Consider the following 1,153,433-nt stretch of genomic DNA (forward strand, 5'->3'; position numbering starts at 1 on the left):
GAAAAAAATAGGGACCAGCCTGGTGGTGTAGTGTAGTTAAGTTCGCACACTCTGCTTTGGCAGCCCAGGGTTCACAGGTTCAGATACCAGGCATGGACCTACACAACACTCATCAAACCATGATGTGGCAGCGTCCTACATAAAAAATAGAGGAAGATTGACACTGATCTTAGCTCAGGGACAATCTTCCTCACCAAAAAACAAAAAAAATAAAAAATAAAAAATGCTTATGAAATTGAACAACAACAACAACAAAAAATTGTGGACAAAGGCTAGCATCCTGTTGTATAAATGCATGGTTGTCATAATGTTGATGTCAACAGACAGATGTGCAACTGCAGCTCTGAAATGTCCAAGAAAACATGTGAGATTAATACTCAGGCAGAGGGTCTCTGCTTGGGTTCCTGAGAAATCTGAATGCAATGTAATTACTAACAATTTCTTGGCTACTACATAACAGTACTTTTAGAATTACCACCTTTTTAAGAAAATGTACAAAATAATCATGAGGATGTGATGCTCTTGATATCTTCAGCAAAAGATAAAAATATAAAAGATCATAATCCTAAAAAAAAGATACAACAATACTTGATATTGAGAATGCAATGGATGGATTTCACAGATAATATAGCTAAAAATAAAAATAGTGAATTGGAAGATATATCAGAAGAGAATATTCAGAAGGAAGAAAAGAGGAACAAAAGAGTAATAAAGAACATAAGAAACATAGGAGTGAAAAGATAAGACACACGCTACTGGAGTCACAGATGGAAGGAAGAGAGAAAGTGGGTCAGAAACAATATGTATAGGAATAACAGCTGAGAATTTCCAAAAAGTAATGAAAGACATCAACCTACAGATTCAAAGAGCCTTTGAAACCTAAGCAGGAAAAATATAAACAAAACCATTCCTAGGTGCATTATAGTAAAACTAGTAAAAAACAAAGAAGGGACCTCAACAAAATACTCATAAGCCTAATTCAATAGCATATTAAAAGGATTATACACCAGGACCAAGTGGGATTTGTTCCTGGAAGGTAAGGATGATCCAACATACAAAAATCCATCCATGTCATACACCATGTTAACAGATCAAAGGAAAAATCCCACATGATCATCCCAACCAATGCAGAAAAAATTCGACAAAGTTAGACAAAATTCAACTCCCTTTCAAGAAAAAAACATTCAACAAACTAATAGATGAAACTGCATCAACCTAATAAAGGCCAAAAAGTACATATTTCTTCTGTTTCATACAGTGTTTGTATACCAACATTTTTGTTCACTGTTCCTTCTTGTTTCTTGATCTTCCTTTCTGAATTTCATGTTTCTTCCTGAAATTTACCCTTTTGGAATTCTTTTATTGAGAGCCATTAATGTTAAACTCTTTCCAAGTTTTGTTTCTATGAAAAAATGTCTTTACTTAACTCTCAATTGTGAATGATAATTTATATGATTCTATGTTGACAGTTACTTTGTTTCAGCCTTCAGAATATATCATTCTACTGTCTTCTCTCTTTTGTTATTGTTTATGAGAATTCTGCTGCTCTAATTGTTTCTTTGAATTTATTTTATCTTTTATTCTCTGCCTCCTTTAAAACCTTCTTTTTACCTTTAAGATTCTGAGTTTTACTAGAATGTGTCCAGGCAGAATGTTTTTTTCATTCTTCTGGCTTAAGTTTCACTGAACTTCATGACTTTCCAAATTTATGTTTTTCTTTGTCTTGAAAAACTTCCTAATCCTGGAAAATAAATATGGTCTCTTTAAATATTTTGTATTCTCCATTTCTCAATTCTCTCCTTTTGAAAACTCTAATTAAATTTTTTATTAGACCATCTCATTATATCCTTCAGGTTTCTAAATCTCCTTTTCTGGGCGATTTCTTCTTGACTACATTCCAGTTCATTAAGTCTCTCTTTGTTTGTATCTAACATGCTATTTAATTGTTCTATTTTTAAGTTATATTTTTCATTTATAAAAATTCTATTTGATTTCCCCCCCAAAGTTCTGGGTTCACTTTTTAGAATAAATTTTTAATTGAATTATACATACATATAGAAAAATACACAAATTATAAGGACACAGCTTGATGAATTTTCACAAAGTGAACACGTTTGTGTAAACATCACCAAGATCAAAAAACAGAACATCTCCTAAAACCCAGAAGCTCCTTTGTGCCTCTTCTAGTCACTATCTTAGAGATGAGTGTTGCAAGGTTTTAAACTTTATATACATTTAAATCATACAGTAATTTCTATTTTAGTATATAATTCCATTATCTGAAACATTTATGGGCTAACTCTGCTATTTATTGGTTCTGCTGACTTTATTTTTTCCTCATGTTTAAAAATTTTGGATTTTGAGCTCATGTTCAGAGGGACAAATCCATGGGAATTCTGTGAGGACTCAATTCAAAATGCTTCCCTCCAGAGAAGATTTATTTTCTTTCATCTAGGATTCCAGGGAGCCACTAAGCCAGAACTCTAAGTCAACTTCTGGTGATAGGATTTCTTGATCCATACATGTAGCATAAATTCAAACCTCACTCTACATGAATGTAGGGTTATGGTTGCAAATTCTTAAGGGGACATTTTTTTATCCCCCTGCCTGGAGCTGAGTGCTTGAAAACCAATTTCCTTTCACTACAGGGCAGATATTCCTCCCATTTCTTCCTTTAATTTAATATATGATCTTTTGGGGATCCTGGCTTTAGGTAAAGGTCTTTGTTCCAACTCCCCACCTTATACGGACCCAGGCCTTTTCAACTGCCCTCCATTTGTCTGTTTAAATTGAAGGTAATCATTTAGCACAACCACATGATCTAAATTAGCATCACCAATAATGGTACACACTGTTATGAACTTCCAAATGTGATGGAGAAATACTCATCACCCTTGTAGCATTTTTGCCAAAAATGTTTAACCTGAGTCTAATTATGAGAAAAGAATCAAATAACCTGGATTGTGGCACATTCCATAAGACATTGACAAACATCAATGCTATAAGAATTCAGAAATTCTCTGAAAAGACAATGCTGCTTTTTTTTTTAAAGAAGTTAAGTCAGGAGTCTTACACGTCTTTTCTTGAGTGAAACAAATACCTGAATCAATAATGATATTGCATAAAAGGTGACTTTGGAGGCTCCAATTTAATTTCTTTTAAGCTCAAGTATCTGACATCTGTTTTACAGCCGTTTGGGCCTAATCAAATGCAACAAGGGAAATGGAAATGAACTACCTAAGACAAATGTGAAAGAACCAGGGAAGGTAAAATCTTCAAGATTTGACATCTAATTTGTTTAGGAGCTGGTGTGGAAGGTAGAATAATGGCCCCAAAGATGTCTACGACATAATCCCTGGAACCTATGAATATGTTAGATTACATAGCAAAGAGGAATTAAGGTTGCAGATAGAGCTAAGATGGCTAATCAGCTGGCCTTAGAATACGGAGATTTTCCTGGATTATCTTGGTAGGCCCAGCGTAATCGTAGGGGTTCTTAAAAGTGGAAGAGGGAGGCAGAAGAGAACCAAAGACAATGTATGAGCAACTCAGCCTGGCATTGGTGGTTTTGAAGAGAGAATAATGGGACCAAGGGATGTAATAACCTGTAGAAGCTGGAAAAAGCAAAGAAAGACATTCTCCCATAGAGCCTCCAGAAAGGAACACAGACCTGGCAACACCTCAATTTTAGCCCAGTGAGACCCCCTTTGGATTTCTGACCTCCAGAACTGTCAGATAATTGTGTTGTTATAAACTAACAAGTTTGTGGTAATTGGTGACAGAAGCAACAGGAAACGAATATGAAAGTGAATTGTGGGCAAGAAATTACCAGAAAGGATTCTTGGAATGAAGGTGAAACTTATGGAATGGAGAAGCCCAATGAGGAAGCAGATTTAGGAAGGAGGAGTTGTTTAATTTCGACCACAAAACTGCGGTAGGAGGAGGGCTGGTGAGCAGTTCAGAGTCAGGCTTTGGAGTCAAAGAGGCCTGGCTCTTATTGTAGCACTGCCTCTTATAAGCTGTTCCAACTTGGGTAAGATATTAAACTTCTCTGTGCCTCAAGCTCTTTGTCTGAAGTAGGGATAGCAACAGCACCTATTTCATAGAGTACTATATAGGGGAATAAATGGGATAATCTATGCAAGGTCCTTGTGTGTGGTTGGCATGTGCTCAAACGTTGGTTGACGATGATGATACATTCAGAAGACACACCTCCTGTGCAGTTTTTTTAGTCATCGTGGACTGTTAAACAACTTTAAGCACTTGTTTTACGACTAAATGATCAGTATAGGAATAAAAAATGTAAATTAAATTACCTTGCTTCCTTCTTTAGAAGGATGCCAGCTGTACTATTTCTGTTTAAATTATTATTCTCCAGATTGGTGTATACATATGTATTCTCAAACTTAAAGTTAGATGCAACTGCATTCATTTTTTCAGTTGATATTTTGTTGCTGTTTTAAGCTAAACCTTGGATTTGCCCTTACAAAACCTACACAGCTGGCCTGAAGCCTCATGAGACTGCTATGCTCCAGGAGCACCGAGGCTGGGAAGACCTGTGTCCAGTCCTGTGGCCTGGACCCACAGAAGAGCAGAAAGAGTAGTCACAGGAGAGATTAACAAGAGATCTAAGAGATGGAGGAAAATGGAACCTGCCTAAGTAGGATTTATCATCACCTTATCCCCCTTCCATTAAGAGCTCCACACCCTGATAGGGTGACCTATGCTTTAAAGACCACATTTTCTCCTTGGAAATGGAGTTCTTCCTTCCTGGGGCTAAGGACAGATATGTGCACATCTCTGGAGGGTAGTATCACCTAGCTGCTCACTAAACACAAAGTTTAATAAGAGAAGTAGCCTGTTTTAAAAGAGCTCAAAGTCTGGTGGGAGACCAGTCCCCAAACACAAGCAGTGGCACAAAGGAAGGGTGAGACCAAGTACTTCACATGAATTGTGGACACTCACAGAATATATGTGGCAGCATGACAAAGGACAATACTCCAGAGAGAAGTATAAACAAAAGTCAACAGGAGGTCTGCATTCCAACTCTGACTCTCCACTGCCTTGTTGTTTATTAAACTTTACTCCATTTTCCAAAAAGTATACGGAATATTAAGTGACAATCAATTAGAACCCAAGACTGTAAAAGAATGCTGCTGTTCAACTCTGGGGAGAGAACTCTTACTGACAGATCCCTGGACCATTTCCAGCTTGGGGTTACTATGAATAAAACTGCTATGAACATTCATCTACAAGACTCTTTCTAGGTGTAGGTTTATATTTATCTCAAACATCTACTGTGAAATTTCTGGGTTACAGGGTAGGTATCTGTTTAACTTAAAATTTCTGTTATGAGGGAGTCAATAGAGACTGTGAAGTGGGAGCGTCTTTAAGTGAAAACAAGTTGGCTAAAATGGAAGGATTTTTCTTTTTGTGATCACACCAAAGTTTTGCCAGGGACGGCAGTTTTATTCAAACATTTTAGAAACACTGTATCATAATTTGAGTCCTCAAACTGGAATGTCCTCTAAATCAAGGAGGATGTCTTCATTGACATACTAGAGTGCTATTCATTTATAAAGTGTTCGCTCAACTGGACCCACACGCCGCCACTGTGTGCCGTTACTAACGTCTCACACCTCTTTCTAACTGAATCTGCATTTCTACACAGAACGATTCTGCTTTGTTGGGGAAGTTGGCATAAAAATCAGCTCAAACTTTGGCCAAATCCCTGGGATGGACCCTATCGAAAGCTCTTTATTCACTCTCCCATCAAGTTTGTTAACCAGATCAAAAATAACCATATCTTTCATTTTGAAGGAGAAATCTCTTCACTAATAACCTTAGAAATTTCTAGGATTTTACCCATTCTGCTGTATCTCTCAGACATATGCTTGCAAAGCTAAGCTGTCTGTGATGCATGATTTTCAAAGTGGTCTTTCTGTTAACTGAATTAGGTGCCTCATTAAAGACTCTTGAAAGAGCAATGCCAAGTTAGCTGGACTGGAAACAGATACCGGTAATCCAAATATTTAACCAACTTCCTGGAGACCTTGAGGCTATAGCCTATTTGGGTTGGAACAGGACCCAGGGTGCCATCCCCAGGGCATCTCTGGGCCCAGGCTGGCAAACCATCAAAGCTGAAATGTCAAGGCCTCTGCATAAGCAACCTTTTAACAATGCTGTATTGTATTTGTTTCAGTAAGGTTTCAATCTTCAATTAGAAGGTGCAAAATGAAAAAGATTTGACTTGCCAGCCCAATCTTTCAGCATTATGGAAAACTGAAATCGGATTTTGTCTGTTGGAAAAGTAGAAAGAAGACTCTTGATTTAAATGGGGATTTTAGAAATTCTAAAGGTGGACAGAACTCTATTAGCTGAAATGGATACAGGCATGCTTTGCATTTACAGCACCTGCCAAAGGAAAATCTCAGTGCCCTTCATGAGAAGACCCGGAGAAAAAGCTTTTCAGTAACTCGAAAGACATTCTAAATCAGACTTAAAGCAGAAGTCTCCATGTTGTAGTCAAAGATTCTCTTGTGTATTTATAGAAAGCTTTTACCTAAGTATCAAGTCAGCATATTCTCATCACTGAGAATTCAGGAGAGTCTGAAATTTAAAATACATTCTTATATTAACGTGAGGCACTTGGAAGACATAAATCTTTTTTATAAAAAATTTATTTCTCTGTAAATACAAATTCCAACATCAACAAACAATAGTCCAGTGGAAAAATACTTAGCCATTAACATTGAAAACTTTTTATTTAATAAATAGAACTTTGGCATTCAAAATTCTAGCTGTAAATCCTATTAAAAAACAAAACCAAAAAACCAACCCCTTTACAAAAAAAGAGGCAAGAATGATAGATCAGAAGGCATAAGCCAACCAGTGGCTTCACATTCTTTTCACAATAACGGTATTTCAATTGAGTCATGACCGCTGTATTTACACATGAGGTATTCTGGGTGGTTCAAAAACTGAACCTAGTTTACAAAACCACCAGTCGTGGTGACTGATTATACTCTCTGCTGTGCTTTTAATGTAACCACCTAGCACCTGACTACTTCTTGTCATCACACCAATGTGATGCCGGATTTTATATTTACGTATTTAAATAACTATTTATACACATATGTACACACATACACACAAACGACAACATTCCAGAGGAGTGCCCCGCTCACTCTCTGGGCAAGAGGCTGGGCTCCAAGGACATATGATAGCTCCTCTCATGTTTACTAGGGTCTCTACCTAGTAATAAAGAACTGCTCCTTGCTTAAAAAAAACAATACTTAATCAAGTCTATATACAGAAGAACAAGGTGCAATAATCATCATCAACATTCTTACAGCTCCTGTAAAATAGAAATGAACGCTTACTGCAGGCAAAAAGGCACAGAAGGTTCTCTCTGTGTGCAGCTGAAACAGTGTTGTTAATGACTTATTGATTTGAAACTACATTCTTAATATACTCAATACTTCTTTTAAATAAGAAAAAATCCAAAAATCCAAAATCTTTCCCCCCTCATGATTAAATGCATAACACTGTCATATAGCAATATACCACCATGGCATTCTCGGGTGAAGCTGGAAATTATATTCTTTATACCAAATAGGAAATAGCTTTTCTTGTTTTGTGAACACTGAAAAGAACTGTCAAAAATGGAAATGAAATGAATTAACTTTGTCTCTAAGAGCTATAGCTACTGGCAGTTTCAAATGACACAGTCTGAGTGAGCATGGTTATGAGAATTGCTTATTACTGTAATTACATATCTACAATGATAGAAGTCTACATAAGAGAATGCTGATAATCCAAACTAAAGATACGCTTGAGCTGAACTATGCTATATAAAAATACAGTCCAAGTTCTCAGCTGCTATGATATTCAATGAACTATTACTGGCATTGAAAGAACATTTTCACAATAAAGAAGTTCCTTTAAAAATATCCTTTAACAGATTCCTATTGGTAAGTCTTGAACTATGACAAAATTAACTTATAAGCTCATCACCAAGTCAGAAATGTACAATATCTATATTAGCAACACTTTCCAGCCCTCGAGATTGTCTCTAACAAGCTACTGAAAGAAGTCTAATAAATTGTCATGACCAAAATAAACTTCACTAAAATAAAATACTGTTAACATTAAATGTTGAATCCTATTTCAAACAGAAAAAGGGGCCACACTTATTTTAAAAAATGAAAAACAAAATTCAGGCATGACTTACCCAGTCAATACTTAAGCTTTTGAAAATTAGAGGCCACTGAAAATTTACTAACAGTTTAATAAAAGTCATCATTGTTTTCTAACATCACATGAAAAGACCACTACTATTGTGCCTCTGATTCAGTTACTTTTATCTGCACAGGTGATTTGGGTCTTTCATTGAGACAACTGTTACTTTATCCCTGCTTGAATGTGACTGAGGCCAAATAAGCTCAACTTCAAAACCCAGAAGACCACTAATCAACGCTAATGCTGCATGAGGTACTTCCTAAGAAGACAAGGATTTTATTCACAAAAGCATCATCAAAGAGTTTTCATCTCTAAGGAAATTTTCAAATAGATTTATTTTAAAATTTCGGTTAATTTTCATCTTGGACATATATCACTGTAATAACTTTCAAGAACAAACTAGTTCAAACTAGGACAACACACTACAGTGTCTATATTTGCCCATCTTATTTGGCCTAACAGTAAAATCTTTGTTTTCAATGAGATACCAACATTATTATGTCCTAACACAAGACGTTGTCTTGGGAGGGGCCATTTTCTGAAAAATCAAAATTCAATATTGACAAATTAGAATACTACTAGTTTCATTTCCCCTAGAAATGGACAACGCTCCAAGGCTAGGTCCTTTCACAAACTCCAGACTCCAGAGATCACATTTTGTAATCCACGGTTATACTTAAACTATCACACCTTAATTCTCTTTTTTATGGGGAGTATACATTGCAGCAACTGAAATACATCAGCAGTAGTTTGTTAATTTCCTAAGTTAAAAAATTTTTACCTCAAGATACTTGAATTAGGTCAAATTCTGTAAGTTTTTGAAAACTAACATTAAAAAATCAAATTTTATCCCAACTAACTCAGAAAACAAAACTGTACTTACAGTTGATTAAAACAAATGACCAAAAGTTTCTTTAAAGCAACAATAATAACCATAAAACCCCAAAACATATACTAACAACCTAGGAGATATTTAAGTAAGAACGTAGTGATCCAAATCAGTGATTATTTGCCCATTAGTACCATCATTTTAGGGTGCCTTTATTTCCAAAATTGGGGAGGTTGGCATTTGGGGAGGAGAGTCTATTCAAAGAGAATGTAAAAATGTGCGTTGCCCTTATGGCTTATCTCTTTTAGATGCTATTATCTACTTCACTGTAAAGGGCCATTTTTACAGATAATTAATTTTTACAAGGCAGAATTCTTTGCATCAGATTTTTGGTACAAATTTACTGCTCCTTGATTGTCTTCAAACCATCGACATTAAAAAACAAATGAACTCATTAGAAAGCCAAATTCCTACCAGGGATCAAGTCCCTCCTGATGAGGTGAGGGCCCTTGAGATGCGGAATCACTACAATGCACTGATTTCTTAGTGCCCAGATCCTCAGAAGTAGGAGGAGCAGGGAGGACTCAGGCACTGAGCAGAAGCAAAGTTTCATGTCCTTACGATGTATTCTAACCGACTGCTGAAAGAGAACTACGGAATAACTTAGCGAGCGCTGTACACAAGCCCAGTTCTGAAGTGAATGTCTTCCTGGGTAGGTTCCTTGAAGGCCTTATCCCACATGTTTTCACTGTGGAAAATCTTTAAGAAAAATCTTTTCTAAGAGCAGCCTTTATACCAGTATATAAGCCTGGCAAGAAAACAGACATGTGATCTTCTCTTGCCCAAAACAATAATATCCTGCTTGATTCACACTCCCTATTCCTTCTACCTCTTATTCAATCTTGACCTAAATGAGACTTGGTTGCATCAAGAAAACAAACCAATCTGTAAAGGACAATGATTACCATAACTAAGTACACTCAAAAGAATGTAATGAATGCTCCTGAGGCAATAAAAATATAAAGTCCTTCCAAAATACCAACTAAAACAAGGAAATACTCATTTGAAGTTGAAACGATTGTACGTCTACTTAAGAATCAGTTGCATTTCGTAGTGATACTCTGTACTCCAGGAGAACTACCCTGGCCAAGCTTGTATTCTATAAAAAACCCTGTTTGTAGTGTATTTCACCTAATAAAAGGAATCAAAATATCACCTGGCTTAGATTTTGTTTTATGCTAGTGATAATTCAGATATAAAGAATACAGATTTAAGAATACTTTTCTTAAAGTAGTTTCAACTTTAAAACAAACACAAAACTGTTAACATGTAAACGTTTGAGATCTGGATAAATAAGGTATTGTTCCAGAGTCACTTTGTCAATTTTTCTTTTACAACAATGACTGGAGACCTTAGAAGGTTTGCATGAATTACACATGGCTTTGTTTACATTGATATATATAAGCAAAAAGTTGTAAATAGTCAGGGACACGTTAAAATTAGTTCAAATTGTGTTAAATTGTTTTATAATATATAAAAGACATCATCACATCCAAACTCCACACCTCTAAGGCAATTCACAATCACTCTGGAGAAACAGCTGCCCTATCCACAGTCCTAAAATCAGCCCAATCCCACACCTCATCATCTCAGCACAGTGGTTCTTCAAAACACAAATGGTCTTGCCTGCTGTACCTCTATTAGCACACCTGCCTGCTGTTGGAACTCTTGTTCGGCCAGCCCTTGAAAACCCCAAGTACAACACAAGCTTCTACATGAAAGCAAAGAAATACAAGAATAAACAGCGTGTGCCTTTCTCAGAAGCTGTGCTTTGATCCTAGAAATCCTTATAATTTTGTGAATAAACACACGCACACACACACAAACTACAGGATAAAAAGAAATCTTACCCCTTTATCTGAAGGGGATTCTTCACAGCTTGGTCCTACAGTCAGTAGTTTGAGAATACAGAATTTTTTTTTTCTTATACACTCTATCACGTTTCAAATGGTAATTCAATTTTTTGGCCTAATTAGACAAGCCCCTTTGAAATATCCTATTCCCCTTCTCCCCTAACAAAACAAATGTACAGAAAAAAAAATCCCATGTGCAAGTCATACGTCACTAGCAACTTTCCATCGTGGCTCCTAAAAAGAAACAGGAAGAACTATAACACAGCAGCATTTAGCAACGGGTCATTATTGCTGCGGGATCAACACTCCATCATTGGGTAACGCAGCTGTCTCCCATGTCCTGAGCATAGCGGTCTGATATTGTAGTCCTTAATTCATCAATGTCCCTCCGTAACTGGCATACATCTGATAGTTTTTTAGTGAGTGTTTCTGGGCTGTGGTCATTCTCAGTCTCTTCAACTGAACAGTTCATTGCTGTGGAAATAAAATATGGAGAGAATGTCTCACCTTTTTTGAACAAAGGCATTTTAGGATTTTCGACTTAATTATCAGTGGAAATACAACTCTGTACACTGAATACCAGTCAGGGTCAGGTTTAAAGCATGAATCATACAATATTAAATAGATTTTATCTACCTGGTCCTCTTAAAATTTTGCTAAGGCTTCTGAGGGACATCAATATTTAACTGGCAGAGAATTTCACAGAAGATTGAGACTGAGCAGTCACAAAGGTAGAAGCAGAACCTACAGAGTGTCAGCATGGAAACCATGGTAGCAGAGAGTTTTAAGAAGGGTAGGGTGACCCGTATCAACAGAAAATTGATGAAGTGATGAGATAAGGATTCAAAGAACCACTGGTTTTTGACAAATTAGCTGGCTGGTCAAGTTTTCACAATGTCCAACTATAAGGTAAGCATTCTGGGGTTAGACTTTAAAGACTGGAAGGAGCATACGTTGGGAGGTGAATGTGGAAAGGGTCGTGAATCTTCCTTTTATTCATATTCAAATAGCTCTCTTCTCCTCTTACTGAAAAAGTTAACAAATACTATATAGGATAGGGCAAATGCAGAAGGTTACAAAATAACTGAACGGGTGACCAGCTCTAAAATGGCGGAGAAAATGAGTTGTTGTGTGTGAGCTTTTGCTTCTTGATCCAAGAGGTCACTGCTAACTAAACCACCCACGTTCACCTGGCACACTTCTCCTCCTCCTCTAGGATTCAAGCCCAAGCCCAGCTCCTCCATGGAGCCTCACAGCCCTTCCTAGGTAGATTTGGTTGGTGTTTCCCTTGTGTTCCTGCTGTCTTCTTTCCACATCTCCATTACAGTACTTATTGCAATGCTCAAACAATTTGGTTAATGTGCAGGCAAAGGCTGTGTTCAATTTATCTGCATTATCAGCACCTTAGTGCCTGGACTATCGAAGGCCAGGAAATAAATATTTCCTAAGAGAGTGAATATACTTAAACTTTGAAATGTTTGTTACATGTCCACACTCATATATGTGTACACACAGCTATGAAGTGGAAAGGGAAATTCTACTGACATCTCCGAGCACAGTTACATGTTTCACTTAACAAGTGATAGAGTATGATCAAGAGTAGTATTTGGTTTGCTAAAATAACTATTATGATGCAAGATGGTGGAATCTTTTTGATGAAACTGGAAACAAAACTAGTCCTCACTCTAGTCACATATTAACCATATTATTAGACAATTACCCAATAGAACATGTTGGTGCATAAACCTTGTGGTCTTATTGCATATCTCCTGACTAAAGTCCATTTCTTCTGTAGTAAAAAGAGACCAACATGTCAATATTACAATTCAGATCCATGTGCAGAGATGAGTATTCCTACAAAAGTAGCTGAGGGAAGGGAAATTAGGACATTCCTGTGGCAGCTCTCACAACTGTGTGTGGAAGAAGCAGAACTGAGGCAGAATCGGTGGGTTCATACTGAGAAGGACAAAGCCAGCAGGCACGTATGACGAGGGCAACAGATCTACGGGCCATGAAAACTGGCTCATGTGACAGCATTGGCAGTTACATTAAGCAATTGCCATAGAACAAACACTGCACAGGAAAGCAAGTGAGTATTTTTTCTCAAATATTTTACCAGTGGACAGGTGGCTGGGTCATTAATTTATACAATTACCACATGAAAGCCAAGAGAACCATTACTTCTAGAAGAGCAATCAGGAAATCACACCTAACTACACTCTAGTCACATATTCACAGATTCAGCACAGCTCATCCACGCAGGCACAGCCGGAGGCAGTCCATCAGCTATGACCCTGCTCACTTCTGTAAGTATAATTAAGTTCTAATAATGAAGTAATAACAGGTATTCAGAGACCCACAGACTCAAGCAGAGATTTATAAATCTAAGTAGGAAAGGGGATTAAAAACAAACGGGGAAAAGGCAATCAGAAGTCCCTGATTCATGGAGACAGGTTCCTAATTATTAAGCAACACAATAAGGACAAGCCATCAGCCACTTACATCTGATTCCCAGTAATAATGAAAGATTAGGCTCCTTGCCCTGAGCACGCTGATTAAGAATACTACACAACGCCTTTAAGTCAAACAGGCAATAGGACATTTCCTTGAACAGCTGATCAATCACACTCAAATCAAACAGTGGCCGTTTGGAAAGAAGTGCCTGCTGCCTGGACTGGTCGGCTTCCTGGCCCTGATCCAATAAACAGCACGACTCTTCTGTTTGTCTTTGGTTCTGCAGTGGATAAAGAAAACAAAAATCAGGGGGTCGGAACAGAGGAGTGGTACTCAAAAGCTATACACATTAACATTTTGCCTCAAGTCTATACACAACACAGTGGAGTCGTATCATTTTCACATTAACCAAATTTAACTGCATAGACACAGTAGGAAAAAAAAGAGACAGAAATAATTTAAGTAGTGGAAATGGTTCCTCCACGCCGTGTGCCCTAGGGTAAACCTGAGAGGAAACATAAACCCAAACTGTCTTAGTTTCTAGGAGTCTCACGCCCTCACATCATGAGCATCTTGGCTGTGTACATATTTTTCAATAATGATATTTATCCCAAGAACAAAAAGAACTATGAAGAAACTTTAAATCCTGTAGTTTTATTGTTAGTAGCAAGAGTGATTGTTACTTTGAAAGCATTTTTTGTATATTGGGAAAAAAAGTATATATGTTATTATGTTAATTTTGAAACCAAAATTTTCAGTGTAAGAGAAAAGGAAATACAAGTATAAAATCAAAGAAGAAAAAACAACTCTGAATTATTAAATTTGAATTGGAAGTATCAATATGAACTCATTATTTATTACCCTCAGAAAGAGATACCTTCACCTCATCCCCAAAATTGTCACCTTCTCCCCCTCATCCTGAAATTGCTAATTAAAGGTAAGTTTAATTAGCTTTCCAGTTGGGACTGTATTTCAGAATAACAAAATGGCCTGCACATTGCTGAGGAAAAGATCTTTTTTATAGATGAATAGCAGCTAATAAATGTAAATGAAATTATGTAATCAGGAAAAAAAACCCATTTGTTTAATCCTCTAATGATTCAGACAGTGATCATCAGTGGATACTAAACCCATCAAGGTAAAGGGTGCTGGCAAACTGCATATTCACACAGTCGCCTACATATCACCGCTCAGATGACTTGCTGTTTGCAGAGGCTATAACGTAACAATGAAAGAATCAGTGTGTCACCATCTTAAACCCAGTGAGATCAATATTTGTGTCACTTACAGTGGGATAACCAAACATATATAATTTGATGATGTCAATAACACCAAGCATTCATGCCAAAAAATGTTTGATCTGAGCGTAATGATAACTTTAGCTCTAACTTCTAGTTTACAAGAAACAGCTGGGGTAGAGAACAAGATAAATGACACCACAAAGAAGCAATTAGACAAATTTAAATGGTCTGACAATCTATAAGTCTGTAAGACAACAGGCCCAGTTTCGTCAAAATGTCTCTAACATGGGAGAACAAAGGGACCTCAGATTTATATGACAAAATGAAATGCAACTCATGGTCCTTGATCGAATACTGATTTCACCAGTCACTATAAAAAACATTTGGGGAAGAAGTGGGGAAATTTTACTGGAGAGTAGGTATTATCAAGTATCAAGGAATATTATTTTTATTGCACATTGACAATGGTGGTATGGTTATACAGGAAAATGTCCCCAATTTTTGGAGATGCATTCTTAAGTATTGAGGGGCAAAATGTCATGATGACAGTTAAAAAACGAAAATAAGTATTTTTTTTAATAACATGTCCTTAAATGCAAGCCAAGTATTTCATCTCATAATTAAATGAAGAAAGTGTGATCTGTTCCAATGATGAAGTATCAAAATTGCACCTTCCCTAAGGATTTACAAGGATAATTTTGTTTCTATTCAATTTATGCCTTATTCAAAGCCTTCAGGACCTAATCTCTCTAGGACATTTGAGTTTGCTGTAGTTAAGTCTGCAAAACTGTATTCTAAGACATAAGAAAATAAAAGTTTGTCTTTTCGATTATAAGGTTAGTTAGCCTAATCTAATGTATTTAATTAACCAGCACAGCAAAATCAAGTCGTCAATTAATGTTCTATGAATATGCACAAAATAAGATTTGCTTTAATTTAAATAGGTATGGAATCATCCTTTCAAAGCAATTTTAATATCTTCTACTCACATCAAGCAATGTTTTTGTTAATCTCTGTAGGTTTCTTTCTTTCTTTTCCAGTTCTTCCATCATCTTTTGAGTGGTCAATTTTTCTTTAGACAGTTTCCCTTGCATAGACTAGAACAAAGAAAATTGGAAACAAACCATGTTAATGCTTAAAGCAAAATGCAGCCAGGCAGGTAACCAGGAACACTGGCTCTAAACACTTTAGATCCTCCATCCTCCCCAGTCCCTTGGAAGAGGCTGAAGCCTTCACTTTAAATCAATCCAAATTAATTCTAGAGTGGATGACAGTAAAGGAAAATAATAATAATAATAATACCACCTTTACCAAGAAAGTTTTTAATCTGGGTAAAATATGTTAAATCTAAAATTGCTGCTTAATGCTATATTACAAACAGTTCTTATTTTATTAATTGACCTTTGTTTATAAATTGGGAGTCTATTAGCAACCTATACACTTTTTTTTTGACATTTTTCTTATGATTAATAAGACACAAGATCATAAGACTATCCCTATTTCTGTGATTTGAAACACAGCTAAACAACCTTCTCTCAGGGCACAGTATTCCAAGCTGTGAATACAATGTTGAGTTTAGGCCAAAGGTCTATTATGGGACTCGATAACCCAATCTCTTTGTTAACTCCCATTATGAAATCACCAATTGGCCAGGCATGATACTATTCTAAGAAAATCCTGAGTACACCAAAGCAGTATAGGATATTTTCAGAGTACTCGGGTCACTTTGGCCTTTAAGCCTAATTTTTAGCTAAAGACCAAAGAAAAATTTGTCATAAACCCTGTGGTTATCAGTGATTTCCAGGTGTTTCTGTCAACATTTTCCTTCTGTTAAACCACAAGATCAATAAACATATGCCCAGAGAAAAGATTTCATTTTTTCCTCAGGACTGTATTTAGTCTCAACTCCGAAAACACTTCAGAACACTGACCATCTAAACAGCACGCTTCACTATGAAGAGTTTCCTCACATTGTCTCTGGATGGAGTAAGAGAGGGGAGCTGTCACCATGGGTGACAGCTAAGGGGGGGTGACATGAGACTCTTGCAAATATAAAGCAGTTTTCTCAGTCTCAGATATTCAACCTTGATGCTTTTTACTTTCATTTGTCTGCTAAACTCTGAAAAAAATATTACATTTAAGAACTTAAAAGTTGGATACAAGTGAATTATGCTCTATAACAAGCACATTTCCTTCCAGGGAAAACTCGTTTTATATTCCACAAAAATGACTCCCACAGCACAATGTCACATGGGCTGAGTATGTGTATTTTTGGATACTGAAATTTCTTTGTAACTGCATTTGACTGACTAAAACCTTATATGACTGAATGATATATGGGGATTTATTTAGCTAGCTGAAGATTGATGCTTACTGGCATGACAGGATTATTTTGCTGGAATCCAGAATTCACTCTAAATTTTCTTAAGAATTGTGTCTATTTATTTTATAAGACTTGTAGAAGAAAGGCACCATAAACTACTCTAAATTTCACATTTTAACAATGAAAACTGAACTCAAGAGAAGCATTTTCATAATGCTATAACTCTTTAGAAGATCATAGTGTTTTATATTTTTACCAATTCAGAGTCATGTTGAATGTGACTAATAATTAGCTAGTAAATCTAATATATTCCTATGTAAGACTAAATCGGTGAAGAAACAATCTTCTCCATCAGAATAAACTGGAAATGTTTGGCAGTTAGTGCTCTTTGTCATAAGAAGGAAAATTGCACTCGGGAAATAGAGCAAGCTTAATGTGTTACGTTGGTTGGGTTCAAGGGCACTTATCAAGTAGCCTTTTAATAAGGGAAAGAGTTCACAGAAATGCTTACCCTAAAAGGACCAAATGCTGTACAATTCCTAGGATACTTAACAAGCAAAGATAACAATGGCATCTAGGAAGCATTAATAAGGGAAATGCACTCTCTGAATGAAATTTGACATTTTCTCTCAATACCTTTTAAAAAACTAGTTAAGGGGCCAACCCGGTGGTGCAGTGGTTAAGTGCACACGTTCCGCTTCTCAGTGGCCTGGGGTTCACTGGCTTGGATCCCGGGTGTGGACATGGCACTGCTTGGCATGCCATGCTGTGGTGGGCGTCCCACATATAAAGTGGAGGAAGATGGGCATGGATGTTAGCTCAGGGCCAGGCTTCCTCAGCAAAAGAAAGAGGAGGACTGGCAGTAGTTAGCTCAGGGCTAATCCTCCTCCTCCTCAAAAAAAAAACAACTAGCTAAAAGAAAGTTTATCTCCTACACAAGGTCATTCCTTCAAGACTGGGAGAGGTGGCTGTTTTATCTAATGCATAGAAATTAACACAGAGAGTCAAGGAAAACGAAGAAATAAAAGAATATGTTCCAAGTGAAAGAACAAGATAAAATCTCAGCAAAAGAACTTAATGAAACAGAGATAAGTGATTTACCTAATAAAGAGTTGAAAATAACAGTCAGAAAGATGTTCTCCTGGATCAGGAGAACAATGCATGAACAATGTGAGAATTTTAACAAAGAGAGAGAAAATATAAGAAAGTGCCAATCAGAAGTCACAGAGCTGAAGAATACAATAACTGAACTGAAAAACATATTTGAGGGGTTCAATATCAGAGTAGATGAAGTGGAAGAAAGGATCGGCGAACTTGAAGACAGGGCAGTGGAATTAATCCAATCAGAGCAGCAAAGAGAAAACAGAATGAAAAAGAGTGAACATACCTTAAGGGACAACATCAAATGGAACAATATTCTCATTATAGGGGTCCCAGAAGGATAAGAGAGAGAAAATGACATAAAACTTAACTTGAAGCAATAATGGCTGAAAAATTCCCAAACTTGGGGATGGAAACAGACATCCAGATCCAGGAAACCAAGAGAATTACAAATAAGATGAACCCAAAGAGACCCATACCAAGACACATTATAATTAAATTGTCAAAAGTTAAAGACAAGGAGAAAATCTTAAAAGCAGCAAGACCAAAACAACTTATTACATACAAGAGAACTCCCATAAGATTATCAGCAGATTCTGGAGTAGAAACTTTGCAGACCAGAAGAGTGTGGCATGATATATTCAAAGTGATGAAACAAAAGAACTGCCAACCAGGTTTGCTCTACCTGGCAAAGCTGTCCTTCAGGATTGAAGAACAAATAGTTCCCCAGACAAGCAAAAGCTGAAGGAGTTCATCACCACTAGATAGGTAGCCTTACAACAAATGTTAAAGGCACTTCTCTAAGTTGAATAGAAAGGGCACTAATTAGTAACAGGAAAACATATGAAAGTATTATAAATCTCACTGGTAAAGGTAAAAATATAGCAAAACTCAGAATAATGTTATAAAGGTGGTGGGTTAATCACTTATAAATGACTACAACAATTTGTTAGTAGATACACAAGATAAAAAAAGAAAAATTATGGCATTAAAAATATAAAAAGTAGGGCAACTACATCAAACTAAAAAGCTTCTGCACAGCAAAGAAAACTATCAACAAAATGAAAAGGCAACCCACCAAATGGGAAAAAATATTTGCAAATCATATATCTGATAAATGGTTAGTATCCAAAATAGAGAACTCATACAATTCTTAGCAAAAACAAACAAAAAAATCCATCCTGTTAAAAAATGGGCAGAGGTTCTGAATACATATTTTTCAAAGAAAATATACAGATGGTAAACAGGTACAGGAAAAGGAACTCAACATCACTGATCATCATGAAAATGCAAATCAAAATCATAATGAGATATCACCTCACACCCATTAGAATGGCTATGATAAAAAAGACAAGAGATAATAAGTGTTGGTAAGGATGTGGAGAAAAGGGAACCCTTGTGCACTGTTGGTGGAATTGTAAATTGGTGCAGCCACTATGGAAAACAGTATGGAGGTTCCTCAGAAAATTAAAAATAGCACCACCATATGATCCAGCAATTCCATTTCTGGTTATTTATCCAAAGAAAACCAAAACACTAACTCAAAAAGATATCTGCACCCCCACGTTCATTGTAGCATTATTCACAATAGCCAAGACATGGAAACAACGTAAGTGTCCAGAGATGGATGAAAGGATAAAGAAAATGTGATTTATACAGTAGAGTATTACTCAGCCACAAAAAAAGAAAGAGCTCTAGCCATTTGCGACAACATGGATAGAGGGTGAGGGTATTCTGCTAAGTGAGATAAGTCAGACAGAGAAAGACAATACCGTATGATCTCACCTATATGTGAAATCTAAACAAACAGAAAACTGAACTCATAGATAACACAGAACAGATTGGTGGTTGCCAGAGGCAAGCGGGTGGGGGTTGGGGAACAAAATGGGTGAAGGAGGTGAAGAGGTATAAACTTCCAGTTATCAAGTTAAGTCCTGGAGATGTAATGTACAGCATGGTGACTACAGTTAATAATACTGCATTGTATATTTGCAAGTTACTAAGACAGTAGATCTTAAAAGTTCTCATCACAATTAAAAAAGAATTTATAAGCCATGTGGTGTTGGATGTAAACTATACTTATTACGGTGATCATTTTACAATATATAAAAATATCAAATCATTATGTTGTACACCTGAAACTAGTGTTATATGTCAATTATATCTAAATAAAAATAAATAAGTTTTAAAAAAAGAAAGTAGAGAGTTAATGGTAACAGCAGAAGATTTTAGAGTCAGAGATAATTAAGTTCTGGGTCCACAGCTTACGTGCTGTGCAATCATGGGTAAGTTATTTAATCTTTCTAGGCTCCAAATTCATTAGAAAGAATTTCCTACCTTGTAAGGTATTAGGAAAATTATGCAGTGTGTATGTAGACCACATTTTTGGGTGTCTGCCTATTCACAAATTCCATGAATCATAAGTAGTCATACTTGTACTGGACATCTGTACTCTCAGGTCATAGCTCACTGGTACAGGCTGACTGAACACTTGACCAAACCTGAGGAACTAAGACCTAGAGTCTATGCGTTAGTCTCTGCAGGTGGCTGGAAATGCACTATAGAATTTAGGAGCTGTGGGGCAGCCATATTCTGCCATATTGGCTGAGAAAGGAAAGGAAGTCAGTCTGGAGAGAGAGAAAATAATGAAACCCACTGCAATGAGAGAAGGAACAATGCCTTTTCCTTCCTGAAGCCGAGCTTCATTCCCTTCTATGGCTTCCATAGATATCTCTGCATTCTTAAAATACAGTAGATGCTATGGCTTTTTTGCTTAGGCTAAATTGCATTGGTTCTGTTGCTTACAATTCAAAAGCCTAAATGACCTCTACCTGGTGCAAAATATTTATGAACAAACACTAATTCCTTTCTTCTTACACTAAATATCAAAAAGAGCCCATTTCTTTTATCAAATCACCATGATATAAACTTTAAATATCTTACAATTTTGTCAGTTATACCTCAATAAAGCTGAAAAAAAATTGGCCCATTCCAAATTCAGCAACGTGGATGAATTTTCTTGTGGGCAAAGGTTTTTTCTTTTGTTCACCAGCTATCCCCTAGAAAAGTGCCTGGCCTGTGGCAGAAACTCAGTTAACAGTTACTGAATGAGCTAAACTAACAAATAAATGAAAAACTAACCACTCAATACCTCATTTAGTTTTTATTTAAGAAAAAGGTTATGTTCACTCATTCAAAAATAGTTTGGGACTGTCTTTTATGCACATGGCACTGTGCTAAGACCTGAATTAGATAAGGATTGTTCAGACTCTAGAGCATCCATTATAAAGCTCTCGGAATAAATGTAGCAGAAAAAAAAACCGGGCATTTTCTTTGATCTCAAGGAGCTAACAACACCACCATATTGTAGAGTGTAATCTACTAAAAAATTTCACCTTAAAAGCAAAATTTCCAAATTCTACTTCTAGGCAACTGAACACAGGTGCTTCCCACAGAAAGCTAGTTTTCCACTGTGCTCCAGTTTAAGTATCTTTCATTCCAGGAAAAGACCCTTAAAATAAATCCCTCTCCTAAGGCTTATACAAGACAGAGATGAGACCAACACTTTTCTTGTGCATTTGGTCTTTCTTTTGGGATTTTCACTTTGAGGCAGCTAGGAGTAATGGCAAGAGCACAAACTCTGAGGTCCGTCAGATATGAACTAGAATCTCAGCAGAGACCCTGGGCACACCTTTTTAAATCTCAGCAACTTCATGTACAAAAGGAAGACACTCTTTCTTACCTTCTAAGATTACTATTAAGGTTTAGAGATAAATATAGACCAGAAAGCACACTTCCCCTAACATGTAACATTAGCATCAGCATCATCACATCACTGATACCTCTGCATGTGGCAATAGAGGCCCCATTTCTCACTTTGGCCTAAGTGTGGACAAATATTAAATCCCTGTTCCTCACTCCTCCATACTGATAAAAGGGAGAATTTTCAAAATATTTATAAAAACTAAGAGAAATAAATAAGGAATTGCAAAAACCATAAAAATTGCCATTTTTTAGGTTTCTAAGAATCAAAGACAGTGTACAACTCAAATTCCTTAAGCTAACTATCATCCTGCTCCCTGATATAACTTTAAAAACAATCTGCTTGAGTGTTCCACTCCCAGCATGACAGCATGAGGAGCTCCTCAGGCTCGCGCCCCAGTGCAAATTATAAAAGAACACATTTACAGTTTCTGGAAATGGTCCTGAGGGCATATAGCAAATGAAGAAACATATATTCAAGAAAATCTACTAAAACTTAGTAAGAACAGCAAAAATCTGTGGTATTTGAAAGAAAATCCACTCCATCCCTACACACTCACAGCTCAGCGAGATGGGAATTCTACTCCAGACTGGCACAGCCCGTAACACAGGACCCCTCTCCCCTCAGCTCCCACTCGGAGAGCTATCTTCCTAGAAAGGGCAGGACATCAGCATTTCTCACTCTGCCCTCAGCTACCTGTAGGTGAAGCTAAGTTCCAGGTAAATACACCCAAAAGGTGGGGGCTCCCTTCTTCTGCTCAGGCTCCCTCCTAAGATGAAGCTTTACCTTGGGTGCAGCACCACTGAAATACTGGGGCCCTGAGTGCCCGTGCCCTGGCTTCTGGGGCAGGGGTTCCACACTGCGAGAGGCAAGCCAAGATCTAGAGCTTCTGCTCACATCCTAGACACTCACTTAGAGAGAAGCTTGACATTGCTCTGGTCCGCACTGACCTGGCTCAGAGATTCTGCCTGGGGAGAAGCCAGCCACAGAACAGAGTGCTCCAAATGTCTCCCTAAAGGAACTGAATTCATTTGCAACAGTGTTGCAAAAGTTCAAGCCTAAAGGCACTTCAAAAAGAGTGGAGGTTGCGGTGAGAGGCAGCTGGGAGGATACCGTTACATTCATTGAAGGCATAGGCTAAAGTACAGGTAGCTACATTCCCAGAGAGAAACAGTGAAGGTGACAACGGGGAAGAGCACTCTTAGGAAGAGAACAAATCTCCTTTGAAGGAGCCAGAATGGGTCAGCCTGTGAAGCAATTTATGCCACACAGCATTGCTGAAAACAGAGTGATCAGCTGGCAATTAATGGAGCTTAACATTGGTGTGGGCATGAAAAGAAAAACAAAAGACCACATGTTACGTTCATATGAAATGTCTAGAAAAGGCAAATCTATAAAGACAGGAAGTAGATTAGTTATTGCTTCCTGGCAGGGGAGGGGATGGGGTTTAAGGGAGTGATAGCTCAAGGGCAAGGGGTTTCTTTTTGAGGCAATAAAAATGTTCTAAAATTGACTGTGATCTTGGTTTCATATACCTGTGAGCATACTAAAAATTACCGAATTGTACACTTAAAATGGGTAAATTGTAGGCCATGTGAGTTATATCTCAATAAAGCTGTTATTAAAAAATCAGCATGACATAAAGAAAAAACAACCTGCCTGGGTTCCTTTTCTTCCAGCTCCTGATCTGCTCTCAGGCTTATATGCAAGAGCTACCAAAACAGTTCAAATGTGGAAGAACACCCAGGTGTCTTGGAACTACACATTTTTCTTTTTTTCACTTAAACCTCAGTCTTCCCAGTGGATTCCATTTCTGGTCCAATGAGAATGCTGAGGATTGTTACATTTCCTCATGACTCTAGGACTAGGACCATTGCCAGGCTCTCAGTAATAATTGCCTGGGGAACTTGTTAATAATACATATTTCAAGCTTCACCTCAGAGATACTGATTCATTAGGTTCACAATGGGCCCCAGAAACCTGTATTTTAAAAAGCCCATTCCAAATAATCTGAATATTCATATAGGTTTGGTGACCACTCAATAGCACATATAGGCTCAAGAACATTCTTTCATGATTCAAGTAAGCTGATTCCTTTCCTGCAACGCCCCCACCTCAAATCTCAAAGAACTGATTTTTCAAAAGTTAAATCCACCTTTTACATATTTTTTCTAACATTTTAAATAAGCAACAACTATAATGTGCATACAACAGGCCTATAGGTACCTTAAAGACTGTTCTCATTCTAAGTACAAACTCTGCACAGAAAGCGTACTTTTTAAAAAGCTACTTTTCATTTGATAGGAGACTTTTTTGGCTGTAGGTTTTTCAAAAATTAGTATTAATTCCTGATAAGAATATTTTTAGTTTTTCATGCATTATAAAGCAACTTCACATAGGTAAAACTCCGTAAAAATTTAAAAACTTAGGAAGAAAGAACTTCACGTGAGGACACATCACAAAACTAGGATAACACAAAAACAGGAGATAAACATCACAATAATAATGGGGAACATTATATCAATCAATATTTATTAAGGTTAAAGAAAAGTTATATTCTACCTATGAAACATTTTACTGGCTATGACCCATTTTCCCACCATTTCCACTGAGAAAACCTGCTGGATGAAGGCTTAAAGAGAGATTTGCTCAAAACTGGAATAAGATCTTCTGACGCTGTGGGAACGTTTATTCTTGAAGTGTTCTAAATAGGACAGACTGTCACAGTTTTGAGATTGGTGGTTCCAAACACGCCTTTAAGAGTGAACAGTCTTAATGACCTTTAAAGCATCATTCTGTCTTTTGTGATACCATGATAATTCATAGACAGCTGTCAATTCAGAAAGACCACTTAAATCCATAAGATCTTTCCCTGAGGAAACATTTTAATGTTAGAGAAAACAAGTAAACATAACAAACTTTTTAATCTGTATCTCTTCCACCAAAAGATTACAGTGATAACAGCTCACTGGAAACACGCTTATGTGAGTGAAATGCGCTTTTGAGGAATAGGTAGGAAGGAGGGTAATGCCCAATGAAGAACTCATGCACATTCTGACTGCAGCCATGTTTATAGAAATGATGGGGAACACTGTACTGCGAAACATCTTTCTATATTGTATATCGACAGAAGAAAAACCTGTAGGAGAAGCAGCCAGTTCAGCATACTGGTTTCATGGATATAAAGAAAGGCAATATTTCTAAATGATCAATGAATACACAAGGTATTCAGGCCAGTTAACAATATCATCTTGACAACTGAACAAAACAGTAGATAAATCTGTATTTCTATAGCACTGAACTCAATATGAAAATCAGCATACAGTTTTATATGAATTACTACTTTTTCTATATTCAACAAATACAATATAATGAGTAGAAGACTGATTTCTCCTCAACTTCCATCGTTGTGAAGCAATAAACTTGCCACTGACCTAAACCAGTTAGTACACGACTTCTACCGCAAGGTGGTAAGCTACAGCGGTACTTTAAATATAGCATTTTCTCTCTGTAACGCTGCCTTATCTTTATCTCCTGTAAATTGGACATAAAACGAACACAGCAAAAGATTTTATTTTTCTCTTTTGTCATAAAATTTAAACTGTAAGAATAACCTGCTTGTACCCAAGGCAATGCAATATTTCAAACCAGCCTAATGAACTTTTAACAAATTTGGTCTTCTCAACAGTTTGCAGGGACATAGAAGAAGCAGTGAAACATGAAATTCTAATAATACTGAGTTTTCTTTGTCTACTAAACACTCTAAAATGGAACTACTTCCCGGAACTATGGAGGAACAAAACACTCAAACTATAATGGCAGTGAAATCTTACAATAACTATTATACTGATAGCTTAAACGCATAACTCATGTTTTAAAAAGGTTGGGAAGCTCTCTGCCATCATTAATTATATTTTGTGTTATTTTGGCTATGCAAAAGAACTTGAAGAAATTAAAAAAACAGAGCTATAGCATATGGGAAGGCCATCATACTCTGCACAGGAGTAAGGCTGGCCATTCTTTATGCAAGCAGTTGGGAGAAACTAGGCAGCTTTAAAGAACTAGTGATTGAAGGGAACTGCTATATTATGTGTATCAACTTGATAACATGCCCATCAACTGTAGTACAAAGGAATGAGAATAGTTTTTCAACCCAAAGTCTTCTCTTTAGGATTCTCTCTGTGGTTTCCAATGCTAGAGAAATAATTCACATTCATTTTTTCAGAACAGGCAATATTTTCAGGTTTTTACAGAGTATACACCTTCTATACTCATCACAAACCACCAAACAACAAATAAACAAAACACTTAGCTTCTTCAACTGTGAGGGACAAAAAAATAACAAGTTTATTTAAACAAGTAATGTTAAGCAAAAAATTTTCTCATTATCTGAGGCATATTTGTTTTCATCTATAATTTTCTATTAAAATAATATCTTGATATGTATAGCCAAGTTGGCCAGTTATCAACACTCGCTGTCTGTCTCTGTGAGCAAATTATATACTAAACCTATGGACCTAGATGGCCAGAACGGCTAAGAACCCACCCCCTGCCCCCAAAAAGACAGTTACTGCTTCAAAAGATAAGACAAGAGAATTAATGAGTATTTTGTCTGGGCCCAGATATTTGGAATTATTAGGAGGGAGAGGGCTCCATGCCCAGTCACAATGGACTAGGAACAGTGCATTGTCTTTAATTAGTAGATCACTGATGACCTTAACCAAATGTGATCTCAGTAGTAGAGATAGACTACAGCCCATTAAAAAGAGGAATGGTGACGAATAGAGAACAACTTTCACAACTTTTTTAAGAGTCGATTTACCAAATAGCATTTTCGTTCTAAAAAACTGAAAGATTAATATTAAAAAATTTGCAACTTCATTTCAAGTGCTCTTAATCTTTTCATACAAAAAAATATATATACGCTTTACTATTTCTTAGGTTATGTAACCATTAAGCATATAAATCAGCATATAGCTAAATTAAAATCAGCACAAAACATTCCTTACCTGAATTTCTAAAATCATTCTGTCAATCTCATCTTGTTGGCTGTCTATGATCTAAAACACAGGAAATAGACCGGTTTGAATCAAATTGTTTTTTTAAAAGTACCAATATTTCAAGAATAAAAAGCAAAGCACAGGAAATTATTAATTTATTATTAAAAAAATCAGGGTGTGATTTTATTTTTCACAAATGTATCCATACCAAGTATCCTTTAAATAGCCTATGATTTGGATCACACATATATAAAACTGCAAAAGTACTTCACCAGTTCTCGATAAAACTTTTCTATAATTTATGCAATTTATAAAAATAACTGTGAGACAGCCTTTGAATAAGTTAGGAAGGAAAAAAATATCTTTTTGTTTTTGCTAAGAAGTAATATAATTTCCTGAGTTTGGCTTTTATTTAAATTTAAATTATTTAAATTTACTTAAATGGCTACTTCCAAATAAAAACATTCAAACTAAAAATTCCATAAGCTATTAAATACCAGCAAAAATATAAATTGAATAAAAGAACTATAAATTATATATCTATATACACATATCCACATAGTATAGACTTCACGTTTATAAACAAAGATATGGACTGACCTTACTAGCATTCTCATTTTGCTCTCGCAAGTTTTCATTCTCATTCTGAAGCTGTTTTGCATCTAACATGGGAAGGCGGATTCCATCTTCAAGGCATCTTTCTACTTTTTGCTGCAAACTGTTTGTTTTAGGAAGACAATTATATGAAGAAAATAAGTTCTGTGTGCTAATTTTGGTAGACGACTTCAACATAAATGAAGTTCCTTTTTAGGGTCTATAGTATTTTTTAATCAAGCAATAATCAAGACCTACAGACAGTATATGAATAAGTCTGAGTACTTACATTTCATACAAGTAAGAAATAAAATGGAGGCTGATTGTCTTTTCAGAAATGGCAAGTATGAGACTAGAGTCAAGAGTTGCTTAGTATGTGACATCCTTAGGCCCTAGTGAAGTCTCTCATGACCCTCATCTGAGCTCGGCAATCCAAGCCCTGTTCTTTCCCTCACCCCAAAAGCACAGTTCCCTGATTAGAATGATTGCGGTAGGGAACCTAAGAACACAGATGGAGGTCTTTGTCCTTCATTCTGAGCTCAGCAAAAGTTTGTAAAAACCGTTGTTGCCTAAACCAGCAGAAGTACATTGCTCCTTCATTAATAAGAGCAGCAATCTAACATATTTATTACTTAACCTAACAGTTTCTTAGGCAACCCCCGGCAGAGAGCAGTATTTTAGAAGAGGAAATCACGAAAGAAAGCCACTCCGGTACATTAAGAATAAAAGGATAAAGGAGAAAGACGGTCTTAGCCTTGAGAAAGGAAGAAGAGTCATGTTTGGGTTAAAGAAACTTATACTATTAACAATCATGACCAAAACCAAAACCTAACAGCAAGACACTAGGAAGAATTCAACTTCAGCTTGTAATTATACTCAAGAGTTGCAGAGTACTAAAAGAAATAGACTTCTTATAATCTGAGTTTTGACATTTTCATTATTTTAAAATTATTTTTATTAGTGAAAATTTTTTTTATTGCAGTAACATCGGTTTATAACATTATGTAAATAATTATTTTTCTTCTTCCAAGTATTAGGAGTATCCTGTGCTTTCTCTCTCTTCCAAAAAAAAAGAAGAAATGCCATATGTAGATTATGGACAAAGAATTGACAGTCCTAAAGTACAATGAGGGCTTCAGATTGTTAATAAATAATGGCACCAGAGAAGTTTTTATGTATTATGAATGTAGTCCACTGCTTCGAAATATATGGTTACTTGTCATGAAAGTATTTATTTTTTCAGTCTAAAAGGGAAAAATACATTATTTCTATCTCAGAATAAGTTCTTTCCCAAATCAGTGTCAAAGACACTACTCCTTATGTATTCAATAACATTCCAAGAGAAATAAATTACATTAAAATTATTAAAGTCTTTCATATTAAAAAAAAAAAACAAAGAAAATGAGCCAACTATGAGGAAGGAAAAATATACCATCATGGAAAAACACCAAATAAGGTCTTATTTCATGTATACATTCTCAATTTATGAGTATTGAGATGCTTCATTCGAAGCATGCTCACTTAGAAAAGTAATAAATCTCTTAAATAGCAAAGGTGCCAAGGATGACATTAATAGGGATCCACCTACATATTTTATTTACATCTTCATTTCTAATGGAAAACTACTCTTTTCAAGAAGACAATCCCATTTATAACCACAACAAAAAGAATAAAATATTGAGGAATAAATTTAACCAATGAGGTGAGAGACCTGTACACTGAAAACTATATGATATCATTGAAAGAAATTGAAGACGACATAAAGAAATGGAAAGATATTCCATGTTCATGGATCGGAAGAATAAACATAGTTAAAATGTCCATACAACTCAAAGCAATCCATAGATTCAATGCAATCCTAATCAGAATTCCCATGACATTCTTCACGGAAAAAGAGCAAAGAACCCAAAAATTTATATGGAACAACAAAAGACCCTGAATAGCCAAAGCAACACTCAGAAAAAAGAACAAAGCTGGAGGCATCACAATTCCTGACTTCAAAACATACTACAAAGCTATAGTAATCAAAACAATGTGGTACTGGCCCCAAAAGAGACAAACAGATTAATGGATCAGAACAGAAAGCTCAGAAATAAAACCACGCATCTATGGACAGTTAATCTTTGACCAAGGAGCCAAGAACGTACAACAGAGAAAAGAAAGTCTCTTCAATAAATAGTGTTGGGAAAACTGGACAGCCACATGCAAAAGAATGAAAGTAGACCATTATCTTGCACCATACACAAAAATTAACTCAAAATGGATTAAACAATTGAATATAAGACTTGAAACCACAAAACTCCTAGAAGAAAATATAGGCAGTACAGTCTTTGACACTGGTTTTAGCAATATCTTTTTGAATACCATATCTACTCGGGCAAGGGAAACAAAAGAAAAACTTAACAAATGGGACTACATCAGACTAAAAAGTTTCAAAGCAAAGAAAACCATGAAGAAAACAGACAATTCACCAACTGGAGAAAATATTCGCAAATCACTTATCAGACAAGGGCTTGATTTCCAAAATATATAGAGAACTCATACAACTCAACAACAACAAAAAACCAACAACCCAATCAAAAAATGGGCAGAGGACATGAACAGACATTTTTCCAAGGAAGATATACAGATGGCCAACAGACACATAAACGATGCTCAACATCACTAATTATTAGGGAAATGCAAACTGAAACTACAATGAGATATCACCTTACACCACTCAGAATGGCTATAATCACCAAGACAAACAACAACAAATGTTGGAGGGGATGTGGAGAAAAGAGAATGCTCATACGCTGCTGGTGGGAATGCAAATTTGTGCAGCCACTATGGAAAACAGGGAGATTTCTCAAAAAATTAAAAATAGAACTACCATATGATCCAGTTATCCCACTACCAGGTATTAATCAAAAGAACTTTTCTATAATTTATGCAATTATCCAAAGAGATTTATGCACCTCTATGTTCACTGCAGCATTAATCACAATAGCCAAGATGTGGAAGCAACCCAAGTGCCCTTCTACAGATGAATGGATAAAAAAGATGTGGTATGTATATACAATGTAATACTACTCAGCCATAAAAAAGACAAAGTTATCACACTTGCAACAACATGGATGGACCTTGAGGGTATGATGTTAAGCGAAATAAGCCAGACAGAGAAAGACAAATACTGCATGATTTCACTCATATACGGAAGGTAACAAATACATGGATAAAGAGAACAGATTAGTGGTTAGCAGAGGGAAAGGGGGTTGGAGGTTGGGTGAAAGGGACAAAGGTGCACATATGTATGGTGATAGATAAAGATTAGACTACTGGGAGTGAGCACGATGAAGTGTATTCAGAAACTGATAAACAATAATGCACACCCCAAATTACACAATGTTATAAACCATTATAAGCCAAAAAAAATTACTTAAAACAAGAAGAAAAAAAGAATACTAAGCTCAATGTTCTCCAAAAACCTAATAAAAGAGAAAATCTAAATAAAAGTGAAAGTATAAAATCATATTAAATATATAAAAGCACACAGGGGACCAAAACAAACGTTCGAATTATTTTCAGGTGTTCCTAATTCTATTTATAAAACAACACAGCTTGAGTTTATGATCATAATGCCCTATAAAACAGAACAGATACATTACATCTTTTCATTTTACCACTAAGATGATAGAAAAAGCTATATGGTTGAATATGGAGGTCAGGAAGCTGTTTTGAGACTAGAGAATAGGATATAAGATATGGAGACATAAAAAGGGAAATTAAAGAGCAAGAAAACAGGAGAAAAATAAAGGCAAAGTCAAAAGTATATGAAGTTTTTGGAGCTGAGATCAGAAACACTGAAGAATGAATTGTCCCAGAAATCAGTTTTTCCGTGCTGAAATCCAAGAAAAAAAGTAGACTAGGCATATTTAAGACTCAAAGTGGTACTACAGCAATATTAACATGGAATTATCAGATAGATTATGATTAAAAAGCTGAGAATACACTGACACATATAATTGATATATATAAGCATTAAGAGTGTATTTCTTAAATTTAGCTTTTTTTGCTGCTTTGTTGTCTTATTCTAGTTTTATCTATTTATGGTTGATAATCTATTAAAGTTTAAGTTTTATAAAACCGAGTACATGTAGATGCATATATAACATAGTTCTCTAGGTTTTTCAAGAATCCAATATTAATTTCCCAGCTTAAATACATTAGCTAAATATACTAACAAATGACATTCACTGTAATTCTAACTGTTTTTTCTAAACTAATTTAAAAGAAAAGAGTCTATGAGGCAAGATACGTGCGGAAACTTGGAGGGTACACGGCAAAACAGCCCTGTGTTTCTCTGCGGTGGGGTCACATGGGTGCCAGTAACTTCACTTAGACACACCTCATTAAGGAGTGCCATCTGAGTATTTGGTGGCCTCTCTTTTTGTTATTTAGAATTTTTACTTACTTTTTGACAAAGTTATCAGACAAAGAGTTTGTCTTAATGCTTTTAGTTTTCAATTGGTGTTTGCATTTTTTTTTTTTACTATTATCATCTAAAACCTCTGGCAAGATGTCAATGTTAAATCACAACTGAGACAATCCGTTTCAGTGACATAGTACTTTTGGTTCTTAACAGTACATCTTTGAGAAGAATAGAGTAATAATTATAAATTAACATATTTTAAGTAAAATGCCTTATAAAAACATAAATAACTTAAAAATAACAGAATTACTGAAGGTTTTCTTACCTCTGAACTGTAGTTACCAACTCCTTCTCTTTCTTCTTCTGGCATATTAACTGTGCCTCTTTCTCTTGATATTGCTTTTTGGTCTCTTCAAGCTTTTTTTCTGTATCTATCAAAGCCTCTTGCAAATTCTTATTTTTTTCCTCTAGAACCTGCAGCTAAGGAGAAATTTTTCAAAGTTCATAACACGTGGAATATTAAATGTGTTTCTACTAGAAACTGTTACTGTGTTCTCAAGGATTAACAGATTCATGCTTAAAATCACACTATCTTCATTTCATCTAGAGTACTTAACACTTTATCTCCTCCTTTGTGTAAAAGAAATTTGGGAGAACGAGATTACGGAGAAGAGGAGAATGGGGTCAGAAATTTCCAGAAGACAGAGAAAGAAAGGTGAATGATCTCAATCTGGGGGTATTTTTTAAATTTTATTTTTAATTGTGGTAAAGTACACATAATATAAAATTTACTCTCAATCATTTTTAAGTATACAGTTCAGTAGTGTTAAGAACATTCATACTGTTGTACAACTAATCACCAGCATTCGTTTATCTTGCAAAACAATCCCTATACCCATTAGCAATTCCCAACTGTCTCTCCCCTCAGCCCCTGGCAACCACTCTTTGACTTTCTGTCTCCATAAATTGATTACTCTAGGTACCTTATACAGTATTTACTCTTTTGTGAATAGCTTATTTCATTTAACAAAATGAGCTTAGATTCATCCATGCTGTATTGTAGCATGTGTCAGAATTTCCTTCCTTTTTAAGGCTGAATTGTATGTATATGCCACATTTTGTTTATCCATTCATCCACTGATGCACCTGGGTTTCCTTCTCCTTTTGGTTACTGCAAATAATGCCATTACGACCATGTGCCATGTACAAAACGTCTGTTTGAGACCCTGCTTTCAATTATTTCGGGTATATACCCAGAAGTGGAACGGACAGATCACAGAGTAATTATATTTTTAATTTTTTGAGGAACCATCATATGGTTTTCCATAGTGGCTTCACCATTTTACATTCCCACCAACAATGCACAAGGATTCTAATTTCTCCACATTGTCACCAATGCTCGTTACTTTGGTTTTTTTGACATTAGCCATCCTAATGAGTGTAAGGTGTTATGAAAGCATGTTTTTAATCTATAATCCTTTCTGTTCCTGCTCATGCAAACTCCTGCGTTCCTTCTTTAGTTTGTTCCTGACATTACCCTTTCTTAGTTTTACAATGTATAAATTAATATAAACAGAGAATGCATTACAGTTCTAGAGTCTGCAGAATAATGACACTGTACAGATTAGACTGATGATTCTCAACAGGCAGCAATCTGCCCCTGCCCAGGGGACATTTGGAAATGTCTATAGACATTTTTGGTTTGGGGGGAAAGTGACAGAGCAATGCTCTTGGCATCCAGTAGACAGAAGCCAGAGAATGCCGTTAAGCATCTTTCTATCCGCAGGAAAGAATCTCACAACAAAAAATTATCCACCCTCAAATGTCAATAGTGCTGAGGCTGAAAAATTCCATGATTAGAAACACTTTGAAAAAAGACTTAAGAGTGGGTTTAACAGATTTATAAGTAAGGTTTCAAGAGGACAGAGTCAGTAGAAAGACTTTGGACAAGGTATCGTTAAGAAAGGAAAATGGTCAGAAGAGAAGTCAGAGGAGTAAATGGAAGTCACGGATTAAAGTATAAGAAAGAATTTATGGAGAGATTAAGAGAATAAAGAAAACAAATCAGATATCTGGAAAGATAGTCAAAAATGGTCTTGTTTAGTCTTGGTGGATCCCAGAAAATATGGGGAAAGGTCAGAACTGTGGTGCATGCATGTGTGTGTATGGGGCGGGTGTCAGACCGGCTTAGAAACTGCCTTTTGGAGTAGAACACTAAATGAGAGAGTTAAGGTACAAGTCCAATAGGAAGGTAACCACATATTAATTAACAATAAGAAAGACCTATTCATGCTTAGATGAACAAAGTTTCTAATTAAAGTTAATCTTAAAAGCAGCAATTTTAATGGATTTAACTTATAATTAGCCAAATATATAACTAAAATTTTACATTATAAAAATTACAAAACTTCTAAAATGTCAACTTAAAAATAAATGTTTTCACGTCATTTAAAAATGAGCATTTTCTTTAATGTTACCTGTAGACTCTGACTCTGTACATCATCTAGAGTTGGAAGATCAGCCAGATACTTTTCCAAGGTCTCAATTCTTCTCTGCTTTTCTTTGTTTTGTTCAGATTCCTTCTGGCATTTTTTTTTCAGGCTACTGATGTATCTATCTCTGGTTTTAAGCTAAAGAAAAAGATTATGACTCTTCAGTGGTTTTGTGTCATTAATAATCGAAACCAACACTCTAATCTTGAGCATCCTAATCTTAGGTAATTCTTAGGCAATAACAGTTCCAGGTTATAGTTAAGACCACCACCAACTCACGTAAGATTTACCCGATTTCATCAATTCCAAGATTCATATTTTTTTCAAATTTTTACATTACTGAAATCAAGAGTTTTTGAACTTTGTTTGCTTTTACAAGTGACAGCATTCTATAAATTGCAGTCAGCCAGGTAGCAGTAATGATGTAGTTTTTATTGCCTGCACATGTGCAAAGTTGGTTAAGCCCATTCATATCTTTGGTATTTCAATAGTGTCATGAATATGTTGAAACTATGTATTGAGTTTAAATGATGCTTAAAATACCTTTAAAAATGTTCCATTATATTTAGGCATTAAAAAAGTTACTGGGTACCCAGAAAGACACAGAAACAGAGCTGTGGAGTATAATTTTGAAATCAGTGAAGCAAGTATTCATCTCTGAACGAATGACTCTAATTTCTTATTTTTTTCAAATTTATATCCAAATGTTTCATGTCAATAAAGAAAGGAAGATAACCTACAAGCAATTAAAGCTGTTTTGTTACTACCAGACTTGCAAAGGAATTACTTATCATGTACTAAAGTAACTCAATCAAAGCCAGTGGAACTTAGCAAAATTACCAAATACTTAGGACCTGAAAGGGACTAGTGAGACCAATCTATACCTCAGGAAAGACTACTGTTAAGGCATTGTGTCATAAGTGGACTTGAAGCATATTTTCTCTCTAAAAGTTACATAAAATAAAGGTGTCCCTTAGCACTAATGTGATCTTAGTATTGATGAAATATGTTAATTGAGCACCTACTATAGGACACACACCATACATGATCCTAGTAAATCCTAATTTGCATAGGCTGAAGCTCATATTTTTATGTACTAATTTTTTTCACCTTTCCACTGGAAATATACTATCTTTAAATTTCATATCTTACATTCAAAGCTCTTTCATACTTAAAATCAATTAAAAACAATCTCTGTATACAAGCAGTTGTCTAAAAAGTAAACTCCAGGGGCCTAATATATTTTTACAGCTTATTCCCATATTCACCAGGGAAATAAGTGCCAGTAATTGGTAGTATAATGGATTACTCTTTCAAATTTTATTAAAGCTAACGCCCACAATCTAGTTTCTTTTATGCCTTATCTATTTTCTTTCAGGTCCAATGTATAACAACTTTTATTAAAACGACTTCAATTTGAAAAAAAAATCACATCTCATTTCATCTATTCATTTCATCAATAACATTAGGATCCATTTATTACTTTGGGAAAGGAGCAACACAGGAAAACAGACAAATCCTATTATTTATTGGGCTTTCTCAGGATTAAAGGCAAGTTGCTGGTGTGACAATTTAATGTGTGATTTACCAGAACTCACACAATGTTGGCATTGGTGGTGGCCTGAAAGACCACATAATAAAATTCCCTTTTCTAATATGAGGCCCAGAGATCTTGAGTGGCTCGACTACCAGTAACACAGAGAGAGTTGGGATTTAAACACACACTGTGTGACTGAAAGCCAGTGTTCTTTCAAGTCTTCCACAATACTCATAATCAGATTCCCACAAATTCTCTAGCAAATAGATTCCACATCAACAGATGCTCCATCAACAAAGCCTACTCTTGCCTTAGCAAATGACCCTGTAAGTTACAGAAGTAAACATATATAGCCTATTTTTACTAAACACTCCCTAATTTACACTTAACTGTATAAGTGTCTTAAATGCGACACAATGATATTCTCAAAAAGCAGCCATTGGAACAGTGCAGTCATGCAGTCTTCTACTAGCAAAGATGCCCTACTTTTCTTCTTTTTCTTTGGTTGGTCAACTGTTGTCTTTGCTATTATTTCAGGCTTGCTGCCCTTATCACAAATCTCTGCCAACACTCTCCTATTGGATACCATCTCTGCTATTTGTTGACCACAAGTTGATCGCGCATAATCACTGGATCCTGGGTTTTTTCAGCCCTGCTCACTGATGAAAGCTCATCGTATTTTGTTTTTGTTTTTTTCATTTTTTTTAACTTCAATGTTCTGTGTGGTCTCGGATTAACAGAGGTTACTGAGGTCTGAACTCCAGTCATGAGCTCCACGTGAATGAGGCATCACTGATAAATTTTCCCTGTTCTGTTTATAAAAGGTTAAATTTTTCCTTTCAAGGAGATATTATGCAATATTGAGATCATTCCTAGAAGGCAATAGGAGGACCTGTTTTAGAAGAGGTTTACAAACAAATTTATTTTTATTTTAAATATCATCGTTTGAACAAAATAGATTATTGAGGACATTTTTTTCCTCTAAAATTTTTTATAAATCATTATTATTAGCCCAAAGCATCAGCTGTAGAGTTAAACTGTCTTGAATTCTACTCCTAGCTTTTCAACAATTTCTATCTACATGCAACTGGACAGATTACTCAAATTTTCTCAAAGCTTCAGTTATCCCATTTTTAAAAATCAGGGTAAAGTATAGACCTCACAGGGTTTTTGTGAAGATTAGGATTAAATGAGAAAAGGCATTTAATGCACAATAACACGCTGTCTGGCGCACATAAGAAAAAGTTCATCAAAGAGTAACTTTTATTATGATGATCACATTAAATGTTTTTCTGTCATGGAATTAGTCTTGATCAGGGCCACAGGGAGTAAATGCAGAAGGAAACAACACAATCCAACCTCAGGTGGGCCCAGAGTGCAGGTGAGTTGATGCATCATCAGTGAGTCTGTTTTCTAGCTTCTACACTCCCCTCAAGAACTCAAGTCATCCACCACAAACTGTACCCTCCACATTCAGCCCCCTCCTCAAGTGCCCCTGATACAGACATTTCCATTCCTAACTGCCTCACTCCACAGAGAGGCTATTCCTCTTCTCTTCCAAGACGAACTCTTCCATCTTGGTGTCTGCTATCAACCTTTCTCTATTCCTCTTATGAACTTGCTCCATCACACACCCACTCTGATATCTTTGATCTCTCTCTCTCATCATTCTTTCCCCAGCCCTTTGTTGGGGTTATCTCACTCCCTGTTCTTCCCTCTTGGCAAAAATCACTTGAAAGCATTCATTCATTCAATATGCCAGGCACCAAGGCTGGTGCTACATATGTTACAGTGACACATTAAGATATTTCCCTGCCTTCATGGAGCTTACAGAGAAATATTAAAAAATAATGATTATTCAGGGGAGCCGGCCCGGTGGTGTAGTGGTTAAGTTCTTGCGCTCCACTTCGGCAACCCAGGTTTTGCAGGTTTCGATCCCAGGTGTGGACCTACACACCACTCATCAAGCCACGCTGTGGCGGCATCCCACATACAAAATAGAGGAGGACTGGCACAGGTGTTAGCTCAGGGCCACTGTTCCTCAAGCAAAAAGAGGAAGATTAAAATTTAAATATTAAAAAAGAACGATTATTCAAAATTGTGTTAAGTACTGGAAAAAAGAAGAACAAAATGCTCTAGACATAACAGGAGACATTGGAGGGGAAAGACATCTAAGCTGAGGCTTGACGAAACAAATAGGTGACCAGGGAGTGGGAGAAGAGAGCTAAGTATTCACCAGGCAAAGGGGAGACTTTGTGTAAAGATCCTGATATCAGCAACAAAGCCTGACCTATTTAAGCAACTGTAAGACACGGTCCCAAGACACAGTGTACCGGTGACTGCTACGGCTTAAGCTGTATAAAGAGGCAGGGTCTTTCAGGTCACGGGAAGAATTTGATTCTTATTTTAAAGATGAGATGGCATTAACGGGTTTTAACCAAGTCAGTGAAATGACTGGATCTTCATTTTAAAACGTTCAGTCCTCCACATTATCAAGAATGGATCTGAGAGGCTGTGGAGCAACTGGAACTCTCATACATGGTAGTGGAAGATTAAATGGTACAAATACTTGGGAGAACTTGAGTAGTTTCTTCCAAGTTAAATACCTACCCAATGAGAAACTCCACTCTTAGAAATCTACCCAAGAGAAATAAAAACACACGCATACAAAAAGTCTGGTACAATAATGTTCACAGTAGCTTTATTCATAATTTCCCCAAACTGAAAATAATCCAAATGTCCCTGAACAGGAGACTAGATACACAGTGGTATATCTATATAATAGAATGCAGCTCAGCAATAGATAGGGACAAACTACCAATACATCCAACAGTATAAATAAATCTCAAAGACACTGAGTGAAAGAAACAGACACAAAAGTATATATACTCTATGACTCCATTTATGTGATGTCTAAGAAGACTCAAAACTATAGCGATAAGAAAGTATGTCATGGAGGCGAAGGAGCCTGACTAGAAAGAAGCACAAGGGAACTTCTTAGGTGACTGAAATGTTTTGTGTCTCATTTTAGATAGTGGTTCTATGTGTACATATTACCAGCAATACTCATAAAACTGAATACTCAAGATCTGTACATCTGACTGTATATAAATTATTCTTTAATTTAAAAAATATAATAAATAAAACACAGAATTACAACAATAACAAAGAAGTAGAGGGCAAGGGTGAGCAGATAAGCAGGGCAAGAACAAATTCAGAGACACCAGTGAAGCAGCTATTACAAAAGCTTTGCCAAGACATGATAACTTGGACCCGGCTGGTAGTGCTGGACAGATTCTATATATATTTAGGAGACAAGCTTCATTAGACTTAGTAAAGTTTCTAGCATAAGTAACTGCATATATAGTAATGAACACTGAAGAAAATTTTGTTTCATTTGAGAAGAACAGGACAGTCGTAAGGCAAATTAAGAACTGTGTTTTGGACATGAAAAGTTTGAAATAGTTATAAGACATCCAAGTAGGAGCCATCAAATAGGTAGTTAGTGTATAAACTGATTTTATTAAGCACTGCACACTGAAAGTAATAAAAGATGAGGAAAAATTTAGATAAAACAAAAATATATTTTAAAAATTGTATCCACTGTATCATCATAACTTTCACACAATCTTTTAGTTAACAAGTCTCAGGTGAAAAAATATTTGAATCCCTCTCACATGTGTATGACCAATGAATACTTCCTTAGCTCTCTCCAGATTTCAGTATTGTATAAAGCCCCAAAAATACATAAGAAACAAGAAACAGGTACTTAAGATACTTCCAAGTTAGCCAAGACAAAATAAATCATACAGCTGAGAAAGAGAAACCAAGAGAAATTTTTGTCACTTCTTGGAAGTGACAACTCACTTCCACTTTTGGAAGTGGAAAACTCACATGTGTATATATATATATACACACACACACCCCCTCCCCTCAAACAAAAATGTCAATTGAGTTCTCTATATAGCTGCAAAACCTCCCTGAAGAAATCATGGTGACCTGCTCCAGATCACTTGAATGGAAGGTTCAGTTAATAGAATGATAAGTTGGATATATCCAGAGAGAAATCTAAAATCAGTTCTGCCACTAAGTAGCAGCTTAAGGATCTGTGCCTCTTCAGTATACTAGGGCTCGTATGCATCCTACTTGATCTTTAACGATACTATAATGGAATGAGGTGAAAATACTGTAATAGAGGCAGAAAGGTCAAATAAATGTACAGATACATTGTGTATGTAAGCATTTGGCTTTTAGCTACTTATTCTAAATCAGGGGCTTCAGCTTAAATAACTTGAAGTCACATGCTTATGAAAGACAGATCACTCTTATTTCACTTTCCAATCCTTCATGCTCAACATGACACAGAGAAAGGAACCAAGAAGAAAAGGAGAACAGTTATTGGTGTCACATCTCAGTGTAGGCACCAACTTAAAAAAGGTTTCACTATTAGTTAGAAAGATATAATATATAGCGGTATTTTTTTTTTTTGAGGAAGATTAGCCCTGAGCTAGTATCTGCTGCCAATCCTCCTCTTTTTGCTGAGGAAGACTGGCCCTGAGCTAACATCCGTGCCCATCTTCCTCTACTTTATATGTGGGATGCCTACCACAGCATGGCTTGCCAAGCGGTGCCATATCCGTACCCAGGATCCGAACCCATGAACCCCAGGCAGCCGAAGCAGAAAGTGCGAACTTAACCACTGCACCACCAGGCTGGCCCCTACAGTGCTATTTTTGTCCTTCAAGAAAATCCCTGGATTTTTGTAGACAGCACAGGGTTTCTCAAAAGTTGCTACAAAACTAATCACTTCAATATAAATGTATAACCTGTATGACACCGGGCAGAGAGTGGATGACAGACAAACAATTATATGTTGAAGGAATGTTGTTGACCCGATTCAACTTTATTAAAAATACCTACCTTTTCCTCCAGTTTCTTCTTCTCTTCACTAAACTGGCTTATTCTTTGTTTGAGAAACTGATTGAGCTGTAAAACCTCTTTCTCAGTAGATGCAAGCTTTTGCTCAAGTTCCTCTTGCTGGGAAGGGGACACTGACTGATCTGAAAATGAACTCTGCAGTGAAGTGTTCTCATATTGTGGCTATTGGGAAAGAAAAAAAAACAAGTAGGAACTTACAAGTTTCCTTGTCTTGAACAAATGGAAAGAAACTGGAAATGAGGCACAGTCCAAGAGTGCACACAGGCATTAGCAGCAGACACACCTGGCATGCATCCCAGCTCTCCTGACTCCCAGCTACGCGCCACGACTACCTCAAATTACTTACCGTCACCCAGCCTCAGCTTCTCCTCTATAAAACAGAAAGAATAAAGTCTACCCTGCAGTGTTTCTTTGAAGAGTGAAGTGTGTAAAGTTCTTAGTACACAGCAGAAGCTTAATAAAAGGCAGTTATTTGGTTAAAAAGTATATTAGAGATATAAAGAGTACCTTATATAGAAGTGAAAGTTCTAGGGAGATAAATAAAAATTAGAGAAAAATTTCCTCACAGGTGACCATTTCCAGCTAATATTAAATTCAATGAATATTAACGGAGTGTTTCCCCAACTAGAAAGTGAGGTCTATGAAATCAGGGATTTTTGTCCATCTTAGTTGCTCCCACATCCCTATTTCCTAGAACAGTGACTGGCACAAAACAAATGCTTTTCAAAAAATAATTGCTGAATGAGTAAATGTATTATTGTGTCTATGAGCAAAGCTTTGTAGGAAATTTAGAAAGAATTTTTCCCCTCCCCTTCCCCTTGCAGTATAACAACCTAGAAAAAGAAGACAGGAAACACAAATGTTTCCTCAAACAAATTAGAATGTGATAAATGCTACAAGAGATACCAACAAAGTAATGTGAAAGCAAAAAACAGATTATTTTTCCATTTATTCAACAAATATGCTAGACATTGTGTACTGGGGATTCAACAGTTAATAAACAAGGCCCCACAAGTTTAATAAAGTGTCACACACAAAAAGACAACAGAAACTGTCTATGTGCTAAGACGGCTGTAAACGTAGTAGCAATGGGAAGGCTTTATAGAAGTGAACTTGAAGTAGGCCTTGAAGAACTCATACTTTCTCAAAAGGCAGAGATGCAATTCAAAAATTATATTAATAGCACTTATCATGTGCAGGGTATTTCAAAGAACACAGACACAGGCACTGCTCTTTACAAACTAACCAGAGGCATAAGAGAAACCCTTAGATAATTATGTACAGGACACAATATGGTATCCAAAGAAAAGCTATCTTAAGTACAAAGTGTTGGGAGGTGGGAGGATAAATGAAGACGGCATTGGGAGACTGATGAAAAAGGTTTTATGGGGAAGGTGGCTTTTGAGACAGATTTTGAAAATAAGGAGAATTCTGGCAGGAACAGAGAAAGGAAGAAAAGCATTCCAGAAAGAATATTTTAAAAACATAAGGGATGGGATATATGCAGAGAATACCCATGTTTGTTTAAAGTATAAGTATCAAGACTGGGGAATATAATGGAAAACTTAAAAAATCTAAGAGGGTTTCTACCGTAGAATCACAAGTTCAGAGTACAACCTTAATTCATAGGAAATGGGAAGCCAGCGACAGCTTTACAAGAAAGCAACGTGACTTAAGAGACTGTGAACTGTTTTGTAAATCTCTGTATTCCCTGGCATTTAGCCCAGTGCACACTCTCAATAACTTCTGATTAAAGAGAAAAGAGGAAAAAAGGACAAGAGTGCTATAACAACTGGAAGCAATGGAGGGGATAAATTAAAGGATATTGAAAATGGATATGAATATATCACTTTAAGAAATTATTCTAACCTATTTAGAGCACTCAGAACAGAATGAAGAAACTTCTGGAAACAGAATTGAGAGGATTTAGAGAGAATTGTATTTCAAGATGTGAATGGACAAGAAATGTTAAAGATAATGAAGGTTTAAGATTTCGTGTCTAAGTAACAGGGAAGAGTATACTGTGAGCAGAGGTAAGGAGATCCTATAGGAGAACAAGTCCAAGCAGATGTACTTAATTACAACTAGAGCCTATTGACATTAAGATGCCAGTTGAAATACAAGCAGAGAAGAACATCAGGCAGTTAGAGAGGTGGGTCTAGAACTCAGGAAAATGGCTAGGCTAGATTAGGAAACTGTAAAAAGTTAATACAGACTTATGGTTTCCAGTCTGGCATGTAATAAGCTCAGAAATTGCCACTCTGTCTATTTTACTAACAAGTAAAAAGCTGAACACACTGAAAAATCCGCAGCTCTTCTCAGATCTGTCAGAGAAGTGAGGTCACAGGCAAACTGCTGCCCCCTGAATCAGAGAAACAGGCGAATAGAGAGAATAACACTGGAACAGAATCCTCTATGGGAACCAGTGCTGGAGCAGGAAAACTAGAGGGGCACCTGATGAAGTGCAGAAGTCTGAGTGCCAAAAACTCCAGCAGGACCCAGTCATAGGGGACCCTCAGATTTTTTGGGGGGGGTTCCTTCAGGAGTCTAACATCCTCAGTGTCAGAGAAAAAAAAATCCCCTCTTACTTCCAACAGCGGGAGGAGAAAAGAAACCATTTTGATGTATGCCAGAACAATCTGTTCTTCTTAATAAGACCTGCCCTCAGGAGAAACTATTTTGCCAGAAACTAACCTACCTAGAAGGGAACTAACCTATCTAGGAAAGAAATACCTAACTCCAGCTACCTCTAGCCTGCCACATGGGGGGCGAGCAATACCCAATTCCATTACCTTTAGCCATTGTGTCTCACCGAAGGGTGGGAAAGATAATACTGAGAAGCACTAGTGAAGTTCACAGGCCAAGAGCACAGGCTCACTAAAAGACTAACATCTAGGGGCTGGCCCCGTGGCCGAGTGGTTAAGTTCGCACGCTCCGCTGCAGGCGGCCCAGTGTTTCATTAGTTCGAATCCTGGGTGCGGACATGGCACTGCTCATCAAACCACGCTGAGGCGGCGTCCCATGTGCCACAACTAGAAGGACCCACAACGAAGAATACACAAATATGTACCGGGGGGCTTTGGGGAGAAAAAGGAAAAAATAAAATCTTTAAAAAAAAAAAGACTAACAACTAATCAGAGGACTACAGAACGTTGTTCCTCCCCCCACACCTTGCCACTACATTACTAAAGGCCTATTTACCACATTTCCCAATACTCAGATCCACCTTTCAAACAAAAGTTACAAGGCATACTAAAAGGCAAAAACATAGTCTAGAGAGACCAAACAAGCATCAGAACCAGAGTCAGATACATCAGGAATGTTGTAATTATCAGACAAGAAAGTTTTTAAAATTATGATTTACACACTAAGGGCTTAATGGTAAAGTAGACAAGACATAAGAACAGATAAAAAATGTAAGCACAGAGACGGAAATTCTAAAAAGGAAGCAAAAAGAAACTCTAGAGATCAAAAACACTGTAACAGAAATGAAGAACGTCTGGTGAGCTCACCAGCAGACTGGACGCGGCTCAGAAACAATCTCTGAGCTTGAGGATATGACAACAGAAACTTCCAAAACTGAAGAGCAAAGAGAAAACAGTGTGGAGAAAAATAGAACAAAATATCCAAGAACTGCGAAATAACTACAAAAAGTAACATACATATAATGGGAACAACACAAAGAAAAGAAAGAGAGAAAGGAACAGAAGCAATATTTGAAAAAATGATTGAGAATTTCCCCAAATTGTCAGACCCCACACCTCAGATTCAGGAAGCTCAGAGAAAATCAAGCGGAATAAATGCCAAAAAACTACACATAGTTGTATCATATTTAAATTTCTAAAAATCAAAGATTAAAAAAATCTTGAAAGAAACAAGAGGGAAAAAACATCTTACCTATAGAAAAGACAGGCAAAGATAAAAGTTATATCTGACTTCTCAGAAACCATGCAAGCAATATTTAAAGTTAAGAGAAAAAAATCCACCAACCTAGAAGTATGTACCCAGTGAAATTATCCTTCAAAAGTGAAAAAGAAATACTTTCTCAGACAAATAAAAATTGAGGGAATTGGTCGGCAAGAGACTTGGCTTGCAAGAAATGTTAAAAGAAGTTCTTCAGAGAGAAAGGAAAGGATAAAGGTCAGAAACTTGGATCTAAGCACAGAAAGGAAGAGCATCAGAGACGGTATGAGTGAAGGTAAAATAAAAGCTTTCATTTTCTTAATCGATCTAACAGATAACAGGTGGGTAAAAAAATAGGGGCAACAACGTATTCAATTATGTTTATGTGTGTTTGCTTATGCAAAAGTGAAATGAATGACAACGACACAAGGCAGAGGAGGGAAGATTTAGGAATACTTAGTTATCATAAGGTACTTGCACTACTCATGAAAAGTATAGTGTTATCTGCAAGTAGACTTGGATTGGTTGTAAATGTACATTGTAAACTCTAGGGCAATCACTAAAAGCAGCAAAAAGTATAGATGCTAAGAAAGGAAAGAAAATGGAATCATATAAAATACTCAATTAAAACTGCAAAAGGCAGAGGAAGTGTGGAAGACAAATAGGAACAAAGAACAAGGGCAACCAAACAGTAGCAAACATGGTAGATATCAATCCAACTATATCAATATTCACTTCAAATGTGAATGGTCTAAATACACTAAACAAAAGACACAGATTGTCAGAGTGAATCCAAAAACAAGATCCAACTATATGTTGTTTACAAGAAACTCACTCTAAATATAAAGACACATATACATGAAAAGTAAAAGGGATGATGGAAAAAGATACATCATGCTAACATTAATGAAAAGAAAGCTAGAGTAGCTATATTAATTTCAGACAAACCAGACTTTAGAGCAAGTAAAGTTATCAGGGATCAAGAGGAGCATTACATAATGATAATAGGGTCATCACTCCAAGAGACATTAATGTGTATGTGCCAACAACAGAGTATCAAAATATGTGAGGCAAAAACTGATGGAACTGCAAGGAGAAACAGATGAAACCACTATAATAGTTGGAGGCTTTAACAACCCTCTATCAGAAATGGACAGATCCATCAAGCAGAAAATCAGTAAAGACAAAGCTGAGTTCAAAATCACCATCAATCAACTGGATATAACTGGTATCTATAAGACTACTTCATCCAACAACAGCAGATTGCACATTCTTCTTAAGCTCATATGGAACATTCACCAAGACAGACCACATCTAGGCCATAAAACACAACTTAACACATTTGAAAGAAGAGATATCACACAATGCATACTTTCAGACCATAATGGAATTAAACTAGATATCAAGAGAAAAGTAGTTGGAAAAACCCAAAATACTTAGAGAATAAACACTACATTTCTAAGTAATATATAGGTCAAAAAAGAAATCTCAAGAGAAATTTTAAAAAATTTTGAACTAAATGAAAATACATGTTATCAAAATTTGTGGGATGTAGTGAAAGCAGTGTTTAGAGGAAAATTTACAACATTGAGTGCATATAGTAGACAAGATGAAAGAGCTAAAATCAATCATGTAAAACCCTAAAGAACCCACCAAAAAAAACTATTAGAAATAATAAACAAATACAGTAAAGTTGCAGAGCACAAAATGAACACATGAAAATCAACAGTGTTTCTACACATTAACAACAAATTAGCAGAAAGAAATCAAGAATACAATCCCATTTACAACTGCAACAAAAAGAATACAACACCTAGGAAGAAATTTAACCAAAGAGGTAAAAACTATAAAACATTGTTGAAAGAAACTGAAGAAGACACAAAGAAATGGGAAGATATTCTGTGCTTATGAATTGGAAGAATTAACAGTTAAAATGTCCATATTTCCTAGAGCTATCTACAGAGTCAATGCAATCCCTATAACAGTCCCAATGACATTTTTCACAGAAATAGAACAAAGAATCCTAAAATTTATGTGGAACAATAGACCACAAATAGCTAAAGGAATTGTGAAAAAAGAACAAAGCTGGAGGTATCACACTCCTTGAACTCAAACTATACTATAAAGCTATAGTAATCAAAACAGCACGGTACTAACACAAAAACAGACACACAGATCAGTGGATCAGAATCAAGAGCCCAGAAATAAACTCACACATCTACAGAGAGCTAATTTTTGACAATGGAGCCAAGAACACACAATGGAGAAAGGAAGGTCCCTTCAACAAATGGGGTTGGGAAAACTGGACAGCCACATGCAAAAGAATTAAAGTAGACCATTATCTTATACCATACACAAAAATTAACTCTAAATGGATCAAAACTTGAATGTAAAACCTGAAACCATAAAACTTCTAGAAGAAAACATAGGCAGTATGCTCTTTAACACTGGCCTTAGCAGTATCTTTTTGAATATCATGTCTCGTCAGGCAAGGGAAACAAAGAAAAAAATAAACAAATGGGACTACATCAGACTAAAAGTTTCTGCAAGGCAAAGGAAACCATCAACAAAAAGAAAAGACTAAAAATTTGGAGAAGATATTTGTAAATCACATATCTGATGAGGGGTTAATATCCAAAATACATAAAGAACTCATATAAGTCAAACACAAAAAACCAAACAACCCAATTAAAAAAGAGGCAGAGAGGCTGGCCCAATTGCCTAGTGGTTAAGTTTAGCACACTCTGTTTCTGCAGCCACGTCTGGTTCCCAGGCACACACCCACACCACTTGTTGGCAGCCATGCTGTGGTGGCAACCCACAAATAACATAGAGGAAGACTGGCACAGATATCAGCTCAGGGCGAATCTTCCTGAAGCAAAAAGAGGAAGCTTGGCAACAGATATTAGCTCAGGGCGAATCTTCCCCAGCCAAAAAGGAAAAGGGCAGAAGATCCAAACATTTTTCCAAAGAAGATATAAGATGGCCAACAGGCACATGAACATGTTCAACATCACTAATTATTAGGGAAAAGCAAGTCAAAACTACAACAAGATATCACCTCATGCCCATCAAATGGCTATTAAAAAGACAAAAAATAACAAGTGTTGGAGAGGATGTGGAGAAAAAGGAACTCTCATACACTGCTGGCGGGAGTGCAAACTGGTGCAGCTACTATGGAAAACAGTATGGAGACTTCTCAAAAAATTAAGGATAGTAAGTAGTACCATACGATCCAGGTATACCACTTCTGGGTATTTATACAAACAACACAAAAACACTAATTCAAAAAGATATATGCATCCCTACGTTTATCACAGCATTATTCACAATAGCCAAGACTTGGAAGCAACCTAGGTGCCCATCAACGGACAAATGGATAAAGACGATGTGGTATATAACAGAACGTGACTTAGCCATGAAAAAGATGAAATCTTGGGCCAGCCCTGGTGGCCTAGTGGTTGAGTTTGGCCTGCACCACTTGGGTGGCGCAGGTTCAGTTCCTGGGTGTGGACCTACACCACTCATCAGTGGCCATTCTGTGGCAGTGGCTCACATACAAAAAGAGGAAGATTGGCAACAGATGGTAGCTCAGGTGAATATTCCTCAGCAAAAAAAAAAAAAAAAAAGAAAGAAAGAAAGAAAGGAAAAAAAGAGATGAAATCGTGCCATTTACAACAACATGGAAGGACCTTGAGGGGATTGTGTTAAGTAAAATAAGTCAGATGGAGGAGGTTGTGGGTGTGTGGGGACATAGGATATATGGGAACTCTCTGTACTTTCTTCTCAATTTTGCTGTGAACCTAAAACTGCTCTGATAAATAAAAGTTATTAATTTTACAAAAAAATTCATATAGGTGTTTCTATTACAATGAAATATACACATTCCTAGCAAATCATGCACTAAAAATAAAAATGCTTATGGGAAAGGTTAAGAATAAGAATAGTCTACTTAAAACCTATGCAACTTCAAACCAGAACACTAACGAAAACAGTGACTGGTGAGGTAAGTTGAACATTCTGGGTAGGCAGCCACAGCGGATATTAAAGACCACATCCATACCTACAGTCAAAATGCTGGTGTCACTTCAATTAGAGCAGGTCTAATGGGTGTTGAGACAATGGAGGTAGAACTCTGCAACACAGGGACTACCATTCAGGCGGGCAGGAGGCAACACAACCTGCCATGAACTGGAAACCACTAAAAGAGGGCAGGCATCTCTCAAGAAAGTAGGAGGACTCTTGTAATTTTCGTGAAATGAAGCTTAAATAGGGTCTGCTGCCAATGCAGTAGGCGAGCCTAGGCCTTTTTGCAGCCTGCCAGAGATTCTAATTTTACTCTCACTATTCTAACTCTCCTTGCCTGGGGAAACGCATGCACACGCACACACACACACAAATCAATGACACTTGAAAACTCTACTGACATCATTCTCCTATCTGCCATCTGTGTATAAGCGCATTTGCACTACAGAAATGTGTTTTGTAGCACGACAGAATGTAGTTGAACCTCTAGATGAAATTATGAAGACACAAAGAGGAAAGTCTGAAGCTGGAATGCTTTAATTTCTACATTTAATTAGGTCTTTTCAGCCTTTATCTACTTTCTCTGAGTGTCACACAACCACTCACTCTGTGGAGAAAGCCTTTCTTGCCTTCATTTCTCTGACAATACCCACCCCTCATGCCTCTTCGCAAGTTGTGTTCTTCTATTCCCTTCTAAAGTACTGCCGTTCCCTGTCTTCACTTCTGGATTCCACTGTCTTCACTCGCTGCACATCCGATCATGCCTGAGGCTTCAACAACCACCCAGCTAGACAACAATTCATAAATCTCTAATCCCTCCCTCAGACCTGTACCCACGCATATCAGCCTCATTCCTCATCTCAGTCCTAAATCTACAATACATAAGGTGGACTCGGTATTTTTCCCCTCTAAACCTATTCCTGCTGTAGTAGTCTCTAGTCTGGCCACCAACAACATAAACAAATCAATTTCCCCATCTGAAACTAGGCAATCATTCTCTCTCACCACATTCAAGACACTAAATCTAGCCCATGCTTGGTTGCACAGATGTTTGCTACATACTTTTCCTCTTGTCCTGACCAACACTGTTTCAAAATTCCGGTGTTCACGTAACTTTTAGACTAGTGAGAACTGCCTTCTGACTGGTTTCCCTGCTTCCAATACTATCCATCTTAAATCCAGTCTCCATTACGCCACTGTAGTAACTAAACTAGGATACCTTGGAGAGTGAAAGAGGGTGTTATTAATAATTAGGCTAGTACAACAGGCATTGACCAGAACTGTCCCTAAACCTGAGACACGTCGACCCCTTACTTCTCAAGCCTTTGACACAACTTGACCTCTGCTTACCTCTTCAACCACATCTCTTACCATTACCCTTCTCTCATTTTACACTTCATTCATACAGAATAATCTGTAGTTTTCCAAATGCAGCATCTCCTCTCTTGATTTCGGGCCTCTTCGTGTCAGTATACTATGCCTCAAATATTATTCCTCCACCTCCTTCATGAACTAAATTCTTTTAGTTCATCAGGTTCTCAGATTAGATATCCTTTCCTATGGGAAGCATGACCCCACCTTTGGAAGACTAGTTTCTATGCTCTTAGTAGGGGTTCCCACGGCACTTCATACATATTCCTTTTGGGTACCTCCAATATAACTGCAACTGTCTGTTGTTTATCTGTGTTCCTCATTATATTGTCCCCTCCTTGAAGGAAAAAGCAATTTCATTCACATTTACATTACTAGAGCCTAAACAGTGCCTTACACATAGTAAACATAAATAATTGAAGATATGGATAAACACATTTTTTTTTAATATTATCCCTCTGTGGGCTTTGAGATCTGTGAAGACAGAAAGTGTTCTTCACTTCTGTGGCCCCAAATGTGTTAAAACATATTAGATGTTTATGTTCTGTTGAATGAACTCATTTGTAAAGGTGAGACTCATTTATAAAATACTCACTAGAATCAAAGGACTTGGTAGTAGAAAATACAGCTGAAGAAAAAATAAATAGAAAAAAATGACACTAACAAAAAAAATAAAATGGAAACAAGGAATGATGCGTCAATGATGCTTAATAAGAATAAGCATTATTATTCAGTTGGTCTTTCCAAGGTATAGATGTATTTGGAAAGAAGAGACCTCTTTCTTCTTCAGCTTTTTTTTCTTTTTTTTTTTTGAGGAAGATTAGCCCAGAGCTACCATCTGCTGCCAATCCTCCTCTTTTTGCTGAGGAAGACTGGCCCTGAGTTAACATCCATGCCCATCTTCCTCTACTTTTTATGTGGGATGCCTGCCACAGCATAGCTTGCCAAGCGGTGCCATGTCCGCACCCAGGATCTGAACCAGCGAACCCCGAGCTGTCGAAGTGAAACGTGCGCACTTAACCGCTGCGCCACCGAGCTGGCCCCTTCAGTTTTTAACAAAAGGAAATACAGTCCTTCACATTTGTTTTGTCCACAGGTTGAAATTTTGGTACAGTCATGCAAGGCTTAATCATGGAGATACATTCCAAGAAATGTGTCATTAGGTAGGTAGTCACTGTGCGAACATCAGAGAGGGCACTTACACAAACCTAGATGGTAGAGCCTACTACACACCTAGGCTGTAAGGTACTAATCTTATGGGACCACTGTTGTTATGTGGTCTATTGTCGAGTGAAACATTGCTATGTGGTGCATCACTGTATAAGGCATTGTAAGTACAGATCACTCTTTGCTTCTATCAGTTCTACCACTGAAACAATCTAGGAAGTTTGCATTTTAGGATGAAGACCTGGTTCTCCTTTTCTACCTATAAGACTTAATGATGTCTAGTTTTCAGGTCATTTTGACTATAAGGTTATTCAAAGCTTTTATTTTTTTTTAAAGAAAGATTAACCTGGAGCTAACTACTGCCAGTCCTCCTTTTTTGCTGAGGAAGCCTGGCCCTGAGCTAACATCGTGCCCATCTTCCTCTACTTTATACGTGGGATGCCTACCACAGCATGGCGTGCCAAGCGGTGCCGTGTCCACACCCAAGATCTAAACCGGCGAACCCCAGGCTGCCGAGAAGCGGAACGTGCGAACTTAACCACTGCGCCACCGGGCCGGCCCCCTCAAAGTTTTTAACAGGCAAACAAGCTACTACTCATGAATATGTTTTTCATCTATAAATTCATAAACGAATGTTGTTTTTACATCGAAAGTTTATTAACCTAGGATATAAACTATGAAAAGTATAATTTCCTTTGTTTAATATACCACTGAATTAGGATAAACAAGCTATAGACCCAAAAATGTGCATATATAAAATGTTGTGCATAAAAAATAATGTTGTTCATAGATCCAAGGTAAAAATTCCTTTGCTAAAGAAACATTTTATTATCATATTTGTTGTTTCTTCTAACTTTTGCCATTTTACCAGCTCTCTATATCTATCCACTGGAAAAAAGTTTATCATATATTTATCATATCCATTTAGTACTTAGAGTTTTCCTTGTAGTCTCTTTTATTAATTTCCCTTATCTCTTCAAGTTGAATTTCTTAACAATATTTTAATTCTCCACATAATTCAAAATCTTTCAATATTTTTAGTAGTCCCCTTGCCCATATCCTTCCAAATATTTTTACCTGTTCTTGCAGCCTGACTTGGAGAGCCCTCTACTGGCCTGACACTGTGTCAAAAGACATTTTCTTCAGCTTGCAGATATACATTAAGTTTTAAACGCTTTTGGTAATATAATAGTAATTGCATCATTCAAGTAAATCTTTACTCAGAATAACAAAGTTACAAGGATAAACTGCATGGTTCTATCAAAATACTGTTATCAAAGTAAATTATACTACTTATATAGCCTAGAAATACCATTTTCAAATAACTGGACACTATTAATCTCAGTATCATGGAGCCTTGTTATCATGTAACAGAACTCACAGATGAGACTACAGAATAATGAGGTATTTTGATGTATTAGTAACTAAAGTATGAAAAGCAAGATGGAATTTCTATGTTAAATGCCTCTGCCTCAAGCAAATCTGATTGTTACCTGTTTTTCAGTATTTCTTGATGTATTATACCAATACCTTTAATATTTATAAACAAGTTTGAAAATATAATGGAGGAAAAAATTCCACTTAAAATAATTTTTAAAAATTCTAGGAATAATGTAGATGACAAAATAAATTTCCAGAAATAGAAGTATACACCACCATAAAGTTATTAGTCCTCACTTTTGATTCTAATAAAAATGCCAATAGTATTTTTTTCTTTTGGAAATAAGCCAATTATAAAGTTTACAGAGAAAATATACAAAAAAGTTTTAAGAAAAATTCTTTAAAAGAAGAGTAATAATTGGGAAAAGTAGCCCTTCCAGCCATATAAATTTTATTATAAGACCTCAAAGACCCTATGTCTGTGTTCCCCTTAGACTGTAGCCTCAAGGGCAAAACCAGCCTCATTTACATTTCTATTCCTAGTGCCTAGACACTGCCTTACCCATAGTAAACACAAACAAATTTTGAAGGAATGGATAAACATGTTTACTCATGTGGTCTCTCCCTCTATAGTTTAAGATCCATGAACGCAGGAACTATTTTTCCATTTTGTGACCTCAGAATTTAGCACAGTGGACGTTTAATAATTGTTTTGTTAAATGCGTTCATTTGTAAAAGTGGGACTTATTTATAAAATACTCATTACAATTAGGGAATCCTCATGGTAGAAAAAAATGAAAAAGAAATAGAATGATATAAATATAAAGAAAACATTATGACAAATTCAGAAAACGTAGTTTCAAATCAAATTACAGACAAAAAAGCTAACTTCTTTTTATACATAAAGGATTTGTAAAATCAGTAAGCAAAAAACCAAACCATAACAGAAAAAGATAACCAAAGGATAATAAAAGACAATTAACAGAAAAAGCAATATGAATGGGTCTCAAATACATGAAAAGAAGTTCAACATCACTCTTAGAAGAAATACATATTAAAACCATATGGTGAAAACAAGAAAGATCTTAAATCAACAACCTAACTTTACAACTCAAAGAATTAGAAAATGAAGAACAAACTAAATCCAAAGCTGTTGGAAGGAAGGAAATAATAAAGATTAGAGCAGAGATAAATGAAATGGCAAACAGAAAAACCAGAGAAAAATAAATGAACCAAAAATTGGTTCTTTGAAAAGATAACAAAATTGACAAACCTTTTAGCCAGATAGACTAAGAAAAAAAGATTCAAATTACTAAAACCAGAAATGAAAATGGGGACATTAACTATCAATTCTACAAAAATAAAAAAGATTATAGAAGGAGTACTATGAACAATTAACTGTACAGCAACAAATTGGATAAACTAGATGAAATGCACACATTCCTAGAAACACAAAACCCACTAAGACTGAAACAGGAAAAAACAGAAAATCTGAGTAGACCTACAACTAGTAAAGAGATTTAATCAATAATCAAAAAATCTCCCAAGAAAGAAAAACCATAGCCCTGAACCTGATGGCATCACTGGTGAATTCTACTGAACATTTAAAGAAGACCTAATACTAACCCTTTTGAAATGTTTCAAAAACTGGAAAAGGAAGGAACACATCCTATGAGGCCAGCATTATTCTGATACTAAAGCAAGACAAGACACTACAAGAAAACTACAGACCAATAATCCCTTAAGAACACTGATGTAAAAATCCTAAACAAAATATCAGCAAACTGAATTCAGCAGTATAGTAAAAAGATTATACTCCATGACCAAGTGGGATTTACTCCTGGAGTGCAAGGATGGTTTAACATACAAAAATCAATCAATGTAATACACCACATTAACAGAATGAAGGGGGAGGACAGAAAAAATACAATAATCTCAACTGATGCTGAAAAAGCATTATGACAAAATTTAACACTCTTTATGATAAAAACAGTCAAAAAACTATGAATACAAGGAAACTATCTCAATATAATAAAAGCTATATAGAAAAAACCCACAGCATACATCATACTCAATGGTGAAAGACTAAAAAGCTTTTCCTCTAAGATCAGAACAAGAAAAGGATTTCTACTTTCACCATTTCTATTCAACAGAGTATTGGAAGTCCCAGCCAGAGCAATTAGGCAAGAAAAAGAAATAAAAGGCATCCAAATTGGAAAAGAAGTAAAATTATCTCTGTTCACAGATCATACAATCCTACATATAGAAAACCCTAAAGATACCGCAAAAAAAAAAAAACTGTTAGAGCTAATGAACGAATTCAGCAAAGTTATCAGGATACAACACACAAAAATTAGTTGTATTTCTATACGCTAACATTGAACAGTCTAAAAAAGAAAATTATGAAAACAATTCCATTTATAACAGTCTCAAAAAGAAGAAAATACTTAGGAATTAACTTAACCATGGAGGTGAAAGACTTGCACAATGAAAACTACAAAGTATTGCTGAAAGAAATTAAAGACGACGAATAAATGAAAACACATCCCATGTTCATGGACTGGAAAATCTAATATTGTTAATGTCAATACTACCCAAACCGATCTACAGATTCAATGCAATCCCTATCAAAATCCCAATGACATTTTTTGCAGAATTAGAAAAACTCATCCTAAAACTCATATGGAATCTCAAGGGATCTCTAATAGCCAAAACAATTTTGAAAAAGAAGAACAAAGCTGGAGGACTTATACTTCCTGATTTCAACACTTACTAAAAAGCTACAGTAATCAAAACAATGTGATACTGGCATAAAGAGAGACATATATAGACCAATGGAATAGAACAAAGAAATAAACCCTTGTGGATAGAGTCAAATGATTCTGGACAAGGTGCCAACCATTCAATGAAGAAAAGACAGTCTTTTCAATAAATGGTGCTGGGATAACTGGATTATCCACATGCAAAATAATGAAGTTGGACCTTTACCTAACACCATATACAAAAATTAATTCAAAATGGATCAAAGACTCTAAACATAAGAGCTTAAAACTATAAAACTCTTAGAAGAAAACACAGAATAAACTTTCATGACACTGGATTTGGCAATGATTTCTTGGATACGACACCAAAGGCACAAGCGACAAAAGAAAAAATAGACAAACTGGACTTTATGAAAATTTAAAAATTTCGTGTACAAAAAGATACTATCAACTGGGCATTGTCACAGAATGGGAAAAATTATATGCAAATCACATATCTGATAAAGGATTAATATCCAGAATATATAGATAACTTCAACAACTCAATAACAAAAAAAAACCTGATTCAAAAATGGGCAGAAGACCTGTATGGACACTTCTCCAAAGAAGATATATAAATGGCCAATAAGCATATGAAAAGATGCTCAACCTCACTTATCATTAGGGAAATGCAAATCAAAACTACAATGAGATACCACCTCACATCCATTAGGATGGCTACCATCAAAACACAGAAAATAAGAAGTGTTGGCAACTATGTGGAAAAAATGGAACCCTTGTACACTGTTGGTGGGAACGTAAAATGGTACAGCCACTGTGGAAAACAGTAGGGCAGTTCCTCAAAACACTAAAAACAGAATTACTGTATAATCCAGCAATTCTACTTCTGGGTATCTACTCAAAAGAACTGAAAGCAGGGTCTTGAAGAGATATTTGTACGCCCATGTTGAAATAAATAATATAAAAAATGTTCACAGCCACATTATTCGTTATAGATAAAATACGGAAGCAACCCAAGTGTCCAGCAACAGGTGAATGAATAAGCAAAATGTGATATACATACAATGGAATATTCTTCAGCCTTGAAAAGGAAGGAAATTCTGACACATGCTACAGCATAGATGAATCTTCAGGACACTAAACTAAGTGAAATGAGCCAGTTATAAAAAGACAAATCCTGTATGATTCCACTTAACAGGAGACAGAGTAACGAAAATCATAGAGATAGAAAGTGGAATGGTGGTTGCCAGAGAAGGAGAATGGGGAGTTATTGTTCAATGGGTATAGAATTTCAGTTTTATATGATGAAAAGAGTTCTAAGATGAATGGTGGTGATGGTTACACAATATTATGAAAGTATTTACTACCCCTGACCTATATAGTTAAAAATGGTTAAGAAGCTAAATTTTATGTTATATGTATTTTAATATAAAAAAATCTTTGGAAAAACAATATGGAGATAACTCCCCCACCTCATCCTTTATACAAGCCTACTAGAAGGACAAAAATCTCAAAGTTTCAAAACATACTGTTAACATGGCTACGAGTGGGGAGGTGGGAGAGGGGAGAGTCATATACACTGCTGACAGGAGCTAAAGACTGCAACAAGCTCTCCTGGATAGCAATTTGACAGTATCAGTAAAAATTACCAACTCACACAACACCTAGAAATTTCATTTCTGAGGACTCAACTTACAAATGAGCAAAACAATGTTTGATAAAAGGTTATTCTTCACAACATAATTTATAATAGTCCAGACTAGAAACAATCCAAATTTTGATGAGTAGGGACAGGTTGAATAAATTATACTTTGTCCATAAAATGGAAAATCAAGCAGCTATAAAAGCAAAGGAAAGGGATGCTGTCTATGTAATGATATGGGAAAAATCACTGTATTTTATACAATATAAGGGAAAAAAAAGCAAGGTGCTGGACAGTGTATATATTTTGATATTTTTTGCGAAGGTTGGGGGATAAAAGACATTCATATGTGCTAGTGGTATACATCAACTCTGGAAGGATACACTAGAAACTGATAATAGCAGTTCCTGTATGTGTGTGCCGAGGGGGTGTGAACTGCACATATGGTAGACAGTACTTGATAGATCTTTTACACATATCCATGTGAATGAATCATTAATTCAAAAGAAGTCCTAATTTTACAAGTCACGTATAAAATTAACACATGCTTTACTAATAAAACAACAATTACAAAATTCTCTGTAATCTTACCTGCAAACTAGCCACGTAGGAATCCTCACAACTCACATAATGTCCTAACATGGCGTGTTGCGCCCGTAACTCATTATCCCTTATCCTCTCATGTAGGTGGGTAATTTGTTGCTTCTGTCTGCAAAACATAAATTGAGGTCACATTACAAAAAAATATATACTCTTCTAAGGGATAGTTAAAAGCAGAACTTTCAGGATTCTAATAATTTGACATAAAATTATTATCAATTTTAAAATTCAGAATAGGGAATTTTTTAAACCACAGTACCATGAGGTATGTGGAAGACAACTGATTTATTTATACTGTAGAGTACTTCTGGCAATTTATAGAATACAACCTTCTTGAACACTCTTCTTAGATTCTAACAAAGTCACGCTTTGCTTTCTTTCTTCTTGTTACCTAACATAATAAATGTTACATCCTCAGTCAGGAATGCTTTTACCTTAAAATCATTATTTTCATTCATCCAAATTTTGTTCAACACTTACTAGCTATTGAAGCTTTTGAGAATCTCATTGTCTGGGGTGAAAGGTATTTTTATAAATATCATCTAGCCCAACGGCTGTTCTACGCTTGCATCTTCTCTACAACATCCCAGGTTGCACAGTCTACACAAACACCACCAATGATCGAGGACTCACCTGGTCACAGATCTGCATCTTTGGATAGCACTGACATTTCGTTTTAGTATAACCTCATGTTGGAACCAGACACATTGAAGTTCAATTCCTTCCTCAGCAGCTCATAGCTTACTTTACTCAACTTACTTAACTTTTGTGAATACGTATCCTTACATATTTAAAAACTGTTATGTGCTAGGCATCATGCTAAGAGCTTTATATGTATTATCAATGATCTTTAAAAATTTAATAACAAGTCTCATATTAAGGTTATGATGGAGAGAGAGCTTTTAGGAATGATAATAAAAACCAATCCACTGAAAGAGAGCCAGAATTGACACAGATGATAGAATTAATAGGCAAGGACACTAAATCAGTTATTATAACTGTTTTCATATGTTAAAAAACAACTAGAGGGGCCAGCCTGGCGGCGTAGTTCCACTTCAGTGGCCTGAGGTTTGCGGGTTCAGATCCCAGGCGCAGACCTACACGTCGCTCGTCAAGCCATGCTGTAGTGGTGTCCTACATACAAAATAGAGGAAGACTGACACAGATGTTAGCTCAGGGCTAGTCTTCCTTGAGCAAAAAGAGGAGGATTGTCAACAGATATTAGCTCAGGGACAATCTTTCTCACCAAAAAACAAAAAAACCCTACAAAAAAGACAGAATATGTTGAATAGAGACACAGAAGACACAGACATTACTCTAAATGGGATTAACGGCAGACTAGAATTTGCAGGAAAAAAGATTAGTGAATTTGAAGACAAAGCAATAGAAACTATCTGGGGAAAGAAACAGGAGAAAAAGTACTAATGAACAAAAGCTCAGAGCATCAGTGAGTTGTGGGATTTCTTTAAGAGGCAAAATATAAGTGTGATTAGAATCCCTAAAGGAGAGGGAGGAAAGTGGAAGCTGGGGCAGAAAAAATGTTTCCAGAAAACTGGCCAAAATTCTTCCAAATTTGATGAGAACTATACACCCACAGATCCAAGAGGACCAGAGAACCCCAAGCATAAGTAACGTGAAGAAAACTAAACTAAGAAACATCTTAATCAAATGGCTTAAAAATCAGTGATAAAGAGAAAATCTTACAAGTAGTCAGAAGAAAAAAGATAAATTCATCCAGGGAGACAAACGTAAAGAGGATAGCAGATTTCTCGCCTGAATTAACGCAAACAAGACAGTGAAGCACTTTAAAGTATTACTCTAAAAGTATTAAAACTTGAGAGCTATCAAACTAGAATTTTCTACCAAAGGTAAATTAAAAACAAAACAAAAACTATCAACCTAGAATACTTTATTCAAGGAAAATATCAAAGACAGAGGTGAAATAAACTTTTTCAGAAACAAAAGGTGAAAGAATTCATCACCAACAGACTTGAACTACAAGAAACGATAAAGGAGTATCTTCTAGTAAAATAAAAATGATACCAAATGAAAACCTGGATCTACACAAAGGAAGAGCATCAGAAATGATAACCAAATAGGCAAATACTTAAAATATTGTTATTATTATTTAAATCTCTTTAAAAGATAATAGACCGCGTAAAGCAAAAAAAAAAATTTATGTATTGTGGGGTTTATGATCTTTGTAGTAGAAAAATGTATGACAAAACAGCTTATGGGCTGGGAAAGGAAAAACGGAAGCCTATTTTTGGAAGATTCTTATACATGAAGCAGTATAGCAGTATAGTATTGCTGGAAGGTAGACTGTTAGCTACACTTTGAGGATGTATGGTATAAACTCTAATAACAACAAAGAGTTAATAAGAGCTAATAAGCCAACAAAGGAGATAAAGCGAATTATAAAAAATATTCCACTAATTTAAGAGAAGGCAAAGAGGAACAAAGAACAGATGGTACAATTAGAAAACAAAGATGGCAGATTTAAATGCAACCATATCAATGATCACAAAATGTAAATGGCCCAAATTAAAAGGTAGACATTGTTAGAATGGATGGAGTAGACCCAACTATATGCAACCTACAGGAAAACCACTCTAAGTATAATAACATAGTTTGGCAAATCTCATTTCTAAAACCATTTTGGTCTAGAAGACATGATTGCTGATTATATTTTGTTTTTTTTAAAAATTGAGATATAATCAATATATAATGTCTTAGTTTCAAGTGTACAACATAATGATTCAACATTTGTACATACTGGGAAATAATGACCACAATGAGTCTAGTTAATATCTGATTATATTTCTTTAATGTTAATAGTTTATGCAAATTTTCCATTTCTCTTTGAGCTAATTTTGACATTCCGTAAAAATTATTCATTTGCTTCCATGCTTTCAGATTTATTGACATGTTTATAACAATGATTTAAAATATCCACCTATAATATAACTTTTTATTCCTAATATTTTAATTTGAGCCTTTCTTTTTTCCTGATTAGTAGAACTATATATTCAATTTCTGCTCTTATTTTTATTATTTACTTTCAAAATTAAATTGCAATACAGTAGTTGGGATTGAAAGAGAATACTAGATTTAGAAATTGCTTCTATAATACTAGATACCAAGGTATAAACAACCATAATAGCTTAGAAATGAACTATTATTCTGTATTTAAATGCTCAGAGCAGCTGATAAATATAATCAAATCTCACTTCAACACTAGTAATGGAAAATAACCATGACTCTTGCGTTATGGGGTCTACCTCAAAGTAAAAGACATGTGCTAGAAATTGCTATGAACAAAATCTCACATTAGTTATCAAATGTGTGGAAGTGAAGTTTTAATAACTTATAATAACCATGATATCTACAGGTAGGCCTTGCTTTAAGAAATCTAATCACAAACCCTAGCTTATAAAGCAGATGAATTAGAAGGACATTATGAATTCAATAAAAAAGTACCCACACTATACCAAAGAATTCACCACTGATTTTAAAAAGCTTACCTAGCACAAACATAACGTGATTTTACTTCCATATGTAGTTCAATGGGATACATATATACTGTAAATTGCGAGTAATGACAACATGAGAATTCTCTACACTGCAGCATTAACTCAGGTGTCACTTCCGAAGGTATAAAGGTTTCCTCTCTGGACCAGTCTCAAGAGCACTGACTTATCTGATCAATTCAGTGACAAAACAACTGAGCAACTTCAAAGTGCAAGACATTGTAAGAACGGTTAGTATTAGCAACAACACAGGTTAACCAGCAACCTTAACCTCTTTTCTACTAAAATAAGGCTATTTCCTCTGAATGAGTATTTGGTGAATACCACTATAAGTAATATAACGTGCAAGAAACAGTCTCTTCCATGGAAGAAGCACACAAATACATTATATAAAACATGTATATATATAATATATAACATACGTGGCTACTATTTGCTGATGGCTACTATGCATCACGCAGTATTAGGGCTTTTTACATACATTCATCCATTTAATCATCACGCTATAAAACTAGGTGGAAGGGGGAGGGAAGTAGCCCAGAACAGTGATCTTCAAAAAAGTCCATTTTTGTTTGAGTGGTGAAACTCTTGTACCTAGGCAGGTGAGTAGATTAATGTGGTCAAGCATCTTATTCAGAATCACCTAAACGGTCAGTGCCAAACATAAAGAATTAGAAACCAGGTTTCCTGCTTTTTTCCTGAGTTGTTCTGGAAACTCATCTAAATGCTTTTTCTCATGAGATGGAGCACACTCAGGAACAGTTAATACAGCAGTTATTTTTCCCTAACATTTGACCTGCTTTGACCTAATTATCCAGAGTCATCTACTACAAAAGTTACACGCATTGTGAGAAAACACATTTTTCTCCTGCAATTGTAGGTAACTTGGTATTTTCAAAAATAATATCCAGGTATTACTCCAAAGGAGAAAGTTCAGCATCTTTACTCTCAGTTCCATCCAGCTGGATGTAAATCCCATCAATCCTCTCTCTGAAATAGCCTCTGCATGTGTTATCACCATTTTAAAGACCATTAGTTTAATTGAGTACCTGGAAAAAAGATATGCTGTATAGTTGGTTCTAATTTTTAGCACTATATCTTTTATAGAGAGTTTTATATACGAACATTTTTACTTTTAAATGCCGATTATGTTGCTTTAGAAATAAAAGTTGCTACTTTTTCTTCCTCTGTTTTATACAATATCAAATGCATTATCAAAAATTTTATAATAAACTAGTTAAAAAAAAGCCCAAAGATTATTTAAGACACTAGGTGTGGTGGATTGTTTACAAACTACCCACAATTATTCCCCTCCCTCTATTTATGCTCCTTTTCAATGTGATTTTGCTGTTCCTAGTGTCCAGAGGTGAAGTCTACTGGCCTTATGACCATAAGGATGTAGTGGAAGTGATGTTGTGCCAGTTCTGAGCCTAAGCCTCAAGAAACCTTATATGCTTCATCTTCTCTTCAAACTCCCCCCAGCCATCATATGGACAAACTCAGCCTAGCCTCCCGGAGGACAAGAGAGCACATGCAGCAAAGATAAGCCATCCCACTGAGGCTATCTTAGGCCAGTCAACTCCTACCTGACAATGCAGCTACCACAAACACACGAATGAGACTAGATGAAGAACTGGCCAGCTGAGCAACTTGAATTATTTTGGATTATTTCCTTAGTATCCTTCTACAATATACAAAATTGAGAAAAATATTTTTAACAGATTATGTCAATAATTATCTGCATTTTTTACTGCCACAGACTGAATGTTTGTATCCCCTCAAAATTGACATATTAAATCCTAATGCTGAATGTGATAGTATAAGGAGCTGGGGGCTTTTGGGAGGTGATTAGGTCATGAGAGGGATTAGTGTCCTTATAAAAGAGGCCCCAGGGAGCTCCCTTGCCCCTTACACCATGTGAGGTTACAGCAAGAAGACGGCCATCTAGGAACCAGAAAGCTGGCTCTCACCAGACACTGAATCTGCTGGTGTCTTGACATTGGACTTCCTGTTGTTTCTAAGCCACTCAGTCTGTGGCATTTTGTTATAGCAACCCAAATGGACTAAGACACCTATTAACTTACACTCAGTGGAATGGTAATTATAATGATGTTCAAAAAGTAATAAAAACCAATTGATTCTGATTGAAGGAAAGCATATCCATATTAATTAAAGTCTGAATTTTAGTCTGTTTTTAAAAAGTATTAATTTCAAGTATGTACAATGAATTAAATTACAAGTCTTCAAAATACCTATCCAGCTGGGTCTGTAATTATTCATATACAAAATTCACTTGCACTAGAAATATCTAATATATTTAAGGAGGTTTTTTTCCCCCAAAATCAATTAAAACTATCTTCTGCAATCTTCATTCATTTATTAAGCATGGAAGTATCAAGCATCAAGCATATACTATGTGCCAGGCTCTGTTCAAGATGCTGGGAACACAGTGGAGAAGAACAAAGTGCAGAAATCTATGCTCCATTTTACACTCGAGTAGATCTTGCATGATACCGGGAAATTTCTAAGCAAAATCTTTAGAAATTTCAATTATTAAATACCCTTAAAGGTTTGAATTAGAATTTAATTTTAAGGATAAAATGTCTAATACTTTATCCCATTTAAGGACATAAAAATAAGCAGTAACTAGCATTGATTAAGAAAAAACCCCTCCCCAAATGATTTCCCAATTACCACGATACACGTTTAATTATCACAAAAGTAGACATAAATGTGTACTATGAATACTCATCATAGATAATATAATTAAGTAATATTAAGGTTTATTCTGAGAATAATCAGGAGATTTAAGTATAAAACAATTTTTTTCAAAATCATCAATTCCAAAAGAATTTTTTTCAAAATCAGCAATTCCCAAAGTTCCATGCACCCCTATGTTCATCACAGCATTATTCACAATAGCCAAGTCATGGAACCAACCTAAGTGCCCAGCAACTGAGGATTGGATAAAGAAGATGTGGTATATATATATACAATGGAATACTACTCAGCCATAAAAAAGGACAAAGTCGTCCCATTCACAACAATATGGATAGACCTTGAGGGTATTATGTTGAATGAAATAAGCCAGACAGAGAAAGACGAACTCTGTATGACTCCACTCATAGGCGGTAGTTAACATATGGGCAAAGATAACTGATCGGTGGTTGCCAGGGGAAAGGGGGGTGGGGGGAGGGCACTAGGGTTGAAGTGGTGTACCTACAACATGACTAATAATGATGTACAACTGTAATTTCACAAGGTTGTTAACTTTCATAACCTGAATAAAAAAAAAAGAATTTTTTTCAAAGCTTTGGTACTCAAACATGCAAAATTTTTGGAATGTCCTCAAAAATTTCCACAATTATTATCTCCAAGTCATTGAATTTTAAACATCCATGAGTTTCATAGTTCCTGTGCCTTCAGATCTAACATATATTAGTTAAGGAAATTACTGCTTTAAAAGTAGCTTTCAGTTTGATAGTACCCAAGTGTAAAACACAAAGACACTATCTTTAGCTTTAATAGTTCATTAGCATTGCAGCAAACTTGCTACACATACAAAGAAGATGGAGAGGAGTTTCCAAATAATGAGTAACATTAATGTGAATGGGAGGATGGTAGAAAACAGACAGACAGACAGACAGACAGATATATAGACAGACAGACCACAGACCAACCCTCAGTTTTGACAGTGCTTCTTTAATTTTTTTTTGGCAGAGAAAGATTTGCCCTGACCTAACATCTGTTGCAGATCTTCCTCTTTTTTTTTTTTCTCCCCAAAGCCCCAGGGGATGGCTGTATATCCTAGTTGTAAGTCCTTTAGTTCTTCTATATCAGCCGCCACCACAGCATGGCAATTGACAGACGGGTGGTGTGGTTCTGCAACCAGGAAATGAACCTGGGCCACAGAGGCAGTGAGAGCACTGAACTTTAATCACTAGGCCATCAGGGCTGGCTCTGATGGTGGTTCTTAAAGGGACTGGGATCAGGGAGCAAGAGACAAGAGACATCAACGTATCTGTAAGGTTCTATTTCTTAAACTCTAAAGTAGCAAACACAAAAGTATTTGGTTTTATCAATTTACATTTCTGTATACCTGACATATTTAGTAATTTAAAAAAAACAGACTCACCGATCAATTACAATTTCTTTCTGCCTCAGTAGTCCTTCTTTTATTTTCAGCACTGATTCCCACTTACTGAAATCCTGATAGCCAGAAGGTGAGTAAGTCTGACGAGATGATCCAGTCAAAACCTGCACAAACATGTTTACACTATTAGTATACTAAAAGTGTCTAAAGGGAATATTTATATGTTATCTAATATTTTCCCATGATTTTCATGAAAAAATAGAGAACTTTCCATTTGATATTTTTAAGATTATGTGAAATCACACTTGTGAATACAACAAAAGTTGAAGAATTTCAAGAAGTTACAAAGTAAATGTACAAGTCTAATGAAGAATTGGTGACAAGAGAATATTTAATCTGACTTATTATAATACTATATATTATATCTTGTTCTCATTATCTTGTGGAAGTTTTCTGAAAATAAGAGATTAATCACTGCCTAAGGAAGGCATACAATAAAAAAATGTACCATGGCTAGTCTAGACAAACATCACCAGAAGAGTTTCCACAAGGAAATAAAAACAGTATCTGCAGCATTCAGACTTCAAATTGTCATTCATTGAATCATCATTTAATTCCACTAAAATTTCAAAAGCAAAAATATTTTTAAAGTAGTAACTATATCCATAGAAAACATGACTATTAAGCAGATAATCTGGACGATTACTGGTCTCCAATGTAAATGATGCCGTTTAGAAAAAAATCTGCTTAGAATTTAAGACAAATCTTAGATATTTAAAACAAATCAACAACAATAAAAACCAATATGGCAGATATCCTCAAATTTCTATCATTGAAACAAAAATTTAATATTTAATACTGGTGTTGTGGGTTGAATTACATTCCCCTCAAAAATATATATTGAGAGTAATGTCAGCAATATGGCAGAGTGAGCTGTTCCCTTTCTCTCTCCCTCTTCAAACTACAACTAAATGGACATTGATTGATCAATGGAGGATACCCACACAGCACAACAGGATGCCTGGAGATCCATGCAGCTATACATCTGAAGGTGGATGGACTACCCTTGGGGAGGTGGTAGAGATAGGTGAGCACTCTCCAGCAGCCCTGTGCATGTGCACAACTGCTCTCCCAGCTGGCATGAGTGCCCATAATACCACTGCAGCCCTGAGGGTGGGAGCTCGCCATGTCACAACTGTGTGAACACATGATGGCTGCCCTGAGCCCGTGTGATCACCTTCCTGTCCAGTGGGAGTGCCCACAGTGCCGTGGCAGTCCCAGGGAGTGGCCCAGGCTAGGACCCCATTGGGAGGCCTCGCTTACCAAACATAGCAGCCAGTATGACTGTAGGAAGAGGTGGTGGTGGATCTGTGTGCCCAGGCAAATGATTTCCCAGCTGGCATGAATCCCCATAGTACCGCTGTGGCCCCAAAGGTAGGAGTGCATCTGGGTGTGACTGTGGGATCAGGGAGGAGCAGCCCTAAGCCCATGTGATCACTTTCCTTTCTGGTGGGAGAGCCCACAGTGCTGCTGTGGTCCCAAGGAGTGGCCCAGGCTTGGACCTCATGGGGAAGCCCTGCCCACCAAGCACAGCGGCTGGTGTTACCGTAAGAAGAGGTGGTGGCAGATCTAGTGCCCAGGTGAATGATTTCCCGGCTGGTGTGAATGCCCATACTACCACTGTGGCCCCAAAGGTGGGAACACGCCCCAGCAGCCCTGAGCCCCACGTGATCACTTTCCCGTCTGGTGGGAGAGCCCACAGTGCTGCTGTGGTCCCAAGGAGTGGCCCAGGCTCAGACCCCGTGAGGAAGACCCACTAGCGCAACCTTAAGAAGAGGCAACAGGAGATCTATGTGCCCAGGTGAACACCTCCCTAGCTGATGTAAGTGTTCATAATACCCCACAACTCCCAGCAGACAAGGTAGGATCAAAAACACAGCTCCTGCTTCCCCTCAGCAGTAGCAAGTGGAATCTGCGACCTGATACTACCATAAATGCCCAGGGAAAGGATTAGTTCATAAAATACCATGAGAAACTACAGCAACAATTCAGAGTAGAAGGAAAATTACAATTCTCCAGAAACCAACCCTGAAGTCACAGAAATTTATACTCTAAATGCCAGAGAATTCAAAATGGCTGTCATAAAGAAACTCAACAAGTTACAAGAAAACTCAGAAAGACAGTTCAAGGACCTCCGGAATAAAATTAATGAGAAGAAGGAATACTTCACCAAAGAGATTGAAACTATAAACAAAAAAAAAAAGAGCAGAAATCCTGGATATGAAGAACATGATTAATGAAATAAAAACATATTGTAGAATCTTTTAAAAATAAAGCTGATGTTATGGAGGAAAGAATTAGTGATTTAGAGGATAGAAATATAGAATCGCTTCAAGCATAGGAGGAGAAAGAACTAAGATTTTTAAAAAATGAAGGACTTCTTTGAGAAATATCCAACTCAATTAGGAATGGCAACATAGCATTATAGGTATTCCAGAGGGAGAAGGAAGGAAGAAAGGAGCAAAGAGCTTGTTTCAAGAAATAATACCTGAGAAATTCCCAAACCTGTGGAACTTACAGATACATGAAGCCAACAGAACTCCTAATTATATCAATGCTGAAAGACCTTCTGCAAGGCATATAATAGTAAACTGGCAAAAGTCAACAACAAAGAAAAAATATTAAGAGCAGCAAGGCAGAAGAAAATAAACTACAAAGTAAACCCTATCAGGCTTTCAGCAGATTTCTCAGCAGAAACCGTACATGCTAGGAGAGAATGGAATGATATACTGAAAATACTGAAAGACAAAAACTTTCAGCCAAGAATATGCTATCCAGCAAAACTATCATTCACATACAATGAAGAAATAAAAGCTTTCCCAGATAAACCAAAGTTCAGAGAATTCATTGCCACTAGACCTCCCCTATAAGAAATGATCAAGGATGCCCTCACAGCTGGCATAAAAAGGCAAAGGTCTACAAAGCTTTGAGCAAGGAGATAAACAGACAAAATCAGAAAACTGCCACTCTCTTTCATAACAAAGAAGCAAATACTTAATTATAACTTGAAAGATAAAGGGAAGGAAAGAATCAAAAGTAACCATAAACACTTCAACTTAGTCACAAACTCACAACACAGAACAGAATAATTTTTAACAATAATAATTCAGAAGGGGAAGAGGAAAGGGACGGAAGCTGCTTAGGCTAATGGAGATAAGAGGCTATGAGAAAACTGACTCTCTCATCTATGAGATCTTTTATACAACCTTAAGGTAACCACTAAACAAAAAAATCAGAGCAGAGCTGCACTTAAAAAAAAAAGAGAAAACCGAGAAACTCACCACAGAAAATTTCTAAAATGAAATGGCAGTCAGAAATACAAAGGAAGAGAAACAACAGAAACACAGAACAACCAGAAAACTAGAGATAAAATGGCAGTATTAAGCCCTCATATATCAATAATCACTCTAAATGTAAATGGATTGAGTTCTCCCATCAAAAGACACAGAGTGGCTGGATGGATTAAAAAACAAGACCCAACAATATGCTGCCTCCAGGCAACACACATCTCAGCTCTAAAGACCAATGGGCTCAGAGTGAAGGGATAGGAGACGATACTCCAAGCAAATGGCAAACAAAAGAAAGCAGGTGTTGCTATCCTTGTATCAGACAAAACAGACTTCAAGATAAAAAAACACAGTAAAAGACAAAAAGGGGCAGTATATAATGATAAAATGGACTTTCCACCAAGAGGACATAACACTTATGAATATATATGCACCTAACACAGGAGTATATAAAGCAACTAATAACAGACCTAAAGGGAGAAATTAACAGCAACACAATAACAGTAGGGGACCTCAACACCCCACTTACATCAACAGATAGATCATCCAGACAGAAAGTGCACAAGGAAATAGTGGATTTAAATGATACATTTGATCAGGTGGACTTAATAGACATATAGAGAGCATTCCATCCAAAAACAGCAGAATAAACGTTCTTCTAAAGTACACATGGAATATTCTCAAAGAGAGACCATATATATGTTGGGAACAAAGGCAAGCCTCAATAAATTTAAGAAGACTGAAATCATATCAAGCATCTTTTCCAACCACAATGCTATGAAACTAGAAATCAACTACAAGAAAAAAACGGGCAAAGTTGTGGAGACTAAACAACATGCACTGAACAACCACATTGAATGAATGAAGAATTCAAAGGAGAAATTAAAAAATACCTGGAGGTAAATGAAAACAAAAATACAACAAACATACCAACTCTTAGGGGACGCAGAACAAGCAGTTATAAGAGGGAAATTTGTAGCAATACAGGCCCATCTTAACAAACAAGAAAAATCTCAAATAAGTAATCTTAATCTACATCTAACAGAACTAGAAAAAGAAAAATAAAGCCCCAAGTCAGCAGGAGGAAAATAATAAAAATTAGAGCAGAAATAAACGAAAGAGAGACTGAAAAAAAAAATGGTAGAAAGGATCAATGAAACGAAGAGCTGGTTCTTTGAGAAGATAAAATTGACAAACCCTTTGCCAGACTCACCAAGAAAAAAAGAGAGAAGGTTCAAACAAATAAAATTAGAAAGGAAAGAGGAGAAATTACAACAGATACCACATAAATACAAAGGATTATTAAGAGAACACTATGAAAAACTATATGTCCACAATTGGATAACCTAGAAAAAATGGATAAATTCTTAGACTCATACAACCTCCTAAAACTGAATCAAGAAGAAATAGAGAATCTGAATAGACCAATCACAAATAAAGAGATTGAAACAGTAATCAAAAACCTCCCAAAAAACAAAAGTCTAGGACCAGATGGCTTCTCTGGAGAATTCTACCAAACATTCAAAGAAGATTTAATATCTATCTTTCTCAAACTATTTCAAAAAATTGAAGAAGATGGAACACTTCCTAACTCATTCTATCAGGCCAACATTAGCCTGATATGAAAACCAGAAAAGGATAACCAAAGAAGGAAAATTACAGGCCAATACTGCTGATGAACACTGATGCAAAAATCCTCAACAGAATACTGGCAAACCTAATACAGCCATACATTACAAGGATCATACACCAAGATCAAGTAGAACTTATCCCAGGGATGCAGGGATGGTGCAACATCTGCAAATCAATCAATGTGATACACCACATTAACAGAATGAGGAATAAAAATCATATGATCATCTCAATAGATGCAAAGTATTTGACAAGATGCAACATCTATTAATGCTAAAAACTCTCAATAAAATAGATATAGAAGGAAAACACCTCAACATAATAAAGGCCACATATGATGAACCCACAGCCAACATCATACTTAATGGTGAAAATCTAAAAGTCATCCCTCTAAGAACAGGAACAAGATAAGGGTGTGCACTCTCGTCACTCCTATCCAACATAGTATTGGAGGTTTTGGCCAGAGCAATTAGGCAAGAAAAAGAAATAAAAAGAATCCATTTGGAAAGGAAGAAGGGAAACTTTCCCTGTGTGCAGATGACATGATTCTATATATAGAAAACCCTAAAGAACCCATCAGAAAACTATTAGAAATAATCAACAACTAGAGCAAAGTTGCAGGGTACAAAATCAACTTAAAAAAATCAGTCGCATTCCTATACTCTAATAATGAACTAGCAGAAAGAGAACTCAAGAATACAATCTCATTTAATATTGCAACAAAAAGAACTAAATATCCAGGAATCAATTTAACCAAAGAGATAAAAGACCTGTATGCTGAAAACTATAAGACCATACTGAAACAAACTGAAGATATAGAGGAACGGAAAGATACTCCATGCTCATGGATTGGGAGAGTAAACATAGTTAAAACATCCATATTACCTAAAGCAATCTACAGATTCAATGCAATCCCAATCAGAATCCCAGTGACACTCTTCATGGAAACAGAATAAAGAATCTTAAAATTCACATGGGACAACAAAAGACCCTGAACAGCTAAAGTAATCCTGAGGAAAAAGAACAAAGCTGGAGGCTTCATAATACCTAACTTCAAAATGTACTACAAAGCTATAGTAATCAAAACAGCATTGTACTGGCACAGACACACAGATCAACGGAACAGAATCAAAGGCCCAGAAATAAAACCACACATCTATGGACAGTTAACCTTCAACAAAGGAGCTAAGAAGATACAACGGAGAAAGGAAAGTCTCTTCAATAAATGGTGTTGGGGAAACTGGACAGCCACACGCAAAAGGATGAAAGTAGACCATTATCTTGAACCATACACAAAAATTAACTCAAAATGGATTAAAGACTTGAATGTAAGACCTGAAACCATAAAAATCCTAGAAGAAAATATAGGCACTACATTCTTTGACATTAGTCATAGCAGCAGTTTTTCAAATACCATGTCTACTCAGGCAAGGGAAACAAAAAGAAAAACTTAACAAGTGGGACTATATCAGACTAAAAAGCTTTTGCAAGGCAAAGAAAACCATGAACAAAATGAAAAGATACCCCATCAACTGGGAAAGAATATTTGCAAATCATATATCCAGCAAGGGGTTAATATCTAAAATACATAAAGAATTCATACAACTCAACAACAGAAAAAGAACCCAATCAAAAAATGGGTAGAGGATATGAACTGACACTTTTTCCAAAGAAGATATACAGATGGCCAACAGGCACAGGAAAAGATCTTCAACATCACTAGTTACTAGGGAAATGCAAATCAAAACTACCATGAGATATCACCTTACACCAGTCAGAATGGCTGTAATTACCAAGACAAAAAATAATAAATGTTGGAGAGGATGTGGAGAAAAGGGAACACTCATACACTGCTGGTGGGAACGCAAACTGCTGCAGCCACTATGGAAAACAGTATGGAGAGTTCTTGAAAAATTAAAAATAGAAATACCATACGACCCAGCTGTCCCACTTCTGGGTATAACACAAAGAATTTGAAATCAAGAATCCAAAGAGATTTATACAGCCCTATGTTCAGTGCAGCAAGCCAAGACGTGGAAGGAACCCAAGTGCCCATCAACCGATAAATGGATAAAGAAGATGTGGTATAAATACACAATGAAATACTACTCAGCCATAAAAAAAAAAAAGACAAAATCGTCCTATTTGCAATGACATGGATGGACCTTGAGGGTATGATGTTAAGTGAAATAAGCCACCAAGAAAGACAAAGACCACGTGATCTCACTCATATGTGGAAGATAAACAAATACACAGACAAAGATCAGTTTAGGGGTTACCAAGAGGAGAAGGTAGTTGGGGGGTGGGCAAAAGGGGTGAAGGGGCACACATGACAGATAAAAATTAGACTATTGGTGGTGAGCACAATGCAGTCAATACAGAAACTGATAAATAATAATGTACACTTGAAATTTCATAATGTTATAAACCATTATGACCTCAATTATTTAAAAAAAAAAAAAAAGGATATGTTGAAGTCCTAACTCCCCAGTACCTCAGAATCTAACCTTATTTGGAAATAGGGCCTTTACAGATATAGTCGAGTTAAGATGAAGTCATTAATGGGCCCTAATCCAATATGACTGGTGTCCTACATAAAGGGGAAATGTGGACAGAGACACACACAGAGGGCAGACTATGTGAAGACAGAGAGAGACAACACCATGTGAACGTGAAAGCAGAGATTGAAGTGACGCATCTACAAGCCAAGGAACACAAAAGATTGCCAGCAAACCTCCAGAAACTCAGCCCGGAACAGATTCTTCTTCACAGCCCTCAGAAGGAACTAGCTCTGCCAACAGCTTTATTTTGGACTTCTAACCTCCAGAACTGTGAAACAATAAATTTCTGTTGTTTAAGCTACCTGGTTTGTGTCCTTTGTTACAGCAGCTCTAGGAAACTAACATAATTGGTAAATCAAATAAGAAGATAAATTCCTTGGCAAGCTAAATGATGCTATATAAACACCACAAAGCAACTTTAGGAGAATTCACATGTGCAGCGACATTTTTATCCTTTGTTTTCCAAAATGTCACTGACAAGACCTACTTCAGAATAAACCACTAATTGTGTGCTATTAACTAGTCCTAGATTAACCCTTTAAATTGACTGTCAATACCAGGACAGGATGTTTCAGGGAGGAGAAAGACAATAAGATGAACAGACTAAGAAGAATAAAAACTTCATCAGATGGACAGATGTGTGGAGCGGAAGTGACACATGGTGTTACAGGGGCAGCTGAGTCAGATCTTGTCTCTGAATTTCATTCCTTCTCTTGCCTGAAATGTTATTCAGCCAGTACGCACCAGGACAAATACATTAGTTATTATAGTACCGAAGTACTTTCACTGTAATTGGTAACTAGCTGCTGCCCAAAACCCATGAATGTTCTCTTTACTACCCAGGCAACTCCTCAGAACTCACTATCATCCAACAAATAGTTACTTCCTAGCTGAAAAGGGGTCTTCAAGACCCTGCTCCATCCACAAATGGCATCCTTTCTGATTGGCTGTTCCCACACTAGTCAGCCCCCCAAAATTCTCTCATCTTAACACAATCTACCAGCTCATATTTAGCTGGCAGAGCTAGGATTCAAACGTAGGCAGCCCAAGAAAAGAGAACGTGTTCTTAAGCACCACGTTGATACTGCTTCTACTATGACCTTATAATTAACTAAGAAGGTATTCCAAATTTCCTTTCATCACAAGGGCTAGGAAAAATTCTTCACAGTAATTGCTCTTAGAAGCTAACAGATGACTCAGCACCATAAACAAAACTGTTGATATTAAGAGACAGTCTCTACTTATTGCAACTCCACATTACTTAACAACTATCAATTTAATGGGTAAGTCAACTAATGAAATTTATTTTGTCAAACTGAGCTCAAACAGGAATTCATTAAAACTAGTAAAAGTTGAGCAAAACAAAAGACCATTATCAACAATTCCAAAACTCAACATAAGATTTGGAAATTATCAGAATGATCTGGTGAATGATTTTTGCTATGATTTATAATACTAAATATTTCATTTATTTAGAGACTAAAAGTGAATATATATTTTATTTGTATACTGTGTTATATATTAATTAATATCCTGATACCAGTTGATGGATATTTTAAATAGTGGTTTTTGTATATTGTTATCATGCCTAACAAAAAACTTCTGAGGTAGCTTAAGGATCCTTGGTGCCCTCCTCCAGAAATCCAAAAAAGGTTCCTCCATTTCTGATTCCCACCATCAGCAATGACCTACACCACAATATCTGAAGCCATGTGTTAAACATCTTGTGCCTACTTCAATAAGACAAGTGCCTAGGCAAGAGATGACAATCTCTTCAAGAAGACATTAACTGTTCTACTTTTTATAAGTCATCTACTAAAATATTTCCCACGGCTGACAAGTTCCTAGGGAAAAGCCTTTTCTTCTTTTTCTAACACATCTTGACATCAAGAAACAGAAGGAATAAACACAGGAAAAGTACGTCTGTAAGAGAAAAGCAAATGACAATAGCACTTGGTCTACAGCATGTGAACCACTGGCCGGATGGACACTAAAGCGCCTGTCAGACACTTTCATGAATATATGTAAAACAAAATATGAGATTTATTCTCCTGATCTGTAGCCTCCTTGATCTAAACCCTTTAGAAAACAAAATAAATAAAAATTCAACTATGAAACTGAGCAAACAGGAATACGGGAAAAGGAAGCCTTTCTCTGTAATTAAGATGCAACATACAATGACTTACCACATCAGTAGCATGATCGCTTCCTTACTAAACTTCAAATCTGATTCATAAAAGTGGTTTAAAAAGGACAACGAAACCTGACATACAACCAAATGCTGCAGGAGGACTTAAAAACAACTTTTAAAACCTGTTTAACTCTTCCTATCACTACAAATGACAATTATGAGTCATTTTACCTTCCAAGGCTTTTATAATGAGGCCACAGTGTATGCTATATTAAATATTTACAGAATGTAATTTGAAGTAACTGTCAAGATTTTATTTTAAATCATACTATAAAATCTCAAATAGCAAGACAGCCATCAAACCTTTATGATTTTACCAACAACATAAACAATGCTACACTACTAAAGATACATACAAAAGGAACAACTGATGAAAATTTATTATTATTATAATTTACAGCAGTTCAGGCTTCAGTCTTGACAAAGCTAAAAGAGAATCTGACAGAAACAGCATAGGATTGTTTTGTACTACATGTGGGAAAAATCAGTTATCTACCCTGAAACTATTTATCTTTTGTAAATTCTAACACAAAGGTTGAAGAGTGAAAAGGGAAATAGACTATGTTCAAACGGGTTCTTCCTCACATTTCCACATTACATTCTCAGTGGTTATTCTTCAAAAACTGTCAATTTAATGTGTCAGCAAATGTTAAAGATTTCCTCCCCTTTACTTATCAAACAAAAATTGTCTTCTCCTAACCACACACTTGATAGGCTGAAGAGAACTTACAAAATCTTACTAGCATCAATTATCTATTAGGTTCCAGCAGTGTCCCAAAAGCAGCTGGGGGATGGGGGGTTTTGGGGGGAGCCTTTTCCCTCTGATAACACAATAGGAACCTTGAGTATACATAAATGCACACTTTACAGCTCTAGACAGCACTAGCTTAGCTTCGGAACATTAATGTATGTGGAAAAAGGAAAGTAGCCAAGTGTGATTGCCTTAAAACCATCACACTAAAAGTTACCGAAAATCAAGCCCAATCTAAAAGTTAATGTTTTCTTTTGTTTTATTGTGGATCACGAGTTACTGTGCTTTGCAAACTATGCTCTTGCACAATGTTGGCTAATGAACAAAAGAGAAGTAGGAGCGGCAGTATCATTCTTGGATATCATAAAATTCAGGCCAAAAGAAAAAGCATTAAATGAAAATAGGAAAGTCTTATGTTGTAAAAGGTGAAATTCACCAAGAAGATAAAATAGTCACAAATGTTTATACATTTAATAATATACTTCATATGATGAAAAACTATTAAAAATAAATGGAGAAACAAATGAATCCACAATCAGAGTGAAGACTTTAGTATGTCTTTCTGAAATAGAAAAATCAGGTAGAACAGGGGTTGGCAAATCCAGTTCTATTTTTGTATGGCCTGCAAACTAAAAATGGATTTTATATCTTTAAATGGTTGAAAATAATCCAAAGAAAACTATTTTATGATACATGAAATTTAAAAATCAGGGTCCATAAGTAAAGTTTCATTGCAATACAGCCAAGTACATTCTTTTATATACTGTCCATGGCTGCTTTCCCAACATCAAAGTTAAGTAGGTGCAAAAGAGACATTCTCTCTCCATATATATACACATACCTATATATACATACATATATAGTTACCTATATATACATACATATAGGTGTATGTATATATGTGAAACCATATATATTTAAAAAGTTATGCAAAGAACACTTTAAAATTGTATTGCCATATACAGCATATCAATAAATCCAAAATTTTAGATAAACTGGACAACTTTCTAAAAAAATAACAATTACCAAAATTAACTCTTGAAATAGAATATCTGAATAATCACAGGAGAGACTGGAAAAAATAAGTCTTCTCTTTAAATGAGGTACTGATTTCATAAGTAGTTTCTATTTAAATTTAAAGACAAGACAAAACAGTGAAAGAAAAAATTTTTGCAAAAGGTAATAAAGCAGGGCTTGAATAATAATAAAGCATATTAGAAATCAACAGTATTTAAAACAATAATACACTTTGGAGCAGATGCAGAAATTCAAATTAAAACAATACCACCACTTTTGATATCACTGAAATTAAATAATATACTTCTAAATAATACATGGGTTGACTGAATGAAACCGAAAATATATCAAAATTTGTGGGATGCAGCTAAAGTAGTAATGACAGGGAAATTTATAGCACTAAAGAGTTATATTAGAAAAGAAGAAATTGAACTCTCTAGATGAAATGAAACAATGTCTCAAAAGTATACACTACCAAAATTCATCCAACATGAAACAGATTATTTGAATAGCCCTATAAGTATTAGAGTAATTGAATTTGTAGTTTAAACAAAAACTCCTGGAAAAGAAATCTCTAGGCCCAAATAGTTTCACTGTAGAACTCCACCAAATGTCTAAAGAGTTAACACCAATGTTCCATAAACTCAGAAAAGGGAACATTTCCCAACTCACTTTATGAAGTCAGCATTACTCTGATACCAAACCGAGACAAAACAGTAGGAAAATGAAAACTGCAGACCATAATCCCTCATGAACACAGATATAAAAATCCTTAACAAAATCAAATAAAATCAAATTTAGACAGAAAGATATGTATAGGATAATATGGCCTGAGGTTTACCCCAGGAAGGCAAGTTGAGTTTAACATTCGAAAATCAATGCAACTCACCACATTAATAGATTAACTTTAAAAACTAACAAGTCATTACAGTATTCGTGAGACTGTGGTGTTGACATAAAGATAGACCAATGGAACAGAATAAAGATCCACAAATAGACCTACACATATATAGTCAACTGATCTTTTTTTTAAATTAAACATTTTATTTTGACATCATTGTAGATTCACAGGCAGTTGTAAGAAATAATGCAGTGAGATCTTGTGTATATTCTGGCTAGCTTCTCTAGGAGTAAAAAGTCTCGCAAAACTGTATTATGATATCACCACCAGGATACTGACATGGATAGAGTCAAAATATGAAACATGTCCATCACCACAAAAATTCCCCTCACTGTCCTTTTTTCCCCAACTTTATAGAGATATAATTGATACATAACACTGTATAAGTTTAAGATATACAATGAGTTGATCTGATACACTTACGGACTGCAAAATGATTACCACAATAGAGTTAGCTAACATCATCATGCCACAATCAGTCATCTTTGTGTGTGTGCGTGTGTGTGTGTGGTGAGAACATTTAAGATCTACTCTCTAGCAACTTTCAAGTATATAATACGGTATTGTTAACTATAATCACCATGCTGCACGTTAGATTCCCAGAATTTAATCACCTTATAACTTCAAGTTTGTACACTTTGACCAACATCTCCCCATCTCCTCACCCCCAGCCTCTGGTAACCACCACTCTAGTCTCTTTCTATGAGTTTGGCTTTTTTAGATTCCACATGAAAGGACATCATACTGTATTTGTCTTTCTCTGTCTGACTTATTTCACTTGATCAACCAATTTTCAAAAAAGGGGGCAAAACTAATTAAACGGGGAACTGAATTTGGTATTTAATCAAAGGAAGTGAAAATACACGTCTACAAAGACCTGTAGGCAAATGTTTATTCATAATCAGCCAAAACTGGAAACAATCCATATGTCCATTAACTGATAAATGGATAAACCACGCTACATCCATAAAATGCAATGCTACTCAGCAAAAAAACCAACAATTGATACATACAACATGGGTGAATCTCCAAAGCATGCTAAGTGCAAGAAGCTATACTCAAAAAGGTTACATAATGTCTGATTCTATTTATATGACATCTGGAAAGGGCAAAACTATAGAGACAGGAATCAGATCAGCGGTTGCCAGGGCTAGGGTAACAGGTTGACTACCAAAGAGAAAAAGGAAACTTTTGGGAGTGATAAAAATCTTATACAACGTGACTGCTGTGGTATACATCTCTACATACATTTTTCAGAACTCAAATGGTACATTTTCAAAGGTTGAATTTCACTGTAAATAAGATGTACCACAATAATTGTGCCTATTTAAAAAAAGATGGGTGTATTTTGTTTGTAAATAATATCTCAATAAAATGTATTTTTCTAAAAGTAATTACAGGTAAGTATTTACATATATCCCATCCAACAACACTAGAAGCAGAAACAACTTGTCATCATAAATTTAAAACAACCCAGATGTGAATCAACAAAGGAATGGATAATTGTGGTATATGTACAACAGAATACTAAACAGCAAAAAAACAGAGCTATTATTATACTCAACAACATAGATGAAATTCAGAGACATTATGCTAAGCAAAAGAATCCAGATACAGAAACACACATATTCAACGATAATAAAAGTCAGAACAGTGGAAATGGGTGGGGGGTGGGGTGTTGCCATGTAGACAGTGATGAGGCACAAATTAAATTTATTGGGCATTGGAAACTTTTTAATATCTTGACCTGAGTGGTGGTTCTAAGAATACACACATTATTAAAGAGAATGGAGCTATTATTACACTCAAGACTAACACAGTTATGCACTTTACTGTATATATTATAGACTTCAACAAAAACAAAATACATAATAAGCACAGGGAATACCTACACTTTATTTCTCTCTCTATTTTAAAGTAGGACTGAAGGGAAAAGTAGGCCTTGTCTGTGAGGGGAGAATACTTAAGTACTCAAAGGTGCACTGTAGATGATACAATGCACTATCCTGGGTATAACTTCCTGTCTCTTCACCACTTCGGTGCTATTCTACAACTGAAAATAATCAAGAGATAAAAGACCAGAAGAAGTAAACACTGTATACCAAGAACGCAAGAACAGAGTTGATAATCAAAAGTAGCAGAACACATCACCCCAAAATACGCCACTTTGACATATTGATTATTTTGAGCTGTAAGCACTTGAAAAACAGCAAATGCAGGAAGAGGCTTTCTCAACTCTATTCATTTGCCTAAAGACAGATTCTCCAAAAGTAACTCAACTGTCATAAATTCCCTCACTTGGAGTTTCATCAACCAGAAAGGACTGACTGTTAACACAGAAGAGGGGCTAGCAGCAGATGCAGCACCCAGGCAAACTTTCTCACAGACTATCCTATCTCCCATCTGTTATTCTAGGGGCCCATTCATCTGTCCTAAAAACCATTCACTTTCCCCTTAGAGGTCTACATCCTCCTTCCCCTTTCCCTATTAAAATGGAATTTAATCCTGAATTCTAAAGCCACCTCTTTGAGTTCCTCATTTTGCTCTGGGTATCCATCTGCCATGTATACATGAAGTATACACGTTAATAAGCTTCTGTGTTTCTCTTGCTAATCTGTCTTTTATTACAGGGGTCTCAGCCAAGAGCTCAGAAGGGTAGAGGAAACATTATTTTTCCTCCCCTACAACAACCTTAAGAGCTGTCAATACTCCAAGAGAACAAAGAAGGCTTCTGTTAAGACAGAGGACAATCCTGCTTCATAATACAACCCATTAGTAACCCATTTTTATCCCAAGTAGTTAGAAAACAATTAAGTTTCTAGTCAATAAAATCATAACTGGCCATAAGAGGCATACCATTTTGTGGCAATTATATATTGATAGTAAATAAACATGTTGACCATATTCCAGAAAACACAGGTACTGTTTTGACAGAAGCTAAATAAGACACACTGAAGAGATCTTTGAATATTTCTAGGAAAAAAATGCATCAAAATTCACATATTAATAAAATAGAAAATTACTGTTGTTATGCTGTTCTACTTAGAATTTCAAGTAGTTGGTCATGTTTCTACTTGACTGTAGCCAGTATAAATAATCAAGGAGAACATGATAACTTAAACTTATAATATATAATTTATATATATAGCTTATGAATAATAATACAACTTTAACTAGACATGAACATGAAATCTAAAAGATAAGTATAAAGGCATGTAACTGTGTGAGTTAATGTGAAGTATGGAGCAGAAAGGATGTCATTAAAGCAACAAACATTTCAAAATCTGTACAGGTGAAACAAGGACACTTGTAATTTACAAGTAAATATTTTTCATACATTTTTGGTAGTTAAACTCAGGGAGGGAAGCGGCTTCCTCATTTAGATGTTTTACTTAAAAATGCATCAGATACATTGTTGCAATGGTGGTTTCGAGATGAAAACAGCGTTTTACTAGCCAAAGACGAATCCTAACTCTTCTGTGTCTAGACCCCAACCACCCAGATTTATAGACCCAGAACACACATACAAGCACCTCTTACTGTAAAGAGCAAATTCCACTCTCATAACTGGATGGGGATTACAGGCATCTACAATCCCAAATACATGCTACTTAGATGAGACCCAGATGCTGTGAAAACTTGCCAAAATACGTCACTTAATGGTCAAACACACTTCTAAAATAAGCTTACTCTACTGCAGCTGAAAATAGCTCAAAATTCTTTGGCCTCAGCCTAGACAAATACTGTTAAATTTAGATAATCTAGAGCTAGCGCACTTAACTGGAACACAGCCTCGGCACTTCTTCAAGTCTGTTATCTCTCCTTCATTTGCCTTTGTTCCTTCGCTCATTCACCACTCACAACATGTCAAGCAACACAGCAAATCTTCCTCAGTTTCCTGGAACAGTCTATCTGAAGAGATACTCTACAAGTACTTTTTGGTAAAAGAATCATGATTCCTAACCCAAAAGTAAATTGACAAAGCTCAATAATGAAGATGAAAATTAACTACAAATTACGTAGAATTTAAAGAGCTTTTTTTTTATTCACCAAGAGAAGGAAAAGCATGGATTACATGTTTACCAAAAGAACTGTGCATTAAAATAAAATCTATAACTTACATACTGTATTATTACTAAGAGAATTGAGAATTAAAATTAAAAAATTTATATCTTAACTAAGCCCATGTAATTATTTATGGAGTGTATCACTACATATTTTCTCTAACAACATTAAAATTAAAAAATCATATAAAAATATTCTACACATAACTTCTTCCTCAGAGAGACCAATTATAAACTGAAGTCTACATCTTGACTCTTGAAATTTAAGTTATAGAAGGAACTGTGTTTATAATGATCTCATTATTTCTTCAGTTTGTGTGTACCACTAACTATATAATGCTATCTTTGCCATGCCAATACGTTCTACTGAAATAACAATGCAAATACATCAAGTTACTTTAAAAAGAAAAGCCCCTGGAAAAAATAATAAAAAGAAACTAATGAGAGGACTATATACCTATATTTTATATCTAAAAGTACATGTCATGAAAATAAAGAGAATCCTAAAAGTATTACTGATTTCCACCCTGCTAAACAACTAAATTACTATTAATTTAACTCTTTTCTTTTGGAGGAAGGGACATTTTTCTTCTCAAAAATCAATCTGGTTTATGTCCAATCTGTATCAGCATTACTGTGTTTTTAAAAAATGCCAACAAAGGAATGATCCATCTGTGAAACAAGACTCATTACAGTAATAATGCAAAAGTGAAGGGGGGTAACGGTATATCCAAGATTGAGGAGCAAATCAATTAGAAGATTAAGTAAAAAAAAAAAAAATGAAGCTTGAGTCTTCAAATTTAATCATGAATTTTACTTATAAAACAGAATTTAACCGTTTCCAAACCCTTTGTTGTTATAATTTACTTCTTTTAAACTTAAGATGAAATATATTAACAGTAGAATTTAACGAATTTAATTTGTTAATTGTAATTAACAAACCTGAAGGCTTCTACTGGCAACCAAACTGGAAAAACAAAAATATAAGGGTATGATTAACAATTCATGAAAGGGATAGGTATGAAATGGAAATGGAGAGAAGTTTATCAAAATGAAATATTTAATATAATATGGGTCTATCTGGAATCCTGCCGAAGGGTATGGATAACAGATGGACCAGACTATAGAAGCAGAATCTACTGAAACAGAACTATACCACAAGTGCTGACACATTTCATTCATTTTTAAAAGCAGATTACCAAAATATGTTTTATCAACTCTTTTATCATATTTTACTATCAAGAGATGAAAGAAAAATATATAATAATATATGTGTTTTGAGACCAAAGTACTGCCCACATTATTTAAAGATGTATAAAGGGATTTTCCTAAAAGGATATAAAAGGTGATCTTGTGGGGGAAGGAGGAGGCTCTCTTACTTTCCACCAGTTGGGATTATTTGATTTTCTTTACATCCATATACTTTTTTCTTTACTGACAGTGCAGTTATGGGCCATTAAACGTTTTCTTCTTCTCTATGTTAAAAATACCATTTAAAAAAAATTGTTTCAAGAGTCAACAATGGAAAAATCTTCCCAGGGTAAAACTGTTGAGAAGAGTTTAGAGAGCCCTCTACATCTTAGAACATAAAACAGGAGCAAATTCATTGTGTTCAATTCCAACACCCCTTCATATATTTTTCTTAAAAAGTATAAGAACGAGAAATATTAAGAGATTTTCTAATCCTGAGCCTAGTTCACACCTAGCCCACAGCACACAATCAGCAAAAAGAGCACAAGTCACCACAAGCTTTAAAGTATATTTCTCAGCCTTCAGAAAATTCCAACAGTTTTTCCAACAGCAGAGATATTGCAATTAGAGTATTATGATTGAATTATGAGTGGCTTCTTTCCCAGTTTAGTCTGTATCATGATAAACAGGACTTTATTCCTTTATAATCCCTGCTACTCAGCACAGAACCTGACAATCTTTGCTAAATATTGAGCAATGTAAAAATTTACAATCTACAAAACGCTACCATCTCCCAAACTATCATTACTTAAAATCTCTATTATGATTTTCATAGCAGTAATACACATAATGGAAAGAAATGTATATACCTTAAAAATTATAGTTTAAAGATCAGTCCACAAACTTACATTCAAATAAAAATCATGCTTTCTGGCCCTTGAGGTCTAGCCTTACTTCTTGCAGACTCCGAGAATCTCTGAGTAATCTACATAACTAATTTAACTTTAGTTTGCATTTTAGAGATAAATTTGAAAAACAGTCTTCAGTGGCCATTGCATTCCATTTTGGAGGTGTGAAGTCTCAAGAGCACTCCTGCATTCTCTAACATTCATTACACAGATTCATAATTATCTAAATATTGAATTTTAGATATTTTCAAGTTAGATTAAAAAATCAAGATATTAATGCTTAAGTCAACAATCAACTCTTCAGATACCCATGGCCCCAACTAAGCAATAAACCTATAAAAATGAATAAACATTATCAGGGCAGCCCAATAAACAACTAGGCCAAAAGAATCTTCTTGATCCTAATGCTGGGGCTGGTCCTGGCACCCACTCACCACCTTTGACCAGTTAACTAAAGGGCAAATGAAAACAGCAGATGTTCATGTCCTTTTGCTATGCTGTATAAGCTTTCAATTTGAAGATGGGTTAAGGAGGAAGTACAGATATACTGAGATATATCAAAATGATATACAAGTCTCAGTACATTAAATTGCTATGTATGTATTAGGAAATTGGGCTTATTAATCTTTTCTACTGGGACACTTTACATCTCTTGCTTTATAAACATGAATTCCACATATCAAAATCCATTTTACATAACCTTTTCAAGAATGATCTATGCTGAAAAATAAGGGTCAACTGCATTTATATCCTATGAACTTAAAGAGGGCTAAGTAACTGAAGGACAGAAGCTTCAGTTCAGAGGTTCTCACCTGAGGCAACCAAGGACTTATCTTAAATGCTGATATTATCAGAGTCTTTCTATAAAAGCTCAGACCTAAATTAAGCTCTGCTTATCTCTCCCATCCTTAGTGCAGCAGTGCAAGTCAAGGGGTCACCTGAACCAAACTACAAGTGTGACTCCTTTAGTTGCTAGGTTGGTCCAGTCACATCATTCTGAATGTTTACCAGTTCTAGAGTCTAATCCTCACCAAAAAATTCTATTCTTAGATCATCTTCTCAAAGAAGTTTGTCTAATTAAAAGGAAATGCTGTCAACTACCTAACCTTCAAAATTATTAAATTGGTTTCAAACACAAATGAAATTCATTTAAGAGCTTGATCATCCTTGAATAAACTAACGTTTAGTTACAACAAGTTCACAGAGAAAGAGACTGAAAAAGATAAAGGAGGATATCAGATTTATTTATACAGATGTTCACCAGCATTATTTGTTTATGGTTTATAATGGCAAAAATTAAAAATCACCTAATATTCAATAAGAGACTAATCCAATAAATTATGGTGCACTTATATGTTAAAAACAAGTCATTAAAATTTATAATATATATTTTAATATATAAACACATAAAAATACCCAAACATATTAATAAGTAAAAATTATTCTCCAATGAACATGTATTGATTTCGTGGGGTTTTTTAAAGAGTTTTTAAAAATGTAAGATGCATAAAAACAAAGATGTTGTTTTTTACTGTATGCCTTAACTATTACAGTGTGTGGTAACCAGTAAACCAGTAGTATGACTAAATGAATGAATTAGGAACTGATGTGAAATTTACATGTTTAATTATTTTAACAGAGCTAACTAAGATCAATGGCTGCTTTTAAAAATAACCACAGTTTCGAAGCTAGTTTAATCATAGAACATCTGAGCTTCAAAGACACACTAGAAATTAATTCAATATGCCCAACTTTATCTGTGAGAAAACTAGAGTATAGAAAGATTCAATTTCTGAAAATCATACATAAAAGTAGTAAGAGAAAAAGACTAGAACGACAGTTCAAATTCTTCAACTCCTCATTAATAAGCCATGACCAACACACAGCCACTCCACAAATCAGTATGTTACACACATACGTCAAAGTGTGAAAAGTTAAAAAAATTAAAAGCAAGTAAAATCTCAAATTTTCAGAAGCAATTATTAGGGACAAAGAAATCAGTTCGCCTAAAACCTCAGAGGGTCTTTATCTTCACTTACCCCTTCCTTCAACTTATCCTTTTAAGAGCTTAGTCGTAACAACAAACTAATATTCTAAATATACTTTAACTTCCAAGAGGTAAGCAGTGTGAAGAGTATAGAAAAATAAATCAACTTCTATTCATGAAGTTTATGGTAAAGAAAACAAATATACCTATAAAATATATAAAGTCCCCTTTCAACTTCTGATTTACCTGACTTACCTGAATTATAAGAGATACTTATGCAATTAAAAATTAAGAACAAACAGGCTCCTCCCAACCTATTTTTGAACTATGAAGGCATTCCAGAGGAACAAGAAAGTTAACAAATAGCTTCCAGATAGAAGAAATAGCACATACAACGGCAGAGGTGTGAAAGCCGTTATGGTGGGAATCGATGCCAGATCAAGAAGGACCTTTGTATGTAATGCTGTAAAGTGTGGGTTTTTAACCTTGAGGGAGATGATGACACAAGGCAAAGTTCTCACTATGTGAGTGACAGTCAAATTTGTACTTGAGAAAGAAACATGGATATCAGGGTAAAGACTGAATAGGAGAGGGTCAAGACAGAAGACAGAAAGACCAGTTAATAGGCTTCTAAAAATGTTCAGAGGAGTGCTGATAAGGCTATGGGAACGCAGATTTATATTTAGTAATCTGCACTTGATTTCTTAGTGAATGAGGAGTCTGGTAGAAGACAGAAACAAGGATGAGCCTCAAATTTCCATTTTGGATGACAAATAAATGATGGTGCCACCCTAAAGATTGGGCATGCAAGGGGCTCAGGTGCTATGGTGCCAAACACAAAGATAATGAATTTAATGTGTGGGGAAAACTACAAACTCACTGAACTGAATTAGAATCTTCTTAACAATGGAGTAGCACCATAGTCTACAGAGTTCTGAAGCAAGTACCTGGAGACCTGAGGGCTGTGTTTTGTTGTTAAATTTGTTTTGTGGTACGTGTGTTTCCATTTCTCACTTTGGCTTTGGTTCTGTCAGCTTCCTTTGTATCAAATATGCAGTTCTCTTAAAAATCATATTGCTTCCTACTGTATATGCTAATTTGACTCTCAATCCTGAATTTCCTTGTCCTCCTGGTGTTATCTTGCACAGTGGGTTAACTTCCAAATGATAAATGTTTCACTTGCATGTTACATGTGTACTGACAGACAAGTTCCTTGAAGCCACAGAACATGCTATAGTATTTCTATCGCTCAGAGTGTATTTCATAAGTTTTGTAAATATTGTGCCAACCTACCTGAGCCCTTACTTTAAACTGGCCTCTCCTGATGTCAAACTCTTCCCCATTGCTACTTAGGATACTTAACAAGGAAAAGAGAGTCTGTCCAGAGCTCAGACATTTACGAAAAAATAAGATGTCTGGGCCTTCAAATACGTGGCAACTCAATTCTAAAAGTGAATGTCCCTCCCCCAGAAAGCCTTAAGACTTGTAGGTCACGGTAGTATTGGTCTTTTTTCCCCCAATTGATAAATAACTCCTATTCTCTCTTCTCTATCGCCTTAGGCACTTCTCCATCCCTTCAGTCTCAGACTATTCTCATTCTCATTTTTGCTCCAGAGTTTTTTCAATTAATCCTTCGTTAGGTAGCTTTAACATTTAAGGCAGTAATTTTCAAACTTCTAATAGAAAAGTACCCTCAAGAGTTAGGTAGAGTCTTCCTCCTGGGAGTTGGGGGGGGTCTAATCTGAAAAAGCACACTATCTTCAAAATACTGTGTGTATCACAAAAACTTATTCAAAGCTTGCATTTTACTGTATTGTGTATTTGAATATTAAAACGTTTTAATTTCATCACCACTTTAACTTTTTGTCGAAGGTTTCCAGAAACTGGTCTATGTTGAAACTTCTTTTGCCTCCAACACACCACTACAAACTGGAGTTTAAATATTCAGTGTAAAAGATAACATACATCATGATTTTCTTTACACAAAGTTAAGTGAAATAAGAAATACTTTTAAGGAATACATTAAAATGCCACAAAACTATAAAAAATGCAAATAAATGAACCCAGGATTCAGAATAATCATTTGCTTGGGTGGGGAGTATAGAAGAACATGGCAAGACCATGTGGTTAGGTATAAATTATTACTAACACCCTGGCTTTTGTTTTAGGTGGTAATCATAGAGGTGCTTATTACTAAAAATCTAAAAAAATAACTACAATTAAAACAAAATAAAAACTAAGTAACTACATAAAAGCAGGCTGTGCAATGTTAAGAGTATATAAAGTACCATGGATTATTATTACTCCAATGAGGAAAGAAAACGAAATTTAAAAAAAAATTTTTTTAAGGCTCAATTTAGGAAGTGCGGTCTTATATAGATAGTATGACCTTCCTTGACTCTTACCCTCCAAATATATTTATGACATTTTAAAAGACAGGAAAGAAAATTACTTTCTCAGTTATTCTACTCTTATCCCAAATCTCCAAATCATTCATATCCTTCTCCTCCTCCCCCACAATGAGTTTTAAATTGAGGATTTTTTAATTGTTCCTAATTCTGCAAGATCACTCATTCACTACAACCCTGCAGTCTTCCCCAATCCCCACTTTATTCCCTCATCCAACTGTTCATTCAATCAGTATTTAAGAATTACTACGAGCCAGGTTCTCTACTAGATAATAGTGCTATACAGAATAAATAGTGGTATAAATATGCGTTATTGGATCAGCTTTCAAGGAGCTGCAGTCTAGTCTAGACAGATATTCTAATGAACACAATACAAACATAATAATAGAGGTATATGCAGAATTGTTTCACAAAAGGCAAGGAGGGCTGAACAGAAGATGTAAAATGAAACAGTACTTTGCTGGGAATAAAGGTTGGTAAGGAGGACATTCCTACAAAAAGAAGGCAGGCTTAAAATAGAACAATAGCCTGTTCAGAGGGCCACTGGCAGCTGAACACTGCCAGAGCACAGGATACAAAGGAAGGTGATAAGAGGCTAAGCTAGAAAGACAGGGCCTAAAAAAGCAAACAAGAGGTGTGGATTTTAGAAACCTCAGTTGGAGAACCCAGTCTTCCTCTTTCAATCAAGGCCTGCCCCATACCACTACAGAAACATCCACTAAACATCCACAGGAAGTCTTAACTTTTTTGTGCTGTGGACTTTTTTGGCAGAGTGCCATAAACCTACAGCTCTGCTCTCAGAATATTTTTCTGTGCATAAAATACACAGGATTCCAAATAATTTTTGGAGACACTCCACTCTTAAGGTAATGAAGAGTAAGCGTGGGCTGTGCATAGTGACTTTTTTATGGTGAGTAAAGTAAGGAAGGGGGGAAAAAGAGTAACTCACAGTGGAGAAACGTGATGAACATCACTTCAGCCAGGTGACCAAGGTCAACAACAACAGTGATAAGGCACGTTGACAGTACGTCCCCTTGGTATGTGATGAAAACGGCACTTTACCTCTCTGGTCTTCCTCTCAAAAACATATTAACCAGTTTAACCATGAGGAAAACATCAGATAGAACCCAACTGGGGAACACTCTACAAAACATCTGACCAGCACTCTTTAAAATGGTCAGGGTAATCAGAAGAAGGAACGTCTGAGAAACTGTCACAAGCAAGGGGACCAAAGGAGACATGACTACTAAATACATTCTGGGATCCTGGATAGGATCCTGGAACAGAAAAAGGAAACCAGGGAAAACTGAGGAAATCTGAATAAAGGATGGACTTTATATAATACAATATGATATAATACAAATATATAAGTATCTATTTATATATAAATATAAAATAATATAAACAAAGGATGGGGTTTAAAAAAATGTACCAACAGTGGTGCAATTGTTGTGACAAATAGGCACATCATACTAATGTAGGATGTTAACAAAAGGGGAGACCAGGTGTGGGGTATACAGGAACTCTCTGTACTATATTTGCAATAATCCTGTAAATTTAGAACTATTCTAAAATAAGACTTTTCAAACAAAATAAATAAGATGCATAGAATTAGAAAGGAAATGAACTATACTGAAATAATTACTACAAATTTGTGATATAGTATCTGTGCTTCTTTATTAATGCATTAAATAATATTTACAAGCAGGTGTAATTATGGTAATTTCAAAGTATTAATGACTGTAACCAGTATTTCAAGCCACGTGCAACAACAATAGTACATGAACTGATCTGAGATTGCTACCGTGACCGTCAAATGCACTGCTGACACTTCTTCAGTCTTCGGTCTACAGTCAAAACCATTGGGGAGGGGGCTGGCCCCGTGACCGAGTGGTTAAGTTCGCGCACTCTGCTGCAGGCGGCCCAGTGTTTCGTTGGTTCGAATCCTGGGTGCGGACATGGCACTGCTCATCAAACCACGCTGAGGCAGCGTCCCACATGCCACAACTAGAAAGACCCACAGCGAAGAATATACAACTATGTACCAGGGGACTTTGGGGAGAAAAAGGAAAAAGATAAAAAAAATAAAAATAAAAAACTGAAAAAATGCTAAATCTCATTCAGAGTTTAGTAACAATAAAGATGTAATTTTTTTCCTACCCAAGTTCAAAGACTACTGAACGCTACCCATGGACTGCAGGTTAAGAATCACCTTCTAAAGGAAAAGAAAAAATAAATACTAACACGAAATGGACACTGTGTTGCAGGATCTCTAACGGTCACTGCACATCCTTCATCCCACTAAACCCTCACAACAAACCCATTCCAGAGCGGAGGCAGCTTTCAGAAGTTGTTTGTGTAGGGTCACGTGACCAAAAATAGATTCAACCTATAGTCTGACTTCAAATGAAGATTCTGGCAAAGCCCCTTTAAGACATCTTCCAGCCCCGTGGTGGAATTCTTGAGGAACATTCTACTGATGATACTGTAGTTCACCAGTGCTCCTATTAAACAACTTTCAGTTTGGACAATCAGGCTAAAGCTACAACATAACACTTCCTAGAGCTCATTTGGACTAATAATAATAAAAAGCAGTAGCAGCAGCTAACAAAAAGGAAAAGTGTAAACACAGAAGCTCCCAATCTTGTATGAATCTGAAAAGGCTGAATGTTGTCTCTACTTTCCAACTCTGATACAGTTCGTTAGATCCTTCTAAGGGTGCGTGTGTGTGTGGAGCCTATGTATGCTTTTAAAGCAAATGTGCCAACATGTGAGATATCTAGGGCATATTTTCTTCAGAGGGGTTATGGCAGTTTCTTAGTTTATCCAACTAAGAATTACTAATTCTATTTTCTTAGAACTAGAGGTGCTCACATTACAATGATCTAATCGCTAAACTTCATTTTCAAATCAATGTCTAACTGGCAGACAAATTTAAAGCAGACTCTAAAAATAGTAAGTTTTCAGTAATTCATCTATCTCCATCTCAAAATTTCTTAGTTGATGTATGCTATCCTATGAAATCTATATCCAAATTATGATTTTTTTTTCTCCCACAACACGCCAATCTATCAGCAATTGTAACTAAACAGATGCGGATTTGAACCCCCAGTCTGTCCTTTAGCAACTGTGTCATCTTTCACAAATTACTATAAACCACTTTAGGCTCGTATTTCAAACCTAGGTTTTGTACTGCAGCCATCAACGGCAATTGATGATAATAATAAGAGATCCTTATTACATAAGGATTGAAAGAAATAATGTTTGTAGAGTACTGAGCAAAATATCAAACATTATTCACGCAATTTCTTTAACTTGGCGTTTTACTTTTAAGTTGTAAATTTTCCCTTAGCAATGTTCACAGAGGGTGTTTGCTGAAATATTATTTTTCTGTTAGTTTTAGCTGATTCATTAAATAACAAGAGATTTGCTCTAGAGAAGGATTTTATCTTTCTTTGGAAGAAGCCAAAATCATCTCCATTTAAGGACACATAAGCAGCTGCTGCAGCACATTTCAGTTACCCATGAGAAAGCGAAGCAGGCTGAGTTCACGCTGCGATAAGTATAAAAACATGAAAAAATTAACCAACAGTTCCCTCCAGAATTACAAAAGAGATTTAAGAATTAGAATTTGCAGGTGTGGTGATTTAAGTAAATCTAATATATTAACAAAAAATTAGAAAAAAACAGGAAAATGATGCCTGGCTTTTCAAAAGAATTCTCTTCCCAGTTCTACTATAAAATAAACTGTTCTAGGAAATTCAAAAATATCATTCCGTTTACTAAAATTTAATTTATATAGTAATTTTCAGGAAAACAGTTGCTGCATTAAGTGAGGTACAATCCTTTTAGAAATATTACAAAACATAAATTTCCAACACGCACACCTATTGTCAATAAAGTATCATTAACTAGGATGCCACTGATGAGAAATCTGATTATTTCTTTGTTGCTAGCAAGTTACTCTTGATACTGTGTCAGCTTATAAAAATTTTAGTAAGATTTTACGGTAATTCAATGCAGCTGTTAAAAAAAATCCTAAATACTTAAATTTGTAAATTGAAACTTTTCTCAGAGTGCCATGTATCAGTTTAAATACGAGAATTGCTGTTCATAAACAGATTGTCAAAGCCCTAATTAAAGAAAATACAAGTGAATTAAGTATTTATTAGTTCTTACTTTGTAAGATAAAGCAAATTTTTTAAATCCAAAATCAGCTATTAGCCTGGTCATCTCACACACTCCCTCCCCCATATACACAAAGACATGAGGAGAGAAAACAAAACAAGATAGAAAAAGGTACAAAATTTGATTCTGTGAAAATGTTTAATTATTGTCTTGCTAGAAGCTAACTTTATGAAGCTGCATATTAAAGTAACAGCAGTAATAACAACTCATGGAAAGTTGTTTGGCTTAAGCCAGTATTATTCTTCTCACTCTGTTAAAATTCCTCTAACAGCTTTGCTTCTTCAGCATTATTGCCGCCAGTATACTATACAAGTACTTCTAAGCATGAAGATGCATGAATCTTTAAAAAGAGCTTTCTACCACCCCAAATTTACTTAGTTCTTTTCATTTATCTTGCATATACTTTTTAAAATTAAAAACAAAAAATGAAGCACAAAGTGTTAATGACCTTTCCATACCTAAATTAAGATAAATGACATTTTAAAAAGTTTGGTTGTGATAAGAGCAGGGCTAACCAATCCTAACTTCAGAATTCCTGTGTGACATCACAAGACCTCCCCAGAACACTTTTTCTCCTCCACCTACTTCAATTGTTCCCACAGATCTGGTAACAGAGTCCGAAAACTTCCCAGCTAAACGCAGATAAGACTTCACACAACGGACAGTACTCTAGATTGTGATCAGCACAACAGCCAAGGTAAGAAATACATTTCACTGATTTTGGTAATTCTTACTTTCTACAATTCAAAATTACTGTACTTTTTAAAAAGAGTTAATCATACTTTGTAAAGTTCAGCTCGAAGTTAGACAAGTGTCTGATATGACAAAAAACTTAATTTCTAAATAAATGCTTATCCGGTCAGTGACAGTAAGAATAAGACAACTTTGAAAAAAGAGTTGCATTCATCTTTGGTCCTTGTTATTGGCTTGTCATTTTAATTTAAATTTCACTTTTATTTTGCTTTTCAAAAGTGAATTTCTGCCAATTAAAATATCTCAACTATTTTACATATTTGGTGGTAGTGGTGATTTGATTGCTCCATGCAAAAACAGTAGCTGCATTTGTGTTATTTGTTACTCTGCTGAGAAATGAGGACTGAGCTATTTACATCTGCAATACTATGAACAGTTGTGTGATTGTACAGCATGTACATTATTGGCATGACTATTCGGATATTATTGTTATGATTCCTTACAGTGAATATTAAGAGTTTAAGAATATATAACACAAGCTACTTTTAAAATGCTTTTGAAGACTTTTTTCCCCTCTCTATTTATAAAGTCCAGTCAACTTTCACCAAACACTTGTAAAAAATAAAAAACCAAGCTTTTAATAAAATTATTTACTTATATTAAATTGAACACTATATCATAAATAATAAGTTCAGAAATTTTAAAACGCTTGTCAAAAACACATGTAAAATTCTAAAGTTACAAAACAGTAATTCAGCACTTTAAAAATAGAGACATTATTTTGGCAGCATACACATTCCTAAATATCTGATTTGAGTAAATTTGACAAAATGAATGTTTACTCTGCCTATTCATGAATATACTTTTATCAAGTTACTATCCTCCACTGTTCTTCAGTTTCTTCTCTTGCATTTAGAAGAGGGGGAAAAGAAAAAAAGAAAAAAAAAATGCCCAGGAATGGAGATGCCACAACAAATTTTATAACTTCTGTTTGAATTCTACTCTACTCTTTGATGTTATTACAATCCTCAATTTTAATATATGAAATGTGTCTTTATTCTTAAATCTCAATCAGGGCATAAAGAATATCACATTGATTTTATTTCATTATTTTTATCTTCATATCTATATGTTAAAATAAAATTTACCTCTAGAACCCTAAGGTCCTATGACAAATGTTAACCCTGCTGCTTTTTATGGATAAGAACTTTGTAATTCCATAAGCAGCTTTCCTTAAGGGATGTGAAAACATTTCTATTTTTTCTCTACCACTGAGGCACCCTAACTGCCTCTCAATATCTTTATATTCATAAAATGTTTTTCCTTTGATATTACACAAAAGTCAGTGTGGGTGTTTTATATGGATATTTGTGCATTTTTACTAAAATACCTACCAAATTACATTCTCACAATTCAAATGGGATGTTCATGAGTTCTTTTACAGTACCAAAATTTCAGCACATCACAAATTGCTCCAAAAAGTTGATAATTTCTAGAAAGAGCAGAAATTCCACTATCGAAGTTATCCTTAGATAAAGAGCGTGTCTAGGTTAATAGAAATTACATAGTTATAGTGACTGCTGTTCGAATTTCAAACATAATGCACTAATGTCAGACACTATGTCCCAACAAGTTCATCTTTATCATACGGTGAAATTTAAGTAGTCTTTGTTTATAAAGACGTGGTTTAAAGTTAAGTGTTAAAAAAAAGTGTCAGATGAAATAAAATGGAAGAAATGTGAAAGATGTTTTAATTATGAAAATTGATTACCTTTTAAAAACATATGAAAGTGCTAGAGTACTTTGCTTTACTAGGAGGAGGCACGACATAATCATTTCCTAAAACTGAAATATCAAAATCATTTAAAAGTATTTTAGTGGACATAAAGGAAAATAATATTCCAGAAAAAAATTACATTTGGCTATATATTTATACATATTGTTTCTTAATCTCACTAATTAATTGGAGATAGGAGAATATCTGTATAAACAAAATAGTTCAAAAAGAGAAAGATTTTAATGTATTAAATGTAACATGTAATATATTATGTAATGTACCAAACTACATAATATATTAAAATTTTAAGTAAAAATTCAATGTAAAGACTAGATTACCTCTTTAAATTAGTTAATGTTTATTACCAATCCTAGAAATAAAGATGGTTAATTAAAACTTCCTCCTTTATTCTTAAACAATTTTCTAAATGCACCGGTGTATACAAATATTTCATTTGATGCTTTTAACTCCTATATGTTTAACACCACATCTCTATTTTACACCTGAGGAAACATATGGGAAAAGGGGAATGGCCCAAGGTCACAGAGCTAGGAAATGGTGGAGGCTTGGCAGGAGCTGAGGTTTTATGACTCCACATATGCACATCCCATCCACTGATCAACATGGCTTAAAAATAAATCATGACATTGGCAAAGCAAAATAAATGGAAAGTCCTCAAATACTCTTAATGGTATGCTAAAAGGCAAAGTTAGAAGATGCGAACTCTTTTAAAATCACACCATTTCATTTAAAGTTACTTTACGTATGAGGCATCACGTTCTTAATAGCCTTTATAATGTTCTCCTGATCATTTCAAAGCCAGGGATATAAGAAAGTTATAGATGCCTGTAGTTACTAAGCAATAAATCCTGGAAGGCAAAACTCAAAATAACTGCACAGACTTTAGAAACAGTAACACGCCACAATCAATCAAATTAAAGTTTCCTTTTATTTAATTTGTTTCATTGCTAAAATATTCATGCCTTTTCTCTATTTAGCCTTGATACCAAAAATCCAGGTTAATTTCTCCTCAAAACTTTTCACAAAAACCACTTTCATACTTCATTCCAGTTCCATACTAAATCCTTAGCTTTCCTCAATTTCATTTCTGACCTCCTCACGTTCTACCGTTTAAAATATTCAACCCCATTTGTTCTGAGGTGCCTGAAAACAGGAAACTTGCTTTGTTATTTGTGCTATGAAAATCACTAACTTTCATCTACATTGCGAATTAACATAGTGCTGATCATACCAGCAAAGGAGTAAACCTAACGGTTAAGAAATCAAGAAAGTAATTCTTCTTACAGTGACCTCAATGAGATCATCTGTAGTCTCTTTGACCACTTCCAGAAATAGTATATCATTGTTCTTACCCTCCAGAACTCTGAAGCATATATCATCAAATAGACACATGAAAATGAGGCTTGGCTGCAAACAGCGCCACCCCAGTATACTTGTAGTTCACTGAGGACCTCTAGTGTTTTTAAAACGAACTCCACCTTCAGGCCTTTCAAAAAAAAAGACCAATTCACTCACATTCATGGGGGTATATTTAATTGGCACTCATTTTTCCTTAAAACTTCCCCTACACTCCTTCCCCACATGCTCGTTTCCCAAAAGAAGAATCTGAAGTCTCAACTGCTACAGAGTTAAAGGAATATTTTAATTGCAAATAAGTTAATTTTAACATAAACAGATAATGAAGATAAGCCTACAGACAAAACAGCAACAGCAACCTGCCAATTTCAAAGAGAAAAACCTCTCTATGCTGTTGTTTAATGAATTTTCCTCCAGGCAGAGCTTTAAAACAAGGGAAACATTTCATTATGGGTCAATTTGGGGGTTTAGAATATTGATTTTTATGTTTAGACAACTCTTTTCATAACCAAGCAGAAGCAGCTTGAAGATTCTTTCAAATAGCCATTGCAGACCAACAATGCGCTGGAGTGTTGCTGCCGCAGAATAACTTCAAATAGAACTTCCAACTGAAGCATTAGGCAATTTCAAAAGGAAAATGATTCCACCAAAGTGAATTTTTGCATGCCAACAGATTGATGATAAATCTAGTGATGAATTGTCCTGATTTAATTCAACAAGTCAAAAAGAGTGCATACACAATCACTTCTGGATTATCTGTGCAAAGAATAGCAAACAGTAGGAAAAAATAAAACCTCAAAATAACCCTAATACAGACAAGTCCTGTAAACTCAGATCTATAGAGAATTCCAACCTTCTGAACCAATTAAATGGAACAAAAATTCTAAAAGTTATGTCAGCCTATAATCTTGGATGTGTATTATTTAAATTTACTAGCAAAATATGCCCATGTTTTACTAAAAGAATAAATAAGTAGACAAAAATGAAAGGAAAGCAAAATTCTGAATTCCACAGCTATAGATCAAGAATCTCAGGAATTCATGATTTCAGCAGAGGGAGTACCCAAAAAAACCTGAAATTCAGAAAGTTCTGCAAAGCACTAAACGTGTTTAAAATATAGGCAGAAAATACTGCTCATTATATATATCATTAAGGTAACAACTGACTAGCAAATCATAAAGCAGATCTCCAAAAGTTTTCAAAAGTCTACTGAAGTTCCTTTTGCACAAGAATGCATCTGACATTACGTTAAGAAACAGACTCACTGCCGACAGGACTCCTGCAGAAGCCGATACCGTGCCTTTCACCCAAACCTTGCTCAACATGGCACATGATATTTGTTGAAGGATTAGAGTTGCCTGCACTGTCTCTCTCCTCCTTCCACTTCAAAAAACAGAATACTATCTTGAACTTGACTATATTTACTTTCCAATTTCACCCTTTTGAGCAAAAAAGGAAAACTGGACAACCAAAGGCTTTATAATCCCTACAAAGAATAGTAAATAGTCTTCCCATTCCTCCAAAAATGAGATTGGTCATAGGTCCCACAGACATACAAAATACCCCGTGGAGACATTTCTGCCTCTTAATGTAACTCAGGAGAGGGGGATCGGGCATTTCTACAACCAAACTCCTATCAAAGAATCGTTCATATTTTCAATATTCTGATTCTAAGCCTGGATGATGAGTTAATTCTTCAAGTGTCCTTACTCCTCCTGTCCCAAACACCTAATTTACGCATATTGTCATCCTTTAAAAAAAGGAGAGCAGGGCTAATTTCCATCTTTATAGCTGTTTCGGCCAGATTCAAGTTCAGAACATCCCAACATAATCTATTTCTGATTATACTAAAAGAATGCTCTAAAAAGATCAGATAAAATGAAAATAAAGTGAAATTTTTCTATGCTCTCCACCAAATACTACTTTATTTACAACTTGGCTCTAAGAAAGGCGGGGAAAAGACTGCAGGCATTCTAAACTCATCGGATGGTTGTGAGTGCAAAGAAAAGAATGATAAACACCTGACGACCATGCCATAAATTCTGATGCAGTGAAGGTCACAGACAACTCCAAAAATAGCACTGTGCTGTTCCTACACACAGTTTTTCAATTCTCAACATATGAGAGGAAGCCCCATCTTGTATGGATGAATTCTGGCTTAATTGTCATGCAGATTTTGGAAGTTCAGCAGCATTAGGACTCAACACATTTCAGATTGTACTACTGTAAAATAAATTGGTCCCAAAAACTTGAATGCATGTAGCTAACATTTCAGCATGTAAAGCAGACTTGGTTTTGGTTTTAGCACAAGATTATAAAGAGACTAAAAATCACTTTATAATTATAACGTATTTCTAAGTTTGACAAGAAACAAGACACTATCTTTGGTTGTCTCCTTTATACTCAACCTGTTTCCAGGAACAAACTATCCTTTTTCAATAATAGTTGGCTGTTGAAGTAGTATGAGATCATCTTTAAAGTACACTCATTACGCTTCCATCAGGAGAGAGCTCCTCTCTTTTGGGTATATATCTTCGCATTTCACAAATACCAAATACTCATTTGTACAAAGCCTAGTTCAGGTTAATGTTGTTAATCATTAACAACAATTTAAGCTGTAATCCTCTAAGGTAAATCCTCTGAACCTCATTATCCTCATCCATAATAAGAAGACACTTGAGAAGAATATTGGAGATTATGTGTTCAATATCAAATTCTGTTATTCTAACTGGTTAATCTGTTAAGGCACTATCTTTAATCATTAATAATTTTATTAAAAATATTAAAGTAAATCATAGAAATCCCTTATTCAACTTACCAATTTATTCAAATGGTACAAATTGTGTACTAAGTACTAGAATATAAAATAAACATGTGGTTCCCCATACTCACGAACTAGAAGTCGACTTGGGGGCAAAGACACATAAATCAAAATTATAGCAAAGCTATCCTGATATAGGTAATACTAAAGATCTACTGAAAACCAGCGGAGGTGATAACCAATTCTGCCTCGATGTTACTCATTGTGTTAGTTGTGGAAGGTTTCATTAGGAAGCGTTACTCAAACTGGGCCTTAACGATCAACTGAAGTTTGCCTGGCAAAGAATCAACAGTAGAGGGGGGTGGAAGGGAGACATCCTAGGCAGAGCCAGAACAACATGTGCAAAAGACAGAATCATAAAAGGGAATTAAGTATTTATGGAAAGGTGACATGTTTCATGTGACTGAAGTACCACTCATCAGTATCAGGGTAGGGAATGACTCTTGTATATGCTTCATGATGAACAACTGGCCAGCTTCCTCCTTCTCCATGTTTTATCTCAAAATCATTTTTAAATTCAGACCTTTTAGACCATATAAAGTCCTAAAACTTCACAAAAACGTAAGTTCAAAGAGGAATTACCAACACTAATTCTTATTCCTTTCTTAACTGTTACATATCCTTATATAAAGCAACTAGTGGGATATATAAAGTAATAAAGGAAATCTTCCCCACAATTACCCAATAGTACAAATTCACTGTATCTACGATAAGCAAGTATAAGCAGAAACAACTTAAAGAATGCATTTTCTTAACAAAGACAACCCCTGTATTTCTATAGCATTTTACTGGAGGAACTGAAACAAAAGTAATTAAATACTCACCAAGTTTAAGCTGCCATTTTCTAAGGAGGGCGTGTTATAGATAAATTAAGTAACAGCCACTTGTGTTGGACAATGAAGAATATATGCTAGAGATACATCTATGCTAAAGAATATACACTGGAGAAACACAGGTTGTTACCAATTCTTTAAGACAGTGAAGTGTGATGTAAGCTGGCTGTTTGGATCTCCTCACTACAGACAAACACTATGGAGGAGGCCAGAGTCTCCAGCCAAATGAAAGACCAGTCTAGCATTTAATTCAAAACATAACAGAGCCAAGTTGAAGTACTGACAGTACAGAATCTAACCACCATATATCACACAGTTTCTTTGTAACAATAAATGAAAAGTTCTAACTGCTCATGCCTGGTATATAGTATCTTCCTCTTTCCCATTTTTTCAGTTCTCCCCCCTGCTCTCTTCAGCACTAGTTGCTCTCAGAAATGGAGCTGTCAGGTTGACATGGATTTTCAGGCAATGTATAGACACGAGGGAGAAAATGAAATCTGGCCACTGGAGTAATGTAGTAATATTCTGATTAACAATGATATATCAACAAATGTTAACAGCCATTATCTCTGGACAATGGCAGTTATTTTTTAAATTCCATTTCTCATTTTTCTTATTTCAAAATGTATGTAGATGTATCCTGATTGACAACAAAATATTCCCAAAAGTTAACAGCTATTACAACTGTCTCAACAGCTATTACAGCTATCTCAACAGTTAATTTTTAATCTATACCTAGTTTTTCTAGAATAATGTGTTGTTTCAAGTATTATTTTGTTTTATTAATTAGCACAATAATTAATTAGGGAGTAACTAATTAATTACTTAGGTAGAATAGCCTGTGGGAGCTCAGAAAGAAAGCAAATGGAAACCACTGCTCTTAAGTACAGGACATTTGTGAACAGGAACTGTCCGTGGTAAACAGCGAGATAATGATCATTCTATTACTATGCCTCTGAGCCCGACAGTCTTCGGTACTTAATATTGTCTTGTTAAAACATTACTTAAAACAGCATATTCTACAAAGCTATAAAATCATAAAAAGGAATGATCTGAATCCATTGTTCTGCTAAAACACTTCCCTTTAACTATTTTATTTTCGACTAAAGTTAATATCCAGAGAAAAAATTATCGCATGTGTTTCTTTTTATGAGATTTGCTCTGGAGCTATTAATACACTAACATTCACCACAGTTACACTCACAGAGAAACAGTCTTAATGAAACTATATGTAAGAATTTTTGCCCAAGGAAACAGCCCAAAACAAGGTGCACCCTAAACCAAATTATACTTCTAGTCATTTTAAGAGGAGGAGGCAAAGACTGAAGTTACTACACTCCAAATACAAGACAAATGAGACATCATTGTGACCATCACCAAAAAAGACAGACACTCAGAGAGACAGAGAAACGTGTGTGCGCGTGTACACACACAGGCTAGAGAGACGTTTGCTGTCATAAATACAATAATGTTGAGGAAGATAAATTAATACAAGCTTGTGTTTTACGTGTTCAGAAAATAGGTTACACATATGATCCTAATCCCTTTACTATTTTAAATTCCAGGCTACCTAAAAGAAGACAGTGATCGCACATTTGGCTGTCAGCTTTTTATCTTTCCTTTGCCATTTAAGACTTAGACTTCCTGCCTTCCTGGCATCATGGAGAAAGTCCAATACCTCACTCGCTCTGCTATAAGAAGAGCTTCAACCATTGAAATGCCTCAACAAGCACGTCAAAATCTCCAGAACCTATTTATCAATTTCTGTCTCATCTTAATCTGTCTCTTGCTGATCTGCATAATCGTGATGCTTCTCTGATGTTCGGCTGCAATGTCCAGTGCTGCAACTTATCACCATCAGCTTCAAATCTGTCATCCCACGAAGAGGGGAAAACAATACCATATAACAGACCACTTCCTAAGTAGAAGAATTTCTTTGTGAAAAGGTCAAGATTCAGAACAAAACAAATTCTTAGCAAATGTATTCATCTGCCAGATCTTGTAAACATGAAAAGGGCCTTATTTTCAAAAGTTAACTTTAAAATGACTCTAAGTATGCATAATGTAACTGTTGATTTCCTCAACAGAGCTTGTAAGTTTCTATCCCAAATCTTTTCTGAGGATGAACTAGAGGTTTAGTTTTGAAACTGCACTGCTAACAAGTTCACTTCATATAGAAAGCATTAGCTTCACCCTTTGGGCTAAATATAATTTATATTGTACTGTAAAAGCCTCTTTGATGTTTATTAAGTATTTTTCAGGTCTTCACCAAGTACCAAAATAATCATTCAAATGAAGTGTCATCATTTGAAATAGTCCACTGACTGCTCACATCTGTTATCTTTATTACTATCATAGAAAAGTCTTTGTAGTAACTCTATCAGAACCTACATTCTAAAATAGAAATTGTATTTTTTCTATATATATGACACTTTTTTTTTTTTGAGGAAGATTAGCCCTGAGCTAACATCTGCTGCCAATCCTCCTCTTTTCACTGAGGAAGACTGGCCTTGAGCTAACATCCATGCCCATCTTCCTCTACTTTATATGTGGGACGCCTACCACAGCATGGCTTGCCAAGCAGTGCCATGTCCGCACCTGGGATCTGAACCGGCGAACCCCAGGCCGCCAAATCAGAACGTGCGAACTTAACCGCTGCACCACCGGGCCGGCCCCGACACTACCATTTTTTAACGTTTATGATAATCAAGTAGAAAAAAGTAAGGCTATACTCTTACATAAATTAAATTTCTCTGAACTAATATTTTCAAAGAATTACAGAATTCTAGCACATGTAGGTAAACCATAAATCTGTTCTCGCTAGTACACTATGACCTATAGATAAGAAGTGTTGGTTAATTTAACATCTGACAGTGTGATTAGCCATAATTACTAATACACAGGTAGAATAGAGTCTAACGTTAATTTAAAGTGCAGTAGTTGATTATCTGAGTTAGAGTACGTATCTCGCCATACCATATCTTTGGAATCACGAAATCTTAAGATTTTAGAATGATTTTATAGGTTGTCTTCTAATCTCATATTCAATGTAGGCAAGGAAAAGAATAAAGAATAAAAAATATATTATTTCAAGCATTAAAAAATAAAATTTTAATTCTCTCTCCAAAATTAATTAATTCTTTGATTACACTTTGAAATGAACTTTTTGTCCCACTATGGTTAATGCTACAATAAAACTATTTTCCTTAATTTATCAACCAGATGGTAAACAGCTACTTGGTAGGCCACTCCACTATAGACCCAGCAATGCTAACCTATAATAATGTTCCTGCTGAATACATTTTCAACTTCATTTAAAAATATCTTCCAACAACTCAGAAAACAATAGAAGTAAAAACTGGTGTTGGAAAATACACTCAAGAATATTTGGTAATTTAAAATGACCCAGTTTAAAATTAATTCTAAAATGGTTTATATCTGTACTGCATAATCCAGTAATTTTAACTTCAGTTCACAACATATTACTAATATAGCAATTCTTTTTTTTAAAGATTTTATTTTTTTCCTTTTTCTCCTCAAAGCCCCCCAGTACATAGTTGTATATTCTTCGTTGTGGGTCCTTCTAGTTGCGGCACGTGGGACCCTGCCTCCGCGTGGTTTGATGAGCAGTGCCATGTCCGCGCCCAGGATTCGAACCAACGAAACACTGGGCCGCCTGCAGCAGACTGCACCAACTTAACCACTCGGCCACGGGGCCGGCCCCAGCAATTCTTAAAGGAGTAGAGAATGTGTAATTTAACACATGATTTGCTAAAATATGGCTACTAAAAGAATTTGAGAAGTCAATATAGACCTTGGTTTGTAACACAAATGCTGCTAATGGAAAAGTGAAGGAGACATTGCTGTTAAATTTTTCTGAATCCTGAAAGGTGATGGAGATGAGGAGGGAGACAGTGTTAGTTCACTGATATCTGAAGAATAGAGGAACAAGGGGTCTCGCACTGTCAGGGGATGTCTTGAAGGAAGACTCATCCACGGGTTGGAGATCCCTAATATCAACTAGAAAGCTTATAAATAACAAGCGATACATTCACCTCACTGGTGTCAGTAATTATCCATGCAAAAAGTAACCAAGTTCTATAATTAGCTGCACTGATCTTAAAAATAAGTGGAAAACTTAAAATGATAAGTTCTATTCCTTTTATTACATTGTTCATTACAACATCAACTTAAACTATAAACTGTGAAGTATGGGGTTTTTCCTAAGTAAAACAGAATAAAGAATTTTTTTGTTTTTAATTCTGCCTTTAATAGAAATTAAAAGCTTATACTTGAGGATTACAGAACACTGTAACAGATTATAATGTAAAACAAAAACCTATTCTTTAAATGGAATTTATTTATTCTGTTTATCATGTTGTGTAAAGAGCAAGATGTAATAAAACAATGTATTTAAAAAATTTTACCAAATGCTCAAATACTTTCAACTGCAGAATAAATTCCCATCTTAATTTATAGGGTACTAAAAACAAACTAATTTTTAAACGTTTAATGTTGTCTTTTATATTTTAGTTGGTTCAAAATGTTTACTGAATGCAAATCACCTCTAGTAAAATGAACTTTCTTGAACTCAGTGAAATCACTCTATAATAGACTCATGATTGATATGACCATAAAAAGTGTAATTATAAGTAGTTTTGTAGGTTGATTTTGTAGGTTGCTTTTGATGACTTACCCCAAACAAAATAAGATCAAGATTTCCTATACAGACACAAGAGGGCAGACCTACATAAAATAATGAACTTCCCACTAGTTAAAAATTACTTATCCTTTGATTATTTTTGAGTCTCTGGCAACACAGGAAATCGATAAAATTTCAAAAAGGTTTCAATCTTCTGCTAAATAACAGCACACTTTAAATGTCTAAAAATTATCTGCCAATACTATATAGAAAAGTTGACAGATGAAAAGAAGTCAAACATATTACTAATTTTGCTTATTAAAGCACGTATACAAAAATAAATTATATGCTTTTTAGCTACCTAGTGAATGTGCCATAATGTCATATCCTTTCTATGGAGAGTGTTAACAATGCCCACATCTTTCACTGCACAGTTGTATTATTTTAAACAAAGAAATTAAAGACAAAATGAGGTGCAAAAATAAGACTAAAAATAAGAAAACTTTCTTTCCAGAGGATGTAAACGAACACGTAAAATGCTCTAATGTTAAAATTTTTTCATTCTTATTTTAGACAAAGACCAAGTCATTTAACTTTAAGTCATTTTATCAAATTTTTTATTTATATTTTTGATTTATATAAGAGAAATTCTCCAGTAAAATATGTCGAAATCATTAGGTGCGAATATCTTGACTGATCAGGCCCTTCCATGATTTAAAAAGGCACACAATTTTATCTTCCTCTTTAATGAGTGCAACCCAGAACTTAGAAACATCCTAGGGAATATACGAGAAAAGAGGAACCACCACTTTGTCGGTAAAGAGACCACGTCCTCACTACCATCTGGGAGACCCTGTGAGCTCTAGGAACCCAGTGGGCACTGCTGTGTGTAGAAGCACACACCCTCGAGGCCCTCCCCACCGCTCCCCCTGCTCCCAAAAAAGAAATCTAAGAGGGATCTGGAAAGGGATCCATTCTTTCCAAAGAGATGACGTGACTGTGCTGTTGGTTTTTACCTTCTGTCATAGTCCTTGTGGGGTCAGACAGTATGAGGGGAGGGTGGGCAGAGAGGGGTGAGGGAATACAGAGGAAAGAACCAAGGACAGTGGTGGACACTGCACATGGAGGCCTGTATCCTAACCAACTGAGGGCACAGATGGCTTCTCCACTCACAAAGGAAAAGGCCTCGAGTTCTCTCTGCGCTCAGCTGACTTAGGAAACCACGGGAATCAAGAACACCATGCACATGAGACTGTGAGGCTGGCTCAATCATTATTCCGGACCGAGTCGTAAGAAGGGCGAAACTTCCATGTTACAATATTAACCTCTTCAGGGAGAAAAGTGGGGTAAGGACGCTGTGAGGCTCGACTGAGATCAAACACTCTGAGAGCTACAAAGTTGTATAAATCTAGGGTGGTGTTAGACCGTGACTCTCAGCCAATTGCTTTTCCTACCTGTAAAGAGTCATTTTTTTCATGGCAAGAGTTTAGCAATTTATCAGATGGGCTGGTCCTTATTAAAGCTCTTCCTTTTATGCAAAAATTAGACTAAAAGGAAGTCAATGTTTAAAAAAGCTTTAAAAAAACAACTAAGATGAGAGCTTTAAAAATAAAGATAGTACTTGGAGGTGCCAAGGAGAATGTATTTAAGAATTTTTTTCTGTAGTAGTCCAAGAAGAGAATCAGAAGGGAAGCGGTCATTTACATATTGTAGTTGAAGTGTCTAAGTTTTCTTTATCGGGTTTCATCTTTCTACTCGAAAACTTAAAAGAACTATAAAGAGACCATCCCAAATAAGGTTAATGGAAAAGTAGAGCTTTCCAGGGTACATGCAAACTTTGTCCCTTGTAGCCTTCTTCCTCTACCAGGCACTGGGAAGACGACTTAAAGAGAAGTTGTGCTGCACGGCGCATCTCCAAGCTCCCTACCCTCTCCGCACCGCCTCAAGCTGGGAAAACTTTGTTTACAGCAGGGGTTCCTCCAGGGAAAATGAAAGCAGGAGTGAACCAGTACTTGCTCCTTTAAACTCACCCAATTTCCTCAGTTACGTATCTTTCTATCACACCTACTTCAGGTTGGCGTAGAATACTTGGCCCCTCTGGACAACTCTAACTCTGAGTAAAGACACCAGCTGGAGAAACAACTGCCTGATCCCTGTTCTCCTATAACCATAAGCATTTGAGAACTAAAATATGATAGTATTTGAAAAATCAGGTTTCCTATCTTTTAAAGACTTGAATCAATAAATCACAAATAAATCTGGTTAATTTGCTCTTTTCTGATTTATAATTCAGACTAGTAATGAGGCTTCTGTTTGGTTACGTGGCTTAAATATACATAACCAAGATTAAGAACTATATCCATAACAAGAGTAAAGAAGGCACATGGATGTGTTGAGGGCTCTCCTGTGAATGTAGCATATTGGGCTGTGTGTGTGTTTTGGGGCTGTCCTCAGATTTGTGAGGGTCCTAGGTAAGCGATCTCCTTATCCTTTCATAGAATATATTTCTTTAATTTTTCTTATTTTTATTAGTAGTAGTAATGAATAGTAATGTAAAATGTTTACTCATAAAGTGCTTTCCTTAAACTGATAAGTAAAGCTTGACACCTGATTTAACTTTTTAAAAACTAAGCACACCTGTTTTATAAACCTAAATATGTATCAACTATGACCAAAACTTCATAGATGCCTCTTTCGCTCTGCCTTTTCATTTTATAGATGAAGAAACTGAGGCCCAGAGATCTTAAATACTAAGTAATAGGTAGAGAAGCATCCAGCTTCTGAATCTGATAGAACCAGAAACAAAATCCAAGGCCCCACCCTCCCAGGCCATGCTCTTGCTGTTGCACCACGCCAGCTCCTTTGTTTCTGCTTTAAGTTTCCTTAGAGAAAATGTTTTCCCTTGTTTATTTTTATGCCCATTTAACAAATGAGAAGGAAAGTAAATACCAAGTTAGATACAAGATTTTAAGCTTTTCATTCTAATCAGTCTCAAACGCTTTTTAAGTTTTGTTTATTGATGCAACACTTTCCAAGTTTACAATATTTATGCTTACTAATTTGCAAGAGAAAGGAAAAGCAAAACAATCTGTGACTGTGGACACACTGTCATGTGCACTGCAAGTGTGTTGTCATACTCACAACATCCACTGGAGGGAAGCAAACACGAGATTTTGAGCCTTACCTGCATTGGTGATTCACTTTCTGGTCGAAACTCTTCGATATGCTGCTGTTGCCAAGGAGCTAAGCTATAAGAGTCCTCTGTAGTTCTACCTTCCAAAGGATTCGTCCTCAACTGCTCTGTAAGCCACATCTGTGTCCTCACAGAAGGCTGAATGGGAACTCCCCCTACTGCCTGCTGACCAAGCATTAAGTATTTTGGAGGTTCAAAAGTCTCTGAGCTTGTCATAATAGGCTTGCTTTCAGGTAAGGCACTATAAGTCATGTCTAAGGTCTGTCTCCGAAGAGTGGAGGAAGCAGCTCTAAAGTCCTCTTTGTTACAGCTCTCAAATTTATATTTGCAGTCCAGAGTTGAAGATCGTTTTTTACTTATTTCCTTGTCCTCTAGCTTAAGCATCTCCATACTATCATGTAAGCAGCTAGGCCCAATTGTCCTTAGTTGTGATGTTAAAGCCTTGCCTCTCCCTGTCTTTTCCAAACCACTCCTTGACTCTTCAGTGTTTACACCACCACTCTGGCTGTAGTTATCCGGGGCAGTGAGTTTGGATAAAGATGACCATTTCCGGAGGGGCCGGAAGTCCTTCATGTCTAGTGAAGAGTCCTGCTCTCCTCTACTGTGGTTCCCCAAGGTTTGCATGAGGCTTGTACTCCATTTTGAGCCATCTGATGTCAATGATTCTCTATGTTTGGAAACCGAAGCACTGGAGTTAGACGGCATGACATGGGCAGTAGGAAGAGTAACCAACGATCGACTAGGCTTAAAAGATAATGTGCCACTTGAAGTTGAATGATCTGGAAAGAAAAAAGAGTGCTAAATTAGTTGAAATTAATAGGGGAAAAAATGAGGCAAAACACAAAAAAGCCAAAACAAAAATCTGAATATGGGTTGCCAGGACAAGTTTTTCAAAATAACGGACTTATTATTATTATAAGTATTCCTTTATCTGAAACAAATCAAACATACTTTCAAACATTATTTTCTAAAAATGGATACATAAAGTACATGTCCATTTACCACCTACTTACAAATGAAAAATGACTGGAAACAGGTTTATATTCAATGTAAGTATTGTGCCTTTAAAAGAAAAATCCATCTCCCTACTGAAAGGTCTTACTCATAATTTAGCACTGAAGCCTGAAACACAACTTTATCAGAAACTGGTATTTTTCAGTGTCTTTCCTAAATTGTGGAAATCTATGCCAAATCTGAACATTTTAGCATCTCCCCAAACTCTAACTCAAATCAGAAATATGGGTAAAGGAGCTCCTGTAATAATGGAAAACAATCAGACAGGATTCTAGCAATATATTTGTGGATACAGAGTAGTTCCCACATTCCTGGTCTCCTTAATGGCATCACCAATGATGTATTCCCCAAGCTAGAACTCCTGGAGTCTATTTTGATTCCTATCTTTCTCTGCAGATTCATTAAATCCCCAAGTTATAAATTTTTATTTCCAAAAGATTACATAGCTATTGCCTCAGGTCAGGACTTCACATAATATTATTCTACACACAGGAACAGTTTTAGTAGGCTCTAGGGAAGCTCAATGGATAAATAAGGGCCTCTATACTCAATGAACTTACCATCAAGTGCCAAATTATCATCAAATGTGCCAAATTAAAATCAAAGATTATAATTTTTATCAGAGGTTATCTAGAAAGAGGACAGCAATTTGAAGTGTGGGGGGAGAGAAGGTAAGTGATGAAAAGCAACTTTCACAGTTTATTCTATATCTTTGCATACTGTTTGACTCATATTTAAATATTACTTTTGAGCTTTGTATTGTTTTTAAGAAATAAAACAATGGGAAAAGAAATGTTGAGAAAGTCATAAGAAAATTCAGATGGGAAGATCCAGGCAAACTAATTTAAAAAATGAAATTCCAGTAGGTCTTTGCACAAAATTTATTTATCTGGAGATGAACAGGGAAAAACATTACAGATGGAGGAATTTGAGCAAAAGTATTACAGCGGACATTCATCACATTCAAGCTTTCTATCGGCTTCTGCAGAACCTTTCTGTATGCAGGAAAAGTATCAAACCTAACCTCCCAAAATAAATTTTAGGCCTCAAATTCCCAACATGCCCTGCAACTATGATGCAGACATTCAGAAACACCTGCACGAGATCTCAGTTTGGAAGTGAGTCACGTGAGAAAATGGGTTCCGTGTGGAACCACCATCTTTGGCTGGTATGGGCAACAGCAGGGGCATCAGCCTCCCCAGATGGCAGCAGCAGAGGCAGCCAAAGCAAGTTCTGGCCCAGGAGGGCAGCAGCTGGGCAGCACTGGTGGTTTCCCCCACTGTTGGGTGGGGCAGGAGAATGACAGTTCTCAGGGGTGTTTTGAGGGATACTGACTGCCTGGGCGCCTGGTTCTCCAGCCCTCCCTAAAACTTCTGTGAGGTACCAAACACCCTTAAATTCCTCATCTGCTCAGTCAGCCAGTCAGCTGCTTCTGCTGATTAAGAACACTAACTGATCCAAGTGTGAAGCCAGGAGAATGTGGCTCCAAAAGAAGAAAAACAAATTATCTCGTTTATCCACAGTATGGAATAAGGATCAAGAAAAGTTGCTCAAGATAATTCTTGACAGGTAAAGGTGAACCAGAGCTGTACGAGTCTTCAAATCCCCTGCTAAGGAGAGAGCCTGGCCTCCACTCAGCAAGAGATATGATATCACTGAAAGCTTCCAAACAAAGGCATGAGTGACGTGATCAACACTGTACTTAAGATGGTGACTCCAAAAGCAGTACTGAGGATGGATTAAAGCAAACTGATGGGCAACAGAAAGACTGACTATGATGGTAATCAGCAGAAGAAGGAAATAGAGGGGAATATGCTACTGAAGGTCAGTTCTAAATAGAAATACAACAAATGTTCCCCAAAAGTCTATGGAATATTTGTATTAACATACTATTGTGTCTATTTTTACATATATATATACATATATATATATAGGTTTGTGTTATTATTCCTAAAGGAATATTTGCATTAAAATCATCATAGCCTCTTACAAATACATTTTTTAAGACAAAAAATGAGTTTTATATCAAATTTGAAATTTTCGGTTTTTTAAATTTAAAAAAATTTGTAAGTAAAGATATAATGTTAAGGTTATGTGTAATGGTTTTGAAATCAGCCTTTTTAAGATCTTATTTTTTTTCCTTTTTCTCCCCAAAGCCCCCCGGTACATAGTTGTATAGTCTTTGTTGTGGGTCCTTCTAGTTGTGGCATGTGGGACGCTGCCTCAGCGTGGTTTGATGAGCAGTGCCATGTCCGTGCCCAGGACTCGAACCGACGAAGCACTGGGCCGCCTGCAGCGGAGTGCGTGAACTTAACTACTCAGCCACGGGGCCAGCCCCTGAAATTAGCCTTTTTAGATTCAACTCCTGGCTCTACCACTTAGTAGTCATGTGTGCTCAAACAAGTTATTCAATCTCCTTGCATCACAATCATCTCGTTCATAAATGGAGATGACAACACTCAGGATTAAGTGAAATAATACACATAAAGTACTCAGAAGAATTCCTAGCACAAAGCAAAATGTTAATTATTATTAAACCATTAAAAAGCTAAAAGTAAATGTTATTTTCAGTATAGCAGACAAAAGGCTAAATATCCATACTATACAAAGAACTCCAACAAATAAAAAAACTAACAATCCAATTTTAAAATAGGCAAAGAAAATCAGTAAGTAAATCACCAAACAGAAACACAAATAAAGAATACATGTAAAAAAAACAGATGCTCAAACTCACCAACAGTAAAAATGCATTCCTTATTATATTCATAAAACTATTAAACGTTGCTAATATCCTACAATGATGGGCACATAAATTGTTACAGCCTTTGGAAGAAGAGGGGCAACCTGTACATATCAATATTTAAAATATGCAAACATACAAGTGAATATATGTAAACATGTACAAATGTGCATGTACATACATATATATTCATGAGCAGAAGAATATATCCAAAACTTAATAAACAAAGGTAACCCCTGCATAGTGGAAAGAGGAGAAAAGGAGAAAGATGCTTTCATTTTTTACATTACACAATGTCTTATTTTAATTTCTCTTCAAGGAGCATAACTTAACTATTTTGTCAAGCTTCTGCAAAGGTGTTTTGTTTTGTGACCTCAAAGAGTCTGAAATATCTCAAAGAACAGTTACTACAGTATGAATAAAACATCAAGTGACTGTCTCACTTTCCATGTCACAGTTGGAACCTCTGAGACCAGAGATCACCAGTCCTGCTGCTCCTTACATCTGATAATGTGCTACTTTCCTGGCTACCTTCGCTAGCTCACTACTTCCCAGGTACAAGAAAAATCAACAATTGGTGATGAAAGACAATTCCACATCAGAATGGTATCTACTCCTACAAATCTGAAAGCAACTGACATATGCTGTTCACTGAACATCACACCAACAAGACAATTTACTCCTACGTATCACTTAGCCGAAGTTCTCAAACTTTAGCATAGGATACAAGCTACCTGGGATCTGAAGCCCTACTCCAAGAGATTCTGAATCAGATAGAGCAGAGAGGTGTCCAGGAAATACCACTTTTTAATAAGTAATTCTGCTATTCTCTTCACTACGACATCATTCCACCTGAGTCTGATTCCAGTTCTGAAGCCTTCAAGCTTAAATATCCCAACTTCAACCAGTACCAACATCTAAGTTCTAGTGTAAAAATTGATTTACTATGACACTCAGAATTCATTACTGTCAAGACTAAGGAATAAAGCTTAGGCTAGTCGCACACATGTAGACATACATACAAAAGCAAACACAACACCAATAAATAAGAAGTTAAATATCTGATGGTATGAATATTTGAAAAAAGGCACTATTATCTCTTAAGAGATGAGTACAGGAAATATTAATTTTAACAATTTTAACACTTTAAAAATATTATTTTGTGCTAATGAGACACAATTAGAGGTAGACGCAATGCAATCCTAATGTGCTTTATTACACTACCTAATTGTAGCCACAAATCCCAAAGGAAGTCATTACGATGACATCTAGCCCATATTTAAGCTACAACAGTGAAATGTGAAACCAGCACAAGGTAGTCTCTATAAAAACCAGAGAACAGGATTTATAACATTCACAGAGAGCAAAGAAGAGCAAACAGCTTCAGACAGATTTCAGCTTGTAAGGGAAAAATATAAGAGGAGGACATTATTGTAACCTGATAATGCAAGTCACCTATATTTAAGATAACACATCTGAATTCTGAACATAATCCCAACCTTCTGTTTCACTGTCATGTTATTCTTATCTGGCAATAGATGAACACATCGATCCTATCTTCTGTTATATATAGGGATAGTCTCTCTCTCTGCTCTATCTTTCTTATAGTAAAAAGGAATTAAATTCAAAAAAGATTGACCTGCAACTAAGATATACAACTGTGTACAGGGTGGGTTTGGGGAGATTAAAGCAGGAAAAAAAAAAAGAAAGATTGGCATCAGTTGTTAGCCCAGGTACCAATCCTTAAAAAAAAGAAAAAAAGACCACGCCTTCTAGATCTATATTATAAAAATAAATCATGAGTCTTTATGGTAAGAAAAAAGTAATCAGGAAATTATATAACCCTGTATCAAATTTTCTGATTTAAATGGTAACAACTTAACACATGTATCAATCAACATGAAATATTATAACAAATATTTTATATTTTTAAATAAAAATGTTAACCCTAGCTCAAAGGCAATGATCAAGTTTTTATACAACACCATGATACTTTTTTCCTTTCCTGCTAATGCCATGATCATAGCATCTGAGGGGAAAAGAAAACATTTTTATGCCACATGTAACCCATCTATTTTTTTTTTCTGTTTACAAATGAACATTTCTAAGTATTCCCTATTATTTTTAGGTAAATTTTTAAAAATATTCTAAACTACACTTTGATAGGAAAGGAGCTATATAAAGAAAGCCAACAATAATTCAATCAAAGAATCTGCTAGGAATGTATTATATACAAGGCACTGTGCTAAGTAGAAAAGACAACGCAAATATATTATTTGCAATAAAAATATAAATATAGCCCTTCCTCTCAGGGTTTACAACTTCACCATTACACACACAGCTGCAGAGCAGGACTAAAGTTTATCATAAGGAAACTACAAAACATCAGATAATGAGGAAGTGAGCCAGAGAGAAAAGGCAGACTATTCATAAAAGAACTCTCAGCATGATAGCCAATTTCTCAACAGTAATAATGAAAACCAGAACACAGCGAAATAATATCTTCAAAGAGTTAAGACTGGTACCTAAGACTTGTTAGGAAAGGTAAGCTATCTTTCAAGTTTGAGAGCAAAATATATTTTCAGCTAAGCAAAAACAGAGCTTATCATCAACAGACTCACTAAAAGAACTACTAAAATTCTTTTTATTTCTTTCAGGAAGAAGAAAAATGAGTCCTGAGTTGTAAAAACAAATGAGTTGTCTTTTTTTTTAAGTAAACTTCTACTAAATCAGACAAATGAACAACAATGATTGCCTAAAACAATACTTGCGGGTTAAATAAGAGACAGAGCACCAAACTATTGGCAACTAGAACATATAACTCAAAACAGGGGTGAATGAGCATTCCAGTGCTTTAAGGTCCTTACATTTGTGAGAGGAGGAAAAAGATTCTAATTACTACTGTAGCTAGTCACGTTAGGAACGCATGTCACAATTTCTACATTAACAGTAAAAGAATCGGTAGAGCTGGTACAACTGGACAGCCACAGGCCAAAGAAGAAAGTAAGAGCCTTAGTTTATACCATCCACAGTATTAACTCAGAATGAATCACAGGCCTAAATGTAACAGCTAAACTATAAAGCTCTTAGAAGAAACCATAGGTGTGAATCTTCATGATCTGAACTCAGGAAGTGGTTTCTTAGATATAACACCAAGAGCCAAAGCAACAACAATAAAAAAATTAAGATAAGTTGGAATTCATTAAAATTCTAAAAATTTTTGCTGAAAACGGTACCATCAAGAAAGCAAAAGATGCCAGTTGGATCAAGATGGTGGAGTAAGAAGATCCTTAGCTCACTTCCTCCCACCAACACACCAAAACTACTACATAGAAAACAATGATCGCTGAGAATGACCTGAAGACTAGCAGAACAGATTTTCCACAACCAAGGACATAAACAAAGAGCCACACCAAGACATGTAGGAGGGGCAGCGCAGATACCCACAAGCAGAAGGGATATCACAACCATGGAGGTCCTCCCAGATAAGCAAGGGGCCTGAGCTCCACATTGGCAAGAGGAACCTCCATAAAGACTGATTTTTAAAACCAGCAGGGCCTACATATGGGAGAGCTGGAGAGCTACAGGAAACTGAGACTCCCCTCTTAAAAGGCGCACACACAAACTTGCTCTGAGTCCGAGCACAGAGGCAGCAGTGTGAAAAGTGCCTGGGTTGTATGTGAAGAAGATTTACTCACTAATTTTAGGGTATATGCTGGAGGAGCAGGGATCTGTTGCAACTGTCTCTGGGGACAGAGGTGCTGATGGGTGCCATTTCTTTTTAATGCTCCTACTTAGTTGGCCTGGCCTTGACAGATGCCATTTCTAACACTCTCCATCTAACTTGCAAGCACCACTTGCCCCACCTTTGTGCTCCTCTGCAGACCTGCCCTGGCCAACACCCCTCCAAGGTGGCTGTCACCCAGCCCTACCTCGGCAGGCAGCCCCAGTCAGCACCAGAGCCCCTCCAAAGCAGCTCCCAACCCATGTGGCCAGCCCTACACACCAGTGCACCTGTAGCAATCATGGCCGAGGCACAACCGGAGAGTGAACACAGCCTATAAAGGGGACACACTTGAAGCACCTAGCTCTGGTGACTAGGGAAAATTGTGCTCCTAAGCTCCATAGGACCCCTTCTCAAAAGACCAGGAGACACAGCTGATCTACCTAATACACAGAAAGAAACACAGAGACTTAGGTAAAGTGAGGAGACAAAAGAACATGTTCTAAACAAAAGAAGAAGACAAAATCTGAGAAAAAGAACTAAACAAAACAGAGATAAGCAATCTACTATCAGTAGATTGACCTCACTAAAGAGCTCAAAGTAATGATCATAAAGATGCTCACTGAACTTGGGAGAGGAATGAATGAATACAGTGAGAACTTCAACAAAGAGACAGAAAATATAAAGAACCAGAGCTGAAGAATATAATAACTGAAATGAAAAATACACTAAAGGTTATCAACAGCAAATTAGATAATGCAGAAGAACACATCCACAACCTGAAAGACAGGGTAGTGGAAATCACCCAACCAGAAGAACAGCAAAAAGAAAAAGGATAAAAAAAAACGAGGACAGCTTAAGGGACCTCTAGGACAACAGTGAGCTTACTAATATTTGCATTATGGGGTCCCAGAAAGAAGAGAGAGAGAGAAAGGGGCAGAAAACCTACTTGAAGAAATAATGACTGAAAATTTCCCCAACCTGGTAAAGGAAACAGACATTCAAGTCCAGGAAGCACAGAGAGTCCCCAATAAGATGAACCCAAAGAGACTCATACCAAGACATACTATAATTAAAATGTCAAAAGTCAAAGATAAAGAGGGAACCCTAAACAAAGCAAAAGAAAAACTAGTTACATACAAGGGAACTCCCATAACACTACAAGTTAATTTTTCAGCAGAAACTTTACAGGCCAGAAGGGAGTGGCATGATATATTCAAAGTGTTGAAAGGAAAAAACTTACAACCAAGAATACTCGACCTAGCAAGGTTATCATTCAGAATTGAAGGAGGGATAAAGAGCTTCCCAGACAAGCAAAAGCTAAAGGAGTTTATCACCATTAAATCACCCTTACAAGAAATGCTACAGGGACTTCTTTAAACAGAAAATATCATAACTAAAAATAAGAAAATTATGAAGGAAAAAATCTTACCGGTAATGGCAAATATATAGCAAAGGTAGAGGATCAATCATCTATACAGTTAGTTTGAAGGTTAAAAGACAAAAGTGGTAAAATCATCTATATCTACAACAATTACTTAAGGGATACACAAAATAAAAAGATGTAAAATATGATACCAAAAACATAAAATGTGGGAGGGATAAGTAAAAATGTACTGCTTTTAGAACATGCTCGAACTTAAGAGACCATCAACTTAAAATAGACTGCTATCCACGTAGGTTGTTATATATGAACTGTATGGTAACCAAAAACCTATAATAGATACACACACAAAAAACATGGAAACAAATATAAACATAACATTAAAGAAAGTCATCAAATCACAAGGGAAGAGAGCAAGAGAAGAAGAAAGGAAAAGAGAAGAACTACAAAAACGAGAAAACGATTAACAAAATGGCAATAAGCACATACCTATCAATAATTACTTTAAACGTAAATGGACTAAATGCCCCAATCAAAAGACAGGGTTGCTAAATGGATTATAAAAACAAGACTCATAGATATGCTGCCTACAAGAGACTCACTTCAGATCTAAAGACAAACAAAGACTGAAAGTGAAGGCATGGAAAAACATACTCCATGCAAATGGAAACAAAAAGAAATCTGGGATAGCAATACTTAAACCAGACAGAAAAAAAGACTTTAAAACAAAGACTGTAACAAGAGACAAAGAAGGGCATTACATAATAATAAAAGGGTCAATCCAACAAGAGAATGTAACATTTGTAAATTTCTATGAGCTCAACCCAGAAGCACCTAAATACATTAAACAAATATTAACTGACATAAAGGGAGAAAAAGTAATAGTAGCAGACTTTAACACACCACTTAGATCAATGGATATAAAGCATCCAGACAGAAAATAAACAAGGAAATGTTGGTCTTAAATGACACATTAGACCAGATGGACTTAAGAGAGATAAACAGGCCATTCCATCCAAAAAACAGCACAAAACACACTCATTTCAAGTGCACATGGAACATTCTCCAGGAGAGATCACATTAGGTCACAAAACAAGTATTGATAAATTTAAAAGGCTGAAATCATATTAAGAATCTTTTCCAACAACAATGGTATGTAACTAGAAATCAATTACAAGAAGCAAACTGGAAAAAACAAACACATGGAAGCTAAACAACATGCTACTAAACAACCAATGGGTCAATGAAGAAATCAAAGAGAAAATCAAAAAATACCTTGAGACAAATGAAAATGGAAACACAATGTTCCAAAATTTATGGGACACAGAAAAAGCAGTTCTAAGAGGGTTCTAAGAGTTCTCAGAGCAGTTCTAAGAGTTCTATGTTTATAGCAATACAGGCCTACCTCCAGAAACAAGAAAAATCTCAAATAAATAATCTAACCCTACACCTAAAGGAACTAGAAAAAGAAGAACAAACAAAGCCCAAAGTGAGCAGAAGGAAAGAAAGAATAAAGATCAGAGTGAAAATAAATGAAATAGAGACTAAAAGAAAAAAATAGAAAAGATCAATGAAACTAAGAGCTGATTCTTTGAAAAGATAAACAAAATTAATAAACCTTTAGCCAGATTCATAAAGAAAAAAAGAAGGCTCAAATAAAATCAGAAATGAAAGAGATGTTACAACTGACACCACAGAAATATACAGAATCATTAAAATATTACTACAAACAACTATATATGAACAAATTGAACAACCTAAAAGAAATGGATAAATTCCTAGAAACATACAATCTTCCAAGACTGAATCAAGAAAACATAAAAATCTGAACAGACCAATTACTAGTAATAAAATTGAACCAGTAATCAAAAAACTCCCAACAAACAAATGTCCAGGACCAAAAGGCTTCACAGGTGAATTCTGCCAAACATTTAAAGAAGAGTTAATACCTATGCATCTCAAACTATTACAAAAAACTGAAGAGGAAGAAATGCTTCCAAACCCATTCTACAAGGCCACCATTACCTTGATACCAAAACCAGACAAAGACACTACAAAAAAATTTACAGGCCAATATCCCTGAAGAATATAGACGCAAAAATCCTCAACAAAGTATCAGCAAACTGAATTCAACAATACGTTAAAAAGATCATATATCACAATCAAGTGGGATTTATCCCAGGGATGCACAGATGGTTCAGTACCTGCAAATCAAACAACATGCTACAATACACCACATTAACAAAAATGAAGGATAAAAATCATATGATCATCTCAAAAGATGCAGAAAAAGTACTTGACAAAATTCAACATCCATTTATGATAAAAACTCTCAACAAAGTGGATACAGAGGGAAAATAATACAGGCCACATGTGACAAACCTACAGCTAACAACATACTCAACAGTGAAAAGCTGAAAGCATTTCCTCTAAGATCAGGAACAAGACAAGGATGCTCAGCCTTGTCACTTTCATTCAACAAAATACTGGAAGTATTAGCCACAGCAATCAGACCAGAAAAAGAAATAAAAGGCATCTAAATTGGAAAGGAATAAGTAAAACTGTCACTATTTGAAGGTGACAAGATATCATATATATAAAACCTGAAGACTTCATCAAAAAAATATTAGAACTAGTCAGCAAATTCAGTAAAGTTGCAGGATACAAAATCAATATACAGAAACCTGATGTGTTTCTATACGCTGATAATGAACAATAAAAAAGAGAAACTAAGAAAACAATTCCACTTACAATTGGTTCAAAAAGAATTAAATATCTAGGAATAAATTTAACCAAGGAGGTGAAAGACCTATACTCTGAACACTATAAGACGTTGATTAAGAAACTGAAGATATGCAAATAAATGGAAAGATATACTATACTCATGGATTGGAAGAATTAATATTGTTAAAATGTCCATACCCAAAGCAATCTAAGATTCAGTACAATCCCTATCAAAACGCAAATGGCATTTTTCACAGAAATAGAAAAAAAAATCCTAAAGTTTGTAATTTTGTATAGAAACACAAAAGATCGCAAATACCCAAAGCAAACCTGAGAAAGAACAACAAAGCTGGAGGCATCAAACTTCCTGATTTCAAACTATACTACAAAGCTACAGTAATCAAAACTGTGTGCTACTGGCACAAAAACAGACACAAAGATCAATAGAACAGAACAGAGAGACCAAAAATAAGCCCACATTTATATAGTAAATTAATCTATGGCAAAAGAAGCAAGAATATACAATGGGGAAAAGACAGTCTCTTCAATAAATGCTACTGGGAAAACTGGACAGCTACATGTAAAAGAATGAAACTGGACCACTTTCTTACACCATATATAAAAATCAATTCAAAATAGGTCAAAGATTTGAACATAATACCTGAAATGATAAAACTCCTAAAAGAAAACATACGTAATCAGCTCTTTGATATCAGTCTCAGCCATATTATTTTGGATCTGTCTCCTCAGGTAAAGGCAACAAAAGCAAAAATAAACAAATGAGACTACTTCAAACCAAAAAGGTTTTGCACAGCAAAGGAAACATTAACAAATGAAAAGGCAACCTAATGAATGGAAGAAGATATTTGCAAATGATATATCCGATAAGGGGTTAATATCCAGAATATATAAAGAACTCACATAACTCACTATCAAAAAACAATCCACTTAAAAAAGGGGCAGAGGATCTTTTTCAAAGATATGCAAATGGCCAATGATACATGCAAAGATGGTCAACATCACTAATCATCAGAGAAACACAAATCAAAACCATGAGATACCACCTCACATCTGTCAAATGGCTATTATCAAAAAGATAGGAAGTAACAAGTTTTGGTGAGGATGTGGAGAAAAGGGAACCCTTGCACACTGTTGGTGGGAATGTAAACTGGAAAATAGTATGGAGGTTCCTCAAATAATTAAAAATAGAACTACCATACAATCCAGCAATTCCACTTCTGGGTATTTATACAAGGAAAACACTAATTTGAAAAGATATATGCACCCCTATGTTCACTGCAGCATTGTTTTCAATAGCCAAGATATGCAAGCAATCTAAGTGTCCATCAATAGACAAATGGATAAAGATATGGTATATACACAATGAAATATTACTGTCATAAAAAAGAATGAAATCTTGCCATTTGCGATAACATGGATGGACCTAGAAGGAATTATGATAACACAGAGAAAGACAAATACCATGTGACTTCACTTACATGTGGTATCTAAAAAACAAAACAAAACAGAAACAAACTCATAGATACAAAGAACAAACTGGTGGTCACCAGAAGGAAGGGCAGTAAGCGGGTGGGGAGATGGGAGAAATAGGTGAAGGGGATTAAGAGGTACAGACTTCTAGCCATAAAATAAATAAGCCACAGGGAAGTCATGTACAGCAAAGAGAATATAGTCAATAATACCGTAATAACTTTGTATGGTGACAGATGGTTACTAGACTTGGCATGGTGATTATTTAGTAATGTATATACATGTCCAATCACTATGTCATAGATCTGAAACTAACATAACTGCATGTCAACTATACTTCAATTTAAAAAAAAGAAAGTAAAAAGATTACCCACAGAATGGGAGAACATTTTTGCAAAGCATGTATCTGATAGGGACTCATATCTAGATTATATAAAGAACACTTACAACTCAATAATAAAAACACAAATGATCCAATTTAAAAACGGATGCAAAATCTCAATATATGTTTCTCCAAAGAAGATATACAAATGGCCTCTTTAAAGCATATGCAAAGATGATGGACATTACTTACTCATCAAGGAAATGCAAATTAAAACCATAATGAGGTACCACTTCAAACCCACTAGGATGGCTATCATCAAAACGACAGTAAGCGTTGGCAAAGATGTGAAGCAATTGGAACTTTATCTAATGACGGTGGGAATGTGAAATGGTACCACTACTTAGGAAACAGTTTGGCAGTTCCTCAAAAGGTGAAACATTAAGTTACCATACAACCCAACAATTCCACTCCTAGGTATGTACCTAAGAGAAATGAAGACATATTCATAAGGCATTCATCTTTCTTTATGAAGATTGGCACCTGAGGTAACATCTGTTGCCAATCTTCTTTTTTTTTTTTCCTTCTGCTCCCTAAAGTCCCCCAGCACATAGCTGTATATTCTAATTGTAGGTCCTTCTGGTCCTGCTATGTGGGACACTGCCTCACCATGGCTTGATGAGTAGTGCTAAGTCCACACCGAGGATCCGAACCAGCAAAACTCTGGGCCACTGAAGCAGAGTGTGCGAACTTAACTACTTGGCCATGGGGCCAGCCCACTATAGAGGCATTGTTCTTAACAGCGAAAAGGTTGAAACAACCCAAATGTCCAGCAACTGACGAACAGATAAATAAGACGTGGTATTATCCATACAGAATGTTATATGGCAATAAAAAGAAATGAAGTACTGATACATGATACAAGATGAATCTTGAAAACTTGTTAAGTGGAACTCAGTCAGTCAAAAAGGACCACATATTAGATGATTCCATGTATATGAAAAGGCCAGACCAAAGAAATCTACAGACATAGAAAGATTAGAGGTTGCTTAACGCTGGGAAGGAAGATGGGGAGTGACAGCTAATGGATTTCATTTAGGAAGGCTAAAAAGGTTCTAAAATTAGATTGTGGTAACAGTTGCACAATTCTGAGAATATTTAAGAAGCATTGTTATATACTTTAAATGGGCGAATTATATGGAATGTAAAAATTATATCTCAAATAAAACTATTTTTAAAAAAGACAGGTAGTGTATAACTGCTAAGAGACTAGAAAGAAAATGGCATGAAGAAAAAAGTCATCAAAACAAGGCAAGACAGAAAAAAACTTGAGAAAAGCAAAACAGAAAGTATACGACATGATTTAAAAATGCATCAAAATATAACCATCGCAGTAAGTGAAAATCCACTCAAAAGACAATAAATGTCTAAATAATTTTTTTAATCCAGCTAAATGTTTACAGACAATATACCTAAAATATTAAATCTTATTTTAGCATTATGGTATCTGCACAGAGTTCGAGAATGACTACAAAACAGAATTATACAAAAATAACTGTCAAGAATATTAGGAGAACTGTATGTCATGATAACAGTATCATGAAAAGCATGCTTTCTTGAACTGCTTGCTTTTATTCTTATATCTTAAGAATAGTGAGAAATTTCTGTGTTCCTATAGCCAAACATGTGGCTATTGTTTTAGCAATTGTACATGATACCAATAGCATGCAATTCTGTGCAAATCTTAGTTCTCATTTTGTTACTGCCTAATCATTACCACCACTTTGTTTTATTATATATTTTTTCTAAATTATATTTTGTGAGGCTACTTCAAATCCTATTAAGACAGAAAATGAGTGAAAAGTTATAAAATTACTAGTTTAAAATAATCACAGAAGTCTATCGTTGACAAATTAGCTCTTGAGCCCTTTTTGTACATTGTGGCTTAGCAAACATTCACAACAAACTAAGAAACTTCTTTCTATAAGCTTATATAAAACACAATGAAAAGCTCATTTAAAAAAAAAGGGCATTTCTGACGGCAAACCAGATTACTGGCAACTTAATTAAAGGGTAATTCGAGGTACACCTTAAAGAGATCAACGATTGAAAGCAAACTTATTGTAAAAGTCGGTCAGTAAAAATAGCTCCTTTTTTTATTTACACAAAAACTTAAATATGATTTTTTCTGGAACGTCTTTTAAAATTTCATTCAACTGTACCATTTTCTGGATATCTCCGAATAGTTTCAATTTACCATTAAGTCTCATCAGGCAGTTTACTTGCAAAGAGCTATAAGTGTTATTTCTCTCCTGTAAAAATTTTTGCAAATCAAATTATAACTCAATCTCTTAAATCACGGGATGTGACTTTTGAAAATGTAAATTTTCTCAGAAACAAAACTATTACTTTATGACAGAACAGACAAGAAATTATTATTTGGTCCTCTATCCATCTGCAAGTCTGGAGAGATGTGGAGTCATTAATCTCTTCCCTAAACCCATGGCTGTGTGACTGAAGAGCCTCCTAGGTCAGAAGTACACAGGTTCATCATATGTTTCTAAAATGGACTAAACTCTGCTCAGCCTGGTCAGGTTCGGGCATTCACATTGTACTAGGCCAAGCAGCAAACTGATAGGAAAAAACTGAGGGGATGGATGAATGAATGGATAGATCGATGAATGGATGGATGGATGGATGCATGAATAAACAACACTGAAAGTAAAAATGAGGTCCATAAAGATATAAAATATACCTCTGACAAACAATTTTAATTTCTACAAACTTACTAGAGCTGTAATGCTATCATACCCCATGTTTAAGATTTTAAAATTCAAATGTTTCATTTTAAGCAATAATGTAGATTAACAAAATTAAGTAGAAATGGGACGACAAAGGAAAGGGTTATTTGGTTTGCAGAAGAATGTGAACCATAATTGTTTTGAATACTGCCTTGAAATTATTTGATTCCACAAATCAAAAGTATTCAGTGCATAACCTTTAACCTACTGCCATATGCAAATGAAGAACTAAAGTCCATAAGGGTTAAATTACTTGACCGAGTACAGATCTCAAAATAGAGTCCGGGTCTCCTGTTTCTCAGTGTAGTGTTACCTATACTGCCCCGCACTACATAGCTTGGGCCTCTCCCCCGCCCAGGTCCTCCCTTCCAAGTACACGCGCCTAACACAGTGGGGTTTAGAGCAGGGCTCCAGAGTCAGACTGGAAGAATCTCAGCTCCACCCCTTGAATAACCCTGGATATGCTTTTATTAATGTCCTCCAAGCCTTATTTTTTCATCAGTAAAAAGAAGGTAATTTTATTTTACCTCAGAAGGATTCTATAATGAAACGTTTTTAAAAATCATGTATAAAGCATAAAACCTCATAATGCAAAAATTTATGGTAGATATTTTTATTAACGTTAAGGCTAACTGACCAACTAACTGACCAAGACTAATCGGCTGTAACATCTGGAAGTCCTGTTATTGGAGCATCCATTATCAGAGTCCTGAAAGTTCCAAAGGTATGAAGTTGCAAAAACCACAGCACTATGCACCCAATGAACTGACTGCCAAAAAAATTTAAAAAGGATAACAAGTTAGAGAATGGTCTAAATACCATTTACTTCATCTATAAAATGAATATATAATTGTACCTAACGTAATTTTTGAATTAACTGAAACAATCATGTAAGCCTTTTATCATGATGCCTTGTACACAGTAAATGCTCAATAATTATTATTATAATTAAAGGTTAAGAGGGAGCTCTCAATTAGCTTAAAAATATTACCAAGGGTGTAGAGGTGAGCAGAGAAGAAATAGCTAAATAAGACTGCCATCTGTTATCATTTATAATTGTATAAATTTGAGTTGTGTATATGGGGGCTCACCCTTTCACCTTCTTTCTACTTTGGTATGTTTGAAATTTTCTGTTAAAAAAGGGGGAAAAAAAGAAAAAACTAAGTAAGAACAAGAGAATATTTTACATTAAAATGAGGTGTTTTAAAGAAACCATTTGGCAAAGTAAACCAATAAAACCTAATCACTGTAATAAAACACACGAGCAAAGAAAAGAAAGCCCTGGGAAATTTTTATATGTCCTCCAAAACTAGCGGTTGCCTAGGACTGGGCGAGTAGGGGTGTTAGGGGATGATGGCTAAGGGGAGTGGGGTTTCTTTTTGGGGTAATGAAAATGTCCTAAAATTGATACCGGCAAGAGATATACAACTCTGAATATGTATACTAAAATCCACTGCACTGTATACTTTAAATGGGTAAACTGTAAGGTATGCGAATTACATTTCAATAAAGCTGTTTAAAAAGAAAGAATGTATGGTTTTCATCTCCTAAATATCTTCTGAATCATCTTATTTTCTCCTTTCCCACTGTCTCTTTTTATGAACAAGCCACCATGGGCTCCTACCTGCAACGCAAATGGTCACCTGGCCTCCAGTTTTGCTCTCCTCTGAGCCACCCTCAGAGGGTTCTTTCACTGCCCAGGCTTTGACCATGCTGTCCTCTTAGACTAGACTACTCTCCTCCTTGCTTTTGCCCTGCTGGTTCCTACTCACCTTTTTGGGCCTCAGCTGACACATCACTTTTTAGGGGGTCCTTCCCCTAACCCAGTGGATCTGGGGATGTCCTCTACCCTGTGTACTTCGGGTATCACACTGCTCATCATATTTTATGATAACTATTCCTGTATGTCTTCGCCACCAGACTTTATGTATTCAATGAACAGGGAAATATGTAATTCTAACCTCTGGTACAGTACCTGACACTTAGCAGACACTCAATAAACATTAATAAATAAATGATTGAGCAAGTCCTGACCTTACAAGGCCTCAGGGTCTTCATGAGATAAAGACAATGCACGTAACTCTTCTAATTTTTCTTCCTTTCTTATATATTCACAGGATGACCTCAAAATTTACATTATTCAACAGCCCGATGATTTCTTAGTAAAAACAACTAACTAATGAAAATATGATTAAACTGAAGTCCATTTTTATCAGTCCCTCCTATTTGAAATAAATGAGGTTAATTAGATAAGAAAATTATCTCCAATATAAATTAGCAGATGGGAATTATCAAATAAGAAAATTATTTAACTCTATCTCTACCTTTTTTTAGTAAAATATATAAATATGCTTGAAAATTAGCCCCAAATGGACTGTTAGAAGCTACATTTAAGAATTCAGATTTAAAAAGATAAAATAACTGCCTTTGAGCCTGCCTCTCATGTGCCACATGATCTGGGAGAGGAAGACTGCCCTGCTTCAGAGCCACGCCTAAGCAACAACTAAGTTCTTTCTTGCCTGGGGTCCTATACTCCCAGCTTCCCCTTGCTTCTCCCTTAATCACTCAACGCTGGCACCACATGTAGGTCATGCACGACACAGTGAGAGCTGCATGCTTCAGAAACAACGCCCTCTCAGACTCACTTCTGGGGCAATGGCAGCTATTCACATGGCCTCCAGGTCTCAGCAAAGAAAACCTAGGAAGAAGCTAGCGATCTGCTGGTGTGGCTTATGTTACAATTTAGTAGTCTTCCGATGCATCTATCCTCATGTCATAGATCTATTTCTTACCAAACTGGAATTTGACACCCCATGAACAAATTACCACAGCTAAAAAGTAGGGCCGCTAATCTTAAATTAGTGTCTCAACTTCTTGTTAAATATAAAAATCTCACACCCTTAGTTAGCATTATTTGAAACCTCAAAATACCGTAGCTAAAAGCAAATCATTCAATGGTAATTTGAGCATATTCTTCTGTGTCAGCGTCCCTTCCCTACTGAGACTCTGATGCAGCCCTCACTTCCACTTTGATCTCTGTAATTCTGCAGTTCTTGAAACACAGTAAATATCCAATAAATATTTAGTAAGCAAATAAATGAATGAACAAAGGGAAGGTACCTCTCTCTCTATATATATGAAATAGTCATTTATAAAACTGGATATTTGCAATTCATAGAGCACTTATATTCTGTACTCAGTAACTCTATATTCTTGTGTGGATTTTAAGTTTTTAGAGAATTAAAACACAACAGTAAAATACAGAAGAATGCAAGTTACTTTTCAGATGATTCACAGGATACTTTAGGGTATTTAGCAGTAGCCAATGAGCATCACTTGGAACATCAGTTATAACCAAACAATACTAAAGGGTGAAAGGGCGGGCTGTAGGGGGGTGTGGGGGGGTGTTGTGGAGTCTGACTAGATGGTACCATCCAGTTTGTTTTAGGTCTGACAACTTACTTCAGAGATGTACTGTTTACTTAAAGTAAGGTATCATGCAATTTAAATAAAAATTATTCCATGTACTTTGATCTATACACCCAAAATTAAATTTACGTTTAGTATATAGAGGTACACCTATTCAACCATAATTGTCTTGTAAACAAAGAGAAATAATCACCAAGGTAAATAAGAACTTAAAATTTACTATTACAGTTAAATATCTGAGTTATATAACATAAGCAATGTTATCATTTGCAAAGAGTGACCAAACTTTAAGAGCTTGTAGCAAGAAAGGCGCTTTCCCCTTAAACACTCAATTCCCAGCCAAACTTCACATACGAAAGACTGGTGCAATCATACTCTTCCACCTTTCGCCTTCACGTGGGTACCTACTGGCCTAGCAGCAAACTACGCTCTGAGACTTTGGAGGAATGTTCCCCCTTCCCTCCTAACTACTGAGGGCCATTCCCCAACTGAGCACCAGAACTCCTGGGAATTTCAGGAATTCTCCAATCTAAAATCTCCCCACACCTTAATGTCCTACCATATCCACCTTAACTTTCTCTTTGGCAGGGGAACCAAGGCAATCCCACTGGAAGCTCTTAGCACTGTTAAAATGATAAAAGGGGTGTGCTCTTGACATCCCCAGACTGACAGCAGAATATAATTTATCATATACATAATGCTATTGATATAAATTTCTATTATATTAAATATTAAGTGGGCTGACAGGAGCTATTTTGAGAAGCCAATATTGTTTCCACTGGGAAATATATAAGAACACACAATACTCATAAAATCTCTGAAAGTAAACCCTTTACAAATTATACAATATCAATACCAGTATGTCCAAGAGAAATATAATGCAAGTTACATTTTCAATTTTAAGGTATGTAGTAACTACATCAAAAGTAAAAATGAAAAGATAAAATTCATTTAATAATGACTTTTATTTAACCCACTATATGCAAGATATTATCATGTAATAAATATTAAAAAGTACTGATATTTTACATTTCTTTTTTCATACAAAGTATTCGAAATCCAGTGTGCATTCTACATCTCCATTTGGACGAGGCACAGTTCAAGCACTGAATAGCCACATGCTGCTGGTGGCTACGATACTGAACCACACAGCTCTATGCTATTGTTTTCCACGAACTACCTCAAATATCTCCAGAAAGGAATTGACAGTAATTTACAGATCTAAGTATGTACATTGTACCAAGTATAGTAAGTGACTTGTAAGGAGAGTTAAATCAGGAGTTTTTTAAATAGTCAACCTCTTGTACTAAGTAAATCATGTAGTTACTTAATATGCACCTTGAGGTTTTCACAAGAATCAGTTTTTTAAGAATTAAAATGCCCTCGCACATTCATTTACACATGGATTCACCTAAAAACTATCACAACAAACCAGAATAACGCAGCACTTCATGCCGCAGCCTTGTAAATCAAGAAGTAATACCCAGCTGCAAGACAAACAGCAACAGTAATAAAGGCAGCTAAGTAAATTATTCTGTAGATAAATACTCTAAAACGAACTCAAACCACATTTAGTAACACTGGTCCAAATTTCACGAATATTATTTAGAAATTAATAAAATTACATGCCATGGTAATTCTCAGCTAGGGGTTGTAGTACAAAGGAGATGAACACTTTTTAAGTTATTCTATAATGTTTGGAATTTAGTAAAGATAGATTTGTTTAATCTTATAAATGAGAAAAATAAACATTGTATAGACCTATGGTTATTGGATGACAAAAAGATTTATATAATCAAAGACCAAAGTATGTAAGACACAGCTATGTGACACTGATATGAAATAATCTAATATAGAACATGTTTGAAAGCTGACATTGTTATAAATATCAAACATTTATGTTCTAATGAAGGCTATTTTCAATATTTAGTAATCCTCCACAATGGTTATTTCTCTGAGCCTTTTACATTAAACAAATATGCCATGAAGCAAATCCCACAATGAAAAACAAAGACTATAAATTAGAAGACTCAGGACACTTACCAAAGAGCAGAGAAGGTAAAGAACAAATGAACAACTCCCACAAAGAGGAAATCATGAAGACTTCAGGAAGGAAAATACGCACTACTTGGAATCAAGTATTACATCAGCCAACACATCAAGCTTTCCTTCTAAATAAATAGTCTTTAATATGCCTGCTAAACTATTTCCTATATTCAGATAAAAATTTTTTTTAACTAACTTTTTTTTTTTAAGGATTTTTTTTTCCTTTTTCTCCCCAAAGCTCCCAGGCACACAGTTGTATATTCTTAGTTGTGGGTCCTTCTAGTTGTGGCATGTGGGATGCCACCTCAGCATGGCTCGATGAACAGTGCCATGTCCGTGCCCAGGATTCGAACCTACAAAACCCTGGGCCACTTGCAGCGGAGCACGCGAACTTAACCACTCAGCCACGGGGCCAGCCCCCTCAGATAAAATTTTTAAATAACCACTTTTTTTTTAACAGGAGTACTCTTCACCTCTCTATTCAATAATAAATGCAAACAAGATCATTCATTACCACCACCAGTCAACTCAAACCACCATTCTGATACATTTTCCACAGAAGTTCCAAGTTTCTGTTATTGGTTGTCAGTCTTCCCGAGGCCTACTCCTTCATTTTATTTTCATCCACCATTCCTTCTACTCCTTATCCTTTCCTAGAACACTTGTCCTATGCGCCCATTAATCTTCAAACTGTGATACTGTTTTATCCATATAGAATAGCCTCTAAATAACACAATCTACTATGATTATGCATTAAACTCAATGGATTCTTTGTCCATCAGAATATTTTCTATAGTGTAAAATCACTCACTGTTTCATGTATTAATAAAAAACTGTCAGAGTTCAACTTGGTGGTAACGCCAAGAACTAATGGAAAGCCAAAAAATTTAACATCTTCACATCAGCCCAATTCAAGTGGAAATCATGTTCTTCACCTCAAAAGATTACAGAAACTTGTATTTAATACCTGATGAATTATTCAGTGAGAAAAGCAGTGATATTTGCAACTATTAACACAAATAAATTAGTTTTAAATTAATTCAAAGAATAAAGAGAAAAGGCAGTGTTCTAAATAGAAAAGATAAGTAACTATATAATAATACACAGCTGTATCAAAGAGTTTCTGGAGATTATGAAAAAAAGATACTCTTACAGCCATATTCTCAATGAGATATTTTCAGTTCTTCAGCCAGTCATCACGAAAAGGCAGCACCCCAGCCCTGACATTGTAGGGCCTGGTTTGGGGGCGGGGGTGGGGCGGGTATGGGAGGTAAAAGCTCTCTTTGGCCAAAATAAGGACGGAAAATCCCCAGCTGCACCCAGATTAATACCATAATACGCTATGGAGGTTGAAGTAACTGCATATAAAAAGATCACTGTGTTTTTAAGCCAAAGCTCTGAAAAGCTAAAGAATTTGTCTCTGGATCTCACGTAAACTTTTGAGCAGAAAATCCCAGAGCAAACACTCTACAACTTTTAAATCCTCAGATTTGTTATCTTCCCATATCATTCTCTCCACAAAAAAAGTTAATTTTTAAAGTTCACTGATGAGACCAAATAGCTAACAATACATTTATGAAAAAAAACAACAAAGCAGTTCTCCTGCTTTATTTCCAACTCAACTTAGTTCAAATTACTCTCCAGCAATTATTTTATGCCTTTCTGTTTAACTCCATAGTCTATCGCAGTGTTGTGGATTGAATTCTGTCCCCCATAAAGACACATGAAAATCTTAACTCCTGGTACCTATGAATGGGATCTTATTTGGAATTAGGGTCTTTGCAGATGTAATCAAGTTAAGATGAGGTCATTCTGGATTAGGGTGGGCCCTAAAACCAAGGACCAGTGATATTATAAGGTGAGAGAGAGACCTGAAGATACAGCAGAAACCCAGCGAAGGCAGCCAAGGGAAGGAGGCAAAGATGAGAACTATGACATCATAAACCAAGGAATGCCAAGGACTTCCGGTAACCACCAGAAGCTAAAGGAGGCAAAGAAGAAAAGTTCTTCCCTAGAGACTTTAAAGGGAGCATGACCCTGTTGACACCTTGATTTTGGACTTGCACTCTCCAGACCTGTGAGAAAATATAGTTCTATTGTTTTAAGCCACCCAGTTTGCGGTAATTTGCTATGGCATCCCTAGGACACTAATACAGGGGAGTAGGAGTTAACAGTCCTGAACCTGCTTTACTTGTCTACCGGGAGCTGAACCAATAAGTCAACGGACAGTAGATGGTGGGACGTATCTCACCTTTGGAGAAAGAAGGAAAGATATGCAAGGTAAAAAGGCTAAAATGAACTCTGCTGTACTGGATTAGAGTTGGAAACATCAGTATGAACTCCTGTTTAGCTTAATACAGATACTGATGAATAGACACAGACAAAACTATAGGTATGTATACACAGGATATTATACATACCTACATAACCTAGCTCTGTCCTCTGAGAGGGTCTAGGAGCAATGACATCCCAGCACTAATAAGCATTCCTAGCACCCAGATCTTGATTTCTAAATACCCTTATTCAACAAAAGGAACCAGAGTTCTTTGGAGAAATGGCTGATTCTAGGGCTAAGGTAGGGAAAATATAAGATAAGCATGGAATATCTTAGTATCCAAAAGTAAGGAAGTGCTCAAAAAATAAAAGGATGTGGTAGGGGGCACAAAGTGTCACAGGCAACCTGAAAGAGTTTCCAATGGCCAAAACTGGAATAACCTGAGCAATAAATTATTATTGGACCAAAACCTAAAAGATAAAATAAATATACAAAGTCCATAATGATATAAATAAGTGATTAAATAAATGAGGGAGATGAGTCTTTCTTATAAAAGAATTACAAATAATATATGTAGGTATTTTCCCCTCCAGGATGTCGAACTCAGTACCTCCAGCCCCATTTTGAGTTTAGACTGGACTTAAGTGACTTGCTTCCAAAAAACAGAATATGGGAGGGAAAAATAATAGTCTTTTAGTGGAAAAACCTGGCAAACATATCTCAACCAAGGGATCAAGGTTAATGTCACCAGTGATGTCTTTTGACTATCATGTATCCTGATACAATAAGAGCACTTTCACCTCTGTAGTATTCTTTGCAGAAAGTATAGCCTCAATCTAATCACAAGAAAACATCAGATAAATCCAATTTGAGAGACATTCTATAAAATGCCTAATCAGTCCTCCTCAAAACTGTTAAGGTGGGGGCTGGCCCAGTGGTGTAGTGGTTAGGTTCACACCCTCTGCTTTGATGGCCCGGGGTTCTCAGTTTCAGATCCTGGGCACAGACCTATACACCACTTGCTCATCAAGCCATGCTGTGGCAGCATCCCACATACAAAACAGAGGAAGACTGGCGTGGATGTTAGCTCAGGGACAATCTTCCTCAAGCAAAAAAGAGGAAGATTGGCAACAGATGTTAGCTCAGGGTCAATATTTCTCACACACAAAAAAACAAACTGTTAAGGTTATGAAAAACAAGAAAAGAGAGAGAAACTGTGACAGATCAGAGAAGATTAAGAAGACATTACAACTAAATGTAACGTGGTATCCTAAATAGGAACTAGGAACAGAAGGAGAACATTATGGAAAAACTGGTGAAGTTCTAATATAAAGTCTGAAGTTTAATTTAAAAAGTAAGTATGTACATACATGAGCCCATAGTGATATAAATAAGTGATTGAAAAAATAAATGGGAGAGAAGGGACAAATATATCTTAAAGAAAAATTCCAAATTTTAAATTCAGATACTTCCTCTTCCAGGAGTTTAATCCTCCCCAGCTGACTTGCATCCAAAGAATAGAATATAGAAAGGAGAAAAATAGTTACTATACCATGGAGAAACCTGGCAAGCCTGGGCCTACCGGTTCTGGAGCCTTTTTGAGAATGTTTAATAATATAAATTGACAGCTTGTTCCTGAATTCCTCTGTTGCTGGTTTAGGATTCAGCTCTTGGGGACCTGCTAAGAAAATTTCTTACTTACTCTTCTGACTTACAGCTCCCAAAAGTATACTCTTTTTTTCCTTTTGTTCTTGTCATCATAGGTTGTTTTTCTTTTTTAATTTTTTTTCCTGAGTTAGTGAGATCTCAGAAAGGAACAAAATTAGAAGAGAGTGTTCAATTTGTTGTCTTAACCTTGAAATTTACTTGAATTTCTTTCTAGGTTGGAACATATATTGCTATCTAATTATTTTAACTGGATACACAGTGAAATATTTAACCATTTCTCTATTGATAGACACAAAGTTGTTTCTAATTTTTCAGTATTACAGCGAATATTCTTATACATTTTATCTTTGTTCAACAGCGTGTGTGCTGAATCAAGGATATATATACCTTACATAAGTTATTGAGAGGTAAGTAATTTGACCTCTTGGTGTCTCACTTTCCCCATCAGAGCATGCTTATGAGGATTAAATGAGTTAACACGTGTAACGTGCCTAGAACATAATAACTAAGCTATCCAGTTGTTAGTTATCACGGCCAAACTGCCCTCTATCAAAGGTGAATATGTGCACTGGTTTTCAGAGTACAACTTTTGCCATCTTTGCTCAGATTCTGGATATTACAGTCTATTTTTTGGAGAAAGGGGGCAATCTCATTGGTGAAAAGCAGCATCTCATCATCTAGATTTTCATTTCACTATGACTGAATTTGATTATCTTTCAGATGCTTACTGGCAATTTTCACTTTTTGCACAAATTGTTTATATCTTTTATCTATAAAATTTTCTAAACTGTGAAATATTCTAAATTTTACAGATAAATACCTGTTTTTGGGAATTTCCCTTATTTGTAGGAGCTCTTTAAATAAAATGAATATTATTTCGTTATTAGTTTTACTACAAATATTTATTCCTAACATGTCCCTTTTCTTATCTAGTATCTTTCATCAGCATTCAAAAATTTTTGTTTATTAAATCAAATCTGTGTTTTGTGGCCTAAGAAGAATATTTCTAACGTGAGAATATAAAATTAATCTATCTCCTAGCACTTTTACGATTTTTCTTTCTTTCCTCTTCTTCTCCCCAAAGCCCCCCAGTACATAGCTGCATATTCTAGTTGTAGGTCCCTCTGGCTGTGCCATGTGGGATGCCACCTCAGCATGTGCCATGTCCTCGCCCAGGATCCGAACTAGTGAAACTTCGGGCTGCTGAAGCGGAGCACGCGAACTTAACCACTTAGCCACAGGGCCGGTCCCTATGATTTCTTAAAGAAACCATTAGCTCTTTAATTCACTTCAAATTTAACTTTCTTACAGTTTGAGATCAGGATCTAATATCACTTTTTTGGGGCCTAATCTTTCATTACTGTTTTGAAATGCTGTCTTCCTATTATGCATCAAATTTCCAAATATGCATGTGTTTTAAAAAAGTACTTATGTTGATATGTTTGCTATAGAAATGCTATATATATATATATATATGATTTTTTTTTGCCAATTGGTGGAATAGAAATTGTAGGCTTTAGTTTTATTCTCTGATTTATCGTTTGGCTCATCATGTTAGGAGGAATTTTATTCATTCTCTGTGTTTCTTCCAATACAGGAAAAAATAGGTCCCCATGGAAGCCTGCTTTACTCTTAAATGCCCATGAAAGTCAAACCCAGTCCCATGCTTATCTCAATGCTTAAATCTCCTTGGAGAATAGAATAATTCTAGGAGACTCAGGTGATGTGGATTAGGTCCTGTGAATTATTTCAAAATGAAAATTATTTTTTAAAGAAATCTAATATAGATAAGTAAAAAAAAAAGGGAAAGCAAATCACAAAACACATATGGGATGACCTAGTTTTTTAAAAGCCTGTGTGTATGTGAATAAATGCACAGCAAAAGGTCTAAAAGAACATGCAACATAATAATAACATTTTTGACCTCAAAAAGTGAAGACTGGAGAAGAAGAAATAAAAGACTTCACTTTTTTGCTCTATTTCATTCTATACAGGTTCAAATTTTTCAAAGACCATAAATTTAATAATGTCTGAAATATCAATTTACTCTTAAAATTATGTTCATCATTATGCTTTTTTAAATGTGCATTTACTTACTACTTTTTAAAATCCGGGGGGAAAAGAGTAAATAAATACATATTAGTAGTTGACATTAAGGAAAAGTTTTACGATCATTTTTTTCTTCTCTTCATTTTTTTTCATTTATGTCTACATTACAGAATTTCTGGTTCAAGATCATTGCCCGAACGCACAAAGTTATATTTTCTCCCTTCCAAGACTCAATGAAATGACACAAAAGTAACAAGGTAGAAACTCACAGCAATGAACAATACAGGACCATCAGCAAAAGAAATTACAACAAAATTCCAGAAGCTGGAAAATGAGGAGTGTTAATTATTGAATTAGGACACGAAATGGCATAAAATACCAGTCTTGGGAATGTAGCACAGAGAGTTCATCTGTCTGGGGAACATTAAAGAGGCTCTAATCTTGGAAATATCAGGTACAAAAGCAGGCTAACCCTATTCTACGATACGAATTATAAACAAACCCAAAACAAAGCAGGAGGTATAAAACTGTGAGGGTGGAAGTAGAAGTATCATTGTTTTACGTAAGTTGGCTGGGGAACCGTCCTAGGGAGGGGGAATTTGAGGAAAGAGACACACGAAAAAAGTAAGAAAGCAAGGAAGAAGAACAGAAATCATTTTTTAAGCAATGATGATAATGCAAAGAACTGCACTAAACAATTTAAAAATCATATAATTAAATCCTCATAGTATATAACAAAGTTATCTCCGATTTAGAGATGAAAAAACTCAGGCTCCAAGAAGTGAGAAATTATTCAAGGTTGTACAGATAATTAAATGATAACAGGTTTAAACAAAGTTTTAAGCTCTTAACTACCATATTAGTAAGAGTAGTAGTTTCACCTTTTGGGAACTAGTTTACTCATTTATATAATGGTCTGATTAATTGCCTCTAAAGTCCCACCCAATTCTAACACTATGACTAATTGTTACCAAAGAAAATAACCCTATTTATTATCTATAGCTTAAGAAAATATTCCATTAGAATGCCTGAAAGCTTGAAAAAAAAAGTCTATAATGGGACATTTTATTTAATATTTCTGGAATATCACCAGCTTCCCACTGAAAGTAATGCCTTTAAAAGCAGTTTTTAAAAAAATGTAACAAATTTTTACATTTAGACAAAATTTAGTTTGTTTGACTTTTATTTCCTTCCTGAACTCAACTTTTTTCTTTTGTGTATCAACTTATTCTTGAGGGACTCTGAAATCAATTTCAATAGTAAGGCACATAGAATAATATACTAAGATGTTATTTCAGATCAATCAAGTAGAAAACTCACTATTACAACTGTCAACATACTCTGTCAACTTTATTCCAAGGGGCCAAATATGAATGAGAACATTTAACCAAATTTACAATAAAATGAAGAGCTCGAAGAATATTCATTCACAAACTAAATAAGGCTGTGCAAACAGGATATAAAATTTAGAGAAAGTAAAAAAGAAAGCTAAAGACACATAAGAACTATATATTTAAATTATTTTCATCTTTTAATTTAACAAAAGAATATCTTACAAATAGATTTTTTTTTTTGTAATACACATTCCTGTTCGTCTGCCACTTCACCTTGTATATATTTCCTACCTTTCCTGGAGTTATATGTTTTAGAGAGTCAACTGCTGTCGGATATAAGACCATAATAAAATCAATATTCTATGCAACTGAATATTCTATGTTTTCTTTTTGCCTCATATCTCCCAGACTTGAAGGTGAAAAAGCCAGAAACCCAAAAGAACCAGTGGGCCCCAAAAACTCCCCAAAAACGCCTGTTCTTCCAGGAAAGAGGAAGCCAACAAGACAAAGTTTTTAGACAGTAACCACTCTTCTCTAGCCAAACACCACATAAAAAACTGGGGCCCTACCTCCACCCACATCAACAAAGCCAAGTGGGAAACCTAGACTTCCAACTTTGCCAAGCTACAACAAAGTACTCTAATATCCCCATCAGGGTAGGATCAAAGAAGGCCAAGTAGGGAGACAGGATTTTCATCCCTGTCCAGCAGTATAGAGCCCTACCTCCTCCATACATTATAACAGAAGAGCCTATACAGAGTTAGGACATTCACCATCACTCAGCAATAACGAGGCCACAGTGGCATCAGTGGTGATCACATGGAAAACCTGGACTTCAATCCATGACCAGCAATAACAAGGCACTCCCCTCCCTCCAAACTCCTCTGCTATCAACAGAGGTCAGAGAGGGAAGCTGGACTTCTGACTCCACCTGGCAGTAAGAAGAGAGTGTCCCTTCCCCCTCACATGCCAGAGTGGTATCTAAAAAAGCCAGCTAACAGAAAAGGTTTAAGTACATAAACAAATATTTATAATAATTTTATATTATGTTTACTTATATGTAAATAAATGCTATAGCTTATATTTATAAAATCGTAATTTATAAGTATAAGTAAACAACATTTATTACTTAATAAATAAATCCAGAATCTCACAATACAAAATTATCCAAGTTTCAAATGAAAATCATCTGCCATACAAAGAACCAGTAAGTCCTCAAACTGAATGAAAAAAAGACAACAGATGTCACCACCAAGATAACAGAAATGTTAGAATTCTCTGACAAAGACTTTTTAAAAATCATCATAAAATTACTTTGCTGAACAATTAAAGACATGCCTGAAACCAATGACAAAAGAGAAAGCATCAGCAAAAAATAATAAAAAGTCTCAGCAAAGAAACAGAAAATATAAAGAAAAACCAAAATAAAAATTTGGAACTGGGGGCTGGCCCCGTGGCCGAGTGGTTAGGTCTGTGCGCTCCGCTGCAGGCGGCCCAGTGTTTCGTTGGTTCGGGTCCTGGGCACGGACATGGCACTGCTCATCAAGCCATGCTGAGGCGGCATCCCACATGCTACAACTAGAAGGACCCACAACGAAGAATATACAACTATGTACTTGGGGGCTTTGGGGAGAAAAAGGAAAAAATAAAACCTTTTAAAAAAAAAAAAATTGGAACTGAAAAATACAATAATAGAATTAAAAAGCTCAGTGGATAGGCTCAACAGGAGAATGGAGTGGACCAAAGAAAAATATCAGTGAAATGGAAGACAGAACAATAAACATTACCCAATCTGAACAACAAACAAAAAATAGGCGGAAAAAAAAAAACAAAAGGAAGAGAGCACGAGAGACCTGTAGAACAACAGGTTTTAGAATTTATGCCATCAGAGTCCTAGTAGGAAAAAGAGGCTGAAAAAGTACTCAAAGAAAATAATGGCTAAAAACTTCCATTTACAGATTCAAGAGTCTGTACAAACCCAAAAAAACACACTCACAGACAGGTGATATTCAATTTCTGAAAACTGAAGACAAAGAAAAAACTCTTGAAAGTAGCCAGAGAAAAATGACAGCAGATTTGTTTTCAGAAACCAGGGAGGCAAGAAAAAAGTGGCACAATACTTTCGAAGTACTGAAAGAAAAGAACTGTCAAACTAGAATTGTATACCAAATGAAATTATCCTTCAGGAATCAAGGGGAAATCTAAGTTGAAAGAAAACTAATTTGTCACTAGCATACGTATCCTAAAAGAATAGCTAAAGTGCTCTAAACCAAAAGGAAACAACAATATAAGGAACCTTGTAACACAATGAAGGAAGAAAGAAAACAACGAATGCAGGAAGCAAAAATATGAGTAACACACAACAGGTTTTCTGTCTCCACTTGAGTTTTCGAAATTATGTTTGACAGTTAAAGTAAAAATTATAACACTGTCTGATGTGGTTATAAATATATGTAGAGAAAATATCTGAAACAATTTTATTACAAATAAGGGAGGTAAGGTTTGTATACTCCACTCAAACTGTTAAAATGTTATATATGGCATGTATATTACATATATACATGACATATGTAATGTAATACCTAGAGCAACCACTGGAAGAGCTAAACAAACAGATATACTTAAAAATACTATAGATAATCCAAATGGAATTTTAAAAATGTTTATCCCACAGGAAGGCAGGAAAATGAAAACAGAAACAAAGAGAACAGAAAAATTAAGTATTGATACAACAAGAATTACATTAAACGTAAATGACCTATATATACCAATTAAAAGAAACTGGCAGAGTGGATTAAAAACCATGACCCAATTATATGCAATTACAAGTAACTTACTTCAAATATAATGATACTGATAGGTTGAAAGTAAAAGAATAGAAAACATATACCATTTAAACATTAATCAAAGGAAAACAGGATGGCTGTGTTAATGTCAGATAAAGTAGACTTCAGAACAAAGAAAATTACGAGCAATAGAGAGGGACACTATATAATGATAAAAGGGCCAATCCACCAAGAATACATAGCAATCCTAAATGTGTATGCACCAAACAAGAGAGTTGCAATATATGAAGGAAAAATTTATAGAAAAAAAGAAATATAGAAATACACAATTATAGTTGAGACTTTTTGGAACTCCTTTCTCAACAACTGATTGAGTAACTAGAAGAAAATCATCAAAGATACAGAAAAACTCAACAACATCATCAACCAACAGGATCGAATTAACATTTACAGAACACCTGACTCAACAATAGCAACATACATGACCTTTTTAAGTATCCAGAGAACCAAACAGACCATATGTCAGGACCCAAAACAAATCAAAAAATTTAAAAGAACTGAAATCAGAGAGCATGTTTCTGACCACAATGGCATCAAACTAGAAATTAAAAACAGAAAGCAAGAAAATATCCAAACGCTTTGAAACTAAGAACACACTCTAAATAACCCTGGAGTCAAAGAGGAAGTCTCAAGGTAAATTAAGAAAACACACTGAACTGAATGAAAATGGAAACACAAAATACCAAAATCTGTGAGACACAGCTAAAGTGGTGCTGAGGGAAATTTATAGCACTAAATGCATATGTCTTAAAAGAGGAAAAGTTGCAAATCAATAACCTAATCTCCCACCTTAAGAACTTACAAAAAGAGCAAAATAAACCCAAAGCAGAAAGAAGGAAATAATAATGGCAGAATGGGTAAGTTCACATGCTCCGCTTTGGCAGCCCAGGGTTTCGCCAGTTCGAATCCTGGATGCAGACAAGGCACTGCTCATCAAGCCATGCTGAGGCGGTGTCCCACGTGCCACAACTAGAAGGACCCACAACTGACAATACACAACTATGTACTTGGGGGCTTTGGGGAGAAAAAGGAAAAATAAAATCTTTTTTTAAAAAAAAAAGAAGGAAATAATAAAGAACAAATCACTAAAATTGAAAACAGAAAATAAAAGAAAAAATTAATGAAACACAGAGCTGATTCTTTGAAAAGACCAATAAAATTGACAAACTAGTACCAAAAATAAAAAATAAAAAAGGAAGACACCACCAATTACCGACACCAGAAATGGAACAGGGGATATCACTATAGAGATTGCAGATATCAAAGGGATAATAAGAGAACTCTATGAACAATTCTATACACATAAACTAGACAACATGGACCGCTTCCCCAAAGAAACAAACTATCACAACTCAATGAGTTTGAAAGAGATCATTAGACTAGCCCTATAACTATTAAGAAAATTGAATTCATGATTTTAAAACAATGAAAAAACAAATCTCTAGGCCCACATGGTTTCACTGAAGAATTTTACCAAACATTTAAAGAAGAATTAACACCATTCTACGTAATCTCTTCCAGCAAATAGGAGGGGACACTTCCCAACTCATTTTATAAAAAGAGTATCATCCTGATATCGAAACAAGAGTATTATCCTGATATTGAAACAAAAAAAAAAAACTATAGACCAATATCCCTTATGAATACACAAAAAAGTTTCCTTAATAAAATAGTAAATAGAATTCAGCAATATATAAAAAGAATTATACACCATAACCAAGTAAATTTTATTCTATGGATGGAAAGTTAGTTCAGTATTTTAAGAATCAAGCAATGGACTTTAACACCATATCAACAAACTAAAGAAGAATATCATACATCAACTGATGAAGAAAAAGCATTTGCAAAATCCAACACTTATTCATTATTAAAAAAACTCTCAGCAAACCAGGAATAGAGGGGAACTTCCTCAAACTGATAAAAGGAACCTAGAAAAAACCTACAGCTAATAGCTGTTATACAGCTATTTAACAGTGAAGACTGAATGAATGCTTTATTTATAAGATCAGGAAAAAGGCAAAGATGTCCACGCTTACTACTCATAATCAACAGTGTGTTGGATGTTCTAGCCACTGCAATAAATAAAGCAAAGGAAACAAAAGTCATACAGATTAGAAAGGAAAACCATCCCTATTTACAGATGACATGATTGTCTCCACAAAAAATCCCATGAAATGTACCCAAAAAAACCTCCTAGAACTAAAAAGTGAGTTTAGCAATGTCACAAGATACAAGATAAATATACAAAAATCAATTATATTTCTACATAATAACAGTTAACACACTGACAACAAACCTGGAAATATAATACCATTTACAGTCACTCCAAAAAAAAAGAAATAGTTATAAATCTAACAAAACATGTACAGGGCATGTATGCTGAAAACCACACAACAGTGGAGAATGAAATTAAAACCTAAATAAATGGAGATGGAGAAACATACCACGTTAAAGAATTGGAAGACTCAACAGAAAAAAGACGTCAATTCTCCCCAAACCAATACACAGACAACACAATTGCTATTAAATTCCCAGCAAGATTTTTTGTAGATATAGACAAAATTATTCTAAAACATATAGAAAAGCAAAGGAACTAGAATAGCCGAAACAATTTTGAAAAAAAAGGATGAAGTGAGAATAATTACCTTACCTGATTTCAAGATTTATTAAGCCAAAAAAAAAAATTAACCTCAATCTATGTCTCACACTGTGCAGAAAGGATTAACTCAGCATGTCTGGGTATTTCACCTCCTGCATATTTAAAGAAAGGTTTTCCCCTAGAGCATGTAGGAAGTAACCTCTAAATCCTGGAAAATCCTGCCTAATGAGAGTTTGTTTACCTGGGGACCCTGGGTTACTCCAGGTAGTCTATGTCAATAACGTGACTTACGGTGGGCCTTGAACCACGTGTTATCACCTTCACCTATCAAAGGCTGGAGACTAAGGTCATCCACGGAGGCAGTCAACCATGCCAACGTAACCAACCCACAATAAAAATCCTGGACACCAAGGCATGGGTACCTAGTCTGCCTAGCAATACTTCAAATGTGCTGTCACACATCATTGCTGGGAGTTAAGCACTGCTCACACAACTCCACTGGGAGAGGACAACTGGAAGTTCGGGCCTGGTGTCTCCCGGACCCTGTCCTTTGCTGCTTTTTCTATTGCTGATTTAAATCTGTAACCTTTGGCTGTAACAAACCATAACCATTAGAATAATAGCTTTTCTGAGTTCCATGATTCCTTCTAGCAAATCATTGAGCCTAACAATGATCTTGAGAACACCCAAACACAGATACTTTATAAAAAATTAACTCAAAATAGATCATGGACTTCAATGTAAACATAAAATGATAAAAATTCTAGAAAAAAAATGAGGGAAAATCTTGAAGATCTGGGACCAGGCAAAGAGTTCTTAGACTTGACCTCAAAAGCAGAATCCATGTAGAGAAAAACTGATACACTGGACCTTATCAAATGTTAAAACTTCCTCTGCAAAAGACACTGTTAGAGGATGAAAAGACAAGCTACAGAGTGGAAGAAAATATTTGCAAACCACATAGCCAACAAAGGAATAGTATCTAAAATATATAAAGAACTCTCAAAACTCAACAGCAAGAAAGGAAATAATTCAATTAAAACATGGGCAAAAAACATGAAGAGACATTTCACTGAAGAGAATAGACAGATGGCAAATAACGTGAAAAAATGTTTAACATTATTAGGTAAGGAGATGAAAAATAAAACCACAATGAGCTAACACTACATTCCTATCAGAAAGGCTAAAATTTTAGAACCACCAAAATGCTGGCAGAGATGAAGAGAAAAGCGGATCCCTCATACCAATCCATTTCCAATGCTGATGGAAATGGAATAGCCACTCTGGAAAACAGTGTTACAGTATCTTTAAAAACTAAATAAGAAACTACCCTACAACCAGCAGTTGTGCTCCTGAGCATTTACTGCGGAGAAATGAAGACATTATGTTCACACCAAAATCTGTACACAAATGTTTATAACAGCTTTACTCCTCATAGTCAAAAACCAGAAACAACCCAGATGTCTTTCAATGGGTGAATGGTTAAGCAAATGTGGTCTAACACTAAATTGCTGAATACTACTCAGCAATAAAAAGGAATGAACTATTGATACATACAACAACCTGGATGACTCTCCAGAGGAAAGAAAACAGTTCCAAAGGGTTACATATCATATGAATCCATTTATATATAGCTTCCCTGAAATGACAAAATTATAGAAACGGAGAATAGATTAGTGGTTTCCAAGAGTTTGGAGGAAAGACGCTGTAGGCAACATGAGGTATATTATAATGACAGAAATGTTCTGTATTTTGACTCTATCAATGCCGATACCCTCGTCATGATACCCAACTATAGTGTTCCAAGATACTATCATGTGGTGGAGTGGGGAAAGACTGAATAAAGGGTATGTAAAATCTCTGGACTATTTCTTAAAATTGCATGATGATCTACAACTATCTCAAAATAAAAAGTTTAGTTAAAGTGAATGAAGGAAAAACTAATATGACCCTAGGACAATTTCCTTTGATATACAACACAGAACATTATCAAATATTTAAACATTACTTTATAGTTTCTTAGTTTGGAACAATAAAACACATCCCTTGAATGTTCCAATCACAACCACTCTCCAAAGAGTCATGTCTAAACATTAAGAATCTTAGCTCACCTTCCACGCTGTCAGAACAGGAAGTTCCAATACCGGTGTCGCCACTGTCAGAAGCTATACTATGTCTCCTGATATGGTTATTTCGATGGTTAGATGGAACACTTGTGGCCTGCCACAAGGGTTCATTACCAGGTAACCATGCTGATGAAGAATAATCTGGGCCTACAAAGGAAAATATGCAAAAGTTAACACATTATAATGTCTATGAGTAGGCAGAAGATATCCTTTTGCGCCCTTGTGAAAAATACATATAAAGCATAAAAAGTTTTCTACACAAAAAAAATTATAACAGATCAATGATATCTAAGATTCAACAAATAAACATCTATTGCTCACATATCAATTCGATGCTGATTTAGCAGCTTCCTCTGGCTGAAAGATTCTGTTTTCTACTTTGAGTACTGAACTTTAAACATGTACTGCCGTCTTATTTAAAATGTCAAATCTATCATCTACCTATCTGGAAATGTCAGCACCCTGTTCTGGAATATTTGATGGGTAGGCATCTGAGATCCCATACACAGGCATTAGCTTGGAAGTGGGGCTCAGGAAAGTCTAATTGTATCATATTGCATGGTAATATAAGAAGAATGTGCTTATGGAGGGTGAAAAAATTCTATTTTTTTCTACTATACCTTAATCACTTAAAATTCAAAATTATTTTGCATTATTTTAATTGATTTTATTTCTTCAGTTATCTTTTGATAAAAGTCTAACACCACAGCATCTTCCTGGCTCTTTGCTCAATTTTCCCTTTGAGTTATATTAAATCCTTATTTTTTAGCTAGTTTATTACTTTTCAACAGTCTCTCAATCTTTATTTTCATTTATCTTGTCCATTTTGACTTAATTTTTGTCTTTTTCTGATTTATCCAGCATTTTACCTTTTTTGCTCACTTCATTCTCTTATTATCTATTACAATGCCACTCAAAGTGGACCAGTGTTGGTCTGTGAACTATTTATTACTAGTTCATGAAAGTTAGGTGCAGAAAAAAAGAATAAGCATTTAGAAATCTTTACAGAAATTTGAAAGAGCAATTTTAAATCTACTGAATTTTATATAAAACCAATAGAAGGACATATCTTTTTTATGGCTAACACAGTCATTCTCAAATTGGAGCCTGCAGAAGTTCTCTACAAGCATTTTGGGCCTTCATTTCAATGACATCCTTAAAAAATTAGTAAGCGCGTTAGAGATTATCTGAATAGCTACCTTAAAGCAGATTATTTCCACCTAATTTGAATGCCACTGTGTCTGTCTGTATAGCTACCTTAAAACAGATTTATCCTCATATAATTTCAATGCCCCCATTTGTGTTTTATGTTTGTAATTGCAGCTACCTTTAAGTAAAGGGCAAATGACATATTGGGCTAATGCTTAGCTCCTACCACTACCCCATAATGTACTTATCATTTAAGCACCTCTTAATTATCCTATACTGGTGCTAAATAACTAAAAATGAAAGTCTTCAGAGATATTTTTTCCTGGAATGAGTACATAAACTTATTTGGCCTAATTTGGAACAAAATGGATACAATCTAACATATAAATCAAACTGCCATAACTTTTTAAACGTTCAAAAGTACAAAACTGGCTGTTAATGTACACAAAATGAATTATATCTATAAACTTGAAGGAAAAAAAATTCTTCAAATTCAAAATAAAAAACTTAGACAGACTGGCTCTTTGTTTTGGTTGACAGCTACAAGTCCATTTCAATAATACCACAATTAACTTTGTCCATTAGATGAAAAAAATTACAAAGCTCTTTAAAGCTGTGGGACATTCTACTGGGGAAACATACAACTCATATAAGTTGACAAAAGACCAGTAGGGTCCTTTTTCTACGAAAGTATCCTCATCAAAAGAGCTCTAAAGGAAGGAAGCAGATATCAAGTCCAATCACATAACAAATCACTGGATCAATCAATGGAGAAACATGTTCTACTCAGAATAGTATGTTATTCTTTTAAATCAGTAAGATATTTTAATTTGCTTATGAAGGTACCACAGTGATCTTATTTTTGCTAAACTTTCCTTTTAAAGAAAGCAAAGCAATTCATTCAGGTTTCCCAAAATGACAGAAACATAATAAAATGATAGACTTATCTATCCAAGTTGATCTCCTCCATCCTGAACTCCCATTTGTCTTAACCTTTAAATATAAATACTTCCTTTTTTAAAATATCCAAAGTATTTTATGTGCTTAGAATGCTGAAGATAATTAACAAATGTCATGAATAAAAGACATTCTGATCTTTTAGATTGAATAAATTCAGTCTGAGAAGAATGACATGTCTTGCCTCTAACAAGTCAATCCAGAATCACACAGCAGTAAGAACCAGATGTGAAATATACTCACTAGGTGATATACTAAGGAAAATTCTCTCACACAATAGTTAGACCATGCTGCTGAAACGGAAGCCACTCAATTCCAGAGAAGTGCTACGCACTTTAAAAAAAAAAAAAAACTTAAAATAAGGCTCAGTGATCAATAACAATAAAGTCTTACCTAAGTCCTTTCACGTTAAAGCAACTGAATGTATAAAATCATTGCTCTCAAGAACAAAAAGTAGCAAAGATCCCAAGACACCACATACTGGAATTTCTCTTTGGAAGACAGACTGTTTCATTTTTTAATACCAATTTCAGTTCTTTTAAATAGAATAGTGAATCCCCAGGGATAACATTAAAAATTTCTTTCTCATACTGGAAATATAGAAAGATCAACAGCAAATGAAGAAGTAACCTATCATATTTTACTTTCTTTCTGAAGCTTTTTTTTCAACTGAAAGCAAAAATGCATACATCAAGTCTCCCACAGTATGTTAATATATCTGTAACTGCACTTAGAAGAACAAGTAATCTTACTGAATTTTTTAAATGACACCTCTAAGCCAGAAGAAAATAAAAATAACACCACTGACAAAGCAGACTTAGACTTTTACATAAAAAGCTGAATATATACTACAAATCATGAATAAACACTGCAGTGTTTTTAAAAATGCAGGTTATCTCCCATTCAGTGGACTGAGACCAATCTTTTAAAATAAAATAGAACAGAACAAAACAGAAAATATCAAAGCTCGTTTGCCCTTATATGACATGAGATGCACATATCTCACATCTTAACATCTCTGCAATGTTAATAAGTACAAAGTACTTTCGCACAAAGTTCAGAAGAGTGGCCTTCAACTGCCCCAATTCTACTGTCAACAGAAATCAATGTACAACAAAGCTAAAAAGGAACAAATCCAGGGAATACAACAACAACCTCTTTTCCTTAACCCATACATCTAATCAGTTTCTGAAACCCTTCAGTCCACTTCAGAAGTATTAGCTGAATTAGATCTCGCTTCACCATGCCCACTGTCACAGATCATACATTTTGGCTGGACTGCCGCAAGGACCTCCTGCTGGACTAACTTCACCCAAGCCAGCCTCTACCCTGTCAGAATCACCATCTTAAAATCAAATATATTTGCCATTCTCCTGCTTACATAGGTCTGTGGGGTCCTTACTGCATATCAAATAAAACTCAAACTCCTAAAGTTTGCCAAAGTTCCTCACCCAGTGGCAACCTCATTTTCTAATACTTTGCTGCCCCTGCCCCGTCTCCCAGGTCCCCTTACAAACACCCTAGACACACATACCTAGTCACGGCCTCTAAACCAGTCAGGTTCTTTCATGACTCCAAGCAATTCCCTTCCCTATCTCCTTTAAGAGTCCCAGGTCAGAATTAACTGGCTCTAAATGTTTTCTCTGATTTCTCCAGGTGGTACTAAATAACTACTACTTTGTGCTCTTCCAAAATATCACAGTCAAAATTCCATAACAAGATTTACTAAATTATATTAAGCTGTATGTATCTGACTTTCTTCTCCCTCACCAAACTGGTAACGGTTAAAGGCTTTTGGGTTTTTTTAGTCTCTAACACAGAACTGCACAGTTAGGCAGCTTCTCAATAAATGTAGTCACTATTATCAGTAGGTACCCAATAAATGTTCATGGTACAAAATTAAAATTTTGGAAGTCTTATAATTAGATCTAAAAAATATTCTTCCCTTTAGAAGAAGGATTAAAAGAGTTTTTTTGGTGGTTGTTGCCTGTTTTAAAATCCAGGAGATTTTAAACCATCCCTTGAGCCAGCTTGCATTTAAGTATCTATTTAAAGGTCAGTAAATATTTTCCAAAGCAGCTAAAAATATTATTAATAGTTATAAATGGTTTGAGGGGCTGATGGCCAAAATTCCTAATAAACATGGGGAAACAATCTCCAATAGGGTAAAAAATGCAAAAAAGTCACAAAAAATTACATGAAACATTGAAACACACAAAAAATATTCAAATTAATAGTAAGCAGGAAAAAACCCAGAAAATACTATACTACACTGGTAAATAACTACCTAATATGGAAGAAACTTAATATAGCAATATTTATGTTCCTTATCCCACTTACATTATGTGCTCCGCTCCATTTTAGCACTGTTTATCTCCAGGGTAAATGACTAATAGTTTTAGTTTTTTTCTTTTATTACAAAATTAATAGTATAGCTTAGTGGAAAAGAATGTGGACTGTGAAACCAGGTTGCCTGAATTCAAGTTCTGTATCACCTCTTCTTAGAAGTAGACCTTGAGTAACTCACTTCGCCAATCTGTGTCCCAGTCTCTTCATATGTAAAGGAGAAAAAAAATATGGTACCTATCTTATACAAGTGTCATGATAATTGAATGAATTAACATGTAAAGATATAAAAAAAGTGCCAGGCATAAAAACAGACACATAGACCAACGGAACAGAATAAGGGCCTAGAAACAAAATCATACATATATGGTCAATTAATTTACTACAAAGGAGCCAAAAATATACAATGGGGAAAGGACAGTCTCTTCAATAAATGGTGTGGGGAAAACTAGACAGCCACATGCAAAAGAATGAAACTGGACCCCTACCTTATACCATGCACAAAAATCAACTCAAAATGGGTTAAAAACTGGAACACAAGACCTGAAATCATAAAATTCCTAGAAGAAAACATGAGGAGTAAGCTCCTTGACATTGGTCTTGGCAAAGACTTTTTGGATTTGACACCAAAAGCAAAGGCAACAAAGCAAAAATAAACAAGCAAGACTATATCAAAGTAAAGAGCTTCTGCAGAGCAAAGGAAATCATCAACAAAATGAAAAGGCAACCTACCAAGTGGGAGAAATCTTTGCAAACCATGTATCAGATAAGGAGTTAATATCCAATATACATAAAGAACTCACACAACTCAATAGCAAAAAAACAATCTGACTAAAAAATGGGCAGAGAAACTGAACAGATATTTTTCCAAAGAAAACGTACAAGTGGCCAACCAGTACATGAAAAGGTGCTCAACATCACTAACCATTAGGGAAATTCAAATCAAAACCACAATGAGATATCACCTCACACCTATTAGAATGGCTGTCATCAAAAAGACATGAAATAACAAATGCTGTCGAGAATGTGGGAAAAAGGGAACCCTTGTGCACTGTTGGTGGGAATGTAGATTGGTGCAGTCACTATGGCAAACAGTATGAAGATTTCTCAAGAAACTAAAAATAGAACTACCATATGATCCAGCAATTCCACTTCTGGGTATATATCCAAAGAAAATGAAATCACTGTCTCAAAGAGACATATGCACCCCCATGTTCACTGCTGCATTATTTACAATAGCCAAGACATGGAAACAACCTAAGTTTCCATCAACAGATGAATGGATAAAGAAAACGTGGTGTTTAAATACAACAGAATACCATTCATCCATAAAAAAGGAAATCCTGCCATTTGTGACAAGACGTATGGGCCTTGAAAGCATTATGCTAAGTGAAATAGGCCAGACAGAGAAAGGCAAATACTGTACTCTCCCTTATATGTGGAATCTAACAAAACCTAACTAGAAGGAACAGAGAACAGACTGGTGGTTCCAAGGGCAGGAGTAGGGTGGGGGAAATGGATGAAGGTAGTCACAGAGCACAAACTTCCAGTTACTAGATAAATAAGTTCCGGGGATGTAATGGACAGCATAGTGACTATAGTTAACAACACTATATTGTATTTTTTGAAAGTTGCTAAGAGAGTAAATCTTAAAAGTTCTCATTACAAGAAAAAAACTATAACTGTGCAGTGATGGATGTTAACTAAACTTATTGTGGTAATCATTTCCCAATATATACATATATCAAATCATTATACTGTATACTGTAAATATAATATAAAAAACTAATATAATGTTATATATCAACTATATCTCAATCAAACTGGGGGAAAAAATCCAGCTCAATCTAAGTTAACTGGCTTTCTTGCATTTAAGAATTTAATCTGAATTTTAAGTAAACAACAGCTAGTATTCTTTGCTTTCTAAATACAAAAAAAGGAAACCTAGGGGCCGGCCCCATGGCTCAGTGGTTAAGTTCACACGCCCCACTTCAGCGTGTGAAAACCCCACGGTTTTGCTGGTTCGGATCCTGGGTGCAGACCTGGCACCACTCATCAAGCCATATTGAGGCAGCGTCCCATATAAAGGAACTAGAAGAACCTACAACTACAATATACAACTATGTACCGGGGGGCTTTGGGGAGGAAAAAAAAAGAAATCTGGAAGTTCATTCATTAACTACTGTAAATAACTTTGAAAACATTACCACGAAAAGGTATAAAACTCTTTTTCAGATGTGATTCTGAATTTCCTTACTTTCCCTTCTAGTATAACAAGTAAAAGCTTTAAATGAGGTTGGGTCAGGGTGAGGTTAGTTTAAAACATTCCAAAATAAAGTTTTGAGAAAATTTATAAATATCTCCCCCAAATTAAAGAACTTAATTTCTAATCAAACTTTTTAGCACACTATTCCTAAAATGAGAGAAATGCCTCGGCATTAATGAAAAAGCTTCAGTAATGTCATGGCAAGGCAATATATATTTCTTATGGTCGATAAACACACAATCTCTACCTCTACAAGAGTAATATAACCACCTTGTAGAAACCTTTAAACTTTACATGAAATTGAGTCCAAATCTTTGACCTCATTCTTTTCCAGAAGGATAACTAAAAACTACAGTTCATTTCAGAACTCTGATGCTATACTGAAAAGTAGCATCAATACAGTTTCAAGTTTATTTACTTGATACTTACTATGTAAAGAGGGTATAAAAACAAAGTTCCTGATCTTACTCACTCTCTTTAGAAGTAATTTAAAATCTCATCAACAACTTGAACTAATTTAGCACTACCTAATGAAGTCTTAGAACAATTTATCACAGGAGAAAAGAAACAAAAATAAAGGTCAAGTTACTACTTCGAGGCAGATTCTCAGACCAGAGCATGAAACAAAACTAAATACGAAGGTCAGGTCCCCTAATTGAGAAAACCTTCTATTCTGATGGGAAGGAACACTTATACAGTTCAGATGCCCTGGGCAGAGTCCTCCAGGCAAGGCTCAGCCACTGTTCAACTGAAGGCATCCCAGGAGATGCTTCCCCTAATTTTAAAGCTGAAAGTCCCACGCAGACCCACACAGTTGGTAACCTTAGCTTGAGAACCGGTAAGGAGAAAACACTTCAAACACTGATTGAGCACTTCTGTATCACTCTCTATGCAATGAAGTGAACTGACTGGATTAGAGTCTCTCACTGAAACTGGCCAGCAGCACTGACCACTGTCTTCTGGCTCCTCTTTCAAGGCATCTTGGAAGCAGACTGCGGTGATCACGCCTGTCTTCAGTCTCCTCTCTTCTGGGATACAGCACTCTCCTGGTTTCACTCCTACCTCAATGGCTCCTCCTCCTCAGTCTCTCTGGATGGCTCCTCTTCCTCTAACTGCCCAGAAAACATTAAATGTCCCCAAGCTTGGCCCTCTGCTGTCTTATTTTAAATCTCTGCTGGCTTCTCTATACTCTCCATGTGATCACCCTTAAACACCATTTATACACAGGTAACTCTCAAATTCCTATCTCCATCTCCCCCGTCTCCCTACTAAGCTCCAAATTTGTATACCCAACATCTCACCTGAACAACTAAACAGCATCTCAAACTTCACACTGCCAAAATAGAACTTTTTAAAAAAATTATTTTATGGAGGTCATATTGGCTTACAACATTGTGTAAATTTCAGGTGTACATCACTATATTTTTTTCTGTATGGACTAAATCATGTTCACTACCAACAGCCAGTTTTTATCTGTCACCATACATACGTGCCCCTTTATCCCTTTCCCCTCCCCCCAGCTCCTCTTCCCCTCTGGTAACCACTCATCTGTTCTCCTTATCCATGTGTTTGTTTATCTTCCACATATAAATTAAATCATACGGTGTTTGTCTTTCTCTGTCTATTTAGCTTAGCATAATACCCTCAAAGTCCATCCATGTTGTCACAAACGGCACCAATTTTGTCCTTTTTTTATGGCTGAGTAGTATTCCACTGGAGATATATACCACATCTTCTGTATCCATTCATCCATTGATGGGCACTTGGATTGGTTCCACTTCTTGGCTATCATGACTAATGCTGTGACGAACACAGGAGTGCATATATCTTTTTGAATTATTGATTTCATGTTCTTTGGATATGATCCAGGTAGTCCAAAACAGAACTTCTGATTCCACTTATCTTCCTCACACTCTTACCCATCTCGGGAAATGGCACCACCATCCATTATAATTACTGAAGCCAAAACCACACTATCACCTTTGATTCCTCTTTCTCTCATGTGCTACCTTCAAACCATCAGTAAATCCCATCAGATTTCTCAAATATATTCCAAATCCATTCTCTTTCCTTCTCCAAATCCAATCTTACCACTGTAATCCAAGCCATTCTCTCTCACCTAATTACTGCAATGACCTATTAACATTTCCCTACTGCTATTCTTTCTCCTCCCCCTCCACAATTTCTTCCCCCACCAAACAGCCAGCAGTGATCTGTAACACCAAGGATATGAAAGTCTGCTTCGTTTCCCCAGTACACAGAACAATGTCTGCCTCACAGGCGCTCAGCGTGCTGAGTCAAAGAATGAAGAATCGTCTCCCCTACCCTTTCATAGCTACCTTCTCCACCTGCAGCACAGAATTCCAACTTCTCACAATGCCTTACATCACCAGGCCTCCCTCACCTCACATCCCTGCTCACTATGCTCTAGACTCACTGGCTTTCGAAACTCCTCAAACTTCCCAAACTCACTTTCACCTTGGAGCTCTTGCTGTACCCTTTGCCTGAGCATACCTCCACTCATGTCTCGCTCCTTCTTTCTCATCGTCCAGGTCTCAGCACAATGTTACCTCAACAGAGAGAACTCCCTTAACCAGCCTACCCAAAGCAGCTCTGCCCATCCTCCGCCATCTCACCCAGTTTCCTTTTCTTCATAGTACTTAACACTAGCTGAATTATCTTGTTGTTAGTTTACTTACAGACTGTTCCTCTCCACTAGAACGTAAGCTCCCTTAGAGCTGGGACCTTATCTTTCTTGTTCAGTGATGTATCCCTGGGGCCTAGTGCAATGCCTACCACACAATATTTATTCAAAGAATGACTCACAAACACTTACCAAGTACTTATTATGTGCCAAGCACTATGCTAGGTAACAACAACGGATTTTTTTAAGTAAAGAAAAATAGAAAGCGGAAGTAAAACATTAGTATGAAGAGTAATTTGATGTTCTTTCTATGTTGATCATTCCCACTTTTGAATGCCTTTATACAACAAATTCCACTTTTTAGAATATTATTTACCCAGTGCAAAATATGAAGATCCTTAAAGTAGTCATAATAATTAGTATCTCATTGTAGCTTTAGAAGTTACCTAGATGGTTACATTCTTCATTTTTTTAACGCACAATTTGAGGGAACTAATTAAGCTACCACTCAGTAAAACACTATCTAGGAAACTTCATGAATTCATCATTTTCTCAGAGAACACACACATTTCATCTAGTCAGAAAAATCATGACTCTGTAAAACCTTTCTGTTCTCAACATACAGGAATATTCACAACATGACAATAGAGGTTGTCAACTCACCATTTATTGCCTGGCCTCAGATTAATTTACCAGCTTCATTCAAGCCATGAAATGACTGAATTCCAAATACTAATCAAGTTCATTTCACAAAAGTCATCACTAAAGTAGTCATTTACTCTCATTCCCCAACGCCTATTATAAAAGAACATGTCCAACTGAGTTTAGGCCAAAGAGTTATGTTTCATTGTTACCATAGTACTTTTAGGTCCATCTAATTCAGAACCGCAGCAGAAAACCTTAGTACTTGATGTAATCACACCAGTTACTACCACTATCATTATGATGTCACTAAACACCTTATGTCAATGCATCAACTAGGAAAAGGCAGATTTAAAGCTCAAGGCACTGAACAAAGACCTTTCTTCAGATCATGTAAGTGTTTTCTATAACATTTTCTTTTTGGCACACTTTAAAACTGTCATATCCTACCTCCACATGTTTTAATGGTTGAATGTATTAATATTTCTAAAGTATGATTTATAAAAAGGAACAAATTCAGTATAACTAGGTATAAATACTCAAAATATCACTATATCATATTAGATGCTTAAAGCCTAAGGGAAATACATCTACCCTTCATCAACTCTGAAACTATTACACATTTTTAATAATAGGGTATCATCAAATGCACAAAAGACATACTCTTGTCCTATTTAAAACTAGCTTTCTAACCATACTTACCAATAAAAAATAAACGGGGGCTTCTCTTTGATCTTTTTATGGAAATATAAGAAAACATTCATCTTATTTTCATTTACAACAAAGTTACTCTAGAAAGCTGAAAAACTGTGGGCAAAAAAGAAAAATTAAACACTAAAGCAAATGTCAAAAGTTCAGGATTTTCCAAACCACACTTGATACTGTTCCTATTTATTTTTACTGCTGTTACCTTAAAAAGAAAAGTTTCCTGCAATTTTTCTGAACACTGGTTCTATATTACCTTTGGTTTTCCCTTTAGTCTAGTTATATATTTGTATAACCAAACCAGTTTTAGGACACCTAGAATTAACCCACATATTGAGATAAACTCATTTAAATACCAGAAATTATTTACTTGTCCCTGCCTTCACACTGGTCCTCAGGACCAAAATGACTGCTGGTAAATTCAATCAGAACACTGGTTCCCTTTGTCTTCAGGAAAGCTCTAAAATCATTCAAGTTAGTCAAAAGATATATGGGACAATATTTCAAAAATATAAATTTTCTTCAAACTCTCAAAAAAGGGAAAAAATCCCTACATGAATCAACTCAGAGGTCATTATGCTGACCTTCAACATCTCCTCATTTGCTAAAGAAACTAACCTACAGGACAACTTTTTTAAACTAACTAAAAAATAATTTTAAATATTTGTTTGCTCAAGAATAAACTAACATAACAAATAATTACATCACTATTACTGTAAAAGTAATCTACTCTTAGCACATAGCTGAAAAAAAATTTTATTAGAAAGGCATGTCCTGACTTACCAACGGTTTATCACTGTCAAAGTTGAGATAAAATATATGCTTTGTAAAGATATACCATCCAAATTCCTTAAACTTGGGTAGTATTTATAAAGTATCTTCTTCCACTATATTCTTCCTCACAGCAAAGGCTTAGAGGCTGCAATGAAACCTCAACGTGCTTCCTTCAGTTACTTAACAACTGCTAAGCACTATGATGCTTTCTTCCTCAGAGAAAATAATGGAAAAATGGATACAATGCTTGGCTGATATTATACCTCCAAACATGTTATTATTACAAATAAATTTTAAGAGGTTCAGTTACAAAGACATTACAGATGGCTTTTGACAAGTACAGATCACTGAAACCACTCCCTCCAGCCACTAGGGATAATGAAGCGTCTTCTCACTGAGTTACTTTGATTGCAGGATTTGTAGATACTCAGTAAGCATCAGAAACCTCTCAACTGCAGTCTTCTCTTCTTAGGACAAATACTATGCATTTTAGAGAACGTAATTCCCTCCTTATGTTGGTTTTTACTAAACTCTATCCCTTCTAAAAGTATTGCAGGACCCAATTTAAGAGAATGATTTCGAATCTAACTCTGGATTTTAAAATTTATGTATGTCTAGATTTAATGTATAGTATGGTGACTATAGTTAACAACACTGTATTGTATGCTTGAAATTTGCTAAAAAGATCTTAAGTGTTCTCATCACACACATGAAAAAATGGTAATTGTGAAGTGATGGATTTGTTAACTAGTTTGTAGAGACCATTTCCTAAATGTATACATATATCAAAACATTAAAATGTACACCTTTAACATATATACAATTTCTATTTGTCAATTATACCCCCAACAAAACTGAATTACATGTCTAAAGAAGAGCCACATCACAAATTTCTAAACTATCACAGAATTGCATTGTTTGAAATTTTAACAGCAATCTGAGTTTGTGCCTGGTATTTTTTAAACAGCAGAATACACTACCAGCGCAAAACCAGGTCCAAACGCTGCTTCTGCTTTTTTGTTTTGCAAACGGCTTTGTAAATGTATACAAAAATGTCAGTTACAGAAGTCGAGCTCGAAGATTTTGTGGAACAGGGTTACTTCATAGGAGTCCTAGAACCACCTAAAATTGGAGGAAAAATTGTGTGTGTGTACGTACGTATGGCATTTGTTCTGGATAAAAGGTCCCTATCACTTTCAACTTCTCAAAGGGGTTCAAAGTTCAATCAGGTTAAAGAGCCTGGAGGAATCGTCAATGTCAGATAACTTGTCACAGGCAACCCAAGCCTTACTTTTTGTCCCAAATGAGGGGAGGATTTATCCTAATTTGGTGGCTCTGACACAACTTCTGAGCGATGCAGGCATGAAATGGCTGTCCGATACAAACAGCTCCCTTCACACACCCAACGCGGTAAACCCCAAATTTTCCTGAAAGGGGCCAAGGAGATGCAAACGGACCAACTCCCCGACTGCTCAAAGGTCGACTGGCTCTTACAGGACGTGTCCTCCCTCGTGCCAGAGAGGGCTGCGGGGCGCGCCCCGGGCTGCGGCAAGGGGCTGAGGTTCCCCCGGGGGGCACGGCATCCCCAGCAGCCTCCTGCCGCCGCCGAACGCGCCCCAGAGCGGCCGCGGGCGTGGGCGCAGCACGGCCCGCCCTCCCCGCGCCGCCGCCGCCGCAGCACGGCCGCAGCGACCTTCCCGCCCGGTCCCCGGGAGCCCCGTTATCCAAGGGGCCGCTCACCCCACGAGGGGAAGAGAGGAGGACAGACAACAAAGCCCAAGCCGAGGAGGCCCAGGGAGCTTTCAGGCGGGGCGCGGGGCCGGGGCGCCCAGGGCCCGGGACGCGGCCGCCAGATGTCAGCCCGGGGGCCGGGTGTCGGCAGGGGGAGGAAGCGGGGAGGGCGGGCGCGCGCGGCGGCGTCGGGGCGGCGGGCAGGGGAAGCCAGGCCTACGGCGGGAGGGGGCCCGAGGCGCCACGGACGGCCGCGACCCCCGCCCCAGCCGCGGACCGTCCCGTTACTTACCCGCCGGGAAGCTTCGGGCTCCGCCGGGGCTGTCCCGGCCGCCGGCCTCCGGGGCCAGGAAGCGCCCCCACATCGCGGGCAGGAGGGCCGGCTGGGCCGGGGGCGCCCGACTCCCCACGTCCGTCCGCCCCCGCCTTCGCCTCCCGCTTCTTCGGCGGCGGAAACTTGTGCGGCGCCTGGGCCGCGGCGGCCCCGGCGGGAGGGCGAGCTGGGTAACGGCTGCTCAGCGACGGGCGAGGAGCGCAGGGGCCAGATTCGCCGCGGCGGCGGCGGCTGCCATGGCCGAGCCGGCTGGGCTGAGGCCCCGGCCGGGGAGGCGGCGGCTCCGCGGTGACGGAGCTCGGTCCCTGGCTGAGCCCAGGCTCCGCGGCTCCGGGCGAAGTTGCAGCTGCGGCTTCTCTCCGCCCCCTCCGCCTGCTGAGCCCGAGCCCGAGACGGAGCCGGAGCAGGAGTGGGGCGGGGCCGGGCGGGGCGGAGCCTGCCGGGGGCGGGGCTTTGGGCGCCTATATAAGGCGTGCGCGGCACGGGGCGGGGACTGCGGCTGCCCTTGGGGGCCTCTGCGCCGTTTCGGTTCGCCGGTACCGACTGGGGCGGCTGGGCCAACCAGCCGCTTCCTTCCTTCTCCAACCTCACGCCCTGCGAGGTGAGAAGAGGGTGATAATTTAGCCCGGGGCCCTATCTTTCGTACCCCGCTACCCTGGGTAATCCTTCAACCCTCCAGGGCTCCTCTCTGAAGGAGGCGTGGAAGACCTGCCTTCGCAGCACAACTGTTTGAGATAAAGAGCATAACCCGGGAGGGGTAGGACTCCTAGTCTCATTTGGGATTGAGATTAAAGTCGTCGTCGTGCATTCCACCAACATCGTTTATAGATCACTGTGCAGGATAGAAAAGAGGTCGTTCCAATTCAGTAAGGGAGGAGACAGATACCAAAGTATCTATGACACAGGCATGTGCGCACCCAGGAAAAAGCAGAGACGGCAAAGAAGACCCAAGGATAATTAGTACCAGAGGATTCATGGAGGGCCCGTGAATTTTAATCTAGTAGCCCAGTGTTTCAGATAAGCAGCCAGAAAGGAGTCAAATTGGCACCAAAGTATGTATTGGGAGTGTAAGTGTCTTTACCAACTACACCTTCACGTTTCTCCTCTGCCTGGTCAGTTTCCACTCTTCACCTGGAACCCCGAATGCAGGAGCAAGTATCCTGAGGAAGGACCGAAGACTGCAGCATCCTCTTTAAATCTTACTTCTCTTTGGCAATATTATAATCCTTCCAACATTTAGATACAAATAGTTTATTTAGTAAGTATTGGTCGAGCACTGTAGAAGGAGGCGGGCTCTGCTCTAGGCAGAGGTAAACCAAAAAGCAAGTCTCTACCCTCAACAGGCTTTGAGTCCAGTGACGCTTTTTCCTGTTTTGGAAGTTTGTTAACAAAGGCCTCACATTTGTATTTAAACATCCTGTAGTTGGGAAATACTGCCTAAAACTTTTAGAGGTTAAATTACATTTTTGTGTATAGTCTATCACTTACCTCATCTGTGCTGTAATTTATCTGATTGCGGTGTTCTGCTCAGTCTCCCTCCCGTACAGCTCCACTTATTTCTCCAAATCATGAGCAATTGGCCAAAGGTCGCCTGTTTCTGAAGATAGAACGTGACAGAAACATGAAAGAAGAATGTGATTGGTTCCTTTTTCTGATTTACACTTCAATAGTATAGGTTCAAAAAGAAACTTGAAAGAATAAATTCCAAAAAGAATTATCAGAAGCTATAGGACTATAACAAAGTATCCCTTTTTTTCATGATTTACAGTTACCGTAGTCTCATAGGTACAGCATTTATTAAATAAATCTTTTTTATACAGTTCTAAGAAATGTATGAACTATTACAGATACATCTTAGTCCTTTGTGAGCTTAAAATATACTCTTGTTATTCCAAAACTCTGCCAATTTTCACTTAATTCTAAACAGTTTTTTAAAAATCCTTCACTCTGGTTTTCTACATGTTTTTGTGAATGTGAAGGGCATGTCACTACACACACACACAAAGTACATGTGAAGCTGAGACTATGTACAATATTTCAATACCTATTACAGAATGAAAGCAAACAGCAAAAGCATCTTGCTATTTTGGCCGTTGGCACCAAAGATAAACATTTTTGTGTTCCTACTAATTAAACTTGGGAGGATAGAGATCTAATGCAATTAAAATAATTGAAATACTAAGTGGGAGTATTATGTGTATGAAGTAAACTGTAACCATCCATTTTTAAAATCATATGGCTTCTAAGTATGTACTGAATTGAGATTCCCTCCACCCTATCCATGATACACCCAGTATCCGTGGTTCTCCAAATGATTAAGTTTATCATAGCACATGATCAAAACCCTCAGGACTGTCTAACCATTACTAAGCCTGATGTTGTAAATTGGCATATTTTTCTTTTCTTGTAAAAGTATGTAAAGACCATAAGGAGAATCCTACAAGCAAAGACATTTATTGTTGAACTTCAGTATTTTGGTCATTGTTTTTATAAGCAGAGATAACACAAGTAAGTAATGAAAATAGTGACTGTGTATGTTTGTGTGTGTGTGTATAAATATGGTTGCTTAGGGGAAATTTAGATACTTAATGTTTTGGGAGGGGGCATAAAAAATATAAACTAGATCACAGAACAGAGAAATAGTACTAAAAATGCTGTATTTAATACCAAACTGTATTAAACTATTCCTTTAAAATGTTGCATTCCCAAATACAACAATGTTAAAAGGATCATTCACCATGACCAAGTGGGATTTATTCCAGGGATGCAGGGATGGTTCAACATATACAAATCAATCAACATGATACACCACATTAACAAAATGAAGAATAAAAATCACATGATCATCTCAACAGATGCAGAGAAAGCATTCAAAAAGATATGGCATCCGTTTATGGTAAAAACTCTGAATAAAATGGGTATAGAAGGAAAGTAGCTCAGCATAATAAAGGCCATATATGACAAACCCTCAGCTAACATCATACTTAACAGTGAAAAACTGAAAGCTATCCCTCTATGAACAGGAACAAAACAAGGATGCCCACTTTCACCACTCTTATTAATATAGTATTGGGAGTCCTAGCCGGAGCAATTAGGCAAGAAAAAGAAATCAAAGTAAGCCAAATTGGAAAGGAAGAAGTAAAACTGTCATTATTTGGAGATGACATGATTTCATATATAGAAAACCCTAAAAAAACTATTAGAAATAATAGATGAATACAGTTAGGTAGCAGGGTACAAAATCGACACACAAAAATCAGTTCCGTTTCTATACACCAACAATGAACTAGCAGAAAGAGAAATCAAGAATACAATCCCATTTATAATTCCAGCAAAAACAACAAAAAGATACCTAGGAATAAGTTTAACCAAAGAGGTGAAAGACCTATACACTGAAAACTATAAAATATTGTTGAAAGAAATCAAAGAAGACACAAGGAAATGGAAAGATATTCCATACTCATGGATTGGAAGAATTAACATAGTTAAAATGTCCATACTTCCTAAAGCAATCTATAGATTCAGTGTAATCCCTAACAAAATCCTAATGACATTTTTCATGGAAATAGAACAAAGAATCCAAAAATTTATATGGAACAACAACAGGCCCCAAATAGCCAAAGCAATCCTGAGAAAAAAGAACAAAGCTGCAGGTATCACACTCCCTGATTTCAAAATATACCTACAAAACTGTAGTAATCAAGACAACGTGGTACTGGCACAAAAACACACACACACATATCAATGAAACAGAATCAAGCACACAGAAATAAACCCACACATCTATGGACAGCTAATTTTTGGTTTTTTTTGGACAGCTAATTTTTGACAAAGGAGCCAAGACCATACAATGGAGAAAGGAAAATCTCTTCAATAAACGGTCAGGAAAACTGAACAGCCACATGCAAAAGAATGAAAGTAAACCATTATATCTTACACCATACACAAAAATTAACTCAAAATAGATTAAAGACTTGAATGTAAGACCTGAAAGCATAAAACTCCTAGAAGAAAGCATAGGTAGCATGCTCTTCCACATCAGTCTCAGCAGTATCTTTTTGAATATCATGTCTCCTCAGGCAAGGGAAACAAAAGAAAAAATGATCAGACTAAAAAGCTTCTGCACAGCAAAGGAAAACATGAACAAAATGAAAAGACAACTTAAAAATTGGGAGAAGATATTTGCAAATAATATATCTGATAAGGGGTTAATATCCAAAATATATAAAGAGCTTGTACAACTCAACAACAAAAAAACAACCCAATTAAAAAATGGACAGAGGATCTGAACAGACATTTTTCCAAAGAAGATATACAACGGCAAACAGGCACATGAAAAGGTGTTCAACATCACTAATTATTAGGGAAATGCAAATCAAAACTACAACAAGATATCACCTCACACCCATCAGAATGGCTGTTATTAAAAAGACAAGAAATTACAAGTGTTGGAGAGGATGTAGAGAAAAGGAAACCCTCATACATTGCTGGTGGGAATGCAAACTGGTGCAGCCACTATGGAAAACAGTATGGAGATTTCTCAAAAAATCAAGAATAGGACTACCATATGATCCAGCTATTCAACTTCTGGGTGTTTATCCAAAGAACACGAAAACACTAATTTGAAAAGATATATGCACCCCTGCATTCATTGCAGCATTATTCACAATAGACAAGACTTGGAAACAACCTAAGTGCCCATCAACAGATGAGTGGATAAAGAAGAAGTGGTATAAATATACACTGGAATACTACTCAGCCATAAAAAAAGATGAAATCTTGCCATTTGCAACAAGGATGAACCTTAAGGGCATTATGCTAAGCAAAATGAATCAGACGGGCAAAGCCAAATACCATGTAATTTCACTCATGTGTGGAAATAAACAAACAAACACATAGATAAGGAGAATAGATTGGTGGTTACAGAGGGCAGCAAAAGGAATAAATGGGCACATGTGTATGGTGACGATAGCAATTAGACTTTGGGTGATGAACACTGTATAGTCTACACAAATTGAAATATAATGAGGTACACATGAAATTTATATAAAGCTATAAACCAATGTTACCTCAAAAAATTACTTAAAAAATAAATAAAATGTTGCTTTCAAAAAAAGGCATTATTTAAAAATTAAACATAAATATTGCATCCATAAATCTTAAATTCTTTGGATATGAATCTGAACTGATTAAGTTGAACTATCTTATGGGTATTTTTCTTATATAAATTTATCAGATTGGGCAAACAACAGCCAGAGAACTGGAGAGTGATATAACAATGGATAAAAGTGATATTTTAAAACTAGAAGAAAATCTTGAGAATATGAGGAAACCTCAAGACAGGTTAATGTTTGCAAAAATATAAAATATCAAAACCAACAAAATGTAGAAAAAGTAAACCAACCAATAGCAATTGAAATAGTTCCTAAACAACAAGTACCACTTGATAGAAACAGATTTGTGAATGAAGTCTAAAAAATTCCAAGGAACAGATAATTTCGGTGTATCAAGAGTGTAACAAGGACCATGATATGTAACATCTTCCAGATCACAAAAATGACAAGTTACCCAATTTATTATGGGTTGTTGTAATCTCAAATATCATTTATAATAATGAAAAAAAAAGAAAACTAAGAGACTCTTTCTTTTGAGGATGGATTTGAAAATCTTAATTGGATTCCTAGCAGATACAGTCAAAGGTTTATAGACAACATGTAGGTTACTTAGGCTGTCTGTGGCTCAATTTCCTCATTTGTCATTTGGGGATTGTAATAGTAACTACCCCATAGGATTGTTGTGGGGATTAAATGAGTTAATAATTGTAAAGTGCTTAGAACAATGCATGTGTGCACCATATACTGGTGATAAAGACAAACATACGATCTAGAAATGGAGCTCTGTTATACCTCACCAAGGAAAAATATCATTCATTGGTATATCCAGGTCAGTTACAGATGATGCTTTGTATACATCTATCAGAATGGAGTAAAGTACTGATTGATTTCCTTTCCTGACCCTTTGAGGTTATTAGTTAGTCCAGGAATTATGGTGAAATAGTATACTCTTGAGAAATATTTACCAAATTCTTTGGGGCCATGTTTATGGAAGCCTTCATCTAGGCTATGATTCCCTGAATTCCCCATGTGGATGTCTGCTTAGCTACTGGGTTTCCTATCCTACCCAGTACTATCAAAATAGAGGAAAGAAGATTCGGGAGAGGTGGCTAGGTGGTGTGGCCGTGCCAAGAGGGCAAGGACACCTTATCTCAAGTCCCTGATTCCTGGGAGATACAGAAAATGAATCCTACTTGTACGTTTGTCTCCAGAGTTGGGCTGCAATGGCCAATGAGAAAATAGGTAAGATATGAACTACTGAGTCATGGAGCAGTCCTTTGGGTGGGAGGTGAAGGTGGGAGGAATTGAATTTAGCCAAAACATAAAATTAAGTCTTCCAAGGGAGCATCAATAATTACTGGACCTGCTTAGGACTTACATCTTTGTCAATGGAACATATTGTGATCACCATCAGGTCATACTCAATCTATAGAAGAGATGCAAGGTCATTTACAATGAAAGGGGACAGCAACATTGACAATGTATAGACATGTTTGTCTTCCTTTTCAGACACCAGAGGGGTAAGTGGAAGGAGGGAAGTGTGGAGTTCAAGAAAGCAGATCACATCTTCACAAACACACACACACACACACACACACACACACACGGCCTCCTATCTAACCTGCACTAGTGGAGAAGAGAACTGTTTTAATAACTTAAAATATCCAAAACGTTATGGAATTAGATTGAGATGTATTCAGGGGAGAGGGGAGTTTTCAACAGAGTACAGTTGGTAGCAGTTAGTGGGGAAAAAACCTTAGTGTATATACTTTCAGTGACTTGAGACTTCTCACTAAATCAATTACGTATTTTTTGTAATCCTCAAAACAATCTGTCATCAACAGTTAGTTTTAGCTCCATTTTAAAATTGAGAAAAAGGACCCAGAGAAGTTAACTAAAGATATATAGGCAGTAAAGAGCTAGAATTCAAATCTGAGCTATATGACCCCAAAGCCCATGCTTTTCCCACCATGCTCTTTAACACGTTGCAAAACAAAAATTATAAGATTTTTCTTCAGATGCCATGGGAGAAGGAAGTACCTAAATATAGGATTTCTGTATGGTGTTTAAGGTTCAGCTAAGCTTGGAAACCATATGACATTATTCTGTGGTGTTGGATGATTTTCTTTAGCTGCAGCCAGCAGTTTGAGTATAGGAATAAAGAAGGTAGACAGATAAACAGGGTTTTGCAGTGTAGACACTTAGGGAAAAAGGGCAAGGAATTTAAGAATATCGGCTGCGGAATGGATGAAGTGGTAGGGAACTGGGTCCAGCCTCTCTGGAGAAAACAGTGGTCATGAGAGGGCTGAAATGTTGGGAGAAGGTTGAAGAGATAAGGGAGTGGAAGTTTCACATGGAATCAAGAGCAGTCATAAAGAGAGTCAGGGAGTAAACATTAGACACATGGGGTGTGAGAAGTGGGGCAGTAGAGGAATTAATCTATGAGGCAGCATTGGAATTGCATCTCTCTGATCTCCCTTCAAGAAAGACCCTGATGTTCACTTGCAAGGAGTGCAGTTGGCTAACAGCCTCCAGCCATTAGCACCTGTGGGCTCTGCCTCAGCTTTGGAGTGGAGGCCCCACTGTTCCTGGATAGCCACAGCCAATGACTGACTGAGCACGGAGGTACTGGGGCCTGCCATTCTTCCCAACATAGAACTCTTCTAATCATCAACTTTTCTTCTCTAGCTCTCAACTGGGTTGACCAAGACCTCATCAGATCCTCTTTAATCCTGTTCCATGCCCCTTTTATCTTTCACAGATGTTATCTTCCAATAAATCCCTTGGACTCCTTGACTCCTAGCATCTGCTTCCTAGAGAACCCGACTGAGACAATCTGTGAAGAGAGAGATATAAAGGAGTTGAGTTTTCATCTATTTGTTTGTTTTAAATAGTAAAGTGGGGGTTCTGTAGAGCATGATGAACATGTTTCTGAGGACAGTAAACCAAGGATGGGTTACACATAGCAATATGGACTGAAACCATACGCTAGTATAGATAAATAAGTGCCTTACATCTTCAGTAGTAGAAGAAGCCAAGTTTGAGCGGACTACAGGTTTAAGTGTACTCAGAATACCACTTGGGCACACGTGAAACTCATGGGAGAAAGTCCTCAGTAGTCGTGACAGGGCTGGGCCTGGCAGCTGCTGCCCCAGTTAGAAAACTTCCACTATCCAAAGTATTTCCAGGAGTGAACTACAAACCGTGAAACTTATTGAGTTTCTTGAGGTCAACAGGATTTTAATTACTTAATTAAGAGTAAATAATTGGTTATAACTTCACCACTCAAATAATTTTAAAACATGAAGGCAGTTTTCATAGTAGCTTCCTTACTTCTAGGGAAGAGAAGAGAATTCAATAACTCTGCTAACTTTGGTGAGTTTTATTCCGAAGGATTTTCCCCATATTGCTTATACCACAGAAGAATGTAGGAATCTCTGTAACTGTAAATAGAGTTAGTATCGCCAAAACAATCCCCAGAGTGAGCTGGGCTAATTTAAGGAGTGGACTGTCCTTACTAAAATGTCAATGGAATTTTAACAAGTATTATAATATATTCAGAAAATGAAATGCAAGTCTAGCTGCAGTTTTCAGGTTTACCAGGGAACTAATTTCTTATCTTTGTTTTTTTTTTCTGATTGTAAAATAATACATATGAAAAAACAGATAGAAGATAGTATTAAAATATTTATTACTTATTCATTTAGTAAATATTCATTGATCATCTAAGTTGGACAGGAAAAACTAGGGACAGGTGTGACAGACTGGCTTGCTTCACTGTAACCCTTTATAGGTTTTGAATTTCCTGTTATGCAAACATACTTATTTATCCTTAAGGTGAGGGTTGTTTGGATTTTAACCCAAATTATTTCTCAGAAAAGATGGAGTCACTTTGTATTCCAGTCCTTACAAGTCTGTCATATTATGGGTCACTCTCTTAATTATTTTAATCAACAACATACCAATTGAAGAAATCATTTAGCCTGACGTAAATTCAATCTGTAAAATCTGGAATTTGTATTTTAAAAAAAGACAAATTTAAGATGTCACTTTAAAAGGTAGTATAATACATTGTAGTGATTATAAATATGTTATATATGGAATGGGAAAAAGCAACATATCTGAATTAGTAAATTTAATAAATAGAAGTAAACTAATAAATGCTGTGTGACATTTAACCATTTGATTTCTGTCTCAAAATTTTAACATATCAAGTTGTCCCAAACACATTTTGAAAATGTCTGAAAAAAAACCGAGATCACCTTATATTCGGAAATATCTAGACTAAATTGATTAAAATTAATTAATTAAAGTTTATCTACTTGTTTCTCCACTTTGAGCCATAATAGACAAGGTAATTTTTAAACATTTCTAATATTTTGTAATGTTATGTTTGGGGACTCTGTTTTTAACTTACTACTTTATACTGAATTCGGAAGGAATAATGTCTTAAAGACTTTTCTTACAACCCAGTAAGACGTAAAAGTTTTAAAAAAACTAAAATAACGAATTTGTAATTGAGATTTATTTATGTTTTGCTGTTCTATGCACCTTGAATCACCAATTACTGAACTGCAAAATGAAAGCCGAGAAAAGCCACCTGAATATCAAATACATTCATTATCATAAGTGTTCACAGAGAATATGAGATGAACTAACAACGAACAAAGCGTCTAAAATTAAATTCACATCTTCATACATATACTATGAATGATGACATAATAAATTACAAGAGAGATATATATGATAAACCTGAATTCATATGACATTTTCCTAATTGTGATATTATATAAATATTTATATTAATTAATCAGGTGCTTTTTTTTCCATTACAGATAATTTCCTAGTGAAGTTATGGAGCAAACTTTAGCCTTAGTAAAATTGGACAAGTTATTTCTACTGTGAAAGATCGCTGAAGGATAACTGTTTTCAACTGAAACCTAAAGACAGAGATAGCAGTTAACATTTATTTTCATAATCTTAAAAAGGTATATAATTTCAGTAGGAGGGACCTATAGCAACACTAAGTGGGGGGTGGAGTGAGGACATTTGATCAGTGCTGGGGGAGAGCAAAGCAAAGAGGCATTATCCAGAGAATTCTGCACAGCAGTCGCCCACCTGATCCGGGCTGCCTTCTTAGCTTACCCTTGAACGTCAGCCTGGTTCTGGCCCAGGCCCAAGAGCTAAGTTTCAGATCCTGGCAGGCTTAGGAGAACAGTGCAGCCTGGAACATCTAATCCCACTCCGGCTTGCTCTAAAATGGCCCCTGAATTCATCCAGCTCCTGAGCCTGCTGCCTGAAGCTGTTGCTAGAAACTCGAAGCATAGAAGAGCAATGCCACTTTTGCTCCAGCTTTGAGTTTCGGTTTTACCATATTAATTTTTTCAAGAATTTTCATCTTTCCACATGCCATCTTTTAGAACAGATTGCTTAAAGTTTCTTAGAGGAAATGAGGCACAGTTAGCAGATGAGAGGGTGTACACCCGTGTTCCTAGGGCCCGGGCAGCTATCACCTTGTAAGGACTTACCTGCTGCAAGAGAAGCCAGGGCCAGGCAGTGTAGTTTTTCTGTTGCCTTTTAATCCGGGGGCTTATGATGGATTTCCTTAAACTGTTTTGGTACGTGTGGGCAATCTCCTACTGGTACAGCCTCTGTTAGGAGGTAAAGTTTGTAGGCTGCAAGGTGGCTTTCTGCTGAGGACTGCCGGCCTCCTGGAGAGGGTGTCTGCTGAGGGAGACCTCGAATGAGAGCCACCGTGAAGCTCAGATGCCTCGATCCCTTTTCAGATACTGGCAGAAGGCCAGACTCAGAGTGTTCCTCCAGGGAGTAGCTGGGTGAATTGGCAGGTGGCCAGGTGAGGGGCAGACTGTCATTTATAAAGTGATGGTTTTTATAGACTCCTAGTAATCCGTACTGCACTTACCTGAACCCTGTGGTTTCTGGGAGAAAAAAGAACCAGATTATTCTGCTATTGGAATAAAACCAAGATAAACACTGGATTTAGGTTTGTGGGATCTATATTGGTCTTTTCAAAATACTTCAGTATTTATTTCAGCAAATAGCCCTTGCATGATCTTGTGTCCCTAACTTACACTTTTCCTGGGTCCTGTGATGCTCTCTGCTCCTCCAGTTGCCATTAAGGGTCCCTTGCTCCACTGTGCCCCAGGGCTTTGTAATGTTGTCTATAACCACCTCATTAACTCTCACCCGGCTTGGGTTCTCTGAATCTGGTTTCCTTAAATATGATAAAGAGTATGTCACTTATTGTGAGAGATGTCAGAATATTCACAGAAAAGAATGAGTATTGCTAAACTGAGAAAAATATGATTACCATAAAATGTCATCTTAAAATTTTCTTGTAGTTTAAGATTTGCATAAACAAAACTGATATTTATTAATGTGTCCTATTGAGTGCCCAGCACTGTGCTAAGAATTTTACCTGCACTGTCCCATTTAATCTTAATAACAACATAATAAAGAATAGTAGGAACCATTATTATTTCCATCTTATAGATGAGAAAACTGAGGCACAGAGAGATCCAAGGAGACATGGTTAACAAGTGGCAGAGCAGGAATACAAAGCCAGTTCTGCCTGACTCTAGAACCTGAGTACTACTTTAATATTAGCTATACTATGAGCACTTTAATATTAGCTATTACTTTATTAGTAATCAATGATTTAACAACTAAAAGATATGGAAATGAAATGCAAAAGAATGATAAACATCCAACTTCAGTCATCTCTGTAGAGGCAATGAGGGAGGGGAGCGGAACTGGGAAGAGGGTACACAAAGGCTTCAACTGTATATATAAGATTTGATTTTTATAAAACTAATGAAAATATGGAAATATGTTAAGATTTGATAAACCAGGGCCACAGGTAAATATTTTTCTCTGTACTTTTCTGCGCACCTGAAGTTATGACCTGATGTCATCCTATTTGGTTGATATGAAGACTAAATAACTAAGGAAATAATTCTGGTGAAAGTCTGGAGAAACTGATATCTTTATACACTTCTGGTAATGTAAACTGGCCCAACTCTTTTGGAAACCAATTTGGCAATATGTGTCAAAAACCATAAAAATAATCTTACTCTTTGTTTCAGTAAGTTTCCTTTTGGGACACCATCCTAAGAAAAAAAAATCAAAATATGTGTGCACATACACACATAAATACACACACTGAAAAAATGATACGCATAAAAATGTCAACTGCAGTATTATTTATACTGCAGTACGATAGTGGAATACAATAAACAATCTAAAAGTTTACAGTAGATTATGTACTGTATTATGCAGCCTTTAAAGTAACATTTATGAAGGCAATATAACAGTTTGCATAATACTAGTGATGTATTATTAGTTGAAAACAGTCAGAATACGAAATTGCATATCCACTAGGATTAAATCAATGAAAAAATAAGCATAGGAAAAGGTTAGAAGGAAGCACCATAAAATGATGAGTACGGAATTAGTGTTAGGACCATGAGATTGTGAATATTTCTCTTTCTTGTCTCTCCCAAATTTTTGATAATATTGGTCTCTGATATATTGTTTTTGTAGTGTAAAATTATTACATAGTACACAACTAGCCTTGGAAATAATGAGATACATTCAAAAATAAACTAGAATTCAAGGGAGAGGATGAAAAGTTCCAAGGAAGGTTGTAGACAGTCCACAAGCAATGCAGGCGTTCAGAGGAAGGGGAGATCATCAGGCGGGTGTCTTTAGGAATGCTTCCTGAAGGAGGCGCTGTCTGTGGGCTTCAATAATCAGCAGAGCAGGGTAAGAGCTGGGACTAGGAGAGGGCGCAAGGGAAGCGGGCGTGCAAGCTTTGAAAGGAGAAAGATGTGAGATCATCTCAGGAAACAGCACTTCATGTCATGAAATATTTTATTTTCAATTTTATCTGCTGATTTTTTCAGAAAATGTGGTGACTTTAAAGTTGTCATGGTTGAATTAATTCCACCAAACAACTGGTTGTAGAATCTTAGCAACATAATTATGAGTTAGGCTTCTGGCTCCAAATCTTTCATCTAAAAATAATCGCAATGACTGCATCTTGGGAAAACAAAGCCATTACCTATTCTTGTGCTCCAGCTATCTTGGTAGTCACTTACTGGAAAATGGATCATGGGGAAAATAACTGCATGTTTTTAGAACACTGCTTGTCACTCTTACCTTCACTAAGTAGATTAATGAAATAATTTTAAAACTTTTGGTCTAGAGGTATGCTCTTAAGCATGCACATGACTTAGGAAAAATCTTTTATGCTCACACAAGGTGCCTGTGCTCCCCAAAGGGCACAGCCCTGGCTCTCCTGAAAGCCTATGTTATTCCTCTAGGGAGTGTATTTTCTTGTCCAGAAAGGGGGACGGAGGCCAGGGGTGGAGATGTGGCGGGTAGGAGGGGGGATGTTAGGTAGGTCTCCAACATGGGTTAGCTGGATGAACCTGTATGCTCCACTGCCCACCTCATACACCAGCTGCTCTTCGCCCAGCTTCCTTGGGTTAGATAAATACTCATTGAATGATATATGAACAACAGGATTAATGATAATAGTTGCCATTTATAGAATGATTACTTTGTGCTAGGAGTTTACATCCATTAACTCTGACTGTCCTAAGAATCCTGCTGAGTGTATAACTCAAATACCAGGACACTTAGGTTCTTCAAATGACTCTAGTTTTTTTTATTCTTTAAGATCAGGGTAAAATAAAAGCACTTGATTGCCATCTCCCACACCGATGAGAAATCTGCTGGTATTCCCCACATCTCCAGGTTTCTCTTCCTTACCTCACATTCTGTTTTCCTACCTTGGCCAAATTCTCCATCTATCCTCTACATCCCTCTTGTGTTTGCTTTCCCTTCTGCTGGACTGCCTTACCCATTACCATAAACGCATCAGCTTAATTTCATCACTCTCCCAAGTATTGCCCACATATGACTGCTGGTAAAACAAACATCAATTTATGTTCTGGTGAAAAGGTAAGGAATGATTCACTGTGGTGCCAAGTGACAAACAACTCAATATTGGATATTAAGACTATTGCCCCAAATAAAGCCTCAGACTCTTGGCTATTTTGCTGGACTTCTTTTCTTCCTGGGGTTGGTGCTTTCATCTCAAGCTCTTGGATGCTCAAAATTCTTCATCATGCAAAGTGATTTATTTCTGTGCCTGGGGCTTCCTCCTTCGTATCTAAAGCAGGCCTATCAGGGTGTTTTCCTAAACTTGGAGTCCTAGGAATCAGAAGGCCTGTAGTCTGCTGTGGTTTTAAATAGCATTTTTCCCCCACCGCTATGTTATTATCCACATTTACACAAGATGAAACAAGTTTAGTGAAATTAAATGATTACCCAAGAAAAAGGGCCAGAGTGTGAATTACAAGCCTGGCTTGCCCAACTCAGAGCTTAGGTTCCTCCCTCCAAACCAGGATGAATGCATGAGAGTCAATACTTATTGAATGTTTACGGCATGTCTGGCTCTGTTCTAAGAGCTCTAGGGGCATTAACTCATTAAATCATCACTTAGCTAATATGCATTTTATAGATACAGAGATGGTAAGTAACTTGCCCAAAGTCACACAGCTAACAAATGGAAAGGCCAGGATTAACACCCAGGTAGTTGGTCCCTATGGTTCCCATCATTAGCTGCCATGCTCTCTCAACCTCATGCTTCAGCTCCCCTCACTTGGTTCAGTGGCTGGAAATAGGGGCAGATACTGGGTGACAGTTCAGTCTGCACCCTGAAAATGACTCCAGTGTGGTTTTGGAAACTGAGCTTTCTGAAGCTATGAGAATGCAGGGGTATTGTTGGGGTCTGAAGGTATAATTTGCTCAGTGACAAACTGAGTTATAAACTTTATAACTGCTGCTTTTGAAAGTAATAATGGAATTCTGTCTTTTCTAGCTTAACGATTTGCTACATTCACTCAATTCATTTAGTCAGTCATTCAAGATTTGGTGAGAGTCCTCTGTACCTCAGGTACTGTTAGTCACTGAGCAAACAAAGACAAATCTTTCAGATCCAGGCTCAGTCCTCGAGTAGCTCAGAATCTTGTGGGGAACTTGTAGTCTAGAGCATGTTGTAATATGACTCATTCATCAGATAGTTACACATTTGACAATACGTGACACTATAGAGAGTCATATTTTGGGTCAATGAATGAAGGAAATGTCTAAGAATTACTCTTTGGAAGAAAGAGAAATCATTCTATCTCCAGTGCTAGGAAGACCATAGGAAGTGGACAGTAGAGCCTGGATGACCACCTGGCCAGGATTTTGTAAAGAGCATTCAAACATATTATGACCTGAAAAATTCTCATCGTGGAGACCATGACCCATGTTCTGAATGTAAGGAAGACAGTCACATCAGTAGGGGTGTGGAGATCCACATGAAGGCATGAAAGACAAGTTAAAGGTTAAGATTATGGTGATGATTCCTTCCAACACTGGTCTATGGCGGAGATTCTAGATTTCCCTGCCTGGCTCTTTAGAAAAAAAAATTATTAGCATGAAGAAGGGCATGAAATTGGGTCGCTGTTGCTTGATGGTACTATTCCTCAAGAATATAGGACTTGCATGATTTATTTTATGCTCAAAGTTCTGATCCAAGGTTTAATTTCCTGAGTGGACAAGACGATCGGGCAAGATATCCCATGAAGATGACCACTAGCAATTCTTTGGGCAGGACCATCTCTCACTCTAAGTTAATAAATAACTTTGTGTAGAGTTGGATCTTAAGGATGAACTAAATCAGTAGCTGAACCCCTAGGGCCTCATTTGTAAACAATTAAAATTTTAAACTGCATGTGAAAACTGTGCATTGTTTTGTATCTGACTTATAATTGGAGTTTCAAAGTAAGATTTCATTTTTAGAAAGAAAAGAGCTCCATTGCAAAAAGAGAACACCTCTGAGATTTTGGTCCATTTCTCTATTCATAAGGAGCTGAGGCCCAGAAAAGTTAAGTGATTCACTGAAAAGGCAGAGGTAAATCTTAAAACTAGGACGCCACTTCCAGCTCAGTCCACTGCACAGACCTTCCACTTCCTGTCCCACAAGCCACTGTGAGTCTGGAGAGCATGGTAGTCACCCAGGCCAATGTCACTATGCGTGAACTATACATTTCTAGTACTGCAAAAGCTAAGAATTAGGCTCTAAATGGGAGGATTCTACTAAAATACTGACTGGCCAGCTACCATTTATTATTTATTTAACTAAGTGCTGCATAATCTAATTTGATCCTTAAAATAATCTGTTAATTGGGCAGAGCAAGTATCTCCCCAGCTCCCATCCTTAATTTTGCAAAAGGTAAAACAGTCTCAAAGATATTGATTTCCTCAAGGAAACATTAGTAGATTAAAAAAAAAATGCAAATTCCAGTCTTCTGACTTTTAGAACAACAGGGCTCAGTTTATTATATTATGTCCTGTTTGATCCAACTAATAAGAATATGCTGTGCCTGTGAAGACAGGAGACCAATGATGTCATTAAATAGGACAGCTCCCAAAACTGACAGGCACAAAAGATGGAGGACAAAATTTAGATTCCAACCTATGAGCCATGGACATCTGCCGAGCTTTAAAATTCTTACAAGGGGACTGAGAGTTCCATCAAGTCTGCTTTTCTAATCCTGAGTAGGGTGGGTTGCATTGATATTTATGCCTATTCTTCAAATGAGTGTAAATGCTCTTTTGTTCAATACATATGACTTTAATTAAAAGCATTACTGAATTCATAACAATGTGTTTTGTCCTTCTGTGTTTTCTCAATTACATGTTACTGAAATAACAATTACAATTATGTGGGGCTCTATGAATTTTTTATGTTAAAAATGGGATCATACTTGAAAATTTGGGGACCCTCCGTTCGAGGCTAAAATAAAGTGAACAGAGCAATATTAAGGTAGGAAATAATTATTTTAAAACATTTTGTATTTTTTCCTGTGTTTCTATTTTAAAGTTGTATAGCTAAATCATTACTCTTTGTTTTTCATGTTGAATGGCTGCTTCTTATCTGGCTTTGTTTATTATGTGTGGTCAGATCACTGATTCTCAGAAAAACTACCCCCGAGCTTAGCCCTACATTCCTCCAAGATAATATCATCTACAGGGGTCGAGTTTCTTGCCAGGAGAGCTGATTCTCAGAAGTAAACAAACCGAAGTAAAACCATGAAATGTTAAAGAAACAGTCAAATTTAGACAGGACATTAATAATACTATCTTGGCTATTAAGTGTCTCTAAAAAAGCATAATATCCGGTCAAACTGACCTACAGAAATGGAACGGTAAACAGAACACAAAAAGGGCTGTAAGCAATACCATCTAGGAACACTGAGGTAATGGATAGGCTCATGTCTGCTGGGGACTCCAGGAGGAACAGCTGTTCCCTTCTCTCAAAACAAACCCTCTGCCAGTGCATTTCAGTCTGCTTACCAGCTCAGCTCTGCTTCTGAGGAGTAAGCCAAACACATAGCCTCTGGTGATTTACCTTAGGGAGGACATTAGAGAAACTTGAAAAACAAAAGTCAAAGGCCTTTCTTGAAAAGGCCCTGTTTTGTATGTTTCCTCCATCTCTGGCAATCTTCCATCCTCAGTCCACCTACCCACTTCCTTGCCTTCCTTACATTTGATTCTTTGTCAGATGAAACATGGAGACAATGGAAAGCAACTGGGAAACAAACTAAACATTTCCTTCTGGAAACATTACCTATTTTTAAATAACAACTCAGAGTCTGAATACTTTCGATAGAAAAACTCAGTGAAAAACTAATTTCTCCAAGTCAGAACCTAGAATTTAAGATCTCTCTTCAGTGTACTACCAAAACTCTTTATATCTGCAGCCAACCTAAGCTTTTACCTCTGGAGATTGAAGTTTAGGTCCTTAATCATAGATTTCTCTCATGAACTAAACTCATATAATTCCATGTGGAGCTGGGGTTTGAAGGTGGAATAGAGCGAGGAAAGTTAAAGTTACAACACTTAGTTGAATTTGAGCTGACTTAGAGGCAAGTCCTATAATTTCTCTGGGCCCCAGGTAAGTCATCTGTAAAATGAAAGGATCTTAGGACCTTGCTAGACAACCTTTAAATTTCCTTCCAAATCCAAAGTTGTCTGATTCTTAGAGGTACCAAGTGGGAAGTGAAACATGAAGGGTATAGCAAATAGAATTCTGCTTGTGGTAGTTGGATTGGTCCCAGTTTTTCACTCCCACCCTGAGATAGAATTACACAGCATTTGTCAAGTGGCTTTGCAGGACCTCCCACTGGAGTAGGCAGAGTGCATCTCCCCACCTACTTCAGATTGGGCTCGGACACATGGCTTGCTTTGGCCAATTGAAGTTGGCAAATGTGATGCAAGCAGAGCCTTTAAACATGCTTGTCTTTGGCTTTACTTCCCTTGCTTCTGTAATCAACTGGCTAGCCAATGATTCAAGAACAAGGAGATGTGGAGCTGACCAAACCATGAGCAAGAAAAACAAACATTTATTGTTTTTAGCCTTTAAAATCTGTGGTTGGTTGTTATGCAGCACTATTACAGAAGAAATCTGACTGATACCAAAGACCTCTTGCTCTTCACTTTTTTGGTGCACTTTATCCAACGATATGCCCACTGATCTGAAACTTTCTTCAAGGCTGTTGAGCTGCATTTGAGTCATCTACGCATTTCAAGTTGACCATGGAAATGTTCTCATTAGGACCATTTGCAGGGTTATTGTCAGTGCTAAGAACACTGCACAACTTAAAATTAGTTCACTGAACTTTCCATGTAAAGAACTATGTGTTCTTAGCCTACATTAATAAAGACTTCAACGAAATTGTGCCGTGCTGACTGCAAGGATGGTGATCATTATAACTTACAGTGTTGTCTCTGTGACAACCTTTTGGAGAAATTTCTCTCTGGTTTCAGTAACTGGAGAAATTGTGTTCATCCAAGCAATTCATTCGATTGAATCTATAGACACTGGCTCAATAACTGGTTATGAGCCTTCTTAAAATTGCTCGGAAAAGTCAGAGCCAAATATGTCGCCTTCTACAAGCAAGTGCATGCAGGTGAGCTTGCAGCAGACATTTTGCTTAAAACTCTCTCCTGGTTTCATCTTTTTTCCTACACTCATTTTTTCTTTTTTTGTTTTCCTATAACTTACTATTGCTATTACATTGAGTATTGTTGTATTCCATATGTTTATGTCAGCCACCTTAAAACCTTTTTGGAACAAAATATATAGAACACTGTTATAAGAAAAATATTAATTTCAATGAGTAAAATGAAGACAAAAATACAATTTCATCACTGATCTATCAACTCTTTTGTTAAAACTTACTGAGAATATGGTATTTCTCTAAATTATCTCTAAGAAGGTGTGCATAAAGCACTGATATCCATTTGTACCATTTCAAATCCATCCTCAAAGTAAATATATGGGTGAAAAACTACCTATCTTCAAGCTGTTTGAAATAGGAATGAAGTTTTTTACTTACTAGGAAATTGATATATTATTCTTTTAATTACTTGACTGAATGAATTCTTTCCTTTAATTATTTGTTGAGTACCTACTGCATGCATACATGTTGCTAAGTAATATGAGTACTATAAAGATGAGTAAGGTACTTCAATATCTTTAAGAAGTGCCTGTGTGTGTGAGGGCGCATGTGTGTGATAGGCACCTCTACATTACAGAGACTTGGTTACCTTCAGTGCAATTGGAGTTCACTGTAAGAATCAGGAAAAGTGAGGGAATGTGGAAATACTAGAGACCTCCAGCAGAAGCACATTCTGGTCTCTGATTCTAGTCTAGTGCTCTAAAGCATCAAGAAATCAGTCACCAAGGTCAGGTGGGGTGGGGCAGTGGAGGTGGTTGGGGCAGTACAAACGTAGGAAACACCAGCAAAAGCAAAATAATCGTTAAGGGTGAGAAGAATAGGAAGCCAAACTAATGTGGGTCAGTAGATGGAAGCCAAGAATAATCAGTAATAAACAGAGCCAAATCAGAAGCTGAAATAAGGGTTCTGGTGTAAGACATTGATTTGAGTTTGCATGTTTGAACTACTATTGAATATCCAAAGGGATATAAAAATCAAGAAATTATGAATTGGTACTTGCTATAAACTTTAGGGGATTTCTATTAAAATTTTCTGTGTCTAGAGACAAATGTGAGGTATAGGGTAGTCAGGGAGGGATGAATACCAGTCCTACCAACATCTGTAGGAGGTCCGTGCAATGCTAAAGTCATACAGAATATCCCATGACATCCCAGCATAAACTTCACATGCTAAGTAGAGCCACCAAAGAACAGGAGGGAATTCTGCGGTACAGTGGTAAAGTCTCACTTTACCACCTCTGGCTGTAACTCTTTCCTTATTCCAAGAGACACCTGGAATCAAATTTATTAAAGTAGAACTGTGGTAAATTTTAACTTTTCCCTTCTCCCATTGTCTGTACCTAGTATTTGAACAGGACTCTCAAGCAATTCTGAAAACTGTGAACTCTATCCATGGATATGAACATAATCATAAAAACGAACAAGCAAATGAACCAACTTCTAGATTAAAAGAGTCAATTTTAATCTGTAAAAAGAGAGTAACCATAGGAATAAACTTAAATGATCCCATCCATGAAACAGTTAAATCAGAACAGAAAAACTTCAGAAAAATCTCTAAATGCCAGGTACTGGAAAGAAACTGAATTATCAACAAGACTCAAAAGAACATTACACCATATGCAAAAATAAACATAAAGTGGACTGTAGACCTAATTATAAGAGCTAAAAGCATAACACTTAAAATATAAGCATAAATATTTATGACCTGGGATTAGGCAATGGTTTCTTAGATATGACACCAAAAGCACAAACAAAAAAATGGCAAAAACATATTAATTAGACTTCATCAAAATTACAAACTTTTGTACTTAAAAGGAAACTGGGAGAAAGTGAAGAGACAGCCCATAGAATGAGAAAAAATATTTGTAAATTGTGTAACTGATAAGGGACTTATATCCAGAACTTTCAAAACTCAACAATAAAAAGACAATCCAATTTTAAAGAGATCTGAATAGATATTTCTCCAAATAAGGTAGACAAATGGCCAATAAGAGTATGAAAAGATGTTCAGCATTATTAGTCATTAGGGAAATGCAAATCAAAACCACAATGAGATACTATTTCACACTCAGTAGGATGGCTATAATTTTTAAAAAACAGAAAATAAAGAGTATTGATGAGGATTTGGATAAACTAGAACGCTTATACATTGGGTGAAAATGTGAAATGGTCTAGCCACTTTGGAAAACATTTTGCCAGTTGGTCAAAAAGTTAATCATAGAGTTACCATGTGACTCAGCAATTCCACTCTTAGGTATATACCCAAGAGAAATGAAAATATATGTTTACACAATACCCTATACACATATATGCATACCAGCGTTATTCATAATAGCCAAAAAATGGAAATAACACACAAGTCCATCAACCAATGAATGGATAAGTGAAATAATACACACACATTGGAGTATAATTCAGCAATAGAAAGGAATGGAGTAATGAACCATGCTATGACATTGATGAACATTGAAAACATGCTAAGTGAAAGGAGCCGGACACAAAAGACTACATACTTTATGATTCTATTTATATGAAATGTCCACTATAGGAAAATCCATAGAAACAGTAGATTAGTGGTTGCCAGGGGCATGGAGGGCGAGGGAAACAAGGAGTGATTGTTAGTAAGTAAATAGGGTTTTGGGGGGATGATGAAGATGTTCTGAAATTAGATAGTGGTGATGATTGCACAACTCTATGAATATGCTAAAAACCACTGGATTGTACATTTTAAAAGAGTGAATTTTATGCTATGCAAATTTTATCTCAATAAAGCTGTTGCTTTAAAAAATATCACATATTTAAAATGGGAACAATTTGAGATGAGGAAAGATTGCTTTAGAAGTTAAGAATAGGGTTGCTGAAAGTTTGGGGAAAAAATGCAATGGAAGCAGCAAAGGGCAAAATTGGAAAATGCTGAAAATCAAATCAGTGAATTTTAAGATGAACCCAAAAAACCTTCCAGAATTCAGGGGAAATGATAAGGGAATGAGTAAGCTGGGAGAAAAGATGATGTATTGAGAACAGATGTAGGACATCCAATAATGGGTTTCAAAAAGAAAGGATAAAATAATTACCGAACCAATTTTTCAAAATTTCCCTGAGCAGAAGACTAAGCCAAGTTAAGATCCAGAGAATCAGGTAAATAGAGTTATTTTTCACTTTATTTTATTGCTAATATTATGGCAGTTTTTTACTATTATTAGTCAGCTTGAAACATTGCTTGGAAAATTGTACAGTCTCTACTCCATGTTGTATTGTAGTAGAGCATTAAGCCATGATCCTGGAGATCTGGGTCCTGGCTCTGTCACTAACCAGGAATGTGGCTTTGAGCAAATCATTTAGCCTCTTTGGGCCTCAGATTGTCATTTGATAAAAATAAAAACTTGAACTAGAAGATTTTAACACAGTTGCCTTAAGCATATGATATGGCCCAGGAGAGTGGAAGGAGGTAAAGCAAGAAGGCTAGACAGGGGAAATTAATCAAGTCCTGATCTAACAGGACTAAAATATTGGGGGTGGGGTGAGAAGGGGGGCAGGGATGTGCAAGGCAACCTGCCACTGTCCACAGTGCTGAACCATCCCTGTTTTGTCTGAATGCCAGATAGAGGCATTAGGGTTTGCTTTGGTAAGCAATGTGGAGATCTGACTATTCTAAAGAACAGTGACACTCTGAGCTCATATACATCGATGCATTTAATTACCACATATGTGCTAATGGTCCCCAAACCTATATCTCCAGCACTGACCTCTCTCCTCATCTCTTAACACGTTTCAACTATCTGCCGAGCATCACCTGCACTTTACTGCATTGAATTGACTTCAAACTCAACAAGCCCAAAAGTGAACTTGTCATATTTACTAATGATCCTGCTTCTTCCACTGTAATTTCCGTCTTGATTAGTGGCACCAAAATTTATTCATCCTCCCAAGACAAACATCTAGGACAACTCCTAGATTTTACTTTGCCTGCCACCTATAATTTATCACCAAATCCTGCCAATATTACCCTTAAATATCTCTTACTTCTGCCTCTTTCTCTCCCCTCTGCTGTCATGGTCTTTATTTAGATTCTAAACATTTCTTTCTTGGACTATTTTAACATCCTTCTAATTAATCTCTCTATCTTCAGTTTTGCTCCCTTTCAACTTACGCATGTGATCAAGTTACTTCCCTGCTAAAAGCCTTCTCTGGCTCCAACTGATTACAGCACAAAATTCAAGTTACTTAGAATGCCGTTCAAGGACACTTCATATTCCATTCAGGAAAGAAAACTCTGAAATAGAGACTCATGTTCAGGACATTTATTAGAGTTCCCTGTGGGTCAACACCCATGGAAGGGTGCAGAAGGAGGCACGATTGGGCAGAGGGAGAAGTTGAGCTGTGCTGAGGCCCAAACAAAAGCCTCTCAGCCCACCCATGGGAAGTTGTGTAGCTTCAGAATGGTTCTGAGTTCGGGCGAGGGGGCCAAAGTTTTATATAACACATTGATCAAGTATTGGATGCAAGATGTCACTGGAAGGAAATATGACTTTGAGTGATGCTACAATTTGAGGGTTGTCTTCTGGAAGTACTCCCAGAAGCTGGGAAAAACATTCATTCCCGAAGGGGGACCTGGGCAGCACATCAGAGAATCCACCATCCTCATGTCTACCTCCACACATCCTTCAGTGTTTCCTTGACCCCCACTATTGACTTTATGAGAACACTTACCACACTCTATTTTATTGCCTCTGTACTTTTCTGTATTTCTCATTAGACTGTGATCTCTGTGCAACTACCGCTGTGACTATATAAATCATTGTTGTATCCTCAATGTTTGGCACACAGCAAGTCATTAAGCAATTTATCAAATGAATCATAAAATAAATGAAGAATGCAAATTTCCTTTGTCCCCATTCTTTACTCCCTGGTGCTCCAGTCATACCAAACTAATTACGTTCCCTGAATCTCCCAAGCCTTCCTTTGAATCTTTTGGGTTTGCTTTCCTTTGGCTTAGAATGCCTTTTTCTGGCTTGATCATCAGCTGAATGTCTACTTCTCTTTCAAGAGATAGCTCAGTTGTTACCCTTGGAAAACTTTCCCGGGCACAGTCAAAATCTTCTCTCTCTATCTTTCCACAGAACTCAGTTCCTACCAACTGTCATAATCCTGTTGCTTTTAATTTACAGGTCTGATCTCCTTCAGGGGATATGAGACTATGAGCTTCATATCCATTTTCGTTTCCTTAGCACCTAAAGGGGCCTGGCACACAGTAAAGAGAGAATGAATTGATAAACAATAAATATATGAGTAAAATTTGGCTCTAGGAATATTAACTAGGAAGTGTGTGCAGAATGGACTAAAAAAGAGGAAGATACAGGGGAGAAAATTTTAAGGTTCTATAAGAAGTATGTGGTTGTGGACACTGAATTAACTGTAATTTCTTATTTCCAAAATTAGTTTTTCCCATTCGCAAAATGAAGAGCAGATGGTGACACCAGCACAATTGTTGCTTTGCCTAACATATGTCAGCCACATCACCTCTCAGTCCATTTTTTACTAAATGCTGGCCCAAGGATGTCAAATTCAAATGCCTTCAGGTACCTAGCAGCTTACTTAAAAATGCGGTGGGCCTGTAGAGAATTAATTATTCATGTGAAGGGCATTCCATTTCAATTTTTAGATCATGTGATCACCAAACAGGTATTTGGGCCTGATGTGGTCTGTAGCTGCTGGTTTACCAGCCCCTCTGCACGTTTTCAATCAAACATTTTCTGAGCTATAATGGAACTGAGTGGGGAGAGATGTGGACAATCTTTTCAACCTTGTAGAAAAAGAGGATGTTTCTTTATTTCTGGTAAGATGTCAAATTCTTTCTGAAGCGGTTTCACAGTGTGCCAGAATATTAGATCAGAAGTTTCACTGGCCGCCAAAGAAAAGAATCTTTTCCTTCCAAACAAAATGTCTTGATATCTACCCTTGGAACTGCTTTTGTTTTTTTCTAAACAAAGCTTATTTTCTTCTTATTACAAACATAACACCAACTCTTTGGAAAATATAGAGAAAAAGTTAGAAAATAATTTCTCAAAATTATACCACCAGTGAGCAACCTCTGCTGGCATTTATGCATCAGATACCAAGTGGAATTGCGAAGTTGACATGCATGCTCAGAGCTGGGTAGCAGGTGAGCAGGAAAATGATTTAGTTCTAAACAGTTGGATTTCTGTAAGCACTAATGACCCAACCGAGCTAATAAAGACATTCTGAGGTGACTCTAAAGTGCCTTACTGAAACCAGATGTCAGCAGAACAGGGCCTGATGAGGAGGAGTTTACCGCCACGGTACTGCTGCTGAAATGGAACTTGGTTCTGAATCCACAACAGGACTATTGTGCGTATGACATTTACTTTCAGAACTCAGTTCTGGATTGACAGTAAACAAGAGCTTTTGAGTCCAGCCCATAAAGGACCTTCACTTGGTTGCCAAGTAATTCAACTTGGAAAACTTACTTACCAGTAATTCAACATAGAGACGTGCAGTTTTTGACCTTAAAACACTGAATGCAGTCTTGAAAATTTAAAGATGTGGATTTATATAAGTTAAATGACAGAAGACAATTACAACAAACAGAATCACATTTTCTTTTACAAGGAACTATACTGTGTTTTAATTTAGAGCTTATTGTGTCCAGGAATTCTTGAGAATCATAAAAGGGAGAAGCATTGGGAAGTAGGGAACTGGGTAAGTCTGAATGCTAATTATCAGAGATCTGGAGTAAAAAAACCCAGTATGTCCATCATTAATAATTAATAGACCTAATGTTAATATCTTCAAGAAAACTTAAAATATCAGAAGTTCTATTTTTTCCCTGATGAATTTTTACAATTATCCTCTTAATAGTATTTACACCCCCATGAAATTTTTGTGCAATGCCACCAGTATATTAGGGGATAAAACTCTAAGAATGTTTCAGATGCGGGATTAGGAAAATTAAATCTATTATAGGTACCTTTAAAATTCAAATCTATTTTATTATTTTACTAAAATTAAACCTGTGATGCACTTAAATATCATTAGATGGTGTTAACAGTGCTTCACCTACATTAATATTCGTTTCAAAATTATTAATCTCAGAAAAACAAAACAATCAAGGAAAAATAAAGGGTGATGGCTTTCAAAAACCGAGTAACTGTTCATTCAAGCTAAATATGATAAACCGACTTTATTAAATAAAGCCTTACACTTCATAGTCACAGCAGTTTGTAAATACGTGGTTGCTAATTCGTTGATTCGTTTTATTCATCAATCATATTTTTAGTACTTTACCTCCCAGGGTTATACTAGATTCTGGGATTCAGAAACACAGGCTTTCTGGGTGTGAAACATGGGCTTCCCCTCCAGGAGCCCACAATTTAATTCCATAAAGAAGTTTTAAAGAAGGGGTGCCCTCACCATGTACTAAGGAAAAAAGAAGTGATTTGGCACCCAAATGGCATGAGGAACCTGTGTCCCCTCCCTTGCTAAGTTGTTCACATTTCCTTGGTTAGTGCTTCAGATAGGGGTAAATGCAGCTTCAAATAGTTCTATACCCTAAAGTTAAGTCCTCCTACTCCCGAAATACACACCCACCCACACACACACACACACACACACACACACAGAGATGCGCGCGCTTTCAACTTGCTCTAAATTTTTGATCTTGCATATCAAGTACTTAGTACGAAAACATTATTTTTAGAGTTCACAGCTCCAATATGGAAATGTTTCTAGAGCTTGGACCTAGAAGTTTATGTCTTTCTCAAATTTCCAGAGTGGTAATAATAACCACAGTGAGGACGAGGGAACTGGAACAATGCCAAACGGGAGATATGGCCTGAATTTGAAGAAGTACAAGTTTGTACAGGCATGAAGATTAAGGCAGTTGGAATCCTGTGCTTGCGGCTAAGAGAAGTTGTGGAGTTCCCTGGAGGCCTCCAAGGAGTGAGCCATCCTAAATCACAAAGGTATGTATTTTGCTGAAGATTCCAGACAAGATGATCTTGAGGCTTCTTATACTGTGGTTAGGAAATCTGACAGCTACGTTTAAATAGAGGGCATTGTGTTTTTACCACTTAAGATTGCAACAATTTGATCAGACAGCTTTCTTTTGGGAAGACTTCCAAACCAATGTTTAGGGGAAAATCTATAATCTTTTTCATGCCAAGCTGGAGGGCTTTTTTTTCTCCCTTTAAATGTTTATATGGAAGGTTATGAACTGTAAACATATTTATATGAAAATTTAACTTTTTAACCTTTTATTGGCTGTATTGCAAGGAGTTATTTGGCCCAGGCGGGCAGGGAGAGCAATATTCCCCACCATAGACTGCCACCAATCTTCCATCTCCTTTCCTGACTCCAGCAGCCATGTTGGAAGGTCGGTGCAGCATCCTGGTGCATTTGCAGTGTGGTTTGACAAAGATCATAACGTTCCCATCAACATATGGTGACAAACCAATGTCCTTTCATAAATTCCAGTGTTTCTTCTTACTGAAATAAGTGATTAACACCTGGGTGTAACTATGTCTACTACAGCTACCCAGTTTTGTAAAGTGTATAGTTAATTAAAGGGCAAGATTCAAAAACATGGCCAACTCTGTAAAAGCCCTAAACTTAATCATCTGTTTCTTGCCAACTTCAACCTGTGGGGTCGAGAGGCATTTGTTGGACCATGGCCTGCTCATCTTTGGGAAGGATCTTTCAAAAGGCTGGGCCCTTTTTTCAGGGAGGCTAGTTAGAGGACTCAGGGCCACCTATTTTGATAAAGTCCTTTTTCACCTTGCCAAACTGACTTTCCTTTCCAAAAACTATGTGGAAATCTGTTTAGTTTTTCATAATAATATTTTCTCTTTGCTTGTTTTTCCCTAATGATTTCATATCTATACTTAACATCCATCCCAACACACTTACACAGGAAATGGAGACCAAAGCTAAAACAAACACACCCTTTTCTATAGCAGCATTTTTAAAAATTGGCAGTTAAAAATCAAAACATAAAACAGAACTCTTTCTGCCGAGATACTCTCCCTCTAGGCGACATTAGAAAATTCCACCCTACATTTCAATGGAATTTTTGCTGTTTATGATCTTAGTTTTCACTATTGTGGCTTCATAAGCATATGTAAGGCTTAAAGATATTTGAAGCTGCAAAGAAACCTCATAAATTATGAGCAACGCACAGGAAATGAAAGCTCAGCATTGTTTCTTCCTACTCATCTTCCAAAAGGGCTGAACAGTTATTTTACGCCCCTGAATGCAGTCTGCCATGGCATGTCTGTATATATCCATCTCCCTTAAGGCAGGACATTATAGTAAGCCCTGATTTCATCATCTCACAGAAGAGGGCATTATGATCTGCAGTCCTGATTGCTTCTGTTGAGCTGAATTTTAAAGGAATTTGGAATCTCATTCTTTTACATCCTCGTAACCAAGACATGAACTCTGACAATAGAGACTATTCATATGCTAATTATTCCCAGCATTATGTATTTCATGTGAAAGGAAGATCCAAAAATGAAGAATCTGTCTTCCATTCTACTGACAGGGAAATTTAGTTTTGCTTAGTTATATCTATAACTGTCCTTTCGCTTTTAAGAATGTAACAGGAAAAAAATTGTAATAAAACAAGATAGGAGGTTGGTCGGTGAAACAATTACTACATAGTACTTAAAAAGATATACAGGTACTTAAAACTGTTAAGCAATGGCTGTCTCCAATTAATAAACCAAAAATAACTCTAAATCATTGCTTGGACTTCAGACATCATTTTTTTCTATAGAAATAATATTATTAGTAGTACTCCTTTTACAGAGATAGTCCACAAAAGTATTTACACTGATGTCAATAAAATACTTTTTTGCAAATATTCTTGTTCGTAATGAAAAATAATGTAAAAATACAAAACTTTAAAAATATGATTTAATACCGTTTTTATTTTCCATGATTGCAGTGGAGAGAGAGGAGGTTGACTGTACAAGTGAGGTAGCAGGAAATTTTGAGGATATTCTTGAGATGGACTCTTTAGTACTTTCAAGTTTAGAGACTGATTTGGCAAAATACTACTTAGTCTTTCCTTTCTCTTGATGCTAATGTGTCCCCAGTACTGTTTTCCCACCTATGGGCCGCGATTTTTATAGTTGTTTTGAGGGGTCACAAATGGAACAAATAGAGAAAGAGTGATGAGTGACAGTGAAGAAAATAAAGGTAGAAAAGGGAGGAGGGGAGGAGAAAAAATATAAAAGAAAGTAGTAAAGAAGTTTTCTTAAGACAGCTGGCAAAAGTTAGAAAAGGTAGAGAAAAAAGTAAGTGGGTTGAAGATGATAAAGAGATTTCTTACAGAGGAACAAACCAACCTGAGATTTCTGGAAATAGGAGGAATGGGGAAAGCTTGGAATGTGTATGATCTCCAGAGAGGGAAGAAGGTTGGGAGAGGAAGAAACATTCATTCAACGTTTCCCACAGCGGGCCGCTGATGACCGTGGAAAGCCAGGCAGCTGGGTGCTGTCGGGAGCAGGGAGAAGGTGGGGGAACCTGCCAGGCCAAGGTCTGTAGAGACGGAGGATCTATACACTCTGAAGATACATGTTCTAAATTTAGAAATACCTATATATTATTAGAAACAACTTGGTTGAGGTATAATTTACATGCCTTAAAATGTACCTGTTTTAAGTGTACCATCAATGGTTTTCAATAGGTTTACCATGTGGTGCAGCATCGCCACCATAGAGCTTTAGAACATTTCCATCACTCCAGTAAGACCCCTCCTGCTCCTTTACAGTTAATCTCCTCCACTCCCAGCCCCAGGCAATTGCTAATCTGCTTTCTCTATATATAGATCTGCTTTTTCTGGACCTGTCGTATAAATAGAATCATTCAGTATGTGGTCCTCTGTGTCTGGATTCTTTCACTCAGCATGGTGTTCATGTTGTAGCATGTATCAATAGTTCTTTTTATTGTTAGATAGTTTTCCATAGTATGGATATATGCCTGAGGATAAACACATCTTGTTTTCCACTCACCAGTTACTGAACATTAGAGTCGTTTCCCCTTTTTGGCTGTCATGAATAATGCGGCTGAGGACACTTGCATGTGTAAGTCTTTGCGTGGACACCGACATGTGTTTTAAGCAAAACATTACTGAAAGATTCACTTGTTCATGGAAAATACAAATACTCGTCTTTGTTGTGTTCCGCAGCTCCACAACTGCATGTACGCACTCTCCACACAGCAATCAGAGTGGACCTTCCAAAACAGAGAATCAGACCACATCCCTCCTTAGTACAGTTCTCCAGTGGCTTCCCGTCTCACTAAGAATGGAGCCTAACCTCCTTACCCTAGCCTGCAGCGCCCTGCCTGACCTGACCTCTGCCGACATGTTTCACTTCATCTCGTGCTACTTCTCTCACTTGCGCCTTCACCTGTGTTGATCTTGTTGTTCTCCAACCAGGAGAGTTTGTTCTGCCCTCGGGGTTCGTATATAAGCTATTCCATTTGCCTATGATGTCCTTCCCTGTCTTCGTTTGGCTCACTGCTTCTCATTCAGGTCTCTTCTCACAGGTCCTTCATGTAGAGAAGCCTTCCATGGCCACCCTATCTAAAATAGCAGCCATGCTTCTCACACTATTAGACTTACTGTGTTTCGTTTTCCACTAGCACCTACAACTGAATGATCTGAAATCACCTTACTTATTGTTTGTTGACTGTCTCCCTATCAGAATGCAAGCACAATGAGGCAAGTACTTTGTTTATCTTTTTCGTTGATATATCTCCAACTCCTAACATGTGGTAAATGTTCATTAAATTTGTTGAATTAATGCACAAATAAAAATTAAAATTTGACACTCTTTTTACAATTCTATACTTTATCCCTAGAATCTCTGAGAAGTCACTTAGACCATGCTATAAATTCCCAAATCCCCCCAGTACATATTTGCACATTTTAGTTGTGGATCTTTCTAGTTGTGGCATGTAGGATACTGCCTCAGCATGTCCTGACAAGCGGTGCCATGTCTGCACCCAGGATCTGAACCCGTAAAACCCTGGGCCCCCGAAGTGGAGAGTGCAAAGTTAACCACTGGGCCACGGGGCCAGCCCCACAGTTTGTGAATTTCTAAACCGATGGACCAATGATCTGGCCTATGGCAGGCTGTAGGCCATTTTTGCCCTCACATACGTTTGTTTGATGTAGCAGATACTTTGGAGCCCTATTCCCATCTCTGTTTCAGCTTCAGTCATAGCAGAGAGCTCCCTGAGAGCTCAGGCTCACTGCCTGTTGACCGGGTCCCATCTCAAGCAGGTGCAGAATTATTCTCCTTTCTGCCTTGGGCTTCTCCCAAGCCCTGAAGCCATTGGGCATATGTATAAACAGGGTCCTGAGGTGAGCTATATTAATGGTCTCCAGGGCAAATGTCAGCCATCAACCAACATAGGAGCCATGCTTCATCCTCACATCCCTCAGATAGAAAGTTCTGGAAGAAATTCACACTTCCCAGAAGTCCCAGACAAACTGAATCCTTGTGCCTTCAGCAGAAGCTTGGATATTGACTTTCTCTCTTTTCTTGTCTCTCTCTCTCTCTCCCTTACTCCTGTTTTCTGGAATTACTCCCTAACAAATGACTTGCAGCCAAGTTGCTGTCTCAGCCTCTGTTTTCAGGAGACAAATTAGGTCTATGACTTACATAGCTTTTAAAAAAAATTATGAGTTAATTGTCCAAATTTAAAGCTCAAAATATTTCATGTTAAATTCTGGGTTTTCAACTTCATGCGGTAGTATCCTATATGTCGCTTTGTGTATAACACTTTTTAGGGTTCTGTTTAGCAAGAAAAATTATAGTTCATATTGTTAAAAGATAAATATGTTAAAAATTTTGTTAAAAATTTTGAGGTTTTGTTTGTTTGTTTGTTTTGATTTTGGTGAGGGATATTGGCCCTGAGCTAACATCTCTTGCCAATCTTCCTCTTTTTCTTTTTCCTCTCCAACCCCAGTACGTAGTATATGCTAATTGTAAGTAAGTCCTTCTAGTTCTTCTATGTGGGATGCCACCACAGCATGGCTTGATGAGCAGTGTATATGTCCACGCCAGGGATCCAAACTGATGAACCCCAAAACTAGAGCGAACTTAACCACTTGGCCACAGGGCCACCCCCTCCAAATTTTAAGAGTTTATTTGAGCAAAAAATTGATTCAAATTGGGCAGCATCAAACCAGAAGTGGAAGTAGTTAGGGGTGCTCCATGAACAGGAGCTGGGGAAAGACTTTCACAGAGAAAAGGAGGGAGCAAAGCAAGGAAATTACTTGATTGGCTATAGATGAAGTGTTTGCCTTATTCGGGAAAGCCTAATTGGCTGTTTGTGATTGGTTCTCCTTAGGTTTTGATTTCTTAAGCTTGAGGCGTTTATAGGCTTGAGTTTTGGTTTGCTTATGGAGGCTGCTAAGGTATTAGAACCACCTCAGTCTAATGGCCTCTTTGCTTAGTTAGTTTAACAATATGGACATTAGCTAGTTTTCAAACCTTCAACCTTTCAGCTGTTAATAGGTCATCTCAGCTGTTCTGTGAGGAAAATAGTCTCAAAATTGTGATTCCATTAGGAATGAGAGGAGATAGGGAGCTCTTTCGATTATAGAATGAGGCAGAAAAAACTTTTAAGGCAGTCTTGGTTCACTAGATTTCCTGTGGAATGGGAAACCAAGAAATGAATAGCTATAATACTAACATGGACAGTGATCAGTGCTTGTGAATATGTCTCTACATTACTAGACCAACTCAGCCTTGTAGTTTCTGGATTAGGACAATTGTAACATGTGACTACCAAAAGAATCTTTTTTTATTTGTGTTGGTTTTGAAGTACCATGAATAGAACTCATTCATTCAAACGTTTAGTAATAAAAAGAGATTGATTGCAATACTGGTGCATTCTTCTTGTCCATGCACACCGTGTTTTGCTTGTAAGGGTATACCCTTTATCTTCCCACCTTCAATGGAGTCAATTATTTGTGGTTCTTGTCCCAGGTATAGTTTTACACCCTGGCCCCTCCCTTCCTATTTATATAGTTCACTTAAAAGCAACTTGTGTGCTTGAATCAACCCTGGCATTTTATCTTATACGGGATTTAGGCATATCTAATACTTTTGAGACCATTTGCTACATCTTTGGTGATGCAATGACTCAGATTGCTTATGACTGAAGAAGTCTTATGGTTTCTAATTCTTCTGTGTCTGACTTGTAGACAATATTAAATTTATCATGTCTAACTATAACTCTAGTAATCTCCTGCTCTTGTATACCTATATCTCTAGAATGAATCTGGAGAATACCATATTATTTCCAGATCTGCTACTTTTTGAATGCTCTGAAGCTTTTCCTTACAGGAAATACCTCTCTACTGCCTCGTAGGACTGTCAATCGCAAGGCACTATCTCCCCTTCCACAGGAATGGGTACGTTATCCAGGCAGGCCAATCAGAGCACTCCATCTGTCAGCTACAGGATTGGTTCAGGGAGTCACACTAGGCCAATCATAGTCATCTTTGAAATTTTACTGGAACCATTCAGAAAGAGGTTACATCTTTTTCTTTTCATTGGGATTGCTGTAGTTAGTAAATCCAAGTTGCTAGTGGCCATTTTTACCAAAATGTGGGGAATTTTCCTTGAAGATGGACTCAATAGAAAAGAAAATAAAGAAGAAGGGAAAGAGGGAGGAACAGTTTAAAAGAAAGACAGAGATAGAGAAACAGAGACAGAAAGGAACAAAAGGCTTTATCGAATGACAAAAGACAGATGACATCATTTGGACTCCCATATCCAGCCATACCTGGAAGCAAGATCTCTCTTTTTGGTTCTCCTTAGCCAAAGAATTGTATATTTTTCTTAAGCAAGTTTAAGACAAATTTTTGTCACCTGCACTTGGAAGAGGCCTGACTAATGCTTGAGATGCCTACTCAGTGTCAGGCTGTGTGGTTAGGTTGTGTCACTGTGGATGTCCTTTCTTCCTCCATGAAGCTTGTGGTTATTAGCAGGATCAGTTATCTGGAGAGCAAGGAGGCCCTCAGCTGGAAACCCAGAGCTCAAGGGATGGGCCTGAGGTGGATGGAAACTCCTATCCCATTCTGGGTCTTAACGGCGATAAGGCCAGATATTTTGAAATATGCACTTGCAGAAACAGAGCTCAAGAGGGAAAGGAAAGAGCCCTGTGGTGGGTTAAAAGCCGAAGATGAGAAAGTTATGCAATGGACATTAGATTATTTACTTTTATGGTCTTAGTATTCTTAGTACTTATTGCCATTTTGTTATATTCTAGCCTTCAGTAAAGCTTAATTTGGTCATTAAGTCTGTCTCAGCTGAGCTAAATGGTGTACAAGGAAAAGCCATGTGCCCATGTATGGGACAGAGCATTGAAAGAAGGGCATCCGGCTTTGTCCCCCAAGGCCAGCAAGTGATACTCACAATCATCAAAATAATTCCTGAGGAGAGTGTTCAGAGCTGAGAGTTGGGACAATAAAGTACAAGCTCCTCTACCAAGAAGAGACTTACCCTCACTCACTGCTTTGAAACATCTGGGTTTTATTTCACTAAGGAAGGCGTTAATGTATTAACCAATTATACACTTAAAGTGAACAAAAATATTAATCTCCCAAATAGAAAAAGCAACAATGCCCAACTTCTTTAATCTAACAGATCTATTAAGACTTCCCACTACATTTCCAGGCTTGGGGCACAGATGGCAGTGAGCTAGGCCAGTGCAGAGGAAATGAGTCAAAATGTAGATATATTGATAGAAGAGAGCATCAGGGATTTTTGCTGGCAGGCAGGGAGAGAAATCATTAGACAGGAAGTTCTACTGCAGCTTGAAATTTTTCTCTTTGGGATGCTGGGGCATGCTCAGTACCAAAAAGCATGCCCAGCACCTAGGAACCCAAAACGCAAGGCTGAGGCTTTTTAAATTCTTCTTATCTCTGATTAGAATTGGGCCCAAGAAATGAGAATGCAGATACCTTCACAGATTGCGAAGGTGAGAATTGTGTGGCCCCAACTGTTGAGATAGGAGGAAAGCGGAGATCTCTAATGAGGTTACTTGGAAAAAACAGCTGAAATTACGACATTCAGTTCATGAACAAGAACGGTCCCATGATAAATTTTAAAAGTCTCTGTGAGAGTGAAAATTGGTCCTATTTGCTCCTCAGGAGCAGTAACAAGTGAGGGCTAGCACCACAACCTTTCCATTTCCGAATCTCATATTTAGTTTCCATTGAGTCCATTACTAATACATTTTTTAAAATTTCCATGCTCTCAAAGAGAGATGTTTTCCTCCTTAATTATTCGTACCAGCTGGAGGTTGACCCAGACAATACTACTAGTAGGTGGATGAACATTTGTCTGTCCTAACTTTGAATAACATCAAAAACGAAAACTTACAAAGAAATACTCAATTCTGAAAACAATGTTAGTGCTGCAAAAATGTATATTTTTTCTTTTGGACCAATATCTCAAAGATAATTTGAACTGGAAGATCTCTATCAGCCAGGGAGCCTCACTGCAAACAATGGAAATACACTCTGCCTGGTTTGGGCAGAAAAGGGATTTATTGAGGGGATATTGGTTAGCTCTAAGACTGTCCAGGAGATCAAGCAGGCTCAGAAGCCATGCAGCCAGGGATACAACAAAAATCATGTCACAAAACTAATTCTGTGAGGACACAGCTGCTGCTGCCACTTAGTATCAGATATCAAAGCTTGCACAGTTGACACTGTTGGCACCATACATTGGATCCCACTATGGATGAGGCTGGCAATGCTGTCCTTGGAAACCAGATGTTGTTGCTACAACCACCACAAGCAGAAGTTGCACCCTCTCTCACCATTTGTAATACTAGCTCCCAGTTCAAAGTGAGGCAGAAGAAGGGACTACCTCTTATTTTCTTTTTAATAGATAAGCTTGCACAGAACTAACCCCACATCCTTCAATGTCTCATTGGCTAAAATGGGCCCACATGGCCCTTGTAAGCCAAACGCCCATGAGAATAGAATAACCATGATTGGCTAGGTTAATTGATTCATCTGTAGGGGTATGAAGTCACATGGAGGAGCATGGGTACCTGTACAAAACTGAAGTTTTGTTCACGAGAAAGGAGAATGGTCATAGGGTTGACAACCAATGTGGTGGACATTTACATAGATCCCAAATTTCTTCACACTATGGTCCCAGTTTATGAGACCCACCCTCAGACTTCTTCCCAAAGCTGCCTATCACCAGTCCTCTGGTCTTAGTCTTTTCATGTTCATGACAATCTGACCAAACCATTTGTTACTATCCATAAACTTATCTCTCTTTCCAGGAAAAAGCAAAGATGATATACCACTCAAAGTTCTACCTACTGGGAGAATTTTCCTTCTCCACTTTCACTTCGGTGGGACTGAGTGGGACTCAGGAATCCATATGAGGCTGGTGCCAGCTTATTATGCAAAGGCATCTGTAAACTATGCTTTGTTTATCTTTTTCTTCAGTTAACTGGTAATAGAGAGCTATTCGTAAAGCCATCAGTGTTGGTCGGTGGAGAGGTGGCAGTGCAGCGTGACTAGCCATAGTAGGAAGACATCAGCATGTGAAATTTGAGCTTTCAGGGCCTGCTCAGATGGACTCATTTACATACCATTTCCACTTGGACATGTTTGACCTTATAGCTGAGTAGATCAGATAACATTCAGGTCATGATAGGTAGCTTACATTTCATATCAGAAATATGACATATTTCTATCAGGGCACAGCAGCAAGCCAAGTACTACTCCTCCAAAGAAGGATGGTTACTCATTGAAGAAGGCATAGCTTTGTTTTAAAACCTTGATGTTTCTGCTGTGAATCTTGTATTCAGTCTTTCCACACCACAGACTTTATTTGATTTTTGAGCCCCATTGATCTCACTGGGTCCTAAAAGGCCGTGTGGAAAAGCTGCAGCCTGGACCAGGCTGAAGAGTCTTCCTCTGAGCCCTACTCAAAGCCAGCAGCCTTTCAGGTCACTCAGGATAGAGCTGAGGGCACACAAAATGTGGTATAGGTTGCTTCTAAAATCCAGAGCACCATCCATCATAGTGCCTTTTTCTAGGGGTAGGAAACAAATTGTCCTTGATATTGAAGAGGATGCATTCACATGCTATACAACACAGATCCCAAGAAAATTCACTGTCTTAGCATGGGATGTATTTCCCACCTTCTGGCATGCATAGCCTTAATCTAAAATACCAGCCACTTCCACTCTCCAGAGCTCATGAGCCTCTTATCTCCAGTGTAGCCCTGAGGATGATGAGACAATCAAATTATTGTAGACGAACTTATGACACAGAGAACAGACAGTTAACATAGCCCTGAATTGAAAATATACTTCTGCCTTTTTTGGTGAAATCAAACTACTTCTGGCATCCTCTGTTTGTTGGAACAGCTTCCAGATGAAACCTGCAGCCAATATGCCATCACAGTGTATGTTGGTTTGCTGTGATAAGGTCACTACACTTGGAAGGTCATGTGTACTTGGAGTTACCACTTGACTTAGCCTACAGTAATCCCCTATTGTTCGCAAGACTCATTCGTCTTTTGCACTGGCCACTGGATAGTTAAGTGGGGATGTGATAGGAAATACAGTAGCCTCATCTCTGTGATTTCCCCAGAGATGCAGTAAAACAAATTACAGTAATTTTTTTTTATTGAAGTATAACAGAATATTTTTTGATTTACTATTTTGCCTGGGAAGTTGAGCTCCTGAGCTTTCACTAAGCCATTCCTACCGTGGTAACTTTTTTAGCCTCCACTCAACAGGTCAGGAGTCAGTGCTGGAAGTCTGCCGTTTGCTGAGGTCATCTATCCCAATAATATACCCAGAAACTGGGGAAATAATCCCGGCAAGGATTCAGGGTCCTGTTGGAATGCATCAGTTAGTGTTCTGTGTGGTGGACCACTCTAGATACTTTAAGTAGAAAGAGCTTTAAGACAGGGAATTAGGCACTTACAAAATCACTGGAAAGTCTGGAGGGGTAGGTGTCAAAGGTCACCTCCAGAACTACTGAGTTCAAGAACACAACACCAGAGCTACAATCACTAATCTGTAGTATTTTCCCTTATACAATGAATTAAATCCCTAGTAGGCTGTCATCTGTTTTGATCTCTATAACTCCATTGTATATAAAAGACTTCTGAAGATTTTTGAGAGTTGTATCATTTTGAATGCCATGCCAACTCTACTGCTATTATTATGGTCAGCATGCACACCTTGACTTTGCCAGTTAAGTGCCACTAATTGCCCTCTTCCGTCTTAGTATCCGTATTGAAGTCAGGAGCCCTTTTCACCCACAGATCATTCTCTTTCTGTCCCAGCGTATGGAGAAGAACCACAAAGCGCTTTTTGAGAAGCTGAGTCTTGCCCACATCTATGCAATTTTCAAGTTGCTGGTATAGGAAATATTTTCTGGACATTTCTTACTCCTTCTAGAGGAAGGATACAGGGAATAGGTGAGCAGTTCACATGTGTAATCTACCCCAATATTCATAACTCTATAAAGTTTTGGATTTCTGCCCTGATAATATAACAAGAAATTTCTAGTGCCTCGGGTTCATCTGGAATGGGCTACTGTTGAGCGTAGGTCAAGAGATAATTTAGACAACTTCCAACAGTTTGAGCTGGCACATTGAATCCAGAATCTCCAGTAACTGTATCCCTACTGATAAATTCTATCTGATCTATAATTGTGTTCTTCCTTCCTTGGTCTAGTACCCTCAGAATCCATTTCCACACATATTTTCCAACATAAATTAGCAGTATTTCATTTCCTTTGGTAAGTACATCTTCTGGTCCTGGATTCGGATTTATAATGGATCTCCTGAGGCATAGGGAGATCTGAATCTGCTTATGTGTCTGGTGATCTTGAAGGATGGTGGGAGTGGAATGTAAGGAGAATTGACTTGCCTTGTAAAATCATTCCCTAGACTCTCTCATGTGAGGTCATCAAGGACCCCTCAGGCTAGACAGGAACAGCATTGTCAGACAGGAAGGATTCTTTCATTGCTACAGGTGAAAAAGAAAAAAAAAAGAAAGAAAGAAACTGGCCTGAAGAGTCATAATGTTTCTCACATAACATAATAAGACTTCTAGACGAAAGGTGAGCTTCAGAAGTGGTACACGCAGGCTCTGGCCCTGCTTCTTCCAGTTCTCTTGTTCTGTCCTCTGTGTGATAGCTTTGTCCTCTGGTGGGCACCCCTCATGGTTATTAAGGTGGCTACCAGACCACGATACATCATTGTTTATGTTTGGTAGGAGAGAGATAATCCATTTCATAGTCATGGAGTACAAGTTCCCCCATTCAGAGTGGTTAGCTATCTCTGCATCAATAACAGTTACCATGGAAATGGCACATTCAGAATACCTTTCAAGATAGGGTTCCTGAACCAATCGCTAGGAAGTGGTATGGAATTAACATAGTGGCTTAACCTAATCAGTTTACCCCATACATGAAGATAGGTTGAATACCTGAATAAAGTGGAAATTTCCATTAGGAAGAACGAAGGGGAAAGGTCCATATGATATAACATCCACTGATATGGTACAACATCTATTGAGAATAAGAAATGTTTTCTCCATCCAGTAGTCAGAGAAGAATAAATATAATACAATATTTAGGTCTGATGTTTAATCTTGGAAATAAATGCATTAATATTTTTCTTTACATTTACTCTCCATGGATAGTTCTGCTTTGACATAAAAGGGCTTTCACTTTCTGGTGGAAATTCTATGCCTTTGATATCAAGTATATCTCTTGATATACCTTCACTTTTTAAAACAAGCTGACATTTTTCAAGTGTGGTGTATTAAAAATGGTCCAAAAGTTGTTTACACTTCCTTTCATCAAGAGGTGGAGTCCATTTTCTACCCCTTAAATCTGGGCTGGCCTTATATATTAGTCTGCTAAGACTGCCATGACAAAATACCATAGACTGGGTGGCTTAACTGGCAGAAATTGATTTTCTCACAGTCATCGAGGCTGGAAGTCCAAGACCAAGGTTTAGCAGAGTTGGTTTCTGATGAGGCCTCTCTCCTTGGCTTACAGACGGCCACTTTCTCACGGTGGCCCTTTCTCTGTCATGTGCATCCCTGGTGTCTCTTCCTCTTCTTATAAAGGCACTAGTCCTATTAGATGAGGGCCCTACCTTTATGACCTCATTTAACCTTAATTACTTCCTTCCTTAAAGGCTTTCTCTCCAATACAGTCACATTGGGAATTAGAGTTTCAACGTATGAATTTTGGGAGAACACAGTTCAGTCCAGAACACCTTGCCCCTTGCTTTGACCAATAGAATGCTGCAGAAGTGATGATCTGTGACTTCTAACAAGACCTCAAGAAGCTTTAGCAGCTTCATCTCTTGCCTTCTTTGGAATCAATATGTGCAGAAGCCTGAGCTAGCCTGCTGGAGAGATACAGAGAACAGAAACACCCTGATCATTAACCCCAGCTGACTGCCCATTGATTGCAACTGGGAGTAAGCCTAGTTGACACCACGTGGAGCAGAGATGAGTTGTCCCAGCTGAGCCCTGCACAAATTGCTGATCCTAGAATTGTGAACCAATAAATGATGTTATTTTAAGCCACAAAGATTTGAGGTAGTTTTTATGCAGTAATAGATAACTGATACAAGCCTTTCATGATTTCCATTGTTTCTTCATGTTCTATCCTTTTACTGCCATTTTAGTGAGATTTGGGAAAGAAGCGGACCAAAAAGTTTATTGTCACTAAACCATGCTTAATTAGAAATCAAGAAATTATATGTTATAGTTGTGTTTTTTAAAGAGTAATAACTTAAAAACTCTGTCCTATTTTAGATTAGAAAAACAGAAATAGCATACAGACCTGTATGGGAGTTGATAATATAAGTAATCGCATGCATCCCTGTAAATGTGATGTGACATCCCTGAGCAGGCACTCAGAAACTGCCATTCCACTTCTGTTTCTGGCAAATACCCAGTGAGCTCCTACCGCATGCTATTATGCCCTGTGGTGGGTAGGTAGGCTGTGGGTTGGGGGAAGGCAAGGGTGAAGATGGGAAGGTGATGGTTCCATTAATAATCAAAATAAAATTCTTAAACAATTAAATCAGATTTAAAATATGTACTTAACTCTGTCTTTATCTCGTCTTTCTTGATATGTACATCATATTCTAATGACCCCCATATCATTAGATAATATACGTATATAGTTTATGAATGAAAATGTACATATATTGGGAGGAAGTGCTCAAAATTTTTTTACTTACACAAGGAAATGATAAAAAAGTGTAGATGGGCTAGGAAGCATGGTTGCCCTTTAAGGGACAAATATAGAAGAGAAGTGTTTGTTGGTAGTGCCGTGGAGTTGATTCCGACTCCTAGCGACCCTCTGTGCAGCACAGCAGAATCCTGCCCCATCTTTTTGCACCATCCTCTCATCTTCGGGGGCTATATCAGACAATGCTCTGCTGCCATTCATAGAGTTTTCATGGCCAATTTTTTCAGAATTGGGTGGCTAGATTCTTCTTCCTGGTCTATCTTAGTCTGGAAGCTTAAATGAAACCTGTCCACTGTGGGTGACCCCACTGGTATTTGAAATACCCGTGGCTGTGGCATAGCTTTCAGCATCACAGCAACATGCAGCAACCACAGTATGACAATGGACAGACAGATGTGGTTCCCTGACCAAGAATGAACCTGGACCACGGCATTGAGAGTGCTAAATCTTAACCACTAGACCACCAAGAAGAGAAGTGTACCTGTCGTGTAATATAAACAAACACACTCTTACCTACAAGATGTCATGAAACTGCCATGACAAAGGCACTGGGAAAATGTCAAGGCCTATCTATCCATAGTAAACATTTATTGACCTGCTCTGGGCTATGTACTGTAATAAGCTATTTGGAGGAGTCAGAGACGGAATCAGAAGTTTTCTTGCCTGATCTAAAGTACATCCAGTTCTCCTGGGGTTTCCCGTTGGGGTCAGGCCCGACGTAGTAGTCGGGTCCTTCTAAGGGTTCATGCCTGTTATAATATGTTTTACAAACATCCCTTGGGCAACCCGCCTCCCGGCTCATCTTCTCAGTGGTCTGATCAGACTTGGGTGGTCTGGACTTTGTTCCGGGTTCCTTGACTCAAGTCCCCCCGGGTATGACATCAAACACCGGGAAAGCGCCTCATTTGAAGCCGAGCACTCTCACACTGAGGCATTTTATCCACCATTTGCCTGGCAGCTTCCACTACAGATGTTTTCTCATCCTTCTGGCTCTTTTCACCTTCCTTTCAGTTAGCTTTTCTTCCAAATGATGTTTGTTCAGTCTTCTGGTTTTTAAGTAGGTGCCACATCCGTTTTCATGCTTTTCCTTTACTGTTTGATTTTTCACTCTCCTTGTAGCCATCACACCTCACCATCACATCTGCCTTCTCCCTTTCATTTTTTTCCCATTCATTTATTCCATGCTGTTCTAGCTGTTTTCCTTTGTTCAATTCAGAACATCAGCCGGAAGCTTCCCCGTTGCTAAGTAACAACATCACCCACACACACCCTTTTCCACTCTTGCTCATTTTTTCTGCTGCTTTTATAAGCACATGGGATCAAATTGTCTCTGAAAGAAAATGAAGGGTGCTCCTGTCTTTGCTTCATCCGGAGAGGATGCACACCTTTAGCACCCTACCTCCTCTGATTCGATTTTGCCTTCTTGGTTGATCTGATCATTTGCCCCTGGCTGTGTGATAACACTAAAAAGGCACAGAACATCCCTTTGTGCTTGTGCACTTTAAAGATGGGAGGAAGGGATATAATTTCTGCTAAAAGAAGAATGAAAGAGAAAATGTTTAAAGTTTAGTTAGAAGGCACAGCATGGACCCATCAAGGGCCTTTGCATGGACCTCTGAAACAAATTGAGGTTTTACAAGGTTTCTATTAGGGATCCAGACAACTAGCAAGTCCCTCTAACAGAACTTCATCTTGTTTAGTTGTGAGAAAGCAACTAATGGAATGATGAGTATGATTTGCACAAAATAAAGAACAAAAATAATACGAGAACTCATCATGCATCTTTCCAAATCTCAGTCCTTGTCCAGACATCAATCAGACACGACACTTGTACCAAAGGCATAACTGGAGTTGTGTCAGCCCTTCTCGCAACAGGCTCTTAGGGATTCCAAGTTCCCTGGTGCATTTTAATAGTTTAATGGCAATGGTGACTCCACATCTCCAAATACCAGCACAGGGTAACAGAGATACTTGGACCTTAGAGAAATCTCCTTTCACCCTTGCGATGCCATAAATAATTGCCCTCCCTGTGTGAATTCCTTCTCTCCCCTTGTGCATTTATGCAATGCCTGGGAGGCCTTCCCTGAGGAGCCTGCCCCACACTGCTGCTCTCAGCTCTTTGCCCACAGTCAGCACGGAGCTAATTGGGGGCGACGGGAGGTGCCTTGTTTCTAGAATCACAGCCTTTAGGTGTGTGTCCCTGCTCTGCAGGTAACTGTTCTCTGCAAGGGAAGGACTCAGGTCCTGCCTGTAATGCGTACTTCATGCATCGCCTTAAATTTAATCAGAGGACACAGATGCTCTGACAAGGGAGTTGTTTTTAGTTTCACTTTCTAGAGAGGAGAAGGAATAGTAGTTTTCTTTGTATTAAAGTCCGAGTTCACCAGGTATCAAAGTACCAGAAGTGAAGCTTATGTATTTCCAGCACTATCTTGATCTGTAGACTGCACATTTCAGTAGAGAAATATTTCAAGAGCCTTATTCGTCAGGATCTGTTGATATTCTGAAAGTGGAGTCCCTATGAGACTGAAACCCACTCCAAGGTATTCTAAGAATGCCTGACCAGAACTGGAATTGGCAGGCTTCTACCATTTTCCTTCTAGAATCAAACTCCTTTGAGACGTTAGGTTTTCTGAGAGGTTCAGAAAATTTTAATATGATTTCAGTTTTTAACTTACAGTTATCTCAACTAATGAAACATGTCTTTGAACTTTCTGAAAGTTTTGTTTTATGTACTTCTTGCTTTAAACAACTGAGAATTATACAAATTTTTCATTACCCTTCAGGATTCACTTCTCTTTTATTCTCTTATCCCCAACTTGAGGCATCAGTCAACACCACCATGCCATGTTAGCTTCTTTTCTTCACAAATCCGTACATTTAATTCCTTTATCCCTTTCCATCCCCCTTCATCAGTGTGGTCTACAGTCTCACACTCTGTCACTGAGAAGTGTGGCACACTTCCTAGAACAGACTTACTGTCCACCCGGAATATCTACATGGTGACATATCCAGTGCCCTAGAGGCCTGTCACTTTTCTTGACCTCTCAAAGCTAATGACCCCTCTGTTTATTCAGCCACCTACAACCTCGGCCACACCCTCCACCACATGACCTGGGACTGCTTTACCTCTGAGACCTTTAGGTAAGAATTTTTCTTTCCAACCGTAATCTCCTCCTCTTCCAGCTCTCAGTTAGCTACTCTTCACACACCCCATCAGGACTTTCACTTCACAGCCCCAATCCTATTCTTTCCCTATTAGTCTCCTCGTTTCTCCACTCCTTCCCCACCCAGCAGAGATCCCATGATCCATCCTTTAACCACTCTCTCTAGTGTCTCAATACCCTTGCCTCTTATTAGTCTGGAAAATCCCCAACCTTGCATGAGTTCATCTTCATGTTTTTCCTGTCTGCACTCACACTATTGAGGTCTCCTGGAGAAATAACACGACTCTGCCAACTCTGTTGGGTGCCATTCCAACTCCATGTCATCAAGCACTGGTCCCTCAAGGCTGCACAGCAACCCTTGTCGTATCCCTCCGCATCTACTTGTTATAAAACATCATTCATTCATTCATACACGCATTCACTCATTTCCTGAATATTTGTTGAGTGTCCCCTCTATCAGCATACTGGGTCCTGAGAGATAGATGTGACCAAGACAGACAAATTCTTGGTCATCCGAAAGCTGAAAGTCTAACCTGGAAAACTGAAACCAAAACAATTCCAGAGAAGTGAATTATTTGGAGGCTAGTCTTTGAGAAGAATGGTGAATGGATGAAATATTTACCATGGTGAGTGAGAGAAAAGTTTCCTGGGAAACACAGGAGGGTTGCAGTGCAGCCTTGAAGAACCAGTGCTTGATGACACAGAGTTGGACTAGCACCCATAACAGAATTCTGTAATTTCTCCAAGAGGCCTCAATAGCCTGGGTGCAGACAGGGAAAATACAAGGATGAACTCATGCAAAGTTGGGGTTTTACCATGCTGATGAGGGCAAGAGAGTTGAGATACGAGAGAGAAACTCTATGGACAAGATAATATTTCAGATATAAAAGTGTTAATGGATTTGTAATGCCTTTTGATAACTATTGCTTTTCTAAACAGATACTAAAAGTGCAACTACTATCATACAACTGTCCAGAAAATTATTCTACAATTAAAGGGCATCCTCATACTCCAAAAAGTTGTAATTTCTTTGCATATTATTCTAAGAGATGCATGAAATATTATCTTTTGCTAATTACTAGTTATTTTCTCTTTGTTTTTTTAGCCTTGCAAAAGTACAAAAAATGAAAATAGTCTGATTTTTAAAAAATTCAAACATTATAGAAGTACTCAGAATAAAAGCGAACTCTCCCAGCATCCTTTCCCCTTTCCCATTCTCCATCCCTGCACATAAGTCTTGTTAAGAGCTTGATGTGTGTCCATACAGTTCTCCTTTCTAGGGCTTTACATACAGAAAGATGTTTGTGGTCATTTTCATACACACCTAAGTTGTGAAAACTGCATAGTTAAATTGTGATTTGGAGAAGAAAATGTAAACAGTTAGGCATACCTTGCTTTAAATAGGAATAAACTTTATTCCCTATGAATAATCACTTGGACCTAAACTTAAGCTACTTTCTACAAGCTGATGAGAAAGCTAAATGATAAAGAATATTAATGATCTAGGGAACAAAATGAAGAACTTAGTAGCTGACTCATCAGGTTGAGATGATGATCTCAAGTAAAACTAAATTTTGTTACATGCTTTTGTCACAGATTACATCGTAAGTTAGAAAACACAACAGAGAGGATCTGTAAAGATAGATAAAGACTCTACTAAATATTTTCACTATAATCACAACACTTACCCCCTGAAGTGTGAACTCTCCTTAGCTATCCGTATCAGGGGTCATGAAACATTTTTGAAATAATACAGAAAGTCATAACATATGGCTAATATAGGATTGATAGATAATAAATGGGGCCTCTTGTTAGTCTCCTCAGAGCTAATTGAACCCCTAAGAACTGACTCACTGAATTTTTTCTTTCTTTCCCACCTTGAACTAGTCATATATTTCCCACATTATAAAAACTCAGTGCAATGGCAACAAGACTTTTGGTGATGAACGTGATGTAGTCTATACAGAAGGCAAAATATAGTGATGTACGCCTGAAATTTATATGTTACAAACCAATGTTACCTCCATAAAACAAAACAAAAACTCAGTGCGTCTTTTGGAATTTGACCTAGATTTTACAATTGCTGTCTGCTTGATGAGCATGAGTCAAAAAACAGTTTTTGACAGTTCCTAAGGTTAATGAGAAACGGAAAGTCACAATATACGTATATACATGTGTAATTTTGGATAGAACTGTGCAATACATAGTCTACAGCTTGCTTCTTTCGTTGAACAATATGCTGAAATCCTTTTACACAGTACGTGCAGATTTTCCTCATTCTTTTAAACTCTTCGTTCTGTTCCATAATAAGAAAACACCATAATTTATTAAACTACTTTCTTTTCATTAAACTTCCTTTTTTGTTGTTACAAATAATGCTCTAATGGGATGCTTATACATATTGTTTCATTTACATATCTAAGTGTTTTTGTAGAATGCATCCCTAGGATTGGAATTTTTAGGTAAAAAGGACTTTATACTTTTTGTTTTATATATATTGAAATAATTGCAAGTTTTTATGTGTCAAAACGGACAAAGTATATAAAAAGTTAATTCACAGTACAGCAAATCTAAATAACCAACAATCACATATAAAGATACTCAAATTGATTAATAACTATGAAAATAAAAATTAAATAATGGGGTATCACTTTGTAGCTATTAAACCAGCAAAAATTTAAAAGACCAATAAAACCTGTTACTGGTGGAAATACGGGAGAAAGAATTGCTTTAGCTTTTTTTGGAAAGCAATCTGGTAGCATCTATTAAAATTAAAAATATATAGAGACTTTGACCAACAAACTCACTCTTAGAATCCAATCCCATAAAAATAAAAGGCCAAAATGTCAGAATACACAGACAAAGATGTTTTGGACAGCCTTCATTTCTTTCTACAAATATTTGATAAGTGCTACGTTCCATCACTTCAAAAATGAATAAGACTCAGAACCAGCCCTCAAGTTCCTCACAGCCTTTGGGGGAGACATGTAAGTGCACAAGCAGTTGGAGTTCATGTGGGAGGTGCTACGAAGCAACCCTGACCTGGGATGGACGGTTGCAAAGACTTCACTGAAAAGCAAAGATGCATGACTTTGTAAATACGGGATGTGTCTAAGGCCTTGGATTAAGTTGTGTGGTCCAGGACAGCTGAACAAGGTAAAGATACCTGGACATGGGGAAAGCAGAACCCATAAACTTGTCATGAAACAAAACTCTGTTAATGAAAGTCACAGGTACTCTAACTTTTCTTTTTTTTTTTTTAACTTTTTTTTTTTTTGAGGAAGATTAGCCCTGAGCTAACATCTGCTGCCAATCGTCTTTTTTGCTGAGGAAGACTGTCCCTGAGCTAACATCTGTGCCCATCTTCCTCTACTTTATACGTGGGACGCCTACCACAGCATGGCTTTTGCCAAGTGGTGCCATGTCTGCACCTGGGATCCGAACCGGCGAACCCTGGGCCACTGAGAAGCAGAACATGCACACTTAACCACTGTGCCACCGGGCCGGCCCCTATTCTAACTTTTCTAATGGCTGTGCGGACAGAATATGAGGTGCACAGTGAAAAAGAGAGTTACTTTTGGGGAATAGAATCAAGAATCTATTATTAAATGGTAGCCAAAAATGCTGCTTTGTTCCTATGCCTTTTAGAGACTACACTTTTGAAAGGTGTTTGTTGAATCAATAAACTAAGACATGGGAAGAGCATATTAAAAGGTTTAGCTCATATAAACCTAGATTTAGTCAATAATCTCACCTATTCAAGACTTTTCTTTGAATAGACATTTCCTCTTACCCTCCTTCCTTTCTTCTTTTCTCCTATATTCCTTCCTTCCTTCCTTCCATCTTTTTCTCCCACCATTTTTCAGGAGAAGAAAGGACTCCAGTCAAATTGGGACTCTGAATACTGTTAACCTCACTTTGACCCTATTATTTCACCATTTAACGATGAGACAAAATCATCAGCTCTTCAATCATAATTTTAAATGCCAAAATAGTGCTTAGCAATTTTAAAAGTATGAATATTACATAGGAAAAGAATGTCTACCATTGAAAACAAACAAAGAAAACACATAGTTCATCAGAAACTGGTCATCTATGACAACCGAGATTATGTAAGTAACAGATCTCAGGAAGGGATCGCCAGACTGTGGAGAAACGAGCAGCACATCTAGAACCAAGGTATGTTTTCTCCCTAACTGTTGTCATTAAAGGAAAAGACATTAGCCTGGGTTCCCGTATGGAAAGGCTGGGACCTCCCTGGAATAATGAAAATGTTCCCAGAGTCTAAGAGCTGCCTGGCATTGCTCCCATATCAACAGCAAAACAACTGCATAGCAACCTCCGTTTGTCCATTTCCTCACCCATTACAGTTTGTCCAGAGAGAACACCCCCACAGTCCCTGTCTGCTTCGTGAAGTATGTCACACAGGAGTTGAGTCTATATGCCAAGTTGAGAAGCGACACATGCTAGCATTTCCCAACACACGCTGTTCACCACGTGGGTTCCTGGAGTGCTGCCTCTTGGCTTCAGAGGAGCTCCAGCTCCCCTCCCCTCCCCCATTTCCTCTCACAAAGACAACACGCAATAAGCAGAGCGACCACGTGTGTGTGAGCTCCCAACTGGCCCGGTACCCTGTAGATCCAGTGACCTGTTTTATGAATATTAGGAAACAGTTTCCAGCTTGTTTTCTGCATTCTCAGGAGTATAGTACATAGAGTTCACAGTAACAGCAGAATAACAGTCACTTCTAAAACAAAGAAAACCAACTCTAACTGCTGCTTTGCAAGGACCATTTGCCATCTGTTTATTTCCTCATGGCAGCGCTGCTTATCAGGGACTCCAGCAATGGCACCAACGTACAAACCCAGACTGGAGTACTTTTCCTCTTTCCAGAGGGTGTTTCCTTGAACTTTCCCATCTGCCTCTGAGTAAGACGTAGAAAATATTATTTATAAAATAAGACTAGCAAATGACTCATGGTGAATAAAAATAAATCCAGGGTGCCGTTTGTCATCTTTAAGAGAAAAAAAGGAAAATGCTCCACAGTTTGGAGAAGCAACTCACTTTTTCAAATCTCCTCAAGGAACGTCTTCAATGATAGGCAGGAAGCGGGTTTGTGGGGGTTAAATTGAGCTCAAGAAAACTCAAGTGGCAAGAGCACATCCAGCCTCGTCATGCATATTCATAAGAGGCAACCTGAGCTTCCCTGTAAAACCACAGTGTGACCGTGTTTCCTGCACACGCTTCGCATCCCACGCCGCCAGGAAATGCTGTAACCCTGAAAACGCTGAGGCCTTGCCTTCTAGCTTGGTTCCGAAGAATGATCGTCCTTCACTGCTGACTTAACCCACACGCTGACTGGATTTTCTCCATGGGCCTTATGACAGCTCAAGAAGCATCCATCTGTCAGGATGCATTTTACAGCCATCATTGTGCAAGTGTGAATTTGAAGGCTTTGGCTAATAAGAAGCAAAAAGGAATATGGTCATTTATTTTCAATAGAGCCTTGGGCATTTATTATTAATACTCTAGTGGAGAAAGAGGTCAGTATAGCCTACACAGGAAGATAATTATTCTCTATATGCTCCTTCTCTTCTAAACAGATTTTCTACAACAAAATACCCAGAGGTAGTTTCCCCTGCCAGAAAACATAAATCTAGGGCCTTGTTGTTTCGGTGGGATTTAGGGAGGCATACACTGAGTTTTTCATTCATTCACTCAATAACTAGTTATTGAGAGTCACTATATGCCAGTACTGTTCTAGGCACTTGAAAACACAATGAGCAAAACAGATAAAAGTCCCTCCATCGTGAAGCTTATGACAGCCTATTGTCATGCTCTTCTAGGGAGAATGGACACCTTATTGTGTACCCATCACAGAAGGTCCAGGACCTTTTTGTTCAATTTCTTTCAAATGCCCTTGATGACCCTGTGAATGAAGAAGTTGGTGTGTGTGCCTATGTGTGCTCTATGGAGGAGAGACAAAAAAGAGAGAGAGGAAAATAAAGCAACATTGAAACACAGAGAATGAACTGAGTGGGAGATTATTTAAAAAGTGATGTGGGGCTGGCCCCATAACAGAGTGGTTAAGTTTGTATGCTCTGCCTTAGCAGCCCAGGGCTTTGCTGGTTTAGATCCTGGGCATGGACCTAGCACTGCTCATCAAGCCATGATGAAGCAGTGTCTCATATAGCAGAACCAGAAGGACCTATAACTAGAATATACAACTATGTACTGGGGGGCTATGGGGATAAGAAGAAAAAAGAAAAAAAAAGATTGGCAACAAATGTTAGCTCAGGGCCAATCTTAAAAAAAAAAGTGATAAAAAGGGGCCAGCCCAGTGGCGTAGTAGTTGGGTTGGCATGCTCTGCTTCTGTGGCCCAGTGTTCGTGGGTTCGGATCCTGGATGAGGACCTACACCACTCATTAAGCCTTGCTGTGGCAGTGACCCACATGCAAAATAGAGGAAGACTGGCACAGAGGTTAGCTCAGGGACAATCTTCCTCAAGCAAACAGAGGAAGATGGGCAATAGATGTTAGCTCAGGTCCAATCTTCCTCACCAAAAAAAAAAAAAAAAAAAAAGACAGAAAGACTTGTCATTGTGATCTAGTAAAAACACAAAAGACACCAGTACTATGGGGAAACACAAAAAAGACAAAAAAAGAACACTAGTCTGGATGGAAAAATCTGCTATGCTCTAGATTACAAAGACACAAAACATTATCAAGAGGTCAACGCTCCCCAATTTAATCTATAAATTTGACATAAGACTCAAAAAACTTTGTAATGATGTTTTGAGCTAGATAAGCTGCTTCTAAAGCAAGAAGAAAAATCTGGGGGAAAAATGTAGTGGGAGAGGGGCTAGTCCTATCAGATACTGAAATATAAAGCTTCAATAACTAAGAATGTGATACTAGCCCATAAATAAACAGAAACAAAATGAAATTGAATTAAAGCCCAGAATTAGTTCCAAATGTATAGGGGAATGTAATATCTGAACAATGTGGCCCGTTCTCCGTGAATCTGCCTTACCACCGTTGTCTACCGTGCTGCAACTACACAACATTTAAATAACATTTAAATAAGAAGAAATTATTTTTATACTCAGCTTTTAGAATCAACCATTTCTTCACAGAGAAAACTGTCTTTACAAAGTAGATCAAGTTGGTCGATGAGTACATTAAACCCAGCAAAGAAGTTTTGGTTACATAGCACAGGGAAGGAGTTTCTGACCTCAATGTTTTTAACGAAAATGTGGAATTTTTAAAGATGATCCTAGACTGAATGGGACTAATGGAAACCCGTCTTGTGTGTGGGGACTGCCCAAGGCCTAGGGGTGGCATCAAAAATGAAGACTGACTCTTGCACAAAAGAAGCTTGAGCAATTTATGGAGAGGGTAGAAATACAAACACAATTGCATGTTAGTTTTTAATTTTGACCTTTAGTGGTATTGTACAATTTTGTGCCTAAGGGATAAAAGGATGTTGAAGACAGTTGTGGGAATGAAAACATGGAAACCAAACAAACTCAGGAAAATGTCATGACAAAGGACAATCTTGAACAGTGTTGGAAAGAGATGAAATGGCATCACTTGGTAGAATGCACCAGATCAAATAGTCTGTGGATACCTCAGAGGTGGAAGGCCACTGAAGGAAGGGACAGTAAAGGGTTTGATGGCCACAGTAAGGCCATACAAGACAATAAGTTAAGTAATAAGCTGATAGAACACTTGCTGAATAGCCCTGATTTAATTTTGTCAGGCAAGTGATGAAAAGAATGTTTGTCGCCTGGTTGGGTGGTTTGCATAAGGAAGGAACTAAAAGCAGGAGAGGAAGTTATTCCCGTTGTCTAGATACGATGCTTAGGTCCAATCCAGCCTGTACCCATGAGAATGGAGACAGTGTGTGACTTTGAGAAGCTCTGTAGAGCAAGAAATCGTGGAACTGGTGATTTTCTGGACTAAATGATAGAGGAGAAAGATTTGATATGGTTAGGAACATAGGAGGCTGGCAGAAAAATGGAGACATTGACAACAATGGGAACCTTCAAATCTGATAAGAATTTGCAAGGAGGATAGGGACAGGAAACAAGTTCAATTTTGGCTACATTTAGCTGTAGGTGGCAAACAACCAACTTATAACCCCAAACTCTACTGGTCACAGAATCAAAACCTTAAGTAGAGTAAATTCAGAATTCTCAGCAAAAGAATATTTTGCTGTTTTTTTCATCATGAGGCTAAATGTTTCTTGCCATTTATGATATGCGCAAAAATATTTATGAAGGTCATGCTTATCACTGACTTACATCTTATTTAAAGAAGAGGTATCTGGTACAGATACCATTAAAAGAATCTTTCCTCCCACACCCTCCTCAATAGAGAGAAGAGCAGAGGAGCACATTTTTGGCAATCTTGCCGAGAGGGGAAACCCTTCATGCAACGTCATCATCTCCACTCTCTGTCTTGCTCCAAAGTTCACCAGCTGGTAAATTAACGCATTTCCTTTAGGTCATCATTTTGATCCTTTCTTGGCCACCAGTTATCGAATAGGCAAAATGTTGCTAGGTCACGGTGTAGACTCTCTGATGAACATCAGTGTGGGAGCCATAGTTGGGTGTGATGGAAATACAGAGTGTACCTAATCTGTGTATATGTCACAGTGTCACCTAAGAAAAGTTGACATCATTATTTTATCATTCACACCTTGTTCTTTATAACTGGATTGATTATTCTCCCACCTCATCAGGCTTGGTTTTGAATAATCTTCAGGCATTTTTTTTTCTCCCTCAAGACAAATCCTCAATAGATTTTCAAAGAATTTTGAGAATTTTCAAAAGCATGTATTATATTTTCAAACATTTTTAGCAGCAGAAATTTTATTTTCCTAATGAGAATCCCAAAGTATTAAACAGTTGACAGTCAACACTAACGACAAAGTAGCAGAAAGAGAAATTAAGAATGCAATCCCATTTACACTTGCAACAAAAAGAATAAAATACCTAGGAATAAACTTAACCAAAGAGGTGAAAGATCTGTACACCAAAAACTATAAAACATTGTTGAAAGAAATCAAAGAAGACACAAAGAAATGGAAAAATATTCTGTGCTCTTGGATTGGAAGAATTAACATCGTTAAAATGTCCATACTTCCTAAAGCAATCTATAGATTCAACGCAATCCCTATCAAAGTTCCAACAACATTTTTCACAGAAATAGAACAAAGAATCCTAAAATTTGTATGGAACAACAAAAGACCCCGAATAGCCAAAGGATTCCTCAGAAAAAAGAACAAAGCTGGAGGTATCACACACCTTGATTTCAAAATATACTCCAAAGCCATAGTAACCAAAACAACAAGGTACTGGCACAAAAACAGACACACAGATCAGTGGAACAGAATCGAGATCCCAGAAGTAAACCCACACATCTATGGACAGCTAATATTCAACAAGGGAGCCAAGAGCATACAATGGGGAAAGGAGAGTCTCTTCAATAAATGCTATTGGGAAAACTGGACAACCACATGCAAAAGAATGAAGGTAGACCATTATCTTACACCATGCACAAAAATCCACTCAAAATGGATTAAAGACTTGAATGTAAGACCCGAAACCACGAAACTTCTAGAAGAAAACATAGGCAGTATGCTCTTTGACATCTGTCTTAGAAGCATATTTTCAAGTCCCATGTCTGACCAGGCAAGGGAAACAAAAGACAAAATGAACAAATGGGACTCCATCAAACTAAAAAGCTTCTGCACAGCAAAGGAAACCATCAACAAAACGAAAAGACAACCTAACAATTGGGAGAAGATATTTGCAAACCATATATTAGATAAGGTGCTAGTATCCAAAATATACAAAGAACTCATACAGCTCAAGAACCCAATTAAAAGATGGGCAAAAGATCTGAACAGAGATTTCTCCAAAGAAGATATACAGATGGCCAACAGGCATATGAAAAGATGTTCAACATCATTAGCTATCAGGGAAATGCAAATCAAAACTACAATGAGGTATCACCTGACTCCGGTCAGAATGGCTATAATTAACAAGACAGGAAACAGTAAGTGTTGGAGAGGATGTGGTGAGAAGGGAACACTTGTATACTGCTGGTGGGTGTGCAAACTTGTGCAGCCACTATGGAAAGCAGTAGGGAGCATCCTCAGAAAATTAAGAATAGATCTACCATATGATCCAGCTATGCCACTGCTGGGTATTAATCCAAAGAACTTGAAAACACAAAGCATAAAGATACATGCACCCCTATGTTCATTGCAGCATTATACACAATGGTCAAGACTTGGAAGCAACCTAGGTGCCCATCAAGGGACAAATGAATAAAGAAGATGTGGTATATATACACAATGGAATACTACTCAGCCATAAGAAATGACAAAATCTGGCCATTTGTGACAACATGGATGGTCCTTGAGGGTATTATGCTGAGAGAAATAAGTCAGAGGGAGAAAGTCCAATACTGTATGATCTCACTCATGAGCAGAAGATAAAAACAATGACAAGCAAACACATACAACGGAGATTGGATTGGTGGTTACCATAGGGGAAGGGGAGGGGAGGGCAAAAAGGGTGATTAGGCTCACATGTGAGGGGATGGGCTATAATTAGTTTTTGGGTGGTGAACATGATGTAATCTACACAGAATTCAAAATATATTATGATGTACATCTGAAAGCTATATAATGTTAAAATCCAATGTTACTGCAATTAAAAAATAAAAGAAATTAAAAAATAAATAAATAGTTGACAGTCATAAAGCTCTTTCTAATCCCATCTAAAATCTCAGGGGTTGATGGAAAATATGTTGTTCTGTGTCAACCCCTGAAGTGTCTGTGGAAATGCAGGCAAGTCCAAAAGAGAACCCAGCATCTCTGAGCACCAACAGACGAGCATAGCTGCCCAGTGAGATTGCACTCAAGAGCCAACGTTATATGTGATCCGATGTGCTTTTAAAAACATTAGCCACACCTTGTGGTACATAAAAGCGCAGGCTTTATTTTTTTTGTTTGTTTTCTCTTATTTTTTTATATTTTGAGGAAGATTAGCCCTGAGGTAACATCTGCTGCCAATCCTCCTCTTTTTGCTGAGGAAGACTGGCCCTGAGCTAACATCCGTGCTCATCTTCCTTTATTTTATGTGGGACGCCTGCCACAGCATGGCTTGACAAGCAGTGTGTAGGTTGGCACCTGGGATCTGAACCGGCAAACCCCGGGCCAATGAAGTGGAATGTGTGAACTGAACTGCTGCGCCACTGGGCTTGCCCCTATCTTTTTTTATTGATGTAACTAGTTTATAACATTATATAAATTTCAATGTACATCATTATATTTCAAATTCTGTGTAGACTACAGCATGTTCACCACCCAAAGACAGATTACTGTCACTATACACATGCGCCCTTTTATGCCTTTCTCTGTCCTCCCTGCCCCCATGCCCTCTGGTAACCACCAATGTAATCTTCATATCTATGTGTTTGTTTTTGTTGTTGCTGTTGTTTTACCCTCCACTTATGAGTGAGATCACATGGCATTTGACTTTCTCCATCTGACTTCTTTCACTTAGCATAATGCCCTTAAGGTCCGTCCACGTTGTTGCAAATGGCAAGATTTCATCTTTTTTAATGGCTGAGTGGTATTCCATTGTGTACATATGCCACATCTTCTTTATCCATTCATCTGTTGATGGGCACTTAGGTTGTTTCCTGGTCTTGGCTATTGTAAATAATGCTGCAATGAATGGAGGGGTGCAAATATCTTTTCAAATTAGTATTTTCACGTTCTTTGGATAAGTACCCAGAAGTGGCAGAGCTGGATCACATGGTAGTTCTAGTCTTAATTTTGGGGGGAATCTTAAAGTCAGACAGACCTGGGTCTGATCCTGCTATGTGATCAACACGCTACTTTGCCTCTTCAAGGCTCTGTTTAAACATCCGTGAAATGGATATAATAATACTCATCTTCAAATGTTGTTATGAGGGGGAAATAAGGTAATGTGAATAAAGAGTTAGCGGAGTGCCTAACATACAGTGAGTGTTCAAAAATGGTAGGCAACAATAATAATTATAATAGTGGTAACAACAATAATAATAATAATAATTGCCTTACCTTGAAAGTATAATCACCATAGTGGTAAGAAGGCCCTGTGGGGTTGGTAATAAGTTCCAAGCCGGCTAGTCTGACCGAAATTCTGGAATCTCTAACTCTCCTAAGAGAAAGAGCATTAGCAAGCAAGGCATTAAGGAAATCAAGATGCCACCTATGGATAAGGCTCTTCAATGAAGACCCTGAGTGGACTCCCTATGATCTTAGAAGAACTTGACAGCCAAACTAAGCATCTTCTTTCTGTCAGGATCCTGGACCCTTCTTCTACAGAATAGACATTGTCTTACTTTAAGAACCTCTGGGGAAACAGATGCTACAACTTCCCTTAATGATATGCTAGTTCAGGCATCAGTAACTGCCCCCTTAGTCAGTCTTCAGTGCTAATCTAAATCCTCTGTGCTCTAGTCTTAGGCCAGCCGTCTCACCTCTAATTCAGATTTTATGGTACTCGTACTGGTATTGAACCAAATTACAGCTAGAAATGTATACACATGTGTTCATATGCGCTTTCCATGTCAGCATATGCTCTTGATAATCAGCTGTGATGAGTTCCCATGCAGGAGCGTGGCATTGTTAATGTAATCGGAAACACATTAGCAGTGTTTGCTTAAAGGCGCAGCCCAAGTTCATCCTTGACAATCGTCACACTCTGACTCGTGTGACCTGAATCAGAAATAAGCAGCATTTTAAAAGCCAGCAAAATGGATGAATGGTCCTCTGAGTGGTTTCTGCAGAGTTTACTGCCCCTTGGGCCAAGCTGCATCCCAGGGCATTGGTTTATTCTCTGGAAATTGACTTTCCACCCACCTTCTGGGAGATCTCAGCATTTTGCATAGTGTCTGGGATCAAACAAACAGCAACAAAAACAAGTCCCCTGAAGCTATCACCAAAGAGCAAATGACTTTCCGTTCTTTACCTTTATGTGTCAGAGAAGTACCAGTCCAAGGGACACTGCTTTGCTCGGTGGATCAGAAAAGCAGTGCTAGAAAGGGACTCAAGTTGCACAGTAGCATGTGCCCTGACGTCTTCCTGGCAGAGCCAGGCCAGCTGCCAGAGACCCTGAAGACTCTACAGTTAGACTCGCTCAGGGTTTCTGAAGAACTTTTTTTGAAACATAGTCTCTTGGGTACTGCTCTCCCTCCAAAAAAAGTGGTAAAAAATGTTCAGAAGTACTGAATACAAAGAAGAATTAACCAAAAGCCAAGGAGGCATAAGATTTATTTATACGGGTCCCGTCCAAAGCCCTACACCTAATTTATATTCATGATTTTGTGTGGCATGGACCGCAATTCCCCGGATCACTCTGAGACCCACTTTCCTCTGCTACATAACAAGATTAATAACACCTTGACCACACCCAGGGATCCTCTTCCTAAAAGGGCCACCATTTTCTGAAACACATACTGTCTGCATATAATGAGAAACCCATTCCCCTCCAAACAGATGAAATTGAAATCCTCCTGGAGTGAGCTGAAAGACAAAGACAAGAATGACAACAGATCTTTAAGGTATATTCTGGAGCCCTCTTGGGGTTCGGGAAGAGAGGATATTGCTCTGAGGCTTTGAGGTTCCCTGGCTCCTCTGCTCAGGATCCCCTAGTGTTTTCTGCCATCTCCCTCTTCCTCCCAAAAAAGTTTTGAGGAAGGATCTTGTGGCAGGCAGAGTAATGGCCTCCAAAGGTGTCCGTGTCCCAGTCCCTGGAACCTGTGGATATGTTTGTTGTGTTAAGTGGCGAGGGGAAATTAAGGTTGCAGAAGGAATTAAGGTTGCTAGTTAGCTGATCTGGTAATGGGAGAATATTCTGGATTGTCTGGTTAGAGCCAACATAATCACAAAGGCCCTTGTAAGTGAAAGAGCGAGGCAGGAGAGTCAGAGTCAGAGGGATGTGATTTAGGAAAGACTCCATGACTTCTGGTCTCTGGTTCTGCTGTAGGGAGCTGGACGTTGCCACTCTGTTCTAACAACAAGAAATAGCTGAATAGACTGAAAAATCAACAACTCTTCTTGGATCCATAGAAGAGAGGAGGACACAGGACAAGCTACTGCCCACAAGATTAGAGAGACAGGTGAATACAAGGCATCTCGGCCTCCCTAAGCAGAGACTCAAGAGAGGAAACGGCCATGGGACCCAGTGCAGGAGGTAGGACAACCTGAACCGTAATTGACGAGTTGCTGGAGGCTCAGAGAAGACAATGCTGAGAGTTAACAACTCCAGGGGGACCCAGTCATAGGGGGTTCCCACAGTATTCTGAGACTGACCTCCAGGAGCTCCACCAGGTTCTCACACTATATATTGGAGAAAGAGCCCCTCATGCTTCCGGTGTGTGGGAAGAGGTGAACTATTTTGTGTTTTTTTTTCTTTTAAGGAAGATTGGCCCTGAGCTAACTGCTGCCAATCCTCCTCTTTTTGCTGAGGAAGACTGGCCCTGAGCTAACATCCATGCCCATCTTCCTCTACTTTATATGTGGGATGCCTACTGCAGCATGGCTTGCCAAGCAGTGCCATGTCAGCACCCTGGGATGCCAACCTGTGAACCCTTGGCCACCAAAGCAGAACATGCGCACCTAACCACTGTGCCACAGGGCTGGCCCCTAAAGGAACTATTTTGAAATGCACCAGAGCATTCTGTTCTTAGCAAGGCCTGCCCTCAGGAGAAACCAGTTAACCAGAGCCTAACCTGCTGGGGTATTCCCAGAGCCTAACTGACCTGGGGAAGGGAAATACCCAACTCCAGACCATTCTAGCCATCCTGTTCCACCTAAGGGGGAGGAAAAAAACCCTGAGAAACACTCACGAATTCACAGTCTAGAGACACAGGCTCACTAAAGACTGAGATGGAATCATGGGACCATGAGCGCTTCCCCTCCCCCACCCCTTGTCACCACATGGCTAAAGCCTATTCATAGCAGTTCCTTTTACCTGGTACCTCACATCCAACTATCAAGAAAACATGACCAGTCATACCAAAAGACAAAAAACGCAATTTGAGGAGACAGAGCAATCGCCAGAACCAGATATGGCAAGGATGTTGGAATTATCAGACCAAGAATTTAAAACTTTGATTGACATACTAAGGTCTCTAAAGGATAAAGCAAACAGCATGCAAGAAAGACTGCACCAGCCACTGCTGGCTTAGAAGGTGGAAAGGAGCCACAAGCCAAGGAATGCCAGCAGTCTCTAGAAGCTGGAAAAAGCAAGAAAACGGATTGTCCCCTAGGTGCTCCAGAAAGGAAAACAATCCTGCCGGCACCTTGATTTTAGCACAAATAAGAACCATTACAGAATTCCAAGCTCCAGAACTGTAAGATAATAAACATGGGTTATTTTAAGGCACTAGGTTTGTGGTAATGCATTACAGCAGCAGTAAGTCATTAATATTGATGTATTCTTGGTCAATTATAGCGCAACATGAATTAGAGCATTTCTTAGTCCAGCGTTTATTTTAAATACCCGCTTTCTTCTTCCAAGGCTGGCCCTGGCACTTGGCGTTATCCTCAGTCTGGGAAAGGACGAACGGGCAGAGGTCTGGCCTCTTAAAGAGTTATGCCGCCTGCCAACCTGCCCAGCCACTGCGGCCAGGGTAGCTGGCGGGATGCTAGAGGCTAAGGCTGGGTGGCTGTGATGCTGAGAACCGCCCCCCTTCCCTAGAGAGCGGATGCTTCCTCCTCCATCTCAGCAATGATCACAAAACTGTGTCACCCTTAACATTGTGACGTTACCTGATTGTTTTAGGAATAAAGGCAGTCACTCCTTAAGTTCTGAGCTGGCTGAGCTGGGGGATCCCCCAGCTGCAATTCTAGAGCAGAGATTTCCTAGAGCAGATGGTGGTGAGGGGGGCTTCTTGCCACGCACTGAGTGCTCTTGTGAGCTCCTACGGGGCTGGGCCTGGGCCTTCTAATTCTCCTTGATCCTCTTCATGGTTAGATTCCACCTCAGCCCTGCTGTTCCTTGACAACAGGTCTTGAGAAGATAACTTACGCTCCCTAGACTTAGTTTCCTCCTCAATAAAATGCCATCAGCACCGAGTTCAGAGACCCTGACTACAACATCCACAGCAGGCACTTAACCAAAGCTCTTGAAAGACAGCAGGAGGATTTCTTTGCTTGTTTATAGCTGCTTTCACTCTGTTTTGAAGCCCAAGGTTTTGTGTACCTTCCCATCTGGACTTGAAATGCGTTATATGTGTGTATTTACAAAATTATATTAACATATTAAATGTACCAAATTCAGTTTCTGATTGTGGGTCTGCTCACCAGGGTCAATAGTTGCTCTCTGCTCAGGATCCTTCTCTCTATGAGGCCAGTTAGGGTCATATAGTGTTCGTTGATTACACCAGAGAAATATTAGGAATGGATGTTTTGCCAAGACTTTTCCTTCCAGCCCAGACACAGAGTCTAGAGTGCTTCTCCCTCAAAATATTCTTTGAGTCATGGGTTTATAAATTCTGACATGCTTTGTGATCTTCAGGATGCTAGACTCTTTACTAACAGTCTCCTTATATTTGAGAAGCTGCTAACAACCCCCAAAGCTCAATGTCTTTAGAACGCATGATTCAACTTTACTTTATCATGAGTCATCATTGACTAGCCCATAGTCATAGTTGGCTAGCCCATCTTCTTCATGACCCTAAGTCAATCTCTGCTCAGCCTCTAGCCAATCCTGACTTTATACAAGGCAAGGGTAAACTTTAGCTCCATTATCTAGGAGTTAGGCTCAGTCACCATTTCTGGACTATCTCTGTGGCAAGATCTGATAACCAGTATTTTGAGTGCTGAGAATTTTGCCTTTCAACTTGCCAGAATTTCAACCTGCTAGAATTCTCCAGCCACTTCAAGCTCAAGGCTGCCATGCTCTTGTCAATCTCCCTTGTGGGAATAATCCTAACAATGAACTACTAACAACCTTCCCCAATATCTTCTGCCTATCTAAGTTCTTCTTGTATCCCAGAATGTCACCACCTGCCAGAATTCCATGTTGGGACATCCTGCAACCTTGGGATGATGGACCACCCATATTCATTCCTACCCTGCTACCTATTCTGCAGACTACATTTTTTCTTGGCACCTGTTCCTTGGTGCTTGTTTCTCCAGCCCCTCCCAGGCTGCCTGCCCCACTGTAGTTAACTGGGTTATGCCTGGCCATATCCCAAGATATGTCAACAATTGATAGATCACACTTGGGGAGCCAGAAAATCTTATTAGACTGAAATGTTAATTAGGACAGGAACTCTTGGAATGTAGCAGCAGGCAGAGCCATCAAGGTTTGGACAGTGGGGAATGTGTAAGCATCACATTAGGGAATTACTCTCTAAGCAAAATATAAAATGAGATGCCTCAAACTGAAAAAAATAAATGGCAACTGATTTTACAAAGCCTAGAAGTTTTAAAAATTCTTTCTGTTTTTTGTTTGTTTTTGTATATTTTTAAAATTAATTTTAATTGCAATAAAATACACATGACATAAAATTTACCATCTTAACCATTTTCAAGTGTACAGTTCAGTGACATCAAGTGCATTCACAGTGTTGTGAAAATTGCCACCATCCATCTCCAGAACTCTTTTCATCTTGCAAAACTGAAACTCTGTACCCATTAAACAATAAACTCTTCTTTCCCTCCCTCCAGCCCCTGGCAACCACCCTTCTACTTTCTGTCTCTGTGAATTTAATTTCTCCTGTAAGTGGAATTATACAATATCTATCTTTTTTGACTGGCTTATTTCACTTAGCACCATGTCCTCTAGGTTCATCCATGTTTTAGCATGTGTCAGAATTTCCTTCCTTTTTAAGTCTGTTGTATGTATATGCCACATTTTGTTTATCCATTTATCTGTCAATGGACACTTGGGTTGCTTCCACAACTTGGCTATTGTGAATAATACTACCATGAACATGGTCGTCCAAATAGCTTTCGAGTCTCTGTTTTCCATTATTTCGAGTATATACCCCAAAATGAAATTGCTCCATCACATGGTAATTCTATTTTCAATTTTTTGAGAAACTGACATACCATTTTCCATAGTGGCTGCACCATTTTACATTCCCACCAACAGCGCACAAGAGTTCCAATTTATCCACGTCCTCTTCAACACTTGTTATTTTCTGTTTTTTTGATAGTAGCCATCTTAATGGCTCTGAGATATCTTTTTGTTTGTTTCCTAAGTCATCTGGAAGTTTTCAGGCTCTGAAAATATTTACAAGTGAAGATCTTGCCATTCCCCTCCCCATAGATGAATAGTGTTCAGGTTAAATGGTATTTTTCATCACTAATCTGTAGCCTGATTATATTTTTAACAACTAAGTTTTTCACCTATCTAAGACTGGAGTTTAGTGAGGCTCTCATCAACAGCTGTTAGGTAAATAATGAACTAAAGATCTCAGTGTGAGTATTTGATCTTATTTGTTTTCCTGGTTTTATTTATATGAAAGTAGCTATAAGTTCCTTTTACTTTGCCCTCCTTCAGAATCCCAACAAATTTATTTTCAAAGGTGACGACATATTTTATAGGTATGCAAAAGACTAAAAAGTTTTAAGGTTTCTGAGGGTCTTGAAGGAATAACCAGGTCCTTAGAAATGTGGGAGTGGTCATAATTATACTCAATAATCATTACTCAAATTATCCCACTATCAGACATTTCAAGGAATAAAGACAAGTTGAAAAGCAAATTACCAGTGAAACGTATCTGTCATTGTATTTCACATATGACATAACCTAGTAAGAAGATAGAATGACTAAAAAACTTAATTAATTTTAATTATTAATTTTAAATATCCACATTAATTCCATGTTATCCAAACAACTAATTTTTTTAACTCTGTGATCATGGTTTTTACAAAGGGTCTTTAATTATATAGAAGTTGAACAAATTGTATTCATGAAGTGATTTTGCCATTCTTTTATTCCTGATGCTTTTCTCGTTTTCATATGAAACAAACTCTATTCCCTATGCTTAGGATGCTCTTCTTTATGTAATTGTCTAAATTCTGCTCATCCTTCAAGGCTTCGCTGAAGTCTTCCCCCACTAGAAGATAATCATCAGGAGGGCAGAGTTTTGGTTTTGTTTAATGCTGATTGATCATTACTTTGAAGAGTATCTGGTGCTAGGAAGGGATCTATAAATGCACAATGAACAAATGATGAATGAATGAATGAATGAATGCGTTAACGTCCTAGACTTTATTGCTCACTCCCTCCTCTAAACTTCTACAGCATGTGGACTCAGTCCATATAACTTATTTGACTCTAACATGTACATTTTGTCATGGACATTCGTGTTGTCCACCAAATATTTATAGTTCTCTCCTAGCACATGGTAGAATCATGCTTTCTCATCCCCTTGAAGTTAGATGTGGACACATACTTGCTTTAGACAATGACATGAGCAGAACTGACAAGTGTGACATCTAGGAGGAAGCTCTAAGAACCATTGAGTGGTTCATCACCTTCCCTTTCTCTTGCTTCAATAACTATAAAAGTAAGCATCAGTATGGAGCCCTCATTAGACTGGGTTCCTGAGTGACTGCAATGAGCAATCTGTGACGGCTATGTAGGAGTAAGAAATAACCTTTGTTGTTATAATCCCCCAAAATGGGGCAGTTATCTGTGTCTGCAGCATAACCTAGCTCTTCCTTACCTGTACACGCTTTGTCTCTGTATGTATCTGTTAATTTGGGTCTTCTCTCTCCAACTGGATCCTAAGTTCTTTGAAAGAAATAACTCTGCTTTGTAGTTCTTTGAGTTCCCTTTTTCCAGTTCAGTACTTTAAACACTGTAGACACTTCACTTATAAATGTTTACCGATGGTGCGTGGTGGCGATGATGATGATGACAATGGTGTTGGTGGTGGAGAAGAAGAGGACAATGACATGAAGTCAACATCAGGTGTACTTATATTTTGAAGCAATCATTTTGGCCTCCGAATCCTTGATTATTTTTTAGAAAAAAACCCCAGTTAGTAACAGACTGGAGTTCGCCATGGTTTTTGAACTTATAAAGTATGTACATTTTGACCATATTTCCTACGTATCCCAGAAGACTGGTCCAATAGAAACTTCTATGTAAACAATGCTGAGATCCTATTCGTATGAAGTTTCATGTTAAATTTGATTGCTAGCTATAAATCATAATTGGAGATCGTGATTAAGAAGGTACTTCTTGCACAAAAGTGCTTTCAACCTGTTAGTCACCTGTTTTAAAACATATTTCCCTCTTCATTTGCCTTATAACACCCATTTGGTGCTGGATATTTTGCAGTCTCTGGAGTGGCTTCAAGGCTATCCTCTTCCAGTCTCAATGACTTCCCATTCTGGAAACATCCTCTTCGCAAATGAAAAAACAAAGCTATCCCTGGAGTTTGGCTTTGGGTGACCCTAAGTGGCTTGAAACTGTCACGGGTCATTTTCCCCCTGGAAGTGAAGAAGGGCTTCCTACAAGTCATTTGTACAGCATTGGACAGAGGATTATGGTGACATATGCCATGTTTTCCTTTAAGAACAACTAAGCCTAAATCTAATTTATAATCAGATCTTGAAAAGTATGACAACTCTCTTGGGGCTACTTCCTCAAGATTACTTAATCCTAGCAATTTACAGGACACCTGAGAACTGTACCACTTAAGAAAGAAGGAGAAACAAGGTCAGTCCTTCTTTTCTCTTGCCCAGCATGGACTGTCATCACGCCCCTCCCCCCCAGCCCCCCATCTCTGTTTCATTTCACAGTCATCGAGGCCATTGATACCAGAAAGTCTGCCACTGCTCTGCATTCACTGTTTCCCACAGTCCCAGACTGGGGATTTCTCCTCCCTCCTGACCTTCATCAGTATTTCGACCGCCCATCCTTTCTCCAGTTACAGTGCATATCTTCAACATTGATTCCATATCCCTGTTCTCATTTTATCTTTCCCTAAGTGCTTTTGAGAGAGAAGATAATTGAGTCATGTCACTCAGAGATCACTATCTTCTGCTGACACTGAACATCTCCCCAAATGGATGAATGAGCAAAGTGATGTTTAGTGGAAGATCAAATAGAGGAGAGAGAGAGGGTGGAGTTCATTCTGTAGAGTCTGATTGGTGGAGGCTGAGATAAAATTAATTACAATTATGCAAAGACAAGGTGGTCATATGAAGCTCATGAGCAAAGAAAATATAAGTCCCACTTCCTACCCCACCCTCAGACCTCTATCTATGATGTTCTCATTCCCATGTCAGTACTCTTTTCTGCTGTACTTGTCATCCTTAATTTTCTCTTCCTCTCGTTTACAATCCATCAGTACATCTGAGCATCGGTACTTTAGAAATACACTGTAAGCGCCTCCACCATTAGTACTCTAGTTCAAGCGACCATAATATCTTGCCTGGACTGTTGTGATAACCTCCAAGCTGGTCTCTCTGCATTTCCACCTTTGCCTCCCTTTTCTATTCTCAACACAATAGCCAGGATGATCTTTTTAAAACAGAAGTTACATGTCATTCCTTTGTTCTAACAGTACGTCCACAGCTCATAGGAATAAAATCCCAGGCCCTAATGAAGGTTCCAAGCCACTACATGATCTGACCCCTGACACTTTTCTGATCTCATCTCCTACTACTCTACTCCAACCTCACTGATCTCTTGGCTGTTCCTCGAACATTCCTAGTAAGCTCCTATGTTATAGCCTTGGCAGACACTATTCTCTCTCCTTAGAAAGGTGCTTCCCTAGATATCCACACAGCCTGTTCTTTGAATTAGCTGAGCTCCAAGATAAGCTACTGTAACAAAACATAGTTACTTAATTCAGAATAGAATTGTATTTCCCTCTTGTAAAAGTACAGAGATGGCAGGGCAGCTCCGCCATGTCACTATGTGGTCTCCAAGCTTGCTCCAGTTGTCACCATTTCCCAGGTGGTAGGAGAAAGGTAGGCGTCTTTAAGGAGATGACCCAGAAGTTGTACACGTCGCTTCTTCTCACAACCAATTGGCCCAAAATTAGTCCATGGCACACATAGTTGCAAGGAAAGCTGGGAAATGTAGTCAGCACAAATGTCATCCATTTGTTTAGGGAAAACTCCAAGGTTCTAAAAGCAACAAGAGGATAAAGGATACTGGAGTGTTGTTAGCAGTCTCTGTCATACCCCTTCCCTTGATTCGTGACTCTGCTCAAATACATCCTTAGCAGAAAAACCTTCCCTTTTTACCCTCTGAAAATATACTCCCACTGTCACTCTTGATCCCCGTACTCTACTTTTTATTCCTTTTTAGCAAGTGTTTTATTTGTTTGTTCGCTGCTACCCCTCACCAGAAAGAACCACCAGACACCCTGAGAGCAGGGATGTCTGTTCACCGCTGGATCACTGCTACCTGGAACAGTGCTGGGCACAGAGCAGGCATTTCAAGATATTTATTGAATGAATGAACAGCTGTTGAATCACATTTAGATTTCAATAAATATGTAATGGAGTACAGTGAAGACAGGGTTTTAATTTATTCTTGAAAGCTGGAGGAACACTAATTAAAGCTACTTGCAATTATCTGTCTCTGTAACACATTTCCTTTCACTGAAAATAATTAGTAAAATGGGCCATTTATTTATTACAAATATGGAGTGTATTAGTCAGGGTTCTCCAGAGAAACAGAACCAATAGGATATAGATAGATAGACATAAGAGGAGATTTATTATCAGAGTTGGCTCACAGGGTTATAGAAGACAAGAAGTCCCACTATATTTCTGCCATTCACAAGCTGAAGAACCAGGAAAATTGGTGGTATAATTCAGTCTGAATCCAAAGGACGGGAATCCAGAGGCCGATGGTGTAATTCCTGGTCTGAGTCCGAAAACCCAACAGCCGGGAGCGCTGATATCCGGCATCCAAGGTCAAAAGATGGTTGACTCTGCTCGAGCAGAGAGAGTGACTTTGCCTTCCCTCTGCCTTTTTATTCCATTCAGGCCCTCAACAGATTGGGTGATGCCCACCCACACTGGTGAGAGGAATCTTCTTTACTCAGTCTACCGATTCAAATGCTGATCTGTTCCGGAGACACCCTCACAGACACACCCACAAATAATGTTTTACCAGCTATCTGGACATCCTTAGCCCAGCCAAGCTGACACATGAAATTAACCATCACACAGAACAGAAACATCACACATTGTTTTGGGTAAAATGTGAAATTATCATTAAACTGAAGGTATTGCAACTTGTGATGTTAAATGTCTGCATAGTAACAGAAACTAAACGTATATTTCATGAGACTTTGACTTTACTGAGTTAAAGAAGGGTGTTGGGAAATTTGGGGTTGAGATTTGACTGTCCTTGAAGATTCTTGTTGTTACTTGCATGTCTTCATATTCAAATACGTACCAAGAGGAGCCTGCAAACCTGAGCCACAGCAGGAAGAGAAGCAGCCTGATCCGCCCTTCACCTTATGCTGAAAGCTGAGGAAGACCATGAGAAGGAGTGGTCCGGGCATGGACCAGCGCTTTCCAGACTTGACAATTGGTGTCCTATACACAGCGATGTTTGCGATTGTGAAACATATAACCAACCATTTGAGTGCTTCATCTGGTCCTTGAAGGAAGCCTATCCATGCGTGGGGGTTAAGCCTTCCTGAAAGGAATGGATATTCCCACTGTCAGCCACCCTGGTATGGGAATGAGTTGGCCCAGGATAGAGGAGGGGAGAAACTTCTCTTCCTGAGACTGGACTCCAAGGAAGGAAGATGCCTGGGCATGCTCTTTGGTGGAGGTTGATCTCGCTCCTCCACGTTGAAGCCTGATGGAAGTTTCCTTTAATACCACTCGTGCTCAGACTGGGTCTGGATGCATTGCCCTTAGGAACCCCTTCTAGCAGCACTGCCTGTTATCCTTTATGCTGGGTGTCTGTTTATCTCCACCACAGCCTGGTCTTTGCTGGGCTGTGAGGACAGAAAGGAGCAACCACAGTCCTTGCTCAGAGCAACAGGCAGAGGTGAACCAGAACAGCCCGGAGAAGCCAGACGCAGGTTGGCCTGGGGGATTCATGGAGCTCCAGAGAGCCAGGATTCAACAGGTTACACACTTTCCTCCAGGGTGTCCAGATACCACTTCAGAGGTAAATTCAGCAGGGAAATAGGTTTCCTGTGCTCCGTGAAATGGGGCTTCATTGTAATTTGGATATTAAAGGAAGAACCTTATTTTTTAGCTGGTGAGATCTGGGGATATGTCAATTACATCTAATTGGAAGTACATCTGAGAGAAGGATTTGTATCTCTTGTTTCTGACATCCCAGAGTGTTTCTAATTATCCCCTGCAGCATCACAGTTATTCCAATCATTTCTCAGAAAAAATTATTCTAAAATATAATGTCATCCTGAACCTGTTAGGAGAAAGGAGACTGACAAAGCTAACTAGAGAGTACAGCTTGCCCCATCAGAAACAAATGAGGCTTCCTTGGACTCGGCTTTCATCATTTGACTCTTCTGCCCCAAACAGCCAATGGCTCCCTGCTTCCTCTAATATCGAGTTGATATTCTGCTGCTTAATTTTCCCTTTTCAAGGGAGCCTTTCCTAACTGAACTTAGTTCTACTTTCTGCCATCATGAGCTTTTCACCCCAAGGGTTTGACAGACTCCATGCCTATGACCCACCTTGGTCCTCCTGCCTCTTATCTTTGCTTGTTTTGTTCACACCACCTGAGTAATTTATCCCTCGAATTAGCCACAGTCATGAATTATGTGCCAAATGTTTTACGTCTATTTGTTTTGATTCTTCAGTTGGCTGATGAGCCCCTCTGGAGGAGAGGCAGTGTCTCTTACTTCTTCAATGTTCCTTATTGCACCTAACACCATTCCGGTCATCTTACAGGGCCAAATTAACACATTCTTATTAAATCTTGAAGAAGAGTCTTGGAATCACTGATCTATAACTAGTTCTTGTAACTAGGTGCCCTTTTAGCTGAATCACATGAGGAGATAGTATTATTTTCCTATGGCTGCTGTCACAAACTTGGTGGCTTCAAACAATAGAAACTTATTCTCTCATAGTTCTGGAGGCCAGAAATCCAAAATAAGTTTCATTGAGCCAAAATCAAGGTGTCGGCATAGCCACTCCCTCTGGAGCTTCTGAGGAGAATCTGTTTCTTGCCGCTTCCAGTTTCTGGTGGCTGTCAGCCTTCCTTGGTTTATGGCCACACCACTGCAAGCTCTGGTGCTATGATCACATTATCTTCTCCTCTTCTGCATGTCAAATTCCCCTCTGTCTCTCTTTTATAAGGACACTTGTGATTGCATTTAGGGTCCTCCTGGAAAATCCAAGATAATCTCCCCATCTCAAAATCATTAATTTAATTATACCTGCAAAAATCCTTTTTCCATATAAAGTCACATTTACTGGTTCCAGGGATCAGGAGGTAATATCATTAGGGGCTATTATTCAGCCTACCACAAGTTATAATTTAAACAACATTCTTAAAATTTGATTAAGTAAATATAAGAGTGATGGAAAAAGACAATATTGAACTAGAAGTAAACAAATGAACTGCTCAATAAAGTAATGACCTGTCTACACACACACGCACACACATACATACATGTACCCACATGCATGTGAGTTTGTGTGTCAGCAAAAGTATTTCCTTTTCCATCTTCAGCTTCACCATGTACCAATGTCTTATTTGTACAAAAAAAGAGACAGAATTAAAATATATAGAGTATTTACTTGGCACTGCCCACACGACAAAAGGAAAGTTTGGGTTCTATGTACAGAGAGATTTGTTTATCACTAAAGTATTTTGAAACTTCATCCAATAAAAATAGCATTTAAGGTTAATAAAGGTTAAGGAACTATTGGACAGGTAGCCTGAGATAAGACATAATTGAATTTGCAAATGTTTCCATCAAATTACGTTCTTACTCCACTATTTCCTTCTAAATCCCCCAAGGAATTAAGAAATAATAGAGATATAATTGTAATACCCAACATTTGTCTAACAATTTATAGTTTCCAAGGCTCTTCTCAGCACAACCTGGTGAAATGGGCAGAGTGAGTACTAGCTCTCCCAGTTTTCAGATGAACAAAGAGATTCATGGAGAGTAAATGACTTGCTCAAGAAAACCTGGCAAATAATTGTCAGACATTTACAATGACTTGGGTTTCCAAATCTTGAGTCAATATACCTTCAGGTACACTAGTAATAAATTCAAGATTAAAACAGTAATAAATTCAAGATTAAAATGACAGTAATGAATTTAATCATTAATTGAGAAATGTGTAAACTGACATCTGATAGAGAGAATTCTTGGCTGGTAAGCTGTTTGTCCTGCTGGAACCCTGGCAGCTTCTCACTCTACCAATCTGTCTCTTCCATATTTGTCTAGATCTACCTCTAAGCTGGCCCCATACTTAATCCAAATCCAGGGAGATTCCTGACATCCAGTAGTACTGGCAGCAAGACCACCAATCTGGTTTTTATTTTGGTTCCACAGCTTAGTTTAATGAGCATATCTTGGAACCCAACTTTCAGTCAATCAAATGCTATTATTTATTGATCCAAAAATGTGTGCAAGGCATTGTGTCAGGTACTGTGGGGAACCTTAGAAAAACATCTGTCATCCACTCAGCCACCCACTCATCCATCCATCCATCCATCCATCAATCCATTTACTCATTTAATATTAACTGATTACCTGGTATGGCCAGGCACTAGAATCAAAGATGAACAAAACATAGTTGCTGCAATTAAGACACTCACAGTCCAATGAGGGGGAGAGACATATTAACAGATCAGTAAAATGAGCCATGATAAATCCAACATTGGAGTTATATGCAGGGATCAGAAAGCTTTCCTGGAAGAACTTCTGAAATGCATCTTTTAGAACAAGTGGAGTCAGCAGGGAGAGGGAGCAGTAAGAGAGGGGACAGAGAGCATATGAACAAAAGCCCAGAGCCAAAATACAGCATGATGTGCATTAGCTGTGCCTCTGTATCGACAGGATCAACATCTCTGAAACCTTGAATCCCATCTTTCGTCAACCTCCACTGCAGGCTGCTAAGCGGGAGCCACAGGCATAGGGGCATCCACTGGGCAAGGCTTCTTTCCTAGTAGCAGGGACTGCTACGTAGTGTTTGCAACTGATGAGTGTGCAGGACCATGCATTTGGGTTTGCAACCCTGCTTTAAGGGGAGAGAACAGAAGGGAGTAGCCGGCTTCTCATGTTGCACCAGCCCCAGGGTGAGTGGGTGACAAGAGCATCAACAACCATCCAAAGGAAGAATCAAAGCCTCAGGGGAAGACTCAGAAAGACTCAGAAAGGAGGGAGCAAGAATTGTTAATGTCTAACATTTTTGAGCCTCTCCTGGAAAGTTTCACCCTCCAACCCAGCACCCCTGTCGTCTGTCCTGGACCCTTCTCATCCTTCCTTTCCTCTTCCTGGTTGGGTTAGGCTGCAGATGGGGGAGATCATGACCCCTGATGGTTAGAGTGTGACACTAACTGATCTGGGGGCTGGGGTCCTGAGGGGTCAGGACTAGTACACGCCTGACTCTGTATTTTCCAGAACCTAAAGTGAACAGCAGGGTGTGGTGAGCAGTGAGGCTGGAGAGGTAGGAAAGGGTGAGTTCCGGGTACCTTATAGGCCATTTCAAGCCATCTGGAACAGTGCTGCCCAAAAGAAATAGAATACGAGACACGTGTAGTTTTTAATTTTGTCACGGCCACATTAAAAAATGGCAAAAAGAGGCAGGTAAAATTAATTTTAATCATATATTTTATGAAACCCAATATATCCAAAGTTTTATCACTTCTACATGTAATCGGTACTAAAAGTAATTAACATATTTTACAAACTTTCTTTTTGTACTAAGTATTAAAAATTTGCTGAGTATTTTACATTTATAGCACATCTCAATTTTCACTGGCCACCTTTCAAGTGCTCAATAGCCACATATAGCCAGTGGCTACTATATTGGACAGCACAGGTCTAGAATTTTTCCTGAATGTACATGAAATCATGGAAGGGTTTTAAGCACGGCAGTGGCAAGATCAGATTTGCAGTCCAGACACATCACTATGGTAGATTTGAGGAAGGTAACTCAAAGGAGAGAGGACTGGAGGCAGGAAGGCGATGGAGGAGACAACAATATGGAAATACAGAAGGATGACCAGCGTGTGAATTAGGAGTTAGGAGGCCGGTGGTAAGTGTAAGAGGGGAGGACCCAGTCAGAAAAATAGAAGTTACCTGGGGTCTTTCAAAGAAAGGGAAACTAACATAGTGAATTAATTATCTAGTGATGAAACTGATAAAAAACCTAAGAGAGGACAATAAAGCAATCGGGAGGTTAGCCAGAGCAGGAAGTCACTGTCGCCCCTAGGCTGGAAGGACAGAGGGAGGGGGTAGAGTTACCACAGCCAGAAGCTGGGCCCATCTGGTGGGAAATAGAGCTATGGTGGGGCTTGCTGGTGCGCGCTGGGACAGGCAGGGAAGAGCTGTCATGGGGGAGATGCCGTCAGAGGCAGCGCAAGAGAGGGAGAAACACCCTGGCTTCTCCCCTCCTCCTGCCTCCCAGCCTTCCAACAGTGCCTCTCACTGCCAAACCTACCTGGAAGCCAGCTGAAAGGGAAATGCACTTTCCTGCAACGTAGAGCAGAACAGACGTGGGGAATGGATTTGAGCACAAACAGGCAAATGATCAGCACAAGGAGACAAATTTTTAAAACTTTTAAGAGGCAAGTTGGCATAAGTTGAAGACTGCACAGGACACATTAAAGGACGCCATATTAGGTGCTGAGTTTCCTTACCTGCATAGGACAGATAAGGGACTGTATAAGGGAGAAAAAGGGTCAAAGGTGACCACCAGGTTTCCCTGCCTCAGCAGTTCCAAGCCGGCCTGATCTGCCCATCCACTCCTCCCTTAGGACGAGTCCTTGCCCAAGAGAATTTGTAATCCTTTATGTAAACAGGTTTCCCAAGCAGACCCAACTTTCCAGTTGGCCGCATACAAACAAGACCTGTTTAACTTTAAGCAGGGGCTCATACTAAAGACCCCGTTCACACTCGCTTTGGTGACAAGGCAGGTGGGGTGCTACCAAATGAAGACAAAGAGGAGAAGCAGATCTGGGGATGAGACTGAGGAGTCAGTGTTAGAAATGATGATTTGGAAGTACTTACAGGATGCAAAGGAAAGATGATCAGCAGACATTTGGATATCTGAGCCTGAAATTCAAGGGAGAGGTCACAGCTGAAGATATAATTCAGGAATCCTCAGCATACACGCGTAGTTAAAACATAAAGTTGATGAGAATACTCAGACAGTGTGCAGAATGAGGAGAGGTGCCAATGAGGAAGGAACCCGGGGGAAGAGCAAGACGCAGGGATGTTGACAGTAAAAGTGACCATGAAGGAGGCCAAAATGGACGGTCAGAGAGGAGAACCAGGAGGGTGCCAAGTCACTAACGCCCAGCAGTGGAATCTTAGTGAGTCTTGAGAAAGAAACTCATCAGTTCATTCATTCAGCTAATATTTGTTGAGCACCTACTCCATGCCAGGCACTGCTGCAGACGCTGTGAGTACAGCAGGGAACCAAGCAACAATCTCTGCCCGGATATGATTTACGCTCTGGCGTCAGTGCAGGAAAGGGGTCCAGCTAGATAAAGGAGGAATAGAGCCCATTGGTTGGAAAATTAGAATGGCTTTGATAAACAGTGAGAGCCTGTCCAACTGGATAAGCTCAGAAGACAGATTGCTCTGCCCTGAGCAATTGCGAGTGAAGGAGCAGAGAGAGTGGGTATAAATCATAATTTTGAGAGTTGTATAAAAAGGAAGAAGCAATGGGGAAGAAGCAATACTTGATAGAAGTAGCGCAAGTTGAAGTGAATGTTTGCTTTCCTTTGGCTACGAGATTCTTGCCTGTATTCGTGGGCTAAGGCTAGGGAAAAAGGAGCCCGGAAATGTGAGGAAGTTGAAGATTTGAAGAGAAGATACTTGACGGAGACAGGTTCTGAAGAAGACAGAAGGGGCGACTCAAAGAGCCTTACAAACTAAGGCCAGCTTCAGTATGCATTTAGGAACAAACTTTTCTTTGCTCTTTTTTCTAGTGACCACTAAAATAGTTCCAAATTCCAGAGAAATGTAAAGGTAGGACATAGATTTTACCGAGAGTGTTATGGGGGAAGAGAGAAGCTTTTTCTTCTCTCCTTCACCTTTTTGTTCTCTCCACTCTGGTTTTCCCCGCCTCCGTAATATCTTAGTGGTTAACATACAGGTACAAACAGGACCCGGAAGGGTCTCCCCAGCTCATTCAGAGCCCTGCTTGCCACACGGTCCACCTAATCAGGCACTTATCTAGGAGCGCTGAAGCGCAGAATTTCCCAGGCAGCAGAAGTGCGGGGAATGCCGGGAGCAGCTAGTCTCCAGGGCCCCGGGGTGCAGCTGGCAGGGACAAGGCAGCACCTGGCCTCCATCTAGAGCAGAAGAAGAGGCATCTTTATGCGTTCCCCAACTGGCAGGGTGGAGCCCTGACCTGGGCTGCTCACCGACAAACACAGGACAGTGCCCAGCCTCGGGACATCCTCCCCTGAAGGAGAGCTTTCGGCTAGTGTGGGCGGATTGATAAGGAACCGAGAGAAGCCTGGCCGCTGCTCATCCTCCACTCCAGCTCCCCTGCCCGCTCCACCTCCTTGCCTCTGCATCTTTCTAAACAAAGACACAACTGATTCTAAAGAACCAGCGCGAGATGAATTTATCTTCACTGTCGCCGCTGACGGCAGGCTGCCCCGCTCATTCCCGAGGTCCTCGCTGCCTTGGCCCACAAAACAGAGACGCTTTGCAGGGCGCCGCCCTTCCCGGCTTCCCTGGGACCCACCCACCAGTGTGTGCTACAGACCATCTCAGTGCGTCAGCCCGGCTCACTGAGTTCTCCAGGACGCGTTTACGCAACTCTTTCCTTCCTGATGTATCAGCAAAACAAACCCCGTATTCCTGGGATGGTGATGTCAGCTTCTTGTCACACACCTGAGGCTGCCGGCCAAGTTGTCACACTGTGATGATCTAAAAGAACATAACAGAAACAATAACAGAAAATCTCTAAAGAGCAAATAAAAAACTAGAGATGTGTGCATGTATATATGTATATTTTTGCATAAACCGGTATTATACATATATACACACATATAAGTAGTATACATATGTGTGTATATATGTATCACACACCTACATATATATCCACATAGATGTGTGTATGTATACCAGTATACGCAAATATATATACAGATATATGCATATATTCAAGAACACACACACACCCTCAATAATAAATGTGCACTAAGAAATTCAGAAAAGAATTCCATTCAAGTGCTCACCTACGTAAAACAGAATAGAAAATGGGAGTTTTGGCTTTTAAAAACCTACTTCTAATGTAGTTTGTTTATGATTACAGAAGAACCAGATGGAAAGCAGTCTGGGGAAAAAATCTGTTTCATCACTGGAGCGAACAAACACAATTAGAATGCTAAAAACATTAAGTTTCATGAAACCGAACAGAACAAGGCCTTTTTTTTTGAATGGTGATTGGATGAATTAGAGCCACCTAAACCCCAGTAATCTCTCGAGACTCAATATCCCTTACAGCATCAGCTGCAGGCCAAAGAAAGAGAGCTGGCTAATTTGAAATCAATCATTAATATTCATTTTTTATCTTTCTACAGCTGTAGCAACTGTGATCTGCCATCTTTCCTTTCCATGTGGCGGGCAATGCATTTCTTTTGAAGAAAGCAGGATTGGCAAGCTTACCTCACTCACTTGCTCATTCATTCATTCATTCATTTTCCACTTAAAAGAAAAAAAAAAAACCTCGAGTTCTCTCCAAGTGATTTTGAGTAACCTGAGCTGAAACAATTAGAAATCCATTTATTGTTACTGTACAATTTTTTTTTTTGGCCATGTGAGCATTTTAAGCAAAAGAACACTTTTCATTGATTATAAAATTGATAATTTTTTATTCTGCTTTTCACACAAGCACGAGGAGTTTTTCAAAAGTAAAACCATAAATAATTTTTGCCATCAATTTCAACAAAAAAGAAATCTAGAATTGACACAATGGGAAAAGCATTGAGCAACAATGTACTCACTCTCTTTCAAGATGAAGCAGTGGAAGATGGAAAGTCGATTTCCATGGCGTTCCCTCTATTCATCACTTCAGCCTGTGGGTCATCACCCAGCCCTCCATGTTCCTGCTCTGGGAATGGAAGAACAAGACCACAGGATAGAAAAGGGAGGCATTAAGAGCATTTGAAAGCTAAAAGGCAAATCCCATTTAATAATCCCTGTTTTTTTCCTCCTTACAGCTACCAACTTCCATTTATAATATATGAACATTTTTCTGTTGTTTTCTAACCACATTGTATTTTTATTGAGTTCACTTTTAATGTATATATATTTATTTAAAAAGTGGAAAAAAGTATCCATTATCCCGTCATACTCATATAATCTTTTGAAGTATTTGAGTTTTTTCAGATTAATTTTTTTATTTGCATAGATTTCTACTAGTTGTTATGAAACTATATTGATAATTTTTTATTCTGCTTTTCACACAATATTAGCTCTGTAATTTTTTCTTTTGTTGCTATCTAGTGTTCTTTTTTTTAATTGTGGTAAAATATACATAACCTAAAATTGACCGTCTTTACCATTTTTAAGTGTACAGATCAGTGGTGTTAAATGCATTCACATTGTTGCACAATCGTCACCACCATGCGTCTCCACAACTCTTTGTCTTGCAAAGCTGAAACTCTATACACCAATTAAGCAACAGCACCCCATTCTCCTCACCCCCCGCCCCTGAGAGCCAACATTCTATTTTTTGTCTCCACAATTTTGATTACTCTAAGCACCTCATGTAAGTGGAATCATACAGTATTTGTCTTTTTGTGACTGGCTTATTTCACTTAGCATAATGTCCTCCAGGTTCATCCAAGTTGTCTTATGTGTCAGAATTTCCTTCCGTTTTAAGGCTGAGTAACAGTCCCTCGTGTGTGTATACTGCAGTTTGTTTATCCATTCATCCCTTGATGGACGCTTGGTTTTCTTCCACCTTTGGCTACTGTAAATAATGCTGCTGTGAACATGGGTGAGCAAATATCTCTTCAAGACCCAGCTTTTAATTTTTCTGGGTATATACCCAGAAGAGGAATTGCTGGATCATATAGTGATTCTATTTTCAGTTTTTTTAGGAATTTTCATACTGTTTTCCATAGCAGCTGCACTATCATACATTCCCGCCAACGGTGCACAGTTCCAATTTCTGCATATCCTCACCAACGCTTCTTATTTTCTGAGGCTTTTTTAGATAGTAGCCATTCTAATGGGTGTGAAATGGGCCATATAGTATTCTTAATGAATATTTTAAATGACTATATGACATGCTGCCTAGTTTATATACATAGTAATTTACTTAACTACAACCCTTTTGTTAAATAGTTAAATTGTTTCCTGGCTTTTTCCCTATTATAAATAATGTTGTGGCAAACATCTGCAGTATATACTTTTTCTAATTTTAGATTTTTCCTTTGGGTAGGTTCCCGGAATTAGCATTACAGAGTTACATTGGATAAATTTCTGCTGTTCCTGATACGTTTTGCTCTAAGAACTTTCCCTGTCAGCCATTGACTCTAATTGAAATAGTATGCAGGACATGTGGGAGCCTTTGAAGGGGTTTCTTTTCTCCCTTCTTTCTCTTTGCCCCAACCAACATGTCACACACAGAATAATCTGCCTAAAGTGATATTTTCATTAGGTCTTTGCTGACACTATCACCAGAATTTCTCTTTTAAAACATAAAACTCTTGCAGTTTTGTTATTCTTGGATTCTGTATTTGTGAATTCACCAAATGGCTAAAATTGATTTGTAACCCCAAAATCAACACTCACCACAATTTCACAGTTATTTGCAGACATGTGCAGACTGGTGAAAAATTCAAGTCTCAACAAGCTCTTCCCAGCTGAGGTCAGCTCTCACACTACACATTGGGATCGTTTCCATGGTCTATTTAGTGTCATGCCCTTCATATGTGTGTGTGTGTGTGTGTGTGTGTGTGTGTGTTTTCTTTTTTTTGTAAGGAAGATTGTCCCTGGGCTACCATCTGTGCCAATCTTCCTCTATTTTGTTTGTGGGATGCTGCCAAAGTACAGCTTGAGCACTGTGTAGGTCCATGCCTAGGATCCAAATCCATGAACCCGGGGCTGCCAGAGCGAAGCCTGCGAACCTAACTACCATGCCACTGGGCCAGCTCCATATTTTTGTGTTTTTTGTTGGTGATTTTACTGTTTAAAATGCCCCCCAACTGTTGCTCTGAAATGCTGTGTGGTGTTCCATGCACAAGAAGGCTGCGATGTGCTCTGCAGAGAAAATACGTGTGTTAGGTAAGCTTCCTTTGGGCATGAGTTAGAGGCAGCTGGCTGTGAGGTCGATGTTATGAGTCAACAGCAGATATTAAAGAGGGTGTCTTTAATGGAAACACACACTAAACAAAGGTATGTACTGATCAGTTGTCGAATACATCGTGACCAGATTCACAGGAACCTAACCCTATATTTCCTCTAGGAGGAATAGCTCAGTATATGCTAACTCAGTGTTACCAGACTTTATGGTATGTAACTGTTGCAAATAACGAGAACTGACTGTATTTGTAGGCTTTACTTAAAAACCTTTAAAAACTCCTTATTATTACAAAATTTATATTTCTGAGGTGATCGTTTGAGGCCTACACCTTTATGCCCTAAATGAATTCTTTAACCTTATCTCTGGTCCCCAATGTGAAATCTTTTTGCTGAGAATGATTCATCGATGATTGTAAGAGATGCTAGTTGAAACAAACACCTTGAGCTTTGCCAACAGAGGGCCGTCTGGTGGGAAAAACAAATTCTGCTTTAAGAAAAAACTCTAGGGGGCCAGCCCCGTGGCTGAGTGGTTAAGTTCATGTGCTCTGCTTCGGTGAGGGTTTCACTGGTTTGGATCTTGGATGCAGACATGGCACCGCTCATCAGGCCATGCTGAGGCAGCGTCCCACATGTCACAACTAGAAGGACCTGCAGCTAGAATATACAACCATGTACAGGGTGGCTTTGGGGAGAAGAAGAAAAAAAGAAAAGAAAAAAAAGAAGACTGGCAACAGATGTTAGCTCACGTACCAATCTTTCAAAAGACTTCTACAGCAAGAAGAACATTGTTTCTCAGGCACCTACAAAAAGGCTCTTACTCTTTCACTTCTCTTGGCAGCAGGCTCTCAGGATCATTGTTTCTAGAAAAGTGTTTTGTTGTTACCATGTTACTGCTTCATTCATGGCCCCATAGCCGAGCTGGGCTATAGCTATTCCCATGGATGTGAGCTTCTGGCACACTGGTGTTAAGTCTGACATTCTCTTAGAGCGTACTCGGTCCTATGGCCAGAAACGGTTCCAGAAAGCATAACCCAACGGTGATATCACAGCCTTTATGGGTGGGGAAAAACATTTTTAAACAGCTTGCAGAGATTTCTGGCATTAAGAATTGCAGATCATGGGACTCGGACCTATGTTCAACTCCAAGTAGATTTCTTGCCGTAATGTAAACTTCCTCCATCACTCCAAACCTTTGACAGTCTGCTGTGTCTTTACAGCCTGTGTGACAGTGCGGGGGAAATAAAAAGGGTGTGGTGCCCACATTCACTTCTCCACTGACGACAATGCAGAGGCAGCATCAGTGTGCCAAGCACAGTGGTCCTGGCGCTCCAGGCTGTGTCCAGCTCAGGGTCATCCGCAGCCATAGGAGGAATGAGAAAGACAAGAGAAGCAGCTGCAGTGCAGAACAGGCTAGGGCCGATGAGAGATGATGCCCCTTCCCCAAGGGTGCTTTCGGGGGAAGCAAAAATCCGTGTTACACACCCTGCTGGACATGTCACTCCAGTGGATCCCCACTGCCTGCGTGATTGAGTTCAAATTCTTCAGCCCCAAATCATCAACTGGTGCCAGACCCCCTTACCACATCCCCTCCTACTACCCCCAACCTGTCGCCGTTCTCCAGGCACAGCACTTCCTTCCAGCCTCGGTTCACCGTACCTGTGGGAATTGCCCCTCGCTCTTTCTGAATGGTTAGTTCCTCTAACTTGGCATCTCCTCTGAGCCTGGCCAGAACCACTCAGGCTGACGCAGGGTTACTCCCACCTTGCTGGATGGTCCCATTGCACCTTCTTATCCCGCATTCTAGAACCGCCCGTATCAGAGTGTAGTCATTCATGTTACGTCTGCCCGTTCCACCAGCCTCCTGAGCTCCCTGAGAGCAGGGACCGAGTCTTTCTCCTATTTGTGTCTCTGATGTCAGCCTGGCGCCTGACATGTGTAGGTGCTCAGTGTGTCCTGATGGTTAAATGAATGAACACAGGGATACATTTTTGAGACGTGGATGACTGTACTTTGGTCTCAATGGTCCCATAGCTCCCTGTTAACATTTGTCTGACTGGCTCAGAAAGCAGACTTCCTTCGAAAGTAGGAAGAAGGTACCTAGGTGGCAAGACTTGCCGTTTAGGGAAGGAGGCCGTAACATAAGAGAAGTTCCAGTCAGACTCTAAGAGGAAGTGGAAGACCCACTCCATGCAGCCCAGAGGGGAGAGAGAAGGAGAAAAAGGATGGAGGTTGGGGAAACAAACACTTAAGCAAGTGTGTTCTGCCTTGTCTTCAGACCAAATTCCAAAGAAGTGGGTGCTGCTAGTTGAGGGGAAATTGAAAGCAGAGGGAGCTTGTGCCCCACTCCCCGGCTGGAACTCTGGAAGGAGACGCACAGGCCCCAAGCAAACAGTAGGCACCTAAGCTGAGAGAAGGTCTGATTAGTGCCCTGGAGGCACACTCTCCTCTGTGGTGTGGAAGGAATCCAGACATTCTTGCAAGCTCCTTCAACAGGTAGCTGAAAGATAACTGCCATGAAGACCACAGAAGAAATAATGAGGCCCTTCTGCACAGAGGCCACGGCACAGATACCTGAAGTCAAAGGTCAAATGCAGACCTTGGCTAAGACTTAGAGGAATCCACAATATGCTGAGAACAGAGGTGAGGTCCTGGCTGCAAGGGAGGACCACCGGGCCCTGCCAAGAGAACAGGCCACAGCCCACCACCCTCAGTCTCCAGCTGCAGATACCAGCAGAACCCCAGTGACCAGGAGGACACCCAGAGGCCTTTTGGGAAGTCCAGAAGGCATGTGAGATATCTGTGTGTGGGCCCAAGGCCCCCCATAAATTCATACGCATATCTAACCACAGTTACTGCCTTGGGAAGAGCAGGGATTGGGAAAGAAACCTAAAAGATACAGTATTTATGAATAAAAGAACAAGTTAAATCATTAATAGCAACTAGGGTATATATTTAACTGGCTAGATAGGAGTTCCCACCTCACCTTTAGCCAAAGAGATGAGCGCTTCCATGGAAGGTTTGCCCCACTAACAGAGAACTCTGTTTGGGGTGGGGGGAAGTGGTGTATGGATTGCTGTATGTGAATTTTTCCACCCTACTATAAATGAAACAAAACAAGACAAAGGAGAAGAGGTCAGGTGAACATATCTAATGAAAAAAGCACCAGCAATGAAACAGTGATGGAGTCCGGGGGACTTCTATGCCATTTTGCCCAGAAATATGCCTTTTATTTATATTTTCATCACTTCCTCTTTTGTGAGAGATCCGTGCTTCTGCAAAACCCTGTCAAGAGAAGAAATCAAACAGCGTGAACCCTGATTCTGGGCTTCAGAAGTCAGCTGCTGCTGCTCCTGTCAGGTATAATTTGCCTCTTGGCTGCCCCTCGCTGACGCCTTCAGAAGCACTGTGTGTGCGTGTGTGCCTGTGTGTGCAGGTGCATGCACATTTATCTACGTGTATGCAAGTGCCACTTTTATTCGTCTTTGGCCTGGGGAAGCCTTGGGGAACCAGAGTCCACCATTCTCTGTTTACAGTGAAGGGGTGGAGGACTCGCTGCCCACCTGTTGCCCGGGGCCAGGGACTGACCAGGCCCCTGCCTCTGACACCTGGAACTCACGGTTGAGCCTGCGGGCTCTGCTTTCCGGTTCATACCTTTGCCTCTCCTGGCCTCTCAGCAAGAACTCTGAATTAGTGTAAAGACCCAAGCACAGAACTCTTTCAGTTTTCTACTATATGGCTTCTCTGCCTGAATTCTGTCTCCTATAGACTTTGAAATCTGTGTTAGACTCTCTGGCCCTGGCCTCTCCAGAGTAAGGAAGGACGCTGGCTACTCCATTTTCCTCCAGAGCCCCTCAGCTGCTCACCTAGTGACTGGTGACTTCCTTCTGTCCGGCCCACTGTCCCCTCACCCCCACCCCACCAGACGTGCACAGCTCCCTGGCAGCTCCCTGGCCCTGACTGGCCCTGGCCCAGGAAATGGCTTTCTACATGTTAATCTTAACCACTTTTATTCTTGCAACATTCTGGAAATTCACGTGGTGAAGTATTTAGTTATAGCTGGTTACCACATATTCATATTGGCAGGCACCGTGAAGGCGTGACATGCACCAATTCGTTTAGTTCTTCAAGAACCTTGAGATGCTGCTGTTTTACAAATGGAAAAACTGATGTTTAGAAGGCTTGAGTTTTGCCCAAAGCCGCAAAGCTAGTAAATTGTGGATTTCAAATTAGGACCTATCTCTTCTTCATTCCAAGTGCTATATGCTTAACCCACATCGGGTGGCCTCCCCTGAGGAGTCTGACGGTCTTCACCCTAAAGATGGTCCTCTAGCTCTGAACTTGCTTCCCAACAACTTCCAGACACATCCCTGCTCTTCTGAAGCCTCATCACACAATTCATGCTAATGCACAACTTGGTTTTTTCCCCTTACATACGTGTCACGGTCAAAGGACAATTTTTTAATGACTCATATTATATAAGATGAACATGAGTAAAAGATTTTATTTGACTCATTAGTTAATGAGTAAGATGTTACAGCCAGCTCGAAGGAGAATTCGAAGTACCATACATATATGGGCAATCAGAAATGCTGAAATGAATTTAACGTGCCTGCAAAACTACTCGAGACCCACAGGACAGTCATCGATTGCATTCCACTAGACACTGTTCATTTGCATTTCTATGGACAACAATCATTTGCACTATTGTTATTTTCTACAACTTAGATACAAAATAACTCTAAGACAATGAAAGCTGGAAATAACCCAGAAGTGCGTGCTACACGAACACCTAGTAGTCATTTTTTTTTTTCTTTTTTAAAGATTTTATTTTTTCCTTTTTCTCCCCAAAGCCCCCCGGTACATAGTTGTGTATTCTTCGTTGTGGGTTCCTCTAGTTGTGGCATGTGGGACGCTGCCTCAGCATGGTCTGATGAGTAGTGCCATGTCCGCGCCCAGGATTCGAACCGACGAAACACTGGGCCGCCTGCAGCGGAGCGCGCGAACTTAACCACTCGGCCACGGGGCCAGCCCCACCTAGTAGTCATTTTTACCCATTTTAAGGTCTTTTGAAATTCTTCCTGGCTTCCTAAACATAATATTTTATTATATGAATGTATCATAATGTAACTACAGACACACACACACAAATACACACAAAGAGGTCTAGATTCGAATTGTGAAGAAATATTTTCTCTTCAGAAGGAATATAATAGAAGCATCTGGTCCTCTGGCCCTCTTTAAGTGGCATTCATTAAAGATAAGTATTCCATAACCAACTATGTATTATTCCCAAAGGATTCCCCCAGTATCATAGGTTATTAACTTTTTTCAAAACAGTGTCATGTGCAGATTATACTGTGATAGTCACCTCTTATCTTGAATGCTGTCAATGCCCATGTGGCAGCCAATCATAGGACATTCACGCAGGTAGGAAGTTTTGAAGCCCTAATTAAATATTTTGACTAGAAACCTGCCTTTGCTTTAACAGGACATCCTAGCACGAAACAAATATTTGCCAAAAATACTTCCTAAAGGAGGATAAGGTTCTATTTCTAAGAAACCACCAACTTCTTCCTTCCCCGAACACCTGTTTCCTGGCTTGAAAATTTAGCCTTTAGTCAGTAATAATGGACACTTGCTGAGTAAGGATAGACCCGCTCAAAGGAACAGGCAACAACCTCCCAGGACCCCAAGCACAGCCTCCAGGAGTGGCTTGGCGACTGGGGTTCAAGATCCAAGTTGCTTCAGGGTCTCAGTCATTTTCTTGCTTCCGGAGGGAAGGAGAGTCTGAGGCGAGAATTCATGTGCAAATACATTATTTGGGGGGTGAAGGAAATACTTGTTGAGGAGTAGGGGAGAGAGTGGAGGAGGAGGCAGGCAATGAAGTGTGTGTGATTCAGCCCCTGCCACAGAGGGAAAGTGAAGCTTCCTCTCACAGGGAAACTCAAGGAAATTGTGCAAAACACAAATTCAGGATTATCCACCCAAAGGGCGAGGGAGCTAGGGGAGTATTTATTGTCAACTCCTCTGAGCCGTGGATTGAACGCTATTCCTGAGAGGTGCTAATTCCCCAGTTACTTCTACCCTGTCCTGCTATCGCTGCTGGAAATAAGGCCTTTAGATGCAGAGATGCTGATACTAGTGGCTGGAGTCAACCAGAGCCACTGAAAGGCTGGGGAAGATGGGGCAGGGGAGGAGTGGGCAGATACTGCTAGGACTTGCTACCCCTCCCCACCAGACAAGGAAGGATGGTCTTCCCTCCAGGGCTCAGCATGAATGTGCTTCAGCATCCCTCTTGGTCTCTGCTTTCTTGCTTTTTCTCCAGCTCCCATATTTCTTAGTTTTAAGTCTAGAAAGAAAGAGCATGAGAAAGAATCTGATTGATAAGCTCATCTTATCACTGTCCTTGTTGGTACAGAGGTTATCACCCTGGGCCAGCTCACAGGTCACCGGTCAGCCCCTGGATTGGTTGTTCTAGGATCAGGTGCGTGCCCCTGGCTCCTGTTTCTGAGTGTAGCAGAGTCAAGTGAAGCAGAGCATGGCCACTCCTGCCAAAGAATAGCCTAGGGGCTGGGAGCAGGACAGCTTCTCTGGGCAAGCTGACCGCCGTGCATACTCTGTTCCTACCGAGATAACAGCCGAGATATGCCTGCGTGTGGTTGGGAATTCTTACATTCACTGCACTGGGAGGAAGTGGTGAGCTAAGAGCCACTAGAATCCCTAACCCGAGGCTGGGGGTTTTCATACATGTGCTTCCCCTTAGGATTTAGCATGTCCCTTTAGCTCATCCTTATTTAAAACTGACCTGGCACTTTACCTCTCACCATTTCTACCTTCTCATTTGGCTGTTTTCATGAACAAAAGCCTCGCGTATAGGCAGAAAGATTTCCCTGTACCAAGAATGGCTGTCACTCTTGGTTTCCAGGAGTGCATTGCATTTAAATCTGGGGACCCTGTATTCTAATTGAACCCCTCACTACCATCTTCATGTTCTCTGAAGAGTCCTCCCTCTCTCAGTTACGTGCTCTCTTTGCCATATTTTCCTTATAACATTCAGCACTCTCTACAATTTACTTTTTTGTTGTTTTTTTTTTACTATTTATTTCCTGACTCCCCACATAAGCTTCATGAGGTCAGATGCCAGAATGAGGCAATCAAATTAGTATTTGTTAAATCAATTTATCACTAAAGCAAGGGCCTTAAGGTTTTTACCTAGGAAAGGGCATGGGGGGATTAGTTTGGACTGATGCAGTGGTGTCTGTGGTTTGGTCCCTATTGTGACAAAGGCAAGTACTGAGGTGGTGACTGGACAGGGGCAACATGGAGTCATCAGGCAGAGGCAAAGTTGTGGCCTGGGTCCCATCAGCCTGGCTCAGACCAGTAGAGTCCCTACCTGGAGATGGAAAGCTTGTTGGGAACCATCAGGTGGGGTCAGCAGGGTAGGGGCACGTGAGGTGGGCAGAGAGCAACAGGGAAACATCTGGCAGCCATCAGGGTGAGGGACAGATGATAACCCGCTCAGAGAGCAAGACCTGCCTCTTGGATGAACAGAGTGGGCCCTGCCATGGCCTAGTTTTGGGTGAGGAGAATTCCAAGTGAGGGAAGGAATTCACAGCAGCCACATTGCTGACAGCAGCCACCCCACCGCAGCCCACACTTAGCGTGCCAACGCTCCCTCAGGGCCAAAAGAAACAGCTGCAGAAAATGATTCTCCAGGAGATCTCGAATGTCCTGTCCTTCTAGAGATGCTTATGGACGTCTGTATTCATTGTGTGTGCCAAGAACCAGCACTTACATTATCCTCTGTATTCTGGTCTTCCTTTCATTTCTGATTTTGGAAATTCACATTGGATATGAGATGTTTTTAATTTTAAATAGATAAAATTAAATGAGCATAACGTCAATATTTTCCATCCTGACTGCCCTGTATGTAAACAGCAAATCCCACAACACATCAGAGGAGAATGTTAAATGGCCCTCAGCCTTTCTGTCATTCGTGAAAGATATCCTTTGGACAAACTGGATAAATGAGAACAACTTGCCAGAGGAAAGGTGCCTATAAAGACTTGAGCCTGCAGTTAATGGGCTAAGTAGCTTCAAATCGAGGGCACTGTAGGCAGAGGCTGATTATATCCAAGTGTGAGAACCCTATGACATTTTCAGAAAGGCAGGACGATTAACTGATGGTTAGGCTTCAAACTCATGAAAACGACAGGCTCACTGGCCTGGTCCTGTGTCACTGAATGTGTGGAGAAGAAATGGATTCCTGTGGTACATTAGGAAAAAAGTTTTATCAGAAGTTTCAGTGTAAATAGAATTGCTAAATTGTAAGAGGGAATACATTTGCCAGAGGAGAAAAATCCAGATGTTCAAGGCCCTGGATCAGGATGTGAAGAACGTGTCACATCGACACATTCACTGAATGAAAGAAAGTCTCCAGGGCAGATTTTTCAAGGGAAAGTAATAGCAAAGAATTTCCTAAAACTATCAAGAATGCTCTCTCCCTCTTTGGTGAGTGCACACCTATAAATTCCCTCGGTACACTTTCAGTGCACTTCATTCTTTTTATATAAACCAATAATAATGACATATTCTGAAATAATGTTCTTTACATTAAATGTAGGGCTTCAGAACCGAGGGCTGCTCTTCAAGCTCAGAAAGCCCTCGGCTTTCTAACCACGTTTCCACACATCACTGAGAAGGAAAGAGATTGGTTCTAAAACCGCATAAAGGTGATGGCTGCTCAGAACCTCCCCAAGCTCGCGACGTTCTCAGCTCCAAAGGCATCGATTCCGTTTCACTCCACGTCAGCTCTTCTTCAGCATGGGCTCACCTGTCCTGTCTACTCAGACCTTCTATCTGATCACAGCGCTCTACCCTGTGCCTTCTCCTTATCAGTCATTATTACCATAGCTGCACTACGTCACCCTCATCAAGAAATTCATTCAATTATATTTTGAGAGCCTACTGGGTGCCAGGTATTGTTCTTACAGTACATCAAAGCATAAAACAGACAAAAATCCCCGGGGGGATAGTGAAGGAGGAGGTGGATAATAAACAATAGACATAATAATAAGTAGCGTGTTAGGTGAGAAGGTGATACGTGTTCTGGAAAAAATAGGGCACACTGAGAGGGTTCGGGGGGGCTGGGGCGTGGCTTGCAATCAGGGATGTGCTGCAGCCATCTTGCACCAGCTCCCAAGAGCTGATTGTGAAGTCTCTTCCCCAACTCCAAGTTCAGCAACATCAATTCAGTGACATCATGTTGGTAACTTGAAATCACTGAATATTTGCACCATTGAAATTTGCAAATGATACAAAGTGTGGCTTCTTTTTGCCCAGATAGACAGCAGATGAACGTTTACCAGCAACTTATCAGTGTGATTTTAAATCTAACATTGACCTTGAAGCAAAGACATGAAGGAGGTGAGGGAGCCAGCCTTGTGGGATCCAGGAGAAGGGCATTTGAGGCCATGGAACAGCCACTGCAAAGGCCCAAGGAGGAGCAGACCGTGTGCGTCCTAGGAGTAACAGGTACAGTGGACAGAGCAGAGGAACTGAGAGAGAGAGAGAGAGTGGTCAGGAGGCACTCGGTGGGGTAACCTGAGGGCAGATGGTGGAGGATCTTATAGGCCACTGGAGGGACTTTAGCGTTTACTAAAGTGTGATGGGAAGCTATCAGAGGTTTTAGAACAGAGAATGTCGGGACCTAACGTATTGTTTTTTGCTGAGGAAGATTAGCCCTGAGTTAATATCTGTTGCCAATCTTCCTCTTCTTTTTTGCTTGAGGAAGATTAGCCTTGAGCTAACATCTGTGACAGTCTTCCTCTATTTTGTATGTGGGTGACTGCCACAGCATGGCTGACAGTGGTGTAGGTCCACATCCAGGATCCAAACCCACGAACCTGGGCCACCAAAGTGGAGTCCACCAGATTTAACCACTAGTCCACGGGGCCAACCGCATATATCTAATATACTTTTAAAAGGACCACTTTGACTGCTATGTTGAGAATAGATTGAGTTGAGGGGAGCTGATGGGCAGTGAAAAGATTTAAGTAAGGTGAAACTATTCCAGGTATTTTAGTCTCTTATCTAGGTGAAATATGATGGCTCAGAGTGACAATAATGGATGTAGTGAGAAATGGTTGGATTCTAGATATATTTTGAAAGCACCCACAGGAGTACCAATTGATTGGACGTGCAGTGTCAGAGAAAGGAGTAAGGGCTGACACTAAGACTTTTGGTTTGAACAAATAGAAGGATGGAGTTGACATCAGTTGAGAATTGGACAGCTATGAGTGGAACAGATGCAGCAGCAGGGCAGGGAGGGACAAACAGAAGTTCTGTTCTGGACAAACTGAACTTGAGGCATCTATTTTGTTGAGTAGGAGATGGGTGTATAGGTCTGAATTTTAGGAGAAAGTTCTGGCCTGCAGACATCGATCTGGGAGGTACAGATGGCATTTAAAGCCTTGGGACGGGGTAGTAAAGCCAAGGAGTGAGTATAGATAGTGAGGAGAAAAAGAACGAGTTCAACTTTAGGATACTCCAAGGATAACAGGTCAGGGAGAAGAGGAGGACCAGCCAAGGAGAGGGAGGAAGGAGTAGCCAGAGAGGCAGGAGAGAAACCAAAGGGATGGTGCCCTAGAAGCCAAGGGCAGAAACTGAGTCAAGCAGGAGGAAGTGACCAGCTGTATCTAATGCTGCTGATAGCGCTGGTACAATGAGCAGTGAGAATTGATCATTGTATTCAGCAAAACGGAGATCACGGGGGGACTGTGAGCAGGGTAGTGGCAGTGAAGTGAAGCCTCACAGGAGCGGGTTTAGGAGAGAATGGGAGGAGGGAAATCTGACACAGTGAGCATAGGGAGCTCTTTCACGGATATCCACCCGCAAAGTAGAGCAGAGAAATGATGCTACGGTAGCTGGCAAGGGAATTGAGGACAAGAGTAGGGCTTTGTTTTGTTGGAAGTGGAGAGAAATAACAGCAGGTTTGTGTGGTGATGGGTCTGAGCCAGTAGAGACACTTCAGTAGAGGGGAACTGGAGTCGCTCAACCTTTCTCTTCTCTCCCAGGCTGCTTTCATTTCCCTCCTTACTTTACTTCCCTCTTTAGCCAGCCTGGTCCCATGACTGGCTACTTCTATTAGGCTTTTAGCAACCCCCTAGAATGCCTCCTGTTTGTTATTCCTTCCTTACCAAGCTCCATTTTCTTTCTTCTCTAGAACTCTTAGGTTGCCAGTTGGCTTTACTACAATAGATTCATGCTACCTCACCTCAGTTGAACCTCCAGAGCTCTCCAAGCATTCTTTTATTCTTATATTCTTTCATGGTTTATGTCCTAGCAAATGACCAACAGAGTTTATTCCAATTTTCTAAAAACTCTTATTCAGCATTTGCTCAACACGCATTTATTGAGCAACGACCATGTTCCAGCCCCTGGAGCCTGACACCCAACCCCCAGATGCTCCCGGACTCAGTAGATGACCTTTCCTCCACTTTACTGAAACGATGCGTGTGAATTGCTGCAGTCTTCTCCTTTGTGTTCCCAATTTTTAAGACTTCCTTTCCATCCTTATTTATAAAGATAATGTTTCCCTGCTTATTTCAAAGATTAACTCTTTCCCTTAGGCCTTGATACTGGTACCTCTCACATTGGCTACCTTGCTCTCCCAGCATATCTCGCTGCATCTTTAACATCACCCCTCCCCGACTGTAGCCCCCTCCCTTCTTCCCACAGGTAACAACTACTCTGAGTCTTGAACTAATCCTCCTTTTGCTTTGATATATGATTTTTTAGCACATATACCTATATACGTAGATATAGATACATATACACACATATAGGTAAATATATGTGTGTATAATCTTAAACAAGATTGTGTTCACTTTCGACAAACTGAAGCTGTGTTTTAGACTTCAAGTAAAACACAAGCTTAGTTATGTATGGAGAAGACAATTTGGCCACCAGTAGGGGATCAGCTGGACAGATTCTGTGGGGTATAGTCTGGCTTCCCCTTTGGGGCCGTCAGTACGGAAGATCATGAGTGAGTCCTGGGAACATGGAGTTGGGGCATCTGGCAAGAAAAGTGTTGGGGGCAGGCTGCTCTGCATTTCCTCTGCTAAGCTCATGTGGCATGTCTCCACCTTCGTTAGCCTGCCGGAAGCTCTGATCATTTTCCTCTCTTTTCGCCCCACCTTTAATTTCTCCTGTGGTCTTTAGAATAAATTCTAAACCATGTAGAGAGTATTATGGGGTCTCACTACCTTTTAACTAGTATTTTCCACTCTTCCTCTTTTTGCTCCTTGTGCCGAACTAAGCTAGTGAGGCCGTTGCCCTGAATGAGCAGGATTTGTAGGACACAATCAGAAGACAACCTAGTTCTTTCCCCTCGTGGCCCATGCAACCTGCTCGGGGGCACTTGTCGTTGTCCTCAGTGAAGTCTCAGGCAGGTTGCATAGCGTATCTGCTCATTCATGGGTAATAAAAAGTCCTCTGGTCACTGTAAATCCTAAGAATAGCCTCATTTCAGTAAATTGTTGAGTTACATGTGATGGTCAGAACTTCAAATCTCACTCGAAGCCTCTCTCCCCCAGTTTTGGCTGCTCCAGGCTGACGCTGTGGGGAAAGAGGGCATCGCTGGCTTCTTCATCTTGTACTATGTCTGGACTTCTGACTATGCTTCTATCTGTCCTCTGCTCACGGGGCTGCTCCTGGATCCTCACAGAGGGGGACACCAGGGAGAGACAAGCTTAGGAGCAGGAAAGACTCTACCTCGACTGACAGCAGGGAGACCTGGCACCGGTCTCCTCCAGGTGGCAGGGGCTTAAAGCTGATATTTCTCTCGGAGTGTATTTGGGGATCTATGGGGGCTCCATCTGGAATATGTACCCTCATTTCCCCTGATACAGGGGATGCCTTTTCTCTGTCTGCTTAACGTCCTTCCTCAGTCCCTGGGAGCTGGGAGTCCGTTCCTTCTGTTAAGGTCACAGCCCGCTCCGGACAAGGCTCTTGGGCAGGCTGGCTCTCTCTCCGCTGTGGCCACCTCTGGCCTGTGGCAAAAACACTCAAGTATTCTTTGTCTCAACAACCTCCATTTCCTATGCAATTATCCATTCACAGACTCTTGATTTTAGAATTTTCCAGTTGTGGGTCCAGTAGCAGTCTCTGTCCTTACAGAATCCAGTGGGTGTAGGTCCACATCTCTGAGTGGTGTCCTTAAAGCTCCCTTTCAAATGGCTCAAGAGGAAAGGAAACACTTTCAAAGGGGAGGAAGGGAACCTGCCACAGGGTTCCCACATATTTCTCCAAAGAAATGATCTGTCAGAGTCCTAATCTCTTGCAAACAATAATCTCCTGTATGTAAACTCTAACCTTTTGTATATCCTCCAGTTGTGGAAGGTGCCAAGGGATGCAAAACTCAGTTTTGCCAGTCTCCTTTTAAAGTCCTATGAGGGTAGTCTAGTACTTTCTGTTGTTTGTGCCATCAAGCCGATTCTGACTCCTAGTGACCCTGTGGACAGCAGAGCAGAACCCTGTGGTCTCTTTGCACCATCCCCTCACCTTCCGGTGCTACCTCAATGCTTCATGCAGCTGCCACAGTATGACAACAGACGGGTGGCGTGGTTCCCTAACAGGAAATCAAACCCAGGCTGTGGAGGCAAAAAATCTTAACCACTCGACCACCAGGGCTGGCTTCTAGAGCTTTACTTTTAAACAAACAAATATGTGTCATCAGTTCGTTTGATCCTAACTTTTGGAGCTGCAGCTAAACTGAGACAGAACTCGTTATAGGATATTCTTTTTTTTCCTAAAAGGTTCTGGCCCCACTCGTGTTACCTCCTCCCCCTGGAATGTCCGTCTCCCCCATGTCATCTATAAGGGCTCAGCTCAAAGACCAGCACCTGCACGGAGCTGTTCCACATTCCCACAGCTACAAAGACCTCTCCTTCCCTTGTGCCATCTTTGTCCTTCTCAAATGGTGGTTGCCCAGTCTCTGCCCACGCACTCTGATTATTCCTGAGTGTGCCCTTTTCCTTCCTGAATGTAAAAGCCTCCACGTAGAGAATACACCTGTATGAGTTTGCTAGAGTTGCTATAACAAGTACCACAGACTGAGGCTTAAACAACAGCGATTTATTTCCCCACAGTTCTGGAGGTTGGAAGTCCAAGATCAAGGTGTCAGCAAGGTTGGTTTCTTCTGAGGCTCTCTTTCCTCAGCTTGTAGATGGCTGTGTTCTCTCTGTTGCCTCACAGGGTCTTCCCTCTGTGCTGTGTCTGTGTCCTAATCTTTTCTTACAAGGACATCAGTTATATTGCATTAGGGCCCACATCAATGACTTCATTGAACTTGGTCACCTCTTTAAAAACTCTGTCTTCAAATACAGCCACGTTCTCATATACTGGGGGTAAAGACTTCAGCGTATGAATTTTGAGGACAGAGTTCAGCCTGTAACAATGCCTTATTCACCCTTGTGCCCCCAGCTGTCCTCCACATGGTGCTTGTTTAACATGAGCTGGCTGTCCTGAAGAACTCCTTGAAGACTCCAGGCCAAAAACTCTGAGAAGAGGGTATGAATTGTGATGCTAATGAAGAGAGTCTATAGAGAGAAGATTCTGCCTCCCCTCAGGGGTTGGAATGAATTGGCAATAATTCGTTCTTTTTTAATTACTGAGGCTTGGAGTCTAAAGGAAATAGTAACTGAAGGAAGTGAAGAAGAAATGGTGCTGATGAATATGCCAATGATAGAGAATGTAGCAACATTAATTATCCCAGGAACTTAAAAACTGACACATTCGGCCAGACACCTTTTCCCTCCTATGTGGCATATGGCCTGGCAGGGACACCAGGGGACACACAGGAGAGCCTGGCTGCTCTTAACATCAACAACCTCAAAGCAAATATCGCCTCCCAGCAATGCCAATGCCTCAACGGGGATCTGCTATCTGTGAATTTATTTAAAGTTTCCCTTTTTTTCCAACATTTGGGGCTTAACTGTTTTAGTGATAGTAAAAATAATGCATACCCAGAGTAAGAAAATACACATATGAAAAAACAAACTTAGGTAAGTTAGGAAGTGAAAGTCTTTCCCTTAGGAAATGTATAGCCTTAAATAACTATATCAGAAGAAAATAAAGAAAATTAATGATAACTTCCGATTAGAGACGTTAAAGGAAGAACAAAATAGACCCTAAGAAAACAGGAGGAAAGAAGTAACAAAGATATGAGCAGAAACTAACAAAGCAGAAAACAAAGATACAACAAAGATAATCAATAAAACCAAAACTGTTTCTTCGAAGAGACTAATAGCATAGACAAATCTCTGGCAATATTGATCAAGGAAAAGGAGAGAAATTATTAAAAGTGTTTGTAAAGAAATGGGAGCAGACCTATGGATGTAGCAGATAAAAAAAATTGAAAATACAATGAAAAACTTCGTGCTAAGTATTCAAATTTAGATGGAGTGCACAAATTCTGCGAAAAATACAATTTACCAAATAATATAGACGATATGTGTGTAGTCTACATATAGTCTACATAATAAACAAAAACATATTTTATATACACATATATAGGGATGTGAGTGTGGGTGTGCATATATATAGTTTGCAACATATATATCTCAAAAAGAAACACTAAGCCCAAATACTTTTAAAGATAAATTCTACCCAGATATTCAAAGAAGTGATAATCCCAATATTAAACAAGCAAATTACCCTGTGGGAGGAGGAGGGGTAAATTGAATCTGACCACATGCCGCAGATAAAAATAAATTCCAAGTGGATTAAAAACCCAGCATGAGAAAATGCATAGAATCCCAAGGTAACAGAAAAAATAATGACCATTTCATATCCATCATTTTGGCAAAAAAAGGCTGATAATACCAAGTGTTGACTGACAAGGGGTTAATATCCAAAATATATAAAGAACTCGTACAACTTAATAGCAAAAAACCAATCTAATTTAAAAAAGGGCAGAGGGCTTGAATAGATATTTTCCCAAAGAAGACATACAGATGATCAACATGAAAAGGTGCATGAAAAGGTGCTCAGCATCACTAATCATCAGGGAAATGCAAATCAAAATCACAAGGAGATAGCACCTCACACACATTAGAATGGTCATCACCAAAAAGACAAGTGAAAACAAGTGTTGGAGAAGATGTGGAGAAAAGGGAACCCTTGTGAGCTGTTAGTGGAAATGTAAATTGGTGCAGCCATTATGGAAAACAATATGGAGGTTCCTCAAAAAATTAAAAGTAGAACTACCATATGATCTGCAATTCTTCTTCTGGGTATATATCCAAAGGAAATGAAATCATGATATCAAAGAGATATCTGCACGTCCATGTTCATTGCAGCATTATTCACAGTAGCCAAGACATGGAAACAACATAAGTGCCCATCAACAGATAAATATATAAGAGATGAGGTACATGTACACAATGGAATATTATTCAACCATGAGGAAGGAGGAAATCCTACTATTTGAGACAAGATGGATGAAGCTGGAGAACATTATGCTAAGTGAAATAAGCCAGACAAAGTAAGACGAATACAGGTATCACTTATATGTGGACTCTAAAAAAAAAAGGTCAAAACCTCATAAAAACAGAGAGTAGAAAGTGGTTGCCAAGTTTGGGGAGTAAGGGAAATAGAGAGAAGTTGGTAAAAAGATAAAAATTTTCAGTTATAAGATGAATAAGGTCTGAGAATCTAATGTAAATATGTAAAACACAGTGACTATAGTTGATAACACTGTATTGTATAATTGAAATTTGCTAAGAGAATAGAACTTGTGTTCTCACCAAAAAAAAAAAAAAGATAAATATGTGATAAATATATGAGGTTACAAATGTCTTAGTTAACTAGATGGGGGAATCTTTCACAATGTATATGTATATCAAATCACCACGATGTACACTTCAAATATCTTACAATTTTATTTGTCAATTGTACCTCAAGAAAGCTGAAATTAAAAAAATACCAAGTATTGCCAAAGATATGGCATAGCAGAAATGCCCATATTCTGCTCTTGGAAATGTCAACTGGTGCAATCTCTTGGGAAAGTGTGGAAGTGGTTGCTAACTGCCTAAAAGTTAGACCTTCCACCCCTGTTCCTTATTTACCAAACCCCAATCTTTTTAGGGCAGCAACATCCTTAGGCTCAGTGTATGAATTGTGTCTGGTTTAAGCCAGTCATAACCATTCCATGATCTTTTGCCAGATACTTGCTTTCCTGTTTCCCTGACACCAAGGAGTTGTAACCCCATTCTGGTCAATGAAATGTAAAGGGAAGTCTGATGAAGAACTTCTGGTTACTAGGACACGAGAATCTCCAAGGGAGGGAGTGTAAGGCTGGGTCAGGGGAATGGGACCCTCTATTCCTCAACCATGTCCTTATCCTAAGTCAAAAGCAGGCTAGCCCTAGACTCAGGAAGGCTTTTCCTCCCTAAAAATAAAGAAAGAAAACTCCTTTTCCACATACTCTTCTCTCTTGTTTGGGACACTGGAATGAGACTGTGATGCCTGGAGTTGTGGAAGCCATTTTGTGATCATAAGGTGAAGAGCAAGAGGACACCACACTAAGGTAGCAAGAGTTGAAGGATGGAAAGTGGCAGGGTCCTTGGTTGACAATATTAGATAATTAAATCTTCACTGCTTAAACGACTGTTAGTGAGCTTTTCTGTAATCTGTAACCAAAAGCTTTACAGATAGACAGAACAGTTGTCTAGTAAAGTTAAAGAAAAGCTTAAGATCCAGAAATTCTATTCTTAGGTATACACCCTAAATAATTCCCATAAATATGCACAAGAAAACATGTCCAGAGATGTTCATTGCAACACTGTTTGTAATGATGAGAAACATCAAAAAAATCTAAATATTCGTCAACAGAAAATATGGATAAATAATTTGAGGTCAAGTCATACAAAAGAATACTATATAGAAATTTAAATAAATAAACTGGAGTTACATGAATCAATAGACTAAACCTTAAAGGAACGTTCAGCAAAAATGCAAGTTGCAAGAGGATTTACACAGTATGTTACATTTAGATAGACTTTCAAAACATGGAAAATAAGGGTCCTGCCCAGTGGAGTAGCAGTTAAGTTCACACATTCTGCTTTGGTGGCCCAGGTTCACTGGTTCAGATCCCGGGTGTGGACCTACACACTGCTTGGCAAGCCATGCTGTGGCAGGTGTCCCACATATAAAGTAGAGGAAGATGGGCACAGATGTTAGCTCAGGGCCAGTCTTCCTCAGCAAAAAGAGGAGGGTTGGCAGAGGATGTCAGCTCAGGACTAATCTTCCTCAAAAAAAAAAAAAAAGAATATTATATATTGTTTATAGATGAATTAACATATAATACAAGTGTATCTATGCCTAGGAATGTTAAATAACAAAATCAGTATAGTATTTATTTCTGGAGAGGAAGGGAAGGAAATGGTACCTCACATTAACCATAATGGAAAATGTAAAGTGCCCAAGAAATACTAATTGTTATGGATAATAACAAGAATATTCTAAGACTTCTCTAAAGGCACAAATGCTGTAGCATTTCATTCCTTTATAAGAAGCATCAAGTCCTCCTTGGCTTATTCGAACCACCATACATTAAAACTCACAGGGGCTGGCCCCATGGCCGAGTGGTTAAGTCCACGCAATCCACTTCGTCGGCCCTCAGTTCGGATCCTGGGTGCAGACATGGCACCTATCATTAGGCCATGTTGAGGCGGCATCCCTCATGCCACAACTAGAAGGACCCACAACTAAAATAAACAACTATGTAGTGGGGGGATTTGGGGAGAAAAAAGCAGGAAAAATAAAAGAAGATTAGCAACAGTTGTTAGCTCAGGTGCCAATCTTAAAAAAAAAAACTTACAGCATTTGAATTGCAAACTTTTGAGGCCTGTAATCAGTAGAAATAGCAGACAGAATGAGCAATGTATTAGAGACTCCCCAGGTAATTTCTGTTAGTATCAAAATAATTCCGTGAGCCCTCAGTTTCTTTTCAGTGCTGGTCACCATCCTGTGCAAAGTGCCCACATCCACATAACCCTGGATTCAATGTTCATATACGTGTCTCTCCTCAAATTTCTCTTATTTTCGTAATCTTTTATTTTTTAAGACAAGTTGTAAAATTGTAATACTTTCATCCTATTCTCAGAAAGACCCTGCATTTCAAAATCACAAACCTTTCCCAAGTTCGGATATTAAGGCAAATAAGAAGCTACGAGGGAATTCAAGTTTATTGAAAAAGAAAGGTGATGGGAGGAAGCACTGTTTGTACTAGGCAAACACGACAGTCTTCTGTCCACATCGAGGGCAGATAAATATCTGGCTTAATTAATATTGGACTCTTTCTGGAAGACGTTTTTCCCAGTGTCTTAGAAGTCACATTTCTTGTGTAGACTTGAAAGTGAAAATGTGAAAAACCCTTTTAGACTGCGATGATAAAAGAATCATGTAGAAAAGAACTAATGCCGGAAGGGGACAAAGAAATTTCCAAGTCCTATTAGGCAAACGAGGAGGAGGGATTTGGGATAAGTGAGAACTGACCAGTCTGTGAATGTGCCACCTGTGAGTTCAAGATGCAGAAGATCAAAAAACTAAAGTGCTCGTGCCAACCTAGTGGGCGGGGACTGCTGGGCAGGGGACCTTGACCACCCCTGAGGTCCCAGAACTGAGCGGCCACGCTCTGCCTCCTCAGGGTGAGTGATTGCAAGTGTCCTGCAATTCCCCAGCACTCAGCACCCCGTAAGAGAAATGCTGGTTCCAAGACAGTGATTCTATTCTGAGTTAAAAGGACCATAAGCCTCCAGAACGTGGACTAGAAACATCCCATTCCCTGAATCACGAGGATGGGAACAGAAGAGTGGTACCATATGTCAGCCCGACTGTGCCACCTCTGTTGTGAGCTTCTGCCATGAGAGCTGATTGTCCAAGGTTGGCGGACAAAGTGGCAGTGGAATGTCCACGAGCGTGGTCTGGGAGGCTGTTCAAGGAAGGTAGGCACAAGACGGGACCGGAGAGAAGGTGTGCCGAGGCACAAGGACGTGGTGAACAAGGAAAGCAGGAACTCTCTGGGGAGAGAGGTCCTACAGAGAAAAACAAAAGATGAAGCTAGGATGAAGAGAGATGATCAAGATAAAGAAGCCCAGCGGGCCGGCCCCGTGGCCAAGTGGTTAAGTTCACATGCTCCGCTTCGGCAGCCTGGGGTTTCACTGGTTCGGATCCTGGGTGCAGACGAGGCACCATTTATCAAGCCATGCTGAGGTGGCATCCACATAGCACAACCAGAAGGACCCACAACTAGAACATACAACTATGTACTGGGGGGCTTTGGGGAGAAGAAAAAAAAAAAGAAAGAAAGCCAAAGGTCAAAGGAGTAGGATGAGACAATAATGAATATATGGTACAGAAATTAAGAAAAAGGCATGTTCTGATGGGCAGAATGAGGCCTCAGAACTGCCCCCGGGTCTTGCTCAGCCGGGCTTCTGTCACCCTAAGAACCATCGTAGTGGATCCAGCGCCTCGGCCTCCAGTTCCAAAACTCTTCTGGTCCTACCAGCTGGAGTTTCGGGCCTCTTTGCTGTGTCTCGTCTGTAGCTCTGCTCTGCCCCGTCCCACCCCCACTAGGCACAAGACTCCCTCTTGTTCTGGTTGCTTTCCTTTGGATACTGACTTATCCTGGGGCATGTGTAGTCTCCAATGAGTCTGAGCCTCCTGTTGTTTCCAACTTTCCACTCCTCGTTCCCACTTTCTCTATTCTAACAATCTGACTTCCTGGCCCTGAACCTGACCCCTGATCTTTTGTATTCTCTCTAAAGGCCAGCTTTTGGACTCTTCCCATTTGGGAAAGAGGTTCCTGGCAGATGCTGTGGGGTTTCCACCTGCATTGTAGAATAGAGCAGCGATCAGCGGCACTAGGTCCAGTTAACACCCACCACTTGACATGGTTGCAATTTTTTTTTTCTTGTGATGAGACCTTTTAAGATTTACTCTCTTAGTAACTTTCAAATAGAGCAGAAACATCAAAGAGAAAGAAGGAGATGGAGACATCATGGGTGATGTCTGAATGGGGAGTTTCAAGAGCACAAACCCGAGAGTCTAAAAGGAAGAAAGGGACAGAAAGGGATGACGGTAAACCGGAGAACAAAAGATTCGCCACACACAGCAAGTGGGCCGAGGTGGTTTTCTGACCCACTTCTAGTTGTCTTCGTTTTCCTCTCACAAGCCCAGAGGGAGCTCTCTCTGAATGAGACCAGTGGAAACTTGCAGGGGAGGCAACTGGAAACGGCTGGCTTAGGTGACATGTGTGATGCGAAGAAAGCATTTCCTTACAGCAGCTCCTGATAAGGACACACTTTCAGCTGTTGTCTGCTCACTGCTCCTTCAAAGGAAAGCTCTAGGCGCCCTACAGGGTTCTAAACTTTGTCTCCTGTCTGTCTTTTTTTACCCTTGGTAATCAGAGAAAGAAAGAAAAAGAAGCTGAGCTTCCAGCTCTGTAGGTCCCTCTTCTAGAACCATCTTTTCCATTCTAGTTTCGGCAGTCGGCTTCCTTTCTCAACATTCTCTTTCTGGCTCCATTTTAAAGCCCTTAAACATAAGTGACTCCGTTTTGTTTCACATTTCACAGCCTTTCAATCTCAATCTGAATCAAATGCTACTCTATTGTATCTTTGAAAGTTGCTACGAGTAAATCTTAAAAGTTCTCATCAGGAGAAAAAAATTGTAACTATGTGCGGTGATGGATGTTAGCTAGACTTAGCGTGGTGAGCATTTTGCAATACATACATATATAGAATCATTATGTTGTACATCTGAAACTAATATATGCTATATGTCGATTATATCTCAATTTTTAAAATCAGTAAATAAATAAAAGAAAAATAATTAAAAAAAATAAGCATGGATTATTCACATTTGCCAAAGTAATTGCTCATTTCAAATGTTATCACCTTAGGGTATCTTTAAAACTTATTGAACACGTTTTCCATAATTGTCAGTTGACCAGCTCCCTGACTGAGAGTCATGTTCATTGTCAGATGATTATAACCATTCTTTTCTTCTAACAGTCACACGGATAAAAGTTAACATTCTAGGATAAAAATTAAATTTATGTATATTTATAGGTTTTTTCTCAGTCCAAATTTGGCATCACATTTTGGTTTGGAGAGAAGATTGAGTCATAACTTAAATTTGCAAGAACTTCATGGAGTGTGAAGAGACGCTCCTGTCCTAAATTACAGAGTTTAGATCATTGGAGTTGCTTCTTCGTGAGAGAAAAAACAAATGCTTGAGGGGAAGAGCCTGGGAGCATTCCAGAAAACGCTAGTAAATTCATCATCACATGTTCTCCGTTCTTTCATCTGGACCCACAACATCTGTTGGTTGGCGGTTCCTATGGGTACCAGAGAGCATGTAAGCAAACCTTATGTTTTATAGTATTTTCCTCCCCTTCAGTAACTGAACTTATCTAATTCGTGTCAAGTGCCATTTGAGAGTCTGCAGGGAGAGGCAGAGAATGTAAGCAAAGATCTATCAGACCCTGGAGGCTTCCTAAAAGTAAAAGGTTGGTTAGGATGACCAACTGCCGCTAAACTGCTCTTGCTGTGTCAATTCACTTTCCCTTGGTTTGCAAAGTGGCCTCGGGGAACGGAGAGGCTCACAAACGTGTGTTTAGTGGACAGAACAATGGCCTGAGGGTCCAGTACACCAGGTCTGGTTCTCGACTCAATCACGTAACAGCTGCAAGCTTGGGCCAATCAATTAACCACTCTAAACTCCAGTTTTCTCATCTGTAAAATACAAGTAAAAATTCGTGTCTTCTAGATACTTCACATGAATTAAATCAGTGTAATTTAATTCAGTGAGGTCTCTGGAGTCGGACTACTTAGGATTCAAATTCTGGCTCCACCACTTATTGGCTGGTGATTCTGGGCCAGTGACTTCAAGTCTTTAAGCCTCAGCTTTTGCAATCTCTGTAACATTCATAAAAATGATCCCCGCCCAGTCGGGTTGTAGTGCCGAGCAAATGAGCGTCTCCCTAAAAAGGATGTAGCACAGATCCCGGCACACAGTGAGTGTTCACATGGACGACAGCTGTGGTCACAGAAAGCTCCACATGCGAGACATTATTTCCGGTTCTCTTAACTAGGTCGCAGATTAATAGGAGGCAGTTGTGTTAGAAGGGCCGGAAGGCAGAGCCTTCTCCTCACAAAGCATTTCTTTCTCTTTTTCCTTTTTTCTCCTTTCAAGAACATTCTGGTACACATTAGCAAAACGCCTTGGGGGGAAGGGTGCCTAGAAAGGCTTTAGGTGGAGATATTTCCTTCACCATGAAATCCATGTGTTTTCAGAAGCTGCGGGGCTTGGAGAGGGGCCAGTTGGAGTATGTGTCTGAGACTGTGAAAAAAGCAGAAAAGAAGAGACTTCGTGAGTCCAAACTAAAGATACATCATGATTACCATTCTATCTTCATTAACATTGTTTTTCCAGATACGCTTTTTAGAAAGTATGAATTTCGATTGGTTTGGAGACTGAATTTTATTTAAGAGGTAATCTTGTAGGTGTTTCAAATTCTACAACAATCCCCTTGGGTAGTAATTAAATTTTTAGCTTTGGAAAAATATTCAGGGTTTTTTTGTTTTGTTTTTTTTTTTTAAGGTTGGCTCCTGGGCTAACAACTGTTGTCAATCTTTTTTTTTTTTTTTTTTTCCTGCTTTATCTCCCCAAACCCCCCCTGTACACAGTTGTATATCTTAGTTGCAGGTCCTTCCAGTTGTGGGATGCGGGACACCGCCTCAACGTGGCCTGACGAGTGGTGCCATGTCCGCGCCCAGGATCCGAACCCTGGGCCGCCGCAGCGGAGGGCGCGAAATTAACCACTCAGCCACAGAGCCGGCCCTATTCAGGGTTTTCAGATGATGATTAGCACAAAGTTTTGGTTGAGACCTCGGCCTTGCCCCTGCTGCTGACCCCGAACAGGCCCCTCACCTACCAGCCCGGCCTGGGCTCCTTCTGGGTCCTCAGGAGATTCTGTGACCTCCTTGCTTCGTCTGAAGCATCCTCAGTGCTCAGCACCCAGATCTGGGACTCAGTGTCATCTTTGCTTTCTGTGTGCAGGAACGCCTCAGATCACTAGCTGATTCTGATATTCATTCCGTGTTAGGAAAAGGTGGGCAGATTTATGATTTTCACTGTAATGACTCTTGCAGTGTGACCGTTTTTCAACTCCCACTTTTCCTTTTTGTAAAATGACTTTCTCAACCCAAGACAGACTAAATGAAAATGCTTATAAAAGTGGTATTGCGCAGTTACCAGGGTCTGGGGAAGTGCAGAGTTATTGTTTAATGGTACAGTTTCTGTTCAGGATCATAAAAAAGTTCTGGAAGGGGCCAGCCCGGTGGCACAGTGGGTAAGTTCACACTTCCGCTTCTCCGTGGCCCGGGGTTCACCGGTTTGGATCCTGGGTGTTGACATGGCACCACTTGGCAAGTCATACTGGGGTAGGCATCCCACATATAAAGTAGAGGAAGATGGGAGTGGATGTTAGCTCAGGGCCAGGCTTCCTCAGCAAAAAGAGGAGGATTGGCAGCAGTTCACTCAGGGCTAATCTTCCTCAAAAAAAAAAATTCTGGAAATGGGTAGTGATGATGTTTCCACAACATTGTGAGGGTACTTAATGCCTATGAATCGTGCACTTAAAAATGTTAAATGGTAAATTTCATGTTATGTATATTTTAACGTAATAAAAAAATGCTATTTCAACATTATGGTTTCATCCGTTAATTTAGACACAATATTTTCTGGTCACAGGGTATCAGGTGACCCAAGATTTAAAGGCCTGCCAAGTGGGAATAGGAACCCGTAAGGCAAATACTATTATTGCCATTTTACAGATATAAAAAATGAGATACAGAAAGGATAAATGACCCTAGTAGGTGTGGGAAGAGTTGGTCCTAGAACCTGCGTCTTGTGACTGCGGTCTCACGCTGGTTGCACAGCTGCATCCAGGATTCTGGGGATCATGCAGTTCATGAAGGGAACAGGGACACAGCACCAGCAGACATATGGCTCCAGTGACTTTGACAACTGGCAGGTGGGGTGCTCAACACAATTCATCATTAAGTTTCCCTGAAGATGCTCCCAGGAACTCCCATCCTGGCTACTAAGCAGCCCATGTCCATCCATCCAACCATCATTCCATCCATCCATCCATCCATCCATGCATAATGGAGGGGGTGTAAGAGGTACTCAGTTGGGAAGGCCAAGAGGCGCTTTTGCCCTCTAGATCCTGGAGACTACTGAGTTCCTCTTAAAGTCAAAATTGACAACTGTGTTTAGCCATTTTTAGTCCAGATAGCTGGGGAGAGAGCGCAATAAAATTATTTCTCAAAAGATAAATTCAGTTGTCATTTTGAATTATTATCCAGTTAATTCTAGCTACACAGATACTGGATTTGGGTAATTTATTTTAAAAACGTGTTTCTATTTCCCTTCTCCCTCAAAGGATTGATTTAGTTATGTAAAAATGCAGAAGATTAGCAAAATGACCTTAATATTATGATTAGTTGATATCTGTCACGCTAGATTGTCATACCTTAAGAATTCTTCTCCAGCCTCCTAAATCAAGTCTGTATTTTCCCTTTTTATTACATTAAAAAAGAAATCCTGGTCTGAGAAGCCTGAAAGGAAACTTTCAAGATGCAACAAAACCAGCATCTAGTTTTTATTCTCCATTGCTCTTTGTAATCACTCAGAGAAGAAAAGTATTTTGAGAAAAATCCCACCCAGAATACACTCGAGTCACAATTCATATTCTCTTTCTTAAGATGCCCAACTGTGACAAGCAAAAACCAATGCACAGATAGATCTTTGGGGCACCCTCTGGTGGCTGAGAAGAGTCACAAACTCAATGTCAGGACCCAGAAGGCCAGTGATCTTTGAAGCTTTTTAAAATGGCCATCACTCAATTGTCCATTCAACATTGAAAATGTATCCAGATCAGGAGAGCAGGAGGGAGTGGAAAGAATTTGGAATCACAAGACTTGGACCTGAGTCAAAGCTCTGTTATTTACTAGCCATGCAAACGTGTTTCTGGCTGGTTTCCACAGAGCTGAGGTTGACTCTGGAATTTCTCCTGGGAGATAAGAGGCAATGTCAAAACTAGAGGGGTATATGATCCCATTTATCTGATATGTCCAGAAAAGGCAACGCTATAGAGACAGAAAGTAGATTAGTGGCTATCTGGGGCTGGGGATGGGACCAGGAATTGACTGTAAATGGGCATGAAGGGTCTTACTGGGTGATGAAAATGCCCTAAAACTGGATTGTGGTGATTGTTGCACAACTTGGTCAATTTACTAAAAATCATTGCAATGTACATTTAAAATGGGTGAATTTTGTGGTTTGTAAGTTATACCTCAATAAAATTTTTTGTAAAAACAACTGGAGGGAAAAGCAGAGTGGAAAACCCATGTAAATCTAGGTACAGAGCTAGGAAGCCTGAGCAGGAGGAAGCGGGGACATGAGGGAGAGACGGGGGTGAGGACGAATGCTAGGACAGAGGGTGCTGTCTGGAATTTTATTTTGTCCACTTTGTATTGTCCGTAGCTCATGCCTAGGTGGGTCGCCTGAGGTGAGTGTGCTAGAGGCTTGAAGGACACTGCCCCGGGCTCAGCCTCCTATTGCAGGTGGAGGCAGGGCTTCTGCAACCCAAAATGGAAAGTTCTGACCATTCAGGGGCATTTCTGATGAAGGGAAGACTATTAAAACAGCCAATTTGATACAGTTCCATCAAAACGGCCATTTTGAAATGTAAAAACTATGTTATCTTCAACTTTCATAACAGATAATTCAGTGTGGTTGGGAATTAAATAAGATTCAGGAGTGGGCTGGGGAGAGAATGTCTATTTTTTTACATTACTCAGTAACAGAAAACTTGAAAGTGTGAGGATTCATAAAAGTACCAGAAGAACATTCAGGAGAATATCTCTGTAGAGTTGGATGGAAACTTGCTAGGAATAACACTCAAACAAGAGACTCTAAAAGAGCTGATAGATGGATTTGGTTAGTAAATAAACAAAAGAAGAAGAAGAAGAAAGAAAAAGAAAAAAACAAGACACAGATGACATATTAGGAAATAACATTATATCATACATACCAAGCGAGTTTACTACCTTTCATATAATAGACACTTACAAACCAGAAAAGAAGGCTAAAGGATGGGTACAGATAATTTAAGAAAGGAAAAATAAATGAAGACATATGATCTGCCAACATATGAAACAGCATTTAACCTGGCTACTAATTAATAAGTGTTATTAAGGAAAGAATGAGCTATTTTTCACTTATAAGATTAGCAACGATTAAGAAGATTGATGACGTTGCTTCTTAGTGCTCAGGTAAGTTTGTACTGCTTTCTGGGGGTAATCTGGCACTGTACTACAAAAAGTAAATTTGCATAGTTTTCAGCCCAGCAATTCCATTTTTGAAAACTACTCAAATGCCCATCAACAGGGACTTGGTTAAGTATTGGACATCTATTCAATAGAACATCCGCAGTAACTGAAAATGAAGGTGATCTATGTTTCGGGTCATGGGGGAAATGCTGACATTATGTTGTTAGGTAAAAAATATGAGGGCCATAACAGCATCGATGATATGATCATATTTTTGTTTAAAATGGTACTTGTGTGTGTCTGTGTGATGCATGTGAAGATGCACTGCCCAGATCCCCTTTCAGATAAGCACTTGCTGCCCACTGTCAGCCCCTCTAGGAGTTCCTCAGCGGCAGAGCCACCTCCCCCGATCTCCTGCCCTCCTGAGTAGGGCAGATGGGCACATCCTGATGGAGGCGGGAGTATAAGGCCACGTCATTTCAGCTCAACAGAGAGCAACTCTGAGGTTACCGTTTTCACCCCAGAGCTCCCTGTGGGGTTAGCCGAGGCTGTCAGCAGGTCTGCAACACAGCTCCATTTCCCTCTACCCAGTTCTGCTTTCTTCCCCTTCTCTCCACAGGTGTTGACCCCAAGGACAATTCTTATGAAACATCATGCACAATAAACTCCATCTCAGAATCTGCTTCCCAGAAAACCCAACCAGCGATTTTTATACACATCAGTGAACAAATTCTGGAAAAAACGTCCACCAGGTATTTTGTGTTGGATGGGTTTTATGTCATAATTTTTGGTGTTGTTTGATCCTTTTAAAATGGGTATTTATTGTCATCAGATGAAAATAATAAAGAGGTTTTCATTTTGGAAAATAAGAGTTAATGATTTGGTTTTATTCTGGTCAAAATGACCACATCAAAGCATCTGGATTGAAATGGTAGCATCCAAGCCACATGGTGTGCACCCTTCTGAGTGGGGAGTTGAGTTCCGCTGATCCACACTCTTCCTTCTACTGCTCTAGGTCGTGGTCGAGGTAGGGGTGTGGTAGTTCTTCCACCAGATTGTCAGAACATTGTTGAGGCTGCCTGTGAAGTGCAAGGTGAAGAGCAATTTGGAGGGGCTGTGAGGACCCATTGAAGATGAAGTGCACCCACGTGGATGGGAGTAGATGATGGAGTGCTACACACTGATAAATTCTCAAACCTTGTGAACTTCCACCCAGATGCCTTAGCTTAGAGCCTTGAACTGTTTGGCCAATACCTTATGCTGCCTATGTCAGAAGGATCTTCTATCTTCTTTCCCTTTGAGTGTCTTGTGGTTTTTCCATATTTTGGCTACATCTTGTGGTCATGTTCAGGGGTGTAGGAAAACTGGAGGGTTAGAAGCCATGGCTGCTGAGAATGATGTATTTTTCTTGGCCAACACAGTCTTAGGAAATAGTGAGTTAGTTATGGATTGTAGCAGAGACCACACTTGTTTGCCCAAATCTATGCTCCCCTTCTTCATTTAGTAAATATACAACCCAAGCTTTTGCTGGCACATGGCTGTCCAGTTAAAGATCGCATTTTGTAGACTCCCTTGCAGCTAGAAGTGATTAAATGAGTAAATTCTTACCAAGGGGACGTCAGTAGCATCAAAGTTCCAAGTCATCTCCTTAAAGGGAAGTACATTCTCTTTTTCCCCTTCCTGCTGGCCTGGACACTGATTGAGCAGATACAGTGGTGAGTTATCTGTGAATACGCCGACCAGGGCAACACCCTAGGTGATGAATGGGCTACGGGTGAGCAGCAGCCTGGGTCTCTGCCACAGTGAAACCTTCACAGCATCCCTTGACTACTGACACTTGGACTGTTGTGTAAGAGAGAAATAAACTTCTTTCTTGTTTAAGCCACAGAATTTGGGGGAGAAGCACAAAAGCCAACCATTGTTTTTCTATTATACTTCTATGACTCTACGACAGTGTTTGTTTCATTAGTATAATTATTTACTTCTCTGTCTTTTTCTCTAGAATATTTCTTTCTTCCTGAACTACTAGCATAGAGGAGGCATTCCATAAGTGTTTTTTAAATGTCTGAGCAATTGAATGCTGGTGAGAATATGTGGACAAGGGAAGCTGGAGAAGTAAATGCAAATTTCAATTTCACCATTTCGTATAACCAAAGTTCCCCTAGGCCTCTGTAGCCCAGGGGACAGCTGGAGCCCCGTCACCATGCACAGGGACAGGAATTATGACTATCTAAGCATTCACAGCTTTCCCTTCCCTTAGCCCTGAAGAAAACGCTGGTGTTTCCTGCTTAAGCATTCTGTACCACTTCACCCTCATCTGATCAAAACTCACATCTGTCTTTCAGGTCAGATTAATTGTGCGAGGAGCACCACTGAGATGGAAGGTTTGGGTCAGAAAAGGCTGCAAAAGGGAAGCAGGGAGAGGAGGCCTGAGTGAGCTGCAGGGCATGAGAGCGTGGGAGCCCAGAGAGAAGGGGAAAAGAGATTTAACAGTGAGAGGAGATTATAAACTCTATCTCTTTTTGAATGTCACTTGAAAGATTCAAGTAAAGACTAGAATTCATTTGCTTTTGATGGCTGGTCTGTGCTCTCTGATAGCGACACCACAGGAGAAGACTGGGCCGAGGACACTGGGATGTTTTTTCCTACAATAGTAATAACTCAAGTTTCACTGGCTTTTAACTCACCTCTTCACAAAGGGCTTCAGTCCCTTCCTCAACTCACAGATTCTTTCTAAGAGTCCTGGATGTTGTCTCGCTTGTAACCATGAATTCTAATCCTCATTGTGATGCTGGGGTCTCATAAAGCCACAGGAAGGCAAGTCCCAGCCCCGACAACTGCCACTGGTGTCCTGCGGGAAGTGACGTCTCTGCGCACAGCATGGTCTTCACGTGCTCCAAACGTCTTCCGTCCTGGTCCCCTGGTCTCTAGAACTGACCAAGGAACGAGTGTCTGAGATACAAGTTCTGCTCATCTCAATTTTCCTCCCAGATGCTTAAGCAAAAGTTGAAAATGAAAAGTTCTTGCTTTCTTCTTCAGAGAAAGAAACCACCATGCAATGCAAACTCTTGTGGCCTTATCCCCAATTCAAAACGCAAGTCACAGGCTCAAGCTGGGACCTGGCATTAGTCTAGTTAGTCTAACCTGCAGCGCAGTGAACTGGTCTTGAGATCCTTGTTGGTTCTTCAATAGCAGACTCAACACCTGGGAGGTTAACACACCTGAAGTGGGGGTGGCTCAGGTGGGCAACCACAACTGCCAATGGTTGGCTGGGCCTCTGAGGGTCCCTGTGCATCTCGAAGAGGGTTGACAAACCCACTTTTGTAATGCCTCAGTCTGACGGACGCACAGTATGAAGACATAGCTGGAAATGGTTTCTGAGCTTTACAAAGTTTTATTAGTTTGTGTAAATGAGCCAGAAACCTACAGCCAGATCACTGAATTTTGAATATTCAGAAAATGGAGCTGATTATAAGCAAGACTACCGACTTACAAAAATGTGCTTTGTTCCTGACATTTGACAAATATAATTTTGCTTCGGTTCTTTAAGATGCAGCTTCTCACGGTGGGTAGAGAAACAGTCTGCTGTGAATGTGTGAAGCAATGACATTTGCAAGTGTGGGACCTCAGGGCAGCAGCCACATGGTTCGTCTTTGCTGACGAGTGAGCCCCCTGCTAGACAGTGTGTGAAGAGGTGTGAGCGCTATCAGAGCTTCCGTTTCACGGAGGGAGAATTAGGCAATATTTACAGAATGGGTTCTCTGTGTATCCATATTTATTAGCAGAATTTCAGCGTGTGTAAGGCCATAACATCAGTCATTCATTCAGTATTCTGTGCGAGACACTGTGCTGAGTCCTGATACTCAAACACAATATTTGAAGTAACTGTCCTAATGTGTGGTCACCGTGGCTATTTGCAGCTCCCAGCTTTGCAAAATCTAGGCAAAAAATCCGAAGTAACACACACACACAAGCATACACACACACATCAGTGCTTTATGGGAATGGAGAAGGTAGCTAGGTTTCCCTCTAATTAAACGATATATTCTGTAACTTTTTAGATATTTGAAAGCTAATTTAGGCTCTGAAAAAAAGGTAAGACTCATCTATTAAGTGATCTTTGGGATGCCCCAGGGCAACTGTAGATCCCAAATTAACTGCTAAATGTCAGCATTTTGTTCTCCTTTTCTGCGGTGTTACAGAGAGTCCCATTGTCCATTCTCTTGGGCGGCTCTTGCTGGCAGATCCCACGTAAAATCACAGAGGGCAATTCTCCATCCGTGGGAATGGGAATGCTGGGGGAGGAGGACCCCGCTCTGCATCAGTTCAGCTCACAGGCCTGCAGCCTGCTGGGAGGAGAATGGGCTAGGCAGGGGACCTGGCACTGACAGGGGAATGGGAGATCTCAAGCTCAAGCTCCACTGGGCCTTTACTGGGCCTCAGCCCCTGGCAGAGGAAGCACCGGAGCATCCCAGTTTTGCTAGGCCAGCCAAGCCCCTCTCTCTGGGCTGAAAATCCAGACTTGAGGGGCTTCTCTTGGATGACACCTAGAGAGGACTTGAAGAAACTGAGTTCTGGGCAAACAGAATTTGCATGGAATTAAAGTAAGGGTTGTCTCTCCTTCATGTGTGTGTGTTGGGGGTGGGGAGTCTTGGGTGTGCTGTAGGTGGGGGTGGGTGGTTGTAATGGGGTAGCAGGGAAGCATGGCCAACTCTTCTTGGGAGCTTGAGAAAAATCCAGTTAGATTTTTACCCCACAGGAAGCAACAACAAAAACAAAAGATTTCACATGGATTTTTTTTATATGTAAAGAAGTGAAACCACAAAGGAATAAAAAAAAGAACTTCTCAGTAAATACAAAGAGATTGTGGGTGGATCTGAGAAACATTTAGGAGCATCCGCAGCACTGTATGACTGATTCGATGTGGAAAGCGGGGCGGAAGGCAGAGTTAGGGCCGACAGCCAGATTTCTGGCTCTGACGACTGTGGGGCATGTGTCTTTCTTTCAGAAGTGGAGACAAGGATGACATTGCCTAAATCACTCACCTGCCCCGACCCTAGGCTGCTCTGTCACCAAACTCTCGAACAAGGCAGTCCCTGAATTCCTTACTATGACAATTTCTTCAATTTGCCACATATGATGAACATATTTTTTGGACCAAGACTTGGGACACACAGATTCCTGTGTAGCCTGACAATGGGGCAGGGCTGTGCCTCCAAATGAGAGGATGAGGTCCTCAAGATGGTTCTGCTTTTAAGACTCCAAGTGCGCCTCACAGTGGGATCCAAAATGCTGGAGGCTCTGTGGTGGCGCATGTGCTGGGTCCTCAAGTCACTAGGAGAACCATCTGTCCTCATAAAGGCACATTATAAGAAGATTGCTCTGGATAAATCTCATGATTCCATAGTCTTCACATGTAGCCTCTGAAAGAATTCTTCTTCCAAAACCATTTTTAATCTCATGAAGTCCAAAGAAAGAAAAAAACAAAACTTCTTATTTCCTTCTGTTTTATTAACTAGGTAAAAAATGCCTAACGCATTTCCTTTCGATGGGCTAAAGTTCCAGTTCCAGACTAGTTGGAAATTGCATGAAGCAAAACATCACCACAGGCTTCGGTGGCGATGGGAACAGGGGCACTGTGTCCCACAGCTGAGGTGCTGTGACGAGGTACAGACAGTGGCTTCCAAACTCACATATAAGGGAGTAATAATTGCCTTTCCCTATAGGCTCAGGCAACTGCAAGAGCTATGTTATTTAAGATTCCATGTGAGATCATCAATTTTATTGATTAAATAAATAAAATTTTCAAGGCACTCCACGTAATCACAGTATCTTCTTTTGAGTTCTGCCTCCGTCTGTGTCTTATTTGTTGGGGGGTGTGGGGCAATTCTCTGTAGTGTTTCTACATGTCTTGTGACAGCTCTTGACCCAGATTGTCTTTTCAATGATATTTGGATACAAAACAGCTTTGGAAGATAGAGTCCCTCTCTGGGGCAGAGGACAGAGGGCAGATTTGTTACCTGGCGAGGATAATACAGACAATGTCTCTCTCTGGGACAAAGGATGGGTAGGTTTGCCAACAGCCCACTGTGAGATTGGGTGGTTCCTCAGCTGTGACATAAATCTACTATGTGCACAGCATTCACCTGGGCCACCTCTGCACCCTCCACATGGGATTGGGGGCTCAAAGGGAACCCATAAGAACGTGAAGCTCATGCTGCTGCTGTGCTGTGAGTAATAAGGTCATTTGTCTCTGACCAGGAGTCTCATGTCTTCTGCCATCATAAATGAAGCTGTGAATGGCTAACTTGTTAGCTTGTAAGCAGGACAGAAACTTGGATCCTTCACAATTCTTGACATTATATTGTCTTGTCATCTTTTTGGGTCATCATTTGACTTGGAGTTGGGGGAAATGACGGTGAAGTTGTGATATAGACAACAAAGGCAAATTAAGTCTCTAATGTGAGTTTAATGTTGTTCTTCCCAGGGTCCTGCTAGCTTCCTGGTTATCTCAACTCTTTCCTTGCACCCATCAAAGCAAGCATCAGGCCAATGCATTGCTAGGCACACACATTATTATTAATAGCTCTACCATGTGGTGAGTGCCTGTATGTACCAACTGTTCTTCAATACGTGATCTCCATTTCTTGTAACAGTTTTGAGAGTTTGGAATGATACCTGACCTGAGGCTGAGAAGGGTTAAGAAACTTGCCCAATATCACAGAGCCTAGAGAGAGAGGCAGGATTCCAATCTGTATTTATCTGGTAGAAACAGGATTTTGACGAGCAATATGCACTCCTATGTTTTGCAGTCTTATTCTCAATAGCCAAGATATGGATACAACCCAGATGACCATCAATGGATGAAGGGATAAAAAAGATGTGGTACATACACACAATGGAATATTACTCACCCATGAGAAAGGATGGTATCCTTCCATTTTTGATAACATGGACAGACCTTCATGCTGGAGCATGGCATGCATAATGCTAAGCACAGATGGAGCACATAAAGCTAAGTGAGATAAATCAGACAGAGACAGACAAGTACTACATGATGTCTTATATACATATATATGGAAACTAAAAAAGTTAAACTGTAAAAAGTAGAGAGTAACTTGGGAGTTACCAGGAGATAGGGGGAAGGATAAGAGTGATAGTGTTTATTTATTTATTTACTTTTATTTATTTTTTTGAGGAAGATTAGCCCTGAGCTAACATCTGCTGCCAATCCTCCTCTTTTTGCTGAGGAAGACTGGCCCTGAGCTAACATCTGTGCCCATCTTCCTCTACTTTATATGTGGGACGCCTGCTACAGCATGGCTTGCCAAGCAGTGCCATGTCCGCACCCGGGGTCTGAACCGGTGAACCCTGGGCCTCCAAAGGGGAATGTGGGAACTTAACCACTATGCCACCAGGCCGGCCCCAGAGTGATGGTATTTAAAGGGTACAAGCTTGCAATAAGTAGTAAATAAGTCATCCAGATCGAACTCACATCAAGATCGAACCCACAGTGTAATGAATATAAACAATGATATTGTACTGTAATTATGTAACGTGATAAATATTGCTACATTGGCAATCATATTCCAGTATATAAATGTATCAAAGTAACACACTGTACACTTTAGACTGACACAACGTTATATGTCAAATTTGTTAAATAATTTTTTAAAAGCTCATGTTCCTCCCACCACAACCCCATGCCACCTCAGTTAAGGGAATGAAATTTCAGAGGAAAATATGAAACATTTTAGTGATGATATTGGTCAGTCTGCTTAACTTCCTCTCCTCGAACGACTACCCCCATTTCCTGGCTTACTGCCCTATTTTATTGCCAATCCACAGCACTTCCTCAACCCTTTTCCCATTAGCATCTCTTCTTGAATGTAGCAGTATTGATGGTATTTTTTCACAGCTGCTTAGAAATTGTGTGTGAGGAAATGGACTAAGAAGGATTGAGTCATGCATGATCTAAGACAGGAAGTATAAGCTGAACTGACCCTTGACGGCAATGAGAAAGTAATCCGTGACCTCAGCTTCCAGGCCGGGGGTCTAATACGCATCCCCCGGAAACCTGAGTTGGGAGTTCGGTCTCCACGTCTTCTCTCTAGGGGCTCATTTGAAGGATGGATGCCGTCCAGCCCTGGATTTCCAGGAAATGAGACTTCAATTCCTTGTGGTGTTAACTTTAAAGGAAAGGCATTTGGATGATTTTTGAAAGAGGAAGAGCTTTTGAAAAGAAGTTGAATGAAAAGATAGAAAAATCGACAATTCACTTTCATTTTCAATCTCCTGGCACCTGCGCCGTACATGTACTGGCTGTGAAAGTCCCCGCGGTCTGCGAGCAGGTGGCCGAACATCCTCTAAATGAGCTACCAACTCATACATTTCAAATTCCTCTCTTTCCCCAGAATTTACCAAACTCCTCAGCCCTGGGAATGCCTTGGGGCATGGAAGATCTGAAAACAAAAGTGCGCTTACAAAGCTACCCTCACCACCAGTCGGCAGTACTGCTGCATTTTCCCAGCAAAATTTGTATGCATCGCCGCCTTTAGGATAATGCCCAGGATAAACACACTCTGAAATACATCAGGGTTCAACAGCTCACTGTTAGTTTGAACTGTCATCTGAGTTGAGTAGGCAAAAATTGTATAGTTAAAAGCCATTTGGAGAGGCAAAAAGACCAGAGAATATGAGAGGAATAGAAAGCTGGTTCCAAATGGTAGAGAATGAAAAATATTGGTGCATGGGAATAACTGGATTGATTCAAATCACTGAGGCACATCGAGGAGACCCAGTGAAGGGCAAGAAACTTGAAAATGCTCCCCCTCCCTGGTGGGATGTTTCCTCTTCCTGGACTGTCCCCATTCTGTTCAGGCCTGGTAGCTCCTGCCTCCTGAATAATGAGGGAGCGCAACAAAGGGAACAATGATGAGACCAAATGAGGGGAGCAGGCTGGGCATGGGAGGGCACACCCAAGGCAGTTCCTAAAAGGAAAAAAGAGAAAGTCAAGAACGAGCGCAGTCTGGAATCTGTTTACAAACAGCCTCTGGCCACTTCAACATACAGTCAAAGCAACCACAGTTTGCAGCCCGGGTCAGCCCGGCCAGCCCGGCCAGCTGCTGGCCATCGTTGTGGCTGACGTAAATCCCCACCACTGCAAGTCACCTCACTCTGCCTGGCTTTGCCAAACCATCTGGTGGTTTGATTGGCAGAACAGTAGATGCGCTCATTATTCAAAAACATCAGCGCACACACACACACACAGACTTGCATGTGGCAAAAATATAGAAGTGAGAAATCCCCAGTCCATCCAGATTTGGCCTTCAGTAGTATATTATTTTGGCTTGTGGAACAAGGTTTATTTCTTGTTTATGTTTTTCATTTGGGCTTTTTGTTTTGGTTTTGGTGTGAAAAAATGTGACACAGCTTTTAAAGTAACTTAAAGATGAGGTGTGGGATGTCATGAAAGTTGGGGTACAGGACCCCAGTAGGACTCTGTGTATTTCTTTCTAACATACGTATTTCTGCTTATATGTCTCTGGGCCTGCGCACAACTTTCTTTGCTTTTGTCTCTGCATCACTTCCCTCTAACCCATCTGTCTCTTTCTATTTGTCTGTTTCTATCTGCCTCCTCTGTTTTTGCCTCTTTTCCCCCCACCCTTTCTTCTCCTTTTCTTCCCATTCATTTATTCAAAGTTGGATTGAGTGCCGACCACTGTGTGTGTCTCTAAGAATTATAAAATTCCTCCTCCCCCAACTCCCAATCAAGTAGATTTTCACGCAGGTACTTCAATTGATCTCACTTTCAAAGGTCAGTACCCTTGAGGAAAAAAAATGCTCTTGACCATTTCCCTGACCTGGGATGGAGTTTTCTAGGGATGTTCATCACGTCGACCCTGTATCTGTCTACACAGAGCGTCGATGCCCTTCAAGGCTAGCAAGAAATAAGTTGGTAACAGGAGAACCCGAGCTCTCGGTGTAGAGAAAAATGAGATGATAATTTCTGTAAAAACGAAACATTGATTTAAACTGCCTGATTTTCAGCTTTTTCAAACATGAAACACATGGCTTTATAGAGCATGGAACAGGAACTGAAAATGTGATAACCTGGTCAAACTTTGAATTTTTTCAAACCTACAAACAAGGCCTTTCAATCTTAAAATGATTCACATCTGTGACTAGGACTTTTCATAAATTATTTATCTCAAACTGTCAGAAAAAAACCTCTAAGGGCCTCAGGCTCCGAGTCCTTCCAGAATCCTGAACACAATGAACCCTCGGAGCCAGCAGCACGCCACCCTGCGGGCAGTCAGTACTCAACACACACGGGCTGAAATTCATTCAAGAAAAAATAAGTTAGGGAAAAAAAATTCATTAAGAAAAAATCAGTATGCTGGAAATTCTTTCTCCCAGAATATACTATCGTGCTTTCTAAGAATCTCTCAATTGCCTATAACTGCTGGAGGGCCTCATGTTTCACAGCAATTCTAGGATGAGTGGGAAACTCAGAAGACATGAGGAAAGACAGCATTCATTATTAATGAAAGTGCCACCGCCATCTGAGGAGACACGGTGCACTTAATGCTCAGCTTACCTCACTCTTCCATCAATAAGTCCATGCTCTCTAATTGAGTATGGCAACCCTCGGTAGGCTCACTGGAGAGGATGACAGCTAATTAACCAGCACTCTTTGGCCTTAATTAAGCTGCCTTTCCTGTCTAGGATACGACGTCAATATAAATGGAGACTGTTCCCGCTGTATTTTACTTCCATTATAAAACTGAATTGCAGATTAATTCCTTTAAAATATGATCCAATTAAGCTTCCCTTATCTAATGAAATGCACATGTTTTGTATTTTAAATGAGGAGGGAAATTCACTTAATTTCTTTTTTGTGTCCCCCTCCTCCTGCTCTCTTAACTGATGGTCCAGGAGGGTATTAGTTTACTAGGGCTGCTGTAACAAAATACCACAGATGGGGGGCTGGGGACGGACTGAAACAACGGAAATCTATGTTCTTGAAGTGCTGGAGGCTGGATGTCGGAGATCAAGCTGTTGCCAGGGTTGGTTTCTTCTGAGGCTTCTCTCCTTGGCTTGAATAAAGCTGTCTTCTCGCTGAGTCTTCACATCATCTTCCTCTGTATGTGTCTACGTCCAAATTTCCTCTTCTTACAAGGACACCAGTCAGACTGAATTAGGGCCACGCTAACAGCCTTATTTGAGGGTAATCGCTTCTTTAGAGACCCTTTCTCCAAATATAGTCACATTCTGAGGCACTGGGGTTAGGACTTCAACACATGGATTTTGAGGGGACACCATTCCACCCATCTCAGTGAAGAAAGGGAGAGATTTCCAAGGAGAGGCAGGAGAGTGTACACTTAAGCGCACCACCTCTGGAGCCAGAACCTCTGGGTTCAGATCTCAGTTTTCCTGCCTGCCACCTATGTGACCTTGGGCAAGTCACTTAAGTTCTCTGCCCTTAAGTTCCTTCATCTGTTAAATGGGTTAATAATCATGCCCACCTCAGGGAGTTTTTATGAAGATTAAACAAGTACTTTATACAAAGAAAGCCCTCTATATGTATTTGCTATAATTATTTCAAGTTTTTCTCCTAAAATGCTTAAAGAATGCTTACACATTTTTCTCATAGGGGAAATGAATGACGTGTGTCAACGTATTATAAAAACGTGAAGAACATCTTGATCCTCATGGTACAGTGAATTGAAGTGATTATTTTCAAAATTTATTTTATATTTGCAACGTTCTTTTATACTCAAAACATATAATGGCCCTCGCATTAGGGCATGAAATGGATTGGGGCCACATTGGCAGACTTCGATCAAGACTATATCCTGTCACCCTCCTCCCCCGGGTCCTGCATCTTCCCCTCCATCTGAACCGAAAGCAGATTTGAATTGTGTGCCTGGTTCTACCTGAGTAAACCTGGTCCAAGATCTGGGGCTCCAAATTCAGATGCCTGCCTTCATTTTCACAAGGAAACCCTAATTCTGGACCAATGTCCTTCTTTCCTGCCATACACTGGTAGCTAAGTATTTCTGGAGAAAATCTGGTAACCACATGGGCGAATTCCACTAAAATATCATGGTCTCCAGCCCCTCTGGGGCCCTCTGCAGGACTGAATCTTTTCCTCATCGCTGGTCCACACCATCTCCCACTCTCCTAGGGGGCTATTCTCAACTCTTACCTCTGCAGCCAAGTCGTGCAGTCAAACCACGCCACTCCCTCTTGGCCCATGACAGCTTCCTCATTCCCACCAGGAACACAGTGGTTCCAGCAGCACTAGTGCCTAACTCCGCAGGCGCCAGGCGGAGTCTCTCCTCGGCCTTCGCTCTTGTGCAGGGGATGCCTTCTTTTCTGCCAGCCTCCTCCTCCACCTCCATCTGACTTACTTTTACTCCTCTTTTGAGACTTGGCTCAAACATCACACCCCCCTCTTGAAAGCCTCCTTCCATCAGCATCCCCGCCTCACCTGGCTGGGTCGGCTTCCTCCTCGGTGCTTCCTTCACTCCCTGCACACATTTCTGGCACTGTTTCTACGACATGGCTATGCAGTTATCTGTTGATGGATCCATCCCTCCCAGCAGATTGAGTCCCTAGCAGTGAGAAGTCCTGTGTGTTCATCACTGAATTTAACTGTCCAGCACAGCAGATGCTCCAAAAATGTCCTGTCTTTCCTCCATTACATGGACCGTACTAAAATTATTTGTGTGCCAAGCTCCTGAGAGACAGGGGTCAGAGTCTTCATCGTTTTCCTTCCTGTGTTAACCAGGGTTCTTAGCTGCAAGGAACAAAATCTCTCTGTGTTAAGTACACGAGGATTTTGCTAAGAGGAACTGAGCAGCTCACTGAGCCAGTGGGAAGATCAGAAAGTTGGGCCTGAAAACAGGTATGGAGAAAGCAAACTAAAAGCAGCCAGGGCCACATGAAAAATCACGCCTCCAAACCTGGCCACTTGACGTACAGAATGCACTGCCCTCCCACTGCCACTGCCAGCTGTCCCTGGAAACTAGAGGTGGTGCAGCATCTGCCACAGCCCTCTGCCCCAGTGGATTGCCCACTCTCCCTCCTTCCTGGCCTCTCTGGCCCCCAAGTCACACTGGGGTGCGTGCACCCGACTGGCCAAGCCTTCAAGTGCCCAGACACTGAATGCAAGAGACACCAGGAAGGTGAGTAGTGGGTGTTGCAGCTGGTCAGAGAAAGTGAGGGAATTTCTCAAATAGGGAAGGTGGCTCAGACAATGGGCCCAAGAAACGACAATTACCCATTGTAGATCTCTCAGGCTTGGCACAGCCTGTCAAACAGGGAGTGGTACGTAAAGGCAGATACAAAATAAAGTATGAATGAATCTCCTCTAAAGGTGTTCCCAGAAACTCAATTGGCCCAGGCAATCTTGACCTGGCCCTACAACCCACGTTTTTGAGGAGGAGGAGACAAGGAGGGAAAGGATGGGAGAAAAGAACAAACACGTGTTAAGTGTGTGTGATGTGCCAGGCCCTGTGCAGGCACATTAGAGATGTCCCTGCTGGTGACACGATCCTCACTAGAATGTAATGTGCAAGAGGCAGGGACTAGCCACGTCTGCCTCATCATTTATCACATCCCCAAGGCCTAGCACAGTGCCTGGCACACAGTGGGTCCTGGATAAATACTTGTAGTGTTGAATAAGCCTATGAAGGAGATACTGAGCCATTTTGCTGATGTTCAGATTATGTACTGCTGGAGTCACAAAGCTAGTGAGTAGCCGCTCTGTCCGGCACCCAATCCCACGATCTGTCTATCATCACACCGTATGGACGCAATACTATGGATTGCCAATATGCAGGCTACTGGGAGGAGTGACATGAACATCATGGCAGCACAAAACATCCCTCATTTTTGTCCCCCTTTAACAACTAAAATTTGGCATCTATCCATGAACAAAGTGCCCCTGCGGGAGTCGTGGGATCTAGAATCACACGCCCAAGGACCCGGGAGAGTCCAGCCCACCTGTGCAATGGGGAACAGGTGATCCTGCTCTGGGCTGTGGACTGGCTCCAGCCCCTCTCAGCCGCAGTCCTGGAACGCCTGGAAAATACCGATTTGGGTAGAAACCCACGACAAGAGAGCCTTTGCAGAAGACCAAGTTCCAGCACTCTGTGGGAAAAAAAAAAAAAATACAAGTTTGGATGTCTTGGAGTCTTTGCCTAATATCATCCCTTGCCCCAAGGTGGCCCACCTTAGAGAAACAGGAGGACAGCAATCTCTCCTGGGAGAGACAGGGAGAGCAGTGAGTGAGCCCCCAGCTACCCCAGCTGTGCAGGATGCTGCTAAGGAAACCCATGTCTCTCCCACAGCAGCCAGAGTGGTAAGACAGAGCTCCATGACTAGGAGGAGGGAGGAGGCTAGGAAAGAGGCAGATCAGAACATCAGAAGGCAGTAAAGGGACACGGTTCCTGCTGACTGTTCTAGACTCCAGCAGGAAGCCTGCTCATGAGCTGATGAGAAAACGTCACTAGAGGACCCCCCACCACCTGGCCCATGGGCACCCCCAACACCCTGAGTGCCAAACCCACACCTCTGTAAAACTCCTAGAAGAAAGCCTGGGGGTAAGTTCCTTGACAACAGTCTTGGCAATGATTTTTGGATTTGACAACAAAAGCAAAGGCAACAAAAGCAAAAATAAACAAGCGGGACTACATCAAATTACAAAGCTTCTGCACAGCAAAGGAAACCATCAACAAAAGGAAAGGCAACCTATGGAATGGTAGAAAATATCTGCAAATCATGTATGTGATAAAGGGTTAATATCCAAAATATATAAAGAACTCATACAATAGCAAAAGAACCTCCAAACAATCCACTTAAAAATGAGTAGAGGACCTAAATAGACATTTTTCCAAAGCAGACAGCCAAATGGCCAACAGGTACACGAAAAGATGCTCGCCTCATGGGGCCAGCCCAGTGGTGCAGTGGTGAAGTTCACACGTTCCAATTCTCGGCGGCCCAGGGTTTGCCGGTTTGGATCCCGGGTGCAGACATGGCACCGCTTGGCAAAAGCCATGCTGTGCTAGGCATCCCACGTATAAAGTAGAGGAAGGTGGGCATGGATGTTAGCTCAGGGCCAGTCTTCCTCAGCAAAAAGAGGAGGAGTGGCAGCAGTTAGCTCAGGGCTAATCTTCCTCAAAAAAAAAAAAAAAGATGCTCATGTCACTAATCATCAGGGAAAAGCAAATCAAAACCACGATGAGATAACACCTCACATCTGTTAGAATGGTTGTTATTAGAGAGACAAGAAATGACTAGTGTTGGTGAGGATGTGGAGAAAAGGAAACCCTTGTGCACTGTGGGTGGAAATGTACATTGGTGCAACCACTGTGGAAAACAGTATAGAGGCTCCTCAAGGAACTAAGACTAGAACTACCATACGATCCAGCAATCCCACTTCTGGGTATTTATCCAAAGGAAATGAAAATAGAATCTTGAAGAGATATCTGCACCTCCATGTTCATTGCAGCATTATTCACAATAGCCAAGACATGGAAACCACTTGTGTCCGTCAACAGATGAATGGATAAAGATGTTGTATGTATATATACGCAACGGAATATTATTCAGCCATGAGAAAGAACATCCTGCCATTCGGATCAACATGGATGGATCTTGAGGGCATTATGCTAAGTGAGATAAATCAGACAGAGAAAGACAAATACTGTAATGTTACCACTTATATCATGTGGAATCTGAAAAAGCTGAACCCGCAGAAATAGAGAGTAGAATGGTGGTTACCAGAGGCTGGGGAGTGGGGAACTGGGGAGATGTTGGCCAACTGGTACAAACTTGCAGTTAGAAGATGAGAAAGTTTTGGAGATCGAATGCACAGCATGGTGATTATAGTTAATACTACTATATTATATACTTGAAAGTTGCTAAGAGACTAGATCTTAATTGTTCTCACCACAAAAAAGAAACAATAATTACCTGACGTGATGGAGGTGTGTGTTAGTGCCATGGTGGTAATCACATTGCAATACATAAATGTATCAAATCAACGCATTGTACACTTTAAACTTACACAATGTTACAAGTCAATTATATCTCAATTGAAAAAATAATGCAGGCTATTGCTTGTGTGAGATTCTGGGAATATTTTTAAACTTCCGATTAACAAAATCTCTCTGAGGACCTTGCAGAATTGGAATCTGACTGCTTGCCCCCTACCTCTGAAAGGAATCACATTATTAAGTGTATATTCTTTCAGATTATAGGTTTCTACAAAGCAGACTCTGACCTCATGACTCAGAGGGTTTCAAAGCCCTGTTGCAGCCTAGCTGTTCAGGCAGGCATTTTCAAAGTCTTTGGGAGATGGAGCAGTTTCTCATAATGATCAGATGGCATACCTCCTGGACGCCCCAGCCAGTCTCCTGGCTCACTCCTCAGCTGGCCAAATGAGAATGATTTTGGCAGAAATGTTTTCATCATGAGAGCTGAAGGCAGGCAAGCCTCCAGCTTTTGCTGGTCAATTTACGCATCTCAGCCCTTTTGGTTCCTGCATCAGAGTCACGTCATGCCCCCTAGTGGTGTGAGTGGCAGAAAGGCCCGGCTGACCTAGATTCCTTTCCGTGGCGACTATTCACTTGTTAGAGCACTCGTGGTCAAGGCAAGTAAACGCACGAAACAAACAAACAAAAACCCCTTCAGGAGGGTCATCTAGGGTCCAGCGACTGAAAACTTTTTAATGAGGAAAAGTTCTCCATGAAAAAAATATTTGCACCTATTTGGTGGGAAATAAAAAGGGAAGATTGGTGGGGCCACCCCATACCATCCCCAGAGGTGGCATTCTCAGTGGGTTCATATGGATGGTACCTGCAGCCCCACACGACATGAATGTCCTGCAGGGCAACTGCATTTTCTCAGGTGCTGAACCGAGGCCAAGGCATCGAGGAGTCCCCCGCTTCGGACCACGGAGCGGCTGCTGAGGGCTGCCGGGCGAGGAAAGGAGGCCGGCCCTCAGGCACTGCTGCCCTGGCTTCGTGACCATCTGGAGAGAGCTGCCTCACACTTTTCTTCCGGAAGCACACGATGACCCAATGGGAGATGAGCCAAGACCCTTAGGACTTTGGCCTTGCCCTCACACAGTCACATTTCTTTTGGGAGAACTCTCCTGATAGAGTGGATGGAGCACTGGCTTTGAAATCATACTGTTCCTCCTCCACTGGAAGCCATTTGTTAGCTTTGTGACTTTGAAAAATTAACTTAGCCCCTCCGATCATGTTTTCATCTGTAAACAAGGTTAATGATACATTTCTCACAGAATTGCTGTGAGAAATAAGTATCTATCTGTCTCATATATCTATCTCATATATATATATATCTCTCCAACATGAGTAGACACAAACATGCATAAGGCATCTAATAATGAAGCCTAACGCACAGTAGGTGCTCGATACCGGTCATCCCCCATGTCTTCACAGTCATCGCCCTCCTCAGATCTCTGAGCTGGGTGGGTGGCAGTCTGCACACAACCTGAGGCAGGACCCCAGCACCACCCCCGCAGTCTTCATACACGGCTCTTGCTCCAGAGACAAGCAGGCTCAGTTCACCTGCTTCTGAGGTTTCTCAGGTCTAACTTTTTACTTGGAAGGTTTGTGTTTTGTTTTGAAATGATACTGAGACCTGATGCTTGGGATTCCTCCTGGACTCGAGCCTTGGCAGGATGCAAACAATGTCATCCTTCTAGAGTGAATGGGAGTTGCCTTTAACCACTGAGATTCTTATCTGGCCCAGAGACTCCCAAACTCTCTTTACTGGTTAAAAAAAAAAGTTACAATTGGTTGTGGGTGCAAAAAGGGTAGGGTGTGGTGACAACAGGACTGCAGTAAGGAGGGGGCTTACTCGTGTCAGTGCTTGGCAGCTCTGGCCACATCCTCTTCCAGCATCATGTGCAAAGATGCTGCCAGCTAGCCCACACCCAGAAGGTGCTCCCTCCATGTACTGCCCTCAACCTTCGAGCTCCCAGCAGGATTCTCCCGTCTCACTGAGACAGACAGCTGGAGAGGGGGAGGGGAGCAGCCTGCTGACCATTACACTCCCCACTCTGCATCAAGGTCTTCTGTTCCGTCTTTGGTCTGCAATTCTAAATCCATTGATACCGGGTTGGGCGGCAGGGTAATTCTTTAGGATCAGCAGAGCAGTTCTAAAAGCTGTTTCTCATAATTATACAAGCTGACAACTAATAGCTGTGGTTAGTACAATGACACACACCACATAAATACCTTAAATTTGATGATGAAATCAATTAAGAAAATATTTTTAAACACACACCTCAAAACTGCCCTTTGTAATAAAATACATCCTGTTTTCGTCAGGTGCGTTCGCTAATCTGCATGGCTCCCTCCAAGTCTGCTGGCCCCAAGGTGAAGGCAGCCTCTTGTGTACAGTCAGCGTTAGTGGAGGAACACTAAACAGAAAAAGAAACGAGAGGGAGAAATGGGCAAATGTAGATAAATGGTCATTCTGCCCTCAAATGTCTTAAATGTCTCATTCAACAAATATTTATTGAGCATCTACTAGGTGCCAGGCACTCTTCTAAGTCTTGGGGGTACACTGCTGAGTAACACAGACAAACAGCCTGCCCTCGTGGAGCTTACAGTCTGGTGAGGGAAGACAGATGGTGCCCTGCTGGACCTGAGGCCATACTGGAGACCGAGGCAAAAGGAGGAATCAGTAACACTGATCCTACCTTTGTTTAAAAATTTGATATTTTGCCCATTATTGATTTTCTTTTTGCCCTTTGATTTTTAAAAATATTGCAACAAAATATTTATCTTGATTATTTACGTTTTTGGTGTCCTCTCAAATTTTGTGCTCAAGGCAAATCTCACTCCCCTCCTCCTAGTCCCAGCCATGAGAAGGATGCTGATAGATGCATGGTAGGGTCTGAAGTGTACCCCCCATATTTCCCTTCAAACGCATGTGCCCGTCTTCCCCACTGCTGAGAGTGCTCACAGCTCACAGCTCACAGCGGCATCTCCACTCCCAGAGATTGCCCTTGGCTGCCCAGAGCCCTAGCCCAAGGTCATGCCTTCTCCCCAGAGACAGCCGACATCCAATGATTGATCAATGTGGAGAGAGAAGATTCCAGAACAGCAGAGGCCAGATGACAATGCTTATCTGTCAGAAGCAAGGTGGGAGCAAATACTGCACTGAGCAGCAAGGTCAGAGCAGCAGGAGGGAGACTGAGGCACAGGGAGCTATGGAAGCGGCTGGAGTCCCTGGATGCAAGATCAATCTATACCAGTGGCTCTTGAAGTGTGGTCCCCTGACCAGCAGCATAAGCAGCACCCGGAAAATTGTTAGAAACACCCATTCTCAGGCCCCAGCCCAGACTTCCTCAACCAGAAACTCTAGGGGTGGGGCCCAGCAATCTGTGTTTGAACAAGGCCTCCAGGCGACTCTGATGCACTAATCTGTACTGTCAAAAGGAAGGATGATGAGGAGGCTAAGGGCAGCTGTGCCATTAAAAAGTCGGAATTCTTTGACCACTTCTGGACCTGAACCAAATTTCGGACTCAGAGCTCACTGACTGAAGGAAAGGCCAGATCCTCAGGAAGGAGTACCCTGAAACACCTTGGCAAGTCTCCATGACAATGATTTCCCCAATCCTTCCCCAAAGGGACTGACAGATACTTACCTGGGGAAAAGAAATAGCCCAATATTTTGAGATGTTGGACATAACATCTGAGTTAACAATGATACCCAGCAAGACACAAAACATGGTCCCTCTGGTAGAGTGGGTGTGTATGGGCTCCTGGCCCAAGTCCACTTCACCGTGGGTCTAGTTGGTCCAGGGACCAGCCCAGTGGTTATGTCCCCGGTCCTTGAATGCATAACTGAAATAGTCGATACTTGCAAGCTGGCAGAGTACCCATATGCTCACATTGGTTCCTTGGCCTGTGAATTAAAGCTATCATGGTGGGAAGGACAAGTGTGAGCCTCTGAAGCTGCCCCTACACCCCTCCTCTGGGCAAATTACACACATCCCGGGGCAAATAGCAGAAATTAATGCTACCCTTAAAGACCTAAAGGAAGGAGAGTGGTGATCCCCATCAAACCTCCATTTAATTCATCAGCCTGGCCCCCACAAAAACTGGACAGATCCTGGAAGATGTCAGCAGAGTGCTCCAAGCCCCATCAACTAGCAGAGATAACTGCTGCTGTTGTGCCAGATGTGGTATTAGCCACAGCCCCCACCACAGCAGCTGATCTGGAGGCAGCAACTGATACTTACGGTTTCTCTCTTCTACTACTCATTCTATATTTCCCTCATTCTTAGTTAGTTCCGGTGACAGACAATAAAATAAAGGAGTAAATTTTATAGTACGTTGGATGATGAAAATGCTAGGGAAAAATTGGGTAAGGGGAAAAATGTTCTGCTATTTCGAATAGGTTAGGGTAGGCTTCTCTGACAGGTGACATTTGAGCAAAATCTTGAAGAAGGTGAGGGAGTGATCACCTTCAGAAGAAGAACACTTCATATGGATGGAACAGCAAGTGAAAAGGCCCTGAGGCGGGATCATGTCTGGAGACTTACAGGAACAGCCAGGTTGGTGTGCAATGTCAAAGAAGTAGCAGGTGGCCAGATGTGTAGGGCCTTAGGCAGCATTATTATAAGGACTTTGGCTTGTACCCAGAACGAGGTAAGGAGCCACTGGAGGGTTTGAGGTAAGAAGTAACATGATCTGACTTTATTTATTAACAGGATCACTCCGATTCCTGTGCTGAGAATAGCCCACAGAGAGGCAAGGAGGGCAACAAGGCAAGAGAGAACAATGGCTTGGCCCAGCGTGAGGGCACAAATGTGGTGAGCAGTGGCCAGATTCTGGGTATATGTTAAGTGGACATTCCCCAGGATTTGCTAACAGATAGGATGTGGGATAGAAGAGAAAGTAAACTGTCAAGGCTAACTCTGAAGTTTTTGGCCTAAACAATTGGAAGGATGGAGTCTCCATTCAATTACCAAGATGGATGAATCTGGGAAAGGAGCAAGTTTGGGGGGAAAAGTCAGGAGTATAATTTGGAATACAGTGAGGGTTGAGATATCCTTTAGACACGCAAGGAGAGATATTGAACAGGAGTTGAATATTACAGTCTGGACTTCAGGAAAGGAATCATAGACTAATTGATGGGTTTTGAGAGTCCTAAGACTCAAAGAGAGTAACGGGGAGAGGGTGGGAATAGAAATGAACCCCGGGTCACTCGAACATTAAAGGTCCAGGGGAGGAGGAGAAACTAGGCAAGGAGCAGAAAAGCTGAGGAGGCCCTAAGAGGCAAGGAAGGAAAACCACAGGCAGCTGATCTCCTGGAGGCGAAGTCTGAAGGATTTCAGGGAGGGGAGAGTAGTCGACTGTCAAATCAAGTAAGGTAAGGACTGAGGACGAGCATGGAAGGTCATTGGTGACCTTGATAAGAGAACTTTAACACAGTGCCAAGGGCAAAAGCTGACCTGAAGTGGCCAGGAGAGGGGACAGGAATGGAGACTGGGGAATACACAACTCTTTAAAAAATTTTGCCAGAACAGAGAAATGGAGAGGGAGGTTGGGTAGAGAGCTGTTTTGTTATTGTTTTGTTTTGTCGTTGTTCTTTTAAGATGGGATAAATACCAGGATGTCTGTAGGCTGGTGGAAAGGGTACAGTGGAGAGGGGTCAATGGATAAAGCAGCGAGGGGAGAACTGCTGGAGCCGGCAAGAGGGGATGGGATCCAGCACACAGAGGACGGGTTTTCTTCGATAGCAGCACAGATGGTCCATCTGCGGTATTGGCGAGAAGGCAGGACCCGCGGTGCAGGTCCTGGCAGAGCCTCACGTATGGTGGGAAGTGGACCAGGAGCTTGGCAAAGTGGGGAGTTTCTGGAGGTAATACTTTTCTCTCATTTTGTGAAGTAATATATTAAGGTAACTTCGGTCAAGTTATTTAGTTATCTCTAAGCTGCAGTTACCTAAATTTGTAAAATGAGGATAATACCACTATAGTATAGATTGTGGGGAGGATTAAATGAATTAACACTAGAAAAATGCGTAAAGAATAATTAGCACATAGTAAGCAATCTAAGTAGATAACTTCTACCTTTTATTGATAGATATTACTTTTAATGGAGCACTAAAAAGTGAGGGAAGGATTTGGGAAGTATTTGTCCAGAACCTAATCTTTTTTTTTTGAGGAAGATTAGCCCTGAGCTAACAGCTGCTGCCAATCCTCCTCTTTTTGCTGAGTTAGACTGGCCCTGAGCTAACATCTGCGCCCATCTTCCTCTACTTTATATGTGGGATGCCACACCATGGCTGGACCAGCGGTGCGTAGGTCCACACCCAGGATCAAAGTGAACCCCAGGCCGCCAAAGCAGAACGTGCGAATTAACCGCTGAGCCACTGGGCCGGCCCCCCTAAACTTCTTTCAAATAAGGTATGTTAAAGATTTTTAAAAACTCACTTAAATGTTTGAGCTTTTTCTTCATTTGTAAAATGGGGTATCACCTGAATTATGAACATTACTAGTTACGAAAATCATTGTCATGTATCAAATACATTTTGAAAACTAAGTACTAATGTTATGATGATTGATATGTTGTAATTAAAATTTGGGCTTAATACGTGCTCAAAACCAATTTAGAAAAATCTCAATTGCCATGAACTTAACTTGGCTCAAAGTTTCTTTGAAACTCAGCTTACCGTTTTTGGAGAAAACTGTTATAATGTCCATATATCTAATTATAATGAAATTAACATTTCATTGCTTTTGTAACTGTCAGAACCCATATAATGATATTGGGAAGAAAACTGACTGGACAGTGTCTGGCAGGTACTTTCCCATTCAAGGATGGGTCATGTGAACAGATACTTGAATTTTCCACCTTTACTAGTTCTTCGGGGCAAGGATGCAGACGAGGAGCCTCTCCAGGGATTTACTGTGCCCCAGTCACTAGCGTCGCTCCCCATTCACTTTAGGTCCCCTCAAAGGCAGCAAACCAAGGTCTCTGATATGCTAGATTCAGCGAGGCAGCTTTGGGTTCCCCTTCTTAAAAAGCAGTTTAATTTCCCAACAATGATAAAGGTAAGATCACTAAAGATCAATCTTGCATTGCTCTTCAGTTCAAAATTATTCTGGACTATCATTTCTCGGTAATCCTAAAAAGGATTAAAGTAGGCCTAAGACACTTTGTATTGCCTCTCCTCACAGTGGGTCTAGTTCCTGCTTTGTTGGCAATTATAACATTGAAAATCTGGAGCAGGTTAAGATGTACCTTAACTGCAGAGATCATTCCCTATGGTATATTTCAGAATAATATCCTTTCTACTTTCTATCTACTTTGTCTTTCATCAAAGCATTTCTAAAAGCTATGATGGAGTTACGATGAGCAGTTGACGCACAGGACAATGGGAGCTTGGCAACCACTCACACAACAAACAGCTCGCTCTGCGGCCTGCAGCTTAAGCTGCGCTTTCACCCTGCCAAAAGGGGCTTGCAATCTCTGAAAAACACCTCGTTGCTGTCAGGCTGGAATTCAATCTCAGTGCCTTTCGAGGCACGCTCTCTCAAGTTGGTAACCGTAACAGAAACAACAAAGGTGGTAGAATTATGGAACCTGTAACCAAGACCCTCTCAAGATCCAAGAGTGGCGGACTGGCCAATCACCGGCTCCCACCTCACACCCTCGGAGACTCTGTCTCCACCCACAGCTCTGGCTGTTGAGTTTGTACCACGTGGCCACTCACCCCACACACACCTCCTCTTGAACCAAGGTGAACACAGCCTGAAGCAGGAAGACGAAGAGGGGTCTATCACCAGGAAAGATCAGAGAAAGGCACTGCTGGAGCCGGGTCCCAAAGCAGAGCAAAGCTACAATGTACCTGGAGCAGAGAAGCCCTGAGTGAGCACAGACAGCGGGGCTGTGGAGGGGACAGTAAAACCGGATCACACTCACCGAGAGGCAGGGCCAGGGGCCTTGAGGACCCAGGAGAGGCTGAGAGAACTTTCTGGTTCCAGGGCCATGTAGCCTGGTGAGACTTTGCTTCCCGTCTTTAGTGAGACTCCCCGCCATATCCTTACAGCAAATCTACTTTTATTTCAGCTAGCCTCCGAGGCTTCCTTTCTTCTAACTCACCACCACCTGAGTCCGAAACCCTCATCCTCAGCTGCTATGGACGAGATCACTGAGGACAGTGAGGTCACACTGCCGGCTGTGATCAGTCAGTTCTAGGACCCAGTTTGCCTGAGTCCCTATTTTGCTGTGCTACCTGCTCTCCTTTGTGTATCAGCGGGCCCTGAAAAAGTTAGATCGGAATATTAAGCAATATTTCAACACTGGCTTGGTTTATTATGAAAGCCTTAAGTTAAACCAAGTCTGTCCCCACAGAAAGATGCACCCAGTACGAATGCTTGCTTTCTGGAGGTTCGACTTGGCCAAGGCTTAACATTCCAAAAAGAAGAGTGGCCGAAAAAACCATTTACATTTACAAGATAAATAACTTAGACCCCGCTTCTCGGTGAGATCAGGCCCAGCGTGTGCACCCGTTTCCCTTCTTGGACTCCGTGTTGCACCGGAGTGTTTACATAGACACATCAACAATTTAATTAAGCCAAATTTAACATTTCTGTCAAGTTGACTTTTACAAATATTACCTTTAGACATATCCTAAGCCTTCAAGAGGGAAGACAGTGGAAGTGATAAGAAAACAGAAGAATGTGTCATAGGGGGCAGTTCCACAGCTTCCTGTGTACGTCCTCTGCATGACGGTGAAGGGGACGTGTGTGGGTGATGGCTCCCCATATACCTGGGGGGCTCTGCCACCTGCAAGACGGGACGCAACAAAACCCCTCTTGTGAGCCAGGAGCCTTTTTAATCTTTCCTGAATGTTAACAATACGGAAAGCAGACACAGAAGATGTTTTGAACACTGAGGAACGTGCACTGGCCTGGCCTTCGGCGCTGTGAGCCTTAGATTTGAAGCTAGGCTGTTTGATCAGCTGCATCTGGGAGGTTAACCTGGTGCCAGATGACCTAGACCGTCAGGGTAGGTTGGTTCTGAACTCCCAAATGTTGTGGTTTGGCTAAAAGTGAGCTCTAGGGGTCTTCCTTGGGGTTGACCTGAGATTTTCTCTAGACTTGGTCTTCCAGTAATTCCACCAGCTGGGCAGCTTTAGCAGTTGGAGAAGGCACAGAAATGAAGTACAGTATACACATAAAGAATATGTAGGTTTGTTAAAATTTGTCAACCAAGAATAGATCTCTATTATTAAAGTTTTGGTAAACCTTCAGAAAAAGTTTAAAGTTTGGTTGAATTAAGCCAAACAATTAAAGATATCAGAATAATATGTTTGTTTTTTCCCTATTTCTAAGAAACACTAAAAATTACAACAATAAAATCTCTATTATAAATTTTAGGATACCACATATACACTGAAGAGTATATCTTTCACAGTGTCAGAAAACCCAACTCTTTTACATAGTTAGAACAGAATTAAAATTCTGGTTTGGTTCTCTCACAAACAAAATTAGGTATAGCATTTATTGTGTTTAAATAGTTTTACATTATTAAAATGTTTTCAAGGAGTCCAGTGGCCTGACATAAAAATGTTCTGACATGTTGCTTCACAATGCAATGTATTTATTACACTTTCATTTATTGACCAGAGTGTGATTTCTGAGACTGTACCTATTTCCCCTCTCTGTGCTTCCCTGGTACACACATTACAGACCAAATGGGGAAAGTCTTCGTCATCGTGAAAGCACACACTGTAAGAAAAGTAGGACACAGTAGGATAAATGTGACCTCAGGACAGTAAACATTTCCCAGCCCTGAAACTATGACAAGGGACCCAACGGCAGTGGTAGTGCTCCTGCCCAGTACTGACCCCCAGCATCCCTGAGACCCCGAGTTCAGTCTGGAATACCAGTGGCCTCTAAAGGAAGTTGAGTGCCTTAGGGGTAGCAGATTCTATGAGTGGGGCAGGAAGAAAAAATCATAATGGGTCTGGAAGATGCAGTTGTTTTCAGATAGCATGGATGCTTTTAGAAACGTCAGAGTCCTAAAAGTACATGGGTGTCAACATCAAGGCACTTCCTACTGACCAAGTTGTGACATTGTGAGCATCAAACATAAGCACAGCAAAGTAGTCATAACTCAAAAGTGGGCGGTGATAGAAGTTTAATTTTTTTAATAAGTAGGGGACCATTCATATTGAGTATTTTATTTCTTGTAATAATTATGTCTGTTTATAATATTTACATATATAGTTATTTCTATCTGGGTAAGCACTAAATAATATACACATGGAACTTGTAACTTGACCAAATGATCCTGGCAGAAGAAATTACTAAAATAAAAAATACGGTGGATTTATTAGCACAAATACTAGGATGTATGATGAGTACAATAATAAGCAGGTAGAAGGTAGCATAGGTGGTCATACACAGTAACCAAGGAAGAGAGACAACTCAACACCGCAATTTTAAAATATGAATTACTCAGTGTCCTGAAGAGACAAGTTAACTACATAAACTAAATTCCTCGTTACTAAGAAATGAAAGCTCTAGAATCAAGATTCCCAAAAAGGAATACAACCATTTTAAATGATAAAAACAACAGATCAAAATGCCCTAATGACAAGCGAGTAGGTTAGGTACCGTCAGCCATGCAAAGCTTAATATATCATTACGGCAAAAGATACCAAGTTTCAAAGACAAAAATTTATAAGAAAGGGACTTAGAAGTTTACCATAAAAAAAAACAGTCAGCTCAACACTGTGGCTCAGGTTTGAATGACCACAGTCTACACAGTCAGATCATGTCCAGACCAAGAATCAACTGGTCAATGACCCAGATCCTTTCCTTTCCTCAGTTCTAGTAAGAACACTGAAACCCAGGAAAGTAGCAACACTGAAAGATTAGGAATATATCACCTTAAGAATCATGCTACACTGGGAAGTTACTAAGTACAGAAATAATCAAATTACCCTATGTAAACCATACTCTTGATGTTTTAGAATGGGTTTAAGGGAATGTGCAGTAATAAATTTTATAATCCTTGCTTACGTATATCTTTTATCAGTTGTGTAAGATGTTTGAAGATTTCAAGACTTGCCCATACTAAATTTGTATCATAGTTTAAAATTTTTCAGAAAATTTAACTGGAAAATTCAATTTTGGAATTGATGTTTAAATGCTCAAGAGAAATTGTTTTTTTCTATATGAATTTAATGAAGTGATCATTAAACAGAGTACATATAGTTTTGAGTATTCTTCATGTCTAAAGGTCCCTCAATGAAAGAATCTATTAATTATTATTTTACACATTCACATTTTAGAAGAAAAAGTGTAATTATGGACTCCTAACAGCCCCTGCTAGAATCCAAAGGAAGAAGTGATTTTAAGAGGACTTAAGAAAGGCAAAGCTTGAGTCATCTATTCCTCCCAGACACAGTCATCTGCTTGGTTTTAAAGACAAATGAATCATAACTTAGTAGGAATCACGTTTCCATACTAACCACATGGGTAGATGCCACGACACATGATTGAGACTACTGCACACTCTCCTTCCAACCACAGGACTGAGGTTGAAGTTGAAGGTTGAAGGTATGTGGCCAAAAGATAAAAAGAATTGGAAGCACAAAATGTTGGCTCAAGAAAGAAAGGACAACTCAAAAGGTCAATACTTCAGAAAGCTAGTACTTGACCAGCTGCCAGATCTTTAGGAATACCATGAAATTGTGAGGATGCCTCTCAGAGAAAAAAAACTTTAGTCACATTTCATCTGACCCATGAGAATAAACACAAAAAAATTTTAGAAAAATCACATAATTTTTGGCAAATCATGATAAATGTTCACCATACTCAGCACATCTTGGGTGAAAAAAAAAATACAGGAAAAAAAAAAAGGAAAAGAGTTCACCTGCCTTGTTAGCTTTATGAGCGCCACCTTCCTGGCATCTGTCCCCGACTGAATGAAAGAAGGGATGTAGGGAAGACCTTCCCCCTTAAAAAAGAAACCAAGCCAAAACAAAACAAACAGAAACATCTTTGGGAATATAAGGACTCCGTTTGCAAAATTAAGCACAACGTCAATTAATTCGATTCAAGTGCTGGTATCACACTGACCTACAATTGATTATACAACTTTTCAAGTCACGAAGATAAACTTGACATTATAAAACCTGTTGGAGGAGCTGGTACTCAGAATGGCACTCAATGTGGCCAAGGGTTCTGTGCACATACAAACACCACAATGATGCCCTGAAGGCGCTGTGTTGAGTTGGGGAGGGTAAAATTTGACCAGAAAGCTTTTCATGATTATGGCTTTTTTCTCATTTCTTCATCCCAATCAAAATCTAACGTGTCATCATCTAGTTCTGGTAAAGTGAAGAGAGAGTTTTTGGGAAGACACAATCTCGCCGCGGACCCCTCCAGCTGAAATGTTTTCCTTCTCCTGCCGAGCAGTGGAGCTGTGCTGGTAGGAGGGGGGCTTGGGCCTCGCCCCCCGCAGGTCCCCCTTTCAGGAGGAGGAGGGGACTTGGATTTGGATTCAGAGGGGGAAGTGAAGGAGAAGTCTGCCAATCTGGCGAGTGTGCAAGCATGAACCTTGCTGCTCCTATCACTGCACGAAACCTCCTCCTTTTTCTCTCTTTCACAAGTAGGATGAAAACGCCCCGTCTCATTCCCAAGCTCTAATTCAGGCTGAGTAACTCTCTTCTCCGGGGCAGGGTCCCTCTTCTCTCCTGACCCGTCTCTCTCTGGAGGCTGCCGTGCCACCTCCTTTGTCTTACCCTGCAGCCGATCCGAGCTTCTGCTTCCTGAGGTAGAGGCCAACTTTTCTGGACCCTTCACAGGCAGAGCCGCTCCTTTTCTGGTTTCGTGGTGGGGACTTTTAGGACTGTGAGGTGCTATTTTAGTTGTGCCAGGAGACACTCGGCTGTGGTCTTCAGGGGAGTGGGTCAGTCTGGACTTCCGTTTGAAAGTAAATTTTGCCAGTTTGGCCACTGGGGGACCCGGACTCTCAACACTTTCAAGTTCAGGCTCTTCGGCCTGAGCAATGGCCTTCTGTCTCCTTCTTTTGGGAGTTTCCCGCCTTCCTTCTGGGCAGCGTACAGCAAGCGGCTGCGGGTGAGAAGGGCTTGCGGGCTGTGAAGGCGCCCTGGCGGGATTTCTGCAGGAAGCCTGGGCCCTCTCCTGGCGCAGCCTGTGCAGTTTTCTGGGGACGTGATGAGTCAGTACTGAGTCTGCTTCCTCAGCAGATGCTGCTGCTTCAGAAACCATCGCTGCCTTTTTTGCCTTTTTACCCTCACCGTTGTCTGGCCTCAATGGAGCTTCTGTCTCCCTTGGTGCTGGAAGCTGTTCAGTTTCCAGTTTGCTCCCTTGGCCTGTCTCACTCTTTTCCTTACCCTGAGATTTACTGTTGGAGATTTTCAAAGCCATTTTTCCCCCAGTTGTTTTGGGACGAGGAGACACAGGAACAGTGTTTTGAGGTTCAATCTGATGAGTTGCCATGGAGTCAAACCAGTCCAAACTGTCGTCTCTGCTATTTTTGTGCTCAGCTGAATGTTTTCTACTTGCTGATCTATTGGGCCCCAGATGGGATGAGGGATCGAGAAGTGGGCTTCCCCAGGGACTGCCTCCCGCAGAGGGGGCGTGCGTGCCACAATGTATTTCCTGCTGTGTGGATGTTCTGAACTCGGGTTCTTCCCCTGGATCATTTCCCGAGGATCCTGGAGCAGTCTCTCCCTCCACTGCCAGTGGCTGGGATTGGCACGCACTCTGACTCTGTAACCTGCAGCAGAAACACAGAAGGAAAACACGTATTGAAGGGAAGAGCACTCGCTCCTTTCTTTAGTCTCTGAGATACCACCTAAAGGTTTATGTCCAACATAAGCCCAAGGTAACACCAAACACAGTTTCCCAGAGCAGCAGGGGGAAATTATCCTGTCATCAGTATAGGATTTAAGCGCTCTGATAATCACTCTCATTTAGCCCAATACTGTAGTAAAATAAAGAAAATGAGGCAGCAGGTTTGTTACATTTTTAGAGCTCTCTGAAAGTCTATTTAATTCATTTAAGATTGTTTGAAGGTCAGTGGAAGATGCTCAGTCTTCTTTCTCATATTAAACGTTCAGCTACAACACAGCCCCAGTAGCTGTCTGCACTGTAGCTGACTGCTGATCGAGAAAGTGGCTCTGGTTTTCTGGTAGCCAGTGTGCAGACCAGAACCAAAGTGAAAAACTAGAAACTGTGATCTCTCACCTCTTTCCCTAACCGAGGCACCGAATTTTAGAGCATCTAAAAAGTCACCTTCCTCAGGAGTAGCAGACTGATTCCTCTGTACAGCAGCTCCCGCTGCCCCCTCCGCCATTCACGGGCGTGGCAGACCTATCGCGGGCAATTGTGACATCTTTCATGCAAAGCCCAGCCATGTTTCAACCTGTGTTCTGGGCAGACGCTCTTCATCAAAACCGATACCGAGTTGAAACCCACTGATCCTCCCAGATTGAAGGATCTGATCAGTGATATTCATTTCAAATCTTGGGCATATTGGCAAGTGAAATAATGCCAGAGGACCCGTTTCTACAGGGACTGTAGTTTCTCAGAAGGAGCTCCTCTAGAAAGCCTTCCTAACAACCTAGAAATGCCTTTTCAATAGAAGGGCAACAGGACCCTGCTTCCATCTATGCACTAATACGACCTGCACTAAATCTGAAAAGAACTGCACCAAAAAGCACATGAGTAAATCAGTCTAAAAATCATGTGAAATCATAGAAAAAAGGAATACAAGAAAATACATTAAATTTACATGAATTTTAAATGTAAACATTTAAATACATTAAAATGTTAATGGTAAATCTCTCTGGGAAATAAGATTGTATGTGATTTTTGTTTTCTTAATTCATTACTTTTATTTTTCAAAATACTCTATAAAGAATATGTATTACCTCATAATCAGGGAAAACAAAAAATTACTGTAAAAATATTGGGTTATATTCATTCACAGTGCACTTGGAAACATCAGCACAGTAAAATCCATGTTCAGTGTAGTCATAAGCAAACAAAAAACCCAAATACCTTTCAACATTACTACTATCAAGTATGTTTTCAGCATCAAGTTGAGGTCAGAGATACTCATAACTGTTAAAGCTCCTTAACAATGTGCTAAAAGATGGGGAATTTTAAGGGGTAGAATAAATTTAGTCCTAGTATTTTAGTCTAACTCTGACTTTGGGAATTAAATTGTCCCCTACATAAAATATCTAGTATTGGGGGGCTGGCCCACTGGCATAGTGGTTAAGTTTGTGTGCTCTGCTTCAGTGGCCCGGGGTTCACTGGTTCAGATCCTGGGCACAGACCTACACACGGCTCATCAACCTATGCTGTGGCAGCATCCCACATACAAAGTAGAGGAAGACTGGCACAGATGTTAGCGCTCAGCGACAATCTTCCTCAAGCAAAAAGAGGAAAATTGGCAACAGATGTTGGCTCAGGGCCAATCTTCCTCACCCCCCCCCCCCCAAAAAAAAGAGAAAGAAAGAAAAAAGAGAGTCTAGTTTTACTAGACCTTCCTAAAAGACAGCATCTTTGCACTCTGTTTCGAGGTGGGTAGACTAGCCACCACTTGAGGCAGGCTGTCACTAGTAAAGCACTTTCCAGAATAAAAGTGTGATAAAAATACAAATGGTTTTATTATTAATGTGTGATCTCCTTCAGGAATAGAGAACTCTTTCCTAAGGGGATAAACCCACAGGCTGCTGGGGTTTTCTCACTTGATGAGATTAGCTTTTCGTGCTGTTGAGGTAATTCACTTTCACTTGCAGGGCACTGGGTTTTGCTGCTTCGAGGATCAACACCAGAACATGGCCCTGCATGACAAAGAAATACCAGAAGAAAGGAATATTTTAAGGCACATCCTATCTTTTAGATCATTACCTACCTTTTTTCTCTTCTTTGCCTCCTGGAGGGTCACTTTGAATCCGGTAAGTCCTATTGCTGTTTCTCTATCACATAACACTGATCTTGAGCCTCACATTCCTTCCCCCTTCCTGATCCAGCATGTCAGTTTCTGGTAGTCAAAATGACCAGTTTCTGGTCAAAGTGAGCAGCCTCTCCAAAAGCCAAGCCTAGCCCAGGGCAGGTGTGAAAAGGACCAGCCACATCAAACACAAAAGAACCAAAGGAACAGCTCTGATCTTAACACCATGTGCTGGATCATTAAAAAGCCAGGAGACCAAAAGAAAAGGGGGTTGGTTTTACACCAAGTGCAAGTTTACTGCAGGCTGGCACCTGGGTATCAGCAGGACAGAGGCAGTCTCCACGCCTCCCCAGGGAGTGCTGAGGTTTTACAAATTCAAAAGAGGATGCTGCTGGAGGAAGAGAGTGAGCAAACAAGAGAGAAACACAGGAAAAGAATACTCAGGGCTTTATTTAATACAGTCACTATCCCGGTGTGGTCCCCAAATCCTCCTGCAGCTGCTCCACTTCCACGGGCACTTGGCTCACCAGACCCCAGCTCCGAGAGCAACACCAACAACCAGGTTCAGGTCAATCATTAAGCCACTCGCACTGATCATGAAGACACCCAACGGATACACTTGCCGTTCCTCATTCCTGTTTCACAGGGACAGACTCAAAGCTTAGCCTTTTAGAAGCTCATGTAGTTAGGGAGCACGAAACACTAAAGTTCAGGGAAAAATTCTTTAGGTAATACACGTGCCACGGTCCTTCCCGTGTGTCCACATTTTAACAAGTCATTAGAAAGTTGAGTTGTGGACACTGCTTTTGTCATTCCTGAGTTGTTACCCTGGAGGATGAAAAACAAATTTCCCTCTTTGACATAAAATACATCGTTCTCACCGGGGATTTTTTTTAGTCTGTTAAATATGTAAATTTTTAAAAGTCATGAACTCGGGCATGTAGAGAAGGAAGATCAGGATGCTGACGGGAGGCTCAGAGCTGCTGCTAAGGAGCCAGCAGGGCCTTGCCCAGGGGAAAGCAAGGCCTGGTTACCTCTAACCAACCCCTAACTCCTCAGCTTACTAGCCTAGGCTGGCCAGAAAGCAGCCTGGGCCTGTCTTCTGCCTGTGATTTTCTGTCACCAGGGTCATATATAGACTACCGATCAATATTTATCAAGCTTGGAAGAAAGCTTTAAAAACAAGAAGAATAAAATTAAAATATTAATAAACACAACAATTCTTTATGTACACTCCCTTGTACATATCCTCTCCTGGTGAGGAAAAATGATAAAGCCAAGTTATCAAAATGTTTTGTGTCCAGGTCTGGCCTGGGGTAGGTCACTCTCCTGGTGTCCAACTTCCTCTTTCGTAGCAGCCGTCCCAGCCACCTCTCTGAATAGCACTGCCCTGCTTCTCACACCGAGCCAAAGAAAGAGAAGAGGAAGAAGTGGTGGTAGTAGACAGAATAAAACCCATTCACTCCAGTTTCTTGATGCCACGGAAACCGTGCATCTTGGGTGTGAACTGGGGTGGCTGACCTTGGTGCTTCTTATGTAATCGGGACCCAGTGATACCAACTTACTAGATAGTGAATTTATATACAGCTTACTATATAGAGAGAAGGACCAGTCAGTCCGACTTCTCCACGAGGCTGACCAAACCAGCAAGCCAAGGAAACGCAGCTGTGGAAAGCAGTCTCCAGAGATGGCAGCCATCAATTCCCCTATCCTGGTAGGTCTATGCCACTCCTCCCGTCAACAGGTGGTGTCTAGTTCCCTTTATGTTGCATGTGGGCTGGCCCTCTTACTTGCTCTGACCTCCAAAATGTGGCAGAAGTGATGCTGCGCTAGTTCAGGCCCAGCCTGTAAGGGCCCTGGCAGCCTCTACTTTTGCTCTGTTGGAGCCCTAAGCTACCATGTCAAAGCTGTGACTACCCTACAGAGAGAGGGCCCAGCCAACCCCCAGCCATTTAAGCCACTCCAGCTAAGGCACTACACATGTGACAGAAGCCATCTTGGATGCTTCAATCCCATATGAGCTCCCAGCTAAACGCTGGTGTATGAGCGGCCCCAGCTGACGCCATGTGGAGCAGAGACAAGTATCCCCACAGAGCCCCCCTGAATTTCTCCCAGAAGAGCGAGCACTAAAATGGTGGTCGTGTTTTTTTTTAAGCTGTCGAGCTCTGGGGTAGTTGATTACACGGCAAGAGATAACTGAAACAATCCCCTACAGAGAGTACAGACAGATTTTCCATTTCAGTTACACTTTCTGTGTTTCACTAAATGCCAAGCAAGGATTTTCCATTATATGCCTTTCTTGGTTTTCTTTTCTCACCTTTCGAGTCTTCTTAGCTCTTCACTCAAGAGGCTGTGCAGCTCCAGCTTTTCCAGAATAAGTTCACACTGCCTCTGGTACTGCTCCAGGGGGTTTTCAGGAAAGGAAGTGTGGAGTGCATTCACACCTCCCAGCAGCGCACCTCCCTGAAGGGGTGAGAAAATGGAGAATACCAGACCCGCCTGCAGAGAGGAAGGACACACTGGGGACCCCTGACCCGGATGGCTAAGACTAGCCCTCTACCCCTCTTGGGTATCGGAATCACCTGGGAGCCTTTTTCAAATTTCAATAGTCCTCTCCCCCAATTCTTGGTGGCAAGCATTGCTCTAGGAAGCCATGTTGTCACTAGTGGGACCATGAGCATCCTTCAGGTGTGTTGAGGAGAAAATGGATTGAGACCCACTACTTCACACCAATGGGCAAAATCAATGCTACTAACGTAGAGAATGTTTCCATGATGATTTTTTCCCTTTTTAAAAATGGTCTCCTTGGGGCCGGCCCCATGGCCGAGTGGTTAAGTTCGCGCACTCCGCTGCAGGTGGCCCAGTGTTTCGTTGGTTCGAATCCTGGGCACGGACATGGCACTGCTCACCGAGCCACATTGAGGCAGCATCCCAAATGCCACAACTAGAAGGACCCACAACTAAGAATATACAACTATGTACTGGGGGGGCTTTGGGGAGAAAAAGGAGAAAAAAAAAAAGGTTTCCTTTAGATATTTCCAGGAATTATTAGCTCTAGAATATGATCATTTTTATTACTTCCGATATGCTATAAATCATCTTTTTTTCGATGCTTATAAGTAGGGTTCAAATATGAGGTTCAGAATATCCTTACCTGCATCGAGGACTCCATTACTGACACCACTGTAATAGCATCTTCCAGAGTCACAGTGTCACGAAACATCAGGCGAGCATGAGCTAAGAAAGTAAGACACATTTGAAATTTTGAAGATAGGAGTTTTTTAATGAGTATTTGAGGTGATAAATGTAATACCTGATCCTGTCCAAACTGTATTTTATAAATGAGCTACTAATAACAAACTAATTTTACTAGAACAAGCACAGAAGTCGAAGTTCAACTGCCTTTAGGGTTGTTTCTCTAATAATTGGCCTAATCCTTTTGCATAGCCCACGGCAATTCTGTGTACATAGTTTTATATGAAAAAAGTACTCTGAACCACTGAAAAGAAAGGGGCTATATAAACGTATATTTAATATTCAACAGCTTTTAATCCTCATTTTCTAGTCTATTATAGAAATACACAAAACTAAAACTCATTTCTCATCTCTGGCACTTCTCTTTATCTGTGAGCTTTTCAAAACTACCAAACTTGCAAACCTGAATTTTCAGTATTTCCTGTCCTAATATTAGCTATAAATCCTTGAAAAATTGAAGTGCATTTGTTTTAAAGAACTCTTTATTAAGCATATGTCATGATATGATACAGTCAGTTCATATGAATTTTTTTTTTAGAATTATTTAAACAAGGGCTAAATGTAAAAGCCAATGTTAAAAAAAAAAACTCTTGAGAGGCACGTGAATTCTGTGTCTCTACGTAAGTCTCATGCCTTGGGGATGGGATAGGGCATGGCATTATTTCGGTGTTGTTACCTTAGCAGCAGGTTGCTATACAGGGAACAATTCCAAACAGGGAAGCATCCCACCCAAAATGCTGATAGACTGCCCTTGAGAAACAGAACATCACTAAGACTTCCAAAATGAATGTTTTAAGTTATAGGAGGTCTTGAGATATCACGAAGATTCCTCTTTCTTAATGACACTACATTTCACTTGACACCCATAATCCGTCCCCAGAAGATGGGGTTTCGTAGCTCAGAGCCTTTACTTTTCAAGCGACTGCGAGCACCTTAGGGTAGGGATTATCCTTCTCATCTCTGAATTCACGGTGCCAGGCCCTAGGCCCTGCACTTATTGGGCCCCCAATGAAAATATTATTTGTTGGATGAAATGAACCTTCTGCTAATCGGATCAAGCTTTCCAGCAGGCGGATGGTTGTCCGGGCAGCGTTCCGGGAATCACTCTGCCTCTGCATCTGGTAGTACCGGAGAAGAACTTGATTACCCACGTCAGACAGCGTGGGCTGCAGGTTCCTGATGAGGCAGAAGTAGGTTTTCATTTTTTCCATGCTCCAGAGTTTCTCTGATTTGCTTGGGTAACCTGTAGAAATCAGGTGTGGGGTCAGTAATTTCTAAGAACAGGTAAACATTTCATTTTAAGGGTTTTGATAAAGCTCTTGTACTAATTTTTAAAAAGGTAACCTTCAGGTTTTGTGGTCATTGAAAGCGTAGCATATAGTTTGAGAATAAGCAGTCTTAGGATCTAAACTTAATAAAGGTAAGCTTCCTATAGGGCTTAGAATTATTCAGAAAAATTCTGGTCTGCCCTATTGTAATAAAATAGTACTTGGGCAAACCTAATTCAATTGAAAGAGAAGCACACATTTAGAGATTTCTGTTTCATAATTCAGTCCAGTTTTCCTTGCATGCAAGAGGTGAGTGGTAATTATATATCGTAAGGTTGCCCCGTTTCATCACAAAGGATGTATTTACCAACTACAATCTCACCCATGGCAGGTAGAGAAAGGCCCTTCTCCTTCTGCTCATTGTTCTGGGCCCACTACCTGCCTCCTCTCACTGCTCCCTGTCTAGGCATCTCTCCAGTGCTCATCTGGTAGGGCACCTTTGGTATTTACATAATCTTCTTCAAGGAGAATTTCATTTGGTTATGTCTATTCTTTCTTTGTCCGTTTGAATGATTGTCTCCACATACCTTTGTTTTCTAGGATAAAGGAGGAAATTATACGATCCCAGTCTTCATTCTTGGTATCAAGCAAAACCAGGATAAGGTCAAATCGACTTAAGAGTGGGCTGCCAAGGGCGATATTCACAGATACGGACTCGCGGGGGTCGTACTGGCCTTTGGGGTTGGTTGCTGCCAGGATGGTGGTCCTTGTGTTCAGCTTGCAGACGAGGCTACCAGAAGAGAGGATACAATTCACTGACCATTGAGATTCAAATAAAAAGCAAGATGAAACTTGTTAATCAAAAGGGGCTGTTCTTTCACCTTGAAAATCTGGAGAAACTCGTGTGAAAGAGAATGTGGAATGATACAAGGAGGTGTCACAAACACCAACTTCGACAAAGTACATTTACACTAGACTTTCCTGAGGAGAAATAAGTGTTCAATACACACTTCTTACACCCCTATGAGAAGACTCCTCTCCCGAGTGCTAAGAGGCACACAAAATTACACCAAACACGGACACTGCTCTTAATGAGCTTGCAATCCACTAGCAACAATGGTAAAACAAGGCGGAATATGATAAGTCCTAGAAGTACGAAGTTCCCAGGGGAAGTAAAGATGATGTGTATTCATCTATGTGGATGGAGGAGATGATCAGAGAAACATTACGCAGTGGCTTTTGAACTGGCCCTTCATGACATCTGCACTTTTTGAAGTGGCGAGAAAGACGTCTTTGCGGAGGAGGTGAAGGTGGGACTGAGGGTGACTTTGGGGAATGGGGAGTGGTTGAAGCCAAAAATTTCTGTGTTCACTTATTTTGATGTTTCATTGTGAAAGAAACGAGAGAGAGAGAGAGAGAGAGAGAGGAGGAAAAGAGGGAGAGAGGGAAAGGAAATGAGGAAAAATAAGGATTGATTAGCATTACGTTTGTGAGGAGGTACAGTGAAGGGAAGGCTGAAGGGGTCTGGGCACTAGATGAGGATGGACCGAGGACGGGACACATGGGGAAGCTGAGGGCAACGGTCCAGGGAGAGGCAGGAGAGTCCCAAACAGGGCAGTGGCAGGGTACATGTGGATGTGACAGAACCTAGATACTGTCTTTAAACTTATTAATGATGGGCAAGTCCTCAAAATAATACAGCATATTCATTGACAATAACCAATGTAAAGTTTTTTTCTCTGTAAATTTGTATGCTTTCCACTCGACAACTGTTTTCAGTAATAGTGGCATGTCTGCCTCTCAGCAGTCACAGCCCTGTGACATCAGCAAACATGTGCCACCTTCGTTAATCCCTGATCTATTTCCAGTTGGCTCTAGCAATTACCTCATGCCCTGAAACTAAAGAAGTTTAAGAATCTTTATTTGTGCTAAATGGCACAAGATGACAATCATTCAAGAAGAGAAAGACAAACAAGCCACTTTTACTGAAAACGAAATCTCCTTTTAAAAAAATTACTGAAAGAGAAAAATTCTGACAGGCCACATCTTATAATTTATGTGCCAAAATAGCTTTGTAAAGGTAGTTGTTTAGAACTCAGAATCCAGTTTGCCATAAAAACAATGTAATAAATCGTTCCTAACTAATTTCACAAAAGCATATTTAATCCATACTGAAGTGAGGCTGTTTGCATTTATCATAAAAAAGGAATATTGCTGCAATACTGGCAATGAAACAAAATACAACTGCATATGAAATAATTTTTAAAAAATTATTTTCAATGTGAGGTAAAATTGTTTTACCTCTCTCTGATTAGCAAATATTTATAAGCCATTTCCTGTGTGCAAAGAACCGTACTGAGAATTCAGAAAGGTATATGGCTGGTCCCTGCCTTCAATTCGTTTACAAAAGATCTGCTGGAGGATGGGGGGCCCAACACAGCGCCTTCCAGACAGCACGGGTGCAGCGGATGAGGGCATCAGTATCAGCATTAGTATCAGCAAAGAGAAACTCCTGTGGAGACTCCTGGACCCTATAAGGTACATAATCTTCAGGCTATCCACAGTATGAGAAGGGAAATGAACAAGCAAAGACAGAAAGAAGGTGGTGAATTATTCCTGACGTAACTGGAAAAAAATGAAAACAATCAGCTTAAGGAATGGGGCTAAGGAAGATTTATACGTGAAGAAAAAAGGCTGCCTGAGGGTCAGTTCGTGGAAATGTGAGCAGTGAACAACAGAGGAGCAGGGGAAGAGGAGACTGTGAGGGACAGTGCGTCAGGCAGCTCCCGGCAGCAGAAGAGGTGGATGGACGGTGCCAGGAGGGACAGAGCGGTCTCTGGTCATTTGAAAGAGAATATTCTCACAATCCATTATATAGTTTTTGGTAAACTTAAATATTAGGTACACACTCCCTCTCTCACTTTTCAAGGTTGATAAAGTCAACAAATTATCTTTCACATCTAGATTGACTCAATGAGCAGTAATGCGATATACAAGCAGTGGGTATAGGAAAGAGGAAGGGGCGAAAGTATTGGTCATATATATTATCTAGAAAGAACAGAAAACTCTCTAAGTGCCCGCTGTGAACTCACGCTTTCACATCCTGGTGGCAAGCTTGGATGCCTCTAAGGAACACCTGTCAACCTGTTCCACAGCCCTTCAGGCCCGTAGTGGTCAGAGCCCTCTCAGTGGGGTTGGGTGGAAGGACTTGGTGCCTCCTTTCCCTGCCTCCCCCTCTAACCTGGGGCGAGTCTGTGTAGGGTGCCATCAGAGATGCAGCTTCACAAGATCCTGGGAGGAGGAGGCGAGCAGGGTGTGGAGCAATCTGACCCTGGAGCAGCGGTTCCTCAGCCTGGCTTGGCAAGGAGGACTGAGGTGACCTTTAATGATGCAGACTCCCAGCCTACCTCAGAGATCCTGATCGGCAGGCCTGGTGTGGGCTAGAAATCTGAATACCAGTGGAGTGGGGATCTATGGCTGTTAGAATCGCAGTGTACAGTAAATGTTTACCTGTCTGTCTCGCTACTGGGTTGTGAGCCTCTTGAGAACGAAGGCCTTGTCTTTTCATCTTTGTGGTGTTAGTAGCCAGCAGAGAGCATGACGTTGCTTACTGCTACTGAGCAAAACAATAAATTGCCATCTTGCTGTTTTTAAATCTTAGACTGTACTTCCTACCTAGGCATCTGAGTGTAATTTAGTAGCACCAAATATATAATTGCAATGTCAAATTTTCTCCTAAAAAGTGTCCTCAGTAAATAGCAAAGGTATCCTCTATTATTTAAGAATCTATGATACCCTGTCCTTGATGAGATGCTATCCTTGTTAAGTTTGAAAAGAACCTTGGAAATAATGAAACATTATCTTTCCCAAATCATTAGTTTAGCATTCCACAGCCTTTAAGATCATCATCAGTGAAAGCTCTCTTACATGACCACCCTGTTGTGTGGCACTGCGCAGCCATTCACCAGGCACATGGAGTGATTCACACAATTTAACAAGGTAGGTAAACTCAAATTTTGTGTGTGAGGAAGACTTGCCCTGAGCGAACATCTGTTGTCAATTGCCAATCTTTTTTTTTTGGCTTGAGGAAGATTAGCCCTGAGCTAACATCCGTGCCAATCCTCCTCTATTCTTGTATGTGGGATGCCTTCACAGCATGGCTGATGAGTGGAGCAGGTCCGTACCCAGGATCTGAACCTGTGAACCTGGGCCACCGAAGTGGAGCATGTGGAACTTTAACCACTCGGCCACAGGGGCGGCCCCTAAATTCAAATGGTTTTTAAGCTCATAGTGCATCATTTGCTTCTTGGTTTCCTCCTCTATTTCATTAAGCAGCCAAGACAAAATGTAAGGTATTAAACTCCCAAACTGTAAAAATGTGTTCAGATTTAAGTAACATAAGCAAAGGTCAACAAAATTATTGGTCATCTCAAACCTATACTGATTCAATAAGACCTATATTTTGGTTACGACACCCTAAGTTACATTTTAGTAGACTCTAGGCATCCTGAGTGTTTTAGCATTTTTTTCTGACTACCCATAACAAGCTTTTATATTGCAGAAATCATACTGACTTGTTCCCTCCCAGCCACGTATGTATCTGAATGGTGGGTGTGTGGCTTACGACATGCCTTTGCAGGCGCTGTTCTTATTTTTTAAAAGAATTCTCTCTCAACAATTATATAAAGTGACACATTGAAAAAAATCTCTGAGAAATTCCCTGCAGCATTCAAGACCAGCCAGATATTCTGATCCAGTGGTTCACACTAAATCCTTACGGAGATTATAATTCAAATCAAAACTCCTCCACAAATCAATCAGACTTTAGTTACTTGAGACATGAAAGAGAGAAAGTAAAAGCAGACATATTCAAGAGTTCCTGAAAACGATGGTATCAAGCATCTCAAAGAAAAACCTGAAGTGGTTCTAGAGAAAGGACTCTGGAAAATCTGGACGATGATGGCTCAGTGAAAGACTCCTATTCTAGGGTATACAGTCATGTGCCACATAACGATGTTTCCGTCAACGACAGACTGTGTATACTATGGTGGTCTTATAAGATTAGTACCACAGAGCCTAAGTGGGTAGTTAGCTATACCATCTAGGTTTGTGTAAGTATACTGGATGATGTTCGCACAATGACGAAATTGCCTAATGATGCATTTCTCAGAATGTATCCCCCCTGTTGACACGTGACTGTAGAAGCCTTTGTCTTGTTGGCCAAAAGAAAAGTCTTTGAACTGGGGAGTGAGGAGTAGGTAAGGTGTTTTCAGGGTAAAATTCAGTGTCTTTATTTTATTTTGGTAGAATACATGATTAAGTATTCCTTTTTCACACTTAACCCTTCTTATCTGCTATTAATTAACGTCTTGATATGCTTTATGTCTCTAGTGACATTTCCTCAAAAGTCCTGTGTTGGCAATTAACTGCATACTTTGCATCAGGAAGATTAACAGGCTTCTAATTAAGGAGAATGAACTTAAGATTATGACAACTGTTAGTCAAAAAATTGGATGAGGGGCTGGTCCAGTGGCACAGTGGTTAAGTTCGCATGTTCTGCTTCGGCGGCCCGGGGTTCGCTGGTTCGGATCCCAGGTACAGACCTACGCACCGCTTGTCAAGCCATGCTGTAGCAGGCATCCCACATACAAAGTAGAGGAAGAAGGGCACGGATGTTAGCTCAGGGCCAGTCTTCCTCAGAAAAAGAGGAGGATTGGCGGCAGATGTTAGCTCAGGGCTAACCTTCTTCTTAAAAAAAATGGATGAGCTATTGTCAGAGGCAGATCCAACTTTTTCTAAATTGTCAAGTGACACGCAGAGTAAGTGCTATGAAAAACAAACACATGAGCTAAAGTGGAACTTAAAGAGTGTTTCCATTGGTTCCCACCAAATGCAGATGACAGATCTAACTGTTAATTGCAGACACACTTAACTGCTGGCCCAAGATCAAAACCAACGTACTATTCTCGCATTCTTGCACTTTTCTGTTAGTGATATTATGTCAAAATAAAAGATAAAAAATAAAAAAAAATTAAGAGGACAATTTGGATGGAGGAAAAAAGATCACATAATTGATGGTAAATATGGCCTGGAGAGAAATTGTAAAAATTACTACAGAGCTTGACTAAGAGTCTATAGCTTATGCGTGAGTAAGTACTGTCTTTAAAAACCCTGCCATCCTTTTTGTCTGTCTCTTTGAAACCCACTGAGCTAAAGATTTTTCTCATAAAGAGCTACCTCCTATTTAGGCTGATTCACCATGCCCTTCCGTTTGTCTAAACTACTGTTTCTCACCACTGACAAATCTACCAGCAGCGACAACCACTGTATGACTTGTTCTTTGGTATATTCCTTAAGTGATTCTTTTGTCCTCATTATAGTCCTGGACAGGTCAACCACTGGAACCTACCACACACATAACCCCACGATCCCTTCTATATAAACTGCCATACAGGAACAGCTGACAGGACCAGAGATTGGAACATGACCCAAGAGCAGTTGATCCATAAACTGGCCAGAGGCCTCTGAGCTGGTCTCGCATAAATCTTCTCATAGGAACGATACTATCTAACTGGGCCTCTCTTGAGAGTGTTTGAAATGGACACAAGAGGGAGAGCTGAATGAGTCTAAAAGACCCACAAACACACAAAAAAAATCAGTGACACAGAAAGTATCTGCATCACAACAATGGAAGAGCAAGTTTGAAGATGAATGCACTTCTGATGCTGAAGTGGGAATGAGACAATATAGCTTCTATTTTATATCTACTTTGAACAAACTCCCATCCCCCAAATTATGTTTCAGTCACCAAACGATGCAGCTTTTGTGATCCTGCGTACTCAAGCAGACATGGCTTAAGGCCTACTTCGGGAAACTTGAGCTAGTCTCATCCTAACATTAAAAAGCCTCTACACTTATTCCCCCTGTAGCATTCACTACTTCATCCTGGAGCAGAATCGTGTTTGGGCTGACTGCTCAAGGTTCCTAGGATGCAGGAGCCTGATGATGATGATGATGATGATGATGATGATGATGATAATGGGCCATAGTCACTTCTCACAATTTCAAAATCTAAAAAGCTCTGAAAAAGCAAGTTTTTCATAGTTAATTTGGCAGCAAAATCTGACCTAAATCGATGTGAGTCTTTATCCCATCTAGTGTGAAGTTTCCTAAGTTGCACCACAAAATAATTAAAGTGTTTGATTACAGGGTGCTGCCTCAGACACTGCCAGGAGGTTTCATAACCAGCCAACAGCTGAAATTGTTCGTCAGGGCTGAGTTTGTGGGCCAGCCCAGGGGCACCTTAAAGCTTATTCATTTACTCATTGGATGCTAGAATTCCTTACATACACATTTTCTAGTCTAAACCTGAAGATCTCAGTGACCCTGTAGGCAGCCTACTTGATCTCAAGGCAGCTCTAATCACTGAGAAGTCTTCCCAATGCTGATTCTAAACATGCTTCCCTGGACCTTCCAGCCATTGGATTCTAAAGGACACAGCACAAGTCTAATTCCATTTCTGTATCCGAGCCCTTCAAAATAATTGTAGAAAATTATCTCTCCAATTACTTTTTCTAGAAATGGTTCAAGGAAAACATGGGTAATGTTTTTAAAACACACAGCAAAAGTTGGTATTATGAGTTAAAAAGAAAGAGGTTTCCATAGGATAATGACAGCTGCTTGTAGCCAAACCTCTCAATGTATCCTCCAGACACTTTGTGGATAAACAAGGAGAGCAAATAAACCCATAAAACAAACTAAAAGATAATTGAGAGTGAGAGAGAATCCTACGAAATTCAGTTTACATGTAAGTAGATAGACAAAGCGAATCTAGAGCCCAGACAGGAATGGAAAGATCAGTAGAGCCTCAGTGAAAAGGAGGAGAGAGCTGTGGGTCCCTTATGATGTTGGAATATAGACAAAGTCACCCCTGGAAGGAGAGAGTCCCACACGGACTGGGGAAATACTGAGACCCCATAAATCAAGGCAGTGACTTCTGGGGAATAGAAAGAGGGACCTGAAAGTTCCTGGGACCCCAGGCAGCAGTCTTGGGTAGGGTCCTGGAGTAGACGGAGGTGACCGACAAGGGCAGGAGTCCCTTGGAGTCCTGGTGATCAGGGGAAGGAGACAAGCAGTGGACATTAAAGATCCTATGAAACAACTGAGAAATACAAAATCAAAAGACACATCAACCATCCCCCTTAAACCTTAGAAAAAACACTATCTATTAAGTAAAATGCACTCAGCTGAGATTACTCTGAACTAAAAGCTGGTAGACCACCCAAACTTCTGACTATCACCTTACTAGAATAACTATTATTAATGATTCAGAAAAAGATAAGACACTTCAAAATGAATGGAAATAACATCCACATAAAACTACTACAAGAATGAAAATACCTGATGAAACTCCTATCCCACTTCCTCCCCCCAAAAACCCCATAAAGCGGAAGAAATCTGTATATAATATCCTCTCTTGAATTAAATATCCTTAAATATTTGCATATGTGAAAAACCACTCCAAATCAGAAATTCAAAAACTCAGAACAGAAAAGTATGAAAAAGAGGAACACGTAAATCCAGAGATGATTCAGGGAAGAAAACGGGGAGAGGGAGGGAGACAAAATAATTTCAGAAACGAACATTCAAATCTGAGGTGCCAAAGAGAGAACAGAAAGGACTGAAAGTACAATAAAGGGAGCTAAGCAGAGGAACAAAAATGCCAAAAGTATAAAAGAAAAAAAATGGTTGCTAGAGAATCTAAGCAAGGAAGACCTAACATACATGTAATTAGAATTTCTGAAAAATAAAAACAAAGAACAGAATATATAATGCAAGAAAAATTTCCAGAAAGAAAAGAAGACTTCTACATTTCAAAGGGCTCTCTAACATCTAGAAAAACTGACCAAGGATAATCAACTGAGACATAGCCTAATAAGAATATTATACTTAAAACACAAAGAAAAAAATCCTTTTGGGCCTTCAGGCAAGAAGACTAAATTACCTACAAGGCGAAGGGCATCAGAATGGCATCAGATTTGTCAACGGCAATGTACAAGGCAAGACTGAAAGAAAGTGTAAAGCTAATGCTTTATAAAACCAGCCAAGCTGTCCATCAAGCATCAAAGCGATGAAAAATAGTTTGAAACACGCACAAATTCAGTACAGTGTTTAGGAGCCCTTCCCAAGCACTTCCCAAGGAATCTGTTAGAGGATGAGCTTCATTCAACTAAGAGATGAAGGCGCCGCTCTGGCAAGAGGACTGATGGTGAGCACTGAACACACTTAACTTCAGATCTAAGACCAAAACAAAGGAAAGGATAAAAGTGGGAGAAGAGCATGTAAGCGCTATTTGTCCTGACAAAGTATACATAATACAACCACTAATAGTAAAGAGAAGGGAGAAAGGGGAAAGTAGAACAAGCCATTGATTACCACACGGGTAACAGACCAGAGTCAAACAGCATTATTTAAATCTCCCAAGTGAAGATGAAGGGGGCTGCCGGCACTATAAAAGGTATTTTTAAAGGTAAGTCCTAGAGCAGGTGTTGTGAAACTACAGGTAGCCCTCAGGTGACATCCAGCTCACCACCTGTTTTTGTAAATAGTTTCATTGGAACACAGCCACGCCCGCTCATTTACATATTGTCTATGGCTTCTTTTGTTCTGTCCTCATCACAGACACACTGATGCAATCATATTGTCTATATCGGCAGAGGTGAGTAGTTGCAATGGAGACTGTACGGCCCACAAAGCCTAAAATACTTACTCTCTGGACCTTTATAGAAAAAGTTTGCCAACCCCTAATGTATAACAAAAATGTAAACCTTCCTAAATGCCAAACACATAGAAAAAGAAACATAGTAAATTTTTAATAATGAGACAGTTGACACGAAGCATATTGGTAATACCAACAAACGTAAATGTGCTTAACTCATATATGAAATGAAAAAGATTTTCAGGTTATTTGTAAAGCAAAGTAAAATAAAATAAAACGGTGTCTATGCTGTATACAAGAGAACAAACTGAAATAAAAAGGCTAAACATAAAGGAAAGAGAAAAGATATATTAGGAAATGCAAATAATATGAAATCAGGAGCTGTGATCTTGAGAACAGGCAAGGTAAAATTCAGGCCACAAAGCATTGAGAGAAAGAGGCGCAAATGCCAACAACGCCACAGCAACCACCTTCATAAAGCAGAAACTACGAGAAATGAGAAGGGAAACCAACAGATACACAACTTTAACACACCACTCTCAGTCTAAGACACATCAAACATGCAAAAGGTAAGTAAAGATACAGAAGACCTAAACAATATTATTGATAAGGTACAGTTTATGAGTGTGTGTTTATGTGTGTGTGTGTGTTACATTCTGATTATAGAGAATATAAGTTTTCAAGCATTCACGGGCCAGTCATGAAATTGTCCTTATATTAGTCCACAAAGAAAAAACCTCATGAAGTTCCTTAAAGTAGAAATAATACAAACAAAATTCTCTGACCACAACGCAATAAAACTAGAAATTAGTAACCATGTCAAAAAACAAATAAATAAAAAAGGTCCTTCTACCTGATGATTTTGGGGGCCAGACTGGTGGCGTAGCAGTTAAGTTTGTGCACTCGGCTTCAGTGGCCCAGGGTTTGCAGGTTTGGATCCCAGGCACGGACCTACACACCGCTCATTAAGCCATGTTGTGGCAGGTGTGCCACATATAAAATAGAGGAAGATGGCTATGGTTGTTAGCTCAGGGCAATCTTTCTCAGTGAAAAGATGATTAGCAGCACATGTCAGCTCAGGGCTAATCTTCCTCAAAAAAAAAAACTAGTCTTTAAAACAACTCTTGGGAGAAAGGAGATGTACAAACCAAAATTGCAGAATTTCTAAAAAATATATGAAGAAATGATAATGAGAACACTACATATAATAATTATGGGATAACACTGAAGTAGTGTCAAAGAGCATATACACTATGCTATGTTTTGCCTAAGAAAGAGGGGAGATGCATACACGTGTACACACACACACCCCACCCCCTCTGTGTGTTTCTGCTTATTTTTGCAAAAAAAGAAACATAGGAAGGATAAATCAGAAACCAATGAAAAAGGTATCTGTAAGGGATAGGAGGCAACAGAAGGGAAGGAGTAGAGATACGAGTGTGATTTCTTTGGTGTATCTTTTTACATAGTTATGACTTTTGAAACGTTTTACAAATTCAGAAAATAAAATTAAATCAAAAAGATTGAAAAAAGCAAACTCTAAAACTGAACACAAATGTAAGTTTAAAAACTTTTTTCCTAACCGTATACCAAATCAATAATAAGACCACAAAAAGAAAATAATTAGTTCAAATAACCTTTTGGAGTTTAGGTCAGCACTCTGACCATATATAACCTGAGTGGAATATATTCTAAACATAAAAAGAACTGCAAAGGAGGCTTGAATACTACTCAGTTTTTTTTGTGGTTGTTGTTACTAGCAATGCTGTGGGTCTCATAATTTTGAAATTATTCTGGAGACTCAAATGAGTTCAGAAACACAAGGAGTCCTGTGAATACCTTCATATACATGTGAAATAAAATACTTTTGGACAGTCATAAGTATCTTCTCACCCTGGCCTAAGAGGATATGGACTAGAAAACACAGTCTTAAAAAAAGTACATAAATAGTTGCATAACAATGTGAATGTACTTAACACTATTGAACCGTATGCTTAAAAACGGTTAAGACGGTAAGTTTCATGTTATGTTCATTTCACCATATGGCAAGCACTGAGCCAGGACATTGACATATATCAGTTCTAAGTTGAGAACCTCCCTGGAAGAAGGATATTGTTATCTTCATTACACAGATGAGTGAACTGAGGCTCCGAGATGACAATTATCTCACACAAGATCAGAAAGTAGTAACAGAGGCTAGAAGTGATTCTGGGTCTCTCTGACCCCAAAGCTTATTCTCTTCCCATCATAACCACACTGACTTTTCAACAATTTAGCAGTTTACAATTAACTGTACTAACTGTTAATGGATATTAACAATTTAGTTTTGCTTTATTTTATTTTTACACTAGTAAATGTACATTTAATTAATTTTTTTTTATTGAGGTAGCAGTGGTTTATAATGGAAATAGAACAAAGAATCTTAAAATTTATATGGAACAACAGACTGAATAGCTAAAGCAATCCTGAGGGAAAAAAAGCTGTAGTAATCAAAACAGCATGCTTTATTTTAAAAGAAGGAATATTCACTGCTTTTGATATTATTGGATATTTGCTGTTACTAATTAGTGATGGTCTCAGTTGTAAGTAATTTTACCGAGATTTCACAAAGAAGAAAATAATTTCGGAGGAAAAGTGTTTGGTCTCTTGGACAGCAACATGCCCTTCCTGCGGGTTCTTGTTTCAGGCCACATCCTGGGTGTGGAAAACACGGAGCTAACCACTCAAGGTAGAAGAGATTCAAATCCAAGTTGTATGCCTGCTGTTTATAAATAAAATTAAAATTTTTGAAGTGTGTAAGAAATGTGAAGTTTGGCTGAAATACATTTTCAGCCCAGCATGCATTAGAAACGTTATGTTCAGAAGCAAAAGCACCTACGACTAGATGCTTATCAGCATGTGGTGGCCTTGTCACCCTCGGAATAGGCTGGAAGTCGACTGTTAACGTAAGTTCAGAGACCACAGAGACCAAGCTCTGTCGTTACAAGGTACTTAAAAAACATCTTCACAAAATTGACCAAGAAACCCTTTCAAGATGGAGAAATAAAAGGAGCAAATCACTGGATAACATTACATAATAATACAGTTATGCAATGTTTAGGAACTGTGTCTTTAAAAATGCATGATAAAAATAAATGGTATAAATGTCTTTATGAATCCAGAAATAGTTATCTTGGGGAGGGGGAAAAATCGGAATGCCACTAACATCCACACCTTACAGTCAATGGACAAGACCTAGTTTAATGATAATACCTAGAGGGGCACAAAGATCCTATAATTCCTGGAATGCAGTAAATTACAGTATTTTTTTAAATGAAATATATATGCTAAAATGTTTTGCAAAGTAAAAACTCTTACATAAATATAAAGGAGCTGGAAGGCTAATATACTGGTTGTGATCCATGCCACAGTTCAAAGAAACATCAAACCCTGGATAGCGGCCAAGACAAATGAGAAATATTTGAAAAATTTTATCTTGAAAAGATAATTATACAAATGTCTACCATAATAATAACCATGATATCAATGCCTGCTATGGTGCAATGGTCTAAAAAGCAAGCCCTTGAGAAAAGTCCATTAAATCAAAGCATTCAAAGTGCTTCTCAGGCAAAACTCCTTTCCATACATATTATACATTTGATGAATGGTTTAAATGAGAAACAATGAAAAACTGACTGTTACTATGAGAAGCAAAATAAAGTTCAAATCTCTGGTCTCCTAGCACTACTTTCTCCTTTCTCAATAGACAAAAAATCCAATCTGAAAATTATTCTTTAAAATTATTTCCTTTGGAAGATGTCACTCCAATTTAAAAAAGGGTTTCACTGACAATAAACGTATCCTCTCCCCAGGCACTGTGACCCTTTCCAGCCCCTTCCCATCTATCCTTAGCTGGTGTCTTACTAGGTAAGTCCACCACCAGGGGCAAAGCTTGGGCTGTGAACCTGTACCTGTTTAGACATTGTTACCAGTCAGGGAGGAGATAAGTACAGAAAGAGTTAAGTGTTTACAAACTTCAATAGCAATTTGACAGAATAATTTCATGTCTTTTGCACCTAAAAATAAAGTATATGGGTTTATCAATTTTTTTAATTAAGGATTATTGTGGTATAATTTATGTACAGTAAAATTTAACATTTTTAGGTGCCCCTCTGCAGTCAATTCCCTCCCCTGACCCCAAACCCCTGGCAACCACTGATCTGATTTCTCTGCTTATAATTTTGCCTTTTTTAGAATTTCATGTAAATGGAATCATAAACTATGTAGTCTTTTGTGCCTGGTATCTTTCATTTCACATAGTGCTTTGAAGATTCAGTCGTGTTGTTGCATGTATCAATAGTTTGTTCCTTTATATTGCTAGTAGTATTCCATTGCATGAACGTATCAAAATGTATTTATCCACTCACCAGTTGATGGATTTCTGGGTTGCTTTCAACTTGGGTGATTATGAATAGAGTTGCTATAAGCATTTATGTAGAGGTCATTTTTTGTAAATGGATATCCAAGTGTTCTACCACCATTTTTTGAAACGAGTATCCTTTCTCCATTGAATTACCTTGGCACCATTCTGAAAAATCCATTAACTTTCTATCTGTGGGTCTATTTCTGGACCTGTATTCTCTTCCATTGACCTATATCTATCCTTACACCAATGCTACACTGTCTCGATTACTGTAGCTTTATAGTAAATTATGAAGTAAATTAAGTCTTCTAAATTTTTCTTTTTCAAAGTCATCTTGGCTTTTCTATTTCCTGTGCTTTTCTATATAAAATTTAAAATCAGCTTGTCAATTTCTGCCAAAAAGTCTGTTGGGCTGTTGATTGGAATTGCACTGATTCTATAGATCACTTTGGAGAGAAGTTACATCTTAATATTAAGTCTTCTGATCAATGAAACTTGGTAGCTCTCCATTTATTTAGGTCCTTTAGTTTCATCAATATTTTGCAATTTTTATCATAAAATCTAGAACATTTTGCTAGATTTATCCCCAAATATTTTATGTGTTTGGATACTATTATAAGCGATATATTTTACTTCAATGTCAGCTGTTCACTGCTAGCAAGCAGAAATACAATTGGTGTTAATACAGTGACCTTGTATCCTACGACTTCTTAGTTTACTAGCTTATTAGCTCTAACACCTTTTCAGTGATTCTGAGATTTTCTATGTAGACGATCATGTAGACAGTTTTAACTTCTTCCTTCTCAAACTGAATGTTTTTTCTTTCTTTCTCTTGCCTTACTAAACTGATCAGGACTTCCTGTACAACACTGATTAGAAGTGGTAAGCCTGGACATCCCTGACTTGCTCCCAATCTTAAATGGAAACTATTCGATCTTTCACCATTAAACAGAAGATGTTTCTTGTGCATTTTTCACAGATGCCATTTAAACAGGCGGAAGGACTTCTCTTCTGGTTTGCCGAGAATTTTTACCATTAATGGGTGTTTATCTTTGTCTGATAATTTTCCCGCATCTATTGGGATATGTTTTTTCTTTTTATTCTGTTAACATTGTGAATTACAATGATTGATTTCAAATGTTACACCAACTTTGTATTCCTGGGATGAGCCCCACTTGGTTATAATGTATATCCTTTTAATATACTGCTGGATTTAACTCACTAAATTATTGTTAAGAATTTTCGTGTCTCTGTTCATGGGGGATGTCAGTCCGTAGTTTTACTTTCCTGTGATATCTTGCTCAGGTTTTGGCGTCTCCAAGGAATATTTTCCCTTCCTTTTATTTTTAACTTACCTGTGTGTTTAATTTAGTCAGTTTCTTGAGGGCAGCATTTAGCTGGGTCTTGCTTTTGTATCTAGTCTTACAATTTCTTTTAATTGTTTACATGGTTTATTATTAATATAATTATTGATATGCTTGAATTTAAATCTCTCATTTTGCCAATTGCATTCTATTTGTCCTGTCTATTCTTTGCTCCCTTTTCTCCTTTTCCTGCCTTCTTTTAGATTTTTTTTAATGATTCCATTTTATCTCTATAACTGGCTTTTTAATCGGGCCACTTTTACTTTCTAGTAGTTGTTTCAGAGTTTATTAACTTATCATAGTCAACCGTCAAATATTACACCCCCTCATGTAGAGTGTAAGGCCATCACAGGCGATCCAGGTATTAGCAGTGGTTCACCTTTAGCCTCAGTGCCCCACTTCAAATTCTTTCAGTGTCGAGCTGCCCCTTGTGCCTAGTGTGGGGTTGTAGCGCGGGGCTGGAAGATGATTCTCAGCATTTCTGTTCTGCTTCAGCAGTCACTCACACCTGCACCACAGAGGGGCTCTCTTTCACACTCCTGCGCCTCTCCCAGTGGCAGTGCTGTTGCCTGCTATTCAGTGGCTTATTTGGGGGCCAGGTTGGTTCTTGGTCTCCTGGTCTTAGGCAGGGTCTGTGTGCCCACTCTTGGAGGGACGGGCTGGAGAGTCGTAAGCCTTTCTATCCCTCCCACTTGTGTCAGCTAGACCCTGCCAGGTATCTGTGGTGGTTCTCACGTGGGAGGGGTTTTTCTGTCCCTTTCCAGTGGTACAGACCTCTGCTTTGTGATGGCTCAGGGTCCTGGACCTAAGGGCATTTCTCACCCTCCCTTGGGGGGAAGACGGCTTTTGCTAATACCCTTCTCCTTCTCCGGATGCAGCACTCTGCCTGGCTCCTGCAGAGGGAAGGAAGATTCCTCGACCTTCTCCTGACGCAGAAGGGCGTGTTTGCCTCTACCCATCCCCCAGAGACCCTGGGGATGAGAGCACTATTGCCCTGTCCCCAGGGATTTAAGGCTTCTGCTTCAGAGGAGAACTGTGTCTGGGGAGGCAGCAGTGTTTCTCACCTGTTCCCCAGCAGCAATCACTTCTCAGGCCTACGTGAGAGATGCGGGCAGGGGAGGGTCTCTCCAGTCTTTTGCCCTGCCCAACTTCTCTTGTGACAACCTGGTGGAGGTCCGTGGAGAAGGGTTTGCAAGTGAGAACTCCCCTGGTGTGGAGCTCCCAGTTATTCTAAATTGATATGTGAGCCCACACTTGGACTTCAGGGAATTTAAAAAAATTTCGTTCTTTCTTCTGATTTGCTTCTATGGCAGCCATGTCTTCCTCTCATCTCTGTCAAAGGTGAACAGTTTGTGTGCCTCATCTCTCCTTGCAAGGGCTTGTCACACTTTGGAATTAAGTTCCCTTGATTTTCCTGTAAACTTAGCTCTCTGATAAGTTTAAGGAAAGTTATGATTTTTGTGAGCAATCTGGATTTTTCTTGTTAGGATGGGAGTGACATGCTCTTACAGCTTTCTACCTCCCAAGTAGAAGACAAACATAGGCTTATGTTTTGTATGTCTTTGCTTTTTAATTTCATTTTTTAAATAATTCTTATTATATTTTATAAAAATATTGATCTGTGACAGATTGGAAAAAAGCATTGTAAAGTAGTTATAGTTCTGACAAGACTGTCTAACCTGCGGGTGCCACAAGAACATTTCTTTTGGAACTTACGGCTACTTGCGGATAGCACAAAAGGTTCACACTGATTCACACTTAGCAGAGGGTAAGGCAGTAGGGGTGGTTAATAAAATATTTTCACTTCCAAAGGTTTATTAGTAGCCATGTATGATATAGTGCAGCTGACTTTCTCCCTTTCTTAAAGAGATTCACAGCATTTGTCCCAATTCTCCCTGATGTAAGGGTTAATTATTTAGGAATCTTTCAAAATGTCCCAGATTTCCTCTGGAAAAGGCTTATCAAAAGAAACCACAGATTTTACCAACCAGCAAAGGTGCTAACTAAATGGAGACATAATGAGAAGAGAAAGCAGCCTTGAAGCCACTTAGCAAACTATATCTCTAATTTTCCCTGATAAAGAGTTTAGAAGCAATAGTTATTTTAAAGTATGTTTCCGCATTAACACTCTTATTATGGACTTACCACTTTGTTGCTCTTTTGTCTATCTTTCTCAACAAAACAGTGAACACCTAAGGATGGTGTTGTATTCATCTCTGTACTTCTCAGTGTTTAGCACAGTGCCTGCCATATAGCAGCTTGGAATGAACATATATCGAATGAATACACACTGAATGAAACGAATAGACTGCACAATGGTTCTGCCTAGTATTTTCTTAGTATGTTTTTCCTCTGGGCTATATCTTGCTCTTACCTCCCTCTGCCTTCCTTTTTGGTGAGTGTGTATCAATAGATCTCACGTAATCTATATGCACCAGTGTCTGCCTGGCTCCTAAGTACCCGCTACTGTTTGAAGACTCTGCTAGCAGCCCTACCTACCTGATCAGCTGGCCTTGCACCTGTACAGAATCAGGGCTGAGACAGTTCGGCTCTGTCCGTTGTTTGGATGACCTGGCTGGCCTGGTGGTCAGCCTGTGCAGCCAGATAACTTCCCATATCCATCTCAGGGCCTGGGGTGAATGATTTCTATCTGAACCTGCCTATTTTTCCTCTTTATTGATCATGCGTACAGGGACTCATATACCTCAATCCCTGAGCCTCTTTGAGTCACAAAAGTACTTCATCTTATGCTATTATATGTTTTTTAAGTTTTCACATGCTGTGATCACCCTTCCATTATGATATATAAGGAGAATGCCAACGAAAGCAGAAATTATGTTTTTCCGTTTTGAATCTTTAAAAATTCCTAACATAGTATTATGCCTAGAGTAGACACACAATTACTGATCGAGACAATGAGCTGAACCCTGTATTGAAAGCCCTTCATAAGTCCCTTCCATGAATTAAGTCAACTGACATCTATACATTAATTTTCCTAACCACTCATTTCTATTTTCTCACATACCTCCATGGGAAAACTAATGTATGTCTCAAAGGGTGAAAATTTAATACCTAAGAGGACCAAACATACTTCGCAGTTCAATAAGGTTTACATTTTTCCATAATCATATACTAACTAATCTTACTAGTCCCACATATTTTATTTTTTTTAATTTTTTAATTTTTTAATTTTTTTTTTTAAAGATTTTTTTTTCCTTTTTCTCCCCAAAGCCCCCCAGTACATAGTTGTATATTCTTCGTTGTGGGTCCTTCTAGTTGTGGCATTTGGGATGCTGCCTCAGCGTGGTCTGATGAGCAGTGCCATGTCTGCGCCCAGGATTCGAACCAACGAGAAACACTGGGCTGCCTGCAGCGGAGCGCGCGAACTTAACCATTCGGCCATGGGGCCAGTCCCGAGTCCCATATATTTTAAAGAAGAGAAACTCTTACCCAGCCTTAGCAACACTTATGGTTTGTTGCTCCATTGCTTCATGGATACTGGTTCTGTCATGCTCTTTGAGGCTATTAAACTCATCAATACAGCAAAGGCCTGCATCTGCGAGGACTAATGCCCCAGCCTCCAAATTCCATTCTCCGGAGTCTTTTACAGCAGTCACTGTCAGACCTAAGGAAACAAGTGAGCTATGTCAGCGTTTATTTTCAAAAGCATGTCTTATACCTATGAAGGGAAATAAACACCTCTATTTTAAAGGGAAGGACACAGAGTCAGGGTTTTATTTCTAGTCTACAAAGAACGGATAGCATCAGGACAACTACTTCAGGTATCCAGTCACTGGAAGGTCAGGAGATCCTCTGTTCCAAAAATCGAATATGTGTTACAGAGCATTTTGTGGCAATCAGAATTTCCCAAATTTTCTGTCTCTCCTTGGTAGGTTACCTTCACTGAGTGGTCTACACTTTTAGAAGAAGCAAACAGATCTTCAGAGATCTTATGAGAAGTGCTTCTGTACTATATGCTATTTACAGAGAAGGGGCCAAAGACAGAGAAAAGTGATACTATAATCCAGTGATGAAAATGAAAATTTTGCTCCCCATCACAGTGTGAGGGAGAGGAATTCCTTCATATTTCTTATCTGGTTTTGATTCATCCTTTATACCAGTCAATAGCGCAGTGTGATCAAAAGCAAAGGCTCTAGAGTCACCTAGACTTGGATTTGAATCCTGGATCTGTCACTCTGGCAGCCATATTGTAGGCAAGTTTCCTAATATACCCAGGTCTCAGTTTAATCACCTATAAAAGGGGATAACAATGGAAAATATTTCATAGATTCTTGGATATTCAAATAGAATATAAATAAAGCTCTTTAAAAGGTATATGACACATAATGATTATTTATATTGTTGATAAAAATTGATAAACCTCTGGCTAGACTGATCAAGGGAAAAAAAAGAGGAGACACAAGTTACAAATATCAGAAATGAAAAAGGGGACATTACTACAGACCTATAGACATTGAACTAATAATACAGAAATACAATGAACAACTCTATGTCCTAAGTTTGATAACTTAGACAAAATGGTCAAATTCTTTGAAATATGTAAATTGCCAAAGTTTATCTAAATAGGCATAGATAACCTGCACAATCCTATATCTACTTTGAAAATTGACTCTATAGTTAAAAACCTTTCAACACAGAAATTTACAGGTTGGGATGACTTCATGGTGAATTCTACCAAACATTTATTGAACAAATAATACAATTCTAGACAAAATTTTCAAAAATATAGGAAAACAAGGAACACTTCCCAACTCATTTAATGAAGCCAGCATTATGATACTAAAAAGCAGATAAAGATATATTAAAAGAAAACTACAGATCATAAACACAGTTGCAAAAAATAAAAGCAAATCAAACAATACATAAAATGATAACAACATAACTAAGTGGGGTTTAATTTGAAATATAAGGCTAATTGAACATTCAAAACTTAATCAATACAATTCACTATATCAACAAACGAAGGAAGAAAAAGCAAATGACCAACTCAATAGATACAGAAAAAACATTTGACAAAACTCAACAATCATTCATGATAAAAACAACTCTCAGAAAACTAGTAATAGAAGGAACTTCTTCAATCTGATAAAGGATATTTATAAAAATCCTACAGTAAATATACTTAATGACAAAAGACTGAATGTTTACCCCCATTGCCACCCTCACCCCCAAGATCAGAATAAGGCAAGGAGAGCTGCTCTCACTACTCTTATTCAAAATCATCCTGGAGATTCTAGCTAATGGAATAAGGCAAAAAAAAAAAAAAAAAAAAAAAAAGAACAACATACAGATTGAAAAGGAAAAACCAAAATTCTTTATATTTTCAGACAATATGATTATGTAGGAAATTCCAAATAATTTACAGAAAAAGTTACCAGACACAACTAATTAGCAAGTGTAGCAATACTGCACGATACAAGTCAATATGCAAAAATCAATCATATTTCTATATATTAGAAAAAACAACTACAAATTGCAATTTAAAAACAATACATTTATAATAGCACCCCAAAATATGAAATACTTGCATATAAAGATTAAAGATGTGAAAGATCTGTATGCAAAAACTACAAAACATTGATGAAGGAAATCAAAGATGACCTAATCAAATTGAGAGATATTCTATGTTCATGGAATGAACTGAAAAACTCAATATTTTTAAGATGTTTCCCCAAACTACTCTATAATTCTCCCAAAACTGTTCTACAGATCCAATGCAATTCCAAACAGAATCCTAGCAGGATTTGTCTTTTTATAGAAATTGACAGGGTGATTCTAACATTTATATGCAGAAGAGGGCCGGCCCAGTGGCACAGTGCTTAAGTTTGCAAGTTCCACTTTGGCAGCCTGGGGTTCGTGGGTTCAGACCCTGGGCACAGACCTACACACTGCTTATCAAGCCACGCTGTGGCAGCATCCCACATACAAAATAGAGGAAAATTGGGACAGATTTTAGCTTAGGGACAATCTTCCTCACAAAAAAATAATAATAATCTATGTGCAGAAGCAAAGAAAATAGAAGAGTCAAACCAAAAAACAAAGTAGGAGGTCTCACATGACCCGATTTCCAGATTTACAACAATGCCACAGTAATCAATTCAGTGTGGTATGGGAGAAAGGACATAGACAGAACAATGGAATAGAACAGAGTCCAAAAACAGGCTCACACATATATGGTCAAGTAAATTTTGATAAAAATGCAAAAGCAATTCAATGGAGAAAGGATAATCTATTCCATAAATGGTGCTGGAATAACTGGATATCCTTATATCCAGAAAAAAAATCAATCTTGATTCATATCTCGCATCTGATACAAAAATTGACTCATAATGAATTAAAGACCTAAATGAAAAATGTAAAACCTATAGAAGAAAACATAGGAGAAAAAGCTATGTAAGTTCTTCTGGTTTCTGGTCCAGCATTTAAGGAGCTTGGAAGTTGCTGCTCTATCCTAACAACAAGTAAAAACCTGAACAAACTGAAAAATCAACAATACTTCTAAGATCTATCAGAGAAATGAGGTCACAGAACAAACCACTGCCCTCAACATTCGAAAGACAGAAAAGGCAGAGAAGCACAACTTACCAGAGCAGAAACCTTCATGGGAACCAGTACTGGGATAGGAAAACCTGAACTGTAATTGACAAACTGCTGGAGACTCTGAAACTCTGAAAATTAAAAACTCCACAGGAACCCAGCCACAGGAGGGTCCCCACACTTTTGTGAGTTTTACTTCCAGGAGCTCTACTAGGTTCTCACATTGAATATAAACAATTTTTCTCTGACAATGTAAGAAGAGAGATGGAAAGTTTAAGGAAGAATTAAAAAGAAATTCTAGAGACCAAAAACACTGAGAAAGAAATGAATGCCTTTTATGGGCTTATTAGTAGACTGGACATGGCTGAGGAAAGAATGTTTGAGAGCAAGAACAGTCAATAGAAACTTCCAAAACTGAAAAGCAAAGGAAAAAAAGGATGGAAAATAACAGAATAGAATATGTATCCAAGAACTATGGAAGAACCAGAAAAGGTGTAACTACATGTAATGTATGTAATGAGAATACCAGAAGAAGAAAGAGAGAAGGAACAGAGCAATATTTGAAACAATAATGACTGGGCAATTTCCTAAATTAATGTGAGACAACAAACCACAGATCCAGAAAACTCAGAGAACACAGAGAAGGAAAAATGCTAAAAAAACTACACCTAGACATATCATATTTAAACTTCAGAAAATCAAAGATAAAGAAAAAATCCTGAAAGAAGCCAGAGGAATAAAATACCCTACCTATAGGGGAGCAAAGATAAGAATCATATCCAACTTGCCCCAGAATATTTAAATGCAATCTTAAAAATACGTTAATGCAGGGCCGGCCCAGGGGCCGAGTGGTTAAGTTCATGTGCTCTGCTTCGGTGGCCCAGGTTTTTGCCAGTTTGGATCCTGGGTGCGGACATGGCACCACTCATCAGGCCATGCTGGGGCGGCGTCTGGCATGCCGCAACTAGAAGGACCTACACCTAAAAATACACAACTATGTACAAGGGGGCTTTGGGAAGAAAAACAAAAAATAAAAAAATCTTTAAAAAAAATACGTTAATGCAAGAATAGCATTCACAAGTGAAGATATAATCATTCTAGGTTCTGCACTGGTTAGATAACTTACAGAGCAGGAGTCAGCAAACTGTAATCTGTGGGCAAAATCTGGCCTGGCCACCTGTTTTATAAAAACAGTTTTTTTGGAACACAGTCATGCTCATCATTTACATATTGTCTATGGCTGTTTTCACACTACAATGGTAGAGTTAAGTAGTTGTGACAGACACTGAATGGCCCTCAATGACTGAAATATTTATATCTGGCCCTTTACAGAAAAAGGCTGCTGACTCCTGATCTACAGTATTAATGTATACTACAAGATATCAAATTTTAAAAGAAATACTAATTTAAAAAAAGAGTAAACAGGTAGTGAAGAACATGGACATAATGCCATTTAAAGGAGAGTTTATAGAATGGGGTATGATTAGCCTGAAGGAAAGATTTGGAGAAGAGAAAGTAATTTTTATGTATTTAGAGAACTATCCTATGGAAGAGGAATCAGACCAATTTGGGGCAGCTCCAAAAGAAATAACTGAGACCAACATGTAGAATTTTACAAGGAACTGATGAATACCTTGAGGTGCTTAAAAAGCAATGGGCTACCTTAAAAAGTAGTGAACTTTTCATCAAAGTAACTAGTTGAGCAAAAGTGGAATGTCTATTTGAAGAGAGAGTGTAAAAAACATTCATGCCATGAACAGGTCACTGGACAAAAGAGAAATTCGAAAACACTGAGATGAAAGAAGAGGCACATACCACAACTTACAGGAGGCAGCTAAAGCAGTGCTTAGAGAGGAACATAGCAATAAATGCCTACATCAAAAAAGAAGAAATATGTCAAATCAGTAATCTATGCTTCCACCTTAAAACACTGGGAAAAAAGGGAGAGCAAATTAAACTCAGCTCAAGCAGAAGGAAGGAAGGAAACATTAGAGCAGAAATTATTGAAATAGAGAATATAAAAACAATAGAGAAAACAAATGAAATCAAACATGGACAAACTTTTAGCTAGACTGACCAAGCCAAAGAGAGAGAAGAATCAAATTACTAGAATCAGGAATCAAAGATGAGGCATTATTATTGACTTTATAGAAATTAACAGGATTATAAGAGAACACAAAGAATAACTGTATGTCAACTAATCACATAACTTAGATGAAACTGATAAATTTCTAAAGACAATATCAAAACTGAATCAAGGAGAAGAAAACCTGAACAGACCTATAAGAAGTAAAGCGATTGAATCAGTAATTTAAAATCTAGCCACAAAGAAAAACACACACACACATAGCTTCACTGGTGAATTCTACCAAACATTAAAGAATCAAATACCAATTCTTCAAAACTCTTCGTTAGAGGTAGAAGAGGAGGGAACACTTTCTAACTCATTCTATGAGAAGAGTATTACCCACATTCTAAAAATCAGACAAAGACATCACAAGAATACTAAAGACTAGTATGTCTTATGACTACAGATACAAAAATCTTCAATATATTAATAAACCAAACCCTGGTAGTTCTTCACAAGGAGTTACCATACGACCCAGCAACTCCACTCTTAAGCATATACCCAGAGAAATGAAAATATATGTCCCCCACAAAAAGTTGTACACAAATGTTCACAGCAGCATAGCTGTTATTAAAAAAAAAATCACTGTGTAATCATATCGGGGGTACTCGGAGATGGATTCTTTGTATGCTGGATTCAAGGCCTTAGCAGGCACAAATTGTACCAACCTAAAATCTAACAATGAATTACCTATTAGTGCATTTGTGAAACTTTTCCCCTTCCACTCCTTTCTAGTTTTTGACCTTTTCTAAATGACCCTGCATATAAGGCGTCCAATCTCATGAAGCTTACTTGCCTAGCTTCTGTCAAGCGTGACTCCATCTAATGTCATTTATCTCTACAGTAACCAACTAAAAAAGGTGCTACGCTTAGCAGTGGTTTTGTGCAAGCAGTGGTCTAGGCTAGAGATGTTTTAAAGATTTGAGTTCTCTCTCTACCTATCACCACGTTTCTCCTGGTATCAGGAAAAGGAGAGAGCCTCTAATGAATGGGAGCAGTGGAGGGTCAGAGAGAAAAAGACGGAATGAAAACATGAAGGAGGGGCTGGCCCCACAGCCCAGTGGTTAAGTTTGTGCACTCTGCTTTGGCAGCCCAGGGTTTAGATCCTGGGTGCGGACCTAGCACCGCTCATCAAGCCATGCTGAGGCGGCGTCCCACACAGCAGAACTAGAAGGACCTACAACTGGAATATACAACTATGTACTGGGGGGCTTTGGGGAGAAGAAGAAGAACAACAAAACCCCCAAAAAAACCACGAAGGGAGATGGACTACAAGTGGAGACCGAGTTCAAGAGGAAAGGAGTTTAGAAGGAGCTTCATTTACAATAGGACTAAGAACACGTGGTACAAAACTAGATACAAGAAACAGAAAATAATTATTAAGCATTTCCATTCATATTCTTCTGGTGAGAAACAACATAATGACATTAATGTCAACAAATTGTCAACAACAAATGTAATTATGGTGCTTCAGAAAGCTGACTGATATCAGTGATAGCTCTCCAGAGGGTGTTTCACAGGATACCAGCCACGGATAAGAGATCAGACACAGCTTGTATCTTCAACAAATGTGTAACCTAATGGTGGGCAGCAACAAACAAAACAGTGAAACTGTTATTAATGAGGTAGAGCATAGAATGGAGGAGGAGGACACATTTCATGTAACAAATATGGTAACCTTATAAAAAGTAGAAGGATGCATGCCATGATGTGTAGTGTCTTCCTCCCCCACCTCCCAGTCATCTCTTCCGCAACAAGAAACTTGACATCTGTAGTGCCTCGATGGGGCTTTGCCTTGGCTGGGGCCTCCTCTAACTCCCAGTATAAACCTGGGCCAACCTCATCCATGGGGCTTTGTTCCTCAAGAGCTCATTATCAAGGCATTACTGCAGTGTCTGTCAGCCTACGGGTTCTTCCAAGAAATGATACCTATTGCTTTTCTACACACCAAGTCCACTATAACTATTATCTGACATAGTGAAGAGAAAGTAGAGAAGCACTAAGTCAGCAAATAAAGGAGTGGGTTTCTGAGCACCAGGGTCCTCATTTGTCATAAGGGGAAGATAAAACCTCTCACCTCTCACCATGTTGCAAAACTCAAAAATAGGTTATGTAAAAGTTCTTTACCAATAGTAAAGAAAACATCATAGTATATATATATATATATACACACACACACACACCATATATATATGCATATATAAATACACACACACACACACACACACACAGAGTCTTTATTGTGGTACCATATTTTGCCTCCCACATAACTTTAATCATAACTAGTTAAAGCTGCATCTAACACTTTCTATTCTGTATCATACTAACTTGATTACAGAGTTTTCTTTCCTACTAGACCATAAGGTTGCTGAGGATAATATCTATGTATGTTTGTCTTGGAATATTCCACAGAGCCTAGCACAATAATTTCACATAATAAATGCTTTTTCTCTACATATAATGAGTTATTACTAAAATCATTACTATAGGATTATTCCTTTTAGAAATGTCTGTAAACTCCAGCATATCTCTACATTCTACATTGATACAGAAAATCTTACTCAAAACTATCATTAAATTTCGACATCCTATAACTAATAATAGGGAGCCCTTTAACAAAAAATCATATTACAACAAGCCTTAAGTGAGAATTTTTTTAAAGATGATGAAAATAATGCAAATGATTCTTCAAAAAGAATTCAACACAGTGATAATGTACCTACAGCAGGTGGAATCCAGGATTGAACAGAGGCAAGAGGTTGACACTGCCATTCCTATGAAAACTTCTGCAGCAGGCAGGGCCTGGGACTCGATTTAATTCTTAGTTCTAACACATTTTAATTCAGTGTATTTTAATTTAGTCCAATTTAACTCTAGTACACTTTAATTCACTCTTTCATCATGTTTTGTGTGTGACCTCAAATTAACTTCAACTGCAAGATTCTTAGAAGTCCTCTGTAGAGGAGCTTTGGGGATCACAGAAGCAAGCTGCGTCTCGTCTCTTCAGAGACTAAGATGTGCGCCCAACAGTGGGTACTTCCTCTGAAGAACAGCTACAGGACACTGGCAGAGCTCCATGACCACCTCATTTCACACCACAGAAAGCACTCAATAAATATCCGATAATGGATTAAATAAACTTAGATTACCAAATAAGCTTAATTCTGAGGGAAAACAATTACAGCTGTATTAGTTTGCTAGGGCTGCCGTAACAAAACACCAGACTAGGGGGCTTAAACAACAGAAACGTCTTTTCTCTCGGTTTGTGGGGGCTAGAAGTACAAGATCAAGGTGTCAGCAGGGTGGGTTTCTTTTGAGGTTTCGCTCCTTGGCTTGCAAATGGCTGCCTTCTTGCTGTGTCCTCACATGGTCTTTCCTCTGTGCATGTGTGCCCTTGGTGTCTCTTCGTATGTCCAAATTTCCTCCTCATGTTAGGATACCAGCTAGATTATGTTAGGGCCCACCCTAAGGGGCTCATTTCAATTTAACCACTTCTTTAATGGCCCTGTCACCCAATACAGTCACATTCTGAGGTACTGAGGGTTAGTGCTCCAACATATGCATGGGGGGCGGCTACAATTCAGCCCATTAACAATAGCTAACTAGGTTCATGTATCTTTGTCCCAGGCACTAATTTAGGCTTTGCTCATCTTAGAGCCAAACAACCTCTTTCAGCTGTCCTTCTCCTCAGTAATCTGAACAGAGAGAAGCCTTTTGGGACCACTCTCCATGTAGCCCTCTAAGCATCATGTGGGCCCCCCGGGCACTCAATACATGAAGACAGTCATGGTGACCTATCTGTTGCAATATGGTTAGCTGTTTGAGTCACCAAAAAGTTGTTCAACAACAGACCCTACAGATTGCCTCTGAAACCAGAACGATGCTTTTACAATTTTCTCCCCCTATAGCCTGCTGGTTAATTCAGAAACATGCCAGGGCACATCTTGGAACCCCTTTGGTCTTTCCTGTAAAGTAGTGTCAGTGGTGAGGAAACTACTGGAGAGAGCGCTCAAAGGCTCTTCAATATTCTCAAGGAGCAGTAACTAAAGAACTAGGAGAGGCAATATGACAGGCCTGGAGCCAATTCTTGTACTTTCCAGCGAAATATTAGGGAGGGTTTTTCTCCTCTTAAATACTGTTGCATATGACAGTTAAACAAAAGATGTCAAAGAAAATAAGCCAAACTGGTGGTATCTAGGTAGATCTTCTCTGTTCTTGATGCCTCATATTTACCAGAAGTGAGTTTTAGGTAAGACGCACCTTATTACGACACACCTATGGTCAGAATGCAAAGCGCACTTCATTTTACCAAGCTTATACTGCCATTTTTATAAAGCAAGAGAATTAGCATCTCCTCTTAAGAGTGCCTGCAATAATCAGAGAACTGCATAAATCATTCTCAAGGGAGTCATGTTTTAATCTTTAAATGGTCATTTATCTTATATATTCAGTGTGTCTTACAGCATACAGCAATTTACACTTCCTCTTAGCTAGTGTTAGGACCAGCACTAATAAGAGTGAACAGAGAACACAGTTTACCGGTGATAGTAATCTGTGTCTATCACCACAATATGACTCCTGTACTCTAATGCATGCAAACAACAGGGCTTGAGGAAACCTTTCCTGGTAGGTTCTACTGACTGTTCAATCCACTGACAATAAAATGGAACCTCCACTCCAAGTAGTTTTCCTAAATGCGGGGAGGCCTGGTATTAGCTGTCCCATATGAACTTTCAAAAGACCATCAGATGAAAAAGTTACATCAAAAGCAACCTACTTAAGTACGAACAATGCCCAAAGAATGCCAACTCAAAATTCTGGGCACCATACTCAGAGAAAACTCTTCCAGCACAGATGATGCTTAAGAAGTATTTTCTCTCTGAAATTAGTTAGCCAAGTTGTGGTTCCTTTCACAACACTGAAGGAAAAAATGACGGTTTACGAATACCAGGTAATAAAACAAACCTTTATACCACCCTTACTTAGTAAACAGAAACAGCTCAACCACCTCACACATGTGTTAACAAGCTCTCCCTCTCCCCACAATGCTAGTCAAGCAGCATACGTGAATCGGTATTGAATGTTGGTGAATCAAGGAATGGCTCTTCCGAACTTGCTGTGGTGCCCTAAATTTGTACTTACTAACGGTTTAGGTCATGAATTTTTTGAAAATCACATGTTGATTAGCCTTTGTTTGCTCTACTCTCCTTTTCCTTTCTCTATTGTATCTGTCGCCCTTTGGTCTCCTGACACTTTCATTTTCTTTTTTTCCGTTTCTGCTATGCCTACCAAACGGCAGAAGCCTGGGGTGTAACTGATCAGATCTCTAATAATCTTTTCCTTATTCTAGGACTTTCCAGATGGGAATGGGAGGAAGAAGACCCAGGTGCAGCCAAATATTACCTATTCGGATTTTCCAAGCAAAGTGGGTGTGGAAAAGCGTCTCCTCACCCTTCATTTTCTATGTTTAACTAACGGCGTTGTCGTGCCCAAACGCAGACGTTGGCCAAGAACTAGATTTCCAAAATGGCTTTGCTCCTTTCGAGCTGGCATCGGTCTATAAAACGCAATTTATTTCCACTGCAACCAACCCTTCTCTCTACACCAAAATATTACCCAATGCATAGATAGCTGGACCCAACCTAGTGTAGACAACTGAATCACATCTGCTAAATTCAGTAGAGAGGCGCCATAGCCGTTGGACCGATGTAAAAAGAGCGCTAAAAAAAAAAAAAAAACCCACACGAAGCAAACGAGAGGCGGCTGTCGCCCGAGATCACGCCCTCCCGCCGCCGGGCCCGCCGCGAGCACGCCTCCAGCAGCGGCCACGCCCCACGCCGCCTCGGCCGCGGCCACGCCCCCTCCGCCCCCCGCCCCGCCCAGCCGCGGCCACGCCCGACGTGAGGCGCGGGAGCCGCCGGCCCAGGGGCGGGGCCTGTGCCGCCCCTCCCCCCGCCGCCGGCGGCGGCGGCGGCCTCCGCGCGGGCCTCCCAGCCCGTATTCCACTCACTTTGTTCTCCGCCTTTGTCCTAATCCACACCAGCAGGTGGAGCCGCAGTTAAAGTTTCCGAGTCCATTCCGGGAGCAGGAGCCCATCTTGCTCGCCGCCGAGGCCCTCGCTGGAGGAGGAGGGTCAGAGCTCGGGTGCAGCCAATCGCGGGCAACGCTGCTAGTTATCAGAGCAGAATGGGCTGTAGTTTAGTGAAATAGGAAAGCTGCAAAACACTGTGGAGTGTTCCCGTGTAAATAAAAAGAGGAAAAAAAAGTTTCTCAAGTCGCCGCTGCACGACGTCGGGCCGGCGCCGGGGCGGGGGTCTGCGCTCTCCCGAGCGGCCGCGCGCTGGACTTTATTGTGCCGCAACAAGCCCCGTCCCCATTGTTTGTGTTTTTTTCAAAATATGGCAAAGGTTCAGGTGAACAATGTAGTGGTGCTGGATAACCCTTCTCCGTTCTACAACCCGTTCCAGTTCGAGATCACCTTCGAGTGCATCGAGGACCTGTCTGAAGGTGAGTCGGGAGCCAGCCCGCCGCCCGCTGTCAGTTGCGGGCTGCAGACGTTAAAGTTTCCCGGGCCCGGCCTCGCGGGCGGGCGGGCGGGCGGCCGGGACTCAGCGCCGGGCGGCGGGCTCGGCTCGGCGGAGGGAAACTTGAAGTTGATGGACGCCGGCCGCGAGGCGCGCGCGGGTCGGCCGCAGCCGGGGCGCCACCGCAGCTCAACTTGCGAGGAACTTGTGCGAGCGGAGGTAGCCATGTTGTCAGCTTTGTCTGGCGGGCGGGCGGGTCGCGGGACCCGCACTCGCGCCCGCGGCGCCTGCAGGGGATCGCGCCCGGCTGGCCCCGCGCCGCGAACGGCCTCGGCGGCCCCGGCGCGGAGACCGGGAAGGGAGAGGCTCGCGTGTGGTCGCGCCGGCGAGGTAGCAGCGGAGCCATCTTACCCGGAGGAGAGAACTGGGCCACCGACCCGGCGTCACGCCGCCTCCTCTCGGCGGGTGACGAGCGCGGCGCTCCGCCTGCCCACCTTCCTGCCCCCGAGCGCCAGGCAAATCCATTTTTAGAGCTGACGCCGAGCGCAGTCCTCTCCCGGTGGCCGAGCCCGGCCGCGCCGGGGAGGGGAGCGAGCTGTCCTCGCGCTGATTTCTGGCTCCCTCGACCAACCAGCGGGGGAGGCGGGCGCAGGCTCGGCCCCTCGGCGCCGCGGGCCGGGCGCCGACGCTGCCGGGGGCCGCGGGGGCTCGCGGGCCGGTGCTGCTCGGCCGGCGCCCGGGATGCTCGGGGCGCCCGCGGATGCTGGCGCGCAGGCTCGCCCCGACCTGCGTGGACTCCTTTTCCGTAATGACTGAAATCTTCTCTCTTCTCTCTCAGGAAGAAAAATATTGCTAAGCTAGAAAGTTACATTTAACCCAAGAGCAGAAATAACTAAAATACTTAAGTATAATCACTGACTTCTAAGTAGTCTGAAAGAAGACTTTCTTCAAGAACGTGTTGAAATCTAATTAAAATAACTCCACATCCAAACACCCTGAACATAAAACACAAAAGTGGGCTAGGAAACAAAAGGTAAAGTCCTCATGGCAATGCAAAAATTTTTACTATTTTTTCTAACTTCATTTTAAGGTCTTCACAAAGATAAATTTTTTAATACGTGCAGTAATAAATATTTAGAAAGCTCAAACTTGCCAAGGTCTTATCTTTGCTTCTCTTAGATTTTATTAAAATACTCCAGTGCTTCATTTTTAAAATTTGAGGGGAAAAACGATTAACTTCATCAAAGGTAATTTTACAGTTAAATATGAAACATACTTCTTTGGACTTACAAGTATATTTAACAAAGTGCATTTAAAATTATTCTAATGGCATGTAAAGCATTTTCACTTTAAAAATTAGTTTTTAATCTCTATAAAATGTATTTTATGTAGGGTAGCTTCTTAAGTTATAAAAGCTATACATGCTCATTGTAATAAAGTTTTTAGAAGTTGTACAGACATATATAAAGTAACAGTTCTCTGTACTCAATGCCTTCACCCATCTCACTCCTGTATGTAACCATAATTAATACTTTGTGCTCTTCTCAGTTTTAATACATATGTAAAGCATATATGCACATATATGTGGGGCACATTTTGAAAGAGGATTCACTTATTAAACTAATTTCTAAATAGGCCATTGATAATAAAATTGAACGGGATTTTTCTTAGCACTCTGAAACCGTTTCATTACTTTCCCATAGTACTACTATAAGAATTTCAGCTACCAGGCCCATTTTTCATACCGAACAGTCAGTAACTTTTCCTTTTGATTGCCAATTGCATATAAAAATGGGTGACTGCAACAGAAACCACTGAATGAAACCAGTCCATTCTAACTTATACTATAGTGTTTTAGGTACTGGAAGTTCTTCAAATGACAGATGTTTCTCAAGTGATGCCTTCCATTTTAGGGGCTAGTTCTGAACAAGGATGACATGATTCAGGATGTTACAGGACGTCAACATTGGATGGTTGAAACCCGCCATTCATGGAAGCAGAACTGTGTTCCATTTTTAACGGGGACCTATTCAGAACTCAGCTGAATCACATGAGAGTTTTTACAGTACTAATGTCAAGAATATACCTAGTTCTACTTGTACACCTCACTTTCCAGGGCATTTATACTGGTCATTTATTTAGTATTTTTGGAAGAGTTTAAGCTGAGTCATACCGAAGCTGCAAAGGAATCTTCCAAAAAGGTGCTGTGCTTGTGTACTCCACCTAGAGGCTGTGTGGATTAAGGAAGTTGAGTTTACTTAGCAAAGGCTTCTTATAGGTTCCATACTTTTATACTGCAGTTCATTTAAAAAATCTGTTCTTGAGATGAAACTACAGAACATTATGAAGAGAAATTCTCACTCGATAATTTTGTCTCAAGTCCCAAACCAGAGGTTGGCCACTATTTTTCATACTTGTCAAAAGCCCCCCAATATTTCACTTTCCTTTAAAAGTGGTGTAGATTTGCTTCAGAAAAAGCCTTGAGGAGTATTTGCTCTTCAGGTAATTTAGTTTTTTCTAATATAAGGCTTATATCAGTGGCTTGTTGTCCTATCTACTGATTTAAGGAGAGGCTTTCCTGTCGTCTGGGAGATAGGAGACCCTGGATGTGCTGGATGTGATGGTCACCAACCCTGTACAAGCTCTGACTGACCTTCCTGCTACCTTTGTTATACCTTCTGTTGATTGCTGCTTCTCTGCTGAAAGGAGCCGGTTTTTGTTTTTTAAATTGATCAGTATCAATAATTATCGCTCCTGTCAGTTGAATACTTACAATGTACCAGAATGGAGTGTGCTGCTTCATATTTTCAAACTTCAGGCTTGTTCTAATCCTCAAAGATTACATACTTTCCACCAGACCACAGGTCTTCCCAAGTCGTATAATTAGTTTACAATTCCCTTGGTGACTTCCCTCACTCCCACCACAAATGGAGATACTTGCAGGCTGGGATTACCATGATTAAATGAAACAATTAGTTAACTTTTTAAATAAATGAAGAAACTCCTTCAACTGATAAACTGTGTAAAGCACCTGACCCTACCCCTTCCTCCTTCAAATACATGGGGGCAGGAGAATGAAAGCTGGGTTTGAAAAAAAAAAAAGTTAAGAAAACAACTGATGCTAATTTATAAATAAGGACTGAGGATTTTTAACTTGGTAGCTAAAGCAAGCATGCCATTAGCATAAAAATTAAGGTACAGGTGCCCCCTGAGTTACAACTTGTGCATCATCTCGCCATGGCTTCTGCACTCTCACCAGTATCCCCCCTGCAATGAAGCTCCTTTATTCCACTGTTCATTTGAGCACTGGAAAGGGAAGAATTAACCCTCCTAGTTATGGTTTTGCAAAGCGCCTAGGCTTAGGAATTGCAGAGGCGTAGCCTGCATTCTGACTCAGATTTATCAGCTGTGTCAATTTGGGTTGATTAGGCTCTCAGAGCCTCAACTTCCTTATTTGCGTAATAGGTATAATTAAATCCATCTGATAAAGCTGTTGAGGTTTAAACAGCAGGTGTGAAGTGGCAAGACCAATGCCCAGCACATAGCAGGTATTTCATAAAAGTAGGTTTACAAATCCTGACTGTTCCCATGCCAGACCACAAATGCCAACTTAACTTACACCGATTAGGAGGCCAAAAGCACTATACATAGCGGTACAAATACATATAAAATGACCAAGATATTACGCAAACCTCCATGTGCCAATTCCCAGTCTTGTCCTCACTTGGCTAGTTTAGTAGTTTCCATTCTCCTTTCTTAAAACAGTTTCTCCACTTGGCTTTTGGGTTACCTCCCTCACTGGCCACTAGTTGTATAACCTAGTTTTATTGATTCTTCCTCATTTTCCTAACCTCTTCACTTTGGAGAGCCCCAAGGCTCATTCCCTAGGACTCTCCCCTATTTTTAAAGCTTTACGTATTGACAGTTTCCAAGTTTTTACCAGACCTATTCGTTATCTCAAGATTTCTAGTAGATATCTCAAATTTAACATGTCCAAAACTAACTCCTGATTGTTTCTATCCCCCAACCCCTGCGAAAAAAATGACTCTTGCTGCGTTTGTCTTCAGGATTTATCTGCTTCTCACCCCCATGGCTCCACATGGTCCAAGCCACCATAATTTTTTGCCTCAATTGTTGAAATATCCTGTTTCTTCCTCCCTCTTAGTCTATACTGAACACAGCAGCCAAAATGATCCTTCTAAAGTGAAAGTCAGATCATGTCACTCCTCCACTTGAACCAGCCAGTGGCTTCCCATGCCACTCAGTGTAAAAGCCAAAAGTCTTTATGAGAGCCTTCAGAGCCTTGCATAATCTGGCCGTGCCCCCCCAGCCCCCCCAATCTCACAGTTGGTTATTTTCCCCTTTGCTTAGTCTGCACCAGCCCTGGCTTCTTTGGTTTTTCTTGAGCGTGCCAAGCATGGTCCTACCTCCGGGCCTTTGAATTTGCTGTTCCTTCTGACTAGGTATTCAAACTGCTTGTTTCCTCTCAGTCTTCATCAACAAACAGATGATATTGTGAGATGTCAGATCCAGGACCCTACATCTGGAAATGTGCTGGAAGCTGAAAATATAAGTGGTCTAGGTCTAGGACAGAGCCATGACATACATAATGGATCCTCAGAAAATGACTACGGACTTAAAAAGAGAAAGTATAGGGGCTGGCCCGGTGGCGCAGCAGTTAAGTGTGCACGTTCCGCCCTGGTGGCCCGGGGTTCGCCGGTTCGGATCCCGGGTGCAGACATGGCACTGCTTGGCACGCCATGCTGTGGTAGGCCTCCCACACATAAAGTAGAGGAAGATGGACACGGATGTTAGCTCAGGGCCAGTCTTCTGCAGCAAAAAGAGGAGGATTGGCAGTGGATGTTAGCTCAGGACTAATTTTCCTCAAAAAAAAAAAAAGCATAAACCTTAAGGATCTCTTAGTTCAATAAACTGCAGTTTAGAATGCAGTATGAATAAGTAGTGTCTGTACTATTTCTGTTACCTATTTATAGAACAGAAATATCTACACAGTTACACAAAAACAGGCAACACATGGTGGCACTAGCTACCCAGAAACACCCCTCTGGAAGTGCGGGTGTTGTCTTGGGAGTGAATCCAAGAGGCAGACCGCACAATGCTCAACAGCCCAAGGGGACCCGGAGGTCTCAGAGATGATCTGTATTTGTAGAGCTGTCTTCCTGCCCTACTAAAAACGAGGCTCCTTCACAAGAGCAGTCGTTTTACTCATCTCTGGTTCTTTTCAAAGAGCACAATGTAAAAGGTGCTCAATAAAATCTGAATTTCACAGAATGCCCAAATTACACAGTGTGTCTTGTGTTGCACTTTAGAGTGTCTTGTTCCTCCTTGTGCCTGTTCCCACTGTTTAAACTCTATTGTGTCAAGTGGTATAAGGATCCTTGGTTTCCTCTTCCTGATTTAAAGATTGTACAACATGAAGTGGTACCATGAGGAAAAAACCCAACTGTGGTCCTTTAACAGTGGATGAGCTGAAGCCCCTCTGAGCCATGAGGGAAGTTTGCTAAAAATGATTTTTCCATGTTGGAGCTCTTTGATGATATGGATCTGTGTAACATAGCATGGGGCAGCCCTTCCAAAGTGTGTGTTTAGTAGGTTGTTAAGACATGACATATGAAAAAAGGGGGGAGGGATTGTACAGCCAAATAAATTTGGGAAATACTGGATTAACGTTACTGGTGTTCTTTACTGAAGGATGTCTCAGAACACTTACTTCGCCAGTGTGCTTTCTGAATCCTTAAGACAAGGCATTTCCCAAGTTTTTGGTTTCTTTGTGAGGAGACCTGCCCAGGGACCAGTTTTTGACAGAAGAGCACTTTGAGAAACTTCGGTATGAAATCTAAAAATTTTTAAGGAGCAGTTTAGTGCCTTTTTGGATTTTCTGCTAGGAGAAGCCAATTTTAGCAGCCAGTAAATGGTTAAGTGGACATTAAAAGGGTCTTTGATGTCATCTCGTAATGAAATTACTGAATATGAAATAATGTTTTGGTTTCTAACCCCTAGACTTGGAATGGAAAATTATCTATGTGGGCTCTGCAGAAAGTGAAGAATACGATCAAGTTTTAGACTCTGTTTTAGTGGGCCCTGTTCCTGCAGGAAGGCATATGTTTGTATTTCAGGTAAGATTACTCTTGGTAAATATGTATGCCAAATGTGTTTCTAAATAGACTATCTATCATGGTCTGAATCCCCTTCCTTTTGGGTTAAGTCACTCCTGTTCTGCTGCATTCGCTTTTTATCTGCTTCTATTATGTTTGAGGAAGTCTTCCTGTCATAAAGGAGCACTACCTCTTGATTTGTGTGCTGAGAGATGTTAATGTGATGTTTACTACAGGGTTTGCACGGTGTGCAGTAAACCTTATACTGGGTCATGGCATACATGGTGGTTAATTTGGGGATCTTCCTGTGAATAGTCCCTTAGTATCAGACTTTCGGGGTGGCTGTGCAGCAGCGCAAAACATGGATTCAAAATGCATACTACTAACTGATATAGTTAGTAATATGCACCTTCAGTTTATCGTTTCAGCCGCTAGAAGTGATGATGGTATAACAAACAACAGCAGCATAATCAGTAATTAAACCTAGGTTAAAGTTTATATGTATAGATAGAGATTTACTGCATGATCTCGGGTGATTGGAATTGAAGTCCAGTGGTTTACTAAAGTATCTAATCCATACATTTTATAGAAGATTACTGTTACAAATCTACTACTGTATTATTTGTGAGGGGGAATTCTAATATAAATTATGTGCTTGGATACTACAGACAGCATTTGGGTCTGTGCCAAGGCTTCAGACATCGTCTTCTGTATTCAAAAGTGTTAACTTCTTTTAATCCATATTACATTTTGTATAAAACTATTGTCACTTCCCAATTATCCATGCTTATTAGAAGGAAATATAATAGTCCAAAGAGTAACTAGCCGTTGGTTTTTAAAAACCTATTATTAATTTCGTTACAAGTCTTTCTAGACAGATTCCTATCAGTTAAGTAGAATTCACTGGAAGGACTCCCTCCAGAAAGAAAAACTATTCCTATCCCTGCTCTCCCTTTTTCTTATATCACCCATGGGACCAATTTAAATGAATCCTGTTGGTCAGATAATCCCATCAGATACGGGCCAAGAACCCCTCACATGTGCTATCTCTAGAGCTGCTACTGTCCCTCCCCTCTCCTAAATAGAGAATTCAGAGTCTTGGTCTCCTAGCCTTAGTGCTTTTTACTAAAGAGTAACAAATAATTTACTCTGTCTAAACAAATGGTTAAGGAGAGCTCAAATACATTAATTAGTAAAGTGCTGTTAACCTGAGTTGTGTGCGTGCATAACCTTGGTGAGAAAGGTGGATACCAGAGACTGCACAGGTAGAACTGGTTCAAATTCTCCACTGCTTACTAGGCACACGTGACATTGGACAAGCTCCTTAACCTCCCTCAGTCACTCAGTCATCTGTAAAATGTGGATAATGTCCTACCTCGTAAGAATGTTTGAGGAACAGAGCAGTTAAGTACAATTCACTGACAAACAGTGCCCTATTTCTATAATTAGAACTTAATTAGAACTTAATTTTTATTCTCTTAGCTTCTTGAAATTCTTTTATAAAGAAGCAGTTTTTGCGTTGTCCTACAAGCCTGGAGAACTTCACTGATGATAATTCATGATGTAGTAAGAAACTTGGTTTAACATGTAGTAGTGATGTACCTTTTTATGCTACTATAAAAACTTTAACCTAAATCTCATTTTTGAAACAAATCTTAAAAGTTTTGTATGTGTTTGTGTTATTAAGAACACTCCTTATGTTGTAGAAAAAAATTTTATTCAAGAGTATTTCCCTCTAGTGATTTTCCAGTGGTTTTACCTTGGTATCAGTGCACGTTGCCAAAGAGCGCAGAGGAAGCACAGGGCGATTTAGATCATATGGTCAGCCTGTGCAGTTCACAAAGTCCACCGCTATCAGCAGAGAGGGACTAAAATACAGTTCTGTCTTGTGCTTTAAACAAACTGCTGTAGTATTCTCCTGGCCTGCCATGATTTTGCCTCCGAATAAACGTGGCTTTCTCATGGGTATGTCAAAGGCTAGCAGGAAGATGTCCAGACATCTGCCTGGTATTGCTGGTTGGAGTCAGATCTCTGCCTATCACTTCTTCATCCTGAATGATCTGAGAGGCCTGCAGGTTTCTCTGCTTGAATTTGCTCAAGCCAAATCCTTTGGCAAACAAATTTTAAAACACAAACATGCCTAGAATCAATTTGCTGAGGGGATGGGAAGCAATATGGGGGAAAAGTTCCCACAGCAGTACTGATTACCTCTTTCCCTTCTCCACCCACTTCTGGGTACATTAGAATCTCTTTGGGTGCCCTGGAAGTAACCTAACCCCCCTGGGGAGGGGTGCACAGAATCTCTAAGACAGCAGCATATTCTCAGGGCAGGCCCTGTGTCCCCATTCTGGTATCTCTCCAGAGAGATTGTAAACCACTCCAGGACAGGAACTAACTTATGAATGAATTTCAAAATACTAAGTATATACTGTGTGCCCAGAGCTGTGCCAGACTGAAATTAGAAACTGGATGGGACTCCTGCCCTGGATGAGGCTTAGAACTGCAGGGAAGACTGAAGGATAAACATTTACTTAGATTGTTGGACATACATCAGCAGAGGATTGGTGTCAAGTAATATGAATGCATAAAAAAGTGCTATTAATTCTCCTTTCTGAATTAGAAAGGGCGTCTAAGGAGGATACATTTGATGCAAACCTCAAAAGATGGATTTTTGAGCATGTTAGGGAAGGACCTTTCAGGAGAAGGGAACAGTATGTGTAAGGCAGAGGTAGGAAAGATTATCACTGCATTTTAAAGAACCTGTGTAGGGGCCGGCCCCGTGGCCGAGTGGTTAAGTTCACATGCTCTGCTTTGGCGGCCCAGGGTTTTGCCAGTTTGGATCCTGGGTGCGGACATGGCACCACTCATCAAGCCATGCTGAGGTGGCATCCCACATGCCACAACTAAAATATACAACTATGTACCGGGGGGCTTTGGGGAGAAAAAGGAAAAAATAAAATCTTAAAAGAACCTGTGTAATTGTAGAACAAGAGTAAGAGGTGTGGAATTAAAGGGAGTGAATGGAGATGTTTGGTTAGAAACAAATTGTGAAGGGCCTTGTAAATAAGTTAAAGAACTGAGATTTTTATCCCTTAGAAATGGAGTAATCATCTGAAGTTTTAAACCTGGGGAAGGGGAAGGGATGGATCTGTACTTAGATAGCTTATGCTGACAGCAGTGCAAGTAATAGGCTAGAGCTGGGGGAGACCAGTTAGGAAGTTTTAGCAATATTCCAGATAAGAGATGAAGAGACAAATTCAGGCTTCAGAGATGAGAAATGCTGAGACTGACTAGATGTGGGAGGTAGGGAAGCTGAGGGGGACTGAGGTTTTTAGCCTAGGTGACTAGGTAGATATTTTATGCCGTTTCATGTCATCTACATGTGGTAGGTCTACAGTATTCATTAGTCTTTGATGATAATGGCCTCATTGAGAATGCCAGCCAGGGGTATTCCCAAGCTAAGGCACTGGCTGAAGTGTTCCTCCAGGCTCGGGGATGTTCCTTAGTGTCTGGGAAGGAGTAATCTGATCCGCTAAGACTTCATGCACTTACAACTCAGAAAGGCTGCCTCAGGTCACACTCAGATGCCTCACCATCACCGCCCATCCCCTCAGTCTATGCCTCCTTCCAACCCTCCTCCTCACCGTCCTGAACCCGGCCATGGACAGGTCCCTGCCCTTCACTCATGCTCTTAGCCACCTCTAGGTCACTTAATTCACCTTCTGCATTTCTCAAGGTTCAGCTTAACAGTAGCTTGATTCAAAACAGTGTCATTGATTACATCTGCCTAACACAATCTTTACCTTCATTGACTTTCCATAGTATGTATGGTGTAAACAGCTAATGCTATATTTTAGTGCCCAGCAAAGTCATTATTCACAATAGGGGGATTACTATTTTTTTGAAAACATATAGCTATTTCCATTCCACTTTTCGTTTTCTATTTACTCTTGGAGTATCTGTGAGGGGTGGGTGAGTAGGTGTGAGAAAGGCCATCCTGGGCAGAAGAGGGGAACTGGGATAGTAAACATTTGCTGCCACTAGGCTGCATGGAACAACTGAATATTTACTAATTTAGGTCTGAAAATTGTGACTGGAAAAAGAACCAATAAGACTATTGATCTGTTTGCTTTATTTTATAAAAGGTTTTGTAAGTGAATAGTGCATACCCATGAACAACCACATGCTGTGGGCAGATCTGTTTTCCTCTAGAAGCAGGGATGCTTTCAAGTGCCCAGGGCACTGAGGTATACTGTGGAGAAAGACAGGAACTGTATTTTCTGCCTGTAAGTCAATCTCAAAAATAAGCATTGTATGATTTCCAAATTTTTGTTGCTCTGCCCTTAACTGATGATGTTCAATGTAGTCAAAACTCCAGTTGCACTTGCAGTTAACAGCCTTTTGTGATGTGTTTCTTTTCTTTCTAAATTATTCTAGGCTGATGCACCTAATCCAGGACTCATTCCAGATGCAGATGCCGTAGGTGTAACAGTTGTGCTAATTACATGCACCTATCGAGGTCAAGAATTTATTAGAGTTGGCTATTATGTAAATAATGAATATACCGAGACAGAATTAAGGGAAAATCCGCCAGTAAAACCAGACTTTTCTAAGGTAATCTTCTGACTGTTCCTTTTTCATTACTTTTACTATACAATTTTTTGAGCAATTGCCATTTCATGGTATACCATCAAAATGGCTTTCAGACAAAATAAATTTGAGGTCCTTGTGCCAACTGGGCAAACGAATCACTGTTCCATCACTATGGATGACCTCAAACCTCACCTCCAGGTGAGTCCTTAGTAATTAATGTTGGTCAGGCACCTTCAGAATCTGGTGATTTAGAAAACTGAAAGGGCCTCTGGTAAGAAACAGGACTTGCTTTATGGCTGTCTGTATGGCACTTCCCAGACATCATGATTCTCTTCATTTCAACCGTTAGGACTAGGTTAAACTAAAGGTCTGAAATATTTCTGGTGATGGAAAACAGCTTAGCTTCTGAATGAGAAGCTGAAATCCATGATTCAGTATTCTGAAAAATACTTAGTAGTTTATGATTTTCCGTTGAGAACTGTAACAGTTTAGTTACTAGTGATTTTTGTGAGATTGAACACAGTGATCTATCTGCCAGACCATCCATGCAAGAAAAATTACATGGGAGTAGAATGGAATGTTCTCCTTTGTGATAATAAGACTGGAATGTTTCTTATCCTGGTGTGGGACTTTCTCTTGATCCAATTTATCAGTTACCTGTATGGTACCTTATATAGTAAAAAGAGAAGAAACTAGAATACTCTTAAGAATGAGTCATAAAAAAAGGTAGGAAACCACTAATAATAAGAGGTTATACTGGGGGAAATTTTTCATTTTGCTTGAAAATATTACTGAAGAGATACCACATCAATCTAAAGAGCATATTGGTTTGTCAGATAAAGCATCCTCAGAAGCCTTTGCCTTCAAAAAAGAAGATTCTCTCCCTTGTAGGAAACAGAAATATAGAGGAGTTAGATATTTTGTTGGTTACTAAAAGATCTGGTTGAATTGCCTCAGATTCTTCATATCTTGTTTCCATTAGGCTAAAATAATTTCTTTGCTGCAGCCCTAGTCCTTGTTTATTAGTTATGTTCAAGATACTTTATTTGACTTATACCTTTGTATATGAACTTAGCCCTTTAGGAGTACTAATATAAAGAATCCTTCTGTGAAGCTCCTATTTCTATATGGTGATCTAACTTTCTTAGTGATTACCATTTATATATTTTTCCTTCTTCCTTTAGCTTCAAAGGAACATTTTGGCATCTAATCCCAGAGTCACAAGATTCCACATTAATTGGGAAGATAACACAGAAAAACTGGAAGATGCAGAGAGCAGTAATCCAAATCTACAATCACTTCTTTCAACAGATGCATTACCTTCAGCATCGAAGGGATGGTCCACATCAGAAAACTCACTAAATGTCATGTTAGAATCCCACATGGACTGCATGTGACCACCTGCCATCCCTTTAGTAAAAATTAAGCTATAAAAACACACAGAACTATTTCCCTGAAATTCCGTAAGTACATAGTCAAGACACAATGTGAAGAATTTGTTTAAAAAACATCCTGTAGAAAGTTTATAAGAAAACCAGTATTTGAGCAAATTGTGGAATATAAATACAACTATTTTTAAGTAATTTTTTTCTCTAATGTGTTATTTTATTTGTTCAAAACTAATCTGATTAAAACATATATATTATTTTCTTCTCCTCTATATGTAATTAAAGCACTTATAAAGAAAAATACGAATCATTAGGCCAGGTTGTAAAGATGTCTTAGCCTCTTGGACAGTAATCTTTGGACCACTATTTAAACGGGCCTTTGAAAGAATAACGTTCACTTCAACTAACATGTTTCTTCCTGTTACAGCATATATTTTGGTCTAATTTAAGGGGCAAATTTCCATTCTTTTTTGGCATGTCCTTAGAGAAGGGATTTGAAGTCGAGTGTATGCTACCAAGAACTTTGGGATCTGATTTTCCAGGCCACCTTGAAGCCTCTTAGGGCTGCTGTTACAGTTCATGTAATGTTAGCATTCAGTGTGGTTTCTAAGATAATAACAAATGTGGTTAACTGTTTATAAGGTCCTCTGGCTATGGTTTTTTGTTTTTATAACAGTTTAGGACCTCGGAACACTCCCTGAATCATACATCATTATTACCCACTGAATTCAACAGGTCAAAAGCAGATCTGAACTCCTTAAGTTTAAGAATAGGGGGTTATAATGACTTAGATCTGTTCATTAGATTTATAAAAACACTTATGAACTTTTTAAAATTCTTTCGACAGATCATCTGTTGTTGGCAGCATTTAAATAAAAACAGTGGATTTGGAAAGGTATATTTAGTTTATCATAATAGATAAGTTACTATTTTGGAAATATATGTATTTTCACACATATAGTACTTTTCCCCATATCCCCTGACACTCATGCAGAATAATATTAAGCATATTTGTGGTTGACATATTCTAGATAGCCTTTCCAGATAAGTTTTTTAAAAGCAATCTTGGAAAGGAATGCATTAAATAAATGGGCCAAAAGGTTCTTTTTCTTTGATGAGAGCTAGGTCCTTCCTCAAAAAGTTTCTTATGCTCCATTAAATTAAGTGTAGAATATTCTCATTACTCTTGCTGCTAAGCAAGACATCAGCCATATGATGCAGAGTTATGCAGTGCCTTCATATCTAAAACTTTTATACTGCACTTTTTAAAGCTTTTATTTTGAGGAAGGGAAAAGGGCATTTGTCTGAATGTGGATTCTAAGTTGTATATATTTCCTGTCATTCTAGAAAAGTGAATTTGTGAAGCAAAATTTTGCTAAATGTTAAACTCTTAAATTTAATATACCAAGATTATTAAAATACTGTCCACTAACTAGTCCATAGACTTTAAAAGTAAAATACATCCGACTGTTAAAACTATATGAAGAAAATTTCATTTTTGTCAAATTGCAATTAAAAGAAAATGTTAAAATATGAAAATAAAAGTAAAACTTTCCAACAAAGAGCTCAGTGATTAATATAATAGGAACAAGGTATGTGCTTATTAGAAATAAAGCATATATAAGCCAAATTACCAAATAAAGCAATTCACTGCTGAGTTTTTATTCGGATTAATTATGATTGGTTTGTATTGACATCAAAGGGTTAGGTTTTTACATCAATTTATAAATGGACAGTCAATTTTCACATAAGTTTGAGATTTAAAAACTTACCTCATTTAAAATTTTTATGGTACTATAATTTTTAAAAAGTTAAAATTAAAATAGAAAGGTTTAGAGTTCAAACATCAGGAACTAAGAAACTGTAGCACCTCGGTTTTTTTCCCTGTTTATCCTCATTAACAGACACGATCTGGATTATAGCTAGAAGGTTTAAAATTTTTTTTCCCCCTTTTTGACCAAGTAAATAGCTGTGTCCTGAGAAGTAAACCTGAACAAATTACTTAGGCCATGGAAGAGACAAGCAGGTAAGCGAGGGAGTGAGGATATCACTGGAGCTGACAACAGATGCAGGAAGTCTGAGAGGCGTTCGCGCTTTTGTTCACTTAAAACCTTATGTAACCCTAGGCTTCCATGTGCTCTTACCCTCTGGTTTTAAGATTTGGGGTTTCTGGTTTTACCAGGAAAGTCTATAGCAGCAGTTTTCAAAAGTTTTTACTGTAATCCATAGTAAAAAATTTTACTTGAAAGAAGTTAAGTATGAGCCCGTAACACAAGTATGTGTTTACATTAACAATTTTCATGAAAATGCACCTTATAGTGCGGCTTTACTGTGTGTACTATATTCTGATATCTTTTATTGTATTTCATTTGAAAGTGCTGGTTTTGACTCACTGAATTGACGTTTATGACTCGAATGGGTTGTAATACACAGTTTGAAGAAAGGCTCTAGTCTGGCCTTTTGGGTAGATGAGAAGTAGCAGTAAGTTTTCTACAGTTATAAAATTTATATTCCCTTGATCTGTCTTTTCTCTCATATCTGGATTATTGTCTGGGCATTAAAAAAAGAGGAGAAAGTGCTAATAACAGTGAATCAGCAGCCATTCACTTTAAAACTGTCCCAGTACTCTGAAATTACTAGTAGCCCACAAGTTAGCTAGGACTCATTTCTTGGCATTCCATATAATTAATTTAGGAAACATTTCACATAATTACTTGGGAAACACCTTTATTTGTTGTTGATATCATTTTATACAGAACTCTAATAGTGGGTCATAAGAACTTTAAAGTGCACGTCAAGTGTTCTTTATAAATTCTTGTCTGCTTCCCTTCCAGTATCCTAAAGCTGTCCACTCCTCTCAATCCACAAACCCCTTCTTGTCAGTGCTTGATGTATTGTTTAGTTATATTTCAAAACCTGCGAGCCCCTTAGAACGGGGCTTCTCATCATGTAGGACCATTAATGGAGCATTTGCTGCTTTCTGCTAAGTTTTCAGGTGTAAGCTTCTCATAAGAAATCTGAGCACAGGCCATGGACATTAGGTATCCCTAAGAAGTAGCAAATAGCATTTGTAGAATGTGTGAAACCAAGGGCCTATTACAGAAGAGTAAGGGAACTATTTCCCCAATAAAATGGTATAAAAATACAAAATGGCATCAAAACAGGTTTTTTAACTAATTTTTTCCTAAAATCACTTTTTAATCAAATCTTGACATTCTATCTGCAAAGGCTGTTTTATTAAGGAAGATTAGCCCTGAGCTAAGATCCGTGCCCATCTTCCTCTACTATTTTTATTTTTATATGTGGGACACCTACCACAGCATGGCTTGCCAAGCAGTGCCATGTCCACACCCAGAATTCGAACTGGTGAACCCTGGGCCGCAGAAGTGGAACGTGCAAACTTAACCACTCCACCACTGGGCCAGCCCCTGCAAAGGCTTTTACAGTTACTTATTGAAGAATCATTACAATGTATGAATGAAGCTCCACAATGATGAAAGTATGCTTTCCACATACTGAGACGAATTTTCAGTAGAGCTACTGTTGCCCACCAGATCTATAAGCATGGAAATGCCTTAAGCTCTACACCTTCTATCTACTTCTTTTTTTAAAGATTGGCACCTGAGCTAACAACTGTTGCCAATCTTTTTTTTTTTTTTCTGCTTTTATCTCCCCAAATCCCCCAGTACATAGTTGTATATCTTAGTTGCAGTCCCTCTAGTTGTGGCATGTGGGACGCTGCCTCAACGTGGCCTGACAAGTGTTGCCATGTCAGCACCCAGGATCTGAACCGGCGAAACCCTGGGCGGCCCCAGTGGAGTGTGCAAACTTAACCACTCGGCCACAGGGCTGGCCCCTTCTATCTACTGTTGTAAAGTGAGATTTCCCCCTATTTAATTTCTTTCAGTGCTCTGTTTGCTGTGTCTTCATTCAAATGCCAGATGATACATACTTTTTCTGGCATAAGTATGTATGATGTTGATCACTGGAGAATGGGAAAATTGAATAGTATTCAAAACTAAGATGCAAAAGATAATATGGGATAAGTTTTTGGAAAATAACTTTAACTGAAGGTGGAGCTTTTAAAATATTTTTGTAGAGCTACAAAAGTAATGCTACATATTCCCTTCAATTTTTGGCAGTAACTCAAAAATCAGCTTGAAATTTATCCTATTACAGGTACTGATTTTCATAAGGAAAAAAACATTGTGTTAGCTTCTGTAGTCACCTTTAATTAATTGTAATTGTCATGTAAAATACCTGCACTAGTAGATCCAATTCCTGTGGTGAGCACAGATCTCGGTGTAATCTTTGCTGCATATTTGAGGAATTGAGATTTCCCTGTGCCAGGATCCCCAACCAATAAAAGATGAGATTCACCTAGAAAAAAGTAAATAATGTAAAGTTTTACATTTCTATGAAAAGACTCATGAGTAAGTATAATTAATCAAAAAGAAAATGGTCCACTTGGAATGCCACCACAATTTATATTTTATATAATGCTTTTGTTTAAGGTCATTTGAGGAAGGCTTTAACTAGAATATCTTTAGAAAGGTTAACTGTCATCATAAATAACAATCTTTAATTGATTTCTGAATATGACACTTAAAATCTAAATTCTTTTAATAGATTTCTGTGCCATTTCCAGATGTTTGGGCCTATGTTTAACATTTTTAAAAATTCTGGCTTATAATATTACTGATTTTATTTAATCTATTTTTAAATACCAAACTGCTGTGATTAAATCTTTCCATACTAGCCATATAAATATTTTATTGTTTTTACTTAGGCACTTTTTTAAGTGTTCGAAACTTTGTAAGGGCTTTATAAATATCAAATCACTTATGACTCCAACAGTTAAGTGAAAACCTTTTCCTTTTATGAAAATTTTGGTAGTTTAATGAAATATCTATCCAAGTACTATTATTTTTCCTTTTTTTTTTAAAGATTTTATTTTTCCTTTTTCTCCCCAAAGCCCCCTGGTACATAGTTGTCTATTTTTTCAGTTGTGGGTCCTTCTAGCTGTGACACGTGGGATGCCGCCCCAGCATGGCTTGACCAGCGGCGCCGTGTCCACGCCCAGGACCCGAACCAGTGAAACCCTGGGCCACCAAAGCAGAGCAGGGGAACTTAACCACTCGGCCATGGGGCCAGCCCCTTACTCTTATTTTTCAAATCTAACATAAAGTATCTATTATCTCACTGATCAAATTTATTCAGTAATATTTGAGTATTTTCTAAATATATTAATAAACGCCCATTTAAGCTCAACATTTAGCAGCGTGCCTTGCAAGCAGCAGGTGATCAAAACATACAATATACAAATACACATAAACTTTATTATATTTACTATTCTATACTCTACTCTATGGTTTTAGAGTCCCTACTAATAGCCTGATTTACAATAATGTCCCTTTAGTCTTTTGGTTTAGACTTTGGTTATTATAGGCCACATGAGGGCCACAATAAACATACTCTATGCCAGATTCAGGTCAGTTAAGTGTGTTAGCCGCAAAAAAGCTTTCTGCCAGCTGGACATAATTACACACTTAGAGTGATCTTTGCTTGAACGCATGACCTTGAGCAGCACCTCAGGGCAGATGGCATATGTGCTACCTACCCACAGAAGGGGAACCAGCAGGCAGATGACTGAGAGCGGCAGTCTGAGAGAAACACACTGACACTCACAGATGGAGAGACGCTGACTTGGAGACACTAAAAAGCACTCTTTCTAATCTTTTCCTCTTGAAGAGAGACAGGGGACCCAATGAAAAATATAGACAGTAATAGAAACATAAAGATTTTATTTTGTGGCACCCTTATAGGCTGGTGCAAAAACACACACTCATTGAAAAACTTAGGACTTCTTTTTGGAAAGACAAATTCTAGAAAGTAGCTCCTGATGCTGGACTAAGTATTAGTCAGACAGCTTTCAGCTTTAAAAGATAACATTTGGAAAATAAAGCTCAACAAGAAATTTTTATTCAGGAAAGAAGAATTCTGGCTTCTCTCCTTGTATGTGTTAATATTTCTCAAAATTTTTAAATAGGTACTAACCTCTGACTCGTGTTCCTGTAGCATCGGTCCTTTGAATCCCACCAGCCAGCACCATGGCCACAGCAAGCTTTACTAGATACATCCCAAAAACTTGAGGGCACAAGCTGGCCAATATTTCATTCCTTCCTAGGAAAGGCAGAAAGGTCAGAAATTACCAATAATTTTCAAGAAATCCTAACTGAAATGTCCCTTCCTATCCTATCTTCCTAGAGACACACTCCCATCTAAAATGATCAAGAGGACTATTTCCAAATGACTAAAAGGAGTGAATATATTTGTTTTGCTCCTAAAAGTCCTTTTCTTATTAATGCCCTGGGATGAAATGTCTGCTTTTTATTCCTGGGTGCTACCTGCTTAAGTTTCTGTAAGTTTATAATACTTTAGAAGGGACAGAAAGGAATCTGTTTTTCTACCTGAATAGGCCAACATTATCCCTCAAAAACAGTACCAGCTGCAATTTTTGTGCAGTAATTTCAGTAAAATTACTCCACTGCCTAAATAAAAGGAAGGTGCTCGATCTCAGAATAAGTCAGTAACCTTTAAATACAAGAGGTACTTGGAGCTCATGGAGCTTCTCCAGAGGTAGAAGAGAAGTAAAATAAACCCACCCTGCAAAGCCATTCAGCATTTGCTCTGAGCTGTTTGGTAAATTCTGTTTTATTAGAATAAGTTACTAGGATATCAGAGTATTAAGATCATTATAAACTACAACTCCAGCAGTCCAAACTGGAGGTCTTAGATGCTTCTGATCGTGTGCTTTAAATAAGAGAATATCCCTGTTTTAGATTCTGTTTTCACAAATGTCAAAACACCAGATCTGAGAATCTGCCTATCCCATCCATGACTAAGGTAGGTGTTTCACTCGGTCACTGGCCTAATCAACCAAGAGAGGCTCTTAGAACCCAGGAGGTTCCAACAAGCCTTTCCTGAGTCTGTCTTAACTTATATGGAGTTCACTACTCTGATGGCACTCTGTATGTCTACATTCATGTTACCAGAAATTAGTATCCACATGCTGGTAATGAAGTTGCATGATTCAGGACGTTTATTTTTATCTCTGAGTTGGTATTCATGTTTCAGTGATAGCTCTTTCCAGGAGGAAGATAATTGTACAGGTACTACTTTAGCTGATGATTTTATTTCCAGAAGCTTTTCTGGTAAACCATCAAAGGCTTGAAAGGAAAGGGCCTTCCTCCACAATTCACAGCCCTATACACAAAGGCTACTTTTTGTAATGAATCAAAATTGACTCAGTGGCAACTAAGCCATGGTCATGTGACCTGGGATGGCAGAAATGGTGAAGAAAGCAAGCCTTTTAGTAAAAAGGACCATAAAAAAGAATAAGTAAATCCTGAATGGAAGTTCACTAACTGCTGGAGGGAATCCCTCCCTTTCCTGAGGTAAAAAGCCAGAGAAAAAAGATGAAGTAAGTTCTGGGATCTAAGCAGCTAAGAAGACCTGCCAGCAGGTAGGTAAATTCTGATCAGAATCGAGAGATTACACATGAAAAGAAGGAAGGAATAGGCTCAACAAGCAAGTTTACCAGTAGGCCAACTGACCTGGGACATGTCCAAGCCAAAACTGTTAAAGAGCCGGCTTCCCTGAGTAAAGGTGGATTCAGTGACTAACGTGCTGACAGGAAGCATATCTCAGTGGTAAAAAGCACAGGCTCTGTCAGATGCCTGGATTCAAATCCCAGTGCTACTACTTACTAGCTGTCTGACTGGGGCCAGGTTTCTTAACCTCTCTGCCTCCATTTCCTTATCTGGAAAATGGACATAATAATGGTATTGCATGGAATTGTTGAGGATCAAGGAGTTAATCGTACAGCATATAGAACATACAATACCTGGTACACAGTAGGAGCTACTTAACTGTTAACTATTATATTACCCATATTACTTGTGCTTATTTCTGATCTTGGTTTCCTTACATTGTAGTCAATACAAAAGATACTATGAAGGCAGGTCTAAGGTACCAGAGAAAAGCAAAGGGAGAAGGGCCATTACCCTAAATTTGTTGTCTAATTTTGAGAAACTCAATTCCTTGGATTGTGGCAAGAGAAGTTCCCATGGCTACTTCGGGGAAGAGACTGCATTAGACTGACTACTACCCCTTCCCCTCCTTCCCAAATTTCTGGTTCTAGACCATGTTAAAAGTGTGGCTACAGCCTAGTCACCCACTCTTGTGGCATGGCCCTCAGTTACCCCAATGAAGAGAGCTTTTCAGATCTAAGATAACTGAGTCACTCCAGAGTGGGTTCAGAAGGCCCAACAGACCCCAAGCCCTATGTTTGGGTTTCTATCCAGCATCTAAGTGCCAGGGTCAAGGGATCCCTGAGGTCAATGTAGATCAGAATAAAACCTTTGGCTCCTCCTAGTCAATAACCACAGTATCAGGTCTTAATGAAGCAGGTCAACCTCCAAGAGCAAAGCAGTGAAGTAATCTCTGTCTTTAGCAAAATGAAGACGCCCTGTTGGATCCAGTTCCCCACCTTCACCTACCTCACCCCATCCCCAACACACACACACGCTTTGAAATGGTGAAGCGAGTGTGCTGATACTGGTACTTAAGAAACTAAGAAAGCAGAATCCCTTCACACTAAAACAAAAAATGTTGTCTCATTTTCTCCTTGTCTTCCTACTTAGATTTCTCACAAGGGTATTATATTTATTTCTTCCTTTTATCCAGTAAATGAGCTGGGCAGCTATAGCCTTCTAATTAAAACGAGATGGACTCTTTAGTCACCAGCACAGAGCACTTCTGATGGTCTGGTTAGAGCACTGGATGATGACCGTCCTTCACTGTTACTAGATGGAGCTGAGCTGTGGCACTGCAATTAATAAGGAATGACCATGGTCCAAGGAAGAGTTGCAGATTTTGTAAGGACCTGATCGTATGAGACAATTTTAAGTAAAAAAATTCATTTAAAAATACATATGATTTTCAAAGGGCTTGCTTAATAAAGTCACAGTGGAGAAACCTTTGGTTCTCTCTGTATAGATCAGATAAATGAATGATCAGGAACCACTACATATGTGCTACACACACAAGCAAAAACAAAATCAACCCACGAAATAAAAGCAAACTGCCTATATTTAGGCAAATGAAAGCCTTATTCTGTGAAATGGTATCTGTCCAGTTCTGCATGTAATTTAAGAATAATCACTATGTATTTGAGGTAAAGTTTATTAGAAATAGTCTATTACTGGCTTCGGTTTATTATTCTCAGAAGATGCCTCCAAGAAAGAATGAAAACAGACATTTGAAGATTTAATTGGTGTTTTATACGTTTGGGATTTTTAAATAAACAATAGTCTATGAACCCAAAGGCTGTAATGTTTTCATCTGTGTAATTACCTCTTAGGGTCACTGTCAAAAATTTCTGCTGCTATGACAAAGCTTATTTTTTGCATCTTTCTAACTCTCATCTCTTTCCTACTTATTCCATATTTTTAAATCTTCAGGTGATAATTGAAAATAGTGTGAAGCTGTCTTTATTATCTAAGGTACACCAGAAAAGGAAAACGGCTTTAACAGGATGAGATTTCATAATAGAATGAGTTTTGCTTATATAAGGAGGAACTGTATATTTGACTGGTAAAGAAGGTAGAAAACTCTGAAATTATTTTGGCAGTATTAAAGACGTTAAAATAATAGTTAGAAATGGAAAATCTCTTGGAATTCAGCCTAATTTCCTAGTAAGATCTCTAAATAGAAAAGAGTGTGCCAGAAAAGGGCCTGAAAGGGAGACTGGCTAGAGGTCCTAATGCTACTACTCTTCTAACTCAATCATTGAGTTATGCAGCATGTAAGCTGCCCCCAATCCCAGATGTCATATTTAACTGTTATTGAACAAAATGCCATTAATAATTATCAGTTTTATACCTTTAATCACAAACCTGCAAAAGGATCAGTCTTATGGTATTCCCAAAAATCTTCAAATTCCTTTCGGACCTCCTCATCCATGATGATCCCTGCAGACTGCTCATTATTTACTTGGACATAATTAGCTTTCAGGACTATCTCCACTTCACAGCGCACATCTTGCTGGAAGGGCTTCCACCGTTGCATTACGACCCCATAAATAGTGAGGTCATCGCCTGGGAAAAAGCACCAAGTGAGTCCAGCAGTAGCATCCTGCCTCTAGGCACAGACTCGCATGACAAAGGACCAGAAGTGAGAAATAAACCACTCTCCCACCAGGGCTGAGTGGTGTATACTCATCCGGAAAGCAATTTGGGGGCAAAAGAACATCACATATTCCTGATTTTTTTTTTCTTTACAGGCACTTGTATCTGCACAGCTAAAAGCTAAAGTCAGCATTTTTATTTTTCTTAATCTGCCATATGATAATCACATCAAATTATTACTCTTCCTTGGGAAAACAGTTTACTTAATGGTTTATTCATTGTTATTATATTGGGTGAAATGCTTGTCCTCTCAGAATCTCTAACCGTATAGTTCTCATTTAAATAAGAGGTGGGGGGGGCCAGCCCTGTAGCTGAGTGGTTAAGTTTGCGCACTCTGCTTTGGCGGCCCAGGGTTTCACTGGTTTGGATCCTGGGCGCAGACATGGCACTGCTCATCAGGCCACGCTGAGGCGGCGTCCCACATGCCACAACTGCAAGGACCCGCAACTAAAAATACACAACTATGTGCTGGCGGGGATTTAGGGAGATAAAAGCAGGGAAAATAATAATAATAAATAAATAAATAAGAGGTGGGAATTGCAGCCAGAAGGTTAAACTATAATCAATTTGGTGTCAGGAAAGGAGAAAATCTTGTGCTAACACCGATACTAGTTTTAGTTTCTTACATATTAATTTTTACTTACATTTCTTAACATTTTACTCACTGCCTTTTTTTAATGAACAAAAGAATGAATAAACTAAGAAATCAATGAATACGTGTTCTACTTCAAAGCTTGTTCCATAACCTATGAAAGCACAAGACACAACTCTGCTTGTTCCTTCTTGGTTTGTTCCTTCCCACCCAAGGAAACTCTCCCATTCCTGGTGTGCAGAATATTAAACTTTTACAGATTTTCCTAAGAGGCCGAGGGTAGTTTATAGGCACATTCTCCAAACATTGCTATCTCTGCTTATTATTATATACAGTTTAATGCATCAATTAACAAGCATATATGGGTGCTTGGCATTCAATATTTTGGCACGGAAGAAAAGGGGGCCAAAAGAAAAAAGACATAATCCTAGTCCCCAAAGATTTCACTCTTGTTGAACATAGGATGTTGGACATACCCTAAACCCAATCCTGGTATTTATATTTTGCACAACAAATATTGTCTCTGAACTAAACATGCAAATCTTCATTTCCAAACCTGTGTCAAAATATATGATATTTGCTGATGCAAAATGCTTTTTACTCTCTAAATTTCCATGTGTAATGTGTAATGTGCAGAGCTTTTGATTTTCAAGAAGAGAGTTCTGTAAATGCTAAATGCATGGCACTGGTGGCAGCAATTCACAATAGAAAGCATATTTCTAGCACAAGGCGACTTCATCATAAATGGTGACAAACACCTTAAATAAGTGCTTTACACATGTTTTCAAGATCCTTCCTAAGCCATTGCTTGGATGGTTTTCAAACCCAATCAAGAATAATGAGCATTTACTATACTGTCTGCCTCTGGTTTTTTAGATAAAAAGGACTGGGGCAACTCTCTAAGAGCTCTTGGAACAGTCCTCTACCATGGCGATTTTAATGGGGAACTTAACTTTTAGATATAGCACCCACTAGTAAGAATCTGACTTTAATAAGCAGTGATAATTGGAAAATGTAGAGGACTAAAGAAGGGCCAAGAGCACTGACTCGTCAGATTTGGATTCAAATCCCACCTCCCCCACTCACTGGCTATGTGACCTTGGCCAAGTTACCGAACTGTACTGGGCCTATGTCTTGACCTACAAAATGGGAATAATTATACTTACATCGTAGGACTATAGTGAGAATTAAGTCAGATAACGTTTGTAAATTACTTAATACAGTACCTACAATTTAATAAGTGCTCAATAAATATTAAGCTGTATTATTACACTACACCTACATTTGTAGAGCAACTAATATCTTTATAAAGCTTTTAATATATACACGTTTTTATTTATTCAAATATTTATTGAATGGCAGATTCATGTGGTCATCAGAATAATCGTGAGGTATATGATAGTCCAAGCGAAAAGATAGTCATTTAAAGATTTCTGTAGTAAAAGTGATTAAAGACAACGTTATTTTCGGGAAGCTAAAATCCTTACTTTTATACAGTCCAATCTCTTTGTGCTGCTCTATCTTCTGAAGCATATTTAAAGCTGCAGCCATTCCCAGTCAGACCCATCGCCGAGCTCCTGCTGCACTGACAGTTATCAGCACACAACCTCCAACTTTATTACTCTGCAGTGTCAGACTGGGGTTCCTAACTCAACTGTAAATTCCTGAAGGGCAAGGATTATGCCATTTATGTCCTTTGATTCCCAAAGAGATTCCTAGCTATGGATAAATGAAAAAATAGCTCTTGACAGACTGCGTCCATCCATTCTTCATTACTAGTGACACGTAAAAGAAAAATAGCTTAAGATTTTTTTCAGTGCTGAAAACCTTCAGTTTGGATGAACTGCATGAAAACACCTTATTCTTTATCAAAGGATATTTTCATGTTCAGGCTAAGCTCATATAAGCACTGCTTTGCTGATCCAGGTATGATAGATTTTGGTAAAAATCCAGAGTCCTATATGAACAAGGTACTCTGACACAGCCTTGTCCTTTTGGCAGCAATCTATGATCAGAGCTGTTACTTCCTAGGGTACTGTTTAGACAACTATAAACTATTAGTATATTTGACATAAATTTCAAAATACGGGTTGGTGATTCTTGGGTGGATGAGGGGACTTCTTTGATAAAGAATTATTCTTGACTCTAGATACTGAACTCTTTTATTTCCAGAGTGTTTGCCTCATCTTTTTAATGAAATGTCAGCTCAGTAAATATTTTATAAATGAGGCATTTGGAGAATTTTAGGGTTAAGAAAAGGGAAATGACAGAATTTGGAGAAATAAAGTACTTTTGATCTGCCCAGGAGGGGACAACTGGGATGTGGAATAGCAGAGTGGACATACCTGTTCCTGCCCGGTGGACACACTTGTGCTGTTTGTTTTATAGAGATTAAGGGTGTTTGAGTGAGAATGGGAAATATTTAAAGCAGGGAATGCTGACGTGACTGAAACGCAATTGTTGACAAATTCAGCTAAGGTTTAACAATCACTTCCATTTTCTGACCCATCTTCAGTTTAACTTAAATGTTGAATAGCAAGTTGAAATTGTTAGGCAAATGGTAAAAGCAAGAGTTTTAAAGTTATTCGGAATAAGAAAAAGAAAGAGAATGGATAAGCTCTTATATCCTCCTCACAGACAAAGGTCTGGTCAAGGCTTGGGAATGTGTGTTGGGGGCAGAAGATGCTGTCTTTACGAAAACAAGTTTCCATTCGCCTTTTCTTGGGCTGGAAATAGTAGCCTAAGAGATGCTGATGAAAGCTTTGCAGCTCTGAGGATAACTGTGCTTTGGATTGAAAGTCTCTAAACCCAAAAGACTGTTAAGCTCTACACTATGAAAGCAGTATGCTTCTGTCTGACATCTTCACCCTGAGCTGACCAGTGCATGTAAATGTTACAGCCCTACCCTCTACCAACAGCTGAAGAAAGCACCCTTTATTCTCTCAGTCTCTCATTTTGCATTATATATGCAAACGTCACCAACACATCCATTTAAAAAACCTATCAAATTTTATTAAGAATCTCTCTTATCTTTAAATGTGGTTACTGCAGAAGAGAGAATAGTATTTAACCTCTTGGGCTACACTGCTGATTTACAAAATCTCCTAATATCTTAATTTTTCAAACAAAATATTTCCTTACTGTTTTCTCTGTAAAAACAATGATTTTAAAATTCAGTGGAGGGGCCAGCCCCGTGGCTGAGTGGTTAAGTTCCCGTGCTCGCTTCAGCAGCCCAGGCTTTCGCCAGTTCGAATCCTGGGCGTGGACATGGCACCGCTCATCAGGTCATGCTGAGGTGGCATCCCACATGCCATAACTAGAAGGACCCACAGCTAAAAATACACAGCTATGTACCGGAGGGCTTTGGGGAGAAAAAGGACAAATAAAATCTATAAAAAAACCAAAAGAATTCAGTGTAGAACACTTCTATTCTACAGATGTGGCTGATACTAATCCTCAGCCTTCCACAAATACTTCTAAGTTTGATTTCTTCCCTGGCTCCCCAATGAGGAATAAAAGGGACAAGGTGAGTTGAGAGGGGCAGAGGAAAGCTTAGGAGGTGCCTGGTTGGCCTAAATATCAAAGTATAACTCAGAATGACATCGCAATGACTGGGCTTCTGGAGCCCTTGGATTTCCAGAACAGCTCGGAGGCTCAGCTCTGAAGGCTGAAACATTGTAGATCATCCAGATCAACTGCCATCATGAGGCCTACATCACGAACAAGATGCTGTACATCCTCTGCTTGACTGTCTCTAAGAAAAGAAACTCACCAGCATCCAAGGCCCATGTTGGACACCTCTGATTATTAGAACTGAGTCAAAATCTACCTTCCTGTAGCTTCAACCCACTGAAACCCAACAATATCTTCTGTAATTTCAATTCTATTTCTATATGACAATCTTCCAACTAACGTAAGTTGGCTGTCATGTCCTTCCTGAGGCTTCTCCATGCTAAACACTACAGTTCTTCATTCAGTATGGTTTTGAGTTCCCTCCCAATTCAGGCAATTGGTCAATGGAAACACTGCAAAATTAATGTAACTCCTGCAGTGGTGTCACCTGCACAGAGCAGAAACAATCACCTCCTTTCTCTAGACACCAATAAGAGTGCCAGTAGCAACTGATGGAGTCACATCCTGTGATGCATTTTATATAACTGCCCACTAAATCCACTACATTTTTTTAAGTTGCTGCTATTAAGCTATGGTGCACTGAAGAGAGTCCTGGACTAGCAGTCAGTAGATCTGGGTTCATGTTCCAGTTCTGCCACTTAACTCTCCAAGTGACCTTGGGCAAGTCAGGATCTTCATCTATAAAACAAGCAAAAGTGGCTTCTCCTAATCAATACTTTAGGACCTGCTACATGAGCTAACGAAAGTTAATTCTTACCAGATTTGCAACTGTCTACTAAGTCATCTTCCAGGATAACCTTCATAGATCGTGGAATACTTCCAAGAGAGAGCCTTTGAACCTAGCAAGAAAAGAAAACAGATACTGAGTATGCTGAAATACATGCTAAGTATTCAGAAGTCTAGCAGTTTTTGAAATTACTGTTTCCATTTCTCTGGTATTATCATACAATTTAATCATGATGGGAATTTATGAAATTGTCTTAAAAACTGTGCCTACTATCAATTTAAGGATACACTAAAAATATAGAAAAATAAAAAGACCAATAGGAAAATATCCCCAAATATAATCTACCTTGTGGATGGTCAAAATAAACACATGCTCCAAATACTAAACATAATAACAAAATTACTTACCTAGAAAATAGAGGCAGTTCCTTCCTGATCTCTAGTCATAAGACCCAGAACAAATTACTCAGTTTCTCTGATATTCCTTAGTAATAGAACCCTGGTTTTATTCCATGTGGACATGTGCCCAGTAAAAAGACGCTCTCTCCCAGACTCCCTTGCAGCTAGGTGTGGTCATATGACTAAGTTCTGGCCAATGAGATATAAGCAGATATGCTGTAGGAGACTTCAAGGGAGATTACTTAAATGGAGACTTGGTTTAGATGGCATTCCTTCCTCCTGTTCTCTGACTAGGATACAGATGTGACGGAGTTGGAGTCACCTTCTTGGACCATAGACAACCATAAGAATAGAAACCATGGGTTAAGAATGGTACAGAGGGGGGAGTGGGTGGAGCAAAATGGCGGGGTGAGCTGACCTGGGATTCTCTCCCCTCCAAAATACAACAAGAGATTGGAAGAACTGAATTTCAGAGAATAAACATAATGCCAGCTCGTTAGAGACCTACAATACCAAGAAGGTGGAGAACATAAACCTAGCTTTACACCTTCGGAGGCGCTGGAACGGTAGAGAGAACATCACTCCCTCCCCTAGAGTCTGCGATCGGTGCGGCGCGGGTCGGGAAGGAGCGGGGGAGGGGCCGCACGACGGGGGGATCATCCAGGACTCCTGGTGCTGATTCAGTGGAGACTCGCTGACGGGGGAAAGCTTCTGTCCGCGGGGACCCTATAAATCAAAGGCCTTGGGCGACCAGAGAACAGAACTGATCTGAACCCAGACCGGCGCGTGTGAGTAACAGCCCCTCCCCCGCAGCGGAGCCAGTGGGCGCAGCCATCTTGCCCCAAGGCGGAGAGCTCATAACACGCTGCTCTCGACCCCCATCTAGTGGTGACAGGCTGTAACTGCAACTGAATTCTACCACCATGAGAAAAAACCGCTCCTCTACCATCCAGCAATTTATAAAAGCCTCAGACCAGAAGGAAAACAATAAAAACACAGAATTAAGTCCTGAGGACTTGGAATTAGGTAAACTAAGTGATAATGAATTCAGAGCAGCTATAATCAAAAAACTCAATGAGGTAGAGAGAAAGATAGAGAAACAAGCCGAGTTCTGGAGTTACTTCACAAAAGAGATTGAAATCATAAAGAAGAATCAAACAGAATTACTTGAGATGAAAAACACAATGGACCAGATAAAACAGAATACGGATTCCCTGAATGCCCGTGTAGACCACATAGAGGAGCAAATCAGCATAATCGAGGACAGACAGGCTGAATGGCGCCAGACAGAGGAAGAAAGAGAACTAAGAATTAAAAAAAATGAGGAAAATCTCCGAGAGATAATGGATTCAATGAGGAGTAAGAACATAAGGATCATAGGAATTCCCGAGAATATGGAAAAGGGAAATGGAGCAGAAAGTGTGCTTAACGAAATTATTGAAGAGAACTTCCCAAATCTAGGGATCAACGGACAAATGTGTGTAGAGGAGGGTTTTAGATCTCCTAGATTTGTTAATGTAAAAAGACCCACTGCAAGGCACATAATAGTAAAGTTGGCAAATAGGAATGATAAGGAAAGAATACTCAGGGAAGTAAGAAAAAAAAGAGAATAACCTATAAAGGAGCCCCTATCAGACTGTCAGCGGATTTCTCTACAGAAACCCTACAAGCTAGGAGAGAATGGAGTGATATATTCAAAGCTTTAAAGGATAAAAACCTTCAGCCAAGAATACTCTATCCAGCAAGAATTTCCTTCAGATATGAGGGACAAATTAAATCTTTTCCAGACAAACAAAAGTTAAGGGAATTTGTAACTAAAAGCCCTCCATTACAAGAAATCCTCAAGAAGGCTCTCATACTTGAAAAAAGAAAAAAGGGAGAAAGGGGACACAATCCACAGACTAGGGAGACCGATGGATAGAACCAGAACAGGATAGCAAATATTCAACTATAGCATTAGGGTAAAAATAAGGAAACTACCAAAACAAGGACGATCTTAGCACTCTAACTACAAATTAATAAGACGAGTTGGAATAAAAAATGAAAATAATTATTTAGGAGGGGAAGAGCAAAGGGTCTAAATCAGTATTGGTCAAGTAAGTAAGAGACCACCAGAGAATAGACTATATTATACACGAGATTCTAAATACAAACTTCAAAGTAGACACTAAAATAAAGTACAGAACAGAGTCACAAATCATAGATAAGGAAAAATCTAAGAAACCCAGCATAAGAAATTGCAGTATTAAATGGGTAGTCTAAAGCACACAGGAAAAGAAACACAGGAAAACAAGATAATGAGCGACAGATTGACAGCATTAAGTCCACATGCATCAATAATCACTCTCAAAGTGAACGGATTGAACTCTCCAATAAAAAGACACAGAGTGGCAAAATGGATTAAAGAACAAGATCCAACAATTTGTTGCCTCCAGGAAACACACCTCAGCCCCAAGGACAAACACAGACTCAGGGTGAAGGGCTGGAGGACAATACTTCAAGCAAATAGCAAGGAAAAAAGGCAGGTATTGCAATTCTCATATGAGACCAAGTGGATTTCAAAATAAGACAGGTAAAGAGAGACACAGAGGGACAATATATAATAATCAAAGGGACACTTCATCAAGAAGAAATAACACTTATAAATATCTATGCACCCAACACAGGAGCACCAAGATTCATAAAGCAACTATTAGCAGACCTAAAGGAAGATGTTAAAAACAACACAATAATAGTAGGGGACCTCAACACCCCACTCACATCAATGGACAGATCATCCAGACAGAAAATCAACAAGGAAATAGTGGAGCTGAATGAAAAACTAAAACAATTGGACTTAATAGACATATAGAGATCACTCCACCCTGAAGGCGCTGAATACACATTCTTCTCAAGTGCACATGGAACATTCTCTAGGATAGACCATATGTTGGGAAACATGGCAAGCCCCTACAAATTTAAAAAAATTGAAATAATAACAAGCATCTTCTCAGATCATAGTGCTATAAGGCTAGAAATTAATTACAAGAAAAAAGCTGAGAAAGGCACAAAGATGTGGAGACTAAACAACACACTACTGAACAAGCAATGGATCATTGAAGAAATTAAAGAAGAAATCAAAAAATACCTGGAAACAAATGAAAATGATAGCATGCCATACCAACTCATATGGGATACAGCAAAAGCTGTATTAAGAGGAAAATTCATTGCAATACAGGCACATCTTAACAAACAAGAAAAATCCCAAATAAGCAACCTTAAAGCACACCTAACTGAACTAGAGAAAAAAGAACAAATGAAGCCCAAAGTCAGCAGAAGGAGAGAAATAATAAAAATCAGAGCAGAAATAAATACTACTGAAACGAAAAAGGCAGTAGAAAGGATCAATGAAACAAAGAGCTGGTTTTTTGAGAAGATAAATATAATTGACAAACCGCTGGCAAGACTTACAAAGAAAAAAAGGGAGAAAGCTCAAATAAACAAAATCAGAAATGAAAGAGGAGAAATAACAACAGACTCTGCAGAAATACAACAGATTATAAGAGAATACTACAAAAAACTATATGCCAACAGAATGGATAACCTAGAGGAAATGGATAAATTCCTGGACTCCTACAATCTCCCAAAGCTCACTCAAGAAGAGGCAGACAATTTGAACAGACCAATCACAAGGAAAGAGATTGAAACAGCAATCAAAAACATCACAAAGAATAAAACCCCACGACCAGATGGCTTTCCTGGGGAATTCTACCAAACTTTCAGAGAGGATTTAATACCTATCCTTTTCAAGCTATTCCAAAAAATTAGGGAAGATGGAATACTTCCTAACACATTCTATGAGGCCAACATCACGCTGATACCAAAACCTGACAAGGACACCACGAAAAAAGAGAACTACAGGCCAATATCACTGATGAACATAGATGCAAAAATTCTAAACAAAATTTTGGCAACCAGAATTCAGCAATTCATCAAAAGGCTCATACATCAGGATCAGGTGGGATTCATACCAGGGACACAGGGATGGTTCAACATCCGCAAATCAATCAACGTGATATACCACATCAACAAACTGAGGAATAAAAACCACATGATCATCTCAATAGATGCAGAGAAGGCATTTGACAAGATCCAACAGCCATTTATGATAAAAACTCTGAACAAAATGGGCATAGAAGGAAACTACCTCAACATAATAAAGGCCATATACGACAAACCCATAGCCAACATCATACTCAATGGGCAAAAACTGAACCCCATCCCCCTGAAAACAGGAACGAGACAAGGATGCCCTCTATCACCACTCTTATTTAACATAGTACTGGAGGTCCTGGCCAGAGCAATCAGGCAAGAGAAAGGAATAAAAGGAATCCAAATAGGGAGGGAAGAAGTGAAACTCTCGCTGTTTGCAGATGACATGATCTTATACATAGAAAACCCCAAAGAATCCATTGAAAACTGTTAGAAGTAATCAACAACTACAGCAAAGTTGCAGGGTATAAAATCAATTTGCATAAATCAGTAGCATTTCTATACTCCAGTAATGAACCAACAGAAAAAGAACTCAAGAATACAATACCATTCACAATCGCAACAAAAAGAATAAAATACCTTGGGGTAAATTTAACTAAGGAAGTGAAGGACCTATATAATGAAAATTACAAGGCCTTTCTGAGAGAATTGGATGACGACATAAGGAGATGGAAAGACATTCCATGTACATGGATTGGAAGAATAAACATAGTTAAAGTGTCCGTTCTACCTAAAGCAATCTACAGATTCAACGCCATCCCAATCAGAATCCCAATGACATTCTTTACAGAATTAGAACAAAGAATCCTAAAATTCAGATGGGGCAACAAAAGACCCCGAATTGCTAAAGCAATCCTGAGAAAAAAGAACAAAACGGGAGGCATCACAATCCCTGACTTCAAAACATACTACAAAGCTACAGTAATCAAAACAGCATGGTACTGGTACAAAAACAGGTGCACACATCAATGGAACAGAATTGAAAGCCCAGAAATAAAACCACACATCTATGGACAGCTTATCTTCAACAAAGGAGCTGACAGCATACAATGGAGAAAAGAAAGTCTGTTCAACAAATGGTGCTGGGAAAACTGGAAAGCCACATGTAAAAGAATGAAAATTGACCATTCTTTTTCACCATTCACCAAAATAAACTCAAAATGGATTAAAGACCTAAAGGTGAGACCTGAAACCATAAGGCTTCTGGAAGAAAACGCAGGCAGTACACTCTTTGACATCAGTATTAAAAGGATCTTTTCGGACACCATGCCTTCTCAGAGAAGGGAAACAATAGAAAGAATAAACAAATGGGACTTCATCAGACTAAAGAGCTTCTTCAAGGCAAATGAAAACAGGATTGAAACAAAAAAACAACCCACTAACTGGGAAAAAATATTTGCAAGTCATATATCTGACAAAGGCTTAATATCCTTAATATATAAAGAACTCTCGCAACTCAACCACAAAACATGAAACAACCCAATCAAAAAATGGGCTGGAGACATGAACAGACATTTCTCCAAAGAAGATACACTGATGGCCAATAGGCACATGAAAAGATGCTCATCATCGCTGATCATCAGGGAAATGCAAATCAAAACTACACTAAGATATCACCTTACACCCGTTAGAATGACAAAAATATCTAAAACTAATAGCAACAAATGTTGGAGAGGTTGCGGAGAAAAAGGAACCCTCATACACTGCTGGTGGGAATGCAAACTGGTGCAGCCACTATGGAAAACAGTATGGAGATTCCTCAAAAAACTAAAAATAGAACTAGCATACGATCCAGCCATCCCACTACTGGGTATTTATCCAAAGAGCCTGAAGTCAGCAATCCCAAAAGTCCTGTGCACCCCAATGTTTATTGCAGCACTGTTTACAATAGCCAAGACGTGGAAGCAACCTAAGTGCCCATCAACAGACGAATGGCTAAAGAAGATGTGGTACATATATACAATGGAATACTACTCAGCTGCAAAACAGAACAAAATCATTCCATTTGCAATAACATGGATGGACCTTGAGAGAATTATGTTAAGTGAAATAAGCCAGCGAGAGAAAGATAATCTGTGTATGACTCCACTCATATGAGGAATTTAAAACTATGGACCAAGAACAGTTTAGTGGATACCAGGGGAAAGGTGGGGTGGGGGGTGGGCACAAAGGGTGAAGTGGTGCACCTACAACATGACTGACAAACATTAATGTACAATTGAAATTTCACAAGATTGTAACCTATCAATAACTCAATAAAAAAAAAAAAGAATGGTACAGAGACAGAAGGAGTCTGAGTCCTCAACACTGAGGAACCTACATGCTAGCCTTGGACTGCCTATCTCCTACTTATTTTAGATGAGAGAATAAACCTTTGTGTTCAAACTGCAAGTAAAGGCAATCAACCTCACTCTCATTTGTTGAAGAGTGTTTACAAATACTTGATTTGGCACAGCAAATAAAATTGGGCCAAAACCCCAAATTCTGCCCACTCCAATGTTTGACAACCAGTTAAACCCATTTAATTTTCTCCTAACCATTAGTTAAGAACAGCTAGTTTGAACTACTTAAATACTCATTTCTTTAATTTTAACATAATTATTAATTTATTCCACAACCCTCTTGCCTATGCTCTAGCTAAAAAGATGATTATTTCATGGTCTCTAAAAACTATATTGACGTATGTGCAAGTTTCATGCTTGATCTTTCACAAAATGATGACACCAGTTCCATTTGTAATCTGTTGTGTTCCCTAGTCCTAAGCAGTTTGCCCACAGCTGAAAAACACTTCTTCAAATTTGTTATTTTCCTCATTTACTTACCTGTTCCTGAATTTTGATTTCCTGATAATCTCTACAGCTGGTTGGAGATGAAGACAAGCCTGAGAGGCAAGTGAATTTTGAAGAATCACAGCCCTCCACGCTGGGGCACGAGGACGGCCGGCAGAAAGTATAGTACTGCTCGAAGTCAGCCTTGACCACAAATACGTGCTTGCATTTGTTACACATGTAATCCCGCTCAAACTCCAGCACCTTCACCGGACTTGTTCGAATCACTGTCCCAGTGACAGATAAAAAGTGTCCCACATCCTTGGTTTTAGGGATGTGCTCCCTCACCAGCTCAGGACAGACAGGCAAACCTGATGAAGAAAAAACAAAAAAAAAACCCACATCGACTTATACTTTGGAATTTGATTCCATGCAATATATTCTTGTATTTCCTGAATGAGAAAGTATAATTTCAGAAAAAAATCTTTGTGTTTTACTTTAGAAAAAATCTGATCAACTCAATTAAGAAAACAGAAGAGAATTATTTCAAATAATTATCAATGGACTCATTTTTGAAAGTACATATCTAGATGGTATAATAACCAGGGTTAAAAGAAGGACTGATTCTCATTTGAGGTCGATCTCAGTGGGATCTAAATACAGTATACAACTATAACCACATTCAATGAAGAATATACTGCCACATGCCGCACATAAACTGATGTGTGATGACTTTCTGAATAAACCACAAAGCTGAGTGATAAAGAGATGGTAGCATAATGACCACAGAGTCCACCAGTGCTAGAAGGCTACTGCCTTTTTTTAGTTAGGTTCAGAATTTATTAATACATAAATCTGACAGTGGAGCATCACTTGATCCTTTAAAACCCTTGTGTTTTTCACAATTAATAAACATGTGCAAAATGCCAAGGAAAATTTTTATGCGGAAATATCCTCTTTCTCATGTTTGGCTACACTGCACCATTGAGTAGAGAGATACTGGCTGTGCTGGTCAAAGGCTGCCTCCTAACAGTTTTATAGAGGTAGCATTTGTTGCTGGTTCCTGTCCCATAATCTATTGTCTTGTCTTCAGAATTTCGTAGCTCCAAAACCTGATAAGCGTGCACACTGAAGACAGATCTATCACATTTGCCAAGCTCATGAGAAATAACCACAACAGGTATGATTATACTTTAACTTTCTTCTCCTGGATCTTGCATTCTCTTTCTGACAGGGTGGCCTCCATCCTAGGCTTCAGTTCCCATGTGTATAGCAACAAGCGCCAGGTCTATTTTTTTTTTTTAAGCCAGAATCTGTCTCTTAAGTTCTGTATCCAAATATCCTCTTGTCTACCAACTGTCTCAAACTAGATATCATCTTGCAAACTCAGTATATCAAAAAGTGTAATCATGGGCTCGGCCTGGTGGTGTAGTGGTTAAGTTTACATGCTCTGCTTTGGCGGCCCAGGATTCACTGGTTCAGATCCCGGGAGCCGACTTACACACTGCTCATCAAGCCATGCTGTAGTGGTGTCCCACATACAACACAGAAGAAGATTGACACAGATACTAGCTCAGCGACAATCTTCCTCAAGCAAAAAGAGGAAGACTGGCAACAGATGTTAGCTCAGGGATTCTTCCTCAACAACAACAACAACAACAACAAAAGTGTAGTCATGATTTCCCTCCACTCTCTGTGCCCCCCTCTATCCAAAAATGGTATTTCCTTATTTATTCTTTCAACTGATATTTACTGATTGACTACCATGTGCCTTGCAGAACTGACTCAGTTAATGGCTTACCCATCTCCCTATCTTGGACACTTTTCCATCCTCACTGACCTCAGGATGCAGGTTAATGTCTCATCTAAATCAAGGTTCTTGTTTAGAAGCCTTGGCTGGACTTTAGGAAAGCCCTGAACCTCTCGAAATTCAGGCAAAAATTTATGTATATACACATATCTGCATTTTCTGCATGCTATAACTTTCTCAACATATAACCTAGAAAAACCACTTATTTAATCCTCAATCCCATAGTTCTATTAATGTGTATACATCATTACCCCAAGAATAGAAAGGACTTACATTTCGGGAACAGTCACCAAACTTCCCATCCCCTCCTCTAATTTTATAGAAATGCCCTAACCTCTCTTATCACTGACTCAGGCTTCTGGTCTTAGATCACACCCTACAAGACCCTCTCCAATGCTATGGCAACATGACAGGGACATTCATAATCACTTTCTGCCTGTGCCACTCATTCAGGGCCTTAGTCACATACTGCTTTGCATTGCTGCTTAACCATTTTATACCTGCAGGGAAGGGTCACTTCTTGAAATCCTTCTCATGCCCTTCTATGCCCAGCCCAGTGCTTTATTGAGCACTTTGAGATAAGGAAAATATTAGCCAATAAAGGAGACGGGGGAATGGGCTTTCCCTCTCTCTCTTGCCTTACCTTTACTGTATCTGGCCTCCAATCTCCCAGTCCAGAGCAAAATGCTTTAATTTTTCTGTGTATATCATGGGGTTCCTCACCTCTGTACCTTTCCTTAGACACTCTTTCTACTTTGACTGGAGAACTCTCCCCAGTTCACTCAGCCAGGAAAAGTGTACTCAAGTTTTCCCTGCTGCAAGAAAAATTCCCTAAGTCCAGGCTAGCACCCACATACATACACACATGGAATAGTCAAGCAAAACGGTCAACTGAATGCACCATTGCCTAAATGACGTCTTTTATGTCAGAGGAATCTTCTGCCAGGAAGAGTAAAAAGGAAGGTACTCCTTGGTTCCAGGGAGTTCTTTTCCTTGCAAATGATGACCGAGGCCTATGCATGCTGGGTCATGACAAGTCTACACAAAACTGGCTTTATTTCAGTCTGCATAAGGTGATGTGCTGGGGAGAGATTATAAACTTGGGAGGAAGGCACGTGGGAGGGGGAGGGAGGCACGGCTCAGTTTCAAGGGTCCCTCACCTGCTCACCAACTCTGTGTTCCTCCATAAGTCTGGCCAGGATGAGTGAAGCCCTTGCTGCTCAACCCCAGCAAGGGTCCTGTGTCTAACATACTTACAACCAATTTTCCTAAGAAAATTAGCTTTTAATTATCTTGTATACTTTTATGGTACAGGGCAATATGTCATCCTTAATGTTCTCAAATTAGAAACAAAAGAGCAGTTTACATCTTACTGAGTCATGTATCTGGTACCTTTTAGGATAAATTTTTTTTTTTAGCATTGAGCAAATTAGTCTAAAATGTGACAGATTAACTGGTTGTTTTGTATAGTAAATAACTATTATTTTAAGAAAAGAGTAATAGAGGTGAGTATATTTCTTGGTCTTCAGATTCTTTTCTTTCATTTCATATTATTATGATTTTTAAATAAACTTAAAAGGACAAAGATAAAGGCAACATAATGTTAAGCAAAACTGACCATATACAACTGAAATCCTAGCACTAAAAAAGGCTAAGAGAAAGGGTTTTGACAGAAATGTCAATTTATCTTAATCTTTCCATCTTACTATAGATATTACTAGTGTGCTCTTCAACTATCCTGGTGAAGCTCGGAATACATCAGACACTAAGCCACCATTAGTGCTGAACAAAAAACCTTTATCATTCTCTGACTCATTCACGGATAAAACAAAGAAATTTTGAAATGGACAGAGATATGTCCATATCTGTGCTAGAGGTATGCCCATATCAATTACTTCAGGTCCGTGGTTTTCAGCATGTAGTCCCGGGACCTGCAGTAGCAGCAGCAGCGGGAGCTGTTAGAAATGCAAATTCTTGGGCCCCACACCAGCCCTCTTCAATTAGAGACTCCATGGGTGAGCCCAGCAATCATTGCTCTCAGGAGCCCTAAAGGTGATTCTGATCCCCATTAACGTTTGAGAACCACTACTTGAAATAACACAGGAATGTTATTTTTTTCTTTCTCATTTACTTTGATGCTAACTGTGTATTTGAACACCTTTCATCAAAACCATTGGGGAGGGGGCTGACCCCGTGGCCGAGTGGTTAAGTTCGCGTGCTCCACTGCAGGCGGCCCAGTGTTTCGTTGGTTCGAATCCTGGGCACGGACATGGCACTGCTCATCAAACCATGCTGAGGCGGCGTCCCACATGCCACAATTAGAAGGACCCACAACGAAGAATATCCAACTATGTACTGGGGGGCTTTGGGGAAAAAAAGGAAAAAAAAAAAAAACCATTGGGAATAGTAAGTAAACTATAGGCTAATCAAAATCCCAGGAGACAAAGAACAATTCATATCCAGGAAAAACAAACTGGAAAATGTCTTACATTCCAAAGGAGGCTGAACCACAGAGGCATCCTGGGCTTTAATAACTAAATGCCTTGCCTGGAGTCCAAGATGGAGGTGCAATATACTAAAAACTAGACTATTTCCATCACTGGTTCAGTCTGTTTGGGACACCCCCACCTCTCCCTAGCCTTACCTTCTCCTCTTGAAACCTCCAGTGAACTCCCTAGGAGAATTCACTCCCTGTTCTGTGAGCTAACATAGCTTGCACGTATCTTGAGTGAGGCATGCATCACAGAACACAAAAGCTGCCATTAAGCAACTTTACCATTATGTGGTGGGTTTGTTTTTTTTGTGAGGAAGAGTGGCCATGAGCTAACATCTGTGCCCATCTTCCTCTATGTTGTATATGGGATGCTGCCACAGCATGGCTTGATGCATGGTGTGTAGGTCTGTGCCCGGGATCCAAACCCATGAACCCCAGGCCACTGAAGCAAAGGGAGCAAACCTAACCACTATGTGACTGGGCCAGCCCCTACAATTATGTTTAATATGCACATATACACATATCTCTGGACACACATACCCCAACTGCTAAGTATTTGACTATACAGCTATCTCCCCTACAGCCGTGAGTTACTTTAGATGAGGGACTATATATACCATATTCTTTTTGGTTTCCCGAGAGTCTAGGAATGGCCTACACACAATATGTTTGTGGAATGAATGATACCATAGTAGTAACATAATTTGCAATTTACCATTTCAGAGAAGAACTGAAAAAATAGGCTAAATTCACTGAAACCAAGAGAGTCACCTAGACAGACAAAATTTTAGTATTTACACTGAGCATGGAAAAGTACCTAAACATAAGGACAACCTAAAACCATTTTCTAAATACCATTTCAACAACATTAACTAGAGCCCTTTTAACAATCCTTTTGCAACTTTATTAAAAGGGAACATTTCTTCTTGATCCTTGCTAGAGAGTATCTAGTGTCCTCATGCATAAAGATTTATAATCTTCATAATTTTATTCCAGTAAGTGTAATTGCAGATACTATTTTTTAATTAAATCAAATGCCTGGTCTTTTTCGGAATCTTAATCTGTCTCTAAGGAGTTCTACTATAGCGACTCCTAACTTTTTTGGAATTGAGGGGAAGCAGAATATGTGATCCCAAGATATGCTGCTTTGGCAAGTGGATCACTTTGAGCTGAAGGCAATCAAGACCCAGTAGAGTCAAGAGAAACTTTTACCTTCCTCTTAAATACCTAAAACAATTTAGATAGGGGGCCTGGCCCAGAAAGAGAGTTGTTATCAGAGAAAACTTTCTATCTGAATGATCTATCTGTACAGCAGGACAAACACCTAATTACCAAACACCTGCTCTTCCTATTGTTCTATGAATTACTCTCCTCCCCGTGGAAGCTCGAGGCCCCTATCCCACTCCGTAGCTCAGGATGCATACAAGTCTCAATTGCTCAACTTGTCCTTGAGTCTCATTTTCTTACGGGGTTCCTGTATGTATGTAATTAAATTTGTTTTACTCCTGTTAATTTGTCTCATGTCAACTTAATTATTAGGCCAATCAAAGAACGAAGAAGGGTAAAGGAAAATTTTTTCCTTGCCCACAGAATCACAGTGTTTTGTTAATTATAAACCCCCACCTTTCTGAAATGTACTACAAGATAAATACTTATTTTTAAACAAAATGGAACATGTGTTCTCCAACTTAATTATAAACTGCAGGAATTCAAAGACACAGCTTTGCCACCACAAGTTGATTGCTCCACTGCAGTTTCTTAAAAATTAAGATGCTTAATCTGTCATTCATTCAACAAAAAGTTACTGGGTGCCTAACAGGTGGCCAACACAATGCTAAATTTGATACATAAAAATAATGAATTTCCCATAATAGTTCTGAAGATCACTGGCTATCATCTACCACTTTTCTAGATCTTTGTATTATCAATTATTTTATTGTTACCAATAACAAAAGCTCACAAAGCTGCTTTAATTACAATTTTATACCCCCATGTGGGTGTACGTGCACATAAATATACTGTTGTCTCCACATATTCTCCCTCCTCTCAGCTGGCATGGCTAGTACCCCAGCTTTCCAAATGTCCAGAGAAAACAGTATAAAATCACTATTTGGCTCTAAAAGTGACTATCAACTACACAATGGATATATTTTTAAGTGTAAATATCAATTATTTCTTAGTACTCTGAATTCAATAAGTATTAGGATTTCGCAAAATCTTCCTAGAGAATAACATGGCAGTAAAATCCTTAAGTGATTCACCTGATATCCTGGCATGAAGATTCTGCTTCATAGAGACACCTTCAGGCTGAGAAAGGGACTGGAGGATTGTCAAGGCTGATCTTTGCAGAGCGCTGTCAAAAATAGTTAGTACTTCATTGGGGAACACGTTGAAATACTCTCCAATTTCCATGTTGGTCTCAAAAAGTGTCATTGCATTAACCACAACTGGGTAATGAGCGTCTTCATCTCTTTCCTTCAAGATTAGTAGAATATCATTCTTGTGGTACTCCGAAACATACGATTCAAACACTTGACCAACCAGTGTAACTTGATCAATATTCATCTTGAATCCAGGTAACTAAAGAAAGAGAAAAGATCATATTATACTTTGATATTGTAGACTTAGACACAAGTTAACAAAAAAGATTATCTGGTTGCAAATCATCCTGACGTTGGGTCACCATAATCTCAAAATATTATCTGAATTCAAATTTTTATTAGATCTGAATTAGCTGTTATAGTCACTTAGTAAATTTTTTTTTTTTTAAAAGATTGGCCCTGAGCTATCATCTGTTGCCGACCTTTTCTTTCTTCTTCCCTCCAAAGCCCCCCAGTATATAGCTATATATTCTAGCTGTAGGTCCTTCTAGTTCTACTATGTGGGATGCTGCCTCAGCATGGCTTCATGAGCGGTGCTAGGTCTGCTCCCAGGATCCCAACCAGTGAAACCCTGGGCCGCTGAAGCGGAGTACATGAACTTAACCACTCAGCCAAGGGGCCGGCCCCAGTAAATGTATTTTTCAAGTGAGTGAAGTTAAATCTCAAAGAATTATGTTGGTACTGACTAATGAAATCCAAAACAGTCCAATGCCTTTCCCACATCTTTTCCCAAAACTTCGTCCTCATTAACCCTATAACATATATAAAAGGCCCTTGCCTTTTCTATAACCACATTCCACATACACATACACTCTCAAGTATAAAATCTTAAACGCCAGTCCTGGATAAAGTTACTCCTGTTAGGGTTCTTTGAAAGTGTCATGGTTCTAGGTTTGATTCACATAAAGAACATACCTTTCTCTCTATTCATTCTCTTTCTTGTTACACGCACACATATTCACGTGCATTCTGCTACATAAATGGAATACACACTACTATTCAGATTGCTAGCCAGGTTCGACTTGATTAGTTGAAAGACTGGCTTCATAAATTTACATTTGGCGGTGAATTTGTTTCCTATTTTCTCCTCCTAACCTAGGAAAACTATTGGCTTCTGCAAAAACAGCTGTCAACAGTGTGAAGAAACCAGACAAACTGAGAGGAGGAAAGGAAAATTGGTCTTGAAATGATAAATAACTAGGATTGAAAATAAATACAGTATATTACATTACTTCACCTATCTCATTCCCTTGGCAATATATTTTTTTTAAATTGTATCAACAGATTAAAAGGGCCTACCCCCATTCTACTTTCACGTATATACGCAGATATCTATCACATAGAAGGCATGATGCTGGGAAATGAAAAGCACAATAAAAGGTCCTTTATGCCCCCAGAGAACCAAGGGACAGATCAAATGAAACAGTGCTCCAACAGTGGTAAAATGCAATACAAATAGGAGCACAAAGGAGAGAAGGATTAAATTTAAATGGGGTGACAATCCCAAAGATGGCAATGGGCAGTTACAATAAACTGTCTAAATCAATCATCTAAGAAACTCTTATTTGGTTTGGAAACAGAGAGGGCACCGGAGGACAAGTGTACTTTAATCTGATTTATTTCATTCAACCAACATTTATTGTACTAGGCTCAACAACTAGAAAGATGATTAAAGAAGACTGTTATGAAGGTCACAGTTAGCATCCTAAATATGTCACACTATTTATTTAGCAATATTTTGCCTTCTCCAGGAATGACTATTCTGGAAGATTTGAAAGGAGTATGGAAAGCATACCACACTGAGGCCAAGAATCCTAACTACAGGAGGCCAGTGTGAGATTAAGAGGTGAGTATCTCTATATCCAGGAGAATGAGTGTACGTCGATTATGGCCTCTACATTAATAAGTAATTTGTTTTGGTTAGGTAAGACAAATTCAGCCAAGTGTAAAGCAGAAAAAGCACTTAGGAGGGAACTAATCAAAAGATATTTCCAGGATACGACCTTTGACAAAAACAAACCAACCAACCTGCACTTCCAAGAGTGGCTACAAGAGAATCTCTAAGACTCTATAGATGCATATTGAATTTGGGCAGGAAGGGGGCAGCTGCAGAATTCATGGTTCAAATTAGGGTCAGATTAAATTTCACCTCGTCTTTTTTGAAACAGCATCTTCTGAAAAACAGCATTCACTTTCAGTATCTGAGCAAAACTGATCAAAATGTTTCTGAGCAGTTTGCTAACCCTATAAACATGCCCACAATTACTGTTTTACGACTTACAAGTTCTTTCTTTTTCTTATTGAATATTTGAGGTCAAAATAAAGTCATGTTGTGCTACTTTACCCTCTTGACCAAAGGGAAAGGCCCACAAGAAATGCTAGGCGGACGGATAAGCGGCGACTTGCAGATGGCTGAGCGGAGACTTCCAGCTGGATCGCCGGGAATCGCCGCCCGCCCCTCCGCCGCCGCACCTGCCCGGAGCCCCGCCCCCTCCTGGCGGCCCCGGGGCGCCGCGTCCCAGCCCCGCCCCGCCCCGCTCGCCCGCGGCCTCTCCGCGCCCCTCCCGCCCGCCCACCAGCCGGCTGTCCCCGGGCGCTGGAACACAAGGGGACAGACGTGCTCAGAGGACTGCTTTCCAAACTCCCGACTCCGGACGCAGCCCGGCCCTCACGCCTCGCAGGGCTCTGACCATGCCCGGCCTCGGCTCCCGGGCAGCACGGCGCCGGGCCGGCCCCGGAGTTGAACAGTTTTGGAACTCACCAGATGTGGGCGAGACTTGGGACGAATGGCGGGAGAAAAAAAAAAAAGAGCGGGGAAACGAGGCAGCGGCTGTCACTTACCGGCGGAGGCGCAGGGTCAAGTCCCCGGGGGCGCGCTGCTCCCGAGGTCGGGGGGCGCGGAGAACTCTGGTCGCGCGGCGGCCCCAGGGGCGCGAGGAGGCCCGTGGGGGCGGGGCGGGGCGCGTGCGCGGGGCCGCCCGAGGCGCCGTCGGCCGCGGGGGCGCGCAGACTCCGGCGGGCCCGCCTCGCGCCAGGGCGAAATAGGCGCCACACGGGCGGCTCAGCCCGGCGCGGGCTCCCGACGGACGCCGGGCCGCGCACTGCCTCAACTTGGCGGGCGGCTCGGGCGGCTCTTCCGGGTGGAGAAGCGGGCGGGCGCGCGCCCAGCCAGGCTCGGCGCGACGCGAGGGGCGGGGCCGGGGTGAGGAGGGGCGGGGCGAGGTTGAGGAGGGGCGGGGCCGGGGCGAGAAGGGGCGGGGCCGGGGTGAGGCGGGGCCGGGGCGGGGACAGACCGGAGCGGGCGGCTCCAGGTGGAATGGAAAGAGCGGACTTCTGTGGCGGCTCAGGGCGCTTGTATGGATCGTGCTTTTGGTCTAAGAACTCTGCCAAACCCAAGACCACAAAGATGTTCTCCTATGTTTCCTTCTAGACGTTTTAGAACGAAGATTTTATATTTAGGCCTTTGATCCATTTTGAGCTAATTTTTGTATATGGTGCAGTGTGGATCTTGAAACTTTTTTTGCGTATGGATATCTAGCACCGCTTGTTGAAAGAGCTATTCTTTTTCCACTGAATAGCCTTTACACTTATGTCAAAAATCAGTTGTCCTTGTATGTGTAGGTCTAAGACTTTCTATTCTGTTGCCAGATCTGTCTATCTTTATGACAATACTACAGTATCTTGATTATTGTAGCTTTTTAATGTCTTGAAATCAGACAGTGTTTGGCGTCCAGTTTTTTCTTTCTCAAAGTTGTTTGGGCTCTTGTGTTTCCACATGAAGTTTAAAGTCAGTTTAAACTTAGAGCCAGCTGGAGGTGGAGATTTCCTTTCCCCCAGGTCGATTAGGCCCTGATAAAACTCCAGCAGGTTAGACTCTGGTTAAATAGTTTCACCTGAGGGTAGACCATGTTAAGAAGAGCAGAATGCCCTGGTGTATTTCAAAATGGTTCCACTTCCCTAACATCTGCCAGAAGCACAAAGGAATTTTTCTCTAATATTCACCGTGAGGACCTGGTGAGACTCACAAAAGTGTGAGTGGTCCCTCTGGAATTCATCTTTTCAGACGTGCCCACACTGAGTCTTCAGTAATTTGTCATTACAGTTCAGGTTTCCCTGCCCCGGCACCAGTTCCTGTGGGGGTTTTCAGCTCGTGAGTTTCTTCTCTGGTAAGTTGTGATTCTCAGTATGACCCTTGTCTCCAGTTTGTGGGGTAGTAGTTGGCCCTGTAACCTCACTTCTCTTATGGATCTAAGAAGAGTTTTTGATTTTTCAGGGTTTCAGTTTTTTACTTGTTCTTATGATGGAGTAGTGACTTTCAAGCTTCTTACATGCAGGACCAGAAAAGTCTCAATTATCTTTTAAAGAGGTTTAAATAACAAGAAAATAATCATACATGTTTATTCATGTAGTTACAATTTCCAGTGCTCTTCCATGCACATTTTCTCTTTACCACTGGGTTGAACAGTTTATGATTCGCCTTGATGTATTTCTCTACATATTTTGTGTGCTTTGGATTTGTTCAGTTTCTTGGATCTGTGGGTTTCTAGTTTTCATCAAATTTGGAAAATATTTTGGCTTTCATTTTTTTCTGCTTCCCTCACCCCTGTCCTTTGAGGACTCCAACTATACATATATTATGCTACTTGACATTGCCCTCCAGAACTCACTGATACTCTGTTGAATTTTTTAGACTCTTCTCCCTGTTTCATTTTGGATAGTTTTTATTGCTATGTCCACAAATTCACTCACCTTTTTCTGCAGTGTCTGATCTGCTGTCAATCCTATTCAATGTATGTTACATCTCAGCCACTGTAGTTTTCATCTCTAGAAGTTAGATTTGAGTCTTTTACAAAATATTTTCTATCATGTCTCTACTTAACATGTTCCTCTACCACTTAATCTTTCATATTGTTAATTATGTAGATTCAAATCTTTTATCTTGTTTTATTTCTGTAAATGTTTAGTTGTGTAGTTTAAAATTATTGTAAATAATTTAATATTTCCATATATTTAAAATAATTCTTAATTTTTAGGTTTGTTCTATTTTGTATTCTCTTCTTTTATTCCATTTTATCTCACAATTTACATTCTGCTAAAACACGAGCAGGAATATTTTTTGGTTTTGAAACCCATAAAACAATGCCTTCTATACAGTAGATGCTGAATACTGTTTGTTGAGTGGAATTTTTGTCATATCACTAAAATTTTTGTTTTTATGATTTTGTTTTAGTCTTTAAGCATCTTTTTAAACTTTTAATACTTTCATCCATTTATTGCATATCCCACTTCTCTCTTCCTCTGCTCGCTCCAATGCAGCAGCAGTGCTGTTCCTCAGACAGTCCTGGTTCTCTTTGGCCATAGCACTTTGCACTGGCTGTCACTCCTGCCTGGAATGCTCATCCCCCAGTTATCTATCTGGGTCACTCCCCTCATAGCTGCTCCACACCTATTCCCTGCCTTGTACCCCTTGTCTTCCCTCCCCTTTCTCTGTTGTGTTTATCACTATCACCATCTGACAATATACATGTGTTTTTAACTTATTTTTATCTATCATATATATACGTGTGTGTGTGTGTATATATCTTCCCACAAGAATATGAGCTCCACAGAGCACACAGCTCAGGGATTTTTGTGGGGTTTTTTTCCCACTAGTATATCTCTAGTCCTAAAACAGTCATTGACACACTGTAGGTATGCAATAAATGTTGGAAATGTTAGTCTTTACATGACTTTAATTTTTAAAAAATTCAATTCACCCTTTGACTTTTTATTTTTACATTTTTTTATTGTGAGACTAGTTGGCAAGGTTCACAGACCTCTTTTCAATGTTTCCTGCTCTGTGAACTCAAACCATGCTACCTAATAGATTCTAGGTCCCTCCTCAGAAAAGGATGGACCCCTTTTAAACTGAGGGAGTGTTCAGAGGACCATACTGAACTCACAGACCCTTTCTGTCTAGATTTGGCTTCCTAACAAGGATATTTAATATGCCTAATGTTTATATCCTTCCTTCCAGAGAGCACATTTATTGTTTTGAGGCCTGCTCTCAATTCAACAAATGAAATATGTCTTTTTCTCTTGATGATCTCAGTGCCAGGGCATGGTGTTGCTACATCCTTCATAAAGAGAATATGCTTTGGAAGAATTTTTTCCCATGGATCGCTCTTCAGTGAAGCAAAGAGAAAATTTTGGACTCCAATAATTTATAATCTCTTATTTGGAAGAGCAAGTTATAGGAAAAGTCCTAGGGAAACTTTTATTTGTACTCTGAGGCAGCAGTGTTCAACCTCAGGGGGTGTGCAAGATGAACTCTCTGTGATGCAGAGACATTTATTAGAATTGCTCTTTATATTCTATTTTTGAGTCTAAAGATAAGACATTTAAGGATTTATTATAAAAATTGCCACTAGATCCTTATTATATCTATGTCAGACAGACGCTTGACAAGTACAGTTCTTTTCTTTCTTTTTTTTTTTTTTGCTGAGGAAGATTCTCCCTGAGCTAACATCTGTGCCAGTCTTCCTCTATTTTATATGTGGGATGCCTCCACAGCATGGCTTGATGAACAGTGTGATGAGCGGTGTGTAGTTCCATGTCTGGGATCCAAACCTGCGAACCCTGGGCCACCGAAGTGGAGTGCACAAATTCAACCACTATGCTGCTGGGCTGGCCCCCAGCCCCTCAATCTTAACTTTCAACTTAAGAATTCCTGAGCCCATTGGTAACTATATTGGTGAAATTAAGGTATTATAAAAAACTAAAATGAAGGCAGCTGCCTGAAGATCTTTTTGAACACTCCCAATTTCCCATGAAAAAGTTTCCCTCTTCATCTCCTACTAAAAAGTTGTCGACAGAAAGAAATCAATCTGTTTGTCATATTCTTGTACAAATGGGAATATCACATTGTTTCAGCTTCTAGGTTACCTAAAACTCCTGGGAAGTGAAAAGACACCTGGCTAAAGTCAGCAAGACAATATGCAAAACTGAGTGTGATGGAAACTATTCATGAATGTAAGTTTAAATCTTAATACAAACTTAGCTTCAGCATAACGAGTAAAATAAATGCCATTACGAGGGTACGGTTTTGGCTGGATTAATAAAGATAAATCTGTGGATATTATTTCCCAGTGTACGTGTTTTTAAGGAGTTCTTGATTGCAAGTAACAGAAACTAACTCAAAATAGCTTAAGCAACATTACTATAAGGATGCTGAGCATCTTATGGAGCCAAAACAGGAGGAACACAGCCAATCCTCAGGGAAGAGCTTAACCGAGGAACTGAAAGCCATCGGGGATCTCTGTGTCTTTGGTCTCTTCTTTCATACTTATTTGCTCCATAGTTTTCTTTCTGTGGGTTGCTGTCTCTACTCCTCGGTTAAGTTGGACTCGGTGGCCTTGCAGCTCCAGGGTTACATTTTGCAGGTGCAGCTATATGATGAAACTAACTCAACTTTCTTTGGACCCAATTCCAAATTCTTTTTTTTTTTTTTTTTTTTGGAGGAAGATTAGTCCTGAGCTAACTACTGCCAGCCCTCCTCTTTTTGCTGAGGAAGCCTGGCCCTGAGCTAACATCCATGCCCATCTTCCTCTACTTTATACGTGGGACGCCTACCACAGCATGGCGTGCCAAGCGGTGCCATGTCCACACCTAGGATCTGAACCGGCGAACCCCGGGCTGCGGAGGAGCGGAACCGGCGAACTTAACCACTGCGCCACCAGGCCGGCCCCCTAATTCCAAATTCTTGATGAGAGGATCAGATTTGCCCAGTTAGAGCTCTGTGCTGATCTCCAGTCCACTTAGCTGTAGTCAGGTCATATAGTTCAACATGAGCTCCAGGGGCCAGCCCAGCGGATCAAGGGGTGTTTGTAGGGGGAGTTTTTAGACGAAACAAAAGTGTTGCTGATTCATTCCCTGGGCACAGATCCCTGTTAGTTCTCAGGAGCCCCCAAATGCCTATAATTTTGTGGGGCCTATATACCCACCCAATTCTGGGGCCTAGAACTCCTCTTGCCATAACTCATTTTATTAAACATCTAACTTGAGTAAATTACAGAGTAAAGATCTTTTATTACCAGAGCACTTTAAAGCCTGTTCTGATTGCTAGATTATCTTTGTGGATGGATATCAACCTGATGCATGCCTAGCTGTCATAGTCAATAGAAGGACAGACTTCCCCTATTGATGATAATGTTTTGTTTTGTTTTTTTAAGATTTTATTTTTTCCCTTTTCTCCCCAAAGCCCCCCGGTACATAGTTGTATATTCTTCGTGTGCATCCTTCTAGTTGTGGCATGTGGGACGCTGCCTCAGCGTGGTTTGATGAGCAGTGCCATGTCTGCGCCCAGGATTCGAACCAACGAAACACTGGGCCGCCTGCAGCGGAGCGCGCGAACTTAACCACTCGGCTGCGGGGCCAGCCCCAATGATAACGTTTTTTTAAGAAACATGAATTGTGGTCCTATTTTAAAATCATTAGTAGAAAAAAGTGGCTTCACATAACTACAAATATATTTTGAACAGTAACTGGCACATAGTGGTTATTCAATGACTGAATATTCAGTGACTTTTCTACAATATGTAATTGGTTTATAACATTGCTACACAGAAAATTTTCGTTTTCTGGAAGGACATTTTGCAGTTAAATCATACACGAGGTGGTCATGTAGCTCTAAAGAGGTGCTTCAGGGATGCATGACTGTGGTTATTCTTTGGCCATTGTGGGTGATAGCAACAGCTGCTTTGAAAGTGTTCCAGCCAAAATTACTTCAGCTATGCTTTATGACATGGAACTCTGGAATCCTAGTAAAGAATGATTTTAAAAGTTAAAATAGATTCAATTAAAAGCAGCTTTCTGAGGAAATTTTTCATTTTTTTCTTTTTCTTTTTTTTTTGAGGAAGATTAGCCCTGAGTTAACATCTGCTGCCAATCCTCCTCTTTTTGCTGGGGAAGACTGGCCTTGAGCTCACATCCGTGCCCATCTTCCTCTACTTTATATGTGGGACACCTACCACAGCATGGCTTGCCAAGCGGTGCCATGTCCACACCTGGGATCTGAACTGGTACCCAGGGCCGCTGAAGCAGAACGTGTCAACTTAACCACTGCGCCACCAGGCTGGCCCTGGAAATTTTTCATTTTGCTTGAAATGAAATGGTCAGAGGAGATGACCATAACATAGGTTATCTCAGATTTCATAATTTGATGTCAGTTTGTTACCAAAACCACAGTGGGTTCCCTCCTGGCGAGTTAAATCAGACTGTCCACCAGAAGTGGTTGTCTCACAAAGTAAAGTATATTTGCAGCAAATAGGAGACCATGAGGAATCATTTCCAGAGTCATGGCATCCTGGAACAAAGGGAAGCAGGGACATTTATTTTGGATGGGGAATGAATATTCAAAAGGGAGAGGTGGGTATTCGCTTGCACAGGCTCAGATGGAAAACATGCTTCCACGTACACTGCAGGTTACAGGTAATAAGGTGTAAGCTCCTCCTGGAGAGATCTTAGGCCAAGGTCATAGGCGTGGCTCTCTGGTGAGGCTTGGTCTGGTTCAGGGTGGTTGGTGATTGCATCTCATTAACATAACAAAAGGGAAAAGAACAATTTGGAAAAAAGAGTGAAAATATCCAAATCTACCACTGTGTTCCTCGGGTAACAAGTCGGTGACAAATTCTGTTATTTCCAATGCATATGGTTCTATCATCAGTTAGAAATATGAAATAGCAGCGTTCCAGGTCTTGTCATTAGTAGCTTGTCAGATTACAACCTCTTCCTGCTAGCCAAGAGCCTCGCTGAGAGAAATTATATTTAAGGAAGGTTGTCCAAGGGACTTTTCACTCCTTTATTCTGTTTTCTCCTAGAATTAAGTTAGACACTAGACAGCTATTACTTAGTATTCTGGCACTTTTTGCAGAATTTCTTACATTGTTATTCGTAAATGCTATAACTTCCCTTTTTATCAAAGATTACTTAAAAAAACAGCTTTGTGAAATTCACTTGTTTTCTTGTAAAAATAATTAAGAACACCATTCACTATTCTATCCAATTGTCTCCTATACTGAAGTTCTACAGGAATTCCTCCTAGAATTCAGGCCCAGGGAAGCTTTCTCCTCCTGAGAAGGCTTCCTCTTTTCCCATAGTAAGAATCATACAACCGTGCATCCTTTCACCCCAGCTCAGAGAGGCGTCGGGCAGACACTGAAGTTGCAGCCCAGTTATGTTGGCCTTCAATTACGTGTTTGTGTTCTCCTTTCAATTAGTCCTGATTTTCCACTACTATTTACTTAGTAGCTTCAATAAAAAAAATATATTTTTATTGTGTCTTCTTTGGCCTCACGTCAAATCCTTTTTGAATGAAGCAGTGTATGTATATATTAATGTATACATATAAAAATAAAATGGCAATGAATTTAGAATGTAAAAGAATTTAGGTGTATATGTACAATCATACACACATGTGTGCGTGAACATCCGGACACACACATGGAGTCAGTTTCTCTTGAAGATACAGATCTATTTCATTCAGATCATCCAATAACCTACTAGGAGTCAGGCATTGTACTAGCAAGGAAAGCTGAAAGATAAATTACAGATCTCCTCAACTTACGACGGGGCTGCATGCTGATAAACCTATTACAAGTTGAAAATATTGTGAGTTGAAAATGCATTTAATACACTGTAGGTCCCTGCTTGCTCAGCAATAACCTATGTGCACTATTGCAATCATGTGTCCTTCTGGCCCCCTTCTGAGCAGGATGCCAACCGTCTGGGATTTGTAATAATCCAGGACCTGGCCAACCTGGATCTTATCGGAAAGAACAGCACGTCTGGAAGGGATGCAGAGCCCTTCCACGTGAGCTACTGTTCCTGGGAACGCTGGTTGTACCAAGGACAGTCCCTCTTTGCAAGTACATAGCCTTTGTTCCCCTGCCTATATAAGCAACCCCCTCTCTGCCTGTGGTGGCAGGTGCACCAGTCCATCCAGGCAGCCGCCCCTGGACACTCCCTATACGTAAGTCCCAATAAACCTACATGTCTCCTGTGCCCTCTCTGGGTCATTTCCTCTGTCTTTCTGCACCCTCTCCTGCACTGCTTGCTCAACTGGCTGTGCAGGCAAACACCTACCCTACCGAATAGCATAGCTTCGCCTAGCCTACTTTAAATGTGCTCAGAACACTTATATTAGCCTACAGCTGGGCAAAATCATCCACCTCAAAGCCTATTTTACAATAAGGTGTTGAATATCTCATGTAATTTCTTGATTACTGAACTGAAAAACAATGGTTATATGGGTACAGAATGGTTGTAAGTCTACCGATCAGTCACTCTCCTGATCGTGTGGCTGCCTGGGAGCTGCGGCTCGCTGCCACCGCCCAGCATCATGAAACACTGTCCAAAGAGTATCCTACCACATAGGGCTAGCCCAGGAAAAGAGCAAGATTTAGACTTGAGTACAGTTTCTACTGAATGGGTATCACTTTTGCACCATTGTAAAGTTGAAAAATTCTAAGTCAAACCATCGAAAATCGGGGACCATCTTACATGGTAATTGACTTTAAGAGCATTTGGGGAGACAGAAAAACAAGTCCTTGCTCCTGTATCACCCTTTAATGAGGCTAACCAGGACATTCTGTTTAATACTGCATCACGCCCATCCCTTCTCACCCCAGCTCTCTTACCCTACCATCCTTTTTCCTTTTTCTATAGCACTTACCAATTTCTAACATTCGATGTATTTATTATGTTTATTGTTTATTGTGTATCTCCCCTGCTTCTAATCTAAGTTCCATGAGGACAGGGATATCTGTCTGCTTTGTTCAATGATATATTTATCCCAGCCACCTTAAGTAATGCCTGGCACATAATAGGCACTCAATAAGTATTTGTTGAGTGATGGAATAATTGTAATTTAAGTGCTATGGGTGCACCTAGAAAGGAACGTCTAATTCAGTGTGAGGGTGTGGAAAAAACCTTCACAGAGGAGATGACCAGAGAGGCTACTGGGTGGCAACAGAAAGGTATTTCAGGCACAAGCCCAGAAAACTCAGATAAGAGGGGTAAATGCCTTGGTAATACACAAGGTGAAACCCACGAGTTGGTCTGTACATGACATTCCCCTAGCGTCTGAAGTAATCTTCTTCGGTTGTTCTCCATCTCTAACTATATCCTCCAAGCATCTTCTGTTCAGATGCTGAGGCTTAAACATATGCTGAAGTACCAAATAGCAGCACATTCATGTAGAAAATGGCATGTAGAAAAAAGCAAAAGGAATGAATCTTATTTAACAGAAGAGATTTTGCCTTAAATAATTTGCAAATATAGTGATTTATAACATAATTTAAGTACTTTTATTTGGAAAACAATACAGAGTCACTGGGATAGGACTCTGCTACTTAATCTTTTTGTTAATTTATTTTTTAAATTGAGAGAATTAACATGTAACATTAATTTCAGGTGTACAACATAATGATTTGATATTTGTATACAATTCAAAATGATCACCACAATAAATCTAGTTAACATTTGTCACCTTACATAGTTACAAAAAATTTTTTTCTTGGGATGAGAACTTTTAAGATCTACTCTCTCAGCAACTTTCAAATATGAAGTACAGTATTATTAACTATAGTCACCAAGCTGTACATTACATCCTCATGACTTATTTATTTTATAACTGGAAGTTTGTGCCTTTTGATCCCCTTCATCCATTCCTCCCACACCCTAACCCCCACCTCTGGCAACCACCCTCTCTTCTCTGTATTTATGAGCTTGGTTTTTTAAAGATTCCACGTATAAATAAGACCATGGTATTTGTCTTTATCTGACTTACTTCACTTAGCATAATGCCCTTGAGGTAGATCCATGTTGTTGCAAATGGCAAGATTTCATACTTTTTTATGTCTGAGTAATATTCCACTGTGTGCATACTGCACATTTTCTTTATCCATTCTTCTGTTGATGGGCAGTGAGGTTGTTTCCATGTCTTGGCTATTGTAAATAATACTGCAATGAACATGGGGTGTCCATGTATCTTTTTGAGTATTTTCATTTTCTTCAAATACTCAGAAGTGGAATGCTGGATCATATAGTTCTATTTTTAATTTTTGGAGGAATCTCCATACTGTTTCCCATAGTGGCTGCACCAATTTACATTCCCACCAACAGTGCACAAGAATTCCCGTTTCTCCACATCCTTGCCAACACTTATTTCTCGTCTTTTTGGTAATAGCCATACTAACAGGTGTGAGGTGATATCTCATTGTGGTTTTGATTTGCATTTCCCTGGTTATTAGTGATGTTGAGCATCTTTTCATGTGCCTGTTGGCCATTTGTATGTCTTTTTGGAAAAATGTCTATTCAGGTCCTCTGCCCATTTTTTAATCAAATTGTTTGTTTTTTTGAGTTGTATCAGTTCTTGCTATATTCTGCACATTAACCCTGTATCAGATATATGATTTGCAAATATCTTCTGCCATTCAGTAGGTTGCCTTTTCATTTTATTGATGATTTCCTTTGCTCTGCAGAAGCTATTTTAGTTTGATGTAGTTCCACTTGTTTATTTTTGATTTTGCTTTTTTTTTTATTGTGGTAAAATATGACATAAAGTTTAGCATTTTAACCATTTTTAAGTGTACAATTCAGTGGCATTAAGTATATTCATAATGTTCTGCAATCATTACCACTATCCATCTCCAGAACATTTTTATCATCCCAAACAAAAACTCTGTACCCATTAAACAATAATTCTCCTTTGGGACCGGCCCCATGGTGTTGTGGTTAAGTTCAGTGTGCTCTACTTCAGCAGCCCAGGTTCATGGGTTTGGGTCCTGGGCGCGGACCTACACCACTTGTCAGCCATGCTATGGCAGCAACCCACCCATAAAATGGAAGAAGATTGGCACAGATGTTAGCTCAGGGTTAATCTTCCTCAAGGAAAAAGGATAAGAAGATTGGCAAGAGATGTTAGCTCAGGGCTAATCTTCCTCAGCAAAAAAAAAAAAAAAAAAAAAAAGTTAAAATAATTTTCCTTTACTTCCTTCCTTCAGTTCCTGACACACTCTATTCTGTCTTTATGAATTTGTCTATTCTAGGTACCTCACATAAGTGGAACTGTACAGTATTTGTTCTTTTGTCTGGCTTATTTCACTTAGCATGTGAATTTCATTCCTTTTTAAGGCTGAATAATATTCCATTGTATGTATATACCACTTTCTGCTATTGTGAGATGATAAAAAATAAATATATTGGTCTCTGCCCTCAGTTCCTGGCACAAAGCTCCTAAAACTTGTAATTTTCTAAGTGATAAGAACTCTAGGAGCAATTTTGTTCTAATATTTGTCTTTGACCCCATCCCTGACACAAGGATCCTAAAATCCTTGTAAATTCCTAAGCAATAAGAGCACTACTGGGGCTCCTGGATGGCGGCTGGTCACCAGAAAGATGAAGCCATGATTAGAAGCTTGGAATTTTCAGCCCCAGCCCCCATTTTCTTGAGAAGGGAGAAGGGCTGAAAATGGAGTTAATGATCGATCATTTACAATGAGGAAGCCTCCATTAAATCCCAAATGTCCAGGATTCGGGGAGCTTCCAGCTTGGCAAACACATCCAAACAGGGAAGGTAATGCACTCGGACTTCATGAGGACAGAGGCTCCTGTGCTCGGGATCCTCACAGACTTTGCCTATGTATTTCTTCATCTGGCTATTCATCTGTATCCTTTATATCTCTTAATAGACTGGTAGACATAGTGTTTCCCTGAGTTCTATGAGCTGTTCTAGCAAATTAATTGAACCCAAGGAGAGGATCATTAGAACCTCTGGTCTACAGCCAGTTATTCAAAAGCACAGGTGATAACCTGGGCTTGCGACTGGCATCTGAAGCATGGGTGTGTGTGGGGGCAGACATGTGGGACTGAGCCCTTAATCTGTGGGATCTGATGCTATCTTCATGTAGACAGTGTCAGAATTGAGTTAAATTGTAGGACATCCAGCTGGTGTCAAAGACTTGCTTGTTGTGGGGAGAATCTTCCATACATTTGGTGACCACAGTGTCAGAAATGAAGTGTTTTGTATGAGTAAAGGAGTCACACAGGAGATAGACTGAATGGAGGTTTTTCCCTACAACAAGAGAGAAAGACTGGGTTTTTCATTTTGTTTATCCCTTCATCTGTTGGTGGACCTTTGGAGTGTTTCTACCTTTTGGCTATTGTGAATAATGCCTCTATGGCCATTGGTGTACAAGTATCTGTTTGAGTTCCTGCTTTCAATTCTGCTTTTGGTTGTATACCTAGAAGTGGAATTGCTGTATTATATGGTAATTCTATGTTTAACTTTTTGAGGAACCGCCAAACTTTTTTCTACAGTGACTGCACCATTTTACATTCCCACCAGCCGTACACAAGGGCTCCAATTTTTCCACATCCTTGCCAACACTTTTTTTTAAAGAAAAGCCATCCTAATGAGTGTGAAGTGGTAACTCATTGTGGTTTTAACTTACTTTTTTCTAATGAATAGTGATGTTGAGCATTTCCTGTGCTTATTGGCCATTTGTATATCTTCTCTGGAGAAATCTCTAAGCTCTTTGCCCGTTTTTGAATTGCGTTTTGTTGTTGTTTTAGTAGTTCTTTATATATTCTGGATATTAATCCCTTATCAGTATATGCTTTGTAAATATCCTCTCCCATTTTGCGGGAGTTGCCTTTTTACTCTGTTGATAGTGTCCTTTGATGCACAAAAGTTTTTAATTTTGATGAAGTCCAATTTATCATTTTGTTGTTACCTGTGCTTTTGGTGTCATATCCAAGAAATAACTGCCAAATCCAATGTCATGAAGGTTTACCTTATATTTTCTCTTAAGAGTTTTATAGTTTTAGCTTTTATCTTTAGGTCTTTGATCCATTTTGAGTTAGTTTTTGTATATGGTGTAAGGTAAGGGTCCATCTTTGTTCTTTTGCATGTGGATATCCAGTTTTCCTAGCACCATTCGTTGAAAAGACTGTCCTTTCATAATTGAATGATCTTGGCACCTTTGTCAAAAATCATTTGATCATATATGTGAGAGTTTATTTCTGGGCTACCTATTCTATTTCAAGCAGATTTTGACTACGAATAAAAGTAAATTAAAATTATGGTTGAAATTAAATATAGCTACATTCAGAAAATTACAGAGATATTTATATTCCTGCAATATAATTCCATCAATTATGTTGTTGACCTTTTATTTGAAAGATAAAATGTTCTCCGTTTCTTATGTGAAAATAAATTAATACTTAAGAGACTTCGTATGGATTTTGAGCTGGATCCAAAGCAGGATACTGCTCTCAAAATATTTTCATATGCTTTTATCGTTAATACATTTTTGGAATCTGAATACTTAAATAAGAAATGTGTTTCTGTTATATTTCTAAGTATCTCATTTGTATTGCTTTTTGGCAAACTTTTGCATATGGTTCCTGTGGACACGAATGAAGCAATTCCAACCATAAATTTTTTCTTCTCCACCCCCAACCCACATTAATACTCTCTACAATATGATGAAAGATGCAGCAAAACAAACCAATCATGGTTCAGCTGTTCAAGAAGCATTTTTTCTGTCCTAGCTCTAGTACAGAGTGCCATTATGCAAAGAAAATATTCCTTATAGTTCTCCTCTTAAGGCCTATCTCTTCATCTCAGATTTAAAATCAGAGTGTTTGGGTAAAAAGCTACAAGTTAGATACTGTTTGATGATGACGAAAAGCCTTAGGTAAATATTTTAAGATATGGTGTTAAGAATAAAAACACCAAGAGTTTTAATCATACCTACATACTATTGGCTATGAAGGAGGTGACAGAATGAGGTAAGAACAAAACATCTTGACCTAGATGTAAAAATCAGTCTGACATCTTCTAAGGTAAGAGTGATACCGTGATCTATTAAAGTAATATATCTTTGGCCAGTTTCTGGCAAAGGGCTCCCCCTAAAACCATTGGAATTCCCTACAATAAGAGTGATAAAGGTGTCTTTTGTTATGTTAATGAGGTGATTTTTGGACTCCACGTAAGGATGGGTCAGGAAGGGGAGACGGGTTGGAGATTGAGTTCAATGACCAATGGGCAGTGATTTGCGCAATCTTGCCTATGTAATAAGGCCTCTATAAAAACCCAAAAGGGCTGGGTTCAGAGAACTTCCAGGCTGGGGAACTAGAACGCTTTCACGTGTCACTGTACCAAGCCTCAAACTCCACAAGGAAAGAAGCTCCTTTGTTTGGGACCCCATCCCATGTATGTTTTCATCTGGCTGTTGATTCATACCCTTTAATGTTCTTTGTAATATCCTTTGTAATAAATTGGTAATCTAGTGAGTGAAAGGGTTTACTGACTTCTGTGAGCCACTCTAACAAGTTAATCAAACCCAAGGAGGGGGTCGTGGTAATCTCTGATTTATAGCCAGGTGGTCAAAAGCACAGGTAACAACCTGGGGCTTGTGATTGGCATCTGAAGTGGAGGGCAGTCTTGTAGGACTGAGCCCTTAACCTGTGGGATCTGATGCTATCTCCTGGTGGACAGTGTCAGAATTAAATTGAATTGTAGGACACCCAGCTGGTATCCAAGAGATTAGAAGAGATGGCCTCTGGGTGTCCACGTTGCTTTATATTCTACCAAAATAAATGTCTTGCTGAAACTTTATTTTTTCTTCAATCATAATGTTAAGCATTTATATATGACTTCTTTGACTGTCTCTTTAATGTTATTACATATAACCCAGTGACAGCTGAAGTTTGTTATAAAACTTTTGGTCTCTTCTCTTTCTCTTGTCCTTTTAATCCCTCTCCTTCTTTCTCTTCTCATCACAAAGAAATGATCAAACACAAATAAAACCCACCTTGACCTTGCATCTCAGTGTCACTATCACCTTCTCTCTTTCCTCTTCCTTGTATAGCCAAGTTTCTTCAAAGAGGGGTTTTCACTCACTGTCTCAACTTCCTCCCAACTCACTTCCCTGGGATCTAGCTTTGGCTGCTGCCATTACCCTGAATCTGCTTTTGCTAGGTCCATTTTCTAGTTGTCACAGCCAATGGACACTTCCCGTTATTTCCCTTTGATCCCTACAGCACTTGACATTGTTGGTTGGCTGCTCTTTGAAACATCCTTCTTGCACGACATCATGCTTTTGTGGATCTGTAACTCTACTTATTCTCATTCAAGCTCTGCCTGCCCCTTAAATGTTGGTGCCCTCCAACATTCTATCCACAACCCCATTTCCTGTTTGCATCCAGACCCTTGGCTTTATCAATCTCATATATGCCATGCTCCAGATCCTTGCATTTAACTGCCTATTAATTATTCCAGAGAAACTTTAATTTCAATACATCTGAAATCAAACTTCATCTTTTGCCCATACTTCGTTTTCTTTCATGTTCCACACATATTTGTCACCAACTCCCATCAATTCTACATTTTCATTCTTTATCCCCTCCTCTCCATTCCCATTAACAATTCTTTGGTTCAGTCCTCATCTGAATGAATTCTCTAAGTCTTGAACTGGTCTTGCTGTTAGTCAGGTCTCCATCTTTTCTGAACAAATTGCAGCCAATATAGTGATTTAAAAACTCTTTAAATCTAATCATGTAATTTATTACCTGCTCCAAATTCTAGAGGATCAAGTTGAATTCCTTACTAAGCATTTCAGGCCATTTGTAACAATGGAAAGAGCACAGGTTTCAACTTTTACCAGTTGTATGATTGTGTGTGTGTTGAGGGAGTGTTCAGTTTCTTCATCTGAATTGTGGAGGGGTTCAAATGTTAAAAGTGTACTATCTAATACAAGATATGTGCTCAAGAAATGGCTGCTGTCTGATGCCACATTGGTCCTGCAGGACTGCTCTGAGTTCTCTGGAGGCAGCCGGTCTCCTCTATCCTGACTTTCAGCTTGTGCCTGGAACAGCCTTGCCTTTGGTCTATCCGGTTAATTCCTATTCATCTTTCAATATTACACTTGGGTACCACTTCCATGTCGAGCTTAGGTGGCTTCACACCTTAGTTAGGTAGCCACAATTATCACTTCCTCCTCTCCGCTCCTATTGTACACGCCATAAATCTTATTTGTGGCTCTTCTGTTACTGTAAAAAAAAAAAAAAAAAGTTTGGTTCTGGACTATTTCAGAAAGTGTACAGCGAGCTCCTTGAGCACAGGTGTTCACCACCTTCGGATGCTCATGTGGAGCGCAGTCACCTGCATGAGTGCTAATCAGCAGACACTTGGTAAGTAGTGTCCAAATTATGAGATATGTATAAACTAGGGGCAAGACAATGTGCTCATAACTGTTTTTTATTTTTTGAAATACGCGTGAACCATTTTTCTTGAAAAATTCAATCTCTTAGTTAAAGGAAAAAGAAATTCAGACCAAGTATTTTGTGGAAACTTTTTCTCAACTTAAAGATAACTTAAAGAACATGCTACCAACTGTGCGTACTCATATGCAATGGTTTATTCCTTGAAGATTTTGTGAGGATTCAATGAGATAATCTTTCTATTGCCCCCTTAGCACAGTGACTGACACATAATAACCATTTAAAAAGTTGGTCTTTAACATTATTACAATCATTCATAGATCATGTATTTGCGTTTACCTTGTTCACCCAGATTCCTCTAAAATCTACATTACTAAATCAACTAAATTGGGCACAGGAGAAATGGACACATTCTTTCAGGCCACAGGATAGCAGCCTGCCCACATGGACTGAAAGCTTACAGAGCAAGAGGGCTCACTGAGATGTGAGAGCGGTTAGCTGAGTCCATGTTCATGCGTCAATACTTAAAGCTAACTGGCTATTAAGACAAATTAAGATAGAACTGATTGTCTCTTTACCCAATAACTTTTGGCCACAACGCATAATATTAATCACAGATACTAACTATACTAGAAGTTCTAGAGGCTCAGCTATCAGAATAATTTTAAAAAACACTGTAATCAGCAGTATTTTATATACTTCAGTCCAAAATTTCCACAAGGGTTTTCATTTTAGCCTTGTAAGTTTAGAGAACACAGTAGTTATAGTTATACATGGTCATGGAACAAATTAATAGATTATAACATATTTTCCGAGGCTGATTTTCTTATGATTATTGAATATCCAATAATTTGATATTTTATGATTATCAATAAAACTTTTTTGGCAAGTCTTACCTGTAATTAAAAAGTATTTCAAAATTTAAAAAACTTACTAGAAAAGAATGAAAAGCATTATTGTTTGTTCTAACAAAATTTATTATGCAGTAATTACAAAGGTTAAAGACTCTTCCATCTCAAATAAAAATAACTGTTATAATTACACATATAATATAGTACCTTATAGAGTGATTCCAATAAATATCACAGGAAATACAGTGCATTTTTAAATTGGAGAGACAAATACTTTCTCATTCACAGTGTTTGACATAGGAAAGCCTGTTCACATAATGATCTGTATAAGGTCATGCTCTTAGTAACAGTCCACACAGAGCTGTGCCAACACAATTCTTTCAGAATGTGAAGTACCGGGCAAACCACTCCTGGCGCTGGGGATCTGGAGAAGCCACCGGGGAAGCTTCACTCTGAGGAGGACTGAATTCATAAAAAGAGAGACATGTAACCCAGCATTACGCTGTTTTGCAAAATGAAGGGAAAAGCACATAAAACATCAGTCTAGGTAACCACGACTGGCTCCCTATGCTACAAGATGCACTTTAAAGCTTTGCTCCTTCCTCTGCACTACATGGGGTTCTCCACTCCATGAGAGGCATCAGCAGCTCTGATGAAGTCAGGTAAGGAGGAGTCACATGGCAACAATTACACAAAACAAACATCAGACAGTTGAGAAAAATAATGTCACCTTCTTTGAATAAAGAAATTTAGGAGGAATTGTGGGAAATGAGAGAACAAGATAACATTCCTCTCTTTCAGCACCGTTTTTCTTGTAGGTAATTAAAATTTTAGAATCTGACACAGCATTTGATTCTTTCAGATGTGTCCTTAACTATAACTAAATTAAGTAGCTAAACCATGGTATTCTATTTTACCATATGTATATTTATAGTAAACTTTCATAATTCCATAAGCAAATACTCTAGGGGAAAAGGAGCACGTTAAAAAGCCAATTTCCCCTCCATCCTCAAAGTTCTGTAATTTATACATATCTTAATTCTAACTAAAGATTCTTTGGGCTAGTTGAGAAAACAAGAGAATCCCTACCGTCTCTGGGGGAAATTACAAGGCACGCAACAATGTGTAATGGAAACTCCAGTAGTCACGTTCCTTGAGCTCATGCACATGCATCCTACTGATACCTGAATATACCCATGCACAAGGGAAAATAAGCAACACAAAAGATTTAGCAGGAGACACATTCAAAGGTGTATGTGACTATTTTCCATTCTTGCTATCTTTTTCTACTTAAAATAATTACTCATTAACTATGTCATTAACCACTTAGCCTGGAAAAAGATAGTCTGCCTGTAAGACTATTACTAGTGACACCGCTTGAGATTTACTAAGAATAAGTTAAAAATAAATAAAGCAGCACAAAATAGTAAGGTAAGCATAACGACAGTATTTTCTGACTTTAGTTATTTAATGGATAAACAACTGGATGTTATTCAAATTTTACTTGTTAATACATTTAATAAACTGAGATAAATTAAAATTGGAATGTTAATTATAAAAATTATTTTTTCTAAATTTATTTTTGCTTATGTGTATCATTAAGTTCCCAGAGATTATGTATTTTTTATTTTGGCAATAAGCATGGTTAAACAAGAAAGGGGAAAAAAATAAACATATAAGAAACAGAAACAAAAGCTACTTAATTAAAGTATTTTTTTAAGTTCTGTAATAAGGATGGATTATTACTGAAAAATTGGTGACAATAATAAAAACAAAGGTTTATAAATATTAAAATCCTAAGCATATGAATTACATTAGCACCTCTTTAAGCATTTAGAAAATTGACAAGAAATTAGAAAAAATCTTTTAACAGAGTCAAAAAGGAGTGCTCTAGAGAGGGGATAAATATACTTTGAAAATATTTCACAGTAATATATCTTTTCCTAGGCTGTTCTTAAAGCAGTGGATTTCTACAATGTAAGAAGGTAAATTTCTCAAGTTAAAAAAGAAAAGAAAAGGAAAAAAAATCCCTGGTGAGACGGGGCTCACCTCAAAAATGTCTTGGGCTCTTTGGGTGGCACTGGCTGTGGAAGTGGTTTGCTGCTGTTGAACTCAATATCGTGGACTGGAGAATTAGGAATGGGATCCAGGCGGTTAGGATGTCCATTGCCCACTCCACCAGATTCCAGAGCACTTAGATTGGGAACACTCACAAACCTGTTTGTTGGTGATTTATCATTCTTCTTCTTTTGCTGCATTAAAAATAATACATGTGAGGATAGTCCCTGCATAAGGACACATGAGAAAATAGGAATAGTAGAAGATATAAATTTGGCATGGGAAAATTTTAGAAGTTTTCTGTTAAGTTGGGATGTTAAAATGAACCAGTGTTACCCAAAGCGTGGTCTGGTGATCCTTGGAGGTGTTCTTTATCTACATGGAATCCTCACAGACAGACATGCTGCTAGGACAGAAGGAATGAGGAAGAAACATTTAGGAATAGTTCATGGGGGGGGGGGGAGGGGGAAAGAATGCCAAGGGGTAAAGAATACTGGGAGGAAAAGGGAGAAGAAAGGGGGAAAGAGTAGGTCTTGCAGATACCACAAGGTTAAATGGATTTAGGCTAAAATTAGGAGAAGGGATAAAGTTAAAGTAATTAAAAGAAAGGTCCATGAACTTTAGCCATCTGTCAAAGGGAGGCAGTCCTTGCCTGGAAAAAAAAGGAACGAGAAAATGCTTGGCAAAGTAGTTTGAAACAAATCTCACATTTCTACTTAAGACCTAAAGCTGACTCAGAGAAATAATTTGGTTTTAAATTCACTGCACCATCTTTCTGAAGAGAGAAAATTAAATCTGCATAATTAAGCCTTATTTCCCAATTAATTGGTAGTATCATTAATTGGCTCACAATAGTTTTAAAAAATTTAGAAGTTTTAAAACAGAAGTGGTCCATGTTAATTGGTCTTTTGTTTTTCTTTTTTTCTGGGGAAGATTAGCCTTGAGCTAACATCTGTGCCAGTCTTCCTCTACTTTATATGTGGGTCGCCACCACAGTATTGCTGACAAGTGGTGTAGGTCTGCGCCCAGGATCTGAATCCACGAACCCAGGCCACTGAAGCGGAGCACACTGAACTTAACCACTAGGCCACAGGGCTGGCCCCTGGTTTTTAAAATTAACAGATAAGAAGAAGAATACAATTGCAGATTATCAAAATCTATCAATCAGTTTGCAAATCATTAACTTTAGTCTATTTTATTTACACCTCTAGAATCAATGAGCATCATCTTGCTATGAAGAATAAAAATTATGCTGTAAATATTTTGAATATTTCCACATTTTACTAATAAAATGGATGCTAATTAAATTTATGAAATAATTTTTTTTGTAAACTGACTCCAGAGTTTAGAAAAAAATACCATTAATAGACAAGACGGCCCTTTTCCTTTACTTATAAAGTAATGATGTCACTACCCAGACGTTGTCTTCTATGTCATATTCTATGAATCAGAGCCTCTGACAAGGAGCCTGTTTTAGCATTACTGAAAAAAGAAAGGGAGAATAATGTCTTCTTCAGAACTATTTGTGAAAACTGAAGTCACTACTAGGAGTCAAAAGTAGTTTGAAAGTTCTTGAAGAGATGTATCTTTTGCATTTTCTTGTTCTAGTCACCAGAGGGATAATTAAACTTCCTTAAAGTTTCTATTTTAAGAAATCAAAAGTATCATTGGTAAAGTTCTACAGTAATGGTTTTGTAGCTAAAAATGTAATTCCAATAAAATAAATAAAAAATAAAAGGCAAATTTTTCTAGGATATCTTGTTTTAATAAGTCTCATAATCTGTTTTATAATTAAAAACTTATTTCACCCTAAATTATCAATTTAAAAACTAAAACTATATTCATTCATTCAGCAGTTGTTTATTGAGAGCCTTCTATGTGCCCGGCAGTACTGTAGGCTCTGGAGATACAGCAATGAGCCTGCCTACTACAGTCATTCTATTTTACAAAAGATTTAAGTCATTCTTTTCTTCCTGAGGAAGATCAGCCCTGAGCTAACATCTGCTGCCAATCCTCCTCTTTTTGCTGAGGAAGACTGGCCCTGAGCTAACATCCGTGCCCATCTTCCTCTACTTTATATGTGGGACGCCTACCACAGCATGGCTTGCCAAGCGGTGCCATGTCCACACCCGGGATCCGAACCGGTGAACCCCAGCCTGCCGAAGCGGAACGTGCACGCTTAACCACTGCGCCACTGGGCTGGGCCCTAAGTCATTCTATTTTATAAAGTAATTAGTTTAAAGTTTGAAGCACTTTAAACTGTGAAAGAAAGAAAGATTCCATGTTTTTAACAGAGAAGCTTTATGAGCTTTGAAAGCAAAAATTTCTACTAAAAGCTTAACAGAAATTAGGCATGATGTGCAAATTTACTAAATTTGACTTAAAAAAATAGCTTTAGCACTAGCCCTTTTATTTCTGCTACTGATTTCTGTCAAAAGATATGTAATCCCTACGAAGACAACATACATAATTATTTATTACTTGCTTTAATCATTAGAATAATTTGTGGTGGCTTATAGAAAACCTGATGAAATTTTGCAACTGAACAAACATTTATTGAATACTCACTATACCCAAGGCACTGTGATGGCAGCCCCAGGAAGCTGGGGTACAGGATGTCTAAGACTTAGCCAGGGCCATTTCCTTTGTCTACAAGGCTCTTCTAAGAGAGTAGCGAAGTATCAGAATAGGTCATGTTCAATTTTAACTGTCCGTAAAGGTTGCAAGACTGAGAAGTAAAGCCCTTCTCTGAAGATTAGTAGGCAACAAAATACATGTTCAACCCAAGGGCCATTAAGACGGCAGGCCTTAAGTTAGGGAGAGCTATGGGGTCCCCTGCAGGGCTGGAGTGTCTTTCAGGACCCCTTAGAGGATAGTGAATACTAAGGAAATGATGAGAAATTGTCTTGAGGAGATTTATAAGTTAGTTTTCTTTAGATACATGAAAAACAAAATGGTAAGGTTTTATAATATTAATAAAACATTATTTTAAGGAGTATGAACAAATAAATGACTGTTATTAGAGTCTCATTCTGAAAATGAATGAAAAAGTCATAGATTTTAGTCCTAGATCACTAAATTTAAGAAAACATTTTTTTGGAAGCTTTATCCTATGCTTCTCTAAATATTTTATAAAAATTTTAATCAAGTTTTAAACGATATCCCTATTTTACAGTGTTTACAGCACATACCTTAGTCAATGGATTAATAACACCAACAGTAGGACTTGAGTTAAACACTTTGTTGAAGTTAGTTTCTCGATTGACTAATTCCAGCTGATAAAATTTATTATCCTCCTATGCAAAAGAATTACAAACATCTCTTAAACATTTTCTATTGAATATTTAAAAACTTAATTGTATAAATGCCATTTCATTCAAAATTTAATACAAAACCTGAAATGAAGACTGATATACCTTGTTCAAAGATTTCTGGACCTGACTGCCAGTGCCTTAAAGACCACTGATGCGTAAGTTTTCAACACTGTCAAACCCTTTGCTCTGGGACTCTGCTCTACCCTTTAATAACTTTTCCTTTTGAGACTGGACCTAAACATTTTATTTGGTCCCACCTCTGTTCCAAAGAGCTGACTGTGCAGTTTGAGCAGGCTTAACTTGCATTCACAGGGCCGTGTACATGGCTGAGTTGTTTCCACGTATGAAGAAGACACTATGATATAGCATTATTCTTGAGTACTAGAAACATATTTGATCTTGCCTAATCTTCTCTCTGAGACATCAACATATTACAGCAATGGTAACCACAGATCAGAGGAAAACTGAACAGCCCATCCAGGGATAAACTCTTTGCCTTTGGCCTCACCAACAACACGTGCTAACTGAACAACCAGACTGTAGGAAGTAAACACGTAGGGAAATGGAACAGTGTGTGCAACGCACGGCGGTGCTCTAGTAGAACCAGATTCTTCGCCCCCTCTTAGTTACCACTGACTGTAATTTGCCTCGTTAATCTCAGCCCATGTGTCTCTCAGTCCACAGAATCAGGGTGTAGTGGACAAGGTGTGTGTTCCACACAATCCTTGGCTGGATTCCTGGCCCTGTCACCGACTAGCTGTGTTGCTTTGGAAAGTTACTTCACTCTTTGAAGTCTAATACCTATCCTGTTGTGAGGAAAAATACAATTATATATCTGTAACACCTGCTTAGTAAAAACCAGAAAATCAGTAGCTATTTCTATGGACCATGGATGAAATACACTGAATACATTTGCTAATTTCATGTGTGGGACATAAGGTAATTTTTCATCAGTCCACTGCTATCAGAGCAATCTATGAGGTCAATGCTCATGTTCACAATGCTTGGAAAACTGGGTGGTCAGTAGATTGAAGCAGCACACACTCTATCTTTCCAGTGCCTGCTCCTGTGTTCCATCTATGAACTCCAATCTACTACTTGTTGCTTTTGGCATGAACTTCTAGTCCCAGACAACAGGAAGGCTTTCCTAAAGGCTAAAAGAGATAGGTTAATTAAAAAGGACTTCAGAAATAAACGTTATTATAAAGGTTCTCTTTGCATGCCAGTGTTCAAAGTTTTCAGTTGAAAAAATCAATGAGCAAATAGAGTGATTAGCATTCTATTTCTAGTTTTATTCTGAAAGGTTTTCATTTGATAGTGGCAGTAAAAAGCAATATTTTAATTATCGATCAGGACACAGAATTTTAGAAGACCTTGAAATGTTTTATGAATTTTAAAACATTTGTGAATTTTTTATTCTTGAAGAATAATGGCTTTAATGACGGCAGTGTATTTCTTGTTAAATCTCTATTTTCTTCTCCGATGGACTTCTCAGAGCCCCTAACACCTCAGTGTGAACATGAGACTCTCCAAGAGATAGCCTGGAGCTTTCCTTAGGCTAGATCATGGACCTCTTTTCCCTGCAGTATCTCCTTGGATCAGGGTTCAGTGGAGCACACTTTAGGAAATTAACATGACTAACCTGCAAGTGTACAGTGCAGGCCAATGCCTGCATATGTGGACTGTTCTTTCCTATCCCATTCTAATTCTACATGTGCAACACACACACACACACACACTTTCAATAGTACATTAACTGTACAATGGCAATGACATGCTAAACATTCAGTATGTGTTAAAAAAAAGTTATTTTTAAAAAATACTAAAAAAGAGGCACAAGTCCCTTACCCTAATACCAAATTTAACATTTCTTTATATTTCTTATCCTCATTCATAAACATTTTAATAAACTTTCAATCACAATGCACATATTTTGTACTTTCAATGTTCATTTAGCATTACTTAAAAATACTTTCCCAACCAACAGTCTATTGATTACCACACGGTTACACCAAAAACAAAATTTCTTACAATTAGTTTCTTTATGACCTGGTCTCTTTCTGTAAGCATGGCTTTTAATTCTGTAATCATCTGGATATCTTCTGGTTTTGATTCTCTCATTAGATATTTTTCTTCCATTTCTTCTAGTCTGAAAACAAGAAAATCTTTAGCTCATTGATATGACTCAGACACATTCTTCTGAAATAGCTACATTTTTCAGATTAGTCCAGTTGGACACACATAAAAATTTAAAACCAAACTTTTTTCCTTAAAACTTTTGAGCGTAATGACCTGATTGCCTCAAGAGCTACAGTGTTGTTAAAAGCTCTCCAGAGGTAGATGATGTTATCAAAAGCCTTTGCAGGTTACTTTTTCAAGAATTCACTCATTTTTTGCCATTCAAGACTATACGGGGATGAGGTGAGGTAAGCTCTGTAGAAGAAATGATATGCTGAATGATACTAACCCAGTAAATACAGGTTTGATCTGGAAACGTAGGCTTACAATCAGGAGAATTTACCACACATACAAAACTGTGTGATGACATAAGCCTTGGTAACATATATAAAATGGACAAGAAAAGAGAGAGGAAAGGGGAACAAAGGACACACACATATGTGACATCATTCTTTCCTGGTTTATGGGAAACGCAATTTACAAATTCTCTATTATCAGCTAATACATATAAACTGTAAAAAAACTGGTTCATCAGGTAAGAGAAGTTTATGTCCTTCCAGGCCTATTCTGCCCTGAATGAGATGAGAAGGAAATAGGATTGAATGCCACTGAAGAATACAGAACAGAGGTCACTTGTTATGAGCAGGGGCGACATGGACCCTGCAGAGTCTAAGACTATAAGACAGGGTAGAATGAAGAGGATGCAAATGGACACTGCTGGCTTAGTTTGAAAAAAAAAAAACATTTTCAATTTTAGAAAATTTAAATAATTAGGACAATTAAAAAACATTGTTTTTAGACTATAAAGGATAGAACTTAAGCTCAATACAACTGTGGCTAATGAAGATTCACAGGAAAACTTAATTCACTCTACAAATACTGAGGAACTTCTAGATGATCTATCCTCTAGGAATCAGAGACCCATGCCCACCCCTCCGTCCCAGAGAGGTACCAGAATCTCTGTGTATTTTAGCAATTTTAGTAAACTCCTCTCCTAACTCAGCCCAAGCTAAAGATCTGGAGGTAACATATTTTGCTCCCTCCCCAGCCCCACAGCTAAATCTGGGGGTGAGGAGAAGGGTGGCATTAGGAAGTGACTGTCTCAGATCATCTGGGACTTTGTCAGCTCATTGTGAGGTTGGTGTCACTATCTTTACTTTTGTTCTTTTGTGACAATGCAGATGGAGTGAAAGATAACGTGATTCACCGAGCTCACATCAAGGGACCTTGCATTTTATAACGATATGACATTTTATGGGCAAAGGTTTTAAGCTTGATAAATGGTCATCTAGTCAAGGAAAAGGCGTTTGGGTTCAATACTGGAGTAGCCACAAGGTGTCACTGGAGTAATACTCTATCATTAAAAGCAAGGTACAAGATTTTTGAACTGCCTTCTGCAGCCGAACAAGACTTGGTAATAAATGGTCACTAAAAACTAAACTTAAAGCCATATATGAAACTATTATTTCTCTCTTTTTGTTCTAGTACAATGAGAAGTTAAGATAAACTTAGTCTAAAAAAATCAGTTACGATCCCTGAACCGCCTTTTTCCATAATAAAGGTCTGCTCTGAACCTAAATTCTAGTGTATCTTTTCATTTAGGTTAAACATTCTTTACCTACAAAATTATTATCACTTAATCCTCTCCACAAAATACCTTTACATCACCAAAAAAATTTAACAGAAATGATACCTGGATATTAAAGGGAAAAAATAATTAACTTGAAGAAACAGAATCCATATAAACACAAATGGGAAAGCATTAAAGGAGAGAACAAGTAAGTAATATGATATAGATTTAACTTGCAAATATATTTCCAGAATTATTAGTCTTTTGAAATGCTCATAGGAAGAACATTGGTACTATTCCAATCCACTTCCAGCTCACACTAGTCAACACTTTCCCCACGCAGCTCTCTAAGCCAGCACGGCTTCCCAAAGACTAGTGTGAACGACCGGTGACACAGGAGGTGATTCGTAGTTTGTTCTCCTTTAATCTTTCCGATCACAAGAAGGGGAAAGTCTTGGGTGGTTATATGTATCTTAAATGGCCCTCATAACATATGCTCATTACTGTATTTCACAACACCCAAGCAGGCCTTGAGCATAATGCTAGCTGGGCTCTAATAACATTGTTTTATTTTCATAGAATTTACATTTATGTAATTATAGCTGAGCTTCAAGTTAGAATAATGGATAAGATTTTTCAGTAGTGATGTTTTACTGCAGAAATAATAGAGTTTTCCTGTTAAAATTTTAAGGTAAAATGAGTCAACTAAAAATATTAAGAAAATAATATCATAGGTAGCCAGAAAAGACCAATTTCTCAAAGGCTGTATAACAATTAAAGCCTGGGAAGCACTGCCTTGAGGGAACCACATGAGGACACACAGCCTTTTACTCCAAATACAGATTCCCATAAAAAGTAATGCGAAGAGAGAACAGACAGAAGTAGAACATAGAAAATTACTAAGCTGGGTTGCTGTTGCATTCTCCCTAGGCATGCATGCCCAGGTATGTTTTGGCTCTCAGAGTATATAGGTCAATGTCTATGGTTCATGGCTAATACAAATCTAAAATATGAATGCCTAAAAGGCTGTATAAAACTGCATAAAAAAGTTTCCAAGTTGATAGTCCTCCCATGCTGTTTTTTTAATGTAAATAATTGACAAAAAAAATCAGTAAATTGAGATTTCAGAGCCAAACAACAGTATTATTAGGCACACATATATTTTAGAATTTTAATTGTATAAAGTGGAAAGAACTCTTTACACCGTCCTTCTCTACTGCCTGAAGAAAGGAATAGAGTGACTGAAGCAGTTCAACGTTGAATGTTTCTTTTCCATAAATTATGGGCACAGATTCTGACTTGTGACAGCAGGGCTACTACACTCTTATTCACAAAGTGTATGAAAATAACCTGAATGGTAATCTAAAAGGCAAATGACAACAACAACAAACTATTTGGGCATTATAGATAAAAGAGCTCAAACAAGTTTTGAAGAGTAAGTAACCCTGGCATGGTGGAGTGCTCCTTTCCAGTGAGGCTTACTGACCTACTTCAACTCCAAGAACAGAGACGCAGGATTCCCCTCAAGAAGAAATCATCTTTTTGCTTCAGTACAGTGAGAAGTTAATAGAAAGTAAAGCTAAACAATAATCTCTGAACTACCTTTTTTTTGTAATAAAGATCTGCCATGACCCCAAATTCTAGTATATGTTTACCTTTAGCTTAAACAAAGTTCTTTAAAACAGCCCATACTCTCATTTGTTTCTAAAAGAAATTAAAATCATCACATTTTTATTAGATACAAGGTTTTGTGCTAAGATACTATATCACTCAAGAAAATAAAATTTCTATAAAATATCTGAAAATCTGAGACTTTAACACCCAGCCCTAGAGAAGAGGATTTCTGGCAATCATTTCATAAGAGATACAGAACTTTACACCATTTCTACAATGTTTACAGGGTACTTGCCATCCTTGAAATTTCTTGCCCCCTCTTCCCTGAAGTCCAACAGGGTTTGGCGCAGGAAGAGAAAAAAGCAGCTTCTAGCTGCTCCAGAGGCCCCTTGGCTCCAGGCTTCAGCCTGGCAGGCTGATCCATGTTCCTCCAGTCTCTCACTACCATCCACTTCCACGAATCCACAGGGTTTTTCTGATTTTGAAGCTTTTGAGTCAGCAGGCAGTTGAATAGGAACTTCAATAGGGTACCCTTAGTCCTTTGGAACATGCTGGGAGTAATTCAAATGTTGTCCCCTCAGCTCCTGAAGCTGGAATGGATTCTCCCTGCTCATCACATCTGTCTACATCCAAACCATTCAGCAGATCCAAGCAAGCTGCATTTAAGGATATGGGCCAGGAATATCCAATAGTCTAAAACTATGCTTTCCAGTATGGTAGCTACTAGCCTACATGTGGGTATTTACATTTAAATTAATTAAAATTAAACGAAATTAAAAATTCAATTCTTGGTCACACTAGCCACAGTTCGAGTGCTCAACAGCCCTTGTGGCTAGTAGCTACTGTACCAGGCAGAGCAGATACAAGACATTTTCGTTATCAAAGAAAAACCTACTGGACAGCACTGGTCTAAAATACATTTGTATGTGTGTTTGTTTTTAACTAAAAGAGTAAATACCTAAAGCTGAGGCTAATTATACAACAGCAGCAGGTTTGTGGTGAAAGAAGAAATACGGTTGGTTAGCATGGACCCAGGTGAAGTATAAAACAAATGGTAGATCTAGAAAAGCGATAAAATATTTGACTTATGAGTAATACTAATTCTTCGATTATTAAAAATGATAATATAGAAAAATCAGATTATTTTTTACTATCTACTGAAAATTCATAATGTATAAAACCATATAAAACAGAATAAAGTAAAAACAAAGACATAACCTTTACTTGTTGTAAATTAACACTCCTAAGGAGACAGGACACACAGACAGACGGAGGTTCTTTTTGTGAGCCTGTCTCTTTAGAGTATGAAGTGGAGGATGCCAGGATTTCAGCCTCTTCACTGAGGCCAGGAGAAGGCAGAGCCAAGGCACTGGGGTTTACTGGAATTCATTTTTGCAAGACGCCCGAAGCTATAAGCTGTTCCACACGGCAGATACCTGAGACATTGTTGTGGCTCAAAGGGATTTAAAAGTTACCTCCTATAACAGCAAACACCAAAAATCACTGTGACTGGGGAGATGATCTTATGAGTCTCTTCACCATTTCAAGGGTAACTTCATGAAGTGGTGAATATTATAGGGAATCTTCAAAAAATTCATTCATGAATTCATTGAGTGCCTACTGGTGTGGAAATTCTGCATATGTCCTAGAAAGAGAACCTCACCTCAGAGGCCGCTGAAGTAAGTGCTAACAACTGGGGGTCTGTTTTCTGTTTCAGCTTAAGTGAACACATCTAACAATATTTACTGTGAGACCTAATTGGTTAAATGGATGAAACCTGAGGTGACTTTTAGACGGGGAAGGTAACTAGGTAGTGATGACGTAAGAAGTTATTCCAGATGGTAGAGGACAACACAGGACGATCTCAGGAGGAAACTGAGGTCAATGTGGTTGACACAAAAGCAGCAGACGGGGAATAAGCGAGGCTGTTTGATAGGACAGGACGAGGCTACTGGAGCTAAGGGTTTGTTTTATTTTGAGACTGAGGGTGACGGGATTAGCCACTATTTTAACTTGATTGAAGTATGTGAAGATATTTATATATTTTTTATGAAGCTTTTTGAGTTGATTGAAAGAGGAGAGACCGAAGGTGAGTAAACCATTTGTAGCAGCTTAGAGTAGATTAATTCTGAGATAGTTAAGTTGGGCCAGGGTTTAGGCTACAGAGATGGAGTGAATGCTAGGTGCATTGGCTATAGCAGCTTATAAGTGTGTGTCTAGGAAAGAGAGGGGCTAATATTTTTTTAAAACATTAAGCAATAATTAGAAATTTTGGTTTTAACAATATTGGAGTTACTATGTATGAGTAGTAACTTTATTTGTGATGGTTTACTTTTATTGATTTTTAAAATCATAAAACAATTAAATGCTTGAGGAATTCAAACAGTATCTAAGTAAGGTATACAAAATAAAAAAGAAGTCTTTGTTATTCCCCACCCCCAATATCTCCTAATCCACTTTCTAGAGGGAACCGCTATCACTAAAATTCTGTATTTTTTTTTAAGATCTTTTGATATTTTTGTAAAATATGTATTATTAGTGTACATATAGGATCACAATATTCCTATTGTCACAATGTCCTCTTTTTACTTAACATTATATAACGGACATCTTTGAGTTTTCACCACGGCATGATAGTTCATGATCCCAAGGGACAGTCTGTAGACAAGTATTGTCCTAGCAGAGCTGTAGCAGCAGCAGCTGATAAAACAATCATTCAACTGCCTCATCTTAAGTAAAGAACATATCACACTACAATTACCATCTGTTATACAGCACTTAAGTTTCCTTTTTTAAGTATCATTTAATTAGATTCAAAAGAGTAGCTAATCTGAGCTTAGACACAGTGGTCCCCAGTTTATTATCTACATACGAATTTTCTTTAATATAATATGACTTACGACACTTGTAAAGCTGCATTTATTTCCTTGAGTAGCTCGTTAGTCTTATTAAAATCTGCCCGCATGATATTTTTCTCTCTGAGGTGGTCTGCTGTCATGACATCCAGCTCTTTTTCAAGTCTCTTGTTTAAATCTTGTTCATGCAACCTGTTTAATTTATTTTTAGTTAAGAAAATGTTATTCTGAAGTCAAACTTTCAAAACTTTCTATATTCTACCAGATTTGAAATGGCTTTAGGTATAATAGATAGAAAATTATTGGAAACAGCCTAAAATAAGTTACTTACTTTGCTCTAATCTTTGAGCTTGTTAAAGTTGTCTCCTTTAATGCTTTTTTGTTTTTTGAGGAAGATTAGCTCTGAGCTAACATCTGCTGCCAATCCTCCTCTTTTTGCTGAGGAAGACTGGCCCTGAGCTAACATCCGTGCCCATCTTCCTCTACTTTATATGTGGGACGCCTGCCACAGCATGGCTTGACAAGCGGTGCATAGGTCTGCACCCGGGATCCGAACTGGCGAATCCTGGGCCGCTGAAGCGGAATGTGTGGACTTAACCGCTGCGCCACTGGGCTGGCCCCGTCCTTTAATGCTTTTTTAAATGACATTTTTAGAAGATCTTAATTATACACAATTTCCAAAGTTAATGAAGGCAAATACATCATTCAAAACAGAAACATCTCATCTATGTTATAGATTATAACACAGTCAACATACAAAGTAAAAAGTGGTCTTCAACATCTTACTAGAAGGCAGTCCAGTCATAGAAAAGGCACATATGCTAAATACCATTGTAACAGTCTTTCAGATAACACTGTGTATTCCTCCTGCTGTAATCAATGGCATACCTCATCTGTTGGTTAGATTCACTTCGTATTCTGAGAATTTCTTTCCCCTTAAATTCCAATTCTTTGGTTAAGGCACTTATATTTTCATGAAGGTGCTGTACCTCCTTATCCAAGTCTGAGATGTGATGCTCTCTGTGCCTTAACTCCTCTTGTAGATCTGTTATTCTACACATGTGCTCCTTACTCTGCAAAATATAAATCATTCTTAACAGTTTTCTACATATTTGCTTTCTGTGTTTATCCGAGGGAAAGAAAATGACATACTGGAACGTCAAATGGAATAAATCCGACGTGGCAAACTGCTGAAATGAGAAAACCTCAAGGCTTCTTCTCTTTTCATACATCTAAGAAGAGTTTATACTGATACAGCTTCAATAATGACAGGGCTACAAGGAACCCAAAAGACCATGAAAGCACATCTCCCTCATTTTACAGAGGAGAAAACTAATACCCAAGAGCTGATCTGTCCAAGGATGACGTACAGTTAATGGCAGAGCTGAGATCAGAACACAGGGCTCTTACATATTCAATAAGTTATACGTTCTTGCAGTAAAATGCTGGTACCATTTCTTTTCACCTAAAAATAACCTCCTATCTGTGGAGGCCATCCAAGCACACACATACATCCATGGCTTAGAAGCAGACTTCATCTGCTTAGTGCTGGTCTAGCAGTTATCTTGTTTGACAGATAAGCTCCCTTCCATTTTCCTAGAAGTTACTGATTTTTACAAGTTCTGTAGGCTAAGACGTTATCAATTTCAGTGTCAGCCTAGCTGAAGAGAATGTAACTTCCTTCCATGGTTATAAGATCCTCATTTAAAACTTCCTAGTAAACAGAAGAGAAAGGTTGATCATTTAATACAGCTGAAGACTAACAAAGTGAAAGTCAGAAGTCTAATAAACTGATAAATAATAGCTCTCATAACACTATGCCTAAAAATCCATCCATCTAGACATACCTACATTCAAGATCACACACTATCTAACTAAAAGAAGTACACCTGGCCAAAGGGCCAAGTTTAAAAAGTGTAAATAGTAGCTGTGTTAGTGATATGCAAATACGAATTATCTTTTTTCATCTTGAGGCCCTGCTACTTCTGTAGCTATGCTATCTAATATGGCTGTTTAAATTAATTAAAATTAAATAAAATTTAAAATTTAAGCTGTTGGTAGGACTAGATGTATTTGGCCCATGTGGCTAGTGACTACCATATGGATAGAACAGATACGGAAAAGATCCACCATCACGCAAAGGTCTACTGAACAGTGTTGTTTTATAGTAGTCTGTCTTCACTATTTATATTATTTATATTTCATTGTTCACTTTCTCAAGATGCAAGTAAAATTCAAAATATTCAATTAAAAGGTCATAAAATAAAACGTGATTTTATGACCAGTATACTAAAGTCTACTTACCTATTTCCCTTTAAAAATAAAACTGTTTAATATAAACAGTAAATAATAACCAGTGAAAATATTAGTTATTACAAAATAACTTTCAGAAACTTGTGAACATTCAAATCTATTCGCATTTACAAAATCATCAAAGAACAGAATGTTCTTCTTTACCTGTCTTCTGCTGATGTCCATGCTCCTCTCTAATTCCATTTTAGCAGCTGCCAATTCTTGATGATGGTTATGCCGTAACACATCAATTGCAGCTGCATGTTGATGATTTAGTTCTGAGCGTAAGGAAGCTAGAATCCAAAGGAAAAAGAAGTTAAGCACATTTAAAAAATACTATCAATACTTTAGATAAAAATTATAAGTCACAGAATATTATTTCTTAAATTAGGACACTTGGATATGCCCATTAAAATACCATTCTTAAAATATTACAGACTATCATAGAATATCATGAATTTAGAAACCATCTAACTTTGACGAGGATAAGAAAATTTTCAGCTGCTCAAATAGATCAAGGTATTTCTATACATGCTTTTAGTTTGCAAGTAAGCTGCTAATGGAGATGAAATATTTTTAACTCTTCTCATTTACTATTAGAATAATAAAATTTTAGAGTTAAATGGTACCATAATGTATATTTAGGAGGCAACTTCCCACCTAGGTAAGAATTCTTCCACAATATCCCTGAAAAATATTAAGCACTGGAGGGTGAATGCTTTTAGTCATGTAGAAGTCATCATTTTCAACTGAATTTAAGATTGATTATTTCATACAATCCATATTTACTGCATGCCAGGTCCTGTCCTAAGGAGAATAAAATAGGACGTGTCCTTATAACTGTGCAGGTTAGAAGAGATAGCATCATGCCAGGAAATTAAGTGGGATATCAGAGATGTTTACTGGTATCATGAAAGCACAGTGGTGGAAGCACCCGCATTTCCTAGGAGAGGGAAACTGGGGATGCTATCTCAAAGGAACTGTCACAGTAACTCAGTCTTTCTCCAAGTGGAGAAAGACAGTGTTCAGGAGGAAGGGTAACACGCAAAAGCAGAAAGAAGCTGATCTATCTGGACGACTTCAGCAGGTTTGGTGTGGCTGGAACCCACAGTGCGCGCAGTCACACTGGAGAGAAAACGGAGCTCAGTCTGAGAAAGTTTTAGGACAAACTGCTTTTTACTTAATGCCTAGACTCATGGTTCTCAAGCAGCACGTGTGGCAGTATGCCTGAGGGACTTGTAGAGTGCACACAATCGTCTTCTGAAACATGACTTTTACTAGAAGATTTTTGGTAAGGGCATTATTTTTATATTAATACAAAGAGATATAAATGAGTAAAATACAAATTATACTTTTTAAAGCTAAAACATGAGACTTCAAAGAAATGCTGTGCTCACAGCTAGTCAATTTAGGCTCCTCCTGCATTCTCCACATGGGACATAAGCTCAGTCTCCCGCAGTGGTAAGGGCCTCTTCAGTGGAAAACTTGCCAGGCCCTGGGGGAGGACAAGGAGAATCAGGGAAGGATTTAAAGTTGCGAAGTCACACGGTAAGATCTGAGTCTTATGAAGGTTAACCGCCCTGGAGTCTGGAGAATGGACTGGGGAAGGGGGATCAGAGAGACGGTTACGGCAATAATCCAGCTGAGAAATGATATGACCACGAACTAAGCATGGCAGAAGGACTAAAGAAGAGGAAACAGATACAGGGTTTTTTTAAGAGGAAGAACTAACAGGATGTGGAAGCTGAAGAAAAAAAGTTGAATGTGTCTCCCAGAGTCCTGGTTTTGGCAACTGGGGAAACAGGGATACCATTAATTAAAGTGGGAGGTACAGGAATGGAATCACATTTTGGACCTGAGGGAGACAGTGATCTCATATTTAAAAATGTAGAGTGTAAGTTAGAGTATCTAACTGTCTAAAATTCAGTAAGAAATATAAATCTAATAGAAATACATATTTGGAGTCACTAGCACCACAGAGAGTAGTTGAAGGCATGGATGTGAATCCGATCAACAGGAAAAGCTTGAAGGCTGAAAAGAGACCAGAAGGCTGGGGACTGAATCCTGGGAAAGAGCAGTATTTAACAGACGCACAGGGAAACGGGACTGGCGAAGGTGATTAAAGAGCAGAGGTCAGAAAAGTAGGAGTACAGTGAGTACAGTATATTATCATGGAAACCAAGGGAAAAAAGATTCAAGATCAAAGGGGTCACATGAGACAGATGGGGTCAAATAAGATGAGAGCTAGTAAGTGCGAAAACTTTGGATTTGGAATCTCAAAATTCAATGGCAACCTCAGGGAGAGTAATTTCAATGAAATAATGGGGGCAAAATGTAGAAGTGAGGGATCCCAACAAAGGACTAGTATCTAGAATATATGAAGAACTCTCAAAATTCAACAGTAAAAATACAAACAACCCAATCAGAAAAGAAGATATACAGATGGCAAATGAGCACAAGAAAAAATGTTCAATATCGTTAGCCATTAGGGAAATGGAAAGTAAAGTAAAGTTCACAATGAGATATCACTACACTCCTTTCAGAATGGCTCAAATAGAAAATAGTGACCACATCAAACGCTGGTGAGGATGTGAAGAAACTGGGTCACTCATATATTCCTGATGTGGACGTAAAATGGTACAGCCACTCTGGAAAATAGTTTGGCAGTTTCTTAAAAAACGAAATATACAATTATCATGTGACCCAACAACTCCACTCCTGGGCATTTATCCCAGAGAAATGAAAACTTATGTTTACACAGAACTGCAAACACCAAGATGTCCTTCAACTGGTGAAGGACAACAACTATGGTATGTCAACACCATGGAATACTACTCAGCAATAAAAAGGGACAAACTATTGGTACAACAACCTGGATGAATGTCGAGAGAATTATTCCGAGTGAAAAACAGCCAATCCCAAAAGGTTACATATTATTATGATTCCAATTATAACATCTTTAAAATGAAAAATTATATAAATGGAGAACAGATTTACAGTTGCCAGGAGTTAAAGGAGGGAGGAGAGGGAAGTAGGTGTGGCTATAAACGAGCAACAGGGATCCGCATGGTGATGGGAATGTTCTGTGTCTTGACAGCATCAATGTCAATGTCCTGGCTGAGATATGAAGTATAATTTTGAAAGGCGTTACCACTGGGGGAAACTGGTTAAAGGGTTCAGAGGATCTCTCTGTTTTATTTCTTACAACCTCATGAGAATCTACAGTTATCTCAAAATAAAATGTTTAATTAAAAAAAGCCCCACGAAGTCCTTCTGTCAACAAAGAGGTATTTAAATCATGTTTCAATGGAGTAAACAACAACAGTTCCAACACGTGGCCCATTTTTACCTCTCCTGGCACCGCTGTGGAAAGTGTGTGCTCCCTTGGGCCACAATTCTACAAAGGCTACCTTTGCATTTGACTATAAGCTACTTGAATGCAAAGAGAGAGAAGCAGTTCATTTCTCAGTTCTCCTTGCTTAGCAGAGTCTCTAGCACATAAATTGGTATTCCACAAATGTTTGATAAATCATCACACTTAATACGATTTTCATCCTAGCTACGGCAGCGGCTTTTTAAGGAGGAAGAAGAGAGAGCTATAGAGACTGGGCCCAGGACTCCCAGCAACAGTAGAGATAATGAACTGGGTCAAATGCCTTTCCCTTTGAAGCCCAAAATATTCACAACACTGTGGTCTTCTTTGTTCCCAATTTCTACTTGTAAAGAGCGTGCCACTGAAGTGTGAAAATACACATTAAAAATATTAGGAGACTAAGCTCACATGTGAGGGGATGGACTATAATTAGTTTTTGGGCGGTGAACATGATGTAATTGACACAGAATTCAAAATATATTACAATGTACATCTGAAAGATACATAATGTTATAATCCAATGTTACTGCAATTAAAAAAAATCAGGAGAATTTGGGAAAAAAATCAAATAGAAGGGAAACAAGGTGGTAGGAATTAAAAGTTACTGAATGACACTAAAAAAAACCCCAAAACCCAAAGAAACCCTTTAAATATATATCCAGTTTTTCTTCAAAACTCAACTGATCTCCTCATAAAAAGGGGTAGTGATGTCAATATCTCAAAGATAAAAATCTCATTAAAAAAAGAATCTGAAAAATACCTAAACAAAAAGTCAGACCTAAACATGACTTTTCTCATTAAAAGAAAATCCTGAAGTGAAAAAACACAATCTGACTACCTAGTCTAAGGGCATGTGGCTTCCTGCCTATCTTTCCTTTCAGTCACTGGACAGTGGGAAGCCTGGATGTCCCGAGTCCATCCAGTCCCTTGAAGACAGATGGGAGCACCAGTGGGTGTTGCTTACAGAGCAGAGCATGGGAAGAGATGGAAGGACCTCACTTCACTCTTTGTGTCTGACCCATTCTGCTCCACCACACTCGGCTCTTCATCTGGTAACTTCAAATAAAATATGCAAACCACTTCGACATTCATTTTGATGTTTCGAAAATTAAAAATAAAACTTTGTGATTTCATGTTGAATTTTAAAGAAGAAGAATGCAGAAATAAATATGACAAGATTATAATCCTTTCAAAATACCAAGCATAGCCTTTCCTTCGTCTTCTAATTCAAACCGAAGAGTCTGAAGTTCCTGCTCCATTTCTATCCGGAAGCCCTCCATGGACTCTCTGTGGGCATCCTTTAGTGACTGAAGCTCTGCAGAATGTTTTTGTTGTAAATGATTTTCAAGAGCCTAGAACAGGAGAAACGTATTCATATTATTATGCTAGAGTACAAGAAGGAAAATTCAAACAAAACAGAAATTACTAAAACTCAGTTATTATTTAAGGAAAACAAGATGTTTTAAATTCATTTTCAAGAAAATTAGATATAAAATAATCACTATTAGGAAATAACTCAGGAGAGTCACTTCAGTAGAATAAACGAATCATCATGGAACCAGTTTGACTCAATATATTGTGTGTGAATTGGGATACGGACCCTTTACCTAAGGCAGCTTCCAAATAAAGTCATTTTCTAAAGTTGCTAAGGGGTGGGAACGAGCTAAGTTAATGAATAATTCCTCTGTGTGCACAGACTCAGACTTAGGACAGAAAGCAGGAGGCATTAATAAGAATGAGGGGAGAGCTGAGGGCTTTTACAGCTCCGACCTTGTCAAGTACTTGGTAGCTACCTTCTATAGTCTCTCTTTGCCCCTGCATTTGTGAACGAAAGCAAAAGTCCTGGGAGAGCGCAGCTGGAGGAGCAAACAGGCCTTCCATGGGATCAGTTTGGAAAGCCTGGCCAGAGAGAAGGCCGCAGGAGGCTAAGAGGAAGAGAAGATCCGCGGCCGCAGGAGAAGAGCAAGCCCCGGCGACTTCACCTTCAGAGACTGAGCTGTGCTTGCAGGGCTTTCCCTACTGTAATCCATAACACGAAGGGTTCTGAGAAAGATTAACTAGGGCTCCTTTTCTTTAATCATTACTCCAAAACGCTGTTTTAAAAAATCAGTATTTGGCTACTTATGTCCACTGTTTTATTTCTGAAAAATAAAGCACAGGTTGCTTTGAATATAGGTAAAATAAAGGACTTTTAGTTGAGACAACATTACTTAGGTGGCTTGGTTACCTAATGATGGATAATAAAATTGCAGGTTCTGATTTCTTTTGAAAAATGATTGAAGTTCTGAAAAGACTGAAAGTGTAAAATTAAAGTACTGATACGAGAGGTCATGTGTTATTCCAATTCAAAAATGGTATCCAATGAATAGATTATTTGGCAATGCAATCAGGCCTAGATTTTAACCTGGACAAGATCAATAGACTACAACTTATTGTATAGGCAAGTTAATCGCTTTTAAAGGAAAATGACTTTTCGGTTTTAAGAATTTCTTCGTAACATACCACTTCTTAAAATAGTGTCCGCACCCAAATAAAGGATTAAAAACAACCTATATATCGGGGGCGGCCCCGTGGCTGAGTGGTTAAGTTCATGTGCTCCACTTCGGAGGCCCAGGGTTCACTGGTTCGGATCCTGGTGCGGACCTAGCACCGCTCATCAAGCCATGCTGTGGTGGCGTCCCACACAGCAGAACTAGGAGGACCTACAACTAGAATATACAACTACGTACTGGGGGCTGAGGGGGGAGGGGAAGGAAGATTGGCAGCAGATGTTAACTCAGGGCTAATCCTAAAAAAACAAAAAACACAAAAAACCAACCTATATCTGTAAAGACTACATATGGTGAAAATTATTGTTAGTAAAACTGTATTTCTTTATTAAATCTTTACCTTAATTATCATAATAAGGTCCTTAGAAGAAATTAAAAAAATACCGTGTTAAGAAATGAAATAAACCCAAATTAATCACACTAAGACTATGTCAAACTAATGTTTTAACACAGCACTAAGTAAGGGATATGGGGAGATTCTGGCATATAATATGATTAATCCAATAATGTATCTATTTCATTTAAGTCTCTTCCAAGGGATTTGTTTCTATCACTACTTTTCATATAGTTTTTGGGGCTATGTGTAGGGAATTATACTATTTTACGTCTCCAATTTTACTTTGTTGTGAATTCTGTACATAAGAAGAAAATGTGAGGAAAAAAAGTGGGATTAGAAAATACATATATTCCTTGGACACGTGTCTGTTGTAGGTCTAGCCTGAAAGACAAACACTTGATGAAGACTATTATAAGTTCAAGATAGTACTAAGTGATGACAGTGGTTACTGCTCAGTAGGACCATGAACAATAAATAAATTCATTTAACCACTGTTAACTACAGGACAAACCAGACGGGGTATTAGTTTCATCATAACTTGGCATCATGATGGAAAATAGAAACAAAATGTTGGCCCCAGTCTAATTTGTCTGCTATAGTGCGTAACTAGTGTATATGTTTAATCACCATGACCCCTACAAGAAGTCATATCCTAGAAAACACACTGAAATAAAGCAATACATATTTTTTTGGAGCCAAAAAATAAATTCTTAAGAATTTGAAGGATTAGGCTGTTGGATTCCATTTGAACACGTCACACTAAACTTACTCTTTGTTCCTTTTCCTTTTCTTCCTCCATAGTTTGAAAGGCAAGGGCATGTGCTTCTTTTACGGATTTATGTCTCTGCTGGTGGTGTTCCTCTAAGTCTTCAAGCTCCTGAGTGAGTCGCTGTCGCTCTTGTGTAAACTGGGCCTGCAGTTGCTGCAAAGAAGTCTGGGACTGGGAAAGCTGCATCTCCAGGTTCTGTTTCAGCAAGGAAATCTACGCCACAGAACGGTACACAATGAGGAATAAAGACAAGGCATAGTTCACAAATTGCCAGCCTAAGGAAAAAAGCACTCTGAAGATATTAACTACAGTAAAACAACTGCCGTAACAAAGTACCCGCTTAAAATGTTTTGCAATATATCAGAGATATCTAATCTTTAGATATTACCATTTTTAATTCTATTTTCAATGATTACCCAAAGAAAAGGACTGTTTTGGTGGCATTAAGTTTGCAGACTCTCTGAAGAACACTGCAGGCCACATTTAGAAATACAATGAACACCTATGTTGCATTGCAATAAAAATTCAGAGTATGAAATAAAAACAGAAGACAACTAATGTATTCATTAGGTTATAGTAACTCTAAGGAGACAGTATGACAAGTTAAACTCCTTATCTGTGTGGCAGTAAAGTTGAGGAGTGACGACTGTGGGCTCTGAGTTAAAATGCCAGCTCTGCCACCAGCTAGAATCAACTCCTCACCCGGCTGTGTGAGAATTGTGTGTGTTACTATATTTAGTTCGCTCATAACACCCCTGGCATACAGTAAGCACTCAATAAATGTTAGCAAAGATTATCTGAGGATTAAAAATTATTCTTTAAAAGATTTATCAGTTTATAATTTAGCATCCTTGAGTTAAAAAATATTTTTATTTTTAAATTTTGATTTAATTCAAAGGACTTGCAAATCTTCAAGCTTTTTAAAAATCACAAACCTCCCACAATCCTCTAGTTACATCTTTACAATAATGACAGGAGCATTTCTTCCACTTTCATTGTGGACAATTAATTTGTCAATCCTTCTGAAAACAGACAACTTCATCCTTAATATGTCTGCATTACTTCTGGGTATCTTAAAATTAAGTCCTTTCCTAAGAACGAAAACATAAAACATGTGTATATGTATGTATATATATATGTGTGTATATATATATGTTCATATATACATTTGATGAAACCATTCAATTTGATCCACTTGTCTTCTCATATACAGGAGACTATAACTTGAAACTGGATAATTCAACCATCTTCTAAAAGCAACCAGGTGAAAAAAAAGTTGTCAAATGCGTTCCATTAAGCAAATTAAGATATTGTATGTGTTTACATGCAAGTAAAATGGCGTCTGTGGCCAAGAAAGCCATTGGAAAGAGAAAACTTTAAAGTAAGTCTTTGCAAAGGGGTAAAGACTTTCTTTTGATGGATGGAAGGCAGATATAGGCTGCCTCAAAAGTCTCACAGAGGAAGGTACCTGGGAAAGAAGGAGAAAGGGTGGCGAATCAGCAGAAATGGAAAATAAGAAAGAAAAATAAGAGAGGAGGAACCAGAAGACAGGAAAGGTCAGAGGCAGGCATCAGGAAACAGTGCGACTATGGTGAGCTCAGGGTGGATGACTAGCTTGTGGAAGGGTTCTGGAGAAAGTAATAAATCAGGATTAGTTGTAAAGGTTAGCACATGCCTTCATGGAGACAGTCAAGCACTGGTGAGAAGTGATACAACTGACACAGTGTTCAATCTGTTTTAATCTATTTCCCAAACAGGGTCTTTATATATTGAAATTTACAGGAGTTCTACTTGTTAATTTCTACACAAACCTAAGGTTTCAAAGGTTATTTTATATGTTTGAAGCCAAGGTGGAACCACAACATTCTGACTCCAGGCAAGGCAACTCCCTATCCCTCCAAATGGCAGCAGCACCCATGATTTACGGACTGAAATAAACGCTGCACGTGTGAAAATCACAGCAGAATGTCACAGCAACGGCTGACGCCATACCTGTGGAGCAGGATCCTAGGACAAATTATAGCATGTGACTTCTCAGTATTTAGGCAAAGAAAATCAGAATGAAATGAATACTAAGGACAGCCTTTAAAGAAAAAAGGGTAACGGGAAACAAAAATGTGTCTTTATGAATATTGATGTTTAATTGCTAGAGTCATTTTCTTGCCAGCTAGCTGGTTCTTGAAGTAGAGAAGGCACCTACCCATTCTCTTCCCAAGTGCAGCCCTAGTCCCAGACCCAGCAGAGGCTCACGTGACTGACTGTCCTGTCTCTAGTGACAATTTGTTAGAACATATATAGAAACATTAGGAAGAGACTATGTTACATGTAGAATAATGATTGGTATTGTCAAAGCTATTGCTTGGTCCCTGGCGAAGTTAGGACTAAAATCCACTCAGCAAATGATCTGCTCACCAAGCCATCTGCCCTGGTGCGCGCCTGTGTCTGGCCAAAGAAAACGGGCATGTTCTTCTGATTTGCACACATATGGGCTAGCAGTGGCCCTGGATCTTGTCCTCCAATTAAGTGTACACTTGGGTTTGTAAGAAGCCAATCAGTTCATGGTAGCGTATCTTATTCCCGCAACGTCTACAAAGTCCACTGTATCAAAAGAGCTCCCATATGTTCATTTGACTACAATTTGACTCACATTTGTACTGTTTAAGGATGAAACTTATGAAGAAACACAACATTTAAAATGCATAAAGTACAACAGTAATATGATAGTTATACACTTAAAATCTAAGCACACTTTCAAACCTCTCCAGCTTAAATAAAATACACTTAAATATTTTACATCATAATATACTTTACCTTGAAAGAACTCCAAAGTAATATTTTTCATTATAGGATATATGATTAATCTTTGTATCTGTACTCAAGGAAATATAAAGTATATGCAAGACATTATCATGCAATTTAGTGTTCAAATATACTTAGCTTAGATATTTTCTATTCTTTGAAAGCACAGCAAAATAATATTAAGGCTATCTAAAATCTTTGGATTCATGCTCAAGACAGTAACATGGATTATATGCAGAAAGCCTTTTTCATGCAATGCAGCATAAAAACTCATTTTTTCTTTTTATAAATTAATTAGTAGAATTACATTAAATTGTCAGCCTTTATTCAGCATGAAAATTACATGGCACTTTAAAGACAGAAATAACGAGCAAAGCAATGTAAAATGAACTAATGTTTTATAGCTATAATTTAAGCAGCTGAGTTTAGTATACTTTATGGAAATACATATTAATATAAAACTTCATTAATTCAAAATAAAAGAGAACAAAGATAGACTTTGCATTAAATAGTTTGGGCAACCTTGATCAGTACTTTTATTACAGAATTATAGAAAGGCATTTGTTGAATAAACAAATGAGAAACAGTAGTTGCTTCAAATTATATTCAAATTATGATGTATACGGTATTAGTTTCTATATATTTATAAATTTCAAATTTTAATGTTTTTATTTTGTTGATTTTAAATAAACCAAGGAGAATTATTTCAGAAAAAAATTTTAACCCTCATTTAAAAAGTTCTTACCAGTGCAGTTTAGATATGAATTATATAATATATTCTACTGATCAACAGGTACCAGATACTTTGAAAACAACTTTAAAGGCCAAACTGCACTCACAGTAATTGCCACCTTCTGATCTCTACTACTTAAAATACTATTGTCCTTTTGAAAATAAAGAGTTGTAAAAATTCCAAAAGGATAAAAATGAAAAACATACGGATACATTTTTCTGAAGAAAGGAAAACTTTCCCTATTTCCTACAGAGGTGTTTCACAAGGTTCAGTGGTGCCTGAAAGAAGAATCAGAAGAGAAACTGAAACATCAAATCTAAGGGAGTGGATATAACAGCATATCCCTATGGGACATGTCGTTAATTATGGACATCCTACCTACTACCTTTGGTTTTTGATACACTGTTGGTGTTTTTTCCCCCCAGAAAATATGCATCTTGTTACAGAAATGAAAATATACAAAAAGTATAAAAATAATTTGTCCTCAAAACAAAGCATTTCTTGAGACAGTAATCTGTGGTTCTCAAACCTGGCTGTGTATCAGAATCACCTCCGCAGATTTTAATAAATATACTTGCCCAGGCCCTGATCCTTGATATTGTGATTTAATAGGTCTGGAATTGGGCCTAGGCCACCTAACATATTTTTATTCCAAATTATCAAACTAGTAAGTGTTCATTGTGAAAAGTTTTTTTAAAAATATAGGAGTTTATAAAATAAAACGGAAAATCTGCATTCCCTTTCCTTGCCAAATCCCAATCCCTACGGGTAACCTGGATAACACTTTAGTATTTCCTCAGACTCTCACGACTTCTCTGTCTCTTGATACAATTGCCTGTTTTGTTGTCTTATGCCTTTTTTTTACTACATCACGTGTAACTGGCTGAAAGATTTTCACCAAACACAGAGAATACATCTGCCATGATATAATAAAATATGGCCTATGTCTCGCACACACAAGTTACTTGGAGCCCCAGGACACGCCTCAAGAGATCAGTGCTTACTGTCCAAAGGAGCTGAAACAGGAGGGACCCATGGGGCTGTTGAGTGGCACAGGCGTTCCACGTATCTTAGAGGAATAAGCACCACTTCACACATGAAACCAAGAGGGTGTCCTGACCTGCAGGTGTTGCTATCTGATGGAGTCGCTTTTCACTCACACACAACTCTATGTAGCTTCCTCTAAGATGAGTACACCTACGGATTTACTTAACGACGGCTAACGATTTTTCCATTAGGGAGGCCGATTCAGTTTGTTTTTTATAGGTTTGTTTTTCCCTTCATAGTGGTATTTATAGGGTGCACATATCCATGATATTTAGGTACGCCCCATTCTTCTCAATGACTACACAGACTTCCTAACACAGGCACTGTTCCTTGCTCCCCAACAGCCGATCTCTCTCTTTCCTTTCTTCCCAGTTAGCTGAACTCTTGAGTTTGTTCAGGGACTGAATGGAAATCCCTATCTTAGAGAAGGTAGGCCCCTCTCCTAGCACCACAGGATGAATTATGACTAGGATAAGAAAGTCACAGTAATCTCATTCTAAGGACATGTCACCCTGTGTTAATAAGCTAAAAGGAAGTATGTGAGAACATTTGGGGGAAAGATTTTATGTCCTGATAAGAGCAAAAAATTCTTTAGGAGAGCCTCTTGTATTAGCATAGTTGTTCAAGAACATGATAGCTGGAGCTTGGCAACCATGTTGCAACTATGACATGACAAACCTAGGGTCAAAAAGTTAACACACTGAGCGTGGCAAAGCAGAAAATACCTGAGGACTTAATTCAATGTCCTGACAGCTTAAGTCACTGTTAACTGGGTGGTCTGCTGCATAGAGCCAAATCCCTCCGAACACACACAATTCCAAGATAGAAGTACACTACAATTACTTTAATCCTTCCTGATGGGAATTAAGATTGTCTCAACTAGTTTTGCTATTACAAATATTGCAAAACTCCCGGCCAAAACAAAAAACCACAGGTCTGAACATGCACACGTGTGAGTCTCCTGGAAGGCTGCACACTTCTCTTTGTGCAAAGTTTCATAGATGAGCTCAACACACAGCCGCAGTCGAGAAGCAGCACACACCATAAGAAATCGCTGGAGTTCACAGAACAAGAGCAGCAGCCAAAATCTTTAATGATAATCTCATAGGCAATGTCTAGAAAAGTCTTTGAAGCCCTGGACTTTTACTTGTCCTCTGCTCTCAGTTCATTTTATGAGATCAAAGAGGAAAACAAAATGAAACATTATTCTCCTCAAGTAGTATTACCTACGGCCTTCTCTACTGTAGCTTTTATCTATTTATCAAGATATTGGTGAACTCCTTATCACTGTGCTTCTCTGAGTATTTCTGAAGGCAAAAACGATACAGTGTGTTTTTAGAAGAAGGCTGTATATAAATTATTATTTTTATAAAATGATTTGCTTTTTAGCATAGGGATTTTGTGAGAGGGCTCATTCATTTCTGTAAAAACAGAAAACTTAGTAAGAAAAAAGAGATATGCAAATATAATTTTGTTTTTTGATAAATTGTAGGTGCAAAATTGTTTTGAGCCAGAATACTATCAGTTTGACAAGAAATGTCAACACAAATTATCAGAAAGTCTCAACCATATGATATTAATATTCAGTTTAATACTTTCAAATATATAAAGCAATATTAAAAATTGCTAACATAGACTTAGTAGAAGAGACTAAAGATAATTTGTCACTATGTCAACAACTTATGTAAAGGCTCATGTAAAATGTTTGAAGGTGCTTGAATATTTTAATTCTTCCTATGGCTTTTTTCTTTTTTTTTAGCCACTAATTTGCTATTTTTAAAGAGTTTAGCTAAGAAACGTAAATTTAAGCTTGTGAAATTATGACCATTCTAAATTGTTTATAACTTTTTGGTATTTTCTAAGACCTATAAACTGAATTTATTGATTAAGAACTACAATAATGCCTACTTAATATCCTTAAGATATTTCTGGAATATATTCCCAATAATCCTCTCATTGTTAGTTGAAAAGAATTAGGAAGTTTTTACAAAGGACAGAGGTATCAATAATCACGTTTTTTAGACGAACTCGTGTAGTATACAGCAGAAAACTTCTTGCATGGAAGGCTGGGGAAGGACAATGAGAGGAGCGGGTGGGTAGATGCTCCCCCAGCTAAGCAACACGCTTGCAAGGTCATGTTTTGTTTGGATGACGACAGAGTGAAGAGCTGATCCTCTGTGACTATGACGTCACAGAAGAGAATTAATTAATGGGGATTTCAGTGTGTTACCAACCACTTTTACTTTTTTTGTGGGAGATGAACCAAGACATTCCCATTCCACTCACTAACAGATTTAACTTCAATAAGGTTGTTTTTAATGGACTCCTTTTCATTTATAACTATTTAGGAAAAAGTAACTATGTTGTCATAAGTATTCTGAAGTACTAGAAAAAAGTTACTATGTTGTCACAAGTATTCGGAAGTACAATTCAATTAATTTTGACAAGAATCTTGTCTTACTTGGGTTCTTATTTCTATCCCAATTAGAACATATGTCAAAAAGTCTATATTAATATAGCAACCATGACCAAATTCTTACTATGTTCTAAGTGACTGTTAAAAGAATTTCCAAAGGTAGCCTTATTTCACCAACATTGAGATAAATCTTTGCTGCTTATTTTTAAATATATTAAAGAAAACGGTATTAAATGTGTTTGTGTATTTCTAATTATTTTTATGTAGAAAGAAAAGTTGAATATGAAAGGTAGATAAAATTTTTCTTTTCTTGCATAGTAGAAAGGAATTAGGGAGTTATGAGGAAATAGTTTCACTCTAGAAGTATCAAAATTTCAGAGGACATCTCTAGACGCAAGCTTTGATTCCTCTGGGACAGGAACCGGCAAGGTACAGTCTGCTTTTGTAAACTGTTTTACTGGAACGCAGCCACATGGACTCGTTCATGTATTGTCTGTGGCTACTGTCACACTACAGTGGCAGAGTCCAGCAGCTGCCACAGAAACTGCATGGCCACAAAGCCAAAATTATTAGCTATCTGGCTCTTAACAGAAAAAGGTTGCTGACCTAGGCCCTAGGGTATCAAGAAAAATATTTAAAGATGTTCAGCTCCCTGTTATCTTATTTTAATGAACAAGCTGGGTATGTGTTTGATGTGAAAATAAATCTCTTTTTTCTCTTCATATATAAAGAAAAAATGTTCAAATGGAATAATACTTTGAAGCTTAATTTCTGCATACGTGAGTGTACTTAAGGAAAAACAATAACTTTGCCAATTTTTAGCAAAGTAGTTTACTCCATTTCACTTTAAATCTTTTAAAAATGATAACGTTAAAATGAAAATATGTCCTGAATCTCATGAACCTTCACAACTAATACTTTTAAATAAATCTAAATAAATAAAATCCACTTTTTCAAAAAAATAAACTAATTTAACAAAAGAAGAAATACATTTACATTTATTTCCACTTTTATGATAGTCAACAAGTTAATAGTTTTTCAAAAATATCACTATATCTTTCAAAGTAAACATTAAAACAATGAATTTTCTGTTTGAGAGGTAAAAGCTTGTTTGGGTTTACAATAGCATATCTGCTTACTAATGCAACATGGTAGATGTATGCACATACACAAATGAATGGCTGAAAGTTAGAAGCTTTTGTTACCCATATACAAAACATAGCTTATTGAGTGCCAAAGTGTATTTTTTACATCATAAGTTAAAGCTTTGAAGCAGTGATGATGTTTATGCAAAATCAAAAGTGCAACATGCCCTTGTGGACAAACTGTAAGTGCCGCTCACTTACATTGTTGATAGATTTATGCAAAGCTTCACCCAGAGAGTGCCGCTATGAAGACAAAATCACAGCAATAAAGGGAAACGTTCAGAAACCAGCTTAGAGAAAGAGGGAGAAAAGGGGGAGTAAAACACAGCACATTAATTATAATATGCTCAAGAAAAAATAAGTTGAAAACGGCTCTGAGAAAGAAATTAGACAAAAAGAAATTTAAGACACACAGTCTAAATTGTCGATAGTCCCTTAAGACAGAGTCTGCTATTTGAGGGCTGGCAGACTTACCTATGCAAAATACCAAAGGCTAGAACAGAGAAATCAGAGCTCAGTTTGAAAGATAATGGTTATTGAAAGACCTAGAAGGAATATTACTGTTCTAAATTCCTCCTGGAAGCCTACAATATAAAGCTGCAGCATTACACTCGGTACTGGTGCAGGCTCACGAAGGTTCTCTCAAGAGAAATGAGCAGATGAGAAATGAAACCCTAACTTGACTGACTACCTAATTTGGGGGCCAGAAATAGACAATCACTGAAAACATGAAGACTTCATAACCTGCTTTGGTACTTGGGGGAAAGGAAGAAGAGGTGCCTTCATATCTTTCCAATCCTACTTCCACTGGAAATTTCCATTGGAAAAACCTACAGCCTCTCTCCCCCCAAAATATGGGGAAAAAATATGACTTCATTTTCAATTGCCTTACTTTTTTGCCTTCTAAAAATACAGAACAGTATTTTAACTTTATATTATTAGTTAGAATAGAAAAGTTCCTGTAAAATGGTTTTTACTTTGAACACTAAACAAATTTTCAGACAGAACATAATTATCTTTTTTTTCCATAATGTGATTATTCCTTGGCATATCATAAACTAAAGCTAGTTTTTATTTGGTAAACAGTTTCTTAATAATAACTTAGACTAATATAGGATATAGTTTAGGATACAGTTGACTAGAGGTGAAAAATAAGCTGAGAAAAAAAGATTGACTTTCTATTTGATTATTCCATAATTTCTCAGTTTAAATTTTCTCATACTTTAAATTTTCTCATACTTTTCTATATATTAATTTTATTTTTTACTTTTTTCTTATGCTTTCTCACACACAAAATATTCTTCATATACTAATGAGACAATTCACTTCCCCAGACTTCACAAAACTTGTGAAAATCTGAGGAATTTTTAGTTGTAGCTTTTTTCCCTCTTTGTATTTCTCAGAACTCATGTCCTAGTACTAGAAGCTGATCTGAAATGTAAGGGGGAGGGCACAAGGGATAAAAGAGCACATGTGTACAGTGACGATGGCAATGAGACTTTTGGTGGTGAACACAATGTAGTCCACACAGAAGTTGAAACATAATGATGTACACCTGAAATTTATATAGTTATAAACCAATGTTACCTCAAAAAAATTAATAAAATAAAAAACGAAAGTAAAATAAATGGCATTTACTTATGAAGCAGATTTTATTTGTCACTCTTTAAGGTGTCATCAGACAAAAATACGTATGTTATTTAGGATTCCTAAACTAACCAATAAACCAGACCAACATGACAGATCAGAGTGGCCTGCTAGGTCTTCCCTTAGGAATTCTAGATTTTAGATTTCATACGACAGGAGTATACTTGAACATGTGGAATCTAACTTCATATGGTCACTAACTCTGTCAACATACCTCTATCAGGCTATGGAAATATCTAAACCAGTAGGCATGGTCCCTAAGCTGTGCCTTGGGGTGACCTACGTCACAGACCTAGCTATGACATGGATGTTAGCTCAGGGCCAGTCTTCCTCAGCAAAAAGAGGAGGATTGGCAGCAGTTAGCTCAGGGCTAATCTTCCTCAAAAAAAAAAAGAAAGGCACAACTAGTGCTGCTGGGTCGCAATACCCTTACTGGTTAACACACAAATTAAGTAAGACATTTTTTCATTTAAAAAATATTTATTAGAGTACTACTAAATTCCAGGAAATATGATATTGAAAGTTGAATAAGATAGTAAAAGAAACGTATGAAAAACAAACAAGAAAAAAAATGAAAAGTTCATAAGTATTATGATAAAGAAAAGGTTGCATGATAGGAAATGACTGGAAGTTATACTGGGCTGATGGGAAGGACAGATAGATCTTTTGGAAGAAGTGACATTTAAACTCTGAATCAATGAAGAAGCCAGCCACGAAATGAGATGATCTTGGGGGAAGAGTCACCTCGCACAAAGGACCTGAGGCGAAAGTGAGCTGGGAGTGACTGTGTGTAGTGTGTGTGTGTGTGGGGGGGGGGGTGTCTGTGAGGCTGAAATGAGATGGGAGACATCTCTGCAGGGGCCAGATGGCTTAAGGTCTTGAAGGACAATGAAGGAGTCAGAATGAGAGCCTTAATTCAATGAGATGCCCTGAGAGAATTTTAAGAAGGGGAATGGTGTGATCTGATTTACATCATAAAAAATCACGTTGAGCGTTGTGAAGGAAAGTGAAATTGGGGAGGCTAGATAGGCGGCTATAATAACGGTGGCCTGGACTAGTGTTTACTAGGGGAGATGGAAGCGGATGGAGCTGAGGTATGCTTTGGAGGTGGAATAAACAGGATTGACAGTTACATGAGAGATAAAGGAAAGAGGGAAATGAAGGATGACTTCAGTTTTTACTCTGAGCAATAAGCACTGCCAAGAAGTCAGGATGATGGGATGGCGGATGGGGATTGGGAGTCAATACTTCTGAGTCAGACGTGCTAAGTTTGAGATGCCTATTAGCCAACCAACGACTGTGAATTCGGGTGAAGACAGCAAGTCTGGAGATTTAACTCTGGAAGGCACTGACATATGGATGGTATTTAACGCACAAGACTGGATGAGATCCCCCAAGTAAGTGCCTGCTTGAAAGCATACTAGAGGAACTAAAAATCTGTATGCAGAAATACTCTTTGGCAAGCACTCTATATGAGCAAGACCCATGTTGATAAAAACTGATGTCCTATATAATAGTTTATTTGTTTCAAAGCATCCTAAGTTTCTTGTTAGTTTCTGAGGTGAGTGAAAGGGGCCTCATGAGACCCTCTTTGAATGAGAGCACTCACATGCTGCAATGCGGACACTTACTGAACGTATTTTGGATTCCTATTCTTGGAGGATGAATATAATTAGACTTTCAGATAAGTGAGGAGGAAAATGGAAAATCATTAAAAAAGTTGCTGCCCTTAATTAGAAATTTAGAGCTTTGTACATAAGAAACTATGCTCTTAGGACTAATCTCATGATTCTAAACCTCAGTGTATTCATTGCAAGCTTCTACAAGTTTGCAATTTGTAAATGTACCAATGTACAAATATTGAAATCGACTCAATTACAAGCTTTTAGAGGATGAAGACCCTGTCTTATTCATATTTTGTATCCAAAGTGCCTAATTTGGTACCTGGCAAAGAGTAAATGGTCAAGAAATCTTTATTTAAAGACTAAATGAATATGTACTTTTGTTATTGAGTTAGGTTTTGCTACTCTCTACCTTACTTCTCCCACAATAACAGAAGCAGTAAGGAGAAAATTCTAGATAACTAAAAAGAAAGAAGTTATTTAGAAAAAATATATATATATCATGCAAAAATCCTCTCAAAGCTATCAGATTCTAAGACTTAGAACCGTATCCTTTCAGAGAAATGAACTATTGAGGATACTGAATATTTGTCCAGAAAATATTAATCTGAACAAAGAAAGACTGCTGAAAGGGAAGCAATATTTGCTGAACGGCACATATTCCACTCTATCATATTTTCTATACTGCAGCCAGAATTTTGAAATTACAATATTTGAATATTTCACACTTCTGATTCAAACTTTTCAGTAGCTCCTCATTGCTCTATCAAGGCAAAGGAGGCTCCACCGGTCCGACCCTGCCTCCCAGCTCGCTGCACTCCAGAACAAAAGTGTTTGGGGGCTGCCTGAAGGCCTTTGCATGGACTTCCCCTCTGCTCAGAATGGTGTTCTCCTTCTCCTCTTGGCCTGACTCCTGCTTCTCTTCCGGATCTCAGGTAAAGGATCCCAGACTCGGAGGAGGCTTCGCCAAGTCCCCAGACTCTGTTAGGTCCCCATGGTACACACATTTGTGTACCACGGTTGTAATGAACTGATGTGTCACACTGTTATTTCTACCTGCCTCCCTTTCCAGACTGTAAGCATTGGGAAGGCAGAGATCGCTGTGACCCATTACTGGTCTGGCACAGTGCCTGGCATGATATGTCAACAGATAGGAAAAAATTCTCATTACTAACAAAAGAAACGGCATTTATTAAATTTCTAACTTCCTTGAAACAACATCTAAACTAATCTTACATTGTGATTCAAGCAAAAAATGTTGAAGCTTAATAAAATATTCCAGAATTCAGTATTTAATATATAATATTGTAATTTCTTAAAGCAAATTTTGTAGTCCTTTTTCTAATATTAATTTCAAGTATACTGATCTCTAGAGAAAAGCAACTAACAACCCAAGATTTAGAAGCAAGAGTCACAGCTTTAATAATTCTCTTAAAGCAAAAAATAGAAGAGGGGCTGGCTCAGTAGCGCAGTGGTTAAGTTCACATGTTCTGCTACTTGGCAGCCCGGGGTTTGCTGGTTCAGATCCCGGGTGCGGACATAGCACCACTTGTCAAAAGCCATGCTGTGGCAGGCGTCCCACGTATAAAGTAGAGGAAGATAGGCATGGATGTTAGCTCAGGGCCAGCCTTCCTCAGCAAAAAGAGGAGGATTGGCAGTAGTTAGCTCAGGGCTAATCTTCCTCAAAAAAAAAAAAAACAAAAAGTCATGAAAAATTGTTCAATATTTAAACTAAAGTCATAATAACAGGCATATAAATGAAATTAAGGTGGAAACAAGCTAATGCGTTGGGTCATTCTTAACACTTTTCTCAGAGATTCAGTCTTAAATAACTTTATAATTATATGTCCATTGAACACTTTCAGATCTAAAATACTTCAATTATTTTTAGTATCTTGTCCTATGAAATGGGAATGGATTAGTGGATTTGTTACTACAATGCTATCTACATGTTCTTAAGTGTTTTTCGGGTGTCTGGGCCCCAGGACCTCTGAAGGCACACAGTGTTGTTCTGCACGTCATCACAGGCCTTATAGTATTTTGCAGCACAGACATATGCTCAGCAAACATTAATAAAAACTCAGTATTTAAACATCTCTTTTACAGCTGGGTATAGATATCACAGTTCCACCTCTTCACTCTCTTCTCCTAAAGGTGCCAATTTAAGAACTGGACAGAGAAATTCTAAAAAGGGAGGTTTTGGTAGGGAAAAGAAAATGAAATACTTTTAGATTTACAAATTAATTCAGGAAACAATTTAGTACTGTTTATCTTAGGAGAAAAAAATCTCAAGAGGAACAATATTATCAACATAAATCCGATAACAGAGAATATAAAATAATAACTTCATTAAGTTTTTTGACTGAAGAGAAATTAAAAACAAACTTCCGTATTTACCAAGGCAAATATTGCAAACTAACTTTGAATCCAGGAACTGAAGTAGAAAGATTGACGAATAATGGACATTGGCTGGTTTCTGGTAGACTTTAATTCTATTCTGCATTTTCTGAGGAAGCAAAATTGAGTCCTGCCTGCTAGTCCCACTCTCTGTTTTACCTGGCTTTTCTCTCTTCTTCACAAGTTATTTCTCTGCTTCCTCTTCCTTTAACTTCCCTTTTCCTTACCCCAGTCAGCACTTTTTCCAGGGTTCATGCTGGATCTCTCGTGTTTATTCTACAGTTTCCTGCTCTCCTGATTTCTAGGGAGAGGATTCAGAACCTTCAGGGTGAGCTTCGCTGACCTGTCACTGCTCAGGGCTTCTGTAAAGCTCTTAGTCTGAGCCTGGAAGTGATGGTTATTGCAGGCCCCTTTCTAGTTGCTTTACCTCAGAATCCACTCACATCTATTCTTCCATTAAAAGGTAGTATTGTTATTCATTTAAAACAGCATGAAAATATAATCGTTTTACAATAGGCAGAAAGAGAATTTTTAAAGAGGAATCCCTTCCTCACTGACATAAAACTTCTTAATTTAACAGTGATGGGAAGGAGATAGTAGAATGAGTACTGAGCTCTAATGCCAAATTTATTCAAAATTTTTGTGATCTAACTTGTCTAGATCAGTGCTGTCTAACTGAATTATAATTGAGAGCCACATGTGTAATTTTAAAATTTTTAGTAGCCATATTAAAAAATGAAAAAGCAGATATTAATAAAACAAGATGGAGAGGTGATGTCAGTGTCACGGCCTAGTGAGCTTGCCTGGGACTCTCTCCCCTCCAACATACAAAAAAAGGAGCAACGATATTCCAACAAAAAAATATCCTAAAGGCACAGGAATCCTCGGAGACCCACAGCAGCCAAACAATGGAAGGCAGAGAGGCTGGAGCCCCCCTCGGAGGAGCTGGAATCGGGTAAGAGAGATCTTCGCTCCCTCCCCTAAAGACTGGGATCACTGCCGTGGGAGGCTCCGAGAGGGGAGGAGTCGGGGAGGGGCTGCACATCTGCAGGATCACCCAGCACTCCCATGGCCGTGCAGCCCGGACGGAAGCCCTCTAACGTGGGAAAGCATTCGCATTGGGTGACCTCAGCAAGCCAAGACCCCAGGAGAGCAGACAGCAAGAGCTGATCAGGAAACCAGGTCTGCGCACAAGGGAAAGTATCCCTCCCTCCCCAGACACGCACTGTGCTGGCCATCTCCGCTGAAGGCCAGGGCTCAGAATATGCAGCTCTTGACCCCCATCTAGTGGCAACAGCCTTTAACTGCAACCGAATAATAGCACTATGCACAAAACCCGTTTTTCTGCCATCAAACAATTCATAAAAACTCCAGACCAGAGGTAAAATAAGCACCCAGAATTATTCCCTGAGGACTCAGAAATAAGTAAACTAAATGACAATGAATTCAGAATAGCTATAGTCAATAAACTCAATGAGGTAAAGGAAAATATAGAGAAACAAGTCAACGAGTTCTGGAGTTACTTCACAAAAGAGACTGAAACTATAAAGAAGAATCAATCAGAAATACTAGACATGAAAAATATAATGGAAGAAATAAAACATAATACGGAATACCTGAATGCCTGTGTGGATGCCATAGAGGAGCAAATCAGCATAATTGAAGACAGAAAGGTTGAATGGCTCCAGACAGAGGAAAAAAGAGAATTAATAATAAAAAGGAATGAAGAAAATCTCCGAGAAACAGCCAATTCAATGAGGAAATGCAATATAAGAATAATTGCAATCCCTGAGGGTGACGAAAAGGAGAATGGAGCAGAAAGTGTGCTCAAAGGAATAACAGCAGAGAACTTCCCAATTCTAGAGAATGAGAGAGAAAATGTGTGGAGGAAGCTTTCAGGTCTCCTAGATATGTCAATATAAAAAGACCTACTGCAAGGCATATAGTAGTAAAACTGGCAAAAGTGAATGACAAAGAAAGAACACTCAGGGCAGCAAAGCAGAAGAAAATCACCTCCAAAGGAAACCCTATCAGACTTTCAGCAGATTTCTCTGCAGAAACTTTACAAGCTAGGAGAGATTGGAATGACATATTCAAAACTTTAAAAGATAACAATCTTCAGCCAAGAATACTCTATCCAGCAAAAATATCCTTGAGATATGAGGGAGAAATTAAATCGTTCCCAGACAAACAAAAGCTAAGGGACTTCGTAGCCATGAGACCCCCACTACAAGAAATCCTCAAGAAGGCCCTCATACCTGAAAAAAGAAAAAAAGGGAGAAAGGGGTCACAAAACACAGAGTAGGGAGACAAATAGATAGAATCAGAATAGGATGGCAAATATACCACTATAGCATTAGGATAAAGGGAAGGAAAACACCAAAAACAAAGACAATCTTATCACTTTAACCACAAACTCACAACACAAGTTGGAATAAGAGATGACAATAATTTAGGAGGGAAGGACGAAAGGGACTGAAGGAAATAAGAGGCCACCAGAAAATGGACTATGTTATACACAAGATTCTGAATACAAACTTCAGGGTAGCCACTAACCTTAAAAACAGAACAGAGACACAAAAAATAAGTGAGGAAATAAGAAACTGCAGATGTCAATGGGTAGGCCAAAACACACAGGACAAGAAACAAAGATAATGCAGGAAAACTGGAAAACGAGCGACAGAATGACAGCATTAAGCCCTCATTCATCAATAATCACCCTCAATGTAAATGGATTGAACTCTCCAGTAAAAAGACACAGAGTGGCAAAACGAATTAAAGAACAAGATCCAACAATCTGTTGCCTCAAGGAAACACACCTCGGCTCCAACAAAAAACACAGGCTCAGAGTGAAGGGGTGGAAGATGATAATCCAAGCTAATGGCAAACAAAAGAAAGCAGGTGTCACAATACTTATATCAGACAAAGTAGATTTCAAGATAAGGCAGGTAAGGAGAGACATAGAGGGTCAGTATATAATGATCAAAGGAACACTACATCAAGAAGATATAACACTTATAAATATCTATGCACCCAACACAGGAGCACCAAAGTTCATAAAGCAACTATTAACAAACCTAAAAGAAGATATCAAAAATAACACAATAATAGTAGGGGACCTCAACATCCCACTCACATCATTGGACAGATCATCCAGACAGAAAATCAACAAGGAATGGTGGAATTAAATGAAAAGCTAAAACAGCTGGACTTAATAGACATATATAGAACACTCCATCCAAAAACAGAATACACATTCTTCTCAAGTGCACATGGAACATTCTCAAGGATAGACCATATGTTAGGAAACAAGGCAAGCATCTATAAATTTAAAAAAATTGAAATAATAACAAGCATCTTCTCCAATCATAATGCTATATAGCTAGAAATTAATTACAAGAAAAAAGCTGAGAAAGGGACAAACATGTGGAGACTACACAATATGCTATTGAACAAGCAATGGATCATTGAAAAAATTAAAGAACAAATCAAAAAGCATCTGGAGAGAAATGAAAATGATAACATGCCATACCAACTCATATGGGATACAGCAAAAGCTATATTAAGAGGGAAATTCATCGCAATACAAGCACACATTAACAAACAAGAAAAATCCCAAATAAGCAACCTCAAATTACACCTAACTGAATTAGAGAAAGAAGAACAAACAAAGCCCAAAGTCAGCAGAAGGAGAGAAATAATAAAAATCAGAGCAGAAATAAATGCTATTGGAACAAAAAAGGCAGTAGAAAGGATCAATGAAACAAAGAGCTGGTTCTTTGAGAAGATAAATAAAATTGACAAACCCCTAGCCAGACTTACAAAGGAAAAAAGGGAGAAAGCTCAAATAAACAAAATCAGAAATGAAAGAGGAGAAATAACAACAGACTGCAGAAATACAACAGATTCTAAGAGAATACTATGAAAAACTATATGCCAACAAAATGGAAACCTAGAGGAAATGGATAAATTCTTAGACTTTTACAATCTCTCAAAGCTAAGTCAAGAAGAAGCAGACAATCTGAACAGACCAATCACAAGGAAGGAGATTGAAACAGTAATCAAAAGCATCCCAAAGAATACAACCCCAGGACCAGATAGCTTTCCTGGGGAATTCTACCAAACTTTCAAAGAGGATTTAATACCTATACTTTTCAAGCTATTCCAAAAAATTAGGGAAGATGGAACACTTCCTAACACATTCTATGAGGCCAACATCACACTGATACCAAAGCTTGATAAGGACAGCACAAAAAAGGAGAACTACAGACCAATATTGCTGATGAACATAGATGCAAAAATTCTCAACAAAATTTTGGAAACTCGAATTCAGCAATACATCGAAAGGATCACAGATCATGATCAAGTGGGATTCACACCAGGGACTCAGGGATGGTTCAACATCTTCAAATCAATCAATGTGATACACCACATCAACAAACTGAGGAATGAAAACCACATGATCATCTCAATAGATGCAGAGAAGGCATTTGACAAGATCCAACAGCCATTTATGATTAAAAACTCTGAACAAAATGGGGATAGAAGGAAATTACCTCAACATAATAAAGGCCATGTATGACAAACCCACAGCCAACATCATTCTCAATGGGCAAAAACTGAGCACCATCCCCCTGAAAATAGGAATGAGACAAGGATGCCCTCTATCACCACTCTTATTCAACATAGTACTGGAGGTTTTGGCCAGAGCAATCAGGCAAGAGAAAGGAATAAAAGGAATCCAAATAGGGAGGGAAGAAGTGAAACTCTCGCTGTTTCCAGACGACATGATCTTACATATAGAAAACCCCAAAGAATCCATTGGAAAACTTTTAGAAATAATCAACAACTACAGCAAAGTTGCAGGGTATAAAATCAACTTACATAAATCAGTAGCATTTCTATACTCTAATAACAAACTAACAGAAAAAGAACTCAAGAACACAATACCATTCACAATTGCAACAAAAAGAATAAAATACCTCCGGGTGAATTTAACTAAGGAAGTGAAGGGCCTGTACAATGAAAACTACATGGCTTTCCTGAAAGAAATGGATGAGGACATAAAGAGATGGAAAGACATTCCACGTACATGGATTGGAAGAATAAACATAGTTAAAATGTCCATTCTACCTAAAGCAATCTACAGATTCAACGCCATCCCAATCAGAATCCCAATGACATTCTTTACAGAAATAGAACAAAGAATCCTAAAATTCATATGGGGCAACAAAAGACCCCAAATTGCTAAAGCAATCCTGAGGAAAAAGAACAAAACAGGAGGCATCACAATCCCTGACTTCAAAACATACTACAAAGCTACAGTAATCAAAACAGCATGGTACTGGTACAAAAACAGATGCACACATCAATGGAACAGAATTGAAAGCCCAGAAATAAAACCACACATCTATGGACAGCTTATCTTCAACAAAGGAGCTGAGGGCATACAATGGAGAAAAGAAAGTCTTTTCAACAAATGGTGCTGGGAAAACTGGAAAGCCACATGTAAAAGAATGAAAATTGACCATTCTTTTTCACCATTCACCAAAATAAACTCAAAATGGATCAAAGACCTCAAGGCACAACCTGAAACCATAAAGCTTCTAGAGGAAAATGTAGGCAGTACACTCTTTGACATCAGTATTAAAAGGATCTTTCTGGACACCATGTCTTCTCAGACAAAGGAAACAACAGAAAGAATAAACAAATGGGACCTCATCAAACTAAAGAGCTTCTTCAAGGCAAGGGAAAACAGGATTGAAACAAAAAAACAACCCACTAATTAGGAAAAAATAACTGCAAGTCATATATCTGACAAAGGGTTAATCTCCATAATATATAAAGAACTCACACAACTCAACAACAAAAAATCAAACAACCTGATCAAAAAATGTGCAGGAGACGTGAACAGACATTTCTCCAAAGAAGACATACGGATGGCTGATAGGCACATGAAAAGATGTTCATCATGACTGATCATCAGGGAAATGCAAATCAAAACCACACTAAGATATCACCTTACACCCATTAGAATGGCAAAAACAACCAAAACAAAAAGTAACTAGTGTTGGAGAGGTTGTGGAGAAAAAGGATCCCTCACACACTGCTGGTGGGAGTGCAAACTGGTGCAGCCACTATGGAAAACAGTATGGAGATTTCTCAAAAAATTAAAAATAGAAATACCATATGACCCAGCCATCCCACTACTGGGTATCTATCCAAAGAACTTGAAGTCAGCAATTCCAAAAGTCCCATGCACCCCTATGTTCATTGCAGCATTATTTACAATAGCCAAGACATGGAAGCAACCTAAGTGCCCATCAACTGATGACTGGATAATGAAGATATGGTATATATATGCAATGGAATATTACTCAGCCATATAAATGAATAAAATTGTCCCATTCACAACATGGAGGGACCCTGAGGGAATTATGCTAAGTGAAATAAGCCAGAGAGAGAAGGACAATCTCTGTATGACTCCACTCATATGAGGAATTTAAACATGTGGACAAAGAGAACAGATAGTGGCTACCAGGGGAAAGGTGGGGTGGGGGGTGGACACAAAGGGTGAAGTGGTGCACCTACAACATGACTGACAAATAATAATGTACAAATGAAATTTCACAAGATTATAAACTATCATAAACTCAATAAAAAAATAAAATAAATGAAAAAGCAAAATTATTTTTAGTCATATATTTAATACAATATATCCAAAACATTATCATCTCAACATATAATTATATAAAAAATACTAGTGAGACATTCCATATTCTTTTTTGTACTAAGTTTTTGAAACCCGTGTATAGTTGACTCTGACATCTCAATTTGGATGAACCTCATTTCAAGTGCTCAATAGTCATACGTAGCTAGCAGCTACCACAGGAGACAGACTGGTCTAGAAATCAGAAAGCATCCACTACAGCCTTAAGAAACTGGCTTTTCAGCTGCTCTTGATCAACAGGATTTCTTTTAATGTTCTATTTCTTACTCATGACATTGCTCTTTCCTACTGAGTGTGAAAATTTCTAAAATATCTTGTGATTGCAAAATCAACGCATTAAAACCAAACTTACCATCCCACCCCCCTCAATTAAGTAGCTCATTGTTACTTCCCTGTCTCAGATGATGATCTTCTTTTCATTATCCTGGCTTTAAATCCTGAGGCAACTTTAACATTTCCTTCTCCTTTACCAAAGCAGTCCACCAAATTACACGATTTGTTCCTTTATGGTTTCTCTTGTATTCTCAGTGAAACAAACTTAATTTAGGTTCTAAGTGGGTGGACTTATTTGTACTTCATATATTTGACAACTTCCTCTTTGGCTGTTGTGCTCAGTTTTTGTTCACTCTATTCAACAACTATTGAGTGCTTACTATATGCAAGGCATCGTTTAAGCTGCTAGAGATACAACAGTCAACACCACAGACAAATATCCAGCTCTCAAGGAACCACATTCTAATAGGGAAAAGAATCAATGCGATACCATGTGGTAACAAGGTTTTAAAGAAACACAAAGCAGAATAAGGGGACAGAGAGTGATGGAAGGTGCTATTTTAGAGAAAGTGGTCCAGGAAGATCTTCTTGAAAAGTTAAGATTTGAGCAGAGAATTGAACAAAGTGAAGAAACAAGCCATGCAGATCTGAGGAAAGTGGGTTCCATGGGGAGGGACTGGCAGATGCAAAGGCCCTGAGATGGATTAAGCTTGGGATGTGTGTTCCAGGAACTCCAATAGTCCAGTATGACTGTGAAAAAGAAAGGCAGAGAGTGGCAGAAGATTATGTCCGCAATGCAGCCCGAGGGCAAATCATGAGGCTACTGCAGACCATAGTAAGAGTGTGGATTGTACTCTAAAGGTTATAGGAAGCCACAGGAGGGTTTGAAGCAGGAGAGTAACATGATTCGACTTCACACTGAAGAGCATCACTTTGGCTGGTTGGATAATAAATTGCAGGCGGGCAAGAACAGAAGCAGGGAGACCACATGGAGGTTCCAGCTGCAGTGCAGGAGAGAACTGCAAGTGGCTTGGACTAGGGGGGTAGGGGAGGAAGTGGTGAGAAATGAGCAGATCCTGGATGTGCTCTGAAGGGAGGGCAGTAGGAGATGCTGATGCACTGGCTGTGCAGAGAGACAGGAGTCAGAGATGGCTGAGCAGTGAGCAGACAGCAGTGTCTAGGATGAGCAGTCTGGCTTAGGTTGAGGGGTGATGGAGGGGCGTGTGGTGTGATGTGTATTCAAGAGTTCTGTTTCTACCCTTTAATTTAGATATCTATATTGAGATGTTTCTATTTCATTGTCACTTCAATATTACAGCTATACTAAGCTTCCTAAAATAAAATTGTCAGCATGTTATTCCCCTGTCCATAAACCTTTGACAGAATCTCAGTTTAATCAGTAAACTTTGAACTCCTAAGCCTGTAAGTCAAAGTTTTGCATAACGACCTCTCTCCCCAACTGTCTCCACCTCTTGTTTTTCTGAATTCCTCACAGTGCCTTGGAGGTAAGAGTATTCAACGAAATGTTTGTTGAGTGAATAAAAATATTAGTGTTCATCCTTCACCCTGTCCAAGAGTCATGCTAGAGCTGACCTCCTCAATGAAATTGTCCCCAATCACATTGGCTATATCGCTCTTTCTCCACCCCATACTCCTACCAGTGATATGCTGGTGAATGTGTACCAGCTCTCCGAAAAAGAAAGCCCTGGTGTGTAGCATTTGCTGATATCTGTGGTGTCAACACTCCCACCATGGATGACTGCAAGCCACCAACATGATGTCCCGAACATGCAGCTGGGAAGACATGCACACAAGCTCCGACCGTGCGCTGGCAGGAGTCACTCCCAGCCACCATTGCTCCACGGTGCAAACTGTCCAGACCGTTTATAAAGTCGCTTACTGCAATGACTTTTATTGTAGATATCTGTATACAAATCCTCCTCCTATTAGATTGTAAATCTGTGGAGGGTAAAAATTGTGTCTATACACAAATGGCTATAACCAGTTAAATGACCTCAGGGCTTCAGAGTTCAAAATGGAGAGTCAGACCCAAACTAGGTAAATTCCACAGTTCTATGTCTGATCTGCGTGTCTCCTAAATTTCTCAGTCCGCTGCTCTGAACGAGGGCATTGGAATATGAAGTCATATTGGACCCAAAATAAAATCTGCCTTGAAAAAGGTGAAGTAAAGGAATATATGGTGGCATTTTAGGATCACAGATAAAAAATATGATCACAGAGGATTCTATATGACCACTTTTCTTTAGACAGAGTTGAAGAATAAGACAGTAGCTCTTTTGCTGTAAAGGAATTCCATTAGCTCAGAAGTCTTGGACTAAAGTGTAATCACTGGAAAGAAAAAAGAGCACAATGAGATATTAAAAGAAAACTAAAACAGTGAAACTAAAAACTAAAAGAAATCAGACTCTGATTGGAGCTGAGAATGAAAATAGTATCTTTTGGAAAATTTTGAAAGTAAACAACATCTGATTCAAGAAAAGTGAAATTCTTAAGCTTTTCTATGCCCATTTTTTGATAGGTAGCCATGAGGGTTAGTTTAAATCAAATTGAACTCTCAAGAGTTTAAATTCACATGAAAGGCAAATTCTATTCAGTTTTTGCTCTAAGTAGGATGAAATACAGGTAAGCTACGGCACAAAAGTAGACTTGCGTCAGTTCACTCAGAAATAGTTAAAATATGTGAAAACACAGGTCCTCTGATACTTTTCATAATATATGCTTCTGCCTAAGCCCTGGTTGTTTCAATTCTATTCCCCACTCTTACTCCTTTAATATCACAAACTCCAAGCCAGGTTTGTTTTCCCAGTGTGGAGCGGTGTGGGCAGTGCTGCGGTCAGGGGATGAGTGAGGCCAGTAGCAGCGAGGACAGTGAAATGCTGTAGGGTCAGGGCTGTGGGGGGAAGGCCACGAGGAACAGGGCTTAGCAGGAGTCAGGCAAGTGGAGGTGGCAGAGCAGGCGTCAGAGCACAGGCTCCAGGAGTCCATCGGAAGGGCCAAGAAGGAGGTGTGCTGTGTCCCTAACAAAGTTCCATTAGAAAGTCTGCTGGTCCTGCTGTAACTTTTTGTCATCTCACATGTCTGGAAAGAGTGAAACCTTGCTAACGTAAGACCCACTTTCACTTTAAGGTGGAATCCTTTGTTTAGTTTTCGTAACTTTCCTCAGGCACAGATCATCTAGGAATGCAGCCGTTATTTGACATTATCTACGGTAATGTGTATGCCTGTACACCTTAGATGCAGGGAGAAAGTAAGATACTGTGATTTTGGAAATGGCCTGATGGCACGGAGCATCATAGAATAGTTTTACTTTTGGAGGCAATTAATTCCTGGTAATCTTAATATTTATAGTTAAACTGCTTTGAAAACTGACTAAAAAGCTGGCAAAAATTGGAGCCAATAGGTAATACATTATTTTATAATACACAGAAACACAAGATGTAAAGTATTATGTCCTCTGAGGAATGAACAGTGCAGAATAGACATCCAAAGAGAAAGAAAGAAAGAAAGAAAGAATATCAGAGAAGCATGGATGAAATCTGACAAGAGAGATTAAATGAATAATGAACACAATAATTTAATAGAAAACAGGTGGGAGAAGAGGTGGGGGCTCCCTTTCCGTGCCGAATCCAGCTAAAAATCGTCTATGTTCAATACTTTCTCATTGAAAAACAAGGCAGACTTTTAGGGATGATTTTCATTTTTATCATATAAATGAACTGATTAAACCTTCCTAAGCACAGAACTTCATAGTGGAGTAGCACCACGCTAGCCAGTAAAGTCTGTCCTTCTAGGTTCCTAAGTAGGTACAGAAGGCAACTCATAAGCAATGCTAACATGGCTGGCATTGTTTCCTTGTTCTTATTTTTGTCAGAGTTTCAAAGGTTTCAAATTTATTCACAAAAACTCATATATATACATGTATGTATATTCCCCTTTCAGAGTAACATTATAAATGATTATGAAACACCAGACACAAATTGGCAGGCCCCGAGTACTCTTAAACGACACTACATCGATGTATCTATGTAACAAATTGTCTTACAAGGAGCCTATCCTGTTTATTTTGAAATTCATTATGATCACAAATAGAAAGATAATAGCGGATTTCTAGCACTAAATTACCAAGCTGCTTCTTATCCAAGCTCTGCACTTGCTTGTCAACTGGTGACTCATACAGTAAGTCCCATTTAATTAGTGGCTCTGCAGGAGAATGCTAAGAATTCATAAATTTAGAAGTTGTGTAAATGGGTGAAAATTCTTTTAATTATAGTTATAAATACTCTGGAAATAAGGAAGCATGACAGAGAAGACAGATTAGGAATACCACCACCTTTCACTTACGCCATTTTGAAGCATAACACGCAACATCCTATTGGTGAAAAAGAAGTAAATTGTTCACTTCTGGTAGGTGGTTTTGGGCAATCACGGTACATATGATAACTTTTACCTTCCGTTGCCCAAATGGTATCTAATGGTGTGAAAAAAGATTTTATACTTCCAAAAGATAGGTACCATTTCCACTTAAACTCTCTAATGTGTTCAGTTCAAATATTAAACCAAAAAACTGTAAATTCTTCTCAGTATCTAGGACTGCATATTTAACAATTATTTAGCACAGTTTCCTAAGTTTATAAATATGTCTCCTTGCTTTAACACACTTAAAAAATTTTAAGTTTGCCCTATGAAAAATAACTAAATACAGTGAATTAACATACAATGTTTTATGAGATTTCCCTAGCTAGAGAATGTCAAGGAAAACAAACCTTAATCAAGTACAGACTAGTAATTACCTGGTTTAAGAGATCTTCCACTTTCTTCTGCCATGAATCCCTGGCTGCATTTTTCTCTCGCTCTTTTAACTGCAAAAGTTGAGACATTGCTGACTTCTTATCCTCTTCATGTTGAAGCCTTAACTCCTCACGAAGTTTAGAACACTCCTGTCTAAAATAAAACAAATGCATTTACTTTGTAAAGAGAATTATTCCTCTCAGTAATTGCAGTACCGTCATGCACTGCATAACCATGTTTTGATCAACGATGGGCCACATAAATGACGGTGGTCCCATAAGTACCATATGGCCTAGGTGTGTAGTAGGCTAGACCATGTAGGTTTGTGTAAGGACACTCTATGATGTTTGCACAATGACGAAATTGCCCAACAATGCATTTTTCAGAACAAATCCCTGTCATTAGACAGGTTTCCTAAGCATTTAATTAATCCTCCTCAAAACTCTGTGACTCAGAGTAAGAGTAGATTATTTTATAGTTAAGGATTATAAGGTAAATTGGTAACTAACCCAAGATCATTGATTTATCAACTTATCAATGGCAGAATAGGTACCAGAACAACTAAGTCTTCTGACTTCAGGTTAGTGCTTCGCCTATTTTATATTTAAGAAAATGAAATCAGAAAAAAGTAAATCTATATTCAAGCAGAATAAAAGAATTTCAGTTTCTCTGTATCTAATCACAGGAAAAATTCATTAAAAATGCTGCTACTCTGCTTTAATAATAAGACAATATAAGCCATATAACAGAAAAACATATTCTGCACATCTGTATTGGTAAGATGACATTACAGAGTAAAAAATGTACCTAAGATTTTCAGTCCATTTTATTTCTAAGTCGTGGGCCATCTTGTCCACTCTGAGCTTCTCCTCTTCCTTCATGGCAGTAAGTGTTTCTTCATGCTGTTGCCTTTCTTGTTCTAGCTCACCCTGAAGAACAGAAACTTTTCAACGAAGACTAATCACCAAAAGCAGTCACTCTCGTTGTTTCAAATAAGAGTTCTTGCACCATGACTTTGAAATTCTTACAGCACCATAATTAATAGTGCTGTGAACGACCATTGCTCGAAATTTTCTGACAATAAAATGCCTGGAACATGTTTTATATTTTAAATGTCTTTGTCTAAACTATTTAAAATAATTTGTAAAATTATAAGCCTTAATAAAATATAGTTTGAAGTCAGTATAATTAGTCATCTTAACTAAACCTTCCATGTCATGGGTATCTAACAATAGATTGATTATCATCAATTATCTTGATAGGTACACACATTACATAGACAGATATGATATTCAATCTCATTCATCTTCATGTTTAAAAGTATGCTATTTATTCAGCGCTTAAGAATATAACTGTACCCCACTGACATGACTGAAATAATTATGAGAAAATTAGTCTATTTTTATTATGTAACTTCAAACCAGTGCTCCTTATGTTTATCGTTATAGTACTATGATATGATATATATGAAATCCCTGTAAATTGGCATAAATCAAGTGGCTCTCTGGAGCCTGGGGCTGGTGGTGACCTGTTTGGATAGCAATGACAACCATTGGTCCCCGCTGGCAGCGTAGATGCTCTGCGGCTACAAGAGAAGAGGAACAGCTCATGGTCCATCTTTCTGTTACCACGGTGACCCTTTCTGGATCACCCACTTGCTAGCAGCATGTGTCGTAGCAGTTGCTGAGGGGTGTTATCCAGGTTAGTGGGAAGGAAGAAGTCAATGCTGAAATTGCCATTCTACATCGTTGACCCGGCTATTAGACAGTAAGCACTGAAAACTGAATTCAACCATCTTAGCCAACTGCCCTTTTCTCTAAGTATTCAGCTCTAGGAACTATGTTCCACCCAAGGCAACATTAAATGCAGTAGAATTACTTAAAAAGCATTTCTTTTACTGAATGTCAAGCACTTTACTAGACATTATTGGGGCAGGAAAAGAGGTAAAGCAAACACTTGCTCTTAAGGAGCTTACACAAAGTTGTGGTAAACCGTGACGTAGCACCGATACTTTCTCAATCAAAACTGTCCAGGAGAACAGAAAATGAATAGTTGATAAGGTTTTGCTTGAAATTTTTTTTTTTTTTTAGGAAGATCAATCCTGAGCTAACTGCTGCCAATCCTCTTCTTTTTGCTGAGGAAGACTGGCCCTGAGCTAACATCCATGCCCATGTTCCTCTACTTTATACGTGGGACGCCTACCACAGCATGGCTTGCCAAGCGGTGCCACATCTGCACCTGGGATCTGAACCAGCAAACCCTGGGCCGTCGAAACGGAACGTGTGCACTTAACTGCTGTGCCACTGGGCCGGCCCTTGAAATATTTATTATGTTCTGCTATTTGACAGAACAATGTAAATACGAGCAAGGACCTTAAAGAAATGAAACTGAATCCACAAGCCTAATTCTCAGTGCCAGGCTGGGGGTGGGGTAGGGGGAAGCAACGCGGATAAGACACCTGATGGCAGGAGGTGGGCATGCACCAAGGAAAGGGACACACAGCCTCTAGGCACCATCTCAAAACCACTTATATTCTACCCACATTCGTTAGAAACATTTCCACTGTTTATTTTTAAATATATTTTTCCACCTTGACAATATCATTTTCCTGTTATTTTGGACAATGGAAAAAACACCTCTTAATGCAGTTTGGCCATACACTTCAGCTTCATGCCACAGTGCTAACACTGAGGTTATAGTCAATATGTTTGGCATCACATAGATTATATATATCATGTTGTGTATTATACCAGCACTAAATTCCAACCTATCCCTTGTTACATCTTAACATTGTCATATCACATAGCAACTAGAGACAGGTACAGAGAAGGAAAAGAAGACTCAAAGAAAAGGAAATAATCTGTTTATTTTGTCACAGAATTTAACAACAGAATATAATTAGTATTAAAAGTATACATATAGAGAGAATATAATTGTGTCTTATATAAAATAAAAGTGGAATTAAATATGGACCATACACACCAGGTACACCTCCAGTAAAGTGTCCTTAATTACATGCTTTTGAAATGTTACCAATTCTAAGCTCAAAAAATACAGACTAAAATAATATTAAATAAAAGGCAACATATACTAAGTGTTTATTTTGCTAGCACCATGCTGAAATGTTTTATCTCACTGAATTGTTACAATTGTGGTGTGAAGTGTGTCATTATCTCCCACCCCTCCTGCATTGTTCACATGAGGAAGTGGAGGCTTAGAATAAAAAGTTACACACTAGGTTGTGGATCCAGAATTCACACCAACCCATCTGACTTCACAGTCCACTTTCTAAATCACCTCTCTGAAAGAACCCCTGGTTTTATGGATTCTTTTCTCTGCTAAGGTAGTGTAAATATTTGCTCTGCTCCATGGGAGTGGAAAGAGAAACACAGAGCCTTTCTGAAATTTGTGGTCTCAGAGAACCGCTTAGTTGCCATACATGAGAGGTCCAGCTCTTCCCAGTAAAAGAATTGTGTATGCTAGTTATTATGGGTTGAACTGTGTCCCCCAAAATATATGTGGAAGTCCTGACCCCCTAGTGCCTCAGAACGAGACCTTGCCTGGAAATAGGCTCAGAGCAGCTGTGATTATTTAAGGTGAGGTCACGTTGGAGTAGGGTGAGCCCTTAATCCAACATGACTGGTGTCCTTATAAGATGTGAGGACACAGGGAGGAGGCCATGTAAAGACGGGGGAAGACAGTGAAGTCATGCTGCCACAAGCCAAGGAATGCCTGGGGCTACCATGGGCTGGAAAAGGCAAGGAAGGCTCCTCAGAGGTTTAAGAGGCAGAATGGCCCTGACAACACCTTGATTTTAGACTTTCAGCCTTCAAAACTGTGAGGAAATAAATTCCCGGTGTTTTATGCCAGCTAGTTTGTCGTATTTTGTTACGGAAGCCCTAGGAAACTAATACACTAATTATATACAATGTGGTGTTTATAATAACCTTTAAGCAAAATGACTAACTTATATTTTTACCTTGATTATAGCAGGATTATGAAATTACCTCAGCATTTAATAGAGCATCCTTGGTCTCCTTCAGCCGGCCTTTAGTCAAGTCAAGCTCATTCTGAAGTCTTTCCTGCGAGTCCTGAAGACTAGCAATGAGTCCTTCTGCAGAGCCAAGACCCTGTTCTCTCTTCCTTACCAGATCCTGGAGGCGGCCGATCTGCAAACAAGCAGAGTACTTTAACACACCTCATTGTAACTGACCAGCACACAGTCATGTTTTTCTTCTTAAAGTCTTTTCTTTAGTTGTAATTTTACTAAACGGATCTTTTTTGATGAATCTGGAAGAAGCACTCAAATAATTACGATAGCCTTCATCTGCTGATTTTTGAAAAAAATCTCTATATTTATGATTTCTCTTTTTCATGACAACCACATAAATAAATGGATATACTTCAAGCTCCCAGTTTAACAAAGAGAATTCCTGGTTCTATCATATAATCAAATACCTATAAAAAGGAACTGATGCAAGATATAGATTGCAACAAAGATTGAGAAAAAAATATTTTTCTAAGTAAAAATATTTTTAAAAGTGCTCTTTAAAATTGAACCACTTAGGGGCCAGCCTCATGGCGCAGCGGTTAAGTGCACATGTTCCGCTTCGGCTGCTGGGGCTCGCCGGTTTGGATCCCAGGTGCAGACACGGCACCGCATGGCATGCCATGCTGTGGTAGGCGATACACATATAAAGTAGAGGAAGATGGGCACGGATGTTAGCTCAGGGCCAGTCCTCCTTAGCAAAAAGAGGAGGATTGGCAGCAGTTAGCTCAGGGCTAATCTTCCTCAAAATAAAAAATAAATAAATAAATAAATAAAATAAAATTGAACCACTTATATTTCATTTGAGCCCAGTCCTCCTGCTATTTATAAAGGTGATTAGTTTCAGTCAATATTGATAAGCTGGTAAATGTATCATAAATTAGAATAAGTTGTGATTTCTGTGTTTTCATACAAAACTTGTCTCATGAAATTGTTGAGTTGAATTTATACACTCTTGAAATTAGGAGCAAAGAGACAATTTGTTGATTAAGCAGATTCATACCCTCAAATTATGAGAACTAAAATCCATAAACGAAATACTTTAAAATGTCTAGGAAAATGCTATGAAGTACAAATCTTGTTTTTATGAAATGGCAAAGCCTACCAAACTCCACAAAATGAAAACTGGTAATTCAAAAATACTATCTGAATACTTCTCATTGTAAACACAGACATCACAAAGAAAACTACGCAAATTCTCCAACCGTGTCTGACTCACAATGCCGCACCCCACCCCCCCATGGCCTTCCTGTCCCCTCTCCGTGCAGGTGTATGCTGATCAATTCCAGTGATGGTAGGACTTATCTTGTTAGCATCTTTAAAGTGATGCTAAACTAACCACATAAAACGAGTGAGGAGCCCCCATTTTTTCTGTACACAGAAATACTTTCATAGCAAAGGATTTATCTGTTTCTTCAAAGTTCAGTAAAATTGATCCATTAAAATCCTCTGGGCCTAGAGCATTACTAGATACATGTTGGACTGGTTTTTTTAATATTTGCCATCTTAACCATTTTTTTAATAAAGACTGGCACCTGAGATAACTTCTGTTGCCAATCTTTTTCTTTTCTTCTTCTTCTCCCCAAAGCCCCCCAGTAAATAGTTGTATATTCTAGTTGTAGGTCCTTCTGGCTCTGCTATGCAGGATGCCACCTCAGCACGGCCTGATGAGTGGTGCTAGGTCCATGAGCAGGATCCCAACCAGCAAAACCCTGGGCTGCTGAAGCGGAGCACACGAACTCAACCACTTGGCCACAAGGCTGGCCTCTGTTGGACTGCTTAATTTCTTTCATGGTTATAATTAGTTTGGTCAGGTTGTTCAAGTACTAGGAGTCATTTTAGAAATTTAAATTTTTATACAAATATATCTTCTTTTCTAATTTTTAAAATTTACTGGCATATTTGTATATAGTATTTATTTACAATGTTTTAAAATTTTCTCTTTCACTGTATTTATGTCCCCTTTTGCTATTTTATATTGTTTACTTGCATCTTCTATATTTTTTGTGTTGATCTGGCTTGCCATAAATGTGTATTATAGGGGTGAATGAATGAATGTAAGGAAAAGCAGCTGTAACAGAGTTGAAAGAGTATTGAACTTAGCAGAAAATCTAGTTTCAGGTTCCTAGTCTGCCACTATAAAATTGGAGTAAAAATACCTACCTCACAGAGTTATTATAATAATTAAATTCAAGGATATATGGGAAAAGATTCTTTAACTGGAAAGCAACATACAAATGCTAGGTGCCAAGCAATAAAGAAGGGACAACCAAATTTATCAACATAGAGAACTTTCTTCCACAATCCAGAAAATTTTCAGAGGAATAAGAGTTAACTGTACAAATACAATATACAAAAAAACTTAGAACAGTATTCTAGTTACTACATAAAGAATTAACAGAGAGGATCTGTTCAAGAAACTAAGAATCTAGAGACAAAATGAATATGTTTAAATAGGCAAAAACTTTAAAATTCTGCACAACTAAATATAATAAGCAAATAAGTGATGAGCACAATGATGAAAGTTTGTTTTCTAAAATATAATAAAAATGGATATGTGTGGAACACATCTGTTGTCTGCCAATATCCAAATCTCCTTTAGTCTTTTGGGGAATCTCCCCTTCTTCCCTATTGGTCCATGTGGTCTCAGTGTGGCTTCAACCCAAACTCACCTAAGTGTAAACCAATAACGTCATCTCATTCTGTTGGGCATGGGGATTGGATCAGGGCAGGCACATGGTTTAAGCCTATCTACTCACAGTGATCTCAGGACTTTTAAAGGACTTCCTAAAAAAGTTTTTTTCCAGTTGCACATGTGCTAAGTGAATGTATGACCAAAGCATGAAGTCAACACAAAGAGAACAAATCCAACTCAACAGAAAAAGAGAAACTGAATTCCAATGTCTCCTATTTCAATTCTGAATCCGGTCGCGCCTGATGCGAACATTACCCTGGGACTTCTCAGTCATATGATTCAATAATTTCTTTAGGCCAGTTTGAGTTAGGATTTCTGTCATTTGCAATAGAGATCAATACTCAGATTCTTCTTGATAGCGGGCACATTCAGGAAATACAGTTAAGTAGAAACCTCCTCTCTGGAATATCCATCCACACTTGCTCTTCTCTACTCCATTATTCTCCTTGCACCATCGGAGTCATTTTTTAATAAATTACAAACATGGACGTGAGTGTAAGTCCCGCCGCCAAGAAGCACCCACGTATTTTTACTTAGAATCTTCCAAATGCTTCCCGTTTCCCTCAGGATAATGTCCAAAATCTTTCATGCGGTTTACAAGGCCTCCATGGCATAGGCCCTGCCTAACTCCCCAGCCTCAGCCCGGCAGCTCTCCTCCTTGGTCTTTACACTCATTGGGAAGCTGAGTGGCACCGTGGTTGAGAACTAAGTTCTGAAGTCACACCTCCTGGACAGGAATTCTGGCATCACCTACTTACTAAGTGACCTGGGCAAGTTACATAAATTTTTTGTGACTTAGGAACTAATATTTACTGCATAGGGTTATTGTGAAAATTAAAGGACCGAACACTATGAAGGAGAGACGATGCCTAGGACACAGTAAGAACTAACATTTATTATTATTATAGTTGCTATCACACTCCATCTATACCAGCATCCCTCCAACTCCTGGAAACTTCTCATGCCTTAAGGCCTTTGCATAAGCTTTCCTCAGTTTATTCTTCTGGTAACTGTTTAATCATTTACCACCATTTTGCAATATGTCAGACGTGTAATTACTTGTTTCCATATCCATCTCTCCATGAAGGCAGGGACCGTGTCTTACTTATCTACCAATGTAACCACACTGCCTAACACAGTGCTTTGGTGCCAAAAACCATTCATTTATTGAATAAATGAATGAGTTAAGAACAGAAAAAGTTCATATATACTTAGTACAAATTAAGAAGAACTAAAATCTCTTTACCATCTCAAGCTGTAGGTGTTCAAGACCTCAATGCCTTCACTTTCTGGACCTCGTATTGTACCTGGGTGGTTGCTAGGCCATATGCCACGTCTAAGCAGAAAAAGGCAATTCCCCTCAGCTCTGGAAGCATCTCCAGAACATGAAAAGAGGAACAAAAAATGCTTCTGTGTGAATTAGAAAAAGACGTCCCATTCTTCTAGGCAGACAGAGTTCTGTGGACATTTAAGTTACATCTAAATTTCTTCTACTATAAATGACACTGAAATTCTGTCAATAATCCTTAATTATTTGCTTAGGTTAAATACCCAGAAATGCATGAGTCAAAGGACATGCCCATCTTTAAGGCTTTTGTTTTTTTGTTTGTTTGTTTTTGCTGGGGAAGATTCACCCTAAGCTAACATCTGTGGCCAATCTTCCTCCTTTTTCTTTCTTCCCCTCCCCCCAAAAAGCTCCAGTACATAGTTGTGTATAGTTGCAAATTCTTCTGGCTCTTCTATGTGAGCCACCACCACAGCATAGCTACTGAAGACAAATGGCGTGGTTCTGCGCCTGGGAATCGAACGCAGGCTGCTGGAGCAGAGTGTGCCAAATTTTAACCACTAGGCTATCAGGGCTGGCTCTTTATGGCTCTTACAATTGCTGCTAAATTCCACTCTGGGAAAATTCCACCTTTTTATATTCCCATCAGCAGCTTTTGAATGCTTATTCCTTTACTCTTATCAACACTGCACGGTCTCACTTAATTTTTTATCACTGTTAATTTTATGGTCATGGAAATGGTGTCTCATTGACTTCATTTCCAGTTTTTAAGTTACAGTAATGTTAAAATTGTTTTTTCATGTTCTTCAGCCTGTTAAAAAAAAGTTAGGGTGTCTCTATTTTTCTTATTGTTTTGTAAACACTCTTAAGGTGTTAAAGACATGAATTTTTGTTACTCATACAATTTGCCAACCACTTATTCCACCCTTCCTGGTTTTTCCTCTCTCATAATTTTACTTACATTGTGTTTTGATACACAGAAGTTTTAGCTTTAACTGTACAAACATTCTGTTGTTTTCCTTTTTTTGAGGAAGATTAACCCTGAGCTAATATCTGCCAATCCTCCTCTTTTTGCTGAGGAAGACTGGCCCTGAGCTAACATCCACGCCCATCTTCCTCTACTTTATACATGGCATGCCTACCACAGCATGGCTTTTGCCAAGCAGTGCCATGTCTGCACCCAGGATCCGAACTGGCGAACCCGGGCCGCTGAGAAGTGGAATGTGTGAACTTAACTGCTGCGCCATTGGGCCTGCCCCACATTCTGTGTTTTTAATTCATGACACTGCCATCACGTTTCAAAAGGCCTTCTTTGTCCTAAGGCTTATCACTTTTTTCCCAACCCTTAGCCCCATCTGGAACTTTTTTGGTACGAGGTTGAAGAAGGAATCTAACTTCATTTTTCTCTCCTTTTCCATTTACATATAGTCTTAGAAGAGCAGTGTCATCCACTATGATTCAGATTAAACCTGCTAACTCTGGCTTCTATCCTACTTTGCTACTGAAATGGTAGAAAGGTCCTCAGAGAACTTTTGAGTGCATAACCTTGTCAGGCCTCAAATTCTCACTTCTACTCACTCTGACATCGAGGCACTTCCACCCTGCTGGAAGTGGCTGCCTTCATGGTTTTCTGATATCCATTAATCCCTGTCCTCCTGCTTCCGCTTCCTCTTCCTCGATCTCTTTCCCCGGCTCTATGAATTCCATATTGGTGCTCTCCTTCGCTACCGGCAGTCTTCCCACGAGCTACCTTTCGGTGAGCTCTTCCACTGAAATGGCTTCAAGAAGCACTTCATCTTTAGCTCCAAGCCTCAACTCTCTACTTATTGCCAGCCTAGATGTCTTACAATGACCTCAAAGTTAGCACATCCAAGCAACTCAATGCCTTGCCATTCCAGTGTATTTTTCCTCCTGTAATTCCTATCTTCCAATGGTGGCATCAGCATCTGTCCAAATACCTGAGTTAGAAACCTGAGTCACTTTCCACTATTCACCATACCAAGTCCTATAAATTTTATCTTTGAATAATCTTCACTCCCTGTTTTACTTTCCTAGTCAGAATGCTAATCATCTCTTGCCTGGACTAATGTAACAGTATCTTAACTCATCTATCCAACTCTGATCACCTGTCCCCTCCCCACACAATTCATCCTCCTACTGCCACCAGAATTCTTTCTCTAAGATCATCCGATAGTATGGTAGTTGCTGTTCTGTTGCTATTACTCTATCATCAGGATAAACTCTAACGTCTTTATCATGGCACTAGAGTTCCTCACAATTTAACTGCAACTTTCCTTTCTACCCTATCTTTTGAGAAGCCCCAATGGTATCCTGGGTCAAGTGCCCTAGTTCTCAACCAGGGTCGATTTTGCCCCCAGGCAGTGTCTGGAGACATTTCTGCTTGTTACAACTGGAGGGGGAGGGATGGTATAAGCTACTAGTATCCAGTGTGTATAGGCCAGAGATACTACTACACATCTTAAACGATTATTTGGCCCAAAACTGTCAATAGTGCTGAGGGTGAGAGACTCCAGTGTAGTGAAACAAAACTTTCTATGGTTCACTGAGACATTATAACTCCCACTGTCTTACATTATAACTGTATTTACATGGTTCTTCATACCTATACTGTCTTCCGTCATTCCTATATCCGGCAAATTTTTTCAAAGACAGTCTCCCACGTCACGTTTTTAAATTCTCCAATATCACATTCTCCAGAGCTTTTATGAACTCTATGGTCAGAGAATCACTCCCTCCTCTGGACTCTAAAAATATATTGTATTTATCACCCAATCATAGCAGCCACTTGAAAGAGTTCCCTGACATTTGTCAAAGTGTCCCTACCACCTAGAAGGTATCATGCAGGCCACAAATGTTTCCTAAATCATAAAAATATGCAAATATTACTGATGCTACTGGACTCTAGTTCCAATTTTTCTGGGGACCAATCTAGTAAAAAGTAATGAGAACTACAAAATTGTTCCTATTCTTTGGCCCATAATTTCATGTAGGGCAAGAGCTAGACAAAAAAAAAAAATTTTAATGAACAAAAGTATTTATAGACCTGAGACTTTATCCTCTTGCCAGTAAAAATAAGGCCCTGATGAGCAGAGTTGAGAGAAGACCTCACTAATCCCCAGGGCTCCTGAGGGTCTCGGGCCCGTGGCTGAAAGATGCCTTGGTGGTCACTGACCAGTACACATACCTGGCCTTAGGAAAACCCCATCTTGCTGCTGTGGCAATGGCCTTTGAATGACAACCCGCTCCCCTCAAACAAGAGGGGGCAACTCCTTAAAATTATCACCATTTATAATAAAAAATATTAAAACATTAAATCTTCAACAAAGAAAATGTTTAAGCAACTATGGTAAAGATACATGATGGAATACTATATGAATGTTTTAAATGACTAATATGTAGACAAAGTTAATACATGAAAATATTTATATGGAATGAAGTTTTGTAAATCAAGTACACAAAGCTTTTGTGAATACAGATTATAACTACATTAAAATGCACATATATATATTAAATTCCATTAGAAAATCTGGAATTTTGAAAACCTTTTTCATGTTCTTAGTTTTTTTAATTGCTTAAGTTCATAAAGAGCAATACTCAGAGGTTTCAGCACCCACTAATCAGTGACTCTGAATGACATATAGATATCCCAGAATAGAGTTTAGAAACTCAATCACTGTGCACCCACTACAAGAGCCAGAGAAGTGAGTTATTTGCTTGTTGTAGCAGGCAGAATTCTAAGATAACCCCTGTTTGACTCTCGCTTTCCCTGGAACCCATGAATATGACGGGATAGCACTCCAATGATTGTGTTACATTATTTAGCAAAATGGATCTTGCAGATCCTTGAGTAGTTGACTTTAATGTAATCAAAAGGCAGACTATTCTGGGTGGGCTTGACCTAATCAGATAAGTCCTTAACAGAAGTCAGAAAAATTCAAAGCTGCAGAGGTTTGCCTGTGAGCCTTGGACGAGTAAACTGCTATGTTATGAGAGGATGTAGCCACGTAGCAGAGATTGGCCGGGTGGGGCTCTAGGAGTTGAGAGAAGTTTCTGGCCAACAGTTAGCAAAAAAAATGAGGACCTTAGTCACAAGGAAATGAACTCTGACAAGAACTAGTAAGCTTGAAAGAAGATCCTGCAGCACACATAGAATTGTAGAGATGTCGTGATGTCTGGGCTGTCACCTTGATTTCAGCCTTGTGAGATCCTGAGCAGAGGACCCATACTTTGACTCCTGATCCACAAAACTGTGATATAATAAACATGGGTGTTTGTGTGTGTGTGTGAGGAAGATTGGCCCTGAGCTAAGATCTGTGCCAATCTTCCTCTATTTTATTTTATGTGGGATGCTGCCACAGCATGGCTCGACAAGCAGTGCTAGGTCCACACCCAGGATCTGAACCAGCAAACCCTGGGCCACTGAAGCAGAACACGCAAATGTAGCCACTACACCACCAGGCCGGTGCCATTATGGGTTGTTTTAAGTCACTCAGTTTTGTGGTAATTTGTTACACAGCAATAGAAAACTAACACTCTTATTTATAGAAAGCTGATTTAGTTTTCAATGATGAGTTTTAATCATTCAACAAATATTTTGTTCACAAATATTTACTGATCTCCTACCATGTGTCAGGCAGTATATAAACTGTGATATAACATTTTATAATAAACAAATCCAAATGATTTTCATTTTAACAAAATACTAAACTATATATATACCTAAAAAGCTTATGTCCAGAAGAAAACGTACAACTTAAATGTTACAAGAACTTCTAAAAAGACCATAACAGTCAGATATATTGACCATTCAGCCTAGTATTTTATCTTTGAAGGGTAGCCCAAATAACATCTCATAGAATAACAGGGATATTCTCCACCTAAGATTTCAGACTCATGAGCTTCCCTTAATATCCTATTATGATTCTGGCATTCACGAATTTATCATCTAAATCTACAGTTGACATATTTATATTTTTAGGCTATATCACCTCTAAGGGTATCAACATCCATCAACTTAGAAAGATAGTATGTTCTTTAATTTTTTCTAAAACAATCATTTTCAGTCTTTATGAAGTACTCTCTAATTCTTTCCTCCTGTTTTTCCATAGATATATCTACTTTCCAGCCAATAAATGTAAATAAAATAAATTCTCTATTTAAAAGACACAAAGTTTACATTAGATATTTTTAAAAGCAGCTATATGTGGTTGGCAAGAGGCAGACATTAACATAAAGATGTAGGAAACGGAAAGTCAGTGGATGGAAAAAGCCCTATCAGTCATATCAAACTAAAGAAAGCTGGATGTACAATGTCAAACAACACAGACTAAGCCAAAAAGTATGACTCATTATGTAGCTAAACCAGTTTTATATCTGTAAGCACATCACAAAGCCTCCAAATAAAACTGACAGAATATAAGAAGAAATAAGCAACTCACTATCAGAGTATCAGTTTTTAGTAACTGATAGATCAAGAAGACAAAAGTCAAAGAGAATACAGAATATTTGAAGAAAACAGCTTAAAATGTTGATTTCATGGACCAGCATACAGACTACATTGCATTAAACAACTGGATGCACCCAGAACGTTACATTTCTTCCATGTGCTGGGTCACAACACCAGCCTTAACAAGTTTCAAAAACTGTTTTCATGCAAACCTCCACTTCTAACCACGATGCAGTTAAGACTGAAAAAGCACTCCATTTTCTCACAACTCTTCCAGAGAACAGAAAAGGAAATAAGTCCTGTTTCATTTCATGAGGCTAGTATAACCATGGTTCCAAAACAGTAGAGGATGGTAAGAAAAAAAAGTACAAAGCAATCTTACTCAAAGCTAGGATCAAAAATCCTAAAATTTTATTAAAAATAAAAATATCAGAAAACTGAATCTAGTATTATATAAAAAAGATATATATGTATAACCTATCATGACTAAGTAGGACTTACTCTAGAAATCCAAGGTTGATTTAGTATTAGAAAATTGATTAATATAAGGTACATCAAAAAATTAAAGAAAAAAAAGTATGATCTCAATAGGCATAGAAAAATTAACATCAATTTGTGATTTTTTTAAATTAGGAAACTAGAATTATAAGAGAATTTCCTAAACCTGATAAAGAGCACTGACAAAACAAAACTTTACAGAAGCATCATAATTAACTGAGATATGTTGACATCTTCACTTTAAGAGCAGGAGACAAAACAGGAATGCTTGTTATCTCTGGTGATCCCAGCCAGAAAGCAGGACGGGGAAAAAGATGTCGCAGGCTGAAGGGCAGGCAGGTGTGTACAGAGGGATGAGCCGGGCAGATTCTTGGGGAGCCATTCTAACGCGGCACCAAAACAGTGCCAGGGTGCTAAAACATAACTGAGAATGTATCCAGAAGGAAAATCAATGACATATTTATTAGAATTCTTCTCAGTGAGATTACAGCATATAGGTTGGAGAAATACTTAAACCACCTGGAACTGAAAGTAGAACCCTGGGGGACCTGGATGAGAAACACAGATGGTCACTAAACTGTCTTCTAATGAGAGTGGGACACCATAACTACAAGCACCGTGTTCTGCCAAGAGAGGTATGCAAATGTGAAGCCAGGGGTAGAAGAGAGGCTGAGCTAATACCAATAACAAACTCAATTCTCTCTCATTTCCAAATGTAGTGCTTGGTACCTTCTCTGGATAAATGTTTAATCCTGAGTGCAAATGGTGAGCCGGCCCAGGGGCACTCACGTGTTCTGGTGTGGTTTCTGTGAACCGCAGAGCTACGAGAAAGCAGGACTTAGAGACTGCTGGGGAAGGTGACGCTAGCAGGTGGGAACAGCTCACAAGATGACAAGTGTCAAGACAAGAACCTGATTTAGGAAGATCACTCTACAAATCACATGAAGGGTGAACTGGAACGGAAAAGAGGACAGTGAGGAGGCTGTGCTAGAACAAAGCTGAACCAGGACAAAAGACGGACAGGGATGGAACAAACAATATTATGGCTTTTAAATTGTCTTTGCTTTTATTTTATTCACAACTCTTTGATTTATAACATTTTTATTATATTCTATTCTTAGTCTTTTCTTTTCCAGGCTAAACAATACTATTTTCATATGGAATTTAAAAATTATTTTAGATGTCACTATCTAGGACTTGTACAGTCTCTCTTTTTTAAATGGAGACGCAGCGGAGAGAATACTAAATCAATGTTTTGCAAAAGGACAGAGAACCTCTTTCGTTTCCTTTCCTGTATGGTGATGTTCTCCTTTGTTTTGCTTTTCCCCACAAAAGCACCATGGTCTGATGTTTTTGCTAGCAAATGTTTACCTGGTGAGATATAACAAACGTACTATGAAAAATTCAGCATCAGTGAAAGTTTTTTGATGATTTTTACTCTGAATATGTTACCTTCTCTGAGGCTCACCTACTTATACAAGGTTACCAAAAAGACAGTATCATTAAGACGTAACACAGGTGACAGGCTTAAAGAATTCTTGCCTCTTGATTGGCTGTATTCAGCTTGTCTTCCAGCTCTTCCTTCAGGTTTTCTAGCTCTTGTTGAAGCTGATTTTTATCCTCTTCCAGGCTTAGCTTCTCCTTTTTATATTGCTCCTCCAATTCCTTAGGAAAAGAAATTTTAAAAAATTAACAAAATTGCAAATACTGTATACTTTGAAGCCTCCAAGAAAAAGACTATTCTGTTTTATATTTTGACACTTTGCTCTTCAAATTAGCCTTATCCTTAATTAATAATATCATAATATCAGAGTTAACGACAAATCTTATTAATCCTAGGGGCTGAGATTCTACCATTCTGAATCACTTATGATGTAGTGGATAAATTTCTTTAAGTAGTGAGAATATCTGACTGGTCTAGATCAAGCTGTAGTCAAAAAACAGAAATGTGTGATACAAATGATAAGTTGGTGAGGCAGAAAAAATTCTAACCATTTCTTGAATTCAGAATTCTTTTATATTTACATAAAAAAACAAAATCTGGTAAACTTCTGGAACTCAGTGGTCTAGCACTGGAATGTAGTCAAGAATTAACAAGTACAAAATTAAGGGATCTAAAGAGCAATACCAGTAAAATTGATACTTACTGTACACCTACTATTTGCCAGGTATGCTACTTAATACTTGGGATACAAGGGCAATAAGACATGGTGCCTGCCCTTAATAACCTCAGGGTATCAAGCAATTAAAGAACATGTGATGAAAATTAGACATACATGGGGAGTACAGGAGTTGATGGATGAGGAGCTGGTAAGTTGTAGCTTGGTAGGTAAACCTTCACGGAGAAAGCAATTCCTGGGTACAGTTTGAAGGGGAACACCAGTAAGAATAGATGGTGAAGCTAGAGGGAAATACAACATTCTAGGCAGAAGAAAAAGCATGTGCAAAAAACATGGAGGTACAAAAGAGCATGGCATGCTACAAGTAATTCAATCTTCTATAGTGTAAGGTGAGAAGAGTAATATACAGGGTTCTGTGTTGGGAGTCCCCAAGCCAAACTCCAGGTATGACGATTTTCTGGGATGACTCAAGGACTGAGCATACAGTTGTTCTCACAGTGATGACTTATTACAGCCACATAATCAGCACAATCAGCCAAGGGAAAAGGCGCATGGGGCCAAGTCTATAGGAAACCAGGCACGGGCTCCCAAGAGTCCTTTCACACAGGACTCTCCAGCAAGCTCTGACAACACATGTGAAATGCTGTCTACTAGGAAAGCTCATGAGAGACAGTGCGCAGATTTTTTACTGGGGGCTGGTCATGCAGGTATCCCCTGACCAGCATTTACGAAAATTCCAGACTCGAAGAAGGAAAGCAGATGTTTAGCATAAACCATATTGTTTGCATAAACAGTTTAGGCACAGTGAGTCATTTTTATCATGGAATGGTGGGACCCCTCCTGAAATTCAACTTGCCAGGTACCAGCCACGGGCCGACCTCGCACCAGCCCTTTCTAAGGATGGCGGTTTCAGACCTGCTATGTTACCTCTTTTCTGCATGGATTCTCTGTGTATCCACTTTCAAATGGGGTGAGTGAACTAGAGTTACGAAGGAAAATATAACCCGTTTTGATAACTAAGGAATAAGGAATGGAAAAGTCACCTTTAGCTAAATGTTAATGAATTTGACATTGAGAAAGACTATTCTGGAAAGAGGCTGGTTTTAGCCTGGGCTCAGACATAGCCAGACAAGAAGGAATGATGCAACAAGTGATAAACAAGTAACTCTGAGAGAAGAGGAGGGTGCAGATAAGAGGTTCTGACTATGTTCACATACAGGAAATTCATGTCATCTGTCATATGGCAACCATGTTTCAAAGAAAGATTGTAAGAAATGAAAGTGGCTTAAAGCAGATCTTTAGGTGGCTCAGAACTGAAATTTAGTGGGTCAGGGGATGATTAGGAGGGAAGGAATGAGGCAAAAATTGTATTGATGAAAGATGCCTTGATTCTAGCACTTAGAGCTTTATATAGGGGAATAAAGAGAGGCAGAAGGCAGGACATCTGCAATTTAAATATTCCAATAAGAGAGGGGAAGGCTAAGGTGAAAAAGGGATGTAGAAATGATAAATAGCAAAAAATTGTTACAGAAGAAATTACTGAAGCAGCTACTATGAAATACTTTACTATAAGACCTGGAACACTTGGTACACACATCTAGAGTTGGTGTAAGCACATGCCACGTGTAATTAAAGCTGTACAAACTGGTCATGGAATACTGAGCAGGCACAGAAAAAATGACAACCACAATTTTGAGAAATAACATGCCATTAAGTTCTGTCTCTGGGTACGTAAACATACAATAGTAAGTTTAGATAGAAATAACATTCTCACAGCAAATTTTATTTGAATTTTTAATTAAGTAAGTTTAGGTACTGAATATTTTTTCCAACTAGTTGTATCACAAAAAGAAGGGACACAGAGGCGGAAGATCTCAATTCACATCCTAACTCTTCTATCTACTAGGTTTGTGGCTCTGAGTAAATCCTTTAGGTTTATTAAACCTATTTCACCATCTATAGAATAAAAATGACCTTAATCACCAAGTCTTAGGTAACAAGGAATTTATAAGAAAGTTCTTAGTAAGCTGTAGAGTGCTATTATATAATAAACAAAGAACAACCATCATTAATACATGCCTACAGGATGTGGTGGTCAAACACCTTGAGGTGTGATAATCTGAGACCTGAGTTCAAGGCCTGACTGATTCTTACTAGTTGCATGTGCGTGCACAAGTGTTTAACTTCTCCTTGTCTCTAGCTCCCCTTAAGTAAAATGGGTCTAACAATCGAACCAATAGCTGTGTTGTCAGGATTAAACGAAAAAATAAATGTAAAACATCACTGCAGTGTCTGATGCACAGTAAGAAATACTAACAGCTAACAATTATTTATCACTATACGCTAGGACATGTCTGGGTTCTCAACACTTCATCTCACCTAACCCTCAAAGGAACTTTACAAGATGGATCCCATCTTCATCGTCAGGAGCGGAGCCTGAGGCATAGCTTTTGGGGGCCTAAGATTCAGCAGCTAGTAAGCAAAGAGCTCAGGGTAGGGCCCAGATCTGTCAGATACTTTGCTTTTTCTACTATGCAGTACTGTCTGTCATGTATTACTATTAGCAAGCTGATTACCTAGTTGAGGGAGAAAAACAAAACAAATCAAAAATCATTTTCCCTGGGAAGGAAACTGTCCACAGGAGGATGAGTGCTTCCCCTAGCGAGGCCTCCTGAGGAGCACACCCATGTTGTTGTCTCACAGGAGGCCACTTGAGATCAAGGGATTGTTTCCAGTATGGCTTATACAAAGGAGAAACGCCTGGTATCATTTAATAAACTACATCCCATATCAAAAACTTTTATGTATGTTACTCTTTGAACCATGATCTAAGGTGATTACAAGACAACAGTCACGGAAATGAAGCAACTCATTACTCCACAATATAGGTCGTGCTGGATCATTACAGAAACCCCACCAACGTACAATGCGATGCTAAGCTGAATTTTTACTCACCATTTGCAGTTTTTTCTTATCCTTAATTGCATTACTGTGGACAGCCTCAATCGCCATATGGTGCTTCCAAGCTAATTCTTCCAAAGTCTTAGAATGGGCCTCGTTTAATTGAGCCAACTCCCCTTCCAATCGATTTTGCAGGTTTTTTAGCTCCATCTCATAATATTCTTGCTGAGCTTTCTTTGCTTCATTTACTTTCTGAATTAAAACAAATAAAGGTCAATAATGGCACCTGCTTTTTTCATTACTGCTATTAGTATTTTGAATCCGCAGTAAATACATAAACTCGAATGAACTGAGTGCTATAGAATTTAGACTACGGAACATGAGAATACACCATTGGTGTTCTCAGAAAATGACAGGGTGGCAAAGGCAAAGTGCGTAATCTTAAAGCAGGTGATAAAACAGATTATGATTAAGATAGAACCAAGTATGAGTTAGCACATCTGTGAGCTTAAGGGAGAATGGCCTTCTGGACGTCAAAGGGGCACACAAAATGGCCGACCAGTTTACCCCGCAAATGGTAGGACTCCATACCATTTTACTGTGTGCCAATTAAAAGCTTTTTAAATATACACAGTCTAATGATGAAAACAACTCAAAAGAGAGTGGCAATATAATTTTATAAGTTCTATGAAAGGAGTGCATACAGGAAATGAGCCTAACCTGGAGTGGGTGAGAAAGGATGTGTGGGGGGTGTGTGTGTAAAAGAGGCGGGGAGAGAGATCAGGGAAGGCTTTCCAGAAGAGAAAATATCTGAGCTGCTGCTGATGACACATTCTCTCATTTAATTCTCACAAGCCCATCAGTAAATGAGGGATGAGAACATTTCAAACCTACATCTGATGTCAAAAGCCGCACTCATAACTATTTCCAGCATTTTGAAAGATGAGAGGTAGTTAACCAGACAGCGAAGTTTAGGCAGACAGGAAGTCCATGCAGCTAAGCAGTGTGGATAGAACACAAGATACAAGGCTGGGAGTGGTGAGGGGCGAGGCTCAGAAGTAGGCAGGAGTCAAATGATGAGAAGGGGTCTTTTATGGTAAGGACTCTGGATTTTATCCTGATGAGAATGAGAAATCATTGAAATTTAAGTAAATGAAACATTTTTAAAAACAATCATCTTGGCAGTAGGCCAGAGAGTTGACTGAAGGCAGGGAGAGCAGTTATGAAGTTGTGACTATAATCCAGGCACGAAATGACAGGTGCCTAAACCTAGGATCCAAGAATGGCTATGAAGAAGAGAGGATGGAATACAAATATATGAAGGGAGTAGAAAACCGATAGGACTTTGTAAGAGACAAGGGGGTTAAGGAAACAGAAACCAAGAATGACTCCCAGGCTTCCGATTTACCAAACTAGACAGACTGTAGTGCTATTGGTTGAAAAAAGGAGTAAAGGAAATACAGTGCTTTTGGGGGGAGAAAGTTCTAGTCATGCTGATTAGACACGTTTGTGAGAATGAGGTATCTACTGGGAGTTAGACACAAAGGACTCAAGTACAGGGAAAAGATTTGGCCTAGACCGGCAGATTTGGGAGCTATCACTGAATAAGTGACAGGTGATGTTACTGGAACGGATGAGCGTGTGGAACGAGATGAAAATGCTGGGGAACATCAATGGTGAGGGAACAGACGGAGGAGAGAAGCTCACAAACAAGACTGCAAGGCCAGGGAGACAGGAGGAAAACACGAGAGAACTGAAATACCAAAAGAGAGATGTTGTAAATCAGAGAGGAGTAAGTACCACAGGGAGACAAGATCCACCAAGTTCAGCAACCAGGATGCCACTGGAGGCTGAGGCAAACACTGATCCCGTGGAGTGGTGGTAAGAGAACCCAGACCGCACCTGGGTAAGGAGTGAATGGGAGGCGAGCAAGGGGCAAGGAGAACAGACATTTTTCAACAAGTTTGGTTGTTGAGGGAAGGAGAGAGAGTGTCCAAAACTCCCACTTAGTATTGCAGATATCTGAAAAATTGGAATAAATACTCAGCAATTATTCTACAAATGATATGTCTTATTTGTTTAATCTAGAAATTCAGTATGTTGGTGTATGAATTTTCAGAGCTTGATGCTTGTCATCTTCTTCAGCTTTATAGAAATGTCCTAGGTGTATATGCAATAATACATTTATCAATAGAAAAACAAATATGAGTAACTAGAAATGTGCATTCCACTGAAATAAGAGTTTATTCAGTTTCTGGCTTGAGATAGGTTGAAATGTCTTAAATTTTTACGTCATAAATTGCTATTGAAAATATTTTGAACATATACACAATATGAGATAGTCTGGCTTTATACCTTTTTTCCTGAAAATAAAAACAAAAAATTACTAGACTTAAGAAATAGACTATTACTGTGCAACAGGAATAAACACTCTAAAGAAAATCTGAAAAAGAGGAAAACTGAACTTGTGTTCCTTTCCTTTCTTGGTCGGGGCAGAGAAGGGGTCCTCCACTGCCTTTTACCTTCTCCAGTTCCAGAATCTGCTGCTTCTGCTCTTCATCCAGACTCTGAGTTTTGCTTTGCAAAAAAGCTCTTTCTTCTTCAAGCTGAGATAATCTCTCATTGGCCCTTGATTTTTCTGATTCTAGATCTTTAATTGTAACCTCCTGGGTCATTTGAGTTGCTTGAAGCATTCCAATATGACCTACTCCCCAAAAAGAAAACCCCTTCAATTTAAAATTTGTTGCATTGTGGTCTAAAACAGTTTATATTTTATGACACAATTGTACTTAATACCTCAGTAAAATAAATGGTCCGCATGTACAAATAGTTCTTTGGTTTCCCCACTGTATGAAACAGAAACATTCACCATGGAAATACTTCTTACCCAAGTAGAATAATTTAAATCAGAAGGAAGTCTATTTTCACCTTAATGATGTTGCTCCCTGAACCCAGGACCGTTACACATTTTTTTTTTTAAAGATGCCAAGCTATACAGGTTGAAGTGGAAGCAACTCCTCAGGGTGTGGATAAAAGTCTTGGGTGTAAAACAAAGCAAGAGAGAACACACTGACTAATACTACGGTGCGAAAGTCAGTAATTTTTTCATTTCTAATCTCTCCTTTTTCAAATTCTCACATAAAGAGGAAGAATTCTGCATGCAGGGAGTAAAGATGGCAGGGAGCTGTTTGGTCAAAACAATTTATTTTAGACAAGAGATCTGATAAAGAACAAAGGTGGGGTAAGAGACAGATGACGGCAGGTTATGAAATAAGAAAATAAATGACAACAGCAAAAAGGGGGAGGGAGGATGAGAAGAGACAGAGTGATGAAAAGTGAATGTGAGAAAAAGGTCTCAGAAAGCGTGTGTTAGGGCAGCGGCTCTCAGAGCCCCCTGACCAGCGGCACCAGCAGCGCCTGGGAACTCTAGTTGGTCATGAAGCTGCCCTAGACCTACTGAAGCCGAAGCTCTGGGGCTGGGCCAGCATCCGTGGCTGCACAAGCCCTCCAGGTGATTCTCATACACGCTAAAGTAAAAAAACTACTGTTTTAGGGGACAGGTAATCTGGGATTCACTGGTGAGCCAAACAAATCAGATGACACCCTCAAAGAACTAGCTCAAATGGCTACACCTGGCACACTAAGCACTCAGGCAAAATGTAGAACTGACACGGGTCACCCACTTCCTCTACTGCGGGCTATGAAAGGAGCAGGTCAGCCACGTCAGAAGGAGTAACCCAGTTTTTTTTTTTTTTTTAAAGATTTTATTTTTTTCCTTTTTCTCCCCAAAGCCCCCCGGTACATAGTTGTATATTCTTCGTTGTGGGTCCTTCTAGTGGTGGCATGTGGGACGCTGCCTCAGCGTGGTTTGATGAGCAGTGCCATGTCCGCGCCCAGGATTCGAACCAATGAAACACTGGGCCGCCTGAAGCGGAGTGTGCGAACTTAACCACTCGGCCACGGCAATGGGGCCAGCCCCAGTGACTCAGTTTTTAATGCAAAATGGTCTTTATCAACAAGCCAAAAGAAATGAGGTGCTATAATTTACATATAGTTCCACTAATTTAATGGCTTTAAAGAACGAAGTCTAGAAAGAGTGCCTCGTCTTTCTTTTAGTGAATGATTTATTGGTGCTATAATATCTGCTAACTCAATTTTTCTATAAAACTATGTTCCTAAAAATAAGTTATCATTTGCTTATCTTATGATTAATCGACACTGGCGTTCTTTGCCATTAGAGTCTAAATAATTTTAAAGCATGAGACGAAAAGAGAAGTTTTGTTTTGAATTAACGTTCAGTGTTGGTGTTAACTGAGGAATACACCCAGAACTGGAGCCAGACATACTCGCTTTGAGGACGAGGTCTGAAGCCTGCTGCTGTAAACGCTCCCTGGCTGCTGCCAGCTCACTCTCCACTTCCTTGTGCTTGCTTAACAAGGCCATCTCTCCCTCTTTGGCATCATCAAGCTGTTTTTGAAGAACCTAAGAAAGATCAAATAGCCATTATTAATATGCAAGAATGACGCTAAGCTAAATAATTCCTTTAAACTATGAGCACAAACTTTCTCTGATTCAAAAGTTACTTAACAATATACTTAGTTTCAAATCAGTTTTGCTGACACTTATAACATGTTATCTTCATAAATCACATGACCCAATCACGAAAGGCTACCTCTAATCCACTCAAATCCTGCAGAGATATTAAAAACACAGCTATGAAATTTTCTATGCCAATAAAACAAAACTTGTAGGCACTCTTTTTCAAACTTGTGCCATACCCCTATTTAATTCGCAGGTTTATAAAGCAATCAAATTTTTTTTTTTTGAGGAAGATTAGCCCTGAGCCAACATCTGCTGCCAATCCTCCTCTTTTTGCTGAGGAAGACTGGCCCTGAGCTAACATCCGTGCCCATCTTCCTCTATTTTATATGTGCGACGCCTGCCACTGCATGGCCTAACAAGCGAGGCATAGGTCTGCACTCGGGATCCAAACCAGTGAACCCTGGGCTGCCAAAGAGGAATTTGGGAACTTAACCACTGTGCCACCCAGCTGGCCCCTGAAAGCAATTAATTTTTTGTTCATTGTCTGGATGTCAACTGATGCACAGCCCATTACTAATGATGGGAAAGGAAAAAACATAATTATACCCAAAACCCAATATTTTAACCCTCCCAAACCACTTAGGAAAATATTAACATGTTCTTTAAATAAAATCCGTTCATAAATAATCAGCAAGATTTTAAGTTATCTTTTTGGGCCTTTAATGTCTGAAATTCTAGTAGGAAATAATAACTACAGAGTAGTAAAAATTACCCCTTCACTGATTTTCTCACAAAGTAGGAAAAAGCACAATGGGGAAAAAAACTTAAAGTGATCTAATTGAAAATAAAAAGATAAAACTGGAAAAAAAATATCCATGTGTTGAAGGCAGCATTCTTTACTGACCTGAACACTGTTCTCTGCTGCAACAAGTGCTATCTGAAGCTTCTGGCATTTGTCACGAAGACTTCCAGCTTCATCCTGTACCATCTGTAACTCTGTCTTTAGTTTTCCTATGGTTTTTCGTAAAATTGCTTCTTGGCTCTGAAATTCTTTTCTAAGATCAGCTTCCTTCTCTTTGCTAGCCTGCAGGCTTTCCGCTGTAAAAAGCTGTGACCTTTTCAAAGTATCCAGCTCATGCTCATAAAAGCACTGAGCCTTATTCAACTTGCCTTCATAATCCTCAATGAGCTTCTTCCGCTCCAGTCTCAGCTCTTCCAGGGTTTTGTTTAAGGTCTCCACCTCCCTTCTGCGCAGCTCCTCCACCTTCTCCTGCCCTTTGTTGACTGAGGCACCGTGATCCTGCTGTGATTTCAGCAGCTCTTGGATCTCCCGTCTGTGAGCAGTTCGCAAATCTTCCAATGCCAACCTTTTGTCTTTTTCAAACTGTACTTGGAGTTGTCCAAAACTCCGTAATCTTTCCTCAAATTTCCTTCTAATCTCTTCAACCTCTCTAGACATGGTTACTATGCGTTGGACATGCTGGGCTTCTGCACAAAGCTGCATGTCCTCTACTCTGTGCTTATACGCTTCAAATTCTGTCAAAGCCTGCTGCTTCATTTTGATGTGATCTTCTAAGGATGCTTCTAAAACCTGAATCTTTCTCTTGAGGTCTAACTCCTCTGTTACTCTGCTTTTATATTGCAATATTTTTTCTCTTGTTTCTGCAAGAATTTGTTGGATTTCTTCTTCATGAGCATCTTTGAGGGCTTGAATTGCAGATTCATGCTCATCATTTTTAGTGTTCAAAGCATATATTACCTGCATGGTTTTAAAGAAGGGAGAAGAATTCAATAAACCATATTCTTTTCTAACTTGAAGTTAATTCTTTCATTTGGATTGATTATTTTTCTATGCACATAATACTGCCTATGGTAAACATTAAGTATTGAAACTTCGTGCATTGTTTTTGTATTCATAGACTGATTTAGTTAGTAAATTTTTACCTTAATCTCAAAATTTGCATTTGAAGATTTTTTAATTAAGATTTTAAATGTTTAACTACAAATGAAACAGTGAGGAGGAGACAAAGGAGGCCACCTGGCCAAGGAGAGAAAGAAGTCTTCCGTATGGCCTGGTCTAACTTACTGGGGGCAGTGGTGGGGCTCAGGAGGAAAGCTTCATAGTAAGTCTGCCCTACACTGGTGTCCTAGAGGTAAGAGAGGCTTTGCATGAGTGGAAGCTCTAGGCCCTAAGTCTTCTCAAAGGCCTCTTTCATCTGTTTAATGCCCAGTATATTTTAAATTTAGGAATTTCCTTTTCTAATTCCCCTATGGTCTGTTTATAAGGCTGATCCTCTTCTCTCCTAAGTTCCTAATGGTCTTCTTACAGAATCCACTTAGTACTTTCTGCTCACACATCAAATGCTGTAGTTTTACTCATTGCCTAATTTGCCCTCTGCCTCTAAGCAAGCTAGATTCCTAGAGCCGGACTGTTCTGGGTACAGGTCTTTATTTTCATTTTAGTCCTTGAGTTTTAATGATTCCATGGAGATTTCCCCAACCTTAATTCAACATGACAACTATGCCTTTTATAGTAACGCTCCCATTCTTGTATGTTCCTTGACGCCCTCCATCACACCACAGTGGTCAGACAGTGCAATATTCATGACTGATACTTAAGGATTAGAGATGTGCCCGTTTTCTTCTGAAGTAAAAAGAAGTGACCACTATACAATTCCACAATCCAGAAGCTAAAAAATCAGTGTCCCACAGCTTTGCTCATTTTAATGTGATCTTACTCTGGCTTTAGAAATAAATTCCTGCACCAAACATCAGAAACTGCAATTAAGATGCAAAAGTTGCCATTTTTATAGAGCACTTATTCACGTAGCCTGAGGCAACTGAGACAGACCACCCGGCTCTCCACATATCCTGGTAACTCCAGATCCTACAGCTAATTCTAGGCTGTCACCGCCAGGCCTGCAGCTGCACTTGCAGAGGGAAGAATATACATTGGAGGCCTAGGACCCTACAGGGGCTCCACTCTCTCCACTCTGGAAGGGCTTGTCTTCCAGATCCAGTTCCCTGTCCACGTACACACTTGTGCGCTGTAACTATCTGTGAGATGTAATCATACCAAAGATAAAAAGGCTGAGACATGTCAGGACTCCAACTGTGTTGAACAGCTATCCCTTCTCCTGCAAGGTCCAAAGGAAAATATGTGCACAGAAGGGAAAGAAATGCTTATTCACAGTTTCTCTCTCTTTTTTTAAATAACCCTAATTCCTAATCTCAAGTTATGTCCCTCCTGAGCCACAGAGATTTCCCAGGGAGGATTCCTTTCATTTGCACATTTAAGCTTGAAGGTAGCCTATAACCCAAGAAACTTGGGTGGCTTCCTGTTCCCTTTTCCCAGGATTGTACCTGCCTACCACGTCGAGGGCCAGAGAAGACAGGAAGGGCACTAAGGAAAAAGATGACAAGCAGCCGGAGAGAAGTCCATTTGCCAGAATGCCTAGAGCAGAGCTGGTCCAGGCCACAGGTCTCAGACCTCCCCAGGGCAGGTCTGTGTGCATCCCTTTTTATCTTACTAAGCATGGGAGGAAAACAGATACTCCAAAGAGAAGGAATCTCCAAAGAAAAACAAGTCACACTGTTAGTACCTTGCTTAGGAAATGATCTTGAAAAGGACCCATCCACAGCGGGATTCCATATAATTGGGGATGAAACGGGGGGGGGGGGGGGGGGGGGAGAGGTGCAGGGCGGAGAAAGCACATGTAAACTTCCCCTTGACAACAATTTGTTGAAATACGCTTCTCTTTTTTCTAATATTTAATTTCCCTCCAGTCTTTGCAGAGTCAGCTCTAGTCCTGCCTACTTTAATAAGTCTTCCAAGACCACCCAAATTCATGGGAGTCTATCTTTTCTCTATACCCAGTACCTCAATTTCCTTAACACCACTCATTCCTGAAACTCAGTAAGCGTTAGACTGATTAAATTTGGCAGGTCTTGACAAGAAGGTTGTAAGGCTGTGTGAGAATGTTAGAGAGCCTAGAAAAATAACTGAAGATATAAAAGCACAGTAGCACACCAAATGAATAAAAAGGTGAAATTTAAGGGGACATAGGAAGGAATTAACACATTAAGTTAGAAAGAATGGAATTTAAGAAAAGTAAACAAAACATCTGACAAATAACAGGGAAATATTTTGGTGAGGAGCAGTACTTCATTTTATAATTCTAATCCAGAGGTCAGCTAACTACAGCCTGCAGGCCAAATACGGCTGCTGCTTGTCTTTGTAAATAAAGTTTTCTTGGAGCACAGCTATGCCCATTCGTTTATGTACTATCTACGGCTGCTTTCCGACGACCGCAGCAGCGTTGAGTAGTTGTTTTAAAGACCTTATTACCGACTCCCGTTCTAATCTAAAGGCAAGCCAACTTAGCCAAAATTGGCAGCCGGAAATTAAAAATATCTGAATCTGAGCTAGTTTTGTTTACTCTCTACTAAATAGTTCAGGGTTCTTACCACAAAACTCACACGCTGAGAAAACCAATTATGTGATTCTGAAAGTATATTATATCAAAAAAATACAATATCATACTGACCATATATTATTTTCCCGGAAAGCAATGTTAAATTTCTAAAAATTTAAACAGGAACAACGAAAGAATGCTAAGTGTAATAACAAATTAATAGTGCTCTTGTAAATTACCATTTGAAATACACCACTAATTATATTTTTAAACGAGAATGCTATATATGAATTTTCAAGTTAACTAGACGTAGTATTCTCTAACTGTTCACTTTTCCACATAATTACAAAGGTAACCATTTATTAGTATCTTTCTCTGATTACTATTTCTCAAGGTAATATAAATGTTCTATGTTCTATGAACACATAAAAGATACGATTTGAAGTAGCAGAATGGAACCAAACTGGAATTTTGACCTTAGGTAAAATAACTTCTCCATGCCTCAGGTTTCTCAATATTAAATAAAGATCATATTTATTCTACCCTAGTGACCTCATTGTTATAAGATCAACCCATCATTAACATTTTAAAAAGTGATTTTATATAAGGGCTGGCCCAGTGGCACAGTGGTTAAGTTTGTGCTCTCTGCTCCGGCAGCCTGGGGTTCTGCGGGTTCAGAATCCCAGGTGTGGACCTAGCACGGCTCGTCAAACCATGCTATGGCGGCATCCCACATAATAGAGGAAGATTGGCACAGATCTTAGCTCAGCGACAATCTTCCTCAAGTAAAAAGAGAAAGATTGGAACAGATGTTAGCCCAGTGACAATCTTCCTCAAGCAAAAAGAGGAAGATTGGCAACAGATGTTAGCTCAGGGCCAATCTTCCTCACAAAAAACAAGATGTTATATAAAGATTTTTTAAAAAATATAAAGCACTAAGAGGTAAGGCTTCCTTATTAGTTGTATCATTTATTTATGGAGAGAATGAGACTAATTTTAAAAGAAACTTCAGTAAGTGATCATAAGCATCCATAAAACTGGCTATTATCTTCCACATAGGAAAAGGAAACTCTCTAATGTCTGTTTCCATAAACTATTGTAAAAGACATTGAGCCATCTGCAGTTTTTCTGGAACTTTGAACATTCATGGAATGGGATAGTACAATCATTTCAGCAATTTTACGCAATTTCACAGTTCCATTTCATGCCAATAATGCATAATTTAACTATATATTCCATGATGAATAAGCAATAATAATTTTTATTTTTTCTGTGAAGATTTTCAGATAATCTTACAGATAAAATGAGAACAACTCTAGATTCTGGTTTTAAAAATGCTACTTAGGTAAAAACAAATAGTTTCTTTTTTATTTTCCTAAGATTGGCACCTGAGCTGACAACTCTTGCCAATCTTCTTTTTTTTTTCTGCTTTTTCTCTCCAAATTCCCCCAGTACATGGTTGTGTACTTTAGTTGTGGGTCCTTCTAATTGTGGCATGTGGGACACTGCCTCAGCATGGCCTGATGAGTGGTGCCATGTCCGCACACAGGATCTGAACCAGCGAAACCCTGGGCTGCCGAAACGGAGCGCGCGAACTTAACCACTCGGCCTTGGGGTCGGCCCCCAAATAGTTTCTGAAATAGTTCTCATTGCTGGCTGTTATGGACTGAACTGTCTCTCCCCTCACGCCCAAATTCATACGCTGAAGACCTAACCCCCATATGATGTATCTGGAGATGGGCCTTTGGGAGGTAATTCAGTTTAGATGAGGTCACGAGGCAGGGGCCCTTGTGATGGGATTAACATTCATAAGAAGAGACACCAGACAGCTTGCTTCCCCTCCTTCTCTCCACCATGTGAGGACACAGGGAGAAGGTCTATGGTATTTTGTTATGGTAGACTGAGCTAATACATTGGTAATATAAATAGGTTCCCACCAAAATCTAACTCATTAGTAATAAAGTACATTCACTGAAAAGTATGTGTTAGATTAGCTTAAATATTTTACGTGGACCTCAACTGTTGCATAGTATACCAACAGGTTTAATGCTGCTGAGGTAAGGGAATAGCTGGATAAAATCATGGTACTTTCATACAATATAATACCGTGTAACCATTAAAAAGCACCTCTCATTTAGGAGAATATTTTGTAATATAAGAAAAAGCTTGTAATATAAGGCGAATACATTATACTATATACAATAGGATCCAATCTCATAGAAGGGAAAAAAGTGAGTGTGGATGCATTTACAGATACATATTTAAAAGCGTGTAAAGAAATAAACCAAATTCTAACTTAAGATATTCAGTATTTTTAAACCTTCTATAATGAATGTTTATTACTACTAAAATCAGAAAATGTTAAATTCTTTTAAAAGATTAACGTTAACAGTCCTAAGAGAATCAATCAACACTCAAAATGCCTTAGATTTAGAAAAACATAACAATGAAAAGGGAAACAGAAAACTAAAGGACTTTCATGAATTACCAACAGATACCCTGCAAGTTTCCTTATAAAGAAATCTAACTGATTCATAAAAATTATAGTTAAACTTTTTCAAGAATATTGAATATTATTATATTTTAAGAAAGAACATATATTTTGAGGAAAACGTAAAAAATCCAAAGACCTAGATAAAATTTGATAGCTTACTAGCAAACCTTTAATGGTCAATTTCTACTTCATTCATTCTTCAACAAAATTTACTGCACACCTGCTATGTACTAGGACCTACAATTGGCACAGAAAACACAATAGTGAACTGGACGCACAGATGTGTCTGTTCTCTGGCAGCTTAGCAGAGACTGAAGACTTACAGAAATACTTAGTCAAAGTAAGATTTTGTTAAGTCTTGCAAAGGAGTCTTTGCAGGCAAATACACAATGCTATATACAATAGGATCTAAATATAAGATGAGTCTTTGCAGGGAGTGGGAGAATGCACTAGTTTTCCCTTATTCTGAATAAAATGTTTACTCTATCTTAACCAGAATCTTAATTTAGTTGAAATGTTAAGGGGAAACATAGAGAAAGAAAATTCCAGTCTGAAGGAACAGTGAGGGCAAAAGGCCCAAAGATGGGAAAGCGCAGGACTCTGAGGGGGAAGGTGGCTCCAGAGCTGGAAAGGTGGACGTGGTCCACACCGCAGAGGTGCTCGGAGCTGTTGGGCTGAACGAAGTCCAGAAGGGAGAGACTACTGAGGAAGAGTGACAAAGACTGACACTGAGGAGCAGGCAGGGAGCAGGGAGGAGGCTAAGGACCCACAGACAGAGGCAACGTGCTGAGAGAGATGAGTAAGAGTGTAATGCAGGCGGGGCATCAAGGTCCAAGATGCAAGGGATGGCCAGTGGGTCATGTCAAAGGCTGCAAAAAAATCAAGAAAAATGAAGACTCAAAGCCCCTACGTTCAGAATCTAAATCACAGAAGTCACCTTTGAGCACACATTCAACAGAACGGTGAGCACAGAAGCTGGAGGACAGTGGCAAAAGTGGATGAGTGGATGGATGGCTGAATGGAGGCAGTCAGCTGGTAGAGAAAAACTCCAAGAAGTAGTTGATAAAAGGAAGGAAACAACTAGGATGAGGGCCTAGGAGGCAGCTGAGTCCAGGGAGAGCTTTTTTTAAGAGAGAGTGAAAATGTAATCCAAGGAAGGGTTCATTGTTGCACCAAAGTCATGGAGAAAGCTGGAGACCAGGACTGCCTAACACAGGTGGAAAGACTGGTGTTGGCTGAGAGTAGGAAAAACTCCTCCTAAGAGAGTGAGGAGAAAAAGATTTGAGGTGGAGATGGGCAGCTCCTGTCTGACTGCTTCATACTCCTCCATAATGGGAGATGAGCTCATCATTGCAGAGTGCAGGAGCCATCAGCAGCCTCTCTCCACTGTCCATAAACGATGCCATAACCCTGGTGAGGCCAGCCTCAGCCTTCCCAGTACGACAGACTCATGACAGACTCAAGCACACAGCACCCACAAGCAGACCCTTCTCATCACCGCTCCTCCAGGTGATGCGTTTCCTGCCACTCTCAACCTTTATTTTTTGCTTATTTGAAAATACTGGGTGTTTGTTACTTTCCTTTTCTGATCAATGCCAGAGACAGACAGACAGACAGACCAACAGTAGAGAGAAAGAGAGACAGAGGACTCACTCCCAGAGTCCATAAGCACTGCATGAGACACAAGGGAATTAAAAAGCATCAAAGGAGCAATCTGATTCAATAATAATAAAAAAAAAAATCTGGAACACTTTAAACAAAGGAAGAATATATTTTTATTATTGTTTTTATTATTCAACTCTCAGTACTTCTACTTGAGCTAGTCACCAAAAGGTTACTTGGGCCTTAAGGCACCAAAGTGAAAGAATATTAAAGAGTCTCTCAAGCTGCTCAAAAACAGTGGGTTATTGACCTCTGCCATGTCAGGTCTATTCCATCTGTTCTAGAACCACAACACAGACACAGCTCTGCACCTCCTAGATCAGCCTTATAAGTAAAATCTTCACAAATTATCAAATATTTCTGACGAGCTGTAAGTGGCTTACTCAGGGAATCTAACTTTCCTATAAAATGCTTCACCTTTTGGAGCCTGAATATTATTAGCATCCTTAAGGGCATGTTAATAAAATGTGTTTAAAACTGTTTTTCTTTTTTTTCCAAGATTGGCCCTGAGCTAACATCTGTTGCCAATCTTTTTCTTTTTTCTTCTTCCCAAAGTGCCCCAGTACATAGTTGTATATTCTAGTTGTGGGTCCTTCTAGGTCCTCTACCTGGGACGTTGCCTCAGCATGGCTTGATGAGCGGTACTAGGTCCATACCCAGGATCCTGCAGGGGACTGGAATTGGCTAACCCAATATATGTCTCTTTGGCATGAGGATTTTGGGCTGGTTACTTTTAAAAACTGCAGACACGAAAGAAACTCTGAAAAGTAGAATTTACTTACCCTTTGTTAAGAGACATTTACATCATAAAGGAAAGATCCATCTGTAAAGGTGTCTCCCTCTCTGTACCAGGAAGGAGGGATGACCTTATCTCTAGAAACTCTTATCAATGTGGAAGGCAAGGACTCAAGTCTGCAATAATAACCTAACTCTTGTGTACTGTACTTGTGTGGTAACCTCCCATGATTGACTCCCCCTCCACCCTCAACATCCTCCTTTGTCTTTAGCTGAAGATGATATTTAAGGTGGTGGCTTCAGCCATTCTGGCCAGTTGCTCAGGTTGTCTGAGCCTCTCCCACATATATATGTTATAAAGCTTTGTTTAATTTTCTCCTGTTATTCTGTCTCATGTGAATTTAATTCATTTTCTGGCCAGAAGAACCCAGAACAGGTAGAGGAAATATATTCCTCCCCTACAATCCCAACTCGTGAAACCCTGGGCCATCGAAGCAGAGTGCATGAACTCAACCACTTGGCCATGGGGCTGGCCCCTACAACTGTTTTTCTTTTAAAAATAAAGAAATTACACAAATCCCTCCATATTTTCTTATTTTTTTCACTGGTGATTAATAATAGCATATATTTATGCAACTGAGGTTTCAGGATTAATCACTGTAACATAAAGAAAGAAACTTAGTTTAAAAATAAACTAAAAGTTTACAGAACTGAATCCAAGAACTAGTTCCAAGTAGTTCCATGCTAGCAAAATGAGGTGGGCACAAGGAAAAAAATTAAAATGAGAAGGTTACAAATGAGCATACATCCTAAAGAAAAGAAAAGCAAGAAGCAAAACCCACAGAACATCGTTTAGCATAAAATAAATGTCAGAAAGAAAATACCCCCAAATCTTTGAGCACCAAACATGTGCACTCACATGTGTGCCTGCAGACATACAAACATTTTCTTTTTTCTCAACCATATGAAAATAAGTTGCAGGTATGAGGCCTTATCACCCTTAAATACTATAGTATATATTTCCTAACATCAAAGACAACAGCATTATTTCACCCAAGAAATTTAACCTAATGGAATATTACCTAAAACACAGCCTGTATTCAAGTTTACCAAATGATTCCAATAGTAAAATTTACAGCAGCTTTTCTCTATCAATGCAGATATAACCAAGGATCCCACATTGTATTGAGTCTTCAGTCTCCTTTAATCTGAACAAAAAGAAACCTAAGCTTTTTTTTTTTTTTACAACATTGACTTTTTTTTAAATGATTTTTTTTTTTTTGAGGAAGATTAGCCCTGAGCTAACATCTGCTGCCAATCCTCCTCTTTCTGCTGAGGGAGACTGGCCCTGAGCTAACATCCATGCCCATCTTCCTCTACTTTATATGTGGGACGCCTGCCACAGCATGGCTTGCCAAGCGGTGCCATGCCCGCACCTGGGATCCGAACTGGCGAACCATGGGCTGCTGAAGTGGAATGTGCGCACTTAACTGCTGTGCCACCAGGCCGGCCCCACAACATTGACATTTTTGAAGAGACCAGCCTGATTGTCTTGTAGAATGCATATGCATAACAACTTTTATAGAATTACGTCAAGTTCCTCTTTGTGTAAATTTTATGTCGTGTTTTCTCAATCCACCCTATTGGTCTTTAGCACACGCAATACCACAGGAGGGCACATTTATCAGTTCTGCTTCTCAAACACTACTCTGCCCCCAGCTTCTTCCAATCCACTGTTCCTCCTTTAGGGTGTCCTACTCAGTTTAAAGCCATTAAGAAATGAGGAAAAAACTTACAAAATGAATTTAATTTTGTTTACAAAAGGTTTGGTCCTTAAGAAAAACCATCCTACCTACGTGTGGCAAGCCCTGCAAGGGGGCTGCCTAAATAGTGATAGCTGTCCCTGTGGGCTGCTTGAACAAAGGCCAGGCTTGAACCGCTCAGAACTATGGAGGGGATTCTTTTAAGCAGCTGTGAGAATGGTGAAGAAACAAGGCAGCTGGCAGGCTAGATATTTAAAGAGGATTTTAAGTCTTTTGCAATGTTTTCAGCCCTTTAAACCCATATTCTCACAGAAATGTTCAGCCACATATGCATTGGCCACCAATGACTGCAGAATTGGGTCTACTAGGGAGAAGCAGGGAAGATGCGCAGTTCAAGGTGAGTGGAAGGGGAGCAGATGCTGCCACAGACAGGCGTTCAGTCCTGGCAATGAATTATTTCCATTTGTTTTCTCTTCTTGGTCCAGTTCTTTTGTTATGTCAGAAAGAAAAATAAAAAAACAAAAGCTGTTCCTCATACATTATATAATCAAATTAATTCCAGCAATACACTTATGTCCAAATGAAACATTTGCAAGGCAGTTAACAAAAAAAGCTCATTTGGATTTATTTAAGCCAAGGGCACTATAAAAACCTAATTTAAAAAGAGCTTTAAACTCCAATAGCTTTGGGAAAGAATTACCTTTAAAGACATGCTTGCTCTCTATGAGTTTCTAAAGTTATTGTTGGAAAAGTCATTTGAAAAATATTTATAAAGTCTAATAACATGGGAGGTATTTTCCTCTATGGTAACGTAGAATACCTCTGCTTCCCCAGAAGATTTAACTTGATTTCTGAAATAGCAAACAGAAGTCTTACTATAAGGCTTATTATTTAGGGTCCGTGCGATGAGATCTGTGCTACCAAACTTTAACCAAAAAAATCAAACAAACAACAAACTTTTAGCATGTGCTCAGTACATTGTTTTTAAGGTCATACTGGCTTATGACATTCTGTAAATTTCAGGTGTACATTATTTCTGTATAGACTGCATCGTGTTTACCACCAACAGTCTAGTTTTTATCCATCCCTATACACATGTGCCCCTTTACCCCTTGCCCTCCCCCCACCTCCTTCCCCTCTGGTAACCACCAATCTGTTCTCCTTAGCTATGTGTTTGCTTGTTTATCTTCCACATGAGTGAAATCATATGGTATTTGTCTTTCTCTGTCTGACTTACTTCACTTAGCATAACACCTTCAAGGTCCATCCATGTTGTTGCCAATGGAACAATTTTGTCTATTTTTATGACTGAGCAGTATTCTACTGTGTGTGGGTGTGTGTGTGTAAATATATATATATACATACATACACACCACATCTAATTTATCCATTCTTCTGTTGTGGGCACTTGGGTTATGTCAATGTCCTGGCTATTGTGAATAGTGCTGTGATGAACATAAATCTCTCTGAATTGTTGATTTCATGTTTTTTGGATAAAGACCCACTAGTGGGATAGCTGGATCATATGGGATTTCTATTTTTAGATTTTGAGAAATCTCCATACTGTTTTCCATAGTGGCTGTGCCAGTTTGCATTCTCACCAGCAGTGTATGAGGGTTCCCTTTTCTCCACATCCTCTCCAACACTTGTTATTTCTTGTCTTGTTAATTATAGCCATTCTGACAGGTGTAAGGTGATATCTCATTGTAGTTTCGATTTGCATCTCTCTAATAATTAGTGATGTTGAACATTTTTTCACGTGTCTGTTGGCCATCTGTGTATCTTCTTTGGAAAAACATCTGTACATATCCTCTGCCCACTTTCTGATCGGGTTATTCTTTTTTGTTGTTGAGTTGTATGAGTTCTTTATATATTTTGGAAATTAACCTCTTGCTGGATATATGATTTGCAAATATTTTCTCCCAGTTGATGTGCTGTCTTTTCGTTTTGCTGATGGTCTCCTTTGCCATACAGAAAACTTTGGTCTGATGTAGTCCAATTTGTTTATTTTTTATTTTCCTTGCCTGAGTAGACATGGTACTCAAAAAGATACTGCTGAGACCAATGTCAAAGAGTGTACTGCCTATATTTTCTTCTGGGAATTTTACAGTTTCAGGTCTTACATGCAAGTCCTTAATCCATTTTGAGTTAATTTTTGTGCATGGTGTTAGAAAATGGTCTACTTTCATTCTTTTGCAGGTGACTGCCAGTTTTCCCAGCATCATTTATTGAAAAGACTTTCCTTTCTCCATTGTATATTCTTGGCTCCTTTGTTGAAAATTAGCCGCCCATAGATGTGTGGTTTTATTTCTGGGTTCTCAATTCTGTTCCATTGATCTGTGTGTCTGTTTTTTTGCCAGTACCATGCTGTTTTGATTACTATAGCTTTGTAGTATAGTTTGAATTCAAGGAGTGTGATATCTCCAGTTTGCTCCTTTTTCTCAGGATTTCTTTGGCTATTCAGGGACATTTTTGTTCCATATACATTTTACAATTCTTTGTTCTATTTCTGTGATGAATGTCACTGGGATTCTGATCAGGATTGCACTGAATCTGTAGATTGCTTTAGGTAATATGGACATTTTAACTATGTTTATTCTTTCAACCTATAGCATGGAATAACTTTCCATTTCTTTATTACTTCTTTGATTTCTTTCAATAATGTCTTACAGTTTTCAGTGTATAGGTCTTTCATCTCCTTGGTTAAATTGATTCCTGGATATTTTATTCTTTTTGTTGCGATTGTGAATAGAATTATATTCTTGACTTCTCTTTCTGCTAGTTGATTATTAGTGTATAGAAATGTAACTCATTTTTGTCAGTTGATTTTGTACCCTGCAACTTTGCTATAGTTGTTGACTATTTCTAATAGTTTTCTGGTGGATTCTTTAGTGTTTTCTATATGTAGAATCATATCATCTGCAAATAATGACAGTTTTACCTTTTCCTTTCTAATATGGATTCCTTTTATTTCTTTTTCTTGTCTAATTGCTCTGGCTAAAACTTCCAGTACTGTGTTGACTACGAGTGGGCACTCTTGTCTTGTTCCTGTTCTTAGAGGAATGGCTTTCAGTATTTCCTATGGGTATGATATTGGCTGTGGGTTTGTCATATATGGCCTTTATTATATTGAGGTACTTTCCTTCTATACCCATTTTATTGAGAGTTTTTATCATAAATGGATGTTGGATCTTGTCAAGTGCTTTCTCTGCCATCTATTGAGATGATCACGTGATTTTTATTCTTCATTTTGTTAATGTGGTGTATATCACATTGATTGATCTGTCGATGTTGAACCATTCCTGCATCCCTAGAATAAATCCACTTGATCATGGTGTATGATCCTTTTAATGTCTTGTTGTATTCAATTTGCTAATACTTTGCTGAGGATCTTTGCATTTATGTTCATCAGTGATACTGGCCTGTAGCTTTCCTTTTTTGTGTTGTCCTTGTCTGGTTTTGGTAGCAGGGTAATGTTGGCCTCGGAAAATGAGTTAGGAAGCAACCTGTCCTCTTCAATATTTCAGAAGAGTTTGAGAAGGATAGGAATTAAGTTCTGTTTGAACGTTTGGTAGAATTCACTAGAGAAGCCATCTGGCCTTGGACTTTTGTCTTTTGGAAGGTTTTTGACTACTGTTTCAATCTATTTGCTAATGATTGATCTATTCAAATTTTCTCTTCTTGATTTAGTTTTGGGAGGTTGTAGGATTCTAAGAATTTATCCATTTCTTCTAGGTTGTCAAATTTGTTTAGCATATAGCTTTTCATAGTATTCTCATAATCTTTCGTATTTCTGTGGTGTCTACTGTAATTTTTCCTCTTTCATTTCTGATTTTATTTATTTGAGTCTTCTCTTTTTTTTCTTAGTGAGTCTGGCTAAGGGTTTGTCCATTTTGTTTATCTTCTCAAAGAACTAGCTCTTAATTTCACTGATCCTTCCTAACGTTTTCTTACTCTCTATTTTGTTTATTTCTGCTCTGAGTTTTATTCTTTCTTTCTTTCTACTGACTTTAGGCTTTGTTTGTTCTGCTGTTTCCAGTTCTTGTAGGTATAGTGTAAACTTGTATATATGAGATTTTTCTTCTTTGTTGAGGTAGGCCTGTATTGCCATATATTTCCCCCTTAGTAGCACTTTTGTTGCATCCCATAGGTTTTAGTATGTTTTGTTTTCACTTTCATGTGTCTCCAGGTATTTTTTGATTTCTCCTTTGAGTTCTTCATCAATCCAATAGTTATTCAGTAGCATGGTTTTTAGTCTCCACATATTTGTGACTTTCCTAGCTTTTTTCTTGTAGTTGATTTCTAGTTTCACAGCATTGTAATCAGAAAAGATGCTTGATATGATTTCAATCTTCTTGAATTTAATGAGGCTTGCTTTGTTTCCTAACATATGGTTTATGTTTGAGTGCTCCATGTGCTCTTGTTAAGAATGTGTATTCTGCTTTTGGATGGAAAGTTCTAGATTTGTCTATTGAATCCATCTGATCGAGCATTTCATTTAAGGCCACTGTTTCCTTGTTGACTTTCTGTTTAGATGGTGTAGTCATTGATGTAAGCGGGGTGTTGAGGTCCCCAACTATTATTGCGTTGCTGTCCATTTCTCCCTTTAGGTCTGTTAATAGTTGCTTTATATACTTTGGTGCTCCTGTGTTAGATGCATATATATATATTAATAAGTGTTATGTCTTCTTGGTGGAATGTTCCTTTTATCATTATATAATGCCTGTATTTGTCTGTTATCTTTTTTATCTTGAAGTCTGCTTTGTCTGATATAAGTAGGGCTCCACCCACTTTTGCTTGCCATTTGCTTTGAGCATCATCTTCCATCCCTTCACTCTGAACCTATCTTTGTCTTTAAAGCTGAGATGTGTTTCCTGGAGGCAGCATATTGTTGGGTCTTGTTTTTTAATCCCTCCAGTCACTCTGTCTTTTGATTGGTGAATTTCATCTATTTACATTTATAGTGATTATTGATATATGAGGGCTTAATACTGCCATTTTGTCCTTTGTTCTCTGGTAGTGTTCTCTATTTTCATTGTTTCTTTTTCCTTGTATTTCTGTCTGCTACTTCAGGTTGGTGGTTTTCTGTGATGGTTTTCTCAGTTTTCTCTTTATGATTTGTGACTCTGCTCTGATTGTTTGTTTTGTGGTTACCATGAGGTTTATATAAAAGATCTCATAGATAAGACAATTCTTTTTCTGATAGCTTCTTACCTCCATTAGCCTATGCAGGTTCCATCCCTGTCTGCTTCCTGTTCTATGTTTTTGTTGTCATAAGTTATTTTTTGTTGTTGAGTTTGTAAGCAAATTGAAGTGTTTATAGTTATATCTGATGCTTTCTTTCCCTTTATCCTTTAAAATTGTTTGCTAATTCTCATAGAAACCTGCGATTTTCTGATTTTGTCTATTTATCTCCTTGTTCAAAGTATTGTAAATCTTTGCCTTTTCATTTCAGGTAGGAGGGCTCCCTTCAACATTTCTCATAGGGCAGGTCTAGTGGTGATGAACTCCCTCAGCTTTTGTCTGGGAAAGCCTTAATTTCTGTCATATCTGAAGGATGATTTCACTAGACAGAGTATTCTTGGCTGATAGTTTTTGTCTTTCAGTATTTTGAATACATCATTCTACTCTCTCCTAGCTTGTAATGTTTCTGCTGAGAAATCCACCGTAAGCTGGATTTGGGTTTCTTTGTAGGTTATTTTCTTCTCTCTTGCTGCCCTTAATATTTTTTCTTTGTCATTGACTTTTGACAGTTTTAATATTATATGTCTTGGAGAAGGTCATTTTGCATTGAGATAATTAAGAGTTCTATTAGCTTCATGTCCTTGCATGTGCAGTTCATTCCTCAGGTTTGGCAAGTTCTCAGGTACTATTTCTTTTAAGAAGCTCTCTGCTTCATTCTCCCTCTCTTCACCCTCTGGGATACCTATAATCCTTATGTTACTTTTTCTAATTGAGTCAGATGTTTCTGGAAGAATTTCTTCATTTTTAAAAAATCTTAGTTCTCTCTCCTCCTCCATCTGAATCATTTCTATGTTTCTATCTTCAAGCTCACTAATTCGCTGCTCCATAAGATCAACTCTATTTTTAACGCTTTCTACATTATATTTTACCTCATTGTGTTTTTCATATCCAGAATTTCTGTTTGGTTTTTGCTTTTAGGGCTTCAATCTCCCTGGTGAAGTATTCTCTCTCTTCATTAATTTTATTCCTGAGCTCATTGAGGTATGTGAGTTTTCTTGTAACTCACTGAGTTTCTTTATCACAGCTATTTTGAATTCTCTGTCAGTTGGATTGTAATCTTCCACAGCTTCAGGTTTGGTTTCCGGAGAGTTGATGTCTTCCTCCTGTTCTGCTGTATTACTGTAGTTCTTCATGGTGTCTGAAGAATTGATCCTCTGCCAGCACATCTGTGGTACTAATCACCTTTTCTTATTTGGGTATGGCTTTGGTTACTTTAGTTCTGAGCTGCTTCTAATTGTATTTGAGAGCCTGCACTTTACACCCTCCACAGCTTCTGCCAAAAGCATCATGAGCACCCTCCTTGTGCCACTTGTGCTTCTGGAGTTGTTGGTGTCTTGCTGCTTAAATGTCACTGAGGTCTCAAGTGACACCATTTGGGTCACTAGGCTCTGAGCACTTCAGCTGCTTCTGGGGTCACCTCGGTCTTGTGTTCCTCCACTCGTTCTCTGCAGGCTCAGGTGCTGCTGTCCCGTGCATCACCTGTGCGGCTGTTCCCGAGGTGTCTGGGAGTTCTGGTTGCACTGCTGCCAGGGGTGCTGGGTTAACAGCTGTTGCTGGCAGGGGCCCAGGGATCAAGGGATTATGTGCAGCCCTTGCTGCTGGTGGAGCTGGCGTCAGGGGTACCAACACTAGGGTCTGGGTCACTGGTTCTACTGTGGTTCCTGATGTTCTGGTTGCAGGTTCCACCTGCCACTGCTGGTGGGAAGGGAGGGGCTGTTTTTTCTGCTCCTGCCCTGTCTGCTCACAGTTGTGTGACTCAGCTGCCACCACTGCTGCTGCTCCAGCAACCACTGCATGGGTGGGGCTGCCACTGCTCTACAGGCATTCACGTGTGTGCGGGGCTGCCACTGGCCACTGCCACTGCTCCACAGGCGTTCGTGTGCACACAGCCAGGCTGCTGTTGCTTCCACTCACAGTCACACAGGCCACTATATGAGGATCCGCACCCTGGATCACTGCCACCGGGGAAGAGGGAGGGGGTGCTCCCCTAGTTCCACTGCTTCCTGCGAACCCACCTTCAGATGTATAGCTGCATGGATCTCTTAGGTGTCTTGTTAAGCTGTGTAGGGAATCCTCTGCTGGTCAATGGATGTCTGTTTGGTTGTAAGTTAGAGGGGAGAGACAAAGAGAACAACTCACTCTGTCATGATGCTGATGTCATTGATCGTTCAATATTTTTTATATGCATTCTGGCAAAGAAGAGTATAAATGTTCCTACTTAATCTTACTTAAATAGAACTGATTAAAATAAAACATACACAGAGTAATGGCAGACAATTTTAGATAATAAGGTGTCAGGCTGTAAAGTAGAGAATACTGTATACAGTGTGAAAAGTCCTCAGAGGAGAAACTAGATGAAGACTGCAGTAAAGAGGTTTGAAAGGGGAAAAGCAGTCCTAGAGAACTATGAGAAAAGCCACCTGAGCTTATGCAGAAGATAGGAATGGTTTCAGTGATTGGTGTGGTTAGATAATCTTGAACAGAGAGAAGGGTGAGTGAAAGCCAGTTAAGGCTCAAAAAGTCCTAGTGATTAATTTTGTCCCTGCAATTTAATTGGGAAATGAGTTTCTCTAGGAATTTTAAGAGATTTGGAATTTATACATATTTTTTCTGTTTGTATGTTCACAATGGTGTTGGAAAATGATTCTAAGATATACATTTTTTCACATTTAAACATTTCTTAAATCAAGATGAATCTTACAATCGTCTTTCATAGTTTGACAGCACTTTTTTTCCCTTCGTCATACATAAAATAATGATGCATCTTAAAAATCACCCACTACTATGAACTCACTGTGCTGTGAAGCCATTAGGAAGAATGGACAAGTAAAGTGTTTTATGTTTAAAGTGGAACATAATCAATTCTCAACTCTACAGAAAATTGCCTGCTCTACAGAAAACTGCCTGATCTACAGAACCTCTTGCTCACAGGGAACAAAAGAGACCATGTGATCTGCAGCAGAACGGGGCAAGGACATGTCTAAATTGAGTCCTTACAGAAAGTGAAGAGTTCAAGCCAGCCAGACCAGAGGATAGACAGCAAATGTAGAAAGAATAAACTTTTTGTCAGAGAAGAAGTTGTAAAACCTCAGAGGTGAGAGAGAGAAATGCCACTGAGAAGCAATGATTTGTCCAGCAGAGTGCTGAAAAGCACAGGGTAAAATCAGAGGCTGATGATAGGGAGGCTATTTCCAAGTTCGTCAAAACCAGTTAAGACCCCAGGTCACCATTTGGATCAAGCTGACAGTTAACTCTCCCCTATGCTGGGAAAAAACAGAATGGAAGTGATAGAAAAAGTGACCTGGAGCAGATCCAGGCTAGAGGACCCTGGGCACAGAGGTAGGAAAGAGGCATGAGACTAAGAGCAGAGGATTCAGTGAAAAATCTAAGAAGCCACAGAATGGGAGACAATATTAGCAAAAGACATATCAGATAAAGCATTGTTATCCAAAATATACAAAGAACTCAACACTAAGAAAATGAATAACCTGATTAAAAAATGAGCACAAGATCCTAACAGACAGCCCACCAAAGAAGATATGCAGACAGTAAATAAGCATATGAAAAAATGTTCAACATCATGCCATTAGGGAATTGCAAATTAAACAATAAGATACCACTACACACCTGTTAGAATGGCCAAAATCCAAAACAATCACAAATGCTGATGAGGATGTGGAGCAACTCCCAGCCTCTCACTCATTGTTGGTGGGAATGCAAAACGGTACAGCCACTTCAAAAGACAGTTTAGCAGTTCTTACCGCACGATCCAGCAACCTCGCTCTTTGATATTTACCCAAATGAGGTGAAAACTGATGTCCACACAAAAACTTGCACACGTGTTCACAGCAGCTTTATTCATAATTGTCAAAACTTCAAAGCAACCAAGTTAGCCTTCAGTAGGTGATTAAATAAATAAATTGTGGTATGTCCAGACAACGGAATATTATTCAGCACTGCAAGGAAATGAGCTGTCCAACCATGAAAAGACATGGAAGAAGTTTAAATGCATATTGCTAAGTAAAAGAAGCCAACCTGAAAAGGATACACACTGGATGTATATGACATCTGGAAAAGGCAAAACTATGGAGACAGTAAGGAGGAGGAAGGGATGAACAGGCGGAGCACAAAGGATTTTTAAGTCAGTGAAAGTATTGTGTACGATGCTATACTGGTGGATACATGTAACTGCACATTTGTCAAAATCGATAGAATGTACAACACAAAGAGTAAACCCTAATAAATTAAGGACTTTGGGTGACTATGATGTGTCACCGTAGGTTACTCAATGGAACAAATGTACCTCTCTAGTGCAGGATATCGATGGTAAGGGAGGCTCTGTCTTTTGGGGAAGAGGGGTATATGGGAATTTTTTACTTTCTGCTCAAGTTTTCTGCGAACCTAAAACTGCTCTAAAATATAAAGTCTATTAAAAAAAAATCTGCATCCTGAACAATGAGTTCCCAGAGCCCCTCCTCTGCCCAGATTCCAAATGCCAGGAGTCAGGTTTACAGATCCCTGACAGCAGATTCAAGGTTCCTCTGGAGGAGACGAACTGCTCAAAGACCTAGTCACAGTGACATCTGGGTCTGCGCAATTAAAAAAATCAGCTGATGGGCTTCCAGTTCCCACCTAGGACACAGAAAGATGGAAGGGGCAATCTTTTCTTGAACCCATCAGAGAGCTGGGATCACAATGCAACCTTTTAATCTAAGACAAGCCTCCAAGGACACACAGGACATGTGCACTGCCCACCCATGGCAGAGCACAGTGGGAAGATGAGGATCTCATACAAGTGGGTAAGAAGAATTCAGCTAAAGTTTATAATAAATTGTTAAAGGTAGAGCATGGGTTTAGCTAAACTACCTGATAATACTGTTGCCTCAGTATCCATTTTGTCTGGCCAAGCAGCCTGCAGGGGGCCTTGAACTGACACCAGCACCCCCATGGAGCATGCAGGCCCCAGATGACAGCCCCAGAGTCAAAAGTAAATGAAAGTTCCTGATATGACTCCCCCGAATGCCCTTGTGATCATCATCTCCCCCCGCCTCCCAGGGCCTTCTCCTTGTGCCCCTAAGACCCCCTAGAAACTTACCAAAACCCTTGCTCTTGTTGGTTTGAATTGATCAATCTGGCCTTAGCCTGGGAACCCCAAAGCACTCCACCCGTTAGACACTAATAGAGACATGCGCCCCAGGCCTTGCCCAGATCTCTCTGCCTGCACCTTGCCTTGACCTTCCCTCGTGGCAACCTTGAGAAGCGCTGTGTACCTCCTCCAGGACCTGTGAATAATCAACCTATTTCAATTCCCTTGCGGTCTTTTATTGAACCATCCATCATCCCAAGGCCTTACTTAACAAATGTTAATTTGACAAACACAACAATGGGCAAGTGTGAGAATACAGAACCCATGGATGCTGCAGACACAGGGGAGTGGGCATTCTCACAGTCTCTTTGCCGTGACCTCAGTGGGTGACCACAAGAAAGACTGGAGACAGAGCAGGAGACTAGAGAAAGCCTCCCTCAGTGCGACAGGCCAGCCAGCCTCACAGAAAAAGCACAAAACCCTACCCAGATTTTCTCACCTAAGGAATAAAAGCCATAATTACTGGGGCAAGGGCAACAAACCCTGTTTCCTACCCCAGCCCACCTCCCTAGCCCAGGGCACACGTGATAACCAATTGAGGCTTGGGGAAGAGAAAAGAGTGCAGCCCTTTGGGGAAGGGGCAGGATGCCATTGAATGAAAAGGAAAACAAGAAATATCAAAATTTGTAGGATGCAGCTGAAACTGATTGACAAACTAGGTTTGAAGCCTGTTTGCATAACGAGACTCAGCCATTCCCATTCATTTACATATTGTCTATAATTGCTCTCCCACTATAATGGTAGAGGTGAGCAGTTGCTATAAACCACATTGAAAAAGAAAGATCTCAAATCAATAACCTAAATTTATATCTCAAACAACCTGAAAAAGAAGCATAAACTAAACCCAAAGCTAGCAGATGGAAGGAAATATTAAAGATTAGAGTGGAGAGAAATTAAATAGAGAATAGAAAACAATAGAGAGAATCAACAAAACCAAAAGTTGGTTCTCTGAAATGATCAACAAAATTGACAAAACTTAGGAAAGTTCATTTTTACCACTGCTATTTAACATTGTACTAGAAGTCCAGCCAGAGCAATTAAGCAAGAAAAAGAAACGTAAGGCATCTAACTTGGAAAGGAAAAAGTAAAACTATCATTATTCACAAATGACACAATTATATAGGTAAAAAATCCCAAAGAATCCACAAAAAACTATTAGACCTAATAAATTAATTTGGCAAATTTGCAGAATGCAAAATCTGAAAGGGAAATCAAGAAAATTCTATTTACATAGGTCCTAGAGATGTGACTTACATGCCCCAAATCATGCAAATGTAGAGAAAAAGAAAGTGTTATGGTCCATACTCTGGGAACTGTGTACAATTCTTGGTTTATCTCATCTATGTTGTAATTTCTAGAGGGACAAATACTGATATCCTTAATGTGTGCAGTGAATAGGAATTACAAAGCTTTATTTTCTCTCAAAATTTAATGGAGTTGGTCTGAACTTGGCTCTGTACATTGAGGTATATTACATAGGTGAACATCATCCATCATGCATGTCGAGATAGAAAAGGGGTTCACAAGGACCACGATTCTAACGATCTCTTCTAATCTAAAATACTATGATGGTTGCTTGCTCTCAAAGCCCTATGGGTTCTCCAACCAATTCCTGCCCCTCCATCCATTCCAAGAATTACTGATATATTCTCAAGAGGAAGGGAAGTGAAACCAGAAGTCACATTCCTTCTTTCATCTACTCATCTAGTCCATGGCTTTATGGCCAAACAACCATATCAAAGACCTTTGAAAAAGAAAATTAGCTCCTAATTACAAAGAAGCTGGGAAACCCTTGCTATATTGATAAAAATAAATTAAGAGAAAAGGAAGACTTGTTCCTCTCTCCCGCCCACCAAAACAAAAGGCTATAACTAACTTTCCATGAGTTTCTGAACACATCTTTGCTTTTTTGTTGTTCTAGTCTTCTAATCATATCAAGGAAAGGGACCCTAACAGGAACTAGCCTCTTTTTGTTAAACACTTACTGGCTTCTAGTTTTCCCTCCTGCTCCTGGCTGCTGAGCAGCTTACATGAGCATCATCCAGGGCTCGCTCTGACCCAGGTCACATGCAGGCCCTTCAGAAAGTCACTCTGGCATTACTCCCTTCCTCCCCACACCCTATCTCACCAGAAGAATCACCCACAAAGCAACAGTAGGGCAACGACTTAACCAAACAGGAGACTTGTGTTCTTGGTGACTGCCCCTCAGAGTTGGAGGAGGCAGAAGAGTAGTGGAGAGGGAATGTGGCGGAGGCTACCAGAATGGCTAAAGAGATCAGATGCCTGCCATCCTCACACACAGATGACACATAAGGCACCACAATGAATTCAGTAATGAGAGCAGCAAATACCCAAAGCTGCAGTAACAAAGATTTCCTATATTTTCATGTTCAACTCAAACTATCTTCTCAAATACCATTAAGACAATTGTTTTTTAAAATATTTATACTGCAAAAATCTGGATTAGGGAAGTACAATAATATTTCATAACTAATTATGCTTTTATTTCTCTGCACCTTTGCCAATATTAGTGTTCTCCCTGGAATGTCCTCCTTTTGTCACATGCAGTTATCAAAAACTATCTTTTAAGGAAGTTTTACATATTTTCTGATTACTAAAGTAATCTTTGTCTTTGTAGAAAATTTGGAAAATAGATAAAAACAAAGAAAAAAGGAAAAAGCATGTCATTCTTTATCTTATTACAACTGTTATCTTTTTTTCTTTTTGCCTCCTTCTCATTATAATGAAATTTAATAAGAGATTGGATATAGGGAAGAAAGTACAAAGAAGAATGAAAAATCACACCAGTATTTGTAATCTGAGAAGTAAGAAAAACAGTTGTGTCCATGATGGAAAAGGTATACTTTGGAAAGTTAACTGCACCATGTTGATCCTCAGATGAACAGACAATTTTTCAGTAATTGTTATGCTCACCAAATAAAAAACTATCGAAATATGCACAATAATTTTTATCATACCCGTCCAATTTCCTGTCAGTATTATTGCTATTCTCCATTTCTAATTTTCTTCTCAAAGGAAATTCAGCCAGAGGGATGCATGATATATAATTATGCTGATCAATACTGCAAAACTGAAACTGTAAGACCATGTAAAAATATTTTTAAAATCTACCATAGCATCATCTCTGTTCCAACCAGCATTTGAAGCCTAGGGAGATCCACATATGTGGTTCCTATAATACTATTTAAAGTGACATAACACAATTCCATCCCCATATATATATTATCCTATATTTAGTGTCTTTGCAAGAACTGGATATATAAGATATCTTACATGTAAATATCTATTGGGCAGTGTTAGTGAACTGTCAACCAATATTTTTACCCATGCCTTAGATTCTATATCAGATAAACAAAACAGGAGGATAATAATATTTCAAGATCCTATGCTGTTGAAACAGGATAGACAGTAAAGTGTCCTCAACCAGGAAAAAGGAAGATGGGGCCAATGTAACGTTCCAGCAGCTGACTGGGAAGAAGCCCAGGCAGGAAGGTCATGGTAGAATGGCTCCCTGCCTGGGCTTCTTCTATGCCTACCATTCTTCTATGACCTTCCTGCCTCTGTCTTCAAGAGGCAAGTACATCAAAAGCATGAATTCCCTGTGCCATATAAAGTAAGTGAAGCCATTATCTTTGGCATTTCTCCAGTATTTGGGAGAGGCCGTATCAGACCCAAGCCCTGCTCTTACATACCCCGAAACTGTGCCTCTGAATGGCCAGGAATGCAGAACAGATATTAAGAGCCAATGTCACTATGACAATTATCTGGTATATCACAGGATCCACAGGACTAAGAACTTTTATGTAAGGATATCCTGCCATTGGACCGAGAGGTGGAGTAGAATGGGAAGGCTATAAAGTGTTATCTTGTTTGATCACAGGACTCAAATAAATAGGCTTCTAAATAAGAGCTTGGATGTCGGCAAAATTTAATGAGGTGAGTCTGATAGGACTGGGAAAAGACTACTCTATGCAACACACACTAAGCTCTGCAGACTCTGGTTGAACGTGGTGAGATACCCTCCTTGAAATGTCAGAACCTTTGGAGCCAGTGGCCACCAGAGGCCCAGGTTCCCAGACACCAGTATCTAAGCAGGAGACTCAGGTCCTGAGCCGAGATGTGGACTCCCTGAGTATCTCCTGAGGTCCGACAGCAGTCTCTCAGATAGCGGCTCTAGTACGTCAGCCCCTGACTAGCCTATATTCTCCAAGTGCATATTCCCCTCCAATCCCTAATGTTAACCACCTAACTCAAGCATAATTCAAAGGCTTAAAATAACTTTAATGATCTGTTTTGGATACAGACACTCATATTCTAATTTTCTCCTTTTACACCTAAATATGCTGTTAAAGAATGAAAATATACAAATGTGTCACCTAAGAGTTCTTCCTGCTATTCTTTTCCTCTCCTCCCACATGAAGCCATTATTAGGTACTACCAGTTATCCTTCCAAATTGTATCAAGAACCTCTGCACTTCTCTCCATATCCACTGCGAAGATCCTAGAGCAGGCCACCGTCATCTCTGGCTCCAGGGCCAGGACCACTGCAGTGCTCTCCCAGCTGATCTCCCTGCTTCCACTTACGCTGTGCTGCAACCCATCCTCACTCAATGGCCAAAGTGGCCATCTCAAAATAGAAATCACAACATAACCCTTGCTTACTACCCTCTAATAGTTTTCCATCACATGCACACAGAAAAAAAAAAAGCCAAAATCCTTTTTGTGGCTTTCAAAATTGTACCTGATCTGGTCCCCATTCCTGAGCTAAGCCTCAAGCCACTTAAACTAAATGAATCAGCAAACATCCCAGCGCTAGCTGAGGGAGACCAGTATCACTCAGGCTATGTTGAAAGAGACTTTGTACAAAACTCATGAGGCATCTGAATTTGTATCTATTGAGTTTTCTTAAAGGAAGTATCCCGGTATAATGAATCAATCAAAGGTCAAGGTACCAGGACCTTTTACGGAATTCAATAAACATACCTTTCTTCGTAGGTAATGGAAAACCAGTGAAGGGTTTTAAGCAGAGAAATGACTTGATCTGACTTGCATTTTAGAGATTAGAATTCTGGCTGCATTGTGGAGGATATATTGGATGGGGTGAGACTAAAGATGCACAGTCAAAGTGCATCAAACTAACTCAGGAAACAGCCTGAGGTTCCTAACGCGAACCTTGGCGGGAGCAATGAGACCTGACTGAAGAGGTATTTAGGCGGTCATACAGAGAAGAGAATCTGGTAACGTTATTTGAAGTGAGAGGAAAGAGACTCTCTCCCAGTTGTTTAGTCTGTCAAGGATGTTATGTATCTCTACAAATTTCATTCTATCTTTAACCAGGGCTCATACCTTAGGAGTTACAGGGGACTTGCAGACCTACTAACAGAGATTACTCATGTTGTCCCCCTTGACTGTGACCTGCTGTTTCACATAGACCTGGGCTTCTCTAGCCTTCTTTAAGGATAATTGTGCTTACGCATTTTTCTGCTCAACAACCAGGAGGATATTATACTCCCACTAATAGCTTTTGATCACTATAGCAGACATTCTCATTTTGATGTAAGGGTAAGACACAGTATAAGAATCACCAAGTGGCCTTTTAAAAAACTACACACTCATTCCCCTCCCCATTTCTGACGGTCATCCACATACCCACCAAGGGGAGTGACTGAGTGGAAAAAAGATTGAGAACCACCTACTGCTTTACTAAATGCAAAAATAAGGGCCTGTAAAATTAACTCAGTAATTAAAAAGAAGAAATTCTATGCCACCCAGTTTTATAATAAAAATTCTGAAACATAACAGTAGTATCCCAAATTGAATTCTAAGAGAAGTTACTCTGTGTTTTTGAAATATTTTTTCTGTTGTTTCCTACGGTGATAAACATTTTCAGGCCCTAATCTACTTCTCAGCAGGAACTACATACAGTTTAATGAGACGAATATTATGATGCACTCCCTACTGAGAAAATCTCAGAGCCATTCTGAAAGGATGTGAAGTTAGGAAAGGTAATGAAATTCTAGGAAAGAGCTTTAAAGTTGTCAATATTCAAATTCTTTAGAGAAAAAATTCACATTTAAGACCAAAACCAAAAAAAACCCCAAACAGTCCTCTTTCTACTATCCCATCTCTACTTTTTTTTACAGAAATGTTTAAAGAAAATACTGTATGCAACCCTGAAAAGGAAGCTAAGGTAAATGAGTGAATTACAATAAAATAAAGCATGCGAGCTTGGCAATTATATAAAATAATCCAGATTTTCCCAAAGTGCGGCACAGGAGGTGACTTTAATCAATATATTTATTTTAATGGTGACTAGAAATAACACAAGTGGCTCATCAAATCTGTGACACCATATATTATTGTTTAGGATAAGAGTAAAGCAGGCAGAGGAATTCACACAGACTCCTTGTCTTATAGGCCCTATCCTCAGGAACGCTCTTGTTTTGAGCCTTGAGTGACTGAACATTGTGACAACTCTTTGTTTTTTTTTTACAATAACAGCTTTGAGATATAATTTACATACCATAAATTTACTATTTTAAAGTGCGCAATTCAGTGTTTTTGAGTATATTCACAGGGTGGTATAAACATTACCCTATCTAATTCCAGAACATCTTTATCACTCCAAAAAGAAACCCATAACCATCAGCAGTTACTCTCGTTCCCCCCTCCACCCAGCCCCCAGCAACAGCTGATCTGCTTTCTGTCTGTATGGGTTTGCCTATTCTGGACGTTTCAGAGAAACGGAATCACACAACATGTGGCCTTTTGTGTTTGGCTTCTTTCACTTACATTTTCAAGGTTCATCTATGTTTTAGCACGTATCAGTACTTAATATTCCATTATATGGATATACCACGTTTTGTTTGCCCCTTCATCAGTTGATGGACATTTGAGTTGTTTCCACTTAGCTATTCTAAGTACTGCTGCTATGAACATCCGTGTACAAGTTTGATGTGGACACATTTTCAGTTTTCTTGGGTATATACCTAAGAATAGAACTGATGGTAACTCTGTGTCTGTTAACCTACCGAGAAACTGAAAAACTGTTTTCCATAGTGACTGCAACATTTTACAATCCCACCAGCAATGTATGAGGCTCCAATTTCTTCACATCTTCACTAATACTTTATTGTCCTTTTTTTTAATTCTAGCCATCCTACGGGGTGTGAAGTGGTATTGCATTGTGGTTTTGACTTGCATTTCCCAATGACAAGTGACAGCAACCTGATTCTTTGAAAGTATACATGGCACAGATAATACAAATCTCTGGCATTATATCTCATATTCTGCATTTCTTTTGGCATGATGACATGCTTTTTCACCTTCTGTTACTCTCTGCAGCGGGTGTGGTTTTTATGGGCTCCTTCTACTTTTCAGCTCCTGGTTACCTCACCAAAAGCCATGCCCTTTGCCTAATAGGCCTACTCTTCCTCCTGTGAAGTCTGCAGTCTCCACTTCCTCTCCGAGGCCTGGTCTTTATCATGTTCCTGCTCCCACCCTGACAAGACATATTCAGCTTTACCTCACGTGGCCCTGCTCTCACCCCAGGAGCCTCTGTCAGCCATACCTCAGTAGACTTCAGCTTTTCCCTCTCTCTCAATTCCCTTTTCCATTTCCCAGTCTCACATTCCACATTTCCAAAGTTCTTCCTAATTTTTTCACATTCCAAACCACCTCTCCCTTTGACTCCAGCCTCCTCTATGCCTCTCTGGTCCTCTCCATATCCTCCCTAGTACATCTTAGGCTACAAGCCCTACAGACCTTTCTCCGTGGCATTACTGAATGCTAGCCCAGTTGCTTTCTCTTCCCCCCAGTTTCTCACTATAGTCTGGAGTCTGTCTGCCATTTGACTTATAAGTGAGTAAAAGCAATGATGGCAGAAAACATTTTCCAGTTGCAGTTCTGTGATGGTTGATTTTATGTGTCAACTTGGCTGGGCCATGGAGTAACCAGACATTTGGTCAAACGTTATTCTGGGTGTGTCTGGTGAGGGGGTTTCTGCACGAGATTACATTTGAATCAGTAGACTGAGTTAGGCAGAGTGCCCTCCCTAACGTGGGTGACCCTCATCGAATCAAAGGAAGACCTAAATAGAGCAAAAAAGGCTAAGTAAGAGGGGACTTCTTTGTCCTGTCTGAGCTGGAATGCTGGTCTCCTGCTCTGGAACTGGAGCTGCACCACCAGCTCTCCGGGGGCTCCAGCTTGCTAACTACAGACCTTGGGACTTTTCAGCCTCCATAACCATGTGAGCCAAGACCCTATAATAAATCACATTTATATATCTTACTATATATTGCTAAAAGTAAACTGGGGCATATTTAAAATTTTAAGAGTTTATTTGTGTAAAAATCGCGATGAATTGGGCAGTGCCAAACTGAAAGTGGTTGGGAACGTCCCACCAAAAGGAGCTGGGGAGAGACTTGTACAGAAAAGAAGTAGAGGAGAACCAAGAAAACCATTGACTGGGGGTAGCTTAAAGCCTGGTTGGCTGTTTGTGACTAGTTGTCCTTAAGTTTAGATTTCGTAACCTCGAGCATTTACAGGCTTAGATTTTGGTTTGCTTATGTAGGCCGCCACGGCATTAGACGCCTCAGCCTAACGGCCTCCTTGTTTAACTAGTTTAACAAGCTATATTATATCTATCTAATATATACATAACATAAATATATTATATATAACATATACAATATAAACATATATACATATATATCATATAGACATATACATATGAGTATAGATATACACATATGTGTATCTCCTTCTGGCTCTCTTTCTCTGGAGAATCCCGACTAACACAGATGCTTAAGCCCTGGAAGCCCCTTAACCCCACAAACAATTAGGCAAACAAGTAAAAAACATGCAGAGGAGTTTAGATTTGGTCTAGTAAACAACAAAATGAGTACTGATGCGGGGGTTCACACTTATTTATAGTGCCATAGCACTAAGCAAGACAAACTGAAACAGGGAAAATATGAAAGTCAGAAGACTACAAAAACAAGGTCTACATCAATTCCTACCTGGGGGAATGCAAATGAAAAGGAAAATCTGAAAGAAACAAAAATATTTAAAAGAAAAAAGAGAGAAGAGGAACATTTAACTCCAAAGTTCCACTCTAAAAGGAGGGTAGGGTCAGACAGAAATGCTAGAGTTGAGACAGGAAACTAGATTTTTTCGGTGTATTTATTTATTCTTTGGCATGTGGGAGATATCTGATGGAGAAGATGATTAATTCAATTTTGGACATGTGGCATTTGAGGTGATGGCAGACATCCAGGTACAGATGACTGTCTTAAAAGATGAAATGGACAGAAGCTTCCTAAAATTGATTTAGGGTTCTACCACCCCACAGCAACATTTTTTGCTCAGGAATACATCTCTTGTCTTATTCAAGGGCATCATTTGGCAGTGGGCATCAAAATAACTGGCTACTGAATCACGGTTCTACCATGCATTTAGTTTATCAGCTCCACCACTAAAATCTTCAAATATCTCCCCACTAAAGCTACTCACATAATCGACTAAGAATTTCCTTCCTTTCCAAAGTGATGTAAATTTGGGCACTCACACATGCTGAGCATTTAAATTATGATAAAATGAAGCCAAGAGACAAAATCAGAAGAGCTCAACTCTCATAAATATTCAGTACTCCAACCACAAGATCACTAAGCCCTGTGAACCCCACTAGATGGGACTATGTCTTATATAAGCCTGGTCTGGGGGGCACTCACTAGTGTGCTAAAGATTTGGGTTTCTTCCTTCCTGATACAACCACTACTTATGTCAGTCTGCCCCCTCTCAAAGGGCCTGAGAGGACAGAAATAAGAGCTTAATCAGGCTGAGAAATTTCTTTGATAATATTGTTAAAAATTAATGTAGCATAACTTGAATCCAATAAAGGCTGCTGCTGCCCCAAAACACACATATACACTATTACCACCTGAAGCAAAGATCAAAAATCTTGGAAGTAATCTCCAAAGGCCTTGAAATTATGGTCCTCTTGCTTATTGTCCCAATAGGTAAAAGCCTGGCAAATGGTTAAGCAATGACAACATCCAAAGTGTAAGTTTCAGTGCTAGTTCTAACTTTCTCCTATGCTTCTAATAAAAGAGCCCTTCTCATTACCATATATTACCATATATCTAATAATGTCTTTGTTAAATGCTGAGGGGAAGTATCTCTGCTAATCTGGAGATTCTATATTTGTCTTTAAAATAGCAGGAAGAACTCATTCCTAATAATGCACATTAGGTTACCAACTCACTCATTCATTCATTCATTCATTCATTTATTTATTTATTTATTTATTTATTTTTGAGGAAGATTAGCCCTGAGCTAACATCTGCTGCCAATCCTCCTCTTTTTGCTGAGGAAGACTGGCCCTGAGCTAACATCTGTGCCCATCTTCCTCCACTTTATATGTGGGATGCCTGCCACAGCATGGCTTGACAAGCAGTGCATAGGCCCGCACCCAGGATCCGAACTGGCAAACCCCAGGCCGCTGAAGCCGAATGTGCAAACTTAACTGCTGTGCCACCAGGCCGGCCCCTCTTTCTTTTTTTTTTTTTTTTGACTCCCTTAAAAGTTTGTGGCTAAATCACTGAAAAACCTGTAAATACTGGTTTATTTTTTTCCCGTTTCAGAAAGCGTATGTTTTGGCAACTGTATTTTCCCAAAATGGTCACAATAATATTTCCCATCCCAATGCTCTTCTGCAATGCCACCTTGCCACTCCCCATCAAGAAGGAGAGTCCAATTCTCCTCCTCTTAAATCCAGGCTGGCCTTAACGGTTCACTTGTAACCAACAGAATGAGGCAAAAGTGATACTGAATGATTTTGAGCCTTGCAGCTTCTTTCTCAGTCTCTGGAAGACTGTCTCCAGATGCTGCCAGGCTGTGAAAAGCCCAAGCTACATGGAGAGGACACGCAGGCCCTCTAGTCAACTGCCCCAGCCAAGCCCAGTGCTCAAGCCCTCCCAGTCCAGCGCCAAATGAGCAAAGAAGTCTTGTTGGAAATGGATTCTCCAACCCGTTGTTTCAACTCCCAGCTGATCAAGTCATACCCATCCACTGTAGTCTACCCACCTGAAAACCCAAACATCACAGAGCAGACAAAGCATCCCCACTGTCTCTTCTCTGAATCTCTGACTCAAGAATTTCTAAGAATAAAATCATTGTTGTTTTATACAAGATTTCTGGGTGTTGTGAAAGGCAGCAATAGATGACTGGAACGTACACTTGGGTAACACAGCCATCCCCTCACTTTAATGACTATATTCCACGTTTTTCTTCCCCTTTATTGAAACATTCATTCCCAAATAATTTTTTGCCAATGACAAATGTCTACTGTTAATTTCTACATTTATTTTGACAGTTCAACTTTAGAAACCATCACATCCAATAAAACCATTTACTGGGGTTTGGTTTCCAGATTACTTGTTTTAAAAGCTTCTTTCTAACATCCTCTCCACTTACTGCAATTATTTCAGTTTTTTTCATCCTTTTATTCTAATCTATGTTTGAATTAGGTCATGACTAAAGACATAATTACTTGAAGCAAGATGCCATGCACCCAATTATCACTATGATAAGTAAATACTCTGTCAGGCATAAGAATTATTCAGCACTTATTGTAAACAAAGCTCTATACTGGGGCTTCAGATGTGTATCATTATAAATGCTTTATCAATGAGAGTTGACTATAGTAAATTTTATATATCTACTCTCATCCACAAGTATTATTTTGCCAGAAAAGCACATTTTACTGTTTTTAACAAAAGACTATTCTTGTTCAAAATATAATCTTAATATAAACTCTTCAAACCATTGCATTTTTATAAATAGAGTCTATTTTATAACTTGCTACTATCTTTAATAGGTATAAATCGGTCACTCACAAATCATAGCACAAATTAATCAAGCCCTTCATTCTCCTGAAAGAACTTCATTTTCTTTATGCATCTTTGTAACTATGTGACAGAGAAAAATTTAATCCTGTTGCTTCTGAGTGTATAGTCACTTCTACATGAAAATTTAGACTTTTTACAAGATAGTCGGTTAAAGTCAGGTATCATCATCTCGGTTACAATTCAGAGCTCCCTTCTGGAACTCTTTGGCATCCAAGGATCTCCCACCTAGTGTTACTTCTGCTTTCACCCTGCTCAGCTGCGCCCTCCCAGGGTTGTCTGCACGGAGATTCTGCTTTTTTACTGACATTTATTAAGGGTGAACAAGCTGTACGTCTGGTCAACATTATCCTCCTTCTGGTTCTGGAAGGTGCAGTGGAAAAACACTGGGCAAGGCAGATATAGGCAATGGCAAGACAGTGGCTGGAGTAATAGCCCAAGCTTTCTAGGATGGACAAAGAATGAAGTGAAGAAGAGAGGGCTGATGGACAGGGAGAAAATGAAGGGCCAAAAGATCCAAAGGGACTGGAGAATGGGTAAAATCTGAAAAAAGAAGGGAGAGCTGGTCGAGAAGTTCATTCGTTTAACCAACAGATATTTACAGAGACTCTTCCATCTGGTTATTCTGGAATTTAAGACTGAGAGGAAATGTACTAGGAGCTTGAGCAAAGGTAAAGATCACAGAATTTGAAAAGGTCAAGAACTATGAGACCAGGATGTTAGAGGGCCACTGACGGATGGTGACTCTCTGTTGAGTGTCGGAAGCAACAAGGAGAGGTGTGTGCAGAAGAGCCCATTGGCCTGAATCTCAAGAACTATATTTACATAAGAGTCTTGGAGTGATGGTTTCCAAGTTGCGGTGAGGGCTAGAAGAAAGAGATGTTATCTCTAGGACCTCTGGTTGATGACGTGTGAAAATGAGTAGGGATCACCTGCAAAGGCAACAGAAAAAGCAGTATCCTGGGGAGACAGTAAGGTTTTCAATTAAAGTAAGAAGACAGAGGATTTTATGAGGAGATGTGACTGCAGAGACATTTGGTCTCACCATTTTGAACACATCAGACTGTGGATTTTACACAGGATTCCAAACACGCTGGAGAGAGGTGACCAGGGTTAGTCTTCTTATTTACAATTGTAAAACTGGAAGAAAGTTACTTTAAACATCTCTAAGCCTCAGGTTTTTTCTGTAAAGTGAAGAGAATAATATCTACTTCATAAAGTTATGATGAGAAACAACAATGTATGTAAAGTGCCAGAGACAGTTCACAATACACTTTTTGGTTTAACTGTTTTTGTTGTTATTGATATGGCCATCCCAAAAAACTGTAACCAGGCACACAGGGGACAAGCCTGGTCAGCTCCACTGCCTCCCAACCTGTGATAAAAGCAGTTGTGTTCAGCAGAGGCAACGGAAGGACCCAGAACGCTCTTACTGAGCTGGCCAGAGTTTCACTCAGATAACACAAACATGAAGAGGCTTGCCCAACACTGCTTTGTCTCAGGTATTTTCTGTCTTGTACATTTGTTAGATTGCAAGCTCCTGAAAGACAAGCTCCTCAACTTACGTGGGTCCCCCACAGTGTCTACTATTTACTAGCTACTCAAAATGGCTGCTGAATGACTATCCATATAGGGATACATAAAACAGGCAAAGTTCTATGCAGCAGAGATGCTAATCCTAGAGGCTATATTTGGCACAATCCCTCTTCTTTTGTTAAATACCTTCTACACTACTTTTCTAAAAGACGTCTAGATTTTATAAAATGTCATTTTCAGATTTCAGATTAAGTATCAACCAACAAAAAGGTGACAACCTAAAAAAAGAATCCCATACAACCCGTAAATAGGAGAATTTTGATATTTTCATTTACTCCATTCATTATTTTTAGGATGCCAAACTATGTAGGAATTTTGTATAAACAAAATAATCAAGTTAGAAAAGATGGTTTGATCAAATAATTCACTTAAATACACCACATTTTTCTTAAAAATTCTCATCTCTTGTTTAACATGTATTAAATACCTATAATTTCCTAGTTGCTACTAAAAAAAACTTAAGCACAGTAAGATTCTGCAGTCTAAGACCATACATTCTACCTTATTTAGCCATATGACTGCAGAATGGATACATGTTAAATTCCAGTATCCATCTTCATCCCCTGGTTCCTCCAGCATGGACCCCCTTCTTACGTACTCCTTGTAATCCCTGAGTCGATATTTAAATACCAAACCAAACATCCACACCCACAGCCACCCACACAAATAAAACTTATTCCTTACATCCTCAGAACCCATTTCTGTCCCTCTCAGCCAAAGATACGGATTCTCTTCCAACAGAAGCCATAGTTTATGTAGCACCTAACCCATCATGGGATCTAGAATTGACTTGGGCATTCACCCAGACACCCAGTGCTGCCTTCTACAAAGGGCCACATGGCCCAGTGAGACAAATCCAAGTTCACATCCCAGCTCTTCTAGCAGCACGGCCTAGAGCAAGTCATTTAGCCCCTTTAATACTCAGCTCCCTCAGGAAGTCTAACATCAGCCTCATGGGGCTATGGTGAGAATTAAATATCGTAAGAAAACAGCATGTAACGGTTGCTTAAAAACATACTGTGATTGTTCCAAGTCACTCTTTTTCACCCATAATGAAAAACACCTCCTGCTTTATGACTTGTCCTGTTACTTAGTTTTATCACTCAACCTGCCTCATCACAGTAACAAACCAGCCTCCAAATCACAGCCCACATTCAGTGTAGATTTAAGCCTGGAACTCACAAATTTCCCTTCTATTCCAACTCTGCCTCTATCTTTGGAGATTTTAAAGATGCGTGAACCAGATTTATAGTTCTTTGGGATTCCTAACTCTAATAACATTCAGTCCCTTATAAACATTCTCAAGACTGTACCCTTGTTAAAACTTATTCCACCTCATAAGTCTTAATACAGTCCCCTCTCATGCTCCAACTCCTTGCTGTCATCCCTCAGTCTCTGAGCATTATCTATATACACACCACTGGTCTTCTCAATTCCTAAAATTTCCTTAATCTATTAGCTCCATCCTCACCTCCTTCCCTATGCAGCACATAACTAACGGCAGATTAACTGAACTACTCTCTACCGCAGCTCTTTAACTCTCTTAAACCCCAGTTCTTCTGCTACACCTATCAGGCAAAACTCAGACCCTGGATTAATCCTTTAACATCCCTTCTCTCCTCCATTTGGTGAACAATGGTCCACTCCACAGGACTGCATAAGACTTTGCAGAAAACTGTGAAGCATTCAAATTGATAACAAACATCACATCTAATTTGCTCTTGGGACAACCTCACGTCTTACTGATCCTTTCGCTTGTCTCTGGTCAGTTATTTTCTCCTCCCTCCCCCAGCAACTATTTTAAATGTTCCCTACTCTGCTTAAGGCCCCAACCACTCATGATTTTTTTTGGGTGGGGGAGGAAGACTGGTCCTGAGCTAACATCTGTTGCCAATCTTCCTCTATTTTGTGTGTGGGTCGCCACCACAGCATGGCTGATGAGTAATATAGGTTTGCGCCCAGGATCTGAACCTGTGAACCTGGGCCGCCCAAGCAGAGCATATCCAACTTTAACCACTAGGCCATGGGGCTGGCCCCCACTCGTGAGTTTCATAACTACGTATATACTAACAACTTTAAAATTTCTATTTCTGGTATTGGTCTCTCCCTTTGCTTTAAGATACAGATCCAAATGTTTTCTAAATACTTCTGATACCTGGATATATGTAGCCATCTCAAACTCTGTGAGCTCATTATATCTCTCCTATCAATTCTGCTTCTCACCTGGGGTAACCAGCCTCCAAAATGGCCCCCAAAGACCTCTGTCTCCTGGTAGTCAATCTTTGTGTAGTCACCTCCTCATTTATACCATGGTTGGCCTGTGTAACCAAGAGAACACAGCAAAGGTGATGATATGTCAGTCACTCTAAGATTATGTTATGAAAATACCATAAGCTTCTATCTTGGTCTCTCTCTCCCCCCTCAACCCTCTTGAATTACTTGCCACGGAGAAGCCCAAGTGGAGAAGAATGAAAGTCTCCCACTAACAGCCATATAAGTGAACTCAAAAGTGGAGCCTCCAGCCCCAGTCAAGTCTTCAGCTTAACTGCAGCCTCACAAAAAGCCCTGAGCTAGAACCTCCCAGCTAAGTGACACCTGGATTCCTGAACCTCAGAAACTGTGTGAGATAATAAATGTTTGTTGTTTTAAGATGCTAAATTTGGGAGTATTCTGTTACACAACAATAGATGTCCTTCCTATATGTCTATCTCAGTTGACATTAAAATCCGTTTACTTACCATTCATTTAACCAATATTTGAGTACCCATTATGTGACAGAGACCTGTTATTCTCAATCTTCCCTACAATGAACTGTCACAGAGTCTTGACAAGTTTATCTCCAAAATGTTTCTTGAATCTGCCCCTCAGATTTGAGGTTTCTCAAATCTCCACTCTCTTTCAGCCACCATAGTCCTAATGCATGCCCTCATAATTCTCACCAATACTATATTACTGGAGATTCCCAATTAGTTTCCTTAATTCCCATCTGTCCCTGTCAAGTGATCTATTTAAGACAGAGAGACACAGCACATACTCAAGAGTCAAGGTGGCAGGACCAGGAGAAAGTTCTGTCAAGGAATGAACGACCCTATAATCTTTGTAGACAAGCAACTTAAGCTTGATAGTCTTGGTAGTTTTAGTAAAATAGAAAATAGCTTATCTACACAGTGTGTAAACAGAAAGAAGAGAGGAAACAACTGTGGACAATTCAGAGACAGTGCAGGAATACTGAGTGATCAGATAAAACTGGATTACATGATGTTGGAGAGAACCATATAAGTCCATGCATTTGTTTCCTGTTGCTACCATAACAATTTATCACAAAGTTAGTGGCTTAAAGCAACACAAATTTATTAATCTTATAATTCTTGAGACCAGAAGTCTAAAAAGAGTTTGGGCTACAATCTGGAGGCTCTTGGGGAGACTTCATTTCTTTGCCTTTTCCAGCTTCTAGAGGCCAGCTGCATTCCTTAGCTCTTGGTCCCTTCCAACTTCAGAAACCAGCAATGTCTGGTCAAGTCCTTCCCACATCCCATCACTCTGACATTGACTCTCCCTCTTTCACTCGGAAGGATCCCTGTGATTACACTGCCCCATCCAGGTAATCAAGGATAATCTCTCCATCTCAAGATCTGTAACTTCACCATGTCCGCAAACGTAAGGCAACATATTCACAGACTCCAGGCATTAGGAGCGTGGACGTCTTGGGGGGATTATTCTGCCACAGCCAGTCCCATAATTTTCTCTAGCAGTCCTCCACAATCCAGAAATAGAAACAGAGAAAACAAATAGCAAGGGTGACTCAGAACTGAAGGCGAAAGATGTGTAGGGTCCTAGAGAGAGCAATACTAAAGTGCCAGGCCATGCTTCAGATCAAATTCTTATTTTTTTTCTAGGCCAGTTAACTTTGCGAATTCCTTTACAACCATAGAGTGCTCTTGTCTGGGCTCCTTTTACACCAGTTATCTTCTGATAATCACCAGGGGATTGGGACAAAGTGTGCACAGATATGAACATACTGCACGATTAACAACATTGAAAGTATACATTCTTCTGGGTCATCTAAGGAAGGTTTATGTTAGGATAGAAACCAGTAAGACTAATTATCTGTCAAAGACATTCTATATTTGAATAAATTGTTTTTTAAAAGTTTTCTGTATGTTGCATAAAGTTAATCCAGAAACATCCAACCAAATGTGCTGTAGCCTCGGGGGGTATAAGATTTCTAGTTATCTTTAGGTACCTAGACAAAGGCTTTTAACAAAACCAACTCCCACAATGACAGTCTTACTGGGAAGGAGGTAGCTGCAAACATACTTTAAGCAAATAATGAACATAAAAATTAAGACTTTATTTTAATTAAATTAAAATAAGTCAAGATTATATTTTTAAAGATTTCTTTCTATGCCATGGAATAATTTATACATTTTATTCCTTTTCCTAACCTAGGGCATGGAATAATTTATACATTTGATTCCTTTTTCTGACCTACGGCAATGTGGTAGAGTCAAGTACAGATTATGAAGATGATAATTTACATACAAGGAGAGAATCTGACTGTAATTTTATCCCATGTTTATGATTGTAGGGTGGCTGCCAGGTGACTGGCAACTCATACAAAAGATGACTATTCCCGCCTCCACGATCCCTCCCACTCCTCTCATCTGATGGTGTTTAGGGAGATAATAAGAGTCAAAGTCACACTCGTGTGAGGGTGTTTAGGGTGGTAATAAGAGTCATAGTCACACAGGCCCCTGACAACCCAAGCAGGGGCTAAACAAAATGAACGCAACGTTCTGCATCCATTTTTAGATACAGTGGATCCTCATTATTCATGGACTACATATGTCCAAATTCACCTACTTGCTGAAATTGATATGTAACCTCAAAATTTAACACTCACAGTGAGTTACAGTGCTGTTGGCCATGAGTTCACTGTTGATGAATCAACAATATGTATTAAATAAGGTGTCACTAAACACCTAAAACAAGGTTATGTTTTGATCGGTTGATGAAAACGTGACCAAAGGGTTTCAGGAACATAACCCTGTATTCTGCTAGAACAGAATTGACTCAAAGAAGGAGAAACGACTGCATTTTATTTGCTGTTCAACCTTTACTTTTAAGAGCTGTGGTCCCTAATCATGTAGACCATATCTCCATCAGAAGAGACAATATATACAAAAACATACTTAGGGGCTGGCCCCGTGGCCGAGTGGTTGGGTTTGCGCGCTCTGCTGCAAGCGGCCCAGTGTTTCCTTGGTTCGAATCCTGGGCGCGGACATGGCACTGCTCATCAAACCACGCTGAGGCGGCGTCCCACATGCCACAACTAGAAGGACCCACAACGAAGAATATACAACTATGTACCGGGGGGCTTTGGGGAGAAAAAGGAAAAAAATAAAATCTTTAAAAAAAAATAAAATCTTTAAAAAACATACTTAATTGTTAGAGACTTTGTCAGCAGAGGCTGAACCAAGGGGGAGGGGCCTGGAGAGTGGGCAGAAATGGACATGTATTCACCACCTCTCCTACACAGATTATCTCATTTAATCTTTACAATAACTCTATAAGATGGGCTTTGTTATTCTCATTTTACAGACGAGGAGACTGAGGCTCTGAGAAGTTAAAACACTAAAGGTCACACACTAGTAATTGGTGAAGCTGAAATTCAAACTGGGGTCTAACCCACTGAACGACCCCTCTGACTGTATGATGGCACTGCTGCCTCACTGGGCCGTATCGCTTTGGGACTGTGGTGCCCAGACCTGCCCATGAGAGACCTAAACCTACACAGATCCATTAACTCCTGGGTTTCAGAAGACTGAAATTTCCCTTTACCCCCTGGACAAATATGTTATAGAGATTTGTAACCAGAGACTATGTCAACATTATTCTTTATTCCTAAAAACCTTATAAAAGAAGTTGGAAGGCACTAGCATAGTTTATCTAAGAAAACAGGATATATAAATTCTACCCAAAACAGAAAAATCAAACAGAAAAAGTTGCCCATAATTAAACATTTAAAATTTGTCAGATTAAATTAATCTGTTAGTTAGAATGTTCACCTACTTTACTCTGGTCACATTTTTTCAAAAGTCTACTGGAAAAAATGAGAAAAATATATAGTCCCAAAATGGAACAGTAAATTAATAGTATTAAATAATTAATAGTGCCTAGCACAATATCTTCTATAGACTAAGCATTCAATAAAAGTTTACCAACCATATGGATCAATATGCTCTGTTTTAGTCATATTTAAGTGTATCTTCTTTTGCTACTATGAGTAGACTATTATATTAAACACACACAAACAACTTCCCCTCAAAATTACACGTATTTTGTTTATATAGTATTTCACTAGACAAAACACCTAAGAATAAGCATGGAATACTGTTTAGTACTTTGGTTATGAAAATTTTCCTGAAAGAAATGAGACTCTCTTAAGACTGTGCTTCAGGAGGAACAGGATGAAAAACGCAAACACCTGTGAGCACAAAGACACACATTCAGCAGAATAAACTAAATCTCCCCAACCAGAAAGTCAATGTCTAGAATTTGTGCATACTCAAACTTTGCACTTCATTTTATAAAAGAGAGAGAGACATGGCAAATAAAAAAAGAAGTAAAAGAATTTATTCAGAAATAAAATTTCAGAATTTGCCATGAGATTGGTGTAGGTTTGGCCTAATCTCCTGTGCATATCCTGATGATCGTAACAATGCTCTGGAGGTAAGAAAAGATTCTGTGTAATTTATGAATGGTATGGTTTAAATGTAAGTATATTATTTTGGAAGGTAGAATACTATTAATCCCTATGGTAAACTTCTAGTTAACTAAAATAACTCATTCTCCAACAATTTCAAACAAATAGGGATTTATCTTAATATTTTACTAAAATTATCAATAAAATTGATAAATTAAATAAAAATAAAAAATCAATAAAATTTTATTGATAATTTAAACATTAGGAATGTACTTTATGAACCAAATTTTCATTTTCAAACCTTCTGAAACCTCAGAACAGAGATGGTACATATAAATAAGGACATATAAATTAGCAACTTTTAAAAGTCGTTAAAAATACTCTCTCTTTTATAATAAATGAGGTGGCATATGGTAGCTGAGTCTAAAATATCCAAGACCCAAGTATTATGGCTGATCATTTATTTTGTTCTTCCATCCACTATAGGTCCTTTGGTAGTTTCAACCTCCCTTTATATCTCAAAATGACAGTAGTAAAAAACATAGGACAAAAAATTTACATATTCAACCTCACTACTTTTTATACATTCTTGTTAAAAGTTTTGGTAGGCAAGAAAGATGTAAGAATAAAGGAAACAAGTTTGAAGCCTACAAATGATAGTACTCACTGCTGTAGTTCAATAGAAAACTAAGAACACAAGGTTTATTTTCTAAGACGTCAGCATTATGAGTGACTTACTGGAATGAGTTATTCCCTTTGTCTCTCCCCTCTGTGTTACAACCAACTGGACAAGCATTCACCAACAGAGGATTCCCTACACAGCACAACAGGACACACATAAGATTCATGCACCTATACATCTGAAGGTAAGTGGACTGGATCCCTGGGAGGCAGTGGAACTAGAGGATCAGCCCCCTCCCACTCTCCTGGCAGCATTATCCAGGGTAAAGAGTCTCATGCCAACGCATGCACCTGCAAGCAGAGCAGAAACAGCAGGTGCTTCAGCTCGCATGACTGCAAGCAAGGTGAAAACAGCAGGCGGCTTGTGCAAATGCAAGCTGGTGCTGTGGCTCAAACAACTGCAAGCAGACATAGTGTAGGGGCAGAAAAAATAGGTGCAGCTTGCTCCCTGCCCATCTCCCGGCAGATCTAGCATGCTAGGCCCACCCTGAGAAGAGGCCAGGTTTTTTCAACAGTGGGGACAGTAAAAAACTCCGATTTTTCCAGCTAGGGCAGGGTGCCCTGATCTGAGTTTTCAAAACACACCAGGCACTGCCAGAGACCAGAGGCTGAACAGTGAGCAGTAACAACAACCTCTCCCTGCTTGGGCCCTGCTCCCCTCCAGCAGTGGCAGGTGGAACCTTAGAACAGAGGCTTCAGGAACCAGAGCAGAACTGGTGACTCAGCCACCAGTGGCAGCACAGCCCACCAGCAGCAGGGGCTGCATACAAGTCCCTGGGTCCCTGACAGCAATAGTGACAATCATGAACCCAGCATCCCTGGCAGCAGTGGAACCAGCAACCCCAGACAAGGGGGGAGCAGCAACACTTGAGCAGCAGCATCTGAGTTTGTGGAGGAACACAAGACCCAGGCAACGCTGGAAGCAGCAGAAGTGTTTGCAGTCTGGTGACCCCAGCAGCAACAACATCATATGCAGCAAGGTACCAGTAAACTCAGAGGCAGAAGTGACACAGGAAGGCACTGATGATGCCTCTAAGAGAGGCAGTGGAGAGTGAAGTTCAGGCTCTCAAAAACAACCAGAAGGAACTCAGAACCAAAACAGCCAAATAATAAGGGTGGTTACTACCACAAATGCCCTGGCAGAGCATCAACTCATGAAGTACCATGAAGAGCTACAGTAACAAGGCAGAACAGAAAGAGGATGACAACTCTCCAGAACCAAACATTAAATCACAGAAGACTACAACCTAACTGACAGAGAATTCAAATAGCTGTCATAAAGATACTCAATGAGTTACAAAAAAACTCAGAAAGACAAATCAATGAGCTCAGGAATAAATTAACAAACAGAAGGAGTACTTCACCAAAGAGATTGCAACTCTAAAAAAAGCAAAGCAGAAATTCTGGAGATGAAGAACACAATTAATGAGATAAAAAGTAATGTATAAAGCATTAAAAATAGAGCAGACCATATGGAAGAGAGAATTAGTGAGCTCACAGAGGAAGACTGGCAACAGATGTTAGCTCAGAGCCAATCTTCCTCACACACACACACACAAAAAGTCCATGACCAGACAGCTTCTCTGGTAAATTCTACCAAACATTCAAACAATATTCAATACCTATTCTTCTCAAACTCTTTCGAAAAATTGAAGAGGACAGAATGCTTCCTAACTCATTGTATGAGGCCAACATTGCCCTGATACCAAAACCAGGCAAGGACAACACAAAAAAAGGAAATTTACATGCCAATATCGCTGATGAACATAGATGCAAAAATCCTCAACAAAATATTAGCAAATCAAATACAACAATGCATTAAAAGGATCATTATACCCCACGATCAAGTGGAATTTATTCCAGGGATGCAGGAATGGTTCTATGCCCACGAATCAATCAATGTGAGATGACACATTAACAAAATGAAGAACAAAAATCACATGATCATCTCAATAGAAGCAGAGAAGCATTTGACAAGATCCAACATTCATTTATGATAAAAAAAAAACAAACTCTCAATAAAATGGGTATAGGAGGAAAGCACCTCAACATAATAAAGGCCATATATGACAAACACACAGCCAGCATCATTTTCAATGGTGAAAAACTGAGAACAGGAAGAAGACAAGGGTGCCCACTCTACCCACTCTTATTCAATACAGTACTGGAAGTTTTAACCAGAACAATTAGTGAAGAAAAAGAAATAAAAGGGATTCAAATTGGAAAGAAAGAAGTAAAACTGTCACTATTTGCAGATGACATGATTCTATATATAGAAAACCCTAAAGAATCCACCAAAAAACTATTAGAAATAATTAATGAATACAGCAGAGTTGCACAAAATTAACATACAAAGTCCATTATACTTTTATACACTAGCAATGAACTAGCAGAAAGAGAAATCAAAAACACAACCCCATTTACGATCACAACAAAAAGAACAAAATAGATTATCTAGGAATCAATTTAACCCAAGAGATGAAAGACCTCTACACTGAAAACTATAATACATTATTGAAAGAAATCAAAGACATAAAGAAATGGAAAGTTATTTCATGCTCATGGATTGAAAGAATAAACATAGTTAAAATGTCCATTATTACCTAAAGCAACCTGTAGATTTAATACAATCCCAATCAGAATCCCAATGACATTCTTCACAGAAACAGAACAAAGGATCCTAAAATTTATACGGAACAACAAAAGACCTCAAATAGCCAAAGCAATCCTGAGAAAAAAGAACAAAGCTGGAGGTATCACACTCTCTGAATTCAAAATATACTACAAAGCTACAGTAATCAAGACAGCATGGTACTGGCAAAAAAACCCAGACACACAGATCAATGGAACAGAATTTAAAGTCCAGAAATAAAACCACACATCTATATATAGCTAATTTTCGACAAGGAGCCAAGAATATACAATGGAGAAAAGAAAGTCTTTTCAATAAATGATTCTGGGAAAACTGGACAGCCACATGCAAAAGAAAGAAAGTAGACCATTATCTAAGACCATACATAAAAATTAACTCAAAATGGATCAAAGACTTGAATGTAAGACCTGAAATCATAAAACTCCTAGAAGAAAACATAGGCAGTACACTCTTTGACATTGGTCTTAGCAGTATCTTTTCGAGTACCATGTCTACTCAGGCAAGGGAAACAAAAGAAAAAATAAACAAATGGGACTACATCAGACCAAAAAGCTTCTGCAAGGCAAAGGAAACCATCAACAAAATGAAAAGGCAACCCACCAACCGGGAGAAAATATTTGCAGATTATCTATCTGACAAGGGGTTAATTTCCAAAATATATAAAGAACTTGTACAACTAACAACAAAAAATGAACCCAATCAGAAAATGGGCAGAGGATATGAATAAATATTTTTCCAAAGAAGATACAGAGATGGCCAACAGGCACATGAAAAGATGTTCACCATCACTAATTATTAGGGAAATGCAAATCAAAACTACAATGCGATATCACTTCACCCCTGTCAGAATGGCTATAATTAGCAAGACAAGAAATAACAAGTGTTGGAGACGATGTGGAGAAGAGAGAACCCTCATACACTGCTGGTGAAAATGCAAACTGGTGCAGCCACTATGGAAAACAGTATGGAAATTTCTCAAAAAACTAAAAATAGAAATACAATATGACCCAGCTATCCCACTACTGGGTATTTATCCAAAGAACATGAAATCAATAATTCAAAAAGATTTATGCAACAAGATGTTCATCGCAGCATTATTCACAATAGCCAAGATTTGGGAGCAACCCAAGTGCCCATCAATGGATGAATAGATAAAGAAGATGTGGTATATATGTACAACAGAATACTAGTCAGCCCTTAAAAAAGACAAAACCATGCCATTTGCAACAACATGGATGGACCTTGAGGGTATGATGCTAAGAGAAATAAACCAGAGGAAGACAAACACTACATGACTGCACTCATATGTGGAAGATAAACAAACATATAGATAAAGAAAACAGATTGGTGGTTACCAGAGGGGAAAGGGGTCAGGGAGGAGTGAAAGGAGTAAAGGGGCACATATGTATGCTGACAGATTAAAACCACACTACTGGTGGTGAAGACGATGCAGTCTATAGGGAAACTGAAATATAATAATGTACACCTGAAATGTACACAATGTTATAAGCCAATATGGCCTCAATAAAATAATTTTAACAAAAGATAAAAATCCCCCCTTGTATGGTGACAGACGGTTACTGGGCTTATTGTGGTGATCATTTTGTAATATATATAAATATCGAACTACTACGATGTACACTTGAAACTAATAGAATATTGTATGTCAATTACACTTCAATAAAAAAACCAGAGTTCATTCAAAAAGGTATATTTTCTGAAATATCTGCTTTGGTCTCAAATGTTAAGTACACCAAGATACTGACTATAACTAGCAATCTACAACCTGCAAAGATTGGTGTTTCCCACAATCATTTTTATATATTAACTGACTGGCAGTCAGGGACTATTTTCCAATAATATTTTAAAGCATCATTAAGTTCCCAGGTCAATCTAAAAAAGCCTCTATGGCTCAGATCACACTTGAAATATAAAATATAAATATTTTTTTATTGTAAAATATTTTTTTATTGACTTAATGATAGGTTACAATCTTGCGAAATTTCAGTTGTACATTAATGTTTGTCATTCGTGTTGTAGGTGCACCACTTCACCCTTTATGCCCACCCCAGACCCCACCTTTCCCCTGGTATCCACTAAACTGTTCTTAGTCCATAATTTTAAATTCCTCACATGAGTGGAGTCATACACAGATTATCCTTCTCTAGCTGGCTTATTTCACTTAACATAATTCCCTCAAGGTCCATCCATGTTACTGCAAATGGAATGATTTTGTTCTGTTTTGCAGCTGAGTAGTATTCCATTGTATATATGTACCACATCTTCTTTAGCCATTCGTCTGTCGATGGGCACTTAGGTTGCTTCCACGTCTTGGCTATTGTAAATAATGCTGCAATGAACATTGGGGTGCATAGGACTTTTGGGACTGCTAACTTCAAGCTCTTTGGATAAATACCCAGTAGTGGGATGGCTGGATCGTATGGTAGTTCTATTTTTCATTTTTTGAGGAATCTCCATACTGTTTTCCATAGTGGCTGCACCAGTTTGCATTCCCACCAGCAGTGTATGAGGGTTCCTTTTTCTCCACAACCTCTCCAACACTTGTTACTATTAGTTTTAGATATTTTTGTCATTCTAATGGGTGTAAGGTGATATCTTAGTGTAGTTTTGATTTGCATTTCCCTGATGATCAGCGATGATGAGCATCTTTTCATGTTCCTATTGGCCATCCGTATATCTTCTTTGGAGAAATGTCTGTTCATGTCTCCAGCCCATTTTTTTGATTGGGTTGTTTGATTTTTTGTTGTTGAGTTGTGAGAGTTCTTTATATATTATGGAGATTAACCCTTTGTCAGATATATGACTTGCAAATATTTTTTCCCAGTTAGTGGGTTGTTTTTTTGTTTCAATCCTGTTTTCATTTCCCTTGAAGAAGCTCTTTAGTCTGATGAAGTCCCATTTGTTTATTCTTTCTATTGTTTCCCTTCTCCAAGTGTCTGAAAAGATCCTTTTAATACTGATGTTAAAGAGTGTACTGCCTACGTTTTCTTCTAGAAGCCTTATGGTTTCAGGTCTCACCTTTAGGTCTGTGATCCATTTTGAGTTTATTTTGGTGAATGGTGAAAAAGAATGGTCAATTTTCATTCTTTTACATGTGGCTTTCCAGTTTTCCCAGCACCCTTTGTTGAAAAGACTTTCTTTTCTCCATTGTATGCCCTCAGCTCCTTTGTCAAAGATAAGCTGTCCATAGATGTGTGGTTTTATTTCTGGGCTTTCAATTCTGTTCCATTGATGTGTGCACCTGTTTTTGTACCAGTACCATGCTGTTTTGATTACTGTAGCTTTGTAGTATGTTTTGAAGTCAGGGATTGTGATGCCTCCTGTTTTGTTCTTTTTCCTCAGGATTGCTTTAGCAATTCGGGGTCCTTTGTTGCCCCATACGAATTTTAGGATTCTTTGTTCTAATTCTGTAAAGAATGTCATTGGGATTCTGATTGGGATGGCGTTGAATCTGTAGATTGCTTTAGGTAGAATGGACATTTTAACTATGCTTATTCTTCCAATCCATGTACATGGAATGTCTTTCCATCTCCTTATGTCATCATCCAATTCTCTCAGAAAGGCCTTGTAATTTTCATTATATAGGTCCTTCACTTCCTTAGTTAAATTTACCCCCAAGGTATTTTATTCTTTTTGTTGCGATTGTGAATGATATTGTGTTCTTGAGTTCTTTTTCTGTTAGTTCATTGTTAGTATAGAAATGCTACTGATTTATGCAAATTGATTTTGTACCCTGCAACTTTGCTGTAGTTGTTGATTACTTCTAAGAGTTTTCCAATAGATTCTTCAGGGTTTTCTATATATAAGATCATGTCGTCTGCAAACAGCGAGAGTTTCACTTCTTCCCTCCCTATTTGGATTCCTTTTATTCCTTTTTCTTGCCTGATTGCTCTGGCCAGGACCTCCAGTACTATGTTAAATAAGAGTGCTGATAGAGGGCATCCCTGTCTCGTTCCTATTTTCAGGGGTATGGCGTTCAGTTTTTGCCCATTGAGTATGATGTTGGCTATGGGTTTGTCATATATGGCCTTTATTATGTTGAGGTAGTTTCCTTCTATGCCCATTTTGTTCAGAGTTTTTATCATAAATGGCTGTTGGATCTTGTCAAATGCCTTCTCTGCATCTATTGAGATGATAACGTGGTTTTTATTCCTCAGTTTGTTGATGTGGTATATCACGTCGATTGATTTGCGGATGCTGAACCATCCCTGAGTCCCTGGTATGAATCCCACCTGATCATGATGTATGAGCCTTTTGATGAATTGCTGAATTCTGGTTGCCAAAATTTTGTTTAGAATTTTTGCATCTATGTTCATCAGTGATAATGGCCTGTAGTTCTCTTTTTTCGTGGTGTCCTTGTCAGGTTTTGGTATCAGCGTGATGTTGGCCTCATAGAATGTGTTAGGAAGTGTTCCATCTTCCCTAATTTTTTGGAATAGCTTGAAAAGGATAGGTATTAAATCCTCTCTGAAAGTTTGGTAGAATTCCCCAGGAAAGCCGTCTGGTCCTGAGGTTGTATTCTTTGGGATGCTTTTGATTGCTGTTTCAATCTCTTTCCTTGTGATTGGTTCAAATTGTCTGCCTCTTCTTGAGTGAGCTTTGGGAGATTGTAGGAGTCCAAGAATTTATCCATTTCCTCTAGGTTATCCATTCTGTTGGCATATAGTTTTTCAAAGTATTCTCTTAGAATCTGTTGTATTCCTGCAGAGTCTGTTGTTATTTCTCCTCTTTCATTTCTGATTTTGTTTATTTGAGCTTTCTCCCTTTTTTTCTTTGTAAGTCTTGCCAGCAGTTTGTCAATTATATTTATCTTCTCAAAAAACCAGCTCTTTGTTTCATTCTTCCTTTCTACTGCCTTTTTCGTTTCAGTAGTATTTATTTCTGCTCTTATTTTTATTATTTCTCTCCTTCTGCTGACTTTGGGCTTCATTTGTTCTTTTTTCTCTAGTTCAGTTAGATGTGCTTTAAGATTGCTTATTTGGGATTTTTCTTGTTTGTTAAGATGTGCCTGTATTGCAATGAATTTTCCTCTTAATACAGCTTTTGCTGTATCCCATATGAGTTGGTATGACATGCTATCATTTTCATCTGTTTCCAGGTATTTTTTTATTTCTTCTTTAATTTCTTCAATGATCCATTGCTTGTTCAGTAGTGTGTTGTTTAGTCTCCACATCTTTGTGCCTTTTTCAGCTTTTTTCTTGTAATTAATTTCTAACCTTATAGCACTATGATCTGAGAAGATGCTTGTTATTATTTCAACTTTTTTAAATTTGTAGAGGCTTGCCTTGTTTCCCAACATATGGTCTATCCTTGAGAGTGTTCCATGCGCACTTGAGAAGAATGTGTATTCAGCTCTTTTAGGGTGAAGTGATCTATATATGTCTATTAAGTCCAATTGTTTTAGTTTTTCATTTAGCTCCACTATTTCCTTGTTGATTTTCTGTCTGGATGATCTGTCCATTGATGTGAGTGGGGTGTTGAGGTCCCCTACTATTATTGTGTTGTTTTTAACATCTTCCTTTAGGTCTGTTAATAGTTGCTTTATGAATCTTGGTGCTCCTGTGTTGGGTGCATAGATATTTATAAGCGTTATTTCTTCTTGATGAAGTGTCCCTTTGATCATTATATATTGTCCCTTTGTGTCTCTCTTTACCTGTCTTATTTTGAAATCCATTTGGTCTGATATAAGAATTGCAACACCTGCCTTTTTCTCCTGGCTATTAGCTTGAAGTATTGTCCTCCAGCCCTTCACCCTGAGTCTGTGTTTGTCCTTGGGGCTGAGGTGTGTTTTTTGGAGGCAACAAATTGTTGGATCTTGTTCTTTAATCCATCTTGCCACTCTGTGTCTTTTTATTGGAGAGTTCAATCCGTTCACATTGAGAGTGATTATTGATGCATGTGGACTTAATGCTGTCAATCTGTCACTCATTATCTTGTTTTCCTGCATTTCTTTTCCTGTGTGCTTTAGACTACCCATTTAATACTGCAATTTCTTATGCTGGGTTTCTTAGATTTTTCCTTATTTATGATTTGTGACTCTGTTCTGTATTTTATTTTAGTGTCTACCTTGAAGTTTGTATTTAGAATCTCGCGTATAATATAGTCTATTTTCTGGTGGTCTCTTACTTACTTGACCAATACTGATTTAGACCCTTTGCTCTTCCCCTCCTAAATAATTATTTTCATTTCTTATTCCAACTCATGTTATGAATTTGTAGTTAGAGTGATAAGATCATCCTTGCTTTGGTAGTTTCCTTACCTTCACCCTAATGCTATAGTTGAATATTTGCTATCCTGTTCTGGTTCTATCCATCGGTCTCCCTAGTCTGTGGATTGTGACCCCTTTCTCCCTTTTTTCTTTTTTCAGGTATGAGAGCCTTCTTGAGGATTTCTTGTAGTGGAGGGGTTTTAGTTACAAATTCCCTTAACTTTTGTCTGGAAAAGATTTAATTTCTCCCTCATATCTAAAGGAAATTCTTGCTGGATAGAGTATTCTTGGCTGAAAATTGTTATCTTTTAAAGCTTTGAATATGTCATTCCATTCTCTCCTAGCTTGTAAGGTTTCTGTAGAGAAATCTGCTGACAGTCTGATAGGGGCTCCTTTATAGGTTATTCTCTTCTTTTTTCTTACTTCCCTGAGTATTCTTTCCTTATTGCCAATTTTACTACTATGTGCCTTGCAGTAGACCTTTTAACATTGACAAATCTAGGATATCTGAAAACTTCCTCTACACACATTTCTCCGTCAATCCCTAGATTTGGGAAGTTCTCTTCAATAATTTCGTTAAGCACACTTTCTGCTCCATTTTCCTTTTCCATGTTCTCGGGAATTCCTATGATCCTTATGTTCTTACTCCTCATTGAATCCACTATCTCTCGGAGATTTTCCTCGGTTTTTTTTAATTCTCAGTTCTCTTTCTTCCTCCGTCTGGAGCCATTCAGCCTGTCTATCTTCAATTATGTTAATTTGCTCTTCTATGGTGTCTACACGAGCATTCAGGGAATCCGTATTCTGTTTTATCTGGTCCACTGTGTTTTTCACCTCTAGTAATTCTGTTTGATTCTTCTTTATGATTTCAATCTCTTTTGTGAAGTAACTCCAGAACTTGGCTTATTTCTCTATCTTTCTCTTTATCTCACTGAGTGTTTTGATTATAGCTGCTTTGAACTCATTATCACTTAGTTTACCTAATTCCAAGTCCTCAGGACTTAATTCTATGTTTTTATTGTTTTCCTTCTGGTCTGGGGCTTTTATAAATTGCTGGATAGTAGAGGAGCGGTTTTTTCGCATGGTGGTAGAATTCGGTTGCAATTACAGCCTGTCGCCACTAGATGGGGGTCGAGAGCCACGTGTTATGAGCTCTCTGCCTTTGGGCAAGATGGCTGCGCCCACTGGCTTTGCCAAGTGGGAGGGGCTTCTATTCTCTCGTGCCGGTCTGGGTTCAGATCAGTTCTGTTCTCTGGTCTCCCGAGGCCCTGGGTTTATGGGGTCCCCATGCACAGAAGCTTTCCCCCGTCAGCGGGTCTCCACTGAATCAGTGGCAGGAGTCCTGGATGATCCCCCGGTCGCGCGGTCCCTCCTCCGCTCCTTCCTGACCTGTGCAGCAGCGATCGCAGACTCTAGGGGAGGGAGCGATGTTCTCTCCTACCGTTCCAGCGCCTCCGAGGGTGTAAGCAAGGTTATGATCTCTGCCTTCTTGGTATTGTAGGTCTCTAACGTGTTGGCATTAGATTTATTCTCTGAAATTCAGTTTTTCCAATCCTTTGTTGTATTTTGGAGGGGAGAGAATCCCGGGTCAGCTCACCCCGCCATTTTGCTCCACCCCTCGCTATAAAATATAAATTTGATAGTAATATTTCCTCCACATCAAACTACCATTTATAACATTGTTTTCATTTACAAAAAAAAAGATCCTGAGTTCAGTTATCAATTGTCTCCCACCTCTTCAGGTATTTATCTCCAAAAAGGGCTAGGGGACACCAATTCTGACAGACTCAATGTCCTTGTCACTCATAAGTGGTCTGCAGGATAGAAACTTTCTGCGGTTTCTATCCTAAAACAAGTGTGGCATTATGAATTTCCATTGTTCACATCAATCCCAATTCATGGCATAATATTCGATTTTATTTGAATGCCCACAGATAAGACATTTTTTAAGTCCCATAAGATAAACTGAAAGAGCAGACTATCAGTATGTTACCTCTCCTCCTCACCCCCACTACTTCTTTGTGTCATTCAGAAGTTAACAGGCTTTACAGATCCAGGCTACTCTACATCCTCATCTCAAATTTAAGAGACACACTATTTTCAGAAATATTCATAATTTTAAGAATGAAAGTATAGGAATTTTTTTATTAACTCAACTAAAATAAACAGATGTCTTCAATCACATTTAACTGAACCTTTATCCTTTATACCACTTTTTAAGAGACTGGCAATTAGAAGACACCAAATATTTTCCTAAACAAACAAACAACACAGAGAGAGGGATGGGGGAGAAAAACTGGAAAATTTCCAACTTACTACCTCCAGGAATGAGGCCTAAGCAACAATCCAGTTACGAAGCAGGCAGTCAAAGGAAAAACATTTAAAATAACCACACAGTAATAACTTTGACACCAAGTATGACAGTCTCCAAATTGAAGTAATTAAAAAATTTTTTAAGTCTAAAGACTAAAGCTGTTAATAAAAACATGAAAATATTATGACATTTATCTGGGAAGACAAAAAAAACAGCTCTGTTACAAATTTGCCAACACAGTCACAAATTGTACAACCTGTAAGTCCAGAGATTGTTCAACAGTGTATGGGAGAGGCACGCTGGTTCACACTCATCAAAAGTCTGTGATTCAGGAGGTAAGCAAAACATGGTTCCAACATCAGGAAAAAGCCACCACCACCAGTTCTGTGGCTTCTTAGGAACTGAATGGGCAGCACCAGTTAGAAAGAAGCAGACATAGCAAAGGGACCTGTTAGTACAGCTGTCCTCTCCTAGACCACTCCAGAGACCTGAGCTCCTATTCAGGTTCTGCCAGTGACAAGCTGTGTAATCTTCAAATGACTTTGGGCCCTCAAGTTCCACATCTATAAAATGAGAGGGTCAGGCCAGAATCCATAGTTTCTTCCAACTCTAAACCTTTTAACGCTAAAGGCAGTCCCTTTATCAGTTTTTGGACAATTGATAAATAGTATGTCATACTTTTGTGCCCATTAGTAAATACAAGAAATTAATTCAAACCACTCAACTATGACTAAAAGATGACATCCAAGCTAGTGCATAGTAGAATGTCAAAGCTGCAATGTAACAAAGGAAGAAAGAGGATGCTGGATATGGCCTGTGCCAAGCTGAAACAAGTCATAACCAAAACTGAACATCATTATGAAGCAGTATCTAGGTATTTCAAACAAACCAACTAGTAAAAAATCAGTTGTCTTTAATGTGCAGAAAACAGGAATGTTTGAAACTTTCACTGGTTTTGGTACTATATAAACACATTCTGGTTTTGGATATAGTACAGGCAGAGTTAGTATTAAATAACTGATCATAAGACTACTTTTTTATTTGCTAAGAATCTGGTACATCAATTACCTACCTTTTGAAATAACAAATATCTATATTTCAGACAGAGTACTTTATATTTTTATTTTTGCATCAAAAATAAGCATACTATGAAATAATATAGCTTTTGGAATCAGTTTAAGGAGAAGCCAATAAATATTTAGATATTAATAAGTAATTTAATGCAGGTGAAATGATCTAGCATTAGCCTAGAATAGCAAATAAAATTCCTCAGAAATATTTATAGACTTTTTCTACTATATAACAAAATTACTTGGTACAGCATCATCACCACCCCCCCCATCATCATCATCTTCAATAAATATTTATTAAGGTTTTATACTATGTATAAAGCATTCACATTAAGGTTACATGAAATATAAGATACACTCTCTGCAGCTGAGGAACTTACAGTCAAAGTAGATAAACAAGATACATTTATAAACACAATAAACATTATTTTGCAAATCTGTATTATTAAATATCAAATAAGACAATAAATGTTACAGTAATGTAGTTCAGAGTAAGGGAAACCTAATAAGGCCTAGGTTGCTCAGGGCAGTTTTCCGGGAGGAGGGACATCGGCTGGGTGTTAAAAGAAGACTTTTAAGAAGGACTCGATGCTAAGCACGGACAACACAGAGAAACTATTCCCGCTCTTTGGAACATTAAACCTTACCTTATCCTAGTTATGTCTGTAAGCAACAGCTGGCCTGAATTGTATCAAAAGTGCAATCAACTAAAGAGGCAAGGGATGAGCAGCCAATATAACAGGATATTAAAAGGGAAGTTTCTATTGAGAACCAAAGACAATCGACATTCCAAAGAAGGTGTCAGAATATTTTTAAAATTTCCAAAAGAGGCAGTCTACAGAGAGGATTGTTGAGGTGTGTCACCTCCTCTCCCCAACACTAGTGAGAGAAGCCACAAAGGGATTGCAGAGGGGTGTGTGGAGGAGGTTTCCTTGGAAAGAGCTACAGGAACAAGTGCCCTTCCTTGCCTTTGAGGGGGAGGGTAGAGGGGCATGCTTGTTCCTCACCTGGAGCCCAGGGGAACAGACTCTGATGGGAAGACTTGAAGAGCCTGATATGTGTCTCAAGCACTTTAAAGAACATACTGAACTGGCACCTGATTCATCCCTGGAAAATCTAAAGGATGAGAATTGCTGGATGAAGAGGCATGTGAGAGCAAAAGAGACATGGCTGAATTGGGACCATTTCCAGAGTCTGTCTGGACAAAGAATGAGTGTTTCCTAGGGACCAGTGAAGGTCCTATGGGACAGAGACAGAGAAAGCTGGGGTGAGTCACCCGAGTCCATCTACGAAGGTTACCTGGAGCTTGAACAGACCGCACTCAGCAAAGTGAACATGAAGGTTCTGCCAGATCCAAGAGGCTGAGGAAGGAGTAAGCAACCAGCCAGAATACAGATGCATTCTGATTGTCAAGCTGCTTCAGGTCAGGAATCTCAAGCAACTGAAGTGGAAGGTGGAGGATCCACAAGTGAAAGAACGAGCTTTAAACATCTGCCAAGTCTACAACAGCACTGAAGCTAGAGCACCGGCACTAATCGAGTCTAGTGTGCAGCTCACCTTTCCTCTCTTCCCTTCTTCCTTGTCCAGCCTGGGGGGAGAGGGGGTCAGAAATGAGGACTGGCAAGACAAGGCAGAGGTAGAAAAGCCAAGTCAGAAGAAAAAAGCCAATGATGCCTAGTCCCCGATTACTGGCTTCCCCCAGGCAGCAGGCAGAGCAGGGGAGTGGGCATAGGGGTGAAGCTTCATCCTTAATTCAGGTTTGGTTTAGGGTCTTTATTTATTGATACTGGACATTTTAATAATCAAACTGAGACTTCCGCAACTTAGTTACTGAAGGACAACTTGCCTTATCAAAAAGCAACCTGAAAAGTCAAGTTTATCCATGGGCAGAGGATGAGGCTATCTCACAGAGTAAACCAAAAAAGACAGTGAGTGAGAAAAATAAAGCTGTTTTATAATTACATCCCACAAGTCCTGCTTTTCAACCAAATGCACTAAACAGTCAACACAGTGGAGAGTAGGGAAGTACACAAATGTGATCTTATAAAACATAACTCAACCCACCCAGCTTCTCTGCCTATCCTGAGATGGTTCAGCCATTAACAATGCCAGAAATTTGCCACAATGTGACTCACGAATCTAACAGTAATTCTTAAAATTCGACACAACTAACCTAAATATAATACTCACTTTAAAGGGCAGAGCCTGTCTCTTGCTCCCGCTGTACCTCTGACACTTAGCAAAGTGCCCCTCACATACAAGGTGCTCAAGAACTGGAGCTCTTCCATGAGACGGCTGCCATGGGAGGTTCTTAGGAAACAGAGTCTGAACAAATACAGCTCCAGCAAGACTGCCTTTTAGTCAGTTAAAAATATATGGACTCTTCCTGTGTGCAAAATTATAATATAGCTTACCTTCTTCTTTATCCTCGCATAGCCAGCCAAATCTCTGAAAAATGCATACCGTATTTTCCATATAGTACTATAATACAGAACAAATGTGAAAAATTTGAAGTCTGATATTCAAAAGAAGAAAAATTACTGTATACATTTTTAAAGAGTTTAGTAGAAAACCCTCCAACGAAATGCATTATCACATAACGCTGTTAAATACCGAACGGTTTATTTTAAAAGGAGAGGAGCATTTAAAAAATGAATTATCTAGTATTTTACTAATACTTTGTTTGTTGGCATATAATATCTCTTTTCAGTGACAGCCTGAATTAAGAGTCTGCTATCCTAGAGACAGCATCCCTATTTTAAAGCACCCCTATTTTAAAGATTAAGAAACTGAGGCTCAGTGATTAATGACTCACTCAGGGTCATACCACTAGTTAGTGGCAGAGCAGGAGTTGTAACTCAAGACACTATGTCAGATTCCCGCACCATGCTAACTATAATACTGAAGAGTTAGTTCTACTGACTCATTCCAAAAGAAATAAAATCCCATTTTAATGGTTATCTCTATAATGTCTAATTTTGAAATGTAAGCTCCTGTCAAGTCCCCACCATAGTTCCATTAACGTACCTCTGCCTTTGTGAATTTATTAATGAACTCTTCATGAGTTAAAATTCCAATGGCAGATACCAGTAAAGTTTCTAACAGTCAATATCTTACTCATGATGTCATTCTTACGGTAAAGTATTTACAATAAGTGTATGTGACTGTAAAAATCTGACAGTTTCTAAAATGGCATATAAGGGAGGCAGATCGTCTTGCAAGTTTCAGAAACTGAAGGGTGTTGGCTGCACCAGAGTCCTACCAGCACATTGTTTCATTCTCAGGCCTTATCTTAGTAATAAAGGCAAGAGACTGGGGTGGGAGAAACTCTAGATATTTCACCTGGGATGACTCCCCCACCCCAACCCTGGAAACATTTGGCAATGTCTGGAGACATGTTTATTGTCACAACTGTGTGTGTGTGCTGGGGTGCTGCTGGAATCTAACAGGCAGCACCAGGGATGCTGCTAAACACATCCTATAATGCACAGAACAGCCCCTCCACTCCCTGGTTCCCAACCAGGAATTATCCAGTCCCAAATAACAATAATGCCGAGGTTGCGAAACCCTAGTATAAGGGATCACATGTCTGAGGCACTTGGCAGAGGGGGTGGCACGAGTGTTTAAAGACTGTAACTATAAACACTGAATCAGAGAGTCCAAGTAACGCTCAGGAAGGAGTAGGTGTAGCCCTCAAAGCCGTGATGAGAGCACAGGCGTGGGGACAGCCTCCTGTCTCAGTAGGTTCGAGGTGGGAATGTGAAGACAAAATGACAGCCACTTCCCTCTACTCCCACCTGGAACAGCTGTGCTGCATTTTTCTTTTCTTTTCCTGACACAAGAACAGAAAATTGAAAAAGCAAAAATAAAAGGAAAAGTAGTTCTCTGAAGAGACGATAAATTTTTTTTATTAAACTGTACACAGTTTCACTACCAACTTTCTGAGTGCTTCTATTACTTAGAAGCACTCCAAAGGGTTACAATCTAAAATAAGAAGGACAGATGTTCTGGACACAGCAGAAAAGAAAATCAGAATAAATATATACTGATGGGCTTCATTCTGGACATCAGCATTCTGGAGAACAAACACGGTTTTAGGAAGCCTGGCTTTTAGTTCCCAATGTATAAATGCTCTGATGGTATACTACTGAGTGCCTTCTTGGATCTTCCTTTCTCTGAATTTGGGGACCCTCTGTCACAAGAGGAAACAGTAAAAACTGGACCCATAGCAACCTCCAAAAACAGCGCTGGCATAAAACAAAAACAGAGCTTCACAAACTGCTGCCTTGCCTGGCCCGGCTGAGTTTCCCATCATGCACTCACACCTTCTCCTCTGTTCTCGCAGTTGCTCCCTCAATTCTTTAGTCCTTTCATGTTAATTTTTCTTTCTATCTTCAACCACATATCTCCACCAAAATCTTTCTACCCTCTTGCATCCCATTTCCTTCCTCTCTTCCCACTGTGTCTTACTTTACTCTCAAAAGTGCCAACTCGTAATGAAATTATATAATGAGAATTTTGGTGTTGAAAGACTCCGACCTGAGAGGCTATCTGGGAGTAAACCCCCTCCTCTCTTCTGCTACCAACACTCTGAACAAGTGGTTAGCTGACTCAGCTTAAACCATTAAGGTCTGTCACCTCTACTCACTTCCAGAAACCACGAATCACTTCTTACTTAATGGGTACAGAAAGATGGCTCTGGATATCTAAACGGAGCAATATAACCCATCTGAGCTGCTCTTGCTTCACAGAGATACAAGCTCTTTGTCATTATCAACGTTTACTAAACTAGAAAAAAGCTCACCATCCAAGTACCATCCGAAACGACAGTTGGCCAAATTTGCAAGCTATTTGCTTTTTGAAAATTATCTGGGGATAGATTGGAACACAACTAAATGCAGGCACATGATTCACCTAATAAGCCTTGTTTGACATTTTGTCAGGAGAAGGAATGACTCATTAAACCCCCAAACTGGCACGCAAGGTATGTTTTACCCTCCTACATTGCTCAGAAGGTTTATTCACCCCTTAACGAGACAGTCAATCAAAGATACTGCTCACTTCCGAAGATTCCGGGTCATGCTGGGTAAACACGGTACTGTACTTCATACAGCACTGTAGTGTAACGCCTCGTGGAGCCTCGGCACACGTAGGAGAGCAAAACAAAAGGGATTTAGTTATTGTGCAATAAAGGAAGTAGATACTAATTTGTTCTGTGCAGGCTTACCCCTAAAGGGCAGAGGGGCGCAAGTCCCATAACCCCAGCCGTGCCGTGGAGCGGGCAAGTGGAAATTAACGTCGCCGGTGTCCCCCGAAGTTTGAAGGGTTCTTGGAGCTAAGTCTCCGGCTGTTGCTTCCCTAGAACAACCCCCTTCAGCGCGTACGGGCGCAGGGCGCGCAGGCTCCCGGCCGGGCAGGGGAGCCGGGGGACGCAGGCAGGGACCCCGCCGCCGCGCCCTTACCTTGGTGAGCTGGGCGATTTTCTTGCTCATTTTCAGGTGCAGGTCCTGGCTGTAGTCCAGGCTGTGCCCCGCCTGCTGCGCGGCGGCCGGTGAGGGCGCGAATTTGGCCGCCCCGGCCGCCGAGCCGCCGTAATAGTGCTGCTGCCAGCTCATCCCCGGGGTCGCCATCTTCCCGACAGACCCCGGCCGGGACACCTGTCCCCGCGCGCGGGGGCGGCCCGCGGAGCAACGACGTCTGGCAGGCAAAAGCCCGGCCGGCCGCTTCCCGACCTGACACCCGGCGTCCAACAGCCGCGGCTGCAGGCGTCTGCCCGCCCGCCCGCGACCCCCTGGTCACCCCCGTCCAGGGACCGGGCGGCCCCGCCGGCCCGAGGCCGCAGGCGACACCGACGCGGGGCAGATGCCCGGGGCCCGGCCCGCTGTCGCCGGCCCTTCAGCGCGCCTGGCAGAGGCGTCGTGAGCAGCGCGGCCCGCAGCTCCCGCTCCCACCGGGCACCAGGGCCCCAGCGAGCCGGCCGCAGCGGGGACTGCGGAGGGAGCAGGAGACGGGGCGGGCTGCTGCGGGAGGAGGCGGGGACTCCGAGCGGGACGCGGGAGCCGCCGAGCCGCCGTTACCAGGGCGCGCGGCCCGCGGAGCGCGCGGGGGCGGCGACGTCATTTCCCCGCAGCCAAGCCCCGCCCACGCCGCCGCCAGCCCCGCGGCCCGTGCGGGCGCCTCGCGGAGGGCGGGCGGGACCCCGAGCCGCGGCCGGCGCGGGAAGCAGCGAGGTGCGCGTGCGGCTCGAGGTCAAAAATTCGCCGGGAGAAGATGGGGCCCGGTCGCCTCGGTTGGCAGAGCGCGTGCAGTGTGCTGAGCCTTTCCACGTGCATCATCGCGTGCGCTGGGCCGGGGTGGCGCTCCCCCGCGAAGAGCGGCAGGCTCCCGTCCAGCGACGCTGGCCTCCGCACCGGAGACTTGGGTAACGAAGGAGCGGGGAATCCGACAATCCCTGCCCTGCCCTGCCCCTCCCTTCCAGACTCACACACATAGGAATGTTATAGTGTCTTAGGCTGACCTACTACGTGCCAGGCACTGTCCCTCATTCCATGCCAAGTGTCTCTGTGTGGAGAGAGCACACGTCATCAGTCGGTGGGTATAGCGCTGCGCCGCTGCTTTTTCCCGGTCGAATGGAGCCCCAGACATTAACAAATGAAATCTAGTTGGCTGGAAGTAAGGGGGAAAAATAGAAGATGGAACAAGGTGTCAGCTCCTTAAAGATTTGGGGCTGGGCCAAAATGGGTCATTACTTGTACATTTTCACCTTCCTAAATGTGTTATTTCTTTACTCATTTTCTCCTAACATCTCTACTTCTGCAGGTCAAATGATTTTTTTTTTAACGTGGATCCTGTGTGGAGGTAAATAAGTCATTTTAGGGCAATCTTAACACAAACTTTAAAAATGTAGAATTGTGCCTATTTTTTAAAAATCTGTTCTCCACGGAGTTTTGCAGAACTGAATTCCCCCACATTATGATATGTGATTTCTGTTTAGCATGCAGCTCTAACCATCATATAAATCTGAGATTATTAACAAATCCTGTTGGGGGCCAAATTAACATAAAGTATCTGATTGTGACAAAATCTAAACCAATAAGGTGAAGACTGAATAGGAATTTGAAATTGAAACTGAAATACTTTGAGAACTGTTAGAATTCCAGAAAGGACACCTGAAACTGGCTATGTATTTTCTCAGATGCTAGGTACTCAGCCTACTCCCTCCCCACAATAGACCTTCCAGAAAATGTTGTCTAGTTCCAAGGTTCTGAATGGAGCAGATGGCCAGAAACAAATATTATGCAAATTTTACTCCCTTCCTAAGCTCTAGTAATTAAATGAAATTAAAGAGAATTAGGAACTAGTGTTATTTCATTAAATTCTAGACATGGAAGGTTCACAATCATTTTAGAACTCTCCCATCCTTTGTATTCTGAGCAGAAGTATGTGCTCAAAAGGCTCCCTAAATTTTTATAGCTAAGTCTTGCTAGGACAAAGAAGGTCTTTTTGTTTTTGTCTCTATGATACAGTGGAAAGAGTATAGGACTGGAAATTAGGAGACTGATGCGTAGCCTCAGCTGAGTCACTGACCCTGTTCACCCCTCAAGTGCTCCTCTGAAAGGAGACAGTGTTGTCAGTCTCTACCCACCATAACTTGGGAGTTAGAGGTTGTGGCCCTGGTCCACTGGTAGTTCACTCTGAACCTCATCATACATGAGTTCCTGCAATCACTATACAGCATAGCCCAAGAGGAATATTTTCCTAAGTCTCATTACATGAATTTGATATTTTTGCTCTACGACAATGGGATAAAACAGATCATCTGATATAGAATTCTGTTTAATTCTATATAGAATACATGTAGAATATATGAATAGAAACATAAAGAATAACATAATATACCTATAATCCCATCACCTAGAATCTCGCTTTTTAAAAATCCATTAAAGAAGGTATACGATAGGAGAGGAAAACGGGAGAGGCTAGTTAGGCAAGAAATCTTTATTTAGTACCTGTTTCTCTCATGAGATGGTTTATGCAGAAATATTTATCGGATGCCTGTTGTGTGCCAGGTACTGCGTTAGGTGCTGAGGCTGCAGTGATGACTAAGAATCAGTCTCTGTCCTCGAGAAATTAGCAGTCTTGTGGAAAAGAGAGACAAGTAAAGAATAAGGTGCAACACAGTGTGCTAAGTGTTAAAAGAACTCACAAGAGGGGCACTTAAGCTAGCCTTGCAGTGTCAGAGAAGGCTTCACACACACAAAAAGATAATAATTGGACGGACTTCTGAAGGATGAGTTTTTCAGATAAAGAGGAGTAGGGAAAGCGGACTACAGGCTCTGAGGGTAGCGACGGTGAAGCCCTAAAGATGAGAGAGAACAGAACCCCTTTAAGGAACGCAAGGGATACAACATGGCTGGAGCGGACTTTGGTGGGATGTCAAAATAGGAGGTAGAGCAGGTATCCAGACTTTTCATGGGGAGGGATGCTTCTTTGCCTTCATAAGGGCTTGGGCCTTTATTCTGAAAGCAATGATGAGCCACTGGAGTGCTTTAAGCAGGTGAATGAAATAATCAGATTTGCACTTTAGTACTGTAATTCTTGTGACTATGGAAAATGGATTACAGGGGCAACTTTATAGACAAGGAGACTAGTTGGTTAAGAGGCTATTACACTTATTCAGGTGAGAGAGGATGGACCATTGACCTAAAATACGGCAGTGAGAATAGAAAGAAATGGATGTATCTGAAACATCCATAAGGTAAAACAGACAGGACTTTGAATCTGAGGAAGTGAGAGCAGTCAAGGGCTTCCCCCAAGACAGGGACTAGAGGAGGACCGACAGGTGGGGGAAGGTGATAAGTTCGGTGTAGAACATGTTCCCTTTGAGATACTTGCGGGACATCTAAGTGGGGATGTTCAGTTGCAACTGAATATAGAATAGGAGAGGTAGTACAGTAATCAAATTTGAATACAACAGGATAAGGTAAATATTGCTTACAAGAGGAGACCAGAACCTATCAGTATGTGAAAAAAAGCATCTGTGTAGGCAGCTTCTCATCTGTGATATCCTAGAACTTCTCCTTAAGGAGGAGTCATAATCCATGGACGGAAGCATCAGGCCCGAGGGAATGATACCTGAGAAGCGGGCTCATGGGAAGGCAGAATTTTGGCACAGCAGGGGTAGAAGCTGGTACAGGGGGATAGTTACTAAAAGCAGGTAAAGGAATGAACTGGAAGTAAAAAGAATGATTAACTATTAGAGCTGGAACAGAACTGCAAATCCAAACCTCTTATTTTATGCATATTGAAGATCAGACAGTTTGAGTTGCACAGATTTTCAAAACCAGTTAGTAATAGAGCTGGAATTATGACCTAGGCATTTTAAACCCCAGTTCTTTCTGGTTTACTAAGTAATGGTTTTAAGCTATTTATAGGAGAATTTCTGTTCTGATATTCTTTGACTGGAAATTTTTTATACTAATACTTCCCTTCACTGATATTTCAATTACAATTTATAGTTGGAATGAGTCTCACAGGCTCTCAAATTCCCTAGACGCTTTCTGAATTGTTAGAAATGGTAGGGGGAGGGAAGAAGAAAGTGGTAGTGGTGGTTATAAAGGCTGATTAAGGATGAGGCTAATGAAGCTTACATCACTCCTTCCAGGAGGCATCCTAACTAGTGATAACATGGTTATAAAGTTTAGTAAAAATTTATGAAAGTAACATCTTTTGTACTTTTCTCTTAAGCCTCCCAAATTGCATGTACTTCAGGCCCCAGAAAACCTAAGTTAACCTCAGGCAGCAGTACCCAAAGTCAAGAATTAAAATTAAGATTGAAATGTGAGTTCAAAAGTTAGTGGACCAAAAGTACAGGCAACAGAATAAAAAATAGATAAATTGGACTTCATCAAAATTAAAAACTTTTGTACACTGAAGGACATCAGAGTAAAAAGGCAACCCATGGAATGGGAGAAAATATTTGCAAATTATATATGTCTGATAAGGGATTAATATTCAGAATTTATAAAGAACTCCTGCAACTCAACAACCAAAAAACAACCCAATTAAAAAATTGGCAAACGGCTTAAATAGACATTTCTCCAAAGAACATATACAAATGGCCAATAAGCACATGAAAAGATGCTCAAGATCATGAATCATTAGGGAAATGCAAATCAAAACCACAATGAGATACTACTTTACAGCCATTGGAATGGTTATTATAATAACAAACAAAACAAATTATGCTAAGTGAAATAAACCAGTCACAAAAGGACAAACAGTATGATTCCACCTGTATGAGGACCTGGAGCAGTCAGATTCAGATACAGAAAGTAGGATGGTGGTTTGGAGGGAGGTGGGAAAGAGGAGTTACTATTTAATGGGCATGGAGTTTCAGTTTGGGAGGATGAAAAAGTTCTGGAGGTGGATGGTGGTGATAATTGTACAGCAATGTGACTGTACTTAATGCACTGACTTGTACTAAAAAATGTTAACATGATAAATTTTGTTATGTATATTTTACCACAATAAAAAAATGGACACTGATTTCAATGAAAGGTACCCTCGATACTTAAGGGAAAACCATTCCAGTGAACAGATACTCAGAGAATGCTGTTCTATCAGCCAATAAGTATTTATTGAATGGTTCCCTTGTGGAGGTTCAACAGTCATTTCCTGCTCAATGTTGTGGTTAACTATAGAGAACATCTGGATATGAAGTGTTAAAGAAGAGATGGGGAAATGTCCTTCTTCCTCCATTTTTCTTTTCCCCTCCCTCCCATTTGAGCCAGAAGAGTCATAGAGTTCAAATCAGACAGTCAATTGAGAATGATGCTAAATGTCTATAAAAATGCCTGCCTGGTGGGGTTGGCCAGGTGGTCTCCAAGGAACCTTCTAGCTCTCTTCTGCATCACATTGTTAAGCCCCTTAGGAATATTCAGTACTTGAATGAGACTTAATCTAAGGTCATGCAACAAGGCTTAATAGCATAAGGAACTCAGAATCAATAGAGACTGTGGACAAGCAACTAAACTCCAGAAGAATCAATAGACACACTAGATCTGTGTAAGACTTCACACGAATACAGTAAATATTTTGTGTTAAACGTTTTCCAAATGACAACTATTCCCTTGGTGCAAGTCTCCAAGTATAGTGGAAAGAGTATCAGAATCCTGATATTCCAGACCTGATTGTGCCACTAAGCCACCTCTTTTTCTTCATCTGTAAAGCTAGGACACTGGACTAAATGATCTTGAGGGTTTCCTATGTTTCTCACATATTAAATGTTGAATTATTTCATATTTTTAGAACATAATTTTGTACTTATTTGCATATACCACAAATCAGTCATGTCCCAACCTTCACTTTCACCTCATAACACACCCAAAGCATGGTACACAGTATAATCCCAAATAAGTTGTAGATCTGTCTAGATAAATGGTAAATACAGATGGCTGTGAGATGATAGACATCACTATAAAAGAGATTGACTGTCATTCATTGATGTCTTGTTATGTGCTCCTTTTTTTTGTTTTCCTCTTTTTTTATTCCCTCCCCATGAGTTCAGAAAACTCATCTGTCACATCAAGCAGTTGAAAATGGTATTGAATACCTTCTAAAATACTTGATACATAAAAATGCTCAATAAATGTTTGTTTCCAAATTTTAATTAACTTCACTTTCTCCATCAAAGCTATTAGCTTTTCCTTTGTTAACAAAGCCAACCCTTTCCATAAACATCACGATCAACTAGCAGCTAACTGGTTTATCCATCTACTCTGTTTGGGTTCCTCTAAAAGCAGAGACTGAATCACGTAGTTTACTTGGGAAGCAGAGAAACTGAGAGAGAAAGAAGGAAAAGCCATTCGAGGACACATCATTGAGCTGGCTACGGCTTTGATCAATTGGGACTCACTCCCACTAAGGACTCTCTGAGGAACGGTATAGAATGTATCTTAGAATTTTCCCACCCAAATATGGAAGGCTGATGCGTTTATCCACTGATTCTCCTCACTCATCCGTTGTGGGTGGCTTCCAGGTGAATCAGCTCTCCAGTCTGTCTGGACATTCAGTGTAGGCTTAGTGAGCTCCTGTGGCTTTGGAGAGTATGGCGAGTCAGGAAGGCAGAGAGATGCAGCAGGCGCTTAAGGGGTATCTGTGGCATGCATAGGAACTGTCCAGCACCTCTGCAGCTGAAGTCAAAGGAAGTGACATGAGACACATGCTACAGTCTATCGCTTTCACTTTTCGGATCCATTTTTGCCCTATATAGAATTCATTCTGTCATGAATTCTTTAAGGTCATGGCCAGCTGCTAATCCTAAAAAGGACTTAAAGCAAGAGAGTAACTGTAGCAAGCAGATGTCGCTTGTTGCAACTGTTTCAAAGACCATTAATTGATATTCATCAGGTCCCTTCTCCACCACCCATTCAAGATTTTCCTTGCTCTTGACAATCACTTCAGTTAGTCTCATTATTTGTTTGGTGGGGAAACCCAGACCTTCATCCTAGAGTCTAAGCCAACCAAGGGCTTAGACTCTTGGTCAAACTGAGGTTGCTACAGTTTTTCTCAATGCTATCACCAGACGTGGAAGAACAAGGGGAATCCCAGTGAATCTTTTGAGGTCTAGGAGTACTCCTCTTTGCCTCCATTATTTAGCAACAATCCCAGACGTTCATGCTAATCTGATCAATTACCTTGCCAGTATAAAATATACCTTTCTTTATCCACAGGTTCTTTGGCATAAAGAGCCAAAGTGAGCAGGTGGTAGTCATAGCTATAGGTTTTGTGAGACTTGCTCTATCCCCTACTAGAAGTGATTTGCTCCCTCCCACCCCAAATGGTAACCAAGACCTATAATCTAACAGAGCTTAAGGACATGGGAATAGGAAACACAAATTCTACAAGTGGTTCACTGGATATGATGGTGAGAGGAGCCATTCCTACCTTCCCGCCTTGGTTTCCAGACTCATATATTCTAGCTATTGAGTATACAGAGCTGTATCTTGATCATTAGCTCAATGCATATAGCACATACTGTTGGACAACACCCAACCGTGCAGGGTATTGTTCTCAAACTAACAGAGCCCTTAACAGTTCATTTCAACATTCTATCAGACCAGCTTCATCTGGATAATGTCGTATGTGGTAGGAACAGTGGGTCCTATGGTTTTGTGTCCATTGTTGTCTTATCGTTATATCTCCTTCACTATGGGTCCTTTGGTCCAAAGTGATGTTATTCAGGATACCATGTCAGTAAAGAAATCATTCTATAAGCCCTCAGATAATAATCCTGAAGGAGATACTATGGCCAAGGAAGCAAGCACATATCCAGAATAGGATTTACTTCCTGTAAGGATCAATCACTTCCTCCTCCAGAGGGGGTAGTGAGGGGTCTGATGTAATCAACTTGCCACTAAGTGCCTGCCTGGTGTCCTTGAGGACTGGTACCATATCAAATGCTTGGTATTGGTCTTTGCTGCTAACAAGTCAGAACTTCTGCAGAAGCAGTAGCTATGTCAGTTTGGTAAGAAGGAGCTGATACTATTGGGACTGTGCATGGCCTTCATGCCTGCCAACAAGGCTGCTTTGTACATGGGTCCACTGCGCTAGCATTGGGGTGTCAAGAATAGAGGCTGGCTGAGATTTACCCAAGAAGAATCCTGTCTACCTGGTTGTAAGAGCCTCCTCAGTGATGGATACACTCTGGCAGACATTAGTGTGAGATATGAAGATGTGCATATTTATTTCTACTCTTATTGGTATTTCCATATACCTCTCCCTCACACCTCCTTATACTCGATTATAGTCTTGCCAATCCTAGGCCCCTGACCAATCAGTCAAGTAATTCACCACTCACAGCAGAGCATATGTATACATCCTTATGTCAGGCTAGGTCTTCCTCCATACGCCAAGTGCCTCAAGTGCCTGTTCCAAGCTCTGCCCGCTACAAGAGTTTCTCCTTACCACTGTCTTTTAAGGCTACCTATGAATGGAATATAGTGCAAGAGCAGACCATTTTCTCTTGTACCAAAATATTGAGCTGAGCCATCTTTAAAACATGCTTCAATTTTTTTCTCCTCTGTCAGTTGGTCACAGGGAACATCTCCTGAGGCCATAGGTTGCAGACTGATAGAGAATCACTGATGTAACAGAGGGTGGTGACCTGGAAGTCTGGTCATCTGCTTATGAAATTTACTTCTGCTCTCTGGAATTTTTCAGGCCTGATCCTGTATGTATCATTACCATCATATGATGGATTGCTGCTTTAAGTTCACCTTATGACTTAGATGATTTGACAATACACTCCTGGTGGCAGTCACTTGATGTCCCATGGTCACATGCTTGGTCTTTACTAGGACCCTTTAGTATACCAGAAGCTGCTTTTCAAGCAGTGAGTGATTCTCTGTGGCAAGAGGCATGCCTTGATTCAGAATTCTGGAGCTCTGAGTTGCCACTCTCCGTTGAACACCTCTAGCACAACTGAGTCTGTTGGGTCATGTAGTCCTAGCAACAAGGAAGCTTGCACCATTGCCTGAGCCTGCTACAGAGTCTTCTCTTGCTTTGGGCCTCACTTTAAATTGGAAAATTTTTGAGTCACTCAATAAATGGTTTGAAGCAGTATCCCCCGTGTGGTGTCTGCTGCCTCTAAAAATAAAGAGACCAAATTTGTGGTGTACTTCTTTCAAAGGGTTAGAAATGCAAAGTTCAATAACAAAGTATATCCACGCTAGTTATGCACTTGGGTCTTGGGAGAGTGACCACAAGATGGGCTGTAAACTCACTGGAGATGCCTTATACCAGGACTCCACTTATTTCCTGACCTCCTTAAGCCCCCACTTTATTGATGGGGTCATGATGGCATTTGGGTCTCCTATTATGAGTGTCACCATACATTCTGTATCTAGCAGCCCTTGAAAGGTATGGATAAATAGCTGTAAGTCCCTTTGGGGGAAGAATTGAAGAGTTAATGTATATATTTATGATGGAGCTGCATGGTCTTTCCTTGAGGGGATCGAGTTTCCCTTTCAGTCATTGGGCTCTGAGTCTGAGAACTGTCTCAGATCTGGAAACTCAACAAAGGATTGTCATTTCCTATGTGATTCCTGATCCTAGCCTGCTGCTCATCTGCTTTAGATTTTTTTCTGATTATGAAAGTCAAGTAATACTTTCACAGGCTGCTTGTCTTTCCTATCCCTAGGAACACAAAGGTCCACTAGCCATTATTCCAAACCCTTGGGGTCCAGGCACCCTGGTTACCCCTCCAGCCTTGCTGCCTATTACAGTAATTATGCCTTTGATGTTTAAGTGCAGCTACCTGGCCTCTAATATCATGAAATTATTTCATTCTGATTTACCCCGGGGAACTCAATTCTATGGCAGCATTTTCTTCTAGGAACCCTGGTTCATGGAGGACACTGCCACTGAGCTTCTGTAAAATGCTAGTGCATTTCTCACTGCCCTAGTGAAAGGAGTATCCTGGGGAACATGGTCAGGCAGTGGGTCTCACATAAAAACCTCTTTATAATATGCTTACTTCCTTGTGCCTTCTGACCTGTTCCTTAATACTCTGAGAAGGCAGTTCTGGCATTTCTACATCATTGTCATGTTCAACCTTCAAGGCACCATCTTAGCAGTGTGTTGGGACAAGCTCCAGGTGTCCTTGACAGGATGTTAAACCCTGAGTCATGTTATATGTTCTAATAAACTCTCCCCTATTCAGCCTTGTATCTCACTCACCTTATTTTATTTAACACCTTCAAATCTATTCTCATAGATCTTTCCTTGTTCCTCTTAGTACATATTCTGTAATTCTTTCAGTAAGTTATTTCTTCCCATAGTACAGACTGTACCTCCCCTCTTGTGCTTTTCTAGGACCTTACTCTCATTACCAATCTGCAGGCAATTGAGGGAGTCAGTGGAGGGGATTCCAAGGAAGACAAGAATCATCTTGCAAGGCATTCAACTCAGGGACATGTTCATCCTCTCCAGGCAAAGGAAGACGGCTCTCCTCTAGCGAGGGGGAGAGAGCAGCTTCTACAGCCTCCATGATTCAAGAGCATCCAGGGTTTAAGGTCCTCATACGTATCCTCACAGTTGCCTTCATCCCAAGGCTTGGAGTCCCAGTCTTTCTCTGTCAAAGCCATGACATGAGCATAGATCTTTAACATAGGAGACCTGTGTGTTCAGTCTCCTTTGCCATTCTACTCCTCCTAAGATTAAATTCTGAACCTGATATTTAACACAGTCTGCCCTTTTGCCACAAGGTCTCTTACCTTCTGTCATGGAAGACTTCTGACTTTCACAGAATGCCTTGAGTTGATAGTTGGCTGAACTGAATTTGTCTCTTTCTTTAAGGCATTCTTCAAGGCTTCTAAGGCAGCTTACAAAAGCCGGGCAATTCCACTACTCATATGATTATCCTGACTCTTCATTCCAGTAATAGACATACTAGATAAACAAAGCTTCCCCTGCCCCCACATCCTATTCATTGCAGTTGAGAGTTTGGTATTTATGCCAGAGGTATGGACAATACAATTACTACCGACATAGAGTTTTTGTTTCCGTCTGACTGATGAGTAAACCATTTCCAGACTACTATCCTGAGGGTCCACTTATTTTAGAGTTATATCTGGTATTACTGTCTTAGTTTGGGTCCTCTTAAAAGCAGAGCCTGAGGTTAGGATTTGAATTTACATAACTTATTTGTGAGATGACTCCAGAAGGTAGGAGGGAGGAAGGGAGCTTATTGAGAGAAGGGAGATGGAATAGTCAGTAAAAGCTATGTTATTGAGCTAACCACCATGGAGGGCAATGGGGCTCAAGTCTTCTGAGGATCCTCTGAGGAACCGTGTAGAACATTCCTCAGAATTGTCCCTCTAAAGAATGAGGGGGGCTTGAGCGTTTATCCTCTGGCATGCCTGCAGGTATTTCTTCCCTACACTTTGGGCTTGCCCTACATGCAGCTATATAAGCTTCCACTGCTTCAGAGAAGGACTTGGGAAAGGAAGTCAGACAGATGAAGAGGGCACTTACAGTGGGACTCTGTGGGCATGCATGGGAAAGCCCACAATAGCTGCAGCGAAAATCAAAGGGGAGCTGAGTGGACGTAGCACAGGTTACTAAGAGCATCTGCTACATCACCAAAGCCAGTCCCATACACCAGTAAAAGGTCTCCTGGTCTCCTTTAATTAAATGTTCCCATCTCTTCCTTGTTAAGAACCCTAATTTATAAATCCCATCTATTCTTACCAGAATAACCTTTGTCTCTTCAAAGGCACTGAGAGAGAAGAAATAATCCATGTATTTTATAAAGTTGGTGCTGAAGCTGGGAAAGATCCTAGTGAGAGGAGTTGTATGATTATGTGTTTTCCTGTCAGGGGTGTGTGTGTGTTTAACCTGTGTTAAGTTATCGGGGGAAGATCTGAAGCAAATTCTTGATTGTCCAGTCCCTCCATCCTGGCTCCAGAATCTGGTGCTCAAGAGGAAGAACTTTGCTTTACTTTTCATGGCACTCTCTGGGTGTGTCTGTCCCAGAGAAGATGTTAAAATATCCAGATGAGAAATAATAAAGTTTTTTTCTATTCTTTTGTGAACTTTTGGTCCAACTTCTATCCTTCCAGAGAATGGGAAGAACAGGAAGAGAGAAAAGGACAATGAGAAAGAATATTATTAATGTTGTTATCTTTTCCTAGGCTGAGATTCAGTGTGGGAGGGACAGCGCCTTGGATAAATGTTTGGATACACTTCTGTCTCCTCCCGTCCTCCTTTAGCCCCCTTCACATACAGCCAACTCTTGCTCCCTCATGTCCCAGCCTGTCCTTGGCATTGGTAAATGTCTGCTGTTCTCAAGGCAGCCCATCCAAGTTCAGAACTTAGAGACAAAGCATTGCATTTTGGCACAGTCTTGCTTGAAGCTCCTTCTCTTTTCTCATCTGAGGATTTTATTGTGTCACCCTGGGGGATGAGAACTGGGGTTAAGAAGGAGGAATTCAGGGAGTATAAAAAGGGGGGACCAGAAGAGGCAATAATGAGAGGAGTCCATTTAGAAAAATTATGTCTGAAGGAACACTGAGGTCAGAACAATGATGACATCATCTTCCATCCTTTCCATCCAGTGGTTCACACTGTTCTCTCTCACCTCTGCCTCATGACTGGTTTTATTCACAGATTGAAAAGTGCTACTTCCTTTCTCAAAAATGTTTATTCACTTAAGGAAAAGAGTTGAGCTTTCAATTCTCCACCTCTTCTCCTTTCTTCTTCCTGTCCTACTCTCCAATTTCGCAGGCTACCTTTATAAAAAGAACAGTGAAAAGCAAAGACTGAAACAAAATGAGAGCCATAACAAACATACACCTGTAACACAAGTTTTACATAACTGAATTAAGAAGTGAAAAGTTGAGATGTCTTCCTTTGGGTTTTACCCAAAGCAGATTCTGTGACAAGGATTTGGATACGAGTAGTTTATTTGGAGTGATTGCAAGAAGCCCGGTGAGGGAGGGAGGAATTGAGACAGGAAATAGAGGGAGACAGGGCAAAAGATAGTGAATTGTTACTGTGCAGGTTACTGATGTGAGAAACCACTGTGGACCCTCTGAGAGACAGTGTAAAACACATTTGAAATAGACCCAACAAGGGACAAAGAAGTGGGAGTATTTACCCATCAATATCCTTGGCTGAAGTGTGCTCCTGGGGGTTAGCACTCCAGGAGCCCTCAGACAGAGGAATGCTTAAGGTAAGAAGTCATTGGAGGTGAGCAAATTGTCTCCCCAAATGTCTGACCTCGAGGGTGGGCTGAGGGAATGTGAGCAGGGCATTGATGTCAGAGCTGCATATTTTTGTCTGAAAAAGCCACCTGCTAATTTAGCTTTTCTCCTCTCTGTCTTGACTAATTTTTTTAGTTTTCTTAAAACATTAAAACTACTTTCTATATCCTTATTATGCTTTGGTAGGCTCTAGGATAATAGAAATACCGTATAATGTCTCTGTTTCTCACAATGCACTTTCATATCAATGATCTCATTTAATCTCAAAATAGTCTTTGAGATAAATATTATTAGCTTCACTTTACTATAAAATTACTTTGGCTAAGTAAGTTAAATATTCCCCCCTAAGGCCATAAGGCAAGTTAAGTTGCTGATGCTCAGACTTGGCTCTTTCGATTCTAACATTGGTGCTTTTCCCACCATACCCACATTTGTCTCCTATAAAAGCATAACATTTCTTGAGCTTGAGCATGGGATGTAGTATACTAATAATACTTAAATATTAAGTATAAATCATGTTAATGTCCTTTATGTGAATCTCTCATATTCCTATCCTTAGCTGGTGCACCTGGATATATAATAGAAGACAGGGAACCACAATAAAGATACAAATGAAATTAAAGAATAAAGGGTATAAATCCATTATAAATAGAGAAATACTAGGAAGAAACTGAACAATATTCTAACATGGAATGGATGTCAGGGCAGGGCAAAGGAAGGAAGCTGAAGATCATTTTCCCTCCCACATCAGAAGATCCCCCAGAGTTTAATTTTCATGAAAAGAGTGAAGTTGATTATAAACATAAGATATTGGCCACTTAGGATTTGCTGTAGGCCAACAGTCAGTGGGACTCTTAATTCCTCCAAGTGTGACTAATAAGTAGGGGAGAGAATTGCTGGAGTGAGAATTGTTGAGGTCAAGGAGTAGACTTAGTAGGTGACAATGCGATTTCTATGTTCTCAAGATGGTTGTGGCTTGCCTACATTGAATGCCTAAGGCAATGTTAAGAAAGTACATAAAATTAAGAAGGTGTAGAGAGTGGTCTCTGAAAGTATGTAACATAAAGGATTTCATGTTTCACTGTTGAGTATCCAAAACACCTCTGTCACCCCAGATTAGAAATGCTCAAAGCGTCTTTATACATCAATTCTGATCATAGTAGTGGACTACCTTCATGGAAGACAGAACACAGAGGGAGTAGGTCTCATCTGTGAGATGCTAAAGAGAGCTGGCTCCTTAGAATACGAAGCAGGTAACTTTTTGTCAGCTGAGGTGAAGGGGGAAAATTATCCAAGAAATTATCATACACCAAATACCAAGAAGACAAGAGAAAAGAGGACTGTGCCTAAAATCATCTCTATTTAGAATCAGGCTTACAAAGTAAAGGGAATTATAGCAAAAATGAGCTTGAGTATGTCTCAGGAAAGCAGAGAGCTATTAACCTGAAGAAAAACTTGATTTTGCAAATATCATTAAGAAAAGGGGAAGAGTAGCAAAGTCAGAGAAAAGCAATATGAGCTCTAAAAACAGGTTTCAATCAATGCACTTGCAAGGAAATACTGGTGAGAGAGTATAACAGGTCTTGGTTTCCTACACAATATCCATTCTACCCTTATTCTCTCTTAACAGGACCCCTATTTTGTTTAGATACTCATCTATCCTGCATGTGATTCTGCAGTAATCCCCAGCTCAGAGGTCAATCCTAATTGATCTGAGTCAATCATGGTATTTCTATTCCCCTGCTAGGAACTGGTTTATGAGCACGTGGTTCAGGGACCCGCTTCTTACCCGTGAAGAAGTGAAGGCTTCTGGGTAAGGCTCCCTGTGCTAAGACACAGCCCCTCTTCTGTCTCTGGACCTTGCTGTGTCTGTATGTGATGCCTGGAACTGCTACACCCTCCGCATTACCACACCCGGCATGAAGCCAGGACACACTAATCATGGTAGAGTGGAGAGATGGAAAGAAGCTGGTTCATGATGACATTGGTGAGTAGCTGTATCAACCCCCTGAAACCTGAATGCTCTAGGACTTCCTGATATATACATTAATGAATTTCTATTATTTAAGTCAATTTGGCTGAGGGTGTTTTGTAACTTGCAACCAAAGACACCTTAGCTGATGTACAAGCGAGAGCAGTGGTGGTAGATCTTCCAGCCTGCAGACTTTGCCCTCTCAATTATAGAAGAGGAGCAGGACAAAACTCGGAGGCTGCAAAATAGTATATGTCCAGTTCATTTGTTAAAAAAGATTCCAGGAAAGTCTACTTCCAAGAAATCAAATCCATGTTTTCCTGAAGCAGGAAAAAAATGTTTTTAGAAAAGAGGAGGAATGTTAGTTCTTTTCCAGTAATAATGCATTGTGCCATATATTTGAAAATGAGGATAGTTTTTTTCTCCTCAGATTTACTGCAACATAATTGACATATAACATGGTATATGTTTAAGGTGTATACTATAGTGATTTGATATATGTATATATTGCAAAGTGATTACCACAATAAGGTTAGTTAACACATCCATCATCACAGTTACAATTTTTTTTTTGTGGTGAGAACTTTTAAAGTCTACTCTCTTAGCAACTTTCAGTATACAATACATCATTGATAACTATATTTACCATGCTGTACATTACATCCCTAGGAATTATTTTTCTTATAACTAGAAGTTCATACTCTTTGATCACCTTTATCCATTTTCCCCACCCCCTACCCCCTGCCCCTGGCAATCACCAATCTGTTCTCTGTTTCTATGAGTTTGTTTTTTTTAGATTTCACATATAAGTGAGAGCATTCAGTACTTTTCTCTCTCTATCTGACTTATTTCACTTGCATAATGCCCTCAAGGTTCATCTGTGTTGTCACAAATGGCAGGATGTCCTTTGTTTTATGGCTGAATAATATTCCGTTATATACATTCATTTTTATCCATTTATCCATTGATGGACACTTCAGATATATATCCAGAAGTGAAATTTCTGGATCCCATAGTAGTTCTATTTTTAAGTTTTTGGGGATCCTTCATACTGTTTTCCACAGTGGCCGCACCAATTTACATTGCCACCAACAGTGCACAAGGGTTCCCTTTTCATCACATCCTTGCCAACATTTGTTATCTTGTCATTTTTTCTTTTTTAGAGATTGGCTCTGAGCTAACATCTGTTGCCAATCATTTTTTTTCCTTGTTCTTCTCCCCAAAGCGGCCCAGTACATAGCTGTATATTCTAGTTGTAGGCATAGGTCCTTCTAGTTCTGCTATGTAGGTCACCACCTCAGCATGGTTTGATGAGTGGTGCTAGGTCCTTGCCCAGGATCTGACCTGGCGAAGTGCTGGGCCACCCAAGCAGAGCGTGAAAACATAACTACTCTGCCATGAGCTGACCCCTCTTGTCTTTTTGATAATAATCATTCTAACAGGTGTGAGGTGATATTTCATTGAGATACTGATTTGCATTTCCTTGATGATTAGTAATGTTGAGCACTTTTCATGTGCCTGTTGGCTGTTTGAATATCTTCTTTGGAAAAATGGCTATTCAGGTCCTCTGCCCATTTTTAAATTGGATGATTTATTTCTTTGCTATTGAGTTGTATGTGTTCCTTGTATATTTTGGATATTAACCTCTTATCAGATATGTGGTTTGCAGATATTTTCTTCCATTCCATAGGTTGCCTTTTCATTTTGTTGATAGTTTATTTTGCTGTGCAGAAGCCTTTTGGTTTGATATAATCCCACTTATTTATTTTTGCTTTTGTTTCTTGTGCTGTGGCTGTCGTATCCATATCCATTGCCAAGACCAGTGTCAAGGAAATTTTCCCTGATGTTTTCTTCTAGGATGTTTATAGTGTCAGGTTTTATATTTAAGTCTTTAATCCAATTTGAGTTAATGTTTGTGAATGGTATAAGATAGAGGTGTAGTTTCATTCTTTTGCATGTGAATATCGAGTTTTCCCAGCACCATTTATTGAAAAGACAATCTTTTCTCCATTGAGTATTCTTGGCTCCTTTGTTAAATATTAGTTGACCATATATGCATGAGTTTATTTCTGACTTTTGATTCTATTTCATTGACCTATGTGTCTGTTTTTGTGCCAATACCATACTGTTTTGATTACCATAGCTTTGTAATATAGTTTGAAATCAGAAGTGTGATGCCTCCATCTTTGTTTTTCTTTCTCAGGATTGCTTTGGCTATTTGGGTCTTTTGTGATTCCATATGAATTTAGGATTACTTTTTCTATTTCTGTAAAAAAAAAGCCATTCGAATCTTGATAAGAATTGCATCGGATCTATAGATTACTTTGGGTAGTATGAACATTTTAACAATCTTAATTCTTCCAAATCATGAACATGGGATATCTTCCCATTTGTTTCTGTCTTCTTCCCTTTGTTTCATCAATGTCTTATAGTTTTCAGTGCATAGATCTTTCACTTCATTGGTTAAATTTATTCCTGAGTATTTTGTTGTTTTTGATGCTATCGTAAATGAATTGTTTTTTTTTTCTTTTTTGGATAATTTGTTGATAGTGTATAGAAATGCAACTGATTTTTGTATAGTGATTTTGTATTGTGCAACTTTACTGAATTTGTTTATCAGTTCTAACACTTTTTTGGTGGAATCTTTAGGATTTCCTATATGTAAGATTATGTCATCTGCAAACAGAGACAATTTTACTTCCTCAATTCTGATTTGGATGCTTTTATTTCTTTTTCCTGCCTGATTGTTCTGATTAGGACTTCCAGGACTATGTTGAATAGGAGTAGTGAGAATGGGTACTTTGTCTTAATCTTTCAGCCTTTCACCACTGAGTATGATGTTAGCTGGGGATCTAAGGATAATTTGCAAATATTCCAGATACCATAGCAAAATAAATGAGGGAAGTATTGATTTTCAGGATGTGGAATCTTTAGGATGGGAACTGTAAATATCTTGAGGGCAAGGTTGATGTCTCAGATTTGTATTCCCAGAGTTCAGCATAGTGCCTGATAAATAAAGGCTTGTCAAATAAATAATTTGAAAAACTGGGAAAGTTTGGCAACATACAGATAGCATCCAAATGGTATACACAGAGAGTATGCCTGTAAAGATTCCAAGAATAGGATCTGAACTGTGCAAAATTTCAAGTTGCCAAAACTCACCAGGACTTTCATTATTTCATTTTTTTAATGATGCGTGCTTTCAAAATTATAAATTCCATTTTATTTACATGTAAAAAGTACACAGCTCTCTATTCCTGAAGTGTGGACTACACGTTTCTTTCCAAAGAGCACTATAGAAATAAGGGAAAAGAGTAATTTTAGAGTACAGAAACTGACAAACATTACCTCAGCCAGGTGGTCAAGGTCAACATTAACATGATAAGGCATTTCGATAGAATGTACCCTTGATATGATGTGATGAAGTGGCACTTTAGCTCTGTGGTCTTCCTCCCTAAAACTCATAAGCCCAGTCTAACTATGAGAAAAACATAAGGCAAATCTCAGTAGAGAGATGTTCTACAAAATACTGACCAGTACTCCTCAAAACTGTCAAGGTCACCAAAAAAAAGGAAAGTCTGAGAAACTGTCACAGCCAAGAAGAGTCTAAGGAGACATGATTATTCAGTGTAATATAGTATCCTGGATGGGATCCTGGGACAGAATAAGACCATTAGGTAAAAACAAATGAAAACTGAATAAAGTATGGACTTTACTTAATGATAATGTAACATACATTAATATAAAATGTTAATAGGAGAAACTGGGTGTGGGATGTTGGGAACTCTGTATTTTCTTCAGAATTTTCATATAAATCTAAAATCGTTCAAAAAATAAAATTTACTTAAAAAATATATGGTCTACAAATATTCAAAACAAAAATATTAACTTTCTAGCTGTTTCCTGTATTTCCAATAATTTCCATCTGATACAAAGCTGTTTTTGCCCTTTCAATAATAGAAATAAACATAAAAGCATGTTCACGTTATAATCTGTACTTTAACAGCAAATATCAAGTACATTTATTGCCCAGATACACAGCAAGTTATTTGGCAAACATTAATTTTAATCAACTGTGTAACTAACCTAAAGACATCAGTCATGAACAGCCAAGTGTCAGCAAGTTACCAAGGCTGTACTTAAACAAATTGCATCACTATCCAGCGTCAGAGAATTGTCTTGGATTTTTGGCTTTTTATAAACTATCATTTGTGAATTGCACATTACCAGGAAGAGAAATGCTGTTAAAAAATCAAACTGACTTATTTGAAAAGGGAACATATTAAATAATTTATATAGCTATTACTCAGAATGGGACCTTTTGTCTTCTCATCTGTTTTGACAGTCTTAAGATTTTGAAAAAAAGCAAGCCAAGTATTGACTATGCCATTAGGTTCTTTTTACTAATTTAACTTTTACAATTAGAGCTCATAGGAATTATTCAGAGTAAACTCAGTGTATCCACTTAATTGCTTGGCTCTCACCTTGGTTTTGAGACTAATTAACTGGACAGACTTTGGTAAATTACTTAACCTTTTTGTGTCTCAGTTTCCTCATCTCTAAAAAGGGCGAATAGTAATTATCTCATATGATAATATGTAAACTAATAAGGCTTAAAAAGTATTTCGTAGCTAAGGTATAGTTCAGATTACTAAAAGTTCTTTGTAAATGCAAACATTCACTGAAAAAACTGTCGGAAGTTACAGTGAATGGGAAAGATTCTGTAAGAAGAGAGATTGGTAATTGGGAGTAACTTTTTCCAAAAATGAGAAAAAAACCTATATACATTTGTTATACTAATTTATCCAGGTTACTCACTTCATGAAATATTTTTGTAGGCCATATATCCCTTTCACAGCTCTCATGGGAATATCAAAATTTTGGGATAAATCTATTATCCTAAAATTGTAATAAAAGTTAATTAATAGAAAATGCCACTTGACATACAGTAAACATTAAATGTGTGAACTACATATGGAAAATAATTTCTGCATGATCTCAGTCTGCCAAAGCCAATAAGCTCTCTCACAGATACTTACATTCATACTGCTTCCTTAGGTTGTCATGCCTGCAAAGTTGTTAAAAACTTGTATTTATTAATATTACGCTGAATGTGAACTGAAAGTTTCTGACGCAGAGCAGATTATTATTTGCTTACAAAAATAACTGTGCCAGTCTCCCTTTATCCCAATTCTTAACCCTACAGCAGCACAACAAGAGGTAGATCTGATGTCATCCCACACACATCAGAGTTCATAATGTAGGCGAAGAACCTCAAAAAATATAAATCTGGGGTGGGACAGCTGTCTTCCCTCACCTCCTGAAAGGTGGGGACAAAAACCTTTGTGCCTTGAGAAGGATCCCAGCTTCTTTCTCTTACCCTCTGAAATGTAAATAAATCCCTGCAGGGGAAGACAAGACTAGTATCTCCATGGAGGGTTTTATAGCTGCCCCCAAAGTGTTGAGTTGAAATGTGAAATGCTAAGCACTCCACCAGTGCAGGCCCCAAGGATAATGAAGGGCATATTTTTAAAGGGATGTTGTAGGTGGAATTTCTCTATTAGGAAGGATGATGGAATAGAGAATCTCCAAACTTTCTTCTTTTGAGTTTGTGACATAAATAAAAAGGGCATTGATTTTTTTTTCTCCTGCTATTAGTAGTCTGAGGAAATTTAAGACATAGGCATTAGGGAGGAACATTCTTTAGAAATATTAACTGAACTGGAATAAAATGTCAATCAGGCCAGGTTCTCCAGAGAGCAGAATCAGGATTTCCGGGAGTGAGGTCCAGAACCTGTGTTTTAATGAGCTCTCCACATAATTCTTATGTACTCTAAAATTTGAGAAGCACTGATGATGATGATGGTGATTTTTGGTGTAAAGTTCTTGCATGATTGCCATGACATTCCTTTTCTTCTTATTTCTGATTAATATAGGTAGCTCCTCCAGACTTTTTGATCCCTTGATATAGGATGGGCAAATTCCCCTTGACACCCTTATCAAATAGTTACTTTTTTGTTGAATGAGGATGTGGAAGTGGGAGGAACTGGAGAGCTTGCCTAGAACAGAGTGGAACCATTGCCAGGGACCCAGGGTCTCTTCTCTTTTCTGAAACACTCTTAAGTGCCCTCTACCCCATCCACGCTGTATCACACTCCTCCAGGCTTCAGCTTGCTCCTTCCAAGGCAGTGGCTCTAGAGAGTGGCAAGCTTGGTGGCTATTTTTGCCTCTGCCAAAGTTCCATAGTGGTGTTCTGGGGTTGCCACTCTTGTCAAGGTTTTCTTGACTTTTTTTAGGACTCCCTTTCTATCTTTTCAAGTTGTATACTACTCTTCAAATTGCAGAAACCATCTGGTTTCCTGGCCCCTTCCATGGATTGGAAATGACAGTACCCTCTGGACGTTTGGTGGCTTCTTCTTTGGGAAGAGTCACCCAAGCCTTTATGGATGGTTTGATGGAGAGTGGAGAGAGCGGCTGGTCCACGAGCTGAGACTCAGTACAAGCTGGGCACCCTGGAACGCTGCTAGGTTTTCCAGTCATCAAGGGCTTGAGTGGAGTTGGGAATGCTGGAACCAATAATCACTACTCTCCAGGAAATAGGATTGATCCCTCTTAGTTAGCTTCAAAACTTTTTCTTCCCAGCTTTTGAGGGCACTCGTGAGGTGACCCAATACTACAAATCTAAATCTACTCCCCACTCTTTTCCAAAACAAGCTTTCCTTCCTGTCCCGCAAACAAGTCAGTTGTGTTCCTACCCCCTTGTCTTTCTTTCCTTTCTGCTTGCAAAGTTCTTTTTTGTTGTTTTTTAAAACCTTCTTTCTTCATAAATTTTTCCTATTCCCATCTCTTCCATAAAACCCTTCTCAACTATTCTTGGTCTTATGTTCTCAATTTCTGTAGCACTTATCCTCTGAACCGTATAATGTAGCCATTAATTACCTACTGTGCCACATTATTTGCTCTAGTGTTAGTGTCTTAGTTTTGTTATTTTCCAACCAAATTATAAGTGTCATGAGACATTTCACATCTCTCACTTTACAATGCAAAAACCTGCTCTTAGTAAGGAGAAGAAATTAAAGTCGCAGATTTAGAACTGGTTTTAGCTCTTGAGCCTCTGACCCCCCTCCCTGACTCTTGTCCTATTTAGTTCTATTTCATTGGGTGCTCTGATTCTGGAATATTTTCTCCAAATTCTCTCATTTTACTTTTTAAATGAATCCTTCTCTTTCTCTCTCTTGGATGTTGATAAATATTCATTTCACGAGATGAGTACATTAGCTATGTACACAGACCACCAAATGTTCTCATAAAATATAATAGGATGTGGATGGGAAAAGGATTATCTTGACCTTGTGGCATTTCACAAATGAGTTATTATAGCACTGTGGTAAAATCTGACAAGTTGAACTCTTTAATGAATAAGGACTCCCACAGTCATAAGGATTTTTATGAGAAATGTTAGGAAATTCAACTCTACACTTATTATTTTAAAAGTCATTCTCTTCTGTTATTTCCACTCCTAAATGCCATTCCTTCTTTTATCTAAAGGCCTACTAACTGGTTACTTTAAATGTCACACAACATCTGCCTTAGTTTATTTTTAGACACACATCTGATTAAAATGTAATTCTGCACAGTATTTTAGGCACTTTTTCTCAGTTAAGAAAAACAAGCGTATTTATTGTTTCTGGCTCTAAATACACCTTTAAATCATCTACCCATCTCAGAGAGTGTCCATCCATCTCACTTAGGGGTTGGGTTCTGCTTCACCTGATGTGAACCTGACTATGGTGATTTAACCAAATAAGAGAATATTTTTCTCACATACCAGGCAGTAGGGCATCCAACAGAGGTGGGTAGCACCTCGTCTGGGTCATCTTCCCCAGAATCCTTTTTCTACTTTGCAGTGTTGAACGTGTGGCTTTTATTTTCCTAGTAGTGTCAGAATTACAATTTAGCTGCCCCACATTTTTTTTTCCTATCCAAGTTTTAGGTAGGAAGTGACCAAATCAAACAAAAAGAAAACAACAACAAAAACAACTGGGAACAGAGAGGAGCCTACACCAGGAAAGTAAGGCTTCTGATCTCTAGCAGACTTAAGCCTCCATCTCAAGGACAGAACTGTGACATGGGGTCACCTCTGCTTGCTATGGCAGTGAGGAAATTTAATCTTTTTTTAGTTGGGTACCCTATGGCCTACTAAAAATTGGGAGTTTTATTATTAGGGAAAAAGGTGAGAAGGCTATTGGATAAACAGTTAGTGGTGTCCATCACAGAAAAGCCAGAGGCAAATCACTCAGGAGTGATGAGAACCTACTTTCAAAGGTCCAGGATGCAGCAGGAGGTTATAATGCAGATGTGGGGCTGGCAGAGGTTTCAGGCAGGGTTGCTGAAAGCTCTGAGCAGAATTTCAGGAGCTCAGATCCTGCTTCCACGGATTCATTAGTCTTTTCTATTTCACAATTAAAGCACTCCTTATTAGTTAAACTCCAATAAATGCTTCAAGCGTTCCTTACGTTGAATGTAGGAGACCGAGAGAAAAATGTTGATTGTACTGTTTGAAGGAGCAAAATTTCACACAGTGCAAGGCAGCTGTACTTTTGGCCAGCGTTGAGTCTGGTTTGTGGATATTTGCTGCCACCTGCAGGTTAAATGTGATATTCACAGTGTTCGTCACCTGTTACTAGAGCATGACTCGGGAGGTGAAAAAGAAGAAAATTGCAATAAGAGCATCCTTGCCACTGCTGCAGCCATGTGCTTACTCAAAACTGAATTTCCTATTTGCACACCTGTGTTCATAGCATAATTAGGTACAACAGTCAAAAAGTGGAAGCAACCCAGGTGTCCATCAACGGATGAACGGACTAACAAAATGTGGTATATATATGTACAATGGATATTATTCAGCCTTAAAAAAGGAAGGAAATTCTGACACATGCTACAATATAGATGAATGTCTTTGAAGACATTGTGCTAAGTGAAATAAGCCAGTCACAAAAGGACAAATACTGTGTGATTTCACTTGCATGAGGTTCCTAGAGCCGTCAACTTCATAGAGACAGAAGTAGTAGGGTGGTTGCTAGGGGCTGGGAGAAGGAGGGAATTGGGAGTTAGCATTTAATGTGTACAGAATTTCAGTTGGGGAAAGATCAAAAAGTTCTGGAGTTGGCTGGTGGTGATGGCTGCACAACGTAAATGTACTTAATGCTACAGAACTGTGCACTTAAAAATGGTTAAAATGGTACATTTTTAAAAATTATTTTAAAGTTTTTTTTTTTTTTTAGGAAGATTGGCCCCGAGCTAACATCTGTTGCCAGTCTTCCTCTTTTTTTTTTCTCCCCAAAGCCCCAGTACATAGTTATATACCCTAGTTGTAAGTCATTCTAGTTCTTCTATGTGGGATGCCACCACAGCATGGCTTGATGAGCGGTGTGTAGGACCACACGCAAGATCCAAACCAGCGAACCCTGGGCCGCTGAAGTGCAGGGTGCAAACTTAACCACTTGGCCGCGGGGCTGGCCCCTAAAATGGTAAATTTTGTGTTGTGTATATTTTACCACAAGAAAAAGTTAAAAAAAAATATATTGAATTTCCAGGGAAGTGAGTAGCTGATTCCACAGAGAACAGAAACTGAGAAGTATCTAATTTATATCAGCAGGTAGTAACAAATCGGCACTAAGTCTTTTGAGTTTCTTCTACTCTGAAAAAGTAAGTCCCTTGCCTGTTGATGAAGAGACTGTCATTTTCTAATTACTGTGCAAATTGTTTTGGTATTATCACAGATACAGCAATTTAATGTATTACGAAAAAGTATGTAGCAGATCCAGCTTCAGGTAAGAAGGCAAATAAGGATGATTTGGAAAATTCATATTTCTCCAAAAAAGCAATTTCTTGGTATATGGAGCTGAATATTTTCATTATAAGAAATAGTTTTTGGACTGTTTAACAGTCCTAGAGAAATTTTTGAAAATCATTTCTATGGTCTTTTGGTAGTTTTAGAACATAGCAAAATAACAAGACCGTGCATATGTGTATATTATTTTAACTGTTAAAAAACTATATAATCCCTGAATTTTATTTATTCTGGAAGGAAAGCAGGCGGGGACCTCCCATGTCCATGAAATGGTCTGTTACATAGGGTTTCTGAATGGTCATATTTCAAATTGAACATGTCATATGTAATAACTTCCATCCAGGTTATGTTTAAATCATTAAAAAATATTTTAAGATAATATTTTTAGCTTTCTGATCGCTGGAAGTTTAATGAGTTTTACAATAAAGCAGTTGCCTTATTCCTTCTCCTCTTTCAGTTATGGGTTTCCACTCTAACACTTGTGATTCAGATGGCCAGAAGCTGTCACCTCTTGTACCCCTGAAGAGTGGCATCATTCTAAAGAAAAAACTGAATTTTATTCTTTTAGAAATAAAATTAGGAAATCAGGAAATCAACTGCAACCCGTTTTCATTATTCGAGGCACACTTTTTTTGTGTGTGTGAGGAAGATTGACCCTGAGCTAATATGTGTGCCAATCTTCCTCTATTTTATGTGGGATACGACCTTAGCATGGCTTGATAAGCGGTGCTACGTCCTTACTGGGGATGCAAACCTTCGAACCCTGGGCTGCTGAAGTGGAGTGTGTAAACTTAACCACCATGCCACTGGGCCGGCCCCAGAGTCACACTATTTTTTTGAAAAGGAAACACATTTAGAAAAGATAGAAGCTGAATTGAGAAATATTTAAAATATCAGAAAAGATGAAAAAGGATAGATTCAGAATTTGGGACATCCATGGAAGATTTCTCTGTGTGGGATAGAGGAAGAATGACTTTTGCAAAGAACAGCAACCAAATTACTAACTGCCACGAAAGGCCTTTAAAATACATATTTCCTTTTTCGAAATGCTAAGTGGAGCGGTTCGAGAAAGGAGCGGGGAAAGTTTTATTACTCGTCTATGGTGACAGAGGGGAGGATAGTTGACTGACAACCTGGCTCCTACCCCTCTGGGTCCAGAGTTCCCCAGGTTGCTTCAGCCAATGGCTTTGCACGGCAGAGGTACAGTTCCTGTGGGATGGGGCACCGCTCTCAGGGGCAGCTTTGGCCAGCAGATCCCCCCTCGGCCTGGAGGAAGCTTCCTTACAACCGCATTCTGAGACGCCTACGCAACTCGAATTCTCTGCCCTCTCCTTTCACAGGTGTTCCACCTGCATCGCAGGCGAAGCCTCCCCCTTCTACTCCTGCTTTCTCCCCATTATCCTTTACAAGCGCTTCCCCTAATAAATCCTCAGATGTCTAATCCTTCTTGGTGTCAACTTCTTAGAAGTCCCGGTTTACACACAAATAAACACACCAATTTACCAAGCCAAGTATTGAGGACAGTAATGCTTGAGTCTGCCCTTCCCCTGAGAGAAAACAGATCTGGTCATCAGGACTTGCTTTCTGGTTCACCTCAGGCAGCCTCAGAAGCCCCACTCCCCACATCACTCATTTCCAGCTCATCTCACTCAACTCTTCCCTTTTAAACACACTCACTGTACCCTTTGAGATTCTAGAACTGTGATCAGCAAACACTCGTGCAGGTCCAACCTGCCATACGTTCCCCCAGATGCCTCTGGATTTCCACATCCTTCCCCTTCATTGCTATGAGGAGACCTGGCTGTGTCCCGAGGCCATTTCGCAGGTGCTCACTAGGCCTCAGTGCCCGGATATGAGGTAAGCATCCTACTCACTTCCCAGGCGCACTTTGGAAACTGTTTTCTTCCTTTCTTTCTACCCCTTACCCTCCTATCATGACCCTTTGAAGCTCATGCCATATAGCTACACTGTGCTGCCGGCATCTCTTATTCATGGAAGGCCTTAGCTTCCAGCTCAATATTTCTCTCCACCTAGGGGTGTCAGATTAAGCAAATAAAAATACAGGATGTCCAGTTAAATTTGATTTTCAAACAATGCATAGTTTTTTATTTGGCACTCCTCTCTCCCCCCTTACTCCCCTCATCAGCTTCAGTGTTTCAGTATCTATGTGGATCATCCTGCTTACACTGGCCTCTCGTTTACCAGCCTCCTGACCTCACATGATCTCTCCTTCTACTATTCTTCAGCACCCATTTCTATAGTCACACTCAGAAACTCTACCCCCTCCAAATCTCATCTTAAAACATGCACTTTCTTCCTTCTGCCTTCTGGTCTTCTAGCTTATGTGCTCTAGAACAGGGATGGGCAAACTATGGCCCACGGGCCACATGTGGCCCAAGGACAGTTTCTGTACAGCCTACAAGCTAAGAATAGTTTTTACATTTTTAAAGAGTAGTCAAATTAAAAACAAAGAAGAATATGTGGCAGAGACTGTATGTGGATCACCTGGTTTAAAATATTTACTGTCTAGTACAGAAAAAGTTTGCTGACCCTGTTCTAGAACCTTCCCCATTACAATTTTTTGACCTTATTTATATCTGTAATTCATTGACCTCTCTTCTTTCTTAACATCTACCAGTTCTCTCCTGACTTGACTTTCCTCTTTTTCCAACCCAGATTTCCTGCCTTTTTCCCTCTAGCCCTCTCACTTATCTCTAACTTAACCAAGATGAACCCAACTCCACTCTTTGTGCTTGCATCCCAGCAGCTGAGTTCTGCTCAAGAAAAATCAGAAAACCAGGCTGACAAGGATCATGTGGTCATAAATCTCATATGGATATTCAACATGGCCAGGAATTCTACCACTTTGCCCTCAAAAACAGACTTTCTTACGCTCCGAGATCACCACTTCATAGGTTCTCTCTCATCAATGCTCCTGTAGATGTTGCCCCATTTCTCTGTTGCTTTACACCCAAACTTATCCAAATAGTTGTCTACACTCCAAAATGATTCTTGAATTGTGTCCACAAATCTATTTCTTCCCATTTTAGTCAAACTTTGCAAGAAAACAGAGCCTGTGGCAAGGTTTAAGGCTAATGCTATGAGGTGACAGAAGAGGAATGTGAGGCCAGGGGCAATGGGAAGCAATGTCGGATGATGTACTGCTGCCTGGGCCACAGTAAAAAGCTTCACCACATGGAGTTCTTTGGGCAGGCCAGACGGAGAAATCTCGTTGAGAGGAGGCCAGTGTTAAAAGATACTTAAAATATGCCTATGTCTTTAGTTCGGGCTGCTATAACGGAATACCATAGACAGGGTGGCTTAAACAACAAACATTTTTCTGTCATAGCCTGGAGGCTGGGAGGTCCAAGATCAGGGTACCAGTAGATCTGGTGTCTGGTGAGAGTACTCCTCGTGGTTTGCGGGTGGCCATCTTCTCCTTGTATCCTAACATCATGAACAGAGAGAGAGAAATCAAGCTCTCTCATGTCCCTTCTTATAAGAGCACTAACCCCATTCATGAGGGCTCCACCCTCAGGACCTAATCACCTCCGAAAGGCCCCACCTCCTAATATCATCACATTGGGGATTAGGCTTCAATCCATGAATTGTGGGGGGACATGAACATTCAGTCCATAGCAACCCAATACACTCTCTCAGTTTCCCTTTTTCAGTAGATCCATACCTCATCCAACACATTTTTTTCCCAGCCAGAAACCTTAGACTTCTTCTTGATTCTCTTCATGCTTTCCCTAGACTCATTCATTAAAGGTGCAAGTACTGTCAGCTCTGTCTTCAAAAGGTAACTGAATCCATTTCCATCTCCAATGACAGCATGTCACCAGTCTCCTGCAATAAACTCCTCACTTGTCTTTGGTTTCCTTTTTTTTTTTATAATTCATTCACCATATAGCAGCCAAAGTTGTCTTTTATAAAGTAAATCAGATCACATCAATTACCCACCTAAAACTCTCAATGACTTTAATTTCACCTAGAATGTAATCCAAATACCTCATCAGGTGTTAGGATTCTAAAACTATTTATGGAGCCTAGACTATGTGGTCGATATGGTGTTTAAACACTTGGGGTACAAAGCAAACAGAACAGGAAATAGTCCCTTCCTCATAGAACTTATATTCTGGTGACAGGAGAATATTAATAAGCAATAAATTTAATGAAAGATTCAAGTAAGTGCAATGGAACAGATTAAAAAGTAGAGCAGGGTACAGGGGTTTGGGAATGGTGGGGAGGTGGCAATTCTAAATTTGGTCATTAGGTTTGGAAGAAGGTGACATGATTAGTAAGTTGAAGGAGGCGAGACAGTTTGCTCTGCAGAAATCTGGGGGCAGGGCATCCAGGAAGTCCAAAGGCTGTAAGGCAGAAATGTGTCTGTGTTTTCAACACCCAGCGAGGAGGCCAGTACAGGTGAGTGAGTGAGACTGGCGAGTAACTGGGGGCCAGGTCATCTAAGTAGGCCAACAGAGGGACTTTGGCTTTATCTGTGAGGAAATGGAAAGCCACCACAGTGATTTGAGCAGATGAGTATCATGATCTAAGATGCATTTTAAAAGCATCCTTGTAGGAAGCAAGTGTAAAAGCGGGGAGACCTCTCAGGAGGCTATTGCAGTTTTCCAGGTGGGAGACGAAGCGAGCAGGGAAACTTGGGGTGGTGACATGTGTCAGATTCTGGTTGATACACTTGAAGGCAGAGGTAACAGCGTTTCTTAGTGGATTGACATGAGAGAAAGAGGGAGCTCAATGATGACATCAAGGATTTCGGCTGGAGAAACTGAAAGTATGGAGCTGCCATCGACTGAGATGGGCAAGGCTGCAGGTGGACTAGGTTTGGGGGAGAAGAGAGAATGACAGAGAGGAAGGAACTAAAACCACTGAAAAACAAGGAGAAATGAGTGAGAGGTTGGTAGATGACAGCTACAGTGAGCTGCCATCGACTGAGATGGGCAAGGCTGCAGGTGGACTAGGTTTGGGGGAGAAGAGAGAATGACAGTGAGGAAGGAACTAAAACCACTGAAAAACAAGGAGAAATGAGTCAGAGGTTGGTAGATGACAGCTACAGTGACAGGTAGTGGATGACATGATCTGATGACATGAGATTCAAAGTGTGTGTGGGGAAGTTTAGATAGAAGGAAGGAAAATTTGTCTGAAAGCAGTGATAAGAACCCTGCTGCCCCTCCAGGTCTCGTGGTCTGTAGGGTAGAGGGGAAAAGAGTCCCCACTTGAAAGGGCTGCAGTGTCTTCACTGGAGAGCCAAATTTCCATGAGAGCAAGAAAATGAAGAGAACCATCTGAGCAGAGCTTGAGGATATAGGGGATGTGGTTGATGAGGGACAGTAAATCAGGGGGCACAGCACGAGGATTTCAGGAACTGGGGAGGGGTGGGAAAACGGGGCAGAGAAAGGATGCACAGAGCCTGTGAGGAGTGGAGTGCAGGGTGTAAGAGGAACATGGATTTCTTGTGGATGGCAGACCTAAACAGAATGAAAAGCTGTAATGATGGATTCAAGGTGAGGCTGTTAATGCTGAGCCATAGGGAAGACTGGGGAAGCAGGGTCTCTGTCTTAGTGTACAGACCTCCCTTCACCCCAGCGACGAAGGTAGAAGGTCTAAGGCAGGTGTAACCTTGGGCCCAGTGCAGGCTGTGGCCCTTGTCTACCTCATTTACTTCATCACACGTCAGTCTTCTCTTCCACCCTGTGCTGGAGCCATACTGGCTTTCCGGGGGTTTATGGAACCGAGCTCTTTGCAGCCTCAGGGCCTTTGCGCTTGTGGTTTCCTCTGCCTGAAATACTCTCCTCTCAGACCTTTGCATGGCTGGCTCTTCTCCTCTCACAGCATTTGCCTGAAATGTAACTTCCTCTGTGAGGCTGAGGGTAGACACTTCCTGCTCTTCTCTGTCATAGCACCCTTTTAATTTCCATCATAGCATTTATCAAACTAGCTATTCTTTTCGTTTATGTATTTTGTTTAAATGTTTATTCAAGTTAAAGCTCCACAGGACACTTGGCTATGTGTGTTATGTCCTTATAGAATCCCCACTGACTAGTAGAGTGGCTGGTGTGGTAAGTGCTTAGTAAATAATTATTGAAGAAATGAAGCTCAACCAGAGCAACAAGAACCCAGAGGTGGGTGGAAGGGGTATTTCTACAGAGGTGGATAAAGCAGTTAACTGCTCATCTTAGCCTCAGCGTATCAGCTCTGTAAAGTGGATATTAAAAACCTGCCTCCTTTGGAAGGAAGGAGCAGTACAGCAGACCAGGAAATGGCGGAAAGAGCTTGTCCTCTGGCTGGCTCCTTGGTTCCTTTCCGTGTTGGCTGGAAAGGCCTGTTGGGAATGCTGGCCCCGCTCTGCTGGCCCCGCTCTCCAGGCCGTCACAGAGCAGAAGGTGAAGAACTGTGGCTCCTGAGGGCAGCGTCGTTTGCTCACTGCCTCCCTGTCTCCCCTCTCCTCGGTGGGGACGGCTCGGTGGTGGCTGCAATGAATTATAGATGTGACACTTATATTGGACTGGCTGTGAGAGTATTAGTGAAGCACTTCTTGGTTCTAATCAAAATAATTAGAGGCTAAGAGGAAGAAGACAACATTTCCCACTTGGCTTAAACCTGCCTCTGCGCCGAGAGGTCTCCCTCGTGGAAACAATGCAACGGAATTAAGAGCAAAAACAAAACAAAATGAATAACACAAATCATTCCTCATCCCCCTTCCCATAATTGTCCAACATTAGAAAATGAGGATACATGAATGTAATGGAATAGTATGGATCCCTTAAAATGATCAATGTGTGGATTATGTATAAAAATGTATTAATACTCATGATCTAATATGTGAAAATAGAATGTATTTATAATATAATATATAATTATACACAGTAATCTATAATGTGAATAAGGATTTAAAGTAACATGCAAAATGAAAATAGCTATGTTGGAGTGACAGACACAGGATTTTTTTCTTACTGTCCTTTATCCGGTTATATTGTTATATTGACAAGCCCTCAAATTCCTGTGAAGAGCCCGTACGTAGAAGAGCAGCATTATGAACCGTGCCCTTTGTTGTACTTCGTGTTCAGCTGTTAGAGAGTCACACGTCTGCACTTGGATCCGTGGAAGCTCCTTTGACAGCAGCACATTCCCGGGGCAATTTGTTCATGATGATGCTAAACCGGTTTTGCTAAGAATTTCTCTGAATTTTCACCTACATTCACACCTGCGTTTACATAGATGTAACCTCTGAAATTATTTGGAGAGTCTTGATAGAATCATGCGTGTGCCTGAGTTTAAAAGGTCTATATTTTAATTATATTGAAGAGAAGAGCTGGGAAGAAGTTTCTGCAGAAGAAAAGAGCAGTCTTGCCTTCTACATCAAGAGATTTGAGCCTGCGCCTGGGACCTCTCTGAGTGCTGCATCTCATGATCAGGGATATCTTCAGAGAAACTGCTGCTCATGAAGCTGCTGTTTCCTTCGAGGCAGCTTATCCATTCATTGTTTAATCAATATACACCCTGTCCCAGGAGCTCTGGTAGGTGCTGGGCGTACAAATAGGAAAATACGTGGTCCCTGCCTTCAATGAGCTCATCACCTCCCAGTTTTTTCCTACAGTCTCTCTCATGTGGGTGTGGTTGACGTTTCCGACTGCCTGAGAGTGGAAATGCTCTGTTGGCAAGAGAACGGAGCTTCACTTGTTTTCATAGGGCTTGGAATTCTTTTAAAAGTTAAAATTATGTAATTATTATTTTAGTTGATGGAAGACAGTTTCCTAGGAGACCTTTAGGACCTATCCATAGAGGCAGAGGAAGCATGATCTTAAGCCATTAAGGATAATTCTTATTTTTTATATTAGTGAAAAACTAGAAAGGACTTAAATGTAAAACAATACAAAAAAATTGTGAAGTAAACGCTGGATGGGGGCAGCTGTAACTTAGTTATTCCAGCTTTGGGGCCTTGGAGCAGAGTTGCCCGGGTTTGAATGCTGGCGCTGCCACTCACTAGCCGTAAAATGAATTTAAACCTTGGTTTTGTCCTATGTAAAATAAAATTTCTATTTGACGGTAAAATCTCCCACCTCATAAAGTTGTTGTCAGTGTTAAATTAGATAATGTGTATAAAGGGCTTAGAACAATGCTTCACTCTTATTAGGCACTCAATAAGTTATCTACTATTGTGGTAGATGATCTTGATAGAATATTGTACAGCCATGAAGATTATCTTTCTGATGAGTTTGTAATAAGATAGCATAGTTTTAAAATTATCTGTGGGGCTGGCTGGCGGCGCAGCGGTTAAGTGCGCATGTTCCGCTTCTCAGCGGCCCGGGGTTTGCCGTTTCAGATCCCGGGTGTGGACATGGCACCGCTTGGCACACCGTGCTGTGGTAGGTGTCCCACATATAAAGTGGAGGAAGATGGGCACAGATTTTAGCTCAGGGCCAGGCTTCCTCAGCAAAAAAATGAGGAGGACTGGCAGTAGTTAGCTCAGGGCTAATCTTCCTCAAAAAAAAAAAAATTATATGTGAACACAGTATAATTACAACTATAAAAGATAAAAAAGAAAAAGAAACTGGAAGAAATTTCTGCAACATATCATCAGTTTTTTTTTATTCGAAGTTTCTGGTTTAAGATTCATATGTCTGTGGCTTTTTTCTCCAGCTTTATTGAGTTATAATTGACAAATAAAACTGTAATATATTTAAAGTGTATAATGTGATGACATGATATATGTATATATCCATCACCTCACAGATTTAGCTTTTTTGGGGGTGGGGAGGGCGGGTGTTGAGAACACAGGTTCTACTCTCTTAGCAAATTTCAATTTTACAACACAGTGTTATCAACTATAGTCACCATATTATGCATTAGATCCTTAGACTTTATTCATCTTGTAACTTAAAGTTTGTACCCTTTTACCAACTTCTCCCTATTTCCCCCACCCTTCAGCTCTGGCAACCACCATCCTACTTGGTTTCCATAATTTTGACTTTTTTACTTTTTAAATTTCACATATAAGTGATACCATACAGTATTTATCTTTCTCTGTCTGGCTTATTTCACTTAGCATAATGCCCTCAAGTTTCATCCATGTTGTTTCAAATGGCAAGACTCCCTTCTTTTTTAAGGCTGATTAATATTCCACTGTATGTATACATATCACATCTTCTTTATCCATTCATCTATTGATGGACACTTAGGTTGTTTCTATGTCTTGGCTATTGTGAATAATTCCGCAATGAACATGGGAGTACAGATATCTTCAAGATAATGATTTCATTTCCTTTGGATATATACCTAGAAGTGAGATTGCTGGATCATATGGAAGTTCTATTTTTAATTTTTTGAGGAAGCTCCATGCTGTTTTCTACAGTGGCTGTACTAGTTTACGTTCCCACCAACAGCGTACAACTGTTCCCTTTTCTCCACATCCACGCCAGCGTTTATCTCTTGTCTTTTTGCTAGTTAACATCCTAACTTACGTGAAATAATATCTCATTGTGGCTTCAATCTGCATTCCTCTGATGATTAATGATGTTGAGCACGTTTTCCTCTGACTCTTGGCCATTTTTATGTCTTCTTTGGAAAAATGTCTGTTCAGGTCATTTGCCTATTTTTTAATTTTCTTTTTTTTTGCTGTTGAGTTGTAGGAGTTCCTTGTACATTTTGGATACTAACCACTTATCGGATATGTAGTTTGCAAATATTTTCTCCTGTCCTGTAGGTGGCCTTTTCATTTTGTTGACTGTTTCCTTTGCTGTGCAGAAGGTTTTTAGTTTGATGTAGTCCCACTTGTTTATTTTTACTTTTGTTGCCTTTTCTTTTTAATGTCAAATCCAAAAAATCATTGCCAAGACCGTTGTCCAGGAGCCTACCTACTATGTTTTCTTCCAGAAGTTTTCTGGTTTCAGGTCTTACATTCTAGTCTTTAACCCATTTTGAGTTGATTTTTGTGTATGGTGTTAGAAAGGGGTCCAGTTTCATTCTTTTGCATGCGGATATCCAATTTTTCCAATACCACTTATTGAAGAGACTATCCTTTCCCCATTGCATATTCTTGACTCCTTTCTTGAAGATTAGTTGACCCTACATGTATGGGTTTATTTCTGGGCCTTTGATTCTGTTCCATTGATCTATGTGTCTGTTTTTATGCCAGAACTGTACTGTTTTGATTACTATAGCTTTGTAATATAGTTTGAAATCAGGAAGTGCGATATCTCCAGGTTTGTTCTTCTTTCTCAAGATTGCTTTGGCTATTGGGGTCTTTTATGGTTTCATACAAATTTTAGGATTGTTCTTTCTATTTCTGTGAAAAATGCCATTGGGATTTTGATAGGGATTGTATTAAATCTATGGGTCGCTTTGGATAGTATCAACATTTTAACAATGTTAATTTGTCCAATCCATGATGCAAGGGGATAGAGGGGATGGGGAATGTCTTTCCGTTTATTTGTGTCCTCTTCAATTTTTTTCGTCAACGTTGTATAGTTTTCAGTGTACAGATCTTTCACCTCCCTGGTTAAATTATTCCTAAGTATTTTATTCTTTTTGAATTCTTTGTAAACGGGATTGTTTTCTTAAATTCTCTTTCTGGTAGTTTGTTGTTAGCGTATAGAAATGCAACTGAGGGGCAGCCTGGTGGAGTAGTGATTAAGTTTGTACACTCTGCCTTGGTGGCCCAGGGTTCACAGGTTTGGATCCCAGGCGTGGACCTAGCACTGCTTGTCAAGCCATGCTGTGGCAGCATTCCACATAAAATAGAGGAAGACTGGCACAGATGTTAGCTCAGTGACAGTCTTCCTCAAGCAAAAAGAGGAAGATTGGCAACAGATATTAGCTCAGGGCCAATCTTCACACACACACACATGCAAAAGCAACTGATTTTTGTATATTGATATTGTATCCAGCAACTTCACTGAATTCATTTATTAGTTCTAACCACTTTTTGGCAGAGTTGCTGCTATTTTTTTTAAATAATGGCTTTATTGAGACTTAATTCTCATACCCTAAAATTCATCCTTCTAAAGTGTACAATTCTGTAGGTTTTAGTGTGTTCACAGAATTGTGCAAGCATCACTACTACCTAGTTTTAGAATGTTTCATTACCATGAAAAGAAACCCTGCACTCCTTAGCTGTCACTCCCCATCCCCTTGCATCCCCTAGCCCCTGGCAACCATTAATCTACTTTCTGTCTATGGATTTGCCTATTCTGGACATTTCATAGAAATGGAATCACATCATATGTGGCCTTCTGTGTCTAGCGTCTTTCACTTAACATAGTGTTTTCAAGGTTCATGCATGTTGTAGTATGTATCAGGACTTCATTCCTTTTTATGGCCAAATAATATTCCATTGAAAGAACATACTACATTTTGCCTATCCATTCATCAGTTGGTGGACATTTGGATTGTTTCCACTTTTTGGCTATTATGCTGCTATGGACATTAGTGTTCAAGTGTGTAGACATATGTTTTCAATTCTCTTGGGTATATACCTAAGAGTGGAATTGCTGTGTCATATCGTAACTCTGTTTAACATTTTAAGGAACTTCCACACTGTTTTCTAAAGTAGCTGCAGTATTTTACAATCCTCCCAATGAGGATTCAAATTTCTCCATATCCTTGCCAACCCTTATTGTCTTTTTGACTATAGCCATCCCAGTGGGTGTGAAGTGGTACCTCATTGCAAAGCTTTTGCTATATGAGTGGAGAAATGTATTACACTTTTAATGGAAAAGTATTTTTTAAAAGAGAACCTTAGGAATATAAGCAGTATGTGAATTTCAGTTTGAGTGCCATTTCTATTAATTTTAAATAGTCCGTGAAATTGCTTGATCCAGAATTTACAAAACTCAATGATGTTGGAAAATCTGGAGTGGCATCTATACTTACTTATAAATATTATAGCAGCACCAATATCTCTGAGATATTTGCTCTCACTTGAGTGATTATTTGGTATTTAAGTGTAAATTAACCCTTCAGCTGTATCGCTTACACCTGACTTCATGCTAAATAGACGAGAAGGCTAAGCAGAGTGAGGATAAGACAAGGTGATTTCTCAAAAAAGCATGAAGATTTGAACTGTCAGTGAAACAGAACAGTGCTGCATTCTGCTTTGCCAAGAAAAGGATGGATGGACAGAACTTAAGCTAACAGAATTTGTCTCTATTTATTATCCTTTTGAAGCAGACTGTCAGTTTTTAATGCAGCTTTTTTCTTTGAGGATGAATTAATTGACTCATCCCTTAGGAGGACTATAGCTCTTTCTGTGTAGGGTTTCATATCTTTATGGAAGCACCCAATGGACAGGTGTGGGAACTTCCAGCCTCAGTGGCCAGAGAGAAGCGGGAAAGGCCTCCGAAGGGCACGTCTTACATAAAGAGGGCTTTTAGGGGAATTCAGGTGTTGCTGGTCTAACAAGATCAAGCTTCTTATTTATTTATTTATTTTATTGTTATTCTTTTTTTGTTGAGGGAGATTAGCCTGCCCTGAGCTAACATCTGTTGCCAATCTTCCTCTTTTTTTTTTTTTTTTGCTTGAGGAAGATTAGCCCTGAGCTAACATCTGTGCCAATCTTCCTCTACTTTTTGTATGTGGGATGCCTCCACAGAATGGCTGATGAATGGAGTAGATCTATGCCTGGGATCCAGGCCGGTGAACCCAGGCCACTAAAGTGGAGCATGCAGAACTTTAACCACTTGGCCATGGGCCGGCCGCTCAAGCTCCTTTTTTAAACCTCTGCTGTTTCTGTTGACAGGTTGATTGCTGTTCACACTATTCACAGTACATATAGATGTTTTGGCCACAGAATCTTTGGTGAGATAGATAGTTATTTGGGAAATAAATACAGGCTGTTATTTTTTTCAACGGTAGAGAAATATATCTGGAAATATTTGTTATCTCCCTACTGTATTTTTAATTCTGTCTAAGTCACCAATTTGTTGATTGTGAGATTATATTACAGTGTAATATGCAGGATTAGATAAATCTTCAGACACCAACATTTACAAGACACACCCCCAAAGCATATTCACTATCAGTTACTATTTATGGACACCTGATGTTACTGATTATAAGCAAAATTGGCTTTGAAAATTCTCATTTTATTTCTTTTATAAATTTAAAACGTTCTTGGCTATTCATAGTCTTAGCTAATCAGTGTTCATGGAATTTAGGATGACAGCCATTTAAGTTTTTTAATTCAAAGGACTTTAATCTTTTCATTTCATTTGGTTTAATTACCTGGCTTATAAACAACTTAAATTCTGGCAGGGTTACTATTATTCCAGTTCTTAGCCACTGTGTTGAAGACTTCTTATATATGTTAACTATGCAAAGCGCTTTACAGTATCAAAGTTCATCTTACAAGTTCAATAACTTTTATTGACTGAATATTTTTATGGAATTTTTAGAATTAAGTTATGTTGAAACTTATGATAACATCTCCCACATTTTTAAATCAAGGCAATAACAATTGTAGTTAGTCCATTGGCTTTAACTTTATACCAGAAATAGTAATTAAAAAAAATCTATGTTTATTTATAAAATTTTACCTGGCGGTATAAAAGCCTTCTCATACTCTGTTAAAAAGATGATCATTTTATATGCTAATAAAATGAGTCATGCTGAAATCATTGCTTATGAGGGGTTCATCTAAATGATAATGCGTGCAAAAAGTCAGTTAGACCCTGGTAGTGAGTAGAGGTCTTTTTTCCATCTGGCAAATCTAATGATACTTGAAAAGAATTAAGTGATGAGCTACAGAACAGCCCAAATAGAAGATCAAATAAACCATGCTCCTAATGGCTTATTTTATTTTACATCTTTAAACTGCTTTTAGTAACAATTACTATTCTGTATACTCCAAATAGAAACGGTCTCAGAGCCTTTACAGTATAGCAGTTGTTTTCAGCTTTCTTGGGGTTATGCATCTGATGACAGTGATGAACCCCCTGGCTCAGGAAAATGCATATGCACTTACCTAACTTTGCATAAAAATTCCTGGGATCCACGGATCCCTAGAGCTCCTGGTCAGTTAGTCTCAAACAGAGAAAATATTAATTGTAATTAAGCTAATTTGACTAATGCTTTGAAAGTGGTTTGAGAGATATTATTTATAAATCATTCTTTATAACGTTGTGGCATGGTATTCAGGAATTTTAATTCATATCTAGGCCATAGCATTTATTAATAGTTTTCTTAGGATAAGCTTTCAGAAAATTTGCCTGCAAGTCTGGTCTCAGACTTGAGCCAGTCTTATTAATCAATCAATCAACAAATGTATGGTTAACAGTTACTATTATGGCCATATAAGTCCAAGAATCTGAAATGCTACTATGTAAGCTAGTTATAGTTTGGAGATTTTGCATTTTCTGGCATATAAATTGCATATCTACAACTTTATACCCACAACTGGCAAACCACTTTTGAATTCCCAAAAGAGTTGGTCTAATTCCACAGTGTGTCCGCAGGTCAACATTCTGTGAGGAAGAGTTTTCAGAGTTTTGCTCACAGCGTGCAGCTCAGGGAAGTGGTTAAGCGCAATGAGCAATCTGGTAAGTGGGGCTTTTCCTAGTAGCACCCCAGCCAAGGAAACGTTCGACAGTAGAAGACAGGATGCAAACTTGAAGGAAGAGCTTCTGAGTAGTGGGTGTATCAGTCAGGGTCCCGACAAGAAACAGATGGCACACTCAAATTAGGATAATTTGAGAGGGGTCCATTTACAAAAAGAAAATTATAAATATGGGAGTTGGGGTAGGGAAATTGTTATAGTAGTGCAGGAATTTGGGGCTACTAACTGTGGGGTTGTCACCACCCCTATGTCTGAAGGACCAAGACAAGGGAGAGGTTACCAGAAGTTGGAGGGGAAAAGAGTGGTAAAGAGTAGGTCATCTTCTGTCCAGGGACACAGCCTGCCCGGGATGACCTCACTGGAAAGGAGCCAGGGGAATAAGTACTTCTATTTCACTCTTCTCCCACTTCTGATCTCTTGTTGGGCTCTCTTTTGGCAAGAACCCAACAAGAGTCTATACTGGTCAGCCTCCTTGGGCAGAAAGTGGTAACGGATAACAGGTAGAGAGTTGATCTTAGGGGAAAGGGAGGGTTCCTCCAGACAACCCTCCACCCGGAAGTTAGATGTTTGAAATCCCTCCTTTTTCAAGCATGAATAGCATTTTTAAAAATTGTGGTAAAATACTGCAGGGGCAGAAAAATTTTCCCTTTTTCCCTTCTAGGTTCTTTGGCTGGTCTATTAATTAAATTGACAGAAGACAGATTAACAGGAGAAAAACGAATTTAATTTTGTACATACAGGAGCCCCATAAAACATATGTGACTCAAAGAAGTGACGAAACAAGAAGCTTTTATATCTTTTAGACAAATAATAAATTTGTGAAGGGCTGACAAAACAAAGGGGTTTGGGCTTGGGGTAGTAAATTGGTTAAGAAGTTACAAGTTTTGGGGCTGGCCCCATGGCTGAATGGTTAAGTTTGTGTGCTCCGCTTCGGTGGCCCAGGGTTTCACTGGTTCGGATCCTGGGCTTGGACATGGCACTGCTCATCAAGCCATGATGTGGTGGCGTCCCACATGCCACAACGAGAAGGACTCACAACTGAAAATACACAACTATGTACCAGGGGGCTTTGAGGAGAAAAAAAAAATAAAATCTTAAAAAAAAAAAGAAGTTACAAGATTTGTTTACAAAGCCTTCTTCACCCTAAATTCCCTGTCTCTGGTGAGAAGGATGCCTTCTCCCCTTCTAGTACAGGAAAAGGACCTTTCACATGGGAGACTGAGCTCCTGCCTGAAAGCAGTGTCCTTTCTTGCACTGGCTTTTTCTCAAGTACCTTTAATTCAAAATAATGAATATGCCAAAGTGGCATATTTTGGGGTGACATTCTGAACCTCTACAATACACATACTATAAAATTTATCCTCTTAACCATTTTTAAGTATACGGTTCAGCAGTGTTAAGTATATTCACATTATTGTGCAGCCAATCTCCAGAACTCTTTTCATCTTGTAAAACCAAAACTCTATACCCCTTAAATAACTCCCCATTCCCCACTCCACTTAGCTCCTGGCAACCGCCATTCCACTTTCTGTCTCCATGAATTTGACTACTCTAGGTACATCATGTAAATGAAATCATGTAATATTTGTTTTTTTCGTATGGCTGGTATTTTTAAGGACAGTGTTCATAGGCATTTTGTAGAAACATTTAGTTGCGGTCATTAATAGAGCATTTTCAATTTCAAAAAATGTTCCCCTTCCTGGGGATTCCAAATGTCACAGATTTGTGGCACAATAAAAAATAATAGAAATAGGGTCTTAGAATCACAGTTAACAAAAATCAGGGTATGTTATGGTTAGAGAAAAAAATTTTAATATGTCAAATTTGAAACAAGGATGTGACAATCAAAAAGGTATGCTACAAAAAAGTGGATTAGTGGATAATGTGTAATTTACACAACAAAGGAGGAGGTGGGTAAATGATCCTGGACTGAGAACTATTGTGACTATTGCCTGCTATGGGTTTACTGGTGTCCTCATGGGGTGAGAGGGGAGTTTAATGTAAGAATTTCACTCTACTCATGCTTTGGATAGTTACATTTTGTTGTAGAAAGTCGCAGATTAGTAAACTGCATGTAAATCACACTGTTACTTGGGGGTCAGTGCTTCCTTTCGAGCTTTTATAAAGTCTCCAGTTTAAAACTCTGGGTGTTTGCACGGAACTCCTTAAGGATCGTTCCCATGCACTCCCACACCCCTTTCCCCAAGTGTGAGGGAATCCTACCCTTGTGAAGACCTGTCGACACTGCGCATGTACCTCTGACATAGAAATCTACTCAGAAGGCACACAATTATGCGTCTGACTGTCCCCCACCAGCCCAAGGCAGGGATTGCTCTTCCATCTCTGCGTTTCCTCTACCTCTAGCACCTACTGCAATGCATGGAACATGTAAATGATTAGTGCATTTTTGCTGAAGGAAAGAAAAAAAGTGATATAAATTAAAATTTAAAGTAACCATTAAAAGAAACAAGAATATATCACCCTAAAATGTTCCTTTTTGACATAAAAATTATTTTGAGCTGAAGGCAATTGAGAAGCAGCAAACAGAAAAAGCTCCCCCATTTCTGCCTCAAGGCAGCTATAAAATCTCCTTTTACTGGAAACAGACTCTTACCAGACCAGAAGCAGCACCAGAGGAATCTGGAAACCTCCCTCCATTCATCCTCTCCCGTATATAGTTACCTTCCCACAATTTGCCACCCTTGAAAGCTTAAAACGGCTTAACATTGTCCTGTCATTTCCCTACAAATATACTGTTTTTTGTTGAAGACGCTACCTAAGCCAAAATTCTAAGCCACCACTTTGAGCTACTTTTAGCTTAGGTTTCTCCCGGGTGATGTGTGCTGCGTGTGTTAATAAACTGGTTTTCTCTTGTTAATCTGTCTTTTTGTGCAGAGTCCCAGCTGAGAACCTAAGCTGTGTAGAGGTAAAGTTTTTGCTCTCTACCCCATTCATGAGGTGGACCAGGTGATAATAGCTAGTATTGTTTTGGTTGCTGGTCGTATACCAAGCCTGCTTCGAGGCTGCGCAATCTTCCCTAGCATGTGGCCCCTCCATTGTCAAAGTCAGTGATGGAGAATCTCCCTTGCATCAAATCTCCCTCATGTTTGAGTCTCTCTTTCCAGGAAGAGCCCAGTCCCTTTAAAGGCTCATCTGATTAGGTCAGGCTCAGCAAGGATAATCTCCCTATCTGAAAGTCAACCGATTTAGGACCTAAATCATGCCTGCAAAATCCGTTCACAGCAGCACCTAGGTTAGGGTTTCATTGACTAACTGGGGAAAGATGTGGGCACACTAGTGGTGGTGGGGTATCTTGGAATTCTGCCCACCATGGGGGGTAACAGTGCTTCTTCCTTGCCTCCAGCCAGGGAGACAGAGGCAAGCGAGGGCAAGATGATGGACGTTACTGAGGGGGGACCAGAGGGTGCTCTGGGGGCTGAGAGCAGGAAGTGATGCTTAAGGAGTAGGTATTAACTAAGAGAACAGAGTGGAAATGCAATGAAGTGGGGGAAGGTGGAGGCAAGGGAAAAGCATTTATCAAGGGATGGAAGCGTAAATGACTAAGGCATATTTAAGGAACTATAATTAGCCCACTATGACCCGAGTTGGTACATATCATAGCCAGCCTTACAAATCATGCTAATGAGTTTGGATTTTTATTCTAAGCACAATGGGAAGACATTGAAGGGTTTTAAGCAAGAGTGACTTGAAGAGATTGGCACTTTAAAAATATCACCCTGGCTATAGTTTGAAAAATGTAGTGAAGAGGGTGGCCATAGTAGAGTTAGGGAGACCACTGCAGATGGCCAGGACCAGGAGGGTGCCAGTGGAGAGAAGAAGGCAGATTTGAAAGGGATACAGAGAGTAGTTGGTTGGTTTCGAAGGGTGATCTGTATCTCTCCAATTAGAGGAGTTATAGGATTAAGGTGGCTGCATGTATTTTAATTCACAATTGCCCCTTTTTAGTACCCAAGCTGTGCCCTCTCCACTCACAAGATCTTTAGGTTGCAACGAGACAGCAGATCATTTGTATCCTTTTGGAATACTTATTCCATTGGTTTGGAATATTCTACTGGGAATAAGTATTTAAGCAGGATACAAAAGATCTGAATTCCAGTGCCCTGTTTCCTTATCTGCTTAATGAGGGGATTGAATTGCAAACCTCAAAGATCGATTCTAGGGCTGACCTTCCTTAACTCACGGAAGCTAATCAGGCACTGGGTTCACACGCCCCTCAGGCTGGTGCGAGTTGCTGATTTGCTGGCTGCAATAATAGAGGAATCGGCAGGACCCGCTGACTGTAATGCCTGTTTGGATCAAGGGCTACCCCAAAGGAAGAATTTTTGTACTACTCCAACCCAGGAGTAATGCAAAGGTAGTACCAGAGACAGGCATGCCTGTAAATTCCACCTGGTGCCTCTGGAATCTGCCCAGCGTGTCACCTGGCAGGGTTATCTACCTTGAGCACATTGGGGATTTAACTAGATTCTATTTCCCTTTAATTTCTCCTTTCTCAGTAGAAGAAGATGCATTGAGTATAGTGAATTACATGAATTCAACATAAAATGTACTGCGTTCTAAAGCTTCATTCTGCTCTGTCCTCAGAAATTCCAACCAGCAGCAGAGCTCCGTGTCTGGGGAGAGATGCCTGAATGTAATCTGCAAGGGATGAATGGCGATGAGAGAGCTCTGCCCGGGGCTTCCCTACCCAGTGCCAAGCTGGGCTCCCCCAGGCAAATCCAGCCATAAAGCAGATATGGTGGGGTTTCTCCACCTGTTTAGGGCCCAGACCCATTTCCCTCGGTGCATGATGCCTTTCTTCAGAATGCATCTCATAATTTGCCTTTATGTGCATTTTAATCTAATTTCACTGGTAATGGCTTAGATGAGTTGTAGAAAGTGCATTTTATTTTAGTCCACTAGAGGGAACCAGAGGAATTTAGACATGAGTGTCAACAAGATTTTTAATGTTCTCAGAGAAATTTCCAGGGGTTCTCAAAGTGGGCTTACTGTTAGAATCACTGAGGGGTGGTGTTTTGTTTTTTTTTTTAACTTATTTTGGATTTTTAAACAATGGCTTATTTTTTAGAGCAGTTTTAGGTTCACAGCAAAGCTGAAAGGAAGGGAAGTTTTAAAAATATGTAGATTTCCAGGCCCTGTCCCAGATCCACAAAAATCAGAAGCTTTGAGGGTGAGGTCTGGAAATCTCTATTGTAAGTGTTAGTGGAACTCCTGCCTTTGTAAAAAATCTACTGAACTATATATACTTAAAGCCAAGAGCAGAGCAAGAGGGACTGAATGTTATGTAGCATACACGACAGGATGTAAGAACAGAGGCTCACGAGGATTTAAGCATAAAAAAACAAAAAAGAGGTTAAACACTTGGAGATAGTCAATATTTAGAATATGAGTCATATTTTTCTGAACAGTTTCAATTGTTAAACAGAATCCACATGATTTACTTCGAGCCAGAGGAAAATCTGAAAACTACCATTAGCGTAAGACTTCCAGTTCCAGAAACGAGATTTTTAGGGAACCCCCAATTCAGGAAACAGCATATTGTTTCTGAAATAAGCGTTTCGTGAAAGACTGCCAGCTTCCTATGGATCTTATCCAGGGAGTAGAAATAAATGCCCTAGATCCGATTGCCGTGAGACACAGATGTTTCCATAGTATCAAGTACATTCTGGCAGACTGGCCCAAACACACAAGCTGCTTAGAAAAATTGCAGGAAGAAAAGAGGGCTCATGGATCATCATAGGAGAGGATTTAATAAATCCTTTCTGCATAAAAGCCAGTTTAAAATAAAATGAAATTAATCTGATTGATTTATAAGAAAGTGTGTTAGAAAACCCGACTGATATGAAGAAAATTAGTAACCTATTTTAAGATACACTGGACTCCCTGCCCTATGGACGTGGCTGGCCCTATGGAAATTTGCAAATTTATTTGTTTAAACCAACATCAAATAGCCAGAATCCTTGTGATAAGAGCTGGTCTTTGTAACAGGTCTCTGACACCTAGCTTGAATATCAAGTAAAAACTGTAACAATGCTCTACACCCCGCCCTGCCCCAAGACCCACCCAAACTGGGTTTTGCTGCAATCTCATGGCCAGAATTGTATTTCCACATGCCAATGTATTTCCTAAACCAGAGGTGAAAGGGAACACCTCCTGACTTCTTTGCTCCATCTAAAGACAAAGATTCTGAGCACAGTCAAACTTGAAATATTTCTCCTAAAAGATTGTTCTGGATCAATTAAATAAAACAATAATTTTTAAAAGTTGCAAGGCCCAATATACCCAACAGACCATGGTAAGTGTGGAAACAAGATTCCTCACTTTAAGCTTTTGCCTGAGGAACCTGGGCAGACTGGCGGGATCTTAGAGTTCTTCTTTATTCTTTCTTCAAAGGTTGGTTTGCTGTTATGGAGGGCCCTCATATACTTTTATAACCTAATCTACTCAATCATAAAATATAGTTCTGCTTTATGTTTTATGTTCTGGATACATTTCAACATAGAACAACAGTAGAGTTTTGGGAGATGAGGTGGGAGAAGTTATAGCGGTAAATCTATTCTCAATTTATTCTCAAACTAGCATTTGGAAGGAAGGTTATGTGAGGGAGAACAATGCAGTAATTTACATGTGAGTCTTCCAAGTAAAGCATGCAAATGGATAAAATTCCATTTCTAGCTAACTTGATTATATATCCTTTCCTACATAATTATGTCCTATTTTGAGCACAAAATTTTAAAAAGTTTTTTCCCCATAAAAATATTCTATTATTTTTTCTGTTTTGAAATAACAAATTCCAAAGCTCCCTATAGATTTTAATGATATTATCAGAATATGTATCATTTCTCTCATAATAAAGAATAAATTTACACTGTTAGCCAGCCCCTCATAACTACAGAATCAAGTTCAGTCCCTTGCCTGCCCCTATCTGGTGAACGTATTTCTGCTATCAGCCTATGGCTGCAAATGCAATTCAAGGCTGCAAACCCTGGTACCTCCTCCTAGGCTGGCTTGGCCAGAGGAAGAGCTCTTGTTTGAGGTTCTGATGTAGCTCCAACCTGAGATCATTAACATTGTCAGCTGGTGCTGCAACAGCTGTATGGACCCCAGTTCCAGTAACTCATGCACTCCAAACCTACAGTTTTGAAGAGAAAGGTAACTCCAATTGTAAACGCCACTTCTCATTCATTCGCAAATTTCTCCTCTTACTTAACCACTCTCCATTCCCACCCTGCCTCTCACCCGTGACAGATACCTCTAATGGATTGCTGCTCTCTTTGCCTTGGAATGGGGATATAACCCTCTAATCCTCTGCAGCACGTGATCCAAGGAGTTCCTACCGACTGTTGGAAGCTGGCGCTTGAGGTGAAATCTATTTACTACCCTGGCTTTAACTTGTACCTTTCAGAAACATTACATGTCAATTAACTTTCCCCTTGGTAGTAAAGAGCTTAGAGGATAGCTTGAACTGGGCCCCAGATGTTCACATAATGCTCCCTTCACTTTAATCAACCCTTAGAATTGAAAGTATCAGGGGACAGAGAACCAAACCCAGCAATAAAGACAGACTTTGTTCATCAATATTACTGGCCTGAGACTTCTCACTCAGTTGGAGAACTGGATCATAGTAAGTCTTGTTCAGTTGTGCTTGTTTATATTCAATTGTGGATATTTCTGTGAGACAAATGAATGATTATCTCATCAGAGGTTTGAGAATTAGTAAATTCTTAGGCGGAAGCTTGTGTTCAGAGGAGAAAGCTTGGCGGAGTCTCTGACACATAACTAAACTCTACTAAGTGATTGTTGCCAACTGCGTTCTACAGCTCGGATCCTATACAGGCTCTTTCACGTGAGTTTTAATTGATTCTGGATTGTTTTACTAATTTATTCTGTTATTTTAATTGATTAAAAAAATGTTGGAAAGGTAATTTATATGTCCACTTCTGGTAGTGTGGTAGACTATCCAGAATGACGTTCCTATTTGAAACACTGAAATCTTGGATAAATAGTTTTTTAAAAGTCTTCCTTCCTTCCTTCATACCCTAGCAAGTTGACACAAAAGTAAGGAAACCAAAAACATCCCCCAAAGCAGGAACTCTGGAAGGCAAGCAAGTTCAAACCAATCTTCACTCTGAGGGTTTCTGCCAAAGCTTGGGGATCTTGAACCCCTTTTGAGCACATGAGATATCTCTGCTTCAGTGGCCTGGGTTCGTGGGTTCGGATCCCAGGTGCAGACCTACTCCACTCATCAGCCATGCTGTGGAGGCATCCCACACAAAAAAAATAGAGGAAGATTGGCACAGATGTTAGTTCAGGGCTGATCTTCCTCAAGTAAAAAAAAAAGAGGAAGATGGGCAATGGATGTTAACTCAGGGTGAATCTTCCTCGTCAAAAAAAACCCAAACAAACAGCAAAGAAATACAACAAACACAGCAAGCTGCTAAATCTATCCCCAAAAGAAAGAGAATATGAGTAATCTTATAACAATTAAAGAAATGAAATTAATGGTTAAAAATCTTTGCACAAAGAAATTTTGATCTTCAGATAATTCTAATCTTACACAAACTCTTTCAGAGAATAAAAACTGAGAAAATACTTCTAACTTATTTTATAAAGCCAATATCATGTTGATGTCAAATCTAGACAAGGACATGACAAGCAAAACCAAAAACTGAAAAAACAAAACAGCTTACTCTCAATCATGACCATAGATACAGAAATCCTAAGCAAAATTCATAATAGCAAATTGAATCTGAAAATGTATATTAAAAAATAGTACTTTATGATCAAATTGCATTTATCCCACGAGTGTAATATTGGTTTACTTTTAATTTGTTTACTACCTCACAAACAAAAGAGAAAAATCATGTGATTATTCCAGCAGATGTAGAAAAAACGTTAGGAAAACATAACATTTATTTAGATTACAAAAATCCTTGGCAAACTGATAACAGTCATTGTCACAGCTCGGCTTCCTCAGGAAGAAGTCTGAGACGGAGATTAACCGGCGGGTTTATGAGGGATTGTTCTTGGTGTCAGCACAGAGGGAAGGGAAAGGAAGGAAGCAGGATGGTGTAGACGGAGGAGAAGTGGGCTGCAGTGTGGCCTCAGGGAAAGAGCCATTCCTCAAGAGAGCTCTGGAATGAGGCGGGCCCCTTGGAGTTATCCTGACTTGGAGAAAATTGGGCCTTACCTCATGTCAACCAGTCACCAGAGGTGGACTGCCCCAGGAAGTGGGTGTGACATAGGCCAGGTGACTTTTTTCAGCTGAAGGGGGCTGACAGTCAGGGGCTGTCTATACAGCAGCACCCCTAGCTGCTGGGAGAATTACTTCAGCTGAAAAGGGTATGAACGAAACTGGGACCCCCCTCCCTGGTCTACCAGGCGAATCTGACAAGCAAGCTGCATAGGCTTAAAGTCGGTCAGTAGAAATCCATGCTGTGCTGTGAAGCAGCCGTGCAGGCCTCCTAAGCCTGTGTCTAAATGACCTTGTGACCCCTTGTCTCATGACTGAAGGCGCCAGCAGGATGAATCAGCAACAGGGAGAGACAATGGTACCTCACTGTCACATTTCCCAGCTGCATTTCTTGGAGACTGAGGGGAAAATGACCATGGCCCTTGCCTCTCCACGCATAGATAGCACCAACTGTACAAGCCTTGTTTGATGCATAGCCAAAAAGTTCTTTATCCTTGAAGTAGATGACTATTAGATGTGTAAGCCCTTTCCTGTGTGTACACTGCTTTGTTAAAAGGTGTATAAACTGCACTCACATCTGTAGACACAGAGCAGTTCCCCAGAATGCTCTGTTGAACTGTTTCCTGGGATTCATATTCCTCACTTTGATTATTGAATAAACTCCTTTAATTAACCTTTACTCAGACTCTTTATCTCAGTCAACGACAGGGACCTCAGAAGCACATGACAGTGGCTGCAAGCATGTACAAAAAGCCTACAGCAGATGTCATATTTGATGTTAAAATGTTGAAAAAGCATTCGCTTTAAAATTAGAAACAAGACAGGGGCCAGCCCCATGGCCGAGTGGTTAAGTTCACACCCTCTGCTCCCATGGCCCAGGGTTTCGCCAGTTCGGATCCTGGGCATGGACATGGCACTGCTCATCAAGCCATGCTGAGATGGCATCCCACGTGCCACAACTGGAAGGACCCACAACTAAAAATATACACGTATGTCCCTGGGGGCTTTGGGAGAAAAAGGAAAAAAATAAAAAAATCTTTAAAATTAGAAACCAGAGAGGCCCATTATTACCACTTCTATTCAGCATTATGTGGTGAGACTTGAAGAAGAAAAGGTTTAAAGATTAAAAGAGAAACAAAATGAATGTGATTTGCAGGTGATATGATTATCTGTGAAGAAAATAAATCTACAAAAAGTTATTATAATAAAAATATTGTGTCAGAGTTGCTAGATAAGAGTTGCAAAGTAAATATGTATATATATGTATATATACAGTTATGTGCCACATAACCATGTTTCAGTTAAGGATGGACCACAGATATGACAGTAGTCCCATAAGACTAGTACCATATAGCCTAGGTGTGTCATAGGCTATACCATGTAGGTTTGTGTAAGTACCCTCTATGATGTTCCCACAACCGCTGAAACGGCCTAACGGCTCATTCCTCAGAATGTATCCCTGTCACCCCATGACGGTATGTGTGTGTCAATTGCACTTCTATACATAAGCAATAATTATTTAGAAAACTTTATTTAAAAATACTGTTTATAACGGTGCAAACATATAAGATAACTGGAAATAAATCTAACAAAAATATACAATACCTTTATGGAAAAATGATAAAACTTTATCAAAAGAAGTTAAAGAATGTCTAAATAGAAAGAGATATAATGTTCATCGATAGAAGACTCTGATCTGTAAAGATCTTCAGTTCTCTCCAAATTGATCTATAGATTTGATGAAATTCCGATAAAACAAAAATACTACTGTGGTTTTTGTGGAATTCAACAAGCGGATTTGAAAATTTACATGGAAGAATAAAATACCAAGGAGGAAGAAGAAAGGTGGGAAAAGTTGCATTACTGGATATGATGACTTATTATCAGACTATATAATTAGCAATATGATGTTGATGCAGAACAAACAGACAAATGGAACAGAATAGAGCAGAAAATGGAGTTCAGAAAGAAATCTGTGCATATATGGAAACTTGATTTGTATAGATCATTGAGAAAGAGGATATTATTTCATAAAAGGCTTAAGGACAATTTGGTTACCATACATTTAAAAAAACCTGAAAATAAATCCTTATCTTATATTCTAAACAAAAATCAGTCTAGGTGATTAGAGCCTTAATGTGAAAAGTACAACCATAAATTTCAAAATAGCATATAGGGAATATCTTCAAACTCTTGAGTAAGGAAGCATTTCTTAAAGAAGATACAAAGGTACAAATTATGCAGGAAAAGGTTAATATACTCTACATTAAAATTAAAAATTTAGAGCAGAGGGCCTACAATGGAGAAAAGAAAGTCTCTTCAACAAATGGTGCTGGGAAAACTGGACAGCCACATGCAAAAGATTGAAAATTGACCATTCTTTTTCACCACACACCAAAATAAACTCAAAATGGATCAAAGACCTAAAGATTAGGCCTGAGACAATAAGTCTTTTGGAAGAGAATATAGGCAGTACACTCTTTGACATCAGTTTCAAAAGAATCTTTTCGGACACTGTAACTCCTCAGGTGATAAAAGATGTAGTAACAAGAATAAGAAGATAACCCCAAAATTTGGAGAAATTATTTGCAACTCATATTATCGACAAAAGATTAGTGTCTCGAATATAAAAACTTTGAAGAATCAGTAAGAAACAGGCAAATAAACCAATATAAAAATGGGGAAAACATATGAGCCAGATATTTACAGGAGAGAAACACAAATAGTCCATAATCATAGGAAAGGTGTCAACCTCATGACTAATGAGGGAAATGCAAGCTAAAATCAAGAAGAGCAGTAACAGTTATCAGTTATCTTTTGCCCCAAAATTTAACAGCTTAAAACAATTAACCTCTATTATCTCACATAGTTTCTGTGGTCAGGAATGTGAGAGTGGCTTAGTTGGGCAGTTCTTACCTGTGATGTCTCATGAGGTTGCAGTGAAAAAGTTAGCAGGGCTGTAGTCTTCGAAAGGCTTCATGGGGACTAGAAGATCTGCTCCCAAGATGCCTCACTTGTATGGCTAGCAAGTTGATGTTGGCTGTTCCCACGTGGGGAAACGGCTTGAGTGTCCTTACAGCATGGCAGCTGGCTTCTTCCAGAACAAGTGATCCAAAAGAAAGCCAGGCAAAGCTGTGATGTCCTTTATGACCTCACCACAGAAATCACAGTCCATCATTTCTGAGATATGTTATTGTTTACTCAGATCAGCTGTATTTGTGGGACTTCAGTATACAAGGAGGTGAATATTAAGAGGCAAGATTCATTGAGAACCATCTCAGATGCTACCACAGCTACCATTATACGTCTAACAGATTGATAGCAACTTAAAAGTCACCATTCCCTGTCATGGAAGGGACACAATTACACTCATTAGGACCACGTGGGGAAAATTCAAGGCAGAAGAGTTAGCATGTTGTCTGGATCCCCTATCCTCTTGTCATCCTTCTGGAGTGAGAGAGTCACCAGGGCCATTAAGCCATGTTTCTCTCCTCAACCCAAGCCTATAGAGCAATGGATACTGTCAGTTCCATATGAGAATATAAAATGGCACAACCTTGTCAAAAAATATTTGCATCTCCTAGAAGAGTTGAACTTGTGTGTACAACCTGTGACCTAGCAATTCCAATCCCAGGATGTATTTTAAGGATAGTTTTGCACATGTGCAATAGAAAAACATGTTCACAGAAGCCTTACTCTTAAGAGCGAAAATTCACAAATGATTCATAAATGGATAAACTCATTATAGTATATTAACAATTGGAGTACTGTATAGTAATGCAGAAGGAATGAACTAAGGTACATACACCAATCTTAAGTAATTTAAAAAACAACGTTGAACAAAATATGCAAATCACAAAGGAAGATGCACAAGGTATTCTTTAGAGACCATACATATGAGATAAAACTAAAGAAGTGCAAGAGAATGATCAGTACAAAATACAGGATGGCAGCTACTTCCGTGGGAGAGGGATCCAGAAGAATTGGAGAGGGGCACACAAGCGGCTCTAAGGCGCTGGTAATGTTCTACTTATCAAACGCCACAGGAGTTCATGATGCTTCTTTAACCTCTACAGACATGTTTTATACAGTCCTTTTGTAAGAAGGATATACTTCACCATAAAAAATTGCAAATTAAAGTGCTCTTAAAAGAAGACAATTTTAAATGTCAGAGCTATTTCAGTGAGCAAACGAATTGTTCTTAAGTGTTCATCACTACGCATCAAGCATTTCCCCATCCTCCATTCCTCTTCATCAAAATGGAAAAGTATAAATTACCAAGCCTGGAAAAGAGAGCTGAGTTTCCTCAATTTACAAATGTTACCACAAATGCCATGGTAATTTGCCCTCAGGGCTCCCTCTGATTCACTGTCTGGCTCCAGATCTTTGATGTGGATTTTCAGAATAGCTAAGACAGCCTGAGAATAATAAGCCCAAATCCAAACTCCAAGCAAAAGAGCGATTAGAATTTGATTGAAATTGATTTGCTAGGTGGATTGTACTATCTTTCAGTTTTGTGGCATCCATGCCATTTTAATATTAAAATATATATTACCCTCTTTATTCTCCTCATTGTTCTGCAAATGTTTCAGAATAGAAACTCCAGATGAACTCCAGATGAGTTACCCAGATAACCCTAAATATTAGGGCTCTCCTGCTGATAAAAAAAAATCAGTAGAAAGAATATTTCCAGAAATACAGTACATTTTTAAATGTGTATACTAATCACTAAATAAAATTCTCTCCAAATCATAGATAGTCTTCGATGATATATATGGATTTTAGTTGTATGATTGTATCAAAATAATTCACTGGCATTAAAAAAAACCAGTAGCACAGATTTGACAGACTCATATATCAGTCAGAGTTCTTTAGTTGCAAGCAGCCAAAAGCAAATCTGACTGATTAAAACTATAAAATAATTCATTGGAAGGATATGGGTGGCTCATTGAAGCGAAGAAGCAACTGACCAACCAGACTTTGGAAAAGTTGCGAATCGGGGTAGCTCCCGGAATCTAGATGGTGGGACTTCTTGGGCAGTATTTTTTCCTGGGTACTATCATCAAAGTAAGTTAGCCTCAATATTTTTCAGTTCTTGTGTCACTGTGCTCAACTTTCAAATTCCTGCTACAGCCTGGTTTGGGTCATGGGACCACTTCTTGGCAAGAGGGAGGTATGACATAATTGACAATTTGACCGGGACTGCTGCAGTCATAAGTTTGGGGTGGTGATAGGAAGACATCCAGTATTTTCCAAAGGAAAATCAGGTGCTGTTACTAAAAGAACAGGGGCATTGATGTTGGACTGGCAGAATAGCAGATATCCGCTATAACTCTTTTATCAGAAATTAACTTTGCTGTAATCTTCTTATCTAGAACCATTGTACAATTTAAATTAATGCTACAAATACTTGGGCGTTGTCTTAGTCAGCTTGGGCTGCCATTAACAAGATACCATAGATTGGGTGGTTTAAACAACAGCAAATTTTTTTCTCGCATCTTTGGGGGTTGGAAGTCTGAGACGAGTGTGCCAGCACGGTAGGGTTCTGGTGAGAGCTCTCTTCCTGCTTACAGAGAGCCACCTTCTCCCGGGTCCTCACGTGGCTTTCCTGGCTCTCTCTTCCTCTTCTTATAAGGCCACTAATCCTATCAGATTGGGACCCCACCCTTATGACTTCATTTAACCTTAATTTTTTTTTTTTAAAGATTGGCACTTGAGCTAACATCTGTTGCCAATCTTCCTTTTTTTTTTTCCCTTCTTCTTCTTCTCTCCAAAGCCCCCCAGTACATAGTTGTATATTCTAGCTGTGAGTGCCTCTGGTTGTACTATGTGGGATGCTGCCTCAGCATGGCTTGATGAGCGGTGCCATGTCCACGCCCAGGATCCGAACTGGTGAAACCCCGGGCCACTGATGTGGAGCGCACGAACATAACCACACGGCCACAGGGCCGGCCCCCATTTAACCTTTATTATGTCTTAAAAGTCTTATCTCCAAATACAGTTGTATTGAGCAATAGGGCTTCAACATACGAATTTTGTGGAGATACAGTTCAGTCCATGGCAGGTACCTACTATGAGACTCACAATTTGCTAACTCGCTTTTGATGGTCTTTGTGTCCTTATGCACAAATTTGATTGCAAAGTGTGGTGGATGAGTGCTATTTCCTGAGCAATCTGTCAGGGGTTTGTCAGGCTTTCTGGAGAGCTTGCCTCCCCTCCTCCTGGACCAAGAAACACCGTGCTCAAAGCCAGAGGTCCTGTCTCTGATGTCCGTGTGACAGGCTGCCTGATCTGAGTCTATTGTTTGTCTGCAGTTCAGCTCTACAGCAGTCACTGCCCCAGTCTTGGTAGCGTTTCTGTTTTTCAGACTCCCCAACAGGAATTATTCAGAGGGGCCATGTGGAATCGGGAAAGATGTGGAAGTCAGAAAACCTGTGTTCTATTCCTAGCTCCCGCCTTTACAAGCTGTATGACTTTAGGGAAATCACTTAACTTCAGTAAATTCACTTATGCCACAAATTTGCATTGCTTTCTTACTTACAAGTTTTGGGCCAGGTAGGTGTTGAGAAGTCAGTGATACATGCTATGAAGAAAAAGTGTAGGATGCTCTGAGAGCATGCAGGAGGGTGGGGAGCTGTCAACTGATCTGGCAGTGTAGGTCGCAGAAGGCTTTCCAGAGGAAATGACCTTTAACAAGAGAAATGAAGAATGGTAGCAGGAGTTACCTAGGAGCAGTGATGGGGGCAGACTGGGGGAGGAAATACATTCAAGACAGAGGGAACAGTATGTGCACAGGCCCTGAAGTAGGAGGGGCTTGGCACATTGAGCTTCTGCGTGGATCAAAGAGAGGCATGGCAAGAGTGATTTAAGATGAGGCTGGGAGGGAAGGCAGGGGCGAGAGCATGTCAGGCCCTGTCAAAGATTTTGTTCTCTGTTCCAGGACCTGTGGTGGGAGTAGGGGGGAGACATGCTCCAATATGTAATTTCAAAAGATCCTGCAGACTAGAATAGGGAGGTGTGTTGGAGAGGAGGAGGGGTGTCTATGGCTAGATCAGTGAGGTGGCCCAGGAGGATGGTGGTTTAGGAATAGGATGGGGAGAGCTGAGATAAATAAACATGTTAGTCATTTCTTTTCTTTCTTCTCCTTCTTCTTCCTCTTCTTCTTCTTCTTTTTTGGCCTAGGAAGATTTGTCCTGAACTAACATCTGTGCCAATCTTTCTCAATTTTGTATGTGGGTCACTGCCACAGCATGGCTGATGAGTGGTGTAGGTCTGTGCCTGAGAACTGGGCCTGGGCTGCCAAAGTGGAGCATGTGAACTTAGCCGCTAGGCCACAGGGCCAGCCCCATCATGTTGGTCATTTCTAACCAAGATTTCCTTGCCTGCAGCTTGTATTATATCCACCTGATTGGCCCAGAGTGTGATATCCTGAGTAGTACATCCACCAACATTTATTGAACCAGATGTTTTTCTAGGTGCCAGGAATATAGCAGTGAACCAAACATGGACTCTGCCCTCACAAAGCTTACTTTCTAGTAAAATGGTTTACATGCTAGTGGGGTTGTTGCAGGATCAAGTGAGAACGTAATCTGCCCAGGTGTAAATGGTTACTTTGGGATGTCTAGTTCACCCATTTCTAGAGAACACTGTGTTTTCAACTTCTTCCCTGTATTAGTTTCCTATGGCTGGTGTAACAAATTACCGCAAACTCAGAGGCTTCAAACAGTGCAAACACATTCCCTTCAGTTGTGGAGGTCAGAAGCCTGCAATGGGTCTCACCAGGCTAACATCAAGGAGTCAGCAGGACTGCATTTCTTCTGGAGGCTGCTGGGGAGAATCTGTTTGCACTCCTTTTCTGGCTTCTGGAGGTCTCCTGCATTCTTGGCTCCTGGCCCTTCTATCCTTTAAGCCAATCATGGCCAGTCAAGTCTTTTCTTGCATCTCATCCCTCTGACACTCACTCTCCTTCCTCTCTCTTTCACTTATAAGGATTCTTGTGATTACATTGGTTCCACCTGGAAAATCCAAGCAACTCCCCTCATCTGAAGATCTTTCACTTACATCAGCAAAGTCCCCTTTTCCACGTAAGGTTCTGGGGGTCAGGACACGGACGCCTTTGGGGATGGGGCATTGTTCCGTCCACCACACTCTCCAGTGCAGCTTTGGTGTGTCCAGTTATGAAAGGGAATCAAGCTTTCCTTCTCTCCTTTTAGTTTTGTTTCCAGTGTGTCACTGAGCAGTAAAGTAGCTGAAACACTGGGACAGCCAAAGTTGAATCAATCTCTTTCTCCTGTGTCTGAGCTGTTTTAAGAGAATCCCAGAGAGCTTCCTCTTTATGAGAGGGTCAGATGTCAAAACCACAGGCCTCTCCCAGTGCTGCTGGGGAGAAGGGCTCAGCGGGTCGTTTCTGGTCATCACAGCTGACTCACCGTTCTCAGAATATTCCAGCCAGTATCTGGAAATCTTTAACTGTGCGTGCTCTGTCGAGCAAGCTTTCCTATGTACAGGGTTACTAGTGGGAAAAAAGCCAAAGACTCTGTAAAGACTATCCTCTGACACATTTGACAGCGCAGAGGTAGGAAAAGATTCCAGTGAATAAGAGAAGATATGGAACTTGTTTCCTTCTGGGGTAAAAGATGCTAAGCAATTCCTTAAAGTATTACACTTTCCCATAATGCTGCTATTAAGGTATGAGAAAAAACACCACTGGGGATTTTTAGTGACCCATTTAAAACTAAATTAATTGGCATTTCATCATCAGGGACCAGGCTGCAGTTTTATAAATCTCTCCGTTGGCCACTCTAGAGGAGCAGCTCTGAAAAGAAAATAAAGGGTTGTGTTCAAGTCCTCTTTTTCCCTTCAAGCAAATGACTAGCGTTTCCTGATTCCAAGTAAGAAACTGCCAGCTCAATAACAGCAAGTGGAAACTTACCCGCTTCAGATGCACAATTGTTTGGGATGCAAGCAAAGTCTGTCGCTGCGGCCAGGCTGGGCTGGCTCCTAGGCTCTCATAGGCTGCACTTTGCTGGGACTGCCAAGTGTAGCATGGAGCTCAAGGCCCTGTGAGTGAGAGGCCTTAAGGACTGGTTAAAAATGTGGGGGTGAGAACGGGCTTGAGAGGGAGGATGGGTACTGGAATGTTTAGGAAGACAGGGTCATTATCTGGGAGGAAAACCATGCAATCTGCCCTCATGAGTTGTCTCCTGTGTGACAGGGACAGGAGTTGATGATGTAAAGATGTTCTGGGAAAGAGGGCAGGAGAATGAACTTTCTGGCCACACATTGTTACTGTTCACCACATGCCAGGCTAATGGGTCTTCTGATCAGATTTGCTTCTTCAGTGAAAACAATTCTCCAGTCTCCCTGGCCTCATGAAAGGACCCCTGGGAGAAGCAGCCACACTAACTTCATGGGGATGGGGCCTCGTCTTTGAAGGACAAATGCATGAGAGGCACCCAATACACCATATCTCCTTTCATGGACGCACAGGGCATTTCTTTCTTCCTTTCTCTTCCGTTCTCAGAACCCTGCTCTCTGCTCCCCTCCAGTCCTGGTAATCAGCGCCATCTCACCCACACCTTTCAGCTGCTGGCGACACGGTGCCTGCAACCTACTTCGTTCACCTTCGTGCTGGGTGCTGCGTCTCAAGTCTCAAGGGCACCAGCAGAAGAACAGAGGCTGCTTCTGCTGGAAGCTGAGTCTCCTTTCCCACATGGGAAAATGACTGTAAGGGAGGGGAGGGAGGATCTGTCTTGCCCTGTCAGAATCCTGGCATCAAAACCCTGCTAGGATTTACATGCAGCACCTCATTGTGCATTGTGGTGGACAGCGGATGTCTTTTCTATTAAAGCTAGAATTGATTCACTGGGTAATAAATGGAAGAATCCTCCGCAGGCTTTCCAGCAAAATTACTTAGGCTATTAGTAGCATTAAGCAGCCTTTTACAACTGGAGATAAGCCACCCTGATGTTCTGTCTGTTTGGATGTGTGAAATCCAGGGCCACTCGACATGGCTGCGAATATGGCAGGGCCGGAGGAGAACATGGCCATTCCCCACTCCAGTCTCTTGCTTAGATTTGTTCCTATGAGGAATCAATCTTTAATTCTTCCACTAGAAAGCCACAGCTCGTTAACACTAACCAGACGCAGAGAGCATAAAATAACACTTTTAAATCCTGACTTTGCCTGAGGGTTCAGTGACCTGCCTAGTCAAATCGCCCTGAGGTTGATCTTAAAGCAAAGCTGCCTCTGTAAATAAATCACCAGGTGGCCCTGTCCAAGCCTCTGAGAAGTCTGTGTCGCTAGTCTGTCACTCCTCCCTCTGGCTGACCTGGTCGCAGGGCTGCTGGGCTGTTGAATGGGGGAGATGAGCTGAGCCCCTTTAAAAGTCCATCTCAGGGTGCCTGAGTTGCAGATCCTGGAGAGAGGCTGGGTGATAGAGAATCAGTAGCACTTTTTTCAATCAATGAGCTCTGAAACATTTTAAGTGAAATCTTCTATTATTCTTCTTGTGATGATAGTCTTCTCCTTTAAGGAATCACATAACAAATCCTTTTTAAACACAAATAATCATCACTTCATTTTATCTCTTCTAGAAATGCTGATTTTCCTATATTGGAAAATATGAAATTTTACTCCTCTAGAGAGCAGGCCACGTTGGTAAGCAAACCATTTAGCAGCAATATAGTTAAAGTGTTGAGAGTTAATCATTTCTATTCCTACTCTCAGTAAATCTGTTTTGTGCGTCCCAGCTTGGAGGACGTTATGGAGGACATGAGCGAACATCTGAAGACCATACATCAGTGCAGCAGCCTGGGCCTCTCGGGGGTACTGTGTTTGTGAATGTGGCAGCTCTTGAGAGGGCCGAGGAAGGACGAGGTGACCTGCCCTGATGGTTTCACTTTCCCAGAGCGTCTCAGGCATGCTGTTTCTGCTTGTCCTCTGGGAAAAGGCAATAATGCAAAGCAGCAGAGGCTGTGTTCTTCAGCGACCCAAAGTAACAAAAAATAGCAAGCGTAAGGAGCCGGATTGATCTACCAAAGTCTACACTTTATGTTCTTCCCTCTCCCAGGGATGAAAATGACATTGAGCATTTAACAACACATGGTGAATGCAGTCCAGTTGGAACCAGAGGGACGCTCCATAAGTGAGAATGAACTTAACGCTCTAAACCAGCAGGACAGGGAAGAGGAAGTTCTTGCTCTCAGAAGACACACGAGCTAAATGTCAGCTTAGCTGTGATCATTACTCCCATCCAGTATGATCCTTCAGCATTTACAAAATGCATTTATTGCTCACAGAGATCTGGGAAGGTAGGTGTTGTGGGTTGAATTATGTCTCCCAGAAAGTGATGTTGAAGTTCTGACCCCAGTACCTGTGGATGTGACCTTATTTGGAAATAGGGTTTTTGCAGATGTAACCCAGTTAAAATGAGGTCATTGGATTAGGATGGGCCCTTATAAAATGAGAATCCTTATAAAATGAGAAAAATGTAGATGCACATAGAGAGGAGGATGCCATGTGAAGACAGACACATGAGGGAGACAGCCATGTGACAATGGAGGCAGACATTAGAATTATGAGGCTGCAAGCCAAGGATGCCAAGGATTTCCAGCCACTACCAGAAGCTAGGAGAGAGGCATGGAGCAGAGCCTCCTTCCGAGCTGCCGAGAATGAACCAATTGTGCTGACACCTTGATTTTGAACTTTTAGCCCCCAAAACTGTGAGAGAATACATTTCTGTTGCTTTAAGCCACCTAGTTCGCAGCTCTTTGTTACAGCATCCCTAGGAAACTAGCACTGTGGGTATTATATTTTCATTTTATAGAAGAACAACACAGGTTTCAGAGATGTTAAGAAGCCTACCAAGATTACAGCCAGTAGAAGGTTAACATGGAGACTTAAAACCTGCAGCTGCGACTTCAAATCCTAGGCTCTTCCTTCTGCGTGGCCTCTGAAAATGGTTGGCATGGAGATGAGTAAAACGAGATGTGCCGCAACTCCACTTCTGGGTGTATACTCCAAAGAACTGAAAGCAGGGTCTCAAAGAGATATCGGTACACCCATATTTATAGCAGCACTATTCACAATGGCCAAAAGGTGGAAGCAACCCAGATGTCCACTGATGGAGGAATGCGTAAACAAAATGTGGAATATACATACAACGGAATATTATTCAGTCTTCAAAAGGGAGGAAATGGTGACACACGCTACAACATGGATGAACCTGGAGGACGTTTTGCTAACTGAAATAAGCCAGTCACAAAAAGACCAATCCCAAGTGATCCCACTTTTATATGAGGGACCTAGAGTAGCTAAATCTAGAGAGAGAGAAAGGAGTAGGGGGTGGCCGGGAGTTGAGGGGAGGGGGACATGGGGAATTTGATGGGTATAGAGTTCAGTTTCACAAGATGAAAGAGTTCTGGAGATTGGTTTTACAACAATGTAAATGTACTTAACACTACTGAACTGCACACTTACAAATAGTTAAACGGTAAATGTAAAAAAAAGAGAGAGAAGCGGATGGGGCTGCTCTGGTAACAGGACTGTTAGCTTGGCCTAGCTAGGAGAAGGTAGCCGGATTGGACAGGCTGGTTTCCTCACTCAAGGAAATACTGTTTCTGCCTGCCTGGGACTTGCACCCTGTGGACCTATTCGAAGAAGGGGGCTCGCCTGCCTTCCTGCCATGGGGCCTGGAAGCCCACACTCTGACAGGTGCCAGCTTTGCCCTTCACGCCAGCGCACACTCTGCCGCGGCTACTCCAAACTGCTGTTAACGGCAGCTGGGCTCAGGCGTTTAGCATGTGCCCCAGAGGCGTACAGTGCTGTGTTCTTCTCTCAAAAGACTTCGGGGACACGTGCTTTATTTGTTAGTAGGAGAGTGATTTTAATTGCACTGCTTCCTGATTTTGCTAGCTTGTGGTGTAGATGAGCGTCATGGGGGTCCCTTCCAGGGACTATTCCCTTAACTTCCAAAGTTGTGCTCCTTGGTAGCCGAGCTCTGGCCCACCAGCTAAGAGATGGCTTCTTACTTGGATGGGAGCTAGTGCTGAGCTGCTGTGAGCTCCTGTGCAGTGGCCCCTGGCCTGCAGGGGGAGCGCTTTCTCAGAGCGCTCCATGTATGGTACCGCCTCTATTCTGTTTGCGCCTTCACTGGTCTTTGTGTTGCCGACACATTTACAGTCTAATTCACTGGACATTTACAACTCATTCTACTGAGAGTTTAAGGAATGCCAAGGGCATCATGGATATATATAAGCATCATAATGTTATGTGAATGTGTTGGTAATTCTCCATCTGGCCCTGTTGGTCCACTCCCTGCCCTTTCCTGCTGACCTTAAGGATGGCATGTCCAGTACTCCCCTTGTTCTCTGGCTTCAAATTGGGTTCAACCCTTGGGAAGCACTGGCAGGGCACAGCAGGCAGGAAGAGAATCCATGCATGGTAGGTGTTCTCTCTGCTCCCTCCCTGCTGGCCCATGTTCCTCTATGAAGGCCACAGCTCCTGTGGGGGTGGAGTGGGTGGCCTCTCATGGCTTTGGTACCCCCAGGGTTCCAGAAACAGGTTCTTCGTGTCAAGTGACAAAACTAAAACAATTTAGTAATGAGTTTGATGTCCTTTATTCAAGGGAAAAAAATCCGTGGATTAGGGGAGCCTTATTTAGAAAGATCAAAGAACAAAGAAATAAGTATACAGCGTAGTGTCGGCTCGGCATTGGGGATCGGCTGACTGGATATGCTGGGTTTCTGGTCGAGCAGAGCATTTATAGGAACACGAGAAAGTTTGGTTTGCTGACATGGCATCTGGGGCAGGAGTGGCTCCATCTTCAGCCTAGAAATTTATTTCAACACTCTTTTTACAGCTTAGACTTAGGGGTGTGACAGCTTCTTGTTGTTGGTAGGCCCTGGGGACTCTGTTACCTTTTGCTGGCTTCTTTAAGTCTTGCCCACACCTCTGTAAATAGCTCTATTACTAAACTCCTCAATTACTCCTTTGGGTACCATCTGATTCCTGCTGAGACTCTGACTGATAAGTGAGCACCAGGAGAAAGAAATATCATTACGGAGAACCAAGGGGCTGGGAAAGGAAAGGTCATATGAAAAATACAGTCAAAAGTTGATTGATATACTTAGTTTTCTGACTCACTGACTGGAGTTTTATTGGAGAAAGGTGCGACAGTTCTATTGACTGGATCCTGTGGCTCTTTGTTTTTAGTAGTCTGCAAATCTTTCAAGACATCTACCCTGTGTGTATTCCCACCATGATTCCTGTCTATAGATAAGTGTGGACCAGCTATTAGAAGGAGCTACACACTGGTGACCTAGTCCAAAATGATGATATTAATAACAATGATAGTGACAGTAAGAGTGACAGCTAACATTTACTGTTTATCATATGCTGGGCATTGTGCCAAATCTTTTATCTACCATCTCTTGAATCCCACAACAGCTCCATGAAGCATATACCCTAATTTACAGATGAGGAAACCAAAGTAAGAGAGGCTAAAAATTTGCTTAAGATTTTTACAGTTAGACTTCAAACCCAGGCAATCTGACACCAGAGCCAGGGTTCTTAATGACTGCACGATTTCCCCAAGTGTGGCCCTTGTACCAGTGGTGGCATAGGAGACAATTTGGGGGCAGTCTATGGGTGAAGAGTTTTATTTGATTACTTGTGTATTTATATTTAGGCTTACCTTCTATTTGTGACAAGTGATACTGGCTTTCCATTTCAATAGTGATTTAGTTTCCCTTTCCAAATAAATATAATGAGAAAGAGTAAATAAATTTAAGGAAAAATATTAAGGAATTATGTAGGCTGAGTATGGCTATGGCCCAAACGATGATTGAAGATTGGGGAACACTGTACCATTCCACACTGGGCCTCAGTGAGTTCCAGTGTCCACACAGAGCAAGACTCTGCTAGAAACTAAAAAACTGTGTATCTATCCATCTGCTCCCAAAGGCCTTTCCTGATTAACTCACCCATATTTTGCCTATTGCCAGTGGCTGATTATAATACAGTGGCTACAACTCAGGTTTCTGTGCCACCAGTTGGCTTGTATGGAGCTGTGAAGGGAATGATGTCAGTATGACATGGGGTTGTGTTGATTCACATGTAACTTCCTAGTTGAGGGATGCTGTAGAAGTGGGAGTAGAATTGCAATCACCAATAGGACAGGAAAACTCTCAGCTCCACTGTGGCACAGATTGGAGTTCTTTTGCTCTACTTGAATTAAACAGGAGTGCCTGTACCTAGGGCTGCCCAGCCTTGCATTTGCAGCACCCCTGCCCTTTCCAAACCACGGCCACTGTCTTTCTAGGAAATTAAATATAGTTTCTCTCCAAGATAGGGCAAGGTCCCCAAATCCTAATTAGAGGCACTAAGACACCCTGTAGGAAATGGCAGGCTCTGTTTCATGTCTCTTACCTCCCTCATCTGCCCACAAAATGTGCCACCCTAATACCACCACCACCACCACCACCACCGTCATTACCACCATCACCACTTGCTCCTCCTTCTCCTGAAGCTGAAGTCTCTTCCAAGTTCCTCATCTAATCCTGACTAAGGCAGCAAATAATCAAGTCACATATGAATGGCCAGGAGGGGTTTAGCATGGGTCCATCTTGGCTGTTGGTCTGAGCCATGATATACCCCAGTACTGACCATTGGGCTTCCAACTGGTCCTGTCCCCTTGAAAACTTGATTCTGACTGGGGGTAGGGTGGGGTGAGGTTTTTTGCCAATTCCAAGTCCTCATTGTTTGTCTGACTCAAGAGGGGGCCTTCAGTGCTGACCACTTGCTCCTAGGCTGATCCTTGGGTGAGAGCCCCTCAGAGCTGAGAGACTGAATATACAAATGGGATAGACCATATATAAACATAGAACTTTGACCCACAGTCTGTAGCCGCTTGCCAGGGAAACCAATTCCCTTATCTACAGTAAACAATGCAGAAAGTCAGCCTGCTACAAGCCAGGCTTCTAGGAAGCCAGGTTGCTGTCTCCAGCGACAATCCAGGAAGCTAAACAATAACTTCTGTAACAACTGGCCCAAATGGCCAGGATTTGATTAATAACTGACAGCTTCCCTAATTTTTGTCCCTGCTTCCAACTTAGGAGCAACTGGAGAAAGCTGAATATGTACCCCTAATCAATTACACAGGTCGCCCTACTTCTCGTTAGCCCGCCTACAGCTTCCCCAGGCCAACAGCCTCCAATAGGGACACACTTGAAGTCCTCTGTTTTTTGCACTATAAAGCTGTCCCACTCCTCTGCCCACCTTGGAGTCTCCGCCACACGGAAAGTGACGGTGGCTGGCTCCCTTGCTATAGCAAGCTCAGAATAAATAGTCTTTGCATTTCACAGTTGGTTGGCCTTCATTTATTTCCCCAGAGCCTGAAACCTGCTTTTCCTCCTAGAGCCCCGCCCAGTGACGAGACTCTAGACCCCAGATTCTTTTTTGTGGACAAAATTCCCTCCCTCTGCTGAGGAGAAGAGTGTGGCCAGGGGAGTGTGTCAGCAGGAGGGCATTCCTGTGGGGGCTGGAGGAGGGTGCAGGGTGTCCAGGCAGGGCTTGGCTGGACTTCTGGAGCTCTCTTGAGTGAGACACGTGGGTCACCTGCTTCTTTTAAGAGCCAGTGACCAGGCAAGACTGTAACTGAGGTTTAGCTCCAGTTCCTATTTCCCAGTCCCCCCTACCCCATGAGTGTTGGGGCCTAGCCCTACCCTTACCAATTCCTCTTTCTCAAGAATTAAGTCTGGCTTATGAACCCAAGCCTGCTAGTGTGGCCCTAACCTTCAATGGATAAATTTCCTCTTTGCCAGCTGCCTGTCTACATGGCCAAGTCCAGTTTCTTGGATTCTTGGATTGTTGTCCCACCCCAGCTCTGCCTCCGGGAATCTTCTCAGCCCTTTCTTCCCCCTCCTCCAGCACACACACTATTGCTGCCTATATCAGATGCAGGACCAGCCAGCTCTGTTCCCACCAGAACCGCCTAACACAATCATAGCTGAATCATTCGGAGTCTCCTTTGCCAGGCTTGGCTCTAGCCGATTTTTGAACAGATTGAGAAGTGACCACATGATGGCACTATAAAGCTGCCAGTGCTCTCAGAGAGTTGGCAAACTGCAAAGCTCCTGGGAGTCAAGATTTGTATTTTTATCTTTTTGCGGATGTCAGAAAACTGAAAACTATAATAGTCAACAAACTCCAGATAATCTTATTTTGCCAAGGACTCTTCCTAATCAGTGACCACTGGTGTTTGCCACTTGCCAAACATCAACCGTCCTTCCTCAGCACACATCCCCACGGCCCAGGGCCCTCTTCTCTTTGTATTCCACACATGCACATTTCTGTCCTTAATGGTCTGCCAGTTGCTATGAACCCATAAATACACACAGAGATTTAAGAAAGATTAAAATGTCTTACCTAAGTATGAGTGAAATGGTTTCTCCTTTTATTTTGATCCATCATTTTGCTAAATAAATAGTTAGAAGCCTTTTCCTCTTCCATAGACATAGTTAGGCAAATCACATACACAAACGAAAACTGCCCTCATCTAGAAAAATCCCTCGGCTGCCCCGGCTGATTAGTCATTACATATTTACAGAGCACGGGCAAGGTCGCCCAGGTAATCAGAGAAACATTCGAAATTTTCCTACACCTTCTCTGGCTGATTCAAATTCTTAGGAATTGAGATTTGTTTTGTGCACGCTGCTAAAAACAGCACTGGTGAGATTTACCTGGGCTTGTTATTTTCTCATGTGACCGAATGATAGGTTGGTCTTCCCTGAGCTCAGGGTGAAAGGCAGCAAAGTGCAGAACAGAGAAATCCTTCTTCAGGATCAAAGACCCTTACTTTATTTGTGACCTTGGCCGAATGTTCTCAACTTCTTTGACCTTTGATTGCTTATCTGTGAACTGGGGTAAAGAGTATCTGACTTCTAAAGTTGTTTTGGGGGCTTAAATGAGATAATGCAAATATGCATGGCAGGTGCTCAATCATTGGTAGCTAGTATTCCTATGAGTAGCTTGGAGGATCACGGAGCATAATCTATGGTCAAACAATGGAGAGGTCAGGAAAGTTCCTCGGACTCCTTTGGGAACCCCAAGCAGTGATTAAGACAATGGTCTTTTGAGTCAAACTGTCTGGATTCAAACCCTGGTTCTGCCATTTGTGCAGAAGACGAATTCAGAAAAGGTAAGCAAAGCTTTTCGAGCTGCAGTGCCCCAGGTTGTAATGGTGAAAATCATAGCCCCTGCTTCAACTCTGAATGAGATAATGCATGTGCTATGGGCTGAATTATGTCCCCTCTAAAAGATGTTGAAGTCTTAATCCCAAGGACCTGTGAAGGTGACTTTATTTAGTAGTAGGGTCTTTGCAGATGGCCAAGTTAAGATGAGGTCCTTAGGGTGGGCCTTAACCCACTACAACTAGTGTCCTTATGAAAAGAGGAAATTTGGACACAGACAGACAGTCACAAAGGGAGGACACTATGTGAAGTTAAAGGCAGAGATCGGGTTGATGCATCTACAAGCCAAGGAACACCAAAGATTGCCAACAAACCACTGGGGGCTAGGAGAGAGGCATGGAACAGATTCTGTCTCACAGACCTCAGAAGGAACCAACACTGCAAACACCTTGATCTCAGACTCCTAGCCTCCAGAGCCATGAGTCAATAAATTTCTGTTAAGCCAATCAGTTTGTGGTACTTTGTTATGGCAGCTCCAGGAAGCTAATACAGCATGAATGCACTAACCCAGTGGTTGGCATCTAGTGGGCAACATTCAATAAATGTTAAATATTATTGCTGTTGCTGTTGGCTAGTGAGATTTCTCAACTTTTCTAACATTGGTTCCTTTGCATGTTAATATTCCCAGCTGGATTCTCCTGCCTGGTTACTAGAACTTGCATTTTATCGTGATGCTTAAATGTGTGCAGAAAGGAATATACAAAAGCAGATTTCAATCAAGTTGTTCAGATTTTTATAAAATTTAAACACCTTGAGCAGAACATCACTAAATAGAAAGGCCAGTGTATAAAGGATGATTTTATACAAGGTGAGAGTGGAACCAGGTAACATCCATGATTAAATTGCGAGTGCTCTGGCAGGTGTTGGGCCAGTGGCTAGCAGGAGGCAAACCAGTGGTTCTGAGCCGGGGGAACCAGCATCCTGATTTGCTGTTCATGCATCTCCGGGGAGTAGAAGTTCACCTCATGAAGAGTTTGAAGAGCACAAGGCTCCTCAGCAGCTGCTTCATTTTCCACTCGCCCTGTGACAGCACAAAGGAAGCAGTTTTCTTCTCTCATTTCTTGATATGACTGGTCTTGCTCATGACGACCATGCGGAAGTCTTGACAGATCTGGCCTGTGACTTGATTTTGGATCTTGGCATCCAAACTGTCTCTAAAACCCCCTACATGGCGGAGAAGCTCACACAGCTTCTGACTCACAGAAGGTGTTCACTAGTACGTGTTGTAAGAAAAAGTGAACTGCAAAAATGCATATGTATTGGGGCCAGACCAGCAGTGTAGCGGTTAAGTTTGCATGTTCTGCTTCAGTACCCGGGCTTCGCCAGTTCGGATTCTGGGCACCGACCTATATACATCACTCATCAAGCCGTGGCGGCATCCCACATACAAAGTAGAGGAAGACTGGCACAGATGTTAGCTCAGGGACAATCTTCCTCACCAAAAAAGGAAGAAGAATGGTATTTTATAAATAAATAAATAAATATTTGACTAATACTTGATTCCAGGCCTTAAAGATCCTTAGGACCATCTCGCAGGAAAACAGGCTTTAAAAGTTTGAGGCACAAAGTGTTGGTGGTCTCTCTTTCTGGAGAAATTAAAATTACAAGCATTCCTTTCTTCTCGTACATGCTGTGTACCAACAATCCCCAGAAATGAACTGTCTGGAGCATTTTATTTCTTAATTAATCCAGTTTTGCTATTTGGTATAAATAGGATGATGTTCAGGCTGAATGAAAGACAGGAAGGTTTAGGGCATACAATCCAAGGAGGAGTTTCAACTCCCTCCACATCTGCTGCTCTATTTTGCTTTAAATTAGATTTTACAATTAATTTAATTTTTCGTTTGGAGTTGCTCAGCTCTCCCTCATCCCTTTCTCTTTTTTTCCAGCAGTTGGTCCTCCTGTCTGCATCCCCGGTACTTCCCTTGGAGACCAAATGCTACTTTCTACATCATCTGATAATTTTTTTTCCAACTTTTTAAAAAATCACTTAGCTAGACAAGTAATGTTTGAGTAAGAAGACTGTCAATTGACAGGACTAGGTTTATTGATATATAGGAAAGACAAAGATCTCCCCCACTAGGATGTTAGAAATTCCTCTCTGATTCACCTCTCTCCAAAAACACCAGCCTCTTTCAACATGCAAATACTCAGGGTAACACAACAGCACACAACTTGACAAATCTTCACCTTAGTTTCCTCATGTGGAAAACTGAGACACAGCATGGGGCTCGCTATTCCACAGGGCTATTGTTGAGACTCACATTTTCCTGTATTTATTAATACTCAGCTTCCCACCAAGCAAGATTTTTATCTGCTGACCACAGATATCGTATAAGAAGTTAATGGGAACATAAAATGAAGGAATCAGGTACAAGGAAATTACACACAATACTAGAAAATCAAGACTAAGTTAGGAAAAACATATTCAGATGTTGGGGGGTGGGCTGCGCAGTTTCTGTAATTAAGCTTTAAATATGACTGGGAGACTTATGAAAGTTCAAGGGTCAAGGGTCAGTCATATGGTTCTCATGATCAGAGGGGGTAAAGTTTCTAAGAGATGACGTGTGGAACATGAATGTCCTTAGCCCCATCAGCATGTGGCTACAATGAGGTGACATTTTCATTAATCATACACTTTCTCCTAACTTCCGGCCCCATTTGTTGGTCTTAGCCCCTTATCTTGCACTTACTACTCTGCTCCACTTCCCTGCATCTCCATATTTCCTCCAGTCATCCTCACAAACAGCAGCAACAACAAGAGCAACCATCAAGCAAGAACAATTGCCTGTAGGCATCCATTTGTGCAAACAGACCTGGGGGGGGGGGCGTGGTGGGGGGGGCAAGGCGGGGTGGGTGTCACCTGTCTCCCGATAATTATAGGAAACTAGAGTCTGGTTTCCCATTTAGGTTCTTCTATGTAAAGAGCTACGCAAGTGTAGGATTGCATCTGTGTGTCACAAAGAAATTTAGAAGCCATTCAAAAGGTGGAAAGGAGAGCCAGAGACTGAAGACAGGTGTGGCCCCTTCCATGGCTCTGCCTGGGCTCTGGGCTTTTTGTCCTTGTTGTTAAACCAGTGTTTCCTTAGGGTTCCTAACGAACAAAGGTGGCTGTCTTAGTCATCTCCGGCTGCTATAACAGAATACCGTAGACTGGTGGCTTGTAAACAACAAACATTTATTTCTCACAGTTCTGGAGGCTGGGAATTCCAAGATCCAGGTGAAGGCACATCTGGCCTTGGGTGAGGACCCACTTCTTGGTTCATAGACTCCATCTTGCTATGTCCTCATATGGTGGAGGGAACGAGGAAGCTCTCCAGCCCTATTGATAAGGGCACTAATCCCTTTCAGAAGGGCTCCACTCTCATGACGGAATCCTCCCAAAGGCCTCACCTCCTAATACCATCACATAGGTTTCAGGACACAACAACGACATTTTGGGGGGACACAAACCTTCAGTCTCTGGCAGTAGCAGACTCCTCTGCTTAGTAGTAAGGTGGGTATGGACATGGAGAAGTCATATTTTTTTTGTGTTTTCAGTTAAAAATGGACTCTTTTTTTCAGTTGCCTCCTTTGAACACAGTCGAAACCCCTGGAGTGGAACGGATAATGAAACAGTTCGGGAGTCAAGATGAGCCACAAGAAGGAAACCATGAGGAGTTTACTTGCATTCAGCTGAGCACTGTGGTCCCGGCCAAGAGCCCGTCTGTTCTCTCCCTTTCTTTCTTTGCTGATCTCCTCGGCCTGCACCGCATGGCCCCTGTATTAACCCCGTGCTAGGCATCATCATCTTTTATTAACTTGTCTGTCTTTCTTTCTGGATCATTAAGTTGCTTGAGGGGAGGAATTTTTTGTCTTTTATCTCGGTATCACCAATTCCTAGCAGACTCTTAACTCCCAGAAGGCAGGGAATCCATTTTATTTTCTACACCTCCTGCTCACTCTCCGATAAATATTTGTTGCATAAATAAATAAATTGCCAGCAAATTGTAGGCACTTAATAAGTATTTGCTCAATTAATGAATTGTATGTTGAAATTAAATCACATATTTATGCAATCAAGGAGTTAACTATTTTGAGAAATATTTAATATATCCTATGTAAAATGACTATCATCCACTTAAAATCTCTAGTTCTCTCTTCAGGTTTTTCTGATTCTACAAGTAATACATGTTCCTTGCAGAAAGTCTGGAAAACACAGAAGAAAATAAAAATGATACAGAACACTCCCACGTAAAACTAAGAACTATTAATATAGCCCCACTCATACTGTACACACAATTTTTATCCTGTTTTTTACTTAATTATGAATATTAACATCTTTTTTTAATGACTGTGTGATATTTTGACATTGATATGTCTTAATTTTATTTAACTATTTCTCTTACTTCTAATGCAGCTTGGTTTTGATTTTTCACTATTATAAATAATATTGCAGGGAAAACTTTGAATATAAATTTCTGTCTGCATTTCTGATTGTGTGCTTAGCATCAATTTCTAAAAATCTTCTTTTTCTCCCAAGTTGTTCAGGGCAGTATATTCGAACAAAGGCTGGTGCTTTCTGCCTTTCATTGTAAAAGTAAACATGGTTACCAGCTATTAGATTGCCAATTGTTCTTTTTTTAAGATAGTGACCCAATGATTTCTACTATTTTAGCCTTGTGACCACCTCTTGAATTGCATTATCATCTCAGTCGGGCTTACAATGCCCTCCGAAGCACCCCCCAGCCAATCCCTCCAGGGAAGTCTGGGCTCTGTGGACATTTCCGTGATGTTCAAAGAAGAGTTCTGAAAAAGTTGAGATTGATGGGGTCCATTCAGGAGTGTGCTCTTGAGGTGGAAAGGATAAAATGTAAGTGCATTTTTATGATAGCTTTCAGTCATCCTGAACACCTATCGACCTAACCAACCCCCTGAGTTTACTCCCCTTATCACCCTCTGAAGAATACTCCGGATTCTAATACAAACTCAAGGACATGATGATTCTATAAACATGGTGTGTGGCAGTAGATCATCCTTTCTTCTTTCTGCCTGAAATACCTCATTAAAAGAGGAGATGGGGGCCGGCCCGGTGGCGCAGCAGTTACGTGCACACGTTCTGCTTCTCAGCGGCCCGGGGTTCACCAGTTCGGATCCCAGGTGCAGACATGGCACCTCTTGGCAAGCCATGCTGTGGCAGGCGTCCCACATATCAAGTAGAGGAAGATGGGCCTGGATGTTAGCTCAGGGCCAGTCTTCCTCAGCAAAAAGAGGAGGATTGGCAGCAGATGTTAGCTCAGAGCTAATCTTCCTCAAAAAATAAATAAATAAGTAAATAAAAAAGAAGAGATGGGGATATTTCAGGCCACTATATTACAGCAGCAATGCCAGCCTCTACTGTGGGAAGGACAGCTTATCTTAACTGTCCAGAGCTAGTCCTTTCCTGGCTCAGACCTAAGTGGCTACAGGAGAATTTAAACTGGGTTGCATAGAGATTGCTGTGAGGCTAGAGACTAGAGCTGGTCCTGGTCACCAGCTCTGCCCCAGGGAGGCACCTGTGTCAATCCCTCCTGCTGCTGGCGCGTGATCTCCAGCTGCCACTGGGGTGAAGCCTGAGTGGCCTGCCTGGTAAGCCAGAGCTGATGGCACTCAAGACGGTCATGAGGCTCAGAAGCGGGTCAAGAGGGTCAGAATGCCAAGTGCTCACTTCTGCTTTTAGAAATTTTATGGGTTATAGTTCCCTGAGAGATTGGCTGGTCCAGAAGAAAGGAAATCCTCAGAACGTCAGGGGAATTGGAGTCGTGTGTTGGAAAGCTGCATATCCCAGGTATGAAATAGCATGGAGCCAAGGTCAGGGTAGGAAGAGGGGTTGAGGGAGGGTGCAGGGAAGTGTTAACATGCCAAGTTCACAGCCAGCTAGTTCATTCTGCCACTCTGAGATATTTTGTTTTAGAACAAAAGAAACACTTGGTCTGGAACTAGCTGACAGGCAGGAATAAAGAGACGTTTATTAATTAATAGCATGAACTTTAAATAAGTGATATGCACACTTAACTGTAGCCCAAACACTATGGTCTTAAAAAAATCACATGGCCAGCAACCCTTGCCAGTGTATTTTTACAAGGCTGTTAAAAATTGCCAACGCTCTGTGATGTTGAGCCAAATTACTCTGGAATATCATGGTAAGAGCACAACACCACGTTTTTGTGAAAGACTGGAGACACCAGGGGAACAATCCTCATGCCTCATGAATGTGTCAGTGGGAGCCCAGATGCATTGGTGGGAGCAGCCCCTGTGCTGAGGGTCTCACCTCCATGCCTTTGATGGCGTAGAGTTAGGCTGAGTGGGCTCTCTTATTTGACAGGGAAGCCAAGACCTGAGGTTTGTCTTTTGAAACCCTGAGAATGTATCTCACAACCAGAGTTGCGAATTTCTCCCGGCCTAACCTTCGCCTCAGCATGTGTTGCCCTGGAAAGTGCCAGTGATTTCTTCCAAGAGCCGATCTCAGCACTGGCTGGAGCTCAGCGTGCGGGAGCCTAGAGCAGGTCTCCTTGAGATCATCACCCTCAAAGCAGGCCCAGCATCCACCAAATGCTCCCTGCCTCCGCGGCCAGGCCAAGCCGGCTGCCTGCCTTAATAGACAGCCTCCTGGCCAATGCTGCTTCCCCAGACTCCCAGTGGGGCTTCCTTCCTGCCTTACTGAAGCTCCTCTTAATTCCCTGACAGTTAGCCACGTTGCATAAGTAGTCAGCTGCGGTTCAGTCTGTACTTCAGCATCAGGACATTCAGAGGCCTGAGAGTCTGGCTCACATTTGACTGGTAACCAAACCAGATCAGAGCTGGGAGGCTGCTGAGTGGGCAGATGAGCTCCTTACATCTGGCTTTTTCCAGAGGTTCTCCGCAGTGCTGGCTCTCACCTTGCGCAGCGCATGATCTCCACAGCGCCGGTGGAGAGGGGCAGACAGCTGTGGGGCGAAGGCGTTGAAAGTTCCTGGGGTACAGCCACTACACGGATCATCAACAGAAGCGTGTAACACTTGCCACAGGGCATGGAGGAAGTGTGCCACAACTATTAACTGAATGAAGAAATCAGGGATTTCAACCATGGATCACATTGTGAAAGAGGGAGAGAGGAAACACATTTTATCCTAGGAAGTGTAGCTCACTAGTTCTTTTCCTGGCAGCAACCACCTTCCCCACCCCAACCTCCAGCCTCTGAATGAAGGACCATATGGAACGTGTGAGGGGCACAGGTTTATCTTCTCCTTGCCTCCTCTGCAGTTCTTCTGCCATCAAGACGAAGCCAGAATGACTGACTTGGGAAGAAAGAGGGCCTGAGCTGAGGGAAGTCCTTGCCAGATGCAAAAAGGAGAGGAGACTGCTCCTTCCTTCGTGGATGTGTATAAAAATGAGAGGGGATGTGCAGTGGAGGGCAAGGGGTCAGCTGTGAGCGTCCTGGCATCGACCGTCTGTTGTGGTGAGGTGAGGTGTTGGCAACAGCCTGAGGGGTAGATTCTGTCAAGCAGTAATGGATACTGGAGCCCCTCCTCACTGTCCCTGTCCCCCCACCCAACCCAGTTCTCCATCATGAACGTTTCCCGGGCCACTGTGGTTGGAACCTAGAAATGCAAAATAAAAGAACAAAAATGGATGGTGCCAAAACAGTGCAGTCTGTGCTTGCCATCTGTGAGCTTTCAGTGATTTTGCTTCCAACCTCCCCTCCAGAGGCGGCTGACATTATTTTCATATGTAGAGCTTCCCAGATCCTGGCAGCCTTCTTTGGCTGCCAGAAATAGAGTATCAGGGTCGAGAAGCTTCCCCAGAGATCCGATCCACTCAAGGAGAAGGTTCTCTGTGGCTGCCCACTCCCCGGGACCTGGGCAGCGTTCGTTCCTGGTGATGAACTGAGCGTGTGAGGCGCTGTGTGGAGGAGGCCCCGCGTGGGATGGGAAGCTGAGGGGCCAGTGCAGCTGCACTTTCATCATCGCATCAGCCCAGCACAGGAAACCTTCAATGACCCCGTATTTCTTAATGGGGAATTCGAAAAGTTTTTTCCTTGCTTTCAACACCCTACTTACTTTGGCTCCAGCCTGCTTATGCAACTTGTTTTGTACTCGTGCTCCATATCCCATCCTCGGTCTGGGTGCCCTGTTGGTCTTATTCTTTGTTTTTTTTTAAAGATTTTATTTTTTTCCTTTTTCTCCCCAAAGCCCCCCGGTACATAGTTGTATATTCTTCGTTGTGGGTCCTTCTAGTTGTGGCATGTGGGACGCTGCCTCAGTGTGGTTTGATGAGCAGTGCCATGTCCGTGCCCAGGATTCGAACCAATGAAACAGTGGGCCGCATGCAGCGGAGTGCGCAAACTTAACCACTTGGCCATGGGGCCAGCCCCTGGTCTTATTCTTAAATTCTTCATCTTCCATAGAATCTTCCAGGTCTCCTGGCTCTCTTCCTTTCCGATCTCTGGTGGTGCTTATCACACATGAATTATGCATGCTCTCCCAAAGATCACTCTGGTCTCTTGTGTCCATTTTGTCTCCCCCAACTCATTTAAAAATGCATTAAGATCAGAGTCACAGCCTAATTCTGCTCTTTGAGGCCCCATCTTAGTAAGCACGGACAAGGGAGGAGCTTTCCCTGGGGTTCTCCTACCTGGCACCCAATGCTTTTAGCTGTGATCTGCTGTGGAACAGGAAGGGGCAGCTAGTTCTTGGAAGGGGAAGAGGAGTGGGGCAGCTGCTGGCTGACAACTAGGATGAACAATTCCTGGAACTCATTTCCATATAAGTGGACAGGTCCTGGGTTGGCCATTAGAGCTCCTGCTCTTTCCTGTCATTCCTTATGTCTTTTCTCCCTCCAGGCTGTAAGGTCAGGGCTGAAGCCACAGCCCCTGGACCTGCTGGGAAGGAATCCACACCACTTCACTGTAGTGGGCTCCTCCCTGGGTGAGAGGTTCTGTGTGAAGGGAAGAGGCGTTTGCCACAAGGAACGGTACTTTTGGAAGGCTTGGGGCTGCAGCAGCTGCCCATCCACACACCTGCCCCTGTGAGGTGGGAAGGGAAGGTTTCTCTCTCTTCCTGTCAGCACTTCCCTTCCTCTCACTGGCCATAAGAGGAGTGGGGGAAGTTGCAGCTAGCATCTTCCGCCCTCAAGGAGTGCCAGAGAGGGGCAGCCCTTCTGATTCCTTGGCGCTAAGCATTCCTCTACTGGGAAGACCCCCGCCTGCTCGCTGTCCCTTCTCCAGTGTGCCCCTCTCATTCCCAAGAACCTTCTGGGCCCCATCCATGTCGCTCCTCAAAGAAGGAAGTGAGGAACCGCTGGTTGTACGTAATGGCACACAACCAGGGGGACCCACATGACACTGAGCAGCAGGATAAGACCCCACCCCCAGTTTAGGGCCTGGTCAAGCAGAGGCGTAAGAGTCAGGGAGCGGAGTCAAGGCAGGAGAAGGGGAACCCCATAGTGAACTAAAGTTCCTCCGTCTCGGATTCTCTTCCTTGACCTTGGGTCTCTAGGTCATACAGTCTCCACGCACTGCCAGGCGGACTGTGGCGGCCCTAAGCTTGGACTGCTGGCTAAGGGGTGGGAGAGGAGGGTGGTGAAAAGGTTCAAATTTTTTGGGAAAAAATCCTTATTTTAAAATGTTTGCTCTTGTGTTGTCGATCATAGCCCCCATTTCCCAGACCAATTTTGGGCTCATTTGCACTAGTTATACCAGCTGAGGTGAAGGAGGTGGAAGGAAAACCCTCTGATCTCTCTTTGGTTTTTGGGGAGGAAGTTTCGCCCTGAGCTAGCATCTGTTGCCAATCTTTCTCTTTTTTGGCTTGAGCAAGATTAGCCCTGAGCTAACACCTGTGCGAGTCTTCCTCTATTTGTACGTGGGTCACCGCCTCAGTGTGGTTGATGAGTCCTGGGTCTGCGCCATGCCTGGGATCTGAACCCATGAACCCGGGCCACAGAAGTGAGCTCCCTGGACTTAACCACTAGGCCACGGGTCCTGCCCACCCTCTGATCTCTATGGAGACTCTGCTTGGTGCTGTGCTGAGCTCTTCACACCTATTATCACGTTCTCACAGCCCCTCCATGAAGGCGTTCTTACATACATCGTACCCCGAGGAAAAAGCCCTGAGAGGAGGGGCTTCCTCCTGACAGTGGTCCCCATGCCTGACTTCACAGTCTTCTCCTCTCACTCATGCCCCCCACTCCACTCATGCCCCCCCACTCCATCTCCTGGTTGTTCCTCGACCTTCTATGCCCCATCCCCATGCCCGCTCGTATCTTAAGTCCTTTGCTCTAGCCAGTCGCTCTGCCCGGAAGACTCTTCCCCTGGGTAACCCAAGTAACTCCTCGGTTAATTCTTCATATGCTTCTTGCCTTTGCTCCAATCTCCTATTCTCCTTGAGGTCCACCCTGACCTCCTGATCCTCAAACCACATCATGTACAGCATATACCATCCCCAGCACTCTTGATTCTCTTACCCTGTTCTGCTTTTCAATTTTCCTATGGTTCTCATCTTCTAGCATTTATATAATTTCATTATTTATGAAGTTTATTGTCTTCTGCTAGAATGTAAGCTGCCAAGACCAGGGATCTTGGTCTGTTTGTCCACTGCTGTCTCCAAAGCACCTGGAATAGTGACTGGCACGTGGTAGGCACTCAATCAACAGCCAAGGAGTCAACAGAATGAAAGGTCCCCTTGCTTTGATCTAGCAAGAGTCAGAGCTGGATTTGAACTCCAAGCTGGTCATCTTGCTTTCCCACCTCAGAAGCCACGGCCCATCCTGGTGGAGAGCACATTACTGGCTGCTCAAGAGATGCCTGTTAATTAGCTTTCCCCATCAGACTGCTCCCACATAGCAGGGATACCAGAGTTATGTCTGCAAACACGGGGCCTTGCCTTGTTTTTCCTGGGTGACAGCTTTGCTGGCATCCTGCATGTCCCGATGAGGTGGCATGCTCCTGGTCACAGGGCACCAAGCTCTATGGTCCTTAGAAGTGTCCTGAATGAGTCGTCTCTGAAAAGAGCACAAGCTGTTGGGCCCACGCTGAGCGCTCAAGACACAGGCTTGAGAGCTCTCCAAGTCAGACACCTGTCAAATCCAGAATTGGCTCCTGGCCTTGCTCGAAGGATTTGCTGTCTAGGAAATGAGGGAGGGAAACAGCTGGGGCTTGTGAGGCATGAGCTGGAAGGGCCGGGGCAGCACAGAGTCTGAGAGGATGGGGCGAGAAGGTGGCAGAGCTGTGCACCAGGCATTACCTGGATGGCTGCTCTCTGGGCAGAAATGCCACTGAGCCCCTCAAGGCTGGGTTGCTTGCAGTGGTCTTGCCATTTTTGTTTTTAATTAAGGTCTCAGGATGGAATTACTTTACTGGGAAAAAATTCTGTAATATGAAGGCAGAATTGGGCCAACTTGGGTCCACTGGCTTTAAGGCTGCAAACATTTCATGGCTTGTCTCTTAATTGGTTTCCTCAGAACAGATACCCTTGTGAACTCCCATTCATCTGAACCTTGCACTTGTTACGCTTGTGCTTCTGGTTTTCTGTTTGGTTTCTCTTGTTTTTGTTCCTGTTATGAGCTGACCTTGTTTATATTGGCTTTATGGAAAATTTTCATCCTAATCTCAACAGCTGGGTAGTAGAAAGTTACACCCTGTATGGATTCTGGGTGAAAGGGAACATTCATTTTTATTCTCATACTTACTGGCTCACTGTTAGTGTTTCTAGGATAGCCTTGGAATTAATGTCTTAATGAACACTCCAACTGCTCGGAATACCATTCTGGAACATATTAACCCAGTCAGAGAACAGCCAGTTAGGCTGGTATTTGGTCAACAACAAGCATTTCTTCCCCACAAAATAGAGTAATGGGATTAATTTAGCATTTCCTAGCTGTGGCATCTATTTCAACATAAATCTCTATATAGAGATCGATTGCACACATAACTATAAAACAGAGTATTTGGGGAAATATTATGATGAGGAAAATCAGAACACAAGCACAAATCAGGCCTTGGCTGATGACATACAGGAAACCAATGCATGTTCTTGGGAACAGCACTTAGAAAATGAACTTAATGAAAATAAATTACCTCTATATGATTTCCCATTGCAAGAATCTGATATCTGCAGATAATCTTAGTACTCAGAATAAGCCTGCTGTTGTTTTAGTTAATTCTGGGTGATTCAGTTTTGTTCCCAATGGCTATACATCTTCTCCTCTTGAGTTGCTTTATAATAGAACATCTCAAAGTATGTCTCAGGATTCAGATTGTCACTCTGATCACCTAACATAAATAAAACAAATCTTTTAAACAGCACCCTGGTGACTTGAGAGAATATACATAGCTTCCCAAGGAGTATCGCTTCCCAGGATGCAGTTTGCCCCTGGCCCCAGATTGCCTGGTCTAGCAGAAAACACACAGGTGTCACATACAATAGCAACTTCTTTTTTCACATATGCATCTCTTTCTTGGTATTCTAGTAAAAGCTCTCAAATGAATAAAAGAGACTCACCTTCTTCACCACACGTCAGCTGGGATCACAGAAGAAAAATGAGTAATTTCAGCAGAATTCTCTGGATCCAAATATCACAATGAACCTACATTTGGAGAGCGGGTAAGTTCACTGAACCCACTATATTTACTTGTTAACTGTAGCACCCATCTAAAACATTGGTTTCCAATCTTTCTCACGTCACAGACTCTCCTCCTCCCTCTTAGAGAATCTGATTAAAGTTTTAGATCTTTCTCCCCGAAAAATATCCACACACTCAAGGCCCCATCCATGGACCCCCCAGGTCAACCACCGCTTATCTGACACCATGCCAGGAATTTCTTGTGTTTCTGTTCTCTGTTGTGCTTTCTAGAAATGGGCCAAAATTTACTGTTTACATTGAAGCATGTATACACTTGAATGACATTTTCTCTATTAGAATGATTAAGTGAAATAATGTATGTAAAGATATATCAGAAAAAGCCAAATGTGAGAATGCTGACATTATTATTATTTGTAAAGGCCATTAAAAAATTCAGCGCTAAATCTGTTGGTTGATATTGCAGCAAATAATTTGCTGTATGGAATCTGCTCTAAAACATGACCTTTACATTCTCATATTCCAAAATGCCTTTTTTTTCTTAATTCATTCTAATGATTAATTTTAAAAACCACAGCATGCTCATTCTCCAATCTTTGTGGGATGGGTACTTTTGGGTGCATACTATACGTAAGGCCCTTTGCATCCTTGAACAAACCACTGCTCCACAGTATTCTGATGGGCTTGTACCTTACTGTAACTCCAACAAAGGTCTTGCCAAAAGCAATTAAATTCTGACCTCAATTAGTAATTTTGTTAATTACATTTTAAGTAAGCCAATTACTTGTTTGTTTAACTGATTTCTTGTTATAAACTGATCACAGACCATTAACGTTCATTAATATGCCAAATTAGATTTCACATCCCCTGCATCATATACTGGAAATAACCACCAGTCAATATTTTGCTAGGATCGATTTTAAAGGATGCCTGTCACAAACTCTCATGTGTAACTCTGGAAGTAGATAACTACTCAAGAACAATTTATGAGCTTGCTAATTCTCTTTTTTTCCCTGTGCCTTTAGACGTAATATACAGCTCTGACATGGAGAGCCCTCAGGAGTGTTGCCTAAATGAAATTCTTAGAGTTGGGAGGAAAATAACTTATGAAAGGGATAACTTTGTTCCAGCATATGGTTTATGGATAATGAAACTTTTGCTTCCTTTTGGGGAGGAGGAGTAGGGAATGGGCAGAGCTGGGAATTGGAGAAACAGACATCTGTCTGAGAGAAGAGTAGGAAAAGAAACAGCATTTCATTTCCCATTTTGAAAAATAGCATCTTAGCTCAGTAGAATCAAATCTGAATTAGTGCAGTCATGCAAAATCTTTAATAAAGAAAGATCTCTCAATAAACACACATTTGTTGAATGCCTGAAAGAGTGGGCACCATCTACTGATATGGATTGAACTCAGAAGGAAAAAGAACAAATATTATATTCATACTGTCAGTCTATTTGGGCTGCTATAACAGAATGCCATAATCTAGATGGTTTATAAACAAGAAACACTTATTTCTCAGTTCTGGAGGCTGAGAGATCCAAAATCAAGGCGCTGCAAGATTCAGTATCTTATGTGGCCCGATTCCTGGTTCATAGTCTTTTTGCTGTGTCTTCATGTGGTGGAAGGGATGAGGAAGCTCACTGGCGTCTCTTTTATAAAGGCGCTAATCCCATTCATGAGGGCTCCAACCTCACGACCTAATCACCTAGCAAAGGCCCCACCTCCAAATACAATCACACTGGGGATTAGGTTTCAACATATGAATTTGGGGGGGGGGGGACACAAACATTCAGTAAATAGCATATACTAATCTATTAGATGCTTATTATATACTGTGAGCTAGAGTCAAGTCTGAATAGGCATCATCATAATATTTTTCCACAAAAAGAAGAACATAACATACATATTGTTTTCCAGCCAATCAATTTTTGGACTGCAAACTTTTTCCAATTTGTCACCTAGTATTGGAAATTTATTTTAGCCAATCTCCTAAATTGGATATTTTGGTTGTTTCAACTTTTACAGATAACACAGAGTAGCGACAACTAGCTGAAAGTAAATTAGCAAAGATGAGAAAAGCTCCACTCCCAATTCTGAAAAAAAGACCTAAAAATGCTTAAATCCTGGACCCAAAAAGTGTTGCAAAACCACCCCATTCTGCAACAAAATGATCAAAGTTGGCAACAGTGACTGGGGATATAATTTTTGACCAAATTGTAGTGTGGACCAGACTTATATTTGTCCAATTTATAAAGTTAAATTGCTTTCGACAGGTTGTTTTGGTCTAAATCACCAGTAGAGAGAGAGAGACTAGCAACGAACAATTGCAACATAATTAAGAGGTATACCCATTTAGGCTTATCCGAGGTGCTAACAGGATAAAGAGGAAGACAGGGAGAGGTTCCGAGGTGACTTTGAACCGGGCCGGAAGAATAGGCATCTAAACCCAGTGAGGAATGCAGAACAAAATACTCTAAAATGTCTTTTCATTAAGTATTTTCTTTTTTTACATCACAGGATTCCACGCTGGTGAGTACTATTAAACTAATAGAGTCAGTGTCTTAAAAAAATCTGTTCTCTCTCTTGCGTGATCATTTAGCTTTCATCATTTTTATGCTCCACTAAGTAGGATGTAAAACTAGGCTGATGCATTTGGGTTGGCAGATAAAGGCTTAGGAAAGTGCTACTGTCAGTCATGCGAAAATTTGGAGTTAAGATCAATTGTGATCCAAAGCAGGGTGGCCAGAGCTTAGTCACTGACATCTCAAACAATCATTTTGATGGCCAGGTCTTCTGCAGGTTTTATCTTAGGCCTATCTGTCCTTCTATTCTCTGAGAACAAGTGCTTCATGAACTCACAGAGTTCCTTCTCCAAAGTTTATTCTTGGACTGAAAGCACTTGCTAAACCTTTTGGAACTTTCACAGGTGGGCAAATGCGGCTTCTCACTAGCAAGTTCATTTCTGAGACAGGAAGGCTCAAAAATATGTCCCATATTTTTGCTGTGTAGCTGCAGGAGAGGTCGTACGTCATTGCAGTCAAGGCTCTCAATCTGTTAGCTTCTAGCAGCTGGTAGTCTTAAGGCTTGTTTTTTCAATGAAGGTCTCTCAAGCTAAGCAGAGGTTCCAAATGGTGAGTCTAGCTATAGCTGCTTTTGTAGACATGTACCTGTTTCCTCTCATGTCTGTTCCCTGAACTTGCTCAGCTTGGCTCTGCATCTCAGGGAGCTACATTTCCCATAATCCCTTGCCCTGTTTTCCTGGTAGTCTTGACCAATGGGAGGCATGGGTAGAGGACTGGAAGCTAGCAGAAAGGGTGAAGCCAGGGTGTTTCTCCCATTCATTGTGCCTCCAGTGGTGTCTCTAGCAGTTGCTGAATCATCTTCAGGATTCCGGTTCCTGTTGGACTATTCCTTCCCTCTGCGATCGCAGTTCCTGCTGGTAAGTCCTCCATTCTAGATCTAGCACGAGCTCTGACCATTTCTTTTCTCCGGTCACATCACCTCCACCTGTGTCTTTCCAGCTCCTGCTCCAGATAGTGGCCTCCTGCAGTTGCTAATTTCTGAATTGCTGTCAGAATTCACCATCCTCTGGTTTCTCAGCTCTCCTATCAGCTATGTAACTAATTCCCTGTGTTAAATTTCTTCTTTCTGAGACAGAGTGGCTTCCGGTTTCCTGGCTGACATACTACTTGCAGTAATTACAAAGATAATGACCATAAAAGAACAAAAGATCTTCATGACGTATGCCTGCTCCTGAGGGTTCAGTCTAGGAATCTGGGTATTTTAACCATCAGAATCACAAAAAAGGAAGGTTTCCCCAGCCCCTTTTGAGATGTGGGGGACATCAGTAGTTTAACCACAGGTCTCAGGGCAGTTCCTAAGGTGTTCTGGGGCGGCGCCAAGTGACCTCTGCCCGGAGAAGTAGTAATTAGCACTTGGTCTCAGATTTCCATCTCAGGAGGAAAAATACAATCTTATTGCCAAATGAATTTTTTTTTCCTGCTTCTAGCTTTTCATAGAAATATCATGGGCAAAAATGTAACATTTATTTGGAGAGCAGGAGAGGGATATGTATGTCTCATTTTTCCCTTTACATCCTTTACTCCAAAATAGGATAAAACATTTATTTTAGAGAATATTCCACATTCATTTTAAACAGAACATCCTCTACAGTTAATCAATAGATAAAGACCCTGGAGAAGTCTTTGCTCCTGCCTGGACGTGCTGAAACTCCTATTTAAAGAATGAGCTGTGTACATGAGCCAAGAATGCTTTTTGGTTTGGCAGTCTTTATCTGATCTTTGGAAGAGGTTAAAAGCCCAGATATACAATGTGGAAATTTTAAAACTTCTCCTTAATGGAATCATCATTGAATGAAGGAGACCAAAGGAAGAAAACATTTACAGATTGTTTTCTTCCTACACTTTTCTAAAGCAGCAAAATAAATCCAAGATCTTGTTAAAATTCATTATATTTATTTGCCTTTTAATCATGGTTTTGACATACTATATGATTTTTATCTAGTGTTTAAAGAAATTCTGTGTATTGATTTATAATAGTGACAAAAGTCACTTTCAGATCTTCAGGGACGATTAATCTCTCTAAGATCCTTTGTTTTTCTCCCTCTCTGTTATTTGCTCATTTATATCAGCACCACCCCTATAAGTTGCAGACAAGAAGATAAGGTGGATGAGGGTGAAATTTGAATCAGTCATTTTTGTCACCTGTTAGAATGGTGGAAGAAAGGTAGCTTTCGAAAAGGAAGCTGAACTTATTAGAAAAAATATAATAATATAATTGTTAATGGATTTGCTTTTTTACATTACTAGAGAGCGTTACAAAAAGGCTGCTGTGACTACACAGGACTTCTTTATCATTTACATCACTGATAGTGTCCCTCAAGTCTTTCATTGACCAGAAGCAGCCAGCCCCAGATGTGTGGGCATGCCAGTGAGCAGCCTTCATTTATGACGGCTAAAACAAACAACCCACCCCTCATTCTCCCCAAAACAAAGCAAACAAACAAGCCAAACCCTAGCAGCTTTGAGAGTATTGGATGAGTCTGTTGGTCTTACCAATAGCATGTAGTCCAGAGGCAATTAAAATGGAGGAATACAGCTTAGACTCCTGTGGGTTTTCCCTGAGACAATCGATATATTTTGAACACACTAACAGATGAGAAAACTGTTCTATTTTTGGTGAGTTTGCTTTTGCAAGTACAGTGATGAACATTTTCTAATGACAGCTTATAATTAGGTATCTTTCAGTTAAAGTAAACACCAGATTACCCACTAAAAATAGACTCTATATTCAACTTTGCAGATAGAAGTACCACTCTGAAGTTACTTACTTGGAGGGCTTAGCAGGGGCAGTGTTCTGTTGCAGACAAACTTAAGAGGAAAATTATGTTTATATTCTTTTGAAAAAGGTTTGAGACTTTTTCTCCATTTCTTAGCAAAGTGTTCACTCTTTACCAAGTGCTCTCTTAGGGCCTCCTATACACGGGATAGAAAGGTACAATTGGGTTGAAAACAAAGATGCGCCAGGTGCCATATTAAGTTTTTTATTTATATTAATGAACACACCATGACACCCCTCCTTTTTAAATTTCATTAATTTTTTTATGCATATTTGCCTTTTTTCTAGTCTTTGGCTCTATGAAAACAAGAAACAAGTCTAACTTGCTGCATACTGAATCCCTAGGACCTAAGATAGTGTCTGGAACATCCCTTGTGCTTAAGAAGTATTTGTGACATGAACGAATGAGCGAAAACAATGACACTACAGGGCGAAGCATGTGAATAGGAGTTTGCATAAAGTGCTTTGCTGTCCCAGAAGGAACAAGGACAAATTAGGGGAAGAGAGAGGGAGACAGGTCACAGGCACGTAAATTGAAACTTAAAGGAGGAGTAGGCATTTTCCAAGAAGGGCAGAAGACAGACTGGGAGGGCCATTTCAGGCAGAGTACAGAAAAGTGAAGGTGAGAGTGTGCCACACCAGGGGAGGGAGGGGACTTTTACCCAGAATCTGGGGGCAGAACTATGAGTCCTTCTTGAGAAGCTAACAGTCTTATGTTCTTGTGGCGGGAGAACCAGAAGAAAAGGGAGGTGTTACTCTCACATAATCCGTGTCCCCAGTGCTGTGGAAACTAAGGCTTTTGTTTTTTCTCTGGGGTGGGGCGACAGGTAAGTGGACTCTCAATCAAAATCACTTTATGCTTTTTTCTTTGGATGTGATTAGTTTTAAGGCACTGTAAGTGATTTTCAAACATATAAGCTGATTTGGGAAGCAATACCGGTTCTTTCAGAAGTTATTTCAACAATCTTCCCTAGGTCATAAAATTGATTTTGTCGGCTTCCAAAGCTACTCTGGGATGAAAACAAAACTATAATTTAAAAGGAGGTGTTATTTGTAGTTACTATTTTATTTTCACTGGGTTATTTGAATACATCAGTGACACAATTGATAACGGTGTTGCTACCAGTGCAACAGTCATGCAGGTTGATCCCTATTTCTTTTCTTCTACAAATACTAAAAGAAAACCTCTTGTTCTTCAATTAAAAAAATAAGTGGAAAAGTCTTGAATTAGTGCATGATCCAGGTGTGAAGAAAGAGCTGGACATTTCCATCTTTTCATGTCAGAAAATAAGTGCTAAACTCTGACCTTGGAAGATGAGCAATAACACATGTTAGAAGCAGTCTGATCAAAGGACGGCATCCAGAAACAGCAGCTAAAATAATAGCAATGCGTTGTCACAACAAAACAACCTGGAGGTTTCCCAAGATAGAGGAGAGATCTTTCTCTCAAAGGATGTAAGAGTTGGAAATAGGGGCTGGAATTCATGGATTGAAGGCATAATCCTGTCAGTTGCATATATTAGCTTTTACATATATTAGCTATTTTCATCCTCAGGGAAGTAGGTATTATTACTCCCATTTTCTAGATGAGGAAACTAAGCTTTTGATGTCTTGTAATGTGGGTGTGGTGGTCTCTCGTCTATGGATGGAAAATTCCTGGCTGTGTGCTGTTGTTTCCTGCTCCAGCTTCCACAGTGGACACCAGCCAAGGCATAGTCTAGCTGCTCCACCTGGGCTGGTCGCTCCTCTCATTTTACAGATGAGGAAACTGAGATGGGAAGCCTTTAAGGGCTTGTTCCAAATCACACAGGAAGTCAGTCACAGAGCTAGGTTTGGAACTCAGTTGTCTTGATTCCTCATGAAGTCCACTTCCCATTGGCCCAACCGCACCTACTTTCTACCCTTTCTCTACTGCATGATATAAAGAAGAGACTAGGGGGACTTAATTTATTATAATAGTGGCATCTAAAATGTATATAATTTTGGAGCTCCTGGCTAAGACTATGTAAGTCACAAAGTTATCAATTTGGCACCAGCAAGATAGAAGAAGAGTGTGAAGAGCAGTAACGGCCTTCGGGTTTATTTAACCAGTGACATTAAAGTGTTGTATTGAATGGCAGAGTGGCCACGAGGTTTTGCGCAAAGAAGGAAGAGAGTTTGTTCTCTTTCTGTCACTTACTAAATAAAGGCCTTGGGTCACAACAAGCTAAAGCAGTCATGTCCATGAAATGGGACCCATCGCCCTGGGCCCACCTTGGGAAGTTGATATGGTGGTCTCCCATCCAGGTTCTAGGAGGTGATTCTAAGCTATGTGTTTCTACTTTCCACAAAGAATTCCAAAAGAGTGGAAAGTCAGGAACAAAGTTCCCAAAGATTTTGTGAATGAGTCATTCATTTGTTTCTCCTAGGAGAGTTAAAAAACAAAATTCAACAAAATAAAAAACTCCCAAGTGCCAGTCATTTTGGAAATGCTATTTGAAAAGCAGTACATTTTATGGTCCTGTTTGCAGATTTATGAATTAATATGTGCTCATAGCCTAAGGCCAAAATATCCTAGTACGTGGAATAGTTTATTAAAAAGCTGTACATCTATCACTGTTTTGTAAGCTTTCATGGTAATTTGCATTCACTGGGGAATTAAATGGATGTGTGACACAAATTTACGTTAATTTATTCAGTGAGCAATGGCATGCTTTAAGGGGATTCAAAGTGATCATAATAATGGTGAGCAAACACATCTTTGATGGTTAGCATTGCAACCAGGTAAAAACACCTGGGATGGGATGAAAATGAAGGGGCTTTTCAGAGGTCATTTCCAAGAACATCTTATATATTTATGTGACACATGGCCAAACTAGGAATTCTATGTAGTCTGTGTAAGTGACAGTCATATTAGAACTCAACAAGAACAGAAGAAACAATTTGAGAACTGACTTTAAAAGCAGCTAGGGAGAGAAGAAAGCAAATGAAACACTCACTGAATAAAAATAGGGGTGACTGAAGCTAATACGTTTGAGATTCTCTCGATAAGAAACAGTTATGTTTAAAAATTCAGTATGAATCTGTTTCTAAAAGATATAGGTGTGTGGCTTACTGCTCAGAAATGCTTTTGTAAAAAGGATGAATCTATGTTTCCAAAGTGATCCAGATTATGTTTCAAGTTGTTGTGTTTAAACCTTTAAGTAGAAACACAAACACAGAAAAAGGTACATATGCTTGTCATGACTTGCTAGTTAATTCATTATTTCTTCTGCTATCTTGAGACTTCCACCTACCTGTAACTTAAAATTGTGGTTCTCTACTTTAGCATGCATAGGAATAACAAAAAGTGCTAGTTAAACATAGATATTCCAGGGTTCCACCACAATTCTGATTTGCTAAATTTAAGTTAACATTCTGGAATCTGTATTTTAGGAAGACTTACAAGAGGTTCTGATAGAGGTGAACGGTAGCCCACACCATGAGAAATACAGCCTGAGACCAATTTCCAAGGGAGAACTCTGAATGTACACCCTTATTTTGGAGTGGCTAGTTGGATATAACATATGCTCTCATACATTGTTCTTTTTTATTGACATAAATCTTACCAAATCCCTGTGTATGGCAGCACAGAGCTAGGATAAAAAACAGTTCCTGACCTTGGGAAAATCCCGCAGTTTCCTCATATTTAAAATAAGAGAATTGAACTAAATGCTGTCTAGATTCCTATGTAGTTCTAATACTTTATATGCATATCTGATGCCTGGCAAATATTTCTTGAAGATTATGACTCATGTGTCGGCCAGCGTGGATGGCAATTAGCCAGGAACAAACAGAAATCAGTCTTTGGGCCATTAAATCAGTTAAAAAGATTCAATAAGATTCCCCTCCCCACCCTGACATTTCAGCCACAACCTAGGGAGCTGGAATGGCAATTAGGTACATGAACTCTGTGCTTAAATGAAAGAAGATTTATCTTGTTTTCCTAAAATTTTAATTGTCTACATATAATTATGAGAAATTAGATGTATTGATTGCCAAGCTGCCATCTCTTTGTGGATGGCTGACAATAAGTATAAATAAAAATCATGCTTAGAATCCTTTTCAATAATTCTGTCACCAACAGAGTAAATACAACTGACACCATTTGTGTTACAAATAATTGAATTCAGAAAGTTCCCATTCGACTAACTCTATGTTAAGTGAAAAACCAATTCCCTTGCCTGATGCTTTTGAAATAATCTTTTTATATGAGACAGAGACTATAAGATTAAAGTCATAGAAAACAACAGCAGACTATTAAAATAGTAACACTGAAAAAACTATATTACAGAAGTCAGGACTTACAGTTTTCTTTGGTGTAAATTCTATACAAGGCCATATGTGGTATCTTACTGATAAAAGTGGCTTAAAAAAATATGTTCGTTGAGAGTCAATTTCAGTCACAAACACAAGTTGACTCTACACTTCCTTAAAATGTCTATAGATAGCAATAAAAAAATTGTCCATTCCTATAATTGTTTATTTAAAACAACAGCATGTTATGTAATGCTGGTTGTTTTTTTTTTTAAATAACTGCTTATTAAGACACTTGCAAATAGCTGCAGCAAAGCCTATGAATATAAGGCGGAGTCTCATTCATTGATTGATTGTTCACCAAAACATTCATTGCTACCAAGAGGAGAGGCTGCTCCAGGCACCGGAGATGGGGGTGAAGGGGCAGAGGCCAGGTAAAGTAACTTTCTGTTCTCACGGGGCTTCACTTCTAAGGGGTGTTAGACAGACAATAGACAAATAAAGAAATAAATATGTAAACTAACAAGTGGAAAATAAAGTAAGGGACAAAGAGTGATGGGGAATTTAATATTGATTTGTCAGGGAAGCCACTCTGATAAGGAGCCAGTTGAGCAGAGACCTGAAAGAAGTGAGGAATGAACCATAAAAACATTGGGGAAAGAGTTCCAGGCAGAGAGAATAGCAACCAAAATGTCTGAAACATTCTAAAAAGTACAATATGAATTTGAAAAACCTAGACTTTTTCAAAAATATTGCAGGCTCTTCTGTAGCTGCAGTCCTCTCTTTTCTATTAAGCCTCTTCGACCACTCAAATCCTAGCAACCTCGTGCTCCCCTGAACCTCCACAGCAGAGCTGAACTCATCATTTAACACAACTCAATGCTGTTTTGTTTTGTTTTGGTGGTGGAGCGAGTCTGATCTCCTTGATTGGATTGTAAATTTAAGAACAATCATCATACTTTATACCAATTCTGACATCAACTCCCCGCTTCTACCCCACATGACCTGGTGTTAAACATGCTAGATTCTTAATAAAGGTATTTGACCAACCAAAGGCTGTGTATGCAAAACTATTTGCAATTTAAAGTTTTTAATGGAAAATGTTTCCTTGTCAAGAATCTCCGGGTTTGGTATGGAATCACTATCACGGTCTAACATTTCCATTTGCAACTGTATGCACTCACCCTACATATACAAAAGCTTACTTAAAAGGAGAAAAACAAAACAAATGAGATATATTAAAAGGCTTTATTCACAATAGAGAAATTTTACAAATATAGTTTTTAAAAATTATGTGTCAATCTATTATGTTTCCCATAACATTAGAGATTTATATAAAGTTGGAAATGACAGAATGGATTTACGTACAAATCAAAAACAATCAATGGAAAGAGTGGCTAATACATATGGAGTCATGACAAACAATGAGTTCTGTAAATTGCCATACGCCTTATGTATGTAATATTAATTGCACAAAGTATACCAAAAACATATGCACAAACACAAAATTAAGTGCTGTTTTAATTATTCACCTTTCAGGACATGAATAGATATGTAAACTTAGCTGCACAGTTTTGCAGAAAATGAATGAAAGACAGTGTCTACCTAAGGACTTCAATTGTTTAAAATAACTAATGCAAAATTTAACTTTAATTAAATTATATCACCGTAATATTAATCTCTTATCTTGTTTACATTTTTGGTGTTTTGGGACTTACGTTTAAAAATCCAAGTTCTAGAATTGAAAAACTTTGTTCTTGCCAGTGGCAGAGCAACATGTAGTACAATCCTCTTGCCTATTTATATTAGCAGACAAAAGGTACATTAGAGTGCAGTGTATACACACAACCTGATTTTAGCATCCGACCTGCTGCAGAAAGCCCTACCAGCTTTGTGCTCTTTCAAAGCAAATTGAAAAGCAGAGAAAATAAATAACAAATTGCCACTCCAAGGACATTCACATGAAAATTATAATCTAAATACATACGGCCCAATTTTGGCAATAATCTTTTATATGTTGCCTTTAAAAGGCAAAAAGGGAAAAAAGGACTCTCACTATCCATTCATTTCATATCATAAGGTGAGCTGAAGATATGAGTGGAAGAAGTTATTCTGGGTCACAGAAACACATTAACATGGCAATAATGATGTACTAAAGGATCTTTTCCATTTACTAATTTTATTAATTTCTTCTTCGACATATACCAATGTACAACACTGAAAAAAGAGCAGGTCACACAAGGTGGTCTTTTCAGACAACGGAAGATCTTTTGAAACGCTTTCAAAAGCTGAAACAGCTAAAACAATTAAGTCTATGGAGATCTGAGAAAATAATTATCCTAAAAAATATAAGGGTGAGCCATATAAAATTGCTTATATTGAACAGTTTTAAACTACAAATGCAGCAATTTCATAGGCTTCAGCCTAACTCATGGCAGTGCACTGATCTATCTGACCGGTGGAAGTTAACAATGCAGGTGGTCAAACTCTTTGTGCCTCAGTATGCACATCATCATATTAGCCCTTTCCTGGGAATATAGTTAAAATATGAACCGATATGATAAGAAAACACAAGATGTCACCAAATCTATTCTTGGGAAAACCACTCATATCTCAAAACAATGCTTTGAAGAATCATATAATTATTTTGATCTGCTCCAGGATTGTGGGGGATTGGCAATGTCCATTCCTATATATTGCTTCTAAGCCCGGATCTCTATGTTGAATTTAACTAGACAAAATATACTATAATCTTATTTGGCCTAAAAGTTTATTAGGTTTTCCTCAACTGAGCATGAATAGATACATTGGCAAAGCTTCTTTCAAAGTTAAATCTTGCTTTCATAAACCGAAATGAAATAATTTACTACCTTTGAGAAAGGGCCCTTTTCCAATCTGAAAAATCTGAACCAAATGTAATGCTTTCTTTTTCTCAAGAGAAAAAATTAAAGATGAAATGCAAACCAAAATCCATATGAAATACTCACCCTTTCTTTAGGGAGACCAATTTCTTCATATATTCAGTTAAAAGCAAAAGCTAGCCCACTAAAAGTTCCACTTTTCCCTTTAAAAAATGTAATTCAGTAATAGGAGAGCTCTGCAGAACTTGAAAGCTCACCTCGCTGTGCGGTAGGGAATGGAAAAAATAATTAACCAGTACACGATCCAGAAATGACACAGGGCATTTAAAGCAAAATTTGAGAACTAATTCACAAATTAGGAAACACTAATATAATTAACCAACAAAAATATACTGTGGTTCCAACGAAATGAGGTCAACATGAGACGATCCTTTTGGAATGACATTCTAATTTGAATTACAATGTGAGTGAAGTATTTTAGAAGACATTCTATCAAATAATGATAGACCCGCATAAGGAGGCTGTCACAGTTATAAGATCTGTCTCTGGTGGATAGACAAACCAGATTAATATGAAATCGAAAAGGAAAAAAGCTTCTTTAATATTTAATTTATTATTATGGCTTTTTGCAACATGGCAAAACATTACAGCTTAAAGCAGACATCATCTCCTCATAGAGGAGGAAAAAGTTTTGCAGTCAAATCAAAATTGTAATTAAGAGGTCATTGGTATACCATTCTACTCAGTTTAATAAAGATGATACGATACCTTCATGAACTCCAGAGATTACTTAAAAAAAAAAAAGAAAAGAAAGAACAACTTGTGATCCACTGATAGAATAATAAGGGCTATGATAAGGAATTTAGGTCTGTCAATGCTTCTGATGGTAAACATGAAAGACTGCAAAACAATTTTAGAACTTAGAATAATCACAGACCTATTAATAAAAGTTCAACATGTGCCTGAACACCAGAAAAGGAATTATGAAGGTATGCAGTGAAGGGAATGGAGCAGAAGAAAATATCAATTGTCTTTTTATTGTTCATTGCCTTCACTCTCCTTTCCATCCGAACAGAGTACAGGGAGCAGATGTGCCTCGGTGTTGAAGATCCAATGTTCCAGAGGGAGTAGGTCGTCATCAGAAAATATTAAGTACAAATATCTGGAGAGAGACATGAGTACGTGAGGCCCGAGAGACCACGTCAGGCAGTGAAACCACAAAGACACCACAAACGCTACATCAGTGTCTCCACGCATCTCGTGGAGAAGGACGGACAACAGGGAAGTAGAGCAAACCCTGAGGGGATATACTCCTTAACGTGGAGTGAAGAAGCTACTCTGGGCTTGGTACTGTGTGTGAGACCCACACAAAGCAGTCCCAAGTCATCAAACTTACACAATGACTGAAAACACACCTGCAATTACTGCCATGCGTGCAGAACGGTGTTCGGAAGCAGTCATACTTCGTATTCCCTGAACATGTTCATGATACAGACATCTACAAAGATCTGGCCAGGTGCCTCAGTTTTGAGAGTAATTTTTACTTACTTCAGCGTCTCTGCCAGGAAGAAACTTTGCTGCACGTCATCATAACTCTCACGGCTGAGGTAAACATCCCTTAGGCCCGAATAGCCTCCGTTCACCCGGCAGTGATTTTCCAGGGCCTACATTACAAAGAAGAGGGGAAAAAATGGTCACATTTCAGTAAACCGATTGTTACTAATTTTGTTATTGCATTGTCAAATTCAAATAAAATGAGGATTCAAATGGAACGATAGATTGTAACCATTTCAGGTGAAAATTTAAAAAAACATAAAATGTAAATGCAAATAAAGTATGAAAAATTACAGGACATATGGACAATATATCTCACCTAAATAGAAAAACTTCCACACTTAGTTTTGGAATAATTTTTCAGTGATTTTTACCATTTCTGTCTATGGTCTAGAGAAGGGTTTGTCAAACTATGGGCCACAGGCTAAATCTAGTCTGCTGTTTGCTTTTGTAAATAAAGTGTTATGGAACCACAGCCATGCTCCTTTGTTTACATATTGTCTGTGGCTGTTTTTTAGTTACAAATGGCAGAGTTGAGTAGTTGCATACGGCCCCCAAGCCTAACTCTCTCTGGCCCTTACAGAAAAGGTTTGTTGACCCCCTGGTCTTGAGAGATTATTAATGTCAACTGTGACGATAAACCTCTGGTTGAGAAAGTGCACTGGACCAAAATCAGCTGCGGCTATAATCAGACCATCCTATTTCTTAAAAATTGATTGTGGAGTACTAATTCATGATACTGGAAACAGATATAAAAGAAGAAAATGGAAAGCAGTGAGAAAAATGTGGCTGGTATCTATTTCCAAAATGTATTTTTCTTTTCTTTAGTCTGAGATGGAAGAAGATAGGATGAATCCAGCGGTAATTATCTAGAGAGAAAGGATCCTATATTCCTGTAGTTATCTGACTATAATGAGTTTTTGGAAAAGAGATGGGTTGGGCAGTGTATAAATGAAAATTTAGGTAACAACCTGAAATAACTTGCCCTCTACTTTGTCAGCTGCCCCTTAGTTGACTGCTCCTTGTACTTTGAAATTACACTGGCTGCTTTGCTGGTTAGCAGGCATATTCATCTCCAGGAAAGTTATTTTCTACTTATCACATCCCACTAATCCTATTAACTATATAGTCAAATAAAAATTTCCATTGTATAAAAATTGCCATCAGAAATCTGTTTCTAATTCATAGCATGTGGACAAAAATAATAAAGTTTAAGACTAAACCCCCTAATATTTATGATGAAATAAAGAACACAGAAAAAAACCATTAATAAGGAAACTCAGGTTTTCATGTCATTTTTCATGCATTTTTCAGTTTTCTCTTATGAATCAAAACCCTGTCCCTCTTTTTCTTACATGCATAATTACACCCCATTTTTCCCCCATTTCACCCAACTAGCAAGAAGATGGAAAGCACACATCATGCTATATTAACTTAGAAAAATCTTCATTAACTAGAAAAGGGTTTGGGAGGAAAACATGGCTCTAAGAATGCGGAGCCCAGCAAAGAGAGAGAGATACGGCAAATCTAGTGAGCAGAGACACTGTGCCGAGCGCTCAGCTTCCATCTGCAGATACTGATATTGAGGATATTGATTTTGCACACTATGGGTGGAGGGCAGAAGGGAGAGTGCACGGGGCCACGAGGAGAAGCATTTAATTACCAGGGTAAAGAAATCTAACTGACAGGCTGCATGAATAAAGAAAATCTCTAATGATTTGGTACTTTTTAAAAGCCACCAGGAAAATAAGATCAAGTTAAAATAAATGCTTTGATTATATTCTTAGTTGCAGACAAGGAGCCAAATAGGGGAAAAGGCTGCAGAAAGGAACTTGCAGGTCCTATTATTTTTTTCCTTCCTTCTTTTTTTGGATAAAAGTTCTTTTTGATAAAAATTCAAATACCAGATACACTGGAGTAGGCCAAAAATTATTTGTAAAAAATGAAAAAAAAAATCAGGATTTAGAAGAAATGGGAAAATTCGTTGTTACGGAACATAATGAAATCCTATTTTCAGACATTTCCGGAAAAAAATGGATTATAACCACAAAACTTTTTCTTGGTTTTTCCCTTGAAGTTCTTTGGTGATAAGCTAGAGAGGACCAGGCATCAAAGACAGCCACCCCTTCCTCCCATACAAATTTCCATAAGGACCTTATTTTGTTACAGAAAAAAAGTTGCTGTGGGGGGTAGACGATGTCCAATCATTTCTCCTCTTTTCAAGGTCACCCCAGTCATTCTTTTCCTCCCGCAGTCCTAATGTGGTGAGTCATAGTAGTCAAGAACACAGCCTAAAGTTTCAGAGGAGGCGCTGAATCCCAGCCCTAGACTCCTGAACTGTGACCTCAGAGGGTCCTGGACGCAGGTGGCGGCCCTTTGCTCAACATGGGGCTGTCACGAGGCAAAAACAAGATGACATGCTCAGCACAGTGACTGAGGCCTTTCCGAGGATTAGGGAGGACTAGCTACTTTTATTTTTTGAGGCTTTTCGTAAATTAAAAAGAAAAAAATAAAAGAAAATGCCAAAGAGGCATTTTTAACTTTCAGATTTTTAATCTTCATGGCAAGTCTAAATTTTAAGACTTTAAGATTGTGAAGCTGAGGACAAGCAGCTCTCTGGGGCCCTGGTACCAGGCCCTGGTTGTACAGTACCTCAGCGGTGGAAGCACTCATGTATCTATGCTGCATCGTATGATGAGAACATCATTTTACTGCACTCTGTTCTTGGGACTCTCAACCTTTAGGCATAGGGACCAGCTCAATTCTATGTAAATGATTACATTATTAGGGACCATAAGTGACTGGGATGTGCTAACAGCAGAGAACAGAAGGATAGACTGGAGCTCTAAACAAAGGAGGAAGGACACACCTGATGCCAAGCGACCATACTTTTTAGGGGGAGAAAGGTAAGAGAGCAGAGAGCAGTGTGAGGTAAATCCATCAGAAATCACCACTGTGAGGCTAGAAAAGCATCCTCTTATCTACTGGGTTAGATATCTACACAGTTGATCCACAGAGATTTCTGAGCAGATCTCAGGGAACAAGGCTGATAACAAGGCTGACCTGTTGAGTTTGGTCTGACCTTAAAGGTAGAACCAGATAAAATGGACATGTCAGAGTTTAGAAACAGGGATCAAGCCTGGGGGGCAGAAGAAGGAATGTGGAAGACAAATCCCTCTCTGAGAGCCAGAACATCCAGGTGGAAAAGGTCAGATTTAGAGGACTAGAGAAACATGTCTGTACAAAAAAAAGAAATCCCCATATAACAAGGCTTATCCACTACTGTGGACTGGCAAAGACAGTATACAATGTATACATACCTACATTTATAGACACTATATAATCTATATTTACCTACACATATATGAATGTATACGTATAACCCACAGTATGAGCTTTATCAGAACATTAATTATACATATTTAATTGGGAGGAATTTAATAAAGTTCTTTGTGACATTATTGAGAAAAAGAAAAAGAACCATCAGGTAGATGTTTTTCTGTCGGGTAGGTGCACAAGCGCTTGCACACCTGTGATGAATGGATGGTGGTAACCAGTGGAGGAGGTCTCTAACACAGCATGCTGGATCATGTACTTTCATATTTTGTTCGACATTATTATTCAGAAATTTAGTTAAGACATGGAAAGCAGGTTTACCAAGTGTATCAGCGAAAGAAGGCTGGGAAGGGAGGACTCTGTTAGAAGATAGGAGAACAGCTGACAAACACTTTACAAACCGCAAGCATGGGTGGAAACAAGTACAGAACAACAGAGACGTGTCAACGGTAGCTAATGGAGTGGTTAACGTCATGTGACCATAATTTCAACATATGCCAGGGGCTTTATAAATCTACAAGAAGAACAAGTTGGATCACAGGCTGCGGGAAGTAACCCTCAGAGGTGAAGTTCTTGAGTCACAGGGCTGTGCTGGAGACGCTAGAGCTGGAAACCATGTCATGAGGACAAGGTGGAGGGAAGTGACGGGTGAGGAAGGGAACAGGTGGCAGAATGAGCTGACTTCAGATAACTGAGCAGGTGAAAGGTAGAAGAGAGAGGGTGTTTTCCCCCCAGTATCCCCAGAGCACAGAACACTATAAATTTCTGGTTTCAAAAGAAATAACTTGCTAACACTTTCAGCCATTAAAATATGGAATGAATTACTTTATTAGTAGTATATTCTTTTTTGCTACAAAGTCCTTGAATTGATAAAGAATAGCCATCTGGCAAGATATGGAGAGGAGACTTTTCATTGAGTGGAAGGTGGACTAGGTGATTTTTAAGATCCCCTATGCATTAGCTTGGGTTCCCCTAAAAAGAGAGCATGTGATGAGGAATGGATGTAGGAAGTTTTCTGGGGAGGTGATATCAGGAAGTGAGCGAGTGAGGAGAGTGAAACAGGGAAGGAAGAAGAGCCACTGAAATATGTTGAGCTAATACAGCGGTGTGCAATGGGAGCTCCCTCCTGCTGGAAGTCCTCTGAGGAACTGTGTGGAACACATCTAGGAATTTTTCTTCAAAAAAGGAAGACTGGGATAGTTATCCATTAACTCCAAAACCTCATAGGTTGAAGGTTGCCCCTGGGGCCATTAACTCCCACACTTCCCAGCTCACAGCCAGCTGCCTGGGAAGAAGCTCTGAGTCAGGAAAGCTGGGAAGCAGTGGGCGCTTGTGGGATGCTGCCTGCCGGCATGTGAGGGCACTGCCCACTGCAGCTGTGGCTGAAACACGGGTGTGTGTGTGTGTGTACATGCTGAGTGGAGTGACACAAGGGAAAAAGAAGTGCTGCCACAGCTTCTAAGTCTATAATTTTTGTGCTCTAAAAAAGGCAAAGGCCCAGCACTCCTCCCTTCCCACTGTATTTCAAGTTCTAGCAGAAGTTAGTGTTGTGACACAGGGAAACAATTTCATATCAGATGTTACACTAAAAGTTGACAACAGATAAAAATCCTAACACATAACCAATCTTATTACTTCACAAACAAACAAATTCCCCTGAAGAACCAAGCAAATCAACACTTCCTGCCCACATGACCATAGAGACTGACTTATTTTTCCATTTTTGATCAATTTCTATCATACATTTTTCATATTTTAACATCTTTAAAATTGGCATGTCCTAATTTAATTGGTAGTGTTGTACTTTCTTAGTGGTATATAAAATAATGGTATTACTTATCAATTATGGTGTTTACACTTGATGAAATATGTTATTCCTGATATTTTCAATTTAAACTGATATTTGCAAGGTGAATATTAGCCTTAATTCCTTTGCTGGCCTATGGAGACTAAAAAATTCCCCATCACCAAAGCTTAGATGAACCTCAATTTTAATACATTTTTGAGAGAAAAAACCCATAAATTTAAAGAAACTGCAATTACCACTGACTAAACATAATTAGAAAACTTTGCAGAAAAAAAAAGAGGCCTAAAGAATTGCTATTATTCAAAATGACTGATGACTAGTGATAAGACACATACTAAATGAAGAGGGTAATAAGCAAGATTCATCAACGGCTTCCTAAGATATTAGTTAAATTTTACACAAAGGTAATATTCATTTTAGATTCCCTGAGAGAAGTTATTCCTAATGGACAGGTTTTAAAGACAGCTGACTTTCTAACAAAGAGTGCTAGAGAAGAAGGGAGTGTATTTAAAGTGTTTGCTTATTCTTATCTCCTGAATTTCCTCCCATTCCTTTCAGAAGAATAGCTCTTAAAATTAGACATTGTTGGATGCAGATTCTGGAGTGTGCCTCTGCTGGGTTCCAGCACACAAAGTGTTCAATAGATTCGTGTAGGAAAAGGAGACACCATATTCGCAGGAAGAGACCCAAGAGGTGACAAAGACAAAACAAGACACTGGACAGATGGAAAGCTTATAGACATTCAGAGAAACCTGACTAGTTCTTCTATAGGCTCTTTCTAAAAGCTAGATCTAAGCAGCTAATTTACTCCAAGTAAAAGCATATATCATCATTTCAGTGCCCAAAGACTAACAGAAAAAGCCACACAGTGGTTTCTTGAAACCGAGAATAGGCAGGAGTGACTCTCCCCAAGTAACCCTTTGTGGAGTTAAGTGATCACCATTTCTATAGCTGTGGGAACTTAATTTCATAATATGCCCTTCTAGATATTTCTTTCAATATCAAAGTAGGTATATTTATATCACTGTTAAACAAAGCAAAGTTGAAGCCAGGGATGTAGGGTGATTTCACTGAAAACACTCAGTCTTGAATGGAAAAGAGGCTGGTCAAAGCTTTAAAAATCATATGAAAGTTGATATGCTACATTTATAGCATCACTGGACATTTTTTCCTGAGTCATTTATCTCTAAGAAGCATAAGCAAGTTAGAACATCACCTCCACGGCTTCCCAGGCCCATTTCCTGTACTTCGGATCATGAGTCAGTCGCCACATGTACATGTAAGTCTCCACCACCTCTGGCCGGAGGATGTAGTATTTTTCATTTTGCCTTGTAGCAATGGCTTCAACACCGCCATCAAATCTGAAAGCTTCTGGTCCCAGTTTCACAACTAAAGGACATGCAATGGGTGACAAGTGTCATTGTCCTGAACAATGCTTAAATGAAACTAAAAAGTACTTCATAACATTCAAGAGAGATGCCAAAAACAATCACTTTAAGGAACAGTTACAAACGTCATATCATAAGCAATATTCAATACACTTTTAAAATTTAGTCCTCTGAAAGAGTCCATTTTAGAAAATGATACGATCCTTTTCTTTCATTTAACCACCATTTACTGAGCACCTTCCAGGCACGTACAAGGAACCACAAAAAACCTTATTAACTAGCTAGAAAAACCAGTGGTTGAGAATTCTAGGTCATTATGTCATGAAAGGTTATTTAATTTCTGTGCTTCAAACTCCTATGTTATGAGAAAGGAGCCAGACACAGTTTATTCCACAGAGATACTGGGAAGATTAATTGTGGTTTATAAAATACTAAGTTCCTTTTGCACAGGGACAGAGACTGTTGCCCAATGTTATTTACCTACCACAGGGTCAACAAATCAGACTGGCTTAACCTTTATAGCCTGGATTTTTATTTCTTGGCAAACTAAGGGTAAATATTTTTATGTAGAAAAAGCAGTGCCTCAATGTAAAAATAGAAATTCCTTTTAGATATTAATCATGATCTTCAGGTTTCATTAGCCACAGTGGATATTCTTTCGATGGCAGCAATGGCAAACTTCCTTACTGAATCAAATAAAAGCAGGTGGGAATAGATTGTAAGTGAGGAATGACAGGTACTCACAAGTGCGATTGTACGACTCATGACAGGTACGGGCAATTTCAGCCCCGAGTTGAAGGTAGTGCTGGGTCATGCCTGGGGGAGCATCGTCTGCCCCGAGCGCAAACATGCCTCCAGCAAAGCAGGTCAGGTGGCCCATCTTGTGTTCCAGGAGGCCCCCTTTCCACTCCGCGATGTATGTTAGTCCCGTACTAGACTTTCGGATCATGTGAGTCTCAATTGCCTGAAAGTAAGACTTATTTTCAACATTTTGCAATCTCTTCTCAAATTTATACTAAAAATACCCCCCGACATTATAAAAAGATAAAACATCACTCACAATTCGAGTTTGATGTTGCAAACCCAATTCAACCTAAAATTACATGTTATTGCCTTCTGTATTCTCCCTCTAGTCTATGCTTTATTAGTTTGGTGAGTTGGAAGTAATGCTGTTGGGCCAGCCTAGTTGTTGTTGCTTGGTTCCATGACCAAATGCGTGGAGTCCTCATACCCAAAAAGCTGTCCCCTTCTCAAAGACAGGCCACTGGTGTAGTGTAATAGTTGGCTTAGAGCATTTCCCTTTCCACAGAAGGAGAAATAACACTGTGGCCCTGCCCTGGATGAAGAATGGAACATATTTGTGTATAAAACCCAGGCTTGTGGTATTACCCTTCCTTTTACTCTTAGGCTTGGAGGGGTAGAAAACTGAGCGGGACAGAGGAGCTGTTCTCGAGTCAGGTTGCCCGGCTTCAAATTCCAGCTGCGATACTTGCTATCTGTGAACTTTGTGGGTTACTTGCTTGCTGTATCCCTAAATCTCAGTACCCTTATTTGGAAAATGGGAATAGTAGAATCTACTGAAATTCTCCGCAAAATTTTGTTTATAGTGCGGTCAGTACTGTGACTTGCACTTGATAAAGGTCATTTACCACAACATTCACTTTTCCATTGTGGTAACACTTGAGTTAAGTTCCCCCTAATAATTCTATTAAAAAGCACATTAGTATGCAATGAATAAATCCTTTTTAAAAAAAGAAAAAATGAATAAAGATCCATAAATTTGGGAGAAATGACAATGTTTACAAAAAATTATTTATAAAACACTTTTATTTCTTCCCCAGGACAGCTGATATTCTTTTAAATTAGATAGGGAAAATACAATAAGCCTTATATTTTAAAAAGCAAAAATGTAGTGCAAGTATTTGGAATTACTAATTTCCAATTACTGTAACCGGAAATGCTCTGCCCACCCCAGTTACTCCATAGAAGGAAAAGTGCTATGACTGTGTCTATACCTGTTACCTATTATCAAAAAAGAGGAGTTTTTTGGAAATATATTTGGGAATAGTAGACACAAACAAAACTTGTGATAGAGAAGAACGAATAAGAATGAATACACAGGCAGATAAAACCTTTCCTATCTTTATTAGAAATAAACAAATGAAACCAAGATGGTAAGAAATAAATGAACACACTACTGTGCTCATTAACTGTGGTTAAGCTAATTTTATTGATGGTCTAGTTATTACATGAATATTTCATTCTTATTTAATGCAACTGAACATCTTAGCTATTTACACTTCTCATAGCACAAATTGCAATAAAGTCCTTCAAGCAGATACTTGATCATCACCCAAGAAATTATTCTTTCTACACGGCAAGAGTAATAGCTTTTAAGCATGGATTAGGGAAACATTATTACCCTGTTATGGATCCTGAATAAAGTACTATATTATTTTTGGCATGATTCTGACCAAGTTGCTACCTCTCAAAATAAACTACAACAAAGTTCCAAGACATTTAAAGCAATATTTGTGTGGCAGTGGGAAAATGTAAATAAATATAAATGAAGAAAAAATAGTCTTTAGTGGCTCTAAAAAACAGGTGCCAAGCCTATGGAGAAGTGATTAGGAAAAAAGAGTATTCCTTATTTTGTGATTTCATCCTTCTATATTTGAAAAAAATTAGTTTGATGAAGCCTTTGAATCCTAAATGTTTAATACATCACTTGCCCAGATACCATTCACTCCAATGGACCTCTGGCAGGGAGAGCATCCACCACTGTGGATTCTCACTGTGGTTTCCAGATAAGGCCATACTAGCCAGTTGAAAGCTCAAAGTATTTTGTTACTAAAACAACCAAAGAAAACATACCACTCTGGGATTAAACATTTTCCAAAATCCACTTGAAGCTAAAACTGATGATCTGTATCTCCAGGAACTCAACTGTCCAGAACAATAATGAAGGGATCTTCTCCTCAGTAACAATGATCTTTTAAATTACAGCTCAGCAGAAAGACACTTTGCTCCATAAGACATGGCTGCTTCTCAAAATCAGAAGCTTAATTGTTCTAGCTTTGCTTTCTAAGTTAAAGACACATAATGGATTGAAAGTGGTTTTTGTTTTTTTTTTTTTTACTATAAAGAGAAATAGGAAACATTCTGACTTTATTTGTTCTTAATGGATTTTCCTGTCAATGGTTTGTCTAAATACAATATGTTAAAGCTGTGTGAGTATAGTTCTAGAAACTGGGGGAAACTATTTCAAAGAATATTTTAAAGTTCCCTTTCCTGGAGGATCAAGATCTCAGGGGGCCACTTTAAGATCAGAATAATAAACTATCCAGCAGGATAGTAATTAAAAAATGACATAATGGGGGGCTGGTCCCGTGGCCGAGTGGTTAAGTTCGCGCACTTTGCTGCAGGCGGCACAGTGTTTCGTTGGTTCGAATCCTGGGTGCGGACATGGCACTGCTCATCAAACCACACTGAGGCAGCGTCCCACATGTCACAACTAGAAGGACCCACAATGAAGAATATACAACCATGTACTGGGGGGCTTTGGGGAGAAAAAGGAAAAAAATAAAATTAAAAAAAAAAATGACATAATGGAAACCATACTCTATGGATGAGAACTCCCTAGGTTAAAACCTGAAACCTCATAGAAGTGAAGAAAAACCTGGAAGAGGCCATGTGAACCATATCCTAGTCTGCCTTTGACATTCATCACGTGCTTTAATAAAGTCTGTGCTAAATGAAGGCCAATGTTCTAACTAAGGTGTTCTGGTTCTTCTATGTGAAATAGTCAAGAGTTGCATCTGCTCTACTTAGTGAAGCTCCCTATTGCCCAGGGGAGGGAATCAATATAATATTCAATCTGGGCAACCAGAGCAGAGCGAGTTGCATGTATACTTAAATAAATAAATCAGCCTATGTCAAAATCACCCAGACCTCCTGTCAGGGAGACCAATTTTAGAATACTGGCTATATCACCGAGATTACAAATTTCCATTTTTTTCCCCCTATGAATTACTATTCTCGATTATAAAAAATTTCCAAATGGCCAATGAAAAGATCAATTTTCTGATGATTTAGCCATAATTTTACAACATTATTTGAGACGCCTTGATAATAATTAATACTTAAAAAATATATGTTACCATACAAAATACTTATCAACCACAAAAGTACTTGATTCTGGTAAAACATTTTGTTCCTGAAAAGTGGGGAACATGTCCATGTATTTTATATAAAATAATTTCACTTTATTTGCTGTCAAACTGTATTTCATTTTTGACTGAGGCTTAATCGGAGGTGCTTCCGTTTACTTTTCCACTGACTACCTTCTGTAGACTTTGCTAAGTAGTTTCTAACTTTTCTTATTAACTTAATGCCTAGAAAGAAACATTTAAATGTAATATGGAAATTCTTATTCACAAATAAATCCATAGGGGTGAGGTAAAAAGGGACAGGTGTTAACACAAATTTTAGTTGGAATTTTGGTTGCGCACTCACCGTCTCTGAGGTTTAGTTCCCTTATCTGTAAAACTGGGTGAATAATACATAAACTATTGTGAGGAAACAAACACTTTCTTTAAAGTATCTACTAACACACTGCTTAGTACACAGCAGGCAATTCAACAAATTTTTGCTCCTTCTCATTCTTCTTCCATTATAAAGGGTCTTTTAAAACTATTAATAATCTTACCTTAAATATTAGTTCAGTTAGTTCAGAATTTTATAGGTGAATTTCCTTAGAGTACTGTCCACATATCTCTGGAGATAAGTTTACTTCAAATGGAGGTAGACTGGGATTGTCTGTAATCTTGGGCAATTTTTTTTTTTTAACCAAAGAGGAACATGTTTATTTCACTTAAATTCTTAAAAATATTTTTTTGGGGGGCTGGCCCCGTGGCCGAGCGGTTAAGTTCGCACACTCCGCTGCAGGCGGCCCAGTGTTTCGTTGGTTTGAATCCTGGGCGCGGACATGACACTGCTCATCAAACCACGCTGAGGCAGCGTCTCACATGCCACAGTTAGAAGGACCCACAACGAAGAATATACAACTATGTACCGGGGGGCTTTGGGGAGAAAAAGGAAAAAATAAAAAAATCTTAAAAAATATTTTTTTGGCAGTTGTCACATAAAAGGTCCTAATGTAAAAAAATTTCATTAAAAAGAAAAGCATGAAAAAACAGACCCAAAATGTTAAGATTTTATTTACAAAGCTTCTTTGTTGTACAGAAAGTAAAAATGCTGTTACAATCTCGGTGTAACTGGTAGCCACAGACGGCTGACTCGCCAATCACAGCTATCCATGCCACAGCAAGAGTCTGACACGAAAACCTAACAACGCTTATAATTTTGTTGGGGTGAAGTCCTCAATCTTGGTGGTGGATTTCCAAGAGGGACTAAACAGAGGGAGGCGGAATGTCACAGGAACTATTCTTTGGCTCTTTGGGTGGGTGGGTGTCCTGGGGTTTGTATCACAGCTACCTTTTTAAAATTATTATTAAACAGCTACCAAATCCATGAGCAGTCCAACCCATACTGAACAGTTCTCTTTTCTGCAGGTTATTTGGGGTCTTAATCATCTTCTCCTTCATCATCTGTTTCTCTCTTCCTCTTTTCACCTTTCCCGCTTTCTTCCTCCTCTTCATCCTCATCCTCATCCTCTTCATCTTCATCAACTTCTCCATCATGTCCAAACTCTTCCTCCTCACCATCCTCATCCTCTTCGTCCTCCTCTTCTTCGTCCACACCGTCCACCTCGGCATCCGAGTCGGGGGCTTCCAGATCCTCTCGGTCATAGCCATCCAGGTAGGTCAGCTGGGGCAGGAGCTTGAAGACACTCTCTCGGTAGTCATTCAGGTTCGTAACCTCACCGTTAAACAGATCCAGGCTTTTCAGACAGTCCAACTTTTTCAGAGGTTCCAAGGTGCCGATGCCTCTCAGTTTATTTCCACTTAAGTTTAGATGTGTGAGATTTGGAAGTTTTTCTGCTAACACGTCCAGACCTCCAAAGATTCTATTGTCACTGAGCTCAAGCTTTTTCAATTTAGGTAGTTTGGGGAGATTTGAAACTGAAAATCAAGCCTACATTTATTAGACTGAGGAACTCTTTCACAAATTCAGCTGTTAAGCCCTCAATTTTCCCATCGTTTGATTTGCAATTGTCCAGGACAAGTTCTCGAACCGCGGCCGGGGTTCGGTTCCGCAGCTCCAGGTGGATCCTCCTCTTCATGTCCATGTTCCCGTCTTCCCCACTCTTCAGACTTAACTTTCCGCGGCGGGGGCGGAGCGGGGCAGAGGCTGTCCGGCCTGCGCGGCGTGGGAGGGAAAGGGGGCCGGAGCGCGGCGCTCGCCTCACTACCGCCACCCCCGGCCGCGGCCCCGCACTGCGCTTAAATCGGCGACGCGGCGCAGCCGGCTGCTCGGCTCCACTCGGCCCCGCCAATCTTGGGCAATTTTAACTTAGTCAATTTTCAGAATACAAATTCAGGATTTTCTTCCCCCGCAATTTTAATTGTGCTTCTAAGCAGGGAACTCATACTTACTGAAGAAAAACATCCCTTTTTCAGATATGTGAATCTTCACTGAGGTTTGAACCATGTAAAAAATGTTTAACTGCCCTTAGAACTAAATACATCCGGTCTGATCATTACTATTATAATTATACTAACAGCTTTGAACTCTACCCAAGTGGAAATATTTTGGAACCCACTCATGGAGTATTCCATTTTTTCATTAAAGCTTGATTAATATGCAAGTTATAGGTTAGAGTTGAGCGGCAAAGATGATTTAAATACTGGGTTTACCTGAACAGCCTCAAAATACATCTTCTTAGCTTCTAGATCTTTCTTGCCAGACATTAACCATGACTTTAGCAAATATTCATAAAAGCTGTCTCCAAGTCCTCCAACTGAGACATGATCTGCAAAGGGAGGGAAATGAATTTGAGAGTGATTCAGCCTTTAATTCAGATAATGCAGCAAAATCACATTAGCAACAGGGATGCACAACCCCACATCGAATGCAACTCACGTTACATTTAAATGCCAACAAATCTCTTGTTTTCAGAAAGATATTCTGAAACGAGCAGATGTGCTGTTAACTCATGTGATATACTCTAAATAACTGCCACGGTAGTTTTGTAAACATGAAGATAAAAAATACATAATCACCCCTAATTCCAAAAATCTGGTTCTCTAGCAAAAATACCAAATTAAAATGTTTCATGGTATATATTCAAATAAATTTTTAATTGCTTTAGCTCTCAATAATATAAACTATGTCAAAGCTACGACTATTAGCAAATCTTAAAAAAAGGGGGTTTGCAACAAAACAAGAAGCTCCCCAGCTTCTTGTGGCTTACTATTGTTATTATTACTATTTGGTAAGTTATTTAGTGTTATCAATCCGAAGGATCAAAATCCTTTGAGGAGAGGCAGTATGAAGGATAGAGCAGAAGTTTTTCTTCCTAATACTCCATTTCTACAATCTTCCTCCATTGCCAGTTTTTAAATATTACCTACAATCTTGCAACTTGTAGGGTACATATTCTCATGAAAAGTGTGAAAACTGAGGCTTAGAGAGGCTAAATGAGATGACAGCACTGGAAATGCCATCTGACTCTACAGCCCACACAGGGTCTCGCACGTGGATCTGCTTGCTCTCCCCCGTGAAACACTATATGTATTCTTCCGCCCACTGCTTGAATTCATCCTTTTATTTTTCAAGCACATTTACCTACAAAAACAGATTCATAATCTATTTGAAATATCCTTCCTAGAACTCATAGAGAACTTAAACATTCATAAGATACCCTTACTTTGAAAAATTGCATTTGAAGTTTCATAACTAAAAACCCAATTTTATGTCTATTTAAAAAAAATCAAACCTTTATTTGTTGACTTAGTTATGCAAAAGTCAGTCTGTATTTATACAGCTATCAAGACAATTTTCTCCTGACACCTACCCAACACCTCCACTTGGAGGGCTACGTGGAGACCTAAAAGTGAACAGGTTAAAAGTGAATTGTCTCTTCCTCCTCAACTTTATCTTTGGCTCTGGTCCCTGTCTCACCAAGTGGTACCACCATCCTCTCAACTGCACAAGTGAGACATCAGGTAATCACTCTTGACTTCTTCTCTCTCACTCTCACATCCAGTGAATTACCCAGCTACTGCTTTTACTTCCTAAGGATCTCTTGAATGCATCCACCCCTCCCCATCCTCACCAATACGATCCTGGCCCAAGCTACCCCTATCTCCTGCCTTCTAGTCTGCAATGGCCAATTATTTGGTCTCCTGCACTCTGATAGCATGTGGCAATTTAAATATAAATTAATTAAAATAAAATTAAGAAATTCAGTTCCCCAGACATACTAGTGCTCAACAGCTACATGTGGTCCTTGGCTACTGTACTGACCAGGAAGAGAAAGCACATTTCCGTCATCACAGAAAGTTATAATGGCAGTGCCACTTCAATCTGTTCCCCACATTAATGTCAGAGTACTTTGAACATGTGAATCGGATCACCCCTTCCTTGAAGCCTTCAATGGGGAAGACTCAAATCCCGGGTCTTTGGAGACCTGGGAGGCCCTGCATGATCTCAATCTCTATATCATCAGGCCTGCTCCACTTGCTCTCTGCCCTCTTGCTATTTGGCCCTTCTTTTGCTTCCTCATAGCCATCAGGGGTCAGCCCCATGGCTGAGTGGTTAAGTTTGCACGCTCCCTTCAGTGGCCCAGGGTATCGCTGGTTCAAATCCTGGGCGCAGACATGGCACCACTCATTAAGCCACACTGAGGCAGTGTCCCACATACCACAACTAGAAGGACCCACAACTAAAAATACACAACTATGTACCAGGGGGCTTTGGGGAGAAAAGGAAAAAATAAAATCTTTAAAAAAAAAAAAGCCATCAGGCTCCTTCCCACCTGCGGATTCTATAGGCATTGCTCTCTCTGCCTGAAGTGCAGTCCCTGACTCCTTTCCCCCACATTTAGTGATTCTCACTCATACTTCACATCTGGGATCAAATGTTGCTTCCCCCAAAGAAGCCTTCCCTGACAGCCCACTGGGTTCCCTCGTTACACGCTTTTTGATAGCATGCGTCTACCATACTTGCAATTTCATAAAATGGAGGAATTTTTTTCTGTCTCCTTCTTGAGATTATGATCCAGCAGGACAGAGACCAGACCTATTAAGTTTTCCAGTCCACATCCGCCCCTAGAAAGTATCCTGAACATCCTAGATACTCAGTAAACAACTGATGAACAAAGCAAAATTCTAAGTCAGTCTTAATAAGGATTACTTATTCAAGCCAGAAGGGCTATATTTTTAGGTAGCTAAATATGTTATTTTCTCATTGCAAAAAGTCCAGAATTATAGTTTTAAATTTAATGTAAAATTAGTGTTTTTAAAATTGGAAGGCTGATTCTTAAAATAGCAGTGTTTGAAGTGACCTTTACAGTTTCCTAAATGAATCGCTACAGAAACCTCTGACATTTACAAACTAAACAGACTAAGTACCATCTCATCAATAACAAGCCCTGTTGTTACAAACATGATTGCAGGAGACAAAGGCAAGTGATGCATGGTAAAGCAAGTCACCGTCTGGTAACTGTCGAAATAACAAGGACTAAATGAAGTAATAGAAAACGATGGCAGGGATCCAGACATGTCCTTCAGAGTTAAAGCAATGAGAGTTGAAAACCAACAGTCAGAAGCAGCTTCATTTTCTTCCCCCTTGGGTTATGATTCTCAAATGGATGGAAGAAGCAAGTTTGGGCATTTGGTGATTTTTAAAAAAGGAAAAAGGGTTAAATAATAATACATTTGTTTTAGTTAATTTTGGTTAAGTGCTGGTTAATTTTCTGGTTTTTATTTCCTGCCTGTAAAATTTTCATACTGGGAAAGAATCAAAATAAAGGAACACAGAGGAGAAAGAAGAGAAAGTCTTTTTGATAATTTAGCATATCACTCACTAAGCTTCCTTCATGTCTGGATGACTATTTGTGTTGGCAACAGAGTCCTGTGTAAATATCTTAGTGGATGTGGGAGAGAACATATCTGATTTTATCAGCAGGAAAGGACTGCCTACTTCTAGAAAGAATGTATATGATATTTTTATTCCTGAATGGCTTAAAGGTAATATATAGTCACTGAAATATTAATGTTCTTCTCTAAAGGGGGCAATTTATTCTTTTCTTCCCAATAGGAATGGGTTCCATAAAAGGATTCCTAATACTTAGAAAGAGAAAAAAGCAAAACAAACAGCAAAAGAATCAAGACAAAAACGAACACTCAATATCTTCATTTTTTAATACTTTGTAGACTTCATCTGAACTTCTCTCCACAAAGCAATCCCCTAATGATGCTAGTAACACTATATCTATCTTAATGTTGTTATGTTAATCAAAGAAGGGAGACAGTTGTTTTGTCTATAGACACAGAGCCCCACATCTGGCCTCTACAGTCACAAGATATTATCAGCGAGCAGGGCTGGATGCTGCCTCTCAGCCACAATTGAGCAGCAGGGACAAACTGCTCAAAGAGAACAAATAGAACCATTTTTAAAAGCAGAGGCAGAAAGATAGTGAGACTGGACACAGAGTGCATGAGTATTCACTAAATTCAAGTAAGTAAACTTTTACTAGGTGCAAGATACCACGTGTTGGGTTAACAAATATGACTAAGACAAAGTCACTGCCCTCAAAAGTTTTGGATTCCTAGGAAGGTGGGTATGTATATGAATCATTAGGAAATGGATTGTGATAGGAAAGTACCCAAGTGTTGGGATACGGGAGGAAAGGGGGTGAGTAGAGGAGGAGCGGGAGCTAACAAATTCCAACGAGGGTCTTGAAGAAGAAGCCCTCTAGAAGAAATGGTGAGGGGCTGGGCCTTGGTGGGGCTGGAAGAGTTGTAAAGAGGTTGAGGAAACAGCACAAGTCAAGACCTGGATAAGGCCAAGCAGGCCTTGATTAAAGAATGAAAAAATAAGTGTGTCTTCCTTGACGCTGGAACATATGATGGGGGTGGCGCAGGAGGGACAGGAGACTCATCAACCCTATTTGTTTTTCCATCAGGAAATTGGCCATAAGCAATCCAAAGATAAAGGTCTCTTTGTACCAAGAAACATGGCCAAATGCATGGGATATGGTGACCCAGAAGGTGAAGCTGGGCTGTTCCAGCACAACTGACTCCTTTTATCCCTCTTCATAGTGACTGCTAAATCCCAAATCACAGGAAGAAAACAGTAAACAATAGAGACTTTTCTTCAACTTTTGAAATCTTTTGTGAGGAGGAGAACTCTAAAAATGCTTGTCCTTTCAGAGAATCAGATCTAGTCATCTTGTACTTAGAAAGCTACTTGAGTTGTGTTTTATCCCAAATACTCTAGTGGCCCTCAAACTTTTTAGTCTCAGCACAACTTTATATTCTTAAAAATGAATCAGCACCCTGAAGAACTTGTTTATGTAATATCTTTCCGTATTTACCATTTTGTAAATTAAAACAGAATTTAAAATATTTTCTTAATTTGTTTAAAATAACAATATACCCATTATGTTAACATACAGTTTTTTTCATAAGAATACTTTGTATTTTATGAAACAACAACATTTAGCGAGAAGACTGACACTATTTTACATTTTAATGTTACTGTACTAGGAGACAACTGGATTTTCACATCTGCTCTACATTCAATCTTTTAGTATACGTTTTTCTGGCTGAAACACATGAAGAAAATTCAGCCTCACACATTTATAGCTGGAAAAGGAGAGGGTATTTTAATAGTCCTTTCAGATAATTGTGAATATTTTTCTTTGGTACTACAAAACTTGACAAGTGGTTTTCTAAAGGTTAAAGTTTTTTAACAGTTAGTTGCAATGTGTAATTAGAAACCACATCAATGAACTTTTGTACCGTTACATGAAAATCCATTGGGCTACCTGGCACTTTGAATGGGTCTTTTTCTCACATATGGTTTTGTAACAGCATGCACTGGTCATTTGGAAAATATTGGTTCACTAAATTATGCAGCTCTTCCAGCTGTTGACACATTTCATTATACAGTATCCAAAACCCCACATTTGTTAACATTATCACCAATCTCAGCCAAAACGTCTTAAAGTGTTGGTTAAAGGCAATCAGTTCATGGCGGCATATACACGTTTTCCAAAGTTCTAATTTTTTTTAAGAAGCTCAAATCTTATCATTGGCACAGATACTGTCAGTTTTCTTTGAAGTGACAGGCACATTTATGTGACCATGTCTACCAATTATGCAAGCCTGAATAACCAGTTTGTCTTTGGTTGTTCTTCCAAGTAAAAATGGTGACCCATGAAGCAATAAGTGGCTAGTTCAGCTTACAGCTCAAACGATGACACAAGAGCTTGTCTTTGAGGCAACCACTATTTTTCATTATGCAGCAGAAGTGCTTTAAGCATTCTTTCCGTTTAATCATACAGAATATTACAAAGATGTGTACTCAATGGTTGAGATTTACCAGAATCAATATATATATATTTTGCTTCCTTAAGAACATTCATAAGTGAAACAGACATCTTTTTATTTGTTGTTGTTATCTGCAGGGAAGAATACAACATTAGTACTATCTGGGGCCTCCACTGTGGTTCTCTCTATGGCTTCAGCAGTTTTACCCACTACTGCTTTTGCAACATAAGTGCAAACGTCAACACAGTGAAAAAGGGAGGAGGTTTTGATATTATTACAAAAATAGCTTTGACCTTGTAGATCCCATGAAAGGTCTCAGGGATGTCTGGTGATCTGCAGACCACACTTAGCCTAAGCGGCACCCTTTATTACGGTCTTACTGTCTCAAGAGCTAGGCCTTCCATAGCCATTACTAACGCACAGACATAGATTTTAGCATATTTTTTTCTACTAAATTATTCTTTAAGAAAAGTCCCTCTAAAGTAACAGTGAGGCATAATCATCTAAAATTTTTTTAAATGTAAAGAAAAAACTCAAATTAGAGTAGAATTTTAAGGGATCGCTAATACTCTCAGCACAGCAAGGCATCTCACTTAGTATTCTTCATTTGCTCTCAGTTGCTGCTTAATCTACCACTGTTTTTCCAAATCAGCTTGAGACCATTTCTGTCAACGACTCTGAATCTTTATATGGCTGGTCAAAGTCCCTAAGGATCTGAAGTGAGGGCTTCTGGCATAATACTTTCTTTTACTCTAAAGGTTACTCTACTGGCAAGAAACCTTTATCTGCTGGCTTAAAATTAAGTAGGGAAAGTACTGTTTGTTCTTGCAATTTCCCACCCTTATAGATTCAGTCTCCTCTCTCATCTTGGAGCCAAGCAAAGAGATAATGTTATGAAGTAAGATGATCTGTGCAAAACCCTGAAAGCCATTAGCACAAAGGAAAAATTTTCCCTTCTATCCACATGACCAGCTGGTTAGAGGCTAACATCCGCACCCCACCCTCACCAGATCTTCCCTCTGGGGTTAACAGCTTTAAATGCGCTTATATGTCAGCGTGCTTACAGTATGCATGAATAATAAACAATCTATATCCCTGGCAACATTTACAGTCTGTCTGTCCACAGAAGCCTGTTTATTAAAGGAACCACACCCCCTTTTCCCTTTTCTAAACATTCCTCAAGATTTGTGCTTTTTTGCGCTCCTTCTCTCTGTTACTAGAACAGTACTGGGTACCAAAAAGAGCTAAAACAATGCTAATCTTTTGACTTACATTGACCCCACTGTCCACTACTGGGATTCAGATAGTTAGGATAGAGGCCTTGTGGTTTTTCCAGGTTGTTCAGTACTGTTCGAATATTCGTTACCTATAACAGAAAATGAAAGGTTACTGTGAAAATCTGAAAAACAATTTTGGTGCCAATCTTCTGTCTTTCTTCATTATATTTTTCCACGTTAGAAAAAAAAGGTTGATTTCAGTGATGTAGAATTAGAGCAAAGATGGTTGCCACCAGCTTACAAAAATGATAGCAGTAAGTGAATGCAACCATACTGATCTACCACATGCCAGACACCATCCAAGGAACTAGGGATATATCAGTGGATAAACGAAGTCAGTACCCTTTTGGAATTTGCATTATAGTGGGATGAGACAGATAATAAAGAAATAAGTATAACATGTCAGGGGGTAATAAATGCTATGAAAAAAATACGAGAGGGTAATGGGACAGAGAGTGATGTGAGGTGGTGAGGCTGTACTGTGTTGGCCAGGGTCATCTGGGGAGGCTGAGGGGAGAGTCTTTGAGCAGGAACTTAAAGGAGCAAAGGAGAAAGCCATGTAGAAAACTGGAGGAACAACCTGGGCAGAGGGGGCTGCAAGTACAAACGCCCCGAGGAAAGAATGGGTTTATAAGACTACTGAGGCTGGAGGTGAGGAAGCAAAGGGAGAATGTCCGAGAACAAAGAGAACAAGCCTGGGCCCACAACACACAGACCTCACAGGCCATCATGAGGGCTTATTTTATTCTGAGTGTCATGGGAAGCCATTGAAGACTTGTGTGTTTACAGGTTTGGTGTGACTGGGGGCAAGAGAGGGTGTGGTGGTCAGGTGGCTACCGCAGAGATGATGGATCCTTGGACCATAATGACAGCAGAGGTACAGGATAGAGCCAAAGGATTTTTTGATGGATTGGACCAGAGGTTTACCAAGAAGACTAAGATGACCTCAAGATTTTTTGTCTGAGCCACTGGGTAAATTGAGGTGCCATTTCCCAAGATAGTGAGGACTGGAGTAGAAGCAGGTCTGGGGGTTGAGTCTAAGGCATTTTAAGTAGGAGTTGTCCTGCAGACCTCTTAGTGGAAACATTGAATAGATAGTTGGATATAGAGTCTGGTGCTCAGTGGACAGGTTGGGACTGGAATTATAAATTTGAAGTCCACAGCATAGAGATAGTATGTAAACCCATGAGACTGGATGAAACAGAGCAGAGACGGAGCATAAGAAGAGAGGCCCCGGTTTGAGTCCTGGGGCTTTCCAGTATTTAGAGGTTGGGCCCATGAGGAGGATCCAACAAAAGAGATTGAGAAGGAGCATCCAGTGAGGAAGGGCAAACCAGGGGAGTATTGTGTGCCTGCAGCCAAGCGCAGAGAGTGTCTCATGGAGAAGGAAGTAACCATGTGCATCCGATGCTGAGAGGGTAAGGAAGATGAAAGGTGAGAATGATCACTGGATCTGGCAATGTGGTGCTCACTGCTAACCGTGACAGATGTGGTAGGGAGAAAAGTGGGACTGGAAAGTGTTCAAGAGAATGTGAGACAAGAAGAGAAGATAACAAGGATATCTCTTCCAAGGAGTTTTGCTGTAAAGGGGAGCTGAGAAATGGGGTGAAAGCTAAGGGCAGAGTGGTAGGGTGAATGAATTTATCCAAATATCTATGAGTTTGTTTCTTGAAAATTAGAAATAGATTCAATTGCTACCTCACATTTGTATAACACTTCGAGTTAAAAAAGTCTTTCACATACTTGGTTCATAAAGTCCACACAACACTATATATTTTTAGATAAGGAAAAAAATTCAGGGAGTTAAAGTGACTTGCTTGAGGTAGAGAGAAGCAGACATGTATGCCAGGCTCCTTCACACTGAGTCAGCACGGGGCCATGAAGAGACCAGGGGTTTGCAGTCTGATTAAATGAAATGGTGCATATAACAAAACTTCATCAAGAGCCATGTCAAATTACACTTGGTTGTTGTTTTCCACATCCAATATTACTAAATCTCCCCAGAGAGGAAATTGCTTCTCACAAGTACTGCTTTGCAATGCAAGGCATTTTGGAGAATCTCACCTTTTCAGCAAAGACGGGGTTTCCTGATAAGTGGCTCAAATGTATAAACTCCAAATGCAGAGTTCCGAATTCTGCCAAAATACTGCTGCCTCCTGAGGCCCAGGGCCAGTTCCTTCCAATCCCACTAAAGAAGAGAAGAGATTGAAGAGTTATGGGTCAGACTAATTCTGGGTGTTTTTTTTGCAGCTCTAAATAGCAGAATGAAAGAGACAGCTTTTGAATAATGGCATCTCAGTGAATAGTCCACTCTGGATATTTCTAAATACCCAGCACTGTGGTCTTTGACTGGCTCCTGATTTCAGGCTTTGACTCCTATCTCCAAATTGAAAATTAGTGTTGACTTAAGTCAGAAAGACGTTGCTTTGTACTCGCTGTTGATGAACAGACAAATATTTTGGAAGGTACAGACCAGACCATATAGAGATACACACCCATTCCAAGTAGAATATAAAACCAAATTAGACCAAAACACTCCCACCATGCCCCAAATCCCACTCAAAGCCCTTTAACGTTTTAATTAATTTCAACCTGAGTTTCCACGAACTGTTATAGATATTCACATTATGTACAAAATCTTTCTTGGATATAAGATAAATTTCAAAGATTCATTAGGTATATACTTGCTCGACTCCTCTCCAAACCCTTTATCCAATTACTAGACTTCCTTTCTTATGTTTCTCTTGACACTATTTTACGTATTTTCTAAGTATATTTTCTAAGGCACTCACTCATTCCATGACCTATTTAATCTATGCTCAAGAACTTCCAAAAACTATGTAATTCAAATATGAAAGGGGTCAAAGGCAGGAGCTTCAGAAATTATTGCCTCATGGCTCCACTTGGAGAAATGCTTCTTAAAAAGAGTTATTCCTAAAAACACTCACACACACACACACACACACAGAAATACACATAAAGTGGCTCTTGAGACATGGTCATATTCTTGGGTACAGTTATTTCTGGGAAGCCACATAAAACATCAAGATGTATGTGATAATTCAGATGAAGAATAAAGTCAATGAGTCTCCCGACCAATAAATTCCCTTGCATAAAGCCAAAAACCCTCATTTTGGTTTTAGTTCAGAGGCACATCTACTGCACGCGTATTTGCCAGGGACTATGCATGGCACTGGGTTACAAGGATGGTTATGACGAATAAATTGTGCTTTTCTCAAAGACATTATAGGGTAATGGGTCTAGTGGAATGAAAGAATAAATAGTTCCAACTGAATATGGTAAATGTCAGGAAAAATGGGTGATGAGTTCTCTCAGCAACTAGAGCCAGGACAGGCAATCCGACACGACGGGGATCAGAACAGATTCTTTCAAGAAGAAGGGTCCTGAGTTGATTCTTGAAGGATGACTAAGAATTAGTGAGGGAAGAATGGTGGAAGGGAGAATGTGGACATGGAGAGAGTGCACAGCAGAAGGTCTAGCCAGAAACTGGAGGCGGCTCCGGATACCGGTGAGTGGATGGACCGGAAGGTGGCAGGAGAGAAAGCATAAGATGAAGTTGAGGCCAGATCTCGGAGGCTTGTGGATGTTTGATTTTCCTCTCTTTCCAAGTTGGATTCTATTTAAATACTGCCTTGGTGTCCTCCAGATTTCCTACCCCCTGATATCATCTACAACTCTGAGTAAACCCTTCCAGTTCTGTCATTGCTTCTGCTGCAGGGCTGCTGAAGAAAAGGAAATTAGTGAGGATGCCTGATATTTGACATTCTAGGCTGCCTTCACACTTACTTCATTTCTTTTAAGAGCAAAATCTAGATTTTGTTCCAAAACATAGATTTACAGTAAATCTAATAAAAAGTAAGACTAAGATTGGAAAATCACCTATTCCTTTATTGTAGAAAATGCCTTATATTTATTAAGTTCTGGGAACGTGAGTCAGTTTTTATTTTCCTGGTGTTGGCTTAGATTAAAGGAATATTCAATCATCCAAATAGGATGAACACCTACTTTCAAATTTTAACATATGGCAAATGCACACAGTAATTGGTTATTAATTTGTTGTCATGACATATTATTTTTTTTATTCCAACCATTTCATCACTGACCAAAGTCAACAAACCTATTAAACAAAACTACAAATTTCTATGTTCTAGAGAAACTATTAAAAACAAAGCCACAATATCAGGGTAAGAAGGAATGAGGACTTCATCTTGGAGAAGGAAGAGGACAGTATGCTGGGGACTCCGGCCGTTTCCAGATCCTCAGGGACGGGTTCTTTTCATTTCAGGATATTAGAGGGTGTGGTGGCACTAAAAAGCACTAAAATTCAAATTGCTTTTGTATCCAGGCATTTGTTCCCTGCTATTAATGTAGTTAATCAAGAGAAAACTAGAGACATACCGAAAAAAAATTCAGTACGTTAAAAAAATTAAGATTTAAAAAGGGTTATATACATATTCTCTCTTTCTACTTCTTTGCACACATTCATATTAGAAGGCAAACAGTGCTCTTTTCTATCACTGTTTAATTATATAGGGAGCAAGAACATTCAAAGCACTAGCAAAGTATAAGTCATACTGGGTTTAGAATAGATGGTATTTTATAGGAAAGAATGGCTTTGGTTACCATCTTTTCAACCTGAAGAATTCATTTATTTCAGTAAAATTATAAGATTAACAGTTGTGCTGGCTCTTATATATAAGTCAGGGAAGGGTTTCAAGAAATCGTAGAGGACATCATTATATCTAGATATTAAATAAGGCCACTCACTTTTTCTTGGGCAAAGCTGCAAAGACCTGGAGACTGGCGGGGGGAGAACACGGGGCACACACTATGGGCCAAAACTGCTAAAATACATGCACGTTGGGGAAACAGCTGCCTACATGCACAGCAAATGTGCAGTGAGTCAGAACTAAGTTCTGGTCACTCATAGAATGACTTCTAAGATCTGTTTTTTCTCTAAATTCTACAAGTCCACTGAGGAGTCTATTTATCTGTATGACTCTAACTTCTAAAATGATACATATGGACAGTGGGCACTTGACACCAACATGGTCGGTTTATGATAAAGGGAAATGAGTCCAGAGAGAGCTCAGCTCCCTTGGTCTGGGGGTTAGGGTGCCCAGGGCCTCCCATGATACCAAAGGCTCTAAGCTTTCTAGAACTCTGGGGTCAGAATAAATCTCATCTGAGGGAGCAGAGGATTGAAAATGTCTTTAACTTCAGCTCCCTTATCACAGTATTTTAAAGGCTGTCGTAGTGTTCTTTAACTTTATTTTACAAACACTAATAATATTTTAGAAAAATATTTTAAAGATAACAGTTTGTGTTCAGAAACTATTAGTTCCATAAGGCAGGCATGAAAGGGAAGAATATTTAAATATCCCCAATTTTGTTATAATGACTGCATTTTGAGTCAAAATGATGAGTCAGCATATGGAAATGTATACACAAAAAGGCAATTAACATGATTTGGGGAGCTGCCAAGCGTTTGGTTCAAAGAATCCTAGAACAGAACTTCAAACTTTGCTATCACTCTCATTTCATTTATTTCTGTTCCCTCCAATCCCCAGTTCTCCCATTTTAAATTGGAGTATTATTTAATATATGTTTCAATTTTTAATGAAAGTAAATTCTCAGTAGTCTACAAAGGAAATAATTCTTTGAAAATAAAACCTTACAACAAAAAATAACTGATTTTGGCAATCGCAATTAGAAACATGTCTTTAAAAAAATCGAGTTGCTATGATTCTTTTGAAAATGTGGAATACTATGTTGTTGCTTTAGAGACTATAATTTGAATGTAGTTTATTACCAGTGATAATATGCTTCCTCGTCCTACTGTACTCAAAAGCAAGAAGGTATAATTATTTACTGACCTCATAGCTCTAATAAGCAACGTGCATTATATATTTTTCCTTCTCCCTCCTGGGAATGGTTAATAGTGCCAGAGAAAGGAGCTACAGTACTAATGATGCTATTCTACTCACGTTTGAATCCCACAGGAGAGCTGCTAACTCTTCTCCTGGAGCTTGTAATGAATCAAGCAGCTGCAGGGTTATTCTGGATTGATGGTATAGCCCTTCAAAATAATCTTAAATCGAGCTACTGAAAGTTATGTGTTATAGTGATTGCTCGGATATAATTTGGATCATTAACAAATACATTTGACTACTTTGTATAATCAAATGCAACAACTAAAGAATTTACAGAACTGAAACAATTCTAAAAAACCACCAGATTTCATTAGCTATGACTTTCAGTTTACTCTTCCTTGCTGCTTGCTATTCTAGGCAAAATGGGAAATGAGCCAATAAAGACTTATCTAGAGGATTCTTGCCTGAATAATTTCTGATTAGCTGATCAGTAAACAAACTCCCTTCATGTTCATAGTCCAGAATATAGGTTACGCCTTGGGGTTCTGGAGTTAATAAGTTTTGGAAGAAAAAAATTCCCCACATTCTATGTATTATGGTAAAGCCTTACTTCTGTATGCAAATAGAGAGACACACAGGGATATTTAATTCAACAAAGCAGATAATCCAATATTATTCCTTTCGGATTTTAGCACAAATTAGGAAAGAATAATTAGAAAGTTCGTGAATGATTGTTTCATTTAACTGTATTCCCAAAACTAACTGATTGTGAGATTAAGCAATTTCCGCTTTACTTATTTCAAATGTCTCCTTCCTAAAATGGTTTGCACAGTGCCAGTGTTTCAAGTCCATAGTCTAAGACCTCACTAAGAGTTGGACTAACAATTCCAGGGACTGGCATTCTAAGACGCATCAAGATTCTACTGTAGCTCATTCATAGAAAACTTGACTGGGAGGACGACCTCCCTGAGTGCTTTCCCACAGGGAAAGGTGGCTAACACAGGGTAGCCATTTGACTGAATTAATTCGTAATCCATAGCTTACTCCTTCTGAACAGCGGCATGTGGGTTAAATCTGCAAAGAATTTCCACACTCAAAGCTTTTAACCAAGGGTCAAAATAATGTTTTAAAATTAGCCATATCTTGCTGCCTCTTATGGGTGATTATTTCATATAGAATTGAAATGGAATACTTATTATTTTAGTTTATCCTTACCCTCAATACTACTGTCCTTGTATTTTACTATCTAGGATTGGAGGAGAGGCTGGGGTTCCAAAGTCTCAGATGGTGAGAAACCCTCCCTAATTCCATAAATAACCTGCTTCTGAGGCCCGAAGAGACCAACCTTCTGCTTTCCAGCCGTCCTTTGGGTAAGATCTCCTTGCTAACACTATCGACAGACCGCAAATTAGTGGAATGTAGCTTCTGTCCAGTTATTGGGCAAATTGGGATATCCTATCATTAGGTTTTGGGAGCACCATGCCAAAAAGGCTAGCAGTACTGATGAGAAAGCATTTCAGTGCTTTTAGGAGGTGTGGGCATACATGCACATTTACTTTACTGTACTTAAAAAAAAAAAAGAAATCATATTGTACACATTTTAAATATACATTACTTTTTTTCATGGACATTTCCCATGCCAATCAATGTACATCATCACTGTGGTTGAGAGCATAGTATCTGATTAATGGACATATTCTAATTTACTTAAACATGCTCCTACTGATGGACATTGAAGCTTACTTATTTTTTATGTTTTTGCCACCAGAAACAATTTAGTGGTATATCGAGTTCTTTTTTAAAGCCAACTTATTTTCATACAAAAATGTCTACATGGATTCCAGCTGGAAGATGTTAGTTTAATTGTCTAAACTGATAATGAGGATGGATCTGGGAATGGGTATCGGAGGCATAAATGTCCACTGTTTGCAGAGTTATTTCTCTTTGCAGCCTGGGCTTATTATATCCCACCACATTTGGTAGCCTCTAGAACTCTTGGGATATTTCAAATCCATCTGTTGTAAATCATCACATCAAGTTCTTTAAAACTGAGGAAGGGGGAGCTACAGACAAGCATTTATAACCAGACACTTTACTAATGAACTTCAGGAGGGAACACAAGCATAGTATATTCCATCTTCAGAAATGGTAATTCACAAATACTAGTTTGCCAGACATCCTCTTCTTTTGATTTTTAGATGTAATTGTTCCATTACTATAAGAGTTTAACACATATCATCATCCTGAGACATTACTTAAGATCCAAGGCTACAGTGAAATTTGGCTATGTTTACTTATCTCTGCCTTTCACTGTATGGGTCTATGGATCATCTATGGATCAAGACAAAAGAAATCAGTACTGACCCCAGTTTTTAATTCTCCAAATTCTGTTCTACAGCCTCTTTCTGTAATCAGAATGGCCATAATTGCTCAGTTCTACTAGATTTTTAAGATCTTCAAGGACAGAGACCCTGCTTTATGCACCTGTGTAACCCCAAAGTCTAGGGCAGTGCCAAGAAACAGAGGTGCTCAATGCATGCTTCACTTAATAAAATTAGGAAACAACAATGAAAGGGTTGTGTCATTAGTTCCCATTCCAACTTATATCTAAATAATATAATCCCATATTGAGTGTCACCATAAATGCCCTCTTAGAGCCAATTTAAGAAAAACATCCTCTCTAGGCTGATCATGTAGTTTACTATCACAAATTTGCAGTGTTCTGAAGTTGTGATTTCTAAGAGTTGATATATGGTGAAATGAGGAAAATAAAAACAGGATGGTAAATGTTTATGCAGGCTAAATTTTATTCAGTTTAAATGATTGTCTTTTATTCTGGATCTATGTCCTTATTTTTGTGACGTTAAGCTAATCTTTTTCTTTTTCAATGAAATAATGATATTAGGTCGGTTGTTGTTGTTGTTTTTGGTATCCATTTTTTTTTTTCTTTTCCTCCCCGAAGCCCTAGTACATAGTTGTATATTCTAGCTGCAAGTCTCTCTAGTCCCTCTATGTGAGCCACCGCCACACATACTACTAACAGACGAGTGGTATGGTTCCAGGCCTGGGAACTGAACCTAGGCTGCCAAAGTGGAGCACGCTGAACTTTAACCACTGAGACATCAGGGCTGGCTCTGGTATCCTTTTTTTGGTGGTGAGGAAGATTGGCCCTGAGTTAACATCTGTTCCCAATCTTCCTCTTTTTTTCCCTCCTCAAAGCCCCAGTACATAGTTCTATATTGTAGTTGCAGGTCATTCTAATTCTTCTATGTGGGATGCTGCCACAGCATGACCTGATGAGCAGTACGTAGGTCTGTGCCCAGGACCTGGACCAGCGAACCCTGGGCCGCTGAAGTGGAGTGTGTGAACTCAACCACTTGGCCAAAGGGCTGGCCCCCTGGTATCCTTTTTTGATGAAATAAAAACACTAGCAACCTGAGGCCAGTCTCTCAATAATTAGGGAAATTTTACTTGCTCCATGAAAGCTAAAAGTCTGGAACTACTGATCTTAAGACATGGCTGAAGCTATGGAGCAATTACTATTGGAAAGAATAGCTATCAATTATGCCAAAACTAATGCTAGTTTTTGGCAGAAAGTCTGAGGTATAAGAGGATAACATTAAATGATTTTGTTCAACAGGTTAAAAAAATAAGCACTTTCAGGGTACATCTTGCCAAACTCAGCAAGTAAGACTGAGTCAGTCAGCCACCCATAATTTACTGAGGGCTTACTATGTGCCAGGTTCTGTGCAACGCAGACACAAAGCACTGGAGGAAACACGCTAAGGTTTTTTTAATGGTCAAGATGGCCTGCTCTGAAATTCTGGAGGGTTGGGGTATCAACTGCAACTCAATTCAATTTTTGTACAGGCACTTAACTAGAGGCAAAACAGTTTTTGGGGAACCATTTCTGTTCTTTCTATGGGCATTCCTCAGAGGTCTTTAGGGAAGAAGTCAAGTGGGTCTAATTAAATTTTTATAAAAGAAAGTGAACTTTCTCTGACTGGTACACGAAGCACACTGATATGTTATCACCAAGTTCATCAGATCCTCGCCATAGGTCTTTTCCAGATATTAAAGTAGTTGGGAGTGATTGGGAAAGATTCATTCCCTGATGCTTAATAAATTAGTTATCACTGTACTTCAGAGTGGACAATAAATTGTTTCTAAGGCAAGATCAGTAAAACAAATGCTAAATTAAGGAACCTGTAATGGAAAATGTAGCTAATGCTAAAAATGCTATTCAAATTCCCAAACGATGAATTAACAGCAAGAAAGTTCAAGAAAATAGATGATGTCTAGGTCGTCAGAGCCAATAATTAGTGTGTTCTTTTTCAAGGTGCATTATGTAAATTCAGATAGTTCTCTTAACATCGAATGGAAATCTAACCAACCAAAAGAAACCAGACAGTTAATTAAGCCACTTTATAATTTAAAACGGTAGCTTTCCTGAATTTTTGATTTTTATATGACAAGAATCACACAAACAGAAATGTGTGCATAGCTTGTGGTAAGAACAGATTCAGGAATTACATGGAACAGATGCTGGCGAATAAAGCTATCGAGCTACTTCATTCTCATTTTCCTGCCGTCTGCCTACAACTTATGGTTTAGAGGCTGTGGAAAACTGTGTTACGAAACAGTTTGGCAGCTAAAGTTTTAAAAACATAAAGATTAGAAAAGAATAAAGAGGATAACGAGAAAAAGAATAAAGAGGAAGAATAAATTGTTGAGGAAAACTCAACGATAAAGACAGGTATCCTTGTCAACAGAATATTAACTGCTACAATGGAATCAACGCCTGTCCTGTTTTGTCCTTCAGTGACATCCTTCTATAAAATACAGTCAGTGCTAAAGGATCATCTGTGTATAATTCGTGCTATGCTGCCTGGCGACATCTTCTCTGTTATTTAACTTTTTGCATGCTTAAGCTCGTCTCCCTAACTGCAGAAGATGACCTAAAGGCAGAGATATAATTCTATTTCTCTTACCACCCATCACCTCCTCAATTTGATATGCACACAGATGCCGTAATTTGATGATTTATCTACTTCAGCAACAAATCCATTTCTAACATTACTGTAAGCCATATTTTTTTCTATAAAACTCAGGAAGTACTCTAAGTAAAGTTTATTACTTGTAGTTAAACTATTTTACATGTATTGACACTTTTATGTTTACCTTTAATTTTCATGTTTATATATTTTCAGTAATTAAGATTCTTTATATTATAGGAAAAAACTACTGAAAAATTTAACTAAACTCCTAACCGCTTTTACAGAGTAAGAATAATCAAAATGGGTAGTTTACATAGTTTAAACTTTTGGTAGACCCCTAATGCTGATATTAACATTAAAAAATGTTTCAAAATACTAAGTAAATGGTTGGTGGAACTTTGACAGTAAAACTACCTATTTCCTAGAAGAATATTCAAAATATCTGACTGCTGACAGACATAACTGTAACTTTTAGAAATCTTTATTTAATGTGTGTTAGCTCTGTGCAATGCAAAGATGAAAACAGCAATGCAGTATTTTGAGACCATACAATCATTATTTTACCTTTAAGGAAATACTCGGATAAATGAGTGTTGACATAAAAAACTGTAGCCTTTGGTAATTTAATTTGTTACAAAACATCACAAAATGCTCAAATGAAAACATCAAAGTATTATTTTTGAAATTAGAAAGAATAATCTCTCTCATTTTACCTTTAAGGAAAAGGAAGAGAAGAAAAAACCTTCCTTCTCTACCTTCTGCTAAATGAGTTTGGGTTTTCCATGGCATTAAGAGTACAATGCAAAGGGCTGGTGTAGAGAATTTTATGTAATAATTAAGCCCTAAACACTGTGGTTCTTAAGCTGCTGAGGATAGGGTTTGGTGATGTCATGAAAAGAATCTCGGAGAGATAGAGGAATCTGGAATGGAAGGGGAGAGGCTGAACTTAGGACAAATTATACTAGACTAAGTAAGACCAGACTTTCCAGACACATCTTGTCTGAAATGAACTGTTGTGAAAGAAAGCAATGAACTGGTAGGAGGATTCCTGGGTTTTATGGATTGAGGCTACTCCGGGTACAAAATAAAACTTGTAGCTGTGATGTGTGACTTCTTTTTCCTTGAATGTCAACTTAAGAATACGAACAATGTTTATGGGCTATTTCCCCCCCATTCAAAATGGAAATGCTCTCTTGGCTCCCATGGGGAAAAGGCACATTCTTGGAATTTAAGATTACCTACTTCAGTTAATAGTAGAATGCCAAGGTGAAAAACAGCACGATTATCTTGTAATGTTAAGCACTGAGAAGAAAATAAAACAGGATGATGTGATGGTGTCTGACAGGGAGCTTCTTCAGACTGGCTTGTTGGGAAGACCATGTTGAAAGGGAGACCTTCAAGCTGAGATAAGCAAGATAAAAATGAACCTGTCAGTGAAGACCTAGGAATGGCTCCTGCAAGTGCCCCCAGGCGGGCATCAGTCTGCAAAGTGTGCAAACAGAAGGCTGGCTGTGTGGCTGAAGGACAGTCAGTGAGGGGACTCTAGTGACAGGAATACTGGAGAGCTGATAAAGTGGCAGGCCACACAGGGACCTGTAGGCCAGAGCAAGCACTTGGATTTATTCTAAGTGCCATGGGAAGTCACTCTAGGTTTTAAATAGCAGGTGATGAAATCGGATTCACATATTTAAAAGTTCACTCTGGAAGTTCACTGTGGGAAGAATGGACTATATGGGAGCAAGACCGGAAGCCAGCAAGCAAACAGGTATCCAGGCGAGAGACAGATGGCAGCCTGGACTAGGGGCCAACAGGAGAGATGGACAGACGTGGAAGGATTTGGGCTGTCTCCGGAGGTAAGAGTTGTCAGGAAGAATTAAATCTGGGGATGAAGGACAAGAATCAGGAATGATTTCTAGTTTCCTGGCTCTAGCAGCTAGGGAGGTTCTGACGCCATTTCAGAAGGCAGGGAAGGCTGCCGTAGGAGCAGGCATGATGAAGAAAAGCAAGAGTTCTGTTTTTCAGATTTTGCTCTAATAAACATCATTCCCAATTACAAGGAAAAAACCCGAATTTGATCATTTTAATTTTTCTTTTTTTGGTTTTTTACAAAGATCAATTTATTCAATTTGAGGAACCTTTCTTTTGCAATGGCTTTTCTGAAATTATTTAAAAATTATGAAAATAACATGCATATGACAAAAAAATGGAAAACATACAAAAGATGATGTAATGGAAACTCCAGATCCTACTATTATTTCTCAGAGTAAACACCACCCATAATTTACTGACATCTTCTCCAAAATTTCCTAGTACACGGTCACTAGACAACATTTTTGAAAATACAAATGGAAGTATTTTCCATATATTACTACACATTTTCATGAAAAAGTAAAGTATCTTGGTGCTGTACCTCATTATAGCTGCATACTATTCCAGTGCATGAGTGTACAGTGACTTATTCCACTATTTCTCTTTTGTCTCAAGGTTTCCTATTATGAAAATGTTGCATATTCATGAGTAGGACTCCAGGATAAAATCCTACATGTGGAATTTCTAGGTTCTAAAGTATGTATTTAAAATTTAATAAACACCACCTAATAATCCTCTAAAGAGTTTGCCCCAACACACACTCCCTCTAAGCACGCATGAGAATGTTCTAACTCCTAACTCTGGGCATCCATCAAATTTTTAAAACTTAGTGAACCTGCTAGGTAAAAAGTAACATCTTTTTTTTTTTTTTAAAGATTGGCACCTGGGCTAACAACTGTTGCCAATCGTCTTTTTGTTTTTTCAAAGATTGGCACTTGGGCTAACAACTGTTGCCAATCTTTTTGTTTTTTCTGCTTTATCTCCCCAAACTCCCCCTGTACGCAGTTGTATATCTTAGTTGCACGTCCTTCTAGTTCTGGGATGTGGGATGCCACCTCAACGTGGCCTGATGAGCGGTGCCACGTCCATGCCCAAGATCCGAACCCTGGGCCGCCGCAGCGGAGCGCGCAAATTTAACCACCTAGCCATGGAGCCGGCCACAAAAAGTAACATCTTAATGCTATTTTAATTTGCATTTCTGTATTTATGAGCTTCTGACGTTCAATAGGCAATGCATGTATTTACGAACTCGTCCCGTTTATGTATTGATATTACCGCCTCTCCCATTTCTATTATTTTTTATACAGTTTAAAAAATTACACAAGTAATGCACACTCACTGTTCTGAGTGAAACAACATTAACATGAATTGAGAAAAAGCTAATATTATATCCCTACCTCTTTGCAATTTCTTCCACCTGCCAATCCTAGTTAATCAATACTATCCACCCATATGCATACAAACATATGGATACACAGTTGTCGCTTGGTATCTCACCAGGGTTTGGTGCTGGACCCCCATGGATACCAAAATTGTGGATGCTCAAGTCTCTTATACTATAAAATGGCGCAATATTTGCCTATTACCTATGCACATCCTCCTGTATACTTTAAATCATCTCTAGATCACTTATAATACCTAATACACTGTAAGTGCTATGTAAATAGTTGTTATACTGTAGCATTTAGGGAATAATGACAAGAAAAAATAGTCTGTACGTGTTCAGTACAGACACAACCATTGTAGGCCTTTCCATCTGTGTCTGGTTCCATCTGCAGATGCAGAACCCTCAGATTCGGAGGGCAGACTGTATGTATGTCAAGGATTTGTCCTTTTCAATAAAATGGCATTACGTTGTATACATTACTTTGCAAGGATCCGTCTGAATAAGTAGCTCATCACAGACACATTTCTAGGATGAGCATTTTTTTCTCTTCTATTATTAATTTATTTTACAAATACTTATGTGCCAGTGTCAGGCATTTTTCCTTTTATTTTTTATTGAGGTCACATTGGTTTATAATGTTATATAAATTTCAGGCGTACATCATATTTTGACTTCGGCATACACCATATCATGTTCCCCACCAAAAGTCTAGCTTCCCTCTGTCACCATACTACAAATGTCCTCCTCTGCCCTTTTGACTCTCCGCCCATCCCTTCCCCTCTGACAACCATCAGTCTGTTCTCTATATCTATGTGTTTGTTATTGTTTTTTGTGAAGAAGATTGGCCCTGAGCTAACAGCTGTTGCCAATCTTCCTCTTTTTGCTTGAGGAAGATTGTCACTGAGCTAACATTTGTGCCAGACTTCCTCTATTTTATGTGCCATGCCACCACAGCATGGCTTGAAGAGTGGTGCTAGGTCTGTGCCCAGGATCCGAACCTGTGACCCTGGGCTGCCAAAGTGGAGTGCATGAACTTAACCACTATACCACCAGGCTGGCCCCTCTTGTTGTTTTTATCTTCCACATATGAGTGAAATCATACAGTATATGTCTTTCTCCATCTGACTTATTTTGCTTAGCATGGTAACCTCAAGGTCCATAGGATAATCATTTTTAACAGCTGCATAAGAATATTCTGTAAAATGGATAATCACATTTTATTAAACCAATCCTCTATTAATAAATAGGTAGATCTCTTCTAATTTTTAAATACTACAATCATACCACATTAACCATCTATAGCCATACTAATGCTTTTAAAAAGAGTTCTTTTATACATTAAAAAAACTTGCCTTTTGTCTATCATGTGTTTTGCAATTTTTTTCCCAATTTGCTATTTATCTTTTGATTTTAGTCATTTTTTTGCTATACTAATTTTTGTTTAGTAAAAACTTCCATTTTTCTCCTGTATATATGTTCTGGGTTCTGTGCCCTATTTAGAATGTCTTCTCCCATCACTCAAGATCACATTTTAAAAATTCTGAAAATCTGGGCAATAACTCCTTTAAGTTAAACTCAGTGAAAATCATAGTATCATTGTATTTAAGTAGTATAAAATTTATGTTTTTAAACTATAAGTATTTTTCTGAGGTCAGTTCTCACCTTTTTAAATTGTATTAGGCTCATCTGTTCAATGGCTGAGCTAATATTAGCTACGGAATATTTAAGTATTCTAAAGTTAATTTCTCTTAGTATTTCTTTCTCTTTTGATCTTTCTGCAAAATTTTACTGAACAATTTCTTCCCTATAGAGATTTAGTAGTTTCATCAATATTTCCCCATTAAGAGAGGAGAAAAAAAAAGCCGCTTTCAAACAACAATGGAGAACATTTTATTCAGAAGAATTTAGACAACAGAGGGGCTACAGGTAAATCAGAGAACCGGCCAGATAATCCTTAAACATTATTTACGCATTTAGAGAATTTTCAGATGTGACCTTGGGCAAGGCCCCTAACTCTCTAAGGCAACAATCCCCTGATCTTTAAAACAAAGTCAGCCGGGACCAACCCACCTTGCAGGATTCTAGCAGGATCCAATGGGATGATGCACAGGGAAGTGCTTTGAAGCTATAAAGAAAAGTATTTTTATTTTTTGCATTAAGCAACTGACATTTAGTTAACCGAAAGAAATCTGTTTTTGGGTTTTTCTCTTCGATTTTAGAGATGTCTACTCAATAAAAATAAATTCACCAAATGTTCACTTGGAGATAGAAAGTATAAGACAAGTAATAATGAAACCAAGTAAGGCATTCCCAAGATTTAAAAATGTAACAAACTGCTACTGTTAACAGCCAACTTTCTTAAAGCACTTTAATTGCTATACAACTGCCAAACACGCAGCACTTTACGAGAGCGCTTACATGTCTTGCAAGTCTTTCACAAAAAGGTAATTTAAAAAATATTTCTAGTAGTAAAAGACAGCTGCACAGAGGGACCACACATTATATGAATTACTCAGGAAGAGTACGAAATCCTGTCCAGTGATTTTTTTTTTCCCTTCCCAGAGCAAAGAAACCTGAATCTGTTCTGGACAGACACAGCATATCCTTTCTGTAAGGTGGCTAAATAATCAATTATGAGTCCTTACAGAATCACTATTTAAAACAAATCTATTTATGAATATCCATATGCACAGAAAATTAGTAAAGTTCATTCTCTTAAATTGTCCCCTGCCAGAAGGGGACTTTTACTACAAGATTCACTTTAGAATGATTTCCAAAAGCCTACCACAGAAATCTTCCCTGGCTCCAAACTTGCTCATTACGCCAACTACTGTAATAGAGACAACGGGTAATGTTTGTAAAGGACATTACGATTTCCAAGCTGCTGTCCGAACAACTGTGAACCAGTGGGTTAAACCCAACTGAAAGTCTAAAGCTAAATTCCAAAAGGTAAAGGTTTGGTAACCCAAGAATTTATTTCACTTGGCAAGTTGGAAGAGACATTGGTGTAAAATATTTGTTTTTGAAATTAAACTAAATTTTAAATTTAAATTACTTTTCATATGTCTTATTTGCAAGTAAAATAGTTTAAATTTCATTCTCGTTAGAATTACCTGTAACCAATGAAGAAAATAGTAGTTCTTCATAGACTCATTGGTAATCCACGCTTTAAAAATAGCCAACAGGTGCCTCCTTTAAATGAAACTGTGACAGGTAGGAGGTTGTTTCGATAATTCAATTGATCTTCACAACGACCATGTAGACAGTATTATCTTAATGTTTACCAAAGGAATCTGGGACTCAGCAAGGTTAAGCGACTTGCCCGAGGTCTCCAGTTAAGTGCGGGGGATGGGATGTGGTTCCACACCAGGTCTGACTATTTCTACAACACGTGTTCCACTCTTTCATATACTATGGCATGTCATTTTTCATGTTCCTATATACGTTAGGGGTTAATTAGCCAATTTCCTGAGTCTAGGAGAGCAAAAGGAATTCATTAGCAGTGAAAATTCAGATATTACCAGTCAGTATTTATTTGTTTGAAACAAAGTACTATTTTAAAAAAGAAGAAAGTAATATATACAAAACCGACTTATAGTATACTTTTTTCTTTAGAATAAAACTCCCCAGTGCAAACATGTTATAAAGAGATAAGAAGAAAAACAATGCTGCTATGTTGCAACAAAGTAAAACGAGTTCAGCTTTTTTTTTTAAATTTTTTTTTAATTAATGTTATGATAGATTACAACCTTGTGAGATTTCAGTTGTACATTTTTGTTAGTCATGTTGTGGGTACACCACTTCCCCCTCTGTGCCCTCCCCCCACCCCCCCCTTTTCCCTGGTAACCACCGATCAGATCTCCTTATCAATATACTAATTTCCACCTATGAGTGGAGTCATATAGAGTTCGTCTTTCTCTGACTGGCTTATTTCGCTTAACATAATACCCTCGAGGTCCATCCACGTTGTTGTGAATGGGCCAATTTTGTCTTTTTTATGGCTGAGTAGTATTCCATTGTGTATATATACCACATCTTCTTTATCCAATCATCAGTTTCTGGGCATGTAGGCTGGTTCCACGTCTTGGCTATTGTAAATAATGCTGCGATGAACACAGGGGTGCAATGGACTCTTGAGATTTCTGATATCACGTTCTTAGGATACATACCCAGTAATGGGATGGCTGGGTCATATGGTATTTCTATTTTTAACTTTTTGAGAAATCTCCATACTGTTTTCCATAGTGGCTGTACCAGTTTGCAGTCCCACCAACAGTGTATGAGGGTTCCTTTTTCTCCACAACCTCTCCAACATTTGTCACTCTTGGTTTTGGATGTTTTTGCCAATCTAACGGGTGTAAGGTGATATCTTAGTGTAGTTTTGATTTGCATTTCCCTGATGATTAGCGATGATGAACATCTTTTCATGTGTCTATTGGCCATATTCATATCTTCTTTTGAGAAATGTCTGTTCATGTCCTCTGCCCATTTTTTGATCGGGTTGTTTGTTTTTTTGTTGTTAAGCAGTGTGAGTTCTTTGTATATTATGGAGATTAACCCTTTGTCGGATAAGTGGCTTGTAAATATTTTTTCCCAATTAGTGAGCTTTTTTTTTGTTTCAATCCTGTTTTCCCTTGCCTTGAAGAAGCTCTTTAGTCTGATGAAGTCCCATTTGTTTATTCTTTCTATTGTTTCCCTCAACTGAGGAGTTACAGTGTCCGAAAAGATTCCAGTTCAGCTTTTTAATGCTTCAAAAATGAACTCTCAATGTCCAGGTCAACAACAGTTACTAGATCCATAAGCCCAATGCTTTACCAAAATCTCAAAGTCCTTTGAGCATGAAAACATTATTTTTCTATTTTTTTAAGGATCCAATTCTTAATGGTAATTTAAGACCATATTCTCCCTCTCTCAATAGATATTTTTAGATATAAAATGTTTCAAAATATTAAAAAGCATAAAAAAAGTAAAGTTTACTTCCAATTCCTGCCCCATCCACTCTTTTCCTATTCCCTCTTCCACAGATAATCACTATTGTTTGTTTCTTAAATTGCATTCCAAAAATAATTTTTGCATATACTAACAAATATGAATAAATATCTACCCCTTTTTAAGTAGCAGACTAAACACTGTTAAGACTATGTTCTTGTTTCATGTCTAGAATATTCACAGCCTCTTTCTTCTTTTGAGGAAGATTAGCCCTAAGCTAACATCTGCTGCCAATCCTCCTCTTTTTGATGAGGAAGACTGGCCCTGAGCTAACATCCATGCCCATCTTCCTCTATTTTATATGGGACGCCTGCCACAGCATGGCTTGACAAGCGGTGTGTAGGTCCACACCTAGGATCCAAACTGGCAAACCCTGGGCCACTGAAGTGGAACATGCAAACTTAACCACTGAGCCACCAGGTTGGACCCTCACAGCCCATTTTTAAAAACTTTATTGTTAATGAAAAATTTCAAATACACAGACATGGTAAGCAAAAGTTCAATAAACATCTAGATTTATCCATATACCCACTACCTAGATTTAACAACTATTCATATTTATATTCCCATATTTGCTTCACCAATCTATCTATATGTATGCATATTAGTATTCTTTGGGGGAATTATTTTAAAGAAATCTCAGGTATCAAGTCACTAAATATTTCAGCATTCATCTCCAAAAAGTAGGGACATTTTCCTATATGACTATGATATCATATGGCACCAAAGAACACTAATAACTTAAAATTATCTAATTCCTAGTCCTTACTCAAATTTCACCAACTAACTGCCCTCAAAATGTGAAGAACCATTGCTTTTTACAGAGCTCTTTTTGGCTGTAGTATTGCTAGCATAAGGGAAATATTACAGCTTTTATCTAATATCAAAAGTTTACAGTCTTTATTTTTTATTGTGGTTGTTGTTGTCATTTGATTTTTATTAATGCCTTTCATCTCTATCAGAAAAATACTGTCAAGCCAGTCCTGATGGCCTAGTGGTTACAGTTCTATGTGTTCTGCTTTGGCAGCCCGGGTTCAGTTCTCAGGCATGGAACCACACCACTTGTCTGTCAGTAGCCAAGCTGTGGTGGCAGCTCACACAGAAGAACCAGAAGAACTTAGAACTATACACAACTATGTACTGGGACTTTGCGGGGGGGGGGGGCAGAGAAAGAAAAAATAAAAGGGAGGAAGATTGGCAACAGATGTTAGCTTAGGACAACTCTTCTCCTAAAAAAAAAAGGTCTAAACTTCATTATGACATTAGCTTAGCATAGCAAACCTTCTTCAGCATGACTAGCCTTCCACAGTTGACATGCACAAAATTGTCGTAAAAATCTTATTTGTATAATTATGGCTAACATGAGCAGAGTTAGGAAGTGGGGAGGAGACAGACCAGTTCCCTTGTTGCAGAATCTTCCTTCTCTTTGCCCCATAATTTCCCTACGCACTGACCTTGCCAGGATTCTGTCTAGTCTCCTCATTTTATTATTCAAAAGGAAGGGAAATCAGTTGTGGTGATGGTTGCACACTCTGTGAATATACTAAAACCCACTGAATTTTACACTTTAAATGGGTGAATTCTATGGTATGTGAATTATATCTTGACAAAACAGTTTTTACAAGAGAGAAGGGAAGGAATAAATATAAAACACATTCTAAAATATCTTCTAAACAGAACTAGTTCCCTAAAGTGGAATTTAAAAATTTTCTATGTATTCTTATTACTGAAATAAAAACCTATAAATTAAACTAAAGCTCCTACTCATTTAACTACTTTGATTATGTAACCATATTACAACTGTGACTCTTGCTAATCTAAGTATAGTATGTGGAGACAGTTCACAAACAAGGATACATCAGAAATAATTTTTTGCTCTATAAATACCAAATAATTCTTTTAGCAAAAAACTCCAACCCCACCTCATAATAAATTTAAAGTTATGTGAGTTGAAGGGAAGTAAGTAATCATATGTTTCATAGGTGCCACTGACAATTGGTACAACCTCTCTGCAGAGATGTTTGGCAAAACGTATCAAAAGTATCACTAATATTCACACTGACTAATTTAATAATTTCATTTCTAGAAACATACCCTAAAGAAATAATTATAATTTTATCCTCAGGTATAAACTCATGGCTTGTACATTAAAGTATTATTTCTACTAGTGTAAGACTGAAAAGAGTTTGGCTATCTAACAACAAGAGAAAGGCTAAAAAATTATGGCAAATTTAGAAGATCTAATAGTATGCAGACATTAAAGACCATGTTGTAAGAAAATGTTTAATAATATGGAGAATTCCTTATAGTATCTGTCAAAAAACGGAGGGACTTCTGGCTTCCAACAACAGTGAAGGAAACTGATGGGCAATACTCCGGGAAATAACAATTATAAAATCTGGACTCTCTCTCTCTACATATATAGATTTAATTTTATGTTTTAATTTTTTTTAAGGTGTGCTTTTTTTTTTTTTGGGTGATTAAGATAGGCTCTGAAGTAACATCTATTGCCAATCTTCCTCTTTTTTTTCCTCCCCAAAGCCCCAGCACATAGTTGTATATCCTAATTGCAGGCCATTCTAGTTCTTCTATGTGGGATGCTGCCACAGCATGGCTTGATGAGCAGTGTGTAGCTCCACACCCAGGATCCAAACCGGTGAACCCTGGGCCACCGAAGCAGAGTGCACGAACTTAACCACTCAGCCACAGGGCTGGCCCCTCTCTCTATATTTTAAACCAACTATTTAAAGGCACTAGAAAGTGACCCAAAGCAAGCATAAACTAAGAGAGTGTTAACCAGTGAAAGACAGCAACTGAAATGAGTTAGAATTCAAGTTAATGCCTTTTTCCTGATCTCACAAAATTGCAGTTTTACTTTAGACAGAGTTAAAGGTTGGCCGAGCAGCTGAAAATTTAGGCGGTGGGGGAGTCCTGGAAATAAGTGAGCCATAGAAAGAGTGGGACCAAAAATCTCAGTATAATCTCTGCCCCAATCCCTGTTGGACCACTAAATAAGACACCAGGGAGTCACCAGGAAGACAGCTGACAGAAACCAGGGGACATTTACCTTTGAAAGGCAGCAAGGCACTGGGTGAGATTTGCGAGTTTCATGCTTTTTCTGACTCAGGTACTCCTGAATCCATGCCTTACTCAGGAGGCAGAAAGCCAAAGCTCACTGATTTTATGTGTCAGAGGTCAGAGCTTAGTGACGGCCTACCACAAACTTTGCCCCAATCCTTGACTGAAGGCAAAACTCCACAGGTACAGGGAAGATCCCCAGGAGGCCAGGTTAAAAACAAACAACATCTGGAAACAGAAAGAACTGAGCAGAAGTCTCAGCTGTTGCACACTGCGGGGGAGAAAGAGTTTACGGTCTGAATCCAAGAGTTAGCTGCTTGCTAAACAACAAGACAACAATTCTCAGAACAAAAGACATCAAGGGTTGCTAAACATAGAGACAATATTTAGTTTTTAACCAAAAATTACTAGATAGGCAAAGAGAAAGGAAAATGCAAACCATGCTCAGGAAAAAAGACAGTTAACAGAAACTGACTCAGAGTGGGTCTAGCTGCTGGATTAGCAATGACTTCAAAGCAACTATTTAAAAACAATCAAAGAATTAAAAGGAAACCCGCCAAAGAAATGGGCAGAAGAAACAGTAAACTTGAATATATCAATAAAATGATTACATCTGATCAACAGAGAGAAAATAGATTAAACACTAGTGAACACAGCAACAGAGACCTCTGGAATAACATTTAGAGGTCAAATAGAAGTGGAAAGGAAGCCCCAGGAGAAGAGAAGGAGACAGAAAAAACATCTGAAGAAATAATGGGTGAAAACATCCCAAATTTTGTGAAAAGCAGGAATTTACTAATCCAAAAGACTCTGTAAACTCAAACAAGATAAATACAAAGAAAACTACACCCAGCTTGGTAGATCAGAGTCAAACTTCTGATAGCCAAAGATAATGAAAAAATCTGAAAGCTGTCAGAAAATAAGCAGCAATTTACATACAAGGAAACAATGGCAAGATAAGGGTTGACATCTTATCAGAAACAAGGAAGCCACAAATTGCAGGAATGACATATTCAAAATGTTGATAAAAGATCTGAAAACCAAAAATTCTGTATCTGATGAAACCTTCCTCCAAAGGTGAAACGGAAATAGGCATTTTCAGATAAGCAAAAAACAGATTATCTGTGGCCAGCAGACCTGCTGTAAAAGAAATACTAGAGGAATATATTCGGGCTGAAGGGAATGACTGTGGATGGAACTCAGAGGAAAGGAAGGAATTATGGGCACTGGAAATGGTAAATTATGTGGGTAAATATAAAGACTGACTATCTATCTATCTATCTATCGGCATTTTTTCTTTTCTGAAGGATAGGGAGGTTAAAAAGAACTATACTGTTGTAAAGTTCCTATATTTCACCTGAAATACAATATTAACTCTAAGTAGATCATAATCACTAGAGCAATTATATATACAGATATAAATATAGATTATAGATTCCTAAAAATATAAAAGTATGTATACATATATACAATAATACAGGAGAGGAGAAAGAGGACCAGCAGGCAGCCTGAGCCTCATATTTGCTTCAGTTCCCTTTGCCCCCACATCACACGGGGGGAGGCACAGTGTTCCGGGCGGATGCTGCACACGTGGCTGGTTTGCATTACAGTTGGCAAGACCTCAATCTTTTAAAGGAACTGCTAACAAACTTGTCCAACTTTTGCTCCAGAAGGGGATGTTATCTTTATCTTGTGCAACAAAAACCCAAAACAATACAAAACAAAACTGCTCACTGCCCTAGAAGAAGACATGGTAGATACTTTATCTTCTGCGGCTGCTTAAAACATCTTTGAAAAGATAGTCAGGAACAAAAACTGATGCGAATCAGCAATTCCACTTGTAGGTATTTATCTAAGAGAAATGAATACAGAAAATGTCCACATAAAGACTTGACAGGAACTGTCATAAGCAGCTTTATTCATGATCAACAAAAGTTGGAAATATCGCAAATGCCCGTAAACTGGAGAAAGGACAAACTATGGTACATCCATAAAATGAAATGCCACTCAGCAATAAAAAGGAATGAACTATTAGACACAGAACAACATTAATGGACCTCAAACGCTATGCTGGACAAAAGAAACCAGACAGAAAAGAGCATGTACCATATTCTAGAAAAGGCAAAGCTCATCTATAGTGACAACATATCAGTGGTTGCCTGGTCAAAAGAAGGGAAGTGAATGATTGCAAGGGTCACAAGGAAAGTTTTGTGGGTGATGAAATGTACACCTTGATTGTGGTGGTGGTTACGCAGGCATACATGTTGGTCAAAATGCACTGAAATCTACGCTTAAAATGGGTGATTTGTGTGTAAATTATATCTCAATAAGGTAGATAAAAAAAGGAATGGAACAAAAGTATATGATTTCACTGTTGCCTCTTTAAAAATAATAACTGAGTGATACCTAAAGTGTTCACACGGGATTGAAATTTTGAGTGATTATTTTCTTCTTTCTGTTTTCTACATTTTCCTATTTCTTCCAATTAACATAGTTTGTTTTATAGTCAGAAAAAAGAACTATAACATTTATTAAAAATAACTTCCAAAGGTTAATTTATTCATTAAAATAATAAGAAAATTAGTTAAAAAGAGAGAAATACACTTATATTTCTTTGCTCTACACTTTTAAATGCTTAGAAAACCAAAATTTTTCCAAATACATGAAAATACCTATTTGAGTAAAAAAGGAGATAAGAAAAAACTGCCCAATTTTCTAGCTCTTAGTTTAACATATTCAACTGAAAGTTAAATGATATTGGAATATTAAACTTACTAGACTTGTGAAAGTGACATGGTTCAGAGAGACACTTGTAATACAGCTTTGTGGTAATTACTTATTGATTGTTCACGAGCATATTTATTCCTTGAAGCTTAATTGAAGAAAATTCTGCCTTTAGTTCAAGAGCAAAGAATCTGATTAACTTCATTCTAACCCTCCTGGTGGTATATCACATGTCTACAATGAATCCAAACCTTTGCTCAATAAAAGTGATCATACTCTGAAAATATCATGATATTCTGGTATTGACTTAGGGCTTTCTTTAATATATATTGATAATTCGCAAACATTTTTTAATGATTCTTTTAACAACTTTTTTACTGAGAAACTCGACCATCTGGACTCACCATTCAAATATGCATCATGGATATGTTGTTAACACCCAGAAGGTATTTGTAATTCAGAAAATTAACAATTCTGTAACTATATATCTTCAGTTTTTCTCACAAAATCAAATAGGTCTGACTCTTTTAGGAAGCTATTAAACTAATTTCTTGGTTACAAAATTATTAGAAATTGAGAATAAATCTGAAGAACTTAAAAAAAAATATGGAAGGAAATATTAAAATCTTCCTAAAGAAAAATGCAAAGGATTTATCTACCTCAAAGTGAAAATGAATATAGCTTGTTAATCTCCCATCTTTTAAAAATTACAAAATACAGAAATAAGAAGTATGGGCCCTCATATTTGTCCATAGCGAAACTTCACATATGTAATTATGTATAATTCTACCACTATCTCCACTATTTAACTTCTCAGTGTCAACACTCTCACTGAGGACAAATAAGTAAGTCTGCTTCTTTTGACTAAAAAGATGCATATTCAGGGGCTGGCCTGGTGGCGTAGTGGTTGGGTTCGTGTACTCTGCCTTGGCGGCCCAGAGTTTGCAGGTTTGGATCCTGGGTGCAGACCTACACAGTGCTCATCAAGCCATGCTGCGGTGGTGACCCACATGCAAAATAGTGGAGGACTGGCACACACAGATGTTAGCTCAGGGGCAATCTTCCTCACCAAAAAACAAAACAAACAAACGAAAGATGCATATACCTAAGCAATAATGTTAATTTTCCAGTGGGTACTTTTGGAGATTTTCATATTATTAAACACATGCTCATTAGTAACTAACAGAAATGAATAATAGATGACTTATCTCAATTTATTTCCAAATATATTTTGGGGAACAAGTTTATTACTAGAATAATGATACATTTACTAAGATGACTACTCTGAAGGACATATAACAACATTCACCTGGATCAGGGATTCATGGAAGTGTGATCTGGAGACAAGAAACGCAGATCAGAAATGACAATAGTTGTTCCGGATGAAAGAAATTTCATGGTGAAAGAAGTCCGGGAAGCAATGTTACAACAAAGCTCTATCCCAGAGATCAGCCATGCACATCGCACGTGGCACATTTACCCAGTTCATTGCTCTGAGAAGTCTACAGTGAGAAAAGCTTTTTAACCCCGTGCTCACATTCACACACAGAGGTCTGCTTTCTTTTGATAGATCACCTATTAATATCTCACGGAAGTAATATTCTGTGAAACGCAGTTCTGGAAATACTACTTATCTATAAAATTCTGCTATGTTGGTTTAAAAAATATATATATTCTACAAATGTGGCTGAGTTGCAAGCATTTTTGCTGGAGAATCAACAGTACACACGTAGGTCCTCTGAGCATAGGCGCTCTGACAACACCCGAGTAGAATGTTTTGTCTTTCATGAACCTTTCTGTTGTTTTTCTGCAATGCTACTTCCATTGTCACATTCTCAACTCATGTAATCTCCTTTTCTCTATCTATTTAAAAAATATATACAAGAAACTGATAAAGATATGCATATACACCTGCACTTTCTGAGTTTAGTTTTTTGGTGACGGGACTCATGGCTAACTGTAGCAATTTTGAACCTGAATCCATTTTACATGATGCTCTCTTTTCCAAATAAAAGAACGGGTTCCTTTTTTCAGTCATTTTCGACTATCTGAAACAAGTGAACAGAACTGAAAAATGCAAACTTGCTAGTCGTATAAACGACATGCTTTTTCTCCCAAGTTAGGTCTGTTTTTTTAGAGCAATCCCTTGTCAGACAATGTGATGACAGAGATCACTTCAACTGAATGGAAATCTTCAAGACTGCAGCTTGGTAGCTAAACCAATTACAAACAACCAAAGTTTAAAACCATACTCAGCATTTGAAGGACGTATCTGACCATGGACTTCCACACACAGGACTCCATGGGCTTGGATTCTGGGTAAAAGTTAAACAAATGAAAAATATAGAGACCTAAATCTATCAGCTTCTGATAGTTGGCATGATTTGGTCGCCTGCTTTATGGTTCTCGAGACAGGGATGAGCAGTAAACCTAAGTCAGCTAAACTCCAACATGATCCTGATGCCCGTCCCGCTGACAATCTTCAATAGCTTTCCACTGACATTAAGAGAACATGAAACTTCTGACAGGAGTCTGTTCTTGCCTCCTCTCCAGACGTTGCTCTGGGCCTCAGGCAGCCTTGCCTTCATTCTGCATCTTGGCCTTACCCTGCTCCGTTCTACAGATTCCCCTACACGTGCCCCACTGCCTGGATGATGCACTCTCCCCTCTTCTCCATGATCTCATCCACGCAGCTCCTTGATCTCAGCTGGAAAATCACTTCTCCAGGAGAGCTGTCTCTGACCTCCCTACAATTCGATGTGTTTTTGTGATTAATTATTGTCTGTCCCTCCCACCGACTATAAATTCCATGAGTCACCAACAAAGTGTTCCTGTTGACCAGTTTATCCACTGCACCTAGCACGGGATCTAGAATGAGGAGAGTATTCACCTGATGTTTGCTGAATAAGTGAGCAGATTCCTTTAATTTCCCGCAATTAGAGAACAGGTCTAGTTCATCACTATGTACCCTAGCAGCTTCTCTGTGCCAGGGTTCACCTCAGTTTAATATAACTGTAGTGACCATGACTTATATATAAAACAGCCTCAGGTGACAATCCCAAGAATCTATCTTGGACCACATGGTCCTTTCTGCTGATTATACCACTCTGTGCTTGCTCTCTCTGCCAGCACGCTGCTTCCTTGTCTGGCCAAAACATCATTGAAACTTTACCCTGTCATTAACCCTTGAAATGCTTATCAGAATGCTAAGGAAAAGCAGATCATGATTGGGTAAAGTTTGCTCAGTTTTAGAACTATATTTTTGAGTCTTAAAAAATTCTCACACAAAGGAATTTACTTAAGAGTTTAGAAGGCAAAGGTAAGAGAAATGCACTGCTTTGCCACTGTCTGGGCAGTAGGGCAGAGATTAATGGCAGGTATTTGCCACACTGTACTGTAATATCCCACTTTTATCATTCTAGATACGTTAGACCAGAGATTCACACACATACACTCTTCATAGAACTAACTTTTCATCCCATCTTCTAATTAAAATGCTTTCATGTTAGAAAATTATGAAGGATGTTTTCCCAAAGTAGTATCCCTACTTTTAAAATCAGCCTATCTGAACAAAACATCTTCTTCCATCCCTTAAAGTACCCAGATATGATTTAAATCTCTCCTACGATTCATATGTTTGGAAGTCTTGTTTTCTTATCACACCAGAAGAAGAGAACCTAAACAGTATTGAGATAAATCACTGGACTCGGTACACCAGTTTGGAAGGTTTAGATGATGGAGAAGTCTTAATCTCTTATCTAGCTATGTAAAACAGAAAAACAGCAAATGATGAAATGCCACTTTGTGAAAAGATGCCTTATTTTTCACTAAATAACTAATGCCATATTTACACAATAAGGACTCACCAAAAAGATACTATTTCAACTTAGACTTTGATGCATCATTTTTTTGTTCTAGGGGAAAAATTAATGATCATATTACTTTTTAATTCACCCAGGAGCTTTTATCTCCATGCACTCGACACACAGTTATGCAGAACTTTTTGAAATCCCACAACTCAGTGGTATAGCTTATATTTGCACTAGGAGAGGAAGTGTTAGGAGAACAAAGAAAGGAAGATGATTAATCTTGTCTAGGGTAGGGAAGGGGCAAAGTAGAGAGAAAGGAATTGAAGAAATCTTTCACAGAACAGGTGACACAATAGGACCTTCAAAAATAGCAGAGTTGTGTTGGGGGTGAAAGGGCCCTTCTAGGCAAAGGGGCTATATATGCACAAACATCAGGGTTTGAGAGCAAGTGCCTATTTGAAGAAAACCCCTACAGCCTTGGGGAAGCTATCAAAGATTCTTGACTCAAGGGAGAAGGTGTGGGGAGCAGAAGGATAACATGTTTGGAGATGACTCTAGCTGTGATATATATGTGTATGCAGTCAAATTGGGGGCAAGAGAAATTGGCAGCAGGGAGACTATTTCTAAGCTATTGCTCTAGCCCAGAACTGAACTGATAGGGGCTTAGAACTGGGTGATGAAATGAGATGGCAAAGAAGCTTGGCTGTGAGAGCTGTCAAACGTATTAGGGAAATGAAGTAGATAGGATCTGATGACAGTCTGGCAGTCAGGCAAAAGTATTTAAAGATGACCTCAGGATGTTTGAACTAAGGTTAGTGGTGTACCAAAAGGTCAGTCTAGAAAGGAAACTGGTTTGGGGATTAAAATAATGCAGATGCCTTTTGACAGGTTATGTTAGGAGCTCTCTGGCACTCAGCAGGATAGAGGGATTAAATTCCCTCGTGAGGGCCAGGGTAGAGATTTGGATTAAGAAGTGGCTATTGCCTTTTAAAATACAGGTGGACTCTAGATGTGTTTGCATGTAAAGTGTTTGAAAGACGCAATGGAGCTAGAGAGCCTCTACTGTTTATTCACTCACATACACCTGCACCTACCTTCGTGTAGGCGGTGAATACTGGTAGGCAGAGATGAAACACCTACTCCCCAGGTGAGTGGCTCCTCGAAGCCGTGTGAGCTGCCCATGTCATGTAGCCAGGATCACACCAAATGTGTGTCTAACACCCTTGCTTACAGTCACAGTCTTTATTGCTTGTCTAAAGGTAACAATGTTTCCCAGCATCTTTGGGACCCCTTCATCTGTGCTCTGAAGAAGGACCTGGATATGTGCCACTCATCTGCCCCTGAGAGAGCATTCCTAGCCTGGGAGGATAGAGACAAGGAAGGCCACCCCACCAGGGCAGTGAGGGATGCTGAACACACTAGGGCAGCACCACAGATGCAGGCAAAGGTGAGGGAAGCTTCCTGGAAGTGGTGATGCCTATGCCATGTCTTGAAAAGGAAGGGAGAAAGGGAATCTTGTTCTAGACAGAAACAATAATGTAAGCACACAGAGGAAAGAGAAACTATGACAAAACTGAGAAACTGCAGCGATTTCCATAACAGAAATACAGATTATAAAGCATCTTTTTGCCTGGCTAATTTTGATTTTATACTTAAGGTACTGAGTAATCACTAAATAAGGAGATACAAGGAAGTGACACAATAACATTTCCATTTTAAAAACATTTCAACAGTGTGGAACTTTGGAAGATGCCGTGGAAAACTGGCAGCAGAAAGATCCCTTAAAAGTTGTTGCAATGGTTGAAGTGATGACGAGGGCTTGAAGAGAACACAAGGAAGAGAGAAGCAGAAAGGAAAAGAGAAACAGACTGAACGGAAACATTATGAATGGAGAAGCATCAAGAGAGAAAAAGGGCGGGGGGCTGGGGCAGGGGAGGGAAACAGGCTCAGAAAACAAGCTCCTGGAAGAATGACGAGGGGATGTGTTCAACAGTACAAGCGCTGGCCTTAGATACTCCTGAGGAAAGAGGAAAGAAAGGGAGGTGATTCAGGTATAAATTTTGGACTTAATAATAGACTACTCAGATGTTTTTATCTAGAGAAGGCTCATAGGAGAATATCTTAACTCCTCTACAGAGAGGGGAGGAAGAGATGTTGATGAGTAGGTTGTGTGAAAGATGAAGAGAGAAGGATGATGCCTTCAAGAGTCAAGGCAAAGAGGGAGAGAAGACTGCGAGGGCCCTCCATTGCACTAGGGGCCTGGCCAACGTACTAAAGGATGTATGAAGGACAGAACTGTACAGAAACCTTACAGCGAAACTATAGAGAAAGAAGAGCTTTCACTTTCCCATATCACTAAGACTCTTAGCAAATAGTTTCAAATTTTGACCACGTTATCACAAAGGTGGGGAGAAAGCACAGAAGTAGAAGAGTCGTTAAGATGGCAGGAAGAAGAAAAATCGGTTCTAACAAAACAGGTTTAAAAGAATTCAGGTGTTTTATTCTAGAAGAGAAGATGAAGCAAAGATTTACATAATCCTAGCTCTTGTATCCAGGTAAGCAAGATGCTATGCATATAATTTCTCATTTTTAACTCTTTTGGAGATTCTATTTGTTTACTTTTATTTTTATCTTTAAATAGTGAAAGTGAGCTTAACAAAAGGCTGTCGTCAATCTATCAAACCTCAGGGTTATTGGTGAAATTTAGTTCTGGGAAGTATGTGGAATTCAACCAGAGCTATCTGAAACTTTTTTATTACCCGGAAGTCCTTAATGATCAAGAGAGTACAAACAGACACACAGGGTGATGCACTATAAAGGGCAGTGAAATATTAGGGTGGTTTTGTCTTTCCTGTCCTTCCGCCAGATACCAGGAAATTTAAAAGCATAAAATTATTTCTTTTGGTTCCAATAGTTCCAAACTATTTCAAAAGAAATTCAAATTACAGAATTGGATATTTATGTCTGTGCCAGACAGGATTAAATCGAATTAATGAAACTTTAAAAATGGGCATATATTTGGAACTCCTTTGTAGACTACAGAGAATTGCAGAAGCATAAGGCATTAACATTAGCTTGTCTGGCTGCTATAGCTTGTACACTGATACAGCCTACTGCTTCCTATTTCCTCTTCTTTATACTCTTTTTCTTTAGGATCAACATAATAATAAATATATTTCATAGCACCTTTAGTTTAAAAAGAAACCTAGGCTTTACTGTCTTTAGAAAAACTCAAAAAGCAAATTTATTCTTGTTACAGATTATTCTATATAGAGCTTATGCTTACTCTATAAATTCCAGTTTTTGAAACACCTTTTTCAAATATAAATATGAAATCACCACTCTCGTGGTCATAAGCCTCAGAGACTCAGAGTAGCAAATTCTATAATTTGAAGCCCTTTGAATCCAGCAAAAATTTTGGATACTAGTACAAATATGTTGTTCATTTTAAAAAAATCAGTCTTCCAGTATAGACTGACACGCTCAGCCATTTTATTGCTTACCTAATCAATAGTAAAGATTAATGTCTTTAAGTACTTTCTGACCTATTTCATCTAAAAACCAATAACTCACCTAAGAAAAGCTCTTGATCTAATTAAAATCTTTTCAGGCACACTTCCACAGTTGGCCTACTTTAAAGTGGAGGAAATTAATACAAATAAAGGAGAATGTGCCACAAGATTATTTAGTCTTATAATATTTAGATCTGGTTAAAAGTAATTTAGAACTTCCCTTGAAACCAATTTTAAAAATGTTCTCAAGAGTAATCTAAACAGGATCAAAGTCCACTTAATATAATGAGACAACATGCCCATGATAAACTGCCAAATAATAAGACACTGGTCTGAGCTTGATAAAGGTAAACGACATTTAGATATTTATTGTTTATGGCAGCACCCTTTGAAGCAGAATGCAAGACTCTTAATTAGACTGCAGGAAGAAACTATCAAAGCTGCTATTTCTAAATTTTTTATCTAAATGTAAGAAAAAAGCTTTATTAAATTTTCAGACATATGCTGCTCCCCTCCCTCGGTGCCAACGTAAAAGGCTTTGTACAAAAGATACCCAGCCGTTCCTGTCGAGTCTACACAATGAGAGATGGGCAGTGGGACCATGCCTTGTTCTACAGCAACTTTCGATGTTTTGTAGTTTATGAGCTGTAGAATGTCACTGATGCGGTTGATTTTAAAATCCAAGACCTTTACGCAGTAGAATAATTACAATATTATAATACTTTGTAAAGAGATGGAGAGTGACCATGAAAATACTTTGCACCAGACAGAGCTTTTCTGATTGTCTTGAGGCAAAGTACTTAATCAAGAGTTGACACTTCACAAAAAGAAATGTGTCCCTATTTGCTGATGTTTTCTGGGACAAGTGGTTGTTAGTAGTGTGCTACCTACCTGATAATTAAAAAAAAAAGAAGAAGAAAAGAAGGAAGAGGAAGAAAACAACACACTTAATCTGCCACTTGAAGATAAAAGTGACAATTCAACTTGAATATAAAATCTGAATTTGAAAGAAACTCTAAAGAAAGATCATTTTGAAACTGGATGTTTATGAAAATATTTGTGACAGTGGTTCACCTTTAAAACTCATATTTGTATCAAACTTGAGAATGGAATTTTCCATCCTGCTTTAAAATTTTACCAAGGAAGAATTCCAGAGATTTTCCTATCTTTCTATTAGTTTGCAAGAACAAATAATGCTATCAGGAAAGCCTGAAATTTTCTATCAGAATTACAAGAATATTCTTTTCATAACTACAGGATTTAAAACAAACATCATGTTTTAGGAAGGCCAGTCAATACCACACTTTTCTCATCAACACACCTTTGTATCTGTTCCACCTGGACAGAGTTAACGCCAAGTTTTGAAATAAACACAGACCAAGACTTTTGAATCACTCACTATATCACAAGCATTAAACTGAAATTTAAGAAAAAGTAATGAATCACACTGCTCCTACTAAAAATATAATTTATTTACTCAATAAAATGCTTATTTCTTCACCTATATCTTATCCTTTTACGATTTATGTTTTGAGTATTTTGAAATGAACTGACATGCGAAGACAGTGGTACATGTATATATAATTTAAAAATATGAATACACGGAGTGAGTGCTCAAAAATATTTTACTGATAAGAGAGCAAAAAAGTTTAAAAACTATGGGCTTATGGTCCTGATATCATCGTGGGGTGCAAATTCCATCATGCAACTAGCTGCAGTAATTGCATATGAAAAAATGGCTAAAAGCGATGCATTCATACAGTGTTAACATTAATTTTTCCTGTTAAATTCAATAATCACAATTTTTATACCTCACAATTAAGGAAACTGCCACAATTTTAGTTTTTAGTGAGGTCCTTATTTTAGGGTGTTCCAATAATTTAAAAATAACCCTTTTTCAGCTGGGCAGTTTCATTGTGTACGTCCCTTTGTTGTCCCAGATGATGACAATTACTATGAGGACTCTATAATACTTCCGTCATTTGAGGAAGACTATGAGTTACAAACTGAACACATGGGAGGCTTGTTAGAATTACAGATTCGTGTATACATATCACTCACACACATACACACTTTACTTGAAAATCTACTTTTCCTTGCAAACGTCTAACTTAAACAGGTGGTATGGATGGCTAACATAATTTTAGGATTCTGAAATTTCACAGTGATCCAACATTTTGGGTCTAAAATACCCCCAACTTCTTGAATTTCTAGGTCCTGTCATGAACACTATGCCTGTAAAATTGATACTATTTATTAATCCCACTTTAACAAATGAGAAAACCAAGGCTTAGAGAAAGAAGATATGTGATCACATTATTTTTTAAAGTTATACTTATATTCAGTAAAACACAGCATCTTAAACACATAGTTTGACGTGTTCTGAGAAATACATATACTTGTCACACTATTCTGAAAGTAGTTGAAGCAGGACTTACATTCCGATTCTTTCTGCTGTCATTTTCTTACACACAATCAGCAAAATTATAAGAATTGGCAATGTCAGATATTAAAAAATTATGGCAAGTCTGTAATTCATAATTCATTCATCTTCCAAAGTCTATTTGCAGAATGACAACCAGGTATAAAAAGGCACTAGGCTGACAGTTCTTTGGAACAGAGGAGTTGGAGAGGACATTCTATAGCTCTCAGAGGGCATTAACCCAAGGGCCCAGGCATAGAAAAGCAGAGATAAGAGAACACAAGAGTGTGTAATAGTTTTGTCCAAGACATACAGAAGCTCTCTTACAGATGCATATGCTTTAAGGGCTCAGCAAGTAGATTCACTGATCTTTGAAATAAACAAGCATAATCATATTTCGAAAGAAAGAAAGAAAAAATCCAAGCCATTTGTACAATGTACTCACAGCTACTGGAAATGATATCCACCTAAAGTGGCATATGTAACTTTTATTATACTTCCAGGGGGTAGAATAGATTTATGCTTAAATTTTGGAAAACTGCTCACTGATAAAGCCATTACAGTAATTGCACTAGGTCTGTTTATTAATTTGTCACAATTAAGTCAATAAGAGCTTTACTAATGTCCTATTACTTGATTAGTTTTGAAAGTGATTATCTCAAGAACTCGACTTAATTGGAAGCCTCTCAATTTACAAGGTACATTAAACTCTCAGTAGCATCTTAAGATTATTCAACATATGCAGGTCAATTACCAGTAATCACTGTTTTGTACAAATGTTCCATAAAAACTATAGCATGACATGACAAAGAGGGAAAGCGAGATTTAATTAATAATGCTAACCTCCAGCTGACATTTCTAGGATAAAAGGGCAAGATGAACATTCACATAAAGTCTTTCTGAAACTGGGTCTGTTACTGAAAATCAAATAAAGGAAAGCCAGCAACTCTCCACCTTACAGATGAAGATAATTTGCCATGATTGCTAAATCACCAAATTGCACTGCCTGTACTCATGCCCAGCTGCACATTAATTTCCAGATTAGTAAATTACAATTAATTCTTACTATTTTCCATCACTTTTCTTTTTCTAGTTAATAAAAGAGACTGCAATCAATTATTATTCATCCCATTTTTCAGAACAGATCAACTGCAGCTACTAAGGCACAAGTAGGAAACATGGAGTGGTTAATATACCCACTGAGATTGTGAGGTCTTTAAAAATTATTGGCTGTAGTATAAACATTTTATATTGACCTTCCAATTCCCCCTGAAAGATTCAATGTAGTTAGCTGAATATTTACAATGATTAACAATTACAAGGGTTGAGAAAATGCCTTGATATCTAGGCTGATTTTCAAATACCTATTCAAATAATTTCATAAACTTCTAAATTAAACTTTATTAATTAGATATTCGAAAAGTTTGCCCCATACTAATAACGTGAGCCTGGTCTTGAGACTAATCACAGGAAAATTGATTGCTGTTTCATTAAAAACCCAGGACAGCAAGCTCCTTGAAAAGATTATTCCACTGCTGACCTGTAAAAGCACGGTATGAATTATGTGTTCCGACGTGCTCCTAATCTAAGCTCTATACACAGACTACATTTCAAATTGCCAAGGCTGATTGCCACCAATTTCGTGACTACACTGAAAAAAGCTGAATCTGTAAAACACTAGTTTTGTGTATTTTAAAAACTCGAGATGAGAGGCACTCTGACTTTGTTGCATTCAAATAACTATAATTGTCCTTAAACAAAATTTTCCTGGTGTGTTAACTGCTTAAACCATGGAGATTTAGCTGTGGGGAAAGTAGTGGTCATATTTAACAATCCAGTCTCATAGTTTTTGTACCAAGGCTCTACCTAACAAAAATTGAGGATGAAGGCCCCTTCAAACAGACTTCCCATATATCCCAAGTCATTTTTTAAGAGATGCAAACAATCCTCTTGGGATAGACTGTCTCTAAACTGTCTACACATCACCTTTGACAAATTTCTGCACTTTTAATTACTCACATGCTGCAATGTAGCCTTAAATGCAGGACCTTATGGAAGTATAGAAAAAATCGCTTTTTTCATTATCTAATCCATGTTTAAGTAAAACGTCAGCCAGTTTACTGCATTCACACGTCAGTTTTCTGCCACTGCCTCACCGAAGCACAGCAGAAGTGGTCAGTGGTGACAGACAAGAAATAATGTACAACTGAAATGTCACAATGATGTAAACTATTATGAATTGCAATTAAAAAAAATAAAGTTCCGGGGCTGGCCCCGTGGCCGAGTGGTTAAGTTCGTGCGCTCGGCTGCAGGCGGCCCAGTGTTTCGTTGGTTCGAATCCTGGGCGCGGACATGGCACTGCTCGTCAGACCACGCTGAGGCAGCGTCCCACATGCCACAACTAGAAGAACCCACAATGAAGAATACACAACTATGTACCGGGGGGCTTTGGGGAGAAAAAGGAAAAAATAAAATCTTAAAAAAAATAAAATAAAGTTTTTTTTCTTTTTTTTTTTAAAAAAAGAAGTGGTCGTGACAGATGGGAATTCATGGAGAAAGAGGGAGAGGTGATGTGGCAAAGTAATCAGAATTGCTAGAACCTGTGTTCAAAGACACAGACCTCTGCTCCTTCCTCCAGGGAATAAAAGACAATGCCCCATTTACCTGGGCATTAACTTCAATTATGACCAGAGGGGGAGGAAGAAAGGAACAGTTCAGGCACCGCAGGCTCTTCACATTCCTGCCTCCTCACAATGCGCGACTAAGAAACGGCACAGCATCCTTTGCTCAGAATTGCTTGTCCTTTAAGTCTCAATAAAGGAGACTGTACACAAAGTATACTTCAATTAAATAGTGCCACCCTTACTGTCCACTTGCAATAAATAAATGCCTTGAGTTTGGTCATGCTCCTGAGCACCTGGTACAGATGCAGTGATCTGAAGCTTGGTGAGAGGATTCAAGGATCCAGAAGAAGCCTAGCTTACCTCCTCCTCTGGAGGGAGGATGAGCTGCCTCCTGCCTTCGACCCTGCAGTGCCCTCAGGTATAGGGCCAGGTCACCAGCTGCTTATAATAAAGTCGTTTTGCTGGAAGCCACAAGAATGGCTTTCCCGACATGGCTGTCAAACAGGTACCCTCAAGTCCTTAATTCAAAATGCCTTTTTTCCCTCCCTCTACACTAAAATGGCCCAAAGTTTGCTTTCTAGTCTCATTGGATTTAGAAAAAAAAAAAAATAGTGCAAGGGAAAAAAGGACATATGAACTCTTTTTTGGGTAGTTAATGCCTGGAAATAGCTGCTTTCCAGAAGTAGCAACAAACTGCTCAGAGTTAAGCGAAAATGGGCAATTATTAACAAAAGTAAATTAATCATGGAAACAGATACTCCCCCTGCTCCCCCCTCCTCCCCACTCCCCCGGATTTTTGGAGTTGGCTGCCTCACTGAGCAGCTCTGAGATTTAAGAATCTAAACAGCTCTCTTGGCTCAGGCATGTCTTACGCTACAATGGTTCTCCTTGGACCAGCAGCATCAGCTGGGATCCTGTTAGAAAGGCAAATTCTTGAGCCTTACCCCAAACTTGCCCAACCAGAAACTCGAGGGTGGGGCCCAGCAATCTGTGTTTTAACCAGCTCTCCAGGCAATTCTTACACACTCTGAAGTTTGAGAACCACTGTTCTACTTAAGCTGGGTATTTTCAGTATTTCTAACTTTCTAATATTTCTATATATCAATAATTAAATTGACTATGAATGGGCAGGGAATTGTTCTCAAAGGTAACTGAGAAGAGAAAAGAAGGTTTCCTCAGGATATAAACACTACACTTAAAGCAGGGATTCTCAATCCTAGCTGAATGCTGGAATACCTGAGGAGCCTTGAAAAATGCCAGGACCTTACTCCAAGCCAACTGAAACCAGTTGGGGAAGGGAGGCAGCAATATTTTTAAATGCCCCAGTTATTCTAAAGCACTGGGAACGCTGCGAATCACTGATAGAAAATAACCACAGCAGTCAGACCCTTCCTAGAAGTAGGACAGCCTAAGAAGTAGGAAACAGGGCTATGTGGATGTTTATAGCAAGGATACGCACAACTTTTCACAGACTAGGTTTGTATCATGTTAATTAAGTACTAGCTAGCATGCAGGACTTGGGAAAAGAACATTACATTTTATTGCCTCACACTCTTCTTACATCTTATAGATTGAAGAGCTCCTGTTCCTAGGAGAGAATTTACCATTAAATATCACTTTTAAAAAGGAAATGAGTTTTGACCCTATAGGTTGATTCCAAAATAACTTAAAAGATAAAAAATGTTTGAGCACGGAACCACCACTATCCTGCATGGACTACAGAGACATTCTCTCCACATTCCCAGCTTATTCCCAGCAATACCATATCTCTTCCTGACATAGGAAAATGGGACTTGAGCTTGAGAATGTGTTTGAAGCACTGAGTAGTTTAAAAACTGAAGATTACCCTAAAAAGGCATCAGAAGCAAGTTAGTTCTAGCTATACACTATTTTATCGTATACCGTATATAAACGATTTTATAACGAAAATTGAGAACAAGACCCCAAGCAATAATTCCAATTTATACTTATTTCATAGCACTTTGCAATGATTAATCTTTTATGTATTAATTCATTAGATTTCCACAAAAGTCTTATGAGGTCATCAAGATAGATACTATTACTGTTGTTATTTTAGTTTTACTTATGAGAAGAAAAACTCAGTTAAGTGAATTATCCAAGGCCAAGAGCTATATTGACAATATTAATAAATAGCAGCTTTAACTATGGTAGTAATATTCTAATGTCTAATATGAATAACTTCGTGCATGTCAGTATTAAAACCTTAAGGTATGGTTATTACTATTTCCAGAAAAGTATAAATGGCCAAATGAATTAAAACAGATAAAAGAGGGAAATCTAATATAAGAAAACATCCAATCCAGGAAAAAAATAAAAACACAAAGCAGGTTAGCTTAAAATACTTGGAAAGACTGTAACTTCTTTTCTACGTTTCTAGAGTTGGTAGAACTTATCTCTGAATTCTTAACAGATCCGTAAAACACATAAATAAAAGATAAATTGTGAGATGCAGCCCTGATTTTATGCTCAGTCTACATCACTGCTATAGAACATTTTTTAGGATAACTAAGTGTTATTTTGCCTCTTAGAATATTAGCAAATCATTAAATAAGTTTGCTTACATTCATAGAATTTATTTCTTGCTATTTTTCATATTATTCTTATGATGTTAAAATATGAAATTGTACTCTGCTTTATTTTAAAACATAATACACTTCTTTCAAATTTGAAACCATACTTTAAAAAATGGTTACAAATTTCATAGTGCAGAAATTTATATTTCAACTGTCAAGTAAAAACACAGGGAGATATATGGAAAATATTTTTAAAATATTTAACCTAATTAGACTGTCTTTCATAGTTTATGTCTATTAAAACTAACCAACTATAATTTAATACTTAAGCATTTTACACCACCAAAATATTAAGAAACCCAATAAATGGACTATAGCCTTTTGTTACAATATACATACTGTATGCTTCACACAAGATAATCTTTCACTATTAGAAAACATTAAGCTATGTACTATTCTTAATTAAGCCCCCATTTCAGTTAAAGTAAAGCAATTTGCTATTTAATTATAATAATACAAAGTGCAATGTAACTAATGACATAGTACGTATTTGCATTGGATAATTAGAGTAGTCAGTAAATAAAGCTTTACAAAGCAGGAAATAAAAACAGGTGAGGGATTTGTGCTCATTCATCACCTTGCTGACTAACGAGAGCTGGAATGCAGATCAGTCATTTCCCAGCACATTCCTTAACATGCATAGTCATCGCACATGGTGTAAACAGTTCTGCTAAGCTAATGTAACCATTAGGGAGGTGTCAGCTCAGAAATCCGCAGAGAAACAAGTGATAAAATAGTCTATGGCTAAAACTAACTCATTCATCAAGAAAGACAGAATAAGTATTAGGAATGCCCAGACTGGATGCCCTGTGATGGAAACGAATAATGGGAATATTAATTATATTATTTTAAATTAAGAACACTTAAATTAGAAAACCCCAAATCTAGTAAGTTTACTCTCTACCCAGACTTGAATTATACCTAGAAATATGACAATGGTGAAATGCTTGATTTTACAAACCACAGAGGAGATTTTTCTGCTTTAAGTTGGAGAGAAAAATGCATAGGGCCTCTTGATAAGAGTAATAACAAGATCAGACACCAAATTTTGACATTTTCACATTAGAGAAATTGAGTTCTACCAAAATTTGATCTGTTAAATAGGCAATGCTCTCCTTTTGGAAGGGGTGGTATGTAGCTTATGCATCTTCATTCTACCATCCTATCAGTGAAGCCAGCACTCTGGTCTCATCGGGTACTGTGGATAACGCCTAGGTGTTGGTTCAATCAAATTACCACTGGCTATTAAATGACAATTCTGATTAACTTACAATTTACAGAGCAGCTCTTGATTTAAGAATTTATTGTGGATGCAGCAGAAGAGATAATTATAAAATATTTTTTCTGAACAGATTTTGGGGCAGAGTTCGTAATGTAGAATATGGGTGAATTATTTAGGTTCTCTGCTATTCTCATTTGCACAGATTCTGAAATCCAATTTGGCTTATTGGTGTTTTGGCTCCAAATGCATAAACCTCCCCAATTCAAAATACTGCTTGCTTTAAATTCAACCTGGTGAGTTCTTATTATCTCTCCTTGGCATCATGTTTTGTCAATTACATGAGCGAGTGGATAATATAACATGTAAGATATACATTCTGCTTTACCACTGGGCTGTGACTACTCTGACGGAAGGACCATTCTGTTCTCTTTTTAAATCAAGTGAAGAGAAGCAGAAAATCTTTCCAGGACCTAGCACAGAGACTTTGTCACAGCAGTGCCTAAAATAAATGCTTATTTTTTACAAAAAAAAAAAAGTAAAGAAACCAATTATCTCAAGGCAATAACCTGAATACTAGAGGGAGGTAAACAGATAATAGCAGTAAGTTCACATTTTTGTTAACATATAGGTATAGGCAAAGAGCAGCAGCCAAAACTATTTTCAAAATTAAGAAGGAAGAGCAGAATTATGATATTACAGACAGCATCTTCTATGCCTTTCTCATCACAATTGTGGCCAACAGTTTCAAAGCCAGTCAACAGCGAATACGCAGTTATTCTAAAAACCATCCTCAAGCACTTTTTTTCTCTTGGGCCTCCTTCTACAGACATTCCTCTATTCTGAGAAGGTAATTAAGAAAATATGATTCTGCTAGACATATTTTGTCCCCTCTCCTTTGGAACTTCTACTGGTGACAGCCTTCAAAAAACTAGAAAGCTCCATGCCAGCTACCCCTCATCCCTTGGCCCACGCTCTGAAAGTACAGATTCAGAGGAAGCAGCATATATGGACAGGCTGACATCACAACAGCACACCCTGAAACGTAATTATTGCAGAGAAATATGAAATGTTGTTTTCTTCCCCTAGAGATTCTTTAAGATGATAAACAGCCTCACAGCTGGAAGGAGAGTGGATTTGATAAGTGTACTTGATCAGGCAAAGGGATAATGGATGGATATTACTACTCCCTTTGCCAAGGCTATTGTGTGAATTTGGGTAAGTCACTGCTATTTAGTGAATAGGATTGAGAGTGGATAAAACACATAATAAAAACATTCATACAGGTTGCCAGGAAGAAATTAAAACTGTTCCTATCAGCTCTCAAATGGTCACCTAATTTCTTCCAGTTTGACCTGAAAACATCAGAGAATACATAAAGGAAATGACACATATTTTTCACTATATACAATTTTCTGTAATCTTCGAAATTAAAAAGTTCTAATGTAAAATAGAGGCTTATAAAAAACTTGAAGGCCTTGGTTAATGAATTTTCAAGAGGCATAGATATAAAGATAATAGAGGATTCAGTATTTAATAGTTTTTAGAAGTTTTCCTTTATGTACTGAAAAATATCGCCATTATACACTAAGGATAGATTTAACTAAGGAAAAATCCTCTTGGCCATTAGAAATAAACACTAAGTAGAGATAAATATGCTTTAAAATAATCCAATTTCTTATGCTTAATTCAAGAGGCTAGAACTAACTAGATGATGTCAGCACCTCACAATAACTGACTGAAGTTTTGCAAAGATGTAGGCCCACACCTGTCTCTCTTAGTTTTAGTAGGACGTTACCCAAGTTCATGACCTTCCAGGAAGCATTAAGAACTAGCTCCACGGAATCTTAGAGTAGAACGTTGGGTGAACATTCATTCCAGTACTTTAAACTTGTGGTCCTTAGCTCCAAGGTGGGCTCGTATGGTACTGATTGCTTTTGGAAATTATGTAAAAATATGTGTACTCAGAACATGCATTTTATGAGATGGCTATGTTTCATCAGAATTTCAAAGTGGCCTGTGAACTTGAAAAGGTTCACGAAAGAACTATGAAAGGAGCCTAACTTCCAGTTTACAAATCAGCCTGGAGATCTGAAATAATGGCTCTAAAGAGAAACCTACAACAGCTGTAAAACACCTGGAACCAGGTCTCTAGATAACCAATTAACTCAGTGAGCGATTGGACTACCAGACCCATATCAGTTTTCTCCGAGGGCAGGTAGGAAAAGAATGTGTTAAATGCTCACAGCGTTTTTGTAACCAGATTTTATTTCAGAAAGAGTAGTTTCTAGGTCAGAATACTATCTGTAAATAAAAAGTCTGAAGACATGGAAGGTTATATACGTGGTTACATGAGCCAAAGAAAAAACTCATGGGCCTCTAAACAAACGCCATGCTGCCTCCCAGCCAACCTCAGACCCAGTCCTGTCTTAAGACCATGCAGCCTGTGCCATGATCTTCAACCTGACAGAGAAAGCCTGAGGACCTCGAAAGACAAAATGGATCCTGAGATGTCACCTTCTACAATAGGGAACTACCTCAATTAACACGGCCCAATGGTGTGGACTCTCCCCATCTCACTGCCCCCCAAACACACACACACACACACACACACACAATTATAGACAAGTACAGGGTGATTTCAAAGTATAGATATATAACATACAAATGAAAACAAACCATCTTTAACTGATTAACCAAATAATTAATTTCATGATTTCTCATGATTAATTTTAGGAAAGAATGTCACAAAAATAAACAATTAAGAAGAAATGCACACTAATCTTGCCAAACCACCCTGTATATCTTCTTGGCATTTCTAAAACAAGAAAGCTGTTTATAAACATCTAAGTCCATATGCTAGCTCTACAGTTTACATACAGTAGGATGTTAGGCAAATGACAATCTCTCTGTGACTTGAGTTCCTTATTAGTAAAATAGAGACAAGAACAGTACTGACCTTTTTGGGTTGTTGTGAGGATTAAATGTGGTAATACATGTAAAGTGCCTAGAACAAAGCTGCATATTTTATGATGATAAACAGCTATCATCATCATCACTATCATCATCACAAAGAGGCACATATGCCATTAAGTACTTATGGGGGAGAAAGAGTTAAGGAGGAAGCTTAAGATAAAATTGTCTATTAACAAAGTGCTCCAGCTATCATGAAAATTCAAACTACCCCCTAGGAGAATACCGGAAAGGCTGTTCAGCCCAGGTTTTTCTTGGGGACACATTCCCACAGACTTGGCACACGAGGGTTCTCCACCCAAATGGGTTGAGAAGGTTGGGCTGATCTGGGTCAGTGGAGCAGCTCCCTTCCCTCCTTGTAACTGTAGGCTGGGCAGCTCAGGTGCTTCTAGTCTCCGTCACACCAGCTTGTTGCATGGGAGATCTGATTCGTCCAAGTGTTCCATCTCTGCAATATCTCTGACCAGTGGCTTAACTGAGGGAAGCGCACTTAGGAATTGGCTTCTATGAAAGTGAAATGCTTTGATGACAATTTTAAAGATAACGTGACACTCTTGGAATCTATGGAGGGGGACAGTATCACTGATGCAACATCACCATCAAATAGTGAAAACCTCAAATCACGTTTGGCTTGGATGATTCTGTTAGGATCATGCTATCCCATGAAGGGACCCATCTAAGGCCACGGAACACTGAAGAACTAATAGCTTCCAACAGAAGGACAGATGCCAAGACTCCCAATGGTGTCAGTCACGGACATCACACAAGTAATGACCCATCCAGTGTCTATTTGTTACGCCACAATCTTGAATATTCCAACTTAAAATACGTTGTTGAAAACAAAGAGTTTTACCTTTTCATATTCAGCAATGCCCAAGGTATTCCAGTGGGAGTGTGAAATGCAGGTAGCAATTTTAGCCCAAGTTCCACTGCTTTCTTTCGAAATATCTGAAAAAAACAGTTAAGTAAGCTACTGTTGTAAGCAAAACAAAAAGTACTGTACTACTATCTCACATTTAGCACTTTTCTACTTTAAAATTTTCTTTATATGAAAAAATAGAAATTTCTCAAACAACAGAATTACCTAGCAAAGCAAGAGTGGTCCAGGGGCCATCGTACTGTGGGGAATTTATTCCCAATCTTGGTTGCCCATTAGAATCATGGGGGCAGATTTGAACAATACTTATTCCTGGGTCGCACTCCTGAGATTCTAATTTGTGTGGTTTGGGGCTTCCAGATGAGAATCTTTTAAAGCACCATAGGTGATGTCAGGTGATTCCCATGTGCAAGCAAGGGGGAGAACCATTGATGCTGGAAGAGAAGTACCGGACTGAAAGTCAGGAGGTGGGGTCCTGTTCCAGCTTCACCTACTTACTAGTGCACAGAGAAAGGAGGAGTTTTAAAAAGACGTATTATAATAAGTAATCCAGTTACACCAATGTTGATGCTATTTCTGAAACCCTACTCTTTTGGAATCTAACTCGCATTTAGTAATGAAAGTTAAGAAAGTAATGAGTTTTAATGTAAAAATTTGGTAGACAATCAATTTAGATAAAGTTAACATTTCTGATCTACAAATAAGGACACAGACATTTGTAGTATATAGAAAATGCTCAAAAAGAGAGGTACCATTTTTCTCGACAAATTATTATAACTTTATTTAAAGTGGATAATTTCCTGTTTCAAGAACTAATAGTGTGTGGAAGGAGAGGAGAAAGAAAAATAGACCAAGAAGTATATTCTTCTTCCTTCTCTTTCTCTGCCTTACCCTAGAGATCTCCAAATTCTCTTCTGCTGTAAGGGATTATCCAATCACTGCCCAGTCATCTGTTGACTTTCTAGTTTCCAGCCAACTTTTTAAACTGTTAATTAATTAACTCTTTTTCAAGAAACTTACATCAGATGGAAGTCAAATTATGTATCTAAAACACCATCATAGACGTGGATGGACCTCGAGGGTATTATGTTAAGCGAAATAAGCCAGTCAGAGAAAGATGAACTCCATATGACTCCACTCATAGGTGGAAGTTAGCATATTGATAAGGAGATCTGATCGGTGGTTACCAGGGAAAAGGGGGGGTGGGGGGAGGGCACAAAGGGGGAAGTGGTGTACCCACAACATGACTAACAAAAATGTACAACTGAAATCTCACAAGGTTGTAATCTATCATAACATTAATAAAAAAAAAAAAACACCATCATAGATATTATAAACATATGGCATGGGAGTTAAGGGCGCAGGCTTCGAATGATTGAATTTGAATACAATGACTGTATTCAAATCTCAGCTCCATTTCTTCACATTGCCTCATCTTGGGCAAATGGCTTAATCTCTCTGTGCCTAAACTTCCTCATCTATAAAATGCGAATAACAATAGTGTTTACTATTTTAAAAATTGTGGAAAGAAATGAATGCATTATTATATTTAAAGACCTAGGACACGTAGTAATCACTCTAGAAGGGGAGTTGTAGTTTTTATGGTGCTAATGATAAAGGGATTTCCTCAAGAGCTTTCCCTATTTACTGCATGAAATTTCTTCTAGTCTTGGCTTTTCTTCAACTACTGTTTTGGTACCTTCTACTCAGGTTCTCTCTCTATCTGTGTGTGTGTGTGTGTGTCCCTTCCTCCCAATACACACACTCTTTTTTTTTTTTTAAACATTTTATTTTTTTCCTTTTTCTCCCCAAAGTCCCCCGGGTACATAGTTCTATATTCTTCCTTGTGGGTCCTTCCAGTTGTGGCATGTGGGACGCTGCCTCAATGTGGTTTGATGAGCAGTGCCATGTCCGCACCCAGGATTTGAACCAACGAAACACTGGGCCGCCTGCAGCGGAGTGCACGAACTTACCCACTCGGCCACAGGGCCAGCCCCCCAATACACACACTCTTAATCATAAGCATTCATTCTCCAGAGCTAGGTCCTCAGTTCTCATCACCTGTTTGCATTCCCAAATTCAACTTTGCATTTTAGCTACAGTTCTGAACTCACGCTTGCATGCTCACATCACAATTTGCGTGTCTTGTTGTCTTTTGAGACTTAACATGCCCAGGATGAAATAATCATTTAATGTCCCAGGCAAACTTCCCCCAGTTCCATCACTGACACTACTGTTCAGCTAGTCCCTGGGGCTCAAGAGAAAATGCATTTTGACTTTTGATTTATCGCTCTTCAGTCATCAAGTATCAATGTTAATTTCCCTGAAATGTCTCATATACAGCTCATTCCCTTTCCATGATAAGAGCATAGTCCATATTCTCTTCTCTGGGTACAATGAAGTGGCAAGATAAAAAAGAAGGTCCTTGGGGCTGGCCAATGGCTGAGTGGTTAAAGTTCCACATGCTCCGCTTTGGCGGCCACGGTTAATGGGTTGGGATCCCAGGTGTGGACTTATTCCACTCATCAGCCATGCTGTGGAGGCATCCCACATATAAAGTAGAGGGAGATTGGCGAAGATGTTAGCTCAGAGCTAATCTTCTTCAAGCAAAAAAAGAGCAGAATTGGCAACGGATGTTAGCTCAGCATGAATCTTCCTCACACATACACAAACACACATACACACAAAACGAAGGTCCTTTTACCTAGTCTCTCATTCTCCAGGATTTCCCCTCCTGTCTCCATTAATCAATCTGCATCTATATTACAAATTTTTCTTTTTATGATACAACTTTCTTGTTCAAGAAACCATAATGATTCCCTCTGTTGTCTAAAACATCAGGTCAAAACTGATCTACTGACTTTCCAATGACCTCTATGAATCAGACCAATTTATTATCTTCTGTTCTCTCAAAGACCACTCTGGCTCCAGCTTGAGTCTTCATAGTCTCAAGCACTCATTCAAGTTCAGTCCACTTTAATATCTTTTTTTTAATGTCTTTCCCCCAGCTTTCTTGCGATAAAAGTGACATGTAACACTGTGTACAATGTGATGATTTGATACCTGCATATATTGTGAAATAATTATCACAATAAGGTTAGTTAACACTTCCATCTTCTTGCATAATTACCTTTTTCTGTGTGTGTGTCGTGCCACCTTAGTGTGTATTTATTTACACAATTCTCTCATCCCCAAACACCCTTTTCTGTCTCCTTTTGGCCAATCCAAATTCACCCATTCTTCAAGGCCCAGGTCAAGTCAATGCCAGGCTGAAATCTTTGCCTTCTGTGAACTCCTACAGTGACAAAAGGCATCACACAAGTGGCATCTGATTACAGAAAGCTAAATGTTCTCTTGTGTTAATCTCTTGTATCCCCAAGTAATTTTCTTTTCTTTCTAAAGGTAGAGAAAAAGACCTCCATTTCTCCTTCATTGCCTATTATCCAACCCAGATTAGGCCATTTTGTATTTAATTTATTGCTATCACCACAGTTTTCCTATCAGTAGTGATTGGAAAGATAAGTATAATCTCAGTTAACAGGAAGCAGTGGCCCTTCCCATCACAAGGTTTTTGCCTTTGCTGTTTCCTTTGGCTGCAAAGCTCTTTCCCTAGCTCTTCACAAGCCTAGTTCATGCTTAACTTCAGGAATCTGCAGAAGAGAGGTCTTTCTTAACAACCCCACATAAAGCTGGCAGTTCTCATTTACTGGTTATCATATCACTTTGTTTATTTCCATCCCACTATTTATCACATCCTAACTATTTTTTTATTTTTATTTTTTGGTGAGGAAGATTGGCCCTGAGTTAACAACCATTGCCAATCTTCCTCTTTTTGCTTGAGAAGATTGTCCCTAAGCTAACATCTATGCCAGTCTTCCTCTATTTTGTATGTGGGATGCTGCCACAGCATGGCTGGATGAGCAGTACATAGGTCTGCACCCAGGATCTGAGACAATGAATGCTGGGCTGCCAAAGTGGAGCCAATGAACTTAACTGCTACACCACGGGGCCAGGCCCCTAATTATCTTATTTGCTTTCTTGTTAAATGTTTGACAACTCCACTAGACGTAAGCTTCATGAATGCATGAACTTTGTGTTGTTAGTTGGTATATCCATATACCTAGTATCCTGCAAAGTAACTGGTACTCAATACATGTTAATTTAATAAATGAATGAATCGATCAAAGATTAACACACTGGGGCAGTGTAATGAGAAACCATTGATATTCTACTGTTTGCAAAGTGCTCTATCCTATTCCACTGGTTTCTACTGTCTGCAAATAATTATGTCAAGTGTTCTGGAGTCTCCATCTTGGACACAATTACAAAACAGTTTCAGATGAAAACATTAATTAACCTATTGATGCTTTAAATGAAATCAAACGTGAGCTTGAGTCAATTCCAATTCTTAATGTTTGATTTGTTACTTCCTCCTGAGAGATGAGGAGAGGTTACTTGGAGGAGGAATCCAGATTCTCAAAGAAAACATCTTTCTACCTAAATTGGTGAGTATGTGATAAAATTCCAAACTAGCTTATAAAGTTAATATTGTTAAAAGAATAAAGGAGAAATGTTACAAATCATTCTAAAGGGCAGTTAAGGTTTAACCAGCACATTTTGGATACAGTGCAGAAAAGCAAATGAGCACAAAAAGTTTACTAAGTGATACTTCATATTCCTTCAAATGGGGCAGGCCTGATGGATGGGGCCAGAACGTGGATCCTAGGATGGCTCTCCTACAGCTTCCACGGGATGCCTGGGCCTGTCACTTAACTTCTCTTGTTCTCAGTTTCCCCAGTGAAATGGGAGACCAGGGCCGATAATTTCTAATTTTGATTTATCACTGGAAAAACTAGCACTCAGAAGTCACAAAGCTAGTACTAAAATGAGACTGGCAAAATAGCAAAATTATTACCATTTTCTTATAAAGGTAGAAAATGCTAATTTGCCACCCAATTCTTAGTGAATCTTGGTTTCCAAGGTTTGTTGCTACTTACATTTGGTGGGGAAGATTTTATAAAGTTAAGAGGGCAAGATGAAAAATGACAGTTAATAAAATGTAACTCATGCTGATAATAGAAGACATTTTCTTTTCTAAAAAAATGACCATTAAACTTAAATAGAGTTTTTGTGCAACTTGTACACTCAGTTTGAGATGGGCAGACATCTTGTGACCCAATAGGAATCTTCAAAAAGATTCTGCATTACAGAGATGCTGATTATATTCATAGCAAAAATGAAAATTAATAGAATTTGCTGAAAGAAGTGATGGTACCATATGATGAAACAGCTTCTAAACTAATCTTTCAAGCGTGTAACTAACAAATAAGTTTAAATAAAAACTTTTAGAGTCTAAAGAATTTCAAAATAACTACACCCAAACTATCTTTTCATTACACTTAAGTAACATCATCACAGTTTTACTGCTGCTTTTGATCAATGTTTCAAAAACTTCAGACTTTAGAATCTATCAAATAACAACAATTATCTTCTTATTTTACCCTTACAGATAGGATTAGACAAGGACGTAGACAAGATGTATGGCTTCCCGTGTCTTTCTAGTTTGCAGATCCCTGAAGAACTGTACAAGAATATTTACATGCCAGAGCAAAGAGGAAGGGAAGAAGGAATGAATAAGAACAAACAGCTCTGGAAAGCACCAGTTTCAGTTCAGACGTGCTTCAGTTTGAAATGTATAATCAATATCAAAGGTTTTCTTCAAATGCTCATGCTGAAAAACCTCACTGTTAAAAGATCAAAAACTAATTTCCCATTAGTATAAGCAGGGTTTACCTATTACTCATTTTTGCTACATAAAGCTTTCAGCAGAAGATGCCACAGATATGATAAATATCTTTGGCTGAAAATAACTCGAATAACCTACATATCGTTAGCTGAGTTGATTAATGCACATAAAATAGGCAAAATTTAATCACTCAACCAATAAGTACTTATTGAGCTACTCTGGCTTTTCAATTTAGGGTGGAACCTCTAATGGTTTAAATATTCAAATAAAGATTTATAAAAATAGTTAATCCAGCAGAAACTTACAGCTGGAAGAGGAATCAAAGGTTGTCTAGTTCCATAGTTTTGGTATACAGAGGAAGAAACTAAGGTTCAGAGAAGCCCTATTCTAGTTAAATGCTCTGATGTGGGATGGTTAGATGACAGCTACAGCCAAGTGCATGCCAGCTTCATGCCATCTCAGATACATGTAATTCTTTTGATCTAGAGGGACTCACTCCTGTGAGTTCCTTGCATGTGTGTGTGCACACATCTTTTTTTCACTGCCTCTTTCTGATCTTCCCATTCTCTTTCTAATTAAGCAAAACCCCAAACTGAGTTTTTTAAATTAAAAGAATTATTTGCTGTAATTTTCAATTGTACTATGAACTGCATCTTTAAAAATTTATAAATTTAATTAGATAAATACTTTTGTCAGTGGTTTTGTTTTCTTCCCTGTGATTCAGTACAATTCAGTTTTTAGCCTTTAGGCAATCAGATGAAGAACGTGTTCTTCATGTTCCTGAAAAAGGAAAGCACTAAGATTTCCCCAACTTGTTTACTCAAAATAGAGAGGATGCACGCTAACCTGCCAGTAACCATGAGTTACAACCAAGAAGAATCGATGTAACTGTACCTTAGACTTGAGTTTCTAATGTATGAAAGAAATGTATGAAAGAAAAAGCTTAAGTATAATTAACAAATCTAGATATAGAATGCTCTAGTGAATAGGCATTTTCAACTTAGATAACTTTTAAAATATTTATTCTCATGAAAAAATTAACAGCTAGTGAAATTTAAAAAAAAATTGTTTGCTTTTATACTCTCCCCTAGTCAAAATGAATAAATGTTGATAAATGAGTGAATAAAGTTGTATCTGGATACTGATTTTTTTCCCTGAGGGCTCTGATTTCATTCCCTAGCTCTTGAATGGGGAAGATTTTATAAAATTAAGAGGGCAAGATGAAAAATCAAGAGAAATACTGGGGAGAATTTCAGGTTGCTGCTCAAAGTAGACACCCCCAGTACCCACGTGGGCAGCAACCAATGCTACCGACCCCTGCAACTGGTCCTGTGATTTCCCTGAGCCTGAGCCAGGGTCAAGGTGCCCGGTAACAGGCATACCGAACAGGGCATCAGGGCACCGAGTTCTATTTCTGGGCCTGCTACTCACCAGTTCCGCCACTTCTCTAATTTTCTCTTTGGTAAAATGAGGGCACAAGACAAGACACTTTCTGAGGTACTTTTCTGCTCCACAGGATATGGTTTTAAGACTTAAGAAGCACTTACTACATGTTTCCCAACGTGATAAGGACTATAACAGAGAGACATAGGAAAAAATAAGATCCCTGATCTGAAGGAGCTTGCAGCAGGGAAGGCAAGTCAGCCATAGAAAACCACGTAAACATAAAACACAACACTGTAAAATAATACGAACCAACATAGCAGTAGAGAATAAATTAGTGATATAGGCTGGAGCTATGGGAATACAACAAAAAGAGACAGTGAGTTAGGTCTTACAGGAGAGGTAAGATTGGAGAGGTGGCACTTGTCTGGGTGCAGACGTGTGTTTATTTGGGGGTAGGTACGTACATGTCTGTGCACACACTCTGGGTTAATGCAGCAGAAGACAGGAGATAACGCAAAAGGGGAGAGGAAGGAGCCTGACAGAGAGCAGGGCAGAGAGCTGGATTAATAGGTTCTAGAAAATGGTAAGAAAGAAACAGACGAAATAAGCTAATGACCTTAAATATCAGGGAGAGAAGTTAAACGTTGGTTACAAGAGCACATCAGACATCTCAGGGATGTCCCACCCCTTAGGATCTTAGTGCCTCCCTTCTACAAGAGGAAGGGTTTCTGGATCACCAGGGTTCTGAGAAATGGAGCAGGGAGAAAGGCAGTAGTTCTCATTGGTTATGGAACTTTCCTGAGTTGGAAGGGTAAAGATACCTAAATGACAACACCAAGACACATTATAATGGCTGACTGATAGAGGAAACAGCTCGAGAAATAATTAGGGTCCTTTAAAAAAGTGTTTTCTGAAGAAGAAAGTATACATTTATCGTAGAGATAAATGGGGCAGCAGGGAGCTGGGAAAAAGGAATTAGTACGATGATAGAAAGTTATTTGTCTCTCTTCTAACATGCATTAAATATGGAAGTTAAAAATGCACCGAAGAGGAGAGGAAACCAACGGTTCTATAGCTCTTGTGCTTAGAATTATCCTTAAATGTATCACACATGGTGTTATCTTAGATGTTCTAACTCTAAAGCAATGGGCCAAGAACAATAAATATCAGCCTAATAGTCCAAGCCATTATACAGTGCTTAAAGATGGGCTGTTGAGCTGCTCATTCTATCTCAATTTAGGTTTAAAAAATGGGCAAGGGACCAACATCATGTTTTGAAAAATTTGCAGTATGTTGTTAATATTTTATATTAGATAAATATGCCAAATAGTTTCTGAACACACATTTCACACCAAAAGGAAACATCTTTTAAAAAAATGTATAATTTTTTTGCCTGCTAAAGAGACAGGATTTATGAAAGCATGTACTCTATCTGGCTATGATTTCTAACAGAATTTGTGGAATCCACCATATAGAGGTTGTTAAAATGTGATATCGTAGTGTTAAAATAGGGACTGTTCTGTTTACTATTCATTTGCAGGTAAAAATAACACATCATTTGAAATATACAAAATCCAGGCTTGGAAAACTTTGTTCAATAGAAAGATAAGAGGAAGAAAATAGCCTCGTCTATGCAAGTACAGGCATACCTCGCTTTATTGAGCTTTGCGGACACTGTCTACTGTGATTCCTTGGCATTTTTGACTTATGAGGCATTCTATGCTAGCGAATTTTTCCAGATACTGAATCTCACCTCTATAGAGCATCGAAATATTTCTAGTTCAATCTTTTTATTTGTATCAGTTTTAAAAACATGTTTATCTGTTCTTTGATTTAGGGAAATACACAGGGATCCTGTCTTGGTGAGTCCGCATCAGCATCACAGACAGACAATGAGTTTGGGGGAGATTGGTTCCCTGTTACCAGCTGACTGAGCTGTATGATCTTGAGCACACACTTACCCCCTCTGTGCCTCAGTTTCTAAATATGTGAACAGGGACTCATTCTCCCAAATCACAAGATGATTAAATGTGATTAAATGCACAAGTGCTTTTTAAAGAGCAATAATAGTTTTCATCATCACTGTTCTTCTCTATAAGAGAGTGGTTCCCGCAGGAATAATGGAAGGATATGAGGCTTTTTGTCCATACACTAAATGGTCCAAAAACTGCTGAGGTTTTATTGTCTGCTTTCCATAGTCCTACCATTTCTTTCTGTTATTAGCTATCAGTTCATTGCAATGGAGATGGCTCACTGTTGTAGTGTATTTGCCCCCCCTTCTAAGTTGCCGACTAATTGTGTAAGCAGTTGTCTGTACATGGCCTGAGGAAAAGTTCAACGTCTCTTTCGTGTCTCTCTTATGGTGAAGGGCACGAGCTTCAGGAAATGTGCCCTTTTTGTGTCAGATGACTGAATTTGAACTATGGACTCTATAGGTATGAAAAAACAATGAATTAGTTTATTATTAGAATTAGAAGTAGAAATATTACATAGGAGTAAAAGTTTGCAAACTTACAAAGTAAACTAAATACCTATGCCTACTTGGTTTGTTTGCTTTTTTTTTTTTTTTTACCATATATCAGACAAGGGGTTAATATCCAAAATACACAAAGAACTCATACAGCTCAACAACCCAATTAAAAAATGGGCAAAAGATCTGAACAGAGATTTCTCCAAAGAAGATATATGGATGGCCAACAGGCATGGGAAAAGATGCTCAACATCATTAGCTATCAGGGAAATGCAAACCAAAACTACAATGAGGTATCACCTCACTCCAGTCAGAATGGCTATAATCAACAAGACAGGAAACAACAAGTGTTGGAGAGGATGTGGAGAGAAGGGAACCCTCGTACACTGCTGGTGGAAGTGCAAACTGGTGCAGCCACTATGGAAAGCAGTATAGAGTATCCTCAGAAAATTAAGAATAGATCTACCATATGACCCAGCTAGCCCACTGCTGGGAATTTATCCAAAGAACATGAAAATGCAAAGGCATAAAGATACCTGCACCCCTATGTTCATTGCAGCATTATACACAACAGCCAAGACTTGGAAGCAACCTAGGTTCCCATCAAGGGAAGAATGGATAAAGAATATGTGGTATTTATACACAATGGAGTACTACTCAGCCATAAGAAATGATGAAATCTGGCCATTTGTGACAACATGGATGGTCCTTGAGGGTATTCTGCTGAGTGAAATAAGTCAGAGGGAGAAAGTCAAATAGTGTATGATCTCACTCATAAGTAGAAGATAAAAACAATGACAAACAAACACAAAGCAACGGAGATTGGATTGGTGGTTATCACAGGGGAAGGGGGGCGAGGGCAAAAGGGGTGATTAGGCTCACATGTGAGGGGATGGGCTATAATTAGTTTTTGGGTGGTAAACATGATGTAATCTACACAGAATTTGAAATATATTAGGATGTACATCTGAAAAAAAAAGTAAAATGGAAGCAACTCTTTTTTCATTCTATCTAACCAAATATAAACCTACCTGGTTGTGCATCTAATGCCATTAAACTAGTAGTTTTGGATTTCTGCATAACCCTCCTCTATCATATATCATACATGATACTTCTAAATTGCCTTTGGGCACAGAGTTAATAATTTCACGTGTCAGCTGATGGATGGACATTTTAAGTTACCAAATGGTGACGCTGCTGGACAGGAAATTTGGCAGAAGTGCTATTTTCGTCTTATGTCTGTGCCCCCCGAAGCAAACTGGTTAACCTCTCCACCTCGGTTGCCACATCTACAAAATAGAGAAGTAGGTCTTTGCACCTTAGAACTCAGAGAAGTTCTCTCTTTTCCCCATTCTTTGTTTCCATACTAAAATTAAATTTTTAATTTTTCTTATTATATAATAAATATATTCTCATTATTGAAAAACCATAAAATTAGACAAGAAATATAAAATCTCATTAATCCTATCCACCTAGACTCAACTGTTGTTAACATCTTAAGTGTCTATCTTCTAAACGGTATTGATTGCATTTTTGGGGAAAATGGCATCATTCCATACATACTGTTGTGTAATGTTTTAAATCCATCCCCAGCAACTTAATCTACATTAAATGCAACATTTTATATCAGAGGTCAGCAAATATTTTCTGTAAAGGGTCAGACAATATTTTAGTCTTTGCCAGCCACATACTCTCTGTATCTCATGGGTTTTTTTTTTTTCTTTTATAATTCTTTAAAATGTAAAAACCATTGTTAGCTCTGGTAGTACAAAAACAGGTCTCAGGCTGCATTTGGCCAGAGTGCTATAGTTTGCTGACCCCTGTTTTCTATTAATAGACATGTTTCTGTAACATCTTTTTAAAAACAGCTATATCGTATGCCAGTGTATGGATATGCCAGAACCTCGTAAGCAAGGCCCCTCGTATCTGACACCTAGGTTTCTGCTGTCTTGATATTACAAACAGCAGTGGAATGAACATCCCTGTACATCCTTATTTGTATACATGCCTGTTTCCTCAGTTTAAATGTTTGAAAGTGGAATTTCTAGTCAGAGGGGCTTCACTCATTCATTCACCCACTTGCCAACTATAGTTGGAGGGTCAAAGCAGCCAGAGAGAAAAGGTAAATGAACGGCGTGTCTGGAGTTTGCCAACCCCTGGATTACATCAACTTCATCGAAAGCATCTCAAATATTTTTCACTTAAATTAAGAGGCTTTAAAATATTTCCTCTATCCTATTTCATGATAACACCACATCTGTTTTTAATAGATCAGTGTTATATTCTTACAGTACCATAAATAAGTCAATGAAACAATGTCTTGTATTAATAATAATAATCACCAGAATATCAAAATGTCACATAGCTCAATACTTTTCTTATTAGTAGACTTTTGAAAATACCAAATGGAAATAATTTGGGAGGCATTTCCTCTTTAAAATAAAAACATAAATAATAACTAACAGGAAACATAATTTATCTTGTCCATTGTGGCCACTCTTCCATTATCTGAATGCTCTTTAAAGCTATGAGACACACACACACAAACACACACTCTTCAACACAGTTTCAACTTTCTAAATTATAAGCTTTCAAAAAGGAAACTTTTGATAATTCTGACCTTTTAAAAATGTCAATCCATTTATTCAACAAATATTTACTGAGTGCCTATGTACTACCTGCCAAATTGCACCAGGCACTTGGATTCCTAAGTAAACAAGACAGCTGTGGTCAATGACTCATAATAACACTTGTTTTTGAATGACACTGGAAAAATGTCTCCAGAGTATTATTTTACGATACACAGGAAAGGATCAAAAAATAACTTCCATGTCTTCTCCAAAATGAAAATGAAGACGAACATAATATTGTTGTGAGCACTGTACAAGGTAATCAGACAAACCCTTGCCATCAGTCTGACCAGGTAAAACTGGCAAAACTATCAGAGATACAGAGAAATACAGTTGCACAAAGCTATAGAGAAAGTTATCATCAGGTGTTTTTGAAGATCTGAAATTCAGCTTCAGACAAAGCAGACTTCCCCATTATGATCTATGTACATCTTATGTACATCTTTTCTTCTGTGACTGCTCAACATCTTAGCAATCAGATGGGAATCAACCTTCATAGCTAAGGAACTGATCTATTATTAGATCTCTTCAAGAGAAATACTCTAGTAGAAAGATTGGGATAGCAGCACTATGTGTTCAAAGAAGTAAGACTCATGGACAGAGAAAGACAAATGCTGTATGAAATTACTTATATGTGGACCCTAAAAACGTTGAACTAATAGAAACAGAGAGTAGAATGGTGGTTGCCAAAGGCAGAGTTGGGGGTGGGGAAAATGGGGAGATGTCAGTCAATGGGTACAAATTTCCAGTTATAAGATGAATAAGTTCTAGGATCTAATGTACAGCATGGTGATTATAGTTAACAATGCTGTATTACATACTTGAAAGCTGCTAAGAGAGTCGATCTTAAATGTTCTCCCCACAAAAAAGAAATAGTAATTATGTGAGGAGATGGAGGTATTAACTAACCCCACTGTGGTAATCATTCCACAATATATAAGAGTATCAAATCAACATGTGGTACATCTTAAACTTACACAATGTTACATGTCAATTATATCTCAATCAAGCTGGCAAAAAAGCAAGATTCAAAGTTATGAGGTAAAGCACAGTAGAGAAAACATGGCAGTCAAGGACAAAAGAGGAGTAAAACACAAGCGATAGAGGGTGGACTTCAATCCACAGCCCAGTCTAATGGCCAGGTGGCAGACCCACAGAATCAAGGTGCAAAAGAAATGGAATCAAGCTCTTTTAACATTAAACAAATAGCAACACACCACATAAAAACTTGATAGGAACGCTGAAAATTTCATCTGCTAACAAAAGTAGCATGAAGGTGGGGTATTGTTGCTGTGGCCCTAATGTTAGTCACTACAAGGTGGTACTGTTGAAGACAAATGACTCAGGGACCCTGGGAAAAAGCAACTATCTTTCTTTAGGGGTTGTGACAAAAAAACAAAAACCAACAAAAATTTTGGCAAAGTCCAATATGGATGTTGGACTTTGAGGACATAAGATTTCAAAAGACTCATTAAAAAGCTTCATTATATGTTAGAGTAATGATAGAAATTTGTGTCACATATTCTTCAGGGATTATGAGAAAGGGCTCTTTCTCATAAATAAAGCAAAAGATTTGCTTTATTTAACTGGAGTTTTCTTTAATATAAATAAAACCCCAAATAGGTTATACTCCATTTGATGCCATGTTTGCCAAATTTTAGGAAAGGAGCTTTATTATGATTCCCAAGAAAGGAAATGTTTTTCTCAATTTTTGATCTAGTGAATTAGGACATGGTTTCCCAAACAATGATGACAACCAAATCTGGATGTCTATTTTCTTAGTTCACTTTTTAAAAAAAGGAATCCTGTTAACTGCAACAGGAGGGTTTCATGGTGTTAGGTCAGTGGTTCTCAAAGTGTGGTTCTCAGACCAGCTGCATCAGCATCACCTGGGAACTTGTAAGAAATGCAAATTATCAGGCCCCCTGCCAGATTTACAGAATCAGAGACCCTGAGCGTGGAGCTCGTAAGTCTGTTTTAATAAATGTTCCTAGGGATTCTAATGTGGGGGACCGGCATTGGCCACCCCAAGATATGTCTCTTTGGCATGAGGATTATTTGGGGCTGGTTACTTTTAATAAACTGCAGATGGGAAGGAGGCTCTGAGGAGTGGAACTTGCTTGCCCTTTGTTAGGAGACATTTACATTGTAAAGGAACTCTCCATCTGTAAAGGTGTCTCCCTCTCTGTACCAGGAAGAAGGGGGAGATGACTTTATCTCTAGAAACTCTTAATCAATGCCAAAGGCAAGGACTTAAATCTGCATTTGTTTACTGTACTTGTGTTAATCTCCCATGATCGACTCCCCCTCCATCCCCAACATCCTCCTTTGTCATTTGCTGAAGATGATATTTAAGGTGGGGGCTTCAGCCATTTTGGTGAGTTGCTCAGCTTGCCTGAGCCCCTCCCAGGTATACATGTTATAAAGCTTTGTTTAATTTTCTCCTGTTATTCTGTCTCATGCGAATTTAATTTGTTCTCTGGCCAGACGAACCCAGAGAGGGTAGAGGAAATGTCTTCCTCCCCTACACTAATATATACCTCAGGTTGAGAAGCACTGAACTAGGTGGACTCAGGTAATTCTATAAAAATGGAAAATGAAGTGACTGGAAATAATACTTTAATCAAAATATTTATCTAATATCACAGGTATTATACTGTTTCTGCAGCAAACTGGGAAAAAAATCTTTAAAAATCTTTAAGTTTAGCCAACAGCACAAGAGGTATTAAGCCATGTGATGCTGAATTTGCAGTTTAACAGCCAACTCTCCATTTGCTGTTTGCCTGATGTTTAAGAGCATATGGGACAGCCAATTCCTAAACGAATGGCAGTCATCACTGCATAATTTCAGTCTGGTGTGCTTGCCACTGTGGTTTAGGAGCTTATTTTACTGTTAAGTCATGTCTCTAAGTCACTTAACAGCATTAGAATGGAAAGATATGGTCAAATTTATGAGGCCAAGAAGGAACCTCCTGTGAGTACTTTATACCACGTTGAGAATCTGATTGGTTCACAGCACAGCATTTATTAGTTTTTTCTCTCTTATACAGACTCTATTGCAAATCAGCACACAATAGTATTCAATTTTAAAGGGCCCTTTATATGTAAAGTAGCTCTTATTTCTATTTGTGGCAGTTCACAAGTAAAATAACCTTGTTTAGCATAGGACTAGTCATACAAGGTGAAAAACATTAAAAAAAATTATTTTTCAACAGTGAGAGCTACGCCAATATTGTAGATCTGAAATAACGTCATTGAGAAACATTTGTAAAATGAGGCGTGACATATTAATAGTGAAGAAAATGTATGTACAACTTTCTTAAGATATATTTTGGATTTCTTTTTGTTGAAGTTCTTAATAAGGAAATCAATAGGCAAGAAATGGAAACTGTGGATATATGCAAGTATTTCTTGATGTCTAGATCCCTCAGGAAACTTGGAAAATTTAAATACATGAACATTTCTTAAAGTTTCCTAAGGCCTTTCCAAACTCTTTTCACACAGGATAAACTTCATTTATCAATGATTAGAATCCAGAATGGTGGTGGTGGTTGGGGGGGGGGGGGGGGGGCGGAATCACCATACTGGTTTTGTGCTGGTTGAATAACTTTTTGCATTTGAAAAATCATAACAAAGACTTTCGACTAAGAAATGCAAATGTATTTAAATGAAGTAATCACACAACTAGTTATGATCATGGACCATGCGTATTTTAGTAAAGCGGACTGCAAACCAAATCTTTTGAGGCAACTCCTCTTTTCCCTATGAGTTTCTTTCTTTTCCTCCCCTCCTTCTTTCTTGCTTCCCTCTTTCCTAAACACCTTCCTCTTGTAAAGCTCTTGCAATAATACATACTTACACTTGATAAAATTTCAAGATATAAAGAACGGAAAGATATTTCCCTCCAAGTTACCGCTAACATGCTAACTATATTTGAAAGCGAATATTCAGACATAAACTATAAAATCTGAACATGCTTTGTTTATATTACTGTCTACATTAAGTTGTTTAAATAGGATGAGAACCTCTGCAAAAACACAATCATTTAGTGAGAACACCCAAGTTTAGGGATGCCAGGAATGAGGATGTTTAAGTAGGCTTTCTTCCCAAAAGCTGAACTGCATAAGTGATTTTGGCCAAGTAATAATAGATGATGCATATACAGTATCCAACATATTCCAGCAACTCTTGCGCATGTCTACATCTACTAAGTCATTGATCTTTCCAACAGGCTTCTGAGGCGGCAAAGGCTATCATCTGATTATGTTCACACAAAGCCAGCAAGAGGGAGAGCTTGGATTCGAACACCACAGTCTGGGGCCAGAGTCCAAGGTCTTGACCACTATTCCATGCTGTGGAAACCAAGTTTCAGAACAGCTCTGGAAAGTAACATTTGTTGTAAAATGAGAATGAATTAATGAAAGAACTGCTTATGTTCTCTACTCAATATATGCTATATCACAGTACATGCTATGAAGTATATATTAGGCTTATGACTTGAGAATTTATTACTACACCTAAAAATACTAAATAAAAAATTGTTTAAAGTTATTTGGGTGGTCTGTTTCATAAAGTAAGAAGATGAATGCTGTATAGCAAAATACCCATTCAACCAGCACATTAAGACATGTAGAATATTTACACATACTTTTTATTTGAATTATGCTTGTTTTATCTCTGAAACAGAATCTCTAATTTATACATATCAAGCTAACTCAAATATTTAAAGTATTCTTTTAGAGAGAGAGAAAGAGATCCAAAATAGATCCCAAGATCCAAAATTGATTCCATCAAGCTTAACCATCCTTCTGGGTAATCTTTCTTATGGCTCATTTATTTAAAAACTTATTTAAATTCTAAAGACACACAGACATACAGATCCTCCCACCCACACCACACACACCACTCACATACAAAACATATAGCCTAGTGTAATATCATAAGACACACACTCTAGTAATTACCATTCCGGTCAAGGAACAGGAGTGCGCGAGCCCCTCTGGAAACTCTCTATGCGTCGTGTCCCAGTCACAGCTCCTTCTCTCTCCAAAAGTAACCAGATCTTGGCATTTATTCTCTTATATTTCTTTACCAACCAACTGTGCATCCTTAGACACTACAGATAGTAGAGTCCACTTAAAAAAAAACTACGAATTTTACGCTCTTTTAAACCATAGGCTCCCTCTTTCTCTCTTTCTTTTCCTTATAATTTATCTGGACAAATTCAGGTCATTTGAACTACTGGAGCCATATTCTACACCTGTGTAATGCAGTTCAACACGTTCTCTGTATTTTTGACAAGTTGGAAGCTGGATCCAGAGACTCAATCCCTTTGACAAGACTATAGGTGATATGTTCTTTTATCAAGAGGCACATACATGATTTGTTCTCCTTTTGAGAAGTTAGCAGCTTTGATGATCATGGCCTAGATCCATTAATCCATCAGGAGTTGGAAAAGTGGCTGATTTTCTACTTTGATCATTTCACTTTCATTTATTAGCAGAAATACTTTTATTAACAGACACTTGGCTTATCTACCACTTGGTTACCAGTGATATAGCTCATATGGGAAAATGAGATAAATGCTTGATTCTTTTCCTTTATCAATTTTCAAGATAATAAATTGCTTCCCTGCCCATTCTTTGAGGTGACCAATTGTTTTTGTGTTTTAATATCATTATGAAATTATCAATTTAAACATACTTAATGGGTATTAATCTGTGACATTTCTTATTTTTACTGAAACTCAAAATTCTCATCTTTTGCTGGTAGAAGCCTCTTTTGAATTCTCTCTTGAGTCCTTTTGACATTACTGTAGTAGTTTCTGTTAGCTTCTTTGTACCTGCTTTGATGAGATGTTTCAGACTAATCTTGTACATTTTCCATTTCAGCCATTTCTCCAAGAAACTCTGGCTACTAAGAAACAGGAATTCAAGACCCAATCTAGGTGCTAGGGATGCTCACGACTACTGAATTCATCATTGTTTCTAGGCCTTTTCAGGGGACACACACACACACATTTGTGGGTATGCGTGTTATAGACAAATACAGATATACATATACATGCATATTTATATATTTTAAGATAAAAAATCTTTTAAGTTCATACTAATATTTTCAAGTAAGATTGAAAACGACAATGTTTGTCTTTTTACCACTTTTATTATACAATTTAACCATTTAAAGTAATTTTGGTATAGTCACACTAAATTGATGCACCACAATAAATTTTAGAACATTTTTATCACCCCCCCCAAAAAGAAACACCATGTCCATTAGCAGTCACTCCCCATTTCCCCCCAATTCCTTCAGTCCTAGGCAACCTCTAATTCACTTTCTGTCTCTATGGATTTTCTTATTTTGGAAATTTCATAAACATGGAATCATACAATATGTGGTCTTTTGATTGTCTGAAGCTTGTTCTCTGGTAGAGTCATCAGGAAGGGCTCCTGGAAACAGTATTCCCTAAGTTCTTGCATGCTGATAATAGATTGTGTCCTTTACACCTGCAAGTCAGTTTTGCTGGATATAAACTCCTCATTTCTCATTCTTACTATAGCTGCCAGAATTCCTCTTGAGTTTGCCATTAAGATGGGAGATCTGTTTATAATGGAAAGCAATCTGCATTCAAATTTTGGATAAGGAAGGAGTTAAGACTGTGGCTATTCCATAAGTAAAGAATCAAGGCATGTTCCTGATTGTTTCTGTGTCTACAGCATTTAATTGTTTTCTTTGTGGTGCTTCTCCACTTTTCAGCATCTCTCTTCCACTATCAACCAACCAATTTCTCTTCTATAGAATACAAGGTTTTTCCAGGGCAGAAAGTGTCCAACTTTCCTACTTCTTTTTCATTCCTACGTACTTACATATCTGGACTACTTAAGCATTGTATAGGCATCGTATTTACACCAAAAAATGAGTTAAGAAGTTTTGAGTTAGTGGGAGGAACCTTCTCCCACCACAGCCCTCCTCCAATTTATAACATTCTGTGAACTTGAAAATCATAGTTCTAGAACACTAGATTTAGGTGATGAGACATTTATTCCACATTTCACTATTTTAAATCAATGAAAAAAACCCAAAAGAGATAGAAGGGCTTGCTCAAGGTCATGCAGTGAGTCAGTATCCAAACAGGATCTGGGAAGCCAGGATTCCAGATTCTAAGAGCAATGTTCTTTCCACTCCATAAGAGCCACTTTGTAATTTCATTAGGTGGATGTCTCCAATACAATGAATATTTCAAGTAGCCCCCTATTTACAAATGGCTTACCTATAGGCTCAAAACTTGGCAATTTCCCTTAGAAATACAAGTTTAAATAGAGAGAGCCTCAGATCATACACAAAAGGCTACTCCAATTACAGGATTTCAGACAAGTAGCTAATATCCTATAACTGGAAGGAGAGGCAGAGTTTTAGGGTGAGGGGAGAGCAAAGTGCAAGAAGACATTGTTGGCTTTTTATCACATCTATAGAGTCCTCCAAACATTTTTAAAAAATAAAACATTTCAAAAATATAGAAATTTCTAATACCTGTGTACTCATAAAAAGTTCTATCAATTCATATCATGTAGTCACGTAATCATATTTGCTTTAGATTAAAAAAATAAACTAAAACATTACAAATTCAAAAAAACAGTTTCTAATTACCTTGGGTTTTCACCATAAAGTGAATCTAGATTTTGATTTGAGAAGTCCCATGAGTGGTGGGTAGACTGTATGTTCCCCATTTCATAGTCACCTCCTTTATCTCTCAGACAAGGTTTTCTTTTTTCCCTGGCTCATTACTGAATAGCTTTTCTCTTACTCTTTTCTTCCTCAAGCAAGCATGCATTGCTTTTGGTTTCTTAAGGGATCTTTGCTGCTGTTAACAACAGGAAAAAGGCTCTCTGCTATGTCTTCCCTAATAACTTCTTTCAATTAGATCCTGTAGAGAAAGACAAAGTCACAGATTGTGCCAAGTGCATCAGTGTTCCCAGATTTCCTTCTACATTAGTAAAGAACATAAACTTCATTATTGAGTCTAGACAACTTATCACAAATAATTCCACTCTTTCGCCTTTTAAATGGTTGATGAGGAAAGTGCAGAGATTTCCAATGCACACATTTTTTTAAGAATGCGAAATACTCTACATACTATTTTGTATCACACTTTAGATATGTGTGTATTTAACAAAAATACTCTTGTTCCTATAATTAATCTTTGTCTTTTTACACTGCTTTTGGTAATACAAAGATGTAGTAATTGGATCTGAGACTGCAAGGATTTATGACCAATCTGTTTACATAAGCTTTGTGTCACCTCCATTTCCATGTGAACTGAGGATATTAACATCTAATAGATGTTGTTGTAAATAAACCACCATCTGAAATAGAAATCTATAAATTGACTATAAAGAAGGAAATTCAATTATCACTGAGTAAAGTCATTTTCTTTATGAAACAGATGTCAGAAAGAGAAAAAGGTGACTTTCAAGACTTTACAGGCTGGATTCTTGCAAGAAAAGTTTAAAAAATTTAAATCGTAGGAAAGGCTAGAATAAGTGAACTGAATCTTGAGCCAGTGTAGGGGCAAAAGTTTGGTAATGACATTTTTCCAAGTTTATTGCAATTTTCCTTTAATACTTTTCTGATCATAAGATTATGACTAGTTCACTATGGAAAATCTGATAACTACAGAAAAGCAAAGAGGCAGGGGAAGATCATGTACCAACCAGAAGCAAATATTGTTTATATTTAGGAACAGTTTTCTATGGAGTTATTCTCTTTGTTTTCCATAGCCGAAATCATATTATACATGAAATTTTGTGTCTTGCTTTATTTATGATATCGATACTTGTTCATGCTATTAAATAAATTAACAAGCATACATTTTAATGGTTGTACAATATGCCATTATGGGCATTCCATGACCTGCTCCACCATTCTCTTCCTGTTGAATACTTGAGATGTCTCCTATTTACTGAGTATATAAAATATATTCATTCACTGCCTTAGGCATAATATGATTACCTTTTGGTTAATTTCCTTTGGATAGATTCCCCAATGTGGAATAACTGGAGCTATATAAATACCTTTATTAAGGATCCTCTTACATACATAGTACCTAATAGCTTTTCAGAGCAATTGTATCAAATTACATTCCCTTCAGCAACGTCGGAGTGAATTTTTACCCTACTCAACCAATTGGGTATTAACATGGTCTTTTATAGGAAAAGAAGCCAAGATGGAGGTGGGGATGGGGTGGGGTGTCAAAGTGTTGGTATTTTACTTTGAGTATTTACAAAGAAAGTAAATGACTGTTCTGCATCTGCCTGGACTTGTGGGGAAAGCCTTGAATGGATAAATAAAACTAGTAGAAAGTCCAACAACAGGCAGTGGTGAAATGAGACTGGTAATCCTTGAAAGTGTGGGAACTGCCTATGTATCTGAGCACTAACTAAACTTCATTCTTTCAGGTGGCCTCTTGAAATTCCACAATGGGATGGACCCCCAAGAAAAACTCCCAGTGGAATACCAGGCCCCAGGATCTAATTTTAGGGGCCCTGGTTTTGAGTGTTGTCTTTTGACAACAGTTAACATAATTAAAAGAAAACATACTATAAAATGTTGGTTCACTGCAATCTTGAATGACTATTAAAAGTAGATTTTAATCATTTTTTTGCAGTTACTTTTATGATATATTTCAATAAATCTGTGCTTTCCTTGTTTTTGTCTAAGTGAATAAAATATAAAAAACAAATAGGCAACCGGGTTCCAAAGTTTTATTCAAGATCAGAAGAAATTCATTAAAGTGCTGTCAACATATGATAGATTTATGAGCTATTTCTAAATCCTGTTTGGAATTCTCTAATTACATAAAAGCATTCCAACTGTATTGGTAAACCTTCACAGTTTATGTCTGTTAATAAAGCCAAAATATTTTAGTTTCATTTGAAATGATGAGATACTACCTTTTTGCCATATTTATCAGAAAATATTCAAAAATTGAAAATACTTTTTTTTTCTAAATTGCGTACATCTACATTATTCAGTGCTCTCAATTACTACCATCCTCAACATGGTTTACTTATAAAGAAAAAGTTAAATGTATACCTTAATCATTACAATGCCACACAAAAAGTATATACAAATTTTATCAACATTCTGAACTGTATCAGACACTAATTCAGAATAAAAAGAGAGATTAATGCTAAAATGACATGGATGTTTTATATATACATATTGCAAGGATTCTGCTACATGTACTCACCGGACAATAAGAAGCATTTTATTCTATAGATGAAGAGGATGAGGGAATGAAGAATAAAAACATGGAGAGGGAAAATGAGGATGCTTACAATGTAAAGAATTATTTGGAAAAATTCAAGGAGAACTTTGTCTCTGTTTTGGAAAAAGACATGAATGCAATGAATAAATAATTTCAAATACAACTTCAATAAAAACCTGTTATAAACTCACAAGTGTTATGAACGTATCATAGTTTAGTTTTCACACCATAGCTGAATTATTGAGTTAAAAACCATATGTTAATTATTCTTTGTTGATCCGGAAGTGGAAGGTTTCACGGGTTATAGAAGATTGCTGCTAGCTCATTATATGAGGTTTAGCTGTCAAACTGATGAGCAAGTAAATAAGAAAGAAAGATTGTGGTACTAACCGTGGTAACTGGTTTGGGAATAATATGTGGGCAGGGTCATGGTGCAGACAAAGCAGGGTCTAATCCCAGTTCTGTCACTTCCTGTGTGTCTCAGGAATCTGCTGCATAGAGCTTCATTATATCTACAACAGGGAGATTATGCAATTTCCCCAGTACTGATACTGTATACCTGGCATACAATAAACCCTCAAATAACGGTCTTAGGGGCCGGCCTGGTAGCGTAGTGATTAAGTTCTCACACTCTGCTTTGGCAGCCTGGGGTTCACAGGTTTGGATCCCGGGCGTGGACCCACATGCTCCTTATGAAGCCACGCTGTGGTAGGCATCCCACATATAAAGTAGAGGAAGATGGGCACGGATGTTAGCTCAGGGATAGTCTTCCTCAGCAAAAAGAGGAGGATTGGCAGCAGATGTTAGCTCAGGGCAATCTTCCTCATCAAAATAAATAAATAAAAATGAATAAAAATTTTTAAAATGGTCTTAGTATCACCATTATCACCACTGCTGTTTTCTTCCTCCACTTCCCCTCCTCTTTCTCCCAAAGAGAAATCTACCATGAACTCAACTCTTGAGTTCCTCTGTTCAGAATGTTATTTTCTCCAAATCTTCAATGATGTCATTCAGATCTTGGCTCCAGTTCCACCTAAAGTGGTCTTCATCTTCCTACCCTTCTCTCTATCACTCTATCAAACGATTATGTATTTCCTTCACAGCACTTACTGGTTTCTGAGATTATCCTGTGAACTTATTTAACATTTTATCTTACTAGCATGTACATTTCATGAGAGCAGGCGTTCTGTTGAATCTGTTTATCACTGAATCCTCCAGAGACAAGAACACCACTTGGCATGTAATAGATGCTCAAAGTATTAATAGATGGCACATAATATTTGCTGAATAAAGCTATGAATCATGAACAACTAAACATGTTAATAATTGCACACATGACGAGATGATAGAGCGTTAAGGTCCACTATAACTAATTCTTCAGCGTTAAACTCCGGGTTGGTTAGTATTAGTTTAAGCTTAGTCATAAAGCATTAGACAGTAATAGATAGTCAAAAAGATTAGATAGCAGAAACTCAACATAACTGTTATAGGTGTTATCTGAAATAATAGTTAGGCCAAAATTGAATAATAAGTGTACTTTCTACCTGACTAGAGGAAATTCATGAGAGAAGACTAAAGTAGGGAGCCACTGTTTAATAATCATAAGACCAAGTTAGCCATAAGAATTGAAACATGGAAGTTAGCAGTGATTTGCAAATTAGAACAATTGTGGCTATTATTACATCAAGAACTTTAAAAATCTGTTAAAACAAGATTAAAGAAGTAAATGCAACAATCAAATGGTACCTGTAAGACAAAGGTGACATTTTCTTCTGCGTATCTGCTCTAATTCTAACCTTCTACCCAACAAGAGGAATGAAAAACAAAACAAAAAAGAGCTGTGAAAAAATTCTTGCACTCTATGCCTATACCATTAAAGCCCTTGGATGTCCTCACTTTGCAGGACCCTAGAATTAATCACTATTTGTACTGCTTTAGAGGAAGTGGATACCGCAAATAAAATTGAAGATCATTAAGTTAAAAACAAACATTAGCCTCAAGGCTTAGGTTTATTTTACGATCAAGGTAAAAGAATTTTCAGTTAAATTATAGGATGAACTGTACACTTTCAAATGCAAAATTAATCGTGGCATATTCAGACATATCAGCAGATCTCTCTTGGAGGTGCACTTCATAAAGTAACAGAAAAGGATTCAGTTACTAGAATGGTTAACCCTAAGATTTGTCGATGAAATATTTTCTCAGATCTTTTAAAGAAAAAAATTTAACAGAAACACACAAACTATCAATTGACATCATAAAAAAGTGAACATAAGAAAGCACTGTAAATGAAATCTTTAGAGGACTTACTTTAGAAGGCACCTGCTACTAACTGAATGTTTGTGTCCCCCCAAAATTCCTATGTTAACTCCTAATCCCCAATGTGATGGTATTTGTAGGTAGGGCCATGGGAGTTGATTGGTCAAGAGGATGGAGCCCTCGTGAATGGGATTAGTGGCCTTATAAAAGAGACCCCAGAAAGCTCCGTCATCCTTCTGATCATGTGAGAACATATGGAGAAGATGCCTGTCTGTGAACCTGGAAGTTCGTTCTCAACACACACTGCATGTTCTAGAGCCTTGATCTTGGACTTCTCAGTCTCCAGAATTTGGAGATATAAATGTTGTTTATAAGCTATCCAGTCAATGCTATTCTGTTATAGCCACCCCAATGGACTAAGATAGTACCTAATTATCAAACCATAAAAATTTTAATGAAAGCAAATTTTTGTAAATCAAATGATAGTTTCATACACTAGATAAGACAATTTTTTTAAAAATCCAAAATAAATTCACATCACTATGATCAAATTTACTACATTTATCACAGGTAAAATTTCATTTAGTTACAGTTTAAAAGAAACAGCTCTGCATAGGTATAGCTGCATTAAATCCAACTAATCAGCTAATATGCGTTCTGTTTCCATTTCCAGTGCCAACTCTAATCATCTGTGCTAACGTCTTAAGGCTCTAGAGTCGTGAATGTTTGTCCAATAATCTTATACTTAAATTTCATATTGCGTGACTCTTTCTCTTTTTTGTTTAAGCAGTGACTTTTCTCAGTACCTATTTTCATACAGATTTATGAATATTATGTAAACAGTGTTTATATCTTAGCAAATTTAAAAATAAGTTCACTGATGCTTGGTGGTTTTTTTCAAAGACCAATTTTTACATTATATTTTTTCAATTAAAATGTATTGCCTAGTCAGCCATGCAGATAGAGTCTGACAAATCCCTCCTTAACCTCTCAGTCTCATGATGTTATTCTGGATTATGACCTCACTCAAAACTGCCCCAATTTTTAAGTATCTTATTCATGCATCCAACTCCATAGTCTTACCTTTCAGAGCTTCCAGTCACCTGCTAAATTACGGCTACTACTCATTTTCTACTTCAGCTGAACTTCAGGCAAGTTAACCAGTCCATTTTCTTTCTAACCATCATTCACCTGCTTTTCTTCTTACTGTTTTATACTCATCTTGGACTTCATGGTCTACAATTTCAACAAAATTTTTGCCAGTATCTTAGAATCCACGCATTTCTTTGTCTCTGTTACATCTGGCTAGCAAAACACAACTAAAACCAACCAACTACCTTCTCCATGCTTGTATCTGAACTGCTGAACACTGCTGGAGAAAGAAATATCATACACCTGGGAGCACTGATGCCACCATCAATTCATGGCCACCAACCTAGACACTGTCCAGAAACTCTACCATGTTTTTCTAATCAATCCTCTCTATAATGACAATTTTAAATTATACACATGCATCTCAAATGTCTGCTTTCTCCTGCTGAGTCTCAGCAGATGCCTTTGTTTTCTACTTCATATAGTTAACAGGAAGCATGAAATGGTAATTATCTCATATCTCCATCACATCTACCAAATCACCGACATATGTGGCCATTTTCTCCTCCACTCTCTCATACTACAATGAAGGAAGGACACTCTCTGAGGCCATCTGTCCTCTGAATCCCACCCTCCTCCACTTTCTTAAAGACCTTCTCTTCAATCAAAAGTAATTTGGGGGGCTAGCCCCATTGCCAAGTGGTTAAAGTTCCACATGCTCCATTTCAGTGGCCCAGGTTCACGGGTTTGGATCCCAGGTGAGGACCTATTCCACTCATTAGCCGTGCTGTGGAGGCATCCCACGTACAAAATAGAGGAAGACTGGCCAGACATTAGCTCAGGGCTAATCTTTCTCAAGCAAAAAAAGGGGGAGGATTAGAAACAGATTTTAGCTTGGGGTGAAACTTCCTCACAAAAAACAAACAAAAAAACCCAATTTGGATTCTAAGCTAATACCCTACCAAAAATACTCTCAGTAAAGTCATCCGTGGCCTCCACATTCCTACATCCCAAAGACACTTTTCAGTCCTTATACAACCTGCTCTACCAGCAGCCTTTGACACAACTGAATACCCCTTCATTTTCCAAAACGCTGTATTTCCCTTGGCTTCTGTGATAATCACATTCTACTGGTTGTCCTCCTACTTCTGGGACCACCACTTCTCAGTCTCCTTTTCTGGCTCCTTCTCTCCACCAATGCCTAAAACTTAAGGCCCTCTTTTCTCAGTCTATCTATGCTCTGGGCAGCCCCATGCCCTTCTATCCCTTCAAGTATCATTTAGCTGTTGATGACTCATGAGTTCAGGCCTACGGCGTACATCTATATTCTGTGTTTGAGATGCCTCATGTCTAGCTGTTACTCAGTGTCTTGTGGCCAGAATGCCCAAGTTTCAAGCCCAGCTCTGCCAGTTTGCATGCCCTTAGGCAACTTACTTAACTCTTGCTGCTGTTTTTTCCTCCATAAAATTAAGATAAATATAATACCTACTCCTACTTTATAGGGTTGTTGTGAAACCTAATGAATTAACATTTGCCAGCGGGGACTGTGTATCTGTTGTTCATTGTTTCTGCAGCACCAAGTGTGGTGCCTCAAAGCAGGTATTCAATAAGCATCTGCTGACTCACGAAATAAATAAACTCACCAGATGGTAAATTATCACAATTCTGAGGAATTTTCTACCAGCCCTATTAAATTTTAAATTCCCTGTTATAGCTCCCTCATGAAACCCTTCTAAAGGACACCACAATTTCAAAGAGAATGAATACATGGGAATATTCCTGGAAAAATACAACTTCTGTTTAAAACACACACACAAATCTAGTATTAGAAATCCACGTCAATATGATTCAGGCAATAAAAATGATTTGAAGTGTTGGTTTTAACAGAGTGTGAATTATGAAATGATTCAACATAAATCTAAATATAAACATATTACCTCATCTCTTTCATTAGGCTTTTGTAGAATGAGAAGTGACTTGCCTAGGGAACACTTAAAGAGAAAGTGGTCAAAGGAAAAGCACCAAATTCTTGATGTTGGGTCAACACAGTAGGGTGCTGCCAAAGAGCAATGACTGGCCCCTGCAATCAGACAACTGCCATGGTGGTGCCAGACACCCCCCTTTTCTTTTAAGTGAGGAAGATTGGCCCTGAGCTAACATCTGTGCCAATCTTCCTCTTCTTTGTATGTGGGGCACTGCCACAGCATGGCTTGATGAGTGATGTGTAGGTCTGAGCCTGGGATCTGGCCCGTGAACCCTGGGCCACCGACACGGAGTGTGTGGACTTAAGCACTATGCCACAGGGCCAGCCCCTGGCATTCCTTTTTTATAAGGTGGTTTGCATCTGTTTGTCAACTTTACTGTCTGAAATTTGGAAGGCAAGGGGAGAAGCTTAAAGGAGAAGATACTTCTTGGGGAAGCAGAAACTTTGTAGACAAGTGCTGGAGGAGTAGCCTTCTATTGGAAAAGTTAGTGAAGACATGTATTCCTGTGCCAGGGCATGACTCTCCACTTACTATCTGGGTGCCACAGGGTGGAAGGCTTTTCCTTCCAGACTGATTCCAGCTTGGGAAGCCTTGAGGAAGTTCTCTCTTCTCACAAATTCCTATCTTCTGCTACTCTTGGCAGTGGAGAAAGCTATACAGTTTAACCCACGTCGGTGGACACTATGGCAGTCATTAACGTTGTTCATGAAATTTTCCTCCTGGACATATGCTGGTAACACTGCATCCCTTCCCCCAACCCTTTAAGTTACAGTGGCCATGTGACTTGCTCTGGCCAATGAGATGTGAGCTGAACGAACAGATGCCTTTCCAATAGACGCGTTAAAAGCCAGTGTGTGATTTTGCAGGTCCTCTTTTGCCACCCTCTTCCCCCTAACCCCAAGTCCTGCCTTGGCAGCTGGAAATAACCCAGATGGCTGGAAAAGACCTATTGGTCTGGGCTCTGGAGGGCCGATGATGAGAAGCAGAGTCATGGGCAGAGCATGTGACTCTGGCAGAATACAGATTGTGCCGAGTACATTGTTTTAAACCACTGAGATTTTGAGGTTATTACTGCATCATAACCTAGGTCTCTTCTCACTGACGTGAATCTGCAGTCTGCCAACGATGGGCAAAGGGCTGTGCTGAACTAAAAGGGAGACAAATATTTCATTAAGAAACAAATTAATTTTCTGACTTTCTCTTTCCTTTCGGCACCAAACGCTCTTGTTTGGTCTACCATCTCTATCAACCAGATGGAACGCTAGACCAGCTTCTGCCATTTATACATGAGCATGAATAAATTTAGGAGTTGGAATTATTAGTAAACTGTAGAACGACTTTTATGAATTGCTGAGACAAAGTTCTTATAGCTGATAAAACTTCCGTGCTTTTGAAAACACTTTCAAATACAGGATAAAGGTTTATATAGAGAGAGATGCATATAACAAACCTGAGTTAAGAAGTTGGTATGATTTCTGTAATTCACTCCAGGACCAAGAAAGATAGTAATTTCATTTGACTAAAATGTATATTATTTTAGAATCAATTCCATACACTCCTAGGTCCCCTTTAAAGTACAAATTAAACTTCCAATCACAACGAAATATTCAATATGTGACAGCTGTTAACTCATTAACCATGGAAATTTAATCACAAATATAAGCAAAATTACTTATCTCTAATATCATGTTTTACTAAATTAAACCTTTTAAGTGAAAATAGCTATTCAGAATATTATATTCATAAAAATTTCAATAATGAATGCTAATAGTAAATTAATAAAGTCTATGGACGGATGGATCTAAACCTCTAAGAAATCATAGGGACAAATACATTAGGACACAGTCAATACCATTTAACAAATATGATTAAAATTGTTCCTTTCCAGGAAATTACCATAAATGTGTCATTAAATGGTTTAGAATGTTTTAGCTGGATAGTTTCCTCAAATTAAAGAAACATATGTTGTAGAACTTCTCTCACATTTACCTTTTATAATTTCATCTTAGGTCTAAAATTTCAGAAAATGCTCTAACTAACGTTAATTCTATTTAAAAGGTCCACAATAAGTAATCTGCCATATTTAGTTATGATTTAAGTTTAGATATAGTCTCTAGCTCACCGGTGGTCAAAACTTTCTCTTTAGAGAACTAGCACCTATAGAACAGATAAAAAGGAAGCTGTTCTGCTGGGGTTGGGAGAGGGGGTGGAGGTGGGGAGAGGGGGTGGAGGTGGGGAGAGGGGGTGGAGGTGGGCAGAGGGGGTTGAGGAGGGGAGATGGGGTGGAGGTGGGGAGTGGGGTGGAGGTGGGGAGAGGGGGTGGAGGTGGGGAGAGGGGGTGGAGGTGGGGAGTGGGGTGGAGTTGCAGGGGCTTATACAGGGGGTTAGAGATCAGGCATATTTTCAATCCCCTTATTACGTAATATTTTCTCCCTCTCCATCTTCTACCTCAAGCCTTCAGGGCCAACTGCTTATTTATGTTATCAATGTACAGGTTTTATTTGAAAAGCTATTGGAAGAATTTTCTGTTGGGGTTTTAAAAAATAAAGGCCACAGACAATCTAATAAAGGTTTAGTCAACAATCATTTACTAAACATTTTCTAGCGCTAGGCACACAGGGCTAAGCAATGGGATATAAAAACAGTGGAAACTTACTCCTTTTTTTGAGTTGTACAAATTCTACTGGGGAAAAGGGGGTGAGGAGGTAAGACGACGCAGAGACCCATAAATGACAAGCTGTAAAAGTAGCATATGCAGAGAACGCAATGAAGGAAGTGCCTGACTCCGCCTAGCAGGAGTGGGGGTGGTGTGGGCAGTACAGTCAGGGAGGGTCTCACTGAGGGGCATGTCTGGGTTGGGGGCAGGTGGAAGGAGCAAGGTGAAAGCCATTCTTGGTGGAGGGAATGTGGATATAAAAAGCACACAGATGTGCTTAGGGCATTTGGGGGGAAAAAGCCCATCGTAGTTGGAGAGAAGGTGTGTGAGAGGGGTAATGAACAAAACCAGAAGAGGTGAGCTCAGGCCAGATGATGAAGGCTCTGTACACCACATCAAAGAGACTCAACTTTTAAGGCCACAGGGACTGGTGGAGGTTTGCAAGAAGGGCTGTGTGACACGATTACACCTTTATTTAGTGTTCAAGTGGAGAACTGAGGGAGGAGGGAAGATGCTGGAAGTATAAGGGTCAGGTCAGACAGACATCTCTGAGTCAGTTTTCGGCCTGCGTAACTGTCCTGTCACACCAAAGCTAAAACTAACCAAAGCACACACCTTTTTTTCTTACAGGTCTGTTTCTTCCCAGTTTTGGTTTATGAGAGTTACATTTCCTCACTAAAAGATAAGCTCCACAAGTGCAGGGATTTGAGGGGATTCTGTTCTCAAGAATATCTCACAGCAAAGAAGAGTGTCCAGCATGTGACAGGAACACAACCAACACCTACTGAGGAGATACTCAGCTCTCCCAAGGCGTGACTGTGTCTGTGGACACATCCCTCACTGCTTTATCTGGGTCACTCCCATCCTGACCACCACCATGTCAACACGCCACTTTGCCAACACACACCTGTGAGAGCCTTCCTGCTGAGGGCACCCCTCAAACTCACCCTCATCAAACAGCTCTGTTGCTTAACAGATGAATAACATGGCTCTTCCTGTTACCACATTCTTTCTCAGAAAACTCTTCTCAGTGAGAATACTGATGAGCAGGAGGGAGAAGAAGCTCTGTAAGTCCAGCCTTTTTCCTCATTTTAAAATCTACTTATATTCTAACTTTTCTTATTTCTATTTTCTTTTTTCTAATTAATAAAATATAGACTTAGTTACTCATATAGTAATTTTTTTACAATATAGACATTTAGAACTATGTATTTCTCTAGTACAACTTTGGCCATTTTCCACAGAATTTAAAGGGATGATTATACTTTGGTTGTTTGTTAAATAGCCATTTTAATATTATAGATTCATTCTCTGATCTAGCTATTTAAGAGATTATTTTAAAATTTTCATGTGGTTTCACCATTTTAAATATGTGTATCATATGTTTCCAATCTTATATACATATATTTTTTTTTGAGGAAGATTAGCCCTGAGATAACATCTGCTGCCAATCCTCCTCTTTTTGCTGAGGAAGATTGGCCCTGAGCTAACATCCATGCCCATCTTCCTCTACTTTATATGTGGGATGCCTGCCACAGCATGGCTTGACAAGCAGTGCACAGGTCTGCACCTGGGATCCGAACCGGTGAACCCCAGGCAGCTGAAGCAGAACATGCAAACTTAACCGTTGCACCACTGGGCCGGCCGATCCAATGTTATATTCTGATTGTGGCATTGTATAGGTATTTTACGGAAAAATTCTCATTGTCTGTAACACAGTAAATATTGGTCAAGAATTTGATTAAGTAAATTTTCTGTTTCATTGTGCTATTATTCCAAGTCTCTCTTTTAATTGCCTTGCTCAAATCTGTTATTTATTCATTGTATAGGCTTAATATATTATATTTTGATCTTGAGGTACTGTGATTTTTTTTTTAAAATTTCTGTCATTTTCTTTCAATTATGCCTTCTGTTGATGTCTCTGCTTTCTAGATTCGAATCAACTTTATTAGAGACCATAATTAAACTACCTTTCATATATTTGAGAGAACAGGATAAATCTGAGGCCAACTGTTACAATTTAGGTAGGATTTGGGGAGAGGGGTGCTAATGTATTTCTTGTGGATCCAAGTGTATTGTTGTTTATTTGTTGTTTATACTAGATAGTTCCACGTTTTATGGAAACTTTAGTATGTATACAGGTAATATTATATGTGGGTTATTTTGTGTTATCAAATTTTTACTGTTCATAAAAACAGAAAACCTGAAATACTGTTAATTCTCCCCTCCTTTTTTTGCTCTGGTCACTAGGAAACCTGAAGACAAATTTCTGCCAAAAGCCTAGTTGCTGTACCAGCTGTTTGTTAATCTTACCTGTGGCTTTAATATTCTCTGACTTTATTACCTGTTTTCCACAGCCCTGTGCGTATTATGCACATTTTCTGTAAGTCATTTTAATTTCTTTGCAGAATGAGGCAGGAGACGGATGGCCTGGGAGATGACTTTCTCTCTTTAGCAGACTGCGGCAGACACTGAGTTTGAAAGGTAATTCCATAACGCATCCTAATTTTCTAAGGGATTTCTAAACACTTTTATGATTATCCATCACTAAACAAACTCTATAAAATTAATCTCTAGCCCTCTAAACCCCCCAGTGTGTGAATCCTCTTATGAAAAAAAATAGATCTTTCCACCACTAAACTCACATTCTCAATTCTCTCCTCCCCACTCTAGAATCCAATCTCCTTTTTCTGTCTTCCCCTTGATATTCTTAAACTGAGTGGTATTAGCTACTTCTCTTTTTTAGTAAGTTCTTCAGCAATCTTTTGTACTGGTATCTGAAGCAATGGATTTCTTAAGGTTAATCTGGGGAAAACTTCTGCTGTCTTCAAAATGAAGGCTATCTCAGCAGAGTAAACTGATCTAATATAAGAATCTATTACAGGGGCTGACCTGGTGGTGCAGTGGTTAAGTGTGCACCTTCCACTTTGGCAGCCCGAGGTTTGCTGGTTTGGATCCAGGGTGTGCACGTGGCACCACTTGGCAAGCCATGCTGTGGCAGGCGTCCCACATATAAAGCAGAGGAAGATGGGCACGAATGTTAGCTCAGGGCCAGTCTTCCTCAGCAAAAAGAAGAGGATGGGCTGGCCCGGTGGCGCAGTGGTTAAGTTTGCATATTCCGCTTCTTGGCAGCCTTGGGTTCGCCGGTTTGGATCCTAGGTGCGGACATGGCACCGCTTGGCAAAAGCCATGCTGTGGTAGGCGTCCCACATATAAAGTAGAGGAAGATGGGCATGGATGTTAGCTCAGGGCCAGTCTTCCTCAGCAAAAAAAGAGGAGGATTGGCAGTGGTTAGCTCAGAGCTAATCTTCCTCGAAAAAAAAAAAAAAGAGCAGGATGGGCAGCAGTTAGCTCAGGGCTAATCTTCCTCAAAAAAAACAATCTATTACATATATCCAACAAATATTATATATATATATATATCTTCACTAGAGATATATATAACATATACATATATATCTATATCTATTTATTTGGATCAGATATCCTCATTTTCTTTTTTCATTGAAAGCTAGTTCCTCAATCTCTTTAGCTTCTAGGAATTGGCTTTTTGTTTTTCTAGCTCACATACTTAAAACATACTAGTCAAATGTTTCCTTTGAGGATTAAACACCTTGGTAGTTCTAAATGTTCTCTCCTAACTTACAGAATAAAGTAGTTTTTCAAATGAGGAAAAGTTTTTTCAAGTATATCATTAAATTATCAGTTTCCACATGATTTGTCTATTTCCTCTGACATCCTTAGTCACCATAGTGGAATTACATCTTTTTTTTTGGCTCCCAAACATCTATTCTCCCCACCTTTTCAATAGGGTTTTGATATCCTGTTCAGGAATTATCTATACTCAGTCTCCATGAGATACTGAACTCAAACCCTGTGGAAGACGCCTATCATATCCTCTCTTTCATTCCCCAAGATCCCCAAGGGGCCACTTGTAACCAAAACTGCCAACTGACCTCTTTCTCCTGGGACTTTGTGTCTTGATAAGGGTAGAAAAAAATAGAGTATGTTTATTAATTCTAGGATGTCCAGGGTGATCTTCAGGCCATAGAGATCCTCTGTGGCAACTTGAGACCATCAGTTCAACTTGTTCTTCAGCCTTCTCTCTGATTCTGTGGCATTACTATGTCTTATTAAATTCACTTTCTGCTCAATATAGCTATTGGTTTCTGTTGTAAAATAAATACATACTATTTTCTACACATATCATCTTCTCTTATAATGTCTTGTTTTGCATTTGCAAATTTTCAATATCATTTTTGCTTCAGTTACTCTTATTCCACGGTGGTGTTTCCCAAAATTTGTCCTGGGAAACAACACTTATATCTCAGTATTAGCAAAGGTTACAGAAAAACAGGTTTATAAAAAAACAGAGGGGGGGTTATAGGTAAGTAAGTGAAGAAAACACAGGGATAAATAAAACTAAATCAGTTTCTTTTTCTGTGCACTGTGAATTTCTAAGAAAGAATATAGGATGTAGCCTTTTACGAATTTATTTTTAGTATGTATGCAGATACAGATTTATCCTGCCATATCTATAGAAACTAGTGATCTGTAGAACATATTTTGGGTAATGATATTCTAGTTGCTGCTATTTACTCTCTCCAGTGAAGACTCTGGTTTCCCTTGAACTTAGAGCAATGTTATCCCTTTTATTTGTTTTTAATACTGATCATCCCTAGTTAGCATTCATCTTATCTCAATCCTATCTGTTTGCCATACTTGCGGCTGTTTGCATTTCTCATATAGATTCTGAAAATCTTGTGGCTTGACTTTTTTTTTTGTAATGGTACTGCAAAATATTTTAACTGCAGTAGAAAATTTTAAGTTTTTGAATATGTCCCTGTAATCAAAATATTTATCAATGGGTATTTCATGGTTTTATTGTTTTTCTGGCAGGTTTAGAGTACCATTGGCATTCTTGACTATTGTTCAGTGTTTCTAATTGTAATTTTGCTGAAGCATGGATCATAAATCAGTAATACTTTCTCTTTGATTTTTACAATATAAATTTAAGAGCCAAGCTTATGTAAGATGTTCTCAAAACACTTCTGAGCCTCAGCGATGAAATGAGAATGTTGAATTATGGTGATTCTTAGCCTCTCTATGAGATAATTTAGGAAGATAAATTTTCCTGGACTATCTTAGTAAATACCTTGATCTACATAAAAGTGTGTAGTATAGAACTTTATCAACAATCTGAAACCAACCAATTCATCATTTGGTCATGTTGATGTTCTTTCTATTAAATGAATGCTCCACTTTTCATTTTGATATGGAGACAAATGGCTCAAGCAGAGACTTGGTGTAAAATAATTTTCCTTGATCACATTCCTGATAGCCAATTCCCCTGAGTGTACTGGTCAAATGAAAGCCACTTGTCAGCAATGGGGTAACTGGGAGGAAGAAACAGGAGATGATGTTAATGTAGTCTAGCACTACTAATCACTTCTTACCTCGCAACCCCACTTTAGAGAACAAATGTTTATTGGCTGACTATAGCTATATTATTCAAAATACAGCAATACTGGTAATAACCCAACTGTCCAACATTTGGGGAATAGTTAAGCAAAAATTATGCCGAGAAGGTGAATCTTTATGAACTAAAATTCCATACAAGTAGAAAAATATATAAGACAGGAAATACTTTAAATAATTTTTATCATAGAAATAACATATAGAAAATCTAGATATAACAAAAACCATGTTTTGCACAGGGATAAGGACAAAGCAAACATACTAAACAAATAATTATATTCAATAGTAGTGTTCTTTGTAGTCCTTTGTTTACTAAAGTTAGCTAAGTATAGAATAAAAAAATACCCTTACAAGGTCTTAGGCAACTGATTATCATCTATAGGCAAACTGTAATATCTAGGGTATTATATTCATATAGTGTACAAACATATATGTCTATAATAAGTATACACATATACAGAAACAAATATATGTATATAAGACATTGTTATGAGTTAAAAAGTATCCTAATTAAATATAACGCATATTTAGAAGAAATACGTATTTTTCCTTTGTATGCTGGCTTGTCCTATTTGAGCCCAGCTATAGAAGGACGCAATCTTTGTTTCGTCCAAATGGTCTCACCTCCACATACATGACGAAGAAGTTAAAACCAAGGTCTTCCTAAGTATGCCACGTCAAAAACAATGAGAACACCCAGGGCTTGGATACTCTAAGACAAGTACTCTAAAAGCAGAAACTTGTTAACTAAAATAACATCAGTTAATTTTACACATAACTTTCTAGAAATATAAATTCCCTGGCTTAATGCTTAGAACACCCTAAACCAAACCAAACAAGTGAAATGATTGGGACTGGAAAAGGGGAAAGAGAAGTGTAATGTACCAGAAGGTCTCACTACTCTGGCTGAGAAGGTGACAACGTCCACAATGAAGAACAGAATTTAACACTTAAACAGGACAGATAGAGGTGAATATAGAAGCCATCTATATACTTCGATATCTCTATAGTAAAATAAAATCAAGAGAGAGAGAGAGAATGTCAAGATTATGTGGGCTGTTTTGTGATGGCTAGAAAAGTACCTGAGAGACAGGAACAATGCTAAAGCAGCTTTTCTCATTAAACATTTATTGCTCTGCTTAAATCTTTTCGAAGGAGCATAGAAATACATGAAATACTACACTAGGCAAGATCCACTCTTCCCCCAGCCAGAATGCTGAGGCTAACACAAACCTGATTGACATGCAATTGAAACAGGAGACTCTTTTTCTTTGACATGAGCTCTTAACACTGTCAACATTAAAGGTGAGGTCCATTCCAAAAACTCTTAGTGAACATTTAGGTTATTCATAAGGTTGTCCAAAACCTTTCAAGAAAATAGCCTCTGTACTCTTTATGAGTATGATACAAAAATCCTTTCTAGATCTATCAATAAAAGGCAGCTCAATTAAAAATTCCTGCTTCGTTCTGAGCAGCAGATAATTAACTGAGCCTCCCCCAGGAAGAGCTCTGCAGCGCTGTACACAGGGACACTGGCCTACATCGCTTCTCACTGGGTCCTCAGTGAAAGTGAGTTTCTCCCTTAGCCCCCCAATTTCTCAAATACTGTAATTTTTATATCTTACCTGCCAAGCTTTCTTCACTTTAAAAAGTTTTTATTAAGCCAACAGTATACTAACATTAAAATAATTTTTAAAGAAAAGATTCATCCACAAGCCTGCCACTACACTAAACCTCTTTAATTTGTCCAACGGCACACATAATTTGTAATTGTAACCAGACCATACATAACATAATGGAACAAGGCTTTTTTAAAGGCATTGCTTAACATTTCCTGACATGTCCTGCCAAACCTTCCCAGTGTGCTCATTTAATTAGTACATATTATATGAAATTCATGATATGCTAGAGGCCCATCAAACTATGCAATTTAACGGATACCACAAAAGGCATATTTTACTCTAAAAATGTAATTTTAAGACACTTTATAATTCAGATTTTATATGTCACTTTTCATCTCACCTCTTCTCCAGACAGATAGTACGCTGAGAGTAGTCCACCAACAAAGCGTATATTTACTTCAAAAACAGAAACTTCGGCTTTCTGTGGAAACAAAATAAAGGCAGTTCATATACAAATGACAGTATACAATTGAGAAAAATACCATCGTGATCAAGTGCACTGAGCATTTAAATTTTCTTCAATCTTATATGCTTGTCCAGAGAGATTTATGCACAAGAGGGAAAAGTCTTTTAACAGTATCAAAATATACACAAATAGATAAAATAATTTTGAATCAAAATCACAATTCTAAAAATATTTATAAAATAAAGTTACTTCCTCCCTCTATTCAACAGCAGCGACAACACTCAGTATTCTCTATTTGTGCACAGGCGAAAGGGCCAGGACATATTATTTTCCAATTCTGTGTCCTTCTTTTATTTTATTCATTTGTCTGCCAGACCCTCTATTCTTTGGCTTGTGGTTCAACATTATTCTGGCATTCTTCTCACATCATGTGAAAGTAGCACAGCTAGAATGCAAATAGGAGTTGAAGCTGGGGGACTTGGGTTCTAGTGCTGGCTCCCAACTTTCTGCCTGTGGCCTGGGATGGTCACATCTCTCTGAGAAGAAATGTCATCTTTGCATAAAGGAGATGATAACCATAATGCATGGTGTACCCTGCTGAAACAGTTCTTATTTACATTTATAATAGTTTGCTTTTATTATTACTTAAAATGTGCCAGATCCTATGCTAATCTCTTTTTTTTTTTTTTTTGAGGAAGATTAGCCCTGAGCTAACTACTGCCAATCCTCCTCTTCTTTTGCTGAGGAAACCTGGCCCTGAGCTAACATCCGTGCCCATCTTCCTCTACTTTATATGTGGGACGCCTGCCACAGCATGGCTTGCCAAGCAGTGCCATGTTTGCACCCAGGATCTGAACCAGAAAACCCTGGGCCGCCGAGAAGCGGAACGTGCGAACTTAACCACTGCGCCACCGGGCCGGTCCCTACGCTAATCTCTTTACATGGACTCTGTCTTTTAATCCTCAAACCAACTCTGTGAAATAATTACTGTTTTTATGTCCATTTTACAAATTGAGAAACTGAGATTTATAGTGGTTACTGTGACTTTTTAAAAGTCAGATAACTAATAAATGGTTGAATCAGGATTTGAACTTGAGTACTCCGATTCCTGGTCCACGCTCTGCTCTCCTGACTCCTCTACCACCTTACGTGATAATGCACCATCTCTTTATTAATGGTCACATAATTATGGCATATAGTTAGTAATTATTGCCAACACTTTTATTATTTTACAACATCTGACTACTAAATGGATCTGTTCTGCATTCTGTTACTTGGTAATTTACCACAGCTAACCTATAATAGATGTAAGGTACACTTCAAGCTTTAGTTAGCTAGTTTTCATGTTCATTGGGCCTACTCAGCAATTGTTCACTTTTGCCTAACGTCAAACCATTCACCGATAGTCATAGGGGCTAAGAGCAAGCTGTAATGTATGGAGTCAATATCTGGTAGGTGTGCTTCACCAAAACCATCTGAGATATTATTCCCTTTAACAAGCATTTATTAAGCAACTGCTATGTGCCAGACACTTGGTTCTTGGAACGTGGCAATGAAGACTAACAAGGTCCTCAAACTCATGGAGCCTACATTTTAGTGGGAGAACACAATTCCGGGGCGTGGGGGGGGGGAGGAGAGATATTTTCATTTAATTCCCACAGGATCTGTCTAAAAAGGCATAAGGCTCTAACAATTAAAGCTAAGTAACCGTTTAGTTAACAAAATTTTTCAAAACATGTCCTGCAAAACAGAGATTAGGAAAACTTAGGAGAGAGAATTACTAGGCTGGAGTTAGGCAAAAGCATCATAATATAAGACTCTCTGATGAGTTCATTTAGTTGTATTTCATAATTCGTAACATGTACCTAATATAATTTGGTTAAAAGCATTCCATACAGGTGCAATTTATCTGTGAGGTGTATCACTCTGAATGAGTATTATGCAAATATTGGTAAAAGCTTTCATAGCCAGCCCAGATGGTCTAGTAGGTTAAGATTTGGGGCTCTCACTGCCACAGTCTGGGTTCATTTCCTGGGCAGGCAACCAGACCCCCTGTCTGTCAGGCGGTTGTCATACTGTGGTGGCTGCACGTTGCTGTGATGCTGAAAGCTATATCACTGGTATTTCAAGTACCAGCAGGGTCACCCGTGGTGGACAGGTTTCAGTGGAACTTTCAGATTAAGACTAGGAAGAAGGACCTGGCCACCCACTAATGAAAAAATTGGCCATGAAAACCCTTTGAATAGCAGCGGAGCATTGTCTGATATTGAACTGGAAGGTGAGAAGACGGCACAAATAGACCAGGCAGGGTTCCATTCTGCTGCACACAGGGTCACTAGGAATCAGAATCGACCTGATGGCACTAACAACAACAAAAAAGCTTTAATATTCCACAGAATTACTGATAAGTAGTGGAAGTGAATCCATTCATTTATTTTGGTTCACACAGCTATATTTCTTATGTGTAAAGGTAACAATGTCTAATAATAAAATCTAATGAATTTAAACTCTCAAATCATATCACTCTCAATTTACACTTGTTTTTCAGTTTTTAAACCTGAGAATAGTCCTCCACATTTCTGCCTATTGAAGCCTGTTAAGATGATTTTATATTATTATTCTGGCTATGGGTTCATTAGATATGCATTCTCTCTCCCTGCTACAAAAATTTTGGATAATCAGGACTTTTATATAGACATTTGATAAAAATTATTACAAGGTAGAGGACTGAGCCATGTCAAACACTACAGAAATACACCCTCAGCTAGACATCAATCACCTATTGGGTACAGTTGTTCAACCAGTTATTGATCCAGCAATGTATTCTAGAATCTAAATTCTATTTATCTTGCTCTGTCTGTAAGATATTGAGAGATGACCTTGCAAAGTGGCATGCTCAGTGTTAGTTGTTTTGTCTTGAATTTCATGGGTCTAATAGTCTAGTGAGCCTGTCCAAGAAGCAAATCTGGCTTGTTAGTGAATCTATGCAGGTTCCCAGTGAGTGCAGTGTCCTCATCTCTAAAAAGCTTGCTCAGAGATGGCACATCACCATGAGTAGTACTCAACAGTTATCATATCTTCCTTCTTTTGAAAACCAGAACTACATTTGAATTCCCAAAATATAATTTTTTTCCCTTTCCTTTTTTCAAAGTTAAATCTAAACTATTTAGAAAGCTTAATTTGAGAGCTCCTTCAATAATCTGGGCTATATTATGTTTTAGGTCAGAAGACTGAAATTTAGATACTTTTGGTTCATTCTTTACAGAGCCTTAGATGAAAGTGACTAACAAGATAAAAATTCTCCCACCATAACAAATTGGTTGGCTATACTGGGGCAGCAGACGATAAAAACACTACCCTAAAGTCAGAAAGACCTGGGACGGAAGGCTGGTTCGGAAGCTGGCTGACTGTAAGGTCCTAGGCAAGTCACTTATTGTCTCTGAGTCTTGGTTTTCTCATTTGTACAAAGAGACAATACATTCCTTACAAGGCACGGTGAGTCTGTGAGTGGACAGCACTGTGCACAACGCCTGGCACAGGCGAAACATTCAACAAAGAGCTGCCGCCATTTCCACTGGACAGCAGCTCAGCCTAAATAAACTAAGTGCCGCTGGAAAATCAGAAACTCCAGAATCATAATATCCTAAATTCTAGAATGCAGAACAATACATCTTCTCTGACCCTCATGGGAGTCATATTTCTCAATGGCTAAAAATCCTCTTTTGAAATATAGTATCTTGACCAAACTTCCCTTGGGGCTTGATATACTTTATATGGTATCTGGATTTTCAAAAGTGAATTTCTACAATCTGAGGGCTTTAGGCCTTTTTTACAAACTTCTGATTCCTATTTCTATTAAAATAATCATATTAAGTTTAAATGAACATATTCATCCTATTAATACTCATGCAGTGTCTTTTAAGATGTTCTAAAACTTTTCCAGTGACTTATCCTAATGAGAGAAGAGGAGCTGGGGCAAGAGGAGGACAGTATGTAAAGGAGGGGAGCCCCAAACAGCCTGTATCACTAAAATCTTGTGTGATTCCTCCTAACAATTAATGCAGACTTTGCAGTCTGCTTCATCTGTGCTTGTCTGAAAGTAAATAACTTTCTTAAATTTTTAAGTAAGGTTGCGTTCCAGGAATATGTCCCATGTATTCTATGGCTTCTAGCACACAGTTGCATGCGACTGCCAGTTTGAGAAGTAGGTCCAGTCTTCTGTTTAAATTGCATGCATCTGTTAGTTAATATCACAACTTATGAGCAAGTGGAAATTGGAAATTTTTGGCTAAAGGCATACACACCAAAAAATTTGGATTGGAAAAACTTCTCTTTCATTTCAACGTTCCTCTACTGATAGCCTTTAAATCAAAGAACACACTAAGCCAGATTCAAATATAAATTTAATAAAATACATGGTATAACTAAGTTTACACAAAAAATCAAGAGGTGAGTATTACAAATCATGGAAAAATTAGGCCTTAGTACTAATCTCTCACATTGCCTTGGATGTCTTAGACGGATAATTTCCACCTTAAGTTTATCCTTTTCCTTAATATTTCTGTCCTCTGGTTACTATACATATTATATGTAAAATTATGAGATAAAGTGATAAAGATTGCTAAAATGGAAAAAAAAGAGTTTAATTTAATAACCATTTTGTATGTCTTCCCCCCCTAATCCTTAACATTATGCTCTCTCTCTCTACTGGGAAAGGCTTCCTTCAAATCCACAGATCATGAGCTCACGGGCACAGGAACCTAAGCCTATCTGAGCAAGAGGGAAAGTGAACAATTCAAAATTCCTGTTTTAAAACAAGTGCCTGAAAGACCAATCTCCTCCCACTAGACAAGAGAGCATTTTAAACAAGCCAGAGAAATTTATTAGGTTGTATTTTGTATTTTTTTACAAACAAATTATTCACCAAAATCATCTATAAAAATGATAAATTTTAATATATTTCAGTAAGTGAAATAATGGGCTGGAGCACTAGAATGACAAATTTAGGTTATTAGAACGGATTCAGCCACAGTTTCCTTTGAGGAATTACAGAGGTGCAAGCTGCCTCTGAAGAACAGATATATTGTTTCTTTGCACCTTCAAGCCTGATGATAATTATTTAGAATCAAACTTGCACCAAGTGTAAGGAATTCTCCCTAATTCTTATCTTACGATTCCACACAGCATGATAGATCTGATTGATATTGAAAAAGAGCTCTTGGAAAAGAACTTTCGTTTTGAGAAATATTTTGATTCTATTTTAAGTGCTTGATCTCAATTCTTAGAGTTTTTTTAAAGGGTAATTCTCTGAGGCCTGAAACCAGAGACTACTTTACTAGCTATTTCTCCAAACTCTCTGTTCCTGTTCTTCTCAATGAACTTACATAAGCGAGAAGCAAGCAAGCATGAAAACGTTGGCTGCCCCACTATAAGCCAACGCAGTAACTATGTTTAATAACAACTGCTCCGCTACTGTAATACATAATAACTATGCTTTATCTTACTGAGAAACGTTGGAAACAACATGAGATTTTCCAAAACCACTGATTACAGACAGATAACTGCCTGTAAGCCTTGCCTATGTTTACGCTTAGCAGACAACTTTCTTTATAAATGCTACTTCAAAGTGTGTGTTGTATTAACATTTTGAGGATTAAGAGTAAATATAAAACTCCTAACAGATTAAATTGCAATATTAAACAGTGTAACTTAGTGTATCCTATATCCTAGCAGCTTTTAGTTTCATATTTAAGTAACGTGATAAACCTCATGGGAAGAACAAAGTGTAAGTTCTCTGGGCCACAAAGATAAGCAAATAACTGTCTTCCCTATGTCAACAGGTTGGTTTTCCCATCCAGGGGGGCCATCAGGCAGTAGTCCAATCTATCACTAATCACTGTCGGAGAGAACGGCTCAGCATCCTTGTATGGCCAAAACCCAAACCATCACCCTTGGCAGCACTGATTAGCATTCAGGTAGAGGACACTGAGTAACTCCACACAACAGGATAATTAACTTAGTTATCTGCACCCATCAGGATGTAATGCTGCTCTAAACAGATCTTTTACAAGAGCAATACTAAGACAAAAACTCCTTCTTTCATGCTCTACGGCATGGAACTCTGGACCTCTGCCAAGCACTCATTCAGGCATTTGAGAAGATCCAAAGTTGCTTCTTGAGGTCAATTTACATCCTTCTGATAGGGAACCCTACAGCTTATTCTCCTGAAAAGTAGGATGGCATTCAAGAGGATAAGAGAACAGCCTTCATCTTTAAACTGAAAAATAAAGTCACTTTCGCCATCAGTATCTCTGTTATCTAAAACATACGGTGTTCATTACAATCAAAGGCACAATCCAGGTGCTGCCAAAGACCACGGTCTCAGTGTGTTGCTAGTTAGTGTCTGGAGCAAGCTAATCATTTACCATTTGTCATTCTCAAAGTGTGGCCTCTCATACGGAGATATTACTTTACCTCAATGAAGAAAAATGCTTTTTAAGGACAATTTTAATAGAGCTTTGGGCTTTACTGGAGTTTTATATAAGAAATTGTTATCTGGAGAAAATTTCCACATATTCTATAAAGTTCATTACCGAAGATTGTCTTCAATATTTCTCATGTAAAGATCTAGGTAATCAAGACTTCTTTAAAGTGACAGTAAGGAAGAGGACGCTCAGAATGAATTTAGAAATGCCCAAATATGAAACTCTTAATCATTCTTCCTTATGTTAATGATCTTCCTATATCAGGAGCCACCATAGCTCCATTCTGGACATAGGTTAGGTAAAAACAAGTAGATCAGTTGCACTTGAACTCCAGATCATTCTAACTATATAAAAATAGGACACAATACAGCTACCCGTGTACCCTGTCAGCTTGTCTTCTGGCACAGTCTGTCGGGAAGGAGGACAAGATAGCTTAACTTCTTATTCATTTAATTAATATTTATTGAATACCTACGGAACAATCCAGTCTAATGAGTACTGTGATAATAAGATTTCATGCCTGACCTTGGAGGACTCAAATTCCATGGCTGCCTAGATATTTCTCAACTCTTCGCATTTCTTCTCCAATAAAAACAGGGCCATTGAGTTAACGCAGACCTGGTTCAAACCAAAGCTCTTACTTGCTGCGTGCTTTGGGGCAGATTAATTAAGCACCTTGTCGTCTATGAAAATAGGGAAAATATCATTTACCCTGTATGCCTTTCACAAAGACTAAACGAGATAATCTATGAAAAAAATCACTAGTATAATACTTGGTATGTCTTATTACTCTAAATAGTAGTTTCCTCTTTCCTTTCTTTCCTCCCCAGAAAACTCAGCTCTAGCTAGGCACTCTAACTACTTTTCCTGGTAGGCTATAAGCTCCACGAAGGTAAGTACCTTAAAAGGTACTTATTAAATTATTAATAGAAGAATGGATTAATAAATGAATAACGAATAACCAAGGATCTGTCTTAGATTCTTTGTCCTAGGATTACTTTGAATTAAATCCAGAGAACTCACCAACTGGAGTCTACCCTTAGCGTTTTCACCCACTTCTATGCGCCTCTACAGATACTTGATCTGAATATGAGGCTCCACCTGGGAAGCCCTTATTCCTACATATTATCCCAGTGATTTATTTTAAGCCAGTTATTAAAGCCATTTGAACTTTGTGCTACCAAGTATGCAAATTGAATCAACCTGCTATGCCTTAATTAAAAGAAAATGAGTTTTAGTTAATGACAGTATAAACCAATAAAAAACATTTACTTTACACCTTTAAGTGATGCAAAGTGAATATTAAACATATAAACAAATTTATTCTTGACTGTAAGATCTGTTTATACTCAGGAGCTCCACAGGATAAACCAACTCTCAACAATAGTGTTTATTTCTGTTTCATTCTTATTTTTCCCTTGTAATAAATTTGGATGCATTAGCTTTTTTTGCAATACCCTCACAAGATCAATTAAAATATTCATCAGGAAAAAGTGTTAATTTAAAAACAAGCAATAATTTATCCAAGCTGGAATGATACTGCATGTTACCTATAAAAATAAAATTAAGTTTTCTCTGCCTTTGCTTAAGCTTTTCCAATTTATCCTTCTTTCAGATAAATGGAAAAAATTTTCTCAGTGTTTTCAGAAAGAAAACTGTGTAACTGTTGACACATCACTTGAATCTCTGGGTAGAATGAATGAATAAAAGACAAAGTCTCATACGTGACATATTAAACCCAACTAGAAAACTGTAAGCTGAAAAACTTAAGATTTTTTTAATTTTTCCTTTTTCTCCCCAAAGCCCCCTAGTACGCAGTTGTGTGTTTTTAGTTGTGGGTCGTTCCAGTTGTGGCATGTAGGATGCTGCCTCAGCATGGCCTGATGAGCAGTACCATATCCGTGCTCAGGATCCGAACTAGTGAAACCATGGGCTGCAGAGGCGGAGCACATGAACCTAACCACCTGGCCACAGGGCAGGCCCCTGAAGAACTTTCTAATGCAATGATTAGGAGAGTAAACTATTATGCCTTTCCTGATTTTATATTTGCTTCTAATTCTAACACGGGAAGCACTATCCTTTGGAGGTTATTGATAAGCTTCTATTTTTTAAAAAGGAAAATATGGCAATACCCAAAAAGAGAAATGCAACAATATGTTTCAAGACTTCTTACATTAGGAATAGTATAATAAACAGATATTTGAGACCTGTGGCTATGATTTTTACAAGTATTATTTTTAAAGGTATAGCCCAAGATTATCAATAAAGGCTCTAAAATGATATTTTACACAAAAGTCTGTCAACTAATTGGATAAAATACTATAGAAAACAAAAATATAATTTTAAATGAACAAAAACACTTTAAAGTTCAGTATCTCAGCAATCACTGAGTGATAGCTCAATCCCTTTATCTTATAAGAAAGGAAACCAAGGATGTCCTCTTCTCTTCTACATAGTCTGATATTCCCTCTGCTTCCTCACAGGTCCCCACGGTCCATGGAACACATGCATGTCACCTGGTCATGGTCTGAGGCCAGCCAACTGCCTTCTGTTACCTTGTCTGTTACCTTGAGAGGCCTTTATGCTTAGTCCTTTTAAGTAAATGATTCTAGAATTTCTCAGACTATCACTGGTCACGAAAGCAAAGAATTGTGGCAGCATCTGGGGAGGATTGGGGCGGCAAGGCTGTAATTATCACAGACCAACGCAAGAATCGATGAGGGACACGAACACTATTCAGGTCTAGTATCACTAAAGTCTACTTTCCCGGCCTCCATCATTAGATCTTGGAGGAATCCAGCTCTCATTCCCTCACCCTTTCTAAAAGAGGGGTGTGGGGAGAGGGAACATACTATCCATTCTCTCTCCCATACAGAGCAAAGACAAGCCCGTAATTGTAAGTAACAAGGCACTACTAAAGTATTATTAAGAGAGAACAAACCCTTAGAAAGGAACAGAACTTTTTCTCCCACTGCCTTAGTCTTTCATACTCAGTTCTACTGGTAAAATCAGAGCTCCTACAGGTCATTGCAGTCAAATAGCTGTGGAACCTTGAGCAAATCACCAGCTCCTTGGGCCTGTTTTCTCATCTTTAAAATGAAAGAGTTGAACGCATTGATCTCCCAGGTCTCTTTATATTGAAATACTGTCTCTTTTATATTCTGAATTCAATTATAAGACAGATTAAACACAGACTCATCTGCCTGTCCTTTAAGGCAGTGATCTCCAAAATGTGGGATATATGGCAATTAATTAGAGGGGTAGGCACAAAATATTAAAACTTTTAATTTATACATGTTTTTAATACAAAGAGATGGGAAAAAGACTCAGTTTTACTGATCTTTAATATTTAATATGAATGACACTGGTGTCCTCGCTCAGTCTGTGTGAGAACAAGAGCTCCTCAAAGCAGAGAAGTCAGCAGGGAAATATTCTTCCTTTGTCTGTTCTCACCATACAGCATGTTACTCGTGCCCAGTTATGGGGATTTACAGATATTATCGAACGCTAACCAGAGGCTTCCAAGGATTTCTGCAAAGTAATCTCAGATTAAAAATAATACCAGTAATGCAAAGATAAGTGAACGACTAAAAAACACAGGGCCAACACTCTTCCTCTTCTTAAAACAAGTTCTTTGTCAACCTCATTCTGAGGTAAAACAATGACTATGGAATTCGATTAGCTCTGACCAGAGGTAGTCTCGCAAATCAAAATTATCAACAAGTATTAGAAATGGCCACTACCTTTAATTCTGAACCTTTTCCTTGGTGCACAATGGGTTTTGAAGTATTTAAGAATGGTAGTACATATACAGAATTTTAAAAAATATTTCAAATATATATTGACAAAACTTTATACTGCTAAGGGTATACAATCAACAAAGTCTGAAACCTTGTTTATGGGAAAGTGGATGCAGCTGCTGCTGGATACATGTCCAGAATTTAGCTAAGCTACTCCACAGTATTACTGCCTCAGCATCCATTTTGTTTGGCCAAGTGGCCTGCAGGGGTCTTAAACTGACACTGGCCCCCTCACATGAGCGTGTGCCCTTGACAACAGCCCGCAGAGACACGGCAAATCTAAGTTCCCGATGTGACTCTACCAACAGCCCTTGTTATCAGCAGTCTCCCCTGGCCCCCAGGGCCTTCCCCTTGTGTTAGAAAAGATCCTTTGGAGCTCTTTTTGGTTTGATCCATGTGGCCTGAACTTAGGAACCCCAAAGCACCCAACCTACCCTAATAAAGGCATGAGCCCCAGGTCCCGCCTCTCTGTCTGTCTGCACTCTGCCTCGACCACCCTGTGTAGCTCCTGGAGGTATGCTGTGTACTTCTTCAGGACCTGTGAATAATAAACTTCTCCATTTCAATTTCTCTATGGTCTTCTGTGGAACTGCAGCTCACCATCTGGCACCCTGTGCTCCACGTAACAAATGTTAATTTGACAAAGTCATAACAAGGCACCGTGGCACAGTGCAAAAGCATGAACACTGGAGGCACACAGACCTGTGTTAGACTCACGGCTCTGACACACAACTAGCTGTGTGGTCTGGATAAGCCTCTGAGGCTCCGATTTCTAATCTGTAAAGCTGTGAAAATAGTATCTGTCTCATAGAGTTATTGTGGGACTTGAACAAGAATACTTGGCACACGCAGGTCTTGATAAATATTAATTTCTTTTTTCTTACTCTTAATTTGCCAAAAAACAAAGACATGTATTTGCGTAGTAAGGGAAGGCAAGTGAAGAACATGGTATGATACTATTTAAAATTGCATTAATTGTTTCTGCAAGGGTACAGTGCAATTATCTGCCCCACAAAAAAATTTATCATGTTAACCGAGATTTAAGAACTGCATTGGCAACTTTTGTTTAACTTACCACATTAAAATCCAGATTTTGTTTAACCCATTCTTTTGCCTCTTCAAATTCATCTTTCATTTGCATAATAAAAAGCGTATCCAGGGCATCTACTATTGTTGCTCCTTTGATACTACCTGCAAATATCAGAAAAATATTTATTCAATAAAATAATTTTGACAGCTACATACATGCAAATTGATCACACCTTGGAAAAGGAGGGAGAGGGTGATACCGAACTTACTAATAAACGATATTGAACACAGTGTAAAATTCTTCCAGTGAAAGAAAATATAAAAGTTGCACCAAAACCAAACTAATAATTATCACCTGCTATAGATTGATACTCTAATCTTTAAAGTTTCTTCTGAGATGTAGAGAATAAATCTCTCAGAAATTTCGTTCGTGATTGCATTCTCTAGAATGCATTCTCTAGAAAAATTAGATCTGAAACAGAGGAGCAACACACATTATTAATTTTAATGTAATTCCATCAAAGTGCACCTGTGCAAATAATTAGATCTAAAATTGCTTAGTGATAGCTCTAAGAAACCATTACTCTAAAATGCAATTCCACCCCCTCTTTGAAGCACTGACTGTTCCCAACTCCCCTCCCACCCAGCCAGTCCTGATTCTGTGATTTATTTCCTCAGAACTCCCTTGACATGAAGACTTCCTGTTGCTCCTGCACCCACCACTTCCTATCTTCCGTTATAATTATTTGAATGCATCTCTTTAGTCTGTAAACTTCCTTAGAACAGACAAATCATGTCTTGTTCATCTCCACATTCCACAGTAAGAGACTGAGTATGGTTTGAATGCTCAATGATAAATTTAAAAACCATCAATGTATTAACAGAGAATAAAATAATCTCTTTGATTATGGCAAAGTTACACATAACTAATTTCTTAATGCTACAAGCAACTTTCATAGAGATAAAAGCAAAAATGGAATTGGATTTAAAAGAGTTATAATAAACAATAAAAAATTAAAGCTTTCCAAGTCTGCATAAAGTTTCTGAGTTGCTCTCTTCAATTCCTATCTCTCATCGCCCATATTAACTGGTCACTGTGTCTGAAAACACTACTTTATAAAAACATCTGAACTCACTTCTATTCCATTACCTCAGGTTCAGGCTCTCTTCATCTCCAAACTGTGTCCCTGTGATGGACCAACCAGCCTCTCTTCTCTCCCACCCTTCCAGCTCTCTCTCCATTGTTCTTGCAATGTCCTCCCTACCTGAGATCCCACAGGTTCCTCAGAACTTCATATGAACATCTACTGAAGCACCTAATGCTTTGATAATTCCCTATTCACACAGATGTCTTCTGCACTAGGCCATCAACTCTGCAAAGACTCGTATTGTGTTTATTAACACCAGTGCTGAAAGGAGAGCCAAACACATGGAAGGTCCTAACTAAAAGGAAAAGCATAGTGTGGTGATTAGGAACAGGACTCTGACCTTAGCCACACCTGGGTTCAAGCCCCAGCTCCGCCTGTCAGTAAGTGGCTAACACTGGGCAAACTATTCTCTGAGCTTCATTTTTCTCATCTATAAAATGCCTATAACAATGTGATTAAATGAGATGATGCCTGAATGGCACTTAACACACAGGAAGTGTTGCTGATACTGTTGCTTGTTATATGATTTGATGCTAACACCTTCAGTTAAGATACAGAAAGTCATGTTTTCTATGGTGAATTCAGAAGTGTCAGAATAAGACTCCGTCCCCTTCATCCTGTTACTTATAGACAAGATTGTGGGGGTTAAAAAGGAATTGAGTGCAGTGTGGGAAGGGCACTGGGCAGCTCTGTGACTCATGGAATCCATCTAACACTGCTGTTACTTAGCTTCCTCACCTCCACAATGGGAATGTTATTAATATGCACAATACTGACCACAGAGGGATGCTGTCAGGATCATGCAATAAAGCTGCCAAAGTGGGTAAATGAAAGTTCACATAACTGACCTAATCCACCCTTACCTTCTCTTACAGGGCAACACAACAGAAACCTAGAGTCAAAGTCAAGAGTCACTGAGACACAGCGAAGATCACCATGGCTGGCTCCCTTGGCCAGCTTATTGATAGAGACACAGCTTTTACCTGACAGGAAGCAGTTAAATGCAGCCAATCAAATGCTCCTCTGCTGGGTATCACCCCAGGAGCTAAACATCATGATGCTGCACCCACATCTATTAAATGAGAATCTTTGCAAGTGTGCCCCAGGTGTCAGTATTTTTCAAGGCATGCAAGTGATTCTAATATGCAGCCACTGCTCCATCCGAAGGACACACTTTGCACAGTCCTTGCAGACACTCTATTAAGTATGCAAGTTTCCTAGGAACATGGTCTGGAGAGTCACACAAACTTCACCACCCACACGTTCAGTCAATTGGAAAGAAGTTACTGTCACTAGAGAACCAAAGCACATTCTACTCACCAAACAAACTGCTCGAATGGCCTTCTTTTGATATAGGTTTCAGTTCATTTAAGCCCCAAGCGTAACGTTTATAATTATTCCAAGCATGTTTCATCATCTGAGAAAAGAAATGCAAACAGGATTATAATTTGAAGTTGAGATGTTTCTGCTCCAAAATAGATCATACATTGAAGACCTAAAGGTTAAAATGTTAAACCTCACTAATCAGTTAAAAGGATGATGATTAATTAAAAGGGTGATGATACTATCAATAAACAAGAACACACACATACACATAGCCCCTTTATGTTTACAAATGGAGATTTTTCTTTTTTGAATCCATTTAATTCTGTTTAATATACAGATCATTTTCAAAAGTCAGTTTCCAGCAACAGAAATTTAGCTTATCCCAAAAGGAAGAACTATTCTTAAGACTTGCTATTTAAAATTCATATTTTTGTACAAGGCTCTCTGTACTTTGTCAGCCTCACCATATACAGACAAATATCCAAGGTCATCACTTTAAACACTTTGATGTATCTTGACCAAGTCTATATGGAGAAGTATTTTTAAATATCTACAGGAAATAAAAAATGAAACACTATGGTTCTATCTAGATTTTGGAAAACGTCAGCTTATTTTAAGATAATCAATCTTTAACTGTATACGTATGTGTGTACAGCTCTGTAACTGAAGACTGATCCTGTGTATTTCCAATCTAGACTCCTTGTACTAGGAATGTTTCTAAGGCCAAAGCTCTCTGCCACAAATTAGGTGTATATATTTTTTTCTTTTATGAATTTTAACAAAATTAATTGATCTACATACAAAGAAAGTCAAAATAATTTCTCCTGGCTTATAGACAAAGTTCTGACCTCTTGCACTAGACATGAACTCTAGTAGAAAGTGAATGATTTTCAAGGGGAGAAATTGTTCTAAGAACCTGTCAGAATAGTTGTATAACTATTGTATAATAATTGTATACTTTTTTCAATGACTTAATATATATAATTATTTTTATATACATTTTTTAAAAAGTGTTGAGGACCCATCATTCATCTAGAATTTATTCATGCAACAGTTTCCAACACATTAGCAACAGTAATTAAAATAGGAACATAAGTGAAAATCTTCTAATCTGGCTCCATATTTTGAAAAATCTTAAAAAGCACCACATAAAGTTATAAATACTATATAAGGGCTGTTTATCACTAAAAATCTTCGGTGAGATCAATACAATTTTATTAACAAGAAAGCCTTCAGATGTCCCTGAACACAATAATGAACATGTCTTTAACCAATTTGTACATTATCTTCCTATCTCACCACTATTGCTACTAAGAAGGGCTACCAAGAATCTGTACTATCTGCTGGGCACCCTGCTAAATGCTCTGCACTCATATGGTACTCATTTCTCATTAGAACCCTATGAAACATGTTGTATTACCATTGTTTGGTAGATGAAGAAATTGAGACTTGGAAGTTAAAACGCAAACAAGTTTACTCAAAGTCTTGACATTTCTCTATAGCTAAGAAGCCAAGGTTTATCTCCCTGCTGGCCTGACGTCAAAACCCATGGCATTAACCAACACTGTATCACCTTCCTTTAATGAGTCAGCAACAGAATCTTCCTTTGATGAATCAGATTGTTGATCTTCTGACAATCAATAGAATGCATATGAAGTAGCGTTTTCAAGATTTTCTCCTTATAAATTAATTTTATAGGAATGTGTAATAGGCTTGAGAGTAAAATATCCTGATTTATAATCCCTATAATACCACCAATTAGTCACATAATCATGGACGAGTCTCAGTTTTTGTGAGATTCTCTTTCTTTATCTGAAAAATTGAGATCATCATTCCTCACAGGATGTATGTAAGGACTACACGAGCATGGCCCGTGTGATTACACTGAGGGCCCTATGTGGCACATGGTAGGTAACCACATTTTTATTGAATTTTAAACCTGTATTGAAACCAATTAAATTCACATCACAGAAACAGAAACCAATGAGACTCTGAAAAGACTAGGTATATGAAATCCACAAAAATACCTTGAGATTACATTTGAGTATAATTTGGATTTTCCATTTAAATGTGCTACATTTGGTAAACTCTTCATTTCTATAAATTTCCAAAGATACTTTATAAATTCAAAAGCTTTTGTAATACACCTGACACAAGAACAGAAAAAAATGTTAGGATGGTGTGTTTCAGCTCCAAGTCTGAATGGAAACCAGTGCCATAGACTATTAATGACACAAAGATAGCATAAAGCTCTCCCATAGGAGACTTTTGCTTTGTCAAAAATTATAATTTATACAATGTACCACTAGTACAGCACCTCCTTAAGTTACCTCGTTAGTATATATTAACTTTTCTTATCTTTTTTCCACAAGGGAAAATCTGACATTAATTGCTTAGCTTCCTATATTTCAAAAGTTGCTGTGACACATTTCTCGAAATGGGTTCCTCATCCCATGGGGTTTCTATGAGTTAAAGTTAGAACAGAAAAAGAAAACAATGTGGTCAAAATGGCCTGAATGGAGCATCAAGAGTGGCTGCTCTAGGAATCTGTGAAATGAAGAGGAACAGCCATATTGTTAACTAATTCCAGCAGTTGGTCACCTCTGGAAATGATTTACCATGTTAAACCCAAACACAAGACATCATGTGTATGTGTGTGTGTGTGCATGTGTGTATGCGTATGTAGAATAACAGTGAGATTGAATCCACAACTCAAAAATAAAACCAACTTTGTAGCTCAGATTTATGATTATACAAATATCTGAAAACATCAAAATGCTACCAGAGTCTAACTTTACAGTGGTAAGCCACTAGCCAGCTGAGGGACCATGGGGATGAAGGCATTTAATCTCTCCAGACTTGTGAGCTGACAGGACAAGGTCATTTCTGAAATTCAACTACTAAGAAAGAAGTCCATAGGTAGGATAAATCCCCCCTCTTTACAGGCTCCTTAGTTTTGTTTTGTAGTCTTTCATCAATTTAATTAGGGTTCTACAGCCTGACATCGCAAGTAAAAAGATTAAAATAGGCCTAAATTAGATGTTGATCAGGACTTCAAACGCAGTACTGAAACCCTCACGAAAAAAGATAAACTGAAAGCAAACCAAAGATTTATTTTTTCCTGAATATTTATATTTGCATTGGTGAAAGGTACAGCTAACACATGACGTGAATGGAAACAAACAAGGAAGAATGACACAAAAATTCATCATAGCAATCCATTATTTTGACCCAGAGAAGGTGGAATTAAGGCATAAAATATCCACAAATGGCATTACTTCTCCTTGACTCTATGCTTATCAAAGATTCTTTGATTAGCACCTTCTTCTCAATTGGCATCAGGGCTGAATAATTAGGCAATGTCATTTACTGAGTGTCTGCTACACTATGAATGACAAGATGCTAAAGGACTAGAAGAGAAGTGTACAGGACTCCATCATGCTTGTAATCTAATAGACAGTGTATGGAAGCTTAACATTCTCCCTTCTTACATATTCATAAATGTTTATAAATACAAGAGAATAATAAGAAAACTAATTAAATTTTGCGTACAACTCTACAATTGTACCTATTTTCAATTTCATGTCCTGACCTAATCAAGGGCATGGCAAGCCATGAATACAGAAAGATATGCTTGAATTTCCCCAGGAAGGTGTAGATTTCATAACTTACATTTTTGTTGCTAGAACTACCCTTAGCAAATATTTTTATCTGATGATGTTTTAATCGTATGATCTTAAGTTATTCATAATAGACACATTAAAAGACTTTTTGAAAATCTCACCATTTTTGCCAGACTGGTCTTAGGAAGACTTGGGCTTTCACTGGCCCCTTAAAAATGTCTACAAGTTCAAGGACCACTTACAGGCCCCCCACTCTGGGGTCTTACACAAATTTTCACAGTTGGTACAGTGTGATTTGGGTCCCTAACCCCAGGTGACTGATCCATAGCCTGGTGCCTGACCCAAAAGTAGACAACTGAGGGCTAGCCACGTGCATTGGAGGCCAGATGCCCAGGCGGAAGCTCTCTCCAATAGACAGACCAACTCAATTATCTACTCTATCTGTGGCAGTGTAACTGAGAGAGATTCACAGAGAATCCAGAGACCAGAGTGATGGAGAAGCGGAAAAGTACAAATACAGAAAGAGAAAAAGCCATAAAAAGGGGTCATGAGGCAGCTGAAACCATGAGGGGGACAGAAAGTGAAGAGAGAAAAGAAAGAGGAGGCTGGGAGGCAGACATGGGTGCTGTGATTTGCACGGTGTCGCAAGGGAATTATGTTAGGTCACAGAGCTGCTGGAGAACTACAAATAATGCTGTTCAATCCTGAACGTCGATCTTCCTCTACAGCACGAGGTGGGGCTCTTTGCCGGCTGAGACTGTTACTCGCTTCCCAGTGTGTCCTTACAGAAAATCCTTCTTTTTAAATATTTGTTATATTTTATTTATTTATTTAAAGTTATTTTATCGAGGTCACATTGGTTTATAACACTGTGTAGATTTCAGGTGTACATCATTATATTCTGTCTTCTGTATAGACTGCATTGTGTTCACCACCAAAAGTCTAGTTTCCATCTGTCGCCACGTATATGTGTCCCTATACTCCTTTTGCCCTCCTCCCACCTCCTTCCCCTCTGGTAGCCACCAATCTGTTTTCCTCTCACTTATTGAGGAAGAATGCATAATAGCAGGTCACAGGGGTAGGCATCTGATAAACTGGGTTCATATCCCAGCTCTGCCATCACTGATGTGACTCTAAGTGAGGCAGTTAATCTCCCTGAGCCCACTTTCTGCATCCACAAAATGTAAATAAGTAGAAGTAGCTGCCTCACTGGTTACCATGACGATTAGATACAACAATGCATGTAAAGAGCTTAATACATCGCCTGACGCATAGTAAGTGCTTGATAAATTGTAGGCATTATAATTATTTTTATTAAAAACTTAACCTAAGCATGTCTCTGATCTTTGCAATCTGAAAGAGCATCATGCCTTTTCCTAGTGACGTATATAAATAAGATGGGCAAATATACACAAACCAGGCAAACCTATATAGTACACAAACTCTTTATAAATATCTACATTTAAAAACATATACAACTATTTAGTACCCAAAACGTGGAGGATGAAAGGATGAAGACCTTTTCTACAAAGAGTCTTCTCCAGGTGTAAGGCAGGGTATATGAAGCTTTAGTTCTGAAGCTTCATATACTGGCTTTCTTGAGATCTTGGTTGTGCCATGTACGCGTAGGGAGGGGCTTTGCTTCAGAGACCTGGGGGCTGATCTAGGAAAAAGATATGCCCACATGAGGCAGTAACACACAACAAGCTCTACTGAGGGGGGAGGGGCTGGGACCGGATTGCATGAGAGGGGAAGTCCCTCAAAGCATGAGACTGTTCAGAGGCTTAAGGGGAGGGGGCCAGCATCCAGAAGTGGAGGAGGGCAAGGGAACGCCCAGGAGAGAGGGGGCTTACATGTCTAAGTGCTGTCCTCAGAAGTGTGTTGGGGAGTCTGGGTCAGAGAACTCTGAAGGGCAGTAGCAGCTTAGGGTCTTAAAACCACAAGGCCCTATCTTATTAATGGCCAACAGATGCCATAAGTTTTCGCAGGGTATGTAAAGCAGGCAGGCTCTAAGAGGCTAAAAGTCTACCTGTTTGGCTTAGTTTAAAAATAACTGGATGTGTGAAAATTTAAATTTGGTGCCAGCGGGCTTTTGAGCTAACACGGCTCAGCCTGCGGTGAAGAAATGAGCAACAGTCGGGGCCAAAGGACAGAGGCCGTCTCTGGCTCATTTATGTAACAGTTTGCCATTTGGCAGGAAAGGGAAGCAGCTCTGTCGTCCAGGGACACGCGCATTCTGGCTGCTCTCGAGGACATGAAGGGCTGTGTCTGGTTCCGGCGAGGCCTAGGGTGGGAGGTCAGCCTACTTTAGTGATTGTAAGAGCAGAAATTGACGGCCTTCCCTCTTGAAATTATACAAATGGTCGATGCTTTGAAAAACACTGATTTGAAAAACTTGACAGTAGTTTCCACTTAAACTTTGCCTGAAATTACTTGATTGTCACATGAAAGTAACTTCCAGAAATTTCAGATAAAATCTCAACACGAAGCATGTTTAGGATCACTGTATCAAGCTTCTTGCCTTTAACCTTTGGTGGAACTGGGAAATGGAGGAAAAGGAAAGAAGGTAAAAAGTAACTTTAGGAAGCAAGTCCCAGCTTCTCCAAAGCCTCGCTTATCTGTTGGAAGAGAATTTCTAGATATGTGAACACAAGACAAGAATCTAGCCACCCCTTCCTCTTATCTGATGCTGTCCCAATACTTACATTTCCCTGTGGGAATGAAGACTGAGAGGACAAGCAGGAGCACCAGGCAGGCAGGGACTTCATGCTGAGGATGGCTCACAGAAAGCTTGGTGAGCAGGCTTCAGCTGGGCAAGACCAAGCCCTGCCGCCTAAGGGTCTCATCTCTCGAACCCTCATCTTTTTTTTGTTGTTGTTGAGAAGAGAAGGATTGGCCCTGAGCTAACATCTGTCTCCAATCTTCCTTTTCTTTTTCTCCCCAAAGCACCAGTACGTAGTTGTATATCCTAGCTGTAGGTCATTCTAGTTCTTTTACGTGGGATGCTGCCTCATGAGTGGTGCTAGGTCCACGTCCAGGATCTGAACTGGCAAACCCCAGGATGCTGAAGCAGAGCGTGCAGAGTTAACCACTCGGCCACGGGGCGGTCCCAAACTCTCATCTTTAAAAAACGATAATCAACTGTAACAAATGTACCACTGTGGTGCATGATGTTAATAGCGGGGCAGGATGGGGATGTGCTCAGGCAGGGATATATGGGAACTTTCTATACTTTCCATTCATTTTGCTATCAACCTAAAACTGCTTTAAAAGAATAATGTCTACAATAATAATAATAAAGAAAACAATAGAATTATCTTCCTCACAGCACGATCAGGAGATCTAATCTGATAGTGCACCTGGCTGGTAGAAGACATCCAATGAGTGTTGCTGGCCTTCATTCACCGCACCTCGTCGCAGGAGTTAAAGAGAGATAAGGGAGACAGCCCCAAGGAAAGAGGACACAACTACACTGGGAGCCAGCAGGGCAATTCAGGGAAAAGTGAATTAACAGGATGGAAAACGAAAGAGGTCAATCTTGGGCCGGCTCCGTGGCCGAGTGGTTAAGTTTGCGTACTCCGCTGCAGTGGCCCAGGGTTTGGATCCTGGGCGCGGACATGGCACTGCTCATCAGGCCATATTGAGGCGGCGTCCCACATCCCACAACTAGAAGGACACGCAACTAAGATACACAACTGTGTACAGGAGGGGGGTTGGGGAGATAAAGCAGAAAAAAAAAAAAAGATTGGCAACAGTTGTTAGCCCAGGTGCCAATCTTTGGGGGGGGGGAAAAAAAAGAAAGAGGTCAATGTCACATAGAGGTGACAGGATGCAGAGCCTGGTATGACTCTGCATCTGCGGAGACTGCAGGCCTAGAGTCTACCACGATCACAGCGTTTAGCACCATCTCACTTATAGGCATCAAGATGCCATCTAAAGACAGTCCTTGGAGTGATCCTCTTGACATCGTTCTTCACTGAGCAAGGCATGAGCCCAGTCACCTTCTGTCATCGCCCAGCATGGGGAAAAACCTTCCCAGCCACGACAGCTTCCAATTTTACCCTATATCAAATTAAAACACTCATTCATGCACTTGCTCAATTTATCTCTTTCGAACACTGAAACATATTAGTTCTCTCTCCCTCTTCCCAAGGCTGCTAAGGTGTTCTACTTCCAAGATTCTTTTTCCCAACGTTTCAATGACAATTACTACTTACTGAGTACCTACTGGTGGTGGGGTGTGAATTATAAATGAAGATAGGGTAGGGTGCCACATTTGAAAAATAAAAAGATGGCATGGGACATACTTATACTAAAAAAAAAAAAAATTTACGTTTATCTGACATGCAGATTTAACAGAGTCCTGTATTTTATCGGGCAACCCTACGATGCAGGGACAGGATACACTCAGTCCCCAGCTTTGTGTCCAGGGCCAGCTCCCTGGCTTGTGCCCTGCTCTGCCTCGGGTTCAAAAGAGGGGCTGAAAAGTCCAGGACCAGATAGAAACAGAATGGCCTGGACGAGGGCACCTGGAAGTGATGGGCAAGGTGGCAAAACAAGAGTTAAGGCCTTGACGAAAGCCATCTTCAAAAAGTGCCAGGAAAAAAATACTAAGCTTGCTTTCAAAGTTTTAAGCTAGGTTGTCCAGGGGTCTACACAAAAACCCCCAGTATGCTAGCTAAGGGGAAAAAAAATATCTGAGAGCTACAGATAGCCCACAGGCCAGCAGTGTGCACCGCAATTCCTGGTCTGGACCTGATGGCTCTGGGTTAGGTCTGTGGGCATGTCGCTTCCTCCAGCCTGCCTCCCACAACTCCGCCAGCAGCGCCCGGCCCACTTCTGGCGCAGGCTGCCCCAGTGCCTGCTCTTGGACTGCCCTGGCCCCATCATGGGTGCCATCTCTGGCAAGAATCTGTGAGGTCCTTAAGACCTGAGATGTACAAAGCATTACGCACACACTTCTCAGCAATTCTCTTCTTGCTGGATGAGTAGTGGTTTCACATTTTAAAGTTTTTTTAGAATTCTAAACACTCTGTTCTACAAACGAAACTGCAGGAACTGTAAAGGAGGAAGTGACAACTCAAACATCGACCACAGGCACTGAGGGGAACTTGATAACTTGCCACACACTTAATCCTTACAACCCCCCTGGGGTATTATGACCCCATTTTACAGATGAGGAAGCTGAGGCCCAGCAAGAGCAGAGGAGGAGCAAGGCTGAGAACCCTCCTATTCTGATTCTTTCCATGACACCACTTATGAGAGCCCTGACTTTTTTGCTGCTTGCAAACCTTAAGCCAGTCAGCCGCAGCCTTTGAGCTCTCCTGCTGCTCCACGCACGGAGGGCAGCCCTCTCTGGGGTCCAAAGAGATGCGGCCAGGCCTGGCACCAAAATGGCACACACCAAATCGGGCTTGTGAGCTGGCTCAAGGAAAGAACCTCACAACACCACCACCTTTCCTTGCCTGCCTCACATCCTTCAACTCTCATGATCTTCCTTCCGCTCCCCTTCAGCTCTCTCTCCAGCTCTGTCCTCAGCTCTGCTCCTCGTGGCCCTGTAGGCGACTTGGACAGAGAAGACGGCTCTGGTCTACTCTGACCCTGCCTGTCACTGGATTTATGGAGAACCATGAACCCCTCTCCTTCACACCAAGCTGCTGACTTTACTGACACCTGCTCTCTTCGGTTGATACTTCCTGAGTTTACCACCGCCACCAAAGTTGGCCGGCTTTTCTTTCCACTTTGCCACTACTCCACTTCTCTTCTACTTACTTGTCTCCATGTATGCAATTTGTTACCAGGTACTCGAGGCTGCCTCCTAACCACTGAGTGGATATATATATGTGTGCACATTTTCTTCATATTCAGATGTGATGAATTCTCCCACAGCCAATTTTAATATACTTTTCTTTTAAAGATTGGCACCTGAGCTAACATCTGTTGCCAATCTTTTTTTCTTCTTCCCTCCAAAGCCCCCCAGTACACAGTCGCATATTCTGCTTCTAAGTCCTTCTAGTTCTGCTATGTGGGACGCTGCCTCAGCATGGCTTGATGAATGGGCCTAGGTCTGTGTGCAGGATTACTTTTTTTGTTTTAAGACAGCAGAAGACGTCGTTAATGCTACTGTGTGAACCCCTATGGGTCACTGAGCATTAATTCCCCAGTGAATTGAAAGAGTAGTTAGCAGAAGCTATTGCTTTAGAAAAAGAGTCAGAATGCCTAATAAAGCCAGTTTTAAAAAATAAGAACTCTAGTTAATCCCTACTTACAGATTATCCTGCTTCTAAGTATCTCATTCTCCTAAGAAAAGTCAGTTTTTTCTTGGTCTAGCCTAAGGACTTGGATCACATGCAATATAATGGTTCTCTCACTTTGTGATCAAATTCTGACATCATTTTATAAAACTTCTGTGCTGTTACCAAATGAAAGAGGGTACGGGGCCAAAAGCCTCACAAAAACCACAAAACAAAACAAAGAAACCCCTCAAAACTTGACTAAAATGTAAGTACATATCTCTAAAATATTCTGAGGCATGGTAACTTAGCATCTCAAAAGTTAGAGATGAGAAAAAGGCTTGTTGACATGTGACTATCTAGAACATTCCTTTTTTGGACAGAAGCACTATTGCTATGAATGCTTTCTTTACATAGATAAGCTTTGCCTCAGCCAAGGGTCTATCACTTGCAGTTAAATCCTCATCAAAAATATCTGTCTTGTGGTTAATGACTGTAGTCGCTTTATACAGAAGTTGTCACTCAAGTTCAAAGGTTCAACCTCAGGGTTTTTGGTCTGTTTGTTTGGTTGATTTTTAATTGACTTAAAACTGCATTCATTAGATTACCCCTGCTAAGACCTCTGTGGTCAACAGGAGGCCAGCAAGTGTTCCGTGGCAGGCCCGATGCCAGCTCATCTTCCCTGCCCGCTCCTCAGGCGAAGACTTGGTAGGGCTTTTCTAAACCTGGGAAGCATCAGCGGCTATAGATTTTCCTAGCAATTAAGAGAAAATGGTATCCCCTACAGGGATATCATGAAGCTCCCTTTATTCTAAGGAGATCTAAAAAACTATCCCATAGAAAACAAATACTATCCTCACGGAGTGTCTCATTTCAAAAGATGTTTTTTAGCTTTAATATTTGTAATAAAAAAGCAAGCCCAAACATTCTTTTAACTCAGGCATGTCATCCTACACCTTCAAATTTTCACTACATTTATCTTTTTGTAGTAGTGATACAGTGATTTTTCAGAACTTTTTGCAGTAATGAGACAATAATTTTTCAGAACTTTTTGCTGTAGTGACACAATGATTTTTCCCTTGTTAAGAGATCCATTTTTAGATTTGTCAAGTTCATAAAGACTAATAACTTTTTATTTGCTCTTTAATACTCCTTTTAGGGGCTGGCCCCATGGCCGAGTGGTTAAGTTGGCGAGCTCTGCTGCGGCGGCCCAGGGTTCGGATCCTGGGCACGGACATGGCACCGCTCATCAGGTCACGTTGAGGCGGCGTCCCATATCCCACAACTAGAAGGACCCATAACTAAGATATACAACTATGTACAGGCGGGGGGGTTTTGGGGAGATAAAGCAGAAAAAAAAAAAAAAAGATTGGCAACAGTTGTTAGCTCAGGTGCCAATCTTTAAAAAATTTTTAAAAAATACTCCTGTTATAAACATTTCAAACACTATGAAGTTAGAACATAGTTGATACATGAAAAAGAATTACTTTGAATTTTATAAAAATGAGCAAAAGTCAGAGACATTTACCTTTTTTTTTAAAGATTGGCACCTGAGCTAACAACTATTGCCAACCTTTTTTTCTTTTTTTCCTGCTTTTTTACTCCCCAGATCCCCCCAGTATATAGTTGTGTATTTTAGCTGTGGGTCCTTCCAGTTGTGGCATGTGGGACGCTGCCTCAGCGTGGCTGCACAAGTGGTGCCATGTCCGTGCCCAGGATCCGAACCAGTGAAACCCTGGGCTGATGAAGCGGAGCGTGTGAACTTAACCATTCGGCCATGGGGCCGGCCCTACCTTTTTAAATTATATTCTTTTTTCTTTTTTTCTTTTTGTAAGGAAGATTGGACCTGAGCTAACATCTGTTGCCAATCTTCCTCTTTTTGCTTGAGGAAGATTGTTGCTGAGCTAACACCTGTGCCAATCTTCCTCTACTTGGTATGTAGGATGCTGCCCCAGCATGGCTTGATGAGCAGTGTGTAGACGCACCCAGGATTTGAACAGGTGAACCCTGGGCCACTGAAATGGAGCACATAAACTTAACCACTATGCCACTGGGTTGCCCCTCATTCTTTGCTTTTTTTGAAACAAACCAGCCCTAGAGAGTCAAGCCTGGTTCTGCTTCAGTTATTAAGAGAGTTTCTTTTCTTTTTTTCCTTTTGTGTGCATGTTATGAAATAGACTTTATTCTTTAGAGCAGTTTTAGGTTCACAGTGAAATTGAGTAGAAAGTACAGAGATTTCCAACATACCCCCTGCTCGAAGACTGTACAACCTCCCCTACTATGGACGTCATGTACCAGAGTGGTCCACTTGTTACATCAGTGAACCTACATCGACACATGACCATCACCCAAAGTCCACAGTTGATATTAGAGTTCACTCTTGCTGTACATTCTATGCATTTTGACAAATGCATAATGACTTGTACCCACCATTACAGTATCACACAAAATAGTTTCACTGCCCTAAACATCCTCTATGCTGTCTATCCATCCCTTCTGTTCCCGACAACCACTGATCTTTTTACTGTCTCCATAGTTTTGCCCTCTCCAGAAGGTCATATAAATTGGAATCACAGAGTATGTAGTCTTTTCAGAATGGCTTCTTCCACTTAGTAAATACATATTTAAGTTTCTTCCATGTCCAAATTTTCATGGCTTGATAGCTCATTTCCTTTTAGACTGAATAATATTTGACCATGTGGATATACCACAGTTTATTTACCCATTCACCTTCTGAAGGATATCTTCGTTGCTTCCGAGTTTTGGCAGTCATGAACGAAGCTGTTACCAAAAGGAGAGCTGTAGGCAGAAGTGCTTCCTTCCACGTTAAAACCAGAAATCACTATTCTCTTAACTGAAGGATTAGGAATTGAAATTTTGTAAGTTATTACTATTTGAAGGTAGAATTCATAAAAAATACATTGGTTATCAAATGTCACATATTATAGGAAATTTTTTCTTAAAACTTCTGAAATAATTACTCTTAAAATTGTCCATTATTAATTAATAGTTGGGATGCCCACTGTCATTCTAGAACCCATGATTTTATAAGATTCTGAAGTAAGCCTTCTGTATACTGCAGATAACAGTTTTAGATATTATTATCTGGACTTAGCAATAATAAAAATGTTGTATAAAAAGATGGTATTTTAAAAATTACTTGTGAAATGTAATATTTATGTATACTAAATACCAGAAATGCTGGTTCCCAAGTATAATCTTAGAGTAGCAACTACTGATTCTACAAGACCTAATTGGTTTGTTACAAAAAGGTACTTTCTTCTCATCCTTAATAAAAGAAAGAGCCAGCATTTGTTGAACACTTATGTGTCAGGAAATATGTAAAGCATTCCATATTCTCTCAGTCCTTCAATACAACTTTGCAAGGACAGTAGTCTCCCCGCTGAGATTCCCATTGCACAGATGAAGAAATCAAGAGGTTATGTAATTTGCCAGGGTCAGACCTCTAGCAAGTGGTGGAGCTTGGCTCTGAACTCAGGCTGCCATATTGTCTTGTACACTGTCCTGACGAAACAAGGGACCCACACAGTCTGGGGAACCTGCCTTCAAAACAAGCTTCCAAAGAAACTGGTAACTCGTTGTCATCGATACCCATCTTTCTATGTTTTCTATTACCTATTTAATCATTCTGGGGAAATTTAACTTTCAGTAGTGAGACCTTCAGAAACATGACATGCAAAACTACCTTCAAATCTTTCTGTTTTTGAAAACTTTGCTGATACAGGGGAGAAACATTAAATATATTGCTAGATTAAGACACTGAAGTGAAAATGAGAATATCTCTTGCTTCTAGTGCCCTGTAGGATAAAGATGTCTTACAAATGTGGAAAAAGAATTTTGCTTTACATAAATTTTAACATCTCAGAGTTCCTTCCTTTGGAAGATAGTACTTCATCTCTGTTTGGGCCTCCTACAGGGTTAGCTCATAATCTTTATTATTGGTTTCATAGTAGACGATATTTCATCACCAACAGTACACCCTGATAATTTTGTTTTGCGGCTGTTGAAAAAAGACATATTGCTCAATATGAGTTTAACTGTCAAGAAGCACTCTATAAATTGCCCCTAACTTGGCAACATCAGACTTCTTGCTAAATACCTGACCAAAAAAAAAAATAGTACAGAGATACTGATTATTTTCCAGTGCTCTTTCTATTACAGTGTCCTTTAGACTTCTACTATGTTACTAAGGTTATTCCTGAAGATGGCAAACAATTATCTTGGACTATATGTGGTACCATTTTTAAGGCAAGCATTAACATCTAATATGCTTGTATCATTACCACCCTATAAACTAGTGTCTTCTATGGCCTGAAGATCATCTGAGATGTTTTGTAAGTGATGGCAAGTGTTTCCTGGGCCTGAAAATGTATTACTTTAACCATTCTGTTAGAGCTTTCAAATCTGATAAAGCCTGATTTTTTTATTTTTCAAATGGTGGAAAAAGATCATCATTCATTCTACTGTTGCTGGATAGCAAGTGCCCAGCATTAAATACATGCCAAATTCAGTGACCTGTTAAACTAGACTGCATTACTTAGCATTAGCCTCGGGTACAATGACTTCCAATTTTGTTCAGCTATTTTATGGCTTAAAGATCAGGCAAAGACCTTCATGCAAGGGAAAAAAAAGATGTCAAGTGTATCAGCAGAGGTCAAACTATTTTACTATTCAAAAAGAATACACAAAGCTGCAAAACAATAATAAAAATGGAAAAGATATAAATATATATTCCACCTACTGCAGATACTATAGATTGACTGACCCCACAGCAACATTCTCGTTCTCCCTCGCTTGTCCCTGGAAGAGAAGCTGTAAAACGCAAATGTTTGCTTTCCTAGCCTCTCCCTGTGACAATGTTTCAGCTAATGAGACATTCGCCAAGGTCAGCCAGCAGCCCAGCTTTCCCTCTTCTTTCTGCCTCAAATGAAGGTGGGATGCAGGTGGCTGTGCTGTCACAGTGGCCGTTCTGCTACCATAAGTGAGTGTAAACCCAGGAGAACCGCAGAGGCATCATCCTGTTGGAGGGGACCATGATGGCCTGCCCCCACTTATGTTTTAAGTTCAAGCTAAGGTTATTTTTATTTTTATTTATTTCCGTGAGGAAGATTGGCCCTGAGCTAACGTCTGTTGCCAGTCTTCCTCTTTTTGCTTGAGGAAGACTGTCCTAGAGCTAACATCTGTGCCAATCTTCCTCCATTTTTTGTATGTGGGATGCTGCCACAACATGGCTTGATGAGCAGTGTGCAGGTTCATGCCTGGGACCCACACCCATGAACCCCAGGCCACCGAAGCAGGGTGCACAAAGTCAACCACTACACAACTGGGCTGGCACTGAAATTAAGGTCATTTTGTTACTTAGCTCATTGACTACCAACCACTAATGAATGTGACATTTGAGTAGCTATCTGTTGGTTATTTTTTTAAAATTTGAGTGATCAGATCAAAGTTAGACTTATACCCCAATCTGGGGAAACAGGAAGTTTTTCTCTGCATTATTTCTTTTCATAATATTGTTTGATAGCTGAAACTACTCTAAAGGTTTGATCAGAAGAGTTATATAATAGTAAATAATATGATTTATCAAAGAAATATGGTAGCCGAGCCCTCCATTCAAGCTTTAAATGACTGATGTGTGGCAGGGGTTGGAGGGAGGGGCACAAACTTAAAAAAATAAAAGGTATGTAGTCACGGCTCCTGGATTCAGCCAGAAAACAGTAACTTGATGGAACAATTTGAGTTGTTTTCCTCTATCTTGCTTGAAAAAAGTAAAATATTTGTTAAAAATGGGATAAATTATTCCAGGAAATACTGTTATCAAAGAAGATGACGATGTTACATTTTTGGGTGAAAATCTCAAATATTCATTAAGGCATCTTCTATAATATAATTTATCCACAGTGCTGGTAAAAACTGAATTACCCTAATACTTGCATCCCATTCTTGTTAACTATATTAAACAGCTTAAGCTATCTGAAAAGGGCTCTTATTAAAAAAAATTATAAAATGATATTTTTACTAAACACAATGCTCCTGGTTAGTAAAATTAACAATACTAGTTGAAATGTTTAATTTTTATCTACTTTTATAGCATATGACAGCTGAGCTACAATTTCTTTTTCTCAAATGTAAAATTTCTCTCCCTCAAATATGTATATATATTTATATGTGAAAGACTATAACTTTTCCCCCTATGTTTTACTATAACTACACCAAATCTTGTTTAAAATAGGTCAGTATACTTGTGATCCTCAGCTATCAATTTCCATATAAACTGAGTCTCTTATACCATGCATTTTCTTCTCATTGTTTGAACAACATTAGAATTCCATATCCTTCATTTCTGGAAACAAGACTGTTGTTCCAAATAGAGAAGTATGACCTTCTACCACCGACAGAAAATACCTTTCTAGTACTGAATATAAAATACTGTCCTTGGCTCAGGACTCTCTAACTTGATTTAAAATATCCTTGTTCAAAATGCTTCTCAGAACCAGGGAAATATTTTGCCTTCTCCCAGGATGCTCTGTCAAGACTTATGAGGGATCTGTCCATCCTGCCTGCTTCCTTAGTCCATCTTAGAAGGATACCTTCCCAGCAACTAACTACTCACCTTTGTGTTTTACTGACAAAGATGAGGTCCTGATATCTAATTGATCAAATACACGACCTGCAAATGTTCACCCTGGGCAACAGAGAGGATGCTGCAGTGGCCTCAGCTCTCCATCACACTGGCCAGCTCCTGTAGAATGTGCTCTCACAGAAGGAGGCGGATCAAACCCTCCTCAACTAGGAAGCGAGCAAATTCCAGAACAGATCCAGTTGGGTGGTGGGGTGCAGCTGCTCAGCTGTGCCAGTACTGGACTCTCTGGACGCCAACTCCCAACTCCATTCCCACCTGTTCCTTTGTGCCAGGTTGAACCATTCATTCCGTCCATAAATATCTGTATACCTATAGCTATGCAGCCAATACTACATTCAATTCCTGTCCACCAGGGGCTGATCTGTGCACAGCTGTATGTCTGTGTGATACGTCTTACAAGCATTACTGAGTGTTGCAGTTCTGGTTCCACTGCTGCCTTTTCTCCTCTCCCTGACTTGCTCACTGGGTACGAGGCTCTGCTCAGCTTAGTGCCATTACTACTACAACATGCCTTGCTGGTAGTCTCTGAAACCCAGACTCACATCTCAACTCTATTCTCAGGACTCCTGGTAACCATCTTTTGTAAAGGAACTGCCTTCCTACCACAATCTCTAGATGTGAGTGCTCTCTAGGACCTGGTCCAGTCCATCACAACAAAATGCCAATCCACACACTAACATGAGGCAAGAAGTACAGCTCTGTGATGTTTGCTACTGAGCCAATCCTGTTTACAAAGTTCTTTCTGTTGAGTAAATGCTGATTCATTGTAATCAGAGGTCTCCCTCCCCAGCTCAACTAATTCTTGACGATGAAATGTAAGCATTTCCCCATGTTTCACTGGTAAAGCTGGTAAGAGTTTTTCCAAAATCTCTTCAACACAAGACTCTAAATTATGAAGTGGCAAAATAAGATTTGGGTGACAGTCATTTCAGAGTTGAAGGAAGGCCTTAAACTAGTTTTCAACTGCTATGTAGCTTGATCTTTGATGTGGTGCTCAAGGATGCAACCAGGGCCACAGCGAGGTGGCTGCCTTCAGACAAGGCTCTCCATTCTAACAGCCTGAGATCATAGGAAACGAGCTGGACTTCATCCAAACCTGTAAAAGAAGCCAGTTACACTTAAAGCTAATCCCACTTCATCATGAAGTCTGTGAAGAAGTAGTTATCACTGTTTTACCACTTCTAGAGAGCGCCACAAAAACAAACTTGTGAAATTTAACAAAAGACCACATTAAAAAAGGCAATTCTGTTGTAAACTGCTTTTCCCAGTTTCTAGCCCTGATGACAAAGTATGGTAGATATGTTTTGTATCAAAAACATTTTCTTTGTTCCTTTTAAATGAAGTGCCTGGATGTTTCTCTTTGTACCTGTAGATTCAAAGCTATAACTTAATGACCCCCAAAGGACAGAGTGGATGTTCTCCTCACCGCAATTAACACCCTCCTTCTGCTGATATTTATATAAGCCAAGGATTCATCAAGTACAACAAAAAAATGTATTTCCATTATAACATGATTGCAATCATATATTTTACCAATACTTAGCAATTGTATCATGTAATCATGTAATCAATTAAGTACTTTTGAGCACCTAATTGGTGCCCGGCATGTCAGGGTTCTGCTTAAGGCACAGCAATTTATAGCTGCAGGTTGTTGCTATTGTGTTTCTGTATTGTGGTCCTCAGTTTCTCCAGGAAGATAACAGAGAGGAGGGTATGGGAATGCACCAGATTCTTTCCTCTGCCTCCTGGGATGTCAGTGGTAATGTGGGTGTTGGTGACTAACTGACCCAATCATCAAAAGGACAAATTCTGTGAAAAAATGAGAATGGATAAATACATTCTTGGAGAGTGAGAAAGACAAATAGCTAAACTTGAGGTAGAGGTGACAGGGGTGAGAGATGGTGGAAGAAAAGAGTAGTTGAAAAATATTCTAAATCATTAGAAATGTACAAGAACAGGATGGGAGGGAGAGAAGACTGCAAACCTCCAAGCCTTACATAATATTCAGAAGTAAAGATGACACTGGCAAAAATGTTTCAGGCCTTTCCAAACCATACACTAGAATGTAGGTAAATTCTAAATAGGTAACCATAATGGGTAGTCATCTTGATTATTGCTGTTTGAACATGCACAGTAACATCATGTTCTCAAATTCAAGTAATTGCTTTCCTATGATCTCCAGAAGAAAGCACACTCACTGGAAAATTAGAAAATCAAGAAAATTAGGGCTGGCTCCGTGGCCGAGTGGTTAAGTTCGCGGGCTCCGCTGCAGCGGCCCAGGGTTCGGATCCTGGGCACAGACATGGCACCGCTCGTCAGGCCACATTGAGGCGGCATCCCACAACTAGAAGGACCTGAAACTAAGCTATACAACTATGTATGGGGGGGTTTAGGGAGATAAAGCAGAAAAAAAAAAAAAAGATTGGCAACAGTTGTTAGCCCAGGTGCCAGTCTTAAAAAAAAAAAAAGAAAATTAGAAATTCCATTCAATTTTTCAGAGAAACAGAGTATTTCTAACACCCAATTGTGGGTTCTAGAAGTTAAGCACACTCTTGTGAATAAATATAAAAACAGACAAGTATATATACAGAGTCAGGTTTTGTTTTTTTCTTTTAAAGATTGGCACCTGAGCTAACAACTGTTACCAATCTTTTTTCTTTTTCTTCTCCCCAAATCCCCCTAGCACATAGTTCTATATTTCAGTTGTGGGTCCTTCTAGTTGAGGCATGTGGGACGCTGCCTCAGCATGGTCTGACAAGCGGTGCCATGTCCGCGTCCAGGATCCGAACTGGCGAAATCCTGGGCCACTGAAGTGAAGCGTGCGAACTTAACCACTTGGCCATGAGGCCAGCCCAGTAAGCTTTTTTTTTTAAACACCAGAAATTTTTTTCTTTTCATTTTATTGTAGAACTCAGGGCTCCATGGGTGTCAGGCATGAATATCCTTCGTGTTAGACATCACTAATGAAACAAGAATATCTCATTTGTGAAGGAAGTTGTTACTAAAACCATAAAAGGCCACTGCTTTAAATCACGGTTTCTCAACCTCAGCACTACCGACACTTCGGGTGCATGATTCTTTGCTGTAGGGGCTTCCTGTGCATTGCAGGATGTTTAGTAGCATCCTTGCCCTCTACCCACCAGATCCCTACAGCGCCGCCAGATGTGACAGCCAGTGTCTCTAGACATTGCCAAATGTCTCTGGGGGCAAAACAGTCGCTGTTGAGAAACAATGGTTCAAACAAACTGTTGGATTAGAAAAATAATCCTAATACTTATAGAGCACTACGTACTAGGCACGATTCAATTTGATCCTAAATAACAACTCTGTGAAGTAGGGCCTATTTTAATCTCCATTTTACAGATGAGGAAATCGAGGTACAGAGAGGTTAATAAGTTACTTGCCCAGGGTCACTGGACACACAAGTGGTAAAGGGGGAAGTCAAACCCAAGGAATCTGGCTCCAGAGTTTGGGCTCCTGACTTCTACACTATACCTGCTATGATATAGGGAGCATAAACACAAATCAGAATTATTTTTCACTCAAGACTTTTAGGAGTCTTATAGCATTGGGCACCTTACATACCCCCACTGAGTTCGGAATACACATTTGTAAAATAGCAACAATAATGAGATTAAAATAAGATACTTCATCAATGGCACTTAGGCCTCAACAAAAGCGCTAAGAATAAAGAATGGAATATTCTTCTTATTTATCAATAATCTTTACATGTGGATACATCTTTGGTTTTTCTTCCCTGCTTACCTGCATATAGCAAGCAGAATCAATTATACAAAGGAAATACTGTAAAATCTGGCTTCTTTTGGTTTGGGTTACCCCTCCAGTAACCTGAAAATACCTCCTGGGTAGCAGCTTGGTTGATCACAAACCACAGCAACAGGCCACACAATTCACCAGCAGCTGCTGAGTAGCTCTTGTACGTAAGGGACTGCACTTGCCGTCACAGTCTGCATCACACATACTACCCAGAGATGGTAAGTAGAAATACCCCCAAAGACACACATTCCCCAATCCCTGAACCTATGAATACGTTATTTTATAAGGCAAACAGAGAGTTTGCAGATGTAATGAAAGTTAATTGAGGATAATCAAGGTGATCTTAAAACGCAGAGATAAGCCTGGATTATCCAGGTGGACCCAATCTAGTCACCTGAGCCCTTAAAAGCAGAGAACGTTTTTTAGGTGGAGGTAGAAGAGACGTGGCAGAAAGTCAGGAACTTAGTTGAACAGCACTCAACGCGATGTTGCCAGTTTGGAAATGCAGAGGCAACGGGAACGTGAATGCAGGCAGCCTTGAGGAGCTGAGGGGCTCCTGGCTGACAGCCAGCAAGGAAATGGGGACCTCTCAGCCCTACAGTCTCAAGGGACTGAATTTTGCCAACAACCTGAACCTCTAAGAGGATTCTCCTCCAGAGCCTCCAGGTAGGAGCCCAGGCCAGCAGACACCTTGATTCTGGCCTTACAGACCCAGCGCAAGAAACCAACAAGCCCACTCAGACTCTGATCTACAGAACAGTGAGACACTTATTTGTATTGTCTGCTACATTTGTGATACTTTGTTATAGCAGTGATAGAAAACTAACAGCTGACATCCCTGAGACAAGGAGAGACAGTAACTCACCCACTGCCACACCATGAATTACCAAGAGGCAAATAAGGGTTTAGAAACCTGGTCATTCAATCCCCAGACTATTTCCTTAAATAATCAATATCTGCATCATAGTGGAAGCAAACAGTTTTCCATCTATTCACTCGCTGGCTCCTAACAACAGCCATGAAAGCCTTTCACAGATGAGAAAGGCTCAAAGGCTTGTGTACTGACACAGGATTGGACTGTTAATAAGTGACAAAGCCATGAGCTCTTTCATCTCACTGCCTTTGCATGTGCTGCCTTTAACAGTAAAAATGTAATAGACATATCATACAGGATTAAACAAAGCAAGCCATAAAAGCACAGAAAGACAACCGATTTTCTGCTGAAGAAGAAGAGGACCAAGTAAGAATCTGTGGAACTGATAAGATTAAAGTTGGGTCTTGATGGACAGGTAGGATTACAAAAGATGAATGCTAGGACCTGAGTTTTTTGTACATCTGGAATCAAATTCTGGTGTGTGTGTGTGCGTGTGTGTGTTTTAATTGGTCACCATTAAAGTTAAAGTGTTTGGACATCATCACATGAAGCACGACAGGCTGCTAAACAGTGACCATCTCAGGGTAGGTACATTTGGTTCACGAGCTGAAATGTTGCAGGCATGTTTGTATCACAGGTAACAGAACAACATGAAAATGCTAATACTGGTGAATTATCATTTCAATAAGGCAGAACTTTCTGTAGTGAATAGAGAGCAGAACTCCAGATCTGCCTCTAACAGGTAGTTCTACAGCAGAGAAACTTCTAATAAGATAAATGCAGCGGGGTGCCGCAGAGACTGTGGGAGACCTCTGTGCTGCCAGGCAACCCTCTCCTTTCCACACTCGGGGTACTCTATGCCACGGCTGCATTGGTACTAAAAATCAATACTCCACCCCTTGGCCATAGCTGATTAGACACCTAACTACAGCTGGGTCAGATTCTCCATCCTGGGAATTTGGAATTGAGTCTCTGAGATGCTTTTTAGAACCTCTATTAGTACTTAACTCATTGGCCGTGTAAACTAGAGGGCTGATTCATAGAGAGCTTGTTTGCAGAGGAAAGAATAAAACAGACAGGTCTACAGACAAAAGATCAAGTAGTCCGGGATACGAAACTGGAGGAACAGCAGTCTTGGTTCCAGTTGCCTTCCAGATTCATACTTTCAGGCCCTGTGAGGTCTGGCTGCACTTCTTGATCTGGATCTATGAGAAACCCCCTCATAAATTTATAATAAATATCCCTCTTAACTTTCTTTAACTTAAGTTAAGTGGATTTATATTCTTACAAACAAATGATCCTTGTATCAGATTCTCAAAAAAAGCACTTGGAACCATGCATCTTCTTTCTGTTCCAAACACTCAAGAAAACCCCAAGACTAGGTCAATCTACTTGTCTGCCTTCTCCAAACGTGTCAGAGTGGCTGGAAGCTGCTAAAGAACATCAGACAAGTGAGCAGATGGGGCCATCACATGCCATGGCCGCCAGCCGCAACCATGTGCTCAGTTTCTCCACTCAATCTTCCCGTTGTCCCTTATCTTGCAGCTACCACCTGCTCTCTTCAGTTCCATCCTCTGTGGCCTTCTTGAAAGAGTTGTCTCCGTACTTCCTTACCTCCACTACAATATGGCTTCCACCCCAAATATGCAACTGAATCTGCTCCAGTAGGGGTGGCTTTCTACCCGCTTCTTACCAAATCCAAAGGCCAGTTCTCAGTCCTTACCTTGCCTCTCAGCAGCACATGACACTGCTGAGACTCACTAGTTAAAATAGTAAATATCCAAAAATACTCCAAGATGCCACACTCTGCTGGTTCTCTTCCTGTGCTTCTGATGGCTCCTTCTCTGTTGTCTCTCACTCTGCGCATCCCTTACATGCTGAAGCCCCTCGGGCATTAGGCCCTGGACTCTTCTAACTGGACACTCTCCCTGAGGGAGCATATTTACTTTCACGGTTTGATAGTCTTAAGATTGGTATCTCTAGTTTAGGCCAATTACCTAGGAGAGAACTTCTCCCCTTGGATATCTTTCTCATCTAATGCAAAACATGTCAAACCAAACCCATCACACCCCTCCACTCCTCTCCTTCCCCTGCGTCCCCACCATCACCCAACCCCATGTACTAACCAGCAACCCAAGCACTGTCTTTGACTCCATTTCCTCCCTCCTTCTCCAAGTAAGTGCTCACAGAATTCTGTGAATGTTACTTTCTAAATATTTCAAGGATCTGTTTACCTTCTCCATCCCCACCAGCCCCTTGTGCATTCAGGCCATCATCACCGCTCAGCCAGATTACTGCAGAACCTTGTAACCATTGTCCCTGCCTCCAGTCTTATCGAAAAATACAAATTTGATATTATTTCCCCAACTTAAAACTGCCATGGTTCCCAATGATCTCAAGGTAAAGCCTTGTGAGATGCATTCTCTGCTTTACTTCTCTGGCCCATTTCTTAGCTCTCTCTTCTCAAATGCATTTCCCTGTTGCAATTCTTTGGCCCACCCCAAGAACCTTCACATGGGCCATTCCCTATTCCCGCAGCACGCTTCCTCCTGCCCTTCAACTGGTAACTCCTACTCATCTTCAGGTTTCTCTAATACCTGACTACTTTCAGAAAGCATTCTTGAACCCCCCAAACCAGAGCAAAGTGTCCCTCTCCCATGTTCCCACTGCACCCTGCACTTCCCCTACTAAAGCACTTATCATGCTGCCTTTTCCTCTTTATCCCTTTGGATCCCAGATGGGCAGAGGTTACCTCTGTCTTGCTTACTGTTATCTCGCCAGTGCTTTGCACAGGGTGGTACTCCTAAATATTTCTGGAAGGAGTATTGCTGGAAATGAGGAAATGATTTTTAATTTGATTTACTAAAGGAAAAATATATTTAGGTCATTTTTTAAACTTTTGGATGTGAATGATTACTGTATCACCCCACTTGCATACACTTTAGAAAGAGACAGTGTCTGGTGTATCATCACTTAAGACCAATTAAACATGCCTTTGTCGTCACTTCTATATAAAATCTGAGTGTCAGGTCAGTAACCACGTAACATACTACTTTGACTCACAAATCTTTCTTGGTAATATACTTCACCATGAATTTAAAATTCACATTTCATTTGTGTTAATATGGTCATACTTTATGGAATGTCTCACTTAAAAATTAATTAATTACAAGATTATTTATTCTGAAATGTAGGAGTCAAAGTTGCCCCAAGACTAGGGGGAAAAAAGGAAGCAAATTTAGACTTTCTTTCAGAGGCTATCTTCTTTCTCTCCATTTTGATTTAAACAACTTTCCAGAACTCCCAATTACTTTAATGCTTAAAGTATTATGTTAGATAATTATATACACACACATAACCACGTATATATTATGTCTATACATATCATTAAGGTGTGTACACACACATTAATACACACTAATAAAATGTGTATTATTAATGTTGAACATAAAATTACTCTCAAGAGAAGCTTTTCCAAACAAACTGATCATGGGTTTACTTTCAGAATTAAGTTAAAAAGTACACCCCCAGTACGTTGTTTGCCACAAGCTGAGATGGAAATAGTGTCAACCTGCATTCTCCTGCTTACCCCTACTTCTCAGGCAAAGGAGTGACTCTGTGACAGGAGTCCCAGTTCTTTAGTCAAGCGGGGTAAGATCTTCAAGGGCGACAAGCCACGCGCGTGTGTGTGTGTGTGTGTGTGTGTGTGGATGAGGGGCATTCAACAGAAGTGAATGAAGACGGAGGATGTGCCAGGGCCAGACAGACCCAATGTCAAGTCCCAGGTGAGACACCCAGGAGCTCTGCAACTCTGGGCAATTTGCTTGACCCTTCTTGGCCTCAATTTCCTATGTGGAAAATGGAGATGGTAACACCGAAGTCACAGGGTTGCTCCAAGAAGTAAACAAGTTGTTGTATGTAAAGTGGTTAGCAGAGTGCCCAACAAGAAGTAAACACCCAACGCACGGTGCACTGTAATTACTTTCATAGTTGCCGCCACTCTAAAACTAAAACCGCAGATAAAAGAGACAAAATCCACGCAAAGATGAGATTGTAAAAATCTAGTTATTGGTTGTTTTAATTATACATAGACCAAGCTATGCAGAAAATCACTTCAGGAGACTATTCTCAGAACAAGAAGCATAACACACATGCCTTCTATTGGGAGAAAGAAGGGCGCATATTTCAGAGAATAACTGAGAAGGTATTTTTTATTAAGTGATTGGTCTTAACCGCTACCTTGATTTTAAACCTAGAGAAAAGGAGAAAATTCTCAGGCATTGTTATTATTGATGTTATTCCTAAACCAAACACACCTGCAAATTAATAGCTGAGGTTTAAGAGTCAATTAAGGAACAAAAATCTTATTTTAAATATTAAGGCAAAATTCTGTCTAAGTGAGAAATATCTAACTTGGGGTCTTGTTAGATAACGATGGAAAACTCTGGGGTGCATTATATATAGACACTCTCTTTTATGACCGCTAATGTGTTCTGTGCCCCTGGGGTTCGTGAAGACAGAATACTCCAGAGAGAAACACAGGAGTGGTGTTCTCACCTAGAGGTGGAGGAAGAACCTTCGCTCCCCTCCAGTTCAGTTTACCATCTTCAGACCAGCTCCTGAGTGTGCTGTCAGCAAAAATCCCCCTGTGCTTTGGGAAAACCCTAGAAACACTCTGGCGATGCCAGAGATTTCAAATCAATCGAAGGCATTCCTTCCTGAGACAGCTTTCGAGAATAATTCCATTGAGAGGCACAAGTATGCGAACAAATCATGTAACAGGACAGCTTTCTCCCTCGGGAATTCTAAAACCTAGCAGCAATCACCCAGCAGCTCAGGGAAAAGGTGAGCTGTCTGTGCGCCAGTGTTAATGTCCAGAATTCACTTCTCAAGGTTTCAGGAAGTGAGAGTGTGTTTCAGTCTCTGCTGATAATCATACAGACTTCTTGGTGTTAAGGTGACTAGTAATCTGATGTGTAATATATATAATCCCTCTTCTGCTACACTTCTGCTATCTGCCTTTGCGTCATTAGCGCCACCTCTCTCTGAGAGAAAACACAAAAGGATGGAAGATGATTAACAGCACGGGTAGCAAGTATAACAGAAAAAGACAGCAAAATTAAGCTAAATTAATACAGCTAAAATAATACCTGAATACTTGATCACCTGTGGCATATTTGGCTATAAAATCCTAAACTTCTATTACCACATCTAAGTCAAAGTAGAGGATTTAGGTCAAAACTTTTACTCATCAAGAATACATCTATCCAGGGGCTGGCCCCGTGGCCAAGAGGTTAAGTTTACCTGCTCTGCTCCAGCGGCCCAGGGTTTCGCAGGTTCAGATCCTGGGCGCAGACAGGGCACTGCTCATCAAGCCATGTGGAGGCGGCATCCCACATAGCACAACCAGAGGTACTCACAACTAGAATATACAACTATATACTGGGGGGCTTTGGAGAGAAGGCAAAAAAAAAAGACTGGCAACAGTTGTTAGCTCAGGTGCCAATCTTTAAAAAAGAAAAAATACATCCTTCAGGAGTAGTTTTCCTAACGAGAAATCTGCAACGGGTTAACTCAGACCCGCTATTACAGTTTGTCAAACTTCTTCCTAGTTCCCCAAAAAGTTCCTTCTAAAAGCCTAAATTCTCCTGCCTTTTTTACCTTAGGAAAACCTAGAGTGTAATTCTCTAGATCACAGGTGGGTGGAGAACTACAACCACAGAAGCAAATGCACAGAATCCGAGCTTTACAGGCATATTCTAGTGGGACTACCTTGAAGAAGCATGAGGAAAGAAATAGATGAAGAGCATCTCCCTTCCCCACGCCCCCAAGGGCAATCTTGTTTTTAAGTCTCTATATTTCAGTTGATCATACTATGCTATATGCTGGAATTGGACTCTTTCTTATTTATAAAATTACAATTGTCTATTTGTTTTCAATGTTTCAAATTCTCTAATTGTTTTCAACATTGTTTCAATGTTTAGAAACATTTGACAAGGCGTGGAAAATACAAATATCCATTGATTTTAACTTTTCCTGTTTTTTTCACCACCAATGGCAAGTAGATTTAAAATTCTAGGACAGAAAAAATAGATGGAAGGGGAATGTAAAAAAAAGCTAGAAAAAAAGGAGATTAAAACATACTTGTAGCCAGCAAAGCATACCTTTACCTCTCTATATTAATCAGTTTTTATTAAATAAAGCCTAGTTTGAAATTTAACATGAAATAACTGAAAATTAATAATACCATTAAAAAGCCTTCTATTATTGTAGGATGAATCATAAGAACTTAAGGGGTGTCTCTTATGTTACGACTAAATTCAGCCAAAGTGTTCTTCAGAAAGTCTTCAAGAATATAGTGTTCCAATAAAAGGAGGTAAACTTTTACACCACTAGTTGGTGAGCAAATCTAATCCTCCAGCCATAAACTACAAAGTTAATAAAGAGCAGATTAAAACCAACCAAGAACAAATTATTAACTCCGTTTTCCATTTCACTCTTTAATTCTTGTTTTAAATGCATGAGGAATCTCTGCTGCCGATGTGGGATGTGGCTCGGGCTGCAGCAGCTCTAATAATCCACAGATCTTATCACAAAGGGTGTAGATACTTCCTAAATGAAAGCACCATATGCCTAATTATTGAGCTAAATTTATACCCGCAGCTATCTCCGAACGGAACATTTTCAGCTTTTCAGCTCACGAAACGTCTCTTTGTACACCCTTAAGGTATTTCTCCAGATTTGATTCTTCTGCTGTTTTTTCCTCCCCCGACATCGAGGCATGTGTGTGACAGGGCCAGGAAGCCATAGGCAACTGGACACTGATGAATGGACACCCTCTTCCTGGTTTTCCTAAGGATGAGCATCATTTCTGTGAGATAACAACTGAAACGCGGCAGAAGAATGCTTCCTTTCCTGCCACAGGAAGCGGGGATTTTGGCAACAACCACTAAAGACGGAGGTAACAGCAGAATATACAAGCTATTGGTTAACACAGCGATACTGCAGCCAAAACTTGCTTTCTTTTCCTGGAAATGACTCTCAAATCCAATTACTTACCAACAATCCCCTTTCTTACCGGAAGTCCAAGCTTATTACTCAAACAATCCCCAGTTGCTACCAAACCAATATTATTAATTGAATAACGCCATGTGCCAGGCATTGTACTGAGAGATTCACAGACCTTTTCTACCTTAATTCTTACAGCAACTCTGCAAAAGAGAATTATTAGCCCCATTTCGCAGCTGTGGAAAGGTAGGCTCAAAGGGTTTCCACTCTGCCATATTGCCTCACAGTCTGATGAGGTTGGAAAGAATTTTGGTGATATACTTAAAATTGTTTTTCATTTTGGTTAGATTTAAGACAAATTGCCTTCCACTGTTAAATTCTGGGCCATGAAACTATGGGATAGAAAAAGGTGTCCCCACAGTGAGGAGGTCTAAAATCTAGTTGGAAGATAACATATATGCCCATGAAATTAGCAACACACAGGCCAAGGACAGAAATATACAAATTAAATACCACGGGAATTTGCAGAAGGGTGAGATCAGTAAAGGCTGGGAATGTGAGAAAAGGCTTCTTGGAGGGCATAGATTTTGAGCGAGTGGGAGGACACTCCATTTGAAAGGAATTAAGTAAACAAGGCAAAACTCTAAATTAGGTGTGTTTTGGAGACAGTAACTATGCAAGTTTAGCTAAAGCACAGAATCCCTCCTAATTTAAGAGATATGACTCAAGAAGCAAACTAAGGCAGATTTGTAGACTACGAATGCCAGCCTAATGAGCTGGGACTTTATTCCAGGGTAATGCTTGTCAAACTTTAGTTGCAGGATCAGCAGCATCAGCATCACCCAGGAACCTGTTAAAAATGCAAATTCTGAGGCCCACTCAGACCCACTGAATCAGAAACTCTGGGGGCGGAGCCCAGCAATCTGGGAAGTAATGTGTCCCCAGGTGATTCTCTGAATTACTACTCCAAAGGAAGCAGAGGCCCACTAAAACCTCTGAGTCGGGCGATATGAGAGAAGAGATATTTTTTGGAAGATTAATCTAACAGTGATCTGCAGAGTGAATTGGAAAAGGGACCATTTGCAAATTCAGAAAATTCATAGAGTCTCTACCTTGTGATTATTTATATGAGACAGCACTTTTCAGGAGCTACGACATTAAATTGGGAAACAGAAGACCAAGGTTCTTTCTCAAAATATCACACCTTCTTACAGAGAAAATTTTTATTAAATTCTAATTTCTTTTGTGGAAAATAACACCTAGCCTATGACTTTTCATTTCAGTGTGGCACTGTAAGCATAACTTATAAAAACACCTTTGTCATTCAAAAAATTTTTGCTAGGATGGAAAAAAACAAACCAAACCAACTTTAATTAGGTGTATCACGTACAAAATGGAAATATAAAAAACACAGCTCTTATTAAAAGTAGCCCACAACTTTAGATATAAGGAACAGAAATGACTGAGGATGCTGCCTAATTTAAAAATCACATAGCTGTAAAATAAAATGCTGGGTGTAAATACAAAGCAGAGTAACTTTTAAATGAAACAGAACTTTTATATTCGAGTGTTGACCTTCAAAGGAATCTCACAAGTTTCTATATTTATTTCATCTGCTCAAAAGAGTTTTTATGAATCACCTTCACAGTCAGTTTATAAGTCATATAAGAAAATGAATACAGTTTTTCATTTTATAAATCATTCTGAAAACAACTTTAAAACTGGAAAAGGTGTTTCCTACATCGAGTACTCTCTTTATTCACTAGATCTGGTTCTGAATGACTTTTGAATGTTATTAAAAATCAAGTCTCCTCTCAAAAGACAAGGCTTGTAGCCCATGAGGACAGGAAGGGGCTCCAAAGATGAGCGGGCACCACTTTCAGATCACGTGATTATATAAAGCGCGGGGGGTCCACACTTACCCTGAATAACTCTTCTTGGTATGTTTGTTTAGAAAAGCATATTCACTCAACAAATATTTACTGGGTCTTATTACGGGCAAGGCCCAGGCTGGCTGACCCGGTGGATGAATCAGGGGAAAGCTCTTTCCCCAGCCCGCAACATGGAAGTCCTGGAACAGATTCATGACTATGCAGACCCAACGTCCCACAGAGTCTGTACTCTCGGAGTAAGAGAAAACAGAAGTACTTCCAACCCAATATATGGCTTTATCTTACTGCTGATAGAACACTTCATAAATTATCATTTTTATTCACCCTCACTGCTAAGGCAGCTTTCAACAATAGTTAATAAATCATCTTCATTTTTTACGCTCCTGAAATTACTCCCTCCACTTTTCTTGTTAAAGCTACTGAGATCTTCATCATGCATTCTAGGTAAGTAACCCCTAGCAATATTAAATAATGAAGACTAACCAAAATGCTTAATACGAGAGAATATACACAATGTGTTAAATATATGGCAATTATAAAATATACTTTTCACTACATGAAGTTCCTTTTATACTTAGTAAAAATGCCTTATAAAATTGCTGTCTTGGGCTAATAACTCCTGAAAACACAATCTGGACTGCAGAGGTATTTCTAACTATGAGACAAAAACCTTTACTGACTAGATACATTATAATATTAAACACTGCTAGTTGACTACAAAAGCAACATGTCTCAGAGACCAGCATCCTAAACATTCTAACATTACTATCATCTCAAACCACAACTTATGTCAATTGTTATTCACCATGTTAACACAGTCTCAAAACGAAATTTAAAGAGTCCTGGCGTTTGGCAGACTTTTACGAACTAACCAAGGTCAGATTATAAATACTTTTTGAAATGTGCAGCTCTTCACTATCTTAAAAAGGTATGACTAAAAACACATTATTTGAAGGAATTAGCAAAAACAAAAAAATAATAAACACAGAAGACAAACTTCATATACAAATCATACTTTTCTCTTATTCTAAAATAAAATACCTTAGACAAAATGCATATTTATCCTATTTAAAACACCAAAGGCCTCTAACATAAAAAGATTAGCCTGCCCCTTCAAACATAAAAATGTTTATTGATATGAAATCTTATGAATGTTTCCTTTTGGCTAATTTTTCTTCTTTAAGATTCAGCGTTGTAAGACTTGCCATTTTCTGGCACCACTAAAATCACTTCTGAAATTCTACTTGGACTATTTTTATCTTCAACTATGATCTTAAAATATTCGGAAACCATCCTGATGGATTCTAAAAAGAGAGAGATTCCCTCCGTCTTTCCCCAGACCTTCAGAGTGGCCGACACCTTCCTCACATATCTGACGCAAAAACCCAACTATCGCTTAACAAGGAAGACGAGCCCATGGAAGCTGGCTGGGTCTCAGGGAAAGTGGGCTGTTCCGATATGCATGGTAAGTACTCCTATCAATAAAGAGTACTTTTTATCCCAGGTGCCCAACCCAGGGAGAAAGCAAATTTTGTTCTAAGTTTTTTTTTTTTTTTTTTTTTTAATTAAAAAAAGGCTCTCTATCACCTTTCAGGGCTTTACCTCCTTCGTGAGCCCATATCCCTCCAGACAACTTGTCACATCCACCTTCTCTGATACCCACTCCTTAGACCTCCGTACTGCCTTCTTCTTCTCAGTCCTGCTCCATTTAACATTTTCTTCTTCTACACAACTCACAGTGGGGAAATGTAACTCGTCAACCATCACATGAGAAAACGCTGCTCAAAAAAAAGGCAAATTAAATATACAAGATACTGTTTCATCACCTATGAGATTTATAAAGATTCAATACACTACATTCATTATATTATAGGTGGAAGTATAAATTATTTCTGAAAAGCAATCCCTCAAAATTTACTATGATCCTTTGACCCATTCATTTACCGTTTTAGAAATTTAAGGGAAAATCCAACTTATAGGGTTGTGGCCAATGCAAAATGAGATGGGAACGTAATGGACAAAGGTGTTTATCTCAGCATTTTTCATAAAAACAAAAAACTGGAAATAATCTAACTGTTCAGGTCCAAGAAAAGAGTTAAATCAACTATGATGCTTCTATTTTATATACTATGCTATTATAAAATGACACTTAAAAGAAAATGAAAATATTGATAGATAGATAGATAGATGGATAGATAGATAGATAGATAGTGTGGCTATAACTGTGGAATAAAATAACCTATATGTTGGGCAGTGAGTAAAGCTGGCACTCCTTGTGACTTCATGGTAGATCTGTGAAGGATTTCTTTTTCTTTTTTCTACTCCTTTGCACCTTCCTAAGCAGGTATTAATTTATAATGAAATAACACAAGGAAAGGCACTTGCTTCTTCTACAAACGTATTCTTGCCCTTGCTAAGACAAATTTCGAAGTACAATAATTTCTGCTGGGCAACTTTAGTGATATACTTTCAACAGCAGCCTTTAAGAAGCAATACATCAATGAAAGGGAGGCACTGATGGTGAAATTTCAGGCAGCTGGGAATGAGATTTTGAGAGTGGGCAGACCCGTGTGCTGCCTGAATCATCCCACAGGTCTGTCATTTTGCCCTATGCCTTGACAGACAGAGATGCAGTGAGGAAACACATGCTCCTAGTAGTCCCAGTACATATCCTTGTGAAAAAGGAACTAGGGTCAGACAGTCATGCCCCACACATCAGCTCAGGGAAGCTGGACATGGCCACCCCCAGTGCAGGCATCTCTGGACCCTCTTATTCCTCAGTAGAATCAAGTATTCTTCCTAGAACTTTGAAAAGACCATTCAATGAAGAAGGATTTGGCAGTTAGGGAGATTCCAGCAATAGCTCTCATGGTCTTTGGATGGCCTGAGCTCAGGTCTCAACCACAGTCATTCACAGGCCTGTGTATACTAATTACCACCACACCCTTTCTCATAAACTCCTAGCCTAGGCAAACAGACATCCCCACTGGCATTGCAACAAAGACTGTTTGAGTGTGTGGCGTGCTGTGTTATTAAACCAGCCCTGCAGAACGTGGCGTGCTCCATCAGGTTTTCAGCCCCTCAGTTCCAGGCCTCCTGTCATACTAAGCACCCTCTCACTAAGGAGTGGAGACAGGACAATCAATCACACAGAAATACATGAAAAAGTGCAAATGAAAGTTAATCCAACATGGCCTGAGTGTCACTGTATAAAAGGATGCAGAGCAAGAGTGATCAGAAGGTGGTGGAGCCTTTTGAGGAGCTAAAGAGCCAGGACGACAAATGGACTGACAGAGAAAAAGATGTGAGGGAGGCAGTCTAGTCACAAAAGTCACGTAAATACAAAGGATCCATGGGCTTTTTAATTTTATTATCTCTGTTCTGGATTATGTGTAGCACTGCTGGGCTCTAAGGTACCTAAAGCAACTGCCAGAGTGTTCATGACAGAAATGAGGGCTGCAACTTTTAAATGCTCTTAAGCCTTAATCTCATTTGGTTTTCTTTCAAGTACCTAATAATCACAGAAGTCTTTATCAGGGCTCAGTGGGGGTGGGGCAGTGCTGCCACATTCTTCAGAGCAAAGGAATCAGCCAGGACTGCTTTCTCAGGCAATACCCTACCAAGCCAAGATGTTCCATCTCCTGCTAGGATGGGCTCAGTTGGACTTCTCGCTGCTGGCCTGCCACTGGGGCTGAGAGCGGGGAGGGCCAGGCCAGCCAGCCTCCAAAGCATATGTCCTCATTAGACTCCAGATACCATAGGTGGAGCGGGGCCTGGGCAATAAGACGTAGTCCCTGGCTCTGTCATTAGTGCAGCGGGGGAATCTCAGGAAGTCGCAGGTCAGCAGGCCCTGCTGCTCATATGTAAAATGGGTTCTGGGCTTCAGGATCTCTGAGGTCCTTCTGGGCCTGAAACTCTAATAAATCTACCTTCAAAATTCTCAGAAAAAGGCCAAAATCTTTCAGTTACGAAGTACAACTGATTTATGTGAATTTTGATTATCAGGGGACAGACTTGAGCTCTGATTGTAGAACTGATCATAATTATATAAATTTTTGCCCATTCTAAAATAACTTTCTTCTGACTTCTCAAAAAACATTCCTCCAGAGACAAAACAGGTTAAAGGGTACTGCACTAAATCTCCTTCTCTCTATTTTGGGGAACAATTTCAATGCTTAAGGAGGTAACTCCAGAACTGAGAAGATGGCACTTCAGGAACAAGCACACTGACTGTGAGAAAGAGACAAATTCATTCCTTAACGCATATTTTGAAGTACAGAAGCTGAAGAAGGATATAATTTCAAAGATACCTAAATGTTTTTGAATTTGGCAGGAATCTGAAGAAATCAGAGTTGACAGTAGCACAATAAAATCATAGCTGTCTGGAAAGATCATCTTGATGAACTGGAAATATATCCCTTTCAGCATCAAACTTAATTTCAACTGTTTTTTGATAACTTCTGGAAACTTCCTTATCCACTTCCCTGATTTATTAAGCCAAATATGAAACAAGGTAATCTTGGCTGATGGCTTTAGGTGGTGACTAAGAACAGCAAAAATAGCAAGGAACATTTATTATACACTCACTGCATGCTTGGTACCACTCTAAGTGTTTTGTGTGGCTGATCACATCTAATCCTTCTGGTCCAACAAAGTGGGCTACTATTATTACTCCCATTTTACAAATGGGAATACTGAGGCTCTGAAAGATTAAGCAACTTGCTTAAGGTCACAAAGCTAGTAAATGGCAGAGGCCAGATTCAGACCCAGGTCATGACTCCAGAGCCAGCCCTTCTCATCACCACATTGCTACAAATGGATGGAGCAGGGACACGAAAGGGCATCCAGACCATCTCCAGGACCTCCTTGGGTGAAGAGACCTGTGTGCTACTACAGTCAACAGCGCAGAGATTGGTGGAATTTTTAAATGTATGTCTACTTTCTTAAAAAAATAGTCCTTCAAGGTAGCTGTCAATTCTTCTGTTACACATAGTACGATGGCAAAAGAGCACACACATTTATCGTTTGAAAGAGCTCCCCCACCTGTCACCCCCCTCTTCTCTAGGCCGCCTCTCCTCTCTTCCTCTCTCCCTCACTTCTCTTCCCTACCTCTTTGTAAAGAATGTCCAACTGAATGATTACAAATGCCTCCGCTTCCTGCAGAGATCTTTATAATAAGAAAAAGATGTCATATCAAACTTTCCCTGGGCGGCTTTAAAAAGAAGTTCTTCTAAATCATGTCACTAGTAAGATTAAAAAAAATTACTATAGTTAATGTAACAACTAATATGAGGTCAAATTTATAATAGTGCAGAACTGTGTGTGTTTTGCACTCACTGTACATTAGAGTCTGCAAATAACGAATACAGACAGTCAATTTGTACACTTCTTTGGCATTTTATTTAGGAAGTAAGAGTTGTCAGGACAGCAAGCAACACTCACTGAGCTTCCATTCTCAACTCTACCCCTAATTGGCAATGTGATTTCCAGAACAATCTTTGTGTCTTGGTTGCCTTTACTATAAAATGAATGAGCTGAGCTATCTCCAAGGTCTCACCCAGATACTTCATGATTCAGAGTATGTTTACTTTTAAAAATCAGAGTTATAATTTTTATGGCATATTGTTGGTAATAGAAAAAATAATTTGCAGAGTTTATGTAAAAGACTTTTACACAGATTTAGGAGTAAGAGGTGAGGGGTGGAGGGTGAGAGGTCATAGTTCAATTACTAAACAAAGCACTAGGCTAAGAACACTGATGGAAAAGTCAAGACTTAGTTTCCCCAAAGAAAAAACCTCCTCGTTAACCTACCAAAGACTGGCGTCTCCTTTACCATTTTCATCTACTTAGGGGAAAGGCATTTCATAGCCTCTCTAGAGCCCACAGGGTGGCTGCTCCTATTTTGGCCAAAACTCATCTTTGACAAGCACATACATTTTTGTGGTTTTGTAGGTGATAAAGGACTTTACAGGCCATGGGTTCTCTCCTGGGCTGTGGGGTATAAGCGGGTTCCAGGGCAGTTCTGATCTACCATGCATATTTAGCCCTCATCACACACACTGATCTGTAGTATTCCTCCCCTTTGACCTTGAGACACATGCTTTAAACTCTCTTCCATAAAGAATTTGTGCTGCCATAGCTTATGAAATAATTTAATACAAATATGTAAGTTCTCCACTGAATTCCAACAAACTCAGATCTCATAGAAAGGCACTTCTTACACATGTGAAATACTATGATAAATTTCTCAAGACAGTTTAGTTTATAAGCTTACCTAAGAAATATAGATGCATTGACTCGAAAATGCATTATTTTTTACCTCTTTCCACGCCCTTAACTAGGTTCGAAGTCCTATACATGGCTCCTTTAAATGAATCTTAAGTTACCTGATAACAGGAAAACAGAATACTCCTCTTAGACGAATTATCAATAGCTTACACAAAATTAAGCCGAACATAAATGACTATCCATTAACAATCTTTTCTTGCTTTCTTATATTAATGTTCAACAGTCAGGATCTACTCCAGTACTTACACTGTTGAAATCTTATCTACTTGTTAAAGAGAGAAGGCTTTACAAACACTCCATAACTACCCGCTCTGGGGAAGGTCCTAAAAGTGGGAAATCTCACATTTGCCCATGTTCAATATCAGGTGTGTTTCAGAGCAGGGTAAGCAGAACAGGCAAAGGGACCGAAGGGTATCTAAGTTCCTTTGGAGTTATGTCTCCAAATTGCAGATTTTATTATTTAGCAAATATTGTATTGTTTTCCTCACCAGAACCACCCATACAAGTAAACTGGAAAGTTAAGTTTCAAAAGAAAAGTGTTTTGTTCTAATTTGTCAAGGTAGATTATTCCCACATCTGATCTTTAACAGACGGGTTGTCAACAGTTATCATAAATTATAGACTCAAGAACACTTAAGGCTAGTGTAAAGCATCAAAATATTTTTTAACCATTAGCCATCAATATGAAAATTTTCTTTAAACTTATATAAATAGGTCTGGAATAAAAAAGTAAAGCTTGTTTTGAGAAATCTAGAGAAGACAACTGTGACCCACAACTGGCTGGTCCTAAAACCTTACCTGATAGACCCAAAGCTGGCCGTCAGCGCCCCCGCATGCTCATTTAGGTTGGTGAGGAGTCCAGGCTGAGAAGGGAGGAATCCTCTCTGACGATCTGCCTGCCTTCAGCCCCTATTACTCAGGGATGCCTCATGATTCCAGGAAGTGAAAAAAAAATTGGTCATCCTCTAAATTAGGATTAGGGCTCTAATCTTAAAGGACAGTACAAGCTGTTTGGGTAGGCAAAAAAAAAGAAAGCTTCCTGATTTTAAAAAAAGATTGAAATAGAAGGGGAAATGGACTATTTTTCTAAAAATTCCAGGGTGCTATTTTAACTTCTGTGCTTCATGATTCTAACACTGCTTTTGAAAGCTAAGGACAACTTGAGCACAATGTTAAAAAGATCAGACTCATGAAAATAAATATGTACTATATATAAATTTCAGGGAAATTCCAGAGTTAACTTATTTGCAAAGTTTTCATGTAGGGCGAGGGGGATTTTAATTTCAAGTTTTACATCAAAGATTTACCATCCATTAAATTAATACTGGAAAACACATAGCACCTTTTTGTGTAGAGTGCTAGGCAATATTCTATTTGAAATTACAGACTGTTTTCCCTTTGCACAAATTTGTTAAAAATTTACCACAGTACCAGTAACACAACTGTGTTGACAATATAAAAATAGGATTGGCTGAATAGAAACCAAATTTACAAAATCGAAGTTTGGCTCAGAAACTGTAGTGCAAGCTCTCAACGTGTTAGACTTGCCTATTCCTTCTAAATTTTAACTATAAAAGTGTTAGGGCATTCAGGAGTGATAGAGAACCTAAGTTATAAAGAGAACTAGAAAATACAGGAACAATAAAGATCTAAATCCAGGCAAAGATCCACTGGTCCCTTAGGAGACCCTGGGGGCGCCCAAAACTGAATCTAAATGTGTAAAGTCCAGGGCCCTACTGACGACGGGCAACCACTCTTGCTCTCGGAAACCGACCATTTGCAGCATAGTTTTAGAAGAGCAAGAGTTACTATTATTTTTGGTTTATAAAGGAACACATCTGCCTGAAGTAATCTAATGAAAAACCATAATCCATTTCTTCCCATCAGGCTTTGACTAAATACTGAAGCTAATTATGCTGGCATTTTTTGGGTTCTCACGGCATCATGGAATTTTAAAGAACACATTGAGTTCTATCACTTTATGCAAGACTGGGTGGCTTCCAAAACATGTATGTACTAAGATCTTAGCACCAGCTGACACAGAATGCTATACAAATTTCCTTTAGATGGTTAATTAAGACCTTTTGACTTAGAGATACAGGTAACATGGATCTAATAGGGAGAGATATACAGACTGTTAATACACTGTTCTGAACTGCTGCTACTGTCTCCCACTGTTGCTACTCTATAAGCACTTTTAATTACTACTGGTCAGTACCAATAGCTTTTTACTATCCATGCATCTTTAGCATTTAAAATAATTTTCTTGGACAACTGTGATCTGTACTAACTGGCAGCTCACAGGAATTTAGAGGCATGAAATGCGTGAATTACAGTGCTTCAAACTTAAGGGAAACACAAGCAGATGCAGATGTGGGGTTAATTTCTCTATGGGATATTTTTAAGGGAGCTGGCAGGAGGGGAGGGAGATATTTGGTGAGAAGTAGAGCCTTTTTCTACCTTCCTGGTTTGGTAGCCCTGTCAGGATTTCGTGGAGAAGGGAAACTGCCAGCCAGAAGTTGTCAGGGAGAAGTAAAATCCACTCCCAAGTCTGGGAGTGTTCTATGCCTGAGGAAGGGTTTCAAAGAAGCAGAAAGGCTGATGGACTTGAAAAGAAGCCAGCTACACAGGAAGGAAGAAGACATTCTACCTTGGGTAAACTGCAAGAGACCCAAATCTACTTGAACTTGCTCAATTACAGCTTAGCCAAATTCATCTGGTCTTATACTAAAGTCACAAATCGTATGACCATCAAGATGCCTCCAATCTGCCGTCATTCAAGCTAAATACCTCTTTACCACCTCAACATTCTGTTTACTCTCTGAAAATGGGATCAGGAAGATTCTTTTCCTGATTCCTACCCAATGTTGAACCACAAAACTTATTTTCACAGATCTGTGAAACTTACACAATGACAAAAATATTACTTCCATTTATAACGTATTTTAGAAATCTGAATCAAGATTTGGGATGAAATGCTTTCAATATGGTTCCTACAGCTCTTGGATTGTGTAAAATCCAGGCTGGCATAATTTCACATAGGAGAGTCGTTGTGGAAGGAGGCATGTCCGCAGAGAGCCTGGTGCCAGGTGACCAGGAGAATGTCTGGGCCTGGAGTCCAGACTCAGTCACTAACTGGTTCTGGGCTCTGGGCCCTTCACTTTCATCTTTAATATGACAATCAGAAATGATCTTTAAGGTCCTCTTTATCTTCAAGCTGGTCATGAACTAACCACATGTTACAAGTTCTGTCAATTCTGAGAAAGAAACTATGAAAGACATATCAAAGTCCATATTTATCCTAGATTAAGTTTGTCATCATTGTGCAGCTGTGGAGGCAAACCTGTTGCATCACATGAAATACTCTTTTTCTGACTGTATACTAGAAATCCAAGACGCAGTAGGCTGGCTTTTTATAATTTTCATTTTTTAAAAAGTAAACAACAGTGTGCCCCCTATGATAGAAAGTTCTCAAGTTTCACTGTCATAGGCCGTAAGTACACACAGGCTGTAAGTACACACAGGATGTCACCTGGCAGAATGGGGCCAGGAGACTGCACGCCGGGGGGGGGGTGTGCTAGCTCGCAGTTAGAACCTCTTTATCACGCATGATTGATGCTTTGCATTTACGTTCAAGCTTCACTTCAAAGACACATCCAAGCCCTATTAGAGGCTGTTTGGTACCTTCACTGTCAGTGTTTTCAGGGACGATTAAACGTATATGGGCCAGTGAAAAAGGAGGTTTGCACGCCACCTGCCCACGTATTTAATACCTACCATGCATAGTGCTTATGCTCACCAGAGTGTGCCTGTTAAAAGCAACGGGATCAACCTCAGATCGTAACTGGCCACATCTACTATGATACTACAATACCGAGAAAAGGAAAATGCAAAAGCCTTTAACACGGCACCTGGTGGAAGTGGAAAATCTCCACGGCCCCCTACACTGTACTGTTGCAGTCTTAAGAGTTTCAAAGGTCTGTCGTTTCTCCCGGAACACACGGCGGGCAGGGAGGGATTTCTAGCACGATGCACTCACCTCTTTGATCTTTTCTCTCTTCTCGCGGATGGAGGGGTCGGCCGGCTCCCGGCTAATCGCCCCGATGGGGGGCAAGAAGTCCACCCGCGGTAGCCCCCTGAACACCGCCCTGTCACGCAGCTGGTCCCGGGCCACCTTCTCCTTCTCCAGCAGGATGTCTCTTTGGATCTCCTCGGGCAGCTTCTGCAGGGTCTCCTTGGCTTCCCTGAGAGCCCGCTCGTGGTTTTCGCGGATACTGGCCAAGTTGTCCTCCAGGGCGGCCGCCGGGTCCCCGGGCGCGTCCTCCTCGCGGTGCCTGGCTCGCCCATCTGCCGCGTCCTCGGCGCGCGCCCCGGGCCCGGGCTTGTGGTCGGCGGGCGGCTGCAGGGCGGGGCTGGAGTGGAACAGGACCCCGCTGAGCAGCTTGGAGGAGTCGGGCAAGAAGAAGATCGCCCCGAAGCAGAGCGTGATGAAGGCGCTGAACACCAGCAGCAGCACGAACTTCTCCGTCAGGCGGAAGGCGGCGGGGCCAGACCCCTTCCTGCCGCCGCCGCCGCCTAGCCCCCCGCCCAGGCCGCCGCCCCCGGGGCTGCTGAAGAGCGGCAACAGGCCCCCCACCGGCATCGCTCCCGCCGGGCGGCCCGCTGTCCAGTGGCCCTGCGCCGCGCCGCTCAGCAGCCAAACTTCGCCGCCGCCCGGCGTCAGCGGCTGCGGGGCTGGGTCCTGCACATCCGGGCCGCCCAGACCCCTCGGCTGGGCTGCAGGTATCCCCAGGGGCAAAAACTCCCCTCCGGGTCTTCTCCCCTGGGCGGCTCCTTTGGCAAACAAGCACGCGCGACAGACCGCTGGCTGCAGCCCTGCGGGGAGAGAAACAGTGAAATGTAGTAATTACGATGCTGGTGATAAAGTTTCCCGCGGGTCTCCGCCCGCAGACGCCGTGCGAGCAGCCAGGACAGCTCCTCCTGCGCGGAGTCCAGCTCCAGGCACCGCCCTGGGAGCCCACTCTTTGGACTTGGGGTGAAGTTTCCAGGTCCCGGGGGGCGGGGTGTCCCGCGCACACCTGGAGCAGGGCGGCGTGCGGGCGCCTCCCGGAGAGGGCAGCGCACCTCTGGGCAGCAGCGGCGCAGCGTGGGTGGGGGGCTCGTCAACTTCGCCCGCTCTCCATCTCCGAGCTGGACCAGCTGCCTCTGCTTCCCAGGCGGCGGCTGAGCGTGCAGCCCGGCGGCCCCGCAGCCCGGTGGCCGCTCAGCTGGGCGAGCGCGCCGACCCGCGGGCGAGCAGGAGCGAGCAGGACAGCACGACGCCCTCCACGGCGGCCCCGCTAGCACTACTGCCACTGCCGGTCTCGGGGCGGTAGGAAACGAGGGCGGTGACGCGTCCGGAGAGTGATGGCGCGGCCGGGCCAATCACGCGCCGCTCAGGGGCCCGCGGGGGCGGGGCCGGGGCCGGGAGGGGGCCGCGCGGGGCGGGGAGCTTACGGGAATCGCAGGCTCCCGGGGGCCCGGCTGGGGGCGGGGGGGCGCCGCGGCGGGGAGGGCGGTCAGACCCGCGGCCCAGGGTTCGGGGCGGATGAGGGGGTCAGGCCCACAGAGTTTATCCCGCGCCGGCGTCGGGCCCGGGTGTCAGGGGACGGTGGGTCTCGAGTTGCCGGGGGTCGCCTGGGCTGACACGGGACCCCCTTCCCCCGCTTCTCCCCAGCCGCCTGCCAGCCCGTCGGACCCCTGCCCGGCCTTGCGGGGCCCGCCCCGAGGGGGTCCCGGGAAGGGCTGGGTCTCGCAGGGACCCGCCGGACACTGGGTCTTTCTGCAGCCCGTCTTTTCTCCAATTACCCTCCTCTCTGCCAAGACTGGGATTTCCCGGGTGGCCCCTTAGCAGTTAAAGCAAAAGTCCCTCGATGGGGAGCTGTGATCCGGTCTAGCATCTTTTTACCTCCTAAGAGACTTACGGTTTTGTGGTCGCTTAGGATTCTTCGTATGCATGCTCTCCTCCTTAAAAAAAAAAAAAAGTGTACCTCCCCCACCCACTTCCACTTTCAAAATTCGTCTACCTCATAGAAGTTGGTCAAATTTTCCATTTAAAGAAGACAGTTTTAAGCTGCCATAGCTTCAAGTAATAAATTCGAACACTGTTGAAATGAAGTTTTGGATTTGACTACTTCCAGTGAAGTGAGGACTTGATCCAACAGGGATTGTTTGCAAGACAGCATTATTTTCCAAAATGTGTTCCTAATTCCCCTATTGCTCTGCGACTAAAGGGTTATCAGAGGGGAAAAATTCGATTGACTTTCCATTTCTGAAAGATGGTTTACAGCAGCCTCATCGTATCCCTCACCCTTCTCTGGAAACGTGGTTTTAGCTCTGTTTCTGCTTGTTGTCAAAGGAAACAGCTGGCACCTTTCAGGAAGGTGCCCACAATAACAGTTGTTTTCAGGTGTTAGACTGTATGAGAAAATGTAAACCAAATAAAAAAATCCTTATTACAGTTTTCATTTAACTATTCATTTTAGCCATCATTGTTTGTTTTGTGTAAAGGAAACATCCAAAGTTTCTGTTAATGGGAAATTGTTTGATAAAGCCGACTTTATGGCTTAGTTATTTTGATAACTGCTGTGAAATTCTATGCCCAGAAGAGTGCAGCATATTCAAGCAGGGTAACAAAGTTTAGAAGCACTGAAAAAGAAAACAATGAGTATTTTAATGATGGAAAGGTAATTTTTGTTTCAAACTGCATTTGTTAAGTTGTCGATAGGCTGAAAAATTTGAATGGTGAAATAATATTGTTTGTTTCCATCAATAGCCTTAAAATTGAGTTACCCTATGGATAGATATATAGATAATAGCTAGATAATAATTGGGGTCGATTCCCCTAAAACCCAATCTCTTTATGATCTTTCCCAGAATGATTTGTTACTTTATTATGTTTTAAGAATAGAGTTATTTCTTATAGCCTCAGAAATATTTAGACTTTAATTTTAAATTAATATTACTAAGTATTCCAGAAAAGCAATAAAATCTACTTCTAAGTACATGTTAAAATGGTGATGAAAGGAAGTTATGAACCTAATTCTGTTTCTGGCACTCTTTAATTTTGATACAGGACCAGTTTGGGCATTTAACCCATCGCCTATAGTGGAAACATTCAAAATTAAGCCTATGGGCTTAAAGATGATTTTTTTTTTTCTAAAAGCTTTAAATTTGATTTATCTATATTGTGTTTAAATCTTTTAAAGTGACTACTCTATTTCTGTTCACCTTTATGAAGCTTATGTTAAGATTTTCTTATTGCTTGTATTTCTTATAAAACAGAGGCTTATTATGGGTGAAGCCTAGCTTTAATGATTTATTAAAGGAGAAATTACCATGAGTGGTTGATTATGGGATACGTATTAGAGAGTGCCAGTCTCTGTTAGGTAGGATGAGAAAATATGTGGGAGTGCTCATATTTGGGCTAGAACAAGTTAAAAAAATTCACAAAGAAGGTATTTGAAATAGATGGTTACCAACTAAATTAACCACGCAAAGCCCTGTGTATTCATGGCAAGGGAGAAATACAGAATGGTCAATCAGTAAAAATGTGCATTTTGTAGAAGCAAAATCTGATGCTTTACCCTGATTTCAGTACGACAAGCACTTCACATTCTGCGGTTGCAAAAACAATGCCTTGAATCCTGAGATAAAAGCAAAAATAAAGGTGACTGGCTCTGGTTCCCAAATAATAAAACCTTGCTATGTTCCATAAATCCCCACCCGATCCACCTGAAGGTATGTCATGATCTTTGTGAAGACAGCAATTGTGATAAAGTTGCTGTTTTCTCAGTATGAATAGTTTAATGTGAACTTTGCGACCTTAGTAATTTTGTGCAGTTTTTCTGTTTAAACCCTTGCTGTGTCTTCTTATTTGGCTAGCAAGTCCTGAAGTATGACTCCCTTGTACCTTTTGCAAGTTTGCTTGCAAACTTAATTCTTATTTTTTCTTTTTCCAGTGCTTATATCTCTGTATCTTTCTTTGACAATTTGTAAATTTTTATGTTTTGAGGTAAAATCTTTAGAATGAAGTAGTTTTTTTAAACCTTGTTTTGGTTAGAGATATCCCCCCAAAAGTACAAAGAAATCTTCAATTTATTTGGTTGCTTGGGTTTCTCTGGTTTTAAAATAACATTTAACAAAGGGTAGATTTAACTTTTACATTAACGTGCCTAATATTAAATATAGTAATAATTATAAAAAGGGTTACAGAGGGAAAAGTGACAATATTTTTGTAAAAACTGTGGTGAACGAATATTTTTATAAAGTTGTAAGTTCTCAAAAATTAAAGTGTAAAAACATTTCTTAATAGGAAGTTTCTAGAAGGTACTAGATAGAATTTTATGGAAGAATCCTTTTGAGAACTTTTGCTCTTTGATTTAAAAATAAAAAGTAATCAAATAAAAAATGAATTTAACATATATGTGTAATAAATAACTACTGAAATTGTCCAATATGTTGGATTTCTGATAAAATCTTCCTGTAGCCAATTTTCTGATTGTGTTCAAATTCCAGGTCTGGAATAGGTTTTTGCTTTTATTTATTTTTTATTTTTTTTCGGGGAAGGATTTGTCCTGAGCTAACATCTGTTGCCAATCTTCCTCTTTTTCTTTTTCCTCCCCAAAGCCCCAGTGCATGGTTGCATATCTTAGCTGTAAGTTGTTTTGGTTCTTCTGTGTGGCCCACTGCCACAGCATGGCAATTGACAGACAGGTGGTGTGGTTCCATGACTGGAAAACGAACCCGGATCACCAAAGCTGTGACCACTGAACCTTAACCATTAGGCCATCAGGGCTGGCTCTGTTTTTATTTTTAAAAAACAAAAATGTAACATGCAAGCAATAGTTTGCTGTGAACAGTAATCTTGAAATTTCAATACTTAAATGGGCAACTCTGAATTTTACATGAAGTTTATGAAGAGGGGAGTTAACTAAAGTTTCAAAATAAACTGTTAACAATATTTGTGGTCATATGATGGGCTACAGTCATATCTCTTTTTTTCCCCCTCTCAATTTCTTTTGGAACTGCCCGAGTAGCAGATTATTTTTATAGAACTCCAATCACCTTTGTGTGTGTTTTTTTTTGTTGCCGAGGGGTGGCGAGGAGAGAGCCTGAATCGAGGAGTCCATGAGGAGTCCATGGGTGCTCTCTGTTTTCCTTCTGAACACTCATTTCATACATAGTAGCAGTCCCGAACGTAAAAACATTGTGTCCCACAAAATATTTGTGCATTGGCTCTTTGGCACTTTCAGAGCGCTTCTCTGCATAGAAACAAAGTTGTCAATGGTGTTTGGCTTGCTGGTCTGTTCTACAAAGATCTAAGACCCTAGAGAAGAGTAAAATGTTGGGGAAAATGCCATTGCAATGCTAGTAATCAAAGTAGCATTAAATTAGAAAGTGTTTTGTTTGTCTTGAATGTTGGGGCCTCAGGACAAACATTTATTTGGAAGAAAAGGAGATATAGTGATTGTTGCAGAAAGCTTCTAAACCAACTTCCAAGGTCACAAAGGTTTATGAAAGTTCTTAGGCGTAGTTTTCCTTTACCAGGTGTAGTTTTCTATTGCTACTACCTTTATGATATTTTTGTTTTTGTTTTGTTTTGATTTGATTAACAAAGGGGTTGAAAGAAAGTAGCACAACGAGAGGTTTTCCTGAGGTAACAGGGCAAGAATTTGAATAAGAGAGCTATTTATTATAGAGAACACGCATGTCCTTGGCTGTGTGACCTTGGGTGATAAGTCACCTATTTTCTGTATCTCTCATTCTTCATCTGTAACATTGCTGTGGCTCTTAGGTTAAATAATATAAGCTAACATATCTGGCACAATAGTCATTCAAGAAATGTAAGTCAATTTCTCCCCTCCTCTAAAAGGGTGTTAATGTCAGTGGGGAAAGAACAGTGTCTATAGGATTCTTATAAGGAAGAAGCAGAAAATGGTGACAGGGAAGAAATTTTGGATTATGGTTGTCACCTTCAACTTCTGTCCTTTCTTTAGATAATATCTGCTTGAGAAGGAATAGGGGGAAGAGCCCCAGGTTTGGTAGGGAGAGGGTCCTACAGTGTTTCTCCACTCTTTATATAAGTAGGACCAAAAAGTTTACCAACTAACCAACGTTATGGGTCCTAAAGCCTTGAGAAAATGTGAGTGATGACAAAGTCTCAAAGTGAGGAGAATGATATTCCTGCTCAGTGCTTGGAGAATCAGGGCACCAAGGATTCACGGCGGAAAGGCTGGGCAGAAAATGCCAACAGGGGCACCTTTAGGAGCCCTTGTATATAAAGTGTTTGAATTTGATGACTTGAGGAGACTATACTATTCTAACTGAGTGTAAGTAAAGGAAAAAATTTCTTTCTATGCCCAGAGAAAGATACAAAATTTTTCCTTAATTTTTAATTCATTAGATAAATTTAAAAAAGAAAGAAATAGCTTTTTCTTTAAAAATATATTTTTTTCTCTCCATTCTTTGTCCCATAAAAGATCATACACTTTTCCAGAAAAGCGAAACTCAGAAAAATTATGATAGATTATTCTGTCCAGTTGAAAATCTTTTCCTGAAATAAAGTGAAATGAAACCACATGTGTTTGTTCCTATTTTGAAGAAACTATCTACAACTATGACACAACAGCACTTGGCTTCCCGATTTCATTGTAAAATAAATGTGTCGTTTGCACCGCGTGTTCAGACTTTCATATTGTCCTTCAGGGCAGAATTTCTCTTAGCCCTGGGTCTGTCTGGCTCTCTGTGAATGGATAGGAATTCACTTGTGGTTCTTTCTCCATTGAACTTTTCAAGTTTACTTGGAGCATTCTCCTACAATATATAGGCTCACTTAGGGGCTAAGGTAAAAGCAGATCTGTGCTGCAGATAGTACCTGAACAAATTATACCTACTGAACATTTGACCGGTAGTATATTCATTTGGCGTAATTAATACTGGTCTGGACTGTGGGAATGAGAGAGACACACTGAAATTAACATAGGAAAAGAGAAGGGAAGAATTACAAACCAGTGACCCATATATCTATTAGACTTAATGGTCTGGAACTAGCAGGGTCTCATATAGAGTTTCTACAAATTACTAGGCTTAAAAAGTGTTGGGTTTGAGATGCTTAACCTGGCTTTTAGGTAATAAACAGCTTTTGAGTATCCACTGAGTTCATTAGGTTCTCCAGTTTTTCTCAAGTATTAAATGGATATAATGCATTCTACTATTATGATACTATCATATCTTGAACAGTAACAAACAAGAGATAAAAACATCAAATGCCTAAAAGTGACATCCATTTTACATTCTTAATATTATAATCCACATCTATCTCCATTAAGAAATTAATTTCAATATTCTTAAAATAAAGGAACCATTGTAAAGAATTTAGTTTGCTTAACTCATCCTAGAGTTAATTTCTTTTATTCTGTAAATGTTCATAAGGTAGAATAAATTACTATCAGAAGAAAGTCAGGAAATGTAAATTTGAGAAACTTTTCAATTAACTAATGAGCTATAAATAGTGTGCCATTAAGTACATTTTATTAAGTGTATGTAGTTTCATCATTTCCCTCTCCTTAAAAAATTTTTTAAACTCACACACATTGCTAGTGGGAATGTAAAACAGTGCAGCTGCCTTGGAATACACTCTGGCAGTTCTTTAAAAGCGTAAATATAGAGTTTACCATGTAATCAAGCAATTCTAGTCGTAGGTAGATACCCAAGAGAAATGAAGATATCTGTGTACATAAAATCTGTACATGACTGTTCATAACAGCATCATTCATAATACATAGCAGAATTATTTATAATAGCCAAAGGTGGAAACAACATAAATGCACATCACTTGATGAAATGTGGTATATCCATACAATGCAACATGACTCAGCAATAAAAAGGAATGAAGTACTTGCATACTACAACATGGATGAACCTTGAAAACGTTATGCCAAGTTAAAGACGCCAGTCATGAAAGACCACATATGGTATGATTCTATTTGTAGAAATGTCTAGAATACATAAATCTATAGGGACAAAAAGTATATTAGTGGTTGCCTTGAGCTAGGGTCCTGGGAGAATGGACAGTCATGGCTAAAGGGTACAGGTTTCTTTTTTGTGGTGATGAAAATGTTCTGATTGTGGTGAAAGTTGCATGACTCTGTGAATATGCTAAAAACTATTGAATTGTACACTTTAAATGGATGATCTTTACGGTATGTGAATGATATTGAATAAAGCTGTCACAAAAAGAGGGTTTTCCTTTCAGAACTGGTTTATAAGAATCTTTTTCAAGAGCCATGGAATACTTTAAGCAAAAAGAGATAAAAATAACAAAATGAAGTTGACATCATGCTAAATAGTGTTATTAAATATTTAAGTCCAAAAAGTAGTAAGTAAAGAGTATAGAGTCAAGAAACATTTTCAAGAACACAGAAGAAAATGTTGCAATTTCTCATCTTGAGAAATACGTATTTTCATTGAGTAGTCAAACCCACAGAATGTTGTTGAGTTATTAATCACTTTTACACTCCATGTTCTTTTCTATTAAGTACAACATAGACAAATGATATCATTCATATTTTTTGATGTGTGGAAAATTACTATTATATTAACTGTACCTCATAGCACAGTAGTGGCCAAAACGTTTCCAGGAGAACTCGACTTACTCAGAGTAGTCAGCTTTAATTTAAGCAAAATGATGCAGGGGCAGGGGAGCTGGATTAAGAATCAGAAGACATTTTTAAAACTAGCTCTGATTTCTGTGGATTATTTAAATACTCAGCCTCAATTTCTTCTTCATAAAATAATGGGGACGCCTCCTAATTGAAAGGGTTGTTGTGAAGATCAAATTATGTGTAATATGTATATCACAAAAGGCTCTACAACTATAAGATATTATAACAACTGTTAATAATCAATCATATTATTAACACAGGTTATTTTTTAATATTAGTTACTATTATTATTAAACTCTTGGAGAACCTAGAGTTAGAATTCCAATACAATAATTATTGAGAAGACCTTAGAGATAAAATTTATAGCTATATTCTCTACCTGTCTATCTATCTATCTATCTATCTATCTATCTATCTATCTATCTATCTATCTATGTCTCTATCTGTCTATCTATCTGTCTATCTATGTTTAGCTCTCCAAGATCTTTAACTCAAAAAGTTAAAATATTTTGAACAATTGACTACTATTCGCTTGATGCCAAATCATTTAAATGTGGTAACTTTTTTTTTTTTTACTACAGAGACGTGTTTTATGAAAATTTGGGAAAATAAAAAAAATTAAGAAGCCAACTATTCCCACCTCATAGAAATAATCACATTTAATATATTTTTATATCTTCCCTGTCATTAAAAATACATATAAAAAACAAAAAATTTTAAACTCAGAGATGTAAAACAGTGAAACATTGAGGTACAATTTCTTTTTCAAACCATACAAATTTGGCTTGGAGAGAGAATTATCTGAACTAGTTCAAGAGGGCTTTTCTTAGTATCAGCTCTTCTTTTTACGTGCCTATTCTGCCTTCCTTAATTAGATTCAAATTATACAAACCTTGTTTGGTTGACTAAAAGATGTAGCTACTCTTCAATTTTCATTCTGTTTTGCTTTCGCCTTTGTTTGGAAGTTTGTAGTTCAATTTAAAATGTTTGATTGTTTTCTTGTTTTGTTTTGTTTTGTCTTGCCCCTCATGTGCTATATAGGTTAGAAGAAACTGACTCATTAGTTCTTTCCATTTCTCAAAACAGATTTTGTTGTTGTTGTTAATTTCTCCCTTCAGTGTTACCGGTCTTTCCAAAAGACAAAGATTTAATTCCAGGTACTGCCCTACAAAAGCTTTACAAGACATTTTAGTGATCAGTCTTTAAGTAAAAATAGAGTCCTTCTTCACTTCTTGAGTGTTTATGTGTTACCTGTAGCAAAATCAACGACTTGGAAATCTGAAATGCAAGGTAAAATTGCAACAGTTTTCAGACCTAGTACATGAGAAATGAACACGACGGAAACAACGTGTTGAGATTAGAATACAAAGTAAATGGAACCCATATTATTTTCACTTTACAGTAATCTCATTTCCTTCATTTAGTACTTGAAGAAGTGATGATGTAAACTTTTTTTTTAAAGATTGGCACCTGAGCTAACAACTGTTGCCAATCTTCCTTTTTTTCTTTCTGCTTTTTCTCCCCCAAACCCCCCAGTACATAGTTGTATATTTTAGCTGTGGGTTAAACTATTTTTGAAAGGAATTTTTGTGTACGTGTATGTCTGTGTATCTCAAAGATGCTTTGGCCAAAACTTCATTTCTAGCTCCTCAAGTTATCCCACTATTCTTCTTTAAAAAGAGAATTTTTTCACCTGCTCTCCGTCTGCTTCCCCAACCTTTTAGATTCTGTAGTTTATAATTTCAATACACATATTTTGCCAATTTCCTAAGCCCTTTCTCCCTCTGTCTTTTTGTCACATTTCTCTACCAAAACTTCAATCCATGGGGAATACAAATGGCTACTTTTTCAGTGCCTGCACCCCAGCAGCCAGGTCTTGGTGTAAAAAGTATAAGGCAGATGGATTCCACCAAAATTCATATCCAACTTCAAATGGGCCTCAACACCACCCAGTGGGCCTTCTGCGTCTATTTGGTCAATTTACTTTCCCACTCTATGTAATACTTTCAGACCTTCTCTTCTGCTCTCTCTGGCCCAGTAATTCTCAACCAGGGCAATTTTGCACCCCCTCCCCCCAGCCCCAGGGGACTTTTGGCAATGTCTGAAGACAGTTTTGATGGTCACAGTTGGTGGGGCAGGAGAGAGAATTGCTACTGACATCCAGTGAGTCAAGTCCAGGTGTGCTGCTCAACATCCTACAATGCACGCAGCAGTCCCACACAATGTCTGGTCCAAAATGTCAATAATACTGAGGTTGAGAAACCCAATTCTAGCACCTTCACGCTCAGCAGATGCCTTGCTTCCTTTACAGAGAAAATAGCAGTCAACTGTTGAGAACTCCCTCATCTTTTCTATTTCAAACACAAAATACGTTTTCTGCACAGAGCCTTCCGTCTTATTGCAATAGAGGATCTACCCCGTCTCCTGGCTGAGGCTAACTTCACCACTTGTGCTTTGGACTTCAGAGCCTCTCACTTTCTCCATAACATCATACTATTTATTATTCATTTTCTCTTGTGCATGTTTAATCTTGCCTTCTAGATTCTTTTTTTGATTTCCAAGTTTCTTCAATGAAACAAACAAACGAAAAACCCTTCCTCTCCTCCAGGTACTATCCTGTCCTTCTCTCTCTTTGCAGCCACATTTTTCCAAATAGTTGTTAATGACACCAGCTGTCTACAATTCCTCACCTCCCACTCATTGCTCAACCTACTTCATTCTGGCTTCTGGCCTTGTCACTCCATTAAAACAGCTCTAATGAAGGTCACCAATGCCCTCTACATCATAAATTCCTGAGATAATTTTAAATCTTCATTTGGCTTCACCTCTGAGCAGCATTCAACAATGTTTATTACTCCCTTCTTTTTGAAACAGTCTTCCCTTGATCTCTGTGACACACAATCTCTTGGGTTTCAACATCTCTGATCAATTCCTTTGTTTCTTGCTTATTCATCCTCTTCTTGGCCTTTGAATGTAGGTATTTTGTTAAGGCTCAGTGCTGGAATTTGACATATTCTTAATCCTCACTCTTTTCCCAACTAATGTCATTGAGACACAATGCTTCATTTAGCATATACATGCAAGATATTTTCAAATTAATATTTCTGTTCCAGACCTCTCGAGATTTTAGATCTGTATATCCAGTTACCTGCTTCTTTTTTTTGTATGTCTCAAAACATTTCAGTCTCAACATATCTCTGATTGACATCTGCTTCTTTTCTTAGGCTCTCTTCCTTCCAACATTCCCCTTCCAATATTGGGGAGACTCTCCAGTCTCCCCAGTGAGAGAAAATTCCCAACTTCTACTGAATCTGGAAGAGGCTGGTGTTTGTTTTCCCTGATGTCAAGGCAGCCAGTTCTTAGCACATGAACAAGGCTTTTCCAATTGCTTCTTGGCCTCTTGAGTAACTGATTAAAAGGCAAAGCAGTATTCAGCATTCATTCCAAGCTTAGATGGCAATAATGGTGTTCTGTTGCAAGGGTTTTGTGTTTGGATTGGCCAGATTGTTTCTTCTTAAAGTTGTTTATGGTCCTCTGTGGCTCTAGCACCTCCAGAGTTCTTGTCTGTTTTCTAAGCCTGATCAGTCAGAAAAGTAGGGCTTGCTTCTGTGGACAAGGGTGCTTATTTGGGATGGATCCTTCCCTATGACTTTATGCAAATTCTTTTGGTACCACTCTTTCACAATCAACTCTTATTTTCATGTGAGAGCTCAATAGCGTGAGACTGAAATGTGGCAACCCATAAAGAGCTCATGTTGGGAGTGGTGAAAGTCTGGTTTCAGCTTTAGTTTTGCCAGAAATGAAAGGTTGTGTTAGCTCAGTCACTGAAATTTCCCAGGTTTGGGTTCATGCTGTGAGACAAAAATTTAAGCACTTAAATTTACTGATCTCTCTTTTTTTTTAAGATTTCTAATGCCATCAAAAGCACTAACTTCTACCCATGGTCACTAAATTGGCCAAATCCTTCATTGGTGGATGATGGCAACATTGTCCCCCAGATCTTTACCCTATCGGGTACTTGAGTCCAGGTAACCAAAGATGGTAATTTAATTATCTTTTGTTCATTGCATATCATGAGCTTCTAGATTATCTGCCTGTAATATTAAGGAGGCTTTCATGGTTTTCTGTAACATCCTACTTCCTGGTTCCAAATTCTTTTATAAGTTAAGATGCTTTTGATTGCAAATAACAGAAAGCAATACTCGTCTCCTTCAGCCAAAAATAAAAAGAGAGGGGAGGGATTTACTACAAGGATACATAGGGTTCATGGAATCAACATGTGACTACTATTCTCTTAAATGAGGTGGTTATGCTGTTAGAGGGAACTAGAATTATTTGCAGACTTGTGTTTAGAGTTAGAACCCAGATTATAAAAGTGCCAATTATAAAAGTGAAACCCAGGAGAAGATTATAGGACTTTACCAATTTACATCACCAGTAATTTGGAGAGCATACATAGAGTGGAATTTTTAGAGTATATGGCCAATGATGGAGAAACATAATTTTGGATTAGGCTGAATTTATCAACATGAGTTCACTTATCAGAGATTCCTGATGCTACGTGATGGGAGAAGCTGGGCTGATTAACACTAACCTAGACTTACGAATGAATTTGAGATGTCAGAAATGTCTTAGAATAGTATAGAGAAAATAATTCAAATAATTGGGAGCTCAGAATACAGGATTCAGTTTATCATAGGTGTTTGTCCACCATCCAATGGATATATTCTTCAAATAGACCTAGAAGACGTTCAATTCTCTAGAGTCTTGAGGCATACATTGTAATTGATACTCAGATGGGTCACCCACCACTGGAGGAATGGTGGGCCTGGTTACCGTAATGGCAGCAGGGTATAAAATGGGCTGACCTTGGGGATCTTGCCAGTGACTAATTGATCATGGAGTCCCTGAGGTTAAAATAGTCCATTAAGTGAGTCCATTAAGGTCTCACTATTTCTCTAGCCCAAAACTACAGGTCTGGTGAAGATTTCTTTTCTCTATATTCTATACTAGAGTACAATATATGTGGCTTATTAGTGGTGGCTAACTGTAAAATGTATCCTTTAGGCTACTGAGTATATATCACAATGAAACTAGAGGAGGAAGGGACATTACCTGGAGTTTGTACACTTGTGACTGGTAAGATTTGGGATTGTCTTCATTGGAAAAGGAGTGTGTTTTTGTGGTACAAGAAATGCATACATTATATAAGGAGGAACAATCTTTTGGGAAGTGGAATTTTGAGAAAAAGGATGTGAGTAAATGTTGGTCTGCCAAAGGTGTGGGCTGTGGTGTACAGTTTTCCTTTTATTTCTGACTAGCATTTAACCACATTCCTATTGGGAACATTCCCCAATAAATATGGTCTTGGGAAAGATAAGTGCCTCACCTCCAACTACTGACATTGAAGCTGTCAATTCCTCTCTTTCCCTGTTCTTGGAAGATACGACTTGGACATATGACCTAGCCAATTCGTCCCTGATACCTTGGATTGTAAATTTGAATATGGGGCACATAAATGAAGATAGGATGAGGATTCTTCTTGGGTGGGGTAGTGGAATGATTCTTGCAGTGTCTGGGGTATTCTGGCCACATGATTCTTGTCAAAAGACACTTCTTATGCCTCCTGCTTCTTGGACTTATGAACCTGCTGTGATTTCTGCCTAGTTTCCAGGCTTTGTGCTCCAGCATCCTTTGATTTGGTGAGGTCTTGATAGCATTTTTTCTACATTTTCTTGCACTTAGATGTTCAGAATTCATCTATATTGCTTGCATATGTTATTTGTATCCTGATAGACACAGAATTTAAATGCCAATGCTCTTTCCTTCGTAATCCTGGTCCTCTTCTAATCCTCTTCTAATATCTCCTGTCTCAGTGGACGGCACCATCATTTACCAAGTTGAGGAAGCCAAAATCCCAGTGCATATTGACAATTCTTCTCTCTCAACCTCACATCTAATCCATCACTAAATTTCGCTTTTTTCCCTCCTAAATATCTCTTGAGTCTATTCACTTCTTTCCAGCTTTACCACCATCAGCATCAACACCCTAGTCCGTGCCACCATCATATCTCATCTGGGCTATCCAACAACCTATTTGGTCTATCCGCACTTTTTCTCCTCCTCTAGTCCATTCTTTTCTAAATATAGAATCTGATCATGTTACACACTGCCCTGCTACCCAGCTAAATCATCTTTCTTTTGGTCCCCTGGGAACTTGCCTTGCTGCTTCTACATCCAGGCCTCTACATATGCTGTTCCTTCTCCCTGGAGCTCTCTTCTTTCCCTATTCCTTTCACATGGTTAACTCCTATTCATCCTTCACATCTTCTGTCACTTATCCTTTCCTCATCATTGCTGTCTTGGTTTGCTCAGGCTGCTATAATGAATACCATAGACTGGGTGGCTTTACTACAGACATGTCTTTCTCACAGTTCTGGAATCTGGGAAATCCAAGATCACAGTGTTGGCCGATTCAGTTCATGGTGAGGACCTTCTTCCTGGCTTTCAGACAGCTGACTTTTTATTGTGTCCTCACATGGCCTTGCTTTGGTCCATATGCGTGGTGGTGGTAGAAGTCTCTTCCTCTTATAAAACCACCAGTCTTATCAGATTACAGTCCCACCCTTATGACCTCATTTAACCTTAGTTATCTCCTAAACACCCTAACTCCAAATACAGTCACACTGACTGACTTCAACAGATGAATTTATGGGGACATAATTCAGTCCATAGCATTCTGCCCCCAGTACCCCAAAATTCATGTCCTTATTGCCTGCAAAACACATTTATTTTGTCCCAACAGCCCCCAAAGTCTCAACTCATTCCAGTATCAACTCTAAAGTTTAAAGTCTGAAGTCTCATCTAAATATGTAAATCAGATGTGGGTACACTTAAGGGGGACTTCCTCCTGAGGCAGGGTTCCTCTCCAGCTGTGAACATGTGAAACCAGACAAGTTATGTGCTTCCAAAATACGATGGGACAGGCATAAGATAGACAGTCTCAATCCAAAAGGGAGGAATAGGAAAGAAGGAAGGGATGATGAGTCCCAAGCAAGTCCAACATCTAACAGCTCAAATTCCACTAGATTTTAAAGCTCTAGAATGATCTTCTTTGGTTTGATATCCTGCCTTCTGGACCCACTGGGGTGGTGGTCCTGCCTGTTGGACCTTAGGCAGAGGTCATATCCTTACACCAGGCAGAGGCCGTCTGGCCTGAAGAAATTGAGTTGGTGGCTCTGATGATCTCTGAATCATCTTTGGGGTCATTCTTCCTGCCTTCTTTCTGTTTCACTTTCTCTGCCCTCTTTGGTCCAAACTGGCAGTACCTCTGCTGGTATGACCTGTCTCTATTCCTGGCTTCTGCTGAGGCGGCTGATTAGATCCACGAGTCACACCCAAGGATCTCTTTACCAAATGGTTGTTCAGCCACATCCTTAGTATTCTCTTCAGAACTAGCTTTTTTTTTTTTGCATAATGGATAGGATTAGAATGTTTCAAATCTCCATCTTCTGGTCCCTTTATGCTTAATAGTTCCTTCTCTAAGTCATCTCTCTCCTCTCACATTTTGCTAAAGCAGTAAAGAGGACGCGAGCTGCACCTTCAATACTTTACTCAGAAATCTCCTCTGCTTATATCTAATTTCATTGCTCAAAATTCATTGCTCAAAATTTCATTGCTATAAATTATGAAAGTGCTCCTCAAATTTAAGGTGCATGAGAATTCCTGGTCATCTTTAAATGTGGATTTTGATTCTGTGAGTTGGGGGAGGCTGGGATTTTGCCGTTCTAATAGACCATCATGTGGGTAGCATGGGCATTACCTGCAAGTTTGCCAGAAGTGCAAAATCTCCATCTGATTCCCAGCCTTCCAAATCTGAGTCTGCATTTAACAATGCATTTTGACATGATTTGTGCCAAGGAATATTTGAGAAGCACTGTTGGAGGTGCTTGGTATCATTAGGAAACTTAGAGAAAGTGCCACGGAGGATCTGATGGCTTGGGTCACAGAAGACTTGTGGATAGATCCTTTGACCATGACAGATAGTATTTAGCCAGACAGGCCATTTGCTTTTAATACTTTTACAGTTTATAAGCCACTTTGAAAATATATTACTGTCTTTGATCTTGACAGCAACATTGTCATATAGATAGAGCAAGTATTTCTATTTTCAATTTATAGCTGAGAAACTAAAAATTAGTGTAGATAAATCACTTATTTAAGGCCACACAGCTAATACATGACAAATCTTTAGTTTGAACCAAGGACTCTGCCCCAAGTCGAGTGTTCTTTTTCATTAAATCACACTTCCAGATCCTTCTATCTATTTAAAAATAATGATTTGGAAATTGTGTTATGTGAGAGGGAACTGGCCTTTCCAATCTAATTGTTTCACATGAGGTGGCAGCCTGCCCCTTCAAATTCTCCAAAAATATAGATTTCACTCTGACTATCATCATCATGCTCTTCTGAGGTGTTCTTTTCTGTACATTTTACTTTTTTTGACATTCAGAACATGGCTGGAAGTCAGGGGAAAGAGAGACTTCTGCACAGCCAAGGTGGGAACAAGAAGATCAACGACAAGATCAAAACAACACTCCTAAAGCTTACGCAATTTACTCATAGGTAAATGATTTCTTACGTAGCAAAGCTCCTGGAGGCCTCCTCCAGAACTGGAATACTCTGGAACAGGTCCTAGAAGTATGGAAATTTCTGTCATTCCTCCCATCTCTCTCAAATCTAAAACATCTGAAAAGCAGCATTTAGAGGGGAATGAGTTCCTGTCACAGGTGGATACTATGACAGAGGTGAAAAAGAGGTGGAAAGGTCTTGAAGCCTTTACAATAGAAAGGAGGTAGTAGCCACAAAAGAAGATGAAGAAGAAGAAAGAGGAGGAAGAGGAAGAGGAGGAGGAAAAGGAGGAGGAAGAGAAAGACAAGGAGAAGAAGACAGAGACTCAGCTAACTCAGCGATATGCAGCCCTGGGTGCCACAGTCAGTCATGCTCTCATCACTGCTTTGCACTAGAGCGAAATTTTATTTTAAAATCACAATGATTGTACATCATCCAAGAAAAGGTTAAGTTATATTTAGAGTACTTTGTTTAAGAAAGTATTAAAATATGCAATCCAATTCAGGAAGACTTCTCTAAAGAAATTTAAGTGAGCAAAACTTCAACGTTTCAGAGCAGCACGTCCTCTCAGGATTCCTGATATATAAGATTTTATTGTATGTTCTTTCTTTTGTCTACCTTTCCATTGTAGCGTTTTACAGTATGAAGACGTATCACACTTGCATTTCACTTAACCTGAATTCAACTGTATGTATCCAGGACAAAAAAAAAAAAAAGAGAAAAAAAGGAAAAGGAAAGAAAAGGAAGACAAAATCATCGTGGGGTTTCCACCAGCCATTCCACTCAGTGAGCAACATATTCTGGCATGAGCTTGGCGTGGAGACAGGCCTTTGCTGTTACTTCAATCTTAGTTACTCTTACAGCTCTCATGATGCCAGCATCTTCCTTTGCGATCGTAGTGTTTGAAGGCACATATTTTTTCTGCTCCATTACCAAATAAATATTTTATCTCTTGAACAACTGAGAAAACTAAACTCTTCAAATACTGGAGTAAAACCTGATTGTATTGTACTTATCGAGAGATATTCTGTTGGTTTCCAGCGTTTAGTGTCAAATAAAAAACAAATCTGGACTTAGTAAGGAGAGACTTTATTTGAAAGGATTATTGCAAGATGGGGGAAGTATCTCAAGAATGAGGCCAAAAAAATCTCAAGGTTGGTTTTTCCTTTATAGAGGAATAAACAGGGCTGGAAAGAACCAGGTAGCAAGAAGTGGGATGAGAGAGTGCCATGACATGATAGTAGTTCAGAGAATGTTTCACTCTGAGACCAGCCTGTTTGAGGGGGGTTGTCTGCTGGCTCAGGTTGAGGGTGAGCTGAAGTTTGGGAAGCTTGGGGAAGGAGAGAAGCTGATCCAGAGTTTGGTTAAGAAGCATTTTGTTCACATTGATTAGTGAGGATAAGCAGTTCAGCTAATCATTTTTGAAGCAAAGAATGGGAATTTGGAGGGTCTGTGTCTGGTTTCATCATAGTGACTAGGGGACATCTGTAATTCTTATCAGAGTCATATGGGGAAGGGTCCTTCTTTACACTGAGCCATTTCCTGGAACGCAAAAGGATAAGAGAATTTCTTAACCTTTACTGTTTTCCAGGAGCACAGGCTCAGTTAAAATTCAACATTGTCCATAGCATAAAATATTACTACATATACTGAATTTGGGGGGGGGGGTAATTTAGAGTTCCCAAAGGTATAACTGTATGCCATAATTGGGCGGCAACTGCAGAATCCAGCTACTGCTTAAGATGACTTTATTACAATTATTACAACCACATATGTCAGTTTGAAGTTTCAGTTGCTAGTATTTGAAAATGTCTAAAGTAAGGAACTTTTATATATCTAGATAAATATGTTGTTTTCTCAAAGAAGCCTTCTTTGATCCAGATCAAATTTGGTTTAGGGACCTGTTACTTGCTTGCATTCCTGCTTCTTAGTACTCATCACATTTCTAAGTCCTGCACTTAATATTTCTCTTTCTTGATAGATTGAAAGCTCATTGGGGACAGGGAAACTGCCTGTGTTTTTTCTACTGTGTTCCAGCGCCTGGCTCATGATAGATGCTCAGTACATATTTGTTGGATGAATGAAAGATGTCCCTATCATTCTCTCACCACAGAATAAACTGAGGAAATAATAAAATTATTGTTGTTTCTAAAAAAGTTACTTTACCCTACATCCTCCATTATATATTGTTTTGACTAGGTATTCTTTGTAATTTAGGTTTGCGAAAACTGGAAGGAGTGTCTTGAGAATCATTTTACAATATTCTGCATAAGATAAGCCTATGTATGTGGAATACCATAGTTTTAAAGAACAATACCTGATATTTATTAATGTTTATTACATGTTAAATGCTTTACATAAATTATGTTTTTAATCTTTGAAATAATCTTATGAGTAAACTGGATTATATAAGGATGGTTTTAGACAATTTATATAGAAATAAAGACTAGGATAGTAAAAATCTAACTCCTATGGTTATCATGAATATTCTGGAGCATAGAAAAAAAATGAATTCCAATGTAAACCTGGTATCTTTATTTCTTGCATTTATTTTGCATAATACTTCTGAAATATATAAATTATGAATACATGGTGTAGTAAAAGGAATTTGGGAGACAATTCCTGTTTATGAAGCCTCACCCTAAATTTACTAACATCACAGTTTATAATAGTTTCTCCTCTGATTATAAGGATAGATATTTTTATGGGTAAAAAAACATAAAATAGGAAGTTACTTGCATTAGACAGAATTTATGTTACATAAATTCACCTCTATAAGTCACAAAAAATGATGACTAAGAATGGTGTAAGCCAAAAATATTAAGTATAAATTAGGGACTAATATCATAATTCTATGGAAGGTCCTTTTGTCCTAGCAGGGGACCCAGAGTACAGAAAAGATGAGTGGAGTTGCTGTGTGCAGAGAGTCTTGATACTGGGTCCTTTGGCTGGGTCCAATAGTTCAGGTTTCTGGTCATCACTTAATTCCTAGCGAGATGAGTAGATAAAATAATTAAACAAGCCACTCAGGGATGGAGCAGCTTCGCAGACTTTATCCACTTGTAGATTCCCTGTAAAATCTGTTTGAACCTGCTGGGTTATGATAGCAGGAGTAAGGATAAGGAGGGAACTCCTTCCTTCTTCCAAGGAAATTTGGCACTTCTTCCTCCTCTCCCTTCCCTCCTTCCTAACGCTTTTGTATACTCTGTAAATGTGGGGGTTTGGAGAGGATGAAAGACATTTAAGAAGAAAAAAGTCTTTCTTGTCTTTTATTTTTTATGGTCTATTGCCCTGAAGGGGAACCTTAATTATAGCTTTGAAATTAAAAGCTAGTTTATTTAGATTAATAGAAGGGGAACTGCGACTGGATTGCCAAACTTGTGGATTATTCTTGAATTCTTTCCAAAATCTGGATCGTCTTTTTCAGACTTTGTTTGATGTAAGATAATAATGATTATCAGAATTAACTCAGGGAGTTATTGAAAGACAATTTTCTTTCTAAGCTAGTTCTAGGTACCAGCCAAGACTTCTAGGCACTAGAGATACATGGGTGAACAAAACAAAGTTCTTATCTTCATGGAGCTTAATTCTAATGATGGAGACAAGAGCTAATCAACAAAAACATAGTATGATTTCAAGTAGCATATCTGCTCGAAAAGAAATAAAGTAAGATAAAGCATAAGAAATGAAGTGTGTGTCCTTTCTGATGAGGTGATGTTGGATGAGAGATTTCCATGAGATGAGAGGATAGGACAAGTGATAATTTGGGGAAAAAGCTGTCTAGGCAAAGGGTAGAGCGAGTATAAAAGATTTGAGGGGAGCATGGACTTGCCAGAAGGCCAGTATGACTGCAGAAGAGTTAAAGTATGAGTAAGAGGAGAAATTAAAGTGGAAAAGTAGCCTGGGACCAGATCATATAGAATCTAGCAGGTCATGCCTTAGGATTTGGGGTTTTATATTAAGTGTGATTGAAATCCATTGGGGAGCTTTTGTGGAAGAATGACATGATCAGATTTACAGTTGTAAAGGAAGTCCTTCTCGAAGAAGAAAAATTATACCAGATAGAAATTTGGATCTATGGAGAGGAATGAAGAGTGCTGGAAATGGTAACTACATGGCTACATATAAAATACTTTATTTTCTCTATACTTAAATACTTTGAAAAGATAGTTGACTATTCTAAGAAAAAATAACAATAATATATTGTGAAGTTTATAATATATTTAGAAGCACAATGCATGGCAACAATAGCATGAAGACAGGGAGAGGAAAAGGAAACTATACTGTTTTAAGGTTATTATACGGTATGTGAAGCAGAAAAATATTAGTGGAAGGTAAACTGATAATTTAGTGATGGGTACAATAAACCACCACTAAAATAATAAAAAATAAGTTATAGTTAATAAGCAACAAAGGAGATAAAAATGGAACCATAAAAAACCTAGTTAATTCAAAAGAAGACAGAGAAAGAGGAAAAAGGGAACAAACAACAGATGTGAAAAATAGAAAACAAGTAGCAATATGGTAGATTTAAACCCAACAATGTCAATAATCGTTAGATGTAAATGGTCTAAATATTCCAATTAAAAGACAGAGATTGTCAGATAAAAAAGCAATACAAAAAATTCACTTTAAATATAAAGAGAGAAATAAGTTGAAAGGAAAAGGATGGAAAATAAATAAACCATGCTAAGACTAATCAAAAGAAAGCTTAACTGGCTATATTATTTCAGATAAAGTAGATTTCAGAGAAAAGAATATTATGAAGGATAAAAAAAGATCATTTTATAATGATAAGATGTCAATGCACCTAGTTACAAAACTTCAAAATCCATAAAACAAAAATTGATAGTGCTGCAAAGAGAAATAGACAAATATACAATTATAGTCAGAGCTATTTCAGCTCCTCTTACAATAATTGATAAAAAGAAATAGAGGATGAGAAAATATATAGAAGACTAGAATAACACTGTCAATCAACTTGGCCTAAGTGACATTTATATAACACTCCAGTCAACAACAAAACACACATTCTTTTCAAGTGTACACAGAATGTTCACCAAGATTAACCATATTCTGAGCCATAAAACAATTATTAATAAATTTAAAAGAATTGAAGTCATACAAAATATGTTTTCTGACCATAGTAGAATTAAATTAGAAATAAAAACAGAAAGGTACCATGGAAATCCCTAAATATTAGGAAATCACACCCTTCTATATAACCTACAGATCAAAGAAGAAATCAAAAAAGAAAATTGAAAGTATTTTGAACTGAATGAAAATAAAAATACCAAATAAAAAAATTGTGGCATGCAGTTGATGTAGTAATTAGAAGGAAATTTCTAGCACAAAACATTGGTATTAGACAAAAGAAAGGTCTTGAATCAATGACTTTAGCTTAGAGTAAATGAAACACAAAATAAGTGGAAGAAAGAAAATAATAAAGATCAAAGCAGGGTCCGGCTCTGTAGCCGAGTGGTTAAGTTCGCGCGCTCTGCTGCGGCCGCCCAGGGTTCGGATCCTGGGTGCGGACATGGCATCGCTCGTCAGGCCATGTTGAGGCAGCGTCCCACATCCCACAACTAGAAGGACCTGCAACTAAGATATACAACTGTGTACAGGACGGGGGTTTGGGGAGATAAAGCAGAAAAAAAAAAAAAGGAATTGGCAAAAGTTGTTAGCCCAGGTGCCAATCCTTAAAAAAACAAACAAACAAAAAAAATGCTAATCTCTCTAAAAAAAAAAAACAAAAACAAAGCAGAAGTCAATGCATTAGAAAACAGAAAATCAATAGAGAAAATTAATAGTATCAGAAGCTGATTTGTGAGATCAATAAAATTCATAAGCCTCTAACTAGACTGATCAAGATACTGAGAGAAGATATAAAATAATATAAATTCTTCCAGAAAATTGGAGTGGAAGGAAGAGTTCCTAACTTATTCTATGAGGCTAATATTATTCTGAACCCAAAAGCAAACAAAGATATTACAAGAAGAGAAAACTATACACTAATATCCATCACGAACATAGATGAAAATATTCTTAGCAAAATTTTAGCCAGTTGAATCAAGCAATATACAAAAATGATAATACATCATGGCCAAGTGTTGTTTATCCAGGAGTGCAAGGTTTCAATCAACCTTAACATTTAAAAATTAATGAACGCAATTCAGCATATTAACAAACTGTGTTAGTCAGCTTGCACTGCCATAACAAAATACCATAGACAGGATGGCTTAAACAACAGAAATTTACTTCTCACAATTCTGGAGGCTAGGACATTCAAGATCAAGGTGCCAGCAGATTTAGTTTCCCGTGAGAACCCTCTTCCTGGCTTGCAGATGGCCACTTTCTCTCTGCGTTCTCACACGGCAGAGAGAGAGAGATCGGGTGTCTCCTCCTCTTCTTATAAGGGCACCAGCCCTATCAGGCTAGGACCCTACTCTTATGACCTCACTTAACCTTTATCACTTCCTTACAGACTCAAACTCGAAATACATTCACATTGGGGTTATGGCTTCAACACGTGAATTTTGGGGGGACACAAACATTCAGTCCACAACACAGACTAAAAGAGAAAAAACTATATGGTTGTCTCCATAGATGCAGAAAAAACATTTGACAAAATTCAACATCCGTTCCTGATAAAAAATTTCAGCAAACTAGAAAAAGAAAGGGAAGTCCTTAAACTGGTAATGGGCATTATGAAATAATTAGTTAATGTCATATGTAATGGTCAAAGACGGCTTGCATTCACCCTACGACACAAGGAGTTTTTCTCTTACCACTCAATTTTATTCAGCATTCTACTACAGATCCTAACTAAATGATAAGGCAAGTAAAACAAAAGTTCTCTAGATTGGAAAGGAAGAAGAATAACTGTCTTTATTTATAGATAACACAATCATCATGTAGAAAATCCCATGAAAACTACAAAAATGGTACTAGAACTAATAAGTGAGTTTAGCAAGATTGCAGAATACAAGAGTGACATAAAAATCAATTTCCATATATCAGAATGAACAATCAGAAACTGACATTGAACAATACCATTTATAATAGCATCAAAAATATGAATTATTTGTGGATAAATCTGCCAGATTTATCCAAGATGAAGGGACTGCAAAAAGGATGAAGAAACTTTTGGGAGTGATGGTTATGTTCATTATCTTTATCGTGATGATGTTTTGAGTACATACATCTGTTAAAACTTATCAAATTTTTCACTTTAGTTAGTGTAGTTTATTGTATGTCAATTGTATTCAATACAGCAATTAAAAATTGTATTTCAAAAAAAGCTGTGATAAATTTACTTTTGTTCTTTCCTGGGTAAAGTAAGTGATCTACCTAAATATTAAATAGTCGACAGGGCTGTATTTAAGATTTTTTACAATGAAATGTTAAAACATGATCTATTATTTCATTTTACATCTATCAACTGGACCCTTTTGTAGTACATGATTCTACTATTTGAAAAGAAAATTTCTCTTTTCAATTTTGGTTTGAAAGAATCTAACAGATAAGTTAAATAAATTATGATACATTTACTTTAACGTATACAATGTATTGCGTAACAATGTAATATTACACAACTCTTCAAAAGAATTAATTAGGCCTATATTTATAGACCTGGAGGGATATTTATACTGTGATGTTGGAGAAAATGAAAATTGCAGGTAATATAATAGGATCCCATTTTTGTAAAAAGAAACAACAAACCCTTCATGTATAATAAATCAATGTATATATTTATGTGATCAGGGAGAAAGGTGTAGAAAGATTCACACTAGCTGTCAACATACCTTACTGGTGATGGGAATGGAGAAGCATTATTTTTTTCCCCATCATTTCAGTAGTTACAGTGAATGACTATTACTTTTATAATAATAAATTACAAAATTAAAAAATAGTTTGATAATTTTTTTATTGTGGTATCTATTAACTATAAAACCATTATTCTAACTTGGCCTTTAGGTAAATCTGAATGAATTATTACTTAAAAATAACAATTTAATTATGAGTACCACAGTGCTAATTCAGTGGCTTATAACGCAAATGTGTCAATATTTATCTTTGTAATATATATACCTCTTGCCCTACCCTTGCACACGAGCTAGACATACCAGAGGAATGACCTTACGCAATATTCAATTCCTCCTAAGCTTATTTTTGAGATTTAAATGAACTAATCCGTGCTAAAGTACTTAGAAAGTGACTGACATCTAATTAGTATTTAATAATTGCTAGTTACTATTACTAAATGACATAATTGTTCTTTTTTGCAAGACTGCAATAAGTTGTGACAGATTATGTTTTCCATAGATGGCTTAAATAATATCTCTTAACTTACATGCTCTTCTCCACTACTACATTAAGAAGTGGAGTCTATTCTCTGTTCCCTTGAGTCTGGATGGGCCCTGTAACTGCTTGATGAACAGATTCGAGTGGAAGCAAGATACTATGTGCCAGTTCTGGGCAGAGCCCTTAGCTAACTGGCAGCTTCCCTTTTCTGTCTGTTGGAATGCTTGCTCTTGGGACGCTCTTTCTTGGAACCCAGCTGCCGTCCTGTGAGAAGCTGACGCCATAGGGAAGACCACATGGAGGTATACCAGTTGGCAGCCCCAGCTGAGCTCCCAGTTGACATCCACCATCCACTACTAACCATATGAGTTAGGCATCGTGGCTGTCTAACTTGGTTGAACCTTCAGCCTTTAGTTCCAGCTACCAACTGGGTGCAATTACATGAGATACCCCAAGGGAGAATCACCCACTTGAGCCCAGGCAATCTTTAGAACTAATAATGATAAATTGTTGTTTTAAGCCATTTAACATGAGCCATAGTAAAATTTTCTTATCAAATATCATAACTCTACTAAATATACCTTAGTATATTTAATAAAGTACAGTGTTTTAAAATACTTAAATTTATGACTGTGAACCATATGAAGTATTTAAAAATTAATTAATTGAGATTTTTAAAGGTGCCATCTCATTGACCAGTTTTGAAAACAACTATTTAGTTTGGCATAAGCTAGTGTTATTTTAAATTAGCATAATGTCTTTAACAGAACAAAGCTATCTCTTCCCTTTTACACATGCTCTTTTCACTCTTCACAAATATGTAAAACTTTTACCTTCTTAATTCGATTTGTGGCTCCACTAGGAATTACGTTACCTTGAAATACGCATTCTGAAAGTCATCAACTACTAGGGGGGTTTCAATGAAAGTAATTTGAGACTCAGCAGGTTTAAGTCATTCTTCAATTTCTCTTTAATATAGTTGACTTGTGGATTTATAATTCCCACTCCATCCCAAATAAGGGGACAGATTTCATTTTATAAACCTCTACATGTCATAGATCTTGCAGCTCAAAGAGAATATATACATCTTCTAAGGTTTAAGAAGGTAGCAGAGGGTGTGGAGCAGAGCCCCAGACTAGAATTCAGAAAAACTGGCGTCTAGTTCCAGTTGTGTGACTAGGTTTGATCATTTCACCCTTGGGTTTTGTTTCTTCCCTTGTAGACAGATATTGGCTCTTCTTTAAGGTCCTTCCCACTCTAATTGGTGGCAAAGCAAGGCATTTTGATTCCCAGGCCAACCCTCTTTGCCTGCGATGCCTCCTTTGGCCCTTGCTTTTGAGAAGAGGCCAAGTTCTGCTGTCTGGAGTGAAATGATGTTTAACAGAATTCCCAAAGTGAGCCAGGCACCTTCAGATGCTAATTGTATGTGACTGCAGCTTTGAGAGGCAAGTTGTAAAGTTAGAAATGCACAGATTTAGGAAGACAGTTACTGATTAATTCTAATTGTTTTATTTATACACGTACACAACAACTCATAAGATATTATCCAGAAATCCTCCAACATTGTAATTTTCTTGGTTGACATAGAAATGAACATAAAAATTGACACAAGGTAATAATAGGATGAATAAAAATATAGATATTTGCACACATTTATTTTCTTAATTTTTTGTAGTTGTGAGTATGCGTAGCTTTTACTTTTAGCCAGCCATGAAAAAAAGGTGATACTCTCACTTGCCCATTCATAAAACTGTGACAAATATTTCAGGACAATGCTGCTATCCACACTGCATTGTGCTTAGAAGTAAAGAGGTAGGACGGATATAGAATTTGAACTTTGATAGAAAGTTGCATACAAATATAATGACAGCACCAATTTTGACAACGTTTTAACTAAGCTTGCTCCTTATTCATTTTTACAAAAAACCATAAAATTAAAGAGGAGCTCTCATCCATAACTTAAAAAACCCAGATATTAATAGATAAACCCACAAAAGGAAAAAAAAGAAATATGACACATGGAAAAATATTCACCTTTTTGAATAACTGAAGAAAAGCAAATGCATCAGGTACTATGTATCAGAAGTCTTTAAAATGTTCATATCATTTTCTTCTGTTTGCTGCTTCTGTTTTATGAAACATTTTCCTTTTTGAATTATTTATAGTGATAAAAAATGGAAACCAACACCCAAAAGCAGAGGAATGATATGTAAACTATAGTACATTTGTTCTGTGTAACATTGTAAATTCTTTAAAAACCATATTTACAAAGACTATGAAATAACATGGAAAATGTTCTTGGAGTTGTGTTATATGAATAAATAAAAATGTAGCACTAAGTAACTTGACTGACCTTCCCCAAAATACTGGATTAAATATTTATTTTAAATCTTTAAAATGTATCCACAAACTGAAAGTAAGGAATACTCAGGCCAAAGAGAAAATGAAATCAGGGAGCCAGCCCTGATGGCCTGGTGGTTAAAGTTCAGCACTCTCGCTGCTTTGGCAGCTCGGGTTCATTTTCCTGTGGCAGAACCACACAACCCATCTCAGTAGCCATGCTGTGGTGGCAGCTCACATAGAACTAGAAGGACTTACAGCTAGGATATACAACCATGCACTGGGGCTTTGGAGTGGAAGAAAAAAAAAAAGAGGAAGATTGGCAACAGGGTTAGCTGTTAGGGTAAATCTTTCCCTGCAAAAGATAAAAAAATAAATAAATGATGGTTGCCATTGTTAAAAAAAAAATGAAATCAGGAACTAAGGGAGGTAAGCAGAGAAATGAAGCTGGAGTATTTGTATAATCAGATGAACATGGACTTTAGTCTGCATTTGGAGTAATGATCTTGGAGTGATCAGGAACCAGGACACAAAGCCCAGCTTCTACCCTGGATGTGGGGTTAAATAGAAACACATTTTCCAGCAAGCTGGAACACTAAGGGCTGCCCCTCTGTTTGGGGTGCAATAAAGACTTTTTAGACACCATAGACTGAGACAGTTTGCCCCCGCCAGAGCCTAATGAAAGGAAATTTGAAAAGTTTTATTCCAGGCAGAAGGCAAATGAAGGAGGACCTGGGATGCAAGAAGAAAATAAAAGCAAGGAAAGTGGTAAATATGAGGGTAAATCTAAGCCTCTAAGCATCTTTGATTGTATTAAAAAAAACCCATCTTGTTGAGTAAAAAAAAAAAGACGGAGGTAAAATACTTGATCATAATAGCATGCAAATCAAGAGGAGATTAAATGGAATCAGTGTTCTAAAACTTCTGTATTGTTCAGATGGAAGGAAAATATTGATTAATTTTAAACATTGCTAAATTAACTAAGCACATTAAAATTTCTAGGTTAAGCAGCAAAAGAAGAGGCATAGATTGTATATGTAAGTTATAGACTAACAGTAGGATAAAACATTCCACAATCTAAAATGAGACAAGGAAAAAGGGAAAAGAAAACAGAAAAGACAGGGTACATTTAAAAAATTGAGGGGGGGGTACAAAGAAATCCAAATATATCAGTAAATAAATGCTCCCGTTAAAAAATTAAAGATTACTATAATAGACTGGATTAGAAACAAAACAAAATAAGATTGAGATGTAGGCTGACTGCAAGAGACACACAGAAAGCATAATGATACAAAAATCTTAAAAGCAAAAGAATGGAAACATATTTTAGACAAAATCTAACCAAAAGAAACTTAGTATAGCTTTATTATTTTATCAGACAAAATAGATTTTAAGCCAAAATGCATAAAAATAAATAAAGAGCGTCAATCATTTTCAGAGATTTTAATATATCTCTCTCAGTAACTGACAAATACAGCAGGAAAAAAGAGTAAAGTATGGAAGATTTGAACCTGATTTACGACGAAATGATTAGTGTATCTCACAATTAAATCATAAACTCTTTTTTTTTAAACGTAGGTGGAACATTTAAAACTTGTATACATACTGGGCCCTAAAGTAAGTGTTAACAATTTTATACAAATGGTATTTTCCAGACCGTATTAATTCATTACAATAAAATTAAGCTATAAAATTCTAATAAAAATATTATTTGACAAACCAAAAAATCCCATAGATAAGAAACTAAGAAACATGTTTCTAAATGACTCTTGTGTAAAAGAAGAAATCACAAAGAAAATTAGAAAATATGTAAAACTGAATGATAACGAAAGCACTATCTACTGAAACTTAATGGGAAATAGCTAAAGTGTTCGTTGTTAGAGGAAAATACACAGCCTTAAGGACTTTTACTAGAAAGGCTGAAAGTTACTGAGTTATGCATTCATCTTAAGATCATGTTAGAAGACGAAAAGCTAAGTAAATCCCCAGAAAGCAGAAGGAAATATGTAATGAAAATAAGAGTAGAAATTAGTGAAATAGCAAGCAAACATTAAATAGAAAGGACCAACAAAGAGAAAAAATGGATCTTTGTTAGACTAATAAAATTGATAAACTTGAGGCAAGCATGATCAGAAAAAAATGGGAGAAAGACCAATAAAAAATATTAGAAATGAGGGGCTGTTCTGGTGCTGCAGCGGTTAAGTTCGCACATTCTGCATTGGCGGCCCGGGGTTCACCGGTTCAGATCCCAGGTGTGGACATGGCACTGCTTGGCAAGCCAAGCTGTGGTGGGCGTCTTACATATAAAGTAGAGGATGATGGGCAGAGATGCTAGCTCAGGGCCAGTCTTCCTCAAAAGAAAAAATTAGAAATGAAAAAAGGAGAGATAATTTTGGATGCTGCATGTGCCTGGCAAATTGAAAGTAAAGTGTATACTTGTGGAATGAACAAGTAATCAATTTGGGTTTATCCCAGGAATAAAATGTTTGTATAAAAATAGTAACATCTATTAATGTAATTTACCACATTCACAAATTAGAAAAGGAAAGTCATATGATAATTTCAACAGGTACAGAAAAAGCATGTGATAAAATCAACACCCATTTATAATTTAAATAAAACCAAAACCTCCTCTTAGTAAACTAGCAAAAGAAAGGAACTTTCTTAACATGATAAAGGATATCTGTTATCTAAAAAATCAAACAAACTACAGAAAGCATTATGCTTAATGGTGAAATCTTAAAAGTTTTCCCTTTGAAATCAGGGATAAAGATGCCTTCTGTCTTTACTTCTATTCATTATAATTATAGAGGGTCTAAACAGTATGAAAAGTCATGAAAAAAAGGCATGCATATTACAAAGAAGGAAACAAATTTCTATCATTCTCAGAAAATTTAATCACAAAGAAAATCCAAAAGAATATACTAAAAATTTATTAGAGTTAATGTACTCATTTAGCAAGATTTCTAGATCTAAAAATCAATATAAAAAAATATCGATTGAAGTTCTATACAGGCATACCCCATTTTTTTGCACTTCAATTTCTTGTGCTTTGCAGATACTGCATGTTTTTATAAGACCCTCCACCAGCAAAAAGATTATGACTTGCAGAAGGCTCAGATAATGGTTAACATTTTTTGGCAATAGGGTATTTTTAAATTAAGGTATGTACATTGTTTTTTCAGACATAATGCTATTGTACACTTAATAGACTACAGTATAGTGTAAACATAACTTTTATATGCCCTGGGAAACCAAAAAATTTGTGTGAGTCACTTTATTGAGCTATTTGCTTTATTGCAGTGTTCTGGAATTATACCTGCAATATCTCTGAGGTATGCTTGTACAACAAGAAAAATATTTAGAAAATGAAGTTTTAAAAAATGCCATCAAGGCGAAAGGATGATTAGGCACGTCTGTGTGATGATGGATTGTAATAAGTCTTTGGGTGGTGAACACGATATAATCTACAGAGAGATCAAAATATAATGATGTACACCTGAAGTTTCTATAATGTAATAAACCAATGTTACCACAATAAAAAATAACTTAAAAAATGCCATAAACAATAACATCAAAACATCTACTATAAAGGAATAAATATAATCATATGCAGACATCTCCTCCTTAGAGAAAATTACAAAACTTTAAAGTAATTAAAGAAGATCTAAATAAAGGAGAAATATACCATCTTCATGGATTGGAAGACAATATTTTAAGGACGTCAATTCTTCCCTCACTGATCTGTGGATTCAATGAAGGCCCAATAAATTTCTCAGCAGGGTTTCTGTTTCTAGATGGGGGAGGTTGTTGCAAATGTAACAAGCTGATTCTAAATTTCATGTAGAAATGCCAAGAGCTAAGAATGGCCAACATATACTTGAATAAGAAGACCATGCAGAGTATTTGCTGTACTTAGTATCCACATTTTATTATAAAACTATAATTATTAATACAGTGAGATGTTGGTTCAGTGACAAACATGTAAATGATACAGAATAGGGAACCTAGAAACGGACCATGCATATAAGGGCATTTGATATATGGTAGAAATTTTACTGAAGATTGGTAGGGAAAGAATGATCTTTTCAATAAATTGTATGGGAACAATTGATTATCAATTTCTTAAAAAAAATGAAATTGAAATCTTACCTTTTACCCAACACAAAAATCAATTCTAGGTGGAGTATAGATCTAAATGTGAAAGGCAACATTTTAAACTGTTGACAGAATATATTGGAGAATATTTTTATGGACCAGGATTGGGAAGGATTTCTAAACAAGATACAAAAGCACAAAATGAATGAAAAACACTGATAAATTTGCCAACATTAAAATTAAGCCATTCTTTGCATTAAGAAAAATTGTCAAAGATGAGAAAAAAAAATAGGAGAAGAATTTACAACATGTATAACTGACAGAGGATTAGTATTTAGGATATATCAGGAATGCCCTCCTGTCAATAAGGGAAAGAAACAATCTGGTAGGAGAAAAAAAAGCACTTAAATAGTCCTTTTCTAGAAGAGGAAATCCAAATAGCCAATTAGCATATAAAGGTCTGTTCAACTTCCTAGTAATCAACAATATGTCAATAAAGCCATAATGGTTTACAATTTCCAACTCACCAGATTAGGAACTTGTTAGAAGTTTCACAGCAGCAAGTGTTGGCAAGGATATAGAACGACGAGAATTCTCTTCCTATCCTGATGGCAAAAACAGTGTGGAAAAGAGTTTGACATTAATGAGTAAAATAGGACATGCTCATACTCAACAACTCAGACATTTACCTCCTAGATCTGCACTTGTATGTATTCCTTCCCTAGATTTGTATTGAGTGCCCACACGTGACAGGTGTTGCTCTAGTGCTGGGATAGAGCAGTGAGTAAAGCAGAGGACGAAATTTATGTCACAGTGGAACTTCTATTCCAGCATAGGAAAACAGACAATAAATATCAAAGCAATTTGGTAAGTGTTATGGAAAAAATAGATCAGGGTAATGGGGGTTGAGAGTTCAGAGTGGGGTGCAGTTTTAAATAGCTGCACAGCGCAGGCCTCATGGAGAAGGGAAATTTAAGCAAAAGCTTGAGGACTGTGAGAGAGTTAGCAGGAAGATACTCAGGGCTGCCATAGACTGGGTGACTTAAACAACAGAAATTAATTTCCTTGCAGTTCTGGAGGCTGGAAAGTCTACTATCAAGGGTTCAGTTTCCGGTGAGAGGTCTCTTTCTGGTGTGCCGACGGTGGCCTTGCTGTGTCCTCACATGGCGGAGAGAGAGAGGGAGTGAGCTCTCTGGTGTCTTTTCTTACAAGGACCTTAATCCTATCAGATCAGGGCTCCACCCTTATGACTTCATTTAGCCTTAATTACGTCCTTATTGGCCCTATTTCCAAATACTGTTACACTGGGGATTAGGGTTTCAGTATATGAATTTGGCAAGGGGACACCGTTCAGTTCATAACAGGTTCTGAGGCTGGACCATCTCTGGTGCTTTCTAGGAAAACCAAGTTGCCTGCATGGCTGGAGTGGAGTGAGGGAGGAGAGAGCATTAAGAGATGTCAGAGAGGTGATGGGGGCCAGATTGTTTAGGGCTAATAAGTCACTGCAAGGACTTTGGCTTTTACCATGGAAGAAATGTGGAACAGAGGAGTCACGTGATCTGAAAAATTATATTTTTACAGTAAAAATTCAGTTGCTAAATAGACTGTGGGAGAGCAAGATTCAAACAGGCTTTCCAGTTAGGAAACTATTACAGTAACATGGATGAGAGACAAAGGTGGCTTGGACCAGTAGGAGAGTAGTGTTGTTGGTGGTGAACGGTCAGCTTCCGGGTGTCTTTCGAAGTTTGGATCAACAGGATTTGCTGAAGGACTGGATGGGAGTGAATGTGAAAGAGAAGGGCATCAAAAATAACTCCAGGGGTCGCCCCGGTGGCGAAGCGGTTAAGTTCGCATGTTCTGCTTCTCAGTGGCCCCAGGGTTCGTGGGTTGGGATCCAGGTGCAGACATGGCACCGCTTGGCAAAAGCCATGCTGTGGTAGGCGTCTCATATATAAAGTGGAGGAAGATGGGCATGGATGTTAGCTCAGGGCTAATCTTCCTCAAAAAAAAAAAATCGAAATAAAAAAATGAAAAATGAAATGATTCCAAATTTTGTGGCAAAGCAACTACAAAGATGGCATGGCCATTAATGAAAATGGGGAGAATATAGTGAAATGGGTTTGAGGGGGGGAATAGGGGTCGAATTTTAGACATATTCACTTTAAGACGTTTGTTAGACCTCCAGAGATGTTGAGGTGTTGAATATGTGGATCTGTAATTTGGAGGAGTGTTCTGGGCTCAAAATAGAAATGCGGAAGTCAGCAACATACAGATGGAATTTGAATTTACGAGACTTGATGAGATCACTAGGAGAGTGAGTGGAGGGCAGGGTCCAAATACTGCACCCTGGATGATGCTAACACTAAGATAAACTCGTTCTTGTGTGCAAAAGAAGACATGTACATGAATATTCATAGCAGCATCATTCATGGTAGCAAGGAATTGACAACCACCTAAATTCCCATCAACAGTAGAATGGATAATATAGATGGTGGATTATTGTGGATTATTTGCATGATGGAATACTATATAGCAGTGACAATGAGTGAACTAGAGTAACATGAACCAACATGGGTGAATCTCAACAACAAATGTTGAGGGAAAAACACAAGCTACAAAAGAACACATGAAGTGGGATTTCATTTATATACTGTGCAAAATTGAGAATATTATATTTGCTGATATAGTACCATAGGGCAAAACTATAAAGAATAGCAAGCAATGATGAACACAACAGTTGAGGTGAAAGGTAGGGGGATGTGATTAGAGAGAGTCATCTAGGGACTTTTAAAAAAATGGTAAGAGTGCAAGATTGTTAGCATGCTGCATCGCAACTTTGATTTTAAACACATATGCAGAAAAGATGAGAAAGAAGTACACCAAATGTTAGTAGTTGTATCCGGGGGGTGAATTTCAGTCCAATTTTTTTCTATTGATTTAAACGTGAAGTGAAGGAAGCAAGGGAGACTCAGCCACTTCATTTCTTGTTTTAGTCAATGAACCTAATTTTGATCACAAACATTTCCTCTTGCTTTATAAACTTTGTAAACAATATGGATTTTTTTTCTTCTTTTTTTTGATATATTCTAACTTTTTTAAAAAAGGAAAACAGAGTATGGTATATTTGTGATAAACTTTAGAAATAAACTATATATTTTTTCCTTTTTCAAAGGCAAAACAAGGTATTGAAAAGGCTTTCAGGATCTCTTGATATGTTATTGTAAGCCAGAAAAAAATCACTTTCTCTGTTGCAAGCATGATGGCAAAACCATCCTTCAAATCTTACTGCACAGCAGGCAGATCTGACCTGGAGTGTGGTCGGGTCAGAGGCCAGGGTTAGAGTGGGGACTCTGCAGCCTGGCACTGGGGCAGCTGCTGGCACCTGCACTAGCTGGAAAGCCTCGACTTGGATGTGCATTCTAAATGCCCCACTGCTGGGACTCCCTGACAATCTCCTCTTCTGCCAGGTGGAGCTGCTGTGACAGGGCCAGAAAATCTGGGAGCCCAGGCAGCCTAGAGGGGTCGCGGTCTCTTCAGTACTCGGAAATATTAATCATGATGGTATGGAGAATGGAATGGTTCCTGCTGCCCTATGTAATGGGGACCTGCAATCTCGTGAGTTTCTGAAAACAAACTTTAACATGATCAACTGCAAGAGGAGGGGCCCCTACACACGTGCCTCTAAAGAGCTTACTTCTTGTCCTGTCTACAGAGAAGAACGGAATGTGGGAAGCTGTGTAGATTTATTCACTGTAAACCCTAATATGTTAATGTTTATTTCTCTTATAGTCATGGATGTGTTTCTCATCAGCCGTAAACTTGGTCTACAGGATACGGAAACAATTTGGGAATTTCTTCTTTCATAAGAAAAAACTTGAAGACCTATATTTGTGGGATGATGGTTTTAGTGAATTTAAATTCAGATGAGTAAATTTTTGACAGAGATTACAACTTTTAAATTAAAAAAACATGAAATGCCTTCATTATTTTTCACAATATACTTTGTAAACCTGAGTGTTTGCTTTGCTTTGTTTAGTTTGTCTTTCTTGGAAATTGGGTGAAGGTTCTAGCTGAGTCAGCTGGTTGTTTGATAAGCTTGCTAAAGACCTAACTGCAGCTTAACTTTTCCTAACTTATTTTATTTGTTGTTGTATAAGATCCCAGAGAGACAGGGCCTGCTGCTTTTCCCCTGTGGAGAGGACAAATGCACGGAAAGAAGAGAGCTTCTCAGATAAGCTACTTGCACAAGAAGATTTCTAACCACATAAGCAAAACACAAAGTCTGCACCATAATTTTTGTTCGGGTGCATAAATTTGAAGCTGAGATAGAAATAAAACCTCTTGCTTACCAAGCCAGGTTTTGAAGATGACTCTTCTTTTAAGCCAAACTTCCAGCGGTGACCGTTATTCCCTGGGCCTATAAAAGGATGGAACAAAAGCCTTCCATGCTCTAGGCCATCTAAAGTTGTAAGGTCATGGATTAGAAATGAAAAAGTATGATGACTACGATGGCTGAAGTAATTGATGTATCTGATGTCTGATTCTCCCCTGTGGCGGATGCTAGGTCATCCCTGGGTCTTTGTGCAGAACTGGGTTAACGGGTAAGAGAGAAGAGCAGAAGTGATCCAGATTTGCTTGATTTAAATTGGATAGAGCATAAAGTTTCTTCAGGAAGAAAAAAGACTAGATCCAGGAAAGGAAGGAGGAGAAAGAAGAAATTCTACAAGGGCTGGTTTTGAGGGGAAACATTTTGGGGATTTTGGACTAGAGACGAAGAGGAGAGCTCTTCATGCTATATGAAATGTTGAGAGAAAGATGGGCTGGGGGATAATTTGAAGTTGTGTGGTATATCATAAATGTAATGACTCGGGCATCTTTGAGAGACTATAGTAAAGGTTTTAATCAATTTTCATTTGTTTCTGGAGGTTGGCTTGACAAATCTGTTGAATGGGTTATTGTATAGAAACTTATCCTTAAAGGTGAGGTCACAAATGTCCAGTTTTATTCTGGCTATAATCACACTAATGCATGTGACACGTCCATCTTCAAGGGAGTTGATAAACGCACCTGTTTGCTCTGATAATTCCTAAATTTAAGGGAATTGAGGTGGGAGTATGGGGTTAAGAAGGAAGAAGAAGTAGGAGAGAGAAGGAGCCTTTTGTTTTCTCTCTCTTCCGCCCTGTCAACTATATCTTTGTCACGTCCTTGATTCCTGAGCATCATAACGAGGCAAGAGGCTATTGTGTTTTCCTCTAATTAACACACGACTGACGAGATGTTTCTAACATCAGAGAAAGGGACGCAGCTAAGAAGAGCAGCAGCATTTTAAGGGGGCAGGAAGTGAGCAGCACATGAGAATGAGACACCGGCTCAGACTCTGGCCTTCTGCCTCTGCCTCCATTTGACTCTGAGGATGGTTGAGAATAAAGATAAAAATAGACAGATCATGATGTCTTGGAGGCTGGCCTTCTGCAGTCAGCTGTATTCTTCCGTGACTTTTGAGTCAGGCGCCCCTATTTCACATTCCTTTCCCTGGGATTTTTCTCTTCCTCCCCACTTTTCCGTGGGCCTGTCCCTTCATTTCTTTCTTTCTTTCTTTTTTTTTTTTTTTTGAGGAAGATTAGCCCTGAGCTAACTACTGCCAGTCCCCCTCTTTCTGCTGAGGAAGCCTGGCCCTGAGCTAATATCCGTGCCCATCTCCCTCTACTTTATATGTGGGACGCCTACCACAGCATAGCATGCCAAGCGGTGCCATGTCCGCACCCGGGATCCGAACTGGCGAACCCCGGGCCGCTGAGAAGCGGACTGTGTGCACTTAACCACTTCGCTACTGGGCTGGCCCCTGTCCCTTCATTTCTTTGCTCACGTTTTCTGTCAGTTGTCCTTATTCACTTCCCTCCTGATCCCTGCATGCACATTTTCTTTCTTCCTGCCTCATCACTCTTTTTTTTTTTTTGCATTCCCCTGTCCTGGAAGCCCACCCATACCTTTTTTTTTGTCTTCTGATATTCATCAAGATGGGCATTTAACATGATTTGGTGTGTGCCTTTTGAAAATGGAGAGAACGGAGTGTCTGATTCCAGTCACTATTCCTCCATTTTATGCTTTCAGCACAGCTGAGGATCCACACTCATTGCTCCCTTCTGAGCCAAGAGGTTACCCATTCTAACAGACAGGACTGTAAGTGCCTGCTCAATTATTGCCCCTTCTGAGGAACATTATAGCAGGTGATTTCTCCGACAGCTGATCAGACAAAGGATTGGTCTGAAGGCAGCATCCACAGGTAAGTCAGTGACCTTGAGTGGGCCTGGGACAGACCTTTGTCCGGCAGGAATGCTCTTTCTGCATTTTGTCTGACTAACCCACGCGGTGTCTCTCTCTTGAGAGTTTGAACATAGTTCTCAGGGTAGGTAGAAGTGGTTTGGAACACACAGGCACCCAGAAAAGAGGAGGTAGAAGCCAAGAGGCAATGAGAGAAAGTTGCAGATCAGAGGGGAAAGCTATAGAGGTAGAGACAGAGAGAGAAGCTGCTAGAGTAACTACAGTTGCTAGAGAAGGGAGCAGGTGTGCTCACTTCTGAGGAGGCCAGCTGCTTCTCCACCCAGGAGGCCTGGTGCTGGAGCTGTTGAGCGTGAAGGTACCAGAATGTGCATCCCTTTCCTTTGCAAGTTGAAACAACCTAATGCATAAATTATTTAATTTAATCTTAACAATTCCAAAAGATTATTCCCATTTCAATGATGACAAGGCAGAGATTCAGAAAAATTACATGACTTGACCATGGTCTTGTGAAAACCTTAAATGCTTGCTTCTAATGAAATACTTGCTTCTAATGAACACTAGTAAGGTGGAGATTGGAAAGCCTATATTGAAGTAGAATAACGAGATTTTTTTTTCTCTTGTAATTCCCTTTTCTGTCCACATTCCAATATAACTCTAATGCTTTATTCTGTCCTCCCTTCTATCTGCCATTCCCTCTTTTTGTCTCATTAACTTATATCACTCACAGCCTGTTTCAACCGTGTACTATTTGATGCCAATATTTTAAAGACTCCCCTCGATAAATCAACCCAAATTAGGATGTTCTATTTTGACACAATTTATAGAGCGAAATAATCTTGAAATGCTCAATTAGGACTACACCTGGTTTGAGTTAATTAACAGTAGAGCAGAGATATATGTGTAACTTGTGACTTGGAAAACTTAATTCCCCAATTAGAAACCAAGAGCATGGGATAATCTGTGGGGTCTATTTGGTTTAATACGGTTCGTTTATAATTCTTGAGGTTTTCTTTCTTTTAAGCTCAGGGTGTTAGAAAACAAAAGAAATTATTTGAGAACTCATTGCAATACATCTGTAACAGAAAAGGTCTTATTTAATTACTATTCCCTCCTCAAGATGAGGCAGATTTTATCTATGTATCTATGTATCAATCTCTCTATCATCTCTCTATCTATGTCTCTATCATCTATCTCTCTATCTATCATCTATCCATCTTTCTCATCCCAGGACTAAAGGGCGCTTCTGAGTCCTGCCCAGGGCCCTCTTTATTTTCCTTTGAACCTCACTTGCTCTTCACCATTGACACAGAATTTCGGTTTTCCTGAAGGGTTTTTCCCTTCATGATTGGTTTAGTAAGATAACTGGCTACCTGGCTTCAAAGAAATTCTCTGCTGCTGCTCTGCTGTTTTCTGTTCAGACTCTTGAGCTCTGTGTGGCCAGCCCTGCGCTGGGCTTGGTTTTCCTCATGCAAGTCCTGAGCTGAGCTATGCATGCACATTCTCTGTGGCCTTCTGAGCTCAAAAAGCAAGTCTGAGGCCTCTTTGTTTCTGCTGCCAGGTATTACCATTTTAGCTCAGTGTTCTCCTCTGACCTTTGTGTCCAGTGACTCACATGGAGTGCACTCTTACCATGGAGGGAGGAGCCACTATCCTGTGCCTGGGTTTTGAGTGGGGAGGAAATGTGTCCAGGCCAGAATTCCTTTGTACAGACAGTTCTTGAGGAAACACGGACATCCTGGTCCATAGTCATTTTCTGCTTTCTGCCCCTTTCCACATGTGGCTGAGAGGATTTAAAAGCACACTGGGCTCTAGGCCAGGGCTGCGTGTAGCTGGAGAAAAGCATCACACATAGCGTTCTTTAAATCCTCTGGCTCTCTTTGTACTTCATGATGGTCTCATTGATGAGACAGAACTACAGAAGAGCCATCAAAGAGAAAAGTGGAAATAAACAGATTTGGCCCCAAATTGGGCTCTTTCTTGAATTTTTCCAAAAACTAGGTTTAAAAAGGAATGCTTCCAATCTAGAAGAAGACCCTAAGTCGTCATTCCTCAAGGATTTCTAAGAAAGAGAAGCCATTTTGGGCTGTCCCTTCTTGGGTAGAGCCTGGTTTTTGGTACAATGGCGTAGTTTCTGTTTCAGTCTCTAAGGGCTCTGGAGACATCGAGGGTGGTCTGGCTTACACTTTACCTAGAGCAGTGTTTCTAAGCTCCCCAACAGGGCTGGCTTCTTGGGTATACAGCCTATGTAGTCACGTAGGGGCCCACACTTAACAGGGCCTTGCTCTTGGTTTAACACCCTGCTGTCGCCATCTTGAAATTTCTAATTATTTTTGAACAGGGGGGCCCACGTGTTCATTTTGCACTGGGCTCCATAAGTTAGGTAGCTGGAACTGCTTCCCAGCATATTTGCCTCAGAATCACCTGATATATGTATGTAAATCAGATGCCTACTGTATCAGACCCTCTAGGGCTAATACCTCTAAATTTGCATTTTAGTACACATCCGATTAATTCTTTCACAAAGTTTGAAAAGCCAGAGAACCACTGAGATAGAGTCAAGGTATCAAGTTCTAGGGAAGCTTTGCTCATTGAAAGATCTGAAACAGAATTCTTGGCTTTTATTTCAAGTTGGGGGGAAAAATGAAGCAACCATAATTAAAAATGTTTTATGTAAAATCTATTAGGTGGTTTTGTCTAACTGCCAAGATAAACATTTGGAAACATGCCTAAATTGTGGATTTAAGAATTCTCACATTCTTTGTTCATTCTAGCATTATCTACTTATTTATGTTTATTTTTATTCATCTCCCATTAAGTCAGGGCAATGGATCCCCTATTTGTTAACTAATTAGACCTGTCAAAAGAGAGTAATATTGCCCCCAAAATAGTTTCAAACAATTTCCTCCAATTCCCTCAACACTGTAACAAATCAGAAAAGATGGAGTTCTCACACGCCTTGTAGGTTTTTGAGAAGAGCTAGTTGAACATCTTGTAGGCATACATATTAATTTTTGTTCCACACTAATTCCAAGACAGGAAACACTATCAGCGTCCCAGATGACTTCATCCACAGATGTCAACCTGGCTCTGGAAGGCGAGGTCCTGGATTGAGGGCAACTGGGGAGTGTTGTCTTCTTGTGGATCTTTTCTGGGACTGTGAACATGAAGCTAATTAGTATCAGTTGTGCAAAGATTATAGCATTAAATATTTGATCTAGGCTATATCACCATAGAGCCATTAGAAGGAAATAGCTTTTCATTACAGTGTGTAGAACACATTTTCAACCAGCAGTGCAGTGGTGAAAAAGTCACCTGACACCAGAAAGCCCCTGCTTTATCTGATTGCAGCACTGATGTCTAGGCTTGAAATTTCATTCTTTCTGACCACATTGAGCTCAATCTTGAACATGAAGTATTTTTTGAACCCGTATTTCTAGACATTTGCTGCATCAATAGACTGTTTTGACTGATTTTCTGTGTATTTTAAAAATAATATTTATTATGGCAGCTGGCCCTGTGGCTGAGTGGTTAAAGTTCTGTGTGCTCCGCTTTGGCAGCCCGGGGTTCACAGGTTTGGATCCCTGGCGGAGACCTTCTCCACTGGTCAGCTGTACTGAGGAGGCATCCCAAATACAAAGTAGAGGAAGACTGGCACAGATGTTAGCTCAGGGCAAGTCTTCCTCACACACACAAAATAATAATAATATTATTTATTATATTTTTTCCCTTCTTACAAAAATAAGAGAATTTCATGGTAGAAAATTCCAGAAATATTTATGTATCGTTGAACAAATATTTTGATGCCTTTTGAAGTTGCATTTTACTGAATCTATTTTACTTAATATCTAGAACTATTTATAATATATAGTTATCTTTGATTCAAACATAAGAATAAGAATTTTTGGAAGTTAGTTAACAATACTATTAATTTAGATATTTTACCATTACTGATTTTCTTTCATTGTATGAGTTTAGATTTAAAATTAAGATCTTTTGGGATGGAGTTGATTTAGAAAAAAACCCCAAAACTCTGTTTAACCTGCACTTTCTACTGCCTTTTGATAAGTAAGTTCTTTAGAGAGGAATGGAAACATATGTATGCATGAGTCAGACTCTAAAGACAAGCAGGATAAATGATTTCCTGAGAACCTCTTCTCATTTTTCTATTTCCCTCCTGATTCCGCTGCCTCCAAGCTCAAGACGGTGGGCAGCCTCTCAGTTTTGCTTTTCATGATTAGCCCTTTAATGCAAGCCTCAAATGAACCTCACCTGGAATGGCACTCAGGCATCTGCTCTGCCGGGGTGTAAGGCCAGAGAAACAAATTGAACTGTACTAATTGCCTTGATTGCTAAAGTCAGTCAAACTGGGCAAGAGCCTTAAAAGATACAGGAAAACAAAACCTCACAAATATCTGAGATGTACTTTTTGGTTTTGGTATCATCGTCCAGTTCAATAGTGAAAATGGTTTGCGTGTGCAGTTATTCATAATTTTATTTGGGCCCTTTGTCTGTAAAACGTCTGTCTGATTATTAAAGAATAAATACAGTGTTCTATGTAAACAGATTTTATGTAGTTTATAATTATTTGGTTAAAAAAGACGGGGAGGGCCCTGTGGCTGAGTGGTTAAGTTTGTGAGCTCCGCTTCTGTGGCCCAGGGTTTCGCTGGTTCAGATCCTGGGCGTGGACCTAGCACTGTTCATCAAGCCGTGCTAGGGTGACAGCCCACATAGCAGAACTAGAAGGACCCACAACTAGAATATACAACCATGGACTGGGGGCCTTTGGGGAGAAGAAGAAGAAGAAAAAAAGATTAGCAACAGATGTTAACTCAGGGCCAATTTTTTTTAAAAAAGGTAAATACTAGCAGGATCTAGAAAAGATATTTGTATATCCAGCCTCCTTGTGGTATTATTCCATTAGCCAAGAGGTGGAAGCAACCCAAATGTCCATCAATGGATGAATGGATAAAGAAAATGTGGTATATGCATGCAATTAAATAATATTCAGCCTTAAAAAAGAAGGAAGGCGTATCACATGTTACAACACAGGTGAAGCTTAAGGACATTATGCTAAATGAAGTAAGCCAGTCACAAAAAGACAGACAACATTTGATTCCATTTATATGAGATAGCTAGTCAGACTCACAGAAACAGAAAATAGAATGGTGGTTGCCAGGGGTTGGGGAGTAGGTGGGAGAAATGGGGAGTTGTTCAACTGTTACAGAATTTCAGTTTTGCAAAATGAGAAAGTTCTAGAGATCTGTTGCACAACAATGTGAATATGTCAGCACTACTGAACTGTGACTTAAAAATGGTTAAAACGGTAAAGTTTTAATTTTTTTTACCACAATTAAACATAAAAATAAAAAAGTAAACACTGTATGATGACTAATAAGCTGAATTAGTCAGAGCAGGCAATAAAGTTTAACCCTCACCTTAAAAGTAATTTTAGTCTAAAACTTAACAGTAATTGTCTTTCTTGAGCCAGTTAACTTTCCCTCTGTTGTATGTTCTGATGCTACACGGGTTAGCTTGGCCAACCATCGTCTGAATGATAGCGTGATGTTTCGTGGCATTGCTACGAGGTCAAAAGTTTAAAGGACACGTCTTTACGACAGCTTTATAAACAGTAAAGGTAGAACATTTACTAATTACTCCACAAGTGGTGTTCTATAACATTCCAAAGCACACTGTTTAGACTCCTTAAGTTTAAAGGTTGAGAAGAGAAAGTACAAGTAAATTCCTCAGGCCCCTTTCACTTTCGCTTTCAAATTTTCTAAATGATTTTTTGACATTAAAAAAGTGTCTTACATTTATAAATACTAAAAGCTGGGGAATTAAAAGGAAATTGTAGTTGAAAATAACCATTTTGCTTAAACTGTGCATTAGTATTTAATAGGTAAAGTTCGTCAACAGATTGCCCATTTTTCAATTACAAATTCATTTTCTATTATCAAGCACTGCATTATAATTAGGAGATTACATGTATAGGCTTTCTGTTCTCCAATCTAGTACAATTCTTGTAAACACTAGAAAGAGGCATTGGGTTAAATGCCTAAAAATTTTCGCCAATGACTAATAATGACTAATCCTTGACTGCTGTAAAATGAAAATGGCTTAAAATCAAGTTTGACATAGTCCAGTTACAGAAGTGCTTTGGTGGTACCAAATTCAAGATAATATACCCCACAGCAAGCTTTACTTGGCACAGCTATATTATTTGGACCAGTATTACTCGGATTGACTGATCTTTTGTCGTTCTTGGTAGCCATTCCTCCTTTATAGGAATGAAGCAGATTAAAAAAAAAAAAACTGTATTGAGCAAATTTATTACTTTGAGAAATGTCCAGCTCGATCTTTGTAGGCGAGATTAATTTACAGTTCATTGCATTTACATTCTCAATGAATTATTGGGAGGCTTCCACCAAAAGTTTTTGCTCAGATTTAGATCATTCCTTTTGGTTTAGGAATGTGACTCCGTAAGAATTGAACTATTAACCACGCATGAAATACAGTTTTTTTCCCCTTAAAATCTCACTCATGTAGCCTATTTTAATTACCTCGGTCATATATCATCAATTTGTAATCCAAGCTAAACTGCTGCTGTGTCTAAATCATTGTGTCATTTATTTTATTCTACTTTTCCCATTCAGATAATCAAAATGCAATTAAAGTGGAATTAAAACAAAATGACAGGATAAGAGAAAAAAATAAGTGGAAGCGTATTATAATACAGCTCTTTACTAAGGATTGAGGCACCCTGTGGTCACACTGTATTCCCTTCATGTAAAAACTAAATTTACACAGTTTTCCTGTTAAAATAGTCTTAGGCCTATCTCCCATCTGTAGCATTAGAAAGGAATTCCAGTGTTTGGAAGAGAATGGAATTTATGGTAAATGTGAACATAAGGTAAATATATTGGGACAATAAGTTTTTATGTTTGTTACAATAGTGCAATTTGCCTAATAGACAGCGTATTGCTGATTGTGTAGAATATCTTATAATGCTGGTGGCACTTATTGGCAGGGAAGAAGGACTCGAGTGGAATTCAGAAACAAAAGCTAAGGAGTGAAAATACTCACAAGAACAGTTTTTAACTCTTTCATTTTGGCAAATGTTTTTATTTGTGAAATTATGATTTTTTGCTCAGTAAGCTACTTACCACTAAGCAAACAAGCACATCCACAATATATTAAGCTGTTTCAGACCTTTAGCATTCTTCCCTAGGCCACCTCCTATGGCTTCCCCATCACTCTCCGCAGATGATTTTTTTATGTCTTAAATCACAGAGAGTCTATCAGGAGGCAACGTCCTCAACTTTCTATTTCTTTCTCCATCCTCTTCTACTAAGATAGCTCCCTCTAGACCAGGACGTAACTTACTCCTTCTATTTTAGAGGAATTATTTTTCCTACTGTCAGAAATTCCATCTCCGTTTGTTCCGTTGATTGCACTCATCTCCTGTCCTTGAGTATCTTGTCCTATTGATGCTCCCTTTATCTTTGTCCCCTCAGGTTTTTCTCTTTGGCATATAAACACACAGATATCTCTGGTCTCTGTCTCAAACAAAACAAAGAAAAACAAACACATTCACAAACCTACACCCCACAAAACCCTCCACTGACTCTATAGTACCCTCTATCTACTAGCTCATTTTTCTAATTCAATTATAGCTGAAATTCTCCCAAGAAGACAACACCGGTCTCCACCTCTTCATCTCTTTTTTTATACCAGAGTTCACTGCAATCCACTCCCTTCATTTAACTAAAATTTCTCTTTCCAAATCATCAGGGGCCTCATTGCTAAATTTGATGCTTTTCAGTCTTTTTCCTACTGCATTTCCCCTCCATGTTCGGTACTATTGTCCATGAAACCGTTTCATCTTGTTTTCAATTATACTAATCTTTCATGGTTTTCAGGATATCTTTTAGGCATCCTACTTCCTTTACCTTTCCTTTAAACATTGGTACTCCCTAGAAGTCTATGTGTAGAACTCTTTGCTTATTAATCTACACACTTTCTGTGAATGACCTTCTTTAGTTTGCTGGCTTCAACTATGACCTGCGTGCTGATGAATTGCAGACCCACGTTACCTCTGTGGGGGATCAGAACTGGCCACCCCAAAATGTGTGTTTTTGGCTGGACTATTTTTAAGGACAAACACTCTGAAAGAAACTATGACCTTCCCCCTAAATGCCTAAAAGAGCTTAAAATAGAAAGCATGTTCCAGGCAGGAGCTAATAGCATAACATAACTATAGTATAACGTAAAATAGGTGTGATAGACAGAAAGGCACCAGCAAGCCCATTTTTATCATCGTTCTGTCTCTTGGGTCACCTTGTCTATAGATGGCCCAGCAAACACTTGTTTATCATTTGCATTTCCATACCCATGTAAATTGTCTTCCTCCCCTTTGAAGTCCCAAACCACTACCCCTAACATTCTTTTTTGTCTTAGGTGAAGAAGGTATTTGAAGTGGTGGCTTCAGCCATTCTGGTGAGTTACTCAATTTTCCTGGGTTTCTGCCATGTACACATGTTACTAAACTTTGTTTTATTTTCTCCTGTTATTCTGTCTCATGTCAATTTAATTCTTGGGCGGGCCAGAAGGACCTAGAGGGTAGAGGAATTGTCTTTCTCACCCACCCTTCCCAGAATTCTTTCCTGAACTTTTGCCCTTGACTGTGTCGAGCATCTCAAACTTAACTTGGTAAAAATGGAGTCTCTACAGAAATTGGTTCTCTTCTGTGTATTCTCTTGTTCAGTGGACTAGCAGGTGTCCAGTTGTCCAAGATAAACTGGGACACAGCCTGGGTTTCAACTTCTCCCTTCACATTATGTCAATTGGTGGTGGAGTCTTGTCAATTTTACATTTTTAACATCTTCTGAATTCATCCTCTTCTTTTGTCACCGTGAATTTCAACCATTATCATCTCTAAAGAGAAATAGCCACCATGCTACTCTTTCTAAATTCAGCCCTGATCTCATAAAAATCCATTGTTCATCTTAAAAAATTGTAATTTTTGTAACACACAAATCAGATCATGTCATTCTCCAGTTTAACATCTTTAATAGTTCTTGAATGCCTTTAGGAAAAAAAAAATCCCAACTTATCAGCATAGTAAGGAAGGTGCTTTGTTTGGCCCCTGTCTGACTCTCGAAACTCATCTATTAACATGCTCTGCCATTTATTTCTTGCAGCCTTCACTCACATCATATTAAAACCACCTCAATTTGTGGAAAGGGCCGTGTGTTCTCCTGCCTCTGTACTTTTGCTAATTCTATTACTGCTGTCTGGTACATCTCTCCTGTCCCTTTCATCCCCACGTATCCTTTAAAACTCAGTCTGGCCATCAGCTCCTCAGAGAAGCTTAGTTGTCTGTCTTGTGAGCTCATTTTAAATCCTGTTTAGCTCAGAGCACTTTTCCATTTATGTTGAAGCTATTTCCTTCTTCACGCTCCTGGAGGTCAGGGATCTTTATCTCTGATTTTTCAGTGGCTGGAAACACCGTAACTGATAGAATTGGTGCTCAATAAATGGAAAAATAATGAATGAAGATGGAAAGAAAATTAGCTGTTTTGTTAGAGCCAAATAAAGAACTCTGAGATCCTTTTCTAGCTATCTCTTTATATTGAGATTTGAGCGAACCACTCAATTTCCTTATCTAGAAGATAGAATTAATTGTGATGATGATTTCTAGTTTTCCTTCTGAAAAGTTTTGACAATAGAATTTCTTAAGTTTAAAATTTAAGGACCAGAATATATTTTAGAAATTAAGGCTGTGTCTACCAGCCACACATATTTCAGATTTTATAATGTTTTTCAAAGATTACTGTTGTATAAGTTCTCAATTAACAGAGAGCAAAATAAGAATCTTTGTAACTATATAATTTCAAAGTCCAAGGGAAGAAAGTTCTCTCTTTTTATTTTCTGTTTTCTGAAATTCTTTACTAAGTTTATCAACCACAAACAAATAAATTTTCATTGCCGTTTTCATGTGGTCTCTACATTGTCAAATGCAGTGGTTGAAAAGTAAACGATTCAGTCACCCAAATGTGTTTTCTACTTAACTTAAGACAATGGCTTTGACTTTTGCCCATAATACCTGAAATCATGAATAAATCAGCCATTAATTTGGAAATCCTACAATTATTAGGGGCTAAAAACATATTGTTGGGTGCTCCGGTTGTATGCATTCATACATCTATTCTTTAGACATTATTGGACCTCTGTGGAATGGTAAAAAAAAACTTCTTGTAATTCAAAGTAAATTTGAAAAACAGTTAAATAAACTGATACACTCAATGATGTGTTAATCTAAAAAGTGAAAAGTAAACAGGTAACAAAATATAAACAACCCCACAAAACCCACAAGTCCTTCTAAAATCCACCAGCCAAATATTGCTCTTGCTTTTGAAAATTTCCACCTGTAACCTTGTCCTCTGCTTATGTAGGACTCTAGCCTCTTATAAATTTCCTCTCCCGAAGAATTTCTGGGAGTCCTCGTGTATATATATATATATATATATATAGAGAGAGAGAGAGAGAGAGAGAGAGAGAGAGAGAGAATATACATATATACAGAGAGAATATATCTCTATTCTATTGATATATATATATACACACACACACAAACAAGTCTCATCAATTACTGAGTAGTCTTACCCTCCCTCTCCCATACTCTCCTGCTTCTTGTTTTTCCTCTTACCTCAGCTGCACTTCCAAGATTTGTCTTCTCTGAGCCGGTTTGGGGAGACATCCTCCTTTGTTTTGGTGTAACACTCTGTTATAAAGTTGCTAAAGAACCATTGCCCTGTGTCCCAATGTTTAATGAAATTTTAGGGCAACTAGCTCTCTCACCATTAAAGATGGGCTTCGAAACAATTCCATCTTGTCCATTGCCCTGTTTTGTGGGTTACCAACCAAACTGCAAGCTTCTCTATGTATCAATAAATTCTTGATCAGAGATCCCACATCTTACTTGGGGGTTGGGGTATACAGTTAGCGTTTAAGGCAAAAGCAGAATTACTCTTGAAAATCCTTTAAATTTTCTGTACATGATAGTGTACATGGTTTTGAGGACAGTTCTGTATAGCAATTCTTTGAGAACCGCTGAGGAAGACTAATGGAAGGATTGAAGAGAAAGAGTATAGGCAGTTGTGTCTGACGACCCTTTCAAGGAAACCATTACGTCCTTGTGGTAAACAGGGTGGAGGATTCTGAAGTGTTCCATCTTACCGGCTGACTCATCCACTCTGTTTTAATATGAAGGCTTTACAGTCTTAGTACACATATAGTCTGATTTGTGGTTGTGAGAATTAAATGAGTTAACATACATAAATGTATCTGGCTCCGGCTCTGGCTCCGGCATAGAGTAAATGCTCAGAAAATGTTTGGTGGATTTGAGGTTAAACCTTTCTTGGTCAGATGAACAAGTACACTAATCTTTGACAACAGGCCACCTGTTTCCTGTTTTTCCAAGTGGCTTTTCCTCTGAACAGCTGTCACTTTCACAGGCATTGGTCTCATGAGCCCAAGGCGGAGTCACAGCTTCCTCAAGGGTTAAATCTAGTGTCGGCCCGTCAGATATGTGTGTGTGATGAGGTCTCCCTGATTGAGCCCTGCTGCACACTCTTTCGTACGTTTCTCTTCCAACTCAACACTCCATTACCCTCGCTCTTGCTCTAAAACTCCTCTTTCTTGGGCAGCAAACTCTCCAATATTCTTAGCCTTTTCTCTGACTCTTTTCTCTAATTCCTTTCCTTGCCTGACACCCAGCTGGGCACTCTTAGGATTTTTAAAAAAGAATTTGATGTAGTTTGTTTGTTTGTTTGCTTCACACTCCATGTTCTTCAAAGCTGGAAGTGGGTGAGTGTCCTTGCTTCCCAATGTTGCTTCCAGACCATTCTTCCCTCTCGTTAAAACTCTGCTCCTTTGAGGCTGACCCTTTTCCTCTCGTCGAACAATATGAGTTAACGTTTATCCAACACCTCTATTAAGCCGGGCAGTGTGCTAATCATTTTGCACAGATTATTTCACTGAAAACCCACAATAACCCCATAAGGTAGAAACTATCATTATCATATCATTATGAGGTTCACAGAGGCCAAGGAATTTGTGACAACTGTATAACGTGGATAAAAGAGTGCCTAATTCATTGGCTTACTGTGAGGGATAAATCTATGTAGAAAGCCCAGTAAATAACATGTAAGTGTTTGCTGTTATTTTTGTTGCCCAAGGGGGGCTCTGTGAGAAAGTAGGGGAGCTGGGATTCAAACCCTGGCAGTCTGACTCTAGAATACATATCCTTAATCATTATGCATGGCCAGGTGACATTCTCTCCTCATTCAGTGACAATGTCTTTGACTCACAGCCTTTGAAACCAATTCTGCTTTTTCACAGTGCATGAGTGGCTCACTCCCACGCTTGCTCTTCCTTCCTGTGTCTCGTCTGCTGCAACTACCTTCTTCTACCTTTTTCACATTACTTCACCCACCCACTGCCACAACACATCCTGCATCCTCAGTCCCTCTGAAATTGCTAACTCATTTATTTCACTCTCTCATCACAGCTCAGTGCTCCTTTGGTGCATCCTCACTGAGACGCCCACTCCATTAATGCCACCACCATTTCACTATCTATTAACTATCCTTCACTTCTCTTTTTGCCCAGCTTACATTTTACGGTTCAAATCATCATCACGTCCTTGTAGAGGCTCTCAACTCCCTTATTCGCCACTCTGCCTCTCACACTCTCCTGGCAGAACTTTAGCACTGGCTGAGCCCAAATATCTACCTTCTTTGTACCTACCTCTGAGCAGCTGTGTGTGGCTGGAGAAAAATCAACAACCAGCCTGCTGGATTTTTACATTAAATGAATTTATCATCATATGCAAATGCCTTAAACAGGCATTTGGCACTGCATGACGGTACGTATAGTATTTCCCTAGTAAAATTAATCACTCTTAAGATAATGATTTTCTACTTTCTCCCTTCATTTTATATCTTACAAACCTTCTATCCACACTCACTCTCACTGATGACTTCATTTCTTACTTCATTAAGAAAATAGAAGTAATGAGACGGAAACTTCTTCAACTTCTCACCGTCAGACCCATTAAAACCACCGCTGCATGAGTTCCTTCCTTTCCTCTGTTTCTGTTAATACAGAGAAAGTGTCCCTCTTCGTGTCAAAGACCAGCCTCTACGCATGTTCTGGACCCAATTCCCTCCTGTTTTTGCAAGGACTTTCCTCCTCTTGTGTGCATTTCTGTCTCCCTCTCAGCAATGTTCCAGGATGGTCTATCCTAAAAACCGTCCTGCAGCTGCACATACCCCTGTGATTTCTAGGCAGCTTAGATGTGAAATGGACCACTATCCACAATCTCTGTCTCTGCTTCTTCACCCCACATTCGCTGTATCCCCACCTTGTCCACCCACTCCCACTTGGCATCTATGCCACTTTTCCACTGAAACTGCTTTTTCTGAGGTCATTAGTGAATTCCATGCTGTCCAACCCAACGGGTGCTGTCTTGTCTTTAGTTGATTCACTCACAGGATGGCTCCCTTTTTTCATTCAGATGGCATCTCTTTAGAGAGACCTTCTCTGATGACTCAAGCTTAAATAGTCCCTCCCTTCCCCCATCGTGGCACCGTTACATCATTCAGCTTTATTTTCTTCTGAATTTTGTCATTTATTTGTGCACTTGTTGACTCTGCATCTCATGCCTCCACCTAGAACAGCGCCTGACACATCACAGATGCTCAATAAGGATTTGTTGAGTGACAGACACAATGCTATATTTAGAATCTTCTCTCCCTTCCAACAACTAAGCTTTTGTTAACTGGATGAAGTTGATCTGCCTGCCTCTCTCTAATGTGAGTCTAGCTATCTAGTCCCTCAGACAAGGAGACTTCCTGGTGGGCCCCCTCATTCTTGGACAGATCCAAGTTGATGCAGGACCAGCCTCATTTTGGGCCTGTACTTATCCTCTGCCTCCTCCTCCTTTTCTTCCCATCCATCTAGATCATTCTGGCCACACATTTCCAGTGTTTTTCTTTTTCAATATCATCTTCAGTTTTAAAACCTCCTTCTTCCTGAACACTAATTACAGGTTGCTGTACTAGCAGAGATTGGTGGGCACCTCTGAGCCACTTTGGGAATGTCACAATCCTATACCTACTTGCTCTTCCCTGTTTGGGGCCAGCTGGCCAAGTTCCAAACCTTGTCTCTAGTCTTCCGAAATCTTACGTATCTGGGTCAAAGTTATTTTCAGACTTGACTTTTATCATCTACCTACTAAACAATTGTGGTCACCCAGTGAAGCATACTGATAGTGACAACTAGAAGGAGTGTCCCTACAAGAAGGCCAAACGATGTTTTCTACGGGGGTTCGGTCAGTCTGACAGGCCAAAGCAGCAACGGTTCCAAAAAGAGTATCCAAATTTTAAAAAATCACCAACTGTCCACCAAACAATGTTATTCTCTGTTTTTGTGTTGTTAAACATGGATGAAAACAAACAAAATAAAGCCCACAAAGGTATGATTGAGAAACATTTTGATTTCTAATTTTATTATATGTTTTCTTTGAGTGATGGTAAATTCTTTTTAACCACGATTTAGTGATAATAAAAATATTGCCATATACACACAGGCATAAACATTTCCTGGAGGCCTGGACTCAGCATGAGTAGATGCTAGAAATCTGACACCAACAAAGACCCAGAGGGGCAATCGAGTGCCACTGGCTCTTCCATTTCAGCCCCTACTCTGACCAGACCCATGAAAGCACCATATTGAGAGCGATCATTTAATTTATCATCAAAACTGGGGTGCTATTAATAATTATGCTGGGATAGCACGACTAAACCAGGGCTGGCCTGTATGGTCAATCCAACCATAAGTTCCTATGACGACTGTGGACCTGTCCAGTCTCCTGCAAGCCAAATGGAAGCTTCAGCCCCTGCAGATGTAACTCATTGCAGCCCTTGGTCCACAATCTTAAAGGTGTCTAGAAGGCATTGTCAGTCATGAACCAGGGACATATTTAATTGTTACAAGGGCATTTTAGTAATCTCACAAATTTGTGATAACATGGATGTGTTATTTGTGATACATCCTTTGCGGTGTTTTCCTCCCCACCTTTCACAAAATAAAGCAGGCCTTCAATAAATCTCTTTTAGAAAGAAGGAACTGGGGGACTGGCTCTCTGCTTTGGTGGCCTGGGGTTTGCCGGGTCGGATCCCAGGCCTGGCCCTATATCCTGCTTATCAGGCCATGCTGTGGCAGGCATCCCACATATAAAATAGAGGAAGATGGGCACAGATGTTAGCCCATGGCTAATCTTCCTCAAAAAAAAAAAAGGAAAGAAGGAACTGAGAGAGAGCCTCAAGTGAACTAACTTCCCTCTCCTCAGCCCAACCACTGTTTAATTCCACCCATAGTCTGCTACGGCAAGTAAAATCAAGTCCTTTTCAGAGAGCGTCTTACTTGCAATGCACTTGCAATTTCTAGCAGAAGAAAAATATAAATGTGCATTTGTGTGTGTGTATGTATTTGTGTTAGGCATGGAGGGGTGCGTAGCAAAACAGAATGGAAAAGGACTCAGGTTGGAATTAGAGCTAAATTTGCTTCCCCACACCAAACTGTGTGCCTGTGTGCATGTGTGTATATGTATGTATGTATGTATGTATATTTGAAACACATGAACAATGAGTTTCTTAGAGGAAGGTCATTATATACATGTCAAAGCCAAACCAATAATTAATTTGATAAGGCGTATATTTCAATAAGATTTTTAAATGGCCTGTGACACCAGAACGCTCTCTGTCCTTCAGGGTGGCTCCTGTGAGCTGATCCTGGTTATTCTTCTTTAATTGAGGCCCTAAGGCTGGCCCTGGGGAAATGTACCAGCACTGTTCTCCCTACTGGCTTTAAGCTGGGAGCACTCAGCCATGAGAAGAAAAGCTATGAATATTGAGTACATGAGGCGTGTTTGGAAGTAAAGAAACTCTTTTTCGTGGTGGCCCATGGAACTTATCTCCTCATTTCACAAAAGGCCTCATATGTGTATGAAGTCCTAGATTTCATAGGTGGGCCCGCCTTTGGAAGTCATCATCTCCCACCTTCCTTTTATTGACAGCCTCATTCTCAGCTGTTTGAGCATCTCCAGTGATGGCAAACTTGTTACCTCCCATTAGACAGTTCTGACTGTTAAAGGTGCCTTCCTTTAATTGAACTGAAATCTGTCAGCCCAGGTGACCATCTGTTCTTGTTGGCCCAGCAGTGTCCTGGTTTTTAACTGAAAATTCTACATCCCAGAGCATCCCACAGTCCTGGGCAACCCGGGACAGTTGGTCACTGTCTTTAATTCTCGTCTGTTGGCCCTATTCTCCATCTTGGCCTATGCAAGGAGGTGCTATTTTTTCTTCCAAACAACATCCATTTTGACACATTTTAGGTGCATGTCTCTTGCTCCAAAAAGTCTCAGCTGACATAGCTTTACATTCTTTATTTTCCACTTGATCTGCTCAGAATGTGCTGTCCTCTGTTGGGAGAGGAGCTTTCCATTCCTATCCACATGTTTCCAAACAGGAGGAGAATTTTACCTTCCTCTCCATGGGGGGAGGGTGGGTGTGAACACTTTTGTTGTTTTTCCACCCACTTTTTCTTTTACCCTACTGAAAGGAAGAGTTGCAGCTAATCTGATTATCGACAACCACATCCTTTGCGCCACAGTTCTCACAATGGCCAGGATTACTTTACTTCAAAGGTGATAAACAGGCTCTATCTTGTCTCTTTCACTGCCAGCCTCAGCCTCAAGGATCACACAATGCAAGACTTTACTCCTCCTTTCTGCTTCCAGGCACTGAGCACACTGGGGGCAGGACGGAGCCTGTCTTCTAGAGGCAGCCAGAAAGTTCCATGATTTTGCTTTGATTTCCAATTTCCCTGCTTCCTGAATGAGTAGGTCAGGACAGCCATGCCCTGTAAGCCTGGCTGTTTTTAATTTAGAGTGGCTGAAGGGGAGGAGGCTCCATCGCTTTCTTTCATTTTTCTAGAAAGCCTGACACTTGTCATAACAGTTAAGAAGTCTAATTCTTTGGCTACTCTTTTGGCTTAATTCCTCACATCTTTTCTTCATCCTCTGCAATAATGATGGAAAGGAGGAGCGAATCTTTGAACTTAAAGTCCATTAAACTGGAATTTAAGGCGTGGTTCCCAGAAATGAGTAAAGCATTCCATGTGTGACAACTTTTTTGTTTCAGATATAGCACTTTTTAATCAAATACAATCCAGCCTATGATCACATCAGTTATTTTACTGACTTCATTCTTGGATTCCCAGCTTTCTTACTGATCACTGGGATCTTGGATGAGGAACACATTTCTGCCCACACTTCTGCACTGGTTATTTGTACCAAAGTTCAAAGGTTTGATCACCTCTGTACCTGCCACTCACTTCTTAACTCACTGCTCTGAGCCTCCTGTCTCCAGTACTCCAGCTGTTGTTAAGGTTACTGATGCCTTTCCAGTGGACAATGATCTTCATCCTTGGCCCTCTGCCTTGTCGCTACTCACTTATTCTGAGTGGCCGCCTTCAAACCAATGTCCTTTATCTACCACCTATGTATTGATGATTCAAATCTATAACCACAGCCCAGATTTCTCTTCCAAGCTCCAGATTCATGTAACCCAATTGCCTATAAGCTAACTCTACCTAGATATCCTACCTGCACTTCAGATTCCACATGTCCCAACTCAAATTCATTGTCTTGGTATAAGATTCTGATTTTACTCCAGCATTCCCTGTTTCAGAGTCTGGCACCACTGTTCACATCGTCTCCCAAGCCAGAAATCTGAGTACCGTTCTTAATTTTGCTCTCTTTTTCTTTCTCTACCTTCACTTTATCCTGTTAATTGTATTTCCTAAATAATTTTTACAACCCTCTCTTGCTCTTTGTTCTCATTGTCGCTACCTTACTGTGCCCTTTCTCACTGGTAATGCTTCAACAACTTCTGAAGTGTCTTCTTTGTCTCCAGTCCCACCCACCCTCATTCTCCACACTGCTGCCAGAGTAAACTTTCTAAAAGGCAAATTGTATCATGTCATGTGCTTGCTTTTAAAGTTCTTGAATGAGCTTCTGTATTCTTCTGAATAAAGATCAGACATTTTGAGTTAACACAGAATGTCCTTCATGGCTTGTCCACTGGCTATGCCTTAGCCTCATTTCCTGCCACCCTTCCCACCTCTCCCATTCTCAACAACACGCAGATTCCCAAGTACATTTTGCTGCTCCAGACCTAGTGCTGTTTCCACACACTGCTCCCTCTACCTGGAATGCTGTTCCTCCCCTCCCCGATCAAGCTCCAGACCACTTGTCCTTCAGGATCATATCAGGGGTCCCATTCTCTAGAAGTCTCTCTTGATCCCATCTTCCTTCATGATCAGCCAGTCCCATTTTTGATGCTCTTATTGGAATCTAAGAAAAACTCATTCTTGAATGGATGACCATTTCAACTCGCCACTGAGATGGCTCAACAGAAGATCTATGTGTGGGGTGTAGAATTTTCTAGAAAACCTCTCTACCTCTGCATCATGAACAAAAACAAATGAATTATCAACGTCTCAAAGCTGTATACCATAAAATGTGGTAGATATATCCTGGAATGTTTTCAAAGGAGGAGTTGCCAATTGCCTGTCACAGTCATAGAGAATTCTTAGTAAAACTACTAATTGAGTAGTAAAACTACTCAAGAAACATCTGGTTTGGCACACTAAGTAGCAGAGCTTTCTAGTGAAACTGCCAAGGTCCCGAGTAACCAAATGAATGATTTGTTAGATAGAATTATTGAATATAAACTAATTGAACTAGGGAATAGCTGCACAAAATAATGATTTTTACCTTCAGAATTATTGGTTACAACTTATTGTTTCTAACAGTCATTAGACAGCTAAACCAATTAATTGTCTATTGCTGCTATTAGTTCATGACAGTAAAACTATGTCGTTAGTGTATGGGAGGGATATTTTTCTTTCTCTCTATAGCTGGAGAATGTGCTTTAAAATCATCCCAAAGGGGTTTTATTTCATTAAAATATGAGTTTAAAAGAAGTTTAAATTATGATTTGATCTTTTAGGAAGTTTTCTACGGATCCCAAATCTCATGGTGGTGCTAAAGAGAAGGTTCTGTATAAGAATTACCAGCTTGGGGATATACAGCTTAACCTGTGATTGCTCCTGGTTTGCAGAGTGAAGGCCAAGAACGGTTAACAATCTTTCATTCGTACCAAAACGACTGCTTGTGTGACCAATACCGTGTTGTACTTTTGTCCTGAGAAATGTCTTCACAAGATGATTAGGGTTTAACAAGCTCTACAGTGGGAGAGGGGATGCTAAAGATTATTAGCTTTCCTCATGTTCTTTGAGCCTAAAAATTAGAATTAAACAGTCATACGGGTTATATAGAGTGTCTAACAATAAATGTGACTATAGTTCTGGAGAAGTAAAAGATTGTCTATTTTTTACAAATGAGATAAATAATATTTCACACCCAGCCAGCTAGTATCACGCTTAGACTTAATAAAGACCAATGCATAAGTTCTCAAGAACTGGAAACCATCAGTGAGAACAAACAGATCCATTTCTTAAACATGGGCATAAAACAGAAAGAAGTAAGTCTCCTGGGTGCTAGGTGAGATCTGGACCTCCAGCCTTCATCAGATCCATGCCACAGATGAATTCATCTCCCATTACACGTAAATGTTTAATGTTTAATTAAGTTAATAAACATCAAAAAAGTTGTGTCAAAGAATACTTAATTGCAAAAATTTTTATCCAAGAATATTTAATGAAAAAATAAAATGTTTAAGTGAAAAAGCTTAACAAAAGCAAGGATAGTGAGATCTTAATTTTTAAAAATACATTGATATGCCAATAAAAACATCAGAGAAGTATTCATAAAGATATTTGATTTGTTTACTTTGAAGAGTTAAAGTGAGGGGAAATGCCAAAAGCATTTGACCACAGGAGGCCCAAATCCCTCCTAAGGAGTATGATAAGTAGATATAGGCAAACCGTGCTGTAGGTCACCAAGGACAGGTGTACGAACGGTCTTCTCTCATGTACAATATCAGTTTCTGTTTGTAACTATTTTTAGTGAGGAGTTTTCTACATGAGTTGACACAGCTGATCCTAGAAGAATGGCCTGGGGGAGTCATCCCGCCTCTGCCATGCTGGCCCTGGCAGAGCATGGTACTCTGTGCATAATCAGGCCAGACAGAGCAGTTTTCAACTGTACTGCGATTGTTTATCTGTATTCTCCACTGTACAGTTGTGCTCATTATTTCTAGATAAGCACGTCTGGAGAAGCACAGTGCTTCTGGCTCCTGCATGGAAGCCCCCATGTAGAAACGTGTGCCATTTCCACTGAACAAAAGACATTGAGATTGGTTTGACGAGGTGAAGTAGCATTTTTTTTCTTGTCACTGTCTCTGTCATATGGTATGTGGGCACGTGGAGGAAAGGGTGGCTCCCCCTGATGTCACTGAGAGCGTGTGCATGTGTGTTTGTGCTTGTGGGTGCACTCACGGGTGTGAAGAGGATGCAGGTGGTTTGGCCTATAGGATCAAAGGGCTGGAGCAGTGTGGGTGGACACTGCCCACCGTGATCCCATTTAATAGGGATAGAAAAAAAGCAGGTTTTTTATTTCTGATGCTGGGAGCAGATGATGTGCTCATTTGACTCTCTTTGTGCTTCCAGAAATCAGGTAGCACAGGGAGCAGAACTGCCCAGGGCTGAGTCCTCATAACCCTGAGTGAGCAGAGGAATGGAGTGGGGTGTGTGTGTGTTTCCAGCTTCTATTGTGGGAATGCCTTGCTAACAGCCCTTAAATAGCAAACCTACTGGGGACTGTAGTCCAGTATCTTTTTAGATATGCGTGAGGAGAAAAAGTTGGGAAACACATTCAACTGACAGCAAGTTCCTTTCCTTTGCCTAGTCAGACACGGTTGAAAGCTGTCTCTCCAGTACAGCACTTATGGCACTTTAGGCCACAGCTTTGAAGCTTTGCCTCATTTCAGCTATTCAGAGAGGAGATGATTTTTTTTTTTTTTAAAGATTTTATTTTTTTCCTTCCCAAAGGCCCTGGTACATAGTTGTGTATTCTTCGTTGTGGGTCCTTCTAGTTGTGGCATGTGGGACGCTGCCTCAGCGTGGCTTGATGAGCAGTGCCATGTCCGCGCCCAGGATTCGAACCAACGAAACACTGGGCCGCCTACAGCAGAGCACACGAACTTAACCGTTCAGCCACGGGGCCAGCCCAGAGAGGAGATGATTTTTATAAGAACAGAAAACGTATTCTTGAGGCCAAGCTTCCCTTTTTCTTCTTTAAGATTTCTTGAAAAGTCTTAAGAAGGTTAAACAGTAACTACATGACCATACAGTGGGAGCCTTAACATTATTCAAAGTAAATAAGGGAGTTTTTATGAAAACACTGTTATGCATATGCAGAGGTTTCTGCGTGAATCAAATTGTATGCTTTCAAAACAGAATTGATATTCTTAGGTGGGGTGATGGCTTGGTTCTATCAGTGTATTCAATGGACTAGTGCCAGCCTGTAAGGGATAATGATTAAGCCAAAAGAAATGACATCAGCAGAGGAGTACAAATAATCTATATCAAAATACCGGCACAAACCTGAGTTTGGGAATTATTTATAAACTTGAAATTTAGAGGGAATTGCCAGGGTGCACATATGAGCACATACAGATGATTTATCTCATCATCTAATGGAAACTTTGCTTTTCTCTGGTTTAGGGAAACAGCTATCCTTAGGTGGAATTGTGTATCTGTTAGGTAGATTATCATAATTTGTCTGGGCTTGAAAATAGTATGAATTCAAGAGAGCACAATTTGTAAATTCATAAACCCTCTTTCTCTTCTTTGACTTTCTCTTAGCATATACTTTTTAAAAAGTAACTCTTTCAGAAAGTAAAATGGATCCAATTTATTGATAGAGTGTGTTACAGGAAAATCTTTCTTTTTGAGTTTACAGTTCCTATGGGAAGAAATGCAAAATTCTTTTAGTTATTGAAAAGCATTGGAGTGTGATGGCAGAGCTTAAATGATGTCCCATTTTTAGTTAAGGAAGCAGTTGGGTATGTCCCTGGTGTCACATGGTAAGAACAAATGTACAAATACTTACATGACACTGGGCTGTTTTCCTCTAAAGGTTTTTGTTCTCCTATCAGTGGTGTGAAGGAAAAAAACCCCTATAACACATAAAAATCACATTTCTCCATTTCATTTCAAGTACAAGTTTTGTTCGAGCGACATATTCAAAGTGGAGCATAGGACCAAATATGTCTTATGTTCCCATTCATTTTTAAAATAGCTTCTAGACACTGTTAACTTGCGACCGGACAATTACTTGGCACATAACCCATGCAGACACCAACCTTGACAGAATTAGAGGAAATCCTTCTCCAGGGATGAAGTGTTCTTGAACAATTCATTGGGAGCATTAGGTGCAAATGTACTCTTTTTCTGTACCTCATGCATGACAGCCTACTTGCTTGCCCATTTTCATGTGTTATAAGTGCTTTTGTTTGTTTCGTGTTTCCTGTTTTATTTCCACAATTATCCCCTCCCTGTGCCTTGCATCAGTTAAGCAGATCTGGAGGTATTCTACACACGTGTAATCCAGGGCCCCGCAGAGCATTTATCTTGTTTTTCTTAGAGGGTGCTTACATGACATTAATAATGATGTACATAATTCTTCAAATATTATAAACTCTATCAAAAAAAGCCTTTATTTAGCTCATTTTTCTCCTCTTGCTGAACAAAACACATTCCCTGAGCATGGATTATAGATATGAAGAACAGCATTTATTGCAGCTCAGTGCTGGGCTTTACCTTACACTCAAGTGATAAATGAATGACTTATCTACTCAAGGGAACTGTTAGTTGCCATTGTGAATCCTTAAGGGGGCAGGTAGAAACATCTTTCTCAGCACACACACACATACACACATACGCACACACTATGTGCTTAATATGTCAAGGTGTCTTTTGTTATGTTAATAAGGTGACTTTTGGAAAGCCCCTAGATAGTAACCTAAGGATGAAGGCTGGTTGGGTGTTGAACCAACCATTTGATTAGAGGGTTGGAACTTTCAGTCCTTCTATCCACCCCTGCAGGAAGGGGAGAGGGGCTGGAGATTGAGCTCAGTCACCAATGGCCAATAAGCTAATCACTCATGCCTATGTAATGAAGCCTACATAAAAACTCCAAAGGACGGGTTTGGAGTGCTACCAGGTTGGTGAACTTGTGGAGATGTGGGGAGAGTGGCACTCTAGAAGAAAATGCGTAGAAGCTCTGCACCCTTTCCCCATCCCTTGTCCTATGCATCTTCCTTCTGGCTGTTCCTAAGTTATATTCTTATATAACAAACTGGTAATCTAGTAATATGCAAAATGTTTCTCTGACTTCTGTGGGCCATTCTAGCAAATTAATTGAACGTAAGAAGGGCGTTGTTGGAACCTCCAACCTATAGCCGGTAGGTCAGAAGCACAGGTGACAACCTGGACTTGAGACTGACATCTGAAGTGGAGGCCAGTCTCGTAGGTCTGAGTCAACCTGTGGGATCTGATGCCGTCTCCTGGAGGACAATGTCAGAATTGAGTTAAATTGTAGGACATGTAGCTGTTGTCTAAGAGTTGCTTGATGGTGTGGGAAATGCCCCCACACATTGGAATTGGTGTCAGAATCCTACCATATCCAGATGATTGCTCCTCTTTGATCATTTGTCTTGCCTCTGTGGGTGACTTGCAACTTTGCTCGGCATCAGAGTCCATTTCTCCGTGTTCCTCATCCAGTAGCCAGCTAACTACCCATGCCCATAGCCAGCTAGAGCTCCAAGGGACCATGGCCAGGGTCAGAGCTAAGGAAAGGGGAGTTGGTTAAGAAAAGAAATTATTTTTTCTCTTCTTTCCTTTGTTCCAATCCATGAATATCTGAGAGCTAAGGATAGAATTCTAGCATTTTGTGGATACATGGAGAGAAAGATTTAGAGAGAGGAGCTTTTTCACTCATTTACCTAGGACCCATTTTAAGTCCTCTTTCCTTTTACTTTATAAACTAGAACACTCCACAGTGATTTCCATCATTTAGTTTTCCTTATCACCCCCTCAAAGGCAGCCTTGGTGGCTTCCATGTTTCAGTGACAATTTGAGAGAAGTTGAACCAAACTGCTGCTTCCATGGCCTTTCCTTATGTTCAGCTTTCTCAACAGCAAGGACACAGCCACAGATGATCATCCCCCAAGTAAGCCAGCATGAGGAAAGGGACTCAGCAGGGCCCATCCATTTGTGAGAAACGTGCTCTCCAGCACTTGCCCTTTGCCACATCTTCTGGTGGTTTACACAGTGCCTGTCACCCTCCCCTGAGGGGCAGAGGAGGGTGGAGGTCAGGATCATGCAAACTAGCACAGGAAGTGCTCAGCGTTCTTACCAAAGTGGGGTTCAAAGATTCACAAGCTTTTAAAGTTACAAAGAGATATTAGGATTTTATCGCTGCAAAGATTATCAAATAAAAATGTCTTGCTCTGCAGTGTTATAATAAGCAGAAATCTTTTGAATGCATGGGCAGACTTCAACATAAATGATAATAGTGAGATCATTGCCCTGGTAGAAATTTTAGCTTGGAATTGGACAGTTGTTAAATTATTATACAGTTCAGATAGGTATTGCACCCATTCATTTTTGCAGCACAAAAAACAAAGAAAGCTCATTAATGCCTTCCTAAAGACTCCCTCTACTAACAGTTTTAACCAAGGTGAATATATGTTTAATTGCATCATCTAAGGTTTCAGATTAATTTTGCTGAAGAAAGACCTTTCAAAAGAGCAATTGTTTGTTTGAAGCTTCTAGATGATTCAAAACATATTTTGTTATAATTCCAAAGGGGTTGTCATCTTTTTTTTTTTTTCTAACTTTTACTCATGGCCCAGAAGACATTAGCATTCCCATGCAGCCTTAGTAATGCTAGGTTTTCAGTGTGAGAAGCATACTTATACATAACACAGGCCGTTTTTCTCATCTCTAATAGCAGGGATTGCTTAGCAGTATTGGAACTGCAGGAGAATTATGAATTGATGTAACTCTGACAGAGGAATGACCTTGGCCACATGGGTTGACTCAGTGCTGCTGCATAATCTCTGCTTTGGAGTTGGCCATTTAAATCACTTCTGTTCAATGTGTACCACACCCACGCTGGTCTACCAAACAAACGAACAAAAAGAGTTGAAAACACTGGTGTTTGTTTATTTGCTATTAATTTCTTGAGCACTTGCTATATGCCAGAGGCTGTCCTAAGCCCAAGGGATAAAGTCACAAACAAGAGATGAGACTCTGCTCTCATGAACCTGTAAAACAACACAGCTAGATGAATCAAAGCCAGGATCAAAATAAACCCTACTAGTTTGCTCCAAGTATTTTTGTGCTTGCTTTTTTTGAGTGAACTCCTGTCTCCACACCCAAGCATTGGCTCCCACCATTTGGGAAGCACACCACGTGTGATGCTTTTGCACACTCCCCTCCAGGCATTTGGGATCATTGCATGCCTCACCACCTCCAGTTTTGCTCTTCTCTTTGATTTCTGCTTTCCCCATAGCTTCAGGCTAGGACTTAATGCTGGTGACCCTGGTTCTAAGAAACCTGGTTTCCACCTCCTCATTCCCTGGCCGTCTTAGAGACCAAGAAATCTCATGGTGTTGCCTGCATGGTGATGGTTTCTCTGATCAGAGTCAGCTTGGAAGCGATGCAAATCTGTTTCTGTCTCTATGATCTCAGGTGGGGAATTACATGGAAACATTTTTGAGGACTGTAGCTGAAACCTCATCATGGCAGATTTTCAAATATGATGAGACAATGATGACAATGAATTGGAAGAAGAGCCTCTGTGAATACTTGACTTGCCCTTCTGACAGTTTCATTTCCTAGAAGTAAAAAGGGGAACTGCCACTCTGGACCTAATTCTGATGAATAAGGGAAGATTAATTGCTGAAGTGGAAGTGACTATGTTATGACGTATGTAATAGCCAGAGGAAAGAACCCTAACTTTGAGGGAGAGGTGGATTTTTCAAAAAGCATAATCCCAAAACCTGAGATTCTGAAAGGGACTCAAGAAGCATGAGTGGCCATCACAAAAAAATCTGACAGTTCTGTGAGAAATGGTTCTTGAGAGGGATAAAATTTAGTCATCTAAAGAAATAGAGAGGTCTCAGGCGAATGCGTATTTCAAAAGGATGTGCTCCAAGCCTCAGAATCTGCAGAACATCAATCCGGTTCTTGGAATCTGGAGCGAGTGTAGATAATGAGTAGTTTTATAATGCCCTTGTCTTTCCTATTCACCCTTTTTCTGTCTCCCTTCTATGCTTTTTAGTGTTTCCTCTACGTTTTGATCTTCTTCTGCCTATGTATTCACCTTTGTGGTTAAATTAATCACTCTCACTCTCTCATTTCTGCATTTTCTTGGAGTTTCTCCTGGATTTCAACCTATACTTATATAGATGCCCCTTCTCCCTCAGGTCTGGTGTATTCTTGGTCCTATACTCTCACTGCCTAGCTCTCTTTTTCCTTTCCCTAAGCTCTTCCCCTCAGTTGTAATGGCCAGAGAGCCTCCACAAAAAGACTGGACCACCAGTTGGGGTGAGGACTAGAAATCCAAAGCTTTCTATAGTGATGCTTCCTTCCCCCTAAAACCCCTACCACGCTCAGCCCTAGTTTTCTTGGCATTAGCAACAGAACACTTACTTGAAAACTGGAAGATAAATTCAAGAGTGAATTCATTCACTCAACAAAGTAGAGAGAGATCAGAGTCCCTTTAAGTAGCGTTTTCTCAAGTGTTTGTTTATAGATCATTAAATACTTAGTAAGAAACTAAAAGCTGAAATGTTCCAAACCCCTGCTGATTAAATAGCAACCTGGAATTAAGATAAGGCAAATCTAAAATTAAAATAACAGCAAATTTGAAATGTTCATGTTATCAGATAAGAAGCTAAAATGCTTGACTGTCTGGTTCAGCAGGAGATATCTGGCCAGCCCAGGTCTTGCCTTTTCTGGTTACTGACATCCAATGTTCAGCCTTTGTGTCCTTCTGATATCTGTGCTTCTTGTACTACTAGGGACCTCCTCAGGGCAGGTGACACTTGCTCCCTAGTTCCTTCCATCTCTTCACCCACTCTCCTTTGGCCAGGATACAAAAGATTGGAAGAGGCACTCATTACCAAGAATGAATATTCCTAATGTTGCTAAAAATCTAAGAATATAATCAGTAAGCCTAAATCTCGTCATGCTAAAAGTGCTAAAGGTAACTGAAAAGGACATTCAAAGCTGTATTTTGAACTAAATAATCAAGAAGGGATAAAGGCTTGATGAGTAGGGATGGGTGGTGTAAGGCTAAATGACTGAGAGAACAGAACTACTCAACTTTGATTTCACCTCTGTCTTTTCTGTCAAGGAGAATCATTTTCAAACTAAAAAGAGCACAACCAACATCATTAAAAAGGAACAGAAACCCCAGATAAAGGAAGTGATAGTGAGAAAACACTTAGCTGCCCTAAAGGTGTTCAAATCTTGGTAAATTGCATTCTAGCAGAATTAAAGTGTTACTGGTGTGATTATGAAACTACTTTTGGTAATTTTGGAGGATTTATGAAGAGAGGTACGCAAAGTCTGGGATGAGTAAATATCCTATTTATTAATAAGGGGAGAAAGTGGATTTCAGACACTAAAGACTGGTGAATTTGAAGTCAGGATCTAGAAGGAGAAGTGATGACTCCTGCTAACAGTGTGCATTTAGAAAGTCATTCATTTTCTTTTTCCTATGTGAGTATTTAATCTCTTTTTATGAAAGTCACTAGACAATACGACAAAACTCACTTTGTTGATTTATATATTCAATAAATACATACATTATTAAGTGCTTAACCGGCTCTGAAGCCAGGTATGGGAGATCCAAGATAATTAGATTCTAACTCTGACTTCAAGAGCTCCCAGTCTACCTGGGAATATAAGGAATGGAGAAGGCGGAACAGATATGGGGGTGCCTTTGGGTTGTGTTGACTATGAGGTTTTCCAAGTTGGGATAACTAGTTGTCATTTGGAGATGTCTGGAGCTCCAGAGAGCTCTTGTCTGGGAACGTAGATAGGTGGTAAGTAAAGCTGTGGTCTTGAGGGAGAAGAAACAAAGATGAATTATAGAGAACGCTTGAAAGGCAGATCCTCGGGGGAGGAACCAGTTAAAGGGATTGAGACAGAACCAGCAGGAAGGTAGGAGGAGCATCATGAAAGGAGGGCTATGTGGAAGCTAAGGGAGGTAAAATGTTGCAAAGGAAAGAATTCAGAAACCGGAAAAATGAGAACTACAGTCTAATACTTTTGGAATTTGATCATTGAAGATCTTAGCAAGGCCAGTTTCGTGGAGTGGTGGGGACAGAAGCTAACTGCAGCCATCTAAAGAGTGATGAGATATGAGAAGGTGGAGACAGGGAATGGAGATTTTTATGGGCTTGGCTATGAATGTTGGAGAAGGACGTAGGGTAGAGAGAGAGACTTTCTTTTAGGATGGTAGAGATTTAGGTATTTTCTTGTCAATTAAGCAAATATAGCTTCCATTTATTGAATGTAGACCATCCCTGATTTAGCATGATTTGACTCATGATTCTTCTACTTTATAATGGTGCAAAAGCAATAGACATTCAATGGAAACCATACTTTGAATGTTGAATTTTGATCTTTTCCTGGGCTAGTGATATGTGGTAGGATACTCTTTCATGATGCTGGGCAGTATCAGTAGCCATCGACGCAGCTCCCAGTCAGCCACACGATCATGAGGGTAAACCATGAATATACTTATAGCCATCCCATCCCATACAACCACTCTGTTTTCACTTTCAGTACAGTATTCAATAATTGATACTGAACATGAGATATTCAATACTTCATTGTAAAATAGGCTTTGTATTAGATGATTTTGCCCACCCATAGGCTATTGTAAGTGTTCTGAGCATGTTTACGGTAGGCTAGGCTAAGCTATGATGTTTGGTAGGTTAACTGTATTAAATGCATTTTTGACTCCTGATATTTTCAACCTACCATGGGTTTGTCAGGACATAACCCCATTGTAAGTCAAGGAAGATCTGTACTTAGGCGTTGTACTGACTGCTTTACCTACATTATCTCATTTAATTTTCATTACTATCCATAGATATAGGGATTATCATTCCCAGTTTATAGATTAAAATATTGAGGCTTAGGGATGGTAAGTCATGTAACCTCTGCACACAAAAAGGAAGACAGCAGGGATCCAAACTCAAATTTCCTTAGATGTAAAGCCCTGTTTTTGCTCAATATACCTACTGGTGCTTCTCAAACTTTAGTGAGTATGAGAATCACTTGGAGGACTGGTTAAAACACAGATTGCTGGGTCTCAGCCCCCAAATTTCTGATTCAGTAGGTCTGGAGCACGGCCTGAGAATGGGCATGTCTAACCAGTTCCCAAGTGGTGCTGATGCTGCTGGTCCAAGGACCACACATTAGAACGAGTGGAACTTGTTAGAAATGCAAATTCTTGGGCCCCAGCATCTGTGTCTTAACAAGCCTTCCAAGAGATTCTGATGCACGCTCAAGTTTGAGAACTATTGTGCTGGGCTAAGGAAGAAGCTGGTGGAAAGGAGCAGGTGGAAAACAAAGAGAGAGAGAAAACGATGCATTAAAAGACCTAAGGAGACTGTATGTGCTGGGATTCACGACATGGGAGGATGGAGTGGGCCTTGGCAGAAGGAGTAAATATAACTCTGAAGTAGGAGAAGGCGGGAGGAGGAGGTGAGCATGTGTGCAGAGGTAGCTAAGTGTGTGAGAGGGAAGTGGGGATGGAAAATCGAGGGCGGAGCTAGGACTTTCACTGTTTTGGGCTCTTAGCAAGACCTTTGACAGTCCTCTTTTGACGCTCTTGTAGGAAGGTGGAGAAAAGGGGCTCACTAAGTGTAGGTAAAGTGGCTTTGAAGCTGGCTATCTCCTAGAGGAAGTTCTTAGGGGTGTACCACAGGGTTCTCTCAAACTTTTAATAAACCAGCCACAAAGCGTGGAAGCATACTCATCAGATCTGAAGATGACATGAAGCTGAGAGCAACTACTAATTACTTGGATGGCAAAAAGATACTGACAGGCTGGACCGATGGGCCAAATGAAACAAGACGGAATTTAGTAGATATGAATAAAACCTCCTGCACTTAAGTTTTAAAACACATCAACCTTACCATTACAGAGGAAATTTCCAGAACCCGAGGCCAGGAGTTCGGGTAGCTCAGCATTGTATTATACTTATGGCTGCATGGTTCACCTCTTCAATTCTGGTTCCATAACAACATTGTGGCCTTGTTCCTTAGACCAAATCTTTTCCTCGTAACCCATCTCTGGTAACATGGCCCTGTACCCATGTCCTGCCTTCGTTTTCTGTCTCTAAGTTTCTCTGTAATTGAGATCTGGCTTTGCCCAACAAGCCCTTCCTGGCCTGAACTCCAGGGCCACATCTGTCTACGATTCCAGCACATGATGCCTGGCCCTCCTGATACCTTCCTGAAACATCTCTCCAAGTCTTGCTGTGTTTCTTGTCCGTGATGCATCATGATTGATGTTTATCAGACCTGCCTGGGGTCCTATTCTCGACTGGCCATATCTCTGATGTCAGTTGCTTGCCTGATGCCACTTCCTCTCATTTTCTGTTTCTGGGTGCACCCCAATACCTGCAGGAAATAAATGACTGTAGAGATTTTTAATGAAGTTCCATTTGGAAGGAGTGAAAGCTTTAGTTTCAATTTATGTATAATTGCTCACAAAAATAAAATTCTGCACTCCTATTGCATTGTAAAATGTATGAAGTACCTTTATGTACTTTATTTTTTCATTTAAATTCGGCCATAATCCTGTAGCTAGGTATTGTAATCTTCATTTCACAGCTGAGGAAATTGAAGTTCAGGATGGTGACATAACTTGCCTTAAGCCACACAGCTTCTAATTGGTAAAACTGGGATCAAAACCCAGGCCTTCTGATGCCAGCTACCCTCTCACAGCTGCACCTGTTAATCAGCTTGTAATGGAAACTCGAGTTTTCTCCCAAGTATTAGCTTTTCCTAAAGATATATGTTGGGAAAGAGTCAAGTAGATAATGGCTCCAGTGCATTAAAGAGAAGGAACTGCAGGGCCTTGAGAGGGGCATAAGTATAATGTATCAGGGTTTTTTTCATTATTAAAAGCATCAGCAACTACATCACCATTTAAGCTCTCTAAGTAACTTAAACAGATAACTGTCTTAAGGGAACATAAGAAATGCAGCTTAGTCCAGGGTTGAGACATCATTCCTGTTTCCACTGTCCCTGTCTGAGCCCTCATCAGTTCATACCTGGATTTCTGTATCAGTCGTTGGCTGGTGCTTCTCGTTCCATTCTCTTTCCAGCTGTACTTCATCCTGCCTCACACTGCCAGCTGAGTCTTTCTGAAACACTGCTTTTATTATTGCCACATCTCTAATCAATGACCTCTATCAGCTTCCTCTTGCCTGAAACATCAAGTTTAAACTGCTCGCCTGGCTTTTAGTCCCTTCCTCGTTGGACCACATCCTACCAGCAAACCTATTCCTCAGAACAGACCAGTCTCCTCCTTCTAGTTTATCCATGCTGGTTACTCCTCACGCTCTCTGAACTGCCCAGATCTAATTCATCTCTTCATACATTTTTAAGATCTACCATGGGTGGTGCCCTGTGCCCAGCCTTGCAAACTTGAGTGAATAACAGTATGGTGCCTAATTTAGCTAGAGAAAGCATTGACTGTCCCAAACAAGTAGCCATAGTGAAAAGCAAGGTTCTCAAGCACGAGCTGAGGAAATTTCCTTGGAAAGAGCACAGATTGGGAGATCAAAATCAACTCTGCTAAATAAATCTGAGAAAGAAGAGGATATTGTTTGAAATTTATGAAATTGGTGATTCTCAGAGATTGCGGAGTCTCTTAGTGTTAAGGTCTGGAAGGGACACTACTGGTCAATTATTTTAGATAACCATGATGTGGTGGGAAGAACATGGGATTTGGTGTCAAAATCTCCTCTCAGACATTTATCAATTTGTTAACTCATGTCAGTGTTTTGCCCTCCCCAAGCCATTTTCTGCAGGCCACACTCCAGCCTCAGAGTGTTGTTTGCCCACAGTTAGGCTGTTGTTCAGAAGATGCTTCTAGCTGTGTCTAGAAACCCTTTCAGCCCTTTGCTTTCCCTGTTCATAGTCCCAGAGGACATTGTCACCTCTTCTTGGCCCTCCCTCACCATCTTGTCTTATCCACTTCCTAGGTAACCTGCCCTAGCACCTGGCCTTGTGCCTCAGAGAGGGGCCTCCTGCTCCAAGAGACAGACTCAGGGCACATCAGGCAGAGGAGGAGAGCACTGGTGGGATGTCAGGACTGCCCTGAACACTCTGAGATGTGAAGACAATTGGATTTGATGGATTTTCTTTAGGGGTTTTAGGAGCTATTCAACTGATGCTTAATTTCAGGAAATTTGCTATAGAGTCAATGAAATTGGGACACATTTTGATCTAACCATGGGCCAGAGAGACCTTCCACTCCCTGCCAAACTACAGGTCCTGCACAAGCATTTACTGAAGGTTCACCTTTTTTCATGGGGGCACAGTGGGTGAGGCAGGATGGTGCAGGGGGATGAAAGTCCTGAGCCCAGAAGTGGAAACCCTGGATATGCCATTACTTTGCAGCACGACTTGGTGAAAGTCATTTAAAGATCTTTGTGGCCTCTGTGTTTTTCATTTACATAATTAAAAGACTAGACTATATTTCTAAAACCCTGTTCAATGGTAAAGTTCTATGAGTTTTGGTAAATTTGTTTTTCTTTTTCCACTGGAATCTCTTTGGCACTATTCTTTGAGATGATTGTCCAGTCTCATTCCCATGGACTGTTGCCATGAGGAAATATGTTCCATTGATATCCATGTAGAGAAATTTCATTTCCCAGTCATTTCTGTAACCCCATGCCAGGCTAGGCAGAAGGGGCCTGAGACAGCAAGATGAAGGCCTATGTATCCTGCAGGATACTGGAACAGCAAGGACAGTCGCAGGCCTGAAGAGAGGGGAAAATGAGGATGTGTTGGAAACTGAGTGACAGTGACCTGTGTGGACTGCTGACCAACGACTACAGGGGACTGAGGATGTCTCAGCCAAGGCTCATATGGATAGACAACACCCAAGGAGAGAGCGCCTGCATTGACTGAAATTTGATGTTCATTGCTCAGAGGAATGGGGAATTCAAAATAGAGGTAAAGTAAAGTTATATAAAATGAAAGGAAGGTACATTTCTTTGCGTCAGATTTTGGGGCCTGAGAACTTGGACCCATTACATAGAAAGTGAACCTGGTTATACGGTTTCCTTATTCTGTGTCTGTAGTGGACTGAATGGTGGTCCCCCAAAACATATGTCCACATCCAAATTCCTGGAACTGGTGGATGTTAATTTTTTTGGAAAAGGGGTCTTTGCAGATGTAATTAAGTTAAGGATCTCAACAGGGGGGAGAGCATCCTGGAATATCCAAGTGGGCCCTAAATTCAATAAGTGTCCTTATAGGAGATGCACAGAGGACAGATACACAGAAGAGAAGGTGAGGTGAAGGCAGAGAAACAGTCAAAGAATGCTGATAGCTACCAGAAGCTGGAAGAGGCAAAGAATGAAATCTCCCCTTGAACTGCTAGAGGGAGTGTGGCCCTGCTGACACCTTGATTTTGGACTTCTGACCTCCAGAACCGGGAGAGAATACACTTCTATTGTTTCAAGCCAAGTTCGATTATATGTTATAGCAGCCTCAGGAAATTAATACAGTGCCCGCATCTACTTCGCTAGACCTCTGCCTTTCGGAACAACTCTGAGCAGATGCTCTCTCACTCTTATATCTGAGAATGAACGCTCCTCACGTATTTGAAGCATCCTTGTTGTTAAGCAATGCATGACTATACAAACATTTATTAAGCGCCTCCTATTTTCCAGTCACTGGGAAAAGCAGCAGGTACACCAATGAATAGCCTATGCCAAGTGCCAAGGTTCTATTTCCTCTACGCATTTGTGTACATATTTCTGACATAGAGTGACAGAATGTTAAAGTAAATGGAAATCTTAAAGATTTTCCAGCTGCTTTACACTTGAGGAAGTTGATGTCCTCTGGTTGAGGTTGACAAATAAAGTCCTGTGCAAGCAAAGGTGAGAACCAGGTCTCCACGCTCCCAGCTCAGGGCTCTTTCTTCGATCCCATGCTGCCTCCTTGTATGGGTGAAGGCTCTGTCTTACATCTTTTTGTTTCATATAGTCATCTATCCATTGTGATATATTGACCACAATGACTACTCTTATAGGTACTAAAGATATGACAAAAAACATACTCTTTTTTAAATAGTATATTTTAGTGAATGTGTGTGTGTGTGTGTTGGGAGGGGGTGATAGGAGTGAGAGAAAGCACAGAACACAACAAAAACACATTCTTAGAATATTTTGAAGCGTCATCTAAGCCCCCAGCATAGCTGCCTTCCCAGAGTAGGTACTCAAGATGATTGTTCATTAATATTTGTTGATTTAAGTTCTTTCCTTCTACCTCCAAATCCTGAGGAAACTCCAAGATCCCTTTTAACTCTTGGAAGCTATATTCTACAGCTCCAGGCTCCTAACAACATTTCCTTCATGCATGACTGTGGTTTCTTGTGAATGGTCTCCTTTAAAGCAATATTTATATTACATCTTAAAAATGTAGCATTGGCATTTTCAAGTCTAAAGACAGTTGTAGTCTCCTTGGACCTACCCATTATATCAACAATGATCGAATTCGCAATGTGGAAATTACACCACACACACGTTTGGTAAAATAATATTCTTAACAAGATTGCAAATTAATTAGCAACATTCTGAATCACATATTCCTAGGCATTGCACTTAATTTTAAATTTTTAGAGTGGTTAAATATCCTCCCACATGTTATGTTTTGTATCTTAGTTGTTCATAACAAACTTTGGTTGTGTGTCTTGCTAACTGAATACATAATATTTTGGCTTTCTTAACACTACTTCTAACAAAATTGTCAGTTAACCTACTTATAACGTAATTAGCACGCTTCATTTTTTTTTCTTTTAGAACAGAGTTATATTGGGATTTCTAACAGCATTTTTAAAGAATTCTAGTTTAATTCACTAAAAGGCCATTAAAATTACTTGGACAAAGAGCTGGTTATATTTCTTATGTAGACAAATAATGAGACACTAGAAATGCTAGAGACACAGAAACAGGCTATGGATACATGACTCCAAATGCTTAAATGAAAATTGAATATCAAGTTAATTTCTGATTACCTGGGTACTTGCCCACTTTTGGACGATATTACACTTAATGAAGTTTAAAAATGTTCTACTAAAAATCCTTCTATTTTGTAGATTGTGAGCACCATTAGAACAAGGACTAAGTCATTAATATTTATCTGTGTGACTTCAAAACGTTGCTTAACCTCTTTGTGTCTGTTTCCTAATCTTTACTATTAGGATATGTTAGTATGTACTTCAGAGACATTGTGAAGACTAAATGACACAAATATGTAGAGGAAATACAACATTGGCACTTTAGTGGTACAAACATAGGCTATTTATTGGTGTACTGCTGCTTGGCCCAGTGACTGGAAAATAGGAAGTGCTTAATAAATGTTTGTACAGTTATGTGTCACTTAACAATGAGGATATGTTCTGCAAAATACATTGTTAGGCGATTTTTTCATTGTGCAAACAGCGCAGAGTGTACTTACACACACGTAAATGATATAGCCTATTACACACCTAGGCTGTATGGTGTTAATCTTATGGGACCACGCCGCTGTCATATAAGCAGTCTGTCATTGACAGAAGGGTCATTATGTGGTGCATGACTGTAAATGAGTATAGACAATGACAGACGAAGAGGGACACACCTACAGAGACCCACTCACAGAAGATGGCTCACATATTTACAAATATAATATGTTTCTTTATCCTGAGGCGGCAGATATATTTCCTGCCTATCTACTATCTGAAGTTTAGACTCTACATGGGTAGGGGACAGAATCATGAAAATTTCAAAAATTAGCCTTGTAATCTCTTAACCACTGCCAGGGCAAAAGAGTCAAGGAGGTAAGGTTTACCAGGTACCCTCCCTTCTGCTGATCTAGTGTCCCTTTGGGTCTTTCATTGCTCCTATGAGTCACTACGAGAGTTTGTTAGTAGGCTAGGATTGAAAAAAACCTGCTAGCATTTATTGAATATATGTAATGTGCCAGGCACTATAGTGTTTTACTTTCTTTATCTCATTTAACGTTCACAACAAAAAAAAGAGAAGGAAGTGCTATTACATTGACTACTTGATAGGAGAAGAAACAGAGGTTTAGAGAGTCTGACTTGCCCAAGATCGTATAAGTAAAAATTGGCAATGGATGGTCTTCAGCCCAATTTGGGCCACTGCAATTCATGTTCTTATTTACTGGGTATCCTGCATGTAGATGGCAGCCCATGATCATAAACTCAAGAAAGTTGAGATCACTCCCCACTTTTCTCCCTAGGTTTAAGGAGTCAGGAGCTGGTGGAGGTTATCAGATACTCAGGTTAGCTGTGAATATACTTATGATCATTGTCCCCATTTCACTCAGTGTGGCTAAATGCTTTTTCTCTTGAGAGAGAAAATGAGATGGATGAGTTCCCAATGGAATATTGGATTCAAATCCTTAATTGTGTGTGTGTGTAATTAAAATGCATTCTTATCACAGTTTAGAAGAAAGAGTAACTGAAGTTCAGAGAAATATAACAACGTAGTATGTGGAAAGTGAAATCTAGGCCTTACATCTCTTTGAGAGCAGCATTTCTGCTGCCTCTTCTTTCCCCTATCAAGGTGGGGTAGTTATTTGGAGGAAAAGGAGAGATAGGAACCAGATGGGCTTTACACACTGAGCTGAGATAGGGCCCTTGGCAATGCCACCACAGCAGAAAAAGTTGTGGAAAACTAATCCTAAAACTGGTTATGAAAGAGCAGCTTGTGGCAGACAAGTGCTTCTAATGAGAATGGCTAGAAAAGCTGGGTAAAATATAAAAATCATCAATATGGTCTAGGAAGTGAAAATAATACTAATTTATATTAGGTTCTTTTAGCTCAAAATGCATGTTATAATCTCTAGGGATAAAAAGTATATCTAAGAACATAAAATCAATAATTCAAAAAGATATATGCACCCCTATGTTCATGAAAGCATTATTCCCAATAGCCAAATGGATGAATGGATAAAGAAGATGTGGTATATATGTACAATGGAATACTACTCAACTGTAAAAAAAAGACAAAATCATGCCATTTGTGACAACATGGACTTTGAGGGTATTATGCCAAGAGAAATAAGTCAGACAGAGAAAGACAAATATCATATGATTTCACTCATATGTGGAAGATAAACAAACAAACACATAGATAAGGAGAACAGATTAGTGGTTTGGGTCAAAGAAGAAATAACAATGACAATTAAAAATATTTTGAATTGAGTGATACTGAAAATACCACATATTAAAACTTGTGGGACAGCACCAAACCTGTGCTAAGAGGCAAATTTATAACCATAAGTGCTTTATTATAAAAGAAGAAAAGCTGAAAGTCAATGGTCTAATTATCCATCACAAAAGTTAGAAAGAAAAAGGAAATTAAGCTCAAAGAAAGCAGAAAGATTAAAATAATAAAGATAGGCTAGCCCCGTGGCTGAGTGGTTAAGTTCACGTGCTCTGCTTTAGTGGCCCAGGGTTTTGCTGGTTTGGATCCTGGGCATGGACATGGCATTGCTCATCAAGCCATGCTGTGGTGGCGTCCCACATAGCACAACCAGCAGGATCTACAACTAGAATATACACCTATGTACTGGGGGGATTTGGGAAGAAGAAGAAGATAAAAAAAAAAAAAGAGAAGATTGGCAACAGATGTTAGCTCAGGTGCCAATCTTTAAAAACAAAAATCATCCCCAATTATCAGTGAGTTAAAATTAAAAAAAAAATAAAAAGATAAGACTAGAAATTAATAAAATAGAGGAAATCACCAAAGTTAAAATTTGATTCCTTGAAAGATTAATAAAATTGATAAACCCCAAGTAAGACTGATCAAAGAAAAAAGAGCACAAATTGCCAGAAGTAGGCATGAAGAAGAAGACATAACTACATTCCCTAGAGACATTTAAAGTCTAGCAGAAAATATGGAAACAATAATATATTAGTAACATATTTGATTTTATAGATGAAATGAAAAAATCCGTTGAAATCCACAATTTAGTAAAAATTACACAAAAAGACACAAAAATATGAGTAGTTCTACATCTCCTTGTAAATGAGCACCTTCCCAAAGAAAAATCTCCAGGTCCAGAGGCTTCATCAATGAAGTTGTTGAAACAATTAAGGAAATAACATCAATTGTAAGAAGCTCTTCTGGAGAGTGGAATGAGAGGGGATGCGTTCCAACTTATCTGATGAAGCCAGCATAACCTTGATCCAAAATGTAACAAAGATGTTACCAAAATATAGGTCAATCTGTCCAGGAATATAGATCCAAAAAATATCCTACACAAAATATTAGCAATTTGAACCAGTAATGTAAATACAAACGGTAATACATTACTGTAAATTGGGTTTATTCCAGGAGTGCAAGGTGGTTTTGCATGAAAACAATTAATGTAATAAATCACACTAATAGAATAATGAAAAAAATCACAAATCATCTCAATAGGCACAGAAAAAGTATTTGATTAAATTCAACAACATTCATGCTTAAGAATAAAACCAAGTCTTAGGAAACTGGGACTAGAGAGGAACTTCTTTAATCTGATAAATGATATTTGCAAAAGACATAGAATACACACCTACTTTATGGCGAAGTATTGAAAATTCCCTTGAAATGGAAATAATGCAAAGATTGCCTTATCTCCTCTTCTACTCAACATTGCACTAGAAGTTTTTAGCCAGAGCACACAAAGCAAGAAAAAGGGACTAAGATTACAAAGGATGAGATAGAACCATCTTTATTTTCAGATGACATTTGTTGTTAATGCGGTTGAATTGATTCCAACTCCCTAGCGACAGTGTGTATAGTAGAGCGGAGCCCTGCCCAGTGTTTTTGCACCATTCTCTCACGTCTGGCACAATATCAGACAATGCTCTGCTACTATTCACAATGGCCAATTTTTTCAGAAGTGGATGGCCAGGTCCTTCTTCCTAGTCTGTCTTAATTTGGAAGCTCTGCTGAAACCTGTCTACCATGGTGACCCTGCTAGTATTTGAAATCCCCGTGGTGGCAGAGCTTTCAGCATCACAGCAACAGGCAGCTGCCACAGTATGACAACTGACAGATGGGCGGTGTGGTTCCCTGACCAGGAACAGACCCGAGCTGCAGGGGTGAGAGCGTTGAATGTTAACCAGCAGACCACCAGGGTTGGCTCAGATGACATAGAAATCCAAAAATTATAGAAAAATGATGAAAGAATCTATAGTCAAACTATTTAAATGTAAAGGTAAATTTAACTAGGTCTCTAGATACAAAGTGAATACACAAATTCAATTGCATTTCTTCATACGAGAAACAATTTGAAAAAAATAATGAAACATATTATTTATTTACATCAGCACCAGAAGACATCAAAAGCCTAGAATTAAATCTAACAAAAGATGTACAAGGGCTTTCTACAGAAATATACAGAAACATTGACAGAAACGAAAGCCGACAAATAAGTGAAAAGTTTGTGGATGTTTGTGGATTAGAAGATTCAATATTGTAAAAATGTCAGTTCTCCACAATTGATCTATAGATTCAATAAAAACCCAGTCAAAATCCCAGGGAAATACTTTCCCTAGAAAGTGACAAGTTGAATGTTAATTATGTATGGAAAGGCAGGGGTCCAAGAATGGACAAGGTAATATTGAAGAAGAACAAAGCTGGGAGACTTACACTACCAGATTTTAATATTTACTACGAAGTTACAGTAATTAAGACAATGCTGTATTGTCTGGAGGATAAACAAATAGATCAAATAGGAGAAAGTCCAGAAATTAGACCTATGAATATGTGGTCACCTGATATACGACAATGTTGACATGGCAGTGGAGAGAGGAAAGAATAGTTGTTTTAACAAGTGGAATGGCTCAATTGGATATCCTTATGGAAGAAAGTGAATCTGATCTTTACCTCGTCACACACAAAAATCAAATCCAGATGGATTGTGTATCTAAATATAAAAGGTCAAACAATAAAGCTTGCAGAAGATCACAAAAGGGAATGTATTTACGACTTTGGAGGAGGCAGAGTTCTTAGGACACAAAAAGCACCAGCCATAAAGGAAAAGATTAGAATTCATTAAAATAATGCTCCTCAGAAAACCACACAGTTCAGAGACTGCAAAGGCAAGCCACTGTGAGAGAGTAATTTGGAATACGTATATTTAACAAAGAACTTCATAACCTCAGTATAAAAAACTCATAAATTAATAAGAAAATATTGGACAACCCAATTAAAAATGTGCATAGACTTAAAATGCATTTGAAAAAGAGAGGATATCCAAATGACAAATAAATCGTAGACTATTAGTAAAATGTAATAGTATATTGCAATGAGAATCCAGGAATTACTGCTGGATACAACAGCATCGATGAATTTCACAAGCGTAATGTTCCTTGGAAGAAATCAGACAAAACAAAGTGTGAACTCTATGAGTCCATTTATGTAAGTTTCCAAAATAGGCAAAAATTATCGATAGTAATTGATGTCAGAGTCGTGGTTACCTTCGGGGAAGCATACCAATAGGGAGGGAGCACAAGGCAGGATTCTGAGGTGCCGGTAATATTTTATTTCATGATCTGGGTCATAGTCACACTTAGGTGTTCACTTTGTGAACACTGAGGTGGACACTTATGATTTGTTCCTTTTTTTGTTCACGTGTTACACTACAATAAAAAGAAAACTTAAAAAATAAAATGAAGTGATATAACACCCAAATGCAAAGTTGAACTTAGGTTAGATCCTGATAATATGTTTTTGGGACAATATGGGAAATTTGAATCTCGTCTAGATATTGGATGACAAAATATTAGTTTTTGGAGATATAATGGTATTGTCATGTTTAAAAAGAACATTTTAACTTCTGTAAGAGGTAAGCTGAAATGATTATGAATTGCTATGAATTATGCCTGATGTTGGCAACATACTCCCAAATGGCTCAGTAAAACAAATATATACACATGTATAAATTTTCTTATGTATGTGTACACACACATAAAGCAAATATGGTAAAGCGTTAATGAAAAATGTTAACAATTGTCAAATTTAGGCAGTAGGAATACTTATGGTCAATACACAAATCTTTCAACTTTTCTATATGTTTAAAAATATTTATCATCATAAATTTGGGGAAAAAGTCCTAAAGCATTAGTTATTATTGTTGAATTACATGTGCCTTGTGGGCCTGGAGTCCTATACAATGGCTATACTGAGCCAGAATGACGTAGAATGTTGTTTTTCGTGCCCTCCCAATCTTGCTAGCTCATTTTACACCCCCTGGGGTCAGGAGGCAAGGCCCGGGTCAGCAGCTGCCTCGCTCAGCCACTCACGGCACCAGATGTCAGGTGGTCCTTCCAGAGCTTCTCACTGGGCCACCTCTCCCTTTTCCTCTCCTTCTCTCTTTGGACACTGCTTTCCTTTCCTTCAGCCCCTTCTTATGGCACCACGTGGTTCAACTCCATTGTTTTGGAACCAGGAAAAGAGAAACAAAGACCTCAAATAAATGTATCACCTCAATATGTGGGAGGAGACTCAGATTGAGCAAAATTAAAACAATTCCTCTGTAGCCAGCACCACAGCAAGAACTAGGCTCTCCAACACGTGTGAAACACTCTCTGTGCAAATATTTTCAATATTTTAAGTAAAGAAAAGAGGAAACTCAAATAGAGTCATACATCCTCCAGATGTATTAGATCAGAAGAATGAAAGTGTGAAAGGTCAGAGACTCTTTCGGTAAAGGAGAGACTATCCCTATTACTTGTAGAGGGTAGAATGGGAATTACGATACCAGGGGAGACAGACATGAGGCAGGCTGCCTCGGGAAGATGAATGGAGCACTGCCACCTACAAGGAGACAAACCCTGGCCACCTGTGAAAGTGGGATGGAGAAAAGAGAAAAGACTTGAGTACTGAAGGCCTCTCATATAAGGGTTAGATGTCGTCCCGCAAGGACGAGGTTGTTTATTAATCCTAATCTTCCGGAGGTACGCTATTGAGAAACATCAAAAAAAAAAAATTTTGTCCAACAAAAACAACATTTTGATGTCCACCCCTCACTCAGTTTTGAAAATTTCTGGACTCTGGAGACGAATGCCTAGGTTTGTAATTCAGTCTCCACTGCTTATTTATGAATGATGTGACCTTGGCCAAGTCACATACGCCTCTGCATCTCCATTTTCTTATTTATAAAATGAGGACATTATTAGTATGTACCTCACGAGCTGCTTTTACTGTTAAATTGGTTAATATTTGTAAAATGCTTGGGATGCTGCTTGGCACAGACTAAGCGCCATCGCTTGGAGACTCTGATGATGGTGATGATGATGAGGAGGAGACAGAGGAGGAAGGGGAGGAGTGAGGAGCAAGAGCAGCAAGAGGAGGAGGACTTCACAGGCATTATCTTCCCTTCAATAATCTTTTCTCACCTATTTTCTATTTCTGAAACAATCACATCAGCCTCAGACCCCAAATCTTGGAGTCACTGTTGACTTTTTATTTTCTCTAAGATTTCCAGAAATCAATCAATTTGTTGACTGCTTCCGTTGATTTGACCTTCTCATGTTTATCGTATTTCCCACTTCATTTCATTATCAAGGACTTCATTCTAAGTTTGCTTTTTACCTGAAATATGGGCAATGACTTCTTGGTCTTCCTGTCCCTCTAGTTCCCTCTACTCCACACGTCTCCACAATGACCTGGGCTTGGGTAATGTCAAAACCTGTTCAAAACCTTTCAGTGGCTGCTCATTTCCTGTCAACTAATCATAAAGTCTTTAATCCAGCGCTTGAGGTCTTGGGAAATTCTGACCTGCATTTCTGCTTAGTTCTTTTTATTTATTGATATGCATTAAAGGCTCAATTCAAACTAGATTTCTCACAGCTGAACAACTTTCAGTTTCAGATTGTGCTCCTTTTAGCTATGTGGTCCTAGGTAATTAACCAGAATTTCCATTTTCTCATTCGTAAAACTGAGATAATAATAGACCGTACGTTTCAATGTGGTTGTGAAGACTACAGGAGTTACTGTACGTAAAGGGCTTAGCACAGTGTCTGCCACAGCGTGAGTACTCAGTAAATGCCAGTCATGATGGTAATGATGATGATGATGATAGCAAATGCTATTGTCTGTGGTGTTCTTTTATGTAACTTTCCTCACGTCTCTTTCCTTTTGACAAAACACTAGCCATCCTTTAAGTCTTTTCTGAAACCCTGCCCGTTTATAAAGTCTTTCTTCCTCCATCCAGCCAGATAGCTTCTGTCCCTCTGAACCCTCACGTGCTCCCCTTTCTTTTGGAACTTGTATTCCTGAGTGTCCTACAGTTATTTTTTTACTTGTTAAAACCTTTTCCTGCTGCCACCCTCACTCAAAAACTACAAGAATTCCCAGACAATTAACTCCTTGAAGATAAGAACAGTGGCTTTACTTATCTTTGTATCACTTGCAATATCCGACAGGATCGCATAGAACATCCTCAAATGTCCTTTTAATTGATAACTTAAGCTTAATTAGTAAATTAATTATTAAGCTTAATAGATAAGTCCAGTTTGCTGGACCTGTCATAAGCCCCAGAAATCCTACATTTTTGAGATGACAGCCATAGAGTTAGGTGTTAACTACTTCCTAAAGCCCCTTGCTCCCATAGGGGACTACTTAATACCCCTTAGGGCAACCATAAAATTGTGGTATCCAAAATTCTTTGGGGGCCAACCCGGTGGTGCAGTGGTTAAGTGTGCACATTCTGCTTAGGCAGCTGGGGGTTCGTCGGTTTGGATCCCGGGTGTGGACATGGCACTGCTTGGCACGCCATGCTGTGGCAGGCGTTCCACATAGAAAGTAGAGGAAGATGGGTAGGGATGTTAGCTCAGGGCCAGTCTTCCTCAGCAAAAAGAGGAGGATTGGTGACAGATGTTAGCTCAGGTCTAATCTTCTTCTTCAAAAAAAATTTCTTTGGAAAAGTTTCATGTTTTATATTTCCCTTTTAAGAGATAAGGATCAAAGTAATCAACATGAGAAATCAGAACTTTGTTGAGGTACTGGAAGAATTGCATTATAATTTTTTCAGTAATTAAGCTGTGAAGTTCTCAGCCTGATACTATTTTTTCCTCTTTCCCAACAAGCAGCTTTGCTCAAGCTTACTTTTTTTCTTTATTCTTCTGCATACCCCTGTTTTTTTCTTGAGTGTGGGGCAGTGGGGGAAATGGTTTAAAATCTCGGGAGTTCCCTGGGTATAACCTGAAACTGGCCTTCACATACGGAGGGCAAGAAGAGACTGAAGAAAGAGGCGGGCCACTCCAGAGTGATAGGTGGCAGGTTTTTTTTGAGGAAGGTTAGCCCTGAGCTAACATCTCTTCCCATTGTCCTCTATTTTATATGTGGGACACCTGCCACAGCATGGCTGTGGGTATGCCTGAGCCCAGGATCCGAACACGTGAACCTGGCCCCAGAAGCAGAGCGTCTGAACTTAACTGCCAAGCCACCAGGCGGGCCCCATAGGTGGCAGTTTTAATGAGCAAGGGAACTTATAAGGCTTGTCTTGGGCGACTACAAGAAGTGTTGGAGAAGGTCATCGAGAGGAGGTGACTGCCGGTTGACCATGAGCTGAACGGGAGCAACCAGAGGCTCCTCACTCCCTCCGCTGTCCTTGGAATGTACGTTCTGCTCACCGTTCCTGCAGTGGGAGCCATTTTCATGGGTGGAGCCTTGAGAGAGTTAGGTGTTGAGACCATCCGGATGGTGTGTGTGACTAAACCAAGTTAAGATGCCATAGAAACTCAAGATTCTCGCAGGCGGGTGTGGAGAGCTACTCCTCGCGCAGCCGCCCAAGACAAGCCTCATATGTAAGTTTCCTTGCTTATTAAACCTGCCACCTACCAATCTGGAGTAATCTGCCTCTTTCTTCCGTCTCTCTTTGCCCTCCGTATATGGGGGCCAGTTGAAGAACCAACAGGGAGGTGTAACAAATGAAGAGGATACCTTCTGGTGGGAAGGCTCTCTAAACTACATTCTCTTATCTGCTCTCTTCTCAAGTAGCCACCTGCAACCTGAAAAGTTTCAGCTGCAGAGAGCTAATGATTCCAGGCTTCAGGTGAAAAGCACTGGCCTTCCTCAGGCGGAAGCAGGAACTAGTTCTCTGCGTGGGCTGGAGCACCCTTCAGCAAACCAGACCACTTAGGCAAGGTTTTGAAAAACCATGAAGGTAAGATAATGGAGGACGATTTTCAGATTTATGTTTTTAATGATATTCTTCTATAGAGTGTATATCCAAGAATCCATGCCCCATAAGCTGGGTAAATGAGGACAAGTCTGGCTCAGTCTAAGGGAGTTATTACAGATTCCGGGGCGGGTGATTAGAAACTCTCCAGTTAGGCCCAAGCAACTATTTCTGTTGTACCTACTGTGAAAAGGCCGGGTCATAGCACCTCTTCGCGGAGTCTGCTATAGACTCATGATTGAAAATTGCTGACTTACACAGGTAATAGAATCTCTTTAAAGATATCTTCCTAATGTATTTACTTTCCAGACAGCCAAATGCCAGGCTGCTAACAGATGAGTTGTTTGTACGTTAAAAGTTTACTGTTTGGGTTAGGACATTCTTGATGGCGTTTTATATTCTCTTTGCAGTGCAGCCAGCTGATTCATGCTGTATTCTGAAGCTTATGAGTCTCCGTGTGATGTTAAGAACTATACGTCTGAACCATTAAAGAAGTGTATAAAATGCGGTGTTGCTTAGTGGAAGTATATGAACCAGAAGTATTTCATTTTATGCCATGGCTCTAGCGATATCTGAGGCTTTTGAGCACTGGCAGTTCTACTTTCTTTCACTTTTGGAGTTACAGCTGTCTCCTCTGTTGAGAAACAGAGCAAGGTTGTTACCAGATGAGCTGTTTATATTTATTATATGTATTTTCAGCTCAACTTACAAATGACGCTATATACTGAATTACTGCTTATGTAAGGTTTTCCACTAGATGCCGAGAGGGCTACCAAGATGATTTAGGTGTAGTCCCTGCTCTTTGAGAACTTGTAAGTACACCCATAGCTGAAATGCATGGTAGAACATGTTAGAGATTATCAGAAAAGTATAAGGCATAAGAAAGACTCAAAAAAGGGAGATGACATATTTGTTTGGGGGACCTGGAAAAACTGCATAAGAAATATTTTTTGAAATGTGCACCGAAGGACGGGCAGGAATTGAACAGTTGGAGCTTGTTTAGGGTAAAGGAAATCCAGGAGAAAGGAATATCCTGGATGGCCATACAATCTGGGAAAGTGTGGAGTGCCATTAAAGAACAGTGGGTGGTCATGGGGGCTCTTACAGGAGTGGAGGGGGCTGCATCCACCCAAGATGCCAGCTCTCATCTCTAGTATATTGTTGCGAGAGAGTAACTACCCCACCAAGGGCTACATTTCCCTAATTCTCTTGGAATAGAGGCAGAAGTGATGGGTTATTTCCACGTCTCACATACAGTTAGATTTTGATTCTGGAGGTGCCCTTGAAAGCCTCATACTGCAGTTGGTACAGCCTCTGCCACCTGGGATTCTGAATGACTGAGTGGAGCAGAGCGCTCCCTACCTTCCGTCTCCTACCCTAGGTGGGAACATTCATCTGTACTTGGCTGAGCAAGAAAAAAACTCTTCAATGTGTTCAGCCACCGAGATATTGGATTTTCTTAAGGAAGCTGGAGTTTACCTTAACTAATGTGGTAGTTAAAAGGGAAAGGGAGCCCTGGCCCATGTTTTTGAGCGACAGCATGATATAGTAGAAACAACTCTAGGCTAGAAAACATGGATTTCATTTATTCATTTATTTATTTGTTCATTTCATATTTACTGAGACTTTTATTGGCTGTCAAATCTTGAGCTCAATGCTGGGAATATTATAATTAATAATGCATAGTTCATGGCCTTATGGAGCTTACAGTGGAGTGCAGAGAATTAAAAAAAAAAAGCAAGGCTGTAGAGATCTGTCGGAATGCCTGAGGCTAGTAGTGTTAGCATCACTCAGGAGCTTGTTACAAATGCCAAATCTCAGGACCCACCCCCAAATCAACAGAATTTAACAAGATTCTCAGGTGATCTGCCTGCATCTTAAAGTTTGAGAGGCGCTGGTCAAATGAATGCTTTGGTTGGGACAGGCACAGAACCCAAATGAAACACGATTAATCCAGTCTTGATTGAGACTTTTTTTTAGGGAGCTTGCTAGACTAGATGATGGCTAAACTCGATTCTGAGCAGCAGGTTTCAGTCATAATAATTGTGTGAGTTTGGGTAAGCTGCTTACTTTCAGCTCCGGTTTCCTTTTCTGCAAAAAAGAGGGGTAACATTCCAAGGTTGTTTTGAGGCTCAAATGAGCAATAAGTGAAAGAGCTTGGAGTGCTCTAAAGCTGTACACGGAAGGAAACCTTTTACTTTTGCAGCTGTAATTGGAGTATAGGAAGAAATTGTGTTCTTCACTATACTAGTGCATTTTAAACAGTGTTTAGTAAGAAAAAATTATCCCGTATGGATTCTTTGTTTTGATTATATGCAGAACTGAAAGAGAATTTTTTCCTCCTTATTGCAGAAGAGTCTAGCATCTGAAGAATAGGTCCAGATGTTGGTCCAAAAGGATGTCTCCTGGGCTGAAAAGCACATCCCCTTGGGGCTTGTGGGGTCTAGACTTCAGCCAACTGTGCCCTGGTATGGAGTTTATCCAAAACATGGAGACAGTGGGGAGGGACTTCCTTCTGTCTAGGACAAACATTAATTTGTTGGCACAAACAGAAAAATCGAACCAAGTGAGTTGATTCAGAATTAATAGGACTTCAGAAGGTTAATGAAAAATAAACAATGAGCAATAATCAGCTAATGATGTTAGTGATCCCCTAACACCGTCTCCACATAGAACTTTCTCACTACCAAGTATTGTTAGCGTTTATTAGGTTTCAGGCAAGGCTCCAGTTGTGTATGGTCCAGTCGCACAAAATGATCTGTTCATTTACACGTATTTTTTTCCTTGCTTGGGGTGTTCTTCCTTTTCTGGACCACCTGGGTTACCTGGGCCACCAGATGATTTCCCCAAAGACTCCACTCAGACATCATCTCCTGCCAGTGTGACTCTTTTACTGACCAACATAGGCCAGTTTAGACTTACCTTCCTCTGTAGTCCCAGGGAGGCAAGAAAAGTATACTGAATCACACTGTGACCATTATTCCCTGTGTCTTACTCATTTCCTATTCCTAACATCTGGCACAGAGCCCAGCACACAGTAGGGCCTAAATAAACATTTGTCGAATGAATATGAGAAAGGCCAGCAGCTTTAAGAATGAATAAACAAAAATTTTCATACTAATACTAATAGAAGCTTAGTTACTTGTTGATGATACTTAGCAAGGGAATTTTGCCAAATACTAGTGTAAGAACATGCAAAAAGAGGTAGTTATTCACAGATCTTAGATGTTCTATCTAAAACATGCTTAGATATTAATTTACATGTAACGTTACAGATTCTTTAACCCAGAATTCTACTTATAAGAATTTATCTTAAGGAAATTAAGAATGTGTAAATAGATCTAGCTACAAAGGTCAAATTTATAGAGACAGAAAGTATAAGTATGGTTACCAGGGGCTGGGGAGAGGGTGGAATGGGGAGTTATCGTTTAATAGGTAAAGAGTTTCAATTTTTCGAGATGAGAAGAGTTCTGAGATTGGTTGCACAACAGTGTGAATGTACTTAAGACTACTAAACTGTACTCTTAAAAATGTTTAAAATGCTAAATTTTGTATCTATTTTTTACTACAATTAAAAAAGCACAAGTTTTTAATTTTTCTTTTTAATTTAACTTTTTCACAGCAACTTCTAGACTGGTGTTTGACTAAAAACTAGGACTGTGGCCTAGCCTAGCTGACATACAAAATTAACCATGACGCCGTAGTTTTCCCTTTCCTAGAAGATCAGATAAGTGGAATCTTACAGTACATAGCCTTTTTTGGCTGGCTTCCTTCACTTAGCAGAGAGCTTTTGAGATTTATCCATATTGCAGCATCTTTCAGGAGTTTGTTCCTTTTTATTACTGAGTAATATTCTGTTGGACAGATGTGCTACAATTTCCTTTTCTATACATCAGTTAATGGACATTTGAGGTTGTTTCCATGTTTTAGTTGTTATTATTAAGGCTTCTATGAACATTCACTTGCAAGTCTTTGTTTCCAGTTCATTTTGAGCAAACATTTAAATCACTGCCTCATAGAGAATGCTTGTGGCTACAAGTAACAGAAAGTTGCCTCAAATCAACTTAAAATATAGACATTTATTATCTCATTATCAAGAGCCCCAAAGAAGAATGGCTCTTAGGATGGTTAATTCAGCTGGTAAACAACATCATCAAAGACCCAGGCTCTTCCTCTCTTTCCAGGCTCCATTCTTCTGTGTGTTGGTTTTGTCCTTGGGCTGTCCTCACTCCTGATCACAGGGTAGCTGTGACAGCACCAAACATTATACCCAGGTGGAACAATGTCCAGAGGTAGAAGATAGCGTTGTCTTTTCCTCATATTTCTTCTGAAGGTCAAGAAATCTTGCCCAGAAGTCCCCCAATAGACTCCGACTCACTTCTCATTTGTTAGAATTGCATCGAATGCCTAAAGTGACTGACGGCAAGGACAGTAGGACCCTCTTTGTAGCTTAGAACATTCAGAACCCACTCCCTTGGGATGCAGCTTGTATAATTTCCCCTAAAGCACATGACTGTGCAGAAGAGAGTGGACACCTGAACAAGGTCAGGGTTTGCGAGGAGGGAGAGTAAATGGATGTTGGGTAGACAGGGTCCACTGCAGTCGTTAATTCTGTCCCGTGCAACTTTCACACTGATTCTAATGTTCCTAACTTATGCCACACTTTCTGAAGTACTTTCACATCTACTATTCTGTTTCCATTGAAAGGGTAACAACAATAATACAAAGCTCCAATCTCATCCATTAGAATAGATGACTGAAAACTGTACTTGTTCCTCCTTCAAGATTCAGTTCTAAATGATTTCCATCATTTATTCAACACTAATCTCCTGAACTCCTATTCCGTGGAAGGCTTTGCAGGGCAAATAAGGAAGGATAAAATTAAGATTTCTGCTTTTATCACTTTACAATTTAGTTTAGCAAACAAATTAAAAGTGATAAGTTCGCTAACCGCAGAAGACGTAAACAGTGGTTCTCCATAACTGTGCAGAGCTGGCACGGGCTGGACGATGATTAATGGGTAAATGACAGCAAGTACCATGGCAGTTCAGAGGAGGACAAGATACCTGCAGGCTGGAATGAGCCGAGAAAGCTTTCCAGAAGAGGAGAGATTATAGATGGTCCTTGACAGATAGGATTTGCCGAGGCAGACTGGAGCGGGCAGAGAGCACCAGCTGCAGCATCCGGCACTATTTGAGCAGAATGGTGGAACAGAATAATATTTGCCTGTATCCAGGATGCAGAGCAGACTGTCCAAATCAATTTTTTTCACTCATTCATTAGATAAATATTTTTTTTGTACCTATTATGTCCCAGGCCTTGTTCTCAGCAGAGAGGATACTGCAGAAAACCAAACAGACAAAGATCCCTGTCCTCATAGAGGCTGTGTTCTAGTAGAGGAAGACAGCCGTATAATTAGAAAGATATATCTTGTATCACATAAGATAGGGAAAAGTCAGGAAAGGGGAGAGGCAGCGTGATGGGAGAGGGTATTGTGATTCCGGGGATGAGGCTGGACCTGGAGATCTTTCCTGGCTTCTCTGACTTATGTGCACAGGGATACCGGGGAAGATGAGTTTGGCTTCAAAGGTTTCAAGGGAGATGGTGGTGGTAAGGCTGTGAGTGTGGCACGGAGGAAAGAGTGGAGGTCTTGGCAGGAATGCGCAGAGATCGAGGTCCTCTCTTTATTCCTGCCAATGGCGAGGGGGAGGCTGGGGAAGCCTCAGACTCATCTGGAGCTCATGGAACTCCCGGGCCTCTTCCTTACTTCTGCCATGAGGAGGGGAAGTTGGGAGGGACAGCCTTATTCTTTATGAATACTAGGAGTTAAAGTTGGAAAAATAGGTTGAAGACAGCTTGTGGAGAGCCTTAGAAGGCAGAGTAAGGAGAACAGTCGTGGTCTCGGTGAGCTGGGAGATGGTGGAGCTCTTGTTTTCCTGGATGCCTGTTTGTCAACATTGTAAAAGCAATGCGCAGAACAGCCCCACTCAAGTACCCCAAGCCAAGCATCTCTTAAATTTTTTGAAGTTCCTGATGTGTTACAAATCAGAAGAAAATCCAAAATATGCTAACAAAAATTGTGGTCTATTTAAAGTGTTTAATTGAATACATTAATGTTTTATCAGCCAATAACACAATGCTTCTTATAGGATATCACAAGATTTATTAAAAAATAGCCTAGCTCAAAGTGCAGTAGTAGGTTGGGCCGTGGGACTGTTATTTAAAGTTATATGACAAGTATGCTCTCTCAATTCTGTCAGCTTATCTCTGCATCTGCCTGTGTCCCCTCGTTTGGGTATAATGACCCCCTATTTTGGGCTGAACTTCAACTTTTGCTGACTTCCCATTTGCTCATTATTGGGCCTTATATCATTCTCTGCCCTCTGCTGTCAGTGTCCTTTTGTCTTTTATTTGTTTAATGACTTTTGACCAACCCGGTTACTGTCATGACCCTCATGTTCTGTCTGTGTCCCGGTGTCCCGGTGCTGGCTCCTTGCCTGGATCTCTCGACCTGCTGCCATTCACAGCCTGTCATGACAGATGGCCACAGACAAATGGCAAGGGCACTCCATCAGAGCCTTGGCACTGCAGTCACTTGAGACGCGTGACAGGCAGCAGAGAGGAAAACATGAATAGGTGGCATGATGCTTCTCACGGCTCCTGTACAGGGCCAATTCTTGGCTGGACTGCTTGTTGTCCTCCTGAATGAACCACTGTGAATGAGACCTTGGGTAAATAGAATCTCCCTATTGTTTTAATTTGGTGCACGCTTGTTATAGGTCAGTCCTGCAAAAAACTGTGCTGGGCAATGAGGGGGATACAATGATGGCGTGACGCTGTTACTGCCCTCGAGGAGCTTACAGTCCAAGCAGGGAGGTGCCCATGTAAACAGCAAATTGTAATATAAATTAAGATGGGAAAGTCCTTTGGCAGAGATCCAAAGGAAGCTGCAGGAAGCACACAAAGCCAGGAGCTTCACCCAGTGAAGGATTCGCTGATGGATTTAGATTGTAGTTATGGTTGTGATATGTGTGCTTCTGGATCCTGAGAACCACACACACAATAATCAGTTTCTGCTAATTGTTTTTCATAATTTATCAGACTCATGATTTCAGGAGAGAAAGGAGCATTTAGTTATCGTTGCCACAATGAGGAATTTAGCTATTCCATAGATGGGATTCAAAAGTGGGTCATATTTATGGAGGAAGAAGTGACAATGAAAAAGGGCAAAGAAGAATGGCTCATTATGGTAAAACCATGGCATATATTAATCAATAAATTTTAATGTTCTAGATCAAACAGTATGTAGAACATTTTGCTCATTCCCTTATCATGGACCTACTGTATCAACTTCAATAGTCATTTAAGCATCCTAAGTGCAACTTTTTCACCTGAAAACAAAAATATCTGTCCTCTACTTATTTTATGTGATCAAGTTTGAGTAGAAAAAAACTCTTAAAAATGTTTTGAAGTTACAGTAAAAGAGTTTTCTCCTTGGAGAAATACACCACATCAATTACTTTAAATGTTCCAACCGATATTCCTAACATTTATTTAAAAATAACCCTATTATATAAAATGAACCACTTTACCTTTTTGAGAAAAACAAATAAAAAATGACAATTTTCATCCCACAAGAAAATGTACAGGAAGATTTGTTTTTGTAAAATATAAGTTTAAACGCCAGCTGGTTTCTATATTCCCTACCAATATTTGCTCAGAGAAATGCTGTACACATATGAAGTCACGCAGATGGGTGTATGCTTATGTACAGGGAAAAGCATATGATCCTGCTTCATATTATGAGCCTCAATATCTATACAAATTAGGGTGTGCAGGACATAGAACTTTATTTTTCTAACACTGTAATATTTGCTCCAATCTCCTGCTTTTCTGGCATGGTGGAAATTTAATCTTATCTATCTGGTGGTTCTCCCCCCTATCTTCCAGAGTCATGGCTGAGGTCTGGGGGGTCCTCCACTATATCAAGATATTGGAACGTAGCTTGTCTAGCACTTGGTGCTATCTGTCCATTCATAAAGAGATCAGATAAGATGTCCCTTTTTCCAGTGCTGAGTTTTCCTAAGGAAAAAACCTAATTTACATCTTATATTATCCCAAAGCATTAAATAACTTGTTTTATGGCAGCTCATTCTTTCAGGTATCTCATTAAGTATTCATCCAAATGGTCTGTACAAATGTAATATCTCCATGAAACAGAATGAAATAAAATGAAACTGAGGTAAATAGTTTCTGAACTTCAACTTATTTTTAGATTTACCTGATAGAGACATTTAAAATCCTTTTTGGAAGTAAGTATGGATATAAATAAATAAAAATAGTCATATGACTGATGATTGATGAATTTGTAAATTTAATTATTTATAATCTTATTTTCTCCAGAAAGGATTTCAGGAAGCTAACAGAAATGAATGCAGTAATATATTATGATAAAATAAATTGATAAAAATAAATCATACAATAAGTTTATAGAAAATTGCTAGAACTGGATCACAAATTTAATTCCGAGCTTTTTTCATGGCCAAAGCAAAGAGGAGATCACAGTCTACTGAAGGATTTGTGTGCACACAACACTGTTCAGAGGTAGCACACCTATTCTGACGCTGGGGCCTTAGAGAGTGGTCTCCAGTAGCTCTTCATACGTGGGACCTTGTGATATTGTGGGCAATGTCCTCAAGGCCATCCCTAAAGCCAATCTAATACTATCAAGTGCACTTATGAAAAGTGATTTCGTAAGGCGCCAAAGCAATGTTGTCAAGTCCTGAGTTCTCTGCTGGTGTGGCTTCAACCAAGAACCGTATTTGAAACATCCAGAGGAACAGAAATGAGGTTAACCTTTAGCTCAGCTGCACACTTCCAAGTGTGATCGAATGAAGGTTGGGGTGTCCAGCCACCGGAAGCACACCCAGGCAGAGTTTTGGTGTTTAGTGGCTCCTCTTCCTCATTCATTGGAGCTCTGTTGTCGACACACTTAGTTTTAGAGGGAACAACATTCACTACGTGACCTTAGAGTTCAGAGCTGAGCAGATTTGGAGCCCAGGACAAGCAGAATGAAAAGCACGTTCGTCACCTGTGTGATTTGTGACGTGGCTTTCAGACAGTGCTATTATCAGCAGATGCCATCTGGTTGCTGCCTATTTTTACTAGTTATTTTTGCAGGTGCTGAGCTCGCTTGTTTCTGAGTTACTGAAACGGGGCGTATACTGTAAACATGTAAATGTCACATTTTAAAATGAATAAATTAAAAAAATATTTATTATTATTGCTTGTTTCCTATAAATTTTGGTAGCCCAAGACAAAGGCCCAGGTCTTCTCGCACACTGAAGTCACATTCCAAAGGCGGCTCTTTAGGGCTTTGGGAATGTCTCCCATTTCAGAGCCAGTCTCTTGTATCGAAGACACACTGGTAGCTCAGGACCATGAGAAACAAAGTCTTTGCTGTCACAGCGATCCTTATGAATTGCAAAAATGTATTTACCTGTCTGCCTCTGCATTATTTTGCAAGCTCCCTGAGAGCAGAAAGGATTTACTTGACTTAGATATATTTTTAAAAATTTTAACTTTACATTATTTTAGAGGTTTTTGTAAATACATGGAAATGCAGAGAATAATTTTTTACCATGTATTCACCAATCAGCATTAACAAGGGTTGATATTCTGTCATTTTTTTTACAGTCTTTTTGTTGGCATGGCAGTGTTGAGGTAAAATTTATATACAATAAGGTGCATAGATGTTCAGTGTGCCGTGTATGAGATTTTGACAATTGTATATGATTATCTAACAACAACTCCAAACAAGATCTACAACAGTCTCGTGAGTTCGAAAAGTTCCCTCAAGCCACTTTCCGATCCATCCCTTGCCACTCAGGGGGTAACCTTTCTGATTTTCTATCACCACAGATTAGTTTTGCCTATTTTGGGACTTGAAATAAATTAAATCACCCAGAATACATTCCTGTGTGTCTGGCTTCTTTCACTCAGCATAATTTTTTCTAAATTCATCTGTGTTTTCAGTACCTGTTACAATAATTTGTTTCTTTTCATTGATGAATAGTATTTCATTGCGTTTGTTCATTCTCTCTGCTGATGTGTGACATTTGGGTTGTTTCCAATTAAGGCTACTGTGAAAATTCTTGTACAAATCTTCTTGTGGACACATGTTTTCATTTTTTTATTTTTTGGAGGGGGTAATTGTTTAGGAGTGGGATTGCTGAGTCAGAGGGTAGGTGTGTTTCACGTAACAGGAAAATGCCAAATTGCTTTCCAAAGTTGCTGTAGCATTTTACACTCCCACCAGAAATGTGCAGGAGTTCTAGTTGATTCATATGCTCCTCAACATTAGGTTTTGTCAATCTTTTCGGTTTTTAGCCTTTCTAGTGGTTTTATTTTGCCTTTTCCCGATGACTAAAGATGTTGAATACTTCTTCATGTGCTTATTGGACACATTTAGATCTTCTCTTTTGAAGTGTCTGTTCAAGTCTTTTGTTCCTTTCTGTTTTTTTCCTTCTGTTTGTTTGGTTGTCTTTTTATTTCTGAGTTATAAAAGTTCTGTATATTCTGGATACAAGTCCTTTGTCAGATAGGTATTGCAAATTTTTTTCCCTGTCTGTGACTTCTCTCTTCAGTTTTTGCCTATCCCAATTTGTAAAGATATTCTCTGGTGTTTTCTTTTAGAAACTTGAAAGTGTTAGTTTTTACTTTTAGGCCTATAATTCATCTTGAATTAATTTTTATGTATGGTTTCAGAGAGGAAGTCAGACTTCCTTTTTTTCTCTCTCTCTCAAATGAATATCTAGTTACCGCAGAACCGTTTATGGAGAAGATTTTCTTTTCCCATTAGGTTGTCTTTGTCGAAAATCAGTCAACTGTGTAAGTGTGGTCTATTTCTGAACTCTCTGTCTGTTACATTGATCTACTTGTCTGTCCTTCTGCCAATACCACTCCATCTTGATTACTGTAGCTTTTCACTAAGTCTTGAGGTTACCTAGTCTAAGTCCTCCAGCTTTGTTTTTCTTTCTCAAGATCATTTTGGCTATGAAGGAACATTGTATTTCCAAGTAAATATTAGAATTGGCTTGTAAAGTTCTATAAGAGCGTCTGTTGGGCTTATGATTATGATTGCCTTGAATCTGTAAATTAATTTAGGGAGCATTGCCATTTTAATAATATTGATTCTTCTACTACCATGGCATATCTCTTCATTTATTTAGATCTTTTAAAATTTTTCTCAACAATTTTTTTGTTGTTGTCAGTATAGAGATTGTTGCTGGTACTATTGTAAATGGAATTGTATTTAAATTTCACTGTCCAATTGTTTGCTGCCATTGTATAGAAATAGCACTGAAGTTTTTGTATTGACCTTATATCTTATGACTTTGCTAAAATCACTAATTCCAGTTGCTTTGTACATTCCTTAGGATTTTCTGTAAGACAATCATTTCATCAGAAAATAGCAAGACTCCTTTCAATCTTTATGCCTTTTGTTTCTTTTGTTTGCTTTATTGTACAAAGCGTAATATTGTGTTATTTTTTCTTCAGGTTTCTTTTTCTATTTACTCAACCCCTGCTTTCACCTTTCTTGTTCCCATATCTGTGTTACCTTATCCACGTTCTTGTTCTCTCTCTAAAACTGTCTTCATTTCTAAGATGTCCACATCCCCGTTTCTCCTTGTGATTTAGTCATATTCTCATTTATAATCAATTAGCATTTGCAAGTATTCATGTTGACGAAGCTCAGTGAGGTGTCCTTTCATCTATGACTAATAGGAGAAAATTAAAGTACACATTTTTTGGAAGGGCTATACCTCATAGTCAGGAAATAACAAAATTTTAATTGGGTAGCAAATTCTAAAACAGGAAACTTGGTGAAAAATTACCTAAGTGAATTGCAAGTAAATTCAGAAATGACAATTTCTTACTCAGAAGTGCCAGGCTATTTCTAAGGGCACCTTGACATCGCCGAATTGTAGAGATTTAAAAGTCCTATAAATTACAAGTCATTAAGATAATGGTTTTATTTGGTTCATTTAAAATGGTAAGTCTATATAAAAATTTTGTTCATTGCAGCAGATGCTCCCTCATATCACAACAATTATAAGGAAGACCTCTCCATTCCCACTAAAAAATTATAGAATATTATCTATGATCTTTACATATACCTTGTAATCATAATTTCACATTAAAAAATTTCTAATTGGTTTAAGTAATCAATTCATGTATGGGGTGATGTTTTCTCTAAATTAATTTAGATTTGTTATAGAAACAAGATCATCAAATGATAAATTGAAATTATTTTACCAATATAATATGAAGGAAATACTGATAAAATGCTGAAAGCTCATTAATTTTATGAATCTGTATGTCTGTCTATCCATGTATCTATCAAAGTTCATATTTAAAACCAAATTAATTAATACTAGTCTACATAGACCAAGACTCAACCTTTGATACAATTAATTTTATTCCTTAAAAATTAATGGGTGACAATGAAAAATTTGTGACAAGGGGAAAATGCATTCTACATCTTAATATCTAGGGTTAATGTTCAGTTTTCAATGTGTATTGACGATCCTAACTGTGTGAGGCTCTGTAACACCTGCATATAATACATATAACCTCTAGGACAAAGGTTTTCATTATTGATGTCACTTTAGAATGATCTGTGGTACTTCTAAATATCTTGATGTCCTTCCCTGTATAACTCATGCCACTTGCCCATTTCAACCTCCTCCCATTCTTGTCGCTGTCACCTACTGTGTTAATGTGCTATTGCTGCATAACAAATTACCACCAGCTTATTGCTTTAAATAACATCCATTTATTAACTCACAGTTCTCTGGATCAAAGTCCAGGTAAATTTGATTGAGTTTTCTGCTCAGAGTCTCACAAGCCCAAAATCAAAGTGTTGGCTGGGCTGGGCTCTATTCCAGAGGCTCTGGAGAGAAGATATGCTTCTAAGCTCATTACTATTAGCAGAATTCAGTTCTTTGTGGTTGTAGGACTGAGGCTCACTTTCCTTGCTGGCTATTGGAATGGGGTTGATCTTACCTCTAAGAGGCTGCTCTCAGGTCCTTTCCATATGGCTCTCTCCTTCTTCAAGCCTGCAACAGAGAACTTCTCATGTACTGAGTCCCCCTAGTGCTTCTACTCTCTGACTTCCTCTCCTGAAACTGGCTGGAGAAAACTCTGCTTTGAAAGTGCTCATATGATTAGGCTTGCCCATCTGGATAATCTCCCTATTTTAATATTAACTGATTAGTATTCTTAAATACATCTGCAATCCTATATGCTATGTAATATAACACAATCATGGGAGTAACACCAATGGATGGAGATCATGAGGCCATCTTAGAATTCTACCCACCCCACCCACCAACCTCCAGGCTGTATTTTCCTACCCACTGACCCCTTGAGACTCAGACTCATTATCTTTCTCTCTATTAAGCCCCTAATGTCATATGGGAGCTTAGCATTTGTGCAGAGACCCTTGTTACACATTTATGTTCAAGTTTCTTGACACTCCTAAATTGGTATTGAGCTCTAGACCTTATTATCATCATTCAGAAATACTATACGTGTGAAATCTGAAACCTGTTTTCCACACTTGGACAACAACATTCTCCTAATGTTTTTGTTACAACCTATGTCAACTTTACCAGGAGACCTAGTGTGAAGGAAAAAGGTGGAAGCTAACAATGGGCAGGGCCAGAGATGTGGGGGGCTGACTTTTAGGAGGGTTGGAGGGTTTAGGTCAACAGAAAAGAGTAGGTCATTCACAATGTTCAAGGAGGTAAGGTCTGGTGGTGATGCCTAAGAATTCTTACTGTGTGGTTGGGACTGGAGTTTTAGGTTTCCATGATACTGAAATCAGTGAGGTGGTTGTGTTTTGGCACCAAGGGTCAGTCTGGCATGAGGCTGGATCCCAAGCCAGCAGGCGACAGCAACCGGGTTGAGTGAGGGCCTTCAGGGATTAGATACGTTGTTAGCACTGCAGGCATTTGGCATCAGTGCAGAGCTCTAATCTCAGTTGGAAACCTGCTACAAACCAGGAATTGGAGCATAGAACCGGGCAGCTGTGGAGGAAGTTGGGGGAGGGCTGTGGCTGTGGTGAATGTGGAGGCTGGGCTTTAGGGAGAAAGATTATTTTAGATCCCATGTGCTGGAGAGATGATGCCTCTAATAATTTTCTGGGCTCCTAGGCTGGACTCAGGGACTGCATCAGGCTAAGTATGGTACAGTCTAAACTTCCAATTCCTGCGACTGAATGGGGCTAGGAAAGGCACGACCAAAATCTGGCTTTCTCAGTCTCACTGAACTTCTCATTCTTCAGTCTCCTGCCCTGTCCTTTCCCCATGTGGGAACTGGAGAAGTCTCCTCTTTCAGTTGGTCCCACAGGGACTCACTGGGGTGTGAGGTCCTGATGTCTCTATCCCATGGTCTGTAGAAGGGCAGCAAGAAGGTGACAAGTCAGGTCCTGGATGGACTTTGCTGAAGTCAAAACACAGAAAGTGAATCCAAACCTGGGTGCTTTTCAAGAGGGGCCAGCAGAGCAATGGTAGGAGGGGCACAGGATGAAAGGAGGGGTTCAAGAACCAGGAGGTTAGGGCAGCAGGGGAAGGGGAGGCCGCCTCGATGGAACACAGACCTGCAGCCCAATTCCTCTCTCATTCCTCCTTCCTTCCTCTCTCCCTCCCTTTCTCTTCCTCCTCCTGCTTCCTTCCTTCCTCCCTTCCCCCCTCTTTCCCTTCCTTTCTTTTAATATGCTCAGCATGTTTTAACATGAGCCAGCCAGAGTGGGTAGACACGTCTGTCCACTTTAGTCACCTTTATGTCACTGTATTGTGCTTAGAACAATTTTGGGGGATACTTAATGGTAACATTAATTTAAATTAAAAATAAACATAATAAAAGAGGCAAAAAACTATCTTGTTCACAACTAGGGCAGAAGCATTGTCCCAGCCTTGTATGGCTGGATTTTACCAATAGCTTATTGAAAAATTATTGGCAGCTAAACAAGAAGCCTCAAGTGTAATTACTGTGGGTGTTATTTGTATTTTGCCTTGTGAAGCTATAGTTGAGTTAACCGTTGTAAAGGTATGTGGTTTATTCTGTTGCAGGAGTGAAAGTCCTTTCAGCCCACCCTGTTCTTGTTCCTCCAGAGCTTCAAAGTAAAGTCTCCTCAGTACTGTTAACAAGGAAGCACTTGGACAGCATGCGCTCAACTGATTGTTTTGGTGGCTCTGCTGATGTCCAGATCAGTTCATTCCCTTCCTTTAGAGATGAGACTCTGGAGGTGCCCACGAAGAGTGAAAGACTGCTCTAGGCCCTTCAGAACACAATGAATGAAGCATAGTTACCTCAGGTTAATGCCCTGTCACACCACGTCCCACAGGACACACAGTGTTCCACTAAGGGTATTAGAAGGTTGGTAGAGCTGCCTAGGTTGGGCTGGTCAATAAATGTTTGTTAAGGGCTTTAATGTTTTGTCTGAGCAATAACAATGGAAAACAGAGATGCACGTGTGGCTTGAGGCCCTGCTCCTGTGGGAAGTCTGCTTCAGCAGTGGCTTCGTCTCTCTCACCTGGCCTGGATGTGTGGGCTCGTGTGAGAGCACAGGTCTCATTCCTCCCTGGCACTCAGCGCCATTGTTAGAAACGTTTGTGTATCATCAATTCCCTAATCATTCCTGAGAGACTCTGCATTTCTGTAAAAAGCCTGATTTACATGGTGTGACTACAAATTAAAAAGATGGATTTTGTTCTGGCTTGTTGAAATCATTCTTCAGAGACAACGTTCGAAACAAAATTTATCAAATGATCTGTGGTCTGCTTACTCCCAGACATTAATCTCTGCCTCCAGTGCTGGGAGGCTCCTTCCCCTGTGAAAAAATCCCATTCTTGTGAATTTAGTCCATTCATGTGGAGTCAACCTTGTAGGACTATTATTGCCTTTTCTTTTTTGAGGGAATAGAATAAAAAAAGAAAAGGCATTGGCAGCTGATTGCGTGGCCCGGTTCATAGAAAAGGAGACAAATGATCTTTTCTTATTTTTTAAAAATATACAAAGCTCTACTAAAATAGAACTTCCTATTACAGGTTGCAGTTATTAACTTAGGAGGTAATGGGGCTTCTACTTTCCCGGGATAAAAGCTTCCCATGTTAACACCACCTACTGCATAATGTCTTGGCACGACGGGCAGAATTTTCTTTGTTACACAGTTAGCAAATGGCAACTTTTCCCTCATGCGTTCCAATTTTTAGGTAAAGATAACTCCTTGAGTTGCAAGAATGTGAGCTTGTGTTCTCCTTAGAAATAGTGAGCAAGGCAGTAAAACAGATACTATTTTTAGGTTGCTTGCTAATTTCCTGTTTTATTATATGCCACACATATTTTATTCCGAAAACTTTCCTAAAACATGAACATGAATAAATAGTGTAATTCTTTACCTCCAACCTTAATATTTCTGGAAAAATATGTGGTTAAAAAAAAAAAGAGCTTTGGCAGAAGCTCTTTTGCCTTCATTCTCAATTTTCTTGGCTCCTCACCCAACTTCTACAAATCTATAACGTCATGTAGACCCTGTTCCCTGTTGAAGCAGGAAGATGGAAGAAATGGATGCGACTGAGGAGTCTCACTTTTGGAGATTCCCAAAGCTTCCTGTGCTGGGAGAGGGAAGTGAATGCTGAGGACGGGAAATGTGTTTCTAACACAGGAATTGATTTGAATTATGGGTGTGGGACAAAGGAACTCATCAAATCCTTCCTTCTGGCAATCTTAGTTTCTGCTCCCACCTTGTGATGCAAATCTTCCCATCTTCCTTGAAGTTGTGGTCTTTCCACATCATTACTTAGTGAATGTTTACTGACTGGTAGGGCTTAGGGGTAGTGAGAAATTATTTCCAACCAAAATGCTCCAGATCCCCACTTTGATTTGTGATTAGAGGGAGCACTGAGGGGTTGATTTCCATAACAACCTGAGTATTTTTAATAGGGAAGAAAGTGTTCTTAAAATGTTCACAGTATCCTATATTGCAAATTAGGATAGACTTAGGGAAATCCTGGAGTGCTAACTTAAAAAAGTATAAAATATAGTTTTGAATGTCTTTTGTGTAGAACATTAGATCCATGAGATCCAGAAATTGTGGAACAATAAACCCCTCTTTTCACTTTTAAAATATGGAGTCATATTTCACTCTGCTTGTTATACAGAGTTAATAGGAGGAAACACTGAGACTGTTATGAAGTCTTGTGTTTCTGATGCAGACTACTGCTTAGAATGCTGATTGTCGTTCCCATTTCATGTGTATGAAACAATATGAGTTTTATAAAATTACTAAGTTTATGAGAGGATTAAGCAGGTTTTACTTTTATGGTCATAACGTATTCAAATGCGTTTGCATCAAATGGGAGATATAATTTCTCTTTGTAATTGAAATTTAAATCCTAGCATAAATACGGCCTTTAGAAAACTATTTTATGGGCCTTTCTTTTACAGGGATTCTGCACGGAAAGAAGGGTACACAGCTGGAGATTGTTTAGAGACAATTAAGACTTATTGGCTTTTCAGCTGGTGATAAAGGCAGAGAGCTCGGAGACTCTTGGCATCTTGAAATTGTTACCCAGGTGAATTTCCTTCACAACACTAAGCTCTTTAGTATTCTTAAAAAATTATTTTGCATCAGAGACTTAAGAGGATGATCTATTGGAACTTAAGCCCATGATGAATGCAAAGTATACATTTATCTTTAACATGATTCATACACGGGGAACCTGAGACCCTAGCCATCTTTTCCAGACTATTACTCACTTCTTTTCCTGGGGAAAATATTGAATATGCTGTTAGTTTTTAGCATTCTCTGTCTCCTGTATCTGGTCCCTCTGAAATGGTACCCCACTTCTTTTAGATTTTAACATCTTCCTTCTCTTCTCTCCTCCAGACCAGGAAAGCGGCTGCCTGATCCACCACTCTGATACATAGGTCATTTGGTCTGAGATCCAAAATACTGCTGATAGGGACAAAGATTTTATGGATGACTTTTACAAATGAGAAACTTTCAAAATCTATTGGTAAAATATTTTTCATTGAAGGGACCTTTCTGGTGGCTCACAAATCAGATCACGCTGGTGACACTTACTTTATGAATAAATTTGCCTACATTTTCACGGAACCCTCAGAGGATATCATCTTTTGCAATTACACATTTTTTTTTTTTTTTTTTTTTTTGCAGTTACACTTTAAGTTGGCAACTGACTTGATCCGCTGGTTAGCCAAAGCCCAAGGGGCCGCAACACCCAGGTGTGTCTAGATAATCTGATGCAGTCAATGTTTTGAATTCCTTTATTAACGTAACTAGTAGGAAATTTGACTTGACTCATTCTCATTAGTCTGAGTATGGATATTACACAGGTCAGGATGAATCTATGTTACAGAAGTTTGATTTCCGACCTGAGATTTTTGCCGTTATTTGACTTAAATCTCTCTACATTTTAGTGTGACAATTTATTTCTTGATACATAAAGGCAGGCTGAACACTAAATTAATTTGTCCCATAACACTAGTACTATGTGTCTGTTAACTTTCGGGGGAACATATTGGACTTGTCTTTGATTTTCTGTTTCGCTCAAGAACAAGAGAGAGTGTCACGAATGCTTCCATCTCTGTACTTTGCTCCTGCTTGACGTGGTTTCGTTCTCTTAACAGACGTTCACTGGTGAAAAGTAGTGTAATTATTAATTTCCCACTTGACATTGTGAACATTTCAGCGCTAAGTCAGCAGGTAAAAATGTCACAATCCATTTCTGTTCTATCTACCCGCAGAACTTCAAAGGGCTCCTAGCAATTGGTTCTTGAGTCGGAAAGAAGACTGTGGCATGCAGATACCAAGTAAAATTAACTTTGTTAGCAGTATTTGACCTTTCTGTAAAATACTCAGTTTTATCAGATACTTTCCTTCGCGATGATTGTTTGGAAAAAAATTAACATTCATCATCTTATATTGTTTGTGTTAACTGGAAAGAAATTATTTTAGCAACGGACCCACATTGGTCTTTCACATATTCAGCAAATGCTGCTCCCTGGGGCTATCATAACCACTAAGCTGTGATAGGTACAGGGAGACACCAACCTGCTTTACTGAAATGATACATGGTGAGGGACGATTGCTCTTACAAAGGCACTACTGACTAACTGGCCTCGGAGAGTTATGTCTTAGTCATATTAACTTAAGTGTTACTGCAACTGTGAAGAGCACTGGACACAAAAGTCTGGAGAGGGAACATGGCTTTCAGATTATGCCAACTCTGATAGCCCATCCCAACAGAAATACAAAGCTTGCCGCATTTAACAAAACTTGAGTGGTCACATAAAAATTAGAAATGGGGCGAATTAATTTTTATAATATATTCTCTTTGACTCAATATATCCAAAATATTGTTATTTCAACATGTGGTGCTAGCCACATTTCTAGTGCTCGATAGCCACATGGGGCTAGTGGTTCCCGTATTAGCCAGCATGGCTCCGGGGATGCTCGATCTTCAAGGTGTTGAGTTTCTGACTGTGCAAAGCCTACTTTCTAACCCAAATCTGATGTCCATGAAGGAAAAACTGAAATATCAGTTAGGCGTTGTAAATATCTTGTTTTACCTTTGATGGATGGTTTTAGCTCTTTATTTTTATAATACTTATGATCCAGGTGGAAAGAAAGCAGTTTATCTGAATCAGACTGGTGTGGTAGAAAGCGTCCTGGGACAAATGTTCAGACAACTCTGGTTTGTGAGGGCCATTTACTAGTGACATGAACAATTCAGGCAAATCTCAGTGAGATTTAATTTCCTTATCCAAAAAATAGGAATAGTAAACTCTGTCTGCTGTAGTATCATGTGTAAGTAGGCCTATAAAAGACTTAAAAAAATAGCCACAAAGAGCTAAGTAATACAAGGTACTTTTTTGGAGGCCAGCCTGGTGGTGTAGTGGTTAAGTTCGCATGCTCCCCTATGGCAGCCTGCAGTTCATGGGCTTAGATCTCGGGCATGGACCTACACACTGCTCATGAAGCTGTGCTGTGGTGGTGTCCCACATTCAAAGTAGAGGAGGATTGGTACAGATGTTAGCTGAACGACAATCTTCCTGAAGGAAAAAGAGGAATGTTGGCAACAGATGTCAGCTCAGGGCCAATCTTCCTCACCAAAGGAAAAAAAGGTACTTTTTGGAGGCTAAAATTGTTTGAGACAAAAAGTAATTCTTTGGGTGACCTTGACTGAGGGCTCAATGCCTTGTCCCATATAATTCTTTGGCATGAGGCTGTTTCTTGCCTCTAGTTCCTGGCTCAATTTCCCCTTTAAACTTCTGGATTAATTCCTATTCCTCTTTAAAACACTTAATTTAATTTTTTAAAAATTTGCTGTCTGCTGGGCACAGACGTTGGGCTGAATACTTTGTATACATCATCTCATTTAATCCTCCAGACAACTCTACAGGTTTTTCTTTGTTTTATGGGAGAAGATGATTTACAGAGAGATTAAGTAACTTGCCCAACATCCCACAGATAGTAAGCTGCCACTTGGTCCCCTGTGACCCTGTGTGGCATGTAGTGACTCCCCTCTCTAAGACCTGTGAGTGTAATCGCCTTTGTTTTCTTCTTGTGCCTCTCCTGTGTCCCTCTTGTGACTGTGCTTGACTGACCGTCATCTAGAACACAGAACACTGAGCCGAGTAGACTGGGCATGGCGGCATTAAACCGATGACATACTTTTGAGGGAAATTTTGTTTTACTGCGCTTTAGGAGTTTTCCGTCTTGTAGGATACCTAGAGGAGGACAGTGGATAACCACGGATGATAAAAATCTCATAAAAATGATTGGAGATTTCTACAAGGTTAGTGAAGACAACCCTATGATGGGGAAAAAAGCAAAATACGTTGGGCATTTAAATGGAGAGGACTTTTCTAAGTTTTCCTTAGGGACTGGTAAAGTTACCTAGTCAAAGTTCAGTTTTTAGAGCTGCAGTGAAATTGGGTAGGTCCTTGAAATGTCTAGGGAAAAATAAATCTAATTTCGAAAAATAATGTGGGTGTGGATGATAGATGTGATTTAAGGTAGAATGGGGAGGAAAAGTCCAAAGCTTCATGTTCTATTTTTGTCTAAATGGTGTTTGTAAAATGAGAGAAATTAACAAATTCAAGAGAATTTATTGAGTACGTACTCTTTTTAGGGCACTATTTGGTGTACAAATATGACAGAGACATCACAGCACATGCTATTTCCTTGGGGAACTAAAGCACACTACACGAAAAATCAGGTAACGAGCAACAAGAGAGGTGGATGTGATTACTGGCTAAATGGCGGTCAGGCAATACTTCCTACTGTGGTCAGGATGTGGTAAGAGCACGGAGTTGGGAGTGCAATGGCCACACCTCCAGTGAGGCAGATGAGGGCCAGAGAGATGGTATAGGGTTTTGAGAGTCAACAAGGGAAAGAGAAAGTAGTTCAGATACTTAAGAAGGTATGCAGTTGACTTTTGTATGTCATGATTAGAGCATGGTAGGGCGGTGGGAAAAGAGAGAGCTGATCTGTGTGTTCACTTAAACTTTCATAACCAAGATGACTCTCAAATGCCTCCAAAATGCAGAAGAGTGAGACCAGTGTCCAGATGACAGGACTCATTTAGATGAAATGTTCATTTATCTTGGTTCAATAATTTCTGCATTAGAAAGTGTGTATTTTAGTTACGTTCAAGAGTAACCTAATTATAAGGAGGATGAAACTGAATGGCCAGGAAGAAGGTCAAGATACATCTCAGTTTTTAAAAACACGCTCTCTGTAGGGGTTGTGAAGGGACTGCAGAGGTCTTCTGGGGTCATGCTGGGGCAGCGCTAAGTCACCTGCCCTACCAGTGTCCAAGCCCAAATGGCTCAGTGACTATACCAACTGAACTTCTGTGACCTCCACTGCCGTCCTCACCAGGCACCCCTTCAATCACTGTTTTCTGGTTTCTTCCCCATTGATATGTTAGTTTCAGTGCATATATTTGCTACAAATTGAAGGCTCAGTAAAATATAAGAAATGATTGAGATTGCAGATTGTAGATGGGCAAACTTTATTTCACAAGCCCAAGGGGATAATTTACTTTTCATCTCCTCCCTCTCTCTCAAAATAGAGAACCTCCAACAAATGGTATATAAAGAAAAACAGAGCAAACAGACGAGGGACACTTTGCAATTTATTAACTCAAGCATGAAAGTGCAGAAAATAAGCAGGATTCAACTTACTCGCAAAAATAAGTCTGAACCTATTGCATTAAAACATGGTGTTGCACTAATCTAATGAGTTCTCAGGCAAATGAGGCATGAAACATTGCCAAAATATAAAGTCAGTAAAATATCCAAATTACTCTTTAATGCCATTATATGTTTTATCTTTTTGGGAGCTGGTAAAGAATAGATTATTCCTAAATCTGCATAACTGGCAAAAGACGTGAAATTATTTTACAAGGAATTTATTATTCTGATAACTTATTTATCATGGCAGATCAAAAGCAACTGAAATTCCAACAAAAGATACACGTGTACTAATTCATAAGGAAGCATTAACCAAATAGAATACATTTTTACTTTAGTCATTCGGTCCCTAGGAATTCAAGCTAACGCTGAAGGAGAAGAGACCCGATGGTGTCTAAGTAATTTTGAGGCTAGCATGAAGTAACCAAGGGCTGCAAGATAGTTTATTTTTGAGAAAAGAGAATTATTTACCAGACAGATTCAGAAGATTTATTTAGAAAAGAATCAAGAAAACGTCTTTACTCTGGAGTTTTTCCTAGTTATTCATTACATTCTGGATGTGGTTCAATACAACATTTCCTTTTGAATATAGCTGAGTGGGCTTAGTGAAAAGCTTTGGGTTATGTTTTCAGTAGTGAATAACAGAGATGATTTATTCCAGAAACCCTGATTGCATTATAGTACTGTCAAGTTATTAAAATATTGCCAAATTATGTACAGTTTAGTAAGGGATGGCAGCTCATGAATTTTTTAAATCCTTATTTATATGGTTGTTTGAATCTACTTATGTACCCTTTGTAATTATTTCTAATGATTAGTACTACTGGCTATTATGTGACAAACACTTTTCAGAGGAAAATTAATTTTTCATCCTCCTCGTCATCAAAGCAAACTTGTCATTTAAAGGCATCCGAAGTGCCTTCTAGTGGATTTAATTTTGTGTTCATTCTGCCCAGGTGTGGCAGGACTAACTTTACTATTTTTATCTCTACTAGCTGTCGTCCAGGGTGTATTGACAGTTCATTTGGTTTCGAATGGCTCTGAACGATTCTCCACACTTCGGTAGATGTGCTTATCTGTGAATGAGCAGGTTTCTTGTGCAGACGTGTTTCTTTCACCTTGTGCTGGTTTAAATGTCCTTGATGCTTTAGAATCATATGACAGTGGGAGGATGTCAGAAAAAGGAGCTGGCCCAGCAAGAAGGAGAGAATTTCTCCTTTCTCTCTGACTCTTTACTCTGACTGCATTTCTCATTCTGACAAGCACAGGAAGTTGCCCTTCGGTCGTCAGTGCACCACACAGCTGGTGGCCCAGCCAGAAACTCCATCATCATCCACGATTCCCCCTCACCCGATCCTATACCAGTCAGTGCCACTCTCATCTTTCGTATCCAATGAGTGTTTTGTATCCAAACTGGTGTTAAGGGCAAACTGCTTTGGGGTTTGTTAAGTGTGGGAAGAATAAAACAAATCTTTCCTTGTGCAAATGAGGTTGTTTAACTGGTACACAAAATTAAGCGGATTTGTTTACTAATACTATTCTTGTGTGTTAATACGCATTGTGAATCTCCAAGAGGAAGACTTCATTTGCCAGTGTTTCCCCACCCTTGTCTCCATCCTTCTTACCAAATTTGGGACCCTCATCCTCCCTAACCTTCCTTACACAGCTTTGCACTTGCCCTCTTGTCAAATAGAATTACCTTGAACGTCCCTGAATGAGTTGTACTGTTCCCTACTTCTCTTCCAGGGGTGACGCTAACACCACTGCAACTAGTGCATTCTACCTGTCCACCTGGGCTTTAAAGGATTAGATAAAATTCCAGATAAAATTTGTAATCGATCACTCCCAGTAAGTTACAATACCATTAGCAACAAAACAAAAATGTACTTGAATACAAAAGACATTTGCCTGAAACTCTTTGAAATCTGCCTATGATTTTATGGTACTAGAACCCATTATTTAATTTGCCTTTGGGTCTCCATGACAAGAGAGTGAGCGAAATGCCCTAGAATCTTCAGTGCATTGTCTGCACTGTATGCTTCTCTTACTGGTATTTCATGCAAACCGGCAACTGCTTTGGGGTTTGTTAAGTGTGGGGAGAATAAACAAATCTTTCCCCATGCAAATAAGTTTGTTTTTTTAACTATTGTACAAAATTAAGCAGATTTATTTACTGATACTATTCTTACGTGTTAATATGCATTGTGAATCTCCAAGAGGAAGACTTCATCAGCCAGCCTTGCTGAGCTTGTGGGAGCATGCCTATCTCTTCTGAGAGCAAAGTCTGTGAAAGCCTGCTCTACCCAGTGGCCTGGGGGTAGTTTATCATTCTGTCAACGGGCACCGGAAAATTTAAGCCCCGCCCTCCTGAACTGTTGAATAACCAAATGATACATGCCAGATCAAATATCCTTGAGAGTATAATCGATACCAAATATATTACTGTACTTATCAAAGTTTCCCTGTTTTCTATTCTGCTCATATAAAGGCCTCTCCCAACTTAATGATGCCATAAATCATTAGAGAAAAGCACGCCCTGCCTGGATTATTATAATGTGGCATATTTCCCAGTATTGTGGAGAAAGGCAGAGATTGGGGGCCTTTATCACTTATGCCGTTGCCCCTTGCCTTTGCAAATGTTGTTCCCTCAACCTGTAATGTTATAATTCAGGGTTCTTGGCAGAGACTCAGTGTGAAGAAACCTGGAAAAAGAACGGGAGCGGAGTTATTGGCTCAAATAAATTGAACAAAGCAGAGAAGAAACCAGGCCTTGAATAGAGCAAAGACTCTCCCCAGCTGCCTCTGATCTCTGCTTTTGTCTGCTTGTTGGCTGTGTTCTTTCTTCTGCAGCCCCGCTTCTTCCACGTGGCCTATAGTTTATTGTCCAACGTTTTCCTTGCTTCACCACCAGAGAGCTAAAGAATTTATTCGTTTCCTTCTAATTTAGGAAATCATGAAGAATGATGTTGACTGGCCCATCTTAAATCGCTTGCCACCTGGACCAATCACTATGGCCCCCAGAGCAGAACCATTTGAGAAGAGGCAGCTCCCTGGTGGAGCATCCCATGTGAGAGTGGGGAGAAGGACCACGCTCTACAGGAGGGAGGGTGCAGCGCTCATCAGAAGCAAGGGAGGTGAACAACCCCTTGAGGAATCAATGTCTCCTTCAAATGTTCCCCCTTTTTTACTGGCCAGCTCCATCTCCTTCTCGGGTTGCACCTCAGGGGCCCTAGAAGCTTTCCCCATTCGCAGCCCAAGCATTCTGAGAGCTTGGGAGGGTTTGGTGAGTGAAGGTGAAAGAAAGGACATAGGGAGGACGAGCAGAGCAAACTATATTTACTTCACTTACATGCTTCAGGTCAGTCATGTTTTGGGGATCCTTCTCTGTGGTATTGGTGTGTGCAAAACAGGAACATCTGTCCTTTAACGTTGCTGCTCAAAAGGGAATCAGTTTATCAGGGGTGAATTGTGTCTGTCTGGGATGATTTCTTAAATCTCTTCCAGCCCAGTGATTCTGGTAATTGTCCTTGTTCCTGATGTCCCAGCAATTGTGACATTCAAGCTCAGTTCTAAATTAGTCTCCTCTCTTTCTTCTCTCCCCTTCTAGAGGAATGAAGAGGAGAAGGGGGAGAGAAATGAAGCTTCTGTGTGTTTTCTTCCATCTGAACACTGCCAATGTGTATCTCCATGTGATTTTATTGAAATTTTGAGCTTCATGATCCTGCCACCAGTGAAACTTTGTTAGCCTTGCTTGCTGTCTGTGGGTGGACTAGGCTTGTATAATTATAACAGATTAAAAAAGGGAGTTCTGAATTTCACTTGCCAAGGTTTTGTTTGATAAATTAATACACAAATAAGACATTTTTTACATTTTACTTCTACTAATACCTATAGCAAGATGATATCAGTGAATATTTTATAAAATTTTAGAGTGTTAGAGCTATGTGGAACTTCAGAAATCCTCTGAATCTACTTTATTTTTTAAAGATGAGAAAGATGCTGAGGCTGGTGACACACAAGAGTTAGTTGAAGAAGTAGGCATCTTAGCTCTCTCCAAGCCAGGGACTTTTCTAGTTTATATTGATGCTTCTTACATCTTAAATCAAGTGGGTAATTAGAAAACTTACGTTTCACTACTTTATTTAGATTAATCAGAGTGGAGGAGTGTAGATCAGTGGGTTCCAAACTTATGGTAGTAAATGTAGAAATAGTGTTAACAGAAGAGTTAGCCCCAGGGTTTTCTCTCTTGAAATTACTTGATTCCAAACCCACTTTTAAGTCTCTTTCTCTCCTTTCCTCCCTCTCTCTTCTCTTGCTCCCACTCTTCCTGCAACGTAAGATCCTTTTAGGTGGTCAGGACGCATCTTGGTATCTGGTTGCCTGGAATTAAACATATTTCCCCAAGAAATGCATTTGTGTTTTCAAGAAGAATATTGTTTAATTTAGAAAGAATAAATAAATTCACATAGCAAGATTTGTCAATAATGGATGAAAATCACAGAAGCTTGACATGGAAACTTCTCTCATTATTCATTTCAAAGCTGTAATGGATTTTTAGAAGAACAGAGCATTTTTGTAGAAAGTTTTATAGATTGTAAAGCGCTTTCATATACATAAAATCTTATTTGATTAGGGTTGCCAGATTTGACAACAACAACAAAAAAGAACACCTACTTAGATTTGAATTCCAGATACACAACAAGTACTTTTTTAGTATGAGGACATACCAAATATTGTATGAGACATACTTATACTAAAAATTATTTTTCATGTATCTGGAATTCAAATTTAACTGCTGTCCTGTATTTTATTTGGTAACTCTATATTTGATCCTATGAAAATTCTGTAAAGTTGGTAGGACAATGTCCCCACTATACAGAGGAGGACTTTAAATTTGAGTGGCCTCCTATGTGTCAGATTATAGGCTATTCCTGAGGATGATATGACACATAATTCATAGACTCCGCCTTTAAGGGTACTGCAAACAAATCCTCAGGAAACAACTCATCAGTGTGATGTATGTAATAATAAGGGAAAGACTCGGGTACTATAGAGTCCTATAAAAAGGACGCATAAACCAATATTGGCAAATTGGAAGGTTTCCTAAGGTGATGACATCCGTGTTGAACCTTGAATGCTGAGTAAGAATTATGTCCAGATGAGGTTAGAGAAGGAAAAAGAAAGGAGAAAAGTTATTCTGGTATTGTTTAAGGGTCTGTACATTGTTCAGTATGACTGGCTGGAGAATATACTTTCAGTTGGGGATTGGTGACAGGTGAAGCTAGAGAGCTGAGCAAGAGTCAACTCAGGAATTAACGTGTGTAATGCAATTTGTTCTTTTTCTTCAGGGCAGCAGTAACCTTGAGGGGGAAATGATCCAGTTTGAGTTTTAGCATGATCACCACTTTGCAGTTAGGAGAATGGACTGGAAGGGACAAAACTTAAGGAAAACTATTCATTTAGTCAATGAATTTTTATTGAATGCTAACTCTGAACTAGGCATAAATTGGAAGACCTGCAGTAAGTTAGGTGAAAAATGAAGGTATTGTGAACTAAGATAATGGCCATAGTGATGGGGAGAAGTACTTTGGAGGAGATACTAAGGAGGCGAATCAACAGAAACTGATAATTAACAGGGCTTGGTGTGTGAGGGAGAAAAAGAAGTGAAGTTGCCAGAACCTGGATGGATGAGTGACATCATTGCTGATGTAGGAAACAACATCACGTGGGGGGAGAAGAATACTTTTCAGTTTTGGCTATATCCAGGTTGATGTGCCTGTAGGGCTTCTAAGGAGAGGTATTAAAAAGGCCAGTTTATATAAACATCCAACCTAGAAGACAGATCTGGGCTGAAGATTCTTCACAATTTATAAACCATGAACTTATTAGAGCTGCTGGTTGAAATACTAGGTGAGAATGAGATCACCCAGGGAATGTTTGGAGTCAAAAGCAGTGGTTGCCAAAAGACAAGAAATAACAAGTGTTGGTGAGGATGGAGAGAAGGGAACACTTGTGCACTGTTGGTGGGAGTGTAAATTGGTGTAGCCATTATGGAAAACACTATGGAGGTTCATCAAAAAATTAAAAATATAACTACCATATGATCCAGTAATTCTATGTCTGGGTGTTTATCCAAAAAAATGAAGACACTAACTTGAAAAGATATACGGACCCCCATGTTTATTGCAACGTTGTTTACAATAGTGAAGATATAGAAACAACCTATGTGTGCCTTGATGAATGAATAGATAAAGAAAATGTGGCATATTTAAAGATAGTTGAGGCTGGGAAGGAGGGGCCAACATTACCTAAAGCACATGGGCATCTTTTTAAGTCTCCACGCCGAGATCAACACCATCATTTAAAATTTCCAGGGGATCCGTTTTAGAGCACGAGTTTTAGCTCACTTAATCAATTCCTTGAAGGCTGTACCACTCTTAACATCTAACAGGAGTGGATACTTTAATACTTCCCAATAAAAGTAAAATCAAGTTTGTTTAATTTTTATTTCTTTGGTTAGTGATGAATTTGAACATCTCTTCCCACGTCAATAGACTATATTTTTTCTTTAATTTTTTTTGAAATTACTTGTATATTCCTTAACCATTTTCTTTTATTTCTGCGTTTGCCTTTTTCTTATTGACTTCTAAAAGTTCTTATTATATTAAAAATATTGATTCTTGGGGCTGGCCAGGTGGCGCAGCAGTTAAGTGCATACGTTCTGCTTCGGTGGCCTGGGGTTTGCTGGTTTGGATGCCAGGTGCGGACATGGCATCACTTGGTATGCCATGCTGTGGTAGGCGTCCCTCATATAAAGTAGAGGAAGATGGGCATGGATGTTAACTCAGGGCCAGTCTTCCTCAGCAAAAAGAGGACGATTTACAGCAGTTAGCTCAGGGATGATCTTCCTAAAAAAAAAAAATTGATTCTCTGTCCACTATATATGCTCCAAATATTTTTACTAGTTTTCCATTTTCTTGTAATTTTGTTAATGATTATATTCTTTGTGGTAGTCAAATCTATCCATCTTTCCTTTATAATTTTTGGCTTTGATATTTTGGTTTGAAAATATTTTGACAAGCCGTGTTTATAGTTATAGAAATATTGACCTAAATTTCCTTCTGTTTTTTTTTGTCCCTCATGTTTATGACCATCAAATATTGTACAGAACAGATACTGTCATCCCATCCTTCAGCTTCACCCAACTCCCAGCTTCATCAGGTGTGACAAAGTTGGCAGATGGGGTAAGGCTGAGAGGCATCTGTTTGACTCAACACATCATTAAAACAAAAACAAATGTGTTATTACATTTCTTGGTTATCATTTTGGTGCAGCCAACTCAAAGCATCCATCTTCCAAAGGGTAGGTCAATTCAGTTGCCAAAATGTACTGTTTCAGGATGGATGGAGGACTAATTTTTTCCTAAAGGAATTTTTAGGATCAGGTTTATTAAGCAGTAAGTATAATATTTTCCCTCCTATATCTCAAATGACTTTCAGGTTTCTTATAGGCTCACAACAGTAATATTTTGCACTGCTACACTGGAGAACACCAGAAATACACATTCTGCCTGTCAGAAAACCTCTGTTGAGTACATGGAAAGAATTAGCTAATAAGTATGATGACAATGTAGGCATCTGTTGTTTTGGCTTGCCAACCATTTCTTCCTCCCTCAATATGAGAATACCAATTTTCTTTGGGGAAATAGCTCTCCTCAATGCCATGTGGTCCTACGGGAGCTCTGTTATGAGGCACTCTCTTCCCTGCCTCAGGGGTGGGTTTATGACCAGGAAGGCCAATTAGATCACATGTTCCTCCCCCTTGGTCTTAGTGATTTGTTAAATGATAGCCACGTGATCCAAAACTAGGTTAAGTTTTCCTTAAGATTTGATATGTTAGCCCTTGGAGGTGGGAGGGGAAGGGAGGGTCACATTTTCTTTTGGAGGATAAGCTGTATTGAAAATAGAAGTTGGGTCTTACTGAAGTCATGTTCTTTGCTTCTTCTATGAAAGAAATTGAGGTCAATATGCAAAGAATCAGAAAAAGAGATGAGGTGGAGGAGTGGGGACCTGAATCTAGCTAAGCTTGAAATCAGTACTAAATGCTCAACTCTTAGATACTTATTGAAATTAAGTCCTCCTGTTTTTTAAAATCTAGGTTGAATTGTTATTGATTTTTTTTGTCACTTGCAACTAAAAGGTTGTTGATTAATACCTCAATAAAGTCACAGGCTTTCAAATGCTCAAGATTATTATTGTTGAGTAGGCATCGATAGCCAGATTTTGTAATTTGATTTCAATCTGGAAACAGGTATAGAATGAGAAAGAACATGGCTTTGAAACAATGAGCCCATCTAGTTTCCTAATAAAAGGGCCTGAGAATTGCTTTTGGATTTGTCACTGATTGGTTGCATAATTCTCTTCTGAAAATGGCTGTATTAATGAAGAATGATGCAGAAGGGATGCCAAGAAGATTTTGGTAAGTCATCAAACAGTGCTCTCCCATAGGCCTTTCAACTGGACAGTGGCTATTTAAGATTTGCACTGTGAAGCACAGATGTTGTGATAGGGGTTGATTAAATGATTTCAAAAGGCTGGAATTCCCTAGAGAACGTGGACATGTAAAAGATGGTGTCACTGCCCTATGTTTAAGCAATGTATTTAGAGGTGGGTTTGTAGTGCTGGGTTATCATGTTTGACTTACTATTGATGCACACTATCTAGGGCACAGAAACCACAGAGGTGTTACTCTTCATTACATTGCTGATTTTTGAATACGGGATAGTTTGAAAATTTCAAACACTAGTCTTTTAATAGCTAAGTAGCATGTATATTACCACTTGAAGATGTTAAATCTGGTTTTCAAAAGAAAAAAACTCCCTCAATCTTATTATCTTTTTACATGGTACCTTTCACACTTTAAAAAAGGCATGTAAAAATTTAACTAACTGAACAGCTTGGATGACAAATTCATCCTTCCTTCCTTTGTCATCACAGAATAGTGTTTGCTGTTCTTGAGCTTCCATAAGTGGAATCATATAGCATATACTTTTTGTTTGTTTGTTTGGCTACTTATAGTCACTATTTTGCCTGTGAGATTCATCATTGTTCTTGATTGTAGTTATACATGTTTCTTTAAAAGAATATGCCACGATTTGCTTCTGTTGTAAAAGAAATAGCACAATTAGGCAAATCTGTAGAGACAGAAAGTGGATTAGTGGTTGCTTGGGACTGAGTGTGAGAACGGGGATCGACTGTAAAGAAACATGAGGGATCTTATTGGGGTAATGAAAACGCTGCAAAACCAGACTGTGGGGAGAGTTTCACAACTTTGTAAATTTACTAAAAATTATTGAATTGCACATTTTAAGTTGTGTGAATGTTATGGTATGTAAATTATATCTTACTGAAGTTGTTAAAAAATACCACACTTCATTCTATAGCTAATGGGCACATGGATTGGTTCCAGTTTTACACTATTATGAGTAAAGTTGGAATAAACATTGTTAAATGTGTCTTTCAGTGAACATATTCACTCACTTAAGTTGGGGTGGTTGTTCAGTCATAGACCATATAATTTTGATGTTCATTCCTTTTTATAATATATATTGTAGTATGGTATTTATTTTATTTATTGCTAGAAGTTTTACATTTTTATCATAATGTTAATCTTTAAAAAAGCAAAAAGGGAGGCCCGCCCAGTGGCATAGTGCTTAAGTTTGCGTGGTCTGCTTTGGTGGCCTAGGGTTCACAGTTTTGTATCCCAGGTGTGGACCTAGCACTGCTCGTCAAGCCATGCTGTGACAGCATCCCACGTAAATAGAGGAAGACTGCCACAGATGTTAGCCTAGTGACAATCTCCCTCAAGCAAAAAGAGGAAGATTGGCAACAGATGTTAGCTCAGGGCCAATCTTCCTCATGCGCACACACACACACACACACACACACACGAAGGAAAAAAGAAACCCATGATGATCATACTTATCAATTATAATTTAAAAATGATAGCACCTACCATTTGCTTTATATATTTTTCTTTCCTTTTAAAAGAAATGAAACTTTATGGACACAATTTAAATTCTTCCTAATCTTCCACAACTTTCTTGCCTTCTCTTCCTTCCCAGAAACTTCTGCTATCCTGAAATTGATATCCTTCCTGTTCATGTTTTTTAATATTTACAGAATATATACATACATTCATAATCAGTACATAGTGTGGTTGAGTAATGAAATGTAAGCCTTGTTCATTGCTATCTGGCATATAGAAGATATTCACCAAATATCAATGAAATAAATGTATTTAAAATAACATTTAGTTTTCAGATTACAAGAGGAATGCATATGTGATGCAAAAAACTTGGTAAACATAGAAAAACAGGAAGGGAAACAAAAACTATAATCTCTTCTAATCTCAGCATTTGAACACAAGTTTTGTTAATATTTTGTCATGTTTTTCTTGTAATTGTATATAGACATACATATATTTTTTATAAATGGTATGCTGAATATATTTCTTTACTGCCTACTTTAAAAAAATAATAATATATGATTTAATATTTATTTTTTGTCTCCTCTCTGTCAGAAGGTTCTACTAAGCACTTTATATATGTTATTTCGTTAAAACATATTGTGACTGCATTTATCTACAACATGATTTGTGGTGACTGCCTGGCATTCCATTGTGTAGATTTATCATAGTTTACTTTAATAATCTTCCTTTTTTGAACATTAGTTTGTTTCCAAATTTTCACTTTTCTAAGTAACACATCAAAGAAATTCCTTATAAGGAATTTTTTATATATATATGGAATATATATATATATTCCATATATATAACTGATTATTTACTTAGGAACTAGAACTATAGGGCCAAAGAGTAGATGCGTTTAAGAGTTTTGTGATTTGCTTTGTCAAAATAAACTTCTGACAAGTTGTACCCTTTTAGACTCTACCACTAGTATAGGAGAGCAGCTTAAGGCAAAGCAGTAGATTTTGTCTCAATACAGGAAATGACATTTTCACAAAAGAGCTGTCCTGGAGACATTCAAGCAGATGCCGAGGGAACATCTGTCAGGGATGCTGGAAAGGGGCCTCATATTGGGTAGCAGTTGGTTTAGATAAATTTTAATGACCTTTTCAACTCTCAAATTTGTAAAGGTACTATTTCCTGTTCCTCATTCCTCACTGCCTAATTCTCACAAAACAACATTTAAAAAAAGACTTGATCTTAATGCAAGATTACCTTCTGGTTTCTGTTTACAATTCTCCTTAGGTCTTATGTTTGCATTTCCAAGTAAATAAGATGACATCTCTTCATTATTTTCTTCTTGACTAGGTTATTTCTAAATATAGCCTTAGCCCTGTTTTCATAAGAATTGTCCCACGGGAGGGATTCTTTTTAAAATCATATTTTGGCACCTTGATAAAACTACTCAATTTTTTTTTTTTTTTTTTTTGTGCTGGGAAGTGGAATATATGGGGTGAATACTTGATCCCTGAGAGATTAGAATCTCCATGAGATTGTTTTCTCAAATGTTTGTCAGGAGAATACAAATCTGGATGATAAAAATTGGGAAAATAGTGTACTGAAACGAACTTGATGAGTGTGATTTCACTGTGCTTTTACACTAAAATCTTTTGAGACCAGCATGGTTACTTGCATATTAGGTTAATATAAGATAAAGTGTTTAATGAAAAGATTGACTATTTCCTAATTAAATCGCCATTGAGCGCAGTGGTAGTGAGGTTTATTTTGTGAAAATTATTGACATGGATATTGTGCTGTAACACCATGCATGTGTAAAAAGTACAACATAAGTTCTTTGTCTTTGAACTCTGTGCAATCAATATTCTATTACCACAATGCTGGTTTTGCTGCATTGTAGCTAAACTAGTGTGTCAGGTATAGAAATGCTTAATCCAGACATTCGAGTAACAAGCATGATAAAAGAATTCTAATTATTTTTTCACCTACTGTGCATTTATCTTTTTTTCAGTGCTTTTAGAAATATCTCAATTTCAGTCATTAAGATATTTACAAATATCTCCAGGAATGTGTTAATTTGTATTATTGCAAGTAAAATTGTGTGACCAAAACCACATTTTAGTAACAATAATGATGACCTTTGTACAGAGACATAGTTAATACCCAGTGGGTGGTAATTCTCAACTTTTTATAAATGTAAAACCTTAAATGTATGGAAATTTAGGATATTAAAAAAATGTAAATGGGATGTGAGAATGTTACTGAAGTATGAGTAAAGTTACATAGAAAGTCTAAATAGTCTAAAGTATTTAAATTATAGGTTATCTGTATGCTCTTTTAACTAGAAATTCACTAGGAGAAAGAGAAAATACAGTAGCGCATATATATATATATGTATATAATGACAGTATGTAACTTGCCACCTTCAAAAACACATTTAAGCTAGTAGAAACACTTTGAAATTTTCCTAAGCACTGTGATAACATTTTAATGATTTTTATTAAAATAAAATCCAAATTACTAATGGTATACCACATATTTTATTGAAATCTATATTATATTTATTAACAAGAATTAATGTTTAAGTGCATATTTTTCTGATAGTTTTCTAGCATTTTCAAATACGTCTTGCAATTTTGCCTAAGTTTTGCAAAAGTTTTGATTTTTATCTTATTTCCTGTTTGTAGGATAACCTTAGGAATTAAGATCTGTGTGTGCATGTGTTTCTGAAAACAGGATTGAGAATAAGAAATATGATAGAAATAGTTTCCCAACTGCATGGTTTTCCTTTTCAGTATCAAACACCATGGCTTTCGTGAGACTGAATAATGGCAAGTGATTTTAAAAATACTCCAAACGATACATTATGAAATGAATTTGGCTGAACTGGATAAAAGATGTTTTATGGCTAACTACTAGAAATTTCTCCATACGATGCAGGCTATACACACACATACACATTTGTCTTGGTGGAACCACAGACTATTCTATGCGGACAATTTTGGGTGATTATGTGGAAAAATGGCTTGCTGTTTTTCAGGAACTGCTTTTCTTTCAAGGTAGATGTTCTAACTGTTTGCTTCTCTTTTTGTTTTTGTGGTTGCAGAGGGCAGAGATTTAAGTTGTTACCACTAATGACATTCCGAGTTAAGTTGTGTGGGCACAGATGGTAGCGACAATCCAACACTTTGGACTCAGGAAGCACGAAAAGGTCAGGCACTGGAGGGGGCTCTGGAGGCTTCAGCTACAGGGTCGGAGGTATGTGCTCCCTTTTAACCGACTCAGCCACTCTTCAAATGCTTGCTTTCCTTGTTACCACTTGACATCCTAACCTCACCTTCTTTTATTTTCTCTCTCTCTTATTTCTGTATCTTCATAATGTTAGTTTATAGGTGGAGGGGTCCACACAGCCTCACAGCGTGCGGAAAGCAACCAGGCATCTCTGGAGCACTGAGGTGAACGTAGACGTGAGTGAGAGGCTGGTGGACAAAAGGAGGACCGCGAGTGGGACAGAGGTGATCCTGGATAACTGAAGACTGGAAGTGAGTGAGTACCATGACTTGGCAAGATTTTGCAAAGATAGGGACTTGTGGGTGACGCAAATTTTAACCATGTAAAGATATTGTTGATCTTAAACAAATAATCAGCTAGTTATTTGTCCAGCAAAAGAGAAGGTTTATTACGGATCAGCAGAGAATTGCAATTCAGGGTCTGTAACCATGACAAGCTACGAGCAAGTCCCCCTCCCTCCCCAACAAGGGGAGAAGAAACTCTTTTATAAAGGGAAGAAGTTGGAAGGCTATTGTAAACAAAGAGTCCATTGAAGGAATTGACAGTTTGATGTGTAGTGACTTTTCATTGGCTGAACTGTGACAGTCTTTCATTGGCTGAGCTTCTTGCCAATCAAGAAGAGGAAGTCTTTCTTCTTCCCCTTGGGCTCTGCTATCAACATAGGGCATGACAACTCCCCCTTTTGGCCTCCCAGCTCTAATTTAATGAGGTTTCTGTTATTAATGTCCACAGAGTAAAGAAAGTAGCATTTTATGCACGCCTGAGTTTTGTGACTGAGTGAAATTCAAACCTGCTGTATAGGGAAATCACACGCAATGGGAGTTCCATGTCTGCCACACTTACTCATCTCAGAAAGGGTAACTTATCATGCTAAGCAGAATATTAACTATTCACTTAATCCCTGAGAATTCATGTGAATCTTGACTAGTCTGCACATAATATTGTTTCAATGGCCATCCTCAGTTTCAATTAATAATTTGGTTTGTCTGCTTAATAATGGTTCTTGTCTTCCCTTTAAAAATTGAGAACATGGACACTTTTCCAAAATATGTTCTCTTATTCTCAGTTCCAAAATGTTCAGGAAATCTCAATGAATTAATAGTCCTCTCATGATTCGGTAAAGTATATAATTCATGGTTAATATAAACCACCTTTTCAATGATTGGGGGATAGATGCTAAACATTTAGGGGCTAAATTGCCTCTCAAAGATCAAAATTAAAGCAAATTTTGGTTTCTTCCACAAATAAAATAAATATAGGATTTTTACAAACATAAACAATGAACACATGGATAAATTAGAAGGGGAAAATGCCCTGTAATCACGGGAAGGGTTAAGTATTGAGTGAGAGTCAGAGAGATGGATCACGTGAGTTACTTGGCAATACAGAACAGTGGATTTGCATTTTGGTGGATTGTGTCAATGAGGCTGTATTAACATGACTGCATCAACACAGAAATGTCAAAATTCCCACATCAGGAGGTTGCTGTGGGAACACAGGACTACCCAGCCTGGTCTATCTGGAGTGTGAGTCCATTCTTCAATTGTGATTCTCCTTTAACCACCAGGTAGCAGATGAATAAATAAACCTTTGAAATAGATGACATATATTCTAGAATATGCAGTTCTGCTTTGTGGCAAAAGGCATCAAAATACCCGGCACAATGGATCAGTAACTTCGAAAATTTTTTCAGAATGATGTCAATACAATCTCCCAAATTAACATTTTCATCTGTCAACTGTTTTGGGTGAATGTGGTTACCATGTCAGTGTGACTAGAGAAGTGAGGAAGGAGTGGAAGAGGTGAAAAGGATAAAGCATTTGCAGTTTATGAAGACTTGAGTTTACAAAGTACTTAATGCCAGCCATTCCTGAGTGCCTTGTGATGTCTAACATTTAATCGTACCCTGAAAAATTACCCCAACTTTTATTACCCATGAAGGGTGAAAGAGGACTAAAACCAATTATTAGCAAAACAGACTCTCCCATTCTAAGTGGCCTAAGCCTTATTATTTGAAACATTTAAAGCCAGACTCATCAAAGTGCAAAGTAATTCTCAGTCGGAAACAGATCTGTTAGTAGGGAATGAATGAGAGGATGAAATAGGTGGGCCCTCTTCTCCTTCCGGATCCTACTCTTGGGATTCTTAAAGCTGTTCTGTAGTAAAATTAAATTAGTGCTTTCAGGAAGGAAAAAGGTTGGGTTAGAGTTTTTCTTTGTGATAAATTGCTTAGGGGGATTTGCTCTGTGAGGAAGCTTAATTATTGTTTCCATGAAAAACTTCTCTCTTGCCTTCTAGCTCCAGGGAGAGAACTTCAAAAAGGAGGGAGCCTTGCTGGGAGATCATATAGAAGGCCCTCCAAATATATGTAATGAATATGGAGTAGCTGAGTGAAGAACACTCTTTTCCCTCCCAGTTGAAAGTAAAGATTTTCTTTTTATTCAAATGACAACAAATGCTTTGCCATGGTTAAAATCTGTTAATATGTTAACTCGTCCCTCTACTCTCTCCTTCACAGACAGACATAGACAGTTGTGCAGTTCGGTACATTTTCTCATTCCTTAAAGACTTCAGATGACAATTGTGAGGCAACATGGCACTGAGGGGAGGCCCGGTGCAGCTCTAGGTGAATTAAAGCAAGAAAATGAGCCCCCTGGTCTCAGTTTCTCCCTAATAATGCAGATTTACTTCAGAGGTCTGTTTTGTGCAGAATAAATGAGATAACATAAGTCAGAGAGGCTGGTCAATTATAACACAATGTAAACTATTATTGCAGAACAGGAATCAAAATAATAATATGGACCGAGAGCTCTTTTTAGGTGGGCAGAGTTAGAAACAGTTTACAAAATAAATCTTTGAATGGCATGGTTTCCAGAAAGGCTAAGACTGGTTAAATACAATTCCAAATATTGTGAAATCCTCCATAAGTATCTGTTCTTCTATTAGAATAAAAGTTAAGAGCTTTTTTTTTGAGGAAAGTTAGCCCTGAGCTAAAATCTGCTGTCAATCCTCCTCTTTTTTGCTGAAGAAGTCTGGCCCTGAGCTAACATCTGTGCCCATCTTCCTCTACATTATATGTGGGACGCCTGCCACAGCATGACTTGAGAAGTGGTGTGTAGGTCTGCACCCGGGATCCAAACTGGCGAATCCTGGGCCGCTGAAGCTGAATGTGTGAACTTAACTGCTATGCCACTGGGCTGGCCCCTAGCATTTTTTAAAATAAAAACTAAACTGTAGGTAGAGACTAAGTTGTCTCAAGATTTCAGACCCAATTCTTTTAATGCTTTAAAAAAAAATGTGTATTCCTATCATATCTCCACTCCATCCATCCATCCCCCATCCATCAAATATGGTCAGCAGATCCTGTGCCACCTACTATGTATAGAAAAAGAGTATAGGAGAAAGTACATTGGATGGTAGCAAAATCATTTCTGTCTGAGTTGTGACTCCTTTGGCCTTTCTGTGCCTTGGCTTAACCACTTACCCTTTCCACTCATCCTATCTTTCTACTGAGCAATTCTACTCAGTCTTCAAGGACCACCTCAAGTTCTTTTTCTTCCAATGACGTAATCAGTGGTGACTCCAGTCCTTAGAAGGCTCTCCTTACTGCACTCCCATTTTGTATTTACCATGTGTTCCTCTAGGTGGTTAGTAATGATTTATTCCATACTTGAGTTTGCCCCATCTATTGATCCATCCATCCATCTATCCATCCATCCATCCATCCATCTCATATGTATATTCCACAAATACATATTAAGCACAATTATGTGCCAGATATTGAACTAGATGATAGGTGTGCAGCATAGTCGTAGCACTCACCCTGTGGATCTTACATTCTCATTTACAGTCTCCTAATTTAGAATATTGCTCTATGAAGATAGGGACTGTGTCTCAGCATGGAATGATGGGAACTGAGATCAACAAGCAATGCATATCTGTTTATCTATAACTATCCAATTTCTATTTCACACCTTTCTCTGCCAGGGTGGCAGGAACTAAATGTCAGTGACTCAGAGATTTCTCCTTCTCCCCTCAACCCTGGGGTTGTGTCAGACTTCCAGAGAGTGTAGCTTGAGCCAACACTAGGGAGTGGGGTGGGGAGGAGGTGTGCTGTAGGTCCCTTCTGTCATCTGGTTACACAGGCACCTGCTGAAATGGTCTTTGCTCCATCAGCTGCTTGGTCAGTGGTCCACGTGCTGCCTGAAAATCTTTCGTTCTTACCCACATGACTCCAGAATGTCAGACAGCTTTATTTGCTGCTTCTGTGCCATTTCCGGGTACGGAGTGTTCATTCCATGTCTCCTCTACCACCCAGAGAGACTAGAAACTCACAGGTGGTTTAAGATCCTATCTGTCTAGACATACCCCCAGGCAGCCGTTTATTCTCTGGGTCCTGCATCCTCCCTAGGGATCTACTTGGAACTTGATGCACAGATCTCTCTCTCTCATCAATGTTATTGACATGTAATTGACAAAAAATTAAACTACATATATTTAAAGTGTACAATTTGATATTTTCTGTTGTATGCGTGTACACATGAAACCATCACCACAATCCACACAATGAGCATATCCATCAGCCCCAAAGGTTCCTTTGTGTCCCTTTATATCACCCCCCCCCCCCCCCCCCAATATGTCTTCTTTTCTCTTACTCCTCAAAAGCCTTTATGAGGACTGGCATGGAGAGCAGATCTGGGGCCCTCTCTGGGAAGCACCACCCCTACACTCTCCTCATTTTCCTTCTGACTCTCTCCCCTTGGTCAAGACTAAGAAACCTTTTCTCTAGCTGTGAGAGGCATGAGCAGAGGAAGCCTTGCCCTTACTCACTGTGCTTTCTCTCAAATCTGTGATATAAACTGTGAGGGTCTTGGTTATAGAAACACAGAAGCCAGGAAAGAACCATTTTTTTCTTTCTGCTCTTAGATCGTGTCTCTGAGGCAATGACACACGTGTTGCAGCTGCTTGCATAGCTGATTGAAGGGTGGGTGAGAAGGGAGGGCAAAGGGAGAAGTAAAATATTGGGGAGAGGGGCTATCAGCTAATGTTTTAAAAGTATTCTGACATATATCCATGAACGATATTTTATTTTATTCCACTTATGAAACTGTACACAGTAGGTAAGCAATAAATGTCTGTTCAGTGATTGATCCCAGTGACCTGGACATCCATAGGAGCTGTGTAGTTGGTATTGTGCCCAATGAGGTGAGAGGAATAACTTGAGGAAAGAAGTCAATGTTTTTTTAAATGTACAACTTATTGGGTTTGAACTTAAAAAAATATCTGTTTCATCTTTCTTTAATGAGGATGAGCAAATACAGTTAAATGATTGGGTTGGATAGGATGAACTCTCCAATATTCCTTCTCTCGAAGGATCCTATTAGCCTAAGCATAACTAGCAAGTTAAATTATATGATCTCCCAAATTGCTAATTTTTTGTTTTGTCGTTATATGGAATAGATGAAGCATATGTGCATTTTAATGTTGGCTGTAAGGAAATATGTACAATCTTTCCAGAAATAAGTGCATAGTAATAATTATTATAGTTGTGGAGTGCTTGCCATTTTCCAGGACTGGAAAACTAGCAACGGCAACAGTAATATTTATTGAGTGCTCTCCATCTGCCAGGCCCTGTATTGTTTTATATGTATTAACTCATTTTTGTCTTGCAGTAACCATATGAGGGAGGCACTATTTTTTTTCTATTCTAGAGATGAGAAATCTAAAATATAAAGAGATTAAGCCAAGAGCACACAACAGTCCTTGATGCAACCAGGATTCAAAACAGGTAGATTCGTGCTTTTAACCACTTTCCTTACGTGTATATATTATATCATTTAATCCACCTAGGACAGTTCCTCATGAGGTATTATTCCTGCTTTACAGATGAAGGGTGTTGGAGAGGTTAAGTCATGTGCCCAAGAACATAAACCACGTAAATTTGGTGGATTCAGGATTCCATCCAAGGTATGGTTAACTTTAAGATCCATTCTCTTAACCTGATGCTATAATATCAAGAATGGTAAATCTTGGGGCCAGCCTGGTGGCGCAGAGGTTAAGTTCTCATGTTCAGCTTTGACAGTCCGAAGTTTGCCGGCTTGGATCCTGAGTGGGAACCTACACACTGCTCATCAAGCCATGCTGTGGCAGGTGTCCTACATACAAAAAATAGAGAAAGATAGGCACGGATGTTAGCTCAGAGACAATCTTCCTGAGCAAAAAGAGGAGGATTGGTGTCAGATATTAGCTCAGGGCTAATCTTCCTCAAAAAAACAAAAACAAAAACAAAGAATGGTAATACTCTTCTAACTCTATGCTGAGGGAATAATCAGAAATTTTGATAAGTTGAATGAACAAAATATTTGTATAAAAAGTAAACTATTGAAAGTTATCCTAACTGATCATGATTAAATGATCAATTGTTATGTACATATATAATATTATGGAATTATTAAAATTATGTTTACAAAGAGTTCTTGATGATATGGAGAGTACTCAGGTTATAATGATACATTGGTAGAAAAACAAGTTATAAAATTAAATGGTTATGTCATTGCAAATATTTTAAAAAGTGAGCAGAGAAAAAAGAATGGAAGAAAACACATCAAAATATTAATGAAAAAGGAAAAAATTTTGTGTAGTTTGATTATGGACAATTTTAATTTTCTTCTGAATTTTACATGTCATTAGAAAATTTGACTTAAAAAATGAAGGTTAATGATTAGTTTGTCTTTTTATATTTACTTCAGTATAAACTTTTCACAAAAATGCAGTTAGTTCTTTAGAACAAGTTTCTAAAATATTTACCATCAAAATCCTCCTCCTGAGTGTACTGAAATATAGCAAGTCATTTAATTTGCTTATCACCATATTTTTAGTGGTTAAGCACAGTTCTTAATATGTGGATCTTCTTGTGGAAGCAAATTAAGCTTGGTATGTGACCCCTGCTTTAATAACATTTTATCTCCAGCTGACCAAATAGAAAGTGTAGCCTCTTTTGTTTAGAGACAAAATGAGTTGACTTCTACTCTGTATCAATTCTGCATGTAAATTCGCTTCACTAAGTGTTAAAGAGGATGGGTCTTGCTTCAAACGGTAGTGATTGATAAAAACAAACAAGCAGTGTTCAGATTCCTGTGTGAGTCAGAAGCATTGCCCGCAAACTGTCCTGGCCCCCCAGCCTGAACCACAGACCCAGATTATAGGAAAACTTGCCCAATTCCAAAACCAATTGGATCTACAATTTCTGGTTATAGGTTTATTTTTATTTTATGATTTTGGGCAGGTCACTTGCATTTGATAGTTTAGCACAAACAGATTTGCTTAAAGAATAATAATGTAGAAAAGAGTATTTTAAGAGCATTGGGCACTTTAAGGTTGGAATTGGGAAGAAAAGCTTTTATAGGTACTTTCATAAAACAAAAGCAAAGACGTAATTGGTGTCCTGAATTAACCTGGGGAGGAATGTTGCTTGAGGAATGCTAGATGAGAGAGCGGATGAAATGACTGAGAGAAGGCAGGATTGAGAGGGGCAGGGCGGAGCAAGTTTCAATGTATCTTCTACTACATATATAATTATGACATTACATTTCAGTAAATCTATACCACATTACCTAAAATTAAAAAAAAGCTTCTTGTGGTTAGTTGTATACTGTTTGCAGAAATGAATCATATAGCATCTGGGGAAGTGCCTCTAGGGGTTTTAAACAAATCCTCTATTAGTCATGAGCAATAGACTGAGTTATAAAACCACATCTGGAGAATTACACTTCAAAAGACTCATCTTTTTCCCTTTAATTTCACCAGGCGCTGAGCCAGGTGTTTTACATAAATTATCTCATTTGTTTTCTCTGACAGCATTCTAAGGTAAGTATTATGAATCCCATTCTATAGATGATGGAACAAAGGTCAAACAGTTAAATAAGCTGCCCAGTGTCACTCAGCTCACATAGGATTTGACACTAGATCTGCTCAACTCAAAGCCCTTGTCCTTGCCCCCGTAGCACTCACAGGAAAGCAGGGCGTGATATTTGAAGGTGAACAAATAAGAAAGGAGTGCAACAAAGAACTCCCAGAGTAGTTATTGTGCAGCCAGGAAATAGAAGTCATGAAGTAGACTTATGTAGTAGCTTCTATTTATAGAGACATAACACAAAGAGATGAAAACACGTGATGGGCGTGTGTGGGTGAAGCTGTCTGGAAAGAATAAAGTAGAAGAGTCTAGTAGGTTGGAAAGAAGTCCAGATGGTACCAGGTGAATAGGGAGACCCAGGAAAATCATAGACCTGGTTTAAGGACCTGACTGCTGGTCTAATACCTTCTGATGGATGCCGTTTCGAGTGCAGGCAGCTTTAAAATAATTTACCCTTGATTGTCTTGGGAAGTGTGTTTTTGGGAAGCAAACTGTATTTTCTTTCCTTTTAGGAGTCTTATGCACTGCATCAAATAGCCAAAATTAAAGGAATTGCATTGGATTGTGTCTTGATAAAATTATTATTTAAAGTGAATCGAGGACTTCAATTTTTCAGAAGAGGAGGGAATTTGAGATAGAAAATTGGTAAGCTGTGCCACCTGCTCAGAATCCTTGTTTGAGGTTCGGAAAGGAAGTAAGCTATGTAAAAACTTTTTCTTGAGAGATGTGAGATGTTAGTGCTCTAGTCCAAATGAACAGAAGCAGGAATGTGGTGAATTACCTAAGTAATCTGGTAATTTCCATATAGTCCAGTTTCCAGGAAGGAAAGAAACATTTCACTGGGATGTTCATAGTAAGGTGATTCAGACAAATGATATAGAAATGTAAGACAATGGAGACCAAAGATGACTCCTGTTTGGAGCCTCAAAACTCTCTAGGCAGAGACAAGAACACTAAGGAGCTCTGAGTAAGTACCCATTCCAAATGGGAAAGTCAGTTACCTTGCTACCCTTGAGAAGGGAATGCTGAGCTCACAGGGCTGTTGATGAGAAGGGTTGAGGCTGAATATGCAGATTTCAGATGCAGCCTAATTTTAATCAACTCCCAGGAGAATGCCTTACAGAGTGAAATCTAGAAGGAAGTTTGTGACTGGCAGCTTGTTCTAGATGGGCCAGGCCAACAGAGGTCTATCAGTCAGAAACTACTCCAGCTCGTTTAAGAGCAAGGACTAATTGTGGTAATTACAATTACTAAATTGAGAATAGAATAGGTGGAAAATGGAGGAAACAGAAATAAGCTTTTAGGGACAACTTTGAGCTCCTGACACAGAAGTAAGTTATTAAAAGAACTACTCTCAGTCCTATGATCAGTAAAGTTGGCATGACGAGGAAGCAGTCATGATCTGGAAGGCAAGTGCAATCTGGAAAATACCGCAAGGAAAACCATGGTGGTGCTTTCCAACAGAAACAAGAGAAGTCACGGAGGTACAGCCTCATTCTCGATTCCTCCTTTTAATTATGATACAAGTGTTGGTGGAACTTAATCATGTCTGGAGCTCTAGCTGCAATGGAGTCCAAGAAATGTGCTCGACTTCGGGAAAGTATAGCAGAGGAAGCTGGATGGATCATACTCCTGCTCGCCACACCCTGCCCAAGAAGCGTCAAATATTTGCAGAGGCAGCATCTTTTGAGGGCCAGGTAGCTGCCAGAGATGATGTTCCTTGTCTATCATTCTTTCTGTTTTCTTTTTCCTTAATGGAAAGCTTTCCAGGTACACATGATCACACAACAAAAAGAACTAAATTTTATGTTTTACAATTTGTGTAGCCAAATGATCATCCCTACTGCCCACGTCCCTCCCCCCAGAAGGAAACATAGTGATATTGGTTATTTTGGGGAAGGTGTAGTAAGTGGAGGGCAAAACGTATGTTTTCTCTTTAGAAGGATTAGCCCTCTGCCCCAAATGCTACATTCCTCATGGTGGTAGCGGAGCTGATTTCCCAGAGAGACTGTGTTCTGACCCAGGTCATGGAAACCAGAGCCACTCAGGAGCTGTGAATGTTTAGTGAATGGAGGGATACTTTTGATGCAAATCAAAAAAGTCAGTTTTGTATCTTGTGTAATTCCTACATCTGCCTTTTCCTTCAAAGATCTTAGGTAGTAGGGTTGCAAGCTTTACGCATATTATCCTTAGATGTGGGGGGAAAAAGTAGGTTCTTTATTTTGTCTTCCAAACCTCTACCCATGGGGAGGAATCTGTTTACCCCCTTACACATTTTTAAGTTGATATCTAAAATTTTTAATCAGAATTTTATAATCTTACAAAGAATTTACTTTCTAGCAGGTTGTAATTATTGATGCTTTGAAAGAAAACTGTCATACCACTCTTTTAAATTTATCTAGTAGAGTCTAAAGTAAAAAAAAAGTCTAAATTTAGAACAACCCTATGAAATTACTGAAATGGTTCCAGGAAATACTCAGTCTCTCAGATTTCTCAGGCTTCTGTGCCCCTCATCCCCTGTCCGTCTCTGCCATGTTGCTGGTCAGGGTGTGTGTGTGTGTGTGTGTGTCGTGTGTGTGTGTAAGTTGGGGAGGATTCACTCAACCTCCTAGCAGAGGAGAGAAGTCGCTTTCCAGAGGAGCAATTGGTAAGTGGGGAAAGAGAGCCCCACCTGGGTAGGAAGCAGACGGTTAAGCTACCTTTCTGTGAGTAAGACCCACATCGCCAGAGAGGGGACATCAGGACGTGGATGACTGTTTTATGCTCTTTGCACATTCAGAAGAGGAAGGGCTTCTTTTTTTCCCCCCATCATATCCTTCTACCACAGAGACACAAGTTTCTTAGTTTTGCTGTCATAAACTTCTTTAATCCAGTAGTCTTCAAATTCGTGTATTGGAATAACCTCATAATGATTTTCAAAATCTATAAACCACATAGTACATTTTTAAGTTATTGTCTAACATTTATCATTCTAACTTTAATAGTTGCAAAGACTGCAATTTCTGGCATATGCTAAGTATTGATATATTTAAAGAAATTGTTAAAAACACTTTTAAAAAGGTGTCCAGTAGACTCTAAATATGATTGTGATTTGATCTTGCTATTATCTAATTAAAAAGCTCTGCTTTAATAGTAGTTACATTATTCTTTTTTCTCTTAAAGTTTATATTTCCATTCTATTTCTCCCATAAGATTTTACGCTACTCTTTAGAGTAAAAATGCCTAATGTTTAGTATAGAAACTCTTATTATTATATTATTAATATACATTATCTAAGAATATATTTTTATGCATAAAATCTCCTTTTAATCAAATATTTAATTTCCTACAACTCTAAGTCTCTAAATATTGAAGCATTTCTTCTGGTTTAAGTTGTCATTATGAGGCTATTAGTACAGAATTGACCAAAACAACATTAAGTATTACAAACTAATTAAGATACACAAGAGAAAGATAGTTTTTGCAAATCCATGAATGAAATTTTGTTCACATATGTTAGAATAAATATAAAATTCAAGCATCCGTGCTATTCCAGGTTTTCATTCTTATAGAGATGGTGAAAAAACTTGTTCACAACCGTAAGTAGATAGAAATGGAAGAAGTGTTTTTATACAGTCACTCAAGCACTTGAACTCCTTAGGCCCTATATGCTAGAAGTCTCACAGTAAAATGATTGGCCAGGGTCCATGCCTTGGTTACTCATTGTTAACTATTTGGAATATCACACTTCAGCCACAGTTTTACTTTCATGGAAGTAAAGAATTGGACATCATCTGACTTAAAAATGCACTTGGTACCCAGTTCCTAGAGTCAATCCATTTCTCAATTTCTGGAAACTTTACCGGAAAGTGGATTTGGTAGATGACCATCATTCATGCCCTTTCAGTTATAGCAACTTGTAAAACCACATATATTGAAAATGAGCAGGGGAAATTAAAATAATGTTAATTTTGATACGACTTTAAAAATATGTTTTTATTAAAGTACTTCTATTATGAACTTTAAATATATTTTTATCAAAACCTAACATACAAATTTAGCTCATCCATTTTATGGAGAAATGCCTACCATATAACTAGTTGGAAAAGCCAGCTCTCATTGTGAAAACAATCAGCAACATTAGACTTACTTTGACTTACAGAAAAATTGTAATTACATGAACAAGGGACAATCACCTCACCTCTAAATTCATATTCTGAAATGGAAATATTAGTCAGGTTTCCTTATTAATGTTTCTTTTCATCATCATGAAATATCCTTTTAATGTCTGGTAATACACTTGGTCTGGCAGTCTCTTTGATCTGATATTAAAATATCCACTCCAGTTTTATTATGCTCTCTGCTCTCTCTCTCTCTCTCTGGTATATCTTTTTCCATTCATTTGCTTGTGTCTCACCTGTGCCTTTCTATTTAAAGTGTGTCTCTTAGGCAGCATATAGTAGGGTCATGCTTTTATATTCACTCTCAATCTCTGTCTTTAGAGAGATTGACAAAGATGAATGGTTAGATCGTTAACTTTTAAAAAATAATAGCTTTATTGATTCACATAACTGAACATTCATGATTTAAAAGTGTGTATTTCAGTGGCTTTTAGAATGCTCACAAAGTGGTGCATTCATCAGTACTATCTTATATCAGAACATTTCATCACCCCCAAAAGAAACCCTGCACCCAATAGTAGTCACTCTCCATTCTCTCTCTTTTAACCCCTCAGAACCACTAATACACTTTCTGTTTGTATAGATTTGCCTATGCTGTACATTTCATATGAATGGAATCATCCAATATGTGGCCTTTGGCGAATGGCTTCTTTTAGGTAAGTAACATTTTTAAGATTCATCCATGTTGTCATACGTATCAGTACTTCATTCCTTTTTATGGCCAAATAATATTCCTTTGTATGGATAACCACACTTTATTTATTCATTCGTCATTTGATTGATGTTTGGATAATTTCCATTTTTTTGTTATTATGAATAATATCGCTATGAACATTTGTGTTCAGGTCTTTTGTGGATGTAAATTTTCAATTCTCTTAGTTATATATGTAGAGGTGGAATTGCTGGGTCTGGGTCAGATGCCAACTCTATGTTTAACATTTTGAGCAACTGCCAAATTGTTTTTCAAAGTGGCTGTACAATTTTATAATCCCAGCATATTGAGGACTCAAATATCTCCACATCCTCATCAACACTTTTTATTGTTTTTTTTTATTATACCTATCCTCCTGGATGTGAAGTGGTATCTCATTGTGGTTTTTTGTTTTTTGTTTTTTTTGCTGAGGAAGATTAACCCTAGGCTAACATCTGTTGCCGGTCTTCTTCTTTGTTTGCTTGTAGAAGATTAACCCCGAGCTAACATCTGTGCCAATCTTCCTCCACTTTATATGTGGGTGGCCACCACAGGATGGCTGTCAAGTGGTGTAGGTCTGCTCTTGGGATCTGAACCTGTGAACCCGGGCCCCTGAAGTGGAGCATGCCAAACTTAACCACCATGGGGCCGGCCCCCTCATTGTGATTTTTGACTTGCGTTTCCCTGATGGTGAACATCTTTCCATATGCTTATAGGCCATTTTTATATCTTCTTTGGAAGAATGTCTATTCAAACCCCTTTTGCATTTTTCAATTGAGTTGTTTGTCCTTTTATTATTAAGTTGTAAGTGCTCTTTATATATTCTGGATACTCTTATAAGATATGTGATTTGCAAATATTTTAGACCATTTTGTGGAGTTTCTTTACACTTTCTTGATGGTGTCCTTTGAAGAGCAAAAATTTTCAATTTTGTTGAAGTCTAATTTATGTATTCTTTCTCTTGTTGTTTGTGCTTTTAGTGTCTTACTTAAACAACTATTTCTCTGGATAGGACTTCCAGTTCTATGCTGAATAGGAGTGGTGAAAATAGGTAACCTTGTTTTCTTCCTGATCTTAGAGGAAAAGCTTTCAAACTTTCACTGTTGAGTATGATATTAACTGTGAGCTTGACATATATGGTCTTTATTATTTTGAGGTATGTTCCTTCTATACCAAGTTTGTTGAGATTTTTTACCATGAAAGAATGTTGAAGTTTTTCAAATATTTTTTCTGCATCTATTGAGATGATCGTATGATTCTTATCTTTCATTCTATTAGTGTGATATATCACATTTATTGACTTATGCATGTTGAACCATCCTTACATTTCAGGGATAAATCCCACTTGATCATGTTGTATGACACTTCTAATGTGTTGTTGAATTGATTTGCTATTATTTTCTTGAGAATTTTTGCATCTGTATTCATCAGGGATATTGGCCTGTAGTTTTTCTTTTCCTGTGTCCTTGTATGGCTTTGTTATCAGGGTGATGCTGGCCTCATGAAATGAGTTTGGGAGTGTTCTCTCTTCTTCAATTTTTTTGGGAAGATTTTGAGAAGGACTGGTATTAATTCCTCTTTAAATGTTTGCTAGAATTCACCAAGGACACTATCTGGTCCTGGGCCTTTTCTTTCTTGGGAGGTTCTTAACTGCTGATTCAATCCTCTTACTTATTATTTGTTTGTTCATATTTTCTATTTCTTCATGATTCAGTCTTGGTAGGTTGTATGTTTCTAGAAATGTATCCATTTCTGCTAGATTGTCCAATTCATTGGTATATAATTGTTTATAGTGGTCTCTTATGATCCTTTGTGTTATCATTTGTGATGTTTCATCTTCCATTTGTAATTTTACTTGTTTGAGTCCTCTTGGTTAGTCTAGTTAAAGGTTTTTCAGTTTTGTTTATCTTTTCAAAGAACCAGCTCTTAGTTTTGTCCATCTTTTTCTAGTCTCTATTTCACTTATTTCTGCTCTAATCTTTATTATTTCCTTTCTTCTGCTAACTTTGGGGTTAGTTTTTTCCTTCTTTTTCTAGTTCCTTGAGAGGTATTGTTAGCTTGTTTATTTAGGGGTGTTTATTTTTCTCAATGTTTGTGTTTATTGCTATAAACTTTCCAGTTGGAATTGCTTTTGCTGCATTCCATAAGTTTTGGTACATTGTGTTTCCATTTTCATTTGTCTCAAGATATTTTTTGGTTTCCTTTTTGATTTCTTCTTTGACCAATTGTTTCTTCAGGAGGATGTCGTTTAATTTCCATGTACTGTGAATTTTCTCATTTTCCTCCTCTTATTGATTTCTAGTTTCATACCACTGTGGTTGGAAAAGATACTTGATATAATTCCTATATTCTTGAATTTTTTGAGACTTGTTTCTCACCTAACATACAATCTATGCTAGAAAAGGATCTATGCACCCTTGAGAAGAATGTGTATTCTGCTGGTGTTGGTTGGAATTTTCTGTATATGTCTGTTAGGTCCATTTGATCTATAGTATTCAAATCTGCTGTTTCCTTATTGATGCTCTGTCTGGATGATTTATTCATTGTTGACAGTGGGATATTAAAGTCTCTAACTATTATTGTATTGCAGTTTATTTCTCATTTTAGTTCTGTTAGTTTTTGCTCTATACCTTTAGGTGCCCTGATGTTGGTTGCATGAATTTATACAGTTGTTGTAGCTTCTTCATGAATTGACTCCTTTATCATTAAATAATGACCTTTTTCTCTTGTGACCAATTTTAACTTGACATCTATTTTGTTTGACATAAGTATAGCCATCCTTGCTTTCCTTTGAATACCATTTACTTGAAATATCTTTTTCCATCCTTTCATTTTCAGCCTATGTGTGTCCTTAAAGCTAAAGTGAGTATCTTGTGGGCAGCATATTGTTGGATCTTGTTTATTTAAATCTTTTCAGGCTTTCTATGGCTTTTGATTGTAGAATTTAATCCATTTACATTTAAAGAATTATTGATAGGTAAGGACTTACTGTGGCCATTTTTAAAAATTATTTTTGACTGATTTGTAAATCTGCTATTTTTTAAAATTTCTATTGATTTATCTTCACATTCACTGAATTTTTCCTCTATCTCCAATCTTCTATTGAATTTTTTATTTCAGATATTGAGTTTTCCAATTCAAAAATTTCCATTTGGTTATTTATACTATGTTTTCCTCTGAGATAGCTTATCCTTTTATTTATTTCACCTGTGTTATTCTTTAACTCACAGAGCATAGCTATAATAGCTGCCTTAAAGTCTGCTTGATAATTTGAACACTTGGGTTATTTTGAGACTGGCATCTGTTTATTGTATCTTCCTTTGTGAATTGGTCAAATTTTCCTCATTCTTGGCATGCTGAGTAATTCTAGATTTTATCCTGGATAATGTGAATGTTATTTTGTATAGACACTGGGTCTGGTTATAATACTGTGGAGAATGTTGGAGAACTTGACTAGATTAAGAGCAAGCATTCTGTCTTGTCTTCTTGGGCTCTGGTTAACATCTCAGTTAAGTTCTCAAAGTATTTTCTATCTTTGAGTGTGCTCCACCCATGAGTACCTCAGGTGTTGGTCTGAGACACAGGCAGTGGTTCAAATCTCTATTTACTTCTCAAAGCCTTTACTCCACTGGTTTGGGTCCGAGACATCTACAAGTTCACAGATTTAGGGAATCCCCTTTTCCAGTTCTGAATGCTCTGGGATTCTCTTACACTCTCCAGCCTGTGGGATCTACTTCTCCTTATTTCTCTGACCAGAAACTTGGGGTTCACCTGAAGGTGTTGTGGCTGCTGCCACTGCCAAACCACTCCATAACCAGACCTCACCCTGAGGGGCAAAGTTGTGAGTAAGAAAGAACCATCTCTCAGTTTCTTTTCTATGTTTCAGCTCCTGCCTGCAATCTGCCTGTTTTCGTTAACTTTTCAGAACCCTCAGTAGTTGTTTTTAGAGCCCTTGGGTAGTTGACAACAAAGTTTTTCACTGTGGTTAACTAGAGGAATGGACTGTGGAGTGTTTATGTCCAGTGTTTATTCCAGAAAAAACCCCACCCCTTAACTGTTTTAATGAGGGTATTAATTTAAGACTTGTCCTGAGAACAAAAATTTGGGGTCAGTCGTAGAAGAAATTGTAATTATATGTTCTTTGATTTTTTTCTCCTCTCTGATTTCTTCTTCTCCCATATACTGGCCCCTCTTTCCCTAAGACACATAATACTTTCTTGTTTACTCCTGGCTTTCTAGTGCCTGCTATTAAAAACCTTACCCAGGCCAGTTCTCATCTCTTTCATGATATTTTTCCAACCCTGTTAAGAATCTCATTTTCTCGGTAACCTACTTGCACTTAGTTATCAGGTGAAGCACTTTTGATGAACTAATTCCCTTTAAGGTGCTATTGTCTGATAATGGTTATCTCTCCATTCAGTATTCCACCATCGCTTCTACGTATCTTTTTGGAAGGAGACTTTGTATTAAATCTAAAGCCTCATCTCTAATAGTAGAATTTTAAGCTTCAATATCAGGTACTTATAGAGATACTTTCATAAGGATGATAAACAAGAATCCTCAAATCAGCAGGAAAATTTACTCAAATATAAGGGCAATCATGGTTAGTTATTTGTGTAATTTTTATTATTCATATTTCCTAGGAAGGACCTTGTGATACTTTAAAAAATCTTTTAATAAAAAAAAATTTATATTTTAGTAATAATTTAGAATTTTTACTCATTTTTGTATTTAGCAATAAAAAAATAGAAAAACCTCTGAGGAACAGCCAGGATTATCTTTTTGTTATTACTTTCATTGTGACCTTTAAGATATCATTAAAAACTTTTACTAAATGAAAGGAAAATGGTGAATATAATGAACTAGTGAAAAATAGATAAAGGCTTAAATCTAAGTAAAACTTTTTTAAAATCTACGCAGATATATTTTTCTAACCTTACTGCAGAGGTCACCCACACCTACCTGAGTCAAATCTCTAGAATGTGAATCTAACTTAATTGGTTTTCTTCTTCACATTGCCTAGAAGCAATCTATAGAAACATTGGTCAGTAGTTTAGCCTATGGGCAATGTAATCAATAGTCTTTAAAATTTAACTCAGGCATCATCCTCTCTATAGTTTTCTCTGACTCCTCCCAAAAGAATCAAGCACGTCACTGTGTATATATCGAGAAAAACATTTTTTGTATGGTATTCTAACTGCTTGTTTAATTGACAGTGTCCTTCACTGGATTATGGGCTCCTTCAAATCAGAAACTCTGTTTTACTCAATCTTTGCTTCTGCTGAGTCATAGTAAATCCTCATTTAGTGTCTGTCAAAAGGGAACATGAAAAGTAAGGAAGGAAAGAAGAAAAGAAAGAAAGGATGGATAGCACCAGGGTTGTTATGGTCTAGATGGGGCTAGGCATGAGACAGCCACGTGTCACAAATTCAAGTGAGTGATAACAAAGAATATGTTGGCATCCAGAGCCCCAGGTTCCCACCATATGGCTAAGAGGAAACTAGTGCATTTGTGCTTACTCTGGGTTAGGAGGTAACGGATTCAGCATATCAATAAGAGAGGCAAGGCAGGAAAGGAGAGAATCCACCACAGCATGACATGGCCGGCTAGATTGAGGACCAGGTGGTCAGAGCTCCGGGATGAGTTGGGTCCATACCACAGGAAACCATAAACATGACGGAACTCCGATTTCAAGGGCATATTCTGACACAGTAGTTGAGGAGAAGGAGCAATGGCTATTGGCATCCCTTTTTTGGCCCTTTCTTTAAAAATAGTCTTTAAGATTTTATTTTTACCCTTAGTCTTGGACTACTTGGACGACTCGCTAGAGATAGTCAACTATCTAAAATAGCAAAACATTGATTACACGCTCAGTGTATGCACTGACAACTGTGCAAGGTGCTATGTGCTGTGCTAAGGGAAAGCTCCACAAAAAAAGAATCTGCTTTACGCAAAACCAATTAGACCTGTGTGTGTGTGTGTGTGTGTGTGACTTCAACTGGGCTGAAATAATGTGTCTCAAGCTTGGCTTGCAAGAAATCCATGTTGCGAAAAAAGTCTTAAATAATATTGGAGGAAAATTCAACAAAGACTTAAAAAATCAATTGAAGTTTAGAGGTTAAGGTAGGTGAAGCATTTTTCCCTTGCGCTTTATGCTTTTTTCTTTTATCCATCAAGATACTGGGCTAGATTCTACCGTAGGATAAATAGAAGTTTTATTAACTCCATTTGAGAAACTAGTCATTCAATTAATTCAGTTGAATAAATACGTTTAAATACTTTCTGTGTGTCTAGTATTGCACCAAATACTGTGAAAGATAAAAGATAACTCTTGGCGTTATCTTGCCTTTGAAAGTTTATCAGGGGAAATGACAAATGAAGCAGTATGAAAAAATAATGAGAAGGCTTACAACAAAGATCTTAAATAAATTGAACAAAAAGCCATTAAGAGCACCACCATATTTGTGTGGTGATGGGTGTTAATAGGCATCCATTAGATGTTTCACAGATCACAATAGACTTATTGTGATCATTTTGCAATATATACAAATATTGAATGATTATATTGTACACTTGAAACTAATGTAATGTTATATGTCAATTGTATCTCAATAAAAAATACTTAAAGATACAGCCCTCGTGGCCTAGTGGTTAAAGTTTGGTGCTCTCACTGCTTTGGCAGCCCGGGTTCATTTCCCGGTCACAGAACCATACTGCTCTTCTGTCAGTTGCCATGCTGTGGCAGTGGCTCACATAGAAGAGCTAGAAGGACCTACAACTAGATACATACAACCACTCACTGGGGTTTTGGGGAGAAAAAAAAAGTTTAAAAAGGGATAATATGAAAAGGGGATAATAGGTATTAGATATCTTTCCATATTATATTATTCTTTAAGAGTTGCATGTTGTTCCTTTGATTGTATGTACCATAATGTGCTTATCTCATCTTTAATGATTACTTTTTGGTTCTATAAAGGTACTTTGGAAATCTAAAAAAAAGAGCACCATCATGTATAACTACCCCTTGCTTTCTCAGATTATACCAGTCATGAGGATAAACAAGGACTTAGATGACCATTAGAATGGCTTTTTTTTTTCCTTAAAGATTGGCACCTGAGCTAAAATCTGTTGCCAATCTTTTTTTTTTTCCTTCTCCCCAAAGCCCCCCAGTACATAGTTGTATATTCTAGTTGTAGGTCCTTCTGGTTGTGCTATATGGGATGCTGCCTCAGCATGGCCTGATGAGCAGTGCCATATCTGTGTCCAGGATCCCAGCCCGCGAAACCATGGGCCGCTGAAGTCGAGTGTGTGAACTTAACCATTCAGCCACGGAGCTGGCCCCTGGAATGGCTTTTGAACACAGGCCTCTGCTTGGTTTTGTTCCTGTTCTTGATATTCTCTTCTTTCTCCTGGTTCCAGGGTGCTTCTGGGTAATTGATATCACCGTCATGGCTTTTATGCTGGTGCTTTGACTGCAGGTACCCAAGCACTGGGACTCTGGAAAGTCCTGGGGAGGGCCGGGCCTTCCACCCTCTAGTGGGTGACAGGAGAGGCACAGAGCAGTCTGTAAGCAGTGGGTGGGTGCATCTGGAAGAGCTTGAATGGGCACAGGAAAGAAGCAAAAGTTTTCAGCTTATACAGTCCTGTTATATTTGACTCTGTTTCTCTTGAGGTTGAGAGACGAAATTTTTTCCAATCTAATGAGACCTCTTATGGCCAACCTTATATGGCCTTGTTTTTTTTGTGACTCCAACTATTTAGTGTTTCAATTTCACAGTAAGTGTTATCAAATAACTTAGAATACGTTCTATAGGGATGCTGTACCAGACATTTGATTGCAAGGAACAAAACCCACTCGAGCTAGCTTAGGGAAAGGTTTTTATTTAATATGAGAAACATGGAAATAAGCTGGGCCTTGTGAGAATGAAGTTGGAAACTGGAAAGCTGTTAGGATAGAGACAGCTACTCTCTATGGATTTCTGGCTTTTGCTTTCTTGGCATGTTTGTTCTATTCTCTTATTTATCTGTGCAATTTAGTTTTCTACGACTTAAACATCAGTGCACACGCAGTTAGAAATTGTCGCTCTGGCCCCACCTCTGCATGACCTTTCAGTGGAAGCTCCCACTATCTGACTTTAGCTCTATAGGTCTTAGAGTCTCCATAGTCTTCAAAGTCTCAGGGAAGGAGCTTCCCTTGAGGCTAGTGCTCATGTGTTGCCCGATCACCTGTGGTCATAGGAGCAGAGTCATATGGTAAAAACATGGCCACGTAGGCCCACCCCTTAAGTCGATGCTGTGCTGTAACAGACAAGATGCCATGGAATGGGCAGGAATCCCCAATCCTGCCTACAGAAGTGCATATGAATGGCCTTTACCCATGCAGTGTCCCTCTTTGCCAAAATAAAATCACTTTCCTAGTTTTTTCTGAAAAAACATGACTCACTGCTTTCCTGGAGTCAAGAATGAGAGCTCAAGGCCCTCAGAGAACTAATGACCAAATTGCAAAGTTACCTTTTGTGTTTCCTTAAAGAAGTCTTTATAGAAATGGACCCTCATGTAAAAGGAATCCTGGTGGCCTGCCTATCTCAGGGTTCTCCAAGAATCCTTGTCAATTTGGACACCAGTGTGACCCTGATCACACACAGGATGGATGAATAAGTTTTCAAGATTGTTAAAAAAGAGAAGAGAATAATAATATGGCCAAGTTGATATGGGAAAGGATTATCAGTGGGGAAGATTCATTTCTCTGATTTTTTTTTCCTTATGAATTGATTTAGATAAAGTCAACTTTTTGCATTGAAATCCATCTTGGAAATTAGGGAATACATTTGATTTAATTCATTCAGTGAATATTTCCTGTTTGTATACTATGTACTAAATACATGTTCAATCCTGTGGCAATTGAGATAACGTTCCTTGATTTCTGACTGGCCTCTCTGAATGCAGAATTGGCTGTGTAACTTGTGGGGCTCAGTGCAAACTGGAACTGCAGGACCCCTTGTCCAAACATTATTAAGAATTTTAAAGAGTGACAGCAGAGCATTAAACCAAGTGCAGGGCCCCTCTAAGTGAGGTACCCTGTGTCACTGCATAGCTTGCATATCCATGAAGTTGGCCCTGGCTGTATGAGCATGGGCAGTTCACTTTTAACTTTCTTCCTCATAATTTCATGAGGAAAATAGAGAGAACTATGGTTTCTTCCCAGAGAGAAGATATATGAGGCAGACCAGATGATTCTGGTCCTTCTTCAGACTTATTTTGCCTCAAGAGAAACCTCACAGTGTGCGATTTTTTTTTCTTGAGAATAAAACTCATCATTTCTAATTATGATAGGTAATAATTTAGTTACAATATTGGGATGATCTGTAGTGTTTAGTTAATTTGACTAAAAAGATATTCCATATAATGATTTTCATGTTAAACCCCCTTTCTTGTGTTTTCTTGTTATTGTGTAAAACTTTCAGGTGATAAGTTTCTGAACTCCTTTGTAATAGATTTTGCATTCAGTTAATTTTGGTTTAATTTGCATCCTGGATTATAATAGCCTACAAAAAGCAACTAAGTACATTTTAGTTGAGGAAGACAATTGACTGGTTGTGTTTCAAGGGGATACAGTGATTTATAATGCCAGAATTTACCAATTGCAAGTATTTATTATGCAAAACCAAAGGGAAGTGGTTTATCCTGAGGGGAAAATGGCAGTTTTCTACATGCAGTATAATGTACCTTAAAATAATTTAAGTAATAAGTTTCATCTCAGGATTTTCATTAACTCAAACAGCATGTACTATAAAATACATCAGGCTGATGTATTATAAAAATGCTGGATTTTTTAAGAAAAAGGGGCTTATATAAAATATTTAGATGAAAAAGTTCCTAAAAAGAGAATAAAGATTCCTAAGAGATTAAAAAAAATTGTGATAAAATTATCCTTTGTAGTATCAATATAGCCTGAAATTCAATATATGATTATGCTGGCAAGGTTATTCCCTCTTTTAAGTTCTCCCGAACTGATCAATCTTTCTTTGTGTGTTCTTCCCACAGTGGTGCTCCCTGAGGCTCTGGCTGGGCTCTCTGCGGGGCTGTATCACACTCTCCCTAGGAGGATTGCCTCTGTGTCAGGGACAGGAAGGCACCATGTCAGATGCTGGCAGGAACTGTGACTTTGGGTATTCAGCCCTACCGGCCACAGGCTCGTGCAGCCCTGGTTGGTTCCTGAACCAGTGGAAGCCTGACTGGCAATATACTGAGGGTTTCTTTCCCACCAGAGGGAATCATCTGTAAATAGTCTGTCATCTTGCACTTGTTATCTGGTATGTGACAATGAGTCAGTGTCTGGCTAAGCAGCGATCTGCATCTTTGCCTCTGTTTTCCTCGCCATCCAGCTGTAAGTGTGGCCAGTCTGCTGTATGGACCTTCTATCTGATGGGCTCTCGGCTTCTGGTTCCCACTCTCCTTTTCTGCTGGACTAAGTTCTGGATCATAGAGTTGGCTGGGAATGAATCTTGTTTCTAAGCCCCTGCCAGGCTTTTCTCTCTGGGCCTGGATCCTGTTTCTAGCATCCTTTAAAGAGACTTAAATAGACTTTCCTAATCTTCCTCTGCCTTCCACTTGGCTGGACAACTGTTTCATTGGCTGCGTGTTGTTCTGTGCGCCTTCCCCAGGCCCTTTGAATGAGATTTTGGAAATGTTGCAACATGCCTAGGCTGCATCTAAGTTGCTCTGCTCAAGCAGGACTGCTGATCTCTCCCCACAGTGCCTCACCTGACTCTTAGATTCCCCTCAGCTCCTGGTCTAAAAGATCCCAGAGTGGCACCAGGGCTTGGCCAAGTATAACTGAAACAAAGAAATTGATTGAGATCAATTATGAGTTGCAGTGGTTTATCAAAGTGTGATCTGGACGTGATCTGAGTGCTTATAACTGACTCGATGGCCCCTGTTAAACAAATGTGAAATATACTCTCTACTGGCAGGAAAATTCTTTTGAGCTAATAAAGAATGGAAAGTACCACTATATGAGCACTTGTTGATCTCCTTCTACCCTCCCATGGAGTACAGTTCAAAGTGTGGCTGGTTTTCTTTTAGCCATGGTCTTTTCCAGTCTAGTGGCTCCAAGTAACTAAGAAGTTCTAGAGCTGACGTAGGGCTTCTGTTCTTTCTTGGCTGGCTTTCTGATTTGGAATTGACCCTAGAGCTTGCTCCAAAACAATTGGGGGCAGATGAACTTTCAGCTCCTGTTTGGCAATTACTCAACTGCTAAGGATCTACCCTCCCTCCCTGAGCTCCGTCCCCCGCCCCGCCAAAGTCTGCTCAGAACCAGAGTTCTTCCATGGACAAAGCTGCCTGGTGATTAATGTGACAAAGAAGAGTGCTGTGCCGCCACCTCCATCTGGATGCTGGCTGTTTTCTGTACCCCAGGTCCCCTTTTCCACATAAAGATCCACTCTCAGATTCCATTTGAGAAAGAGCAGAGTAGTTTCAGTATGAAGTGTAAGTAAATAATGGCTAGCTTTTAGTCTGTTTTTATTATATATACACATACGTATATCTATATTATCTCATACTATCTATATGACTCACCCTTACCATCAAAAAAGATACGAAGTTTTTAAAAATAGTAGGTACATAACCAAACAACCATTAGAAATAAGCTGCTTAAATAATACCTAAATAATGAAGATGAGGAAATTTGAGACAGGGGAGAAAATTTGACTAAAAACTTGGGTTAAGAACATTAGATATAATTGAAAATTAATTTTCTAAGTTTTCTGATATGTAAGGCCAAAATGACAACACGATCAGGTTTATAGAACTTATTTCGTCCTAGATCAAAAGAAACATACACTTTTAGAAGGAGAGATAAATGATAGAAAAATATAATCTCTATCTATACTCTGAGAAGGATTTATCTCATGAATCCTCTTATGTAAGGGTTAATGTGTGTATGTATATATGTAAATATTTCTACAGTTTATGGAATATATTCATAGAATATATATATTTAGTGTATCTGTATATATATTATATATACACATATATGAAGCACATTCCCATGATGCCATTCTCTATGCAGAGTTTCTAGGGGTTTTAGGACATGCCTAAGTCCCAAAACTATACAAAAAGTGCAGTGACCCCTCAGGTTATGAGAGTATCGTCTGGTGAAGTCTCGTTGGCTCTGAGGGTTAGGTAGGAACAGTTCATTGTCATTAGTCGTTTGGCGTGGTCTTGATATTATTTATTCAGTGTTGACTTTGTACTTCTGCCTGGCCCTGGCAGCCATATTGGCTGCTATAATCAAGTTGTGTGGATATATTTTCTACTCAGGTTTTGTGACCTAACCAAATAGGCTTTCTTTGGGTTAAGAGTGACAAGATGATCTCAGCAACCTTAAAATTATTTTCTGCTTGCTTTCTTAGAAGATGTAAACACCACATTGTTTGGGGATTTCTTTGTTTATAGTTCTTTCATTCTTCCAATGCTGAGATGCCATTACTGGGATTGATTTTCTGTTAGAACACATTTTAATCTGTGCACGCATATATCTTCTTAGAAAAAGAGAAAAAATATCCATTCACTAGAGTCCAGGGGTACATAAAAATGAAGAAAATGGGGAAAAGACTCATTCACTTTCTTCCAAAATAGGATATTAATAGTGAAAGGAGTATTAACTCATATGAATAGATCAAAATCAGTAGTATCCTACCTATAGTTCTTTCGTCTTGCATTATATTTACGAAGAAGTTGATAAAGGTAATCTGCTGTGAAGTAAGGACTCAAAGAACTGGCACTTTGAAAACTATTTAGCCTGAGGTAAAGATGATTTAGCAATGCGTATTGATCTTCCCTCAGCCCTGGAGCATTTAAGCCACTGTGCCCACACATGAACACACAGCTCTGGAAACTACTCACAGCTGTGGTGTGGATGGCTGCTCCTCTTAGAGATTCTTTCTGCTATTTCTGCACTCTTCCCAGATCTGATGCTCTCTGGAGTCCTGTGCCTGACTCCCTGGGAGCCCCTGGCTTTACTGGTCTGCTCCAGGTACTCGCCTGAGGGGCACTTGTTCTGATGGGCAGTTTGAGCAAAGGACCTTCATCTCACCACCTCAGATGATGTTTTGCTGTTAATACGTTACATTCATCCCAGCGGTAGCTAAGAGGTAACTATTCCTTCCTCAGTAGACTGCTTTATTTTAAAACCATTTTTCAGATGGGGCTGTCCTACCTGCTTTCTTTCTTGGGCAAGTAGAGGACATTTAAGAAGCATCTCTAGTATGCATTATGTTGGGTCATACTTATCTTTATATCATGGCTCACATGTAGATGAAATCTGGAGGTGTCTAAACATATCACTGCTTCTTTTGATGCTTGACATTCCCTTAAGAGGAGAATTAAGCAGAGAACAGGAATATTCATCACGTAATTAGTGATAAGCTATAAAGGGCAAGTATTGCAGGGAGATAATATATGTGAGGTTCAATTCATCCTAAGGTGTGAATGACTGATACCTAATCTTTTCTCTAGTCACGTGGGTGGTGATGAGTGGGGCAGGGAAGGAGAGAGAGAGAGAGAGAACAAGGATACTGCATGTCTTTAGAGGAAATCTGGGGCAATAAGGAGAAGAAATCTGAGATGGGGTAGGGAACAGGTAAACTCAGAAGCTGGGAAACTTCAGAAATTTTGCCCATTTTAAAATGGTGTCTGAAATCAGCTCTGCATAAAGTGTCAACAGGTTTTGAGTTGCCCTTCCCTTTACTTGCCTCCCTTGATGAAAATAATTGGAAGTTGATTGTACATGCAAATTTGGGAGGAAAACTCTAAAGACTCAACTGCACAAAAAGCCAATAATCACCCATAATGTGGTATAAGCACTCACTGATTCTTGATTCTCTTCCTCATCTCAGCCCCCACCTGCTTTTCCCCTGTATTTCCTCATAATGGTAACTGGCATCTCTATTTATTTCAGTACTCAAGCCAAAAACTTTCTAGTCATCTTGATTCCTATATTTCCCTCAGACTGTGGGGGTTGGAGGAGGGCATTACCTTCTCATGACACTTAGCATAAAATGCAAATTCCGTCCCACAGTCTTCAGGATCCGGCTCCTGGCTAATTTCTGACTTGCCTCCTTCCATTTCTCCCCTTGTTCACCACATTCCAATTCCATTGACTCTCTGCTGTTCTTGTAATACACATATACATGCTCTACCTCAGGGCCTTTGCACTTGCAGTTCTCTCTGCATGTAGTGTTCTTTCCCTGGATATCCATCTGGTTCACCTCAGGTGGTTTTCTTTCCACCTATCACCACATTAGAGAGGCCTTCCCTGGCCAGTCTATCTAAAATAGCACTTCCCATTACTTTGTCTGTTTATCCTGCTTAATTTTTATTTTAGCACTTGCTACTACTTCACATGATATAATGTTACATACTATTACATTATATATTTATATATGTATTGATTTATTGCATGTTTTCCCCACTAAAAGTCGCTACATCTATTTTCTCTGTATCTGTTATTTGTTTCTCTTTTGTGATCTCAAGATTTATTAAGTGAATAAAGAAATTGGCAATCAAGAGAGTGACCTTCTTGGAAAGTACTCATAGCCCAGAACTGAGTACACTGAAACAACTTTATGGTAAAGGCAAGTATAAAGAGTGAGTAATTGCATTATTTTCAGGGTGCCGAGTGTGGGAACCACTTACCGCCTAACCCTAGGTGCTGCCTGCTCTTCCTGGCCTCTAAGGAGGGGCGTTATATCTGGTGGGACAGAGGCCAGAAACTCTAGCCTGGTGCCCCCTGGGGGAAACCTACCCCCACATAGAAGGAGATGATAGCAATTCCAGGGAAGATGCTTTGCAACTTCTTGAAGCACAGATTTCTGATCAGTAGTTTACCAGGCAGATGTTCTCCTGAGCAAAGTCAAATTGCAAACACTTAAAATAACAGAAGAAAACCCTGGCAGAAATGATGAGTACCCACTCTTGAGGAACCGTGGGGAAGAAGGAGACAAGTGTCAAGCCAGAGTTTCATGGTAACTAGGTATCCTATAACTTGGCCGGCTAACACAAACCGTGGTGGTGGCCTATGGGGACATGCTCCAGTCTGGGCTATTTAGAACAATGGTACGAATGTGTTAATAATAGAAAAGATAGACTAATTCCCTAACTGTGCAAGGTAAAGCCATGTGACCTTTCTCAACAAAGAAATTCCTCTGCCTTTGTCAAGGGGAGAGCAGACTTGAAATGTAGCAATAAATGTATAGTTTATAGAGTTTGGGAGGCCATGGCCTGTCAGACTCAGTACAGAGACATGGAAAGTGTGAATTTCAAACTCGAAATGAATTCAGTGGACATGGGAGGGCTTCGACACAGCAGAGGTGAAAGAATTAGAAAATAAAATCTGAGAAGAACAAAATTCAAAGTGGAGTCAATAGCTGTCTCCCAATTTATAGAATATTCTTTTATGGTCAATAATGATTCACTTTGTTATACCCCCTTCTCTTGGAAATCCCCATCGCTGTCTACCCCGGTGAAACTCAGACCCTTCTTTTAGGGTGTTTCTTATATTATATGATACTCTGTTGCCTGGAATGGCCTTCATCTCCCTTCATTATCTGGTGAAGCTTACTTCTATTTCAAGGCAGATACCTCCCCAACCCTTCTGGAAGACAAGCCTCCGCGTTCTTTTCTTCTGTGGTACCGTAATTTGTTCACGCCATTGCAGCCAGGTTGGCCTGCCACAGACTTTCAAGTCTTGCTCCCCTGATAGCGTGAGATCTTTCTGAAACGCAAGGATTGCCTTATTCATTCCTGTCTTGCTTTGGCACAGAGCAGAGTTTTCAGCAGATTTCACCTTCTCTACAAGGTCTTTCCACTGGTCCAATATTAAGGCAATCTGTGTCACTAGCCTTCTCTACTGATATTTTGTTTGTACTTCTCCTGATGCATTTGTTGCAGTTTGCCCGGCCTTAGAACTGCTTAAATTTATGTGTCTCTCTCCTTCGGAAAGCTGGGGGGCCCTTGTGGGCAGGGACCATGTCTGATCTTGTATTCTCTTACGTGCCTCACACGTAAGTGGCTGGTCCTCAGTGGATGCTCACAAACAATGTTTAAATTGTACTCAAGAGATACAGACTTAGGCTTCCAAATGAAAACTTCTTATCATTTAGATGAGAAATTGCCTGCCCGTGATAGCTGTTAAGCTTGGTTTAGATATCAGAAGACGATGTCTAATTTATTTCCTGGAGGTTATGTAATTAAAAATAGAATAGATTCATATCTTTGAAAGGGGAGCGATGGATATCATCACCTTGCAAGTAAGCTTATTTTCCATTCAAAATTTAGTAACTTTTCCTGTACTTTCATATCTAATTTTCAAAATCCTGTTTGCACTCTACCTTAATTGATCATTTCAAGTATGCTAATCCAAGCACATGCAAAGCGCTGTGTAGAAGAGAAACTACAGAGAAATTCAGAGATGCCAAAGGCACTTACACTACAACAAGCTAGGCCACGAAAGACCATGGTGCATTCAAAATCAAAATTCTACAGATCCAAAGGACTGAATTGCTAATAGTGAAATTTTAGGCACATGGGAGAAAGGTCATGGGTTTGCTGGTGAGGTTTGATCAGCCCTTCAGATCATACCATGGAGGCTAAATATCTTCTATGCACTGGACTGGTAGAAAGAAAACCAATCTTGCCATCTTTTTCTTATAGGAAATGAAAGTCCTTTCTTCAGGAGAAGGGACCCCTGCTTAAGCTATAAAAATGTAGAACCATCTAGGGAGTCTTTTCTGTCTCATTGCTTGCTCTGTTTTTCACTCATGATAAGTCACTCAGCCAATCTCACTTGGTTGCATGACAGCTTTACTCCTCCATACAAATTAATTCCATTTTTTACTCTTTCCTTCATTCTAATTTTAGACATAATATTATAGCAGGGCAGCTTTTTCTAAATGGAAGAACATGGTATGCAAGTTCTATGTCTTTCAAACCAGCAGGAAATTCCCTCTTATTCCTAAAGTGGTGAACAGTTCTCTTGAAGTCTAGACAAGTCAACGAAATTTTCCCGTTGGTTATTGTTTCTGAAAATGTTACTGAATCATTGTGTTTTTCACTTTATTTTGCAGATCACATGAATGTACCCCCCTCCTTTTGTCCAAGTCCCATTTGGCACATAGAGTGACTTTAAGATATTATATAGATTGTCAGTAATTGAAGGCAATATCCAATATTTCTCCAGGGGAGAAACAGCATTAACTTTTTTTGTTAGTCCTTTCAAGTAGAAGTTTAAGGAATTTTAGTATTCAGGAAATATGTCAACTATAAACCAGAGATTCCTTGAGGCTTGTTTTATTTTAGAGATGGTATTTTTGTTTTTGCAAATAGCATATTCTAAATTAGTTAGCTGGCAGAGCAGATATTGCAGAAATGGATTCATTTTGGAATTGCACAGTGAGCTCACCATTCTGTAGAAGCCTCTGTTTATTAATCGATCGAAGTTCGACATTTTTACTAAAAAAATGATTGAGTTTCTTCAGAACTATGCTAAGTTGTAACTCAGATGCATTTCCGCGTTGTACTTTGTACCAAATAAAGGTCATGTAAAAAGAGCATGGTAATGCTGATCCTTTGTTTATTCTGTACCTTCCAAGAAGGTTCAAGAAGCATGTTTCTGTACAGGTCAAATTCCTCATTTTCCTTTGAGGATAGCCTGAATTTAAGTTCCTGTATTCCGCTTCCACTGAAGTTACATTTGTTGGTCTTGGATTATCTGTCAAGAAGGATGGAAAAGAAAATTTGAATGTAAGTTTCATGAAGGCACAGTCCATCCAGTTCATCATTGTTTTCCAAGTGTCTAGCATAGTTTAAGAGTTTAATAAGTACTCTTGAAAGAATGAAGATCCGTGGTTTTCATGTTCATAGTTCCATTCTTTGTGTATGAGCTGTCCCTTGCTGTTTTGGTCATAGTAGTTAAGAACGAAGATTTTTAGCATCAAACAGTCCTGGATGAACTATTGACTTTGGTCAAGTTACTAAATATTTCTCTAAACCTCAGTCTTCTCATTCGAAAAAGTGGTAAATGGGATGCTGTATGTAAAGCCCTTAGAAGTGTTCAGTATATAATAAGCTCATGGTAGATGGGCTTTATTGTGAATAGTGAATTTTATAGGACATTTGCTTGTATTGATGCACAAATAACTAAACTAAATAGAAAGTGACTGAATGAGTCAGAATCTTTTTTTCACTTGTTCTGTTGAGGAAATAGAGGAGAACCTGCCTGAGCCCAAGCTATGTTTTATTCTTGAATTAAGGCCTGCCTGTGTGTTTCTGGACAACTGGGGGTCTTATCAGGAGATTATTTATATGAAGACCTGTGGTGCTTCCTGGAAAAGGCCATCATAGCAGAAGAGACTTGAAGCACATTGTCTTAGTTAAAGTCAAAGATAAAAGTTTATTCCGAGTGTAGTGTCTCCAGTTGGTCAGCCAGCTCCCAGGTTGGGTTCTCGGATGGAACCCTAAAATAAGTGAGCAAATACTAAAAGCTAAGTAAAGAAAAACACCATTTCATCAAAATCTCTATTGATCTTAGAAAGCATAAGACATCATCAGCATCATTGGTTCCAGTAGCATTGGTAGCTGGGGAGACAAGAGTATGAATTGGAGAAATAGCATCATCAGGAGGACACAGGATGCTTGGACAGCCCAAACTAACAATCTCACTGGAGACATCTTCAGTCTTCCCAGCCCTGCAGGCTCCCCCAGCTGCACTCTCAGCATCTGTACTCCTGTTTGCATGTTGCAATGGCATCGGTGGCCTAAGTAATAGCACAGTAGTGAGATACTACAATGAAAGAAGGAACGGTTGATTGCCAGCCAGACAGCATCTGAGCCCGTTAGGTCAGATGTACAGAAAGAGCCACTAGGGAACTCCTAGATATACTTGTGACAAATTTGAAGGAAAAGAAGAGTTTCCACACTATTGTAAGTAAATCCAGATAAAACAGAGTTTTGGGATTGTAGTGTAAGCTTATTTTTGCCTGTAGACCGTGAAGCATGGCCTACCTTAAGAGGAAAGAAATCAATGTAAATTGTAGTTAAAAAAATGCCAAAGATGATCTTGACTTGATAGCAATGCAGTGGTCTATGATTTCTACATGTCTGAAGAAAATGATTGATTATCCATCCTGAACAAAATTGTTTTAGAAAAAAAAACAAGATTAACATTTCAGAGATTGTCTATGAATTTCCGATTTTGTTCTGTGGCATCTATTAGAAAATTCCTGCTGAGAATTCTTCCATAAAAATCTGATTGTCAAGTTATGAATCATCCACAACGGGTGTTGCTCTATATCCTCTTTGGGATCATCCTTATTAGACGATGCTCGTGAAGAATGAGTGGATTCAAATGTGACGGTTCTACAGGAAGCGAAAAAACATCACCTTATGCTGTACTTTGTTCCTTTTTCCCAAAGTTTAGAAAATCTGAGGGTGTATGTCTTTTTATTTTATTCGTTTTCCCATAAGTGAATATGTGTGATATGATTAATCCTGAGTTTCACAGAGCTACAAGTTTTGTTATGTTGATTTAATTCAATGGACCAGTCAGTGTATTTGGTCAAAGAGAAAGTTTGAAAACCTTTGTCCTACCTGAACTGATTCTTTGAATAAACTGACTGGAGTCCCTTGTTTGCTTTAGCATATTGTAAGCACAGTAACCACAAATCCTGACACATGCATGCATTTGATTAGCATAATTTAGATGCCTCTTTACATATAAATATATATGGAATGATAGAAATAATTTTAGAAGGATAGAATTGATTATGCGTATGATTTTAAAATTAAAACTTGAAAATATAATTTTGAAAATTAAATTTTACTGAGGAAAAACTATGTGATGGAATTATTGAATACTAGATAAATATTTCTTCAGAAGACATACCGGCTCCTAAAAGATCTTTCTAAAATTTTGTTCTCTCTCTCTTTTTGTATATATTATATATGTCATATATATATGATGTTAACGTCCTCATTTTTAAAAGATATATTTCAACTTCACAAAATATCCATTGACTATAACCTATGAAAGACTATGAATTAGAGGTTTGATACAAATAACAGAAACTGACTATGGTTAATAGACAGAAAAGTAGTTTTTTTGAAAAGATATAATATAGGTCACAGAATTGATAGAAAAAATTAATAGAACGTTGACAACCTTTTCCCCGTGATCCTCCTGGTAGAGCATTATCCTATATCAGTTAACTGTTGCTGTGCAAAAAAGCCGTCTAAAACTTAATGATTTAAATGCTGGGCATTGTGTTATTGATCATGATCAGCTGGATGGTATTTCTGATCTGGGCCAGGCTTGGCTGATCTCAGCTAGGCACACTCATGAATCTGTTGTCAGCTGGTGCATCTGTCCTTCATCAAATGTTTAGGAGTTAGCTGGCTGCTGCTTATAATGAGAAGAGTAACTAGGCCATCTGTCCCTCCAGTGGGCTAGTCTAATATTCTTCTTCTTTTTTTTTTTTGAGGAAGATTAGCCCTGAGCTAACATCTGCCGACAATCCTCCTCTTTTTGCTGAGGAAGACTGGCCCTGAGCTAACATCTGTGCCCACCTTGCTCTACTTTATATGTGGGATGCCTGCCACAGTGTGGCTTGACAAGCGGTGCATAGGTCCGCACCGGGGATCCCAACCAGCGAAGGCGAACCCCAGGCCACCGAAGTGGAATGTGCAAACCCAACCGCTGTGCCACTGGGCTGGCCCCCTAGCATTATTCTTTTAGTAGCAAGAAAGAGAGAGAGAGAGAGAGAGAGAGATTTGTAAGACCTCTTGAGGGCTGGGTTCAAGATTAGCATGCTGTCACTTCTGCCACAATCATTGGCCAGATCAAGTCAGTAGGGAAAATAGAGTCTACCTCTTGATGGGAGGAGCTGCAAAGTTACATTGCAAAGGGTGTGGATGAAAGAGGGTGGGGAGAGAATTGCAGCCTTTCTCTTAAAGGCCCCTGCTTCCCTCTCATTCCCTGGTCCCCAAAACATTAAATCAATCATGACATCAAGCTTGCATTCTGGAGTTTAAAGGTCTAAATAAGGTTCAAATATGGCTGCTTAGCTGTAGCTCCTTTTGATCCAGAGACTTATGAACTAAAATGACCAGCTAACTACCTCCCCATACCCAACAGGAGATAGCAACAGGATAGCTGCAAACAACACTGTCCTCAAACAGGAGAAGAATAGGAAGCACAGAGCAGTCACTGGTTTGGAGCAGTTCTGAAATCCAGCTGGAAACCTACTGCCAGGTCCTGCTATCCTGGAGGCAGGAAATGTTCCTTGATTAGACCTAGATTCTTCTCCCTGGGAGTGCTTTCTCAGCTCATTTGTCTCTACTGCTTCTTAGCGGTGGCCCTGCAGCTTTTCATCACTTTTTGCTCTACCTGCTAGTCCTTCCTTGCCCATCAAGGCCCATCACCCCCTGGGATACTTTTGAAGAAACAGCCCACTTTTGCCAGCGGCTTCACTTTTGTAGCCTATGGTAGCAATGCTTCCTGTAGGAAGTTGAAGGCCAAGATCGTTTTACAACTTGAACAACCTGTCCCTTTTAATCTAGGCTAGTGATATTTTCACAAGTATACTCTCTAAAAATTTTGTGATCTTCCTATGAATTGAATAAAAGTTGACTCCATTGGGCAGAAAACAAACATCCTTTTTTGTCTTGACTGGCTGCTACTTTGGGCTGACTTCTCTGGATCCAAACTCTGAAGATTTCTATAAGTTCTTTTGTCTACGTTAGAGGGTGTATTAGGTACCACCTAATTCTTCCAGAGATTTTACCCTTTGATTTCACCTTTGTCCTCAGCCTGGGGACCCTGGTGATGAGATACAGTTTTTTTTCCCCAACTCTGTATGTTATGGCTCATGATATTTCCTCCAAGTTCTGCTTTCAAACTGGTCAGTTATTTCTTTATCTTATCTTTTTTTCCCCCTGTAATGGATCATACGCAGCTAGAACACGTTTAACGTTTTGCCTGGAGATTTCCTCAGTCAAATCCAAAAGTTCATTAGATACATTTTTCATCTCCCAAGTAAGCCAGATAACTGTTTTGTCAAGTGTTTTGCTACCCTATTACACAGGTCACTATATTTTCATCCTTCAGTATCATTTTATCACCATTTTCCCAAATTTTCCTAGCCGTTTGCTTCGCAGAGCCTGTAAAACAGAAGCAAACGGCTAGGAAAATTTTACAGGCTCTGCTTTTCACCCAGTCCCAAAGCCGATGGTCTATGTCTCACGTTTTGTTAAGGCAGCATCCCCTCCTAGGTATGAACTTCTATGTTCTTCAGATGTTGCTGCATAATAAACCACCCCAAAAGGTAGTATAAAGCCGTAAGCACGTCATTATTGTTCCTGAGCCTATGGGTCAGCTTGGCAGTTTTGATCTTGGCAGGACTGGCGCAAGTGAGTGACTCACTTAGTAAAATGGCTGGGGGCTGCCTGAAAGAGGATGTTTGAGGGTTGGTTGCTTTTATTTGATAGGGCAACTTGTTATCTAGCAGATTAGCATAGGATTATTCTCATGGTACTGGACAGAGTTCTAAGAGAGGGAAAGTAGAAATGTGCAAGCCCTTTGGAGGTCCGGGTTCAGAAGTGGTACACTGACACTTCTGCCCTTTCTGTCAGCCACATCAAATCATAAGGCCAACCTAGATGCCAGGAGTAGGAAAACAGGTATCACTTCTTAAGAGAAACTTCAAAGTCACCCTGCAAAAGCATGAATAAAGAAAAGAGTGAAGAATTGGGGCCATTTTTGTTATTAATGCACCACAATCTCTAACTCTGAGAAGCTGGTTTTCCTAGTACAACATAGATGACATTGGGGTTCTATGGAGTCTGTTCATGGGCTACTGACTGGGGTCTGGCTCCTCCCATCTTCTCTCAGAGGAAGCTCGGTAGTCTTCAAGGCACACATTTGATGGTGGCCTCATATGGTTCCATTGCCTGCTACTGACAATAGTGGGATAACTTCTAAAAAACATTGGAGTTTATCTCGATCTGTTAACTCAGATCTTTGGGATTGGAGCACACCATTGAAGTAAGGTCCAGTGCTTTGCTAACCCTACAGCTTCCTTCAGAAAGTACCTGTCCAGCAAATTTAACCCAAGATATGGTTAAATTTTCAATACTCAGAAAACAGAGGCTTAACCTCTTCATAAGTTTTAGAAGGAATGTGGCCAGGGATCGCAGAACCACTGTTTCGGTGGTATTGTGTTTTGACATATTAAATAAGATTTCTTGTCCTTGTTCCCACTTCTCAGCTTGCTTGTTCCTGTCTCCTCAGTTTTCTGTATGAGCTGCCTCAGGGTGAGGGATTAATCAGAGCAAGAAAAGAGTCAAATTCTTGGTATTTGAATTTCTCAGAAGACATCTGTATATCATCAAAAGTCATGATTCTGGCATAAACAATAGGTTACTCTGAATACTTAGTCAGATTTTCCTGCCTTTGGGAGTAAAGATAAAGTCAGTTGACTGAGGAAAGGAGTGAAGTTGAGCAAAGAGGAGAACAAAATTGGTTGTTGTGAATTCCAGACAAAGGGGTATATACCTGGCTTATCTCCAGAGTGGAAGTCCTTTGTGTTGGGAGGAATGACAGAAAATAAGAAAAGTTTGGGACCTCTATAAGAAGAGGGATCTATACCTTTCTCCTCAGGTGGTAACTAGGAGAAATGACAAGCTCCCTGAGAAGACCTGAGTCCAGCATGGAGCCAGAGCAGAAATGTGCCCCTGGGGTAGGCAGCTGTATAAACAGAAGGGTCCAGCATCTCATTGTAGGGTGGGAAAAGCAGCTGCGAGTGCCTAAGCTTCTTGAGTGATGACCAAAGGACTGGTGAACTTGAAGGCATCTTTCAGTTAGGTCATGCTGGGCACAGAATGCATGGACCAGGAGAACAGAGGCCCTGGAAGGTCTACAGATGTCCACAACAGATTGAACTACATCTCAGCTGAGGCTTACTGTGGCCTGAGGAGGGCTGTGGCTAAGATGTTGCATTCCTTCTCAAAATTAAGAAAGCAAGCCATCCCCTCTGAACTATCTCCAAGGGGATTCTGAATTGACTGAATGTTTATCCAAATGAGATTGAATAAAATCTAGAAAAGATAGAGTTTACTTTGAACTGGCAAGATCCATGTTCCCGTTATCAGTAAACCATGGCGTATCATAGTTTAGTTGGCAGTGATTTTTTTTCTTAATGGTATGTAAAACAACAGTGCATCTTACAAATGATGGTGTCTTAAATTCAATGAAATACAGTATAATGGAAGTTGTATCTTTGCATACTTGGAATTTGTAAATCTCACTTATTACAAAAGAAAATGCTGGTAATTCAAGACCTATAGCTCAGTTTTTCTTGGCATTCCTAACTCTTCCTTTATTTACATGATATCTTTCTTTATAGTCCCATAACGGGTAAGGGACTAGGGAATGACAACTTGAAGTTGTGGTGGTACCTAAGATGGGAGGGGCTGTAACTGCTGCTCGGAGTTATTGGGACCAAGGTGACAATGACAGTCTGTAAAATATATTGTGCATTATATATTATACAGATTATACACACTGAAAACAGTTTGGAAAACAATTTTGATAGTAGTACATGACTGGACAGTAAGATTGTGAGTAATTTTGACTTTTTTTTATGATCTGCAGCTATTCGAAAACTTCTGTAGTGGATATATTGTTTTATAAATTGTAAAAATGCTTTTTAAAAGTAAAATGCTAGGATCCTATGTACAATTTCCAGGCCACCGCTGCTGCCCTCCATCCCTTTACTCCAAAGGCCACTAGCAAAGGAATGCACATCCTCAGCCACATTTATACCCTTAGCATTTCATGAGCTGTTCCTTTTAAAGGAGTCCATATTCAAACGCTACTTATTTCCTTCTTATTGTTCTTTAACATCTCTAAAGCAAACAGTAAGTGCTAGGTAATCCGTCAGCCAAACATTGTATGTGGGAATTTTTAAGAAACTGAAACACATACTTCTAGGAAATATACTGGGCATCAAAATATCTTTACATAATTTGTTCTATGATATTTAGTGATTGCAATCCCAGAATACTAAGCATATCCCATCTCAAAGAGGATTTACTTTCTTCGAGCTCCACTAATTAGTTTGTTTTGTAGTTTATTTAATCCCTGATCAATAAATTACAAAACTCTAGACAAGCCATTCTAAAATACTGTCTGATTAACTACGCTTGTAAAATCTCAGGGTGAAGGACGGCATGCACTTTCAAATCTATGTTTTATAATGTGCGTGCTTTTATTATCGTCTTCTCACATGCTATATATTCAATAAGCTATTACTGAACAAAGTGTAATGTCTAAACTAATACTCTACACTATAAAACAGTATTATACATTATGCTATAATGCTGGGATTTTATGCCCCTATAAAATGGTTTTAGGAAATGATTTTTGGGTCCAAGCTTTAGGCTTTTTTTCCTTGAGTACTCTTATTTTTAAAGCAGTTTAGTCGGCATTTATTTTTCTTAAACATCAAACACCATGAAACATGATGGAATATTGATCACCTTCCTTTACTGTTTGCAGAATCCATTATCTGTGTTGTGACAGAAAACTGCTAACACTGTATGGTTTGGTAGCTCACTATGATTCATGGGAAGATTTTAGTTGCGGTTTCATGCCGTGCACAAGATGGCATCCAGCATATCTACAGAAAATTCCTTGGAGCTTTCTCTGAACCCTGGATCTAGCTCAGATAGAGTGTGGCTTTAATGTCAAGAATTTTATCTTTTCCTAAATACAAACAACTGTGATGACTATAAACAAGTTTTTTGTGATTAATTTTATGTGTCAACTTGACTGGGCTAATGGATGCCCAGATGGCTGGTAAAAAATTATCTCTGCTGTGTCTGTGAGAGTGTCTCTGGAAGAGATTAGCATTTGAATCAGCAGACTGAGTAAAGAAGATAGGGCTCACCGATGCGGTGGGCATCACATAGTCCCTTGAGGGCCTGAATAGAACAAAAAGTCAGAGGAAGGGTGAATTCTCTCTCTCTGCTTGAACTGAGACATCCATCTTATCCTGCCCTCAGACGTCAGCACTCCTGTTTCTCAGGCTTTTGGACTCCGACTGGACTTACACCATCAGCCCCCTAATTCTCAGGCCTTTGGACTTGAACTGAATTACGTCATAGGCTTGCCTGGTTCTCTAGCTTGCAGACGACAGATGGTGGGACTTCTTGGTCTCCATAACTGTGTGAGCCAATTCCTATAATAAATCTCCTCTTATATATATATCTCCATATCCCGTTGGATCTGTTTCTCTGGAGAACCCTGATTAAGACATATCTCAACCTTTTTTCTCCTGTGCCACAAATGACAGTTGAATTTTACATTCATGACACAGTTATATCCATGGACCAAAAATTTTGTAGATATTTGGAGATATTCATAAAACTGTTAAGTGGGAAAGACAAAAGCAAACAAAATAATAGGACACACACAAAAATCACACAGACCATGTATGGGGATAATAGTCATACAAGCTTGGTCCCAAACAGGTACTTTTTATGAGCCTAGAAGATGGCATAGAACAAGAGGAAATGGCTAATTTCTTTAATTAGAAAAATTTTAAGAGGTGTCTTGATTTTTTCTTGGTATCTCCTCAATAAATTATACAAATAAGTATAGCCCAGCAAATATATAGTATATATACTACTGAAGGAAAAGCAAGAATGTACATTATAATTTTACTTGATTTTTAAAATTTGAAAAAGGGTTGGACTTCATCAAAATTAAAATTTTTCTGGTTCAAAAGATCCTGTAATATTAAGATAGTGAAAGACAACTCACAGAATCATATATGATATATGTCAAATCATATACCTGATAAGGGACTTGTTTGTAGAATATATAAAGAGTCTTACAACTCAATTATAAAAGACAAATAGACATCTCTCTAAAGAAGATATATAAATTGCCAATAAGCACATGAAAATATTCCCCAAATTGTTAATCATCAGGGAAATGAAAATCAAAACCATACCTACTAGGATGATTATACTAAAAAAACCCCCAAATAATAGCAAATGTTAGGGAGGAAGTGGAGAAATTGGAACTTTCATGTACCACTTGTGGGAATCTAAAATGGCACAGCCACTCTGGAAAACAGTTTGGCAGTTATTCAAAAGAATAAACATAGAGTTACCACAAGACCTAGAAATTCTACTCCTAGATGTATAGCCAAGAGAAATGAAAACATGTCCACAAAGAAAACTTGTACACAAATGTTCATAGCAGCATTATGAATAATAACCAAAAAAATGGAAACAACACAAATGTCCTTCAACTGATGAATGGATAAAAAAATATAATACACCCATACAATGTGATATTATTTAGTCATAAAGGGGAATGAAATAGTGATGCATGCTACATTGTGGATGAATCTTGAAAACATTGTGTTAAGTGAAAGAGGTCAGTCACTAAAGATTGGCTTTGAATTGTTCCATTCATATGAAATGTTCAGAGTAGATAAATATGTAGGGACAGAAAGTAGATTAGTGGTTGCCTGGGGTTGGGGAGGTTGAGGGGAAATGGGGTATGACTAACACATATGGGGTTTCCTTTTGGGGTGATGAAAATCTCCTAAAATTGATTGTGGTGATAGTGGTCCATTTCTGTGAATATACTAAAAAGCACTGAATAATGCACTTTAAGTGGGTGATTTTTGTGGCATATTATACCTCAATGAAATATATATATATAAAAATTGAAAGGCATGCTTCTGGTTCTGCCAAGAGGGAGGATCTCTGGTTCTGCCAAAAGTAGGGTAGCCCCATCATTCCTTCCAGATTCTCCTTCTTATAACTAACAAACTCTAGATTTAATACAACAAGCAGCATAGGAAGACTGAAAGGTGGAAAGAAGAAGGTGGGCAACCTGGGAACCTCAGGACTTTAGGAATGACAGGGCGGTGAGTTCTCTGAATTTCTTCATTGCCTCCCATACACCTGAGACAGAGCACTGCAGAAGCCTCCACCAGGAACTGGCGACACACATAGACAAAAAAAGGCTTCAAGGAAACATTTTCCCTTTAGGCAACAGGTCAAAAAAGTCTGCTCTAACAACAGAAAATCTTTTTGGCAATACTCACCCTACTCTGAACAAACACCAATGGAAAAACCACCTCCCCGCCTTCCACAGTTTCAGCTGGCACCAGTCAGGAGTTGATTTTCTACCACTGCTCCCTCCCTCTGCCCTGAGGAAGCAGGCAGCACCCCCTGATTCCCTGTGTGGTGTTGGTGGGACCCTGATGGGAAGTGTCCTTCCATCTCCACCCAGCAGAAGCTGGCAGCAGTTAGCTGATTCCTCTGTGGGTGTATTATTAGTGGCCAGGAGGCGGCAGCTGATCTTCCGTTTCCCACAGGGCAGTAGACAGTTCTCTGATTCTTCTGCCAGGGTAGTGTCAGTGAGGATGTAGGAAACAGATCTGCCATTCTTCACCTGGTGGAAGCAGATGACACTCTGATTCCCCCATCAGGGTAGTTTTGGCAGGGTCTGGTGGGGCAAGCTGAGCCTCTGCTTCTGCTCAGCAGCAATGAGACCTACTGAGGCAGTGCAATGTGCCATCTCACATCAGCGGAACCCAGTGGGGAGCTGAGCCTCCATGCCTACCTGACATTATGATAGGGCTAGTTAACACTCTGCTTTCCCATCTCCTCCCTTAATGTTAGTGGGGCCCAGTGGGGAGCTGAGTCTCTGAGCCCACCATGTAGGAGCAAAGAGATGTGGGCCAGCCCTCTGTTTACTCTCTCTAGTGGCAGTGGAGCCCAGAGGAGGTGACCTTACAACCTTATTCAGGTTGCCAACAAGGCAGTGCAAGCCAGTGCTTTACCTTTGCCGGGGTGGTGTTGGGAAGCTAATCATATACACCTGCCCAACCCTCACACTATACCTAAAAGAAGAGACTGCTTACTGAAAAAGGATTCAGTAAGATCCAGAGTCTCATAATACAGTATCCAAAATGTCCAGGGTATAAAGGAAAATTGCTCATCATACCAAAAGCCAGGAAAATAACAACATGAATGAGAAGACAAAATCTATAGACACCAACACTGAGATGAATCAGATGTTGGAATTATTTGACAAGGATTTTAAAACAGCCATAATAGAAACTCTTCAACAAGCAATTATGAATTCTTGAAGGAAATGAAAAAAAAAAAAGTCTCAGCAAAGAAATAGAAACTATGAGAAAGAAGCAAATGAAAACTATAGAACTGACAAATATAATGGCCAAAATAAAAAACTCACTGGGTAGCCTTAATAGTAGAGTGGAAATCACAGAGGATAAAATCAGGGAACGTAAGTACAGATCAATAAAAATTATTCAATCTGAACAAAAGTGAGAAAATAGCCTAAAAACAAACAAAGAACAACAGAGTCTCAGGGATCAGTGGGACGATAACAATAAAGCTGACATTTATATCATAAGATTCCCAGAAGGAGAGGAGAGAGTGAACATATAAAAAAATTACTGAGGAATTAAAGGCAGGAATTTTCCAAACTTGGCAAAAGACATAAGCCTAAGGATATAAGAAGCTGAGTGAACCCAAAATTGGATAAACCCAAAGAAATACATGCCAAGACACATTACATTTGAACTTTTAAGAATCAAAGACATTAAACAAAAATTCTTGAAAGGAGCCTGAGAGAACAACACATTATTTTCAGGGAAACATCAATTTGAGTGACAGCGGAGTTCTCATCTGATGCTGTGGAGACCAGAAGGAAGTGGCATAAAATTTTTCAAGTATTGAAAGAAAATAAATGTCATCTATGAATTCTATATCCTGGAAAAATATCCTTTAGAAATGGAGGAGCAATAAAGACACTCTCAGATAAAGAAAACCTAAGAGAATTTGTTGCTAGCAGAACTATCTTTAAGAATGACTAAACAAATTTCTTTAAATAGAAAGATGATAGAAAGCTTGTAACTTACAAAAGGAAAGACAAACATTAGAATGGATAAAAGTAGAGGTAAATATAATAGACTATTCTACTTCTCATAAGTTTCTTAAGTTATAAAAAAAAGGTATAATGCCAACTAATCTAGTGCTTAGTATATGTAGAGGGAAATACTTAAGACGATTTAAACAGTATAGAGGATAAAGAGACTTAAATAGAAGTAAGTTTCTACACTTGAAATGTTATCGGTAAATTGTGATCAGCTACGTATGCATATTGTAGTACCTAAAGCAACCACTAAGAAAACTAAACGGGGTTATATACTCAAAAACTATAAATAAATCAAGATGGAATCCTAAAATATGTTCAAATAACCTACTGGAAGAAAATAGCAACAGAGGAAACAAACAGAAAACAAATAATAGAATGGTGCACTTAAGCCCTGCCACGTCAATGATTACTGCTATGAACTGAATGTTTGTGTCGCCGCAAAATTCATACGTTGAAGCCCAAATGTGATGGCGTTTGGAGGTGAAGACTTTGGGAGGTAATTATGTCATGAGGGTGGAACCTCCATCGTGGGATTAGTGTCTTCATAAGAAGAGGAAGAGAGCTGGCCCTTTCTGTCTGCCATATGAGGGTACAATGAGAAGATAGCCTTCTGCAAACGGGAGGCAGATCCTCGTCAGACACCAGATCCGCCGGTGCCTTGATCTTGGACTACTCAGCCTCCAGAACTGTGAGAAATAAATGTTTGCTGTTTAAGCCACTCAGTGTATGGTTGTTATAGTGTAGCATTTGTTATAGCAGCCTGAACTGACTAAGACTATTACCTTAAATGCAAGTGGTCTAACTATGCCAATTAAAAAGCAGAAATTGGCAAAATGGATTAAAAATGTGAAAAAAAGCGATATTATCCAGCAATATGTCTCTAAGAAGCTACAAATACGACCACATAGGTAGGTTGAAAGTAAATGGTGGGAGTGTATACAGGCAAATATTAACCATAAAAACAAAAGTGGTTATTTTAACATCAGATAAAAGTAGATTTTAGGGAAAAGAAAATATCTAGAAGCTGAGAGGAACATTACGTAATGACAAAAGGATCAATCCACCAAGAAGACACGACAACCCTAAATGTGTCTGCAGCTACAGTAGAGCCTCAAAATGCATAAAGGACAAACTATGGAGTTTAAAGAAAGAATAGACAAAGCCACGATTAAAGTTGAGGACTTCAAGACTTCACTCTCAGCAATTGATAGGACTACTACACAGAAATTCACCAAGGATATAGAAATGCTGTACAAAATAATCAACCAAGAGGATTGATTTGACATATATAGAACACTACACCCAATAACAGCACAATAAACATATTTTTTCAAATGTCCTTGGGACATTTACCAAGATAGACCGTATATTCTGCCATAAAACAAACCTTCACAGATTAAAAGAATTGAAATCATATGGAGTTTGTTCTGTGCCCATAATGAAAGCAAGCTAGAAGTCAGTAACAGAAAGATAATAGGAAACTCTCCAAACATGAAGAAATTAAACAAGATAATTCTAAATAATCTATGGGTCAAAGAGAAAATCTCAAAGGAAATAGAAAACTACATAAAACTGGATGAAATTAAAATGCAACATATCAAAATACTTGGGATGCAACTAAAGCAGTGCTGAGGAGAAAATTTCTACTACTAAATAGATTAGAAAAGAAAAAAGGTCTGAAATTAATAACGTAAATTTCTACCTCTGGAAACCAGAAAAAGAAGAGCAAAATAAACTTAAAGCAAGCAGAAAGATTAAATTACAAAGATAAGAAATCAATGAAATTGAAAACAAAACAATAGAGAAAATCAATGAAATAAAAAGATGCTTCTTTAAAAAAACAACAAAATTGATAATTTTCTAGGAAGACTAATAAAAATAATCCATATCAGGAATAAAACGTGATACAATGACAGATCCTGCAGACATTAAGAGGATAACAAGGAAATAATATGAATAGCTTCATACTCATAAATTCTACAACTTAGAAGAAATAGACCAAAAACCTTAAAAACCACAAACTATCAATCTTCAAACAAAGTGGAATTAATAACCTGAATTGTTTTATCATCATCAAAGAAATTAAATTTATAACTAAAAATCTCCTGAAAAATAAATTTGGCCCAAGTGGTTTCATTGGAGAATTCCACCAAAGTTTTAAAGAATTGACCAAGTTTTACGTAACTTATCCCAGAAAATAAAAAAGAAGGGAAATATTTTCACTTGTTTTATGAGGCTAGCATTACCATGACACCAACAAAGACAGTACCAAAAAAGAAAACTACAGACACAATATTTTCCATGAGTTTATACACAAAAATCCTCAATAAAGTATTAGCAGATCAAATCCGACGGTATATAAAAAGAATTATATACCATGAACAAGTGAGATTTATTTCAGGAACACAAACCTAGTTCACCATTTGAAAATCAATTTAATCTATCCTATCAACAGGCTAAAAAAGACAAATCATAAAGAAAGAGTGAATGTTTTCCCTCTAGGACTAGGATGAGGTTAAAGATGTCTGCCTTTACCATTTTTATTCAACATAGTACCAGTAATTCTGGCTGCTACAATAAAGCAAGAAGAAAAAAGGCATACAGATTGGAAAGGAAGAAATAAATTTGTCTATACTTGTAGGTGACATTATTGTTTATGTAGAAAATTCCAAAGACTCAACATAAAATATTCTATAGTTAATAAGTTAGTTCATTAATTTCACAAGATACAAGAAATCAATCACATTTCTACATACTAATAATGGACATGTGGAAACCAAAATTAAAAATACAATACCACTTACAATCATCCCAAAGAAAATGAAATATTAGATATTAACTTAGTAAGACATGTAGAAGATCTATATACTAAAAATTATAAAATGCTCATCAAAGAAATTGAAGGGACCTAAATAAATAGAGAGATACACCATGTTCAGAGGTTGGAAGACATAACATAGTAAAGATGCCAATTTTCCCCAAACCGATTGTAGGGTTAATGAGATTCCTATCAAAATCCAAGCAAAGTTTTTTGTACAGATAGACAAGCTTTTTAAAAAACTTATGTGGAAAGACACAGTCTCTAATGTAGCTAAAATAATCTTGAAATAGAAGAATAAAGTGGAGAAATTATTCTACCCAATGTTAAGGTCTACCATACAGCTGCTGTAACCAAGACCACGTGGTTGGTGGAGGGCTAGACATATAGATCCTCGGAACAGGATGAGAATTCAGAAATAGGTCTGCACAAATAGGCCCAACTGATTTTTGACAAAGGTGCAAAAGAGACTCAGTAGACGAAAGACAGACTTCAACAAATGGTGCTGCGGTAAGTGGACATCCACAGACGCGTACCAAAGACACTGCTTTTTTTGTAATTAAATTTTTTTTTTTTTTTGTATCAGGATGGTGGTAGTCTCATAAAATGATTTTGTAAATTGTCCCTCTCCTTCTCTTTTCTGAAATTATGTAAGGTTGTTATTATTTCATCCTTGAAAGTTTAATACAGTTCACCAAGAATGTTGTTTGGTCTGGAATTCCTTTATGGGAAGGTTTTGGATTATGAATATAATTACTTTAGTTTGCATAGACTGTTTAGGTTCGCTATTTCTTTTTGTTCTTAGTTTTGGTAATTTAGATTTTCCAAGAAATTTGTCCATTTGACTAGGCTGTTGAATTTAATTTTCATAATTTTTCCTTATGATTTATTTATATCTCTAGGGTCTTTGATGATGTTTTCTTCTTGAAATTGATCATTTTTGTGTTTTGTCTTTTCCTTTGGAAGATTAGCTAGGAGTTTATGAATTATATTAATTTAATTTCGTTATACTTTTAAAGGAACTACTTATGGAATTTCTCTTTCATTTTCCATTTTATTGATTTTGTCTCTTACCTTTACTAATTCCTTCATTCGATTTTCTTTGAAATGATATGTTGTGGAAACTCTAGGCACCGTATTTTTCTCTGAACAGGTTGAGTTTTGTTCTACCAGGCAGCTAGAGTACTGAGAGATTACTTTAGGATGATGGAAGCTGGCTTTAGGCTTTATTGGGTAAGTCTTTATTTTGATTTTGCTCTTGGCTTAAGTCGTGGTTCATTTTTGTTTCAATGGAAAGTCACTCTAACTTGGCAAGACATGAATTCCAACGTTCATCTTGCTATGGGAAGCTGCAGAAAGTTTTACTCAGCTTTTTCAGGCTTTCAGCTGTTGCTAATCCCCCTGGGCTTTTTGGAATTTTGCCATAACATGAACTGTTCTGGAGTCAACCAACAATTTGAGAGGAGTTTCTACACAGATTTTGGTATTCTCCGCTCTGGGTCCCTCAATTTCCAGTGGCTCTAAATAGGTCGTAAATGTATCCTCTTGACTTCTCAGGTCAGTAAGAGTGCAGCTTTCTCCTTGATCTCTATTTATGTACCTGGGCTGGGGAATGCCCTTAGGGAAAAGCCAAACAAATATGATCTCATCTAGTCTGGTTCCTTTCTCTCAAGAGCTGAATCCCCTCCAGTTTCAATCTTCTTTTGGTTGCTCTCCAGTGCCTTTAAGCGGCTGCATGTTATACTTCATTTACAGTTTGGAGTCATATGGGCGGGGGTGATAACAAGCTATTCCATCATTACCCTGAGAACATAGTAAACCTCATTTTATGTTAACATTACACTACAGAGAATTTGCAGATTTTTATCTTATTGTTATGATGAACATTTATTATTGCCAATTTTCCCTCCATTTCTCCTTCATTATCACTTTGTCTTTGATTTAGTAAATGTAATTGTTGTGCTTTTATTAATAAAAGTATTTTGGCATCATTCTTACTTGGGTGCAAAAATGAATGTAGATTTATTATGGATGGTTTATTTATCCATTTTTCGTTACTAAAAGTTAATCCATGGGTAAGATAAAAAAGAAACCATCAAAAGTTAAAATCTTAGAACTCACAAACATTTAATTCTCGTGTCTAGTAATGCACCTCAGTAACTTATTATCAAATAATAGTTCTTATGTGAGATCTCACAGTTATTACTATGCATCCTTTGAGCACTGTGGTTAGGCAGCAAACTTTATGTCAGCTTGATGGTTGAAATGGAGTTTTCATTTTGTTTTTCTTCTTGCTTTGTCTTCATAATCCCATAGCTACTCCTGGTTAAGACGTTTTTGTCTTCAGCTTCAATGAGCTGTGTTCATAAAGAAGCAGAACAATGGGGGAGAATGAGGAGGTAAATGAAGAGCCCATGGAGGCGGAGGGAGTCTACACTTGAACAACTATGAATTGTTCGTGGGGAATGGTTGAATATGTATTAGTGCTCTTGACTTTTGGCAACACATTTACTGAGAAAATAGTTCCCATTACTCTACAATGAGAGTGTTCAACAAGTAACAGCTCAGGGCTCCACTTCATTTTCCTTTCGAATTAATCTCCTTAAAGTCTTTCTTCAAGAATCCATTAGTAGGTCAGAGGGCTTAGCATCAGTTTCATTCTCTACTATTCCTTTTCCTCTCATGGCCTTTTCCCCCCCTGCTTGGACTCTGTTTTTCCTTCTCTTTTTAGAAGCTATAAAATATGTACGGGACAAATTATTTTTTTTCATTAGAATCCAGAGTATTAGTCATTACGTGCATGTAGTACTTAGTAATATCTTGGTTATCATTTAATGGCATGGATGCTTATAAGGTAAAAAGGACATTGTTAATAACTAACATATGGATTTTCTAAGTAATTTGGGGCATTTGCTCGTATTAATGTAGATGTAAATATTTCAGGTGGAAGAAATGTAAATTTTTGAGCCACTGGCCCTCCATCACGGTTGCTGTCATTTTAGTTAGGCTTGTTGAAAAGTTAATGGATGTAAGACTGTGCGTTGTAACTTATGAAGTTCAATATTCCTGGGCAGCATTTTTATCCTCTTGAAAACTGAAGTGTACCGAAATATCGCTAAAGAGAAATACTGTATTCCATTGTTTGTAAAAGTAATAAAGCAAATCCTTTATTAATCTCTGTACTAAGTGTTCTAACTAATATTTCCCATTTTCCATAAATGTAAATAAGACTTCGAAAGCTTCCTTGGTGTAAAAGAGGGCTAGATATTATTGTGTGTATTAGTCACATGGACCTGGCTGAGACCTTTGAGCCATGAGTTTTGAGAGTGTAAGTGGAAGATAACTTTTATCAGGAACTAAAATTATAGACCCAGTAAGTGGTATAAATATCTATGCATCCAAGTAAAAAGAGCATGACCAAAGAGGCTGGCTAGATCCTCCAGCTGCTTCTCTATATCTCATGCTCTAGCTGCCTGGCAATGGAATAAGCTTAAGTTCAATGTATACTAAAAGAGAAAGGGTGGGGGCTGGCCCCATGGCCAAGTGGTTAAGTTCGCACGCTCTGCTGCGGCGACCCACGGTTTCCCTGGTTGGAATCCCGGGCGCGGACATGGCACAGCTCATCAAACCACACTGAGGCAGCATCCCACTATGCCACAACTAGAAGCATCCACAGCTATGTACGGGGGCTTTGAGGAGAAAAAGGAAAAAAAAAAAAAAAGAGAGAAAGAGCTTCCTCAGGATATCTGGATATAAAATTCTATTTCTTACAATCGCTCTTAAGAGTCAGGATTACTCTTTTATATTGATATACATGACACATGGTTTATTCACATTACTTTTAAAGTAGCACAAATAACACAAAGACCGTGATGTAAGGATGATAAAGCTCCAGCAGTGAGAAATCCATTGATTTACAATTTGATTGTTTTACCTAAGTGGCTGCCTTCCTTCCTCACTAGCTCTCATGGATTCCTTGCAAAGGAATAAACTCAAACGAAGAGGACTACCCTTTCAGAGATTTTCTTTCGCCAACGGTATGTGAGTAATTGCACTCTATTACTAAAGGCTCAAAGAGCACACAATGTTTAGTTTTCTAGTTACTAAATTTAAAGCATATTTTTTTAGGAACATAATGTGAGATTTCTAGTTATATGTCCCAGGTAAGACTTGAAATGGTGATGAGGTGAACAATTCACCAGCAAGTCCTCACAAGAACGTCTCCTGAGAAAGGCAGTCACATGGAGGGGAAGTGGATAGTGAGGACGTACCAGGACAGCCCAACGTGAAGGGCCCCTCTGACCACCCCACAGCTGCTGGCCGACGGAAATGGGTGGAGCTGAAATCCTCTGGGTCTCTTCCTGTTCTGGAAGTGAGACAGGGGAAATGAGGAAGTGAAAGAGGGAGGTAAAACAGAAGGGCAGAGTGCCTGGAGAATTTTGGTAATAGCATCAAAAGTTTTCCTGGGTTGGTGGTGGAAACAACAGAGGACAGTGCAGTGCAAAAGAATAGAAGAGAAAAAATTATTTTTATAATATTGCTGTGGGTTATAAATTAAATCACTAAAATTGTATTTGATATGCGAGTAAAGACTGCAATTCCTTTTAAATTACTCTTGATGGCTGGGCTGTGCTGCTTTGAATGTGACTTTGAGTTGAGCCTGAGCCACCTGGGGTCCCGGATTTATTTTGTTCACAAAAAATCATAGTTTCTTAGTGTGGAAAGTTACATTAAAAGCTGATTTATCTTTTAGAATAAGAGGCACAAAGCCGGGAAGGGAAAGCACAACAGACTCCTTGAGTTCTCAGTGTGCTCCTCCGCCATTTAACTGTATGACTTTGGGGAACTTTTAACTGTTCTGGGCTACATTTTCTTAATTTGTAAAATAAAGGGCTAGATGAGATAATTGAAAGGTTAGCTGTCATCTCTAGAAATTTGTGCTTTATGAGTTAAAATGTCAGCTTGAGCAAATGCGATTATTTTATAACTAATTACTACTAGCATGTTTATCAAACAATAACGTCCATTGTAAGACTAGCTACCCCTTAATGAATCTTTTTTTTCTGTCAGGAGTGATCTATGTATTGTCTAACTACGTCTCATTTAATTTTGAGAACAGTTCTCCAAAGTGGGTATTATTAGCCCCATTATATAGCAGAGGAGACCGAGACTCAGGAAGTTTAAATTAGCTGAGATCTCACACTTGCAGCTAATTGATACTCAAAATGAGATTTGAACCCAGGTCTGCCTGTCTCTTAGGTCGGGCCGGTGTCCCACACCCAATGGACATGTGTCTACAAAAGAAATCTTGAGCCCCCTGGCACGAATATCAGAACTAGCACTCTCCAAAGGGCCCTGCAGCAATTTCCAGCATCCCCAGCGCACGGCTTCGCAGGGGTCTATAATTCAGTTAGCTGTGGCCCCGGTATGGCAGTGCCTAAACTTCTCCAGCTCTGTAGCATTCGCTATGCGAAGAATTGCTGCTGCTTCCCTCCCTCCCTGAAAACATCGCTATCCACATTGATGGTGAGCCTGCAGCTTGTTCTGTGGAATGTGGAACCAACGGATGGGTTCTATATCGAGAGGTGTGGAATGCCATTCTTACAAACTCCAGGCTACTTTTTTTTCTAAACCACAGACCTAACGCATCCATATCTGCTTGTGCCCATAGCTACTCTGGAATGATTCCATCAGGTTTGCGCTATTACCATTTGTCCAGAAACTCAGTACATCTCTTAGGAAAACAGTTCTGAGGGTTTTGACTCTCGTTTTGTTAAACATAATTTAAAATCAATCCACAGGCTAGGCAGGCTGTAAATACGCTATGATTGCCATCCTTCTCTCCTATGTCCCCCTATGTCCCCTCTCTTCTAAGACAAACACATTCCCCCTTTCTCTAGTTACAAAACGCAAGTCCTCATGCATATCTAAGTATATGGACACAGATGGAGAAGGGAGAATGATGTGTGGAGCTGTCTGCATCCATTTTAGCTGGCTAGCATGCCATCGTACCCCCAAACCAAATTTATGGAGCAAATATCTAACTTGAGTCCCAGACACAAAGAGCAATGATAGGAGCTTGCTGTCTTGAATGTAAATCAGCTTGCGAAATTCTAGGGAATACATCACGGCTTTCTTCCACATAAATTTTTACGCAAAATTATGATCTTTCCAGAATTAATTGTTCTCTCTTCTGTGGCCCTACACCATATTTATTTATATCTCTCTTATAATATGGATCCTACTTTTTTCTTGCATTACCATGATTTATGTATATGCCTTATCTCTCCTCCTAGATTGCAAACTTCTTAAGACCAGATACCATATTTATAGATTTGAACTGAATATTTAGATCTTTAGAAACATAGCTTAAATCTTTATGATATTCTCCTATCATACATCTATGAAACATCTAAGGTTAGATTTTAAAGTTCAGAATAGTGACTTTAACTCAGAATTCAAGGTTGGCTAAAATGTCTCAGATTGTTTCTTTATAGTAAAAAAAATATTAGAAAAGAGGAGTATTAAGATATATAATATATTCTTACCATTTAGCCAAGTCAGATCCTACCAATAGGAGAAATTCTGTGAAGTAGAAAGGAAAAGTATAATCCTTTTTCTAATGGCAATCTTCCTTCACAAAGACAGGCTAGTTTCTCAACGTGTGACACTGGTCCTACCACTATTCTAGGCTTGTGAAAGATGCAGTCATCATTTCCATCCCAATTCTATCTGTAAGAGGATAAAAATATATAGGATAAATCAGACAGTTCAATCAAAGTCAGATAATCGCTTTGTCAAATTATATCTGTTGTTAAAATTCTAAAACTTTATTTACTTTGATTCACCAGATATGATCAGTTTTAGTCCCGTTTCAAAGTACTTTAGAGCTGTTTTTCCTACTATTTGTCTTTTTGAAATATATCCTTTTTGTATCTCAAATAAAAGATCAATGTATGAAGTTTAGCTGTTTTCACTGATAAATTCTGAAGGGTCAATAAAGTGACATTTAGCCCAGGGATACTGATACTCAAGATTGTGTCAGGGCTTTTCACTTTGCTTATTCTCTATTTGTTATCTTTTTGATCTATCTACCTATCTACCTATCTACCTACCCACTTACCTACCTCTCATTGTTTATCTATCTATCCACTTGTTTATCTATCCTTCTTATTTCATCAAGCTGCCTTTGATAAACAATCCTCTAGTTTTCCAAGCATATTTGCCTCCTTTCCTCCCTTGTTCCGTCCCTCCTGATCTCTCTTGCTTCTTTCATTCCATCTTTCCTTCCTTGAGTTCCTACCTGGCACTGTATACAAGGGAAATACACACAATCCATGTACTGTAGTGATGTAGACTGGCAAACAAGCCATTTTACAAAACATGATAAGCAACTCTCACAGATATATTCAAGGTAAAATGAGAGCAGAGAGAGAAGAGCAGGTAAGAAAAAGAGATAACATTTGAGTTGAAATTTGAAAGATGAGTGAGTAGGAGTTTTTATACAGACATTTCAGGCAGAGGGAATTATATATGCCACGACATAGAGGAGAGTCGTGAGTCAACAGGGCATGTTCTGAGCATTAGAGACATTCGATGTTGCCTACAAGGCAAGTGTGTGGGAGGAGCTGGGGATGAGATGATGGGAGACAATGACCATGGCTGCCATGCCAGGCAGTTTGTCCTTTATCCCAAAGGCTCTGAGAGCCATTGGAGGGTTTTAAGAAAGCTCTAATTTGCATTTAAGGTGGATGGCAGGCAAGATTGGGGGGAGGGGGCAGGAAAGAAAAGTTGGCCTTCCTTGTTATATTCTTACACATACTTGTGTCTCACTCCAGGTGAGAGAGGCTGAGGGACCGAAAAGGGCAATGGCAATGCTGATGGAAAGCAGGAGAAAATTGAAGAATTACATAGGAGATAAAATTTACCTAACTCAGTGATGGTTAAGGATGATGGCAAGAGAAACTCTATAGTCTTGTAACCCTTATTGCATCCTTTGTATATTTCTCATTTGAATTGTAACATTCGTTTTATTGGACATTGAACTTTGCTATTTCATATGCTCGTAAGTAGTCTATTGGCCAGAATAGCCTGTCAGCATTAATTGCAAATTTTCCATTTTGGGGTCTACCATCAAATCATGGAGTGGACCTCTGCTAAACTCCTGCCTGGCTGAGATTTTACATTTAGAATGAGAGATTTTCTTTTAGAGAATCTCTGGAATACTTTGTAGGTCTATGTTCCTAATAGACTACTGTGAGATGCCTTGTTTCTTAAAGCAAGATAGGTAGCCTTTAGCTAGTGCTCTTAAGCTATGTTGAGTTAGTCTTCCTCATTAATGTGCAAACACTTTAAAAAATATCTGATTCATCAAAGCCATCACTATGGGGAATCCTCAGATTCTGATGGTCTTTACAGTGTACCATAAAGATGTATGTGACCTCTGACAAGATTAGAAAGATATTAGTTAATTTTCAGATATTCTGATCTGAGATAATTAGATCGATGAGATTCCCATAACTATCAACATATGAAACTTTTGGCAGTTTGAAAGAAAATTTTTTTTGAGAAAATGTTGTAGTTGGCGTGACTCCTGTTTTTAACTTATGTTTAACATTCTCCTTTTGTTCCATCCTGAATAGTTGGAGGAGTGCATGATTGAGCCTGTCAATTTGAAATATGGTTTTTAGATTTCAAGGTATGGTAGAGATATTTTTTTCCTCTTCTTTTCACAGGAGGAATTAAGTAGCTGCAGGAATTAAGTAGCTATTTTGGAAGATAGTTTTGTTCCCATTTTGTGAGGCATTCCACTCAAAACATTCACTTCTTTTCCATTGCCTTAGTAATAATAATAATAATAATAATAGCTAAAAATTATTGAAATACAGGTCTGAGCTGACACTACATAAATTGTTTTATATGAATTATCTCACTTAAACTTCACAAGAAATCTAGGAATAAATGTTATTATATTCATTTTACAGATGAGTAAACTGAGGCATAGACAATTTAAGAAACTGCTTTAATGCTAAGAAGCTCATACGAACAACACTGGGATTTGGATTCTAGTCGCAATCACTTTACTGTATCAGACCCTTTATATTCTTCCTGGAATATATAAATACATACATATATATATATATATAACGTCAAAAGGAACATTGTCAAGACTGGCAATCAGATAACTTCATATTGGACTCTGTTTCTTGTGTTTCTCCCTAAGTATGTAATTTTAAACAATCATTGATTTGCTTAAAAAAAACTCTACCAGTTGAAAATAGTAACAAATAAATATACACGTGACAAACAGGTAGAGTCTGTCTTAAGGACGTAGATTCAAGTTTTAACTTTTACAGAGTTTGGGCAGAAAAAAGTTCTAAAATGTGCATTCAACTGAGCGAGAACCTTTTAACAGTGACAGGTCTGAAGTTTCAACTTATAACCATGGCTCTATTGAAAACCTCAGGCGCTTTTCTCACTTCAATTGGCATTGCATAAAAATTTTTTTAAGGTAGGTATCTCCTGACTGGGGGGCTTGCAAATATCTATTTTATTCAAAAACTTTAGTTACAGTTTATATCTTATACAAACGAGAAATATATCTTAATTCAAGATATTTCCAGAAGTATTCAAAATCATAAAGTGGAGACTATCACTAGAAGGGAATGAAATTAGGATAGAAACTAGCTACAAGCGAAACTGTGAAGGTACGAGCCTTCCCAGTGAGCATCTCTCCTTTTGTGGGAGCTTTGCAGTGCCTCTAGACCCTTTAGAAAGTACAGCAGCCTTTGTCTATATGCAAAGCTGGCCATGTCTCTTTAGCTAATGTCATCTTTTCTCAGGTTGGATTAGGTCTGATATTCTTTCTTCACTGGTCACACCGGTCAGTCAACCACATTCAAATATCCCTTGTGTACAGAGGAGATTATGGCAATGATTCATGTCCTTTCATTTCAGCTAATGGAGAGAAAGGAACTACACATAATAGAAACCATAATTAACATTTGTTTACTGTGTCACAGTTTGTAAAATACTTTTTATAGGCATTGTCTCATTTAATCTTCACCATGTTTCTGAAAAGTGGGCATTTTCATTATTTCTGCTTTCCAGGTAAAGACATTAAGCTTCAGAGAGGATCTGAGCCAGTCTCAAGTCATCTGGCTGTTAAACTACAAAACAAGGGCTTGAACCTATGTCACTGCTTCCTGCAATTCTTGGGATATAGTAGCTAAATAAATATTGATTTTCTTTCTCATTTCTTCGCTTGTTTTCTGCCTTCCTGCCCTCACTCCTTATCCCCTTCCTTTCTTCTTTAAATCTGTCATTTCTCCAATTCTTCTTCATGGAAATAAATCATGTAAATGTGAAATAACAGTAGTATCACATAAATAAGTTTTAATAATAATTCGTTGAGTAAAAGTGTGTGTGAAACAAATATGCATAAGTATAAACCTTAAACAACAAATATTAGTTGAGTGAATGTATAGAGAATGGATGAATAAATGAATAAATTAGAGCAGTAGAGAAATCTAGGCAAGTTGAGGGTTTGTCAGCCCAAGAGAAGTAATTGTGTGGCTTTCTGGGAGACTTTTTGGCCTTCCCTCTCTAGTCACACATGCCTAGTCACTGTCTAATAAGGATCTCATTTACTTTGTCCTTAAGGATCTATTTACTCAAAGACAGCTTTCGCAAATAAAGCCTCTAATTTAGAACTGAATTTCTTACATGTTTTGGTGGTGGGGAGTCATGAAAATTAGGGCAAGATCTATATAATCTGAAAATGGTCGTTTTTGACTTGGCTCCTTCATTCCGCCATGTGCTTCATTGCTCTGTGGAGCCAGGAAGGCAGAAGCTCGCTGCTACTGCTACTGCTCTTGCTGTACATGCATTGGGGAGAAGTCCAGTCTCAGCTTGGGGCCTGGAAAAAGTGACCTGGCAGCTTGGCTCTTCAGCATCATCACATGGTCTTCATGTGGAGCAGGGAGTAGGGAGAGTCAGGAGAAAGAGATGAGTGTGTGGACTGAGAGGGCCAAGGCTATGGCTGGGAGTTGGGCAGGAGTAAGGTGAGAGTTTTATATAGACACAGAAAGCACAGAAGTGTCTCAAAGTCAGGCAGGCAGGACAATCAGACATGTCATATTAGAGCCAGGAGGACATAGCAACTAAGGCAGGTAAGAAGGAAAGGGTCAGAAGACCTGAGTTCAAGGGTCAGCCTAATTCCTCATTTCCCATGTGGAATCCAGGAAGTCACTGGTGTGTTATGAGCCTCAATTTCCTGCTTTGTTCAGAAGATATTGGTATCTTTGTTTCTTAGTCATGATGATAGTCTCAAAATCAAAAGAGAATGCAATCCATGCTTGCTCACCAACACCACTTGAAATATAAAAAGGATAGTTCCTAAAGGAAAATCCAGGTGTCTTATTGGTAGAATTGGGGAAAGATACTTCACAGGCAAAAATCAAGACGTGTCCACCAGGGAAGCTGACAACATACATCTCTTTCATAGATTCTCCTTATTTTTAAAATAAGAGAGTTATAGAGAGTGAAATAAGAATAAGAGAGTGAAAGAGGTGTGCTAGCAAATATTTAACAACTGACTCCCCTCCCCCCAGTACACACACACACACACACACACACACACACACAGACACATTTATATTTTTGCAATGTAAAGGATATATAGGACAAAATTTACTACTAATAATATACAATACTCTTTATGGGAAATTTCATATAGTCAATTGATCCTTATACAATGCTTTCACTGATTTTTGTCAAATTTTGTATCTGTAGCCAACCTATGATTGCAATTGATGGATGAGTATGGTTCCAACAGGAATGGTAGTTCACCTTTTTATTTATGTTAATAACTAAGACGAAAGAGAGAAAATGAAGATATATGCTGGAACTTCACTTGTTCTTCAGTGACATGAGTGAGTTCTTTGCTGAACTAGATAATAGCTTTCTAATACTGGAAGAACGTTTTCTCACAACATAATGACTACAGACTTGACACGCTTTCGAGTTTAATCTGCTTTTGCAAAATTTTTTCTATTAATTTCTGCTATGGACTGAATCATGTCCCCCCCAAATTCATATGGTGAAGCCTTAGTCCCCAAATGTGACTGTATTTGGGGACAGGACCTATAGAAGGTAACTAAGGTTAAATGAGGTCATAGAGGTGGGGCCCTGATACAGTAGGATTAGTTTTCTTATGAGAAGAGACACCAGAGAGCTTGTTCCCTCTCTCTTTCTCCACCACGTGAGGATGCAGTGAGAAGGTGGCCATCTGCAAACCAGGGAGGAAGTTCTCGCCAGAAACTGAACCCTCAGGGACTTTGATATTGGACTTTCCAGACTCTAGAGCTGTGAGAAAATAAATTTCTGTTGTTTAAGCCACCCAGTCGATGGTATTTTGTTACAGCAGCCCAAGCAGACTAATATACTTTCTAAAGTCTAGTTCAGGATTTGGCCAATTGTGACCCTTCTGTCAAACCTGGTCCACTATGGGTGAAATCTGGCCACGCCCATTCATTTACATATTGTCTACGGCTACTTTCATGCGATAATAGTAGAACTGAGTAGTTGTGACAGAGATTACATGGCCTGCAAAGCCTAAAATATTTGTTATGTGGCCCTTTATAGAAAACATTTGCCAACCCTGGTGTAGGCAATCAACAAACAGTAAATCAAGATGTGCGGCAGGTGATGACTTCCTTGGGGTAAGTGTTCACGCAATGGCTTGTTTTGGGCTGTCAATGTGATATCACTAAACACAGAGTTGGGAAGAGGTGGGCAGGAGGAGTATTTCCACCATAGATACAATAGATGTAAATAACTTCAAGAGCACAGAATAGTGAAATGTTCTAACTTAATTGGGAATTGATGGCTTTTGAATATTTACTACCTTTGTAAAAATGTATTTACTTGTAAGGTTATGTAATTTTTAATAACGGCTGTGTTTAACAATCAGCTTGCAAAATTCCTAAATATTTAACAATCATCTTTCATGGACCAATATGAGCCAGCTCCAGCTCACCATGGGCACCTTAAATTCCAGATAGCATTTAAGATTCCTTTTACTTGCTACATTGCAGTAGCCTTAAATCTTTACGTCTAGAATTGTGCGTAACCCGGGTTTTCCAAAATAGAAGAAAAATAATAATTTTAAAATTAACTTTCATTTGAGTGGTCTTTTGTAGGTACAAATAAGTTTTACATCTTTCTTCTAATTATTTCCCAAATGTTCCTGATCATAACTATCCTCTGGGACGCTTGTTAAAAGATCCAGATGGGGCTGGTCTGGTAGCGTAGCAGTTAAGTTCGTGCGCACCATTGTGGCAGCCCAGGGTTTGCCAATTCAGATCCCGGGTGCGGACATGGCACCACTTATCAAGCCATGCTGTGGCAGGCGTCCCACATATAAAGTAGAAGAAGATGGGCACGGATGTTAGCTCAGGGCCAATCTTCCCCAGCAAAAGAGGAGGCTTGGAAGCAGATTATTAGCCCAGGGCTAATCTTCCTCCAAAAAAAAAAAAAAAAAAAAAAAGATACAGATGCCCAAACTACTTTCCTGCAGATTCTAATTCTGCAGGTCTGAGTTGTGACCTGGACATCTGTTTTTAATTAATCCTCCAGTTGACTCCTATGATTATATTGGAAAACCTTGATATTGTACTATGGGTTCAGTAAAGGACTTAAATGGTAACTGTTATTTATTTGCAAGAAAAGAAGTTGTGCCTTCTTACACCAAAATGAATCCAAGTAGATCAAAGATTTAAATGTAAAATGTTAAAGAGAAAACATGAATATTTTAAATGTTGGAAAGTGTCCAGCTTTTCTAAGCAAGAAAAGATCAATGAATTTTATAATATAAATATGTTTATAATATAAAAATATATCTATGATTAAAAACAAACAATAAAGAGGGAAAATATTATATTACATAGGACAAAGGGTTAATATTGCCAATTTAGAAAGAGCTCTTTGGAATCAATAAGAAAATTGTATCATCCCCAAAGAAAATGGATAGAGAATATGACAAGGAATTCAAAAAAGTAGAAATACCAATGGCTAATATATTTATGGAAAAAAGTTCAATTGCGTAAAATACTATGGAAATAAAAATTTCTCCTATCAGATTAGCAAAGATAAAAATAATTTAAAAACTTTAAGTCAATAAGGGTATGCGGAAAACTTTCAGACTTATGGATCATTAGTGGGAATGTAAATTGGAACAACTCTTCCAGAGGGTTTTGAAATGCAAAATGTTTATGGGTTTAGATTCAGCAATTCCATCTCATTAAATTTTTTCACTTTAAAGAGATAATTAGACAAATTTGAACTCAATGAAGTGGTGTCTTAAGAAGAAAAAAATTGAAATAAACTTAAATGTCAATTCATAGGGCACGTATACAGTCATACCTATTTTATTGCACTTCACTTTATTGCGCCTTGCAGACATTGTGTTTTTTACAAATTGAAGGTTTGTGGCAACCCTGCATCAAGCAAGTTTGTCAGCATGATTTTTCCAACAGCGTTTGCTCACTTCATGTCTCTGTGTCACATTTTGATAAGCCTCGCAATGTTTCAAACTTTTTCATTATTATTATATTTGTTATGGTGATCTGTGATCTTTGATGCTACTGTTGTTATTGTTTTGGGGTGCCACAAACTGCAGCCATAGAAGAAGGCAAACTTAATCTATAAGTGTTGTTTGGGTTCTGACTGCTCCCCTGACTGGCCAGTTCCCCATCTCTCTCCCTCTGTATTCCCTGAGACACAACACTATTGAAATTAGGCCAATTAATAACCCTACAGTGGCCTCTAAGTGTTCAAGTGAAAGGAAAAGTCACACTCTCTCACTTTAAATCAAAAGTTAGAAATGATTAAGCTTATTGAGGAAGGAATGTTGAAAGCCAAGATAGGCAAAAAGCTAGGTTTTTTGCACCAATCAGTCAGCCAAGTTGTGAATGCAAAGAAAAAAGTTTTTGAAAGAAATTAAAAGTGTTATTCCAGTGAACACACAAATGATAAGAAAACAAAACAGTCTTATTGCTGATGTGGAGAAAGTTTTAGTGGTCTGGATAGAAGATCAGATCAGCCACTACATTTCTTTAAGCCAAAGCCTAATTCAGAGCAAGGGCCTAATTCTCTTCAGTTCTGTGAAGGCTGAGAGAGGTGAGGAAGCTGCAGGAGAAAAGTTTGAAGCTAGCAGAGGTTGGTTCATGAGGTTTAAGGAAAGAAGCTTTCTCCATAAGAGAAAAGTGCAGGGGAAGCAGCAAGCCCTGATGCAGAAGCTGCAGCAAGTTATCCAGAAGATCTAGCTAAGATCATTAATAAAGGTGGCTACCCTAAAAAGCAGATTTTTAACGTAGATGAAACAATCTTATATTGGAAGAAGATGCCGTCTAAGACTTTCATAGCTAGAGAGGAGAAGTCAGTGCCTGGCTTTGAAGCTTCCAAGGGTGGGCTGACTCTCTTGTTAGGGGCTAATGCAGCTGGTGACTTCAAGTTGAAGACATTGCTCATTTACCATTCCAAAAATCCTAGGGCCCTTAAGAATGATGCTAAATCTACTCTGCCTGCGCTGTACCAATGGAACAACAAAGTCTGGATAGTAGCACATTTGTTTACAACATGGTTCACTGAATATTTTAAGCCCACTGTTGAGCCCTACTCCTCAGAAAAAAATATTACTGCTCATTGACAATGCACCTATTCAGCCAAGAGCTCTGATGGAGATGTACAATGAGATGAATGTTGTTTTCATGTCTGCTAACACAACATTTATTCTGCAGCCCGTGGATCAGAGTAATTTTGACTTTCAAGTCTTATTATTTAAGAAATCCATTTCGTAAGGCTATAGCTGCCATAGATAGTGATTCCTCTGATGGATCTGGGCAGAGTAAACTGAAAACCTTCTGGAAAGGGTTCACCATTCTAGAAGCCATTGAGAACATTCATGATTCATGGGAAGAGGTCAAAATATCAACATCGACAGGAGTCTGGAAGAAGTTGATTCCAACTCTCATGGATGACTTTGTGGGGTTCAAGACTTCAGTGGGGGAAGTAACTGCAGATGTGGTGCAAATAGCAAGAGAACTAGAATTGGAAATGGAGCCTGAAGATGTGACTGAACTGCTGCCATCTCGTGATAAAACTTTAATGGACCAGGAGTTGCTTCTTATGGTTGAGCAAAGAAAGTGGTTTCATCTACTCCTGGTGAAGATGCTGTGAAGACTGTTGAAATGACGACAAAAGATTTAGAATATTATGTAAACTTAGTTGATAAAACAGCGGTAGTGTTTGAGAGGATTGACTGCAATTTTGAAAGAAGTTCTACTGTGGGTAAAATGCTATTAAATAGCATCCCGTGCTACAGAGAAATCATTCGTGAGAGGAAGAGTCAATCAATATGGCAAACTTCATTGTTGTCTTATTTTAAGAAATTGCCACTGTCACCTCAGCCTTCAGCAACCATCACCCTGATCAGTCAGCAGCCATCAATACCCAGGCAAGACCCTCAACCAGGAAAAGATTACGACCTGCTGAAGGCTCAGATGACGGTTAGCATTTTTTAGCAATAAAGTATTTTTTTAATTGAGGTATGTACATTGTAGTTTTAGGCATAATGCTATTACACACTTAATAGACTATAGTATAGGGTAAACATAAATTTTATGTGAACTGGGAAACCAAAACATTCATGTGACTCAGTTTATTGCGATGGTCTGGAACCTACCCTGCCACATCTCCGAGGTCTGCCTCAATACCAAAGAGCCGTTACAGATAACAGATAATTTACATTAGGACAGATACCCTTATTACCTTTATGAAAATGAAGTCGAGCTTGCCTGTGGCTATTAACAGCTCCAGGTAAAATCTAGTGCCGGTTGCCACCTTATGTAGGGAAGTTTAGAACAGCAATCCAGCTGCAAGGACTGAGTGGCAAGGACTTGAGAGCACACTATACTTTCGACCTAGATTTCTTCTTTAGGGTAGTTCTGGGGAGGAAGAGCTTGTGGAGCTAATTGGTGTTATTGACCAATTCCAAATTACCCAACACTCTCTAGATCTAATTTTGCAAATATGAAGTTTACCGTGTTTTGCCTTCTTTGCAGGCCCAGATCCCTTAAAGGCCCCTGAAGTCAGTTAATGATATTTAATAGGCCTCTCTTACGCTAGTAGGTTTATCCTGATAAGTATTTTAAATTCTGAACTGAAGTTGCGCCCCGTGCTCGACCTAAGACTGACCATTACTTATTCAGCCCCCTTTGTCTTAGCCCGACGCTCAAGGAGCAGTGATCTGTGAAGCACTTCAGCAGACTTTTTCTACATTATGGCAAATCTTTTTAATTTTTTTTCCAAGACATGTTATTAAGGAGAAAATTAAACCATTGATGTGTCACCTACCTTACATTTTTTTCTGTTTTTTTTCAAGATTGGCACCTGAGCTAACATCTGTTGTCAATCTTTTTTGATTCTTCTCCACAAAGCCCCCCAGTACATAGTTGTAGATTCTGGTTGTGGGTCCTTCTGGTTGTGCAATGTGGGACGCCACCTTAGCATGGCCTGATGAGTGTCCTGATCCACGTCCATGCCCAGGATTCAAACTGACAAAACCCTGGGCCCCTAAGTGGAGGGTGAATTTAACTACTCGGCCACAGGGCTGGCCCCACATTTTTTTTTTTTTTCTTACAGACTGAGTCCAAATAGGTTAGAACCCTGCTCCTCAGATTGGCAGTTGGATACTCTCAGTGCACAGAGAATAAACACCCAAAATTTATTCTATGGAAAAGAATTTGCAAGTGATTTTATGTTACAACCAATAAAGATTGATCTCAGGGTATATAACTTATCTGTATTGATTTTTAAGCTAAACCAAGAAAGTCCAAAGATATTCTGAACTTGTTGCTAGTAGACTTTAAAGCTCTTTCGCCATTGCCACACCTCCGCCTAGTCTGTGGTGGGTTCACATTTTCACTGTCTTTGCCTTTTAGGGTTTTGTTTTATGGAAGCTTTAGAAAAGTACTGCGTCAGAGACTCCATTCCTGCTTTCTAGGATGTTACGGGGCAGTCTAGTCTGCAGTCCAATTCCTTCCCTCAGACTTGACCAGCCCTCCCATGATGATGCCTGGGCGCATAGAAACTTACTCCCTGACACCTCCCGCAGCCATGGAGTGTCCTTATAATTCACTTATCAGACCTCTTCATATTATTGCTGATCCTCCCCCTGAAGCTTGTCCGCATGTCTGCTTAGGGGCTCTAGAAAGTCCTAAAGGCAGACGTTTTCTGTGTGGCTCATGTCCTCTAGCCCCATAAAGTAATTCATGTAATTCAACTGAAATAATGTGAACGCAGGCCTCCAACTCACGTTGCTTCCCAATCCTTGTTTTACAGACGTTAAAAATCAGCTTGGAAAGTTAGGGTCACAGCAGTCGGGAAAACCGAGAGAAGAAGCTGCAGCGTTTCTCCAGGTGTTTTCCCTCTCTGTAGATCGCTCGGCTTAGAGAGGACTTGAACGGCATTAGAATTCTTCCATAAAATTACAGACACCTGCAAGAGACTTAACCTGCCCATCTGTGACACCAGCACAGGCGATAGTCTTATCCTCACTCTCATCACACCAGCAACAATTTTTTATTGATTTTTTTCATGGTTCAGAGAATAGAGTTTAACTGTTAGACTTATGTCTGTCCTGGTGTTGCTAGGCTATTTGGATTGGAAGTCACGGGAGCAGAAAATCTTGGTAAACGTTAAAAAAAGTTTGGTGAGCTTTTAAGTATATCTCTCAGTGGGTAAATAAAAAAAATCATTTTGAATCTGAAGGTTGCTCATGTAATAATTAAGATGACACATTTCGAGCTCACCCTTCCTGACAAATGTTTCTTTAGAGAGACACTGATGCCTCATAGAATGCTTGCAAGATGTGACACGTCAGCAGAAATTGTCTCTGCACGGAATGTTTTTCAAAGATTTTTCCTGAGTAATCACTGTCGTTTCCCCCCTTTTCTCTATAGTCTTTGCAAAATCTTCTGTTACTTCATGCTTGTTATTTTTGTGCTGTTGGTAAAGGTTTCATTTTAAAAACAACTTCTAAAACCATCGTATATGTAAAATGCGGTCTAAAATAAACCAAACATTCTTTTGAATGCTGATTAGATGAAGCACACTCATCAATAAACATGGAGCCACAATGACCTCAGGTGGGCGAGGCTTGTGAGTGCATCAATCGTGTTTTGGAGCTAGCTTTTACATATGACTCCAGAGTCTGCTTAAATTCAGGTTCCCAGATACACAGGACGTGAAGCGTCTGCCTCACCTGCCAGCGCTGCGTTAGGCGTGGCTTCTATCTCAGTGAGGAAGTCAGGCAGCATAATAACAACATAGTCATTTCTCTAGACCATCTTTTCCTTTTCCCTACCCCAAATTGCTTTTTAGGGGTTTTGGGAATGACTTTGCATCCCGAACATGCACTTAGGGAGGGAATGAATCATTATTCCTCGGGCTTGCTCTGATTCTACTGCACAGATTTAAAAACAGGAAAAAATCAAAATGTTACTAATTTCCTGTCAGAGGAATAGGATGGTCTCAGGCAGCATGACTGGATATTGATCCTGTCACAGGCTGGTGGAGGGCAGCAGCTGGGGATTCAACGCCATTCATGTGATTGTTGCAGGAGGCGTCTCTTTGGGTACCTGGAGAAGGAGTCAGGGAACATTTCATCAGACCCATTTCAGCCTGTGTTTGGGGAGCTGATGGGCATCCTCATGAAGTGTGTCCCACTGGGCTTCACTGACCAGCAGAGTGAGGGCTGCTGGAAGTGTCCCCCAATCCGGTTCCAACGGCCTAGTGCTGTATGTTCTGGGCTGGGATGGACGCCAATCCAGAAAGAAGAGGGACGAGTGTAGCAGATCAGAATGGGCAGCGCCATTCCACCCCATCATTAACACTTTATGGCCAACTGGATCCCCAGGGGGAGGGTATGGGTGGCAGGTGAGACTAAATTTGTGCAAAGGGAAAACCTGTCTAAATATTTGTGCCTATTGGGCGCTGCTCTCCCCCTCATGCGCCTGCCCCCTCATTTCAGCCCTGCTCCTTTCCTCTTCTTCCCATCCTCCAGGTTCTGAGTCTTACCTCTTGCAAGCAAGCTAAGACTCAGAGCAAGGATTTTCCTGGTTTCTCCATGGAGAAACCTTTCCATAATGCCGAAATTTCAGTACTAGTTTGAAACTGCAGAAAAATAAAATGGTGGTGGCAAAGAGGGCGGAAAGACAGAGAGGATAAAGAGAGAGAAGCCATATGCTAAATCAGGAGAAATCCTTGGAAGCAGCAATGCTGTGAGGAATTTACGACCCTACTGATGGCTATTTAGGTACACATCTGAAAGATCTCGGGTGGGTTAATAAGCTTTGACAACTGCGGCTCCTTCTCATTTTTTCACAGCTTTATGAAACACTCTACAGACTCTGTCTGATTGATATTAATGTTGTAACAGCTGCACAGGCTCACCTGGTGTGTTATCAAATATTTTGCACTCGGCCCCGCCACGTGCAGTGCACAGGCCCACCTCTCAGGAGCCATCCTGCACCTTCTGTAGGTGTCTGGGGCAAAGCTTACAGCACACGTGCCCTCATGTCACTTCTGAATTGGATGATTTGACACAATTTGGTAGATTTCAAGGTGTAAAATGTCCTGAAACACAGGTGCTGGGGAAAGGATGTGCTTCGTTTTAGTCCCAGGCAGCTTTTTGGCCTCATTCTTACAAAGGAAATAACTCATGGAAAAATAATTAAGTGGGTCTGCCTGATTCAGACAAGGAGAGGTGAGAGGATCTTTTTTAGCAAGTTCGATAGGCATGGCTGAGACGCATGAAGGGAGGTTTCACACTGTAAACACAGTCCAGAGAAGTACATTGGCTTACCTTTAAAATTTAAACATTTTCCAAGGGCTAAGTGTATCCCTGAGGTCTTAGGAAACAGCAGATTATACTGAGTTTACTAAAAATCACTTATAAAGGAGTGACAGTGCAGAGAACATGGTATTCCTAGAGAATGATCTTAATATTGATTTCTGTTTGTGTTTCCTAATGGAAAATAACTGCAGCAAAATGCAATAAATATTGATGGGGACAAAAACCAGTATTGGAAAGGTCATTATAGCTAAAGGGTACTATGATAATAAATTAGTGATTATCCCAAGATATTGACAGCAGCCCAGATGGGACACTGGGAGGTTTGGCGTCATCTAAACCTGTTCTTTTGAACCTTCCTTACTGTGTGACTTTTGTCCCATAACTGTGGTACTTTCACACAGAGGTATGAAGACATTTATTTACAGCCTATATGGAAATCTGTACTGCATGTATGGTGAAAAAAAGAGAATCTAGAAGCTGAAATATAGTTTGAAGAAAGATGGCAGAGCAATGATACATGACATGCGCTATTGGAAACAGCAATGCCCCAGGAGAGGCAATGGATTTGCAAGCCACTTTGGGATGGGGCAGGTTAATTTTTGTCATACTTCCTTTTGATCATGAACAAATACATGCTTATTCAATAAATTTGGTAAGTACCGTGTTATGGGTTGAATTGTGTCCCCTTAAAAAATACATGCAAGTCCTAACCCCCTAGTGCCTCAGAATGTAAACTTATTTGGAAATGGGTTCTTTACCAAGATAATCAGGTCAAAATGAGGCCGATAGGGTGGGCCCTAATCCAATAATACCACTGTCCTTATAAAAAGGGGAAATTTGGACACAGACATGCACGGAGGGAAGACGATGTGAAGAGTCACAGGGAGAAGAAGGCCATGTAGCTGGAGTGAATTACAAGCCAAGGAAGGCCAAGGATTGCTGCAAACACCAAAAGCCAAAAGAGGCAAGGAAGGATTCTCCCCCACAGCCTCCAGACCGCACCTGGCCCTGTGGACACCTGCGCCTCGAAATTCTAGTCTTCATAACTGTGAGCCAAGTGTTAGTTGTTTTAAGCCACTCAGTTTTTGGTACTTTGTTATGGCAGCCATAGAAAACTACTAGAATATGGAATATAATATATATAGAATACTATGAAGAATCTGGAAAAGAAAAAACTTAATACCAACTTGCTAAAGTTATCATTTTGGTACATTTCCTTCAAATCTTTTTAAAGCTGCTACCAGGAGTAAATGAGAGTGCCTGACTCCACATTCTGTCTACCCTTGATCATTATCCTTGGTATTTATTTTGCTAATTTTATAGGTAAAATTAAGTAATGTCCTTTTCCCATGGGAACCCTTTGGGTACACAATTTCAAAGTATTACAGGGGACAAAGATCACTTTTCCTATGCCAATCACTCTTAAATCCACACTTTTGTGTCAATCACTTTCAAAGTGTGTGGCTTTGGGAAATTTGGGGGGGAACATTCTAGACAGCATTATTTATTTTCTAACATTGGGCACCATCAGTGGCAATTACGAAGCACCTGAAGGTGGCATCAGACGCAGGCCTCACATCCATTGAGAGAAGCCAATGCAGGCAGAGCAAAAACTGCAGTTGGTTTATGAGCACAGGCAGGCTCTCCCTTGGCAGATTGGGGGTCTGGAGGGCCCGTACACGTAGGTCGTAAAGAAAAAAGAAACTCGGGTTATTAGGTAATGTGATTACACGTACAGGTGGTTGAGTCTTAGAACATATAGTTAACATTTAGAAAATCTTCCACTCTCCTGAAATTTGATGATTATTGAAGATATTTCGAATGTAGAATTGACTAGACTTAGTGACTGATCAGCTCTGAAATGGAAGAAAAAACAGGCTTCTTGGGGATGGATGGTGCTAGAGTTTCAAACTGGGGCAATTGGGTAGATTTTTGCCTAGATCTTTGTTGTGGTCTCATGATGTATTCAGGCAGGGAGGATTAAAAAGCCCTTGGAAACATAAGTGGTTGAGTTAGGAGAGAGACAGTTCAGGAGAAACTTTTGGAAACCATGAAATACAGGTAAAAGTTAAAGCCATGGATGTAGATGAGATTAAGTAAAGAGAATATGGTCTATTCATGCATTCATCCTGTCTTTTATTGCATGATTCATTCTTTGGCTTTTTCGTAAAAAATTTAAATCTGTGAAACTCAGAGCATTTAAGCAATCTTGGTTTCATTTGTGAGAGATATTTTGGTGGAGTGATGGGAGAGAAGCCAGATTGCAGTGGGCTGAGGAGTGAATGAGAGGAGAACTGTGGGCACAGAATTCCAGATCTGGAAGGAAGGGAAGGAAAGAAAAGAATGTTGCAATCAAGACTGGGAAGCAGAGTCCTTAAAAGTGGTTTTATTTTGGATAGGAAAGAAAAAAAGGAAAGGGATGTATATTTATTGAGTGAGCATATATCCTAAGCCTTGGGCTGAGTGCTTTATGTACAGTATCTCATTTAATCTCCCCCCAAATTCTTGTGAGGCATGGATTATTGTTCCCATTTTGTAGATGAGGAAACTGAGGTTAGAGAGCTTGTCTGGAGTTGTGTAGTTTGAAACTGATGACGTAGGTAGAAAGATCTGTTGTCTTCAAAGCTCTCATTGGAGACAGAGAAAATGAAGGTACAAGAATGAGGTGGCTAATTGATGGAGAGAAATCTTGGAGGACGTTGAAAGGAAAGGAATCTATTCATAGGTGCTTCACATTGGAAAGTAATGTGACATTTTCCTCCAAGAAAGTAAGAAAAGAGAAAAGGATGAGTATAGAGTTAAAGGAGAAGGTAAGGAGGTAAAGAAGACAGAAATGGAAGAAATTTGTATACGATGGTCTTTATTTTTTAGTAGAATATTATGACGTCAGTTGACAGATTTTGAAATTGATTTTAGAAGGATTAGGAGAGGATTAAAAGATTAAAAGTTTGAAACAGCTGCATGGGAGATAGATATAGGCCAGGGAGTGGGAAAAAGGTGATAGAATTGCTGGGTATCACTGAAGGCCCCCTGAGGTTGAAAACTGTGTTTAGAATGGACCTGACCAGCATATGTATGTGATTACTCATCAGCCCTGTGAAGTGACCTGGGAGTAAGAATAGATGTTTTAGTTCCTTCAGGTTGGGGATCCACAAGGAAATACATATATTGAGTACCAGAACTTGTGCTAAATGCTGGGGATCAATGCACAAATGAGTCAAGGGTCTGCCTTTTGTGAGTGAGCTGCCTCTGGAGAGGAATAGATGTGTGTAAATACATAATTACATTATCAGGCTTTAAGAACTATGATAATCAACGTTGCAGTGGAGGAAACTTTCTGGGAAGTAGGAAGGACCTCAGAGAGGCACTTGTTTATCGTGGGCCCTGAAAGGGTACTAAAAATCCATTACTTCTGAGCCTGCTGTAACTCTATTGTGTCTTATCTGACTTTCTTCTCTGCCCTGCATCAATTGAGGCATTCCAGTCCTAGTTTCTAGCTGTTACTTAATTGGCCAAAACATGCAAAGCTCTTCTGAGTACACTTGGTCTTAAAAAGGTGAAGACTCTCTTTTCATAAACAGTCCTGCACCGCATAACGACATCTCAGTCAACAATGGACTGCATATACAACGGTGGTCCCATGAGATTAGTCCTGTATAAGCTAAGTGTTTTGTAGGCTATATCATCTAGGTTTTTGTAAGTCCACTTTATGATGATTGCATAACGAAGAAATACCTAAGGGCACATTTCTCAGAATGTGTCCCCGTCGTTAAGCAAAGCATGACTGTGCTCATATTTTGAGACTTGCATTTAAACTTCTCCAGAAAGCATGAAATAGAACAGGTAGGACCTACCTCACGATGTGAATGGTCTGAAAACAAATAGCTTGTTTGCTGTCTTTGAAAACACAGAGAATTCATGGAATACTCAAGGGTTACCCCAGAAACTGGAATGAATTTTCCTCCACTCTCCTCCTGGCACTTTGCTTCTGGCTGGCTCTCCAGCTTTTTAACAGGAAGCCTCTGCTGCCTAAAGTAAATGCTATGTGATGACTATTTGAGAGTGTGCAGGAGCAGGAAATGTGAGTTTTCCTGTAAGCTGGATAGCTAATGTCCTTCAGCGATTTTTATAGTCTTCAGTTAGCACATTCTAGGCAGAAGCTATAGAACTGTGGACTAACATGCCTCTCTAGGTCCGACAGGCAGGAAACATTCGTTCTGTCTCATAACAACAAAACGTCTTAAAAGGTGGCCTTGGAATGATGGAGAGAGGTGTTGAGTTGAATAGCTGTTACTTGCTTCCTTTAAATACAGTGCTAATATTCTCAAAACTTTCTGTATAAAGGCTACAGTGTATTTTCCCCCATCTTTTCTCTGAGAATGAGTATTTTCCAGGATAAGCTTTAACTGGTGAAACAGACTTCAAGTTTCTCATTTGCGTTGTTGTGTTATGTTCTTTCATACTTTCGCGAACAATAACCTCCCACTTCTCCACAGGCTGATGGGGTAATTTGCTCTTCTGAGGAGATGAAAACCAAAATGCGGAGGTTTTTTTAAAGCACGTGGTTCAATGGAAAAGCTTCCAGCAGTGTAGGCAGTGAAGTTTTAGGTCTTTTAGATTATAGCCTAGGATAAAAGTTCTTTGGGTAAGGAAGAGTATGGACAATCCACACAATTGATACATTTAGACTTAAAAGAAAATCCTTTAACAGCACAGCTGTTTCTCCTGTGGTTTCCTGGTAATAATACTGGGAGAGAGAAACGTGTCTACCAGGCTTGGTTTCAACTTTGCCTGCCATTGGAATCACACTGGCAAGGGTAGACCTCCTCTTTTAAACACTCATCTGATTTTTCATAAATTTCCTTTATGATTTGCAGCCCTGGTGATTAGGAAAGGATAGACTGTGCAAGACTGCCCTTGAGAGAGAAATTTAGCCCCGAGTCTTCTTTAGGGGCCTGGCTTTTCCTTGGGTGCCCCCCTGTCGGTGGTACATTTGAGAGCTGCAGCATGCAGTTTCGTCCCCTCATCCTGTCCTATGACAACTACATTCACAAGGAGGGCAGTGGGAGCAGAGAGAGAAATCTGTGGCATTTTCTGATGTCCTGCCTAGAGATACTGTCTCTGGTAATACATTACTAGAAAGTCAAAGAACTCTTCCATTCAGCTTTTGCCGCAGAGACTATTTGAGAACAGGTGATGAGAGACCATTGGCTGGCTAAGAAAAGACCCCTGTACTTTTCTTAGTGACTGGTGGTTTGGTAAGGAGAACCGTTCCTTTGTTTCTCTAACACTGTCATTTGAACTTTTCCAAGGGAAAGAAAAAGTTATGATTCCCCCTAGGGTACTTTTATTAGTGCTCACAGGATGGTCTAGATAGCCTACTAGGAAAGCATAAGGCCAAGAACCAGTAATAAAGAGTTGTACTTTAGATTAATTTTGGGTGTTCAAAGCGTGTTTGCTTCTGAGTGAATGACTCATGGGGTACTCTAATGGGAGCATTCCGTAATCATTACTGTTGTGTTTTCTGTAGGAAATGCCATAATCTTAACAGATGTTATTCATATTCTTGGAAATGTCTAATGCTTTTCTTGAGTTGCACTGAGCCCTGCAGTGAGTGTCAGGCACAGCTGGTTTCCCATACTGCTTCTCTTCATTCCCAATCTGCCCACTCTTGCCTCCATGGGAGAAATGCTTCAGTCAGCTTGACACCTCAAAGCACCTCCTAGGACCACCAGGGGAGTGGAAGAGATGTACATGTGGCTGATGTGGCAACACACCGTATTTCTTTTTGGAAAAATCTTCTTCAATACTTGATACCTCATTTTCTCCAGAATTAAGCAAGGCTTCTTGCTGAATTAAATCTTCTGTGCAGGATTTCAATTAGAGAAGCTAGGCTGTGGTAATAGATAGACCCCCATTTTCCATTTCTCCTGGTAGTTCTGACAATGCTTGTTTGTAACTTTTGAGGCTGTATTATTACGGAGATTAAAATTTTGTCTTTCTGATCAATAGAAACTTTTAGCTGGAGTGACCCATTTTATCTCACGTAGAGCTTCTTGTCTTAAAATTCATTTTGTATTTGTAGTTTATAAAGCCAAAATAGCTTTCTTTTGGTTAGTTCTTGATTGATGTATCTTTCCCCACCTTGTCTTTTAATATTCAAGCTTTCTGTATCCTTATGTTTTAGACATGTCTTTCATTCAGTTTAAGATCTTTCTGATTTTCGTATGGTGGGTGATTTTTAGTTGAAATATGTACATTTGGGGTATTATATTATGAGATTCTGGACATTATTTAGAGCTTGTGTTTCAGCAGATCTTTTCTGTTACCTCTTGGGCAGGGGAAGTGGGGGCAAAGGGTGGGGCTGCCTTGTTAATACTGGGTGTGAGGGAGAGTTCTAGCTTCCCATTAGATCTACACCGATATCTCCATGTCTGGGAGGAACCGAGTGCCTCATTACTGCTCCCCACGTCAGGTCAATGGGCAGTGATGAAAATCCTGACTCTCCACTAGGCCTCCTCTGATGCCTCCTCAGTACCTTGTTACCACAAGGTCGGGAATGGAAGCCCAGACTCTCCATGTGGTCTCTGTTGACATTGCGGGGTAGGGGGCTCTTTCTCACCCAACAGGGATGAAGTCCTAGCTCTCTATTTTGTCTTCTCTGACACCGTCCCTGCAGAGTGGGGAGACTGAGCACCTCATTGTAGCCTGGTAAGGGTACAAGTCTAGGCTCCCCACTCTACTCTTGCTGCGATGGATGGGGCCCCAGTTTTTCCTGTGGTGTTTGCCCAGGCTGAACAGTCATTGTCTAAAGGTTTTCCTTCTTTCTAAATCCCATTTTTGGTCCTTTAGCTTGAGAGAGCAGGTTTTTGTTGCAGCTTTTGTGTTTGCCCCTATTGGTGTTTCTAGGTTGCTGGCTTCTTCAGCAACAAGTCTGAGACCTATAAAGCAAAAAGAAAACCTGGAGATGCACCACTGCATTGTTCCTTGAATCTCAAGGTCCCTGGCTTGTCTGCCTTCTTCTCTGCACCTTTCAGGTCATCTTAGGTTTGTTTTATATATAATATCCCAACTTTTTAGTTGTACTTAGTGGGAAGAGTAGGGAAAAGTCTCCTCCATATTCCTGACAGAGGAAGTCTCCAATTTGTCTTTCTTAAACAGTATTTAGCTTTTGTTTTTTAAAAATCCATTCTGAAAATATCTGCCTTCTAAATGGAGCATTCATCCTTTTATATTTAATGTAATTCTTGATACAATTATATGTACTGTGCTATCTTATTTTGGGCTTTCAGTTTGTGACTCCTTTTATATGTTTCTCTTTCTTTTCCCTTTTTAGGTTAATTGATTAACTTTTTCCTTTGTTTTTTCGTCTATCTGCTTAGGAATTATATACTCCATTTCTATTATTTTTTTTGTAATGACGATATGCATGCTTAACTTGTCAAAGTCTAAATTTAATTAACACCTCTTTCACTCTCTTGGACAGCACAAAACGCCTTAGACACAGTAAGTCTGTTTATCCTTGTCTTAGTTAATGTCTTTTGTGGTTGTATATTTTAATCGTCTTATTTATTTTACACCACATTGTTATTATAGTTTTGAATAGTCAATGTTTATTTAACTGTGCTCATTAATTTCTATGTTCTTCATTCCTTCCTAAAGCTCAGGCTGTCCTTCTGAGATCACTTGCCTTCTTTCTGAAATGCATCCTACCAAATTTCTTTTAGTGATGAACAGCTGAGCATAAATACTCTTGGATTCTGTTTTTATGAAAATGTTCCATTTTGTCTTTGTTCTTGATGGATATTCTGGTTACATACGTAATTCTATAATTTTCTCTCAACATTTAAATATGTTAGTCTAATTTTAAGGCTTCCATAGTTGCTGATGAGAAGTCAGCTGTCAGTCTAAACTGTTGCTCCGTTGAAGGCAATCTGTCTTTCCTCTTGGACTGCTTTTAATGTCATTTCCTTGCTTTGGTCTTCAGCAGGTTTACTGTGATGTGTTTAGTTATGATTTTGTTGGGAGTTTTGAATCTGTGGATTAGAATGCTTCAAAGGTTCTGGACAATTTTCAACCAGCATTCCTTTAAATATCACCTCATCTGTCTTTGTCTCATTTTGAACTCCAAATAGATGTATATAATGTTTTCTCACTTTAATTGTTTATGACTCTTAACCTTCTTTCCTATTTTTCATCTCTTTTTCTTTTTTTTTATGCTACTACAATCTGGATAATTTCTTCATATCTATTTTCCAGTTCACAAATTTTCTCCTTATTTATTTGTTGTTAAATCTATCCATTGTGTTTTAAAATTTCACATCTAGTAATTATATTTGGTTTGTTTTAAATATAATTTGTCCATCTCAAACATATTTTCTGGCTTTAAAAATTTTCTTTAAAAACAGACAATTATTTTATAGTCTGTATCTGAAAATGTCCTTCCTTATTTGAAATCCTTTTAGATTCTGTTTTCTTTCTGCTTGTTCTCAATTATGGTCCCTCTTTTCTGTTTGTTTTTAGTTTCTGTTTGTGAGCTGATGATTTTATTTTTTGATGAAGAAGATTGGTCCTGAGCTAATATCCATTGCCAATCTTCCTCTTTGTGCTTGAGGAAGATTGTCCCTGAGGTAACATCTGTGCCAATCCTCCTCTATTTTCTGTGTAGGAAGCCACCACAGCATGGCCTGATGAGTGGTGTGTAGGTCCACACCTGAGATCTGAACCCACAAACCCCAAGCAGCCAAAGGGGAGTGCATGCACTTAACCACTACGACATGGGGTTAGCCCTTGATGATTTTTTTGAAATGAGAGGAGTTTCTTTTGGGAAGATTTTTCATTTGCTCCTCTCTGGCAATGAGGGGAAATTCTATTCTGGAATATATAATTTTTATCTTTATCTTGAAGACTTTCCAAACACTGAAGTAGCGTACATTTGTCCTGTAGAAATTGGTGATGCTTGGCTTGTGGTTCCAAATCCCCAGTGATGATTTTTCCCCTTCGTTCAGTACTAAGTTGTGAGATACACAAATTTCCTAGCAAGCCTCTAGGGATTGGGGGAGAGGGTTATTTTTGATTGTCTGTTACACTGAGGGTTTATCTCTTTGGAATTGCAACCTCTAAAATCTCATGAGTCTGTGAAAATTGAAGCTTAAATTTACTTAGTTAGGCAAATGATCTCAGGGTGAAAGTTGGCTTCAGTGTTCTGCTTGCTTCTTTGGGTTATAGTTCTCTATATAGTTGTCTCTCTTGAGAATTTATTTTATTCAAGCCAGCTTATTGTTTATTTGGGAACATTTAGACATATTTATATATATCAAGGATTATTAGTTATTTTTAGCAAAAGGTTTCTCCAGGTACTTAGCCTGCCATGTTATTGGAAACAAGTAAAACCATATCTGAATCTACACTATAGTAATTATACTGGCCCTATTTGGAGCATATTTGTATTGTTCTTTTCATTGGTTGAGATTTCCTTTATTGGCTTATGCCTTAGCTTATGCTGATCCCTTCTATTATTTTTCTTTTTATTCTCCTTTGTCTATTCAAAGCCTACAAATTCTAATACATAAATGCTCTATGTGTGTATTTTTGACTTCTGGGACTATGTTGTAATACCTGAAGAGTCAGGATGGTTACTTTCATCTTTTTAACTCATTCTTTTCTTTTTGGTTAGTAAAAATAAAGTGCCCAGTAAATCTTTGATTTAAAATACATTTAGCCAAGTAGTGTCTTCCACAGGGTTATAATAGTATTATTTTAGCAGTATTCCCAAGTAATGGTAACATTTACTCAAACAAGTCAGTAATACAGTATTTTTAAAGAAGAAACTAAAATTGATTTAGTTTCCTCAATCAAGAAACTCTGAAAGAGTTGATTAAAATCTTAATTTGAAAAATCTCTAAAATCTGTTCATGTGTAAGTACTGGAATGTATAAGTTTTACTTCACTGTAAGGTTTTATAGAGCAATCAGATTTGTTCAAAAACCTGAAGTATGAGCCACTTAAACAGAACTTAGATGCTTATCTTACTAGAAACTTGATCTAACTTCTGAAAGGATGGTTATTCAAAAACTCATTCATCACTTAATGCTCAAAGTTCATTCATCATGAGTACTTTATGTCATTCTTACAAAAAAACTTTATCAGAGATTCAAATTTCTGCAAGGCACATTGTGATATGTCCATATGGTACATTTTGCAAGTAACAAAGGAGAAGGAAATAACATCCTAATCTGTTTCATTCATTCATCTGCTCTCTTTATTTCATTCAGGAGGATTTTCAACAGAAAGAGCTTCAGTGATGGTTCGAAGCTGCAGAAATAATGTCGGGAATGCGTTATTGGATGCAAATGTTAGAGAAATGTGAGGAGCCTAAATAATTCTTCCTGTTTACTTTGCGTAACTGAGCCTGTACTCCTATTAGAAAGAGAGAGAGGTTTTCCTATAGTATTTTCTGTAGGAAAAAAAGAATGCACGGGTTTTATATTTTGTAGTGGGAGACTCAGGTTAAAATACTAACTTAAGTGTTTGGGGTAAACTCTTTTAAAAATGATATAACTCTTAAAGTATAATAAAGCAATTTAGTAAGCAGTCTAAACCAGCACTGTCCAATAGAAATTTACCTTAAGTCAGATAGTTAATTTTCACTTGTCTAATAGTCACGTTAAAAACAGTAAAAACAGAGGCTGGTACTGTGGCATAGTGATTGGGTTCGATGTGCTCTGCTTCAGCAGCCTGGGTTTGTGGGTTCGGATCCTGGACATGGACCTACACCACTCGTCAGCCATGCTGTGGCAGTGACCCACATATAAAGTGGAGGAAGATTGGCAAGGATGTTAGCTCAGGGCTAATCTTCCTCTCCAGAATAAATAAATAAATAAAACAATAAAGATAAAAATAAACAGGTGAGAGTAACTTTTGTACTATATTTTATTTTCCCCAATATATCCAAACTATTATCATTTCAGGATATAAACAACAAAAAATTATTCAGGTAGTTTACATTCTTTTTTTATACTGAGCCTTCAAAATCCAGTATGAATTTCATACTTAACAGCACACTTTAATTGACATACTAATATTGGCAATATTTTATCTACATTTAGATTTCGTTAAACATACAACAGAAAAAGTCAATTCATATATAAGTTGTTCCCAAATTACTTAAAATTTTCTAATAACTGAAATGAATATCAGTTTTAAAATGTAAATCTAAATTAATTAAAATTACATAAAATCAAAATCACACTAGCCAGATTTCAAGTGTTCAATAGCCTCATATGGCTAGAAGCTTCTATATTGGACAGGACAGCACAGCCTAAGCCAGTGTTAGAGTTGAGAAATGAAACCTTATTTGATACATACAAATGAGGTTAGCCTCATGTTACTGATGATGACTTGGTAAACTAATACAATTTATATAAAATTGCATAAACAACGCATATTTTATAGTGATCTTGTCCTCAAGACTAAAAGTTCTATGCTAATTTTGGCAGAAGCATGGATGCAGTCGCTTGTTCTAGATTTCCTATTTTTGGGCTAATCACAGTCAGAGCTCATAGTCAGCAACAACAAAGCAAAATGTAGGTTAGGTGCTGGTCCTGGTCAGAATCCCAGAGTTCAGGGTCGAGGGTGGGGCAAGCCAGTGGCAGCAATGTAACAGACAAAAGGAGTTTACCTTTCATCCCAGAAGGCTCAGAGGTGCCGAGGAAACCAAATAATTAGCACCATTTGTTCATGGATTGATTGATCTATCTGTCTATCTATCTATCTATCTATCCATCTATCTAGCTAGCTGTCTATCTGTCTATCTATCTATCTATCTATCATCTATCTATCTGTCTATCTATCTGTCTATCCATCTTACAAAGAACTGTACTATATCTTCTAGGCTTCGTGTTAGAGGTGACTTATCCAAGACCATCAGATCACATATTTTGATACTGCAGCATTACAGGCAAGATTTGAATGGGCAAGAAGAGACTACACACACCCGGCTAAAATTCCCAATTTGTTTAGCCCAGCTACAGAACATAACAGGAGTGAGGTTACTGTCTGGAGCAGGAGCAGAAGCCACATATCTTTGCATAGCTTTTCCCTCACCCTTCATTCTATGTCGGGGCAAGCTGTAGCTGGTGACAATTTCTTCTTAGCTAAGATCTTGCCAGAAGTAGAATGAAGGTGGGTTTTTGTCAGACGCTGCTCTTTTTCCTGGGACTTATAATATGATTTTAGAATAATTACACAGTGTTGGTACTTCCATTTAAAGGAAGGTCTACAAACAGTAGACTTTTTCTTGAACCGACCGAGGCATGGGCAACTAGCCATCCTTGTCAGTGCCCAGGCGGCCTCAGATGCACTCCTGACTCTGGTCTCTCCGTGACCTGGAAAGTCCATTTCTCCATAAATATATTGTCTAATTTTGTTGTTGTTTCTCCCAGGAATTTCTTTTTATCTTTTGACTAGAATATAGAATAGAATCTGGGGGAAAGAAAGTGGGAGAGAACCTGAATCGATTAAGATCTTGTTTCTATCACCTAGCAAAATGGGCACTCAAAACGGAAATTAAATTCAGCAATAAAATACAAAATTTTTTTCTTAAACACTTGAGTTTGTTGATGTAAGATTGTTCAGACTTATTACAAGTTGATCCTGTCCAGAATTTCCAAGAATCCTCATTATCATCCCTCTCTGCATCACAGACCCATTATAAACCCTGGTCCAAAGTCATCTAGAGACAATGGGTGTTATCCTGTGAGGGATTTGATGTATAGAGGTGAAAGGGACTCAAAAGTTACTAAAGATTTTGATGAAAACTTTAGTGTGAAAGAGAACTGTATGCTGTCTTAGATTTCCCTGTTAAAGGCGATCCTATATACAGGAGAACTGGCCAAGGAGAAAAGGGAGAAATATGGAAGGCAATTTTTGAGGCTACTGGGGACTCTGAATTTCTAATATAGCTAAACCTCTTCCTGGTCAAGGAAGAGTCTTCCAGCAACATCAACTAAACTGGCCCACTCCGCAGCCTTCCTGCATCTATGGGGAGAGGCATTTATTGCATACTTTTCCATTCTCAGCAATTATTTTTCAACTTCTTGTTCTTCCTTCATTTAAAGTAGAATTTGTGAAGCATCCATGGTCACAAGACAGAGTTGTTGCAGCACCAAAGCAGAGAAATGGACTTGGGGTTTTGAAAATCTAGGCTGTTGAGTGTCAAAAGCAGTAATCATATAGGACTTGGCTAAACAACAGATTTGGAAGAATATGCTTTTTTTCCATAAGAATCTGTTTCACCCAACTCAAAGACTAGATATATTGTCCCAAACTAGAGGCAAAGGAAAGAGGAAAATCCATAGAACCCTAAGACAAGTTAGGTACTGTTGAGTCTGTGAAGGGTCCTCGTGTCTCCCTGTGCTGAACAAAGACCTGAGAGATGAGATGTAACAAGATGACAGTGGCTTGAACAGTGTGAAAGCAATGGAGGCGGTGGAAAAGGGTCAGGTACTGCATATATTTTGAAATAGGAGACAACAAAGTTTGTAGAAAGGTCATGACAAATAAATGGCAAGCAATAGGATATATTGGAGTATATGAGGAAGCCATTTGGGGTAAACCCAATTCAGCCTGACTTTGTTTTTTCCAAAAGGGCCTGACCTGGCCGTTGAGCATGCATCGTATATCTACTTTAAGCATTTGCTGTGTCCCAAAGACAAGAACAAGTGCCCTTAAGATAAAGGTGCAACTTTCCCCCACATTGGCATTTCTTTATGGATAAGCATCTCTCCCTAGGCTAGGAACTGATTACTGCGCTCACCTGTGACCACCCAGCTCGAGACAGCAGACCTGCTACCTGCTCTGTCCATCAATCACTATGCCAACAGAGCAATCTCATGACTATTGTAAAAGAGACCTTTCAATCATATGTGAATCATGCTCTTTGAGGGTATATAACTACTCTGTACACTCCACTTCTTTGGTGCCCTTCCTTCTTTGGGAAGGAAGGCCCTGGGCTATATGGTCCTTACATTTGGCTCATAATAAACTCACCCTGATTTTCATTTATAGATTGGTTACGGATTGTTTTCATCCAAAATTGGATGAATGTTGTTACAAAAAAAGAGAAATGCCGAGGAAGACCCCAAGGCTTTTTTTTTTTTTTTGAGGAAGATTATCCCTGAGCTAACTGCCGCCAATCCTCCTCTTTTCGCTGAGGAACACTGGCCCTGAGCTAGCATCCATGCCCATCTTCCTCCACTTTATATGTGGGACGCCTACCACAGCATGGGGTGCCAAGTGGTGCCATGTCTGCACCCGGGATCCGAACCGGCAAACCGTGGGCCACTGAAGCAGAATGTGCGCACTTAACCGCTGCACCACCAGGCCAGCCCTGATCCCAAGGCTTTTGACTTGAATAATAGGAAAGAATTGCTATTATCTGAGATGAGAAAGACTGCAGGCAGAGCAGATATTTTTGGTGGCGGTGGGGAGTGTGAAGATCAATGATTTAATTTTAGGCAAGTTAAATATGAGATGGCCATTAGGTATCCAAAGGGAGTAGTTAAGTAGTCAGGTAGTGAGACTGGGATTAGAGATATAAATTTGGGAGTCATTGCTATATAGATGATAGAACTGAATAAGATCTCTAAGGGAGTAAGTGCAGATAGAGAAGAAAGGAAGGCTAAGGAACAAATGCTGTGGCATTTTAAAATTTTGAGGTGTGTTGAAGAAAAGGATACAGTGGAGAGGATTAAGGAAGAGCAATAAGTAAGGTAAGAGGAAAATCAGGAGCCCCTCTAAGTACATGCCTACTCAACAACCCCACACGCTAACCTGTTTGTGTCTGGTGAAATCTACTTTACTTGAAAGGAGGCTATTCTTTAGAATGACAGCAGGAGGGAAAATGGAAAAATATTGATAGGACCCTCCGTCTTCCCTCCCTCATCCCTCACACCTCTGGTTTCATGAACATGAAGCCTTTCTGGGCCGATTGTGTATTAAAATACCCTCAGGTCTGATTTGGCATCTGCTCTGGGCAGTTCCTCTTTTGGTCTCCTGCCTGCCTTCTCCATGAGTCACTGCTACAATTTTCTGTGGATTAGCAGAGAGCTTCTTGTAATTCAGGTCCGAAAGATGAATGCCCCCAGTCTTTCATATTTTGCAGTTGTCTCCTTCCACCATTTCCAGCTATTTTTGCAGCTCTTGAACTGTTTCTGGTCTTGAAGATTTCTAAACATATTTTAGAAAAGTATATCTCATGATGGATTTTTCTGCTTCTCGAATGAACTTGATTTAGTTAAGCCACATAATGTTTCTCATTCTTTTTTCCCTTGTAGTAACTTCCTGTTTAGGAATGCTTGAATTCTATATGTAAATAACCTACAGTAAGAGATTATTATCAAATCTATTGATTTAGTATCTGCATTGAGCATTCTTTTAAATAAGATAGGTTATTTAGGAAATAAATGAGGATTAGAAGGCATGCTATTTTCTAGTGTATTAAGAAGGAGGACTTTATCTGAATAAAAGATCTCTTCGGCCCAATGACTCAAGTGGATGCATCAGAAGCCTTCTCTGAGACTCAAGAGAAGATGACTTCCAGAGACCAGAATGTCCTTCACTGGCTGACTGATAAGGCAAAATTAGTAAATAGCAAATGCATTTGCTACCTTACAGCCCTTTGGGTTTCTTCTAGGCTTCATTTTGACCCTTTTTTGACCTTGGAGAATAGTGAATTTAAGAGCTAACATTTTACAGAAAGACAGAGCCATTTTTCTCCTTCTTAAGCACAAATTTAGTGACAAATATATTCCAAACACAGATAACTGGCTCTGAAAATAATTAAAATAATATTTTATATCTTTCCTACTGTCATTTCTTTGTATACTGTACAGATGTGTGTCTTTCAATGAATATAACAGTGTTGTCATTCCTTTGAGCTCTGGAAAAGAAAGGATTATGTCTCCTTCATGTGATTTGTACAATACCTAAGCCCAATATTCTACTTATACTTGAATTAAAATATAACTTAATGATGATATTATGCTTGGATAAATTAATGATATTTCATATTGCGCAGGTATTTATTTGTTAGAAGCAGAGAACTTTTTCTTTTTTGATCAACATTTCTGTAAGTAAATAATTAGAATGATTTCTATGTCTTTTCTTTGCAGGAACTGCCTTCAAGTCTTAGTAAAATCTTTAGCTGTATCCTGTGCACTGTGACATAGTCTATGGCACTGGAGTCTGACCATTATGGTATTTGCCAAGCAGACACAAAGGTTAATTGAAAATCTGTAATAGCTACGATACTATACAGCAAAATCCTCATAGCTATTTTCCTCATTTATAAAGGCTTGAGCTTGTCTTACCATTAATGTCAGGAGCACAAATGATTTCTTTGAATGGGATTTTTAGAGCACTTTATCTGCAAAAGAGGAAAGAGTTGATGCGTGCGGATTGCTTTCCAGGAGGTATGCAGTTCCTTTCATAGGCTTACTTTAAAATGCCTTCCTTACATCTGCCTAAAACATATGAAAATGTGCTAGCAGTGGAGTAAGAAACTAACACGGAAGTGTAACCAAGTCACATATGTTTGGGCTTTTGTCCTCCTGCAAATAACCAGCTTTTAATTAGAATTTTCAGATGATGTTATAAGACAAATATTCTAATTTTGCATAGGAGAACAAAAGGTCTCATGACAAAAAAAAAAAAAAAAAATGGATAGAACTACACCCAGAGCCTGCACACCTTGAGCCTGATTGCTCTCAGGTGATTTTTCTCACATCATCCTCGAGATTTGACCCTTGGGGCTGGGACTGTCAATTGAGGCTTGAAAGGCTCTGATTTTGAGATTGTTTGCTTACTGACGCTTGATCTTGGCTGAATCACAGAATTGTCTCCGCTCCATTTTCTCATCGGTAAAAGAAAGATGATCCTTGACACCTACTTGGCTTGTAAGATGTTATTAAAGTAGCTTTGGTTAACGTGGCATCAAAGAACATTTTCGGTATCTTAAACATGATGCTGTCTAAGTCCCTATTACTGATATGTCATTGCTATCGACTTTTTGTGCATATAGGAAGAATTCATGTTGTCTACACTTTCTCTTTAGTTCTTTGAAACCCACATAAACAACAATATTCTCTTTGTTTTATACACATCACCTGATGTAGAATATATAAAGTCAGGCAGAATTGCTACCTGTTCCATTCCATTAATTAATTAAAGATTTTTCTTACTCTTCTGCTGAGATTTGAAAAAAAGTTTGCTTCATTTAAAAGATCTAGCTCGCTCCTGTCATCAATTTGAATTTTAAAGTCTATCTTCACAGTGGAGAGCCTGCCATGTAAATATTTTAAGTCATAAGTCCTCATCATAAGCTAACAAGTGATTATCTTTCACAGCAGAACCACAAAAAGAGTCTTAACTAATGAAGATCCTAAGTATCTTTCCCTGTTTCCGGGACATAAAGACAGAAGACCTAAGGAAATGAGATAATTGCTCAGAGGGGGAAAAAAAGGAAAAGCAAATAAAATATCTGAGAACTAATTTCAAGAGTTCTCAAGACAGTCTCTCCATCATTCAATTCACCTTGCAATTTAGAACATTGTAATGCCTTTGTGCTCTTACTGCCTATTTTGAGTGTTTCCTAAGATTTTCGGTTCTTTGTTACTGCTTTACTGCTGAGAATTGCTTTCTTCTGTGATACTGAGATTATTTTTTCATTGTGCTTTTCCTTACGACTTCATAACTGTAGCATTGGTTTCCCTCAGCACAAACCAGTTCCTTGTTATTTTCCCATCTTCGCTTATTTCCAATATACTAGTCAGCCAGGCAACCAGTAAAATGAAAGGACTGTTGGCATCATTATGTGTGAGATTTTCTATGGGAAAAGATTTTCTTTCACTCACTTGTTTTTTTATGGTGTCTGAGATGAGGACATGAGGCAAAAAGCTCAAATTGGATTTTTAAAAATAAAAATATAGGAAAAGGCACCAGCTCAGAAACATAGGAGACTAAAATGCCGTCTTAGTTTCTAAGACCTGAGTGTAGCTCTCAGATTGAATGCAGAGGGGTCTTCATCTGGGGATCAGTTCAGTGCAGAGAATGGGAGGCACCATATGGAGCAGGCTCGAAAGCAATTGTCCCGATAAGACTGTAACGAAATGGCTTAGAAACGATAAAACCTAGCTTAACCAGGACCCAGTTCACTGGAACTTTCAATTATCCATATTTCAGTCCGTTTTCTCTTTGAGAAGATAGCTAGGTGATGATAAAAAAACTTAAGAAGTTAAAAATTCCTTCTTTTATTATATTGGAGGAGAATGAGGCCAAAGGCCTAATGATTAGTACCTATTTTCTGCCTAAATTCAGAGATCTAGCAACCGTCTCTTAATGGAGATGTGTTAAGAACAGAAAAACTCCTAATTTGTAGATATTTAATGACCATTATAAAGTCAGTCTACTTTTCCATGGTTTCACAGATCTGTCTACCAGATTGCAAAAAAATGAAGAAACCAGGTGTCAAGACCTGATCCAAGGTTAGTCTCCCGTCTAAGTGTGTAGCCTTGGGTAAGTGACTTCCTGCCTGTGCAGCTTAAATCTGCATGTGTGGAAGGAGGAGGATGGCTCTGTCTCTTTTAAGCACTAAAATAATTTTGAATCTGATAGTCACTGGTCTTTAGAATGATCATCCTGAGGCACTGCCAGATCCTCAACTAAGATGAGCAAGGGTTTTGTTCACAATATTTGCAATGTACCGTGTGTTAGGAAAATTGCATGCCTTATTTACAGAGAACACAGTGGCTCAAAGAAGTTAGGTAACTGGCCCCTGGTCACATTGTCAGAGTTGCAGGATCAGAGTTAGAATAAGAACCCAGGCAAACAACCGAACCCAAACAAAAAAAAATTATCTTCCTTATTTCATACCCCATAGTGTCTATCCATAGTATCTTTTACTTAATGAACAGTCAATAAGTCATTTTTAAAAATGTGATTTATTATTTTTTATCATGCTAAAGTGTGGATGAGAACTTTGAGGAATTCTTACTTTTAGTCGGAGTTCTCCAGAGAAACAGAAGCAACAGGATTTATTTATTTTAAGGTATTGGCTTGCGTGATTATGGAGACTGAGAAGTCCTATGGTCTGCTGTCTGCAAGCTGGAGACCTAGTCCCATTCTGAAGGTCTGAGAAGCAAGCGCTCCAAGGAAGGGCAGGAGAAAGTGGATGTCCCAGGTCATGTCCCAGGTCAATCTTTCTCCACCTTTTTGTTCTGTTCAGGTCCTCAGTGGATTGGATGATGCCCACCCACGTTGGGGAGGGCCATCTGCTTTATTTAGTCCACCAATTCAAATGCTAGTCTCTTCTGAAAACACCCAGAAATAACATGTAACCATCTATCTGGTCTTCCTTTGGCCCAGTCAAGTTGACAAAATTAACCATAATGATGCGTTTATACGGCAGAGGAAGTGGAGTCATTTAGGATAATACTTTTTGCCTGTCGTTTTGATTGTATCCAGGAATACTCTTAAGCAACTGTTAAGAACCACTAAAATTGAAGTATGTTGTAATGTCTGATATTTCCATTTGGATCCATGGAGGCAGGTCTCAGAGGCAGGAGCAGATGCTTGCCTCAGGAAATAGTTTTTGTTTTTATCGGAAACTTTCAAATAATATATTTTACTATTTACAATGTTTTAGGTCATTGGTACAGAGCAGACCTTTGCATTTTTCTTGTGATGGCTCAGATAAAAACTGCAGTATAAAATTAAAATTTAAGATGCCTCTTTATGCCAGAAGTACCTGAAGATGACTTCCCTTGTGAAAGTTGCTCTTGTAGGTTCTATGCTGACATCAGACGGGCAGGGATTCTGTGTATCTGTGCTGGAAAGTATTTCCCAGAAACAATCTCATGTAAGGCATAGAACATCCAAGCAATTTAAACCTAGATGTGTGGGAAAAGGCACTTTCTCTGATTTTACTGGAAAATAATCACTCCCCCGTCATTTTCTCCTGTGCAAAATAAACCCAACTGTATGTGTTTCATGATGATGTTTTATGCATTTCAAATTACTTGTTGTGGGCCTGAAGGATTTTAATCAAAGGTACTACCTACACAAATCTCCACGATTCTAGAAGGACAAGAAGAATTTTCAGGAATAGGGGACACTATGTCCTTTGCCACCAAATGAGAATCGCGCACCTAAGTTATCTCACAAACTAACAAACTAGGCCCAGTTTTCCTCTGGAAGAGTCCAAGCTTGGGTGCAAATATTTCCATTAAGGTTGATCTTACAGAAATGGAGTTGGAAGCGCCAGAATTGCTGGTGCAGATAGGCAGATTCCAAGCTGTATTCCTCCTGCCTGTGAATCAGCACATCTTATTATGTTTTAAGAAATCACATTTTGCTGCTCCTGCAGTCTTGCAGCATTTCTAATTAAAAGTGCTTGCTGTTCGGAACAGGTTTTGTAAGCTTTCAAAAGACACTTTTGTGTTTATTTCCCTTTATTTGTGTTTTTAGTGTCATTTTTCAATATTGCCTTTAGCAAAGTAGGAATATGGAATGCTTAGATATAGTGCTGTGAAAGTGCTTAGCGCAGTAGTATCTGGTTACTTACTTAAATAGACACGAAGCATCTGTTGGAATATAGCAAGTTTCAACTGGACCGGTGGTTTACTCAGAGCAGCCTTTGGAGTGGAGGTATATAGGCTTGCTTGAAAGTTGATCTAAGATGGATTTTAAAAGGAATTGGAAATATTTGAGTTTAATCTTGGAGAGAATAAGAACTGAAGTTGGAGAGATTGAAATAATAGGAATAGGAGTAGAGAAAGGAGAGTTTGAAACAGCCAGGGTGGAATTGGACAGGCCAAATTGTGAAGAGACTCAGGGATTGATCAGTGAATTAAAACGTCTGGAGATGGAGATCTGGTTCTTGGTCACTACACCCTTGTTGCCAGATGTCACAATGAAACACAGGGAGATTAAGCATCATTCCTCAGATCATAAGCCTAGAGGATGATGGATCTGGGATTCAAAAGCAGAAGGTCTGAAGCAATGTTACCTTTATTATTGAAGATACCTTTGTGGTATGTGTCCTGCATTATACCATCTCTGCTTTAGATATCAAATTCCCCCATGATAACTCTCTTGGTCACGCCCCTTGCTGCCACCAAAAAATCTTCATTAGCTATTTGTGTTTGAAACTGTCCCTTAATCTTGAACAGAGTGGATATGTTGTCACCATGTTTCTGCCTTCTACTCTACCTGTAACTTGGGGTGATGGCTCACTGATGGTGGTCGTACCTGTGACTCGAGTTCCTGCAACCCCTTTCCAAGAGTAATTAAACTGGAACCTTGCTCCTAAGTTCAAACCCCTGGCTTGCTTTCTCTCTTCTGTCCCATTGCTGCCTTAGCCCCAGCTCTGAACAAAAAGAAAGTATTACTAAAGGTAGCAGTGGGAGCAAGAATTTGAATACCTTAAAGAGAAGGAAATAACCTTATTTTCAGGCAGAGGGGAATAAACTGATGTTGGGAACCAGCATGATTTCCCTGAGAGAAAATTTTCATTTGTTTAACAATCTTCATGCATAGGAGTGTTATTCAGTTTGCCTTAGAATACCCCTGAGTGCTCTTTAACCTTCTTAATCTATTTGTTTGATTATGTTGACTTGGCAAGAAATGGTATTTGAACATGTTAATGTTCAAATATTCTTGTTTGAAAAACAAGCAGGCAGAACAAAGTATATTCCACTCGTGTTACTACATTTGTAAATCTCCCTATTTTGAAAGTCGCAATATGATTTTCACCAGTGCCCCTTAATCTCACCCACTCCAAGCTTTTATGAGAATATAAATGTTACTATATGTTAGATACGAGAGAATGCAATACCATTTATTTGTTTCACCAATTTGCTGTCATAAAATAAAAAAATATTAAAAAGAGATTACTAGTTAAGAATAGGGGAGTAGATTGTCAGAATAACTTGCCTGCAGATAACAATGATAAATTCTGAACAAAATCAACATACATGACTATTTAAAGTTACAGAGAGCAATAATAAGCAGGCAGAAACTGGAGAGGCTTTGGCCATAAGGGGTAAGCACTTTGAGTGAAATCTATATTTACGAGGCTCTTTATCCTGAGGTCCTCCTAGTCAGTGCGGTCTGCAGGGAGACTACAACTCAAGTAGAAAGCTACATTTTTTTTTAGCTTGAGATGTTAGTGGGTAGAGTTTGAAAGTACACAAGAGCCTGGAAATTGAGGAGGAAAATCCTGGAATGAATGGAGCCCTCAAATCTGAATAGAATTCTCCTCAAATTCTTGGCTGAACCCTGCAGAATGCTTTTAAGGAACTGCAAGAAGCCCAGGAGAAAACCACAGCTTGAGAGTAGAAAAGACTTAAGAAACATATTAGCAGATAAATGCCACAGATGAGAAAAATTTTTGAGTTTGAGTCCTACCAAATTAGAGAAATTTGGTAAAGGAAACCAAGTCTCAATAATTTCAAGATGATAAACCAGTAATCCCACTGCCTGCTTGAATAAAAGTCAACATTCTTCAAAAGAAGAAAATAGAATTCAGAGTGTTTAAAATGTTTTATCTAAAATGTTCATTATATAATAAAATCTATAAGACACAGAGAGATATATATGATCAATTGTCAAGAAAAAAAAAAAAAAAGCAGGACATAGAATTAGACTCAAAGATGACCCAGAATTTGGAATTATAAGGCAGGGCCTTCAGTTGCCATTTTAAATATTTTAAGGCCCTAAAGAGAAAGAAAACCATAATGATTGAACAGATAGGGAAATTCAACTAGAGAAGTATAATAGGCAAAACTACTCAAGTGGAAATTTTAAAAGAGAAAAATACAACACCTGAAATAAAAAGAAAATCACTGAATGGACTTAATTGTTAACTGGAGAGAGATAAAGAAAGGGTCAGTGCACTTGAAGACAGATCAGCAGACATTATTAAATGTGAAAGACAGAGAAAGAAGATTAACAAAAGCCACAGCTCCTCTGACTTGTGAGACAATATTAAGCAGTTCCACTTACTTGTAATTCAAGTCCCAGAAGGGAAATGGAGGCTTTTACCCCAAGGGAACTCCCTGGTCATGGTATCTGTGAGGCAGAACATAAGCAAACAGCTACAGTCAAAGTTTGGCCAAAATTTTCACAAATGTATTGAAAAACATCAATATGTGAAATCAAGAATCGCAGAAAATTTCACATATAATACAAAAAAACCTGCACACATAAGAACATGTGGCATATTGCTGAAAATTGAGAAAAAGAAAGTCTTAAAAGCAACTAGAGCAAAAATAAGAGATATTTTATATGGATAAATAACAATATGATCATGTTGACTTCTCATTAGAAACAATGGAGGCTAGAAGTCAACAGAATAGCATTTTTAATGTGCTTAAAAATATGTCAATTCAGAATTCTGTATCTAGTAAAAACACATCAAAAAATTAGGATGAAATTAAGATATCTTCAGATACAGGAAAGCTGAGAAAATACATTGCTAGCAGATCTACAATATAAGAAATGCTAAAGGAATTTCAGGACACAAGATGCAAATGATCTACAAGAAGGAATAAAGAGGACAGTGAAGTAGCAAAGATACTCAAAAATATAAAAGACTTTTATTCTCTTCGTCGAAGACAACCGACTGTAAAACTCATTGCATGATATTGTTGTGTACATGTACAATTACATCACATTATATTGTGAAGTTTATGTCTTATGCATGATAACAGTAGCAGAGAATCAGGGTTGGGGGAAGAAACTGTTTTGAATTTCTTTCATTTTCCATGAAGTGGTAAAATGATTCTAGGTAGACTATGGTGAATTAAGGATGCATATTATAGTCCCTAGAGTAACTACTAAAAATAATATAAAGAGATAGAGCTAAAAAGCCAATGGTAAAGTGGAATATTAAAAAAATATTCCATTAACACAAAAGAGAAAGGAAAGGAGGAATAGAGGAAAAACAAACAAAATAAAAAGAAAACAAATAGAAAAATGGTAGAGTTAAATCAACCATATAGATAATTACACAAAATATAAATGGACTAAATATTTGAACTAAAATTAAGAGATTGTCAGAAGGGATAAGAAACAAAACCTAACTATGTGCTCTGTACAAGTACATTTTAAATCTAGAAACACAGACATGTTAAAAATAAAAGGATAGTAAAAGATGCCATATCATATTAAACACAAGATGAGAGTGGCTATTTAAATATATCAGACAGGGGTGGCCCGGTGGTGCAGCGGTTAAGTTCACACTTTCCGCTTCTCGGTGGCCTGGTGTTCGCTGGTTCGGATCCTGGCTGCGGACATGGCACCACTTGGCACCCCATGCTGTGGTAGGCGTCCCACATATAAAGTGGAGGAAGATGGGCACGGATGTTAGCTCAGGGCCAGTGTTCCTCAGCAAAAAGAGGAGGATTGGCAGTAGTTAGCTCAGGGCTAATCTTCCTCAAAAAAAAAAAAAAAAAAAAAATATATATATCAGACAAAGTAGACTTAAGGGACAAGAAGTATTACCAGAAATAGAGAAGGACATTTCATAATAACAGATAGATGAATTCATCAGGAAGACATAAAAATCCTGAATGTTTATGTGCCCAGTAGACCTTAAAAATGCATAATGCAAAAATTGGCCGAACTAAAAAGAAAAATAGAAAAATTCGCAATCATAGCTGGAGATTTTAATACCTCTCACTTAGTAAGTGATACAACAAACAGACAAGTTGTAAGTATATAGACGATATGAACAACACTGTCAAACAACTTGACCTGTATTACATTTATAGAACACTACATCCAACAATGCAAAATACATGTACTTTACAACTGCAACATTCAGTAGGATGTTCAACAAGATAGACCATGTGCTAAAACATAGTATAAGCCTTAATAAATTTTGAAAACTAGAAATCTTATAGAGTTTGTTCTCTGACCGCAGAGGAATTAAATTAATATTTAATAATAATATGTCATCTAGAAATGTCCCAAATACTTGGGAAAAAATTCACTTCTAAATAAAACATGAGTCAAAATAAAAATTACAAAGAAATTAGAAAATATTTGACCAGATAATAATAAAAATACAATATATCAAAATTTGGGATGTAACTAAATAAGTTCTTAACGGGAAACTCATAGCTTGCAAGGGTTATTTTAGAAGAGAAGAAAGGTTTATAATCAATGCTTCAAATTTCCTTTTGAATAATACAAAAAGAAGAGCTAGTTGAACACAAAGTTCAAATAAAGAAATTATAGAGACAAATGTAGAATTCAATGAAATAGAAAATAGACAATAGAGAAAAATCAGGAAAGTTAAAAGTTGTTTCTTTGAAAAAATTAATAAAATAGATTAACCCTTATATCAACTTATTAAAGATATAAAACACATATTACCAAATCTGAATAGCCCTATAAATATTGAAGAAATAGAATTTGTAATAAAAAAAAAAATCCTCCCATAGAGGAAAGCACAGGCCCAGGTGTTTCCTCAGGTGAATGCTAGTATACGTTTAAGGAAGAAGTTATACCAAGCTTACCAGAATCTCTAGAAAATTGAGAGAAGAACACTTCACAGATCATTTTATGAGGCTAGCATAATCTTGAAACCCAAACCTGATAAAGATATCACAAGAAAATCACAGACCAATTTCCCTCATGAAAATTCCACAAAAGCCCTTAAAAAAAATATGGCAAATTGAATCCATCCACAGATATAAAAGATCGTATATGATAATCAATGGAGTCTATTTCAGGAATGCAAGATTTCTCCACCATTTGAAAATCAATCAATGTAGTTTTACACTTTGACTAATTGAATGATAACATTATTTGAGTATCTCAAAATATGCAGAAAAAGCATTTGACTAAATTCAATACGTTTTCATGAACTAGACATAGAGTTTCCTTAATCTGGTAAAAAAAAAAATGTACAAAAAATTACAGCTAACTACATACTTAATGGCAAAAGCCTGAAATACTTAGCTTTAAGAGTGAGAATAAATTCATTTTGTCTGCTCTCATCACTTCTGTCCAACATTGAACTAGATAAGTATAGCCAGTGCAATAAGTAAAAATAAATAAACAAGTAAATGGTATACAGGTAAGAAAGAAAGAAAGAGGTAAAACCAAATCATGCACCAGTTGTCCAAGAAAATTCTATGAAGTCATCTACAAAAAACACCCAAACAAAAAAAGGAAAACCAACAAAAAAGACCCTAACCTAACATAAATAAATTTAGTAAGTTCTCATGTTATAAGGTCAATAAAAACAGTGAATTATATTTCTATATACTAACTGCAAACAATTTTAAAATTAAATTTAAAAAATCTCTTCTTATTATAGAATCAATAAACACAAAATATCTTTGGAATAACTGTAACAAAATATTTACAAGACCTTTCTACACTGAAAAGTATAAAACTTTGCTGAGTGAAGTTAAAGGTACTCCAAATAAATGGAAAGACTTACCGTATTCATGGATTAGAAGACGAATAGATTCAACGTAAGCCCTATCAAAATCTCATCCAATTTTTTAATAGAAATGGACAAGCTGATTTCAAAATTTATATGGAAATGAACTGAAAATGGCCAAAATAATAGTGAAAACAATAAAGTTGGAAAACTCAAAATACCTAATATTAACTGTTACAATAAACTGTTGTAATTAAGACAAGGTAGTACTGGAATAAAGATGGACAAATAGATCAATGCAGCAGAACAGAGTCTAGAAATAGGCTGTATAATTATGTGGTCAAGTGATTTTCAACAAAGCTACCAATATAGTTCAATGGGGAGAGGAAAGTCTTTCTACCAACAGATCTAGAAAAACTAGATACAAGTATGAAAACACATGAACTTTCATTCCTACCTCACAAACCACATAATAATTGATTCAAATTGGAGCAGAACTTAAATGTAAAACTAATTCTATAATGATTCTAGAAAACACGTTGGCAAAATATATTCAACATCTTGGGCTAAACATAGGTTTTACAGACAGAAAATAGAAAGCACTAAACATGAAATTAAAAATTGATAAATTTTATCAAATTTGAATATGTTTGCTCATCATAATACACTAAGAAAGTGAAAAGACAAGCCATTGATTTGGAGAAATATTCTTAATATGTATCCTCTAAAGGGCTTGTATCCAGAACATATAAAGAACTCTTACCAATTATTAATAAAAAGAGAACAAAAAATAAAAATGTGTCAGAAACCTGAGTAGTTTACAGAAGAAGATAAACCAATAGCCAATGAGTATATGTAAAGATACTCAACATCGTTAGGTGATAGAGAGATGCAAATTAATCCAGTATGAGGTGCCATTTCATGCCCATTAGAATGGCTGAAAAAAAAAAGGCTGATAATTGAAAATTTTGGTAAGGATATAAAACAATGTGAACACTCGTACATTGATGGAGGGAGTGTAAAACAGTACAACCACTCTGGAAAACTGCTGTTAAACCATGTGACCCAGCATTTCCAATCTTAGGTATTTACCCAAGATAAATGAAATCATATGTTCACAAAAATAATTGTGCAAGGATATTTAGAGCAGCTTTATTCATAGCCCATTAGAAACAAATGTCCATTTGGGTGTGAATAATCAAATAATCATATATTCATACGATGGAATACTACTCAGCAATAAAAAATCATAAACTATTATACATGCAAAAACATCTCAAAAAGCATTATGCTAAGTGAAAAAAGTCAATATGATATGAAAGGGTACGTATGGTATAAATCCATTCATACAAACTTCAAGAAGTAGGAAAAGTACGTTACAGTAATAGAAATCATAACAGTGGTTGGTTATGGAGGTGGAAATTCACTGGAAGGGAGCACGTGAGAATTTTTTTAAAAGATTTTATTGTTCCTTTTTCTCCCCAAAGCCCCCAGTACATAGTTGTGTAGTTTTAGTTGTGGGTCCTTCTAGTTATGGCCTGTGGGATGCCATCTCAGCATGGCTTGATGAGCAGTGCCATGTCCGTGCCCAGGATCTGAACCAGCGAAGCCCTGGGCCGCTGAAGCGGAGTGCGTGAACTTAACCATTCGGCCACAGGGCCGGCCCGGAGCACATGAGAATTTTATGAGGTGATAGAAATGCTTTATATTTCTGGTTTGGGTGGTACTTACACAGCTATATACATTTATCAAAACTATTTTATTTGTATACCAAAGATCTGTGTATTTCACCGTATGTAAATTTAAAATAGAGAAACTGCTAGTTTCCTGAATGTGTCTACAGCCAGCTCTAAATTTGCATTTGATTGTCTATCCAATCCTCATTTCCATCTGCAGTCCTATCTCATGTTTAGACTGTTCACATGCTCACACTGTGCTAAGGGCTTTATATGCATTGTGCAGTTTAATCATCGTGATCTTATCAAGTAGGCACTGTGGGAACTTGTCCATCTGAGTATCTGTCCACACCTGTCACCTGACTTGGCCCTTTATCACCTAATGCCGTTTCTTGCTCTAGCTTCACTTCATTCACTGCCAATCTAAAATCTGCCAAGAGCCAGTCAGACAAAACTTGTTTTCCTTATTGGTTCGATCCCAGCTACTGCCAAACTCCTTGTTTCAAGAGCTCTCTCAGTCAAGTGCTGACTTGCTTCTGTTCAAGTTCATCTTGCTGAGCCTTACCCATTCTGTTTTTATTGAGAAAGAGATAGTTCCTTACGTCGCTGAATGTTTACTGAGGAACACAGAAACAGTGGCTTTCAATGGTGGGACGAAAATCATATGAATTTCTACAGAAATATTAAATATGTGCTTGTATTGTTTATTCATATTAATGATTTAGTTCATGCTCTTTAATGCCAAATGGCATCAAGGTCATATAATCTACATACTTAGTAAAAAGGGAAGACTGTCCTTAGTGCTATATTTGTAGAAAAACCCAAAATGACTACATGGTTACAAAATGGACAGCAGCTTGATGGGATCATTTCTCTGGAAGCCAAATCCTAGGAAATCATTAAGGAAAAGGGAGACACTCTTGAGACAGGTTACAGCAGAGCAGCAGAACAGAAGCAGCTCCGCACTAACGGCTCCTGATGCATAGAGGAAACGAGCAATTTCCCATCTCAGGGAGGGGAAAAGCGGGCAAGTGATGGTACATTTTCCTGTGTCTAATCAGGAAACCAAAATGGTAAAATTTATATATTCTCATCAGCGAAGCTGTTGGGTGGTGTGTTTGGTGAAGGACAGATTGTGACTTTCAAAAGAGGGAAATTTACAAGTGTAGTAACACAAAGGTAGCGACAGCTGTAGAACTGAAGAAACACAGACTTTCTCGAGGGAGGCTTCTTAGCTGTTGCTTATTAAAATCCTGTGTGGGAAGCGAGAAATTTTACATTCTGCACCAACACATTCATCTCAGGGTATTTGTTTTTGTGATGTGAAGGAAACAAAATCCTAGGATTCTTAAACTTTTCTGCCAAAGTGCCCTTGTAGTGGAGGTAATGACATATTTACCCAGGGATCTGAGGTAAGAAAATAGAGGAAGAGGGAAGGCTTGGCTATGGAAGAGAGTATAGTCTACAATGGTCTTATGCAAGTGGGAAAGTTTCTTGAAATCTTCTGTTTTATCTTTAAAAAGTTATGTAAATAGCTCCCACATTTATTTGAAGCATTGTATAATACTCTCAATTATTCTCAAAGTTAATTTGCCACATTTATTGTGGGTTTTTTTCTTTTTTTTGGTTGCTAGTGGGAAACTGGATGAATATATTATCAATGGTCTTGATTTTCTTGCTAAGCTTCTCTGTTCTTTCAGAGGACGGTAAGTAGTCCATGTTGTTCCTTGTTCTACTATTTTCGAGATGTACCCAACCCTGGAGAGGTGGTGGTGGTGGTGGGTCACGGTAAGGAGGATGAGAGGACAGGCAAGCAACAGAGAGTGAGCATCTACCTTCCTCCAAGTGTGGGTCTCTGACATGTGTGGTTTCCTTCCAAACATTAAAATTAGCAAGTGGGCTGGTTGAGAAAGCACGGGGAATATAATTCTGGGATTTATTGCCTAATGCTGATGCCAACCAAAATAATTGGAAGGAGCTGGAGATCAGTAGTCTCAGGATGCTCAGGATGTGTCTGAGATGCAAATTCTTCCAAGAGCTCTTCCCAGATGGTTCTTAAAGTTACCACCAACGATTACATTCATTTGTATCTATATTTTATTATTCTAAAGTGGATATCTCAAGTGTGGGTGCGATAGCAGGAAAACCAGCAGCGGCATATGCACAGAGCAGCTTGGCCGGAGCTGTTATCGCTACCTGACCCTATTCCCATCATGCTCTTTCCTTCCCTCAATCTGTGATTCAAAAAAATGCAAATTATTTCACTCTTCTCTCCTTTTCTTTTCCTTGTTTCATCTCAATCCTTCCTCAAGTCCCACCTGGAGATCTTTTTTCTCTTTCTCTCCCCAATCCACCTCAAAAATCTAGGTAATTTTCATAATTTTGCCTGAATTTACTGATTTAACTTCTATTTCTATAGTCTGACCTTGGTGTTTTCTCCTTCTTACTCTAATCTATATTTCCTTCTTGGGTTAATATTTCCTTACAACAGTCTTGCATGGGTTATGGGGGCAGCAATAACGATATTACCTTTTATTTGCAAGGCTTTGCAGGTACAGAGTACTTGCCTGGATGATGATAATAGCTAATGTATATTGAGTGTTTGCTATGTGCCAGGCACTCATTACATGTGTTTATTTAATGCTCATTACTTTTTGAATTTGCAGTAATTATGATCACATTTTGCAGATGAAGAAACTGAAAAACAAAGAGCTTAGTAATTTGCACAAGGTCCCAGCTCTCATAGTAGTGAATGCACAGCTGAGATTTGAACTCAAGTCAATTTGTTTCAATGTATTTGGCTATACTGCCATCAACATTAATTCTAAGAGTATTATGATGGTGGCCATTGTAGTCAATCTCTTACAAAGCTTTGCTACAGTAGTCAACACTAGATCCTGATGTTTAAGCACATTTTTATTTCCCTGCAGATTTCTCATTGTAGTGAACAAACAGTTTAAAAATTAGAAATCACCATCAGGAAACCTACTTATGTTAGGCAGGTGGACAAATAAATGGTGAGTTCAGTGTTGCCTTGAGTCTTCAAGCAAGACCATATGTTCAGAGACGGATGGTGCTATTGAATGTGCTGTCGTAGAATCATCGATTCTTAAACCTGAAAGGATTCTTAGATCACGATAATAATAATACTAACAACCACCAGGCACCCCAAGCTTTCTATATTGTAGGTGTTGTGCTAAGATCATTAGATACATTATTTGTTTCATTAAATCTTCATAATAACATGATGAGGTAGGCTATCATTTTGTACTATGATCATTTTACAAGTGAGAAAACAAACTCGCTATTGTTTGGTAACTTGCCCAAGCGGTAATTGGCAAAGCTGAGGTGCAAATACTGCAAGGTTTGTGTTCTTAAACATTATGTTATTTATTAATGTTTATTACGCCCACAGATTTTTTACAAATGATGAAATTCATGTTTAGAGAAGTTCTTTGGCTTTTCCAGGCCCCACAGCTAGTCAGTGGGAGAGCTGAGACGTTTAACTGCGGCTTCTTCCCATTACTGGTTACATTTTCTTTCATGTCATCTTCCGTTTTTTACAAAGTTTCAGCTATTACCATTCTTTTCTTCACTCATGGAATGCAAAACCGAGGGTCAGGGTTAAACCGAGGGTCAGGGTTATGCAGAGCACAAAGTACGATGAAGGATTCAGAGACGAACATGTCTTCTAAGATCTTATAAGCTAGTGAGGGTAGGGAAGAAAAATATATAAGCAGCTGATTATGTTTCAAAGCAGAAGGAATTATATATTAGAGGTACAAGCAAAGTGTTACGGCAGTGCAAAGTAAGATATAAGCTGTCTTAAGTCAAACTCGGAAAGAATACTTAAAGAATGTGGAATTTGAAATGACCCTTGAAGGAAAGTAGGTAGTTTGAAGGCAGTGTATTTCACCCGGGTGAGTATATACGAGAGCCAGCTAGGTGCTGTGAGAGGAAGAGAGGCCGTCCAAAGAACAGTATCCTCATAAGGAAGCGAGATGCTACCTGGAGAGGCAAGCTGTGCACGCGAAGTGGAGGCAAGCTGTGCACGCGAAGTGAAAGCAAACAGGAAAGTGTGAAAGAGCTGCTGGAGGTCAGAGGTAGAGAAATATATGAGAGCTGGAGTAGCTGGAGAAGGTCCGTGGAGGGAGCAGAGCCTGAACAGGACCTTGAACGAGGGCAGGGCTTCTAGGGGAGAGGAGAGGGAGTGCGGGCAAGGGGAGGATCTCTGGTACAGCCAGGTGGGAATGCACAAGGGTGTTTAAGGCACACTGAGGAGATACATAACAGTGTGTGTGTGTTTACATGCCTGCTTATAAAGAATAATCGTGGCAGACAAGAGAAACTGAGCAAGTGATGGCAGTGGGCAGTGTGACAACATGTACAAGTCAGAATGAGGGACCCATTGCAGTGTCCTATAGACTACTGAGTGACGACAGGCCCTGGAGAGGGTTGTTACACAGCCCTGAGTGACTACAGCTCATGCACCAGTCATGGGAGTGCCCCTGGCTGAGAGTAATCTTGTTAACAGCTTTATATTTATTTATTTATTTATTTATTTATTTATTTATTTATTTATTGAAGGAGATTAGCCCTGAGCTATGTCCTCCTCTCTTTGCTGAGGAAGACTGGCCCTGAGCTAACATCTTTGCCCATCTTCCTCTACTTTATATGTGGGACGCCTGCCACAGCATGGCTTGCCAAGCAGTGCATAATTCCACACGTGGGATCCGAACCAGCGAACCACCAAAGCGGAATGTGTGAACTTAACTGCTGTGCTACCAGACTGGCCACTAACAGCTTTATATTTAAAATGAAGAGCAAAAATTGCCTGCAACATTACAAGTTGTTTATATTTAGAGGCTTCCTTCTTTTTATAGGGAAACAACAATATTCTGCTATGTGCAAAATCCACACTAATCCTGAAGAGATCTGCATTGGCTTACACTGCTTTTCATAATTATCCATTAGCATGGTCTCTAATATACTTGTATGAAAAATTAAATCCATTGCTAGTGATAAAGAAATCTGAATTCTGGCATATGAAAGTAGTGCAGGAGGAGAGGCAGCAGAAAGATGAACCGGACTTGGGTGAAGAATCTGTGACGTGGAGAGTAGAGAGCGGATCGTCTCCATCTGCCACCTTTTGGGATCTGCTGCAGCATTCATGTTGAGATCATGCTCCCCACGGGTGATGCCTGAGCTTGGTGGGGTGACAGGGCCTGGAGATTTCTGCCCAGTGGGGGGCTCCTATGTGATTGCTCTTTGCACTGAGTGCCCCATTAGGCTGGCCAAGACTTTCTCAAAGCTGCACTGTCATCTGAGACGCTTCCTAATCAATCTTCCTTCCTTCTCCCTCTCCTTTCACAGATGTCAGTCCTCCATCTTGGTCTGAAGGCTTTCCCTGCCCACTCTTACTCCCCATCCTCCCAATAAATCTCTTGCCCTAGAATTCTTTCTTGGTATCTGTTTCCTGGATGACCCAAATTTGCAAGCATCTTTATGATGATCCAAATCTAATAAATAGAGCTGTAGTCCAGAATAGGGGTCAGTAGAACTTTTTTCTGTAAGGGGCCAAATAATAAATATTTTAGAGTTGGTGGGCCACAGATGGCCTCTGTCACATTACTCTTTGTTTTTTCTTACAACTCTTTAAAAAAGTGTAAGAACTGTTTTTAACTTGCAGGTTGTAAAAAACTGGCCATAGTTTGCCTACTCTTTCTGCTCTAGGATATAGAAGGTCTAGTTTTGGAGGTAATTGCATATTTGCTGCATGTTTCCATCTTGTTATCTGCCAGAACGGGCTAATTTCTGCCCATAAAGCTCACAGGGATGCTTGTTGGTTTTACCAGTGACAGTGAATAGTTTAAAAATGGTTTTGAGGTCTAAGGGAGGAAGAGACTGAGATGTGGGAGAAATTTAAGAAGTGGAGGGGAATGCCAATGAAAATATGTGGGTTTTTGAAGAGAGAAAAATTACAAGAACAATCACAGTGGGAGCATCAGAGTCCCTCCCTTCCATAACTTCTCTAAGTCAGCTGTACAAGAGAATTTGAAGAAGAGGAATGGAAGGAGAAAGCTAGAGAATAAGAATAGATGGACAAAGAAAGAAAAAAAATCAATGAGAGGAAGGGCAAGAAAGCAGAGATTATTTAATCTTTTTTATTCCACATAATAAAATTGTTGAGAAAAGATGGAATGGAAAAGTGAAGGAAAAATATGCAGCCTATCAGAGTGGAGTAGAACAATCTAAAATTTGATTAAAAGAAGTAGTTGTCCACAAATTGTGTTTTATGTCACATAAAGGTAACTCTCCAGGAAGAGGGAAGTGTGTAGTGGAATCCTGGCTAGAATCAATTATAATGAACTCAAGGAACACATTTTTAATAATCTGAATTTCCGGAGTTTGACGTGAATGTTAGCTTGCAGAGAATTGGTGTTATTTTAATGACTACATTAGAAGAAAAATGGATTTAGACCACTTAGTAGAACAATTCTACAAGTTCTGTTTGTTCCCTCTAGGAAAATGTATGATTCAGGAATCTTTGTTCTGTATTAAATGTCCTAGTAAAAGGAACATTCTGGTGTGGTTTTAGATTAGAAAATGTAGGTATTGAATAGAGCTAAAGTGAGAGTCTAGACAGGATTCACTATCTGGGACAGGCGTGGGCTGTGTTTCATCGCGCCCTTCCCTCTTACTGGGCACACGTTGCAGTTAGACTGGGGCAATACCTATGAGTTTTGGCCAGTGAGATGAGGGCAGAAATGATACATGTCATGTTCATGCCTGGACCTTAAAACATTTCTCTTGAGCTCCAGCTCTTTCTTCTATTACAGTAGACCACGGAGGCCAAATGTTGCAGTTGGAATAGCTACAAGTTGAAAAAGGGCAGCCCAACTTTTGCTATGCTATGACAAGTGAGAAATAAACTGGTTGAGCTAACCCAATGATGTTTGGTGGCTTATTGTTATTTTAACAGAGTGTAGCCTATACTGACCAGCAGAGATGCCACAGACACTGAGCCACAGTCAATGGCTTGCTGCATGAAGAGCTAGGAAAGCATCTGAATGTTAAGTTCGGTTAGCCAATGTCATTAAAGAGTGGCATACAGAAATGCCTTCTGTGGGAAAGTAGATTAAGAGGAAAGCAGATGTTGCTGGAATCATTTCAAGGGTACAGAATTTTTAAAAAGGGGAAAAAAGAGCTCTATGAATGACACCTGCTCAGATGAATTCAAGCAAACCTTTAAGGCTACAGGAACAGGGGAGTGTCAAGCATGACATGTACTGTTTGGAGATATCAATATTGAGTCAGAATATGATGGTGATTACTGGTGGTGTTAGTTTTGGTTGGGTGTAGTGTCCAATTCTGCTTCTTAATATTTAAAGACTAGTCAAAAAGGAAGGTTCTTGTGAAGCAAAATTATTGTTAAAAATAGTAGGTAATCTATGAAAGGATAGGTAGCTGCAGAGCTAGAGGCCAGATGTGGTGATTTTCCTGAAATACAGTGCTGATCTTTCCAGACCCCTGCTTAGAATCCCACTGGTCCCGTCTCCTGTCTTGAGAACCATGCTTGCTTGTCATACTGAATTATTTACTGTTTCCCAAAGTGAGTCTTCCATTCTCCCAGTTTAATGATTTTGCTCATTTTGGTTCCTCTGATGGACACGTTCTTTGCCACTTTTTGCCTGCTGAAGCCCTAGCTCTTTTTCAAGGCCTAGATTAAATGCTGTCTTCCACACACAGCATTTCCTGCTAATTCTAGTTTATCATTTTCTCCCTTGGTTCTTTCATAGAACCTAATAACTTTCTGATACCACTTTCTTTCTACTTGCACTAAAGTTATTTGTGTTTGTGTCTTTTCTCCTCAACTATTTTGTAAACTTCTTGAGATCATGTTTTTTTGTACACCTCCTGATACAAATCAGAATTTCTGGTCTCGGGATACAAAATATGTAAATCAATATTCAATTATTGAAGTCACTTGAAGAATGAAAAGAAAAGACTAATTCTCTTTGGTATCACTAGATAGTAAAACATATTAAAAATGATAATTAAATTAGCAGAATATTGTTACAAGAAATAAGAAAGTGAGATGAAGGGAAATCTTGGCAGCTAAACAGTTCTTAGTCAACACGAGGTGATATAAAAAAATTTTTGCTAAAAGCCTTACTTTATAAAATAAATTCCAAGCAGAGCTAAACATAAAAAAATAAAATCAAGCCATAAGACACTAGAAAAGATTAATCTTTATCTTGTGTCTGGTTTTTGAAAGACATATAACCTTAAAGGCAGTGGAAGAAATTTTTAAAAATGCAATTGACTTGAAAAACAAGTTGAAACGACCTTGGCTCTTCAAAACAAACAATGTAAACGTAAAGACAGACATCAATTTGGGGAAATTTTTTCAAGAAATATGATAAGAACAGAATTTCCATCCTAAAAAATACAGAGCTTACATAAATTACATGGACAATGGGACTACAACAGTACATGAACGGAAAATTAATAAAAGAGAAAATAAAATGTTCCACCTCATTAGAAGTTAAGAAACATGCAAATTGAAATAATAATGAGAAATAATTTTTGACCTATCAGATAATATTAAAGATTTAACAATTGGTAATATTGAATGTTAATGTAGGTCAGTGAGTCATGCATTTATATTTATGGGATTGGAAACTTTCTAGAAGGCAATTAATAATATGTATCAAAAGACTAAAATATTTATAGCCGTTGATTCATTAATTCCACTGCTAGGAATCAAACCAAAAGAAATAGTGTGCAACATACACAATGTTTTATGCACAATGATGTTTATAGAAGTGTTATTAAAAATAGTGAAAATTAGAAACAGCTTAGATATCTAGCATGAAGGGAATGGGTCAGCAAATTATAATATATCATGCAGCCACTAAAAATTTTTATAAAGAGTTTTAATTGATGTGAGGAATTGCTTATGATGTGATATTGAACAAAAGCATAGGAGACATATCTGTGTAAAATTTCACAGAGAGAAAAATCTGTCAAAATATTTATTTGTGCTTATTCCTTGGTGTCGGCATTATAAATGTTTTTTCTTTGCGTTTTTAGATTTTTCTATAATAATCATGCACAGATTTTTAAACGGAAAATGGTAAGCACCATATACAAATTTCAAAGACTAGTAGCTTGAATGAAAAAGTGGGGAAGTAAGGTGATAAAGTACCCACACGTGCAAAATAAATGTTCATGAATTTGAAATTCAGGGTGTTTGCACAAATCTTTAAGAAGCTGTAGCATTTAGAAGTGCATTCAATTGGGGTAGGCTGAGGGATGTTTAATAACAGGATCACTTGCTAATGTGTACAAGGTGCTTAATGAAGCTAACAAAAGATAGTTCAGAACCCCAGGGTTAGCAAAATGAGGAGCTGTTTCTACCTCTAGATCTGAAGTGGCAATAGGGGAAGCAGTATCCAGAACGGGAAAAGGGTAGCCGTATGGAGAATGTTCCTTGGCAGATCAACCAGTACCCGGAGATCAGGAGATGGAGCAAGGGGAATAATGGCCTCAGCTTTACTGCCTTCCTGCCCTCCTAGCTCCTGCTAATGCTCCCAGAGGGCGTCAGAGCCTGTTGATGCAGATCAGCTTCCCATTGCCCAGAACAGGGTGGAGCGGGGAGAGTGGATCTGGAGGATAAATGGAAATGCAGCACAGATTCCGTAGGAAAAAAGAGCTTGTCACAGCAGATCTCATAAGAAATTCTTTACGTAATGAAGTGTTGGTTCAAGTCAATGTGATTTGGGAGACTGACTGATAGAAAATCTTCCAAACAAAGGGGAAACCTGGTCATTCAAGGTTTGGATGTACTATATATTGCAAAAGGATTTTTGGATACATCTAATATTATGGAGGAAATAAAATAGGCTATAGTAATAAATAAGCAATTTATGAAGTCTTATTAAAATAAAAGCTGAACAACAAAGAATCACCAATTTAGAGATAAAAATCCCCTGGAACAGCAAAATTGCTGTAGTTTACAAATAAGTATGGATGCGGGTTAGGGAAAGAACTAAGAAGCCTAGGACAAATTATAGTAAAGAAGATTCAGAAACTGGTGAGGGGAAAATGATAATTTGAAAAATTGGAATGTAGGAGAAGTTTACGTACATTGCATATATTTTGGTATATTTCTTTGTGAAAAAAGTTTAAAAGTAAAAGTTTGGGAAGTGTGATTTGAAGTTAAAAATTTGAAGTTAAGAACTATGATTTTGTTATTTGTGATTATTTAATGTGAAGTTTAATAACTGCAATTTTCCTGTCTTCTTTACTGAGTGTTAAATTGTCAATGATGTGTAATTCATTTGAATACATTTTTGTGAATTACTTAGGAATGAGGCCACATTATAAAAAGCGAAATACGGTAGCTTGCCAATGTTTTTGGATAATTGTTTTAAATGGTAAAATTATCATTGGAAAATAAAATGTGGATGTTTTGAAAAGATAGCATTTCCATCAAAGGTTAAAAATGTATTGACAGGCCCTGAGATTCAACAAGAATTCATCTTTAAGATAAAGTCCACAGAAAAATTTTAGATATTGCCCGATGTCAGAAAGATAAATGGTTGTCAGAAAATGTAAAAGACTCGTTTTCTAAGTCTGGGAGTGGCAATTTTCCTATAACTCTGTCACATGAATAAAATACTTGCCTTTGTGAAGCAGCCTGGCTAAAGGGAAGGAAAGAATGACCAAGATCAACGAGATAAACCAAAATATTTATTTTCTGAAGCGCCTTATTAACATCTCAGAGTGGGTCTGCCAGAACCTTTCTCCCAGGATCATTATGTGGAGGACATAATTAAGACTTTTATTAAGTTGAGAGAGGTGGAGAATAGAGAGTCCCCTCAGAAACATCTTTGGCAGAAATGAAGGGATTGGTTGCAACTCTGCGTTATGTCTGTTACTCTTCTTTTGCCTGATCTTATCACCTGAGTGTTTGAAATTTGTTCTCTGTTCTTCTATTCAGAGCAGGATGAAGGATGCTTGGAGTGTGTATTCTGTCATTTTTGACTTTCAAGAATAAAGATAACCTATGGTTTAGCTGAACAGCCAATTTCAGCAGTAAAATTATTGCTTATATCAGAGAGAGATAGACAGTGAGACAGAAAGACACAGAGAGATGGGTTGTTAGTATACGCTGTGACATAAACCTTAAAAAGCACTTTTAATCAGCCTGTGTGGTGTGTACTTACTTGTTCTATCCTTTCACTTGCTGTGTGTTAAAGAATATTTCCAAGTCTGGCTGAGTGTCCCTCCCACATTCAGGAAAGCATGCTTATGGGAGGTAGTGCTGCCAGATACATGGATGACATATTTGTTAATATATAGTATAATACGCATTTGGGTAATTTTCCCCTCATTTGACCCAAACATTAACCCACTGGTGTCAATATCAGATAAGATGTGAGGCAGTATTGAACTTGTACATTATTTCTCTGCCGAGGTCATTATATCATGAAAGTATCCAAAGCATCTAAAGATATCTTACGCAAAATATGATATAAAATGACCAGCAGCATGTGTGTGCACCTGTGTTCTCAGTGTGTCCTTTCGGTTGTCTTGGTTCAAGCTCCAGATCTACGTAAGTCTGGGAGATTCTCGGGAGCCCAGTAATCCACTCTCTGGAGATAAACCGTTATTAGTAAAGTGTTTATCTTTCCAGTCTTCAAGGTACATTTAAATGTGAATATTTTCTATATAATGCATACTGAACTGTAATCTGCATTTAATAGGTGATAAGCTAAGACCTAGCAATTACCTGATCCTTTCTAATGGCTGCATAGTGTTCTGCTATGTGGATACACTCTAATTTATTTTAAAAACTCCTTATTGGGGCCAGCCCCATGCCTAGTGACTAAGTTCCACACGCTCCACTTTGGTAGCCTGGGTTTGGTTTCTGGGCATGGACCTACACTGCTCCTCAGTGGCTAGGCTGTGGTGGTGATCCGCATACAAAATAGAGGAAAATGGTGCAGATGTTAGCTCAGGGCAAATCTTCCTCAGCAAACAAACAAACAAACGAAGAAAAAACTCCTTACTGGACAACTTTTAGGTTGTTTCAAATTTTACGAATGAAACAAATGCCCCCAATAAACTTCACAGTGACATCTATCTTTGCATTTTTGTTTCTGTAGGATAAATCCAAAACGTGAAATTCTTGTGACAATGCACATTTACGTAGTTCAGCTTCATTGAAACACTGCCATCTGGAAAGCTTGTGCAATTTATATTTTGACTGTAAGAACTCTTTTTCCTTACACGTTCACCAGCATTGGAATCTTTAGCTCTTTTTATTTTGTACAAATAATAGGTAAAAATTGATATTTTATTATTTTAATTGTTACATTTCAATTAGTTGAGAGGTTGGTAAAATTTTACTTTTTGAAAGTTGGAAATCCAAGTAGGGGCCAGCCTGGTGACATAGTGGTTAAGTTAGCACCTTCCACTTCGGGGGCCGGGTTCGCTGGTTCGGGTCCCAGGTGCGGACATAGCACTGCTTGGCAAGCCATGCTGTGGCAGGCATCCCACATTTAAAGTAGAGGAAGATGGGCACGGATGTTAGCTCAGGGCTAGTCTTCCTCAGCAAAAAGAGGAAGATTGGCAGTAGATGTTAACTCAGGGCTAATCTGTCTCAAAAAAAAAAAAAAGAGTGATTAAAAAAAAAGAGAAAATCCAAATAGTGACCAAAAGAAAGAGAGAATTTTTTTCCCGTGCTACACCCATTTTCCTCATCACTTGGTGCAGATGTTAAATGTTATCATTTTTCTTTCTCTTGTGCCACTTTAGGAACCCTTGGTGTTTGCCAGTGTTCTAATGTTGTGACTGGAGTTACTGATCTCTATTATAATTTGTGTGGACTCCTCTCTTTCTGGAAGAGTGCGTTCTCCTTCGCGGGATTAACTGAGAGGTAAGGCTCTCTGTCGTCTGAGGAGATTGATGCTGATCCTGACAGACTCACTAAGTGAATCCTATTTCTTTCTAACGTAATGGTGGTGATTTTTGCAGCTTTGAAAATAGCTTCTGTTTAAGATTTGCCTATTACTGAAGGGTTCCCCCCCACAAACTATTTCCTTTGTATAGCAGGGTATATCATCTCTGGTTGTGTGAATTTCAGCTGGATCAGAGTGTAAATGTCTAAACTCAATAGTCATTAAACATTGATAGTTGTTAAAATTTCAACTAGACACATTATTCCTCTCTGTATTCAAACTTCGATTTCACAATAATAAGAGAATTCTTTTTTGCATGTTGTCTTTAAGAAATCACGTTGATCTTTATGAATCTAGGAAAAGGAATGCACTTGAGATTTAAAGCCTTGTGTATTAACATTTCAATGATATAATAGTATGTATTGGACTAGTGAAAAGAGGCACTTGCTCTGGCTTTATGTGTGATTGATATTGTGATATATATCTGCATGGGAAGACTTGAAGAGAAATGGAACTGTGAGTGAATTTTTTCATATCAGTTATGCCTGAGACCATGAGGATATGATTACCTAGAATAATAATCTTTGAATCTGTATCACACAATGATTTCGAAGTCCAAGAGCTTAATATGTCAGCAATTTAATTGGAACAAAGGTCACTTAACCTGGAAAATGAGGATAATAATATCATTCCTGTCTCACATATAAAACAATGTATTTATAATAAAACAAATCTATGGTGTAAAATCAAATATGCATCTAATGTTGCCTTTTTCCAATCTTGGTTATTACTTAAATCCTATGTTTTGCTTATGTAAAAGGTTAGTATTTTTTATAAAATTTTTATTTATTTATTTTTTTGAGGAAGACCAGCCCTGAGCTAACATCTGCTGCCAATCCTCCTCTTTCTGTTGAGCAAGACTGGCCCTGAGCTAACATCCATGCCCATCTTCCCGCACCCTACATGTGGGACGCCTGAACTGGTGAACCCTGAAGCAGAACTTGCAAACTTAACCACTGCGCCACTGGGCCAGCCCAAAAAGGTTAGGAATTTTAGATGACTGCTCTTGATGCTTCATGTTAATTGCATAAATTATTCAAGTGCATAGTTTATGTGTACATCTTTAAAAAAGGATCACTTTCTACAGAGAGAGAGAGTGACATAACCAAGGGAAAGAAGGCCCAGGTAAATATGCCTATTTGTATTTTTATCTTGCTTTCCATTCTTCTTTTCCACCTTCTGGGTCAGATTTTTAATGCAGTGTCCAATATGCATATTAAGCTCATCTCTGAGAGTGTGCATTAAGCACTTTTAAATAAAAACAATTTCCAGTTTACAGACAAGGAAACTGAATCACAAAGAGGTTAAGTGACTTGCTAAAACTCACACAGCTAGTGAATTAGAGAGCTGGGCCTGGCACCAGAGCTCTTTTGTGCCCAAACCTTGTTCCTGACCTCAGTATTCCCTGTTTCCTAGGCACTTATATTCATGTAATTTTTTTTTTTCCCAAATTTCATGGGTACCAGCTGAGAGTAGCACAAAGAATGTTGCACTAAAAGTCAGGAATCTGGGGTTCTAGGTCATCTTTTTTTGTCTTATTAGCTCTGTGATCTTTGGTTATGGTTTAAATTTCCCTGAATTTTCATTTTGAAGCTGGGTACCTGAGGGTTACTGTAAATATTCAATAAGATTACATTTCAACTTTGTTATGAAAAGAAGTTAATCTTGTCTATTTGCTGTTTTCTGTTTAACCTGAGGGGTAACTCAAGGGTCACAAAGATTTATGAGCCTATTTTATAAAAGAAAAAGAATGGCTTCAAGTATCACCAGGTAACCAGGCCCAGCTGCTGTTGACACCCAGAAGTCAAATTGCCCAGGGCTTTATTGGGAGTGAAATAAACACAGATTACCCCTTTGTTTCTCCAAACTCCTCCTGCCACACCCCTTAGCTCTATAAAACCCCCTGCCTTCTTTTCTTCTTAGGTGGATTTGAGAGAACCTATGCTCCTACCTTCTCATTTGGGCCCATTTGAATAAACCTTTCTCCATCTCCAAGCACTGATGTCTCAGTGATTGGTTTACTGCTCATCAGGCACACAAATTTGAGATTAAGAGGTTTGATATAAATTTCATGCTCTGGAGAATGAGTTTAGTAATACTGCCTACTTTTTCCCACCCATTTCACAGGAATGATATATGTGTGCAATCAAAATTTCAGGTAGATTTTGTAAAGCTTTGTGATAGTCTGTACTATTGTCAAAAATTTTCACTGTCTCTCCCTATGGAAGGATTTATACTTCCCTTTTCCACTGATTTAAGATTGGGTATGAATTTTGCTTTGGCCAATGAAATATGAGTGTAACCAGTGTGCTTTCTTATAAGCAGAAGCTTTTGATTTCCAATCCCTGACTCTGTTCCCTTTCATTTCTGCTTGCAAACAAGTCATTTTTTTCTGAGCTCATCTCTTTTTTGTTATAACTTACTGAACATAGCCAAGAGTAGCCGCTAGGTAGTGTTAATCAGCTTCCAATTGTTAAAAGATAAAACTGCAGAGGCCTCACAGCAACGTGGGCTAATTAAAGCAGATAAAATGACTTGAACAAAAGCAAGGGTGTGGCCATAAATCCCATTGTTAAAATCTTAGAATTGACTGAGGTGACACCCTCTAAATTCTTTCAACTGGATAAAATTTCCCAGGGAGAAGAGATTAAGATTATGACTCTCCCATGGAAGCCTGATAAGCTTAGTCTAGAGTGAAGGCAAGTTTAAAAAGAATTCCTGTTGTGGTTCTTGGCATATGGCACTGATTTGAGTCAAATAGACAAGAAAATGTTTTCTGTAATCTAGTGTGACCCCAAAATCCATAAGCTTTAATTAAGAGACTCAACTTTCAAAATTTAGTATGACCCTGAGACTTCCAATCTTTTCTTGGTAGAAAACAAGATGTGAAGTTTTCTCAGATTCCTAGAAGGTCATTTGCTCTAATGCCTTCCTAAAGAGGTCAAGGGAGATGATGGAGAAAGACCTCCCAGAGGGCTGAGTCAAGAGCTCGTAACAATGGAATAGATAAGAACGGAATAGAAAACTATTCCTCCAGGCAGAAACAGGATTTAATTAGGAAACGTTCTCTACTCTCTTGGTCTTCATGGGCTGCCGTAACAAAATACCACTAAATGATTGGCTTAAACAGCAGCAATGTATTTTCTCATGCTTCTGGGGCTAGAAGTCTGAGATCAGGGTAGCAGCGTGGTCAGTTTCTTCTGGGCTTGCAGATAGCTGCCTTTTCAGTGTGTACTCTCATGGTCTTTCCTTGGTGTGGAGAGAGTACAAACTCTCTGGTGTCTCTTCTTATAAGGACACTAATCCTATCAGAACAGGGCCCCAACCTTATTATCTCTTTTAACCTTAATTACTTCCTTAGAGGCCCCATTTCCAAATACAGCCACATTAGGGATTAAAGCTTCAACATATTAATTTTGAGGGGATGCAAACATTCAGTCTATAAAACCTACCTTCAAGGTAGGGTTTTTACAATGTCTGCCAGCAGAATTTTAGAATTACTGTGACTCACTGGCTGCTTGTATCTGCCATTCTTCCCATTTCTGCATGAGTTGGTTCATTATGTTGGGGGCTGGGGTAGAGAGGCCTGATAACCTGGCTTTTCAGTTCTGGGTCTCTGGATCAAAAGGAGCCACATAGGAACCTAGTGCTAAAACTCAAGAGAATGTGAGCTTCATGCATTGATGGGATGAAGGGACTTTTGGATTGCCTCCTTGTGGAGATAGGACAGGAATTATTACATTTTATACATGGAAAAGAGGGTGTTAAATATTTGTGAATAAAAGAGCAGGCTGTTATACATCATAATGTGTGGTAAATTTTTTTCTGCCCTCTTTTCTATGCCCCTTGTTGTCATGTATCTCCCTGTGGAAGGATTGTATATTGGAATCTCATTGACGTTAGACTTGGCAATATGACTTGTCTTGTTTGGCCAAGAAAATGTGGACAAAAGTGATGTTTGTCACTTTTGAGTGGAAATGTTGAGCCAGAGTGTGCTTCACTATGAGATGGACAACATCCTAGTTTACCTAGGTACTCTGTCAGCCTGAATGCTGTTGAGAAGATAACATTGAGCACGACCATATGTCATAATGGCATGTGACATGAATGAGAGGAAAAGCATGATGAAAGAAAACTTTTGTTGTTGTGAGCCATTGAGAGTTTGAGACAGTTTGTTATCATATATAACCCAGCCGAGGCTAACTAACAGCATCCTATATGCATATAGGGAATTAATGTTATATTTAGTGTATTAGTTCTAATTTATGCAAATTGACCAAAGGATTAAATACAATACTTTATTTAAATTGCCGGGATCTTGAGGTTAAGACTGAACTATAGAAAGGCACATTTTCATATTGATAAGTAGCCCAAAGAAGAATGGAATCATTTCTTTTACTTCAGTGTTAGTATTATAAGATACACTAAACTGTTCTTAATGCAAGTTTGGAATAAAGTATTAAAATGAAAAGCAGAGATTTTGGAAAAGAATTAGTTCTTCCAGAGCGTGTTCCATGGCTCTTGCTCCTTTACTGTATTGTGATAAGGGTATAGTGCACTATGTCTGCTCCCAGGGACGACAAGCCTGCTGACTTGACCAGTCCCATCTCATTAGAATAAATTTAGGATGACTTCAGCAACATTTCCCATGAAGTGGCCAAAGCTATGAAGAGGCATACTCTGCTTTTTCCTAATTTAAATTCAATTGACACTCCAGTGTGAGATCTCTAGCTTATCTGGTCTTCATTAAGGGCCTGTTAAACTGTGAAAAAAGTTGTACATTTTTTAGCATTTACACCATTACATATGATGTTAATTGCCAAAGTGTGCTATTTAGCTGATTAGAGGAACTGTTCTTTGTATATATATCATTTCACTTACTCCAGAGTCTGCAATCTGAGTAGCATTAGGAGAAGAGAAGAATTTTTGTGTTATAAGGGAAAGGGTCACCTAAGCATTCCTTGATCATTAGTATTCTTTTAAAAGTTGCAAAAGCTAGAACTCCTTTAGTCACCACCTCGCCTTCAATCATGTGAAGGAATTGGGTGCTCATTAATAAGCTTCTCCATCCAGTTTCTGGTGCTGAGCATAGTGTTGAAGGAGGGAGATAAAATGGACTTACTCAGCACTGCAGATAGAGTCAACTGATCTTCCAAGCAGCAAATATTTGACCAGCTCCTCTCATACTTACCAACGTCTCTTCGTGGAGATGTCTGAAATCAGTGAACAGTAGCAACCTAGCCAAGTGAGATACCAACAGGATATGCTGTAATTGTAAGGATGTTCTGTCTGCCTACAATAAGACCCAGAATAATTTGTGGGCATGAGGGCCCAGGCTAATTAACAAGACTTTATTTTATCCTTCAATAATTCCAAAGTCATAAACACTCTAAGTTTTTATCAAGTGAACATAAAATATAGTACCATTATAAAATCTTAGTCTTATAGATGTGAAGTACAAATATTTGCTTCAAGTTCATATGATGTGAGAAAAAGGAAACCAAAACAGAATGATTCCTCTTTATCTTATTATTATGGTGCCAGAACTACTGAGTATAATGTGATCATTGATAATAGCCAAAATGAGGGAAATCTTGGTGGCGAGAAAGCTACGTGTTCTAGGAGTCAGGCCACTGAAGTTCTGCAATGAGAATTCAAATAGGTGATTTCCCTTACAAAAATTGGAAAGAAAAGCTATTTTTAGCATCAATAGTATATTATTTGAAAAGTCCATGTCTATGTTTTCTGAATATTGCCAATAGAAATGCTAATAAAACTCATGGAAATTTCCAAATGTTGAGGTCCCCAGACTTATTCTAATATGATGTATTGCAGACTTACTTTCTTGTTTTCCTGTTTATTTAGCTTTGTACTTTATTTTCATTTTAATCAGTTTATGCTCTCCAAATATTTGGAGAAGGTAAATCCTTATTGTCAAACCTTTCTGCAATGTAACAAGGATAATTTAATATTCTTGTTCATATTTATTCAATACCTAGTTCTCTCTAAGTGCTTATTCAGTCTTAACAATCAGTTTATGTGTTGGCAACACATTTCTATTGATCACTCACTTGAGTAATTTCTTATACAATGGCATGGCTAAGGCTTATATTTATTTTGGTGCACGTTTTCAGCATTGACATCTCCTGCTGTGTAAAGAGGACCATTGTTAAGGAAGAGTACAGTTTTTCATAAGTATATGTTGAAAAAAGAGTAAGTACTTACCATTGGGAAAAACCATTAAGAGATGATTACCCAGGAAATTGATCTTCTGTGTTGCTATTTTCATACAGGATATGGTATACATAACTAGTACAGGATATATAATATATATATATATATATATAGTATAGGATCTAGTATAGGAGTCTGGGAAAATATTGAGAAACAGAGAATCAAATATGAAGATATTTCAAAATGATTTCTACTTGGTTCATACATACCTAAGAATATTTAATAACCTTAGAAGTGATTATGTGTAGCAGAGTATGAAACTTTAGATCTGAAAGAGTCCTCAGAACTCACTTTGCCCAGCTTGTACATTTTAGAGTTGAGGAAAATGTATCCAGTGCCATAGTGCAAGGGAGTGACAGATTTGAGGCTGAGTAAAGCACTCTTTGTGACTAATCAATGCTTTTTCTTCTGATCAAAGTTGACTCCTTATGTTCTTAAGAATCACAACTTAGTGAATTCCTTAGGGAAAGGTCAGGGCACAATACTCCTATCAATGTTTTTCTTACCAAATCAGATAGGCATTGGTTGGTGTTATGACCTAGTAAAATGGTGATTCTCCTTGAACTGAACTCTAAAATTAGTAATTTTAGGGAGAATTAGTGGGAATTAAGAAACTCTGATATTTAATTGTCCAAAGACAGGTGTAATTTCCTAAATTTCTTTTACCTAGCCTATAACTCATCTTTTCTTTCTGTGTGCAATTTCTTTTCCTCCATTTACTGAATTAAAGTTCTGGATAAAGAATCTTATCAAAATTCTATTACTCTATTATTTGTGATATGTGGGAATGTTTATTACAATAAAATAGGCCGCAGTTATTTTTCAAACATGTTCTCGCAAACACTGTTAGGTGGAAATGTGACTTCTCTACATCATCATCTCTAATATAGGTAGAGATGCTCCATGGTAGGAGAGCTTGATTAGCATAATGTTCCCAGTGTCTCTGTCTCTCTCTTCACTTACTCTACTCCTGGCAAGTAAGGATGACTCATCTGGTTGGAGAATTTGGAAAAATAAACTCATAGTGTTTGTCTCAGTTCTGCCTTTTTTTCTATTGAGGGCTAGCTGGCCTTGGAAGCAGGAGTTCTCCACTAAACCACCCAGAGTGAAGAGAGCTTCTGCTGTTAGTGTTTCCTGTAATGAGGCAGTAAAGTCTGCTGAATTCTTGGGTTTATTTAGAAGATTGTCATGGTTCTCACAATAAACTATGTCCTCTAACTTAGACTTTATGGGTAAGAAATGTGATATTTATTTTATCTATATCCCTTCCTTATCTAAGTTTTCAATTTGTTTGGAAGAAACGAAGATCCTACCAACTTCAACAGATGCTCCTGGCATTGACTAATTCAAAACATAACCCACAAAAATATGATATTTAAAAATTAGCTTAAGAACATTGTAGGGAGAAGGAAAACTCCCCTCCCATTTTTTCTCCTTCCCAATCAATTATATTAGTGAACTCTTGAATGAGTGAGCACTCTTAGGCTAGTTATAAATGAAGGAATTTCTCCTCATGATACCTTCTTGATGCTTCAGTCTCAATCTGGCTTTGTATGATGAGATTCTGCTCTTCCTACCTTCTGGGCGTTCGTGCTGGACTCTCTCTCTCTCTTTCTCTAATCCATCAACCTTGCACATCCAGTATTCTATAGAATCCTGACTATCTCACACCTGCAAGACTTTTTTTCTGTAAAGAAGCTCACATTTTAATTTTTAGGTCCATATTTTCTCTCCTTCCCCTAAAAGTCTGCTCTCCTTGGAGTCTCTTTTTTTATACATTCCTGTAATATCCTCTACCTCAATCCCCCCACTCACATATAACATCCATATGTATATTTATATTTCTGTGCAGTATGCATAAACCTTACCTTTTGTACTGTAGAAAAATGGTGATTGATTTGTAGTGAATAGCGCTCACCCACTTTGCCGTTTATATTATCTGTATATCTGCTGTTACTCTGCAAGCTCACCAGAGTTACTGGCACTGACAGTCTGAGAGAATCTACCTGACTTCACTCAGAACCCTTGAAGAAGGAAGTCAATAATGCATAAGGAGACCCAGTGCAATCTACTGAGCTTGATATGGTGCTTGAAGGCAAGGTGCATTTGCAAATCTGATTTTCTTGAGAAGGAAATATGTGTTACTAAGTGTTCAGTGAGCTTCAGTGAAGAGTCATTTTTCTTTATCTGTTGCACTTTCTTTGTTCTGACTATGACTTTTAATATTTCATATCCTATAAATCTTCACTTGGAACTCAGTGAAAAGCACCAATTGAAGTTTCCTTCTTTTGGCGCCATCCTGTTAGAAAAGGAAAGATTTTATAAAAAATTAGAAATGCTGAGTGCCTCATTTGACAAAAGTATTGAGTAATATAAACTTAAGAAATTTTTCCAAGATGTCAAAGGGTACACCATATTTAACTACTGTTAAAAGAATCTTGTCCACAAGGACTTGAAATTCAGGTCAGTTATTGGGGTCATGTTAAACTACTTAGCAAGTTTTATCTGTGACACTGGAATTGTTTGGCTTCGTGGACAAAGGCTGAAGTCACTTAAAGACTGAGGCAAAGTTTACTGCAAATCAACGGTGTGAAGAGGATAATGAGTAAATTGCTCTGTGATGGACTGAAGAAAGGGAACCTGTGCAGGATAATGGAGGACCTCTGTTAAGGAGAGCTCAGTCCCAGCCTGCATCAGCTTTGAAGACTGAGAAACAACTCAGGTCTGCTGATGTGAAGATGAGTGAGTGATCAGGAAAGCCATCCAATTGATTGGGAGGTGTATGCAGAGCCCAAAGCAGTATTTGTCCTAACGGGGAGCAAGAGAGTTTTAAAAATGAATCTTTAGTTTTAATAAAAAAAAAAATGGTTCTAAAAGATCAACAGGAAATGAGCTATTGAGTATGTGTTGACATTTCAGGCCATAAAGGGACTGAAAGTAACACAAACATACCCTTCAAATATGCTGATACATTTGGGTGACATTTACATGGGAGAAAGATATTAAAATCACATTTTCCCTACTCTTAAGGCTATGCACCAAACTTAGGGAATTAAACAATGGCCTTCTTGAAGGAGATTCTAATTTATAATGACTGGTTTTACTCCAGTGGCTTGTTGGGCATTGAGACTAATATCAAAGTTGACCTCAGTCCTGATGATATTCAGGTCCTCTCTGTTGACAAAAAATGCCCTCTCAGGGAGATCTTGTGTATCTTCTTTTCAACATTAACCAAAAGGGTAAGCTAAATTGAATCACATCTCAGAGCTAATGATGAAAAATAATAATGTTTTCAAACCTTTATTATATTTTGTTAGTATTAGCTGAATTACATCGCCAACCTTTCCTTACGTCATGTAATTATTTCTTTCCAGAACAGAGGTCACATATAGCAGCCTTTGAGCTCAGAAAGGCTTATACATAAGTTTTGTTTGTCCTTTTCAGTTTGATAAAAATTGAGAATGTTAACACAAGAATCCAGATATTCAGATTCTCTTGAAAAATTAAAAGATCTGGCACCACTTTTCCCACCTCCCTCTTGGCAATGACTTGAGGGGGTAGAACAGTGCTACATATCCAAGCAGAACAGGTGCTTCCCAGTGTGACGCCAGTCCCTGTGGTTGATGTTGGACCAGGTTCCTTACTTCCTTTACCTAAGTGGCCTTGTAGGTACTTGACTTTGTGGCTCTGCTTTTGATGGTCTAGCACTTTCCCACTGCCTCATCCTTCTTCAAATCATCTCCTGCAGGCCTTTTTACTTATCTTGCCAGTAACATCAAATGTTACTTTGAGATAACTTTTAAATGTTATTTAAAAAACAAAATGTTAGGCCAGACTTGCAAAATCAATCTGTATCTTTCCTACTGGCAATTTCGTCAGACATTGCCATTTGGACCATCTTTTATTTTAAAAATTTGCTGCAGCAGTCATATATATGGGTCTGGTGGGTGGTGGTGGAGAAGACGAGAAGATCAACAAATAAGCAGAAGTTGATAAATAGAAACATTTCTTCTGTGCAAAACAAAATTCGTGTTGTCCTTTGGGTTCCTATCTTTTATTCTGACAGGACTTTGAAATGTTGGTTTTTCTCCTGAGATCTAAGTAACCTATGTCACTTTGCCATCTTCCATCTCTCTGGCAATGTGTTGCATTAATGATTAAATTTCAGTGGGTGGAAGTGTGAACCCCTTAGGCAACCTGCTCTAAGGCGAGTAAAACTCTCCTAGCAGTCTTTATTTTTCTTTGACTTACCAAGTGGCAAAACCCCAACTTGCTACCCTGATTCAATGAATGGAATATGTTGGGGTTAGACATATCTGTATTGTAATTCCAGTTACGGTGGTGACTATTAAATGGGTTCCAACTTATTCCCTGTCATACATTATTTTTATTTTTTAATTGAATCTTTAATATACTGTTTAGCCAGACATTGACCACCACAACCCTTTTCTGATGGATGTGGAGAGAGTGCTGGTTGCTCTTCCTTTTTGTGACATACAAAAAACTGGTCAGTTACTTGCTAGTATTTTGGAAAATAATGGTGATGTTCATTAATTTTTACAATCTGTACTACAAGTGCACATAACACAGATTGGGAAAATTTGGTGAATGAAAATATCTTGATCATTTGCTTAAAACACAAATTTACCCTACAGGGGAATAAAGTAGAAGACAGTATATTCAGTGAAACACAAGTAGCTTTGAGAGGAAAGCAAACAGTTTGAATAAGGAGAAGAAATTTAAAAAAATAAATAAAAAGAACATTGACAGTATATTCCAAGGTTGGAAATATATAAATACTTTCAGCACAGGGGCTAGTTTTATTTATCTTTGAATCTCCAGCACTGAGCCCCACGTTGATATATGCGGAAGCACTCAGTAACTGTCAGGTGAATTACCTTGGCTGCGATTGTGTGAGGAATTAGGCTGGTACTCAGATTTCTATTGACAGACAGGCCAGTGGGAACACTTGGATCCAAAGGACCTACCACTAATGACAAATGTCCTTCAGAAAATGAAGAAATTATATGCAAACGTAGACTGATTACAGTAATTTAAAGATAAGTTAAACTCAATGCATTTAAAGAGTCCCAGATACGGGTGGGTCTTGAAGATTCTCCTGGCTGATGCAAAAGGAGATGAACACTGAGAGTGCAAAAGTTATGTAATAACGAATAAGAAATCACTTATTTTATTTTTCTAGGAGAAATGAATGCTACAGAACCACAGAATTTTAGGACTCTTGAGTGTATTTTCCAGAATAGTGCAAATGATGTTAAACTTGACCCTAAGGATAATACTTATTGAATAGAGTAAAAGCATTGATTGCACGTCAATGATAGAGTTCTCTATAATCTAGAATGGTGGCGTTCAAAGCTTTCTGACCACTATGTATATCTCCTTGGATGCATGCATATATGTTATAACTGAAAACAACATGATTATAAAGAGTTTTCTCCCACCTGAGACGTTTTTGGATTGATTTCCAGATTTCAGATGAACTCTTGATCACGTTCAAGGTCACACTAAGTTGCTCCATTGTATTTCCTTTTTCTTCTGTTTTATTATTTCAATTCAAAAATAAGTTGGTTGCAACCCACTAAACTGATTTTATGACCCACTAATAGGTTGTAATCCGTAAGTATGAAAATCACTGTAGCAGAGCTACCAAAAGGACAAGAAATTAAGTTGGTATCAATGGTTTCCTTTTTAAGTGGAGTGTTTATTAAACAACTTCGAAAGCACTCAGTCCATCTTTCAGTTTCTTTAGTTAATGTGACCTAATCATTGATGAGAACACCTGTGGCATGCAAGATTCCAAGATGTCCTCTAAGATTTCCACTCTACTGGTGTTCATGCCTTGCGTAAAACCCCTGGGATGGGGAATATGAGGGATTTTACGCCTACAGTTATGTTATGTTACATGCCACAGTTGATGTTAAGATGAGATTTATCCAGTAGCCTGATCTAATCACATGAGCCATTTAAAAGCAGAGTTTTCATAGCTAGTGGCAGAAAAAGAGGAAGTCAGAGGTTTGAAGCATGAGAAGAATTTGATGCCCCATTGCTGATTTGAAGATGGAGAGGATCACATGGCAAGGAATGTGGGCAGCCTCCAGGAGCTGAAAGCAGCCCCCACAAATAGCCAGTAAGGAAACGGAGACCTTAGTCCTACAAAAGCAAGGGATTAAATTCTGCCTACAAAGAGAATAGCTTGAAAACAGATTTTTCCTCAAAACCTCCAGATGAAAACTCAGCCTGACTGATATCTTGATTGCAACCTGTGAGCCCTAAGCAGAGAACCAGCCATGACACGCCAGACTTCTGACCTACAGAACTGGGAGCTGGTGTGTTATTTTATGCTGCAAGTGTATGGTAATTTGTTATGCAGCAATAGAAAATTAATATAATAGCCAAGGCACTTTGCTGTTCTTGATCATAAGAAAATTCTATGCAGCATGGTCTCCTACAAGGCAGGAAAACACCTAATCTATTTGAGAACATCACTCAGTTATAAAGTATAGTATTAAACAAGGAAGATTTTCTTCATTCTTCAACCATTCTGAATAATGGAGGTGTTGTATGTGAATCCTTCTGTTAAAAATAATTTATTTTTTCCTTTATAAAAGTTGTTGCGTAAGATTTAAGTGTTTCATTTAAACCCCTCCACAGCCTGGTAAAATTTATAGAGTAGATACTTGCTAATTTTGCAAATGAAGATGAGATACACAAAGTGGGGAATCTTGCTCAATGTGGCAAACCTAGAAAATGGTAGATCAAGCTAGAACACAAATATTGGATTGATTTATTCTTTGATTCATTCACTTATTCAACAGTATTTTTTGTAACTGTTTTAGGCGCAGAGAATATTGTAGTGGTGAAAATGGAAAAGTACTGTTCTAATGGAGTTTATCTTCAAGTTTTGGGAATTAGAAAATACTTGCACTGTAATATGGTCCTTTCAAGCTTTTTTAAACTTGTGAAATGAAGCATACATATATCTAGAAAATTGCCCAAACCAAGGATGCACAGCTCAATGTTCTAGAATAAAGAAAACGCTTGAGTAAACACCAAGTGGTTCAAAATATAGCATATAGACAAAGCTCCAGGGGTCTCCTGAGACCCACTCTCAATCATTAACCTCCCCGATGGTGGCCATTTTCTTGATTTTTGTACTAATCCCTTTCTTGCTTTTATTGTTTTACTCCCAAGCCTGCATTTTTCTTTACTTTTAACTCCTCAAAAACAGAGCCATATAATATGTTTTCTTTTGTGTCTGGTTTATCTCAATATGAAAAGTTTGTGAGATTTATCTATGTTGTTTTGCTCATTTTCGTTGTGTAGAATTTATGTGACTATACCAATCTATTCATCTATTCTACTTGATGGATCTTTGGATTATTTCCTGTTTTTGAGTATGAATATCCTTGCATATGTCTTTTGTATGCGCTTATTTTTTTTTATATCCAAGAATAGAATTGCTGGGTCAAAGGGTTTGGGTTCAGCTTTCGTGGGTATCATCAATGTATTTTCCAAAATAGTTTAGTGGACAGGCTCTAGGGGAACTCCTAATATATTCCACTTCCTGGTGTCCATGGCTTTGTGTAATCTTCTTCCCTTGAGTGTGAGCAGAATCTATGATTTGCTTTTAATCAATGGAGTATGGCAAATGGCATTTCCTTGAGTAGATTATGTTATATAGCAAAGGTAATAGGATGTCACTGTCATGGCTGCGTTGTCTTATATAAAACTCTGTCTGGACAGACTGGAGCAAGAGACTCCCTTGCTAGTCTTGACGAAATATGCCGCCATGTTTTGAGAAGGCCTATAGAGAGAACATGTGGCAAGGAACTCTGGGTAGTGCCTACGAACTGAGGGTGGTCCCTAGCTGACAACCAGCCAGAAAATGTGGACCTCAGTGTATAAGGAAATGAATTCTGCCTACAACCTGAATGATTTGGAAGATTCTTCCCCAGTCAGGACTCCTGATAAAAATGCAGCCTGGCTGACAACTTAGTGACAGCCTTCTGAGATTCTGAGCAGAGAACTCAGCAAAACTGCATCAGATCTACAGAAACTGTGAGATAATCTGACCTACAGAAACTGTGATAATAACTGTGTGCTGCTTTAAGCAGTTGAGTTTGGGGTAATTTGTTATGCAGCAAAGAAAACTAATACAGTAGTTATACCAATTTACACTCCCAGGAGCAGTGTATGAGTAGACATGCTTGGCCCATGTGGTATAGTTGGTATTTTAATTTTAGCCATCCAACAGAAGTGTAGAATTGTCTCGCCGGGGTTTTAATTTGCACTTCCCTGGTTCCTATTGAAGTTGAACAGCATTTCATAAGCTTATTAGCCATTTGGTTCCTGAAGTGTCTATTAAAATCTCCTGCGCATTTTCTCTTGAATGTCTTTTTCTTATTGATTTAGGAGTTTTTGATTCTTCTAGATATGAACTGTTGGTTGCTTAATGTATCGCAAATGTATTCCCCTACTCTATGACTTGCCTTTTCTTTCATTTAATACATCTTTTGATGAACAAATGTTCAAATTTATCAATATTTTTCTTTATGATTGGTGCTTTTTTGTCTTTCTCTACCCTGAGACCACGAATACATTCTTCTATACTATGATTACAAGTTATATTGTTTCAGCATTTTAATTTAAATTTATAATGTACTCATAGTTGATTTTTTTGTCAAATGTGTAGTAGGGGGTCACCTTTTTTTGGGTATAGATATCCAACTGGCCCAGCATTGCCTAAATCTATGCTCACTGTTTACGGAGCTACTTTATTATAAATCAATTGTAAATAGATAAGTATGTGTTACTGGCCCTCTATTGTCAGTGGTCAAATTGTCTATTCTTGACCAACATCATCTATCTTAACTAACTGAAATCTGTGGTTAATCTTGATATCCAGTAGATCAAGCCTTCTCTTATTGTTCTTTTTCTCCAGGAGTGTCTTGATTCTCCTGACATTTCTACTTAAATTTTAAATTCAGTGTGTCAAAATCAACATACAAAAAAGAAATTTGTTGAGATTTTGATAGATATTGCATTGATCTGTGGATCAATTTGAGGAGAACAATCATTTTCCAATCCATAAACATGGCATATCCCCTTATCTAGGTTTTCTTTAATTTCTCTCAATAATGTTTTATCATTTTCTGTGTAGAAGTTTTACACATCTGTTATATTTACTACCTAGGCATTTAATACTTTGGATGTTATTGAAAATTTTATCTTTAATATTTTATTTTTTGTTAATATTGAAATAACAAATGCAATTGATTTGCTAGACTCACTTATCAATTTTAATAATTTATTTATAGATATTTAGATTTTATGTAAATAATGATAGTTTTACTTCTGTCTTTATAAATACAATATTTCTTTTTCTTATCCTACTGTCCTGGCTAAGAGTTCTAATACCATGTTAAATTTAAGTGATGATAGCATGAACACTATTTCTTTATTGATCTCAAAATGGAAGAATTCAACATTTCACATTAAGTATGGTATTTGTTCTTATAATTTTGAAAATACTCTTTATAATATTAAGGGAGTTTCCATCTGTTACTGTATGCAGTTTTTATGAAAAATAGATATTACGTTTTATCAAAAGCCATTTGGCATTCCCTGAAATGACTGTATTAACTTTATTATTCTGTTAATTGCATGAAATACATTGATTTTAGAGTGTTAAAGAACTTTACATTCCTGTAATACATTCAAATTTTATATATTGCTGGACTTATTTTGCTTATATTTTGTTGAAGATATAATCTCTTACATTCATGTCTTTGTGAGGTTTGTTGTCACTGATGTTTGCTTCAGAAATTGAGCTTTCAAGTGATACTTCTGTTTCTCATATTCTGGAAGTGTTTGTACAGTGTTTGGCATTAGTTTTCCTTGAATATTTGGTTGAATTCACTGAGGATGTCATCAGCGGTGGTTTTCTTTATTGGAAGATATTTGAGTGAATATTCAATTTCTTTTATAGTTGCAGAACTATTCAGGTTTTCTTCTTTTAAATGCCACTTTGATAAATTTAACTTTTAAAATATTTGCCTATTCATCTAAAGAGTTTAATATATTGACATAACGTAATATTTTTTCATTTTATTGCCTCCAAAAATTATGATGGTGTTCTCTTTCCAATTCTATTAATATTTATTTGAGTATTCTCTTTATTTTTCCCAATCAGTTTCACTAGGGGTTTATTAATTTTATTCATCTTTTTATTTTAATAACTTATTCTTCTCATTAGTATTTTCTTCCTTCCACTGTTGGTTTTAACTTTATGTTCTTTATCTGACTTCTTGAAATTTAAGTTTAGAGCCTTGATTTTCATCCTTTATTTTTACTAGATTATGCATGTAATGTTATAAATTACTTTCTAAGTATTGCTTTAGCTGTAGCATACAAGTTTTTATATGTCATACTTTCATTATTTGTCACTTTAAATATTTTCTAATTTTATTGTGTTTTATATTTGACTTATAGATTATTTATAAGTACAAGTGTAATTTGTAATTTCCAAATGTTTGGAGACAGCCTAGTTATTCTATTAATATTCATTTCCAGCTTAATTCTGTGATTTAAAGTCTTTCATCAGTAATGGGATATACTAGATGTTATCTCTTAAACTATTGCTTTGACTCATTCTTTCATGTGGTTTTTTCTTGAACTTTAGTTGGAAGCATAGAAAATCTTTTCACTGTCTTTTATCTTCTTTTTCATATTTTCTGTCTTGTCTCCTTATGCAGCATTTTGAGTATATTATTTGGCTTATATTTCAGTTCACTGATTCTTTCTTCAGCTGTCTCTAATCTGCTGGGAGAATGATCCACTGAGTTCTTCATTTTGGCTATTTTATTGTATTATGTACTGTCTAGAATTTCCACTTGGTCAATTTTTATGATTTTCAGCTCTCTGCTGAAATTTCTAGTCTTGTGTTTTATCTCTTACTGTAGAGTAAGAACATTCATTTTAAAGCTTGTGGAGGATAACCTTAATCTGTCAACTTTAAAAGTGTGTTTCTCTTCTCTTGTATTGCTATTGCTTTTCAATCATGTCCTCATGTCTTCACATGTCCAAGACAATTTTCTATTTTGAGCCTGACATTATGTTTGTAATATTGTATGATAAATAATTCAATACTTAGAGTGATGTCATTTTTCGTTTTGAGAGAATTTATATTTATTTCTTCCTAGAGATCCAGCACTCCGGAAGCTAGAGCTCCTTGCTCTCAGATCACCTTAATACAATTTCAGGGAGTAATAAGATTCAAAGTTAGGCTGCAGTTCCTGTGAGATCCATTTCCATTTCCAATTCACATTTATTAGTAGGTTCTAGCCCTTAAGAGTCCCAATCTTAAGAAGTGGGTTTACCAAGGACCTTCCACATGGTGAGTCCTGGACTTCAATCACTGTCTCCCTACTCCCATGAGACCATCCAGAGCTTTGCTCAACCTCTTAGTCTCTCAGCCACTCACTCCACAATCAGTCAAGGCTCTCAGGGTAAAATTAGCCCCCAAAGGAGGACTGACCTGCCTGGGTCTCTGTATTTCCCTCATTTGTGTTTTAGAATTTTTTATTGTCTTGAATGCTTTCAAGCAGCTTTAAAAAACTTATTTTGTCCAGCTTCTTTTGCTGTTCTCAGCTGGAGAGTTGGCTCAAATTACCTACTGTTACCAGAAATAGATGTCTTCAAAACCCTTAGCTTATTATTTATATCTTATTAAAATGAGTGCTCATGACAAAGGCTTCATATAAACAGGAGAATGTATTTATGTTGCTGGGAATTTTAGAGTGAGTATCAGTTTAGTCCCCTCTTGAGTGAGAATTTTTGAATTCCTTTTCCCTAGAAAAATATTCTCCTTGAGGTGATAATTGCTTTTTCTCCCCTAAACTGAAATAAACTCTACTGTTTAACTTGCTAATAGAACTTGTTAGCTACCTAGATCTGTAGTTTTGGCTTTCTTTTTTTTAGGGTATTGTATTAAAAACTCTAGACAGATTTGTTGACATCCTTTTAATACCTACCCAATGGCTTTGGAGAGAGTAGTTGGTCCCTGAATTTACATTTGTTATTTTCCCTTTGGAGAGTATCCTATGAATTCTATAATTTTGAAATCTGCATGGTAAAATTTTTGGTTTTATTTCCTCATAATTAAACTGAAGATCCATGACAGAAAATAATTTGTGGTTTTGCTGAGGCATGAACTTGACTCATGAACTCTTTGAGATTGGTATGGTGATTGGGAAAAGTCAGCTGCGAGTCAGTGATTAAACCCAGCTGACAACCCAGCCCTCAACTATACTGCTTTCTATGCAGAGTTTTGATTCTCTATAGTGATATTTTAAAGTTTGAAGATTGTGAAAAGTTCCAGGAAATATCTGACATAAATGGCAAGGGTCTAGTGTGTTTCATTTTAATTAGTAAAGAGGGTATATTTTCCTCACTTAAGTTTTGAAATCTTACCACAGCTTTTGAAGAAAAGCAGTTGGAATATGGGGTAGCAAAAACATCTTGAAGAAATGAGATTATAAACTAAAACTTGTATGAGGAACTCTATCCTAATCAACTTTGGAAGCCAACCACATTAGACCATTTGTAAAATTGTGCAACTTTATCTAGAAATATCTTAGCATTTTCTCTTTAAGGCAGAAGTGACTCTGTGTCCTTCAAGATAAGCAATTGACATTTAGAAGGTCAAAAAACATTCTGATCTTGGGCAAAAACTAAGTTCTTAAAATAGATTTTGATAATTTAGTTAAAAAACCGTTACTAGTATGGTATAATTGTTGCAAGGTTATTGAGCCATTTTATTTAATTTTCTTCTTTTTTGTATTATCTCTGACTTTTGACAAAAGCTTAACAAAATTCTTAGAGACTAGGAGTTTTGGGTTCATTGAATTTTTTGATTAAGTGGTGCTCAAGCTTATAATCTCTTTATGTTGATGGAAATAAAAAAACAGCATTTGCATCCACTTGACTAACTTAGTAGAATATACTGCACATAACTGAATTTCCTTTTTTGATTATGATGCTTACAATAAATGATTCTTAGTGATCATTCAGAACATCAGAGTTTCCTGTGTTGTTTGGGAAACTGAACTAAATTTCTTCTGACTTTCGGACTCAGCGGAAGTGATTTTCTCAAGCTGTGTGATATCAGCTTGTTTTCTTTCAATTTGACGTTGTCCCTCAGGGTTGTAGACCATGAGACTATAATAGCATGCAAATAATAGTTAATGGAGCTAGGACATCTAAGTACTGGGGATGGATTTATTTATATTAATTTTGAGACGTGAAATATTCATTTTTTTTGACAAGGATTAGAGAATCAAGCTAAAATGCCTAAACATATCTAAAATAGAATTTACATCATTTGATATATTAGTGTAAGTTTGGCGTCATTTCTGTCTTGCTAAATGATGGATACTTAATCTGTAATCGGAGATGCTACGGCAGCAATTTCCTGTAATAGCTTACAAGCCGTATGGAATTTCTCCTTGGGGGAGAATTTCAATTCTATATTACTCCCCAAATATGGACAAATTTGGCTGCCAGCTCTTTCTTTAATTTGGTATTCATCTTTTTGGTGAGCCTGCAGTTTTCATGTGTTTATGGCCATTATTTTTGATGTGAAGAAATAGCAAAATTATTTGATATTTTCACAACCAGGAGTTAACATCTTGATCTAAGAAAAATTCACAGCAAACACGAAAGTTAACATCTTTGGTAGGAGTCTCTGAGTTCAGCTTTCAGTGTTAACAATCATAATCGTAGTCCTAATTACTCAATAAAGAGTGAGAGCCTGCTGTTCTGCTCTATGTCAGGCACTGTGATAAGCAGTCCTATGGATAGAATGTGAAGCACGGTAAACAGAACTTTGGATCTCGTGTATCAGCAATGATGCCATTTTATACGTGCATATGCACATGGATACAGGTTTTCCAAGTTTCAAAAAGATTTTTAGCATCTCATTGGATCCTCAGGAGATATAAAGTTCTGCAGATGAAATTTAGAAATCTACTGAGGTTCTTCCTTATGTTACAGGCACAATGTCCACTATTGTGAGCTTTCTGGTGACTTTAGAAATAACTGCTTTTCCTACATTGTGTGACACACGGGAGATATCTAAATTGACAAGCAGGCTATTTTTATCTTGCCTTTATTTTTGTGCAGTTTAGTGGCTAAGAACACAAGCTTTGGACACTGTCTTAGTTCTATCAGACTTAAAAAAATTATTATTTTTTCATAACTTCTTCAGGTGTAAAAGATTTAACTCATAGGACTGTGAGAATTTAAGTCAATGACTATCCTTGTAGGTCTCACATCTGGTATTTCTTGTGTTGCTCACTAGATTAAATTGCCCATGAGCTGGCCAACTCAGGAGGCTTTGCATAAACCGAAAGTCTCATGGTCAAAAATATTCTTTCTTGCACAGTCTAACTTTGTTAACACAGAAGATTAATTTTTAAATAAATATTGTGTTAAATTAGTAGGAAATTATGAAGATTCAGTGAAAAACCAACCTGTTTCTGTTTAGGGATCCCAAAGTGATAAAGGATGGAGTTCTTGGGGACATAGACGGTAACAAGTTGTAGTTATCATCCATTGTAAGTCAGCTCTACTGATTTTATAGTTTAAGTTACAGGTTAGGTTATCCACCCTGAGCAATAATCTTGGAATTTTATCGGCATTATGTAAATTGTCCACCTGAAATTTATACCAAACTCCATCCCAATCTTCTTTAATCTGGTCCTCATCCTGTTTTAGACCCTTATTCTAGGCTCCTGTTTCCGACCTCACTCATGCCTCTTTGGTGTTTGGTTTGTTTTTGTATCTGGTCTCCCTGCCCTTGACTTTGGTTCTTTCCCTTCTGTATTCGCTACTGGCTCCTGAACTGAATTCACAGCACCGAGTTCTCCCAGCTCTAGTCCAGGGCTTCTCAAACCTTAGGCACACAAATCACCTTGCGATGTTGTTAAAATGCAGATTCTGATTCAGCAGATCTGCGGCAGAGCCTGAGATTCCGCATTTCAAACAAGTTCCCAGGAGCAGCTGATGTGACTGGTTCTGGGATCACACTGTGAGTAGCAAGGCTCACGTCACCCAGTGTTTTGGTTCTCACCAGCCCCTGCAAGCCAATCTCAGCCCGTAATTCTACCCCTTCTGGCTAGTCACACACTATGCTTCTACTTGTGGGAAAGACTATTGAATGTGTATCTAATGTCTATAAAAATCAAACTGAATCCACCATGTATGTCTTTCAAGGTAGCAGAGGAAGAACAGTCTTTGACGTCTTAGTCTACTATGAAAGTATCAGATTATTAAAAGTTCATTTATGACTTTTATGCAAGTATATTCAGAATTCTTTAGCAACTGGCTATATATCTTAGAAATAAAATGTTATTCATTTAAAATATGCTAAGATAGAAGGACTAAACTCCTATACTTATACCTTATATTAGACATGAATAATATAGTTGTCGGTGTCGCAATCCAATGTACACATCAGGATAGATGTGGAGAGGGCTGATGGCCACTCTGAGTTTATTATAACCAGCGTTTCAATATGTACATAGCTTACATCTGTTAAACATACACAGGTGTTCTGGATGAAGTAATCAGCAAATGCCAAGAATTCTTAGTGATTTCTCAAGGAGCCCTCCCTCGCCTCTGTTTTGGTATTATCATGTTTTTGCTGTGCTCGTATATTTTTATCTCAGAGCAGGCAAGGCCTCCTAGGCAACGTCTCCTCCTGCTCCCGATATCGATATCGTGTCTCCATCTGTGCCCCCGGGCGACCGATGCCTGGCTTAGGTTGCCTCTCCCTGGAGGTCTTACCCATCATTGGCTGACCGGCCTTCTCACCTCCCGGTCACAGTTTGTTGGCAAGCCTTTTCCAGTGATTATTAACCCTTCCTGTGTCAGGGGCGGCTACAGTAGTCAAGACTGAACGGCAACCATTGTGAAGCCCCTACTCACTGAAAAGATGGAGAAACTGAAACAAAAGAAAGCTGTTAAAGCTGATCAGATTTCTGGGGATGCCTATTTCTCTGTTGCCAGTCATATGACAAAATGTAATCATTTGGAAATGTCATTGAGTTTGGAATTATTTTTTTCCCCTTTTACATTATCTCAGTGAAAGAATGGAATAATAGTATTGTTCTTGTGGTTATAGAAGTTGTGCACATGACTGTAGAGCAAAGGATAAAATCCAGAGTTTAAATTCTGACTTCAACTTTACGTTGGCCCCATGTTGTCACATACAATATTCACGCTAGGAAAGTACTATTGGTACCTAGCATCTACTTACTTTCCCAGTTAGATATGATGGTAATTTCTGTTTCTCATTACCACATTGGCCCTTGTTTGTGTGTAGGTTCAGGAGTTAATTAACAGTTTGTGAATTCACAAATATTCTATGTGTCATTCATTGCCCCAGTTTGTGTCACCTTATGAGTCAAGTTTATATATTTTAATATGACATGAGGACAAGCAATTTAGGAGAAAATCTTGTTTTCTTTGACCTTCATAGAAAAATTTAATTACGTTTGAGACTGAAGTGCAACCAAGGCTTTAATTCCACTTCACTTGTAATAGTTATTTTTCCACAAGCAGATTTCATTGTATACATGTTACTATCTGACCCAAGGAGCTGCTTCCAGAACTATCATTTATTTGCTGGGTATTAAGTTCACAAGAAAGCAATATAAAGCTGCTCTCAAACATTAGCTGGGGAGAAAAAGCTCCGTGTTTTACATCAGTGAATTTGGAAAGGGCAATATATTTAGTTACCTGTGTGGGGTGATTATACAATTGCTCTGTGTCTTTTTATGTAGTGATCAATGGAGACGGCTTTAAAAGCTTATTTGAATTTATGGCTGTTGCCTGGCCCTCCTCGGGCTTTATATCAAGCAAGGTAAACAGGGTGAATTCACCCATGTGGCCTTAATGTTTGACAACTTATTGGGGCTTGCAGGCATTCTTGCGTGCTCTGTAGTCACTCCATAGGAAAAGGCTTATTAACAACATGGCAAAGGCTTAACTGTCCTCCAGAAACTTCTTCCTAATCAATGCTTTTGTAGCCGGTCTCTTCAGAGCTCCACAGCCTGCAGACTGGATCGTGCTCAGTAGCCAGATTCTGATTCGCAGGCACAGTCATTTGCAATGAGATTCTGAATGCGCCAGGTGAAGGGGTTGGCCTCCGGGCTGTTTCTCCTAGACAGCTAAAAGTTATTTAGCAAATTAGTCTGAAGCATTGATTTTCTTTTTCCTCTTATTTTATTCTAAAAAGGGTATTAGACACAAAAAACAAATGTCTTTCATTTTACCCGTGAGAGACAACATTTGTGTTTTATATAAAAATGATCACATAAATAAGGTTGCCATAAGCAAGCGGTGCTATGGATGTTATGTTCTTGGGTCATTTTCTTGAGATGGGAGATGGAGTCAACCAAGTAAATAGGATCTTATAGCTTCTAAGGTCTAATATATAGATGTCTATATAGATGTTTATAAAGAAGTGATGCTGCAGATAAAGAACAACGATAGGAATTGTGAAATGAGGCTATAGAATCTCCTTTGGGTTACTATTCTAAGTAAGACATGTTCATGAAGAGTCTCTGAACTAGAAGGATGAGTAAAACCCAGTTTGAAGGCGGGTTAAAAAAAATCTCCTGCCAAAAAAATAATTTTTCTGGCCTGTTAAAGTCATGTGTCCTCTAAAACCTAATCTCAAATCATTATATCTTGAATCATTCAAACTTTAAATCATTTGTAAGTAGTAAATGATACTGTTCTACTTCACATCTGGGGAAATAGGTTCAAGACCACATAGCTAATAAGTAAAGAAGCCATTCCATCTACAATGAAGGATTATTTTTAAACTTTCATTAATTTAAGTTCTACCGGGGTGTTTTAAAAATACTAGATACAATTTCTTTCGGATTTTCTCTTCCTTGTGTGGGAGGTAGAAGACCTTCATGGCTTTGTTCTAATTTGTCAGAGGATGTGAGCTAGTTTCTCTCTGCTAGGGTTTTTGTTTTATGTGCAATTCTGACTTTTCTTCATAATGATAATCTAGGCTGATTTGGAGAAGAAAGAGAATACCTGGGATTTACATCAAAGGCGTTGTCAGATGCCTTTTGGTTTTTTTTGCTTTGCTTTCACTGCCTTCCCCATCCCAGAAAGATGTGTCATGAGTAAAAGAGAATTGGAAGTTTTCAACTGACTCAAGAGGAGGGAAGATTTTCATTTACTGTGCTACATGGCATCATAAATCAGGAGGGAAATCCCCGTGTGACCGTAATCTAGCATTAATTCTGGCACTAAAAGTTTAATGTTTCCCTGGCCAACTCTCAGAATTGGTGGGGGTTAATAAGGGATTTTTACTGGGGAACCCGAATTCCTCTGGAGGTGAGTATTTGGGAATTTGCAGAGTCCCTCTCCAAATGAGACTTCTGAGGTCTGCATGTTATCACAAATGGCATCAACAAGCAAACCAGGGTCTATGAAAATGGGGGATTGAGTATCTTTAACAGTCCATTCTTCACTTTTATCTGGATGCTGATATCAACTCTCCACTCCATTGGGGTATATTATAAACTTTAAAAATAAGAATGTTGAAATATTTATAAAAAATATATTCTTTTTCATGGACTCATGGACTACGTTCATTGCCAAATGAAGCAAATCAACATTTTTTTCTGCAACCTCATTAATTTAGACTTGCCATGTGCGTGACTGTTCAAAAGGCTGGACTGCATATTCTAGACTATTTACATATTCCCTATTCTTTTCAAAGCCTAAACCAATACTAAGAAGAGTGACATACTAATCCTATTGGAAAATGTTTCATAGAAAGACTGACTAATAGAATCTGCATATTTTGATAAGAGTGAAAAAATATGTAAACTGTCTTTGGCTGAGCCCATGATCAGATGTTTCAAGTACTCTCACATTTCAAAGGGAGGTGCTAGACCCCCTCCATAGGATTTTAAAGAAGGTGGTAAGAACCATAACTACCGTCATCCAGTGTAAAAAGGAGAGAGAGAGCAAGTGGTATAGGACTGCTTGAGTCCCAAATGGCCCCCTAGAGACTGACCCATCTCGGGGAGTGTTAAGGACCTCCGGGGGAATCATGACACCCCAATCGAAAGAATCTGATTGAAGGTCTAGTGCTTAAGACTCGGGGCCAAAGGGGCCTCAGTGGTATTCAGAGAGAGGGTGAATATTTACGTCAGGGAACTTCAGGGGAGAGCTTTCCATAGATGGGGGTGGTTGTGGTTTTGAAAACTTCCTGGATGTGCCCAGGAGAGAAAGAGAGAGCTTAAAATATCTGCCAGGGCCAGAGGAAGCCAATGCCAGATGACACTGGTGCCAGTCTTGGAAAATTTTCCCCATTTTATTTCTCTCCTCTCTTACTCAACCAAGGAAAGGGCTGGAAGTTGTAGCTCGAAGGAGAGAGAGGAAGGAACGGTAATGGGGGATGAGGAACTAATGAGCAAAGACAGAGCCTGCCCAGGCCTCCCTTTCCTGCTGTGGAATTCCTGCCTGCAGCTGGTTTAAGTTGGTCAGAGACATTTTTAAAATTTTCTTATTGAGATCATATTGGCTTATAATATGCGAATTGTGTAAGTATCAGATGTACATTATTATATTTCAGTTTCTCTATAGACTGCATTGTGTTCACCTCCAAGAGTCTAGTTTTTATCTGTCACCATGTATATGTACCTCTTTTGCCCTCCCCCTACTTTCTTCCCCTCTGGTAACTACCAATCTGTTCTGCTTTCCTATGTGTTTGTTTATCTTCCACATATGAGTGAAATCATATGGTATTTGTCTTTCTCTGTCTGACTTATTTCACTTAGCACGATATCATCAAGGTCCATCCATATTGTCACAAATGGGATGATTTTGTCTTTTTGTATGGCTGAGTAGTATTCCATTGTATCTATATGCACACATTATATCTATATGCCACATCTTCTTTATCCATTTATCTGCTGATGGGCACTTGGGTTGCTTCCACGTCTTGGCTATTGTAAATAATGCTGTGATGAACATAGGGATGCATAGATCTTTATGCATTCACGTTTTCATGTTCTTTGGATAAATGCCCAGTAGTAGAATAGCTGGATCATATGGTATGTCTATTTTTAATTTTTTGAGAAATCTCTCTACTATGTTCCATAGTGGCTGCACCAGTTTGCTTTCCCACCAGAAGTGTAGGGCTTCCCTTTTCTCTACATCCTCTCCAATGATTGAACTGCTAAATTTTCGTATTCTCTGGGACTGGACATTTTAGCTACTGGTTTGTGACCTTTTGGGGAATCAGGGTAGTTTTTCTCCGAAGTAGACTCTTTAGATGCTCCTATAGACTTTGTGGTTGATGATTTTGTTTCATAACATATTTATGTGACATCAATTTACACAAACATCAACCAAATAAACAATTGGATAAGCAAGAAAAATAGAGTGATAAGTGCTTTTCGGTGAATTAAAATCCAATAAAAAGACAATGATGGGGAAGCTTCTTTGGATTGGCTGATCAGGGAACAGTTCTCTGAGGTAAAGTGAGCCACACAAATACTGGGGAAGAATTTCAAGCAAAAAGAAATAGCTAGTGCAAAGACTCTCAGGATGAAAGAGCTTGGTGTATTTGGGGAACAGAGAGAAGGCCAAAGTGGCTGAAGACACATTGGTGAAGTCAAGAATGGTGTGAAGGTGGAGAGGTTAGCTGGGGCACGTAACACAGAGCTTCAGAAGCTAGAGTAAGGCAGGGAAACATTGATGGGCTCTAAGCAAGGGGGTGATATGGTCTGAGTTATATTTATGAAATTTGCTCTCTAGCTGACATGTGAAGAACATATTGGAGGAAGGCAAGAATGGAAGCAGGGAGATCAGTTCAGAGGTTATTTCAAAGTTTAGACTACAAGTGATCATGACTTGAATCAGAGTTGTAGGGACAGAAATGGAGGGAAGTAGTTGGATTCTGGATATGACTTGGAAGTAGTTAGTAACCTTAATGATGTTTTGGATGTGGGGTGAGGGGAAGTGTTCTCAAGGATGTGTCCTAGAGTTTTTGCTGGAGCAACTAGGTTGGTGTTGGAGCCAACTATCAGTCCACCACTAAGGAAACTTGCCTTGGGTCTACCATAACAGAGAGACAATAGGAGACAGTTCGAGGTTCAAAAGAAACTTTTCATTGGTGCTATCACCAGAGCCATGACAAGATCAACGTTGGACCTCAGAAGGACAGTAGTCATAATCCCAGCATTGGCAGCAGTATTGCCTGCAATGGTTGCTGCCTTGACAGCGGTTACACCAGCATCTGTAGCATGGGGGACAGTGGTGGTGGAGTTAGTGGAGGGGCTCTAATATTAGGCATAATTATGGCATGGACTTCTGCATCATTTCTGATGCTGGCAAGAGCAACTGAAAGAACAGTGCCTATGGCTGAAGTAGGCGGTGATGGAGGTCATGATCAGCAGCGATGGAGGTCACGGTCAGCAGTGATGGTGGTCATACTTTTGGAGAACTGAGGCAGCATGGCTACCACTTTGATGTTGGCTACACAAGACATAAACAATAGAGACCTAAAGCTGGAGGACAGGAAAATGGTGGTGGCCAAGAGGATGAATGAATTCTTGGTTTACACGTGAAAACATTCTATACTGATTCCTAGAACATTTTCTCATGCATTTGCAGGATGCTTGATTTCTCAAAGAATAGTAGGAGAGAATTAAAAACATTTTGTTTTGTGGTTATGTGCTTGAATAGCCTGCAAAATATAGATCACACATAAGCATAGCAACTCTTGAAAGAGAAAAAGTGTATAAATGTGATGCTATGTAAAATCACTTGGGTAAAATATAAGTGGCTTAGGAATGCAAGCTATTAGTTATAGAAAAATCATGGAGTGGCATCCAGAGATGCCATATGAAGTTTTGTAGGTGGGAATGAACAAGTTATTTTGGTTCCAGTGGAGGTTTTCATTTTGAGCTGTGATTTTGGTATCTCATCCCAGTGGAACGTGAACTTTTAAAATGCTTCAAGGGCTTCATGGCTTCCTGCCTCTGCAGAGGATTTTAGGGAGATCACTCACCATCACATGGATGCTTGGAGCCAGGTTCAGATTCCGAGCACTGAGGAAATACAACTTCAGAGTAAGTCAAGGTTTTCCTGGCATGTGATTTAGTGGACTGGCGATAACATTTGTTATTGTGTTGTTTTCTGGGACAGATTCTATTCCCAGCAGGGCTGTGACTCAACTTTTCAACAAACCAAACAAAGTGCCAGAAGGATGAGACTTTACCTGGACCTTGTGGGAATTCAAGAGCTCCTGGGCTTTTCTGTAATGTCATTTTGACCAGCTGAAATTGGTCCAAAGAACTCTCTTTGCTTTTTCACCATTAGGCTCCTTGCTGTTTTTTCTGCTTTTCTTCTATTCCTGAAGGGTTTACATTTCTTTGGTGAAACTGCATGTGTGGGGTTTTGAGAAATGCTTCAGGTTGAAGTGCTATCTATCAATCCACAACACCACCTAGAGATTTATATGTTGTTTGCCTGTTCCTCCCACCCCCTCACCTCTTTGCTTCCTAACACATTTTTCTTCCATTTTTATTTTTCTCCCATCCACAGCAGAGAAGGGCTGCCTACAGCTTTTCCCCAGAGCCATTCAGCAGAACAGTCTTAGAGACGAGTTAAAGTCTTCAATGTCTCCCCTGACAGGCACTAGAACACTTTTTTAACTCTAGCATCACTGATCTTTGCCACCAAATATCCACTGCCCTGCTTCTCCGCCCCAAATAAGACAGCTTTATTGACGGGGGGTGGGTGGGTGAGTGGGTGGGTGGGGGGGCAAAGGACACTATTATCCAACCAGTTTTCACATTTTCTTTGTTTTTACCGAGTAGAAAGAAAGTGCCTTGAAAGACATGTTTGTAGGAGGAATTAACAATACCATTCATGTCATTTAAGTCGGCAAAATAACTCACCTAGCAAATTTTGACTGGGTCAGAAAAGCTGTTGCAGCCCAGATAGCTTAATTATGACGATGGCGATTAGTGTATCTGTCTCAGTGAGACTATTGCAATTATTAGAAAATCAATAACATATAGACTCGCCCCACCTTGCCCTACAGATATGCCCCTGCCCATCATGCATTAGTATGTGAACATACACATCGTGCCAGCCCCTCGTTGTGATATTGTTTAAGCTGTGCCAAGAAAACTGTCTTAAGGGCTTTTGCTCAGCATGACTACAGGTCTTGTTTTTAGGTGCTATCCTGTCTCGATTCTTAAAGCAGTCAATAGTGTTAGGAGAGCTTCATTGATTGAAGCTCTGACCTGATTATAAGAATCAAAAAGCTTGGGTGATTATCTAAAGCCTATAGGAACTTAATCACATGGCTTTAGTCATGGAAATAAGCCAGGATTCCACAATCGGCTTTTCAGGGAAGATATCTGTAGATCTAGGGTTGAAAGAGAATACTACGATCCTTTTAAATCAGACCTTCGCTTGCGAGCAGGCAGTGATGAGTTTGTGTTCTACGAAGTTTGGGCAGCAGGCATGGGGGAGGCAGTGCTGCCATCATCAAGGCGGTTTCAGTTTCCAAGAGTTGATACTAGATGGATCATGGTTGAGAATCCAAAATATCCAAATTGTTTCAATACAAGTAAATGTTGCTTTCTTTCAAATCTCATAAAGAACCATTGTAGAAATAACTCGGTTCACTTTTAGGATATATCTCTTTATAATTTTAAAAGATTGAACTGATATTTTAACTAAGTGTTCAAGTTTTTTTTTTTTTTTTTTTTTTTTTTTTAGGAAGATTAGCCCTGAGCTAACTACTGCCAATCCTCCTCTTTTTCTGATGAACTCTGGTCCTGAGCTAATTTCCATGCCCATCTTCCTCTACTTTATACATGGGATGCCTACCACAGCATAGCTTTTGCCAAGCGGTGCCACGGCTGCACCTGGGATCCGAACCAGCGAACCCCGGGCCACCAAGAAGCGGAACATGCGAACTTAACCACTGTGCCACCGGGCTGGCCCCAGTGTTCAAAATTTTAATGCTAAGCCAGCCTCTATCGACAGGTGTACATGATTATTCCCTTTTCCTCTTGTTTTAGGGCCAAGCTTTGTCCTTGATCCCAACCCCTCTGTCTTCCTGGGGTCACTTAGGGGACAGCAAACTACGACCAGAGGGCCTGCTTCCACCCTTTTTTGTAAATAAAGTTTTATGGTAACACAGCTCCACCCCTTAGTTCACATTTTGTTTCTGGCTGCTTTGTGCTACAGCAGCAGAGTGGAATAGTTACAACAGAGACCTTGTGGTCTCTAAGCCTAAAATATTTACTATCTGATCTTTTAAGACAAAGCTTTCAACTCCCTTCAGCCTGTAAATATACACATCTGTTTCTCACCCTCACCAACACTTTGACACTATAGAGCTTCCGGACTTGTTTAGTCTCTTTCACTTCCCTTCTATTGAAACTTCTTGGACAGGACTCGTAACTCACCAAATCACTCCCTGTCACCCGTTCACTCTTCAATTCTGTATTCTTGTTTCTGCTCCTATTCTGTTATAGCTGTTGCTGTTTAGGTTAAAAATGGTTCCTTAGTTAACAAATTCACTTGCCCCATTTTTGGTCCTCAATGGTATTTGATGCTGGGATCATGGATCCTCATGCCGGACTCTCTACACTCTTGGTCTGTGACAATGCATTCTCCTCTTTTAACCCTGATCTCTGTAGTATTATTCCTTGGGCCTTGTTGAGGCCATGTTTCGACTGCTATGACTCTACTTCAGGCCCGCATCAGCTCTCACTTGGGCAACCTTAGCAAACTCGTCACTGGTGTTACCCTTCTGCATCATTGCCCTATTTACATCGAAACCCAATATCACTCACCTGTTTACAAAGTTTTAGTAATTACCTTTGTTTATAGGATCACTTTAAAACTCTTCTACAGTCAGATTGCTGCTTTAACCAGTGTTTCCTTCTGAGGAGAATTGCCCAAGACCACTATTTCATAACCTGGGTTATATTCTAGGAAGAGCAGAACATATTGTAAACACAGAGTGGTGATAATGAATGTTGGGTGAGATAGCTCAGTGATTCACAGGGTGCCTAAGGGAGATGGGTGGGAGATGAGGAGGAAAGCTGAGAAGGGGATGGACAATGAGGAACCTAGTATGCTATATTAGAGAATTTATGTTTTATTCAATAAGGATGCATTGACTAATTTTAAGCCAATTAGCATTGTCACTTTTATAGTGAAGATAATACATTCCTAAAATGGCATGATATTTCTGGAAAGCAATTTTTATAATATGCATTAAGATAATGAAAGGACTATAGGGCTTTTTTCTTTTTTTTTAAGTGGGAGAGATTTGAACATCCTTATATACAACCACTAAACATGAAAAGGCTAAAATATAGGAGAGAGATGAGGTAATTGATGAAGTGATTTACCAGGGGAGAGGATACCAGGGGCAGGATTAGCATGGATAGAACAAGGAGCACCTCAATATGAAGAAAGACGAAAGGAGGGGATGTCTATGATATCAGGATGGGCAAATGAAAGTGAGGGAATTCTCATGGACCTTACTTGTGAACTAGGAAGCCATCTGGTCACCTAAGAATGATGAGGGAAATAATGGCAGACGGTGCTTAATGAGATTTTGGACTAACAGCTGAGGAAAATGGGAGCTAGAAATAAATATAAACAGACAGGAGGATTATTTGGCAGTGTTAAACATCCTATGAGATGGGAAGTCATCAATTTATAGTGACTTCAATAGAAAACTGTTCTGCTTATAGCACTTGGCCAATCATAGCAGACTAGGCAAGTGGGAGGCAGCCGTTTGGTTGGACAGGTGCAGGCCTGGAGTTTTGTCATGTGAAGATGGCACAGAGTGAAGGGTATTGACAAATAGCATTTTTGAAGCCATGCATCACAGTGTCTAAGGCTGGCTGCAGATGGAGTTAACTTTCACAGATTCAGAATTTGATAGGTACACAAAGCATCAACCTATCATGTTGGCACTCTTCAGTGGTTCCTAATTGCTTTGCATGTTAATGCAATCTATTGGTAATCAGCTTTAATGTCCTCCAACTGTTAGCTCTCTTTTATCTAACAGTCGTGGATGTTTTGAAAGAGAGAGTCTTGGGGAGAATTGGAATGAACTGTGAGGAGCATCCCATTTATGAAGGCAGCCAGCCTGCCTAACTCTGTATTCCCCCTTTGTTCCTCTGAAAAGGTTCCCTTATCGTCTATCAACTTCCTTCATTCTCTTCTATCTCAGAACCTTTTGTTATTCACTTGGTCAATAAATATTTCAGTAATACATTCCAGGCCCTGTAACTAAAGTTCATTTGACATCACCTGAGCTGGAATGTTCAGTCTTAGTATTTTTGGACATGGAAGAATTTGAGAATTATTCTTAGTTCTAACATGTTGGGAGCCATCAGATATATCTGGGGCTTTTCCAGAGCTAATGGGTCATGCTGTAAACAAGGTGCCAAAAACTCACAAGGAAAAGAAAGATAACTGTATGAAACCACCAAGGGCAAACATCTCCTACTTAGACGGAAAGACTGATTTGCACTTTCAGTCTCTCCCTCTCTGATAATATCCCTACTGTTTATTATGAGATATTGGTGGCTATGGTGATGGAGGTTTTAATCTATTTGAAACTTTCTTAATGTTTATTTATTTGAGCTAGACTTGAGACAGCGTCTTCCTGCCTCTTTTCCCGTCACATTCCAAGTTCAGGAGGTCAATGACTGGCATAGGGTACGTGCTCAAAAACACTTGTTAAATGAATGGATGAATCATGCTCATAGATATCATGAAAAGTAAAGTTTTCTAGGCTCTGCAAGCTAAGACTGGGAAATCCAGGGCAACTATGGCTGCTGGGGAGTGAGGTTCCTGATATGATTGACACAAATCACCATAAACTCTCTGTGATGTTAACTTCAGACAGGTCAGCCATTTTTACACCCTCTGATGTGATGGGCCACCCATTCTCCACGCTCTGTCTCAAATGTCCTCTGGGCAAACTGCATCTGAAAAACTAATGTGAAGAATCCATAGCATCACAAATTATTTCCCGCCTACCACTACAATCACTGTTAAATGCTTCATCCACTTCATTTACCCTGTTTTCTTGTTCCACAGTGCTATCAAGTTCTAGGAGAAACAAAATGGCATGATGATGTGTTAATTGTATTTTTATCCCTTAACAAATATCTAGTGCTTAGGAGACAGCCTGGTTTCCAGCATACGTTGTAAACAAGCAAAAAAAAAAAAAAAAAAAAAAAAAACCCACCAAAAATCAAGTAAACAAACGAAAATGACCAAGGACTACTGTATTCATATCTTTAGAATACACAAAAACCACTGCCCTGATGCCTAGTTCTATAACTATATCCCATCTTGAGGGGTTTTTTTCCTTTCACACAATAAATGTAAGTCAAGAATTTGGTGACCTTCTAATCTTCCATAGTTTTTCACTCGTTGGGTTTTGAAAAATGAAGCAGCCTGACAAGGTAACTTCTTGAGGACCTCACTTAATTCACGTACTAAACCTATGAGATAAAAATCACCTCCATTTTTCAGGTAGGGGAGCAGGTTCAGAGAGGTTAAGTAACCTGATAAGAACAAGTCTTGTGACAAAAAGACTAGCATTCAAATACATGATAATGCAAATACCAAGTCAGGTAGGTATTATTACCACCATTTTAAAGTAACAGTTTCAGTTCAGAAAAAGTGTTTTGCCCAAGGCCACTCAACTAGTACCAGTGTGTGTAGTATTTCAGCCAGTGTTTCAACCTAGTGTGTCTGACTGCAAAGCGTGCTTTTCCTGGCTGACTGACTTGTTAAACTAAGGACTTTCCTCTCAGTAGGGGACCCTTCTTGAGCGTGTACAGCTTCCCTGTAACAGGGAAATTACTGGAGAAAATTGAATGCTGTCTTGTCCAATTATAAGACAATCAGTGCTGGGAACACCTTCCTGGCTAAAAGTGAGTGTAAATGTCTCTGTTCTTTTACCAGCATGGTTTAGTCTTGCTCTCAGAAAAGTAAAACATGATAAGCAAAAACAAGTAAAAATTCCATTGCTGCTTGCTGCCTTTGCCTTTTTCTTCCTTTTCTCCTTAGCTGGTGCCAAAGTAATCACCTAATACACAACTCCCAGAAGCGTTGTGCTGACAGGTCCTGATGTTCCGTTTCTGTGTTTTCTTTTGAGCTGCCCAGGTATCTCTTCAGTCAAATGGAGATACGCTGGGAGAGATGCTGGATGGCATTTTTCAAAAAGCACTGAGGATCACAGGGACTACTTCTAGAAGGCTTTCAGGGGGCAGGAAAACAGGAAAGTAAAATAAAAATGAAAAATTGTCACTTCTTCCATATTGCCACATAAAGATACTTTTCCAGCTGTGTTCTGTACACACTTAATCACATCAAACTAGCTGATAAAATAAAGGCTCTCCTCCCTTGGCCCCATGCTAATTATTCCTGTTAATTATTTTTTAATTATCTTTCTATCACTGCTTCCAGAACAACTGTCATAATTTCTACCTCAGAGGCTCCAGACATGACATACCTATAAACATAGTAAAAAGGATGGTGGCCACTGTGTGAGTGCTTTCAAAGGAAACACAGAAGGGAAATCAGATCGCACCACGGCTCCTACCACAGCAGCATGGGTAAGTCTCTCAAATCGCTTCTGTTAATTATTCATTATAGGAACACACACACACTAAACCCCTTAATTAGTTGAGGGTTCACACCACCTAGTTCCTATCTCTGTATTTGTCAGGTGTCTGACAGCATGTTGGACAAAGCAGAGCTCCACTAGCCTCCAACATTGTCTAACCTTACTTCTGGAAATAAAATGCAGATAGGCTGGTTAATTAATTAATTACATGGACCTTTGAAGTCGGCCATGTAATCACTAGCTCATCTGTGGTTGAGTGAAGCTGTTAGCACTATGCCAGGCACTCTGGGAAGACAGAAATTCATTTGATTTGTGTTCTCTACTCTCAAGTAATTTATGATCTCAATAGGACGGCTAAATATGCACATGTGACATTAAAAAAAAAATTGGAGATCAAAGGAGTGATAAAGATAAGAGTCCAGAGGAGACTATCAGGGCAAGTTTCCCTGAAGGCTGTTTGCATGGGAGGACATCGCCCAGCATGGATGGTTAAAAGTTGAGCGGGCTTAGTGGTGGCAATGAACATGGGCTATTGAGTGGGCAGATGGCCTGATCGAATACCATGTGTGAGAATACTAATTGGTAAGACATATATATATTTATGCATATGAAATATATAGCACATATATCATATAAGGTATTATCCGTTTGCTCAGGATATCCTTGGTCAAATTCCATTTCAGAGGCCCGAAGCCCTACAATACTCACAACAGAGTTAATTTGTTTTTCTTGGCTTATGTGAGATTAACTCGTTGTACCTAAAGATAGTCCCATCAAGATCTGTGTGCTGGTTTCTCAGAAAGATAAAACTTTGTATCATTCTTATCACTGGAACATGTGACATTTATAAAGTTACATGTAAGCTCTTTGTCCAAAAATTGCACCAACCTATTGTTTAATTAATATGAAAGATGAGGGAGGGACCCGATGTTTAAAAATATTCTATATGAAGTAAGAAAGTTTGATTGAACACTGTCTATGCCTATCACTTCCAAGAGAGGTTATGAGACATCTGTTTCCCCTACTCCTTAAAGCAGATGGTCAGTTGGAGGAAGAACCCTTAGTGCTTATTTCCAAAGAGTTGGGGTACCTAGTTACTCTGGAAGATATGGGAAAACTGATCATCTTTCAAGCATAGAGTCCAACACAACGCTCTAATGTCTGAACGTGTTGAAGTGATTGGACAGTGGAATAACATTTTGACTGGTCTCGAGGTTTGTTCATCTTCTAAAAATACAGCTTCATTGCCTGCCTCACCCCCATCCGCCTGCAACAAGAATTAGAGGCCAAGCTTAGAGAATTGTTATTCCTGATTTTGATAAGGGCATAATGCATAGTTCACATACATTACCATATTTAATTCCCATGCAGTTCTATGAGATGGGCACAATTATCTCAATCATTTCTGCTTTTAGACATGAGTCAGAGGGGCCCATAGTCAGTGCTCTGAGTGTTAGAGGACACTGCAAATCATGGATATTGAAATACAAATAATTTTTTTCCTTTTCAAGCTAAGATTTTCTTTTCTCTCTTTTTTAATGTTTGAAATTAATTTAACTATATAAGAATTAGGGGAAATAAATGCAGTAGTCAAAATGTCTGTCCCAGGCCAGAGGATGCTGGGCTGAGAGTCTGCGTGTACGTGTGTGTGTGTGTGTGTGTGTGCGTGCATCTGTGCCTGTGTGTGGTATCTTCTGCCTTGGGAAACTAGGGAAAGAATTGGTGCATTTGCTTATCTCTGGCTGTCCCGAATCACCAAAGTGGGTGTCTAGGCAGCCCAAGATCCCCAAATAACTGCCTCCTCTTCCTCCCTCCCTCCCTCCCTCTGCTTGGATGATCTAATTTTGGTAGGTGCTTAGAGTTGTCTGTAAATCCTGAGTCAGAAAGATAGCCCTCTGGCATTCCAGTTACCATCCGGGAAGCCTGGGAAGCTTCTGCCCTTCCTGGTCCCAGCAGATGCGTACTTCTACCCAGGTTTGCAGTGGGCAGAGGAGGCTGAGGGAGAGCAAGGTGGTGGCGAGCACTTTCCAGAGGAGTTGGCTTGAGGGGTTGGGGAGAGGAGGCTGACTGGGAAATAGGCCAGGTAGGAGGCATAACTCACTGGATAACTTTCAGGGATTTAGACACACGGTATGTTGGCCCTCATTTGACATTTTGCCCTGGGCTCAGCTAATATAAGGGCAGGCTTGCTCTCAGTACTACACATGAGCAAACTAAAGTTAAAAGGCATTGAATTAATTGCCCAATGGCTGGTAAAAAACAGAGCTGGCATCGCAGCATTATTTACAATAGCCAAGACATGGAAGCAACCTAAGTGCCCATCAACTGATGATAGGATAAAGAAGATATGTTATATATATATATATACAATGGAAAATTACTCAGCCATAAAAAAGGATAAAATTGTCCCATTCACAACAACATGGATGGACCTTGAGGGTATTATGTTGAGTGAAATAAGCCAGATAGAGAAAGACAACCTCTGTATGACTCCACTCATAGGTGGAAGTTAAACATGTAGACAAAGAGAACAGATTAGTGGCTACCAGGGGAAAGGGGGGTGGGGGATGGGCACAAAGGGTGAAGTGGTGCACCTACAACATGACTGACAATAACGTACAACTGAAATTTCACAAGGGTATAAACTATCATAATCTCAATAAAAAATTAAAAAAAAAACAACAACAAAAAAACCCCAAAACAGAGCTGGGATTTGAAGACTGATCTGTTGACTTTAGAATCTTAAATTTTGGATAGAGAGGAGGCAGTTTATGAAGGGAGCACCTTGAACAATGTAGATGTATGTAAGAAATAAAACTTATAGAAATCTGAGGAGAAAAGCAACATGAGGAAATCTTGTCCTAGAAGGATTTGTCCAGTGGTCTAAAGGCTATTAATCTCAGATGCATAAGAACTGGCTTTGGTTTTTAATCTAAAGGTTTGTAGAGGATTGCTTCTTAAAGCTTGATTCCCCAAATGCTAATAGGTTTTATATGTGTGCACAACACATGAAACTGTTCTGAAATCAAGAAGAGTAGGAAATTCAAGGTTAAACGAAGTGAAATAACATTCTTTATTATGATACTTCTGAGAGTCCTAGATTTACTTATTTGGATTTCTATGGAGTAAATAACATGCAGAACTTCCCCAGGCTGCTTGACGATTGACCTATTTTTGTAGAGCATGTTGTGGAAGGAGTGATTTGTGGCCCCTCCTGCTGATTCTTCCGTCGGAGGCAGCGGAGGCGAGCAGCCCGGTAGTCACTCTGTCTGACCCACAGTGGCCAAAATTAATGGTTCCCACGTCTGCCTAGCACTCGGGCCCCTGGAAAGTGAAGGAAAGACTGATGAGCAGCCACAACAAAACTAGTTTTCAAGTTACAGTGGTGGACATGATAGGCAAGAAAACGGATTTGAACAACTTAAGAATGCTTGCTTTTGGGGGTTAAGCTTCCAGGCTTTCCACGTAAATGGAAAATAAACTGAAGGACAGTACCTTCAATTTTATATTTCTGTATTGGGAAAAATAGGAGAAGAAATGATAATCTAAATAAATTTGTACGAAGTCAGACAAGAGAAGGAAATGAAAATTATCGAGTGTCTGTGCCTGTAGGCTAGGAGTATTTGAAACAAAACATCCACAGCATGGGTGATAGAAAAAAATTATGAGATATAAAGATTTTTTATTAAGAAAAATCTTACTGCTGGAGGATAACAGAAAAGTCTAGAACATGTTATTATACATTGCATTTGCAAATGGAAAAGGTGATGAAGGAATATAAATGGGAAACTTGACTAATTTTCATATAAGAAGAATAAGAGAGCAAGTTCGTGCTTTTCTAAAAGGTTTAAAAATAAAGCTAGTAAGAGTAGGTATATGTTACAGACCTCGAGGACAAAAGAGATAAGGCAAAGAAATATATGAAATGATAAAAGAGCAAGGAAAGATAACAAGATTAGACTTACGGGAGATTTCAAACTCCTTGTGATGTGTAATTTGTGAAACTTTGGAGACAGGGTTAGAATGAGGAATTTTCTAAATGCAGGTCATGGATTTTTTTTTTTATCTTACAAAGGCCTAACTGACAGGGGTGCTCAAGTGGGTTTGGTTAAGATCAAATTTTCAGTCCAGCTATAGGTAAGTTTCAAATGTTCTCATATATATCAGTAGGAGCACATATCAGTGTACATTTTTGTGGGGTAGTTTCTATCCGGGGAAAATATTCTTTGTACCATGCAATAGCACTGCCCCTACAGTCCCCTGCAGACATCCTCAATATTCAGCATGATTCCCGGAGGAGTATTAGCTGGCTTCGGGTAAGACTCAGTTACTCTGCCGTACCCGAGTTCCTCACAGCAGCTATAAAGATGTCTTGCAGTTGAGTGCAGCCACTCTAAGGAGGTTCTTGCTTGGGCATCACTGCTGTGGTAGGTAGGCTTTCCACAAGCTCCTGGAACTTGGAAACAAAGGAATCAAATTACAAGAACAATGTAAATAGTTTGTAAAGTAAGTAACTAAGTCATTAACTTTGGTATGGCATATATGTGTAATTATGGATGTATTGCTGAGTTTTACATCCTTTTATACAGATAAGTGTGTTTATTAACAATCTTATTCACTAGGGGTTGGTTAAATCTTTCCAAATCTTGGGTGCGTGGGAGCCAAATTGCAGCCATGGTTCACAAATTCATCTCTTCCTCTGCCTCCTCAAATTTTGTTTCTGCTAACTGGCTTGTCTTTTTTCATAAAAGACCTAGCTCTGAAAATATCTTGGTTCTGTAGCCTTTCCGACTCCTTCTTCATTTAATTTAAGCCTCAATTTTATTGTGCATTCATTGCTATCTTTACCACTATTGCTGTTGGCCTATTGCTACTGCTAGTCATTTTCATTTAGCTCTGTTTATGCTATGTACTTGCATTACACTGTGAAGTCAGAGATGCCTCGTTGTTTAGTTAGGGAAAATGACAATTTTTCCTTTTGTCTATAGAGTCAAAGTTTTTCTAGCATGCAATTAGAAGCTTTTTCTTTTTGTCCCAAAGGAATTTTTTAAAAATTGGGTTACCGATATAACAATTTTTTCACCAAACGACAAATTTAAACATTCAATTACAAACCACACGTATTTATTAACCACTTAATGTGGGCCAAGTACTAAGTAAAATGCAAGAAGAAAATATGCCTACATTCAGAAAACTCATAATCTAGTGGAGGAGCTTGGTAAGAAACTATGCGATGTGATGGCGTGAAGGCTGTCATAGAGGGTTTTAAAATGTTCTCCCTGGCGTCTTTCACAGAAGATTGTCCTGGTTTTCCCTCTATCTTTCTGGCTATCCATTGCAGACTTATACTCTCTCTTTGGCCAACAATGTGGTGTTCCTCGAGGGTTGGTCCTAGCCTTCCACTCTTCTCACCCTATATTCCCTTCCCAGGTTGTTTCTCTGTATCCACGTCTATAATTTTAATTTACATGCAAAAGACTCATGAGTCTTCTCTTTACTAAGAACTCGACTCTGAGTTTCAGACCCATATATCCTAATTTTCTTTTGACATCTCTCCAGAGAACCTCAACCTCCACATAATAAAAGGCTGAACTTGTTATTTTCTCCTCTCCTTCTCAAAATCTGATCATCCTCCAATAACACACTGTCAGTGAATGGTACCAACATCCATCCCTTTCTTTAAGCTAGAAGACTAGAGGCCGTCCTTTGACATCTCCTTTTTATTTTATTTTTTACTGAGGTCATAATAGTTTACAACGGTGTGAAATTTCAGTTGTACATTATTATTTGTCAGTCACCATAGAAGTGCTCCCCTTCATCCTTTGTGCCTACTCCTCGGCCCCATTCCCCCAGTAACCAATGAACTATCCTCTTTGTCCTTGTGTTTGTTTATCTTCCACACGAGTGAAATCATAACGTGTTTGTTTTTCTCAGTCTGGCTTATTTCACTTAACATAATACCCTCAAGGTCCATCCATGTTGTTGCAAATGGCATGATTTTGTCTTTTTTATGGCTGAGTAGTATTCCATTGTGTGTGTGTGTGTGTGTGTGTGTGTGTGTGTGAATACACACACACACACACACACATCTTCTTTATCCAATTAGTTGATGGGCTCTTGGGTTGCTTCCATGTCTTGGGTGTTGTGAATAATGCTGCAATGAACATAGAGGTGCATAAATCTCTTTGAATTGTTGATTTCAAGTTCTTTGGATAGATACCCAGTAGTGGGATAGCTGGGTCATATGGTATTTCTATTTTTAGTCTTTTGGGAAATGTCCATACTGTTTTCCGTAGTGACTGCGCCAGTTTGCATTTCCACCAGCAGTTTATGAGGGTTTCCTTTTTTCCACATCCTCTTAACATTTGTTATTTTTTGTCTTAGTGATTATAGCCATTTTAACAGGTATAAGGTGGTTTCTTAGTTTAGTTTTGGTTTGCATTTCCATAATGATTAGTGATGCAGAACATCTGTTCATGTGCCTTTTGACCATCTGTATACCTTCTTTGGAGAAATATCTGTTCTTATCCTCTGCCCTTTTTTTGATTGGATTGTTTGTTTTTTTTCTTGTTCAGTTGTGTGAGTTCTTTATATGGAGATTAACCCTTTGTCAGATATCTGATTTGCAAATATTTACTCCCAATGGGTGGGTTGTCCTTTTGTTTTGATCCTGGTTTCCTTTGCCTTGCTAAGACTCTTTAGTCTGAGGAGGTTCCATTTGTTTATTTTTTCTTTTGTTTCCCTTGTCTGAGAAGCCATTGTGTTCGAAAAGATCATTTTAAGACCCATGTCAGAGAGTTCACGACCTATAGTTTCTTCTAGAAGTTTTATGGTTTCAGGTCTTACATTCAAGTCTTTTATCCATTTTGAGTTCAGTTTGTGTATGGTGAAAGATATTGGCCTTCTTTCACTCTTCTGCATGTGCTTGTCCAGTTTTACCAACACCATTTACTGAAGAGTCTTTCTTTTCTCCATTGTATGTTCTTAGGACCTTTGTCAAAGAGTAGCTGTCTGTAGATGTGTGGTTTTATTTCTGGGCTTTCATTTCTGTTTGTTTTTGTACCAGTACCATGCTGTTTTCGTTACTATAGCTTTGTAGTGTATTTTGAAGTCAGGAATCATGATGCCTCCAGCTTTGTTCTTTTTTCTTAGGATTATTTTAGCTATTTGGTTGGGGTCTTTTGTTGTCCCATAAGAATTTTAGAATTTTTTTGTTCTATTTATGTGAAGAATATCATTGGGATTCTGATTGGGATTGCATTGAATCTGTAGATTGCTTTAGGTACTATGGACATTTTGACTGTATTTATTCTTTCAATCCATGTGCATGGAATATCTTTCCATTTCTTTATGTCATCAGTGATTTATTTTAGTAACGCCTTATAGTTTTCATTGTATAGGTCTTTCACCTCCTTGATTAAATTTATTCCTAGATAGTTTATTCTTTTTGTTGCAGTTGCAAATAGGATTGTGTTCTTGGGTTCTCTTTCTGTTAGTTCGTTTTTACAGTATAGAAATGCAACTGATTTTTATGAATTGATTTTGTACCCTGCAACTTTACTATTGTTGTTGATTATTTCTAATAGTTTTCTGATGGATTTGTTAGGGTTTTTTGTATATAAAATCATGTCATCTGCAAACAGTTAGAGTTTCATTTCTTCATTTCCTATTTGGGTTCTTTTTATTCTTTTTTCTTGCCTAATTTCTCTGGCCAAAATGTGCAGTACAACGTTGAATAAGAGTGATGAGAGTGGGCACCCTTGTCTTGTTCCTATTCTCAGAGAGATGGCATTCAGTTTTTCCCCATTGAGTATGATGTTGGCTGTGGGTTTGTCATATATGGCCTTTATTATGTTGAAGTACTTTCCTTCTAACCCCAATTTGTAGAGTTTTTATTGTGAATTGAGGTTGGATCTTGGCGAATGCTTTCTCTGTATCTACTGAAATGATCATGTAATTTTTATCCCTCATTTTGTTAATCTGTGTATCACATTGATTGATTTGTGGATGTTGAACCATCCCTGTGTCCCTGGTATAAATCCCACTTGATCATGGTGTGTGATCTTTTTGATGTAATGCTGAATTTGGTTTGGCAACATTTTGTTGAGAATTTTTGCATCTATGCTCATCAGTGACGTTGACATTTAGTTTTCCTTTTTTGTGTTGTGCTTATCAGGCTTTGGTATTAGTGTGTTGCTGGCCTCATAGAATGTGTTAGGAAGTGTTCCATCGTCGCTAATTTTTTGGAATAGTTTGAGAAGGATAGGTATAAATCTTCTTTGAATGTTTGGTAGAATTCTCCAGGGTCCTGGACTTTTATTTTAGGGATGTTTTAATATACTGTTTCAGTCTCTTTACTTGTGATTTGTTTATTCACATTATCTATTTCTTCTTGAGGCAGCTTTGGGAGGTTGTAAGACTCTAAAAATTTATCCATTTCTTTTCGATTGTCCAATTTATTGGCATACAGTTTTTCATAGTATTCTCTTATAATCTTTTGTATTTCTGTGATATCCATAGTAATTTCTCCTCTTTCTTTTCTAATTTTATTTATTTGAGCTTTCTCTCTTTTTTCTTTGTAAGTCTGGCTAAGGGCTTGTCATTTTTTTTATCTTCTCAAAGAACCAGCTCTTTGTTTCATTGATCCTATCTACTGTCTTTTTTGTTTCAATTTCATTTATTTCTGCTCTGATTTTTATTATTTCCTTCCTTCTGCTGACTTTGAGCTTTGTTTGTTCTTCTTTTTCTAATTGTGTTAGTGTAGTTTGAGATTGCTTATTTGGGACTTTTCTTGTTTGTTAAGGTGAGCCTGTATTGCAATGAATTTCCCTCTTAGGACCACTTTTGTTGCATTGCATATGAGTTGGTATGGTATGTTTTCCTTTTCATTTGTCTCCAGATGTTTTTTGATTTCTCATTTAATTTCTTCAATGATCCATTCATTGTTCAGTAGCATGTTGTGTAGTCTCAACATCTTTGTCCCTTTCTTGCTTTTGTCTTCTGGTTAATTTCTAGTTTCACAGCCTTATGGTCACAAAAGACTCTTGGTATGCTTTCATTCTTCTTAAATTTATAGAGACTTGCCTTGTTTCCAAACATATGGTCTATCCTTGAGAATGTTCCATGCACACTTGAGAAGAATGTGTATTCTGCTGTTTTTGGGTGGAGTGTTCTATATATATCTGTTAAGTCCATCTGGTCTAGTTTTTCATTTAATTCCACCATTTTTTTGTTGACTTTCTGTCTGGATGATCTATCCATTGATATGAGTGGAGCGTTGAAATCCACTACTATTATTGTGTTGTTGTTAATATCTCCTTTTGTGTTTGTTAATAGTTTATGTACATTGGTGGTCCTGTATTGAGTGCATAGATATTTATAAGTGTTATATCTTCTTGGTGGAGTGTCCCTTTTGTCATCATATACTGCCGCTCTTTGTCTCTCTTTACCTGTTTTATCTTGAAGCCTACTTTGTCTGATATAAAATGGCAACACCTCTTTCTTTTGCTTGCCATTAGCATGGAGTATTTTCTTCTATCCCTTCACTCTGAGCCTGTATTTGTCGTTGAAGCTGAGATGTGTTTTCTGGAGGCAGCATGTTGTTGGGTCTTGTTTTTTTAATCCATTCCACCACTCTGTGCCTTTTGATTGGACAATTCAATCCATTTACACTTAGGGTGATTATTGATATATGAGGGCTTAATGCTGCCATTTTATCTCTCATTTTCTGGTCCTCCTGCACTTCCTTTGTTTCTCGTCCCATGTATTTCAGACTACCAATTTGGTTAGGTAGCTTTCTATGCTGGTTTTTCAAGTTTCTCCTTATTTATTATTTGTGTCTCTGGTCTACATGTTTAGTGGTTACCATCAGCTTAGTATGAAAAATCTCATAGATGAGATAGTCCATTTTCTGATAACCTCTTATTTCCTTAGACTAAGCCGATTCCCTCCTTTTCCTCTTCCCTCCTAAATTGTTTTTGTTGCATCTTATTCCATCTTGTGCTGTGAGTGTGTGATTAAAATGACAAGATTATATTTATTTTTGGTGTTTCTTTCCCTCTTCTTGAGGATTTCTTGTAGGGGGGTCTTGTGGTGATGAACTCCCTTAGCTTTTGTTCATCTGGGAAAGTTTTTACTTCTCCATCATATCTGAAGGATATTTTCACTGGGTAGAGTATTCTTGGCTGAAAGTTTTTTTCTTGCAAAGATTTGAATATATCATTCCACTCTCTCCTAGCCTGTAAGGTTTCTGCTGAGAAATCCACTGAAAGCCTAATAGGAGTTCTTTTGTAAGTTATTTTCTTCTGTCTTGTTGCCCTTATTATTTTTTCTCTGTCATTGACTTTTGCCGGCTTCACTACTATATGATTTACAGTAGATCTTTTTACATTGATATAATTAGGAGATATATTGGCTTCTTTCACTTCCATTTCTAGCTCCTTCGCCAGGTTTGGGAAGTTTTCTGCTATTATTTCTTTGAACAAGCTTTCTGCTCCATTCTCCTCTTCTCCCTCTGGAATACCTGTAATCCTTATGTTGCATTTCCTAATTGAGTTGGATATTTCTCGGAGAATTTCTTCATTTCTTTTTAGTCTTAGTTGTCTCTCCTCTTCCATCTGAAGCATTTCTATATTTCTATCCTCAATATTGCTGATTCATTCCTCCATAATATCAGCTCTATTGTTCACGGAATCCATATTCTTCTTTACCTCATCACTTGTGTTTTTCATCTCCAGTATTTCTAATTGGTTCTTTATAGTTTCAATCTCTTTTGTGAAGAAGCTCCTGAATTCATTGAACTGTTTACCTGCATTTTCTTGTAACTCATCAGGTTCTTTTTATGATAGCTATTTTGATTCCTCTGTCATTTAGATTATAGATTTTTGTGCCTTCAGGATTGATTTCTGAGTACTTGTCATTTTCCTTCTGGTCTGGAGGTTTAATACATTTTTTTCATACTCCTAGATGGCATGGATTTGTGTTTCTGCATTGTGGTAGTATTTGATCACTGCTTCCACCTGCCACCATTGGGTGGGGGCAAGAGCTGCATATTCTGAACCAGTTGCAATCTTCAGCACAGCTCCAAGCTGTTGAACTGGGGTAGCAGGTGCAGGGGAGGGCTGCTTTCTGTCTCCTGCATGATCTTAGGGGATTCTCGCTCTGCCCTTTCTATCTACTCTCCTGGGGTGTTGGCTTGATGAAAATACACCTACAATAGCTGATCACCTCTGTGTGGGGCTTTCCCCTGGGGTTTGAGGGACCTCGGATAGTGATAGTGTTCCCTTGGAGGGCTGCCCCCTTCCCCCTTTCCTCTCAGAGCCACACACAGTCCCTGGGTCACTGCTCTTCAGGAGGGAGAGATTTTGCTTACCTCATTCCACTTCCTTGGGATGCCTCCAGCACCTCCACCTTCTTACGTATGGCTGCAGGGGTCTCTCAGACACCTTTTGTGTTATGTGGATGTCCTCTGTTGTAATATGAATGTCTTTTTCATTGTATCTTAGAGGGGAGAGTTTCTGAGGAGAGCTTACTCTGCCATGATGCTGATGTCACACCTGTCATCTCCTTTTTATTTTTCTCTATTACTCAGCCACTCATTAAATCCTGTTGGTTTTCCTTTATAAATTTCTCTCTCTTGCATTATTACAATAGCCTCCTTTCTCGCCTCCCAAATCTATTTTTTCACCCTGATGCCAGAGTGATCCTTTTAAAATTCTAGTCCTATCAAGAGAATTCCCTTCTTAAAATCTTTCATACTTTTCCATTGTTAGCTGTTAATAATAACCTTATCAAGATATAATTTACACACCATAAAATTTACCCTTTTAAAGTGTTCAATTCAGTAGTTTTTAGTATATTCAGAGTTATGTGATTATCATAACTGTCTAATTTTAGAATATTTTTATCTTTCCAAAAAGAAACCTTGAATCCATTAGCAGTCACATTTCATTCTCCCCTTCCCCAAGTCCCTGACAACCACTAATCTACTTTCCGACTCTATAGATTTGCCTTATTGTGTATATTTCATATAAATTAAATTATACAATCCTATTGCTTTATGGATAAAGACAAACTCATTAACCTTCACTTTTAAACCCTGCAGAGGCTGGCCTCCATTTCTGTTTATGTCTCATCTAAAATTGTGTTCTCCCTTATGCTCTTGATTCCTTTCACACTAGGCTTCTTTCCTTACTTTCCACTTGCCAAGCTGCCCACTGTTAAATGTCTTTGTATGTGCTGTTTTCCCTTTTTCCTCTTCTCATCTAATACACTCTGCCTCATTGTTCAATCAAAGCTCACATGTTACTCTTTCACAATGGACTTTTTCTACCCCTCTGAGTAGGTCAAATCTCCCAGGTACAGGGTCTGATGACACTGGGTGCTTCTACTTTGCAGCATTTGCAACAGTTGTAATAGCCATTTGTGTTTTGTAATTATTTGACTAATGTTTTCACTGGTCCAAGCTGCATAGGGACCATGTCTGCTTTTGTATATCATTGTGGCTGTAGTATCTAGCACAGAGTCTGAGACATGGTAGGAGCTGATTATTGTTTACTTAATGAGCGAAAGAAGTTTGGCATAAAAGATTTGTAGAAAATAAGTACTGAAGTTGAGTCAACATTAGAAAAAGATGAAAAATATAATGCAAAATTTGGTAGTGGGAAGATGCAGCAAATTTTTTTTTCTTTGGAGGAAGATTAGCCCTGAGCTAACTGCTGCCAATCCTCCTCTTTTTTTCTGAGGAAGACCCTCCCTGAGCTAACATCCATGCCCATCTTCCTCTACTTTATATGTGGGACGCCTACCACAGCATGGCTTGCCAAGCGGTGCCATGTCTGCACCTGGGATCCGAACTGGCGAACCCCAGGCCACCAAAGTGGAATGTGTGAACTTAACTGCTGCGCCACCGGGCCAGCACCAGATGCAGCAAATATTAACGAAATTGGCTTCTGGCATCCTGGAATATACCTGTATCTCATCCTTCTGCACCTTCTTGCCTCATCTTCTCCATCTATAAATGATGGTTTGATTTATCTTTTTATATACCAGACCAATTCACAGACTCAAATGAGGTAACGTATTTGAATGAGGTTTGCAAACCATATGTCACAGTTGTTAAATTAAAACTGTTCTTATTAAATAACCGAGAAATATAGACTCAATAATCTTGGTTATTTATAGGATATAAAAGTAGATTGTATGGAAAATTGGAAAAATGATAAATTCTCCCCATTTGTGTATGTAACACACATAATTTTCATTATAAAGATTGTCTCTTTTCTTGATTGATAAGAATGTGAAAAACACTCTGCAACTTTATGAAATCTAAGGTAAGAAAGATGACATATGTGACAATAGGGTTATATAGTAGCAAAAAGAATGACTACTGGCAGAGATTTCTGAGATCATAGCTTTGAGTGAACCAATAAAATGTTCAAGGTGAGTTTGCTGAGTTGAATGATGTGAGATTTATTTAGGAAGAAAAAAACAAAATCTGTATATTGAAATGTATGTTTCATTTGAAAAAAACCCTACTTTAGTTTCATATTGTTGATTAAATGTAGTACAGCATTGTAATTCAAGTATTCTTCTGACTTTTATATGCTTAAAAACTCATCAGTAGATGGTGTGGGATAAAAATTTATGTGATATGGAGACCAATCACAGTATTCTAGAGAGGAGGGACATTTGTTTCAGCACTAAATACAGTGCCTGTTTTATTAATATGTGCATATAAATGTGTTATATACATTGATATGTGATTCCTATAGGCTTAGTGTTTGATTTGGTTATACACATCCAAGACCAGAAAAAACATTTAAGGACCCTTAAATTACTGATATAGAAATTTAGCATGGACAAGGCCTTAAGCATCATGATGCTATAATCCAAGGAGGCTATGGCTCTTTTACAGGTTTATAGCTACTTAGTGGCAGAAACTAGTCTAGAGCACAGGTATTGAGATTTCCAATCTAATTTTGTTTCTTTAGTACCCATTATCTTCATTCCTGAATTAAGCAGACTTTGAGTGAAAAGAAGAAAAATGGTAGAATTCTGGCAAGTAAATATTCTTTTTGTTTTTTTTAAAAGATTTTATTTATTTCCTTTTTCTCCCCAAAGCCCCCCTGTACATAGTTGTATATTCTTAGTTGTGGGTCCTTCTAGTTGTGGCATGTGGGATGCCGCCTCAGTGTGGTTTGATGAGCAGTGCCATGTCCATACCGAGGATTTGAACTGATGAAACACTGGGCCGCCTGCAGTGGAGCAAGCGAACTTAACCACTCGGGCACGGGGCCAGCCCCCGAGTAAATATTCATGATGAATGAGGAAGGTAACTTTAATTACCTTATTGGTTCCATCTCATCTTTGGCCATCTCCACTTTCGCCTATACATACCTCCTGAGGTTGGCTTGTTTACAGTCTCACTTTCAGGTCATTGTGCAAGGGCATCTAATCTAATTCCAATGTTACTATTCTTTGAATTTTAGGGCTACCATGATTAGTGTCCATAGCATAATCATTCAGGGCTTTCATGTCTAAGAATTTATAAGAAGCTGGCTTTAGTTTCATGGAAAAGACTCTTGGAATAGTAGAACTATGAAAATGTTGGGGGAACCAAAGTTTGATGCCTGTATTATATGCTTAACATTTGATTCATAAATACAAGTGGGAAATCAAGGATGCACATATATTTGAGTAAAATCAAAAGCATGAAAGAAAAGGACAAAGACAAATAAAGAGAAAAACTCAAGCTTAATCTTTTTCAAGTGAAAAAAGAGAACTTTAAAAAGTTCTAATTTGTACATTTGGAATATTTCAGAAAATAATTTATAGAATTAGAACTTGCTGCTATGTAAAAGAATCAACCAGAGGGCAAACAGTAATTATTGTAAATTAAAGGTAGGATCACTAAAATAAAAAATAAAATAGAAGGGCTGGAAGATACAGTTTGGAAATAGTTGACAATGTAGAAGAGTAAAGACCAAAAGAAAAAAGGGAGAGAAACAGAGGGAAATCTAGGAGATCCAATATTTCTCTGATAGAATCTACATAAGGAAGACAACAAAGGAGCCGTAGGAAGAATGGAGGAAATGGAGGAAGCAAGCAAAAAAGACTACAGGAAGACTTCAGAGATGAAGAAAATTTAAGAGTCGTTAAAGATCAAATGGAATGAATGAAGCCGTATCCGTTCTAGATCTATCTTAGCGAAGGTTCAGAATTAAAACAAAGAGAAGAGCTTCAAAGCTTCCAGGGAAAAGGAGACAATTTACAAACAAAAGGATGAGAATTGCATTGTCAGACTTTTCTTTAGCAATGTATATTAGAAGCCAAGAAGCAAAGTTTTGAAATTCTGAGCACGATTACTTTGAACCTAGAAATCTTACTCCAGCTAGACTATCAATTAAGGGTGAAGATGAAAGGAGAACATATTCAAGCACGAAAGAATTTTACTTACCATCAACTTAAGAAAAAAGTTAAGAATACACTCCAACAAAACATAAATGGAAATTAAGCAAGAGGACAGTGTGGAAATCAAAAAAATATGGGATTATACTCGAAGTACTATACAAAGAAATGTCAGAATGAAAAACATGCATCAGGTTTAGAAAAGATAGCAGCGGGTCTCTAGGAAGATTGCTTTCAAGAAAAAAATATTCCAGTCAACATATTTTATTGATTAAGAAGCTGGATGACTTAGTTATTGGCCAAGAAGGCAGGCATTTCTTTTGTAAACAAGAAAGCAAGTTCTTGGGCCAGGAGCAGGGAATACTAGACTTTCAAGGGAAAACAATTGAACAAGCTAACAAGAAATTCACCCTAGATAAATGAAGCAGGTAGAGTAACTGAGAGTTTAAAATAAATAATTCATTTGACCATGGGCCTTCAATATTCTCCTTCAAGTAGTACGACTTTCATAATAAAATTACGTGTCTTTTTGTATTTGTCCAATCACTATACTTGGCTCTGTAGTGAATGACATTTACATAATGATAATATTAATGTTTTTCAATCTTTACAGTTGAAACTTAATTTTGGTTATAAAAACATGAGAATTATAGAAAATAATATAAATGTTACAAACTTTGATAATGAAAAGCAACAGTATATAATGACAAGAGAGTGGAGGAGCAGTGACAATTTCTTTACTTTCTAGAGTAGAGAGCTAAACATGTCTGTCTTAAGTTCTATATCTCTGGTAACCATTTAAATTTAGAAAAGTTTAGAAGTGGATTTAGTGTTTGAGAGAATATAAAATTATTCTGAATTATTTGGGGTAATGTAGGTAAATAAGTGTGAAGACCAGTTTAATAGGTAACCTTTAATTTTCCTTCCAATTTTTAAATTCTGTGACTTATTCAAAAATGCTTAAAAAAACTTATTTAAGGAGAAGATCCAAGATGGTGCCGTGAGTAGTCCTCTTTGTCTCTCCCCCTTCGAGTCTACAATTATTTGGACACTTATCGCTTGACAAAGGATATCCAGACAGCATCTCAGGACATCTGAGATACCCACGTGACTATACATCAGAAGGCGGATGGACTTTCCTCCGGGAGGATGTGGAAATAGGTGAAAACTTTCCGACCCCGACCGAGCAGCCTAGTACCCGCAAGCGGCTTTCTTCCAACGGACGCCCCCAGAGGATCTACACACATCTAGGGCAGGAGCGAGCACACAACAGAGGAGCGACAGTGGAAACAGGTGACCAGAACCCTACCTAAACCCCCTGCAATTACTCCTAAACACAGAGGGAAACTTTGGAGTTGCACACCTGAGCCCGCAGGGAAAGTCTCTCCCTGCCATTGGTGGGGAGACACACCCTGGTGTTCGCGGCGCCCGGAAGGTCCCAGAGAGAGTCGCTGAGGGTACAGAGGTCTCCCAGCTGCCGTTGCCTGCCCCGTGGGAGTAGGGATTGCCGGAGATCTCGGAGAGGACTGGGGCTGGGGGAAGCCGGAGGGGAAGCTCCGGAGTTCCGCCCGGGCAGCAGACAAAACTCTCTGTCTGCCATTAGCAGAGGGGCCACACCCAGCATTCACGGCTCTGGGAGAGTCCCGGAGAGAATCCCAGAGGGCGGGGCGACCCCCAGCTGCCGTTGCCCGCCCCGTGGGACTAGGGATAGCCGGAGATCTCGGAGAGGACTGGGGCTGGGGGGAGTTCCAGAGACCCAGCTCCATAGCCTAGGGGGAAACCCTACAGGCTCACAGCAAGCCTTAGGGAAAGCCTCTGCACAGCACCAGTAGAAGGCACCCAGCCGGCAGCCACAAGGCTGGAAGACCCCAGGGCAAAAGCAGCATAGCTAGGTGAACTAACCACAGACTGTAGAAGATGCCAATAGCTCTCCTGCGGCCCATAGTGGACAAGTGAGATTTTGTGGGTGCCGACAGCAACGGAGCGACAAATATAAGTGATCCCACCCCTGGCCGCTGGAAAAGCCCATAACACTGTTGCAGACCCCAAGGAGGGAGCACATCTAGGTGGGCTGCAACAGTAGGCACCAGCAGCCTGAAGCCCCCCTGTGACGGCCCCCACGGCAGAGGAGGGAATCCAAAAGGACCACTGTGGCTACGAGGAGGGGCCCAGGCCCAGTTAGCAACTGTGGACAGGGTTCCTGGTTGGTGCAGTATAAACAGCTGCTCCCCCACCGCAGCAGCTGAAACAAGTGAAAGGAGCAACTAAACTCTATCTCTATGTGGAGGCACAAATCAACAACATCAAGCAATATGAAAAAATACATTAAATCTCCAGAACAGAAAGAAAGTAACAAATACACAGAAAACAACCCCAAAGAAAATGAGATATATAACCTAAATGATGATGACTTCAAAACAGCCATCATTAAAATACTCAATGAGTTAAGAGAGAATTCTGACCGACAACTCAACGAGTTCAGGAGCTATGTCACAAAAGAGTTTGATACGATAAAGAAGAACCAAACAGAAATATTGGAAATGAAGAACACAATAGAGGAGATTAAGAAAAATCTAGATGCTCTGAACAGTAGGGCCGATAATATGGAGGAAAGAATTAGCAATTTGGAAGATGGCAATATAGAATTGCTGCAGGCAGAGGAGGAGAGAGAAGCAAGACTAAAAAGAAATGAAGAAACTCTCCGAGAATTATCAGACACAATTAGGAGATGCAACGTAAGGATTATAGGTATACCAGAGGGAGAAGAGAAGGAGAAAGGGGCAGAAAGCCTATTCAAAGAAATAATGGCTGAGAACTTCCCAAATCTGGTGAGGGAGATGGATCTTCAGGTGACAGAAGCCAATAGATCTCCAAACTTTATCAATGCAAGAAGACCAACTCCATGCCATATAGTAGTGAAGCTAGCAAAAGTCAACGACAAGCAGAAAATACTAAGGACAGCCAGGCAAAAGAAACTAACCTACAAAGGAACCCCCATTAGGCTATCAGCAGATTTCTCAGCAGAAACTTTACAGGCTAGAAGAGAGTGGAATGATATATTCAAAAATCTGAAGGACAAAAATCTACAGCCGAGAATTCTCTACCCAGAGAAAATATCCTTCAAATACGATGGAGAAATAAAAACTTTCCAAGATAAACAAAAATTAAGGGAGTTCACTGCCACAAAACCTCCTCTACAGGAAATCCTCAGGAAAACCCTCATTCCTGAAAAATCCAAAAAAGGAAAGGGGCTACAAAACCAAGAGCAGAGGAGATAAGTAGAAGGACAACAACAGAGAGTAGCAGCTCTACATCAGAACAGATTAAACCATGGGACGAGAAACAAAGGAAATTGAAGAAAACCGGAAAACAAGACACAAAATGGTAGTGGGAGGCCCCCACATCTCAATAATCACTCTAAATGTAAATGGATTGAACTCCCCAATCAAAAGACACAGAGTGGCAGGATGGATCAAAGAACAAGATCCAACAATATGCTGCCTCCAGGAAACACACCTCAGCCCCAAAGACAAACACAGACTCAGAGTGAAGGGATGGAGAACAATACTCCAAGCTAATAATGAACAAAAGAAAGCAGGTGTCGCTATACTAATATCAGACAAGGTAGATTTCAAAGCAAAACAGATAAAGAAAGATAAAGAGGGACAGTATATAATGATAAAAGGGACTCTCCGCCAAGAAGATATAACACTTATAAATATATACGCACCCAACACAGGAGCACCAAAATTTGTAAAGCAACTCTTAATAGAACTAAAAGAAGACATCAACAACAATACAATAATAGTAGGGGAGCTCAACACACCATTAACACCAATGGACAGAACATCCAGAGAGAAAATCAACAAGGAAATAATAGAATTAAATGAAAAATTAGACCAGATGGACTTAATAGATATATATAGAACACTTCATCCAAAAACAGCAGGTTACACATTCTTCTCAAGTGCACATGGAACATTCTCAAGGATTGACCATATTTTGGGAACCAAAGCAAACATCAATAAATACAAGAGAGTTGAAATAATATCAAGCATCTTTTCTGATCATAATGCTATTAAACTAGAAATCAACTACAAGAAAAAAGCAGAGAAAGGTGCAAAAATGTGGAGACTAAACAACACGCTTCTCAACAAACAATGGATCATTGAAGAAATTAAAGAAGAAATCAAATTTTATCTGGAGACTAATGAAAATGAGAACACGACATACCAAATCATTTGGGATGCAGCAAAAGCAGTCCTAAGAGGGAAATTCATCGCAATACAGGCTCACCTCACTAAACAAGAAAAAGCTCACATAAGCAACCTCAAATGACACCTAACAGAACTAGAAAAAGAAGAACAAACAAAGCCCAGAGTCAGTAGGAGGGAAATAATAAAAATAAGAGCAGAAATAAACGATATTGAAACAAAAAAGACAATAGAAAGGATCAATGAAACAAAGAGTTGGTTCTTCGAAAGAATTAACACAATTGACAAACCCCTAGCCAGACTCACCAAGAAAAGAAGAGAGAAATCGCAAATTAATAAAATTAGGAATGACAGAGGAGAAATCACAACAGATACCAATGAAATACAAGAGATCATAAGAGAATACTATGAAAAACTATATGCCAACAAATTGAACAACCTGGAAGAAATGGACAAATTCCTAGACTCCTACAATCTCCCCAAACTGAATCAGGAAGAAATGGAGAATCTGAATAGGCCAATCACAAGTAAGGAAATAGAAACGGTAATCAAAAACCTCCCCAAAAATAAGAGTCCAGGACCAGACGGCTTCTCTGGAGAATTCTACCAAACATTCAAAGAAGACTTAATACCTATTCTCCTCAAACTGTTCCAGAAAATTGAGAAAGATGGAGAACTCCCTAACACATTCTATGAAGCCAACATCACTCTGATCCCCAAACCTGACAAGGACAACACAAAGAAGGAGAACTACAGGCCGATATCACTGATGAACATAGATGCAAAAATCCTCAACAAAATTTTGGCAAACCGAATACAGCAATACATCAAAAAGGTTATACACCATGATCAAGTGGGATTTATACCAGGGACACAGGGATGGTTCAACATCCACAAGTCAATCAACGTGATACACTACATCAACAAAATGAAAAACAAAACCACATGATCATCTCAATAGATGCAGAGAAAGCATTCGACAAGATCCAACACCCATTTATGATAAAAACCCTCAGTAAAATGGGTGTAGAAGGAAAGTACCTCAACATAATAAAGGCCATATATGATAGACCCACAGCCAACATCATACTCAATGGACAAAAACTGAAAGCCATCCCTCTGAGGACAGGAACAAGACAAGGGTTCCCACTTTCACCACTCCTATTCAACATAGTACTGGAGGTGCTGGCCAGAGCAATTCGGCAGGAAAAAGAAATAAAAGGAATCCAAATAGGTAATGAAGAAGTAAAACTCTCGCTGTTTGCAGACGACATGATCTTATATATAGAAAACCCCAAAGAATCCATAGAAAAACTATTAGAAATAATCAACAACTACAGCAAAGTAGCAGGGTATAAAATTAATGTGCATAAATCAGTAGCATTTCTATACACTAACAATGAACTAACAGAAAAAGAACTCAAGAACTCAATCCCATTCACAATCGCAACGAAAAGAATAAAATACCTTGGGATAAACTTAACCAAGGAAGTGAAGGATCTATACAATGAAAACTACAAGACTTTCTTGAAAGAAATTGACGATGACATAAAGAGATAGAAAGACATTCCTTGCACATGGATTGGAAGAATAAACATAGTTAAAATGTCCATACTACCTAAAGCAATATACAGATTCAATGCTATCCCAATCAGAATCCCAAGAACATTCTTCACAGAAATTGAACAAACAATCCTAAAATTCATATGGGGCAACAAAAGACCGCGAATTGCTAAAGCAATCCTGAGCAAAAACAAAGCCGGCGGAATCACAATCCCCGATTTCAAAACATACTACAAAGCTACAGTGATCAAAACAGCATGGTACTGGTACAAAAACAGGTCCACAGATCAATGGAACAGAATTGAAAGCCCAGAGATAAAACCACACATCTATGGACAGCTAATCTTCGACAAAGGAGCAGAGGGCCTACAATGGAGAAAAGAAAGTCTCTTCAACAAATGGTGCTGGGAAAACTGGACAGCCACATGCAAAAGATTGAAAATTGACCATTCTTTTTCACCACACACCAAAATAAACTCAAAATGGATCAAAGACCTAAAGATTAGGCCTGAGACAATAAGTCTTTTGGAAGAGAATATAGGCAGTACACTCTTTGACATCAGTTTCAAAAGAATCTTTTCGGACACTGTAACTCCTCACTTGAGGGAAACAATAGAAAGAATAAACAAATGGGACTTCATCAGACTAAAGAGCTTCTTCAAGGCAAGGGAAAACAGGATTGAAACAAAAAAACAGCTCACTAATTGGGAAAAAATATTTACAAGCCACTTATCTGACAAAGGGTTAATCTCCATAATATACAAAGAACTCACACTGATTAGCAACAAAAAAACAAACAACCCGATCAAAAAATGGGCAGAGGACATGAACAGACATTTCTCAAAAGAAGATATGAATATGGCCAATAGACACATGAAAAGATGTTCATCATTGCTAATCATCAGGGAAATGCAAATCAAAACTACACTAAGATATCACCTTACACCCGTTAGATTGGCAAAAACATCCAAAACCAAGAGTGACAAATGTTGGAGAGGATGTGGAGAAAAAGGAACCCTCATACACTGTTGGTGGGAATGCAAACTGGTACAGCCACTATGGAAAACAGTATGGAGATTTCTCAAAAAGTTAAAAATAGAAATACCCTATGACCCAGCCATCCCATTACTGGGTATCTATCCTAAGAACCTGATATCAGAAATCTCAAGAGTCCGTTGCACCCCTATGTTCATCGCAGCATTATTTACAATAGCCAAGACGTGGAACCAGCCTACATGCTCAGAAACTGATGATTGGATAAAGAAGATGTGGTATATATACACAATGGAATACTACTCAGCCATAAAAAAAGACAAAATTGGCCCATTCACAACAACGTGGATGGACCTCGAGGGTATTATGTTAAGCGAAATAAGCCAGTCAGAGAAAGACGAACTCTATATGACTCCACTCATAGGTGGAAGTTAGTATATTGATAAGGAGATCTGATCTGTGGTTACCAGGGAAAAGGGGGGGTGGGGGGAGGGCACAGAGGGGGAACTGGTGTACCCACAACATGACTAACAAAAATGTACAACTGAAATCTCACAAGGTTGTAATCTATCATAACATTAATAAAAAAAAATCTTATTTAATAAATTAAAATATGTATCTTTTGTTTTCTTCTTTGAACTCATATTTCCATTATATTTCTCTAATAAACTTTTACTCTAGTGCAATATAGTTTTACAGTTCAGAAAGTCTTTTATTATTGATTACCTATCTTATTTCTTTGCAACAAAAATTGTACATAAATTAAAATTTAATTATTTTTATCTTTTAGCCATAAGGTTCTAAGTGTTAAGAAATTTCTTCTAGATCGAACTTCATGAAAATTATTATCCTACCCAATTGACAAAAACAGCATAATATTGTAAATTTTGACAAATACTTATTAAATGTAAAAAGCAAAATATTATTGAAAATGAATCTCTTAGTAAGAATAGCCTATTTGCTCCTGGATAAATATTAGTTATTCTTTGATTGAGGCATATGTAAGCACTGAGAAACTTATTATCATAAATAAGAAGACAGAAATAGAAGGAGTTGTAGTATAGCAACATCACTCAATTCTTTGAACTCCTTCCAAGTTATGTGCCAAAAATTCATATAGTGATCTATCATCAAAAATATTTTTATTCATCTATCAGCTGACAATTCAATTAGGTTCCCTTCAATTTTGATCTTGACTTGCAAAAAGATTTGTCACCCTGTCATTAGAGTCATTTTCTTTCTCAATTTATAGGAAATGCAATCTTCCCTCGGTAGGGACTGGTTCCAGGACTCCCTGCCATGTCAAACTCTGCGGATTCTCTAGTCCCTTAAATAAAATGGCGCAGCGTTTGCATAAACCCTATGCAAATCCTCTTGTGTATTTTACTTTATTTTATTTATTTATGTTTTGGTGAGGAAGATTGCCCCTGAGCTAATATCTGTGCCACTCTTCCTCTATTTTGTATGTGGGACATCACCACAGCATGGCTTGACGAGCAGTGTGTAGGTCTGCACCCGAGATCAGAACCCGTGAACCCTGGGCCACCAAAGCAGAGTGCATGCACTTAACCACTATGCCACCAGGCCAGCCCCATCTCTTGTATAATTTAATCATCTCTAGATTACTTATAATAGCTAATGCAATGTAAATGCTGTGTAAACGGTTGTTATACTGCATTGTTTAGGGAACAATGACAAGAAAAACAATAGTCTGTACATATTCGGTACAGATGCAACCATTGTTGGCCTTTTGATCTGCAGTTGGTTGAATCCCCGGGTGCGGAAACTGTGGATATCGAGGGCTTTACTGAGGTATATTCAATAGCTATTATTACTCACTTGGGTACACGTTTACCAATAAATAGTTGTGATAAAATGCTTTTTTCTCATGCATTTTAGATATATTATTGTTAAAATCTCAGAACTACAGAATTAGTTAATATATGGAAAATGTTTATTTTACTTATTTGGCAGAGCCAGTCCTTATATCAAACCAATCAGCCAAATCAGATTTACTATCTGTTTGAAAACGTGACTTCATTTCTTAATTCAATTACATGTGTTAATATGTGTATTCATGAAACCCTCTCACATCTGAATTCTAATTCTAAGAGAGAGAGTCACAGCACAGAGCCTTGCCAAGTCTTTATTGCTTGGATGGAGTCAAGCAATTTTGGAGTTGAGTTGTGTAAGTGACAGGAATCTTAGGTGAAAATATCTCAGGATGCATAAAAAAGAAGTAAGGAAATATTAGTCCCAGTCTAGCATATCTCTAGGTTTTACAGAAGCTGGGCTCCAAAAGTTGAGGCGGGGGGCTGGGAAAGAGATAGGCACATCACAAAATGAGATGCTCTTAGAGGGAGATTAGGTCCTCTAGAAATAAAAAAAATGTGAAAATCTGATCACAAAATTGCTAATTATTCTAAGGAAAAAGATAAAGCTGAGACAAGCAAAGAAATCAATGACACTGCTGTGAGGAATTCAGCTGGTAAAGGACCTGAAAGATGGACTCAGGAGTGTAATGCCACGTGCCTGTAAAAGAGTGGCAGAGGTTTAGGGGAATATGAAAACAGCCCAAAGGCTAGAAGAGCAGAGAATTATAAACACTGCTACAGACAGCAGGGAGCAAGATGGACAAGGAAGGGACAAGCCCACTGTTTCCCAGATACTGTATTACTGGATATGACAGACACTTCCCTACTCAACTGGTTTTCTTCCACATTCAAGAGGAAGAAAATTGGTTTTCCAAATGGAAAAGTAGAATTAAAGTCTGAAATATCTGATGATACAATAAAAGACACTGATCTCTTTTACACAAAATTATCTTAATTCCAATAAATTACCATATAGTTTATTGAAAGGACTTACAAACACAGTTGCAGAATTTCCATGAATAATATTTAAGAAATCATGATTAATTGGGAGGTACCACACATGAAAAGACTGATACTTTTCTAAAAAAGTGTATCAATAAGTCTTAAAAATTGAGTTTTGATATAGTTAATGTCAATGCTAAAAAGGTTCTAGAACTACAAACTAATAAATAGTTGACTGATGATCTCTTAGAAAAGTACCTCTTGTCTCTCTCTCTCTCTCTCGGACCAGCCGGAATCTCCAGGTAAAAACCACAGGGAATCAGATATCAAATCAGGGTAAGATGAATTTCCCTAAGAATTACAGTGGCCCAAATTTGAACCATCACTGTAATTCACGTTCTCAATGCATGCAGTGGACAGACACTGAAGCAGGGTCGTCATCAGAATTCAAAGGGCAACTGAGAGGATTCTTTTTTGGGTGAGATTGGATGTAGGTGATCTCAGATTTCCATCCCAATTCTTAGTTCCTGAAATTCTGTACATTTGTCTTGGGTGAATGGACTAGAGCTGTTTAGAAAGCACAGATTTCTTTGAATGCTTTCTAGGTTTCCCCCGTTAGCATTTAGTAGGAGAGGATATGAGTAGTGGGTCAAGAGGAATGTGGAGAAACATGTATGCATCATTGGTGAGGGTAGGGATGGAGAAGGAATTGCTCTCTATAAACCTGGGCTGTGTGGATCATCAGCACTATCCACAGGGAAGACCAATGAGGCATGAGGCTTGGATGCTCTTCTGTTAAGATTTCTCTGCCTCACATATGGTCTCTGGCCGGCTCTTGCTGTTCTTATGGGTTTCAAGGTCCAGGACAGTTTGGAGAGTACCTGAATCATTGACAAAATCTTCTTTTTTTGTTTGCTGCTATTGTGTCTGTCCCTCCCTCCAGCTGCACAGTCAGTCACGTGTTTTATTGGTCATTCCTTGTGCAGGGAGATCTGTATTGTCCTTACGACCACCATGCTTATGGCCCTCAGTTTCTGCCTTGTGGGAAAAGAGGGACTGTGCAACTTGCCTCAACATTTTGAATTTACACATTCATAGGAATCATTAGTTTTTCATGATAACAATTATTTGAAAATTACAGGCTTTGTTAAAAGCAGGTATGCAATTGCTTAAAGAGAGCTGTGAGGTGTGTGTGTGTGTGTGTGTGTGTGTGTGTGTGTGTGGATATTGAGATGAATGCTTTCAGGCATACACTGAAGTGAAGTTGCATTTTTGTGTGTGCGACAGACCCTACTCAGCAATCTCCTAGCTTCCTTTATTTACAACCGGGGACTTTAGCTGTTTTATTAAAGACTGGATGTGAAAGCTGACGTGCTTTGCCAGCAGAGACATCAAAGGGACCTATGTGTACTTTTCCCCATATGTTTTAGATAGCTTTTCCCTTCATGCCTGATATCAGTCAGAGAGAGTGCTAGAATGTGATACCTCACACCTCGAAGATTAAACACCTTCTCTGCTGGTATTTTTGTTTCAACTTCATTTCCTGCCACCTTGTATCATAAGCACCTTACACCATGTCGTGTACACTCTTGGTTCTGTCTGAGCCACGAGACTGTGTTTTTCAAAGCGTTTTTCTGCAAATAAGGAGACTCTGCCTTGTCTTTGACGTGAGCTTAGTTGCGGAATGAATAGCTTTGTTGGACAGCGAGATAAGATTATAATAGAGTCTATAGTAACGATGCCAATCACGGATGGCAGGAAGGCTGTTATTCTTGGACTGTTGTATTTGTAAATCATGCTAGATTTCCCACGGCTTAATCTAAAAATGCCTCCTTGTCAGTGGTAGAGGCTTACATTTTGAGTTCCCAAGAAAAATATTTCAGAAAGAACATCCTATTGTTCTTTACTTTGTAATAAATAGCTTCCAAGAAGGACGCACATCATCTGAGGAATTATCCAGGTGGCATTTTCACTTCTGCATCTAACCCTGGATGAGTCAGTTATCACATTCATTTGTATACTGTTATTCTTATTTGCAGGGGAGGTTATATTTGTTGTTTTTGCTTTAGTTTTCTTTATGCTTGAATCAGAAGCACATAGTCTGAGGTGTGCTGGGGAGCCTGGGTTTACAGCTCTGTGGCTAGGAGTAGACCTCTAAGTAGGGAGAGGCAGCTCGGAGGACCAGTTAGGGGAGAAGAACCAGCACTTAGAAACATGAAGACTTGGAATTAGGTATCAAAGGGGGAAAAAAAGGAAATGTTTCCAAACATTCTACAATTCTGCACAGAATTGATATGTTCTTAAGCGTAAAATACCAGGGTATAGCAAAATAAATCAGAATTTGTGTTTCATTTACCTTATACTTTCAGACATGTTTCACTTTTTATCTTGAGAAAGTGGCTTCTCATATTTTGGTTTTAAATTTTTCTGTCTACTTTCATGTTCTTTCTCTGTACATCCCAGTGACTAAAAAGCAGAATAGTGACCACTGTGTAGCTATAATAGCAAAGGGAGCGTGGACTGTTCCTCCACAAGGAAAGGACCCAGTTCAAAGTATGTTCTATGTAAGGGCCGATTTTGAGTTTAGGAATCTGAAAGCCAGAAATGGTAGCTAATATTTTATAAATAAGCACTTAAATGAGCCCAGATTTAAAGGGACCCTGTAGGAAAATTAACAGAAAATAAAAAAGCAAATTTAGATTTAGGAAGAACATTAGATCATTTCAACTCAACGATTGTCATTGAAAATAAGCAAAATGAGGCTCAGAGAAACTGAAATTGTGTCATAAGTTTTGTTGAACGAGCTGGCTATGAAATCCTGGTCTCTTGCACATCCTTCCTGCATTCAGGCTCTCTTGAATATGCTTGGTGTCACCTTACTGCAACTATTCTTAACCAAATCTACCTTTTTTGTAACACACACAAGATTTTTTCCAAGCCAGAAAAATGTCTTTAATCATAGATTGCCATTTGTAATGAAGGAGCAAACATAATCTAAAATATGAACAACTTTCTCGATCAAAAAAGAAGTTCTAAAAGGTTAAACACATTTAAAAGGATAGCATAGTATAAAATGATTTATTTTGTATCATAATTTTTAATTATAAAATACCTTAACGGGTATTTTCTTACATATTCTTTACAAAAAGGCTGTGATATAAGTGGCTACTAGCTGCGTTTTATAGATAAGAATCCTGAAGCTCAAAATTTAAAAGGTATAGCTGTGGGGACAGGGCTTCTGACTCAAATTCCAGTGATCTCTTCACTGTCTCGTAGTTTACTCTTTAATGGTTCGTTGACCCACCCTTGTTCACCTTCATTAGTCATCTGTCAAATTTCATTCCAGTTCAGGAAGTAATAATGAGAATTTTTAAAAACCAAAGAGGTTGTAGTAGGGAATTTCCAAAATAATTCTGCAACTGAGGGAATATATCTGGAGAGAATGAGAAGGGAGATATGCTGTTCCCCTGGTACTTAGGATGGATAGAGGCAGTGACATGCCGAAGCTGGCTCATCCAGGCGTGCAAGAGCTGATCGGTAAATTACAGCAATTTTGCTGTTTGTTAAATAGCCTTTATTAAAAGTTAATTTATTTAAACTTGTAATTGAACATTATGTTAAAAATAAAGATAGTAGGGCCAGGCCCGGTGGCCTAGTGGTTAAGTTCGGCATGTTCTTCTTCAGTGGCGCAGGTTCAGTTCCCAGGCATGGACATACACCACCCATCACTGGCCATGCTGGTGGTGGAAGAGGAAGATTGGCAACAGATGTTAGCTCAGGATGAATCTTCCCCAGCAAAAGAAAAAAAATCCACACACACAACTTTAGTAAATACTTAAAGCTTGTCACTTCTTAATGATTTTACTGTTATCTGTTCTTTCGATGTTATTTATAACTACGGTATCTGTATGACGGAAATACTATCTAAATGTAATGTTATCTACTCTTCCCAGTCGTGCATTGGGAGTTTGGTATTAACCATGGTGGAAATATTTACACCATGAAAATCCCTAATGTAATAAATTACTGTTTTGTTAATTGTCTAGACTTAAAAAATGATGGAGAAAATATTAACAATGCATATTATATTTAAAAGTGTGTTGTGTCTGTAGCTGTTACATTGTGAACAGCACATAAAATTGAGAAATATTCCAGTATTTGAAAACTACTATCTGATTCGGCAAAGAAATTGCTCATGCCGTTGAAAATTGAATCAAGTCTGACATGTGTCCTTGTTGTTTTACTTTAGACTCACTCTATAGCGTAAAAGAAAATATCAACAAACATTTATGTCAGAATCACACTCATTTGTCAATGACATGAGAGACTTCTGTTTTGAATTGAATCGTAATCAAGCATTTATGTATAGTCTGACTTTGTGGCACAATTGTTGGGGATAGAATGAAAAAGAAAACTAATGGTGGATTTTATAAGAAACAGCAAGTCACGCTGAAGTCATTGGTATGGAATTTACAGTGATGGTTATTGTAAATTTTATCATTATTTGTAAATTGGGTGCTCTAAGTTCTTAAAGCAGTACAATTTATAATCAATTTTTGTTTTCTTGGAGAGTCAGTTGTGAAACACTTGTCTGCACACCACAGGAGGGAGGACATGCTTTGTTGGAAGATGAGCACTCTTTGCAGATGAAAGGGATACCAGAATATTCCATGCTTGTCCTCTTGCAATTCTCTTCGAACAGGAGCTCTAAGAATGTATAATGATACCAGTTTTATGTAATAGACCTCTGTGACTTTCTCCTGTATGGTATGGGGAGGGACTCTTTTCTACTTGTGGGGTCTCAGCAACAAATGCCAGAAAGCGTTTTACATTGTAAAAGTCACCAACTTACACAGACAAAAGGAGGACAAAAAAGCTCTTGTTAGTTGTAGGTAAGCTTGCAGTGTTGGTCCCACTGTTCTTTCTCAACACTATTCTGTATTTCATATTCCTAGTAGCCAGTACCCAGTACAATGATCCTACCTTTTGGAACTAAGCGCCACAGCTCTGGTGCATCTTTGGTCCTGCAGGGCTTCACTCCATTGATGTGACTTCTCCAGAGTCAGTCATAATTTACCTGTCTTATTCTGTCCCTTTGATGCTCTGCATTATATTATGATACTGTAATAATAGTCACCAAAGATTTACTAGCATCCTCTCTCCAAGTAATATGTATTCACCTTAACAGACACTCATTCTCTGGCCATGCTTTAAACCCGATTGATAACTCGAGGGCTGGGATTCTAAGCCTTGCAGCATAATGGTGGTGGTTGTGGTGAATGTTCAGTAAATAATTGTGGATTGATTGATAGGGTGCCTTCTAGACTCCTTCAATTGTACCACTTTCAACTTCTCCTCTACTGAAAGCCAAATTAGTCATATGATTCCTTCTCCCTTTTATTGACTTTTTTTTTTGAGGAAGATTAGCCCTGAGCTAACATCTGCTGCCAATCCTCCTCTTTTTGCTGAGGAAGACTGGCCCTGAGTTGACATCTGTGCCTATCTTCCTCTACTTTATATGTGGGACGCCTGCCACAGCATGGCTTGCTGAGCGGGGCCATGTCCGCATCCAGGATCTGAACCGGTGAACCCCTGGCCACTGAAGCGGAATGTACGAACTTAACTGCTGTGCCACTGGGCTGGCCCCTCCCTTTTATTGACTTTAGAATTTAAATTAATTTATTCAAAATTCAAACTTGCAGATGGAGCATCTACTAGTTTTCTGGTAAAGCTACCTTGGGTTTTAGAGCTGGCTTGCTTTGCCATTCATATATGCCCCGTTAGTTTTTATTTGGGGTTTAGCTTGTACTATAGTTAATCATACCTAAGTTCCATTTGTAAAGGCCTTGATGAGACAGCAGAAATGTCAAAAGAGAAGAAGAACTCATGAGATGCCATGGTTGTTTGGCTTCCAATTGAAGACCGGAGGTTATTTATAGGTCAAAGTGAATGAAGGGATGTTTTGTTGCTGCAAGAACCTTGCTAAGGTAAAACAGGAGAATCTTACTGAGAATACAATTCTTCCTTTTAAACCTTTGATGGCTACCGTACCATTTAAGGAGGAACATCAGGGTGTTATATATATTTAATATATGAAATAGGCAATTGAATATGAGCATCAGAGAGAGAGGTGGGTTAAGTAAAGGGCTTTGTAATGAGACATCCTGGCTTCCAATCCCAGCTCTACCTTCTGTAGAAACTTTATTAATCTCTCTTAACCTCAATTTTATTATTTGTTCAATTGGAGATTATTTATAATGTACCCACTTTGCCGAGCTGTTTTAAGTATTAAATAAGACAGTAAATACATAATGTTTAGCAAAGTTTCCACTCACGGATATCGATGACAACATGTTGCCAAGAGGATTTCCATGATGCAAAACCTTATCCAGAAGGCAAGTTGGGGAACCATTTCCCTTCAGAGAATCTTTTATTTTATGGGCTACATAGTAACCTTTTTTGTTGTTAGTCTTTTAAAGTGGTATTATTTCATAAAAATATTTTAATAAACTCTAAATAGATTTAGCTACCTTAAAAATTATTTGTTGAGTTTAGGAATAGTATAGGAATCATATTTATTCACATGGAATATATTTGTGATATATTATTGAGTGAAAAAATCAGGCTACCAAATATAAAAACATGACTGTTTAAAAATGTGTATGCTAAGAAAAAATCTGGCTGAAAAAAATTTGCCAAAAAATTAATGTTGATTTTGTCTGGATAGTGAGTTTATGGTTGGTTTTTATTTTATTGTATTTGCTTATCTTTATGTTCCAATTTTTCTACAATCCGTACCAATGTAGAATATTTCATACCAACATAAGCAAAAAGAAAATAAAATCTTTACTCTGATATTTCTTGACTGTCTTGGTCTATTTGAGCTGTTATAATAGCAGATTGGAAAGCTTATAAACAACAGAAATGTACTTCTCATAGTTCTGAAGGATGCGAAGTCCAGGGTCAAGGTGCTGGTAGATTTGGTTTCTAGGAGGGCCCACTTTCTGGTTCAGAGATGGCACCCTCTCACTGTGTCCTCATGTGATGGAAGGGGCGAGGGCTCTCTGTTGGGTATCTTTTATAAAATCACTAATCCCATTTATGAGCACTTCACCCTCATGACCTAAGCACCTCCCAAAAGCCTCACCTCCTAATACCATCATATTGGGCATTAGAATTTCAACATGTGAATTTTTGGGGGATACAAACATTCAGTCCATAGCACTGAACAAAACAATTGAGCAGACAAAATGATAGCCATCACAAGAACGTCACTGAGGAGCACGGGGATGTGTCCTTTGGTTGCCCAGATACGTCTCTGGCCCTCTGCCTGCCCACCTTCCTGAGTGTCACATTCTCTGAGGAGATGACGGATTGTCATACGTCCAGTTAACTAAGTTCTTACCTGGATGGATATTCTAAAAGATGAAAACATATGCATAACAAAAATCTGAAACCCATCAATCTTAACATCCCCATTGGACTCTCCAAGAAGTTTTCAATTCCTATATTAAATAGTTGAGCAAAATGGAAAAAATAAAATGAGAGTAAGAAAGGACCTTGTGAAAACTGTAAACACTTTTGTAGATGGTCTTTCATCTGGGCTCTCCAAGGAAATGTGGCTTTAAGCTTTTTAGGGATTATTCAGTATTGACATGGTACTATCAATGACATAATAGGGATCTAAAATGTTCTCAGCATAGCGTCTCTTGCAGATAAATCTTGAAAGGTACCAAGCAGGACTCATCAAATATCCTTGCAAGACATTACTGAGAGCATAGCCCATGAATATAATCCGTCTGAGACAGCACTTAGCTCTGGGTAAGAGATAAATGACATAACCTATAATACATATGGTTCTTGAGAAACTTTTATCATTCTCCTTTATTCAAACTTTGTTTTGTCAGAGAGAACAAGATCATAGGCTAAAAGTTATTTTCCCATAGCTCCTACTGAGCACCCACCATTGGCCATTGTGTTTATATTTAACCATAAGTTTAAGGAAAACTCTTGGGTTTATATCACTGTAAGATTATTAATTCCTTTAAGGTCCGTGTGCTTTGTTGCACTTAAGAAATTAATGAATGATTTATGTTACATTGGTATGAAGCCTTAGGGGCTAGTGGGCTAATTATTGGTCACCTGTGGAAGGACAGACTATTTATTCACTTAAAGTCATGTATTTCAAAACATAGGAGTTTCCAGAAGAAAGCAAATTATATGATTGCATAATTTAAAAAAAAATAGATATTTTTGTGCCTTTCTATTGATTATCAAAGGGGAACTGAAAATCAGTATTACTCAGAACCTTGTCTTAAGCTCCTATGCACAGGTTTCTATTCCTCTCATTCTCTTTTATTTTTTATTTGGTTTTTGCTGATAAACCAAATGCAATGAGGATTTGCAACAGAAACCCTGGTCAGAGATGGCCAAAAGGGCACATGGCCCATGCAGCATCTCCTCTTGCTCTCTTCTTCAGCTCACTGGCTTTGCTTCTCTGTTACTTTCCTTGTATCTTCTTTTTTTCTGTCTTTGATTAATTTTTCTTCTCCTCCGACCCTTCAATCACTTTCTTTTTATTCTCTTAAGTGTTTCTCATGTGTTCTTCTTATTCTCCCTATTGCTTTTTTCCATCATGATTCTCATTTTCCCTCACATCAAGATCCTGTTTTCTCGCATCTCCTCCTGGCAGTGCCTAATAATTGCCCCTACCCCGCTGTATGGTTTCTTTGTTGTTCCATCTTTCTCTTCCTTCTGATCCCCAAGGAACCACTTCAATCTCTGTGCCCACTGAGTCTCATTTAAACTTGCCTGGTGTTGGCAGCAGAGGAAAATTTTGTTTGGGGCAGGGCCACACGAGGTACAGTGAGAGACTCTTGTGTCCTGCTTTTGTTGAGCTCTTGTCTGGTCAGAGTCAGGAATCAATCAGTGTTCAGAAGAGGTGAACTTCGATGGCAGGGGAAGGGTGATGTGTGAGGCCTGCTGTGGGAGGTGAGGTGACAGGGAATGGACCCCATGCAGATCTGTGGGTCCTGGGTTGATTAGGTGTGTTTCAAAGCTGAAAGAGCACCATGCTGATTATAACAGGGCAAACTTATAATCTTTGTCCACTCCATCATTCAAGTTATGCTATATATTATTGCCAAACCAATTTGCCAAATTTGCTGATTTTATCTCCTCTCTGGAAACTCCTTCAGAAACTCCAGTTACTACTTTTGCAAACCTCTACCTCTTAGTGCCTTGCTCCCCACGCCACCAAATGACAGCCCTGGCTTCCCTCTGCACGCCCATTTCAACTTTTCCTCTTTCTCCCACTCAGGTTTTTTGCATATATTTACTTGACCTTTTCTCCCAAAATGTTCCTCTTATTGTTTGAGAGATTCAGTCCAGCTTCTCCAGAAGGATCTGCCTCATTTAAACAGCCCCATCTGTATTCTTTAAGTTTGCAGCGCCCTTGTTAAAGCTTAGCTTTAATTTATTCTTTTCTTACATACTAATTTTGATCCCACCTTCCTTTCTCACTAATGTTGTAAACTCTGTGGATAAACTTTACAACCATCCTGCCTATAATTTTTGATGAGGATATAATTTCACTTTTTAAAATTTTTGTGATTAAAACAATCTTAGTGCTTCAACTGATGTGTGTAAATAAACGTGCTACAGAAGGCTGTGATCCTGGAAGAATTTTATAATATTAGGTTTAATTTTTAAGGAGTAACTATTTGTACGCATGCTCCTTTCCCAGAAAAAGTGCCAGGAAATAACATATTTGTCTGTAGCTGGGGTCTCCATCTAAAGCCTTGATGTCCAGTCCTCCTTTTGAGTGCACCAGGTGAGTCTTTAAGAGCAGTCTGTTGGTAGAACAGCACAATAGTCCTGTGGTTTGGACCAATAAGCTCTTTCGAGGAGATATCAGCCATTATTTTCATGTTTTTAAATGCCTTCTGTTTTTGTCTTATGGTATAATTTCCTGGATTGATTTTTGGATAGTCATTTCAAACCAGCCACAGATTAACACCAGTGGTCTGTTTGGCCAACCAGTTTCTTTCTCCTAGAAATTTGGAATTGGGACACAAGGACTCCCCCTAGTTAGCATTTAAATTTATAAAGGATGTTAAGCTAGAACTGGGAGTAGCAGTCTTTGATTCACGTGTAAACGGGTAGATAAATTCGGACACCACAAAGAGAAGATAATGGAGACGTGAAGACAGAAGCAGACATAAGACCTTGTGGCATGAGGAACAGAGACAAAAACAGGCGAAGTGACAGACACAAAGACAGCCAGACACACATACATGGAAATACAGAAATAGAGGGAGACACATCAGTCCCTTAGAGGGAGAGAGTGAGACACACACACACACACACACACACAGGAATAGCTGCCTCAGAGCCTAACAACTCTCCAGTTCCTGATTCTACCACCTCCCACCCCTCGCCAGATTCCACAGCTCCCAGGTCCCCAGCACCCAATGAGGGCAGAGGTAGAGTCTCTTGCATTGAAGCCAGGTTGAATTGGTCTTATCCCTTGTATCCAAAAGATTCTAGCATAAGATAGAGCCTACCTCTCGTCTATGCATGTTTAACTCAGAATAACTTTATCCCAATAATTGCAAGTTCCTGCTGTGAATTAAGGGTTCATGGGTCTTGTCTCTGTATTTCGTAAGTTGCCGAAGCTGATTAGCAGTAGGTATCATCATAAGTCCACAATGAGGACTTTTTTGCCAAATGATATTGAAACATTGCTGCCAATTTTTGTAATTTTGAGAGCTTTATTAAATTCATTGGTTGATCAAAAAATCAGTGTTGATCAGTGTTTGAAAAGAATTGTCTAAAACTAAGTAACATTAACAATGATAAAGACCCACATGGTGGTCTGTCATGTTCTAAAGCACCTACGTAAAACACGTATTTTTTCCATGAAACTAGCCTTAGTGATTGGCTTTAAATTTAAATAAATAAATAATTACTTGTCATATTGTCACACTAATTTAATGTTTTAAATTACAATTTTATTGGTTTTGTAGTTTCATTATCACTTAACTTACAAAATTGTTTAAATATTTTAGCTCTGTGAGAACATAGGAATTTACGCTTATTTTTATGTTAATACGTATGTAGACAATGTTAAGAAAATAACACGTAATATTGGGGTGTCTATTTTTCCCTTCAACGAAGTTCCGTACGTTGTTCGAACTTGAGAAACTTTGAATTAAGTGGTTGTTTCTTAAGTGAAAGTTTACTCTTGATTCACTATTTTTTCAAATTTTTTGGTAACATTTGTAAATTTATCCATGTGCGCTTCATATTTATGGATCCTGTGGTAGGCTTTCTTAAGGGTCAAATAAGTTTGTTTTGAACAGTTCGGAGGGTTCTTTTTCTCTCTCTCTCTGTATTTTTTTCAGTAGATTTCAATCTTTTCTCTGAAAACCAAGAGGTAGTTGGCAAGTTCTCCTGGTCTGAACCCCGTATCAGTGAGGCCAGGCTTGTGGTGCGAAGATAGGAAGCAAAGTAGTTTCTATTTGTGGTTACTCACTGCCCACGGCAGTTGGCCCGCCGAGCTGGAGACATTGCTGTATGGTTCATAGGGGCACCGGGTACCAATAATCCATCTCAGCCACAGGTAAAACAACTCACGTTATTAGACCAAAAGCATCATTTTTGTATTTGTAATTCAACATACCACTGCGACGTAACAGAAAGCTGACGCCAGTTACACAAGTAACACGAGAGATCATCCATCATACAGAATTTAGAAACAGAGACAAATTATACTTTCCTTTTAAATCCTTCCTAAGCCCCCATAAACATTTTAACTTGAAGTATAAATCAACATCTGGGGAACAATAACCCCTCTCTCTGAAACACATGTTTGAGGAGGCCTGAAAACAGGCCACTTCCCTGCAGATTCTAGGTAAGTTGACCTTAACAGTTTGTCCCTGTATCCATCTGGGTTCTCCAGAGAAACAGAACCAGCCAGTAGAATATATATATATGTTTTAAGGAATTGGCTACATAATTGTGGACCAGCAAGTCTAAAGTCTGAAATCTGTAGGGCAGGCCAGCCGGCTGGACACTTGTGGGCAGGAACTGATGCTGAGGTCTTGAGGCAGAATTTTTTTCTTCAGAGAAATCTATTTTGCTCTTAAGGCCTTTCCACTGATTGAATGAGGTCCACCCACACGATCAAGGATAGTCTCTCTACTCAAAGTCAGGTGATTGTGGATGTCAATCACACCGAAAAAACACCTCCACAGGAACACCTCAATTAGTGTTTATTTGGATACCTAAATGCTATAGTCTAGTCAAGTTGACACAAAAAGCTAACCATCATAGTCCTTAAATCTGATCAGAATCTCACATATGCTGACTGGTAGGATCTCAGCTTTCCTCTTCTAAAATGCCCTCAGAATCCTTGGTTAGGACTTGAACAAATTTTTGTGGGGGGACACAATTCAACCTGTAATAGGGTGCTAGGAAAAACATTGTGGACATGGAGGCCAACCATACCTGGCATAGTTATTTAGGTTCCTGAGGACAAAATAGCTCCCCTTCTCCCAAATAAAAAGGATCCAATGTAATCAACCTTCCATCAGGGAGCTGGCTGGTCTGTTTGGAGAATGGTGCCATATCAGAGCTCATCATTGGCCTCTATGGTTGACAGGCTGGGCACCTGGCAATTGTAATAGTCAGATCAGCCTTGGGGAAAGTCCCTGTTGCTGAACCCTATGGATAACCTCCAACCATGCCACCATGACCATTTTGAGCAAGCACTGGATTGGCAGGGTAAGGAGGCTGAATGGTATCTGCAATAGGAATCACCTAGTCTCTCCGATTATTAAGAGGCTCCTCTGCAGTGGATGCCCTCTGGTGGGTTTTTAGATAAGGTATGAATATCCTAATTCCATGCGTATTCCAAGAAGTCCATCCACATACCTCTTCCATGGAACTCCTTGTCACCAATCTTTTAATCTTTTCTTTCAAGTCTCTGATGGAATAAGCATCCCATTATCATCTCCCAGGAGTCATTATGGATCCGTACAGTAGATCCCTCCACATAAAGTAAAAAATCAAATGTACTACCTAAAATTCTGCCTACTGGGAATATTTCCCTTTAGGACTGTTGTTTGGACTGCCACAAATGGGGCTGGAGTGCAGCAGCTGTCCACTTCTGGATGGGGTCAACATCCATCGAACAGATTTTTGTGATTTTTCCTCCTTGGCTAATGGTCATAGATGACTTCCCATGAGACCACAGGTGTGACTTGAGGGACTACTGACACAGCAATAGGAGTGGGTACTTTGAAGCCTGATTCTTCTCAGAGAGGTTGAAATTTCTGGACCTCCTCAGGGCCTGTTAGGTATATTCTGTTTCCATGTAATCATTTGATGCTGCTGCACACAGCTACTTGTAGGATTTGATTGACCAAATAATACCAAATTCATGATGAGCAGCTCAAGTTGTATAGTCCCCTGGTTGCTGTACTCAGGTGTTGTTTGGTTGTACCAGGGTCCAGTAGCACACCAGAAATAGCTTTACAAATGGAAGATAGTTGTTTGTAGATGAAAGTTTGGATTTCCTCCAGAATATTGGGGTCTATAGTATGTTTCTCCTACTGAGGCATATTGGAGGCTCCAAAGGGTGATTCTGTTTGTAACAGACAGTTCAAGTACCATTTAGATGTTCTAGCTTACAAAATCCAAGAGGTGGGGAAGCGTGCGCCACAACGTGGACCTGTTGCTAACTCTTTCCTGCTCTGGGCAGGAATCAAAACTGGAATTCTTGTGGCTTACACAGGGAATGGGTTACCACAATGATCCCAAATGTAGTATACGCTTCCTCCAAAGTCCAAAGACTTATGCAAAATGTGGTGTCTCTTTCTCCACAGCAGGAAGTTCAAGGTACAGTTAGTTGTTGCTCACTTTAGAGAGGATATCCACACATGCTCTACTGCAGACCATCACTAGAAATTTTGCAATTCGGCAGTATTTCAAAGCTTAGTGAGGTTTATCTCCTATTCACTAGCACACATGCTTCTACTAAGACATCTAGGAGCTTGTGACCTCTTGCTTGTCAGGTCCAATTAGCCTAATGTCTTCAGTGTACTGGATCAGAGTGATGTTTTCTGGAATTTCAACACGGTCAACATTCTTCTGGACTATATTATGACAGAGATTGGCAGAGCTGACATAGTCTTAAGGTAAGACACTGAAGGTATAATTTTGTTCCCACTATTTAGATAAAGATGAATTGCTTCTGATTGTCTTTATTAATTCATATGGGGAAAAAGACCCACAGAAAAACAAACTACTTTCTAGATCAATAACTACGCTCCAGGAGCCAGTAGCTATGTTGATTTGTCCCAGTTAGGGCGCTACACCTGGATAAGCAGCTGGGCTGGTGGCACCAATAATTCAAGATCATTCTAAAGCATCTCTCTGGCTTTGGTATCAGCCAAACTGGAGAGTTACATGAGGATGGGACAAGAATTATCGTCCCTGCTTTTTCAATCTTTGATAGTAGCACAAATTTCTGCAGTTTTTCCAGGGTATTGCTTTCTGTTTACTATTTGACCGGGGAAATTTCAGGGGCTCTACTTGGCTCTTCCTGTCATAATACATTTACTTCATGGGTCAGAGAACCAATGTAAGGATGTTTCCAGGCATTAAGTAGGATTATTCCAAGTATGCAATCCAGAACATGGGAAATAACCACCAAAAGGGACGCAGCCTACTGACCACTTTAAGATGGATATGGGCCAAGACTCCATTTATTTTCTGACTTTGTGCCCACACTGATTAGTGCTAAATTGGGGCCAATAACTAATAACTCCTAGGTGATATGGTTATTTCTCTTTTCCAGTTCACTGTCACCCTGTTAAATGGCCATGGATCTTCTGGTTGAAGGCTTGGAAGAAGATTCATAGTGTATCTTTGTGTCTACATTTCAGAGTGATTTCTAAAAGAAACTAGCCTCCATCTCAAAATGCTCTGGGTTTGTGAACTGGGTAAGAAGCCATGAATTTCCCCTATAGCACTTTGACTCTGGGTATTGTCTACCAGAGGAAGAATTGGTCTGATAACATACACCAAGTGATATTTTAGAAGACTGACAATCTACTTCATTCCTGAAATTCTCCCTCAAAAGATTAGCCACAACTATATATCCATGTGGGTCAAAACACTTGCATTGCCGTTCTGTCTTTGTGGTTTATTGCAGTAATTGTGCCAATCTTGTCCCTGAAACTGAGCACTGCCACCTGGCCTCTATCACTCCAGTACCTCATCATTCTCATTGAGATTAGGGAGTCCAGTTCTTTAGTAGCAGCTCTGGCTTACGGAGGACATCCATAGCAGAACTTTGCAGGAATTCTGGTACTCACTACCAATGTACTCCTATTGCTTTGGGGAAGGAAGTATCCTTTGGTCCCTCCTGGAGGTATGGTAAGGGTGTGGCTGAGTAGGTTAAACATAATGGGTCCACTCCAGCCTTCCCACCTCCCTATACCTTTGATTTCTTTCCTCTTTGTTGCAGAGAAGTCCCAGCATCTCAACCTCATTACTGCAGGTCACCACTGAGTCCAGGCTTCAAGCATCCCAGGTGCTTCAGCTGATGTAGCATATCTGGAATCCTAGGTGAGTTTTCCCATATTGATAAATTCTTCTTGAATAAACCTCACATTTTTGTTTCTTTGATTTAACCCCTTTAGAATCTATTTCTAAACATGCTTACCCCCCCTCTCATTTCTTGACTATAAAAATTGGCAAGGTCTTGTCACTTCTTTGGGGTAGCACTATCTTATCCTTGAGGATACCTTGTAGATCTCCTTCTGGCCATGGAAGCAATGAATGATGGTGGAGGTTAACCTTGATGAGAATAGGAATATCCTTGCTGGGCAAGTGCTCCAGATGAAGTCACTGAAAGTAGTTTTCTTAGGCTGGAGGGACTGCTTCAACTAGCAAGGAAGAGTCAGGGGGCTTTGAGCGTTCAAGTTAAGGACCTCACCTCCAGTCTCAGGGTTCCAATTTTTTCAATCAATGCTTTGCTATAAAAAGTCTCTTAGATTACAGTTAGAACCCTGGTTACAAAGAAATGAGACCCTGAGGCTTGAGTTGGGCTGCTAACCTTAATTTTAACTTGAACTCTCAAAACCCATTGAAGGTATATATTTAATTGGCATTGCAACTCTGCTACCCATACCATCAGGTAGTGGTTATGATCATCAACTATGTGTGTCCTACATATTTGTAAGATAAGGGATACATTTGAAACTGTCAGAACCTTTCAGGTTCTCCATCTTGCCTTGAGTTGAAAGTTGAGGGAACTAAGTTTGTATTTATAAGCTCTCCAGCAGAGTGAGAGGTAGCCTATAATCTTTATCACCATAATGATATATGACACAGACATTTAATCTCCCAAAAGTTTGCTCTCTACCGATTACTTCCCACCGCCCCACGCCTGCGTAGGGAAGTCATCTATATGTTATAAAACAATATATGTGGAATCAATACTGGAATCTCAACCTGAGGGTCTGTTTTTTGAGGCTACTCCTGGAACCAATTACTGTATCAGCCAGGGTTCTAGCAAGAGACAGAGGCACATGGATGGAATTCTGAGAAGAAGTTCATGAAACTGTACTTTGGACATCTGTAGGGTTGGGGAAGATAAAGAAGAGAGGTTAAGTGAGGCACAGCCCGCTAGCAACATTGGGAAAGTATTACCATCTTTAAAGCTACAGGAGAGAAACAGTTCGGCAAATCTCTGTGAGAGCCAAAGCCCTGAGGAGGGGCTGCCTGGCCAGAGCTGTGGTCAGAGGGAGTCGCGGCCATGGTCAGAATCTTACCACTGAAGTGGGACATGAGCAAGCCAAGAACAACTCTGACCTCCCTTCCCTTGCTCTGATATCCTGCTGGGCTCCCCATTAGCCCAGGATGTACATTGCAGAAGTCAGCCTTTCTGGCGTACACAGAACACAACAGAGAATGGATCTGGGTCACGGGAGAATGGACAATGGCAAATGGAGAACAATTAGCGTGGTGGTGATGGTGGTGGTGGTGGTGGTGGTGGTGGTAGTCAGAGCTGTCTATGCAGTGGTGGTGAGCTCTAGGAGTCTTCTGCTGCATTCAGAAATACTACTCCTTTTAGTATTGTTCTTCAGAGAGAAGGTATTTTTTTCAGGCTTTTGTGTCACCATAACAATCCCTTTCCATGCGACATCCCACCCCAGTATGTCAGAAATTCTTTCCTGTGGGCCTCATGGTCCCCAGGCAAATCAAGAAACATGGCTAGAAACTGTCTCAATGTCCTTAAGAATTCTCAGACAGTTAAGCTGATTGTGTGTGGCCATAGCACATGACAACCTCCAGAGAGATCATGGCCTCGTGCATCTGAGTCTGAGGCAAGAGAACCTGTTGGAGAAGTGAAATGAAAGAAAAATCAGGCGAGCATTACTTGGAGGCAAACTTAATTTATAATGCGATGTGGCAGCAGGGAAGCGGAATGTTTCCTGAAGAACTGTGTGAAGCAGAGTCACAGTCCTGAGTGTCTCTTCCCACACATTCAGTTAACACGCTTCAGACATCACGTCTGATTTTGAATGTCTGTTACAGTAAGTTGCAGACATTTGGTTGAAGAAATGGTGGCAGAAAGGAAAAATGTGCAATTAAATTAAAAAAAAAGATCCTTGCTAGTCAAAAATATCCCCCTCCAAAAATCAAAGTGAAATAGATTAATTGGCTTGAGTGCATAACTGGAAAATGAATTTTTACCCTAATAGTCGTAAAAAGTGTAATGTATTTAAGACATATTAAATGATGCAAGTCTTCAGGGAAAATACAGGTAGGGCATGACAAAAATGACTACAAATGAGCACTCCTGTATCAGTAACATAATCTTCTCTTGAGAAACAGAGTCAGTAGTGCATAAAAGTGTGGAGGGGGTGTTGATTGGCATTTCAAGAATAACTTGTTTATTCCTAGCTGTGCATCCTTTCTGTGATGCATCCCTTAACTCTGTGAAGGTGAAAATTCAAACTAGGGCTAGATCTGCAAATGAGAAAGCAGGGATCTTTACTCTCCTTGCGTTCCCATAAGTAGAACAAATTTAGCTGTGTTTTGCTAGAGGCAAGTTTGCTGAACTTGAATAACCTTTACATTGATTGCTATAGACATTCAGGTAAGATTGTGAAGCTTTTTCCGTGGTGTTGCAGTTTTATACTGTGCAGATTTTGGTCATTGTGTCAATCTCCATTGCTTGCCTCAGACTATCTCTATTTGAGTAACTCTTTTAAATAGAAAGTGGCCTTTACTTGAGTCACTGAATTTCTCATCGCTGTGCGAAGGCAGAGGGCATGCAGACTTTGAAGCCGGTTGACCACAATTTGAGTCTTGCTTCCTCTGCTTCTTGGCTGTGTGACATTGGGCACATTTTTAGCTCCTATGAGCCTTAGTTTTCTCTTCTGTAATATGGACTATTAATGTTTATAGTAATGTTTTAAAGATTAAGGGAGATATATGTACAGCATCTAACATGGCTGCCATATAGTGGGGATTCACTAAATAAAGGCTGCCACAGTTCTTCATCATTGTCGCCTTTTTATTTCTCAACTAAAGAATCAGCACACCTTCCCTGTGGAGTAGAGGGCTGGTACTTCCAGGGGAGAGGACGTTGGGAGCTCAGGGTCTTGTCTCTGTTGCCAGAGTTAGACACCATTTTCCTAAAGTGGCTTCTCCATCGCTACTTCTCAGAATAGACTGATTCAGCACCCCCTGGAGACTCCAACTTCTTCCCTAATAAATGAAAAGTTTGAATCTGAAGTCGGGTAACATTTTGCCTTAAAGCATTGTCTTAAATGGATTTTTCTTTCCTGCTTAAAAGAAAGTCAGGACAGATTTATTATAAATGCTCCCAGGAGACCTCTTCCAAAATGCTTCCCCTTAAAGCGGTAGTCACAAAAATGAGCACTGAATGCTGCCTTGAAGGTCTGTAAAGTGACAGCAAAACAATTTTCTGCATGTCTATTAGTGAACTTGGGATGAGTTTGAGTATGCTAAAAATTAACCTACAATTTCACATTTGATTAAATTAAGATCCACATGCAAAGACATGGATAATGATTCAATTTTTTTTTTGATGAGGAAGATTAGCCCTGAGCTAACATCTGTTGCCAATCTTCCTCTATTTTATATGTGGGTTGCCACCACCGCATGGCTGATGAGTGGTATAGGTCTGTGCCCAGGATCTGAACTCTCAAACCCCGGCCACCAAAGTAGAGTGTGTCGAACTTAACCACTAGGCCATGGGGCCAGCCCCATGCTTCATTTTTTAAGAATTGAACCAATTACTAAATAAGAGATATGTATTAGACAGCTGATAGGGAAGACAAATTATATTAAGTAGTTTTGTAGTTATATCTTTAAGGTTGATATCTCATTAAGAGAGAATTTCGGGGCTGGCCCGGTGGTGCAGCAGTTAAGTGCGCACATTCCACTTCTTGGCGGCCCAGGGTTCGCTGGTTCAGATCCCAGATGAAGACATGGCACCGCTTGGCAAAAGCCATGCTGTGGTAGGCGTCCCACATGTAAAGTAGAGGAAGATGCGCACGGATGTTAGCTCAGGGCCGGTCTTCCTCAGCAAAAAGAGGAGGATTGGCAGCAGTTAGCTCAGGGCTGATCTTCCCCCCTCCCCAGAACAAAAAAAAGAAAAAAAAAAAAAGAGAGAGAATTTCACCAGCATTTATTTAACTTACATTTATATTGCATGTGGTTAAATAGCAATTCTGAACTTAAGTCAGATGACATAAATAAGTTTTCTTTTGCTCTTTGACATTTTTTATATCTTCGCAAATAATCTTTTAATTTTGGGAGGGTGGGGATAAAAATGAAGAACACGAATTTTGCCTTTTCAGCTGTCTCTTTCTGTCTTTAGACTTTGAGTGATTTTTGAATTTTTGAAGGAAGGCACGACCTTGCAGTTTGCAAGCTTGCTTCATCTATACCCTGAACTCTATCTAAACTGCTGAACATCCATTGAGAAGAAATGCTGTATGCTGAGAGAGTCTTCCTAAGTCCTCTGAAACCTGAATGGTCTTAAAGACGAGCAAATAAATGTTAGGAAATGTTAGTTCTCCTAAAAGGTGTGATCAATTGTTTATTTCTCTAGTTTAATTATCCCTTATAATCAGTTAATACAAAATGGCAAATTGAAAAGTATACTTGTCATTGAAACTGCTAGGTTCTACTCCTGGTCATTCAGTTTCTTTAGCATTGGAGCCTTGTAGAAGTCACTTAAATCTTCTGCACCTCGATTTCCTCATCTGCGAAAAGGAAGTAGCAACTCCTGCCTGTGGTGGCTGTGGTTGTGTGGTCTGTCCTCAGCATGCAATTCTAACTCCTTCTGCTTAGGCTTCTGGTCCTGAAGAGGCTAAAAATCCATATTTCCCAGGCTCCTTTGCTGCTAAGGTTTGGAAGCAAATTAGATCCTATCATTTAGAAGAAGTAATTTTTCAAGATTTATAAGGTTGGAGTAATAGGGAAGCCACCTTCCTGAAGTTTTGTTCTTTTTTCCCCAGAAAGCAGGTTATGAAGATGTACGTGTTTTCTTTGGCAGTATTTCAGTGTCTAGCTCTAGCTACTAGCTCAATTTTCAGATCACAGCCATAGTGGAATGCTCTTGACTTAGTAGTGCCAGTGGTAGCCTCTTGGCCCTTAGCTTCTGATTGTGGCAATCAGCAGTCCTCCTGGTGTCTCAGTTGTGCAGTGTTTGGGGGTCGTTCCTTGAGGCCCAGCCTAGAGCCCACTCCCTCCAAACTTCTACTTATTTTGTAAACATCTAATTTCTTGTATTAAATGCACTTCTTTTGAAACACCTAAAGTATTTTTATTTACTGTATGAAATCCGATACTTGGCCTAAAGTCTTGTGAAGATCATGTGGAATTAATTATGTATTTTAAGGGGCTTTGTTAAGCTGCTATATGGACCTTAAATTATTGTGATTAACACACACACAAGATTTGCCATGTTATTTGACGAGTGGAATATAACTGAAACCCACCCTGTGGTAGGCCCACTGAGGCTGTAAGGAATAGAGCAAAGTGGGTAACTCTTCACAGAGGGAAAGAAATAACTGTGTAACTGAGTTAGATTAAGCTTTCTGCTTGCGCCCTGGCACTGGGGTCGGGGCACAGTGGGTAAGGGGTGCAGGAGGATGGCTTTATGCTTTTTGAATAACTGGGGGTCTGGCTGTGTAGGAGTACTGGCCCTGAGTGATTTCCTTCCTTCTACACTCTATTCCTGATCTCTACCATCTTTGAGTGGAATTTTCTGCAGCACTTGTGACTTTGAAGTTTTTGAAAGTCAGAGTATTGGGCTATTTCTTGCTTTCCTCTTTTTCTTATGAGAATGTCCCTTGGGAAACTTAAGGTTAAAGGTTTGAAAGTGTAAAAGATTGAGCCAATTGCTAACATTATTGGTTATTCCAAGATGCAATCCTGATATATTTCCTGCAAGAAATCAAGTTATTCAGTTAGAAAATATGATGATTCTTGAAACATAACAGGAAAGTTCTATTTGCGAAATCAGCATTCTGGGTCCCCAGATTTCTGAGTTATGATCAGCTTATCTCACTGTTACCATTCACTTAATATACCTGCCTTTAATATTTGTGGCTTTTGGATTTGGTTAGTATGATGAGTCAATCATAATTCTTTTCCCCATCATTGGGGAAAGTAAGATTTATAATCAGTGGACTGCTCTGATCAAACACAATCAATTTTAAAGGAAAGATGTTCCCAGTACTATTCTAAATTGATGAGTATTTCCCAAAAAACAAATGTTAGTTTATATTGAATAATGTATGAATATTTTATGCTACCATATGTAGAAATGATGCTGAAGAGGTTTTGATTGCAGCACATGGTAGGAATTAGAAAGATAATAGCTGGTAACCCTTCTGAACTGCTCAGTGGCTTTACTATCTGGAGGAGTAAAGCAGGATTTCCCTTTATGGATTCTTTCTACTTTGCTTCATGAAACGCATAATTGCACAAATTCTGATGTAGTCTGTTTTTCTCCTAGAAAGAGTTTTTCAAATCCAGGCTTAAGCCACACTTATGAATGAGGTGAGCCTGCACGATCCAGCGGTCTTCTCAACACTTTTGAAACAGAAGGTGTTACCCAGGTGAATTAGAAGATTGCCTGGATAGCTGCGAATTTAGAAAACCACATTTTAAAAATGTTTTTAGTATTTATCTATAAAAGTAATAAATGCTAGGCATGTGTGAAACACTTTTCAAACTCTTAATATTTAGATATGTATCATCTGCAGGCTAATTTCTATCAATCAGTCTATTCATTCATCTATCATCTATCTATCTGTCTCTATATGTATAACGATATCTACACCTATATCAACAATGTTTACAAAAATGTGCATATGGACATATATATACGTAAAAGGATGAAATGTGAAATAATAATGATGTCATGACAACTTGCAGTATCAAACAACATTTACTTCTCTCTTCTGTTCCTCATGGCCATGCCCCATTTAGATGGTGAGCTCTTATACAGCAGGAAGGGGCTGCTGGGCCCAAGCACGTCTGGTGGGGTAAAGAGCTGAGGAGTCTCTTTTTCAATCCCCTTCCCATACCTAAGGGCTTTGAACCATGTTGAGTGTAGACAGAGAGGAATCGAGTTTTAGATGAAGAGAGAGGGAAAACCTGCATGGTGTTGTTTTGTTCCCCTGATTCCTTGTGCTGATTGCCAAATGGAAAAGAAAAATGAGAGTATAAGAAACCCCCAGGGAGTGTGTAGACACCTGAGAAAAGGAGATGAATACGCTGTCTTCTGGCTGTAGTTTAAAAGTGGTGGCCGGGCAGATGTGCCCCACACCGTTCTGCATTGATAAAGTAAGGGAGATGCCCACATGGTTCTTTTAGATGTGAGAGGAGCCTCCAGCATCCCTCTCCCTCTAGTTTCCAAGGTATCACCTGGTCCAAAAGTGACTGTCAGGGAGTTGCTTATTAGCAATGTGCAAAACGTGGACTTCAAGTCTTACCTAGCTGAGGCAACTGTTGTGCAAGCTGGCAGGGCAAAAGGAGAGAGAGGAGCTGAGCTGCAGCACCTCTGAGATATCACCCTTCCAGGTTGCTGCCTGCAATCTGTGCAACCCACCAGAGCCCCTGATGATGTGGCTCGGAGACAAAAGACTACAATGACATCAGCTGTGGAATACTACAGCATAGAAAATAGACTTTGCCACTTCTCTTCACATCCTGTCCCCACTAGGGATGGGCGGCCAGCTGCTGCCTATGGAGGACAGGTGCTTGGTACCCTGGACCACTGACAGCCAGAAGATGAGGTGAGCAAAAATGTCTAGGATATATTTTTGTGAAGTTGATCCTCTCTGTAGTTCTCTTATATTTCTTGTTACTATTCTATGTGAAATATTTTTGCTTTACATTTTCCAATTTTGGAAATCATTTTTTGGCTTGATTGTTCAATTTACTGAATTGATTTTCTATTTCTAATAGCTTCTTAGTTGGTTCATTTATTTTTTTTTCTTGGTAGATAACTATGTAAATATTTTCCTATATTTCAGTACTTTTCACTTGTATTTAATTTTCTTATTTAATTGCATTGGCTATCTGATTCAAAATAGTCATGTGTGCATTATTTATTACTTTGGCATAGTAATGCTGTTATCTAGCATTAATGGGCAAGCATGCATTGTTTAAATACGAGGCTGGCTGGAGGAATTGTGACTGATTTTTAACATACTACATCTTTCTATTTGTGTTTTTAAGAGATTTTCCTTTAGGAGTGAATGTTAACTTTTATCAAGTACCTTTTTTCAATGTATTAAAATTATTTGAGTTGTTTTTTTTCTTTTTAATTTATTTGCAATACAAATTTTATTAATAAATTCTCATTTGTAACCCATATATTTCTGGCATACATATGAAGGATATTAATTTTAAATATACAGCTGGATTGGATTAGTCAATATTTTATTTAGGATTTGGATTCATTGTATTCACCATTCACATTAAGTGAGGCCCCTGTTCTCCTACGTGACCAGAGTTGAATGTGGTAAGGAAGATATTAGGAGGACTTGAGCTGGGTGCCCTGGTGTTTTTGGAGACACAGATGCAGGTACCAGATGTTAGATTGGAAAAGTCTACAGAGTAGAGGCTAGTTGGAATCACCTGCTGTGGCATGGTGACCAGGAAGTCTGTGCTTCTAGAGTTTGTGGGGCAAAGACAGAGCTGTTGCCAGCCCACTGCAGTAATTAGGAAAAAATAGCCCTTGTTGTAGGCACACACTGCCCCATTCTAGGTACAGAGTTTGATGTTAAGAATGAGGCTTCCTCACTTGTGTAGCACTGTGTGGTGAATGCTGTGCACGACGTTTTGCGGCAGCTTTGGGCAAACATGCCAAGTTTTTATCAGGGCTAAGGAGACATTTCAGAAAAGAGCCGAGTTAGAGACATTTTAAAAGATCCCGTTATATAGGACTATGTGCAAAGAGTAAGACAATGCCAACAGAAGAGCGATGCTGGTTTGATAGGGAAAGAATGCAAAAAATAGATAGGGATTCTTACAGTACAAACAAAGCTTCTCCATAACCTATGGTTGTGATTACGCAAGTTACATATGAAATCACCAGCCAGTAGTTATAGAAAAGGAAACTAACTTTCCACTTGAAATACAGGAAAGCAAATACATGGTACAATGTGGAACAGAGTCTTGTGGGAACAGGTATGGCATAGAATTGGCAAATCTTATTAAGTGGCCAGGGAATGAATATGCTTCTGCCTATATTTTAAGGATTCTCCACTTCCTGCCAATGGTAGAATTTTCTAGAATCGGTCATTAACCTAGTTCTTGTTTCAGGGGAAAAAATGGTCTCTTAGTTTTTAGGTTAGTGTGTGATTCACAACTACCCTCTGTGTGTTCAAAGAAAAAATATGGCATGGTATATTACATGGAAACTTTCGAAATCAACACTCTGAATTTCTTCCAGAGTGCCTGATTTATGATAAAAGCCTGTGGCACGTTGGTGCTGCCTGACCCCATGTGAAGCTGCATTTGGTATTTGGACTGTGAGTAGAATTTCTTTCATTTACAATAACATGAAACTCAGCAGTAAATCTTCACAAGATTATTGTAACTCAGATCAATTGGAAGCTATCCTTAGGGTTTACTGAGCAGTGTAATGGCAAACATTTCAAATCTTAGGTGATAAACAGCAAAAGAAAACTCCCCCTATTTCCCTTCCTCAAAAATTCTATACAAATGGAATGATGCTTGCCCCAGTGTCTAGTCTGTGGATTTTTATAAAATCACCAAGAAATAATGCTTTATTAAATGCCTAGAGTCTTGAATTTAAGCGACTAGACTATCACTGAAAATAGGTTAGTGCATATTGCCTAGGTGCAATACTTATATCAGAGATGGAAAGGGAGGCAGAAATCCCCAAACTGCTGTAACTTGAAAAATGAAACAAATTTAACCTACTGCAAATGGGCCATGTGGATGTAAGAAAGGACGTATTAATCAAACCTTACCAATTAAGGAGCTGGTACTTCACTATTAAACTGTGAGATGAATTTCAAAAGCATGGCTTGATGGAATGGATATTTATGTTATTAAGATATCGTTGCAACCAATCTATCTGTTCTGAGTGCTACATAGAGGTCAAGTTGAAAGTTCTCAGCTGATTACCACCGTGACAATTAATAAAGATGATTTAGCTTGTCTGTTCTAACTTCTCTGAAAACATGAGTAGAGATAGAGGTAGGAGATTCTTTCTAATGCTAAACAGTAATGTCTTCTACTAAATAAGGGAGAGATAAATGAATGCGACCATTGCTAATCATTCAACAAATACTTCAAACTAATTTTAATTAATATGAGAGCTCTTAGAAATTGTAAAATTTGAAGTTAAAGTCCTGCTATTGTCTGAAATGATTTTCAATTATACTTTCTGAAGATAATTTATCCTGGAATGTTATTTTCTTGTAGTTCTTGCTCTGATTACTATTGCTACTTTCTAAAATGCTACAGATTTGGAATTTGAGGCTAGGTACTTATTATCATTTATATAAACAGCTTGCAATGGTAGTGACTCGTACTTTTCTCTTTTTCAGTTGCCAAATTAGCATTTATGGAACATCTGCTCTTGGAAGCCCGATTCTCCATGTCTTCCATGTTTCCATTCTCCCCGAGTCTTCCACGTTTCATAACTGTATCTCTTCTCACTCTTTTTCAGATCAATCACCTGGAAGCATCTTGATTCTTATTTCCTCACAACTCACATGCAAACCATTAGCAAGTCCTATCTTCTGGCTGTACTTTCAAAGTATATTCAAAATCTGACCTCCTCTCCCCACCCCAGGCTCCCGCCTCAACCCAAGGCACTAGCACCACTTGCCTGGTTCATTGCAATGCCTCCCAACTGGTCTCCCAGCTTTCATTTGTGCAACATTTTAGCCCATTTGCCACATAGCAGCCAGCGTAATCTTCTTAAAAGACAGATCAGATTATGTCACTCCTTTGCTCAAAACCTTCCATAAGCTTCTCATCACATGAATATAAACTGTAAACTGCTTACCTTAGCCTATATTGGCCTTAGAGGATCTGGCTCCTTCTAATCCCATGTTATACCCCTCCGATCCTCACTCACTCAGCTCCAGCCACACCGTCCTTCTGACGTTCTTGGAACTCACAGGTCTCATCCACTTCAGAGCCTTTGCACTTTTGCTCTCTCTGCCTAAAACATTCTTTTACCCACATGTTTCAATGCTTTCCTCAATACATTTAGGTGTTGGTTTAAATGGTCCTTGATCATCTCATCTCAACTCTCATCCTTATCAGTTTCTAATCCCTTAATTGGACATATATGTTTTTATAGCATTTTTTCCAGCTAAAATTTTCATATTTGTTTACTCATTTCATCTTTGCTCTGCCCCACTTCGCTATACCCATTCAATACAGCTCCCTGGGAGCAGGGACTGTACCTTTGTTTCTACTGTTTATCTTGGGTCTAGCAGAGTAACTGACAGATAGCAGACCTCAGTAAGTATTTGATGAGTGAATGTATGAGTTGATATGGTAAGAAAGAAAGACAAATGGTAATAAAAAGGAGCTAATTAAAAGTCAAGATATTTGTTGCCAAGAAACTTCAGGTCTAATCAGAGGAAAAAACCCACACCTATGCAAAAGAATATAAAGCATTACAGATTGAATGCATAATACCCAAGTAAGGCAGAGCAAAGCAGGACATTTTATTATGTATATTACATAGAGCCATCTGTCTCCCTCCTGTTTCTTTTGCATTTCTCCATACTGCCTAATATGTTCTCTGCACATAAATGTTGACTATGACTAATTGATTATTTTTTAAAATATGCAAGTACAAGTAGAAAATAATATTGAAAGCAAAACTGAAGTGAAGGCTTGAATTACTCTGAATTAACTGTGATTTAATTTTTCCACGCTTGATAACAAAAATGGATGAATATGTATTGGCTTTTGTCTACTGATGGGCATAGATCAGAGCAATTTTTAATGGCATGGTATAATTCCAAGATACTACTAGTTAAAAATAAATGATACTTAAAAATCTCAATTCCCAATGCTTTACTCTATTCTTCCTTGTCTATGGTCCTTATAAGTTTTGGAAAATTAGGTTATACACTTTTCTTGAGAATCAAGTTTGTTAGAAATTGGTAATATTTGTACTGTATAAATGAATAACAAAATAATTTACTGAGCTGATCATTGATTCAAAAACTTGTTGCTCACTAACTTGGATAAACTGGGCATAAAAGCTTGAATAAGATAGTTCCAGCTCTCGAGAAGCTACCATGTATTAATTTATGCACCTGATGTTTTCAAACAGTTGATTCCAGGCACAATTAACAGATTCTAGGCACTGTCCCAGGCATTGAGGATACAATTGTGAACAAGGCTGTCGTGGTCCTTATAGTCATAGAACTTAAGATTCCAGAAAATAGAAATGGTACAGATGCCAAGAAATGTGATTTTACATAAAGGATGAGAACGGGACAGAATGGGACCATATAATAGAAGAAACCAACTTTGAGCCTTCAGGGAAGGCCTGCCTGAAGAGCGACATTGAGATTAGACCTCAAGAAGAAATCCAAGGGCAAAGGGAGGGGCAGGGGAGAAGGATGGATGTGCAAACAGACCACCATAGGAATCAGGGCTTTAGGAGAAGTAAGGAAATGTGTATAGAATCTGCTGGTTGCATTGAAAAGGGAAGATAAACAGTGTCATTTGGCATCAGCAAAGCCTTGCCCTGGAGGAGATGCTTGGGCCTCAGGAGTGTGGATTTGCCAGATGGATGGGGGGTAGGATTCAGCATGTGTACCATCTGAAGGTTGTAACACTGTAGGAAAAATAAACAAGTGACTTGACCCAGCCTCACGCCAGGTGGACCAGTGGTGTGAACTGGTCTGGGGAGCTTGGCTGGTAGAATCCTGCTATTCTGTCCTCATACACAGTGACATTTGGAAAGGTGATTCACACTTGGGAAGAGTGCTAGGCTGTGTTTGGCACTGGTCTGGCCCAAGAGCTGCTTCTGGCTAACTTGTGGCATGACAAAGTGCCATTGCTGCAGACCAACCATGTGCCCTTGCCTGGTGCCATGCTGGCTGAAAAATGGGCACAGTTACAGGACAGAGAAATAGCCTTAGTTCTAGACAGCACTGCATTTGGTCCTGGACCTGGAAACAGAGGACTAGGGCTAAAAGCTTTTCAAAATGTTTGGGGAGCACCTAAATGAGCAAATTCTGTTACGTAAATGTAGACTATGTTGTCATTATGCAAGTGTAGATCAGAGGTTCTTTTTTTTAAACATGAGAAATAAACAGGGACCATTAATTTTCCCTTTAAGAAAGATAGCTAAGAAAATGGTTAATAATCTGTTCTGAACTAATAAAGAAAGTAGACAATCCTCAAGTGATATTTTTTCACAAATAGCAAAATGTATATCTAGGATTGACATCTATTTTTATGAACAAATACAGAGTAGATTGGGAGGAGAGATACTCATGAAAACAACTTGAATTCTCTAAGGCAGATTGTTTTTTAAAGGATTTTATCTGCTTTCGAGAGAGTTGTTATTTCAAAGGACTGTGATTTTCTCCATGGTGCCCTGTTTTGAGAACATGGATTTACTTGGCTGTTATATACAATTGCTTGCCTTCTATGGCTCTCTAAGTAACTGCATTTTTCGTGTATGCAAAAAGGAGGAGAGTGGGTTTGTGGAATGGTGTCTTGTTGTTGATTAGCTCTATGAGAGCTGCCTTGTCATGAGAAGTCTTAATTGTAATAATTCTTGAGCAGAACTTAGTGAGATCTTTCAGGCAATGCTACTATTCAAGGCTTTGCTTGTGCCCTAGCCAAACAGATGTGTTTATTTACATGTCTGATCTAAACAGGAAGACAAAGGGGACTCTGCCCACAGCCTCGTCCTTCCTCTGATATAGATAAAAGGGGAGGGAGATGCAAGCAGTAGGGCTCATGGAAATGAGAGGGGGAATGAAGAAAAACCCTGTAGGTGTGAGTCAAACTGAGGCAGCTGAGCGTTCGTTCCCTCTCAGCACTGTAACAGCTGTGTGGGGGCTGAAAAGAATCAGAGAGAAAGCCAGTTGGTGGCACTGGTTTGGGGTGGGTGGTCTCCTCTCTCTGTGTGCCTGAGAGGAAATAGATAAATAGTTGTCCTGCCTGTGCAAAGATGCTCCTGTCAGGGCACTTTTGAATCTTGTCAGTTCAGATGCGGTTAAGCACATAGGCGTGTCACTGTTGCAAGCTGTGACTGCACATGGACTGAGGGACACAAAAAGGCTGCTTCTCTCCAAGTGTGGATTAAAAGCTTTGAACAGTTGGAGAAGCTTTGCAAGCAGAGCACCTGCATGTCTAGAGTAGACAGAATGGAAGAAGTCCGATGGAGTAATCAAGTAATCTTTTAAGGAATAAGCTCAGGTGGGGAGACAGGGATCAGTGAACGGACCTCGTCTGGGGTAGGAACAGCCTGGAGACTAGGCCATTGAGCTGTGTCTGGCAGCAGAAAAATGAAGAAAGTGGTACTTTCCCATCACTAAAACGCATTTCTTCAAAATGTCATGGATTGAGATTTTCATCTTCTGTCACTTCTTACTCTGTTTCTTTCATATTTAATAACACTACATCATGATGGAAACCTGAGGCGGAAAGCGAAATCCAACAACGAAAGCACCAGCAATGGCTTTGGAATTTTGTCCCTCGCTTTTACTCAGTGAAGGAAAGGGTGTTATCAATTGTAATTATCCTTTGAAAAAATATATTTAGTTATTGTTCCTTTAGTCATAGGTTAGAAAATCAGGTACAAAACTGTACACATACACACCCCTACAGAAAAATGTACCCTGTAGCTTTGTCTGTGAAACTTATCATTAGATTCTGAGTAATTTTGGGTTCTTTATCAAATTTTATTCCCTAAAACTCATTCTCACAGGAAATAAAGAAATATCTTCATTAAAGAGAAGTAATGGCACTAAGTTTAGTGTGACATTTCTTAGGGCATTGAGCCTACGTACTGAAAATGGCACCAGGAGCCAACTCAGAACTGTGGAATTAGAGTCAGCTGAGGTTTTTTGTTAATTGGCTTGTTTGCTTGCTTACATTAGGGCCAGGGATTTTCCAGTTTCATCCTAAATATTTAGTACTTACTGTGGGCAGTAAGGAAGGGAGGAGTCCTCTGCGCCTCATCTATCACCAGTGTGTGACGGGGTAGGTTCAAAGCTCAAAGGTAAAGATAATTTATGCTTACTACAACTGCTTTTGGAAGTGGACACACCTTACAGGCCAAATACAGATCTGCGCATGAATTTGAATTGAACTGAATGTATGCCCTGGATTTCTGAGGTTCCCCCAAAATTGTATACCTTTCTGGTGTGTGGGTGTGTGTGTGTTTAATGGTGGCAATGTTGGAAATGGAAGCTTGTTTTATTTAATAAGAGGATCCCAAATACAGATATTTGGGTGATGGTATGAAGCTGCATAGTCACAAAACTCTGTTTCCATCAGTAAAGGAAAATATTATCTTGATTTCTACTTTTCCTTGTTTAGTTTTTGGAAGAGGAAGGAGCGGAAGAATGAGTAGTGGTGGTGGCAGGGGTAGGCTATGTCAGCCTTTGTATTTTTCTGCTGGGGAGACACTAGTGCTTACTGCCACAGTTCTGCCAAGTGCTTGCTATAGTATGAATCTGTTTGGATGTGTAGTAGAAATAGTGTTTCTCTTCAGAGGAAATGTAGTTAAAATATGCATTGCCTTCGGTTCCACCGTGTTTGTTTTCAGTGTAAATGTTCTTTCAAATATAGTAGGTGCTTTCTTGGTAAGCAAAGCCTGCTAACATGTGAACTGTCTTGATCTTTGGCTAGCTGTTCTGTTTACTAGCTGTGCGAGCGGTCAGTGTACCAGGAGCTGCGAATAAATCAAATCTATGACTGGTCCCCAGAGATGGGAGCACCAGTACCTTGGCTCTTACGTGATTATTTTTACAGCACAACTCTTATCCCTTAGGATAGTTACATCCACTAATTCTTAGGCATAAGGATAAGTCATCAGGCAATGCTCTAAATTGACAAAGGGGAGGGATAGAAACAGTAGAAGAAAGAAAGTAGTTTTCCTGCTTTGAGAGGCTCCTGCAAACTGTCCTGTGGTCATTTCAAATGTTTGCGTTTCTGCAGAGAGTGAAGTGGTCTTTCTCTCCCGGAATGTAAAAACATGGTCAGATAGAAGAGTAAACAGTGGGTTGCACTCGGGTCTATTTTTATTTCTGAATTAAAAGTACACTGGTTTTATCACATATAAGAGCTCCTTTCATTTTATTTTTTAAATCAAGTATTTTGACTGCTCTAAGTACAAACTGGATAGCTTGTCAAGAGAGAAATAACTTGATACACTTGGTCAAACAAAATAGACTCCTAGGAATAGTCATAGATGAAGATAACATTGCCTCCATGTTTCTCTCCACCATTTCATGATACATTCAGTGGGAATTCAGTAGAAAGGTTTAGAGGGTAGAGTTTTCTAGGCTGTCTATGAACTTGTTGATTTGATGTATTGAAAATGATAATTTAGCTCTTCAGCTCAGTTCTGAACTTTTTCTATTTAGCTCAACAAACTGGTTCCATCTCATTTTGTTCCCTTACACAACTGAGAAAATAGATTTGGAAATTAACTGGGTACTCTGGGCTGTTTCAAAGATCAAGAAAAAGAATTTTGTTTCCATTTCTCGTAACATATACAATTTGGAAAGCAGAAGAATGATATCTGAATATGGCCATCACTAATGAAAATATTATCTTCAGGACTGAGATTGAAATGTAGCTAAGGAAAAAAATCCTACAGATGCTCCAGATCTGTGAGGCTTCTGAATTAGCTGAATCCCCAGCGAATCTTCATTATTGACTAGAGGAAATTACACGGTATTCTCCTTCTTTGCAAGGCTAGAAAATTTATTGAATTGCTACTGAAAGCTTGCAGAAGGTAAGAGAACCTTCCCAGAGGCAATTATGCTGCGTTTTGCCACTGAAATTTTCCAAGTTTTTCCCTTGTGTGATAGAGTTTTAAATGAAACTAAGGAAAACAAGATGTTAGAACAGATCATAATGGTCTTGTTTAGAATTAGTCCATGCTCCCAGGGTTTGAAAAATAGTGGTTGAATATAGATGTCTCAGAATACGGTTTATCTGCCAAATGACAGATGGTCTAAAGCCAGAAGAGAAAGGCTCAAGAAGACGTATTCGAGGGTAAGGCTGATTCTGGAAAGAGCTGAGCAGCTGCATAGTGGTTGTGTTAACACTGTCCATTAGTACAGCCTCTTTTTCATTCTGCTGCATTAATTTGTTATTGTTTTCGCTTTTGTGATGGTTCAGCTAGGCTCTTTCTCAGAAAGGACGATGTCTATGTAAAGGTTCAGAGTGAAAATAATTCTGAAATAATTAGATTGCACTGAATATATATGTATTTTTTAGATACAGGAATATTAATGCTCTATATCACACATTAGTTAAAAAAGTTTGAAACTGATTTCTATTGTCCTTCGTAATGCTACTGAGACATGTCATTGTGTTTTGCTATTAGGATTCAATTAAAAGGGGCTCCAGAGAGATAAGTAAGCCAAAGAAACTTCATCATGTGCTGTCCGTGAATTGTTGATAATGACCTTTTAAATTAGCAAGTATTTATCTGTTTGATTGTTCACTTTAAGTCAACTTTATTGACTTACATGATAAAACGCACCCTCTTTAAGTGTGCATTAATGGGTTTTGACAAATTTAAACCCCCATGTAAACACCATCGTGATCAAGATCTAGAACATGTCCATCACCTTCAGAAGTTCCTTACATCCCTTTCCGCTGAATCCATCCTACCTGGGCCCAGGTAACCACTGATCTGTTTCGTATATATTAGATTTGTCATTTTTAGAGTTTCATATTAAATGAAAGCACACAGTATCTATGCTTTTATTTGTAGCTCCTTTTGCTTAGTGAAGGGCTTTTTAGATGCATTTAGTTGTTTGTTTCCATAATTCATTCCTTTTTATTGATGGCTAGTATTTCATTGTATAAATATATGACAGTTTACCTATCATAGGACATTTGAATTGGTTGGCTATTCTGAGTAAAGCTGTTATTTTTCCCCCCATTTTTTTGATGTAACATTGGTTTGTAGTATATAAATTTCAGGTGTACATCATTATATTTTGATTTCTGTGTAGACTACGTCATGTTCACCACCCAAAGACTAATTGCCTTCTATCACCACACACGTGTGCCTAATTACCCCTTTTACCTTCCTCCCTCGCTCCTTCCCCTCTGGTAACCACCAATCTAATCTCTGTATCTATTTGTGTGTTTGTTGTTGTTGTTTTTATCTTCTATTTGTGGGTGAGACCATATGGTATTTGACTTTCTCCATCTGACTTATTTCACTCAGCATAATACCCTCAAGGTCCATCCATGTTGTCGAAAATGGCAGTACCACTCAGCTATAAAGAAGATGAGTAAAGCTGTTTGAACATTTGTTTATAGGTCTTTGTGTAGGCATATGTTTTCATTTCTCTTAGGTGAATACCTAGAAGTGGAATTCTTGGGCTAAATGGCAAATTTAACTTTATTTAAATGTAAATGGTATATTTAGCTTTATTAGAAACTGCCAAGCTGTTTTCCAAAGAGATTGTACCATTTTACATTTCCTCCAGCAGTATAAGAGACTTCCACTTGTTCCATATCCTTGCCACGACTTGGCATTGTCAATTTATTAAAAATTTGATATCGTAAACGGTGTGTAGTGTTATCTCATTGTGGCACTTCTTCTGTGGGAGGTCTTCCCTCGTGTCCAGGCTGGATTATGTGGCTCTGACTGTGCTGTCCATTTAGTGGGGATTACAAATAGACAAGTAATGATGTGTTTTCCAGAAAATGGGATTAGTGCTAAGGAAAAGACTTCATGAAGGCATACTTTCAGCTGGGAAGTGTATTTGAAGCTTCAAAGACATCCTTTACACTGTGCAACTTTGTGATTATACCTGGATACAGTCCATACACTGTACTCCACACATGAAAGTCAGAATAAGGATTCTTAAAGGTTTTGAATAGCTTTGAATCAAGGCCAGGGGTTAAAGTGAACAGAGGCCCTTAGGGGGCAGCAGAAGACCAGATACCAAGAAAGTCATGAGGGTGGGGGAGTGTCTAAGCAAAGAGACCTCTGTCTGTCACTAGACAAGAGGTTAAACTGTTTGCCCTTCTATTCCTCGATGGTAAATAGGGATGGGAAGCTAAAGGAGTTGAGATGTAGGAACTCATGAACTCAAATTCCTACAGGGGTGTGACAAGAAACATACTTCTGTGAATGTGACCGGTAAAGGTCTGCCACCAACTTAAGAGTATTTGTTCCACTTGGAGGCATGCAAATGAATGCAATTGAAATGAAACGAGCTTTGCTAACCAATCAACTTGCAGGATCTTGCATATGTGCTGCAAATTTGTGACCCTAGGATGTCATTTGAAGAAGGATGAGAATGGCAGATCACACTGAGCCACACAGGGGACTCCATTTAAGATGGGGAAGAGCGCAGGAAGTATGAGCAGTGAGATCTAGAATCAGAGCTGGAACAAAAATGGAAACAAGGACTGAGCTGAGGTCAGTCATATGGGAGCAAGCTAGGATTGTGGTTGATGGTGCTGGGAGGGAATGAGTATTTATTGGGCACCTACTGTGAGTATCAAGAAACGTATACTCAATTTCTCTTAATTCTCATAACGCCCCTTGAAACTATGAGTTATTATCCTCATTTACACATGGACAAACTGAGTCTCTTGTGCAAGCTCACATGGAACTCAGGCCTATCGAATTCTAACTTCAAGTCTCTAACGCAGATGGAAAAATTGGTAAACTGAGGCTTGGGAATCAGAAATAGGTCAAAGACGAGGTGCTATCAGGGTTGTAGGCCAGTGCTTCTCAAGATTTAATGTGCATCTGAATCTCCTGGAAATTATGTTAAAATACAAATTCTGACTCAATGTGCCTGGAATGAGGCCTGAGAATCTGCCTTTATGACAAGCTTCCAAGTAATGTCCACGTGGCTGCTCTGTGGACTACATTTTTTTTTTTTTTTTTAAGATTTTATTTTTTTCCCTTTTTCTCCCCAAAGCCCCCGGTACATAGTTGTATATTCTTCGTTGTGGGTCCTTCTAGTTGTGGGACGTGGGACGCCGCCTCAGCGTGGCTTGGATGAGCAGTGTCATGTCCGCACCCAGGATTCGAACCAACGAAACACTGGGCCGCCTGCAGCGGAGCGCGCGAACCTAACCGCTCGGCCACGGGGCCAGCCCCTCTGTGGACTACATTTTGAGAAGCAAAGTTGTAGGCCATGCTCAACTGGACCTGCTGTCGCAAAGATAGGTTTTATTCTACTCTCTCTAATTTGAAAAGCCATCATGTATTGAAGAACATCACTTTTCTGGGGAGAGGGAGGGCTTAATCGCACACAGGCTAGTTTTTGAACTGTGAGATCTGCTTGTTTTCTGTGAAAAAATCTGGATTTTAATCTGTACTCCACTAATTCCTACCTGAGTGATCTCGGGCAAAACAACAGTCCTCTTGAAGAATTTGTTTCCTCATCTACAAAATGGGAATAATAATAAAAGCATCTACTACTAAATAAATAGCAATGTCTTTTACCAATGTTAATATTTCATAACGTAAGGTAACTTGAATGATGAGGACCTTGGCACAATGTGTGGAACATAGATGATGATCATTAAAAGTTTGCTGAAGAATGAGTGAATATATATACCTTGAAAAAACTGAAATAGCACCTAATATAGATGTCTGCAAAGAATATTAAATTACCACTTAATTTGGTTCATATTTAAAACATAGAGTGTTATAGGTTGAGGCTAGAGTGCAAAATATTGTAAAGTATAATTTTTGTACCATTTTTCTCTTTCTCTTTAAACAGACAAAACTCTACTTAAACTAATTTTTTAGTGTATAGTTCAGTGCATCTGAACTAAAGTATTAGCCTAGTATCAGCTTTGTTGTTAGGAAGTTACACTGGATGAGGCAGTGTAGTGGGTGCTCTGTATCTTTTATGCAATTTGATTCTCAGAACAACATCGTGGTAAGTATTATTTTTTCCCCATTTAACCAAGAAGGAAATGGAGGTTTAGGAAGGTTAAGTAATTTGCTCAAGGTCAGGGCCACTCCCTAGATAGAGAGAGAGGGAGAGGAGTAGATGTGCGTGTGTGTGTGTGTATGGGGCAAACACTTTTTGCTGGGCTCCTGTCTACATCAACAATATGAGATATCTCAAATTACTTGGAAGCTATCCACTGCCTAGGTCATTCTACAACTAGGCCAATCATGTAGCCCCAGAAGGAAATGTAGGGGCAGAAAACTTTTCCTTTCTTCCCTTCTATGTTCTTTGGCTGGTCTAATAATTCAATTGATGGAAGACAGATTAGCAGGAGAAAAACAAATTTTGTCTGTGTGGGAGACCCACAAAAATATAAGACTCTCTGGTGGTCAGCTGATTGAGGCTTATACACCATCCTGAGCTAAGGAGAAGGGGTTAGAGGTTTGGGGCTTCAAAGGGGAGGGAGACCATTCACAAGAAGATGAGAAGAGCAAATGTTTGGTAGACAGATGTTTGTCCCACACTCAGTAAGTCTTCTGATATAAAAAGTTATCTCTGGTACTAGCTCTCTCCCTAGTTCAGGCCCCCTATCTAAATTCTTTTAGGCAGTAAAAGGGGCAGTTGATAGCTCTTCCTGAGTCTGCAGGGACCTGATTGTCTTTAGCTCAAAAGAATCCACGTGTCAAAGTGACGCATTCTGGGGTGACCTACTCTGTTCACCCTCAGAAACAATGGGCATGAGTCCTGGAGCTCCTTGGGGCATCTGGTCAACCCCACATGTGGGAGATGGGATGGAGGTGCAGGTGGAGGATTGCAAAGCTTCCTGAAGGAGGGAATATGCTAGAGGTGGATGGTTGGGTGGTGAACTTTGAGGTAGGATTTTCTGCTGAACAGGACCCATGTGGACTGGTCTAGGTGTGGGGCACCCTTCCTGGCAGCCTCTAGTGCCAGGAACTCTGTGAGAGTCTTAGACATTTTTAAGGACTGCACCCCAAAATGTAGTGCCCCCTAGACATGGGCCCAGGGTGGGGGCTCTGCTTACTGGGTTTAAGGGTGGCACTGTCCAAAGTTACATAGCTATTAAGGATTAGAATTCAAGTCTTTCTACCTCCTAAGCCCACGATCTTTACCCAGAAGAACATCATTCACACGCTGGTGTTAGATCAAAGTTTAGAGAAAGTATAAATCATCTTTACTGTGTCTTTATTTTGTCTTCTACCCTGGCTAGGACGTTGGTAGGACTTGTGAAGTCTAAACAGATTTTCATCATCATCATCATCATCGTTATTATTTTAAATTTACAATTTATTGAGGATGAACACCTTTGTAAAACACAATAAAAATACCCTGACAATATCAAATTTCAGTAAAAAAGTTTTAAACAATGCCTCTCAATTTCTAAACTTTCTTTACCTACACCACACAGGCCCACAGCTCCCACTTTAAGTAGCTCTGGTCTAACCCAGTGTCCTGAGCTTCTCCCATTTACTCAGGACTCCTGACTGCCATGTTCCCATATTTTGCTATTAAAGTAAATCAATATATACAAGTGCCTTGCTACGAATTCAAAGTGACAGCTCATTAATCTGCATCTAGATAGGTGAGAACTAGAGAAGCCATGTCTTTGGCTGGAACTGTCTTCACTTTTTCCATTTTTGGTACCGTTTAACTGAGACATTTTGGAGATTATGGCTCAATATTTGTGATGGAGATGATTTCAATCTGTAGAGGATTGGAGACTGATGGCTCCTGTGGTTGATATCTTTTAAAGTTTGACTTCTTATCCTCCCACAAGTCTCCAAATGTGGGCGGTTAACATCATCAACTACATATAAGGATATTTTTGTAATTTGCATTTGAGTGACTTCTCTTGGATACAGCTGGCTGGAGGGGTATGGAAAAAGAAAATTAATATTGTGGTGGCTGTGTCTGCCAGATTTTTACATCTCCCCATCTATGTAATCATTTATATGAACCTTCCTTTAGTGGGCAACAACTCACAGTTGAGGGAATTTGTTTATAATAAACCACTTGGCTTGTGTTACATCAAATTAGATCAGATCAATTTCCTCCATTCTTAATTCTTTCCACATCACATCAGAATGCTCCTTAAATGAGATGCCTGTAAACAGATCTGGCTCCTTAAGGGAGATGAAAAGATATGAGCATAAATGTCAAACTACTTTTTGGGAAAGGAGATTTTTCCATTGTGAATGATCAGTTGAAGAATGGCAGAATGCAGAGCCAGGTTTAAGGGAATATTTGAAGAGGAAAATACATATTCAAGATATAATATTTGTATTTTTTGCTAAATCAATTTATATATTTTGAGTCTGAGAACTTACTAGGTCCTTATCCGAACTTTTAAGAAAAGGATGTTGCTGCTTCATAGAAAGTATAGAAAAGCCATGTTTTATTTATAAAAGAAATCAAAGTCTAAGTGAGCATTACAATATTGGAAGGCCTCTTGTGGGTATACCACTTTATAACACTGATTTCCTGTAAGCATATATCAGCTCACAGTAATGCGCATATAGATAGGTGTGCCATCTGTTATAGCTTTAGATGCCAGAAAACATTTCTATGGGTTTCCTTGAATCATACTAATTCAGAGAATGTCTGTGATACTCACTAAACCTGCTGACCAAATAAGCTAAGAAGGGATTGAGTTTACCTCCTGACATTGAGACTTTTTTCCCTTTCAAACACTATTTGAGATCTTGCCATCCTCAAAATCTCTATAGGATTAATTGCCTTACTTCTCATTTGGAATTTTCATTATATTTCCATTCATCTTAATGATCTTTCTTTTGTATGTTTATTCTTTCTGCATATAATCATCAGACAATAAAAACTCAGCGATAACTCTGGGGGTTGAATGGCTGGATCTACTTTTCTCTGGTCACAGAAATGAGGGTAATCACCTGGGTAATAACATCTGAGAAAGACTAGATTATTTCCACTGAGGCAAAATTGTACCACGAAAGATTATATTGTGGTTGGATGCATAGAGTACGTTGTGACTGATTAGTAAGTATAAATTTTGGTGTCAGATGTTGACATGTACTTGCTATGTATGGTAAAAAGAGAAAGACAATGTAAGCCTTGTAGCTCAGTAACCCATGAAATCCTTAGACTAGCAGACTTGTCAAGACATTTTAAATATTCAACAGCTTTTGAATACTTTTTTGCAAACAACTCAGCAATCAACTCAGGAAAAGGAGCAAACATTAAAATTCTATGGCTTAGGACATATCTCACGTCCTAGGAGGACTGTTTGTATGTTTGTATCATGACTATCAGTCACAGGAAAATCAGTAGGAAGGGAGAATGTGATATGTTTCAATTAACTGATGTCTTTTTTTCTGAGGAAGATTCACCCTGAGCTAACATCCGTTACCAATGCCGTCCTTTTCCCTTGAAGAAGATTTGCCCTGAGCTAACATCTGTGCCAATCTTCCTCTATTTTGTATGTGATTGCTGCCACAGCCTGACTGCTGACAATGGTGTAGGTTCGCACCCAGGATCTGAACCTGTGAACCCAGGCTGCCAAAGTGGAGCACGTGAACTCAACCGCTACTCCACAGGGCCGGCTCCCTGATGTGTTTTTTTAAGCACATCTTTTCTTTTTTTAAAAAAACCAGGTGAATATATTAATTTTGATATTCATGCTCAGAAATGGGTCACCTGATATTTTTTGAAATCGTTTTAGTTTTGTTTTCCTTAGTTTCTAAAGTCACTGAGCAAACACTGGACAGGTAGTACACTAGGCTCTGAATATCTCTAAGGGCAGTTTTTAAAATTGATTCCATGTAGAAATGCCTGGGAAGGCCCTGAGTCTGATAGAATGCTTAACATACGGTACACATTCAGTTAATATTTGGTAATGATGATGGATTTTAGGCCAAATGTATTTTGAGAGCTGAGTCTTTTTGTGAACAAGAGTAATAAAAATAATGAACCTTTATTGAGCATTTATTTCAGGCAAGATGTCAAACATTCCACATAGATTTTTAAAAATTTATTGTTAGACAAACCCTGAGACACATGTTATTATCCCTCTTTCAGAGATTAAAACAAAACAAAATGAAAACAAAAACCAAAGAAACTGAGAGTTAGACCTGTTGGATAATATTGCAGCTCTAAAGAGGAATAGTTGAGCCCTGATTTGAACCAAGGCATTCTTACCCCAGAGCTCACTCTTAACCAACCTCTACACTCTTCTGCCTCACCACATGATGTTCCAATGTTGTGGCAACAGCTCTCAAAGAGGTAATTTAAGAGAAGGACTAATTTCAAGAAAGAGGACTATTGAAGAAAGTACACATTTGTGGAACATTTTGCTGTGGCAGCAAGAGGTCTTGATTTTACAGAAGATGGCTTGTTAGAAACCAGTTTAATTAGCCAAGTTCTTCTTGGGTCTCAGCGTAGTTATTGACTCTCTCTACCATGGGAATGACCTTAAAATTGTGTCTGTCTCTTGCAGCTGGCAATGCACCCTAACAGAATATCTCTATATAGGTGAGTTGCTTCCTAAATGTTTTCTGCCATTTTCAAAAGCCATTTTCTGACAACAGACATGAAAGAAGTGTGCTGAGAAGTGACAAGTGGTATGAGAGGGCAGATGATTTCATTTAGCCATAAATGAAGTGACATGTATAATATTAAAATGTATAAATGTATGTGCTTAGACTCATTCTCTTTTACAATCTTTCTCTCCTCTTTATAAAACTGAGTGTGACTAGTTCTTAGCAGCTTATTAGAGAACAGGGAGATTCTGTTCTAGGGCCGTGATTTATCATGATGCTTATTTCTAGATGCAGCAGAGGCTTGCCCTGTTGTCTGCTTGGAGCAATGAGTAGATTCCCCATACGTGTAACTTGCCTACCCTGCTGGTCTCTCAGACAGTCTTCTTCAGCTGTTATATGACTTCCAGAAGTTAAGGACCATGTTTGTCAGACAGGAGGTATATACGTTACATTATTTCTTACAGCGTTACTTTACTTCTTGTAGGTTAAAGTATTTAGAGCTGCTATGCAAATGAATACGGAATGCCATCTTCCTCATAAAAAAGTTTGGGAAAGTAAATATCAGAATTCTTTATTTTTAGATTGCTTCTAGCCATTGTCAAGCAGAAATCTGGCTCTTTATTTTAGAATACCTCAATAAGCGTCCCCAAACTTATATGACATTTCTGTATTTACAGCCTAGGAGTACTGTAACAAATCTGACATTCACTAAAATTCTTGTTTCGATTTTTTCCACTCAATTTATATGTTTTGCTCTGTTTTGCTCTGTACTATTAATGCTCCCTAAATTGCAGGTATGTTGTCTTTATCTTGTCTTCACTCTCTTATTTTTGCTATTATAGTTCACAGATTAGATGCATAATGTGTTGACAGTTTAATTATGATTATTACACCTTAAAAGTTAGGTTAAACCCAAAAGGTCAGAATATTTATTATTATTTTTTTATCATTCTGAGCTTCTTGTTATTCCGTTTGCTCTGTTGAATTGTGCATAGATACAGAACTGTGCTAACTAGAGTAGGATAGAAATCAGCCATATCTTGAAGAATAATTTCAGCTTTTGTGCTGTTTTAAGTTTTATTTTTTATGCTGTAATAACATCTGATGTTTTTCTTTAGGAAACAGAAAAAAAGCATCTCTTGTTCTGTTCTGTAGCTGCCTGCCAAACCTCTTTTTTGATCAAGTGTGTAGCATAGGTGACAAGCTAAACCATTTTTTCCTTCAGAATTCTAGCGTTCTGTATATTAGAGGTAACATCCATGCAGTGTAAGCTATTTACTTCAGTGACTTCTCCTTCTGACAGGCATCTATCTCTTTACCACTTAGTGCCTGCTGGTGAATTTTACTTGGCTTTGGATGAAGAGCTGGGAAAACCAATTATCTCAGCCTTGCACATTTCCCCAATCAAGGGTCAGTCATGTGCTGTAATTGCGGTGTCATGTAATGCCCAAGCTTTCCTGCTTTGCGCTGAATTGCTGCAACTGTCTGTCTTACTTTGGCTAGTCTTGAAAATGTATCCACATCTGTCCATTTTTATTGCCTAATTTATAGACATAAACTGTACGCTGGTGACAGTGTATTATGATGAAGGGAACATTAAAAATCTGTCAGAAAGTCTGACTTCAGGGCTAGCTCTGCCAATTATTAGACATTTGATGTTGGGCATGTTGCTGATCCTCTCTGAGCTTCAGCAGTTTTGAGGATAAGATGTGGTTTATTAAAACAATAGTTTTAAGAATGTTTATATCATATATTTTGTATAAGTTATATTACATATTATATAGTTATATGTAATTATATGTAAAAATAATTTTAGTTAGGTATTACAAATTAGGTGCTACATATTACATATTACATGTTGTATGTATTTTATGCATGATATGTATTTTGTTATATATATGTTGTTTCTCCTTTCAGTTTCATTTCAAAGTTAAAGTGCTTTATCCCAGATGAGTCAGTGTATTCACTCCTTCGTCTTTTTTAGTCTTAGAAATGATTCCTTTTTTGCTATCAAAGTATGGGCAAGGGATCTCAACACCCCTTGTTTGAATGGTCACTGACTCTGACTTACCATTCAGTCTTAGCATATCCATGCAGTCTGTACTAATCCCCAACACTAGTAGCCTCCCCAGACCTAGGAGGTTTTCACTTTAGATTAAAAATATCCCAAGGAGAGTCTTTGAACATTGTGTTTAATATTCTCTATGATCTAGGACTAAATGTCATACTGGTGAAGTGACTATAATATCTTGGTATCCCCAGAAAGATAAAATTAATTATGTCTGGCCCGTCAGCAAAGGCTGCATATTATAGCTAGCTCCAGTAGGTATGTAGGATTGTGTCAGTCACACCTAGGGTAGAAGTACGTTCTAAGAAGAGAGACTAGTACAAGCAAATACACAGAGACGAAAAATTTCTATGGGGTGTTCTATGTAGGAAATGGTAAAAATCCATTGCAGTAGGAGCTTAAAATTCTTTCTGTGTTGAGGAATAATTAATTGGGAAGGGATTTGATTGTTTTGATTTTGAGGACTCAATGTTATAATATTTAAAGTTTTATTTATTAACTATGTCACCCAACTAAGATAATTTTTGATATATGAACAGAAATATTAGCAAGGATTATGGACTATTAAAAATGATAAAACTAGTCACTGTGTGTTTGAACCTAAAATGTCTCTAAAATGTATTTATACAAGGCTGGTAGAGTTAATTTGTACTGGGGAAAATTTTTTTCTTGTATTTTTTTTAATTGAGTTCGTAATAGTTCACATCATTGTAAAGTTTCAGTTGCACTTTATTTTTTGTTCATCTCACATAAGTGCTCCCCTTCACCCCCTGTGCTCACCCCCAACCCCCCCTCCCCTGGTAACCACTTATCTGTTCTCTTTGTCCATGTCTTTGTTTATCTTCCCCATATGAGTGAAGTCATATGGTGTTTGTCTTTCTCAGTCTGGCTTATTTTGCCTAACATTATTCTCTCCAGGTCTATCCATGTTGTTGCAAATGAGATGATTTTGTCTTTTTTATGGCTGAGTAGTATTCCATTGTATATATATACCACATCTTTTTTATCAAATCATTTACTGATGGGCACTTGGATTGCTTCCATGTCTTGGCTATTGTGAATAAATAGTGGGGGAAATTTTAAACATATCATCAGCCTCATAAACTAACATATTTATTTCCTCTGTGCTTTCCACCATACTCAAGATGAATATTTTTGATCTAGACATAATGTGATTATTTCAACCCCAATTCCCCTCTCTCAAAACAAACACACTGTCTTTGACCCTTAGAAGAGAATACGGTCTCGTTTGTGATCAGCAATCAGACTGCTGAACTTCATAGGTTGAGAAGTCTGAGATGGAGTGGCTTTTACATTTTACTGGTGTCATGTAAAGGGAAGTCTTCTTTATCCACTCTATGATGAGAAAAAATTTAAGGACGTAATGTGAATTACTTGCAAGAAAGCAAGGAGAACTAATTGAAGAACAAAGATTTGTATTAAGTGGACAAGTTGGATGTTCATTGAAATAAGTCAAGGATTTGAAGGACTGAACTAGACAATGAGGATCTAAGAGGAATTTTTCATATAGAATGTGTAAGATTTGAGAGCAGATTGTTAGGGGTTGAGGAGTTGGAGAAGCTGAGGAAAACTGAAGTGTCTAGCTTGGGTGACTGGTTAATGATGATACCGTTAACTTGGGTAGGGAAAAAAGAATGCATTGAAACCATCTATTGAAAAATGAAGTGGGTTAGGGTGAATTAAGAGGTTGAGCAAAGTGGAAAATGTTTGGCATAGCCTCTAGGTAAAAGAAACTGTAGCAATGGTAGCAAAAGGATGAATAAAAATCATATTTGCCTCAATGAAGTCACACCAAGGTTGGAAAACAGAGATTGATATGACATTCAAGTTTTCAATGGCTCCTCATTGGCTACAATAGCAGTTTTCAATATTTTCCCACCCTGAAACCTATGAGGGACAATATCTACATTCTAAATATAATCTTGGGGCTGGCCCCGTGGCCGAGTGGTTGGGTTCGCGCGCTCCGCTGCAGGCGGCCCAGTGTTTCGTTGGTTCGAGTCCTGGGCGCGGACATGGCACTGCTCGTCGAGCCACGCTGGGGCAGCGTCCCGCATGCCACGGCTGGAGGGACCCACAACGAAGAATACACAACTATGTGCCGGGGGGCTTTGGGGAGAAAAAGGAAAAGATGGGATATTTAAAAAAATAAATAAATAAAATAAATAAATAAATATAATCTTATCAGACTTTGGCGTAGACAAAACTGGCTTTATAAATGTAAAATTGTCTGTTAGCTGGCTATAATTCCACTCCTTTCTCTCTAAGTTTCTAAGTGAATGAATGTGATATTATAACAGCAATAGCCTTACATGAGCTCTATTTTATTTTTGGTAATTTTATTTCAGTTTTGATAGTTTCAACCATTACTTAAGTAAATTACTTGTAATATACCTCTCAACTAACCTTAACACTGAAATTTAGAATTCTTCTGTATGAAAAAATTGTTGAACTTTTTGGTCCAGCAAACGAGGCTCTCCACAGTCAGATTCTATCTCAGATTTTATTTTCCAAAGATAGTTGCAAGAATATCTCTCACCCTATATGGGTTTGTAGAACTTTTTCACTAGAACTGGAGTCTAATTCCCCTCCCCTGGAATCTGAGTGTATTTATGATTTGCTTGCAACCAATGGGATGCAGTAGAAATGACAATACGTAACTTCTGAGGCTACATCAGAAAAAGACTAGGCAACTTCCGTGCTGTTCATTGGAACATTAGTTTTGGAGCTCCAAGCCACCACGTAAATACAGCCATGGGCTGCATAACAATGTTGCATATATACGACTGTGGTCCCATAAGATTATTGCTATATAGCCTAGGTGTGTAGTAGGCTACACCATCTAGGTTTGTGTAAGCACACTCTATGATGTTCGCACAAGGATGAAATTGCCTAATGATGCATTTATCAGAACGTATCCCTGTTGTTGAGTGATGCATGACTATTGTCCCAATCCCACTGAGGTTGTCATGCTGTGAAGAAGCCCAAACTGGTGAACACGATGCAGTCTATACAGAAACTGAAATATAATAATGTACATCTGAAATTTACACAATGTTATAATCCAATATGACCTCAATAAAATAAAAATAAGAAGCAGCCCAAACTAGTTCATAAGCAGAGATAGCATGGAGAAACCCTGAGACCATATGAAGAAAATGATGACTCGCTAGTCTCCAGCTTCCAGTGTTCCAACTCTAGAAGTTCTGATTGTGCTCACATGAGAGAACCCAAGTCATAACTATCCAGCTGACCTCTTTCCAAATTCCTGACCCACATAAATCATGGCAGGCAATAAAATTATCTTTGCCATTTTAAGTTTTTGGAACGTTTGTTATGCAGTAATAGTAACTGAAACAGAACTGTGTCTCTGGAAGTGGGGTTCTGTAGAAACAAAACATCAAAACTTGTGGCAACAGATTTGGGACAAGTCATCAGTAGACATTGGAAGGATCTTGAGGAGACTGAGGGAAAGCGTGAAGGGCCTTGAGGAGGGTGTTAGTGGAAGACAAAAGGACTCAGAAACGAATAAAACAAAGTGACAAAGATGTTATTGAATACTGAAGAAAAGGAGACCCTAGTTATATAGTGAGAGAAAGTTTAACAAAACTGTTGTCTGAATTAGCATGGAAAAAAGAAAAGGTACCAAATGAACTTCCTGATATAGCTAAGGGTATTTCCAGGCATAGTCCTGAAGGGCCACCTCTCTTCTTCTAGCTACCAAAAATAAAATGAGAGAGGAGAGATGTGTTAAAGAACAAATTATTCAGTTAAAATGGAATGTAGAAGAAATGTAAGGGGTTCAGAAGGATTTTTTTCAGACAGCAAAGGGTTCTCAAGATAAGAAAGGACCTCAACATAAAGATCACATCCAGGCTGGAATTATAAGAACCTTTGTTGAGACCTTACACTGATTTAAGATAGAGCAACATTAGAAACTTCTAGATGACACAATGACCTCTAAGGATCTTAAGGGCATGCCTTACAGGTTCTTTTACTTAAAGAATAGGGCTTCTAGGACTCTTCAGAGTATTGTCCCATGGTTACAGGGAGCCCGCAGTAGAGAAGGGATTGTCTTGAAGAGATTGTTGATACAATTTGGCTACTAGTACCTCTCTTTTCAGACTGACCTCTTTATCCCTTTTACCACTACCTCTATGTTACTCTGAAAGCATATTTGCTTTGACAAGATGTCTCAGGCTCATTTTGAGTTATCCTGCCTACGTAGATTGAATCAATGGTTCTCCAAGAAGACTTGGCTCCTTTTAGTAGAGAGTAGCCACAGGATTGAATCTGGATGCGTCTGATTGAATGCTGGATGCATTGCTTTCCATGAGCATTTGAGATAGATTAGGATGACACAACAGCTACTAGTCTCCTTTTTGTCTTAACAGAAAGTAACCTTTTGTAAAAAAATTATATTTGTGTTAGTATTTCTAATACAAATCTTTTATTTTTATATTGCTGGAACGACCTTCCTTTTTCCACTGCTACATGGCATTATCATACCAAAGCAGGTGTCCAATTAGGGTTGTCCCTAAATTAGAAGTCTCCATCCCATATTCCTTGTATTTTCACCTTTTACTCAAGGGTCTTGGAATTGGCTTCAAAGAATACACGGCCTTGCTTGTCAGGATGACCTGAGCACCAAATGAGTGAGGAGACAAAGATATTTCCATTTCCTGCCAAAGGAACACTAGAAATTCATAGAAACTTAGTGTCTCAGCATAGTACTAAGAAGCAGCAATAGAGAAAAATAAAGATTTTAAGATTTTTACCAAAACTCTTTTTTTAAAAAAGGACAATTTTTAGAGCAGTTTTAGGTTTGCAACAAAATTGAGAGAAAGGTACCTAGATTTCCCATATATCTCCCTACCCCATAAATACATAGCCTCCCCCGTTAGCAACATCCTCCACCAGAATGGTGCATATGTTACAGTTGATGAACCTATGATACATCATAATCATCTAAAGCCCATAGTTACTGTAGGGTTCACTATTGGTGTTATATATTCTATGGGTTTGGACAAATGTACAATGACATGTATTCATCATTATAATATCATATAGAGTATTTTCATTTCCCTAAGAAACATCCTCATCAGATCCTCTTCATCTCTCCCCACAATCCCGGGCCACTACTGATCTTTTTACTGTCTCCATAGTTTTGCCTTTTCCAGAATGTTATAGATGGAATCATACAGTATGTAGTCTTTTCAGATCGGCTCCTTCCACTTAATAATATATATTTAAGGTTCCTCTAGGTCTTTTCATCGCTTGATAGCTGATTTCCTTTAGCACTGAATGATATTTTGTTGTCTGGATGTATCACAGTTTATTTATCTATTTACTTACTGACAGACATATTTATTGCTTCCAAGTTTTGGCAATTATAAATAAAGCTACTATAAACATCTGTGTGCAGGTTGTTGTTTAGACATAAATTTTCAACAGCATGGGTAAATACCAAGAAGCACAGTTGCTGAATTGTATGGTAAGCTTACATTTAAGTTTTTTAAGAAACCATCAAACTGTCTTCCAAAGTGGCTGTAGGATTTTACATTCCTAAAAGCAATGAATGAGAGTTCATGTTGCTCCACATCCTTGTCAGCATTTGTTGTTGTCAGTATTCCAGATTTCAACCGTTCTAATAAGTGTGCAGTGGTGTCCCATTGTTGTTTCAATTTGTATTTCCCTGATGACATGTGATGTGGAGCATCTTTCCATAAGTTTATTTGCCATCTTTATATCTTCTTTGGTGAGGTGTCTGTTAAGGTCTTTGGTCTATTTTTCAGTTGGGTTGTTTGTTTACTTATTATTGAGTTTTGAGAGTTCTTTGTATATTTTGGATAATAGTACTTCAGCAGATATGTCTTTTGCAAATACTGTCTCCCAGTCTGTGGCTTCTCTTCCCATTCTCTTGACATTGTCTTTCACAGAGCAGAAGTTTTTAATTTTAATGAAGTACAGCTTCTCAATTATTGCTTTCATGGATCATGCCTTTAGTGTTGTATCTAAAAAGTCATTGCCATACCAGTTTTATAGTTTTGCATTTTACATTTGGGTATATGATCCATTTTGAGTTAATTTTTTCTAAAGGTATAAGGTCTGTGTCTTGGTTCATTCTCTTGTGTGTAGATGTCCAATTGTTTCAGGATTATCTGTTGAAAAGCCTATCCTCGCTTTATTGTCTCTTTGCTCCTTGGTCAAAGACTAGTTAAGTATATTTATGCAGGCCTATTCTGAGCTCTCTATTCTGTTTCATTTATTTGTCTATTCTTTCACCATTACCACACTATCCTGATCGCTGTAGCTTTATAAGTCAGATAGTGTCAGTCCTCCAACTTTGTTCTTCTCCTTAAATATTTTGTTGACTATTCTGAATCTTTTGCCTCTTTCTATAAACTTTAGAACAAATTTGTTGATATCCACAAAATAACTTTCTTGGATTTTTATTGGGGTTGCATTGAATCTATACATCAGGTTGGGAAGAACCGGCATGTTACAATGTTGAGTCTTCCTATCTGTAAATATGGAATATCTCTGCATTTATTTAGTTCTCTTTTGATTTCATTCATCAGAGTTTTGTAATTTTTCTCATATAGATGTTGTATATGTTTTGTTAGATTTATATCTAAGTATTTCATTTTTGGGGGAGGCTAAGGTAAATAGTATTGTATTTTTAATTTCAAATTCCCGTTGTTTATTGCTGGTATATAGGAAAGTGAATGATTTTTGTATATTAACCTTGTATGCTGCAACCTTGTTATAAGTGCTTATTAGTTTCAGAAGTTTTTTGTTGATGTTTTTGGATTTTCTACATAGACAATTATGTCATCTACAAACAAAGACAGTTTTGTTTCTTCCCTCCCAAACTGTATACCTTTCATTTCCTTTTCTTTTCTTATTGCATAAGCTAGTACTTCTGTACTATGTTGAAATGGAGTGGGAATAGGGGATATCCTTGCTTGATTGATCTTAGTGGAAAGGTTAGCGTTTCTCACCTTTAAGTATAATGCTAGCTGTAGGTATTTTGTAGATATTTTTTATCAAGTTAAGAAAGTTCCCCTCTATTCCTAATTTACTGAGAGTTTTTATCATGAATAGATTTTGGAGTTTGTCAAATGATTTTTGTGCATCTATTAATATGACTGTGTGATTTTTCTTTTTTGGCCTGTTGATGTGATGGATTATATTAATTGATTTTTAATGTTGAGCCAGCTTTGCATTCCTGGGAGAAATCTCACTTGGTCTTGGTGTGTAATTCTTTTTGTAGATGGTTGGATTCAATATGCTAATATTTTGCTGAAGATTTTTGCATCTATGTTCATGAAAGATATTGGCCCATAGTTTTCTTTTCTTATGATGCCTTTGTCTGGTTTTGTTATCAGGAAAATGCTGGCCTTATGGATGAGTCAGGAAGTATTCCCTCTGCTTCTATCCTCTGAAAGATATTGTAGAGAATTGGTATAAATTCTTCCTTAAATGTTTGGTAGAATTCACCAGGAAATCCATCTGGGCCTGGTGATTTCTCTTCTGGAAGATTAACAATTATTGATTCAATTTCTTTCATAGATATAGGCCTATTCAGATTGTCTATTAAAAAGAAATAGTTGAGTTTTGGCAGCTTCTGTGAGTTTTGGCAGCTTGTGTCTTTCAAGGAAACTGTCCATTTCATTTAGGTTATCAAATTTGTGGGCATGGTGTTGTTCATATTATTCCTTATTACCTTTTTAATGTCTATAGGATATGAGGTATTTTTCCCTCTTTCATTTTTGATAGCAATTTGTGGCCTATCTCTTTTTGTCATAGTTAGCTTGGATAGATGCTTATTGATTTTATTGATCTTTTCAAAGAATAAGCTTTTGGTTTTGTTGATTTTCTCTGTTGATTTCCTGGTTTTAATTTCATTGATGTCTACTCTAATAATTATTATTCCTTTTCTTCTGCTTACTTTGGATTTAATTTGCTTTTCTTTTTCTAGTTTCGTAGGTGGAAACTTAGATTATTCATCTTAGAAACTTCTTCTTTTCTAATATATATATTCAATGCTATTAATTTTCCTCTAAGCACTGAATTTGTTGCATTGCACAAATTTTGATAAGTTGTTTTCATTATTATATTTCATATTTTCATGGTTCAAAATATGTAAAAAATTCTCGAGATTTCTTTCCTATGTGTTATTTATAAGTGTGTTGTTTTATTCCATATATCTTGGAATTTTACAGTTATCTTTTGTTATTGATTTCTAGTTTACTTCCACTGGGGTCTGAGAACAGACATTGTATGACTTCTATTCATTTAAATTTGCTAAGATGTGTTTTATGGCCCAGAATGTGGTCTATCTTTTTTAATCTTCTATGTGAGCTTGAGAAGAATGTGTATTCTAATGTTGTTGGATGAAGTAGTCAACAGATATCAATTATAACCTGTTGATTGAAGGTATTCTTGAGTTCAACTATGTGCTGACTGATTTTCTGCATGTTGAATCTGTCCATTTCTGGTAGAGGGGTGTTGAAGTCTCCAACTGTAATAGTGGATTCATCTATTTCTTCCTGCACTTCTATCAGTTTTTGTCTCACATAGTTTGATGCTCTGTTGTTAGATACATATAAAGGATTATTAGATCTTCTTGGAGAATTGACCCCTTTATTATTATATAATGCCCTTCTTTATCCTTGATAATTTCCTTGCTTTGAAATCTGCTCTGTCTGAAATTAATCTAGCTACTCCTACTTTCTTTTGACTATCGTTGCATGGTATATTTTTCCCCATCCATTGACTTTTAATCTATATGTGTCTTTATACTTAGAGTGGGTTTCTTGTAGACAATATATAGTCGAGTCCTATTTTTTGATCTACTCTGACAATGTCTGCCTTTCAATTGATGCATGTAGGCCATCGAGGCTCAAAGTGATTATTGATATATTTGGATTAATATCTACTTTATTTTTTTATTGCAGTAACATTGGTTTATAAAGTTTTATAAATTTGAGGTGTACATTATCATATTTCAATGTCTGTGTAGACTACATCATGTTCACCACCCAAAGACCAAGTACAATCTGTCACCATACACATGTGCCTAATCACCCCTTTTGCCCTCCTCTCTCTCCCCTTCCCCTCTGGTAACCACCACTCCAGTCTCTGTCTCTGTGTGTTTATTTGTTGTTCTTTTTATCTTCTACTTATGAGTGGGATTATATGGTATTTGGCTTTTCCCCCCTCTGACTTATTTTGCTTAACATAATATCCTCAAAGTCCATCCATGTTGTCACAAATGGCAAGATTTTATCCTTTTTATGGCTGAGTAGTATTCCATTGTGTATATATACCACATCTTCTTTATCCATTCATCCCTTGATGGGTACCTAGGTTGCTTCCAAGTCTTGGCTATTATGAATAATGCTGCAGTGAACATAGGGATACATATATCTTTATGCCTTCAGGTTTTCATGTTTTTTGGATAAATACCCAGCAGTGGAATAGCTGGATCGTATGGTAGTTCTATTCGTAATTTTTTGAGAAATCCCCATACTGTTTTCTATAGTGGCTGCACCAGTTTGCATTCCCTCCAGCAGTGTAGAGGGTTCCCTTTCCTCCACATCCTCTCCAACACTTGTTATTTCTTGTTTGGTTAATAATAGCCATTCTGACAGGTGTGAGGTGATATCTTATTAACGTTTTGATTTGCATTTCCCTGATAGGGATGTTGAACATCTTTTCATGTGCCTGTTGGCCATCTGTATTTCTTCTTTGGAGAAATGTCTGTTCAAATCTTTTGCACATTTTTTAATTGGGTTGATAGCATTTTTGTTGGTGACATATATGAGTTCTTTATATATTTTGGATATTAACCCCTTATCATATATATGGTTTGCAAATATCTTCTCCTGATTGTTGTTTTCTTTTTGTTTTGCTTATGTTTTCCTTTGCTATGCAGTAGCTTTTTAGTTTGATGTAGTCCCATTTGTTCATTTTTTCTTTTGTTTCCCTTGCCCTGTCAGAAATAGTACTTGAAAATATGCTGCTAAGACCAATGTTGAAGAGTGTACTGCCTATGTTTTCTTCTAGAAGTTTCATGGTTTCAGGTCTTAAATTCAAATCTTTAATCCATTTTGAGTTAATTTTTGCATATCGTGTAAGATAATGGTCTACTTTCATTCTTTTGCGTGTGACTGTCTAGTTTTCCCAACACCGGTTGTTGGAATGACTTTCTTTTCTCCATTGTAAATTCTTGGCTCCCTTGTCGAAAATTAGCTGTCCATAGATGTGTGGCTTTATTTCGGGACTCTTGATTCTGTTCTTTGATCTGTGTGTCTGTTTTTGAGCCAATACCATGCTTTTTTGATTACTATAGCTTTGAAGTATATTTTGAAATCAGGGAGTGTGACACCTCCAGCTTTGTTCTTTTTTCTCAAGATTCCTTTGGCTGTTTGGGATCTTTTGTTCCATATACATTTTAGGATTCTTTGCTCTATTTCTGTGAAAAATGTCATTGGAACTTTGATAGGGATTGCATGAAATCTGTAGATTGCTTTTGTAAGTATGGACATTTTAACAATGTTAATTCTTCCAATCCTAGAGCCCGAATATCTTTCCATTTCTTTGTGTCTTCTTCAATTCTTTTAACAATGTTTTAAAGTTTTCAGTGTACAGGTCTTTCACTTCTTTGGTTAAATTTATTCCTAGGTATTTTATTCTTTTCATTGCAATTGTAAATGGTATTATATTCTTAATTTCTCTTTCTGCTACTTCAGTATTAGTATGTATAAACACAACTGATATTTGCATGTTGATTTTGTATCCTCAACTTTACCCTATTTATTTATTATTTCTAAAAGCTTTTTGGTGGACTCTTTAGGGTTTTCTATATATAAAATCATCATTTCACAAATGTTTCTCAGTGTACACCCCCCCCCCCATTAGGTGGGACAGTGTTAGTAGAATGGGCTGGCATTGCATTTTTCTCTTTCTGCATGTGTAAGGCTAGAGTGGGCTGGAATTGGATATTTCCCTTCTCCCAGGTCAGTTAGGCTCTGATAATACTCCACCAGGTTAGGCTCTAGTTAAGTATTTTCTCCTACGGGCAGGTCTTGTTATGAAGATCAGAGAAATCTGGTGCATTTCAAACAGTTTCTTTTCCCCTCCCTCTACTAGAAGTACAAGGGGATTTTTTCTTAATATTTACTGTGAGAACCTGGTTGAACTCCTGGAAGTAAATCTCAGAAAATTGTAGGCACTCCCGCAATGACTGGGTCCCCATGGAGTTTTTACCTCCCAGAGTTGTCCACACTGAGCCTCCAGCAATTTGTCAATGATAATTCAGATTTTTCTACCCTAGCAGTGGTTCCGCAACATCTTGTGCTCATGTGTTGAATATTGCTCCAACAAGCTATGACTCCCTGTAAGTCTCTTGTCTCTCTCACCAAACTTTGGGATAGTGATTTGTTCTGTGTTCTCTCCTCTCTATGGGTCGAGGAAGAGTTTGTTGATTTTTCCATCTGTTCAGCGTTTACTTGTTAGGATGGAGTGACGACTTGCAAACTCCTTACGTGTGGAACCAGATACTAGAAAGCCTTTTTTTTTTTCAGTTTCATCATTGGATCAGAAGTTTGGGATTTATTGACTACTGAATTTGATTAAATGCAGTACCAAATTTCAGTCACTATCTTAAATATTAAATTCTTCATAAATTGCCATGGTCTCATTTTCGTTAATCTCTTCTCTAATTTGACTTTCTTTCCTTATTGTAGTGGCTTTTTGACAATATCTATACCTATCAAAAAACACATTGCTGATCTCCTGAAGTAAAATGTTTGCCTCTTTTCTCTATGGAGCAATAGGCAATTGTTTGTGTTCATAGGCAAGCTGCTTGAGTATGCTATGGATTTGTAAGGGTAAATTGAATGATTAGCATTTGAAAGGAGTATCGGTAAATTTTTAAACCAATCTAGACAGTTGGTGATGGTTAATTTACCTCAATGCTACCTAGAAGAATATAAAAAGGACTGCCTGTAATAAGACCTTGCTTAATGGATTTCAAATTTTCTAGTAGAGTAGATAAAAATTTCTAAAGATACCTTTGGACTTGCATTCATTCATTCATATAGAAATGTTTGTATGTGTTACATGGGCAACACTGACCAGATTTTCATTGACATCAATTATATTTAATCCAGGGTACATGTCTATTAATTAAGATCTCCCTTAAATAATGTTATAAGGATGCTACTAGAAAAATAAATGCAGAGAAAGACCATTTTGAGGCAGATGGCTTTCTGCTTTACAGTCTTTGAGGAAAGGGAGAATTCTACCTTTTTTTTTCTATTCATTATAAATTATGGAGGCAAAATTACTACTTTATTGTCATTTGTGATTTTAAGTATTGTGTGTGTTGGGAGTGTGATGGGTGAAATGGGGGGAATGAAAGTTCTCAAGTTACAAATCCCCTGATTTCAAGAGGAATCACTCCAACCAGAGTGAAATCCGTGGACACGGGGTGTTTTGAAACAACTGTGTGTGTGAGGGGCAGAGAGGCCACATAGTAGGCACTCAACTGTTTATATCCAATACATTATAATTTGTCAGACTGTCATTTTGCCCAAAGGTATTTTGTATTTCTCAGAAAAAAAAAGATAGGTGATATATTTTGTTTATACTCTAGGCATTATAAAGAGAAAGAATGTTTATAAAGTGCTCTTTAGACATTTAAATCTTTTGTGACAGCAAAGAGGATAAAGCAGCTGCCCAAACGAATAGTTCCGCTTGGGCAAGCAAGCACACCATGACTATGTGTGGCTTCCTTCTGTGCCTTTCCTGTGTGTCCTCACTGATAAATCACAAGCAATTCTTTATCTCTATGTGTTGGTGAGAAGGGATGGAAAAAAAAAAAACATGCCCATTGATTCTGCTAAAAAAATGTCAAAGATGAGTTTTTAAAAATTTAAAGGTAGCATTTGAGTTAAATTCCACTGAGTTTGACTACCTTTTATCTCCCTACTCTTAATAAAAGCTTTTCCGCTGTCATTTTCCTGATGTTTGAAGATGAGCTGTGCTGACCCCTGAGGACTGCTCTCCACCAGCATTAGTCAGAGACATGGCTCCCGGTGGTTCTATCATGGCGCCCTGGCATTTCTCTGGCACTCCATGTCCTTGATGTACTTATTTTCCTTTTGGGTCTCTGGCTGTGTGGAGGTGGGCAGCACCTGTCAGAGGTCTGGCTGGGCTGCCTGGGTGCTGTCATGTTTCCTGGCTGCCTTGTCTAGTGAGGGAGATTCAGAAAGAAGTGAACACACTGGAACTTTTATGTGTTGTCAAGTCAGTTGACAAACATGAATCACTAGAGGAGATTTAGAGCATCTGGGACAAAAATAAGCAGAAAATAAATAACTCTTTTATCCTTTCAGCTAAGGAGCATTTACATGAATGTATTAATTGGTAATTGGCAAATCATTTCTTGAGCATCTGATCTATCCAAGATAAAGTTCTAGGCCCGGTGAAAGATATGAAAAGATAAGATGTAGGATCTCTGCTCAAGGAGTTTATAATCTTATAGTGGAAATAAGAATTATGTGATTGACCATATTCTCAGGTGTAAATTGTCACACATGGAGTCTCTGGGAGCTCAGAGAGAGAAAAAAAGATTTTTATTTCATTTAGGTTATTCAATTGCAGCAGCAGTGCTGATTCAAATCAGTTTCAAGAAGAAAGATTTTTTGGGGGTCAAGTAACTGAAAAGTGCAGTGATGGATGGGATGGCCTGCAGGCATGGCTTCATCAGGGCTGCACTTTTCTGTGATTCTTTCACATTCTTATAAAGAATAAATAAAACAATAACTGAAAACACTGTACACACAAAGTAAGTAGTTAATAAAAATTTAAAAATGTATTATTGGTATTTTTATAGGTATAAAATATTTAGTGTAAAATTTTTAATATTTATGACTATCCTACTTTCCTGCCCTACTGCTTAATTAATATTTTTTAAACTGTTGGAATCATTTGGCAGTACAGAAATCTTGTAATGATAAAAATTTTATATTAAAGAAATGATAAAACTTTTTATTGAGTCAACTTGTGTTACTAATATCCACATTGAAAAAGCAGACATATATTTATTATATAGAGGATGGTTATATATATTCTTAATGGCACTTTTTTTTTTAAGATTTTATTTTTTTCCTTTTTCTCCCCAAAGCCCCCTGGCACACAGCTGCATATTCTTCATTGTGGGTCCTTCTAGTTGTGGCATGTGGGACGCTGCCTCAGCGTGGTTTGATGAGCAGTGCCATGTCCGTGCCCAGAATTTGAACCAATGAAACACTGGGCCGCCTGCAGTGGAGCGCGCGAACTTAACCACTTGGCCACGGGGCCAGCCCCCTTAATGGCGCTTTTAATAATAATTAAATATTAATTATTAATGAGTCCTCTTAATAATAAAATAAATAGATACCCTGGCAATAAGATTGAAGGTGGAGCTTATAGGATTTTTCTCAGTGTTTTAAGTGATTCAATCCATAGTGAAATAAACATCATGTATTTTCTCCTCATAAGTGTCAGTACTTCTACTGCCTCTTATTGGCACTTGGGAAACTCACTGTATGTAAGAATAATTTGGAGAAATAATTATAAAGGGAAACTAGATTCTGAGATACTATGTACAAACAAATCTAGAAAGAAAGTAATATCACAATATCTCCTAAAGCTCAATTCACTTATGAAATTTCCACGAGCTTCAAGCTTAAAGTAATTCAGGATCCAATGTACGATCTACCACAGCCGAGTGTCTCTGCACCAGCCTTTTTCCCATTCCTATTCCCAGGTTACAGTCTGTGTAATTCAGGCTGGGCTAGACCACTCACTTGAACAGTCTTTGATTCTGTGATCGGCTAGTCCCCATATGCCATTCGCTTGATATTTGCAAGATGCCACACCAGCAGTAGGGTCTCATAAATAGCTGGTGTAAGCTCCGGGATGCTAGCTGCAGAAATTTTTCCACTTTTGTCTCTTTCTGTTCGCTTTAACCACCACACTTTCCATAAGATTTTATCTCCCCTAGTTTCAAAAGTAATTGATCTTAAATCTTGGTTCTACCTCCTCATTTTGTCCTATCTGAACTACAGCATCGAACTTTTGACTATGCCTGCCTGATGCTGATTCTGGTAATCACCCCTCAGCTTGTGACTGCAGCCTCAGCTGGAAGTGCTGGCTCGAAAGTTGACCTAATAGGGTGTCCAGGACAGCGCCCGGAATCCAGGATGTGAGGTTCACAGAACTGCAGTGTCCTTAGGGCTTTGTTTGTTCATTTGATAAATAATATTAATAATTATTATTATTAGAGTAGCAACAAGACTTTCCATTTCTAGACAGCTTTATAATTTACAAAGCACTTTCATCAATTTTCTCCTAAAAACACTGTGATTATATGAAAAAAGCAGATACTATTCCCCCTATCTTACAGACTATAAAAATGAAATTTGAAAGGTAGGTATCCTGCTCAAGATCACAGAAGTCAATAAATGGTGCATTTAGGAATCCAGCCTGATTTTAAAGATAGATGGTGTTTTTAATTTATAACTGTCTAAGCAGTTATGCACATGTGCAAACAATTACTATCTGATTCTATTATTTCTTCCAAGACTTTCTTGCTTTGTGTTTGTGTGTGTGTGTGTGTGTGTGCATGTGTGCGTGTGAATTTTGGTGTGTTGAATTTAGAAAGGAAAAGTACCAATGAGATTCATCTAGGGCATATGTTGGAATTAGGAGAGTGACTTGGGTTTTGTTGTATACATTAAAGACCCAGTATAAATAGTTTTATAGTTCAGCATATAAAACAAATGCTTAAAGCAAACTAAATTAAAGAGGAAAGAGAGAGCAATGTTTGTTTGCAACTCATATTTAATATGTTTTACTTTCAGAAATAGAGCACCCGTAAGAGTGCCTTTAGGAACAAAAATGGACATAAATCAGCCCATTCACCAATTACAATTATTATCTAGCTGAAACATGAAGTTAAAGGAGCATGATAGGCGAGAGCTCTAGGCCTAGGGAAGGGGCTTGCTTTCTCATTTCTGTAGCTCCTTACAATTTGCAAACGCCTTTTTCATATTTACAATTGTAATCTGCATAGCAGAATTTGTAATCCCCATTTTACACAAGCAGCAAGTGAACACTAGATAAATTAGTGATTTGGCCAAGGTCACAGTTAATGGGAAAGATTGACACAGAAAGAAAGGCCACATTATTCATTAACTCACCTAAACCCTAAATCACATCATCAGTCCTTGACCTACGAGATTTTCCAAGTTTCAATTGCTTCTGCTTTTCCCCAGAAATGAGGTTTCTTGGCCATTCCCTCACTATGTGGAAAGAGTTTAGAGGAGTCAGGGGGATGCTTCTTTCTGCAAATAATCGTATATATCCTGAAATTTTAGCCTAAAAATCATTAACTACCTGCTATATTTCTTAAGAAACATCTGATGACAAGTTGATACTATAAATTAAACTTTTAATTGTGCCCAGAAAACAAAATTAAATTTACAAGAATTAGGGAATTTGAAATTAGGCGTATATAGGATAGACAATATAACTTAGAAAAATGTTATAAATTTTTTCCATGAATTTCCAGAAAACTTTAATTGGCCTCATATGGCCGGTACATTTTGCTACTTCAGACTCGCTCAGTCACGATGAGTTTTGAATTCGATTTGGATTACAGTTTACCTTATATCTGTCCCCTCTTTTGTCACACTGTCCACTTTTTCAAATATTAGAAACCTATGCCTCTTTTATAAACGTAAAACATGACACTTCTTTAAAAATTTAAAATTGCTTTATGTCACCCAATGCCGAAAATTCCTGAGCAGACCGACATCTCGGTAGGGAGCTGGAGATTCAGAGACGTGCTTCTCCGGGTTCTCTGGTGAGAGCTCTGACACTTCAGAGGAGTGGTTGCAATGGCAATTGTAAAGACGGAGGGGAGGAGAGCTAGCAAACTTGTTACAATCATATACAAGGGATTGTTTTTATTTTGGAGCTAGGGTAAGTCAATCTTTTATCAACCTTGGAAAAATATATTCCTTTGAATTGCGTTTGGAAAATTTCATTTCATGTTCCCCTGATACCAGAATATCTCAAGGCATCAGTGATGTTTCTTGATAGTTTGTAAGGCAATAGGGGGGTCTAGTGGCTGCACAGAAATCATTTGTGGCACAGGAAACAGACTTTGGATAGATGAGGGGAAGGGGTGTTTAAATATAAGAAATGAAGAGAAAGGAACATAAATGGTTCACGTTTCAGAAATGGTGTAAGGCGCTAAAGCTCTAAGGGAGCAGGATGGTATATGGAGGAAGGATGAAGCCATCACCATAAGGAGTTCAGGGCATCAGGGAGATTGATCTATAAAGTGAAGAACTGGAATAGAGGTTCATGGTCAGCCTTCCTTTAGCCTCAAGGCTCGTTTCTCCTGCTGCATTGAATAAGGAACGGGTGTCATAATCCACCATGGTTAGGCAAGCTGCCCCTTTCCTCAGGCCCTAAAGCATCACTGGACAGAAACCTCATTTCTAGGCCTTGTGCATGAGACCATGAGTACCCCTTCCTCAAACAGTAGTGCTGCTGAAAGGTGCTGTTTCCTGTTACGTCTGTCTGCATAGTTCATTTCACTCTGCATATTAACATTTCTCTCCTGTTCAGAGCAACGATGCTGCATAAAACTAAGTTATTAGGTAAAAGCCGTATGCTGCTGTGCTGATAATTAAAAACTTCCAACTTTATGTGACCCAGTGGAACAAAGTAGGCCTGCCGGCATTTAGTGATGTCCGTATTTGCTTTAGAAGAAAGGCACAAGTAAGGTGAGTTTGGGTGCTTGCTTATATCTTTTGACAAGTAAGGGTCTTCTGTGATGTGTTAACTGTGTAGAGGAAGTTGCTAACTCACTCCAATTTGAAAATTACAGGGACAACTCTGGGAAGCAAATAGTATAAGACAGTATAACACGTGATTTTAAAAAATGAGCTATCCAAATACAAAGCTTTATACTCAGTCTATCAGAGAGTTTTTAAAAAGTTTCAGACAGTTCTTGCCTTTAAAGAGATTATATTTGTTATATTATATATGTTAAAGGGGATAACAATTATGCAGATGCCTATGTTACAAGGCAGACTATGGTAAGAATCAAAAAAGAGATATAAGTAAAATGCCATGGAAGTTCTTAGGAAAGCAATAAATCGGTAAAAGCTTCATGAAGGAGGTGTTATTTAAGATGAGCATTGAGAAGAGGTGATCTGAGAAGGAAGTTATCATTCCAGGCTGATGATAATAAAATACTTGAGTGTAGGAACTGCAGAATGGCCTTGGAGAAAAGGAAATAGTTTACTTGTTCTAGAGTTGGGAATATCAACTTAGTGTGTGTGTGTACATATATATGTATATTAACTTGTATGTTATGTGTATATGTGTATATGTATACTTGTATGTGTGTATATATATACACTTGTATGTGTGTATATAGATCCTTGTATGTGTGAGTATATATATAAAATGCTTCTGAATTCTACTTAGAACTTACTAATGTAAAATGTCTGGAGATGAAACCAAATAGTCTCTTTCTCTCTTTGCTTTGATTCCTCAGGTTTGGAATCCACTCGAGCATAGGTTCCATATGGGAAAATATCAGGAGATATGTTTGGAATTTAGGTAGGCAGGAGATATATTATGAAGTTTGATTTTTTTTCAGTAAACTATTATTAAGTAACCGCTGAACGTTCCTGACCTGGATTGTAACATACTTGCACATGAGGGATTGCAAATATCAATCAGACAGAATCCCCACACTCTGAAGACTCATAGACCCATAAGGGAAATAAACACATAAATAACCATAATTAAAGACAGAGTGTGATATATGAGCGTATTAGAGAGAAATTCTTACTACATTTCGGGTACGAATCAAACATTTTCTTGCTTTCATTTGTTTGAGCCTCCCCAGCCCCTTGGTAACTGAATGATAGCGTAATGGAAGTATTTTGAAAACTGAGGAGCACTATAAAAATTTGTCCAGAATGGATTTGAAAATAAGAGCAATTGTAGGATAGGACCCATTAAGAGATTGGTTATTGCAAAAATCTAGGATGCTTAAATTTTGTTTCAAGAAGTAGCGACCAATAAAAAATACCAACAAAGCACCAGAAAAAGGTAATTTTTGTAGTGCAAATGGGACGGTATTGAAGTGCTGTTGTTGACGGTTTAATTGAATTTTTGATGAAGAGCTGAAGTATACCATCTGAGCTTCATAGATCTAAATACTTGCTGACCTTGCACAGGAAAAGGAAAAAGAGCAAACTTTTCAGTGTGGTGTCTGGGCATCTGAATTCAACCGATTGATTACATAGTAGCAACCTGGAGAAATGAGGTTTCAGCTTCAATCTCTCTCCACGTCCTTTATCTTTGATTGGTTCCATGCTTAAAGACTGATTCCCAATCATAGACACCTGTCTTTAACGTGGGTTGCAATACTAGTAAGAGAACATGAAAGGATCAGCACATATCCATCTGTACCTGGGAAAAATAATTCCCAGTTCACGGATCAGTTATGTTATGTGAATTTCCAGAGGACAGCCTGATGACTTAGTCCACTTGGCATAAAAGCTACATCTTCATTTCATACTGGGACATAAGACCTGGATTATAAGTATGAATTTTATTGTGCTCATCAGCTTTGAACATACTTCCCCATATGTTGTCCTTCAGTTATCATGGACCAAAGGGCTGGACAGACTCAGGTGAATGAAGGTGATTAAATATTTGTCTTACACCTGAAGTGTAGTAGGAATTTCTCTCTGATTCTCCCATGTATCACACTCTCTTTTATTATGATTATTTAGGTGTTTACTTCCCTCAACACCCTGAGTTTTCAGAGTGTAGAAACTCTATCCTCTTCATCTTGCATCTCCTGAAATATCTAGCATAGTAGTTTTCAGTCTTGATTTTTAATAAATGTTTGTTGACGTGAATAGAATTAAACATTTATATTTAGTCATTGGTGAAAATTGGCAAAGATGCCCAGAGACTGGTTCTCCATAAAGAAGTTAATGTTACCATCATGCTGTAAGAACTTTTAATGTTGTTCTATCATTTAATACTCACAATGATTCTATAAGATAGGCATTATCATTATTCCCATTATACAGTATGGAAACTGAGGTACTAAGAGATTAAGCCACTTTCCTAAGTTTAGAAAACGACACAACCAAGACGCACACTTAGTATGATGCCAGGACCTGAGCTCTTAACCTCTCTGCTGCTGCTTATGTTGGTTCTTTCAGCATGACTTTTGTAACTGTAATAAAACCCCTATGTTTGTGAGGTGCTTTCTACAACATGGCAGCTCAATATGCTATCTAATTTTCATCACCAAACAATCGTGGAAGGTCAGCAGGGCATGTGTCATCTTTATATTACAGGTAAAGAAACTAAAACTCAGAGAAGTTGTGGTTTCCCCCAGAGCCACAGAGCACATAACTGGAAGGGCCTGTGCTAGAATCACGCTCTTATGATTCTAGTTCAGTTTGGTTCCCTCATTTGTATTCTGGGGATAATAACACCCACATTGCAGTGTTGTGTGAGTAATCAAAGTAAAATACCTTACCACAAAATCTGCATCCAAAAAATGTTTTCTTCCCACCCTTATTGTATCATGCTGCCTTAGTATTACATTTTGACTAATATTGACAGCATCTCTCAAAACAAAAGCAAATTTCTCTCTCGAGATAGGGTTTAGAAGTCTGTGATACTTCCACTTGGGTAAAGCTTTATTTTTCTTGATCATGCCATCTATTTTTTTCTCCCCCTGTGATCAAGGTTGACTATTAATGATTCCACTTGATCATTGCTTACATTGGGAATATAAATATAAATTATTAAAATGACACTTCTAATTCTCTATTCATATCTTGCCTCTATTATGATCTGAAATTAACATTTGTAGTAACTGGTATACCTTCTATAGTTTGTTTTATTGATGTAGTTCTCAGATTCTTTGCTTCCAGTGTTTTTATACTTGGTCATCAAGTTACCAAATTATTGAAAACTTCGTTTAAACTCTGTTCTCCCTTTTTAATGTTTGTCTATAGAGTTTCACCAAGCTGACCTAGTGTGTCTTCTTTGAATCAGTCAAATACTGGGGTCAAATTCTCCAAATTTTGGTGGACTTAATGTGTTTGCTGAACGTTTGTGAGATTGTTGACAAGCTAAAGGCACCAGAAATGAATGTGAATTTTATCCTAAAAGGGTGAATATTATGGGAAATATTGTATTGTCTGAGAGTGATATAAAAATGAGGTAGTGTCATTATTTTTTTTAACACATAATTGCTCAAATTTTCCTTGGCTTAATCGTTCTGAACCTGCTTCTTCATTTGTAAAATGGGATTGTATTCATGCATTTATTTTTTCAATAGATATTTAAAAAGTGCTTTTTATGTATCAGGCATTAAGGCAATTACTGGATAATAATAATAATAATAATGAAAATATTAACAACCATAACAATAACAATCCTTATCCAGTTATTGATAAAATTAAATTATGTGAGAGGAGGTGCATAACATAGTTGTACCATAAATGTCTGATCAGTTTCAAATTATTTTATGAATACATTTTAGTTTTCTAAAAATGAGATTTCACTCAGAACCATTTCAAATTCAAGTGAATTGTTGCCTTAGGTTTTAATCTTTTAGGCATGCATGACATTATACATACATACGCTTCTTGACATACAGCTTACCTGTAGGTTTCACTCCAGTTCAATGACCCAGTGCTGCCTGTGTCTTCGAGACCTGCACCAAATCATGACCAACAATAAATGAGCATCTTCTGTGAAATGCACGTGCAAATCTGACTGAAGAATAATAAGAACCAAACTCCTTTAGAAGTTTGAATTTCATTTCTTTAATTTTCTGTTCTTGAGTCTTATTTAGTGAAACTTCAATTATATAATTCTTCTTTAAAGTACTCCTTTAACCCTTGAGAATAGTTTTACACAGTTAACTTCTTAGATTCCTTATCATTTAGCTAATATTTTAATTTTTTCAAATTATTAAATACTTTTGGTATTTTGAGAACTCACACAAATATTATATATTTTGTAATCTTTGGGATAAGCAGTAAAGTCAGAAATTTCAAGTGATTTTTGGGCTAGCATTTCATGCATAAAGTATTGGACAAATGTAAAATGTTCAGTATAATTTGTTAGTGCCTGCTACTTTTTGTTATTATGTGGTTCACTTTGAAGTTTTGGTTAATGTTTCCTGATTTGTGTTGAAAGTAAAAATAAATTGCAAGATCAATTGTGATGTTTCACAAAAGGAATGGAATAACACTCAGCCTTCAAAAAAGAATAAGTTAAATCTTTGTGTACTAATATGGAAAAAGTGACCACTACACACTGTGAAGTGGAAAAAATACATTTAACAACACTATCTATAGTCTTTTCTAATTTGTTTAAAATTACATATCAAATGTATGGAAAACCCACAAAAATATCTCTTTGTCTATGTAAAGGAGAACGGAATCTGTGGCCTGTGAAGGAGGTTTACTTCCATGGATTTCATTTTTTACTCTATCCAGGTATAACTTTTTCAACTAAAAATAAAAAATAGAAATAAAATAATAACATGAAGTTCATAAAAATAAAAGTCACAAAGGAAAACATTGTTTTCCTCATTAGTTGATCCCTTTTATTTAATTTATGATTTTAGAACCGATAGATCCCACAGGTTTGAGCTCTTAGAGGTTGTCCAGTCCATTTCCCAATTTTGTAACCACTGAAATAGAGGTTGAGTGACTACCCTAAAGTTGTTCACGTTAGCGGCTGAGTAAGGATAAGGCTCTTGGATCCAGTGCTATTTGCTGGTTAAGTGGAACTTCATTTCATGGTACCTGCTCTCTTATTCTGTCCTTTCTTTTCCTTCTTTCATCTTCAGTTTTGATTTTTCTCTACTGTCTATAAAGAGATACTAAGGAGATACCGTGACCAGTCCTATGTTTCAGTAGACCTCCTTTTTGTGCATAAAGAAGATGCATAAATCCAGAAGACATTGCTATGGTTGGACAAAGGATGAAAGGCTGAGGAGTTTGGAGAGACTGAAAGAAAGGAGAGGTCACAGAGGGAGTTGCATGGTCATTGAGGAAATTTTGAAGGTAAAGTGAGAGTGGGTATGTGGTATGAAAGAAAAATTTACTTATGAAAATGAAGATTGGCATTGAGCTATTTAGGACCCAAAGAACTGCCCCAGAAGACAATATTGTATTCAGACGAATCAATAGTGTTGAGAGGTGGGCTTAGCATCTGATGCTTCTGCAGACCAACATCATCATGACTATTGCTTGAGCTCAGTATCTTTCTTTTCCAATTTTTCAAACTTTTTATGGGCATAAGAGTCTTATTTTTAGGCAGATGCTTGAAAATACATTGATGCAAAGTATGTAAAAGATCTATATGAGGAAAACTCCAAAACTCTGATGAATGAAATAAAAGAAGAACTGACAAATGGAGAGATATTCCATATTCATGGCTAGGAAGACTCAATATTGTCAAGATGTTAGTGCTTTTCAACTTGATCTGTAGATTCAATGCAATACCAATCAAAGTCCCAGCAAGTTCTCTTGTGGATATTGACAAACTGATTTTACAGTTTAAATGGAGAGGCAAAAGACTCAGAATAGCCAACATAATATTGAAGAAGAAGAACGCAGTTGGAAGACTGACACTACCCAACTTCAAAATCTATCATAAAGCTATAGTAATCAAGAGTGTGATATTGGTGAAAACATAGACAGATAAATGCAGCAGAATAGAGAGCTCAGAAATAGGCCCACACAAATATAGTCAACCGATCCTTGACAAAAGAGCAAGGCAAGACATTGGAGCAAAGAGCTTTTCAACAAATGGTGCTGGAACAACTGTACGTGCATATGCAAAAAAATGAATCTAGACACAGACCTTATATTCTTTACAAAAATTAACTCAAAATAGATCACAGAACTACATGTGAAATGCAAAACTATAGAACTGAAATATAAAATAGGAGAAAAATTTGGTGACATTGGGTATGTTGTTGACTTTTTAGATACAACACCAAAGGTAGAATCCATGAAAGAAATAATTGATAAGCTGGACTTCATTGAAATTAAAAACTTCTGCTCTACAAAAGAAAATGTCAAGAGAATGAGAAGACAGGCCACAGACTGGGAGTCAGTATTTGCAAAAACATACATCATTAAAGGACTATTGTCCAAAATATGCAAATAATTCTTAAAATTCAATAATAAGAAAATAAACAATCCAATTAAAAAATGAGCCAAAGACCTTAAGAGGCAACTCAGAAAAGAAGATATACAGATGGCAAATAAACATATGAAAAGATGCTCCACATCATGTGTTTTCAGGGAAATGCCAATTAAAACAACAATGAGAAACTGTTGTATACTCATTAAAATGGCCAAAATCTGGACCCTTGACAACACCAAATGCTGGAGAGGACGGGGAGCAACAGGAACTCTCATACATTAGTGTTGAGAATGCAAAAGGGTACAGACACTTTGGAAGACAGTTTGGTGATTTCTTACAAAACTAAACATACTCTTATCATACAGTCCAGCAATTTCATTCCTTGGTATTTACACAAAGGATTAAAAAAAATTATGTGCACACGAAACCTAGAACACAGTTAATTACAGCAGCTTTATCCATAATTACCAAAACTTGGAAGCAAACAACATGTCCTTCGGTAGGTGAATGTATAAATAAATTGTGATACATCAAGACAGTGAAATATTATTCAGTGCTAAAAATAAATGAACTGTAAAGCCACGAAAAGGCATAGAGGAACATTAAATGCATATTTCTAAGTGAAAGAAGCCAATCTGAAAAAACTACAAACTGTATGATTCCAAATATGACTTTCTAGAAAAGGCAAAACTATGGAGACAGTAAAAGATCGGTGGTTGTCAGGAGTTTGGGTTGGAAGGTTGGAGGGAGTGATGAATACGTGGAACAGAAAGGATTTTTAAGGCAGTAAAAATACTCTGTATGACACTAAAATGATGGATATGTGTATTTATACGTGTCCAAACCTACAGAATGTACAACACCAAGAGGGAACCCTAATATACATTATTGACTTTGGGTGATTATGATGTGTCAAGGAAGATTGATCAATTGTAACAAACGTACTAACGTGGTTGGGGATGTTGATAATGGGGGAGGCTATATATGTATAAGGCAAAGGGGTAGATGCGAAATCTCTGTACCTTCCCCTCAATTTTGCTGTAAACCTTAAACTGTTCTAAAAAATAAAGTCTTAATCAAAAAAACAAAACAACAAAAAACCCCACCTTAATAGTACATCTTTCAATATCTTCTGCTCCAACAAGTAACAGATAAGATTCATTCCTAGTGGATAAGATGTATGCCCTTCTTATAAAAAAGGAAGCTTCCAGAATTGAATAAAATAGCTCCAAAATATAAAATACTATCTCTACATTTAGATGTCAGATGCTTTTAGACTTCATGATACTAGTAACAGGTTGAAAAATTTTTTCATTCTCATATGGTTTATTTTGATATGCAAAAACTACACAAACACGTGTGTGTGCATCCACCCCTCCACACACACACACATTTCACTGTATTAAGAGACCACTGAGATTAAAAATATTCTCTGATTTGGGTTGAAACATATGAGATGGACATACAGCAACTCCAGGTAAAAAGGATTTCTCATGAATCACCAGTGTTGAACAATATTTTTTCTTAAATTATATCATAGTATTACTTAATTTTTTACGGATGTACAATAAACTCCTTAGGTTTAAACCTTCACATAACTACAAAACAAAACAAACTTGAAAATAAAATGCAAATAATATCAATATCAAAGCAATAAAGAACTAGCAATGTAATGTTAGTATGACTGAAGCCTGACATGATCACATTGGTGAAACCATTGTTATGGTTGTAACAGTGACTGGCATGGTGCAGGTTTTGTTAAATTCAGTGTAACTGGGTTCCCCGTTTGTGTGCTGTGACATTACAGGGTGCAAATGCTTCATTTTTTTATGAAGTCTACCCTTTTCTCATGGCCTTCCAGCCAAGTAGTGCTTCTTGCTGCCATTTGCATTGTGAATACAGGTGCGAACGAGGGCACGCGTGCTACCCGGCAGCAGAATCCAAATGACTTAAATGTGCTCATTTTAATTCTTTTAGCTTATTATAGAAATGAGAGCCCCAAATTAGAAAAAAACATCTCAGAGTACCCTCAAGAGTTCAAAAATATAATTTATGATTTTTCTCTAGACGAATGATACGATGATTAATAGAAAATTGTTACCTTATTTTACGTCTCCATACATCATTCATTCCTTATTATTATTCCTTTTGAATCTAAATCTGTATAATTACTTTCAGAAAGCTGTTAAGGCAGTGTAAATAGGAGCTTTGCTTTCTTTTCATGACTTCTAAGAAAAGTTTTTAGAAGTTGTGTATTTCATATTGGGAATTCATCACAAACTTATTCCTCCATCAACGTATCTATAGTATAGAAAATGTAGTCCAATCAGTAATAACATGGCAAAATAGTTATTAAATAATTTGAGGTCTAGTTTGTTTACGGGCTTAAATTGAAATAAAAATTGGCATATAACCTAACGTTCTTTTTTCTACAGTTTTTTATATTTGTAGCTTACTATCATAATGACATGAGCTAAATTTGATTGTTTCTAACCTTCCCTATTACTCTGAATATTATCAGTTCGCATTATGAACAAAAAGCCACTTGAATAATTGATTTATTATTTAAATGTATTAGTTCCGGTCTTGCCTTTGCTCATTTCACCACAGTAACTGCTTAATGGCAGCCTATTAATTTTTTTGTATTATCTTACTATTTGAACATCCGAGTGGTAAGAAATATCCAGACATTCCTCATTATTTATGTTAATGACAGTATCTACTCTCTATGGTTTTGTGCGTAGCAACAGGAATTATTTCCTACTCTTACTGTTTTGATAAATGATAGCATACTTTTTATTTCACATTAAGCAGCTTTACTACTACACAGTGGTAGTCTACGGCAAAATGCTTTTGAATTTATTTCTGTAGTGAGGTAACTTAGTTGGATAAATTGGAAATGTGAATAAAATAAATACTGTGAGTTTCCTGAGTGTATAGGTTTTGCCTCAAATCTTGGCCAGATCCAGTTTTATAGTCATGCAGTGCACCTGACATGGGTCAAACTGATTTGTTACCTCTGGAAACATGGTAGAGTCATTCTATATAGATAAGGAACAGATTCCAGAAGTGGGTATTCTTGTTGAAGAGCTCTTGTAGATATTCAAGCCTGAAAATCTATACTTTTATAGAGGAACATGGATAGTATTTTTCCCCTTTAATGGAATCTATGCTGGTAATCAATAAATATACATGATCAATATTAAAATGAAAATCTTGATTTGCTAAGATAATACAAGTTCCTGGTAGGGGCCAAAATACTATTATTTTCCCACTTTTTTTTTTAATTTTTATTTTTTTCGGATGTACATCATATTTCAAATTCTGGATACATTACGTCATGTTCACCACCCGAACGCTAATTATAGTGCATCCCCTCACATGTGACCCTAATCACCCCTTTTGCCCTCCCGCCTCCCCCCTTCCCCAATGGTAACCACCAGTCCAGTCTCCAATGCTATGTGGATTTTTTTTTTGTCGTTTTTATCTTCTACTTATGAGTGAGATCATATGGTATTTGACTTTCTCCCTCTGACTTATTTCACTCAGCATAATACCCTCAAGGTCCATCTATGTTGTCACAAATGGCCGGATTTCATCATTTCTTATGGCTGAGTAGTAGTCCATCGTGTATAAATACCACATCTTCTTTATCCATTTGTCCCTTGATGGGCACCTAGGTTGCTTCCAAGTCTTGGCTATTGTGTATAATGCCGCAACTAACATAGGGGTGCAAGTATCTTTATGCCTTTGTGTTTTCAAGTTCTTTGGATAAATACCCAGCAGTGGAATAGCTGGATCATATGGTAGATCTATCCTTAATTTTCTGAGGATACTCCAAACTGCTTTCCATAGTGGCTGCACCAGTTTGCACTGCCACCAGCAGGGAACAAGGGTTCCCTTCTCTCCACACCCTCTCCAACATTTATTTCCTGTCTTGTTAATTATAGCCATTCTGACAGGTGTGAGGTGATACCTCATTGTAGTTTTGATTTGCATTTCCCTGATAGCTAATGATGTTGAGCATCTTTTCATATGCCTGTTGGCCACCTGTATATCTTCTTTGGAGAAATCTCTGTTCAGATCTTTTGCCCATTTTCTAATTGGATTGTTGGTTTTTTTGTTGTTGAGCTGTATGAGTTCTTTGTATATTTTGGATATTAACCCCTTATCTGATATGTGGTTTGCAAATATCTTCTCCCAATTGTTAGGTTGTCTTTTCGTTTTGTTGATGGTTTCCTTTGCTGTGCAGAAACTTTTTAGTTTGATGTAGTCCCATTTGTTCATTTTTTCTTTTGTTTCCCTTGCCCAGTCGGACGTGGGACTTGAAAATATGCTGCTCAGACCAATGTCATAGTGCATACTGCCTATGTTTTCTTCTAGAAGTCTCATGGTTTCGGGTCTTACATTCAAGTCTTTAATCCATTTTGAGTTGATTTTTTGTGCATGGTGTAAGGGAATGGTCTACTTTCATTCTTTTGCATGTGGCTGTCCAGTTTTCCCAACACCATTTATTGAAGAGATTCTCCTTTCTCCATCGTATGCTCTTGGCTTCCTTGTCGAATATTAGCTGTCCATAAACGTGTTCCTAACTCCTTCTACGAAGCAAACATTATCCTGATACCAAAACCAGACAAGGACAACACAAAAAGGAAAATTACAGGCCAATATCACTGATGAACATCGATGCAAAAATCCTCAACAAAATACTAGCAAATCGAATACAGCAATACATTGAAAAAGATCATACAGCATGATCAAGTGGGTTTCATTCCAGGGATGCAGGGATGGTTCAACATCCGCAAATCTATCAACGTGATACACCACATTAACAAAATAAAGAATAAAAATCATATGATCATCTCAATAGATGCAGAGAAAGCATTTGACAAGATACAGCATCCATTTATGATAAAAACTCTAAATAAAATGGGTATAGAAGGAAAATACCTCAACATAATAAAGGCCATATATGACAAACCCACAACAAATGTCATTCTCAATGGAGAAAAACTGAAAGCTATCCCTCTAAGAACAGGAACCAGACAAGGATGCCCACTGTCACCACTCTTATTTAATATAGTATTGGAAGTCCTAGCCAGAGCAATCAGGCAAGAAAAAGAAATAAAAGGGATCCACATTGGAAACCAAGAAGTGAAACTGTCACTCTTTGCAGACGACATGATTTTATATCTGGAAAACCCTAAAGAGTCCATTAAAAAACTTTTAGAAATAATAAAGGAATACAGTCAAGTTGCGGGATACAAAATCAGTGTACAAAAATCTGTTGCGTTTCTATACACTAACAATGAAGTAGCAGAAAGAGAAATTAAGAATACAATTCCATTTACAATTGCAACAAAAAGAATAAAATATCTAGGAATAAACTTAACGAAAGAGGTGAAAAATCTGTGCACCGAAAACTATAAAACATTGTTGAAAGAAATCGAAGAAGACACAAAGAAATGGAAAGATATTCCATGCTCTTGGATTGGAAGAATTAACATTGTTAAAATGTCCATACTTCCTAAAGCAATCTATAGAGTCAATGCAATCCTTATCAAAGTTCCAACAACATTTTTCACAGAAGTAGAACAAAGAATCCTAAAATTTATATGGAACAAAAAAAGACCCTGAATAGCCAAAGGATTCCTGAGGAAAAAGAACAAAGCTGCAGGTATCACACTCCCCGATTTCAAATTATACTACAAAGCCATAGTAACCAAACAGCATGGTGCTGGCACAAAAACAGACACACAGATCAATGGAACAAAATTGAGAGCCCATAAGTAAACCCACATGTTTATTTTCCCACTTTTAATAGCAACTGCCATATTTAGACATAGATATTTTCTTTTATTTCTCTTATTATTATTTTCATACTCTAAATTCTGTTTTGATGCTCTTATCAGTTTTTTTTCAAGTGAGATGTTTTCACAAAGAACAGGAAACAACAACAACCAAATAAGATCATATTGTTCTCATGATGACCTGATTCCACGTACAACATCGCAGGTCAACGAGGGAGATATCTCTGGTAACCTCACATTTTGAAAACCGAACATTAGGATGAATTTGGGAAATATTTTTTTGTTTTATTGATTGTAACTCTGTTTTTCCCTTTTGTCTTCTGTTTGGCCATGATGGCTCTCAAGGCTTCCTCCTGTGTTTCCACAATGTGGCTCTTGCTCTTTATAGGACAGCCCCAGTGTGTGTTTTCATTCGTGTGTCTGCATTTTTCTAGAGAGTGAGGTTTTGCCTGTCAAGGGGTCCTGTGTTAACAGCTTCTTCTTGGGCCAAAGGGAAGTTAGAGTTGGATTTAAGTCCTTGTAATCAGAGCAGAGTCTGTGAGCTACTCCAGCTGACTTGGATTCTATTGTAAGAGCTCCTGGAGAAAATGATGAGATACTGCATGGCCTTCACTCTCAAGAAATTGGAAATCCCAAATGGGAAAAGGAACTAGGAGATATAAGGCATACCTTCCCTAGGCAAATAAGTGCATAATTTCCTTGACATCACTAGATGTCAGTCTGTACATTACACCACTAAACTCCACATTTCTTGGTTTTTCTTCAGAGTCTTTTTGCTTGGTCATCAATAAGCAAAGGGAATGAGAAAGTGTCCCTTGAATTTCCATAGCTACACCCAACCCTCTTTAGTTCTGACATCACCTTTGAAAACAAAGTGATGAATTCAAACATTACAATGTCTTGAAGCCCAAACATTCCGTTAAATTTTCTTCCTTGTTCTGTTCAAAGCACCCACACTTTGTGTCTATTGTCGTGCCATATTAGGAAGTCTTGATGCGCTTTCTCTGTATTTCCTTGTCTGCATTAGCTCTTCTTGTGTTTCATCTTCTTTTGTTGAGCTTTGTTTTATTTCTAAGATTGAATTCTCAACCTTATAAACAGGAGGTGGCCTCACACTTATTTTCCTTTCTTCTTTTTAGAGAGTGGTCACAGCATGCATTTTAGCTGTGTTATACTTGGCAACTGAGTTCTGAAGGGCAGATGAGTTGTTATTTTCTAATTGCATCATGTCATGCAGCTGTTTAGTTTTGTCTTCAGTAAGAGACCTCAAAAACCATTCTTGTGCAAATAAATTCAGGTCTATCTATTTTGAATTAGGTTACCCTTTGCTGCAATGTCTCCTGGAAACTGATATTTTACTGAAATGTAGATTAAGTTCACTCAGCATATTTTATTTTGCCTTTAATTACATACATCTAGCATTAAAGAGCTGAGGCATATGACCAAAATCCTTGGCTAAAAGAGATCTGGCAGGCTAGTTGGGTAAAAATATGTTAGGACTTTGGAAAAAACTAGTAATTCCAATGGAGTTCTATATCAAAAGAGTCATGATGTAGGAGAGCCCTCACATGAGCCAAACACAGTGTGCAAGAGTCGATCTGCCCTTAAGATCATGTGATAAGTGAGATTATAGTTAAGCTATTTTGAGCTTAAAAATGATAATAATTATAAGTTCCTGTTGGCTTGTAGAAGGAGAAAGGGAGACAACTACAAATTCAGAGTCAGAAAAAGCTTGGGACTAGAAGTGACCTCATGGACCAGAACGGCTGTAGAGCTGAAGGGCAGTAGAAGAGAGAGATGGAGATGGAGAGGGTAGAGTGAGGGTGGAGGTTCTACAAAGGAAGATTAGATACCCTGGATGGGTTTCATAACCCTGGGAATAGGTCCAAAGCAAATTCAAGGCCAGCTTGCTCAGTCTATTATAAGGGCTGCAGTGGAAGGAGAGCATGCCTTGACATTAGAGAGCTGAGTTTGTGTCATAGCTCAGCCTCTTCTCAGCTATGTGACCACGATCTGTTTTTCTCAGCTGTGAAACCGGGGTGATAACCATGCAGTAATGCTATAGGAATTAGGGCTCCTGACAGGATTCCAGGCACACAGAAGATGCTCACTAAATGCTGGCTATAATTCTTGTTGTATAGCTCAGGTAAAGGAACTGGATCCTGTGTCTTCTAGAGCTTGTTATTGCATACTAACCTTCAAATTTTTTGTGTTTTAATATTTTGAATTTTCATATTTTTGCTTTTTAATATTTTGGCTTTCTTTTTCATTGCTACTACTTTCCTAATGAGGTTATAATAAAAAAAAATGGAATCATTTCCTAGCTGAAACTAAGGAGAAAACTATCAGAACCAGAGAATGAAGTGGTTTTAGAGGACAGGTGTAGGGGGGCATCAGCTATCTGGCTGGTAAATGGGCAAATAGAGGGAGTAGCAGATAACAATGGTACAGAGAGTGGTAAATTCAGGTGCAATGTAATTTCCAATCCATCGCCACTTGAGCTATTTATTTCCTTAGGTTTTTTCCTCTTTCTCTCTGATATTATTGTTTGGGAAAGTAAAAGTGTGGCAAGCCGGTCTTGTTCTAGGAGGTATTAGAAGAAATTACACTTGCCAAACATGTTGAACATTAGACAGACTCAAAGGGACTGTTAAGTCCAGTCTTGTGAGGAAAGAATAGAGTAGATATTGGGGCAAGTCATATGCAGGGCATGATAGGGGTGGGAAGAGAAGCCAGAAAAGAAAATCTAAAGCAGCGGTTCTTAACCCATATTACAGTCACTTATGGCCCTTTGAGAAAGTACAGATGCTTGGGTCCCATATTCAGAGATTTTGATATAATAGGTCTGAATGGGACCTGGGCATTGATATTTCTCAAAAACTTCCCAGGTGACTCTAAAGCCTAGCGGGGACTAAGAACCTTTGGTCTAGGGCAATGCTTTTCCTCTGTGATACAAAACCAAGGTTGATAGAAGCAGGTAATAGGAGTAGGGCCTTAAGGTAAACACGTGTGCAAGTGCACACACACACGTGCATGCACACACAGACACAGTAAAAATCTAATCTTGATGTTGTTCCAGATCTTTGTAGCATGATGTGTAAGTGGGCAAGCTATGTGTTTCAAGGGATGAAGTAGATATTATTTTTTTAAGAAAGAAAGAAATGCACACTGTACTTTTTTGATCCAGTTGAATTGTTAAATTGCAATCTTAGAGTTGGTACAGAGTTAGAGATCATTATGGTCTATTTTGTTTGAAAGTAGAAATTTCTTCAATAACTATGACAAATGGGCAAATTGGTAGGCAGATATAATAAGAAAAAGGTAAAAAATATCTGGGGCTCAACCCTCAGGTTTGAGTTAGAGAGGATTGGAATCTGGGATACTGATGTTCAATTGTACACTTGGGAAAAGGGTGTAAAAGGATCCTTGCCTGGGGATGTGGAGATATCAGAGTAAAAACCTTCAACCAGAAGAATCAAGTGGTTGACCAGGAACAAAGCAGGGCCATCGTGACTGAAGGAAGACAGTCAGAACACCGCGTTGCACAAGCAAAGAGATTCGAAAAGATTAAGCAATAAGTGCTCAGAAAATGTAGTAGTAGTCGTAAATAATAAGGCTCTAATAAGTATTATTATTTACATGCATGCAGGCAAGTGAAATTGTGATGTCAGTTCCCAGCTGTTAGAGCTGAAATTACAGGAGGATCCTGATGGGTCAGCAAGCTAATTAACTAAAAATGTTTCAAGGAAGATATTGAAGAGGCAGTTTCACAATTTTGTAGATACCAGTGGGTAACAGTTAATGATGGTGTGATCCAAACAGGACCCAAAAAGAAGCAGTTAAATTCAGAGTTAAAGAGCAATAGCTCCAATAGTGCAGAACTCTGCAAACTAATGGAATTTAGCATTTGTACTTTTAGTAGAAACGCTTAGAGTCCTGTAGTAAAATAATATATTCAGATACTTTTGAAATGATTACAGCACTTTCACTGCTGGTTGTTTTGATCATTCATTCACTTATTTATTCATTCATTTATTTTGAGTGCCTACCATGTAACAGATATAGGACTTGGATTAATCCTTATTCTAGGCGTTGGAACTTCGCTTCATCTTTTTTTTCAATAGAAGCAATATGATGATTTGAATGCTCAGATTACCTACTGTTTTGTTTTTCCAACCAATATCAATTACCTATTAGTTTTTAGTTGTCAAAGTACATATGCTAGGAGGTAGCATAGCCTGTGTGTCAGGTGGTACATATGTGAAGAATCCCCCTCCCTAAGTCTATGTGAGTCTGGGAGTGTGATGTGCTTCTAGGATCTAGGATAGTCGATGAGTTTTATTTTGGCCTTTAGTGATCTTGGATATTCAGCATTTCTCCAGATAGCTCTTCTTCCCTGCCCACCCCCACCATGCAACCCCAGTATCTCCAGTTGTTTACTTCTGGTCTGAATTATACATTATGTTTACCTTTCCCTTGTCCCAGTTTTCTTGAGCTTGACATATCATCTTGTCCTGGCCCCAGTTTAATGCCACATGAGTAGTTAACCCTGGTAGAATCTGAGCCGCGTTCCTGACTGAGGCAGTATCTTTATTATAAAGCTACTGATGGTAAAACGTCACAGTTCCCCAAGTGAGTCCTTGTGTATTACTTCAGTACAACTCACGAAAGGAATTAGTATTGTGTGTGTTTCAAGCCATCATCATAAAATGTACTTCAGCATTAATACTACATGTTTTTACTTCCTTAAGTCTTACCAGAAAATGATAACTCTGAACTCAAAATATTTATCTCAGAAGAAACAGCTTTTCTATCATCTGGGATTCTTTGATAGAATAATGGGAAATAATAATAAACACAAAAAATCATAGCTAACATTTATTGAGGGCTTGCCATGTGTCAGGCATGGTTGTAAGTGTCTAACATGTTTTATTTGATTTAATTCTCATGATATGATATGTGACCCATATACTATTTAAGATAAGTGATGTTCCTGAGTTTATACAGCTAGTAAGTAGAACTATGATGTAGGACCCAAAGGCAGTGAAGCATACCTTCAAGATTTTACAAATAAAAAAGAAAAACCTTGATTTTCTGAGTACAATCCACACAATTAATATCTCTTTGGCTCGATGCCTCCAAATTATCTCCACTTTTAATCTAAATTAAAATAATTCTTAATTTAAAAATAATAATTCAATATTATCTGTACTGTATGCAGAATTTTATGTTGTAAACTCCTTCTTCTTGCAATTTAGAGACTTTATTTAGAAATCTACACATAAACAATTTATTGCTGTAGGAAAACACTTCTAATCTAGAATGTCATATTGTGCGTATTTGTTACACATTGCTTAATAGAATAGAGATCCAGAAACTCACTTGGAGTTTTGGAATGGTAGAATCATCTTATATAACTCAGCAGGGTACCGGTCTTCTGTGGCAAAAAGAATTAAAGTAATAGGTTTAATATTTGGCATAACATTTCAATAAAATGTAGATTTCCTGAAGATATGATTTGCTTATTGAAATTACTCTTTGAAACAGAGAAATAGTTCATTTCTCAAGCATATTGAGAAATAAGTATTCTGCATGCATGACTGTGTACTCTGTATATACTCCACAAAACTGCATATCTGAGCATTTTCAGTGTCTCAAGATTCCAGCAAGAGTGTCTGAGACTTATCCAAAGGCTATTATATAGTTATTTTAAGGTGACTTTCCTTGAAAAGAGTCGTATTTCCTTCACTGTTTGAAATAGTTTTTTTTTTTTAGCAGTTCAAGTTCTATTTGGAATTGACAAGAGTCTTGTGACTAGTAGGTTGTACATGATTATTAAAGCACAGAATAAGTCACCATGGTCAAATGACAGAACATGAACTCAAGGAATAGCAATGGTAAATAAATGCTGTTTATAGATAGTGTTGGTACTTTTTGAGTGTCACTGAGGAGTGCAAAGCTATTGGATCCATATCAGTGAAATAACCAAGAATTTAGTAAGACTGGGAACAAGACTGTGGACTCAGAGCATTTATCTACCTCTATTCTTGCTCCAAATTCCTTGAGCTGAAAAGAAAGAAATCAAACCAAGTACTAATACTTCAATATGCCGACAAAAAAAAATGAATTTCATCTTTATATCAGATATTCTTAAGAATTCTGGAAAGGCAGAAATTAGCCTAAATTAGAGCAAAGGAGAACAAAATAGCTAAAGGTACTTGTAAGAGGAAACTGCCCCAAAGGAGGGATTGCTTTTCGGGGAACAGCCTTCTCAGAGGGAATATGATGTGCGGAAGTGGGTGCTGGGGAATCTGATGATGAGTCGCTGTGGAACTGTATTTGGACCAGTTTCTTTCTTCCCTTGACTCTGCTATATACTCCAGGCTCCAAAAGTATTTATGTTGAGACTAAATCAATGAATGTTGGTGCTAGATCCAAAGAGTTAGAACAAGGCAATAGTCAGTGACTGACTACAAAATGAAGAGTTCCCTTTCCCAAGGTGGAAGAAAACATTGAAACAACTGAAGTAAATTATGTTCTCTTCCCCAAATCATCCAAAACAGCCTATGTGAACAGACCATATCTACATAATGCCTACGGCGAACCTGAAATGCAAAGATAAGCAAGCACTCAGCAATCACCGGGGTTTGATTGAAACCAAAAATGTGAAGTGATGGTATCAAAAGCAATAGAAGAAGAATGAATTGAGAAACAGGATTAGTGCAGTGAAGAGGAGAATATTTTCTATTAAGTGTAGTGAGTAATTTCAGATAAACTTGGGAGTACTTTGCATATGTAAAATTCTTGGAAATTAAAAATGATAGCTAAAACTTCAAAACTTTCAAAAGATGAGATGAATAAGATTAAAGATGGACTGGAAGGTAACAAAAAGAGATTTTTACAGAATGCAATGCACAGGACAAACAGTTTAAAAACATAAAACAAAATTGAGACAAATTAAAAATTAAGATGTTCAAACATCTACTTAATAAGGTGTCGAGAACAAAGGTAAAGAAAGAGAAGAAACAATTGAAGGAGTAATGAGAGACCATTTCAAAGGACTGAGAAAATATATACATCTTTGATGAAAGATCTTGCTGAACATGCAATGAAATAAATGAAAGAAAACAGATCCTGACTAAATGTGGTGAAATGTCAAAATATTAAGGATAAAAACAAAACCCAAAGATGTCTACGGAGGAAAGACATGTTTCCTGCAAAGGACGACTACTTGCTGTTAAGGTACAATGGAGAAGATTTCTTAAAATAAAAAAGAAAACTGTAGGGGCTGGCATGGTGGCATAGTGGTTAAGTTTGTGTGCTCGGCTTTGGCAGCCCAGGGTTCACAGGTTTTGATCTCAGGTGTGGACCTATGTGCTGCTCATCAAGCCATGCTGTGGCAGTGTCCCACGTATAAAATAGAGGAAGATCGGCACAGATGTTCTCTCAGGGCCAATCTTCCTCACCAAAAAAAGAAAGAAAGAAAACTATAGGTTAATTCTACTAAAAAACAGTTTCAAAATTATAAAAAAATACTAGGAAATAGAATCCAACCATATAGTAAAATAATATGACTAATAATATACCATGACGTATATATCTTATAAATACAAAAACAAATTTAGGAAATTTATTAAAGCAATTTACTGAATTAAGTTTTATTGAGAAGAAAAGTATATGATTACCCTGGAAAAAGTAGGAAAGAAAATAAGCACCAACTTTTAATGTAAGTTTCTAGAAAAGTAGGACTAAACTTGATAAACCCTTAGTCTGATAAAGGATAGCCTTAAGGTCAAGCATACCTCTCAGAGACTCACAGAAAATATGATGGTGAGAGATTGGAAGCACTACCACCAACATCAAGAACGAGGCAAAGATGCCATTTATTGTAATTACTGTCCAACACACAGTGGGCTTGGCTAATGATATAAGACAACCAGTGAACTAAAAAGTTTAGTTATTGGAGTACCTTTCCATACTTTCTGCTTATTTTTTTCTGTAAACTTAACAATGCTTCAAAAAAAAAAGTGGTTTTCAAAGTGTTTTAGACTTCCACTATCGATAATTAGTATTCCCATTACTTCAAACCATTAACAACATTTGGTATTGTCAGTCTGTATAATTTTGGCTGATTTGGCATATGTAGTGTTATCCTGTCCTGGCTTTAATTTATGTTTCCCTGACCACTCATGTGTTGTGGCATCTTTCAGTTGTCCATTTGCTGTTTGAAAGTCCTTTTTATGATATGCCTATTCAAGTATCTTGCCTGTTTTTAAACTTCGTATTATTGTATTTTTCCTTATTAATTTGTATAAGTTCTTTATAATATTCTGCATATAAACTCTTTATTGATTATATGTGCTGGAAATATCTGTTCTATCCTGATGCTTGCCTTTGCTCTCTCTTAATATTATCAGTTGCTGAACAGGACTTTTAATTCTAATTTTAATATACACCAATATATCAACATTTCCATTTATAATTGGTACATTTTGTGTCCTGTTTAAGAAATATTTATGTATTGCAAAGTCATAAAGATCTTCTCCAACTTTATCATTTAGAAATGTCCCTATATCACTTATCACATTTACATCTACGACCCATTGAGAATTAATTTTTGTGTATGGTATAAGGAAGGGTCAAATTTCTTTTTGATCTATAAATGCAACAGCTCAATATCATTTACTGAAAAGATCAACCCTCACACATGGCCCTTGGGAGGCATCTTTGCCATAAATGAAGAGTTCACGTCTACACTGGAGAGGTTCCAGACTGGGTACTGTGCCTTCTGTTCTATTTAATTGGTCTACTTATCTTTCTTTACTCCAACACCAAAGATCTGAATTGCTGAAGATTTTAAGTTATCTTGATAACCAGCGGTAAATTCACTTTGCTTTTCTTTCTGAAGAACGTCCTTGCTATTCTTTGCCCTTTGCATTTCCACATACATTTTAGAATCTGATTGTTAATTTCTCATAACAAATCTCTTGTTACTTTGATTGGGATTATGTTAAATCTACAGATCCACTTGGGGAAATTTGACATGTTTATGACATTTAGTTATCTAATAAATGAACGTGTGTATTGCTACTTTATTTAGGTCTTTCATTTCTATTGATAAGTTTATATTTTGTGGTAGGGATTTTGTACGTCTTTTTAAAGATTTATGACTTGGAAATTTATTTTCTTATGCAATAAAATGGAGTCCTTTTGTTCTACAAATTTAATTTTTCTGTTTGCTGATGTGTATGGCAAATATAAATGTAAATGTGTTATATGTAGTAGTAAAGAATGTGTATTTTATAGTTGTTGGGTCCGATTATTAATGATTTTTTAAGGAATGCTGGTCATTATATATACATTACGCGTTGCTTAACAATGGGGATAGGTTCTGAGAAATGAGTTGTTAGGCAATTTTTCTGTTGCACAAACGTCATAGAGTGCACTTACACAAATCTAGATGGCATAGCCTACTACACACCTAGACTATATGGTACTAATCTTCTGGGACCACTGTCATATAGGTGGTCCATGGTTGAATGAAACATTGTTATGCAGTGCATGACTGTATTTAATTTGAATGCTAAATTGATGATAAACAAAACAACTTTTACAGAGCCTTGTTTCTATATTTTAAAATTTATTTGCTCATTTATTTATTTTGCAGTGTTGTCTGTTATTGTTTCTCGCTTTGCGGAGCTAAGGTTATATTCTGTCCCTGAATAGACCTCAGCACCCAGCTCTAGTGAGCTGTGCAGATATATATAAGGTTCCAGGAAGCCAACAGACCAGTCTGGGGCCTATGCACACTCTTAGGGCTCTGGGTTTAAATTCTCTATTAATTTATGGCGCTTTTGTGTGGTCCTTTATTTCTTGGTCATGGCTGTGTATTAATTTTTGCTTGTTACACTCTATCCAGCATCCTTTTTATTTGAAGCAGAATAGAGAATTGCATCCACTCAATCTGCCATATTGTCAGCAGTCTTGGACAATTATATTTTCAACACATGCTATTACTTCCTCTCTTTCTCTTTTTAAGAATCTAGATAACATGATTTTCTGAGGAGTGAAAAAAAAATCCTAAAGATTATAGTCTATTGCTCCTGATCTATGCCAAGTTCACTAAACCACATTGTTTCATCAACAACTTTCATTTTATTTCATTAAAATTAAAGATGGGTGTCTTTATTCTTTATAGGTATGCTATGTATGTAATTTAAACTAACTTAAAAAAGGAAGTGTCAAATAAAGTGGTGACATTTTGCATAGTATGACTAATATTTGTGTTGTATATTTTTCTTTTCACATATTTGTAATGAAAAGTATCAGAAAAGAGGGAACTTAATACTTTAGGCCCATGGTTTATTTAGCCCAACGTTTTTTCTTGGATAGGTGGACGAATTTTTGTGGGGGCAGAAGTCAATTTTGTTCCTCATAATTCCAACTTCAGAAAAGTTTGGATTACATACCAAACATTCTAGTTTCTTTAATAACCTATTATGAATTTATCGTCTGAAAATTTATAGAAAGCTATATTTTTGGCTTGTTCCACCAGTTGGGGGAATAAATTTCATGAGCCCACTGCCTACTGTGTAAATTAGTACTTGACTTTATTGTTTCGTAACTACAGCTTTTAGGCTACCTAGGGTGCCCTCTCGTTCTGCTATTACAGAATTTGGTGAACGATATTGTAGTGGATGAACATGCCTTTTTAGACTCTATGTGAGGAAACTGCCATATAAGTGCTCAAAAATTTCATTATATTGCATTTAAGTCTATATTGAAACTGTTGACAAAAGGTATGAGTACTTTGAAATTTTTATCTTTTGCCAGACTACATCCAGTTTTGCTAACCAAAAGCTAATTAGGCTGATAGCTATGGAAGAAGCAGAGCCGCGTCAACTGGAAAATGTGCTTGCTGAACTCAGCGCCTGGGAGGAGTGGGATCAGAGAGAAGAACTGGAAGAGGAGACTCTGACATACATGTGGAAGCCGAGACTCCTTCTTCTACTCTGTCAAGGTCTTCCTAAGTGCATGGAAACAGTGAGAGTAAAAAGAAAGTGATAATTTACGTTTACTTAGTATTTATTCTTTCATGGCACCTGCCCTACAAATCTCCAACATTTCAGCAAATTGACTTATTTATTACAATATCTTGAACACTAAACACCTCTTGAGAAAATACCACACTTTGGAGTATATTGTGCCACCTTAAGCTGATGGCTTCCAAGCTTGGCTGGGCCTTCAGTGCCACCCAACTGCCTTATTACTGTCCCCATGAGCTCTGCTCCCATTTCTCTCTGCAATCATGCTACATTACTACCCCAACTTCCAGAAAATTACTTGCTACTTCAAGACCAGGAACTTCTGCTCTGTTACTTCAGATTGTGTCTCTGGTTTTCTTCTGTTCTTTTCTCCTGCCATCTGGGCTCTGTGTGATATACATTCGTTTTCCAATCCAAAATACCATGTCTTGGAACAATGCTGCATGCAATGGTTTCACAGAACCATCACCTCCCTCCTGCTCTCACTTCCTTCCATAGCCAATTTAGTTTTCATGTTTCATTTTTACGATTGTCTCCTTATGGCTACTCTCAACAACTTTTCCTCTCTCTCCTCCTATCATATGAACTTGTAGAAGCTCTAACTTTATTTGTTCCAATTATCTATTTTTTCCATGCCCACACAGAACAGCTGAAACTTCTGAGGGAAAAAATCGTCCACCTGGAATAACTGGTTCTACTTCAATTACCACAAACCTGAACAACACTTGATAATGCCTAGCAATACTTTTGGGTTTCCGCAGTAAATTTGTTTTACCATTCTTTGAAAGAAGTATTTTAAAACGTTTCCTGTCTTCACAACCTTCCTGCACCGTGTATACGCCCCACATTCTACACTGATAGCCTTTCTCATACCTCATTAATCAAATTGAAGCAGATGGCAAGTGCTTCATTCCCTATCACTGAGTCAACAAACTTATCTGCATCTTCACCCATCTTCTTTCCTATTCTCTCTTTTTATAATCAAAGAAATGTCCTTGCTCCTATCAAGGTCCAGTTCCTTCACTTGTATTCTCCTTCTCTAGTATTTTCCATTTTAATTTAAAACCCTTTGACTTCACATCCTCCTCTTAGATGCCATCCTATTTCTCTGCTGTTTTTCAAGGCACAACTGAATACCTAACTCTATTGCTATTTACTCTTCAACCCACTCCAATTTGGCATCTTTCCTTACTGCATCACTGCCATAGTGTGGCAATCATCAATTGCCATATTATGAAACATAAAGGAGAGTTCTCTATCTTCATCTCACTTGACTTTTTAGGGGCATTTAACTCAGCCAACTAGTCTCTCATTTTGGAAAAACTTTCCTTTTTGGGCTTCTATGAAATGACTTTTTCCTTTCTTTCTACGTAGCTGACAACTGTTTTTCAGTCTCTTAAATTGTGCACTTATCCCTGCCTCTAAATATTTGAGTGCTCCAGTCACAGGCGCTTTTCTCTTCCTGAACTCTCTGTAAGTGACCTATACCAGTTTCATGTTGGAATAAAATCTATAAACTGATAACTCTCATATTGGTATCTTAAGCCCTGATTTCTATTCTGAGCTGCAGACTCAAATATTCAACCACCCACTTGACATTCTCCCTTGGATGTCTAATAGGCATCCCAAATTTAACTTATCCAAAATGTTGCTTCATATATCTCCCCCAGCCCCAAAACTATTTCTCTATAATGTTCAAGTAATAATTAAAAGCAATACCCTTCACACAGTACTTCAGGCAGAAACATGTGACTCTTCTTTGATCTCATTCTCTGGTTTATCCTCTTCATCCAATCCGTTGGCAATTGTTACTGATGGTAACATATAGTACTTTTATGTTTACAGCATCAGCGATGTCCTCTTAGATTTGGCACCATTGTACAACATACAACCTGCACAATCATGCTTGAAGGTCCTCATTCTACTCACCAAAATATATCTCTAAATAGATTTCTCTCTTACTCTTACCACTACCATACTAGAGAAAACCACATGATTTTTCACTTTGACTACTGCTATAGCTTCCCAATGGGTTCTGCTATTTTTCTTAATTTTATTTTATATGCAATTCTCAGCCTGATCTTTTAAAAATGCAAATTGCAGCATGTTGCTTCCTTGAATAAACGCTTTAATTTAATTTAAAAACTCTGTAAACTTCTACATGATCTGGCCGCTGTCTACCTATTGGACCTCATCTCAGCTACTGTCTTCTTGTTGGTCTCTTTCCAAATTCCTTCCTACTTTCAACCTTATGTTCTCTTTGCCTAAAATATTCTTTCCCTCTCAACATGCCCAGATACCACCTCTCCCTCAGGTGTAAGCCTGCAAATCACTTCCTCTGAGAGATATTTCCTACCCAACCAATCTAAAACAGTACCTCTTCCTTTCCACAGACTTCTCTGCTACAGAACAGTGACTATTCCTTCCATAGCATTTATCACAACATCTGTCAGTGTCAACATTGTGGATTTTTTGTTTGTTTACTTGTATATCTTCTGTCATAGTGTAATATCCATAAGGATAGGAACATTATCTTATTAATTTTCTATTCTCAACTCCTAGAACAGCATCTAGGACATCTTTTCACTAAATATTTATTGAATTAAATATGTATTGAGTGCATAAATGACACTGTGAGACAGTCACAAAAGTATTATTGTATCTATTTTAAGATTTAGGCTCCCTTGCCCAAGATGTATAACTAGGCGATGATTGATCCAGATTTCCAGAGTCAAAGGCTATTTCTATTGGGCTGTGTTGGGTGATATAATTTCCAGAATAGTCTGGGAAAATCATGTTAAGACCTTGTAGAACCATCTACTATTTGTTTTTCACAAGAAGATGATTAGGACAAAGATCAGAAAAATTGTTCCTTTGTACACATGACATCATGAAGAAAGATGTAATACATGCTTTTGATGAGCATGGAAGATTATACATAATATCGATGGAACAGCTGGTTTATTTTAGGCAGAGTATCTTCCAGTAGTGGCAAGGTCTGTAGGAAACAACCAATGAGGGATTTATGGAGGATAGCTATATCACTGCATTAAGTAAGTGACACTTGGCTATGTCTTAAGGATGTGGGTATAGAAACAGGAAAGACAGTGTCATTTGGGGCCAGGACTGGGAATCAAATGAACTTAAGAGGACGTGGCACGTACTCAAGAGCAGAATATTAGTTATTATAAGCAGGGACAATCTAGAAACTTGTAAATCAGAGTTTGGAGTTAAGATTTCCTTGAAGCTCTGGATAAAGGAAACTCTGGTACCTCTGATAACTGATTTAGAAAGTTAAGTCAATCAAATAATTTCAAATATCAACTGAGGCAATGCAAATTAAATGAATATAAAAGACATAAAGGAAAATAGAGCCACAACCTCACATCCTTTGGCAGAGGAATTTTGCCTGTTTTGAGAACCCTGGTTTTCGTAAGAAGGCAGATAGAGCCCCAGGTGTCAAGAAGTTCAGATAGATAACAACGGAGACACAAAATTATTCTTTTCAGCCACAGCTATTAGGAGAGAACAGAGCACAGTGGTCTTAGAACATCAATATATTCATTAATGCTTTAAATGAATACCACCTTTACAATAAATTTCCTTAAGAATATTTATTTATTCTGTTGTTTTAGCAATTGCTTTTATGCAGCAAAAGCAAAACTGGTTGGGAATCATTGATCATAATCTTATCACCAATCAGTGTTTTAGGATATCTTGGTTATCTGATAGATTTCTCCTATAATAGCGATTTCCTAAAATTACAGCTATAAAGTTTTACAAAATCATAGTGAAAATGACACAAAACCATATATCATATCACTTTATCTATCCAGAGCTCCCCTTCCCCTTTTGTTTGAACAATTTCCATAAAGTAGACCTTTAACTATTTCTGCTGACTGTGGTGGTTAGTTGTATGTGTTAGCTTGGCTTGTTATGGTGCACAGTTGTTTAGTCAAACACTAGTCTAGATGTTGCTGTGAAGGTATTTTGGGGATGTGATTAACATTTACACTCAGTTAATGGACATTACCGTCCGAATTGTGGGTGAGCTTCATCCAATCAGTGAAGGCTTTAAGAGCAAAAACTGAGATTTCCCAAAGAAGAGGGAATTCTGCCTCAAGACTATAACATAGAAATCCTGCCTAAGTTGCCAGCCTGCTGGCCTACCCTGCAAATTTCAGTCTTGTTAGCCTCTACATTTGCATGAGCTGATTCCTTAAAATAATGTGTGTGTGTGTGTGTGTGTGTGTGCGCGCGTGTGTGTGTATGTATCCTATTGGCTCTGTTTCTCTGGAGAATTCTCATATACTACTCTTGTGTGGATCTCACCAGACACCTGTGTTGTTTTGGACTTTTGTTTCAGGTATGAACGCATCTCAGATTTCTGCAAGGGTAATGTTTGCTCTGTTGGTTTCTAATAACTTTTTTGAGGATAATGTATATTTTTTGCCCCTTTGGTGGTAACACTACATTGAATCATCCTCTTTGAGGAACAGCTATAGTAAATTTTTGGTAGCTTTCTAGGAGTATAACTGATGACACTGTCTAAGCTGTGCTCAGGAGTTTATGATTCTTTTTCTCTTATAGACTAATTATCCTCAGTGGCCCACATTGAAGTATTTTAAAGAACAGTAAAGCTCCCCAAGAGTCCTGAAACAGGTATACTGCAACGAATCATGCGCCTAATGAACACTGGATTGTAATGGAGAGCTCAGACACTTTCGCTGTATGTGGTTGACATGATTTTTGCTTATATTGAAACTCTTCTGCCACTTTATTTCACACACAGAAATCAAAGTATGTTTGCAAATTTTCCCCATTAGGCTGGCATTTTACTCTCTGAAAAAGCTCATCTTGTGCAAACTTAAGGAATTTACTGTATGTTGTTTCATCCTGGTCACTTACGAACTTCTGACCTCTTGTGGACCCAATGGTTTATATCTCACTCTCTGAGGAGCCATGGTTTCTCTCCACATTGCTATCTCAAAAACTCAGTTCTTTGTCTATGAAAAAACAGCCATCTCTAAATTTCTGTTGTGCTTCCATTACATTTTTATTGGCGTGGTCTATTTAATTTTACAACCATCATTTGAGCACCCAACAAATGCTAATTACTGGGGTAATCATTGAGTATACGAAGATAAATAGAAACAAGATCAAAGTCTTGTGTCCAAGGAGTTTTGGAGCTAAATAAATCACATCTACTTGTTTTCCACATGCTTATTTTATATCTCAAAGTAGTCAGACCTGATTTCTTGCCAGGTTTCTTTTCC

At 38.8% G+C, this 1,153,433-nt stretch overlaps 7 protein-coding genes, 6 long non-coding RNA genes and 1 pseudogene across 52 annotated transcripts; 8 read left to right on the top strand and 6 right to left on the bottom strand.

Annotated features, from left to right (window-relative positions):
- Positions 1-6,662: 6,662 nt before the first annotated feature.
- Positions 6,663-207,830, bottom strand: CEP85L (centrosomal protein 85 like). 14 transcript variants are annotated; one of them, XM_070559331.1, is made up of 15 exons: positions 155,858-156,006; positions 155,072-155,176; positions 144,351-144,512; positions 143,797-143,878; positions 107,785-108,572; positions 65,354-65,475; positions 57,680-57,797; positions 40,820-40,999; positions 34,348-34,500; positions 32,196-32,350; positions 27,466-27,583; positions 26,875-26,925; positions 15,668-15,775; positions 13,486-13,717; positions 6,663-11,457 (listed from the first exon to the last, which is right to left on the bottom strand). In XM_070559331.1, exons 5-15 carry the CDS (start codon positions 108,496-108,498, stop codon positions 11,294-11,296), a joined length of 2,115 nt encoding a protein of 704 aa, XP_070415432.1. In that variant the 5' UTR covers positions 108,499-108,572; positions 143,797-143,878; positions 144,351-144,512; positions 155,072-155,176; positions 155,858-156,006; the 3' UTR covers positions 6,663-11,293. The 14 variants fall into 14 exon arrangements, with proteins under 14 accessions (XP_070415432.1, XP_070415426.1, XP_070415425.1 ...); XM_070559325.1 differs by lacking the exons at positions 143,797-143,878; positions 155,072-155,176; positions 155,858-156,006 and adding exons at positions 159,402-159,510; positions 207,672-207,830; XM_070559324.1 differs by lacking the exons at positions 143,797-143,878; positions 155,072-155,176; positions 155,858-156,006 and adding exons at positions 159,402-159,510; positions 168,556-168,772.
- PLN (phospholamban) lies at positions 93,015-104,558 on the top strand. Of its 3 annotated transcripts, none has more exons than XR_011522631.1 (3): positions 93,015-93,154; positions 101,524-102,050; positions 103,501-104,558. XR_011522631.1 is itself a non-coding variant. In XM_008533282.2 (2 exons), the coding sequence occupies exon 2, from the start codon at positions 101,619-101,621 to the stop codon at positions 101,775-101,777; it is 159 nt and encodes a 52-aa protein (XP_008531504.1). In that variant the 5' UTR covers positions 93,015-93,154; positions 101,524-101,618; the 3' UTR covers positions 101,778-103,087. The 3 variants fall into 3 exon arrangements, 1 of the variants encoding a protein (XP_008531504.1); XR_011522632.1 differs by having other exon boundaries at positions 101,524-101,904; XM_008533282.2 differs by lacking the exon at positions 103,501-104,558 and having other exon boundaries at positions 101,524-103,087.
- Positions 112,003-114,285, top strand: LOC139073645 (uncharacterized). Its single transcript, XR_011522634.1, has 2 exons — positions 112,003-112,102; positions 114,205-114,285. It is a non-coding gene; the product is annotated as an uncharacterized lncRNA (long non-coding RNA).
- Positions 133,768-135,166, top strand: LOC139073646 (uncharacterized). Its single transcript, XR_011522635.1, has 2 exons — positions 133,768-133,818; positions 134,496-135,166. It is a non-coding gene; the product is annotated as an uncharacterized lncRNA (long non-coding RNA).
- On the top strand, positions 154,631-169,026 carry LOC139073644 (uncharacterized). Its single transcript, XR_011522633.1, has 3 exons — positions 154,631-154,762; positions 165,789-165,887; positions 167,863-169,026. It is a non-coding gene; the product is annotated as an uncharacterized lncRNA (long non-coding RNA).
- Positions 207,831-259,221: 51,391 nt separating the features above from the next.
- On the bottom strand, positions 259,222-282,984 carry LOC139073648 (uncharacterized). The gene is made up of 3 exons (XR_011522640.1): positions 282,848-282,984; positions 278,534-278,680; positions 259,222-260,522 (listed from the first exon to the last, which is right to left on the bottom strand). It is a non-coding gene; the product is annotated as an uncharacterized lncRNA (long non-coding RNA).
- A 3,335-nt stretch (positions 282,985-286,319) lies between these two features.
- LOC139073647 (uncharacterized) lies at positions 286,320-301,917 on the top strand. The gene is made up of 5 exons (XR_011522639.1): positions 286,320-286,438; positions 286,874-286,985; positions 287,906-289,593; positions 296,375-296,533; positions 301,653-301,917. It is a non-coding gene; the product is annotated as an uncharacterized lncRNA (long non-coding RNA).
- Positions 290,700-376,126, bottom strand: LOC103559605 (DNA helicase MCM9). Of its 6 annotated transcripts, none has more exons than XR_011522637.1 (13): positions 375,770-376,025; positions 372,809-373,127; positions 366,298-366,614; positions 359,076-359,157; positions 353,789-354,003; positions 349,901-350,026; positions 348,104-348,223; positions 319,987-320,161; positions 301,640-301,842; positions 300,824-301,027; positions 299,684-299,766; positions 298,847-298,992; positions 290,700-294,342 (listed from the first exon to the last, which is right to left on the bottom strand). XR_011522637.1 is itself a non-coding variant. In XM_070559332.1 (13 exons), exons 2-13 carry the CDS (start codon positions 373,110-373,112, stop codon positions 292,869-292,871), a joined length of 3,435 nt encoding a protein of 1,144 aa, XP_070415433.1. In that variant the 5' UTR covers positions 373,113-373,127; positions 375,770-376,126; the 3' UTR covers positions 290,700-292,868. The 6 variants fall into 6 exon arrangements, 4 of the variants coding, with proteins under 4 accessions (XP_070415433.1, XP_070415434.1, XP_070415435.1 ...); XM_070559332.1 differs by having other exon boundaries at positions 353,803-354,003; positions 375,770-376,126; XM_070559333.1 differs by lacking the exon at positions 290,700-294,342 and adding an exon at positions 296,316-296,419 and having other exon boundaries at positions 353,803-354,003.
- On the top strand, positions 331,147-345,366 carry ASF1A (anti-silencing function 1A histone chaperone). The gene is made up of 4 exons (XM_070559336.1): positions 331,147-331,729; positions 337,768-337,883; positions 342,300-342,476; positions 343,640-345,366. The coding sequence occupies exons 1-4, from the start codon at positions 331,621-331,623 to the stop codon at positions 343,850-343,852; spliced, it is 615 nt and encodes a 204-aa protein (XP_070415437.1). The 5' UTR covers positions 331,147-331,620; the 3' UTR covers positions 343,853-345,366.
- Positions 376,127-390,709: 14,583 nt separating the features above from the next.
- On the bottom strand, positions 390,710-525,881 carry FAM184A (family with sequence similarity 184 member A). Of its 17 annotated transcripts, XR_011522642.1 has the most exons (21): positions 525,226-525,881; positions 466,033-466,887; positions 464,933-465,068; positions 463,109-463,290; positions 460,641-460,838; positions 457,108-457,230; positions 445,580-445,741; positions 442,380-442,501; positions 441,575-441,725; positions 424,296-424,337; positions 415,955-416,167; positions 413,498-413,651; positions 409,092-409,219; positions 407,523-407,707; positions 406,680-406,826; positions 400,449-400,566; positions 398,295-398,399; positions 395,095-395,297; positions 394,135-394,229; positions 393,253-393,507; positions 390,710-392,023 (listed from the first exon to the last, which is right to left on the bottom strand). XR_011522642.1 is itself a non-coding variant. In XM_070559337.1 (19 exons), the coding sequence occupies exons 1-19, from the start codon at positions 525,391-525,393 to the stop codon at positions 393,426-393,428; spliced, it is 3,474 nt and encodes a 1,157-aa protein (XP_070415438.1). In that variant the 5' UTR covers positions 525,394-525,881; the 3' UTR covers positions 392,368-393,425. The 17 variants fall into 17 exon arrangements, 9 of the variants coding, with proteins under 9 accessions (XP_070415438.1, XP_070415439.1, XP_070415441.1 ...); XR_011522644.1 differs by lacking the exon at positions 424,296-424,337; XR_011522641.1 differs by lacking the exon at positions 390,710-392,023 and having other exon boundaries at positions 393,148-393,507.
- Positions 525,626-597,381, top strand: LOC139085399 (bridging integrator 2-like). The gene is made up of 4 exons (XM_070632452.1): positions 525,626-525,681; positions 525,747-526,184; positions 540,278-540,517; positions 595,957-597,381. Exons 1-3 carry the CDS (start codon positions 525,626-525,628, stop codon positions 540,345-540,347), a joined length of 564 nt encoding a protein of 187 aa, XP_070488553.1. The 3' UTR covers positions 540,348-540,517; positions 595,957-597,381.
- Positions 597,382-615,833: 18,452 nt separating this feature from the next.
- On the bottom strand, positions 615,834-778,446 carry MAN1A1 (mannosidase alpha class 1A member 1). Of its 4 annotated transcripts, none has more exons than XM_008527151.2 (13): positions 778,419-778,446; positions 776,495-777,330; positions 736,091-736,187; positions 733,669-733,784; positions 722,243-722,323; positions 684,228-684,322; positions 641,348-641,471; positions 639,279-639,372; positions 632,364-632,479; positions 626,290-626,509; positions 625,374-625,546; positions 619,009-619,124; positions 615,834-618,622 (listed from the first exon to the last, which is right to left on the bottom strand). In XM_008527151.2, exons 2-13 carry the CDS (start codon positions 777,095-777,097, stop codon positions 618,496-618,498), a joined length of 1,962 nt encoding a protein of 653 aa, XP_008525373.2. In that variant the 5' UTR covers positions 777,098-777,330; positions 778,419-778,446; the 3' UTR covers positions 615,834-618,495. The 4 variants fall into 4 exon arrangements, with proteins under 4 accessions (XP_008525373.2, XP_008525375.2, XP_008525374.2 ...); XM_008527153.2 differs by lacking the exon at positions 778,419-778,446 and adding an exon at positions 777,580-777,834; XM_008527152.2 differs by lacking the exon at positions 778,419-778,446 and adding an exon at positions 777,534-777,813.
- LOC103555529 (acidic leucine-rich nuclear phosphoprotein 32 family member B pseudogene) lies at positions 630,380-631,868 on the bottom strand (annotated as a pseudogene).
- Positions 778,447-1,078,543: 300,097 nt separating the features above from the next.
- On the top strand, positions 1,078,544-1,081,536 carry LOC139073730 (uncharacterized). Its single transcript, XR_011522720.1, has 2 exons — positions 1,078,544-1,078,688; positions 1,079,216-1,081,536. It is a non-coding gene; the product is annotated as an uncharacterized lncRNA (long non-coding RNA).
- Positions 1,081,537-1,153,433: the final 71,897 nt, after the last annotated feature.

This window comes from Equus przewalskii, chromosome 9 (genome assembly GCF_037783145.1).
Source record: "Equus przewalskii isolate Varuska chromosome 9, EquPr2, whole genome shotgun sequence".
Lineage (NCBI taxonomy): Eukaryota > Metazoa > Chordata > Mammalia > Perissodactyla > Equidae > Equus > Equus przewalskii.

Bases quoted from the DNA above. Each gene is read 5' to 3' on its own strand.
- PLN (XM_008533282.2), top strand. From the start codon at position 101,619: ATGGAGAAAGTCCAATACCTCACTCGCTCTGCTATAAGAAGAGCTTCA.
- CEP85L (XM_070559318.1), bottom strand. From the start codon at position 157,944: ATGTGGGGGCGCTTCCTGGCCCCGGAGGCCGGCGGCCGGGACAGCCCC. The intron at 32,351-34,347 runs GTAACATTAAAG...ATTTCTCCTTAG, and splicing joins TACAGAGTCAGAGTCTACAG to CTGCAGGTTCTAGAGGAAAA. The intron at 26,926-27,465 runs GTCAGTCCATAT...CCTGTGTTTTAG, and splicing joins AAAATGAGAATGCTAGTAAG to ATCATAGACAGCCAACAAGA.
- ASF1A (XM_070559336.1), top strand. From the start codon at position 331,621: ATGGCAAAGGTTCAGGTGAACAATGTAGTGGTGCTGGATAACCCTTCT. The intron at 337,884-342,299 runs GTAAGATTACTC...AAATTATTCTAG, and splicing joins GGCATATGTTTGTATTTCAG to GCTGATGCACCTAATCCAGG. The intron at 342,477-343,639 runs GTAATCTTCTGA...TTCTTCCTTTAG, and splicing joins TAAAACCAGACTTTTCTAAG to CTTCAAAGGAACATTTTGGC.
- LOC103559605 (XM_070559332.1), bottom strand. From the start codon at position 373,112: ATGAATATTGATCAAGTTACACTGGTTGGTCAAGTGTTTGAATCGTAT. The intron at 301,028-301,639 runs GTATGTGGAGAC...TGATTTCTACAG, and splicing joins CTTTATCCTAGAAAACAAAG to GTTACCCAAGCAAATCAGAG. The intron at 294,343-298,846 runs GTGAGAAAAGAA...TTTCTGCTGCAG, and splicing joins GAGCTAAGAAGACTCGAAAG to GTTACAGAGTCAGAGTGCGT.
- FAM184A (XM_070559337.1), bottom strand. From the start codon at position 525,393: ATGGCGACCCCGGGGATGAGCTGGCAGCAGCACTATTACGGCGGCTCG. The intron at 442,502-445,579 runs GTAATTTCATAA...TCTGTTCTTCAG, and splicing joins ATGCTCTATTAAATGCTGAG to GGTGAGCTAGAACAAGAAAG. The intron at 400,567-406,679 runs GTAAGTCATATT...TCTTGTTTTCAG, and splicing joins AATGCAGCTTTACAAGTGTC to ACTAGAAGAAATGGAAGAAA.
- LOC139085399 (XM_070632452.1), top strand. From the start codon at position 525,626: ATGCCCGGGGCCCGGCCCGCTGTCGCCGGCCCTTCAGCGCGCCTGGCA. The intron at 525,682-525,746 runs GTGAGCAGCGCG...AGCCGGCCGCAG, and splicing joins GCGCGCCTGGCAGAGGCGTC to CGGGGACTGCGGAGGGAGCA. The intron at 526,185-540,277 runs GTAACGAAGGAG...TTCCCCTGCTAG, and splicing joins CCTCCGCACCGGAGACTTGG to GAACTGGTTTATGAGCACGT.
- MAN1A1 (XM_008527151.2), bottom strand. From the start codon at position 777,097: ATGCCGGTGGGGGGCCTGTTGCCGCTCTTCAGCAGCCCCGGGGGCGGC. The intron at 632,480-639,278 runs GTAAGTCAAAAG...CTCCCTTTGCAG, and splicing joins TAGTGGACAGTGGGGTCAAT to ATCATGTCTCAGTTGGAGGA. The intron at 619,125-625,373 runs GTGATGTTCTAA...TTTGTAATGTAG, and splicing joins GGGCCTGGGAAGCCGTGGAG to GCCCTGGAAAATCACTGCCG.